Source organism: Ambystoma mexicanum, chromosome 6q, assembly GCF_040938575.1.
Source record: "Ambystoma mexicanum isolate Mex_15411 chromosome 6q, UKY_AmexF1_1, whole genome shotgun sequence".
NCBI classification, from domain to species: Eukaryota; Metazoa; Chordata; class Amphibia; order Caudata; family Ambystomatidae; genus Ambystoma; species Ambystoma mexicanum.
In genome coordinates, this window is record NC_090937.1 from 1,436,848,454 (window position 1) to 1,438,001,886 (window position 1,153,433).

General features: G+C 47.7%; 3 protein-coding genes and 1 non-coding gene across 8 annotated transcripts; 3 read left to right on the forward strand and 1 right to left on the reverse strand.

The window, feature by feature from the left end:
• Positions 1–59,106: 59,106 nt before the first annotated feature.
• On the reverse strand, positions 59,107–682,488 carry TACC3 (transforming acidic coiled-coil containing protein 3). 4 transcript variants are annotated; one of them, XM_069632144.1, is made up of 18 exons: positions 682,387–682,488; positions 629,137–629,290; positions 619,295–619,440; positions 595,457–595,536; positions 588,096–588,171; positions 552,651–554,969; positions 468,060–468,132; positions 437,929–438,055; positions 368,156–368,211; positions 341,263–341,408; positions 341,090–341,186; positions 276,747–276,902; positions 275,916–275,992; positions 235,222–235,265; positions 191,929–192,089; positions 153,167–153,273; positions 84,640–84,760; positions 59,107–59,284 (listed from the first exon to the last, which is right to left on the reverse strand). In XM_069632144.1, exons 2-18 carry the CDS (start codon positions 629,287–629,289, stop codon positions 59,219–59,221), a joined length of 4,005 nt encoding a protein of 1,334 aa, XP_069488245.1. In that variant the 5' UTR covers position 629,290; positions 682,387–682,488; the 3' UTR covers positions 59,107–59,218. The 4 variants fall into 4 exon arrangements, with proteins under 4 accessions (XP_069488245.1, XP_069488244.1, XP_069488246.1 ...); XM_069632143.1 differs by lacking the exon at positions 682,387–682,488 and adding an exon at positions 681,900–682,037; XM_069632145.1 differs by lacking the exon at positions 682,387–682,488 and adding an exon at positions 681,692–681,827.
• On the forward strand, positions 568,014–568,175 carry LOC138517236 (U1 spliceosomal RNA). The gene has a single exon (XR_011282447.1). It is a non-coding gene; the product is annotated as a U1 spliceosomal RNA (small nuclear RNA).
• A 161-nt stretch (positions 682,489–682,649) lies between the features above and the next one.
• TMEM129 (transmembrane protein 129, E3 ubiquitin ligase) lies at positions 682,650–775,950 on the forward strand. Its single transcript, XM_069632147.1, has 4 exons — positions 682,650–682,925; positions 696,399–696,873; positions 702,922–703,081; positions 773,234–775,950. The coding sequence occupies exons 1-4, from the start codon at positions 682,721–682,723 to the stop codon at positions 773,480–773,482; spliced, it is 1,089 nt and encodes a 362-aa protein (XP_069488248.1). The 5' UTR covers positions 682,650–682,720; the 3' UTR covers positions 773,483–775,950.
• A 144,695-nt stretch (positions 775,951–920,645) lies between these two features.
• SLBP (stem-loop histone mRNA binding protein) lies at positions 920,646–957,014 on the forward strand. 2 transcript variants are annotated; one of them, XM_069632148.1, is made up of 8 exons: positions 920,646–921,150; positions 924,436–924,567; positions 935,836–935,943; positions 936,670–936,729; positions 937,076–937,207; positions 937,346–937,495; positions 945,618–945,711; positions 955,739–957,014. In XM_069632148.1, the coding sequence occupies exons 1-8, from the start codon at positions 921,107–921,109 to the stop codon at positions 955,850–955,852; spliced, it is 834 nt and encodes a 277-aa protein (XP_069488249.1). In that variant the 5' UTR covers positions 920,646–921,106; the 3' UTR covers positions 955,853–957,014. The 2 variants fall into 2 exon arrangements, with proteins under 2 accessions (XP_069488249.1, XP_069488250.1); XM_069632149.1 differs by lacking the exon at positions 935,836–935,943 and having other exon boundaries at positions 920,943–921,150.
• The last annotated feature ends 196,419 nt before the right edge of the window (positions 957,015–1,153,433 follow it).

Sequence of the window (1,153,433 nt, forward strand, 5' to 3'; positions counted from 1 at the left end):
AAGGACGAACAAAGGATCCCCGACCTGGGTTAGGAGTTTAGAGAAAGACACGAGAAAGAAGTTATATTAAAGTTCCGACAAATAAAACCTACCGGAGTCAAGTTAATATTAAAATGCACCAGTGGTATGTTAGAGGCTGTCAGAAAACGTGGTAGCCTCGAACAATGGGAAAATCCCATAGGAAAATATTCGCGGTTGAATATTTATGGTAGTAACCACTGCCACCAGCCAGAAAAGTTTGAGAGAGGGACTGTACGGTAGCCTCTCGAAAATGAACATAAGGGAAAAACTATTAACCCTTTCCAGTACCTCCATAGTAAGATGGTTTGTACTGGTGTAGTTCATAAAAATTGACTAGTAAGGTCAATTGGGACTTTCATGCCCTGGGAGAGAGTCCCAGGGTATGGAGTCTATGTTTGGGGGTCGCTACGACACCCCTGTGTCACTGCACTGAGGGTGCTGTGTAACACATGTGAATAAAGATGGTTCCTATGGGGTTGAGAAAATCCCATAGACATTAAACACAAAAAATAGCCTAGAACACACATAGCAAGAATGCCTAAGAGTGGGAAAAAGAGTCTCACTCTTAGCAGGTAAAAATAAACAAACCCTTCAAATCCAGCAAAGCTGCTGGGGACTCTATAGGTAAGGGAAATTAGCCATAGTATGAGAATTCTACCTAACACACCTCTTACTTCCAGTACCTTTCAAAACTAAAGGGGCCATTAAAAAACGTACTTACTTCAGTAAGCGCTAAATAAAATAATATGAACAGAAAATACCCTCCTCTCCAACCCAACATGACTAGCAGTATAATTGAAAAGGTGCATGGTCTCTGCCTGCTCCTCCTTCAAGGTCGTCTTGAAGGTAAGGTGCTGCCACTTTACCAAATTGTGTTAATCACATCACTATCTCCAGCTTTCTCAAGTAAATTGCATTATCCTTGCAAATCGCTGTTCTCACTTAAATTGAATTATTGTTGCAAATCACAAAGCTGTAAAGTGCTTGGTAACTAGCTGAATGCAAGTGAAAATCAAGTCAGTAAAACACACACGCCATACTTCTGATTTGGATTTACTTCCGTATAGTACCCTCCAATCACAATGTCTGAAGTAATCCTACAAATGTACTTTGCTTCTTAAAAATTGTGTGATTTGGCAAGTTTGCCACCTGAGGTTAAATAATTACCAACCATCTTTCCAAATAAGAGAACCACCAAAAGGATCAAAAATGTTTAATCAGAAGAGCTGCAAAAATAGAAATGTTTATGAAACGGTCTGGGATGGTTTTAGTTAATAAAAATGGTTGAGCACATTAGCATAAGTATGTGAATGTTAGTGTGAGATTGTAGGTGCAACTGTATCCAAACATTTTGCAAAGCTGTGATTTATTAATTGGTCACTTGTTAGGCGCTTATACAATTAGCAAAACTGTTTCAAAGCGCTCACAGGGCAAACAGAAGGGGATAGGGGAAGATAAACAATGAATTACAGCAATTATGAATAATTAAATTTAAAGTAACAACAAATAATGAGAAAAGGGAAGGGGCGACAAAGGGGAGATGTACCTACTATGCCTTGTGAGTGTTCCGAACGTGCCAGTGCAGGGGGGAGGAGGATAAGTGTGTGATGCTCATGGAGAAGTGCTCAGGACGGGAGACGGAAACTTTTTCACCAGAAAAAACCTTCTTCCCCTTTACATTTAGAGGCGTGCAGGGGTGTGGCACTGGGAGCATGCGCTGCCCTGACTCCGCCCTCCAGCGCCACACCACAGTCCCCATTGACAATAGATTTAACATTGCCTAATGACACCAGTATTATTAGGAGGGAGGATGGTGGGACGTATGGCGGAAAGGGGACTCGTTAGTCACTACGGTGAGTAACTTATAAATTACTCATACGTCCCGTCCCCTTTCCTCCATACTGCATGGGCGATTACAACTGAATGTAGCCCCCGGGTGGAGAGGCGACCCTCCTTAAGCAAATAGGTTCCTGAGAACTGCCTATCCGAAAGCCGCATCAGATCTAGAGCCAGCATCCAAACAGTTATGCTTTCCGAAAGCCGAGGTGGTGGCCCAAGTGGCCACCCTGCTTATGACTTGCCAAGACATCAAGGCAGTGCAGAACTCTGTGACTCATCTTTGGGCTAAGCAAAAAAAGTGGCCAACACGATTTCTACGTTCAGATGGAATGTGGACGGCACCTTAGATAGGAATGCTGGGTGCGTCCGTAGGCCTAACTTGTCCTTGTGAAATGTAGTTTATGGCTCTGAGGCGACCAGCGCCTGGATTTCACTGATTCTACAAGGTGAGGCCGACTAGCAAGGCCGTCTTGATGGTGACCAGCCAAATGTCCGCAGATGCTATTGGCTCGAATGGTTTGTCCGCGAGGGCGCCCAAGACTATGTTAAGGTCCCACACAGGGTGCGGCCTCTTGATGGACAGGTAGAACCTTGCAAGCCCTGGCAAGTATTTCTTGACTATAGGATTGGAGGAGGATAAAAATCCCCTCCGAGTTCCTATAAGCCCTGATGGCTGCAAAGTATGTATACCAGGTGTCCACCTGCACACCAGAGTGGGCAAGGTTCGCCAAAAAGGAGAGCTCGTCGTCCAAAGTACATGCCAGGGGGTCGATTTCCTTGGAGTCTGCCCAGTGGCAGAATCTGGTTAATTTGCTTTATACTGAGGCGCTGCAGCGTTACATGCTCAGGTACCATGCTGTGAGGGCTAGCTCCTGTGATGCGGGGTGGATGACCCTGCCTCCCTGCTGCGCCAGATGATGTGCTGGGCCTGTTGAGAGGTGTATCAGAGGCATCTCCGAGAGGCTGAGCAGCTTCGAAAACGATGGCCTGGCTGGCTACCATGGAGCTATTAGAATGATGTTGAGTTGGCGAGACTCCTTGATCTTACAAATCACTCTGTGAATCAGCGGAGTGGGCGGGAAGGCATAAGCCTTCATGCCATCCCACTGAAGCTGAAATGCGTCGCCCAGGGAGCCGAGGCCCTGTCCCTGCCAGGAGGCGAACTGAGGGCACTTCTTGTTGTGCTAGGTAGGTGGCAAATAGATCTACCTGGGGATGACCCCACCTGTTGAAGATCAACTGAATAACAAGGTTGTTTAGCTGCCACTCGTTATTGTGCGCTCCCAACCTGCTGAGCCTGTCTGCCTACAGGTTGGATTCCCCTGGGAGGTATACTGCCGTGAGGTAGATGTTTTCCAGGGCCCACTCCCACATGCTGATTGCCAGTCTGCACAGAGGAGGGGGTCTGATGCCTCCCTGCCTGTTGACATAGCACATGCTGGTTGAGTTATCTTTCTGGATGAGGACAAGCTTGCCCCTGAGAAGTGGTAGGAACGCTCTGAGCACTAGCCAGATGGCGTTAAGCTCCATCCAATTGATGTGGTATTCCTGCTCCTGTCGAGTCCAGGTGCCGTGGACCGAGATCATCCAGGGTGGCTCCCCAGCCCTCTGGCGAGGAGTCTGTGGTCCAGATTAGGTCTGGGTGGAGAGATGGAGAAACATTGATACTCTTGGATTGAGAGCCCCATTCCTGGTTCCATGAGGCTGCAAAGTGCAGCTGAATCCTCCTCATCCTAAGTCTTGTGTGTGGAACGGCTAATAGGACCGCCGCCAAGAGACCCAGGAGATGCTTGTACCACCAAGCCAAGGTCACCTCTTGGCTGAGAAAGTGGGCGATGGCCTTCGTGATGGCCAAGATCTTGTCCTCTGACGGAAATACCTTCTCAGAGCATGTGTCCCAGATGAGGTCCAAGAATGTCGGTGTCTGTGTTGGCTGCAGCTTGAGATTAAGCGAGAAGCCCAGCTCGTGTAGCGTTTTCATTAGGGCATGGGAAGAGTGGTGAACGGCTACTGGAGATAAAGCCCTGAGGAACCAGTCGTCGAGGTATGGGTAGATGTGGAGGCCCTGCGCTCTGAGGAGGGCAGCCACTGTATTCATGAGCCTGGTAAATACCCTGGGGCCGAGTTGAGGCCAAAAGGAAGGACCATGTATTGAAAATGGTAGCCCATGATGCTGCAGGGGTAAGGAGAGGTTGTGGTAGGAAAGGTCCAGCACAACTCTCGGGCCCACCTGGTTCTTCTACTGAATGGCAAAAATCCTGCAGTAAAAGCCCAAGCCGCACTGGGAGGCTGGGACTTAGTCCACTGCCTGGCTCTCTACGAGCGACCGGATCTCCGCCAGAAGAGTTGCTGTCCCAACTTGAGGGAGTGGAGGGGAGGAGAGGATGGGATGAGTAGGCAGTACCCTGTGGATACTACGGAAAGGATCCAGGGGACCATGAAATTCTGGCACCATAAATGTGCATGGAGAGCAAGCCCGCACCCCCACTGGAGACATGTGGACCCAAAAGGATGTGTCCTGCCTTCTTTCTCTCTGAGGCCGTCATGGAGGAGGGGGACTGGAAAAAGCCCTTACTCCCCCTCCCCCTTTTTGTTTCTTGCGCCGGTTTCGAGACAGCGAGCGGTCAGGCTGCTTGGACCTCCATTACAGAAGCTGAAGAACCCTCCGTACGTACACCTCCTGTCGGAGTGCTGCTTTGACTGGGTGTACGGCTTGGGCGTGGTCTTTGTCAAGATGGCTAAAGACTTGGCCCTTTGAGAGTTGTTTTTCTTCTTGTCCAGATCTTCGTCCACGGAGGAGTGGAAGAGGGAACCCCCCCCTCCCCCGAACAGCAGATCTAATATGCATTCCTGGATGCCTGTGTTGAATTTTGTTTCCTGGAGCCAGGCTGTCCTCATGTCCGTGGCGATACAGATGGCACGGCCTGAGGTGTCAATATGGGCCACGGTGGATTCCATGAGGTCATACGTGACCTGCTTGGCCTCAGCCAGACCCACCTTAAACCGTGATTCCGCAGGGGGGGTATATGGGGGGGGTGGTGGGACAGGGGAGTCCACAATTTCCTGCCATAACCTTTGGTTAGCGGTAGCCAGCATGGCATCAGCGTTGGCCTGAAGATGATGCAAGGACGCGTTGGAATACAGTTTCTTCCTATACACCTTCAAGATCTTCTCCTCCTTGCCTAGCAGCGTCACCAAGGAGGAGGCAGAGGATGGGCCGATAGCAAGAGTGTATCCCCCTCCATCTGCCTGTACTTGGCGTCGAGGCGTCGATTGACCGGCTGGACAGAGTGGGGCTTGAGCCAACTCTTTTTGGCCAGGGAGACTACATTGGTCTGCAGTGGAATTCCCGTTTTGACAGAGGGGCGTTGTGTGAGGACTTCAGCCAGAACCCCCTCTGCAGCTTCTCAACCTCAGGCTGAGGTAGGTCCAGGTACTCTGCCAGCCCTGCAATACGTTCGTGGAAGGCCCTGGCTGAGGATGGCGTGTCAGGATCCTCCTCCTCATCCGTATCCTGTGTGTCAGAAGGATCCTGCGTAGATGGAGGAGTAGCGGGAGCCAGAGGCTGGGGTACAGAGACTGGAGCTGTAGGCTGAGGCTAGTGCAGAACCGCCTGAGGAATCGGCTGGAGAGCCGGAGGCAGATGCTGCGCCAGGGCCGAAGGGGCAGAAGGAGGAGCCTCTGGTGCCGGTAGCACCGTAGGGAGCACATCCCTAATGGCATCCCTGAGGATAACCTCCATCTGAGGGAACTTCATGAGCCCGAGGAAACTCGGGAAGAACCCCTCTTCACAGTCCAGAGAGGTGGTAGGGGGGTACCGACCGGGTAGCGAGGGGCTTTTGGAGCCGCTGCATACCCTGCCCGTTAAGGCACAGAGGGAACCTGCCCAGCGCAAATGAGGGATAGGCTGTTGACCATGAACCTGGTTGAGGCCAATCGCACCTTGACACTCGTTCTTCGCTTACTGGGCCCAGCCGCCTCGAAGACTCTGGAGTGTGGATCGTGAGGCCTACCCTGCTCCTCGGGCCTGGACCCGGCAGGTGTGATACCCTCGACCCGGGGGTCGGTAGAGCTGCGTTCAGGCGCTCCCTTGGACGTATTGCTGGTAGTAGGGCGTAGCCCCTCGGACATGATGCTGGTACAAGGGCTGAGCCCCTCGGATGAAAATCCGGTAAAAGAACCTTCCCGTCCCTCAACACTCACCAGGAGGATCCAAGGATCCCTCGGCCTGTAGGTCGGTAACTGAAGCAGCCTCGGTACATGTGCTGGTACAAGGACCTGAGCGGTCCCTCTCGCGTGGGGGAGTCCTTGGTAAATAGAGGCCTTGCCTTGGGCCTGGTTCGATGTTTCACAAAATTCTTCAGGTCCTCTGGAGGAGACTTCTGCAAGAGGTGCCTCCAACTGGCTAGTCTTCTTCAGCGATTTCGATGACAGCATGTCACACGCTGAACAAGATTGCCAGCCGTGGTCGGGACCAAGGCAACGTAGGCAGAGGGTATGGGGGTCTGAAGTTGGGAAGAGCCTGTTGCAGGATGGACACCTGCTAAACCCTGTGGAAGACGACATGCGCCGGGGAGGAGCGTGATGCCTGAGGACCGAGTACCTGAATGATAAGAAAGACAAGAGACAAAGAAGAAGTATCCGCGCATGGAATTACATGGACAAAGCCAAACCCAGGAGCGCTGGTGTATTTGGCCGGTGCCTGTCAATGTGGAAAAGGGGACTGAGGTGTGGCACTGGAGTCAGGGCAGCGCATGCTCCCCAGGTCGCACCCCCGCGCCTCTAAATTTAAAGCGGAAGAAGGTTTTTTCTGGTGAAAAAGGTTCCATCTACCGTCCATTGGAAGGGATGCCCATGCAGTATGGAGCAAAGGAGACGGGACACAAGAGTAGAACAAGTTACTTACCACTGGTAACGTTCTTTTGACTGGATGTTCATTCCACGTATTCCTCATCTTTTGACACGTCCAGCTTCAGGTACTTGAGAATTCTTTTTTCGGCAGAGGGCGCTGTGCAGCGATGGCATCGACTCGATGTCATTCGAAGGACTCTGATGTGGATGGCTTCAAAAGGCATATATAGTATGCGCATCACCCGTTGGACTGAGTTCCGTTTTCCCCTCTTTTACAGCAGAAATACCTGCAAAATCATGAAGGAATGGACGCTGCAATAGCATGGGGAAATTCTACTATAGGGTAGGCTGGGAGGGCGATGAGGAATATGTGGGCGGAACATCCAGTTGAAAGATCATTAGCAGGGGTAAGTAACTTGTTCTTTGAATGGATTGTGTCCTCCCATGTATTCCCCCTCTTTTGACAGACTCCCAAAGCAGTATTTTATCTGGAGGGGGAGTAGAATTTGACTTTACAAGTTTTCATGAACTGAGCGCAGGACTGCTTTACCAAAGCTGCCATCCTGACCGAAGGAAGATTCCAGGCAATAATGCTTTGTGAATGTGTGGATTGTAGACCACGTTGCCTTTTCACAAATATTTTTATTTGGTACACCCGTTTGCAGGGCAGTAGAGGAAGCCATGCCCCTCGTGGAATGGGCCATTAAACCTTCCGGAGGCTCCTATCCTGCCAACTGGTAACATTCTGAAATGGCCAGAATTATCCATCTGGATAAGGTCTGCTTAGAGACAGCCGGACCCAGTTTATGCCTATATATCCAATGAAAGGTTTGCCATCAATACGCAGTTTTGACACTCGAGATATGTAAAAGCTTATATCTCTAGGATCATGTGTTGCCTGAACTTTCTCAGCCTCCTGATTACTTGAGGAATGATAGGGACTGGAGGAAAAGCGTACAGAAGTGGAAATTCCCAGTCCACCACAAACGTATCTCCTAGAGCTCCTCTTGGTGGAAATTCCGTGGAGAAGTACAGATTGCAGTTCTGGTTGGCACCGGTCACGAACAGATGCACTTGCAGGGATCCCCATAGGGTGAATATCTCTTGAAGGATCCCACTTGTGGGAGACTACGCTGCCTGCTCAGCGCGTCCGCCGCCATGTTCTCCTCCCCGGCTAGGTGAACTGCTGATAGAGAGATTCCTTCTTGTGTCACCCAGTACCAGAGCTGCATTGCCTCTCTGGACAGTGGTAGTGATCCTACACCACCTCTCTTGTTGAGGTAGTACATGGCCACTGCGTTGTCTCTCATTATCAGGACATTCTTTTTCAATATAGAGGGCAGAAAGGATTTCAGCACTAGTGTGATTGCCCCCAGCTCCAAAAGATTGTTGTATAGTTTGGACTCACTTGGAGACCAATGACCACTGATTGTCAGCTCATTGGTGTGGGCTCCCCACCCAGTGAGTGAGGTGTCAGGTCACTACTGTTATCTCCGGAAATGGTTGCCAAAAGGCTTCTCTTCAGAATATTGTCCTCAAAGGCCCACCACAGAAGATCCTTTGTGACCCTGCTTGGAACCTTAAGTAGGTCTGAGATCTTTCCTGAGAAAGGGGACCATTGAGTTCTTAGAGCCCATTGAAGGAATCTCATTCTCAGGCAGTGTTCTGGCACCAGAAAACCGCAGGATGCCATGAAGCCGAGCAACCTAAAAAATAATTGTCGGGAGACACTGGGCATTCTGAAATTTGGTAACCATCTAAAGATTGTTTTGAGCCCTCACCTCTGGTGGCGAGCTCTTTCCAAAGGAAGTATCCAGCACAGCTCTGATGAACTGGTGTTTTTGAGAAGGTGTCATATGGGACTGCTTGTAATTGAAGGAGAAGCCCAGTCTGTGATGGGAGTGACAGGTGACATTGAGATGATCCAGAGCTTGTTGGGGAGAACGTGCCCTATTCAGCCAATCATCCAGACGGGGGTAGACATGAATCCCCCCTCTCCAGAGACTCGCTGCCACCACTGCCATGAACTTGGTGAAAACCCTTGAGGCGGAGGTCAGCCTGAATGTCAGAACTCGAAATTGATAATGAGAACCACCAACTGCGAACCTCTGGTATTTTCTGTGCTTGAGCTGTATCGGCACATGAGAATAAGCATCCTGTTATGCTCACCTCGTTTCCGCGGGGGCGCTGGTCCGTCAGCAGAGCTACTTCTGTTGAGGCGTCTGGGATTCCCTGCTACTATGGTTCCCCTAGCAGAGGAAGGGATACCTGCAATGAGAGGGTTCCTGGTAAGTTCAAGTCACTGTTGTAACCTTGGACCCGCCTCCCTTGTGCCCCCATAGGTGATTTCTGTTGCTCAGGATACTACTTACCTTCTTTATAGTATTAGCGAGCTCACCATCCTGTCTAACTCAGCAGAGACGCCGTTTGTCCAGTTATTTCACTGGATCTTCATGCGCGGTAAAGTGCCCAGACCTGCTGCGACTCCAGTCAGGTATTAGTTATTGTTCTTATAAGTCTTTCTTATATTGTCTTTCTTCCTTCCACGTGTTGTGTTTTAAGATTCTTTTCTGTGTCAGTCTTTATTTTACTAATGTCTTTCTCCTTTTCCTTTGACAGCTGTTGCTGCGGCACCAACACGTGTGAAGGATTTGATAGGATTGAGGCTTCAATATGTGGTAAGTATGGCTTTTCCTTACGAGCGTTAGCAAGTAGTTTCCATGTCCACTAACCTTGTTCTTTTGTCTTTCAGGCACCAGATGCAGAGTCACGTTCCGGATCGGGCCGCAGCTGAGTGAGGATGCGGTGCGCCTTCCCAGTGTGAACTGGCTCAGGTAAGCATGAGCAAAGATGGAGCGGCCACTGTATCGGGCATTGCTGACACAGGTAAGCTGATCCGGGTAATGAAGATGTTGCGGTCATAGCAGCGGGCGTTCCTGATCAAAGGAAGCTAGTTCAGGTAGGTGAAGAGATGGCGGTCATAGCAGCGGGCGTTGCAGGTAAGATGGTCTAGAGCGGATGGGTCTTGGATGCGAAGCGTCGGTGAGTGCGTGCTGCTGCTTGGAAGCAGAACAACGGGAAGCACGGATTGCTGGAAGGGCACGGCTTGTGTAGACATCCCCACCCAAGGATGCAGCCCCACCCTGACCACTGGACCGCACGTAGGCGTTTATTCAGCTCTCTACCAGCAATGTTGGATCACTAAGAGCGTAGTGCTGAAATACCTGAGTGTTTATGAGCCTGGCGCCAAAGGCACTAGGACTGGGTCCAGGTGGGCCCTTTCCCATTCTTGAAGGAACTTATACCCTGGCCATATTCCTCATGTCGTGTCATGACCCCATAGTGTTGTCTTGGGGCAACACTGAGTTGTGACACATCCTGAAGGTCCAATGATACCAACCAATCCTGGAGTTGGAGGGCTTGAAGGACCTGAGAAAGGGTGACCATTTTAAGCTTGTCCTTCCTGTGGGACTTGTTCAAGTATTTAAAGTCCAAGATGGGTCTCAGTCCTCTGTCCTTCTTTGGTATTAGGAAATAAGGGGAATACATTGCTTGTTCCGCTCCACTACAGGCACTGGTTCTATAGCATCTTTTTAAGCAGGGTTAAAAGTTCCAGCACAAGGAGCAGATCCGGAATCCTCAAAGAGTGGTTCCCCGGTGGATTGTTCCGAGGTCTTCCTATAAAAGGAAGGCAGTAACCGTAGGCTACGGTTTCCAGAGCCAAAGCATCCGAAGTAATGTCTCGCCACTCTTCTAGATGCTGAAACAGCCTGCCCCCCACTGTTGAACTGTGACTTAAGACCTGAGAGATTTTGAGGTGGCTGATGCAGTGGCAGATGTTAAGGCAGCCACTGCTTGAGCTGGCTTTGCACCCCTTCCTCGTCCACCACGAGGAAATATTATTTGGCCTCTTTCACTAGCTATTCCTCTCACCCTTCCAACTGAGGAGTAGTAGCAAAAGAAGCTACCCCTTCAAGGTTGTCCACTAGGTCAAAAAGGCTGAGATTGCCTAATAGCGGCGTCTAAAGATTTGGCTGCCGCCTTTGAGGTCTGCAACGTCTCAAAACTCTCGTCAGCCTTGTTGCCAAAAAGGTGAGACCCGTCAAAAAGGCATGTATAGAAGTCTGGATAGCACATCCACTGCAAACCTGACTTCCACAACCACGCAAACCTGCGCAAAACGGTGCTAGTAGCCATGACTCTGCTGATGCTATCAGCAGAATCCAAACCTAACTGAAGAGACTAGCACATGGCCTCTTTGCCATCTCCAACTATGGCTGAGAAGCCGTCTCTCATCCCCTCGGGAATGTGCTCTGCCGCCATGGAAATGCAGTCCCAAAGAGTGAACGTAATCTTTGCGAGGGCCCAAGTGGAGTTGACAGATTGAGTGCCATACTCCCTGCAGAAAATACCTTCCTAACCCATCCATCTACTCGTTTGTCAGCCCCATCAGGAGGGATGGTAGGGTACTCTGCTTGTTTAGATTTTGCAGTAGCTGCCTGCACCACCAGCATCTCCAGAGTGGGGTGTTTTGACAGGTAGTCGGGGTCACTACTGGAAGGGCGGTACTTCTTGGTCAAGTTTTTATTAACAGCCGGATTGGTCTCCAGTGTCTCCCAAATAGACGCCAACCTTTTCTGCAAAGCAATGTGGAATGGTAAAATGGGATCCGGCTGTGGACCTTCGTCTAGAATGTCAGTAAGGTCATCTTGCTTGTACAGTAATGGAGGTCAACTGCAACCCATGTAGTCCACTACCTTTGACATGAGTTGCCTGTACGATTAATCTCTATGCTTCCCAGCCCCTGGTTTCCCAAACTCCAATTCAGGTGAGGTATCCACCCCACTTGCAGTCTGCAGATTATCATAGAGGTACATCATCCTGGACTCCTCTGTAATGAAACTCTCAGGCACATTAGGTGTACCATATTGTAGGCCAAAAAGGGGCCTCTTCATCAGACTGCTCATCATCTTCATAGATGGAAGAAAGACTTAAAATAGTCTTTCCTGGGTAGTGGGAAATATGTTTTCTCAGGGAATCATGGGTTTTGACAGTAATGGCTTCAACGCTGGAGTAGTCATCAAAACTTTCTTTGTTGGTGCCATTGGTTTAACTGGGGCGCTAGGCGTCGATGGCGCAGCTGGCAATGTTGGCACAGCTGGCATCGATGCCTTCAGCGTCGATGTCAAGGGTTTGGCGGGCAAAGGCGGCGTCGACAACCTCAACTTAAGTTTGCGGCTCGACTGATCCTTCGATGTTTCATCTGATTGCGGCCTCGAGGGCTCACGATGCGGATCGGCCATTTGTCCCGGGCTCAAAGGCGCGTAGGATTTACATTGAGCCCTTTCATTCCAGGCATCATTCGAAGGTGCGGTAGGAGCATGGTTTGGAGGCTTTTGTTTTTCAAATATTTTGAGCATCTCTGTTCAGAAGGCCTCCCACACGTCCAGAGTGGACTTTTTGGTTGGAAAAGCAACTCTCTTGGGGGAAGCTACAGTGCCTCCTCTGATTTTTTCGGGGACGAAGAAGAGTGGTGAGATGCACTCCTCTATCTCGGCCGCTTGGCCTTCTTCTTCTTCCTCCGAGGAGAGTCGCCTCGTCAGTCAAAGGTTTCATGGTCCGGGTAGGAGATTTAGGCATTCGCCCTAGCTTCAACTTCCCCTTCCATTCCTTCAAGGCCTTTCCAGTTATAGACTGCCACTTGGAGCAGTCATGTGTCATAGTTCGCTCCGAGGCACCACAAACATTTGCTGGGGATCGGTCAGCACTTTTTGAAACTGGACTTCGGAATCGCAGGCATCGATGATGAAGACATCTCTATCTCGAAATGGTGAAGTCGTCACAAGAGTGAAGAAGCGCGCCGTATTTCTTCGAAGCTACCGCTGTTGCAGTAACACTGAACTGAAGCCAAAAGGCGCTGCGCATGCTATATATGCCTTTGATGACATCATCCTCAACTGAGGCATTCACGGGACATCAGGTCGATGCCATCGACGCACAGCGCCCTCGCCGAAAAATAATTCCGAAGCAGCTGGAGCTGTGTGAAAAGAGGAGGAATATGTGGGAGGGCACAATCCATTCCAAAGGTCTTGAGTCTTACGAATTTAAGGCGGTCATGCTCAAGATGCAGAGGGAGACTTCCACAGGAGGGAGCCAGCCGAGGAAGTGATTACCCACCAGCTCTGTTTAGCAAAGCGCTTAACACGCAAGGAGTTGGTGCCAGAGGAGCGGAGGAGTCTAGAAGGGGAGTATTTGGTCAGGAAGCATTGAAGGTAGAGTGGTCCCCGGTCCCAGAAAGCCTTGTGGATGATATAAGGATTTGAATTCAATCCTTGCTTAGACTAGGAGTCAGTGGAGGCCTTGTAGGGCAGGAGAGATGTGGTCCCTCGGCTTGAGGCAAAGGATAAGTCTTAAGGATTGCTGCCCTATTCCGGGTTAGCTGGAGGAGTCACAGGTTGGAGGAAGGAAGATTGAGGCTATTGCAGTAGTCTAGCCTGGTGAGAACCAGATCACTTGTAACATTGAGTCTCTGGGGGGGGGGGGTGAGGAAAGGTAGAGTCCCTTTGAGAAGGAAGAGCTGAAAGTGGGACGTTTTGACAATGTTGTGAATATGAGGGATGAAGGAAAGGGAGGAGATGAAATTATAAGTTACTCACAGTAGTGACTAACATACTCTTTCCTCCATACTGCACGGTCATCCCTTCCAAGGGGCGGTAGACAACCTTTTTCACCAGAAAAAACCTTCTTCCCCTTTAAATTTAGAGGCGCCCTTCAGTCCCCATAGATGCGACGATAGATGTGACATTGCCAAATGACACCAGCTTTATTAGGGGGGAGGTTTGTGAGACGTATGGAGGAAAGGGAAGAGTACGTTAGTCACTAAAGTGACTAACTTATAATTACTCTTTCGGGCCGTCCCCTTTCCTCCATACTGCATGGACGATTACAACTGAGTGTAGCCCCAGGGTGCCGAGGAGACCCTCCTTAAGCAAATCGGTTTCTAAGAACCGCCTGTCCGAAAGCCGCACCTACTGTAGAACTGGCATCCAAACAGCAGTGCTTGCAGAAAGCCGAAGGGGTGGCCGATGTGGCCGCCCTGCTTATGACTTGCCATGCAACATGCCGCTGGAAAGCGATGGCCGTTGCCTTGGCTCTGACCGCACGGGCGTGCATGTTGGCCGGCAGTGGCTTGTGCTGTCCCCCGTAGGCTCCTTTGATGGCCAAGACTATCCAACGGGCTATGGAGACCTTGGAGGACTGATACTCCGGTTTGATCCTCTGAAGGTGACAAAAAGAGCGTCCGACTTGCGGAAGCCCTTGGTCCTGTCCAGGTAGAATTTCAGGGCACGCCTGACATCAAGGCAGTGCAGAACTCTGTGCCTCGTCTTTGGGCTCAGCAAAAAACGTTGGCAACACGATTTCTTCATTCAGATGGAATGCGGACGGCACCTTAGATAGGAATGCTGAGTGCGTCCGTAGGACTACCTTGTCCTTGTGAAACGTAGTGTATGGCTCTAAGGCGACCAGCACCTGGATTTCACCGATTCTGCGAGCCGAGGTGAGGCCAACTAACAAGGCTGTCTTAATGATGACCAGCCTGATTTCTGCAGATGCCATAGGTTCGAATGGTTTGTGCGCTGCGGCACCCAAGACTATGTTGAGGTTCCACACGAGGTGCGGCCTCTTGATGGGCAGGTAGAGCCTGGCGAGACCCGTCAAATCTCTCTTGACAATTGGGTTGGAAGAGGAAAATCTCTCCTCCTCTGAGTTTCTGTATGCCCCAATGGTTGCGAGGTAAGTGTGGCATGTGACCACCTGCACGCCTGAGTGGGCGAGGTGTGCCAAGAAGGAGAGCATGTCATCCAGAATACATGCCAGGGGGTCGATTTCCTTGGAGGCTACCCAGTGGCAGAACCTGGTCCATTTACTCATACTGGGCCCTGGTAGCCTTGCTCCTTGCACCCTGTATCATCTCCAGATTAGCCTGGGAGAGGCTGAGGCGCCTTAATGTCAACTGCTCAGGAACCACGCTGTGAGGGTAGCATCTGTGGTGTGGGGTGAATGACCCTGCCTCGCTGCTGCGCCAGAAGATGTGCTAGGCCCATCGGGAGGTGAATCGGAGGCATCTCCGAGAGGCTGACCAGCTCCGAAAACCATGGCCTGGCTGGCCACCATGGAGCTATTAGAATGATGTTGAGCTAGCGAGACTTCTTGATCTTGCAAATCACTCTGAATCAGCGGAGTGAGCGGGAAGGCGTAAACTGTCATGCCATTCCACTGAATCCGAAATGCGTCACCCAGGGCCCTGTCCCTGCCAGGAGGTGAACTGAGGGCACTTCTTGTTGTGCCAGGTGTCCAAGAGATCCACCTGGGGACAACCCCATCAGCTGAAGATCTCCCGAGTATTGAGGTAGTTTAACTGCCACTCGTAGTTGTCCGCTCCCAACCTGCTGAGCCCGTCTGTCTACAGGTTGGATTCCCCCATAAGGTGGACTGCCGTGAGGTAGATTTCAATTTTCAAGGCCCCTCTCACATGCCGATTGCCAGTCTGCAGAGTGGAGCGGATCTGCTGCTTCCCTGTTTGTTGACATAGTACATGCTGGTCGAGTTGTCTGTCTGATGAGGACAACTTTGCCCCTGATAAGTGGGAGCAATGCTCTGAGCGCTAGCTAGATGGCACACAGCTCCAACCAATTGATGTGGTACTCCTGCACGTGTCGGATCCAGGTGCTGTGGACCGAGAGATCGTCCAGAGTGGCTCCCCATCCCTCAAGAGAGGAGTCTGGTGATGGTGACCTGCGGGGTGGGAGGCCGGAAGGGCTTGCCCATCTATAGGTTGCAGTCCCTGGTCTGCCATGTGATGTCCTGGTGGAGAGATGGAGGAACGTTGATCATCTCAGATTGAGAGCCCCGCTCCTGGTTCCATGATGCCGTAAAGTGCAGCTGTATTCTCATCCTGAGTCTTGTGTTGGGGACGGCTAATAGGACCGCTGCCAAGAGACCCAGCAGGTGCTGGTACTGCCATGCCGAGGTCACCTCTCTGCTGAGGAAGTGAGTAATGGCCCTCTTGATGGCTGTGATATAGAAATGGCAAAGTCCCAATTTTTTTGTTATCGGGGGAGTAATTCTCATATGGGACACAGTTATAGGAACAAAGGGGTGCCGTAAGGCACTGAGAATTAATTACCCCTCACTACTCTTGCTCTAGAGATGGTAGAGATTCAGGGGTTATAGTCACATACAATTTAATATAACATACAAATTGTTTTCTGAACACAGACATGGAGTTAAATTAACAGTCCGAAGTATACTCAACATCAACAGATCCTTAAAAATGTAGTTTTAATCATATAAATGTAAACAACAAGATCAATTCATACATCAGGGTATCTGAAAAATACAAAACACTAAAAGACATAAAACACACAAATCAAACAAATGAGTCATTCAATAGCCCTATTTTTAGAAGACAAATTCATATAGCTATACTGCCTATCTTTAGACATTAGCTGAGACAAAGTGTCGACATGTTTCGGCCCACAAATGAATTGGACATTTGCTCAAATGTCCATTCGGAGATAAATATGTTTATGTTATGCTTTTCTTCTGTCCAGCTCCTCGTCTGTGGTGAAGTGGAAGCGGTCTCTCCCCTCGAACGGCAAGTCTAATATGCATTCCTGGACGTCTGAGTTACATTTATTTTCACAGAGCCAGGCTGTACTTCTCATGTCCGTGCCGATTCAGATGGCCCGGCCAGAGGTGTCAATGTGGGCCATGGTGGACTCCATGATGTCCTGCGCCACCAGCTTTGCCTCAGCCAGTCCCACTATGAAACGTGATTGGCTCTGCATAGGAAGCTCTAGGAGGAAATCAGCAATTTCCCGCAACCACCTCTGGTTCGCGGCCACCAGCATGGCATCAGTGTTGGCCTGACGAAGATGCAAGGACGCGTTGGAATAGTTTTTCTTCCAGTACGGCTCCAAGATCATCTCCTTTTTGCCTAGCAGCGCCGCAGAGGAGGTGGCTGAGGACGACTGAGGCTTGGAATATGGTGATGCTGCAGCGATCACTGAGGAGTGTGGCTGAGGATGAGCCAATAGCAAGAGTGTATCCCCTCCATCTGCCTGTACTTGGCGTCCAGGCGCCAATTGACCGGCTAGTCAGAGTGGAGCTTAAGCCAACCCTTCCTGGCCAGGGCGACTACATTGGTCTGCAGTGGAATTCCCATTTTGGCAGAAGGGCGTCGTGTGAAGACTTTTGCGAGGATCCCCTCTGCTGGTTGCTTGACCTCAGGTAGAGGAAGGCCTAGGTACTCATCCAGCCCTGCAAGACGTTCATGAAAGGCCTTGGCTGAAGATGGCGTGTCGGGGTCCTTTATGAGTCAGAGGAACCTCTCAAAGAACCTGTCCTCACAGGCTGGAGGGGCCGTAGGGGATATAGACAGAGTTGCGGGCGGGAGCAGGAGCGCTGCATACCCTGCCCATATGGACGTAGCGGGAACCTGCCCTGCGCAAATGAAGGATAGTCTGTAGGCCACATACCTGATTGACACCAGTCCCCACCTTGACACTCGTTCTTTGCCGAATTCCCGTTCCGGGTGCTGATGTCTGGCACGTCAGCCATCTTGTTGAGCTGCCTTCCACATGCCTGCCTCGTTAGGAAAGATTTCCCTTTCATGTATAATTTTCCCTCTAGTTGTGTACCCCCCAACTTTTTGCTGATGTTTAACACCATAGTCTGACTTTACCAGAGGAGCCCAGCCTTCTGCTGCACTCCTCTGGGCTTTTTGCTCACGTTTTATGGGGAAACTGAGATGCCCTTAAAACAGTCAGTACTGGGAGACTGTTTCCCTTCGTCCTTTTCAATGTTGCAACATGTAACAAGTGTACAATGTACAGTGCACTTGGGTCTATTAGTCATTTCCAAAGGCCCTAGATACTCTCGAAGACTTTAGGAGATGTGCAGATGTGCCTTGGACAGGGCTGGTGGCAGCTCATCATTTCATATATTTTTAACCCTTTCCTGCCAGACAAACCGCGATTACCGCGTTTGGTACACATAGCTGGCCTGGTTCCAAAATGGCTATGCCACGAGGTTCTTTGTCCTGTCCTTTGGCCATCTTGCCCTTTCACCTTCCCCAGGTCGAGCTTTCCTGGGTCAGTCCTTATTTGGGCATGCATTTTCCCACAAAGTGCCAAGCTTTTGTGGGCTTCTTTGTGCATTGTGTGTGGAATCGACTCTGCCCTCAAGTGTAGACCCTTCTCGAATAGTGGGAACCTATTCTTCATCTCCTCAACCACTTTCCTGAGCTGCTACAGCCTCCAGGATGTGGGCTGGGATGTCTGTTCCCAATACACATCCTGGGTGCCAGAGAGTCTGGAGTGCTGTGAATGCCTGGGACCACCGTGGTCTGCGATTGGTCCACGTATGGTATGCCTGTATGTGAGCAGATATCCCATTGGGTCCTCTTCGTTTTGGCGCGAAGGAGATTCTGGATAAGAGAAGGCCCCAAACACCCATACCATGTCGATCTCTGGAGTTTTCACTGAATGAAGGATAGGATCCAAGTAACCTGAAACTAAGAAGCCGAGTCGAGGAACAGCTGGTGACCCGCTGGAAGGTTTGGCACACTGAGCCTGCTGTCATCCCGTGGGACCACTCCGCATCTGGTCACCCTAGCAGGTCTGCAAAGACGCTTCAACCCATTGGAATAGTGGGACCAACTATTCTCGGCACCTTCATCAAACCCTGCAAGTAAGCCTTCGCGGAAGTGTCCCTGGGCCAACCAGTGGGCTGACCAGCTTACGCAGACTCTTTGCCCTGATACGGCCGATGTTTCGAGGAGGCCCTCGAAACTTGGTACATCGCTAGCTCTGTGTTCACGCCACTCTCACACTGAATTTCGTACACTGGCGTTCCCAGGTCTGGAGTAAAGTGAGTGCGCTAGAACCGGAGTATACACAGTTACTGTGTCGCCCAGCCGTGGTGATGAACTTTGCAGGTGTGCTGCATTTGTGCCCCTCTTACCCCTGAAGCCTGCTGCAATGAAACTGGCCTGATCCAGCCACCAGGAGTGGAGAAATTGCTACTGTCCTGTTTGGGAATCATCGCTTTATCTTCGACGCTGAAAGCCGCAGAGCCACCAAATTGCCGCACTTGAACCTGCAACCAAAGTGGACTCGACTGCTGAAGTTTTGCAGAGTGCACTGGGGGTCGGTGAGTAATCGCAACCCTAACCGGTGGCCCCTAGCCCCTCCATCAATTTTTATGCAGAAGTGGCCCCTGGGGGCCCCTATCCTTTCCATTGCTAGTGCGGATTAGCAAACTATTCCCAACTCTTGGAATTGACTATGCCCTCAAGTGGAGACCCTCCTCGAATAGTGGGAACCTGTTCTTCATCGCCTCACCCACCTTCCTATGATGTTGGTCAGCAAATTTCTTTTGTCTGTTCTTGGCTTGGAGTAAATGTTCTGCTGCTTCTTTGAAGGTCTGGGAAATAGTCGTATGTAGGGTTTTAACCACTGGCATTTCCAAAGGGGTTGGGAGATCCAATTCCGAAGTACGTGGATGTCTATCATATATAGTGTAGAAAGGGGTTTGTCCAGTGCTGGTGTGTAATGAATAAGCATATTCAGCTATCCATAACAAGGCCTTCCAATCTCTTTCCACTTGACGTAACATGCAACGTAAGTATTGCACAAGGGTTTGGTTTGTTCTTTCTGTTGGAGGATGGTGACTTGTGGATAGTCAAATATCAATTTGGGCCATTGAACATCATTTCCTCCAGAAGTTGGATACAAACTAATTACCTCGATATGAGATCAAGACCGATGGAAAGCCATGTAGCCGTACGATTTCCTCCAGGAATACTTTTGCTAAATTGGATGCATTTGGAAGACCCTTAAAAGGAATAAAGTGTGCCATTTTAGAGAACAAGTCTACAACTACTAAAGATGGTGTTCAATCCTTGACTGGGAGGTAGATCTGCAATGAAATCAAGGGACAGTGTGTGCCATGGCGCGGGAGGAATTTCCAATGGTTAGAGAAGACCAGCTGGTTTCTGCTTTTGGGACTTGTTTTGCGCACACACACACCGCAAGATTGGATAAATTGTATGATGTCTTTACGCCATGTGGGCCACCAATAGTTTTGTTTTTACTTTAGCTAGAGTTTTGACAATTCCAGGATGACCTTCAATCAGGGAGTCGTGATAATCCGAAATAACCTGCTCTTGTAAATCTTTATTTGGCAAGTATAGACGGTTCCTAAAATATGGTAACTGGTCTTTAATGGTGTAATGTTCTCCTTGAGTACACCACTCTTGTGAGAAAGTGGGATCCATTAAGAGTTGGATCTTGTTTTGGAGTTCACCCTGTGCCAATGTTGTCGGAAGACCCAGGAGTTAGTCTTCTGGAATGATGGCTACTGGATCTGGAGTTATGTATACCTTTTCATCAACACCCATGCAGGACAAGGAGTCAGCCTTTCCGTTTCGGACTCCTGGCTGGTAGGTGATCACAGTCATATTCAGCGAAGAAAAGAGCCCACCGCATTTGATGGGATGATTGAGCCTTTGCTGTTTTTAGGTATTGCAGGTTTCGATGATCAGTTATGACCGTGACAGTATGTCTAGCACCAAGGAGATAGTGTTGCCATGCCTTGAAAGCTGATTTTATAGCCAAGAGCTCTTTGTGATAGCATAGCTGAGTTCGGGAGGTGAGAATTTTCGTGACCAGAAGGCCACAGAGTGTAACTAGCCAGTTCCTGGGTCCCTTTCTAAGTTCTTGAAAGGCCTTCTCTGGTTCTTCGGTCCAATGGAACTTTTTATTGTTTTCTCTCAATAGTGATGGAATTGGATGCACTATTTGGGAAAAATCTGGGATGAATCTGCGGTAAAAGTTTGCAAAGCCCAACATTCTCTGGATTCCTTTAAATGAAGTTGGTGACGGCCAGTTAAGAATGGCATCTACCCTGTGCCTATTCATTTTGATACCTTTTGGTGTGCGGATAAAACCGAGGAACTCCACTAAGGTGACATGAAAAGAGCATTTTTCGAGTTTAGCATACTGTTTATGTTGGTGGAGTTTAGTAAGGACGGAGCGGACATGCCTGACATGGTCTTCTTTTGTAGCAGAATCCACTAAGATGTCATCAATGTAAACCAGGGCGCAAACGTCGATTAACTCCCGCAAAACATCACTCAAAGTACTGGAATGCAGCAGGGGCGTTGCAAAGTCCAAAAGGCATTACCTGGTATTCATACAAGCCGTATTTGGTACGAAAGGCGGTTTTCCATTTGTCTCCTTTCTTCAGTCGAACAAGATGGTATGCCCCCCTAAGGTCCAGTTTGGTATAGATTTGGGCGTCTTTGACTTAATACAATAATTCGGGAATAAAGGGCAGTGGATAACATTTTTTTACTGTGATCTGGTTTAATGCGCGATAGTCGATGCAAGTCCTCAAATCTCCTTCCTTCTTTGGTACGAAGAATAAGGGAATGGCTGCCGGTGATTTAGATGGGTGGATAAATCCATTTGCCAGGTACTGATCAAGATACGATTTCAAATGGAGGTTTTCTGGTTCAGTAAGTGCATAGATTCGACCACAAAGAATTTGCGCACCAGGTATGAGGTCGATCGGACAATCATAGGGCCTGTGCGGTGGTAGAGTATTGGCTTATTATTTCTGGAACATGTCTTGAAAATCTTGGTATTCATTTGGTAGAGTACTAGTCACACATAGTACAATTGCTGCCGTACTGGGAGTAGCAGATGTACATAAGTCTGTTTTCCCCTTTTGTTGGTAATAACAGGTGCGAGCACAATCATCGGAAAAGGCCAACTTCTTGGCATGCCAATCTATTAGACGATTGTGAGCTACCAACAATGGCATCCCTAAGATTAGTCGAAACTGAGGAGCTTTGATGAGATCGAATGGAATAGATTCTCGGTGTCCATCCTGGCACAGTAGGGTTAGTGCTGCTGTACATTGGGTTACTGGTCTGGAATGCTATTTCTGTCCCTTCAACAGTAGTAACTGTCATGATGCCTACCCACAGGCATCCGGACCAAGCCCATCAGCCCCGGAAGCAGGCATCTAGACATGTAGTAAAACCTCAGCCGCCGTGGCTAGGGGCTATCTGGGTTCAGTCCTGGCACCTAAGGCGCCAGGCTCAGTTCATTACTTACCTCAGGCAGACCATGCTGCAAATGACTCCAATCCAACATGAAGCCGGAAAGGGACTATTTTTCTATAGGGACTATTTTTTACTCGGGTGTGGTTCTAGGGACTTCTTACCTGGGACTACTTTTGTGGCTATTTAAAATGCACCCGACCAGCAACACACACTTCGCGTTATTCTGCATCCAGCAGCGTAACGCTCACCATGCCTGCAGCCTGCATCCAGTCTTCTGCCACGCCCGCCTCGAATCCGGAGCTCCTAAAACAAAGAGGAAAGAAAGGGACAAGGTTAGAAAACGAACTAATTTCTATTCCACACCTGAGTCTGGATCCATCTCGTCTCCGGACCTGTAAAGAACATCATTTCTGCACGCGCCGCACCTCCAGCGCCGCGCCATACTCACCAGTCTTCACAGCATCCTTCGGGTCGGCGCTGCCTCCATCATTTCTTCGCCGAACTTCGGCACCTAGGAGACAAAAGAAAACCACAAGGTGAGCCGAGGGAACCAACAAATATAATTCTTACCACCATAGACTTACCTGATTTACCACCGGAGGTATCCTTTTGTGACTCTCCATATTTTCACGTGCCGCATCTGTAAAGAGACAAAACACCACGTTTTCCACGTGCAACATTTACCGGACAGCGCCGGGTAATACAGACTCTTACCTGAGCGCCACCAGCTGCCACAAGAGCATCTTTTCACAAGCCAGCTGCAAGACAAGAAAGGAAGGGGGGGGAACAAGAGGGAACATCGGACATATTGAACTCTATGAACTTAATACTTACTGGTCCTCACCAGGACCAGTAAGTATTGTGGGGGTGCCATCACTTGAATCACTTGAATCCACAAGTGGCTAAATCCATCTCTCCACTTGCAGGAGAATATTTCTACGGGTTAAGCAGACAAGATTAGGAGGGCAGATCCAGTCAGTCATCACTTCACTACGCATCACGTGGGTGGAGACCGCAGCTGTCCAGGTCCGACCGACGCCCCTGTGGGAGCCAGGTGAGCGTAACAGTAACTTTTTCAGTAGTCAACTTAGGGCATAAGGGAAACCCCATCTCTGCTGCCAGATCTTGGTCTACATAATTCCCAACTGCCCCGCTGTCTATGCATGCTTCGACAGCATGCATCCGAGACGGTTGTTGGTGATTGATCAAAATTACTGGTAATGCAAAGTGTGAGGTCTGTGGCTCATCCTTCTCGCTCGACAAGCGGACCTCTATGCTCGCCGGGCTGGATAGTTTTCCGACTCCTTGTTATTATCTTCCTTCTCTGTGGCTCCAACAGTTCTTCTTGGTGGTTTCCCTGGACATTCTTCGAGGAAGTAGCCTGATTTTCCGCAATATAAGCATAATTGCTGTTGCCTTCTTTTGTCTCTTTCAGTTTTAGTTAAAGGGGGCCGTACACCTCCGATTTGCATGGGTTCTACCATGTTTTCCAATGTACGTGGAACATTATCCTTTGACCGGACATACCCAGCTCGAGTGTCTAACCTTATCCGGTCTGCTTTTCGGTCTTGTAATCTGTGATCTAATTGCACCACAAGGTTGATGAATTCTCCACAGTCTTTAGGTGGGTTAAAGCAAGGACATCCTTTAGTTCCCCTCGTAGACCCCGATGAAATAGTGTGGTCCTTTTTTCCTCAGGCCACCCACCAGGCTAGTCTGTTAAATGTTGCTATATATGTAAGAAAGTCTTGACTTCCTTGACAGAGTAACAAAAGTTTGTTGTCGAATGCTTGGCCTTGGGTATGACGAGCAAAGGATTTTTCCATTTCCATCTGGAAACCCCCAAAGTCATGTAACAATGGGTTATCCTGACTTACCAATGGTACCGACCAATGCGCAGCACTGCCACTCGGATATGACAAGACAAAAGCAACCCGCGCTTGGTCGTTCGGAAAAGCCCCAGGTCTGCAAAGAAAATGAAGACGACACTGGTTCATGAACGTTGCGTACTTCTTGGGGTCCCCTGTAAATTGTTCAGGTGGAGCTAAAGGAACTGCCCCAGGAAGGGTTATTTGTACTGGATTGGTGGAAGAAGTTGGTACAGCTGCTGGCGGAATGTTACCAGGCAATGGGGTCTGTCCTGCCTGTGATTGGAGCAATTGTCTACTTATTTCGTCGGTACGATCCTTAGTAACAATCAAATCCATCCCAAGAGCGTTGGTTTCTTGCCTGGCTGAAAGTACTTCAGCGCGTAATCGTCCCAACAACTGAACTAACTGGTCAGTCTCTGAAGTCTCCATGACGCCCAGGTGGATAATATTATTGAGGCTTTACATTCTGTTACGCTCACTTGGTATCCACGGGGACGCCATCCAGCCCTGGTTGGATGATTTACACTCTCAAACCCTCTCCCGGTCCCTTGGTAAGGCCTCTGGTTAAAGATGGGTCTTATTATTGTGGAAGGTGGATTCTCCGTCCTGCTCCTCGTGGCAGGGGCGTGTAGATGTGGGGGGCGAGTAGCGACCAAGTTATTTCAATGGTGCAAGCCCCCCCTGTGGGAATCCAGGCCTGCTGCGACTCCTTAGGTTTGCTGCTTTACAGTCTTTATATGCAGTTCGTATGTTCCTCTTAGTTCGAATAATAATGTCTTGCTTCTTTCCTTTTAGGTATGGAAAGGTATTTTTGTGTTGTCATGCAGTTTAAAGATGAGCATGGGCCGGTAGGCGAAAGCGCGGTGTGAGCGATGCTGTCCGGCGAGTAATGCGCGATGCGCAGCGCTGTTTCGCCTTTTATATTGCTAACCTGTGTCTTTTCTCTCCTTGCAGGTTGCGATGTTCCTCGCCGAGTGCCATAATGTTCCAGCAAAGATACTGACCAGGAGATGACTACCCAGGTAAGAATTGAGTGGCTTTCTTCATTCGAGAGAAAACGTGAGGAAACGCTTACTAATGCGGTCTTTCTTTCTCCTCTTTCCAGGTTAAGGTATTCCAGGATGCATGCGGTGCCGTGTGATGGAGTTCAGACCTTCAGGTGAGTGAACTGAAGTCATGATACTGTTCCAGGTAAGTTTCGTAGTGTTCTTTCTCTCTCTGCAGGTCATTGGTTTCAGGTAAACTGGCATCAAAGAACTGGACACGGTGAGCGTTACGCTGCCCACAGCAGAATAACACAAAGCATGTTCTGCTGTTTGGGTGTGGTTTAAATAGTCTCAGGTAAAGTAGTCCAGGTAAAATAGTCCCAGGCCTGCGACACCCAAAGTAGTCCAGGTAAAGTAGTCCCAGGCCTGCCACACCCAAAAGACTAGACCGCGTAGGTCAGTTCCTTGTAACTGAACTATGTGTGCCTCCATGTTGGCTGAACCCCCCTCCTCCCCAAGTTAAATAGTCCCATTCTAATGTTGGACTTCATGATGGTTATGAGCCTGGCGCCAAAGGCTCCAGGACTGACTCCAAGAGAGTCTTGGATGAGGTTTTAAGGCCTTTGACCTGGCCCTAACTGGAACGCTGACTTGCCAGTGAGGGCCAGGGGCAAGGGTAATGACAAATACCGCGTGCGCCAGCATAGCAAGTACATATGAGCATTAGGCTCCACTCTTCGTAGGGATTGGACTGCCTCTCAGTTAGGGTTGTGTTGGATGCAGAAGGGACTAAAGACTATTTGCACTGCCTGTTTCCTTCCCCTTTTAGGTTGTGGACCCATTTTGTGCATTTATCCTTTAGACCCCATTGGTCTTGTATATGTGTATTTAGATAGGATTGTGTTGGCTTAATAGTATTACTGTGATTTGATTAGTGTGTTGAAACTAAAAAGGCCTTGAAATAAATGTATTTGTATTTTTTAATAGATCTACACCTGACTGGGAGTGATTTGTAAGTGTCCTTTACTCAGTGTTCTCATTGTGGTCTTTCAGTCACCCTCACCCCTCCTGAGACCCAGTCTTGAACACCGCCAAGGTACCTTGATTGGTCTGGCTTTTCCAGACATTTACCCTGTTCCAAGAAACTAGGCTGGCCTCCTGAACCTCTGCCCACCAGGTCAGAGTTCAGAAATCGATCTTAACAGTCGTGTTGCTCAGCTCGCTGGGCCCAGACTCCTCCTGGACTCTGGAGTGTGGATCATGAGGCCTACACTGCTCCTCAGGCCGAGGCCTGGTAGGCCTAACACCCTCGGCCCGGGGGCCGGTAGAGTTGCATTTAGGCACCCCTTTGGCTATATTGCCGGTACTACAGCGTGGCCCCCTCAGCCATATTGCTGGTACTAGGGTGTGGCCCCTTGGGTGAAGACCCGGTCCCTCAACACTCAATGGGAGGATCTGAAGATCCCTTGACCTGTAGACCGGTAGCCGGGGAGGCCTCGGTGCACGTGCTGTTAGTAGAACCTGGGCGGTCCCTCCCGTTACCTTGGGCCTGGAACAATGTTAGACGAAGTCCTTCAGGTCCTCTGGAGGTGATTTCTGGAAGAGCTCCCTCCACCGGGTTAGCCTGTTCTTCAGAGACCTCGATGACAGGGCGTTGCACGCAGTACAAACTTGCCAACTGTGGTCTGGGCCAAGGCAACGTAGGCAGAGGGCGTGGGGGTCTGAAGTTGGGAAGAGCCCATCGCAGGATGGACACCTGCTGAACCCTGTGGAAGTCGACATGCGTCGTGAGGGAGTCTGACACCCGAGGACCAAGTACCTGTATGATAAAGAGTTGTATGGACCTGTATGGAATTACATGGCCGAAGCCAAACTCAGGAGCGCTGGTGAATTCGGCACGTTCCTGTCGATGCAGAAACCGGGACTGGGGTGTGGCACCCGAGGGTGGAATCAGGGCAGCGCATGCACCCAGGGTCACACCCCCGCGCGCCTCTAAATTTAAAGGGGAGGAAGGTTTTTCTCGTGACATAAGAGTATGGGACAGATTCCTAGCTTCAGTGGAGGGAGGTGAGCGGGGGTCACATGGAGTTAGGTAACAGTGCAAGGAAGAAATATGGTGCAGGGGACCCAATAGGGAGAATCTCAGTTTTGCTGGCATTGAGGCAGAGGTCATTAGAAGTTCACCAGGCCTAGATGGCATGGATTCAGTCAGGAATGGAGGAGGGTATATGGGTAATGACTAACATACTCCTAGTCCTTAGTCCCCTTTCCTCCATACTGTATGGTGTGTCCCTCGCTAGGGACGGGAGACGGAACCTTTTTCACCAGGAAAAAACACCTTCCTCTTTAAATTTAGATGCGCACTGGGGCACGGCCCCGGGAGCATGCGCTCTCTTCCCCTGACTCCACTCACCAGCGCCACTTCCCAGTCCTCTTGAACGCAGCGACAATATTACCATTGCCTATTGACACCAGTTTTATTAGGGGGGCAGGGGGGAAGAGGATGGTGGGATGTATGGAGGAAAGGGGACTATGGACTAGGAGTACATTAGTCACTGCGGCGAGTACCTTATAAATACTGCTATGTCCCGTCCCCTTTCCTCCAAACTGTATGGGCGATTACAATTGAACGTAGCCCCAGGGTGGAGAGCTGGCCTACTTTAAAAAATAAAAAAAAAAGTTCCTCAGTACCACCTGACCAGATGTTGCATCTGACCTGGAGCTGGCATCCAAGCAGTAGTGCTTCCAGAAGGCTGAGGGCATAGCCCATGTAGCCACTTTGCTGATGACCTGCCATGGAACGTGCCTTAGGAAGGCAACAGCCGTGGCCTTGGCCTTGGCTCTCAAGAGGGCCTCAGATTTACAGAAGCTCTTGGTTCTGTACAGGTAGAATTTTAGAGGGTGCCCGACATCTAGACAGTGCAGTACCCTCCGAGCCTCATCTTAAGGGTCCGTGAAGAAAGTAGGTAGCACTATCTCCTCATTCAGGTGAAAAGAGGCGACCACCTTCGCTAAGAATGCAGGGTGAGTTCTAAGCACCACCTTGTCCAGTAGTATACAGCTCTGAAGCCACCAATGTCTGTATTTCACGGACCCTGCGTGCAAAAGGGAATAGTTTCTTAACTGTAACTCCATTTCTCCAGCATTGGTATCTTTCATGGATTCACATGCTTAGAATATTCCCCGTCGTCAGACTGGGACCCCTCGGTACATATATATAGCCTTTTCCTATAGGAAAACTTCTGACACTTTTGTGTCCTATCTACGTCCTTTTGGGGCCCGCCTATGCATGCTCCGTAGAACGTCGCGGTATAAGAGCCCCGCCCCCGCGGCTCCCTTCAGATTTCGGCCCCTCCAAAGTAGAAAGGGTCAAACCTATCAAGCATATACATTGCATTCCGGGGAGGCTGGCGGGCGCATGTGAATCCATGAAAGATACCAATGCTGGAGAAATGGAGTTACAGGTAAGAAACTATTCCCTTCTCCAGCATTGGTTCTTTCATGGATTCACATGCTCAGAATAGATTGTATAGCAGTAAACCTGAAGACGGCGGTGAGAATGCAATACAATCTACACTCACAACAATACACAATGCATAGGTACACAAGAAATAAGTTTACCCATATATCTGTACCTCCATAAAGCATACGGTCACCGACAGGTAGAAAAACTCTCCACAGTGTAGAGCTTACCTTATTGAAACAGATGGCGCAGGACTGCTCTTCCCATCTGCACCTCGTCCGCATGCTGCCTCGCAAGGCAGTAGTGGCGGGTAAACGTGTGGGGCACCGACCATGCTGCAGCCTGGCATATGTCCGTTAGCGGAATTTCTGCCCATAATGCTGCTGAGGAGGACGTTGATCTTGTAGAATGGGCTCTAGGATGCCCTTGCAGTGGCCTTCCGGCCTTGGAGTGCCAAAACGCAATAATCGACGAGACCCATTGTGCCAATCCTTGCTTAGAAATTGCATTTCCTCTCGTCGACGGACCATACGCGATGAACAGTTGTCGAGTAGACCTGAGTTCTTGTGTACGATGTAGGTCAAATTTTAGGGCCCTCTTAACGTCCAAGGTATGAAGAGCTTTTTCCGCTGCCGATGATGGGGTCGCGAAGAAAGTAGGGAGGACAATGGACGAGTGTTTGTGATACACTGTAGGAACTTTCGGAACGAAAGTAGGATTAGTTGCCAGAACCACCTTGTCTTTAAAGAATCTTAGGTATGGAGGGTCTACGACCAACGCTTGCAGTTCCGAGATTCTCCTAGCTGACGTGATAGCAATTAAGAATGCCAACTTCCACAATATGAATTTCATGTCCGACGTGGCCATAGGCTCAAAGGGCTCAAAGGGTGGTTTCATTAAGCCTGCCAACACTATGTTGAGACTCCATGTTGGTGGAAAACGTTTTACTGGGGGAAAACTTCGAAATAAACCCCTCATGAAGTGTTTCACTAGTCTGTCGCTGAATAGAGGAGGTGACTGTCTTTCTGGGCCTCCATGGAAAGGGTCCTGGATCGCGTCCCTCCTTGTTTTCTCAAATAAAACGTGGCCGTCGTATTGTCCATCAGCACTCGTACTCTCGAACCCTTGATGTGTGGTAGGAACGCCTTCAAGGCCCATCGTACTGCTCTGAGCTCTAACACGTTGATGTGTAGGAGTGACTCCGTTTGAGACCAACAACCTTGCGTTTAAAGAGTGCCCATGTGAGCTCCCCAGCCAGTTAGAGACGCATCCGTGACTATGGTTAGCTGGAACTCTGGTTCCTGTAGGGGTACACCGTTGTTCAGGTTGTGGAAACTCTGCCACCACTGAAGAGTCCGAAGCAGTTTGTCGTCGTCGATTATCTTGTCTGACCACGATCCTTGGGCCTGTGTCCACCGGTCCGCGAGGAACTCCTGAACTGGCCTCATGAATAGGCGACAGTTTGCCACCAGATGAATGCAGGATGCCATGGCCCCTAGGACCGAAACGTATTTTCTCACTGAGCTTGGTGTTTCGCCGTAGTCGACTCGCCAGTTGATTGAGTTTTGATATTCTGTCAAGGGAAGGCTTCACTAGCCCCGACTGGGTCTCGAACTGTGCCCCCAGGAACACCAACGTTCTCGATGGCAGCAGCAAGGATTTTTCAAAGTTTATGGCAAATCCCAGCTGTTGTAGAAGCCGCATGGTGGTTTGCAAACTTGTGTTGGTCGACGCTGGGGAGGATCCCCTTACCAGCCAGTCGTCGAGTTATGGGTATACATGGTGGCCTTGCCTCCTTAGCCAGGCCGCTACTGGGGCCAGGCATTTTGTGAACGTTCTGGGGGAGGTTTTGAGCCCAAAGGGAAGAACCGTGAACTGGTAGTGAGTCCGCCCTATCACAAACCTCAGGAACTTCCATATTCCAATGTGTCGGAAACACAGGAAGTACGCGTCCTGCAAATCCAGGGACGCCAGAAAATCCTCTTCTTGAACGGCTCGGATCACTTCCTGCAGCGTGAGCATTTTGAATTTTAGGCTCTTTAAGGACTTGTTGAGATCGCGTAAGTCTAGAATGGGACGCCATTTTCCGTTTGGCTTTTTCACGACGAAGTATCTTGAGTAAACCCCTTGACCTTTCTGTGATGCTGGAACTAATTCTATCACACCTTTTGCTAACATGAGTGTTACCTCTTGTTGCAGTACCCTCAGATGGGAATGAGCGAGGAACGCAGGTGAAATGTGCGGAGGGCTGCGCTTGAATTGTAGAGAATGCCCGTTCCTTATTGTGTCCAGCACCCATTGATCTGTCGTTATTAATTCCCATTCGTCGACATAGGCTGATACTCTTCCCCCCAGAACGGTGTGTTGCTCGTCATTGCTGATCTTTATTTTGCTGCTCTCTCGACGACGACGGATAGGATGGTCTCTTCCTGGAAGTCTGGAAGTTCCGGCGTCGGTTTGCTGTTTGGGAAGCACGCCTGTATCCCTGGGAGGGGTACGCCGACCTACCGAAGGATCTGTCTCCTGACGCAGAGAATCTGGAATTACCTGAAGCCCCTCTAAAGGGACGAAAAGACTTGTAGCTTCGGCCACTCTGGAGGGCACCCAATGAACGTGCCGTGTCCGAGTCCTCTTTCATTCCCTTTAGGGCCTCATCTACTTTCTCTCCGAATAGAAGTCTCCCTCAAAGGGCATATCTAATACTTTGTATTGTACCTCCGGCCTGAAGTAGGTACACTTAAGCCATGACTGTCGTCGTAACACGACCCCATTATTGACTTGCTTGAAGCCCGCTTCAGCGAGGTCAACCCCGATGTTTATTGCGTGATTGGAGGCTTCCTCACCCTCTCGGACAAGTAACATCGCCGCCTTCCTATGCTCTTCCAAAAGATGATCCAGCAACAGAGCCAGCCTGTGCCACATTTCTCTGTCGTATCTGGCTACAATAGCCAGAGAGTTTGCGGCCTTTACTGTAGTTGCTCCCACGGATAGCACTTTTTTGCCAAAGGCATCCTGACGTCTTGCCTCGTTTTCAGGCGGAGTCGTGCACTTGTGCTGGGCCTTCGCTTTCCTCGCCGCTGCCGCCGACACCACCGATTCAGGGGTTGGTTGGGAGGATAAGCCCTTGGGGGTAGACTCTGGAGCCTTAAATTTTTTCTCAAGGCGACCTTTTACTGCCGGTTCCAAAAAGGGGTGACGCATTGTCTGCAAACCCTCCTTCCACACGTGATCTAGTATGGGTATTGAGAACACTGACCTCCTTCTCTTACCCATGTGGTCAAACAGACAACAGTCCTTTTTCTGTTCTTCCTGGGATAAACCGAATTCCTTACACGCCTTCTCCATCATAGAATGAAATGATGCAATATCATCCGGGGGGGGACGGGTGAGCCGGGCTCCTTGGGGTTTCTAACTCCACCTCTGACTCCCAGGTTGGATCCCTGGAGGGGGATGATGAGATATCCGACATGGCTCCTCTGTCAGAATCCGAATCTGGCAGCTCACCTTCCTCTTGGGGTGCCTGTGGCGCTGAGACTGGCGTGCGTAAGTGAGTCGGTGGACGGGACGGGCCCGGCTCGTCGACGGGTGACTGGCAGGTTTACCTGAGGTAATCTCTGGTCCAACGACTGTACTAAAGACTGAAGCGTGGACAGAATCTCCAACGACAAAACAGATTGAGGATTGAGAAGAGGGGCAGACACCGGAATTCCGGATCCCCTCGTCGACGACTTGTCAACCACTCGTAGCCCGAGTTCTGCCGGGCCAGCTATTCTCCCGCTTTCGTCCTCTCCCGAGGACAGCGACACTTCCTGTTCCTGCAGTAAAGTATCCGGAGGGATCGGATCGAAAACTTCAGGCCTCCAGGCTTCCTGTAGAACCTCCGTTGACGAGGCCACCGTCGCAGTCGTTGTGACGGTAGATACCACATGCGTCAGTGGTAGGGAGGAGGCGGATGACTGGACCGCCATCGACGACGGTGGCTTAGCAGGTGGTTTAGGCTGTCCCGCCTTTTCTGCACTTGGCTGCTTTTAGTCGACTCTCGACTCGTGATCGATCTATGGTGATCGCCCGAGGATGATTTCGGCCTTTCCTTGTAATGCTTTTTTGACGAAGATGGCGATTTTTTCGACTAAGATTCTCTAGCTGAATGACTCCGAGATGACTCTTTCTCCGTCGGTTGAGATTTCTTTGCTGGTGGTTCCGACGATACAGTGCGGTGTGATGTTTTCGCCGATTGTGTGGAGCCTACCTCCGAAGGGGGGTATGCCCCCGCTCCATCATTCAACCATGCCACCAGCCGTCGATTTCTGTCTTTGAGGGTGTTTTGAGAAAACGCTTTTCATATGTCACAGTTATCAGCCGAATGATGAGGGTGGAGACAGTATATACAATCCATATGTCCATCCCCCTCGTAAACTTTTTTCAAGCCGCACGGACGGAACAGCGCCTTTCCTGACATGAAGGAAAAATTCACCTAACTCCAACTCCAAGTACACAACCTTGTACAAAATAGTAAGACGACGCGAGGAGATCCCACTACTTTGGAGACGGTTGAAATCTGAAGGGAGCCGCAGGGGCGGGGCTCTTATACCGCGACGTCCTATGGAGCATGCGTAGGCGGGCCCCAAAAGGACGTAGATAGGACACAAAAGTGTCAGAAGTTTTCCTATAGGAAAAGGCTATATATGTGTACCGAGGGGTCCCAGTCTGACGAAGGGGAATATTCTAAGCATGTGAATCCATGAAAGATCCAATGCTGGAGAAGCTAAGATCCACTAGGAGCGGTGGCTTAATGGTGACCAGCCTGATGTCCACGGACACCATTGGCTCGAATGGTTTATTCGCCCAAGACCAAGTTGAGGTCCCACACCAGGTGTGGCTTCTTGATAGGCAGGTAAAGTCTGGTCAGGCCCGCCAAGTGTCTTTTAACCACCAGATTTGAGGAAGAAAATACCTCCTCCTCCGAGTGCCGGTAGACTCCGATGGCCGCAGCATGTGTCTAACTGCACCCCTGAGTGGTCGAGGTGAGCCGAGAAGGATAGCATGTCGTCCAACGTGCAGGCCAATGGATCAACCTCCTTTGATTCCGCCCAGTGACATGACCTAGTCCACTTGCTTTTGTACTGGCTCCTGGTAGCGTCGCTCCTAGTACCTTGTATAATGTCTAGGTTAGCGCATGACAGATGCCTTAGTGTGACCTGTTCAAGAAACCCGCAGCAAGGGCGAAGTGGATGACCGTGCCTCCCTGCTGAGAGAGTACGTGAGCTGGGCTCAGCAGAAGGTGTACCAGGGACTGAAGCAACAGGCTGAGAAGTTCCAAGAACCATGGCCTTGCTGGCCACCATGGAGCTATCAGGATGATATGGAGGTGCTGGGACTCCTGAATCTTGCATACTACCCTGTGGACCAGGGGAGTGGGAGGGAAGGCATACACGTTCATGTTGTTCCACTAAATCTGCAACACGTTGTACAGTGAGCCCCAGACCTGTCCCTGCAAGGATGCAAACTGGGGGCACCACGTGTTGGACCAGGTGGCAAATAAATCCCCTCGAGGATGACCCCATCGATCGAAGATCCGTTGTAGGACCTGGTGGTCCAATGGCCATTCATAGTTGTCTGCACCCAGCCTGCTGAGCCTGTCCGACTCCAGGTTGGACTTCCCCGGGAGGTGAATTGCTGCTAAGTGCATGTTGTTTACCAGAGCACACTCCCAAATGTTCACCGCTAGAGTGCAGAGGGAAGGAGACCTGGTGCCACCCTGCTTGTTGATGTAATACATGCTGGTGGAGCTGTCCATTTGAATGAGGATCGACTTACCACTGATCATTGGGAGGAAGGCTTTGAGAGCGAGCCAGATGGCCATCAGCTCAAGCTAGTTGATGTGGGCCGCCTGCTAAAGATGGGCCCATATCCCATGGACAGTGGCTGTCAAAAGGTAGCTCCCCATCCCTCTAGGTATGCATCTGTTGTGATGGTAACCTGCAGAGCTTACTGACGAAAGGGCCTGCCTATCCGCAAGTTACTATCCGTGCTCTAGACTAGATCCTGGTGGAGATGAGGTAGGATGCTGATCAGCTCTGCCTGGGAACCCTTCTAATGACTCCAGGAGGCTATGAAGTGCAACTGCAATCGCCTCATTTTGATTGTGTGCGGCACTGCCAGGAGACATGCCGCCATGATGCCCAAGAAGTGTTGGTACCACCATGTAGAGGTCACTGCTCTGAGAAAATGCCCCGTGCCTCTCCCGATGGCTGTGACTGTGTCCTCCGAGGAGAAAATTCTCCCGCAGCTCGTATCCCAGATGAGGCCCAGAAACGTTAGACTCTGCGTGGGCTCCAGCTGCAACTACCAGAGATTGATGGAAAAACCCAACTCATGTAATGTATTCATGAGGGCGGAGTCGGTGCAGTGGACTGCCTCTGGAGACCTCGCCCTGATGCGCCAGTTGTGTAGGTATGGATAAACATGGTAACCTTGTGCCTCGAGTAGGGCTGCCACTGTGTTCAGGCATGTTAAAGGACATTTGTACCGCGCACTATCACCACCGGAGTGGTCCCCTGGCGCTCTGGCGGCTCTGAAAGAGGAGGGGAGGTTGAGTTAGTGGGAGGAAGCAGGAAAAGTGCAAGAGAGCAATGATGTGCTGTTGGCGGCCTCAGCCCGGTGGGTCTGTTGGCTGGGCCTGGGGTGTTTGCTGCCGGTAGTCGTTGTGTACTGTTGTGCATGACTATGTGTGTTTTTGTTTTGTTGTTGCAATTTAGTGAAGTTTGTGCGGTTTGTTGTGCTGTAGGTTTTGGTTGTGTTTGGTTTGGAGTTTGAGAGGTGTATGCAGAAAGGGAAATTGTTAGTAGGGTTGGTTAGTTTGCATCTCTATCCTGAATTGAGGCGCTCGGCTTGCGTAGTCTCCCCTGATGCGGCTCTGTCCTGATCTGGGTCCGACTGGCATACAGGTTCCTTACTCATCTGGCCCCCACCTCTAACATGTTCTCTTATAGCTCCCCTTATTCTCCCTTCATACTCCTGTGGCCAGTGCACCTGCCAATGTCAACCTCTCAGGTAGTGTGGTGATTGCCAATATCTCGACAATTCCACACCACTATGATACCTGGCGGTAACTAAGTGGTGTGGGAAAGTGTTGGTGGGATTGTCTGGGGTAGTTGACTCAGTCTCTGTGCATGCCGCCTGTGTTCGTCTATTCGGTGTCACCCGTCCAGGTGCCGTGGGAGTTACCCTCTCGGGTCGGCGGATGTCTGTTCTTTCCGGTTTAGTCCTCCTTTTTCTGGTTTGGTTTCCAGATTTAGTCTGTGGTGTTGAAGAGCCAGGTTTTTAGCGATTTCCTGAATTTTAGGTGATACTTCAGTGTTTATTATTTCTTTTGGGATGTTGTTCCAGGTTTTTGCGGCAAAGTGGTAGAAGGAGGTGCCTCCACGTTTTTTGTTACGGTATGGTTTGAGTTCTAGGCGGATTTCGTTGCTTGATCGGAGGGGTCTTGTTGGTTTGTAGACTGTAATTTTCTTTTGTAGGAATTGAGCCCTTGTCCGCTGATTGCCCTGTGTGTTATGCACATTGTTTTGAAGGTGATGCAATGTTTTACTGGGAGCCAGTGTAGTGTTTTTAGGGCTGGAGTGATGTGGTCTCTACTGGATAGTTTGAGGAGTAGTCTTGGTGCTGCATTTTGGATCCGTTGCAGTTTCTTCAGGAGGTATTCTGGTATTCCGAGGTAGAGGCCGTTTGCATAGTCGATTTTTGACATGATGAGAGCAACGATAGTGAGTGTTTTGTGCAAGAAGGAGGGGAAAGGTAGAATTCTTCTTGCCGTGTGGAGGAGGAAAAATCTTTTCTTCACTGTTGCATTTATTTGTGGTTCCAGGGTTAGGGAGTTGTCCATTAGGACTCCCAGATTTTATACTACCTTCGATGCCATAGGCCATGGGATGGTGGTTTCGTTCTCTTGGTCTTTGGATACGATCATGATTTGTGTCTTTCCTGGGTTGATTTTCAGGTTGTTGGCATCCATCCAGTTGAAGACTTTTTAAGACAGTCGGTTAGGGTTGAATGGTCGGCATCAGTGTCTTTGATTTTGTAGAAGATCTGAGTATCATCTGCGTAGTTGTAACATGTAATGTTGTACTTTTTGAAGATTCTGATGACCGGAGTCTGATAGATGTTGAAATATAGTGGAGTTAGTGAGGATCCTTGTGGCACTCCACAGTTGTTAACTCGTGGAATGGATTTGAAAGGTTTTATCCATACGGTTTCTGTTCTGTCTGCTAGGAATGATTTGATCCAGCGTAGTGCTGTGTCTGTTATGCCTATGTCTTCTAGTCTTTTGGTCAGGGTGTCGTGGCTAACTGTGTCAAAGACTGCGGAGAAGTCTAGCAGAATAAGGGCTGAGGTAGTGTTTGAGTCTGCGTTAGTTTTGAGGTCGCCCCAGATAATAGTAGTGCTGTTTCCGTTCCTCTCGCTGGTCTGAAACCGATTTGAGCTTGGTCCAGTAGGTGGTGTTTTTCTACGTGTTCTTGGGTTATTTTATATACGTAGGTTTCTAGAATTTTTGCTGGGTAGGGGATGTTAGAGATCGACCTGTACTTGGAAAGGTCTACGTCACCACTTGCGTTTTTCAAGAGTGGCTTGATGTATGCTGATTTGAAGATCTTCGGTATAGTCCCTGTTGATAGTGATAGATTTAGAAGGTTTCTGTAGTGTTCTGCTGGCTATCGTTGCGCGAGGATTGATTTGTAGATGTCTGGGGGACAGGGGTCCATGGGTGAACCCGCTTTCTTGCTTCGTTTTACCAGCATTGCAAATGCCTCTGCTGATATTTCAGGAAAGCATTGGAGTTTGTGCTGTGGTTCCGTGTTAGGTTCGTTGGGTTGTATGTTGTGGTTGGTCGCTTTTGTATGGTTTGTCGGATGTCATTGATTTTTTTTTTTTTTTTTTTTTAAGTGGTCTGCCAGGTCGTTGCATAGTTTTTCGGAGGGGGTTGGGGTGTTATCGCAGCCTAGTGGGTTTCTCATTTCTTCAATGATGCTAAACATTTCTTTTTGTGTTTTTGTGTGTTGGTGGCATTATTGATTCTGTCATCGTAATGTCTTCTCTTTGCCTTTTGAATTTCCTTCTTGTATGCGCGGATTTGTTTCTGGTACAGTATTTTTTTCCCTGGGTTGTATTCTTTCCTCCATTCCAATTCCATCTTTTTGTTTTCCTTTTTCATGTCGTTTAATAGTGGGGTGAACCATTTTTCCATTGTTTTTTTTTTTGATGCGGTGAACGGTTTTTCTGGGGCGATCTTGTCTATTGTATCTGCGATCCATTTGCTTGTAAAGACCCTGGGGGCCAAAATGGGGCCAAAGGGTAGAACCTTGTATTGGAAATGAAAGCCCATGATCCTGAACCTTAGAAAGGGCCAATGGGGCTGCCAGATCATAACGTGTAGGTAAGCATCCTGCCGATCTAGATAGCACATCCAGTTGCCCTTGCACAATGTCTCGGCTATAAGCGCTGAGGTAACCATTTTGAACTTTTGAACAAGAAGTGAAAGTGTCGAGGTGGAAAGTTCCAACACAACTCTTGGGCCCGCCTGGTTCTTCTTGTGTATGGCAAAAATCTGAATAGAAGCCCAGACCCCGCTGGGAGGCTGGGACTTCCTCCACTGCCTGACTCTACGAGCGAGTGAATTTCCACCAACATAATTGTCCCAATCTGTGGGAGCGGAGGGGGAGAGCGGAAAAGGAGGGATAGGTAAGCGGAAGCCACTGAACACTATGGAGAGGATCCAGGGGTCTACGAACGACACGTGCCAGCATTGTGAAGGGGGGCCAGCCTGCCCCTGCCCCCCAGACCCACCCATCGGAGAATTTTGGATCTGGATGGGCGTGTCATACCTTTTTCCCCTCTGAGGCTTGAGCTGAGAGGGGGACTGAAAAAAGCCCTTGTGCCGTTTGTACCGGTGTTTGTTCAGGGATCTGTCCGGTTGCCCGGACAATCTTTCCAGGGATCCCCGGAAACACTGAAGTACCGACCCTTGTCTTAACACTGGTGCGTTGGTCTATATGCCTTGGGAGTGGCTTTAGTGAGAATGGAAAAGGGTTTGGCCATCTGGGAACTCTTCTTATCCAGTTCCTCGTCCATAGTGGAATGGAACAGGTTCCCACCCTCAAAGGGAAGGTCCAGTATACGTTCCTGGATGTCCGGGTTGAACTTGGTTGCCCATAACCAGGCAGTTCTTCTCATGTCCGTAGCTATGCAAATGGCATGGCCTGAGGTGTTAATATGCACCACTGTGGACTACATTATGTCCTACCCTACAATCTTGGCTTCTGCCAGCCCCACCTTGAAGCTCTGTACTGGAAGGAAGCCTGCGATTTCCCGCCAGAGCCTTTGGTTGACAGCAGTGAGCATAGCATCCGCATTGGACTGACGAAGATGAAGGGAAGCGTTGGAATACATTTTCTTCCTGTATGCTTCCAGGATCTTCTCTTTACCCAGGAGGGCAGAGGCTGATGTAGCCAAAGAGGATTGTTGATGGAGTACATCAAAGCTGCAGCGATCACTGAGGAGTGTGGTTGGGGGTGTGCCAAAAGCAAGAAGGGTGGTGGGGGGGGGGGTCGCCCTCCATCTGCCTAAATTGGCGTTGAGGCACCTTTCGGTAGGCTGTACTGAATGAGGTTGAAGCCATCCTTTGTGGCAAGTGCCACCACGTCTTTTTGCATTAGGGTCCCCGTTCTAGCAGTGGGGTGTAGAGTGAGGACCTCTGCCAAGACCCCGTCTCCGGTTGTTCCACCTCAGGCTGCGGAAGCCCCAAGTATTTGGCAAGGCCCGTGAGACGTTCGTGAAAGGCATTGACCGAAGAAGGTGTCTGGGTCCTCCTCATCTTGTCCACCAATGTGTCCTGTAGGTCAGGTGCAGCTCGAGTGCAGGGATCCGGGCTGTGGCATAATGACGGGAGCCAGTGGCTGCTGCAGCGGCTGCTAAGACTACTGGAGGCTTGGGAGCCTGTGTCCTGGGAACTGGCATGGGCAGCTGGAGGTGCATCGGAGCCGGAAGCGCTGGGAGCAAGGGCGTAGTGGCCGTGGGTGCTAAAGGCAGGATCGGAGCGAGCATGTACCTGATCACATTCTTGAGGATGATGCCCATCTGTGGAGACCTCAAAATTCAGGAATGCATCAAAAAAACTTCCAGGCTGCTGGAGCGCTTGGTTGTGGGGGCATGGGTGCAGGGACCTGGGCATACTCTGCCTTACTGCCTGTGGGGTGCATCTGCCCTGCGACGCTGAAGGGTATGCCATTGGCCACGTGCCTGGCGAAGACCAGTCCCACCGGGAAACTCGTTCCCCTACCTGTTCCCCAGAGGGGGATGGTGTCTGGCTCTCTTGTTGGGATGCATGCCACGTGCCTGTCGTGGTGTTTGCCGCGCTGGGCCCAGCCTCTTCCAAGACTCTGGGTGGTGGAGGTTGAGGCCTACTCTGCACCTCAGGACAGTGCCTGGTAGGCAGATTGCCCTAGTCTGTTGCTGGTAGTTCTGCGTACAGACATCCCCTCAGACATCTGTTCAGTACTAGGGCGTAGCCCCTCAGGCAGAAACCAGTACTAGAACCTTGCGGTCCTCCAGTGTAGTCACTGGTAGAATCTCGTGACCCCTCGGCCTGGTGGCCGGTAGCTGAAGCAGGCTTGGTCCCTGCCCTGGTACTAGAACCTTCTACTCATGCACTTCCTGGGGAACGAGTCGCCTTTGCGGGGTGCATATGAAGAGTGCCCCTACCTTGGGCCTGGACTTGTGCTTGACGAATTCCTTTAAGTCCTCTGGAGGCGACATTCTGAAGAGCTCCCTCCACCGAGCTAGACTGTTCTCCCAGCCGTGGTCAGTGGCCAAGGCAGCGGAGGCAGAGTGCATGGGGATCGGACTTGGGGAAGAGTCCCTCGCAGGCTGGACACCTGCTGAAGCCCGCTGATGTCGACATACGCCAGGGAGGAGAGTGGCCCCAGAGGACAGAGGTACTCAATTAAAGAAAAGAAAAAACAAGACAAAAGTACTTTTCCATGGAAGTTTGTGTGGAATTACTAGGCCAGAGGCCTAACCAGGGAGCGCTGGTGAAAGCGGTATGTTCCTGTCGATGCGGAAGAGAGGATTGAGGAGTGGCGCCGGTGGGCAGTGTCAGAAGAGAGCATGCTCCCAGGGCCATGCCCCTGTGCGCATCTAAATATAAAGCCGCTGCTCTTGATCACCAGGATCTTCATCCGAGAAGGTAAACACCCCCTGGGATTATTGCGGGTAGACTGCCACATTGAAACAGATGATTCTCTAAAAGCATCCGCCGATGCCATAATTTCATCACAAGCCACAGCAATTCATCTGATGCACCGATGAAAGATTCAGCTTTATTTTTTGTAATTAGCTCTTGCCGAGTGGTTTTGCATCATTCAATATAGAAAGCTGCCGCCGATATTCCATGTGAATTTGCTTCCTCCCAGCAGCAAGAAGCTGCACTGATTGGCTAGCCACTTCTTGAAACTAGCCAATCCGGTAGTCGGCAGGCGAACGCCCACGCTCAAGACCCCTAGTCCCGAGCCTGTTGGGAAGCATGGAGAGGCGCCGCACCACTCGCGGTAATTGCTGTCCCTTGCACACTCCAGCAGTTTACTAATCATGCACTGCTCGCCCTAATAGCTACCACTTTGCATAACCCCTATCACACTAAGACATACCGCATGCTTCTATCGATTCACCGACTTCCTTAGGACGTAACAGACTATAACCTTGCCAACTAAACTACAAACTCTAACACCTCCCCCTGCGACCTTCCCCCTTTCAGGAAAAACAGCCGACAATACACAGACTTTCCTATACTCACGCTCGCCTGTCTACCGTGGAAGTTCAGCTCCTAACACCAGACTTGTGTTTATTGCATCCTTGTCGTAATGGCCGGGCATCATTGTAGTTAAACCTTCCCCACACTGCTGCATATTCCCAACATACATCGCCGTGTCATTAAAAAGCATTTTGTACATGTCACTAGCCGGCCATAGCGAGAAGTGCCCAACTCACACTGTATTCATTGCTGTGCATGCGTTAAATGTGCCTATGAATACTCCAGCTACTACTTTGAGAAGTGCCCGTAGGTGCATTAGCCAGTATTCTCATATGTGTCATGGTGAGCAGGATTATGAAACTCGCCACACCTTGAATGCCTGCTGTCCCCCTAAGCTAGCTGCAGTTTCCCATGTCAGTATTTGAATAAATCTACGTGTACTTGCCTCAGCCAGGTTCTCCTAAATGATTCCACCAGCTGCTCATAGGTAATGGTTCTGGACGTACACTGCCCATTACCCTAATATTTTGTAAATCTGCCTGCAGTTGCTCCCAGCCAACACCTCCAACGTACTGCCGTGAATCGATTGCACACTCCTACTTGTGACAGCTTTAACCTGCAATAGCATTGTATACCGTTACCGGCGACAGCCCCTGCCTGTTTGCACCTGCTGTGCATTTGCTCCCAATATTGATTGCTGCTCTCGGCTGCCCATTTGCACCAAATACTTATTGTTGCTACGTGCTGCCCATTTGCACAAAATATTGATTGTTGCTCCCTGCTGCTTATCTGCACCAAATATTGTTTCTCCTTGCTGCTTATCTGCACCAAATATTGATTTTAGGACCCTGCCTGATTGGTGCACCGTATCGCTTATTGCACCAATTACTGTGCCCTTGCCCGCTCTACACACAGAATTGGCCTACTTACTCACGTAGGATAGACCTTGTTGCCCCCCCTGACACCGCACATAACTATCTGTCCAGTTCAAGATGACCATAACACAGTTGAGGAGCCCTGCATACCTCTGTCAGCAAAACACTACAAATTGCCACTGTATTCCCCCAATCCACTCAATATTCCCCCTACCCAAGTCACCTCGCTTCCTCCCCTTGCACTCCATTAAAAGGTCCACATCCGAACTTCTGTATTTGTATTTATTTATATAGCGCGCCTGGCCCGGGGGCATCTGGGCGCATTTCTTAGAGGTTACAGGTTACAAGGTATGCAGATCACAAACAGTACAAATAACAGTATATTTTACAAGATATATTAATTACAAAGCAGTACATATTGCAGTGTGCTTTACATGATATTTACACATTAATTACAGAATGAAGTGTCAAGTCGGCAAAGCTGACCCGGCAGGTCAGGCAACCGGCAAGCAGTGTCGGTTATTGCAATCAATGGGCCAGAGGGGGACTTTGCGAATCCTGTGCTAAGAGCCACATTTTGGCTTTACTCTTGAATGAGTGGTAAGAAGGTTCAGATCTGAGTGGGTTAGGAAGTGAATTCCACAATTTAGAGGCAAGAACCGGGAAACTAGACCCTGCTGCTTTCTGTAGCTTGAACCTCGGCAGTGATAAGCTGTGATCTTGGGCTGATCTCAGCGGGCGGATGGAGGTGTGGGGTGTGAAACGGTTCGCCAAGTATTCAGAACCCTTGTTAGCCAGGCATTTGTGTGTGAGAGCTAGAGTTTTGAGGGAGATTATTTGGGGGACTGAGAGCCAGTGTAGACCCAGTCTAGTGTCGGAAATATGCTGGTTTCTAGGAATATTTAGTGCTGCCCTGATGGCGTTGTTCTGGGTAACCTGTAATATGTTGAGGTTCCTGTTAGGGAGAATTCTAATCTGTGGCTGATTTCTCTCACCTAGTGAGTCCTCCAGCAGCTTTGCTGGATTTCTGGAGTTTATTTTTTTCCACTTGGTAAGAGAGCTTTTCCCCACTCTTACCTGTGTTTTGCTATGTGTTTCTACCTGTTTTTGTACACTACTTCAGTAGCCCTATTTTGTGTGTCACACAGCACCTTCAGTGCTGTGGCACATGGTTGTCTTTGAGACTTCCCTCGACTCCATTTCTGAGGAGACTATCGTCCCCCAGAAAAGGGTAAAGTTACCATTAACTTTACTTATTCAATCTACCACAGATCCAGTACACCCCATCTTCCATGGCGTACTGGAAAGGGTTAATTCGTATCCCTTTTTATATGTACCTCCTAGAGCATTGTTTCGCTCTTAACATTTTGACTTGGCTGGTGGCAGTGGTATCTACCCTAACTTTTCTACCGCGATTATATTAGATAAACGTGGCACTGTTCTTGGCTATTATGTTAGCCTCGAACATAAACCCGCTTGACCAAATCGTCTTTCTTTTGGCTCCGGTTGGGTTTATTTGCCATTTCTTTTTGTTAAAGTCCTTCTTGTGTTTTACTTTGCGCGGCAAACTAGGTTCGCCTTCTTTGTTCACTGTCTTTTGGCAGGCTTCTGCTCAGAAGCCCTCCTCAAGGCGCCGGGGTGTCTAGGTGGGCTGAATGTGAGGGAGGGGTGTAGTCACCCCCTGCACAGGGTATCCTAGGAAACCCAAGTCGCACTTTGTCATGATTGGCCAGGGTAGTTGTCCGGGCTGGACAACTCCCCTGCTGGGTGATTGACAGCCAGGCTGTGTGAATGGGGTTTTTTCGCATAAAAAGGCAGATCTCTTGGGCTAGAAGTCCGAGAGTCACCACTGGAACTACAAGGAACCGAAGAGAAGCAGAGAGAACGACAGCTGCTGCAACTACCCCGTCCCGGTGAAGCCCTGCTGCAGTCCTGAGCTATCTTCCCTTCAACGACTCAGAAGATCCAGTCCGGAGTCTTCTTCCCTTGAGCTTGGTGGGGATAACCAGCTCATCTTCCACAGCCAGAGGATCCTCTTCCTTGGTCAAAATTGCTGCACGCTGCTGTAGTGGTCCGGATAGCCACCTGGAGAACCTCTACTGTTTTTAAGGAGTGCACCTTTTATTCCTTGTCGCTGCTGCCGGCTTCATCCCTGTGTGGTGCAGACCCCCTTCAGACGACGTCCTTCACAACGAAGCTCCAGGAATCGTGGGTCTGCGGGAAACCAACAGGAACAACTGCTAGGGCACCAGAGGCACCATTGGAACAAGGTACTGTGTTCTACTTGAGGAAACTGGGTGAATCCCTTTTCTTCATTTCCAAGGCTTGCCCTCGTCTTCCCTCCTCCTTATAACTTTTGCTTCGGAACATTGACAATATCGAAGTACTTTTGGCTATGTTGAATCTTGAACTGTCTGACTGTGTGATCTTCGGCAACAGGGCCCGGTGTCTTTCGACCCTGGCTCCGGCCCTTTGACTTTTGAACTCCCGTCACCGAGTGTTTCTTGATTCTGCCTGCCTAACCAAAATATTGCCTGTGATTTTTGCCTCCAACTCCCTCTGGTTATCTCAGGTGGTAAGTATGTTTTTGCCCGGTAGCATTTCATGTCACGGATACGCATTTATTTAGTAGACCGAACTGTCAAAAAGTGATCGCAATCGTATTCGCGGTAACGTGTTTTGTTCATAACACTGGTTCATTCAACACAGGGTACTTACCTTGAGACTTACTGTACAAAGTGAATTGGTTAGTTGTAGTATATTTAACGTGTGGTTTTTATTTGAGTTTAATAGAAGTGTGTTTATAACGAATGGTATATATATATATATATATATATATATATACACACACACACACACTTTTTTTAAAATTTATTTATTGGCATATCAACTTTCCAACAGTAACCATAACAATCCCAAATCCCAGCTACCCGAACCCTGCCCCCCCCACCCCACCCCAGAGTCATCACACCAAGGGCTTTATAGTCAAAAAGTTCGAAGCACCCCAGGATACGACACGAAGGATGCCCAACGTTCACAGTCCGCGGGGGGGGGGACCTTTGCACCCAATAGTCCACCCACAAATGTAAGGCCAAGTCCCATATTCCGCAGCCCACTAACATATCACATAAAACACCAACAAACCAAACCCCTACCCCCCCAGACCCCCTCTTCCCTCCCCCAACATGGTACATAACTGTACACAACATTTTAGGTTGGCGCCAAGCACCCAGGAGGTAGACCACACAATACGGCCATACCAAGCATACCTCCCACAGAGGCAGATTCTCAAACCACACATCATCCGGAGGAGATCCCAAAAAAAAGAAAGAAAAACCCCAGAGCCACTCCATTGTGATATGAGGCTCGCGGGGGCCAGACCCCTCAGTCAGACAGGGATAAGTTCGAGGACCCCTGTGACGGTGCGGCGCCCAGTTTCCCGCCACCTATTCAGAAGAAATGACGTGTACACATCCCACATTCTGGTGTCGCCTCCATCCCTCCCACATATCGCACCCCATCGCCGCTCCATATCATTGCAATACATAATGTCCCGAGACCATTGATCGATCGTCGGGACACTCTTGCCCCACCCCATAGCGACCCTATGCTTGGCAAGGATCAGGAGAAGGCTTATTAACTTTCGAACCCCTTTCGGAACCTGGGTGGTGTAACCCAACAACCCCATCATCGGATCCGGAGTGTATCGCTGACCTGCAATCTGCCCTATCACATCGAACACCCCTCCCCAGAACTGAACCAGCGATGTGCATTCCCATGCCACATGAAGAAAATGAGCAGGTTCATACCCACACCTGATACAAACCTGTGAGGAAAATATCGATACAGCTGAGCCGGAGAATAATATTGGTGCAGGAATTTAAAATGGACAAGTTTAAAATTAGAGTGAATAGCCCTTTTTCTAGTACCTTCACAGCAGAATAGCCATACATCCTCCGAGATCTCCCTACCTAGCAACTTTCCCCATTCAGCCCTCGGCGACACCATAGACTGCGACCTCCTCTCCGACACCGTCGCATAGAGTTCCAAGAGCAGCCTCCGATCCAAGTTCCCACTAAACACCCTATCTAGTAGTTCGGCCATCCGGGGCTGCTCGGGAAAGGCCGGAAAGAGCCCCTGCAGTGCCACCCGAAGCCTATAATACAGGAATACATCTAGCGCTCACACGGTCCCCCCCTACCCTTCAAGTGCTCGATAGAAATGAATCTACCATCCGGAAACAGATCTGCAAACTTAGTGAGACCCAGACGCTTCGTCATAGCAACATATCTTACTTCACTCGTCACAGGCACCCCTGGAATGAATATAACCGGAAGCTCCGGTGAGACTAGTACCCCCTCCTTCAATACATGCACCAGCCGAGACCAAGCCCTACACGTTAAATCCACCAAATTCCGGACCGCCCCAGAGCGAGCTTGGGCTGTCAGGATAACCATTCTCAACAATGCCGGGGATGCAATCGACCTCTCCACCTCAACATGCCTATGTTCAGCCGCCAGTCCATACCAATACCTTAGCTAGCTGGCCTGAGCCACATGATAATACAGTTCAAAATCAGGCAAGGCCAACCCCCCCCCCCTGTGAACAGGTGCAATGAGCTTGTCCCGCGCCCGATTCCCAGCCCAAAGAAATCGAGACACTGCCGACTTGAGATACTGGAAACATTTCTTAGGTACTCGAATAGGCACGTTAAGAAACACGTATAAAAACCGGGGCAGTATAGACATCTTAACCACCGAGACCCTACCAAACAAGTCGAGCAAGAGCGAAACCCACATGTGCATTGCTGCCTTAGCCTTCTGCAGAATCGCCCCATAATTACTAAGGTACACCTCCCCCTCTGACCTAGCCAAGGTAATCCCCAAGTACCGAGTACTGAGCATATCCCACTGAAACCCACACCCGTCCTGAAAGAGAACCAGCCCATCCGTCAATGGAAATATTACCGACTTTACCGGATTCACCCTTAACCCCGAGAGATCCCCAAATTGCTGAACATCTGACATAACCGGGTCCAAGTTAATCTCGGGATGACGCAAAAACAAGACCATGTCGTCTGCGTACAGCGAAACTACCACTTTATGGGTGTGTAGCTGAATCCCTCTATGAATATGGAACTCCCTTACTCTCTCAGCCCAAAGCTCTATAGCTAAGGCGAACAAAAAGGGGGACAAGGAGCACCCCTGGCGCCTTCCCCTTTCAAGAGGGATTGGTGTGGTGATCTGCCCATTGACCTGCACACTTGTGATCTGCTTCGCATAGAGCAGTGACACCACGGCCAGAAAAGACTCCCCCAGACCCAGCCTTCTCAGAACAGTAAATAAGAATGGCCATCCGATAGAATCAAAAGATTTAGTGGCATCTAACAAAACTGCAGCCGCCGGGACATCACGACAGTGCAGCCATCAACCCAAACATCCGCCGTAGGCCAAACGATGTCGACCGCCCAGGGATAAAACCCGCCTGATCCGCACAAAACCAGCGTGGACATCAACGGAGAGAGGCGAGACGCCAAAATTTTGGCCAAGATCTTATTATCCAAATTGATCAAAGAGATCGGGCGGTAGGAGGAACACTCCCCTTCAGGCTTTCCCGGTTTCGAGCTTCCCTGAGAGAGTCCGGTAGCCTACCCACACTCATCGCCTCCTGGTACACCCGCAGCATATAAGGCACTCATTTATCAGCAAAACACTTCTAAAACTCTGAAGTAAAGCCGTCCGGGCCTGGGGACTTCCCGTTAGGCAACGACTTTATGGCCGCCTTCACCTCAGCCAACGACACCGGTCTGTTTAGCCACTCCCTCTGCTCCTCCGAACACCAAATCAGCCCCACCTGGTCAAGGTATGCGTCAACATCCGCCTGCGAGGCAGAGCACTGGGTTGCATACAGGTGAGTACAGGTGAACTCCCGAAGTATCGCCTCATCTTCAAAATGATTCGTCCCTCCCCCATCCGTGATTACCGTCACCCTGCTTCCTGACGTATCCAAACGCATGGCCCTAGCGAGCCACCCACCCGGAGCTTGGCCTTCCCCATACTTCCGAGGAGCAGATCTATCCCACAAATACTTGACCTCCCCAGCTGGGCCAACTCCCGAAATTTCTGAAGGTGTGCCATTATCTCGCCCAGCTGAACCCTGGAAGGAACAGGAGCAGCCCTTTGCAGGGCGCAGATCTCTTCTTCCTCCTTCACCAAATCCCTCCGGATCCCCCTCAGTATACCTGCCTCCTTAGCAATACACCCCCCCCGTATCACGCACTTAAACCCTTCCCATAGAGTACCGACCGATGACACCGGTCCTTCATTCACCTAAAAATAATCATCAATAGCCTTCCCCAGCTCCTCTCTAAAAACCACATCCGTGAGCTCATCGCTTTTAAAACACCACGGTGGCCTCCCCGCAACCCGTCCCCTCAGACGAACTGCCAAAACCACCAGAGCGTGATCTGATAAGAGTGCGAGCCAAAGCCTCCACTTCTGACACCTGCCCTAAATGACCTTTCTGACACCAAGAAGTAATCCAAGCGTGCTGCTGAGTTGTGTGGGGCAGAATAATGCGTGTACTGACACCCCTCTGAGTTTTGCACCCTCCACACATCCGACAGTCGCCACACCTCCTGCATACCCCGGATCCTAACAGAGCACCTGCTGTCCAAGCGCGGGTGGCGCCCGGCCCGATCTCGAGCAGGGTCCAGCACCGCGTTAAAATCCCCGGCCCACAGTACCTCCCCCAAAGGCATGCCTGCCAAATGCCGCTCAACCCACTTCAGCGATTCAGATGTGTCCTGATTGGGGCCGTAATAAATTAACATATATAGCCTCCCCTGTATAACTCCCTGGACTATAACTACCCTACCCTCCGTATCCTTCAACACCTTAGTCAGACGGAAACCCACAGACCTGTGCACCAACACACACACCCCCGGGAAAAGGAAGAATATGAAGAAAAATATCTGTGGCATCCCCAGCATTTACCAACCTTGGCCTCGGACTCCGCCGTCAGGTGGGTCTTCTGAAGGAAGGCCACCTCCACCTGATGACGCCGCAGGTATTGGAGCCCCTACCGGCATTTCGGAGGGCTGTTAAGTCCCCGCACATTCCAAGTTAAAAACTTAAGTGTCGCCATCATTAAACCTCAGAAACCCTACTATGCATACAGCAACCGACCTACCCAAACCCCCCCCAACTTGTCAGCGTCTACCCAGCCCCCAATCCCCCCACGACCACCCCCATTTGTGCCAAACAGCCCAACCCACCAACAAGTCAACAACTCTCAACATAATATCAACCAGCTTTCGCACTGAGGGAAGCTACCAGTCCGACCCACCAGCACCCCCTTATAAATCTCCAGACTTCCGCCTCAAAAGAAAAAAACCAACTCCGAATATCGTGCCAGCATCAGTGATCCAAGACCAAACATACTTCTACCCCCTCATCAGACCCATGGAACCCTTCACTGTCCAGATTCTTCCGGCAGCACACTGCCTCCACAGGAGACTGAAAAAAGAGCGACTTTCCCTTATGCTCCACTCCGAGCCGGGCATAACACGGCATATTTCATGTTTCTGTCCCTTAACCGTTTCTTCACATCCAGAAAAGTCTTCCGGGTAGCTTGCACCTTATCCGAAAATTCAGGGAAAAACCTAATGACATCCCCCCTTGTAAGTGACGGTGCCTTTTTCCCTCACCTTCCGAAGCACAGTATCCCTGTCCCGGTAGTTCAGCAGGCGAGCTATCAGCGGCCTCGGAGGGGTTCCCGGAACCGGCCTCTTTCCACTAGGAATCCTATGAGCTCTCTCTACCACACATATTGGGGAGAACCCCTCCGGGCCCAGTACCTCCTTCAACCAAGCTCTCCATGTCCCTCTGATCCACCGACGCCGCCAGGCCCACAATCCTGACGTTATGCCGCCTCGAGCGTGATTCAAAATCCTCCTGCTTCTCCCTAAGTTCCTTCAGAGCGCTCTGCACCCCAGCCATTGCTCCAGACACCGAACTTGCAACATCCTCCACTCCGGAAATTCAGCCCTCCGCCTCATCCAACCGTTCCCCATGCTTGGAAAGACAGACTTGCATGTTGTCCACCTTGCAGGTCAATGTGTCCAGCTTTCCATCAAGAGACTGTATCCCAGACTAACTGCACAAGCATGACCTTAATATCCTGAAGCGCCGATGAGGGATCCGCCCCCAAGGTCGAGGTGCCCTGCTCCGGAAAATCCACCAGGACCCCATTGGATTTAGCTTGGGCGGGCACCTCGAAATGTAGCTTGGCTGGTTGCTTGCCCGCCTTCGACATGTGCGAGGGAAGAGGGGAAGGGGAGACAAAAGCCCATGCACCAACCAGTATTTCCAATGCAAAAGCCCCTCCCTGCGGCACCAGCCTCCCACGACACCTTTAGTGATCCACCCGGCGCACTCCACGCCCGTGCCCAAAGTCCAACAGAGCCACAAGGGTGGGGGGGGGAGAAAGGCGCAAAGCCCTCACCGCGCCACCAGCGTGGAGATTCAGTCAACAGTCAGGGGCTCCAGGTAAAGAGGTCATTTCAAGCATACAGAAGCAGCAAATCCCACATACAACCCCATTAAGCTCACCAGGACATGGAGAGCAGCCTCCGAGTCCGGCCCAAGGACTATGCCCGAGGCATCCGGAGAGTCGGCGTCAGCAGCGCGCCCACCAGCGTAGCCCCGCTCCTGTCCACCATCACCAAGGAGCTCAGGGGAGGGGGGGCCGCGGCACCCCACGCGACAGCCGACGTCGCGAGCAGGGATCCCAATGCCGCACCGCAACAGCCTCTGCGGCAAAGGCCCCCAGGGGGCAATCCCCTATAGCGGCCCGACTCCACCACACCGCCCCTGCAGCGGACAGGCTCCCCGTCACACCCGCTCTCCTTCGGGGTTCTCGCAGCTACGCGGCCGCCACCGCAAACCTCAGGCAGCCGCTGTACTCCCAGCGCTCCGGTGACTACACGGCATGGCGCTCCCAGCGCCTCAGATTCTGCGCACTCGGTGCAGCCCCTCCAGAGTCCGCACCAACAGTCCACAGAGGCCGCCTCCCCCCGGGCGGGACTGCACACAGGTCCTCCAGTCAGGCCCTCACCACAGCAGCCGCACCGGCGCACACTCGGGGCAGCCCTCCCGAAACCCGCAGCAACAGTTCACAAGCAGGGGGGCTAGTCACCGCGCCTCCTCCACATCCGAGCAGCACACAGGGCCTCGCTGCGGCGCCCCCGCACCAGGACCGCCCCTCTACTTCGCACAGGGTCAACTGGGTAGAACACAGGAGCCGCGCCGCGAAACCGTGCACCACCCGATACTCTTAAGGGGCACAGAGATGAGTAACGCTGGCACACCCCACCTGGGCGTAAAGTCAGCAACAAAGTCGGCAGGATAGCATCCGAATGTCCGAGGGTGCCGGAGAGCTTCACGGGCCTGCGGCCATCTTGGTTGAGCTCTCGAGCGCCCCCATGTACTTCTATTTCTTTACCTGAAACCTTGAGTCAGTGTTTGCTTGAGTCACAGCCATTGTGGTCCTTTTGTGTAATCTCTGCTACTGCTCATATACTCTTGAGATAAGCCTGGCTAGTCCGCCACTGTGACCACTCTAGTACAGGCTTGTACCAAATGTAAAACTTGTATTGCCACCTGTAGTCTTAATTGTGGGTAGTGGTCCCTAAGGGCACTGCACAGGATTCTGCCTAACAGTTCCTTTGACTAGTCCCAAGATGTAGGGCATTGCAAAAAAGTTTTGACATGAGGGTCCTAGCAGGATGGTGCAGTTGTAGGTGGTAAGGAATGGTTGACATGCTGCAATAAATGTGCATGTGTAGGCTGATGCTGAAGTAACAGCATTGGTTTGTCTGGTGAGAGACAGGGCAGAATCAAGATAAATGTCTAGAGTGTGTGTGTCATTCGTTACCTTGATGGTATTGACATCAATGATGAAGGATTTGAATGCTGTATCCAATATATTGAGTCTGTAATGGGAGCCTAGGATGAGTAGCTCTGTCTTCTCATCATTAAGACAGAGCCTGTGTTGTGCCATCCAAGCCTGGATGACCTGATAAGACATTGTTTAAGGCTTTGGAGTCAGAGTGGTCGCCAGTGATAGGAATGAGTATTTGGGTGTCATCTGCATAGTTAGTATAGGTGACACCCAAATAGTCAAGAATATCGCAGTGGCTTTGTACACACGTTATAGTGTCAGTGAAACACAGGAGCCCTGAGGGACCCCGCACAAGACCAGAGAAGGTTCAGTAGAGGCCGACTGGGAGAAGACTCTCATGGATCTGTTTGCCAGAAAGGATCTGATCCATATAGGGGGTTCATCAGAGAAATGGGATGCAGATTTGAGGTGATGGCAGAGAATTTGATGGTTGACTAGATCAAACACTGCTGATAAGTCAAGCAACATTAAGAGGGCCAACTTGCCATTATCTTTCAGGTCTTCAATTTGAGTTTTTAAATCGATGAGGGCAGTTTCTATTCCTTGCCTAGGTCGGAAGCCAGATTGTCTGAGGCAGAGGAGCTTATTAGCGTCTAGATATTCCTGGATTTGTATATAGGCAGCTCGATCCAGGATTTTAAGGGAACAGTGGTGATAGGCCTATAGTTGGATGGGGTTGCTTGGGTCGAAGGATGTTTTTTTAACAAGGGGGGGGATGACCCAAGCATCCTTAAGGTCATCAGGGACAATACCTGTGTTAAGAGGAGTTTGAGGGCGGTGATGAACGGAGCTAATTCATGGGTAGCCTCCTTAATGATGGAGCTGGGCAGGCGTCACCCTGGCAATTGGATGGCTTAAGTTTGCCGATGACGTTTTCTACCTTCTTAATGGAGAGAGGCGAGAAGCTAAATGGTTTAATGTTGTGTATGGGTGGGACTGTTTTGTCAGAGGGAGTGATGTACTGTGAATCAGTAAGTAGACTAACACTAAAAAATGCAGAGTGGAAATTTTGCCAAGGAGCTTTTTGTATATTGGAGCATCATGTGCTGTCCTTGCTACAGTTGTCAGGGGGTGCTACTGGTGATTCTTGTATCTTAAAGAGCTCTTTGGTATTAGATTCCGTTTGCAGAATACACTTGTACGTGTCTTTTTTGGCTTGGAATATTGCCTCTTTGTAGTTGATGGAGGCTATGATAAGGCTGTTATTGTTCGCAATTGAGGGAACACACTTCCAGCGGGACTCAGCATTTCTCTTTTCCTTTGGTAATGCTCTCAAGTGCCGTGAACCACGAATTGAGGTGTGCGTGAGGTTTGGGTTTCCGCAGTTTAATTGGGGTGATGGTATTCATGGCTTTCAATATTGTTTGGTATGGTTGTAGGTGTCGATTAGGACTGTGGGGTCTGAGCAGGACACCAAAGCGTTGTTTAGTATAGGAAGGATTAAGGGGAGCGGTTTCTCCCTTGTTATGTCCCTTTTATTTCTAGTGCTAATGGAGGGTGCAATGTTCTGTTTCGAGCATTGATTATTGGCTTTGATGTTGAAAGTTATTATATGATGATCTGACCATGCGCAAGGTGCGTTTGACACGAAGTTAATGGTACAGTACAGATCGACCAGCCAATCAAGGTTTCTTCCTTTGATGTGGGCAGGTTCCTGGATGCAGTGGAAAAATCCCAGATCCGTTAATGTGCCGGCAAGGCCCAGAGCTTTAGCGTCATTGGGGTCTTGGAAGCCGCCAAGATTGAGATACCCTAGTAAGATAATTTGAAAATTGGACATGGAATGAGATGTCATCCGCAAAGGTGGAGACAGGTCATGGAGGCGTATAGGATCTTGCACCCAACACTGGAATACCCCTAGTTTCCTATGCACCTTCCAGGAAGTCTCAAACTCACAAAGTCTTCACCTCGCATTGAAAAGACTACTTTGCATACTGCCAACCCCCTTATCCCTACCCATGCCGATTCACATGCCTCACCACCTGTATCTGCTATTAACAAGGCTACCCCTTCTCCCCTTGCTCCAGACCTCAATCTTGGCCTAAATGACCACAATGATCCCTCAGACAAATCACTAGATAAGGGCCTGGCAACACTGGAGTTCAAACAAGTCATCACCAGTCCCACCCAGACCAAAGGTTGCAACCTCAACTGGATAGCACACAATAACGGCCACCTTACCATCAACTCAAACTCCCCCCACCCCCCTTCCTTGGACAGACCACCACAACATCCTCTTTGATCTGTTCAGCACCAAGGATGCCCCCTATTCAGAGTCCCCCCTTGCCCCTGCATTCTCAAGGAGCTCCAGCATGCTTACCAAAGAAAGGCTCCTACCCCACCTATCAGTGCCTGCCCTCAAGCCCCCTTTCTCCAATGACACTGAATCTCTAGCACACAAGTTCAACGTCATTACCCAGACAGTAGATTCCATCGCCCCTCACACATCAAGGAAAGCCAAACGTACTAAGCATAGAAACGCCTGGTACACCCTCGAACTCCTGGCAATACTCGCCACGAAAAGGAAAGGTGGAAAGCCAAACCGAGCGACGCCACAAAACATGAGTTCAATAAAATTGCCAAAGAGCACAAAATGGCCATCATTAAGGTCAAAGCCACCTCCTTTAACATTAGAATAGCCAACGCCAAGTCAAACACCAAAGAGATCTTCTCCATATTCAGAGAGTTAGAATCCTCCACTACCGCCCCACAATCTTTTGCCAAAGACAAAGCCTCGTGCAACAGCATCCAATCGGCCATGCTGGGCAAACGACACTCTGCAGAACAAAATCCAAGCCCACCAACAATCTCTGAACCACCAAACCCCACAAACCTTAAAGGGAGCAAATTTCCCTTTTTCTCCTTTCAAGACGTCTCTGAAAAGGAAGCCATTCATCTTCTGAATTCCATTAAACCTTCCAACTGCAAAGGTGACATCTGCCCCACCCATCTGATCAAAAATACGCCTCTACTCTTGCCCCCTTTCTCACTGCATTCATCAACTCCTCTTTCGCTACGGCACATGTTCCAATCAGTCTTAAGGAAGTCTGGGTACCCCCACTCCTAATAAACCCCTCAGTAAACCCTACTAACCCAGGGAATTACAGACCCATCACGACAGTTCAATTTCTAAAGATCTCGTACAAAGCAGCCAAGTACAAAAATTACTAGACGCTAATAACCTTCTCATACTCCGCCAGTCGGGCTTCCGCCCACGCCATGGGACCGAAACAGCCTTGTTAGACCTCAATAATCAAATGGATGACATTAGAGATGCTGGCAAACCAGCCCTCCTCCCCTTCGACCTAGTCGACCACGACACGCTCTGCCATCACTTACCTCTGCTGCCAACTTCTCCCCGAATGCCACAGCATGGATCACCTCATTCCTCAAAGACAGAGCTATGAAGGTCTTCTCCGACCAAACCTGCGCACACCCAAATATCATCAGGTGCAGTGCCACACAGGGTTCCTGCATCTCCCCCACCCTGTACAACATTCACTAGGCCATTATTCCTCATCCTTGACGCACTAGGCATCACCTACACAAACTACGCGGATGACACGCAGATCCTCATCCCACCCTCAGGCGACTACGATTCTGACACCATAACCCTCAACTCAATCTACCCCACCATCCAAACATGGATGGCAGAAAAATGGCCGTCTAAATGGGGAAAAAACATAGCTTCTAATTGGCTCCCCTGAAACCCTAAGGAAACTCTACAACCATTACAATTCCTTCACCATCGACAATGTTCAAATCTCTTGCCTCCCAAGCCGTCAAAACGCTTAGGGTCTACGTGGACTCCAACCTATCCATGTCTAGACAGGACAACAGCATAGCATCAGCAGCGGCCTACCACTCTAAACTACTAACTGCTGCCAGACCCTTCCTCTCTGAGCAGAACTGCCTATCCATTGCCAGAGCCACAATTGGATCACGCCTTGATTATTGCAGCGCCCTCCTTGACGGCACTTCCACCAAAAACATTGAAAAACTCCAGGTTGCCCAAAACAATGTGCTCAGGGGGCCATTGGCATAACCAAAAGAAGCCACATAACTGCGAGGAAACGAGCCCACTGGCTCCCTATCAAAGAAAGGGTCATCTTTAAAACCTTCAGGCCCTCTCTGTATCTCTCTTAAAGAAACAAGACCCCACACTGCCAAACCCACACACTAACAGAATCACAGTACCAAAGATCCTGAGAACACGTGCCACAGGGTCCAGCTTCCCCTTCATTGCTGCCTCCCACTGTAACTCGCTACCAGCTCACCTCAGAGGAATAACTTCCCACCTAGCCTTCTGCAAAGTGATCAAAGCCTTGCTTTTTGTATGAACCTGTAATCACCCGCCATGACTGGATGCTCAGTGTCCTTTCTACTGTATCCACAATTAACTTATGTAACTAAAGTACTGTGCGATCTGCTCTTATCTCCTATGCCTATTGGAACCAGTAGCATTTCCTTGGATCAGCCCCTCGATGCCCCTGGGCTGCTAGTGCGTGTTATACATTTAAAAAATAAAATGGAAGATATCTGGTGAAAAAGGTTCAGTCTCCCGTCCCTAGCGAGGGAAGCCCCATACAGTATGGAGCAAAGGGGACTGGACGTAGGAGTAAACTTGTGCAATATCAGCATAGAACTGGAAGTTGGGGGAGGAGGAAAGGAGTCATGCCAGCAGGGAAAGGTATATGTTAAAGAGCCAGGGCGAAATAATGGAGGCCTAGCGGACGCCACAATTGGTGGAGGAAGATGGAGGAGAAAGGGCCCAGAATGGCTTTGGAGGAACGGTCAGTTAGGAAGGAGGTAAGTCATTCCAGTGCCCGCTCCGGGGACGCCATGGGTGTCACGGAGCCTTTTTATGAGTATGGAATGGTTCACTGTCAAATGCAGAAGAGATCAAGAAGGATGAGCTGGAGAGTTGGAAGAGATGCAAGCAGTTCTTCTCAGGTGTACAGAAGATCAGTTTCCGTGCCTCTGGATGCTCGAAATCCAGACTGGTGGGCATGTAGGCTGCCAACAAATTCGGTACGAGAGTTGCGTTAGGGGGAGAACCAGCTTCCCAAGCAGTATCCCCAGGGGTGATGGAAATGGGCAGTAGTTGGTGGGGCAGGAAAGGTCTGCAGAGGGTCTTTTAAGGATGGGGCACACAAGGCAGTGGTTTAGGGAAGATTGAAATTAACCAGTAGCAGAGGAGTGGTTGCAGAGAACAGCCAGAGCTGTGGTGAGAGGCAATGTTTTCCTTGATGGTTCTGGAGGCGCAATGGGCAACCTGTTTGGACGAGACCTTCATGGAGTTGACTTGTGACTTCTTCAGGAGAGACAGGAGTGAAGGAGGAGATTGCATGGTAGGGGGGCAGAGAGGGTAGGGTTGGGAGAGTGCATGTCAAGGTTGTTCAGTATGTCCTGGGTTTTGGAAGTGAAGTGAGAGGCGAGTGTATTGCAGAGGGCCTGGGAAGGAGTAGGGGCAGAAGATGCTGTGGATGGGTTGGCAAGTTCCCTGCAGATTCTGAAGATTTCAGCCGTGTTGTTGGACGCATTGGACACTCGTGCCTGAAAGTGGGCCTTTTTTGGCACGGATGGAGAGAGTCTAACGTTTCAGGATCAGGCGGCAGGCCAGTTTGTCAGCGGGTGAGCATGAAGTGTGTCACTTCCGTTCAGCAGCCCTGCATTTATGTTTTTGGTCTGCAAGATCAGAGTCGTACCTGGTGTTACGGTTGGAGGCAGGTTTCAGGCAGATCCTCATGACAGGGACATGGATGTCAAGGGTGTTGGACAGATAGAGGTTGCTGAGGGCAGAATCAGCAGAAAGGTCTGTTGGGTGGGCAAGGGGGAATGACGGTGGAAGAGAAGGCAGCAGTTAACACTCGTTTCATCGGACAGATTTTCGTGAACAGGGTTGGGAGCACTTTATGAGGAGTTATCACAGGGCCTTATGAACCCAAGTGGGAGGAGAGGAGGGAGTGGTCAGACCAGGAGAGAGGGGTGACCAGGAGAGTAGGGAGGGAGGTTGGAATGGATGATGGCATCTAGCGTGTGTCCAGCAGAATGGGTTGGGCCAGAGCGAAGGAAGAATGGCGAGGGACAGGGAGGAGCAGAGGTCAGTGATGAGGGTGGTTGCTGGGAATCTAGGTGGATGTTGTAGTCACCTAGTAGTAGCAGGTTAGAGGTGGTAAAGAGTAGGGAGGAACAGACGTCAGCCCACTCAAAAGGAAGAGAGAAGCCAGGGGGCTGATAGATGGTAGTAATGGTTAATGTGGAGGAAGGAGAGATTAACAATTTGCACACTAGGCTCTTAAAGGACAAGTAGTACCGAGTGGATAGGTTGGTGGAGGGAATCCATTCTGGGAAGATCAAGACAACTACCGCCAGCACAGTGGGGTCGAGGTTTAGAGGCGATCTTGAAGCAGTCAGGGAGGAGTGAGTTAAAGGAAGTAACTGAACTGGCACCTAACCAGGTTTCATTGAGTGCAAGAATGTCCAGGTCAGAGTCTTCAAGGAGAAGGCAGATGTCAGCTGAGTGTTTGATGGCTGAACGTGAGTGGGGGGTTTCCAGATGGAGACGATCGGTGCCTTTGAAGGATTTATGAGGCGGAGTGACTGGGCTATGGGCATCCAACTGGAGAGGTGGAGTGGAAGGGGTAGAAGGGAGGGGGAAGGAAGGAAAATGAGGAGAAAAAGCAGGAGCTGGTCAAATAGGAGTAGGTTGGCATGAGGGCCTTGAACCAGGACTGTGCCCATGATGTAAACATTGACAGCAGAGTTATGGCAGAATGTACTGAACCCAATGATACGTAATCGGGAAATTGAATTCTCGTTCTCAATGGGGGGTAGATCTCTCTCACTCTCTCCTCTGCCTTCCTCTGGAATGGCCTCCCTGCCTTGAGCTGGATCTCCTTAAGTTCCGGATGCTCATCAAGACCAACCTTTTCTCCTCTTCTTTCTCGCTCCCTCTCACCTGCTAACCATACCTTGCTCCTGCTCCGTCTGCTGACTGGCTGCTTGGTGTCCTCGGAGTCTTACAAGAGAGCAGGCGCCCCCCCCGCCCCAGACCAGTCCCCATGCACTTGCCGCCTGGCTAAGCTTGCACTACTGGGCTGGGATTGCCCCTGTAGTCCCAGCCTTCCTTGCACTTCACTCTGATCTGCTGCTATGGGTGCACTTCTACCTATACCACAATTTCAACGACAAGGCCTAGTAAGATCGTGGTCTTGTCATCCCTTTGTCACCCACCACCCCCTTCCTTGTTGTACCTTTAAACACTTGTGTATAGGCGCATAATACATAACAAAATCAAAGAGGCAACAGTAATCTTTATTTTCACATAGATAATTAACATATAAAACAACAGACCGGGAAGAAAGACAGACAAGAAAAAAAGCAAACATACAAAAGTGCTGTGTAATTACGCCTTCTCCATTTTCATTATCAAATCGTCACAGATCTTTGTGAGTTCATCGTTTTCTTTTGTCTAGAAAAGAAACAAATGATTAATGGTAGAACACAAGGCAAGTGATCTGAAAGTACACCTGAAGTCAAAGTTAACCCAATAGATCACACTACCAACTGAGTAAAGGCATGCGCCATTAACAGAATTGACCAAAGCTCTACACATCTCTCTACATTTTTTAAACATTCTTTACATGGTCTTCTATGTCAGTGTTAAGGTTCCTATAGTCCTCTTAAAACAGAAGTAGGATACAACCACATGCACTGGTGATCATGTTACTGAACTGTAACATTTAGTTGTACAGTATATGGGTGAGTCAAACGCTGAATATCCATTAGTTTGCCAGGAGATGCACGCCTTCATGAAATGTTGCCATTTTGTTTACGCTGTAAAAACACCGAACTTCCACATCAGAGTCATACGTTCACGTGATATCCTTTGAAGCAGGACAAGTATACAATGTCTTGGCACCCGCAAATAAGCACTAGTGGATTGTATGAGACAACATTTAAGAAGCCCAGGCAGGGGGGACAAATATATCCTTTAGACACTCCTTGCATCTGGCCCACATGTCAAATGCATTACACAATCCAGCGTGTGAGTAAGGCTTTGCCGCAGAGACAAAGCAGGACTCTAAAATCACACTACTTGCAGGCAGTAACAAATGGTTTTATGTTTATTAGTTTATGGTATCAGACATAGCACCAAGCGATTGCTGAATGGAAGTTTTGAAGTGCTGTGGTATCATCCCTGTACTTTGCTGTTGCTCCCAGGATATCCCTCTGTCGGAAGGAAGCAGAGCACAAGTCTGTCATCCCGTAATGAGGCAGCACACAACTCTAGCAATGTTACTCAACCCTGCCTATTTGATTAAATTACAGTATTTGGACCACCACTGATCCACCAATACACCTCAGTTCTGCCCTGACGCACCCGCTGCCTGACACTTCTGCGACCCCATATAATTAAATATGCGTCAGTACTAAAGTGGGCGGTGTTAGGCAGAAACCTGTGCAGTTCCCTTAGGGAGCACTACAGAAGATTTAGACTTCAGGTATATGCAATAAATCCCCTTTGGTGTCAGTCTGTACCATAAAGATTTAGTTGGTAGCTGTGGCTAAGCAGTCAGACTTATCTCAAGAGGGAGATGAGCAATATTCAGGATTTACACAATAGGACAACAATACTATGGAACAAGGAAACACTCACCAAAGCTTTGTATCAAAAATAATATATATATATTTTACACACTCTGGTGTTCTCTCACACACACACACACACACACACACACACACACACACACACACACACAACTATTCTTAAAGTAAGTTAAAACAGTCAGGAAAAGTATACACAACTCTCTATTTAAATTGTAGACATGTTTGAGCAAGAGTGAAACTGAGCAAAACGGCACAGTGATAACTAAGCAGAAATGGCACTAACAGTTTCTTCAGAGGGAGGGAAAGAACAAGTTATACAGGATTAGACTCCTAAAACACACCAGCAACACTTCCCAATTGGATTGTGAACAAGTTAAGCAAGGCAGCACTTTGGCATCAACAGTACTTTGATGAAAACCGAGCTAAATGGCAATTCAGCAATATATATAGGGGAAGGAAAGGTGGTTATAAGAGTTGTAGGTGCACCAACATATTTGTTGAAGAGAAACAATCTAGAGAAGGCAGTTGTAACAGATTTAGCCAGAGTCAAGAGGCTTGTGCCAGAATCAGTGGTACAAGGCAAAGTGCCTAGGTTCAAAATGTTTTAGTAGCTGCTGTCAAGTCTTTGTTAAACGATTGAAAAGACGGTTGCAGGACGTAGAAAGATAATGTTAGATGAAAAGGCAGCCAGCCCAGAAGGTAAGTAAAGGATTTAAAACACCTTTAGCAATACCCAGCGAAAAGTGAGGCCTGGAGGAACAATGTACCTTGAAAGTGGAAGAGGCTCCTGCAGTGGCGGTAGTTCCTGGCAGTTCCTGCAGTTCGGGAGATCCAGCAGAGGAAGAGAGGCTCTCGTTGTGGAGGAAGGTTCGAGTTACTGCACTGCTCAGGGATGAAACCAGCCGTGGTGCTGCCAAAACGGAATAAAAGGTACGCTCCTTTAAATCGCGGTCATGGTGGACGGAAGCCTGGCTATCCGGTCTCCTAGTGCTTGGCACTGGCGATTCGACCAAGGCAGGTCCTGGAAGGTGATTGGCGAACTGGTTGACCCCACCAGCTCAAGGGAAGAAGACTCTTGCAGGTGAAGATCTTCGAGTCGTTGGAGAAAAGTGGTGAGGATCTGCAGCAGGGCTTCACCGGTGGTTCCGTCGTTGCAGACGTCTTTGGCTTTTCTCCTCTTAGGCTTCTTAGTTCCAGTGGCGACGTCTTGTCCTCCAGACCTCAGGACCCTGCTTTTATGCAGCAAGACTCACATTCATACAGCCTAGCTGTCACTCACACAGTGGGGGTGGCTATCTGATGGGATAACCCCCCCCAGCCCATCAGGGCAGAGTGTGGCTTGGGTTGCCTAGGTAACCCTGTCCAGGGTGCCTATTTCCCCTCCCACACATCCTGTCTACCCCAGACTCAGTGGCACCGAAAGGAGGGCTTCTGTGCAGAAGCCCGCCAAAAGGACGACAAAGGATTCCACGACCTGGGTTAGGATTTCAGAGAAAGACACGAGAAAGAAATATTAAAGTTCTGGCAATAAAAACCTACCGGAGTAAAGTTAATATAAAAATAAACCGGCGGTATGTTAGAGGCTGTCAGTAAAAGTGGTAGCCTCGAACAAAGGGAAAATCCCATAGGGAAATATTCGGGGTCGAATATTTACGGTAGTAACCACTGCCGCCAGCCAGAAACTTTGGAGAGAGGGACTGTACGGTACCCCCTCGAACATGAACACTAGGGAAAAACTATTAACCCTTTCCAGTACTTCCATGGTAAGATGGGTTGTACTGGTTTAGTTCATAATTATTGACTAGTAAAGTCAATGGGGACTTTACATGCCCTGGGAGACAGTAGTCAGTCCCAGGGTATGGAGTCTATGTTTGGGGGTCGCTACGACACCCCTGTGGTACTGCACTGAGGGTGCTGTGTAACATGTTAAAAAGATGATTCCTATGAGGGTGAGAAAAACCCCATAGACCATAAGCACACAAGGTAGCCTAAAACACACACTAGCAATCCATCTAAGAGTGGGGAAAAAAGGGTCTCGCTCTTAGCAGGAGAAAAAAAAAAAACCTTCAAATCCAGCAAAGCTGCTGGGGGACTCTATAGGTAAGGGAAATTAGCCTTAGAAGAGAATTCTCCCCAACATGCGGCCCTATGGTAAAATTTGGAGGGAATGCAGAGTGGTACCTCTGAAAGCCTGGTGGGGTTGGGACATAATAGGTTACATGTCATGCTCTATTGCCCACTTCTTCAAATGAGCAGTTCTGCTACCTTCCTATAAATTGAAAGCTGGGACACTTACAAATACTTTGCAAAGTCAGCTACTTCTTGGGGAGAAAGATTAGGGAAAAATATATTTGAAATGGCAAAAATGAGAAAACAGCAGGTGGTGACTCAGTGTTAAGGGGACGGAGAAGGAGAATTCTTGAAAGTTACCATGAGGCATGGCGCTAAGAGGGATGCTAGGAAAGTTGAGAGGATTCAGAGTGATCGACTACAGAAAGATGAAAGAAAATAGGTGGATGGAGCCCAGAAAATAATATACTTCTGGAAACCCTGCAGGGTCTGAGAAAATAAATAAAAACCAGTGTGCGCTTTAGAGTTGTTCTGGCTTCTGAAGAAAAGCCACACAAACTCATCCAAACATTCACCACACAGCCACTCACCCTACTGCCCAAGAAAACCCAGTCTCGCACAAAAACTCACTCATTCATGCATTCAATCACCTGCTCAGTCTCTCACACTAACACAATCCGTCACTAACAAATATTTCTACGGATAGGACATCAGTTGTAGAAAACAGTTAGCCTGAGGAATTGTCAGGCCCGGAGAGGGAAAGATTGGTACACTGTACCTCCCTTCCCAATTTATTTTCATAAATAGCCCTCTTTCTAATAGTGCCTCCCCCAATTCCAGACGTTACTCAATCCTCTGCTTGTCTAACACACGCATCCCTCAGTTCCGCAAAAATGAGTGAGTGCTATTAGCCTCTGGAAAGGCTGGGTAGACAACCAGCGGACTAGATCATTTGAAGCATCCCGTGATTGGCAACCCTGGACTTGTACAGGCTTAATGTTTCAAACATTCACAAAACGACTAGTGCACCCAAATTCCTACTTTATTGACCAGCAGATTGCAAACTTAGTTCTGGCTGTCAAATCAAGTTATTGTACAAAGTTTCTGTTGGGCAGAAGATCAATCTTGTGTGTAATTCTCCCCACCTGATGAGTTTCCCCAGTACTTTTTACTGGACTACTGGATTTTTGTCCGACTAAATGAGTGGGACCCTTTTTCCTCACTCAATCTTTTTCTGTAGCTCTGGGAAACCTTTCGGATTATTCTTGATGGATTTTGCTTTCCTCCATCTTTTTGTGGCATCTGTATTTTACCACTGCAGCACATAGCACCTTCTGTGCAGTGTTGCTGTTAGCTCCTTGAGCTCTCTGCTTTTCTAATATTGTCCGGTGCTAGAATGATGTTACCAGGATAGGGGGATACTTTCTAGCCTACCTAGACTTTTGGGGACACAAAGTATCCCTTTTCTTACTTCTCCTATAACTTTCCTTTTGCTGCCCTTTCTTCCTATAGTGCTTAATTTTACTTTTCTGCTCATTCTAGCGCGCTCTCTCCGCTGCTCAGCCCCTTCCCCTGCCAGTCTTCCTCCCCTGCCGATAGCGCACCCCCCCATTGCCGCCAACCTCGCTACTGCGTGGAACATCACTGTGCTGGTTAATTTCTCTGAGATAAGCATGTGCCTGCAAAGGCACTAGAAACATTTGCCCGGTTTCCTACGGGTTAATTTGCTGCAGCGCTTTGTGTGCATTGAGATCCCCCTGCACTTTTCCTCCTCCCTCCTGCAGCCCTCCCCTAATTGGTTAATCGCTGATCTTAACACAGCCTCGCAGGACAGCCCTCTGCCTGTGCAGACCCAGCGGCTAAGGGCTGCTTCTACAGCAGCGGCTCCGGACAGTGTCTGCAGGTGTCAGCAGGGGAAGCGGCCACCCACTAACAAACCAAGCCTAAACTACCAACTCTCCCTCAACACACAGAATTCAAGAGAAAGGAACAGAAGTGCCCTCCACCCGAGCCCAAAGACACAGTCAAACTCCATCCACCCCCAACGACGAGGTGGTTTGCAAAAGCATAATCCCACCCCCAAACCAACAGTAGCAACCAATTGCAGTGCCCAGACCCGCCAAACAAGGAACAGACTGCCGATATCCAGCATCAACGGAAAAGGTAGGAACAATTTTCACTGATACTAATAACCACACAAACTTTCAACCCACCACACAGCAGCACTACCAGTAAAGAAATACACCAACCATTCACATCCATCATAATTCGTAGGAAATCCATTGCCTGCACAAAATGCTTAAAAACCCATCATATTGTGAAACCTATGCCTCTCTCCTACTTTACAGGACTCTAAAATCTAGTTGTATCTCATATCTACCTATTATACTGTGAAAACTACTGTATTGTGAAACCTAGGCCACATCTGCCGATTTTATTGTGAAACCTAGGCCCCTCTCCCACTATACAGACTCTCAAACCTAGGTGTATCCCCATATCTGCCTACTATACTGTGAAACCTACTGTATTGCGAACCCTAGGACTCTCTCCCACTGTCTAGGAGATCTAACGGCAAATGTGTTTTTTTTAACTGACATTCTATGAAACCTAGGTCTCTCCCACTCCTTAGGAATCTCATTTATTCGTACTGTTCCCACGTCAGCCACACTATGAAGCCTAGGACCTCGCCAACTGCCTAGAAAGCACACATCTAGGTAAGGCCTGCTTACTGCCTACCATCCTGTGAGGCTTCTACCTATAGACCAACCATCTGAGATCCCACAGCTCCTTAGGCATTATCCCTCTCTAAACAGCACAGTAAAACCTAGGCCTTCCTTTGAAACCTGCCCGACTGCACTGACCAAGTGCAATATACCAGTTAAGTATGCAGATCTTGCTCAGACTACCACTCCAGAGAGACCACAAATAAAGAGACCAGGCCGCCCACATCAGACAAAGGATGCAGCAACCAAACTACATTACAACATACAGTACGTATACCTTACACCACGTCTGTAGACAAAGGCCGCAGGCACAGCCAAACATCCATGCACCGTAGAATGCAGCTATGGCTATGCCGATCCAGTCTAGCAGCGCACATAACCGTCCACACTGAAGCACCAGACTGTTAGGCAAGATTGTATGCAGTACCCTTTGGGTGCACTACAATAACCTTGACCTCCTAGCAATAGGGACCCAACCTTTGGTATAAGTCTGAACTACACAGGTTGGTAGTGTTGCCGAGCGGCCAAGCTTATCTCAAGAGGGGTCAATGTGAGCAGTAATGTTGTGACACAGTTTCACCACAAAGTTATTCAAATAACCACTTATACGCAAGGTTCCTTGATAAAACAATGATTCATTAAATTTTACAGTCAGTTATATAAGCCTTCTTCAGAAAGGGAGCAACACATGTAACACTTAAATATATTTAAAAACACCCTAGTTTATCTAAACCAGATGATACCCATTGGGGATGGCACAGACACCTTCTACACCCTCAGGTGACTTAAATAGCTAGGGTACTGGGGACATTGATTTATCACTGGTACATTTAGAGCAATACTGAGTTTGGTGGAAAAGATAGAAATGGGGAATAAAACTAAGGTTAACAAATAGTTCATAAACAGGTAAGTGCTTTTTTTGACACCTTCCAATGCAGAGTAAATTAACCCTTTCCTCTGGGAAAGGCCAAAGCACAGAGTCCGAGGTAAAGAGGAGTCTCTCAGGGAGCCAGGACAGCCAATGTTAATTGCACAATGTCAAGGGAAGCTGAAGATCATCTTTGTAGTAATCTAAAAAGTCTTGCACAATGTTTTTAGAAATGTTTGTAGAGAATCAGAACACTTGAAGGGCCACAAGCTGGGAGGCTTGTGAGGGGCAAAGCTTTAGCAACTCTGCAAGGTAACCAACTGAGAGCAAGTAAGGCTACACAACAAGAGGCAAGTTCTTACTTTACAGTACCTCTGGTAAGAAGTGGTTCCAGCTGGCTTCCGTCCCTGTACAGCTCTGCAGATCCTGTTGCTGAGCCTCAGTCGTGGGGACAAGAGGGAGGACGTCTGCAGACTCCTGCTTTGCAGTGGGAAGGTCAGCGGCAGCAATGGGCAAACTTGAATTCAGCGGTTCTTCAGTGTTTCAGCTCCTCGCATCTGACAGCAAATAGCAACACTGCGGTTCTCAAATACCACTTGAGACTTTCCTTGCTTATGGGGTCCAGCACTCTGTTGAGGTGGATTAGGTTGGCCAGTCCTGCATCAGGGAAGTCCAGAGGATCCTCCTAGCGCTCGGGTCAGACTTAAAAGCAACGCACACAATCTGGTGTTCCTCTCCCTGGCTCTTCGGTTCCAGCAGCAACTGCAGTGGAAATGCAACCAGCTTTGAGAGGATGTCCAGACGGGCTTACTTTGAAGTCGAATGGTCCCACCAACTCAAAGGGAGAAGTCGTCCTTGCAGGGCATCTCTAGTCGAGATGAATTCGAAGCTTCAGCAGAGCAGCAGGGCTTCACCGGGTAAACCAATGGTCCAGGAATTGCAGCAGGCGTCTTCCAAGTTCTTCAGATTCCTTCGTCTAGTGGTCGACTCTCCCTTCCAAGCCAAAAAGCCTGGATTTTCATGCAGATTTCTCCCATTCATTCCAGCCTAGCTGCCTTGCGAACAGCTAGCCGGCCATTCACCTTTGGGTGCATTCCTGTAAAAAAGGGGATTAAGCACAGGGAGTTTCGGGCACCTCCCTCACTTCCTGCCCCTGCCAGACATATTGGAGTCAGAGGCGGGCTTCACACGTGAATCCCGCCAAAGACAAAACAAACAAAAGGGACCAAAGCTGGCTTGGCGTGCATAGTAAATCTCAAGAAGGACCTTCCCGACAAGAAATGGCAAAAAAAGAAGACCGGGGCCATTTTGACGAAATGGGCACCCATGGGTGCCTTACCGAGTCTGGGAACGCAGCCCGTGGTAAAAACACACAATGGTAGTAAAAAGTAAACCACTGCCACCAGCCATTAATTGTAAGAAGGGTAACAAAAATGTTACATGAGAAACTAGACAAAGGGGATACCAAGTAACCCCTCCAGCACCCTATGGTAAGTTAGTGTGTCCTGCTTCTAGAAAGTTACAAATTGTAAGTAATGCCAATTTCACTTCACTGCTCTTGGAAACAGTAGGTTATCCAAGAGGAGGTATCTAAACCTTTGGGAAATCTAATAGTCTTGCCTGTGCCACTGCACTGAAGGTGCTGTGTGTTCCAATGTAAAAGATGATGCATATGGAGTTCAACAGACTCCAAATAGAAAAGAAACCAGGTCAAAATCACAAAAATCCACGAGAGTGAGAAAAAGGGCTCACTCTCTCCAGGTTGGAAATTAAAAGACCGGAAGTCCAGCAAAATGAGCTGGGGTCTCTAAGGCACAATGGAATTAGCACATTTTTGAGAATTCTCCTCAACACTGACGTACCTCAACACCTCTGCCACTAGCATACAGCAACTACCAACAAAAAAATTCGGTATAACTGGGCACACATCGAAGCTCCAAAAATAGCACTTTATCCCAACCCACCACCACCACCTATACGTGCCTGACCTTCGGCTGCTTAGTGAAGCCTAGCCACCCACCCACCCACCCACCCACCCACCTAAGTCTTATGCCGGTGAAATTGCATATAAGCATCTCTTAAAACTAAACTCATAGAACCTCCACCACATCAACTGTGGTCACCGAGGGCGTTCCAGCCACAAAGCGCATTGAGGCCATACAAATGGGGAACAAGCGCTATGACATGCATTACTTACTGTAACAGCATTTCTGATTGTATCTGCTTAGATTCACATGATGTGCATATAGTCCAACATCTAGTGGTAATCTGAGTATTGCACCTTTCTTTCGATGATCGAAAAAAGGGATGTCGACATGGGCATGCATGTAACACTACCCCCAACGTGACGTGTAGTGTACCCAAAATCCCTCATGCATTGAAGTCCCTCCGATTGTGTTTTTTCTGCCCGGAGGAAGCCTTATGACATTATGAGTACAGAGAGAGGTGCAAGATGTCTATGTTCCTTCTACTCCAAGAGGAGAGGAAGAGTGAATCTAAGCTGATACAATCATCAGAAATGTTATTACGGTAAGTAATGCAGGTCTTCTGATGCTTGTGAACCTGCTTAGAATCACATGGTGTGCATAGACTCGCGAGCAGTACTCAAGAGATGGGCGTGGGATGTGTGAAGGAAAAGTAGCAAAGAGAGGTCTTGGCACCGCTTGTCCCACCTGAGAATCAGACCTAGGGCGAGTTTCCAGGCAGTAGGGTTGTGTAAAGGTGTGCACAGAACTCCAGGTTGCTGCTTTACAAAAGGACTCAAGACTAACATGTGCAATGAATGCTGTGGAAGCCCCTGCGCCCAAGTGGAGTGTTCTCTAGGCTTGAAGTGCAGTTTGCTCTTGGCAAGAGTGCAGCAATGTGTGATGCAGTTTATGATCCACCTTGCGATAGCCGATTTAGAGACAGGGTCCCCTTCTCTACCAGCTGCCACTGAAACGAAAAACTGGTTTGTTTGCCTTACTGGTTTTGTTTTTTTCCAGGTAATAGACTACTGCTCTCCTCACATCCAGTGTGTGGAGGCTTCTTTCTGCCACGTTAGTGGAGTTCTGGAAAAAGGTGGGTAGTTCTATTGACTGGTTCACATGGAACTTTGAGAAACATTTTGGCGCAAACCGTGGGAGGGTGCGCAGAACCACCTTATCTTTGTGAATCGTGATGAATGGGTCTTGAACTGAAAGAGCCTGCAGTTCACTAACTCTCCTTATTGATGGGACTGCCACCAGGAAGGCTGTCTTGTAAGCGAGTGCTTTAAGGGTAGCCTTATGCATAGGTTCAAAGGGCGGCCCCATTAGTCTGGTAAGTACAACGTTTAGGTCCCATCCGGGAGCTGGGTTGGAAATAGTGATAGTCTTTTAACCCCCTCCATAAAAGCCTTGATTACTGGAATCTTCCACCACGAAACCATCTTTTGGGAAGTGGTGGAAGATTCCAGTAAGCAGCAGTTAAGTACAGGACAATGTGTGTTGGAGCGCATTCAATAGGATTGATGCTCTTGGCATTGCACCAGATGACAAAGCGTTTCCATTTATTGGAGTAGCAATGTCTAGTGTTGGGTTTTCGTGCCTCCAAGTATGTCCATGCATCTTCGAGGGAGATGGAGCTGTCTGAATTCTATGATCTCAGGAGCGAAGCTGCTAAATTGAGAGTTTGCAGGCATGGATGAAGTGTTTCACGCCCTGTCCTGTGCTGCATGTTGTATGGGAACGGCAGCGTCCTCGCAGGGGAGACAGATTTTGCCATCAGATGAGTACCAGGGTTGGCGGGCCCACATAGGAGCCACCAAAATCATCATGACTGGTTCCTGGTGCATCTTGTGCACTATCTTATCCATAGTAGGGAAGTCGGTGGAAAAGCGTACAAAAATTTCCCCGACCATGTTATCCACAGTCCGTTCCCCTTGGAGCAGTTCTACAGGTATCTGGAGGCGTAATGGGGGCATTGTACTTTCTCCAGGGTTAGGAACAAGTCGATCTCTGGGAAGCCCCAGTCTGCGAAGACAGGGAGAAAAATGTCTCTGTGCAAATGCCACTCGTACTCTACGGGTATTGGGAAGTCTCTGCTGAGCACGTCCGCCAGAAGATTGAGCACCCCTGGAGCATGTTGAGGCAGGAGGACATCTTGTGTTTGAGAGCCCATTTTCATACGTTCTGAGACAGTTTGGCTAGCCCTGTAGAGTAAGTGCCCCCTTGTTTGTTTAAATACATGGGCGTGGTACTGTTCGTGAGGACAAGGACCGTCTTCCCCTGGAGGTGTGCTTGAAAAGCCTTCAGGGCTTTGAATACTGCTAGCAGTATGTGATTGGTAGCTACTGCTGGGGACCAAACGCTGTGCGCTGTCTGATGAAGGAAAGCTCAGCGGCAGACGACACGAAGCAACAACAGGTTCGATCCCCGGGTCCGCGCTTAGAAACCTCTGGGTGTTTAAGCGCAATATAAATACGTAACTAAGACCCAAAAAAAAAAAAAAAACACAATTACACAACTAAGAAAAACAAACAATTCCTGTAACAGCGCCTCGATGCCTGCGGGCTGTGTGAGCGCTTTTTAAATGTAAAATAAAAAATAAATAAATGAAGGAGGGTGGTACCCCTCCACCACCCCCACCCAGTCAGATGAGTGGCTTCTACTGCAGGGGTGGTGAAGGCCTTCCCTTGCAAGAGATTTTCCCTTGACCACCACTGCAGAGAGAGAACAAGCACTGCTGAGAAAACCAATATATCGTTTCACTGGCCTGACGCCACTGGCTCGAGAGCCACTCTTGCATGGGCTGCAGACGCACATGAGGGACTAGATAAATGCAGGAGTCCATCATCCCAAACAGTCGCATTGCTTTGCGTACGGTCACCTTGCGATTGGCTACATAGTGAGGGATCCGGAACAGCATGTTTTGGACCCTCTCGGAGGGAAAGACAAGCCCGTTTTTTGTTCGAATTAGAGCCCCCAGAAACTGCTCGACTTGACTGGGGTCTAGGCTGGACTTTCTCGTTGATCGAAAACCCCTGACTGAAGAGAAGGTCGACTGTCCTTTGGGTATTTGATAGGCATGTTCCGTACGAAACTCCTGTTATTAGCCAGTCATTAAGGTAAGGATAGACTGGAATGAACTGCCTGCGCAGGTGAGCAGCTACTACCGCCAGTACCTTTGTAAACACTTTTTGGGCTGAGGCAAAGAATCTTGAACTGATAGATGACAAGCACTACCATGAACCTTGGGCAATTTCGGTGCCCTGGCAACATTGAAATATGAAAGTATGCATCTTTCATATCCAATGTTGTCATGTAATCCCCCTGCGTTAACAGTGGGATTGCTTCCGACAAAGTTGTCATTTCAACTTTTGTGGCTTCACAAATTTCTTTGCTGGGCACAAGTCTAATACAGGGCGCATGGTGAGATCCTGTATGGGTACAAGGAAGTACATTAAATACCCTTCTTTACTTGATGAATGGGAACGACCTCTATGGCGCCATTTCCTGAAGGATCAGCACCTCTTCCAGCGGAATCTGCAGGTGTGCTGGCGATAGGCACCTGGTTGTTGGTGGACGGTATTGAGGTGGCTGGGAGAACTTGATACAATAACCGTGGGCAACGGTCTTGAGCACCCACTGGTCTGAGGTGACCCCCTCCCATGCATGAAGCAAGGATGTTAAACATCCCCCGACCGGGGAGGCATGGGAGGGGACCTGGACAGGCGAGTCCTTTCTGAGCGGAGGCTGGGGCGCCTCTCTAGGGGTGGAGTTTCTGCCCCTGTCTGTGCCTCTTCGCTGACCCCTCTGCTGGCATCGGCTGTTGCCCGCTACGCCTTGTCCGGAAGACCATGGTGTACCTCCTGTGCCATACTGGTTGTGTGGCGATCGGGAAAAAGACTGTCCCCGAACGGAACGGCGTGAGTTTCCTCCCCATTTTTAAGGTCTAACAGTGGTCCCATTAAGAGACTTGAGAGTCATGTGCTCTTTTTTTCGCTGTCTAAGGCATCGTCAAAATCCTTGCCAAACAAATCTGTGTCTTCCGCCCGTTTGTTTATTAAAGAGGCTTAGGTTTCTAGGTTAAATCCTGACTTTTTAAGCGAGGCATGCCTTTTGAGAAGGGTACCTTGGGCTAGAGCCCGCCCCGCTGTCTCCGCTGCATCCAACGTATTCTTTAGGATGTTGCGGGTCACCTGTTTCCCATCCAAGACTATCGCCAGTAAGCGTGATCGTACCAGTTCTGGGACGTCTTGGAGGCCTTCCTGAAGTAGAGTCCACTGCACATCACTATGGCAGGCAAGAAGGGTAGTATTATTAGCAATTCTCGTCGAATATGCTGCTGACATGGTGATGCATTTGCATAGCTCCGGCGGAGAAATGAAGGGAGATTTTGACGCACCTGCAGGCATGGTCAAGGTCTTCGGCACCGCTGAAACCTTTGTGGCTGATGCGCTCTTAAATGGCATGTCAGTGCTCTTGTGTGTTTTTTTTTTTTTTAGAGGCGGCTCCCCTATGCGTGTAATGCCCAGACGCATGATGTGACGGGGGCGGGTGGGCGGCCGTCTGAGGATCGGAAGGCTTTGTCAAAACCTTCAGTGGGTCTGTTGGCACCTGGTGCTTCCTCGTCGTATCCAACGAGGGAGCTTGTGGGGTTGTGCGTTTGTCATTATGTGGTGCAGATGTGCCCCTGTCGCAAGGGTGTGGTCGCCCCATAGCAGTACTGGTGGCCTGCCTGTCGGGGCTAGGCACCGCGGAAAGGTCTATGGCCTCCACATCAGCACCATGGCTGCTGCTCAAATCCTTGTCACTCGAGGCGCCTGCGCTGACGGGGGAACCACTCTCAGCCTGCATAGCATAGGCCGCCCACCGCTTCGTCCGCCTATCTTTTAGCATCTTCGGATGACAAAAATGAACAGGACTTGCAGGATCGCTGGTCACGATCATGAGGCAGACACTAGTTACACTTGCAATGAGTGTCCTTAATCGGGTATCTTCTGTTACAAGACGGACAAAACCTAAATGGAGTCCTCTCCATAGTAGAGGTAAAGGCGGCAACCAGACAAGAAGGGGAAAAGGGAATGCATTCTCAGAGAATCAAACCTCAGGGTCCCACTCTCCCTGCTGTATAGGCCAGGCCAGAGGGTCAAGGCCACGCGGTCGACAGCATCGACCGATGCACCAGTCACCGAAACCAGTAAACTTCTTCAGCATAGGGGTCCAGAAGTACAGAAGTAGCAGTCAAAATGAAAGTCGCAGACTAAACGACCATTGGTCGGACAAAAAAAAAAAAAAAACGAGTTTTGCAAAACATCCCTATTCTAGCTCCTCATATGGCGGTTGTTAGGGAGAATTCTCTTCTAAGGCTAATTCCCCTTACCTAGAGTCCCCCAGCAGCTTTGCTGGATGTGAAGTGTTTTCTCCTGCTAAGATTGAGACTCTTTTTCCCACTCTAAGACAGATTGCTAGTGTGTGTTTTAGGCTATCCTGTGTGCTTATGGTCTATGGGGTTTTTCTCACCTTCATAGGAATCATCTTTTTAACATGTGTGGTACACAAAACCCTCCGTGCCGTACCACAGGTGTGTCGTAGCGACCCCCAGACTCGATTCCCTGGGACGGACTGTCTCCCAAGGCATGTAAAGTCCCCATTGACTTTACTAGTCAATTATGCCCTAAACCAGTACAAACCATCTTACTATGGAAGTACTGGAAAGGGTTCATAGTTTTTCCCTAGTGTTCATTTTCAAGGGGGTACTGTACAGTCCCCTCTCAAAAGTTTCTGGCTGGTGGCAGTGGTTACTACCGTAAATATTTGACCGCAAATATTTCCCTATGGGATTTTACCATTGTTCGGGGCTACCACTTTTACTAACAGCCTCTAACATACCGCCGGTTTATTTTAATATTAACTATACTCCGGTAGGTTTTTATTGCCAGAACTTTAATAATATTTCTTTTTTGTGTCTTTCTCTATAATCCTAACCCAGGTCAGGGATCCTTTGTCCTTTTGGCGGGCTTCTGCACGGAAGCCCTCCTCTCAGTGCCATTGAGTCTGGGGTAGACAGGATGTGTGGGGGGGGAGGGGGGGGGGGGTAATAGGCACCCTGGACAGGGTTGCCTACACAACCCAAGTCGCACTCTGCCCTGATAGGCTGGGGGGTTTTCCCGCCAGGAGAGCCACCCCACTGTGTGAGTGACACCTAGTCTGTATGAATGCGGGTCTTGCTGCATAAAAGCAGGGTCCTGAAGACTGGAGGACAAGATCTGCAACGACGGTACCACCGTTGATGCCCTGCTGCAGATCCTCACCACTTTTCTCCAGCAACTTGAGAAGATCTTCCTCTGCAAGAGTCTTCTTCCCTTGAGCTGGTGGGGCCAACCAGTTCGCCAATCGCCTTCCAGGACCTGCCTTGGTCGAATCGCCAGTGCCCTGCACTCAGGAGACCAGTTAGCCAGGCACCAGTCCACCCGGACCGCGATTTAAAGGAGCGTCTTTTATTCGTTTTGGCAGCACCACGGCTGGTTTCATCCCTGAGCAGTGCAGTAACTCAAACCTTCCTCCACTACTAGTCTCTTCCTCTGCTGGATCCCCTGAACTACCGCCACCGCAGGAGCCTCTTCTACCTTAAAGGTACATTGTTCCGCCAGGCCTCCCGTTTCGTTGGGTATCGCTAAAGGTGTTTTAAATCCTTTACTTACCTACTGGGTTGGCCGCCCCATCATCAAACATTGTCTTTCACCTTCTGCAACCGCCTTTTCGAATCATTAAACAAAGACTTGACTGCAGCGACTAGATCAGTTTGATCCTGGGCACATTGCCTTGTACCATTGACACTGGCACAGGCCTATTGACTCTGGCTAAATCTGCTACAACTGCCTTCTCTAGATTGCTTCTCACCTAGAAATGTGTTGGTGCACCTAACTCTTATAACCACTTTTTTCCTTCCCCCTTTTAAACTTGTGAAGTGCCATTTTGCTTGGTTTTCACCTCAGTATTGCATATGCTAAAGTACTGCCTTGTCTAACTTGTTCACAATCTACTTGGGAAGTGTTGCTGGTGTGTTAAAGAGTAAACCTGTAGAACTTGTCCTTTCTCTCCCTTCTGAGAAATTGTTAGAGTGCCATTTCTGCTTGGTTTTCACGGTGCCGGTTTGCTCAGTTTTCACTCTTGCTCAAACTGGTCTACAATTTAATTAGGGAGTTGTGTATACTTTTCTTGACTGATTTAACTTGCTTTAATAATAGTGATTTGTGTGTCAACATCAGAGTGTATAAAATACATATTCTTTTTGATACCAAGCTTTGGTCAGTGTTTCCTTGTTCCATAGTACTGAAGCTCTAATGTGTAAACCCTCACTACTGTTCATCTCCCTCTTGAGATAAGTCTGACTGCTTAGCCACAGCTACCAAATAAATCGTTGTGGTACAGACTGACACCAAAGGGGATCTCTTGCATATACCTGTAGTCTTAATCTTCTGTAGTGCTCCCTAAGGGAATTGCACAGGATTCTGCCCAACAGCGACCAACTAGTGGCCGAAAAAAAAAAACGATCTGAGGGACCTCGACGCGTGAGGGATTTTGGGTACACTATACGTCACATTAGGGATAGTGTTACAGACACGCCCATGTCGACGTCCCTTTTCGATCCTCTAAAGAATAATGCAATGCTCCGCAATTACCACTAGATGTCGTACTATATGCACAGCATATGATTCTAAGAAGATTCACAAGCATCGGAAATAAATAATACAATATATTAATATCTGAGTGGCTGGTGGCAGTGGATGATTTTCTAGAGAATTTGTATTCACAGCTGCATTAAGGGGCACATGGCGCCACAATTTATCTAAAATGGTGTCAGTCTTATTTTTTCGTTAACTCATGAATTGTCGTTACTTGACCCTTCTTCTGCCTACCTGGGTGGGGGAGCTCCTGATCGGTCTTTTGTCTTCGCTGGGTTTCCCATGGAACGCCCGCCGATGCACCAGTGTGTCTGGGAGGACAGGAAGCTGGGAGGGCACAAACTCCTTTACCCCTCCCCCCAGTATGTCTGCTTAGAACCAGTTCTGACTGGGAGCCTAGCTGTCCACTTGGGACAGCCACCACCCCAAGTTTGAATGTAGCATGCATTCGGATTGGCTAGGTTCTTAGGCAAGGGAAGATCCACTTTAAAGGACACCTGCAGCCACCTCCAGTGACTACCAGAGCTGAGTGACCACGCAGCTCCAGCCCTCTACTATGCGACAGGGAAGATCCAGACCGGACAACTTCCTCCCTTGCACTGGTGGGCATAGTCAGTCTAGAGACCAGCTACAGCTTGAGCCATCCTACAATAAGCGCGGTTCCAGCATCTGTCTGGGCCTAGAAATTAATAGTTACTCACTGTAGTGACTAACGTCCATAGTCCCCTTTCCTCCATACTGTATGGGCGTCCCTCGCTAGGGACGGGAGACAGAACCTTTTTCACCAGAAAAAACGTTCCCCCTTAAATTTAGAGGCACGCGGGGGGTGCGGCCCTGGGTGCATGCGCTCACCTGACTCCGCCCACCGCCGCCAATCCTTAGTCCCCATTGACGCGTCGACAACCTTTAACATTGCCTAATGACTCTAGTATTATTAGGGGGGCGAATGGGGAGAGGATGGTGGTATGTATGGAGGAAAGGGGACTATGGAATAAGTGTACATTAGTCACTACGCTGAGTAACTATTAATTACTTTTACATCCTGTCCCCTTTCCTCCATACTGTATGGGCGATTACAACTGAATGTAGCCCTAGGGTGGAGAGGAGACCCTCCTTAAGAAAACAAGTTCCTTAGCACCGCCTGTCCGAAGGCCACGTCTGTCTGTGGTCTCTGCGATGAGTGCAGGTGTAAGCATCTTGAATTTTTGTAGAGGAATGGAGAGGTTGAGGGTGGAAAAGTCCAACACAACTCTCAGGCCAGCCTCGTCGTTCTTCTGTATGGCGAACATTCTGAAATAGAAGCCCAATCTTCGCTGGGAGGCTGGGACTTCGCTGAGCAAACGGATCTCCGCCAACAGAGTTGCTGTCCCAATCTGTAGGAGAGGAGGGGACAAGGGAGGAGGGGAAGGGACCGGTAGGCGGTACCCTGTGGAAACTACGGATAGGATCCAGGGGTCCGGATTTTTCTGGTGACAAAAGTGCATGTGAAAGGCAAGTCTGCTCCCCACCACAGACACGTGGACTCGAAGGGATGCGTCTTGCCTTCTTTCCCTCTGAGGCTGATGCGGAGGAGGGGGACTGGAAAAAATCCTTGCCCCCTCCCGCCCCCCTTTTGTTGCCACTGGTGCTGACTCCAAGAACGTCAGGTTGTCTGGTCCTCTATTCTTGGAAGCCCCAGAACCCACCAAATGCCTGCCCCTTGCCAGACCGTTTATGTGACCGAGTGTACGCCTTGGGCGTGGCCTTCGTAAGAATAGATAAAGACTTTGCAGTTTGCAAGCTGTTCTTTTTATCCAATTCCTCATCCGCGGTGGAGTGAAGGAGGTCACTACCCTCAAAAGGCAGGTCCAATATGCGCTCCTGGACATCGGATTACATTTAGTAGCCAGGCCATCCTTCTCATGTCCGTGGCGATGCAGATGGCTCGGCCAGAGGTATCGATGTGGGCCACGGTGGACTCCATGATGTCCTGTGCTACCAGCCTGGCTTCTTTTAGGCCCACCTTAAAGCGCGCTTGGCTCTGGGCCCGGAGGTCTGGGAGGAAGGAACAAGTTACTTACCTGTAACTATTGTTCTCCAGCATGGGTCTGGCATGGATTCACATGCTCATGAATATTCCCAGTCGTCGGGCTGGGAATCCTCGGTAAAGAAAAAAAAAAAAAATCAGTTTTGTTTCTTAACTGTCTTTCTCCTAATAACCAATCAGTGGTCTCTGGGTCATACTGCCCCCAGCCAATGACTGCCCTCTACCTAAGCCCCTCCTCTGGCAGCCATCTTCAGATTTGGTAGCATGTAAAGTGGCAGTAGGACCAAGAGAAGAGCCGCAGAGGGGTAGGAGGTAGGATTCCCATGTGAATCCATGCCAGACCCATGCTGGAGAACACCAGTTACAGGTAAGTAACTTGTTCCTTCTCCAGCATGCGGTCTGGCATGGATTCACAAGCTCATGAATACAAAAATACATAGCAGTACACACATGCACAACCACGGCAGGTGGCAAGGCTCAACATTAAGCATTTCATCAACACAACATTAAGTATCTTAACTCCTCATCAGGCCCACCTTCAGCCGAACAGGTTGCGCAGCACAGCCTGGCCGACTCTGGACTCCTCCCTGGAATCCCAGTCGATGCAGTAGAATCTCGACCTTCACGTAGCAGCCCTGCAGATGTCCAGCAGGGGCACACCAGACAGGAACGCTGTGGTAGCATCGATCGCTCTGGTGGAATGGGCTCTCTGATGGCCGGGCAAGGGTCGGTTTGCTACCGGTGACAGTGCATAATGCAGCCGGAGAGCCATCTGGAAATGGAAGCCTTCGAGAGGGCCTTCCCTTGATTCATAGGTCCAAAGTTCACAAACAGCTGTGATGTCTTCCGCAGGCTCTTTGTGCGGTCCACGTAGAACTTCAGCGCTCTAGCCACATCTAGCGAGTGCAAAGACCTCTCGGCTGGCGACGAAGGCGACGGGAAGAAAACAGGTAACACCAAGGGCTCGTTGAGATGGAAGTCCGACGGCACCTGGGGCATGAAAGGAGGGGTGCGTCCTCAGCACCACCCTAGTCTCGTGTAAATGTCAGGTATGGAGGTTTACAGGAAAGGGCCTGGATCTCTCCCACTCGTAGTGCGGAGGTGATGGCTCAAAGAAACGCTGTCTTCCATGACAGGAACTTCAACGGTGCCGAATGCAGCGGCTCGAATGGCGGCCCCATGTGCCTGGTCAGCACCACATTGAGTTCCCACGCCAGGGCTGTGGCCTTCACCGGCAGGAACGATCGGAACAGTCCTTTCATGAACTCCTTTACCAGGCGATAGGACCACAGAGATGATCGCCCCGGAGTTCTGGTGTAGCGGGAGATAGCTGCCAGATGGATCTTGATGGAGGCATGAGCCAGCCCCGCCTTGAACAGCGACAGCAAGTACGGCAGCACTTGAGGGGCCGTAATCCGCAGAGGGTTAATCTTCTGTGCACTGCACTAGACAGAGAACCTCTTCCATTTGTGTCCATAGCACTTGAGAGTCGAGGACGCTCTGTCCTTTGCAAGCACCTCCTTGCAGTCCGCCAGGATATCGTATCCTCCGAACTCTAGTGCTGCAGGAGCCAGGCCTGCATGTTCAGCGACCCCGGGTCATGGTGGAGGACGACGCCTCCTTCTCTGGCGAGAAGATCCACGTCCGTCGGCAGTTTGACTGGGGGGGAGGGACGCGGACATGTCCAGAAGGTCCGGCAACCAAATCTGCCTCGGCCACACTGGTGCGACGAGGATCATCCTGCATCGGGACCGTCTAAGTTGACTGATGACTCGCAGTAGCAACGGAGGGAATGCATACAGGAACAGGCCGTCCCAAGGGAATGAGAAGGCATCGCCCAAGCTCCACGGCTAGGGAAACCTGCTGGCAAGCCTCCGGCACTTGGCGTTGGTCACCGTCGCAAATAGGTTGATCTGGGGATTGCCCCATCATCAGAATAGAGATCTACTTGATCCTGCCGCAGCTCCCACTTGTGGCACGAGCGCCGCTCCCTGCTGAGTCGGCGGTGGTGTTCTTTATTCCTGCCAGATGGAAGAGTACCAGAAACATCCCTTGGGCAACGGCCCAGTGCCACAGATCCTGCGCTTCCTTGGATAGGGCTGGGGATCTGGTGCTCCCCTGCTTCCAGATGTAGAACATCCTGGTTGTGTTGTCAGTGAAGACCCTCACCACCTTTCTCTTGATGGACGGAAGGAACGACCCGAGGGCCCAGAACACGGTTCAGAGCTCCAGGACATTGATGTGTAGTGACCTCTCCTCCGGGAGCCAAAAGCATCTTGCGTGAAGATCTCCGGTGTGCGCTCCCCATCCCTCCAGGGAGGTGTCAGTCATCACTGTTTCCTGATGTGCTGGGGTCTCGAAGTCAATGCCCGCCGCAAGATATGCGCGGGTGCCCCACCACCAGATCGCTTGGCGGAAAGTCTCGTTGAGTGAGATCCTGTCTTCGCAACTGCTTGCCCCTTGCATCCAACGGGCATCGAATAACTGCAGTGGTCGTATCTGCAGCCTGCACAGGATCACGAGGTAGATACACAAGGACATCATGCCGAATAGGGACTTTATGGACCTCACCCTGGCCGCGTCCATGGTCAACAGCTGTTGTACCTTGCCCAGGATGGTCTTCGTCCTTTCCTCCGACGGTGAAGCCAATCGCACCACTGTGTCAAGTCTGGCTTCGCGAAGTTGATCGAGAATCCCAGATCTGTGACCAGTTGGACTGTCTTCGCTGTGTGATCGACGGCGAGTTCCCTTGACTTTGGTCGGATGAGCCAATCGTCCAGGTAGGGGTAGATGTGGATCCCCTGCAGGCACAGCCACTGGTGCCAGGCACTTGGTGAACACCCTGGGCACCGACTTCAATCTGAAGGGAAGGGCCTTGAACTGATAGTGCTGCCCCTGGACCATGAATCGTAGGAATTTGCGGTGTCCCTTTAGAAATCGCCTTCCTCCAGCTGTCCCTGCACGTGCTGGAGGGTGACCAGCCGGAATTTCTGAGACTTTATGTACTTGTTTAGAAGACGAAGGTCCAGGATGGGTCGCCAACCGCCGGTCTTCTTCCGGACGAGGAAGTACCGCGAGTACACTCGGGAGCCCCGGAGCCTTTTTGGGATGAGTTCTATGGCTCCCTTTCTTCACATCGCTCATACCTCCATAAGTAGTTGTGGGATGTGGTTTTTCTTCCTGGCCACGGGTGGTATGCGGGGGCACCTTCTCTGAAATTCCAGGGTATGCCCGCAGGCGAGCCTATCCAGCACCCAACGGTCGGTGGAGATGGACTCCCACACGCTGATGAATTTCGCCAGCCGGCCTCCCACCGGGGTGCTCGGGCGGGGGGCCCCGTCGCCACGCGGCCATCTTGCCGCGTCCTATGTAGGCTTCCTGCAACGAGGAGCAGGGCGATTGGCGGTACGAGGAACCGCCGCCAAATCCTTTGGAGGCGCCTTGCTTGCCTCCGGAGTTCCAAAAGGACGGCCGTCGTTGAACACCCAAGGCCCGAGCCGTCTCGGTGTCCGCCTTGATGGCCTGCAGTGACTCATACTGTCTTGCCAAACAGGTTGTTTCCGTCGAAGGGCATGTCCAGAACCCCGGTCTGCACATCCTGGCGGAAGCCGGTGGCCTTAAGCCAACCGCACCGGCAAAGGCAAATGCTGTTGCCCATCTGAAGAAAGCCGGCGTCAGCGATGTCCGTGGCCACCGTAATGGCGTGGTCCGAAGCTACCTCGCCTTCCTGTAAGATTTCTAGAGCCTCAGCCCTCTTGTCGTTCGGGAGGAAGTCCAGCAGGGGAGCGATCTTGAACCACAACTCCCTGTCGTAGCATGCCACGATTGCGAGGGCGTTGCCCGCTTTAATAGTCGTTGCCGCCGATGAAATGACCCATCGTCCCAAGACGTCCAGCTTCTTCCCCTCGCCGTCCGGCGGGGATGTTGAAGCTGTTGCCCCTGCCGCTTTCTTCTTGGCCGCCGCAGAGACCACTGAATCCGGGGACGGCTGTGCCCTGAGGCACATGGGCGGAGTCCGGAACCCGGTACTACTTCTCAAACCAGTCTCCTAGCAGGGGCCATGGACGGGTTCTTCAGGGGCACCAGCACCTCGTCCCAGATGTCGTCCAGTAACGGGACTGCGAGAACAGTCTTCCTCTTGGCCTCCCGCCGTTGGTAGAGGAAACCCTCCTTCAGTTCTTCGGGGCAGAGCTGGAAGAGCTCAGTTCCCTGGCGATCATGGCATGGAAGGAGCCAATTTCATGGGGGGAGGGGGTGAGGCCAGAGCGGGTGGTGATAGGAGGTCCATTCCCTCGCCACCGTCATCGTCCGTCCCCGTTCCCGTCTCATCCCTCGGTGGAGGGGAAGGAGGTGAAGGCTGGAAAGGAGGAGGGGGATGGGTTCGCCTCCGCTTGCTCGTTGGGCTTTGATGGTCCAGGGTCCGCCGGATCGTCCACTGGGGGTAAGGACAACCTTGTCCTTATCTCCATACACAAGGCCTGAATAGCCATCAAGATCGCTCCCGAGTGGTCTTGTGGCATAGGCACCGGTTGGGGAGTAGGATCCTCCGTCTCTTCCAGGGTCTGCGGCTCCTCGTCGGCACCGTCGCTTTCTTCATCCGCCTCGTCGGGATCCCTCCATTAGGACCGGACCTCCTCAAACTTCTTGTCCAGGATCTTTGCGACGCCAGCCAACTCCTCTTCAGAGGTGGTATCTGTGTCCTTAATGTCTACCGTGCCTCCCCCTCTTTCTCCGCCCGGGGGTCTTATCGATAGGCTGAAAAGAGGATTCCCTCCGTGGTGGCAGGGAAACACTAGGCCCGGAGGTCGTCTCCACTGGGATAGCCTCTGCAGGCTTCGCCAGGGCTGCCACGACTCCCTCGATCGAGGCCTTAGCCGGGTGAATCAGGGCCTTCGCGACTTTGGGCACGCCTGAGGCCTTCACCTTGGGGGAGGTTGGTGGGGGTGGGAGACGCTGCCTCACTCCCCCTCGGCTGCCGCCATCGGGATCAACCGGGACTTCTCCCGAAGCTTACCCGGGTTCTCCGACTTCCTTTTCCCCATACCAGATCAATGGCTCGTGGTTACTGGCGTCGGTGACATTGAGCCGTGCCTGGCAGCCAAAGAGCCCGACCCATCGGCGCTCCTGGTGCCCGCGGACTGGCAGTGCTTTGCCTTCTGTTGGGCCCCCGTCACCGTAGCGCCCTCAAAGGTCTTAGAAGACCGCTCGGACTTCTTACCTGCTGCTGGGCTCCTCCCCTCCAGCCAGTTGGTGAGTCGAGTACGACGATCCCTCATTGTCCGTTCGGACATATTCTTACAAAACGCACAGTCCTTTTCCACGTGCGATTTGTCGCCGTGAAGGCAGTAGAGACACCGAGAGTGCTCCTCTTCCTTCAAGACATTTTGTAATCCGCATCCAGGGCAGCTCCTGAAAAGCTTGGATCCGGGTGTCGTGTTTCCTTTGTCCTGGGCCATGTCCACGCGGGGTAGGCCTCAAAGAACTTCTGGAATCCTCCAAGAAGCGAAACTCGATGAAAACTTGCCCTTGAGGGGCATAGGAAAAGCCAAAACAGGTCCCAGTTGATCAAAAGTAGAAATGGTGGAGCTTGAGGCTCGATTGACCGAAGAAATGAGTAAACTCTGAAAAATCACAAAACGCATTAAAAGCTCGAGAGCTATAGCACGAGGACTCCCAACACCTGAACGTGCAGTAAAAATCTGACGATGGCTGCCAGAGAAAGGGCTTAGGTAGAGGGCAATCATTGGCTGGGCAGTATGACCCAGAGACCAGTGATTGGTTATTAGGAGAAAGATAGTTCAGAAACGAAACAAACTGATTTTTTCTTTACCAAGGATTCCCAGCCTGACGACGGGGAATATTCATGAGCATGTGAATCCATGCCAGACCCCATGCTGGAGAACCTCCATAACACCCCCCTTCTTCATGGGGCCTGCATCACCGAGCAAGTGGTGGTCCACGACCTACAGCATCTCAAGTTGTAGCTCGGCCAACCTTGTTAAAAGCTACCTCAAGGACAGAGCACTGCATCACATACACAAATCACCAATTAGAAAATGTCTGATGCAAAAGCAAAGCTTCTGCACAACGTGCCATTCCTGGCTACCTAGAGGAAAAGAACGACTGTGGCATGGTGGTGCTGGTGCTGGATGGTTTTGGAGCACATGCCACAGGGGATGGCTGCAGTTACAAAATACAAAAAAAAAAGCTAATGCTTGTAAGAATCATGCTCTGGGTCCAGCCCCCTTCTACTGGAAGATATCCCTCGAGTATGGAGGAAAAGAGCGACTGGACACTTGCGTATTGGCCACAAGCTTGTAAGAGTGCAGGGTAGTAGTACTCATGCAATTCCAGATCTACCCAATTGAGTGATGCTTCTGACCAGCTCCATCTTCGCATATCATAACATCACTGGAATTAATCACTACCATTGTCTTGTACATAGAGTGACTAACTTACTCTTAGTCCATAGTCCAGGGAGAGGGCGGAGTCAGCGCAGCGCATGCTCCCTGGGCCGTACCCCTGTGCGCCTCGAAATTTAAAGGGGAAGAAGATTTTTTCTGGTGAAAAAGGTTCTGTCTCCCATCCCTTGGAAGGGACGCCCATACATTATGAAGGAAAGGGGACAGGAGGAACGGGGACAGGACCTAAGAGTACATATCAGACTTTGCTACCCTCTGCTTATCAATACACCTATGTAGACCTTTAAATAACTTGCCAAATGAGGACCATAGTTCAGTTCTACAATCATTCCTTCACACACCTTTCAAGCTCCTTCGTATTATACCACGCCGTTTTGAGAACACTATGGAGGTGATTCGGCTCAGTATAAAAAGGCCAGTTATAGATGCAAAAGCATTACAATACACATTAAACTAACCTTTTGCTCGAGTGCTTGCTCCAGTGAATGAATTCGCATTTGTTCCTTTCGCATAGAAGCATGCATAGCAGCAATCTCCGACCTACTTTTACTCCGTACCTGGGCAATTTCTTCATTGGCCCTAATGGGGGGGAAAAAAAGGAAAGATTTCCTCTATTACATTCTTAATTCCATTCTGAGAACAGTAAGGTATTTACATGAGCTATCTGTGCACAGGTTACTTTCGAAAAGTGAATCCTTCATGAGGAACAGGAAATAATGGGAGTACCAGACATGACAGAGCCAAAGCTCCTTCGAGGGCAAGATAGTAAATCTATAAAAGCAGACGTCTAGTGAAGGTATGGGCAAGAAGTGGGAAGAGAGGGAGACAGCAACCCTGAGAGGTGTGCAGGATACAAAGGTCTGAGATCACCTCCCACCACAAGATTTACTAGCATTTTGGTTTCCTAGGATTAGGATTTTTTTTTTATCGTCAAAGGTTTTTCAACCCAGGTCCCACTTGCAGGTCACTTATTGTGTGCTGCCCTTACGAGGACAAAAAAACGACCAGAGAAGGAGTGCTCCTTGAACATTATTTTGTCCCACAAACAATATTGGCCAATATGTATTCAGCAGCTACAATCTTTGGCCACGGTACTGTGTAGCCTATTTTACAGTGTTGGAACTCAAATGCCCTTAGGCTGTGGACATTTGACTAACTAGGCTTTGAAATGCATCACCCCATGATATATTTGTGGTGTTTCGGTTTATGGCAAGATAGATGGCCAAAATGCCTATTCTGTTCAAGTAGGCTCAATGGCCATTCAGACAACGTAGGCTCTGCAAATGCACACATGTGTGACTGGTTTCCGGTTTAAGCAGAATCAGAATCTCCCCGAGACATCAAAACGTGTGTGGTATGCATGAATTAGTAGCTTGACTCGTATGGGGTTCTGGGAAGCCAAACTAGTTGTCCTACAAACTTTCATCACACTAGCAAGTGAGCCAACAGGCTTAATTTAATGTGGCAGAGCAGTCAAGCAGAATCTTAGGCAATGAAGCGGTTTGGTGTGAGGTACAATTCGTAAAAAGACCCACTAGTATTCGAATATCCATACAAATGTACATAGAAAATATACTATTTAATAAGCCAGGGGGAAATAATTCATGTTGCATGCTACTAGCCAGCCATTAAAAAGTCACATGCCACCTGAATTATATACAAACAGCAGCCATTTCTTACTCACCAAGAGTCAAAAGTCACTAGCCAACAGCTAGTGACGAGAGCAAATGTTGCACCCTCATTTAGCGCACACATACATAGAAGTGTAAGCACCATCAATTAACCCAACCAATGCATACAGTTTAGAAACACTAAATAAGTAACGCCACTGTAGACGGCTATAAAGCAAAACTGTCCACAAGTGGCGAAAAAATGTTAATCACAAATGATAGGCCTAAAAGGATTAGAACTCTCCAAGTTCGATATCTAAATTTAAGATGACTGAAACATTGCCTAGCAAATGGAGTCCAATCTCTCAGGAAACTAACTTTTCTTAAGATTACAGTAGGGCAGTTTGAACTACGGCTCCATTTTCTCATGCATAGTAGTCAATGGGCATGAAAAGTAAGGACTGTTTAAAAGTTATTAACCATTTGTAACATGGCCGAAGTATCATAAAATCAGTAAAAGTCTTTTTGGAAATGTAGACTAGCGGTCCTTTTGTCCTGGGTGAACTGGTAGAGGAAGCTACTTTTATTAGGGGGCCAAATGTGTAATCAATTGGGAAAGCAGTTCTTTAATAGGTTTAAGATTAATAGGTTTAAGAAATGATGCTTCCAAATTGAAGGAAGGCCACCCCTCGATGGGAAGTTGCTGGGAACAACAGGGCTCACTGTTAGTTCAGCTGCAGTGGGCTTGCTGGAGGTGCGTCAGAGTCTTGCTCAAACTGTTACGTCCGGATGCGGTAGAGACCTTTGTAGGAGGTGAAGGACATGCATTACTGATTATATCTGCTTAGATTCACAGGCTGTGCATATAGGCTGACATCTAGTGGTAACCGCAGAGCATTGCATCTTTTTTCAAAGATCAAAAAAAGGGACGTCGACATGAGCGTGACTAGCATGGAGAATCAGAATTAGAGTTTGTGTCTTGAGCAGTAGTGTAGGGTGTAGCTATGAACAGAACTCCAGGTTGTTCAATGACTAGAAGAATTCTATAGTGCCCTAGAAGCTGCTCTCCCTCAGTTCAAGGGCCGGACTATCATTGGAGGAGATTTCAATGTGGTCCCTGACCCGCTCAAGGACAAGTCGCATCCTCCACGCCTGCAAAGACTCCAGACTAGCGGCGGGCCTACTCCATCTGTTGAGATCTCTCGATGTGGTGGACACGTGGAGGGTGCTCTACCCCAATGAGCGAGACTATTCTTTCTATTCATAGGTCCACAGAACCTATTCCCGAATCAACCTTCTACTGGCCTACCCCCAAGTGTTGGCCTTCACTGACAATGTCACCATTGGTGCTAGGGTGCTCTCCGACCACGCCCAGTCGCCTTAACACTCGCCCATGACCCTGACCCACCTCCACGACGTAGATGGACCTTATACGACCTGTCCTTAGTGACATGTCGCTAAGGGATTCGATAGTGAAGACAATTAAGAATTTCTTTAAGGAAACCGGAACCAAGATGCATTCCCAGCTAATACCTGGGATGCAATGAAAGCAGTGGTGCGAGGTGCACTAATCCCCCAAGGAGCAGAATTTCACAAACGCAGGCAGCAGGCCCGCGTGGTCCTAGAAAACTAGGTCCGCGAAGTAGAAACAGTCTGCAATCCAAATATTTGACCCCGAGATACCACCTGGCCCTACAGGCTGGGCGAAAGAGGCTGGAAGCACTCTATGCCAAGGACACGGCCCAGCTACTGGATGTTAGGCAGAATCCTGTGCAGTGCCCTTAGGGACCACTACACACGATTAAGACTACAGGTGGCAATACAAGCTTTACCTTTGGTACAAGCCTGTACCGCTATGTCAGAGTGGTAGCAGTGGTGGAGCAGCCAGGCTTATCTCAAGAGTATATGAGCAGTAGCAGAGATTACACACAGGTACCACAATTACTGTGACTCAAGCAAACACTGACTCAAGGTTTCAGGTAGAAAAATATAAGTACATTTATTTTTAAACCATTCGTTATAAACACAACACTTCTATTAAACTTAAATAAAAACCACACGTTCAATACACTACAACCAATTCACTTTGTACAGTAAGTCTCAAGGTAAGTACCCTGTGTTTGAATTAACCATTGTTACGAACAAAACACGTTACCGCGAATAAGATTGCGATCACTTTTTGACAGTTCTGTCTACTAAATAAACGCGTATCCGTGACATGAAATGCTACCGGGGCAAAACACACTTAGCACCTGAGATACCCAGAGGGAGTTGGATGCAAAAATCACAAGCAATATTTCGGTTAGGCAGGCAGAATCGAGAAACACTCAGACAGGCGTTCAAAAAACAAAGGGCCGGAGCCACGGTCAAGTGGCACCGGGGGCCTGTTGCCGAAGATCACAGTGTCAACGTAGCCAAAAGTACTTCGATATTGTCAATGTTCAGAAGCAAAGGTTAAAAGAAGGAGGGAAGACAAGGGCAAGCCTTCGAAATGAAGAAAAGGGGTTCACCCAGTTTCCCCAAGTAGAACACAGTACCTTGTTCCAATGGTGCAGCTTATGCCCTGGCAGTTCTTGTTGGTTTCCCGCAGACCCACGATTCCTGGAGCTTTGTTGTGAAGGAGGACGTCTGAAGGGGGTCGGCACCACACAGGGATGAAGCCGGCAGCAGCGACGAAGAATAAAAGGTGTGCTCCTTAAAAACAGGAGAGGCTCTTCAGATGGCTATCCGGACCACTACAGCAACGTGCAGCGATTTCGAATAAGCAAGATGTTTCTCTGGCTGTAGAAGATGAGCTGGTTGTCCCCACCAAGCTCAAGGGAAGAAGACTCTGGACAGGATCTTCTCTAAGTCGTTGAAGGGAAGATAGCTCAGGACTGCAGCACGGCTTCACCGGGACGGGGTAGTTGCAGCAGCCGTCGTTCTCTCAGCTTCTCTTCGGTTCCTTGTAGTTCCAGTGGCGACTCTCCGACTTCTAACCCAAGAGACCTGCCTTTTATGCGAAAAACCCCATTCACACAGCCCTGGCTGTCAATCACCCAGCAGGGGGGTTGTCCAGCCCGGACAACTACCCTTGCCAATCATGACAAAGTGCGACTTGGATTTCCTAGGATACCCTGTGCAGGGGGCGACTACATCCCTCCCTCACATTCAGCCCACCTAGACACCCAGGCGCCTTGAGGAGGGCTTCTGAGCAGAAGCCCGCCAAAAGACAGTGAACAAAGAAGGCAAACCTAGTTTGCCGCGCAAAGTAAAACACAAGAAGGACTTTAACAAAAAGAAATAGCGAATAAACCCAACCGGAGCCAAACGAAAGACGATTTGGTCAAGCGGGTTTATGTTCGGGGCTAATATAATAGCCAAGAATAGTACCACGTTTATCCTCCTTGGAGTCCCAATTCTGAATACCTATCCGAGAACCTGCCGGAAAGCCACCCTCTGAACACAATTACTGCTTGGCCCAAAGATCATGGTGGCACGTACTTGGAAGTCCACGGTGGGGGAGGGGGGCCTGATGACCCTCTGGTGACTGAAACTTTGGGACATTTTGATAGCTGAGAAAATCACTGCGGCCAACATTGGCCTGCTCCACCACTTCTCGAACACTTGGGCGCCTGTGTTAGACTAGGACCAGAACTTCCCAGCACTAACTTATAAACCATGCCTGGTTGCAAGGGCAGTTCAATCGGACGGCAAGGACCTGGCTCTTGCCCTTGCCTCACCAGACCCCGATAATGGCTGAGGGCGCCAAGGGGGAGTGGGGGAGAGGAGGCGACTAGCTGTCTGATGTCTGTTAACTTAATTGTCATCTGTGTGCTGGTTTTAAAAAAAAAATAAAAAAAAAAAAAGATTTCTCTTGTCAAGTGTGTAACACAGTGTGATGCAATTTACAATCCATTTGGAAATAGCCGATTTCGAGACCTGCTCCTTTCTCAAACAGCTGCCACAGAGACGAAGAACTGGTTAGTCTTTCTCAGTGGTTTTGTCTTCTCCAGGTAGTATATACTGCCCTCCTGACGTCTAACGTATGCAGGCTTCTTTCTGCCACGTTAGTGGGGTTTTGAAAGAAAGTGGGAAGTTCGATTGATTCAAATGGAACTTCGAGATGAAGTTAATAGTTACTCACCGTAGTGACTAACATTCTTAGTCCATAGTCCTTTCCTCCATACTGTATAGGCGTCCCTGGCTAGGGACGTGAGACGAAACCCTTTTCACCAGAAAAAACCTTCCCTTTAATTTAGAGGGGCACGGCCCTGGGAGCATGGGCTCCCGACTCCATCCACCTGCGCCACTCCTCAGTCCTCAATGTGTCGACAAAATGTAATATTGCCTAATGACCCCAGTATTATTAGAGCGGAGGATGGTGGGACATACGTAGGAAAGGGGACTATGGAATACGAGTACGTTAATCACTACAGTGAATAACTCAATTACTCCTACGTCCCGTCCCCTTTCCTCCATACTGTATGGGCGATTACAACTGAATGTAGCCCCAGGGTGGAAAGGAGACCCTCCTTAAGCAAACAGATTCCATAGAACCACCTGTCCAAAAGCCGCGCCTAACCTAGAGGCGGAGTCCAAACCGTAGCGCTTCCAGAAAGCCAAACGGGAGGCCCAGGTGGCTGCCCTGCAGGTGACCAGCCACCGGACATGCCTCTGGAAAGAAATAGCCGTGGCCTTGGCTCCGACAGCAGGGGCGTGTATGTTAGTTGGAAGTGGCCTGTGTTGCCCCTCATAGGCCTCCTTGATGGCCGCAACCATCCACCTTACTATAGAGACCTTGGAAGCCTGATAACTGGGCCTTGAACCACCGAAGGTGACAAACTGGGCGTCTGACTTGCGGAAGTCTTTGGTCCTGTCCAGATAGAATTTCGGAGTCCGTCTGACATAGACAGTGCAAGACCCTCTGTGCCTCATCTTTAGGGTTGGCGAAAAAACGTAGGTAAGATCATCTCCTTGTTTAGATGGAAAGCGGTGGCTACCTTGGGTAGGAACGCGAGGTGCATTTTCAGGACCACCTTATCCTTGTCAAAGGTAGTATAGGGTTCTGATGGCACTAGTGCCTGGATCTCGCTGACCCTGCGAGCAGAGGTGAGGCCCACCAACAGAGCTGTCTTAATGGTGACCAGCCTGATGTCCGCGGACGCCAATGGCTCGAACGGTTTGTGCGCCAAGGCGCCCAACACAACATTGGAGTCCCACACAGGGTGTGGTTTGTTGATGGGAGGGTAGAGCCGGATGAGGCCCGCCAAATGTCCCTTGACCACCGGGTTGGAAGAGAAGACCTCTTCCTCCAAATTTCTGTAGGCCCCTATGGCTGACAACTAGGTGCGGCATGTGTCCACCTGCATGCCTGAATGAGCAAGGTGTGCCAAAAGTGAGTACAAAGTGCATGTAAGGAAGTCGATCTCTTTAGAGATCCGCCCAATGACAGAGCCTAGTCCATTTACTCTTGTACTGGGTCCTAGTAGCCTTGCTGCGGGAGCCCTGAATGATTTCTAGGTTAGCCTGAGAAAGGCTCAGGTGCTTCAGCGTGACCAGCTCAGGGACCACGCTGAGAGAGCTAATTTGTGTGGCGCAGGGTGTATGACCCTGCCCCCCTGCTTTGCCAGAAGATGAGCTGGGCCCATCGGTAGGTGAATGGGTGGCCGGTCCGATAGGCTGAGAGAACCACAGTGTCAGTGGCCACTATGGAGCCATCAGAAAGATGCCGAGTTCAGAATATTCCTTTATCTTGCAGATCACCCTGTGAACCATGCTGTTCCACTGAATCTGGAATGCGTCGCCCAGGGATCCGGGGCCCTTACCCTGCCAGGACGCGAACTGTTGGCACTTCTTGTCCCAGGAGGCAAAAAGATCCACTTGAGGATGCACCCAGTTGTTGAAGATGTAGAGAAGGAGCCAAGTACTCCCACCTCAACCGTATGTTGATGCCGGAGTGTGAAACACATGCGGTACCAGTGAAGATACAGACACCAAGGAGAATCTGGGAAGCAAGGTTCCCATTGAGGAAGCCATATTTGGACACGAGACAATCACGGTGATCTGAATGAAATCACGGAAGAAACAGGGTGTTTAATGATGAAGAAGAAGAATGGTGACGTCATCACCATCACTGTCATACAGAGGAAAGACGAGGAAATGACGCAGAGACTAGAGAATGTAGACAATTCTATAAGGCATCAAGAAAGTATCGAGATGAATGACATTTTGGGAAAACTGCAGACATAATGAAGAGATCAAGCTATTTCACACGTATACACATGCAAAGAAACCCAAGCAGATGACGTATACCTGAGGGTAGTTAAATATTTAATAGATTCCGGCAGGCGCCATATGGGCTACATTACTCGCCGTAATTGTATTTCTGATGCTTGTACCTGCTTAGATTCACAAGCTGTTCATAGGCCGTCATCTAGTGGAAGCTGCAGAGTATTAAGAGTTGTTTTTGAAACTCGAAAAGGGATGTCGACAGGGCGTGCCAGTAATACTATCCCTAGTGTGACATCCACTGTACCCATGATCCCTCACGCGGTGAGGTCCCTGAGATTGTTATTTTTCTGATATGAGGTAGCATGAGGTGTAGCGCGAGTACAGTTGTATCCAAGCAGATACTATCAGACAAGCTCGTAAGCATCCATGCGCCTTCTCTCCGAGAGGAGGAAGGGTGGGTCGCATGTGAATCTACGCAGATATACACATCAGAAATACGACTACGGTGAGTAATTATCCCTTCTGAGGCTTGTGGAATCTGCTTAGCTAGCATGCTGTGCATAGATTAGCGAGCAATGTTAGAAAGTGGTGGTGGGATGTGATAATGTTCATGGGCGAATAGATGTCTTAGAACCGCTTGTCCCATTTGTGTATCTGTCTTGGAATGAGTGTCAATGCAGTAATGCTCTAAGTGTATCAAGCTCCATGTAGCTGCTTTGCAAATGCTGTCTAAAGGGGCATTTGCAATGAAAGCCAGAGTGGCGCCTATGCTCTTTGTGGAGTGAGCTCTGGGCGTAAAAGGAAGAGTCTGTCTGATAGGGAATAGCATAATTGTAGACATCTGACCATCCACCTGGTGATGGCATTCTTTGAAATGCAGTCTCCTTCTCTGCCTGGTGCCATGAGTTTTTCTTAGCAGTCTTGTCTTCTATACATAGTAGAGGACCGCTATCCTTACATCTAGTGTGTGGAGTTTTACCTCAGCTGCTGGGATCCTGGAAGAAAGCCAGTAGCTCAATGGACTGGTTTACGTGAAATTTAGAGATTAACCTAGGGGAGACCCTAGGGTGAGTACGTAAAACCATCTCGTCTTTCTGTACAACAAAAAAAGGATCCTGCACTGACAATGCTTGTATTTCACCAACTCTTCTTATGGAAGTAATGGCCACTAACAAGGCAGTTTTATAAGTCAGGTGTTTGAGACTAGACTTGTGCATCGGCTCGAAAGAGGGTCCCATAAGCTTAGCGACTTCAACATTGAGATCCCACCCTGGCGGTGGTTTCGAATTTGGAGGGCGAGTCTCTTTACTCCCTCCATGAATGCTTCGATGACAGGTACAGGTACCTTCCACCATGAGACCTTAAAGTGGGAAGTAGTATAGGCTGACAAAGCCGCCAGGTAGACCTTTAAGGAGTGGACTACTAACCCTGCATCTAGCAAGTGGAGCATGTAGGTTAGAATGTGTGAAGGGGTACATCCTATGGGGTTAATATGCTTGGAATGGCACCAAATCACAAATCTCCACTTGTCAAAATAACAGTGCCTAGTGTTAGGCTTTCTTGATTCCTTTAAGATCTCCATAAATCTCTGGCAGATTAAGATGTCCAAACTCTGACTTCAGGAGCCATGCTGCCAAGTTTGAGTGAGGTTGAGTGTGCACTGTAAGAACCCTGTGCTGAGTGAGCAGATTGTAAGGGCACAGTAGTTTGATGGGATCGCACATCACCAGATTGCGAAGATGTGGATACCATGGTTGTCTTGCCCACATAGGAGCAACTAGGATGAGAGTCACCTGTTCCTTGTGGATCTTGTTCACCACCTTCCTCATAAGAGGTGTTGGGAGGGGGGGGGGAGAGGGGTGAGGGGGAAGCATAAGCAAATTTCCCAGACCAGTTCATCCATAGGGCGTTCCCCTTGGAGCCTGGCTGGGGAACCTGGACGCGAAGTCTGGGCATTGCTGGTTTTCGTTTGTAGCGAACCAGTCTATTGCAGGGAAACCCCATTGAGAGAAGAGGTGTTCTACGACATCTGCATGAAGTTGCCACTTGTGTTTTTCTGGTAGAGGATCTCTGCTCAACGAGTCTGCGAGAGAATGGAGTTCCCCTGGAACGTGCTGTGACAATAGGAATATTTCCCGTTTGAGTGCCCAATTCCAAAATTGTTGCGCAAGCCTGGACAGATTTGGAGAAGGCACGTGTAACGCTCACCTGATTCCCGTAGAGGCGCCGGTCTTGACTGGGCGTATACCGTATCTTCAAAGGTGATGTGTAACACACGGCTGGCTCTTTGGGCTGGACCTCTGTGCACTGTATGTCTGACTCGAAGGGTAAGATGTCTGCAGATAGAAAATATGGGATTAAGGAACTGGGTTATTGAATGTCTCTTTTCTTCCCTTTCTCTTCTCCTGTAGACCCCAAAGGTTAACGCTCTCACCTTAGGTAAGTGAACGCTGTGCTCTCCATCTGCCTCGGGGCAGGGTGCTGTAACCAGTTTCTTCACTGGATAAGGGGAGCAGGCCTCTTGACTTCAGAGGACTGCTGTCCGTCGTTTACTGCACGAACGGTAAGTTTCGAGTAATTCTAATGTCTTTAAAGTCTTTAGTAATGATGTTTCTTGTTTTGCAGGGTTCCGGCGATGGCGGATGACGGGCTGAAGTGAGTTGAAGATGGAGCCCGTGTGATGAATAGAAGCGCCTGGAAGCACATAAGTAAGCGCTTGTTGCCTGCTTCACGATGCGCTCTAACTGTCTTTTTATTTTGCAGGTACAAGTTCGGAGCGGCTGCAGGGTGCCGGAATACCCACTGGGTTAGATGTGGAAAGGAGTAATGGCACGTGAGTATTAAAGTTCCCGAATGTCTTTAAACGCACCTTGTTTTGTCTTTCAGATGCGGGATGCAGCGCCGAAGGCCTCCGGAGCGTGCGAAGAGTTGGTAAGCTTTTGTCTTTCAGATGCCGGAATGCAGTGTGAAGACCTCCGGAGCGCACGAAGAGTAGGTAAGCCTTTGGCTTTCAGATGCCGGAATGCAGCGCGAGGCGTTGGTGACAGCCGATGGACCAGGTAAGTGAAGAGCTGTCACTGAAGACCGTAATGCTAACCTGTTCTTTCTTGTCTTTATAGGTGTTGCTGAAGACTGGATTCAGGATGGTAAGCCTTTTTCCTTAGGCCCAGGATCAGATGCAGAAGACACGATGAGCGTTCTGCTGCAGAGGATGCAGAATAACGCAAAGCAAGATTCATCCATCGGGTGTGGTTTAAATAGCCTCCTGTAGTGCTTAGGTGTCTCCTTCCACAGCCACGCCTAGGTAAGAAAAGAGTTCCTGCTTTCCAGAAGAGTTCCAGTGTTCTGAATCTAGGGAGTGGCTCCTGCCCCACCCAACAGGAAAAGTAGTTCCAAACAGAAGAGGATCAGAGGCTCAACTGGCAGGCAAGTAAGCAGCATGGTCTGCTGCAGGTAAGTCCACCCAAGCATTATGAGCCCGGCGCTTCCAGCGCTGGGACTGGGCATATTTATGAGCCTGGTGCCACTGGCGCCAGGACTGGGTCCAAAAGGTCCCAATTGGGACTGGTTGGTACTCGGAACCTGGGTTATGGATCTGCTTCAAAGGGAGTTGGGAAAACCCTGACCTTTTGGAAGCAGCGATCATGACAGCACACCCCCCTATTTGTTGATGTAAAACATTGCTGTAGTGCTGTCTGTCAGGATCTGCACAGATTGGTTCGTTAGGTGAGACTCGAAAACCTGAAAGGCTTTGAATACTGCCAGAAGTCCTGGTAGATTGATGTAGTTTTGTGCTGCTAAATGAGACCACAGACCCTGAGCTGTGTGGTGAAGGTAGTGAGCCTCCCACCCAGCTAGTGAGGCATCTGTCGTGACAATCGCTTGTACTTCCGGATCGTAGAAGGGTTTCCCCTTCAACAGGTTTTCTTTTGTCCAGCAGCGCAAATTTTGTACTAGTGTTGGCGAAACGACCACTAGATCGTCCCACTGACCATTTGCCTGAGACCACTGTTGAGACAACCACTCCAGCATGGGTCGCAGGCGCGCGTGAGGTACCAGGCAAATGCAAGATGCCATCATGCCTAGCAAACGCATAGCTTTGCGCACCCTTATCTGGCAGCCGGCCCGATAATGCAGTAACATGTTTTGAACTCTTTCCTCGGACAGAAAGACCAACCCCTCTTGATTGTTTAAGACCGCTCCTAGGAACTGTTTGGTCATGCTTGGCAGTAGGCTTGATTTTTTTCTCGTTGATGGAGAAGCCCAATTGAAAGCGAAGGTTCTTCGTTCTTTGAACGTTTTTTCTGCAAATTAGGGGAGACTCCCCTGTAATCAGCCAGTCCAAGTAGGGGTACACTGGAATTGCCTCCCTGCGCAGGTGTGCTGCCACCACCGCCAGTACCTTGGTGAATACCCGTGGAGCAGATGCTATTCCAAAGGGCAGCACTTTGAATTGGTAGTGCTTGTTCGCTATCTTGAAATGCAAGAATCTTCTGTGCGCTGTGAACATTGAAATATGAAAATAGGCATCTTACATATCCAGTGTTGCCATTTAGTCCCCCTTTTTAGAAGGGGGATTACCTCTTGTAGCGAAGTCATGCAGAACGTTTGTGGCTTGACATTTGTTTGCAGGGCGCAAACCTAATACTGGGCGCATTGTTCGATGTTTCTTTGGCACAAGGAAGTAGGTTGAATAAATACCCTTGTTTACCTGGTTGGCCGGGACAACCGCGATGACCTCCTTTAGAAGAAGCGTGGTGATCTCCTCGAGGAGGATGCGCTCGTGCTCCTTGGAATGGGTCTTTTGTTGTGGTGGGTGGTTCTCGGGTTGCTCGAGGAGTTCTATGCAATATCCGCCTATTACAGTGGACAGTACCCATCTGTCTGTGTTGATTCCCTCCCATGCACGGGTGAAGCTGGATATGCTCCCTCCAACTGCAGAGGAATGGGATTCACTGAATCAGAAAGTCATTGCTTTTGAGGTGGAGTGCCACCATGGGAGGAGTTGCCTCTGCCGCGCCCACGGGCTCTGCACGCTCATCTTGGGTAATACTGGGAGGACTGACCCTGATTGTTTCCTCAGGTAGTACCTTGGCTGTAAGTGGAACCCCTTTGAGAATGTTCCCCTCTGACCAGTGGGTTTATTGATTTGGCCTAGAAACCTGAATCTTGTACTCTTCTTTGGCTGTTTTTAAGGCATCTTCAACAGCATTGCCAAAAAGCACATTGGGCTCAACGGGCATGTTGATAAGGGTAGCTTGCGTCTCTGGTTTAAAACCAGATTGGTGCAACCAACCATGACACTTGATAATAGTACCGTCCGCTATTATTCTGCCTGCGTTGTCTGCAGCGTCAAGATTGGTCTTTAATAAGCAGCTTAACACTGCTCTGCCCTCTGCGGCTACCAGGGCAAGTTGAGATTTAAGTGGTTCTGGGGCCGACGATAGTAAGGCCGATATTTCATCCCATTTGTGGCAGTTGTAACTGGCCAACAGAGTAGAATTGTTAGCAATTCTAGTCTGGAATGCCGCAGAGGTGACCTTTAGGCCCAAGGTGTAAATTCTCTTGCTTTCCTTTTCAGGCGGGGACTCGGAGGAAGCTAAGAGAGTACCAGCCCTTTTCCTTGTTGTAGTTACAACTAATGAATCAGGCTTCAGTTGCTCTCCGATATATAGTGGTCAGAAGGGGCAGGTTTACGCAGCTAATCAATGCGGGGGGTCACTGCCCGCGTAAGATTAGGGGTCTCCAGTGATGGCTGTATTTTTCGGTGAATGGATTTGAGGAGTGGGATGAACTGAGTAACAGCCTTTGTATCCCCAAGGATTTCCTCTACAAAATCCTTATCTTGTTGTACCTCTTGAGTATGTCTGGAAATGCTCTTCCACTTTGACTAGCACCTCATTTAGAAGGGGTTGGTTGTCAATTGGTGAGTCCATGACCGGCGGATTCAGCTGAACGGGTGAGCCTATGGGATACATATTAGCCTCGGGGTCAACGTCAGGGTCTTCATCCACATAATAAGGGTCTGCTGCACCATCCCCGTAATAAGGGTCTGCTGCCTCTTGAATAGAGCGGTCCACATGGTCGGAGTCTGGCTCATATAGATCAATCACTGTGCTTTGCACTGGAATCCCGGGGCGAGACCTCTTAGCAAGTTGAGCAAGTAGAACAGGGATCTGTGACCCAGAGGGTGCTGTAGTCGGGGGAGTGGACTGGAAACTTTCCAAATAGGCAGGGTCCTTTTCATAGAAGTTGGCCATAAAGGACGTTCTCCTCATTACCCTGTCTATATCCTAGGGATGACCAATGGTTGGAAAGGGAGCCCTAAATCTTCATTTGTTGGAGGAGGTAATACAGGTTCTTTAGGCCTAGAATCTTGAGATTTTTTTTGTGTGAGGGGTGGCCCTAGCCTCCTGAGATCTATCCCTATGAGGGGTCTTTGACAACTTTTTCTTGAGCTCTTTCTTCCTACTTTAGGCGTCCGACGCATGTTTAACAGATTTCTTGGGGCCTAGCACCTGACTTGACGCAGAACGTCGAATTTCAGGTACAGTCTGAACCGGAGCCTCGTCAACATATTATCGGCCCTCAGTGGGAGATTTTCGCACAACGTCTGTACTGTCCTTCGATGGTCGGGACATGTTGTACGGCGATCTCGAACGAGAGTGGACAGTTTCCACAGACCTTTTCCTAGACTTTGTGTGCTACTGTTAGCTCGACACGAGTCAAGTCTCAGCCTCGGGTTGTGTGCTTAGTGGAGAATGAAGTGTTAGCGCTTGCGCCGCCGGCTGTTGTCCCGATAACAAGGCCGCCGGCCTTTCTTTCGGGGGCCTGCACTTGGAAAGCCGAATCCACCCCATCGCCTTCACCGTCAGAAACCATGTCATTGCTGCCATCACTGAAAGCACCTTCAACTTCCATGGCCTCGAGTTGCCTGGCGTAGTGGGCCCAGCGTTTGGTAGATGGGTCCTTTAAAGTCTTGGGCTTGAAGAGCCTGCATGCTCGACAAGAACCCTTGACGTGGTCTCTCAGGAGACAGATTACAGACCAGGTCAGTAGAAGACGGACGTTCCCATTACGTACGATAGCAGTACTGAGCAAAAGAAGGAAGGCCGCATTTCCCAGTTTCCAAGTGTGGCGCAGTTACAAAACAAGTGAATTAACAAGGGTGAAAACTCAGAAAGGCGAGGTTTGATGAGCCAAGAAGCCAAGGCCATATCAGACTGGGGTGAGCCGACATTGGATACAAATCCTGTGAAAGAACGAAGCTCCTGTTCAGAAAGCATGGACACAAACAAGACGACGTCAGAGGTCTATTAAAGAACAGTGGTTTAATAGACCGAAAGCTCAATTTCGTGGTGTCACATGGGGAGAAGTTGGACGAGCATGATGGTCACACCTACGCACGAGGGCAGAGCCTACCTTCACTCGTGTGAATTCCCCAGGTCAAAGAACATGTTCAATGCCGAGTTCAAAGACCTAAATGACAGTGGACCACTGAGGTGATGGGTGGATATGCTAATTGGTGTGAAGCTATGGTTAAAACGAGCTCATCTACACCTGGACTTTCAGCCTGCGTACCGCCAACTAGGTTGGAAAGTAAGCAACAAGTTACTTACCTGTAACTGTTGTTCTCCAGCATGGGTCTGGTATGGATTCACATGCTCACGAATTTTCCCCGTCATCAGGCTGGGAATCCTCGGTAAAGAAAAATTCAGTTTCGTTTCTGAACGGTCTTTCTCCTAATAACCAATCACTGGTCTCTGGGTCATACTGTTCCCAGCCAATGACTGCCCTCTACCTATGCCCATCCTCTGGCAGCCATCCTCAGATTTGGTAGCACGTAAAGTGGCAGTAGGACTAAGTGAAGATCTGCAGAGGGGTAGGAGGGAGAGTTCGCATGTGAATCCATGCCAGACCCATGCTGGAGAACAACAGTTACAGGTAAGTACCTTGTTCCTTCTCCAGCATGGGGTCTGGCATGGATTCACATGCTCATGAATACAAGAATACATAGCAGTATACACATGCAAACACGGGAGGTGGCAAGGCTCAACATTAAGCATTTCTTACCTCCTCACCAGGCCTACCTTCAGACAAACCAGTTGCGCAGCACTGCCTGGCCGACTCTGGACTCCTCCCTGGAATCCCGGTCGACACAGTTGAATCTCGTGAAGGTGTGCGTCGACCTCCACGTAGCAGCCCTGCAGATGTCCAGCAGGGGCACACCAGATAGGAACGTCGTGGTAGCAGCGATCGCTCTGGTCGAATGGGCTCTAGGACGGCTGGGCGACGGTACGTTTGCCAACCGGTGATGATGCAGCCAGAGAGCCATCTGGAAATGGAAGCCTTCGAGAGGGCCTTCCCTTGGTTCACAGGTCCAAAGTTCACAAACAGCTGTGATGTCTTCTGTTAGGGAGAATTCTCATTCTATGGCTAAGTCCACCAGCAGCTTTGCTGGATTTCTAGTGTTTGTTTTTCCACTTAGTAAGAGTGTACCCCTTTTTTCCACTTTTGTGTTTTGCCATGTGTATTTCATCTGTTTTTGGGATTGTGGACTCTGGAGTAGACCACTTCAGTAGCCCCCTTCTTTTGTGTGTTACACAACACCTTCAGTGCAGTGACACAGGGTTGTCTTTTGGACTTCCCACCGACTATTTCTGAGGCAGACTACTGCCCCCCAGAAAAGGGTAAAGTTGCCATTAACTTTACTTAGTCATTTAACCACAGATCCAGTACACCCCATTTTACATGGAGTACTGTTAGGGGTTAATCCTTAGCCCTCTTTATCTGTTCCTCCTAGAGCATTGTTTCGCTCTTTTAACATTTAGACTTGGCTGGTGGCAGTGGTATCTACCCTAAATTTTCTACTGCGATTATTCTATATAAACGTGGTGTTGTTTTAGGCTATTATATTAGCCTCGAACGTAAAACCCGCTTGACCAAATACTTTTTCTTTTGTCTCCGGTCGGGTTTATTCGCCATTTCTTTTTGTTAAAGTCCATCTTGTGTTTTACTTTGCGCTGAAAGCCAGGTTTGCCTTCTTTGTTCACTGTCTTATGGCGGGCTTCTGCCAGGAAGCCCTCCTCTAGGCGCCTGGGTGGGCTGAATTTGAGGGAGGGTTGTAGTCACCCCCTGCACAGGGGGTCCTTGGAGAACCGAGTCGCACTTTGCCATGATTGGCTGAGGTGGTTGTCTGGGCAGGACAGCCCCCCCCCCCTGCTGCGTGCTTGACAGCCAGGCTGTGTGAATAGGGGATTTTTGCATAAAAAGCAGGTCTCTTGGGCTAGAAGTCAGAGTCGCCACTGGAACTACAAGGAACCAAAGAGAAGCGGAGAAGAAGTCGACTGCTGCAACTACCCCATCCCGGTAAAGCCCTGCTGCAGTCCTGAGCTATCTACCATTCGACGACCAGAGAAGATCCAGTCCGGAGTCTTCTTCCCTTGAGCTTGGTGGGGATAACCAGCTCATCTTCTACAGCCAGAGGATCCTCTTCGTGGTGGAACTCGCTGCACACTGCTGTAGTGTTCCGGATAGCCATCTGAAGAGCCTCTCCTGTTTTTAAGGAGCACACCTTTTATTCACCGTTGCTGCTGCCGGCTTCAGCCCTGTGTGGTGCAGACCCCTCCAGACGTCCTTCAGATCGAAGCTCCAGGAACCGTGGGTCTGCAGGAAACTACCAGGAACAACTGCTGTGGCACCAGCCTCTTCATTGAATAAGGTACTGTGTTCTGCTCAAGGAATTAGGGTGAATCCCACACAACAGGAACCCGGTTCCACTTGACACTGGCTCCGGCCTATTGACTCTAGAATTTCTGTCTAAGAGTGTCCTTTGGTTCGGTCTGCCTTGACAAAAGTATTGCCTATGATTTTTGTCCCCCAATTCTCTGGGTATCTCAGGTGCTAAGTGTGTTTTTGCCCCGGTAACATTTCTTGCCGCGGATACACGTTTCTTTAGTAAGACCGAGCTGTCATTACTGTCAAAAAGTGATTGCAAGTGTATTCCCGGTAACGTATTTTGTTTCACATCGGACCACTAAAACACAGGGTACTTACCTTGAAATTATACCGTACAAAGTGAATTGGTTAGTGGCAGTGTATTTTACGTGTGGTTTTTGAATTAATAGAAGTGTCGTGTTTATAACAAATGGTTTAAAAATAAATGTACTTATAATTTTTACCTGCAACCTTGAGTCAGTGTTTGCTTGAGTCACAGTAATTGTGGTCCCTTTGTGTAATCTCTGCTACTGCTCATACTCTTGAGATAAGCCGGGCTGCTGCGCTACTGCTACCACTTTAACATAGTAGTACAGGCTTGTACCAAAGGTAAAACTTGTATTGACACCTGTAGTTTTAATTGTATGTAGTGGTCCCTAAGGGCACTGCACAGGATTCTGCCTAACATCTTATGAAAACTCTGTGCGGTCCACGTAGAACTTCAGCACTCTAGCTACATCCAGCGAGTGCAAAGTCCTCTTGGATGGCGACGGGAAGAAAACAGGTAACACCAAGTGCTCGTTGAGATGGAAGTCCGACGGCACCTTGGGCATGAAGGGGGGGTGCGTCCTCAGCACCACCCTCATCTCGTGGAAAGTCAGGTATGGAGGCTTGCAGGAGAGGGCCTGGATCTCTACCACTCGTCGTGCGGAGGTGATGGCCACAAGAAACGCTGTTTTCCACGACAGGAACTTCAACGGCGCCGAACGCAGAGGCTCGAATGGCAGCCCCATGAGCCTGGTCAGCACCACGCGAGCTCCCACGCCGGGGCCAGAGTCTTCACCGGCGGGAACGATCGAACAGTCCCTTCATGAACTCCTTCACCAGGCGATGGGACTACAGGGATGACCGCCCTAGAGTTCTGGTATAACGGGAGATAGCCGCCAGATGGATCTTGATGGAGGCATGGGCCAGCGACAATAAGTACGGCAGCACTTGGGGCCGTAATCTGCAGAGGGTTAATCTTCTGTGCCCGGCACCAGAATGAAAACCTTCCATTTGTGTCCATAACACGAGAGTTGAGGACGCCCTGGCCTTTGCAAGCACCTCCTTGCAGTCCGCCGGGATATCGTACCCTCCAAACTCTAGTGCTGCAGGAGCCAGGCCTGCAAGTTCAGTGACCCCGGGTCGTGATGGAGTATGTCGCCTCCTTCTCTGGTGAGGACATCCGCGGCTGTCTGCAGTTTTTTTTTTTTTTAAACTTTTTATTCATTTAGCGTGGCAGCAAAGAACAGTCGAACATCGCCAGGCAGGTACAATACAAGTACATTAAATACACAGTATAGGCAAACAGGAGTTACAGCGCATATGAACACAGCCATTGGGCACTTTTATAACATGCACAAAAAGTCAGAAAGCTATGGGGAGGGCGAGAGCCCGGGTCGGTGGGGAGAGGTAGCTAGAGGAGATGTGGCCGGTGTCGTGTTCAGGCCTGACAAGATCGGAATCTGAGCCAGATATTCCTGGGCCTAGAGTGGGTAGGTTGTAGGTGAGACCAGGCTTCCTCAGAGTCCGAGGCCCACGTGACTGCTCTTAGCCATTGGGCGTGCGCGGGGGACAAGGGGCGAAGCCAGCACAGTAGGATGGATCGTGCAGCGAGAAGCATGCAGAGGCCAGCTAGTTTTTTTGGAGTTCCGGGGGAGGCCCGGGAGGTCATGGAAGAGGCATACCACCGGGGAGGGACTGATGGGATGGTCGAGCATAGCAGACACCGTTGAGCAGACTGCCTCCCAAAACTGTGAGAGGTGGGGACAGGACCAAATCATATGAATGTAATTGGCCGCATCCAGGCCGCACCTAGGGCAGCTAGAGGGGTGATCACTGGACATGCGGTGCAATCTGATCGGGGTGTAGTGGAACCTATGTAGGACTTTAAACTGTATCAGTTTGAAACGGGAGTTGAAGGACACCCGGTGTATGCGATCACACAAGTGTGCCCAACGCTCATCAGACATTTCAACACCGAGGTCCGGCTCCCACGCTCGCCTCAGTTTAGTGAATTCTGGAATGGATCTGGACTGCAGCAAAGTGTATAGTCTAGATATTTTACCTCTAGTGGGCGAGGGGGAGGCGAGTTCCTCGATGATAGGGTCGTCCAGTGGTAAGGCCGGGAACATCGGATAATTACGCTTAAGGGTCCTGCGAAGGGATGAATATTGGAGCCATACACTCTGGCCTCTCCTTAAGGGCAATGGGAGGTCAGGCCATTCAACAAATATACCCTGATCAAACACATAGCGCAGCAACTCATATCCCGCCTCGGCCCAGGGTCGGACCGTGGTCGGTGGCACCCGTGGGACCCCCGGTAGGAAGTTCCAGAGAGGGAGGTTACCATGGAAGGTGTGAGCAGTACCAGACAATTTCCATGTTTTTGCCAATGCCAGGGATGTGCAGGCAACCGGGCTCTGTGAGTCCAGCACCAGAGTGGTGGGTTGTATCACCACGGAGCGAATGTCACGGTCGCAGACCGCAAGTTTCTCAAGTCTGACATGTGGCGGGGGGTCCGTTGCGTTAAACCAGTAGGATGTATATTGGATTTGGGATACCAGCCAGTATTTAAGGAAGTCAGGGGCACCAAAGCCCCCCATAAGCCATAGGGGTAGATAGGGTATCCAATTTAAGGCGGACCGCACCCGAATGCCAAAGGAAGGAGTTGACCGTGCGGGTCAGTTCCCGGAAGAAACCCCCCCCTGGCCACAGGGGGATATTAGCGAACTTGTAGAGTAACTGGGGCAACACCACCATTTTCAGCAGGCCTATCCTGCCTGCAAGGGATATCGGGAGTTTGTCCCAGACTAGCACCTTACATGACAAATGTGTGAGATACTTTTGATAGTTTTCGTTGAAAGTCAGCGCTTGATGGCGCGTTATTTCGATCCCCAGGTAGGTGAAAGTAGATTGGGCCCATGTGAACCCCTTGGTGTCAGGTGGAGGGGGGGGGGGGGGGGGGTGGTTGGGGCGGGTGCATTCTGTAAGAGGGAAGAGTATAGATTTCGAGCAATTCACCTTAAGGCCAGAGATTCGGCCAAACTGTTTGACGTCATCCAGTATTGGGGATAAGTTGACTGAGGGAGAGCGTATAAGCAACAGAGCATCATTGGCATAGAGAGACACTATGTCCGCCTGGCCCGCCGTGCGGAGTCCACTATGTGCGTGGAATTGGCAGAGCATGTCAGCGAAGGGCTCTATTGCTATGGTGAAGATCAAGGGAGAGAAGGGGCATCCCTGTCTCGTCCCCCTGGCGATCCCAAAGAGGGGGGAGCAGCGGTCGCCGGTGCGGACCCTAGCCACGGGGTCAGAGTAGAGCAATCTGACCCAGGAGAGAAAAGAGGGACCAAATTTACAGCTCTCGAGGACCCGCCACAAATACCGGCATGAGACCGAATCAAATGCTTTTTGCATGTCGAGCGTGGCTGCTACCGCATGTGTCTCGGGGTTTATTCTGTTAATTATATTAAAGCGACGCCTAAGGTTCAGAGAGGTAGAGCGACCGGGGATGAAGCCCCCCTGATCCGGATGGATGATAGATGGTAGGAGGGGGGGCAACCGGAGTGCTAGTGCCTTAGCGTATATTTTGACATCGCAATTTATAAGTGAGAGCGGGCGGTATGAACCGCATTGTGAGGGGGATTTACCCGATTTAAGTAGTACCGTAATTGTGGCTTCACGGAGTGAAGGGGTAAATACACCGGCTTCAACCGACTCCTCCCAGAGAGCCAACAGGTGAGGGAGCAATAGTTGTTTATAGCGCTTATAAAATTCAACTGGGATACCATCCGAGCCAGGGGCCCTCCCCGAGGATAAGGAGTCCACCGCATCAGAGAGCTCCTCAAGCGTAAGTGGGGAGTCGAGGGAGCCCGCAGACTCTGAAGAGAGTCGACAAAGGAAGGGTATCGAGAACCAAGTCGATCTCCGCCGCCGGCACCTCATCAGAGTTGGAATATAGGGTTTCATAGAACGTGAAAAATACTGTATTGATGTCTTGTGAGGTGACAGCCATAGAGCCGTCCGGTCTCTCAACCCCAAGTATATGCGGGGACCCCGTCTCTTGGCGGATAAGCCTCGCCAGAAATCGGCCAGGGCACTCGCCCTCCCCGTATCTTCTCGCCATGCCAGGCTTATCCACGAATTTTTGTTCGCGCTCCGCAAGGGATCGGCACGTATCCAGCTCCGCCCCGATGTCAGCCAGGGTACCCGGAGTGGAGTGAAGTGAACACTGAGCCTCAAGGGTCGATAATTTAGATTCTCTGCCAGGCTTCTGCGGATCGATTTAAGGACCCCATTCTCCTTTGACAGCGCCATCCCTCTAATATAAACCTTGAAGGATTCCCATAGAATGGTCTGCGATGTTACCGAACCTGTGTTTGTCTCAAAGAACTCCTCGATGGATAGCTCAAGTTCAGAACAAAACTCCGGGTCCAGCAGGGAAAGAGGCTTCAGCCTCCGTCGTCGGGTACGACCGGGATCCAACCCCCAATCTATGGTAATGGTCACAGGGGAGTGGTCAGACAGGGTCCTGGGGAGAATCTGTAGCTGTATGACATTCTTAACTAGTATGTCGGAGATCACCCATCTGTCGATACGGGAATAAGAATCGTGGACTGAAGAGTAGAAGGAATAAACGCGGGAATCCGGGTAAAAGAACCTCCATGCATCAATCATGGCGAGACGGGGTAGGGCGATAGTGCAGCGTAGGCTGCTCTAGACAGTTGACGAGGTTTGGACCCAGACCTGTCGAGGGCTACATCGGAAATTGTGTTAAATCACCCCCCCCAGAGGATGGGGACATGGGGTAAGCCATTGAGGAGGGACGAGACCTGCACATAAAAATCTGGATCATCTATATTGGGATCATAAATGTTCAGCAGGACTATCTCCCTATTCTGAAGCGTAGCATGAAGCAGTACATATCTGCCCTGAGGGTCTATGTGTGAGGAGATGAGAGTGAACTTGAGACTCTTATGAATGAGGGTCATGACCCCACGGCTTTGGGAAGAGAAATCAGTGGAGAATCTGTGGGGGCCCCATGATTTGGCAAATCTCATGCACTGTTCCGTGCGGGCATGTGTCTCCTGTAAGAAAAGAAACTTGGATCCATGACGCTCAGCCTGCAGCTGTAGCTGCCTCATCTTTTTGTAGTTACCCAACCCCCGAACATTCCAGCTCATAAAAGTCAGGTCGTACCCAGACATTGATACGGGGACGAATATATCAGAGAAAATACCAATAGCCAATGGGCCAGTGTAGCAGCCCTGCAAGAACAGTCATTGAGTACCACCTCGCGGTCCGTGATTGCTGCCAACGCCAAGCTTTTTATAACATAACCCCCAACATGTCCCACCCCCACCCACATCCCTCCCCCAAACAGAGGGATGGCCGTCCCAAAACCCCTCAACAAAAACCAAATCAAAGGCATCAGCGACTGGGGGCCTGTAGGCCGGATTGGCCGTGTCTCTCCGGGCAACAGCAGGTCAAAGTGAAATGAAAGGTGCCAACAGTGAGAACTTGCACGTAACTTGGGCGGAGATATTGCACATGTTGACGTGGCACATATTCGTAACAGTGAACATTTTAAACAAGTTACTGAATACAAAAAAAGCAATGTGACTCCAGTATAGGGAGGTGGCCTGGTATGGACCCTCCTCGACTGGTCTGAAGGGTAGCAGTATGTCCTTGAGCAGAGGGGGGCGGGGGGGGGGGTTGGGGGGAAGGAGTATCAGCCTGTGAAATGTTCGTCCAGGAACTTAGAGGGCTCTTCTGGAAGAGTGAAGAAGAACACCCGGTTGGCGTGTTCTATGCGGAGTTTGGCGGGGTAGAGCATGGCGTATTTAATTGAGAGATCGCGCAGCCTGCGCTTTACAGCCAGAAAAGTCTTGCGTTCACGCTGGACGGCCATCGAGCAGTCTGGGTAAAGGTGGATCCTCGCACCGCCCAGTAAGAGCTCACCCTTGAGCCTCGCGGCCCTGAGGAGGGCATTGCGGTCACGAAAATTCAGCACACGGGCTATGATGGGCCGACGAGAAGCGCCAGGCCTGGGTTTAGCCGTTAGGGGTCGGTGTGCACGCTCTATGGAAAATTGCGGGGAAAGTTTTGGCGAATTGAGGAGCGTTAGTAATGTGTGTTCGACAAAATCTTCCATTGATTCATGAACCTCATTCTCGGGAACGCCGATAATACAAAGGTTATTGCGCCTTGATCGGGATTCCAAGTCCTCGTTCTTCTTTTCCACGTCAAGGACTCGGTTGGAAAGGGCGATGACCTCAGAGCGCAGAGCACCCAACACATCCTCAGCGGAGCCCACCCTTGTCTCGACCTCCGCCACCCGACTATCCGTCCTCTCAATATGGGCCTTGATAGAGGATATAGTGCCGTTCATGTCATCTAGTTTTGAGTGGAGTGCGGTGAAGCCCTCCCGAATAAAGTCCATCATGTTTTGAGACTCCGGAGCTATGGCGGATGATGACGCTGTGGGAGCCTGCTCGGTGGTTTCCTCTGGTGATCTCACCGGCGTCTTCGCGAACATATTGATGGAGCTCTGTTTCTTTGTGGCCCCCTTGGTCATCCTGGCGATGTTGGAGTTCCAATGGAGTAAGGGGGGGATCACAGCAGCTCAAAAGAGAGGTATGGGAGCCTCGCAGGACGTGATGTAGAGCAGGTAGTTTTCGGAGGGGGGGGGGGGGTCAGCGACTGTGGACCCGTTAATGTGAAGGCTGTGGCGGCCGTTGGGGCCCACGGAGGTGCAACCCGCCCCCGCGGGTGCGGGAGGCACAGTCCGGAGAGATCAGGTGTAGATGACAGAGGGGCTAAGAGTGGTAGTGTGCAGTGAGAGCCGTGGTATGGTCGAGGTATGGTAGTCCAAGCGAGTCTGTAGGAGGGGTAGGGAAAAGCACCAACCGGCCCCGTGTCCAACCGATGAAGTGGGCAGGCTGAGGGTCAAGAGCAGCGATGTGGGATGCACTAACCCCCGAGAATCCTCAGGTCAGGAAGCCACCCAGAGTAGGTGTAATGTGCATGGCTGGCGTGGCACAGAGCACCCCAAGTCAATTGCCGGATCACCAGCCAGTCTACGGAGCAGAGGGACACCTGGGTGATGCAGCTCCAGGGCAGAGCCAGTCGCGCTGGGTGAAAGCGCCAGTCATTCGACGTGAGCCCCAAGTTACAGAGGCGGGCATCACCAGCACTCGGGCCTCGGGGTGAGGCGGTACCCCCCCTATGCACCACGTACCTTATTGGGCCCGGGGCCCTGCGGTTGTTAGATCAGCGGGGGAGCGCGGCACCAGGCGTACAGGGGTGCGCCGCAGCTCGACCCCTTCACTGAGGTATCCTTGGGGGAGGGGGGGGCCACTGGCTGTCGGCACCCCCCGGTGAGCAGGATCGCGGTCTGGGAAGGGCCGAGCCGCGGCGGCACCGAGGACGCCCCCCGGAGGCGGCATCAGATTGCGTCGCGGCCGCAGCCGTATGTGCCACCCCTCCGTGGGTGAAAGAGGGTCCGGGCTACGGGGGAGGCCTCCTCAGTCAGCGGGCCCTGGCAGGAGTGGGTGGGGATCCTCACCGAATCGAGTGACCGCCCCGGCAGTCAAAAGGCCCGGCTCGTCCCGCAGCCGGAGAAGGACGTCAGCGCGAAGCCGCCTCGCTGGTGGGGGATGGGCAGAGAGATGTCAGGATCTCAGGGTCCCCGGCACAGTTTCGCGTCAGGGTTCGGGCCCGATGCAGCCTGGATAATCAGCAATCAAGTCGTGCCCTCTGAAGTCAGGTATGAGTGCAGGAAGGTGCCGCAGGAAGGATCCTGTGACTGCCTGCCGCGGAAAGTCACATTCAAGCGGCCATCTTGTTCGGCGCTCAACAGCGCCCCCGGCTGTCGGCAGTTTGACTGGGGGGGGGGGGACGGTGACAAATCCAGAAGGTCCAGGAACCAGATCAGTCTCGGCCACGCCGGTGCAACGAGGATCATCCTGCACCGGGACCACCTGAGTTGGTTGTTCAGTCGCAGCAGCAACGGCGGGAACGTATCCAGAAACAGGCCGTCCCAGGGGAATGAGAAGGCATCGCCCATGCTCCCCAGCTAGGGAAACCTGCTGGTGAACCTCCGGCACTTGGTATTTGTCGCCGTAGCGAATAGGTCGATCTGGGGATTGCCCCATCGCTGGAATAGCCGATCCACTTGGCATCCTCCAAGTCCAGCGACAATAGGAAGTCGCCTTCCTCCAGCTGCCCCAGCACGTGCTGGAGGGTGACCATCCGGAACTTCTGGGCCTTGATGTACTTGTTTAAACGACGCAGATCCAGGATGGGTCGCCAACCGCCGGTCTTCTTTCTTACGAGGAAATATCGTGAGTAAACTCTGGAGCCTCTTTGGGACGAGCTTGATGGCTCCTTTCTTCAGCATTGCCCCTTACTTCCAGCAGCAGTTGAGGGACGTGGTTTTCCTTCCTGGCCATAGGTGGAATGCAGGGGCACTTTTTTTAGGAACTTAAGTGTGCCCGCGGGCCAGGGCATCCAGCACCCATCGGTCGGTGGAGATTACCTCCCACTGGGGTGCTCAGGTGGGGGCCCGACACTACTGTCGGTTCAGTCCTGCTTGGCCGCGGCCTTGGCGACGACGAGATCCTCCTGACACGGCGTGTCCTCTGTAGGCTCCCTGCGACGAGGAGCAGGCCGCCTGGCAGTACGTCGAGGAGCCGCTGCCGAATCCTTTGGAGGCACCTTGCTTGCCTCTGGAGTTCCGAAAGGGTGGCCATCGTTGCTGCAACACTCCCAAGGCCCGAGCTGTCCCCGTGTCGGCCTTGATGGCCTGCATTGACTCGTCCACTGTCTTGCCAAACAGGTTGTTACCATCGAAGGGCATGTCCAAAACTCTGGTTTGCACGTCCTAGCGGAAATCTGTCGCCTAGAGCCAACCATGCCTTCGATGACAAACACTTTTGCCCAACTGGCGGAAACCGGTGTCCGCAATGTCCGTGGCCACCGTTATGGCCGGCAGGATCTCCAGGGCCTCTGCCCTCTTATCGTCAGGGAGGAAGTCCAGCAGGGGAGCGATCTTAAACCAAAGCTCCCTGTCATAGCGGGCCACAATCGATAGGGCGTTGGCCTCTTTAATTGTCGTCGCCGCCGACGAGATGACCCGTTGTGCCATGGCGTCCAGTTTCTTCCCCTCGCCATCCGGGAGGTTGAAGTTGAAGCCATAGCCCCCGCCGCCTTCTTGGCTGCCGCCAAGACGAATGAATCCGGGGTCGGCTGCGCCCTAAGGCACAAAGGGGCAGAATCCGGGAACCGGTACTTCGTCTCGTACCGGTCTCTCTTGGCAGGAGTCGTGGACGGGTTCTTCAGGAGCGACAGCCCCTCGTCCCAGATGTCGTCAAGTAACGGGACCGAGAGGACTGTCTTCCTTTTGGCCTCACGCCGTTGAAAGAGGAAGCCTTCCTTCTATTTTTCGGGGCAGAGCTCGAAGAGCTCGGATGCCCTGGCGATCATGGTGTGGAAGGAGCCAATTTCATCGGGCGGGGATGCCCGAGGAGGTGTTGATGGAAGGCCCATCCCATCGTCACCACCGTCATCCGTCCCCGTCATGGCTGTCTCTGTTCCAGTGTCACCCCTAGGATCAGAGGAAGGCGATGAAGGCTGTGAGGGCCGCGAAGGCTGGAAGGACGGGGGGGGGTGAACTCTCCTCCGCTTGCTTGGAAGGCTTCCTGACAGGCCAGGCTCCGCTGGATCGTCCGTTGGGGGTAAGGGCAACCTCGTCATCTCCGTACATAAGGCCTGGATCGCCATCAAGATGGCTCCCGAGTTGTCCTGTGGCTCGGGTACCGGATGAGACGGGCACGACGGTTGGGGAGTGGAATGCTCCGCCTCCACTGGAACCTCATCGGCACCACCGTCGCTTTCTACGTACGCCTCGTCGGGATCCCTCCCGTGAAACCGGACCGCCTCAAACATCTTGCTCAGGATCTTCACGACTGCAGCTAGCTCCTCTTCAGAGGCTGTATCCGTGTCTGTGATGGCGACCCCCCCCACCCCCCCTCTTTCCACCGGGGATCTTATCGATGGCTGAAAAGAGGATTCCCTCCGCGGTGGCAGGCAAACTCTGGGCCCCGAGGTCGTCTCCACTGGGGAAGCCTCAACAGGATCATCCATTGTGGCTCAGAGGAACCGGGCCTCAGTTGAATGACTCCTCCAAGAAAAACAAAAAATGTTTTCATTTCCACGGGAAACGCGGCTAAAACTTTACAACAATTATGAAGCATCAGCTGTCCAGAGTAAGACGCTAAAGAAAGGCTTGATACATTTATCCATGCTGCAAACCAGGGAAGGACTAGAGCGGACTAAAATGGGTATTTGCTGCAGAGGAAAACCGAATTTAAAAGAAATAAGTTAAATGTGCTTTTTCCTGAATGAAGAGCAAAATCGCCTATTTTAAAAGTATATTATTGTGGAAAGGCTTGATTATTCAAGAATGTAAAAAGGATTCACTACTGTTAGAAACAAACTATTTAATTCTATATGTTTAAAGTTAAGATTTAAAAGTATAAATCAAAGCAAAAACCCAGGCTGAATGGCAAACTATGTCAAAGAAAATACACCTGCTATCCCAGAGTGCCAGCCTTGAGAAAGGGTGACGCCTCAAACCTCTGGAGCAGGAAATGCTAATTGCGAGCATGGGGGCTTTGAATCCCAAGATTGGGGGTTTTGCCAGTGCATCAGACATTCGTCTTTGCCTATGGCTGAGACAATAGCAGGCTAAGATTCTCACCTGTCAAGTGTGAAAGGCAGGAAACTTCAGTCAAAGGAAGAGGCCCCCTCATTCTACTTCAAAGGAATAGGAATTTGACGGCTGCTGCCAGTTGAAAGAAAAAAAAACTGCTAAGGACATTGTGTTTTAATGCCTATTTGTAATTGAACATTAAAGACACTTAACCTTGCCACAAGAATGAGGAGAAATCTGAAAGTTGGTAGTTTTAACACTAATTTTATGCTCTTTCTTTGAAGACGTGATTGAACCCTGTACTGCATAAGGAACAGAAGTTGTGAAGAATAACCGTTTGTGGGGAAAAGTATGGAAATTGCGCACTTGACATTTTGTACACATCCCGGGGGTAAACGCGCATCTAAGTACAAAATTGGGAAATTTTAGGCCAAATCTTTCATGGTTAAAATTGCCAAAATGTCAGAAATCCTAAACCTGGTCCCACAGACTGGGTATTTGGATTGAAATGTGACCCACAAAATATGTAATCTGTGCATCTTATTTTCTCAGAAGTCGTCACTGTATAAATATGTATTTGTGGGAAAATTAGATTTTGGTTCTAGGAGCTGGGGGAGGTTTCCAGACATTGTAAAGATCATCTCATAAAACATGACATCGCTTTCTGTCATCCAACCAGCAAAGAGCAAGGCGGAAAATATGCTCTTGCCCAATCATAGCATCATGGGTGTGGGTTGTAAAACGGCCCCTGTCATAATTTAGTGATGTCATTTGGCATGATAAATAACGGAACCTCACAGCACACAATGATTCCTGACTTGATCCTGATTTTCTACGTGGTGCCCTGTTCCTGAATTCTCCATCCTGATTCCTGATTTCATTACAAAGCCAAGGCCTCAGCATTGCTGAACTTTTTCAGCTAGGCCTCAAAATTCTGAAACAAAACCCAAACCCCCAGGGAAGCATCTTGATCCAGTTTGGCTTGCTACTACTAAAGGCTTACCTGTAGCAAACTCGCCATTCCACTGATATCCAGTAACCAGCGCAGTCCAGGTGACCAGAACCGCCCAACTGACCCTGTTCTGCCAGATGTGCCCTGCCGTCCTTGGTTAGACTGATCTGTGTGATGACCAGAACCCTTGACGGTCCAAAATCTTAAATTAAAGTAGACCAAGTATTAATAGGAAGCCCAGCAAAATCATAGCATACTTTGCCTTGTTTTGTTCCATCCCAATCTCGAAAATATCCAATCCTTACCTTAATTACTTTTCATTGTCAGAATCCTTATTGCCATCCTGTCTTTGATCTATCTTGCTAAGCACCATTTCTTTAGTCATTTTCATCTTGTGTAAATCTTAACTCATCCATCCTACTTAGAGTGATCTGACTGGTTCCGCCAGGAGAGGACACTGGGGATTTGTTGTTGAAGTCATGAATGAACTCCAGAGCTTACTTTGTCCCCCCCTTGGTATTCTAGCCAGAATGCTCTCGTCAGAGTAACACTATAGAAAATATTTTCTTGTCCAGACTGAGTTCCTTTCTTTTTTCACTGCTCGATTTTTCTAAAAACACCTCTCATTCAACCCTGCATATCTTCCTGAGTTGAATAGCTAGAGCCTTCATTTCAACTCTGGCATACACATAAGACCTGTAGCTACATGCCAACACACAAACCGCATGCCAAAACAGTATATTTCATCAGCATTTCTGCAAAGTTTAACACGTGTGATTTTCAATTTCAATTATTTACAAACTTCGATTAAGATCCAAAATGTTTAATTTTGCTCAAATTATAGCTCATGATTGTTAGCATCGTGTCAATGTTGCTCCAATAGAAATTTATATTGAAGGATTTTTGCACACTTCATTGTTTGCTAAACCATTCTCAAATGTCATTTTAATACGTAAGATTGCAACCCGTTTTTCTCTCTAGTTTGGAAGGGAAGGTTGTATTCAAATCCTGTACACTGTTCTTTATTCCTGGACACCTGCTGCTTACTTACATCTGTTTAGAATTGCTCATTAGTGGGTTAAGGAATTTTGCAGGGGGAAATCCTGACTCGAGTGCTATCTTTTCAAACAAGCTAAAACTGTTTTCTCTGTGTTTTATATTCTGTGTTGCTAAAAGTGACTTTAACTGCCTTACATACCTTATTATCTGTTATTTTCACCACATTGGTGATTGCTTCTCCCTATTACAATGCATATGTTTGATTTGAATTTTAAATAAATAAAAATATTACATTTACCAACCAGCCTGATTCCTGGTCCATTGTGACCTGGGGGTATTTTGATAAGCGGTGTGATAGGAGTGGTATATCACCCAAATATTGAACCTATTGACATAATAAAATAAGTATTTCATTAGTGTGCTGCATACTAGGCTGAGACCAGGGTGTATCGCCTGATTGAAATCCTTAACAGAAGGAACAGTAGTGAAAAGATGTCTTAGTACTGCCTGTCTCACCTGAGAATCAGGCCTAGAATAAGTGTCTAAGCAATAGTGTTTTGTAAAGGTGTGTACTGAACTCCAGGTTGCCGCTTTGCAAATGGACTGTAGGGGAACATTTGCAATGAATGCTATGGAAGCCCCCTGTGCCTCGAGTAGAGTGTGCTCTAGGCCTGAAGGGCAGTTCTCTCTTAGCAAGAGAGAAACAGTGTGATGCATTTGACAATCCACCTAGGAATAGATTTGGAGACAGGGTCTCCTTCTCTACCTGCTGCCACTGAAACGGAAAACCGATTTGTTTTCCTTAGTGGTCGAGTTCTATCCATGTAAAACATGACTGCTCCGCGTACATCCAGTGTGTGCAGGCTTCTTTCTCCCATGCTGGAGGGGTTCTGAAAGAACGTTGGTAGTTCTATGGATTGGTTCACATGGAACTTTGAAATGAAATTAGGCGCAAACCTAGGGTGAGTGCGCAGAACCAACTTATCTCTGAACTGTAACAAAGGGGTCTAGAACTGAGAGGGGCTGTAGTTCACGACTCTCCTTATGGAAGTAATGGCTATTAAAAAGGCAGTTTTGTAGGCGAGATCTTTGAGACTTGCTTTATGCATGGGATCGAACAGAGCCCCCATAAGTCTGGTCAACACCACGTTTAGGTCCCATACGGGAGCGGGTTAGAAATGGGAGGGTGAATCCTCTTGATTCCCTGCATGAAAGCCTTAATAACTGGTATCTTCCACCACAACACCTGTTTTGATGTAGTGTAGGCTGAAAGAGCAGCTAAGTGAACTTTTAGAGAGTTAAAAAGCAGGTCTGAGTCAAGTAAATGAGTCCGGTACAAAACTATATGGGTAGGAGAGCAGTCAATGGGGTTGATGCTCTTAGATTTGCACCAGATGACAAAAAGCTTCCACTTACTGGAATAGCAATATTGTTTTATTAGGTTTCCTTGCCTCTTCGAGTATGTCCAAAGATCTTTGACGGAGTTGTAGGTGCACGAACTCTAGGACCTCAGGAGCCAGGCCGCTAAGTTAAGTGTTTGCGGGCATGGGTGAAGCGGCTCCCCTTCGTCTTACGACATGTTGTACGGGCAAGGCAGTTTCATTGGAGGAGATAGGGACAACTCCATCAGATGAGCGAACCAGGGTTGGCGGGGCACCAATATTGCGACTGGTTCCTGGTGCTTCTTGTGCAGTAGGGGAGTCGGGGGGGGGGGGGGAGATTTGAGGAGATAGGGGGTGGTAAAGCATAAACAGATTTCCCTGACCATGTGATCCAGAGTCTGTTCCACTTGGAACGGTTCTGGGGGTACCTGGAGGCGTAATCTTGATATTGAGCGCTCTCCAGAGTTGAACAGGTCGGTCTCTGGGAAGCCCCATTCTGCAAAAACGTTGGAGACAAGGTCTACGTGTAATCGCCATTTGTACTCCAAGGTTAGTGGGAAATCTCTGCCGAGTAAGTCTGCCATAAAATGGAGTTCCCCTGGAACATGCTGTGACAACAGCAACATGTGTTTGAGAGCCCACTTCAAACTGTCCCACAACATTTGGGACAGCCCTGGAGAGTGAGTGTCCCCTTGCTTGTTCAGATATTACATGGCTGTGGTGCTGTCTGAGGATAAGGACTGCCTTTCCCTGCAGTTGTGACTGAAAAGCTTTCAGTGCTTTGAATACTGCTAACAGTTCCAACAGGTTTATGTGGTTGGATGCCATATCTGACGACCAAACGCAGTGCGCTGTGTTGAAGCAGGTGAGCTCCCCACCCTGTGAGGGATGCGTCAGTAGTTAGAGTGGCCTTGACTGTGGGGGTAGTGAAGGATTTCCCCTTAAAGAGGTTCTCCCTAAACCACCACCGTAGCAAGAGGAGGAGGGCTGGCGAGACAACCACTAGACCGTCCCATTGTCCACTGTCCTGACACCACCGGCTGTTGAGCCACTTCTGCATTGGACACAATCGCGCATGAGGAGCCAAATAAATGCAGGACGCCATCATTCCTAACAGTCGCATAGCATTGCGTACCGTCACCTCTCGACTGGCTACATCTTGAGGGATCTGAAACAGCATGTTTTGGACCCTCTCGGAGGGGAGACTAGGCCGCCCTTTGTTTGAATTAGAGCCCCTAGGAACAGCTTGACTTGACTGGGGTCTAAGCTTGACTTCTTCTCGATGGAGAATCCCAGGCTGAATAAGAGGTCTATTGTCTTTTGGGTATTTGACAGGCATGTTTCATAGGAATCCCCTGTTATGAGCCAGTCGCCGAGGTAAGGATAAACCGGAATGGATAACCTGCGCAGGTGTGCTGCTGTCACTGCCAGTACCTTTGTAAATATCCTTGGTGCAGTGGCTATGCCGAAGGGTAGTACTTTTAACTGATAGTGCTCGTCTTGTATCATGAATCCGAGGTATTTTCTGTGCGTCGGCAACATTGAAATATGAAAGTATGCATCTTTCATGTCCAATGTTTCCATGTAATCCCCCTGTGTGAGCAGGGGAATTACCTCTTGCAGAGTGAGCATACAAAACTTTTTGGGCTTGACAGATTTGTTCACTGGGTGCAAATCTAGTACAAGGCGCATGGTGAGATCCTTTTTGGGTACAAGGAAGTACACTGAATAAATACCCTTGTTAACCTGTAGAAGAGGTACAACTTCTATGGCGCCCTTTTCCTGCAGAGTCTCGACTTCTTGTAGTAGGATGCACAGATGTTCTGGCGTCGGGAATCTTGATCGTGGCGGTCCCGGTAGAATTCTATACAGTACCCGTGGGAAACTGTCTCGAGTACCCACTGGTCTGTAGTTATTTCCTCCCATGCTTGAAGAAATGTTAGCCCGCCCCCGACCGGGGAGCATGGGAGGGAACCTGGATCTGCGGGTCATTTTTGGCCTGAGGCCAGGGATCCTCGAGGGGTAGAATTCAGGCCCCTTCTTTTACCACGCTGTTGCCCCCTTGTGGGATATGAGGTAGTGTAGCTGATGGTTCCTTGATGAGAGGACCATTATTTTCTGAGCCATATTGATTCTGAGGGAAATGCTGGCCACGAAAGGAACATCTATTCCCGCTCCCCCTTCTCTGAGAAGGTCTCTGGGTGATTTGATCCAGAGTCTTAAGGGTGTCATGCTCCTCCTTTGCAGTTTCGAGGGCTTACTCCACTGCCTTTCTGAATAAATTAGTGTCTTCCACTGGCTTATTTATAAGTGAAGCTTGGGTCTCTGGTTTAAAACCAGAGTTTAACCATGCGTGCGTCTTCAGGAGGGTATCCTGAGCCAAGGACCTGCCGGCTGTCTGTGCTGCATCCAAAGTATTCTTTAGTATACTCTGGTTAACTTGCCTGCCTTCTGCTACTGTAGGGAGCAGACAGGCTTGCAGCGGTTCAGGGACTTCTTGAAGGCCCTCCTGTAGCACGGCCCATTGTGCATCAGCATAGCTGGTCAACAAAGTTGTATTATTTGAGATGCAAGTGGAATAAGCCGCAGCCGCTGTGACCCTTTTCCTGTCACGCTCACCTGATTCCCACGGGGGCGCTGGCCTGGTTTCGAGTGCTGATGCCTCTTCAATGGTGAAGCGCAGGGCTCTGAAGATGGATAGGACGGGCCCCTCAACTCTGGCTAATCTGGCTCGCAGGAATATCCTCCTTAGGGTCTGAAAGGACGAGCTCTCCATCCTGCTTCTGACGCAGGTGTGCGTTGAACTCAGTTACTTCACTGGATTGAGGTTGGATGGGAGTTCAGGTAAGCTTGATTATACTGGTAAGGCGCTGTAAAAGTTCTGTTGCAAGTTCAAGCTTTAAATAATAATGTTCATTGTCTTTTTCAGGTGATGAATGAAGATTCCTTTGGAGACTTCTTGCAACAAAGCGCTAATATTGATGTCTTTTCCCCATAGGGGCCGGGGTTCGGAATGCCGGAGATGGAACAAGTTACTTACCTGTAACTGTTGTTCTCCAGCATGGGTCTGGCATGGATTCACATGCTCATGAATATTCCCAGTCGTCAGGCTGGGAATCCTCGGTAAAGAAAAAACCAGTATCAGTTTCGTTTCTGATCTGTCTTTCGTAGTAATAACCAATCACTGGTCTCTGCGTCATACTGACCACAGCCAATGACTGCCCTCAACCTAAGCACCGCCTCTGGCAGCCATCTTCAGATTTGGAAGCACGTGAAGTGGCAGTATGACCAAGTGAAGAGCCGCAGAGGGGTAGGCGGGAGGGTTCGCATGTGAATCCATGCCAGACCCATGCTGGAGAACAACAGTTACAGGTAAGTAACTTGTTCCTTCTCCAGCATGGGGTCTGGCATGGATTCACATGCTCATGAATAAAGAATACATAGCAGTACACACATGCACAACCACGGGAGGTGGCAAAGGCTCAACATTAAGCATCACATAAACTCAACATTAAGCATCTTACCTCCTCACCAGGCTCACCTCAGGCGAACAGGTTGCGCAGCACTGCTTGGCCGACCCTGGACTCCTCCATGGAATCCTGGTCGACGCAGTAGAATTTCGTGAAGGTGTGCGTCGACCTCCACGTAGCGGCCCTGCATATGTCCAGCAGGGGCACACCAGATAGGAACGCCGTGGTAGCTGCGATCGCTCTGGTGGAATGGGCTCTCGGACGGCCAGGCAGCGGTCGGTTTGCCAACCGATGACAGTACATGATACAGCCGGAGAGCCATCTGGAAATGGAAGCCTTCGAGAGAGCCTTCCCCTGATTGACAGGTCCAAAGTTCACAAAGAGTTGTGACGTCGTCCGAAAACACTTCGTGCGGTCTACGTAGAACTTCAGCGCTCTAGCCACATCCAGCGAGTGCAAAGTCCTCTCAGCCGGCGACGAAGGCGACGGGAAGAACACAGGCAACACCAAGGGTTCGTTGAGATGGAAGTCCGACGGCACCTTGGGCATGAAGGAGGGGTGCGTCCTGAGCACTACCCTCGTGTCGTGGAAAGTCAAGTACGGGGCCTTGCAGGAAAGGGCCTGGATCTCTCCCACTCGTCGTGCGGAGGTGATGGCCACAAGAAAAGCTGTTTTCCACGATAGAAACTTCAACGGGGCCGAGTGCAGAGGCTCGAACGGAGGTCCCATGAGCTTGGTCAGCACCACGTTGAGCTCCCACGCCGGGGCCGGAGCCTTCACCGGCGGGAACGATCTGAACAGTCCCTTCATGAACTCTTTCACCAGACGATGAGACCACAAGGACGTCGGCCCCGTGGTTCTGGTGTATCGGGAGATCGCAGCAAGATGAATCTTGATGGACGCGTGTGCCAGACCAGCTTTGGCCAGCGTCAGCAGGTACGGCAGTACTTGGGGAGCCGTAATCCGTAGAGGGTTAATCTTCTGTGCGTGGCACCAGACAGAGAACCTCTTCCATTTGTGTCCGTAGCATTTAAGAGTCGAGGACGCCCTGGCCTTTGCAAGAACCTCTCTGCAATCGGCCGGTATGTCGTATCCTCCAAACTCTAGCGCTGCAGGAGCCAGGCCTGCAAGTTCAGCGACTTCGGGTCGTGGTGGAGGATGGCGCCTCCTTCCCTGGAGAGTAGATCCGCGTCCGCCGGCAGCTTGATCGGCGGGGACGCTGACAAGTCCAGAAGGTCCGGGAACCATATCTGCCTCGGCCACGCAGGTGCAACGAGGATCATCCTGCACCGTGACCTCTTGAGCTGGTTGACGAGCCGGATTAGCAGAGGCAAGGGAGGGAACGCGTAGAGGAACAGGCCCTCCCAGGGGAACGAGAAAGCATCGCCCATGCTCCTCGTCTGGGGAAACCTGCTGGCGAACCTCCGGCACTTGGTGTTTGTCGCCGTCGCGAACAGGTCGATCTGGGGTGTGCCCCACCGTCGGAAGAGGCGATCCACCAGATCCTGCCGTAGTTCCCACTCGTGGCACGAGCGCAGCTCCCTGCTGAGTGAGTCGGCGATGGTGTTTTTTATCCCTGCCAGATGAAACGGCACCAGAAAAATCCCTTGGGCGACGGCCCAATGCCACAGGTCCTGCGCCTCCTTGGACAGCGCTGGGGACCTGGTTCCGCCCTGTTTCCTGATGTAAAACATGGTGGTGGTGTTGTCGGTGAAGATCCTCACCACCTTGCCCTTGAGGGACGGAAGGAAGGACCTGAGGGCCCAAAACACTGCACGGAGCTCCAGGACGTTGATATGCAGGGACTTCTCCGTCGGGAGCCAGAGTCCCCTTGCGTGCAGATTTTCGGTGTGCGCTCCCCACCCTTCCAGGGAGGCATCCGTGGTCACAGTCTCCTGGTGGGCTGGGGTCTGGAAGTCCATGCCCGCCGTCAGATGCGCGCGGGTGCCCCACCACCGTATCGCTCGTCGGAAACTCTCGTCGAGCTTGATCCTTTCCTCGAAGCTGCCCGTCGTCTGGATCCAGCGCGCATCCAGGAATTCTTGCAACGGGCGCATCCGGAGCCTGCACATGGGAATGAGGTAGATGCAGGAAGACATCATCCCGAGGAGGGACTTGATGGACCTCACCTTGGCCGCGTCGGCCACCAACATCCGTTGCACCTTGCCCAAGATGGTCCTGGTCCTCTCCTCCGACGGGGAGGCCAGAAGGGACACTGTGTCGAGCCTCGCTCCCAGAAACAGTGCGACTTGCGCGGGCACCAGGTGGGATTTGGCGTAGTTCACGGAGAATCCCAGGTCCGTGAGGAGTTGGACGGTCCTTGCCGTGTGGACCACGGCGAGCTCCCTCGTCTTGGCGCGGATGAGCCAGTCGTCCAGGTAGGGGTAGACGTGAATCCCCTCGCGGCGCAGCTGCGCCGCCACCGGTGCGAGGCACTTGGTGAATACCCTGGGTGCCGACCGTAGTCCGAAGGGAAGGGCTTTGAACTGGTAATGACGCCCTTGGACCACGAATCTGAGGAATTTTCGGTGCCCCTTTAGGATGGGAATGTGGAAGTAGGCATCCTCCAAATCCAACGACGATAGGAAGTCTCCTTCCTCCAGCTGACCCAGGACGTGCTGGAGGGTGACCATCCGGAACTTCTGCGCCTTGATGAACTTGTTCAGACGTCGCAGGTTTAGGATGGGGCGCCATCCTCCCGTCTTCTTCTTCACGAGGAAGTATCGCGAGTAGACTCCGGAGCCCCGAAGCCTCTTTGGGACGAGTTCGATGGCGCCCTTTCTGAGCATCGCCTTTACCTCCAGGAGAAGTTGAGGGACGTGAAGTTCTTTCCTGGCCACAGGGGGGACGCGCGGGCACCTTCTTTGAAACGCGAGCACGTGGCCCCGGGCCAGGGCGTCCAGCACCCAACGGTCGGTGGAGATGGACTCCCACACGCTGACGAAGCCCGCCAGCCGGCCTCCCACCGGGGTGCTTCGGTGGGGGCCCGACCCCACGGCCGGTTCAATCCTGCTTGGACGCGGCCTTGCCGCCTTGACCTCCTTGGCGACGATGGCGGGGTCCGCTAGACTTGCCTCGTCCTCTGTAGGCCTCTTGCGACGATGAGCGGGCCGCTTGACGGTAGGAAGCGAAACCGCCGCCGGAACCTTTGCAGGCGCCCTTGCCTCCGCCGCTCCGAAAGGGCGTTCGTCGTTGCTGCAGGACTCCAAGGGCCCTGGCCGTCTCAGTATCCGCCTTGATGGCCTGAAGGGAATCGTCCACTGTCTTCCCAAACAGGTTGTTCCCGTCGAAGGGCATGTCCAGGACTCTGGTCTGGACGTCCTGCCGAAAGTCTGTAGCTTTGAGCCATCCACGACGTCGAAGGCAAACGCCGTTGCCCAGCTCGGTGATGGCGTGGTCCGACGCCACCTCACCTTCCTGCAGGATCTCAAGGGCCTCCGCCCTCTTGTCGTCCGGCAGAAAATCCAGCAGGGGAGCTATCTTGTACCAGAGCTCCCTGTCGTAGCGGGCCACGATAGCCAAGGCGTTGGCCGCTTTAATCGTCGTCGCTGCCGACGAGATGACTCTACGTCCCATAGCATCCAATTTCTTTCCCTCGCCGTCCGGCGGGGAAGTTGATGTGGAGGCCGCACCCCCCCCGCTTTCTTCCTGGCTGCCGCGGAGACGACGGAATCCGGGGTAGGCTGCGCCCGGAGGCATAGGGGGGCCGTGTCCGGGACCCGGTACTTTTTCTCGTACCGGTCTCTTCTAGCTGGCGTCGTGGAAGGGTTCTTGAGGAGGGAAAGGCCCTCATCCCAAATGTCGTCCAACTGAGGCACTGCGAGGACCGTCTTCCTCTTGGCCTCGCGCCGCTGATAAAGGAAGCCTTCCTTTTTCTTCTCCTCAGGGCAGAGTTGGAAAAGCTCGGAAGCCCTGGAGATCATGGAGTGGAAAGATCCGATCTCGTCGGGCGGAGAAGCCCTGGTGGGAGGCGACGACGGAAAATCCTCGTCGTATGCCTCGTCGTCCGTACCCGTCGCTGCCGTGTCAGTCCCCGTATCATCCCCTCGGGTGGACGGGGAGGAGGGCTGGACGGGGCGCGACGGTTGAAAAGGAGGTGGTGGATGGATCCTTCTTTTCTTGGTAGGGGGAACACCAGAAGGTCCCGGTTCTGGATCCCCCGACGGGAGAGGTTCCTCCGTCGGTAACGGTAGCCTCGTCCTCATCTCGGAGCATAAGGACTGTATGGCCAACAAAATGGCCGCCGAGTTGTCTTGCGGCGCTGGCAGAGGGGAATCCGACGGGCGAGCAGGGGCCCCGTCGGTATCCTCGACGATGTCGTCGTCGTCACCTGCGTCGGGGTCCATTCCGACGGGCTGGCCTTCTTCCACGCCTAGGCCGTGGCTTAAGACCTCGATCAGCTCCTCTTCTGAGGTTGAGGCCGAATCTACGACGACGCCCTGCCCCCCCTTCTTCCCCACGGAGGGTTTCACGGGGGTCCTATCGATGGGCACAAAGGAAGACTCCCTCCGCGGAGGCAGGGAGATTCTGGGCCCTGAGGTCGCCACCACTGGTGTAGCCACCACAGGCTGAGCCAGGGCCGCCGCAACCGTTTCGATAGAGGGCTTGGTCGGATGGATCAAGGCCTTCACCACCTTAGGTGCGCTCACCGCCTTATCCTTGAGGGAGGGGGCACTGCCACGCTCCTCCTCTGCCTTAGAGCTCGACCGGGGCCTCTCCAGGAGCTTCGCCGGGTGCTCGGCCTTCCTCTTACCCGACCCAGAGCGTTGGCTCGTGGTTGATGGTGCCGGGGAGGGTGCGCCCTGCCTGGCGCCCGTAGAGCCCGACCGTTCGGCGCTCCCGGTGCCAGCGGACTCGCGGTGCTTGGCCTTATGTTGGGCCCCCGTCGCCGGGGCGCCCTCAAAGGTCTTAGAAGACCGCTCGGATTTCTTCTTCTTCTCGCCAGACGGGCTCTTACCCTCCAGCCAGTTGGCGAGACGTTGATGGCGGTCCTTCATGGTCCGTTCCGACATGTTGCTGCAAAACGCACAGTCCTTCTCCACGTGCGTCTTGTCCTCATGAAGGCAGTAAAGGCAGAAAGAGTGTTCGTCCTCCTTGAAGACGTTCTGCAGCTGGCATCCAGGGCAGACCCTGAACAGCTTTCCGGGCGTCGAGCTTCCCTTCTCCTGGGCCATCTCCGAGACCGGGCCTGAGAAGCTTCTGGAGTCCTCCGAAGCGTAGCTCGACGAAATCTTCACCCTTGAGGGGCACAGATGAATCCGACACGGGTCCCCGTTGATCGGATGTAGGATCGGTGGAGCTTGAGGCTCTTTTGACCGAAAGAATCGAAGTTTTTTTGTGAAAAAGCGCGAAAAAAAGCACTAACGCTCGAGAGCAATAGCACGAGGATCCCAACACATGAACGTGCGGTAAAAATCTGAAGATGGCTGCCAGAGGCGGTGCTTAGGTAGAGGGCAGTCATTGGCTGTGGTCAGTATGACGCAGAGACCAGTGATTGGTTATTACTACGAAAGACAGATCAGAAACGAAACTGATACTGGTTTTTTCTTTACCGAGGATTCCCAGCCTGACGACGGGGAATATTCATGAGCATGTGAATCCATGCCAGACCCCATGCTGGAGAAATGGCGCCGACCCGAAGTGAAACGTGCAGTTCCAGTAAAGATCAGGTAAGTCCTAGATGAGTGCTCAGGTAATGTTTTTGCATTCGCTCATCTAATATCTTTGTCTTTTTTCCCCATAGGGGCCGGGGTCCGGAAAATGCCTGGAAGCAGCAAGACCCGAAATTAAATGGGAATGACCCAACAGGTAAGTCTTAGAAGGAAACTGAGCTTTTCCTATTCCCTTCTTTCTCTCACCTTGTGTTCTTGTCTTTTTCTCTCTAGGCTCTGGGAAGTGGCTGCAGATCCGGATGATCGCTGCTGAACATGGTGGCACCCAAGAAAGGCGAGTGAAATGCAGCGCTGCAGCGATCAGAGCGAAATGCTTTTAAAAATGATGTCTTCCTTTTCAGGATCGTCGGTGAGATGTCTCCGTGATGCAGGTTTAGCAGGTAAGGCCTTCTTCCTCTCCAATTCTCTTCTCATCACCCTTTGCAGGTGTCCCAGGATGCTGACAGGCGTGGCTGAAGTCCAGAAGCAGGAGCAGACACGGTGAGCGTCCAGCTGCTAGGTGCAGAACAACGCGAAGCACGTGTGGCTGTTCGGGTGGGGTTTAAATAGCTTTGGAAGAAGTTCCAGGTATGTATCCTTCCCCGACCACACCCGGGTGGAAAGTAGTCCCCACAGGTAAAGTAGTCCCATTCAGGCCTCAAGAGGGCCTGGATGTAGCAGCATGGTCTGCATCAGGTAAGTGCACACTAAAACACTTGAACACATGTCCAGCTTTATGAGCCTGGCGCCTAAGGCGCCAGGCCTGGGGTCCAACATGAGCCTGGCGCCTAAGGCGCCAGGACTGCGTCCAAAGGGCCCCAGCTTGGGCCCGCTGGAACTTCCCTGGGGGGAATGATGCCTGCCTCTGGGGTTGCTGGGTCGGACCTGGCTCCTTGGAGGTAGGCATCATGACATTTCCCCCCAGGACGTCTAGTTTCTTACACTCCTTAAGAGGGGGTGCCTCCCCGGTAGATGGAGAAATCCCCTGCTCTCTTCCCGGTAGGTGCCACGACCAGTGAATCTTGAGTAGGATGACCCCTGATGTAAAGGAGAGGGGGAGGGCCGAAAACGTTTTTCTATCCTAGGATTTACTGCTCTAGTAACGGCAGGCGTCAATAAAGAAGGGGCCAACCGCTTCTTGATCGAATTAAACAGAGGAATAGCTTGGCTGGCTGGTGGTGCTTTCTCTTTCAAAATGTCCTCCACAAAATCAGCTTCTGGAACCGCCTCCTGGGTAGCAATATGGAAATGTTCCGCTGCTTTCCTCAATATGGCGTTGAACGCCATTTGGTCGTCTATCGGGGAGGCTTGCAGAGTGGGGGTGGTAGGGAGGAGTCCAAACACAAGGCATCAGGTTCCTGTGTTGGAGTAGGTGACTGCCAAGTGCGGGGATCAATGGGGTCGGGGTAGTCTCCCCAACCCTCTGTGGGGTCCACATGAACATCCTCATTGTCAGCAAAGGGATCTTCATCTTGAACAACCTCCTCAGTGAGGTCATAAATATATTCTTCGCCTTCATCTTGAGTAGGGTCAAAGACCTGCTGAAGCTTAGCCACAGGGAGAGGGGGGGGGGGGGGGATTACCCTCTCTAGGTCTCTTGGGTGTGGACTTCTCAGCGAGTTCTACAAACCTCTCTAGCCTGTCAATACATGCTTTAAATTTTTCTCTGGTCCAAACAGATGAACCAGAGTGGTCCAGAGGTGGAAAGCGCTCTTGTAATGCATCTTCTGTCGCCAAAAACGTCAAGAATTCTTCTTTAACGTCGAAGAATTCCCTCCAGTGCCTTCTGAAAAGTATTTTCTGGGGACCGACGGTTGACGTGCTCTTATCTGTGGGCCTTTCCGTGGGTTCCGACGAATCCTTCGGCCTTTCTTTGGATTTAGATGAATCCTTGGACCGTTGCTTCTGAGAATCCGCCGAAATGATCCTAGCGATGCTTTCGGTACTCACTTTAGAATCGGGCGGTTGTAAAGTTCGGGTCTGTTGCGTGGTTACTTTCGGCGGGACCGGGGCCTTCTCAGCCGTGGACGATTTCTTCCGATGAGTCTCGACGGATTCCTGAATATTGGGGGCAGTGCCCTTCGATTTAGAGGGCCCACTGGCAGGACACCTGTGGTTACGGGGAGGGCTGCTGATCCTGACGATCGGCGCACAAGGCCGAAGTTATCGGTGTGCCTGTGGCGCTATGGACAGGTTCGACTGTTTCGACGAAGACGTCCCTGGGGTTGTGTTTTTAGTGTGTGCAACATGTGCACCTGTCGCCGTTGTTTACAGTCCCCATAGCAGGACCCGAGTCTTGCCTAGTGGGTACAGACGGCGCTGAGCGAGAATGCTCCTCGAGAGGTCAATCAGCCCCTCGTCACAATTCGGCTGTTGTGGCAGCAGGAGAACTACATCGGCCTGCAACATTCCGTAGGCTGCCCACTGCTCAACACAGCGCTCCTTCAATGTTTTGGGACGCAGAAGTTTGCATGCTGCACAAACCGTCTCGTCGTGATTAAGGGGAAAACACTGGTTACACTTATGTTTATCATTCCAAGAGAATTTGGTCCTACAAGAAGGACAAAACCTAAATGGAGTCCTCTCCCTAGAAGATGAAATAAATAGCGACGAAAAGACCCAGGGAACAAAGAGGAAAGGGAAAGGCATTCTCAAAGAAAAAAAATTCTACCCCCGACCCCACTCTCCCTACTATGTAAGCTGGCCAGGAGGCCCGGCCACGTGGTCGGCAGCACTGACCGGAACACTGTCCGTCGAAGATCTGTGTCACAGTCTTCGGCAGAGACCTGGAAAGAGCCGTTGATGGAAGGGACGGTAGGGATGGATATATATATAGCCAAAGGTCGAGGATAACAATAGAAAAGTCTCTTGGACGAGCTCTGCATAAGGTGACCAGTATGCTGGGCGGAAAAAAACAATCTGAGGGACCTCGACGCTTGAGGGATTTTGGGTAAACTACACGTCTTACCTTAAGTATTGCACTTGTTTTCTATTGTGTTGATTATGCAAAATAGTACTTACCAGAATAACCTAATAAGTGTTTCTTTGGGCCTATGTATTCACCAAGATAATTATATTTTATCTACAGCTCACATGTTAATGTTAAAGGACATTTGTACCGCGCCCTATCACCACCGAAGTGGTCCCCTGGCGCCTCTGAAAGAGGAAGGGAGGGTGGGTTAGTGGGAGAAAGCAGGAAAAGTGCAAGAGAGCAATGATGTGTTGGCAGTCTCAGCCCGGTGGGTCCGTTGGCTGGGCCTAGGGTGTTTGCGGCCAGTAGTAGTCGTGTACTGTTGTGGAAGACATATGTTGTGTTGTTGCAATGTAGTGAAGTTTTTGCTGTTTGTTGTGCTGTAGGTTTGTGGTTGTGTTTGTTCGGAGTTTGAGAGGTGTGCGCAGAGGAGGGAAATTGTTAGTGGAATTGGTTAGTTCGCATCTCTATCCTGAATTGAGGCACAGGGCTTGTGTAGACTCTCCTGATGCGCCACTGATCTGATCTGGGCCCATCTTGCATTCAATGTCCCTTTCACATCCCTCCCCCACCTCAACCAGCCACCCTCACCACCCCACCTGTCCTCCCTTACTACTTCTGGGGCCAGAGAACCTGCCAATATCCACCACTCCGCTAGTGTGGCGATTGTCCGTGTCTCAACAATTCAATTGACACTTTGGTACCTGGTGGCAACTAAGGGGGGTGAGGTTGTTGGTGGGATTGTCTGGGGGTAGTTGGCTCGGTCTCCATGTGTTTCAGTCTATCTGGTGTCATCCGTCCTGGTACTGCGGGAGCTACCCTGTCGGTTCTGGGCTGTCAGTATCCTTTACAGTATAGTCATCCTTTTTCTCTGTTTCGGTTTTCAGTTTGAGTCTGTGGTCTTGAAGAGCCAGGGTTTTAGTAATTTTCTGAATTTGTGGTGGTCTTCTGTGTTTCTTATCTCTTTTGGGATGTTCCTTGTTTTTGCGGCTAAGTGGTAGAAGGAGGTGCCTCCAAGTTTTTTCTTAAGGTATGGTTTTAGTTCCAGGCGGATTTCGTTGCTGGATCGGAGGGGCCTCTTTGGTTTGTAGACTGATTTTCTTTTGAAGGAATTCTGCTCCTTGTCCTCCGATTGCCCTGTGCATTATGCACATGGTTTTGAAGGTGATGAAATCTTTTCCTGGGAGCCAGTGTAGTGTTTTAGGGCAGGAGTGATGTGGTCTCTTCTAGATAGTTTGAGGGGTAGTCTGGCTGCTGCATTTTGGATTTGTTGTAGTTTCTTCAGGAGGTATTCTGGTATTCCGAGGTAGAGGCTGTTTGCATAGTCGATACACAAGATGAGGGCAACGATAGTGAGTGTTTTGTGCGTGAAGGAGAGGAAAGGTAGGATTATTCTTGCCGTGTGGAGGAGGAAGAAACATTTCTTCACTGTTGAGTTTATTTGTGGTTCTAAGGTTAGGTTGTTGTCCATCAGGACTCCCAGATTCTTTACTACCTTAGATGGTGTTGGTGCAGTTCCCATTTCCGTTGGCCATGGAATGGCGGTTTCATTCCCTTGGCCTTTGGATATGATCATTATTTCGGGCTTTCCTGGGTTGATTTTTAGGTTGTTGGCATTCTTTCAGACAGTCAATTAGAGTTCAGTGATTCGTTTCATTGCATTTGATTTTGTAGATGATTTGGGCGTCATCGGCGTAGTTGTAGCAAGTAATGTTGTATTTTTTGAAGATTCTGATGATCGGAGTCTGGTAGATGTTGAAATATAGTGACGATAGTGAGGATCCTTGTAGTACTCCAGTCGTAAACTCGTGGAGTGGATTTGAAGGGTTTCATCCACACAGTTTGTCCTGACTGCTAGAAATGATTTAGTCCCGAGTAGTGCTGTGTCGGTTATGCCTATGTCTTCTAGTCTTTTGGTCAGGGTGTCATGGCTAACTGTGTCAAAGGCTGCGGAGAGGTCGAGTAGAATAAAGGCTTAGGTTGTGTCCGAGTCTGCGTTAGTTTTAAGGTCGTCCCAGATGGAGAGTAGTGCGGTTTCCGTTCCTCTTGCTGGTCTGAAACCTACTTGAGCTTCATCTTGTAGGTGGTGTTTTTGTATGTGCTCTTGGGTAAGTTTATATACGTAGGTTTCCAGGAGTTTTGCCGAGTAGGGAATGTTTGAGATGGCCGGTAGTTGGAGGTCTTCTACGTCGCCACTTGTGTTTTTTAGAAGTGACTTGATATAGGTTGATTTGAAGGTCCTCAGCGCAGTCCCTGTTGCTAGTGATAGATTTACAAGGTTTCTGTAGTATTCTGATGGCGTTCCTTGTGCGAGGATTGATTTGTAGATGTCCGGGGGACAGGGATCCATGGGTGTCCCAGTTTTCTTGCTGCGTTTTACCAGCAATGCAAACGCCTCTGCTGTTATTTCAGGAAAGTCTTTGAGTTGGTGCTGTGGTTCTGTGTTAGTTTCATTTGGTTGTATGTTGTGGTTGGTCTCTTTTGGATGGTTTGTCGGATGTCATTGATTTTTTTCTTGAAATGGTCTGCCCGGTCGTTGCAAACTTTCTCTGAGGGGGTTGGGGTGTTATCGCAGCCTGGTGGGTCTCATCTTTGACGATGTTAAACATTTATTTTTGTGTGTTGGTGGCATTGGTGATTCTGTCATCATAATGCCTTCTCTTCGCCTTTTGAATTTCCTTCTTGTATGCACGGATTTGTTTTTGGAACAGTGTTTTTTAGTCTGGGTTGTATTCTTTCCTCCATTCCAGTTCCATCTTTTTGTTTTCCTTTTTCATGGTGTTTAATAGTGGTGTGACTGCTATTTTTTTGATGGGGTGAATGGTTTTTCTGGGGCGATCTTATTTGTGTCTGCAATCCACTTGTGTATTATGTCCGCTTTCCCGTCTAGGTCCGCTAGCTCTTTTTCTGTAGTTGAGGGTTTCGTTAATTCCAGTTGTTCGAATAGGTTGCTTTCTTTGACGTGTTCCCAGTTTCTTTTGGTGGTGGTTGCGAGGGATGCATAGTTGGGTTGGCAAGGTGATCCTGAATGGGATGATGAGGTGGTCGCTCCACAGTATTTGTATCGGAGGTGCTGTGGTGATGAGTTTTTAATTTGCATAAATTGCGTTGAGGGTGTGTCCTGCGAGTGTGTTGCCCCTTTTACTAGTTGTCGTAGTTTCATGGTGGCGAGTTGTTCAGTGAGCGTGTTGTGGGAGTTGGCGTGACTGGTCTTCAAACCAAATGTTAAAGCCCCCAGGATGATGAGGTGTTCGTGGTTGATGGCTAAATTGGTGATGGCTTCTATGAAGTGTTGACGAAGGTTGCATCATATGTCGGTGGTCTTTACACCAAGATGAATGTGATGTTGGTTTTTGGACTCGTTAGGTGTATTACCATGGTTTCGCAGTTGAGGATGTGGAGCGGTTCGTCCGTTTTTAACTTCAGGTGTTCTTTGAATGCTATGGCGATGCCTCTTTTGTTTTTCCTGTTTATTTGAAGGCATTTGAAGTCAGTTGGAAGGCAGCTTTGGAGTGCGATTTTGTAGTTGTCGTCCAGCCATGTTTCTGTGATGAACAGGATGTCAATGCCGTTGTCATCGAGTAGGTCGAAGATCTCTGTTGAGTATTTGGACATGGATCTTGCGTTTATAAGATTGCAGTGGAGGAGGTGTTGTTTGGTTTGGACTTTCTTGTTGAGCTAGTCTTCTGATCTGTGTTAAGGTTTCCTTCTTGGTCGATCATTTGTTGGATTGAGTTTCGGGGTGTCAGCGTCTTCAAAGAGTTCCTCAAGGTTCTGTCTTGGGTTTTGGTTTTCATTGGGCTCGTCTTCTGGGAGTTGTGTTTGTCGATTTGAATTTCCTCTTGCTTTGGTGATGTAGGGTGTTATCGCATCGGTCGTGTGTTTGTTTTTTTTTTCATCCCTTTTCTGTGTGACTTGTGTTAGGTTATTTGGTGTTGTTGCTTTTAGCGTTGGGTTGGTTTGCTGTGGTGACCAGTTGTTCGCGAGGTAAGGAGTGAAGTAGAGGGATTTTTCTCTTCAGTGTTGGTTCGATTTTTGTTCCAGTCTGTGGGGGTGCGTTCTGTATTCATCTTTCTTGGTTGCGTTCTGGGGTGTTTGTTCTTTCTTCTTCTCCAGTTCTTTCCTTCGGAATGGGTCGTTTGCGCAGCATTGTAAGATTGATAGTAGTTTAGTCTGTTTGTTTGGTGATGTCCAGCTGGTTCAGCTTTGGTCAGGTTGTCTTGTGGTGTAGTAGTCGGTGTGGAGGGCTGTCTGCCACTGATTCAGGCACTATCTGTAGGTGGTATTCCGGCTGATGTTGCCGGCTCGTTCAGTTGCTGTCTTGAGAGGGATTAGGGGAGGTGGATAGGGGTATGTATTGGGTGTTATCGGGTGCTCTCTTTAGTGTCGGTTTCCCTGGACGCGGTTCACTGCGGTGAGCTAGTTATGTGGGTGTGAGAAGGGTATATCCTAGTTGAAGAGAGGCTTAGAGGGGTGCAGCTAGGATTTAAACCTTATGAGGCAGGAGCCCCTAGTTGGGGTGCCACTCCACAGTAGTTCTCTATTGGGTTCTGTCTCACTTTAGAGTGAGGTGGTCAGCAAGTTTGAGAAACCTGTGTAGTGGTGGATGCACCTATTAATGCAATCTAATATCACAGAGTGCAAATTGGAGCCAGAACCTCAACTAGATTTGAGAGATCTGTATAGTGGGAGAGAGGCCGAACAAATGCAATCTAGATTTCATACAGTGCAGTTTGGAGGACTGTCAATGCAGTCTAATATCACCCACTGCAATTGGAGACAGGACCCCTGCTAGATTTGAAAGACCTGCATAATGGGAGAGAGGCCCATCAAAGCAATCTAAATATCACAGTGCAATTGGAGACAGAACCCCAGTTAAATTTGGGAAACCTGTATAGTGGGAGAGAGGCCTATCGATGCAGTACGGATAACATATAATGCAGTTTGGAGACAGGACGAGCAGGCTGTATTAGTCCGATATTAAACAATGTTTGAGTTTTGACTAATTTGGGGGAAGAGGGTGAGAGATGCAGTGCGGAATAGTCTCCTTCCTTAATTTGGTTAGTTCAGTGGCTTGGATTCAAGTGTAGAGTGGTTGCTCTACTCCTATGCCAGGGCCACTCTTAACTTACTGGTCCTTGTAGTTGATGTTTGACGGCTGGCTACTGGCTTCCCCTGCTGACACTGCTTGGAGCCGCCTCTGTTGGAACCGCCCTTGTCCATGGGGTCCTTAGCCGACGGGGCTGCCTGCCAGAGGGCTGCCTTGGGAGGTTCAGTTAAGACCAGTGGGATCAGCCAATCACGTTGATGGAGCAGGTTGGGAGGAACAGGGAAGTAGAGGCAGGGACGGGAGTCCGGGGCAGCGAGAGGGACGCAGGGCTACGGGTGCAAGATGGAGGATGAGCTAGGCTCAGAGGGCCAGGAGGGGGTTATCTCACCTGCTCTGCACATCACCCTCCCAAGATAAGCCTGGCAGCTCTGCCAAACTACTAAAACCTTGATTACTACAGACTTCTAGAGTTGAGGCCTGTATACCAAGGGATAGTTTTATGAAGTTTTCCGTGAGGTAGACTTTAGGAAACCTCCCCTAACAATATGGCACAAAGCAGATGGAGGAACTTTACCAAGCAGATCAGGGTAGCTTGATGGTTAAAACTAAGCAGCCAGCAGAAAATGGTCCACTGAAAAGGACAATAAATGTATAGTTACTCACTGTAGTGACTAACATACTCTTAGCCCCTTTCCTCCATCCTGTGTGGGTGACCCTCGCGAGGGACGGGAGACAACCTTCTGCACCAGAAAAATCTTCCCATTTAAATTTAGAGGAGCACAGGGCACGGCCCTGGGAGCATGCACTCGCCTGCCTCTGCTGACCGGGGCCACTCCTCGGTCCCCATTGACGCGCCAACAATATTTAACATTGACCAATGACAGCAGTATTTGGGGGGGGGGGGGTGGTGGGACGTATGGAGGAAAGGGACTATGGACTAAGAGTATGTTAGCCACTATGGTGAGTAACTATTAATAACCCTTAAGTCCTGTCCCGGTTCCTCCATACTGTATGGGCGATTACAACTGAATGTAGCCCTAGGGTGGAGAGGAGACCCTCCTTAAGCAAACAGGTTTCTTAGAACCGCCTGCCCAAAAGCAGAGTCTGATCTAGAGGCAGAGTCCAGACAGTACTGCTGATGACCTGCCACGGCATATGCCGTTGAAACGTGATGGCCGTGGCTTTGGCTCTGACCGCATGGGAATACAAATTGGCCGGCACTGGCTTGTGCTGCCCCTCATAGGCCTCCTTGATGGCTGCGACCATCCACCTTGCTATGGGGGCCTTGGACCTGTTTAGACGAGACTTTCATAGATCGGACTTGTCTGGAAACCTCGTCAGCAGAGAAAAGTGGAAAGGCAGAGAAAGAGGGAGGAGGGGTGACTGCAGAAGGGCCAGAGGAAGAGCCGGGAAGGGAGGGAGGGAGGGGGGTGAAAGGAGGAGAGCGAGGACAGGATGTCCTGAGTTTTAGAGATGAAGTGAGAGGCCAGTGCAGTGCAGAGGGCCTGGGAGGGGACAGGAGAGGTAGAGACTGCAACAGGGTTGGCCAGCTCCTTGCAGATTTTAAAGAGTTCGGCGGAGTTGTTGGATGCCACAGAGATGCGGGCTTGGATAAGGGCTCTCTTCTTGGTGAGAACGGAGAGCCGGTACTGCCTTTGGAGCAGGCGGCAGGCCAGTTTGTCAGAGGATGAACATGAAGCACGCCATTTCCTCTCTGCAACCCTGCACTTGCGTTTTAGGGTGACGAGATCCGAGTCATACCAGGAGTTACATTTGGCCTTGGGCTTCAGGCGGATTCTCATGACAGGGGCAAGGATATCAAGAGTAGCAGATATAGCAGAGTGGAGCATAGAGAGGGCTGTGTCAGGGTGGGAGTCAGCCGAAGGGGCAGGGGGGGGGGGGGGGGCGAGAAGGTAGCAGTGAAAGCCTCAACTGACACACGCTTCATGGGTCGGATGACCGAGAAGGTGGGTGGCAGTGAAGAGGGTGGCTTTGCCTGTGGGGTAGGGAGGGTGAGGTGGGAGGATAGGAGAAAGTGATCACTCCAGGAGAGAGGAGTGGAGAGAGGGACAGAGAGGGGAAGGTCAGAAGAGATCAGAGCATCAAGAGTGTGCCCAGCAGAGTGAGTAGGCCCAGACGGGAGAATAGAGAGAGAGAGAGTCGCAGAGGTCACGAAAGAGACCAGTGGGGGGACTGGAGGCATCAAGGTGGATGTTGAAGTCGCCAAGAAAGAGGAGTTGAGTGGTTGAGGACAGGAGTGAGGAGGAGAGGTCAGCCCACTCAGAGAGGAAGGAGGAAAGAGGAAGGAGGAAATTTGACCAGGTGGCCGATAGGTAGTAGCCACGGTAAGGGAATGGCTAGGAGAGAGAGAGAGTCGGCAGACAAGACATTCAAAAGAGGAGTAGGTCTGCGTAGGAGTGACAGTGGCAGGAATCCACTCAGGGAAGATAAGGGCAACACCACCCCCTGCACGGTTAGGCCTGGGCATGGAGAGGATCTTGTAACCGTCAGGTAGGAGTGTGTCAAAGCTGGTGGCAGAGCTGGCTGTGAACCATGTCTCAGTGAGACAGAGGACATCGAGGTCCAGTTCCTCAAGAAGGTGACAGATATCAGAGGTACGCCCTGCGGAGGTGTTGAAGAAGGAGGTGAAGAAGGAGCACGAGAGGGGGCAGGGAGGGAGGGTAGAGGCACGGTAGCCAAGGACAGAGGAGGGGGGACAGCAGGAGAGGAAAGGAAGTTGATGAGGCGTGGGAAGCGTCTATCAAAGAGGTGAAGGTTGGCCTGAGGGCCTTGGACCAAGATGGTCCCATTAGCGTACACATTAATGATGGCCTTAGAGGAGCGGAAGGGGGCCAAGAGGACATCCCAACGGGTGCCACCATTAATGGGAGAGGAGGAGAAAGGAGAGAGCACAGAGACCATATGAAGGGTCCATAGGTCAGGCGAAGGCACGAAAAAGAGGATGTCAGTGAGAGTTTCCTTAGAGCAGGCACTAGTGTAGGTGTCAGCGATAGGGAGGCCTGGGTTGGAGACCAGGATGTCCTTTTTAAACTTTTTCCTACCAGATTTAGTGAGGAGAGCAGGATAGTCAATGGAGAAGCAGTTAGAGAAGATAGGCGAGACAGAGAGCACCATGGAGTAGGAGGGAGGGGAGGGGGGGAGACCGACGAAACGAGAACACGCAGACAGGAAGTGAGCGGCAAGCACAAGTTACCACAATTAAAGCAAACAAACAGTAAAGCGTATTAGGTACCGGGCCACCTAAGTTTGAGAATCCTGCGGGGGGAGAAAAACACCCTAGTTTACCTCAGCTGTGAATACAGTGAGGCAAGGCCCCATGCGGATGTAACCAGGAGTAGGCGGGGTGGGCCGGGGAACGGAGAACAGGTGGAACTGGCGCCTGGCGTTCCCTGCGGACACCTGCAGACACACAGGGAGCCGCACTGTAGGAGTCGCCCTTGGCCTGGGGCCCTTACCCGCGGGGGCTGCCGGGCAGAGGGCTGCCCAGGAGGGGGGAGGTTATAGGCAGAGGGAGAGGAAGGGGGGTGTGGGCGGGCAGGGAGGGAGAGGAGGACCAGGAAGTGGGAGGGGGGAGCAGGAGCAGGCCAAACACCGCGCTCAGAGCGCGAAAGCAATTATACACATTTTTTTTTTCCAAAATCACTCACAAAGGCCCAGGCAGGGCTTCCCAGGCCTGCTGTTCCCCTCGGGCCACCGGCGACCGCTCGCCACGCTCAGCTGAAGAAAGAAGCGAGCGGGGGGAACGGCCGTCGAGTAGGCAGGCACACAGCCAATCAGAGGGGGGCTGGGCGGACAGGGAGGCGGGGAGGGAGAGGAGGACCAGGAAGTGGGACGGGGGGAGCAGGAGCAGGCCAAACACTGCGCTCAGAGCGCGAAAGCAATTATACAATTTTTTTTTTTTTTCAAAATCACTCACGGAGGCCCAGGCAGGGCTTCCCAGGCCTGCTGTTCCCCTCGGGCCACCGGTGACCGCTCTCCACGCTCAGCTGAAGAAAGAAGCGAGCGGGGGGGGGGGGGGGGGGAACGGCCGTCGAGTATGCCAGAGAGGAAGCAGGCACACAGCCAATCAGAGGGGGGGTGGGCGGGCAGGGAGGCGGGGAGGGAGAGGACCAGGAAGTGGGAGGGGGGAGCAGGAGCAGGCCAAACACCGCGCTCAGAGTGCGAAAGCAATTATACAATTTTTTTTTTATGTAAAAGTATATAATTATTTAAAGACACTTGCAAATTACACTAGCACAAAGAGGTAAATAAATTCACACAGTTACTATTATATATATACAACCCTAATTACTTATTAGACAAGTCTTAATGAGAAACACCATTTATTTCAGACAGAGGTGAGCGCTTAACATAAGATTGCCCTCTAATAAGTTATTAAAAAGGGAGGGAAAAAAGCAGAGTTATGAAAGCACACAAATTTCAATACTTTTCAAAGAACCACAGGGAGGCAGGTTAGGCAAAGTCTACTGGAGAGCAAGGAAGTTCAAATGCCAGGCCCACTCTTAGAGAGAGCAATTGAAATGTGTCCAGGATCACACAGTGGGGTTATGCCCAAAGAGTCTTTGTAAATAGTTCACAAAAAGATTTAGATCAAGTCAGGAAAAGTTAGTTAACAGGTCCCAGGCTAACCCAGGTTAGAAAGTCAAGGATTGACTGTCACCCCGAATGATCTGTCGCAAGGGAAGCCAGGCGGGACACAGTAACTGAAAGTGGGAAGAACGCTCCAGCGGGGGCAGTTGTTCCTGGCAGCGGGTGCAAGTCGGTGTTTCGTCCAGAGGAAGAGGCGGTCTCGACATGGAGGAAAGCTGAAGGTTGTTGCGCTGCCAGGGAAGAAACCAGCCGCGGAGTTTCCCGGTTACAAGGTACCACCCTTTTCTTCGCGGTAGTGGTAAACCGTGGTATTCCGGTTGCTGGGGTTCTTCGCACGGGCAAGGTGGCCACGAGATGGTCCAGGAAGGCGAAAAGACGGGCAAACTGGTTATCCCCACCAGTCAAAGGAAGAAGACTCTCCGGACTGGAGATCTCCTTTGTCGTCGGGAAGTGTGGCGAGACGGTTCAGCAGGGCTCCACTGGTGGTGTCGTCGTTGCAGATCGGCTCGGCTTCTCCCTCCTCCGATTCTTTAGGTCCTGTGGCGACTTCTGAAGTTCCAGTCCCCAAAGCCCTGCTTTTATGCAGAAAACCCCCATTCATTCAGCCTAGCTGTCACTCAAACATGCTAAGTGGTGAGCCGGGCGGCTCACCACTTGGGCCAATCACAGAAGAGTGCGACTTGAGTTGCTGAGGCAACTCAGTCCAGGGTGCCTAAACCCCCTCCCACACCTCCTGTAGTACCCAGACAGAGTGGCACCACTTTCGGAGGCTTCTGTGGAGAAGCCCGCCAAAAAGTGGAACAAAGGGCTCGACTTGGGTTGGAGTCACAGAAGCGAACACAAACGCCATTTTGGAACCAAGTTAAATACCAACTGGTGAATTTATATTAATTTAATAAACCGGTGGTATGTTCCAGGCTATTTTAAAAAGTGGCAGCCTCGAACAAAGGGAAAATCCCATAGGGATATATTCGCGGTTGAATATAAAAAGTAGTATCCACTGCCACCAGCCAAAACTCGGTCGGGGGGGACTGGACAGTGCCCCCTCGAACAACAGAGCCCGGGGCAATCGAATTGCCCCGACCAGTACGTCCACAATAGAATGTCCTGTACTGGTTCTGTTCACAATTTGAGACTAGTAAAGCCAATGGTGACTTTACATGCCCTGGGAGACAGTAGTCAGTCCCAGGGTATGAAGTCTATGTTTGGGGGTCGCTACGACAGCCCTGGGTTACGGCACGGAGGGTGCTGTGTAACCCACATACCAAAAACACAAACCCTATGGGGCAAAGAACCCCATAGCCCATAAAACACATACAAAGTCAAAGGAACACCTCAAATCATGTCTAAGAGTGGGAGGAAGAGAGTCTCACTCTTAGCAAGAGAAAAAAATAAACCCCAAAAATCCAGCAAAGCTGCTGGGGGACTCACTAGGTTTGGGAAATTAGCCTTTACAGAGAATTCTCCCTAACAGCGCCATAGATTATCTCCAGGTGAGCCTGAGATGGGCTCAAGTGTTTCAGTGTGACCTGCTCAGGAACCATGCTGCGAGGGCTAGCTTGTGAGGAGCAGGGTGGAGTACCCTGATCCCCTGCTGGGTCAGGAGAGGAGCTGGACCCAGCTGTACGTGAATGGGGGGCCTGTCCGATAGCTCTGTGGTTCTCCGAGCTGCTCAGCCTATCAGAATGATGCTGAGGTGACGAGATTGCTTTATGCTGCAGATCACCCGGTGTACCAGGGGGTGTGGGAGGGAAGGTATATGCAGTCATGTAGTTCCATTGTATCTGAATGCGTCGCCCAGGGAGGCCGGGCCCTGTCCCTGCCAGGAGGCGAACTGCTGGCATTTCCTGTTGTCCTGGGAGGCAAACCGATCCACTTGGGGTTGCCCCCACCTGAGGAAGATCTCTTTCAGGACCAGGTCGTTCACTAGCCACTCGTAATTGTCCACCCCCAGTTTACTGAGCCTGTCCACCTCCATGTTGGACTCCCCCGGGAGGTGGACAGCGGTGAGGTAGATGTTCTCCAGTGCCCATTCCCACATGCTGACAGCTGGGATGCACAGCGGAGAGGATTTGGTACCCCCTGTTTGTTGACATAGTACATGCTGGTGGAGTTGTCCGTCTGGATAAGTACTGTCTTGCCCTCTATCAGAGGGAGGCAGACCTTGAGGGCCAGCCATTGTTAGGCAGAATTATATGCAGTACTCTTTGGGAACACCACACAATTAAGACTACAAATTACAGTACAAATTCACCTTTAGTACAAGCCTGTACTACACAGTTAAAGTGGTAGCGATGGCTGAGCAGCCAGACTTATCTCAAGAGTAAGTGAGCAGTATCAAATAGTTACACAAAGGACAGCAATAACTATGATTCATGCAAACACTGACTCAAGGTTTTCAAGTAAAAGAAGATGCATTTATTTCACTCTTCAGTTTTATAACATTTCACTATTCTAAGCAGTTTAAAAATCACTCTTAATACACCACCCCACTTCCCTTAAATTCCAGACAAGTTAAGCTCACAAAGTGAAGTGGGAGCAAAATGGCACTCCAGTAATTTAAAAGGGAGGGAAAGACATAAGCTAACAGAAATTGAATCACACCAACAGGTAAGTACTCAAGGCAATCTAACAAGAGAGACAACAATGATAAAATCAGATAGACAAGGCTTAGGGCCAAAGTCATGGTTCAAAAGTCTTTTGCTCAAGATAACAGTTCAGTGTAGTTTGCGGTAAAGTTTGTGGCACGGTTTCCGGACGAGGTTGGTAGAAAAGTTAGTTCAAAGAGAAGAGAAGGACAAGCCCTCGGATTGGAGAAAGATTTCAAACACTTTCACCGCGGCTGAATGCAACAACCTGATATGCACAGTACCTTAGAATGGAGAGGGAGCTGTAGCTGAGGCAAACGTTCCTGGTAGTTCCTGCAGGCTCACGGTTCCTCAGGCGACTGTCGGACTGATCAGAAGTAGGACTGGAGGGTCCTGCACTACCCAAGGAAGAAGCCAGAATCAGAGCAGAGCAACAAATAAAAGGTGCGGTCCTTAAAACCCAAGCAGGGTCTGACCTTACTGGCTATCCGGCCCACTGTAGCTCTGTACAGCAAATTCGACCAGAGGAGGGGTCCTGGCTTGCAGTTTGGGTGAACTGGTTGGTCCCACCAGCTCAAGGGACGAGATTTCCTGGCGGATCTTCTCTGTCGTCAGATTCTGAAGATTCGGACCTGCAGCAGGGCTTCACCGGGGGGGTTCAGTTGTGGTAGGGGTCCTCTTCCGCCAGTTCCTCATAGGTTCTTTCCTTCCTAGTGGCGACTCAGCTCTTCCAGTTCCAGAGACCTGCTTTTCATGCAGTTTCCCCCCCATGTATACAGCCTAGCTGTCAATCACACAGCAGGGTGTCTGTCCTGGCAAGGACAGTCACCAAGCCAGTCTAACAGGAGTGCGACTTGAGTTACCAAGGGAACCCATGGCAGGGGTCCTAAAACCCCTCGTCTAAAGGAGGGCTTCTGTGTGGAAGCCTGTGAAAAGCCGATGAACAAAGGGACCAAACCCGGTTTGGCGCGCAGGGTAAAACACGAGAAAGACATTTACAAAAAGAAATGGCGAATAAACCCAGTTGGAACCGTAATAAAATATATATCGTCAATCGGGTTTATGTTTGAGGCTAATAGCCTAAAACAATACCATGGTTATTTAAGATAACCGCGGTATAAAAAAATAGGGTAGATACCACTGCCACCAGCCAAGTCTTAGTGTAAAGGGAGCGAAACAATGCTCCAAGAGACAGACAGACAAAAAGGGATAGGTATTAACCCTTTCCAATACGCCATGGAAGATGGGGTGTACCGGGTCTGTGGAAAAAGTGACTAAATAAAGTTAATGGCAACTTTATCTTTTCTGGGGGACAGTAGTCGGCCCCAGAAAATGGAGTCGTTGGGAAGTCTAAAAGACAACCCTGTGTCACTGCACTGAAGGTGCTGTGTAACACACAGAAAGATAATGGTGCCATGGAGTAGGCGAGGCTCCAGTGCCCGAGATCACACAAAAATGTGAAATGCACATAGCAAAACACATGTAAGAGTTGAAAAAAAGGCTCACACTATTACCAGGTGAGAAAAATAAATCCTACAAATCCAGCAAAGCTGCTGAGGGACTCAGTAGGTAAGGGAAATCAACCATTTATGAGAATTCTCCCCAACAGCCATATGGCCTTCAATTCTAGCTGGTTGATGTGGGACTCTTGTTCCTACCGAGTCCAGACTCCATGGACGCTGTGACTGTCCAGCATGGCTCCCCAGCTTTCTAGGGAGGAGTCGGTAGTGACTGTAACCTGCGGGAGAGGCTGCCGGAAGGGCTTCCACTGCCACAGGTTGCAATCTGCAGACCAACACCTGAGGTCTGGGTGGAGAGATGTAGGAATGTCAACAGGCTCCGCTTGGGAGCCCCTCTTGTGACTCCATGAGGGTGCGAAGTGCAGCTGTAAGCTCCTCATCTTGAGTCTTTTGTGGGGCACGGCCAAAAGGACCAGCGCCATGATACCCAGCAGGTGTTGGTTTACCAGGCCGAGGTCACTGTCCTGGAGAGGAAGTGAGTAGTGGCTCTCTTGATAGCTGTAATCTTGTCCTCCGAGGTAAAAACTCAGAGCCGGTGTCCCTGATGAGGCCCAGGAAGGTCAGGCTCTGCGTGGGTGGCAGCAGAGACTTCTTGAGTTTGATCGTAAACCCCAGGTCGTAGAGTGTGTTCATAAGTGCAGAGGTGGTGTGGAAAACACCCTCCTGAGATGAAGCCCCGACAAGCCAGTCCAGGTATGGGTACAAGTGATGGCCCTGGGCCCTGAGGAGGGCTGCAACCACATTCATTAACCTGGTAAATACCCTGGGGGCAGAGTTGAGGGCGAAGGGTAGCACCTTGTATTGGAAATGTCAGCCCATGATCCTGGTAGAAAGGACCGATGTGGTTGCCAAATAGGGACGTGTAGAAACGCGTAGTTCTAGGTCATTTGGTCAAATCTAAATGGTCGACACCAAAAGGTCGACAGGTCAATGGTCGAATTTTGGGAGGGGGGGTCCCTCCAACCCCCTCTTTTTTTTGCTAAAACCCCCCTTCTCCCCCCTAAACGAAAATATATATATATATATATATATATATTCAACCATTTGACCTGTCGACCAAATTGTGTCGACCATTTGTCTGTCGATCAATTGACTAGACACCGAAACGCGTCCTTCAAATCCAGGGAGCACATCCAGTCTCCCCTGTTCAGTGTCGCCGCAATGAGAGCTGGCGTAACAAACAAACAATGGGGCATGTCATGCCTTCTTTCCCTCTGAGGCTGTTGAGGAGGAGAGAGGGGGGGGGGGGGCGTATTGGAAAAAGCCCTTGTCCCCCAACCCCCTTTTTTTGTTTCCTCCAGTGCTGACTGGGGGAACGGTCACATTGTCTGGAACTCCGTTATTGGAAGCCCCGGAACCCCCCCAGACGGCCGCCCCTTGTCTGAGCGTTGATGTGACGGTGTGGGCGAGGCCTTCGTAAGAACAGATAAGGAACAAGTTACTTACCTGTAACTGTTCTCCAGCATGAATTCACATGCTCATGAATATTCCCCGTCGTCAGGCTGGGAATCCTCGGTAAAGAAAAAATCAGTATCAGTTTCGTTTCTGATCTGTCTTTCTACTAATAACCAATTACTGGTCTCTGGGTCACACTGTCCCCAGCCAAATGCTGCCCTCTACCTAAGCCCCTCCTCTGGCAGCCAACTTCAGATTTGGTAGCACGTAAAGTGGCAGTAGGACCAAGATAAGAGCCGTAGAGGGGTTGGAGGGAGGGTTTGCATGTGAATCCATGCCAGACCATGCTGGAGAACAGTAGTAACTTGTTCTTTCTCCAGCATGGGGTCTGGCATGAATTCACATGCTCATGAATATTCCCCATCGTCAGGCTGGGAATCCTCGGTAAAGAAAAAATCAGTATCAGTTTCGTTTCTGATCTGTCCTTCTTAGTGGTAACCAATCACTGATCTCTGGGTCATACTGCCTCCAGCCAATGACTGCCCTCTCCCTAAGCCCCGCCCCTGGCAGCCATCCTCAGATTTAGTAGCACGCCAAGTGGCAGTATGACCAAGTGAAGAGCCGCAGAGGGGTAGGTGGGAGGGTTCGCATGTGAATCCATGCCAGACCCATGCTGGAGAACAACAGTTACAGGTAAGTAACTTGTTCCTTCTCCAGCATGGGGTCTGGCATGGATTCACATGCTCATGAATAAAAGAATACATAGCAGTATACACATGCACAACTCACCAGGCTCACCTTAAGCGAACAGGTTGCGCAGAACTGCTTGGCCGACCCTGGACTCCTCCCGGAGTCCCGATCGGCGCAGTAGAATCTTGTGAAGGTGTGCGTCGACCTCCACATAGCAGCCCTGCAGATGTCCAGCAGGGGCACACCAGACAGGAACGCCGTGCTAGCAGCGATCGCTCTGGTCGAATGGGCAGCGGTCGGTTTGCCAACCGGTGACAATGCATGATGCAGCCAGAGAGCCATCTGGAAATGGAAGTCTTCGAGAGAGCCTTCCCTTGATTCACAGACCCAAAGTTCACAAACGGTTGGGACGTCTTCCGAAAACTCTTTGTGCGGTCCACGTAGAACTTCAGCGCTCTAGCTACATCCAGCGAGTGCAAAGTCTTCTCGGCCGGCGTCGAAGGCGACGGGAAGAAAACTGGTAACACCAAGGGCTCGTTGAGGTGGAAGTCCGATGGCACCTTGGGCATGAAGGAGAGGTGCGTTCTCATCACCACCCTCGTGTCATGAAAAGGCAAGTATGGAGGCTTGCAAGATAGGACCTGAATCTCTCCCACTCGTCGTGCAGAGGTGATGGCCACAAGGAACGCTGTCTTCCATGACAGGAACTTCAAAGGCGCCGAATGCATAGGCTCGAATGGGGCTCCCATGAGCCTGGTCAGCACCACATTAAGCTCCCACGCCGGGGCAGGAGCCTTCATCGGCGGGAATGATCGGAATAGTCACTTCATAAATTCCTTCACCAGGCGATGAGACCACAAGGACGCCCGTCCCGTAGTCCTGGTATATCGGGAGATGGCAGCCAGATGTATTTTGATTGAGGCGTGAGCCAGTCCAGCCTGGGCCAGTGACAGCACGGCAGCACTTGAGGGGCCATAATCCACAGAGGGCTAATCTTCTGTGCAGGGCACCAGACAGAGAACCTCCTCCATTTATGACTAACACTTGAGAATTGAGGACGCCCTGGCCTTTCCAAGAACCTCTCTGCAATCAGCCGGAATATCGTACCCTCCAAACTCTAGTGCTGCAGGAGCCAGGCCTGCAAGTTCAGCGACTGTGGGTCGTGGTGGAGAATGGCGCCTCATTCTCTTCAGAGAAGATCCGCGTCTGCCGGCAGCCTGACTGTTGGGGACGTTGACAAGTCCAGAAGGTCCGGGAACCAGACCTGCCTCGGCCACGCCGGTGCGACGAGGATCATCCTGCACCTGGACTTCTTGAGCTGGTTGATGAGGCGGAGCAGCAATGGCAAAGGAGGGAACGCGTATAGAAACAGGCCGACCCAAGGGAACGAGAAAGCATCGCCCATGTGTCTCGGCTGTGGGAACCTGCTGGCGAACCTCTGGCACTTGGAGTTCGTCGCTGTTGCGACCAGGCCGATCTGGGGTTTTCTCCATTGTTGGAAGAGTCGATCCACTTGATCCTGGCGCAGTTCCCACTCGTGTCACGAGCGCAGCTCCCTGCTGAGTGTGTTGGCGATGGTGTTTTTTATTCCTGCCAGGTGGAAGGGAACCAGAAACATCCCCTGGGCGACGGCCCAGTGACACAGATCTTGGGCCTCCTTGGATAGGGCTGGGGATCTGGTGCCGTATATAGAACATCGTGGTGGTGGTTTTGGTGAAGATCCTCACCACTTTGTCCTTGAGGGACGGGAGGAACGACTTGAGCGCCCAGAACACTGCTCGGAGCTCCAAGATGTTTATGTGAAGAGACCTCTCCTCCGGGAGCCACATTTTGCGTGGAGATCTCCGGAGTGGGCCTTCCCAACCCTCCAGAGAGGTGTCCATAGTCACCGTCTCCTGAAACGCCGGGGTTTGAAAGTCCGTCGTGAGGTGAGCCCGGGTGCCCCACCATCGGATCGTCCGACGGAACTCCTCGTCAAGGGGGATCTGGTCCTCGAAGCAGCCCCTCCCCTGAAGCCAGCGGGCGTCGAGGAACTCCTGTAGCGGACGCATCCGAAGTCTGCAAAGGGGCACATGGTAGATGCATGAGGACATCATCCCGAGCAGGGACTTGATGGACCTCACCCTGACCACGTCCGTGGCTAATACGCGCCGCACCTTGCCCAGGATGGTCTTGGTCCTCTCCTCTGAAGGGGAGGCCAATTGCCCCACTGTATCGAGCTTCGCCCCTAAAAACAGTGCTACTTGCGATGGAACCAGGTGGGATTTGGGGTAGTTGATGGCGAACCCCAGCTCCGTGAGCAACCGGACGGTCCTCGTCGTATGATCGACAGAGTTCCCTTGACCTTGCCCGGATTAGCCAGTCATCCAGGTAGGGGTAGACGTGGATACCCTGCAGGCGCAGCAGCGCCGCCACTGGTGCCAGGCACTTGGTGAAAACCTTGGGTGCCGACTTTAATCCGAACGGTAGGGCTCTGAATTGGTAGTGGCGTCCCTGAACCACGAACCTGAGGAACTTCCTGTGCCTTTTTAAAATGGGGATGTGGAAGTAAGCATCCTCCAGGTCCAACGACGATAGGAAGTCGCCTTCCTCCAGCTGTCCCAGCACATGCTGGAGGGTGACCATCCTGAATTTCTGCGCCTTGATGCATTTGTTTAACAGACGCAGGTCCAGGATGACAAGGAAGTACCTTGAGTACACTCTGGAGCCCCGGAGCCTCCTGGGACGAGCTCGATAGCACCTTTCCTGAGCATCGCCTTTACATCCAAAAGCAGTTGAGGGACGCGATTCTCCTTCCTGGCCACGGGAGGAATGCGAGGGCACTTCTTTAGTAATTCCAGCGAGTGCCCGTTGGCCAGTGTCCAACACCCAACGATCGGTGGAGATGGACTCCCACACTGACGAACTTCGTCAGCCGGCCTCCTACCGGGGTGCTGCAGTGGGGGCCCGACAACCCGGCCGGGTCAGTCTAGCTTGGAAGCGGCCTTGCCACCTTGGCGATGACGGCGGGAATCCCCTTGCTTGCCGCGACCTCTGTAGGCCTCATGGGAAGAGGAGCGGGCCGCCTGGCGGTAAGTGGAGGAGCCCGGGCCGTCTCCGAGTCGGTCTTGATGGCCTGTAGAAACTCATCCACTGCCTTACCAAAGAGGTTATTGCAGTCGAACGGCATGTCCAACACTCTGGTCTGGACGTCCTGGCGAAAGTCTGTCGCCTTGAGCCATCCTCGTCGTCGAAGGCAAACTTTGTTGCCCAGTTGGTGAAATCCGGTATCGGCAATGTCCGTCGCCACCGTTATGGCATGATCCGACGCCACCTTGCCCTGCAGAATTTCTAGGGCCTCTGCCCTTTTATCAGGCAGGAAATCTAGCAGGGGGGAGCCATCTTGAACCAGAGCTCCCCGTCGTAGCGGGCCACGATAGCTAAGGCATTGGCCGCCTTAATTGTCGTTGTCGCCGCCGACGAGATGACTCCAACTTGTTGCCCTCGCTGCCCGGCGGGGAAGTGGAAGTTGAGGCCGCCGCGAACGCTGCCTTCTTCTTAGCCGCTGCCGAGACGACCAAGACTTTCATGACGGGATGTCCGCTGTGTCATCGCCGCCGTCATTATAGCCGGTCCCCGTCGCCGTATCCATCAAAGTATCCTCTCCCGGCGAGGGGGATGAGGGGTCCACCGGTCTCGCAGGAACGAAGGGCGGAGCGCGGTGGACTCCCTTCCGCTTGTTCGGAGGGCTTACCGACGGGCCTGGTTCTGGCTCCTCCGTCGGGGTGCGTGGCAATCTCGTCCTTATCTCGGTACATAATGATTGGATTGCCAACAAAATGGCCGCCGAGCTATCCTGGCGAGGCGGGAACGACGATCTTGTTTGGTCCGTTCCAAAAGGTTCTTGCAGAACGCACAGTCCTTCTCCACGTGCGTCTTGTCCCCACGGAGGCAGTAGAGACATCGCGAAACACGTCCTCCTGGAAAACGTTATATAATCCGCATCCAGGGCACTTCCTGAACAGCTTGGACCCGGGCGTCGAGCTCCCCTTGTCCTGGGCCATGTCTGTTGAGGTAGGCCGCAGATCTTCCGGAATCCTCCAAGAAGTGTAAACTAGACGAAAACTTCACCCTTGAGGAGCGTAGAAGAATTCCGAAACGGGTCCTCGTTATCGGAAGTAGAAACGGTGGAGCTTGAGGCTAGATTAAACCGAAAAAATGAGAAAATCTCCTGAAAAAGCGCGAAAACACAGCAAAAACTCGAGAGCTAAAGCACGAGGACTCCCAACACTTGAGCGTGCGGTAAAAATCTGAGAATGGCTGCCAGGAGCGGTGCTTAGGGAGAGGGCAGTTATTGCCTGGGGGCAGTATGACCCAGAGATCAGTGATTGGTTACTACTAAGAAAGACAGATCAGAAACGGATACTGATTTTTTCTTTGCCGAGGATTCCCAGCCTGACAGGGAATATTCATGAGCATGGGAATACATGCCAGACCCCATGCCGGAGAACATAGCAGTACACACATGCACAACCACGGGAGGTGGCAAAGCTCAACATTAAGCATTTCAACAACTCACCATTAAGCATCTCTTACCTCCTCACCTAGCTCACCTTCAAACGAACAGGTTGCGCAGCACTGCCTGGCCGACTCTGGACTCCTCCCTGGAATCCCGGTTGGCGCAGTAGAATCTCGTGAAGGTGTGTGTTGACCTCCACGTAGCAGCCCTGCAGATGTCCAGCAGGGGCACACCAGACAGAAACGCCGTAGTATTTGGGATCGCTCTGGTAGAATGGGCTCTCGGACGTCCAGGCAAAGGTCGGTTTGCCAAACCGTGACAATGCATGATGCAGCCGGAGAGCCATCTGGAAATGGAATCCTTCGAGAGGGCCATCCCTTGGTTCACAGGTCCAAAGTTCACAAACAGCTGTGATGTCTTCCGAAAACTCTTTGTGCAGTCCACATAGAACTTCAGCGCTCTAGCCACATCCAGCGAGTACAAAGTCCTCTCAGCCGGCGACGAAGGTGACGGGAAGAAAACAGGTAACACCAAGGGCTCGTTGAGATGGAAGTCCGATGCCACCTTGGGCATGAAGGAGGGGGTGCGTCCTCAGCACTACCCTTGTCTTGTGGAATGTCAGATCTGGAGGTTTACAGAAGAGGGCTTGGATCTCTCCCACTCGTCGTGCAGAGGGGATGTCCACAAGAAACGCTGTCTTCCACGGTAAGAGCTTCAACGGTGCCGAATGCAGAGGCTCGAATGGCGGGCCCATGAGCCTGGTCAGCACCACATTGAGCTCCCACGCCGGGGCCTTCACTGGCTGGAACAAGCGGAACAATCCTTTCATGAACTCCTTCACCAGGCGATGAGACCACAGAGACAACCGCCCCGGAGTTCTGGTGTAGCGGGAGATCGCCGCCAGAAAGATTATGATGGAGGCGTGCACCAGCCCCGCCTTGTGCAGCAACATCAAGTATGGCAGCATTTGAGGGGCCCATATCCGCAGAGGGTTGATCTTCTGTGCACAGCACTAGACAGACAACCTCTTCCATTTGTGTCCATAGCACTTAAGAGTTCAGCGATCCCGTGTCGTGATGTAGGATGGCACCTCCTTCCCTGGAGAGATCCACGTCCGTCGGCAGTTTGACTGGGGGGACGCTGACATGTCCAGAAGGGCGGGAACCAGATCTGCCCCAGCCACGCCGGTGTGACGAGGATCATCCTGCACCGGGACCGTCTGAGTTGATTGATGAGTCGCAGCAGCAACGGCGGGAACGCATATAGTAACAGGCCGTCGCAGGGGAATGAGAATGCGTCGCCCATGCTCCCCGGCTGGAGGTCCAAAAGGAAGGCCGTCTTATAAAGGAGAGAACCCAAGACCTTGGCCGTCTCGGTGTCCGCCTTGATGGCCTGCAGTGACTCGTCTACTGCCTTGCCGAACAGGTCGTTCCCGTCGAAGGTCATGTCCAGTACCCTGGTCTGTACGTCCTGACGGAAGTCGGTGGCCTTGAGCCAACCGCGCTGGCGAAGGCAAACGCTGTTGCCCATCTGGCGAAAGCCGAAGATGTCTGTGGCAACCGTAATGGCGTGGTCCGAAGCCACCTCACTTTCCTGTAGGATTTCAAGGGCTTCCGCCCTCTTGTCTGGTAGGAAATCCAGGAGGGGAGCAATCTTGAACCACAGCTCCATGTCATAGCGTGCCACGATCGTGAGGGCATTGGCCGCTTTGCTGGTAGTCGCCGCCGAGATGACTCATCGTCCCATGGCGTCCTTCCCCTCGCCGTCCCGTTGCGAATTGGAAGTTGATTCCGTCGCCCCTGCCGATTTCTTCTTGGCCGCTGCGGAGACGATTGAATCCGTGGGACAACTGAGCTCTGAGGCACATAGGGGCGGAGTCTGGGACCCAGTACTTCTCGTACCGGTCCCGCTTTGCAAGAACCGTGGACGGGTTCTTCAGCAGTGACAGTCCTTCATCCCAGATGTTGTCCAGTAACGGAACCGAGAGGACAGCCTTCCTCTTGGCCTCCCATCGTTGGTAGAGGAAACCCTCCTTCTGCTCTTCGGGACAAAGCTGGAAAAGCTCTGTTGCCCTGGCGATCATGCCGTGAAAGGAGCCAATTTCATCAGGGGGCTTGAGGGGGAAGGAGGCCCGGGCAGGGGGTGATAGGAGATCCATCCCGTCGGCACCACTGTCGTCCTCCGTCCCCGTCGTCGCTGTCTCCGTTCCAGTCTCATCCCTTGGTGGAGGGGATGGAGGTGAAGGAGGGGGATGATGGATTCGCCTCTGCTTGTTCGGTGGGCGCCCCAATGGTCCAGGTGCCGCTGGATCGTCCGCTGGGGGTAAGGGCAACCTTGTCCTTATTTCCGTACACAGGGTCTGGATAGCTTTCAAGATCGCTCCCGAGTTGTCCTGTGGTATAGGCATCGGTTGTGACGGGAGCGACGGCTGGGGCGCGGGAACATCCGTTTCCTCCGCGGCCTGCTGCTCCTCGTTGGCCCCACCTTTGCTCTCTTCGTCCGCCTCATCGGGATCCCTCCCGTAGGACCGGACTTCCTCTAACTTCTTGTCCAGGACGGTTTTGACGCCAGCCAGCTCATCTTCGGAGGTGCTATCTGTGTCCGTTATGGCTACTGTGCCCCCCCCCTTTCTGGTCTCAGGGTTTCACGGGGGTCTTCTCGATAGGTTGATAAGATGATTCCCTCCAGGGTGGCAGGGAAACTCTAGGCCCGGAAGTAGTCTCCACTGTGTTAGCCTCCACAGGCTTCACCAGGGTCGCCTTCAATCGAGTCCTTCGCCAGGTGAATCGGGGCCTTCACGACCTTGGGTGTTTCTGGGTCCTTCACCTTAGGGGAAGGGTCACCGCCCCCCCCCCCTGCTTTCTCCGTCGGGATCAACCAGGGCTTCTCCCGAAGCTTACCGGGTTCTCAGACTTCCTTTCCCCCCCCCCCCCGAGCCAGAGCTTTGGCTCGTGGTGGATGGCGTCGGGGACATCGCGCCCTGCCTGGCAGCCGAGGAGCCCGAACCAACGGCGCTCCCGGTGCCCGCGGTCTCCTCGATAGTATCCCGAAGGATGGCCCCCATCTGGGGGGTTCACATCAGCGCTAGAAACCTTTCGAAGAACTGGTCTTCGGAAGCTGAAGAGGTGGCAGGAGATATTGACGGAGTGGCTGCGTGCTGCTGGAACTGGGGCACACTGTCTGGGGTGCAGGGGGAACCTGCCCTGCGCTGCCGTTGGATAAACTGACACCAGTCCCACCTTGTGACTCGTTCTTCCACCTGCTCTGCTAGAGGGGGTATCGGACAAGCGACCACCTTGTCTGGCACGGCGGCCATTTTGCCGAGCTGCGTGCCAGAGTCGTGGTGCCTGGCTCATCGGGACCCAGCCCCGTCCAAGACACTTGGTGTTGGAACATAGGGCCTATCCTGTACCTCAGGCCTAGACCTCGAAGGCATATTGCCCTCGGCTGAACTGCCTGTAGTGCTGTGTGAAGGCGCCCCCTCGGCCGCAAAGCCGGTAGCAGGGTGTTTCCTCTCGGGAGTTACCCCAGTAAAAGAACCTTGCGGTCCCTCAGCACTGGCACCGGAAACGCAGAGACCCCTGGGCCGCAAAGCCGGTAGCTGGACTAGCCTCGGTACGTGTGCTGGTGCAAGAACCCGAGAGGTTCCTCCCGGCCAGGCACTTCCTTGAAAAGGAGTCGGCCTTACGGAGTGCGATGGTAAATAAAGGCATTGCCTTTGGCCTCGAGCAATGCTTGACGAAGTCCTTTAGGTCCTCTGGCGGTGACTTCTGGAAAAGCTCCCTCCACCTAGCTAACCTGTTCAGTGCACGTGGAGTCAGTGCATCGCACACGGAACAACCTTCCCAGTCGTGGTCGGGGCCAAGGCAGCGGAGGCAAAGGGCGTGGGGGTCAGATGTAGGGAAGAGCCCCTCGCAAGCTGGACACCTGCCGAAGCCCGCTGGAGTCGACATGCGCCGGGGAGCAGCGTGGCATCAGAAGACCAAGTACCTAAATGAAAAGAAAAAGATAGAATATCTGGGGAAGAGCGCATGGTATTACATGGCCGAAGCCAAACCCAGGAGCCGTGGTGAATTCAGCCCGTTCCCGTCTATGCGGAAAAGGGGACTGAAAAGTGGAGCTGGTGGGTGGAGTCAGGCGAGAGCATGCTCCCAGGGCTGCGCCCCTACATGCCTCTAAATTTAAAGGAGAAGATGATTTTTCTGGTGAGAAAGGTTCCATATCCTGCAACTCGCGAGAAACGCCAATACAGTATGGAGGAAAGTGAACGGGATGTGAGAGTATGGAGGGGCCCCTAGACTGCTATGAATAAAACTCAGTGGTATTCCACCATCTTTCTGGAACAGAGGCGGTCTACCTACATGAGAACTCGGGAAGACCGCAGAGACACATTCCAGAAACCATCCAGGGATTAGACATCCAACCCTGTCCAGTTAGCAGGACTAAGACAAAGGACAGCCCAGGAAGGACATCCAGCAGTGATTAGATGAAACCGGAGCCAAGGCACAGGACCGAGGGACCAAGCAAGTATGGCTCAACCATCCTGTAAAGACCACACATTATACCTCCACCAAATGTGAACTTGGCACTGAGAATTTCTGGTTGTCATGAAATGGAGAAAAACTATACCAGACCATAAAGGCCAATGTGTGTAATCAAAGTGCATGGTAGTTGACAGTCTGATACTCACTTATTTAATTTTTCTTCTGCGTGTGCTTTCAGTGCTTGATACCGCTGTTCCTCTTTTGAGATTCTAGCAAGATAATCTTCAACACATTTCTTTAAAGCTTCTTCATTCTAAAGGCGCACATGTTCGGAGCATAAAAGAAAAAAGAAAATGGCATGGTATGATTATATAACAGAATTGTAAAGTCCATGAACAGGCCATCTTCAAGTTAAACAATGACTGCCATTTACAGAAGATCCATGACATGCAAAGTTAATAACCTTACCCTACATCCAGAACAATTCATATTATGATCCACATTAGTAGCCAACAAAGGTACCCCTTCTTCCAAAGGCATGGCTACTTACTGTTAGGACAGTTTTTCTGAAATCCAAAGGACTTCGTAAAATCATTCAACTGAGGCAGTACAAGACTCCACTCTTAGTATAAAGCTGTACCATCATCGTAGCAAAGACAGCAGGCAGGTTTATTTTAGGAGCGAGAGATGGCTGTAGAATCAGTACGAATTAAATTGTATTACAAAGGGTCCAAAGAAACACTATGTATTGTAAACATAAATGGTTTATTTAAATACAGGTAGGCCCAGATACATTTTAGGGGAAATAAGTGTTAGGTAATAATTGATGCAGTCACACTGTGTGAGACTACACAACACTTACTTGCTTGGTATTAGGTAACCCACCTTTTGGTATAGGTCTGTACTACACAAGTTGTTAGTGTTGTGGGATGTATTAACCCACTTATGCTCCGCCCTGCGGCATCCCTGTGTGCTGATGGTGCCAGAATTATCAAAATGGCCGCAAAACCCCTATGCGCACCAAAACCCATGTAAATCACGCTTTTTAAACACAAAAAGATGGCTGCCAAATCTACCATGCATGTTGCCAGTGGTGGAACAGAGAGCGCACTCCTGAAACATGGCACTGGGCTTCACAACAAGTAAAAATGGAGCACAGATGAAAAGCAGTGCTTTACTGAAAGAAATCCAGAATCTTGTTTTCAAATCTTTTTCTTGGTTGCTGAAACGGCAGAATGCCGGTCCAAAACACCATCAAACATCCAATATTCTTGCTGGGTGTTACTAGTCACTTCTTTCAAGAAATCTTTATGAACATACAATGTCATGAAAAGCGGAATTTGTCACTAAACCATTCACAGCAAAAATGTGCCTGCCTGTGAAATCTGTCAAAATCTGGGCGCAGTACCCGTGGTACCAGCTGTCAGTGGATTGCATCATAAGGATTTAAACTTGTACAACTGAAATCTAAGGTCTGAAATTTAAGTGACCGGTCATTGAGAGTAACCTAGGTTGTCACTACTTAAATCTCATGGTTTAGAAGCTGGAATAAGTATTCTAGCTGCTTGTTGTAAAATTGCAAGTTTATTTTAAAACAAGGAAAAAATGTAACAAAATGACATTTAAATTTAAGCATGACTCTGAGCCAAACCAGTACAACAACTTCCCCCCACAAAGGCCAGGCCCTTCTCCACCAGGAACTCACACCCATGTGATGATTAAGGGGTGGTGGGAGGAGAATTTGGGCTGCTGTGGGAAGGGGACAATGGACTTCCTCCAGCTCAAGGAGATGCAAATTAGGAAGGCTCGTAAATGGCCTCTGCCAGAAGGAAATGGGATGAAATTGCTCGTGAGCTGCAAGAAGAGGAAGGAGGCGGGGACAGAACCATTTGTTGATTCACAAGGACAAAAAGCACCTTTTTAAAAAGACTGATAATTTACTGTGTAAAATTGTGAAAAATATGTAAACCCCAAACTTAGGAATCTAATTTTTGGCTGCACATTTTCAGAGGTGCCAGAACTCTGTGCTATGTTGTGGGAAGTAACAGTGGAAATTATGGTTTTAAACCAAATTTATGTCAAAAGCATAAAACTTCACACGCTTATGCCCATATACAATGCGCACATTTGTGGAAATTTGCTCTGAAATTGGACCATGTATTCTGCACAAAAAGGGCAGAATCCTGTCAAAAGCAGACCCAAGATCCTACAGCGATGGGGCTTGGAAGAGGATCTGCTCCACAAAATATTTAATTTGTATAGGTTATTGTTAGAAAGATTGCACACTTGTAAATATGTATTGTACAAAAAGTAGATTCCATGTTCAAAAGCCAATGGGAGGATTCTGACTCATAAACCCACATCATCATGGTGACACCCTGTTTTCTCCTCCAATCAAGGGAGAGAGGAGACTCTAGCCAATAGCCTGGAAAGTGGGCACCCTTAGGATAATCCAGCATACACACCCCCTTATCATATGCACAAATAGAGAAAGCTGAGGACTTAGAAGAGACACAGATTCACCCACTATCCTGATCCTGGCGAAGCACCCTGAAACAGAACCATCCATATTCCTTGCTCCAGACTCTAGAATGGGCCTTTCTGCTTGCCAAGTTTCTGTAGCTTAACCCTTCTCAGCTAGGCCTTCAAATTCCAGAAACCAGAATTCACCCCAGAAACCTAAGGGGAACTAAAGAAACAGCCAGGCGTGCTGTAACTGCTTTCCAGCTAAAATAATTATTACCAGATCAAAAGACTCAGTCCAGTTGTGCCGTGCGGTGCTGTGACCAGAGAGACCTTGCTGACGCAGCCCAGTCGTGCTGTGCCTGTGCAGACCAGAGCACCTTGCTGTCCAGTCCGGTGCCCAGCAGAATTTCTGAGCAGAATCCCAGATCTTGACGGACCAGAATTCCTGACGATTCTGTTCAAACATATATAATGAGTATACACAGATTAGGACTGCGTCACTAGCATATGTACCATCCATAGTCTATCTTTATCTAAACCCATCCTCTTGTATTCAGAACCTGCATTGTTAGAAATTTGTTTGAATGGTCTGAACTCTCTATCTTATCCCTACTATATTCCTTCTGTACTAGTATTGTTAAAAATATCTTTGCGTGGATATATTTCATCTGAAGAAGGCTTACTCCTCAGCAGGCAGTCGCCCTGATCCAGTGGCTGTGCGCTCCCGTGTGGTATTTGCTTCTTCATAGTCATCCCCTAGTGTAAAGAAATCCAATTGTCTTTTAAAAGCGTTTCCCTGTTTTCCAATTCTTGCGCCTATCTCAAAAAAACAACCTCCACTAAAAAGTCTTAACTTTTGCAGTTTTCATGCTAGAAACCTCTGCTTGTAGATCACATCCACAGCTATCCATAGGACCAAAAACCGCATCTCAAATCCATATAGTTTTCCTGCAATCGCGATTACTGCGCACTGAAAAGTTTGCCGCAAATTTTGATTTTGGAAATTTCAATCAAGTGTAAAACAGCATTTCATTGCACCCTACCTCAGTTTTAGTTTTCACATTGCTTATTAGTGTCAAATCATTGCTAGTGTTTGCCTATAACTATCTAAAGCGGCTCCCATTAGAATTTCCACAATTTAAACCATATTTAGGGTTTTACCCATTCCATTCTGAGTTAACTTTAAAACCATTTTGACAGTTTGCCAATCATTTTCTTTTGTGTTTGCTGGGGGGAAATTGGATTGACATTTTTTTTTTTAATTCTGCATTCCTGAAACCTCTTCTCTCTCCTCCTCTCTTTACATTGCCTATTGGGCGGTTGAAGGGAGTGCAGGGGGAAATAGTAACCACATTGCCATTTGATTTGAACACACACAAAAGTATTATTTCTGTGCTGAATTGTTTTGCTCACTATTACTCCTTGTGATTAAAGAGTGTTTAGTGTTACCTCATCCCATTGGTGATTATTGTATAACCATTAAACATAGTGTGATTATATTGTAAACCACAAATAAATATTTTAACTTTGCAAACCAGCCCGATTCCTGGTTTCAAGAGAGGGGCGTGATATAAGTGGTACATCGTTCAGAATAAAAACTTTTAGACACAAATAAATAAGGGTTTCAGTTGTGCATTACACGCTAGGCATTGACTTAGGTGAAGTGCTGGATTGAAATCACTTACAGTGTGTCAGAGCAGCCAGGCCTATCTCAAGAGGGGTAAATGTGAGCTGTAAATCTGTATAAATGAAATGCGTAACACTTGCACTCAAGGTTTCCATTATAGTTATATTTATCTAACATCAATTTTTAAATAAGCGCTCTTTAAAAAGGCAATTCATGTAACACTGTAAATCTACTTTAAAACAACTTTTCATAATCAGAACAGGGGACGTGAGCTTTCACTATTAATGGAGATAGTGGGATTAACCCAGTTTAATGACTTTTCTGGGTCAGATTCTTCGCTACACGGGAGTCATATATAGTGCTTTAATACGGTTGTGCTGTATATAAATCTATATAGGTTGGTGTGTATGCTAAGGATCATTGCTGAGGTGGGAATAGGGGGTCATAATGTTCTTTTATTTTAATGCTTAGTTATTTTTGTTTGATATGGAAATTTTAAGGAAGTTGAAACACGAAAATGATTACCCTTAATTGACATACTGATTGCATCATTGGGTATCCCTCACTTCCTTTTCATAAATTACCTGCATTATAATTCGCTCCACGCAAGCATTTTCAGGAAAGTTTCCAAATGCATATGTGTCTATGTGGACTTGAGGATGTGCATGCATTTCCATAATTTTTTTAAGTCATTGGCTACATACGTTTGTACTCCTTAGGTGAGGGAGTTTGGGATATGTTATTTTGTATTTTCGAGCAGTCATGAGACCGTGGTATGTTTTTTTAAATTAGAACAGCATGAGCTTTGAAACATGGCTGCGAGGTGGGCCTTTTTGGTGACTGAACCTGCATTGGGAGTATGGGAGAACAGATCTATATGGTTATTGCGATTAGGAAAATGAAGGGTGGGAATATTGTGGGTCACTGTTCTATTGGTGATTGAGTTACCCTGTTAGCAGACAGTTTGAAAAATGGGTTTGCTTGCATCTTTCCATGAAATTTGTGAAATTGCATTTAATTGGAGTTGGGATTTGGGTACTTGGCAGGGGAACGGTTAATTGTCACCGGAACATGGATAAGAGACCAAATGTGTGATTATTCTTTATACGTTATGCTGTTCAAGATGAATGGTAGTAGGTTATACTGAAAAGAGATTGTGAATGTATTTTCTAACAGTTTGTGAATTTTAGGGATGCAGTAAGAGAAGAAATAAGGATACTTTGTTAATGGACACCGTTAATCGGGAGTCTATGGTTTAGAATAAAATTTGCTTAGATGGTTTCGTCTTATTTGGACGGACATAGGTTATGTCTTATGGATTTATTTTCTTTTTGTTGTTGTAATGTACTGTCTTTATATGTTTTCTGGATTGATTGTATGTGGTATAATGGAAGCATGCATAGCAGGAAATAATACAGATCAGATGGAACTATGGACCTCACATATTGACAAGAGACCATTTCATAGATGGGATGTGTAGTCAGGATTGTTGACTTAATTTATGTTGGTTTACAAATGTTTAGGGTATGTAGGAGGTAATGGGTGATTTAAAGTTTGTGTCTTGCAACTTTAAGGGTCTAACTTGCCCCATGAAAAAGAGGAAAGTGATGGCCAGTCTGTGGAGAGCAAAGGCATGTGCAGTGTTCATACAAGAAACTCACTTGTTCAATTAATCTAGGAAATATCTGACCAATAAAAGGTATCCACGTGAACTATCAAAATTGTTAAGTCTCAAAATCAAGGGGAGTTGGTATCTTTTTTTAGAAAGGGATTCATCTTCAAGATTGAGAAAGCTATTTTTGATGAAGGTAGGATTCCGCTCGTGGACATTTTGTATGGCGGCAAGGTTATTACAGTGGGATGCGTGTATGGTCCATGTCCTCCAAATAAGTTATTTTTTGAGACCGTTACACGGTTGCTGCGTGATATACAGGGTGACAGTTATAATTGGTGGAGACTTTAATTGTGTTATTAATCATACTGTTGACCGATCAGCAGTGTGCAGATTTATAAATTATGAGACGAGTGAAGAGTTTTGTTAGTTTCTTGACCGATTTAATCTGGCGGATGCATGGAGGATTTCACATTCTTCTAGCAGAGAATACTCCCTTTTATTCGCCAGTGCACAATTCCTTTTCCCGGATTGACAATTTATTGATCTCCGAGAGATTGGTTGATACATTACTGAGTGCTAACATTAGGAAACGCGAAATCTCTGATCATGCCTTGGTGGATCTGAGGCTCACAATAGGTGAAGAACAGTCAAACCTCTTCAGACAGCGTATGAAGACAGGAATTCTGACAATGAAATAAGTCACCTCAAAGCATATATTGAGATGTTCCATAAGGAAAATATAGGTTCCGCGGATATTCAAGTAGTATGGGATAGTTTCAAAGCTGCCAAAAGGGGTGAATTAACAAGACTTCATACTCTATGAAAAAAATGGAGCTAATGAACTTACATAAGTTTAGGAGGGAGTTAGCTGTTCTTCAAAGGAAATATGCGTGAACCATATAAAGGATTGCATAATGATGACTTGCACACAGGAAGAACTAAAACACAAAACAAATTTGATGGCTGAAAAGGGTATCTTTTTTATGAGACAAAAATACTGGGAGAATGGGGATAGGGCTTGCAGTCCCTTGACCACCATTTTAGGTCAGGGTGGAGAGATGGAGGAACATTGAACATCTCGGATTGAGAGCAATTGAACATTGGATCCATGAGGCCGCAAAGTGCAGCAGAATCCTCATCCTCAGTCTCGTGTGCGGGACGGCTAATAGGACCGCTGCCAATAGGCCCAGGAGATGTTGGTACTACCATGCTGAGGTCACTTCTCTGCTGAGGAAGTGGGTGGTGGTCCTCTTGATGGCCGAGATATTGTCCTCCGACGGAAATACCTTCTTGTGCACATGTCCCAGATGAGGCCCAAGAATGTCAGTCTGCGTGGGCTGCAGCTGCGACTTCTTGAGATTGAGCGAGAAGCCGAGATCGTGGAGTGTGTTCAAAAGGACATGGAAAGAGTGGTGAACCGCTTACAGAGATGTATCCCTGACAAGCCAGTCATCGAGGTATGGGTAGATGTGGAGGCCTTGCATTCTGAGGAGGGACGCCACTGCATTAATGAGCCTGGTAAAGAGCCTGGGGGCAGAGTGGAGGCCAAAAGGAAGGACCTTTTATTGAAAATGGTAGCCCATGATCCTGAACTGTAGGAAAGAACGATGGGGCTTCCAAATTGGGAAGTGAAGGTACGCGTCGTTCAGATCCAGGGAGCACATCCAGTCTCCCTTGCACAATGTCTCAGCTATAAAAGCTGGATTAACCATTTTGAATTTTTGCAGGGGTAAGGAGAGGTTGAGGGTGGAAAGGTCCAGCACAACTCTCGGGCCGCCTGGTTCTTTTTCTGAATGGCGAAAATCCTCGAGTAAAAGCCCAAGCCTCGCTGGGAGGCTGAGACTTCCTCAACTGCCAGGCTCTCTACGAGCGACCGGATCTCTGCCAAAAGAGTTGCTGTCCCAACTGGCTTTTCAGGGATACATCTCTGGAAGCGGTTCACCACTCTTCCCATGAGTTCTGCTGGCGGCTCTAGCTTCCCGGTTATAGCTGCCCAAACATGGAATTAACTTCCTGTAGACCTTAGAACTGACCAGCCTTACTCTAGCTTTAGACGGAGAATCACCTGCCTACGAGCTAATGACATTGAAACATGACCCCCCCTTATGACCTTCACCCTTCCTATGACCCGCTCTCCCCTGCCCCCACTTTGTCAAATGACCTTCTTACTGAATCAAGTTTCTAAGTCGTCTCCTACTGCTCTGTAACCAAGTATACCATGCATACATTCTCTGTAACCTTTTTCCTAAGTATTCTTGTATTGCTTGCGCCCAGCTACCTGAGGGTTTTGGACTTGCGTCATAACAAATAAACAAACCTGTGGGAGTGGAGGAGGGAGGAGAGGCTGTGATAGGGAGGCGGTACCCCGTGGATACTACGGAGAGGATCCAGGGGTCTGAAATTCTGGCACCAGAAATGTGTGTGGAGAGCAAGCCTGCCCCCCCACCAGAGACATGTGGACCCGAAGGGGTGTGTCATGCCTGCTTTCCCTCGGAGGCTGTTGCGGAGGACTGGAAAAAGCCCTTTAACCCCTACCCCCCCCCCCCCCCCATTTGTTGCTTGCGCCGCCGGTTCTGTGACAGCGAATGATCTTGCCTGGATCTCGTTCCTGGAATCCGCGGAACCCTCCGTACCTACGACCCCTGCCGAGGATGAATAAAGACTTGGCCGTTTGTGAGCCGTTTTTCTTCTTGTCCAGCTCTTCGTCCATGGAGGAGTGGAAGAGGGTCCCACCCTCCCATGGTAGATCTAATATGCGTTCCTGGACGTCCGAGTTGAATTTTATTGCCCAGTGCACCAGGCTGTCCTCATGTCCATGGCAATGTATATGGCATGGCCAGAGGTGTTAATATGGGCCAAGGTGGATTCCATGAGTTCATGGACCACCAGCTTGGCCTCGACTAGCACAGCGTTAAAGCGTGATTGGCCAAGAGTTGGGCGTTCCGGAAGGAAGTCCACAATTTCCCACCATAATCTTTGGTTGGCGGCAGACAGCATGGCATCAGCGTTGGCCTGACGAAGATGCAAGGATGCGTTGGAATAGAGCTTGTCGTATGCCTCCAAGATCTTCTCCTCCTTGCCTAGCAGTGCCGCTGAGGAGGCTGAGGATGACAGGCTTGGAGTATAGTGATGCTGCAACGATCACCGAGGAGTGTGGCGGAGGATGGGCCGAGAGCTAGAGTGTATCCCCTCCACCTGCCTGTACTTGCCGTCCAGGCGTGGATGGACCGGCAGGTCTGATTGGGGTTTGAGCCAGCCCTTCTTGTCCAGGGAGACTATCAAAATGGGGCTTCCAATGCAAACCGATGTAGAGGGGCGTCGCGTGAGGACTTCTGCCAGATGCTTGATCTCAGGCTGGGGTAGGCCCAGATACTCCGCCAGCCCAGCAAGACGTTTGTGGAAGGCCCTGGCTGAGGATGGCATGTCCAGAGCCTTCTCATCCATATCCGGTGGATCAGGAGGATCCTGTGGAGGAGGAGTAGTAGTTGGTGCTGTTAGAGAGTATGCATAAATGGCTGATTTCCCTTACCTAATGAGTGCCTCAGCAGCTTTGCTGGATTTCTAGGGTTGATCTTTTTCACCTGGTAAGAGTGTGAGCCTTTTTCCCCACTCTTACATGTGTTTTTCTGTGTGTGTTTCTACTTTTGTGTGATCTTGGGCAATGGAGCCTCACCTACCCCATATTTTTCATGCGTGTTACACAGCACCTTCAGTGCAGTGACACAGGGTTGTCTTTGCGACTTCCCACTGACTCCATTTTCTGGGGCGGACTACTGTCCCCCAGAAAAGATAAAGTTACCATTAACTTTATTTTAGTCACTTTAAACCACAGACCTAGTACACCCTATCTTACATGGAGTATTGGAAAGGGATTCCTATCCCTTTTTGTCTGTCTCTTGGAGCATTGTTTTGCTCTCTTTACATCAAGACTTGGCTGGTGGCAGTGGTAACTACCCTATTTTATATACTGCGGTTATCTTAAATAACCATGGTATTGTTTTAGGCTATTATATTAGCCTCAAACAAACCCGCTTGACCATATATATTTTATTACGGTTCCAGCTGGGTATATTCGCCATTTCTTTTTGTAAATGTTTTTCTCGTGTTTTACTCTGCGCACCAAACCAGGTTTGGTTCCTTTGTCTGCCGTCTTTTCACAGGCTTCTGCACGGAAGCCCTCCTTAAGAGGCCTGAAGGGCTGGGTAGTCAGGATGTGAGGGAGGGGTCTTAGGACCCCTGCCATGGGTCCCCTTGGTAACCCAAGTCGCACTCCTGTTGATTGGCTGGGCGACTGTCCTTGCCAGGACAGCCACCCTGCTGTGTGAGTGACATAAAAAGCAGGTCTCTGGGACTGGAAGAGCAGAGTCGCCACTGGAACGGAAGAACCAACAAGGAGCTGACAGAAGAGACCCCTACAACGACTGAACCGCCCGGTGAAGCCTCTACTGCAGGTCCGAATCTTCAGAATCGGATGACAGAAGATCCTCCAGGAATCTTCTTCCCTTGAGCTGGTGGGACCAAACAGTTCGCCCAAACATCAAGCCAGGACCCCTCCTCTGGTCGAATTCGCTGTACAGAGCTCCAGTGGGCCGGATAGCCAGGAAGGTCGGACCCTGCTTGGGTTTTAAAGGAGCCCACCTTTTATTTGTTGCTTTGCTCTGCTGCTGGTTTCTTCCCTGGGTACTTCAGTCTTCCTACTTCTTGTCAGTCCGACAGTCGCTACAGGAACCATGAGCCGGCAGGAAATACCAGGAACGTACAGCTGCGGTGAAAAAGTGAAATCTTTCTCCAATCCGAGGACGTGTCCTTCTCTCTTCTTTGAGCTAACTTTTCTGCCGACCAACCTCATCCGGAACCCGTGGCACAAACTTTACCGCAAACTACCCTTGACCCGTGTGATCTTGAGCAAAAGAATTTTGACCTAGTGACTTTGGACCCAAGCCTTTTTTACCTGATTCTATCGTAGTTCCTCTTGCTCAATTGCCCTGAGTACTTACCTGTTGGTGTGGTTCAATTTTTATTAACTTTGTCTTTCCCTCCCTTTTAAATTGCTGGAGTGCCATTTTGCTCCCACTTCATTTTGTGAGCTTAACTTGTCTGGAACTTATTGGAAGTTGTGTGGTGTATTAAGAGTGTGATTTTTAAACTGCTAAGAATAGTGAAATGTTATACAACTGAAGAGTAAAATAAATGTATATTCTTGTACTTGGAAACCTTGAGTCAGTGTTTGTTTGAATCATAGCAACTGCTGTCCTTTGTGTAACTATTTGATACTGCTCACTTATTCTTGAGAGAAGTCTAACTGCTCAGCCACTGGTACCACTTTAACTGTGTAGTACAGGCTTGTAAAAAAGGTGAATTTGTACCGTCACTTGTAGTCTTAATTGTGTGTGGTGTTCCCAAAGGGTACAGCATATAATTCTGCCTAACAGGTGCCAGAGGCTAGGGTACAGGGATCGCGGCCGGAGGCTGAGGAGGCGGTGCTGGCTGGTACAGAGCCGCCTGAGGAGTCAGCTGGGGGAGCCGGAGGAGGCTGCTGCAACAGGGCCTGGTGCACCGGCGCTTGTGGTGCCGCTAGCATTGCAGGAAGGACTTACCTGATGGCGTCTGAGGATAACCCCCCATCCGAGGTGACTTCATGCGGCCGAGGAACCTTTTAAAGAACCCCTCTTCACTGGCCAAGAAGGTAGCAGAGGGGTGCAGACGGGGAACTGCTTGAGCCGCTGCGTACCCTGCCCGGTGCAAAAGAGGGATAGGCTGTAGGCCACGTACCTGGTTGACACTCGTTCTTTGCCGAATTCCTGGAATGGCGTCTGACGGGTACCTCTGCCTGGTGCGGCAGCCATTTTGTCGAGCTGCCACCCATGTGTTGCTCTGCCCGCTGGGCCCAGCATCATCCAAGACTCTTGCGTGTGGATCACGAGGTCTACCCTGCTCCTCGGGCCTAGGCTTGGTAGGTGTGACACCCTCGACCCGGGGGACGGTAGAGCTGCGTTTAGGCACCCCCTCTGACGTTTTGCCGGTACTAGGGCGTAGACTCTCTGCCATAGTGCCGGTAAAAGGGTAGAACCCCTCGGGTGTAGACCCGGTAAAAGAACCTTCCGGTCCCTCAACACTGCCACCGGAGGGTCCGAGGATCCCTCGGCCGGGAGGCCGATACATGCAGCAGCCACAGGGCACGTGCTGGTAGAAAGACCTGAACGGTCCATCCCGCACGGGAGAGGTCCTGGGAATAAGTCTCCTTTGCGAGGTGCGATGGAGAATATTGGCCCTACCTTGGGCTTGGTTCGATGTTTGACGAAGTTCTTGAGGACCTCTGGAGGTGACTTCTGAAAGAGCTCCCTCCACCTGGCTAGTCTGTTCTTCAGTGCTTACGTGTCAGGAAGGTGCGTAATCTCCTCTTCCTCCTGAGATGCCCCAGACTCACTTTCCTCCCCTTCCTCCTCACCTCGAAGTCTCCGGCGTTGAGTCAGCTTCGGGTTGCCCTTTGTTCGAGTCTTCGCCCCTTTTTCTTTTGAAGATAGGGACGACCAAGGTAGGACGCCACAGTGACACCCTTTGGGTGATCTGTGGCAACCCTCCTCGGTCGCTGGTCAATGGGGAAAAAGACGGGCACAAAAAACCCCGGAAGAGTAGAATCTTCAAGCGCAGTGAGGTAGCTATTAACACACTCTGGAGGCAGCAGCAGAGGGAGAGGAATTGGTGGACACAGTCCGGAAATAGAACAAGTTCCAACGAGAATCGGGTATAAAATCAGGTAAGTGGAATAGTTCCAGCGCAGATAGTCAGAAGAGGGCTAGGCGAGGCAATCCACAAGACAGGCAGCGGTCAGTACATGGAGATATCAATCAGGAAAGGAACAGAGGAGGGCTTTCAGAAGAGGACCAAGAGAGGTAAGCACAATACTAGAAGGAAGCAAGAAATCAACAGAGTAAGCAAAGAGAGAAAAACACAAGACGGGAGGAAGGATGAGAACGGGAACGGAACAGTCAAAGGAGGAGAAGCAAAGTACGCGGGGGAACCCAGGCTAGAGGTACGGTAAACAAGGGAAGGAAAAAAGGGGCGAAAAAGGAAAGAAAGGGCAACAGGCTGAAAAAGGAAAACTACACGAAAAACAGCAGCGCTGGAAAACAGGACGAAACACTGTACGTTGCAACGCACCCGACCCCGGAAGTGAAAGGAATAAATACTGGTGTCGGGAAGGTCGTCACGACAGCTAGACCTGCACAGCGCGTTTCCCAAAACGTGATGGAACCCGCAATGGCGGGCGCAGCTTCCACTTCTTCCAAAGCCGCCAGGTTCCCTGAGGCGTGTCATTACGAGGACAGCAAGCCACATGCTGTACAAGCTTGCCAACCGTGGTCTGGGGCAAGGCAACGTAGGCAGAGTGCGTGGGGGTCCGAGGTTGGGAAGAGCCCGTTGCAGGGTGGACACCTGCTGAATCCTGTGGAAGTCGACATGCTCCGGGGGACGGGGCGTGATACCTGAAGACCGAGTACCTGAATGATAAAAAGATAAAGTAGTATCTGAGTGTGAAATTACATGGCCGAAGCCAACCCAGGAGCGCTGGTGAATTCGGCCCGTTTCAGTCGACGCGGAAAAGGGGACTGAGGTGTGGCGCTAGAGGGCTGAGTCAGGGCATTGCATGCTCCCTGGGCCACATCCCTGAGCGCCTCTGAATTTAAAGGGGAAGAAGTTTTTTTTCTGGTGAAAAAGGTTCCGTCTCCCAGCCCTTGGAAGGGGCATGTCCTCAAATACCCAAAAGGAGGAGATACTGAGGAAGGCCCGGGAGATGGACCATGTCAGGATGAATGGCGTGGAAGTCCAGTTGTTCCAAGACCTGGCCCTGGTTACGCTGCAGAAAAGGGCTATGGGACCTGTGGTCAAAGCGCTAATCTCGAGGGAGATCAGATATAAATGGACTTTCCCATTTGGCCTCCTGTTCTCGTGGGAGGGGAGGCAAAGAAGAGTGACCTCCTATGAAGGTGGTCTTCAGGTGATGGGTATGCAAGAGGAAGCCCAGGACTCTGGGGACCGCCGGTCAAGGGAGGCGGTTCAAAGGAAGCCATGGGAGTGGAAAACCGTGCAGCAGAAGAGGAAACCGCCAAGCTGAGTGAAACGCTGATGGTGGGGTGACTGTCCCGGCTAAAATTGATCATTTGGACCCTGCGGGGACAGGGGGCTGGGGGAAGGAGTGCCGCTGGATGGGGGTAGAGCGGACATGTAGCAGACTCAATGGAAGGACAGCTTTGCAGCCCGGTGGGCAGGCACACCCACTGGAATAGCACACCCACAGAGGTAATGCAGGGTTTAGGACTCCCCGGGAAGTTTTACCCAAGTCAGCAGAGGGCCAGGAGCGATGGGCCGAGCGCCCTAGTATCCCTAGGTCCCTGGGCCCTCTTCAGGACTGTTATTGTTGGGGGGTGTTATTAGTTTGGGGGGTATGAGGGTTCAGCAGGAAGATCAGGAATGGCAGGCAAGGGGGACCGGGGCTGTGTTCTTTGGCTTGTTTGGTCTATGGAAAAGTTGAGAATTCTCACATTTGATGTCAGGGGGCTGAATACCCCCGTAAAAAGGAAGAAATTGGAGTACATGCTCAGAAGGGAAAGAGGGGACATTTTAATGCTTCAATAGACCCACATTAGACTCAGGGGCAAGTCAAAGCTGCGCTTTAAAAGGGTATAATCTAGTAGGGCAATCCAATGCAACTGACAAAAAGGTGGGGGTCCTGCTAACGGTCCACGAAAGCAGGAATTCGAAGATCCACAGTACCATGGTCGACAGGGCTGGCCGGTATGCATTTGCTAATACCACAATCGACGGGCTCTGTCTTACCCTGGCCACCATCTATGCACCGAACTCGGGTCATGACGGTTTTTTGAGAGAGATGTTGGTGAAGCTGGAGGAGTTTGCTAGTGGGGAGATCTGAACTTAGCCGGGCACCCAGCAACAGACAGAACCTCGGGAGGTGACCAAAAACGGGGGGGAGGCTCTTTCAAGGGCCCTCCGTCAGATGATGGCCAGCTTGGCACTTAGAGATGTATGGTGTGAGCTTAAAGATCAGCAAAGGGGATACATGCATTTCTCACGTTTATAATTCTATGTCGAGAATTGACTACTTCTGGGTTTCGGTGGGCCTGCTGGGGGAGGTACAGGGAATGGATATAGGGCCAATCTCGCTGTCAGACCATGATCCCTTATGGTTGGAGGTTAAGACGTCAAGCAGAAACAGGGGTATGTGGCAGTGGAGGCTCCCCCAGGAGGTACTTCAGGATTCCATTATGGGGGACGCTGTTGGGGAAAAGATCAAAGAATACTTTGCCATCAACGACACGGGTGAGTTAAGGCCAGGAACGGTGTGGGAGGCCTTTAAGGCGGTCATTAGAGGGCACTTTATTGCCATGAAGGCGCCGAAGGACAAGCTTAGACACCAGTGGGAAACGGAGCTGGAAAGGAAGCTTTTGGATATACAAGCAGAAATTTTAAAGAGCCCCACTCAAAGTTTGAAAAGGGCCTTAACACATGTGCAGGAGCAGTTGGATGCTCTCTGCACAAAAAAGGCGGAGACAAGTTTGCTATTCTCAGGCATCAGTATTACATAAAGGCCAATAAGGCTGACAAACTTCTAGCTGGCAACTGCGAGCCAAACGACAAGACCTCGCGTTCAGGGAAATACGGAATGCATGGGGAGAGAAGCTTACCTGCACCAGTGACATTGGGGAGGTGTTCAGAGGCTTTTATCAGGGCTTATACTCCTCAGGGAGCCCGAGTGGGACTGACCAATATTTTTATTTGGGTACTCTCCCCATACTGCAAATTTCAGAAGATAGGAGATTCTGGAAGGGGACATTAGGAAAGCGGCGGTGAGGGAAGCAAGGAACAGGTTACTTACCTGTAACTGTTGTTCTCCAGCATGGGTCTGGCATGTATTCACATGCTCATGAATATTCCCCGTCGTCAGGCTGGGAATCCTCGGTAAAGAAAAAACCAGTATCAGTTTCGTTTCTGATCTGTCTTTCGTAGTAATAACCAATCACTGGTCTCTGCGTCATACTGACCACAGCCAATGACTGCCCTCTACCTAAGCACCGCCTCTGGCAGCCATCTTCAGATTTGGAAGCACGTGAAGTGGCAGTATGACCAAGTGAAGAGCCGCAGAGGGGTAGGCGGGAGGGTTCGCATGTGAATCCATGCCAGACCCATGCTGGAGAACAACAGTTACAGGTAAGTAACTTGTTCCTTCTCCAGCATGGGGTCTGGCATGGATTCACATGCTCATGAATAAAAGAATACATAGCAGTATACACATGCACAACCACGGGAGGTGGCAAAGGCTCAACATTAAGCATCGCATCAAACTCAACATTAAGCATCTTACCTCCTCACCGGGCTCACCTCAGGCGAACAGGTTGCGCAGCACTGCTTGGCCGACCCTGGACTCCTCCCTGGAATCCCGATCGACGCAGTAGAACTTCGTGAAGGTGTGCGTCGACCTCCACGTAGCAGCCCTGCATATGTCCAGCAGGGGCACACCAGAAAGGAACGCTGTGGTAGCTGCGATCGCTCTGGTGGAATGGGCTCTCGGACGGCCGGGCAGCGGTCGGTTTGCCAACCGATGACAGTACATGATACAGCCGGAGAGCCATCTGGAAATGGAAGCCTTCGAGAGAGCCTTCCCCTGATTGACAGGTCCAAAGTTCACAAAGAGTTGTGACGTCTTCCGAAAACACTTTGTGCGGTCCACGTAGAACTTCAGCGCTCTAGCCACATCCAGCGAGTGCAAAGTCCTCTCAGCCGGCGACGAAGGCGACGGGAAGAATACAGGCAACACCAAGGGTTCGTTGAGATGGAAGTCCGACGGTACCTTGGGCATGAAGGAGGGGTGCGTCCTGAGCACTACCCTCGTGTCGTGAAAAGTCAAGTACGGGGCCTTGCAGGAAAGGGCCTGGATCTCTCCCACCCGTCGTGCGGAGGTGATGGCCACAAGAAACGCTGTTTTCCACGACAGAAACTTCAACGGGGCCGAGTGCAGAGGCTCGAACGGAGGTCCCATGAGCTTGGTCAGCACCACGTTGAGCTCCCACGCCGGGGCCGGAGCCTTCACCGGCGGGAACGATCTGAACAGTCCCTTCATGAACTCTTTCACCAGACGATGAGACCACAAGGACGTCCGTCCCGTGGTTCTGGTGTATCGGGAGATCGCAGCAAGATGAATCTTGATGGACGCGTGTGCCAGTCCAGCTTTGGCCAGCGTCAGCAGGTACGGCAGAACTTGGGGAGCCGTAATCCGTAGAGGGTTAATCTTCTGTGCGTGGCACCAGACAGAGAACCTCTTCCATTTGTGTCCGTAGCATTTTAGTCGAGGACGCCCTGGCCTTTGCAAGAACCTCTCTGCAGTCGGCCGGTATGTCGTATCCTCCAAACTCTAGCGCTGCAGGAGCCAGGCCTGCAAGTTCAGCGATTTCGGGTCGTGGTGGAGGATGGCACCTCCTTCCCTGGAGAGCAGATCCACGTCCACCGGCAGCTTGATTGGCGGGGACGCTGACAAGTCCAGAAGGTCCGGGAACCATATCTGCCTCGGCCACGCAGGTGCGACGAGGATCATCCTGCACCGTGACCTCTTGAGCTGGTTGACGAGCCGGATTAGCAGTGGCAAAGGAGGGAACGCGTAGAGGAACAGGCCCTCCCAGGGGAACGAGAAAGCATCGCCCATGCTCCTCGCCTGGGGAAACCTGCTGGCGAACCTCCGGCACTTGGAGTTCGTCGCCGTCGCGAACAGGTCGATCTGGGGTGTGCCCCACCGTCGGAAGAGGCGATCCACTAGATCCTGCCGTAGTTCCCACTCGTGGCACGAGCGCAGCTCCCTGCTGAGTGAGTCGGCGATGGTGTTTTTTATCCCTGCCAGATGAAACGGCACCAGAAACATCCCTTGGGCGACTGCCCAATGCCACAGGTCCTGCGCCTCCTTGGACAGTGCTGGGGACCTGGTTCCGCCCTGTTTTCTGATGTAAAACATGGTGGTGGTGTTGTCGGTGAAGATCCTCACCACCTTGCCCTTGAGGGACGGAAGGAAGGACCTGAGGGCCCAAAACACTGCACGGAGCTCCAGGACGTTGATATGTAAGGATTTCTCCGTCGGGAGCCAAAGGCCCCTTGCGTGCAGATTTTCGGTGTGCGCTCCCCACCCTTCCAGGGAGGCATCCGTGGTCAATGTCTCCTGGTGGGCTGGGGTCTGGAAGTCCATGCCCGCCGTCAGATGCGCGCGGGTGCCACACCACCGGATCGCTCGTCGGAAACTCTCGTCGTGTGATCCTTTCCTCGAAGCTGCCCGTCGTTTGGATCCAGCGCGCGTCCAGGAACTCCTGCAACGGGTGCATCCGGAGCCTGCACATGGGAATGAGGTAGATGCAGGAAGACATCATTCCGAGGAGGGACTTGATGGACCTCACCTTGGCCGCGTCGGCCACCAACATCCGCTACACCTTGCCCAGGATGGTCCTGGTCCTCTCCTCCGACGGGGAGGCCAGAAGGGACACTGTGTTGAGCCTCGCTCCCAGAAACAGAGTGTCTTGCGCGGGTACCAGGTGGGATTTGGCGTAGTTCACGGAGAATCCCAGGTCCGTGAGAAGTTGGACGGTCCTTGCCGTGTGAACCACGGCAAGCTCCCTTGTCTTGGCTCGGATGAGCCAGTCGTCCAGGTAGGGGTAGACGTGGATCCCTTCGCGGCGCAGCTGAGCCGCCACCGGTGCGAGGCACTTGGTGAACACCCTGGGTGCCGACCGTAGACCGAAGGGGAGGGCTTTGAACTGGTAATTCCGCCCTTGGACCACAAACCTGAGGAATTTTCGGTGCCCCTTCAAGATGGGTATATGGAAGTAGGCATCCACCAAATCCAACGACGACAGGAAGTCTCCTTCCTCCAGCTGACCCAGGACGTGCTGGAGGGTGACCATCCGGAACTTTTGCGCCTTGATGAACTTGTGCAGACGTCGCAGGTCCAGGATGGGGCGCCATCCCCCCGTCTTCTTCTTCACGAGGAAGTATCTCGAGTAGACTCCGGAGCCCCGAAGCCTCTTTGGGACGAGTTCGATGGCGCCCTTCTTGAGCATTGCCTTCACCTCCAGGAGAAGTTGAGGGACGTGAAGTTCTTTCCTGGCCACGGGGGGGACGCGCGGACACTTTCTTTGAAACTCGAGCGCGTGGCCCCGGGCCAAGGCGTCCAGCACCCAACGGTCGGTGGAGATGGACTCCCACACGCTGACGAAGCTCGCCAGCCGGCCTCCCACCAGGGTGCTTCGGTGGGGTCCGCCAGGCTTGCCTCGTCCTCTGTAGGCCTCCTGAGATGACGAGCGGCCCGCTTGACGGTAGGAGGAGAAACCGCCGCCGGAACCTTTGGAGGCGCCCTTGCCTCCGCTGCTCCGAAAGGGCGTCCGTCGCTGTTGCAGAACTCCAAGGGCCCGGGCCGTCTCGGTGTCCGCTTTAATGGCCTGAAGGGAATCGTCCACCGTCTTCCCAAACAGGTTGTACCCATCGAAGGGCATGTCCAGGACTCTGGTCTGAACGTCTTGACGGAAGTCCGTAGCCTTGAGCCATCCACGCCGCCTAAGGCAAACGCCGTTGCCCAACTGGCGGAACCCAGTGTCGTCGATGTCCGTCGCAACGGTAATGGCGTGGTCCGAAGCCACCTCACCTTCCTGCAGGATCTCCAGGGCCTCTGCCCTCTTGTCGTCCGGCAAGAAGTCCAGCAGGGGAGCCAGTTTGTACCAGAGCTCCCTGTCGTATCGGGCCACGATAGCCAAGGCGTTTGCAGCTTTAATCGTCGTCGCTGCAGACGAGATGACTCTGCGTCCCATAGCGTCCAATTTCTTTCCCTCGCCGTCCGGTGGGGAAGTCGATGTGGAGGCCGCACCCCCCCCCCGCTTTTTTCCTGGCCGCCGCGGAGACAACGGAGTCCGGAGTAGGCTGCGCCCGGAGGCACAGGGGGGCCGTGTCCGGGACCCGGTACTTTTTCTCGTACCGGTCTCTTCTAGCTGGCGTCGTGGACGGGTTCTTGAGGAGGGGGAGGCCCTCATCCCAAATGTCGTCCAATAGAGGCACCGCGAGGACCGTCTTCCTCTTGGCCTCGCGCCGCTGATAAAGGAAACCTTCCTTCTTCTCCTCAGGGCAGAGTTGGAAAAGCTCGGATGCCCTGGCGATCATTGAGTGGAACGATCCAATCTCGTCGGGCGGAGAAGCCCTGGTGGGAGGCGACGACGGTACATCCACGTCGTATACCTCGTCGTCCGTACCCGTCGCTGCCGTGTCAGTCCCCGTATCATCCCCTCGGGTGGACGGGGAGGAGGGCTGGAAGGGGCGCGACGGCTGAAAAGGAGGTGGAGGGTGGATCCTTCTTTTCTTGGTAGGGGGAACACCAGAAGGTCCCGGTTCTGGGTCCCCCGACGGGAGAGGTTCCGTCGGCAACGGTAGTCTCGTCCTTATCTCAGAGCATAAGGACTGTATAGCCAACAAAATGGCCGCCGAGTTGTCTCGCAGCGCTGGCAGAGGGGAATCCGACGGGCGATCAGGGGCCCCGTCGGTACCCTCGACGATGTCGTCGTCACCTGCGTCGGGATCCATCCCGACGGGCCGGTCTTCTTCCACGCCGAGGCCGTGGCTTAAGACCTCGACCAGCTCCTCCTCCCAGGTTGAGGCCGAATCTACGACGACGCCCTGCCCCCCCCTTTTTCTTCCCCACAGGGGATTTCACGGGGGTCCTATCGATGGGCACAAAAGAGGACTCCCTCCGAGGTGGCAGGGAGACTCTGAGCCCCGAGGTCGCCACCACTGGTGTAGCCTCCACAGGCTGAGCCAGGGCCGCCGCGACAGTTTCGATAGAGGGCTTGGCCGGATGGATTAAGGCCTTCACCACCTTAGGTGCGCTCACCGCCTTATCCTTGAGGGGGGGGGGACACTGCCTCGCTCCCCCTCCGCCTTCGAGCTCGACCGGGGCCTCTCCAGGAGCTTCGCCGGGTGCTCGGCCTTCCTCTTACCCGACCCAGAGCGTTGGCTCGTGGTTGATGGTGCCGGGGAGGGTGCGCCCTGCCTGGCGCCCGTAGAGCCCGACCGTTCGGCGCTCCCGGTGCCAGCGGACTCGCAGTGCTTGGCCTTATGTTGGACCCCCGTCGCCGGGGCGTCCTCAAAGGTCTTAGAAGACCGCTCGGATTTCTTCCTCTTCTTCTCGCCGGACGGGCTCTTCCCTTCTAGCCAGTTGGCGAGACGTTGATGGCGGTCCTTCATGGTCCGCTCCGACATGTTGCCGCAAAACGCACAGTTCTTCTCCACGTGCGTCTTGTCCTCATGTAGGCAGTAAAGACAAAAAGAGTGTTCGTCCTCCGTGAAGACGTTCTGCAGCTGGCATCCAGGGCAGACCCTGAACAGCTTTCCGGGCGTCTAGCTTCCCTTCTCCTGGGCCATGGCCGGGCCTGAGAAACTTCTGGAGTCCTCCAAAAGCGTAGCTCGACGAAATCTTCACCCTTGAGGGGCGCAGACGAATCCGAAACGGGTCCCCGTTGATCGGATGGAGAGTCGGTGGAGCTTGAGGCTCTTTTGACCGAAAAAACGACGTTTTTGAGAAAAAACGTGAAAAAATAGCACTAACGCTCGAGAGCAATAGCACGAGGATCCCAACACATGAACGTGCGGTAAAAATCTGAAGATGGCTGCCAGAGGCGGTGCTTAGGTAGAGGGCAGTCATTGGCTGTGGTCAGTATGATGCAGAGACCAGTGATTGGTTATTACTACGAAAGACAGATCAGAAACGAAACTGATACTGTTTTTTTCTTTACCGAGGATTCCCAGCCTGACGACGGGGAATATTCATGAGCATGTGAATCCATGCCAGACCCCATGCTGGAGAATTGCAGGGCCCCAGATGAACAAGGCGCCGGGACCGGATGGGTTCAGTGCCTCATTTTATAATAAGGCTCCGACCCAGTTTCTGGCAAGGTTGTTCAATTCTTTCTGTGAAGAGGGGAATGTGACCCAGACTATGAATGAGGCTAATGTTCTTGTGTTCCATAAGGCTGGGAAGGACCCGTCCCTCCCTGGGTTTTATCTCCCAATAGCCCCGATTAATATAGACTCAAAAATATACTCCAATTCTCGCCGCAAGGCTGTCCCCACTTCTCCAAGCTGATAAATGAAGACCAGTCAGGGTTTATTCCAGGCAGGCACACTCATGACAATCTGAAGTGCATAATTCACCTGGTGGAGAAAGTTTGAGTCAATCAAACCCCAGCAATCCTTCTCGCACTTAATGCTGAAAAGGCATTTGACTGGGTGGAATGGTCTTTCCTGTTTCATACTCTTTCTCGCATGGGGTTTGGGGACAACTTCCTGCGTATGATTACGGCCAATTATAACTCTCCCTCCACTAGAGTCGCCATAAATGGGAAGGTCTCGGGCACAGTGGTTCTGACAAGGGGCACAAAACAAGGGTGCTCGCTGTCTCCTACTGTACACGATTTTCCTCGAGCCTTTGCTCACCAGGATCAGGGAATCGGCGGATATTGAGGGGATTGAAATGGCTGGCAGGCAGCACAGGTTGGTTTCGTACGCGGACGACATGATGGTTGCCATCACCGACCCAGAACACAATCTCCCGGTGGTAATTCAAGAATTGGAGACATTTGGGGCAATAACCGGTCTGGAGATCAACAGGAATAAAACAGAAATCCTACCCCTTGCAGGGGATAGAAGAGTGATTGAAAGGGTGGCAGCCTCCTTGGGCTTAAAGATCATAGATCCTTCACATTCCTCTTGCCAGACTCCAGATCCCGCTGCAAGCCAAAGCATAGCTGATCCTATCCCACCAAGGCCAAAGCATTGCTGACCATCCCAGCAAGGCCTCAATCCTGAAACCCCACAAAAATCCCAATACCCAGAAGGGAGAAGCTGTGGTCTTCTTCTGGGAAGTATCCTGAAACCAGCCTGGCTTTTTGCCCACTATTTGCATGCCTGCTGCAACCCTGCCATCCAGCTTTCCACTATCCGGTGACCAGACCTTTGCCCAGCTGTCTGGCCAGGAGAGCCTGCTATCCAGTGACCAGAATCTTTTGTGACCGGAACCAGTTGACTGTCCAAAATCCCAGATTCAAAAGTGGACTGAGTATCCCACATCCCTTGACACAGTCTACCCCATCTTGACTTTTGTCTTTGTTCACTCTAGGCAACCCTATCCATACTCTGATAACTTGTATAGACTGTTCTAATTCTCTGTGCACCCCATTCATGCTTTCTAGTGTTAGCGCAAACCTTTCATTCATTTTCTCGAGTAACTCCTTAGTCATATTTTGAGTAATCAAACTAATTTCCATATAAAGTTGTACGCTGGGGTGACAAGGTTGACGTTGTGAATCAACCTTGGATCTTACTGTGTCCCTCTAACAATAGTCTAAATAATTTAATTCAAGTAAAATTTGCCTTTCTTTCAAAACAGATTCTCATTTGTAACCGCTTTATTTTCCTAAAAACAAACTTCATTCTACCTTCCAAATCATTCTCAATTCACCAGCTATACCCCTCCTTTCAACTCTACATTATCACTGATATACATCAATCCCCCAGCCCAAGAACCGCATTTGAATTCAGTGTTTACATTTAAAACTGTTTGTGTAAAAATGCAACTTTCAACATGTGATTTGGCTGCACTGGGTTTTCAATTTCATTCCATTTTGTGAACTGTATGCTTTTGTGATACCTTATCTTATAGTTGATAGTGATATAACATCCCTAATACTGTGATGAAACATATGTATATCATTATTTAAACACATAATTATCAAAATCTAGTGTCATTTTGGGTTTTTATTTTGTGAGGGAAGGTCGGATTTTGATCGTTTGCGGCCCCTTATCCCAGACTACCTGCTGCTTCTTTCTATCCACTCAGAATTCGGTTATTTGTGGGTTGAGGGCACATTGCAGGGGGAAACCTTAACTTGGTTGCTATCTATCTGAATTAAAAAGAAATGCTCCTATTCATTGGTGCTTTGGATATGTTCTACTAGAAGGTTAACCAAGTGCATTGCTTTCGTTTCCACTGTCATCACCCCATTGGTGAATGCTGCCCAATATTAAAATGTGTGATTTTTGTGAATTTTAAAAATAAAATATTGTATTTTCACCAACTGGCCTGGTTCGGGGTCCATTGTCGCCCAGGGTATTTGTAAAAAAAGGGGGGTGTGAGAAGGGTCGGGTACTAGCTCAATTTGAATTTGTTTAAATTAAAGAAAACGCATTCCTATTGAGCACCACATTCCAGGCTAAGACCAAGTGTCCTGGTCTAGAGCGTGACGCCAGATTGGAATCATTAACAGGTCCTATGATAATAGGCGTCCCAGAGGGCGTGAGTGAGATTAGCAGTAGTGAAGAAAACCCTAACAGGGCGGCAGGCGACACTTGTGTCAATGAGAGGAAGACCCCTCCAAGTTGTAGAGCTGCAGCTGCAGGATAAGGGGCCTTGGGCTAGGAGTGGATGACCTGCTGGGTTCCAAGGCAAAACTGGGAACATAGACTAATGCACTGAAGATATTGCGGATGAAGCTCGTCAGCACACAGGAGGGTTCGGGGACACTTCCTAATCTCATAATCCAAAGGCTTCTGAGGTCAGGATCCTCGTTCAGGGCTCTGGATAGGTTGGTCCACCAGCAAAGATCAAAGTACAGATGAGGGTGTTGGGCATATTAATACATCCATAGCTTTTGCCCCTCCCCCAGCCCAATACCGCACAGGTAAGAAACGTTACTCACCAAGACAACCGTACTGCCCTTATCCCAGGTAGGTACAGTAGGAAATGGTCTGAGATGAAGATGACACGAGTAACCAAATTAACATTTTGACAATCATGTGCATCCATTCGTCATGAAGCAAATGTGCACTCTCCATGAACGCAGACACTGGTAACATGCACTAATGCATGAAGGACATTAACATAGCAGCCTTAAGACATGAAGAATACTAACAAGCAATGGATAAGCCGAATGCAACATGGGCAAGCAAATACAGAAACATCACTAACATAGAAACACTACAGCAATGGGCAGCCATCTTTTCTAAAATGGAAGCCACAACATAATTATAATTGAACGAAAGCCCTCGAAGCTTCACGAGAATTCAAAATGCTGAAATCATAAAAATACAGATTGCTGCACAGATCAGGAAGGAGCTGGCAACCACAGCCAAGGTTACCACCTATTAAGGGAGGGTCAAAATATTGCAGTGAAAGCACAAGATGGCAATTCCCAGCACGCAGGAAGGATTATTGCAGATTAAAATTTAAGAGAGCACAACCAGTCTTTATAAGCCAGGTGTGGGACAACTATAAGCCAAAAGACTGCATGAAGAACTCAAGAGTGTCCCCAGTGGCAAAAGAAAATCTAATATTTGCATCAATATTAGCTAAAATGCCAATAAATGAAGGGTGAAATAATTCCAACCACGGTCCCATCACACGTGACCCATAATTGAAGAACACAGTCTATTAATTAGCAATGAGCACAGATGGGACACCTGCCTTACGCCCTACATGTTTCCCCAGACACAAGATGCCACTCAAGGTCAAATACAAAGATCAGCCTGGCTCGTGGCCTAGAAATGAGGGATGTTATCTTTAATTGAAAGGAAATCAGTTCATGGACCTCTTGTTAGGCAGAATTTTCATTTCTGTGCTAATTTCCTCCCACCTTCGATACCCCAGCTATTTTGCTGGATTTAAGATTTTTTCATTTTAACCGTAGAGTGAGTGGGACCTTTTACTCACTTGTGTGTTATTCCCTGACTAGGATTTTATGTTTTCACTTTTTTTGGGAGTCTGACAAACTCCGTAGGAACCTGCTTTTTGTATAGTGCTCAAAGGCACCAGCAGTGCAGTGTCACTGAGAAGTCCTTTGGATTTCTCGTAATGTTGAAATACCTTTTCTTGGGTGAACAACTGTTCCCAAAAAGAGTAAGGTGAAATTGATCTAACCCTTTTATTTTGTAGGTCCAGCACACACCATCTTATGTGGAATGCTGGGGGGTTAGCTAGAAGCCCCTTAGCCTACTTTCTAATGTAAAATATTTTGTTACTCATTACTTTAAATGGCTGGTGGCAATGGTTTAATTTTTACTAACTGTTTTTTTTTTACCGCAGGCTGAACCCTCAGCTGCAGTAACAGCACCCATGGGTATTTTGACAAAATGGCCCCTATTCTTCACCATTTTCTGTTTGTGAGGCCTTTCGTGGTTTTTACTCTGTGCATTGACAGATTTGAGCCCTTTGTTTTGCTTTGGGTAGGCTTCAGTGTGTCTGGAAGGGCAGGAACAGAGGTTCCCAAAACTCCCCTGTCCTTTGTCTCTAGGAGTGCCTGAACGAAACCAGTCCCGATTGGCCGGCTGGCTGTCCTCAAAAGACAGCCACACCGTGCTGTGTGATTGACAGCCTAGGCTGTGAATGAATGGGAAACTTGCTTAAAAGGCGAGAGTTTTGGGACTAGAGGCAGAGTCGCCCACTAGAATAAACATCCTTAGAAGAAATCGTGACGAGAAGCCTGTTGCAACCTCCTAGACCTAGAATTGCCTGGTGAACGCCTGCGGCTGTGCAGACCTCATTTTTCACCTCGACATAGAAGCTCCGGACGGAAAGACTTCTCCCCTTGGGCTGGTGGAACCAACTATCCCTTGACAGACTCCACTTTGGTGCAATCCACAACTTGCTGTGCCTCTCCAGTCCTGCAGAAGCCCAATGCCGGGGGTAGAGTTTCCATAACTGAGTGCAACGTCATCCACATAACGAATCCAGCCAAAAGCTAGGAGGAGCAACCCAAGGACACCCCAGAAGGAAATACCAATCCAGAGCCCCTTGCCAGAGCCCAGGACCGAGGGAGCAAGGAAAGTCCAACTGAGATATTGGTTTTGCATCAGTGCCGTTTGTGAAGTGCTGAAACACTGAAGAACCGCTGAATCGAAGGAAACCCATTTTTCCTTAACCCTTTCTTTCTGAAACTCAGTGTCTAAAGAGTATATTGGCGTTATATATAAATGCAACACTATCCTTGTTATTGAAGTCACTTGAGGGTGTAGGAGCAATGTATTAACATATCCAAAGAGTATTCACACACTTCATTGACTGTTCAAAAGTTATTGCAAAGTTTGCTTGACTGTTACAAACAATGGCCTTTTTAAAGAATGCGTAATGTGTAAATAAATACATACGTATAACAAACCTTGAGTGCAAGTGTTACTTGTATTGACCGATTTCATCAGCACAGCTCTACAGCTCACATTCACCCCTCTTGAAATAGGCCTGGCTGCTCAGTCACACTACCAACTTGTGTACTACAGACCTATACCAAAAGGTGGGTTACCTAATACCAAGCAGATAAGTCTTGTGTAGTCTGACACTGTCTGCACCAATTCTTACCCAACACCTCTCTCCCCCTACTCCTGTCTGGCTCATGTCTCGACGACCTGCCAGTTGTCCAAGGTTGGTTGGTAATAAGCCAACCAGTGAAAATCTCCAATGTTAAGTGACCTATGATGGAAGGTGTTAGTCAATTACATATTGCAGAGATGTCTTTTTACTGTCATCAATTTAGAGGTGGTCTCAGGAAGTGCAAACCAATTAGAGATGTAACCCGTATAGAATGTATATGTAATCACCACTAATAGCCAATCCCGTAGGGTTTGGTAACTAGGATTACAGTATGATGTCAGTTTTGACAAATGTTGAATGTATAAACCATTTTTTTTATGCAATCAGAGAGAGCACCAAGAACGCAATGCTTGTATGCTGTCCCTTCTTCATTTTGACGATAATAAAGCTGGGGTTTTGCCTTGCTTATTTCTGTTATTGAGTCCAGTCTGAAGTGGCTCTAGAACCTTGATGCAATTTGGGACTGCAGGCTCTCTTAAAAAGGGTGTTCATTAGATTGATGCAGAGACTGACCAGTCCGATGACTTGGCTGGAGGGAAAGTAGGATGTCTCCAACAGTAGTTCGAGTCTTTAGCAGATTGCAGCTCTTTGTTTTGGTCTTGGGGACTCAAACGACTATCTCAGGAACAGCAAAAAGAATAATTGTATCCAGAATTTAAGCTGCGGTCAACCTAAGTCCAACAAGGGTAAGGATCTGCACCATTTAAACTGGCAAGGCCTGTCAATCATGTAAAGCAGCCTTGCCCCACATCTTCCCAGCAACAGACAACCCACTGGCTGGATTGTGGATCGGGACTAGACAATCCCAGCATGTACACCAAGCCATTTGCCAGGGAATGGGCTTAACATATTGCATTTCCTGACGTGAGAAGGCAGGAAGAAGGCAAACAGACAAGCTGGCCAAAGGAGAGAGTCTAGAATGCATGACATAACCATTTAGCGTATGCAAGAGTGCACACAGTGAATTTAAAAAAAAAAAAAAAAAAAAAAAAAACTGTAGAAAATTATCTGAACACACCAGCTAGTCATTGGACCTAAAAGTAAACATTTTGGGCTTTTGTGTAGGCATGGGAAAGGCACTTGCCAGGCTCTGTCGTAGTGGTATTAACTAGGCATTGATGGTAGCAGGTGCAAAATGGTGCAGGGACAAGTTTTGTTTCATTTGCTATAGCTCGTACTCCCAAGCGCTGTACAATAATGAATAATAAGAATGAGTTGAGTTGTTACAATATAAGAAATGGTGAATTGGCAACAGAAGCGAGGACAGAAAAAGGCCAGAGAAAGAAAATTGCAATTAGTGCTCGGGAGGATAGCTCAGGAGAAACGTGCTCGCCTTGGAAGCAAGACGACACTGAGCAAAACAGGTTTGATCACTGGATCCGCGCTTAGAACCCTCTGGGTATTAAGCGCGTCATAAATAACCTATCAAATCAATTGTACTAGATTGGCAGAAAAATGAAGGTCGAGAAAACCTGCGCTTTGCGGGACAATTTAAAGCCATCTCAATCCCAAACTTCAAAAACATGGTAGAGAGCCAAAGTCTAGTCTATAAATGCATCCAGAAATGCAGAAGGCAAAGTAAAGAGCAGGTCACACAAAACGTCCCACTTAGATACACAAGTGTTAGGATCGTTTTTCTAAAGTCCTACCAAGACTTTATAAAAACCATATCTGAAGGAGTTTATAAGCTCCACTCTTAGTAGAAGGATGTACCACCTGAGAATGTAGGTAGCATGGACAGAGCAGCCAGTCATTTTGTGAGGGAGAGACGGCAGTAGCTTGGTACAAAGAAATGATAGCATACATGTGGTCCAAGGAAACACAATGAATTGTAAAAAATTTAAGTTACCCACTATAGTGACTAAAGTACTCAGTCCTTAGTCCTCTTCCCTCCATCCTTGTGGCCAGCCCCGAACATGGGGACAACTTCCGGAACCTTTGGCAGTACAAATCTTTGCCTCCCCTTTAAATTTAGTATAGCAGGCAGAGGCCCCACTGGAGGCATGTCCCTCCAGTGCCTCACCTCAGTTCGCTTAGAGCACACCGGACACTTCATACCTGGCTACGCCTATTACATATTAGTCATTGGCATACTAGCGGGGAGGAGTTAGGGGAGTTTCACTGAAGTCCTACTTGATAAGACTTTAGTAAGCTAGCCCAGTGGTTTGCAGATTGCCCCAACCCTTCGTATCAGTTTGTACTAACTCAGGGTCTTGCTAGAGTGGCAGAGCAGTCAGGCTTACCTTAAGAGGAAGATGTGATCTGTAGCAAAGTACACTGAACCCAGCTAGTAAACTACATCAAAAACACTTAAAATGTATATTCAAATATATTTATTTTATTTACACCACAGTCACTGTTAAATACTTAGCACAATAAACCATCACACTTCGATATACTTTGCAATACTTTCAAATAGCCACTGCTTAGTTAGTAGTTGCTTAAACACATACAATTGTTCTAGAAGTTTGACAATTTTAATCGATAATAGCGCGCACCCACAAAATATTACAGTAATTGTAGTCTGCATACACATAAGATAGTTATTTTTGGGAAGGAAAACAGTTGGTTAGTGTTATCCCAGAAGAGCTTCGGGTTCTAGAGGCAGTTTCGCATCACAGCAAATACTTTTAAGTGAAAAACGCAACCCTAGCTAAAAAGGCAGTTTGTATAGGGTCAAAGCCGTGCAAAGCAGGACAAATCAAAAATTCCTTTGGATACTTTCTAGTCTCTAGCAAAGAAGCTGCAAGAAGGCGTAACTAATGTCGGAGATCCTGAGAAAGGATTTAAAAAAGGGACGCAAGCAGCGGCTTGAATCGACAGACACAGAGGGGCCCCCATATAGCCTACTGGTGGGTTAAGATCTGGGAGCTACTTGGTATGGAGAAGTTAACGGCCACAATAGAAGGCAAGACATCCAGGTTCTCTAGAATCTGGGGACCATTCCTGGAACACATAGCTGAAACGGAGCTCATGTTTTTTCAACCAAAACTGCTTAAATACCTTCTGAAACCATGACAAACTTCAGGCATGGACACATTGAACAACGTACAGGCGGAAGCCTGATCTAATGTGGTGTTTCTAGAGGTTAAAACTGTTGATTGCACTTATGGGTACTGTGGACTTTTTTTTATTGTTTTTCTTCTCTTCTTCCCTCCCTCCTGATAGTTCTCAAGTCATGTTCAGTTAAACCCTTCCCTTATGAGCGTATTAATGATGACGTTATATAGAATGGATGAATTAGAACAATGGAAATGAAATGTCGAAGCGTTGATTTGTTATGGCTACTATCGTACTTCTATGATAGCTTACTTGATGAATATTTCAATAAAAATATCTTGACAAAAAAAAAAAAGAAACTCAAAGGAGGACCCCAAGGGTCCCACGCAACACTGCCCATAAGGAGCTGTGGTGTTAAATCAAGAAGGATTTAAAGAAAAAGGTTAAGAAGTCCAGAAAAAGTGCTGGGGTCTCACTAGGATAGCGGATGAAGCATAACAATTACAAATCTCCCCAAAGGAAGGTGGGTGGGACGTGTGGAGGAAAGGGGACTAAGCATACTCCAGTCACTATAGTGAGTAACTAATTAATTACTCTTACGTTCCGTCCCCTTTCCTCCTTCCCTGTGGGCGATTCCACTGAACAAGAACCTAGGGTGGAGCTGTGATAACCTGCCTCATATCTAGGATGAAGCAAAAAGGTTCCTCCTCAGAACCGCCTAACCAAACCCGGCATCGCGCCTGGCGCTGGTGTCCAGCGAGTAGTGCTTACAGAAGGCCAACGCAGTAGCCGCCTTGCTGATGACATTCCAAGAAGCAGGTCTAGGAAACGCGAAGGCCGTGGCTCTGACCGCATGAGCATGAATCCCATCTGGAACAGGTCTGCCCATGGCCGTGTACGCCTCCAAAATGGTCTGGATCATCCAACGGGATATGGAAGCCTGACAGCCAGGTGAAGAGCCCCCAAAAGTCAAACAATGCCACAGACTTCTTGGAGGATTTCGTCCTAGAGAAATACAATTTGAGGACCATCTTGAGGTACAAGGAATGTAGGGCCCTCACTGCCTCTGACGCAGCTTCAGGAAGAACACGAAGGCAGATCTCCCGATTCAAATGAAATGAAGAGGCCGCCTTGGGCAAGAAGTTTGGGTGAATGTGCGCAAGGCGACCTTGTTATGATATGATAGGTTAATTATAACGCGCTTAATACCCATAGGTTTCTAAGCGCGGACCCAGAGATCGAACCTGTGTTGCTACGTGTCGTCTTGTTTCCAAGTCGAACACGCTGCTGCTGAGCTATCCTCCTGGGACCTTTGTGAAATGTGGTCATGGGCTTGTATGAGGACAACACCTGCAGGTCACCAACCCTGCGCGCAGATTAAAACCCTCTTTAGTGTCACCAAGTGGATGTCCACAGAGGCCATCGGTTCGAAAAGCTTGCGCTACAAAGCTGCCAGAACCACATTGAGGTCCCAGAACAGGTGCGGCCTATACACAGACAGAAAAAGCCCAGACCACCACTTAAGGTCAGCCTTAACCAGTGGGTTGGCTGCAGAAACATGCTCAGTGGTTTTCTTGTAAGCCCCAATGGCCGCCAAATAAGTCCAGCAATTATCCACCTGAACTCCAGAATGAGCCAAGTGTGCTGAAAAAGCCAGTACATCATCCAGAGGATGAGTGACAGGGTCCAGACCCTTGCCACAAGCCCAATGGCAGAACCTAGTCCATTTACTCTTACACTGGGACCAAGTCGAGGGCCTCCTGAACTGCTAAATGATGTCCCAGTTGTCATCTGAAAATTGAGCATGTTGAAGCCTCGGCTGGTTAGAAACCAGGCCACCAGAGCCAGCTTGGCCATGTCCGGATGCTCCACCGCCCCCACCCTGCTCCACCGCTCCCACCCTGCTGCGTCAGGAATCTCCTGCAGGAGATCAGTAAGTGGACAGGAACCCGGGAGCACATCTGCAGCAGATCTGAAAACCAGGGTCTCATAGGCCAGTGGGGGGCAATCAGGAGGAGACTGCAACCCACAAAAGCCCAGCACTTGCAAAGGGTTTGTTGGAGCAGAGGGGTGGGAACACAACACCTTCAGACATGCCAACAGATCTGAAAGTCGTCTCCCATAGACCCTGACCCAGTCCTGCCCATGAAGCAAACGGGGGGCACTTGAAATTCAGAGATGCAAAGAAATCCAGGTCTGCAACCCCCCTCCCCCCTAACCTGGAACAGGGGCAACAAGGAGTCGGTGTGCAACTCCCATTCAAGTGTTAAACCCAAAGCGGCTCACCTAGTCCACGTCTGCATTGCTGATCCGCGGGAGGTGACTGCTGAAACCCAATTCCCCTCCATCAGGGCTCATTTCCAGATTGCTACCGCCTTCATCTAGAGGAGGGGGAGGGAGGGTCACCTGCTTGTTCAGTTAAAAATTATAAGTTACTCACCGTAGTGACTAACTTAGTCCCGTTTCCTCCATACTGCATGGGCGTTCCTTCCAAGGGACGGGAGACGGAACCTTTTCCACCAGAAAAAAATGTCTTCCCTTTACATTTAGAGAAGCGCTGGGGTGCAGCCCAGGGAGCATGCGCTTCCCCGACTGCGCTCTCCGGCGCCACACCTCAGTCCCCATTGATGTGTCGCCAATAGATTTAACATTGCCTAATGACAACAGTATTATTAGGGGGGAGGTTGGTGGGACATAAGGAGGAAAGGGGACTAGGAGTAACATAATTACTCTTCCCGTCCCGTCCCCCTTTCCTCCATACTGCATGGGCGATTAAAACTGAATTTAGCCCCAGGGTGGAGAGGAGCCCCTCCTTAAGCAAATAGGTTCCTGAGAACCGCCTGGCCGAACACCGCACCAGATCTAGAGCCGGCATCCAAACAGTAATGCTTGCAGAAAGCCGAGGCACCAGCCCAAGTGGCCGCCCTGCTTATGACTTGCCAAGGGACATGGCATTGGAATGTGATGGACGTTGCCTTGGCCCGGACTGTGTGGGCATGCATGTTGGCCGGGAGCGGCTTGTGCTGGTCCTCGTACGCTTCTTTGATGGCCGAGACCATCCAGTGGGATATGGAGGCGTTGGAGGCCCGATACCATGGTCTTGAGCCTAGGGCTTCCGATCCTGTTCAAGTAAAAATTCAGGGCACACCCGACATCCTGGCAGTGTAGTACCCTCTGTGCTTCATCCTTGGGATCGGGAAAGAACATAGGGAAAGAACGTTGGAAGGACCATTTCCTCGTTCAAGTGGAAAGCAGACGGCACCTTGGGCAGAAATGCAGTGTGTCCCCGCAGGACCACTTTGTCCCTGTGAAATGTGGTATATGGCTCCAAGGCGACCAACACCTGTATTTCGCTAACTCTACGAGCCGACGTGAGGCCAACTAGCAGGGCCGTCACGATCGTGACCAGCCGGATGTCCGCGGACGCCATCGACTCAAACGGTTTGTGCGCCAGAGCACCCAAGACTATGCTGAGGTCCCGCACAGGGTGTGGCCTCTTGACGGGCGGATAGAGTCTTGCGAGTCCCGTCAGATATTTGACAATAGGATTGGAGGAGGAGGAGAAGAAGAAGAAGAAGAAGAAGATTCCCTCCTCCGAGTTCCTGTAAGCCCCAATGGCTGCGAGGTATGTACGGCAGTTGTCCACCTGCACCCCAGAGTGGACGAGGTGCGCCGAGAAGGAGACATGTCGTCCAAAGAACATGCGAGGAGGTCGATTTCCTTGGAGTCTGCCCAGTGGCAGAATCTGGTCCATTTACCCTTAAACTGGGTCCTGGTAGCCTTGCTCCTTGCGCCCTGTATGATTTCCAGATTAGCCTGCGAGAGGCTGAGGAGCCGCAGCTTTACCTGCTCGGGTACCACGCTGTGAGGGCTAGTTTCTGTGGGGAGAGGTGGATGACCCTGCCCCCCTGTTGAGCCAGATGATGTGCAGGGCCCTTCGGGAGATGAATTGGAGGCACCTCTGAGAGGCTGAGCATCTCCGAAAATGATGGTCTGGATGGCCCCCATGGCGCTATTAGAATGATGAGTTGGCGAGACTCCTTGATCTTGCAAATTACCCTGTGGATCAGGGGAGTGGGTGGAAAGGCATAGGCCTTCATGCCGGTCCACTGGAGGTGAATGCGTCGCCCAGAGAGCCGGGGCCCTGACCCTGCTAGGATGCGAACTGTGCCAGGAGGCAAAGAGATCTACTTGGGGGTGACCCCACCTGTTGAAGATCTCCTGAATATCGAGGTTGTTTAGCTGCCACTCGTAATCGTCTGTTCTAAGCCTGCTGAGCCTGTCCGCCTCCAGGTTGGATTCCCCCGGACGGTGGACTGCCGAGAGGTAAATGTTGTTTTCCAGGACCCATTCCCACATGCTGATCGCCAGTCTGCACAGAGGAGGGGATCTGGTGCCTCCCTGCTTGTTGACGTAGTACATGCTGGTCGAGTTGTCTGTCTGGATGAGGACAACCTTGCCCCTGAGAAGTAGTAGGAATGCTCCAAGCGCTAGCCAGATGGGGTTCAGCTACAACCAATTCATGTATTCCTGCTCCTGTCGAGTCCAGGTGCCGTGGACCGAGAGATCGTCCAGGGTGGCTCCCCAGACCTCGAGAGAGGAGTCTGTGGTGATGGTGGCCTGCGGAGATGGCGGCCGAAAGGTTATGTCCGTCCGTAAGTTGCAGTCCATGGACCACCAAGTTAGGTCTGGGTGGACAGATGGAGGAACGTTGATTATCTTGGATTGCGAGGCCCGCTCCCGATTCCATGAGGCCGCAAAGTGCAGCTGAATCCTTCTCATCCTTAGTCTTGAGTGCGGCACTGCTAACAGGACCGCCGCCAGTAAACTCAGATGTTGGTACCACCATGCCGAGGTCACCTCTCTGATGAGTAAGTGGGTGGTGGCTCTTTTGATGGCCGAGATTGTGGTCCGATGGGAAAACCCTCAGAGCACGTGTCCCAAATGAGTCCCAGGAATGTCAGAGTCTGCGCAGTCTGCAGCTTTGACTTCTTGAGGTTGAGCGAGAAGCCCAGATTGTGCATTGTGTTCATAAGGGCATGAGAAGAGTGGCAAACCGCTTCCAGAGATGTAGCCCTGACGAGCCAGTCATCGAGGTATGGGTAGATGGAGTCCCTGCGCTCTGAGGAGGGCTGCCACAGCGTTCATGAGTCTGGTAAAGACCCTGCGGGCCGAGTTGAGGGTTATGTTGCCAGCCCGGCAGAAGCTGCGGAGCTTGAGGAGGCAGCGAATTAGGAACAAAGCTGCAGCGGTACAGTAGTTGGAAATTTGTTAACTAGGGGTGCGCAGGGTTCACATGCGGCACGGCCATAGGACGGATGTTCTACCTGGTCTTTCTTCAAAGGGTCCGAGTTTGTGGATGCGGAGTGCGGTGCTGCGGCGTCAGGATCAAGATCACTGGATGTCAGATGAGTCTGCAGATGAAGCAATGAAGGACCGGTTTCCTGGAGGCGAGTATGCAGGAGAACGCCTGGTTTCAACGGTAAGTAAACTGTGCCAAGCGGCAATGAGCGTCACGTTGCACGCGAGTGCACAGTAAAGCGAAGCATCGGCCTTAAGGATGGAGCAGCTTATATAGCGGAGCTTCTGAAGCCATGCCCCCCAGGTTCAGCCTGCCTGCCACACCCGATGAGTCAGCACAGGAGGATGTTCTCTGGAACAAAGGCATTCAGCTCCTGGAAAGTTCTTGTAAAATAAAATCATTCCTGCACTGAAAAAGTAAAAGCACTCCTGCACTGAAATAAAGTGTTCCTGCTCACATCTCTATGAGCCTGGCGCCAAAGGCTGAGTCCAGCCAGGGCCCCTGTGTTTATGGGTCCCAAAGGGACATAAGTGAGTCAAGTGACCCATTGGCCCCATCACTAGATGGTGTAGTTTTTGTGTTCTGGGGCCTGTGGCCATGACAGTGGGAGGGTGCGAATGCCGATGGGCTAGGATAGGCCTCCGTGATGGGAGGATACAGCTTGGGTGTTGCACCCAAAGCAGAGGCGTTGACCTCTGAGATCCCTCTGATAAGCACTGAGCCCTCCACCGGTAGTCTGAACGCCTCAGAAGACTGTCTTGGAGCGAACTACTGTAGGCTGCAACACTAGCCGTGCTGGATCTAGACTAGGAACGCCTCTTTGACCCCTTAGTCCGCCGCTCCCTCCTGGGCTAGAAGCTGGTGACCCGATTGTCGTCTCCCCCCTCAAGCCCCCCCCCACCCAAGGACAGCCTGGTAGGGTCCCTGGGCCCCTCAGTTTGGTACATGGTAGCCTGGAAGTCCTCTGCCCCTTGGCTTGGGTGCTGGCAGCCTTGGCGGCCTTAGGCCTGCCAGAACCTGCATGAGAGGAACCTTGATCCAGGGAAATTCCTGGGAAGGAGTCTCCATGTTGTGGGGCTGTGCTGAACAGAGATCCTACCTTGTCTTGACGAGAGGTCCCGGAGACCAAGTCCTAAAGGTGTGTAGGAGAAATGTGGAAGAGATCCCTCCACCTACATGTTATTTGGCATTTATATGGCGCTCTATAGATCATTGGTATGACCTCAAAGCGCTGGTAGGTTGAACGCCCTCAGGGACCGTAGTCCAGGTCAGTTGAGCGAATAGGGTGTCTTAGAGTGCACCAGTTATGTGTGCAGCTGGTGTAATTGACTGATGGTAGCCGCATCCTAGCATTTAGGTGTGGTGTTATTGATATCAGTTGAATGTGTGCAGTCTGGCAGGTGGACACCAAGAGTGGGTTTTGAATGCGTTAGGCCTGTAGGACATGTGTGCAGCTATGCCGGTTTGACATGGGATATAGCTGCGTTTTATTAGGATCATGAGGTGTTTATGGGGTAATGTTCGTATGTGAACAGCTAGGCCGAATTTGATTGGGGGTATAGCTGTACACTAAATGAGTGAGTGTAGAGTAGAGAGTAAGCATAGTGATATGGGGGTGAGAGTTTGGGTTGAGTTATGATCTAAGACCTAGGTAAGTAACATTTACAATTCTATCCAAGTGTGGCACATGCTGACATTCACAATTCCATGCAAGTGCGGTACTTGCCAACACTCGTAATCCTATCTAGATGCGACTCAGTTCACGATTCCATCTAAGTGTGGGACATGCTATTATTCACACTTCCATCTAAGTGTGGTACCTGCTATCATTTACAATTCTATATACCTTGTAGCATTTGCTAACATTCATAATACTATCTAGATGTGTCTCAGTCTAATGTTCACGATTCCATCAAAGTGAGGCACATGTTGACAATGACAGTTCTATCTAGGTGTGGCAGAAGCAATCATTCACAATTTCCTCCACGTGCAGCGCTTGCTAGCATTCACATTTCTATTCAGATACTTGCCCTCAAATTCTATGCAAGTGTGGAACTTGCTGACATGCACAAATAAGTCTAGATGCGACGCAAGGCATACATTACAATTCTGTCTTGTCTAGACGTAGGCTGATGTTTTTACTCCCCAACCATGCCACACTTACTTTTTTAGTTTCCGTCAGTTGACGGCTGGCTTCACTGGCTTCCCCTGCTGACACCTGCAGACACACCTTGGCGCCGCCTCTGTAGGAGTCACCCTTTGCCTTGGGCCCTTCGCCGCAGGGACTGCCGGGCAGAGTGCTTCCCTGGCAAGGTGTGTTGAAAGCGCCAAAGCAACCAATCATGGACGGTGGGAGGGCAGGGGAGGCGGGACAGACGAAACAGGGAAGTTGGAGCGGGAAGGGGGAGGGAGTGGGAAGGGCACACAGCAGGGTTGGGGAAGGCCAATTTTTAAACGATGCAACAGGGAAATGGGCCAGGAGGATCAAAAATGATTCTTCATTGCTCTGTGACCTAGAGCGCTGCAGGCCGCACACAAATCCCAGTGTGTGGTCGGGCCTCAAACACTCAAGGCAGAGTGCCTGGTGCTCCGAAGCCGGGAACGAACAGTCGCAAGAGACATCAAGTAAATCTTCCTGCAGCCGACATGTGCTGGGGAGGTGAGGCACCGAAGGGAAATGGAAAAATAATTGAAAAATAGGAGGGGAGCAAGCGGAAAGATTAAACAAAAAAGTCTGTGCTGGCTGCCAGGCTTGACAACGTCTGTGCTGAAAATGGATCTCAGGTGAGGTGTCGGAGGGAGAGTCTTGTTCGGGGCGTTCCCACGCCTGAGGCCACGCCCTGTGCTCTATACTAAACTTAAAGGGGAAGCTCAATTTTTTACTATCAAAGGTTCCGGTACCGTCCCCATGTTGGGGGACACCCACAAGGAGGGAGGAAAGGTGACGTACGAATATAAACGATACAGCAATAGTCTCAATAAGCAGCACTACATAAACAAGGAACATAGTAAAGGGGCACAGCTGGCTCCATGTTAATGTTTTTGTGAAATCCTCAGTTGACGGATTGAAAACCACTGACCCTAGTGCGGGGCTAACACTCCTAACGGAAAAGGGAAGCCAAAGCTCTAAAAACGAATGACTAGCCTTAATTCTCAGGAAGGAGAAGTAGGCTGACGCACAGGTACAATTTAGTCACCACACTTCGATCTACAAAATACACTATAGCAATAATGAAAAAATACATGTCAAAATTCTAGATGTTTACTTAGCACATAACAGTATTAAAAATGTACATTAGTAATTGCCTTAACAGACTCCAATGTCTAGGTGGACCCACTATCTCAGATACCAGTCAGACTGCTATGCTAGCGCATGCTGGCATATTGAATGTAAATGTAATCCTGGTTAAAAGAGATGTACCATGAAAATACATCAGATACCAGGATGCCCATCTCAACCTCGTCCAAACATTCAGCAAGTCAATCAGGACAGCCGCAAAAAACACTTACCTTGCGATAACCTTCAATGACATCCTTCTGTTTTTCAAATCGCTTGAAAAGGTCAGAAAATGATTTCTCTGTAGAATGTAAATCCATCTGTACTTGTTGCTTCTCCAGCATTATTTTATGCACTTCCTGTTTTGCATCTTCTTTTTGTTTTTGTGTATCATCTAACAATAAAATTGCAGTGTTCTAGTCATGAGGCTACACCATCAAAGTTAATCATACTTGTGAATATAGCAACATATCAGAATTTGACATGAAAGTGTTCAACTCTTGAATTTGGGAAATTGGAAGAACAAGTTACTTACCAACTACTAACGTCCTTTCGATTGGATGTTCCTCCAACGTATTCCACATCTTTGACATGTAATGTCCACAGCTGTGTACTTCGGAAACTTTCGGCAGATGGCGTTCTGCGTCGATGGTGTCGGGTCGATGTCCCTCGAAGGCCTCAGTCGAGGGCGACGTTACCGGATGTTATGAATAGGAGGCATGGCGCCCGTAGCCTCAGCTTATGTTTTTCCCTCCATAAAGTATGACATGCACATATCCAATGCCTGCTTGACTGCACATAGCCTTGCAGAAACAGAAGCCGAGAGGGGCAGGCTGGGAGGGCGATGTGGAATAAGTTGGAGGAACATCCAATTGAAAGAACGTTACCAGTTGGTAAGTAACTTTTTCTTTGAATGATTGTCTCCAACGTATTCCACATCCCAAAGCAGTACCAGAAAATGGAGGGAAAAGAATTTAGAGTACCCAATCAGATGGCAGAGTAAAGAACCGCCTTACCAAAGGCCATATCTTGACCATGGATTGTATCCAGGGAGTAATGTTTAACAAAGGTGTGGATAGAAGCCCATGTGGCTGCATCACATATATTCCTAATGGGAACATCACGCTGCAGGGCAGTGGAAGTAGCCAGGCCCCTTAGTGGAATGACATTGCAACCCTTCAGGATAGTCCTTGCCCGCCAAACTGTAACCTTCAGTAATGGTGAGGATAATCCAACTGGACAAGGTCTGTTTTGAAACAGCCTAGCCCAATCGGTGACCAGTATGCCCCACAAAGAGTTGATACTCCACTCCGACCCTTGACATCCTAGAATTATAAAAGCTCAGAGCTCTCCTAGGGTCCAACCTATGGAGTCGCTCCTCTTACTTGGATGAAAAAGATAGAAAGAAGGGAGAACCACTTTCTGGCTCAAATGAAATTTAGGCACAACCTTAGTTAGAAAGGAAGGACGTACCCTCAGTATAACCCTAGCCTTGTGGAACACACAGTAAAGGGCGGCTTAGATGAAAGTGCCTGCAATTCACACACTCTGCAAGCAAAAGTAATCGCAACTAAGAACACTGTCTTGAAAGACAATCTCAAAGGACAAGAGTGCAAAGGTTCAAACGGAGCACCCATGAGGAATTGCAAAATCAAATTCAGATCCCAAACCGGCACCTGAAAAGGGGACGGTGGGAACACAGTGAGTCCTTTAAGAAATTGGGAAATCAAAGGAATCTTAAAGTAAGAACATTCTTCAGACGAGCGTTTGAAGATACAGCGCCGCCAGGTAACCCTTAATGGTACACACTTAAAGGCTCCTGTGGGCCAAAGAAAGCAAGAAAGACCACACCACAGGAATGGAACACTGAAAAGGATCAGCACTAGTCGCAAAATGTATGCCAACGGCACAGGGATTTTGTTGCTGTCCGAAAGCAACACCTCCATCACGTCGTCCGCGAGGTCCCAATCCTTATACCTCAACCTTTCAGATACCAAGTGTGAAGATTCAGATTCCTGACCTCTGGATGGAGAACCTGACTCCCTCCCATCGCAGGAGAGCTGAGCCTCTCGGTAGGGAAGACTGCGTGGAGGGCAGATGGACATTTCTAGAAGGTCCAGGTATCACACTCCCCTGGCCCAATCCAGAGCAAAGAGGATCATGTGGGATCCGAACCTCCTCAACCTCTTTAACACTTGAGGAATGACGGGGACTGGAGGAAGCGCGTGCAGCAGTGGGAATGACCAATCCACTACGAATGCGTCTCCTAAGGCTCCTCTCGGAGGAAATTCCCTTGAGCAGAATCTCTCGCACTTCCGGTTGGCACTGGTGGCAAAGAGATCCACTTGTGGGGATCCCCAAAGGGCGCAGATCTCCAGAAGGACTTCCTGAGCCAACTTCCACTCGTGAGAGATCGGTCTCTGCCTGCTCAGAGCGTCCGCTAACGCATTGTCCTCTCCGGGCAGATGAACTGCCGAGAGTGAAATTCCTTGCTGGATTGCTCAGAACCAGAGCTGCATTGTCTCTCAACACAACGGGGGTGACCCTATCTCTCCTCTTCCCCCCCCACACCCACCTCTTTTGCTGAGGTAATGCATGGCCACTGTATTCCCTGTCAGGATCAGGACACACTTAAAGGCCGCTGGCGGTCAAGTCGTCAGTATGAACTCCCCATCCTGTGAGGGAAGCATCCATCACTACAGTCACCTCCGGCCATGGTTGCCAAAACGGCTCTCCCTTCATCAGATTCACTTCGCTGGCCCACAACAGAAGATCCTGTGAGACCATGAGCAGAATCTGCAGAAGATCCGACATCTTGCCTGAGAATTGGGACCACTGCGTCCTGAGAGCCAATTGGAGAGATCTCATCCGCAGTCTGGCTTCTGGCACCAGAAAAAAGCAGGATGCCATGAGGCCGAGCAACCTTAAGAATTCGAAAGCCGGGACACTCTGGGCATGTTGAAACATGTCAAACATCTGGACAATGTGATGAGCCCTCACCTTTGGTGGCGAGCACTTCCCCAAGGATGTGTCCAACACAGCCCCAATGTTCTTGGGCTGTTGGGAAGGTGTCATATGGGACTTCTTGAAATTGAGGGAGAAGCCCAGCTTGTGAAGAGAGTGGCAGGTGAGGCTGAGATGATCCAAGGCCTGTTCGGGAGAACACGCTCGGATAAGCCAGTCGGCCAGGTAGATGAAGACGTGAAAACCCCCTCTCCCCCTCCTGAGATATGCTGCCGCCACCAACATGAGCTTGGTGAAGACTCTCGGGGCGGAGGTCAACCCGAATGGCAGGACCCGAAAATGAAAGTGCGAGCTGCCAACGGCGAACCTCTGGTATTTTCGGTGCTTTGGATGCATCGGCACATGAAAACAAGCTTCCTGTAGGTCCAATGACACCAACCAATCCTGAAGTCGAAGGGCCTGAAGGACCTGAAAAAGAGTGCCCATCTTGAACTTGTCCTTCCTGAGGAACTTGTTCAAGGGACGCAAGCCCAAGTTGGGTCTCAGTCCTCCATCTTTCTAGGGAATAAAAAAATATGGGTAATACCAGCCCTTGTTCCTCTCACCACAGGCACTAGTTCTATAGCGCCTTTCTCTGGCAGGGTTAATATTTCCTGCACAAGGAGCGGATCCAGAACCTTCAAAGAGTTTCCCGCTGGATTGTCGTGAGCCCGATTTAGGAAGAGTAGGCAGTAGCCATGGGCTATTGTTTCCAGAACACACGCATCTGAAGTAATGGCTCGCCACTTTGAGATGCTGAGACAGTCTGTCCCCAAACGGCGAACAACGAGACCTGGCCTCTCAGCTGTTTTGGAGCGCCTGCAGCAGCGCCTGAAGGCAAAGAGGCAGCTACTTGAGCGGCTTTGGCACCTCGTCCTCGTCCACCGCGAGGACCATTACCGGTGGCCCCTTTGACTGATTGCTCCTCTCGCTCTACCAAAGAGTAGTAACAAAAGGAGCCCCTCCACTGCGGACCTCTAGGACGAAAAGGCGAAGGTTGAAGCACAGCTACGCCCAAAGATTTAGCAGCTGCTTTGGAGGTCTGCAACCTCTCAAGGCTTGCGTCAGCCTGGCTGCCAAACAAATGAGGGCCGTCAAAGGGCATTTTGAGAATACTGGCCTGCACATCCGGTGCAAATCCATACTTTGGCAACCACGCAAACCTGCGCATCATGGTGCTCGCAGCCATGGACCGGTTGACACGGTCTGCCGTGTCCAACCCAGACTGAAGGGATTCACACATGTGCAATAGCAATGAACCCATCCCTTTCTTCCCCTTCGGGAATATGCTCAGCCGACAGAGAATTCCACAGAGTGCGAAAATTTGGCCAAGGCACACGTGGAGTTGGTCGACTTAAGGGCCAAACTCCTAGCCGAAAATACCTTGCGTGCCCATCCATTCAAAGCACTTGTCGTCCCTATCTGGAGGGATGATACGGTACGCCACCTGCCTCGGGGTGGCCGTGGCCGCCTGAAACACCAAAAACTCAGGAGTGGGGTGAGTGGATAGGTAGCTGGGGTCGACTGGCGGTATTTCTTAGTCAACAACTTGATGACTTTTTTGTAATGCCATGTGAAAAGGCAACACCGGGTCAGTGGACGGACCCGGATCTAAAAGGTCAGTCAGGTCATCCTGATTGAATTCAACTGTAGGGCCGGACCATCTCAGGTACTCTGTAACCCTCGACATCAACCTATAGGAAAATTCAGCATGAGCGCCAGGCTCTGGCCTGTCAAACGCCATCTCAGGAGATGTATCTAGGCCACTGGCATCATGTCAAGATTGACACACATCCTCCACCTGACTGTTATCAGAACAAAACCATGTCAGGAGCTTCAGAAGCATCAAAAGGTTCCAACTCCATATCCGCCCTCTCCTCATCCACATAGATATTCTGTAGAGAATGTAAGAACTCCCTCCTAGGTACAGGAGTCGACCTGGAGTCAGAGGGGGTCTCCCAGACTTAGAGCCTTTCTCGGAGGATCCACAGCTCTAGGGGCCTCCACCTACAAAATGAGACCGGTAGGCCACGATGGCATCTAGGGCGCCGACCGCTTCAGCATCAAGGGCCCCGAGGGTAAGGACCCAACCGCTGCACTCAATGGGCACAGCACCAAAAGGTGTCGACACCTTCCCAGACTTCTACGGTCTCGTCGTGGACGAGGACAGCGACCTGGATATGGCACGTCTCTGGCGATCTACCGGAGCCTTGTCCGAATGGGACCTCAACGGTTCCCGATGCTTATCGCATTGAAGCCCCCCCCCACCCCTCTCGCCCTCCCGGGCCAAAAGGCACGCCAAGCATCGGACCGAGACAGTTTCCCGCCAGCTTCGACTGAAGGCCCAGACGAGACAGTGCCCTCGGATTGAAAAATCTCCAGCATTTTCTCCCTGAATGCCTCCCACTCCTCTGGAGTAGAGGTTTTAGTGGGGCAAGCCACTTTCCTAGCGGAGCCATCATCAGACGAGGAAAGCGACCGGTGACAGCGCTTCCAGGAGTGCTTCGACGAGGATGAGCGGTGAAAACCAGTCCGGGACCGAGATCCCCTGGATTCCCTCTGACGGGGAGAGTCACCCCTCGAGTTGTCAGAGGAAAGACCAGTAGTTTGGGATTTACAGGGCTTGGGCACCCGACGTACCTGCAACTTCCCCTTACGCTCCCGCAAGGCCTTGGCAGCAAACGCACAAGCAAATACGGTACGGGTCCGTGATTGACATCTTGGACTTACAGTCCCTGCACTTTTTAAAGCCCAACCGCAGGATCGGTGGGGTAGAAGACATTATCGAAGTAGATAACACGAGGCGTGCCGAGATCTCGAAGCAAATACATATGCGGAACCAATACAGAATTGAGGCTACGGGAGGTGTGCGTCCTACTTATAACATCTAATGACATTGCCCTCGATGGAGGCCTTCGAGGGACACCGACCCGACGCAGGGCACCCTCTGCCGCAAAATTTCCGAAGCAGCACAGCTGTGGCCATTACATGTCAAAGATGTGGAATACGTTGGAGGAAACAATCCATTCGAAAGGGGTAAATTCACAGATATCAAATTAGGCAGTTCTTCATACTCAATCCCTAACTTATGTAGTCTAGCCCTACAAAGTGAGGAGCCTAGCGCTCAAAGTACTGTAGTGCGTTAACGCATGGTAGTACGTAAAACAAAGCAGGTTCTCTTCAGGGGGCTGTAGCTGCTCAGGAAGGGGCTTAAGGCAATGAAGAATAAGGAACAAATTACTTACCTGCAACTGTTTCTCCACCATGGGTCTGGCACGGATTCACATGCTCATGAATATTCCCCGTCAGGCTGGGCATCCTCGGTAAAGAAAAAATCAGTATCAGTTTTGTTTCTGATCTGACTTTCTTAGTAACCAATCACTGATCTCTGGGTCATACTGCCCCCAGCCAATGACTGCACTTTCCCTAAGCTCCTCCCCTGGCAGCCATACTCAGATTTGGTAGCACGTAAAGTGGCAGTATGACCAAGTGAAGAGCCGCAGAGGGGAAGGAGGGAGGGTTCGCATGTGAATCTATGCCAGACCCATGCTGGAGAACAACAGTTACAGGTAAGTAACTTGTTCCTTCTCCAACACGGGGTCTGCCATGGATTCAGATGCTCATGAATAAAAGAATACATAGCAGTATACACATGCACAACCACGGGAGGTGGCAAAAGGCTCAACATTAAGCAATACAACAACTCAACATTAAGCATCTCTTACCTCCTCACCAGGCTCACCTTAAGCGAACAGGTTGCGCAGAACTGCTTGGCCGACCCTGGACTCCTCCCGGAGTCCCGATCGGCGCAGTAGAATCTTGTGAAGGTGTGCGTCGACCTCCACATAGCAGCCCTGCAGATGTCCAGCAGGGGCACACCAGGCAGGAACGCCGTGCTAGCAGCGATCGCTCTGGTCGAATGGGCAGCGGTCGGTTTGCCAACCGGTGACAATGCATGATGCAGCCAGAGAGCCATCTGGAAATGGAAGGTGGCAAAGGCTCAACATTAAGCATTACATCAACAACTCAACATTAAGCAATTCTTACCTCCTCACCAGGCTCACCTTAGGCGAACAGGTTGCGCAGCACTGCTTGGCCGACCCTGGACGCCTCCCGGTCGACGCAGTAGAATCTTGTGAAGGTGTGCGTCGACCTCCACGTAGCAGCCCTGCAGATGTCCAGCAGGGGCAAACCAGACAAGAATGCAGTGGTAGCAGCGATAGCTCTGGTCGAATGGGCTCTCGGACAGCCAGGCAACGGCCGGCTTGCCAACCGATGACAGTGCATGATGCAGCCGGAGAGCTATCTGGAAATGGAAGCCTTCGAGAGAGCCTTCCCTTGGTTCACAGGTCCAAAGTTCACAAATCGCTGTGATGTCTTCCGAAAACTCTTTGTGCAGTCCATGTAGAACTTCAGCGCTCTAGCCACATCCAGCGAGTGCAAAGTCCTCTCGGCCGGCGACAAAGGCGACGGGAAGAAAACAGGCAACACCAAGGGCTCGTTGAGGTGGAAGTCCGACGGCACCTTGGGCATAAAGGAGGGGTGCGTCCTCAGCACCACGCTCATCTCGTGAAAAGTCAAGTATGGAGGCTTTTAGGATAGGGCCTGGATCTCTCCCACTCGTCGTGCGAAGGTGATGGCCACAAGAAACGCAGCCTTCCACGACAGGAACTTCAGCGGTGCCGAATGCAGGGGCTCGAATGGCGCCCCCATGAGCCTGGTCAGCACCACGTTGAGCTCCCACGCCGGGGCAGGGGCCTTCACCGGCAGGAACGATCGGAACAGTCCCTTCATAAATTCCTTCACCAGGCGATGGGACCAAAAGGACGCACATCCTGTGGTTCTGGTGTATCGGGAGATCGCAGCCAGATGTATCTTGATGGAGGCATGAGCCAGTCCAGCCTTGGCCAGCGACAGTAGGTACGGCAACACTTGAGGGGCTGTAATCCGTAGAGGGTTAATCTTCTGTGACACTTATGTCCGTAGCACGAGAGTTGAGGACGCCCTGGCCTTTGCAAGAACCTCTCTGCAGTCAGCCGGGATATCGTACCCTCCAAACTCTAGTGCTGCAGGAGCCAGGCCTGCAAGCTCAGCGACTCCGGGTCGTGATAAAGTATAGCGCCTCCTTCTCTGGAGAGAAGATCCGCGTCCCTTGGCAGCTTGAATGGTGGGGACGCTGATAAATCCAGAATGTCCGGGAACCAGATCTGCCTCGGCCATGCCGGTGCGACAAGGATCATCCTGTACCGTGACCTCTTGAACTGGTTGACGAGTCGGGGCAGCAATGGCAACGGAGGGACTGCATATTGGACAGGCCGTCCCAGGGGAACGAGAAAGCATCGCCCATGCTCCTCGGCTGGGGAAACCTGGTGGCGAACCTCTGGCACTTGGAGTTCGTCGCCATCGCAAACGGGTCGATCTGCGGATTTCCCCCCCCCATCATCGTTGGAAGAGTCGATCCACTTGATCCGGACGTAGTTCCCACTCGTGGCACGAGCGCAGCTCCCTGCTGAGTGAATCGGCGATGGTGTTCTTTATCCCTGCCAGATGAAAGGGCACCAGAAACATCCCTTGGGCGACGGCCCAATGCCACAGACCCTGGGCTTCCTTGGAGAGGGCTGGAGATCTTGCTCCTCCCTGCTTCCGGATGTAGAACATCGTGGTGGTGTTGTCGGTGAAGATTCTCACCACCTTGCCCTTGAGGGACGGGAGAAAGGACCTGAGGGCCCAGAACACTGCACGGAGCTCCAGGATGTTGATGTGCAGCGGCTTCTCCTCCGGGAGCCAAAGGCCTCTAGCGTGAAGTCCTCTGGTGTGCACTCCCCACCCTTCCAGGGAGGCATCTGTCGTCACCTTTATCTGGTGAGATGGAGTCTGAAAGTCTGTGCCCGCCGTCAGATGAGCGCGGGTGCCCCACCACCGGTTCGCTCTTCGGAAGGTCTCGTTGAGCGGGATCCTGTCCTCGAAGCTGCCCGTCGCTTGGATCCAGCGGGCGTCGAGGAACTCTTGCAGAGGGCGCATCCGAAGCCTGCACAGGCGCATGAGACCTATGCAGGAGGACATCATCCCCATGAGGGACTTGATGGACCTCACCCTGGCCACGTCTGTGGCCAGCAGACGCTACACCTTGCCCAGGACGGCCTTCATCCTTTCCTCCGACGGCGAGGCCAGGCGCGCCACTGTGTCGAGCTTGGCTCCCAGAAACAGTGCGACGGGACCAGGTGGGATTTGGGAAAGTTGGAGAATACCAGGTCCACGAGCAGCTGGACTGTCTTCGCTGTGTGATCTCCGGCAAGCTCCCTTGTCCTTGCTCGGATGAGCCAGTCGTCCAGTTAGGGGTAGACGTGGAACCCCTAAAGAGGGATCGACGTCTACCCCTACCTGGACGCCACCGGTGCGAGGCACTTGGTGAACACCCTGGGTGCCGACTTCAATCCGAACGGGAGGACCTTGAACTGGTAGTGCCGTCCTTGGACAACGAACCTGAGGAACTTTCGGTGTCCTTTTAGAATGGGGATGTGGAAGTACCCATCCTCCAAATCCAACGACAACAGGAAATTGCCCTTCTCCAGCTGTCCCAGCACGTGCTGGAGGGTGACCATCCTGAACTTCTGTGCCTTGATGTACTTGTTCAGTCGTCACAGGTGCAGAATGGGGTGCCATCCTCCTGTCTTCATTTTCACGAGGAAGTACCTTGAGTATATTCCGGAGCCCCGGAGCCTCTTCGGGACGAGCTCGATGGCACCTTTTTTGAGCATCGCCCTTACCTGCAATAGCAGTTGAGAGACGTGATTTTCCTTCCTGGCCACGAAGGAATGCGGGGGCACTTTTTTTTTAGAAATTCGAGGGGCGGCCCCCTGGGCCAGGGCGTCCAGCACCCAACGGTCGGTGGAGATGGACTCCCACACGCTGAAGAACTTCCCCAGCCTGCCTCCCACCGGGGTGCTCCGGTGGGGGCCCGACACCGCCGTCGGTTCAATCCTGCTTGGAGGACGCCTTGCCGCCTTGGCCTCCCTGGCAACGACGGCGGGGTCCACCCGACTTGCCTCGTCCTCTATAGGCATCCTGCAACGAGGAGCGGGCCGCTTGCCGGTACGTAGAGAAGCCACCGCCGAATCCCTTGGAGGCACCCTGCTGGTCTCCGGTGCTCCGAAAGGACGGCCTTCGTTGCCGGAGAACACTTAGGGCCTTAGCTGTCTCCGTGTCCGCCTTGATGGCTTGGAGGGACTCATCCACTGTTTTCCCAAACAGATTGTTCCTGTCGAACAGCATGTCCAAAACCTTGGCCTGTAACGTCCTGGCGGAAATCCGTCGCCTTGAGCCACCCTCGTCTAAGGGAAACGCCGTTGTCTAGCTGGCGGAAACTGGTGTCGGCAATGTTCGTTGCCACCGTTATGGCGTGGTCCGACGCCACTTTGCCTTCTTGCAAGATCTCCAGGGCCTCGGCCCTCTTGTTGTCCAGTAGGAAGTCCAACAGGGGGCAATCTTTTACCATAACTCCCTGTCGTAGCGGGCCACGATCGCGAGGGCGTTGGCCACCTTAATCGTCGTTGCCGCCGACGAGATAACTCGTCATCCCATTGCGTCCAGCTACTTTCCTTCGCCGGCACAAAGGGGCCGCATCTGGGACCCGGTACTTCTCGTACCGATCCCTCTTGGCAGGCGTCGTAGACGGGTTCTTGAGAAGGGTGAGACCCTCGTCCCAGATGTCATCCAGCAGAGGCACGGCGAGGACCGTTTTCCTCTTAGCCTCGCGCCGTTGGTAAAGGAAACCTTCCTTCTATTCGGGGCAGAGCTGAAAAAGCTCGGATGCCCTGGCAAACATTGCATGGAAAGATCCGATCTCGTCGGGCGGGGAGGCCCGGGCTGGGGGCAATGGGCGCTCCGTCCCATCGTCACCGGCATCGTCGGTACCCGACGTGGCCGTGTCCGTTCCCGTGTCATCCCCAGGGACAGGGACATGGGCAAAGGTTGAGTAGGCCGCGAGGGCTGAAAAGGTGGGGCTGGATGGATCCGTCTTCTCTTGTTCGGGGGGCTTCCCCGCCGGGCCTGGCTCTGGCTCTTCCGTCGAGCCAGGTTCCGGATCCTCCGTCGGTGGCAAGGGCAATCTCGTCCTTCTCTCCGAACATAAGGATTGTATCGCCAACAAAATGGCCACCGAGTTATTCTGCGGCTCCGGAATTGACAGGTGACTTGGACCCTCGCCTGTGCCGCCGTCGCTCTCGTCACCTTCGTCGGGATCCCTCCCGTGGGGACGGGCCTCGTCGAGGCCCTCCAAGACTTCTACCAGCTCCTCCTCAGATGCTGTGTCTGTGTCCACAAGGGCCACCGCCCCCCCCCCCTCTTTTTCCGCTGGGGTCTTCACGGGGGTCTTCGATGGGTCTAAAAGAGGCTTCCCTCCGCGGAGGCAGGGAGACTCTGGGCCCCGAGGTCACCCCCACAGGCTGCGCCAGGGCCGCCGCGACTTCTTCGATAGAGGCCTTGGCCGGGTGAATCAAGGCCTTTACCACCTTGTGTGGGCCTGCGGCCTTCACCTTCGGGGGAGGGTCACCACCTCGCTTCCCCTCAGCCGGATCCTTCGAGCTCGACCGGGGCCTCTCCAGAAGCTTCGCTGGGTTCTCGGCCTTCCTCTTCCCTGAGCCAGAGCGTTGGCTCATGGTTGATGGCACTGGAGAGGGTGCGCCCAGCCTGGCAGCCGAGGAGCCCGACCGTTCGGCACTCCCGGTGCCCGCGTACTCGCGGTGTTTTGCCTTCTGTTGGGCCCTTGTCGCCGGGGCGCCCTCACAGGACTTAGAAGACCGCTGGGACTACTTCTCCTCACCCGACGGGCTCTTTCCTTCCAGCCAGTTGGAGAGACGAAGGTGTCGGTCCCTGATGGTCTGTTCCGACATGTTCCTGCAAAACGCACAGTCCTTCTCCACGTGCGCTTTGTCCTCATGAAGGCAGTAGAGACATTTCGAGTGTTCGTCCTCCTTGAACACATTCTGCAGCTGGCATCCAGGGCAAACCTGAACAGCTTTCCGGGCGTCGAGCTTCCTTTCTCCTGGGCCATGTTCGAGGTAGGCTGCAGAAACCTCTGGACTCCTCCAAGTAGCGTAACTCGACGAAATCTTCACCCTTGAGGGGCGTAGAAAAATCCAACACGGATCCCTGTTACTCGGATGTAGAGACGGTGGAGCTGGAAGCTCTATTCGACTGAAAAATGAGAAATTCTCCTTGAAAAAACGTGAAAATGCAACAAAAGCTTGAGAGCTAAACACAAGGCTCCCAACACTTGAGCGTGCGGTAAAAATCTGAGGAGGGCTGCCAGAGGCGGGGCTTAGGGAGAGGGCAGCCATTGCCTGGGGGCAGTATGACCCAGAGACCAGTGATTGGTTACTACTGTGAAAGACAGATCACAAACGAAACCGATAGTGATTTTTTCTTTACAGAGGATTCCCGGCCTGACGACGAGGAATATTCATGAGCATGTGAATCCATGCCAGACCCCATGCTGGAGAATGTATGCCCGATCTTTGAACGATCAAATGGCCTGGGTAGGGCTTTTCCAGTGAAAGCAGCCCAAAAATGGAATAGCCTACCAATTGAACTAAGGCTCGAAAGGAACCACAACATTTTTAGAAAAGCACTGAAAACGCCCCTTTTCAAGTGAGAATCAATGATCCAATCAACTCACCCGTTTAGCTAGGTTGATCACTTGTCCTGTCTTGGCTGCATGTCTTAGTCTTTGTGGTGAGCCCAAATGCCCGTGGGCTTCAGCGCAACATAAATTCATGAATACATAAAATAGCAGTACAGCATTAAATATGTAAATATGTAAGTGCAACCGAACTGTCTCTATGTACAGCACTAAATATGTAAGCAATTTATTAACCACCGGTATATATGCACATTCCACGCAATGTAATGCTATGCCTCTCTTTCATGTGTGCCTTATCCTGCAACTAAGTTTTTATGTAATCCTACCTTCCTGCTCTCTGTTGCGCCCTGTTACCTCTGGGTTTTGCGTGCCATACTAAATAAACAAACAATACAAATGCAACCATGGAGGGTGGCAGGGCTCAACAGAAGCAATTACCCTTACCTCTGGACGAGGCCGACCTTCAAGCGAACAGGTTGCGTAGCACTGCTTGGGACCCTGGACTCCTCTCTGAAATCTATGTCGACGCAGTAGAATCTTGCAATGGTGTGCATAGACCTCCACGTAGCAGCCCTGCAGATGTCCATTAGGGGCACACCAGACAGGAACGCCGTCATCGCATCGATCGCTCTGGTGTAATGGACTCTCGGATGGCCGGGGAGCGGTCGGTTTGCCAATCGTGACATTGAGTGATACAGCCGGAGAGCCACCTGGAAATGGAAGCCATGGACAAAGCTTTCCCATGGTCAACAGGACCATAGTTCACAAAAAGTTGAGACGTCTTCCTGAAACTCTTCGTGCGTGCCACATAGAACTTCAGAGGATGTGCCACATTCAGCGAGTACAATGAAAAAAACTCAGGCAACACCAAAGGTTTGTTGAGATAAAATTCTGACGGGACCTTTGGCATGAAGGAGGGGAGCGTCCGCAGCACCACCCTTGTCTCGTGGAAAGTCAGATCAAGCTCTGTCCTGCAAGCAGCCTTGATCTTGCCTATCCTCCTAGCAGAAGCGATGGCCACGAGAAAAGCGGTCTTCCACAAAAGGAACTTGGAGAGGAGCTTGATGCATAGGCGCGAAAGCCCCCCTCAGACCCCTATGAGCCTTGCCAGCAGCACGTTGAGCTCCCACGCCAGAGAAGGCGCCTTCACCAGCAGGAACGATTGAAACAGTTTTGGACCAAAATAACAGAGCGTGCTGCGATGGAACCAAGCAGAACTTCAGATAATTCACAGAGAATTCCAGATCTGTCAGCATAGACAGTCCTGTCCATGTGGTAGACATCTATTTCCCTTGACCTGGCCCGGATGAGCCAGTCGTCTAGGTACGGGTACACATGTATCCCTTGCAGGCGTAGATGGGCCGCCACTGGTGCCAGGAACATTGTAAACACCCTGATGACTTTAGTCTGAAGGGAAGGGCATTGAATTGGTAGTACATTCCCTGTACGACGAAGCGTAGGAAACGCAATGCTTCTCGTGAATGGGGACGTTGAAGTAAAGAGGCAAGCCGTGTAAAATAAGTACTTTATTTGAGGTATCCGGGGGGTTCAACAGCTAAAAGCAAACTGCAAGACAGCACTCGGAAAACGAACACAGCGTCATGAGCATTCTGAGAAGTCTCGTGAACGCATTACATATAAAATCTCCCTTCCATGAGGCAGGAAAGGGAGGGAGGGAGAGAGAGGAGGAGGAGGAAGGAGGGGTGGGGAGAACAAGGAAGCAGAACAGGACAAAACTAAGGCATGCTAAAGGAATAACTAGTAAACAGGGGTGAGTTAATATTAAACATAGTCGTTGTTGACGTTTTGGATGGTTTTGCGGTTTCTTTTGGTCATTCATCCAGCAGGGGCTCCTTCGTGGATGGGATGGAGTCTATCATTGTCCACATGTTCACAGAAGGATTTTCCTAAGGAATGAGAAAAGTGTTCTGATGATCTATCAAGTCTTTTGTTCTTAGATGTGCTGGGTTTGTAGATGTCTTATTACTTTTACAAGGTCATCTCCAGACCATCTTTTCCCATCATCCAGGATGACAGACTTTCCATGGCAACTCAACTCTGTGGAGGTCTAAAGATGGATTCGCTCTAGAGGGTTTTCTTCGGTTCCTTGACACAAACCCAGTCTCCTTCTCGAATCACCATCTCTTTTACTCCATGTCTGGAGTCATTGTGTTTTGTATTTTGCTAGTTTTTCTCACTGTCTTCTGAAGTAGGTCCATGTTCACTCTTGCTTCTCCCGTGTTCAAGAGCATCCACACCGGCCTAAATCGGCTAGTTGCAACCCTACCACGCATAAGGGTGAAGGGCTCTATGTTTGTGGTGGTATGTGGGGTTGTTCTATATGCATACAAGGCCTCTTTGAGGGTTTCTCTGCACAGGAAGTTGTTGGCAGTGGCTAGTTGAACCACGCTCTTCACAAGCCTATTCATGTTCTCCACAAGTCCGTTAGAAATGGGGTGGTACAAGGATGTTATGTGGTGATGGACCTGTTCTTGAAGAAATCACTAAAGTCCATAGACATAAATTGAGACCTGTTTGAGACAAATTCTTTGGGGTCTCTCCCCCTGTTGAAGATCTCTGTCAGGAAGTCTGCAACTTTCTTTGAGGTTACATTGTCCTCAGCTATTCCCCATTCCGTCCATTTTGAGGTGTAATCGACGCGCACTATGATATATGTTCTGACTGTTTCGAGGTTCTGGAATGGACCCATGATGTCTATTGCCAGTTTTGACCACACATGTCTGGGAGGTTCTATAGGCTGTAGAGGGGTCTTCCTTAAGATCTTGGACTTGTCAATCATGGCACATGTGGAGCCATTTTTGACGAGTTATTCTGCTTCTTTCCACATTTTTTGCCACCAATAGTTGTTCCTTAACTTGTTCTTCATCAAACTCCTTCCTAGGTGACCTTCATGTGCCAGATGGATTAGTCTTTACCTGAGTTGAATGGGTGGGATCACTCGGTCGCCTCTAAAAATAATTATCCATGGATATTTCTTCCTTGAAAGAATGAAACTTGCTAAAACCTCTCCAGATTCCTCCCAGTCACTGGCTATTGCCTTCCTGATTTCTCGCTGTTCTGCATCCGTACTGGCACTAATTTTCCATTCATCTCTCGTGATGGCAGGGTTTATGACGGCTATGATGTCCCCATCTAAAGATGCAATCTCAGCGTCATGGTTGGTCGATCGTCTGGAAAGGCAATCAGCTACTTGGTTTTGTGGACCAGGAGTATAGCATAGCTGGAGGTTGTACTGCATGATGTCGAGGAACCAACGTCCGATTCTCGGTGAGATAAGGTGAGGGGTTTTAGACTGAAGTAGATTTACTAGAGGTTTATGATCTGTTTTCAGTAGAATGGGTAGACCCCAAATTAGGTTCCTGAAGTGTTGGAGAATCCACCTTACACCCAGAGCCTCTCTGTCGATGGTGGAATAGTTTAGTGCTGCTCCCCTCAGCACTCTCGATGCAAAGGCGATTGTCACAGTGTTCCCATTTTGTTGCTATTCCAGGACACCACCAAGCCCGGTTTTACTTGAGTCTACAGATATGATCGTTTTGGCCTTACAGTCGAACATTCCCAAAGCTGGGGCTTGGTTAATGTGGGATTTGACTTCTTCAAATTAGTTTCTGCACTCAGCGGACCACACAAATCTGGCTGCCTTCTTCAAGAGGTTCCTCATGCTTTTGGTCTTATCAGCATAGTTGCTTATAAACTTGGAGTAGTATTCTGTCATCCCGAGGAAACTCCTTAGTTGATCTTTGTTCTCAGGCTCTGCAATGTTCAATATGGTGTCCATGAGTTTCCTTTCGGGGCTGATGCCGCTGGCGTCGATGGAATCACCCAGGTATGAAACTCGGTCGCATTTTATGCTGCACTTCTCCAATTTAAGTGTGAGACCACTTTTTTGTATCACCTGCAAGACACCCATAAGTTTTGCGTTGTGCTCTTTTTCCGTGCTGGTCGAGATGAGAATATCGCCCTGAAAACAGTGTATGCCGTCAAGCCCTCCAAATAGGTGTGACATTAGCCTCTGAAATACTGCTGCGGCTGAAGCGAGTCCGAAAGACATTCTGTTGAACATAAATGCCCCCAGAGGTGTGAGAAAAGATGTTAAGTTCCTTGAGCTCTCCCCCAAAGCAATTTGGTGATAGGCTGAGGAGAGGTCCAGAGTTGTGAAGTACTTTGCAGGCTTCATGGTAGATAGGAGTTTAGATATGTTGGGAAGGGGGTGTCTGTCAACCCATATAATTTTGTTCAGGTCTCAGGTTGACGCACATTCTTATGGAATTGTTTTTTTTTTTACTAAGACAATTGGGGCAAGCCACTCTGAACTCTTGATGGGTTGTATGATATTCTCATCGCAGAGGCGCGTAAGTTCTTTCTTCAGCGCTCCCTTTGTTCCAAAGGGAATTCCGTGGACTCGATGGGCTATGGGGACGGCGCCCCTCTTGGGGACGATCCTGTGTTGGAAACCTTCAAGGAGCCCGATCTTGTCGCAGAACAGCTTGGGAAATTGTTTTGCTAGAATAGACTTGATATCAGCATCGGTCTTAAGCACACTCAGCACAGGGATTTCTTCCCCAGGGTGTATCCTCATCTGAAGGATGGCTTGTTCTTCCCATCCTACAACAGAGGAACCATCCTTGGCTACAAAGAGTTTGCAATATGATTCTGTGTCATGGAACTAGAGGTTCACCCACACATATCCCATTATGTCAATAGGGGTCTTTCCATAACCGGTAGCTCTCACATAAGTGGTCCACAGGTCGTGAATTTTGCCAGAAAGTACACTCAAGAAGGTCTTACGATCCACCATGGTAGACTGGGAGCCGGTGTCCACCATTACAGGTAATGATATGCCATTGATTTGCATGTTGAACCAGGGACCTTTGCTCTGTTGCAGGGATGTGACGGTGAGTATTTGCACTGGTGGTCGTGTTTGATTGATGGATAGCATGTCATCATGCCCTTGGTCACTTTCGATAACTCTCACAGAGGCTGATCTGATGAAAGGTCGCCTGGTGAAATTGCCATATCTGGTTTACCTTCCCCGTGAGTTCCTGCAGACTTTGGCAAAATGCCAAAGCTGCCCGCACTTATAACACTCAACAGCTATTGCGGGGCATTCTTTGTCAGGATTGCCATGCTTGTACCATCCGCACCTCTGGCAGCGCGTTGGGTTCTGGGAGCTGTATGGCTTCCCCCTGTTTGAGCTGAATCTCGAACCTCGTGGTGGCGGAGCCTTTCTCACTGCTGCTACTAAAGGCTTGTTAGGCTCGAACTCAGGACTGAGACTATCTCTACAATGGTCGCGTGGTCAAGTCTTTCCTTCATACACCGGTCCCCAAATTCCATGCTCCTCGCTATCTCAGTGGCTTGGTCCAGGGTGGGATTTTTGGTTTGCCACAGTTTCTGCTGAATACGTGGATCAGCCACATTCAGCACTAGTTGGTCTCTCAAATATTCAGCGCTGACGCCTGTGAAGCTGCAGGTTGACATAAGTGCCCTAAGAGACGCTATGAACCAATTGACTCGGCTTGGAGTTGTTTTCTGGAAAATAACCTGTATTTTTCCAGGATTACGTGAGTCTTGTTGCCAAAATGACAGGTGAGTTTGGCCAATGCAACGCCAAACTTGCGGTTGCCATCTCGCACATCGCCAGGTTCAGGAAGTGTTCTGAACAATCTCAGGGCTTCTGCCCCTATGCAGTTCAAGAGGGTCGCCTCCTTAAGATAATCGTTGAACTTGCTGCCTCCAATGGCCCTGAAGTAAACATGGAAGCCATCGATCCATTGCTCCCATGGACACGTTGGGCTACCAGGGCATGGGAGAAACTTGCTGGGAGGCGGAACGCCTTGCATGATGGGCGCGGTTAATGGGTACGCCTAGTTCTTCAGGGCTCAGGGCGCCACCCACAGAACATCAAAGGCGTTGATAGTATAGTAAGTGTTGAAAGATATGAGTATCTGTGAGAATGTGGCCCAATGATTGCTTAGGATAGAGTTTATTTTGACACAGTTCGGATGTGCAGAGGGCACACAGAGGCGGTAAGTCGTCGTTGGATAGTGCAAGAAGACTGCTAAAGGCGTGACATGTGGCAACTGTTCACAGAACCAAAAAGAATTGGTAGTTGTTGTAACCGTGATGCATGGCAGCAGTTCAGAGAGCAAAATGAATTTGGCAGTTATTTCTGTGGTGATTGACCAAAGTAAACAGGATTGGCAGTTGCTCAGAAAGTAACAGAATTGCAGTTATCGTTGGTAGCTGATCACACCAAGTATGCAAGGAGTGTTTCGATCGAGGCAGGGGAAGGAATTTGCAGCATTCAGCGTGAACTCAGGCCGTGGAGAAGCCGCGTAGCATGGTTGTCATGGCAACGTATACTTTGCCAGGGAGTGTATGCAGACACTGAAAATGTCCGCACGCAGGCCCACGCACTCTTTTCTAATAATCGTTGATGGGCGATTCATAAGACGCACTTGGTGGCCTCCTCAATCATGCGACCAGGCAAACTCGGGAAACCATGCCTTAACCCCGATTCTGCTCACCATTGGCTGTGCGTCTCTACGGGGGGGGGGGGGGGTTCACTGCCGCCGCCTCTAAAGTTGGGCGGTCGCTGGATGGGGGGCCGCTGCGGGCCCTAGCGGTAGGGGTACATGGCAGCGAGAGGAGAGCGCTGCGCTCGCTAGTCAGGTGGCGATATGTGCTCCCGGAGGCCTCGGTGGTACGGCGCCTCGTCGCCAAACGAAGTAAAGAGGCAAGCCTTGTAAAATAAGTACTTTATTTGAGGCCCCCGGAGGGTTCAACAGCTAAAAGCAAACTGCAAGAGAGCACTCGGAAAATGAACACAGCGTCATGAGCATTCTGAGAAGTCTCGTGAACGTATTACATATAACAGACGTGGAAATAAGCGTCCTCTAGATCCAGCGACGTCAGGAAGTACCCTTCCTCCAGTTGGCAGAGCATGTGTTGCAATGTGACCATCCTGACTTTTTCGGATGTTAGGCAGAATCCCGTGCAGTGCCCTTGGTGACCAATACACACAATTAAGACTACAGGTGGCAATACAAGTTTTACCTTTGGTACAAGCCTGTACTACTATGTTAAAGTGGTAGCAGTAGGGGAGCAGCCAGGCTTATCTCAAGAGTATATGAGCAGTAGCAGAGATTACACAAAGGGACAACAATTACTGTGACTCAAGCGAACACTGACTCAAGGTTTCTAGTAAAAAAAATAGAAGTACATTTATTTTTAAACCGTTTGTTATAAACACGACGCTCCTATTAATTCAAAATCACGTGTAAAATGCACTACAACCAACCAATTCACTTTGCACAGTATAGCTCAAGTAAGTACCCTGTGTTTTAACGGACCAGTGTTGTGAAACAAAAGACGTTACCGGGAATACACTTGCAATCACTTTTTGACAGTAATGACAGTTCGGTCGTACTAAATGAACGCGTATCCGCGGCAAGAAACGTTACCGGGGTAAAACACTTAGCACCTGAGATACCTAGAGAGAGTTGGGGGCAAAAATCATAGGCAATACTTTTTGTGAAGGCAGACAGAATCAGAGAACACTCATGGACAGCAATTCAAGAGTCAATAGGCCGGAGCTAGTGTCAAGTGGAACCGGGTTCCTGTTGACGATCACACAGTCGGACAGTTCATGATTCAACGTAGCCCTGAGTACTTCGATATTGTCAATAGAGGAAGCAAATGTTATAAGGAGGGAAGACAAGGGCAAGCCTTGGAGATGAAGAAAGGGGTTCACCCTAATTCCTCAAGCAGAACACAGTACCTTATTCAATTAAGAGACTGGTTCCACGGCAGTTGTTCCAGGTAGTTTCCCGCAGACCCTCGGTTCCTGGAGCTTCGGGGCGAAGGAGGACGTCTGGAGGGGTCTGCACCACACAGGGATGAAGCCAGCAGCAGCGACGGTGATTAAAAGGTGCGCTCCTTAAAAACAGGAGAGGCTCTTCAGACGGCTATCCGGACCAATACAGCCATGTGCAGCGATTTCGACCAAGAAGAGGATCCTCTGGCTGTAGAAGGTGAGCTGGTTATCCCCACCAGGATCAAGAGAAGACTACTCCGGACTGGATCTTCTCTGGTCGTCGAAGGGTAGATAGCTCAGGACTGCAGCAGGGCTTCACCGAGACGGGGTAGTTGAAGCAGCCGTCTTCTTCTCCGCTTCTCTTCGGATCCTTGTAGTTCCAGTGGTGACTGACTTCTAGCCCAAGAGACCTGCCTTTCATGCGAAAATCCCCCATTCACACAGCCTGGCTGTCAATCAGGCAGAAGAACAAGTTACTTTCTTACCTGGTAACGTTCTTTCATGAACATGCGTGAAACATAAAAGCTTAAAGCTCTCCTAGGATCAAGCCTATGGAGCCTCTCCTCTTCCTTACCAAGATGCGGAGGAGGATAGAATGCCGGAAGAACAACCTTCTGGGCCAAATGAAATTCCGTCACTACCTTCGGAAGAAAAGAAGGACGAACTCCAAGGACAACCCTGTCCTTGTGAAATACAGTGAAGGGCGGCTTAACTGAAAGTACCTGTAACTCACTCACTCTGCGAGCGGAAGTAACCGCAACTAAAACACAGTTTTCAGAGTTAACAGCCTCAAAGGGCAAGAATGTAAAGGCTCAAACGGAGCACCCATAAGAAACTTAAAAACAAGGTTTAAATCCCAACCGGGCACCAGGGAAGGTTACGGAGGGAACACATTAGTGAGCCCTTTCAGAAACTGAAATTAAAGGGATTTTCAAGTAAGAACACTCTTCAGACGAGCGCTTAAAGATGGACAGCACCGCCAGGTAACCTTTAATGGTACCCACTTGCAAGCCCCTGTGGGCAAAAGAAAGTAAAAAGGACAGAACCATGGGGATGTCACATGCAAAAGGATCCACATTCTGAACTCTGCACCAGTCGCAGAACTTACGCCAACGGTACAGAGACTTTGTTGCTGGCCTTCGGGCCGAAAGCAACACCTCCATCACGTCTTCAGGGAGGTCCCAATCCCTATACCTCAACCTTTCAGAAGCCAAGCGTGAAGGTTGAGGGATCTGACCTCTGGATGGAGAACCTGACCCCCCCTCCCGTGAGAGCAGATCGTCTCGGTAGGGAAGACGACGCGGAAGGCAGATGGACAAGTCGAGAAGGTCCGGGTACCACGTCCTCCGAGCCCACGCCGGAGCAATGAGGATCATCCGGGAACCGAACTTCCATAACCTCCGCAGCACTTGCGGGATGACGGGGACTGGAGAAAACGCGTACAGCAGCGGGAATGACCACTCCACCACGAACGCGTCTCCTAAGGCTCCTTTTGGAGGAAATTCCTGCAAGCAAAACCTTTCGCACTTCCGGTTGACACTGGAGGCGAAGAGAACCACTTCAGGGGTCCCCCAAAGGGCGAAGATCTCCAGGAGAATCTCCTGAGCCAACTACCACTCGTGAGAGATCGTGCTCTGCCTGCTCAGAGCGTCCGCCGTCACGTTTTCGTCTCCGGCCAGATGAACTGCCGAGATCGAAACTTCCTGCTGGATGGCCCAGAACTCGAGCTGCATCGCCTCCCTGCATAGAGGAAGTGACCCTGCCCCCCCCTTTTTGTTGAGGTAGTGCATGGCCACTGTGTTGTCCGTCAGGATCAGGACACTCTTTCCTCGCACAGTCGGCAGAAAATCCTTCAGGGCTAGCCTGACGGCCCTCAGCTCCAACAGATTGATATGGAGTCTGGACTCTGACGGAGACCACAGACCGCTGGCATGAGCTCCCCAACCCGTGAGGGATGCATCCGCCACGATCGTCACCTCCGACCAGGGAAGCCAAAATGGAGCCCCCTTCATCAAGTTGCCTTCGACTGCCCACCACAGAAGGTCCCGGGCGACCGAGGGCGGCACCTGAACCGGGTCCGACATCCTGCCGGAGGACTGTGACCATTGCGTCTTGAGCGCCCACTGCAAAGATCTCATCCGCAGGCGAGCCTGTGGCACCAGAAGAATGCAGGATGCCATGAGGCCGAGCAACCTCAAGAACTCGAACGCTGGGAGCGTCTGGGCATGCTGAAACTTGTGCACCATCTGCTGAATGTGAAGAGCCCTCACCTGGGGAGGAAAACACTGCCCCAGGGAAGTGTCGAGCACTGCTCCGATGTACTGGAGCCGCTGTGTTGGCGTCAAATGGGACTTCTTTAAATTGAGGGAGGCGGACAGATGATCCAGGACTTGCTCGGGAGAGCTTCCCGTGATCAACCAATCGTCCAGGTAGGGGTAGACGTGAATCCCCCTTGCCTGAGATGCGCTGCCACCACCACCATGAGCTTGGTGAAAACCCTCGGGGCGGAGGTCAATCCGAACGGCAGGACCCGAAACTGAAAGTGCGAGTCACCAACCGCGACCTCAGGTACTTCTTGTACTTGGGATGGATCGGCACATGGAAGTAAGCATCCTTGAGGTCGAGTGACACCAACCAGTCCTGAAGCTGAAGTGCCTGGAGGACGAGAGAGAGAGTAACCATCTTGAACTTGTTCTTCCTGAGGAGTTTGTTCAAACCGCGCAAGTCCATGATGGGTCTCAATCCCCCGTCTTTCTTCGAATATCAAAAAATAAGGGGAATACCATCCCTTGTTCCTCTCCGCTACAGGCACTAGTTCTATGGCGCCTTTCTCCAGCAGGGCTTGAATTTCCTGCGCAAGGAGCGGATCCGGACTCTGCAAAGAGGTTCCCCGGTGGATTGTCACGAGGCCTGTGCCGAAAGGGAAGACAGTAGCCGTGGGTTATGATCTCCAGAACCCACACATCTGAAGTAATGGCTTGTCACTCTACAAGATGCTGCGCCAGCCTTCCCCCAACCGGCGAACCATGGGACATGGCCTCATGACTGAATGGGAGCGGCTGCGGCGTTACCTGAGGGCAAAGAGGCAACTGCCCGAGTGGCCTTGGCACCACGGGTACCCTGTCGTCCACCTCTGGTACCCCTGCGTTGGCCTCTTTGACTGCCAGCTCCTCTCGCTTTACTGAAGGAGTAATAGAGAAAGGAACCACCCCTCCACTGCTGTCCCCTAGGACGAAAAGGCGGAGGTTGGCGAACTGCAGCGCCCAACGACTTCGCTGCAGCTTTTGAGGTCTGCAACCTCTCAAGGCTCTAGTCAGCCTTGCTGCCAAAAATGTGTTCACCGTCAAAGGGCACGTTGAGGAGCCGGGACTGCACATCGGGAGCAAACCCCGACTTCCACAACCAGGCAAACCTGCGTATTACGGTGCTCGCCGCCATGGACCTACTGACGCATTCAGCTAAGTCCAAACCCGACTGAACGGACTTCACATGGCATCCTTACCATCCTGGACCATAGCAAGGAAACCATCCCGTTCGTCCCCTTCGGGAATATGTTCAGCCGCTAATGCAACACAGTTCCACAGAGTGTGTGTGAAACGAGACAAGGCACAAATGGAGTTGGCCGCCTGAAGCGCCATACCACCAGAAGAAAACACTTTCTTCGCCCAGCCATCAAATAGTTTGTCGACCCTATCAGGAGGGATGGTAGGGTGCGACGCCTGCTTTGCCGGGGCCGTGGCTGCCTGCACCACCAAACTCTCCGGAGTGGGGTGCCTGGTCAAGTAGCAGGGGTCGCTACTGGCTGGACGGTATTTTCGCGACAAGGATCTGCCCACCGCCGGGAGACTCTCCGGAGCAGTCCAAGCCGCCGCCACCCTTCTCTGTAAAGCCATATGGAACGGCAGTACTGGATCAGTTGGGGGACCAACATCAAGGATGTCCGTCAGATCATCCTGCACAAACTCCCCTGGGGGAGCAGACCATCCCAAGTACTCAGAAACCCTAGCCATAAGGCGCCGGTACGAGGAATCGGCATGAGAGCCAGGCTCAGGCCTACAAAACACCACCTCCGGAGAGGTGTCCAGTCCACTGGCATCATGCAGTGACTGTCTCAAATTGTCAAACTGACTATGGCCCGAAACAATTTCATCTGGAACCTGACTAGGAACCAGGCCATCAGAATCCTCATCCGCCTCTGAAATATAGTCCAGGTGGCGAAAAGAAGGCACCCGAGAGTGCTTGCTCTTAACCAGAGCCTTCCTAGGGGGTTCTCCCGTGCCACGAGGTACCTCCGACACGAAAGGCGTCGAGCGAATCGGCGCCGAGAGAACCGCCATCGGCGCCTAGAGGATCGGCGTCGACGTCAGATGCAGCGCCTCCAGCATCGGCGGCGTCGACACAGCCCTCGAAGCCGGAGCCCCGAGCGTGTCCCTCGACGAGCTGAGCGTCGACGGCTTCGACTTCCTCGGAGCCTCGAGAAAGCCTGTCCACGCCCTCGACACCTCAGACGTCGATGTCTTCCTCGAAGACCTCACGGGTGCATGCGGTCTCGAACCAGTCGAGGACCGGGACCTGGAACGGGTACATCGAGAACGAGTCTACCTGTCCGACGGGACCTCTCCCGTGACTCGTGCCGACCACTCTTGCGAGCGGTGTCTCTCGACCTCTCACGACCGACCCCACTCGGGGGCGCGGATGGCTTAGTACCCTGCGACTCAAGAATCGCCAGCATTTTCTTACCGAAGGAAGCCCATTCCTCCGGCGTCGCACGGCTGGTGGGGTAAGCGACGTGCCGGGCAGAGTCCTCCGAAGAGGACCTGGAAGACGACCGGTGTCGGCGCTTCCGAGAATGCCTCGAAGAGGCGGAGGAGTGGCGAGACCGACTCCTAGAAGGAGACCCACGAGACTTCCGACGATGACGCGGAGAGTCACCCCTCGAATCATCCGTCAAAAGCCCCGCAGACTTCGACTTCCTGGGCTTGGACACCCGACCTACCGACAACTTCTTCTTACGTTCGCGTAAGGCTTTGGACGTGAGCGAATGGAAGTCGATAGTCATCCGTGCCGTGGGCCCCCCCGAGGCACCAGAGGCAGGCGTCGTGCGAGTCCGTCACCGACATCTTGGACCCACACTCCCCGCACTTCTTGAAACCCGGACGCGGGGGTCGAAGACGAAGTGGAAGACATCTTCACACGAAGGATTTTCACAAAACAAACAGGTTCGAAGAACCGAGAAGAACAGAACTCCAAAGAGTCAAGGCGTTAACCGAGATTCACGAAGCAACACGTTCGCGGAAAAAAAGGAACTGAGGCTACGGGCGTCGTGCGTCCTACTTATCACATCGGATAACGTCGGAGGAGGCCCTCAACGACGGAGCATCGACGTCATCGACGCAGGACGCAAACGCCGAAAAAAAGTTTCCGAAGCAGCACAGCTGTGGTGATTACATGTCATAGATATGGAATACGTCGGAGGACCCAATCCCCTCGAAGGGGGGGTTGTCCAGCCCGGACAACCACCTCAGTCAAGCATGGCAAAGTGCGACTTGGGTGTCCTAGGATACCCTGTGCAGGGGGTGACTACACCCCTCCCTCACATTCAGCCCACCAGGGCTTCTTGGCAGAAGCCGGCCAAGACAGACAAACCTGGTTTGCCGCGCAAAGTAAAACACAAGAAGGACTTTAACAAAAGTAAATGGCGAATAAACCCGACCGGAGCCAAAAGAAAAAGTATTTGGTCAAGCGGGATTTAAGTTTGAGGCTAATATAATAGCCTAAAACAATACCACGTTTATAGAGTATAATCGCGGTAGAAAAGTTAGGGTAGATCCCACTGCCACGAGCCAAGTCTAAATGTTAAAAGAGCAAAACAATGCTCTAGGAGGTACAGATAAAAAGGGCTAAGGATTAACCCTTTCCAGTACTCCATGTAAAATGGGTGTACTGGATTGGTCGTTAAATGACTATGTAAACTTAATGGCAAATTTACCCTTTTCTGGGGGACAGTAGTCAGCCCCAGAAATGGAGTTGGTGGGAAGCCTAAAAGACAACCCTGTGTCACTGCACTGAAGGTGCTTTGTAACACAAAAGAAGGGGGCTGTCCTGGGTGAGGCATGCCCCTGGTTGCCTCGGAGTCCTTCTCAGTCATGGTCCACTATGCGGTGTAGGCACGATGGCCGTCAGGAATCTTTGATGAAAACTCGATGATTCTTGCCCTTGAGGGGCGATGAAAGATGCCGACAAACCGATCCCTGCTTGCTGGTCAAAGACACCAGGCTCTATTAGACAAAAAAATGAAAAATCATAGATAAGCACTGGCCCCAAGGGAACATGCACTCATGGGTGGCAAAATGCAGGCTTCGCTTCTCTGGCTTCCTGAAGGTACGCCTCCCTCGTCACGCTGCAGCCCTTAATCCACACGGTGCCAGCATCTCCGCACACCATCCTCCAACCTGCAGCTCCAACTTCTGGGCTCCTCTGGTCCAGACTGCATCCCCAGTCAGGTGTGAGTAGTCACTATTGAATGTCTGGCCCTGCTCGACTATTAGTGGGACAACCCGAGTTCTTTCTAGGGTCGGTTTCCACCCCCCCCCCATGTCATTCATAACAGCGATGAAGTCCTGCGACGAAAAATCCTGCGGCAAAATAACGTAGAACCGTACAGGGTTCCAACTCTTAGTATAGGCCTAAAGTACCCAAAAGGTTTGGTAGCTATGACTGAGCAGACAGGAGATGGGATCTAGTACAGTACAAAGCTCTTTGAGCACACAGTCAAGAAGACACTTATACACTTGCAGTTGTATATAAGGAACAAGTTACTTACCTGTAACTGTTGTTCTCCAGCATGGATCTGGCATGGATTCACATGCTCATGAATATTCCCCGTCAGGCTGGGAATCCTCGGTAAAGAAGAAAATCAGTATCAGTTTCGTTTCTGATCTGTCTTTCGTAGTAGTAACCAATCACTGATCTCTGCGTCATACTGACCACAGCCAATGACTGCCCTCTACCTAAGCCCCGCCTCTGGCAGCCATCTTCAGATTTGGTAGCACTTGAAGTGGCAGTATGACCAAGTGAAGAGCCGCAGAGGGGTAGGCGGGAGGGTTCGCATGTGAATCCATGCCAGACCCATGCTGGAGAACAACAGTTACAGGTAAGTAACTTGTTCCTTCTCCAGCATGGGGTCTGGCATGGATTCACATGCTCATGAATAAAGAATACATAGCAGTACACACATGCACAACCACGGGAGGTGGCAAAGGCTCAACATTAAGCATTACATCAAACTCAACATTAAGCAATTCTTACCTCCTCACCAGGCTCACCTTAGGCGAACAGATTGCGCAGCACTGCTTGGCCGACCCTGGACTCCTCCCTGGAATCCCGATCGACGCAGTAGAATTTCGTGAAGGTGTGCATCGACCTCCACGGAGCAGCCATGCAGATGTCCAGCAAGGGCACACCAGATAGAAACGCTGTGGTAGCTGCGATCGCTCTGGTGGAATGGGCTCTCGGACGGCCAGGCAGCGGTCGGTTTGCCAACCGATGACAGTACATGATACAGCCAGAGAGCCATCTGGAAATGGAGGCCTTTGAGATAGCCTTCCCCTGATTGACAGGTCCTAAGTTCACAAAAAGTTGTGACGTCTTCCGAAAACACTTTGTGCGGTCCACGTAAAACTTCGGCGCTCTAGCCACATCCAGCGAGTGCAAAGTCCTTTCGGCCGGCGACGAAGGCGACGGGAAGAAAACAGGCAACACCAAGGGTTCGTTGAGGTGGAAGTCCGACGGTACCTTGGGCATGAAGGAGGGGTGCGTCCTGAGCACTACCCTTGTGTCGTGAAAAGTCAAGTACGGGGGCTTGCAGGAAAGGGCCTGGATCTCTCCCACTCTTTGTGCGGAGGTGATGGCCACAAGAAACGCTGTTTTCCACGACAAGAACTTCAACAGAGCCGAGTGCAGAGGCTCGAACTGAGGTCCCATGAGCTTGGTCAGCACCACGTTGAGCTCCCACGCCGGGGCCGGAGCCTTCACCGGTGGGAACGATCTGAACAGTCCCTTCATGAATTCTTTCGCCAGACGAGACCACAAAGACGTCCGCCCCGTGGTTCTGGTGTATCGGGAGATCGCAGCAAGATGAATCTTGATGGACGCGTGCGCCAGTCCAGCCTTGGCCAGCGTCAGAAGGTACGGCAGTACCTGGGGAGCCGTAATCCGTAGAGGGTTAATCTTCTGTGCGTGGCACCAGACAGAGCACCTCTTCCATTTGTGTCCATAGCATTTAAGAGTTGAGGACGCCCTGGCCTTTGCAAGAATCTCTCTGCAGTCGGCCGGTATGTTGTATCCTCCAAACTCTAACGCTGCAGGAGCCAGGCCTGCAAGTTCAGCGACTTCGGGTCGTGATGGAGGATGGCGCCTCCTTCCCTGGAGAGAAGATCCGCGTCCACTGGCAGCTTGATTGACGGGGACGTTGACAAGTCCAGAAGGTCCGGGAACCATATCTGCCTCGGCCATGCAGGTGCGACGAGGATCATCCTGCACCGTGACCTCTTGAGCTGGTTGATGAGCCGGATCAGCAATGGCAATGGAGGGAACGCGTACAGAAACAGGCCCTCCCAGGGGAACGAAAAAGCATCGCCCATGCTCCTCGGCTGGGGAAACCTGCTGGCGAACCTCTGGCACTTGGATTTCGTCGCCGTCGCGAACAGATCGATCTGGGGTGTGCCCCACCGTAGAAGAGGCGGTCCACTAGATCCTGTCGTAGTTCCCACTCGTGGCATGAGCGCAGCTCTATGCTGAGCGAGTCGGCGATGGTGTTTTTATTCCTGCCAGATGGAACGGCACCAGAAACATCCCTTGGGCGACGGCCCAATGCCACAGATCCTGCGCCTCCTTGGACAGGGCTGGGGCCCTGGTTCCGCCCTGTTTCCTGATGTAGAACATGGTGGTGGTGTTGTCGGTGAAGATCCTCACCACCTTGCCCTTGAGGGACGGAAGAACGGACCTGAGGGCCCAAAACACTGCACGGAGCTCCAGGACGTTGATATGGCGGGACTTCTCCGTCGGACGCCAAAGGCCTCTCGCGTGCAGATTTTCGGTGTGCTCCCCACCCTTCCAGGGAGGCATCCGTGGTCACTGTCTCCTGGTGGCCGGGGGGTCTGGAAGTCCATGCCCGCCGTCAGATGCGCGCGGGTGCCCCACCACCGGATCACTCGTCGGAAACTCTCGTCGAGTGTGATCCTCTCCTCGAAGCTGCCCGTCTGGATCCAGCGCGCGTCCAGGAACTCCTGCAACGGGCGCCTCCAGAGACTGCACAGGCGGATGAGATTAATGCAAGAAGACATCATTCCGAGGAGGGACTTGATGGATCTCACCTTGGCCGCATCTGCAACCAGCATCCGCTGCACCTTGCCCAAGATGGCCCTCGTCCTTTCCTTCTACAGAGAGGCCAGAAGCGACACCGTGTCGAGCTTCGCTCCCAGAAACAGTGCGTCTTGCGCGGGCAACAGGTGGGACTTGGCGTAGTTTATGGAGAATCCCAGGTCCGTGAGTAGTTGGACGGTCCTTGCCGGGTGCTCCACGGCGAGCTCCTTTGTCTTTGCTCGGATGAGCCAGTCGTCCAGGTAGGGGTAGACGTGGATCCCCTCTCGGCGCAGCTGCGCCACCACCGTTGCAAGGCACTTGGTGAACACCCTGGGTGCCAACCTCAATCCGAAGGGAAGGGCTCTGAACTGGTAGTGGCGCCCTTGGACCACGAACCTGAGAAACTTTCGGTGTCCCTTTAGGATGGGAATATGGAAGTAGGCATCCTCCAAATCCAACGACGACAGGAAATCGCCCTCCTCCAGTTGACCCAGGACGTGTTGGAGGGTGACCATCCGGAACTTCTGTGCCTTGATGAATTTGTTCAGTCGTCGTAGGTCCAGGATGGGGCGCCATCCTCCCGTCTTCTTCTTCACGAGGAAGTATCTTGAGTAAACTCCGGAGCCCCGAAGCCTCTTTGGGACGAGCTCGATGGCGCCCTTCTTGAGCATCGCCTTTACCTCCAAGAGAAGTTGAGGGACGTGATGTTCTTTCCTGGCCACAGGGGGGACGCGTGGGCACCTCTTTAGAAACTAGAGCGCGTGACCCTGAGCTAGGGCGTCCAGCACCCAACGGTCGGTGGAGATGGACTCCCACACAATGACGAAGCTCGCCAGCCGGCCTCCCACCGGGGTGCTTCGGTGGGGGCCCGACCCCACGGCCGGTTCAGTCCTGCTTCGACGAGGCTTTGCCACCTTGTCCTTGGCGACAACGGCGGGGTCCGCCTGACTTGCCTCGTCCCCTGTAAGCTTCCTGTGACGACGAACGGGCCGCTTCACGGTAGGTGGAAAATCCACCGCTGGAACCTTTGGAGGCACCCAGTTTGCCTCTGCCGCTCCGAAAGGGCGGCCGCCATTGCTGTAGAACCCCAAGAGCCCGGGCCGTCTCAGTGTCCGCCTTGATGGCTTAAAGGGAATCGTCCACTGTTTTCCCGAACAGGTTGTTTCCGTTGAACGGCATGTCCAAGACTCTGGTCTGCACGTCCTGACGGAAGTCAGTAGCCTTGAGCCATCCACGCCACCTAAGGCACACGCCGTTGCCCAACTGGCGAAATCCAGTGTCAGCGATGTCCGTCGCAATCGTAATGGCGTGGTCCGACGCCACCTCTCCTTCCTGCAAGATCTCTAGGGCTTCCGCCCTCTTGTCGTCCGGTAGGAAGTCCAGCAGGGGGGCCAGTTTGTACCACAACTCCCTGTCGTAGCGGGCTACGATAGCCAAGGCGTTGGCCGCCTTAATCGTCGTCGCTGCCCCCGCTTTCTTCCTGGCCGCCGCGGAGACGACCGAGTCCGGGGTCGGCTGTGCCCGAAGGCACAAGGGGGCCGCGTCCGGGACCCGGTACTTCTCGTACCGATCCCTTCTAGCCAGCGTCGTTGATGGGTTCTTGAGGAGGGCGAGGCCCTCATCCCAAATATCGTCCAGTAGAGGTACAGCGAGGACCGTCTTCCTCTTGGCCTCGCGCCGTTGATGAAGGAAACCTTCCTTCTCTTCCGGGCAGAGCTGGAAAAGCTTGGATGCCCTGGCGATCATGGAGTGAAACGATCCAATCTCGTCGGGCGGGGAAGCCCGGGTGGGAGGTGACGACGGGAGATACTCATCGTAAACCTCGTCGTCTGTACCCGTCGCGGCCGTGTCAGTCCCCGTATCATCCCCACGTGTCGTGGACGGGGAGGAGGGCTGAACAGGGCGCGATGGCTGAAAAGAAGGTGGAGGATGAATCCTTCTCTTAGGGGGAGGGCTCCCAGAAGGGCCTGGCTCCGGGTCCCCCGTCGGGAGCGGTTCATCCGTTGGTGGTAACGGCAGTCTCGTCCTTATCTCCGAGCATAAGGACTGTATAGCCAACAAAATGGCCGCCGAATTGTCTTGCGGCACTGGTTGAGGGGAGTCCGACGGGCAGTCAGGAGCCCCGTCGGCACCCTTGACGTTCTCATCGTCTTCTACGTCGGGGTCCCTCCCGACGGGCTGGTCTTCTTCCATGCCAACGCTGTGGCTTAAGACTTCGATCAGCTCTTCCTCAGAGGTTGAGGCCGAATCCACGACGACCTCCTGCCCCCCCTTTTTCTTCTCCGTCGGAGGTTTCACGGGGGTCCTGTCGATGTGCATGAAAGAGTACTCCCTCCGCGGTGGCAGGGAGACTCTGGGCCCCGAGGTCGCCACCACTGGTGTAGCCTCCACAGGCTGAGCCAGGGCCGCCACGACTGTCTCGATGGAGACCTTGGCCGGATGGATTAAGGCTTTCACCACCTTAGGTGCACTCACCGCCTTCTCCTTGGGGGGAGGGTCACCGCCTCGTTCCCCCTCCGATGGGGCCTTCGAGCTCAACCGGGGTCTCTCCAGGAGCTTCGCCGGGTGCTCGGCCTTCCTCTTACCCGAGCCAGAGCGTTGGCTCATGGTTGATGGCGCCAGGGAGGATGCGCCCTGCCTGGCCCCCGTAGAGCCCGACCGTTCGGCGCTCCCGGTGCCAGCGTACTCGCGGTGCTTGGCCTTCTGTTGGACCCCCGTTGCCGGGGCGCCCCCAAAGGTCTTAGAAGACCGCTCGGACTTCTTCTCGCCTGACGGGCTCTTTCCTTCCAGCCAGTTGGCGAGACGTTGATGGCGGTCATTCATGGTCCGCTCCGACATATTGCCGCAAAACGCACAGTCCTTCTCCACGTGCGTCTTGTCCTCATGTAGGCAGTAAAGACAAAGGGAGTGTTCGTCCTCCTTAAAGACATTCTGAAGCTGGCATCCAGGGCAGACCCTGAACAGCTTTCCGGGCGTCGGGCTTCCCTTCTCCTGGGCCATGTCCGAGATGGGCCTGAGAAACTTCTGGAGTCCTCCAAAAGCGTGGCTCGTCGAAATCTTCATCCTTGAGGGGCGTAGACTAATCCGACACGGGTCCCCGTTGATCGGATGAAGAAACGGAGGAGTTTGAGGCTCTTTTGACCGAAAAAGAGAAATTTTTTGAGACAAAACATGAAAAAAATAGCACTAACACTCGAGAGCAATAGCACGAGGATCCCAACACTTGAACGTGCGGTAAAAATCTGAAGATGGCTGCCAGAGGCGGGGCTTAGGTAGAGGGCAGTAATTGTCTGTGGTCAGTATGACGCAGAGATCAGTGATTGGTTACTACTACGAATGACAGATCAGAAACGAAACTGATACTGATTTTTTTCTTTACCGAGGATTCCCAGCCTGACGACGGGGAATATTCACAAGCATGTGAATCCATGCCAGACCCCATGCTGGAGAAACATATTTCTTTATTACACATACTAGGCAATGTTTAGGAACATGTTACTTCCCTGTAACTGTTCTCCAGCATGGGTCTGGCATGGATTCACATGCTCATGAATATTCCCCGTCATCAGGCTGGGAATCCTCGGTACAGAAAAAAATCAGTATCAGTTTCGTTTCTGATCTGTCATTCGTAGTAGTAACCAATCACTGATCTCTGCGTCATACTGCCCACAGCCAATGACTGCCCTCTCCCTAAGCCCCGCCTCCGGCAGCTATCCTCAGATTTGGCTGCGTGTAAAGTGGCAGTATGACCAAGTGAAGAGACGCAGAGGGGTAGGCGGGAGGGTTCGCATGTGAATCCATGCCAGACCCATGCTGGAGAACAACAGTTACAGGTAAGGAACTTGTTCCTTCTCCAGCATGGGATCTGGCATGGATTCACATGCTCATGAATATAAGAATACATAGCAGTACACACATGCACAACCACGGGAGGTGGCAAAAGACTCAACATTAAGCAACTCTTACCTCCTCACCAGGCCCTTCAGGTGAACAGGTTGCGCAGCACTGCTTGGCCGACCCTGGACTCCACCCTGGAATCCCGATCGACGCAGTAGAATTTCGTGAAGGTGTGCGTCGACCTCCACGTAGCAGCCCTGCAGATGTCCAGCAGGGGCACACCAGACAAAAACGCCGTGGTAGCAGCGATCGCTCTGGTCGAATGGGCTCTCGGACGGACAGGCAGCGGTCGGTTTGCCAACCGGTGACCGTGCATGATACAGCCGGAGAGTCATCTGGAAATGGAAGCCTTCCCTTGATTCACAGGTCCAAAGTTCACAAAAAGCTGTGATGTCTTCCGAAAACTCATTGTGCGGTCCACGTAGAACTTCAGCGCTCTAGCTATATCCAGCGAGTGCAAAGTCCTCTCGGCCCGCGACGGGAAGAAAACGGGCAACACCAAGGGCTCGTTGAGGTGGAAGTCCGACGGCACCTTGGGCATGAAGGAGGGATGCGTCCTGAGCACCACCCTTGTGTCGTGAAAAGTCAAGTATGGAGGCTTGCAAGATAGGGCCTGAATCTCTCCCACGCGAGGTGCAGAGGTGATGGCCACAAGAAAAGCAATTTTCCACGATAGGAACTTCAACTGTGCCGTATGCATAGGCTCGAAAGGGGTCCCCATGAGCCTAGTCAGCACCACGTTGAGCTCCCACGCCAGGGATGGGGCCTTCATCCGTTCGTTCCCGCCGAATAGTCCCTTCATAAATTCCTTCATCAGGCGATGAGACCACAAGGACACCCGCCCTGTTGTCCTGGAGTATATGGAGATGGCAGCCAGATGTATCTTGGAGGCGTGAGCTAGTCCAGCCTTGGCCAACGACAGTAGGTACGGCAGCACTTGAGGGGCTGTAATCCATAGAGGGTTAATCTTCTGTGCCCGGCACCAGACAGAGAACCTCTTCCATTTGTGTCCGTAACACGAGAGTTGAGGACTCCCTGGCCTTTGCAAGAACCTCTCTGCAGTCGGCCGGTATATTGTAACCGCCAAACTCTAGTGCTGCAGTTCAGCGACTTCGGGTCGTGATGAAGAATGGCGCCTCCTTCTCTGGAGAGAAGATTCGCGTACACGGGAGGTTTGACTGGTGGGGACGCCGAGAAGTCCAGAAAGTCCGGGAACCAGATCTGTCTTGGCCACGCCGGAGCGACGAGAATCATCCTGCACCGGGACCTCTTGAGCTGGTTGACGAGCTGGAGTAGCAGTGGCAATGGCGGGAAAGCATAGAGGAACAGGTTGTCCCAGGGGAACGAGAAAGCATCACCCATGCTCCTCGGTTGGGGGAACCTGCTGGCGAACCTCTGGCACTTGGAGTTCGTTGCCGTCGCGAAGAGATCAACCTGGGGTCTGCCCCACAGCCTGAAGAGTCGATCCACTTTATCCTGGCGTAGTTCCCACTCGTGGCACAAGCGCAACTCCCTGCTGAGTGAGTCGGTGATGGTGTTCTTTAACCCTGCCAGATGAAAAGGTACCAGAAACATCCCCTGGTCGACGGCCCAGTGCCACAGATCCTGGGATTCCTTGGACAGGGCTGGGGATCTGGTTCCACCCTGCTTCCTGATATGTAGAACATTGTGGTGGTGTTGTCGGTGAAGATCCTCACCACCTTGCCCTTGAAGGACGGAAGAAAGGACCCGAGGGCCCAAAACACTGCGCAGAGCTCCAGAATGTTAATATGAAGCGGTTTTCCTCCGGGAGCCAAAGGCCTCTCGTGTGGAGATTTCCGGTATATGTACCCCACCCTTCCAGGGAGGCATCCGTCGTCACCGTTACCTGGTGAGCTGGGGTCTGAAAGTCTGCGCCTGCCGTCAGATGAGTGCGGGTGCCCCACCACCGGATCGCTCGTCGGAAGGTCTCGTTGAGCGGTATCCTGTCCTCGAAGCTGCCCGTTGCCTGGATCTAGCGTGCGTCGAAGAATTCTTGCAGTGTACGCATTCGAAGTCTGCACAGGCGTACCAGATAGATGCAGGAGGACATCATCCCGAGAAGGGATTTGATGGATCTTACCCTGGCTACGTCCGTGGCTAGCAGGCGTTGCACCTTACCCAGGATGGCTTTTGTCCTTTCGTCGGACGGCGAGGCCAGCCGTGCCACTGCGTCAAGCTTGGCTCCCAGAAACAGGGCGACCTGCAAAGGGAGCAGGTGGGATTTGGAGAAGTAGGAGAAACCCAGGTCCGCGAGTAGCTGGACGGTCTTCGCTGTGTGTTCTACAGCGAGCCCTCTTGTCCTTGCTCGGATGAGCCAGTCGTCCAGGTAGGGATAGACATGGATCCCTTGCTGCGTAGCCCCGCCGCCACCGGTGCTAGGCACTTGGTGAATACCCTGGGTGCCGACTTTAATCCAAACGGGAGGGCCTTGAACTGGTAGTGCCGTCCTTGGACCACGAACCTGAGGAACTTCCGGTGTCCTTTTAGAATGGGGATGTGGAAGTAGGCATCCTCCAAGTCCAACGACGACAGGAAATCGTCGTCCTCCAGCTGTCCCAGCACGTGCTGGAGGGTGACCATCCAGAACTTCTGAGCCTCGATGTACTTGTTCAGTCGCCGCAGGTCCAGGATGGGACGCCAACCTCCAGTCTATCTTGAGTAGACCCCGGGACGAGCTCGATGGCACCTTTCTTGAGCATCGCCCTTACCTCCAGCAGCAGCTGGGGTCGTGGTTTTCCTTCCTGGCCACGGGTGGCATGCGAGGGCACTTCTTTAGAAAGTCGAGGGCGTGCCCCTGGGCCAGGGTATCCAGCACCCAACAGTCGGTAGAGATGGACTCCCACACGCTGACTAACTTCGCCAGCCGGCCTCCCACCGGGAGGCTTCGGTGGGGGCCCGACGCCACGGTCGGTTCAGTCCTGTTTCGAGGCCGCCTTGACCACCCTGGCGATGACGGTGGGGGGGACCTCCAGACTTGCCCCGTCCTCTATAGGCGACATGGAACAGGCCGCTTGACGGTAGGTAGAGGAGCTGCTGCCAGAACTTTTGGAGGTCCCTTGCTAGCCTCCGGTGTTCCAAAAGGACGGCAGTCGTTGCTGGAGAACTCCCAGGTCCCGGGCTGTCTCCGTGTCCGTTTTGATGGCTTGCATCGACTGTCTTCCCAAACAGGTTGTTCCCGTCGAAGTGTCCAACACTTTCCTGGCGGAAATCCGTTGCCTTAAGCCATCCGCGCCGTCTGAGGCAAACACCGTTGCCCAACTGGCAGAAACCGGTGTCATCGATGTCCGTCGCCACAGTTATGGCGTGGTCCAACGCCACCTCGCCTTCTTGCAGGATTTCCAGGGCTTCTGACCTCTTGCCATCCGGCAGGAAGTCCAACAAGGGAGCGATTTTATACCAAAGTTCCCTGTTGTAACGGGCAACGATAGCCAGGGCGTTGGCCGCCTTAATCGTCGTCGCCGCCGACGTGATGACTCGTCCCATCGCGTCGAGCTTCTTTCCCTCGCCGGCGGCGAAGTCTATGTCGATGCCAATTCCCCCCTGCCTTTTTCCTGGCTTGCGCCGAGATGACTGAATCCGGGATTGGCTGTGCTCTAAGGCAACGAGGTGCCGCGTCTGGGACCCGGTACTTTTCGTATCGGTCCCTTTTTGCCAGCGTCATATACGGGTTCTTGAGGAGGGAGAGTCCGTCGTCCCAGATGTCATCCAATAGAGGTACCGCGAGGACTGTCTTCCTCTTGGTCTCTCGACGTTGATGGAGAAACCCCTCCTTTTCTTCGGGGCAGAGCTGGAAAAGCTCGGATGCCCTGGAGATCATCGCATGGAAGGATCCAATCTCATCGGGCAGGGAAGCCCAGGGGAAAGGGGGCGACGGGAGATCCACCTCGCCGTCGCCGCCCTCGTCGTCCGTGCCCGTCGTGGCCGTGCCATTCCCGCGGACGGGGAGGAGGGTTGAGCAGGCATCGAAGGGTGCAGGAGGATGTGTTCTTCTCCTTTTGGGTGGTGGACTTCCCGACGGCCCTGCCCCTGGCTCCCCCGTCGGGGGAAAAGGCAATCTAGTCCTTATTTCAGAGCATAAGGATTGAATTGCTATCAAATGGCCGCCGAGTTGTCCTGCGGTACTGGCTGCGACGGGCTGTACGACACGGTCATGGAGGAGGACCAGCCTCGTCGGGATGCCTCTTGACGGGCTGGTCCTCCTCCATGCCCGCGTCGTGGCCCTCAGGGGCTTTGACAAGTTCCTCCTGGGAGGTTGTGTCTGAATCCACGACAGCCACTGGCACCCCCCCCTCTTTCTCCGCCGGGGGCTTCGTGGGGGTTCTTTCGATGAGCTTGAAAGATGCCTCACTCCGAGGTGCCAGGGAGACTCTGGGCCTCGAGGCCGCTACCACACGTGTAACCTCCGCAGGCTGCGCCAGGGTTGCTGCGACATCCTCGATAGAGGCCTTGGCTGGGTGAATCAAGGCCTTAGTCACCGACTGTGCTTGTGGCCTTCACCTTGGGGGAGGGCTCCCCGCCTCGCTCCCCATCAGCCGAAATCTTCGAGATCGACTGGGGCCTCTCCAGAAGCTTGGCCGGGTTCTCAGATTTCCTCTTACCCGAGCCAGAGCGTTGGCTCGTGGTCGATGGCGCTGGGGAGGATGCGCCCTGCCTGGCAGCCGACGACCGTTCGGCGCTCCCGGACTCCGAAACGGGTCCCTGTTTATCGGATGTAAAGACGGTGGGGCCGGAGGCTCAATTTAACCAAAAAATGAGAAATTCTCCTTGAAAAAGCACGAAAATGCAGCAAAGCTCGAGAGCTATAGCACGAGGACTCCCCAACACTTGAACGTGCGGTAAAAATCTGAGGATGGCTGCCGGAGGCGTGGTTTAGGGAGAGGGCAGTCATTGGCTGTGGGCAGTATGATCCAGAGATCAGTGATTGGTTACTACTAGGAAAGAGATCAGAAAGGAAACTGATACTGATTTTTTTTCTGTACCGAGGATTCCCAGCCTGACGACGGGGGAATATTCATGAGCATGTGAATCCATGCCAGACCCCATGCTGGCAAGTTCACTTTTCAGTTCAAATAAAGAGAAACTTTATACATATACACAGTAGGATGTTTGCAATTGTAACTCAGTTCAATCGTAAACTAAGTTGAAATTCAGGTACGGAAAAGAGTATCTTCGGGTTATCAAAAGTACTCATCAACTATTAATCACAAAATGATAACACTTGTAAGATCCGTTTGTAAACACTAGTAAAATAGTTGGGAGCCATTCAAGGTAAGTAAAAGCACTTGTCATATCAATATTAAAAATTAACTTTCAGAAAATTAAACAAAACCAACACAGAGCAAGTAAGAGCATTTCAGATTCCTTAGGCTTTAGTAGTCCACCCCCATCTAGTTACAAGTGTCTCAGTGTCAGATTGTGGGGCAAAACAAAGGCGCAGGCTGTAGAAAGTCAAGAGTTCCAGAAGACGACGTGTAGCAAGTAAGTACAGTTCTTTTTTGGGGAAAACCGCTCCAGGCGTGTGAGCTGGGCAAACATGTATGGGCAAACTTGCAAACACGAATCAATACTCCAGCAACACAGGAGCACCAAAGCAACTACAGCTAAGATCCAAGAGTCTCACAGTACCTTCAACGCGAATAAGACGCAGCAGGATTCCCCAACGATGACGCAGCAGGAGACCTGGTCACCGGATTCTTGGTCAGGCAGACTGAAGTGATACTAGAATGGATTTCTCAGCAGCAATCGAGAGGAAACGCTCCCAGCAAAGGATTCTTCGGTGCTTCTCGCAGCTGTGGGTTTGGCACCGTTTTTAAAAAAGGTACTACATGAACGATCGTCTGATCAATTCACCTCGCTATCTCGGTCCAGCACGCTGGTGAGGGGACTTCAAGGAGTGGAATCTTGCTTCTGGAGGTTCAGCAAGAGTCAAACGTTTCCGCGAGATTCGTTCACGGAAAGACTATGACCAGCACTCGGCTTAGAGGTTGCCGGGTATTTTAGCGGTTTGTAGCCAAAAAAAGAGCACACCTCGACGTGGGCTGGCACGAAATGCAGGTCTTAGGACCGATTGGACCCACCAGTTCAAGCGTCAGAGTCTTCTTCGAGACTCCGCTGTCGCATCGAATAAGAGGTCAGCACTGGCAGCAGTTACACAGCAGACATCGGATTCAGCTCCAGTGGTCGACTTGTCGTCACCTTCCAGGTTATTTATCTAGGAACCCAGTCAATCAGCACACATTCTACATTCAAACTTTGGGGGGTTGGAGGGGGGAGCGATTGTCCTTTTGGCCACTGTCCTTTCAGGACAGCCAGCTTCCCAATTAGGACTGGCCCCAAGCAGGCATGACAGGAGACAAAGGACTAAAGTTTCGGACCCCACCTATATTTCCTGTCCTCCAGGCTTCACAAAGTATTCCCGCAAAAGACAAAAATCAAATCAGGACTTCTCCCTGTTAGGGAGAATTTTCATTTTTGTGCTAAAATCCTCCCAGCTTAGATACCGCCAGTTCTTTTGCTGGACTTGTACCTTTTTAATTTTAACTCCTGAGAGGGAACTTTTTCTCCCTCTATGTATTTTTACTTGATTTGGATATTGTGTTTTCACTGTTTTTTGGAGTCTGACAAACTCCATAGGCATCCGACTTTAAATCCTTTGGATTTCTCGTAAGGTTTAAATACCTTTCCTTGTGTCAACTACAGTTCACAAGAAGAGCAAAGTAAAATTGACTTTACTTACCTTTTCTCTCTGTAGGTCCTGCAAACACCATTTTATGTGCAGTGCTGGGGGGTTACTTAGTAGCTTATCCTACTATTCTCACGTAACATTTTCATGTTACCCTCACTACTAAAAGGCTGGTGGCAGTGGTTTACTTTTTCCTACCATTGTGGTTTTCTACCGCAGGCTGTACCATCAGCTGCAGTACAGCATCGATGGGTGACCATTTTGTCAAAACAACCCACCCCACCCCCCCAGTCTTCTTTTTTCGCCATTTTCTGTTTGTTGGGTCTTTTCTGGCTTTTACTCTGTGCGTTGAGACAGGTTTGAGCCCTTTGTTTAGCCCTGAAGCCTGACCCGGACACTGGCTCCAGTGTGTCGAAGGGAGGGAGGTTCCCGAAACTTCCCTGTCCTTTGTCTCTAGGAGTGCCTGAACAAAACCAGTCCCGATTGGCCTAGGCTGTGCATGAATGGGAAAACCTGCTTAAAAAGGTGAGGGTTTTGGGACTACAGGCAGAGTCAACCTCTGGAAGAAACATCTAAAGCAGGAATCGCAGAGAGAAGCCCACTGCAACCTCGTGGACCTCGAATTACCGGTGAAGCCATGCCGCTGTGCAGACTTCCTTTTTCAAAATCGATAGACGCCCCGGAGGGGACAACAACTTCCCTTGGGTTTGTCGGACCAACTAACCCCCGGGATTAACTCCACTTTGGCGCAATCCCCCACTTGCTGTGCCTCTCCGTTGCTGCAGAAGCCCAATGCCAGGGGTTGAGTGTCCATAAACTAGTGCAATGCCTGCCACAGAACAAGTCCGGCCAGGAGCCTCATAAGGACACTCCAGAAGCAGGAATTTGCGATCTAAAGTCCCCTCACAAGAGTCCAGGACCGAGGGAGCAAGGAAAGTCCAACCAGAGATTTGTTATGCATCAGTGCTGTTTGCGAAGCGCTGAAACCGGGAAGAGCCGCTGAATTGAAAAGAGCCCGTAGATGCAGACGACCTTCCAGAGTACCGCCGCAGGAGCCCTCCAGACGTCCTTCCTCTTGTCCCCAGGACTGAGGCTCAGGAAGCAGGGTCTGCATAGCTGTAGCAAGAAGGAATCCAGCTGGACCACTTCTTCTAACCAGAGGTACTGTTTGGGATTGGGGGTACTTACCTTAAGTCATGCTGTCTCACTTGAGATTTGCACCAGCTTAACTTTGAGTTGATTTCAACTCAACTTTGCACAGGCCTAACAGCTTGTGTGCCTTCAGTGATTTCCCTTTGAACAATCCGACTGTGAAAGACTTCGATCCAAGAAATGCATCAGAACTATTGACTTTGTCCAAATAACTTTGGCTATCCGGGCTCCCTGAAGGCACTCCTCTAAATCCACTGACTTTAGCCTGTTGAATACTGTTACTGCTGGGAAAGGCTAACCTAGACTTCATTGGAGGATTCAGTTGTCCTCACCTTTTTAAGAATCGGTTCTTACCTTTTTATTTTCCCTAACCCTCCCTTTCTGCAACCAAAAGTTTACAAAGTACATTGGTGTGATATATAAAAGCAAATACTATCCTTGTAATTGAAGTCACTTTAGGGTGTAGAAGTGTATTGTGCAGATCTATAGAATATTCACCAGCTTGATTAATTCTGTAAAGTATTTCCAAAGGCTTACTTGAATTGTTACAAAGAATTGCCCTTTTAAAGTAAGCTCACTGAAAACTGATGTTAAATAATTATTAATAACTGAAACCTTGAGTAGAAGTGTTACTTGGCTACTTGACCAAATTCATATTGACGGATTTCATTGCTACAGCTCACATTTACCCATCTTGAGCTAGGCCTGGCTGCTCAGTTACACTACCAGCTTGTGTAGTACAGACCTATACCAAAAGGCGGGTTACCCAATACCAAGCAGATAAGTCTTGTGTAGTCTCACACAGTGTGTATGCATCAATTCTTACCCAACAACTACCCTAACCCAGTTTCTCCCTCTTACCAGCGGTGAATTCACTTAGCAGGAATATGGTGCCCTAGATTCTAAGAGTGGTTTAGGGTCAAGGATGTCAAAGGGGAACAGGTCTTCAGTTCTTTCCTCAAGGGCCAGTTGTAAGATTGTTCAAGGAACCTCTGCATTTTCCCCAAGTAGCTGCACCCTTTTTCCATTTGGCCTGGCCAGCAGTGGCTGCAACTACTGTATTCATGTCTCCTCCATTAGCCTTGCATCTCACCATTTTATGGCCTCTAAGTTAGGAACTCTTGTTCACGGCAGGCTCTCCATCTCCTTCAATCTCTTTCCTCTGCGAGATCAGCCTTCCCTTTAGAGGCCCCACCTCTTCTCCCTTGCACCAATTTAGATTTGTTCCCATACCATTTCTGTAAGGGGCCTGTGGACTGGCCTTGTGCACTGCTTTGTGTAGGTCCACCAAGTTAATAAAATGGTCTGGGGCCATTTGTGTTCAGGTGGAAACGCGGCTTCCAATATTGCTCTGTGCTGGTTCACTTTCCACCTGGGTACTGCTCTCCATCACTGCTCATTCCTGCCTCCTAATGTCATAAGAGGTTTATTGGTTCTGATTTATGTTCAAAAGACATTCTGTACCTGCGCTTCCTTTCAAAGTTTGCTCAGTCTACATAGCAATCTTCTGCTAAAGTACAGATTTGGGCTTTAGGCTTCGCTCCATTTGCATAGAGGTTGCCACACAGCATCCGGTCGAAAAAGGGTTACAGGCTTCTTGGGGGATAGACCCAACAATGTTTGGGTCAGAGAAAAGCAAGTCTCTAATTGAAAAGGGCTTGAGGGGCTCTGTAGCATCCCCAATATACCACCTACATTAGGTCTGTGCCTCTGCCATTGAAACTTTGGTAGGTTCCCCATCTCACAAAAGGTGCTATCTAGGGAAAAGAAACATACAAATCCTCTTTACCTACAGTGGCTGCATCACTAATCGACAATAGGGTCCCATCAAGTCCCTTTGAATTACATGTCTGGTTACTCATTCCAACCTCACTCCAATACCACCCACCCCCAATATGACTACCTAATCATTGCAACACAAAACTTACCTATCAGTTGAGTAATTGTCCCTTCGAATTCAGACAAAATTTGCCTAAAAAAAAAAAAAAAAAAAAAATGCAAATTAAAATAATTAAACCGTTTGGCCAATATGCAACCCCCCCCCAAAAAAGTTCTAAATTACAGTCCTTTTTCAAGACAATACTATATACCTGCTGGGAATATATGTCTATATGGTTTAGAATAATTGAAATTGCCCCCATTTGACATCACACACATGACAATAGGTATAATAGGAAAGGAGGAACTTTTCATTTAACAAACCCATTAGAGGAGCGCTGATATATATATATATATATATATATATATATAGCAAAGATGCTGTAAGCTTGTGCATTCAAATCTCAGTATAATGATTTAACAGACTAAATTACCAGCAATATATCAACAGTTGATGAAAGCCATCATTCCAATGAACAATTGGCTATATGTAGGAGTTACACTCTAAATAGAAGGACAAAAGGTTTGCCAGAATTTCCTAGACTGCTTGCTGAAGCTTTTGAATAGGCCATGCTGCCAAAAACTGGTGGGATGAGCAATACTATGTTAATGTTAAAGGATACATGTACCGCACACTATCACCACCAGAGTTTTCCCCTGGCGCTCTGAAAAAAAGGGAAGGGCGAGTTAGCGGGAATAAGCTGGAAAAGTGCAAGAAAGCAGTGATGTGCTGTTGGCGGCCTCAGCCTGGTGGGTCCGTTGGCTGGGCTTGGGGTGCTTTCCGTTCGGTAGCCGTTGTGTACTGTTGTGCGGGTCTATGTGTTTTGTTTTTGCAGTGAAGTTTGTGCTGTTTGTTGTGCTATAGAGTTGTGTTTGTTTAGAGTTTGAAGGTGTATGCAGAAGGGTGAGATTGTTAGTCAGTTGGTTATTGAGTCATGATTGTACGCTTGGTCCGGGCTCAGTGAATCGCATGACAATCATTGACTCGCATTCCTATCTAGATGTTGTGAAGATTAAACTTAAGGATTCCATCTGAGTGTGGCATATGCTAACAATCATATTTCTCTTTATATGTGGCGCAGGCTTGGTTGAGGAATCCGTCCAAGTGTGGCACATGCTACCAATCACAGTTCTATCTCGATGTGTCGCAGGCCAAACCCAAGAATTCCATCCAAGTGTGGCACATGCTAACAATCACATTTTTTCTAGATGCGAAGCAGGCTCATTTTAAGAATTCCATCTAGGTGTGGCACATGCCAATAATCACATTTCTATCTAGATGCAACACCGGTTAGGTTGAGAATTCCGACTAAGTGTGGCACAAGCTAACTTAGCTGAAAAATAAACCTAAATGAACAAAAATCTGATATTTTGCACACAAGCATTTTGAGGAGGGGCGGCATGGAGGTGTGAAAAATAAGCACAACTCTTTAGGCACTTCATAGGAGGCATACCAGCCTCGACACAGGGGGACCATCTTTATATTTTCTAGCAAGCTACCATGCCTTCCAATTTCAAGGAGGAGATGGTATCAATTTACGATGTTATACTTCTGACGTTAACTCCCTTACATTTGAAACAAGTATTGTGAAATAGGGATGCGACTTAAGGTTTCATTTGTAGTGTGAAATACTCTAGGTTCATGAATATTGAATTTTTTTTGTGTTTGTAGTAACACTAAAGTTGATATTTCCAACGTCAGTAGACTTTATAGTAATGCTCACTTTAACAGATTTTTTAAAACACCTATTCTTTTTTGGGAGAGAGTGTAGTTGTATACTTGTGGCTGAGGGCATTACGTGGTACTTGGACTGTGGCGATTCAGGCAAAAAGGTATTTGTTCCAAAAAGTTACATCATGGCAACTGTCCTGCTCTCAAGTACCCTTCCCTCTATACTGTTGGCATGCCCCACAGAACAGGGATATCAGAGCCTGTGTCAAAGAAACCTATTTTACGTTTTTCTGAGAAGTACATGCACAGGCACCAGACAGCACCAAGTTGCCGCTCTCGTATACACCCTGCTTGTCAGTACCTTTTCACCTCCTGTACCTGCTAACTTATAAGCAGTCAGTGCTTGGCAGAAAAGTGACTTCTGACTAGGAGTACCGGTTGTCATTACAGTGAATAAACATTTTGTACTTTTCGGGCCTGTCCACTTTCCGACATACTACCGGGAGAATGAAAGGACAGTTGGCATTTTCTTCTGTTCTCATTTCTCCCTTTTTTAACATGCCAAACAGCATCGATAGTATTGCCTGCCCAAACATGCATCATTTGAGAAATTGGAGTCCAAACAGGAGTGGTTGCAAAACAAATGGGGGTTCTGAGGTGGTGGCCCTACAAATCCATTAATGGAACATGCCTCTGGAAGGCAATCGATGCCGATTTTCCTATAATATGGGAATTGAGCCACCTCCCCATGGGCTCTTCATGTTGATTTTGTAGGCCCTCCACAATCGTAGCAATCAACCACCTTGCGATGCTGCGATGCTGCCAAACCTGCATTGTTCCACCAAAGGTCACAAAAAGTATTTTACCTCCTATTTTACCTCCTTGACCGCTTTTGGCATTTTCAAATGGTACTCCAGGGACATAGCCACAGCCAAGGAGGGAAAAAAAGCTGTACGATATAATTGTTTAAGATTTTCATAGCAATGATAAATCTTCCTGACCCTCCATAAGCAAACAGGTTCCTCAGAACCGCCTGTCCGAAAGCCGCATCAGATCTAGAGCCGGCATCTAAACGGTAATGCTTGCAGAAAGCCGAGGGAGAGGCCCAAGTGGCCGCACTGCTTATGACTTGCCAAGGGACATGGCGCTGGAATGCGATGGCCATTGCCTTGGCGCGGCCTGCGTGGGCATGCATGGTGGCCGGGAGCTGCTTGTGCTGGCCCTCGTACGCTTCCTTGATGGCTGAGACCATCCAGCGGGATATGGAAGCCTTATAGGCCTGATAGCCTGGCCTCGAGGTGCCGAAAGTGACAAACAGCGCGTCTGACTTGCGGAAGCCCTTGGTCCTGTCCAAATAGATTCCTAGGGCAGTGCAGCACTCTGTGCTTCACCCTTGGGATCGGGAAAGAACGTCAGAAGGACTATTTCCTCGTTCAAGTGAAATGCAGATGGAACCTTGGGCAGAAATGCCGGGTGCGTCCACATGACTACCTTATCCTTGTGAAAGGTGGTATACGGTTCAGAAGCGAGCAGCGCCTGAATCTCACTGACTCTGCAAGCCGAGGTAAGACAGACTTGTAAGGCCGTCTTGATGGTGACAATGGGCTCGAATGGTTTGTGCGCCAGGGCGCCCAAGACTATGCTAAGGTCCCACACGGGGTGCGGTCTCTTGACGGACGGGTAAGCCTAGCGAGACCAGTCAGATGTTTGACAATAGGGTTGGAGGAGGAGAAAGAGCCCTCCACCGAGTTCCTGTAAGCCCCAATGGCTGCAAGGTATGTACGGCAGGTGTCCACCTGATATTATATATGATATGGCATTTATAACGTGCCTATACACAAGTGTTTAAAGGCGTGACGAGGCAAGGGAGGGGGAACAGAGGGAAGACAGAACAAACAATCCTACTAGGCCAAGTGTCATTCAGATCGCGCCAGTGCAAGGGGAGGGGGAAAGGGAAAAGTGCGAGGGGAAGGGACAGGGGAAAGTGCAGTACATGGGAGTAGTAGAATAAACAGCCACTGGTGGCAAGTGCAAGGTAAGTGCAGATATAAGTGCTGGTAGGGGGACTGTAGGGATACAGAAAACAGTCCCCAGGTGCAGGGGTTGCCAGGGAGGCAGTGCGGGGGGCGGCGGCAACTGGCGGGGCCTGGGCCCCGAGAATCAGAAAGGGTGGCCAGGTAACCAGTGCCGTTTCTGCCAGGAATTTAGCAGGGGAGAGTGATAGAGAAAGCAGAGGCAGAGAAAGGTTTTGAGGTGCTTCCGGAACCGGAGATGGTTCTCCTCAAGTTTCAGGGAGGCAGGAAGGCTGTTACAGAGGGAGGCCCCTGCCGAAGAGTGAGATCTACCACCAACTCGTGGCTTGGAGACACGACTGACCCTGAGGGAGCTGGATGCAGATGAGCGAAGAGCTCGAGAAGAAAGATATTTAGCAAGAGAGTTGAAGACATTGCGGCCCCAGGCCCCAGAAGGCCTTGTGGACAATGCAGAAGGTTTTGAACTTAATCCTCGCAGCCACTGGGAGCCAGTGAAGATATTTCAGTCCTGGAGAGATACGGTCCCTGTACGCCCAAATGAGCGAGGTGCGCCAAGAAGGAGAGCACGTCGTCCAAATTGCAGGCCAAGGGGTCAATTCCCTTGGAGTCTGTCCAGTGGCAGAACCTGGTCCATTTGCTCTTGTACTGGGCCCTGGTGGCTTTGCTCCCGACACCCTGTATGATCTCCAGATTGGCCTAGGAGAGGCTAAGGTGCCGAAGCATTACCTGTTCAAGTACCACGCTGTGAGGGCTAGTTTACCTGGCGCGGGGTGGATGATTGATTATGCCCCCTGCTGTGCCAGAAGACGTGCTGGGCCCGTCGGGAGGTGTATAGGGGCACCTCCGATAGGGTGAGAAGCTCCGAAAACCATAGTCTGGCCGGCCACCATGGAGCAATCAGAATGAGGAGGCGGCGCGACTCCTTGATTTTGCAAATTACGCTGCGGATCAGGGGGGTGGGCGGAAAGGCGTAGTCCTTCATGCCGGTCCACTGGAGGTGAAATGCGTCGCCCAGACAGCCGGGGCCCTGACCCTGCCAGGATGCAAACTGTGGGCACTTCTTGTTGTGCCAGGTGGCAAAGAGATCTACTTGGTGGTGACCCCACCTGTTGAAGATCTCCTGAATAACGAGGTTGTTTAGCTGCCACTCGTAGTTGTCCGCTCCCAGCCTGCTGAGCCTGTCCACCTCCAGGTTGGATTCCCCCGGGAGGTGGACTGCTGAGAGAAAAGTTTTGTTTTCCAAGGCCTATTCCCACATGCTGATCGCCAGTCTGCACAGAGGAGGGGACCTGGTTCCTCCCTGCTTGTTGATGTAGTACATGCTGGTCGAGTAGTCTGTCTGGATGAGGACAACCTTGCCCTTGAGAAGTGGTAGGAATGCTTTGAGCGCTAGCCAGATGGCATTCAGCTCCAACCAATTGATGTCGTATTCCTGCTCCTGTCAAGTCCAGGTGCCGTGGACCAAGAGATCGTCCAGGGTGGCTCCCCAGCCCTCGAGCGAGGAGTCTGTGGTGATGGTGGCCTGCGGAGAGGGTGGCCGAAAGGGCTTGCCAATCCGTAGGTTGCCGTCCTTGGACCACCAAGTTAGGTCCGGGAGGAGAGATGGAGGAACGTTGATCATCTCGGAATGCGAGCCCCGCTCCCAATTCCATGAGGCCACAAAGTTCAGCTGAATCCTTATCATTAGTCTTGTATGCTGCACTGCTAACAGAACCCAGGAGATGTTGGTACCACCATGGCAAAGTCACCTCTCTGCTGAGGAAGTGGGCGGTGGCCCTCTCGATGGCTGAGATCTTATCCTCCGACGGGAAGACCCTCTCGGAGCACGTGTCTCAAATGAATCGAGGAATGTCAGTCTGCGTTGGGAGCAGCTGTCACTTCTTGAGGCTATTTTATTTATTTATTCGAATTTATTTAAAGGGCTCGTCAGCCCGGGGGCATCGTGGCGCTGTGACATGAAGACATAGTCTGGTTACAATGGAAGGAAGATGTTTACAAAGCAATTTTCATTACAGGACATATTTCGCAGCAGACGTATGAGAGAAAGTGTAGGTGAAGGAGGGAAGATTTTAGTTGAATAGTGTAGTTCTGAGGGATTTGCGAAAGGAGTACAGCGATGGTTCTGCTCCAAGTGAGTTGGGGAGGGCATTCCAGAGCTTAGGTGCTATGTGTGGGAAGCCAATGCCGCCGGCTTTGGCTCTTCTTACAGTTGGTACTCTGAGTTGGTTGGCGTGATGGCTTCTTCTAGGACGGATGGAGTTCTTTGTTATAGTTTCAGATAAGTATGAGGGTGCTGTGCGATTGATGCACTTGTGTGAGAGTGAGAATTTTAAAGTTGACTCTTTCCGTGACTGGGAGCCAATGGATGCGTCTTCTGGCCTGTGAAATATGGTCAGTTTTGGGGATGTGTAGTGCAGCGCGGAGGGCATTATTTTGCACTATTTGGAGCTTGCTTAGGTTTTCAGTCGATGTGCCTGCCAGGAGGGCGTTGCAGTAGTCCAATCTGGCTCCTATAGTTGCTCTGGCTATGGAGAGGCAGTTGGGCGTGGTAAGGAAGGGTTTTATGGCATAAATTAGTTTGGTGGTTAGAGCAGGTGCTGAGGCGATGGTTTGACTGGTCATGGAGAGTGTGGCCTCTAAGTAGACTCCTAAGGTCTTGACGATAGATGAGACAGGTATGCTAATACCGTCAATCATGAGATTATTCAGGGCTGAGTTTATTGTTTCGTTGGGGGCGAGGATGATTTCGGTTTTGTCTCCGTTTAAGCAGAGACCATCGATAGCCATCCAGGTTTGGATAGTGGAGTAGATTTTGAGGAGGGCTTCTGAGTCTTGGTCGTAGTCTCCGGAAAGGGGGAGGAAAACTTGCGTGTCATCAGCGTAGTTTGTGTAGGCTATGTTGAGAAAGACTAGTAAGTCAAAGAGGGGTTTGGTGAATAGGTTGTAAAGGGTCGGTGCAGTGCAAGACCCTTGTGGGACCCCACAACTTATAGTGGTGGAGGGGGGTTGCTGGCCTTGTCCGAGTACACTTTCATGGCCCTACCCTCAAGGAAGGATGTGATCTAAGTGGTTGCCTTGTGAGAGAAGTGTGCAGCATTGAAGAGGTGAGATGTGAGAATGCTGTGATCGAGCAGGTCAAATGCTGCAGAGATGTCGAGCAATAGGAGGTGAGCAGTATTGCCTGTGTCCATTATCTTGGAAATTTGATTCTTTAGATCTAGAAGGGCAGTTTCAGTCCCGTGGCCTTTGCGGAAACCTGATTGTCTTTTGCCTAGGATGGTGTTGGTTTCCAGATAGTGTTGGATTTGGTTGTGTGCAGCTTTGGCTAGGATTTTGAGGAGGAAGGGGACGGTTGTGATGGGGCGATAGTTATTAGGGAAGGAAGGATCGAGAGGGTTTTTTCAGGAGCGGGCGAACCAAAGCTTCTTTTAGGCATTGTGGTACGGTTCCAGATGCGAATGAGGCATTTATGAAAGCCGTGATGATGGGGTGAAGGGTTCTGAGCACTCTTTGATTAAGGAGGATGGGCAGATATTCCCTTTGCAGGTGGAAAGTTTGATTTTTTTGAGGAGGTCCTTGACTTCAGTCTGAGACTTCTCTGAAAGCGAAAATGGGTATTTTTGAGAGAGAGTTGTTAGTGGGAGGTGTGGGCGAGCAGGTGGGGGTGTTGAGAGCTTTGCGTTGGGGGGCTATTTTGTTTTGGAGTGTGTTGACTTTATTCAGGAGGGCAAGACTGAATGCCTGAGCACCATGCTTCATCCTTGATGATTTCGTCTGGGCTGGGGGCAGGTGTGTTGAGTTCTTAGAATATTGAGAATATTTCTCTTGATTTGGAGCTGGCATTAGTAATTCTCTGGTTATAGGATGTAGATTTAGCATGGAATATAGCTTTTTTTGTAGGTCAACGAGATCTGTTTGAAATCGTTAAGAGAAGATTGGTTAGGTGTTGATTGTCATCTGGATAGAGGTTTGCGCTTCTTGGTACGAAGTTCAGATAGTTCTTCAGTGAACCAAGAGTTGTAGTGCATTGATTTTTTCTCTTTTTTATCTTCTAGAGGGACAATGAGTTTGATGGCTTGGGTGAGTACACTGGAGTAGATGTTGGCGAGAGAGGTAGGGTTCATGGGTAAATGGAGGCTTGAGTTCAGGGATATCGAGGAGAGGAACGAGGTTGGAAGCAGTGAGTTTTTTTTAGCTTCTTTTGCGGGGAGGGACATGAGTTAAGGTTTTATGGGTGGGCGTGGTAGGAATGGAGAATTGAATGAGGTAATAGTCCGTCCATGGGAGGGCCGAGATGGAGGTGATAGCAGATGAGCAGTTGTGATCAGCTAGCCAGTCAATGGATCTGACTTTGTTATGAGTGGGTGCAGTAATTCTGTGTTCGAACCCCATGTGTGAGTTCTTTGGCTAAATTTGCGGCTGCTTTGTCCTTCGGGTCATATAAACCAGGGTTAATATCCCCTAGAAGGATGCTTTTGAGGTTGTTGCCTATGTTTTGGAGAAGTTGCTTTTTGTAGTCAGGGGGTGATCCTGGTGGTCTGTAGGTGATAAAGTTTATGGTGCAGTTAGGGGAGAGGGCTAGTTTAGCAGTGAGGAGATCGGCATTGTTGATTACACATTCTCATGGCGAGGGCGTCTTTAAAGATGAGGGCGACGCCGCCACCACCTTTAGAGTTCTTATGGTCCTGTCTGAGGATGGTATAGTTTTGTGGGAGGGCGAGGTGGATGGATGGACTGGAAGCTTCATGGAGCCAGGTTTCGGATATGGCAAGTAGGTCAAGATTGTGGGTGGTGATAAGGTCGTTGATTTCGATGGCATGAGGATGGACAGAGCGCGCATTGATGAGTACACATCTCGTGTGTGGGGGGGTGTTGGGGGGGGTGTGTGTGTGTGTGTGTGTGTGTGTTGCTGGAGGTGGAAGGTGCGTGTTTCGGTGTGGGAGGATGGGCGAGAAGCTCAGGTTGTGCAGTGTGTTCATAAGGGCCTGGGAAAAGTGGAGAACCGCTTCCGCAGATGTAGCGGTGACAAGCCAGTCGTTGAGGTATTGGTAGATGTGGAGGCCCTGCTCCCGAAGGAGGGCCGCTACAGCGTTCATGAGTTGGGTAAAGACCCTGGGGGCCAAATTGAGGCCAAACAGAAGGACTTTGTATTGGAAATGGTAGCCCATGATCCTGAACCGTAGGAAAGAACGATGAGGCTGCCAAATCAGGACGCGTAGGTACACGTCCTTCAGGTCCAGGGAGCACATCCAGTCTCCGTTGTCCAATGTCTCTGCTATAAAAGCTGGTGTAACCACCTTGAATATTTGCATGGGTAAGGAGAGGTTGAGGGTTTAAAGGTCCAGCACAACTCTCGGGCCCGTCTGGTTCTTCTGAATGGCGAAAATCGTGGAATAAAAGCCAAAGCCTCGCTGGGAGGCTGGAACTTCCTCCACTGCCTGGCTCTCTATGAGTGACCGGATCTCCGCCAAAAGAGTTGCTGTCCCAACTTTTGGGAGTGGAGGGGAGGAGGGAGGAGAGGAAGGCAGTACCCCGTGGATACTACAGAGAGGATCCAGGGGTCCGTGACATTCTGGCGCCAGACTTGTGCATGGAGAGCAAGTCTGCCCCCCACTGGAGACACAAGGACCCAAAGGGGAGCGTCATGCCTTCTTTCCTTTGGAAGCTGAGGAGGGGGACAGGAAAAATCCCTTATCCCACCCCTCTCCCCTCCTGTTTGCGCTGTTTCTGAGACAGCGAGCAGTCCGGCTGCCTGGATCTGCGTTCCTGGAAGACGTGGAACCCTCCATAGGTACGACCCTTCTCCGAGCGCTGCTGAGATTGGGTGTACGATTTGGGCGTGGTCTTAGTAAGAATGGAAAAAGACTGCCGTTTGTGAGCTGTTCTTTTTGTCCAGCTCCTTGTCTGTAGAGGAGTGGAAGAGGTTACCCCTCCCCACCCCCCTCGAACGGAAGATCTAGAATGCGCTCCTGGACATCCGGGTTGAACTTCGCTGCCCGGAGCCAGGCTGTCATCCTCATGTCTGTGGCAATGCAAATGGCACGGCGTGGGGTATCGATATGAGCCACTGTGGATTCCATGAGGTCATGCGCCACAAGCTTGGCTTTCGCTAGCCCCGCCTTAAAGTGTGATTGGCATTGGGTGGGGAGTTCCGGGAGGAAGTCCGCAATTTCCCGCCATAACCGTTGGTTGGTGGCAGTCAGCATGACATCTGCGTTGGCCTGACGCAGGTGCAAGGAGGCGTTGGAGTAGATCTTCTTGCCGTACGCCTCCAAGATCTCCTCCTTGCATAGCAGAGCCGCAGGAGGCGGCTGAGGATGACTGAGGCTTCAGTATAGTGATGCTGTAGCAATCACTGAGGAGTGCGGCCGAGTATGGGTCGAGAGCAAGGGTATCCCCCTCCAGCTGCCTGTACTTGGCGTCCAGGTGTCGGTTGACCGGCTGGACCGAGTGGAGCTTCAGCCGAACCCTTCTTGGCCAGGGAGACTACATCGGTTTGCAGTGGAATCCCTTTTTTGGCAGTGGGGCTTCTAGTGAGGACTTCAGCCAGAACCCCCTCTGCCGGCTGCTCGGCCTCTGGTTGGCCCAGGTACTCCGCCAGGCCAGCAAAACGTTAATGGAAGGCCCTGGATGAGGATAGCGTGCCCGGATCCTCCTCGTCTGCATACTGCAGATCTGGAGGATCATGTGGAGGAGGGGTAGATGGTGCCGGAGGCTGGGGTATAGGGACCGCAGCCAGAGGCTGAAGAGGCGGAGGAGGTTGCAGAGTTGGCTGTTGAGCCCGGAGGAGGCGGCTGCACCGGGGCCCGATGAAGTAGTCTGTGGTGCCTCTAGCATGGTGGGAAGGACTGCCCTGACTGCGTCTTTGATGATAACCCCCCATCTGAGGAGACTGCATGAGGCCGCGAAACTTCTCGAAGAGCACCTCCTCACTGGCCAGAGGTGGTAGGGGGTACCGATAGTGTAGCAGGGGGCTGCTGGAGCCGCTGTGTACCCTGTCCATATGGACGCAAAGGAAAGCTGCCCTGTGCAAATGAAGGGTAGACTGTAAGCCACGTACCTGGTTGAGGCCAGTTCCACCTCGACGCTCGTTCTTCCCGAATTCTTGGAATGGCGTCAGACAGGTGCCCCTTTCTGGTGCGGCGGCCATTTTGTCGAGCTGCCTGCCACGTGCCTGCAAAGTGTTGCTGGGCCCGGCTTCGTCCAAGCCTCTTGCGTGTGGATCCCGAGGCCTGCCCTGCTCCTCAAGCCTAGTCCCGGTAGGTGTGCCACCCTCGGATGTACTGCCGGTAACCGGGCGTAGCCCCTCGGGTATAGACCCGGTACAAGAACCTTCCGGTCCCTCGACCAGAAGGCTGGTAGCTGTAGCAGTCTCAGGGCACGTGCCGGTAGAAGGACCTTGCCGGTCCCTACCGTGCGGGGGAGTCCCTGGGAGAAATCTCCATTGCAGGGTGCGCAATAAAATATTGGCCCTATCTTGGGCCTGGTTTGATGCTTCACGAAGTTCTTAAGATCCTTTGGAGGAGACTTTTGGAAGAGCTCCCTCCACCTGGATAGTCTGTTCTTCAGCGCCTTCGAGGACAGCGAGTCACATGCCGAACATGATTGCCAACCGTGGTGTGAGCCAAGGCAACGTAGGCAGAGGGCATGGGGATCTGAAGTTGGGAAGAGCCTGTTGCAGAATGGACACCTGCTGAACCCTGTAGAAGTCGACATGCGCCGGGGCGGAGCGTGACGCCTGAGGACTGTGTACCTGAATGATAGATAAGACAAAAAAAGACAGGAAGTATTTGTGCGTGGAATTACATGGCCGAAGCCAAACCCAGGAGCGCTGGTGAATTTGGCCCATTCCAGTCGATGCAGAAAAGGGGACTGAGGTGTGGCGCCGGAGGGCAGAGTCAGGGCAGTGCATGCTCCCTGTGCCACGCCCCTCTATATTTAAAGGGGAAGAAGGTTTTTTCTGGTGAAAAAGGTTCGGTCTACCGTCCTTTGGAAGGGACGCCCATACAGTATGGGGGAAAGGGGATGGGACGTAAGAGTATAAGTAAATACTAAGATTGGACCTTTTGCCTTGAAACGAGAATAAACGTGTAAAGGTTACTAGCTCAGAGTGAACAGTTACAAAAGTTATTACTTCCCTTAGAAATGTTCTGCCGTTCTGAAAAGTATATGTAAGGGTGTCCCAAACTATGTCTTGCTTCCCCTGACTTGCTGTTAGCCTGTCCAGAATAAGTCTGCATTAGGTTGTACCGACCCAGAACAACCTGGAGTTATTCATAAAGTGTAACACTGGATTTTGCTTTCCCTAATCTGTTTTGAACAAATACAAAAACAGTCGCTGGTGGTAGCTCCTATAAAAAGTGTATAGGTTTTATTTACCTCGAGTAGAACTGTTAACCTAAAATAGGGTTGAGCTATTGCTTCCCTTAGTCAATGAACTAAAAAGCAACTGTAATTGAAGATTACACCCCTCTCTAGAATAACTTACCATGAATCAAAGTTCTAGGTTTAAACTGGTCCTAGAATCTGTTTCACTAGATCAAAAAAGTATATTGTCCAGTTGATATTACTAAGCGATGTATTGCTGAGCATCATGGTACAACTGCTAGGGTCTACTACCCTTATATTACTGAAAGTAATCTAAAAAGTAACTATTGGTTTGACTTCCCTAGAACTCCTGTTAGGTGTTCCAAATTAGGTTATATGCTTTGGTCTGGAACTTCAAGCATAGTTTTGTGTTTTTCTATAATGCGTTTATATGATCTGAGAGAGTCCTCATTTCCCCCCCTAGATTTACCTGGGCCTACTTGTATTCAAAGAAACCATTTTTTTTTTTTTTTTTTACACAATTTATAGTGTTTGTGTTTCTTTGGACCATTTGAACATTTGAATTACAATTTTATTTGTACTGATTCTACAGCCCTCTCTCCCTCCTAAGATAAGCCTGGCTGCTCTGTCTACGCTACCCTGAACTCAGGTGGTACAGACTTATACTAAGAGTGGAGTCTTGTACTGCCTCAGTTCAATGGTTTTACTTGGCCCTTAGTTGGACTTCAGAAAAACTGCCCTAACATATACTAATGTGGTTTTACGACATGAATAGAATTCTGCCATTCTAAATGTGGATCACTAGGTTTTACTCACCTTGAACTGCATACTGCAATTTCTAAATAAGGTTTATACTTTGGTTTGCATACCATAAGCATTGTGTTGGTTTTTATAATTGAGTTTATGAATGATAATAGTACTTCTCTTTCTAATTCCCTTTGACTGTGTATATATAAAATTAACCATTATTTGTATCAATACATCAGGGTTTCTGTGTTTCTTTGGGCCATATGTATGCAACAATTTCGTTGTACCCATCTACAGCCCTCTCTCCCTCATATGAGGAGCCTGGCTGCACTGCCATTGCTACCATTATCTCGGGTAGTACAGGTCTATACCAAGTTTGTTTCTGGAGTGTGCAAGATATAGTTTTATAAAGAACACAGGTGGACATTAGAACAACTGTCCCCAAAGCAGCGACTATGTGGGTCAGCGGAAGCAAAACTCCCTTGACAACCCATACAAAGCTGGAACCCTTTGGGCATGCAAATAAATGCAAGTGCAATTTAGCGCAAGTGCAATTTAGCGCAGCTGTAATATTTGGCTCCATCCGCGCTCACAGTAGATCATGCGACAGATTTTCGTATTTGCACTTTTGCATTTTACCACATCATGAACCATGAGAACCATAAACTCAAAATAGCTCTGCCACACATTTTTACTGTCTCTTTTGGCCATCTTGCACTTTAGCCTTTACTCACTTAGCTGTGGACTATGGAAGGGCTAGATATTACGGTCAACAGGGACGACACCAACGTCTAGTCAAACCCAATAAAGGTAGGTAGTAGAGGGGCTAGGTTTGGGAAGGCTGTGAGTGGTCGAAAGCTACAATGAGTCCACACAGAACACCACCAATAATTCGAGTCAGGAAGGAAAGGACTAATAAAATACAATAATTTATAAGGCCTTTAAAAGACACTATAAAACGGATATAAACATACAACCTTAGAAGAAAATCAGAATGAGTCAATAAAAAGTGTACAAAAGGTAAGTAGTCGGATGTAAAACATTAAAAACACTTTAGAGTAACCACACAAGCAGTTCACAAAGTCCAGTCCTAAGATGGTTTGCGGCCTTGTGCCCAAATGTCATTAATTCCAAAGTTAAATCCCATACAGTAGGATCGACCTAGGAAGGTAACCTTGAACAGGCTTCCACTGACCAAACTCGAGTGATTTAGAGGCAGGACTTTTCACTGATGCAACCCTGTGGAGAGCAACGGCAAGCTGAACACGGACCAATGGCAACCACCAGTCTCAATCCGTGCCTTCCGAAGAGTCCCTGGACCACCGGGTGAACTGACCGGTCTATCCTCAGCCACCCCACTCCAGCCATCGTTCTGAGTACAGACTTGGAACTTTGCAGGTCTCATGCTTGTACCACAAGTGACCGGTCTCATTTCAAGCTCTGACTCACTCCAAGGGATTCTGCGCTGGTATGGCTTCCGTGTCCACCACTGTACGATCACCGGATGCCGACTGACCGCGGGGACCTTCGTTGGAGCACGCTGAATCATGCGAGGTGTTCAGAAGGGGTCATTTTAGGTCTTCTGATGGAAGCTAGGAACCATTTGCTGCGCAACATGAACAACTCCCGACATGGAAAGTGACCTCCCTCTGCACCGGCGACCCCTGGACCCTCCTCGTCCAAATCACGTGCAGAAGATTGTGTTGGCAACAGTTTCAGGAACACTTGCAAGGGTAGCTGGACGGATCAGGGCCAGGGGTGAGCGCGCTAAATTAGCATACCTGTTTCTGTCCCCCGTCCTCCCTCCATGGGCATAAAGTATTTAACCCAACTCCCCTCTGTACTAGCCTCTAGTCGTCGAACATGGGTTAAGGAGTGTTAGGGAGAATTTTCGGTTCTTGTGCCAATTCCACTCAACCTGAGAGACTCCCAGCACTTTGGCTGGATTGCTGGGATTTTTATTAAAATGTAGTCCCGCGAGTGGGCCTTTTTACCACTCACTCATTCTTTTTGCTCTGAGTTGGGAACCCTGTTTTACTTCTACTGTAGTTCTTTTTTACTTTGATGGAGTCATGCTTTCCTCCATATATCTCACTACAGGCATCTATAATGGATTGTTGCGGCACAGCACCCAATGTGCAGTGTTGCTGGGGAGTCCCTTGGGCATCCCTTTTATTTTGTAATACTTTTCATGGAGAACTACTGTTCAAGGCTAGTAGGATACTTTTATCTTACTTGCCTTTCTTTTGTGGAATCAGCATACACCACCTTCCGTGGAGTGCTGAGGCGCTACACTAACTGTTCCTGTAAAATTTATAGTTACAGTAACAGACGAACCTAAATGGTTAGTGGCAGTGGATACATTTTTCTACCATTTGTGTGTAAGCTACTGGAAGGCTGTTTTCACAGGTGCAGCACAGCACCCTTGGGTGACCATTTCCCCAAAATACCCTCAGTTTTATTGTGTGTGTGTGTGTGTGTGTGTGTGTGTGTGTGTTTCTTGGCCCTCCTGCAAATACAGGTGGGTCCTCTGAGTTTGCCTTTGGCAGGATCCCTTTGTGAAGCAGCCAAGGCTCCAGAGTGTCTGCTGAGGCAGGAAGCAAGGGAGGAGCATCCACATTCTCTGGCCTTTGATTTGTCTGGCTGGAACCAGTTTAAACTGAGCGGCTGGGTGTTCTGCAAGGACAGTCACCCCCAGGTTATAACAGATCCATAGGACTGAATTAATGGGTTCCTGCATAAAAAGGTGAGGCTTTTGGGACATAAGACCAAATCAACCACTGAACTGAAGATCAGAAGACGAGCAGACACACCGTGAGCATCTCCAGTAACCGCAGAAGTACTGCTGCTATCCTGACCCAGTTTTTAAATCAACAAGGATGCTCCGTCAAGGACTGCCTCCTTTGGGCTGGTGGGCATAACCAGCCTCTATACACTTCAATTTGAGTCGTCCTGTGACCTTCCAGGGCTGAAGAATCCCAATACCGGGGTACCTCGACCACCTTGAAGTCCATTGCCTTGCCATTAACAAATCTTGGTGGAATCAGTGTGGACCTCCAGAAGCATGAATCCTCGCCTCAGAATCCCCCCTCACCAGAGTGCAGTACCGGAAAAAGAAGAAGATTCCAACCAGCGGTGATCTGACCTCCTGGTGCTGAAAAGGCGGCGCCAAAACCATGAAACAACGCAGGCGTAAGAATAATTATTTGCTCGCGAGTCCCTCTCTCAACTATTGCTGCAAGAGCCCATCCAGTGGCCACATCTTTTGTCACCACAAGCAAGGACTCTGAGCAAGGACTCAGAGACCGGGTTTACAGCCGTGCATCCAGAAGGCATCCCAGCTGCATCAGCTTCTTCACTCTCAAGGTACTGTGGGACTCAGGGTAAACTTACCTTGAGACATTTGTATCACTCCTTTGCTTTTGGAATACTATTTTTGCTGCTTGGGCATTCACCCACTTCAGTCGGCCGGGTCTTACAGCTTGTTCCATTGCAGGAAGGCTTCACCAAAGCACCTGTAACTTTTGGAACAACAACTAACTTGCTACATAGCTGTATTACGATTTGCAACAGAACTGTTGAATTCCTATGGTCTTGGGTATTGCTGGTTTCCCTCCAAAATCTCAATTGAAGAACGCCTTTCTAGTTAGAGAAGAACTGCCTCAACGTTACAAAGAATAGCCACAGTGTTGCTTACCTGTTATTGTTGCTTCTTTACATTCTTAAAGTTGCTTATAACACAATAATTCAGAGTTCATACAAATAAGTGCTTTTACTGACCTGCCTGAAGTCAACTCGTGTGTGGATAGAAAAGTAAATAATTTACCCACCTGCTTTATTTTCTTCTCATTACCCCAAATGGGCATTTGCTGTTATTAGTTGACAGTATTTCTTTGGTTACTTGTCTTGAGTATATACAAAATAAATATATAGTTTCGATAGAACTGTGTGCGCGCGTGTCTTTGGATGTGTACATGTTCTGATTTTTGTGTACCTATTTACAGCTTACATTGTTCCTCCCAAGAGGAGCCTGGCTGCTCTGCCACTCTACCAAACATGGGTAGTAAAGGCCGAGATTAGAAGCTGGGGCTCCTAAACCAAGGGATAAATCTTAAAAAGTCCAATCCAAATTGGACTATAGAAAATAAGGATCCCTTCCTAGGTCTTGTGAAAAGGAGAAAGGAGACTAGTGGGGTACTTATCCTTAATTTCGATAAATACTTGTACTGTAGCCAAACCAGTTCGGGAAGCAGTGACAAGCGGTCTAGGCTAAGTTCTTCAGAGGCGGTGAACTTGTAAAGGGTCCACAATGAGGTCACACGATGGCAATCACAAATTACAAAGACAGGATGTATAAAAATACAGTTATTTATTAGCCAAAACACTACAGAAAAAGGACTACTAGCAAGTAGTTATCACACAACACTGAAAAATAGATATATACATTCACTTATTATAGGGCAGAATACAGATCACAAACTCCTGCAAAGGAAATGTAAGATTAGTATTATGCACTCAAGGTTTACAGAGAATGATCCCCAACTTAATTTGTCCAGCCCTAAGTTTCTGGGACCTTTTGCCCAATAGTTCAGGTTAAAGTTCCACAGACTCTTTGAGGCAGGAACAAAATGCAGGTACGGTCTCTGGGGTCCAGTGAAGGGTTCTTATGGTTAGCGTACAAGTTAAACTAGCTTTAGAAGCCCCAACTTTCAGACCTTTTGCACAAGCAAGCAATGGCAAAGCCAAAAGTGCTAGAATAAAGGTTTATTATAAGCCAATGGACTTCTAATGGGAGTATAGGGGTAGGTAAGAAGCTCTGTAACTTAACCCTCGTCCTCCGATTCCGCCCCAGACTTGGCAGGACAAAGGAAGAGGGTCTGAGGTTTTTTCACCTCGAAGGTCGCAGTCCTTGATTTGCAGGGGTTGCAGGTTCTAGCTGTTCTCTGGATGGCGTCTTTCAGTGTTGCAAGGACTCTCGATTGAAGAATGCAGCAAAACACTATGCAGGAACCCACTCAGGAGTGGACTCCGGTCAGGTAAGAGATTTCGGACGGCGGCCACCGCAGGACGGCGACGCAAAAGGAGTCAACTGCTGCGGTCAGACTTCCGTTCATATCTCAGACTTTCCCTCCTTTCTCGGATCCCCTTGATGCTAGAACGCTGAAGTTCCGCAGAGGTTCGTCTTAAAGGGCCAGCTGAGGATCCACCAAGTTCCAGGTCGAAAATCGAAACTGACCCTGGCAGCACTGTAGACCAAATTTGGAGCAGATCAACCACAGGACGGTCTTGGGAAACTTCCAAAGGCTCTTCGTTGCAGGGTACCGAGCAGACTTCAGGACTGGATGTTCTCTCCACTCCAAGGGTCACAGCTCCTTTGCAGGACTGCTAAAGAACTTCAGCAAGACAGGGCTCCTCCAGGATAGCAGCAGATGTTGGTAGCCAGCCCTCCTTCCTACGGGTCACCGGATTCTTCGCAGGTCTCACCGCTGGATAGGATTCTTGGCTCCTTCAGGTTTCTCCAGGATCTCTGAGGAATGGGTGCAGGTCTCCTCTTATCCTAAAAGCCAGGTAAGAGCTGCTCCCCTCACTAGCCAATGACATGACTAGCGCCTCCCCTCCCCCCCAGCAGTGATCCAATCAGGACCACTGGCAGGAACGTTCATGCATACCACTCAGACACATTGAAACCAGACAGTCCCAGCCCACATCCTGCCAGCAAAAAAACACAGCCTTCCAGTAGCTCCCCAAAAGCTTCTGCTTTCCCAGGCGCTGAAGTCCTTATAAGGACATCCCTGGCCTCTCAGGCCAGGAAGAAGGCTAAAGAACAAGATGGCAAAAGAACAAACGAAAAGTCTCATGGCACGTACACGTTTGACCAGTAGCCAGTTAGTAGCCAAACACAGTAAACGCAGTATGGCTAAAACTAAAAGTCCCCAAAAGTAGGGGTGGGGGAGTTGGAGGAGGGCGGGGGGTTTGGGGTGTTAACTGCTGGTGTTCCAGCATATCCTTTTAGCACACCTAGAGTAACCAAAAAGCCTCAAGTGTTAGTCTAGGGCAAAATAAAAACGTAACCCATTGTACAGTACAGTGATGTTACCACAAGTGATACAAAGTAACCAACAGTGGTACCATAGTAACACGACTAAGGGAAAGAAGGTTTCCCAGGATTGACAGCCTGAAGTACATGCCAGTTTCCCCATAACTGTTCTTCTCATTTCTGTGTTAATTCCCTTCTACCTTAGAGACCCCTAGCTCTTTTGCTGACTTCAGGACTTAAATTTTATCCTGGAGAGAGCAAGGCCATTTTCCCCACTCTCTCATCTATTTTTCTTTGATTTGAACACAGTTTTTTGGTTTTGGAGTCTGACAAACTCCATAGGTATCTTTTTGTATTGTGACACACAGCCCCCTCAGTGCAGCGTCATAGAGATGTCCTTTGGATTTCTCCAAGGTTTAGATACCTTCTCTTGGATAAACTACTGTTTCCAAGAGTAGTTCACTTACCTTTTTCTCTTTGTAGACCCAGCACACCCCATCGTATGTGGAGTGCTGGGGGGATACTTAGTAACCCCTTGTGTCTACTTTCTCATCTAGCATTTTTATGTTCCCCTCAATACAATGAATAACTGGTAGCAGTGGCTTATTTTTCCTACCATTGTGCCTTTTTACTGCAGGCTGAATCCACAGCTGAAGTTTTGCACCCATGGGTGCCCATTTGGTCAAAATGGCCCTGGTCGTCTTTTTGTCGTCAGTTCTTGCTTGGGAGGTCCACCTTGAGATTTACTCTGCACGCCTAAGCAGGGTTGGTCCCTTTGTTTGTTTTGTCTTTGGCAAGATTCACTAGTGAAGACCGCCTCTGGCTCCAGCGTGTGTTGCAGAGCTGGAAACAAGTGAGGTTCCCAAAATTCCCTGTGCTTAGTCTCCTAGGTTACAGGAATGCACCCAAAGGTGGCTGGCTGTCCTTGGAGGACAGCTACCCTACTGTGTGTGGGAGACAGCTAGGCTGCGATTGAATGGGAGAAACTTGCATAAAAAGGTGATTTTGTTTGCAAGGAAGGCAGAGTTGGCCACTGGACGAAGGAACCAAAGAAGAAACTGGAAGAGAAGCTTGCAGCACCCTCCTGGACAGTTGGTTTGTCCAGTGAAGCCCTGCTGCAGCTAGGGGTGTCACGGTATTAGTTTTATGATGGTACAATAACCTTATTGCCAAATGACGGTATATCATGGTTATCGCGGTATAGCAGGTGGAGTGAACTAATCTTAACAAATATTTTCTAAAAGGTCATAAATTGTCAGATTTATCATCACAAACAAAACCAGGCACCCAGGGTCAGAATTGGGCTTTTCAACATACTTTCCAATGTAATGCCACCCCGTGCTTCCACCAAGCACAAACACACATGTGGAGAGGAGGAGGGGGCGGGGGGGGCAGCCCTGCTGCGACTGGCAAAGCAAACTGAATAGCTTTTCTTAAGTGGTCCTTTAGGCTTTTAGCTCCCCCACTGGCTACTGGTGAAGATGAACATGTTGCCATCTTGATAACCTGCATGCCACAGATCATTGGAGCCTGATGGTAGTATACGCTTGTGCGCATACACATCACTCTCTGTTTACGGTACTGCCTTTAGTTTACTTGCGGGCCAAAAGGTGTTCAGTAATCACGGACATGTTACCCTTTGGTATGGCAGCAGGGAATACCCTCAGAGATGAGTACATTTTTCAGTGTGACTTCTTATCTGTAAATTCAATGATAGAATCAGGGAAATCCCCCATTGTCATATGTTTAGAAAACATTATCCATTATAAATATATAAACCCCAAAGCCGCCAACCCAAAGTAAACCCTTTTCCTTCTTGGCACTGTATTTATTCTTCCTATTGCTAACATATTGATTGTGTCAGGCACGTGTGGTTTATGGAATGGCATTAAAAACCGCTCCAACTGAAACTACTTGGCAGACGGCACATCCAACGGTGCAAGACCAAGACTGCGCAGCACTTGCTTACTGCAGCCTTTCCAAATCAGATTGAAAAGCACACTTAACGGTATACCGGTATAAACAATGTGACGGTTATTATTGTTCAATTAAGTGGTTCACGGTATCTTTAACGGTATACCGTAATACCGTTACATCCCTAGCTGCAGCTACAATTTCGAATAGACTAGAGAAGCCCAAAAAGGACGGCTTCTTCCCTTAGGTTGGTGGGACCAACTGACCCCAAGGTGAACTTGACTGGAACCCCTCTCCCTGCTGGCTGTACTTCTTTGCTGCTACTGGAACGAAGTGCCAGGGGACAGGAACACCAGAATCGAGTGCATTGTTTTTAAGCCGGACCCAAGCTCCAGGAAGATCGTAGGGACTCTCTCGAAGCAGGACTACCCAAGCCTGAGCCATCTCAGAGTGCTAGACCCCAGAAGCAAGAGGAGCCCACAAGGTGTCCAAGAACCGCAGATGTGCTATTGACCGGTAGCTGAAACTGCAAAGTGCAGCTGATCTGGAGTTAGTCTATTTTTGCCGCCGACCTTCAAACCGTAGTGCAGGAGTCCCCAGACATCCTCCCTCTTGTTCCCATGACTGAGGCGCAGGAACAACGGGATCTGCAGGACTACAACAGTAACAGAAGCGAGCTGGACCCTTTTCTTCAGACGCAAGGTGCTGTGTAACTAGGGGTACTGGTTGTGTGCAGCTTACTTTCTCTCACTGGAGACTTGCTTTTGTTGCCCTTTGCAGAGTTGCTTGCATCTTTGCTTTTCACAAGCCTCCCAGCTTGTGACCCAACAGTGATTCTTTTATTACAAAAACTCACATTGTGCAAGACTTGTGTTGCATCTTCAAGCAGTGCCTCAGCTCCCGTAGACTTTGCTCAATTGACATTGGCTGTCCTGGCTCCCTGCAGACTCTTCTTACCTCTGACTTTATCTGTCCCTCAAAAATGTATACCTAAGTTGCTTGTACAGCTGGGAAAGGGTTAACCTATATTTCATTGGGGGGCTGTAAAGTACATACTTGTTTGGAGAAATTTGTTAACCATTGTTTTCTTCCCTAACCTTTTACTTTTTCCATAACTCCAGTATTGCATTTGAGTGTTAAAGCGATACATCAATGTCCAGTGTCTTAGCAATTGAAGTCACCTCAGGGTGTAGGAAGTGTGTGACACATCCCAAAGGTTATCTACTTAACTGAAGGAGTCTATTTGTGAAGTTCATTTTATTGTTGCATATTACCATTTCTAAAGAAGGCTTATTTTAAAACACTTAAATTAATAATTATTTTAAATCAAGAAACCTTGAGTATAAGTTATGTGAATACGTGTCACTGTGGAACTCTGTTACAGCTCACATTGACCCGCTCTTGAAATGACCCTGGCTGCTCAGTCACTCTACCAACTTGTGTAGTACAGGCTGTTAAGCAAAGTTTGTATGCAGTACCCTCTGGGAACACAACTGACTACAGGTATAGGAAACCCAACCTTTGGTATAAGCTTATTCTACACAGTTTTTGTAGTATGTTGAGCAGCCAGGCTTATCTCAAGAGGGGTCAACGTGAGCTGTAGGGGAGTTCCAGAGATTCACAGTGACAAGTATTCAAATAAACACTTATACACAAGGTTTCTTGAATAAACAATTATTAGTCACTTAGAATAATCCTTCTTCGGAAGGGAGAAATATAGAAGTAATGTTCAAATACACCTCAAAACTGTACACTCTAAATCAGTAAAGACCTTTTTGGGATGGCCCACAGACAACCTACAACAGACACAACCTACACCCGCAGGTGACTTCAGTAGCCAGGGTGATGGGGACTTAATATCTTACTGTTTGAATTTAGAATACTGTTAAAACCTGGTCAAAGAAAAAGGTTATTAGAACAAACAAGACCACAAATATTCGTAAGCAGGCAGAAACGTTTGGATCCCAGCAGAGTCATTCAGTATAACAGGCTAAGCCAAAGCCAATGGGCTAAAGTCTTATATGGGATGAAGCACTTCTGGTAGTTAAGTAGAACATTCTTTGCAAAATGTTTTAGAAGTCTTTGAAGAAAAAGAATAAAAGTAGGGCCACAAGCTGTTAGACTTGTGAATAGTAGAAAATGCAAGCAACTCTACAGTAAGAGGTAAGTACTCTCAGGCTTTACAGTACCTTTGTATTGAAGACAAATGTGCAGCAGATTACTTCTGTTCCTGTTCAGCTCTGCAGATCTCACTGTTCCTGGGCCTCAGTCGTGGGGACAAGAGGGAGGACTTCTGGAGACTGCTGCACTGCAATGGGATAGTTACCGCAGGCAACCGGCAATCTTTCCAACAAGTGGCACTTTGTTTCAGCTCCTCACGACATTCACAAATAGCAACACCACAGTTTCTGGCTCTTGAGATGGGCTTTCCTTGCTTTCGTTTCCTTGCTTCTGGGGTCCACCACTGTTGAGGGGGCTCAGGCTCAGTCAGTCCTGCTTCCCGGAGGATCTTCCTGGAGCTCTTGGCCAACTTAAAAGTAACGCACACAAGCTGGTGTTCCCCTCCCTGGCGTTTCGGTTTCCAGCAGCGACTCTGGAAATTCAACCAGCTCCGAGAAGAACAAGTTACTTCTTACCTTGTAACGGTCTTTCGACGGGATGTTCCTCCGACGTATTCCTCATCTTAGATATATATCCTTCCAGCTCTGCTGGCCTCGGAAAATTTTCTCTCTAGAGGGCGCTGTGCGTCGACGTCCCTCGAGTCGATGTCCATCGACAGCCGCCGCATCGACGCTCGACGTCATCCTGCCTATAAAGGCCGCGCGCAGCGTCCGTTGCTCAGTTCCGTTTTGTAGCCCACAGTATTACTGTCTGGACTAGACTAATCACCTTGAAGGAGCGTAAGCTGCAACAACAAGGGAAGTAGAACTGCAGGGATGGATGGGAGGGTCGATGAGGAATACGTCGGAGGAACATCCCGTCGAAAGAACGTTACAAGGTAAGAAGTAACTTGTTCTTCGAAGGGATTGTGTCCTCCGACGTATTCCTCATCTTAGATAGGCTCCCATAGCAGTATTCTATATTCGGAGATGGGAGTACTGACTTCACGCTGTCTTCTATTGATGAATAGAATGCAGTACAGCCCTTCCAAACCTAGTCTCTTGACTAGAAGAGGAATCCAGATTGTAAAAACGTGTAAAGGTATGGACAGACGACCATGTAGCGGCCGCACATATGTCTTTAACCGGCACGCCTCTTTTGAGGGCCGATGAAGCTGCAATACCTCTGGTCGAATGAGCCCTAAGGTTTTGAGGGGGCTCTTTCCCTGCCAGTTTATAACATTCCAGAATGGCTAGAATGATCCATCTGGAAATGGTCTGGTTAGTTATTGGTAACCCTAGCTTGTGACCTGCGTAACCTACAAACAGCTGGTCTGCCTGTCTTATCCTGGCTAGTCTACTAATGTAAAAACTTAAACCCCTCCTAGGGTCTAGTCTGTGTAACCTCTCTTCCTCTTTCCCCGGGTGAGGAGGAGGATAGAAAGATGGTAGGGTAATCTTCTGAGAGATATGGAATTCAGAAACCACCTTTGGGAGGAAATTAGGCTTCACTTGCAGGACAACTTTGTCTTTGTGAAAGATTGTATGAGGGGGTTTACAAGAAAGAGCTTGTAATTCGCTCACCCTTCTAGCAGATGTAAGTGCTATTATTAAAACAGTTTTAAGGGTAAGGAATCTTAACGAACAAGAATGGAGAGGTTCGAAAGGTGTACCCATCAGGAAAGTTAGTACTAAGTTTAAATCCCATAGGGGAACTTGGAATGGTCTTGGGGGATAAACATTGGTTAACCCCTTTAGAAACTGTATTACCAAGGGTAATTTGAAATAGGATGGTTCTTCCGCAGTACGCTTAAAGATAGCTAGCGCTGCGAGATAGCCCTTAATGGTGCCAACTTGAAGGCCTGAATTTGCCAAATATAGTAGGAAGGACAAAACCATTGGTGTACCACATGAAAATGGGTCGATATTCTGTTCTCTACACCAGCTGCAAAATCTGTTCCAACGGCAGCGGTATAAAGACTTTGTTGCTGGCCTCCTTGCCGAAAGCAACACCTCCATAACATCATCAGGGAGGTCCCAATCCTTGTACCTCAGCCGTTCAGAAGCCAAGCGTGAAGGTTGAGGGTTTTGATGTCTGGATGGAGAACCTGACCTCCCTTCTGTGAGAGTAGGTTCTCTCTGAGAGGAAGTCGAATTGGAGGGCAGATGGACAAGTCTAGAAGGTCCGGGTACCACGTTCTCCTGGCCCAATCCGGGGCAATTCGGATCATGGTTCGCCGGAATCTTCTCAACCTCCTGATCATTTGAGGAATGACAGGGACCGGTGGGAACGCGTACAGAAGCGGAAACTCCCAGTCCACTATGAACGCGTCTCCCAGATCTCCTCTCGGAGGAAATTCCCTTGAGCAGAACAGGTCGCATTTCCTGTTTAGGCTGGTGGCGAACAGATCTACCTGAGGGGTTCCCCAAAGGGCGAAGATCTCTTGAAGGACTTCCTGAGCTAGCTCCCACTCGTGGGAGACTGTTCTGCCTGCTCAGAGCGTCCGCTGTCAAGTTCTTCTCTCCGGCTAGGTGAACTGCCGATAGAGAGATTCCTTCTTGGATTGCCCAAAACCAGAGCTGCATCGCCTCTCTGCACAGGGGTAGTGATCCTACGCCTCCTTTTTTGTTGAGGTAATGCATGGCCACCGTGTTGTCCGTCATTATCAGGACGTTCTTCCCTTGTACAGCTGGCAGGAAAGCCTTCAACGCAAGTCTGATGGCTCTCAGCTCTAACAGGTTGATGTGTAGTCTGGACTCCGATGGAGACCAACGACCGCTGATGGTCAAGTCGTTGGCGTGGGCTCCCCAGCCCGTGAGTGAGGCATCCGTGACTACTGTTATCTCCGGCCAGGGTTGCCAAAACTGTTCTCCTTTCAGAATGTTCTCCTGACAGGCCCACCACTGAAGGTCTCGAGCCACCCTGCCGGGAACCTGAAGAAGATCTGTCATTCTCCCTGAGTATTGTGACCACTGAGTCCTCAGTGCCCACTGGAGGGATCTCATTCTCAGGCAAGCCTCTGGCACAAGGAAAATGCAGGATGCCATGAGGCCTAGCAACCTCTAAAAGTCGAAGGCTGGGAGACGTTGGGCATGCTGGAACTTGGTAACCATCTGTAGAATATCTTGAGCCCTCACCTCTGGTGGAGAGGCTTTTCCCAGGGAAGTATCCAGGATCGCTCCTATGAACTGGAGTCTCTGCGATGGTATCATTTGAGACTTCTTTAAATTGAGGGAGAAGCCCAGTTTGTGAAGGAAATGGCACACGTGATTTAGCTGGATTTGAGCTTGCTCTGGAGAAACAGCCCTGATCAGCCAATCGTCCAGGTAGGGGTAGACGTGAATCCCTTCCCTCCTTAGACTTGCAGCCACTACCGACATTAACTTGAAGACCCTCGGGGCGGAGGTCAGCCCAAATGGCAGTACTCGAAATTGATAGTGAGAGTTGCCAATTGCGAACCTCAGGTATTTCCTGTGTTTGAGATGGATAGGCACATGGAAATAAGCGTCCTGAAGGTCCAGAGATACCAACCAGTCCTGAAACTGAAGGGCCTGGAGGATCTGAGAAAGAGTGACCATCTTGAATTTGTCTTTTCTGAGGAATTTGTTCAATTCTCGCAAGTCTAAGATGGGTCTCAGTCCTCCGTCTTTCTTCGGAATGAGAAAGTAAGGGGAGTACCAGCCCTTGTCCCTCTCCGCTTCAGGTACCGGTTCTATGGCACCTTTCTCTAGCAGGTCCAAAATTTCCTGCAAGAGGAGCGGATCTGGAGCTTTCTGAGAGCTGATCCCAGGTGGATGACTCTGAGGTATACGTAGGAAAGGCAGGCAGTAACCTTGGGCGACTGTTTCCAATGCCCAAGCATCTGACATGATAGCCTGCCATACCGTCAGATGTTGAGTCAACCTGCCTCCTACAGGTGTCCTGTGAGGCGAGTCCTCAGAGTGGTTTTGGGGCGGCTGATGTAGATGCCGATGGTAAAGAGGCACCTGCTGTTGCTGCGGCTTTAGAATATCTACCCCGTCCACCTCGGGTAGTTCTTCTTTGACCCCTTTGAGCCGGTCGTCCTCTACCTCTTCCGAATGCGGAGTAGAAGCGAAAGGACTTGCCCCTCGCAGAGGTTCCTGTGGAACGAAAAGGAGTCTGACGGATTGCAGCTCCTAGGGATTTTGCTGCAGCTTTTGAAGTTTGCAGTTTCTCTAAACTGTCATCCGCCTTTTTCCCGAACAAAGAGCCATCGAATGGCATGTTCAAGAGCCTGGCTTGCACATCTGGGGCAAAACCCGACTTTCTCAACCAAGCAAATCTCCTGGTTGATGTACTTGCCGCCATTGCTCTGCTGATACTGTCAGCCGAATCAATGCCCGTCTGGAGGGATTCGCACATAGCGTCTTTACCGTCCTGTATAATATTCAGGAACGCATCCCTTTCTTCTCCCTCCGGGATGCAGTCAGCCGCTGTAGAAGCACACTCCCAAAGTGTATGGCTGAACCTAGCAAGGGTGCAAGTAGCATTAACAGACTAACGCCATGCTACATGCTGAAAAGACTTTCTTTGCCATAGCATCATATTTTTTATCGTCCCTGTCCTGTGGGACTGTAGGATAAGCCGTCTTGACATCGGTAGAGGATGCTGCTTGTACCACCAGACTTTCTGGGGATGGATGTTTAGACAAAAACTCTGGGTCTGTGGAAGATACCCTGTACTTTGCAGACAGTTTATTTACTGCTGGTATTACATCTGGGGTTTCTCAGTTTGTCATGATCTTTCTCTGAAGAGCTTTATGAAAGGGCACCACTGGATCCTCTTGTGGGCCTTTGTCAAGAATATCCGTGAGGTCATCTTGCTGGAAAGATTGTGAAGGTGCAGACCACCCCATAAACTCTGTAATCCTGGCCATTAAGGCTCTGTAGGGGGTTTCAGCATGCTCCCCCGGGTCTGGCTTAGCAAAATCCACCTCAGGGGAAGTGTCTAACCCACTTGCCTCATGTAAAGAATCATGAAGATCCTTTAATCTGCGCTCTTCAGAGGAAAATTCCTCTCTAACTGGGGTTGCAGGTCCCTGTAACTCAAATGTGTCTTGTTCAGACAAATCACCCTCTTCTAAAATTGAGGATATAGTTCTCAATTGTTCTGAACTCAAAGGGAGTAAATCCCATTTCCAAGGCAGAGGGTGCCGAACTTGTCATTATTGGCATCGAAAACGTCGATGCCGTCGACGCCGATGTCGAAGGCTTCGAGCGTGGCGTCGAAAACAGAGGTGGAGGCCTCGAGGACCTCGACAGAATTGGAATTCTACTCGACAATATCGACGCCATCGACGTCGAGGGCCTGGGGATAGTCACTGGATGTGTGGTCACCGTGACTTTTCTTGGCGTAGACGCCGGTGTCGAGTCGACAGACCCGTGTGTCGAAGGTCCCTTCGACAACGGCGTCGAAGACATCGACCTAGACGTCATCGACGGAATCTTCGTCGACGGAACCTTCGAGGAAGGTTTGGAGGTCATAGTCCTGCTCGAGGCTTCGAGACGCGCTCGAGAGGTTTCTTTCGCTGGGTACTGCGACTCGCGGCGTTTTTGACCTTCGGGTCTTTCGACCAGAGCATCGCTCTCGGCAGTCTTCGAGGGGGTCGAGGCCGCTTTCTCGAAGACGCTCATCATATATATTTTTTCGGAATTCCTCCCATTTAGCCCGGGAACTTCCGTGGGGCAAGGGATTCTTTTTGGCGAAACAGAGGAAGACGGAGAAGGGGATCTTCGACGTCTCCTCGAGTGCTTCGATCTCGAAGAGTGATGAGACCCACTCCGAGACCTGGAGCGCGAATGGTGACGAGGAGACGAATGTCTCGACTTCGTCGACGAAGAAGAAGCTTTAAAAGTCTTACCTTTCTCCAGCTTCCCCCTACGCTCCTTCAGGGCCTTAGCTGTCATAGACATACAGTCCTCGCATTCCGAACAATGGTGTTCAGCTCCCAAGCACCACAGGCAATTTCTGTGAGGATCGGTCAACGACATCTTTTTCCCACAATCTCGACATTTTTTGAAGCCGGATCGAGAAGTTGTCGGTTCCGACGAGGAAGCCATCGAGTACGGATCGAATAACTCGAGGTAAATAGGATTAATCTGACTAAGAAATGAGCAACGGTATTCCGAGATACCGAGTAAGCGCGGAAAAACGGAACTGAGCAACGGACGCTGCGCGCGGCCTTTATAGGCAGGATGACGTCGAGCGTCGATACGGCGGCTGTCGATGGACATAGACTCGAGGGACGTCGACGCGCAGCGCCCTCTAGAGAAAAAGTTTTCCGAGGCCAGCAGAGCTGGAAGGATATATATCTAAGATGAGGAATACGTCGGCGGACACAATCCCTTCGAAAGATGGCTTACTTTGGAGTTGAATGGTCCCACCAACTCAAGGTGAGAAGTCGTTCTTGCAGGGGCTTCACTGTCGATACAAATTTGGAGTTTCAGCACAGCAGCAGGGCTTCACGGTCAAACCAATGGTCCAGGAGTTGCAGCAGATGCCGTCTTCAAGTTCTTCGGTTCCTTCGTCCAGTGGTCGACTCTGTCTTCCAAGCCAAAAGCCTCACCTTTTACTCCGTTCTCTCCCATTCATTCCAGCCTAGCTGTTAGTCACCCAGCAGGGTGAATGTCCTTGCTGGACAATCAGCCGGCCAATCATCACAGAGTGCATTCGGGTCTCGTAGGAGACTAAGTACAGGGAGTTTCGGGCACCTCACTCACTTCCTGCCTACTCCAGACACCATGGATCCAGAGGCAGGCTTCACTCGTGAATCCCGCCAAAGGCAAAGCGAACAATGGGACCAAACATGGTTTGGCGCGCAGAGTAAACCTCAAGAAGGACCTTTCCACAAAGAAGAACAGGGTCATTTTGACAAAAATGGCACCCTTGGGTGCTTTACTGCAGCTGCGAACGCAGCCTGCGGTAAATGCACACTACGGTAGTTAAAATGAAACCACTGCCACCAGCCATTCAGTGAGGAAAGGGCAACATAAAAAAGTTGCATGAAAATCTAGACAAAGGGGATACGAGGTAACCCCTCCAGCACCCTATTGTAAGATGGTTTGTGCTGGGTCTAGAAAGTTACAAATTTAAGTAAAGTCAGTTGCACTTTACTGCTCTGGGAAACAGTAGTTTATCCCAGAGAAGTTATTTAAACCTTTGGGAAATCTGAAAGACTTCCCTGGCCACTGCACTGAAGGTGCTGTGTGACACAATGTAAAAGATGATGCCTATGGAGTTTGTCAGACTCCACAACCAAAAGAAACAGAGTTCAAAATAAGATTAAAATACGAGAGTGAGAAAAAGGGTCTCGCTCTCTCCAGGTTAAAAAAAATCAAGTCCTCAAAATCCAGCAAAGTTACCGGGGGTCTCTAAGGTGGAGGGAATTAGCACATTTCTAAGAATTCTCCCTAACACTCTATAATTGGTTGGCACCCTCGTACCCCTCTGCAATATTCCACCTACGCCAGCAGCATGCAGGCTGGCACCCAGGTGCTGGTGGGCTGGTCAAAACCATAGCTTCCCACCTCATTAGCGTCCCATCTATCATCACTCTTGCCGTCTGCCAGTAAATTAGCCTTTTGAAGATTGGCCTTGTAAATGTTCTCTGAGCCTGAGAAGACAAGGGAGTATAGGCATATTATGTCCTCTGGTTTCGATGTAGCTCATCCCAGTGTCTATTTCCATCATGCCACGTGGCTGGAGAAAAGGTTTTAGAGCATTTTGCGGTATTAAACGCTACTAAATTAAGAACCTCTGACATCTCCAATGTTCTTGCATCTCACCTCAATCAGGAGTTCGCTCCCTTCACACGGTTGTAGCTTCTGTAAGAGCATCCAGTCTCGGGGTGGCCTGGAGTTTCTGGTGCTGGGCCAACCAAGCCCTTCTTCGATTCACCTTCATTATTAGATTATTTTCATAACTGTACCACACTGAAAACGCCCTTCTGTTCTTCTGGGCCCAACTCTGCTAAAAGTGCTTCGTGGAATATCTGTAGTCCATACATTCCTATGCACATACTTTGGCGCATCGCCGCAATTTAATACACTATGTAACCAACCTCAAGAATACTTTGTCTGCTTGAGGTACTGCAACTGTACACTTGTAAAATGACTTCATATCTTCTTCTTTATCTATGTAGCATGAGCATATTCATCTCGGGCCCAAAATGTTGCTCATCTTTAACACCTCCTCCTTTGATTCTATAGAATGCTCATACTCTTCAATCTTTGTACGGGTGCGTCAGCTTTGCGTCCATATGACGTCACCAGTCTGCTCCCTCGCTTGTTTTTCCCCACTTCCTTTGGGATTTCAATCAAATGGCCATCATATATTCGAGAGTGCATGTATGGCATCCTTAATGGCAACCTTACTTCCATGATCTTTTGCGGTATAGGTAGTTTCACTGGTACTGCACATGTTTCACACTCCGAACTCCCAACACAAGGCAACATGGGGAGGAGCTTTGGGTGGGGTTACTTGGCTCCACCTCTACAAAAGAAACTGCCTCTATAACCTTACGCTTAGAAGAAACTGTGGGGAATAACAGTTTGGCAAGCGCTAGTCTCCTGCAATCCAGTGTGGTCACGTGTAGCAATCTCAACATATAAAGGCCCCCCTGAGCCTCCCAAAATCAGCAAAGAGAAAAAAAGTATGTTGGTGCACGTAATGACCCGAATTAGATTCTTAAGCTCAAAATTTCCCTTGGCACCTGTTCTCCCTACCTACAACATGGTATGTAATCATTAATTATTTATTTTTCAATATTATTTGCGTAAAATGACGACTTGATGTCATGGGCATGCACAAATCCATGTTCTTATTTGTTCATTTTGATAACAGCCTTGAGGATCACCCATTGGTCCAAACGCGTGTCGGCTGTTGGTTTGTTGGCTCACACCAATAAATCAAGACTTCACATTGGACATGATGAGGCTTGATCCTCTATTAGAGAAATTTTCAACTTTAGAGATTGAATTTAAGAATCTAATTAGGGTCATTACGCGCATCATACTTTTTTTCTCTCTATGACCTTACGCCCGCTACTGTTACACAAACCAATTGTTTTCCTCCCAATTTGTGAAGGCTCTGGGCCTCCGCAAATTGGAACATCTCAACAAATCGACAAGACCATTGGCTACCAATAAAAGCACAGATTGACTTCAAAACCTTGAGTATAGCGCACTGTTGCATCTACCATGGAGCCCCTATATGCTTGAACTATTGCATCACAAAGAAACGGAATTCAGTAATAAAACTGTGGCAAAAATATCGCCTTTACAAAAAATAAAAGTCGTGGGGACAAGAGGGAGGACTTCTGGAGACTCCTGCACTGCAATGGGATAGTTACCTCAGGCAACCGGCAATCTTTCCAACAAGTGGCACTTTGTTTCAGCTCCTCACGACATTCACAAATGTCGTCACTCCAACTAAGCATGGAAAAAATGCTGTGGTTTGACCCGGTTAAGGTGTACCCCATTATACCATTTAAGGGGAGCGCGGGTGTCCCCTGCATCCCTTACATGGATTGCGGCGGCAAAACCACAGCCTTTTTGTCGTTATGTTTTGTGTAAACGGCCATTTTTGCTGCGATTTTAACACATGGAACCAAAGAAACAGCACTGTCGCTCATTCCGCTCCTCTGACCAGCTTACCCTAGCTGTTGCACACTTGAAACTAGCCAGAGCAGGAGGGGTTAGTATCAGTACCACAGCCCCCACCCGTTGGAACTGCTTACCTCCACACTTAAACATGACTAACACTAAGCATGAACTGGCTCTTAGTTTGCTTGTACTACTTTTTATTAACTTAATGATCTGTACAGTTTTTTTTTTTTTACTCTGTTACTAACCTGTACACATGACCTGATACCTGTGGGTCTGGGTGTTGCACAAATGTTAAAAAGTGTGGTTTTGCTAACTAAATACAATTACTGTATTACAGTGTGTGCGCACGAGTGCGTTTTATTACCAATAATACGGTAGAACTGTCAGTGTCAAATGCTGCAACAATAGTAACCGCAAGCACTACAAACCAAATGACCTTTGAAAAGTATTCTAAAGTGTTTCGGTTTAATGTGCTATGCATTTAAAAGTGATCCATGTGTGCATATATTAACTCTGGTCCATCCTGCGGCTACACAAGTTTTCCCATGCAGGTGCTCCTAATGGAGACCTTTGCATATCATGTAGCATTTCATTGTTAAATCACAGATTGGGACATCCATAGTTGACATCAGATCATACAGAAAATGAAAACGTTGGATAGACCAAGAAAATATTCCATGCCATGCCACAAACACTGTTTTCCATTACGGCTTCTCATTTTATTTAGCATCAAATTGGAAAGGGAACTTCATTAATTCTGTTGCAACACAAGGGGGCGTCCACTGTGACTCTTCCACTGTTGCCATGACGATAACTGAATAAAGTAATGCCTATTAAGAAGTTGCGGATAGCAATGATGAAAGGCACTTAGCACTTAGTTAAAATAATTGCTGCTGCACACTAAACATTCTATGCTGGTATGGTATATTTATAGCACATAATGAATGATGCTCAACTGTGAAAATATTTTATGTTTAGCAATGACCAAATGCACATAGCACTTTATAATTATCATTGTGTGCCATGACAGCATATGGTGCATAATATATAACAGACGACAATGCAAGAAGCACTATGATCAGAATTGGTTGCACAGCATACAACACTTTAAAAAAGGTCTTCGCTTTGGGAATTGATGCAATTTTTGTATTTGACAAACCTTTTTTAATAATCAGAATGCTGTTGCATACGAACATTCGGCCTGCAACAGTTAACTGATTGAGGCACAAACGTGACCTCAGGTGTGTCGACACAACCTGGTTGACAGTTTTTCTTTGCAGCACTAGTCTACTTTTAGTGTTGTTAAGTGACTTCAATTCAGCACTCCAACTAAGTCAATGCCTAGTCCGGGATGCCCAAGGGAAGCCCTTATTTATATCTTTTTATGACAAGTTCATAGATCTGGATGATAAACCCTTGTACAACGCCCCTCTCTTTGAATCCCCCTGACCTCACTGAGCCAAGAAATAGATTTGTTCTGCAAATTAAAAGGTTTATTGGAAAAATTAAACAAGATATATATCACACTTTTATAAATAAATTAATATTTGATAGCACATTTATGAATAAGAGTGATCAACAATGGATAATATTACACTAGCACACTTTTTAAATTACTTAGGAGTTGGTATAGAGAGGATAAGATAGCCGAGAATGCTTTTATGGTTTCAAGGAAATGCAATGATGGAAAAGAATGCAGCACAGAAATAACTAAGATGGTTTCCACAAGAGATAATATGATCACTTTTTCTTTTGACAATTCACGCCCCCCCCCACCCTATGCAATATAATGAGATGGAAGGGGAGCACACAGTTTTCAGGAATACAATCAAATGCAATACAAATTCCAGTTCCCCCCGAGCAAGCTTAGAGCAACCGCTATGCTTTAAAACAGGCAGAAATACTTTTAAATGTGATTTGCAATGAAGTGCAAAATATGCTAAAAATGATTTTAATTCCCTATAGGAGATTCAGGGTAGGTGACAGCTTCTTAAGATTGGTTCAGGTCAACACTATCAGTGATTCATGAACCATTTTCAGGTTGAAAACAAGAGTTCTGCAGTTGCAAGCAAAAGACAGCGATTTTTGACAGGTGGAAAACCAAATTGCAATTCACGGCACTTTTTCCGAGTGCGTCGATCGCGATTACGGAAAAAACTTTAAGGAGTTGGGATGTCGTTCTGGGTTTGTTGGAAAGACTAGGATCTTAGCTTTAAAATGAAAGTTAAATCTCGTTCCTAGGATGGTTCAAAAGATAGGGCCGATTTAGTGGAGGTAGATTCTCAGAAATAAAGTAAAGCTCAGAATGACAAATTACACTTTCACAGCTTTGAAATCACAGAATGAACACACAATTTCTATGCAGTTCTAAATAGGTGGAAATGGTTTGAATTAGATTATTTTAAACTAAGATTGGTTTTGCACAGCTCTGGCTGGATACTCACTCCTAATTTTGGAAGGAATGGGCCTCGTCACAGATCTGGTCAACCGGTTTAGCTGCGGTTCTCTCTGCTCTGCTGGTCTGGATCTCTGGTTCTGGCAAAAGTTCTTGGCACTGCACAGCAGTCTGGTCTGCGGTTCTGGCTACAGTACTGCTCTCTGGGTCTGGTTCTGGCAAAAGTTCTTGGCTAGAATCAAACCGCACAGCCCAGCTGTTTTATTCTGATGTGCCCCTTGGAAGTCTGGGGTAAATCAGTTTGCAAAATTGTAAGGCCAGCTGAGAATACTTTTAGCTTGTAGTAGGCCTTCTGCTTCAAAGTTGTGGAATCTATCTGGAGTCTAAGTTCTGGATATAGTCCTTTTGGATATTGTCTGGTCCGGCAAAGTGCTTCGCAAGAAAGTGGAAAGAGCAGTCCCTATCTGGCTTTCAGTGGTTCTTTTTATGTCTTTTGAAAGTGGGTGGGAAGGCTGACTTTCTATGCCCAACCTTCTGAGGATCCTGATAGGTTAAAGGATTTTCTGTGCTCTCACTGGAGAACAGAGTTGTGAGTCAGAGTGTTGCTACATTTTACAATCTATTGAAGAAACACCCCTTTGCTTTTACTTGGAACCCAATTTTTCATAATCAAACATGTTTTCAACGTACACAAGTTGTTAAGAATACATGTACACATCCCAGATCAATTTAATAGAGTTCTCTGTTCAAGCCCCATGTTCCTGCGAGCTTGGGTTCAGAAACAACAACATTTCGTGCTTTTTAGTGGGTTTCGCCATATTGGTTTGGCATCAAATCTTCCACGGAGGTACACTCCCCCCCTAAGCATATTACTATAAGTTATCATGATTCTAGCATAAACACTGCACCCACAATATTCATAAATTCCGGGGTTCGGTCTCAGAACATCGTATGGAATTGAGTATAGTTTCAAATTGTAAGTACATTTATCATATTAAGAATCTCCAAATTGTACATTTATGTATAGGAGATACAATATTTTATAAGCAATTTAATAAAACATATTTGCCGCTCCTTCAGTACACCCATTTGCTTGTCCCCGCCCCCGGGAACTTGGCTTGACTCGGATCAAATGTCTTTCCTTCCCCCAGAGCAACTGTTGACAATTACACCTCAAATCAACATATCCTATTCAGTTGAAAGAAGCTATTGCCTCTTTCCTCCCGGCTGCAGGGAAATTCTCCTCCCCTCCTAATTTACATGTCAAGGCGATATCCTGTGCTGTTGGTGGTGAGAGCAGGTAGGAATGCTTCCCATGGACAGAGGCCTCTTGAACTTTTAATTAAACAAACTGCCTTCTTGTGAGGAGTTCTGAGGTGTGAAGGCTTCCCATTGACCAGCAAGGCTTTGAAGTTTCCAGCTAACTCGGGTTCCTTTTCAGCTCCCGAAATACTGGTCTCATGTCAGAGTTTATATCGCTAGCGCCGGTTAGTGTTAAGCGCCGGTACTGCACCCATTTTTGGGAGCTGTCTTGAATTAATACATTTCAAAAAGGGGATTTTACTTGATAGCATGTGATCCTTGCTAACATTGTATTAATGTGGATTCTGCAGTAGAGTAATGTAGAACACCGAACCAGAAGTGTAACGCTCACCTGGCTCCCACGGAGGCGCTGGTCTGGTCTGGGTTGCTGTGGCCTCTTCAAGCGTGATGCGCAGAATTCGGACCACCGATTGAACTGGACCCCCAAATCTTGCTCGTCTGGCCCGTAGGAATATCCTTCTGCAGATGAGAAAGGGGATTAACTGTCTGCTGAATAATGTGCTTGCTCCCCCCACCCCCTTCTTTCTCCTCTGACTCCCTCTAAAACCCCCGGTTTAAGCTCACCTTATGGTTTGGAAGGATGAACTCTCCATCCTGCTTCTGGTGCAGGGGCGCGCGTTCGTCCAGTTACTTCACTGGTTTTAGAATGGCGTTGGTAAATCCACTTGACTTTACTGAGCGATACGCCGTAAGTATGAAGATGCAAAAGTTCAAGTGTGAGCCTCCTTTTATGTTGTCTTTTTCTGTCCTTTATTCCAGGTGCAGAACAAAGGCGATGCGTTGAAGGGTTAAATTGCCGGGGTAAATTAGGTGAGTCAGTGATGAGGGCGACCCCTCTAAATGTCTTTATAATTCCCCAGTAATGTCTTTTGTCCTTTCTTGGAAGTCTTCCTTCAGGAATGCTGGCGTGAAGATTCCGGATGCAGGTAAGAAGTTTGAATAAGTTCTTGGTTTTCACCTTTCCCTTCTCTTTTTTCCTTACAGGTGTTCCAGGTCCGAGGCGGGCGTGGCTGGAGTCCAGGTGCAGGAGCAGACACGGTGAGCGTTCAGCTGCTGGGATGCAGAACAACGCGAAGCACGTGTGGCTGTTCGGGCGTGGCTTAAATAGCCTTGGAAGAAGTCCTAGGTAAGTATTCTTCCACAGCCCCACCCAAGTAACAAAACAGTCCCTTCAGTAAAATAGTCCCTCCCTAGCCTCATTTGGCTTGGGTCTTCATGCAGCATGGTCTGCATCAGGTGAGTATGCAGCATGGTCTGCATCAGGTAAGTGCACCAAACACTTTCCTTTATGAGCCTGGCCCCTATGGCGCCAGGACTGATGTCCAACATGAGCCTGGCGCCAAAGGCGCCAGTACAGAGTCCAAAGAGCCCCTATAAGGGGCCGCTGGGCTTTTACCTGGGGGCATGATGCCTGCTCCCCGGGGTGCTGGGCCTGGCCTGGAGCTCCGGGGGTAGGCATCATGACAGAAGTTGGATTTTTGTTTGGTGGTTTCGTGCCCATGATTTTAGCAAATTTTGACGTTAATTAAAACAGATCTTGAACAGCACCATATTCCTTTGCACTGATTTCGCTCATGGCGCTTCTGGCCCATCACGCTCGCACTGGTGGGTAGCAGGTCAGGCGACCATTTTGACGTGCGCAAAAACTGCACGGTTTTCCTGGATTCAGGTGCAAATGTGGGCTTTTCAGCCATCTTGGATTTTCTAAGCCCACAGCACCAAATGTTGCAGCATAATAATTTGAACGTGGGTCGATACACCCGACAGAGTTTACTGGTTGATCTGATATTTTAAAAAGGAGCACACCTGATTGGGTCAATAGATGTGATCAAGCGACGTGGCAGTCGCGAAACGCGTTATGCTGCTGAACTTTCTGGACACATTTTGTGGGAACGTCATATGCTGATGGCTTTTTTAAAAATGTTGAGATACTACATTAAAAGGAAGTTCTTCTATTCACTGGACTGACCATCTTTGCAAAACCCTTCAAAGAGTGACTCAACATCTGATTGGGATATCAGAAGCTTTAGGGTCAGTATACTTCAGGGCTGCCAAAAAGATTCTCCCTTGAGAATGTTGTCCTTGCAAGCCCACCACAGAAGGTCCTGAGAGAGACTGCTCAGAATTTTCAAGTGGTCTGACATTCCACCCGAAAACTGGGATCATTGAATCCTGAGAACCCATTGAAAGGACCTCATTCTCAGGCGAGCCTCTGGCACCAGGATAATGCAGGATGCCATGGGACCGAGCAACCTCAAAACAATCAAAGGCCGGAAGATGTTGGGCACTCGGGAATTTGGTGACCATCTGCAGAATGTGTTGAGCTCTCACCTTGGGAGAGCTTTCCCAGAGGCAGCATCCAGGATTGGTCCACTAAATTGGAGTCTTCAAGATGGTATCATGTGGGACTTCTTTTAATTGAGGGAGAAGCCCAGTCTGTGGAGAGAGTGGCAGGCTATGCTGAATGTTCCCAGGCTTGTTCGGCTGAACAAGCCCCGATTAGCCAATCATCTAGGTAGGGGTAGATGTGAATTCCCCCCTTCTACTGAGATTCGCTGTCACTACCGCCATAACCTTGGTGAAAATCCTCTGGTGGATATCAGCCTGAATGGCAGAACTCGAAAAGGATGAGAACCGCCAACCGCAAACCTCTGGTACTTTGTTCTTGAGATGGATAGGCACGTGAAGTAAGCATCCTGTAGGTCCAATGATACTATCCAGTCTGAGTTGGATAGCCTGAAGGATTTGGGAAAGGGTAACCCTCTTTAACTTGTCCTTCCTGAGAAACTTGTTCAAGTTTCTTAGATCCAAGATGGTCCTCAATCCTGTCCTTTTTGGGAATCAAAGTATGGGGAATACCAACCGTTGTTCCTTTCTGCTACAGGTACATGTTCTATTGCACCTTTCTCTAGCAGGGTCAAAATTGCCTGCACAAGGAGTGGATCTGGAATTTTGAAATAGTTGTTCCCGGGCCAAACAGCCTCAAGTTGTCAAAGGTCATGTATAGTCTAGCTTGCACATCTGGTGCAAGCCCGGACTTCCTCAACCATGCAAACCTGAATAACACTGCCAGTTGCCATGGATCTGCTGTGTGCAGTATCCAGACCCGGCTGGAGACATTCACCCATTGCCTCCTTATCTGTGATGACTGCCAGGAAGCTGCCTCTTTACTCTCCTTCTGGGATGTTGGCAGCCGCAATAGCTACGCAGTCCCACAAGGTAAACCTAAAACTTGACAAGGTACAAGTTACATTAGTTGACTTTAATGCCATACTGCCAGCAGTAAATACCTAACAGGGACATGGGCTTTCTGCTTGTCCTTCAAGGGGTGGGAGGAGGCAACCTCCCCTCTGCCAATTTACCTTTACCGTCCCTTAGAGCCTTTTCGGTCATCCCTTGGGGTCATCGAGGGACTGTGACCGGTACCAAGACACCACAGACGTCGGTGGGGGTCTGTGATCGACATCTTCGATCCACAGTCTTGGCACTTCTTGAAGCCCGTCTTGGGCGTTGGAGCCGACAGAGAAGACTTTTCAAAACGAAAATAACTATCGAAGTTCACAGAAGACCTGAAGCGCGTCGTAATTCTTCGAAGAGTTAGCTCGGGAAAACGGAACTGAAGCCAAACAGGCGCTGCATGCGCAACTTGGACTGATGATGTCGACAGTCGAACAGAGGCCCTCGAGGGGCATCGACACGACAGCACAGCGCCCCGTGTCTAATTCTTTTTTTTCCGAAGCCGCTAAAGCTGCATAGAGAATTATAAGATGAGGAATACATGGCAGGAAACAATCCATTCAAAAGGGTTTACACTGTAACCGCTCAGCACTCCACATAAGGTGGGGTGTTCTGCTCTCACAATATTAAAATGTAGAAAGGATAAGTATCCCAAATACAGTTGGGAACATTAATTCCTCCACAGAAAATAAAAAGCTACAAAGGGAAGCCCAACAGGCTCCCAGCAGCACTGCACCAAAGGTGCTATGTGCTACAAAAGTAAATTACAGATGACTTCTAAAATCTGAAGGAAAACATGACTCCATAAAATAAAGTACAAAAAGTAACGAGCAAGGGATCCCCATAGACAAAGTAAAAGATGAGTGAAAAGAAAAAAAAAAAAAGAAACAAAAAAAAAAAGACTCCCACTAATTCTGGAAACAGACAAACAAATCCATGAGTCCAGCAAAAAGTGCTGGGGTTCTCACAGGTGAAGGAGATTTGGCATAGAAATAAATCTACCCAACAGGTTGCACATCCACTTTCTCCGATATATACTGCGATAGCAAAAATAGCACATTTTACAGTAGTTTTAAGCCTATGCTATAAGTGGGATTTTAAAACGGCTATGTCTTATGCCTCATTGTCAACTGTACCGAGTCCTGTATTTTAGCCAAATTCTTTGTTAGTGTAAAAAGCAGTAAAGCCCAAATAAAGTGCTTTGACAGAGTGATTTCTAATTCATAGAAATATTTGGAATATATACACATTTGACTATCATAAGCACAATTTGCATCTCATTTAGAAAAACAAATATCTGATAATTATGGACATTATTGCAAAAATACTTACTCCATTTCCATATATTTCATAGACAGTTTCTCGTGTTTCTTTTTACAATCGAGAACTTCCAATTCTTTTTCCCTGACCTGTCAATGGGGGTGACAAATCTATGTTTAACACAAATAAAATGAGAAACATATGGTTCATTGCATATTTAGAGTTGAGGTACCAGAGTGGGATCAAATGTCTCAGTATTAAGACCCGATTTGCAACCATGCATTCAGTTCACACGTTCACACCTCAGTGAATGAGCCAAGCAGACTAAGCAATGTGAAACCCAATAGGTCTGCTCTGAAGAGGGTCCATAATTTGAAAAGCATCAGGCCAGCAAATACATAAAGGTGATCGAAGCAGGGCATTTTTGGACATTGGTAAATTGCTCAGTTGCTCCTGCCTGGGTCGGTCCCTTAAGCACAGCAGTAATAACAGACGTATAGTGCGAGTGATTAACAAGTTTTTATCTTAGCATACTGAAGGATACTTCGCCTTATGAATCAAAAGTTGTAAACACAATTAATCATCATGGGCATGTTCGTTACATTTATCAACACTGCCATCTCCAATGTGTGACTTGTACACATCTCACTCAATTGCTTTTAGAAATACAAAGCTAATAGCGTAAGGAATTGAACATCACTCTGAGGTGGAGTATTTATATATGGTCAATGTCTTTACAACAATGGCAGCACATGTCAGTCAGTACATCCTATGGGGGAATTAGAGCAGACAACACAATGGGTCAAACAGGACAAAAACATTTAAGCATGTTTCAAATGAATTTCTATTTCAATTAACCAGAAATGTTTTAAAAAATAAAGCACTTGCAAAAGCAAATCTTACCTCTTGTCTTATCTTCTCGATGGCCGCATCCATATCTTTCTGACTGTACTTAAGCATTTCAACAATAGGACCAACAGTAGTGTTTGTAGCTAACGGAAATTGATTAACTGAATCAAAGGCATTAGTGGAGGCATTTTTGATGAACGGACTTGGATCCTAAAGAAAAGAAAACCGTATTTCAAATGAGATGTTGTAAACAGATATACAACAGGCCACTCAGTTACAAAACTTTACACAAACTATCCTAAAGCTGAAAATTAAAGGATGCATGTGTATTAGTCAGAAACATTAACTAGTACCAAGCTACCAAAGAGAAACATTTCAGAATATAGCAGAATGAGGCAAACAAAATGCACTGCAACAGAGAACTATATATTTACATGAACATTACTTCAATGTGCTAACTGGGAGTTAAGTTGATTTTTCAGAAAGCACTATTGAGGGGTGTGAGACCAGATTATCTTAATAGCACATGGTTCCAACCACAAGACAGACCAGAACATTGGGTAGCAATGGCAGAGCTGTGAGGCTTCACTCAAAAGGCAGCGAGAATGACAGGACATTACAGATCTACTAAAAAATATAAACTCTATTACAGGGTTACCACACAAGTTGGTAGCAATGGCTGCGCAGGCGGGCTTATCTTAGGAGGGAGAACACGGTTGTAGGTGATACGAAGAACTTTCAGTATACACTTAGGCCCAAAGAAACAATGGCACACTAAAGTTATATAAACATAATGACCACACACACAAAGTAACATTAAAAGCTAATTACTATAAACACAATAAGTAACTTTAGAAAAAACAATGTAGTATTCACAGTAAGTAAACCACTTTGTAATACTTTTAGAATGGCAGTATGCAATACAAAGTTAAGTAAAACGTTTGTAATAACTTTCTGAATATCTGTTTCAGGTAGAAATGGATGAAGCAAAACCAACACAAGGTAAATTAATACTTTACAATAATTTCACAGAGGCCTAATGGTAGGACAGTTTTTCTAAAGTCCACCCCAAGGGACTTAATGAAACTATACCTTGGGCAATACAGAAACTACAACTCTTCGTACAAGGCTGTACCACCTGATATTTTGGTAGCAATGACAGAGCAGCCAGGATTATCTTAGAGGATAGAGAGGGTTGCAGAGCACTACAAAGACACTGAAGCATAGATGTGGTCCAAAGAAACACAAACTTTTGTATTGTAAAAATAATGATTTGTGTGAATATGACATGCATTACTCACCGTAATAGCATTTCTGACGATTGTATCTGCTTAGATTCCCATGCATTGCATATGGTCCGATATCCAGTGGTAACCGCAGAGTATTGCATCTTGTCTTTCGGAGACTGAAAGGGGACGTCGGCATAGGCATGTCTGTAACACTATCCCCATCGTGACGTGTAGTGTACCCAAAATCCCTCACGCGCGAGGTCCCTCAGATTGCATTTTTCCTGCCACGAGGCTATTGTGAGTGAGTACATTAAGAGAGAAAGTAGTAAGACGTCCAAGTTCCTTCCACCCCGAGCGGGGGGACAGGGAGGGCGCATGTGAATCTAAGCAGATTCAATCATCAGAAATGCTATTACGGTCAGTAATGCAGGTCTTCTGATGCTTGTTAATCTGCTTTGAATTACATGCTGTGCATAGACTAGCGAGCAGTACACGGAGTTGGGGGTGGGTTGTGAGAAGGAACAGTAGAGAAAATATGTCTTAATACTGCTTGTCCCACTTGAGAATCAGACCTAGAATGAGTGTCTAGGCAATAGTGTTTTGTAAAGGTGTGTACAGAACTCCAGGTTGCCACTTTGCAAATGGACTCTAGGGGAACATTTGCAATGAATGCTATGGAAGCCCCAGTGCCCCGAGTAGAGTGTGCTCTAGGCTTGAAGGGCAGTTCTCTCTTAGCAAGAGCTTAACAGTGATGCATTTGACAATCCACCTTAAGATAGATTTAGAGACAGGATCCCCTTCTCTACCAGCTGCCACTGAAACGAAAAATTGGTTTGTTTTCCTCAGTGGTTTCGTTCTTTCCAGGTAAACATCATGACTGCCCTGCGCACATCTAATGTGTGTAGGCTTCTTTCGGCCATGCTAGTGGGATTCTGGAAAAAGGTAGATAGTTCGATCGATTCACATGGTACTTTGAGATGAATTTAGGTGCAAATATGGAAGTGCGCAGAACTACCTTATCCCTGTGGACTGTAAGAAAAGGGTCTAGAACAGAAAGGGCCTGTAGTTCACTAACCTTTCTAATAGAAGTGATAGCCACTAGGAAGGCCGTCTTGTAAGTAAGGTCTTTTAGACTTGCATTATGCATTGGCTCAAAGGGAGATCCCATGAGTCTGGTTAAAAAAATATTTAGATCCCATCCAGGAGCTGGGTGAGAAATGGGGGGGAGGGGGGTAATGAATCCTCTTAACCCCTTCCATAAAAGCTTTAATCACCGTTATTTCCCCACCACGACACCTTCTGTTGCGACGCGGTGTAGGCTGAGAGAGCAGCAAGATGAACTTTTATGGCATTGAAGACCAACCCTGTGTCTAACAAATGGGTTGGGTACAGCACAATGTGTGTGGGTGAGCAATCGATGGGACTGACGCCCTTGGCATTACACCAGATGAGAAACCGTTTCCATTTGCTGGAATAGCAATAGCGGGTGTTAGGTTTCCTAGTTTCCCTGAGAATGTCCATGCATCTCAGAGGGCGCTGAAGGTGTTTAAACTATGACATCAGGAGCCAGGCTGCTAAGTTCAGAGTTTGTGGGCATGGGTGTAGTGTATCCCCCCTGTCCTGAGACATGGTGTATGGGCAGGGTAGTTTTACTGGTGGGGAGAGGGACATTTCCATTAGATGAGCGAACCAGGGTTGGCGGGCCCACATGGGGGCTACCAATATGGTGACTGATTCCTGGTGCATCTTGTGCACTATCTTGTTGAGTACGGGAGTCAGGGGTTGGGGGGGGATGGGGGGGTGAGGTGGAGGGGAAACAAATTTCCCTGACCAGGTTATCCAGAGACCGTTCCCCTTGGAGGAGTTCTGGGGGTACCTGGAGGCGTAGTCTTGGCATTGGGCGTTCTGAGTTGCGAACAGGTCGATCTCTCGGATGACCCATTCTGCAAAGACGTTGGACGCAATTTCTTCGTGCAGACGCCATTCGTATTCTATGGGCAGTGAGAAATCTCTGCTGAGCATGTATGCCAGAAGACTGAATTCCCCTGGAACGTGTTGGGACAACAGAAACATCTGGTGTTTGAGAGCCCACATCCAAATGTTTTGGGACAGCTTGGATATCCCTGGAGAGTGTGTGTGCCCCCGTGTTTGTTTAGGTAATACATGGCTGTGGTGCTGTCTGTCAGAACCAGCACTGTCTTCCCTTGCAGTTGCGTTTGGAACAAGTTACTTACCTGTAACTGTTGTTCTCCAGAATGGGTCTGGCATGGATTCACATGCTCATAAATATTCCCCGTCGTCAGGCTGGGAATCCTCGGTAAAGAAAAAATCAGTATCAGTTTCGTTTCGTTTCTGATCTGTCTTTCGTAGTAGTAACTGATCACTGATCTCTGCGTCATACTGACCACAGCCAATGACTGCCCTCTATCTAAACCCCGCCTCTGGCAGCCATCTTCAGATTTGCTAGCACGTGAAGTGGCAGTATGACCAAGTGAAGAGCCGCAGAGGGGTAGGCGGGAGGGTTCGCATGTGAATCCATGCCAGACCCATGCTGGAGAACAGTTACAGGTAAGTAACTTGTTCCTTCTCCAGCATGGGGTCTGGCATGGATTCACATGCTCATGAATACAAGAATACATAGCAGTACACATGCACAACCACGGGGGGTGGCAAAAGGCTCAACATTAAGCAATACAAAAAACTCAACATTAAGCATCTCTTACCTCCTCACCAGGCTCACCTTAAGCGAACAGGTTGCGCAGCACTGCTTGGCCGACCCTGGACTCCTCCCTGGAGTCCCGATCGACGCAGTAGAATCTCGTGAAGGTGTGCGTCGACCTCCACGTAGCAGCCCTGCAGATGTCCAGCAGGGGCACACCAGATAGGAACGTCGTAGTAGCAGCGATCACTCTGGTCGAATGGGCTCTCGGAACGGCCAGGCAGCGGTTGGTTAGCCAACCGGTGGCAGTGCATGATGCAGCCGGAGAGCCATCTGGAAATAGAAGACGTCGAGAGAGCCTTCCCTTGATTCACAGGTCCAAAGTTCACAAACAGCTGTGATGTCCTCCGGAAACTCTTCGTGCGGTCCACGTAGAACTTCAGCGCTCTCGCCACATCCAGCGAGTGCAAAGTCCTCTCGGCCGGCGACGAAGGAGAAGGGAAGAAAACAGCTAACACCAAGGGCTCGTTAAGATGGAAGTCCGAAGGCACCTTGGGCATAAAGGAGGGGTGCGTCCTAAGCACCACCCTCGAGGCATGGAAAGTCAAGTACGGTGCTTTGCAGGATAGGGCCTGGATCTCTCCCACTCGTCGTGCGGAGGTAATGGCCACCAGGATGCAGTCTTCCACGACACAAACTTCATCGGTGCAGAGTGCATCGGCTCGAATGGGGGCTCCATGAGCCTGGTCAGCACCACGTTAAGTTCCCACGGCGGGGCCGGGGCCTTCACCGGCGGGAACGACCGGAACAGTCCCTTCATAAACTCTTTTACCAGTCGATGGGACCACAGGGACGTCCGTCCTGTGGTTCTGATATATCTGGAGATCGCTGCCAGATGAATCTTAATGGAGGCATGGGCTAGCCCAGACTTTGCCAGCGATAGCAGGTACGGCAGCACTTGAGGGGCCGTAATCCATAGGGGGTTGATCTTCTGTGCTCGGCATGAGAGAGAACCTCTTCCACTTATGACCGTAGCATTTGAGAGTCGAGGCCGCCCTGGCCTTTGCAAGAACCTCTCTGCAATCGGCCGGTATATCGTAGCCTCCAAACTCTAGCGCTGCAAGAGCCAAGCCTGCAGGTTCAGCAACGACGGGTCATGGTGGAAGATGGCACCTCCTTCTCTGGAGAGAAGGTCCGCGTCTGCCGACAGCTTGATGGGAGGGGACGTTGACAAGTCCAGAAGGTCCGGGAACCAGATCTGCCTTGGCCACGCCAGTGCGACGAGGATCATCCTGCACCGGGACCTCTTGAGCTGGCTGATGAGTCGAAGCAGCAACGGCAACGGAGGTAACGCATACAGGTATAGGCCGTCCCAGGGGAACGAGAACGCATCGCCCATGCTTCTCGGCTGGGGAAACCTGCTGGCGAACCTCTTGCACTTCGAGTTCGTCACTGTTGCGAACAGGTCGATTTGGGGTTTGCCCCATCGTCGGAAGAGTTGATCCACCTGATCCTGGCGCAGTTCCCACTCGTGACACGCACGCAGCTCCCTGCTGAGCGAGTCGGCGATGGTGTTGCTTTCTCCTGCCAGGTGGAAGGGAACCAGGAACATCCCCTGGGCGACAGCCCAGTGCCACAGATCCTGTGCCTCCTTCGATAGGGCTGGGGATCTGGTGCCTCCCTGCTTCCGTATGTAAAACATTGTCGTGGTGTTGTCCGTGAAGATCCGCACCACCTTGCCCTTGAGCGACGGAACGATCTGAGAGCCCAGAACACAGCTCGGAGTTCCAGGACGTTGATGTGCAGGAGCCTCTCCTCCGGGAGCCAGAGGCCTCTTGCGTGGAGATCTCTGGTGTGGGCGCCCCAGCCTTCCAGGGAGGCGTCCGTCGTCACCGTCTCCTGGTACGCCGGTGTCTGAAAGTCCTTGCCCGCCGTGAGGTGCGCTCGAACGCCCCACCACTGAATCGCCTGCCGGAACACCTCGTTGAGGGGGACCCGGTCTTCGAAGGTGCCCGTTGCCTGCATCCAACAGGCGTCGAGAAATTCTTGAAGAGGGCGCATCCGTAGTCTGCAGAGGCGCACCAGGTAGATGCAAGAGGACATCATCCCAAGGAGGGACTTGATGGACCTCACCCTGGCCACGTCCGTGGCTAGCAGGTGCTGCACTTTGCCTAGAATGGTCTTCGTCCGTTCTTCCGACGGGGCCGCCAGGCGCCTCACTGTATCGAGCTTCGCTCCCAGAAACAGGGCCACCTGCGACGGCACCAGGTGGGACTTTGGGTAGTTTATGGCGAATCCCAGGTCTGTGAGTAGCTGGACGGTCCTCGCAGTGTGTTCGACGGCGAGTTCCCTCGCCCTTGAGCGGATGAGCCAGTCATCCAGGTAGGGGTAGACGTGAATCCCCTGCAGGCACAGTCGCGCCGCCACTGGTGCTAGGCACTTGGTAGAGACCCTGGGGGCCGACTTCAATCCGAACGGCAGTGCTCTGAATTGGTAGTGGCGTCCCTGGACGACGAACCTGAGGAACTATCGGTGACTTTTGAGGATGGGAACGTGGAAGTATGCATCCTCCAGGTCCAACGACCATAGAAAGTCGCCTTCCTCCAGCTGTCCCAGTACGTGCTGGAGGGTGACCATCCTGAACTTTTGTGATCTGATGTATTTGTTCAAACGACGAAGGTCCAGGATGGGGCGCTGTTAGGGAGAATTCTCTGGTTAGGCTGAATTTCCCTACCTAGTGAGTCCCCCAGCAGCTTTGCTGGATTTCTGGGGTTTAATTTTTTTCTCCTGCCAAGAGTGAGACTCTTTTACCCTCACTCTTGGACATGTTGAAGTGTGTTTTCTTGGATAAACCTTGTGTTGAATGGGCTATGGGGTCTTTTACTCCATAGGGCCTCATGTATTTTTGTGATGTGGGTCACACAGCACCCTCTGTGCCGTGACCCAGGGGTGTCCTAGGGACTCCCCAACATAGACTCCATACCCTGGGACTGACTACTGTCTCCCAGGGCATGTAAAGTCACCAAAGACTTTGCTAGTCTTGAATCCTGAACAGAACCAGTACAAACCATCATATTGTGGACGTACTGGCTGGGGCAATTCGATTGCCCCAGGGTCTGTTAGTCGAGGGGGCACGTCTCCGTCCCCCCTGATCGAGTTTTGGCTGGTGGCAGTGGAAACTACTTTTTATATTCGACCGCGAATATTTCCCTATGGGATTTCCCATTGTTTTAGGCTAACACATTTAATTATTTATTTACGGTAGCCTTAAACATACCGCCGGTTTATATATTTATTTTTATAACTCCGGTTGGGACTTTTTGCCAAAACTTGATTCTAAAATGGCGTTGGTGTTCGCCTCTGTAACTCTGACCCAAAGTGGAGCCCTTTGTTCCACTTTTGGCGGGCTTCTCCACAGAAGCCCTCCAAAGTGGTGCCACTCTGTCTGGGGTACTTAGGAGGGGTGGAGGGGGATTTAGGCACCCTGGACTGAGTTACCTTGGTAACTCAAGTCGCACTCCGTCCTGATTGGCCCAAGTGGTGAGCCGCCCGGCTCACCACTTAGCATGTTTGAGTGACAGCTAGGCTGGGTGAATGGGGGTTTGCTGCATAAAAGCAGGGCTTTGGGGACTGGGACTTCAGAAGTCGCCACAGGACCAAGAATCCGACGAGGGAAGAGCTGAGCCGACCTGCTTCGACGACACCACCCGGTGGAGCCCTGCTGAACCGTCTCACCACTTTTTCCCGACGACCGAGGAGAACTCTTAACGGAGTGGCTCCTTCCCTTGACTGGTGGGGACAACCAGTTTTCGCCTTCTTTCCGTCCTTTTGAGGTATCTCGTGGCCGCCTTGCCTGTGCCAAGCACCCCGGCATCCGGAATACCACACTTTACCCCCATACCGCGAAAGTCGGTACCAACCCTTTAACCGGAGGACTCCGCGGCTGGTTTCTTCCCGGGCAGTGCTACGACCTTTCTCTTCTGCTCTTCAGCGAGATATTCTTCTCCCCTGACCGACGTCGAGCCTTGCTGTCACTGCCTGGAACAACTGCCCCCGCTGGAGGATCCTTTCCGCTTAAGGTACTGTGTTCCGCCTGGCTTCCCTTGCTACCGACTGTACGGGGTAGATTTAGTCCCCGGCTTTCGAACCTGGGAGTGCCTGGGACACTTTGGCTAAACTTTCTGAGCCACTCTAAACTCTTTTTGACTCTTTGCAAGACTTTGAATCTCTAACTAACAGTGTGATCTTGGGCACATTTTCGCTCCGGCTACTCTAAGAGTGGGCCCTGCCTAGTGACTTTTGCTCACCTGTGACTTTATTCTTCTTTAAGCCTATTGCAAGTGTTCTGGACCTTAGAGTGGTGTGTCTAACCTATTTCTGCTTTTTCTCTCCCTTTCTTGGAAACTACTAGAGTGTCATCTAACGTTAAGCACTCACCTCTGTTTTAATTAAGTGGTGTTAACCTAGAGTTGTCTAGATAGGAGAAAGGATTGAATTTACTTTCATTATAACTGTGTTGAAGTGTTTTTACCATATTCGTTGCTAGAGTGTTTTTACTTATGTGTGTTTTTAAATAAATAACTATATTCTTTTGAAACCAAGCTCTGGTCAGTGTTTGCTTGTGCTATTGTGTTTTGGTACATATTGTGTATACTTTGCATACTGCCTAACTCTTCTTGAGAGAAGTCTGACTGCTCAGCCACAGCTACCAGGTAAATCTGGGTGGTACAGACTGCTACCAAAGGGGTTTACTGCTCTACCTGTAGTCTTAAATCTTTTGCAGTGTTCCCCAAGGGAACTGCACAGGTTTCTGCCTAACACTGGTGTACAGCGGTGGGATTTGTATTGAGTATACATTTTATTGTGCTTTAGATACCTTAGTGCAACTAACCACAAAGCTTAGCACTGAAAAAGTAAAACCTCTAACATGTCAGTTATAGAAAGCTATAGTCAAGAGTCCCTTGCAGCCAAAACTGCTGATTGTTTAAGAGTGCTCTGTAAACATAAGGATCTCCTGACTAAGGGCAAGAAAATGGAGCTGATTGAAAGATTGTTAGCTAACCAAAGTCTGGGTGATGGTTCAGAGGAGCCTACCACTCCAGCAACTGTAGATGACAGTATTGAAGTTAACATGGAGCAAAATGTTGATGTTTCTGAGGAAGAGTCAGAAGAGGAGGGTGAGGCTGTTGTAACTGTCCCCCCTAGGCCTCTGCCTGCTCTACCTGCTGTGCCTACTGGACCTTTACCAGGTCCCACATTTAGTCCTCAGTACTTTGAACTGGAGAAAATGAAGCTAGAATTGGAGTATAAGAAACTTAATGCTCAAACTGACAAAGAACTAAGGCTAAGGGAAATGGAGCTCAAGTATGACTTAGAAATGAAGAAATTATCTGTTGAGAATGTTTCTCTCTCTGGCTCCTCTAGAAGTTCCAGTCCTAAAAGACCCCGGATGCCTAAAGAATTGGTTGGTATGTATGAGCCTAAGTTGGATGTGTTGGATTGGTTGTCTCTGTTTGAATATAATCATGGGCTCCAGAACATCACAGGAAATGACTTACTCACCTGGTTGTTCTCTAGGCTTCCCCCTGTTGCAACTGATGTGGTAATGGAGATGGGGGAGGAGGATAGGAAGGACTATGAATGTGTGAAACTAGCTTTGATAGCTAGGTTTGGGAAGACCCCTTCCCAGTATCTTAAGAGGTTTAGGAGCCTCAAAAAGCATGATGGTACCCCTTGGGCTACCTGGGTGAGTGAATGTTTGAAAAACTTAGAGGGATGGATTAAGGGTTACAAGGTGAACACTTATGAGGGGATGAGAAATCTCTTTATGTTGGAGTCAATTTATGATGCCTGCTCTCCTGAGCTCAGACAGCACTTGGCTGATTCACAGGAATTGGATCCTAGGAAGCTAGCTAAGGCTGCTGACTTGTGGGTTGCCAACAGGGCCACTCACAAGGATTCTGGGGTAACTCAGAAGAAGGATGGGGAGAAACAGCCTAAAAAGGACCCCAAAGAGAATTCTAATACCTCCCATACCCAAGAGGGCCACAAACAACCAAATAACCAGGGTAAGCCCCAGGGTAAACCGAATCAGGCTAGTGTACCTTCTGGCCACAAGCCAGAAGGAGGTCAGAACAAGCCACCCTTCCAGAGAGCATTTGGACAATGCTATGTCTGTCAGGGTACTGACCATATCAAAGGAGATCCCAAGTGCAAGGGTAAACCTGCAGGGATCAGCACAGTCTCCTTAGCCTTCACTCCTGAGGATGAAGTACAGATGGCTAGTGCCCACTTTGAACTCTTTGCTGAAGAACCCTTGGGTCTTCAAGCAACTGTAAACTTAGAGCCTATGGGTCTGGTTAGTCCCCAGAATAGGGTTGTGTATAACTCCCTACCTGTTAACTCTAAGGTGTATTATGTGGACAGTGTTCTTGTCAATGGCCAGGATACTCCTGCCAGGAGAGACACTGGGGCCAGCAGAACAGTAGTGGATGAAAGCTTCTTTCAACCTGAGGATGTGGCCAAAGCACCCAAAGGTCCCACTAAGATGTCTGGAGGCCCTGTCCAAATGGTTCCTATTCTACCAGCCCTCATTCAGTGTAACAACATGACAGTGAGGATCCCTGTCAGTGTTCAGACTGAGGTACCTGGGAAGGTCCTGTTAGGGAATGACCTAAGAACTCTAGGAGTAGTGTCACATACCCCCAGGCCTCCCAGTATGGAGAAGCAGAACTTAACCAAATTGGCTAGAAAGGCTACCTTGAAGGACCCTTCCAAGCCTGTGGGACCCTCTACTGAGAACCCCACTACAAGCCCTGGTGTTAGTAAGTTGACCTCTAACCCAGGCACATTTCAGGATAGTATGCTAGGAACATGGGAGCCCCAACCAAGCTCCACCCTTGTTCCCCTAGTTTCCGAGTCTCTGACCCCCCCTGCTTCTGAGGAAGAGGTGGATAGACCAACTAGGCCCCTATCTGGACCTGAGAGAACTGGTAATTCTCAGTGCTGGTGGAAAACCAGAAAAGAAAAGTCTAAGGCCAAAAACCTTCAGACTGTTGGACCTTCTACTGAAGACCCCAACTCAAATCCTAATGTTAGGGGGGAAACTCCTAAAATAGGTAAGGGTAGATCTAAGAGGAAGGGGAAGCAGGTGCAGTGCCTAACCCCAACCCCTCCAACCAAGAGGCCTAAGACCCAACCTGCTCCCACAAGAGAGGTGGTGAGGAACCTTGGAGGCCCCTCTAGATCTAAGGGAATCCTTTATAAGGACCCCTTCAAAAAGCCTAACATAGGTTCAGAAGTTGTACCAACTTCTGAGGGACTGGTCAACCAGATCCCCTATAACAAAAAGACTGATGTTCCTCAAAGGGTTTGTAGGTCCTTTAGCTTGCAAAAGAAAACCTTTGAGTCCTCCCTTAAGCATAGGTCAAGGTGTCACCCTCAAAATGCTGATGGACTCTCTAGGATGTATATCATCGACTAGAGGTATGAGGTTCATCCAGGAGTGGATTAAATCCTCCTGTCCCTTAGTCTGGGGGGGGCGAGTGTTAGGGAGAATTCTCTGGTTAGGCTGAATTTCCCTACCTAGTGAGTCCCCCAGCAGCTTTGCTGGATTTCTGGGGTTTAATTTTTTTCTCCTGCCAAGAGTGAGACTCTTTTACCCTCACTCTTGGACATGTTGAAGTGTGTTTTCTTGGATAAACCTTGTGTTGAATGGGCTATGGGGTCTTTTACTCCATAGGGCCTCATGTATTTTTGTGATGTGGGTCACACAGCACCCTCTGTGCCGTGACCCAGGGGTGTCCTAGGGACTCCCCAACATAGACTCCATACCCTGGGACTGACTACTGTCTCCCAGGGCATGTAAAGTCACCAAAGACTTTGCTAGTCTTGAATCCTGAACAGAACCAGTACAAACCATCATATTGTGGACGTACTGGCTGGGGCAATTCGATTGCCCCAGGGTCTGTTAGTCGAGGGGGCACGTCTCCGTCCCCCCTGATCGAGTTTTGGCTGGTGGCAGTGGAAACTACTTTTTATATTCGACCGCGAATATTTCCCTATGGGATTTCCCATTGTTTTAGGCTAACACATTTAATTATTTATTTACGGTAGCCTTAAACATACCGCCGGTTTATATATTTATTTTTATAACTCCGGTTGGGACTTTTTGCCAAAACTTGATTCTAAAATGGCGTTGGTGTTCGCCTCTGTAACTCTGACCCAAAGTGGAGCCCTTTGTTCCACTTTTGGCGGGCTTCTCCACAGAAGCCCTCCAAAGTGGTGCCACTCTGTCTGGGGTACTTAGGAGGGGTGGAGGGGGATTTAGGCACCCTGGACTGAGTTACCTTGGTAACTCAAGTCGCACTCCGTCCTGATTGGCCCAAGTGGTGAGCCGCCCGGCTCACCACTTAGCATGTTTGAGTGACAGCTAGGCTGGGTGAATGGGGGTTTGCTGCATAAAAGCAGGGCTTTGGGGACTGGGACTTCAGAAGTCGCCACAGGACCAAGAATCCGACGAGGGAAGAGCTGAGCCGACCTGCTTCGACGACACCACCCGGTGGAGCCCTGCTGAACCGTCTCACCACTTTTTCCCGACGACCGAGGAGAACTCTTAACGGAGTGGCTCCTTCCCTTGACTGGTGGGGACAACCAGTTTTCGCCTTCTTTCCGTCCTTTTGAGGTATCTCGTGGCCGCCTTGCCTGTGCCAAGCACCCCGGCATCCGGAATACCACACTTTACCCCCATACCGCGAAAGTCGGTACCAACCCTTTAACCGGAGGACTCCGCGGCTGGTTTCTTCCCGGGCAGTGCTACGACCTTTCTCTTCTGCTCTTCAGCGAGATATTCTTCTCCCCTGACCGACGTCGAGCCTTGCTGTCACTGCCTGGAACAACTGCCCCCGCTGGAGGATCCTTTCCGCTTAAGGTACTGTGTTCCGCCTGGCTTCCCTTGCTACCGACTGTACGGGGTAGATTTAGTCCCCGGCTTTCGAACCTGGGAGTGCCTGGGACACTTTGGCTAAACTTTCTGAGCCACTCTAAACTCTTTTTGACTCTTTGCAAGACTTTGAATCTCTAACTAACAGTGTGATCTTGGGCACATTTTCGCTCCGGCTACTCTAAGAGTGGGCCCTGCCTAGTGACTTTTGCTCACCTGTGACTTTATTCTTCTTTAAGCCTATTGCAAGTGTTCTGGACCTTAGAGTGGTGTGTCTAACCTATTTCTGCTTTTTCTCTCCCTTTCTTGGAAACTACTAGAGTGTCATCTAACGTTAAGCACTCACCTCTGTTTTAATTAAGTGGTGTTAACCTAGAGTTGTCTAGATAGGAGAAAGGATTGAATTTACTTTCATTATAACTGTGTTGAAGTGTTTTTACCATATTCGTTGCTAGAGTGTTTTTACTTATGTGTGTTTTTAAATAAATAACTATATTCTTTTGAAACCAAGCTCTGGTCAGTGTTTGCTTGTGCTATTGTGTTTTGGTACATATTGTGTATACTTTGCATACTGCCTAACTCTTCTTGAGAGAAGTCTGACTGCTCAGCCACAGCTACCAGGTAAATCTGGGTGGTACAGACTGCTACCAAAGGGGTTTACTGCTCTACCTGTAGTCTTAAATCTTTTGCAGTGTTCCCCAAGGGAACTGCACAGGTTTCTGCCTAACAGGCGCCAGTCGCCCGTCTTCTTCCTGACGAGGAAGAACCTTGAGTACACCCCAGAGCCCCGGAGCCTCTTCGGGACAAGCTCGATGGCGCCTTTCCTGAGCATCGCCCGTACTTCCAACAGCAGTTGCGGGACGCGATTTTCCTTCCTGGACACAGGTGGAACGTGAGGGCACTTCTTCAGGGATTCGATAAGAGTGTCCTCTTGCCAGGGTATCCAGCACCCAACGGTCGGTGGAGATGGACTTCCACACGCCGACGAAATTAGTCAGCCGGCCTCCCACCAGGGTGCTTCGGTGGGGGCCCGAGACCACGGCCGGTTGAGTCCTGCTTGGAGGTGGTGGCCTTGCCGCCCTGGCCACCTTGCCGACGGCGGCAAGGCGCTCCCTGCTTACCGTGACCCCTGTAGGCTTCCTGAGACGAGGAGCGTGCCGCCTGGCGGTAGGACGACGAGCCACCGCTGGATCCCTTGGAAGCACCCTGTCTGCCTCCGGAGCTCCGAAAGGGCCGTCGTTGCTGAAGGGCTCCTAGGGCGCGGGCCGTCTCCGTGTCTGTTTTTATGGCTTGGAGGGATTCGTCCACTGCCTTCCCGAACAAATTGCTGCCGAACGGCATGTCTAACACTCTGGTCTGGACGTCCTGACGGAAGTCGGTCGCCCGGAGCCAACCCCGTCGTCGTAAGCAAACACTGTTGCCCAGCTGGCGGAACCCGGTATCGGCAATATCGGTTGCCACCGTTATGGCGTGGTCCGACGCCACCTCGCCCTCTTGCAGTATTTCCAGGGCCTCGGAGCTCTTGTCGTCCGGCAGGAAGTCCAATATGGGGGCCAGCTTAAACCAGAGCTCCCTGTCGTAACGGGCCACGATCGCCAGGGCGTTGGCCGCGTTGATTGTTGTCGCCGACGACGAAATGACCCGCCGCCCTATGGTGTCCAACTTCTTTCCCTCGCCGTCCGGCAGGGAATTCGACGTCGAGGCTCCTGACCCCGCCGCTTTCTTCTTCGCCGCCGCCGAGACGACAGTCTGGCATTGGCTAGGCCCTGAGGCACAGGGGAGCAGTTTCAGGGACCCGGTACCTTTTCTCGTATCGGTCCCGTTTGGCTGGTGCCGTCGAGGGGTTTTTGAGAACCGACCGGCCCTCCTCCCAGATGTCATCGATTAGAGGCACCGCGATGACAGTCTTCCTCTTGGCCTCCCGGCGCTGATAGAGGAAACCTTCCTTTTTCTGCTCCTCCGGGCAGAGCTGGAACAATTCGGACGCCCTGGCGATCATGGCGTGGAATGAGCCAATCTCGTCGGGCCGCGAGGCCCGTGCGACGGGAGACCCGTTGCGTCGTCGTCGCCCTCAGAACCCGTCGTCGAGCCCAACGCACCGTCATCTCCCGACTCGTGGGAGGATGAGGAGGGAACTGTAGGCCTCACGGGGGCGAGCGGAGGAGAGGGTTGGGTCCTCCGTCGTTTGTTCTGAGGACTTCCCGACGGGCCAGGTTGCGGGCCCTCTGGCCTGGGCCGTGGGAATCACGTCCTCATCTCAGAGCATAAGGACTGGATGGCAGACAAAATGGCTGCTGAGCCATCCTGAGGCCTAGGATCCGGCCGCGCCGGAAGGGAAGGCCGCTCTTCCTCACCATCGTCGTCTTCCTCGGTTATCTCCCGAGGATCTTCCTGAGGGGATCGAACCTTCTCGAATTGGACTTCGAGGTTCCTCACGGCCTCGGTCAGTTCCTCCTCCGAGGCGGACTCCGAGCTCGAGGAGGGCACCGTGCCCCCCTTTGCTTCTTCCATCATGGCGGCCACGACCATGGGCTGAAAAGAGGATTCCCTCCTTGGCGGCGGGGAAACTAGTCCCAGAGGCAGTCTCCGCTGGCGGTGTCTCTGCCGGCTTGGCCAGAGTCGAGGCGACAGCCTCGATAGAGGCCTTCGCCTGCTGGATAGGGGCCGTCACCACCTTAGGTGCGTCCCGGGCCTTCTCCTTCGGGGTAGGGGCGACGCCTCGCTCCCCCTCTTCCGAGATCGGACGGGGCTTCTCCCAAAGCTTACCCGGGGTCTCGGACTTTCTCTTCCCCGAACCGTAGCGTTGGCTCGTGGTTGACGGTGCCGGGGAAGGTGCGCCCTGCCTGGCGACCGAAGAGCCCGACCTTTCAGCGCTCCCGGAGCCAGCGGACTCGCGGCACTTGGCCTGGTGTTGGGCTCCCGTCGCCGGGGCGCCCGCACAGGACTTAGAAGCCCGCTCGGACCCTTTCTTCTTCTTCTCACCCGTCGAGCCCTTCTCCAACCAGCTTGCGAGACGGGATCGACGGTCCCTCATGGTCCGCTCCGACAAGTTCCTTCAGAACTGGCAGTCCTTCTCTACATGAGTCTTGTCCCCATGAAGACAGTAGAGGCATTGCAAATGTTCGTCTTCCTTAAACACATTCTGCAGCCCGCATCCAAGGCAGCTGCGAAACAGCTTGGGTCCGGTCGACAAACTTGCATCCTGGGCCATCTCGAAGTAGGCCGCGAATCTTCTGGAATCCTCCAAGAAGTTGATTCGACGAAATCTTAACCCTTGAGGGGCGTAGGAAAATCCTGCAACGGGTAGCCGTTAACGGGAGTAGAAACGGTGGAGCTTGAGGCTCGATTAACCGAAAAAATGTGAAAATACACCTGAAAAAGCGCGAAACACGCAGTAAAAGCTCGAGAGCTAAGCACGAGGACTCCCAACACTTGAACGTGCGGTAAAAATCTGAAGATGGCTGCCAGAGGCAGGGCTTAGGTAGAGGGCAGTCATTGGCTGTGGTCAGTATGACGCAGAGATCAGTGATTGGTTACTACTACGAAAGACAGATCAGAAACGAAACTGATACTGATTTTTTCTTTACCGAGGATTCCCAGCCTGACGACGGGAAATATTCATGAGCATGTGAATCCATGCCAGACCCCATGCTGGAGAAGAAAGGCTTTTAATCCCTTGAACACCGCTAACAGCTCCAGTAGATTTAAATGGTTCGATGCTACTTGTGGGGACCACACTCCATGACCTGTCTGCTGAAGCAGGTGAGAACCGCCCCCCCGGGAGAGATGCGTCTGTCGTGAGAGTGGCTTCCACTGCAAGGGTGGTGAAGGTTTTCCCCTTCAAGAGGTTTTCCCTCAACCACCACTGCAGAGAGAGAGCGAGGGCTGGCAAGACAACTACCAGATCTTCCCATTGTCGACTGGCCTGACACCACTGGCTGTTGAGCCGCTCTTGCCTGGGACCCATGCGTAGTCGCGCGTGGGGAACCAAGTATATGCACAACGCCATCATACCTAGCAAGCTTTGCGTACCGCCACCTCCCGACTGGATACATATTGAGGGATCTGAAAAAGTATGTTCTGAACCCTCTCTTTGGAGGGGAAGATGAGGCCGTCCTTCGTCCGGATTAGAGCTCCCAGAAATTGTTTTACTTGACTGGGGACTAGACTGGATTTCTTCTCATTGATAGAGAATCCCAGATTGAACAGAAGGTCTACGGTCTTCCGGGTGTTCAAAAAACATGCGTCGTAAGAGTCCCCTGTTATGAGCCAGTAATCGAGGTAAGGGTAAACCGGGACGGACAGTTTGTGCAGGTGTGCTGCCGCTACTGCCAGGACCTTTGTAAACACCCTTGATGCCGAAGGGGAGCACTTTGAATTGGTAATGCCTGTCCTCTACCATAAACCTTAGATATTTCCTGTGCGCTGGCAACATTGAAATATGAAAGAATGCATCTTTAATGTCCAATGTTGCCATGTGGTCCCCCTGTTTCAACAGTGGGATCACCTCCTGTAGCATTACCATATGAAACATGTAAGGTTTTATAAATTTGTTTGCTGGGTGCAGGTCTAGAACAGGGCGCATGGTGAGGTCCTTTTTGGGTACAAGGAAGTACAGTGAATACATACCCTCATTTACCTGAAGAATAGGGACAGCTTCTATGGCGTCCTTTCCCAGCAGCGCTTCCACCTCTTGATTCTGGATCTGCAGATTGTACGGTGAGAGGCGCCGCAAGCGTGGCGGTCTGACTTGTTGTGGTAGTGAGAATTCCACACAGTACCCATGGGCGACCGTCTTTATAACCCACCGGTCTGAAGTTATCCCCTCCCATGCCATGAGGAAAGATGTTAAACTCCCCGCGACCGGGGTGACATGGGAGGGGACCTGGATCTGTTGGTCATTTCTGACCAGTGGCTGCGGCTCCTCTGGGCTTCGGGTCTCTACCTCTGCCACGTCGCTGACCCCGAGGTGGGTAGTAAGCGGGGCTTCCTGATGATTGTCCAGAGTTATAGTTTCCAGTGCTGTAGTTCTGACTTGCACGGGACTGCCCTCGAAAGGACTGACGAGAACCACATCCCCTTTGGGGGGAAGGTTTCTGAGTCATCATGCTCTTTCTTGGCCTTCTCCAGGCCATTGTCAACCACTTTCACGAAGAAATTGGTCTCTATAGGTTTGAGGATAAGAGCGGCCTGTGTTTCAGGCTTGAAACCTGAGTTGCGAAGCCAAGCGTGCCGCTTGAGGAGTGCGCCCTGGGCCAGAGACCTGCCTGCTGTCTCAGCAGTGTCCAAAGTGTTCCTGATTATATTCCGATTTACCTGCCTGCCCTAGGCCACGATGAGAAGCCTGGACCTACCGGGTTCAGGAACCTCTTGTAGACCTTCTTGTACAAGGTTCCATTGTGCGTCTACATAACCGGTCAGCAGTGTTGTGTTATTTTGCTGTGTGTGTGGTGTATGCAGCTGCCGAGGTAACATGCTTACCTAAAGCGTTCAACCTCTTATTCCTTATCCAGAGGTGCCTCCCCTGTAGCAAGGGGTACTCCTGCCCGTTTCCAGGTGGTAGTAACTACCAAGGAGTCAGAGGTGGCGTGGCCTTCAACATACTGAGGGTCCGAAGGAGCAGGCCGAAATAGTTTCCACTCTTGGGTTCACTGCCCGGGTCTGAGCTGGAGTCAGGAGGGAGGGGGCCAATCTTCTTTTAACTGAATTTAGGAGGGGAATGGAAAGTGATCTGCTGCCTTCTTTAAGGCGGCATTGAAGGCCATTCGGTCATCTACAGGCGAAGCCTGGCGAGCCAGGGTGGATGGAGGAGAATCCAGGCATAGAAGAGTGTCCTGATCTTGCATGGGGAGCGTCAATGGCTCCGTTTTCACTTGCTGGGTTTCCTGTCAGTTGTCCATGGCATCCGCCTGGTCTTCAGTGTAGTCCTGCAGGAAGGAAGGGTCTTCACTGTAGATGTCCTGGTAAGTGCCCATCTGGACCACATCTTCATGGTGGACAGGAACAGAGGGCTGAGAGTCAAGATTCTCTTGGAAACGTGAAGCTGATGTTAAAAGAGGGTTCTCACGAGATCTCTTAGGGGAAGGATGCTCAGAAAACGAGAATCCTTTCAAGACTATCCATGCACCCTTCAAATTTCTCCCTTGTCCACCCTAAAGGTGGAAAAAAGTTGTTTTCCGCCCTTTAGCATTGAAATTTGTCTCCAAGGGTGTTGGACAGAGGCTCTTCACTGTCCTCGTAGGTTTCGCGAGTATCGGGGCACCATGGCATGTCTTTAGACTTGTCCGCGGCCTGCCCCATTCGTTTCGATGGTGTAGGTACCAGCCAAACTGCCTACGATACTGTCTTCAATCTCCACCGAATTGGCACGAGTTAACGGGGTTCGAAGGCCTATCGGTAGATTTACTGCCTACCGCAGCGTTAGAGAGCCTAGCGGTAGGTTTTTCGCCTGGAGGCCTAGCAGTAGGTTTTGGGCCTACCGGGCTTTTAGGGACCGGAGCGTCAAATGCCCGCGCTTTGACATGTAAACCCCATTTAGGGGTAGCACCCTTGTTTTTGGAGTGCCCAGTCGCAAGATGCTGCTGTGGATGGGGGAAGGCTGCTGATCTACCCGATGAGGAATTCGCTGAAATTTGACAGCCCTGTTGGCGCTTTCACCGCTTGACGGAATTGTCGAATTCAGTGGTGGGTTTGTGTGCTTAGTTTGCTGTGGTTTTTGTATGCCCCTGTCGCACAGTGTTTTCCTTGAAGCAAGACTTGCGTCAGGCCTTGAGGGGTCGGGAACGGCCGTGGCAGACCTAGAAGTGTCCGCCTCAAGGTCTATAACATCTGATACAGATGTTTGGTCATCGGAGGTACCCCGTCATTTTCAGCATTTGTGGCGATGGGTGGGGGGGCAGGTGGGGGGGTGAGGGGGCTCAGGCCGGTTTGGGGGAACTCAGTTAAGCCTGCGACATATTGTACGCGCCCCACCGCTTTACAAGGCGCTCCTTAAGGGTCTTAGGCTGAAGGAGCTTACACGCCACACACTGCTTCTCATTGTGATCTAAGGGGAGACGAGAATTACACGTTCTGTGCTAGTCTTTCCACGGTTATCTGACCCTACACTTAGGGCAGAACCTAAATGGAGTCCTTTCCATAGCGAAAGGTACAAACAAAGATGACCAGGCAAAGAGGAAAGACATAGCGAAGAATATGGCCACCCAAACCCCACTCTCCCTACTGCGTAGGCCGGCCAGAGGGGCCGGCCACGTGGATGCCTCAGCTGCTGGATCTTAGGCGCCGAAATCTACCGCCGTAAAAACTTCCCGCAGTCTTAAAGTGACATAAAAAGGGAATAACCGACAAAGTTTGTATAAAGATAAACAATGTCTTATGTAAGAGCTCTGCTATAGGGCGACCAGTTATCTCGGTGGAAAAAAAAAAAAAACTATCTGAGCGAAACTCTGCATGTGAGGGATTTTGGGTACACTACACGTCACAATAGGGATAATGTTACAGACACGCCTATGCCGACGTCCCCTTTCGGTCCCCGAAAGACAAGATGCAATACTCCGCTGTTATCACTGGATGTCGGACCACAAGCACAGCATTTGATTCTAAGCAGATTAACAAGCATCAGAAATCCATATACATACAAAAAGGTCATTGAGTCCCCCTACCGAGCAAGAACACTGTCAAATAACCTGTTCTATGGGAAGGTGCCCACTCAGGAGGGTCTACAACCACGGTTTAGCTTACTGTACCTTCACAGAAGGGGAAAAATCATTTGCATATTAGTCTTTGTTCCACATCTTTGTTCCACCCACAAGGGCAGTTCAGTAACTAAATGCTAGGCAATTTTCCTCTGAACAAGAGTACCAACAGCAACCCCAGACACCGCCCTGTAGGATTTCCAGATTATCCAGGGAGAGGCTGAGGTGCTGCAGCGTTCGCTGCTCAGGCACCACGCTGTGAGGGTAGATTGAGGCGCGGGGTGGATGACCCTGCCCCCCTGCTGCACAAGAAGATGTGCTGGGCCTGTCGGGAGGTGAATCAGAGGCATCTCAGAGAGGCTGAGCAGCTCCGAAAACCATTGCCTGGCCAGCCACCATGGAGCTATTAGAATGAGGTTGAGTTGCCGAGACTACTTGATCTTGCAAATTACTCTGCGAATTAGCGGAGTGGGCGGGAAGGTGTAAGCCGTCATGTTGTTCCACTGAAGCCAAAATGCGTCGCCCAGGGAGCCTGTCCCTGCCAGGAGGCAAACTGAGGGCACTTAGTTGTACCAGGTGGAAAAGATCCACCAGGGAATGACCCCCACCTGTTGATCTCCTGAATAAAGGGGTTATTTAGCTGCCACTTGTAATTGTCCGCTCCCAACCTGCTGAGCCTGTCCGCCTCCAGTTTAGATTCCCCCTGGGAGGTGGACTGCTGTGAGGTAGATGTCGTTTACCATGGCCCATTCCCACATGCTGATTGCCAGTCTGCACAGAGGAGGGGATCTGGTGCCTCCCTGCTGGTTGACATGCTGGTTGAGTTGTCTGTCTGGATGAGGACAACCTTGCCCCTGAGAAGTGGTAGGAATGCTCTGAGAGCTAGCCAGATGGCTTTCAGCTCTAACCAATTGATGTGGTATTCTTGCTCCCGTCGGGTCCAGTTGCCGTGGACAGATTTAGTCCAGGGTGGCTCCCCAGTACTCGAGCGAGGAGTCTGTGGTGATGGTGGCCTATGGGGTGGGCGGCCGAAAGAACTTGCCCGTCCGCAGGTTGCAGTCCTTTGACCACCATGCGAGGTCCGGAGGAGAGCTGGAGCAACGTTGATCATCTCGGATTGGGAGCCCTGCTCCTGGTTCCATGAGGCCACAAAGTGCACCCGCAAACCCGGCACCGACTTGGCTATCCAGCCCCTCTGGCGCCCGTACCTGGGAGGACCAGATTACAGCTCACCTGAGCCCACCCTGAAATTCAATTGGCCTTGAAAAATACTTAGGTTGAAACGTGCGTCGGCTGTTTGCACTTAACCATGTTGAATATTTGGCAACCATTGCCACAATGATGTTCTCTTTGGTGCTGATCAACCAAAAAATAAAAAAACATATGCACCAATTCTTCCTTGATTCAACTATGAATAAAACCCATATGCACCAATAATTCCTTGATTCGACCATGAATAAAAATCACTAGTACAACTGTGACCACATGGACTAATATATCCAACCAGCGCCCACACCGATACACCGATTTGTCATCCCTACAAAACATATCCCAGATGAGGCCCAAGAATGTCAGTCTGCGTGGGCTGCAGCTGCGACTTCTAGAGATTGAGCCAGAAGCCCAGATCGTGCAGTGTGTTCAGAAGGGCATGGAAAGAGTGGTGATCCGCTTCCGGAGACGTAGCCCTGACGAGCCAGTCGTCGAGGTATGGGTAGATGTGGAGGACCTGCGCTCTGAGGCAGGCAGCAACCGTATTCATGAGCCTGGTAAGCCGAATTGAGGCCAACAGGAAGGACCTTGAAAACTAGCTGTCCCCTAACACGCGTTGCTGTGGCTCAGTCTGGTTAAATGGAAAAGAAAGAAAGCGCACGTTTCTAATATGTTTAATTTCACAATGTTTGTGGTTAGTTGCAATGCTGGAAATGCATCGGAGGGACAGGGCCTCCATATCCTTGTCCGTTACTGCTTTTTATCGTGTGTTCTGTCGGGTTTTCCACGCAGGAGTTTGTGTGAGACTCCTGGCGGTGCAGCTCTCTTTTGGTTTGGTGAAAAGACCTGTGGGATACCCGTATGGCACCCATGGAAAGAGGTGTAACCCTGTGCCCCTAGTGTATGTTTTTGGGCACCTGTGTGTGACCCACAGAGCAGGATACGGGCTGGTGGCAGCTCCGTGCTGAAATTACTGGTGCCCTGAGTGTCCTCCATTTTGGGATGCCCAGGTCCCGTCATTGGAATCAGTAGATTCCTGATGGAGACAAAATGGCCCCCATGGCCTCTTGCCTTCCATCACCTGTTACCTTGATATTCCCGAAGTCCCGGGAAACCCTGCCTCTGACCCTTTCCCCTGACTGGCTGTTGGGTGGAAGTTCCATATATGGTAGTGTGGGGAAGTGCCGACCAGACTGGCTGGAGCCTTCTCAACGACCGTATGTTGTGGGTACGCCTGTGGGTGGGACCTGGGTGAATGGAGTGTGTGACTAATACGCATTCTATGTTATGGGTTTCTAGTATCTGGTGTTTGACACAATGACTGAGACAGCACTGCTCGAAACCAGTATGAATGCAGTGGAGTGGTGAATGGCTGGGTACTTGTCCCAATACACAACTTGTTGTGAGTGTCTGGAGAGAAGTGAATGGCCTGAATGCAGTGTGTGTCTGATTGGCTGCCTGCCTGCATGAATGCCCTTAGTCGTGATTGGATGCTTGAGTGTGACGCACGGAATGAATAGGAGAACAGTATATCTGGGGACCTCTCACTGCTAGGAATCGTGTTCAGAAGGTGAAGTCCACTACGGCGAGTAACTGGAGTAACTGAAGCTTGACCTTGAAGCCCTGCTGGACGAGAAGAATTGCTGTTGCTCTCCTTCACAATCTGAAAACTGTTGTGCCTACAAGAACTGACCAAGTGAGGACCTGGTAAGACGCCCTCTTCCCGAGCTACGAGGGACCATTGTGCACCAGCTGATCTTTGCCAAAGCTCCTGGTAGACAGACCTTCGACAGGCCGCCGACCGAGACGGGGACAGCTGCGAAACTCCAAGGAGAAGCGCCCAGACTATGGTCTGCCACTGTCGACGACCGCCGTCGCCGACCAGAGCTGCCATGCTCCCGTTTTGCCTAAGAACTTTCGAATCCAAGGACGCTCTCATCCGCATCGTCGCAGCTGTAACCTGCAGGAGAAGGCCTGACCGGCGACGCGCCGAGGAGCATTTGCCGGCGGGTTTCCCGTCACCCAAAGACCACAGAGACGTCGACAACTCGACGCCATTGCTGGGCCACAGTTCTTCAAACTCTTTGCCGTCCAGAACTATCGACACCGAGGTGCCCCGCACGTCTCTTCCTTGCAGGATGTTTACACTTCCCCTACAACGAGCACTGCTAGGAACAAAGCTGCCACGTCACTGTCGTAGCTCGACCTGTTCTCCGACGACCTGTGACTCCTGCCTTAAAGGGAGGGCACTCAAGAAGGGCCGCCGATTCCCAGACGGGAAAGCTACAACGCCAAGTACTTTGGGGTTACAGAACTATTGGGAAGGCTGTTGTGAACAATATAAGGACTGGGCTGGTATCTTTCTTCTACAGGTTGCCCAGGTGTGGGGGGTGGGGGGAGAGGAACTCAACGCAGAGCGGTGTTTAACGGTAGTGACCAGTATTCTGCCAATTGTTCAACCATCCTGCTTTCCTTCCTCTCTCTACTGTTGGTTTCCTCTTTATTTGATCTGTGCGTCATTCTAACCGTATGCACTTTAATGTGATCTGATAATATTTGTGGTACCACTTTAGAACTGTATATTTACCATTGTTGATTTCGGAGCAAAGTGAGTTATTGTGATAGTGTACATGACCTTGAATATTAATTATATAAAGACTGTTTTAACCAATACAGTGTGCAGACATTCCTTTGTGGGTGTTTGGGGACTACACTGTACTTAAGAACCAGCCTGCATCACCTCCTGAGAAGCTAGGCCTCGATGGCACAACACATTCCTTTCGTTTCTCCATTAAATTTCAGAGCCTTGCAATAAGGACACACTTCAGTCATGGTGCCGATGAGACCATGCTGGCTCAAACTAGAATTATCAGCTGGGTTGGACCGGAATGCAAGGCGATTGTAATCGCGTGATTGCTGAGCAAGTCGTCGTGTTTGACGCTGATCTGCTGTTTCTCGTTGATGTCTTTCAGCCACTCAGTTTGTCGCGTTCGAAGCAGATTTGAAGCTGCAGAAAGCGATCGCCGTTCTTGCAACCGTGCTTTCTAAATTCTGGCATCACGTCGCTCTGCTGCTTCCTCGGCATGTATTTGAGCCAGCGTGTGTTGCTTTTACGTCCAACAGATAGCACTGTTTTTCAGAAAAAAAGCGCGGAGTGAGTGATTGCAGACCATGGCGTGATCGTGGTCGTAGCCAACCCGGACCTCACCGTCTGCTTTCCTCTGCAGCTTTGCTGTCTGCAACGCTGAGATTGACTCCTCACCGATAAAAGTGGCAACAAGGAACAAGCTGCAGCCATCCCCGCCATCGAGCAGCCCTGGAGCCGGTACAGGTATGGCGTCCCTCCCCTCCTCCCTTTTGGTTGTTGCGGATGCTTAAATTCACTCCTTACCCCACCCGCTTCCTCCCCCTCCTCACCCCAGCCCTCCCTGTCTTTGTCCCACTCTACCCTTCCGTCCCTTCCCTCCGCCATACCTGACCGCCTGTATGCTCCGAGGCGGAATTCACCCGCTAGGCCCTCTGGCCGTTGAAGGAAGCTCAAACGGGAAAATCCAATACTCAGAGGCGGGGCAAAAAGTCTTCAGTGCCTAAGCAGGTTCCAAAACGGACCATTTCCTCGTTTTCGCCCAAACGCTCTTCGGATTTTCCAGCAAAAAATGCAAGGCTGTCGACAAATCTGCCGAGCCGTGACGAGCCCCTCTCTGGCGTTGTCCCAGCCTCTGACTCTGGAACACCGTCGGGGACTCAGTGAGAGCGGCCTCAATCTGAGACTCTGCTGGCGGCACTGCCCGCGGTGGTTGGTCAGAACTCTCAGTCTGCGTTTACGCCTCTCCTGGAGGAGGGGCCTCAGACTTCACTCAAACTGATCAGCTCCGAGAGCGCAGCTTCGCACGCTGTGCTCAGTTCTGAGAAGCAGACTAAATTCAACCTACCAGACAAAATTCTTACTGTTTCGAGCTCCCTGATGATCATTAACACTCAAGGCGCAACGCACCAAATCACAAACACAAACTCTGATGATAACGCTCAAAACCAAAGGACCCTTTTCAACGCAGGGCTTAATGGTAACTTCATGCGCTGCTCAAGTGCACAGCAGACCAACGCTGGAAGACTTGGTGAGCCCTACAGAGGCTGGTTTTCAAAATCCTCACATCTCTAATGGAAATACTAGAGATCTACCGAAATTGAAAAATATCAACCTTTGCCCAACTGCACACGACTGTTTCTTGTAAACACAAAGATGGAATTGAGCCACAGAACCAGGTACCTCGAATATGGGTTTAGGAAAGCCCGAATCCGTCAGGCCCCAAATGGTAGTTTTACTAAAAAAAAAGTAAAATTAAAAAAAGGAAAAACTATGACCAAGATAAATCACTAGCAGTGACGCCCATAAAAACTCACCGACATAACCATAACAAGACAAGAAGACGACTAAGGTCCCCCCAAATAAGAAAATGCGCCCGAAGAATGGACCGACTAAGCCCCTCACAGTGGCAGCTTTGAACGACTTCTTCCGGAAAAAAATGGAGACACAATTAAATCCACAGCAGGAGCTATCGGATAGTGACATCTTAGCGAGTCTCTTCCATACAGAGATAGATGTAAGATCTCCGAGAGACTCTACAGAGGAACCCATCACAGTCCCAGGGCATTTGGAGACTACCATACCCAAGACCCCGGAAGACGCCTCGCCGCCACTTAGATGGCATTATTCCAACAAACCTACAACAGTCGGAAATGGTGATCAGATCGGGACCGGGAGGATGTGCGATCTAGCGAAATCTCTCGCAAAATCGGGAGCAAAAAATGCAAATGCAGAAGCAAGGTGGTCGAACCAACATCAAAGCCACAGTTTGACCGGGAATTTACCTAAGCAACGCTGCCCTGCTTCGGAGCTACGAACCGAAAGAACGAACAGTCCAGAGGGACCTGGGCTGCAGGAGGTCTTGACCGGACCACCAACGATAAAAAACCCTTTAATGTTAAACGAGCCTGACCAAAAAAGCCTTCAGAAGAGTAATGACAAAGAATTGACAAAAACACCTGCGCTGACCTATACTCCAATACCCATGCGCAGACTAAGTGAAACTCAACACCTCTCATCGCAACACTCTTCCCAGCAGAAAGTGGACTTAACGACCATCATGTCCACAGTAACGATAGCACTGGCACCCTTTAGCAAGTTGTACGAGAGCATTAATGATAACTCTACGCGACCAGGTGTCCATGCTGACCTTGATGCATTCAAAATTGAACTACTGGAAGGCTACATTACTGGGTACCATGGAACAGAGGCAGACAGGAGAGTTTGTTGGACAAGGCCGGCTGAGCCCGGACCCCTACAACATTTCTCCGAATCACATGCACTTGACGAAGATATCAACCGACGGAAGCAACATACTAAAGTACCATTGGTAGTTCTACCTGCTACCCCACATGAGGCAGGTAGTACGACACTTCAACAAGACAGACCGTGGTGCTTCAACATGCGAGCAAGTGGATGAGCCTTTAGATGCCATAATTGCTATAATAGAGGAAAAAGAGCCTGCTGTGTCCGACAGCCTTAGTGTGGTCATAGAAGATGTTGGAAAACAAGTATCCATTCTCTTTTCTTATCCAAAGACTGTAGAAGGTATGAAGAGGTCAAACAAAGGCCATGACACAAATTCCAAGGTCTTCAGATATGGCATATTTACTCAGCAAAAGTCGATTGTTCATCGAAATCCCAAGAAGGATCATAATACACCAGAAGTGATAGCTGGCTCACAAGTTCAGAAGAGACAGACCAAGGCTGTGGCTAGGAGGGAAGGTCCCCCACCCAAATTTAAGGAGGCGCCTAGCACGCACCAGAATGTGCCATTGAAAAACAAAACAATCGTGTGAAGGAAACAAATCCAGTCCTCGTCGTAGAGGAGCAGTCGGACTGGAGCATTCTTACAATCGACGAGATTGGGTTTGAAAATAACTCAAGGAAAACATCGAAGAGAACAGCGAAGGAAGTGACCACAGGAACCCCTAATAGTGAACCACCAAATAAAGTGCAAATCTATGATTTTTCTGCCTCACCGTCAAAGACCCCAGAGAAAACCAAAACATTTCAAAAAGTAGAGTTTGCTGACATACCAAAATCAAGGTCGAATGCTCCTGACAAAAACACCTGATCCGGTGCGTAGAGCAAGCATAAACATCTGGACCAGACACAGATCCTCACCTGTGTCCGCCCACTCCCAGAAACAGGGGGATAAAACCGACCTAAAAAATTCAAAGCCAATCAAGGAAACATGCCAAAAGAACAGACTCACATCTTCAACAGATCTCTTCAGAGAAGAAGAATAGCAAAACTGATAGAAGATCGATTTGCAAATAAGACTGGAAAACGGAACCGAAGCAAATTGAGAGCGACTGTATTTTAAGGCTGAAAAACATCAATTCAAAGCGGGGTGACCTGACCATGAACAGAACAAACATCAGAATTCTAACTCAAATACCAAGCTTAAAACATATTCAAAATAAGGATCTTTGGATGGTGGAACCGAGTATGTCAGGAAGAACCGACTACTCCTACATACGTCTTAATTCCAAAGTCATCGAACTACATTTACTGAAGGAATCCGAAAGTTTGCTGGGACTGGGATTCGAACTATTGGAAATCAAGCGCTCAAATAAACAAGAGGATTCATTGAACAGAGCAGACAGAGAAATAAGTAACTCAAAGGACTCATTACCAACGATTAGGGGTCCTCGTACCCACTATATTAGTAGGATGACCCACGCCCGCCCGTTTTATGATGCCCAATTAACGGACAAATCAAGATCCTACAGCTTTAACCAGGTGGAAAGAGGAACATCCGGAAAAAATCTCCACAAAGAAAGTAACCCAGAACAGAAATCAGATCACAGCAAAAGGTTACAACACACCTCACGAAGCGCCCAAGCACCAAGTAACTACGGAGCACCAGGGGCAAACCAAACTGAGCTTTGGTCTTGGCCTAAATCTGACAATTCTCGTTGAAAACGCTAGCAACGATTACCGGAAGAGAAGAGCCAGGATCCGTCAAACTGGAAAAAGGTTGACAAAAAAACACCCCCATTGAAGCTACTAAAACTAGGATGCTGGAACACGTGGGGTTTTGTGCATCTCACCAAAGGAACAGATGTCAGCTTGGGCAACTTCGATATTCTCTGCCTACAGGAGACTTGGCTGACCACCAAACCCAATTAGATGGATTTGAAGTAATCTTTATGAGTGCTAAGAAAGGAGCAGCAGGTCGTCCCTCAGCCGGACTCATAACTGCGATCAGAGCCAGATCAGGCATCGACGTCTCTGAAATCTTGCCGTCGCCGCACTGGAGCCAGACATCAACACTCACAAGGAAGCCCTTGCCTAGTGAAATGAAAGAGTACAATCCTCTTAATAAATGTCTATTGGAATCCCGAAATGACAACGAATGAGGATTTCATCAACGAACTCCAAAACCTCCTAGACGGAGCACAGGAAAAAATCTCGGGGTATACTATAATCAAACGGCGATTTCAACTCTACATGTGAAGGGATCGGTAATTGTTTGAAGTTGCCGAACCAAAAGTCCCGAGCGAGGGAAAGAGGGGAACTCCTCGACAAGCTAATGACTGACAGGGACATGCATAATCTCCATTGGCACTGTTCTAAAACAAATTTCCTGATTCCGACATGGCAAAGAGGTGATCAACAAGGGACGATTGAACATATATTCGTCTCAAGAGACATCCTGTTGAGATTCACTCCAAGATCTTGCCCACAGCCTTCAGTGACCATAACCTCCTCATCATAGAAGGCTTGGCGTCTAGGATACAAACACCCACGTGCTCTTTGCCACTTGAGACATCGGAGAAAGGCAAATGAGTTAAGATGTCCAAAAAAGGACTGCTTGAAATTGACGCACAATATACTAGTTCTCGAAATAAGATCAAGATAAACGCAAAAAGGAACGGGATCGACTTGGACTATACCCCCTTATTAACCAGATTCTTGATGTCTACAGCAAAAACAACTAAACCGCAGAAAGGGCATCTACATTCATACAACAAAGATCTGGTAGAGAAAAGACAGGAGCACAGAAGGCTCATGAAATTGCATCAAAAGTCACCTTCCTCTGAAAATTTGGCAAATTGGTCAGAGGGGGTCAGAAACTACAAAAGCTGGCTTTTGCATTACCGTCACAAATTATACCAGAATGACTCCGAACAAATGCTGTAAGCCATTTGTGGAAATAAGCCAAAGGAATTCTGAAACCTGATTAAGGGGACACTAACCAATACCAACGGTAACATCCAGAACAACGTGGGGGAGGGCCGTTGGATTGACCACTTCTCTGAAGTATTTGCACCAATTACAGCTGTGAACACCACCAAACCGCTTGTCAGAGTAAGGCATAAAAGCGTTATTCCGTGGAACATCCCTGATGACAGAGTCAATCCTTAAACTCAAGAAATTGACTAATTCAAGGGCTCCCGGGCCTGATGGCATCAGCAACCTGGAACTTAATAAAACATCTGGAGCTGTGGGCCAGCATCATGAGCAAGCTTTTTTCAAACTGCAATCTTACAAAGGAAATTCCATCACCTGGAAAAAAGCAACTATCGTCCCAATATTCAAGAGAGGTGCAGCTGACTATCCTAACCAGTACAGGCCGATTGCCTGCTTAGACGTGATGGGGGAAAGTATTTGCGTCCCTTGTACTGGACGCTTTTCAAAATTGGACTCGTTCTACTCATCTTGCGGACCCCTTCCAGAATGGTTTCATCAGAAACGACCACCAACATCTTGCTCATGAGTTCCCCTGAAGGCTAAAGTCTTACAAGGAGGCCTTCCCATCTACGTGGCCTTCATTGACCTGGTCCAAGCTTTGACCAGGTAAATACACATCGCCTCTGGGCGAAACTGGAAGTAAAAGGCTGTCCGGATTCAATCTTAGAACCCATAAAGGCTTTACATCAAGGGACCTCCATACGAGTACGCATCAGTGCGGACGGGCGTTTGTCTGAGGAAATCGAGACATCACGAGGAGTAAAGCAGGGTTGCCCCTTGGCTCCCTCCTTATATAACTCTTACATTGCAGACTACGGGGAGTCAAGTAAAACGATCAGGCATTTTCCATCATCATTGTGAGGAGAGAAGATTGAGCATCTATTGTATGCCGACATCATTATGATGGATCCGATGCCCATTGGCCTTCAGCGCCAATTGGACAATTTGGTATCATACATGTCAGATAATAACTTACGGTTAAATAATGATAAAACCAAAGTGCTCATCCTGGGCCGGCCTGTAAAGAGGAAACAAAAACCTTCCTGGTACTGCGACGGCAAGAAATTGGAAACAGTCCAAGCTTTCAAATATCTCGGAATCACGATCAGTAATAAGGACGAAAAGACCATGCAAGAATCACTTTGGTCGAAACTGAAGAACCTTACAGCGGAAGCAAAGGCTGTGGATAGGAAGCATGGTCGCTTCTCGACCACCCCCATCCTAAGATTCTTCAAGGCAAAGGTGGTCTCTGCCTTGATATATGTGATGGACGCAATGCCTCTGGCTCCTAATTCCATATGGGCGAAATACAGTTACTTCTGGCGAACTGTCCTAGGCCTGGCGACATCTACTTCAATAGCATTAATAAGAAGATAACTTTGTCTATCATCTCTCCTAGCAACAAAAATGAGAGCCTCTCTCATGCTATACCATAAAGTTATGAACAGGCCAGAAGCGAGAGTTCTGGATCTCATCCGAAAGGAAATCACAGATGGTGACAATTGGATGCTTTAAAATGGGAACAAGCCAATCTATCGATCTTGAAAGAATCGGACCTGTCTGTGGAAACACTGATCCAAAATCCTAACAGAGTATCGAAGAAACTGGTTGAAGCAGACTGGATCCACACGCAAGAAGTGGCTAACATCTATTCTTTGACAGCTAGTTTGCCAAGTGCTCTGATGAAGCTCAACGTGTTGCGAGGATACCTCCATAAATTCCCAGACAAGGGGCTCAGTCGAATGTTCCTACGGTTTGAAATAAGCCAATTGAAAACCAATGAAATTCTGGCAATCCGTAATCAAGTCCAACTGAACATACGTCGCTTCTATAAATTACAGAACATAGAAACTACAAAACACTTGAATGTCCCGGGCTCGTGACGGAAAGACATTGCTTTCTTATGGACCCGTTGAAGAACTATTCCACTCTAGATTTGGATAATCTTTGGATACTGTTGACCAACGGGAATAACAAGCGATGTGTGATAGGAGTGACTTTGTTTCCCAAATCGCTGAACTTATAACAGAAGTATCCAGCTTTGGGGTGACCCGTCACCAAAAGCCTTCCACTGTGAACCTGTGAACCTCCTTTCCTTTTTTCTAGCTGGGACTCAGGACTAAAGATAAAGACAAAGCAAGGAACTGTTTCATACAAGGTTGTAAACAGGAGTTTACAATCGTCTTTTTTTTGTAAAAATTGTTATACAATTAAATTTAAAAAAAAACATGTTTGTACCTGTCAAAGGTGTGACATGTATAGTAGGTATACAGAAACACACGCCTATCCGAATGCAACGTTATTCGGATAGGCATGTCAAAATTTCAAAGCGGAGACTTAAGATTTCGAACAAACATTTACATTTTTTTCTATAGATGGTAGCCCATGATCCTGAATTGTTGGAAAAAACGATGAGGCTGCCAAATCGGACGTGTAGGTACCCGTCCTTCAAATCCAGGGAGCACATCCAGCCTCCCATGCACAATGTATCCGCTATAAAAGCTGACGTAACCATCTTGAATTTTTGCAGGGGTAAAGAGAGGTTGAGGGTGGAAAAGCCCAGTACAACTCTCAGTCCCACCTGGTTCTTCTGAATGGTGAAAATCCTGGAGTAAAAGCCCAAGCCTCACTGGGAGGGTGGGACTTCCTCCACTGCCTAGCTCACTACAAGCAACCTGATCTCCGCCAGAGGAGTTGCTGTCCCAACCTGGAGGGACTGGAGGGGAGGAGAGGCTGGGATAGGAAGGCGGTACCCCGTGGATACTGCAGAGAGGATCCAGGGGTCAGCGAAATTCTGGCGCCAGAAATGTGCAGTGAGAGCAAGCCTGCCCCTCACTGGAGACACGTGGACCCGAAGGGGCGTTCCATGCCTTCTTTCCCTCGGAGTCTGTCGCGGAGGAGGGGGACTGGAAAAAGCCCTTACCCCACCCCCACCCCCACCCCCTTTAACTCCCCTTTTGTTGCTTGCACTGGTTCTGAGACGGTGAGCAGTCCGGCTGCCTGGATCCCCATTTCTGGAAGCCGCGGAACCCTACATTACTTGCGCCCCCTATCAGAGCGTTGCTGTGACTGGGTGTACGACTTGGGTATGGTCTTTGTCAAGATGGGTGAAGACTTGGCCATTTGTGAGCTGTTTTTCTTCTAGTCCAGCTCTTCGTCCATGGTGGAGTGGACGAGGTCCCTCCCCCTCGAACGGTAGATCTAATATGCGTTCCTGGACGTCCAAGTTTATTTTCGTCCTCATGTCTGTGGCGATACAGATGGCACGGCCTGTCAATATGGGCCACAGTGGATTCCATGAGGTCCTGCTCCACCAGCTCTGGCCTCTGCCAGCCGCTCCTTAAAACGTGAATGGCTCTGCGTAGGGAGTTCCGGGAAGAAGTCAGCAATTTCCCGCCATAACCTTTGGTTAACGGCAGCCAGCATGGCATCGGCATTGGCCCGACGAAGATGCAGGGATGCGTTGGAATAGAGTTTCTTGCCGCACGCCTCCAAGATCTTCTCCTTGCCTAGTAGAGCCGCAGAGTAGGTGGCCGAGGACGACTGAGGCTTGGAGTATAGTGATGCTGAGGATGGGCCAAGAGCAAGAGTATCCCCATGCATCTGCCTGCACTTTGCTTCCAGGCATCGTTTGACCGGCTGGGCCGATTGGGGCTTAAGCCAACCCTTCTTGGCCAGGGAGACTACATCACTCTACAGAGGAATCCCCATTTTGGCATAGGGACATCGTGTGAGGCCTTCAGCCAGAACCCCTCTGCCAGCTGCTCAACCTCGGGCTGGGGTAGACCCAGGTATTCCGCCAGCCCGGCAAGACGTTCATGGATGGCCCTGGCTGAGGATGACGTGTATGGATCCTCCTCCTCATCATCATCATCATCCGTGTCCTGCGGATCAGGAGGATCCTGCGGAAGTGGAGGAGTAGCTGGAGCCACAGGCTGGGGCCTGAGGAGTCGGCTGGGTAGGTGGGGGCAGCGGCTGCACCGGAACCGGGGGGCGCCGGCACTTGTGGTGCCGCTAGCATATTCGGGAGGACTTCCCTGATTGCGTCCTTGAGGATAACCCCCATCCAAGGGGACTTCTTAAGCCAGAGGAACCTGTTGAAGAACCCCCCCTTCACTGGCCTGAGGGGTTTCCAGGGGCTGCTGGAGCCACTGCATACCCTTCCCGTATGGACACAGTGGGAGGCTGCTCTGCGCATAAGGATAGGCTGTAGGCCACGTACCTTGTTGAGGCCAGTCCCACCTTGACAATCGTTCTTTGCCGAACTCCTGGAATGGCGGACGGGTGCCTCTGTCTGGCGCGGTGGCCATCTTGTCCCGCTGCCTGCAACGTGTTTCTCGCCTCGCTGGGCCCAGCCTCCTCCAGGACTCTTGTATGTGGATCACAAAGCCTACCATGCTCCTCAGGCCTAGTCCCGGTAGGTGAGACACCCTCGACCCGGGGGTCGATAGAGCTGTGTTTAGGCACCCCCTCCGACGTATTGCCGGTAGTAGGGCGTAGCCTCTCTGCCATATTGCCGGTACAAGGGTGGAGTCCCTCGGATGACTATCCGATACAAGAACCTTCCGGTCCCTCAACAATGCCACCAGGAGGATCCCTCGGCCCCAAAGCCGGTAGCTGCAGCAGCCTCCGTGCACGTGCTGGTACAAGGACCTGAACGGTCCATCCCGCGCGGGAGAGTCCTCGGACAGGCGTCTCCTTTGCGGGGTGCGATGGTGTCCTGCCTGCGCCATGGTCGCATACACCGGCGATCATTATGGACTAATTGTTATTCATTTATCTACAGAAAACTCCTGGAACAATCCCTATTCACTTTTTGGAACTTATTTCCCATTTGCGAGACTTTGGTGCTTTTTTATTTTATCCAACATACTACACTTACCACAATGCACATGGCTATAACTATCTATTCCTGGCTATTCCTATTTTTCTTCATCAGAACTACAATCCCCAGAAGCCCTAGGGATTTGCTCTGCTTCCACCAGCTCAGGAACAGAGAGGGAGGTGGCCGATTGTCTGCAGGTGTGCTGAGCCAGGTGCAACCAATTAGCCTGCCTCTGTGCTGGGCGGTTTAAAAGCTGCTGCCTGCAGGAGCTCAGTCTCTTGCATTAAGAGTCCTTCCAGCACCTTTTTGCTTCAAGCTTCATATTGTTGTATGCTGTTCCTGCTTACTCCTGTCTTTGATCCAGTGCCCTGACGGGCTTTCTGCATTGCAGCCGATCACGCTCTGCTGCCTTCTACCTTCCGCCCTGGCCCTTCCGGGCTCCAGCCGTGCAGCCGATCACGCTCTGCTGCCTTCTACCTTCCGCCCTGGCCCTTTTGGGCTCCCTGCCTCAGCCCTGGTCCACTGGGCGTCCTGACTTGCAGCCTGCTACACCCTGCTGCCTACAGCCCTAGCCATTTGGGCTCCCTGCCTTAGCCCTGCTCCTCTGGGCGCCCTTCCTTGCAGCCTGCTACACCCTGTTGCCTACAGCCCTAGCCTTTTTTGGCTCCCTGTCTCACAGCCCTACTCCTCTGGGCATCCTGCCTTGCAGCCTGCTACACCCTGATGCCTACAGCCCTAGTCTTTTGGGCTCCCTGCCTTGCAGTCTGCATCTCTCCGCTGATTAAAGCCCTTGTCCTCTCAAACCCTTGTCTTGCAGCTAGCTACACCCCTCTGCCTTCAGCCCTCGTCTTTTGGGCTCCTTGCCTTGCAGCCTGCTTCACTCCGCTGCCTACAGCCCTTTTCCTCTGGGCTCCCTTTCTTACAACCCTGCTCCTTGCTGTCCTGCTCCTCTGAGCTCTCTACCTTGCACACTACAGTCCTCTGCAATCCACAACAGTTTACCTGCATTTATTACTTTGTTATGGCAGCCCCCTGTTTCCAGACTGCTGCTTCTTTGCCTTCTTCCTCGTTTTCAACCCTCAGTTCTTTATCCCTATCGAATTCAGTTATACTACTTTCCTTTCATTTCCTTCTGTTAGTTTGCTCATCGACTTCCCTTTTCCTGGGTTTGTCTGTTATAGTCTTCTCTTGTATCATTTGTAGACCCCTTTGTACAGGGCTTGTCTGTTGGTTTCCGGCAGGCAACCTCTGCCCCTTCCCTTGTCTAATTTCTGTGTTACAGACACCCACAGCTGTTGTTCCCAGCCATGAGCAAACAGCGTGGGCCTCTGTTATAGCAAACTGTGCAGAAGGCTAGAGTTTTTTTCCTAAGGTCCGTGGAACACTCTTCCCCATATCTGCATACACCCCAAGAGGGAATCCATTCTGTTGTACCTTATTTCCTTGCTACACTTGACTACTCTTTGTTCTCTTTTACTTTCAGCTGTGTATGTACTTATCTGTCCACCTTACTTCGGCACAACCACCCAAACCCTACCTGGATGCCCTGTGCCACTCTTAACAGAGTGCCATCCTTGACAGATGGAAACTAGCAGCCCTTCCTTGGGCCAGGCTCAGTGTTTCACGAAGTTCTTGAGGTCCTCGGGAGGCGACTTCTGGTAAAGCGCCCTCCACCTGGCTAGTCTGTTCTTCAGCGATTTTGATGACAACGAGTTACACGATGTACAAGCTTGCCAACTGTGGGCTGGGCCAAGGCAACGTAGGCAGAGGGCGTGGGGGTCTGAAGTTGGGAAGAGCCAGTTGCAGGATGGACACCTGCTGAAACCTGTGGAAGTCGACATGCGCCGGGGAGGAGCGTGGTGCTTGAGGACCGAGTACCTGAATGATAAAAGACAAAAAACCTGTAACTTTTGTTCTCCAGCATGGGTCTGGCATGGATTCACATGCTCATGAATATTCCCCGTCAGGCCGGGAATCCTCGGTAAAGAAAAAATCAGTATCAGTTTAGTTTCTGATCTGTCTTTCGTAATAGTAACCAATCACTGATCTCTGCGTCATACTGACCACAGCCAATGACTGCCCTCTACATAAGCCCCGCCTCTGGCAGCCATCTTCAGATTTGGTAGCACGTGAAGTGGCAGTATGACCAAGTGAAGAGCCGCAGAGGGGTAGGCGGGAGGGTTTGCATGTGAATCCATGCCAGACTCATGCTGGAGAACAGTTACAGGCAAGTAAGGAACAAGTTACTTACCTGTAACTGTTGTTCTCCAGCATGGGTCTGGCATGGATTCACATGCTCATGAATATTCCCCGTCGTCAGGCTGGGAATCCTCGGTAAAGAAAAAACCAGTATCAGTTTCGTTTCTGATCTGTCTTTCGTAGTAATAACCAATCACTGGTCTCTGCGTCATACTGACCACAGCCAATGACTGCCCTCTACCTAAGCACCGCCTCTGGCAGCCATCTTCAGATTTGGAAGCACGTGAAGTGGCAGTATGGCCAAGTGAAGAGCCGCAGAGGGGTAGGCGGGAGGGTTCGCATGTGAATCCATGCCAGACCCATGCTGGAGAACAACAGTTACAGGTAAGTAACTTGTTCCTTCTCCAGCATGGGGTCTGGCATGGATTCACATGCTCATGAATAAAGAATACATAGCAGTACACACATGCACAACCACGGGAGGTGGCAAAGGCTCAACATTAAGCATCACATCAACTCAACATTAAGCATCTTACCTCCTCACCAGGCTCACCTCAGGCGAACAGGTTGCGCAGCACTGCTTGGCCGACCCTGGACTCCTCCCTGGAATCCCGGTCGACGCAGTAGAATTTCGTGAAGGTGTGCGTCGACCTCCACGTAGCAGCCCTGCATATGTCCAGCAGGGGCACACCAGATAGGAACGCCGTGGTAGCTGCGATCGCTCTGGTGGAATGGGCTCTCAGACGGCCAGGCAGCGGTCGGTTTGCCAACCGGTGACAGCACATGATACAGCCGGAGAGCCATCTGGAGATGGAAGCCTTCGAGAGAGCCTTCCCCTGATTGACAGGTCCAAAGTTCACAAAGAGTTGTGACGTCTTCCGAAAACCCTTTGTGCGGTCCACGTAGAACTTCAGCGCTCTAGCTACATCCAGCGAGTGCAAAGTCCTCTCAGATGGCGACGAAGGCGACGGGAAGAACACAGGTAACACCAAGGGTTCGTTGAGATGGAAGTCCGACGGTACCTTGGGCATGAAGGAGGGGTGCGTCCTGAGCACTACCCTCGTGTCGTGGAAAATCAAGTACGGGGCCTTGCAGGAAAGGGCCTGGATCTCTCCCACTCGTGCGGAGGTGATGGCCACAAGAAAAGCTGTTTTCCACGATAGAAACTTCAACGGGGCCGAGTGCAGAGGCTCGAACGGAGGTCCCATGAGCTTGGTCAGCACCACGTTGAGCTCCCACGCCGGGGCCGGAGCCTTCACCGGCGGGAACGATCTGAACAGTCCCTTCATGAACTCTTTCACCAGACGATGAGACCACAAGGACGCCCGCCCCGTGGTTCTGGTGTATCGGGAGATCGCAGCAAGATGAATCTTGGACGCGTGTGCCAGACCAGCTTTGGCCAGCGTCAGCAGGTACGGCAGTACTTGGGGAGCCGTAATCCGTAGAGGGTTAATCTGTGCGTGGCACCAGACAGAGAACCTCTTCCATTTGTGTCCGTAGCATTTAAGAGTCGAGGACGCCCTGGCCTTTGCAAGAACCTCTCTGCAATCGGCCGGTATGTCGTATCCTCCAAACTCTAGCGCTGCAGGAGCCAGGCCTGCAAGTTCAGCGACTTCGGGTCGTGGTGGAGGATGGCGCCTCCTTCCCTGGAGAGTAGATCCGCGTCCGCCGGCAGCTTGATCGGCGGGGACGCTGACAAGTCCAGAAGGTCCGGGAACCATATCTGCCTCGGCCACGCAGGTGCGACGAGGATCATCCTGCACCGTGACCTCTTGAGCTGGTTGACGAGCCGGATTAGCAGAGGCAAGGGAGGGAACGCGTAGAGGAACAGGCCCTCCCAGGGGAACGAGAAAGCATCGCCCATGCTCCTCGTCTGGGGAAACCTGCTGGCGAACCTCCGGCACTTGGTGTTCGTCGCTGTCGCGAACAGGTCGATCTGGGGTGTGCCCCACCGTCGGAAGAGGCGATCCACCAGATCCTGCCGTAGTTCCCACTCGTGGCACGAGCGCAGCTCCCTGCTGAGTGAGTCGGCGATGGTGTTTTTTGTCCCTGCCAGATGAAACGGCACCAGAAAAATCCCTTGGGCGACGGCCCAATGCCACAGGTCCTGCGCCTCCTTGGACAGCGCTGGGGACCTGGTTCCGCCCTGTTTCCTGATGTAAAACATGGTGGTGGTGTTGTCGGTGAAGATCCTCACCACCTTGCCCTTGAGGGACGGAAGGAAGGACCTGAGGGCCCAAAACACTGCACGGAGCTCCAGGACGTTGATATGCAGGGACTTCTCCGTCGGGAGCCAGAGTCCCCTTGCGTGCAGATTTTCGGTGTGCGCTCCCCACCCTTCCAGGGAGGCATCCGTGGTCACAGTCTCCTGGTGGGCTGGGGTCTGGAAGTCCATGCCCGCCGTCAGATGCGCGCGGGTGCCCCACCACCGTATCGCTCGTCGGAAACTCTCGTCGAGCTTGATCCTTTCCTCGAAGCTGCCCGTCGTCTGGATCCAGCGCGCATCCAGGAATTCTTGCAACGGGCGCATCCGGAGCCTGCACATGGGAATGAGGTAGATGCAGGAAGACATCATCCCGAGGAGGGACTTGATGGACCTCACTTTGGCCGCGTCGGCCACCAACATCCGTTGCACCTTGCCCAAGATGGTCCTGGTCCTCTCCTCCGACGGGGAGGCCAGAAGGGACACTGTGTCGAGCCTCGCTCCCAGAAACAGTGCGACTTGCGCGGGCACCAGGTGGGATTTGGCGTAGTTCACGGAGAATCCCAGGTCCGTGAGGAGTTGGACGGTCCTTGCCGTGTGGACCACGGCGAGCTCCCTCGTCTTGGCGCGGATGAGCCAGTCGTCCAGGTAAGGGTAGACGTGAATCCCCTCGCGGCGCAGCTGCGCCGCCACCGGTGCGAGGCACTTGGTGAATACCCTGGGTGCCGACCGTAGTCCGAAGGGAAGGGCTTTGAACTGGTAATGACGCCCTTGGACCACGAATCTGAGGAATTTTCGGTGCCCCTTTAGGATGGGAATGTGGAAGTAGGCATCCTCCAAATCCAGCGACGATAGGAAGTCTCCTTCCTCCAGCTGACCCAGGACGTGCTGGAGGGTGACCATCCGGAACTTCTGCGCCTTGATGAACTTGTTCAGACGTCGCAGGTCTAGGATGGGGCGCCATCCTCCCGTCTTCTTCTTCACGAGGAAGTATCTCGAGTAGACTCCGGAGCCCCGAAGCCTCTTTGGGACGAGTTCGATGGCGCCCTTTCTGAGCATCGCCTTTACCTCCAGGAGAAGTTGAGGGACGTGAAGTTCTTTCCTGGCCACGGGGGGGACGCGCGGGCACCTTCTTTGAAACTCGAGCGCGTGGCCCCGGGCCAGGGCGTCCAGCACCCAACGGTCGGTGGAGATGGACTCCCACACGCTTTCGAAGCCCGCCAGCCGGCCTCCCACCGGGGTGCTTCGGTGGGGGCCCGACCCCACGGCCGGTTCAATCCTGCTTGGACGCGGCCTTGCCGCCTTGACCTCCTTGGCGACGATGGCGGGGTCCGCTAGACTTGCCTCGTCCTCTGTAGGCCTCTTGCGACGACGAGCGGGCCGCTTGACGGTAGGAAGCGAAACCGCCGCCGGAACCTTTGGCGGCGCCCTTGCCTCCGCCGCTCCCAAAGGGCGTCCGCCGTTGCTGCAGGACTCCAAGGGCCCGGGCCGTCTCAGTATCCGCCTTGATGGCCTGAAGGGAGTCGTCCACTGTCTTCCCAAACAGGTTGTTCCCGTCGAAGGGCATGTCCAGGACTCTGGTCTGGACGTCCTGCCGGAAGTCCGTAGCTTTGAGCCATCCACGACGTCGAAGGCAAACGCCGTTGCCCAGCTGGCGGAACCCAGTGTCGGCGATGTCCGTCGCCACGGTGATGGCGTGGTCCGAGGCCACCTCACCTTCCTGCAGGATCTCCAGGGCCTCCGCCCTCTTGTCGTCCGGCAGAAAATCCAGCAGGGGAGCTATCTTGTACCAGAGCTCCCTGTCGTAGCGGGCCACGATAGCCAAGGCGTTGGCCGCTTTAATCGTCGTCGCTGCCGACGAGATGACTCTACGTCCCATAGCATCCAATTTCTTTCCCTCGCCGTCCGGCGGGGAAGTCGATGTGGAGGCCGCACCCCCCCCGCTTTCTTCCTGGCTGCCGCGGAGACGACGGAATCCGGGGTAGGCTGCGCCCGGAGGCACAGGGGGGCCGTGTCCGGGACCCGGTACTTTTTCTCGTACCGGTCTCTTCTAGCTGGCGTCGTGGAAGGGTTCTTGAGGAGGGAAAGGCCCTCATCCCAAATGTCGTCCAACAGAGGCACTGCGAGGACCGTCTTCCTCTTGGCCTCGCGCTGCTGATAAAGGAAGCCTTCCTTTTTCTTCTCCTCAGGGCAGAGTTGGAAAAGCTCGGAAGCCCTGGAGATCATGGAGTGGAAAGATCCGATCTCGTCGGGCGGAGAAGCCCTGGTGGGAGGCGACGACGGAAAATCCTCGTCGTATGCCTCGTCGTCCGTACCCGTCGCTGCCGTGTCAGTCCCCGTATCATCCCCTCGGGTGGACGGGGAGGAGGGCTGGACGGGGCGCGACGGTTGAAAAGGAGGTGGTGGATGGATCCTTCTTTTCTTGGTAGGGGAACACCAGAAGGTCCCGGTTCTGGATCCCCCGACGGGAGAGGTTCCTCCGTCGGTAACGGTAGCCTAGTCCTTATCTCGGAGCATAAGGACTGTATGGCCAACAAAATGGCCGCCGAGTTGTCTTGCGGCGCTGGCAGAGGGGAATCCGACGGGCGAGCAGGGGCCCCGTCGGTATCCTCGACGATGTCGTCGTCGTCACCTGCGTTGGGGTCCATTTCGACGGGCTGGCCTTCTTCCACGCCTAGGCCGTGGCTTAAGACCTCGATCAGCTCCTCTTCTGAGGTTGAGGCCGAATCTACGACGACGCCCTGCCCCCCCTTCTTCCCCACGGAGGGTTTCACGGGGGTCCTATCGATGGGCACAAAAGAAGACTCCCTCCGAGGAGGCAGGGAGATTCTGGGCCCCGAGGTCGCCACCACTGGTGCAGCCACCACAGGCTGAGCCAGGGCCGCCGCGACCGTTTCGATAGAGGGCTTGGTCGGATGGATCAAGGCCTTCACCACCTTAGGTGCGCTCACCGCCTTATCCTTGAGGGAGGGGGCACTGCCACGCTCCTCCTCTGCCTTAGAGCTCGACCGGGGCCTCTCCAGGTGCTCGGCCTTAATCTTACCCGACACAGAGCGTTGGCTCGTGGTTGATGGTGCCGGGGAGGGTGCGCCCTGCCTGGCGCCCGTAGAGCCCGACCGTTCGGCGCTCCCGGTGCCAGCGGACTTGCGGTGCTTGGCCTTATGTTGGGCCCCCGTCGCCGGGGCGCCCTCAAAGGTCTTAGAAGACCGCTCGGATTTCTTCTTCTTCTCGCCAGACGGGCTCTTACCCTCCAGCCAGTTGGCGAGACGTTGATGGCGGTCCTTCATGGTCCGTTCCGACATGTTGCCGCAAAACGCACAGTCCTTCTCCACGTGCGTCTTGTCCTCATGAAGGCAGTAAAGGCAGAAAGAGTGTTCGTCCTCCTTAAAGACGTTCTGCAGCTGGCATCCAGGGCAGACCCTGAACAGCTTTCCGGGCGTCGAGCTTCCCTTCTCCTGGGCCATCTCCGAGACCGGGCCTGAGAAGCTTCTGGAGTCCTCCGAAGTGTAGCTCGATGAAATCTTCACCCTTGAGGGGCACAGATGAATCCGACACGGGTCCCCGTTGATCGGATGTAGGATCGGTGGAGCTTGAGGCTCTTTTGACCGAAAGAATCAAAGTTTTTTGTGAAAAAAAAGCGCGAAAAATAGCACTAACGCTCGAGAGCAATAGCATGAGGATCCCAACACATGAACGTGCGGTAAAAATCTGAAGATGGCTACCAGAGGCGGTGCTTAGGTAGAGGGCAGTCATTGGCTGTGGTCAGTATGACGCAGAGACCAGTGATTGGTTATTACTACGAAAGACAGATCAGAAACGAAACTGATACTGGTTTTTTCTTTACCGAGGATTCCCAGCCTGACGACGGGGAATATTCATGAGCATGTGAATCCATGCCAGACCCCATGCTGGAGAACTTGTTCCTTCTCCAGCATGGGGTCTGGCATGGATTTACATGCTCATGAATAAAAGAATACATAGCAGTACACACATGCACAACCACGGGAGGTGGCAAAGGCTCAACATAAAGCATTACATCCAAAACTCAACATTAAGCAATTCTTACCTCCTCACCAGGCTCACCTTAGGCGAACAGGTTGCGCAGCACTGCTTGGCCGGCTCTGAACTCCTCCCTGGAATCCCGATCGACAGTAGAATTTCGTGAAGGTGTGCGTCGACCTCCACGTAGCAGCCCTGCAGATGTCCAGCAAGGGCACACCAGATAGGAACGCCGTGGTAGCTGCGATCGCTCTGGTGGAATGGGCTCTCAGACGGCCAGGCAGCGGTCGGTTTGCCAACCGATGACAGCACATGATACAGCCAGAGAGCCATCTGGAAATGGAAGCCTTCGAGAGAGCCTTCCCCTGATTGACAGGTCCAAAGTTCACAAAAAGTTGTGATGTCCTCCGGAAACCCTTCGTGCGGTCCATGTAGAACTTCAGCGCTCTAGCCACATCCAGCGAGTGCAAAGTCCTTTCAGCCGGCAAGAAAACAGGTAACACCAAGGGCTCGTTAAGATGGAAGTCCGACGGCACCTTGGGCATAAAAGGAGGGGTGTGTCCTAAGCACCACCCTCGAGGCATGGAAAGTCAAGTACGGTGCTTTGCAGGATAGGGCCTGGATCTCTCCCACTCGTCGTGCGGAGGTAATGGCCACCAGGAATGCAGTCTTCCATGACACAAACTTCATCGGTGCGGAGTGCATCGGCTCGAATGGGGGCCCCCATGAGCCTGGTCAGCACCACGTTAAGTTCCCACGCCGGGGCCTTCACCGGCGGGAACGACCGGAACAGTCCTTTCATAAACTCTTTTACCCGTCGATGGGACCACAGGGACGTCCGTCCCGTGGTTCTGGTATATCTGGAGATCGCCGCCAGATGAAACTTAATGGAGGCATGGGCTAGCCCAGCCTTTGCCAGTGAGAGCAGGTACGGCAGCACTTGAGGGGCCGTAATCCGAAGGGGGTTGGATCTTCTGTGCTCGGCACCAGATAGAGAACCTCTTCCACTTATGACCGTAGCATTTGAGAGTCGAGGACGCCCTGGCCTTTGCAAGAACCTCTCTGCATTCGGCCGGTATATCGTAGCCTCCAAACTCTAGTGCTGCAGGAGCCAAGCCTGCAGGTTCAGCGACGCCGGGTCGGGGTGGAAGAGGGCGCCTCCTTCTCTGAGAGAAGGTCCGCGTCCGCCGACAGCTTGATGGGGGAGGGGACGTTGACAAGTCCAGAAGGTCCGGGAACCAGATCTGCCTCGGCCACGCCAGTGCGACGAGGATCATCCTGCACCGGGACCTCTCGACAGCCCTGCTCCTTTGGGCTTGCTCCTTGCGGGACCTCTTGAGCTGGCTGATGAATCGAAGCAGCAATGGCAACGGAGGGAACGCATACAGGTATAGGCCGTCCCAGGGGAAAGAGAACGCATCGCCCATGCTTCTCGGCTGGGGAAACCTGCTGGCAAACCTCTTGCACTTCGAGTTCGTCGCTGTTGACAGGTCGATTTGGGGTTTGCCCCATCGTCGGAAGAGTTGATCCACCTGATCCTGGCGCAGTTCCCACTCGTGACACGTGCGCAGCTCCCTGCTGAGCGAGTCGGCGATGGTGTGGCTTTCTCCTGCCAGGTGGAAGGGAACTAGGAACATCCCCTGGGCGACCGCCCAGTGCCACAGATCCTGTGCCTCCTTCGATAGGGCTGGGGATCTGGTGCCTCCCTGCTTCCGTATGTAAAACATGGTCGTGGTGTTGTCCGTGAAGATCCACACCACCTTGCCCTTGAGCGACGGGAGGAACGATTTGAGAGCCCAGAACACGGCTCGGAGTTCCAGGACGTTGATGCGCAGGAGCCTCTCCTCCGGGAGCGGGAGGCCTCTTGCGTGGAGATCTCCGGTGTGGGTGCCCCAACCTTCCAGGGAGGCGTCCGTCGTCACCGTCTCCTGGTACGCCGGCGTCTGAAGGTCCTTGCCCGCCGTGAGGTGCGCCCGAACGCTCCACCACTGAATCGCCCGCCGGAACACCTCGTTGAGGGAGACCCTGTCTTCGAAGGTGCCCGTCGCCTGCATCCAACGGGCGTCGAGAAATTCTTGAAGAGGGCGCATCCGTAGTCTGCAGAGGCGCACCAGGTAGATGCAAGAGGACATCATCCCCAGGAGGGACTTGATGGACCTCACCCTGGCCACGTCCGTGGCTAGCAGGCGCTGCACTTTGCCTAGAATGGTCTTCGTCCGTTCTTTCGACGGGGCCGCCAGGCGCCTCACTGTATCGCGCTTCGCTCCCAGAAACAGGGCCACCTGTGACGGCACCAGGTGGGACTTTGGGTAGTTTATGGCGAATCCCAGGTCTGTGAGTAGCTGGACGGTCCTCAGTGTGTTCAACGTCCTTGAGCAGATGAGCCAGTCGTCCAGGTAGGGGTAGACGTGAATCCCCTGCAGGCGCAGCCGTGCCGCCACTGGTGCTAGGCACTTGGTAAAGACCCTGGGGGCCGACTTCAATCCGAACGGCAGTGCTCTGAATTGGTAGTGGCGTCCCTGGACGACGAACCTGAGGAACTTTCGGTGACTTTTGAGGATATGAACGTGGAAGTATGCATCCTCCAGGTCCAACGAACATAGAAAGTCGCCTTCCTCCAGCTGTCCCAGTACGTGCTGGAGGGTGACCATCCTGAACTTTTGTGATCTGATGTATTTGTTCAAACGACGAAGGTCCAGGATGGGGCGCCAGCCACCAGTCTTCTTCCTGACGAGGAAGTACCTTGAGTACACCCCAGAGCCCCGGAGCCTCTTCGGGACAAGCTTGATGGCGCCTTTCCGGAGCATCGCCCGTACTTCCAACAGCAGTTGCGGGACCTGATTTTCCTTCCTGGCCACAGGTGGAACGTGAGGGCACTTCTTCAGGAATTCGATAGTGTCCTCTTGCCAGGGTATCCAGCACCCAACGGTCGGTGGAGACTGACTTCCACACGCTGACGAAATTCGCCAGCCGGCCTCCCACCGGGGTGCTTCGGTGGGGGCCCGAGGCAGCGGCCGGTTCAGTCCTGCTTGCCGGTGGTGGCCTTGCCGCCCTGGCCACCTTGCCGACGGCTGCGAGGTGCTCCCTGCTTGCCGCGACCCCTGTAGGCCTCCTGAGACGAGGAGCGTGCCGCCTGGCGGTAGGACGACGAGCCACCGCTGGATCCCTTGGAGTCACCCTGTCTGCCTCCGGAGCTCCTAAAAGGGCTGTCGTTGCTGAAGGGTTTCTAGGGCGCGGGCCGTCTCCGTGTCTGTTTTTATGGCTTGGAGGGATTCGTCCACCGCCTTCCCGAACAAGTTGCTGCCGTAGAACGGCATTTCCAACACCCTGGTCTGGACGTCCTGACGGAAGTCGGTCGCCCGAAGCCAACCCCGTCGTCGCAGGCAAACACCATTGCCCAGCTGGCGGAACCCGGTATCGGCAATATCGGTTGCCACCTATATGGCATGGTCCGACGCCACCTCGCCCTTTGCAGTATTTCCAGAGCCTCGGACCTCTTGTCGTCCGGCAGGAAGTCCAATATGGGGGCCAGCTTAAACCAGAGCTCCCTGTCGTAATGGGCCACGATCGCCAGGGCGTTGGCCGCTTTGATCGTCGTCGCCACCGACGAAATGACCCGCCGCCCCATGGCGTCCAACTTCTTTCCCTCGCCGTCCGGCGGGGAATTCGACGTCGAGGCTCCTGACCCTGCCGCTTTCTTCTTAGCCGCTGCCGAGACGACCGAGTCTGGCGTTGGCTGGGCCCTGAGGCACAGGGGAGCGGTTTCCGGGACCCGGTACTACTTCTCGTACCGGTCCCGTTTGGCTGGTGCCGTGGAGGGGTTTTTGAGAACCGACAGGCCCTCCTCCCAGATGTCATCGATTAGGGGCACCGCGATGACCGTCTTCCTCTTGGCCTCCCGGCGCTGATAGAGGAAACCTTACTTTTTCTGCTCCTCCGGGCAGAGCTGGAACAATTCAGACGCCCTGGCGATCATGGCGTGGAATGAGCCAATCTCGTCGGGCGGCGAGGCCCGTGCGACGGGAGACCCGTTCCGTCATCGTCGCCCTCAGAACCCGTCGTCGAGCCCAACGCACCGTCATCTCCCGACTCGTGGGAGGATGAGGAGGGAACTGTAGGCCTCACGGGGGCGAGCGGAGGAGAGGGTTGGGTCTTCCGTCGTTTGTTCTGAGGACTTCCCGACGGGCCAGGTTGCGGGTCCTCCGGCCTGGGCCGTGGGAATCTCGTCCTTATCTCAGAGCATAAGGACTGGATGGCAGACAAAATGGCCGCCGAGCCATCCTGAGGCCTAGGATCCGGCCACGCCGGAAGGCAAGGCCGCTCTTCCTCACCATCGTCGTCTTCCTCGGTTATCTCCCGAGGATCTTCCTGACGGGATGGAACCTTCTCGAATTGGACTTCGAGGTTCCTCACGGCCTCGATCAGTTCCTCCTCCGAGGCTGACTCCGAGCTCGAGGAGGGCACCGTGCCCCCCCTCGCTTCTTCCATCATGGCGGCCACGACAATGGGCTGAAAAGAGGATTCCCTCCTTGGCGGCAGGGAAACTCTAGTCCCAGAGGCAGCCTCCGCTGGCGGTGTCTCTGCCGGCTTGGCCAGAGTCGCCGCGATAGCCTCGATAGAGGCCTTCGCCTGCTGGGTAGGGGCCTTCACCACCTTAGGTGCGTCCCGGCCTCCTCCGCCAGGAGCGCTGGTGAATTCGGCCTCTTCCCGTCGGCACGGAAAAGGGGACTGAGGTGTGGCACCGGAGGGTGGAGTAAGGGCCGTGCATGCTCTCTGGGACGCACCCCTGCGCGCCTCTAAATTTAAAGGGAAAGGTTTTTTTTGGGTGAAAATGTTCTGTCTCCCGTCCCTTGGAAGGGACTCCGATCCAGTATGGAGGAAAGGGGATGGGACGCAAGAGTGTGACAGTGAAACAGTTTTCTTTTACTGAGGATTGCCAGCCTGACGGGTGTTGGGGGGAATTCTCAGAAATGTGCTAATTCCCTTCTTCCTCTTTTTGCTGGACTTTATGACTTTTAAATTTCTAACCTGGAGAGAGTGAGACCTTTTTCCCCACTCACTCAATTTTCTGTGATGTGAACTCTTGGTTTTGGAATCTGACGAACTCCAAAGGCATCATCTTTTTACATTGTGTCACACAGCACCGTCAGTGCAGTGGCACAGGGAAGTCTTTCAGACTTCCAAGGTTTCAATACCTTCTCTTGGTGAAACTACTGTTTCCAAGAGCAGTGAAGTGAAATTGACTTAACTTTTTGTAAGGGGGGCATGGCTTGGAGGCCATGGAGTAGGATGTGGCTCCTCCATAGCTCCTGCCGATCTGAAATGATTCTGGTAAATGCAGAGGACATATCGTTCATCAGAGCTCACAGACAAGAGAAACTGTTCATGAATGTGCCGGGCGCATGGGAGAGCAGATTGGAGTCGAGACGTATAGAACTCCGTCATAACGAGCTTCTGGCAAGTTTGTATCCAGCATGTTGAAGAGCAACAAAATGACCGGCGCAACAAAGGTAGCAGCTACAATCGAAAAGTGAAGAGTAGGCTGCGTGGATACACTACGGGCTGCTGGTTCCAAGTAGCACTTGGAAGGAGATCTGCAGCCAGATGTGATCCGAAGCGGAACCTCTCACTGTGGATACATAGCGGCTCAATATCTCGAGACGAGAGGTGCAGAGCGGCCAACATGGGAAAATGGAAGCCGGTGCCATTTATGAAGTGGAGGTCGAAGACATACATGAACTGTGCAGAGATACCACACCACGAATACGGGACTGCAGCGGCGAGGGGCAGTGGTTGTAAGCTAGGTGTGCACGACAAGGATTAGATCAGCAGGAAGAATCATTGCTACAACGTCCCAGTAGGCACATGTAGCTCTGGAACTCCGGTCACAATGGTCAGAGGAGGAGCCATAACGCTGAGACGAGATTATACTGATTAGGGGATACGCAGACCCCCGAACGGATGACAGCCAACGAAGTGGTTTCGGGGTACATTGGCAGCCGAGAGACCACGGCGGGTACAGACATAGAGATGAAAGCCTAAGGCCTGGGCGCCTCAGCAGTGAAACTGGGACCGCGAGCGGCCGGCCGCAAGTTGAGAAGCATTGAGGGCTAGTCTGAAAAAGCCCAACACCACAGCGCTGCCACCGAAACAGTTACTTATATACACCATAACGCACTGATTGATGAGGCCTGAGAAACTAAAGGCTTAAAGTACACAGACCAAAGCATCTAACTTAATTTGGAACACCTAACAGGAGTTCTAGGGAAGTCAAACCAAAAGTTACTTTTTAAATGACTTTCAGTAATATAAGGGTATTAGACCCTAGCAGTTGCACTGTAACACTCCGCAATCAATCGCTTAGTAATATCAACTGAACAATATACTTTCCTGATCTTGTGAAACACAGATTCTAGGAACAGTATAAACCTATAACTCTGATTCCGGATAAGTTATTCTAGGGATGTTGGACCTTGTGGTGTAATATTCAATTACAGTTGCTTTTCAGTTCAGATTAAGGAAAGCAATAAGTCGAGCTTATTTTAGGATAAGTTATACTCAAGATAAGTAAAAGTTATACTCAAGATAAGTAAAAGCTATACTCTTTAACGGCATACTCTTTACAAGAGCCATCAGCAACTTAAAGGCATGTGTAAACCTATGACTCTGTCGGTCTAAAACAGACCAGGGAAAGCAAAATCCAATGTTACTCTTTATGAATGACAAGGTTATTCTAGGTAGGTAAAACCTAAAACAGACTTATTCTAGACAGGCTAACTAGAACAACAAGCAAGACCCAGCTGGAGAAGGAACAAGTTACTTACCTGTAACTGTTGTTCTCCAGCATGGGTCTGGCATGGATTCACATGCTCATGAATATTCCCCGTCGTCAGGCTGGGAATCCTCGGTTAAGAAAAAAAACCAGTATCAGTTTCGTTTCTGATCTGTCTTTCGTAGTAATAACCAATCACTGGTCTCTGCGTCATACTGACCACAGCCAATGACTGCCCTCTACCTAAGCACCGCCTCTGGCAGCCATCTTCAGATTTGGAAGCACGTGAAGTGGCAGTATGACCAAGTGAAGAGCCGCAGAGGGGTAGGCGGGAGGGTTCGCATGTGAATCCATGCCAGAACCATGCTGGAGAACAACAGTTACAGGTAAGTAACTTGTTCCTTCTCCAGCATGGGGTCTGGCATGGATTCACATGCTCATGAATAAAGAATACATAGCAGTACACACATGCACAACCACGGGAGGTGGAAAAGGCTCATCATTAAGCATTACATCAAACCCAACATTAAGCATCTTACCTCCTCACCAGGCTCACCTCAGGCTCACCTCAGGCGAACAGGTTGCGCAGCACTGCTTGGCCGACCCTGGACTCCACCCTGGAATCCCAATCGACGCAGTAGAATTTCGTAAAGGTGTGCGTCGACCTCCACGTAGCAGCCCTGCATATGTCCAGCAGGGGCACACCAGAAAGGAACGCCGTGGTGGCTGCGATCGCTCTGGTGGAATGGGCTCTCGGACGGCCAGGCAGCGGTCGGTTTCCAAACCGATGACAGTACATGATACAGCCAGAGAGCCATCTGGAAATGGAAGCCTTCGAGAGAGCCTTCCCCTGATTGACAGGTCCAAAATTCACAAAGAGTTGTGACGTCTTCCGAAAACACTTCGTGCGGTCCACGTAGAACTTCAGCGCTCTAGCCACATCCAGCGAGTGCAAAGTCCTTTCAGCCGGCGACGAACATCAAGGGTTCGTTGAGGTGGAAGTCCGACGGCACCTTGGGCATGAAGGAGGGGTGCGTCTTGAGCAGTACCCTCGTGTCGTGAAAAGTCAAGTACGGGGCCTTGCAGGAAAGGGCCTGGATCTCTCCCACCCGTCGTGCGGAGGTGATTGTTAGGGAGAATTCTCTATTCAGGCTGAATTTCCTAACCTAGTGAGTCCCCCAGCAGCTTTGCTGGATTTTTGGGGTTTATTTTTTCTCCTGCCAGGAGTGAGACTCTTTTACCCTCACTCCTGGACATGATTTGAGAGTGTTTTCTGTGACTTATGTGCTTATGGGCTAGGGGGTAATTTTCCCCATAGGCCATCATTGGTTTTTGGAATGTGTGTTACACAGCACCCTCAGTGCAGTAACACAGGGGTGTCATAGAGACCCCCAAACATAGACTCCACACCCTGTGACTACTGTCTCCCTGGGTCAGTAAAGTTACCATTAACTTTACTAGTCTAAACTTAGGAACTTAACCAGTACAAACCATCTTACTGTGGAAGTACTGGTAGGGGCAATTAGATTGCCCCTGGGTCTGTTGTCGAGGGGGTACTGTCCCGTCCCCCCTCGCCGAGTTCTGGCTGGTGGCAGTGGATACCACGGAAATATTCCACCGGAATATTTCCTAATGGGATTTCCCATTGTTTTTAATGCACCACTTTTTGGTGCAATGTTAAAGATACCGCCGGGTTATTTAATTAAAATAAATTCACCGGTTGGGATTTTTCGCCAGAACTAGCCACCAAAATGGCGTCTAGGTTCACTTCAGTAACCCTGAACCCGAGTCGAGCCTTTGTTCCACTTTTGGCGGGCTTCTGCACAGAAGCCCTCCAAAGTGGTGCCATTCTGTCTGGGTACCACAGGGGGTGAGGGAGGGGGTTTAGGCACCCTGGACTGAGTTGCCTTGCCAACTCAAGTCGCACTCTAGTGTGATTGGCCCAAGTGGTGAGCCACCCCGCTCACCACTTAGCATGTTTGAGTGACAGCTAGGCTGCATGAATGGGGGTTTGCTGCATAAAAGCAGGGTTTTTGGGACTGGTTCTTCAGAGGTCGCCACAGGACCTAAGAAGCCGAAGAGGGAGAAGCTGAGCCGACCTGCCAAGACGACACCACCGGTGGAGCCCTGCGGAACCGTCTCACCACTTTACCAGACGACAGAGGAGATCTCCCGCCGGAGAGTCTTCTTCCCTTAACTGGTGGGGACAACCAGTTGTCTTCTTTTCGCCGTCCCGAAGCATCTCGTGGCCGCCTGGCCTGTGCCAAGCACTCCGGCAATCGGGATACCACTTTTTACCTCAACCGCGGAAGAGGGGTAAAATCCTTTGTGTGCGGAAAACTCCACGGCTGGCCTCATCCCTGGTAGTGCAACGACCTTCAGCTTTCCTCCACGTCGAGATCACCTCTTCCTCTGGACGACCCCACGACTTGCACCCACTACCAGGAACGACTACCACCGCTGGAGGATCCTTTCCACTTGTAAAGGTACTGTGTTCCGCCTGGCCTTCCTTTTGTACGGGGTAGATTTAGTCCTCGGCTCTCGACCCTGGGTAGGCCTGGGACACCCTAACTAAACTTTTCGGAAACGTAGTAAAACCTTTTCTACTCACCTGTAAAGACTTGAGACAGTGTGTGATCTTGGGCATATTTTCGCCTGGCTCCCTCTAAAGAGGCCCGAACTAAATTTCCTTGTTCCACCATTGTCTGCCTTTGCTAACCTTATGTGAAAAGTGTTTTATCTTACTGCTCTCTTTATTTCTGCCTTTTCCCTCCCTTTTTTAATAACTTGTTGGAGTACCATCTAACGTTAAGCGCTCACCTCTGGTTGGAAATAAGTGGTGTTAACTTAGAACTGTCCAACAAATGATTAGGGATGTACATATGAGTAATAGTAACTGTTTTGACCTTCTTACCTTTTCTCTGTGCTAGTGTAATTTATGAGTGTGTCTTTAATAAATAAGTTTATACTTTTACACCTAGCTCTGGTCAGTGTTTGTTTGTACTACTGTGCCTCTGTACCTATTGCGTATCCTCTGTATACTGCCTAACTCTTCTTGAGGGAAGTCTGACTGCTCAGCCACAGCTACCACAGTGAATCTGTGTGGTGCGGACTGCTACCAAGTGGGTTTACTGCCAACACCTGTAGTCTTAAATCTTTTGCAGTGGTCCCAGAGGGAACTGCACAGGTTTCTGCCTAACAGTGATGGCCACAAGAAACGCTGTTTTCCACGACAGAAACTTCAACGGGGCCGAGTGCAGAGGCTCGAACGGAGGTCCCATGACCTTGGTCAGCACCAAGTTGAGCTCCCACGCCGGGAACGATCTGAACAGTCCCTTCATGAACTCTTTCACCAGACGATGAGACCACAAGGACGTTCGGCCCGTGGTCTTGGTGTATCGGGAGATCGCAGCAAGATGAATCTTGATGGACGCGTATGCCAGTCCAGCTTTGGCCAGCATCAGCAGGTACGGCAGCACCTGGGGAGCCGTAATCCGTAGAGGGTTGATCTTCTGTGCGTGGCACCAGACAGAGAACCTCTTCCATTTGTGTCCGTAGCATTTAAGAGTCGAGGACGCCCTGGCCTTTGCAAGAACCTCTCTGCAGTCGGCCGGTATGTCGTATCCTCCAAACTCTAGCGCTGCAGGAGCCAGGCCTGCAAGTTCAGCGATTTCGGATCGTGGTGGAGGATGGCGCCTCCTTCCCTGGATAGTAGATCCGCGTCCACCGGCAGCCTGATTGGCGGGGACGCTGATAAGTCCAGAAGGTCCGGGAACCATATCTGCCACGGCCACGCAGGTGCGACGAGGATCATCCTGCACCGTGACCTCTTGAGCTGGTTGACGAGCCGGATTAGCAGTGGCAAAGGAGGGAACGCGTAGAGGAACAGGCCCTCCCAGGGGAACGAGAAAGCATCGCCCATGCTCCTCGCCTGGGGAAACCTGCTGGCGAACCTCCGGCACTTGGAGTTCGTCGCCGTCGCGAACAGGTCTATCTGGGGTGTGCCCCACCGTCGGAAGAGGCGATCCACTAGATCCTGCCGTAGTTCCCACTCGTGGCACGAGCGCAGCTCCCTGCTGAGTGAGTCGGCGATGGTGTTTTTTATCCCTGCCAGATGAAACGGCACCAGAAACATCCTTTGGGCGACGGCCCAATTACACAAGTCCTGCGCCTCCTTGGACAGTGCTGTGGACCTGGTTCCGCCCTGTTTCCTGATGTAAAACATGGTGGTGGTGTTGTCGGTGAAGATCCTCACCACCTTGCCCTTGAGGGACGGAAGGAAAGACCTGAGGGCCCGGAACACTGCACGGAGCTCCAGGACGTTGATATGGAGGGACTTCTCCGTCGGGAGCCAGAGGCCTCTCGCGTGCAGATTTTCGGTGTGCGCTCCCCACCCTTCCAGGGACGCATCCGTGGTCACTGTCTCCTGGTGGTCTGGGGTCTGGAAGTCCATGCCCGCCGTCAGATGCGCGCGGGTGCCCCACCACCGGACCCCTCAGCGGAAACTCTCGTCGAGTGTGATCCTCTCCTCGAAGCCGCCCGTCGTTTGGATCCAGCGCGCGTCCAGGAACTCCTGCAACGGGCGCATCCGGAGCCTGCACATGGGAATGAGGTAGATGCAAGACGACATCATTCCGAGGAGGGACTTGATGGACCTCACCTTGGCCGCGTCGGAAACCAACATCCGCTGTACCTTGCCCAGGATGGACCTGTCTTTTCCTCCGACGGGGAGGCCAGAAGGGACACTGTCGAGCTTCGCTCCCAGAAACAGTGCGTTTTGCGCGGGTACCAGGTGGGACTTGGCGTAGTTCACGGAGAATCCCAGGTCCGTGAGAAGTTGGACGGTCCTTGCCGTGTGCTCCACGGCGAGCTCCCTCGTCTTGGCTCGGATGAGCCAGTCGTCCAGGTAGGGGTAGACGTGGATCCCCTCGCGGCGCAGCTGTGCCGCCACCGGTGCAAGGCACTTGGTAAATACCCTGGGTGCCGACCATAGTCCGAAGGGGAGGTCTTTGAACTGGTAGTGACGCCCTTGGACCACAAACCTGAGGAATTTTCGGTGCCCCTTTAGGATGGGAATATGGAAGTAGGCATCCTCCAAATCCAACGACGACAGGAAGTCTCCTTCCTCCAGCTGACCCAGGATGTTCTGGAGGGTGACCATCCGGAACTTCTGCGCCTTGATGAACTTGTTCAGACGTCGCAGGTCTAGGATGGGGCGCCATCCTCCCGTCTTCTTCTTCACGAGGAAGTATCTCGAGTAAACTCCGGAGCCCCGAAGCCTCTTTGGGACGAGTTCGATGGCGCCCTTCCTGAGCAACGCCTTTACCTCCAGGAGAAGCTGAGGGACGTGAAGCTCTCTCCTGGCCACGGGGGGGACACGCGGGCACCTTCTTTGAAACTTGAGCGCGTGGCCCCGGGCTAAGGCGTCCAGCACCCAACGGTCGGTGGAGATGGACTCCCACACGCCCACGAAGCTCGCCAGCCGGCCTCCCACCAGGGTGCTTCGGTGGGGGCCCGACCCGACGGCCGGTTCAATCCTGTTTCGACGAGGCTTTGCCGCCTTGACCACCTTGGCGACGACGGGGTCCTCCAGACTTGCCTCGTCCTCTGTAGGCCTCTTGAGACGACGAGCGGGCCGCTTGACGGTAGGTAGAGAAACCGCCGCCGGAACCTTTGGAGGCGCCCTTGCCTCCGCTGCTCCGAAAGGGCGTCCGTCGTTGCTGTAGAACTCCAAGGGCCCGGGCCGTCTCAGTGTCCGCTTTAATGGCCTGAAGGGAATCGTCCACTGTTTTCCCAAACAGGTTGTTCCCATCGAACGGCATGTCCAGGACTCTGGTCTGTACGTCTTGACGGAAGTCCGTAGCCTTGAGCCATCCACGCCGCCTAAGGCACACGCCGTTGCCCAACTGGCGAAACCCAGTGTCGGCGATGTCCGACGCAATAGTGATGGCGTGGTCCGACGCCACCTCACCTTCCTGTAGGATCTCCAGGGCATCCCCCCTCTTGTCGTCCGGTAGGAAGTCCAGCAGGGGAGCCAGTTTGTACCATAGCTCCCTGTCGTAGCGGGCCACGATAGCCAAGGCGTTGGCCGCTTTAATCGTCGTCGCTGCAGACGAGATGACCCTGCGTCCCATAGCGTCCAATTTCTTTCCCTCGCCGTCCGGTGGGGAAGTCGATGTGGAGGCCGCACCCCCCCCCCCGCTTTCTTCCTGGCCGCCGCGGAGACGACGGAGTCCGGGGTAGGCTGCGTACCGGTCTCTTCTAGCTGGCGTCGTGGAAGGGTTCTTGAGGAGGGCGAGGCCCTCATCCCAAATGTCATCCAGTAGAGGGCACCGCGAGGACCGTCTTCCTCTTGGCTTCGCGCCGTTGATAAAGGAATCCTTCCTTTTTCTTCTCATCAGGGCAGAGTTGGAAAAGCTCGGATGCCCTGGCGATCATGGAGTGGAACGATCCAATCTCGTCGGGCGGAGAGGCCCTGGTGGGAGGTGACGACGGGAGATCCTCGTCGTATACCTCGTCGTCCGTACCCGTCGCTGCCGTGTCAGTCCCCGTATCATCCCCTCGGGTGGAAGGGGAGGAGGGCTGGACGGGTCGCGACGGCTGAAAAGGAGGTGGAGGGTGAATCCTTCTTTTCTTGTGAGGGGGAACACCAGAAGGTCCCGGTTCAGGATCCCCCGACGGGAGAGGTTCCTCCGTCGGCAACGGTAGTCTCGTCCTTATCTCTGAGCATAAGGACTGTATAGCCAACAAAATGGCCGCCGAGTTGTCTTGCGGCGCTGGCAGAGGGGAATCCGATGGGCGATCAGGGGCCCCGTCGGCACCCTCGATGTCGTCGTCACCTGCGTCGGGATCCATCCCGACGGGCCGGTCTTCATCCACGCCAAGGCCGTTGCTTAAGACCTCGATCAGCTCTTCCTCTGAAGCCGAATCTACGACGACGCCCTGCCCCCCTTTTTTCTTCTCCGCCGGGGATTTCACGGGGGTCCTATCGATGGGCACAAAAGAGGACTCCCTCCGAGGTGGCAGGGAGACTCTGAGCCCCGAGGTCGCCACCACTGGTGTAGCCTCCACAGGCTGAGCCAGGGCCGCCGCGACAGTATCGATGGAGGGCTTGGCCGGATGGATTAAGGCCTTCACCACCTTAGGTGCGCTCACCGCCTTATCCTTGAGGGGGGGGGGGGACACTGCCTCGCTCCCCCTCCGATGGGGCCTTCAAGCTCGACCGGGGCCTCTCCAGGAGCTTCGCCGGGTACTCGCCCTTCCTCTTACCCGACCCAGAGCGTTGGCTCGTGGCTGAAGGTGCCGGGGAGGGTGCGCCCTGCCTGGCGCCCGTAGAGCCCGACCGTTCGGCGCTCCCGGTGCCAGCGGACTCGCGGTGCTTGGCCTTATGTTGGACCCCCGTCGCCGGGGCGTCCTCAAAGGTCTTAGAAGACCGCTCGGATTTCTTCCTCTTCTTCTCGCCTTACGGGCTCTTCCCTTCCAGCCAGTTGGCGAGGCGTTCTTTGGTGGCGGTCCTTCATGGTCCGCTCCGACATATTGCCGCAAAACGCACAGTCCTTCTCCACGTGCGCCTTGTCCTCATGTAAGCAGTAGAGACAAAAGGAGTGTTCGTCCTCCTTAAAGACGTTCTGCAGCTGGCATCCAGGGCAGACCCTTAACAGCTTTCCGGGCGTCGAGCTTCCCTTCTCCTGGGCCATGTCCGGGCCTGAGAAGCTTCTGGAGTCCTCCAAAACGTAGCTCGACGAAATCCTCACCCTTGAGGGGCGCAGACGAATCCGACACGGGTCCCCGTTGATCGGATGGAGTCGGTGGAGCTTGAGGCTCTTTTGACCGGAAAAAACGAAGTTTTGAGAAAAAAACGTGAAAAAATAGCACTAACGCTCGAGAGCAATAGCACGAGGATCCCAACACATGAACGTGCGGTAAAAATCTGAAGATGGCTGCCAGAGGCGGTGCTTAGGTAGAGGGCAGTCATTGGCTGTGGTCAGTATGACGCAGAGACCAGTGATTGGTTATTACTACGAAAGACAGATCAGAAACGAAACTGATACTGTTTTTTTTTCTTTACCGAGGATTCCCAGCCTGACGACGGGGAATATTCATGAGCATGTGAATCCATGCCAGACCCCATGCTGGAGAAGGAGCATTTATTTTGGACTGATCTCAGGAAAGCAAGGAACTGACCAGCCTATGAACTGCAAACTGTTACATCCATAACAGAGAAATCCAAGCAAGGTGTAGAAGAGATACCAGTGTCATATCCTGTTATGGTAGCAATTCAATAAAAGTTACTGTTTGAATCTCTGTGAGTGTTGGCTTATTGCCACCACGAAATTGTGACAGGCCCCTAGACAATAAGAATATTTTCAAGGACCAAAATGCCACATATAATTCAGTACCAGGACTCCTAATGCACCATAGAGAGTTAAAAGGTAATACACCTAATTATCTACACAAAGAATAGCTGTAAGACTCCTTTGTGGGAGGAGACCAGTGAACACAATGAATAAAAAAGACAGGACTGCAGCCAACGGATATACTTTACACTCAAACTACCCAGGCCCAGGGGAGCGCACAATACTTCAATTAAGGAAACATAAGTAGCAAGTAAGGACACATGGTAAATCCAGATGCAGGCAGGTTTTTGGGGAATTACCCCCGATTTTGTAGACACTTAATTTTTTACCATTGGTGGAGAATTTTGCAGACCCTAGAGCGAGCCCAGAACAATTTAAGTGATCAGGCAAACAACACAGAATTACATTTAAAGTTTTTTAGGTTTTATAAAGTTTCCTATGTGAAAAATGACAATGTCTGTAGGCAGAAAGAAAGACGTTATTCACAGTAGTGACGCCAACCCGATGGCAATCAGTGAGTAACTGTTTGTTACTCCTATGCCCCATCCCCTAATCTCTATACAGAATGGAGTTTTCACAATAAAAGAACCTCTGGGGAGGGGTCACGCACTATCGGCTAGCCAATAGGTTGTGCACAACAGCCTGCTCTAACCTGGTATTAGCCCTAGAACTAGTGTCAAGGCAGTAATGCTTGCAGAATGCTAATGGTGAAGACTATGTGGCAGCCCTGATAGCATCCCAAGGGACGTTGCGCTGGAAAGCCACAGCCGTGGACCTGATGGTGTGAGAAAGTACGCATTTAGGAGTCTCACACTTTTGAATGGTGTACAAGTGATTGAGGCCCAAAACCAGCCACATTGTGATAGGGGCCTTTGAGGTGTTAGTGCCAGGAGACTGGCCACCCTATGTAAAAAAAAAAAAGGGCATTTGATCTACAGCACTGCTTAGATCAAGGTAGATGAAACTTAAGCGCCATGCTGACATCGAAAGAAGAGCTACGCCTGACAAAGGATTCCAAAATAAAGTGGACAAGACAACCACCTCATTGATATGAAATTAGGAAACCGCCTTAGGAAAATAAGTAGAGTGTCCATAAGACCACTGCATTTGTGGAAAATAGTAAAAGGCTCAGAAGACGAAAGGTTGACAACTGCAGGTGCCAGAAATTGCCTCTACCAGTCAACAGGTAAACCGACTTGATGTGGGTTTGACTCTAAGAGCACTTACTTCTGGTAACTTGCACAAAAAGGTCTGTGAGCCCCTCTGCTGAGAACTGGTAACTTGTTTACGGCACATTTGCAATAATGATTACTCCACTTGGACAAAATCTCACTTTGCACCGGTCAGTACGGGAACAGTGACCAGACGTGCTTATATACACCAGTAAAGTTACTAAATAGGACATTGATTTGACCAATGGAAGCGCCGGCAAGACCACTGAGCCCGCTTAAACTGGTTCACTGCATTTGCTTTGCTTTACATAGGCCCATCACATGTGCCAAGACCATATTTAGAAGTGTCAGCACTGGCACAAACACCAGCGTACTTGTGTTAATTGAACCAACCAGAACAATGCACTTTTTCTGTTGAGCCAGTGCCAAGACAAGTGCATATCTTGTTCTGCCTGTGCTAAAAAAGGAACAAGTTACTTACCTGTTACTGTTGTTCTCCAGCATGGGTCTGGCATGGATTCACATGCTCATGAATATTCCCCGTCAGGCCGGGAATCCTCAGTAAATAAAAAATCAGTTTCATTTCTGATCTGTCTTTCTCAGTAGTAACCAATCACTGGTCTCTGGGTCATAATGCCCCCAGCCAATGACTGCCCTCGCCCTAAGCCCCGCCTCTGGCAGCCATCCTCAGATTTGGTAGCACGTAAAGTGGCAGTATGACCAAGTGAAGAGCCGCAGAGGAATAGGAGGGAGGGTTCGCATGTGAATCCATGCCAGACCCATGCTGGAGAACAACAGTTACAGTTAAGTAACTTGTTCCTTCTCCAGCATGGGGTCTGGCATGGATTCACATGCTCATGAATAAAAGAATACATAGCAGTATACACATGCACAACCAACGGGAGGTGGAAAAAAAGGGCTCAACATTAAGCATTACATCAAAACTCAACATTAAGCATTTCTTACCTCCTCACCAGGCTCACCTTAGGCGAACAGGTTGCGCAGCACTGCTTGATCGACCCTTGACTCCACCCTGGAATCCCGGTCGACGCAGTAGAATCTCGTGAAGGTGTGCGTCAACCTCCACGTAGCAGCCCTGCAGATGTCCAGCAGGGGCACAACAGACAAAGCCGTGGTAGCAGCGATAGCTCTGGTCGAATGGGCTCTCGGACAGCCGGGCAACGGTCGGTTTGCCAACCGATGACAGTGCATGATGCAGCCGGAGATCCATCTGGAAATGGAAGCCTTTGAGAGAGCCTTCCCTTGGTTCACAGGTCCAAACTTCACAAGCAGCTGTGATGTCCTCCGAAAACTCTTTGTGCGGTCCACGTACAACTTCAGCGCTCTAGCTACATCCAGCGAGTGCAAAGTCCTCTCGGCCGGTAACGAAGGCGACAGGAAAAAGACTGGTAACACCAAGGGCGAGACATGCAGGATAGCGCCTGGATCTCTCCCATGCATCGTGCGGAGGTGATGGCCACCAGGAACGCTGTTTTCCACGACAGAAACTTCAACGGGGCCGAATGCAACGGCTCGAATGTCGGGACCATGAGCCTGGTCAGCACCACGTTGAGCTCCCACGCTGGGAATGGTGCCTTCACCGGCGGGAATGATCGAAACAGTCCTTTAATAAATTCCTTAACCAGGCGATGAGACCACAGGGATGACCGCCCTGTAGTCCTGGTGTATCGGGAAATCGCTGCCAGGTGTATCTTGATTGAAGCGTGAGATAGTCCAGCTTTGGCTAGCGACAGTAGGTACGGCAATACTTGAAGGGCCGTAATCTGCAAAGGGTTAATCTTCTGTGCCCGGAACCAGATAGAGAACCTCTTCCACTTATGTCTGTAACACTTGAGAGTTGAGGACGCCCTGGCCTTTGCAAGAACCTCTCTGCAGTCGGCCGGGATATCGTACCCTCCGAACTCTAGTGCTGCAGGAGCCAGGCCTGCAAGTTCAGCGACTCTGGATCATGAAGAAGAATGGCACCTCCTTCTCTGGAGAGAAGATCTGCGTCCGTCGACAGCTTGACTGGTGGGGATGCTGACAAGTCCAAAAGGTCCGGGAACCAGATCTGTCTCGGCCACGCCGGTGCAACGAGGATCATCCTGCACCAGGACTTCTTGAGCTGGTTGATGAGTCGGAACGGCAACGGAGCAGAATGCATATAGGAACAGGCTGTCCCAGGGGAAAGAAAGCATCGCCCATGCTCCTCAGTTGTGGATACCTGCTGGCGAACCTCTGGCACTTGGGAGTTCAACAGGTCGATCTGGGGTTTGCTCCATCGCTGAAAGAGTCGGTCCACTTGGTCCTGGCGTAGTTCCCACTCGTGGCACGAGCGCAGCTCTCTGCTGAGTGAGTCGGCGATTGTGTTTTTTATCCCTGCCAGATGAAACGGCACCAGAAACATCCCTTGAGCAACGGCCCAATGCCACAGATCCTGGTCTTCCTTGGACAGGGCTGGGGACCTGGTTCCACCCTGCCTCCGAATGTAAAACATTGTGGTGGTGTTGTCGGTGAAGATCCTCACTAACTTGCCCTTGAGGGACGGGAGAAATGACCTGAGGGCCCAGAACACTGCCCGGAGCTCCAGGATGTTGATGTGGAGCGGCTGGAAGTCCAACAGGGGGGGGCGATCTTGTAACATAACTCCGTCGTAGCAGGGCACGATCGCGAGGGCGTTGGCCGCCTTAATCTTTGTTGCCGCCAACGAGATAACTCGTCGCATGGCGTCCAGCTTCTTTCCTTCGACGTCCGGCGGGGAAGTAGACGTTGAGGCCGATGCGCCCCCCCACTTTCGTCTTGGCCGCCGCTTAGACGACCGAGTCAGGGGTCAGTTGTGGCCTAAGGCACAAAGGGGCCGCGTCAGGGACCCAGTACTACTTCTCGTACCGATCCCTCCCAGCAGGCGTCGTAGACGGGTTCTTGAGAAGGGCGAGACCCTCGTCCCAGATGTCATCCAGCAGAGGCACGGCGAGGACTATTTTCCTCTTGGCCTCGCGCCGTTAGTAAAGGAAACCTTCCTTCTCTTCAGGGCAGAGCTGAAAAAGCTTGGATGCCCTGGCGATCATTCCATGGAAAGATCCGATCTCGTCTGGCGGGGAGGCCCGGGCTGGGGGCGATGGGAGCTGCGTCCCGTCGTCGGTACCAGTCGTGGCCGTGTCCGTTCCCGTGTCATCCCCAGAGACGGGGGACGTGGGCAAAGGTGGAGTAGGCCGCGGGGGCTAAAAAGGTGGGGTTGGATGGATCCGTCTATTGTTTGGGGGGCTTCCCGCCGGGCCTGGCTCTGGCTCTTCCGTCGAACCTGGTTCCGGTTCCTCTGTCGGTGGTAAGGGCAATCTCATCCTTATCTCTGAACATAAGGATTGCATTGCCAACAAAATGGCCGCCAAGTTGTCCTGCCGCTCCGGAAGCGACTGGTGACTAGGACCCTCGCTGGTGCCGCTGTCGCTCTAGTCGCCACCTTCGTCGGGATCCCTCCCGTGGGAACGGGCCTCTTCAACGCCATCGTCAAGGCCCTCTAAGACTTCTACCAGCTCCTCCTCGGATGCGGTGTCCGTGTCCACAATGGCCACCGGCACCCCCTCTTTTTCCGCTGGGGTCTTCATGAGGGTCTTTTCGATGGGTCTGAAAGAGGCTTCCCTCCGCGGAGGCAGGGAGACTCTGGGCTCCGAGGTCGCCTCCACTGGTGTAGCATCAACAGGCTGCGCCAGGTCCGCCACGACTTCTTCGATAGAGGCCTTGGCCGGGTGAATCAAGGCCTTTACCACCTTATGTGGGCCTGTGGCCTTCACCTTCGGGGGAGGGTCACCGCCTTGCTCCCCCTCGGCCGGATCTTTCGGGCTCCACCAGGGCCTCTCCAGAAGCTTTGCCGGGTTCTCGGCCTTCCTCTTCCCTGAGCCAGAGCGTTGGCTCGTGGTTGATGGCGCTGGAGAGGATGTGCCCTGCCTGGCAGCCGAGGAGCCCGACTGTTCGGCGCTCCCGGTGCCCGCGGAGCTTTGCCTTCTGTTGGCCCCCGTCGCCGGGGCGCTCTCACAGGTCTTAGAAGACCGCTCGGACTTCTCACCTGAGGGGCTCTTTCCTTCCAGCAAGTTGGAGAGACGAAGGTGTCGGTCCTTGATGGTCCGTTCCGACATGTTCCTGCAAAACGCAGTCCTTCTCCACGTGCGTTTTGTCCTCATGAAGGCAGTAGAGACATTTCAAGTGCTCGTCCTCCTTGAACACATTCTGCAGCTGGCATCCAGGGCAAACCCTGAACAGCTTTCCGGGCGTCGAACTTCCTTTCTCCTGGGCCATGTTCAGGTAGGCCGCAGAAACTCCTGGACTCTTCCAAGAATCAGAACTCGGCGAAATCTTCACCCTTGAGGGGCGTAGAAAAATCTGACACGGATCCCTGTTAATCGGATGTAGAGACGGTGGAGCTTGAGGCTCTATTTGACTGTACCTATTCAGGCTTTCTCATTTTTCTATCTCAAAGTGGCAACAGATTTGCTTTTGGGGGACTACAAATAAAACAGTTTCAAGATCCCACCCCCAACAAAAATGGAGAATATTATAAGATCAAAATCCCCTTTTTACAAAAGGGTGCAGGTAAACCAGGAGTCACCAGGTCAGGTAATGAACCCTAACCACCTCCAGTGGCACTAGAAAAATGGACTAACCAAGCCAACAGAAAAATAGGTTAGTTGGTGCAGCATTTATATAAGGTCGGCAATGAGGATTGTGACAGATCATAGGATAGCAAAGAGGCAGTATAGTACAAGATACATATGGTAAAACAAATCAGAATAACTCCTACAAAGACAAGTAGTAAGCAATATTCGCTCGTGAAACTTAACAGTAGCATTTACTCACAGAAGTATTGTACGTCCCTAAAAGATCCAGTCCCTTCGGTTTCTCTTCAATGTTAGCTGGCAAAGGAGTTGCAGTAGCAAGGCTTATTAGATGTGAACTGAGGAAAAATAATAATTTTAAAATTGGGGACTTTGGCAATGTACAATGAAAATTATTAACTTGACGATACATACCAACTTTGAAAGGAATTTATATGTTTGCTTGCATCATTCCACTTGCTTGCATCATTCGATCCAACAACTTTCTTTTTCGGACTCTCCCTCAACAAAGGATCAAACTTAAGGTAGAGGGATTGTTTTCTTAAAGCAGATTCCTTGAACTGAAACAAAATATTGCATGCTTGAGTGACAGACATTAAATCAAGCTCCATAAATAAGACTATCCGTTATCCACCATTGAACCTAGTAAATTAGGAAATTCATAAATTATGGCCATTTTAAAAATCACATTCGTTAAATGTACTGTTAATCTACGCTACCTCCAATATACTTTGCGGGGGCTTTGAAGCTATAATTCATCCACAGCCTTTTCTACGCCCATTTTTTATTTGTACACATACAGAGCGAAATAAAACAACCTGAAAAGTGCGCTGTAAAATAGCATGAAACAATTAAACCATCTGGACATTAAAATATAAAACTATTTAACAGTCTTAAAAACATGCAAAAGCACAGAAATACTAAGGATGACTTTAAAAGAGCCTGTAAAGCTTTTCTAAAGGCAAAGTAGCAAGGTGAAAAATTAAAAATGGATAATTTCAAGCTTGTGCAGCAAACTGGCAGGGTTGCCAAATTGCTTCGTTACTGAGACTTTGTATGGGTGCAACTATACATTTTGGCTGCAGAAAGGCAGGGCTGCCTAAAAGCATCACTCCAAGGGGAATATGCACATGCTGAGATGTAACCCGTTGGTGAATGATCATACTTTAATATCCTAGTAATTTGCGAGGTGGCAGAGTACAACGCCTATGTGAATGCAAAGGAGGAGTGTTGAAGGCATCTGAAGGTAACATGGCTTCAATCCAGTCTACAAAAAATACCTGTAATAACTAAACAAAAGGAAAAGGCAGAAGAAACTGATGCAATCTGAGCATAGTACATTTTTCTCATAGGAATGAATTGGGGTTCCAATTATTTTAGGCGGGGGAACGTGAAAAATAGCAACATTTTTCACTGAAAAATCGGGAGTCTCCCGCCTAAATCGGGAGTGTTGGCATGTATGGTTAGGGGTTATCAAAAGTTCAGAAATCTAGTCACCAACAGAAACGATAAAACAAAATGTAACCATTTATTGGGCACATTTTATTTATTAAATGAACACATTTTGTTTTGGCCACTAATAGAAACGATAATAAACTCAGTGTTTAGTAAACCTCTCTAGTAAAAGATATCCTTTAATCCATGCCATGGACAGTATTCCTTTGGTCACAATGTATATATGTTTCCAAACCCCATGGCAAGCTTCTTCATCCCAAAATGGCAGTTGTCTTATGCTTAGATGTAGGTCAACATTGAAACGAATCTTTTTTTTTTACAATTATGTCACATTCAAGACATTGTTATGAAGAGATTTGCCAAGAAAAAAAAGGAATATCGCAATGCAACAAAAAATGCAATCATTTACTGTCGTCTGATCAACAAGTAAATATGCTTACAATAATTGTATTACACAAAATTGCAAGAATGTGTATATTCTCCTAATGCACATATGGTACAAGTCACATTTTCCTTTCCTTAGTACTCAAATGTGACACCTACCTGAAAATTCTATTTCATGAATAGATTTCAGGTAATCAACATATTAAATTTGTATTCTAGATTTTTCAAAATATTTTACATACAGGTTAAGCGTAAATGATACTCAATTCAAAATTCCTATTCAGACCAAGTCCTTTCTTCAGTTATGTTCATATTAATCATTGCTTTCAATTTTTGAAACCCAATTTAATACCATTATAGATTCTTCCTAGAACATTAATTCACATGATTGAAGTAATTAATATATGCATCAGAGTTTCGTCCTTTAGGATCTTACAGTAAGTAAATGTTTGGATACTAAGTGTCCAGCAGCATAACCATGTGCAAGCAAGCTTTCTAGTTTATGGCAAGCGTTATGTTATGCTCATCAGGCCTTGCACATTCTTAAAAATTCAACTAGCGCTGCAGGGTGAGTTCCTTGGTTTACATACTCTACTCAAGAGAAACACACTCAACCTGGTTGACTGCTGACAGAATATTTCCCAGTGCCTTCTGTAAAATGGTGCATGTCACCATAAAAACACTTCATATTTGGTGCAAACGACCCAAAGGCTTGCCATGCACAGTGAACGTCAAATAGAAGTTTGAATATCCCCGTATTTGTTAGCAAGGTCAAGTACTATGTAAATAATCACCCTTCCTAAAATCTCCTCACATATGCGTTTGGGCTAGTAGATATTGCAAGCTCTGCTTATATATGGATTGTCTTTAGCTACGAGGACCAATATATGCCCTTTAGAGTGAGCTGTACGGCAGACATCTTTTAATGTTTCTAATAAGGAGGATCCTGCGGAGGTGGAGGAGTAGCCAGAGGCTGAGGTACAGTGACCGCAGCTGGAGGCGGCAGAGGTTGGCACAGAACTGCCTGAGGAATCGGCTTGGGGGCCAGAGGCAGCGGCACTTGTGGTGCCGCTAGAATCATAGGGAGGACTTCTCTGATGGCGTCCTGGAGGATAACCCCCATCCGAGGTGACATCATGAGCCCAAGGAACCTCTGGAAGAACCCCTCTTCACTGGCTGGAGAGGTGGTAGGGGGTACTGTCGGATTAGCCGGGAGCTGCTGGAGCCGCTGCATACCCTGCCCGTATGGACGCAGGACGCGTTGAGGCCAGTCCCACCCGGACACTTGTTCTTGGCTGAATACCTGGAATGGTGTCGGATGGGTGCCTCTGTATGGTGCGGCGGCCATCTTGTCGAGCTGCCTGCCATGTGCCTGCGACATGTTGCTCGGCTCGCTGGGCCCAGCCTCCTCCAAGACTCTTGCGTGTGGATCACAAGGCCTACCCTGCTCCTCAGGCCTAGGCCCCTTAGGTGCGATAGCCTCGACCAGGGGGTCGGTAGAGCTGCGTTTAGGAGCCCCCCCCCGGACGTATTGCCGGTACAAGGGCAGAGCCCCTCGGATGACAATCCGATACAAGAACCTTCCAGTCCCTAAACACTACCAGGAGGATCCCTCAGCACCAAAGCCGGTAGCTGCAGCAGCCTCGTTGCACATGCTGTTACAAGGACCTGAACGGTTCCCCACGCGCGGGATAGTCCTTGGCCAGGCGTCTCCTTTGCGTGGTGCAATTGAGCATAGTGGCCCGTTCCTTGGGACTGGCTCAGTGTTTCACGAAGTTTTTGAGGTCCTCGGGAGGAGACTTCTGGTAGACCTCCCTCCACCTGGCTAGTCTGTTCTTCAGCGATTTCGATGACAGCGAGCTACACGCTGTACAAGCTTGCCAACTGTGGTCTCGGCCAAGGCAACATAGGCAGATGGCGTGGGGGTCTGAAGTTGGGAAGAGCCTGGTGCAGGATGGACACTTGCTGAACCCTGTGGAAGTCGGCATGCGCCGGGGAGGAGCGTGGCGCATGAGGACCGATTACCTGAATGATAAGACAAAAAACCAAAGACAAAGAAGAAGTCACCACGTGTGAAATTATATGGCCGAAGCCAAACCCAGGAGCGCTGGTGAATTCCGCCCGTTCCCGTCAGCGTGGAAAAGGGGACCGAGGTGTGGTGCCAGAGGGCAGAGGTGGTCATCTTTTTTCGCCGTTTCCTTGTGGAAAGGTCCTTATGGTGTTTAACTCTGCATGCCAAACCAGGTTTGGTCCCTTTGTTCGTGAGCCTTTGGCGGGCATCAGGACTGAAGTCCGCCCCTGGCGTCTGGAGTGGGCAGGAAGTGAGGGAGGTGCCCGAAACTCCCTGTGCTTAGTCTCCTTGGAGACCCAAATGCACTCTGATGTGATTGGCTGGCTGATTGTCCGGCAAGGACAGCGACCCTGCTGGGTGAGTGACAGCTAGACTGGAATGAAAGAAAGGGAGAAAACGGTTTAAAAGGCTAGTCTCCAGGACTGGAAGGCAGAATCGACCACTAATGAAAGAACCGAAGACGAGCTGGAAGAAGACGGCTGCTCAACTACTGGACCGTTGGTTTGCTTGGTGAAGTCCTGCTGCAGATCCAAATTGCCAGATCTCCATTCGACAGAGAAGCTCCTGGGACCAATCAACTCGTAAAGACACCTGGATAGCATTCTCAATGCTGGTTAAGGTTTAACAAGGGAGAGGGAAACCAGTTTGTGTCTTGAAGCAACGGCTACTCGAACCAAAGTGACTCCCTTTGGTTTGCTCCGAGGACGATCCCGTGCAGTGCAGGAGTCCCCCGACGCTCTCCCTCTTGTCCCCCGAGTGAGGCTCAGGAACAGCGAGATCTGCAGGAACTGCCAGGAACCAACGTCTTCAGCTGCATCTTCTTGCTACGCATTAAGGTACTGTGCCATCCGGCCGATTGAGCGATCCTAATTCTTGCAGTCAAAGTTCGTGAAACTTTAACAACTTGCAGGCCTAATCAGCTTGTGACCCAACATATCATTCTTTTTTGCCTAAACTACTTCTGAGAACTTTTACAAGGACTTCTCCATTTGTTACCAGAACTGATCTGTCCTATCCAAGAACACTAGACTATTGACTTTGGCCTGGCCTATTGAATTGAACTGACCCTCCTGGTACACTGAACCTTTGCATGGCCTAACAGAAGTGTTTTCTAATCCATTGTACAAACCTATGTCTTTTTATTCCCATTGAAATGCCATTTGGCTCCTTTTTCAGGGGAGCTCAAACTGTCTCTAGAACTTAGTTTGTCACTGGAGTGTATTTGTGTTTAATATTAAGTTGATGGAGGAAAGGGGACTATGGACGAATAGTACGTTAGTCACTCCGGTGAGTAACTTATAATTACCATTAAGTCCCGTCCCCTTTCCTCCATAATGCATGGGCAATTACAACTGAATGTAGACCCAAGGTGGAGAGGAGACCCTCCTTAAGCAAACAGGTTCCCGAGAACCGCCAGTGCAAAAGCCGCATCAGACCTAGAAGCGGCATCCAAACAGTAATGCTTGCAGAAAGCCGAGGGAGTGGTCCAAGTGGCCACCCTGCTTATGACGTGACAAGGGACATGGCGCTAGAATGCGATGGCCGTTGCCTTGGCCCTCACTGCGTGGGCATGCATGTTGGCCGGAAGCGGATTGTGCTGGCCCTAGTATGCTTCTTTGATGGCCAAGACCATCCAGCGGGATATTGAAGCCTTGGAGGCGTGGTCTTGAGCCTCCGAAAGTGACGAACATGGTGTCGGATTTGCGGAAGCCCTTGGTCCTGTCGAAGTAAAATTTCAGGGCACGCCTGAAATCCAGGCAGTGCAGCACACTCTGCACGTCGTCCTTGGGATCGCCAAAAAACGTAGGCAGGACCATTTCCTCATTCAAGTGGAAAGCAGACGGCACCTTGGGCAGAAATGCTGGGTGTCCCCGCAAGACTAGGTTGTCCTTGTGAAAGGTAGCATATGGTTCCTAGGTGACCAGCGCCTGCATTTCGCAGACTCTACGAGCCGAGGCTGACTCATAAGGCTGTCTTGATGGTGATCAGCCTGATGTCCGCAGATGCCATTGTCTCGAATGGTTTGTGTGCCAGGGCAGCCAAGACTATGTTGAGGTCCCACACAGGGTGCAGCCTCTTGACGGATGGGGCGAACCTTGCAAGCCCGGTCAGATGTTTGACGATCGATTGGAGAAGATACCTTCCTCTAAATTCCCGTAAGCTCCGATGGCTGCTAGGTATGTACGGCTTGTGTCAACCTGCACGCCAGAGTGGGCGAGGTGTGCCGAGAAGGAGAGCATGTCGTCCAAAGTGCATGCCAGGGGAATCGATTTCTTTGGAGTCTGCCCAGTGTCAGAATCTGGTCTATTTGCTTTTGTACTGGGTCCTGGTAGCCTTGCTCCTTGCGCCCTGTATGATTTCCAGATAAGCCTGTGAGAGACTGAGGTGCAGCAGCGATACCTGCTCAGGTACCACGCTGTGAGGGCTAGTTTCTGTGGTGCGGTGTGGATGACTCTGCCACCCTGCAGTGCCAGAAGGTGTGCTGGGCCCGTCGGGAGGTAGACCGGGGCCATCTCCGAGAGGCTGAGCAGCTCCGAAAACCATGGCCTGGCCGGCCACCATGGAGCTATCAGAATGATGTTGAGTTGGCGAGACTCCTTTATTTCGCAAATTACTCTGAATCAGCGGCATGGGCGGAAAGGCGTAGGCCTTCATGCCATTCCATTGAAGACTAAATGCGTCTCCCAAGGAGGCGGGACCCTGTCCCTGGCAGCAGGCGAACTGCCACCTGGCACAACAAGAAGTGCGCTCAAAGAGATCCACCTAGGGATGACTCCAACTGTGGAAGATCTGAATAACAAGGTTGTTTAGCTGCCACTCGAAATCGCCCGCTCCCAGCCTGCTGAGCCTGTCCGCCTCCAGGTTGGATTTCCCCTGGAAGGGTGAATTGCCGTGAGGTAGATGTTTCCCAGGGCCCACTCCCACATGCAGATTGCCAGACTGCACAGAGGAGGGGATCTGGTGCCTCCCTGCTGGTTGACACAGTACATGCTGGTTGGGTTGTCTGTCTGGATGAGGACAACCTTGCCCCTGAGAAGTGGTAGGAATACTCTGAGTGCTAGCCAGATGGTGTTGCGCTCTAGCCAATTGATGTGGTATTTCTGCTCCTGTCAAGTACATGTGTCGTGGACCAAGAGAACATCCAGCTGGCTCCACAGCCCCTGAGCGAGGAATCCGTGGTGACGGTGGCCTGCGGAGTGGGTGGCCGGAAGGGCTTGCCCGTCTGTAGGTTGCAGTCCCTGGACCACCAGGTTAGGTCCGGGTGGAGAGCTGGAGGAACGTTGATAATCTCGGATTGAGAGCCCCGCTCTTGGTTCCATGAGGCCGCAAAGTGAAGCTGAATCCTCCTCATCCTCAGTCTCGTGTGCGGGACGGCTAATAGGACCGCTGTGTGAGAGACGGGCCTCAACGACCGGTGGGGGGTGTCTGTACTTCCGCTCCCTATATGGTGGAGGAGAGGCACAGGAGACCCCAGCCAAGATTCTCTATTCGGTAGCAATGGTCGAGCAATCAAGGCCTAGCTTCTCAGGAGGGGATGCAGGCTGGTTCTTAAGTACAGTGTATCCCCAAGCCCCCACAAAGGAATATCCACACTCTGTATTGGTTAGAACACAATCTTTATACAATCAATAGTTAAGGTTATGTACATTTATCATAATAACTCACTTGGTACTCCGGCAAAATCTACAATGACAAATATTTACAATCCTAAAGTGGTACCACCCTAGATCTCATTAAAGTGCATGAACAATACTGTACAATGTCACACAGACCAATAGAGTGAAACCAGCAATAGAGAGAGGAGAGAAAATAAGGTGGTTGAGCAATAGGCAGAATACTGGCCCCTACCACTGGGCACAGTTCTGTGTGGAGATCCCCCCCACCTGGGCAACCTGTAAATAAAGATATAGCACACGCCCAGTCCATATACTGCTCTGCAAGTCTTATTCTCTCCTAAAATGTTTTTAACCCCCCAATGTACCTGGTGGAGTCGAGCTCCTTGAAGAGACGTCGACAAACGTCGAGGAACTCGCAGTTCGGCGACAGGGAATAGACGGCCCTTCTTGAATGCCTTCCCTTTCAAGCGGGAGGCACGGGGCGTCGAACGTCCGTCGACAAACGAGGTAGAACGATGTCGATGAGGCGGCAGCTTCGTCCGAGCGGTGCTCGTCGGCGTCGGAACGTCGGCGTCCTGCAAGGCGGAGGTGTGCGGGGCAACTCGATGACAATAGTTCTGGACCGCAAAGATCGTAGAGACGGAGGCCCAGCAAGGGCGTCGAGTCGTCTGAGTCTTTGAGGTCGTCGGGTGGCGGGAAACCCACCGGCAGGTTTCTCCTCGGTGCGTTGGTCGTCCTCGACTTTCTCCAGCAGGATAAGCGGTCGACGATGCGGTCGAGAGAGTCCTTCGATTGAATGTTCTTAGGCAAAGGAGCAGACGGCTCCAGTCGTCGGCGGCACGGCGTCAAGTGGTTACCACGGCTGGGCAGCACAACTTCGACGGGCCTCCAGCGGTTACACAAACCTGCAAACCCTGGTCGACGACAATGGACTTCGACGGCGTCAATGTCCGGGTGCTTCACTTCGATCTCCTCAGCGGTCCCGTCTCGGGTCGACAGCCTTTCGAGGGTCTGTCTTCCAGGGCGCTTCGGCGAAGATGGAGCGGTGCTCGATGGTCCCTCGGAGCACGGGAAGAGGGCGCCTTACCAGGTCCTCTCTCGGGTCAGCCCTTGACAATCTCGTCAGCCTTCAGATCGGTCGAAGCAAATGTGGATTGGGACAAGTACCCAGCCATTCAACACTACACACTGCATTCAGGCCAGTTTCGGGCAGGGCTGTCTCAGTCTTTGTCTCTCATGCCAGAAACCAGACAACCACAACAAGGAGTGTATATTGGTCACACACTCCATTCACCCAGGTCCCACCCACAGGAGGTACCCACAACATACAGTCACTGAGAAGGCTCCAGACAGTCTAGCTGGGCCTTCACAACAATACCATACATGGCACTTCCACCCAACAGCCAGTCAGGGGGAAGGGACAGAGACAGGGCTTCCCAGGACTTTGGGAAAACAAGATAACAGGCCATAGAAAGCAAGAGGCCACAGGGGCCATCTTGTTTCCTATCAGGAATCAACAGATCCCAATGGCAGGGCCGGGGTATCCCAAAATGGAGGACACCCGGAGCACCTGTCAAATTCAGCACGGAGCTGCCACCAGCCTATACCCTGCTCTGGGGCCACCCACAGGTGCCCAAAAACATACACTAGGGGCACAGGGTTGTACCCCTACCCATGGGTGCCATAAGGGTATCCCATGGGTCTGTTCACCAAACCAAAAGAGAGAGCTGCACTGCCAGGAGTCCCACATGGACTCCGGGGCAGAAAACATAACAGAACACACGGTAAAAACAGAAAAAGGACAAGGATTCAGAGGCCCTGTCCCTCAGATGCATTTCCAGCATCACACGCTGCCAATCGACCTAGGAGATGTTGGTACCACCATGCAGAAGTCAGTTCTCTGCTGAGGAAATGGGTGGTGGCTCTCTCGATGACCGAGATATTGTCCTCCAATGGAAACATCTACTCGGGGCACGTGTCCCAGATGACGCCCAAGATAGTCAGTCTGCGTGGGCTGCAGCTGTGATTTCTTGCGATTGAGCGAGAATCCCAGATTGTGCAGTGTGTTCATAAGGGCATGGGAAGAGTGGTGGACTGCTTCTGGAGCTGTAGCCCTGTTGAGCCAGTCATCGAGGTATGGGTAGATGTGGAGGCCCTGCGCTCTGAGGGGGGCCGCCACTGCATTCATGAGCCTGGTAAAGACCCTGGGGGCCGAGTTGAAGCCAAAAGGAAGGACCTTGTATTGAAAATGGTAGCCCCTGATCCTGAACCATAGGAAAGAACCTAATTGGGACCTGTGGAAGTGGAGGGGAGGAGAAGCTGGGATAGGGAGGTGGTACCCCATTGGATAATGGGCATGAAGAGCAAGCCTGCCCCCCAATGGAGAAACTTGGACCTGAAGGGGCGTGTCATGCCCTCTTTCCCTCAGAGGCTGTTGGAGGATGGGACTGTAAAATGCCTGTACTTTACTCCTCCCTCGCACCGGTGTTGCTTGCGCCGGTTCCGAGACGGCGAACGGTCCGGCTGCTTGGGTCTCCTTTCATGGAAGCTGCGGAACCCTCCGTACGTACGACCTCTGTCAGAGCGCTGCTGAGATTGGGTGTACGATTTGGGCGTGGTCTTTGTCAGGATGGATAAAAACTTGGCCATTTGTGAGCAGTTTTTCTCCTTGTCCAGCTCTTCGTCTGTGGAAGAGGTCCCCGCCCTCACCCTCGAACAGTAGATCTAATATGCGTTCCTGCACGACCGGGTAGAATTCTTTTTTTGCCCAGAGACAGGCTGTCCTTCTCATGGCGTGGCAATCCAGATGGCACGGCCAGAGGTGTCAATATGGGCCACGGTGGATTCCATTAAGTCATACACCACCAGCTTGGCCTCGGCTAGCCCCACCTTAAAGCGTGATTGGCTCTGAGTGGGGAGTTCCAGGAGGAAGTCCGCAATTTCCCGCCATAATCTTTGGTTGGCGGCAGCCAGCATGGCATCGCCGTTGGCCTGACGAAGATGCAAGGACGCATTGGAATAGAGCTTCTTCCCGTACGCCTCCAAGACATTCTCCTTGCCTAGCAGCGCCGCAGAGGAGAAGGCTGAGGATGAATGAGGCTTGGAGTATAGGGATGCCGCAGTGATCACTGAGGAGTGTGGCTTAGGATGGGCCAAGAGCAAGAGTGTGTATCCCCCTCCATCTACCTGTACTTGGTGTCCAGGCGTCGATTGACCGGCTGGGCCGAGTGGGGTTTGAGTCGGCCCTTCTTGGCCAGGGAGACTACATCTGTTTGCTGTGGAATCCCCATATCCCCATTAAGGCAGAGCGGTGTCGCGTGAGGACTTCCGCCAGAACCCCCTCTGCCGGCTGCTCGACCTCAGGTTGGGGTAGGCCCAGATATTCGCCAGCCCAGCAAGACGTTCAAGGAAGGCCCTGGCTGAGGAGGGCGTGTCCGGATCCTCCTCCTCATCCGTATCCAGTGGATCAAGAGGAGGCGAAGTTGGCGCCAGAGGCTGGGTTAAAGGGTCCGCGACCGGAGGCAGCGGGGGCTTGTACAGAGCCGCGTGAGGAGTCTGTTGGGGAGGCGGCTGCACCAGGGCCTGGGGCGCCAGCACTTGTGGTGCCGCTAGCATTGCTGGAAGGACTCCCCAGATGGCGTCTTTGAGGATATCCCCCATCCAAAGTGAATTCATGAGGCCGGGGAACCTCTAGAAGAACCCCTCTTCACTGGCTGAGGAGGTGCTGACAGGGTAGCTGGGAGCTGCTGCAGCCGCTGCATACCCTGTCCGTATGGACGCAGTGGGAAGCTGCCCTGCGCATAAGGAGGATAGGCTGTAGGCCACGTACCTGGTTGAGGCAAGTCCACATTGACACTCGTTCTTTGCCGAATTCCTGGAATGGCATCGGACGGGTGCCTCTGTCTGGCGTGGCAGCCATCTTATCGAGGTGCCTGCAATGTGTCGCTGAGCGTGCCTCCTCCAAGACAAGTAAGCCCGGTAGGTGGGACACCCTCAACCCGGGGGTCGGTAGAGCTGCGTTTACGCACCCACTCGGACATATTGCCAGTACTAGGGCGTAGCCCCTCGCCCATAGTGCCGGTACAAGGGCAGAGCCCCTCGGGTGAAGACCCAGTAAAATAACCTTCCAGTCCCTCAACACTGTCACCAGGAGGATCCATCGGCCCGGAGGCCGGTAGCTGCAGCAGTCTTGGTGCACGTGCTGGTAGAAGGATCTGACTGGTCACTCCCGCGCGGGAGAGTCCCTGGGAAGGAGTCTCCTTTGCGGGGTGTGATGGAGAATATCAGCCCTACCTTCGTTCGATGTTTCACAAGTTCTTGAGATCTTCCGAAGGAGACTTCTGGAAGAGCTCCCTCCACTTGGCTAGTCTGTTCTTCAGCGCTTTCGAGGACAGCGAGCCACACACTGTACAAGCTTGCCAACCGTGGTCTGCACCAAGGCAACGTGGATAATGCTCTCAGAGCGGCATTAGGCATCTCCAGAAGAGAGCACATCTCTGCCAGTAGCCGTCAGAATAACTGGCTCCCAATAAACGACAACATTCTCTTAAAAACATTGTCACTCACAAAGCTCTTAACAATGCTGCGCCCATCTACCTGGTCGACAGATTCCATAGACAGACCTCCCCGAGACCTTCAAGAACAGCCTACAACGATTGCCTCCCTATTCCTAACTGTAATCGCTCTACCATAGGTGGCAACAGCTTCCCGGTGAAAGCAGCCAAACTATGGAACTCCCTACCTCCCACTCTGAGAACGGACCTTCCCTACCAAAACTTCCGGACTAACACTATCCTTTGGTTGAAAGCAAATGATCATTAAATGTAACAAGTAGCTAGGTTTTACGGTGAGGAGCACCGACCCTCTTCCCTATTGTTTATTTGTACATATCCACCTTATTTCACCTACACTTGTATATACTACCAATGCCAGTAAGATGTTTGCATCACTACACTCTTGCGCCTGTACTATCTGTTCGTAATAGGTTTTATCTTTTATATATCGTGTACTTATATTTGTATGTATATAATTACACTGTTGTAACAAAGCTTTGCAAGTACATGTAACTGCTGCGCCCTGTTACCCGAGGGTATGTGTGCGCATTATAAATAAAACAAACAACGTAGGCAGAGGGCGTGGGGGTCTGAGGTTGGGAAGAGCTTGTTGCAGGATGGACACCTGCTGAACCCTGTAAGTCGACATGCGTCGGGGAGGGGCGTGACACCTGAGGACAGAGTACCTGAATGATAAAAAGACAAAAATATCTGCGCATGGAATTACATGGTCGAAGCCAAACCCAGGAGCGAGGGTGAATTCGGCCCATTCCCATAGACGCGGAAAAGGGGGCTGGGGTGGGGCAACGGATGGCGGAGTTGGGGCAGCGCATGCTCCCTGGGCGAACCCCTGCGCCCTCTAAATTTAAAGGGGAAGAAGGTTTTTTTCTGGTGAAAAAGGTACCGCCATTCCCTTGGAAGGGACGCCCTTGCAGTATGGAGGGAAGGGGTCAGAACGAAAGAGTATGACCCAGAGACCAGTGATTGGTTGCTAGGAGAAAGACAGTTCATGAAACAAACTGATTTTTTCTTTACGAAGGATTCACAGCCTGATGACGGGGAATGTTCATGAGCATGTGAATCCGTGCCAGGACCCATGCTGGACAAAGACCAGTTCCCACTTCACTAGTGCCTTTACAGACTCGCCATTGCCTCCATAAAAGTGACACAAGCCAAAGAGGAAGTTGCCAAATTACCTACCTCTCAGAAATTATGATCTCCAAACAGTGTGCAGATATGAAAGACGTGCCATCAAAGTAGACGGGACATCTGCAAAAAAATATTTAAGCCAGTAAAAATTCAAGGCGACTACCAGAATCAAAGGAGAGCCAAAAATGGCCTTTCTGATCGAACAACATGGATGTAAAGTCGGAGGGTTGACTGCCGATCATACATCAACCTTTTTAAAACTAAAAATACAGGAAAATGAACTTGTGATTTCGATAACTGTTCATGGTCAACTTTGCTGGACTGAAATGTTCTAGGAGGTTTGCTGTGTTTTTCACCTGTCCCTCCAACAGACTAGATTTCAAAGTATTCAGAGAGGTGGGTGGACTGCTTTCAAAGCTTCTTATGTTTGTGCATAGGACCTTACATCCCAGCAAGGGGGATGAATACCACTCGACATGCAAGTCATTACCATTCTTCCTGTGCTCTTTTTCCACCTCCACAGTAGGACTGGAGGATAGTAGGGCTTTAAAGGTGACCCTGCATTGCAAACATTTTTGTCATGGGAGAGGAATTAGTCATGTATGAAGTCGAGCAAAGAGTCCATTGATGGCTCATAGCGATGTCTAAAACCAGCTCGGGAGGCATTCGGATTCAGCTGCAAGAAAGCTCTAGTGGGGCCGGGAGGATAGACATTTGGAATTTCATTGTACTCCCCCCCCCCTCCCCCCCTCCAAGAAAAGCAGCAATACTGGATTATCTAGAAGGAAAGGTGACCAGTTTATTAGTGGACCTGGGGTAAAGTTGTGGTTACGGAGAATTTTCAGAAATGTGCCAATTCCCTCCACCTTATAGACCCCCAGCAACTTTGCTGTATTTTGAGGAATATTTTTTTTTTAACCTGGAGAGTGCGAGACCCCTTTTCCCACTCTCTCATGTATTTTAATGTGATTTTGTACACAGTTTCTTTTGGTTTTTGAGTCCGACAAACTCCATAGGCATCATCTTTTACATTGTGTCACACAGCACCTTCAGTGCAGTGGCACAGGGAAGTCTTTCAGATTTCCCAAATGTTTAAATACCTTCTCTGGGATAAACGACTGTTTCCCAGAGCAGTAAAGTGAAATAGAGTTTACTTACCCTTGTAACTTTATAGACCCAGCACACACCATCTTACAATAGGGTGCTGGAGGGTTTACCTAGTATCCCCTTTGTCTAGCTTCTCCTGTAACATTTTTATGTTACCATTTTTTCACTGAATGGCTGGTTGCAGTGGTTTGTTTTAACTACCATGGTGTGCATTTACTGCGGGCTGCGTTTGCAGTTGCAGTAAAGCAACTAAGGGTGCCATTTTTGTCAAAATAGCTATGGTCTTTTTTCGCCATTTCTTTGTGGAAAGGTCCTTCGAGGTTTAATCTGTGTGCCAAACCAGGTTTGGTCCCATTGTAAGCTTTGCCATTGGCGGGATTCAAGAGTGAAGCCCGCCTCTGGCTCCAGGGTGTATGGGGTAGGCAGGAAGTGAGGGAGGTGCCCGAAACTCCTTGTGCTTAGTATCCTAGGAGACCCAAATGCACTCTGTGGTGATTGGTCGGCTGACTGTCCGGCAAGGACACCCAACCTGCTGGGTGACGGACAGCTAGGCTGGAATGCATAGGAGAGAACTGAATAAAAGGTGGGGCTTTTGGCTTGGAAGACAGTCGACTACTGGACGAAGGAACTGAAGAACTTGAAGAGGACTTCTGCTGCAACTCCTGGACCGTTCTTTTGCCCGGTGAAGCACTGCTGCTGTGCTGAAACACCAAATTCATATCGACAGAGAAGCCCCTGCAAGAACGACTTCTCCCTTTGAGTTGGTGGGACCAATCTACTCCAAAGTAAGCCACCTAGACATCCTCCTTCGAGCTGGGTGAATTTCCACAGAGTTGTTGCTGGAAACCGAATAGCCAGGGAGAGGAACACCAGATTGTATTTGCTGCTTAAGTTGGCCAAGAGCTCCAGGAAGATCCCCCAAACTCCCAGGAAGCAGGACTGACCGAGCCTGAGCCCCTCAACAGAGTGCGGGACCCCAGAAGCAAGGAAAGTTCAGCTCGACAGCCAGGAACTGCTGTGTTGCTATTTGCGATAGACGTGAGAAGCTGAAACAATGAACAGTCACTGATTTGAAGATTGCCGGTTGCGAGCGGTGTCCGTCCCATTGCAGTGCAGAAGTCTCCAGAAGTCCTCCAATCTTGTTCCCACGACTGAGGCCCAGGAACAGTGAGATCTGCAGAGCTGCACAGGAACAGAAGACATCTGCAGCACTTTTCTTCATTCTAAAAGGTACTGTAAAGTCTGAGAGAACATACCTCTTACTGCATAGTTGCTTGCATCTTTTACTACTCACAAGTCTAATCAGCTTGTGGCTCTACATTTGATACTTATTTTCGTCAAAGACTCCTAAAACACTGTGCAAAGACTTTCTACTTACCTACAAAGAAGTGTTTCAGCTCATATAGACTTTTGCTTAACCTCTTGACTGAATAGAACAAGTTACTCTCTTACCTGGTAACGTTCTTTCGATGGGATGGTCCGACGACGTATTCCATATCAGTGACAGGTAATCACCACAGCTGTTCTGCTTTGGAAATTTTTTGGCGTCTGCGTCGATGGCCTCCGTCGAGCTGACGTCACCGGATGTTATGAGTAGGACGCACAACGCCCGTAGCCTCAGTTGTAGTTTATTCCCAGAACGTGTGGCACCAATCTTCTGCCAGTATAACCACAGAAAGCCTTGCGGAAACGTAAGCTGCAATCGCATAAGAAATACTGTAGCGGGGCTGGTAGGGAGGGAGCGATATGGAATACGTCGTCGGACCATCCCATCGAAAAAACGCTACCAGGTAACAGTACTTGCTCTTCGAGGGGATTGGGTCCTCCGACGTATTCCATATCTATGACAGACTCCCAAAGCAGCACCAACATATGGAGGAGTGAAAATATTTTTCTGGCTTAAATGAAATTCCGAAACAACTTTTGGAAGAAACGAAGGACGGACTCTAAGGACAACCCTGTCCTTATGAAACACTAGGAAGGGTGGCTTAACAGAAAGTGCCTGCAACTCACTCACTCTGCGAGCGGAAGTAACCGCAACTAAAAATACAGTTTTAAGGGTTAACAGTCTCAAAGGACAAGAATGTAAAGGCTCAAATGGAGCACACATTAGGAATTTTAGAACCAGGTCTAATCCCAACCTGGCACCTGGAAAGGTGACGGTGGGAACACATTAGTGAGCCCTTTCAGAAACTGAGAAATTCAAGGAATTTTGAAATAAGAACACTCTTCAGACGAGCGCTTAAATATGGACAGCGCCACCAGGTAACCTTTAATGGTACCCGCTTGAAGGCCCTTGTGGGCTAAAGAAAGCAAAAGAGAGAACCACAGGAATGTCACAGGAAAAAGGATCCACATTCTTAACCTTGCACCAGTCGCAGAACTTTCTCCAACGGCAAAGGGACTTTGCTGCAGGCCGTCTGGCCGAAAGCAACCCCTCCATCACGCCTTCAGGGAGGTCCCAATCCATATACCACAACCTTTCAGAAGCTAAGCATGAAGGTTGAGGGATCTGACCTCTGGATGGAGAACCTGACCCCCCCCCCTCCCGTGAGAGCAGATCATCTCGGTAGGGAAGACGACATGGAGGGCAGATGGACAAGTCGAGAAGGTCCGGGTACCACATTCCCCGGGACCATGCCGGAGCAATGAGGATCATCCGGGAACCGAACCCCCGTAACCTTCGCAGCACTTGCGGGATGACGGGGACTGGAGGAAATGCAAACAGCAGTGGGAAGGACCACTACCACAAACGCGTCCCCTAAGGCTCCTCTTGGAGGAAATTCCCACAAGCAGAACCTTTTGCACTTCCGGTTGACACTGGAGGCGAAGAGATCCACTTGTGGGGTCCCCCAAAGGGCAAAGATCTCCAGGAGAATCTCCTGAGCCAGCTCCTACTCGTAAGAGATCGTGATCTGCCTGCTCAGAGCGTCCGCCGTCTTGTTTTCATCTCCGGCCAGATGAACTGCCGAGATCGAAATTTCCTGCTGGATGGCCCAGAACCAGAGCTGCATCGCCTCCCTGCACAGAGGAAGTGACCCTGCCCGCCCCTTTTTGTTGAGGTAGTGCATGGCCACTGTGTTGTCCGTCAGAATCAGAACATTCTTCCCTCGCACAGTCGGCAGAAAAGCCTTCAGAGCAAGCCCGACGGCCCTCAGCTCTAACAGATTGATATGGAGTCTGGACTCAGACGGAGACCAACGACCGCTGACTCAACACGTTGGCATGAGCTCCCCATCCCGTGAGGGATTCGTCCGTCACGATCGTCACCTCTGGCCAGCGTAGCCAAAATGGAGCCCCCCCCTCATCAGATTGCCTTAGACGGCCCACCACAGAAGGTCCTGGGAGACCGAGGGCGGCACCTGAACGGGGTCCGACATCCTGCCCGAGTACTGTGACCACTGCATCTTGAGAGCCCATTGCAGAAATCTCATCCGCAACCTGGCCTCTGGTACCAGAAGAATGCAGTGTGCCATGAGGCCGAGCAACCTCAAGAACCCGAATGCTGGGAGACTCTGGGCATGTTGAAACTTGTGCACCATCTGCTGGATGTGATGAGTCCTCACCTGGGGAGGGAAACACTGCCCCAGGGATGTGTCGAGCACTGCTCCGATGTACTGGAGCCGCTGTGTTGGCATCAAAAGTTGAGGGAGAAGCCCAGCTTGTGAAGGGAGTGGCAGGTGAGTGACAGATGATCCAGGACTTGCTCGGGAGAGCGTGCCCTAATAAACCAATCGTCCAGGTAGGGGTAGACGTGAATCCCCCCTTTCCTGAGATACGCTATCACCACCATGAGCTTGGTGAAAACCCTCGGGGCAGAGGTCAATCCCAACGGCAGGACCCGAAACTGAAAGTGCGAGTCACCAACCACGAACCTCAGGTACTTCTTGTGCTTGGGATGGATCGGCACATGACAGTAAGCGTCCTTGAGGTCGAGAGACACCAACCAGTCCTGAAGTTGAAGGGCCTGGAGGACGAGAGAGAGTAACCATCTAGAACTTGTCCTTCCTGAAGAGCTTGTTCAAAGCGCCCAAGTCCATGATAGGTCTCAATCCTCCGTCCGTCTTTCTTCGAAATCAAAAAATAAGGAGAATACCATCCCTTGTTCCTCTCTGCTGTAGGCACCAGTTCTATGGCGCCTTTCTCCAGCAGGGCTTGTATTTCCTGTGCAATGAGCGGATCCGGACTCTTCAAAGAGAGATTCCCTGGTGAATTGTCGTGAGGTCTCCGCCCAAAAGGAAGACAGTAGCTATGGGTTATGATCTCCAGAACCCACACATCTGAAGTAGTGGCACGTCATTCTACAAGATGCTGCGCCAGCCTTCCCCCAACAGGCGAACCATGGGACATGGCCTCATTACTGAACAGAAGCTGCTGTGGCATTGCCTGAGGGTAAAGAGGCAAATGCCCGAGCGGCCTTGGCACCTCGAGTACCTTGCTTTCCACCTCTGGTACTCCTATACGGTGGCCCCTTTGACTCTCAGCTTCTCTCGATCTAATGCATGAGTAATATCGAAAGGAACCTCCCCTCCATTGCTGTCCCCTAGGACGAAAAGGCAGAGGTTGGCGAACTGCAGAGCTCAGCTACTCCGCTGCAGCTTTGAAGGTCTGCAAACTCTCAAGGCTCTCGTCAGCCTTGCTGCCAAAAAGATGTTCACCATCAAAGGACATGTTGAGAAGCCGGCTTTGCACATCAGGAGCAAACCCTGACTTCCGCAACCACGCAAATCTGCATATTACGGTGCTCGCCGCCATGGACCGGCTGACACAATCTGCCATGTCCAGACCCGACCGAATGGATTCACACATGGCATCCTTGCCATCTTGAGAAAGAGCAAGAAAGCCATCCCGTTCCTCCCCTTCGGGAATACGTTCAGCTGCCAAAGACAATTCTAAGGCACATACGGAGTTGGCTTCCTGTAAAGCCATACCCCCTGAAGGAACAAGTTACTTACCTGTAACTGTTGCTCTCCAGCATGGATTCACATGCTCATGAATATTCCCCGTCGGGCTGGGAATCCTCGGTACAGAAAAAAAATCAGTATCAGTTTTGTTTCTGATCCGTCTTTCCTAGTAGTAACCAATCACTGATCTCTGGTCATACTGCCCACAGCCAATGACTGCCCTCTCCCTAAGCCCCACCTCCAGCAGCCATCCTCAGATTTGGTAGCACGTAAAGTGGCAGTATGACCAAGTGAATAGCCGCAAAGGGGTAGGCGGGAGGGTTCGCATGTGAATCCATGCCAGACCCATGCTGGAGAACAACAGTTACAGGTAAGTAACTTGTTCCTTCTCCAGCATGGGGTCTGGCATGGATTCACATGCTCATGAATATAAGATTACATAGCAGTACACACATGCACAACCACGGGAGGTGGCAAAAGGCTCAACATTAAGCACCTCTTACCTCCTCACCACGCCCTTCAGGCGAACAGGTTGCGCAGCACTGTTTGGCCGACCCCGGACTCCTCCCTGGAATCCCGGTCGACGCAGTAGAATCTTGTGAAGGTGTGCGTCGACCTCCACGTAGCAGCCCTGCAGATGTCCAGCAGGGGCACACCAGACAAGAACGCTGTGGTAGCAGCAATCGCTCTGTCGAATGGGCTCTCGGACGGCCGGGCAGCGGTCAGTTTGCCAACCGGTGACAGTGCATGATACAGCCGGAGAGCCATCTGGAAATGGAAGCCTCCGAGAGAGCCATCCCTTGATTCACAGGTCCAAAGTTCATAAAAAGCTGTGACGTCTTCCGAAAACTTTGTGCGGTCCACGTAGAACTTCAGCGCTCTATCTACATCCAGCGAGTGCAAAGTCCTCTCGGCCGGCGACGAAGGTGACGGGAAGAAAACTGGTAACACCAAGGGCTCGTTGAGGTGGAAGTCCGACGGCACCTTGGGCATGAAGGAGGGGTGCGTCCTGAGCACCACCCTCGTGTCGTGAAAAGTCAAGTATGGAGGCTTGCAAGATAGGGCTAGAATCTCTCGCACGCGCCGTGCGGAGGTGATGGGAACAAAAGCTTTTTTCCACGAAAGGAACTTCAACGGTGCCGTATGTATAGGCTCGAACTGTAGAGGGTTAATCTTCTGTGCCCGCCACCAGACAGAGAACCTCTTCCATTTGTGTCCATAACACTTGAGAGTTGAGGACGCCCTGGCCTTTGCAAGAACCTCTCTGCAGTCAGCCGGTATATCGTATTACCCAAACTCTATTGCTGCAGGAGCCAGGCCTGCAAGTTCAGCGACTTCGGGTCGTGATGAAGAATGCCACCTCCTTCTCTGGAGAGAAGATCCGTGTCCACGGGTAGTTTGACTGGTGGGGACGCTGATAAGTCCAGAAGGTCCGGGAACCAGATCTGTCTCGGCCACGGTGGTGCGACGAGGATCATCCTGCACCGGGACCTCTTGAGCTGATTGACGAGCCGGAGTAGCAGTGGCAACGGCAGGAAAGCATAGAGGAACAGGTTGTCATAGGGGAACGAGAAAGCATCGCCCATGCTCCTCGGTTCGGGGAACCTCTGGCACTTGGAGTTCGCCGCTGTCGCGAAGAGTTCGACCTGGGGTCTGCCCCACAGCCTGAAGAGTCGATCTACTTGATCCTGGCGTAGCTCCCACTCGTGGCTCGAGCGCAGCTCCCGGATGAGTGAGTCGGCGATGGTGTTCTTTATCCCCGCCAGATGAAAAGGTACCAGAAACATCCCCTAGTCGAAGGCCCAGTGCCACAAATCCTGCGATTCCTTGGACAGGGCTGGGGATCTGGTTCCACCTTGCTTCATGATGTAGAACATCACGGTGGTGTTGTCGGTTAAGATCCTCGCCACCTTGCCCTTGAGGGATGTAAGAAAGGACCTGAGGGCCTAAAACACTGCGCGGAGCTCCAGAACGTTGATATGAAGCTGTTTTTCCTCCGGGAGCCAAAGGCCTCTCGTATGGAGATTTCCGGTATATGTTCCCCACCCTTCCAGGGAGGCATCCGTCGTCACCGTTACCTGGGGAGCTGGGGTCTGAGAGTCTGCGCCCGCCGTCTGATGAGTGCGGGTGCCCCACCACCGGATCGCTCGTCGGAAGGTCTCGTTGAGCGGTATCCTGTCCTCGAAGCTGCCCGTCGCCTGGATCCAGCGTGCTTCGAGGAACACTTGCAGTGGACGCATTCGAAGTCTGCACAGGCGTACCAGATAGATGCAGGACGACATCATGCCGAGAAGGGATTTGATGGATCTTACCCTGGCTACGTCCGTGGGTAAGGATGGCTTTCGTCGGACGGCAAGGCCAGCCGTGCCACTGTGTCGAGCTTGGCTCCCAGAAACAGGGCGACCACCGAAGGGACCAGGTGGGATTCGGGGAAGTTGATGGAGCACCCCAGATCCGTGAGTAGCTGGACGGTCTTTGCTGTGTGCTCTACGGCGAGCTCCCTTGCCCTTGCTCGGATGAGCCAGTCGTCCAGGTAGGGATAGACGTGGATCCCTTGCAGGCGTAGCCACGCCGCCACCGGTGCTAGGCACTTGGTGAATACCCTGGGTGGTGACTAATCCGAACGAGAGGGCCATGAACTGAGAGTGCCGTCCTTGGACCACGAACCTGAGGAAATTCCGGTGCCCTTTTAGAATGGGGATGTGGAAGTAGGCATCCTCCAAGTCCAACGACAACAGGAAATCGTCCTCCTCCAGCTGTCCCAGCACGTGCTGGAGGGTGACCATCCGAAACTTCTGAACCTTGATGTACTTGTTCAGTCGCCGCAGGTCCAGGATGCGACGCCAACCTCCCGTCTTCTTTACGATAAAGTATCTTGAGTAGACACCGGAGCCCTGAAGTCTCTTTGGAACAAGCTCGATGGCACCTTTCTTGAGGATCGCCCTTACCTCCAACAGCAGCTGGGGTACATGGCTTTCCTTCTTGGCCACAGGTGGCACGCGAGGTCACTTCTTTAGAAACTCGAGGGCATGCCCCTGGGCCAGGGTATCCAGCACCCAATGGTCTGTGGAGATGGACTCCCACACGCTGACGAACTTCGCCAGCCGGCCTCCCACCGGGTGCTTCGGTGGGGGCCCGACGCCACTGTCGGTTCAGTCCCGTTTCGAGGCCTAATTGACCTCCCTGGCGACGACGGCGGGAACCTCCAGACTTGCCCCGTCCTCTATAGGCCTCCAGCAACGAGGAACGGGCCGCTTGACGGTAGGTAGAGGAGCCGCTGCCGGAACCTTTGGAGGCCCCTTGATTGCCTCTGGTGTTCCGAAAGGACGGCCGTCGACTGTCTTCCCAAACAGGTTGTTCCCGTCGAAGGGCATGTCCAACTCTTTGGCTTGTATGTCCTGGCGGAAATCCGTCGCCTTCAGCCATCCGCGCCGTCTGAGGCAAACACAGTTGCCCAAATAGCGGAAACCGGTGTCAGTGATGTCCATCGCCACCGTTATGGCGTGGTCCAACGCCAACTCGCCTTCTTGCAGGATTTCCAGGGCTTCTACCCTCTTGTCGTCCGGCAGGAAGTCCAATAAGGGAGCGATTTTATACCAAAAGTTCCCTGTCGTAACGGGCAACGATAGCCAGGGCGTTGGCCGCCTCAAACGTCGTCGCCACCGATGTGATGACTCGTCGTCCCATCGCGTCGAGCTTCTTTCCCTTGCCGTCTGGCGGTGAAGTCGATGTCGATGCCCCCCGCCTTCTCCCTGGCCGCCGCCGAGACGACTGAATCAGGGGTCGGCTGTGCTCTAAGGCATAGAGGGGCCTCGTCGGGGACCCGGTACTTCTTTTCATACAGGTCACTTTTTGCCGGCGTCGTGGATGATGAGGGAGAGCCCCTCGTCCCATATGTCATCCCGTAGAGGTACCGCGAGGACCGTCTTCCTCTTGGTCTCTCCACGTTGATAGAGAAACCCCTCCTTTTCTTCGGGGTAGAGCTGGAAAAGCTTGGATGCCCTGGAGATCATCGCATGGAAGGATCCAATCTCACCGGGCGGGAAAGCCCGGGGAGGAGGGGACGACGGGAGGTCTACCCCGCCGCCGCCGCCCTAGTCGTCCGTGACCGTCGTGGCAGTGTCATCCCTGCGGACCGTGGACGGGGAGGAGGGTAGAGCAGGCCTTGAGGGCTGGAAGGGTGCAGGAGGATGTGTTCTTCTCTTGGGTGGTGGACTTCCCGACGGCCCTGCCCCTGGCTCCTCCGTCGGGCCTGGTTCCGGCTCCCCCGTCAGGGGTAAAGCAATCTAGTCTTTATTTCAGAGCATAAGGATTGAATTGCCATCAAAATGGCCGCCGAGTTGTCCTGCGGCACTGGCTGCGACGGGCGCGACTGTTGGTCTGGGGTCCCGTTGGCGCCGTTGTTGCTTCCATCGTCCTCCTCGTCGGGATGCCTTTCGACGGGCTGGTCCTCCTCCATGCCCGCTTCGTGGCTCGCAGGGGCTTCAACAAGTTCCTCCTCGGAGGTTGTGTCTTAATACACGACGGCCACTGGCCCCCCCTCTTTCTCTGCCGGGGTTTTCGTGGGGCGATGGGCTTGAAAGATGCCTCCCTCCGAGGTGGCAGGGAGACTCTGGGCCCTGAGGCCGCTACCACAGGTGTAACCTCCGCAGGCTGCGCCAGGGTTGCCGCAACCTCCTTGATAGAGGCCTTGGCTGGGTGAATCAAGGCCTTAGTCACCGACTGCTTGCTTGTGGCCTTCACCTTGGGGGAGGGCTCCCCGCCTCGCTCCCACTCAGCCGAAATCTTCAAGATCGACCGGGGCCTTTCCAGAAGCTTGGCCGGGTTCTCGGATTTCCTCTTACCCGAGCCAGAGAGTTGGCTCGTGGTCGATGGCGCCGGGGAGGGTGCGCCCTGCCTGGCAGCTGAGGAGCCCGACCGTTCGGCGGTCCCGGTGCCCGTGGTTCTTAGCCTTCTGTTGGGCCCCCGTCGCTGGGGCACCCTCACAGGACTTAGAAGACCGCTCGGAATTCTTCTTTTTCTTCTCACCTGACGGGCTCTTTCCCTCCAGCCAGTTGGCGAGACGAAGATAGCGGTCCCTCATGGTCCGCTCCGACCTGTTCCCACAAAACGCACAGTCCTCCTCCACGCGCGTTTTGTCCTCGTGAAGACAGAGGCATAAGGAATGCTCATCTTCCTTGAACACGTTCTGCAGCTGGCATCCACGGCAGGCCCTGAACAGCTTCCCGGGTGTCGGGCTCCCTTTCTCCTGGGCCATGTCCGGGGTAGGCCTCAGAAACTTCTGGAATCCTCCAAAAACGTCGTTTGACGAAATCTTTACCCTTGAGGGGCATAAAAAACTTCCGAACGGGTCCCCGAAGATCGGATGTAAAGACGGTGAAGCTTGAGGCTCAATTTAACCGAAAAATGAGAAATTCTCTTTGAAAAAGCGTGAAAATGCAGCAAAAGCTTGAGAGCTAAGCACGAGGACTCCCAACACTTGAACGTGCGGTAAAAATCTGAGGATGGCTGCTGGAGGCGGGGCTTAGGGAGAGGGCAGTCATTGGCTGTGGGCAGTATGACCCAGAGATCAGTGATTGGTTACTACTAGGAAAGACAGATCAGAAACGAGGATTCACAGCCTGACGGGGAATATTCATGAGCATGTGAATCTATGCCAGCACCCATGCTGGAGAAGAAAACACTTTATTCGCTCAGCCATCAAAACGCTTGTCGTCCCTATCAGGAGGGATGGTGGGGTACAATGCCTGTTTTGCCGGGGCCGTAGCCGCCTGCACCACCAAACTCTCCAGAGTGGGGTGCGTAGCCAAGTAGCTGGGGTCGCTATTGGCTGGACGATATTTCTTCAGCAAAGACTTGCAGTCCAAGCCGCTGCCACCCCTCTCTGCAAGGCCATATGGAATGGCAGTACCGGGTCAGTTGGTGGACCTTGGTCAAGGATATCCATCAGGTCATCCTGCAGAAAATTCACAGGTGGCGCAGACAACCCCAAGTATTCCGTCACCCTCAACATAAGGCGCCGGTACGAGGACTCGGCCTGGGTGCCAGGCTCAGGCCTACCGAACTCCACCTCCAGAGAGGTGCCCAGACCACTGGCGTCGTGCAACGACTGACGCAGGTCTTCAATCTGGCTATGAACAGACAAAATCTCGTCAGGTACCTCATCAGGAACCAAACCTCCCTTCCTCAGACCCTTCTTCCACCTCAGAAATATAATCCATAGGCTGGAATGGGGGCATAAAAAAAGGGACAAAGACATTTTTATACTTGGCCAGAGCCTTTCTAGAGGGTTCCACTGTGCCACGGGGTACCTCTGTCAAAGCAGCTTCGAAAGGCGTCGATGGAATCGGCGTCAGCTGCTTCGACACAGTCCTTGAGGGCGGAGCCCCAAACGTGTCCTTCGACAGCCTGGGCGCTGATGGCGTCGACGGCTACCTCAGAGGTGGAGCCTCGAGAGAGTCCCTCGACGACCTCGGCGCCTTCTTCGTAGACCTCACAGGCTCCGACGGTCTCGAGGATCGGGACCTGGAGCGCGCATGTCTACAGCGATTCACCTTGTCTAATCGAGCCCTCGAAGGTGCTCGTTGATCGCACCGACCACCCGAGCCCAAAGGCGTGCGAGTGGTGGCTCTAGCACGGTCACCGCCAGCACTTTCGACAGCGCGGACGGAATGGAGCCTGCGACTGAAAAATCCCCATAATCTCCTGACGAAATGAATCCCATTCCGCAGGAGTGGAATGCTTGTTGGGACAAGCAACCCGCCGACGGGCGGAGTCCTCGGACGGGGAAGGAGACCGGTGACGGCGCTTCCGTGAGTGCCTCGAAGAGGCAAAGGAATGGCGGGAGCCACTCCGGGACCGAGACCCCCCCCAGACTTATGCCGATGATGCGGTGAGCCGCCCCGCGAATAGTCAGTCGAAAGCCCAGTGGCTTTCGACTTCCGGGGGCTTGGTCACCTTACTGACAGAAAGCTTCTTCTTACGCTCCCGCAAGGGCTTCGACGTAAGCGACTGGCAGTCTACACAGTCATCCGTGTTGTGGTCCTCACCGAGGCACCAGAGGCAGGCGTTGTGCGAGTCAGTCAACAACATCTTGGAACCGCAGTCCCGACACTTCTTAAAACTGGGACGCGGGGTGTAGATGACAAAGACATCATGGAAATCTTCACAAACGAACAGGTTCGAAGAACCGAAAGAATAGAACTCGGAAGAGCCGAGGCGCGCCAAGATCTCCGAAGCGAACACGTTCACGGAAAAAACGGAACCGAGGCTACAGGCGGTGTACGTCCTACTTATAACATCCGGTGACGTCGGCTCGACGGAGGCCCTCGAGGACAGCGTATCGATGTAGAATATTTTCCGAAGCAGCACAGCTGTGGTGATTACCTGCATACAAACTTTGCCTAACAAGTCTACTCCAACTATTTCCTTTTTGCAAAAAACATTTTGATGGAAAGAGGGCCTAAAGTACTGAAGACATCCACATAGCGCTGATGCCTTTCCTTGAAAGCACAAACTGAAAGGAAGTTGCCCACAAACAGTTACAAAAACAAAAATATAAACCTTCAAGGAAGTGCACTTTTGGAGGCCAGTGGCAGTACTGTAGGGAGCTCCTGTGTGCCCAAGTACCCAACCCATAATCTTTTTCTATGCATTTCATAAGATTATACCGTTCTAGGTACAGATGTGTAACCAGTCTGGAGGAAGGGCAGACAGGATTTACCAGCACAAACGTTACTTCCAGTAAGGTCCACACATTGGGGAAATTGCATTAATGGTGCCCGTCCTTTTAAATGTTTATTAAAGGAATAGATTCTCACAGATTTACAAAATAATTCTATTAGTACCCATGTCCTTCACTAAAGCACATACAAAGCATAGTTCCACTTTAAGGTGCTTGCTCACTCTGCCAAGCGGAAGCCAGTCAACTGGCATGTTACTGAAGACTCAATAGAGTAAAAACATAACTCACAGCAACGTTTAGACAATTTGTAGATTGCTGGGCTTAGGACGCTTTGGATTTCCCTAAAGACACAATTTTGTTTGTAAAGGTAAAAATCTACTTACAGAAGCGGCACCAAATTGTTCCAAGTAATCCATTTCTACAGACTGCTCAAATCCAACTAAAAAATAAATAAAGTGTTTTAGGAAAATTATACAAGCATTTATTTTCAAACTTCCATTGCAAACCCTAAAATGATTACATTTTGTAAAACATGGTAAAACGTGGTCAGCAAAACGCATAGTAACAGTTAGTGAAAGTGGCCTCAAAATCCCCAAGTCTAATTTAAACAAGCATTGGCAATTGTTAGGAAAGTTTTTCTGAAGTCCAACTAAGGGCCTGGTAAAACCATTCAACTGAGGCAGTACAAGACTGCACCCTTAAGACGGGCTGTACCACCCGAGTTCAGGGTACCGTAGACAGAGCAGCCAGGCTTATTTTAGGAGGGACAGAGAGCTGTAGAATAAGTACAAATGAAATTGTAATACAAATGGTCCAAAGAAACACTGAAACACCGTTTGACATGCATTACTTACCGTAAAAGCATTTGAAGGAAGGAAGGATGGGCACATGTTACTCTAGGCAGATACAATCATCAGAAATGCTTTTACGGTAAGTAATGCATGTCTTCTGATGCTAGTTAACCTGCTTAGAATCACCTGCTGTGCATAGACTAGCGAGCAGTACCCGGAGTTAGAGGTGGGTTGTGAGAAGGAACAGTAGTGAAGAGGTCTTAGTACTGCTTGTCCCACCTGAGAATCAGACCTAGAATGAGTGTCTAGGCAACCGTGTTTTGTAAAGGTTTGTACAGAACTCCAGGTTGCCGCTTTGCAAATGGACTGTAGGGGAACATTTGCAATGAATGCTATGGAAGCCCCAGTGCCCAGAGTAGTGTGCGCTCTAGGCTTAAAGGGCAGCTCTCGCTTAGCAAGAGAGCAACAGTGTGATGCATTCGACAATCCACCTTGAGATTGCTGATTTAGAGACAGGATTCCCTTCTCTACCAGCTGCCACTGAAACGAAAAATTGGTTTGTCTTTTTCAGTGATTTAGTTCTGTCAAGGTAAAACATGACTGCCCTGCGCACATTTAATGTGTGTAGGCTTCTCTCAGCCACGTTAGTGTTCTGGAAGAAAGTAGGCAGTTCTATTGATTGGTTCACATGGAACTAGGGAGATGAATGTAGGCGCAAAACGTGGGCGAGTGTGCAGAACCACTTTATCTCTGTAATGTAACGTGTGTCTAGAACTGAAAGGGCCTGTAGTTCACTAATCCTTCTTATAGAAGCAATAGCCACTAGGAAGGCTGTTTTATAGTAAGACCTTGAAGACTTGCCTTATGCATAGGCTCAAATGGAAACCTCATAGGTCTGGTTAATAACACAGTCAGGTCCAATTCGGCAGCTGGATTTGAAATGGGGAGTGAATCCTCTCGACCCCTTCCATGAAAGCCTCAATAACGGTTATCTTCCACTATGACGCTTTTTGTTGTGACGTAGTGTAGGCTGAAAGAGCAGCGAAGTGAACCTTAAGGGAATTAAAAACCAGGCCCGAGTCAAGCAAGTGAGTCAGGCACAATACAATGTGAGTAGGATAGCAGTCAATGGGATTGATGCCCTTGGTATTGCACCAGATAAAGCGTTTCTATTTACTGGAATAGCAAGATCAGGTGTTAGGTTTTCTCGCTTCCTTAAGTATGTTCATGCATCTCTGAGGGAGTTGTAGATGTCCAAACTCTATGACCGCAGGAGCCAGGCCGCTAAGTTCAATGTTTGCGGGCATGGGTGAAGTGTATTCCCCTTTGTCCTGAGACAACATGTTGTATGGGCAAGGTAGTTTCACTGGGGGAGATGGAGACAGCTCCATCAGCTGAGCAAACCAGGGTTGGCGGGCTCACATGGGGGCCACCAATATAATGGTGACTGGTACCTGGTGCATCTTGTGCACTATCTTGTTGATTAGGGGAGTCGGGGGAGGGGGATAGGGGAGGACTGAGTGTGTAAACAAATTTCCCTGACCATGTGATCCAGAGTTGCAAACAAGTCGATCTCTGGAAAGCCCCATTCTGCAAAAACATTGGAGACCATGTCTTCGTGTAATCGCTATTCATACTCCAAGGGTAGTGGGAAATCTCTGCCAGAAGATAGAGTTCCCCTGGAACATGTCGAGATACCAGGAACATGTGTTCTGGTCTGGGACAGTTTGAACAGCCCTGGAGAGTGAGTGCCCCCCTGTTTGTTCAGCTAGTACATGGCCGTGGTTCTGTCTGAGGATCAGGACCGGCTTCCCCTGCAGTTGTGTTTCAAAAGCCTTCAGTGCTTTGAAGACTGCTAACAGTTCCAACAGGTTTATGTGGTTGGATGCTAAGTCTGACGACCAAAGTCTGTGGGCTGTCTGTTGAAGCAGGTGAGATCCCCACCCTGAGAGAGATAGGTCTGTAGTGAGTGGCCTCCAATGCGGGGGTGATTAAGGATTTCCCATTCAAGAGGTTCTGCCTGACCACCACCGCAGAGAGTGAACGAGGGCTAGCGAGACACCCACTAGATCGTCCCATTGTTCGCTGGCCTGACACCACTGCCTGTTGAGCCACTCCTGCATTGGACGCGAGCGCGAGGAACCAAATAAATGGATGACACCATCATTCCTAACAGTCTCATAGCCTTGCGTACTGTCACCTCTCGACTGGCTACATATTGAGGGATCTGAAACCGCAAGTTTTGGACCCTCTCGTTGGACGGGAAGATGAGGCCATCCTTTGTTCGAATTGGAGCCCCTTGGAACTGCTCGACTTGACTGAGGTCCAAGCTGGACTTCTCGTTGATGGAGAATCCCAGGCTGAATAAGAGGTCTATCGTCTTTTGGGTATTTGACAGGCATGTTTCGTAAGAATCCCCTGTTATGAGCCAGTTGTCGAGGTAATGATAAACGGGATGGATAACCTGCGCTGGTGTGCTGCTGCCACTACCTTTGTAAACACCCTTGGTGCTGAGGCTATGCCGAAGGGTAGTTCCGTGAGCTGATAGTGCTTGTCCTGTATTATGAATCTGAGGTATTTTCTGTGAGCCAGCAACATTGAAATATGAAAGTATGCATCTTTCATGTCCGATGTTGCCATGTAATCCCCTGTGTGAGCAGGGGAATTACTTCCTGCAGAGTGACCATGCAAAACTTTTGGGGCTGGCCAAATTTATTCGCTGGGACGCAAATCTAGTACAGGGCGCATGGTGAGATCCGTTTTGGGTACAAGGAAGTACACTGAATAAATAACCTGGTTTACCTGTAGAATAGGCAAGACTTCTATGGCGTCCTTTTCCTGCAGGGTCTCAAACTTCTTGTAGCATGATGCGCGGATGTTCTGGCATCAGGCGTCTTGCTCGTGGCAGTCTGAATTGGGGGCACTGGCCGAATTCTATACAGTACACGTGGGCAACGGTCTCGAGTACCCACTGGTCTGTGGTAATCCCCTCCCATACTCGAAGAAATGTTAGCCGGCCCCCGACTGGGGAGGCATGGGAGGGGACCTAGATCTGCCAGTCATTTTTGGCCTGAGGCCGGGGAGCCTCGAGGGCTACAATTTCGACCCCTTCCTTTACCACATCGTTGGCCTCTTGGGAGATACAGGGTGGTGTAGGTTTTGGCTTCTTGGGTAGAGGCCCAATTATCTCCCGAGCAATATTGGTTCTGAGGGAAACGTTGACCACGAAAGGAACGTTTAGATCCGCTCCCCCTCCTTGCAAAGGGCCTCTGGGTGATCTGATCCAGGGTCTTGAGGGGGTCATGCTCTTTCTTGGCAGTTTCGAACGCTCAGTCAACCGCCAGAGTTGCGTAACCATGCAGGAGGGTACCTTGCGCCAAGGATCTGCCAGGTGTCTCTGCCGCATCCAAAGTATTTTTAAGGATACTCTGATTGACCTGCCTACCTTCTGCCACCATGGAGAGCAGGCGAGCTCGCAGCGGTTCAGAGACTTCAACGCCTTCCTGCAGTAAGGCCCATTGTGCATCGGCATAGCTGGCCAACAAGGTTTTATTTGCGATGAGTGGAAAAGGCTGCAGCCGCTGTGACCATTTTTCCTAGAGCATATAGCCTTTTACACTTATCATGTGGTGCCTCTTCAGTTGATAGGGGAACCACTGCTCTCTTCCTGATTGTTACAACCAGTGAATCTGGAATAGCATGAACCCTGATGTAAAGGGGCTAAGAGGGGGAAGGTCGAAACAATTTTTCTACCCTCAGATTTACTGCTATAGTTAGGGCAGGCGTCAATAAAGAAGAGGCCAACCGCTTTTTGATCGAATTTAACAGGAACATTTTGGCTAGCCGGTGGTTTTTCTTCTAGTATGTCCTCAACAAATATCTGCTTATGGAACAGCTTCCTGGGTAGCAATATGGAAATGTTCTGCTGCTTTCCTTAATATGGCATTGAATGCCATTTGGTCGTCGCCCGGGGAGGCTGGTCGACTGGGTGTGGTTGGAGGGTAATCCAGTACAAGGCATCAGGTTCCGGGGTTGGAATAGGCGACTGCCAAGGCTGAGGATCAACCGGGTCGGGGTTGTCCCCCCAAACCATCTCTGGAGCCCATATGAACATCCTCAGTGTCAGCAAAGGGATATTCATCCCGATTGTCTAGGTCCACAGGAACCTCATCCTCAGTGAGGTCATCAATATATTCTTCTTCCTCCTCTTGAGAAGGGTCAAAGACTCTTTGAAGCTTAGCCACAGGGAGAGGATGGTTATCCTCTCTAGGCCTTTTGAGCGTGGATTTCTCAGTTCTATTAATCTCTCTAGCCTCTCCACACATCCTTCAAATTTCTCGCTGTTCCAAATACATGAACTAGAGGGGCCCAGGGGTGGAGAGGGTTCCTGTAATGGATCTTCTGTCACCAAACGTCGACATTTCTCCTTTAACGTCGAAGAAATCCCTCCAGTGCCTTCCGAAATGTCATTTCGGGGGACCGACGGTTGACGCGTGTCCTTCCGTTTGTCCTTAGGCCTCTCCGTGGGTTCCGATGAATCCTTCTGCCTATCCCTGGATTTCAACGAATCCTTGGGTTTGTCCTTGGGTCTTGATGAATCCTTGGACCGTTGCTTCTGACCATCCGCCGAAATATTCCTAGCGATGCTTTCGGTAATCACTTCAGTCGGGAAGTTGTGAAGTTCGGGCCTGTGGATGCGCTGTTACTTTCGGTGGAACCGGGGCCTTCTCGACCGTGGACGCTTTCTTCAGATGCGTCTCGACGGACTCCTGAAAATTGAGGGCAGCGCCCTTCAATTTAGAGGGCCCAGTCGTAAGGCACACCTGTAGTTGCGGGGAGGTCTGCCGATCCTGATGATCAACTGGCATGGCCGGAATTACTGGTGTGCCTGTTGGCACTATGGACCGCTTCGACAGTTTAGTTGAAAACGTCCCTGGGATTGCGTTCTTAGTGTGTGAAGCGTGTGCGTCTTGGTCGCCGGGGTGTGCATTACCCAAGCAGGACCCGAGTCTTGCCTAGCAGGGCCGGGGACAGACGACACAAGGCGAGAATGCTCCGCCGAGAGGTCAATCGCCTCAGAATTGGAGGCCTGTCCATCTCTCAGCCCCTCGTCACAATCGGCGGTTGTGGCAGCAGGAGAACTAGACTCGGCCTGCGACATTCCGTAGGCCGCCCACCGCTTAACACAGCGCTCCTTCAGTGTCTTCGGAAGCAGGAGCTTGCAAGCCACACAAACCGTCTTGTGATCAAGGGACAAACACTGATTACACTTATGGTGTCTATTCTTCCAGGGAAAATTGGCCTTACAAGAAGGACACAACCTAAACGAGTCCTCACCATAGCTGAGGGAATATACAGTGACGAAATGACCCAGGGAACAAAGAGAAAAGGGAAAGGCATTCTTAAAAAAGGAAATGTCCACCCAGACCCCACTCTACCTACTGTGTAGGCCATACAGAAGGCCTGGCCACGTGGTCGGCAGCGCCGATCGGAACACTGTCGGTCGAAGATCTGTAGAACCGGCTTCGGCGGAGATCTGGAAACAGCCGTCGACGGTAGGATAATATTCAATAACTGATATTATACGACCAAAGGTCGAACAATAGCAATGTCTCTGGACGAGCTCCGCATAAGGCGACCATTAAGCTGGGCAGAATAAAACAATCTGAGGACCTAGACGCGTGAGGAATTTTGGGTACACCACACGTCACGTAGGGATAGTGTTACAGGCACACCCATGTCAACGTCCCCTTTCGATTCTCTAAAGACAAGCTGCAATACTCTGCGGTTACCAATGGATGTTGGACTATAAGCACAGCATGTGATTCCAAGCAGATTAACAAGCATCAGAAGTAAAAATACCTATTCTTGGGGAGTAAAAACCAATGGTCACTTTCACAATTACATTCAGTAATGCAAGGGCAGGAGACCCTTTCAGCTGTACAGTGACAGTACAAATCACACATGTCAACTGGACAATATACATTTTTTGAATAGTAGAACACTTTTTCCAGGTACAGTAAAAATCTATAACTACTTTTGTGATAACACAGTTATACTAGGCAAGTAAAACCCAAGGATGAAATATTCAATTACAAGTGCTTTTGAGATCAGTGAAACAGAGATAAGCAGTAACTCTTGTAATTTATTTTTGGATGGCACACAGCTAACTCAAAGCAAGTAAAACGCATATACTTTTATAATCTCACAATGAGGTGCAGGTTAGATCTTTCCCAGCTATACAAGAAACGTATGTATGACTTAGAAGGGACAGTTCTAACTCAAAGACTTATGTCAGTCTAAACAGCACAGGGAAAGCGATCCCAAATGTTTCACTTTACTGAGGGAATCAGTTATTCTAGGTAGGCAACACGCTAATACAGACTTATTCTGGACAGGCTAGCAGCAAGTCAGGAGAAGCAAGACCCAGTTGAGGAACACTCATACAATTATCCTAACAAGACTAATGTGGTGATACCTACAGTTGGAGGACACTTGTACAATTAAAAACCTGGTTAGTGGATTCCTTGTGACTGAAAACAGGACCTTGGAAGGGACATGGCAGCAGGGATCAATGTAGAAGTCTCTAGGCAAGGTTTCCTCGCTGCGGAATGCGATTCTGTGGATTTGGCGCCTTTTCAAGGAGCACAGAAGTAGACAGAAACGCGGCTGAATTCTCGTCGTTACAAAGGTCCAGCACTCTGTTGAGGGGACTTTTCAGACTATGTGCGTCTCTGGAGAGTCACCAGGACGCCCACGAGTTTCAGCGAGATTCGGAAGACCGTGCACCGCACAGTGCCTCAAGGTCCCAGGGTATTAGGGTATTGCAGCAACGCAAGATTGCAGCAACGCGTGGGATGGCTCCAAATGCAGGTCTTCGAGGCTAGTGGGTTGCTCCAGGCTCTGGGTCAGTATCGTCGTTTTTGGAGTCCCCAGGTTGATTGGAAGGAAGGGCTACATGAGGCTTCGGTTACACAGCAGGCTCTCTGGTCGCTGGAAATCGTTTTAGCCGCTTTTCCTTCATCATCCTCTTCGGTTTTGATTCCATTCGACTTGTCTTCAGCTTCCAGGTTTGCAGTATTTAACAAACTACAGCACAACCTCTGCATTCTCTCCCTGCATTTTACAAGGGGCGTTATGGTTGTCCAATCAGGACAGCCAGCGGATTTGTCCTCATTCAGGCAAGACAAAGGGCTGTGGAGCTTTGGACTCCTCCCCTGCTTTCTGCCCTCACAGACAGACTGGAGCCTGGCCCGAAGCTAAAAAAAAAAAAAAAAAAAAAAAAAAAAAATCACACAAAGAAATTTCCCACCTTGGATGTCAGGGGAAGGAATAAGAGAGCAAGAAACACCAAATGGTAAAAAAAGAAGACTGGGGCCATTTTGGTGCCTTTACTGCAGCTGTGAACACAGCCCGCAGTAAAGGTGCACCACATTAATACAAGGTATCACTGCCACCAGCCATTGAAGGCAAGCTGGTCCCTGTAACAGAATTGTTACAGTTTTAGTGTGAAAGGGGATACATTGTATCCCCCAGCACTCCACATAAGGTGTGGTGTGCTGGTTTCACCTAACAAAATGTAAAAGGGATCCAAAGATCCTTTCTACCCTTGGGAACTGTAGTTCTCTCAGGTTTAGCAAAAGAAAGTTGAAAGGGGAGCCCCTAGGGCAACCCAGCAACAACAGGCACTTATTGCCAATAAGTTGTTAAAGAGGATAACTTTACAAAGACACCACGGAGAGTAAAAAGAAAATGACACCAATAAAAAGTTAAAGATTCTGTGAGTGTGGAAAAAGGTTCCCGCTCACTGAGGTGTTAAGGAAAGATATCCCACTAGTAAAGCAAAATGTTCTGGGGTTGACCGAGGTCAGGAAGTTTTACCAGTTCTGTGAAAATCTTACTTAACAGCAATGCCGATAGTTTTGGTATTTACTGATGTCCATTACATGTTGCATTTATAGGCACCTGGGTGCAAGGAGGAGAGTGCAGTTTTAAAGGAGGACGTGATAAGGGGTGTAGAATGAGAAGGGGAATAGAGGGTGCCATTGAAGATCAAGAGGAAATATGAGCGAGAATGGGTAATGCTAACAAGGGTTCTTAAGGAGGTTCTAAACTAATAGAAGCTTTCAGGCACTGCAGTATGGGTGCCCTTTTAAGTAGTATAGGTACAGTTATGTTATGTGTAGTTCTAAAGCCCCGTTTTCCTATTGCTAGTCTCATAGCACTGTAGGATCAGAGATTGCCGTTTGGCTTTCAGGTCCGATATATCTGGGTAAAGCTGAAGGAGTGAGGTGTGATCTAGGTCACAGGCAGTGCTGGAAATGACAGAATGTACTATAGGTAACCCGCTTCCTGTGGGGCAGGAAGGCAAGTCGATGGAGTCATGGAATGCAAGCAAAAGGCTTACAAAACAAAAAGCAAAAACACCAGGGCATACATCACAAAAAAACGAGTCTACAAAACCATTATGGTGACATTTTGAGAAAAAATATTGAGTTTGCTTTCCCACCCTGAATGGAAGCATACAGTTCCTAGTAATTGCATCGAATGCCACAGCAGAGGGGGAAAAAAAGCATTAAAAAAGCATGGACTGCATTTTTTTCCTTTTTTTAAAATGGGGGTCCCCTCCCAACCCCTTAACGTTTAAAACCCATTTTTATTACACTAAACCATTTAAGTTTTTAAAAAAAATGCATTAGATGCAATGACCAGATACCGAAGCATACAATTACCAGAATACAAATTCTAACAAGCCCAAAATGTGCCTCTTGGCTTTACAGCTGTTCTATGGAGATAAAGTCTAGTCAAACAGTGGTAAAACACTTGGTCGCCTGCTTCTTGTAGTTATTCACACCACATGCGGCTTCAGGCATTCCCCCGAGAGGTTGAGAGTGAAAGGGTAAGAACTAATACAAGTGTATGAAAGAAGGATGAGAGGTGGTAGAGAGTGGGGTGGTTGAGTGGGTTGTAGAGAGTGGGGGTAGCGTGGATGTTTGGGGAGAGAGTGGGGTATGGCGGGTGGAGGTACAGAGAGTGGAGCTAGGGTGTGGTAGAGTGGGTGGAAGTAGAGAGAGTGGAGGTACGGTGGGTGAGCGTGGTTAGAGAATGTTGGTAGGGTACACACACTGAAACTGTTGGGTTTGCTAATGCTTGTTTTTGATGGGATTTCCATAAAGGACACATATTGTTTTTAAATTGAGTGGCTGACTGCAGACCTCGTTAAGACACTTATTACACCAACATCGAGTTTAGAGCTCCAGTTAAGTCATTAACTCTCAGAAGACCGCTTTGAAACAACACTGGCAGGCTCTTAAGAGCACACATTCCTGTTCACAAATGTCACTGGAGTAAACTCACACAGTATATTCAAAAGTGAACAGCAAACCAAAGGGGTTGCTATTTTTGGGTACAAACCGGCCACTGTAAAAGTAGTGAGCATCAGATGGGCTTCTCTAGACTGGGAACAAAGCGACCCGCGGCCTCTTACCCCCACTCCTCCTATATCCAGACACTATATCCCTACGCGCGATCACTCAGCGGCAGGCATTAAACATAGTCCGGCCGAAAGTTTAAGTGACAAAAAGCATTGCTGCATACAAATGAAAATAATAATGGGGATATAGTTAAGTGCAGTCATTTTGCTGCTACTTCGGAGCATGCACAGCTCCCCAGGAACAGCAGCAGTCTGGAAGACATGAGCGAGAAGGTCAAGGCCCAGATGGCGCTTTAGCCATTCCATCGACATGCACTGCAAGTTGCAATAACGCCATACACTGCTCCCAAACTCTTTTTACATTACCAATGTTTTAGCGATTAAGAGCCAAAACCAAAGGTTACTTGCCAGTGAATAGCTTTGCAGTGAAGATCTGCTATACTTGCACAATTTGCATAAAACTGCCCTGCCATCTGGTGATTTGATATGGACATAGTTCTAAAAAAAAACCAACCTTGAAGTAATGCATCTGTAACATTAGGTTTGTAAGCCCACAACATGTGTTTTACTTTGCATCCTCAACACTCGGCCAGTATTAAATCAACAGGAACATGTCAAATATCGAAAGAAGAAATAAATAGTGAAAGCAGACCATGTTTTCAGGAACAGTTCTGGGGGATTTGCGGTAATAAAAGGTTATGGCCTACACCCCGAAAAAATCCAAAGAGTGGGTGCATAGGATCAATTACTTGCTGGTAATGTCCTTTATATGGATTCTTATGCTGCAGATTCATCATCAGATATCCTTCCAGATAGACGCATAATATTTTCTTTTTTAAGAACAGTCACCTTACTGAGAGCAACAGGCTGACCGTACTCAAACAATGAGGCACCCAACCGTACCCAACACCTAATCGTCACAACTTCAAGTTTGCATGCCGTTAGCAGAGAACTAGAAAACAGCTACAGACCACTTCGAATAATGGAATGACACTAGGGTTATGATGAATCTGCAGGACAAGACTCCATAGAGAGAACATTACCGGTAAATAATTTCTCCCTTTAGCAGATTGCATTCTCCCTCAGATTCCAGACTCCCAAAGCAGTATAGAGGCATGATGAAAGCCCTCAGACAACGATGCTCTGCAATACTGCTCTGCCGAATCGCACGTCAGAGCCACAAGCAATAATGCTTAGTGAACGTGTGTAGCGATGACATCTTTCACTGGCAAACCCCTTTGCAATGCAGATGATGCTGCAACGCCCATGGTGAAATTTGCCCAGATAGCAGATCTTTTCCTGCTCTCTGGTATGAGACTGCAATGCAGAGAATCATCCAGCAAGAAATCTTCTGCTTGGACACAGCCAGACCCTTCCTGGATAGGGAAAGACACAGAATTGGCCATAACCCCTACATTCTGCGGTCCAAGCCAAGTAGAAGCTGAACACCTTCTACGGGTTCATCATGTACAACCTTTTCTCATCCTTCGAGGTATATGGAGGAGAACAGAACACTGGCAAGTTAATGCTCTTGGACACATGGAAATCTGAAAGCACCATTGTCAGAAATACAGGTCGTACCCTAAGAGAAACCTTCTCCTTGAAAAACCAAATGGCCTGCAAGATGGAGCCTGAAACCCACTGGTATGCTTTGCTGAAGTGATCACCACCAGGAAAGTTCTTCTTTTAGGGTAAGTAACCGGACATAGGACAAGCGCATGGGAATCGAACAGAGGCGCAATCAAAAAGCTGAACACCAACTTGAGGTCCCAGTCTGGAACCAGAAATGGAGTAGGCGGGAAACCATTTACAAGGCCTTTCAGAAATTGAGTCATTATTGGAACTGTAAAAATTAAAAAAGCAAAAGTCATTGATCCAGAGATCTCTTAAACACAGACGAAGCCCCCTTGACTGTTGAGCTGAATTTCTGATGAGGCTAGTGATAGAAGGAACTCCATCACTGCGGTGGTGGGGCAGGAGATCGGAGCTATCCTGCGCTTCTTACACCAAGCCTCAAACCTCATCTGCCTGCATGTGTACAAGCTCGTAGAAGGTCTGCGTGCATCCAGTAACACCTCGAGTACCTCTTTTGAGAAGTCTCAGTCATCATACCTCATCCTCAAGAGCCACGCATCTGGGTTTAAATGGAGCACAACCTTTGAACTGGGATAGGAGGTCCGGCTGCCAAAGCAGGCAGATGGTGTTACTCAGAAATGTGCCAATTCCTTCCACCTTAGAGACGCCCAGCAACTTTGCTGGAATTTGAGGTCTACCCAGGAGAGAGAGACCTCTTTTCCCCACTCTCTTATGTATCTTAATGTGATTTTGAACACTTTCTTTTGGTTGTAGAGTCCGACAAACTCCATAGGCATCATCTTTTACATTGTGTCACACAGCACCTTCAGTGCAGTGGCACAGGGAAGTCTTTCAGATTTCCCAAAGGTTTAAATACCTTCTCTGGGATCAACTACTGTTTCCAAGAGCAGTAAAGTGAAATTGACTACTTACATTTGTAACTTTCTAGACCCAGTACACACTATCTTACAACAGGGTGCTCTCTAGTATCCCCTTTGTTCAGATTCTCATGTAAAATGTTTTATGTTACCCTTTTTAACTGAATGGCTGGTAGCAGTAGTTTCATTTTAACTACCGTGGTGTGCATTTACCGCGGGATGCGTTCGCAGCTGCAGTAAGTAAAGCACCCAAAGATGCAATTTCTGTCAAATTGGCCGGGTCTTCTTTTTCCGCCATTTCTTTGTGGAAAGGTCCTTCTTGAGATTTACTCTGCGCGCCAAACCAGGTTTGGTCCCATTGTTCGCTTTGCCTTTAGCGGGATTCACAAGTGTCTGGGGTAGGCAAGAAGTGAGGGAGGTGCCCGAAACTCCCTATGCTTAGTCTCCTAGGAGACACAAATGCACTCTGTAGTGATTGGCCTGCTGACTGTCAGGCAAAGACAGCCACCCTGCTGAGTGACTGACAGCTAGGCTGGAATTAATGGGAGAGAACTCAATAAAAGGCGAGGCTTTTGGCTTGGAAGGCAGTCGACCACTGGACGAAGGAACTGAAGAAGAACTTGAAGAGGACGCCTGCTGCAACTCCTGGACCGTTGGTTTGCCCGGTGAAGCCCTGCAGCTGTGCTGAAACTCCAAATTCGTAACAGAGAAGCCCCTGCAAGGACGACTTCTCCCCTCGAGTTAGTGGGACCAATCAACTCTGAAATAAGCCACCTAGACATCCTTCTCGGAGCTGGCTGAATTTTCACAGAGTTGCTGCTGGAAACCATATAGCCAGGGAGAGGAACACCAGATTGTGTGCGTTGCTTTTAAGTTGTCCAAGAGCTCCAAGAAGATCCTCTTGACTCCCAGCAAGCAGGACTGACCATGCCTGAGCCCCTAAACCGAGTGTGGGACCCCAGAAGTGAGGTAAGTCCAGCTCTTAAGCCAGAAACCGCAGTGTTGCTATTTGCGGTAGTCCCGAGTAGCTGAAACACCAAAGTGCTACTTGTTGTATAGACTGCCCGTTCCAAGCGGTGACTGTCCCATTGCAGAGCAGGAGTCCTCAGAAGCCCTCCCTCTTGTCCCCACGACTGAGGCCCAGGAACAGTGAGATCTGCAGAGCTGCACAGGAACAAAATCATCTGCTGCACTTTTTCTTCAATACAAAGATACTGTAAAGTCAGAGAACTTACCTCATTGTACAGTTGCTTGCATCTTCTACTGCTCACAAGTCTAATCAGCTTGTGGCCCTACATTTGATTCTTCTTTTCTTCAAAGACTTCTACAACATTGTGCAAAGGCTTTTCTACTTACCTACCAGAAGTGCTACATCCTATATAAGACTTTTGCCCATTGACTTTGGCTTAGCCTGTTGTACTGAATAACGCGCCTTAGGGGATCCAAAAGGATTTGGCTGCTTAAGAATATTTGTGTTCTCTTGTTGTTCCAATAACCTTTACCTTTTACCAACTTCTAAGAGTATTCTAAATACCCACAGTAAGATATTAATGTCCCCAGCACACTAGCTATTGAAGTCACCTGAGGGTGTAGGTTGTGTCTGTGGGCCATTCCAAAAGGGTCTTTACTGATTTAAAAACTAATAGTGTACAGTATTTAAGTGTATGTGTATGTTACTTTTATATTGCACATGCTTGCTGAGGTAGTGCATGACCACTGTTATCAGGATGAGGACATGCCTCCCCCTGAGGGGCGACAAAGGCAATTAAGGCCAACCAGTTTGCTTGCAACGCCAGTCTGTTTATGTGCCACTGCATTCACAGGGGACCAAAAGGCCACTCCCCTGCAGATCCCTGTAGTGAGCGCCCTAACCCTTCAGGGACGCATCCATGATCACTCTGGCTTGGGGCAATGGTGGCCAAAAGGGTTCTCCCGCCATCACGCTCTCTTCTGGCCCACCACAAATGGTTGTCGTCCACTGACCTAGTCACCCTGAGAATGCCCTTTATGGTGAAGTACTGGGACCACTGATCGGTCAACAGCCACTGCAGAGATGGCATCTGCAATCTGGCATCTGGCACAAGAAAAATGCAGGAAGCCAAGAGGCAGAGGAAGGAAGCCGCTGGTAGACTGTCATAGTTCTGGAAAAGCTTGTCCGTTTGCCAGACACTGGTGTTTGGTGAAAACCTTGGGTGCGGATATAATGCCAAAAGATGAGCACCTTCAACTGATAAGTATCCCCCCATGATGAATCTCCGGAACTGCCTGCGATTCCGATAAATGGGTGTATGGAAGTAAGCATCATGAAGATCCAGCAAAGCAACCAATCTCAGGAGGATAGCTCATGGGCAATGTGCTCACATTGGAAGCAGGACGATACGGAGCAATACAGGTTCAATCCCCGGGTCTGCGCTTAGAAACCTCTGGGTATTTAGCGTGTTATAAATAACCTATCATATCAATCCTGGAACTCTAGTGCCTGGAGAATTTCTTTCAACGTCACCCTCTGGGAGTTGTCTTTCCTCAGGAACTTGTTCAAAGCCCTGAAGTCCACCATGGGACGGAGCCCATTTACTTTCTTGGCTACCAGAAAAATAAAAATTATTATTTTCTTTTTTTTTTTTAAAGTACCTCTTGATCCCCTCTGCTCGGGTGGCACTGCTTCCATGGCAACCTTAAACAACAAGGTCCTCAAATCCTCCTGGAGCTCATGCTCCTGTTGATGGTGGTTCGTGGTGGTCTGTCTGGTGATCTTTTCAGAAATGATACAGCATCCCGAACTGACAAGCTGCAAGGCCCAGGCATCCGAGGTCATCTCCTTCCAACTGTCCCAGTTCACTGATCCTCACTTCAGCCGGTGAAACATGTGGGGAGATCTTAAAGCATCTTTGCATGCGCTGGCACCCCAGCAGCTGAAGCTGTAGTCTGCTGGCACTTCGAGGCACATCTTCCCCATCCGGGATGCAAGAAGCTTAACTGCCCTTGCCTGGCTTAGTCCCAGCGACTTAGCAGCCATCTTCAAGTCTTTACATTTTTCCAAAGATTCTAGGCCCGAATATGTGCTCACCATCAAATGTCCTGCCCAGAAGCTTGCCCTGGATGTTAGGTGACAACACCAATTTGTGGATGTCTCGGGAGGATAGCTTAGGGGCAACATGCTCGCCTTGGAAGCAAGACACAGAGCAACACAGGTTCGATCCCCAAGTCCATGCTTAGAAACCTCTAGGTATTAAGCACGTTATAAATAACCCATCATATCACGTAAGCTGAACTCCGCAGCACTGTGAATGGCCCCATGCCATGCCCAACAGAATTTGCGGTGTCTAGGTCCGCCTGCAGCGCTTGACCACCTATTTGCACAGATAATCAAGTCCAGAACACCATCCCTCACCTCTCCAGCCGGGAGGCGATCCGCCGCTTCTGCTATAATACTCATCAGCCCATGGGAGTCTTTAGTGACAGCTTTAATTGCCTTCAGGGCTGTGCTCACTGATGCTAAGTTTTTCTTGGCCAGGGCATCCGTCTTCTTGATCTGCCCGTCTGTGGGAAGGTTATGGGGTGGATGTGGTAGATATAGAGCTCACACTGGTGGCTTGAGCCATCAACCCTCTGGCGTAGGGTGAAACAGTAAGTTGGGGTCAGATATGGGTTAATGCCCTCTCAATTTGCAGGCGTTTGACCAAAATGTCCATAAGGTCATATTCAAACTAAGGGGCTAGGCTCGTGCGCCCAAGGCCAGGATCACTTTCTCCACTGTGCTCCTGTGCTCAGTGTCTAAAAAAATTGTGATTGTGACTCTGGGACAACTGAAGGTTTGACCACTGGTAGGATTGTTCCCACAAAGCCACTCTGTGCTGATACCTTGAGGGCCACCGTCTTCTATTTCGACTTTACGGACATCAAGGTTGAGCTTGTGGTGGTAGGACTTGACACTGTCGCCGTGGCGCTGCAGCCATCATACGCAATAGGTGCCTTGCCTGCACCATCATGACCAGAGTTGTACCCGCTGTGGCCTTTTGGAAAATCTACGAATCAGAGTCGTGCCTGCACCAATGGGTCTTCTTTTTATGGGAGGATGAGGAGAAATGGCACAACACGCCTCTGCAGCTCGAGTGCTTCTTCCCCCTTTTTGCGCTACCCATCCTTCTCAGTCGTGGAGCCTTCTGTGTCATAACCAGACAGTCGAAGGAGCCAGGGACTAAGGCCGCCCGAGCTCCAACTTCACCCATCGCTGTCTAATAGACTTCAGGCTCATAGGCTGACAGGAACCGCACTTCAGTCATAATGTTCCTTCCCGAGACACCACACACAGATACCATGCAGGTCTGTGATGGACATCTTCGAGCCACAGAAGTTTAAGGGCCAAGCATCTCGAAGATAGAACAAACATTGCTCACTGAAGGAACAGTTGCAAAAAACAGCATGCAGATAATAGGAAATGAGGTACTGGGGCACAGTGATGCAACATATATACGCCCAAGGTCACGTCCAGAGTCATGGAGTGTCATGGTAGAGTCAATAGGAGTCCATGTCAAGTCGTACTGTGCCCCCTGTTGAAAACATTTCCACACAGCTGACGCAGGAAGGATTTCTATCAGATGAGGAATCTGATAGCGCATGCAATCCATTGAAAGGGGTGTATTCCAATTGGAGATTTCCAAGTGCTGCCCTAGATAATGAGCGGGGTACCTCTATGTTAGTGTGGACTGAGCAAGCCATATTGCAGGAGCTATGTGGGTGGTGTACTAGTAGTTAGTACTCCGAGAACCCTCAAGTAACTAGCAACTCAGGAATAGAAGAACAAATTACTTAATAATAATCTAATAATTTAGCAAGTATATAGCACTACAAACCCACGGGTATCTGAGCGCTGCTTATTATTACCCACGGTATGTGGTGTGAAAAGCTGAGTTTGGGCCTGCCGGGATTCGGACCTGCGTCAGCAGGCTCTGCACAGATGTCAAAGCGAGTGCTCTACTCGCTGTGCTATTGGACCACCTACTTACCAACTGTAACGTTCTTTTGACTGGATGTTCCTCCCACAAATTCCTCATTTTATGATATTCATATCCTGCCAGCTTCACTGCTTCGGAAAATGTTCTCTGCAGAGGGCACTGTGTACGATGTCATGGCATCGATGTCCCACAACGGGCTCTGTACCATGTCGACGTCACCATCAGTATAAGTAGCTTGTGCCGCACCCGTTGGCTTCAGTTTGTTTTTTTTGAGGAAATATTCAAGGAACACCCAGGCGTGGCCCATGACTGATAGATCCTTCATGGGAGGAGTGTGTAATTTACGTAAACTGTACTGCGGGGTAGGATGGGAGGGGCGATGAGGAATACATGGGAGGAACAGTCGAAAGCACGTTACAGTTGTCAAGTAACTTGTTCTTCGAATGGATCGTGTCCTCCCACGTATTCCTCATTTTATGATAGTACTTCCACCTCCATAATTGCCACTGCTATGGAGTCTAAGTATTTTTCTCATGGACGGAATGAAGTACCGCCTTGGCAAATAAACCTTCATTGGAAGAACAGGCATTTAAGCAATAATGCTTGATGAAGATATGCATTGATGCCCATGTTGCAGCTGAACAAATATCTGCTGCAGGGACTCCCCTCTTCAGAGCCGCAGAAATAGCCATCCCCCTAGTGGAATGGGTTCGAAGCCCATCCGGTGGGTCCTTTCCCGCCAATCTGTAGCACTAATAGCCAGAATGATCCAGCTTGATAGTCTGTTTTGTCACCGCTAATACCAATTCATGGCCTGTATAACCTACAAAAAGTATGTCATCTTGATGCAATTTTGACATTCTTGAAATGTAAAAACTGAGAGCCCTTTTTGGGTCCAGTCTATGCAGTCTCTCCTATTCTTTGCCCAAATGAGGAGGAGGAGGGTAGAATGTTGGTAATATGATTTTTTGTGACAAGTGGAAGTCAGAAACTACTTTTGGTAAGAAAGAGGGTTTAACCTGAAGAACCACTTTTTCCTTGTAAAAAGTAGTATATGGAGGTTTACATGAGAGCGCCTGTAGTTCACTAATTCTGCGGGCTGATGTTAAGGCCACACGGAGGACAGTTTATAATGTTAGACGCCTCAAGGGACAGGAGTGCAGAGGCTCAAAAGGTATACAAGTTAGAAACTTAAATACCAGATTTAAAACCCAAATTGGGACATGAAAGGGGACTGGAAGGTACACATTAGTAAGCCCCTTCAGGAATTTAATTATTAATGGAATTTTGAAGTAGGAAACCTCTTCCAAGGAGTGCTTCAAAATGGATAGCGCAGCAAGACAACCTTTAATTGTCCCAATCTGGAGCCCCAGATTGGCTAGATGCAATAGGAAAGACAGCACCATTCAGGTGCCACATTGAAAAGGGTCCACATCCTTATCTTTGCACCAGTTTCTGAACTTGTTCCAAAGACACCGGTACAAAGATTTTATTGCTGGCCTTCTGGCCGAAAGCAACATCCCCATTACGTCATCTGGAAGATCCCAATCCTTGTATCTCAACCCTTCAGAAACCATGCGTGAAGGGTGAAGCTTTTGACCTCTGGATGGAGACCCCCGACCTTACTCTTGCGAGAGAAGATCCTCTTTTCGGAAGACGTATTGGAGGGCAGATTGACATGCCAAGAAGGTCCGGGTAATACGTCCACCTGGCCCAGTCCGGGCCAATTAGGATCATGGTTTTCCTGAAATTTTTCAACCTCCCGATTACTTGAGGAATCACAGGGACTGGAAGAAACGTGTACAGAAGTGGGACCTTCCAGTCCACCAGAAACACGTCTCCTAGAACTCCTCTTGGGGTAAATTCCCTTGAACAGAACTGTTCGCACTTCCAGTTGACCGTGGTCGCGAACAGATCCACTATAGGGGTTCCCCAAAGGGCGAAGATCTCCAGAAGGACTTCCTGAGCTAACTCCCCCTCGTGGGAGACTGCTCTGCCTACTCAGAGCGTCTGCCACCGTGTTCTGCTCTCCGGCTAGGTGAACTGCTGATAGAGAGATTCCCTCTCGTATTGCCTAGAACCAGCGCTGCATTGCCTCTCTGCACAGTGGTAGTGATCCTACGCCTCCTTTCTTGTTGAGGTAGTACATGGCCACTCTGTTGTCCTTCATTATCAAGACATTATTTCCCTGTATAGAGGGCAGGAAGGCCCTCAGCGCTAGTCTGATTGCCCTCATCTCCAACAGGTTGATGTGTAGTTTGGACTCCGAGGGAGACAAACGACCGCCGATTGTCAGATCGTTGGTATGGGCTCCCCAACCCGTGAGTGAGGCATCCGTCACTACTGTTATCTCCGGCCATGGTTGCCAAAAAGATTCTCCCTTGAGGATATTGTCGTTGCAAGCCCACCATAGTAGATCCTGAGCAACTGATCGGGACTTGCAGAAGATCCGATATACTCCCCGAGAACTGGGACCACTGAGTTCTGAGGGCCCAATGAAGAGTTCTCATCCTCAGTCGAGCCTATGGCACCAGAAAAATGCAGGATGCCATGAGGCCGAGCAACCTCAGAAAATCAAAGGCCGGTAGATGTTGGGCATTCTGGAACTTTGTTACCATCTGCAGTATGTGGAGAGCTCTCGCCTCGGGAGGCGAGGCTTTGCCCGAGGAAGTATCCAAGGATGCTCCGATAAACTGGAGCTCTTCGGATGGTATCATGTGAGACTTCTTGAGAACGTGCTCTGATCAACCAATCGTTAAGGTAGGGGTAGTCGTGAATCCCCCCCACCCCCCTTCTCCTGAGACTTGCTGCTACAACCGCCATCAGTTTGGTGAAAACCCTCGGGCGGAGGTTAGCCCGAATGGCAGGACTCGAAACTGATAGTGAGAACCGCAAATAGCGAACCTCAGGTACTTTCTGTGCTTGAGATGTATTGGCACATGAAAGTAAGCATCCTGAAGGTCCAATGATACCAACCAGTCTTGGAGTTGGAGAGCCTGAAGGATCTGAGAAAGGGTTACCATCTTGAACCTGTCCTTCCTGAGGAACTTGTTTAAGTCCAAGATGAGTCTCAATGACCAGTAAGGGGAGTACCAAACCTTGTTCCTCTCCGCTAGAGGTACATATTCTATTGCACCTTTCTCTAGCAGGGTTAAAACTTCCTGGAACAGGAGCAGATCTGGAATTTTGACAGAGTTGGCTCCCGGTGGATGGTCCCGAGGCCTTTTTAGGAAGGGAAGGCAGTAACCTTGAGCTACCGTCTCCAGTGCCCAGGCATCAGAAGTAATGCCCCGCGATTCTTTCAGATTCTGAGAGATTCTGCCTCCCACCAGGGTTTTGTGTGATAAGGCCTGAGTGATTTGGAGGTGGCTGCAAGAGCGGCTGAGGGCAAAGATGCCATTTCTGAGGCCGGTTTTGCACTTTTTCCTCATCCACCACGAGCGACATTTCTCTTGCCTCTTTGAACGGCCTGTCCTCATCCTCTATAAAAAGAGGAGTAGTACCGAAAAGAATGATCTCTCTAGGAAGATGAGCCCGAATAAGGTTTGAGGCTGTTGCATGGAGGCGCTAAGAGAGTTAGCCGCTGCTTTTGTGGTCTGTAGTTTTTCTAAGCTTTCATCAGCTTTGCTACCAAACAGCCTCAAGCCATCAAAAGGCATGTTGAGTAGCCTGGCCTGCACGTCCGACTTGCTCAACCAAATAAATCTGCGCAACACTGTGGTTGCAGCCATGATCTGCTGATACTATCAGCAGTATCCAGTCCAGACTGGAGACATTCCCCCATTGCCTCCTTTCTGTCTTTGACAATATTCAGTAAGCCTAGCCTTGCCTTCTGGAATATGTTCAGCCGCTGCCTAAATGCAGTCCCCACAGGGTATGGGTGAACCTGGCCAAGGTACAGGTTACATTAGTAGACTTGAGAGCCATGCTACCCGAGGTAAAGACCTTACGGGCCCAAGCATCCACCTTTTTATCCTCTCTATCTGGGAGGATAGATGGAGAGGCTGTTTGTCTTGATGAAGTTGCAGCCTGCATAACCAGACTTGGAGTGGGATGCCTACTTAAATAATCAGGGTCAGAACTAGAAGTTCTATACTTCTTTGGAAAATTACTGTTGACTGCAGCAATTGTATCAGGAACGTCCCAGTTTTTTTCTACCGTTCTCTGAAGTGCCCTATGGAAGGGGAGAACTGGGTCCTTCTGGGGGCCCTGGTCAAGTATATCAGTCAAATCATCCTGATCAAATGTGGGTGATCTCTACCCCAGACCATGTATTCAACAACCCTATTCATTAGACTCCTGTAACCTGAATCTGCATGTTCTGCAGGGTCAGGTTTTGTAAACTCTAGCTCAGGTGATGTATCAATGCCACTAGCAGAGTGAAGAGTGTCACACAGGTCTCTCATTTTCGATTCTGGATCGATTAATTCTTCTGGGACCTGTCTGGTACCATATTGTAATCCAAAAGGAGAAACAACTCCTTCAGAGACACCTTCTTCAAATATAGAAGACATAGGGGGGTCATTACAAGTTAGGCGGTAGCCATGCAGCTATTAGTGGCATGGCTACCCCCCCCCTTACCGGGTACTGGGTCCGGGTTCCTCGAATGAGGAATTACTGGGCCATTCTGACCTTGGAGGGCCAGCCAATTGCTCATTCGAGGAACCATTCCCCAATTCCCATTTGAGCCCCCATAGGGCTCAATGGGAATGGGGAGGGCGTCCTTAGCGGGTTCCCGCGAGCAGACTCGTAATGAGGCGGTAAGGGGTTGACGGCTCTGGCACCTTCACTGGCACCATTAACCCCTTACTGCCTCACTTGTAATGACTCCCATAGACTTAAAGAAGTCTGATTTAGGTAAAGGAGTATATCTCCTCTCCTGTACTTGAGTTTGGGTCAAAGGAATCGAAGGAATCTTCAATGGTATCGAAGGAGTCTTCGAAGACACTGATGACGTCTTTGACAAAGGTGTGGAAAACGCCTTTGGCTTAGATGTCGAAGCCGATGGCGTCGACGAGGGCTTCTACGACTTATGTTTTTTAGTCAGTGTCAGGGATACACTAGATTCTCGATGAATCTTCGACGATTTGACGTCGACTCGAGACTTGAGGTTCGCCTTTACTACTGGATTTTTCCACAGTAGTTCCTGACTTCCCTGTGTCGTCCAACGGAACGACCGGGGTCTGGCTCTTTTGAGGCTTCTTTGAGGGGGTCGAGGACACATTCTCAGACCTTCATCATCTTGCTTCTTAATTAATCCTATTTTCTTGGGGAATCCGACTTAGTCGGGCATCGTACCAATTCGGTAGGCGTATCAGAAGAAGGAGGGCGATCTATGTCTCCTCTTAACCTTCTTTGAAGAGGACAATGAAGAGCGCCTCGATCTTCTGCGTGATCTAGACCTCTTGGAATGTTTACGGCAATCCGATTCTTTCGACTCGCTCGATTTCCTGTGTTATTTTGAAGAGGCCTTGGATGCTTCCGGCCCCACCGCCAGTTTACCTTGCCTCTCACGAAGGGGCCTTCTCAGTCATCGACTGACAGGATCCACAGTCACCGGTTCGATGGTCTGAACCTAGGCACCAAAGAAACGCAGTGAGGGTCTGTAATCGACATCTTCGACCCGCAGTGAATACATTTTTGAACCCCGTCTTGGGAGTAGAAGGGGTGGAAGAAGACATTTTCATACGAAAATTTCGAAGCACGCCGTTCGAGAGCGAAGCAATCAGAAAAACGGACCTGAAGCCAACGGGCGCGGCACAAACTACTTACACTGATGGTGACGTCGACATGGTACGGAGCCTGTCGAGGGACATAGACGTCACAACCTCGTGCACAGCACCCTATGCCGAGAAAAACAAATTCCGAAGCAGCAAAGCTGGCAGTATACGAATATCATAAAATGAGGAATATGCGGGAGGACACAATCCATTCGAAACATATTTTATAGACCTTTTAATCATTAAGTAGGTAAAGTAAAAGGGGTCTGCTCCTAAATTATAAACCCATACACATCTGGTGATCTCAAAGTGACATCACTTTACACTTACAACCACAGCAATAGTTCAAGGCAGGAAAGTAAGAAAAACCGTTAAATGTAATAAGGAACAAGTTACTTACCTGTAACTCTTGTTCTCCAAAATGGGTCTTGCATGGATTCACATGCTATTACTATTCCCTATCAGGCTGAAAATCCTAAGTAAAATAAAGCAGTTTAGCTTTAAGCTCAAAACTGCATAGTTGCGTGTATAGCCTTTGCTGTCACGTTGGGTAATACTACCCCAACCAACAACACTCATCTTCTTTAGCTCCCCCCCCCTAGAAGCCATCTTCAGATTTGGTGAGCATTTTAAGTGGCAGTAGGACCCAAGAAGAGCCATAGAGGGGAAGGAGGGAGGGTTTGCAAGTTAATCTATGTAAGACTCATGCTGGAGAACAAGAGTTACTGGGGAGTAACTTGTTTCTTCTCCAGCATGGGGTCTAACATGAATTCACATGCTATGGATACGATTACAGACCAGTACATAAACACAACAACGGGAGGAGACAAGGTGTTAGGCAAAGTTTGTATGCAGTACCCTTTGGGTGCACTACAACTACAGGTATAGGAAACCAAACCTTTGGTATACGTTTGTACCACACAGTTTTGGAAGCGTGGTGAGCAGCCAGGCTTATCTCAAGAGGGGTCAATGTGAGCTGTAGGGGAGTTACATAGAGATTCACAGTGACAATTATTCAAATAAACTCTTATACACAGGGTTTCTTGTATACACAATTATTAATTTATGGTCAGTTAGAATAAGGCTTCTTCAGAAGGGAGCAATATAAAAGTAACACATACACTTCAATACTGTACACTTAGTTTCCAAATCAGTAAAGACCCTTTTGGGATGGCCCACAGACAACCTACACCCCAAGGTGGCTTCAATAGCTAGGGTGCTGTGGCCATTAATATCTTACTGTTGGCATTTAGAATACTCTTAGAAGTTGGTTAAAGGAAAAGGTAATTAGGGCAACAAGAGACCACAAATATTCTGAAGCAGGCAAATACTTTTGGATCGCCTAAGGAGAGTCATTCAGTATAACAAGCCAAAGTCAATGGGCAAATGTCATGTAGGATGAAGCACTTCTGGTAGGTAAGTAAAGTCTTTGCACAGTGTTTTAGAAGTCTTTGAAAAAAAAGAAGAATAAAATGTAGGGCCACAAGCTGATTAGACTTGTGAGCAGTAGAAGATGCAAGCAACTATACAAGGAGAGGTAAGTTCTCTCAGACTTTACAGTACCTTTGTATTGAAGATAAAGTGCAGTAGAGGACTTCTGTTCCTGTGCAGCTCTGCAGATCTCACTGTTCCTGGGCCTGAATCGGGACAACAGGGGGGGGGGGGACTTCTGGGGACTCCTGCATTGCAATGGGACGGTCACCGCTCACAACCGGCAATCTTTGGCACTTCGGTATTTCAGTTACTCGGGACTACCGCAAATAGCGACACCACGCTTGCTGGCTGTCGAGATGGACTTTCCTTGCTTCTGGGGTCCCATACTCTATTGAGGGGCTCAGGCGCGGTCAGTCCTGCTTCATGGGAGTCCGGAGGATCTTCCTGGAGCTCTTGGCCAACTTAAAAGCAACGCATACAATCTGGTGTTCCTCTCCCTGGCTATACGGTTTCCAGCAGCAACTCTGTGGAAATTCACCTAGCTCGAAGGAGGATGTCTAGGTGGCTTACTTTGGAGTCGATTGGTCCCACCAACTCAAGGATAGAAGTCGTCCTTGCATAGCAGCAGGGCTTCACTGGGCAAACCAACGGTCCAGGAGTTGCAGCAGGCGTCCTCTTCAAGTTCTTCTTCGGTTCCTTCGTCCAGTTGTTGACTATGCCTTCCAAGCCAAAATCCCCTGCCTTTTATTCAGTTCTCTCCCATTCGTTCCAGCCTAGCTGTCCGTCACCCAGCAGATTGGGTGTCCTTGCCGGACAGTCGGCCAGCCAATCACCACAGAGTGCATTTGGGTCTCCTAGGAGACTAAGCACATGGCGTTTCGGGCACCTCCCTCACTTCCTGCTTACCCCACTTCCTACCTACCCCAGATACCCTGGAGCCAGAGGCGGGCTTTACTCATGAATCCCACAAAAGGCAAAGCGAACAATGGGACCAAACCTGCTTTGGTGCGCAGAGTAAATCTCAAGAAGGACCTTTCCACAAGGAAATCGCAAAAAAAGACGACCAGGGCCATTTTGACGAAAATGGCACCCTTGGGTGCTTTACTGCAGTTGCGAACGCAACGTGCGGTAAATGCACACCGCAGTAGTTTAGTATTTGTTTATTATTTATATCGAGCAGCGAACTCTGAGATAACTGGGCGCTAATACGAAACCACTGTCAGCCATTCAGTGAGGAAAGGGTAACAAAAAATGTACTTGAGAAGCTAGACAAAGTCAATTTCACTTTACTGCACTTGGAAACAGTTTATCCAAGAGAAGGTATTTAAACCTTTGGGAAATCTGAAAGACTTCCCTGTGCCACTGCACTGAAGGTGCAGTGTGACACTATGTAAAATATGATGCCTGTGAGTTTGTCAGACTCCACAACCAAAAGAAACAGTTCAAAATCACATTAAAATACATGAGTGAGAAAAAAAGTGTCTCACTCTCTCCAGGTTAAAAAAAAAAAAGATTGTCAAAATCCAGTAAAGTTGCTCGGGGTCTACAAGGTGGAGGGAATTAGCACATTTCTGAGAATTCCCTCTAACACAAGGCTCAACAAAAGCAATAAGAATTAGCTCTGGAACACACTCCTCAAAACAGATTGCAAAGAACCGCTTGTCCGATATGAAACTCCTCCCTGAAATTTGCGTTAACATAGCGTAATCTTGTGTGCGGGTAGACCTCCATGTAGCAGCCCTGCAGACGTCCAGCAGGGGAACGCCAGAGAGGAATGCAATAGTCTAAGCGATGGCTCTGGTGGAATGAACTCTCGCACAACATGGCAATGATTTGCTGGCAAATTGATGGCAATGCATGATACAGCCCAAGAGCCACCAGGAGATGAAAGCCTTCAAATAGGGTATTTCCACCCCACAGTTCCAAAGTCGACGAAACGCGGATAAGTCTTTCAGAAATCTTTAGTGCATGCCAAATATAATTTTAAGACACACGACACGTCCAGTGAATGCAAGGAACTTTCAGTAGGTGTTAACAGGTTGGCAAAAAAGAAAAACTGGTGCGACCAAAGGTTTGTTTAAATGAGTCCGACAGGACCCTTGGCATAAAGGACGGATGAGTTTGTAGAACCACCTTGGATTGTTGGAAAGGCAAATATGGCGGTTTACAGGTTAAAGCCTGGATTTCTTAGACACACATGGCTTAGGCGATCGCAACTACAAAGGAGTCTTCAACGAGAGGAACTTCAAAGAGGTCTGATGTATAGCCTCAAATGGAGCATCCATCAGTTTGGACAGGACCACATTCAACTCCCGCACCGGGGCAGGAGCCTACAGTGGAGGGTATGTTCTGAAGATGCCCTTGAGTAACTCCTTCACAAAGCCGTGAGGCCACAGGGAGAGTTTGCCAGGACCCGGGTATACCGAATCACATGGCCAATTGCTCTTTGTTGGATGCATGGGCAAGGCCTGCCTTCAGCAAGAGCAGGTAAGGCAGAAGTTGTAGCGCTGTGGAGGGATCTTCTGTGTTCTGTGTTCCTGGCACCATGCTGTAGAGCGCTTTCACTTGTGTTTGTCGCATGTGTAGACCGAGTCCTGGCCATGGCTAGAATATTTCTGCATTCCAATGACAGCGAGAATTGCACAAATTGTAAGGCAGCAGGAGCCAGGCTGACAGGTTCAGGGACACTGGGTCATGGTGCAGGTTTGCCCCTCCTCCTCTGGATAGCAGGTCCAGATTAGGAGGCAGCTTGATGGCCAGAATAACTGACGGGTGAAAAAGGTCTGGGTGCCAGATCTCTCTGGGCCATGCTGTTGCAATGAGGATCATCTTGCAGCAGGATACTTTGAGTGGACCAGCAGCATTGGTGGGAATGAGTAAAGGAATAGGTCTTCCCAAGGGAACAACAAGGCGTCCCCCAGACTCCTTGCCTGAAGATAACTGCTGGCAAACCACTTACTTGGTATTGGCTGCTGTCACAAACCGGTTGATCTGAGGCTGGCAGGACTAGCTGAAGAGCTTGCTGGAGCTCCCACTTGTGCAGGACCACAGCTCCCTAGCCGAGTCTGCAATGTTGTTTTGAACAGTTAAAACAGGACAAGAAACATCCAGTGAGCAATGGCCCAGCGCCACAGGTTCCAGGTCTCCAGAGAGGACCGGAGAACTCGTCCCACCCCGATTCTTAATGTAATACATGGTAGTCATGTTGTCCTCGAAGACCGGGACCACCTTTCCCAAGAACAGATGCTTGAAAGACTTGGGAGACCCAAAAACTGCTTTTAGTCCCAGGACACTTGTTGTCCCAGGACGCAATGCCTTCTCCTCCGGGAGACCTAGACCTCTGTCATAGTTGGCCAGTGTGGGCGCCCCAAACTTCCAAAGAAGAGTAGTTTGTGACCATCTCCTGATGCGCAGGGGGGCTGAAGGGAACTCCCTCCGAGATGTGAGAGTGAATGGACCACCAGTTCAGGGCTTAGCGGAAAACTTGATTGAGGGCTATTCCATCGTGCCATGAGCAGGAGATCTGGTTCCACCCGGCATCTAGGAGCTGCTGAAGGTCTCATTTGCAGTCTGCAAGGAGGGACCAGAGGGATGCACAAGGACATCATCCCAAACAGTGATTTGATGGACCAGACAGTCACCACTCTGACAGACTATCCTGTGTACCTTTCCTAGGATGGGAAGTATCATTTCCTCCGATGGGGCCGCCACGCTTCTTTGGACGGCACCATGCAGGTTCTGGGTTAGTTTATGGCGAATCCCAGAGAGGTTGGAGTATGGACAGTCTGTGGTGAGTTGCACCGCCTGGGTGTGGAGAACAGGACCGGACCAGACAATCATCCAGGTAGGGGTAGACTTCCACTCCCTTCCACCGAAGGAACGCCACCACAGGGGCTAGGCATTTGGGGAACACGCTTGGGGCAGATGTGGCCTAAGTAACGCCTTGAATTGGTAATATCTTCCTTGGACAATGGACCTTGGGAACCTCTGATGTTTTAGGTGGATGTGGAAATATGCATCCTTCAGATCCAGCGCCGCCAGCACCATCCTGAACTTCTGGGACTTTAGGAATTTGGTGAGGCAGACAACTCAAGTCCAGGATGGACCTCCATCCGCCTGACTTCTTGCGAATTAGAAAGTATCTTCAGTATAATCCAGAGCCCTGGAGGTACAGAAGCACTGGTTCTATTGCCCCTTTGAGCACCTTTGGACTGAACATCCTTGATGAGTTGGGCTCTTCTTGGCACATCACAGGAGGAATGAGGGGGCACTTGTCTTGGAACTCCAGTGAGTGCCCCAGCTTGATGTCAAGGACCCATTTGTCTGGAGCTGTTACACCACATGTCGACAAACTGAGATAGCCAGCCTTCCACTGGGGTGTTGAAGTGGGAGTTTGGGGGCTGGGCTGATCAGGCCTCCTTCCGCATCTGCGTCCTAACGGCTTGTGGACGATGAAGCTGGGTACCTCGCCTATAGGCCTGGTAACGGCCTGTATATTCCTGGGACGTTTGGGAAACCCTTCCCTTCTGGGAGCAAAATGTCTGCCTGTTTTGCTGCAGAGTGCCCATAGAGCGTGCTGTCTGTTTTGCAGGTGAGAAGGGACACGACCACTGCCATGTCGTCCACCTAAGCTTGGAAGTCCGGTCGGACGTTTTAGTCCACCCTAACGGTGTAGGGCGACCCCGATGCTCATCTGCCGGAAAACAGAGTCGGTAATGTCAAGTGAGACCGATTGCATGTCAAATGCCACTTCACCTTCCTAAAAGACGGCCATGGCCTCCGATTCGGTCTAGCAGGAAATAGAGGATGGGTCCCAAATTGTACCAGAGTTCCCAGTCTTAGCGTGCAAGTACGGTTAAGGTATTGGTGGCCTTCACCGTACCTGCGCTTTCCAGCCACATCAAGCGCCCTTCCTTCCAGGTCTGGAGGAACTGAGCAAGAGGATGATGGATTAGACCACCTCTTCCTAGCAGCAGCCAAGACTAATAAGCCCAGCATCGGATGGCCTCAGAGGAATTTAGAATCTGTATCCTGGACCCTACATTTCTTCTACAAGCCTCTCAGTTTTAGTAGGCAGGGGAAATGATTTCTGCTTCACTACGAGTCAGTCCTCCCAGACGGCATCCAGAAGCGGAACCAAGACTAGTCTTTCTGGAGAAAGACCAGCGCTGGAAAGGGACTGCCCCTTTTCCCCCCAGAACCAGGTTGAAAACCTTGGCCGCCTGGGAGATCGTTGCTTGGAAAGATCCTACATCATCCGGTCGAAGCGTCCCTCGATGGTAAATCTACATCTGGTGGCACTCTGTCTGCAGGGACAGAGTCTTCAAACTCATCCATACCTGGGGTACTATCTGTATCTGGGTTGGTGTCCGTATTACGGTCAGGGTCAACTGCTCTACAAAAGAGCTTTAGAACAGGAGGTGGCCGCGGGAATCGCAGGCGGCCCCAAACGGGCCGAAAATGCATTGGTGGACTGGCAACAGGCGCTGGGCCTGAGCCATAGGAGGACCAAAAGCCACATGCAGCAGCCGCTGTTGAATCTCAGATGAGAGCGTGGAGAGTTGACATTTCCAAAGAAACATCTCTTGGCAATGGATCTCTCCAAGCTTGAGGCAACAGGATTGGTGCATGAGGCCAGGGGCTCTAACGCCAAACAAGCTGAAGCGGTTGCGCAGGCCGAGGAGCCAGGTGTGGAAGCAGGCCAACATCACCCTCCATAAAGTGTGGGCTGACTTCTTCAAGGACTTCCTACTCTTCCACCTCTGACAAGATGCAAGGAGCAGAGACAGGGACTGGAGACACGACCGTGGAATGGGGAAGGCAGCAGAGGGGCCCTTGTGGGCTTTGGCAGAAAAGAGATCTAGTTGTGCCTCTCTCTGGTGGAGATTGTCGGGAAGGTGCCCAGCACAGGGACACCTGGAGAAGGCAGTGCAGTCAACACCGACCGAGCTGGAACCTTGGAAGCAATGCTACCCTTAAAATAGCCATTGCAACAGCAGAGCCAGTGCCTGCAGTGGTCGATGAGCCTGTAGACATGACAAAAACAAGTAAGGTTGGCCTGGCGGAAATTGTCAACGGTTGAGTCTTCGTTGACAATGCTTTAGACAGTCTTGGGGTCATCAGCGATGACACTGCAGACGGCGAAAGCTGCTTTTTCAATGGTGTTGATAATGACGGAGTGGACAATCTCTGGCCTTCCGAAGACAGGGTTCCCTTCGTACCAGTCGTCGAACCAAACGACTGAAGCACTGCGGTGCTCATCAAAGAGGAAGTCAAGAGTGTCCAATGACTTCACCTTGGAGGACGGTATCTAAAATGGATCTCAATCTCTTGCTAGAGGGAGTACGCTCTTTGGGCCTACTAGCCCTGGCAGAGCCATGACTGCACATAGGTCGAGTCAGAGGCCTCACCTTCCCTCCAGCCTTACACCAGCTTCCGATGACAATCCTTCCTAGTCTTAGTGGAGAATGACAGGCAGATGGGCATCCCTCCACATGGTGGTCCGGGTGCATGTAGAACACACTTTTGGCGGCGCTCCTCAAAGACATTTTTGTGACCGCACCTGGAGCAGGCCTTGAAGAGGCTCTTCTCGACCCAAACATGCCACATGTACTAGGCCCAAAACTCGGTACACGGCCTGAAACGACATAGCGATCAGATGGAAGGTGAGATTGAGACAGCAATGGATCCCCACGCCCGTCACAATGCTGATGGATTTGAAGGGAAAAAAATTATAATCGAAGAAAAACTTGTCAAAAATAGGCAAAATACGAAAACAGACCACCGTGAAGGTCCTCGGAATTGGTCTAGTTACAGCGAACCAGGGGCCACGGGTGCATTGGCCGCTTTGGAATTGGGTCTGGCTAAACAGCAATTCTCTGTTGCAGGTGTCCTCATGCAGGACAACACACAACTCAGGACATCAACCACAGCATGTCCCACAATGGCACAATAACCACAAGCCTCTAGGTCACAGACCACCAACAGCGAAGATCTCCATGAACAGTGGCCAGAAGGTGACAATCATGGTGCCAGGAAGGTCCCTCTTTACAGGAGAGAAGCAGGAGAAACTGTCTTAGGCCAAAGGTCAACAGCCTGCAAAGTCCCAAGCTGCAACGTGGGATGAAAACCAATGCACAGGAGATACCATGGATGAAGCCGATCAACCCGCAGGATAGTTCTGGGACACTTGCAAAGGCTTCTAGTGGCAGACTTCTCCTGCAGGTGTTCCGACTGTTTGGTCCCACTAGCCAACCGGTTGATGCATGGACTAGGACATTCTGTGGATCCTTGCAGTGATTCACCAGGACTTGGCTGGAGGAAATGCTGGTCCCCTTGAGCAGCATTCTTTGGGATTTCCGTACGTTGAACCGTCTCTTCAGGGTTGTTCCTCTAGACAACCATTTGTGGAACAGCTGCAGGAGTCTTATAGCCCAGGGGCCCACAACCTTTGGATCTTTAGATGTGTTGGACCACACATTAGTCCTAGCCAGCATAGTCAATGGTCAAGCATCATGGGGATTTGAGTCAAGTTGCAGACCCCTGTTTTAGCCCAGATTCTGTATCAAGGCTGTCCAAGCCCACCATTAGAAAGGATCAGCACCACTCAAACTGGAAAGAGCTATGCAACATTTTGCCCCACATCTGCCCAGCAACAAGACATTCCCTGGCTGGAATGTGGTTTAGGACAGAACGGGCTCAAGTCCCACATCCAGCCAGAACGCACACAACCACTGTGCCTGGGAGGTCCAAGATGGACCCTAGAAAAGGGCGTACTACATATGGCATTCCCGGACACAAGATGGCAGGAAGATGGCCAAAGGGCAAGATGGCCAAAAGCACAAAACAGCTAGTTTGAGTATATGGTACTCAAAAGGAATTATGCAGTAAAACAATTGCGTCAAAGCAACAAAAACAGGAAAGGGGATGGGGCGAAAATAACAAAAAGATCTGCTGCTACCACCAATCAAAGGCGGAGGCATTGTCGTAAAGAGTAGGCAACAATACACAGGGATGGTGCATGCTCTAGAGAATGCAGATCATTACCAAAAGATTAAAGTCGATCCTACAGACTGCATTATGGGGAGGCTCCAGGAAGTCTGTACTCAGGCCATTGAGACTGGTTTCCTGAGTAATAATGAGGCGATGTTCCCGACACCCAGGGACTGTAGGGTACCACTCATCTATCTATGCCCTTCCAAAGGTAAATAAGGACTGAGAATATACCAGGCCGTCCCATTGTATCATTATGCAGCGCTTGCCTTGAACCTATGGCCAGTACATTATTGCTATTGGTTGTAAAAAAAGGGTTAGTCACAAGATCATATATAAAAGACAGCACACAGCAGTCAAACATGGTTGAAGGGTTGCCCTTCAATTCCGAAACCAACCTTTTGGAAACCCTGGATATCACCTCCTTACACACCAACATTCTGCAAAGGGAGGCAATGGGGTTGTTGGGGAGAATTCTCAGACGTGCTAATTCCTTTCTACCTTAGAGACCCCCAGCAACTTTGCTAGATTTTGAGGACTTGAATATTTTACCCTGGAGAGAGTGAGACCCTTTTTTCCCCCACTCTCTCCTGTATTTTAATGTGATTTTGAACACTTTCTTTTGGTTGTGGAGTCAGACAAACTCCATAGGCATCATCTTTTACATGGTGTCACACAGCACCTTCAGTGCAGTGGCACAGGGAAGTCTTTCAGATTTCCCCAATGATTGGATAAACTACTGTTTCCAGAGCAGTAAAGTGAAATTGACTACTTACATTTGTAACTTTAGAGACCCAGCACACACTGGATGGGTTACTTAGTATCCCATTTGTCTAGCTTCTCATGTCACATTTTTAGGTTACCCTTTCCTCGATGAATGGCTGGTGGCAGTGGTTTACTTTTTACTACCGTTGTGCGTTTTTACTGCGGGTTGCGTTCGCAGCCATGGTAAAGCACCCATGGGTGTCCTTTTTGTCAAAATGGCCACCGTCTTCATTTTTCGCGTATCTTTTTGTGGAAAGGTCCTTCTTGAGATTTACTCTACGCGCCAAACCAGGTTTGGTCCCTTTGTTCGTTTGTTCATTTTGTCTTTGGCGGTATTCACAAGTGAAGCCCGCCTCTGGCTCCAGGGAGTCTGGCAGGGCAGGAATCGAGGGAGGTGCCCGGAACTCTCTGTGCTTAGTCTCCTAGGAGACAGGAATGCACTCTTATGTGATTGGCCGGCAGGCTGTCCGGCAAGGACAGACACCCTGTGGGGTGACTTACAGCTAGGCTGGAATGATGGGAGAAAACTGCATTAAAAGGCAAGGCTTTTTGGCTTGGAAGGCAGAGTCGACCACTGAATGAAGGAATATGAAGAAGAACTTGGAAGAGACGCCTGCTGCAACTCCTGGAACGTTGGTTTGCCCGGTAAAGCCCTGCTGCTGTGCTGGAGCTCCAAATTCTTATTGACAGAGAAGACCCTGCAAGGACTTTGAGTTGGTGGGACGAATCAACTCAAAAGTAACCACCTGGATATCCTCTCGGAGCTGGTTGAATTTCCACTGCAGTCGCTGCTGGAACCGAATAGCCAGGGAGAGGTCCACCAGATCGTGTGCGTTGCTTTTAAGCTGGCCAAGAGCTCCAGGAATATCCTCCGGACCCCCAAAAAGCAGGACTGACCGAGCTTGCGCCCCATCAACAGAGTGCGGGACCCCAGATGCAAGAAAAGCCGATCTCGACATCCAGGAACCGCGGTGTTGCCATTTGATGTAGACGCGAGGAGCTGAAACACTGAAGTGCCACTTGTTTGAAGATTGCGGCCAGTGACGCTCCTATTGCAGTGCATTAGTCCCCAGACGTCCTACCTCTTGTCATTACGACTGAGGCCCAGGTACAACAGGATCTGCAGAGCTGCCCAAGAACAGAAGTTATCAGCTGCACTTTTCTTCGACCTAAAGGTACTGTAAAGTCTGAGAGAACTTACCTCTTGTTGTGCCACCTTGCTTGATCTCAGTGGAGACTTGTCTCTGTTGCTCTTTTGGAGTTGTTTGCCGCTTCCTTACCTCACAAGCCTAATCAGCTTGCGGTCCTACCTTGATTTCTTCTATCCTACAAAGACTTTGTAAACATTGCGAAATACTTATTACTTACCTGCAAGCAGTGCTTCAGCTCACCTTTGTCTTTTGTGACTTACCATTGGCTGGGCTGGCTCCCCAAATGTCTCTTCTCTCTTCTGCTTATGTGCTTTACCTTCCTTCTAGGTAAGGGTTAACTGACTTTGCATGGGGCAGGGGGGTCTTTTGAAAGTACTTACCTGCTTAAGAATAATTGTGTGAATACTTTTTTTATTCTGAACTCTCTTCTCTTTAACACTCCTCTCAAGCATATACTAAATTCAACAGTGATACATGTCAACAGCACCCTAAGTCACCTGAGGGTGTAGGAAGTTCCTGGGTGCCATCCCAAAGGGGTATTTACTGATTTAGAAAACTACGTTTGTGTTTTTAAAGGTATGGTTGTGTTGCTGTATATTGCCCCCTTCTGAAGAAGGTTTAACTCTGACTGATAAATTAATAATTGTTTAATAAAGAACACTTGTGTGCAAGCGTTTATTTGAATACTTGTCACTGAATCTCTGTGGAACTCCTACAGCTCACATTGAGCCCTCTTGAGATGAGCCTGGCTACTCGACCACACTACCAACCTGTGCAGTACAGACTTATACCAAAGGTTGGGTTCCTATTGCCAGGAGGTCAGGGTTGGTGTAGTGCACCCAAAGGGTACTGCATTCAATCTTGCCTAACATTGGTTGATCAAGTTAAGCGCCCTGACCAATACAGTTTGCCCACCCAGTAAATCCTGGACCTCTTAGAAGAACAAGGTACTTACCCCTGGAAACGTTCTTTCGATTGGACGTTCCTCCCACGTATTCCACATCTTATGATAGACTCCCAAAGCAGTAATTTTTATTCTAATCATGTACTGAATGAAGGACCGCTTTTGCAAATTGTCCTCACTGACTAGAAGATGAATCCAGATAGTAATGTCTCACAAAAGTGTGGACAGACAAAGTGGCTGCTGAACAAATGTCTTTAATTTGAAGAGCAGCAGAGGTTGCCATGCCCCGTGTGGAATGTGCTCTTAAACCCCCCGCCGGGTCCTTGCCTGATAATCTGTAGCATTCACCAAAAGCCAGGATGATCCATCTGGATATGGTTTGATTAGTAACCGCTAGACCCAATTTGGGGCCAGCATAGACCATGAATAATTGGTCATTTTGGCGATATTTAGCCATTCTGGATATGTAAAAACAAAGCCCCTTTTGGGTCCAGTCTATGTAATCTTGCTTCCTCCTTTCCTGGATGGGTAGGTGGATAAAAGTTGGTAAACTAACCTCCTGATCATGTGAGGAATAACTGGAACTGGAAGAAACACGGGAGTGGAAATTCCCAGTCCACCACCAACGGGTCTCCCAGAGGTACTCTTGCAAGAAATTCCCTGTAGCAAAACAGTTTGCCTTTCCGATTGGCACTGGTCGCAAACAGATCCAGTTGAGGGGTTCCCAAAAAAGGTGAAAATCTCGAAAGACTTCCTGAGCTTGTTCCCACTCGTGGGAGACTGTTCAGCCTGCACAGAACGTCCGCCGCTGTGTTCTCATCTCGAGCTAGGTGAACTGCTGATAGGAAAATTCCTTCTTGAATTGCCCAGAACCACAGCAGCATTGCTTCTCTGCACAGTGGTAGTGATCCTACACCACCTCTCATTGAGGTAGCACATGGCTACTGTGTTGTCCGTCATCATCGGAACATTCTTTCCCCATACAGAGGCCAGTAAGGCCATCGGCGCTAGTCTGATTGCCCTCAGCTCCAGATGCTTGATGTATAGTTTGAACTCCGATGGAGACCAACGATCGCGGATGGTCAGCTTTTTGGTGTGGGCTCCCCATGAGTGAGGCAACCGTCACTACCGTCATCTCTAGCCATGGCTGCCAAAAGGATTCTCCCTTGATAATGTTGCCCTTGCAAGCCCACTACAGAAGGTCCTGAGAAACTCTGCTCAGACCCTTCAGGAGGTCTGACATTTTGCCTGAAAACTGGGACCATTGAATCCCGAGAGCCCATTGAAGTGATCTCATTCTCAGGGGAGCCTCTGACACCAGGAAAATGCAGGATGCCAGGAGACCGAGAAACCTCAAAATCGAAGCCAGAAGATGCTGGGCACTCAGGAATTTGGAAACCGTCTGCAGAATGTATTGAAGTCTAACCTCTGTGTCATGATCTCTGCTTCCAAAAGATCAGGACTTGCCCGACTCCCTTGGAAGCAGACCCACAACCCCGGTTCCGAGTGCCAGCCAGTCCCAATTGGGACCTTTTGGACCATGTCCTGGCACCAGGCTCATAAAGATGCCCAGTCCCAGCGCTGGAAGCGACGGGCTCATAATGCTTGGGTGGACTAACCTGCAGCAGACCATGCTGCTTACTTACCTGCCAGTTGAACCCCTGATCCTCTTCTGTTTGGGACTACTTTTCCTGTTGGGTGGGGCAGGAGCCACTCCCTAGGTTCAGAACACTGGAACTCTTCTGGAAAGCAGGAACTCTTTTCGTACCTAGGCGTGGCTGTGGAAGGAGACAGCTAAGCACTACAGGAGGCAATTTAAACCACACCCGATGGATGAATCTTGCTTTGCGTTATTCTGCATTCTCTGCAGCAGAACGCTCATCGTGTCTTCTGCTTCTGATCCTGGGCCTAAGGGCTGGAATCCAGTCTTCAGCAGCACCTGTAAAGACAAAGAAAGAACAGGTTAGCACTACGGTCTTCAGTGGCAGCGCATCTCTTACCTGGTCCATCGGCTGTCACCAATGCCTCGCGCTGCATTCCGGCATCTGAAAGACAAAGGCTTACCTACTCTTCGCATGCTCCGGAGGTCTTCGCACTGCATTCTGGCATCTGAAAGACAAAAGCTTACCAGCTCTTCGCACGCTCCGGAGGCCTTCGGCGCTGCATCTCGCATCTGAAAGACAAAAGAAGGTACGTTTAAAGACATTGGGCAACTTTATTACTCACGTGCCATTACTTCTTCCCACGCCGAATCCAGTAGGTATTCCAGCACCCTTCAGCTTCTCTAAGGCTCCGGACTTGTACCTGCAAGATAAAAGGGACAGTTAGTGCGCATCGTGAAGCAGGCTACAAGCGCTTACCTACGTGCTTCCAGGCGCTTCTATTCCTCACGCGGGTTCGATCCTCAACTCTCATCAGCCCGCCATCGCCGGAACCCTGCAAAACAAGAGATATCATTACAAAAGACTTTTAAGACATTTGAAGTGCCCAGAACTTACAGTTCGTGCAGTTAACGGACAGCAGTCCTCTGAGGTCAAGAGGCCTGCACCCTTATCCAGTGAAGAAACTGGTTACTGCACCCTGCCCCGAGGCAGATGGAGAGCTCGGCGTTCACTTACCTAAGGTGAGGGCGTTAACCTTTGGGGTTCTACAGGAGAAGAGAAAGGGAAGAGGAGAGAGGCACCCAATAACCCCAGTTCATTAATCCCATATTTTCTATCTGCAGACATCTTACTCTTCGAGTCAGACATACAGTGCACAGAGGTCCAGCCCAAAGAGCCAACCGTGTGTTACACATCACCTTTGAAGATACGGCATTCACCCAGTCAAGACCGGCGCCTCTGCGGGAATCAGGTGAGCGTTACAGAACGCGAAACCTACCGCAAAACTCCCACCTAGGCGCTATGGAAACCTCGGATACCGACCAGCTAGCCCAGTTACTTGGGGAACTAAGAGCAGAAGTGCATGCAGCCCGTCAGGAAACGAATGCTCTAAGAAGGGAACTGATTATTTCCAAGGAGCGAACAGACGATCTCGCTAGACAATTGCTACAGTCACAAGCCGGACAAACTCCATTACCCGCATCAGGGGCAAATCTTCCTTCAACATCCTCTACGAACCCAGTGCAGATCAACCTACCTGGGAATGTACCTCTGGCTCCGCCCGAACGATTTTCTGGTGACCCAAAGAGGTTTGCAGTATTTATTAATCAGTGCCGGTTGCACTTCTTATGCCGTCCAGCAGCCTTTCCAACTGATCAAGCTAAGGTAGCTTTCGTGCTTTCGTACCTTAGTGGCAATGCGGCAGACTGGTCGATCCCTCTAGTTAATCAAGATGATCCGGTTCTCCATGATTTTCAAGCTTTTCAGCTCAGTATGGAAAAACTGTTTGCAAGGCATTCACAGGGGCAGGCCTTGGACAATGAGCTCCTTTCATTGCGACAGGGTAATCAAGACCTTTTGGCTTATATTGAGTCTTTCAACAGACTGATAGTGGAAACTCGATGGCCTGAGGACAAAAGGATTACGCTGTTTTATAGAGGTCTACGTGGAGAGCTCAAAGATGTGTTAGCCCAAGTAGTGAATCCCCCGCAAGACTGTTCGGACTATATTGACTTAGTCGTTCAAATTGACCACAGACTGCAGAACAGGAAGGCCGATCGTTCCAAGTTTGATGCTCGAGTATTTTCCAAACCACCAACTCCTACCAAAGGAGTAGACTCCGGGGAACCCATGCAAATAGGGGGCCTGAAAGGACCACTAACACAAAAGGAGCGGGAAAGGAGAAAACAGCTGCAATTATGCCTCTATTGCGGAAACTCGGGGCACTTTCTTCGAGACTGTCCGGTGAAACCAGCCAAGAAGGCAGTAGGAGCTGCAGTTACCAGGGTCACAAACTCTGAGCAGGGAAACGACCTCGCCCGACAAGAATAGAGGTCCTCTTGCCGAGCGTTAAAACCAGTTCCGTGACCTCGCATTTCGTGATACCTATGGTCCTCATTAGCCCTGAACATCCGGATCGATTACATGCGATTGAAGCTTACGTCGACAGCGGTGCCATCGGCAATTATGTGGATCATGAAATGGTTTTGAGGATGAATCTGACTCTTTGTCCAAAGGCTGTAAAGGACGTCATTACTACGGTGGATGGTACGGAGATAGCCTCCGGACCAGTAACGCATACCACCCAAGAAGTGACGCTAGTAAGTCAAGATGGACACCATGAGAAGATCGTGTTCGATGTGATCAAGGCCCCTCAGTTCCAGATTATTCTAGGAATTCCTTGGCTAGAGAAGCACAAACCTCAGATCGATTGGCGAGCAAGAACGGTTCAGTTTCCAGAATGTGTCTCTACTTGTCACCCTCGACCTGGTGTTGCACTGGCAGCAATTTCCTCGGAGGCTCCCCAGTTACCTCCTGAATACCTAGAATTCCAAGATGTTTTCCGGAAGGATCAGGCTAACTCTCTACCTCCTCATAGGTCTTATGACTGCCAGATAGACCTGATACCTGGATCTACTCCTCCTTGTAGTAGAATTTATGCCCTCACCGAGCCTGAGAATCTTCACCTCCGACAATACCTGGATCCATACCTAGCGAATGGGTTTATTCGTCCTTCCAAGTCCCCTGCTTCCTCAGCTTTGTTCTTCGTTCCAAAAAAAGAAGGGGACCTTAGAACTTGTATAGATTATCGCGCCCTGAACCAGATCACCGTTAAGAATAGATATCCGTTACCTTTGATCCCTGAACTCCTGGACCAAGTCAGAAAAGCATGCATATATACAAAGCTGGATCTTACAGGAGCCTACCACTTGGTACGAGTAAAAGAGGGCGATGAATGGAAGACGGCCTTCCGCACCAAGTATGGGCTATTTGAATATCAGGTCATGCCCTTCGGACTTTGCAATGCCCCGGCCGCCTTTCAATATTTTATGAACGATGTCCTCAGAGAGCTCATAGATGTGTGTGTTGTTGTTTACATTGACGACATCCTAGTTTATTCTTCATCGGAAACTGAACATCAGAAACACGTGAAAATGGTCCTCGAGAGATTGCGTCAACACAAACTTTTCGCTAAGTTGGAAAAATGTGTTTTCAACGTGACTGAAGTTGAATTCTTGGGATTCATATTATCACCTAGCGGAGTGCGTATGGATTCAAAGAAGGTCGATGCAATTCTCAAATGGCCATCGCCATCCCCCGTAAAAGGTGTTCAAAGCATGTTAGGCTTCGCTAACTTTTACCGCAGGTTTATCCCCGAATTCTCTCGAATAGTCCAGCCCATCACCGCCTTGTTAAAGAAAAACAAACGTTTTGAATGGTCTACCGAGGCGGAACAAGCTTTCCAGAATTTGAAGACTAGATTTATCTCTGCACCGATCTTAAAAACATCCTCGCCCAGAACTCCCCTACATCGTTGAAACTGATGCTTCGAGCCTTGCCATGGGGGCAGTTCTATCACAAAAGGACCCAGTAACCAATCAGTTGCATCCCGTGGCATTTTGGTCCCGCAAATTCTCGCCTCCTGAAATCAATTACACTATTACTGATAAGGAACTTCTAGCTATCAAGTCCGCCTTTAAGGCTTGGCGGCATTATCTTCTGGGGGCCTGTCACACCGTTACTGTGATTACAGATCACCGAAACCTGCAATATTTGAAAACCGCAAAAGCTCAATCCTCTAGGCAACTCCGTTGGGCACTATTCGTTGCCGAGTTTGACTTCAAAATTACCTATCGACCTGGTACAAAAAACGGTAAAGCTGATGCCCTTTCTCGGATGGGAGTGTAAGAACATTTGATCAATCCTAAACCTTTACCTATCATTCCCGAACAAAGAATTCTAGGTCTAATCGCCACACAATCCATAGAGGAAGTTAAGGATAAAGCCAGGCTACTGGTAACTCCAGCAGACATACAGAATTGGCATCTGCAGGGAAAGGACTTTACGGTGAAGGACAACCTATTATATTTCCAAGAACGGTTATACCTGCCCAGCACAGATTTACAGAAGAAGGTAATCTCTTGTTATCACGATTCTTTAATGGAAGGACATCCCGGTATGACCAAGACCTCGGAAAAGATCAAGCGCTACTTCTGGTGGCCGTCTTGGAAAAAAGATATCAGAGACTTTATAATGTCCTGTGGAGTATGCGCCCAAAACAAGAGTCAAAAGGAAAAACCAGCCGGCCTCTTACGCCCTATTGACATCCCGCCTCGCCCTTGGCATACGCTTTCTATGGACTTCATCACCGATCTACCTCCATGCTCCAGATACAATACGATCCTAGTAACCGTGGACCTATTCTCCAAGATGGCGCATTTCATTCCACTCAAAGGCTTACCAACAGCAGCAACTCTGGCCCGAGAATTTCTCGAAAACATCGTCCGACTGCACGGTTTTCCTTCAGTTCTAATTTCGGATCGAGGTAGTCAATTTATTTCTCATTTTTGGCGAAGTTGCTGTCGGTCGGATCAAATTGATGTGAGACTTTCGACCAGCCACCACCCTCAAACCGACGGACAAACCGAGAGGACCAATCAAACTCTGGAACAGTATTTGCGCTGCATGCTACAACAAACTGAAAAAACTTGGAAAGATATCCTTTGGATAGCCGAATATGCCTACAATAACTCTGTCCACTCGGGAACTGGGAAGACCCCGTTTTTTCTTTTATACGGTAGTCACCCTCGAACCTCGGAGTTGGATCCACTCCAAGATCTTGGAACACCAGCAGTAGACCACCTGCATTCTACAATCACCCAAGCCTTTAAGGAAGCCGTTTCTCACCTTCAAAGGGCTAAAGAACAATACAAGAAAGGAGCAGACCAACATCGGAAGGAAGCCCCCCAATATCAAGTAGGAGATCAAGTCTGGTTATCCACCAAATATCTACCTCTAAAAGGACCACGCACATTCAACCCAAGATACCTTGGTCCCTATTCCATCACTACCATAGTAAATCCAGTAGCGGTCAAGTTGGACTTGCCCCCTCACATGAAGATACATCCAGTCTTCCACGTCTCTCTATTAAAACCCGTGCAACCTCAAACCCGACTAACTACATCTCCAAAACCTATTCTAGTTGATGGAGAACTCGAGTTTGAAGTCAAAAGCATCCTGGATTCCAAGATCTCCAAATCTAAACTATTTTACCTGATTGACTGGAAAGGCTACGGTCCCCAAGAAAGATCCTGGGAACCTGCAGAATATGTCCACGCGCCTCGTCTAATCAAAAGATTTCATCAACATTTCCTAACAAGCCCAAACCCCCGGAGAAGCCCGGTTTGGGAGGGGCCTTGAGGGGGGGGGGGGGGGGGGTGCTGTCATGATCTCTGCTTCCAAAAGATCAGGACTTGCCCGAGTCCCTTGGAAGCAGACCCATAACTCCCGGTTCCGAGTGCCAGCCAGTCCCAATTGGGACCTTTTGGACCCTGTCCTGGCGCCAGTGGTACCAGGCTCATAAAGATGCCCAGTCCCAGCGCTGGAAGCGCCGGGCTCATAATGCTTGGGTGGACCTACCTGCAGCAGACCATGCTGCTTACTTACCTGCCAGTTGAAACCCTGATCCTCTTCTGTTTGGGACTACTTTTCCTGTTGGGTGGGGCAGGAGCCACTCCCTAGGTTCAGAACACGAACTCTTCTGGAAAGCAGGAACTCTTTTCTTACCTAGGCGTGGCTGTGGAAGGAGACCCCTAAGCACTACAGGAGGCTATTTAAACCACACCCGATGGATGAATCTTGCTTTGCGTTATTCTGCGTTCTCTGCAGCAGAACGCTCATCGTGTCTTCTGCTTCTGATCCTGGGCCTAAGGGAACAAAGGCTTACCATCCTGGAATCCAGTCTTCAGCAGCACCTGTAAAGACAAAGAAAGAACAGGTTAGCACTACGGTCTTCAGTGGCAGCGCATCTCTTACCTGGTCCATCGGCTGTCACCAACGCCTCGTGCTGCATTCCAGCATCTGAAAGACAAAGGCTTACCTACTCTTCGCATGCTCCGGAGGTCTTCGCACTGCATTCCGGCATCTGAAAGACAAAAGCTTACCAGCTCTTCGCACGCTCCGGGGGCCTTCGGCGCTGCATCCCGCATCTGAAAGACAAAAGGTGCGTTTAAAGACATTGGGCAACTTTATTACTCACGTGCCATTACTCCTTCCCACGCCGAATCCAGTGGGTATTCCAGCACCCTTCAGCTTCTCTAAAGCTCCGGACTTGTACCTGCAAGATAAAAGGGACAGTTAGTGTGCATCGTGAAGCAGGCTACAAGCGCTTACTTACGTGCTTCCAGGCGCTTCTATTCCTCACGCGGGTTCGATCCTCAACTCTCATCAGCCCGCCATCCGCCATCGCCGGAACCCTGCAAAACAAGAGATATCATTACAAAAGACTTTTAAGACATTTGAAGTGCCCAGAACTTACCGTTCGTGCAGTTAACGACGGACAGCAGTCCTCTGAGGTCAAGAGGCCTGCACCCTTATCCAGTGAAGAAACTGGTTACGGCACCCTGCCCCGAGGCAGATGGAGAGCTCGGCGTTCACTTACCTAAGGTGAGGGCGTTAACCTTTGGGGTTCTACAGGAGAAGAGAAAGGGAAGAGGAGAGAGGCACCCAATAACCCCAGTTCATTAATCCCATATTTTCTATCTGCAGACATCTTACTCTTCGAGTCAGACATAGTGCACAGAGGTCCAGCCCAAAGAGCCAACCGTGTGTTACACATCACCTTTGAAGATACGGCATTCACCCAGTCAAGACCGGCGCCTCTGCGGGAATCAGGTGAGCGTTACACTCTGGTGGTGAGGATTTCCCAGAGGAAGCATCTAGGACTGCTTCAATAAATTGAGTCTGAGCTGGTATCATGTGCGACTTGTAATTGAGGGAGAAGATCAGTCTGTGGAGCAATTGGCTGTTACACGGAGATGTTTCAGGGCTTGTTCAAGTGAACAAGCCCTGGTCAGCCAATCGTCTAGGTAGGGGTAGACTTGAATCCCACCCACTTCTCCTGAGACTCTCTGCCACCACTGCCATCAACCTGGTGAAAACCCTTGGGCGGAGGTCAGCCCAAATGGCAGAACTCGAAACTGATGAGAACCGCCAACTGTGAACCTCCGGTACCTTCTGTGCTTCGGATGGATAGGCACATGAAATTAAGTATCCTGAGGTCCATTGATGCCATCAAGTCTTGCAATAGAAGACCCTGAAGCATTTTGCAAAGAGTAACCATCTTGAACTGGTCCTTCCTGAAGAACTTGTTCATGTTTATGTCCAAGATGGGTCTCAATCCTCCGTCCTTTTTGGGAATCAAAGTATGGGGAATACCAACCCATGTTCCTTTTCCGATACAGGTACATGTTCTATTGCACCATTCTCTAGCAGGGTCAAAATTTCCTGCACAAGGAGCGGATACAGAATTTTGAAAGAGTTGTTCCCTGGTGGATGATTCCGAGGCCTCTTTTGGAAAGGAAGATAGTAACCTTGGGTTACAATTCCCAGTGCCGAAGCATCTGAAGCAATGACTCGCCCATTCGTTCAGATGCTGTGTAATTCTGCCTCCCACCGGGGTCGCGACTGTCACGGGCGAGGGGTTTTGAGGCGGCTGAAGCAGCAGATGGGAAAACTACTGTAGCTTGGGTTGGCTTAGCATCTCTCCCTTGACCGATTTGACCTCTGCCAAATGAGGAGTAGAATCGAAAGGACTTACCCCTCCAGGAAGATGAGCAGGAATAGGGGTATTGAGGCTGTCTAATAGTGGAGTTAAGGGATTTAGCTGCCGCCTTTGCTGTCTGCAGCTTTTCCAAACTCTCATGCGCCTTGCTGCCAAACAACCTCGAGCCATCAAATGCATGTTGAGTAGCCTAGCTTGCACATCTGGTGCAAACCAGAACTTCCTCAACCACGCAAGTCTGCCTAACACTGTTCTAGCCACCATGGATCTGCTGATGCTGTCCGCATGATCCAGACCTGACTGGAGACCCATTGCCTCCTTACCATCCTTGATTGCCAGGAAGCAGTCTCTTTCCTCTCCTTCTAGGATTTATTTGCATTTGATTTATTTGTATAGCGCACTAGGCCCGAGGGCAACCAGGCGCATATCTTAAGGCACATGTTCCGCCAGCTACGCAGTCCCACAAGGTAAACAAACCGTGACAGGGCTTAAGTCAAATTAGTTTAATGCCATACTGCCAGCAGTAAAAACCTCTCGCCTAAGCATCCACTTTCTTATCATCCCCATCAGGAGGGATGGATGGCTATGCCAAATGTTTGGTAGATGTAGCAGCATGAACCAAACGTTCTGGTGTCGAATGTTTAGTGACATACTCTGGGTCGATGCTAGATGGTCTGGTTTTTTTTGCAACATTTTTATTTCGCTGCATTTTCTGGTGTCTCCCAGTTTGCGGGGCCCCTTTTTTGTAATGTAGTGTGAAATGGCAAAATTGGATCTTTCTGGGGACCCTGGTCCAAGATGTAGGTTATGTCATCTTGTTCAAAAGTAAGAGTAGGCTTGCTCCAGCCTAAACATTCGATAACCTTACTCAGTTTTCTATATGAGGAGTCAGCATGTTAAGTTGGATCTAGTTTGTCTAATTCGGGAGAGGTATCAAACCCACAGGCTGAAGGTTGTCATACAAGTCCTTTAATCTGGACTCCGGGATTAATTCTTCTGGCACATTAGGGGGTGCCGAATTGTTACCCAAATGGTCTAGTGCCATCACCAGAAGATTGTTCTTCATAAGATGGCGGATAAAGGCTTTTAGGCAAAGGTCTAAAAACCTTTTCTTGGACTACCACTGGCTTCGACAATGTCAAGATAATTGTTTGCAATGGCTTTGAAGTCAGGATCGCCTTAGTCAGAGTCTACTTCAATATTGGTGTTGACAGCTCAGACATTGCAGACTTATATTTCTTCGACGGAACCCTTGATGGGTTGGGTTCCTTACTTGCAGCCCTCAATGATTTCTCGTCAGAGATCTTTCTCGAAATAGAACCAGCTTAAGGCTCGGATTCGAAGATTGTCATCGACTTCCCTTCTTTTTGCAGATCGACAGGGGCATGGGCTTGCCTGCCCTTTCGAGGGGGTCAGGGGTGGTGACGGTGGGGGAGTTAAGGCCGCATTCACGAAGATCTTGAGCATCTCATTACACACCACTTTGCTGGGGAGTTGGATCTAGTTGGACACTCGATTACCTCAGCCGAGGAATCACTGGAGGTCGAAGGTTGCCTATAATGCCATTCCTTGGGCTTCGAGGAAGACAAATCGAGACAGTTTATTTTTTTTACGTCGAGAAGATTCCCACGACTCAGTCTTTCGCTTTGAACTCTTCAAAGGAGACTTCAAAGGCAACCTCTCCACTGCCAATTTACATTTACTCTCCCAGAGAGACTTTTCAGTCATCGCCTGACAGGAGCCACAGTCGGAGGTAAAGTGACCGGTACATACATAGCAGTGGGGGGTCATTGATCAACATCTTCAATCCACAGTCTTGGCACTTCTTGAAGCCAGTCTTAGGTGTCGATGGAGCCGAAGAAGATATTGTCAGACGAAAATACTGTTGAATTCACAGAAGAACCGAAGTGTGCCGTAATTCTCTCGAAGCGCTAGCTTGGAAAAACGGAACTGAAGACAACCAGTGCTGTGTGCACTACTTATACTGATGTAGACGTCGACAGTCGGACGGAGGACCTCGAGGGACATCGACTCAATCAGACGGCACATAGCGCCCCGTGTCAAAAAATTATTCTGAAGCAGCTGAAGTTGGAGCTATATTATCAGAAGATGAGGAATATGTGGGACAACAATTAATTCAAAATGACCTTTTGCAACAACCTCTCATTCCAGAGTTATTTATTCTTGCAGACCAAAGGGACAGCGATGAGGGTGCAATTTGCCCCTAGTTTGGCGAATATCTATATGGCCAATTTCAAGGATGACAAAATCTATTGTTACAGCCTCATAGCACAAGGATAAATAACTGGGTGAGGTATATAGATATGTTCTTCATCTGGACTGGGTCACAAGCTGAATTCAAACATTTCTTCAACTGGTAACTTACCTTCACAGCCCATGTGGATTCACAATCTATTGCACTGCGACTGTGTATGCGATTGTCCAAACATGTATAGGAAAGACAGAACATCAGAACGTAACGCCTTCTGCTGTACTTCAGCCAGCACCCTAAGTCACTTAGGGATAATCTCCCACATGGGCAATTTCTTCGCCAATGAAGAAATTACTCTCATCTGGAAGACTGAAAATCAGGGATGCATTTTGGGGGATAGAATAAGGGGCTATCCTTGGAAAAATGAAACGTGACCAAGCACTCCAGAAACACCAGCAGAGAGGCACTCCTGGCCCAAAGGGGTGGGTGGGAAGAGGGCGGTCGAGCACCGACCGGATGATCGGTGTCACAACGTATGCCAGGCACACTAGCCAAACTAAAAAAATATATTGTTAAGAATTATTGTGACTAGTGACAGCCACTCCACTGAACCACTCCTTTTCACCCTGAGAAAAGGGGAAAAATATAACATTTCAGACTTAAGCCAGCTATAACCCTAGTACAGAACCCCCTTTCCGGCAGCATGGCAGGCAGAAAGAGACCCGGTTCGGGGCCATTAGCCATGTGGCAATTGCAACGTCTGCCATCTGACAAGCACGATTAGAGAATTTTGCAATCAATATTTCCGGTGGGAGAATCGAAATTTGGCATTCCACCTATACAATCTATGCTATATAATGCAAATGTGGACTCCTTTCTGGTGGTCATGCCAAAATACAGGTCTCCATGAGAATGAATGAACACCATAGCAGGATTAGGAATGGTACCAAAGTGCAGATTAATTTAGCTGGGTAATTTTAGATTTAATAAAACCCAACCGGTTGAACTTTACCAGTGTCGCACGTCTGTACGAAATTGTTTGATCTTCAGGTTAAGGACACATGAGCGTGGTCTTAATGAAGACCTTCACTGGGCAACACTGATGGACTGACAGAACTGACTTTTCTCTACATGTACCCAGCCTAGCCACAGAGCATCCTCAAGTCCAGGTGACCCCAGCCTAGTCTCAGCTCCTCAATTTTCAATTTCCTTCCTAAGAAATCCACGTTTGAGCACTCGCAGCAACCAAATGGTGATACTAAGCACTCCTTCTCCCCAGTTCCGAAAGGGCAAGTACAGCGATAAGGGCACCCCCTCCACCCCTTTTTTTTCTAAGAAGCATTACCAAAATGGGAGACATGCATGGATGGGCAGTAGAATAGGATATCTGGCTGTATGGACACATGGGCTGGCAGAGAACTGTTTTTGGTGATGAGTGAGCCCGTCTGAAAGGCTGCACTCACCCTCCAGTTTATTCAGTTGTTTCCACTTATTTATTTTTGCTTTACTCCTTATTGTACATTGAGGGGCTCTTGAGCCAATAAGGAAGTTGCTGCGATTATATCAGGGTATGGTCACTGGAGCACACCGCAGCAATCGTATCCTCACACTCGCATGAGCCTGTACTTGCGTGTTCCATTCCAACATGGTGGTCCTATGCCTTGCAGCAACCCCTTGCACCCATTATCATTTGACGCGATTGGTGGGCCGTAAGCCTTAGTCGATAAGCAACCATTTAGGGTTTAAGCCTGGCACCCGGCTCCTGCAAGCATCAACTGTGGCCCTACAAAGGACTCCGGAAGGCGAGATTATCTGTGCAGGTAAGCACTTGCTGAATAGGATTCCAGTGCTCTTGATACAATGATACAAGTTAAGACATGCTTTAGAAAGTTCATGCAGAGCCCCTGGGCTGCATGATTCATATTGCGCCAGATTGTTGCCCTGCATATACTGGCAGCAGCAGGATTTTTACCATACTTTCCGCCCCTGTCCCTATACAGACCTCAGTACCCAATCTATTGATGTATCATCTATATCAGCGGAGATGGACAGCATTTGCAACCATACTTTTCTATTTTTTATCTAGGCAATCAATAGATCTCTTGGCACTTTTGAGCAAGTTTGACACTACACGCAAAACTTGCTGAGGATTGAAATTGTCCATGCCCACCTAAACGCAAGATTGGGGTAAGCACTTACGGTAGAATCCCTCAGGTACCAAACAGTTGAATATTTTGACATAGCCTGAACTCTTCCAAAGGAAACTTGACTGGCGTCCTTTTTGCTCTTTTGACTTTGTCCTAACTGCCATCTTGAATTTGACTTTGACGTTGCTCCTTTGCATTTCAGTCTTTGTGCACGGGCCACAAAGACATTCTATAGTAGTGTGTAACAAGGGATAGAGAAGAAATTGATCACCTGATCCAGTCTGCAGGCCCTAAATAGAACAGAGTATAGAATTTGGCTCCACAGCATACTATAGTACCCCTTGCAATTTCAAAAGGCAAGTGTGCGATGCTTGTATTATAGAGTTAAGATGACTGAGCTTCTCGGTGTTCTGTAGCATTACCTCCATCAGCTGCACCAAAGTGATATGAAGAACCTTTCCATCTAAACATTGAGGTTTCACCGTTGGGCAGAATAACCAGCTGGAGGACGCGCACACATGCCCACTGAAATAAAGGCGAGTAGGCTCTGCACTTTTCCAACATATCTGACCTAGCGGTGGAGGACATAAAGCGGGACAGCTATTCCTGTCCCATGCCCTGCCCTTCGAGTGCACATTGAATGAACATTGTGTTCACACGCACATAGTATAATTGATCTTCTATACCTGCAGGGTTCTTCCTTCGCCGGCCCCCCACCCCATGTTGGTCAAAGGCTTAGCCAAGTCAACTTGAGGCCTCTTCCGTGGATGTGACCACGCTTGGAGCTTCTCCAGGTATTCATTTCTATCAGTAACCACTTAACGCTAGCCCAGGAATGCAAGCAGATTCTGACATCAGCCTTTTTTCTATTTTTTCGATTTAGGCAGAGTTAATCACCTCTACTCTAAACAGACTTTCTGCCCTGAAAAAGGCTGGGCTCGTTGAATAAGACAGCCATTTCAGCCGAAACTAGGCCAATCCTTAATTGGAATCGAACACGAGAAAGATCCACTACTTGTTTCCAGGCAGAATGACTGCTTCAATCTGCAAATTAGGCTTTTGCATCTTTTGCACTATGAGTGATTCAATTGCTGCCAACAAATTGCAGCAATTTACAACCATTCTTGCACTTTGTGTTTGTATTCATTTTGCCTGTATTGCCTCTTCCTTGTATTGATGTATTTAGCCATGTAAACATAACCTCTGGCATTACGGTTTCTTGCATATAGGTGATGTTTGATTGACCGAGTTTGAGAGAGTATGTATTTGTGCATTTTTGAATGATACACTAAGCAATATGAACCAATATATGGCAGTCACATTTGATATTCTGTAATATTTGTCCTTTTTATTAACGAATCATGAAAAACATTTTTAAAATGCAATTAGAAAATGGTCCTTATTGATACTGTATCAAATTTAATTTCGGTTTGTTTTTTAGCACCAATCATGGACACATAAAACTAAATGTAACCCAAGAAAGGCAAAAATGATACAGTACCCATGCACTGGAAGGATATCAGTACTGCTGTTAAACAACGTAGCAATCTCGCAAAGGGGACAGAGTCCCCCTAACACTGGGATCCATAAAGGCTGACCAGTGATCACAAAAGAGTATAGCAAGAAATGTGAATCAAAGACTTTACTTGCATCCAAAAATGAGGACAGAGTTAAAGCCATTGCAAAACATGGGGTTTCCATTAAAATGAATGGAATGAAAGCAAGAATATAAAACTCAAAAAAGGCTCCCAATAGTGAAAAATGCTATAAATCTCACCACCCAATCGCCAAGTGCTAGACTGTCCAGATTCATGTATCAAAAAAAGGGGAGCGTTTACTTAACATCTGAAAACAATATACATAATTCATACTACAAACACAGCCACAATCAAAACTGTAAGGGAGTCCACCAAACGTAGGACTTCAGAAGACACGTGTGAGACAAGGTTGCAACTCTTAATATAGGCCTGAACCACACAGGTTGGTTGTTAGCAATGGCTGAGCAGCCAGGCTTATCCTACGAGGAAGGTACAAAGATACACATAGGCTCAAAGAAACAAAAACTAAATGTTATATTACAATATTGGTTTATTTTATATACAAACTAAGACAAAGAGCATTCTTCAATAAGGCGAGTACTCAAAAGGCACAATTCTTGATCAGGCAGACGAAAGGGACATTGGAATGGATCACACAGCAGCAGTGAAGTGAAGCAGCTCCTGGCAAAGGATTTTTCGTGTTCCTGTGATTTTGGCACAGTTTTCAAAGCACCAGTGAAGACCGGTTAATGTCTGGTCGATTCATCTCGCTCTCGCTATCCAGCACTCTGGTGAGGTGACTTCAAGGAGTGGAATCTCCAGAAGGAGTCCACTAACGTTTCGGGAGGCGATGCACTACACAGTGACCACAGGGTATTTGGCGGTTTGCAGCCAGTGAAGGTCACAGCTCATTGTGGGATGGCACAAAATGCAGGTCGTCTTGAGACCGATTGGTCAAACCAGGCTAAGTCTTCCTAATCAGAGTTCTGACACTTGAAAGGAGGGGGTCAGACAGCAGCGATTTCTCAGAAGATATGTCCACCCATCTGAAAGTGGCTTCAGGTGTCCCTCTTCGTCGATTCTTCAGTTCCAGTGGGTCGCTTGCCTTCAGCCCCAGGATCCATGCCTCTTATGCACCATTCAAAATGTGTGTAGTGGCTGCCCTTTCAGGACAGTCAGCCTCAGTTGAAACTGGTTAAAAGCAGGCAGAGCAGAAGACAAAGAATAGCAGAGTTTGAGCTGTCTCCTGTCCTCACAGACACTGTTGCCTTGGCAGGCTTCACAAAGGGATCCCATTGAAGACAAAAGTCAAACTAGGACCTTCCCCACCATTCACGGCAAAAGGACCAAGAAAGGGTAAGCCACGACAAATGAACAGGCGACCAGGTCTGCAGCTGCTGCATCATTAAGGCCCCCGGCTTCATCATCTTCATCGCTCCTCAAGTAATATAGGACTTGTGTTGTCGTTATATTGCTCCTATGTTGCTGGAGTGCCGATTCGGGTGGTCTGGTGTTAGCCCATACACCTCCGCCAGGCCCAAGGCTTGTGTGTATTCAGAGAGCCTTCACTGAAAGCTTGTTACTGGAACTAACAAATTCTCTAGAATTTTGCCTTTTCTACAGCTGTGCCTTACCCGCATTACCCTCCAATCTGACTGTGAAGAACTAGATAAGGATAGACTGCTAAAGCCTTAAGGCCTCTGAAAAGCATTACAATTCTTAAAAAGTGCTTAGCTGCTATTGTTGGTGTTGTCCGTCCATTGTTTTCCTACAAAAGAACATTCTGAATTACTAGAACACTGGTTTTACTTAACTTTGAATTGCATTCATCAACCTTATATGTTTTTACACTGTAATTTACTCGCCTAAATTATTGCATTGTTTACTAGCTTACCTGCTGTGTTTACTAGCTTTGAAATAGTAGGAACAAGTTACTTACCTGTAACTGTTCTCCAACATGGGTCTGGCATGGATTCACATGTTCATGAATATTCCCCGTCGTCAGGCTGGGAATCCCCGGTAAAGAAAAAATCAGTATCAGTCTCGTTTCTGACCTGTCTTTCTTAGTAGTAACCAATCGCTGATCTCTGGGTCATACTGCCCCCAGCCAATGACTGCCCTCTCCCTAAGCCCCGCCTCTGGCAGCCATCCTCAGATTTGGTAGCACGCCAAGAGGCAGTATGACCAAGTGAAGAGCCGCAGAGGGGTAGGAGGGAGGGTTCGCATGTGAATCCATGCCAGACCCATGCTGGAGAACAACAGTTACAGGTAAGTAACTTGTTCCTTCTCCAGCATGGGGTCTGGCAAGGATTCACATGCTCATGAATAAAAGAATACATAGCAGTATACACATGCACAACCACGGGAGGTGGCAACAGGCTCAACATTAAGCAATAAAACAAACATTAAGCATCTCTTACCTCCTCACAAGGCTCACCTTAAGCGAACAGGTTGTGCAGCACTGCTTGGCTGACCCTGGACTCCTCCCTGGAGTCCCGATCGACGCAGTAGAATCTTGTGAAGGTGTGCGTCGACCTCCACGTAGCAACCCTGCAGATGTCCAGCAGGGGCATACCAGACAGGAACGCCGTGGTAGCAGCGATCGCTCTGGTCGAATGGGCTCTCGGATGGCGGGGCAGCGGTCGGTTTGCCAACCGGTGACAATGCATGATGCAGCCGGATAGCCATCTGGAAATGGAAGTCTTCGAGAGAGCCTTCCCTTGATTCACAGACCCAAAGGTCACGAATAGCTGCGACGTCTTCCAAAAACTCTTTGTGCGGTCCACGTAGAACTTCAGCGCTCTAGCTACATCCAGCTAGTGCAAAGTCCTCTCGGCCGGCGTCGAAGGCGACGGGAAGAAAACTGGTAGCACCAAGGGCTCATTAAGGTGGAAGTCCGACGTCACCTTGGGCATGAAGGAGGGGTGCGTCCTAAGCACTACCCTTGTGTCATGAAAAGTCAAGTATGGAGGCTTGCAAGATGGGGCCTGAATCTCTCCCACTCGTCGTGCAGAGCGGATGGCCACGAGGAACGCTGTCTTCCATGACAGGAACTTCAAAGGCGCCGAATGCATCTACTCGAATGGGGCTCCCATGAGCCTGGTCAGCACCACATTAAGTTCCCACGCAGGGGCCTTCACCGGCGGGAATGATCGGAATAGTCCCATCATAAATTCCTTTACCAGGCGATGAGACCACAAGGACGCCTGTCCCGTAGTCCTGGTATATCGGGAGATGGCAGCCCGATGTATTTTTATGGAGGCGAGAGCCAGTCCAGCTTTGGCCAGCGACAGTAAGTGCGGCAGCACTTGAGGGGCCGTAATCCGCAGAGGGTTAATCTTCTGTGCAGGGCACCAGACAGAGAACCTCTTCCATTTATGACCGTAACACTTGAGAGTTGAGGACGCCCTGGCTTTTGCAAGAACCTCTCTGCAATCAGCCGGGATATCGTACCCTCCAAACTCTAGTGCTGCAGGAGCCAGGCCTGCAAGTTCAGGTACAAGGTAGATGCACGAGGACATCATCCCGAGAAGGGCCATGATGGACCTCACCCTGGCCACGTCCGTGGCTAACAGTCGCCGTACCTTGCCCAGGATGGTTTTGGTCCTCTCCTCTGAAGGGGAGGCCAATTGCTCCACTGTATCGAGCTTCGCCACCAAAAACAGTGCTACTTGCGACGGAATCAGGTGGGATTTGGGGTAGTTGATGGAGAACCCCAGCTCCGTGAGCAACCGGACGGTCCTCGCCGTATGATCGACGGCGAGTTCGTTTGACCTTGCCCGGATTAGCCAGTCGTCCATGTAGGGGTAGACGTGGATCCCCTGCAGACGCAGCCGCGCCGCCACTGGTGCCAGGCACTTGGTGAAAACCCTGAGTGCCGACTTTAATCCAAAAGGTAGGGCTCTGGATTGGTAGTGGCGTCCTTGAACCACAAACCTGAGGAACTTCCTGTGCCTTTTTAGAATGGGGATGTGGAAGTAAGCATCCTCCAGGTCCAGCGACGATAGGAAGTCGCCTTCCTCCAGCTGTCCCAGTACGTGCTGAGGGCGACCATCCTGAATTTCTGCGCCTTGATGTATTTGTTTAACCGACGCAGGTCTAGGATGGGGCGCCAACCGCCCGTCTTCTTTCTGACGAGGAAGTACCTTGAGTATACTCAGGAGCCCCGGAGCCTCCTGGGGACGAGCTCGATGGCACCTTTCTTGAGCATCACCTTTACCTCCAACAGCAGTTGAGGGACGAGATTCTCCTTCCTTGCCACAGGAGGAATGCGAGGGCATTTCTTTAGGAATTCCAGCGAGTGCCCGTTGGCCAGGGTGTCGAACACCCAACGATCGGTGAGATGGACTCCCACACCCTGACGAACTTCGTCAGTCGGCCTCCCACTGGGGTGCTTCGGTGGGGGCCACGAACACCCGGCCATGTCAATCTTGCTTGGAAGAGGCCTTGGCCTCATTGGCAACGACGGCGGGAACCCCCTTGCTTGCCGCTACCTCTGTAGGCCTCCTGGGGAGGAGCGGGCCGCCTGGCGGTAGGTGGAAGAGCCACCGCTGGATCCTTTGGAGGCACCCTGTCTGCCTCTAGAGCTCCGAAAGGGGCGTCGCTGCTGAAGCACCTCAAGGGCCCGGGCCGTCTCTGAGTCGGTCTTGATGGCCTGTAGAGAGTCATCCACCGCCTTACCAAAGAGGTTGTTGCCGTCGAACGGCATGTCCAACACTCTGGTCTGGAAGTCCTGGCAAAAGTCTGTCTCCTTGAGCCATCCTCGTCGTCAGAGGCAAACTCCTGTGCCCAGTTGGCGAAATCCGGTATCGGTAATGTCAGTTGCCACCGTAATGGCATGATACGACGCCACCTCGCCCTCCTGCAGAATTTCTAGGGCCCCCCGCCCTTTTGTCATCGGGCAGGAAATCTAGCAGGGGAGCTATCTTGAACCAGAGCCCCTTGTCGTAGCGGGCCACGATCCCCAAGGCATTGGCCACCCTTGCCGTCGACAAGATGACTCGTCGTCCCATAGAGTCCAACTTCTTACCCTCGCTGTTCGGCGTGGAAGTTGAGGCCGCCGCGCCCGCTGCCTTCTTAGCCGCTGCCGAGATGACCGAGTCCGGCGTGGGCTGGGCCCTGAGGCACAAGGGGGCGGCATCAGGGACACGGTACTTCTTCTCGTACCTGTCCCTCTTGGCGGGTGTCGCGGCAGGGTTCTTGAGGACAGCAAGCCCCTCGTCCCAGATGTCGAGTAAAGGCACCGCGAGGACCTTCTTCCTCTTAGCCTCTCGTCGTTGGTACAGAAACCCCTCCTTTTTCTGTTCTTCAGGGCAGAGCTGGAAGAGCTCGGATTCCCTGGTTATCATGGCGTGGAAAGAGCCAACGTCGTCGGCTGGGGACGCCCATGGGGGCGGGGGGCTAGGAGTGGGGCGGGGGGTGTCGACGACTGGATGTCTACTGTGTCATCGCCGCCGTCATCGTCCGTCCCCATATCCGTATCCTCTCCCGGTGAGGGGTCCACCGGTCTCGCAGGCACAAAGGGCGGAGCGGGGTGGACTCTCCTCCGCTTGTTCGGAAGGCTTCCGACGGGCCTGGTTCTGGCTCCTCCATCGGGGTGCGTGGTAATCCTAGTCCATCTCAATACATAAGGACTGGATTGCCAACAAAATGGCCGCCGAGCTATCCTGGGGCTCGGGCAATGGCTGCGACGGACAGGATGGCCGCTCCAGTGGGCCCTGTTCGTCGTCCTCGTCGCTATCCTCGATCACATCAGCAGTGAACCGTCCCCTGGGATCGAACCTTCTCGAACCTCTCGTTGAGGCACCTCTCGGTCTCCACCAGTTCCTCCTCAGAGGCTTATTCCGAGTCTGTAACGGCCACCGCCCCCCCCCCCTCTTTTTCAGACGGGGGCTTCACGGGGGTCTTAGCGATGGGTTTGGAAAGAGGATTCGCTCCGCGGCGGCAGGGATACTCGGGCCCAGAGGCCGTTTCAATTGGGACAGAAATGAAAATTCTCTCTAACAGTTGGTACCTAACAGAGTGAGCAGTTATAGAAGTGCTTACCTAACCCTGAATGTGTGTTGTGCCATTCTGAAAAGTATATGTAAGGTTATTTTACTCATCTGTGAATGGGTTGTGCCGCGTCCCAAAAGTAATGTGGTTGGCTTCACCTAACTATTTCTTCCAGAATACTATTGTATAGGAAGCAAGACGCAGTTGGTGTAAGTTCACCAACTGGGTCTTGCTTCCCCATACCTGCTGTATAGCCTGCCTAAGCCAAGTCTGGCTTGGGGTTTACTTCCCTGCAATAACAACAAGTCATTCTTAAAGTGTAACACCAAAAGGTCTTACTCACCCAGTATAACTTATCCAGAATGTGGTTATAGGTTTCTACTGTTCCTTGCAGATGTGTTCACTTTTCAGAAAAGTACTTGTGCAGGTTGCTTTACTAAGTCATTACTTAACTGAGTGTTGCTGTACAACTGCTAGGCTCTACTATCCTTGTATTACTGAAGGTAATCAGAAAGTAATTTAGATTTACCCCCCCCCCCCCACTGCCAGAATAGGTGTGTCCTATAATAAATGTGTTTGATAATGTCTGACTTGCCTAGAAATAGTTTTTATGCAAAATGAATAGTTACTCGCTGTACTGACTAACGTATTATTAATCCATAGTCCCCTTTCCTCCATACTGCATGGGCGTCCCTCGCAAGGGACGGGAGATGGTAGCTTTTTCACCAGAAACAAAAAAAAAACCTGTCTTCCCCTTGAATTTAGAGGCGCGTGGCCCTTGGAGCATGCCTCCCCTGACTCCATCCACCGGCGCCACTCAGTCCCCGTTGACGCGTCGACAATATTTAACATTGTCTAATGACATGGAGGATGGTGGGACGTATGAAGGAAAGGGGACTATGGACCAAGTACATTAGTCACTACAGTGGGTAATTTATAATTACCATTACGTCCGGTCCCCTTTCCTCCATACTGTATAGGCGATTACAACTGAATGTAGCCCAAGGGTGGAAAGGAGACCCCTCCTTAAGAAAACAGATTACTTCGAACCGCACATCCTAAAGCCACGTCCAATTTAGAGCCGGCGTCTAAACTGTAGGGCTTACAGTAAGCCGAAGGGGTGGCCCAGGTGGCCACCCTGCTGATGACTTGTCAAGGGTCATGCCGTTTGAAGGCCGTGGCTCTGACCGCGTGGGCGTGCACGTTATCTGGAAGTAGCTTGTGCTGCTCCTCATAGGCTTACTTGATGGCCGAAACCATCAATCTTGCTATAGAGGCCTTGGAAGCCCGATAACCGGACCTTGACCTCCCCCCCCAAACCTCAAAAGGTGACAAACGGGGCGTCCAACTTGCTGACGTCCTTGGTCCTGTGCAGACAATTTTAGAGTGCGTCTGACATCCAGCCTGTGTAAGACCTTCTGAGCCTTGTGTTAGGGAGAATTCTCATAAATGTGCTCCACCTTAGAGACCCCCAGAAACTTTTCTGGATTTTGAGGACTTTATTTTTTTTTTAACCTGGAGAGAGTGTGAGCCTTTTTTTTCCCCACTCATGTATTTTGATGTGCGTTTTACTCTTGTGTTCTTTGATTATGGAGTTTTAAGATAACACCATAGGCATCTTTGCATGTGCGTTACACAGCACCCTCAGTGCAGTGACACAAGGACGTCTTTTTAGACTTCCAAAAGGTTTAAATACATTCTCTGGGTTAGACTACTGTTTCCCAGAGAAAGTAAGGTTAAATTGACTTTAATAGTCTTTTTAAATTCCTACACCCAGCACACACTATTTTCCTATAGAGTGCTGGAGGGGTTACCTAGTATCCCTGTGTCTAGAATCTCATGTAGCAGTCAAATGCTACCCGTTCCTATCGAAGTGGCTAGGGGCAGTGGTTTTACAATGAACTACCATGATTTTTCCCGACCGCGAACACCAGTAGCTAAAAATCGCAAGAGCCATGTTTTTCAAGATGGCGCCTAAAGCCCCTTTGTTTAAATGGGTACCAGTCTTCTTTTTGCCATTTCTTTTTGGAAAGGTCCTTCTAATGTTTCTCTCTGCGTGCCAAACCAGGTTTGGTCCCTTTGTTCGTATGCCTTTGGTGGGCTTCAGGACTCAAGACCACCTCTGGCGTCTGTGTCTGGGGTGGGCAGGAAGTGAGGGAAGTGCCCGAAACTCCCTGTGCTTAGTCTCCTAGGAGACCCAAATGCACTCTGACGTGATTGGCTGGCTGACTGTCCGGCAAGGACAGCCACCCTGCTGGGTGAGTGGCAGCGAGGGTGGAATGTAAGTGAGTAAACTGTTTGAAAGGCTAGTCTCCAGGACTGGAAGGCAGTGTCGACCACTGGAATGAAAGAACCGAAGATGAGCTGGAAGAGGACGGCTGCTGCAACCACTGATCCGTTGGTTTGCCCCGTGAAGCCCTGCTGCAGGTCCGAATTGCCAAGTTCATTTCGACAGAAGCCCCTTCGAGGACTACTTCTTCCTTTGAGTTGGCGGGACCAATCAACTCGTAAGCCACCTGGCTATCATTCGCAAGGCTGGTTAGGATTAACCAGGGAGAAGGACACCAGCATGTGTGCTTGATGAACAGCTACCCAAACTGAAGTGACTCCATTTTGTCAGCATTTTCCGACGATCCCGTGCAGTGTAGGAGTCCCCCGACGATCTCCCGCTTTGTCCTCATGACAGGCTCAGTGAGATCTGAAGGAACCAACGTCTTCAGCTGCATCTCTTGCTTCATACGAAGGTACTGTGCCAACCTGATTGAGAGCACGCCACTCTCGCGGTGAAAGTTCACTGAACATTCCCAACTTACAGGCCTAATCAGCTTGTGATCCAACATATGATTCTTTTTTTCATACAAACTACTTCTGAGAATTTTGGCAAAGACTTTACCGTTTACTACAAGACCTGCCCTTTCCTAACCAAGACACTAGCCCATTGACTTTGGCCTATGCCTATTGAACTGAATAGAGTCCTCTAGTGAACAAACTATTTGCACTGCCTAAGAAATAATTGTGATCTATTCTATTAACTTGTACCTTTGCCTTCCCATTCAAAGTGACGAATGCCCTTTGGCTCCTATTTCAGGGGAGCTTAAATTGTTCAGAAACCTATTGGTTTTGTGTTGAAGTATATCTGTGTATAATATTAAGTTGCCTCCTTCTAGTGAATGGTTTCTAAATGATTGTGTAATAAATGTATAAGGGTTTTACCATGAAACCTTGAGTGCAAGTGTCTTCTTGAACCACGGTGATTGGAAGACCTCCAACTTCTTTTACTGATCACATTCCCTCTTGAGATAAGCCTGGCTGCTCAGCTCGCTACCACAAACTGTAGTACAGACTTCTACCAAAGGTTGGTTTTTGCTTACACCTGTAATCCTAATTGTATGTGGTGCTCTCAGAGGGTACTGCATGCAATTCAGCCTAACACCTCGTCCTTCTGTACGGCGAATAATCTGAGGCAAGACTAGCTCCTCGTTTAGGTGGAAAGCAGTGGCTACCTTGGGTAGGAACACTGGGTGTGTTCTCAGGACCACCTTATCCTTGTGAAAGGCAGTATAGGATTCTGATGCCACCAGTGCCTGGATCTCGCTGACTCTACAAGTCGGTGAGGCCCACCAACAGAGCGGTCTTAATGGAGACGCCAATGGTTCGAATGGTTTGTGCACCAAGCGCCCAACACTACATTGAGGTCCCACACAGGGTGTGTTTTTTTTGACGGGCGGGTAAAGCCTGATGAGGCCAGGAAAATGTTGCTTGACCACCAGGTTGCAAGAGAAGACTACCTCTTCTGAATTTCTGTAGGCCCCTATGGCTGCCAAACAGGTGCGGCATGTGTCCACCTGCATGCCTGAGCGAGCAAGGTGTGCAGAGAAGGAGAGCACATCATCCAAAGTGCACGTAAGGGAGTCGACGTCTTTAGAGTCCGCCCAATGACAGAACCTAGTCCATTTATTCTTGTACTGGCTCCTAGTAGCCTTGCTCTTAGCGCCCAAAATGATTTCTGTGTTAGCCGGTGAGAGGCTCAGGTGTTTGAGCATGACCTGCTCAGGAACCAGGCTGCAAGGGCTAATGTGTGGAACGGGGTGGATGACACTGCCCCTCTGCTGGGCCAAAAGAGGAGATGGGCCCATCGGCAGGTGAATGGGTGGCCTGTCCGATAGGCTGAGAAGCTCGGATAACCACTGTCTCGCCGGCCAATGGAGCTATCAGTATGATGCTGATGTGACAAGATTTTTTTATCTTGCACATCACCCTGTGGACCAGGGGTGTGGGAGGGAAGGCATACAGTGGAACGGCATGACATCTGTTGTGTGTCGATCAGGGAGCCGGGGCCCTGGCAAGAGGCAAAAGGCTGGCACTTCTTGTTGTCCCAGGAGGCCAAGATATCTACTTGAGGATGCCCCCACCTGCTGAAGATCTCCCGCAGAACCAGATTGTTCAATTGCTACTCGTAATTGTCCGCTCCCAGTCTGCTGAGCCTGTCCACCTCCAGGTTGGACCCCCTCCCCTCCCCCCGGAAGGTGGACAGCCCTGAGGTAGCTGTTCGCCAGGGCCCATTCCCACATGCTGATAGCTAGGCTGCATAGTGGAGGGGACCTGGTACCCCCCCCTGCTTCTTGACCTAGTACATGCTGGTGGAATTGTCGGTCTGGATGATTATGACCTTGCCACTAATAAGCGTAAGGAAAGCTTTGAGACCTAGCCAGATGGCTTTCAGCTCCAGCCAGTTGATAGGAGACTCCTGCTCCTGCCGGGTCCAGACTCCAGGGACACTGATGTTGTCCATAGTGGGCCCCCCAGCCTTCCAGGGAGGAATCCGTGGTGATGGTGACCTGCCGGGGTCGGCTGGCGGAAGGGCATGCCCGACCGCAGGTTACAGTCTCTGGACCACCATGTGAGGTCCGAGTGGAGAGAAGGAGGAATGCTGACCAGCTCCGCTTGGGAGCCCCTCTCCTGATTGCATGAGGCTGCAATCTCCTCATCTTGAGCCTCGTGTGGAATACAGCCAGTAGGACCGCTGCCACGATACCTAATAAGCTTTGGTACCACCAGCCCGAGGTCCCTCTTGGGGAGAATTCTCATTCAATGGCTAATTTCCCTTACCTACTGAGTCCCTCGGCAGCTTTGCTGGATTTCTGGAGTTATTTTTTTCCACTTGGTAAGAGTGTGAGCTTTTCCCCCACTCTTACCCAGGTTTTGCCATGTGTATTTCATCTGTTTTTGTGATTGTGGGCTCTGGAGTACACCACTTCAGTAGCCCCCTTCTTTTGTGTGTTACACAGCACCTTCAGAGCAGTGACACAGGGTTGTCTTTTAGACTTCTCACCGGCTCCATTTCTGGGGCTGACTACTGTGCCCCAGAAAAGGGTAAAGTTGCCATTAACTTTACATAGTCATTTAACCACAGATCCAGTACACCCCATCTTACATGGAGTACTGGAAAGGGTTAATCCGTAGCCCTTTTTATCTGTACCTCCTAGAGCATTGTTTCGCTCTTTTAACATTTAGACTTAGCTGGTGGCAGTGGTATCTACCCTAACTTTTCTACTGCGATTATACTATATAAACGTGGTATTGTTTTAGGCTATTATATTAGCCTCAAACTTAAACTCGCTTGACCAAATACTTTTTCTTTTTGCTCCGGTCGGGTTTGCCATTTCTTTTTGTTAAAGTCCTTCTTGTGTTTTAGTTCGGGCGTCCAATCAGGTTTGCCTTCTTTGTTCACGGCCTTTTGACAGGCTTCTGCCAAGAAGCCCTCCTCTAGGCGCCTGGGTGTCTAGGTGGGCTGAATGTGAGGGAGGTGTGTAGTCACCCCCTGCACAGGGTCTCCTAGGAAACCCAAGTCGCACTTTGCCATGATTGGCTGAGGTGGTTGTCCGGGCTGGACAACCCCCCTGCTGCGTGATTGACAGCCAGGCTGTGTGAATGGGGGATTTTCGCATAAAAGTCAGGACTCTTGGGCCCGAAGTCAGAGTCGCCACTGGAACTACAAGGAACCGAAGAGAAGCAGAGAAGCAGAAAAGAAGTCGGCTGCTGCAACTATCCAGTCCTGGTGAAGCCCCGCTGCAGTCCTGAGCTATCTACCTTTCAACGACCAGAGAAGATCCAGTCCGGAGTCTTCTTCCCTTGAGCCTGGTGGGGATAACCAGCTCATCTTCTACAGCCAGAGGATCCTCTTTGTGGTCGAAATCGCTGCACACTGCTGTAGTGGTCCGGATAGCCACCTGAAGAGCCTCTCCTGTTTTTAAGGAGCGCACCTTTTATTCACCGTCGCTGCTGCCGGCCTCAGCCATGTGTGGTGCAGATCCCTCCAGACGTCGTCCTTGCCGAAGCTCCAGGAACAGTGGGTCTGCAGGAAACTACCAGGAACAACTGCTGTGGCACCAGCTTCTTCATTGAATAAGGTACTGTGTTCTGCTTGAGGAAATCGGGTGAATCCATTTTTCTCCTCCTACAAGGCTTGTCCTCATCTTCACTCCTTATAACTTTTGCTTCCTACATTGCTACGTTGAATCGTGAACTGTCCGACTGTGTGATCCTCGACAACAGGAACCTGGTTCCACTTGACACTGGCTCCGGCCTATTGACTCTTGAATTTCTGTCCACGAGTGTTCTCTGATTCGGTCTGTCTTGACAAAAGTATTGCCTATGATTTTTGCCCCCAACTCTCTCTGGGTAACTCAGGTGCTAAGTGTGTTTTTGCCCCGGTAACATTTCTTGCCACGGATATGCGTTTCTTTAGTAAGACCGAACTGTCATTACTGTCAAAAAGTGAATGCATATGTATTCCTGGTAACGTCTTTTGTTTCACAACACTGGTCCTTTAAAACACAGGCTACTTACCTTGAAGTAATACCGTGCAAAGTGAATTGGTTGGTTGTAGTAGATCTTACGTATGGTTTTGAATTCCTAGAAGTGTTGTTTATAACAAACCGTTTAAAAATAAATGTACTTATATTTTTTACCTGAAACCTTGAGTCAGTGTTTGCTTGAGTCACAGTAATTGGGGTCCCTTTGTGTAATCTCTGCTACTGCTCATATACCCTTGAGATAAGTCTGGCTGCTCCGCTACTGCTACCAATTTACATAGTACAGGCTTGTTCCAAAGGTAAAACTTGTATTACCACTTGTAGTCTTAATTGTGTGTAGTGGTCCCTAAGGGCCCTGCACAGGATTCTGCCTAACAGTCCCTGCTTGGGTAAAGTGAGTAGTGGCCCTCTTGATGGCCTGTCCTCAGAGGGGAAAACTCTCTCGGAGCTCTTGTCCCAGATGATGCCCAGGAAGGTCAGGCTCTGCGTAGGCTGCAGCAGAGACTTCTTGAGGTTGATTGAAAAACCCAGCTTGCGGAGTGTGATCATAAGTGCGGAGGAAATGGGGTGAACAGCCTCCGGAGAGCCCGCCCTGACAAGACGGCCGTCCAGGTATGGGTAGACGTGGTGGCCCGGAGGAGGACTGCCACTGCATTCATGAGCCTGGTAAATACCCTGGGAGCCGAGTTGAGGCCGAAGAGTAGCACCTTGTATTGGAAATGGCAGGCCATGATATTGAATTGCAGAAAGAGCGATACGGCTGCTAAACCGGGACGTGTAGATAAGCGTCCTTCAGATCCAGGGAGCACATCCAGCCTCCCCTGCACAGTGTCTCCGCTAGGAGTGCTGACGTAACCATCTTGAATTTGAGAAGCGGGAGGGCGAGGTTGAGGGTGGAGAGGTCCAACACAACTCTCAGGCCAGCCTGGTTCTTTTGTATGGCAAAAATCCTGTAGTAGAAGCCCAATCCTCGCTGGGAGGCTGGGACTTCCTCCACTGCCTGACTCAACGAGCGACTGAATTTCTACCAGCAGAGTCGATGTCCCAATCTGTGGGAGTGGAGGGGAAGAGAGGAAGTGATCAGTACCCCGTGGATACAACAGAAGATCCAGGGGTCGTGAACTTCTGACGCCAAAACTGTAGGTGAAAGGCAAGCCAGCCCCCCACCAGAGACACGTGGACTCAAAGGGATGAGTCATGCCTTCTTTCCCTCTGAGGCTTTTGCGGAGGAGGGGTCTGAAAAAAGCCCTTGTACCCCTGCTCCCCCCTTTGTTGTTTGCGCTGGTGCTGACTGAGAACGGTTAGGCTGCCTGGACCTCAGTTCTTGGAAGCCGCATAACCCTCCAAATGCCCGTCCCCATGTCGGAGCGTTGATGTGACTGGGTGTACGCCTTGGGCGAGGCCTCCATAAGGATAAAGATTTTGCCGTTTGCAAAATGTTTTTCTTTTTATCTAGTTCCTCATCTGTGGTTGAGTGAAAGAGGTCGCCACCCTCTAATGAAAGGTCCAATATGTGTTCCTGGAGGTCTGGGTTAAATTTAGTAGCTCGAAGCCAGGGAGTCATCCTCATGTCTGTGGCGATGCATATGGCCTGGCCAGAGGTGTCAATGTGGGCCATGGTGTACTCCATGATGTCTTGTGCACCATTTTAGCCTCTGCCAGTCCCGCCTTAAAACGGGACTGGCTTTGCACCGGAAGGAAGTGGGCCATTTCCCGCCAAAGCCTCTGATTAACGGCTGCCAGCATGGCATCCGTGTTGGATTGACGAAGATGCAGCGAAGCGTTGGAATAAAGCTTCTTCCCGTACACCTCCAAGATCTTCTACTCCTTGCCTAGCAGCGCTGATGACGACTGATGCTTTGAGTATAGTGATGCTGCAGCAATCCCCGAAGCGTGCGGTTGAGGGTGGGCCGACCGCAAGATTGGATCCCCATCCATTTGCCTATACTTGGCGTCCAGGTGCCGATTGACAGGCTAGGCTGTGTGGGGCTTGAGCTACCCCTTTTTGGCCAAGGTGACAATGTCCTTCTGCATCGGGATCCCCGTTCTAGCCACGGGGCTTAGAGTGAGGATCTTGGCAAGGACCCCTGCTTCTGGTTGCTCAACCTCGGGTTGAGGAAGGCCCAGGTACTCTGTTAGCCCTGCAAGCCATTCATGGAAGACCTTGGCTGACGGCGAGTCAGGGTCTTCTTCCTCATCCGTGTCCATCTGGGCGCCCGGCAGGTCCGGTGCAGGGGTAGTGCTGGGCGCCAAGGGTTGCAGTGTGGAGACCGGTGCCGGAGGCTGTTGTGGAACCGCCCGCACTGTGGGAGGCAGAGGAGTCAGAATCGAAGGAGCCGGCAGGGGCAGCAGCAGCTGCACCGGGGCCTGAGGCGCTGGAGCCACAGGAGGAGTGACTATGGGTGCCGGCAGAAACATGTCCCTGAGACCATCCCGAAGGATAGTCCCCATCTGAGGAGTTCTCATCCGTGTTAAGAACCTGCGGAAGAACCTATCCTCGGGGAGCGGTGGTGTGGCAGGTGATATTGACGGAGTGGCGGGCTGCTACTGAGGCCGGTACGTACTCTGTCTAGATGGTTGCAGGGGAAGGCGGGCCAGCATCAGCCAAGCGGCCATCTTGTCGAGCTGCGTGGCTCACTGGGTCCGGCCTCCTCCAAGACTTTCGGCTATGGTGCATGAGACCTACCCTGCACCTCAGGCTGGGGCTTGGTAGGTGTGCTGCCATCGGCCGTATCGCCGGTAGTGCTGCGTGCAGGCACCCCCCCCTCAGACATCAGGCCGGTACTGCCAGACATTGCCCCTCGGGTATGCACCCCGTAAAAGAACCTTGCAGTCCCTCAGCACCGTCACCGGAAGGATCTAATGAACCCTCGGCCTTAAGGCCAGTAGTTGGACTAGCCTCGGTATGTGTGCTGGTGCGAGAGCCAGCAATGCTCCTCCCGCTCGGGCGTTTCCTTGGGAAGGAGTCGCCCTTACGCGGTGTGATGGAAACAGCGGCCCACCCTTGGGCCTCATCTGACAAAGTCCTTCAAGTCCTCCAGAGGTGACCTTACGAAGAGCTCCGTTCACCGAGCCAGCCTGTGCTTCAGAGCACGCGGTACAACCTTCCCAGCCGTGATCGGGGCCAAGGCATCGGAGGCAAAGAGCATAGGGATCTGACGTAGGGAAGAGCCCCTCGCTGGCTGGACACCTACTGAAGCCCGCTGCAGTCAACATGTGCCGGAGGACCAAGTACCCGATTGACAAAAAGAAAATAACAAATTTTTAAAAAAGTATCCGGAGAAGAGCGAGCGGAATTACATGGCTGAAGCCAAACCCAGTAGCGCTGGTGAAATCATCCCATTCATGTCGACGCAGAAAAGGGTACTGAGGAGTGGCGCCAGTGGGCGGACTCAGAGCAAGCACATGTTCCAGGGGAAGGTGTTTTTTTCTGGTGAAAAGGTTTGTCTCCCGTCCCCAACGAAGGACTCCCATACAGTATGGAGGAAAGGGGACGGGACATAAGAGTACAATGTGTTGTGCGTTTGTAGTTCCATGACCAAGTACTCACTTGGCCTGACTTATATTTATAATAAATCTTTATTTTTTATAATACTTCTGGTTGTCAGTGTCTGTTGAACCCTTGGTATACCACAAGTTTTGTACCTTCCTACAGTCCTCTCCCAGCTAAGATGAGCCTGGCTGCTCTTTCTACGCTACCATATACTCAGGTGGTACAGACTAATACTAAGATTGGAGTCTTGTACTGCCTCAGGTGAATGGTTTTACTAAGCCCTTAGTTGGACTTCAGAAAAACTGTCCAAACATTAAGGATACATTACAGTCAGTTGCCCTTGAAATACATTTCAGGGAAAAATATTTAGTCACCGAAACCTGCTACAATGTTACAATGCACTCAATGCAAGAAATGTAGACAACTATCAAATAAATATCTGGGGTAAATCCTAAAAATACAGTTCTTGGTCTAGAGCTCACTGAATCCCTGCGGTTACAGGGATGAGACCGATAGAACATTCCATACTAAGCAATGGAATACAAGTTAATGGGCCAAGTGCTTTAATGGTACCTGCTCCAGGCCCACATGTGCAGATTTTACAATCACATGAAGGAGCAGACAAGGCCACTCTGAATAGATCCAAAGGACGGAGGATGTATAAGACCCCCCCCCCCTCGTCCCCACCCAGAGAAAAATGCAGTAGAACAGGAGTACCCACAATGTAGGTCTACAGGAAATGCGGTCGAGACACGATCAGGAATCTTGACTTCTTAACAGGGTTACCTCAGACAGCGGAAATCTTTAATAATCCCCTTCCCCATAATCGAGTAAGTACTTTGTCTCGGCAGAATCTACTCCAGCATGGTGGAAAGACCCAGTACAGGACCTCAGTTAGAGGTATGGTTTACATGTTCAGGTGCACAGGGGCTTGCACCCAGAGTCTGCCACACAACCCAAAAGACATTTCCACAACATTGAGATTCAAACCTGAAGTGAAGAACATGGTGAGGAAGACCCAGGGAACGGTGGTGAACACATGAAGGCGGCTTCGGGTGGCTCGGGGGACAGAAAGCAGCAAGCGTTCTAGCAGGATACTACTGAAGGATGAGGCTAACCGAGGAAACAGCTGGAGGCATCTTTGGGCATCACAAGCAGCACATAAGGCACTAACTGATGTTTCAAGCGGCTTCTAGGTGATTCCTGCAGCTCACAGCCATGCAGAAGATCCTGGCAGTAAACTGCACATAACATTCCAGAATGGAAAGATCAACCCAGCAGATGAGGAGCGGTAGCAGGAGAATTCAGGAGGCCAGGATTGTACCTCCAAAGGAAAATAATCCAAACAGGAATTAAAGCTACTGTAACAGGAGGAAGGGCCAGAACTGGGTGAAATAGGGCTGGAATCGGCACTAAAAACTCCTGCAGCAGGCAAGCAGACCTGCTTCTTCCATGTAGAAGAACAAAGCAGCGTGAGAGCAGCATAGACCAAAATGGGCTGTTCAAAGACCAGCCAATCACTCGAGGGGGCCTGAGGAAAAGGGCCAGATGACCCACCAACCACTCCACACCCCACACAGGAAGTGAGAAACACCATCATGGCTGGTGTAAAGCAGTGTAACCCATTACGGCGGATGTGGGTTGACAGTGCCCACATGGTCAGAATCGCCATTTTAAGGACAACTCGTGGTTGCCCTTAACAAAAAACGGCAAGAGCAAGATTTACAAAACATGCTTTGGGTACGCGAATGTCTATCAAAAAGACACATGGGCTAACGCCATAAAATGGCTTGCAACCCTGGTAAAGCAAAATATACAGTACAGCTACCACTAACCTACTCTCTAAAATCATTGTTGGGTAATTTAATAACACCAGGGCAAAAGAATAGAAGGCGGGTGCCGCAATATCACATACCTTAGGTTAAAAAGGTTGCAAAGCCAGGGGAAATTCTTCTGAAATCTCATTGGCCACTAAAAATAAATCAGTTATCCAAAAAAACTAAAGGGGGGAAAAAGACAAAAAGTTGAGGAACCTTAGAATGCCCAAAAATAGGGATTCTAAAACAGGAGGAAAAAGATGTTCGGCTACATACCTTATATAACTGTAAGTAGACACCAACACTCAAAACTAACCTTCACAAATTCAAACCTAAGCCAACAATGTTCGCCAAGTCTACCATTGAGATGTCACCAGGCAAAGAAAACCATGACGTTGCAAAACAAAACGTGCTTATTCTGCACCAGAAAGTGGGCTTTTGGTTGTAAAGAGCCACAGGGAGAGGGCAAGATTTAAATAAGACAGGACAGCAGCTTAGCCACAACAAGTTCAAAATGTAAGAACTTACTGAAAAGAGCCAAGCTATGCATTGCATACCACACCGACGAACATCTAAGCACAGACACATTTTATGAGCAGGCAATTTCAGTCTCCGCTACAAGGTAGATGTAATCACAAACAATTGACCCATTTAAGGAACGAAATGAGCGTTAATGAAGTGAAGCCATTACATTTCCCGTAAAGCTTTCTAAATCTTGTGCCACTGTGAAAGGCAGTGCTATGAAACACTACAGCAACCATTAAGAATAAACAACAGTTAAATAATTGCTTCCCTTAATGCCAGGGAACCACTGTTACTTCGAACAATCAAAAAGTCTCTCTAAATCTTCCCACACTCAAACAGAAAATGTAGTCTTACATTCCGCAGCAGGTTTGAAGTCCACATCAAGCAGGTCAGGGTCTTCTGGAGGGGTTAATAGTATACCACGTTTGCTCACAAATTCATTCTTTTCATTTGATGGAATTTTTGAAGGCATGACTTCCTCCTGAAAAACATTTACTTTGTTATTGAGTGACAACCGTATCTCACAAGTTCAAGCATTATTTTGTTTTCATCAAGTTGGAAAAACATTGTCAAAGCAAAAATGTTGGCAGACAAGTGAACGTGGGATATCTAGATCAACAGAAATCTTGACAAAAATAACAGGCATGTAGAGTACTAAGACAATGTACCTGGACAACTGGTGAATTTTAGAAGAAACAGCCAGAATCAACATGCAACAATGAAATAGTGAACGAATTGTGTGAAAGCAATTAATGTTAAGAGGAATTTGAAATTAAACAAATAACAAGAAGTTAGGATGGATATTAAGGCAGAATTTAATTTCAGGGGTTTTGCCTCACAATTGGAATCTAAAACGTACAGCCCCCGAGGAATGTCCAGAATTTAATAAACCACTAAGACAAACATGTGGATGTAGGGCATGGAAGAAGTGTACAGAGCCAATGATGAGTAGGGTCAACTAACATTTTTATTGTCATGTAATTTGAATAAGAATATTGTTTCTTATCTCTGTAAATTGGGTTGATGAGTTTATTTCATTTTAAGATTTTTTATGATGAAATTGACATTGATATTTTTTAAATATATATGGACCATGGGTTAGGTCCATTCTTTCAGGACTATCTAACCGTATTTGTGTGTTTTTCCTGGCAAATAATTACTTAAGACTAACGTTCCTTAATGATAATCATGCTTTTTAACTACCCCATTATGGTCTCATGAACATTCTAACACTGTGAAAGTACACTCTAGGGCTTAGATGGCTGTTACTGAGGTAGTAATCCATTGTTAAGCCCTGCTTACTAGATATCCTTTAGAACTGCTGAAGTGGACAACCAGAGAGTGGTCACAATGGATACAAACCGGTCCCGTCACTGCGCCCTACTGCTCTTCCTCTGGTGGTGGAATCCCATCCTGAGCTATTACTTAACCTCCTCCTGAAGGTAAGACTCTACAAAACTATCACTTGGTATACAGGTCCCCCAACTCATAGTATACGACTGTACTACCCAAACTATTGGTACAATGGAAGCGCAGCCAAGCTCTTTTTAGGAGGAGGATGTCAGCTGTAGGTAAGAACAATGTTCCCAGTCAATACATTAGCCCAAAGAAACTGTTACACAATGGAAGTTCTCATAAAATATACATGTATTTTATATACGCAAGGTAGGTGAATACTAAGAGTACCCAATAGACATAGGGAATATCAAAAATGCTTTCATCAGTGACTGTGCCCGCAATTGTTCTAGAAAATTACAGCTGTTATGCCTGGCCAAGAGTTATGGTTGGAAACCCAACACATGTTATCACAGTCCAGTCACACTGGAGCGACTATTCGGCTTGCGTTAAGTTCTACCTTGAGCCCCACCATACCTTAGGGTGGTTGCAGAAAATTCAGCAGCGACGGACCCAGTCTCCCAATTCCTCGGTCTGGTGATGAAAGGCTTTTGCGCATTTCTATCAGGTCCAACAGTGAACGGTTACCACCCGGTGGATATTTCTAGATTCTGCAGTCCTGCACTCTGGTAAGGGGAACTGGATGAGTGGGCTTGTGCTTCTAGAGGTCCAACAGGAGCTCACCAAAGTCTTGGAAGGATTTGTTCACGCAAAGACGTTGCACTGCAAATAGGTCGGAGTTCCGCTGGTATTGGCGGTTTGCAGCCCCGAGAGGTCACAGCATGTCGATTTGCAGTTGATCTTAAGACTGGTTGGTCCCACCAAGCAAAGGGAAGGAGGAGTCTTCTTCGGAGCGCTCGGTCGATTGGAAAACGTGGTCAGGACAGCAGTGGTCACCTCAGTCACTGGAAAGCTCTGCCGGCATCTCTGGCAGTAACTTTGCATCTTCTCTTCCGGTAGTCAACTTTCCTTCTGCTTCAAAAAACACACTTTATACGGATTTCTTTAGGACTGCTCGTGATACCCGGCAACACTGAGATCTTGCGATATTTGCGAGCAAGAGGCGCGGAACGCTGCAGTGAGCTGCATCCGCATTGAAGGAGCTTGAGAGCCAATGAGCAGCAGCAGCTCTTCGCATACTTGCATGGTGAGTGAGAAACCCATTACAGCCCAAAAGACAAGGAAAAGCCCAGAGACTTGGACACTACTTACAGAGCATGTAGCTATACTGCCCTACTATCTTTGTTACAAAAATACAAAAGAGGAATATGCATAAACTTTCAGTGGAATGGACATGGCTATGCCTTTTGCTCACACTTTGTTGAGGGATTGTTGCCTCACCTAAAGAATGATATACAAACCTACGAGTCTACATGGCCAACGCAAATTACTGCCCAGATTTAGCCTATGGCAATGGGTATTATGCAAAACGACACACTGAGGATAAAGAGGAAAAGAAAATGAAGGAATTAAAAACAAGGGCACTAATGCAACAGGCTTTTCCATAAAGAGGCAGACGTAATATGCGTATACGAAAGGGAAGAGTAATGTATAGAATGGGAAGAGGTGTTAGTGCCCCACCAGGTATGATAAACACAGGATGTCATTTTTGCAAAGCAGATGACCCATGGATATGGGAGTGTCCGCTGCGCTGGAGATGGAGTGGATACTCTTAGGGGTGAGGAATGACAAAAGTAACTTTATAAGGACCATGCCAGGAACAGTATAATAGCAAATACTGGGACACTAATTATTTTTACCCTAGGCAAGGTCAGGAGTATTCAGCTAGGGATTATTAGGAGGATGATGATTACAGTACAATGAACTACATAGCATAGACCTGCCCTGGAGAAGGAAAAGGGCGCATAAGTATTGCTGTAGATTCAAAGGGGCCATTTGTGAAAGTAATAGTACAAGGCAAACTAGCGCCAATCCTCCTTGATAGGGGTACATCCGATACATCAATTTCCCACAAATTAGTGCCCCATATTCCCCTCTCCGGGAAAGTAAACTCTTCAGTGGTATTCTCTAATAATCCGGTCCAAAGACCAATATGTGACCCTGTACAGTTCAGTATAGGTCATATCTTGCATGGCTCAGCTCGTCACCGATAAATGTGCTTTAAATCTGTTGGGAATGGATTTGCTGAAACAGTTGTATGCAAGCACGTATTGTTCACCTGACTAAATCCTTTTTAAAATATTTTGTCGCTACTACTAAAGAATTTCCACCTGAACTTCAGGGAATTGGCACTATGATATAGGCTACGGGATCTAATGATGTAGGATGTTTGGTAGTTGACCCAGCAAAAAGTAATGTTAAGCCCAGTGTGGTATTATTGTGAATTCTAGGTCAAGACTGGAGGCTCACATTATGCTTCTCTTTATTTTATTCATTTAAAATAGAAAAGCTCACTAGCAAGTATATTTATGCATTTCAGTGAAAACATAGCATAACCATTATCCAGAATGCGTAAAAATATCCAATAAACATTAAGAAATAAACTTCCAGTCCATAAGGCAGTCATTTGAAGCAAAAAAACTCAATTTCCCAGGAGGCTTTGGTTCAAATCCACAAGTCACAAACACGTGACCACTGTCCTCCAATAGGTGTCCAAAAGTTCCTCTAAATAGGAACCAACTGAATGTAACCTCTTTCTTTGCTGCTCTCAGCAAGAGATAAGTTCATTGTATTCCTTTATTCACCTTTATGGGGCTTGTCAGCTCATTTTAAATGCTGTTATTTTGATTATTAACATGGTCAGCCCCAATGTTACATTATGCTCTGTTAATTGTATCATTTTTGTATACATTTGCCCAAGGACAGCGTGATCTGCATCCTCTTTGTCTTTTGTCTGCCTGTCTCCGACGCCACCTGTTTTGCTGGCATCGGAGAGTAGCCTTGCACGCAGCGAAAAGCTCTTTCGTTATTTTTTCCTCAAATCCAAATTTGGACAAAAGCGCCACTTAGCAAGGCAGCACGACGTTCCAGCAACAGCAAACAGTACTTGTCCGGTACTTGGCGCGAACATTCGCGCACGCGTCCCCGACTCACATTAGGCCACGTGAAGTTCGGGGGAGGCCAGTCAGTTCCTTTTTAACCGTGGTAATTCCTGTGGCCGCAAGGGGGAGCCCCCTTACCCCTGGTCCTTTTCTTTACTGCGTGACACATTTCTGTTTCTCGATTGGATTTTACGAGCGCCAGCATTCATTTCAAGATCAAGTTGCCCTTTTCTCTTGTTTTGAAGCAAAAATAAATAAATAAAGGACACAGATCCTTTACAGACGCTGCAGTGGGTTAGAGAGAAGGCAAGTCTGATTGCCCACTGGATATAAAAAATAAAGGGGGGAAAGATAAGAGAAAAAAGGTGTGACAAAGAATAACAGTTGATTATGAAAGTTCCCCCCCCCCCCCCCAGGCTTACCAAGATTGGTCAGAGGAAGAGGAGGGAGATTACCAGATCGATGAAGTGGCTATGGCAGACAGTCTAAAAAAAGGTACTGGGATCATCTGTGGAAACCAGCATCAAAAAGGTTGTTTCCGAAATGCTCTTGCCCATCCAAAAGCGTTTGGATAGTATGGAAGAGCAATTGCAGAAGACACCCCCCCCCCACCCCCACTGGGGAGAAAAAAAAAAGAAAAAAGAATGCACCTTTTGATGTACTCCGGCTCGAAAGAGTAAGAACTCATTGACCCCTCTACCCCACCCCCCCTCCCGACCAGAGCAAGCCACTGGTCCAAAGTTCACAAACAGCTGTGATGTCTTCCGAAAAACTTTGTGCGATCCACGTAGAACTTTAGCGCTCTAGCTACATCCAGCGAGTACAAAGTCCTCTCGGCCGGAGACAAAGGCGATGGGAAGAAAACAGATAACACCAAGGGCTCGTTGAGATGGAAGTCAAACGGCACCTTGGGCATGAAGGAGGGGTGCTCCTCAGCACCACCCTCGTCTCGTGGAAAGTCAGGTATGGAGGCTTGCAGGAGAGGGCCTGGATCTCTCCAACTCGTCATGCGGAGGTGATGGCCACAAGAAACACTGTTTTCCACGACAGGAACTTCAACTGCGCTGAATGGCGGCCCCATGAGCCTGGTCAGCACCACGTTGAGCTCCCACGCCGGGGCCAGAGTCTTCACTGGCGGGAACGATTGGAACAGTCCCTTCATGAACTCCTTCTCCAGGAGATGGGACCTACAGGGAGGAGCGCCCCAGAGTTCTGGTATAGCGGGAGATAGCCGCCAGATGGCTCTTGATGGAGGCATGGGCCTGCCCCGCCTTGGCCAGCAACAATAAGTACGGCAGCACTTGAGGGGCCAAAATCCGCAGAGGGTTAATGTTCAGTGTCCGGCACCAGACAGAAAACCTCTTCCATTTGTGTCCATAGCACAGTTTGACTGCGGGGTGGGGGGGGGGGGGACATTGGCGCTGACATGTCCAGAAGGTCGGGGAACCAGATCTGTCTCGGCCACGCCGGTGAGACGAGGATCATCCTGCACCAGGACCACTTGTGTTGGTTGATGAGTGGCAGCAGCAACGGCGGGAACGCATACAGGAACATTCCGTCCCAGGGGAATGAGGAGGCATCGCCCATGCTCCCCGGCTGGGGAAAGCTGCTGGCGAACCTCCGGCACTTGGTGTTCGTCGCAAATAGGTCGATCTGGGGATTGCCCCATCATTGGAATAGCCGATCCACTTGATCCTGCCGCAGTTCCCACTCGTGGCACGAGCGCAGCTTCCTGCTGAGTGAGTCAGCGATGGCGTTCTTTATTTCTGCAAGGTGCAAGGGCACCAGAAACATCCCCTGGGCGAAGGCCCAGTGCCACAGATCCTGCGCCTCCTTGGATAGGGCTGGGGATCTGGTGCCTCCCTGCTTCTGGATGTAGAACATTGTGGTGGTGTTGTCGGTGAAGATATGGCCCTTGAGATATGGAAGGAACGACCCGAGGGCCTAGAACACGGCTCAGAGCTCCAGGACGTTGATGTGTAGTGACCTCTCCTCCGGGAGCCAAAGGCCTCTTGCGTGGAGATCTCCGGTGTGCGCTCCCCATCCCTCCAGGGAGGCATCAGTCGTCACCGTCTCCTGATGTGCCTGGGTCTGGAAGTCAGTACCCACCGCCAGATGCGCGCGGGTGCCCCACCACCAGATCGCTTGGCGGAAGGTCTCTTTGAGCGAGATCCAGTCTTCGAAGCTGCCCGCCGATTGCATCCAACGGGCGTCGAGGAACTCTTGCAGTGGACGCATCCGCAGCCTGCACAGGCGCACTAGGTAGATGCATGAGGACATCATGCCGAGAAGGGACTTTATGGACCTCACCCTGGCCAACAGCCGCTGCACCTTGCCCAGGATGGCCTTCGTCCTTTGCCCCGACGGAGAGGCCAATGGCGCTACTATGTCGAGCTTGGCTCACAGAAACAGTGCGACCTGCGACGGAACCAGGTGGGATTTCCATAAGCTGATGGAAAATCCCAGATCAGTGAGCAGTTGGACGGTCTTCGCTGTGTGCCCGACGGCGAGTTCTCTCGTCTTTGCTTGGATGAGCCAATCGTCCAGGCAGGGGTAGACGTGGATCCCCTGCAAGCGCAGCCGCGCTGCCACTGGTGCTAGGCACTTGGTGAATACCCTGGGCGCCGACCTCAATCTGAAGGGAAGGGCCTTGAACTGGTTGTGCCGCCCTTGGACTACGAATCTGAGAAACTTTCGATGTCCTTTTAGAATGGGGATGTGAAAGTAGGCATCCTCCAAGTCCATCGACCATAGGAAGTCGCCTTCCTCCAGCTGCCCCGGAACCTCTGGGCTTTGATGTACTTGTTTAAATGACGCAGGTCCAGGATGGGTCGCTAACCGCAGGTCTTCTTTCTTACGAGGAAGTATCGCGAGTACACTCTGGAGCCCCAGAGCCTCTTTGGGACGAGCTTGATGGCTCCTTTCTTCAGCATCGCCCTTACTTCCACGTCCCTCAACTGCTGCTGCTTTTCCTTCCTGGCCACGGGTGGAATGCAGGGGGACTTTTGTTTTTTTTTGGAACTCGAGAGTGTGTCCGCGGGCCAGGGCATCCAGCACCCATCAGTCGGAGGTGGACTCCCACACGCTGATGAACTTCACCAGCTGGCCTCCCACCAGGTTGCTCAGGTGGGGCCCCGACACTACGGCCGGTTCAGTCCTGCTTGGCAGTGGCCTTGCCGCCGAGATCCTCCCGACTTGCCGCGTCCTCTGTAGGCCTCCTTGGATGAGGAGCGGACCGCCTGGCGGTACGTCGAGGAGCCGCCGCCGAATCCTTTGGAGGCAACTTGCTTGCCTCTGGAATTCCGAAAGGGCGACCGTCATCGCTGCAAAACTCCAAAGCCTGAGCCGTCTCGGCCTTGATGACCTGCAGTGACTCGTCCACTGTCTTGCCAAACAGGTTGTTCCCATCGAAGGGCATGTCCAAAACTCCGGTTTGCACGTCCTGGTGGAAATCTGTCGCCTTGAGCCAACCACGCCGTCTAAGACAAACACCGTGCCCAACTGGCAGAAACCGGTGTCAGCAATGTCCGTGGCCACCGTTCTGGCGTGGTCTGACGCCACCTCGCCTTCCTGCAGGATCCCCAGGTCGTCCACCCTCTTGTCGTCCGGGAGGAAGTCCAGCAGAGGAGCGATCTTAAACCAAAGCTCTCTGTCGTAGCGGGCCACAATAGCTATGGCGTTGGCCGCTTTAATCGTCGTCGCCGCCGCCATGACCCGTCATCCCATGGAGTCCAGTTTCTTCCCCTTGCCGGCCGGCGGGGAGGTTGAAGTTGAAGCCGTAGATCTGTCGCTTTCTTTTTGGCCGCCGCTGAGACGACCGAATCTCAGGGTCGGCATGCGCCGTAAGGCACAAAGGGGCGGAATCCGGGACCCAGTACTACTCGGTCTCTCTTGGCAGGAGTCGTGTACGGGTTCTTCAGGAGCGACATCCCCTCGTTCCAGATGTCAAGTAACAGGATGGAGAGGACCATCTTCCTCTTGGCCTTAACACCGTTGAGAGGAAGCCTTCCTTCTGTCCTTTGGGGCAGAGCTGGAAGAGTTTGGATGACCTGGCGAATATGGCATGGAAGGTGCCCATTTCGTCGGGTGGGGAGGCCAGGAGGAGGTGGTGATGGAAGGCCCATCCAGTCGTCATCACTGTCGTCATCCATCTGTTCCCGTGTCACCCCTAGGATCAGGGGAAGGAGATTAAGGCTGTGAGGGCCGCGAAGGCTGTAAGGGTGGGGGGGGGGTTGTGAGGGGTATGAACTCTCCTCCGCCTGCTTGAAGGAGCTTCCCGACAGGCCAGGCTCCGCTGGATTGTCTGTTGGGGGTAAGGGCAACCTCGTCCTTATCTCCGTACATAAGGCCTGGATCGCCATCAAGATCGCTCCCGAGTTGTCCTGTGGCCCAGGTACCGGCTGCGACGGGCGCGACGGTTGCGGAGTAGAATTCTACGCCTCCACGGGAACCTCGTCGGCACCACCGTCGCTCTCTTCATCCGCCTCGTTGGGATCCCTCCCGTGGGACCGGACCTTCCCGAACTTCTTGTTCAGGATCTTCACGACTCCAGCCAGCTCCTCTTCAGAGGCTGTTTCCGTGTCTGTGATGGCCACCGCCCCGCCCCTCCCCCCTCTTTTTCCACTGAGCTTATCAAGGGGGTCTTATCGATGGGCTGAAAAGAGGATTCCATCCGTGGTGGCAGGGAAACTCTGGGTCCCGAGGTCGCCTCCACTGGGGTAGCCTCCACAGGCTTCACCAGGGCCACCACTCGATAGAGGCCTTCGCCGGGTGAATCAAGGCCTTCACGACTTTAGGCGCGCTGGAGGCCTTCACCTTGGGGGTCAGGGGGTGGGAGAGTCACCGCCTCGCTCCCCCACGGCTGTCTCAGTCGGGATTGACCAGGACCTCTCCAGAAGCTTACCCGGGTTCTCCGATTTCCTCTTCCACGAGCCAGAGCGTTGGCTCGTGGTTGATGGCGTCGGTGAAAGTGCGCCCTGCCTGACAGCCAAAGAGCCCAACCGTTCGGCGCGCCTGGTGCCCGCGGACTTGCAGTGATTTGCCTTTTGTTGGGCCTCTGTCGCCAAAGCGCCCTCAAAGGACTTAGAAGACCGCTCGGACCTCTTCTCACCTACTGCTGGGCTATTCCCTTCCAGCCAGTTGGTGAGGCGGATACGCCGATCCCTCATGGTCCGCTCCGACATGTTCTTGCAAAACGCACAGTCCTTCTCCACGTCCGTTTTGTCTTCGTGAAGGCAGTAGAGGCATCTAGAATGCTCGTCCTCCTTGAAGACATCTGCAATCCGCATCCAGGGCAGTTCCTGAACAGCTCGGATCCGGGCGTCGTGCTTCCTTTGTCCTGGGCCATGTCCACGGGGTTAGGCCTCAAGATCTTCTGGAATCCTCCAAGAAGTGGAACTCCATGAAAACTTCAACCTTGAGGGGCGTAGAAAATTCTTAAACGGGTCACAGTTGATCGGAAGTAAAAACGGTGAAGCTTGAGGCTCGACTGACCAAAAAAAATAAATAAATAAATAAAAAAAATAAAAAAAAAAAAAAAAAAAAAAAAAAAATCGCAAAACGCAGTAAAAGCTTCACAAATGAAACAAACCGATTTTTTCTTTACCGAGGATGACCAGCCTGACAGGGAATATTAATGAGCATCTGAATCCATGCCAGACCCCATGCTGGAGAACATAGTGGCAGACTTGTACTCCCATCATTCCACCGACTACAGCGACTGGAGGCTTCACAGAGACCTCTTCCTTTGCCTCCAGCAGACATGGGGCCCCATGTCCACGGGCCTGTTTGCCTCCTGTCTCAACACTCAGCTTCCGGAGTTTTACAGCTGGAGGCCAGATCCAGCTGCTGCCGCAACAGATGCATTTCTGCAGCATTGGACGGAATCCATTATGCCATTCCCCCCCTTCACCATGATTGCGAAGACCCTGGCGTAGGCCAGTCAGGAACAAACAGAGTTGGTCCTCATAGGCCCGGTCTGGACATCTCAGACCTGGTATCCAGTTATTCTGGAACCTTCCTCGGATTCTCCAATCCTGCTACCTCGATTTCCGATCTTCTAATGGGTCTAACAGGTCAACAGCGGGTTGCTGACTAGCAGCCTGGAGGATTTCAGGGCAAGATGGAGTCCCAGGGGTCTCGCATAAGGCCATCAGTCTCGTCAAGGAGAGCTGGGCCCCCGCCACCTTCAAGAGGTACTCCAACTCTTGGAACGCCTGGACACGTTGGTGTTGAGACCGAGGGCTCCATCCAGTTTCGGCACCTTTAGAGGAAATTCTCAATTTCCTAGCATCCTTGGCAGAGCGAGGCCTCACCTACAGGACGGTCAATGCTTACTGCTTTGCGATTTCAGCTGGCCACGACCTCATGCAAGGGGTCCCAGCAGGAGAGTATCACCTAGTTTGCAGATTACTCAAGGGCATCCGTTTTACAGTACCGCTTCCGTCCCGATACAATAGACTATGGGACTTCAATAAGGTGATCAACTTTTTTCTCTCTTGGCCTCATAACAAGGACTTATCCCGCACTGCTCTTTCCGGCAAGTTTACCGCGCTACTCTGCTTGGTCTCCTGCAGAAGGGTCTCCGATGTGAGAGCTCTCGACCTTGCAGGCAGGACCTTTCCTCCCGATGGCATAGTTTTCCACCTATCCAGAAGGACTACATGCAACTCTAGAGTAATCTCATATCCAGCCTTTAGCAAACAGCCAAAGCTTTGTCTGGTCAAGTGCTTAAAGGTCTATGAAGCAGTGACTGCGCCCCTTAGGGTCTCTCCCAACAGATAGCTGTTGATAGCACAGCGCAAACCCCACAAGGCAGTTTCTGCCCCGACATTGGCACGCTGGACTCTCACAAGCAGGTATAGATACTACTCAGTTTGGCGCTCACTCTGTGAGAAGCGCAATGGCTTCCAAAGCTTTTCAGGTTGGAGTTTGTTTAGAAAACATCATGAGGATGGCCGATTGGGCAGGTGAATCCATCTTCAAGCAATTCTACCTGAAACCGGTAGAACAACCTGCATCTATAGTGGTGAGTCAGCTTTAAACAAGCATAATGTGAGCCTCCGGTCTGGACTTAGAATTAAGACTTTCTTAGATGTTATTCTGGAAAATCTTTATTCCTCTGCATAAAATGCCAAAGGAAGGTTTAGAAGCAAATAAGACCACAATACAGGATTTTTTGGTTGAAGAGATTCTAAAAGAAATTGTGGGGAGTCCCTGCCACAGACCAATTCTTCCTGTATAAAAAAAAAAATTGAAGGGAAGCCTTGTATTTCAGCACAATGGAGACAGATTATTGAACTTCAAGAAATAAAATTAGACCATAGTACCCGGTGGTGCCAGGCCGGACTTCACTCTACACCATGATACCACCTTCAGACCAAGAGTCAGTTATGGACCTCAAAAATGATCCCATTAGCATTCAGATTCATAAGGACTGTCATTATCCATTTACCTTTAATGTCCTACACCATCTGTAGGATGGGGCCATTTTGGTTAAATGGGCAACCATGGGTGTCTTTACCGAAGCTGTGAAAACAGCCCATGGTAATGGTGCACCGAATTTGTAAAAAGATACACTGTCACCAGCCATTAAAGGTAAGCTTGTCCCTGTAACAAAATTGTTACAGTGCTAGTGAGATGAACAAATTACTAACTAACGTTCTTTCGACTGGATATTCCTCCCACGTATTTATTATCTTTGATAAATCCACTTCCAGCTTGCTGGCCTCGGAAAATAAATTGACAGGAGAGAGCGCTGCGTGTCGACGTCCCTCAAGTCGGTGTGCCTTCAAGGCCTGTGTACCGGTGCCGACGTCACCACAGGTATAAATAGTCTCACGCAGAGTCCGTTGCTCAGTTCCGTTTTGAGGTGCTGTTTTTGCCTTGTATGAGATGGTTAATACCCTTGAAGGAGTGTAGGCTGCAACTACAAGGGAAGTTTTACTGCGGGGAAGGATGGGCGGGGCGATAAGGAATACGTGGGAGGAACATCCAGTCAAAAGAGCTGGACAGTTGGTAAGTAACTTATTCTTCGAATGGATTGTGTCCTCCCATGTATTCCTTATCTTTGAAAGACTCCCAAAGAAGGCGGGAGTACAATTTTGTGACTAAGAATGCACAGAGTTCAACACAGCTTTTCCAAATTTAATCTCCTGGCTAGTGGAGGAATCTAGACTGTAGAATTTGGTCAACATATGTGCAGACGACCATGTGGCAGCTGCACATAGGTCTTTAATTGCAACTCCTCTTTGGAGAGCTGAAGAGGCTGCGATACCCCTGGTTGAATGAGCCCTGAGGTGTTGGAGGCTCCTTCCCTGCCAATTTATAGCACTCTATAATAGTTAGTACAATCCATCTTGAGATGGTCTTTTTCGTAATAGGTAAACCTAACTTATGCCCTGCATACCGCACAAACAATTGGTCTGCTTGACTAATTTTCGCAGGTCTGCTAATGTAAAAACTCAAGGCACGCCTTGGATCCAGCCTGTGCAATCTCTTCCTCTTCCCCTGGATGGGGAGGGATGAGGGTAAAATGAAGGGAAGGTTTTCTTGTGTGATGTGGAATTTTGAGACCACCTTTGGGAGAAAATTCGGCTTCACTTGAAGAACTACCCGATCTTTCTGAAAGATTGTATGAGGAGGTTTGCAAGATAAAGCTTGTAATTCGCTCACTCTCTGGCAGAAGTTAAAGCCAATAGGAAGACTGTTTTAAGAGTGAGAAACGTTAACGGACAGGAATGAAGGTGTTCGAATGGAGTACCCATTAGAAATCTTAAGACTAGGTTTAGGGCCCACAGTGGAACTTGAAAAGGAGTTGGGGGAAAGACATTACTTAACCCTTTCAGAAACTGAATGACTATGGGCAATTTGAAATCTGAAGGCTCCTCAACCGTCCGCTTAAAGATTAACAGCGCGGCCAGGTAACCCTTGATTGTGCCGACTTGAAGGCCTGAATTTGCCAAGTGTAGTAAGAAAGAACAGTACTACATGAAAAACAATAGAGTCTCATCTCTACACCAGCTGCAGAATTTATTGTAACGGCAGCGGTATAAAGATTTTGTTGCTGGCCTGCTGGCTGAAAGCAACACCTCCATTACGTCATCCGGAAGGTCCCAACCAAGCGTGAAGGTTGAGGGTCCTGATATCCTGATGGAGAACCCAACCTCCCTCCTGCGGGAGAAGATACTCTCTTTGCGGTAGACGAATCGGAGGACAGATTGACATGTCTAGAAGATCCGGGTACCACGTTCTCCTGGCCAAATCCAGGGCAATTAGGATCACGGGTTTCCAGAATCTCCTCAACCTCCTGATCATTTGAGGAATGACGGGGACTGGAGGAAACTTCAACAGAAGTCGAAACTCCCAGTCCACCACAAATGTGTCCCATAGAGCTCCTCTCAGGGGAAATTCCCTTGAACAATACTGATCGCGCTTCCGGTTGATACTGGTGGCAAACAGATCCACTTGAGGGGTTCCCCAAAGGGTGAAGATCTCTAAAAGGACTTCCTGAGCTAGTTCCCATTCATGGGAGACTGATCTGCCTGCTCAGAGCATCCTCGTTAAATTCTTCTCTCCTGCTAGGTGAACTGCCGATAGATCGATTCCTTCTTGAATTGCCCAAGACCTGAGCTGCATTGCCTCTCTGCACAGTGGCAGTGACCCTACGCCGCCTCTTTTGTTGAGGTAGTGCATGGCCACTGTGTTGTCCGTCATTATCAGGACATTCTTTCCCTGTACTGATGGCAGGAAAGCCTTCAGCGCTAGTCTGATCGCTCTCAGCTCTAATAGGTTGATGTGCAGTCTAGACTCCGATTGAGACTAACTACCGCTGATGATCAAGTCATTGGCATGGGCTCCCCACCCCGTGATTGAAGCGTCCGTGACTACCGTTATCTCTGGCCATGGTAGCCAAAACTGTTCTCCTTTCAAGAGGTTCTCCAGACAGGCCCACCACTGACGGTCTCAAGTCACTCTGTCCAGGATTAGTAGGAGATCCGACATCTTTCCTGAGAATTGTGACCACTGGATCCTTAGCGCCCACTGGAGAGCTCTCATTCTCAGGCGAGCCTCTGGCACTAGAATAATGCAGGATGCCATGAGGCCGAGCCACCTCAAAAAAGACGAAAGGCTGGTAGACGCTAGGCATTTGGAACCCTGGTGACCATTGGAGAATATCTCGAGCCCTCACTTATGCTGGCAAGGCTTTTACCCAGGGATGTGTCACAGACTGCTCCAATTAACTGGAGTCTCTGTGATGGTATCATCTGGGACTTCTTGAAGTTGAGGGAGAAGCCCAGCTTGTGGAGGAAGTGGCAAACAATCTAGATGGATCTGAGCCTGTTCCGGGGACGCTGCTCTGATCAACCAGTCGTCCAGGTAGGGGTAGACTTGAATCAATTCCCTCCTTGAACTTGCAGCCACAACCGCCATTAGGTTGGTGAAAACCCTTGGAGCGGAGGTCAGCCCAAATGGCAGAACTCGAAATTGATAAAGATAGTTGCCAATGGCGAACCTCAGGTAGTTCCTGTGCTTTTGATGGAAGTAAGCATCCTGAAGGTCTAGAGATACCAACCAGTCCTGGAGCTGGAGGGCCTGAAGGATCCGAGAAAGGGTTACCATCTTGAACTCGTCTTTCCTGAGGAATTGGTTTAATTCTCGCAAGTCCAAGATGTGTCTCAATCCCCCATCGGTATTAGAAAATAGGGAGAATACCAACCCTTTCCTCTCTGCTACAGGTACCGGTTCTATGGCACCTTTCTCTAGCAGGTCTGAAATCTCCTGCATAAGGAGCTGGTCTGGTGGATGACTGAGGGGTGTGTAGGAAAGGCAGGCGGTAACCTTGGGCAACTGTCTCCAATGCCCAAGCATCTGACATAATAGCCCGCCATCCTACAGGTGTTGTGTGGGGAGACCTCAAAAAGGTTTTAGAAGCGGCTGATGCAGATGCTGAGGGCAAAGCAGCACGTGTTTATACAGGCTTGGTACCTTTGGCCCGTCCACCACGGGTGAATCGTTTCTGCTGCCCTCTTTTCTGAATGCATAATAAAAAACAAAAGGGCATCCCCTTCCAGGACGTACTCGAAGGACGATTTGGTGTTTGACGGATTGCAGCCCCCAGTGATTTTGCTGCCGACTTTGAAGTTTGCAATTTCTCCAGGCGGCCATCAGCTTTTTTGCCAAATAGAGAGGTGCCGTCAAAGGGCATATTCAAATGTCTGGCTTGTACATCAGGAGCAAAACTAGACTTCCGCAACCACGCAAATCTGCCGATTGTGGTACTCGCCGCCATAGCTCTGCTGATGCTGTCAGCGGAGTCGAGACTTGTTTGGAGGGATTCACACATTGCATCCTTCATGATGTTCAAGAATGCGTCTAGTTCCTAAACCTGTGGGAGACAGTCAGCCGCAGATGAAGCGCACTCCCAAATGGGGTGGCTGAATCTCGCTGGCGTGCAAGTGGCGTTAATAGACTTAAATGCCATACTGCATGCTGAAAAGATCTTTTTAGACATGGCAAATCTTTTGTCGTCTCCGTCTTGTGGTATAGTGGGGTATGCAGACTTACAACTATGTTGACGATGTTGCGGCCTGCACTATTAAACACTCTGGAGTTGGTGCTTAAAGCCATTTTTTTCTGCGATGCAGCATGAAAAGGGACTATAGGGTCTTCTTGAGGCCCTTTATCTAAGATGTTCGTACGATCATCTTGCGGTTAAGAGGGTGCAGGTGTTGTCCACCCCATAAATTGCATAATTCTTGCCATAAGGGCTCTATAAATGCATTTCTAGACCAGGTTCTGGTCTGGCAAAATCTGCCTCTGGAGCGATATCTCTGCCACTGGCATCTTGTAAAGATTCTTGTATATCTCTCAATCTATTCTCCTCAGAAATTAGCTCCTCTGGAATGGACACTGTTTGTAACCCAAAAGGTCACATTGTCAGAGTCCTCCCATTCCTCATATATAGAGGATAAAGCTCTGAAATAGTCAGATCTTGGAGAAGGGTTAAAACCCATTTCCAGAGAAGGAGCCAAAATGGTGGACACTGCTTGGGAAAAAGTTGTGGTCGTCAATGCAGACGTTATAGGTCTCAACAAACCGCAAATTGTGTCAAAATTGTGTCAAAAAACTGAAAAAGGCCCCGATGTCTTCGAGAGAACCGGAATCCTACCTCTGGTGCCGATGGCACAGTTGAGGTTTGACCTTCGGGGTCGACGACAATGACAGACTTGTGCATCGAAGATGTCGTTTTATTCAATGATTTTTTTTTTTTTTGCTTGAGGGTTCGTGACGCTTGCGAGGGTTTTTGTTTGCCGGGTTAGACTACTCTCAGCATTTGTTTTTCGGGTCTTTCACCCAGGGTATCACCTCTAAGTATCTCCGAGGGGGTCAAGGCTGCGTTCTCGAAGACCCTAAGCATTTTCTTGCGAAATTCCTCCCACGTAGCTGGAGAGCTGTGTTTGGTGGGGCAGGTGACCTTTTCTGGGGAATTTGAAGATGACGAGGGAGATCTAGGACGCCTCTCAGAGTGTCTCAATCTTGAAGAGTGGTGGGAACCGCTTCGAGATCTCGATCGGGAAGGTTTCTTCCGATTGTGAAGAGACGAATGTCTCGACTCAGCCGACGACAATTTTGAAGGGGTAGAAGATTGAACTGTCTAAACTCTTTCTAGCTTCCCTCTACGCTCCAAGGTTTTCGCCATCATGGACATGCAGTCCTCACATCCCGAACACTGGTGCTCTGATCCCAGGCACCACAAACAGATCCTGTGAGGATCCGTTAATGACATCTTTTTACCACAATCTCGATATTTTTTTAAGCCGGATCATGGTGTCGATGTTTCAGACGAAGATGCCATCGTAGGATATTGAGATTTTTCAAAGAATTTCGATTAATAGAAGAACCGAGCATTGCGTCTCTGAGGCTTATGAAGTGCAGAAAAACAGAACTGAGCAACAGACGCTGCGCGAAACTATTTATACCTATGGTGACGTTGGCGCCGATACGGAGGCCTTCAAGGACATCGACTTGAGGGACGTCCACGCGCAGCGCCCTCTACTGTGAAAAATATTTGAGGACAGAAAGCTGGAAGTGGATTTATCAAAGTTAAGGAATACGTGGGAGGAAACAATCCATTCAAAAGGGGATACATTGCATCTCCCAGCACTCCACATAGGTTTGGATGTGCTGGGTTTCACCTAACAAAAAGTAGAAGGGATATAAATGACTTTTCTACCCTTAGGAACTGCAGTTCAAGTTTAGCAAGAGAAAGTAAAAGTAGGGCCCAAAGGGTAAACCTGTACAATAAAAATGTATATACCAAAAGTTGTCCAAGAGAATAAAATGGAGTCTTACAATGACACCAATAAAAAGCGTAAAGGGATCTGAGAGTGTGGAAAAAGGTCCCAGGAAAAGAAAATCCTGAAGTCCAGAAAAATGTCCTGGGGAGACGCATGGTGGAGATTCTGCATAATAATGAAAATCTACCCTTAATAAATCCCAAAAGACCCCTACTGATGCACTTCTGTATTGAGGCTGCTTCAAGCACAAGCCACCCAGATGCCTGCAAGCATTGTGCCCTGCCCCCTAGCCAATCAGGGACCTGTCCCACCCTCCTGAGGCCCACTACAGCCAAATGTCCTCTATTTCAATGGAGAATGTCCAGGCAATCCTGTCCAGGCTGCCTGCCACAAGTAAGGACCCCAAATGAAGCATGTGTTCATAAAGAGCACAGTTTATACATAGGCTTATATTTTTGCAGTGGCATAAATAAGGGTTGTATTTGTAATGATATTTTCTGTTTTATGCATTTGTGTGCATTGCCCACTTATTTTTTGAGAAGCCAACAAAAAGCTTGTAATGCTTTGGGTTAGGCAAGATTGTATGCAGTACCCTTTGGGTGCACTACAACAACCTTGACCTCTAGGCAATAGGAACCCAACCTTTGATATACATCTGAACTTTGTAATACTGCAAATGTACTACACAGGTTGAGCCAGGCTCATCTCAAGAGGGATCAATGTGAGCTGTAGGGGAGTTGCACAGAGATTCACAGTGACAAGTATTCAAATAAACTTATACACAAGGTTTCTTGATTAAACAATTATTAATGCCGTGTACCACGGTAAGTAGCCGCGAGTATGGTTGGCTGCTAAGCGGGTCATTCTGCATCCCTCCTGAACCAACAGCTGATCCTGAACCGTCACGAATCAACTGAACCACCCTTATTGGGTACGGAACTCTGGACTTTCTCTTGGACACGAGTATTCTAATTCACTCAAACAACGTTTATAACGTTTATTCTGTGTTTATAGAACGCGAATTACCTTATTTTTTGTATTTTTCCCTTTAGCCACGCCCCTTTATGAGGTGCCTTCATAACCGCGTCCTCGCACACACCACGGCAAGTACCCGCAAGTACTGTCGGCTGTCTGCTGTGTAACTGTGTGGCTCGGTTACTCTGTTGTGTGCTGAGATCATCAGCTTCTCTATCAGCTGAGTATCGATCAATCTCTTTTGCCGCCTTTCCTTTTTTTCTTACAGAAGCAGCGTTTTGCCTGCCGCGACTCAGATTAGATTCAGTCTCTCTCAGTCAGGCTTATCTTTTGATACCCCTGTGTTGTTTTTAAACTAATCCGGACTGCCTGGAATCGAAAAGGCTGCCTCAAGTCTTCATTTGCAGAGGCATCTCCGAAGCATCACGAGCGCAGTCCCTCAGAAGCGGCTGCTCTCCCTCACCAGTTCTGTGTTGTCCCTTTTCCTGACTGTTGAAGCTTACCTCTGAGGTGTTATAACTGCGCTAATCTCCTTGCTCTTTTTGACCTTCTGGTTTTTCGTGTGACACACTAATTGTTGTGATCTGATCCCACCTACCTACTTTCCTTCCCTCTACTTTTCCCCTTCTCTGTGTACTTTCGCTTTTATTTTCTCTTCCTTTTTCTACGGCACTTTAATATCTTCTTCTATCTTTCCTTGACACCACTTCTAATAACTTATTTAAAAAAAAACCAAAAAAAACAAATGTTTAGACTAACCACAGGAATGCCACCCCCTCCTTGTTATGCACCCCTGTACATATTCAACCTGGTTTTCATATCTCAGCAATTGCTGATAGTGCAGCTGGCCCAGGCCAACTATCCACCCTTCACTCTGCTTCATCTCCAAGGTGCCCTCTCTTCTAATCTGCAGACAACCTTAGACCCAAAAAATCTTATGAATAAAAATCAGAAGCAAACCCCACTGGTCTGTCTGTCCGACAAAACCATGCAGGACTGCTATGAAAACCATCCTTCCGCTCTTGAAGGAGCATTTTCCACCCCTTGCTTCATTCCTGAGAGTCGCTCCAGTTTTCCTTATGAGCAAACCGCCTCATTACAAACATCCTTGTACTCTGAAGTGCTTAACGGAATCAAAAAAGGGTCTTTAAACAATGCATTCCACTTTGTGGAAGCGGTGGGGGAAAAACATGGTCTAAGCGAAAATACTATCCCTCGCCACCCTTCTCCACTTGCTAAATCAACCCAGAATCCTGCAAAAGTGGCCTGTATGCCTTTATCTGAAACACCCAAAAAGGTTACAATTAATGATTTGGCTGAATCCAGACTTTCAAACTCCCCGGAACTATATCTTACTGACTCTCCCAATGATATTTCCTCCCCAGACTCCGTTATCTCAGACAATTCTGAAATCCCTTCCTTCACCAAATCCACCACCCGTCCCCCTTTTAGCTTTCCTTCGCTACCTAACTCTACCTTGGAACCAGCACTCACTGCCATAAACACCTCGATTTTCACAATGATCAAGCTCTTTGAATTATTGGATTCACGTGTTTGCTCTCAAGCCGTAACCCTAATGAATACCATCAACAAAATTGATTGGCTTGCATTAAATCTGTTTCCATCTCTGAAACCCGACGGGAATGTAAATGTTCTCTGTACTCCTGTAATGAGTGACGTCATACCGGATGGCCCTGACCCTGAAAATGAGAACCAGTCTCTGGCCAAATCGGTCCAAATGTCTCCTCTTGATCCACCTGTACTCTGTGCCCGAGAATGTTATTCCTCCTGAATCAGATCCAAACCTCGGAACGGAGGATCCAATTTGTGCTGAACCTGAGCCAAACTCCACACCTCCGACTGAAAAAAGCCCTGTTTGAGATTTTCAATCGACCTTCTCAGAACAAAAGACGAAAATGAAATAGAAATAAGACTAACACTTCTCAAACCTCTAATAATGCAGCTGAACTTTCGCCTGAAAACCTCAAAGCAAAAAAAAGAATCAAAAAATCAAAACCTAACCAAAAAAAAAAAAAAAAAAATTAGCTCCATCTAAAACTAAAATGTTTGTAGCAAATATAACCTTGCCACCTCAACAAGATCCACCATCAGCTGTCCCCCATGCGGTCGATGCCGAAAACGTTATTCCGGAAATTCCCATCCCGGGTCCGGGCTTTCCCTCGTCTGATGTGCCGCCACTCAAAGGTAAGGTTGGTGTTCCTTCAATACCATGTACAAAGCCTGTATCATAAATAAGTGCAGCTGATGCTCCTCATATTGATTTGTCTAATGAAGATCTCATGAATTTATCAGTTTATTCGAACAATGACATCTCCATTGTAGAATCTGTACATCAAAGCCTGCACCAAAACCAAACCCGATCACCATCACGGAAGGCAACCTTTTGTGTCGTCCTACCTTGGAGCAAAAGAGAATAAATATGGTGAAAAGAGCCCGCTTCTCTAAAGACTCTCCTCAAAGATCTGCTGGTCAAATTGAAACGGCCAAATCTAGCCATGTAATACCACCTGAGAATTTAAATCCTGAACTGCCCCTTTTTTACCAGTTGATTAAGAGTCAACCCCTACTATCTCTAATGACGAAGAAATCAACCCTGAGGAAGTGTGGTTACCAAGAGCACTTTCAAATGAAACCTTGAGTCTCACCATGATTGACAGATTATATTCTGACCCTTTCCCAAGCAGGGTAACTTTATTAACAATCTTTCACTCAATTATGCAACTGAAACACATCAAATCATCAGACATCCTAGGTGTCTCTTACCCCATTCCAGCCCATCAGGACATTGTAGAAATCCAAATACCTTGGCTAATTGTGAAAAACTACGTATGGGACCAAAAAATTACTTTTGAAAAAGGTCTCTTGCTTGAACCCATGCCTGCTCCGATAACCAACTCGAACGGATATCAAATGCCTGAATCTAAAGAACAATCCCAAGCTCAGTCTGCCTCAAAACCCCTGTGCAGCAACTGTAATACAAACTCAAAAAACCCACCTCCACCACAACAATCAAAATGGACATGGCTTTCTGAAGCCAGATCCCTTGAAAACGAGAAATGCTAGCCACGCATGGTTCCACAACATCAATGCACTATGATTTCCTGGAACACCGGTGGCTTCTCACATTTACTTAACTCCAAATCACAGACATTAAATAAATATGATCTAGTCTTACTACAAGAGACGTGGATGACACTTGATACCCGTCTGGACTGACGATGAACTATTATCAATTACTGCATCTAAACCAGCTAAGGGCAGACCAGCCGCAGGACTTCTTTTAGCAGTAAGATTAGACTCCCAGTTATTGATCAACCCATGGAAGAGTCCAGATTCTGGATTACAGCCAGTTCTAATTACAACATTTAAGAAAGATCACCCATTCTTTCCTAAAATAGTAATTATGTTTACTGGAATACAGCCTCTATAATCTCAGACAAATTTGTTGTCAACATTGAGACAACACTCGATCAGACCCTTTTGGAGCCAGACATAGTCAACATAATTGCTGGTGATTTCAACATGAAGCTGCTAAATTCTACTGCCCATCAATCTAATTCGAGATCATTAGCCTGGTTAACATTAATGAAAGCTAGAAATTTCTCAATGATAAATGGCACCTTTCCTAAGGACGTACCTCCCAGACCAACTTGGACTAGAGGAAATTTCCAGTCAACTCTAAATTTTTTTTATTTCTAGTGGCTCAACTAAATCAATATCAAACTTCCAAATTATCCCAACCACAGCTAGTGATCATCTAGTAGAACTATCATGGAGACCCCACAGCAAACAAAACTTAGAGTACTATAAAGGCTTAGTCCAAACAAACAACGCAAACACACGCATTAGGTGGACCTCTTTTCGCATCAACTATTTGCAACAGCTGTTACACCAAAATCAGGACGCTGTTGACGAATTCTACTACAATGACTCAATTAAAATTATTATTCAATCAACAACACAGAGGAATTCAAGTTTTGTACATAAACACAAATGGAATCCGGACATAGCCGATCTCAAAAGAAAATTACGGCGCGATATAAGACTGCTACCTCTACTTAATAACCAAAACCTGATACAAAAGTTACAAAATAAATACAAGAACCAAATTAGGCAAATAAGAGCATTAATAAAACAGAATAATGCTGAAATAATGCTAAAGGCCCTGCTATCTAAGAAGTCGGGAAAAATATGGAAATTAATAAATAGAACAGAACCATCATCTCAGAAATCTATGATCTTAAATAGCATCGATCAATTGACATGGACTAAACACTACTAAAAACTTTTGATCAAACCAGACAATGACTCTGCTCCTATGAAATGCGCTAGCTTGGATGCCGAAGGTCTGGATTTCGACACGCTAGATATAATTATAATAATTAAGAAACTAAGTAACTCTCTAGCTCAAGGTCCTGATATGATAACTAATACAATCCTAAAGGAAAACCCGGAAGCCTGGGCAGAGGTCTTATACTTTATCTTTAAAAACATTCTAAAAGAAAATACATTTCCCCCATCATGGCAGGAAGCAATTATAATCCCAATCTTCAAATCAGGCGACAGATCAGACCCAATGAACTATCGGCCAATTGCCCTATTAGATGTACCAGGAAAAATCTTAGCAAGACTTGTGGTTAGAGTTTACAAAATGGCTCTATAAGCGGGATCTAATCTGGTTTTGTTCCAGGTATCGGCACTTCCTTAAATCTACTTATTATCTCTGCATTTAAAACAGAAGCAGTTCAAAAGAAACAGTAGACTTCAAACAAGCATTTGACTATCTCTCGGCCGTTATGGAAAAAACTTTTAGATGCTAAATGCCCTCCGTACATTTTAAATCTGATTTTACTTTTTTACTCTAACACGAGCATAAAAGTCAAACTTACAACAGATGGTCTTATGTCAAATCCAATAAGAACGCACGCTGGGGTGAAACAGGGCTGTCCATTCGCCTCAATCCTTTAAAATTTCTATATAAAACTAACCGAAGTGAAGTCATTCTCCCCCCGCATAGGATCATTGTCTATTCCTTATCTTCTTTATGCAGATGACATGGTTCTGTTTGATAAAACACCAATAGGCCTTCAGAGGAAACCAACTACCCTTTCTAATTATGCTGAAGCAAATAAACTTATCAACACCAAAAACCAACATTTTAGTTTTCCACTCAGCAAATACAACAAAAAGGAAAAAAAGATTTTGCGACTATATTTGGTCCATTATGAAATATCCTCTTGAGAAAATAAAATGATACAAATATCTAGGAGTTAATATCAACTCAGATGCAGCTGACAAACCGTACAAAGAAGAACTCTAACAAAATGAAAGTATTGGCAATTCAAGCAAAAGCCCTTCAAAGGAAGTTCGGTCATTTTTCTTTGATCCCAGCTCGTATGTTTTACCTCCAAAAAGCTGTTCCTACAGTTACCTATGGGAGTCAGACCAAAACCATGACCAAACAAGTAAATTGGGACCTCCTGGAAGGTATATTTTGGAAGGCAATTTTGCCGGTTCCCATTAGTTCTCCTATAGCCATCACTCGCTATGAACTAGGGGTGTCCTTTGTCCATGACTGTCTCGTGGTTAATGATATCACTATACCGAAAGGCGCTTCTCGCCAATGACTTGTCCAAAAATGCATTTCCAGCTGTTAAAGAAATGATTGAATCTGTAAATAATAATTCTCTAACATGGTCACAAACTCCTCTCTGATGCAGATATTTCCCTTAATGATCTTCTTGAATTCCTAGCCAAAGCTAAACTCAAACTGTTTAGATATGATTGGATTAACACAAGTGAAAAGTGTCAAGGTTATTCAGCTTTTAAAGCAGGACCGTTCATGGTCAAAGCACTGAATGACATTCCGAAATATAGATGCACATTTCCTGATAGATCTTATGCTGACTCCTTTCGACGCTTTAGACTTAATCTACTTTTAACAAGATTCAAACTTGCACAATACTCAAAAGAAATAATAACCTCTATCTGTAGATTTTGCAATATACCTAAATTTAACAAATCTTTATTTAATTTCGAAATGTCCTTCACTAATTGACCTAAGAATAAAACATTTTTAAAACATTTTTTAAGAACAGAGCATTGCTGACTAGAGATCAGCTATGGAATGAGGTATTTAACACAAAGGTCTCATTAATTATAGCCACTGTATACTTTCTTAATGAATTGAATCTTGAGAAAATTAGGTAATTACTCACATAAATGCAATCCATCTTGTGACCATAGCTAGATTGTCTCTATTCATGAAACTTAACGGTGGTTTTAAGACTGCTCTTATTCTTAATGACCTTGTTTTTAATGATGTTTTACTCTGTCGTTTTATTGTTCCAACTATTAGATTTACATAAATTGAATGCATGTTACAGATATGCGATATTGAAAAAGTTGACCTTTCAACTAAAACAATTTCAGTAAAAAATAAAAAAATAAATATTAAATTAACAGTCAGTTAGAGTAAGCCTTCTTCAGAAGGGGCAATATAATAGTAACACTCAAATACACTCCAAAATACACCCTCTTAATATTTCTAAATCAGTAAGTACCCTTTTGGGATGGCACACAGACAGTTCCTACATCCTCAGGTGACTTTAGTAACTAGGACACAGACATTAATATACCACGGTTTGCATTTAGAATCAGACTTAAGAGTAGTCAAAGAAAAAGATCATCAGAACAAGAGATCACACAAATATTCTGAAGCTGGCAAGTACTTTTGGTAACCCCCAATGCAAAGTTAATTAACCCCTTCTTGGAAGGAAAACCAAACACAATGTCAGAGGGAAGAAGAGCCATTCAGGGAGCCAGGCTAGGCCAAAGTCAATTGGGCAAAAGTCTAGGTGAGCTGAAGCACTTCTTGCAAGTAAAAGTCTTGCACGATGAAGTGGATGAAGTGGATGGAACGGATGGAGTGCCCGATCTCAAGCGCATTACTGATAACCGCCATATCACACTACCAACACGCTTACTCTCCCCTATACACCACCACTCACCACTCCACTAGAATACAGCAATATTATGTCACATTCGATATAGCTGTTCTCATACTAACACCAGCCACACACTCATCATCCTGATTAACCACAGGTAGCTAACCAAACACTGATAGCTTAAGCGTTCTCCTCAGGCCTAACACAGCCAGAAATCAGTCTGGATGTCAACCCTCCAGAATGAAAACATATACCGAACCCTCCAACCACCACACCTACCGCTAAGAATGCAGCTACCACGTAACTGCCACACCGGCTGCACACATCTGGTGCACCCACGCACCTTATGGCCCTCTTCTCCCTCAACTGACCTGAACTACGATTCCAGAGGGCGTTCAACCTACCAGCACTTTGAGATCATACCAATGATACATAAGGTGCTATATAAATGCAAAATACCATAACATAACAATGTTTTAGAAGTCTTTGTAGAAAAGAAGAAATCTAAGCAGGGCCAGAAGCTGGTTAGGCTTGTGAAGTAAAGAAGCTGTGAGCAACTCTACAGAGCAACAAAGACAAGGCTCATGCAGAGGACAAGTAAGGTTACAACAAAAACTGTACAGTACCTTTAGGTTGAAGAAAAGTGCAGCAGATGACTTCTGTTCCTGTGCAGCTCTGCAGATCCCGCTGTTCCTGGGCCTCAGTCGTGGGGACAAGAGGGAGGACTTCTGGGGACTCCTGCACTGCAATGAGACTGTCACCAACCACAACTGGCAATCTTGAAATGAGGGGCAATTCGGTGTTTCAGCTCCTCGTGTCTACCGCAAATAGCAACACTGCAGTTCACGGATGTCCTGATAGGCTTTCCTTGCATCTGGGGTCCAGCATTCTTGATGTGGCTCAGGCTCGGCGTGTCCTGCTTCCTGGGAGTCTGGAGGATCTTTCTGGAGCTCTTGGCCAGCTTAAAAACAAACAAATACAATCTGGTGTTCCTCTCCCTGGCTATTCGGTTCCAACGCAACTGCAGTGGAATTTCAACCAGCTCCGAGAGGATGTCCAGGTAGCTTACTTTGGAGTTGATTGGTCCCACTTACTCAAAGAGAAGTCATCTTTGCAGGGGCTTCTCTTTCAATGCAGCACAGCAGCAGGGCTTCACTGGGCAAACCATGGGTCCAGGAGTTGCAGCAGGGGCCCTCTTCACGATCTTCTGATTCCTTTGTCCAATGGTCGACTCTGCCTTCCAAGCCAAAAAGCCTCGCCTTTTATGCAGTTTTCTCCCATTCATTCCAGACTAGTTGTCAGTCACCTAGCAGGGTGGCTGTCCTTTGATGTTGATTGACATCAATGAGATTTGTGATGGCATCTTTGATGTCATGGGCGTTAGTCCTTACAGTGCACACTTGTGGCATGAGTTATGGTTGCTTAGCTTACCATAACTGGCACATTTCTGGGGTTTTTCGGTTTTACCTGTAACCATAACATCCCTGTAACAACATTTTTCCATAGAATTTCAAAAGTTTTTGCTAGTGCAACTTAACCATAACGTCCCTTTAACAATGTTTGTTAGTGAATATATACACACACATATATATACACATACATATATATTGCATTTTGCACTAGCACTTTATGATTACCAAACTTGTCTGTCTATCTAATGCTGCTAGAGTCATAAGTTTATAATCTAATGCACTTGCACTTTACATTGCAGCCTGCAACATGTCTTTATCTTAAAGGTCGCACATATTGACTGTCCTCAAACTGTCAGAGTGTTCATATTAGACAGCATTATCTTGTCCCAGCTGTGTTCTCCATTTATTATAATCGTATTGCCTTGGTGAGCTAGACATGCACTCGCAATATATATATATATATAGCTGCATATTTTTTCATAAACTTACATCGGAACGCATTTGCACTCTGTCACAGCTGTGGACTTAATTTTTTCTAATCTGTGCTAATTTTTGCTTTGAGTGAAATTTGTTGACATCTATCTCACTGCATGTCCTTTTATTATATTTCTTCATGTTTGGTGCTGAATTTTAATGTGCTACTGATTTTACTGCTATTTTTAACCTGTTCTTTTTATGGTTAATGCAGTCTTCTGCTACACTCTAAAATGGCCGCCATGTTATTGCGCCAAACTGTTAGCTTGTGCTGGTAGGCAACATGGAAGAAGGACCCATTGTTATTATCTACTCTCATTGTTTTCATGTCTCCCTAACGTGATCAAGCGCTCGGAGAAGCGTGTCGTTAAGGACACTGCCCTGGCGTTGCGTTCTGTTTGCTGTGTGTTCTTTGCCTACTATTTTTAACCATCTATTAAACTCGTTTTTCTGTTACTTGGATTCGAGTTTGCTACTTTGTTTACTGGGACCTGCAGACCTCATGCTTAGAGTGTTTTTTTTCCTTCCTCCATGTGTATATATATATATATATATATATATACATACACACACACATACACACATACATACATATACACATACACACACCCCTAAAATGCAGCAACTACCAACATTAAATTAGAAATTAAATCAAATTATAGAAGGAACAATAATGAAGGCAAGTAATTTTTTATTGTGTTACATATCCAGCACAGAGAGTGAGGTCAGTTAAGGTCAGTAAAAGCGCTGTTTACCCAACTAAAAGAGTTTCATAATTAAAAGGTTGAACCAGCATTGCCAAAGCCAGTAGGATCAAGAAGATGGGCCTTTGGGAAACCAGCAAAACCAGTGTGAAATCGCCAGCACCAGTCCTTATGAAAATCTTCAGAGAAAAGTTAAATAACCAGTCAGTTCTTGTAGAAAATACCAGAGCATTCCGGAGAGCACAGGCTGTAAGGCCGCAACAGCGGAGTTGAGGTCAACTGCCAATTGAGGAAAACCACTCTCCCAAAGCAAAGGAACAGTAAAAATGGCCTACGGCAAGTACAATCCAAGCCCCACAGTAACTTAAGAGTGAAGATGAAAATGTAGCTAGTCGCCTTCTAGATGCAACGCCTCCATCCCCAGATTCCTGCTCCTTGGCCTTAGTGACAGGAAGACTTGCGACAGACTTCTGCAACAGCACTCGGGTGAAGGGGTCAGCAGCAAATGACCCCACTCACTCCAGCAGCTCTTTGTGGTTTTGGTGCCTTTGTCTTAGCGCCAAGAAGGAACAAATATCGCTGGTTGGAGTGTCTTTGAATACTCGGTCTTGCACTCTTGTGAGTGGACTTTTGGCAAAGAATTCCTACCTCTGGAGGTCCACATGGATGCCTGCAAAGTTGCAGCCGGATTCGATCTTCGCAAGACTATGCACTCACAAATGGTCCAGGTACTCCGGGTATTGGTGTTCTGCAGCCCAGGAAAGTCGGAGGATGGCGCAAAAGGTAACAGGTATTGCAGCTAGTTGATCCCACCAGCCTAAGGGAAGAAGTCATCCTTGGCGGAGATTCCCTGTCGAGATGAAAACTGGGTCAGCACAGCTGCATGTCTTCACCAGTGATTCCGCAGCCATTGAAGGTGCTGCTGACGTCCCTCAGTCTTCTGCTTCATATTCCTTTTTCCAGTGGTCGAGTCTGCCTGTAATCCAAAAATCCTCACCTTATATGGTGGAATCCATTCATACACACTCCCATGGAGCTGTCAATCACATGGGGATTGGCTGTCCTGCAGAACAGCCAGCCACCCAATTAGAACTAGTTTCAGCCAAGCACACCTACAGGCAAAGGTCAGTGAAGTTTCGGGACCCTCCTTCACTTCCTGCATTCCCAAACACACTGGAGCCTGGGCGGGCTTAAGCCTGCCAAATACAAAACTCGCAAAGGACCAAAATCTACACGAATCAATAGAAATAGAGCCCAGAAGGAACTGAAACTAAAAATGCAGAAAAAAAGAAGACTGGGTACATTTGAGAAAATGGTCACCTACATGTGCTGCACTGCAGCTGAGAAATCGGCCTGCTAGTAACCTGCGCAAAAAAGTTGGTAGTAAAAATTGATCACTGCCACCAGCCATTTAAGTTTAGTCAGTAACAAAAAGTTACATGAGTAGACGGAGCAGGCATTACAATGCAGCACCCGACATAAGGTGGTGTGTGCTGGACTCTCAAAATTTAAGATAAAGGTTATTGTACTATTCTTGGGAACTGTAGTTCTCACAAAAGATTGTATTAAAACATAAAGCGATGTCCAACCGACTCCTCAGTGACACTGCACAGTGGGTGCTGGGTGACAAAGCAAAAAGCAGATGCCTGTATTAAACATATGGAGTTTCAGACTCCATAAAACAGTAAAAATGATATTCCCAGTCAGAGGAAAAAAATGAGTGAGTGGTAAAAGGTTACACTCACTCAGGAGATTAAAATAAAAATAAGTCTAGAGTCCAACAAAAGTGCTGGGGGTTGCTCAGGTTAAAGGGAATTAGCACAGAAAACTGAAAATTAGCCCCAACAAGGATACGAAAGTCAAAAGATGCCAATGTAAACAAAAAATGTTCAAAAACAATGCACCCATCTGGACCTTTTATAAGACTAAGTTGCTACTCTAGCGTACCATTTATCAAATATGGGGAGGAGGGCATTAAAGATACAAAATGTGCAGTATGCAGAACTCGAAGTCTCATTTTTCAAATACCTTATTGCTGAATAACAAACTAATGCAAGTTTGAGCTAACTCCCAAGTTCTCGGAATTGTTGCGACTAAAAAAGTTTTAAATCAAAACGAATACACAATGAAGGCCAACGCAAAAGATGGGATTAATAGGATGCAGCAAGTAGGATTAACATAATTAGTATTACAGTTTGTTGGTCCTGTTCTCCTTTCTAACATGAAAATTAAACAAGTAAAGAATACAAGAGATTACCTTAGGCTGGCCCTCAGCTTCCGCATGCATTACCACTTTTTGGAGGGATTCAGCAACCTTTTGATTACTTTTTCTAAAAAATAAATGAGTTAAAATATTAATTAATTTGTGTAGAACAAATAACCCTACAGAAATGTAAAACCGTATTAACAATTTGGGTATTCAAAAAGTTGATGAAAGGTCAACAGTTCATGTAGAAGAACATGTTCCAAGGCAGTTGCAAAACCAATAACTAGATAAAATAAAGAAGGGGGTCCCTGGCAGATGTGAAAAGGATATAATAAATGGAACTAAAACGGAAATCTAGTTCTTACCCAGTACATAACACAGAAAGACTAAAGTAATCCTTATAGTAGCCTACTGATTTCTAGTCCCTTCTATTTTCCATTTACTTATGGGTTACAGCCAAGTGGTGGGAAGAGTGAAAACGATTCTCATAGCAGTTAATTTTGTGCACACAGCTTTATCTGCGTAGATGCACAACCTGGAAAGTTCCCTCCATCCCCTTCCCTCCAACCAAAGAATAACAGGCGAGATTGTATGTCTGGGACACTGTAGCGGTTTGCAGAAGGGGGTTGGGAGTAGGAAACAGTCAATAATAGGAGTTGGTTAATAAAGATAATTTCATCCTACACCTAGATCAAAGTGTGATTAAACTGCCAAATATGAAAAAAGTAAGAAAATGTAAAAGGTTAGACATTGACTGGAAATATTGTTGCTCTAGGAAGCTTTGCCTAATGTAGACTTACTCCTGGAAAGGAGCAGGCAGAGTAAAGTTTGCAGGAGATCTGCATGCGTTCCAAGCTACAGATTAGGCGTGATCCCTGTAATGTTTTATTTGGATCTATGTGATCACTGTGACGGCCGAAAATGCTGACTTTTCTTTTTAACCCTTTACACCACATATGCGGGGGAGACCCCCACAGCCCCCTATATTAATATTATACTGTAAACCCCCCCATATATATACAGTGTAATGGAGGGGTTAAAAAGAAAAAAAAAGTCAGCATTTTCAGCCGTCGCAGTTCCCAGGTCGACATTTTTGTACGATTTAGTTTTATTTTTAGCCCTGCTGTTTAAAGATTTTTGGAAGATGTTCACCAAATGATATGAAGTCCATTTGAGTCAGGGTATAATGATAATCATTCATGCATGCATGCCACAGCGTAAAATCCTCCCAAAGGCGGTATAAATGCCCATCTGTGGTTGTGGCAGAGAACGGTTCTGTACAAAAGGCTCTGGCGAGTGTTAAATCTCTTCACTTTGCACAACCACTACCCAATAGTGTCATGGATCTACGAGCCAATATTTATTACCTTTGTGTGTATGATAACAAAAGTTGTCACCATCTTCCCTATACAGTTATATTACTAAACCAACAAACATTAACACTTGCAAAAACGGCCAATTTTTCAAAATTGTTTGACTAATATCCAATATTTAGGCCCATGGATATTTCAAAGCCTTAGGATGCAAGCATTTGAAAGCACACTACTCCTTACCAAGCAGTCCACCTATTTATTTTGCTTAAAAAAGACAGCATTAAACACAAAAAGAATTTCCTGAAGTGGCAATTTAAGGCGGCAAGAACTATAGTTCTGACCCATGAGAGGCTTGATTTCTCTTGCAAATCCCGTCATGTCTTGTGACATCATTTGAGACCACCAGACTGTGCTCCCCATCAGGCTTTTTCCAGTGACCAGGATCTCTGGCAGTTTCTGGAATCTGTGTGCCCAATCTGTTCAGGACAGTTGGTTATAATTATGACAGTTGGTTATAAAGGCATAAACCATCTCCATTCACACTCATCGGAAAAACACTGGTTTCTTTCCCAACCAATCCAGGCTAGTGGGCATTCCTATTTTACCTGTGTCAGCCTATATTGGCCTGTAGGTGTGGTTGTTCAAATCGCCAGTTTTTATCAGCTTATTAGTTTTGCAGAAGGTTTAAATTTCAAACTGTTCCCCATCATGGAAAGCCTTCCCAAAACCGAGCAGTCACTGTTAGGCAGCATCCTGTGCAGTGCCCTTAGGGACCACTACACACAATTAGACTACAAGTGGCAATACAAGTTCACCTTTGGTACAAGCCTGTACTACACTGTTAAAGTGGTAGCAGTAGCGGAGCAGCCAGACTTATCTTAAGAGCAAATGACCAGTAGTAGAGATTACACAAAGGACATACAGTGACTCAAGCAAACACTGACTCAAGGTTTTTGGTTTAAAAAGTAAAAGTACATTTATTTCTAGACCATCTGTTCGCAAAACACTTCACTTCTATTACTTTAAAATCACACGTAAAATACACTACACACAACCAATTCACTTTGTGCAGCACAATTAAAGGTAAGTACCTTTGGATTTGACAGACCGGTGTTGGGAAAGAGACATTACCGGGGGAACAGATGTGAACACTGACAGTAATGACAGTTCGGTCTTACTAAAAATATGCGTACCAGTGGGAAGAAATGTTACTGGAGTTAAACCACACTTAACACATGAATCAACACAAGAGAGTTGGGATAAAAATCATAGGTAATACTTTCGTCAAGGCAGCCAAGTCTAAATGTTAAAAGAGCGAAACAAAGCTCCGAGAGGCACAGACAAAAAGGGATAGGAGTTAACCCTTTCCAGTACTCCATGTAAGATGGGGTGTACTGGTCTGTAGTTTTAAAACGACTACGTAAAGGAAATGGCAACTTTACCTGTTTTCTGTATGTATGTATTTTGGTTTTGTATAGCGCCGGTAGCACGCGGGCATCAGGGCGCTTTGAGACAAAAACACAATGAAACAACACAAACGCAGCCTAGCCTATCCCATGTGTAACATGCGCCCTTAGCATCCTTACACGCTGTAAGAGAGGAAGTCCGGGAATTCCTACTGGAAGATAAGTGTCTTAAGACGTTTCCTAAAAGCCAAGTGATTTTCCTCCATTCTCAAGGTCTCAGGAAGTCTGTTCCACATTTGAGGAGCCAGAACCACAAAGGCTCTGCCCAGCCCTGATTTTCGTCTGTGTTTGGGAATGACCAGCAGTCCTGTACCCATTGATCTCAAACTTCTTTGTGGCGCGTATGGAACTATACAGTTCTTTAGATAACCTGGGGCCTTACCGTATATGCACTTATGAACGAGCATAAGAGATTTAAAGCTTGTCCTCTCGTCCATTTTTAGCCAATGCAGTGACCTTCTCTGGTCTGTAACATGGTCCCTTCTTTTCAAATTTTTGATCAGTCTGACCGCCTCATTCTGAATCTCTTGGCATCTCGCCAGATCTTTTGCGGTAGCACCAATCATCAGAGCATTCCCGTAGTCCAGCCTGGACAGAATGATGGCTCTGGTGGCCAGGTTTGTTTCATTCAGGAATGGTTAAACTGCTCTTATTAACTTGAGGTAGTAGGCTGAGTTTAAGAGGTAATTGGTCTGTGCTTCAGAATTAACCTCTGCATTGACCATCATTCCCAAAGTTTTGACCTGTGCCGAAACTTTTATAATGGCGTCCATTATCTTAAAAAACGTATATTCGCCTCCTAGATTGGATAGCTGGCGATTTGAGCCGAAAGTCATCAATTCAATTTTTGCGTTATTCAGGCACATCCAATTGGATTGCATTCATTCATCAATCATGCCATATATTTTCCCTATTGATGCACTATCTTCCTCATGGTTTCCACTCAACTCAACAATGAGCTGTGTATTCGTCTGCGTAGTTTGTAAAAAAACACCCCGGCCTTGACCAGGATGCTACACAGAGCCCGCATGTATATATTGAAGAGCATGGGGGACAAGCTTGCCCCCTGTGGAGCCCCGAAGAGTATGGGGCAGGAGTCTGAGAACGTATTACACCAGTGAATCCGCACCTGGCAGTCAGAGAAAAGAAATCAGTAGTTCTGCCCCAGAAAAATGGAGTCAGTGGGAAGTCCCGAAGACAACCCTGTGTCACTGCACTAGTGTAACACATAAAAGTGGGGTTCATGGAGTGGTGTACTCCAGAGCCCACGATCACACAAACAGTAGACATGCAAATAGCAAAACACATGCAAGAGAAAAAGGCTCACACTCTTACCAAGTGTATAAAGTAAACTCCAGAAATCCAGCAAAGCTGCTGGGGGACTCACTAGGTGAGGGAAATTAGCCATAGAATGAGAATTCTCCCTAATTGTCAGTGCAGTCCTTGATCAGTGGAAAAAGAGCGTGAGGTCCAACATTGAAATTGCTAAATATTTACTTAAGAACTTTCAGATTAGAATGTCACCATCGGATTCATAGGACGGACACTCCTGAATAAGCATTTCTTCAAGATAGTGAATTTTCCAGATACACGATTCACGATTTAGGGAAATTCACAGCTTCAGTCAAACAAATAAATTCCCGGACCTCAAGACCAACCATTTGACAGATTCTTCACAAGCAAAAATTGAGACTGTTGCTTTTTTTTTTTTAATTTTTTTTTTTTTACTCCAACCCAGTGCAGCAGAAGCTGCAAGGTGATTTTAATAAACCTCAAAACCCAGATCTGTGCAATACCTCAGAAACCAGACTATGCCCAGACAATACCATCAATGTTATTAGCACAGCCCATGACCTACCACTGAATTACTAGCATGCATCCCTGGGTGGCCATGTATTACAGTTCATCAGTGGGACCCCATTGCCACCAGGCTACTGTTAGTTAAGATGGTTTATTTTTTTTTTAAAACTCTTTATTGAAATCTGCAACATAACAATCAAAGAGTAAGAGAACATGCCCTCCACCCCCCCCTCCCTCGCCCCTCCGCAACTAGCTTAACCATCTTAGTTCACCCTCCACTCGGGCTGCAACTCAATGTTCATTGTAAATCCAACAGTTTCAAACGTTGCGGGCACCACATCACCCTAAAATCGTCCTTAAGCACATTCAGAACATCACCCCAGTCCACCGCAAAGGACTGAACCTTGTCATTCATGGCATAGGATGCCCACTCCAGGGCTATGATTTCCCAAATCTTCCGGAGCCAGTCTTGGCATCTAGGGACCTCCGGGCCTTTCCATCTTTGCGCAATAAACATCGCTTCCAAGGTCAAGATTGCTTTTGCCTTCTCCCTCCCTCTGGTTTCCCCTGCCCCCGTGGCGCTCCGTATGCCCAAGAGGATCTGGACTGGAGTTCCCACCTCCTCCCGACCAAAGGCTTGTCCCTGTGCCTCCCGTATTTCTTCCCAAAAAACATGAATCTTCGGGCACTTCCACCAAATATGCTCCGTCTTGCCTGCCATCCTGCATCCCCTCCAGCACACACCCGATACCGTGGAGTATATCCTATGTAGCCAGTCAGGGGTGTAATGCCACCCAAATAAAAACTTGTACCATGCCTCTTGTAAGTGGGAAGCTTTGGCCAATTTGGGTATTCTCCACAATCCTTCGCATTCCACCCTACCTATTTCTCATCCGAGGACACGTTCCCATTCCCGCATATAAGCCCAAAGAGTTCCAGCATTTGCTGCATGCAATATTTTGTAAATGTTGGAGATAAGCCCTTTCGTGCCATCATTAGTGAGGAGGAGTTTCTCAAATTGAGTTGGATCTCGAGACGCCGCTAATCTGACCTCTGCGTGTAATATCCAGTGACGTATCTGCGCATATCGGAACCTGTCGCCCTCTTGTATAGCAAATTCCCTCTTACAATCGTTAAAGGATAACACTTCCCCACCCCGGAACATGTCACAATTTCCTACAGCCTCCTTCCCACCATTTTGCAAATACCCCTCTCTCAAAACCCGGGCTGAAATCCCCATTTCCAAAAATGGGGGTGAAAGGGGTTGGGAAAGTAGTGATTCCCCTAGGACCGGACAGCCTGTCCCATGTATCAGCCATCAGTTTAGTAATAGTACTCTGGTAGAGATGCCTGGGTCTATGCGCCTTAGGGAGCCACAATACTTCAGCTAGGTTCCGGTGCACCACAGCCCTGCCCATCCTCACCCATAATTTATATTGCGTTCCTTCATCCCCTTTCAGCCACTCCCTTATGATGCGCAATTGCGCTGCTTCATAATATTGCTGAAAATCCAGCAATGCCAGGCCCCCCTCACCCTTAGATGCCATCAGAAGTCTAGCCCCCAGCCTGGCTCTTTTCCCCTCCCAAATGAAATCTCTCGTCAGCTTTCCGAATTCCTTGAAAAAACTAGCCGGGACCGGTTGAGGGATCGCCTGAAATAGATACAATAAGCGTGGGAGCATGGCCATCTTAACCGCAGATATCCGCCCCATCCATGACACACTAAGATTCCTCCATCGCAGAAAGTCCCTCTTAATTGCCTTAAGGAGCGGAGGGAAGTTCGCTGCGGTACCACCCCCCCTAAAGTCGCAGTGATTTTCACCCACAGATATCGAATCCCTCCCGGGCTCCACTGAAAGGAAGCATTCTCTCCTAGGCTCACTCGATCAGCTGCCCTTACCGTTAAGTTCAGAATTTCTGACTTATTAGTATTAATTTTTAATCCCGAGGCTTCCCTAAAGGTTTCCAGAAAAGTCACGCTCGCCAGAAGTGAATCCCTTGGTGCCGACAGCATAAGCAGCATGTCATCTGCAAAAGCCGCAACTTTCTGTTGCTCCTCCCCACAAAGAATGCCCCGGATCTCCGAGGAGTCCCTGATTGCTTGCAATAAATGCTCTAGATAGATCGCATAAAGTATTGGGGAGAGCGGGTATCCCTGTTTTGTTCCCCGCTGAAAATGGATTAACCTAGAGGCTGCCCCGTTCACCATCACTCTGATCGTAGGGGCTTGATAATTGGCCATAACCATTGTCAAACTCCCCACCAAATCCCATTTTTTCCATTACCCGAAACAGAAATGTCCACTCAACATGGTCAAAAGCCTTCTCCGCGTCCAAAGCCACTAAAACCGCGGGAGCGTTTGTTTTCTGGACTTTTTCAATTATATGGGCAACTCGCTTGATGTTTTCACCAGTTTGCCTACCCTAATGAACCCGTCCTGATCGGGGTGTATTAGGCATGGGAGAATGGAATCAAGCCTATTCGCCAGAATCTTAGTGTAAACCTTAGCATCGATGTTAATCAAGGCAATGTGTCGGTAAGACGTTCTCTCCTCAGCGTTTTTGTTTAGTAGGAGGATGAGGGTGACCTTAGCCTCTTCCATGGACCGGGCAACCCTGCCAAATCGGCAGGATGAGTTGTATAAAGAAGCCAATTGCGACGCCAGCTGTGAAATGAATAGCTTGTAAAAGACCGCACGATAGCCGTCCGGACCAGGGGCTTTATGTGCTGGAAGGCCTCTTATTACCCTCTCCCCCCCCTTACCACCTCCTCCGAAATTTCCCGATTCAGGGCATCCCTCGTTTCTGATTTCCCCCAAATGCACCCTTCGCAAAAACTGCTCTTGCAGGTCATTATCAGGGTGCTGCAAAGCGTACACGGATCCAAAGTACTCCACTAAAGTCTCCTGTAAGTCCTCCTGCCTTGTGACCCTGGGCCCCTGAGCTTGTCTTCAATTCTATAATCTCATTTCTCGCCTTTTTGCCCCGTAGAAGATGCGCCAAGAGAGCGTCAGCTTTATTGGCCTTAACATAGTACCTTTGACTAACGGCTAATAGGGCTCCCTCTGCCTTTTTTGTACACAGGCGATACAGCTGCCCCAGTGCCTTCCGGTACTCTCGCATTGCTTTTCGAGAGGGGGTGTCACCCGCCGCCTGTCTAGCCGCCTCTACCTCCGCTTCCAACTGGGCTTCCAAAGCCTGTACCTGCTTCACCCGGTGGGCTGATAAGGCAATAAGTTCCCCCCTGAGAGTGGCCTTGAACGTATCCCACCTTATACCCTCGTCAGTGTCCTCTTTTCTGTTACTCTCGAAAAACACCTTGATTTTCTCTTCGACCCTCTCCCGCACTTCAGGGTCTCTCTCAATATGGCTTCTGGTAATTTCCAGCCTCATAAACCTTTTACCCTCCGACCCAGCCCCATCACCATGGAGACCGTTTTATGATCCGCTATCCCAATCGGCCCGGTGAAGACCTCCCGGATACTCCCCAACAAGCTTACCGACACCCATACGTAATCAATCCTGGAATGTGACCCGTGAACACCAGACAGGAAAGTGTGACCCTCCTCCTCCCTTTTCAATTCCCTCCAAACATCTCGTAACCCCATCCTGCCAATCCTTTCCTTCAGCTCTGCTGACATTACTGCCCCTCCCCCTCCTCCTTGCCTCCCAGTTCTATCCCTCTCCCCGTCCCAAGAGATGTTAAGGTCCCCCATTAAAACTATCTGACCCCAACTTTTCTCCTCCAACACTTTTAGGAATCGTTGTAGAAATAGCTCTTGACCGGAGTTGGGAGCGTACACTACGGCCAAAGTATATGGGGCCTCCTGGAATTTCCCCCTGACCACTAAATATCTCCCTTCCTTATCTCCAATCACATCACAGACCCTGAAATCCACCGTGTTTCTGATAGCTAAAGCCACCCCCTTCGTTTTATTTTGACCGGAGGCATGGAGAATCTGATCGAAGCCGTGCAATTTTAATCTATCTTGGTCTATACGCTTCAGGTGCGTCTCCTGGATCCCCATAAAGTCCAGCTTTTCCTGCCGTGTAAAATGCTCTAACTTTTTCCTTTTAAAGGGGGTGCTCAACCCCCTCATGTGTTAACCACTTGAAAGTTACCCATCCGAGGCAGTTACCGCTACCTGGGGGTGCATCCCTGCCCGTCGCTCCATCCGACTGCTAGTTACCAACCCCCAACTTCTCCCCCTTCCTCTCTCCCTCCCCCACCCCCCCCCGAAGGATAACACATTCCCGCTCTCTCCCCATTCCCAATATGGGCATCAACGCCCTTTCAGCTTCCAACATGTTTGCTCCCCCAGTAACCCGCCAGCTTACATCCTCCTTTTTGAGGCCCACCACCTCTGACATTCCCAGTACAAATTAGGGCTTTGACTTATTCTCGCAGATCGTTGGGCCCGGCTTCCCGTTGTTCTGCGGTTCACCATGTCTTGATCCTCTTCGCCGTTTATCGCCAACTGTTGTCCATTCCCATGGTCGGGGCCTAGGGCGGCCATGCCCACTTTTCTGGCTTGTGGTAGCAGGGGCTTCCTCTATGTCTAAACCCAAGAGCTCTGCCCCCTCCTGCAGGGAGGTAACCCGCCGCTGGGCTCCCTCCCTCCCATTCGGAAGTCAAGCCAAACGGAAATCGAATTGCCTTTTCATTGCGGACCTTCAGCAGTGGGCCCATATGCTTCCGTTTCACGAGTGTAATGCTCGGCAAATCCTGGAAAAGAGCAATCTGTTGGCCCTCATACATTATGGGTTCTTTTGGTCTTGCTGCCCTAAGAACCGCCTCCTTCTGGGCGTATCTGGCAAACGCTGCCAACACATCTCTCGGCCTCGCTGACTGGCCCTTGATCAATCGCCCGGTTCTATGCACACGATCTAGCTCCACTGCCTCCGGGTTATCCTCCCCCAGAATATCAGCGAAGATGCCCTGAAGCACCGCCTTCAAAGTCTTGGCTGGTACTGATTCCGGCAGCGATTTCACTCTTAATATTGATCCTGCGGGACATATTCTCCAAGTCCTCCATCTGAATCTCAAGATTTCTTGTGGCTACATCCAGCCTTTCTATAGCCTCACTGTTAGCTGAAGTATCGTTGCCCACCTCCTGCAGGCCTTCCTCCAACACATCCGTCCTCTCCCCCAGCTGACGCAACTCTTGCTTCTTCTCCCTAATGGCTTAATTCAGGTCGTTGCGCATCAGCTGTAATTGTTCCTGAAAGGTCTTCGCCAGATCCGCCTGTAGGGTATGCAGCTCCCCCAAGAGTTCCTGTCTGGGCAAGGGTGCCAGATTCTCCACTTCCCCTTGAATGGTGTCCTCTCCTGTCTTCCCTCGGACGGCCCCGGAGCCCTCCCTCAGAGCCTGAGCCGGCCGAAGAATGGGGATCCCTCCCCCCTCTTCCCTTAAGTTTCGTGGACATACTGCTTACTTCTCCTCTGCGGGAAGGCTCCCAGTCCGCTCGCCTTGCCCCAGCTCTCCTCTGCACCCGGCGAGAACAGGCAAGATGCAGGCGTTATTCACTTTTGAGGGTCTGGGGTGTGCCTCCCCCTGGCAAATCCCGCAGTCACTCCGACTGAGCCCCTGTATGCTACTTCTCCAAAGACTCACTGTGCGGAGTCAGTACGGCTCCTGCCAGCACCTGGGGGGGAGAGCCCCCACAATGGTCAGGGGTGCCCGTGTGGCTTCGCTGAACCCGCGGGCCGGCCCGCTCCACTTTCCTCCTTGAGCCCCTCCGCTCCAGAAGGGCCTCCAGCAGCTTAAACTGTAGCCACCAGCTTCACGAACAAGGTCTTGGGACCCTCTGGTGCAGGGGAGTGTGTGCGAGACAGTCCCGTAGCTGAAAAGTACCACTGGGTGTACCACGCTGCGCTCAGGGGACACCCACCTTCTCCCCTGCCCGCGTACCTTCACACACGGCAGGCAGGGTGTCGCTCGATGCAGCATGCAGACAAGAGCCTGCCGGGACCAGCTTCTCTCCTCAGCTCATCCGACAGTTCGGGCCCTGTTACAGCCCCAGCGCCCCCCAAACACTGCTAGGTCTTCAACCCCACCCGGGGGGCCAGCCGCCACTGTGCTCCTTGGCGCACGGGAGGGGGGCACCAGCGGTGCACGGCGCAATCAAATCTGAGTCCGCCGATGCCTCTGCCAGCCCCGCCGATCACCCGTTGGCTCAGCGCTGAGCCGGCCCCGGAGCCTCGCTCATCAGGGCTCCCCGCAGGTAGCCGGCCCACCAATCACCGCTGCACCAATGGCCCCCCTTCCGCGGGGAGCCTCAGCGGCCGGCAGATACTTCCTTGGGGAGATTGCAGTGCCAGAGCTCGCTGTCATTTTCGGGCGCGCAACCCCCTCCTCCACTCGCTCCGGGAACGATGGCCGCCGTCGCACCACAGAGGCCCCTCAGACCCAGGGCGCTTCCGACGACGTATGCCCCAGAATGGTTTTCAACACTGGCCGGGATATTTTTTCGCTCAAATCCTCCTCCAGTATCCCTGCGGGGGAACACGCAGTGCTCACAGCGGGTCCGCAACTGGGGTGGTGGGCACCTTTCGTCAGCCAGGTCCGGAGAGCGCCGTCGGCATGTCTACACTGTGCTGGCGGCCATCTCGGAATTGTTAAGATTTTAATATGCGTGATAAATCTTCCTGATGTGTCAACCCTCAAACCTTTTGCTTGGAGTTGGGGATGTTCTCTAGGTGAGTGAATCTTTTTACCCTCTCACCTAGTATTTTAGTTTAGTTTAGTTTAGTTTATTATTTATAATGCGCCGAAAAGCCCAAGGGTAACAAGGCGCAGCAGATACAAGAATTTGCAAGACTTAGTTACAGACAGTAATATATGTACAGGTATGAATACAGTAATAATATCAATCAGCGGTAAATATAACATATGTACAGTTAGCAGTTGTGTATCCAGGATGTGGGCCAGGAGGTTCTAGATGATGGCTGTCTTCAGCCAGGATTTGAACTTTGAGCGAAAGTTTTGGTAGGGTAGGTCCATTCTAAGAGTGGGTGGTAGGGAGTTCCAAAGCTTGGCTGCTTTCACTGGGAAGCTATTCCCACCTATAGTTGCACGTTTGTAAGAAGGGACGGATAGGCAGTCTCTTTAAGCTAACCTCGTCGGTCTTATGGATGTTAGTCTGTGAAATCTGTTAATCAGATAGGTAGGGGCTGCATTATTAATGGACTTATGGGTGAGTGAGGCAGTTTTCAAGGAGATTTTATCTATAATGGGGGTCCAGTTTTGTTGTTTGCTATATGTAGTGATGTGGTCTCTTCTTGAGATGCCCAGGGCCGCTCTAAGTGCGTTATTCTGGAGAGTTTGTAATTTGCCAGTGACGGCTTTGGATGACCCAAGGTAGAGGGCGTTGCAATAGTCCAAGCGGGAGAGTATAAGGGCTCTGGCCAGGGTCAGACAACTGGCCTCGGATAAAAAAGGTTTAGCTGTCCGGATCAATTTACAAGTATAGGACGTGGAGGAGGCTAGTGAGTTCACTTGTCTGTTAAAATTGAAGTTAGAGTCCAAGTAAAAGCCCAGTGTTTTGACTTCATGTCCAACCCTGATAGTATTACCATCAATTATAAATGATGAGTATGCCGGGCTCAGGTTCTTTAGGCTAGTTTTAGTACCCAGTGTGATGAGTTCCGTTTTATCATCATTCAGGCATAGACCGCGAGTGGCCATCCATGCCTGGATGATGATGTAGACCCTATTCACCAAGGCCAAATCCTTTGCATAATCTCCAGAAAGCGGAAGGAGGATCTGGGTATCATCTGCATAGTTAGTGTAGGTGATACCGAGATGATCCAGATCATCGAAAAGGGGCTTGGTAAATATGTTGTACAGTGTCGGGGAGACACAGGAACCCTGAGGCACACCGCAGGTGATGGGTATAGGGTCTGCCGCGTCTGTCGGCGAGAAGACCCTCATAGTTCTGCCATCAAGGAAGGATCTGATCCAAGTAATAGCCTCTGGGGAAAAATGGGCAGCCGAGTGGAGATGGGAACAGAGGACAGCGTGGTCGACCAGGTCGAATGCTGCGGAAAGGTCAAGGAGGAGGAGTAAAGCTGCTTGACCATTGTCTTTGAGCAGATCAATCTGTGTTTTAAGGTCGATGAGAGCTGTTTCGGTCCCATGTTGGGGTCGGAAGCCCGATTGTCTGGCTCCTAGCAAGTGGTGATCCTCCAGGTGCTTCTGTATTTGTACATAGGCGACCTTATCCAGAATTTTCAGAAGGAATGGTACTGTTGTTATAGGCCTATAGTTAGTTGGTATTGCTGGGTCGAGGGTGTTTTTTTTTAGTAGGGGCAGTACCCAGGATTGTTTTAGATTAGTTGGGATGGAACCGGTGGAGAAGGAAGCATTGATTAATTTAGTGATAAAAGGGGAAAGGTCACGGGCAGCGTCTTTTATGAGCTGTGCTGGGCATAAGTCTCCTTGGCAGTTAGATGGCTTTAATGACATGATGATTTTTTCCACTTCAAGTATGGTCACTTTAGTGAAGTTAAATCGTAAATGTTCAGTTGTGGACCGTTTCTCAGGTTTAGGCAGGGCAAGATTGTTCAAGGAGGCTTTTTTACAAGATATTTTCTTTTGTAGCGTGGCGATTTTGTTAGCTAGGGCAAGTTGGATGTTGGTACACCAGTTCTTGTCTTTTATACAGGTGTCTATGGGTGCTATGGGGGTTTCTACTTCTTTTAGAATTGAGAATAGTTCCTTTGTATTTGAACTGGCTTGGGAGATGCGAGAGTCAAAGGAGGTACGTTTAGCAAGGAAGATTTCTTTTTTGTACAGGGCCGCTAATTTGGTAAATTTAAGTTTGTTGGCTGCTGATGGGTCTTTTTTCCAGATAGATTCGCAGTGTCTTTTTTGTTGTCTTAAGTTTTTGAGGAGAGGTGTGTACCAGTTGTTAAGGTGGGTTTTGGACTTGCTTGGCCTGAGTTTGAGAGGGGCAATTAAGTCCAGGGAGGAAGACATGATTTTGTTGTATTCCTCAACCAAGGTTTCAGGATCCAAGTTGTCATGCAGTGAGTTCAGTGTAGGAAGTAGGTTGGGGATAAGTCTCTCCACTGTGATACTCTTTTTGTTTCTGGTAAGAGTAGGGGGTGCCCTACACGGTAATATGAGTGGAGGTCTAGTAGTGGACAATACAAATGATACCAGGTGGTGGTCAGTCCAGGCTAAGGGTGAGATGTCAGTAACGCTGGCTAGGCAATTATAGTCAGCTATCCAGTCTAGTATTCTGCCTTTGTCATGGGTTGGTTTTAGGCTTCTTTGAGTAAATCCTAGTTCGGTGAGGGTGTTCAATGTGGTGATGGCGGCTTGGTCTTCAGGGTCATTAAAGCCCATATTGAAGTCACTGAGGGTGAGCATTTGAGTGGCGTTTTTTAAGTTGGTGGATAGGATGGTGTTAAGATCCTCATCGAAGGTGCCTAGAGGACCTGGGGGGCGATAGATCAAATGGACATTGAGGGTTTGAGTATTTGTGATGGGGATTTTAGCTGAGAGTAGTTCGCAAGATGGGGCATTAGTGGGGGTAGCTAATCTTATTGGAAGGCTACATTTGTGAATGATGGCGACACCGCCTCCTCTGGAATTGGGTCGGTCTTGTCTCAAGATGGTGTAATTTTCTGGGATAGCTAGCATCAACATAGGTCCTGCTGCCGGGTGGAGCCAGGTCTCTGTGATGGCGAGGAGATCCAGATCTTCATTGATCAGTAGGTCTGCGATTTCAGTTGCGTGGGCTACTAGTGATCTGGCGTTAATTAGAGCTCCCTTAATTTGGGGGCTTACTATAGGTGCAGTAGGGGCTGACAGTTTGAGGGGGTTTAGTGTTTTTCTGGATGATGGGCGAGTTAAGGTCTTTAGTGGGATGGCTCAGATATTTTGGGTCTGTAGTTGTCAAGGCTAGTGAGGGTGGATTTAGATCTTTTATTAGTAGGCATGGAGCGGGCAAGAGGCTCGTGAATTTTGGCGAGTCTAGCTCTGAGTTTTATGTTCCTGACTACAGTGGGGCACGGGAGACTGAACATAGATACTGGAGGAGCCTCAGTTGTTGTGGGCATTAACTTGCTTGAAGTCGTGTACATGGTGGTGGGGGGTTGGGGTGGCATGTTGGATAGAGTAAAGGTAATTAAGAGGAATATGGGGCTGGCAAGGTAGTTGCTAGGCAGGGGAGGCATACTGGTTAGTAGCAGGAGTGCGTGAGGGGGACCTTAGGCACAACACAGTATTGAATGTCTGAGAGCGACCTTAGGCACAATACAGTTTAAATGGTCTGAAAGCGACCTTAAATGCTCAACATGATTCACATGGTCTGAAGGGGACCTTAAGGCACAACACAATTTAAATGGTCAGAAAGCGTCCTTAATGCACAACGTGATTCAAATGGTCTGAAAGCGACCTTAAAAGCACAACACGGTTTTAAAATGGTCTGAAAGCGATTTTAAGGTACAACACACTATTGAATGTTTGACAGTGATCTTAAGGCGCAGCATGGTTCTGGAATGGTCAGAGAGCGACCCTACGGGCACGACATGCTGGTAAACACAAGGCTGTATCTAGGATTGGCCAGCCAGGCAGGCTGTAGAGTGATGATGAGTTAGTGCAGGGGACGTCACAGTAGCTTGCTAGTGCAGTAAACTGTATTACAGAGTTACCTTGGTGGTCAGGTGTGGGAGAGGCAGGGGTTCTGGCAGACGGCAGAGTAGGCAGGTAACAGGCATGGAAGAGGGAGATGGCCTAGGTAGCTATGGGCCTAGGGTGAAGTGGGCCAGCTTATAGGGCACAATACAATTCTAGACTGGTCTGTGGGCGACCATGGAACACAGTATATTTGTGGTTTACCGTGAGGTACAGCACCAGGCATAGCATGGATCATAACAATGAAAAAGTACAACATAGGACAATGGGTGTCTAAGCCAGGGCAAGGGGCATAGCACGTGACAGGGAGCACTACTGTAGCTAGTTATAGCATAGCAGTTTGACAATAACAGTACTCACGTGGAGTAAGGTCCAGTATATGATCACTCATCCGTGTTCAGTGTCTTAAAAGGTTTTTACCTTAATGCAGAGTTTGCGTGGGGAATCAGGGGTCCATCAGTAGCGGTAGCTCCCCGGAGCGAACAGGGGCAAACAGGGCAGACGGCCTTATGTTGGCCTTGGGTGGCCGCCGGCTTCCGCCTGCCGGCGGATGTGTGGCCTTAAAGGCAGCCTACACACCGTTGCTAGGCAGCGTGTGATGCCAAGCGTCGCTTTCGGGCCGCATCGCGCCCGACATTTTGTTTTTCTTTTTTTCTTTTTTTTTAAAAAGTAATGTCGGCGCGGTTTCTCGGGGGTGCAGGAGGCAGTAGGGGCTTCTGTGCTGGGGTGCCCAGTGGGAGCAGATAGCCAAAAGCAGGGGGGGTGCCTCTGCGGATCCTGTGATCCGGGTTTAATGGGTTCTTAGGCCAGATTGTATGCAGTACCCTTTGGGTGTCCTACAACAACCCTGACCTCCTGGCAATAGGATCCCAAACTTTGGTATAAGTCTGTACTACACAAGATGGTAGCGTGTTGAGAAGCCAGGCTCATCTCAAGAGGGATCAATGTGAGCAGTAGGAGAGTTACACAGAGATTCACAGTGACAAGTATTCAAATAAACTCTTACGCACAGTTTCATGATTAAAAAATTGTTAATTAAACAGTCAGTTTGAGTAAGCCTTCTTCAGAAGGGGCAATATAATAATAACACAAATACACTCCAAAATACACTTAGTTTCTCTAAATCAGCAAGTACCCATTTGGGATGGCACACAGACACTTCCTACACCCTCAGGTGACTTAAATAGCTAGGCAACTGTGGACATTAATATATCACTGTTGCATTTAGAGCAATACTTAGGAGTATATCAAAGAAAAAGATTATTAGAACAAAACAAGAGATCTCACAAATATTCTGAAGCAGGTAAGTACTTTTGGTAACCACCAATGCCAGGTAAGTTAACCCCTGGAAGGAATGCAAAAACACTGTCAGATGGAAGAACAGTAATTCAGGGAGCCATGCCAATGGCAATTGGGCAAAAGTCTAGGTGGGCTGAAACAACAGGTAGGTAAAAGTCTTACACAATGTTTTAGAAGTCCTTGTAGAAAAGAAGAAATAAACGCAGGGCCACAAGCCGATTAGGCTTGTGAGGTAAAGAAGCTTTAAGCAACTCTACAGAAGCAACCAAGACACGTCTTTACTGAGTGAGGTTAAACAAGTAGTAAGTTCTTAGAATTTACAGTACCTTTGGTTAGAAGAAAAACATTTCCAGCTGGCTTCTGTTCCTGTGCAGCTCCTGTGTTCCTGGGCCTCAGTAGTGGGGACAAGATGGAGGACGTATGGAGGTCTCCTGCACTGGAAAGGGATGGTCAGCGACCGAAAAGGACCAACTTCTATTCAGTGGCACTTCCTGGTTTCAACTCATCACGTCTCAGCAAAAAGCACCACAGTGGACTCTAGGCTGTTGCTTTCCTTGCATCTGGGGTCCAGCACTCTGTTAAAGTGGCTCAGCCTCGGTCAGTGCTCCTTCCTGGGAATCCGGACGATCTTCCTAGAGCTCTTGGCCAACTTAAAAGCAACGCACAATCTGGTGTTCCTCTCCCTGGCTCTTCGGTACCAGCAGAAACTGCAGTGGAATTTCAACCAGCTTCGAGAGGATGTCTAGGTGGCTTACTTTGGAGTCGATTGGTCCCACCAACTCAAAAGGGAGAAGTTGTCCTTGCAGGGGCTTCTGTCGATACGAATTTGGAGTTAGAGCACAGCAGCAAGGCTTCACCGGGCAAACCAACGGTCCAGGAGTTTCAGCAGGCTTCTCTGCCAAGTACTTCTTCGAATTCCTTCGTCCAGTGGTCGACTGCCTTAGAAGCCAAAAAGCCTCGCCTTTTATGCAAGTTTCTCCCATTCATTCCAGCCTAGCTGTCAGTCACCCAGCAGGGTGGCCGTCTTTGCCGGACAGCCAGCCGGCCCATCACCTAAGAGGGCATTCCTGTCTCCTAGGAGACTAAGCACAGAGTTTTGGGCACCTCCCTCGCTTTCTGCCCCTGCCCGACACCCTGGACCCAGAGGCAGGCTACACTCATGAATCCCGCCAAAGGCAAAATGAACAAAGTAACCAAACCTGGTTAGTCGCGCAGAGTAAATATCAAGAAGGACCTTCCCACAAAGAAATGGCGAAAAAAGAAGACGAGAGCCATTTTGACAAAAATTGCACCCTTGGGTGCTTTAAAGCAGCTGCAAAGGCAGCCCTCGGTAAAAGCACACCACGGTAGTTAAAAGTAAACCACTGCCACCAGCCATTCGAGGCAAGGGTAATAAAAATGTTACATGAGAAACTAGACAAAGGGGAATACTAAGTAACCCCTCCAGCACCCTATCGTAAGATAAAATGTAAGTAACGTCAATTTCACTTTACTTCTCCTGGAAACAGTAGTTTATCCTAGAGAAGGCATTTAAACCTTTGGGAAATCTGGAAGACTTTCTTGTGCTACTGCACTGAAGGTGCTGTGTGACACCATGTAAAAGATGATGCCTATGGCATTTGTCAGACTCCACAACCAAAATAAACACAGATCAAGTCATAACAAAAAGAGTGGGAAAAAGGGTCTCACTCTCTCCAGGTTAAAACTTCAAGTCCTCTGAAACGCACAGGTACCCGGGACCTTACCCATTCGAGAAATACTTGGACAGTAACGCGGGGGGAGAGGAGGCTGATGGCTAACATTTATAAACTAATTAAAGAGTGGGAACACCCACTGAACAGATTATACATGTGGAAATGGGAAGAGGATGCAGAGGCGGCAATAGATCCAGCCAAATGGACAAAACTATGGGGGCAGATACCAAAACTGACGAGATCGATACAAATTAGAGAGATCTGGATGAAGCTGATGGTGCAGTGGCACCCAACACCGGTCAGGCTCTACAGGATGTACCCGAAGGTGTTGCAACTGTGTTGGAGGGAGTGCAGGCGGATAGGCACTTGGAACCACATATGGTGGAACTGCCCAAAACTAGTCCACTACTAGCAAACCATCCACACAGCAATCAAACAGGTGGTGGGAGTGAAATGTGAAGCAAACTATGGCTTGGCCACTATAGGGCCAAGCAGGGCATTGGGGGAAATCTGGGCAAAAGCAGACCGGAAACTAAATAGTTATGATTATTGCGGCAGAGCTGGTACTGGCTCCCAAGTGAAAATCCACCCAACCCCCCCCATGGACCATGAATGTATCGCAAAAATGTGGTCGCTGCTCGCAATGGAATGGTTAACATATCCGCTACAAGGTGACCACGCCAAGTTCAACTCAGAACGGTCAACACTGCTGAGATATCGCAAGGAAGGTGCACACCAAGCATGGTGTCCCAGAGCCATGTCCCACCTGGGAATAATCGCTAAACCTGAGGACGAAGACTTGTAAAAAGGAGCAGTAACAAGGCTCCCACCAAACAAAGGGGCGGAAACATATGTCGACGTAGTAGCCCCAGACGACACCAAATCTTCCAGGAACTGTTCCGGGACAGGGAGGGATACGGGCAGGGTAGGGGGGAAAATGTTTGCGGATAATGCTGTCAATTTTGAAAATGCTTAATAAAAATATACTGTTAAAAAAAAAATCAAGTCCACAAAATCCAGCAGTTGCTGGGGTCTCCAAGGTACAGAGGAATTAACACATTTCTGAGAATTCTCTCTAACAGAAACCTACCCTGACCTGCCTTGCCTACAGCTGGTTCCTAGACCACTAAGGCCCCTCTTCTGCCTGAGAAAACTCAAAGTCCAACCCTAGTCTATAGAATAAGAATAGGATTCTGTTTTTGAAAGTCTAACAAGTTTAAAAGTACTTACTTACTAGAGAAGTTAATGTGGTAACTGAATCGAAGTGAATGAAGTTACAAAGTGTCATTAATTTTATGCTTACCTTTTAGTCACATTCTGCCCCTCAAAAGAGTATAAATTGCTACTTTGAATGGTGCCCCCTCACTCCCTTCTAAAAGGTAATGTGGTGGTACTGTTTTATCATAGTTTAACCGAATTAGTTTACCAATAGGGTTTAGGTGCCTTGAAGAACATTGTTATTCTTAAAGTGGCCCCTCAGGTTTTGCTTTGTCTGGTCTGCTTTATTCAGATCTAAAAACAGTCTGAAAGAGAATACTCATTTTTGAGCTGCTTGTAGCCACTCTTGGTTCCTTACTTGCCGCGAGTAGCTGCTGCTCTTCTCAACATTTAACACTGGGTTGCGATTTCCCTGAAACTGCTTAAAGTAGTTCTAAAATAGTATTAGGTTCAATTACAGAAAATACATTGTGTCTTAAAGCATAATTGGGTTTTGCTTTCCTTGAATTGCTTAGTGCATTGTAAAATAGTTGAATGTTCATACTTATCATTTAGTAGCTTAAGGGACCTCCAGAATATACGAGTTACTTTACTAGCTCTGAACTGTGTTCTTAAAAGTAATACTGGTGGTGTAATGGAATACATTCAGAAATGAAGAAACTCAGTTGATTTAAGGGATTTCTGTAACCGAGTGTCATTGCATGACTGACGGGGTCTATTACCCTTGAAATGCTGATTGTATTCTAAAAAGGTAGATCTAACCTGGTCTTATTCCCCAAGAATAGTATATTACGATCCTGAATATATAGCCTTCGGTTTGACTCACCTGGACTTGCTCCTCTAAATAAGAGGATACTTTGGGTTGTATCCCATAAGTATTGCGTTGGTTTTTATAAAATGTGTTGATAGTACTTATTTCTCCAAGATGTATCTGGGCAAACCTGAATTTAAATAACCTTTATTTTTTTACAATACATAGTGTTTCAATGTTTCTTTGGACTGTGTGTACCAAGCTACAGCCCGCTCTCCCCACCCAAGTCTAGCTGCTCCATGCTACCAAAACATTCTCAGGTGTTACAGTCTTATACTAAGAGTGGAGCTTATGTACTTCCTCAGATGTGGATTTTATGAAGTCTTAGTAGGACTTTAGAAAAACTGTTCTAGCACTCTTGCACCATGGGTTATTTCTAGGTTTCGATAGAATGGCCAAGGAATGCTTCGGGAGATTAATGCTGCCGATAGAAGGGACTACTGCTTGGTCAAGCGGCTCTCATTGCTAGATATGATACAATCCCTTCCCAATATCTAAAAATGTTTAGGACCCATAAAAGGAAACATGGTGTCTTATGGACATTCTGGGTGGGTGAGTCTATAAAGAACGTATGGGTGAATGAAGGCTATAAAGGGAGAACTTTTGATTGAATAAGTAGTGTCTTTAGGCTAGAAAGTATTGTTGATGTCTGTTCCTCAAAACAGAGACAGAAAGAGTTGGACCCCAGAAAGTTAGCAGTTGCCGACATGTGGGTAGCCAACAGGGCCACTCACTGATTGTGTGGCTACACGCAAGGGGGAGAGAGAAGCATAAGCAGGAAGGGAAAGATTTCCACAAATCTCCCATTCACACAGGGCCATAAAAGACAGGCACACGAAACCCCATAAATTCAATAGGGCTAGTGACTCTTCAGGAGGGAAACCAGAAGGTGGTACCAGAAACCCCCATTCCAGAAAACATTTGGTAAATGTGTATGTGGGTCTGGTGACCATGTGAAAGGTGATCCCAGATGAAAGAGTAACCCCCTTAGACATCCCATCTGTCTCCTTAGCCTCACTGAAGAGTAAGAAGATCCTATGACAAGTGCCAACTTTCACTCTCTAGCTTAACAACCCACTTGAGTTCAGGCTAGAGTTACTTTAGTATCTCTTGGGTCGTGGGGACCACAGAACTAGGCCATCTACAATTCTTGGTCAGGAGACGCCCGCCATTAGACGCCCTAGGGCCAGCATCACAGTGGTAGATGAAATTGTTCGACCAAGAAGATCTCGGAGGCACACCAAGCTGGCAGGAGGCACTGCCCAAATGCTATTTATAATAACGGTCACTATAAAGTGCAATGATAGGCTGGTCAGATACCAGTCAGTGTCCAGTCAAACGTGCATGGCACTGTGCTATTGGGCAATAACCGAAAGGACTTGGGTGTTTCTAGTACATCAGAGACCCTTAGTAAAAAAAGAGGGCGCAGACAAGGAAGACCACTTTAAACTACCTCACCACTGAAAACAAGGAGAAATCCAGTGTCTCCAAAGTGAAAAAGGCCCCAAGCCCTAACCTTACAACCTTACAAAAGGAAAAGAGCTGTGTCAGACCCCCGATCCCCCCCCCCCACCTCCAGCTCAGCCTGATGCAATCCCCAGAAGACCCACCTACTAGCGACACAGGTGGAGGAGATTCTCCCTGTTTTAAGACCTGGATCATGAGACTATCCCGATCTGCAGACTTTACTTTCACAAGATACACTCCAGGACAGGCTTTAGTTTGGGGAGTGGGGGGGTGGGTGGTTCTCCTCTGTTGAGATTTTGCGCAGCAGCTGTGCAACGTAAAGAGCAAGATCCTGGGAGGCACAGGCTCTATTGGGAGGATGGCCTCCTATATAGTGTACTTGCGGAGTCAACCCCAGGGGGCCAAAGACGATGGTGGTACACCCCCGAAAAGTTAGACCATTGCTTTTGGCAAATCGTACATGAGGTCCCTTGTAGCGGGACAAAGTACTAAGACCACCAAAGAGAGAATACTGTACTTCTACTGGATCCAGATGGGTGGTGAAGTAGACAAGTATTGCAAAAGGTGGCAAACTTGTCACATTTCTGGTAAAAGTGGAACCAAGAATGTGGGACCCCTGACGCCTCTCCCAGTTGTGAGAGTCTCCTTTTGTCGGAATGGACATTGCTGGCCCCACGCCAACCTCATCAAGCAACAGGTTTATACTTTTTGTTGTAGTGGGCCATGTCACTAGGTACCCTGAAGCCATCCGAATGAGAATGGTCACTGCCCAAGCAGTTGCTAAGGCCCTACTTGGTATTTTTACTGGAGTAGGTTTTCTAAGGAAGTAGTATGACAGGGTCAATTTGATGGCCCACTGCATGCGGGGCATGTGGAAAACCTGTGGAGTCTTACAAGTTCCTACCACTCAGACAAATGGGTTGATCGAATGGTTTAACTGTACACTGAAGAGCATGATGGGAGTGTAAGAGGAACCACATCACAGGAAGCATATAAAGAAGTAACTCAAGCTGGAATGGGCTTTGGCCCTTTTGAGCTTCTCTATGGTCATCAAGCCAGAGGCCCCCTGGTACTAATTAAAGTCCTGAAGGCGGCTCCACCTACTAAGCCAGTGACCATCACGACTATGTGCTAGGCCGTAGAAAAAGGATTGAACGGATGACAGAAGCCAATGAACATTTGAAGGCTGGCCGAGCCCCGGCCAAGCATTGGTATTACCAGAAAGTCAACATGGTGGAGTTTACTCCAGAGGAGCAAGTTCTTGTGAGGATACCAGTAAAGCCCAAAGATATACAAAATAAGTGAACATAACCCTTCAAACACGTAAGAAAATTTGGAGAGGTCAATTAATTGGTGGACGTTGGCAACCCCAAAGAGGCCCCTAGTGTCGTTCACATTAACGTCTGAAGGCCTATGTTCTTAAAGCAGAAACTGGAGCTTTGCTATTAGCTTCTGATCAAGAAGAGGATAGTGAACCTCTTGCCCGATCATCTTAGGGTACACCCTCCAGATGGGTCAGTAGAAGGACTCCAGTATTTTCTAATTTGGCTCTGGACCAGCAGAGTGCAAAGCTCAGTGAAAACAGATCTAACAAACAGGCCCAATTCCCTGGGGAAAGCACGACTGCTACTGTTGATAGATTCCCTGGGAAGAGCAGGGGGTACAAAATGTCAGATGTGTTAAATCAAAAAGACAGAGGACAAATTAATATTTGACCTTGGAGTAAATGAACAGTCTAGCAGTCCATGGCCTAGTCCAGTTGCAGTAGTGCGATAGGCAGGATCTAAAGACCTTCGATTTTGTGTGGACTGCAGGGCCTTGAATGCAGTCACCAAGCCCGATGACCATCCTTTCCCAATGTCCGATGGCCTGGTGGGCAGACATGGTTCAGTCATGTTCCTCAGTACACGTGACTGGACGTCAGGCTATTGGCAAACAGCTCGGACAGAACATGCCAAAGAGAAAATAGCTTTTTCTACCCCAGAAGGCCTCTACCAGTTTATGGCAATGCCATTTGGACTGAACTACAACTGCCACCTTTGCAAAATTGGTGAACTATGTTCTGAGCGAGAGAGAGACCTTCTAAATGGCATAGGCGGATGACACTTCAGTGTTCAGCCCCACTTGGGCGGCACACCTTTCCCCATCTTGCTCAGGTATTGCAGGCCCTACAACAGGCCAATGTGACCATCAAAGCACGTAAATACCAAGTTGGTCAGAGCAAAGTGGTCTACCTGGGACACAAGGTAGGAGGGGGTAAAATAAAGCCCTTACCAAGCAAAGTACAAGCTGTACAGAATTTGGAGAGCCTCCCTACTCAAACACAAGTGAAAACTTTCTTGGGCCTCACAGGATGTTAGGTTAGATTTTTATTTCTATGCCATATCTTTCTCACCTGTGAGATTGGGAGGAATTCTACCATTCGCACAGTGGGTTGTGCGCTCATTTGGGCTTTTTGGAAATTTTAAATTAAATTGAAAAATTTTCCTATGCTCACTGCACGACATACACAGAGTGGTGTACTCTGGATGGACACAGCCTACAGGTGCCGTCCCCCTGTCCTATTTAGTTGGGATATGAGAGCCTAGAGGGCAGCATGTCCTCTCAGAAAGGGGAGGGTGAAACCTTCCCCTGTCAGAGCCAGCACAATTAACTATCCAAGTCTCCATGGATCCGCCCTGTCCTTTGTGGAGCACTGCAGAATGGTGACAGCAATTAACTTAATAGAGTATACTTAAACAGGCCCCCATGGGGCCTAGCTGCAGAGGTGAAAAAAGGAGACAGAAAACCCAGCAACCTTTGATATGCAACAGTGTCAACCTGAAGCCAGCTCCCGCCTCTTAGTATCAATGGCAGTGAACGGTCATGTCTGGGACAGCAGTTTACAATAGTCATCTCCAGAGGGGGAGAGGAGGAGGGGGGTGGCCCATTCAGAAGGTACGAGAATATGATGAAAGTCTAGTCCCGCTGCAGCTTCACGGAAGACCTGCCACTTTAATCAGGATCCACAGAGTAGCTCCATTAACTAGACATCAGTTGATCTACAACAGACAGGAAGATGGGTGGGACCGCGTATTGCAAGGAACTCATGGTGGCAACAGTAAAGACAGACCAGTGATCACAGTTAAACTGTATATGTGGGTTGGAAAAACGCCTAATCTAAATCTAAGACGGGAGCAAACTAGAACCATCAAAATAATAAGGCAGTCCTAGTGGCGTCCGGTCAAACAAAAGGGCCTATACTAATAAAAACCTTTTGCCAATATTTACGCTTTGGGATAGCGTGTGGGATAGGATTCACAGGAAAGAAAGAAGTGTTCACAAATATAAGTTAGGATGCGTTAGTCGGTCTCCCATTCCCACGTTTTGAGCAAGGGACAGAGCACAGCACAGGCTTCAGCTTTCCCAACACTAGACCACAGTTCCACTCTCAGGTTTCAGGCCCTTTGGTGTTTACCTCTCTTTTCTATAAAAGGTCTCTTGCCTCCGAGGACCTGATGTGTTCCAAATAATAAACAAAGGTTCCTTTATGCTTGCACGTTGGGTGATGCCTTTTCACCCCTGATCTCCCTCTTCTGGGTTCAGACCCTTCTCGAATGTTAGCCTCCCTCCGCCAGGTTCACCGCAGCTTTCAACACTCTCCTCTGTGGCATTCACGAATCTTAATGTCTTTTTAAACAGTTCAAGGTGGACAACCCTCTGTTGGGTTCACTATTGTCAACACCATTGATCGGGAATTTTGGCTTTGCCCCATCTGTATCAGCATCCCTCCATCGGGTTCACTCTTGCCAATGTTGTCAATCACTCAATTTCTTGCACAGTTCTTATGATGCTGGATTCACTTCCCTTAGCTTCACAATCATCTGCTGGCCAATGAATCGACTGACAGAGGATTTTACTAGACCCATGTAGTTTACATTAAACTGCTGGCTCACTTGAGACCTTTCATCTCTAAGCAGAACGCTGAGTCAATAGCACGAGCCATCATAGGCGCTAAATTAGATTACTGTTGCAGTTTTTTGGCAGGATCTAGCAAACCCACCATTAGCAGACTTCAGGTAGTCCAGAACGGAGCAGTAAGAGTTGCAGCTAGTCTCTCATATCGGTCCCATGTGAACGAAGCATGACGAGCATTGCATTGGCTTCCTGTAGAGGCTTGTATCTCCTTCAGACTCCTGGTCATCACCTTTAAATGCTGTATGGGCACTATGCCCCCTTATTTACAAAGGTATATTGCGGTAAAACCCTGCCATAGAAGCTTGCACTCTAATAACCAAAATCTCCTCTTCCAGCCCAGATCCAAAACTAAGAAAGCGCAATCGGGTGCCTTTTTTCTTGCGGCCCCTAGGCTCTGGAATAATCGTCCAACCCATCTGAGATGCTCATCGTACCCGAGCACTTTTAAGAAGGGACTCAAAACCTTCCTTTTTAATTGGTATTTTCTTTCTTCTTCTCCTCTCTGTCTTCCTGGCTCTCAAACAGCTTGTGACTGTTCTATGTTTTGTTAGTTCTCGTCCGCGCCATCACAGCCATGGGTCTATGGCTGCGTAGTACAGTACAAATGTAATAAAGTAAAGTATGACCACTTTGACCCTCTTCTCGCCTTTCTCAAGGCCTTCTGGTAACAATAGTTTCAATAGGATAATCTCCTAGAGTTTCCGGAGTGAGCACCCACGTGGTGCCTGCTCCTCTGTAGCTGGTTTTCCCCTTTCACATTAACAGTTCTTTGTACTTTCTCCAATCAGCTGTTTGCGACTTTCATTCAACATAGTTGGGTTTTTTTAAATCGGCGATCCCCTCGAATCACCGGCCGCGATGAACAGCTTGGCTTTTCTGGTCTCTGGAGTCCAGACCTATACTACGGTGGGAAGCATCCCTCCATGGCTTAGTTGTCAGCAGAGTAGGGCCCCGTGTACAGCTGACATCTGCTGCAACACACGCTGGCTATTGTTCGTAGTCTTACGATTTCTTCCGTGGATTTTTCACAGGCCTTGGTCGGAAAGGGCAATTTTACTTCTCTCCTGGTAATCTTCTCAGTTTGCGCCGTCTTTCTCCTCCTCCGTGATGAGTAAGCTTGCTCGCCGTGCAGTCTGCCTTGCTCGTCTTGTGCTCTCGTGCTCCACCTTGTATCCATGTGGGGAAGGGCCGTCGGGTGTGTGATTCTGGTCAATTGCCTGACATGTCCCAACACAAGGGTCAAGCAAACGGCTCTGGTGTTTGTCCATTGTCATTCGTGGTGTGCGAGAGTGTTCGTGTCAGAAAAAGGCAGGCGGGAGTAGAGGGAGTATCCTACAGGGCTGGAGAAAAGATAAGAAGGGGGCTACCGCATCTCACCCTTCGGTGTCCGAGTTCCACTCCTCGTGGAATCCCCATCCAGGTGATCCTCCCTCACTGGTCCACCCCCAGAACTGGATCCAATAGTGATGGCTGTGTCCTGGCCACCTGGAGGACAGATCCCCGGGAACTAGTCAGGGGGACACCTTCAGGTTTCTCACAATGTTTTTATCCCTTTACCTTTTTTTGTTGCAAAGTAGTCTGGTTATGATCTCACACCTACAGGAGATTGTTATGGAGAACCAGGATTGGTTCATTAAGGTAAGCTTAGCCTACACCAAGCATTGTGGCCCATTTGGCTTTAAATGTGGGCCGAGCCCCTGTTTTGGACAGATCTGAAGGCTTCACCAGAAGCAGGAAAGAAGAACTCTGTATTGAACCCTCGCTGAATGCCCTCGATCTCCTGCCAATGAAGGAAGGCCAGGACATCTAAGAGGGAAGCAAGATCCTTCCCCTAAACATAACCCAGGGAACAGAGGGAGATACTGAATCCAGAAGACCCTACAACAGCTCCAGAACCGGTAACCAGACAGCACACAGCGTGGCCAGTTAGGGTCTGCTGCAAGCTTCCTAGGTGGGAAGTGCCAGAAAAGTCTTTGATCCAAACTAAAGACAAAGCAGTAGCCTGCAACACTTCTCAACTTTGGGCCGTTCGACAAAAGCCCAGAGAAGAAGCTAAGAGTGCATCAACAAGCATCTACCAGCGCCTGCCTTAAAGGACATTTTCAAGTCAGTCCAGCCCCTCGAGCTGCAACCAACTGCAATGCTGACTGTCACGAACACCGTCCAAGACGCTTGACCAGTGCTTCAGACCTGCCAACCAGCACAGAGATGAGTCCTGAGCCGCCATGTAGGCCAGACTCGCTCGCCGAACTGCCTACCTCCTGATACCCGCAGCCGTCACTGTCTTGAACTCTGTCGCATCAAAGCGCCCTGAAACAGACTCTCTAGACTGGTCGAGTACCAAGTAGATTGTGTTTTTTTTTCGCCTGGTCCTTCCTCGAAGGCCCCTATTGACATTTTATGACCCATTACTCCCTTTGTGCTGAAACCAAGTATCCTTGTACTATTGCGATTAATTACTTTACCGACTGCCCTCCTGTCAGTATCCAGAGTGCATCCCTTTACAGAGTGGGTTGTATTTTGTAGTGTGCTAGAACGGTCTGTTGTGTGAATAAATCCTTGACTGGACAGTCCCTTTATCATTGGTTAATTTTATTTTCACGGTGTTGCAACTAACCAACGACCTTGTAGAGATGAGCCTGCCATTCGTCAACGTTGCCAAAATTGCCAAGGTTTATAATTTGCTTGTGTTTCGAATATGTTCAGTTCCCTTCTGGTGTATTAGGTGTGGGGATGATTGATGGTTTAGAAACAGATATTCATCCCTGGACCACTGGTGCCGCGGAAGTTGATTCGTCACAGAGATCCCCAGAACATTTTTTTGGATTTATGGATTATTTTCCATGTTACTAAGTGAGCGGGAACCTTTTTCCCCACTCGCCCTTTCTTTTACTCTTTTTATGGGTGTAATTTTGCAGAGTATCCATAGTGTATTTTTGGACATATCCTTTCCTATGGCTTTTTGGGCATCTAAATGTCTTCATTGCAGCATACAGCACTCTACATGCAGTGTTACTGGGTTGCTCTAGGGATCCCATTTTATTTTCTCTCGATTTACCTTGCTTGAACTACTGTTCAAGGGTAGAGCAGGATTTCCACCCAGTTTCCATTTCATATAGTGAGACCAGCACACGTCACCTTATGTGGAGTGCTGGGGATATACATAGGATTGCCTTTCTCTCTACTCCAGTAACATTCCTATTACTGTGACAAGCCAATTCTTATGGCTGGTTGCAGTGGACATACTTTACCAAGCCAGCCGTGGCAATGCACAGAAGGGTCACCATTCTCCAAGAATGGTGGCTACTTTCTTTTTTTGCCATTTGTGGTGCACTTGTCTTTCTTAGGCCTCCTGTGGTCCTGGGTGGGGGAGGTCCTGGTTGAAGTTTGGACTTTGGTGTAGACATCCAAGGCTCCAGGTGTCCACGGAGGAAGTGAGGGAGTAGTCTGAAACTGCTCAGGCACCACAGGAGACAAAGGGCTGCAAAGGGGCTGGAGGGTGGCCTTCCCAATTGGACAGCCACCCGCACCCTTCTGTAAACTGCAGGGAGCGTTTGCAGAAGTTGTGTGTGTTCCTGGCCGATTCTAGACGCTGAAGATAAGTCAACCACTGGAGCTTAATCTGAAGAGGAATATGAAGAGAAGACTGCTGTAGCTGATCCCATCGACCGGAGATGCCTGCTGGGTAACCAGCCCCTGTTCTGACCCCTTCTTCTATGCAACCTAGGAGACCCGAAGACAGGACAAACACAGACTTTTGGGACCCTTCAGTTTTGAGACGACCTGCAAAACGAGCCATCCCACAACAGGCTGAGACCTTCCTGGATTGCAAACCACCAGTACTTTGCTGGGCAACTTACTCCGAAGTCCGATTCTCTGAAACTTCGGTGGACCCCTGCTGGACCACGATTTGAATCCTTTATGTCCCCTCACTGGAGTGCAGGACCAGAATACAGAGGAGAATTCGACCAGTGACAACTGTCCATCTGGTACCTGTAAAAGGGCACCAAATCCACAGAGCAGCGAGAAGCACAGAATAATACTTTGTCGGTAGCCTTTTCTGACGATGGCTGCCTCAAGTTCCCATCCGGTGTCCATTCCTTCATCATCACGACCAACAATCCAGAGACCGGGTCGTGTGCTGCTGCATCGTGGAGGAGTCCTTCTGCAAGCAGTCCCTGAAACCTTGCGACTAAGTCTGTATGTACTTTTTCTACGAAAAATCCTCTGAACTCTGACTTTCCTGCATCTGAACCCTATCCTGCTCTGCCTACTGTTGGCTCCTAGACCACTAGGATTCCCACTTCTGCCTCCAAGATCACTCATGCCTTAGAAAACGTAGGATTTATGGACTCAGACTCGAAAATATAACAAGTATTGCAAAGTACTTGCTTGTAAATGGATTGGTGTGTAACTTATTCTTTGAGGAATCAAAGTGTCACTAAGTTCTTAATTACCTTTGAGTTGCTTGTTCCTCACTGAAAAATACAAGTTATTTTTACCTTTGAATTATGTTCCACTCTTCTAGAAATTAATTGATTTCATTATTCCAGAAACTGAATACGTGTAAATATCTAACGATGGGTTTTATTCACCTTGAATAGCTTGGTTCCATTCTAAATGTGAATCCCGAGTTCTTACGTATCCATGAATAGCCGACTGCGCCTCTGAAAAGTATCCATTCACAGATGCACACCGCTCAGCACGGACTGAATGCTAATCTCGCAAATCGGATCACATCTACTTTTAGGGAGAATCCTCATTTATGGCTAATTTCCCCTCACCTAGCGAGTCCCCCAGCAGCTTTGCTGAACTTCTGGAGTTTATTTTTTTCCACTTGGTAAGAGTGTGAGCTTTTCCCCCCACTCTTACTTGCGCTTTGCCATGTGTATTTCTCTGTTTTTGTGATTGTGGACTCTGAAGTACACCACTTCAGTAGCCCCCTTCTTTTGTGAGTCACACAGCACCTTCAGTGCCGTGGCACAGGGTTGTCTTTGAGAGCTCCCCCCCACCCACCCCTGACTGCATTTCTGAGGCTGACTACAGTCCCACAGAAAAGGGTAAAGTTGCAATTAACTTTAGTCAATTTACCACAGATCCAGTACACCCCCATCTTCCATGGAGTACTGAAAAGGGTTAATTTGTATCCCTTTTTATCTGTACCTCCTAGAGCATTATTTCGCTCTTAACATTTAGACTTGGCTGGTGGCAGTGGTATCTACTATAACTTTTCTACCGCGATTATATTAGATAAACGTGGTATTGTTCTTGGCTATATTAGCCTCGAACATAAACCCGCATGACCAAATTCTCTTGCTTTTGGCTCCGGTTGGGTTTATTCGCCACTTCTTTTTGTTAAAGTCCTTCTTGTGTTTGACTTTGCACGGCAAACTAGGTTCGCCTTCTTTGTTCACTGTCTTTTGGCAGGCTTCTGCTCAGAAGCCCTCCTCAAGGCGCCTGGGTGTCTAGGTGGGCTGAATGTGAGGGAGGGGTGTTGTCACCCCCTGCACAGGGTATCCTAGGAAACCCAAGTCGCACTTTGCCACGATTGGCTGAGGTGGTTGTCCAGGCTGGACAACCCCCCTGCTCGGTGACTGACAGCCAGGATGTGTGAATGGGGGTTTTGCGATAAAAGGCAGGTCTCTTGGGCTAGAAGTCAGAGTCGCCACTGGAACTACAAGGAACCAAAGAGAAGCTGAGAGAACGACTGCTGCAACTACCCTGTCCCGGTGAAGCCCTGCTGTAGTCCTGAGCTATCTACCCTTCAACGACTAAGGAGATCCAGTCCGGAGTTTTCTTCCCTTGAGCCTGGTGGGGAAATCGCTGCACACTGCTGTAGTGGCCCGGATAGCCATTTGAAGAGCCTCTCCGTTTTTAAAGAGCGCACATTTTATTTATTGTTGCTGTTGCCGGCTTCATCCCTATGTGGTGCAGACCCCATTCAGACGTCGGCCTTCACAACAAAGCTCCAGTAATCGTGGGTCTGCGGGAAACCAACAGGAACAACTGCCAGGGCATCAGCTGCACCATTGGAATAAGGTACTGTGTTCTGCTTGAGGAAACTAGGTGAACCCCTTTTCTTCATCTCCAAGGCGTGCCCTTGTCTTCCCTCCTTATAACTTTTGCTTCCGAACATTGACAATATCGAAGTACTCTTGGCTACATTGAATCGTGAACTATCTGACTGTGATCTTCGGCAACAGGCCCCCAGTGTCACTTGACCCTGGCTCCGGCACTTTGACTCTTGAACTCCTGTCTCTGAGTGTTTCTCGATTCTGTCTGCCTAACCAAAATATTGCCTGTGATTTTTGCCTCCAACTCCCTCTGGGTATCTCAGGTGCCAAGTGTGTTTTTGCCCCGGTAGCATTTCATGTCACGGATACGCGTTTAATTAGTAGACCGAAATGTCAAAAAGTGATCGCAATCGTATTCGCGGTAACGTGTTTTGTTCGTAACACTGGTTCATCCAAACACAGGGTACTTACCTTGAGATATACTGTACAATGCGAATTGGTTAGTTGTAGTATATTTGACATGTGGTTTGTGTTTAAGTTTAATAGAAGTGTTGTGTTTATAACAAATGGTTTAAAAATAAATGTACATATATTTTTCTACCTGAAACCTTGAGTCAGTGTTTGCTTGAGTCACAGTAATTGTGGTCCCTTTGTGTAATCTCTGCTACTGCTTATATACTCTTGAGAGAAGCCTGGCTGCTCCGCCACTGCTACCACTCTGACATAGTAGTACAGGCTTGTACCAAAGGTAAAACTTGTATTGCCACCTGTAGTCTTAATTGTGTGTAGTGGTCCCTAAGGGCACTGCACAGGATTCTGCCTAACGTCTACCCATTCAGGGACCTACCATACTACCAAGTACTCCCCTGCCAGCCGCACATACAAGCCTCCCCGCGTACACCGCACCAAACACCAGACTACCCAACCAGAGACCGATCAATCCGAGTACTCATTATTCAGCTGTTCCAAAAAAAAAAGAAGTTACCAGTAACTATTTTCTCCAGCATGGGTCTGGCATGTATTCACATGCACAGGAACATTCCCCCGTCATCAGGCCAGGAATCCTCAGTAAAAGAAAAACCAGTTTCACTTTCACCTACAAACTGTATTTCTCCTCTAAACCAATCACTGCACTCTGGGACATACTGCCTCTAGCCAATGACTGCCCTCTCCCCAAGCCCCTGCTCTGGCAGCCATCTTCCGATTTGGTAAGCACGTACAGTGGCAGAATGACCAGAAGAGATGCAGAGGAGTAGGAGGGAGGGGTCACATGCGAAACCATGCCAGACCAATGCTGGAGAACAATAGTAACAGGTAAGTAACTTGTGCCTTCTCCAGCATGGGGTCTGGCATGGATTCACATGCTCATGAGTAATGACTACATAGCAGTACCACATTCCACAACCACAGGAGGTGGCAAGGCTCAACAGAAGCAATCAACTGTTACCTCTGGAACAGAATCACCAGAAAGCGACAGGTTGCGTAGCACTGCATGGCGGACGCTGGACTCCTCTCTGAATTTCCGCTGACGTAGTAGAACCTCATGAAGATGTGTGCATAGACCTCCACGTAGCAGCCCTGCAGATGTCTAGCAGAGGCACAGACAGGAACGCCGTCGCAGTGATCGCTCTGGTGGAATGGGCTCCAACGGCCGGACACCAGTCGGTTGGCCAACCATGACTGATACAGCCGAAGAACCACCTGGAGATGGAAGCCTTGGACAAGGCCTTCCCACGGTTCAGAGAACCAAAGTTCACAAACTGTTGAGACGTCTCCTGAAAATACTTTGTGCATGCCACGTAGACCTTCAGGGCACGAACAACGTCCAGCAAGAGCAAGGCCAATTCAGCTCCCCACTCGTGGCAGGAGCGCAACTCCCAGCTAGAACATCGTGGTGGTGGTGTCCGTGAAGCTCCTCACCACCTTGGCCTTCAGGGACGGACAGACTCGAGGGCACAGAACACTGCTGCAGCTCTAGGGTATTGATATGAAGGAGGTCATTCTCCGGCGGCGTCTGGTGTGGGGCCCCCAGGCCCTCCAGCGAAGTGTACGTTTTGACCGTCTCCTGGTATGGAGCATTTTGAAACAATGTGGCCCTGGCGATGTTTGAGTGTATGGTCCCACCATATCACCGCCAGATGGAACTAGAGCAGGATCTTGTCTGCGAAGCTTCGGAACACCTGCATCCACAACCTGCATAGCCGTATAAGGTTTATGCACAATGACGACATGCCGAGCAACGACTTGATGGCGCGCACTGTGGAGGCATTCAGTAACGGCCGTTGTACCTTCCCCAGCACGGCCGCTATCATCTCCGAGAGCTACGCTAGGCAGGAGACCATGTTGAGCATGGCTCCTAGGGACAGTGTGTTCTACGATGGTGTCAAGCAGGACTTCAGATAATTGATGGAGAACCCCAGATCCCTAAGCAGCCAGACAGTCATCTCCCTGTGTCTGACAGCTACCTTGCTTAACTGGCCCAGATGAGCCAGTCGTTGAGGTATGGGTACACGTACATCCCACGTAGAAGTAGATGGGCCGATAATGGTGCCAGGCACTTTGTAAACACCCTGGGAGCTGCCTTTAGGCCCAAAGGGAGGGCCTTGAACTGGTAGTGGAGTCCCTGCATCACGAAGCATAGAAACTTCCATGTCCCCATTCACAGGAACCATCGGAAGTAGGTTTCCTCCAGATCCAGTGACGTCAAGAAGTCTCCCTCCTCCAGTTGACCGAGCACATGCTGCAACGTGACCATCCTGATTTTCTGGGACTCTAGGTACTTGAGACGCTGCAGGTCTAGAATGGGCCTCCATCCCCTGGTCTTTTTGACCAAGTCATATCTGGAGTAGAATACAGAGCTCCGGAGTCTTCTTGGAACTAGCTCCATCGCCCCTCTTGTTACCAGGGCCGTATCTCTTGCAGGAGCTTCGGGATGTGTTGCTCCTGCCGGGTCACCGTACGGAACCGCAAACACTTGAAACTCTAGGGTATGTTCATGGGCGACAGCCTCCAGCACCCATCTGTCGGTGGAGATCTTCTCCCACTCGCTGACTAATCCTGCAAGCAGTTATCCCACTGGGGTGCATGGGTGGGAGCCCGACGTCCTGGCCGGTACAGTCCTTCAGTGCCTGCATTCTGCCTAGGGGGCGACAACCACCTCCAACGAAAGCCTTGGAACAGCCTCCTGGGTCGTGGACCGGGAGAGCTGATGCTACGACGAAGAGCCTCCACCAGAACCTTTTGTCGATCTGCCACACTTTTCTACGGAGGCACAAAAGGAAGAGCAGTGCTGTTGAAGATTACCCAGCGCACGAGCAGCCTCCGTATCAGTCTTGATGGCCTGCAAGGATTCATTGACAGCCTTCCCGAAGATGTTATCCCCGAATGACATGTCCAGTATTCTCGTCTGGACCTGCTGATGGAAATTGCTGGCCTTCAGCCAGCCACGACAAAAGCAGATAACGTTCCCCCTCTCTCTGAAACCTGTGCCGGCGAATGGCAATGGCCACCGTGATGGCATGGTCCAAAGTCACTATCCCACCTCTCCTTTCTAGAGGAGTGCCATTGCCTCCATCAGTTTGTCTGGCAGGAACTCCTGAATTGTGGCCAGTTTGTACCACAGTTCCCCCGTCTTACCTGGCCAGGATCGCCAGCACGTTAGACGCCTTGACGGTCAACCCCGGAGTAGATGACTTTTCTCCCCATGGCGTCCAACTTCTTCTCCTCACTGTCCGGAGGGACGGAGGATGAAGACTAGGGGTTAGGCCATCTCTTCCTTGCAGCCGCCGATACCACAGAGTCCCGCAACGGTTGTGACTGTAGGCACCTAGGAGCAGACTCCGGCACCTTTTTCGGCACTTTTTCTCTAGCCTATCCTGCTTAGCCAGGCCGTGGCTGGATTCTTCAACAGGGCTCAGCCTTCCTAAAACACATCATCCAGTAGGGTCACTGCCTTCCTCTTTGGCTTGCGCCTCTGGTAGAGGAATCCTTCCTTTTTGGTCTCCTCGGGTGTCAGCTGGGAGAGCTCTGAAGCTCTGGCGACCATGCCATGAAACGATTGCACCTCATCCGGTGGGGATGCCCTCTGCTCCAGCAATCCGCCCATCCGCCGTTACAATGTCGTCGTAGATGTCAGTCATCACCGTGGGAGGCTCCCTCGGGGGAGGGCACCTGGCGCGGGTTAGATGGCGCTTCCCATTTTTCACAGGAGGCCGATCCCGGGCCAGGGCCTGCAGCATCCTTTTCTGGAATTCTGACACCAACGTGTATAGGGATGAAAGGATGTCCAGAGATGCGTCTCTCAGCAGAGTCGGCAGTAGGCCTACTAGGCACAACGTCGTTGTCGCTTCGGCGTCTCTGCAGTAGTTATCCTCCACGTCCTTGTGAATCATGGGTACGGACTCCTTGTATTCCTCGTCTGAAGAAGAAACATCCATGTCTTGGGGTACAGCCTGCGGCTGGCCTGGGGCCTAACACCCCCTTCTCCACCCTTTTTGCACCTTGCGGGGTCTCGGCGACGGCATATTCTGTTCCGGTGTCTTAGTCACCGCCCTGGCGGAGGCCTCACAGGTGCAGTCGGGGCTCCCTTCACAGGGTCACCATCTCATTCGACGATTTTTCATACGCCGCCTGAGCCTTCTTGGGTAGGTCGGCCACCTTTTCTTCCATTCTAGGCTTCTCTGGCATCTCCCGCAGCTTAGCCGGGTTGGTAGATTACCTTTTTGAGGAGGGGCTTGATTGATGGCTGCAGATGGTGGGGGTTGATCACTGACTGTCCATCGCAGGACCCGCTTGCACAGCGACCCCGACAAAAACGGACTTATGGTGCTTGGCCTGGTCTTGGACCACCACAGATGGAGCACCAGCTCAAAGGACTTAGAAGCCCGCTCCTCGAACCGGCCGGTCCTGGGTGAGGCATGACCCTGCTTCAGGCACAGGGCAGAGGCCTTGGCGCTTAGCCACGCTGCCAGTCTACTGTGACCATCCTTCATCGTTCTCTTGGAGAACCCGAGGCAGTTCTTGCAATCCTCTACTTTGTGGTCTGGGTGAAGGCTGAAGAGGCATTGAAGGTGTTTGTACTCCACAAACACGTTCCGCAGTTGCATCAGAGCTTGAAGAGGGAACTTCCGTCCATGATCAAGGAGAAGGAGGGAGGAGCAGTGTAGATCCAATGGCCTTCTGTAAACTTCAATGAAAACTCGACGATCCTTGCCCTTAAGGGGCGCTGAAGAGAACACTCTAAATAGGACTTTCTCAATAAAAAGCACAAAACCGTAGAATATCTCACGGAACAAAACTTGAGGACTCCCAACACTTGAATGTGCAGTAAAAAAAATCTGAAGATGGCAGCCAGAGGAGGTGCTTTAGGAGATGGAAGTCATTGGCTGGGGGCAGTATGACCCAGAGTGCAGAGATTGGTTTAGAGGAGAAATAGTTTGTAAGTTAAAGTGAAACCGTTTTGTTTCGTTTACTGAGGATTCCCGGCCTGACAGGGAATATTCTTGAGCATGTGAATCCACGCCAGAGCCCATGCTGAAGAAAGTATTATGCACAGTGGCCTAAACTGTGCCACGCCCTTCAACCACCATCGTTACCCATCAAGGACTTCAAGCAACCCCTTGCCAACTTTACACCGGTGGCTCAATCAAAATATCCTCTTCCTTTAGGTCTACTAGTGCCAATGACCGAGTCACCTAAGCGCATCTTTCCCCTCTCTACCACCTACCCGCTCCATACCCTCTGCCAGCAACCACCTTGGCTACCTCCCTGATCAGATCATATAGCCTTTAATATACCAACGGCATCAAACCCAGGCCTTGCCAAAGACACCTGCCACCCTAAACATCACACCCAAGACTCTTCTAAAGACGCATCCAAGATGGTAGACTCCTACAGTCTGCCTTTACTGCACGCCATAGACACACTGGGTCTACTGGGGAAACGTAAAGCCAAACCTATCATTCACCTTAACACATGGTTTATCCCAGACCTTAAAGTAATCCGCATGAACAAACGGGCAGCTGAAATTGCCTGGAGAAATGCCCCACCCCACCCCCCCCCCCCGTCTTATATAAATTTCACTTCTCTACCCCCTCTTACAAGCAAGCCATACTCTTAGCAAAGGATGACATACCACTACCGAATCAACATAGCAAACCAGCACCCGTGAGCCCTTTGCCCTACTCCGAGAACTAGATTGGCCAGTGTTAGGGAGAATTCTCCGTTTAGGCTGAATTTCCTAACCTAGTGAGTCCCCCAGCAGCTTTGCTGGATTTCTGGAGTTTGTTTTTTCCTCCTGCCAAGAGTGAGTCTCTTTTCCTCACACTCTTGGACATGATTTGAGGGGTTCATTTGACTGTTCATGTGTTTTATGGGCTATGGGGTCTTTTTACTCCATAGGGTCTCATGTGTTTTTACTATGTGTGTTACACAGCACCCTCAGTGCAGCGACACAGGGGTGTCATAGTGACACCCCACCATAGACTCCATACCCTGGGACTGACTACTGTCTCCCAGGGCATGTAAAGTCACCATTGGCTTTACTAGTCCCAAATTATGAACAGAAACCTGTACAAACCATCATATTGTGGACGTACTGGTCGGCCCAATTAAATTGCTCCGGGGTCTGTTAGTCGAGGGGGCACGTCTCCGTCCCCCCTGATCGAGTTTTGGCTGGTGGCAGTGGATACTAATTTTTACATTCGACCGCAAATATATCTCTATGGGATTTTCCCATTGTTCGAGGCTACCAACTTTACTTACTTAATTCTTATAGCCTCGAACATACCGCTGGTTTATTTATTTAATATTAATTTGCTGGTTGGTATTTTTTGCCAGAACTCTATTCTAAAATAGCATTTGTGTTCTCTTCTGTGACTCCAACCCAAGTCGAGCCCTTTGTTCCACTTTTTGGCGGGCTTCTCCACAGAAGCCTCCAAAAGTGGTGCCACTCTGTCTGGGTACTACAGGGGGGTGTGGGAGGGGGTTTAGGCACCCTGGACTGAGTTACCACGCTCTGGTGTGATTGGCCCAAGTGGTGAGCCGGCCGGCTCACCACTTAGCATGTTTGATTGACAGCTAGGCTGAGTGAATGGGGGTGTGCTGCATAAAAGCAGGGCTTTGGGGACTGGAACTTCAGAAGTCCCTACAGGACCTGAAAATCCGACAAAGGAGAAGCTGAGCCGACCTGCTACGACGACACCGGTGGAGCCCTGCGGAACCAACTCACCACTTCCCAAGGACAGAGAAGATCTCCCGGCTGGAGAGTCTTCTTCCCCTGACTGGTGGGCACAACCAGTTTACCTTCTTTTTCTCGCATCCCAGGACGTCTTGTGGTCGAATTGCCCGTGCCAAGCACCCCGGCAACCAGATAGCCACTTACCACTGGACCGCGAACAAAAGGACCGCTCCTTTTAACAGAGAACTCCGCGGCTGGTTTCTTCCCTGGCAGTGCAACGGATTCCTGCTTTTCTCCCCGACGAGATCCTCTCTTCCTCCGGACGAAGCACCGACTTGCACCCGTTGCCAGGAACAACTGCCCCCGCTGGAGTATTCTCACCTCTTTAAGGTACCATGTCCGCCAGGCCTCCCTTTCTAAAGATTGCTACAAGGTAATAATAATCCCTTAACCTTCTGGGCTGGCCGCCTTGACCATCTAACTGGTCCCTTTCTTTTGGTCCAACTTCTTTCTGAACCTTCGAGACTTTTGTGCACTTTTCAACCCGTGTGACCTTGGACACATTTCGTTCTGATCCTCTTGAAGTGGATCCGGCTTTCTGAACTCTTAACTTCACAGATTCCTCTCTTGCTGTGTTCTTTTGAAAGTGTTGGGATCTGTTTCAATTTATGTTCTGCCTTTCTCTCCCTTTTAAACCGAATTATTAGAGTGCCATCTGCGTTAAGCGCTCACCGCGGTCTGAAAATAAGTGGGGCTTTACTTAAGACTTGTCTAATATTCTTTTAAGGGAGTGTATAGCTTTTAGTGACCGTGTTTTTGAACTGCTTAATATTAGTGCCAGTGTGTTTTATTAGATGTGGTTTTAAATAAATAATTACACCAAGCTCTGGTCAGTGTTTGCTTGTTCTACTGTGTTCTTTTGACCTATTGTGAATACTCTGTATACTGCCTAACTCTTCTTGAGGGAAGTCTGACTGCTCAGCCACAGCTACCAAGTGAATCTGTGTGGTACAGACTGCTACCAAGTGGGTTTACTGCCAAACACCTGTAGTCTTAAATTTTTTGCAGTGGTCCCAGAGGGAACTGCACAGGTTTCTGTCGAACAACCAGTACCCCACAATATTCACTGCCATAAAGACTATCTGGTGCACCAACATACAAAAGAGGTTACTTGACAAAATAACCTACCTCCAAAAGTAGATCTTACTAAAAACAGTCAGCTCCTCTTGCCACACCCCACACAAAACATTGTAGAAACGGTCTAGATGCCAAGGTGACATTTGCCCTGCCACAGTAAACAATGACTGTGCCAAATCACTGGCACCTCTCACAGCATCACTCATGAACTCCTCTTTTGCCTTCAGTTCAGTACCAACTAACTTAAATGCGTGGGTCCTACCTCTACTAAAAATACACAACTACCCTAGACCCAAACATCCTTACTAATTACCATCCGATCACCACAGTACCGTTCCTCCTCAAAATATTGGAGAGGCATGCCTTCAAATTCAGCACCAGCTGTAACTTAATAACCTTTTAGGCCTTCGGCAATCCGGGTTTTGGCCTGGCTATGGCACTTAAACCGCACTCCTTGACAAAGAACGAAAAATTATAAGTTACTCACCGTAGTGACTAAGGTACTTTGCTTTCCACCATACTGCATTGGCATCCCTCGCAAGGGACGGGTGACAAACTTTTCACCATAAAAACCTTGCCCTTTAAATTTAGATGCGCTCCACTGACTCAGCCCACAGGCGCCACACTTCAGTACGCATCAAAAAAATTAACATTGCCTGACACTATTTTTATTACGTCTGATGATGGTGGTATGTATGGAGGAAAGGGGACTATGGATTAAGACTGTTAATCACTACGGTGAATAATTATTAATTACTCTTGCGTCCCCCGTCCCCTTTCCTACATACTGCATGGGCGATAACAACTGAGTGTAGCCTCAGGGTGGAGAGGTAACCCTCTTTCAGAAAACAATTTCCCTAGAACCGCCTGTACGAAAGCTGCGTCTGACTTAGAGCCGGCATACAAGCAGTATTACTTACAGAAGGCCGAAGGAGTGGCCCAGGTGGCCGCCCTGCTGATGACCTACCACGGTCCTAGTCTCTGGAATGTGACCACTGTGGCCTAGGCTCCGACAACTTGGGCATGCATGTTCGCTGACAGTGGTTTGTGCTGCCCCTCATAAGCCTCCTTGATGGCAGAAACCATCCACTTTGCGACAGAGGCCTTGGATGCCAGATAACCAGGCCTTGAACCACTGAATGTGACAAACTGAGCATCGGACTTGGTCCTGTCCATATATAATTTCAGAGCACGTCTGACATCCAGACAGAGCAAGACCCTTTGAGCATCGTCCTTTGGATCAGCAAAGAAGGTAGGTAACGCTATCTCCTCATTTAGATGAGCAGAAGAGGCTACTTTAGGTAGAAACGCAGGGTGCGTTCTCAGGACCGCCTTATCCCTGTGGAGCGTGGTGTCGGGTTCTGAAGCCACCAAAGCCTGGATCTCGCTGTCCCTATGCGCCAATTAACAGCTGTTTTAATGGCGTCTAGTCTGATGTCCGCGGACGCCATTAGTTTAAAAGGTGTATGCGACACGGTGCGTAACACCACATTGAGGTCCAACACAGATGACGTTTAACCACTGGGTTGGAGGAGGAGAAGAGCTCCACCTTCTAGTTCTTGAAGGCACTTACAGCTGCTAGGTAGCTGCGGCACGTGTCTATTTTCACCCCTGAGTGTGCAAAGTGTGCCGAGAAGGAAAGCACATCATCTAAAGTGCAAGAGAGGGGGTTGATCTCAGAGTCGGCCCAATGAGAGAACCTAGTCCATTTACTCTTGTATTGGCTCCTAGGAGCCTTGCACCTTATTTCTAGGTTAGCCTGAGACAGGCTCAGATGCTCGAGTGACCTGCTCAGGAACCACGCTGCTAGGGCTAATTTCTGCAGAGCCGGGTGGATGACCCTGCCCCGCTGCTGCGAGAGAAGGTGAGCTGGGCCCAGCAGCAGGTGAATGGGTGGCCTGTCCGAGAGGTTGATGAGCTCGGAGAACCAAGGTGTCGCCAGCCACCATGGAGCGATCAGAATGATGCGGAGGGGACGTGATGCTCTTATCTTGCAGATCACCATGTGGACCAGGGGAGTAGGAGGGAAGGTATATGCGATCAGGCCGTTCCACTGTATTTGGAAGGAGTCGCAAAGACAGCCCTACCAGGACGCGGACACTTCCTGTTGACGCTTGTGGCAAAGAGGTCCACCTGAGGATGCCCCCAGCTGGAGAAGATCTCCAACAGGGCCTGATCGCTCAATTGCCATTCATAATGGTCTTCTCCCAATCTACTGAGCCTGTCCGCTTCCAGATTGGACTCACCCGGGAGGTGGATAGCAGTCGGCTAGACGAGGTTCTCCAGGGCCCATTCACAAATGTTGACCACTACGGTGCGTTAGGAAAGATTTCTAAATTGTAGGTAATTTTCCTTCCATGTGGCAACCCCTAAACTTTTTGCTGTTGTTTTACACCCTGATCTAGACTTTGCCAGGGAAGCGCCGCCTTCTGCCGCACTCCTCTGGACTTACGCTCCATTCTTACGGTGAAACTGACATGTCCTTAAGACAGTCAGTACCGAAAACGTTTTCCATAGTTCTTTTCTCATGTTGCAGCTTTCGCGCAACATGACACAAGAGGGCACTGTAAGCCAAGTTACTGCTCTCTTGGGTCTCTAGTCACTCTACATGCCCTAGACACTCTCTTTGGATTGTTAATGAACGGTGCAAGTGAATCACGTACGGGACGGTGCCAGCAATCGTTTCTTTGCGTTTTGAGCTCCTTTTGGCTGTTTAAGTGCATTTCGCTCGCTTAGCCCAAAATGGTGGCCTGGCTCCCAAAATGGCCAGACCATGAGGCTCTTTGTCCTGCCCGCTGACCATCTTGCCCCCTTCACATTCCCCAGGTCGAGCCGACCCGGGGCCTTCCTTGTCTGGGCATGTACCTTCCCGCAAAACACAGATGCTTTTGCAGGCTTCTGCATGCCTTGTGTGTGCCTCCAGGATGTGGGCTGGGATGTGTGGTTCCAATACACATCCTGGGTGCCACAGAGTCTAGTGTGTCTTGAATGCCTGGGACCACCGTGGTCCGTGATAGGTCCACGTATGGTATGAGTGTTTTGTGAGCAGATCTCCCATTGGGTCCCCTCAGTTTTTGCGCGAAGGGAACTCTGGATAAGAGGCGGCTGGAAACACCACTACCATGTCGATCTCCTGAGTTCTCATGAACGACGGATACAGGAGCCAAGTTTCCTGCAACTAAGAGGCTGAACCGAGGCTGGTGACCCGCTGAAGGCCTGTACTGGTACTTCGACCCTTTGGAATAGTGGGAACTATTCTTGGCATCTTCATCATCTCCTGCACGTAAGCCTTTGGAAGCGTCCCTGGGCCATCCAGTGGCCTGACCAGCCTACACAGGAGTCTTGCTCTGTTAACGCTGTCAGGTTGTGTTGTATTCCGAGTCCTTAGCACTCTCACATGAATCGTACACTTGGCGTTCCCAGGTCTGAAGTGAGAAGTGTGTATTGGGCTGAAATACACACGGCCGCTGCGTTGCCCTGCTGTGGTAACAATCTGTGCGGGTTCACTGCGTTTGGGACATCCTCAACTCTAACTTCTGCTGCCGCAGAATCTACACGATGCAGAGACGTCCCCTGCTCGTATCTGAACCTGCCAGCACTGAAACTGACGCGGAGAAGCCTGGGTCTGCCTGCATCGGGGACCGGTGAGTAGCAACGCTAGGAACCAGTCGCCCTCCTGCAGTAGCCTGTAGCTTTTCCTCGCTGTGTTAAACAGCATGCCTTTTTCGCACTCACGCTCTGCTTCTGCCCGCAAATGGAGGCTGCGCTGGAGTAGCGGAGATCTGTTCGTCCTCCTTTGTTCACCGCTCTGAACTGCCCGATTCCCTTGAAGAGACTCCCCTTGGCACCAGCGTGTGCAGGTACTTTTGAGCACGAGGCTCCACTCTTCGTAGGGCTCGGACTTCCTTCTAGTTGGATGGCCTCTGAAGGCGAACTGGGTCTAACGATTACTTGCACTGCCCTTTTTCCTCCCCAGCTTGATGGTCTGCGTATTTCGTGCTTCTTACTCTTTAGACCCTTCGAAAATTGTATATATATTGTATTTGATTGTGATGTGTTGGTTTACTTGAGTTTTACCGTGATTCTTTACTATGGTCAATGTTACAGAGGCCTTGTAATAAATGTGTATATTTTTAATATAACACCGGCTTGGAGTGATTTGCAAGTGTCCTTGCTTTGAGTGCTCATTGCGGGCTTTCAGTCACCCTCACCCCTCTTGAGACCTAGTCTTGACCGCCGCCATCGCTACCCTGATTGGTCTGGCTTGTCCAGAGGTTACCCTGTTTGGGAGGTGTGCGGGGGGGTTGGGGAGGGGGGGTGAAGGGGCACAACCCTGTCCCCAAGGAGCGAAAAGGAAGCTTTGAGGGCTAGCTAGATCCAGCCAGTTGATGTGGGACTCATGCACGGTCCTATCTCCATGGACAGACTGTCCAGCGTGCCCACCCCCCCACCCAGCCCTCCAGGGAGGAATCAGTGAGGATGGTGACTTGAGGGTGTGCCTGCCGGGAGGGCCTGCTATTCCGCAGGTTACAATGCCTGGACCACCATGTGAGGTCCAAGTGGAGAGAGGGAGGAATACTGACAAGCTCCGCTTGGGAACCCTGCTCCCGATTCCATGAGGCTGCCAAGTGCAACTGCAATCTACGCATCCAGAGTTGTGTGGGTAACAGCAAGTAGGACCACCGCCAGGATCCCCAGTAAATGCTTGTACCACAAGGCTGCGTTGAGCTCTCGGAGGAACTGACCAACGGCCCTCTTGATGGCTGTGATCTCGTCTTCGATGGGAAAACCCTCTTGGAGCTCGTGTCCCAGATGAGGCCCAGAAAGGTTAGGCTCTGCGTAGCCTGCAGCTGAGACTTCTTGAGGATGAAAGAAAATCCCAGCTCGTGGAGCGTGGTCATTAAAGTGGAAGAGGTGTGATGCACCGCCTCCGCGGAACTCGCCCTGTCGAGCCAGTCCAGGTATGGATAGACGTGGTGGCCCTGAGCCCAGAGGGGGGATGCCACTGGATTCATCAATCTGGTAAACACCCTAGGGGCTGGGTTGAGGCCGAAAGGTGGCACCTTCCATTGGAAATGGCAGCCCATGATCCTGAACCGCCGAAAGAATTGAAGAGGCTGCCAAATCGCGACGTGCGTGGCTACGCGTCCTTCAGATCCAGGGAGCACATCCAGTCTCCCCTGCACAGTGTCGCCACTATGAGTTCTGGCGTAACCATCTTGAATTTTTCAAGAGGGAGGGGGAGGTTAAGGGTGGAGAGGTCCAGGTCAGCCTGGTTCTTTTGTATGGCGGAAATCCTGGAATAGAAGCCCAAGCCTCGCTGGGAGGGTGGGACTTCCTCCACTGCCTGGCTCACGACAAGCGACCGAATTTCCGCCAACAGAGTTGCTGTCCCAAACTGTGGGAGTGGAGGACTCTGTAGGTGGTACCCCGTGGATACTACACAGAGGATCCAGGGGTCTCTGAATTTCTGACGCCAGAACTGTGCGTTAAGGGAAAGCCTCCCCACTCCTCCCCCCAACTGAGACACGTGGACCTGAAGGGGGCGCGTCCTGCCTTCTTTCCCTCTAAGGCTGTTGCAGAGGAGGGATCTGAAAGAAGCCCTTGCTCGTCCCCTTTTGTTGTTTGCGCCTGTGTTGACCTGGAGAACAGTCAGGCTGTCTAGACCTCGTTCTTGAAAGCAGCGGAACCCGCTCCTTATCAGAGCGTTGATGCGACTGGGTGCACGCTTTGGGCGTGGCCTTCGCTAGGATAAAGACTTTGCCGTTTGGGAACTCTTTATTTAGCTCATCAGTGGTGCAGTGGAAGAGGTCACTAACCTCAAATGTAAAGTCCAATGAGTTCCGGGACATCCGAGTTGAACTTAGTAGCCCAAAGCCAGGCAGTCCTTATGTCCGTGGCGATGCATATGGCACAGCCAGAGGTATCAATGTGGGCCATGGTGGACTCCAGGAAGTCCTGAGCCACCAGTTTGGCCTCTGCCAGCACAGCCTTGAAGCGTGCCTGGCTCTGCACCAGAAGTACTGGAAGGAATTCGGCCATTTCCCGCCAACGACTCTGGTTAACAGCTGCCGGCATGGCATCTGCTTTGGATTGACTGAGGTGCAGCGACGTGTTGGAATAGCTTCCAAGATCTCCTCCTCCTCCTCGCCTAGCAGCGCCAAGGACAAGGAGGCAGAGGACGATTGAGGCTTTGAGGAGTGACGCTGAAGCGATCACCGAAGAGTGCGGTTCAGGGCGTGCCGATAGCAAGGGTGGATTCCCCTGCATCTGCCTATACTTGGCGTTGAGGCGCCGATTGACAGGCTGGGCCGAGTGTGGCTTGAGCCACCCCTTTTTGGCCAAGGCGACAACGTCCTTCTGCATCGGGATCCCCGTTTTAGCCGGGGGTGGGGGGCATAGAGTGAGGACTTCGGCCAGGACCCCCTGCTCCGGATGTTCGACCTCAGGTTGAGGGAGCCCCAAATACTCTGCCAAACCTGCAAGCCATTCATGGAAAGCCTTTGCCGACGGTGGCGTGACAGGATCCTCCTTTGCGTGTGTCCACCAGTATGTCCGGCTGGGTCTGGAGCGGGAGAAGTGCTGGGCGCCGAGGGCTGCGGTGTAGGAATCGGAGCCGGTGGCTGCTGCGGAGGCTGGTGTGGAACTGCGTGGACTGTGTGAGGCCGGGGAGCCGAATCAAAGGGCCTGCAGTGCCGGAGCCATTGTAGGAGGACCAGAGGAGGGGCAGGAGGGAGCATGTCCCTGATCCCATCCCGAAGGATGGCCCCCAAGTGAGGAACCTTTCAAAGAACCTGTCCTCACAGGCCGGTGGCCCCCAAGTGAGGGACCTTTCAAAGAACCTGTCCTCACAGGCCGGTGGTGTGGTAGGGGATATTGGCGAGGTAGCGGATGCTGCTGGGGCCGGTGCGTACCCCGTCTAGTCGATTGCATGGTAAACCTGCCCTGCACAGCCGATGGATAAACTGTAGGCCACATACCTGGGTGACACTAGTGCCTCCTTGTAACTCGTTCTCCCACCTGCTCCACTCCAGACAGCGGTATCGGACGAGAATCCATTTTGTCTGGCGTGGCAGCCATCTTGTTGCGCTGCATTCCACGTGCCGAAGTCGTGGAGCTTGGCTCACTGGCCCCGGCCTCCTCCGAGACTCTCGGCAGTGGAGTAGGATTCCTACGCTGCACCTCAGGATGGAGTCTGGTAGGAGTTTTGCCCTCCGCATGATCGCCAGTAGTGCTGTGTGGAAGCACCTCCTGGCCGGTACTAGGGTGTAGCCCCTCGGATGTACACCCATAATAGGGCCATGCGGTCCCTGAGCACCGTCTCCGGAAAGATCAAATGACCCCTCAGCCTGGAGGCCGGTAGCTTCAGTAGCCTTGGTACCTGTAGCCTTGGTACCTGTGCTGGTCTGAGAACCTGAAAGGTTCCTCCCGCTCGGTCATTTCCTTGGAAAGGATTCACCCTTGCGGGGTGCGATGGAAAAAAGAGGCCCTACCAGGTGACTTAACTTATGTCTGAAGCCTTATGTCTGATGAATTCCTTCAAGTCCTCTGGAGGAGACTTCTCGAAGAGCTCCCTCCATCGAGTTAGCCTGTTTTTCAGAGCATGCAGTGTAAGCGTGTCACACGCAGTACAACCATCCCAGCCGTGTTCAGGGCTTAGGCACCGGAGGCAAAGAGCATGGTGATTGGACGTAGGGAAGAGCCCTTCGCAGGATGGAAACCTGCTAAAGCCTGCTGAAGTCGACATGCCCGGGGGAGGAGCATGGCACCGGAGGACCAAGTACCTGATTGACAAAATGAAGATGGAAACACGAAAGTATCCAGGGAAGAGCGCATGGTATTACATGGCTGAAACCAAACCCAGGAGCGCTGGTGAAATCAGCCTGTTCCGGTCGACATGGAAAAGGGGACTGAGGTGTGGCGCCCCCATGTGCCTCTACATTTAAAGGGGAAGAAGGTTTTTCTGGTGAAAAAGGTTTCGTCTCACGTCCTTAGCGAGGGTCGCTCATGCAGTATGGGGGAAGGGGGCAGGACGTAAGAGTATGGATGAATTCAAAGATGCCGGCAAGCTTGCTCTCCTCCTACTGGACCACCAAAAACTTTGCCAACACCAAACTTCAGCAGCCCATTTCTCTGACAAAGCCACCGCCTAGATCTCCACTTTCCTCTCCAACAGGTCTATGAGAGTGTTTGCCGCCCCCAAGCCTTGGCCACTCCATCTGCAGTCACTTGTGGTGTTCCACAAGACTCCTGTGTCTCACCATTTAACAACATTTTAATTAAGGCCCTCTTCGACCTCCTTGACACCCACCAACTATGTGGATGATACCCTGATCCTTTCTTCCTATTTCAGGAGACTATCTCACTGACACCAATTCACTGGGAGCAATCTACCATACCATACAGGCCTGGATGGCCCATCACTCGCTTTGTAATGACAGGACCGGACCGAGCTGCTCCTGGTCGGGTCACAATCCCAGCTCAACACAGCCTACAGATTACCATTCACAGCATTTCCATACTAGTCTCAGGAATTCAAAACTGGGTCCATCTGGATTCCAATAGGTCTCTAACGAGGCAAGTTAATGCAATTGCCTTTTCGGCAGACTACACCACAAAACGTATTAATGCCTGCAGGCCCTTCCTATCTATGGACCGTTGCACCTCCATCGCCAAAGCGCTTATAGGCTCTAGGCTGGACTATTGCAACTAACTATTTTCTGGCACTAGCACACGGAACATCAAACTACAGATCATTCCTACGAGCCGCCCGGGTAGCCCAAAGAAAGAGGACATCACTATTGCGAGAAAGAAAAGCGCATTGGCTGCCTATTCATGAGCACATTATGTTCAAGACACTTGCCATCACACGCAAATGTCTCTTGAACACTGCCCCTAGATACATCTCACAAAATTAATAAAGCGCAAGACCTACCCGTCCCACATATGTACTGCCTTATCATTCCTAGATTTAAATTGCAACCATGTGGAGGTCTCAGTTTCCCAGTCATTGCTTCTCAGAACTGGAATGCCTTCCCACCAGTATTGAGAGTGGAAACGTATTGGGCTTTCTGCAAGCAACTAAAAACATGGCTCTTCGATCATGACCTGAAGTAGCTTTTTCTGTCAACTGTCCAAGCAAACCCATTCGTTTGTTCAGCCCATCTACAAGTAGGTTTCCTCCCTTGTAACGTAATGCAATCCAACTCTATATTAGGCAAGCCTGCCAGCTTTACTGTCTAAAGCGTCAAGGTTTTAAATTCCGATTCCCCGTCTTGTTTTCATCACCTATTACTGTAACCAGTGCCTTGAAGCCCACGGGCTTAGTATGCTTTATAAGTGCCAAAATAAATATATATAAGTTATTTACTTCTCTTTCAACTGTGTTCTGAAATGGAATCGGGGTGCAACTTAGCATAAAACAAAATTATAATAGCAGTATGGCGTTCAAGTGGAGTAAACTCTAGTGTTACATATATTCAATGACAGTCTGCTAATCAAGGCGAGTAAAACTACATTAGCAGACTTCGAATGAGAGTATGCGAGGGCTAAGAAGGCGGGGCTGGGTGGATCTGTCATCTCTTGTTTGGGGGCTCCCGCCGGGACCGGCTCTGGTTCCTCCGTCGGGCCTGGTCCGTTTCCTCCGTCGGTGGTAAGGGCAATCTCGTCCTTATCTCCGAACATAAGGATTGTATTGCCAACAAACTGGCCGCCGAGTTATCCTGCGGCTCCAGAAGCGACTGGCGACTAGGACCCTCGCTGGTGCCATCACTCTCGTCGTCACCCTCGTCGGGATCCCTCCCGTGGGGACGGGCCTTTTCGACGCCCTCGTCGAGGCCCTCTACGACTTCTGCCAGCTCCTCCTCGGATGTTATGTTCTCGCTTCACGAGGGTCTTTTCGATGGGTCTGAAAGAGGCTTCCCTCCGCGGAGGCCGGGAGGCTCTGGGCTCCGAGGTCGCCTCCACTGGTGTAGCATCGACAGGCTGCACCAGGTCCGCCACGACTTCGATAGAGGCCTTGGCTGGGTGAATCAAGGCCTTTACCACCTTATGTGGGCCTGTGGCCTTCACCTTCGGGGGAGGGTCACCGCCTCGCTCCCCCACGGCCGAATCCTTCGAGATCGACCAGGGCCTCTCCAGAGGCTTACCCGGGTTCTCGGATTTCCTCTTTCCCGAACCAGAGGGTTGGCTCGTGGTTGATGGTGCCGGGGAAGGCGCGCCCTGCCTGGCAGCCGAAGAGCCTGACCGTTTGGCGCTCCTGGTGCCCGTGGACTTGCGGTGCTTTGCCTTCTGTTGGGCCCCGTCGCCGGGCCGCCCTCACAGGACTTAGAAGACCGCTCGGACTACTACTTCTTCTCACCTGACGGACTCCTCCCTTCCAGCCAGTTGGAGAGACGAAGGTGTCGGTCCCTGATGGTCCGTTACATGTTCCTGTAAAACGCAGTGTCCTTCTCCATGTGCGTTTTGTCCTCATGAAGGCAGTAGAGACATTTCGAATGCTCGTCCTCCTTGAACACATTCTGTAGCTGGCATCCAGGGCAAACCCTGAACAGCTTTCCGGCGTCGAGCTTCCTTTCTCCTGGGCCATGTCCGGGTAGGCCGCATGAAACTTCTGGAATCCCCCCAAAAAGCGTAACTCGACGAAATCTTCACCCTTGAGGGGCGTAGAAAAAAAATCAGACACGGCTACCTGTTAATTCGATGTACAGACGGTGGAGCTTGAGGCTCTATTTCACCGAAAAATGAGAAATTCTCTTTGAAAGCGCGAAAATGCAGCAAAAGCTCGAGAGCTAACACGAGGACTCCCAACACTTGAGCGTGCGGTAAAAATATGAAGATGGCTGCCAGAGGCGGGGCTTAGGGAGAGGGCAGTCATTGGCTGGGGCAGTATGACCCAGAGACCAGTGATTGGTTACTACTGAGAAAGACAGATCAGAAACGAAACTGATACTGATGCTGATTTTTTCTTTACCGAGGATTCCCAGCCTGACGACGGGGAATATTCAGGAGCATGTGAATCCATGCCAGACCCCATGCTGGAGAACTGGACTAGCCCATGGACTGGTAGATGGCTCAATAACCACAAGGTCAAGCATCTTCTTGACCACTTCCTTTATATGAGATCTGACATGATCTGGCATTCTGAAGCCCCTGCTTGTGACAGGGAGACGGTCACCAGTGAGAATACCATGCTCAACCCAAGGGGTCAAGCTGTTGTGAGAGGAAACTGAGGCAAACTGTTCAAAAGAGCCTTGCACACCTCCTGTTGATGCAGAGTAAAATCTGAATAGAATTTCACTCTGTCAATTGTCTCATCTGAGGGTTGTGCCCTGAGGAAATCATGGAGAGGCTCACTCTCCTCCTCCTCCTCCTCCTCTTGATCAGAGGCCAAGAGCAACGTTCCTAGGTCTGGTCTGGAAACATAAGCATTCGGACGGTTAGTGAGATAGACCATAGGGGCCTCAATAGGGTTCCCCAAGTCCACTAAATAATTTACCTCTCCAAGCTTGCCTACAACCTTGAAGGGTCTAATACATTAGCCCTGTAAGGCCCTCTACCTTGTAGGCACCATAACTAATACTAACTGGTCCGCAGTGAACTCCACCATGTTGGCCTTCTGCTCGTGCCAATGCTTGACCAGAGCCTGACCAGCTTGCAGAAGCTAGTCATCCGTGCCGTCCTCTTCCTGAGGCCTAATACATAGTCAGTGACTCACTGGCTGTAGGGAAGGAGCACTTTCCAACCCTTCCTTGATCAGGGCCAAAGGGCCTCTTGACTGGACGATCACAAAGAAGTTCAAAGGGGCTAAAACCCACCCATGATTGATCAATTTCTCTATAAGCAAAGAGAAGGCATGGCACTAGAAGATCCCACTTTCTTCTAAGGGGTTCCTCTAAAACACTGATCATGCTCTTCATGGTACGGTTAAACCCCTCCACCAACCCATTGGTTTGGGGATGGTCTGCATGTAGTGGGACATCCCAGTCAGAGATGACTCGCTTAAGAAACCCTACCGTGGTAAAAAAAAATACCAAGGAGGGCCTTAATCACTGCCTGAGCAGTAACAGTTCATAGGTATTGCCTCAGGATACCAGGTAGCATGGTCTACCATAACCAATATGAAATCGGTTGACTGAGGAAGTTGGGTCTATGGGACCAATAATGTCAATCCCCCACCCTCTCAAAAGGGACTCCCACCACAGGGAGGGGCACTGAAGGTTCCACATTCTTGGGTCCACTCGTTCCAGAAAAGTGACAAGTGTGGCAGTTCCTACAGAACATACATCTGCACCCATCATGGGCCAGTAGAATTACAGAGAGCCTCTCATTGGTCCTCTTGAAACTCAAGTGACCAGCCAGAGGAATCTCACGTGCCAAATGTAGGAACTTTTGGCTCACCTCCTGGGGCACTACCAGTCTCCTGTAGTCACCTGGGTTTGATTCAGTAGGTTCACTCTAGAGGAGGCCACCGTCCCAGTAGAGCCTATGCTTCCCTGGCTCTTGCCCTTCCAGCTGGGAAGCGGTCTGCTGACCCAGACCTTCTAGAGAGGGACTCTGTCCACTGCTGAAGTCTGCCCTAGAGTGTCCACCTTCAGCAAATAAAGTCTGAAGCTCAGGATGGTCTCTAGGATACAAATGTCCAATGCGGGGAAGGTTTTCTTCCAGCTCTGCTTCACCAGTAGCTGCTTCCATAGAATTGGGTTGGTCTTCCCACTCAGCATCAGCTGGGGAAGGGGTCACTGGGGTGACCTGCGACAGTCCTCTCAGTGAGGTCCTTGTTTTGTGAACAGATTTTGGATTCAGACCTTTCTTCTTACTAGAGACCCTGGATTTCTCCTAAGTTTCCTTTCTCTTACTTGAAGCTGAAGGGTGGCCTTCCTGTTGATTGGAGGTATTGGATGTCTCCTTAACCTTAAACTGAGAGTCTCTTAAGGTTGCCTCTCACGGCCATTCTGGTTTGCTCCTGCTTCTTTTTGCTGGGAGCCTGGGGTACTAGACACTACTCCAAGAGCCTTCTTGGAGTAGTGTCTAGTACCCCAGAATCAAGTGATTCCCCCATCAGGATTCTCCCTGGCACTTAATTCTGTACACTAAAAGGGATAATAAAAGTCATGTTATTGCACTGGATGACAGCAGGCTGAATAAGAACCATTTGGATAGGGCATCCTGCAGGTTTAGTGGGACCCTTGGATACCTTAGCTACATCCTCAGGTTTGAAAAATAACAACCACCACTGTTATGCTTGCCCCAGTGTCTCTTATGGCAGGTGTCTACTGACCATCTACAAGAACACTGTCCTATTATTCTTTGGTGTTAATCTAGAATGGTGTTATAAACATCCACATTCTGTTCCCACAGACTCAGGGACATTAAGGATACACTGGCTTGAATTCCAATGGGGTCAAGTGTGCACTTGCCATTTGTGCTTCTCCCTCAGGGATGAAGGCCAAGGAGGCAGTGTGGACCCCCGAAGGTTTACCCTTAGATCTGTTATACCCTTTCACATGAGCTACAGACTCGCATACAAAATATTTACCAAATGTTCTCTGGAATGGGGGTTTGTTGACCTCCCTCTGGTTTGGCACCAGAGGGTTCACTAGACCTACCAGTTTTCCCCGTGGGATCTACCCTTATGTTTTGGATCCTCTTTTGGATGGTTGGAATTAAAATTCTATTTACCCTCTTTCTTGTGCTACTTCCTTTCCTCCTTGCGAGTAGCCCCAGCATCCTTATGGGTGGCCGTGTTGGCTACCCATAAGTCAGCTTCTGCTAGCTTTTTGGGATCAGTTTCCTTAGAGTCAGCCAAGTGCTGTCTCAGCTCAGTAGAGCAGGCACCAGAAATAGATCAACGCAAAAAAAGATTTAATTCCTACACAGGAGTTTACTCTGTACCCCTTAAACAACCATCTAAGTTCTTCCAAACATTCACATACCCAGGTAGCCCAAGGGGTAACATCAGTCTTTTTGAGGGTTGTGGACCTCTTAAGGTACTCGGAAGGGTTTTCCCAAATCTGGCTATTAATGCCAGTTTAACTGACTCGGTCCTTTCCGTCACTGGCACCCAACTCCATAACAGCATCACAACCATTCTGGGGGAGCATAGACACGAGCCATAGAACTAAATCATTCCCACCTATTCCTTGCAGACTATAGATGCATTCAAAACGTACTCGGCCAATCCAACATATCAGGTTTAGGCTCATACATACGCACTGCTTATTTAGGCAGGCGAGGCATCTTGGGACTAGTAGACCTACAAGACCCTAAAAGGGAAGCAGAATCAAGGGACATCTTTTTCATTTGCATTTCATGCTGCATTTCTCTTTCTCAGAGTCTCGCCTCCAGATGTTTGTTTTCAGATTGTACATCCAGTTTTTTTAATTTCAATTCTAATCTTAGTCTTTCAAGGGCAAGATATTCTGGGCTTATTTTTGGACCATGTGGAGTCACGATAGGATGCGACTGAGATAAAAGGGCAGGCTCTGGAAGAGGGTGGCTCCCTTCTGGAGACTGTCCTCCGACTCTTCTTGCTGATTGGAATTGACCTACAAATTAGCATCATCATCATACACATCATTTTGGTTAGTAGGTGTTACAGGGCTCATACCCATGCTTTGGTGATTTAACAACCTTGCAATGAATACACATTTCCTTCCTTTCAGAAGCTCACATTTACCCCTATTGAGATAGGCCTGGCTGCTCAATCACACTACCAACTTGTATAGTGCAGACCTATACCAAATGATGGGTTACCTAATACCAAGAAGTGTTGTATAGTCTCAGTATGACTGCATCAATTCTTACCCAACACACCTGGGCCCCCTTCCCATAATCGAGTGCAACATCTGCCGCGGAACGAATCTGGATAACCACGAAGTGACGCTAAACAAAGCCCGTAGCTGCCGATGACCTTCCCAGAATACTGTTGCAGGAGCCCTCCAGACGTCCTCCCTATTGTCCCCACGACTGAGGCCCAGGAACCAGGGTCTGCTTGGCTGTACGAAGACGGAATCCAGCTGGACCACCTTTCTTCTAACCAGAGGTACTGTTTGGGTGTGGGGGGTACTTGCCTTGAGTCGTGCCGTCTCACTTGAGACATGCACTTACTTAATTGTTGATTTTAACTCCCATTTCACAGGCTTAACAGCTTGTGACCCTACAAGGGATTTTTCTGAAATCTCTAACTTTGTGCAAGACTTACCCAAGAAGTGCATCAGATCCATAGACTGTGTCCAAATGACTGACTGTCCTAGCTCCCTAAAGGCGCACTTCTTAATCCATTGACTTTGATATTTCTTCCCCCGCCCCCATAGGTTGTGGCTTGTTAAACACGGTTACAGCTAGGAAAGGCTCAACTAGATGTCTTTTGAGGATTCAGTTGCCCTCGCATATTTTGAGAATCTGTTCTAACCTTTTTGCGTCCCTTAACCTTTCTACACCTCTGAATCTGCAATGTATGCTAGTGTAATATATACATGCAGTTGTGATTGAAGTCACCTCCGGGTGTAGGATAAGTGCATGAAGCATATCCAAAGATTATTCACTGGCTTGTTTGATTCAGAAAAGCAATTTCAAAGTTTATTCGTATTGTTACAATCTTTTACCTTTTTAAAGTATGCTTATTAAAAACAGACTTTATAAATAACTATTTTTAACTGAAAACTTGATTGCAAGTGTTACTTGACTACTTGTATTTACAGATTTCAAATTGTACAGCTCACATTCATCTCTCACGAGAAAGGCCTGGCTGCTCAGTCACAATACCAACTTGTGTAGTACAGACCTATACCAAAAGGTGGGTTACCTAATACCAAGCAGATAAGTCTTGTGTAGTCTCACAGAGTGTGCCTGCACCAATTCTTACCAACAAAAAAATGTCCACCCATAGCGAAGTTTGGCACTCTTCATTTTGTATTGAATGCAGACAGAGCATTCACCACGCTTTTCTTGGCTTGTCGAAGCAGTGAAGAGAATCATCCTTTAGCCAGGGAAAGACTATTGTAATCGAGAATATTTACTAGTAATGTAGAGTAAGGACAGTAATGTTTTAGTGGAAAGCATTGTGCTACTATGCTCGAGTGAAAGATCTAGAGATATTGGCCGGCGGGTGTTTTTTGGATAAAGATGCTGTCTTTTGTGTAAGAGTGAGAAGTGTAACTAAAGTGAATATCTAAGCCAGGTGATGTGGGTGATAACAAGCAAGGTGACAGATTGTGGTGGAATACTAAATCAGGGGAAAAGGAAAAAAGGGGGTTCCTTGGGTTGAACTTGTGTCGCGGGTTCGGCTTCAGAAGTAATTTGAAAGTGAAATTGTTTCTGTTAGATTGGGTTGGAGTATGGAGACTCCGCTGAATCTTGTGTCGGATACTTCCTGGCTAGAAGGTAAAGGTTTTAAAGTACCATCAGGAATGGCTGTGGGAACCCAAGAGTAAAATGCTAAATTCTTGGCCTACTGAGGGGACCTATGATGAGGGGATATTGGAATACTTGGATACTTTTTTAGTTGCAAGGCACAAGGGTTTTAAATTAGAGAAGTAGTTAAACCTCTTAGAGCTATGGAGGATCTGAGAATTTGGATGATTGGGCCGTTGCTGAAGCAAGCATGGTAGGCCTGTTAAATCCTTCGGCGGTCCTATCAACCACAAAGATTGACTGAGTTTCTGAGATCGACCTGGAGGGACATGGCCACAAACCTAGATATGGTACCGGGCCTAATGAGTTCTTCCTCAATCTGGTACATCACACTCTCCAGTGTCCTGGACGCGTCCAATCATAAGAACCTAGACTCGAACAAGTTAGTCGACCTGTACAATGTTACACTTGAATCAGCCTTAAACATCTCTGCACCTCTCAAAAAAAAGCCAAACCTATCGCCCACGTTAACAAGTGGTTCACGCCGGAGCTAAAAATCATAAGGAATACCAAAAGGTTGGCGGAAACCTCATGGCGAAAATCACCTACCAGTCATAACAAAACCATGTTCATTACAGCTGCTGCATCCTACAAAGCTGCTATCTTATCCACAAAGAAAGAAGCCTACAACACTAGGATCCATAACGCCAAATCAAGCACCAAGGAGCTCTTTAGCATCTTAAAGGAACTAGAATCACCAGCACCCCCTACTGAGGATTGCATTAAGGATGTGGCCTGGTGCACGAAAACCAAACAAGCCTTAGCTGACAAAATAACATTACTACAAAATAAGAAATAAACTAAAAAGAGTAGCCTTTCAAGTAGCCATCCATTGGATAGCAATCACGCTAAACTAGCGTTTGAGCAAAGGCTCCCTTAATGCCTACCTTTTGCATTCTCTCAAGTGACACCCAAAGAAGTGGAAGACTATCAAAAATCTCAAACCCTCACACTGTCAAGGAGACATTTGCCCAGCTCCCATCATTAAGGAAGGAGCTAAAGATCTGTCCCCTTTCATTGCCACACTGATCTAGCCCAGTACCTAACAATCTTAAGGAGGCCTGGGTCATGCCTCTCCTTAAAAAAACAAAAATAATTACATAAAAAAAATACCTAAACCCCAACATCCAAACAAACTATAGGCCTATTACTACCACCCCCTTCCGCTTAAAAATCCTGGATAGAGTTGCATATCTGCAAATTCAGAAGCATTTAGAGGAAATAGTAGGCCCTGGACAATCCGGCTTTAGGCCGATACATGAAACGGAGATAGCTCTCCTGGATTTGAAAATCCAGATGGACGAGGCAAAGGACAAAGGCAAGCTGGCAATCCTTCTGCTGTTAGACTTGTCTGCGGCTTTTGACTTAGTTGACCACCAAATCCTAACTGGACATCTGACCATAGCAGCAGGCTTCTCCACCAACGGCTCTAATTGGATCAAATCCTTTTTATCCAATCGAACCACCAGAGATTTTCACCATCAGCATCTGCAGACCTGAGCCCTATACACTGGAGTCTCTCAATGCTCTTGCGTGTCACCAACGCTATATAATATATTCACAAACGTCCTCTTCGATCGCTTGGACAACTTAGGTGTCATCTACACCAATTAGGCAGATGACACCCAGGTCCTCATCCTGCTCACTGGCCGCTTCGATGAGAACTCCAAGCGAATTAACAAAATCTACCTAGAAATCCAGGCCTGGGTGGCCACCAACAGTCTGTTCCTTAATGACGATAAGATCGAGCTCCTGATTGTCGGCACTCAGGCATGCTTGAATAAACTAGACCAGAGGTACACATCCTTCAATATTCATGGAAACATGATCAAAGTAGCCAAGGAAATAAAAACGTTGGGGGGTCTACCTCAATTCATCATTGTCCCTATAAAAACAAGTCAGCTCCGTAGCATCCTCCACATTTTAGACCAACAAGCTAATCTACAGTGTAAATCCTTTCCGTCTACTAGCAGTTGCTTAACGCTTGTCAGAGCCTTAGCGCTGTCAAAGATTGATTACTGCAGAACGCTTTTCCTAGGATCCTCTGAACTGAATCTAAATAGGCTACAGGTCCTACAAAATAACTCCGAGCACTACTTAACCTTCCTAGATCCAGCCACACTTCAACTATCAGACGGGATGCCAAATGGTTGTCAGTTTGCGATAGAATTACTCTTCGCACCTTAGCAATCACACACAAATGCCTCTCAAACACAGCTCCCAAATATTTGTCAGATAAATTCCGCAAGCACCAACCATCTCGCCCCACCAGATCTGGATTCAATCATTTTGTATACGGATAGGCTGCCTTTCCCATTGCCTCACAGTACCCATGTTCAACCTAAAAATCGCAGGAGAAGCCAGCTTGCCAGTCCAAGCAGCCAAGCGCTCGAACTCCATACCTCTCCTACAGACTAGAACCATCCTTCCAGACCTTCAAATCTGGAATAAAAAAAACTCGCTTAGCAACCAGCCTATCCGATGAGGGTTTTGCATTCTGTTCTATGCCGCTGCCACCCATCAGACTTCCATCCTATGTTTGCCTAGCTCGCCTGTGCTTATTTGTAAATGTTTGTCATCAGACCCAACTGTAACCATTGGTCCGTCTTTTTTTTCTATGCATGTAACACCTAGGTTTTCCAGCGCCCAGTTACCTCAGGGTTCGGAGCGCCATACAAATAATAAATACAAAATGGTTGAATCCTGCAGTCAGAAGTGAGAATAACATTTTTATGGTCAGATTGGCTTCTGGCAGGGGCAAGGAAGATTGATGACCTATTCGAAGGAGGAAAATGGCTATCTTTTCGAGATCAGAGCAAAACCTGGTCTAGATGCATGCACATATGGGGAATATCAGAAGCGAAGAGGTGCAGTGATTTTGTCAGCACTCTACTCGTAAAATGGAATGCTTATTTTTAAGAACATAGAAGGCCAGGACCATATGGCATCAAAGATGTATAATCTGAGTAGAAAATCAGGAGGGAATGATCAGATCTTTACTTCCTGGTCGCATTGCCTACAAACGGAATGACAGCAGTGTTGGGAGCCACTGTGTAAAAATATTCCTAGAATGTCCTTGAACACTGGTGAAAGTGCGATAAGTGAAATTACTGAACTGAGTATTTTGGACACCGGAGCATATGCAAAAGCAAGGTTTGAGTTCAACAGATGCGTGCTGGGGATGTGGTCTTTGGACTGCTACAGAGAGCTTTTTGGAAAGGAATTACGGATGTGATGAATAAAGTTTTAAGTGAAGAGAGGGAGTTCAACTTTAATTCTGGGTGAAGATGCTGATCTGGAGGACCTACTGTATCAACAAGTAATATGGATTTTAAAGGGTTTTTTGGCTGCGAAAAAGATACCCCTACGTAATTGGAAATCGGCTGTATTCCCCACAACAGAATCATGGATGGAGGAAATGTATTCGCTATGTAATATTGAAAGAGTTGTAATGTTCCTACAGAAGATTTGATAAAGTATGGGGTGGATTTCTGAGTTTGGAAATTGATTAAACTGGTAAAGATGAAGATTTGATGAAATCAGAATGTTAAAATAACTATTTTTAATAATTTCATGAACTTGCGCTAATGCGCAGACTGAAATTTGTATTTACAAATTGACAGTATATGCACATTGATATTCTCTTTTTGGTGTGGGCTTATGCTTTTTATCTGTTCTTTTCTTTCCATCCTCTTGTTCTCACTGCTTCAACCAACCTTCTCTGTTTCAGATCACATAAAGGGGGGCAGGGGTGAATTAATGTATAGTATTTGTTAAAGATGAGATGTACTAACTGAAATGTATTCTGATATCCATTTGTATTGTAGTACATTGAATAAACTAGTTTAAAAAAAAAAGGCAGGAAGGCCCACAGTGTTAAAATGTCAGAGAAAGGGCCGAAAAAGGAGGGTGCAGGAATTTCTTTTCGCCCCGCCCCCACATGGGTACCATCCTTTATCGCCCACAGAGCGGTAAACGGGCCCGGAGTTCGAACCTCCATTTTCTCCAGTGGTTGCGAGACGAACACCGACAACACCGCCATCAGCTACAATTCCTAACAGTTGGGAAATTGAAGAAAGTGGAAGGATAACTCCTTCAATGGTTAGAGCTGCAGAAAGGATGAGAACAAAGTGGAAGGGGAATAACGCCCGATTAGTGCAGAGAGAGGCAGAGAAGAAAAAAAAAAAAGAATTGCTGTAAAAAACCCTGCAAAGACGTACCGAAAGAAGAGAGGCTATGAATGCCAGAGACACAGGAGCAGAAAAGATTGGAAGAAGCACCAAGGCTAGCAGAAGGAGATGTAGTGCAGTTATGATAGCAGAGAATTGAAGAGTGGAAAGAAGTGAATAGACAAAGGACACAGAGGAAGGAAGGTAGATACATGTACAAGCTCCTGTTAGGCTGGACAAGTCAGTTTTCAAGGTGGTCAACGTAGACGGAAGAATTGCTAAGGGTACAGGATTTGAGTAGGGAGAACGGGAGTATGCTACTATGCCTATAACAGTATCAGAGGCGGTGATAATGGAGTAGGAGATGAAGGTGAATGGGAGTCCGATGTTGAGCGGGGGGAGCAGGGTGTAGCAGCTCCACCAAACCGTTCCAATAGCAGCAACAGAGGTCTTAGATGTGCTGTGGTACTAGCATGGCTGTATTGAGTAGTAGGAGAGAGATGGGGAAACTCCAGCAAAAGCGGGTGTAACCCAATTTCCATTGCTCGAGAAGGACCTAATATTTTGACGATTCCTTCACTTAATGCAGGGGCAGGAAAGTGGATTTATGTATTAGAGAAGAACAAGTTACTTACCAACTGGTAACATTCTTTCCACTAGATGTTCCTCCAACGTATTCCACATTACATGTCAAAGATGTGGACTACGTTGGAGGACACAATCCATTCGAAACATACTGCCAGTGTCATGTTGGCCAAAAGGGACACGAAAAGCGTATTCACGGCTCTAATGGGTGAATGGTCCGATGAGCTGTGGAGAAGAGCGGGATCAGTTGGATACAAACACTCACGATGCAGCAGCAATTATTATAGGGCACAGGTATAGGGTGGCCCTGCGGCTTATGTATCCTGATACGCCCAATATAGATTCTATCTTGGCCAAATACATCAAGTTAAACAAGCCTGCAGCACACATCTAGTTAATTCAGGAGACGTGGAGGGCAGAGATGGGAGAAACTTGGGATAAGAATGTGGCAATTTTTACCAGATGCAATTCCAGCACGATCTAGACAAAAGTAGCAGAGATGGAAGCCAAAAGGTGGCCGGAAATTCAGGCACATACTGTGCATTTCTATGAAAGTAGGCAAGAGAAGGCAAGGGAGTGTATAGAGCAGGCACAAAAGGTAGAGGCCAAGCTTGTTCAGAAGAAGCAAGGGAAAATCTGTTTGGAAGGACCAGTGATTACCAGCTCCATGGAGGGACAGCAGGGATTTACCAGGTTACTCACCGCAGTGACCACCTTACTCCTAAGTCCATAGTCCCCTTTCCTCCATACTTATGGACATCTCTCCGTCCTGTGGGACGGGACCGGAGCACTTTAAAAACCATCCAAATTTTTTCCAAAAATGTGTCCCTCCTCCCTTTCCTGTGCGGGGCCTGGCACGCAGCCGTAATCCTGTCCACCTTGGCTCCGCCCCGCGCTTCGCCCATCAGTCCTTTTCTATCGCAGTGTCCAAGACCCATTAGAAATAACAGATGAACCTTATTAGGGGGGACGGCGGGCGGGCGTATGGGGGAAAGGGGACTATGGACTAGGAGTAAGGTGGTCACTATGGTGAGTAACCTGGTAATACTCCTACGTCCCGTCCCGTCCCCTTTCCTCCATACTTATGGGAGATTCCCAAGCACTCCTTACAGGAACTATGGGTGGTTGGAAATACCCCTTACTGAAACAGGTTCTTCAGCACAGCCTGGCCGAACTGAGCATTAGCCCTAGAGCTCATATCGAGGCAGTAATGCTTACAGAAAGCAGATGGGGAGGCCCAAGTAGCCGCTCTAGCGATGGACTCCCAGGGAACATACTTCTGAAAAGCAACCGCAGCTGCATTGCCTCGCACCCTATGTGCATGGATACCCTTAGGAGGTTTCAGCTTTTGGACGGTGAAAGATTCCGTGATACAGGCAGCAATCCATCTGGAAATGGATGCCTTAGACGCCGGCCTGCCCTGGGGTTTACCGAAGGTCACAAACAGTTGGGAAGAGCTCCGAAGCTCGGCAGTCCTGTCCAGGTAGAGCTTAAGAGCTCTACGGACATCCAGGCAGTGTAGAAACCTTTCCGCCTCCGAGGCAGGGTTCAGAAAAAAGACCGGAAGGGGAATCGACTGATTCAGATGGAATTCGGTCACTACCTTTGGTAGGAAAGCTGGATTCGTCCGAAGGACTACCTTGTCCTTGTGAAAGACCAAGAAAGGATGCTCCACTGACAATGCCTGGAGCTCACTCTCCTCGCTGACGTAATGGCGACCAGAAGGAAAAAGTTACTTACCTGTAACTGTTCTCCAGCATGGGTCTGGCATGGATTCACATGCTCATGAATATTCCCCGTCGTCAGACTGGGAATCCTCGGTAAAGAAAAATCAGTATCAGTTTCGTTTCTGATCTGTCTTTCGTAGTAGTCACCAATCACTGATCTCTGCGTCATACTGACCACAGCCAATGACTGCCATCTCCCTAAGCCCCGCCTCTGGCAGCCATCTTCAGATTTTTACCGCACGTTCAAGTGTTGGGAGTCCTCGTGCTTAGCTCTCGAGCTTTTGCTGCGTTTTCACGCTTATTCAGGTGAATTTTCACATTTTTTCGGTTAATCGAGCCTCAAGCTCCACCATTTCTACTCCCGTTAACGGGTACCCGTTGCAGGATTTTCCTACGCCCCTCAAGGGTGAAGATTTCGTCGAATCAACCTTTTGGAGGATTCCAGAAGATTTGCGGCCTACTTCAAGATGGCCCAGGACGCGAGTTCGTCACCCGGACCCAAGCTGTTTCACAGGCTGCAGAATGTGTTTAAAGAGGACGAACATTTGCGATGCCTCTACTGTCTTCATGGGGACAAGACTCATGTAGAGAAGGACTGCCAGTTCTGCAAGAACTTGTCGGAGCGGACCATGAGGGACCGTCGATCCCGTCTCGCCAGCTTGTTGGAGAAGGGCTCAACGGGTGAGAAGAAGAAAGGGTCCGAGCGGGCTTCTAAGTCCTGTGCGGGCGCCCCGGCGATGGGGACCCAACACCAGGCCAAGCGCCGCAAGTCTGCTGGCTCCGGGAGCGCCGAAAGGTCGGGCTCTTCGGTCGCCAGGCCGGTAGGTGGAAATCGCCGAGAGATAAGTCCTGCCGGACAAGACATGAACCCCTGACTCTGCTAGGGAGGAGACAAAGGACAGCACCGTGTCAATCGTCGCCATCCTCGGGTCCAATTCTTTCTCCAAACACCAATGACAGAACCTGAGCCATTTACTCTTGTATTGGGATCTGGTGAAGGGTTTCCTGGCTGTCTGGATAATGCGCATGTTATCCGCAGACAAACCCAAAAGCTCTAGAGCGGTGAACTCAGGCACCATGCCGCCAAGTTGAGCGATTGTGGGGAGGGGTGCCACATCTGCTGTTCCCCTTGGTGAAGAAGATCGGGAGTTACTGGCAACATGATCGGCGGACACACCGACAGGTGTTGAAGTTCTGAGAACCAAAACCTGGCTGGCCACCACAGAGCTATCAGTAGAAGAGAACAGTTGACAGAACTCTTGAACTTCCAAATTGCTCGATGAACCAGAGGAAGAGGCGGGAAGGCGCAAGCTCTCATGTTGTGCCATGGGATCTCGACCCAGAGAGGAGGCTCCCAGCACCCCTCTGGAGGCGTACTGAGGAAGCTTCTTGCTTACCGCCGTGGCGAAGAGGTCCACCTCCGGTGTGCCCCAACGCGAGAAAATCCACGAGAGGATCTCCGCCTTCAACTCCCACTCGTAGCTGACCACTGTCCTCCGGGATGAGCACTGCAAGCAGCCAGACCCCATGAAGCATGGCTCACTCCCAAATCTGGATGGACAGATCCACGAGAGGGGGAGACTTCGTTCCCCCTTGCTTGTTTATGTATTACATTGACACTGCATTGTCCGTTCTTATGCGGACCAACTTGTTGAAAAGGAGAGGTCTGAATGCCTTGAGCACCAGAAAACTCACCAGAAGCTCCAATTGATTTATGTGCAGGAGCTTGTCCTGAGGTGACTAGAGGTCCGAGACCTGAAGAAGATCTAACGTCGCACCCCACCGAAAAGGGAGGAGTCTGTCGTGATCGTCATCATGGGGGCTGGGTCCTGGAACCCCACGCCCATTGACAGGTTGTTGAGAGAAGACCACCAGTCCAGGTCCACTCATGGAATCCGGAATCATTATCCGTTTGGAATCCGGCTCCACAGCCTGACGCCAGGAACTCCGAAGAGCCATCTGGGTCAGTCTCATTTTGAGACAAGCAAGAGGAAGAGCCAGTGCACACGAGGCCATGTGGCAAAGAAGCCTCTGGAACCACCAGGCCGACATGCTCTCCGACTGCGTAAACATCTGACACGTGGCCAACAGATCCGCCATTGTGTCCCCGGTCAGATACACTCGGCAGTCTATCGTGTTCCAACAAAAACCCAGGAAAGTCCGGTCCTGTGAGACAGTCATGGAGGATTTCCGCCAGTTCACCGACAGCCCAAGATGGAACAGAAGCTGAAGGAGAGTCGTCCAAATAGGGATACACCTGGATATCCTGGAGATGAAGATGGGCTTCAATCACCGACATCTTCGTGAAGACACGCGGCGCCGAACTGAGGCCAAAAGGAAGCACCCGAAACTGGAAGTGCTCCTCTCTCAAAGAGAAACGGATGCATCTCCTGTGTGGGTTTCAAATCAGGATATGCATGTACGCATCCTGAAGATTCACCACGCTGAGCCAATCGCCCGCCTGTAACGAGGAGCGAATCTGGCTGGGCGTGATCATCTTGAATTTCTCTTGGGGTAGGGAAAGATTGAACTGGGAAAGGTCTAGGATGTGTGCAGGCCAGCCTGGTTGGGTTTGGGCACCGTAAACAGCCGGGAGTAGAAGCCCTCCCCTCGCTCCCCAAGGGGAACAGGTTCCACAGCTCTGAGGAGAAGAAATTTCTGAACCTCGGCCTTGAGGGAGGGTGAGCCCGACAGCTGAAAAGGAGGGTTGAGTGGTCGGGTAGGGGGTAAAGGTAAGCGGAAGCCCGCACGAGCGACTATCAAGACCCATCTGTCTTCTGTGATGGTCTGCCACAACTCCCAGTTAGACGCAACGCGTCCTCCCACCGGGGTCTCGTGCGAGCGTGGAAAACCCTCATTTGGCAGGTTTATCGGTGGCGGTGCCACCTGAACCTGATGAGGAGGCTGAGGAGCAGTAGAAATACTGCGTACGCTGTCTACGGCAGTTATTCCCCGCAGGAGTATCCACTCTTCGATTTTTGCGGTCCAGGAAGCCCCTAAAACCAGAGGAAGGTCAAGAAGGTCAACCTTGCGACAACGGCCTTTGAGCCTTGAAGGGAGCTTTAACCAGAACAGACAGTGATTTGGCCGTCTGAGTGCTGTCTTTGGTTTTGGTGAGCTCTACATCAGTAGAAGAGTGAAAAAGCTCCTTACCATCAAATGGAAGGTCCAGAACCTTGTCTTGCACCTCCTTCAAGAACTCAGTGGCATGTAGCCATGCTTGCCACGAGGTATCAACCCCTACCATCAGACCCCGAGCCGAGGTCTCTACGTGATGAGCCGCAGCCTCCAGGAGATCCCAGGCCAAGAACCTGGCATCGGAAAGGCCTCCTCTGAAATCCTCCAGCTTCTCGACCGAAATGTGCTCCTCAAACTCCGACAGACTTCTCCACATCCATATGTTAGCTCCGGCCAAAATCAATTCTGCATTGGCCTGCCTGAGCTGCAAGGCCGAATTGGCAAAGATTTTCCTCCCTAGGGAGTCCAGGAGCTTGTCCTCCTTTCCCAAGACCTGAGTAGCCGTCACGGTCGAGGATGCTGCAGGTCTGGATTGCAACGTGGCCGCAGCCACCACAGTGGAGGAAGGAGGCGGACAAGACGACAAGGCCACTTCTTCCGAGGAATGTAGCCTGTACCTCGCGTCAATCTTTTTATTGACAAAAAGTCCAGAGTGTGGCTTTTCCCAAACTCTTCGGACCTCAGCCAGAACGTCCTTCTGCAAGAACAGGCCGGTACGCTCCAAAGGAGACAAGGTGAACGTCCCAGAAAGCACGCCCTCCTGCGGAACAGGTGCCTCGGGTACCGGAACATCTAAGAAGCTCATCATGTCCAGTACCCAGTCATGGAAAGCTTTGGTAGAGCGGGGCAGGTCCTCTTTGTCCTGATCGCCTTGAGGGTCATCTGACAGGTCCAGATCCTGCTGAGCTGTGTCAGGCACTGCCTTGTCCACTGGGGACAATGGTGGCACAGGCGGAAGCGCAGGGGGAGGCACCATGGGAAAGGGAGGCGCCGGCGGAACCGTCGAAACGGGTGGAGCCAGAGGCGCAGATGTGCATATCTCCTTGAAAAGCCCATTGAAATATTCCCTCATGGGGTCGGTGCGCATAAGCGCTTGAAATTTACCGAAAAAAGCGTCCTCAGGAGATTGTTTCAGAACCTGAGGAGGCCTCTCATGAGGTGGACAAATCCAGGGACATAACGGGGAAGGGTGCCACACAGGCCCCTCCACCGACGTATCCACATTAATCAAGTGAGCCGCCCTTGAGGGCAACGAAACATTGTGCGGAAGAGGCATCCGGGCGTTCCAACCATAAACCGGCAAGGATGCGCACAAGGGACCTTAGGTTCACCCGAAGGACCGAACCCTACACCAGGGGCCGATGGCATAGTTGTAGGGGGTAGTAGTACCTAAAATGGCTGCTGTGGTCGTGGCGGGAACGGCCGCCATTTTGTCCTCATCTGAGGGGAACTGCAGCAAGTGAGGCAGGGGTCCCAGTCGATGGATCAGGGGTCTTAATTTTAGCCTTAATGTAAGGAACCTCGGCCGAGCCGGTACTATGAGGCCTGGAATGTTTCTGCGACATTCCAACCGCCAACTGAGCCTTCGAAGGAAGAGCCTCGGCATTGCCGGTAAAAGAAGAAACTTTCTTCTTTGCCCCCTCAACAGATCTGGTATCACAACAAGAGCGGGAACGGTGCGCCGTCACCGACAGGGTCTTGCACGGCCCCTCAGAACGGTTGGTATCCTTAGCCTCTGTACGAGGGACCTCAGACCTAGGCCCGGTAGAAGTCTTATCGGCACGGGCCTCGAACATCCGTTCAGGAACCTCAAGCCCAGCCAAGACCTCGGGGCGTACCCCGGTTTTGTTTTTGAGGGAAGCCGAAAGAGCAGCCTCAGAGCAAGCTCTGGTACCCCCACGACTCAGTAGAACTGGGTCTACACACAGCCCCCACAGGAGGGGCCTCGGAGTGTACTCCGGTGATCACAGGCCCCTTACGGAGACCCTCGGAGAAAACTCCGGTAGAATTATTAGGCCCGTCAGGCACCTCTGTAACAGAGCGATAAACGCCCCTCCCGGCTCGAGAAGAACCCGGGAAGGTATCCCCCGGCCCGGGTTCTCTGAAAATTAAAAAAAAAAAAAAAAAAAAAAACTTACCGGGCGTTTTTTTCTTCTTGTCGATGAACGCCTGAAAATGAGAAGGAGGAGTCCGTCCGAACACCTCCTCCCACCGCTCCAACCGACGTTGAAGTGCCCGGACCGAAAGGGAGTGACAGTAAAAACAGGAGTCCCAACGGTGTTCCGGACCCAAATACTCTAACCAAAGAGGATGGGGATCCGCCCTCGAGAAGCGACGGTGACATGATGAACAGTCTGGAAAATCTAGTTTAAAAGACAGACAGACTAGTAAACGAACGCTAGCGAGAGCCAGAGAGGGAAAAAAAGGGAAGAAAATCTTCCGAGGATGCAAGTGCATCCGGCCCCGATCGTGCGGAGAAAAGGACTGATGGGTGATGCGCGGGGCGGAGCCAAGGTGGGCGGGGTTACGGCTGCGTGCCGGGCCCCGCGCAGGAAAGAGAAGGGACACATTTTTTGAAAAAAATGTGAATGCTTTTTACAAAAGTGCTCCAGTCCCGTCCCACAGGACGGAGAGATGTCCATAAGTATAGAGGAAAGGGGACGGGACGTAGGAGTAATAGTGAATCTGGCATGACACAGATGGATGACTGGTATGCTCCCGGTCCAAGGCAAACGAGAGGGTTTCCCAGGGGTGAAGGAGGATTTTCACTGGGAAATTGTAATTTGGCGGGTTCAGAGGAATGGCGTCCCAGTTTAATGGGCCAAGGGGAAATTACCATGGAGCGAGGTATGGGCATCAATGTTGGTCATGCAAAGGATGGGACATGTGGCATGAGATTGCCAGAGCAGGCAATGGTATTTTAACATAGCTCAGCAAATGTAATCTGCCCATGCCATATGCCTCAGGCTCTGTGCAATTGCAGTAGGCAAACATTGAACAGAACCCAGCAACTGTGGCTACACAGACCGGTGTGATTCAACAGACCATGCCAAGACAGGAACTGGTACAGACATGGGAGAAAAATCATTTACACCAAGGAATGGTCACTTGCTACTCTGGAATGTCGGGGTTCCTCATCATTCACCGATAAGACAGAGTTAGCCTGACAGGCTATCTAAGGCAGGGGCTGGAAAGCAAGGGTTGCGTTATTTATTAAGCCTGTGGATAGCATGGTGGTGTATTTTTGAGTAGACTGTATTTTTCCCTTAACTCTATTTGCAGGAAACTAGTGTTTATCCCAAGGCAAGATGGAGACCCCGATAAGCAGCACCGATTGGCCTGGAGTTAATGTGAGGTAGTTTGGAATCTTCTGTAAGATTCTAAACTGCCTTTCATTCAACTGAATCCCAGAATAGTTCACAGCAGTTTGAACTCAAGGAACATTTAACACAGAAGCAGCACAAAGAACCTTCGTGCCATTTCCACTCTGCACACTATCTTCAGTAGTTTACCAGAGGAAGTTAGAATTTTCTCACAAGCTCTCTGAAGCACAAACTCATTCATGAGAAGTTTCAGTGGCAAGTCAATCAGAAGGAGAAAGTCAAACCAGCTGCAGCCACAGCCAAGTGAATTTATTCCTGAGAAGGAGATTTGAAAATGAGAAACTGAAGTTCTTTTAAAAACAATTTTGTTTGAAGTTAGCAACCAACCCAATTCCCAAAAGTGTAGGAGCACTCATTTTTATATTCACTACTTCACAATTGAAGATAGGTAACGGGGTGCAAGGGAGAAAATCCAACCCTGACACCAGGTGGTACCAACAATGACAAACAGCAGATGTCCACACCTTTGTGGAACTCTCCTGTCCCTCGCACACCCAATCAATATTGCAAAGCAACCAAACATTCAATGTTTCCTTTATCTCTTTGTAATAATGTCACTGTAACTGTTATGATAAAAAGTAATTACTATTAATGTGTATTAGTTTCTTATACGTGCAATATTGGATCATATTGCACACAATTCATTTGTGTATACAAAACACATTAAAAAATTAAATTTAAATTACAGAAATAAAGATAAATGAGTTAGATAGGAATACAGTTGAGGTGACGCTGTGGAGCAGCCCAAGATGGATGCCTAGCTTTTCAGCTCTGTGCGGCCCAGACATCGATCTGGCTATATGTAAGTCTCCTTCACAATCAAACATCGCTGCTTGGCTGTGCTGCTGCCTACACTGCGGGGCGTGTGTTGTGCAAGTGTAGGCCCGATACGACCTTCAAGGGCCTAGATGTGACATCCTTGGTGACTGCTGACCGTGTGCGTGCCAGGGCCTGGCGCTCGCCTGACTTCTGGCTCCCCTCGCCTGGCTCCCTCCCCAGAGGCCGACACCGTAACAACTGCAGAGCAGGCCCCCGGGCCCCCTCCCTCAGTAACATCGGCGAGGGTGCTGCAGAGACCCGACATCGTCTATTGCTGGGGCCCGCGAGCGGCGGCGCGGCTGGGCCGCAACCGGGGCCGGCACTGGAGCGACGCCCGCCTCCCTCTGTACTCCGAGGCTGTGCCTTTTGCTGCGACCGACACCATACCAGCGGCTACGGACTGGCTGCCACCCAGTTGGGAGGACTCTGGGGCTCGCACCGTCCGTGCTGCAGTTCAGGAGAGGAGAGGCGCACAGTGTTTCCCTCGTTAGGGCCCGACATGGCGGACCAGACGCAAGAAATATAAGCACGCGATGTGACAACGTGCCATAGCCATCACTGCCCTGTCGCTTAGCGGTATTCCTCAATCCACACCCACTACCTCATACTGCAGCCTCACCGCAACATACTGCCTCCGCCACGGGCTGCGCACCCTGCTGACGCGGAGACACTGGCAGGAGACCTCCGGCCCCGCTGCCGCTAATACCCTCCACATCACCATCCTCCCCGCCGGTGAGCCCACACCATACCTTCTTTCTGCTGCAATGCCGAGTAGATCCAAGAGTGCTGCCCAAGGAGGTACCATGGACAAGTTTACTAAATCGGTTCTACGGGCAGAGCTGGGCCACACGTCCGCTTCACAGGAAGAATCCAACCCGGACCCTCATCATGGGGTTGTAGCGCCAGATCTCACCACGCTGATGGAATCTATTGCCAAAAATTCCACCTCCTTTCATGAAAAACTTGATGACATTAAAGCAAATGTTGCCTCACTAAAAACCCAGGTGGACCAGGCGAGTTCTAGGATCACCAAGGCCGAAAATAGAATCTCCGTCAATGAGGACGAAATACACACGCTCCAAGACACTGTGGCCTCCCTGTCACGTGACGTGAAGAGTGTTAAGGCGAAATGCGTCTCGCTCCCGCAGAAACAACCTGCGCATTATCGGAGTTCCTGAGAATGCCCTCAAAGGGCGGATGGAAGATGCAGTGGAAAAACTACTCAAAGACCTGCTGGATAATCCGGACCTCTCACCATATTTTACGGTGGAGCAAGCTCACCGGGCCTTATCACCACGCCCTAGGCTGATCGACAGCCCCAGGCCCATCATCGCTAAGATACTCAATTACCGCGACAGAGACCTCATTCTTCGGTTGTCGTGCGAGAAGGGAGACCTACAATTTGAGGCCCACACTATTAGAATCTTCTCGGTGGCGGTACAGCAGGAGAGGTGTCAATTCCTCTGCGTTAAGAAACTGCTCAGGGAGATCAACATCCCTTATGCCATCCTGTTCCCGGCGCGACTCAAAATCACCCACAATGGTAAACTGTATTTCTTCACAGTCCCAGACGAAGCGGGGAATTTTATCAAGTTGCAAATACCGCTACACGGCCCAAGAGACGACCGAGCAAACGACAGCTAATCAGGAACAGCGTGGCTCATGGAGACTTATACCCACTGATCCTTGTTTTATGATGTGTCGATGGCAACTTGACTTTATCTACTCAGCAAACATGGCTCCCTATCACATGCATTTGGGTCGCAGGCTGGCTCCTGGATGTTATACACTGGCCATTCTCCCCCCCTTGATGCCAGGAGCTAGCCATGTGTCCTACCCTCTCCTGCGGATTTGCCCAGATCTAGAGTGCTCTCTAGTTCTGGGGGCCGATTGCAAAATCTGTCTACCGCAGTAACATGTCCGGGACAGCACTGCTGCCCTACATCATGCTTAAAATGGCGGCCGCACAGCATCACCGCTCCCCGCTGCAGTTGCCATGTTTAATTTAATTTGGTTGTTGCTAATGTTTGGCCCCTGTTGGGCTGGGATGAGGGCATATCCACGTTGGATCCATCCCTCCGACCTCCGCCTCCTGGTGGGAGTTGGTTCAATTGTTGGCACCTTTGTTGGGGGGTGAGGGGGTTGCACTGCATATCGGGGTTGGGCAGTGAGGGTGGGGGGTGGCACTGTTGGGGTTGGATTAAAGGAAAATGGCATGGCAGGAAGGTACATGACTGCAGTGCAGTGCACCTGTACAGCAGGTATACGCAAGTTATGGAATGGTAATGAATACTACTGCAGGGATGTCCCATAATACGACACTATGTCACTTAATTTCATGACATGGAATATTTGTGGACTGAGTAACTTCACAAAGCCCGCAGGATAACTGCCTATGCCCAGAGGCATGGAAGATACTCTTCCTCCAAGAAACTCATGCCCTGGGGCGCCTAGCGACATACCTCGCCCCAACCTGGGACAACAAAAGATACTGTACGACATATTCGACCCAGTCCAGGGGGGTACTCACCCTAATACACAAATCAGTCCAATTCTCATTACGCACAAATCACAGACCCCAAGGGCAGATTTTTAATCCTTCACTGCTCACTCGCCAATATGGAATGCCTCCTGGTGAACACTTATGCCTCCAATTTTGACGCTCCGGATTTCTTTGACGCAATCACCACCATACTCTTGAAGTATATTGGTGTTCCCATCATATTGGGGGGGGGGGGGGAACAAACTTAATTCTGGACAATGAGCTGGATATATCCGGGACTGCCCGCAGAGCCACATCACGTGCGGCCCATAGATTACATGCACACATGGTCACACTTGGCCTTAAAGACGTGTGGAGAGTTCTCAACCAGCAGGCGCGAGATTATACCTTTTACTCATCGGTACATGAGAGCCTATCCAGGATAGATCTGTTTCTCATAAGGCGGCATAGTGGGCAAGGCCACAGAGACTCAGATATTACCGCGCACACTTTCGGATCACTCACCAGTAACAATGCACCTTACCCTAGAACAGGACCAGCCCCCCCGCTCCTCCGCGAGATTCAAATCAGAAGCCCTCCAAGATATAGTTTTCAAAGCTGATATTTTGGCTGACAACACCTTCTTTGACTGCGACAGACAAGATACATCTAATGGGGTCCGCTGGGAGGCAGTCAAGGTCTACATCAGGGGGATGTGAGTCTCTAGAGAAGACGGGGTCCTCAAAGTCATTAAAAATAGCTTGCAGAGATCTGAAGCGAAGCTAAAAGAACGAGAGGGAATACACCTCTGCCCCTTCCCCGACCACGCTGGCACAGATTAGAGCGGAATTGGAAACATTTGAGACCCATGCCCGGAGGGAGATACAATACCACGCCTGTCCCATAGCAGCCAGGAAATACGGAGAGGGGGACAGACCGGGGAGGACACTATCCAGACTAGTCCGTGCAGAGGATGGCAGGACCCGCATTGACTGCGTCAATGACGCAGGGGGCACCCTGTGCTGGTTCGACCAAGGCATCCTTGAGAAATTCACCGCGTTCTACACAACTCTATATGGCCCACAGAAAGAACACAGCCCACAAGACACAGACGTTCTCCTAGACCAAATCCCCATGACCCTCCTCTCCCGTGCAAACCAACGACCAGCTTGATGTTCCATTCACCCTCGATGAGATAACCAAAGCCACCTCGAACTGTCCGAAGGGCAAGGCACCAGGCCCAGACGGTCTTACTTCGGAGTTTTATCTGGAGCATGTAGCCGTTCTGGCACCCAGACTCCTAGAGGTGTGGAACAAATCACTTATGGTGAACAACCTACCCCCAAACCATGCGTGAGGCGCTTATAACTGTGCTTCCCAAGCCGGGCAAACCGCTGGACGAATGCGGCTCCTACAGACCCCTGTCTCTAACACTGACATGAAAATATTTGCTAAGATTATTGCGACTAGAATCCTCCCCATTATGACCCACTTATTTCACCCTGACCAGAGCGGCTTCGTACCCAGCAGATCCACAGCCCTCACTATCCGCAGGTTATTTAATGTCATGTCCAGAATTGACCCCAACGCAAGCGCCGTAGCGGTCACCCTCGATGCCCAGAAGGCATTTGACATGGTGTCTTGGCAATATATGTGGGCTGTACTGCACAAAATGGAAATCGGCCCACGCATGATATCCTATATCAAACGGCTCTACACAAACCCCATGGCCAGAGTTCCTTGTCAATGCCAGGGTCTCCGCCCCCTTCCGCCCTCCATAGGGGTACCTGCCAAGGCTGCCCGTTCTCCCTGATACTTTTCGCACTTGCTATTGAACCCATGGCAGTCAATGTCAGAGACAAAAACATACGTAAAGGCATACGTCTGCGTGACACCCCGGAGATCATCTCACTGTACGCAGATGTACTCCTCAGAGACCCGGCTGTCCACTTGGACCCGATTATACGGGACATAACAAAAATCGGCACATTTTCGGGCTTCACCATAAACTATACCAAATCTGAAATCTTCCCACTCAAACCGACCACTTCTCAACCAGCATGCGAATTCCCCCTCCGCTGGTCACCTAAGGGCATCAGATATCTCAGGTGCCGGGTATCCCTCACTAAATCTTCACTATTGGCCGACAATTACGTGGCTACGGCACAGCTTGCAGAGGCCCAAATGTCGAAATGGCGCAACCTCCCGCTCCCATTATCCGGCAGAATGTCCCTAATAAAAATGATAATTGTCCCTAGGTGCTCTACGTTTTCGTTAATGTGCCGGTCTGGCCTGGGAAACGATACTTCAAGGACCTACCACACTGCATGCGCCCAATTTTTGTGGCACTCTGGCGCGGTTCGTAAGAAGTTGCAACATAGGACTCTTCCATACCAGAAGGGGGGCTTCACTGCCCCCGACTTCGCTAAATACTGGACCGCTGTGCAAGCCCAACACGCTACAAACTGGTACACATTCACCGATCCTCCCCCACAGGGGGGTGAGGGGGAGGGGGGGGGGACTAGCAAGTGAGGGGATTAACACCCTCTCTCTCGTACTCCATCATACATTTCATTCCGACGTCCCAGCTGACCCCGTAGCGGCAAAAACCATGGCTTGGAAACGAATACTACACACAACCTGGCCACCACCCGTACTACAAATGGCTGCCCATTTGGCAGTTCTCAGGCCTCAGCCCCACACACGACAAACTCCTAATGAAACCCTGGTATGACTTGGGATACCGAGCCCTGACTGACTTATACCCTGAAGGGAAGTTTATCACCCCACAGACATGGCCGCCCGGTCACTCTGGCTCTGTGCTGGAACTCTTACAATACTTCAGATTGAGAGCAGTGGTCCGTGCCTGGTGGCCCTCATACCCCGAGGAACCCCCAGATTCGCCTGAGATCCACTATATAACCAACTCATCCGGGGCCAGACTGATAATATCCTTGCTCTACAAAATGCTGATGGCCAACCCTAAGGATGTGCCAAAGACGGCACGCGACGTGTGGAGCGGTGATCTAGGCCTGCCCATCACTGATGTAATGTGGAGGAAAATGTGCATACACACCCGCACCACTTCCTTAAACGCCAGATATAGATGTATACAATACAAGCTCCTGAACCGATTATATTACACACCGCACAGACTGGATAGATTCACAAACAGCCAGGCTCACACTTGTCCCAGATGCAAATCTACAGAGGCGGATCACATACATATGTTTTAGACTTGCGGCACACTAGGCCCGTACTGAAAAGCCATAACAGATGCTCTCTGAAATAACAGCGTCCCATATCCCCCCCGAGCCATTAGCTGTACTGTTCGGGCTGTGGGACAAGCCTGAATTGAGGAAAGTGTCCAGGTTTTTGAATGTGGCAACCATGGTGGCCAAAAAATGCATATTACAATGTTGGAAGCGCCGCTCCCCCCCCCCACCTCTTTTGAGATGTGGCTGAGGGCCCTCACCCGACTCAAACGTGTGAGGATTACATCAATACCCTCCCGCTGCCCTCTCGCCCCAAGAATGTATGGACTGAATTTTGTAGCTATCTGAACAGCAAGGAGGACCTAGACCTACTGTCATCCCCCCCTCCTGAGGAGGAAAGCTAGACCATTACTGTGACTCCCTGAACTGTAAAAACTGAGTCTACCTACATTTGTATTCCCCATATACCATATAAACATTCATGTAACTGCATCTGTGTATATCTCGTCCACTGTGTTGAAAAGTAAATTAGTCCAATGATTTCGAACCAAATCATCCACAATTTAACACATTGATGGATTTTTGAAAAAAATAGTATGCTAATACTTTGAATATCTGCTCTACGCGTTTTTGGGAAACCATTCCCTTCATCAGGAGCCGTTAATTCAATGCGCTGCTATTCCTTTTTTCTATAAACAATAATAGATATCATTTTGTTATCAATAATTTGAATTGTCATGTATCCTAATTGCAATAATCGCATGGATGATACTGCGTTTATAAGGAAATTTGTTGACTTCCTTCTATTAGGATTTCCTTGATAGATCTTGCTGCCTCCTGTGAATAAGAAAGGTATCAGATGAGGAAGCTATATTTTACTGAATAAAAATCTTGGCACCAAAAAAAATAAAAATAATACATTTTAGTAACTAGTCTAACGCAGAATACCTGTGTGCCTTGTGATGGAGTCCACCATTTCAAGTTGGTGAAAGGCGTCCAGTCCATCGTTGGGTGATTCACTTCACACATTATTTATCCTCAATCTCCTGCTGTAAAACGGTTATGTTGTCAATATCTCAGAAATATGATTCTAAGTGGTTCAAAAATACCGTGCCTAGTGGTATGTCATAGGGTCTTACCCATGGAGAGCATGTTCTTCAAAGGATCTTCCTGGGTCTCTAGTTTGTTTGTGAACTTGGTGGTCAACTCTGTGCCCTGTTAATATAGATTAGGAACGTAGAGTATGAGAGCCCTGCTCTATGCACACATCATTTATATGTTCAAACTCCAAACGACCATATATTGCCATTGTCATTCTCCACTTACCCTGTGGCGTCCTGTGCAAGGAGTCTGTACTACGAGAAGGAACCATGAGGAGCTCGCGTTACCAAAATGGCTGCTATATTTTTGTAAACGTCATCACGCCGTAAGGTGATGACGTCACGGTTTTACTTACATTTCTCCCGATGTACTTACAACTTTGTGGTAGCGGCAGCGCTGACAAATAAGCCACCATGGGCTCGATTCTGCAGTATAGCTGTGATGATGCCGTCAGACTTACTGATTGTGTGTTCAAAATTCATGGTCCCTCTTGAAATTACAATAATTTGCGAAATGTGTGCTATTCCATCAGTAATCGTCTCTGATCTTCTAGAGAGAACACTATAGATTATTATAAATTATGATGGGATGTCTAGATTTATACATTCGTATGTTACAAGTATTTTATACTGGGACTGAACCCGGTGTCCACAGAAACTTGTGCCCCTATACCCCTCCCTCATATGATTACTATGTCAATAGATATCTTGCATCATACCCATTCATACTGATTTCCACAGTATAGGGAGGTTGTAAAATTAATATAGTAGTCGATGTTGAAGACTATGCAAGTGCCATTGACCTTAAGTGACAAAGGTTGGAAATCTAAGTGACCAGGAGTTTTAAAAGCTAATCAGACCTGTTCATGCTGATGTAAAGGTGGTAAGCAAACAATTGCCATAAGTGTTGTTTGCCTTTAGTTCTGTGAAGTTACAGAAAGGATACTGTGAACTTGACGTTGCGACAATGGCTGCAAGTAATTGTTGCCTTTAGTCCCTAATGGGTTTATCTATTTAGCAGAATATCATCCATATGTTTATTCGCAGGAATATGCTCACAATTTTGTTCAACACCTATTGCACTGTGTACCTCATTTATGCAAGCTAATTATACATTGCAAAGGTTACCATTTGATCAATCAGACCCAAACTCAATCTCCCAATTGTTTACATGTATATCTTGCATCTTCTCAAATTCACCATTTCACAGATAGGATTCCTAACTAAACTCATTCATTCCATCTTGATGGAAACTGTTTAAGGTTTCTATCCAGAAAAGTTTGCGTTGGTCCATGCATCTAGCAGGATTCCCTCCTCTGTGCGCTTTCTTTACTATTTCCAAAATAATCACTAAGCTGTGCAACTGTGTATCTCATCTCATTGAAGAGGCGAGCAACTGGGGACCTAATATTCTTCGCTCTTATATTACTTTTATGCTCGTTCCACCTTTCCTTTGCTTTTCTCGTGGTTTGGCCTAAATTCCACATGGACAACTTAGACCATATATAATTGACTTGTTATCACAGGTTGCAAAGTCTTTCAATTTGATTGTATTGCCCTTTATAGGATGTCAGACGTAACTTTCAAGTTCTATCAAGGAAATCCTAATAGAAGGACGAGTCAACAAATTTGCTAATAAACACAGTAACATCCAGGTGATTATTGCAATTGGGATACAAGACAGATCAAATTATTGATATCAAAATGATAAGTTGAAATCTAATATATTATATCATTGTTTATAGAAAAGGAATAGCAACACATTGAATTATCAGCTCCTGATGAAGGTAATGGTTTCCCAAAACGCATAGAGCAGATATTCAAAGTATTAGGATACTACAATTTTTTCAACAATCCATCAATGTGTGGATGATTCGATTCGAAATCATTGGACTAATAATTGTGTCATTTTCTGGAGAATAACAGAAGTAACTGTATTCCTATCTAACTCTGTTTTGTATACACAAATGAATTGTTATATGTACAATATGATCTAATATTGCTCGTATAAGCAACTAATATACATTAATTGAAAAAAAATGTTAGTGACATTTTTACAAAGAGATAAAAGGAAACATTGAATGTTTGGTTGCTTTGCAAAGTATATTGGGTGTGCGAGGGACCCGACAATGCCACAAAGGTGTGGACATCTGCTGTTTGTCATTGAAGTTAGCAACCAGAAAAGGCAGTGGAAATATAAATCAGTCTTCCATAATTCCCCCATGTGTACAGCCTTTGAACAATTGAGTGTAAGTTGAATTTGTCAAGAAAGTACGCATTTTTTCGATCGTGGGTGTTTAACAGCACTAAACGAGGCATGCGGGCAAATGCTCGGCACTAATATGTGAGCACTTGCAGCTCAGCAGCAACACTAACCTACGTTCGTGAAAGACTGGCAATGCATTAAGGGGCCTGTGCGAGGAAGGTTTTCGTTTGTCGTATGCAGCTTAAAGAAAAGGACCCCATTAGATGTGTGTGCAATGCACGTAATCACCCAAAGTCTTTTTCTGAGAGAAAAAGAAGTTGGGTATCAGCACGAGTGGCGGGCAAGGCAACAAACCTCAAGGACTTTAGACCGCGCATGAGGAACTCTGTCAACGTGGTAACCAGGGAAGTTATTCCCCAAAAGTGCAGCTTGAGTTCACGCTGATAGAAAGTAAAGGATTTAACATTGAACGTGTTTCGTGAACTGTGAAGGACATCTGAGCCAAGGACATTTGTAAAAGACCTAACAGCTCACATCAGAGGTGTAAATAGTTCCCTATAAAAGAGTCAAGAGTACACAGTAGGGATCTGAAAGTAATCCTCAGGAGGATGCGTATTGTGTGCAGTAAGATAAGTAAAATGTTATTTTGAAAAAGGACGTAGTTCCCTTTTAAATCTGACACAGCAACGTAATGTCTTCAAAAGCCCATCAGCAATAAGGCATAGGCAACAGGTACTGGGGAAGTTTCCAGGGAAATTCATTCTGTAGATTGCTAGGGCAGAGGTGAGAAAGGCGTTAATGGATCTCTGTTCATTTTTAGATTATCTGAAGATTAGCCCATATCGGAAGGTTCCAGGAGGAGAGGGTGATTGCAGTGACCGGTGCCATTTTATCCACTTCCCCTTTTTATCCACTTCCCCTCGAGTTTGCCTGCCTAGCAATTATTTGAAAAGTTTTTTGGCAAGCAAGCTTGGGGGCTCTTGTGGGCAATCTGCACTCCAAGAGGAATGAAGAGCTGGGACCCGACATGGAGCAAGTGTTTGGAGGGAATCCTTTCTCGCTCCCTGGTGCAAATATATACTAGGATTAAGATATCCAGCAGGGATCTCTGATGTGTCCAGTCCTGTCGGTTACCACAGATCTGGAAGAGGAAGACTGGATAGGTGTGCAGGTAGGCAACCAAACGTTTCCATTCGTGGTCAATAGAGGGGTTACGAAATCTTGCAATAATGAAGGAGAGGTCTCCTTGTTAGGCAAACAATAGACACACAGGAATTCTCTGGGATTATCCAATTGGTCCTTATACTGAAGATCTACGTATTAAGGTAGGTACACAAAAGGCATCTGCTCCTTTGTTGTACTGCAGAGATACCCCAGCAAATCTCTTGGGCAAGAATCTCCTCAGTCGACACCACATGTCAATCGCTTTCACAGAGGAAGGTATAGTATGTTCGACTCGAGGTTTGAATACAGTAAGAGAAGCGGCATGTTTGCATGCATTCTGTAGTGATAGTGCGATAAGGGGTGGTGGGGGGGCCGGACGGTCTACTTGTACATTCAACTGTTTCCTTATAGGGTAATGGTTTTGTTGAGTTGGGTCCCGGGAATAAGATCAGACATAGCAGGTACAAATAGAATTTCCTTTTGGCCTGCTGTACAGCAGGAGATAGCCCCAGGCACCATGGTTACGGTTATCGAGAAGCAGTAGTCAAGAAGAACAGGGTGCAGGAACGTGACAGACATAGAATACTTCTGAGGTTACTGACTCACAGACTAAGTAGGTTACAGTCTCCATTGTTAAAGAGGCCTAGGCTGTATTTTTAATATTCCTCCACGTATGGTTTCTACTTTTCTAAAACGGATGCCCATGGCTCCGGCATATGTTGAGCGTTGGGAAAAATTGCACTGTGAAACGTTGCGCTGTGAATGGGAGACATAATCGCGGAATGAGATTGTCTGAGCATTGTGAGTTTGTATTGCAGAATGAGATTGTCTGAGCATTGTGAGTTTGTATTGCAGAATGAGATTGTCTGAGCATTGTGAGTTTGTATTGAAGGCTAGGTACAGCTCAAAGTTGGATTTGAACTTTAGGTTAATTCATCAGAAAATAGTGAGACAATTATATTGGACACCAGTATGTATGCATACATTGGGGCTGATGAACGATAATTTGCGTTGAAGTTGTGGTCCAGAGGTGGGAAGCTTGCTGCATATGTTGTGGGAATGTGTACAGGTACGCAATTACTGCAAGGATGTTTTAGATAAACTTGATTTGATTATGAGAATATCATTTCCTTGTTTACCACGATCAACGGAATTGCTGTCGAAAAACTGGCAGGTGTATTACATCTCGGATGAATAGTGACTGAATTGATAAGTCATTGGTGGTGACAACTAAGCAAATCATGAGAGTCCGGAAGACGCAGAAAAAGATGCAGGTAGAAGATTGGATTTACGAGCTGCAAATATCGGGCTATGAGAAGGCATTTATTAGGCTGTATAGGACGGAGAAATATCTTGAACTGCGGGCTTCATTTAATGAGTTAAACGGATATGCAAGAGTTTAAATATGTTTGCAAGTGTCTTTTGCAAGATGTAGATTGTCGGGTGGACTGTAGTGTATGTTTTGTGTTAGTCTTTTGGAGGGACCTCCAATATGCTTATAGTTTGTTCATATATAGGATTATCTTGAAATATGGTTACATGTTCTTTTATTGTTCATATATGCATGTTCTACATTCTTGAGAATTATTTGATGCATTTGTGAAAAATGAAAGCACTGATGAGGAAGGCGGAGTGTGGCGCACAGTTCTGCGCATCAATCTGACCTTATCGTTAAGGGACGTGTCCGATGAGCAGCTTTTCAAAGCCACCGAAGATTGGGGTGCCTTGCCAGATGGCGATAGAGCAAAGGGAAGGATCACAGACCATGTTCATCGTAAGAAATACATCGCCATATTGGAAGGAGGATTTGGAGAAAGTGACGGCCCATTTATGGGTCAGCAATAGTCATAATGTGAGTCTGTCAGAGTGCTGGGGTGGTACTGATAAAAGATGTGGGGTGTAACGCAAAGTCCCAAACCACCCATCATTACCAAAGCAAAAGCAGCATTTTGATTCACAAAGTCAGAAGAAAGTCGATGGTCCATTTAACATGAAAAACAGGATTTTTAAACACGGACACCAAAACGGCTTTGCATGTGTGTTTGCAAATTAAACCAAGACATGAGGAAAATGTGCCCCTGCCAACATACAGAGGTCAGGGAAAAGATATGGTGTGTATGCTGACAAAAAGTAATGTATATTATGCGTCGCACGCGAAATACCATAAAACATTTGAAAAGAAAAGCCCATTATGTTGCCATGAAATGTTCCTGTAGGCCAGTGACAGACTTTTTGTGGGCGTCTTTCTGCAATTGAAATCCAGAGAAAGCTAAAACAAAAATGTAATCAAGTGCAGATTGGAAAAGCACCTCACATTACTTGCTGAAAAATAAATGTAGCATTTTCACTGAAACTGCCACCCATCAAAAGTTGGTGCACTGACAAAGGAGACTCACTTTTCAGCAGAAAAACGAACAGCAGATAATTATAAGTATTTCATTAATGACTGAAATAAACAGCCCTGTACTTTCAACACAAAATCAAAGTGGAGCCTGAAAACACACCTGTATGTCAAGGAATCAAGGCTGTTAGAAAATGCAATATTTTGGTTCCTTTCAACCAAGGACTAATGGTGGGCCTCTGCAAAGGTCTAGGTAGCTTTGCTGTTCTTCAGAGTTCCGACACGCTTCCCTCCAAGATCGACTGGCAATACGTCTAACGCACCTCCTCCCCATTTCTCAGGAAGCCTTTATCATACCTGTGGGACATTATAGTGCTACGAGTTCTCCAACCCGAGGGATGGGACTATTCATTTAAAGAAGCAAATTTACAACTGGCCAATCCCCAGAAACCATTAAAACTTAGGGTTTCATAAGCAGGGTTGAGGAAATGCAAATCATCCTTTTAGTAATGTAATATGGCATTTGTATAGCACCTTTTCGCATTGGTATGGCCTCAAAGCACTGCAGGTGAACACCCTTAGAGGACCGAAGTCTGAGGTATGAAAGATTGGTCAGAGGATTTTAGAATGCGTTCGCATTGTAGCCAGTACAAAAAGGTAGGTAAGGGAGGCTACGTCCCTGCTAGCTCCCCATGTAGAGCTGGCTTGGGGAGGGGTGCAGTGAAGGCTGTCAGGAGAGCATGCGAGTCAAGGAGACCGATTAAGTCTACAGCTAGACCTAATTTTTCCCATGGGAATTACCTGCAATCTCATGAAAGAGGTGTTGTGCAATGTGTCTTCAAGTATCGGATGATACAAATGGGTGCGGCCGTCCATTCGAAGGGATACAGCCATCATCCATCAAGATGTGGGACATGTACCCATGAGTCCTGGCCGATTCCTTGTTTTGTTGATGAAGTTAGTGGTAAACGAATGGATTTATTCGGCAGAACCAGAAAGAGTTGACTCATTGAAATAGCCCTTATCTGGTATAGGGCAGTGAGTAGACAGGGGACAGTAACTTCCAATGGAGTCAAAACTCGTTTGCCCCAACTTCCACTGGTTGAGTGCACCTTTACACCTTGAAATCTAAAATGAATGTAACCAATCTTTAGGCGAGCAGGCCTACTTTTCTTTAAACCAAACTCCAGGGAGCTCAGACCCTAAATATGCACTTACCAGTGCAACCAATGGTTACCCTTGTAAGGAACTGCACAATAATCCTAGGAGGGTGCTGCCCAGATCATCACTTAAATACTGTGTGAGGTGGAGGAACAGAGTGTCTGTCGCTTTAAATCTGCTTTGGAGGATTGGGATCCTGAAGACCCTACAAGCCATTGGTGAGTGATAAATCAATAGGAAATGGTGTGCTGTGTGCATATGGAGAGCCAATGGCAAAGTGACAATGCCTAGCTAGTAGCGCGCTATGAAATTATTGTCCCTGCATCAAGAAACAGTCTAAACATGACATGCATTTGCACCAAGAGGAGTACAAGGTACTTCAGCGCACGATAAACAAATACCAAATGGAAACAGAGGTAAAAGGAAGCTGCGCAAGAGGCAGTGCAAACTGTGCAGCGACATCTATTCCGTTAAGATGGGAGTAACAAAAATTACTGCTTCCAGTTGTTGACGGTGTAACGTATTGGAAGACTATTCTGCCCCAACTTAAATAAATCAGTGAAATCTGTGCTGCGCAACGGTGCTTGATGTTCTAATACTGGAAGCAAAAGCCTATAAGTAAGAAAGGATGCAGGAGTACTTGAAAATATAGCAAGTAAGGACAGTGCCTTTTGTCTGGTCAGTTCTCAGTGAGGATACTTCCTGCAAAAGAATTACTGCATTCCACTTTGATATGTGCATTTTTCTCAAGTGCACATCTGAATTATACACAGTAGAAATGGCAGAACAATGGTGGATGAAATCCAGAAAGAAAACATAAGAAAATGAAATTAACACTGCACACATTTTTGCATTACTTACTGATTGATATGCTCAGCAGACACTGGATTTGCTGGTTCATGGCTCAGTTCCTGATTAGATGTAGCAGATTCTACTCCTGACAAGGAAGACTCTTTAATATATTCAACATTAGTTTTCGACTGTTCAGGGGAACTAGACATTTTGGAGCCTCCACAGCCAAAAGGATTAAAATTTGGATCATCAAATTTATTCCAGTCAAATGCATAGGCCGCCTTTGGGGTCAAGGGTTGTTCTTCTGGTGCTGCTACACACTTCTCGTCAGGCTTTACAATTTCTTTCTTTTGGGGGACAGGTAGTTTTTTAGGTGGCACTTTTGTACCAAGCCTTTTTCCAAGTTTTTTTGGCAGAGATTTTTTAGTAGTTGTGTCAGAAAATTCAAAGTCCAACTTTACAGGTTCAGGTTTTGAAACTTCAGTGGATTCCAAAGATTCAGGAATGGGCATTTCAGCGGATGCCACCAATTCAGATTTTGAAACATAGGTTTGCTTTGATTCACCAATGGGGGAATTCTGCAGCTTTGAACCACCAGTTTTGAAAGGATCGATTGTATCAATTTTCTCAGGGTCAAACTTATACAATTCTGTTTCAGTAGATGGGAGCATGCTCAAATCTATGGCAGCCCCATGTGTGCCATCAGCAGTGATTTTTGGAGTGTTCGGCAGCTTTATAACCCCAGTTTTTAAAGAATCCATTGAGTCAAGATGCTCAGAGTCCGCTATAATGCCTGGTTTTAAGCACACAACCGGAGACATCTGCAGCTTTGAACCGTCCTCTGTGAACGGATCCACTGTGTCAAGAAGTCCTGAATTAAGCTTGATAGGTTGGACATATTTTACTGAATCAGTGTTCTTTGAAATCCCGGTAGGAGAATTCTGTATCTTTGAACCCCCCATTTTAAAAGGATCCATCATCTCTAGCTGCTCCAAGTCGAACCTGTCAAGAACACTTGCAATATCTTTCGACTGAATCACTGGGGAATTTTGCAGTTTTGATCCGCTTGAATGGAAAGGGTCCACCAACTCTGGCTGTTTTGGATCAAGCTCTCTTGCAGTTGATGAACAGGACACATTTTCAGAACCGGTATCTATTTGGAGACCAGCAAAAGATTCTATAGGCTTTGTACTAACCAATGGTGAGTTCTGCAGTTTTGATCCCCCAGTTTTAAAAGGATCAATTGTGTTGAGCAGCTCTGGGTCAAAAGCATATGAATCAATGTGTGCAGCTCTATGTATTGGTTCACCCCGATCATGCTCAACATTGCCGACTTCGTTGGATATTGGCCCACCCAATGGCGAACTCTGCAACTTTGACCCCTCACACTGGTGTAGGTCAATATTATCCATCTGGTTTGGAATAGAAGGGCATTTTAGATTTCTTGAATCTGTAGAGAGTTTTGCAGTACTAACGCTGGACGATTTTGAAACTTCCAACAAAGTTTCACTTTCGCTGGCTAAGTTCTTACCACCAACAACTTCCACCTCTGCAGTAATTCCTGTAGCCAAACCATTTGCCTCACCTGCATCCAGGTTTAGATTTTTCTCAGCAACACATTTGCTGGAGCTTACCGGAACACATTCCAGTGAATCCAGAGCCTGAACGGTATCCACGGCATCTATGTGACCAGTGCCCCCTTTTTGTAACCGGCAATCAATTTTCTTTAAGGGATTCTGAACTTCAGACACCATGAACTTATCCATGCCAGAAGCAAGCTCTTCAGAGTTACAAAGCAATTTTTCAGATGCCTTCTGGTCCTGGAGAAGCTTTTGGATGGAATTTAACATTGGTTTTACATCATTTTCAGAACTAGAAGGTACTTGACTTTGTACATTCAGAACTTCATCAGTTATGGTATTAACACACTCCAATTTGGAGTGCAGATTGGAGGTCGAATTTTCGAGATGAGCAGAGAAGCATTTGAAATCTGGATTGTCAAGTATGTCACTTTGAGAGTTGCTCTGCATCTCTGCAGAGAAACTGTGGCCTGATGGAGTGTTCTCAGAAGCCGCTTCATCATTGATTTTAAGTGCTTCACTGTTAGAGGGTAGATCCACCAGTGTATCTGGGATGAGGGCTGCAATCTTTATTGCGCCAGAGTCACCAGGCAATGAGGATTTATCACCACATAAAGATTTGCAAGGTGAATTTTTAATCTGAACAGAACTTGCAAACGGATTTAGAAAGTCCAGGTTGTCAAAGTCAATACTGTAGGCACCCTTGCTCTTCACGGGCATTTCATCGTCCGGATAAGCGGCAGGGTTTGAAATGGCACAATGAGAATCCATTATCGCTGAAGTGCTGTTTTCTCCCAAATGTGTAGATCTGTTGTAGAAGAAAATGCAAAATTGAGGGTTTTTTTGCGAAACCAAAAATATCTGGCACGGAGGCATAATTTAGATGTGACAAACAAAACCATGAACGTCAAAATGCAACAACAAAATCGCTAAAAGTCATTGTCCATTTTAGATGTGTGACCAGATCAAATAAAAACATTTCAGTCGTAACATAAATTCCATTGGATGCAAGTTAGAATAATTTCCACCATTACATTTGGGGAAGTGAGGAAAGGCCATCTAGTCAAACAAAATTGCAGGGTTCTGTACCTACACCTTAACATCCATCAACAGAAAGAAATGTTGAATGTCCATCTGGCGATTGTTGGCAGATTATAGAATCCTTTCAGAAAGCCAAACTGGCACTTCAGAGTAATAGCCTACAATTCTAACTGTTACAATGTTGTAGGAATGATTTAGTTAAGCAGAGGAGTCCTTAACGAGCAATCATGGACAGTGGCAGATTTCACATTAACCCCACTATAAAACATCTGGAGAGGCCACACCTGTACTAAAAACCTACACATACATTTTCTAAAGAGTCAACAAGGCAAAACCCTAGCAAAGTGAGGCATACTACAAACAGCAGCAGCACCATTACCAGCTACGGCCACCATCTGCATCCGTATTGCCATTAGCAACCTTGCAAAACGCCTAGGGTGCGAATGGCTATTCTTCTGGTAAAGAGGTTTTCACATGGCGCCACTTTCTATTTTCGCTGTCTTTACATCCAGGCACGTGTCAGGGGAAGAAATGCAGAAACAGGGAAAGAACAAGCAGGTTAAAAAGTAGAACTTCACACAGAAAATTAGTGCATAGGGATTAGAGGGGCTGGCTCATCCCTCAGCAGGAGCTAGTCAGCTGCAAAAAGAAAAATTGCCCCTTTCAAAATGTTAGAAGTTATCCCCCCCAATCCCTCTTCCTTTCTGCACTGGCACATTCTGTATACTCACAAGGCAAAAAGGTTTGTCACCTGCCCGGCCACTCTGCTCTTAAATATTGTGTTGTAATGTATTTCTCACTCCCCCTCCATCTCTGCCCTGTGGGTGCTTTGAAACAGTATATTCGTATTGTATAAGCGCCTAACAAGCAAAAGAGTTGCATGGGACTAGCTTTTCAGATGCCATCATTTCTTATTAAACTTTTATTTTTGCTGGCAGTGGTAGATGACATACACACACATTAGGCCGATTATGAGATAACAGTGCAAGACAAATTTAATACATGGGGATGTACATAGGCAGCGAGGGATGACCCCCAAGATGAGGAAAGCAAAACAGTGTTGCAGAGAATTCAGTACATAACAGTGGAGACCTAGGGAGAACCGCCACCGGAGGAGGGGACATCAAGACCGTTAAGATAACTGTTGAAGGCAGTCCAAATGTTTTTTGGCCGGGAACGGAATGGGAGAGTAGTAATATAATCTTCCTCACAGTTTCGGGACCAGGTCAGTAGATTCAGCCATTTCTGAAAGGTGGGAGGAGCAGCACATTTCCAATTTTGAAGGATACATTTTTTGGCTATTATACAACATATATTCAAGAGTTTGGCCTCCCCTCTGACCCCTTCTTCACCCCACACTCCGAACACCACCCCCATCGGGTCAGGCTCAATCGTCACATCGCAAATTTCGGACAGTGTTTTAAAGATCTCATCCCAGAATGGGGCAAGTTGGGGGCAGTCCCAAAACATGTGGAGATGGCCAGCGTCTTCCGCTCCGCAGCGGGGGCAGAGCCGCATCTCGGAGCGGGCAAACTTGGAGAGTCTACGCGGGGTATAGTATAGCCTATTCAGCAACTTGTATTGTATTGTGCGGTATCGGAAATTCAGGGATACCTTGCCGGTATGGGAACACAATTTACCCCACAGATGGTCCGTAATGTCAACCCCCAGTTCAGAGGCCCAGTCGTCCCGAGCCCGTAAGGGCGGTGGTATGGCAGCTGTGAGCTGGAGTTTATATAGCGATGAAACTACCCCTCGGGCCCCACCGGAGTTGGCGATATAGGCAACAGCGGGATGGTCAGGGGGTTCGTTAGGGAACACAGGCCTAGCGGTCCGGAACGCTGCTCGGAGTCTGTAGTATTGCAGTAGTTCCAGCGGTGTACCAGAGTGGGATGGCTTCCAAGTCTGTGGTGTTATAAACACCCCATCCGGATAGAAGTCAGTTAGGGCCAGGTATCCTAGGGACCGCCAGTGACTCGCCAGGGCTATGTCATTCGTGGGTTCCAACCCGGGGAGCTGCCAGGCGGGGAGCCACTTATAGTATGGGTGTTCCGCGGAGCCTGCAGCAAACAACCGCCCCCAGGCTGATAGTGTGGTCTGGACTGGATCTATAGGTGAGTCAGGTACATACCGACGATGTAAAATTAGAGTCATGATATTTGCGCCGGAGGCAGCAAGGTTTTCAAGCTTGACGTGCGGGCGAGGGGAGGGTCCGGGGTACCAGTAAGTGGCAAATTGTGCCTGCGCTGCTATCCAGTATCGCATCAGGTCAGGGGCCGTGAACCCGCCTCTGTCGTAGGGCAGAGTCATATCCCCCCACTTTTTCCGCACAGCACCGGAGTGCCACAGGAACTGCGCACACAGCCTGTGCAGATCAGTGAAGTATTTCCTGCCAGGCCATATGGGAACATTTGTGAATGTGTACAATAATTTGGGAAGCAGTATCATCTTAACCAGTGATAACCGCCCAGCAAGTGACAACGGGAGAGGGCGCCAGCGTGCAATCTTGGTTTCGGCTAATTCTGCCACTGCTAGGTAATTGCTAGTCAAGAGAGTCTCCTTGGTCAAAGACACCTGAACTCCCAGATATTTAATCCCGTTGGGGGACCAGCGGAGTGGATATTCAGTGGCCGGCTGGAGCGTGGAGTGTGTGAGGGGGAAAATTTCGGATTTGGTGTAATTGATAGTAAAGCCTGAGTATGTTCCGATACGAGTGATGTCCCGAAGGAGAGGGTCAAGGTGGAGATCTGGGCTCCTGACGAACAGCAGGATGTCGTCAGCGTAGAGTGAGATAATTTCGGGTGTACCTTGGAGGCGTATCCCTTTGCATGAGTGACGCTCCCTGACATAGTCCGCCATGGGCTCGATGGCAAGGGCAAACAGGATCGGGGAAAACGGGCAGCCCTGTCGGGTGCCACGAGAGAGAGGAAACAAGGCAGATGTTTGGGAGTTGACGCGGACCCTGGCGACTGGGGATGTGTATAATAGTTTGATGTATGCGATCATCCCGGGTCCGACGCCCATGTTTTCCAGGACCAACCACATGTACTTCCAGGACACCATGTCGAAGGCCTTCTGGGCGTCCAAGGTGACCGCCACCGCACCCACGTTTTGATTGATACGAGCCATGACGTTAATGAGCCGTCTAATATTGTGCGATGTGGATCTACCAGGGACAAAGCCGGATTGGTCCTCATGTACCATGTATGACATAATAGGAATGAAACGATTGGCGAGCACCTTGGCGAAGATTTTCGTATCCAAGTTCATGAGTGAAAGGGGCCGATACGAACCACAGTCATCGGCTGGTTTGCCAGGCTTGAGGAGGACCGTAATAACGGCTTCACGTAGAGACGAGGGAAGGCATCCCAGCCGGAGGGCCTCATTCCATACCTCAAGCAATTCGGGTCCCAAAATGGCCACATGCTCCTGAAAGAATTCAGCCGTAAGCCCGTCGGGGCCCGGCGCTTTCCCCTTCGGGAGACTAGATATGGCTTCCACCATCTCATCTAGTGTAATGGGGGAATCTAACTGTTCTCTCGTTGCCGGGGAGATGATAGTGGTGGGTATCTGGTCTAAAAGCTCGCGCATATGGGATTCGCTATGTTCAGGGGGTTGAGAGTACAGTTTGGAATAGAAGCTTGTGAAGACCTCCAGTATGTCCTGGTCGGACCACTGAGTCGTTCCATGATTATCCTTAACACTGGTAATGTGGGCTTGGCCCCATTCCCCCCTGGCCAGGGCAGCGAGTGTCTTGCCGGGTCTATCTCCCTCACCGTATTTCCGTGCAGCCTGTGGACGACTGAAGTACTGCACTTCCCTGATTGCCTGTTCATTGAAGATCTTGAGTTCTTCACTGATCTGGGAGAGTATACCAGGGTCAACGGAGGCCGGGTGGGCCCGTTCCAGGTCTCGTAGCTTAGTTTCAGTGCGTGATAGGGTGGTTCTTATGGATTTGAGTACCCCCGACTCCCTAGAGATAGACGCCCCCCTAATGAAGACTTTGAAGGCGTCCCAGCGGATCCCCCGGGTGGTGTCCTGTGGTGAGTTGTTGTCAAAGTAGGACTGGATATCTGCAAGTATGTCTGCTCTAAAAACTATGTCCTGTAGGGCAGCAGATTTAAAGCGCCATGTGTTAATAGTGGGGGCTGGCATGCCCATGTCAACAGACAACAGGATCGGTGAGTGATCAGATAGTGTGCGAGCGAGTATACATGTCTTGGAAACCCTGCCTAGCATAGGACCAGATAGTAGGAATAGATCGATCCTGGACGAACTGTCGTGGACCGATGAGTAGAAGGTGTATTCCCGTGTTAACGGATGTAGAGCTCTCCATGCGTCATGAATGTCAAGTGTCTTGCAGTGAGATAGGAGTCTGCGCGCTGCGCCCGACGGGGGCCTGGGCGCTATGCCAGTCCTGTCTAGGGAGGTGTCCAGAATAAAGTTCATATACCCACCCCAGATTTGCACATCCGTGTATCCTAGCAGTATGGAGACCACCTGGTCAATGAATTCGGGGGAGTCGACGTTGGGGCCATAAGTATTTACAAGTAGGTAATCTCTATTGGCAATGGCGCAGTACAGCACAGTGTATCTTCCACAAGGATCTATATAGCTCCTATGGAGGACAAATTTAAGAGACTTGTGGATCAATGTTAGGACTCCTCTGGCGCGTGTGGAATAAGAAGTAAAATATCTGTGGGGTCCCCAGGTAGGCGCAATGCTTCTGGCCAGTGGACCAGTGGAGTGTGTCTCTTGCAGGAGCAGTACCTTGCAACCGTGTCTATTGGCATAAGCCATGATCCTGCGGCCCTTGGTGTAATTACTTAGGCCTCGGACATTCCATGACATTATCGTCACTGACATCTTAGCGCATCAGACAAGAATATCGCTAAACACAATACCCATGGAGGACAATCTCCCACTAGGTGACACTCGCGCCAGTGTCCCCCTCCGTGTGCCGCAAACTCTGTCTCCAGAACCCCCGATCCCAGGGTGATTGAGACGATTGCATGCATCTCTACGGTTTTAATGTACATCCCACGAAATTTGTTGAATTTCAAATAAAAGAGTGAGCATGCACAAATATAGGTGAGCCGGTGTGTAGCGCCCTGCCATTCCGCCACTGCCTTTTTCTAAAACATTTCCCGGGTAACAACCCATACCTCCCCCCACCCTCACTGCCCACCCCCAACTTGCAGTGTAAATCCCTTGCCCCCCAAAAAATGTGTCACCAACAGGTCCGAATCTCCCCGAGGGGTGGAGTTCAGAGGGCGAAATCCAACAGGGATAAGGCCCATTCTGTGCCCAACAGGGGCACCGAAGCAGTGACAACCAATAAACCAAAACCGTTGCCATTGCAGCGAGGTGTGCTGTAGCCGTGTGGGCGGTTCTTAGACAAAGATGTAGGACAGCCTAGGCTGTCGTGAGTAGGTTCTGCGATGAGCGGATCTAAGACAGGAGCCCATGTCCAGCAGAGCTTTGCGGGAGAGACCAGAATGAAGGAAGTTCTAGGGTTCGTAGACAACACGATGCTCCGAACCGCAGGGGGAGCATTGTCCGCCGTGGTTGGGTCTAGTCTCAGCCCGGTCAGGCGCTGGGGGAGCCTGATGCGATGGATCTGTAGTGTGTTGTTTCCATATGCACGTTCAAGGTGACGGATGTTCCGGATGGAGAAATAGTGTCCGGCCTGTGTTACCACTCCTCACCCCTCATCAGCCGGGGCCCCCGTTGGGTTGGGGAGCGGTAGGTGCGTCTCAATGAATTTCACAGCCTCCTCTGGAACAGTGAAGGAATAAAGTTTCCCCATCATGTGTGATTTTGAGGCGAGCCGGGAACAGGATGGCATACGGAACGTTACGTTCTCTGAGCAGCTTTTTAACTCCGATGAACTGACGCCTCTCCTGCTGGACCGCTATTGAGAAGTCCGGGAAGATCCTTATAGTATGAGATTCGAGGCGCAGGTCCCCTTTCTCTCGTGACAGCCGGAGGATGAGGTCTCTGTCCCGATAGTTGAGGATCCTGGCTATAATGGGTCTTGGGATGTCGCCCGGTTTGGGCCTCGGTGACAGAGCCCGATGAGCACGCTCAACGGTAAAGTATGGGGACAGGACTGGGTTGCCCAGGAGGTCTTTTAGCAGGGATTCCACGGCGTCTTCCATGCGTCCCTTGAGGGCACTCTCAGGGACACCGAGGATCCGCAGATTATTTCTGCGAGAGCGCGATTCAAGGTCGTCGCACTTCGCTTTCACACTGCGCATGTCGCGTGATAGGGACGCCACTGTGTCCTGTAGTGCATGTATTTCGTCCTCATTGGTGGATATACGATTTTCAGCGTCGCTGATTCTGGACCCCGCCTGATCCATCCGCGTTTTTAGGGAGGCAACATTGGCATTGATGTCGTCTAATTTCTCGTGAAAAGACGCAAAGTTTTTGGCCATCGATTCCATGAGCGTAGTCAGGTCTGGGGGTGCGGGAGTGGGGTGATGGTCAACTTCCAGATCATCCTGAATGGGCGAGTCCTGTTCCGCCTCTCCCCTCGGGACAGCTTTAGCGAATCTGTCCATGGCACCCCCCTTATGGTTCCCCTTGGCCTTGCCAGGCATTGTTGTTATAGGACCACGGAAAATGCAGACAGAGGGCCCGGCCACAGGGGGGAAGAGTGTGGTCCCAGGTCAGGGGTGCAGACTGTAGATGTTGGGATTACCCCAGCCGAGATGGGAGCAGGGCCCAGGAGGGGCACGGGTAGGCAGAGATCAACTGGTACGGTGGCGTAAGGTGGTTCCAGGGACTGTCAATGAGAAGGTGCTAAGACCACAGGGTCAGCCGCCTCAGTAGAAGGATCCGGGGGGTGGCGTCGCGGCACAGATGAGGGAGCGGGGTATGGCTTAGTAGTTGTTATCCCGCCTGCCACCCCGCTGAGACACCAGAGTCACACAGGGGTTGGAGCCAGTGTCTACCAGGCTGCAGGGGCAAGAGGTGCGCGCCCCGGGCAGAACCCGCGTCGAGGGGTCCCTGTACCGCCCCCAGCAGGACGTGAGCAGGTGGCCGTTCCACGCCACCGGGGAGCGGAGCCAGTCGGGAGATGTTGGGCGACGGGGGGCGCTCAGCGATGGCTCCGGCAGCAACCCGCAAATGCGGCAGCTCGCCTGGACGAGGCCGCCGCAACGCGCCACACAATGCAGGGTCAGGTCGGGCCGCAGTCCGCCCGCCCCCCCAGGAAGGATGGACAGAGGAGTAGCGGGGGGAGGAAGGGGGGCAAACCGATCACCCCCTGGAGGGGACCAAGTTGGTATGGGCAGCCACTCCTCACCTCGGGGGGAGCCGCTCCGCGCTCCCCAGGGGCCGCGACACCCTGCGGGGGACGGCGACGAAGGTCCACAGCCGGATGGGCAGGCGAAGCCGGGGCGCGCTCCCGCGACGGCCCCAGCCGCAGACCACCGGTTCGCCGCGGAGCCTCAAGGATCGCGATCGGGCCGCAGTCCGCCCAACAGAGCGCCAGGAGGGCCGAGAGGCGGGGGCGGGATCCGGGTCAGCGCCGCGGCTTCCGTGATGTAGAGGGCCGCTCCGGCAGAAGGCCCAGTCCGGGGCTCCCAGGGACGAAGAATAGCCGGAGTTCCCCTGGCGGCAGCACAGTGATGTAGGGTAGCGGCACTGCAAAAACAGGAACGAAACGCACGTTGTGGCCGCAGATGTAAGCAGATTTTCACCGATCCCACACGGAGCTCAATGGCTAGGCAGCCATCTTGGGCTGCTCCACAGCGCCACCCCCAGATGCCATCATTTCTAACAATCTTTGCATGAGAACTGACAGTGTTTCGTTTAACAGTGGTTCAGAACGGTGTGTTTATTTACTGCTTGGCTGGAGTTTAGTCGCAGTATGTAACAAATTATAGGCGCTGAAGTCCCTTGCCAATGGTTTGGTGCTGCAACCTTTGCCTACTTGAAGCTTTTTTCCAGTACATAAAACATGTGCGAGTACATGCGTGTGTTTACATACACCTTGCATGGTTCGCAGCCACTGTTGCATTGCTTTGAGCGGTCTGCTGCCCACCATTTGCAGAGTGAGGTTTGTTACCTTGCATCTGCATTACACACTACTAATCTGTTCTGTCTCACACTATAAACAGGCGTTTCCCTGCTCCTCTAGAACCATTAAGGACAACATTGCCTCTCTAGCTCCCTCCTTGGCAGAGTTCTGTAACCACTCTTGCCACTGGCTCCTTCCCATCACCCCTGACGTACTCCATTGTTCACCCCCTTCTAAAAGCCATTTGCAGACCCTTTCTGCCCGGCTAACTACCACCCTATCTCCACTACCCCCTTCTTTGGTAAACTCTTGGAGAAGTTGGTCATTTTAGGTAGGATTTTCATATTAAATAAGAAATCTATGTGAACTGCGTCAACCCCAGAACTTCTTGCTTTGAATGGGCAACTATTATATCTTTTCCCCTCCCCTCTTCTAGTATTTGTACTCTTGAGTCTCTTCATAGTGTATGGTTGAAGTTAGCTTCCTACAACTTTGGGCTTAGGCCGAGTTGCCCCCTTCAGGCTCCTATGTTAATTTCTCTTTGATGTACTTGGATGAACTAGAGTTTACAATTTATATAGCGACCCAGCATCCCCCCCCCCTTCTTATATCAAGTGCTGGGGGTGGGTGGGTACTTACCTGGTAACACTGTTACAATTGAGAGTTTTACATGAATGCTGGCGTCAGTGGTTTTACCTTTATGACTTTTAGTCTTTATTACTCGAAGACTGTTAATTCAGCCGCAGTAATGCACAGAAGGGCCACCATTTAGCTAAAACAGTGGGCTCCTTTCTTGTGTGCTTGTTATTTTGGAGGTCTTCCCCAGACATTCTAGGCGTGAACGAACTCAGGAATCCTGTGGATTCCCTGCCCAGGCTTCAGAGTGTGGGGAAAGACGGGAAGTGAGGGACGAGTCCAAAACTCTGCAGCCCCTTGTCTTCCAACTTGCCTGAAAGGGAACAATTCACAGTAGGGTGCTGACTGTCCTGATTGGACGGCAAGACTACCCCTTGCTGTAAAATGCAGGGAGAGGATGCAGAAATTTTGCTGTAGTTCCCGATAAATAATCCGAACCAGGAAGCTGCTGTCAGGTCGACCACTGGAACCAAACCCAAAGATGAAAATGAAGAAAACATGGCACAGACGATTTCCAGTGACCGGAGAGCCTGCTGTGTAAACCAGAGCCTGTGGTTACCCTTCCTTCCAAACGACATGGGGAATCTGAAAAAGACAACCCCCGACCCAAAACCTGGCGAGATCCACTAGACCAAGAAAACCTGCATATGGAGCCATGCCACACCGTGCTGCGACCTTACAGGGCTGCAATAGCCTGGGAGCTCGAGCCACTGTGCACGGTCCTCCAAATCGAGCTGAAACTCTGGTGTTATACTGCTGGAACTCCACAGACACTATTGAGTCCAGAAAGTCCCCACACCAAGTTACAAGAATCCGACCAGCGATATTCAGTCCTCTTCTGGCTCCTGAAAAAGGGCGCCAAAACCAAAGAGCCACATCCAGCCATGACGAAATGCCTACCGGCAACCTTCTCAGTTAATCCTGGCTTCAAAATCCCTTCGAGTCCTGTCTTCTGTCTTCATGGCAAAGGAAGACATCGACTGGGTTTTTGGCTGCAGATCCTGAAGTTTTCCTGCTGCAACTCTTCTATGCGCAGGTACTGTGTTGGCTGGGGTATTTAATTAGCATAAGCCTGTGTGATTTCTGCAAAGCTTTTGGGGTGTTTTCTGTGATTGGGAGATCTCTCATCCAGTTCACCCAGGCCCACTGATGGAATCCTCCTAGGGTGTTCCCAGAGGTCCCTGGATCCCCAACTAACTTTAACTGAACTACTTACCTGTATGAGCTCCGACTTCTGCACTAGTGCAATAGAATAGGGAAGGGCTGGCTATGAAAAGATTTCAGAAAAGGTAGCAGGCGCTCCTCTTTTTTTTCCCAGAAAGAACATGGCATGATAACCTGTTCTGAGATGAGAGTTTGCAGCACATGCTTTTTGCTCACTGTACCTTTCACAGATGGGAAATATCTGGATATGAAAAGGATTCAGTCTTAAAAAGTAAAACAAGTTGTTATGGAGAATTCAGAAATGTGCTAATTTCCGTTCTCCTTTAGAGACCCCCAGCACTTTTTGCTGGACATTAGGACTTTTAATTTCTAACCCGGAGAGCGCGAGACCTTTTTCTCCACTCTTTCATGTATTTCTCTGTGATTTGAACTTGGTTTCTTTTGGTTGTGGAGTCTGACAAACTCCACAAGCATAATTTTACCTTGTGGCACATCACCTTCAGTGCAGTGACACAGGGAAGTATATTAGATTTCCCAAAGGTTTATCTTTTCTATGATAACTACTGTTTCCAAGAGCAGTGAAGTGAAATTGACTTTACTTACATTTCTAACTTTCTAGACGCAGCACAGTATCTTACAACAGGGTGCTAGAGGGGTTACTTAGTATCCCATTTGTCTAGTTTCTCATGTAACATTTGTATATGTTACCCTTTCAACAATTAATGGCTGGTGGCAGTGGTTTACTTTTTCCTACCATTGTGTTTACCACGGGCTGCGTTCGTAGCTGCAGTAAGGTACCCATGGGTGCTCATTTTGGCAAAATGGCCCCGGTCTTTTTTCGCCAATTCTTGTTGGAAAGGTCCTTCTTGAGATTTACTCTGTGCGCCAAACTAGGTCTGGTCCCTTTGTTCGTTTTGTCTTAGGCGGGATTCACTGGTGAAGCCCGCCTCTGGCTCCAGCATGTCTAGTAGGGGCAGGAAGCGAGGGAGGTGCCCGAAGCTCCCGGTGCTTAATCGGCTGGCTGTCCTTGTTGGACATCCACCCTGCTGTGTGATTGACAGCTAGGCTGGAATGAATGGGAGAAACCTGCATAAAAAGGCAAGGTCTTTTGCTTGGAAGGCAGTCGACCACTGGATGAAGGAATCCGAAGAAGAACTTTGAAGAGACGCCTGCTGCAATTCCTGGACCATTGGTTTGCCCGGTGAAGCCCTGCTGCAGTGCTGAAGCTCCAAATTCGCCTAGACTAGAGAAGCCCTGCAAAGAATGACTTCTCCACTTCGGTTGGTGGGACCAATAGAGCCCAAGACGAGCTCATCTGGAAATCCTCTCGGAGCTGGCTGTGATTCCATTGCTGCTGCAGGAACCGATTGCCAGGGAGAGGAACACCAGACTAGAGAGAGAGTCTAAGCCGGACCCGAGCTACAGGAAAGCTCCTCCTGCTCCTATGAAGCAGGACTGACCAAGCCTGTGCCACCTCAACAGAGTGCTGGACTCCAGATGCAAGGAAAGTCCAATAAGATATCTGAGAAACACGGTGGTGCTATTTGCGAGAAGCTGAAACCGCGAAGTGTCACTGATCTGAGGTTTGCCCATTGCTGACGCCGACCTTCCACTCGTAGTGCAGGAGTCCACAGATGTCCTCCCTCTTGTCCCCATGATTGAGGCCCAGGAACACCAGGATCTGCAAACCTACGCAGGAACAGAAGCCAGCTGAAACTAATGTCTTCAAACCAAAAGGTACTGTAAAGCTAAGGGGACTTAGCTCTTGTTGTGTAGCCTTGCTAACTCTCAGTTGAGACTAGTCTTGGTTGCTTATGCAGAGTTGCTTGCAGCGTTGCCCCTCACGAGTCTCCCAGCTTGTGGCCCTACAGATCTTTCCCAGCTACAAGGGATAACCGAATTATGACTTTTAGAACCACAGACTCTAGGTTTAGATAGCACAGGGAAAATAAAATCCAATGTTACACTTTACTGAATGACTCAGTTATTCTAGGTAGGCAAGAACCTAATGGAGACTTATTCTGGACAGGCTAGCAGCACGTCAGGGGAAGCAAGACCCAGGTTTGGGGGGACACTCATACAATTACCCTGCAGGAATAATCTGGTGAAACCAACACTTTACTTTTGGGAAGAGGCACAACCTAATCACAAGAGAGTAATATACCTCACATCTACTTTCTATTAGAATGGCAAAACAGTTTGTAAGGAAGGAAAGATGTTAGCCATACTTTTAAAAATAGTGCATCACACATCCAAAGTAAATAAGAACTTTTGTAGCTGTTCACAAATAAGTTACAGTTACCAACCAACTCGTTACAAGTAACTAACTTGAGGACTTCAGGGTCTGCAGCCAAATAGCCGGTCAGTGGATTCCTTGTCATGATGACTGAAAACAAGACCTTTGCAGCAGGGATCGAAGAAGGCTCTAGGCAAGGTTTCCCTCGCGGCTGAATGTGGTTCTGTGCCTTTTTAAAGAGCACAGAAGACAGAAAATTGCGGTTGAATTCTCGTCGTAACAAAGGTCCAGCACTCTGTTGAGGGGAGTTTTCGGACTCTATTCGTGTCTCTGGAGAGCCACAAACTTTCAGAGAGATTTGGCAGACCGTGCGCCGCACGATGGCTCGAGGTCCCAGTGTATTGGGGTATTGCAGCAACGCAAAACATGAGACTCTCCTTGAGTCTAGTGCACGGTTGTCCAACATACGGCCCGCGGGCCACAATGCAGCTCTCCAAGCCATCGAGGCTCAGGAGCACAGACAAAGGATTAGGGTTATATTTGTTGAACGGCTGAAATGGAAAAAAAGTGGACCCGGGAAAATGTATTTATACAATGTTTGTCAGGTGCAGGTATCCGACAAACATTGCATAAATAAATTAACCAGGTCGTGGCTTCTGGGAGGGCTGGGTCAGTGCCTGCCTTCTCACCCTCGCTTAGCGGGGCTTCCAGAACGGACCAAACCCCTGCCCTCTTGCTTGCAACTCCTACTTACCTGGCAGGGGAGAATCTGATCAGAAAGGCAGATCTACCAGGGTGAGGCTTATCCATTGCACATCGGATTTGCTGACCACTGCGATGTTCCCAAATGTGGGATACTCAACTGCATTATTTCTGGTAGTGGGGAACTGAGTTTGCGCTTTCCCCCGATTCATTGGTGAAAGAAAGTTACGCACACAGAGCCCGTGGCTCCTGCCACACCTGTTGGCCTCTGGATTTGAAAATTCTGGATCTGCCCTCTTTCCATCCCTCTCGCCAATCTAGTTTCGTTATGCTCTCCATCCCTAGTGTGCTACAGATTTCTCAATTCATTTATATCTTTACCCCAACTTCCTAGGGTCAGGTTGGACATGCCCCTGCTAGTCCTCTCCCTGGCCGGACCTCCATTAAGGTGAGAGTTGCTTGCTGAGGTGCCAACCTCCATCATGGCTCTTGCCACATCTAGCCCTCCCCCTGCATCCTTGGTGCTGCTCTCAATTCTCATGTGACTTTTGTGGTCCTCATGTTCCACTGCTACTGGGCCTCCTCATCCTGGGTGTCTGGGGTGAGGTCGATACCCTAAGAACCTTTGTCACCATTTGCTTTTGTTCACACCAGTGTGCACCCACTTTAATGAATCTTCCCTACATATTTCATATCTTCCCTGCTCTGTGATATAAGGCTTGCCCTTGGCATGGAAGTCCTTGCTGCTTCTCCACCACTTATTTATTTACATTTTTAAAGCGCTCACACAGCCCACAGGCATCGAGGCGCTGTTACAGGAATTGTTTGTTTTTTGGATGAGTAATTGTTTCTTTTCCTTTGCCTTAGTTGAGTATTTATAACGCGCTTAAAACACCCAGAGGTTTCTAAGCGCGGACCCGGAGATCGAACCTGTGTTGCTACGTGTCGTCTTCCTTCCAAGGCGCGCACGTTGCCGCTGAGCTATCCTACCGTGACTTACTATCCATCTATCAGCCTCCCTTCTTGTTATCACCATGACCTTTCCTGTTCCAGTGCATTTCTCTTCTAGACCATACCCATATTCCACATCCCGCTCTTGCAACTCCTCCAACTTGATCTACCCCTCACCCTTCTCTGTTGGTCTCTGGAAGGTTCGTTGTCTGCAACAAATCATTCCAACCTTGATCTTTGACTTACAATTTCTCTGCCTTACTGAAAACTAAATTACTCCCAATTCTAAAACTACAGCCTCTCTCTGCTCTTCGCCCACCAACTGTGCCCATTCCCACAGTTGGTGGAAAAGGTGGGGTGCAGGTAGGTATTCTAGTACATTCTTCCTTTACTCCCGCTCCCTCTCCTGCCAGTCTTCTCTATCAAACATCAATGCTCTACTCTTTTTTCCTTATATAGATGTCCTTGCCTCTACCATCTTAGATTATCTAGCCCCAACCACCCCCTCCTTTTACTAATTCTCTCTTTTCCTTCTTGGCGATTTTCAAGCTTTATCTTGCTTCTGCTCATTCTTTTGTTCTTCGATCTCTTCTGGTTTTCTTTCACTTAAACAACTTCACGGCCTTCGCTGGCATGTCTGACCCCTCTGTCATTTTATCATTCTTCCCCTACCGATACGGTTCTAGTCCACCACATCTACTCATCTTCTTTCCTTCTGTCCCACCTTCCGTTCCATCCCCAATTCTTCTCCCACTACTGCATCATTACTCCAACTTAACCTATGTATTTAACCCTTTATATTTTACCTCTTCCCAATCTTCTTCCTGTATCATGACCTGCTAATCTTTCCCCCTATCTTGCTGCAGCACCTCTCCACTTCTCCATCTACTCTTGATTTACACTCTGGAGTCCTTCACCCCCTCCACACACACCCCACATCTCCCTGGCTAACTTCCACCCTCCTCAAATTCCTGTTCATTCACTTGCAAGGCTGAATGATAATGGGGTAGCGGAGGTGTGGGGCTCAATGTCTCGCCGATCCCAACCCCTTCTACCCTTCCAAGGACTCCCTCCTTTTTAAACTAGAAAACGCTATTTCTGAGCACTCACAGTATGTCCCTCTCACAACATCCCTTTAATTACTTCAACAGCATTCTCTCACCTAGACATTCAAACCTTTAACCAATCACTAAGAAAGTCTTTTATGCGCTCAGCATTCCCGTCCCACCTAACGTCTACTTCCCATGCCCCTATGCTTTCCCAAATGCATCCTTCCTCTGCTTTCCTTTCTCTCCCCAGCCCCTAAATTCCAACACTGCCTACTTTCTCATGCTCAGCCTCCTGTCTCTTCTCCCTTGGTTTCTCTGGTTTTATTGCCTTTTACTCATTTGTTAGGGGGAACGGGACTAGTCCTTCAGACTGTTAGTACTAACCGTTTCCCTTTTGAATTCATGTATTTTACATTGCACACAGCATCTTACAATGCAGTGATGATGCTTTTGTATCACCTTATATTTTTACACTTGGGATTTTGTTACATTTATTTGTTCCTAAAGTCAAGCTAGTGGCAGCAGTTACATTTTACAATTTTTGCATTTATTTTTAGTGCGCACTATGGCTACTTAATGTGGCCTAAAATGCTTGTGCCACAAATGTATGCGTGTTCTTTGGCCAATTTGTAGCTTGGACTTCTTCCTGCCATCCCAGGTCAGGAAATCCCTCATTGCGTCATGAACTTGCCCGGGAAAGCTGCTGTTTTTACTGGCTAGGGAGCCTTTCTGCGTGGCTGCGGAAGGGGGCTAATGCTGTCTAGTCCTAGCCCACATCACTGGTGCAGGTAATCTGCTACTGGCGTGCGCATGTGAAACCAGTAGTTGTCAGCGAAGTGACAGCTACTGGCTCTGGTGCAAATCCTCATTGATGAGCTTGGACTTGCTTCAAACTCAGATTTTGGATAAGAGGACAACTACTGCAGCCATTCCTCAGATCTACACTGCATCCAAGAAACCTTTGAAGAGCAGTCCGTTGACCCCTGCTCATCTGCCTGATCTCCAAAGACTCTCTGGTGTTTCATCCCTTCGACTAGTCTTGATGTTTTCTCGCAGATCCAGACACCATTTTTGGAATGTGCCTAGACGGACCAGCTCTCTCGTGGCTTGTTAGGGAGTTTTCCAAAAGTCCACCTTAGGTATGACTTTAGAAGACTCACTTGGGGCACAGAGCTCCAACTCCTAGCATAGGCCTGAACCACACAAGTATGTTGGTATCAATGACTGAGCTGCCAAGGGAGAACGAGGCTGTAGGTGGTACGAACATAGAGCTATACAAAAATAATGGTTTTTATATATACACCACAGTAAAGTTAAAAGGTAAGTTCTTTAACACAATAAGTAACTTTAGGAAAACCAATGAATTATACACAGTAAGTAAACCACTTGGTAATACTTTTTAAAATGTCAGTATTCAAATTGTACGTTAAGTAAAATAATTTTTTAATAAGAGTTTCCGGTAAGATAAATGTACCAAAACAAACGCAAGGTAAGTAAATAGTTGGAAATAATTTCACAGAGGCCTAACACTTTACAAGTCCATCCCTAACTAGTTATGAGTGTCTGAGTTATTTCGGAAAACCGGTAAGACGCACAGTTGTATAAAAGTTCAAACGTTCCCGAAGAAGTCTTCTTTAGCAAGTAAGTACAATCCCCCCATGAAGCAGCAGCATGGTCATTTCATTCTTGGTCAGGCAGACGAAGAAGGGACACTGGAGTGGATCTCGCAGCAGCAGTCGAGTGAAGAGGCTTCCAGCAAAAGTTTCTGCTCTGTTCTATGATTATGGCACTTTTTTGAAAGCACAATTTACGAACGATTACAGCCGGTCGATTCACCTTGCTTTCTTGGTCCAGCACTCTGGTGAGGGGACTTCAAGGAGTGGAATCTTGCCTCTGGAGGTCTGGAAGAGTCCAAAGTTTTGTGAGGATTTGGTCTTTGGAAGACGATGCACTGCAGTGGCCACAGACAGGTCCCAGTGTATTGGTGGTAAGCAGGCTGTGTAGGTCACAGCTGGTCAGGGGATGGCTCAAAATACAGATCGTCAAGACGAATTGGTCCCACAAGTCTAAAAAGGGAGAGTCACCCTCTTATATAAAACAAGTCTAACATAGCTTTGGTATTTCACAAACTACTCCCGATATGGAAAAGGGATTCCATGGATATCAGAATATCTTGTTTTCCCCATACAAAAACATGATTGCGAGTCTCAACAATGCAAGATTACCATACTTGGAAAAGATAAATTGTGGGTCACACCACCACTTGCACAGAGAAATAACTGCATCGGATGGAGCAGTACCAACACCCCCACACTGAATAGATAAATGAAGGGCCTCACCACATCAGTGCAAGCTACACTCACTTATCGTAACATCAAGAGGCTCAGCAGTCCAGACTGTCACAAAGAACATGCCTAGCATGTGCCTTAGGATACAGCAGTGGAAGAACCCCTCACACAGAACAGGAGCAGTTAATTGCTTCAGCAGTGCAAGATGCTCAAAGATAGAACTAATATAACATTGATAGAGACTAGTCAAAACACAGACCCCAATCGGAAAAGCTTTGCATAGTAGGAATTCAGTATACCATAAATGGAAGGAATTCAGCCTCAGAAAACTAAATAATTTTAATACCAATTCACAGACACACTACGGTTGGTTCACTTCCTAAAACGTGTTACAGAAGGGAATGTTCAAATAATACAGAGCAATAAGTCCCTCAATAAGTCTCATAATTTTGCTGCGGTCTGGCCATTTGATCTCTTATGTATATATTTTATTTTTAAGACACAAAAACATAGCCAATTACACAGTAAAGCAAATATGAACTGTATTGTGTTTTGAAGTTCGAAAGCAGATATGTCTGAAGTTTAATTAAAGTCCTAATTTCTTGAAACTACTACTGCCCAACGGTTTGCCAAAGTTATGATACAGTGTACAGAGGTAAGGACTCAATGCCAAATTCTATACCTAATCTCATGGTGAGATTTTGGCTGGACAGAGTTAATGACTTGTTACATTTTGTTATTTACATAGCGTTTTGGCAAAATGCTGGTAATAGAACATTTACAAACAATTATCAACTAGCCGAGTTGGTACTCCATCCATTTCAGAAGGATGAAAGACTAAATTGGCAATGCCAGGATTCAAACCGCAGATCACAGCAGCATGCCATCAACCAGCGGAGGTATTTTAACGGCTGACATCCTACAGGAGATTGGTAAACCGACTATCTACTGAGGTATTGTTAGGCAAAGTTTGAATGCAGTACACTCTGGGAACACTACAAACAACTGACTACAGGTATAGGCAACCCAACCTTTGGTATAAGCTTGTACTACACAGTTTTGGTAGCGTGTTGAGCAGCCAGGCTCATCTCAAGAGGGGAAATGTGAGCTGTAGTGGAGTTACAAAGATTCACAGTTACAGGTATTCAAATAAACTTTTACACTTCAGGTTTCTTGCACAAACAATGTATATCAGTCAGTTTTAAAGCCTTCTTCAGAAGGGAGCAATAGGATAGTAACACACAAATATACTTCAATACTGTACACTCTTGAGTTTCTATATCAGACAAGGCCCTTTTGGGATGGCCCACAGACAACCTACAGCCACAGGGGACTTCAGTAACAAGGGTGCTGGGGACATTAATACCTTACTGTTGACATTCAGAATACTCTTTAAAAAAGTATAAAAGGCAAAGGTTATTAGAACACAAGAAATTACAAATAGCCATAAGCAGGGCAAATACTTTCAGATAGCACACAGAAATAGGCTAAGCCAATGTCAATAGGCCAAAGTCTTTGCATAGGATGCAGCACTTCAGGCAAGTAAATGGAAAAATGTTTGCACAAGAGTTTTTGACAAAAAGAAGAACCAAATGTAGGGCCACAAGCTGATTAGACTTGTGAATTGCAGAAGTTACAAGCACTTCCACAGTAAGAGGCAAGTTTTCTTTGGCTAGTTTTACACTAACTTAGTAGAGAAGAAAAAGATGCAGCTGAAGACTTCTGTTCCTGTACGGCTCTGCAGATCTCCCTGTTCTTCGGCCTCAGTCATGGGGACAAGAGGGAGGATGTTGGGGGACTCCTGCACTGTACTGGCACCGTCAAAGCTGGCAACCAGCAAACTTTACTTTCAGTGGCTGTTTCGCGTTTCAGCTCCTTGTGGTACAGCAGATAGCAATAAGTGCGGTTCCTGGCTGTCAAGGTGGACTTTCCTCACATCCGAGGTCCTGCACTCAACTGAGTGGGGAGGGAGGTCAGGCTTGTTCAGTCCTGCTTCCTGGGAGTCTGGAGGATCTTCCAAAAGCTTTAGGCCATCTTACAAGCAACGCACATAATCTGGTGTCCCTCTCCCTGGCTCTACGGTTTCCTGCAGCAACTCTGAGAAAATTCAACCAGCTCCGAGATTGGTGTCTAGGTGGTTTACTTGGGAGTCGATTGGTCCCACCAACTCAAAAAGGGAGAAGTCGTCCTTGCAAGGCTTCTGTCGATGCAAACTTGGGGATTCGGACCTGCAGCAGGGCTTCACCGGGCAAACCAATATTCCAGGAGTTGCAGCAGCCGTCCTCTTCAAGCTCATCTTCAGTTCCTTCATCCAGTGGTCGACTGCCTTCCAAGCCAAGATACTCGCCTTTTTTATTCAGTTCCCTCCCATTCATTCCAGCCTAGTTGCCACTCACAGCAGGGAAGCTGTCCTTGCCGGACAGTCAGCGAGCCAATCGTCAGATGAGTGCATTTGGGTCTACTAGGAGATTAAGCACAGGGAGTTTCGGGCACCTCCCTCACTTCCTGCCTACCCCAGACACTCTGGAGCCAGAGGCGGTCTTCACTCCTGTAGCCCGCCTAAGGCGAATGAACAAAGAGACCAAACCTGGTTTGGCACACAGAGAAAAACTCCAGAAGGACCTTTCCACAAAGACCTGGCGACAAAAGAAGACCGGGCACCATTATAACAAGGATGGCTGGATGCCATTTTGAAAAAGATGGCTCTCGCGGTTAAAGTTACCGGGTCCGCGAACGGTCGCAGTAATGGCAAACCTTGGTAGTTCAAAACAAAACCACTGCCACCAGCCAGTCAATTGAGGAAAGGGTAACATTTAGACACAGGGTACATCAAGTAACACCTCCTGCACTCTATTGTAAGATAGGGTGTGCTGGGTCTAGCAAGTACAATGCTAAGTAGAGTCAAATTCACTCTACTGCTCTGGGAAACAGTAGTTTAATCGCAGAGAAGGGATTTAAACCTTGGGAAATCTAAAAGACTTCCCTGTACCACTGCACTGAGGGTGCTGTGTGACAATTGTAAAATATGCCCCCTATGGAGTTTGTTAGACTCCATAACCAAAAAGAAACAGAGGTCAAATTCACACAAAAATACGAGAGTGGGAAAAAGGCTCACACTCCAGGTTAAAAAATCAAGTCCTCAAAATCCAGCAAAGTTGCTGGGGGACTCTAAGGTACAGGGGAAAAGCAAATATTTTTTGAAATTTCGCCAACACTTGTGTCCCCCAGACTAAGGGACAGGAGGATTTAATCCACCCCTGGATGAAATCTCTACTCCAGTCGGTCATACTTCCCGGAGAGACCATCAGCATTTTGGTGATTACACACTGACCTGTGTTCAATGGTAAAATCAAACCCCTGTAGGCTGTTTGACCATCCTAACAATTTAGGATTTTCCCCCTTCATCTGCATTAACCATCTCAAAGGTTGGTGGTGTCTGTTCGAATCACAAAAGTAGATCCATACAAGTATGGTGTAAACCTCTTTAAAGACCACACAATGGCAAACATTCTCTGTCTATGGTTGCCCACCTTGTCTCAGGTATCTTCACATTTCTGCTAATTAAGCAAATTGGGTGTTACCTGCCTTTCTCATCCAGCTGACTCAGAAATGCACCTATACCTGTATTGGAGGCATCCGTCTGTACAAGGATTGGCTGTTGTCAGGAGCTCTTAAGACTGGAGCTTGACAAAGGGCTTTAAGTCAAATGCCTTGGTGCACTCCTCATTCCACCTGACCTTCTTGGGGAATTTGGGTGAGGAGATCATGTTTAAGGGAGAAGCTATGGTCCCATAGTTGTCTATGAAGTTTCTATAGTACACTGTGAGACCTAGAAAGGCTCTCCCTTGGGTTTGAGTAGTAGGGGTGGCCCAGTCTTGTACAGCTTGCACCTTGCTAGGCAATGGCCTTATTTCACCTCCTACCTCATGTCCAAGGTAGGCCACTTTACTCTGATCAATTTGACATTTACTTGTCTTTATGGTCGGACTGACCTGCTGAAGAGTCTGCAATACATATCCTAAGTGGTCAATATGCTCTTTCCAAGAAGGGCTGAACACTGCAATGTCATCCAAGTATGCCATGCAGAAGTCCTCCATCCCATTCAGAACATGATTCACCATCCTTTGGAATGTAGCAGGTGCATTTTTTAATCCAAAAAAGCATAACCTTAAACTGGTAGAGGCATGCTGGGGTTGAAAATGCAGTTCTCCTCGGCATGGTCCGTCAGAGCTATTTGCCAATAGCCCGATCGGTCAAATGTACTGAGGTACTTGGCTGAAACAAGCTTGTCCACCAGGTCATCTGTCCTAGGTAAAGGATGGGCTTCAGTCTTGGTGACTGCATTAAGGGCTCTACAGTCCACACAGAATCTCAACTGCTTGAATCCTGCCTTTGATACTAACACAACTGGACTAGACCAAGGACTTGTAGATGACAGATCAAGCATCTTGTTGACCTCTTCCTTTATGTGGGTCCTTACATGGTCTGACATTCTGTAACCTCTGCTTTTAACAGGTAAACAGTCACTTGTGAGAATCTCATGCTGGCCCCAAGGAGTCAAGCCTGGTGACAGTGAAAACAGAGGGGCAATCTGATTTAACAGAGATTTGCACCCCTCCTGTTCCAGTTTCAGATCAGACGAGAGATTAAACCCTTCTATCTTTCCATCTAAAGGTTGTCCCAAAAGGAGGTCAGGTAGAGGCACACTTTCCTCCTCCTGATCAGATGCTAGAAGCAAAGCTCCCAGGTCTGGTCTAGAGACATAGGCCTTTAGTCGGTTGGTGTGAAAGACCCTGGGGTCCTCCTTAGGATTTCCTAAACCCACCAAATAATTGACCTCTCCAAGTTTTCCCACAACCTTGATGGGTCCAATCCATTTGTCCTGCAAGGCCCTCTGACTTGTAGGCACCATAACAAGAACTTGCTGGTCTCGAGTAAACTCAACCATGTTGGTCTTCTGGTCATGCCAATGCTTCACCAGAGCCTGAACTGCTTTCAAGTTTTCTGAAGCTTCTGTCATCATGTGTGTCAGTCTCCTTCGGAGAGCAACACATAGTCAGTGAGTCTCAATGGCTTGTAGGAAGGAGCACTCTCCAATCCCTCTTTGATTAGGGCCAATGGACCTCTAACTGGATGACCATAGAGAAGCCCAAAGGGACTGAATCCAACCCCTTCTTGAGGGGAATTAGAAGGTCCCACTTTCTTCTAAAGCACCTATCATGCTCTTCATAGTTCTATTAAACCTCTTCCAACCCATTCTGGCTTGGCGCGCAGATTAAAACTCTAGAAGGACCTTTCCACAAAGACCAGGCGAAAAAAGCAGACCGGGCACCATTTTAACAAGGATGGCTGGACGCCATTGCTGGAATGGTCGTATACGGAATGCCCTGTCCCAGGAAACTAACCGGCTTTCGCAAGATATGGGGTGGTCTGTGGGTGGATGGATGGATGGATGGATGTGGGGGTTATGTAGATTTTCAATTTTTATGCCAAATCTACTTCACCTGTGAGACCCCCCCCAGCACTTTTTGCAGGACTTGTGGATTTTGTTTTCCATGTGGGCGAGTGGGAACCTTTTTCCCCCCACTCACCCCTTCTTTTAATCAATATGGAGCTTTCCTCCAACTTCATAGGAATTTGTAATTGACTTTGCAAGAACACAGCACTTTCGGCGCAGTGTTGCTGGGAAGCCCATTGGGCTAAAATTCTTATTTTCCTTGGGGAAACACATGTTCCCAAGGGTATGGGATACTTTTTATCCTTTCTACATGTTATATTGTAAGGTCAGCACACACCACCTTATGTGGAGTGATGAGGGGTTACACTATATCCTGTAACATTTACGTTAGTGACAAGCATACCTGAATCGTTGGTGGCAGTGGACAGGTCCTACCAACTTGTAGAATGTTTACTCGCAGGCTGTGCTCACAGCCACGGTAACACACAGAAGGGTGACTATTGACCCAAAATGGTGACTGTTTTCTCATCTGTTTGCTTCTCCCTTCTTGGTCCTTCTGCCTTGCAGTGTGTGGAAGTCCATCTCGTATTTGTGTCTTCGGTGGGAAGCCCACCAAGGTTACAGTGTGTCCAAGGACAGGAAGCAGGGGAGGTTCTCGAAACTCTGCTGGTCTTGTCTACAGGCATGTCTGCCTGGAACCAGTTCCAACTGCAAGACCCCACAAACTTTGAATGTGGCATGAATACTGATTGGCTGGGTTCCTGTATAACAGGCTGGATTCAAGGTGTACAGGGAGAGTCGACTAATCTGAAGAGGAAGTAGGCGGAGACATCTGCAGCTACTCCCAGTAACCGGAGAAGCCTGCTCAGTAACTGCTGCCGTGCTGACCCTTTCTTCAATGCGACAGCAAGATCCCTTCCTTCGAGACAGCCTGCCTTTTAAGCCATCCCACAACAAGCTGCAAACTTCCTGTGCTACAAACCGCCAATACTCTGGGACCCCACAACCATCATGCAGTGCATGGTATTGAGAAGATCGAATCCTCCCGAAAATTCAGGACTCCTTCTGGACCCCCAGAGGCAAGATTACGCTCACTGAAGACCCCTCCTCAAAGTGCTGGACCAAGAGAGCATCCTGAAGCAACTGGGTGATAGCTTAAATCTGGTATCCTGAAAAGGGCACCAAAATCACAGTACCACAAGAAGCTATAAAGAAGCCTTTGCAGGTAGCCTTCCACTCGACTGCTGCAACAATCTGTTCTAGTGTCACTTGTCAGGCGACAAAGAATTCAGGGACCATGTCCTGAGGCTGATGTATCTTAAACGTCCTCATGCCTCATCTTCACCACCGAGGACCTGTGGGAGTCAAGGTAACACTTACCAAACGTCTTTCTGCAGCTCCATTGTTACTGGGGTGGCAATTTGCATGTTGGACCCATACAGGTTCACCCTAGGCCTAATGCTTGTGCGCATGCAGGGAGAGCCTGCCAACTACCCTGAACCCAATTTCCTGACAATAGCGTAAGCACTTGTAACGGAAGAAATCCTTTGGAACCGACTTCCAAAGGAAAGGTGTGTGCCTTATCTTGTTCTGCCTACAGCTGGCCACTGGACACCAGTGTCCCTTTCTGACTCTGAATACTCATACCTACATAGGGAAGGGCTGATAAAGCAAAGACCTAAGAAAAGTTTTATAATGTTGAAATGTGCTTGCCTGCTTATGTTGTAACTGCATTTATTTGTGAAATATTCTACAAAATGGTTTTTACTTACCTTGAATTTCATACTGTCATTCTATGTGTTTTTGCACTGTGATTTACTTAGCAGTATTGCGTAGGTTTACTATTGTGTTTGCTAATCATGATAGTACTTACTATTCTGAAGAATTATCTTTGCCTGTTTGTGTGTATAAAATAAACCAGTGTTACACAACTCAGAGAGTGCATAAGTGTTTCTTTGGACCATATGTATGGTTCCTTTTAACTTCCTACAGCTCTCTCCCTCCCAAGATAGGACTCTTAAGATAAGGCTGGTGGCTCAGTCACCGCCTGATCATGGGTACTTCCGCTGCAATCATTCACTTCTTAGTGGTGCACTGAAGATCCCCTGCTCTGCAGAAGTCTTCATCTAATCCCTCGTCTGGGCATTCAGCTGGAAGGTACATTAATGCGGATCCAAGCACAACGACTGACCAAAACTAAAGCCTACACCCGAAAGTTACAGCCGAACCCTGGGCATACAGTGACCAGACCAAGAACAGACTAGGTGGAAAACGACCCCTCAGCAGTGGTCTCTGGAGAGAACCAGTTGAGAAAGTTAAAATACCAGTTTCTTTTCATCCCTGTCCTTCAAAAGGTTACACAGGCATAAATCCCTGACCTATTGGTGGAAAACTGGTTGAGTAACCCTTCTTAGGCCTATCCTAATGTATGGAATTGAGTGCATGCTTACCTGGCCTTTACTTACCTTTTTGAACTATGAATCATAACCACTGGCAGTCACATAGTAAACCTACCTGACAAGTCTAACATTTCACTGGTGACATTAGGACATAAAGGCACCCAATAATCTTTGGGAGGAACTTACTAATTTCTAGGGAATTGTTCTGTGCTTTCTAATTAACTTTACGCATCTGAATGGTAACTGTTTCACAAGTTTTTGAATCAATTGCTTTCTTTCTTCTCCTAATGGTGACAGTATATATTGGGTTTATAGTTAAGTGTTTGACAAATCCAAGGCGTTTGCCACACTCCCATCCTCTTTGGGACTAGAGAGGTGAACCCCGTAAACCCAATAGGGGACAGAGCATATTGCCTCCAACGGGGTGGGGCAGGGGTGTGGGGGGGATGGGGACCTCCTCCTTAGGGGACAGGAAACCCCAAGAAAGGGATGCAAGTTATTCTCCCCAATACCTTTCTTGACTATGTGGGAGCTGAAACCTGTAATTATCTAAAGCTTGCCACTCTAATGGCTGGTTTGGTTTCTGACCCCCAGGTATCCACAATCTTTCCCTGAAAGAGCAGTGGATTGCCCAGCCTACTGGAGATGCGCCAGATAAAAGCCAATGCGAAGCAGCAAGAGGGGGAAGACTGCTGTGGAGACTGAGAGCCAGAATCCTTATGCAAGGTGTAGCAACACAGGTGTGGGGTTTACACTGGCGTGTCAGCAGTGCAGAGTGGTTGAGGCGCCCACTGGAGAAGCCAGAAGAGCCTGGAGCAGAGGAACGGAGGAGAGTGAGAGATCAGGCAGGGGAGCCGCCACCAGAGTCCCACTGGAAGCAAGAGCAAGCGGTGTCTGACGCAGAACCCAGTGGTCAAACTGTATGCAGCTCTGCGTCAGACACTCACATGTAGAGAGGCAGATTAAGTCATTCATCGCGTCTGCCCCATACCCGCCTCCACACCATAGAAACAGGAGTACGCCATTCATGGCATCAGCACCCTCCCCACATACAAATATTGCAAATATGAGGGATGATGCTCACTAAGACAACCCTATCGACCTTATCCAGGAGCCATCGAGGAAGAGGCGAATTTGCAGGACAAAAGCAAGTACCTTATTGCTAGGCTAACGCAATTAGACTCATGAGACAAAGCAAAAATGCACTCACCAAGAAGATACAGACATTAGGTCAAACTCACATTTGGACACGAAGAAGGTTACCTGCATTCAATAGAAACATAATTAATGTATACGCTGAAATGCAAGACACATACGAATACACATAAAAGCTTGCTTAACGCAGACGTGCAGCAGGAAAGGGCGGCGCTGCTACGCTAGAGTGAATGGAGAATCCAAGGACGCTTCAAAGCTGCAAAGAAATTCAGGTTGTTGAATTAGCTGAAACAGACCTGCACCGGCCAGACAAGGGCTTACAAGGCCCCCTTCCAAGTCTAGCAGAAAAGGGGAGGGCGGGACAGCCATAAAGTAGAACAGAAGATAAGTCCTGGGCACAAGATATGTATCTCAGATTAAGTTTTTTAAAAAAAGAAACTTCCAATGCCAGGTGTCGACTAATTCAAAGCTTGAAATTGCATGAAGAGTAGCGTGACCACATCTCTAGAGGCTGAGGAGGGTAATAGCACCCATATTAATAAAAGCTAAATTCAAGGTAAAAGCTGAGCACAATAATTCAAAACGTGTACACCTCACACGTGACGATTAGAAAACAGGGCCCATTCATTAGCACCAGACAAATATGCACCTGCCCAAATCCCCTAAAATGTCTCCTAACAGAAATGCCCGACAAGGCAAAGTTCAAAGTTAGAAGCCCTGGTTTGTGGCCTAGGAAATGAGGGATGGCTCCTCAATTGGAAGAAGCGGCCGCCCCAGTGTCTCCCCCTACATCACTATATTTTGCTCGTGTGCTTTTAACCTGCCAAATATCCAAGGTTGGTGAAGCCAGTACTAATCAACCACGGCTCTCAGATAATGCTGTATTGCAATTTTTGTAGGAGCCAATTAATATATCAATGATGAATTTCTCATCCACGTTAAGGGTTGGAACATGGTGGGGACACCAAAGTTCTATATGTAATGAAAACACGAACCAGTGGACATTCCGTGTGTAGGTAACTCTTTAACCAATCCCAACTTCTCGTATGTTTTTGTAAATGCAACGTCAATGACAAAATTCTTTCAGAGGGACCAGGATACATGGGAAACTCCATCTACACTGGTATTACACACCTATTAGCACCATAGACAAATGTCTTCAGATTGTCAGCCATTTCTCAAGATAAAAAAAAAAATCAAAACTCTAATTGGAAATGGCAAAAGGAGCCACTTAGCATTATTGCTGTTTCCATGGGTGGTCCATCAGTGGAGTGGCAAGTAGAAAGGCGATTAAGGCAGGCCATTGTGGTGATGCCAAGTATGGGCAAGGAATGGGCATCTGTGGGGGCCACCCTAGGCCGTGAAGAAGGGTGGGTGAGGCTAGCATGCTAATCCATGCTAATCCAAGTGCTTGAAATGAACGCCATTCAGTGGGTAATGCCAGCCCCTCAAGCTGTGACTGGCTGTGTGCAGCAACTGGGTGCTAATGAATGTAAATACAATCGCCTTTAAAAAAATTTAAAAAAAATGTTAAACTTTAAATTCCGGCTCTTATTTATACCACTTACTACATGTTTGTGTGGTGTGGTTAGGGATGATTTTGGGGAAGAGGCCGGGCGGGAGGCCAGACAAGGTAAGTGGTGTGGCAGGAAGAGAGAGGGGGCAGGGCCGCAGGGTATATGCGTGGGGCCCACTCAATATGGACAGGCACACGGAGGCATTCGCAGACGCAACATCACTCGTTTCAGAGGTTCCGCCCCCGAAACAGATGATTTTGCAATTCCTCTCTGGTGGCAGCAAAGAAAGATCCAAGAGGGTTTAACTCAGTACTTGCTAAACGATGCAATCTTATTTCTGCAGATTTCTAAAATCAAATTGCCTTTTATTTCCCACCGGGCACGTTTACCATTCGAGGTAGTTGCCAAGCATTCAAAATGTGTCATTCCATCTTTCAAATGTTAAGTACTGCAGCAACTGTCCCAGTGAATAGCTCATGGGTAAAGCGCTGGTCTCGAATTTGGGGAAAACCTACACTTAGCCAGCTTGAGTTCTGGCAGGGGAAACAGTCATCCTTTTGTGATGGGTTACCACTAAATTATGTAATGACAGCCATTATTACCACACTTAGAAACAAGATGAATCCAGCATAAAGCATTATATATAGGAACCGATTTAGGAAGTGTGAGTTGGAGGTGGGAGGGTTAAGCAGAGGTGTGTAGGGTGTGGCAAGACCAAGTCTGCATCTCAAAGCCAGGAAGTACAACAACTGCATTTACAGCAATGGGACCTGTATTCGCACAATGACTCAGACGACTGCACTAAATGGTCAATTGGGGAATATGCAGCCTATTACCGCACAGCTGGAAGTGCTGACAACACTGCCACCAGGCTATCATTGAACTCCAAATACCTCAGCAGAAAAGGTCTCGGCCGATACAGGCTCTTCCTGTGATGGAGGGGTGATGAATGATGATGACTTTTGTACAGACCGACCCGACGGCAGAGAACACTTCCCTGAAGAGAGCCCCAAGCCTCTCTGCAATGGCTGTTAACGGACCAAAGTTTCTGGAACAGATCAACAGGCGACAGTGCAGACACAATTTAGGAGCTTGACACTACTAAATATAGTAACTTGTCTTTTACCAACTTCTCCCATCAAACGCTCGGGTACATTGTAAGCATGTTACAGATTTTCTCTCCTCACATTTTAGGATTTTGCTTGAGAGCCAACAGGCCTCTTTGCACAATGTGCATCCTGATCAAGAGAGTGAAGGTAATTAACCCATGAAGCTAATCCAAAAATAATGTTTCTTACAGCAGGCCTCATGAGCATTATTTGATCGTCCAAACAAAGCCTAGTGGAGAATCCGCAAAGCTTGTACAGAAGCAGAACCATTGCAAATATCAGGAAAAAATAAATCGAAATAACTATTGGTTATATCAGATAAACAGTTGAATATTGGAGAATGGCAACCTGGGGGTTCTACAAGCAGTTTTGGTCCATTGGCCAACTATTCAGAAAGTGATCCCCGGGCTCCCATGGATCTCCAAGTGAGATTCACAGTTCCACTTGTACCCGCAGATTCTTCTTCCAGCTGGGATCTCCTTTACTTTTATGGGACGATTGGGCAGTTTCTTAAAGGGGAGGGAGGTGCAACTAAATGACTTCAAGGTCTTAAGGAAGGGAAAGAAAGTTTAGGGAGGGGGGGGCATATGGTGCGACTGGGTGACTGAGTAAACAAGAGGAAATTCAGCCCGGAACATCTGAATGTATAAAACAAACTTTGCTGAACGTTCTCAGTATATGCATTCATCTACACAAAGTTCTGTGGATCCCAGGTTTGAATCTGAATAACTCAGCCTTTCATCCTTCTGAAGTTGAAGAAGTGTGGAATTGTAATATTGCAAGTCAGACATGCCTGGGTCTTTTCATTATTCTGGAGGTTGACACGCAGTATTAAAGTTTATAATATTAAAATATAGACATGGGTAAAAATATCACCCAGCCATAAAAATTTTTTTAAAAAGTCACTTGCAACCTCTATTGCAAATTTGGAGCCCGGATATGGGCATCTAAAAAGCATATATGGGCGGCGAGGGGAAGAGTCAGCTATGCAATAGGGGTGCATGATACTGCAGTTTGCTTCTGTGAGGACTAATGAGGTGCATAGACCAGATGGGCTGCAGCAGAGTCAGTCACACATCAAGCACTCATGGCGTAGATTTGGACATTCCTTAAAAGAAACAGCATTTAGTCAGATAGGGGTTGCTGTATGTACGAGCTCTACACCCGTGAAAAACAATATCTACAGTAAGAGGCCTAGTCTCAAAAGTGATGGCTCAAGTGAAGTAATGCACTATTGTATCATCACTTGCACCCAAAAAACGGTGTGCCCTATTCACCAAGTTCCTTTGAATGCGTGTATCATAGATGTGCACATTCATACCTCATCACATTTGCATATTCCCAGGTGCCTTTTTAGAACCGACGCCCATTAAGACCAATGCATGCCAGGGTCATTTCAGAAAAGCGGCAACATGCTCCTCGCACTGTATTATCGGCCCTCAAAGAAGAATAGATTTTTTGTAAACTTACATTTCACAGAGACAGCAGGCCCAGTAATGCAGCAATGCACTCCCAGCATTCATGTTATTGTCGCCAGGGCCATAAATGCGGCAGACGCTCAAGTACTCAAGTGGGCTGGCACGCACATAATTTGTGTTGCAGTACAGCCCCCCGGGGAATTTGCAGGCCAACTTTGTGCACAAGGTTGTGAGCTGCAAAATATATATTTGCGGCAGGGGCAACGGCTTGGTCCCGAAAGCGTGCTTTTGTAAATTTGGTGACCTTCCGTGCAGTACTTTTCTTTGAAATTATCAAAAAGTAGGTCTGAAAATAAATTAGTGATATCTATGTCTGCTTCGCAGTCACACTTTCCTGTTCTGTCCACGGACAAGATACCGATTGGCTAATGGGCTGGTGTCATGACAGCGGACACGCAACGTCTCTGCGCATTGGCTGCTGCAAGACGTGTTCTGCGTCAGACTGTTTGGATGCACCCGACATCTTGGATCCGCCGAAAGCGGAGCAACAACCAGCGTACACATGCTCTATTTATAAAACTTTTGCTGTGTCACAGAGCGTTGGGAAAGGTTCAGACAGTAAGACATGGGTGATCAATGCATTTGTTCTGGGAGGGGGGGGCTCGTTCTTCATGATGTACTTTCTATGGACACCTTGTACGCACAGAAAATGTGGGGTGTAATAACGATAGCACTTCAGTCCATGCAGTGGACAGGAAACTTCTAACTGTTGAACACATGCGTAGTGGTAGCCAACATTGAAATTGACAACATGCCGTGACTGCATTACTTTTTCCGATGTCTATTATTATATTCATTAGTACGCCGTCATGGGCGTCACATGCTACAGTGGTTGTGGCCAGGGCCTAGAGTCTTGAAGTATGGCCCTTCGGCCGAAGGCCTTCCTTCCAAGACTGTAGGCCCTGGCCACAACCACTGCAGCATGTCACACCAATGGATACACACGTAGTATTGCGTTTCGATTGCAAATTGTGGAGAGTGCGTACAGTCTTGGGTGCATGGCCAAAGGCCATGCACCCAAGACCAAAGTTATAAGTACTAGACGTGGAAGCCACTGCACACCCACCCCATGTAAGATCTATGGACATACAGCTAGGCGTGAAGCCTCTGGCCAGAAGCACTGAAGGATACCACACCGATAGAAAAAACCCCACTACCACACATCACTGAGGTGGTTGTGGAGAGACTCTGCACTCTTGGGTGCATGGCCAAAGGCCATGCACCCAACAACACAGTTATAATCTCTTGATGTATTTCCTATGGCCACCTTGTAAGCACAGAAAATGAGGGGTCCAATAAGGGCACTATTTCAGTCCGTCCAGTGCACAGGGAACTTTTAACTGTTGTAAGGACCCGAGTAGTGGCAGCAAAAATTAAAATTGACAACATGCCGTGACTGCATTACTTTTTCCTACGGCTATTATATTCTTTAGTACGCCGCCATGGGTGTCACATGCTACGGTGGTTGTGGCCAGGGCCGAGAGCCTTGGATGCATGGCCGTCGGCCGAAAGCCTTACGTCCAAAACTCTAGGCCCTGGCCAGGGCCACAAATACTTCAGCATGTCACACCCATGGATACCCTCTTACTAATGCGCATCGATTGCCTGGTTGTGGGGAGTGTGTGCACTCTTGGGTGCAAGCTGAAGGCCATGCCCCCAACAACAAAGCTATAACCTTTCCACTTACAAGCCCAAATGGGTTTCATGTAGTGCGGTGGTTGTGGACAAGATGTGTACTTTTGAGTGCATGGTTGCAGGCTGTATGCCATACACCCAAGCATGTACCCATCAGGAAACTGGTAAGCACTGGAGTTATAAGCCACTTCACAACCATATATTGAAATGTACGGCAATACACCTAAAATGTTAGGCCCTGCCCACTAACAGTGCAGCATTTCAGATCTACAGAGACACCCCTAGTATTGAACATCATTCAGGTGGCTTTGGGGAGGGGCTGCAATCATGGGTGCATGGCCGAAGGCCATGCCCCCAAAAGTACATTTGTTCGTAGTGTAGTTATATGCCACAATGAATGTCCTATGGTGTGGTAGTAGTGGCAAGGATGCAGAGTACTTGAGCTAAGTAATAAGCACTGCGGTTGTAATTAACTATGCATTTGAAATACTGTATACCCATACATTCATAATGCTATGGCCTCAAACTCACCTCTGTAGCCAGTAGCTACAAACTACTGCACCATATCAGAGCTATTGGTACACTTGTACTATGCAACATCATTAAGATGGTTGTGGGGAGGGTGTAGCGTTTTGGCCATGCTCCCAAAACCAAGTGTCTACATAGTAAAATGACAAGGCACCATGGTTCCTATATGCTGTGGTGTTTCTGGCCAGGACCCAGACTCTTCACTGCATGCCCAAAGGCCATGCACCCAAGACTGAAGTCATAAGCAGTGGAGTTACAAGTCAATATGGGTGTGGTGTAATGCGCTAGTTGCGTTGACGCCCTAGTGTCTTAGCTTCATGGCTGCAGACGATGGTCCGAAAAGTAAATTTATAAGTAGCTAATTTAAAAGGACCATAGTTTTGATATGCCGCGATGGTTGTGGATAGGAACTATACCCCTTGTACCTTGGTCATAAGGCGTAGGTGGTACATTACTCACCAAAGATGCAAGGTCCAGTCTACAGGCACTGCAGCATATTAGTACCATAGATTAGGCGTGTAGATTCCCATGTGTAGAAAATGACTGTCAATATACTTACTCCGTACTTCGTTCAGAATCCACATACAATTTTAAAGCTGCTATCGTACTTGGCAGAAGTATCCCTTTTTCCATTTCTGTGATAAAAGAAAAAGGTGCGTCAGTGTTTGCATTTTATGAAAATTTACTACATTGCATAATAGGCAGTATACCTTTTTTTTACCCTCATATTTAGTTTACAAACCAGAGCACTGTGCATTGCGCTCAGTTTCTGTGTTTGCTTTTCTAATCCTTGAGTGTGGGAAAATAAATCCTTGTCGGATAAAAAAAAAAAAAAAAAAACTTTTACTATGGTACTTCCTAGTTTCATTAGCGGGTTTCCTTCATCTTTCTGATCAATGTTATGTTTGTTGCCTCCTGCCGATTTTTAACAGTTAGATACCTGTAGGCGTATACCAACTGTGCATTTGTTCCTACAGATTTGTGATAATCACTTATTTGTGTCATTCTTCCATCCTCTTGGGTAGTTATATACTTGTGGGCGTATTCTGTTTGTGGTCTTTCACATAATTTGTTGACAATCTTGAAGTACACATTATTTCGTAAATTTTGTCTTTAAGAACATTAAATACGCATGTTAGATTACCTGGCAATCTCTGCTTTAGAGTAATGGTGCTATCATTACATTCGAACCATCTACAATGCTTTTTAATGTATGCAGTGTAGTGACCTGCACTGGTTGTAGCTCCTGCATGGTAGATTATACGTACTGTTGTAAAGGTTTTCTTTCCAAGCGACACTTGACCGTGTGTGAATCCAGTCAGTTTGCAGTTGTTTTTGGTGCCATCTGCATGATAACGTAGAAGCATAAGTATTATGTAGGCACTATGTGATTGTATCAGTAAGGTGGAGCGATAGTCTGAATTGCAAATAGTACATGATCTGCCATGGTTTGCAATTTGGACAAATTGCTGAAATGCTCTCACAATTTGGTATGGAAACATCCACAAATCGCTCATTTGGGATTTCTTCCTGTATCACTTTGCTACACAGAGTGCATGTATGTTTGAAATTTGGAAGATTTCATTTGCAGGTATGCTTTTGTTTTCCAATACTAATAGTATGTACATTAGAAATTCTTGTGGATCTTCTTGCGAGTTCATAGTGAATCTCACCATTCCAGCACAGTCGTCCAATTGTTGCCTTAGTGCATGAACACTGTATGTGTTGTCAGGATTGCTTGTTGCATGTCTATGCAGCACTAACATTTGCAAACACAATTGGTCTGTACTGTGCAGGTAAATATTATTAACAACTGGTGGCAATTGAAATAGAATATTCATTGCTACATTTGCATAGAAACTTCTCCCACTTTCATTTACAAATTTGAATGGCCCAGCAAGTTCTGTATCTGAGTGCATTTTTCGGTTTTTATGTTGCTTCTTTGTCGACGTCCCTGGTTTACATTCCCTAATAGGTTGTTCTATGTTTGCGGTAATTGATGAAACTTTAGCTTCTTTTCTTCTCTTTGCAGAATTTGCTGTTGAAATCTGTTGCATTTCCGTTTCTTTACTTTTACCACGTTTTACTTTATCTGGAACAGGGTATTGTTTCAGATGAGTGGTGTACAGTGAACGCAATCTATTGTATTCTAGAATGCAAGGAATATCAGCTTTGACTTTATTTGAATCAAAGTTTATTGGCAATAGACCGTTAAGTGTACGTAAGCGTGATAATGCTACGTAGCTCATGCCTTCCTTAAACACTGCGTTTTCCTAGATCCATCAATGCTTTGTTTAAGGTAAGACCTTGGGATTTATGAATGGTAACTGCCTATGCAAGAGTTAGAGAAAATTGCTTTCTACATACATACATGTCTTTGAAGAGAAGGGATCGAGCAATTGAGCGCCCTATCCTTTTCACTTCTAAAACTTTATCAAAGCGAATATTTACAAAGTGAATGATGCTATCAAGTGGGTATGACTGAAAGCCAACAACTGTGCCCAGTGCTCCATTAACTAGCCCTTGCTCTACGTCAAGGTTACGTTTAAGCATTACAATTTAAGGGTAATTTCAATATTTTTTCCAACCCAGCAGTGTTGGAGATAGAATTTTCTAAACTATTTAGTCTTGTTGTGGCTTGCTAACACATGGGTACTTTCATACCATGTACATCTAGTTTGTGGCTCTAATTTCTATTATTGGTTGCATTTCTTTCTTTTAACATTGTTTCATTGAATTTGAAACAGCTTGCAAGAGTTGGCATTAAGGCCATACAATTGACATTTGTGTGCACTATTTGTTCCATAACATCAATTGCACATGCATTATCGCCATAAAGTGCATGTATATGCTGGTTTTTCAATACAACTTGTGCTTCTTGTGATAATACACCAACTCTAATACTTTTTAAGATGTTGGCATAAGTGAGATCTGCAGATTGCTGCATGTTCTCAGTTAACTCTCTGTATTGGATATGTTGCCAGAGGTTAACATTACCTATGCTACCAACAGTTTTCCGGCCTGTGGCCTAAGTTTTTAAAAAGCGGTTCACCTTTCACTGGTGTCAATTGTAGAAGATCTCCGAAAACGATAATGTGTTTCCCTGCAGTTCTTAGTTATTACTTTTAAGTACTTCTTGCAATCTGAGATGAATCAAAGCCAACATTAGGTTGGAGACCATGCTCACTTCCTCTATTAGTAGTATTTTCATTTGTTTCAATACTCTGCGTAATTCCATTGCAGCTTCTGCAGAAAGTTTGTAGTAGCCTTATTTATTTTAATGCTCTACTGGAAGAAGTAGTAATCGGTGTAAAGGGACACCACCTACGTTGTAGGCAGCTAAACCTGTGGGGGCCGTTACAACAGCTGACAGTTTGTTGTTTGTCAATTGTAGAAGGAACTTGCTGATGATTTTGATTAAGAATATTTTCCCTGATCCAGCTTCACCACTGATGTACAGCAGTATAGGTTTGTAATTTTGGCAAGTACATTCTTCATTATTGTGTTGTACACCATGTACAATGTGTTTTGTTATGTCTTCAGAAATGGTGCACTGATCGTTATTAAGTTTTGCTTGTTGTACAGTTCGTCTTCTGTATCTTCTTGATACATGGTGTTTTCTACTTCTGCCATAGCTACTTCAGCCTCATTTGCTATTAGTGGTTGTCCTAGTGGTTCTTGACTTCCTGTTACAGAAGGTTAACTACTGTGGGAAGAGTCCTTATCTAGTTGGGCCTGAAGTAGTTCTTCCTGTTGCTGCTCATTGTGTGACATTGTTTTGTACTGCGTAAAGTTCACATCGGTAATAGTGCTTTCATAGGCTTTGAAAGCATCTTTATAGCAGTCAGGTATCTAGTATGTCTTCCTCTTTTCTCCATGGTTTGAAAAGATGTAACAGACATATAGTTCTTTTTGTTGAGGAGTTTTTAATGACAATTTTACATGATTAATTAAGCTTAGTTTGGTAAGTTTCACTAAGCTCCCTTCACAATCGGTCACTCTATATCTACATTTGCTTTCATCGGGTTTTACATTATTTTTGTATGCAAAGTTTTGAGCTATGTGGTATAGACACATGCTTTACAGAGTGCTACTCCTGTTCGGATAGTATGTGTCCAGTAAATTGTTGTTTAGAATGTCTTGGCTGTTGGGATCATTTCTGTCAATTGTTTTTATGTCCTCATATGATTTTAGCACTCTTTCTAGATTTTGCAGGACTAAGACTGAGCCATACTATGTTGCCTGATTTTTCATACAAAGTAGTGCCTGTTAAACGATCTGCTGCTTCATAGGCCCCACATTCTCTACAAGAGCTTTTTTATGCCTAGGCTGTACAATTTCTGTGATAATGTTTTGTTTGATGCTAGGTCATCCCAGAGGTCTTGAAGCTCCGTTTTTTCTGCTTTTGCTAAGTATGCTGTAACATATTGTGCAACAGCAGTTGAATTATCTGCAATGTACTGCACATCTATGTTTGCATTCCATAAGAGGGCAATGATTGCATTGTAATCATTGATATATTTTGATTCTTCCCTTCTTTTTATGTAATACGTGTTCTTAGGTGATTTACCACTATGTCGAACTGAAGACAAAGTTGTTTACTTCACCCGTTTCTGTAACTGGTCTAGGGAAACCAAAGCGGCATTTGGTGTAGTATTTACCTTTCTTTTTGTATTTATGGCGATAATATTTGCCACATTTGTGTCTTTGAAATTGTAAAATCTGTCCATGCAGGTCACTATGCGTCTGTTGTGAAGGGATTTCACATGTGACATATTTTTGGATAAACTGCAAAACAGTGCTATCACTGTCGTGCCCAAATTTCGATGCACCTTTGATCCATAACAGCATGTGAATATGTGGTGCTCCTCTCGCTTGATATTCTTTTCTCCAATAGAAGTGCTGCACTTCTCCAAAGGGAGGGACAGTTTTATTGCAAATAAAGTGTAGCATGGCAATGAAACGATGATGGAAAGATCTTGAGACATTAACTGGCTCTAGAGAGCAAAGTTACACTGTTAATATATCTATGTTGTTTTTGTTGCTGTTGGCTATGCATAGGAACTCATGTAAATCTTACCATGCATATTCTGCACAAATTAGCATAACAAACCAAGTCGGTGGTCCAAGGTTTCTGATCATGCAATGCACATCTCCGTGCCGTCTGAACCAGTATTCCTTTGTACCACGCATGTTTACAAACAAATTTGTTATACTTGATTGTAAAACCTCATATTTTTCCTGTACTTTTTGTATTAACTGCGTAGCTGACATATTCTGAAAGTGGGTTCCAGATTTAAGAATGTGTGCAAGTCCATAACAGTGTTGCTAATTCACTTTCATAGAGTAGGTGGAATATGTATTCCACATTGTCTAAATCTGGGATCTTGCGAATACATTTGTAATGAGCGGTGTTCTGATGCCCCAATCTGAGTGAGTCTATCATCGTATCTTCCACCTTTGCCAGTAGGAAATAGCAGTGGAAAAGCACGCGCTTCTATACTTTTTTTCCCAATACTCATTGGTGACCCTTTGGTTTGTCGCATTTGGTAAGTTTCTAGTGCATCATCTATGATTTCATTGGAATGCAATGGATGAATTGTGTAATGGTCCAAAAGAGTGGATACTGTAGCTGGATCGAGAAGTTAGAGTTGTCCAGTTTCGGATGGCTCTTGAATTATTTCAGTTGTTTCCCTTAAGCTTTCATCAATATTTATTTCCTTGTAGTACTGATTGTTTTGTAGATATTGCAATGCTTGTCTAACTTTGTGTAAGTCCACTAATTGTTGCCAAATTAGTTTGTCCTTTGTTGGTACTCCATTTATCAAGACTATTAAAGAATGCTCTATTGAACATTCCACTCCTAGAGTGTGTACATTTTCCGTTCGATCTAATGGCAAATAAACTACTTTGCCACAAATGCCTTCCACCAATTCAGAGGAAGGTAATTTTGCTGTCTTTGGACAAAGGCATATAATTCATTGAAATGGGTGAACTGTTTGAATTATTATGCTCCCATACAAATTGAGCTGTTGCAGGATTGTTGGTAATGGAAACAATTCCAAATTATTTGTAATAGCATGTGAAGGAGTGAGTGTGGTTGTTGTCCAATTTTGTAGTAAAGTAACTGCAACGTATTAGGCGTTCAGTTACTTCATATTTGTTTTCAGCTAAAAGGTACAGAGCCAATTCAAACCATTTAGAGTCTTCATTGACTTCTATTTTGTATGCTATGTCCACATTTTTTGTGTTCCTTTTGTAAAATGTTCTGCGGCAACACACACACACACGATTTGGTACTTCAGCCGATGACCTTTTAAATTTTACTATTTCTTTTCTGTATGTGTGTAATCGAAGGTTGCTATGTGCAGAATTGTTGCTACTGTGTTCTAAAACTGTTGCATTTTGTAAGTGGCTTTCACTTCCAAAATACTTTTTCTGAATATGGTCAATTTCTTCTTGTAAGTACTTGGGTGTACCATGCAGAAGAGTGGTATTTAAAATTGCCTAATTCTGAAGCTGGACTTCTTGCATAGTATATTTTATACACAATATTTTACATTGGAATGATGTATAGATATTCTTTTGATATCATGCAAGGTACTTTTGCAAATAGGCCCAGAAATGCAGGCTAATGAATGTCCTTTTAGTCCTGTGTATTTCCGCACTGGACAAATACCCATATTGTGCAGCGCTTTAATTTTACTTTTGTCTCTACCTTTTACATATTGATTGAGAAACTGACGTAAAGACTTGAAAGCTTTGTTTGGAATGGCACACATTGATGTGCACGGCCATTTGTATACTGGACGGTGTGGTTCTGCTGAATCGAGAAGTAATTCTGAGTTTTCAGAGGATAGTTCAGTAAGCAGTGCTTCTTGTTCCATGATGGTAGTATTGATTTTCTCATACCCTCGTCCACTGCTATGGATGGCAATTGTGTTGGTTTGATTTTGTTTGTATGCTTCATTAAAATATGGTTCTGTGGTTGTTGTGTGACTACATTCACCACCACAAACATGTAAGAAATTATTTTTGTTCACATTCCGTTTATTGCCAAGTTTCTTTTGTAGTTTGGTACTTAGTTTTGTTAGTGCTTTCATCCTTTTAACACTACTATAAACAACTTCCTTTTGAGAAGGATTGTACTGTCCGAGAGCTTGTAGGATTAACTTTCTACGGTAGGTTTTAAGGGGCGAGGATGATTTCGGTCCTCTTCTTAGAAGATTCTGAAGGACTCTGACGAAACATTTTTGATAAAATACTTTTACTATGGGTTCTTGTTACACCATCAGGATTATTAGGAGCATTGTTAGCTGTACTGGTAGCCATTTTTCTGCCAACATTTTTGTGTTTTGTGACACCTGTCTATAACAGGGATTCTTACATTGGGCACTTATTGTTATTTGCTCTACTTCTGCGTTCCTTTCTACAGAGTTGCTTTTTGGTAGGCATTCTTTGGTGTCTGTTGAAAAAAAAAGTATACTTTGGTCTGTTGTCCAATGTATGTGTGCATGAGTCTGATGGGGAAGGTCTTTGTCATGGTGTGTCATTGTGCATTGAACTCTTGCAATGATTTGGTAAGGCTACTTTACTGTTTGTATACTACTACAATGTGCTTCAGATGAGAGTACAAAGTGGGCTACCTGTGACAAGAACCATTATTAATAAACAAAATACCATAAACTTGCAACAGCAACTTCTTTTCTAAATCTAACCTTCTAAGGATTACGTATGTTATTTGAGTTCCAAACACAGGGATTTGTCAGCCATTCTGCACGTTATTCTTTGTTCAATAAATGGATATTTGTAGGTAGAATGGTTTGGAAATCAACGTTTGCTTTGGTGCCCAAAATAACCAAATAACCCACGCAGCCTCTTTGAGGAGTAGTTAAAATATAAAGATAGTGCTGTGCTTACTTATTTTTGCAAGATGACCACGTTTCTTCGGATATGTCTTCTGCAGGGTAGATGCTGTTGATTCTCTGGAGTAGTCTTCACTGCGAATGAAAAAAAACAAAATCAATTACTTTGTGTTTACAGCAGTGACGATACTGCACACATTAATTGTGCTTCTTTCGTCAGAGCATTTTACTTTCATATTTCAACCCAGTGCAGTGTTTGCATGGTATTTGCAATATGGTACTTGGCTGTTTTTTTTTTTTTTTTAAACAAGGTGCACTATGCATAGGAGAGAGGTTTGTAAGCGATAGGGCACAGTAGTAGATGGGGAAAAATGTTCTACTTGAAAACTAAAAATCACAATGCCGACACATCGGGAGACCCTCAGAGGAAGAGGTCACCACAGCAATCGGGAGCGCTTACTTTTCTCATACGATTACATTGCAAGTAGCATTACTGTAGTCAGTACACAACTCCGACATTTCCACATACACAATTGAGTTACACCATAAATAGGTGTACTTGCAATGTACAGGTTATGCGGAAGACAGTAAGTAGTCGTGCGGGTTTGTCAATGATAAATAGGACATCCTGCACAAAACGCATTATTTTGTCTAAATTAAATCATAAGGGTTGCACACGTTCTCCGATTAAAATATACATACCTGTACTCTATACTCATGCATGGAGCTGTGCGTAGAAATTCGCAGTACTTGCACAGTAGCTTGTGAAGTAGGTGCTTTGCAATGATATGCGACTTCCATTCAGAATCATTGACAGTAATAAGTGCACAATGTTGATGGAGTTAGAATTTGCGATGTTTAATGTGATTGGTGGATGGTTGTGCAACTGCTTAGTTGTGTCCAATGAGAGACTCTGTTACCGCTGTGGAAAGGGTGGAAGGACTAGGTAAGAGTTACATGCCGCACGTAGGCAACTCTTGTCCGCAGATAGGGCGTGTCACATACAGCTTTCTACAGCTAATCCTGCATGGAAAGGGGACTGTAGGCATCAGCCAATCAGATGTTCACATTACTCTAGTGTCGAAAGACGGTGCGCACACTGAAGACGGCAGAGGTGGAGAGGGTCAGGGTTTTGGTGCTTGGAGACATTTTTGTGCATGGCTTACAACAGTATGCCGAGAGTAGGCATGTGGCACACCATTTCGATGTTAGAGGAGTGGAGGTCGTGTGGAGCTCAGACACTGATGCCAATGCTGCGGCAATTCTGCAAGTTTACAGAAACATGCGTACAATGACCACTCATGTGGTAATTTTGCACTACGGTGCTTGCCATTTGGGATACGTGCGTTCATGTACTTTGTTGGCAGTTTCGGCACAGTTGGTTGAAGCACTCATGACCATCTTCCCAACAACGAAAATATTTTTTCTGCTTTACTCCCTAGAGTAAAATGGGACAACAATTCTGTATTCTGTCCGGAGCAAAGCATTGGGAGGTGTATCATCAATCGCAGCATGCGTGCATTCATGCTACGATCTGGTAGGTTTTTCTGCAGCCACAATAACATTGCTACAAGCAATGCAGATTATTTTGAAGCAGATGATGTTGCGCTATCTTCTTTGGGAAATGCGATGTTCTTTTGGAACGTAAGGCTTGCTTTAGAGAAGGTTCTGTAATGGTTGTAGGAGCAAAGCAAGGACAAAAAATACAAAAAAATAAATAAAATAACAGATGTCTGTACAGTATCTGGTCAAAATTTAAAAAAAAAAACTTTCAGAGCCCACCTTAAAGGGGGAATATTACTTTAGTGTACCGTTGTCACGCTCTGATCCTATACATGTCCGCGAACATGGCGGTAGTTTGCAGCCAGCGCATATCACCAACGGGGATTCAGGGGTGGAGACGCATGCAAATGAGAATGAGCACAGCTAGGGATTGGTCCATAAAGTTCAGTAGGTGTGTTCTGACCGCCACACTTTAGTAAGACTGTCTTCTCCCTGACAGAAGACCACACAGCCATGGCTTTCCATGCTCGAAAACATATGGATTTTGGGAGACTCATGGATACATTGCTTGAAGGTGCATGCAGAAAGCTGCCGTTTATCTGCAGATCTCGGATTTCCTCATGTGGAAGTGCACTGGCATGGCGTGCGTGGCATCAGGTGGCTGGACTTGGAACCTCTGTGTTACTTTACTGACAGCATCCTCCAGATATATTGATCATTCATTGCGGAGTAAACAGTTTAGGCCATGTCTCTGGAATTTCTTTGCAATTTGCAATGAAGAAAGGACTTGCGAACCTCATGGAAATGTTTCCCAATTCTCAAATACTGTTTTCCCGTATTGCGCAAATACAAATATGGCTGCATTCTTCTGCTTTTGGTCCACAAATGGAGAAAGCAAGACACAATGTGAAAAAGACTGTCTTTAAGAGATGTTGGCATGTCCTCTTTCCACAATGAAAACATTTTGTTTCGCAGCTCTTTCATTTTCCGCAGAGATGGCGTCCACCTCACATATGCTGGCAATCAGATTTTTCTTCGCAATGTACAAAATGCATTGCAACCTCTTTTGAAATCACACCAACCTATCTGACAATCCGTTTTCTCCAATCCACAGTTTTTGACCCACACAACACACCACGAAAGGCTCTTTTCAGAACCATCACTTACTCCCAAGCGTACACTTCATTTTGTTTGCTCCACTTGCACCCTCCTTTTCTTCCCCTACGACTGTCCACAAACTTTTCCACAACTCTGCGGGGGTCTACGACCGTCACTTCATAGTTCTATTGTTAAACTGAGGAAGGCGGCTCTAAAAAGAGCCTTTTCTGTAATTTGTTTTCATGTTTATTGCTTCACAGCACACGACATACTAGGAGAAGAGGCCAAAGGAGGGTAAGAAAGGGACACCAGCCACGGGGAAAAGCAAGGGCAAGTGAACAGAGAAAGATTTAGGGTGAGCTTCATTTAGGTAAGGAGCAGATTGTCATGAGCTTGGGTCATGCCCCTAGATTAGTCTCTAAGAATTCGTGGACCATGGCTTATCATGCTTGGTCCGTAACACGGAAAGAACCATGTTTAGGCTATGGGGGGAAAGACACTTCCTCATCACCTAAGATGGCGGCTTAGGGTTTCTATGAAAAGTAACCGTCATGGTCTAGTGCTTCACACTCACAGCATATATAAGCCCCTCCTCTCACCTGCTCCGCGCTTCGCGTCGTCTGCTTTGCAGTGTACGCTTACCGCGGCTCCAGTTCCTGTCACAGTTGTCCTCAGCCCACTCTTATGACCTTCTGCCGTGGTTCCATAGTTTTCCCTCTGTAGGAAGTGTACATTTCCCGTTACTTCCACAGTATTTCCCTGGTTTCTGATTTTAGGCATTCTCGCAAGTTGCTTCACGGTTACCTCAGTACAATTGCCGCGCTCATTCCTGTCAGCGGAAAATTTGCAAATCTCCCTCAGCAGTTTTGAAGCCTGTTGTTTCGTCAAGCAGCTGTTACCGCAAGTATTGGCTGTTTATGTTGTTGCGCCCTTGTTTTTTTAGCGTGCCTTTTCAGTCAGCAGAGTTTCATGGTATTTGTAACAGTAATAAATTGTTCCCCTGTCAGTCAGCCTTTCCACACATGCTAGGTAGTATTCCAATTCGGTGACAAGGTTTTCAGTCGTCAATTCTGGGGAATGTCAGAGTTGCTTCCAGTCAGTAAAACTACTTGAGTCATGTTGTTAGTTGTGGAAAGTCTTCTTCACGAGTTAGCATACACCACACGTTTAATGTGAAAAATAATTATACTTTATCTCTGCAGTAACCGTTTTCTGGCCATTTGTTGACACGCATATTGAGTTGCTCCTCATAGTTGGGTTGGATGTGACTAGGTGTTCATGCACGTCAATATAATGGAACAGCTTATCATAGCTATTCTTGCCGGGAATAGTATCTAACTCCTTATCTATTCCTATCACCCCATTCTTTGCATGTCACGCACACCTGCTATCCTTCCTTCCCTCAGAAAATCGCATTTCATTTCCCTTCTTCAGAACAAGCGCCCCTGCGTAGAAGCAGGATGGAGAGCTCCCAAAAAACAAACTACAGGTAACGCCTCCCGAAGTGTATGAGAGATAATTCCTGAACGGGTGCATTAGACTAGTATACTAAGGATTACTGAATGTTTCTTGTAAATTACCAGACTGCATAGATTAACTACGCACACTGAGAATAGCACCAAACAGATTTCCAGAGAAGTGCTCCCGCAGAGTTTCTGAGGTAAGAATTACACAGATCTTCTGGTGCTCTGTGACTGCAGCCTCAAAAGCACTTCAAAAACTCTCCCCCCTGCAGAGTACTGCATCACAATATGTACACACTACTGTCAACTTTGAAAGGTAATGGTCAATAGCATTGTGAATGGCTTGTGAGGCAGCTGGAGGGAGGCTCTCCCCCACAGGAGTGTCTCTTGTGGTGGGAGGATTGGACACGGAGGATGCTGTGGAGGAACTCTATCGACTACGCTCTTCGGACGGCACCACCTTGCGAATGTCCGCAGTGTGGAACGAAGTGAGGTGTCGCTTCATGGTTGCCGTACCAAAGTTGCACGCACCAAGTCTCCAGCGACTCAGCCCCACCTCGCACTGGTTACACTTCACCAGGTTCGCACAGGCTTTTGGTACAGTCCCATAAATGGAAAACAACTGCCACACCCACGACTCCCGGCGAGTGCTCCTAGTGCGGAGTTCCTCCACTTCATTCTCTTCCTCCTCTTCTTCTTCCTCGCTCTCTACATCCTCACCCGTATCTCTCTGCAGGAGGCGGGGGTGGTGCAGAGGCTAATGACCCAACAGCAGCCATGGAAGCCATACCGATTAGTTTCCTTTTGGTCACTACTGCAGTAAAGGCAGTAAACCTCAATCTGCTATAGCTAGAAGGACAATGAAGATGCGCTCGGGGGTGTGGCCATTTGTAGGGGTGAAGGGGTGTGCCTCGTGACCGTATTCTGGCCTGCAAAGTGGTAAAAAGTTTTTACACACCTAGTCCTCAGGTCAGCTACTGTCTGGGATATGTGAAATTACATCTTTACACTCTACAATACTTTGCCTTGTGTCTACAAGTTCTTTTGTACTGCTGCGGAAGCACACAAACTGTGCAAATTAGTCCACACGCTCAGCGTGGGTGCGATCACATGATGACGTCCTCAACATACCCGCACCAGAAATGGGACTCCGCTGAACAGCAAATGCAGATTACTCAACGTGCGTATGCGCGCAAGTGTCCTACGGACAGTGTTCGGGTTCTCCAACTAATTCAAAGTGCGACACACGTGAGACGGACAGTTAGGGACAGGCACGATGTTCGGTATACTTACGGTTGTACTGCGCATGTGCACACATGATATGTTCACTGTACGGACAGTTCCAGTGTCCTTAGGACAACTCCATTTAGTTTGCCTACGAACTTGCCGGCCACCGCCCCTGTTCTACGCACCATTTTGGCTGCGCCCGATACAGACAGGTATACTGTCCTTCACACACTCCCATTTTGCTCATTTACACCCATTGCGGACATCTGATGGGTTCTACAAACATGTTTCATCTTGTTTGCAAGCGGTACAGCAAGGTATAATGTCCTTAGGACACCCCTTTCTGTTTATGTACGCACACCTTCTACAGATGGTGCAGTCAACCATCAAATCCATCTTCCTTGACATTAGTAAGAGTAGGTGTAGCCTTCATAGCACCCACATTCCATTCCTTGTGGATAGGTCCAACAGGCGCACTGTTAGAACATTTTACGTCTTTTGAAAAAATATTTTGTTTACTCAAACTCTTTCACTACAACTACTGTACAAAAACATTCTAAACACACACTTCAGTCCATCTGTGTGTGGCCCACGGATCAGGGTATGGGCTGGTGGCAGCTCCATGCAGAATTTGACAGGTGCTCCTAGTATCCTCTATTTTGGGATACACAGGCCCTGCCATAGGAATTACGGGATTCCTGATGAGGACAAGATGGCCCCTGTGGCCTCTTGGTTTCCATCACCCGTTACCTTGTTTTCCCGTAGTCCCGGGAAGCCCCGACTGTCCCTTCCCCTTACTGGCTGTTGGGTGGAAGTTCCATATATGGTATTGTGGGGAAGTCCAGGCCAGACTGGCTGGAGCCTCCCCAATGACTATGTTGTGGGTACACCCGTGGGGTGGGCATGGGTGAATGGAGTTTCATGTTATGGGTGTCTTTTATCTGGTGTGGGACACAAGGACACAGCCCTGCCCGAAAAGGGCAGGAGTGCAGTGTGGATTGCTGAATGGATGGGTGCTTGTCCGAATCCACATTCGGTGTGGAGTGTCTCGATGGAGACGAATGGCCTGAATGCACTGTGAGCCTGATTGGCCGACTGCCTGCCTAAATGCCATTCTGAATGATTGGTTGCCCGTGTGTGACCCAGCAGAGTGAATGAGAGAACAGTATATCTGGGGACCTTGTAAGGAAGGCAAGTCGATGGCACATACAGAGGTGGGGCTATTGCAAGACACATTTGGATTCCATTTTGTGTACCCCAGACTCCATCTTTGGACTAGACCGCATTCTGGTACCTGTAAAGCCTCCTCTCCCTCAGCAGCACCGCAAGCACCGACAGTCCTCCCACGCCTCTGCCTCCCAAGTCCATTTCTCACGGATGCTCTGGGGCAAATTGTTGCAAGCAAACAGTATTCTTTTCATCCTTCTTCTGAGATCTCTGCCATGTGTGTGACCGGGCCAGATCATGACTTGCGGCCCATCTATCTCCACAAACCTGCTCCTGCACCTCTAACCCCCACTGTTGGACAATGACTGCTTGTTCAACCGTGTCCCCCCTTTTCTTTTGTTAGCAGAAGTGTGACCCTTCCTTGCTGACCACCCTAGAGTGCCCCCAATAAAAAAAAAATAACTCCCGTCATATATTCAGTCCTAAACTAACATGTGGCACTCCATGCCCTCCCGCTCTGATGTGCCAGACCAGACGGCTATTAATCTCACCACCCCCCAACATGTCACCTGTAGGGCAAGACCCCCACACCCTTCATCTCGCCAATGATCTGAAGCGAGATAATGTAAATGCATGTGTACAATTTATAGGCCTCTTCTTGTAAAACCAAAGGTGTAGTAGTGGTTAATTACTGTATGTCTTGTGATAAGTGTGTAGAAAAGTTAGCCAGTACCAGCCGCCTCTCCCGGACCCGACCAGACTTTCACCTCGCATGGTCTAGCCCAGCTGAACCACATGATTCCAGACATTCCGCCCAAGTCACCAGCCAATCTCGTGGAGCCGGCCCCTAAAGCACCATACTCAAACTCATTCCCTCACCAATCCAACTGTAACTCGTAAACTGTATAGAAAAACGTCACTGATGACACTGTAACCCTTCATAATGTATTGCATCTGTATTGTTTGCCAGAGCGCTCTAAAGGCAGCAGAGTTCTCAGAGTGCTGACTTTGTTGCCTCTCACAACCAATCTATTGGTCTCATTCCCTAATGGGGTATGTGCATTATTCTGAGTCCTATTGGTGATGTGGGGAGTGAGCACCTTCAGCTTCTGAATGATTTCCATCAGTGAGAGGTTGAAGTCGAAACTGAGGCTTAACTTTGAGGCCCGCTGGAAGAAGAATTGCTGCTGCTGTCCTTCGCTAATCTGAAAGCTGTGTGACCGTCTAAGAACTGATCCAAGAGAGGACCTGGCTAGGAGACCTCTTACTGAGCTACGAGGGACCATCATGCACCAGCTAATCTTCACCAAGTCTACCTGGAAGTCAGACCCTCGAAAGGCTGCCGACCGGAGAAGGGGACCACAGCAGAATCCGAAGTGAAGCACCCGGACATCCAAGTCCATCATCGTCCACCAGGGTTCGCAGGTATGCTATGACCGCCGGAAGCCTGTCAAGTCATGTTGCCCAGAAGCGCAGACAGCTTGATGGCATGCAACTCAACGACTGAAGCTGCAACACTCCATTGCCCAAGACATTTGATTCAAGGACTCCCTTGCTCATCATCGTCGACTGCTTTTGTCCGGCTGGAGAAAGTCAAGGATGCCGACGACCAAGGAGAATCCACTGGTGGGTTTCCTGCCGCCCGAAGACCTCAAAAACGCCAACGAAGATCCTGAAGCCAAACGTGGTTGAGTCCAGATTGCCAACGCCAGACGGTGACGACCCGACGCCTTTGCTGGGCCAAAGTTCTAAATTGACTCTTTGCAGCAACGAGCTACCGTCATCGAGATGCACCAGGACGCTTTCAACCAATTGTAAACGAGCATAGCAAGGAGTGAAGCTGCTGCCTCAATGACAGTGTTCACCTTTTCTTCACAGAATCTCGACGACCCGTGGCTCCTGCCTTAAAGGGAGTTCACTCAAGAAGGGCTCATCGAAGAACTCTACAAAACCGGGTACACTGGGATCGTAGAACCTTTAGAAGGAAACAAGACTATGTTAAGCATATCTGGACTGGGCTTGTCAATACGCTTTTACAGGTTTGCCCGGGTGTGGGGTGTGGGTCCTCACACAGAACGGTCTCATGGTAGTGGGATAGACTGTTCTGCCATTGCTTGATTTAACTTGTTTTCTTTCTGTGTCGATCACGAGTCATCTCATAATCTAATTCGTATGCCATTTGAACTGTTAGCAGTTGATGCATTTCAAGGGAATCGATAGTTAGAAATGGTACCCCGTAGACCTGTACATATTTGCCATTATAGTATTGCCTGAGCACAAAGTGTGTTATTGCAAATGTGTATATAACGTTCAACCTTATTTATATAAAAAGCTGTGTTATCACTAACTGTGTGGACATTCCTTTGTGGGTGCTCGAGGACTACACTGTACTTAAGAACCAGGCCACATCACCTCCTCAGAGCTTAAGCCTTGATTGCTCGTCCACGTTTTAACAAATAGAGAATCTTGGCTGGGGTCCTCTCTGTGCTTCTACTCTGCCATATAGAGGGCAGTAGTACAGAAACCCCCCTCCAGTCTTTACATGCCTGAGCGCAGTTGCCGGGTTGGAAAGTACTGCCGGATCTTCTTAGATAAATATAAAGGAGCCATGCCATTAACACATTTAATCATCACACTTCTATCCAGTCCTTCACCGTGAGCCAATACAGGGAACGACTGAACTCCGAGATTGGGGAGGACTTTGTTACTTTAAAGAAAATCATCCAACAGTGGCATTTTGTTTTTTTTTTTGCCTACGATTAATTTGGGGAAGATGTATGCCTGCTAGTAATCAGTTACAGTAGTCTAGGCGGGAGTTCACCATAAATCCCACCACCATAGGGTTGTCCTGCACCGGAATATACGGGAGGTCGCGTTGTAAAGGGCTCAGAGTTAAAAAATAAAAAAAGATTAGATCTACGCACTCAACTGGGCTGTGCATCCTAGAACTTCTTGCTATATACAGCCAATATTGCCCAAACAGCTCTAATATTTGCATTTCATGCTCACTTTGTATTATAATACGTTTATGATATAGTTCATAATTAGACCTTTACACAAGCTTAGATATATATATATATACACACATATATACATATATATATATATATATACACACACACACACACACACACACGAGAATTAATGATGATAATGATTAGGTAAACAGAAAAGTAAATAAGTAATAAAACAAATAAAATCATAAGATCATAAAATGCGCATCATAAAAGTAAATTTCAACTAATTTCTGCAATTGATCAGAGTTACAGCCTAATCAGGAAGCAAGGTTTTCACGTGTTGCCACACCCTGAATAAGGCAAGTTGCATAGCGAGTGTGTCCGAGTTCAAGCAATAGGCCCAAAATGAGTCTGTAGTAATTTCCTCGTAGTTGTGGACAAGACTGCCCGGCATGCACATATATAGGGGCCCCAAGTTAGCACATTGTGTAACTACGTGTCTACCCGACTCCAGTTTTCCTACAATGCCACAGATACGACAGTGCTTATCTTCAGGAGTCACCTTTAGGCGGGGGCCCAAGACACCCATTACAGGGAGTCTCCGTAGGAACTGTCTTACCTCTGGTGCAGGACACAAAAGTAGGTAAGGCTGAGGTTTCCTGTATCGATGTATTAACTGCGACACTGCCTCATACCCCCATAGCCCTTGCAGCCAGCCACTTGCCCTCAGCCCACCCATATGAGAAACCTATTAGGAGTGCGCTCCTCCTCCATTACAGCCGCCACCAAACCAAAGCACGATACTCATCAGCAGCCCCCCAACCCCCAAACAAAAGCTCGCTGCTCTACAGAGGTCCAACAAGATTACCAGGATTCTACTACCTACCAAAAACAGGAACACAGCTCCCTCCCGCTCCCATTCTACTCCAATGTGCCCTTATTAATGCCCGATCTCTACCATTGCATGCCACGGAGATCCAGGACCTTCTTACTAATTTGGATTTAGACCTACGGAGCATGAAGCTTCAGGACCAGCCATCTGTCTAGCCTTACCACCAGGTTGCACCATACTACATGAGGACAGAACTTCTACCAAATGAGGGAGTGTGGCCCTCATAGCTAAGGAATCACTTGCTATCGGACAAATCAACTCACCCTCTCACCTAATAACACCATCACTCTACATATCATCTATCGACCCCTATCCCCCCCACTTTACTTTCAAGGAAATCTCCACTTGCTAGGAGACTACTTCAAAAACACCTCTAAAGCCATCCTCTTAGGGGACCGCAACCTCAGTTTCAAAGAACCAAAAAAAAAAAAAAAAACAAGGCAAGTCCCTAGCCAAAGCCCTCCAGGACATGGGTTTCCTACAAAATGTTACTTACCCTACACATACGAAAGGACGCATTTTAGATTGGATAGCTAACCACAACTGTGCCACAGATATCGGCTCTAACACTACCCTCCCCTTGGACCAACCATCACCTCATACACTTCCACATCCCAACCACCATCATCATCAAACTGGACACATCTGCCCCTTCAGCACTAGCAAGATCCTCACGGCTCCTAACCAAAGACAGAATCCAACCTTTCCTTAAGGTCTCAGCCCTGAATCCCCTGTTCTCCAATGACTCGTCTGCACTGGTAGAACCCTACAACAATACTATCAAAGCAGCAGTAGAAGCCACTGCACCCCTACAGAGAAGAAAAGCGAAAGTAAAAAAACATGCAAATACGTGGTTCACGCAAGCACTATGCTCTCAGAAGCGCTCTGTGCTTACCAAATGGCAAGCCTTCCCGCACAACTCCACCTTAGAGGCCTACAAAGCAATGGCCACACAATACAAGCCATCACACTAACAAAATAGTCAAGAGAGTGATTCGCAATATTCAAGGAATTGGCCGCACCACCCTCCAACAGTCAAACTGTGAATGATGAAGCCTGGTGCACCAATATCCAAACTGCCATGCTGGATAAAATAAACCTCCAGGATAAAACCAACTCCCACTACAATGTCCTATCCAAAGCCAGCCTGCTCACCGCCCCAATCTCAAATCCAAATAGCAAAGACAAAATGAAACCATCTCTCTGCAAAAGGGGACAGCTGCCCAGCTAACCTTAAAGATGAGTGTGGAGGCACTCCAGCCCCTTTTCTTACATCTTTTATTAATGCCTCGTTCACCTCGGGCATGGTCGCCTCCACCCCCATCCCTGAAAGAATCGTGGGTTTTCCCTCTAAAGAAACCTCTTGATCCTGACTCACCAAAGAAATACTTGACAAAGCTGCCCACCTACAAATCCAACATTTTCTGTAAATCAACATCCTGGGTAAGAGACAATCAGACTTCCGTCCACGTCACGGAACAGAGTCGGCCCTATTCTACCTCAAGACCAACTAGGGGAAATTATGCACAAATGTAAGCCGGTGCTGCTGTTGCTCCTTGATTTGTCTGCAGCTTTTGATCTTGTAGATCATACGATCCTCTATAGACATCAAGGATGCTGCCCAATTCTACCACAAAGCCACATCCTGGATCTCCTTCCTGGTAGGCAGACCCATGAGAGTTTTCCCTGACCAGGCTTGTTCTGCTGCCACCACCATCCATTGTGGAGTCCTACAAGTATCCTATACCTCACTGACTGTGCAACATTTTTACCCTGCCTCATTTTAATGACCTGGACAATGAAGATTGCCAAAAGTTTTGATTCTATTAAAGACACGGAGGCGAGCATTATGCTTCGTCTTCTTTATTACTGGCAAACACAGCAATTCAAATAACCATTTTTTTTTCAATAAACTTCTCATCATTGCTTCTTTTTTTTTTATAAAAAAAGACTTTAGAAAAGATCGGAGTGTAAACAGTCCTCTTCTTGAGTCCTACTACAAATCCCATGAGGCTCTCTGCTACCAGTAGTACCTGCCTCAGACTCGCCCTCCAATTAGAGCCCTCCTGCTGGTATAAGAGACTCTTGCCTACAGGTGCCTTCCTCTTCTTTTTGATGCTCAACTTTCATATAACTTGATGTAGAACCTAGGCCGCTGCTGAAAATCTTGCTGCCTGCCTTTTCCTCCTCTTGCTCTCCAGCTCGGTCTTGCCTTCCTGATAAGGGGAAGAGCAGAAAAACTCGAGTTTTTCTGCTCTTCCCCTTAAGTAAAAGAGATAACACATTAGGGAGGGGAATTCGCTGAACTCGTCCTCTGTGTCTGAAAGCAAAAGGTCAGATTTACACATCTTACATTAATCCGTTAGCGGAATTCCCTCAGGGAGGGATGATGCTCGTCTCCGGGTCTTTAATAGAATCAAGGCTTACTGCGCTAATCGCTTTGGCAATCTTCATTCTATGACCAAGACTGGAGGCAAGCATTATACTTGTTCAAAGCTCTGAACCACTGCCATAGCAATGTTTTCTACGGGCTTGAAATAGAACGTTCTGAAAACTGAGTCACTAGACCAATCTGCTGCCCTCAGAATCTCCAGCAGCGGAACTCCGGCTGCAAAAGCTCCCAAAGCCATAGATTCTCTTGCCGAGTGTGCTCCGAAGACAGAAATGTCTATGCCCGCTTGTTCCATAACCTCTTTCACTCATCTAGCTATAGTAGCTGATGCTACAGCTTTAAAAGGCTTTCTATGCGCTATTAACAATTGTGTTACGCCATGTGGTCTGAACGCTGCAATCTCTGCCTCGTAACATTTGATGCATTTGGCAACACAAAGCTTACTATTAATAGGAAAATAAGGATAAGACATAACTAACATTGCGCAGTGAACTAAGACTAATTCTAAAGGCTATCCCCTCAGGGTAAAAAATCTTTCTATCCGTCTCTAGAGCCTTCATGTCGGATACTCTTCTACAAGAAGCCAGAGAGTAGAGTAGCTAGCTTTGTGGATAGCTGCCTTCCTGACAGCATATCGTTTCTCGCCTACTGCTCAAATAGATGCAATACTTTGTTGACATCACACAATACTGAGTACCCTGGCCACAGGGGCTTTGTCATCTTGACACCCTTTATCAGCCGAACTACAGCTGGGTGTTCCCCTACTGGTTGTTCATCTACAGACTTGTGTCCTGCTGATATGGCTGATCTATATACCCCACTGTCCTGAAAGCTTTCCTGGTAGTCGAAAGGGATGCTAGGAAATTCAATATGTACTCTATAGGGGCTGAAAAGAGAGAAACACTCCTCCCCCTGCACCACAACTGCCAGGCTTGCCACGCGGAACTATAGCTCCGGATTGTAGACGGTGCCAACGATACTTTGATAAGCTCTGAAGCTTCGTCTGAAAGGCCTGATAGGAACCATCTACGCCTGAAACTCTGCACGCTATCAAGTTGAGGCTGTTTAGGATCAGGGGATGAGACATGCCTTTCGGATTCACTAGGAGATCGGGTTCTGTGGGCTATCTTCTGCGGGAAATCTGTAGAAAGTTCAATCAGAACTGGAAACCAGGCTTGCGACCTCCATTGTGGCGTCACTAAGACTAGCTCCCCTTTGTCTCTGTGGACCTTTGCTAGTACCCTCGCCAGCATCACAAAGGGGATAAAAGCATAATGGATGTGACCCTTCCAGCAGTGAAGGAAAGCATCCCTCCCGGATCTAACCTCCAGCTGAAATACTTGGGGAGTTGCGAGTTTAGCCTCGATGCAAACATATCCGAGTCGAACAGACCCCATTTCAGATATAGCTTCTCGAAGACCTATTTGTGCAACATCCAGTCGCTCGAATCAGTCAGGTACCGGGAGTTCGTCTGCTACTTCGTTCCTCGTCCCCAGAAGATACTCTGCTGACTTCTATCTCCCTCTCTAGGCAAAAGTGCCAGAAGTCCTTTGCTAGTTCTGCCAGCATCTTGGACTTTGTCCCTCCTAGTTTGTGGATCTATCGAACTGCTGATATACTGTCCATTCTGAGGAGGATCAAACATTTGGCTCTTCCTCTGGAGAAAGCCTGAATCGCGAAGGAACCTGCTAGCAGTTCCAGGCAATTGATATGTAAATCTAGCTCTTCTTGCAACCATTTTCCCCCGTCTCCACTAGGCCACATCTTGCTCCCCAGCCTGATCTGCTGGCGTCTGACTCTATAATAATCTCCAGTATCTCTCCGAAAATGGAACGTACGTTCCAGGCTTCCATGTTGCCGAGCCACCATTGGATCTCTGCTCTGCTTTCCTGGTCTAGCGTGACTAACTGGTGATATCTCCACCCTTTGCATAAGTATCTTATCTTGAGGCTCTGAAGAGCTCTGTAATGACGAGGCCTTGAGGGGTTGGGGGGCAAATAAAAAATAAAATCGCCTGGATCGATGCTGCTAGTAAGCCAACCATCCTGGCTAGATTCCAAAGCGATATAATCGTCTTCAGCGTCAATCTCAAATCTCTTTTTATAGATCTGATCTTTGTCATAGGTAGCTCTAACGTGGCCTTTCGTGGCCTTTCCCATCATAAAGCCCAGGAATTCTATTCTTTGGCAGGGAGACAAAGCCGACTTTGTGATTTATCAGGAATCCTAAGTCTGATATCAGCGTCATGGCCCATCAGACCTGCTGAAGCAGTCTCTGTCCTCGGCCATGAACAGATTATCGTCCAGATATATGATAATTCGCAGCCCTTCGTCCCTCAACGCCGCCGCGAGGGGTCTTAGTTTGGTGAAGACCCACGGGCGGAGGCAAGGCCAAATGCAAGTGTCTTGAACTGCCACGTCTGCTCCCTCCAAGTGAATTGTGGGAAGTGCCGATACTGTGGTGCTATGTGGTGACTGTCAGATACGCATCCTTCAGATCTAATCGCACTAGCCAATCTTCCTTTCTGAGTAGGTCGGCCAGAAGATGGATTTCCCTTCATCTTGAAGTGTTTTTAAACTAGCCAGCTGTTCAATTCTTTCAAATTGATTACAGGACGCACCTTCCCCTTCCTGTGCACTAAAAACATGTTGCTTAAGAAACCTTGTGAATGGTGTTGCGCCCTTTCTATAGCTTGCTTCTCCGCTAGCGCCTGAATCTCACAGCTTCCTCTCCTCCTCCGAGCAGATAATTCCTGGCGGAGGCCTTTCCTGCATGGGCAAGCTCATGAAATCTAGATGAATCCCCTGTGCTGCCTGAAGGACCCAAGCATCTGACGAAAGCTCTTGCCAATTGTGCATAAATAGTCCTGTCCTCCCTCCTACCAGTGGGTAATTCGCACTGCGCTTTCTCACCTGAGGTGGTGTTTTGATGTCTGAAGTAGCCTCTGCCTCCTCTTCCTCTGAAGCTTCTACCTCTGTTCGGAAAGAAGGCGTTCTGTTGACGCGTCTCCCCGTATTGGGATCTTGGTGCTTGGGGTCTTCTGTTAGAGTTGAACCGGCCGAACAGCCTCTGAATCGACAGACCCTGGCAAAAACTCGCCCGGGGAATACTTTTTTTAATTGAAGCACGAGCCTTCTCTAAGGTTGCGTAGGTCCCTACCAACCTACTCATCTCCTTTACGAAGGTGTCCCTAAAGAGGAGACCCTGCGCGCCTTCTCCTGCCTCGTACGAGGCTAGATCGCCTAGTTTGGCGTCAATCTTCATCAACATGGACTTCCTTCTGTCTGCCGATAAAGCAGAGTTAGCATTCCCGAGCAGGCAAACAGTGCGCTGTGCCGAGCCTGCGAGAATGTTGGGGTCTACCGGCTCTCCTGTATCCTTGGATCTTTCGGCCAAGTCCATAATTTTGGCTACGGGGCCAGTCAAATCAAGCACTTTGTCATGGCAAGACCCCCAAGCGCGGCCCATACCTTTCCTGAGGTCTTTGCTTGCCTTGGAAACGAAAGCGAACATTTTGGGGTTTAGCTCGGGTGTCTCTGAAACTTTACCGTTGACCTCTGGCCTGGGGCACTCAGCTCTAAGTCGAAACCTTGTTTCCTTCTCTAGTGGCATCCTTATTTTCTGAGCCATGTGTATAGCCGTGTAGACAGCCACTCTAGGTGACGGGGTCCATTCAGTGGACCTCGGATGGCAGATAGTGTCTGGTTTGAACATATCCGAAGTATCGTCCTCTGGGGTACACTCCACTGTGCTCGCTTGAAGAGTAAGCAAATTCAGTTGAGGAACCTTTTCCCAATGGACACTTATCAGGGTAGACCGCAGTGCCCTTCTGTTTGTTGAAAAGCTAATGTTTGTCGCATGAATTGCCTAACAACGGAGAAAACGTGGTTCCTCCACTCTGTTTTGTAAACTAAAAGTATAGTTGCACCTTTTCATTCATGCGCCAAATAAAGAAAAGATCCACTCAGTAGGAATATAGTTATTGAGACTGTATTAGTATGAGCGGGTGCCCTTTGACAGGTGTTTCAACGGACTTCGCCGTCTTTCTCAAATCAGGGCTAATTTGTAATACAAATTGAAGTAAACAAATAGGCAGTGCCATTCATTAATTGTTGTACAGTCAATGCAAAGAAAAAGGTATCACATGTAACACAGACATCAAGGAAGGGGGAATGGGGAGGATTGATTCGGATAGACAGTGAGCCATCAATCATTAAAACAAATAGGAAAAAAGTTAAGCATCAACGTAAAATGAAAACAGACAAATGAGAAAAAAGGGGAAAAAATACAAAGAAAATTTCCATGAGTTCATTTGTCTCTTGCGTATTAGTTTGCAAACTTGAAAAAAAAACAGTGAGTAATCTCAAACATTGAACAAAAGAGGATTTTCTCTTACCTAATGGTATTGATTTCTAATTCGGAACGTGGCTTTTCAGTATAGCAAAAAAATCATGGGCTCAATCCCAACCTGCCAAATAAATTGGGGGTAATTTGTTCTATATTAATACAACTGATTTTTCATAAGTATGTGGGTTGAAATAATAACACTTTGAGTAACGTTTAAATGTGCCCATATGGTAAAATAGAAGACGGTTTAGTGCATCTTGTGTTTGTTCATGTGAAGATAGGTCATTCTATGTTAATGCAACTGGTTTTTCATAAGTCAGTGGGTTAGAGTAATAATGCTTTCTTGATTAGTTTAAACGTGCCCATATGATGAAAAAGAGGAAGGAAGGTTTAAACCATCTTGTGTTTGTACATGTGCCATTCAGTTGGTCAAAGAGCTGCGCGAAGAGTGTTTTTTTTAACCTCTAAAGTGAACTTATTATCTCCTTGTATTCATGAGTAGTGAGTAATTCGCAAGTACAGTTTAATTGCTCTGCATGCCGTGCGGGCTGCGGGTGCAGACATCCTAATGCTCGTGTCTTACCTCTGCAATTCAATAAAGAGCTCCGTGCAAATCTGTCCGCGCTTGTATGAGAAACAAAAATGGTTGCTTTAATATTTGTTACTGTGGTCTCCACGGCGACCGTAATGGTCCTTTTTCCATTACTATTCTGGGCGCCATCTTTTGGGCTCGGAAAGCAAGAAGAGAACTAATCTCGACTATGTGAGCCCATACATTGAAATGGATGCAAAACGTATGTGGTTTGTGCTATATGACGTGATGCTTGAGTAGGAAAGTTAAATTATAAGCCTTTTACAAAATCCAATGTGGGTTAATTACATGAACATAATATTAAAGGGGATGTACAAAGGCATGTGCCAATTTCTTAATAGTACCGTAGGCTGTTGCCATGACAACCCATAGAAGTGATTGTTCAATTATAGATCGCTAATTACTGCACGGTAATGAACAGAACGCCAATTGAATATTTAAGCGCTGTGCGCGTTGTTTGTCGAATTACAATATGTATCGATTTCACAATGGAAAATTAAATAAAATAAAGGAATGCAAAGTGATGTGTCTCCTCCCTAATATACACGTGGACTGAGGCCATAATAGCCAATGGGATTAATTATTCTGAAAAGGGTGTCTAGTCAAAACAAAGAGCTAGCTAGAATATTTGTTATCTAATTAAAACATTTTTTATTTTACTCTAATGACAAACTAAGAATCATGTACTAGGATTGAATTCTTGGCACTTGGAACCGTTGGGTGAACTGAGAGGTAAATAAACTATATACTGAACTTATAGTTGGTAAGTGACATGTAGTTCATAACCCTTCCAGAATTTATTGTTTCATAGAAAGGAGGACATCTCATTGTCCGAGTTCAAGCCTCTTTCTACTGTCCGAAAGCGACATATTAGTTTCGCCTCCTCTTGTCTTAATTTCTTCTCTTGATCTCCTCCTCTGGGTCCAAGGGTTACTTTTTTAAAACCCAAATATTTGATGTCTTTTTTACTGCTTAGTTGATGTTTTCTTTGCCAGTGTGCTGCCAGTGGTAAACTGACGTTCTGACTTCCAATGCTGGACCTATGTTCCCGAATTCTTATTCTCATTTCTCTAATAGTGCTTCCAATATACATTCGTTTACATTGACAGATTATTGCGTAAACTACACATTTTGTTTTGCAGTTTATAAAGTCAGTAATTTTGTACTTGGCTTGAAGAGTAATTGTCGCTTTGGTACTTTATCAATGCTTTGAGTGTCCTCATCCTCCTCTTGATTGAATTCTTTGGATGAGGACGCAGCATCCCCTATATTTTCTTTCCCTGGGGTAGGGGGGTGGGGGAGGCTGGGCAAAGCTGATCTGGCCAGGAAGGCATCTTTTAACCTGAGAAATGCATCAGCTGCCTCCAGGGGCTTCTCTCTTGACCCCTTACTTGAGCCCGGGGAGGGAGGGGGGGTAGAATAGTGCTTCCTCTTCCGGGCCACCTTACGCCCCCTATTCGTGTCTTCCAGAGGCTTAGTGGAGGTCCCCTCTTCCGAATCTCTTGGAAGCCAGCATTACTGCCCAATATATTCTCCAGAGCCAACAATCTCTCCTGAATGGGTTGTACTCCCTGAGCAACAGTTCTGGCAAGGGAGTCCCCAAGTACTTTTTTAAAGCTGAGAGATAAATCTGTCTTCTTCCTGCAGCACTTCCTCCTGGTCCTCATATTCCTCCCAATATTCGTGGCTCCTGTCAGATGCCATACTGACAACTTGAATGTGAGACTGTATCCCACAAAGAGCTGAGAGGAGAACTTTTCCTGGTGTCTCTGCAGTACAAGCGGCTTGAGAGGCTTTGAAAGCGGCACTTCAGATTGCCCGTTAGCAACTTTCTCTATTTTATTTTTTATAAATGCCTCTGGAATAGGAGCGCAAGCGTTCCGAGGAGAAAATGCCAGACGTTCGAGAGCTGCGCAACCTTTACGAGCCTCTTTAGCGATAGAAATGGGCTCCGTTTGTACTACTGCGCATGCGCAGGACCCGCTTTCATGCGGCGCCACAGCCGTCTTCAGCGATCGGCTTCTGTCTGACCGGCCGTGTAATACAAAAAACTGGAGGGGAAACAGACCCAAATGCTAGCGATAACGAAAAGGAATACTGCTGATATTCTACGCTCGTACGAAGGTGGAGCTAATTAAAATTGATACTCTACGCGCTCCTCGCCACAAAAAAAAAAGGCTGCGCTTCGCTGTAAACAATGTCTGGAAGACACTTGGTAATATCAGATAACCTACGCTCTGACTGAATATCATAAAACAAAGCCACTTAACTGTCCGGCAGCAAAAAAGAAGAGGAAGGCTCCTGTAGGCAAGAGGGTCTTATACCAGCAGGATGGCTTTCATTGGAGGGCGAGACTAAGGCAGGGACTACTGGTAGCAGAGAGCCTTATGGGATTTGTAGTAGGACTCCAGAGGAGGACTGTTTACGCTCAGATGTTTTCTGAATTTTTTTTTTTTTTTTTATAAAACAAGTTCTATGTGAATTGCTGTGTTTGGCAGTAATAAAGATTCGCCTCTGGTCTTGTCATAGAATCGTGACATAGCATATACCAACGATAAAGTCCTCCACCCCCTTTCTGGTTTCTACAAACTGGACTCAACTACAATCAGCAAAACATGCCCTCATCCAGGTCTAGATGGCAGCCAATGGATTGTGCCTCAACGGGGGAAAAAAAAGAAATCCTCCTGGTTGGCCCAAAGGAAATTCTCAATAAACTTGACAGCCACTACAAGTACTTCACTATTGAAAATATGATATCACTGCTGCCGTAGCAGTCAAAACATTGGGAGTTTTTCTCCATACTCTCAAGGACACGCCAAGTCAGTGCCATCTCTTCGTCAGCTGCACTTAACACCAAAATCATAAATGCGGTCAAACCTTACCTCTCCTCCAAAAAACCGCCACACTATAGCTAGAGGCACCATCGGCTAAGCTACACTACTGTAATGTCTTGTTTCTAGGCACTTCAGCAAACAACCTCAACAAACTACAAATCACCCACAATAATGCTCTTAGAGCGGCGCCAAGCATTCCCAAAAGGGAGCAGATCTCCAAGGCCAAACGTGAGGCCTACTGGATCCCAGTCAAAGAGCGTATTCTCTTTAAAACCCTCTCCATCACACACAGGTGCCTCTTCCGCACAGCTCCCCCTTACTTATATGAAAAAATCCAACTTGCCACCTCTAACAGACCCAGACGGGCCCAGCACTCCTATCAGCTTTGCATCCCTACCGTTAAAAGAGCCAAGGCGCCAGCTTTCCCTTCCTAGCTCCTAAAAGTTACAAATTGGAACGCATTGCCCACCTTCCATAGGAATGAGACTTCCCTCACAGCTGTCCGCAGAGGGCTCCAAGCCAAGCTCTTCAATTAGACCTGCCCTGCAAAATATAAAACTTTGCAATTCATTGTAAATATGACACCTTGTAAATTGTATTATAACTGTTCTCTGCATCCTTTAACTGTTAGTAATGTATCCAATGTATAACATGCCTGATCACTGTAACCAAGTAAGCTCTACTGTTTACAGCGCCGTGATGCCCCAGGGCGACAGCGCACTTTACAAATTCAAATAAATACCCCTTTAACTTTGAAAGACCAGTATAGTTCACGCACCAGTCCCATTTGTCAATTTTGTGCTCAAAAGATTTGTTCAAGTGCACTTACGCCCAAATTAGCAATGGATCTTAAGGCCAGTCAATTTCCAAGAAAAACATTTCATTCAGAGACTTAAAATTAAGGCCTAGCAAGACCCTCAGAGTCATGGTTTTGCCAGCTACTGCAAGTAGCTCACAGACTGGGTCAGCACACGATTTTAAGTAAAGGCATCCCCTGGCCCGCAGAGCCATGCCCCGCAGGGATGTTAATCCCAATTAATTCAAGACAAAGGTATTCCATTGGGTCCCGGTCCCAGGCCCAATACTGAGCACCAATAATGGCCTTTAAGTCTGTTCAGCCAAGTTAGATCTTGGATGGCTAGGGCATTGAGGCCATAAAGGACTGCAGGGACAAAGCATTGCTGGTAAAGCTTAATAATGCCTGCCATACTATAACCCGCGTGTCCTCTTACAAACTTGCATGCTTGGAGGGTAAGAAGCTTGGCTCGCCTCTTTATAGGCAATTATCTGCTCGTAATCTGCCCGAGCGTCAAACACCAAGCCTAAGTAGGAATAGGATAAAGAGTAGTCTACAGTTAAGACATCTATCCTAGTTCTACTTACCTTGTTTCCGGCAATCAAAATGATGCTGGTTTTTCCAAATTAATGGTCAGCACCAGCTGGGAAACATAGGTAGCCAGCTCATTGAGCTTGCCCTTTATACCAGAGACGGTCTGATCTAATAGAACCAGATCGGCATAAAGCATGCCGACCATGGGTGTATCACCCATCTTAGGACAATTCGATTTTAAAAGCATGCAGGCTAAAAGATCTGCAATATATAAATTGTATAGCATGGGGGCATCTATGCACCCTTGCTTGACACCCAGATTTATGTGGATGGGCTCTGAAACATCCCCGCACTATTCAATTGTACGCTAGCTAGGTTGTTACTGTGTAGAAGATACAAAATGTGTAATGCCCAAGCTGGGCAGTTTAATAATAATAAAAATAATACTGCAAGTCTCGAAGCTTTGGCCAAAAGGTTTCTCGAATGACCTGGTCAAAAGCACTTCTAAAATCAAACGCAATGTAAAGGGTGGCATCCTTTCTACTGTGCATGGTGTGAATCAGTTGATCTAGCACTCTGATGTTAGGACTGGTGCTAGAGCCGGGACGGAAGCCTTTCTGAGCAAAATTAAGGATCTTGTTAGAGGAAGCCCAGGATTCAAGTTCCCTTAACACTAGAATTGTGAAGATTATACCTGTGACGTCTAACATGGAGATAAGTCGATAATTGGCAATGTTTGTCTTACTTTGCAAATGGCATTAGGAAAGCAACCGAAACAGGAGCAAAATTCCCTAATAGCTCCAATTGTTTGGCGCATCTTACTTTTTTTGTCATGTATATTAATGTCAAAACATTTGCTTCCCCCCCGATTTCCAAGTTATGCTAGGTATAGTCTTGATCTTAGATGAGCAGGTAAACTGTTGGATCCAAGCTTCAATTTCCTCAGGATTCTTACCCCGTAGAGTAATACTCACCAAGGATCCTGAGGGGAAAGTGAAGGTACTCATCTTTTCAATGTTTATCCGTGTCCATTTAATTCTATTCCTTGCATGGTTGGGCATCATCTCTCTACAGAACCTCTTCCCCCTCATACATCTCATTCGGATCGATTAACAGTAACAGATTAGCATGGTAGCCATACTCATTAAGAGAGACTTTAAGATGGGACACTAGCTCCAGAAAGCACTCGTTCACAGCCATGTAATATATTGTTGCCCCTTTTTTACCCAACAACCAGAACAAATTACACGGTTGATCCCCAGTAGGGCGCCCATTTAGTACAGTACAATTCCATTCTTTTAATTAGTCCAACTACAGTCTTCCTTTCTCATTAGAACCACCCATTGTCATTGCATAACGATCATGAACATTTCTGTATGACCCACCCTCAACCTTGTCTGCACATTTGGTGTTCCAATCGCCACAGAGGATCACTGGATTGCCATCAGCATTTTCAAGCCATAATAAAAGAATGGAGTCCAGATCATCAAATATGGACTCTGTGAAACAAGTACCAGGGGGGTCATAAATGTTGACTATTATTTTCTTGAAAGCCCCCCCAGCCCTCTGGGGGAAATTTCAATAGCCAGAATGTTGAATGATTGGCCTTTGTGAATAATTCTAGAGTCAACATTTTTTTAACACCAATCAGTAAACCACCCCGAAGGTAGACCACGATTTCCCCTTAATGGCCTGGGGCTGATGAATAGTATATCTATCAAACTCAACTCAAAAGTAGCCCAAGTCCCTTGAAGAATGAACATTTCACAAGACGTGAATCGCGAGACCCACCACGATGAAGCCAGGGCTGAACCCCCTAGTGTTCCAGCTTAATATAGAGTTATTTCACTTAGATTACCTTTTTGGGGGACGGGGTGAAATCCTTCTCATCCTTGATCATGCTCACTTTGCTGCATATCATTTTTCCATGCTTTTATATTTATGTGCCGTTTGCATGCAAACAATCAGTGCTATATCATTTTAGAAGACAGCAAAGGCAAAGAGCAGGGATGGGCGCAGCCCTATGGTGGTGTAACTAATGGCGGTGCACAGCAATAAACCATTTGTTAACCAGATGTTTACCACACTTACACCACAATGCTGGCTGCAGTCAATTGGAGTTCATCTAGACCTGGAGTGCAGTTCTCATGCAACAACGTGCCATCTTCCTTATTGGACATCGCAGGGGTCATAATCTTCTGTGTTAGGGGATCTCGCACAGGCGTTTGAAACGTGACCTATGAATATTGTTAAGAAACAATTAACAATTGCAGCAGTGCAACAAGTAGGGTCAAGTAAAACTAAGATTGAACTTCCATGTAATGAACTGAAATAGAAAACATAGGTATTAGAGGTATTTTGCATTGTTAAGATGGTCAACGTTTCATAATCTAATGGACACAACCTGAATACATTGAAACCACAATCTCTGGCATTTTAATGATTGCAAAGACTAATAAGCCATTCCTGTGAAGGGGTATCATGTCCAACTCTAGCTAGGATAGGACTTAACTCAGTATGAGGGCGAGGTGGCACAATCACAAGATCCCGGTACCTCATCTCCCGCTTGCCATACAGGGTGCGTCATCCTTCTCTGCACCCTAGTAACAGGCTGCACATGCGCTGGGCAGAAAACATGCCAGCAGGTCCACACGGTTTTTGCAGTTATATTAGCACCTTTTCCAGCACTGTAGCCTAGAAGAGCAGGTGTTAAAAGGGTAATTAGTAGCCAGTTGCCAATATCTAAGGAGAGGCTGGCCTGGTGATTAAGGTGACCAATACTGAAGGCTGGCAAGACCTTCGATTCAGCTGACAGAGTGGGCGTTTGCAGGATGCACCGCTTTGGCAGAGGGCTTTTTGAAATGGCCGTGATCTAATGACTCGACCATGAAACTGGGCGGTTTATCCCAGGCCTGGGAAATCAAGACGGCAGGGTACATGGCAGTCCACTTTTGCCCGTGCTATTTGTACTAGACATAGAACCACTGGCAGCATACTTTCGAGCTGAATTTTTACCTTGATGCATAACTTTCCATGCACAAGCATGTTGCCTCATCTGCAGCATACTCCAACTTACGCCATACACTTCTCACATCAGACAACTGCCTCACCCATGCCAGGGCAATCATTGGTAGCAAACTAGACTACTGTAACGTTCTTTCTGGAACCTCCCCAAAAACCTTAACAAATTACAACTGATCCCAGATAATGCCTTGCCTGGGATATGAAACACACCAACCACATCTCACAAGACAGCCGTAACTCCCAATGGCTACCAGTCAAAGCTTCGCTTGAATTTAAGATCCTATCACACCGCTGTATCCATAACAGTGCACCCCCTTTTCTCATCCAGCGCCTCTCAAAAAGTATTCCTCACTGTCTGCACGCCTCATACGCCATTGCCTCATCTACTCCTACATACAAAGTAATAAGAAGGGGGGAAGCGAGCTTCCCGGGTATTGCCCCACATTGAGGAACTCCCTCCCGCCTATCATCCAATTCAAACCTTCAGTTACTCTCTTCAGGCAACATCTGAAAACCTGGATGTTTGATAAATATGACTAAAACTACTACCAGTCCACATGCTACCCACAGTATTTACTATGTTTTCCAGGTTACCTATCATGTACTAGCACTGCGATACCTACGGGTCGGGGTGCTGCAAACAAATGAAACATACATTTGTGGAAGCATCAGTTTTAATTGGTGGTGCGCGCCATTTATTATTAATGTACATGGTTGCTATGCTCCTATATTTTAATAATCCCAAAGTCAATTTACTGTATATTCCAACGGTGGTGGAAAACTTTGGAAAATGATCAGGCATAACAATTATGGGAGAAGTGTACATTTCCCTTAGTGGCTCCGAGACATAAAATGACAATGCATGAAGTGGACTTGCCGTTGACATAGCCAAAGGACTTCAAGTATTTAGGAATATACACAATATCTGAGACACGTACCTCTTTAATGTAGATAAGGCACTCACTGGGATGACCCCAACGATTATCCTATGAAAAAAGCTACTGGTCAAGGGCCGGATAGCACTGGTAAAAATGGTCCCATTACCTCAGTTATGCATAGGTCTCCTTTGGGATGGGCCGGAAACATAACAGTCAGATTAAGGACCTCCTGTGGGCCGGGGCAAGAAAGAATAGTCCTGAAGAAACTCACAGGCCGTATGAGCATGGGGACGGGGGGCTTCCATCACCCCAACTTTTAATTCTAATATCTGGAAAAGCAACTGCAATTTGTGATGCTCTGGCTTGCAGATGAGGCAAAAACTGAGACCAGACTACAGTCAACTCTAATCCCACAATACAGGAAGCACTCTTGGTGAAGCCCACTAGACGGACAGATGCCCCAGAAATGCGAACACTTGGTAGGAGATTGTGGAGCCAAACCTTGAAGAGCCTGCATCAGGAAACCCCATATTCACCAGACAGTGGGGCCGCATCTCAGGATATGGCGGGAGAAGTGGGTGGCGGTCTGGTGTTCAATAGCAGCAGCCTACTCGCATTCGCAGAAATGAGGGACAGGTATGATCTACCGCGAGGACAGCGACATACGCTGTGGTGAGGAAGAGCTGGCCGGCTCTCGCAGTGGAACTGGTGCCAGAGGCATTACAGACAAATTGTATGAAGCGTCAGACGACCTCAGCATAGTCTCACAATTGTAGAAGTCCTTATATGCTTTTGACAGCGCAGGAGAACTTTGCATGAAATTTGCTTGGAGCAGGACTCCTACAGGATTTTGGATGAAGAGTCGTGGTCAAAGATACTTGTATACCTTTACAGGGCATCGTAAAACACCAGAATCAAGCTAATGCAGTGTAGCTTGTTGCACAGGGTTTACCGGACCGCAGCGCGAATGGCCAGGTTATTTCAGAATCACGTAAGATTGCTACAGATCTAGGAAGACAGACGCAGGGTTATCACATGTATTCTGGGGTTGTGCAGTAATACAATGATACTGGGCAGAGATCTACGGCAAGATGGGAGACCTGCGCGCGACAGGCTACTCGTACACCACCGGAGGCGTCTCTGCTGGGCATGTACCCCAGGGGAGGGCTTAGGACGACAAAACCTGCGTTAAGGTTTGTCGGCCTGACATTTGTGCTGGTAAAGCACAAGATAGCAATAGCAGACACCGACAGTCAGGGCCCCCACCCCCAAAAGTAATACAAGGAGCTGGAATATCTTGGACGTCATGTGTTTATGCCCTGATGAATTTGCTGTTTTACCCATCTGACAAGCAACCCTGAGCATGGCCCATCGGCACACAAGCAGTTGGGTAGTATGGAGGAATAAAATTGCAGGTGAAAGGGCAGGCAAGCGGCTGTGGGTTTTATTTTAGGAACTGAAACACGAAGACAACCAGCTCTGAAGACTTCAAATTAGCGACCAATGCAATCCTTTTTGGATTTGTGGGCTGGAGGGAGCGGGGGGGGGGGGGGGGGGTGTTGGTAGGTGGACGGACATACTGATTTGTATAGCGCATATACACAATGTGTTTCAATGCGATTCAAGGCAAGGGAAAATAGTGACATTCCTACAAGGCCTCGAGACATTAAGACTGTGAAATTACTATCGTACTAGGCTTGGCGACATTTCAGATAGTTCAAGAGCTATGACAAAGATAATGAGGAGAGGGGTGGGGCGGGGGCGAGACAGACCAGCAACTACTGCACTAGGCCTGACAACATTTCTGGTAGATCCGGGGAGTTGGCATGAGGTGCAGGGATTGGGGGAGGGGGGGGCTTTAGAGGAGAGGAACAAAACAAGTGGCTATCGTACTAGGTCAGATGACATTTTGGATAGAATAAGTGCAAAGAGTATAGAAAGGGGAGAGGGGAAATGACAGGGAGAGGAAGAGAAAACTGAAACGGTGAGTGTGGTGAAGGAGAAGAAGCAGTGTAGGGGGAGGGCAGGTAAACAGACATCACAACCATAAAGCAGGGAGGGGGCAAAACAAAGCCAACATTTGAACTAAGCTAAATGCATGACAATACAGCCAAATTTGAATGACAACCAGATTCCAAAGCTAGCAGTGGGTGCAAGAAGTACAAACATGAGGGACAAGCAGAGAAGGAGGGTAAGCGGGTCCAGATAAGGGATTTAACCCAAAGTTATGGAGATATGTTATGGAAGTCCAGATTACTTAGTGAAGTGAGGTGGCAGCATCATGGGAGTTCAAGTGCCGAGGTGACAAGAAATACCTCGGGAAGCTTTCTGGTAGCGGACAGGGAGCATACAGGGGCCTTGTTGTTGGCCTTCGGTGTAATGGCCGGCTCCCGCCTCCCGGTTGCTACGATTGGCTTAAAAACCAAGTGCAACCACTGGGAGGGGAGAGCAGGGCCAGGCCAGGCAAAAAAGACCAGTGGAGAAAAATGCAGCCATATTGGAAGGCCGGAAAACAGTGAGGCAAGATTGCAAGGTGCACGGGATGGAGGCACAAAGGTGGTGTAAAGAGCAGCAAAAACACTTACTGCTCTATCCTTGGATTTCACCCAACCTCCTGGCAAAGGCGACGGCCATGAGGCATGAACCTAGTCTGCATGCAGAGTTCCCACGCTGGGGCCTTTACCGGCAGTAAAGGTCGAAACAGTCCTTTGAGGAAATCCTTGACGAGACGGTGTGACCAAATAGAAGAGCGTCCCAGAATCCTGGTGTAGCAGGATAGCCACCAGATGCACCTTAATAGAGGCGTGCACCAGCCCCACGTTGGCAAAAGACAACAAGTATGGAAGCATCTGCAGGGCCGTGACCCTCAGAGGGTCGATCATCTGCGACCAGTACCACATAGCGAACCGCTTCCACTTGTCTGTAACACTAAAGAGCCAACAACACTCTGGCCTTGGCAAGGACCTCCCTGCTGTCCCCCGGCAACTCGTATCCTCCGAACTCTAGATCTGCAGGAGCCAAGCCATCCGGTTCAGCGACCCTGGGTAGTGACACAGGATTGCGCATCCTTTGGTGAGTAGATCCGCAACCACTGGCAGCAACATTGACAGGCTCAGAACTTCGGGTAATAAAAATGCCTCGGCCATGCCAGGGCGATGAAGATCATCCTGCATCAGCACTGTTTGAGTCGATTGATAACTCGCAGCAGGAGAGGCAACGCGTATAGGAATGACAAAGTTACTCACCGTAGTGACTACCTTACTCCTAGTCCATAGTCCCCTTTCCTCCATACTAGTGGGACATTACGTCCTTTGGGACAGGACCGGAACACTTCTAAAAAATTACAAAATAATAATTAAAAAAAAAATGTGTCCTTTTATTTTTACGCGGGGTCACCACATGCGACTGCAGCCCCGCCTTTCACATTGCCCTTCAGTCCTTCTCTATCGCCAGTTGAGGACCATTTAGCAACAGTAGAGGATCATTATTAGAGGGGACGGCGGGCGTATGGAGGAAAGGGGGCTATGGACTAGGAGTAAGGTAGTCAATATGGCGAGTAACTTTGTAATACTCCTACGTCCTGTCCCCTTACCTCCATACTTGTGGGAGATTCCCCAAGAACGGACCATAGGAACTACGGTTGGATGGAAAATCCCTTATTGGAACACATTTTTAAGAACTGACTGGCTGAATTGGGCATCAGCCAGGGAGCTCAGGTCAAGACAGCAATGTCTGCAAAAAGCCAATGGTGAGGCCCACTTAGCTGCCTTGGCTATGTACTCCCAAGGGACGAATATTTGGAAGGCAACTGCAGCTGCTTTGCCACGAACCAGATGTGCATGAATGGCCTTTGGGTGCAGAAGGCACTGAATTTTGTAGGACTCAAATACATGAAGCTATCAACCAAGAGATTTATGCTTTCGAGGCCGCTTTCCCCTTCGGGTCACCAAACGTAACAAGGTTCTGTTGAGGTAGATCTTCACAGCACGTCTGACGTCAAGATTGTGTAAAACCCTCTTGGCATCAGAGCCTGGATTTGGGAAGAAGACATGGACTGGTTTAAATGGAATTCAGAGACCACTTTGGAAAAGGGCGAGTGCCAAGCACAACCGTATCCTTGTGGAAAGTTAGGAACGGATGTTCCAGAGAGCTTGAAGGTCGCTTATTCGTTATGCAGAAGTCACTGCAATCAAAAAGACATCCTTCCAAGAAGGTACTTCGGTAGTGGCCATGGATTCAAAAGGCTAATGACAAAACAGTGCAGAACACGTTCAGATCCCATTTGGGATGGGGGGGCAGGGGGGAGCCCTACCGTTGGGAAAAGATGAAGACCTGCAAAATGTCTCTGGATGACTGGGTTAACCAGTGAAAAATAGCAACTGTCTGGACAAATAAGCTGCAATGGCAGATAAATCATGGATGCCAGAGGCTGCAAGGTCATATACAAACGACAGGACAGTCACTAGAAGTCTGTCTGGGATCAAGGTCTTTGGCTAGACACCAAATGACAAAAACAGAGTCACCAGCTCCTGCATTGGGCTCTCGTGGAGAGCTTTCGTGCCGCATGAATTATACGCATGTGGTCCTTGGAGGAGTTGAACTATGCTAATGACCGGAACTCAGGCACCAGGCCGTCAAGCTGAACGATTGTGGGGAGGAGTGCCACAAATGGTGACTGATCTGGTGAAGGTCAGGAATCTGCGGCAACCTGATCGGGGGGGGTGACGGAGGGGGGGAGAAGGACACTGACAGGAGAGGCAGTTCCGAAAACCAGAACCTGGCTGGCCACAAAGGCGCAATGAAGAGGGTTTGCAGTTCGGTGCACTCCTGAGTTTCCAGAGTGACCGATGAATCAGTGGCAAAGGAAGGAACTAGTACGCTTTCATGTACTCCCATGGGAACTCCAGGGTGTGCCCCCCCCGGCACCCCTCTGAAACCCGCCCCTGCCCCCTCACACTACCCAGATGAGGCTAAATATGTCCTCTCACCGAAGTCTCGTGCGACCAGTGGAAACCATTTGCTGTTTATGGCGAGGGCCACCAGCTGGAGCATCTGTGCGGCACGCACGGTGGTCCTGAAAGCCTCAAACCAGAGAAGGACCTCATTTGAGACCCCATCCTCTGAGTATAAGGTGCTTTTGCTGGGGTTTTCACAAGGATCGACAATGACTTGGCAGTTTGAGTGCTTGCCTTGGTCTTTGCGAATTCCTCATCCGTGGAGGAGTTGGACAGTTCTTTACCCTCAAAGGGGAGTTCAAGCACCTTGTCCTGAATTTCCTTCAAAAACTTTGTAGCATGCAGCCACGCTTGGCGGGAGACTTCTACTCCAACCATAAGGCCTCGAGCGGAAGTGTCTACATGATGGGCCGCAGCCTCAAGATACTGCCCCAGAACTCTGCCGTCGGATAAGCTGCCCTTAAAGTCTTAGCCTATTAGGAGGAATAGATTCCTGAAACTCGACAAGCTCCTTCTACAATTTGACATTAGCAGCCGCCAGGATAAGGTCAACATTACCCTGACGCAGCTGAAGAGCCAAATAGGAAATAACGTTCCCAATGGTGTCAAGAAGCTTGTCCTCTTTGGAAAGGATCTGAAATGCTGCAGTGGAGGATGTAGAGGTTGCCGCCACCACTGATGAGGGGAGTGGCCATTCAGACATGGGTATGTCTTCAGAGACATGTAGCGAGGGTCAATTTTCTTGTTTAGGTGTTGCTAGGAATTATGTTTTTTCCAGACCCTGCAGCCTTTGGCCAAGACATCCTCTTGAAGGAACACGCCAGTGCACTCATGTCGACAGCATAAAGGCTCCACAAAGTATTACTTGTGGAGCCACAGGTTCAGGTTTTGGGATATCTAGCAACGCCATCATATCCACAACCTGGTCGAGAAAAGCTTTAATAGAGCGGGACAGGCTGTCCGAGTCCGTTTGATCCTCATCCAGTGAGGTGAGAGCAGAAACCTGATCCGTTGTATGTGGCACCTCAGGACCCAAGGGCAGAGTTGACTGAGTCTTATCCATGGGAAAGTGGGGATAGAGGAGGCCCCATAGGAAGTGGTGGAGGAGGTGGCACTAACAGGTTCTGCAGAGGGAGTGCCGGAGCAGGGCCAGTTCAGGCGGCTTAGGATAGATTTCCTTAAATAAATCTATAAAGTACGCCTTCATGGGATCAGAATGCAGCAGAGTCTGAAACTTGCCAAAAACACACCCTCAGAAGAAGGTCTATGGACTGGAGTGGACAGGCGCTGCTCGGAAGGGGCATACCCACAGGATCACAAAGAGGATGGTTTCCAAGATGGGCCTCCACCAACTGGATCTACGTAAACCAATGAAGCAGACGTAGGAGGGAGCGAGACTGTGCGGCAGCGGAGTCCGAGCATGACAATCCATTGGAGGGCGAAACGGGTTCTTGTTATCCACAAAATGTGGAAAAGGCTGCGCAGCCCCAAAAACGGGCCCCTCAGTAACAGCCGTGGTGAACGTTGGTGTAAGAGAGGTAGTCAAAATGGCCGCCGTGAACCGCATGCATTAGACCGCCATGTTGTTAACGCCTGAGGCGAACTGCGTCACAGGTCGAGGCAAGACTCAGTACACTTAGTTCCAGATGTGGAAACCTCTGGGCTGACCCCGGTGACAACAGCCCCAGAAGTACTGGGCCCGGCTTTAACCCCCCCCCAAATGGGGAACTTCAGATAAAGATCTGGTTTTGGCAGCCCCTTTGCAGAGGTCCTCAGGGTAAATTCTGGAGCGCCGGTTAGATCCCTAGTAATAGAGCTGCTTGAGACCCTCCCGGACCAAGACGACCCCAGGAAGGAGCCCCCTGGTCGAGGTTCCCTAAAAAGGAACAAACTTACCGGCTGTTTTTTTTCTTCTTCAATGAACTGCTGTAAATGTGATGGAGGAATGCGCTGAAACACCTCCACCCACGTGGCAAGCCGATGCTGGAGTAACCGGACAGAGGGAGTTGCAGTAGAAGCACGAGTCCCAACGGTGTTCCGGGCCCAAGCACTCCAGACAAAGAGTGGGGATCCGCCCTCACGAAACGACATTCGCACGATGAACAGGACACGAAGTCCAGACGCTCCAGCATAGACAGAAGAAAGATTACCATGGAACCAGAGCAGGAATGAAGGACAAGGGAACAAAAGGAAAACTATTCCCTGCGATGCAAGTGCATCCAACCCCGCGGAGAAAAGGACTCAAGGGCGATGCGGAGCTCAGAAAGCATTGTTGGCGGGTGCGCCCAGTTCTATACTGTCAAGATGTTTTGAACATACATGATGCTTTGCATCATTAACAGACGAAATAGCAAAACCATTATTTAAAGACTAGAAGTTAACTGTATAGTGTGCAACGGGTGAATAGCCTAATTTGAGACACTAGAGACGTTTTAAAACGGTCACATTCCTGGACTGGTAAGCCAGTCTTGCTGTACACACTTACATATACACGGGCAATCACAGTGTGGTGGGAGGGGGGGGGCATTCTGGAAGCATTTCTAAAGTTGAGATTGGCAGGAGGGTAGAGTATATTAAACATTAAATTACTGCGCAGACTGGCGCCTGGACATAGAGGGGTATATTGCCTACAGTATTTGAGTGCAGGCAAGAAGGTAGATTGAACAGAGGAATGTGCTTTGGGTGGGGGGGGGGGGGGGGTTAGGAGGTGAGGGAGAACGAAATGAGGCACAAGGGCATCAGTTACCACTACACGCATTATGTTCTTTGAGAGACTGTAGAAAGCAGGCTTGTTCATGAAGAACCCAGGTCAGGCGGTGCTCGACCAAGAGAAACGGCGCATAGAAGTTAAACTTGAGATTCAACGGAAAAACGTGCAAATAATTATTCAGTACATTTGTTTCAGACGTCACTATGAACACAGACACGCTGAGTTAAAAGGAGATAATACACCCAGCCGCCTTCCATTTTCGGTGGACAACTCCACGTGGCAAAGCATACTTTAGAAACCATTCCACTCAACACGCGTTCCTCAAATTAAATGCATCAAGTAGGAGGAAAGTTATTCGCGTTTTACCTTCATTGGCTTCACTTCTGACTTGGGAAGATTTTGTTTTTGGGAAGGACGAAGAATAGAAGGTCTTCCCGTCTGTTGAGGGGAGGCGAACAAAAAGTCGCAGACTTCGGAGGCTACATGGATTCCACTGTTCTCGTCGTTTATCAGACTCATTCTGAAAAGAAAATGCACTTGTAAGTCTAGCCAGAAAAGGTGGAGTCACTCAAGCAGCTGCAATGAGAGATAAGGCAAACAACCTAGAAAGTTGCACGTATCGCTTGAGGGGCACCCATTCGCCATATGTTTTGTTACAAACATCTTGGTATTGCACTACAAGCACTTGGCATTGCACAGGGTCTGGGCAGATCAGACACAAGCACGAGAAAGTACACCCATGAAGGAAGATTCAGGAACCATAAAGGCTTCATTGCCCAAATGAGTAGACCTAGATGGTACAGTAAGCCTGAAAACCTACACCTAGATCAACATGACCCCACGCTCCAACAGAACAACAATTACTTTACGGAACATCCTCATTAACAATTGCAATGTTTTGGTTATCCTAATTAGCAGAACACATGTCTATTTGACATAACAGTCAAACGAGGAGCCGGGTCTCATCATCGAGTGCTGACCAAAACACACAACTTAAATGTACCAGCAGTCCCAAAAACGGGCAATGTCACTTTTTCCAGCACTACCCTTTACGTGGGCTTCCAGCACTACCCTTTACGTGGGCACAGAAGGGGGAACAGTGTTTCCCCTCTTCTACAACGTAGCTTGCAACCCCTAAGGTGACAAGAAGTTCCAGGGCGATTGAAAGTCGTCGCAGATTAAGGAGAAAAACGGTAATCTTGAGATTAAGAGCGGCTATAAAAGCACCACAGGACGACAGACACGAAGTCAGGGCCTCAGTGGAAACATTGCGACACAAGAACCAAAGTGACAGCAGTGAACTCTGATCTTACGTAGACAAGGTGCAAAGGTCCTCCAAATCATACACCAGGCTCCAAACTCATGCACCAGAAAATATACTGGGGCTGGGGGGGGGGGGGGGGAGGGAGTAGGGGGTGGGGGCTTTTTTTGCAAGCTTCTGGACACAAAAAAATAAAATCAAAAATCACTGGCACCCAACAGCCATGCCATTTCAATAAACACAGCACACAATGTCCAAGTCGCCGAAAGTAGTGCAAGTAAACAGGTTGGTTTGCATTAGCTCGCAACAGATGGAGAAAATACCAACTCGAAGGCTGGCACAATATTGCCCACCATCTCCCCTCCTGCAGAAATCTTTTGTAAATAAATGGTGTCGTTTACCATCTTCAAACAGGGAGGCTTCCTGCACTGCAAACACATGAGTGCAGTGTAAATTCACAGTGGGGTGCACGAGTGGTTGCAAATGGACACTAAGTTGCAGGAGGTGTTAAGCATGCAGGCTGTGAATGATAAGGAAAGCTTTTTATCCAACTTTCCTCCGCTGACTTGACGTGAATGGAGTCTCCAGCATACCTGCGTTTTGTATGCATAATTACTGATTAACAGAAAGTCGTGTTTTGCCAATCACCTGCTTCTCTCATTTTGTTTGGGGTGCACTGGACAGTCCCTATGCCTGCCAATGAAGGTAATGAGACTCCATTGGGTTTCCACCTTTATTTTCAGAGTAAAAAAAGCCAACTTATGTGTTCATTATTTTATTTTCGTGTGCTTATCCTGCTGCGGGTAGTTAATTTCTCTCCCGAACCCCATATTGCACCACGATATTGCCCTTTCTGATTACATCTACTTAAAACGGTTGTTCCTTATGGTAAAAGCCCCCCTCAGCCATTTGTGTTGGTACTCTTTTACCCTCAGATGGAAATTGCCATACGAGGACCTACACTGACAGAATCTAGGCCTGGCCTGTCCATAAAAGACAGGGAGCAAAGCTTTTCTCCAAGAGAACAGGCGAAAGTCAGGGCTTTTTGACAGATGGTTCCAACAGAAACTAGCTTGGAAAAGTGCCAGAGAATGATGGAGACCTTGTGCTGTCCAGTTTAAAAATCCATACAAAGAAAATATTACTCCCAAAATACTAAATGAATCACCATTGATAAAACCTTGATTAAAGCACAATAGCATGCAAATTATCCATCCTTCAAAATATTTTGGCTACGCAATAGTAAATTATAATGCACACTAAGAATTAGAAGAAATGGAGCATTCATAAAATCTTCCAATTCAGAGCCTAGTGGCCCTTCAAACGTATTTTTTAGATTTGTGTGTTAGTTCTAAACGTTACACAAAACAATTACAAAATATATATTCCAATTCATTACATGGCCATAAAACAATTTCCATAAAAACATTACAAAATTGTTAATCAAAATCATACACTCAGTTTCAACAGTATTTCAGTAAACTAACGAATCACAATATTGCACAATCATAATCAGCACCTCAATCCTTTATAAAGAGAGCCCTATTAAAATGGTTGCTAGCCATAAGGCATTAGCTACAGAAAGGTTTACTTTTAATGTCATCCAAATCAGTAACAAAAGCCCCCAGGCAAAATATGTACAGATATCCCAGGGTGAGACAACTAGTTAATACATGTGGAGAAGTCCAACTGATATGGCATTTGCACTCCAACCCCTTCGCTCCGACTCTTCCCAACTCAAGGTGGGTAGCTGATTAAAACAGAGGAGCATCACAAAACCTCTTAATGCCGGGGCAGGATCTCTCCTCAAATATGCTTGGGGCCTGACATCAGTAATCTGACATTCAGCCTAGTCCCTGTAGGAACCCAAGTCCTGCAAGATGCCTATGGTTCCGGCCCCAATCCCAGACCTTACGTTTATCCGAGAACTGTACTCATCCTTCTCCCACACTGGCTTCCATTCTACACATTGAAAAAGCTTCAAGCAGGAGTCTTATATTTCCCCCACATCAACGACCCTTGCTTAGACCATAGAGTTCCCTAAAATAGACAAAAAGTGGGCACTTTGGTCCCTTAACATCCTTTATACATACCTGGCGTTGCCCAGGATTCCGTTTCCTCATAGGTACCATTAGTTTGATTTTATATTTTAAAAAGGTTTTCTTATAAAGACTACATTATTTGGTCTTCTTAAAAACGTATAACTATGTGAGAACATGGAGGTTCCGGAGCAGCATAGTGAGCGACATGCTGACCGTGCAACCAGCTAAAGACAAAGGATTCTAACCGGGCGTGTCACATTGGATCCGGACTCTTGCCCTTAGCCTAGGATGTAGCGCTCAATTGGAATACTTTCTTTATTTTCAACTAATTCAAGTTGAGCCGATACACGACCCGTCTCACACCCTCTTTTACAAATACCCCGGTTCCCAATGGACCATGAACCAGGCCGTTGGTGGAAATACAATATTTATTTTAATCTCAAAGGAAATCACACAATCTTTATATGGAGCAGCAATCACCAATGGGGTGATAATTACAATTAAAACCACAGAAATACACTTGGGTATCCTAGAAGATATCCAAAGCACAAATAAATAAGAGCACTTTTTGAATTAGGATAGATAGCACCCAAGTTAAGGTTTCCCAATACTCTAATTCTGAGTGGATAGAAAGAAGCAGCAGGCAGTCAGGGATATGAGGCAGCAAACAGAATCAAAATCTGACCTTCCCTCACAACAAGAGGCAAACACGGATTTTAAACCCTTTGCAATGGCCTAAAATGACACTCGGATTTCAACAAATAATTATATATGTGTGGTTAAATGATGACGTACATACGTCTCATCACAGTATCAGGGATGTTATATCACTAGCAACTATAAGGGAAGGTATCACAAAAGGCATACAGTCACAAAGCAGGTAGAAATGGAAAACACAGTGCAGTCAAATCCACACAAGGAAAAGTTGCATTTTTCTTTTTTTCAGCTTTAAATGGCAAAAACGTTTATTTAAAAAAAATTTAAAAAACTGAAAAAAACTGGTGAAATACACTAAAATCGGAATGCGGTTTTTAGGCTGGGTGATAAATGCACATCACAGGGACTATATAGAAGTGAAAGGGTGACTATAGCTTAAGAATTGGATGAGATTTTCAAGGTGAAAGGAGGTTCAATTTTAGGAAAATAACGCAGTGAAAAAGCGAAAATCGGATTTGAAAGAAAAAGGACAAGTTTTACCTACACAAGATTTAATGGCTATAAAAGAGGAACGCCACCTGTGAATATAAAAGTTACGCTGCAGTTGTAACCATTCACGCAGTGTACCCCTTTTCTTAGAGAAAATTAATTTATTTAATCAAAATATTGCTAAGGACTTACGATCTATGCAAGACAGGAATGAAGAGAAAAGTGGTGCTAACGCTTGGAGGTCAAGGACAGGGTGCACAGAGAATTCTAACAGTCTTCAACAAGTTACCCAGGCAAGGATAGGATTTCTTAGAGAGTAGAACAAAGACAAGTATCAAGATGGGATAGACTGTGTGGCTATAGGATGGGGAAATACTCACAATCCACACTGGAGTTTGGATTTAGACAGTCAACCGGATTCTGGTCAAAGGAAGGCAGCTCAGAATCTGGAAATTCAGGAGAGTGTCCTGTCCCTGTGAGCTCCCACCTTTATATAAAAGCGGGTGACATCACCGGTTTATTGTTGGGCAGAACTGAGCTAGACGTACCCCCAAGAACCAGATAGGTCAGCTAATGTTGGTTGCCTCCTCTAGGAGGGGAGGCAGTTTATGGGGTGTGTTTTTATGAGGTGCTAAGCCTTCCCACCGTCCTTTTTGCCAAACATCATTCTCAACATAAATTACACATTTGTACAGTTGTGGTAGTTTAACAAATTACATAAGCAGATTATATATTTTATGCAGAGCATGGTGTTCCCACAGCTCCGAATGCCATTGTTTCGCCCTTCTAATAGTTTTTCGCAATTTAAGAAGCGCTTCACCCAAAATCCCTCAATTTTAGGTGAGTGTGCATATTATCATAAGGCATATTTCTAGAAATTTTTAACATTCCACCATATGTACTCGCCCACCCCCCTCCCCCAATTTCCATTCTCCTGGCGTTTGTGTCCCATACATGCTATGGACGGCCGCAATATCTTGTTTAGAACCCATGAAAATCACATTTAAACTGTACAACTTTTACTTTTTTGTGCTGTCTGGTTACACAATTAACAGTCTTAAAAGTTTATTCCTCAAATAGTATTTTGAGACAGATGGTCAGCCTTTGTCCTTCAACTGGGACAATTTTTTTCTTCAGCTACTGACAGTAACTGTCAGTTTCAGCCCAGGGTGGCCATGGGGTTTTCCCGGTTTGAATGTTTATGGTCACTTCCCCACTCCACACCTAGGTGGCCCAGATTTATTGTCTCAAGCTGAAGCCCAGATAAAGGTCTGACGAGCACGTGATACGTCTTTGTGTTGGTCCATTCAAAGTTTTCAAAGGTAGCAATTAACATGCATATGTCCCAGACGTTTTATGGTAGCGCCTTCTAGGGTGGGTGGGGGGACTCAAGTTTAGCCAGCAGAAATCCTGTTCTGGAGCTTCCTCAGTCAAACCAATGCATTTAATTCTTTATTTTGTTCTTAATCAGAAGCAAGCCTATTGAAATAAAACATCCCATATGTTTCCAGGCAAAAACCCCATTGACATTGCTAGGTCAGGACAGGGCCTTATCCAACATACACTTTTAAAACAGGTATTTTTCTTAATTTGCAAAAGCACATTTAAACATGCGGTGAAGTCTGCTGGTATGTCCCTTTCAAAAGGTTTCTGAATTTCCCACATAGTTTAGCAGCCCTAGTCAGTTTCTCTCATACAGCGATCTGTTTAAGACACAGGTCCACTGAAATTGACATATGCCCTTAGAGCTAGGGTTTCTTTTGAAGCAGTGTGAGATTTTGCAGCCCAAAAGTCAAGCGTTTTTCCATGTAGATGAAAGTAAAGCTTCTGTTGATTTCCCAGACTTGGTCTGACACAGCCTGCCATTCAGAAATAATGCTCTTTTCTGCTGGAGCACAATCTGAATATGATTTGGCATGGCAGGGCCTCACGCATAAAAGAAGAGCAGTGTAGGACAGGTAAAGAGCATCAGAGCGGCATCATGTATTTCCATGGGAAGCTTTGGGCTAGCAGCAAAGCAGTGCAGATTTTCACTTTGCTTCTTTAATACACACAAGAACACACCATGGCAGCCTTTCTCAGGGTGTTCCTGTTCCAACTTGCCAAATGGTGCTTGGCAAATCAGTGCAGCCATACTTTTGTAGCTGCAAAATACAGTTTTAAAGCAAGGCCTTGGTGCTTATAGGAGCCAGAGCAGCCATTTTGCTGGTTCTGCTGAAGTGCAGCTTGGTGATGTGGAGGGGGGGGGGGGGGCGAGAGAAATACTGCTGAGTGGGTAAATATATCCCACAAAGGCTATAAAGAAAATGTTTTGTTTTGCCAGTTGGAGCAGATATACAACAGATTTGGGGAAACTCTAGACACGCAATATAACTTCCCGTGGGAGAAACATGGAGATTTACCAGTGCACTTGATAGACTGGCCCTGTGCCTTGTTGATCGTGATACCGAATGCCAGCCAGACCAGGAACTGTAGGCGCTTGAAACTGAATGGCGGGTCTGGTGGAATGTGAGGGATTAATACATCTCTTTTTCCCTTCCTGGTCAACAGACGCTTCTATCACGTTGGGCAGCAATTCGTTGACGCAATCTTGTGCCATTACACAGCCTAGGTGGGTCGAGGTTGCGAAGCAGCATGATGGGAGACCAGACTCTCAGTCAAAGATGTGGTGGCATTCCAGGGAGATGGGCGGTTTGAAACAATTTACTTGATGTACAAGCGCCTTACAAATGCACAATAAATAAATGGGACTCAGTTCAGCGAGTTGAGTAATTCTGTTGGATAGTTTACGACTGCATCGATTCTCCGTAACTGTGCCCGGATGCATAGCCTGAGTCCGATTATTAATTTCATTGACAGAATAATTTTAGCAGCAAGGATGGCTCGTTCACACAGCCCCTGGTTGGCACTATTCGTAAGTGTAACAGAAATGCCTGTCGCTCGCACGTCTTTATATAACAAGTTGAACCTGATGGAATACTACCTGCCTTCACCTTTGCCTCGAAGGTCCATACGCGTTCGCCAAGCCACAAACAATTTGACTTTTATATATAGATAAGCCACGCTTCAGGTAAGCCAGGCCCAGGATCCAAGTTAATCCCAACTCCACGCATATTGACTGGATAGGGATAACAGTGGGCCAATCCCAAAATACGCATTCCATATTTTTCCCTCCGTTAGGCAAGATTGTGTGCAGTACCCTTTGGGAGAAAACAGCAACCTTGACATCCTGGCACTAGGAACCCAACCTTTGGTCCAAGTCTGTACTACACAGGTTAGTAGTGTGGCTGACCAGCTGATCCCAAGAGGGGTCAATATGAGCAGTAGGGTTTTTACACAGATTCACAGTGACAAATATTCAAATAAACTTACACTCAAGGTTTCTTGATTAAACAATTATTAATTTAACAGGCCGTTTATCAGCCTCAGAAGGGAACAAAAAATATATCTCAAATCAAACTCGGTTTCTCTAAATCAGATGATACCCATTGGGGATGGCACACAGACACTCGGGTGACTTAAATAGCTAGGACAATGTGGACATCGATTTATCACTGGTACATTTAGAGCAATAAGTTTGGTGCAAAGGTTAGATAGGGTAATAAAACAAAAAGGGAATTAATTCATAAACTGGTTAGTACTTTTTGAACCCTTTAATGCAAAATAAATAACCCATTCCTGCGGGAAAGGTAAAAGCACAAAGTCAGAGGTAAAAGATTCTCTCAGGGAGCCAGGACAGCCAATGTTAGTTGAGCATAGTCTAGGGGAGCTGAGGATCTTCTTTGCAGGTAAGTAAAAGCCTTGCACAATGTTTTTAGAAAAGGTTGTAGAAATAAAATCACTTGAAGGGCCACACGCTGGGAGGCTTGTGAGGGGCAAAGCTGCAAGCAACTCTGCAACCAAGACAAGTCTCAACTGAGAACAAGTAAGGCTACACAACAAGAGCTAAGTCCCAATAGTTTAACAGTACCTTTGGTTAGAAGAAATGGATCCAGCTGGCTTCTGTTCCTGTACAGCTTTGCAGATACAGTCGTTCCTGGGCCTCAGACTTGGGGACAACAGGCAGGACGTCTGGGGACTCCTGCACTGCAATGGGAAGATCGGCAGCAGCAATGGGCAAACTTCAATTCAGCAGCACTACGCGGTTTCAGCTTAATGTGTCTGCAGTAAATAGCAACACTGCTGTTCTCGGATCCCACTTCAGACTTTTACTCGCATCTGGGGTCCAGCACTCCATTAAGGTGGCTCAGGCTTTGTCAGCCCTACTTCAAAGAGTCCGAAGGAGCTTCCTGAGGCTCAGGTCCGAACTTAAAGACGCTCACTCGATTCTGGCGTTCCTCTCCCTGGGACTTCGTCTCCTGCAGCAGCAATGGAAGTAGAGCCAACCCTGAGAGGATGTCCAGATGAGCTCATCTTGGGGTCGATTGATCCCACCAACACAAGGGGAGAAGTCGTTCTTTGCAGGGCTTCTCTAGTCGAGGCGAATTCGGAGCTTCAGTGCAGCAGCAGAGCTTCACCAGGCAAACCAACGGTCCAGGAGTTCCAGCAGGCGTCTTTCTTCAGATTCCTTCATCCAGTGGTCGACTGCCGTCCAAGGCAAAAAGCCTTGCCTTTTATGTAGGTTTATCCCATTCATTCCAGCCTAGCTGTCAATCATTCAGCAGGGTGGCTGTCCTGCTGGCCAATCACCTTAGGGTACATTCCTGTAACCAATGGAAGCACAGGGAGTTTCGGGCTTCCTGCCCCTGCCAGACATGCTGGAGCCAGAGGCGGGCTTCACCAATGAATCCTGCCAAAGACAAAAAGAAGAAAAGGAACCTAACCTGGTTTGGCACGCAGAGTAAATCACAAGAAGGACCTTTCCAACAAGAATGGGGCCATTTTGACAAAATGGGCACCCATGGATGCCTTACTGTAGCTGCAATTGCAGCCCGCGGTAAACACATACAATGGTAGTAAAAAGTAAACCACCGTCACCTGCCATTAATTGTAGAAAGGGTAACAGAAATGGTACATGAGAAACTAGACAAAGGGGATACTAAGTAACCCCTCCAGCACCCTATGGTAAGATCGATCGGAACTGGACGACTGCGGTCTCCACCAAAGTGACGCGTAGGGCCGAGATGACGGACTGGAATTGCCCACCTAGCTTTGTTTGCTTGGCCGTAGGAATATTCTTCTGCAAATGGAGAAAGGGAATTAACCACCCGTGAAGTTGAGCGTAAATCCCCCCCCACTCCCGCTGTTCTCCCCACAGATCGCCTTTGATGTCCCCTCTTATAGTCTCACCTGATGGTTTGAAAAGATGAGCTCTCCATCCTGCATGGAGCGCAGGGGCGCGTTAATAACCAGTTGCTTCACTGGCTCGAAGGAATTGGTGAGTTCCAGAAATATATTGACTCCGAGATTCCCGGCAAGACGCCGTAAGTATTAAGTTCGTAAGAGTTTAAATGCCCGACTTTCACTCTTGCCCAATTCCTTGCAGGTTGCAGCTTGACCCTAATGAAGAGTTCATTGTGGCAACCGGTGGTATTCTGGTAAGGATTTGTATTTTCCAACACAGTTCGATAAAATAAAGTCAATATGTAACCTGTTGCTTTCCCCCTTATTCAGACGCTGAGAGAAAGTATGAAGTCTTGGGGAATAATACCTCCGGCGGTAAAATCAGGTAAGTCTATTGTGGTGAGGAGGGTTTCCCTTGTTAGTCCCTTTGTTTCGCCTTGCTGTCCTTTTGTTTCCCCTTAGGGGCCGGGGTTCGGCGAAGATGCAGTGGAAGCTGTGCCGACCCGTGAAGAGGAATAGTACCCCCGGTGGTAAAATCAGGTAAGTCTATGGGGGGGAGGTAACTAATATTCCTCTGTGTATTCCCTTAGCTCACCTTGCTGTTCTTGTCTTCTCCAGGTGCCAGAGTGCCATGACGTACATAATACATACCACCCAATTTCCAGCGATCTTCGGAGATAAATGTACCGCAGTCAAAGGAGTCAGGCGATCCGGCATGTAAAACTTAAACAGCATGGGCACCAGCACGCAGCCTTGCTTTAGGCCTTTAGTGATGTTAATCTCTCCAGTGTAGGCACCCATGTGGTCCAATCTCACCTGTACTAGAGCACCAATATGGAAATATTGTAACGCAGCAGATCTTCAGAAATCACTGCCCACAGGTTTCTTCCACAGTATTGCAACTCATTAAAAGCCAACTTATCAATAAACATTAAATGCAAATTTGCCAGTCGCTAAAAACGTTTAGTCGACTACCTGATCAGAACCTAACTGAGCTTTTGAATATAAAGATGGGTGGAGTAGACTTAGTTTATCGTGCCCCCAAATATGATCCATCCTTCTGTGAAAACTCGCCATTTCTCATGGTACCTTGAATGAAGCTCCCCTCTCCACTTATTGTTCTTGGGGATTTGAACCAAAATTTCAACGACGCTGAAAACTCAGCCCCACCCCTTAAGCAAAGCCTTTGTGACCTGGACTTTGCCAGTTTGGAAGTGGCTCAAACACAAAGAGACAGACACTCTGGATTGTGTTTTCAGACATAACATTGCATTTACGTAAGGCTCCTGGGTGGATTGGACAGATTACGTAGAATTGTATTTTCAATTTAATTTTGCATGCACATTTTGTTCCATCTAACATACCGATGATATGCAAAAGTTGGCAGTTTTACATCTCAATCCTATGTTTAGCTCCATGGTGTAACAATGATTCTGTAATAGCTATGGAAAATACCATTTTCTATTTCACTACCCATTGAAAAAAATAGCTCCCAAAAAAACTAATATGATCATATAACAGGGCAGATCTGGAAGCTAAACATCAATTCTTAGCTTAAATCTTTGAGAAAGTGTTTCATATTTATTGTTTTTTTTATAACACTTAATACCAGAGTTCTGTTTCGAAGCGCAGATCTTGGATTCAAACCTCTGTTGCTCTGCGTGGTCTTGCTTCCAAGACCAGTACGTTACCCCTGTGCTATCCACCGTTCACAATTTAACACAAGTTTAATTCCGCTAAAATACTGGAGGAGCATAGACTTACGTTCAAATGGTGTAATTGCCAAACTTTTTTGTGCAAACAATACAAGATAATTTAGTTATTCTGTTGCAATACATTAAAAAAAAAACACAGATGCTTTTATTATTTTTAAAATAGAATATGTAGTTTACACCCAACTAACTGCCCTGGCAATCTTCGACAGTCTAGAATTGTCAAAGATTGTGCAGAATCTCCAACTACGATAAACGTTTGTATTATAAAATTACTTTTTTTTTTAAAGAATCTCATCCCTAATTACACCCCTATTGAAGCCGGCTTTGGATCAAATAAATCGGAGAAATTATAGATTCATTTCTAATGTCCCTTTTCTCTTACAAATCCTGGACAGGGCAGCTAAAATGCAATTAGAGTCCACCAAATAGTGGGAAATAGACAGTCAAGTTAAGCCCCAAAATGCTTAAACGTTAAAGATCCAACTTCAAAATAGAACAGTTGTAACATATGTTAATGCTGCTTGATTTGCACAGCATTCTACAGCTTGGATCACACGGTTTTATTAAAACGTCTGAAATGGATTTGCACCCTTCCAGACAAACAGCACTTCAAGCAGCTTTGCTCCAAATGTGAGAATATCTTGTGTGCCTCGGGGCTCCTCCTGCATGTCTCCTTATTTAATGTCGAACACATGCATAATATACTAGTGGATCTGAATGTAGTTTTCCAAAACTATGCACATGACACACAGATAGTCTTGTAATTGAAATGAGACTTAAAAAACAAAGGACTCTTTTCAAAAGGTTAAAGTACTCGATCTGCATTTTCGAAAACTGCATGCTGGATGTCATTCAATTGGCTTAGACTTGATTCTGATTCTGCCAGGCTCCACAAGATTTAGAGAAATGGCACTAAGGAAGTTTCATTTCCAAACAGTCTTATACACAAATTAAGGTGAAAAACCTAGGCATGATTTTGTGATCTGGTTTACAAATTAAACCTTTCACATTTTAAAACAGTTTAATTGCGCTCATAGAGTGCATTCACATCAATAAAAACAAACTTTCTGCATTAAAAGCTAAACATATCATGGACTCCTGTCAAACTGTTTGCGGTAATTCTCAGTACAATTCATAGGGAGACAAGTAAAGTGCCAAAACATAGTGTGTACATACAATATATCAGTGCTAAAGTAGTTCCAGACATAAGGCTACATTAATACTGTAAAACAGCTGTTGCATACAGAAAGTGATTAGTGTTTTTTATACTAAAGAGAAAAAACCTTCACAAAGATACAGTAAACAGCATAAAGATCACATTTATACGAAACCAAGTACAAAATTAATCATTACATATCAAAACATTATAAAATAAATTGACAACAAAACGTGTCAGTGCTAAACAGCATTGCTTAATATTTTGATCAATTTGGCAGTGGCCAGAGTCAATGATGCACGATTCCATAAGGACATTCTAAACCAAAACCAGTCAGTCATTATGGAGTCCAAGGAAATGACTAAGCAGCGTTGTATTGTGCCAAAGCATTCACTCAGTAAATGTCTCCATGCTTCGGGCTGTTCCCGTTTTTTGCAAAATTTAATTGATTCATTTTTTTAAGACACATGTCAGCTCAAATATTCATTATTTCACTACACAATAAAATATTCAATCGAACATTAGAAGAATAAAACGTGGACATTAATGTATGCACATTGGTGACCCTCCAGAGCCTACCTTGGTAGTGCCCCGTGCAGATTTTATGCCACCAATCCATAAATGGAGAGGGCCAGCAGAGACTAGAGGATAGAAACCAAAGATATCAAGGAGGAAATATAGGTCGACAGAATCCACCCAGAGCTTAGAGGCTATTCCGCCCCATTTAAAATTCACCAAAGCATCTGTGTTTTTCACCTCTCACTTCCTGGGGTGCAAACAGCAGCTAACGCAAAATGGATTCAAATCGCGCATTACGACCTGCTTCAATTGGCTAATGCAACCCAAAAAGGATTTAATGCAGTGCGAGAATAGCTCTGAGCATTGCGTGTGTTGGCCCTCCAAAACCGCTACATATTGGAATTTATGGCTGCTATGGAAGGCGGCGTGTGCCACAATATCAGAAGCACGTGTTGCACCGCCACACTGCAAACTATGGTGCTAATGGAACACTTACAGAGGCTGTCGAAGAGATCCAGAAAATACACGAACAGATGATGAGACGACATTACGTCAAACACCTGGCTGGATGGACCATTTGACTGTGACACGTACTGGCTGGCAACAATACTAAAATGTTGCTTGTCGTGATGCTCGTTAAGATGGATTCCTGAACTCTGACCTGGTGGGCAGAGGTTCAGGAGGCCAGCCTAGTTTCTCGGAACAGGGTAACCTTCTGGACAAGCCAGACCAATCAATGTAGCTTGGCGGCGGTCAAAACTAGATCTCAGGAGGGGTGAAGGTGACTGAAAGACCTCAATGAGCACACAGAGTAAAGGACACTTACAAATCAATCCCAGTCAGGTGTAGATATATTAAAAATACATTCATTTCAAGGGCTTTGAATTTCAAACACACAAATCAGATCACAGTAATACTTATTAGACCAACACAATCCTATCTAAATACATATATACAAGACCAATGGGGTCTAAAGGGTTAATGCACGTAATGGGTCCACAACCTAAAGGGGAAGGAAAACGGCAGTGCAAATAGTCTTTAGTCCCTTCTGCATCCAACACACTCCTAACTTAGAGGCAGTCCAATCCCCAGGAAGAGGGGAGCCTAATGCTCAAATGTACATGCAATGCAAGTGCACGCGGTAAATCAAATGGGCAAAACTGGGTCTCTTCAAGGGTCTGTAGCAGCTCAGGAAGGTGGGTGAGGCGTTGAAGAATAGATTCTCACTATTCGAGAAGGGTCTCCACTTGGGGGACAGAGTTGATTCCAAGAGTTGGGAATAGTTCGCACTAGCAGTGGAAAGAACAGGGCCCACTCATGTGTAAAAATGGATGGAGGCGCTACGGGCCACCGGCTAGGGTTGCGATTACTCACTGACCCCCGGCGCACTCCGGACCAAACTTCGGCATTCGAGTCCACTCCGGTTGCAGGTTCATGTGCGGCAATTTGGCGGCTCTGCAGCTTTCAGCGACAAAGATACAGCGATGATTCCCAAACGGGACAGTGACGATTTCTCTGCTCCTGGTGGATGGATCAGGCCAGTTTCACTGCAGCAGGCTTCAAGGGCAAGAGGGGCACAAATGCAGCGCACTTGCAAAGGTCGTCACCACGGCTGGGCGACACGGTAACAGTGTATGCTCGGTTCCGGCGCACTCGTCTTACTTCAGACCTGGGAAGCTAGCAGATAGCCTCCTCGAAACAGTGGCAGAGACAAAGCAAAAAGGTCCTGCGCAAGCTGGGCAGTCCACTGGATGGCCTGAATCCATGTGTTAATATCCCTGCAAACATATCGCCATATTTTTGCTGCAATATTAAGGCATGGAACCTGTGGGGGGACACCCCTGCATCCCCCATATTATTTTAAAATGAGCGGGGGCACCCCGGAAACCCCCGCTCCCAAAAACCTTAATATTATCCCCACTAAAAATATCACCTATGGCCGTTCCCGACGACCATATGTACAGTGATATTTTTGGTGGGGATAATATTACCAGATACCGATGGCCCGGGGACACTTCTGAGAAACTTACTCGCAGGAAGTGCATTAAAACTTTGAGAAATGCTGAACCTGAGTGTTCATCAATCGGGTGAAGTTGAGCTGAATCATTGTATGCGTCCGATTTGTTCAGTGCCAAAAATCTGATTGTTTACGAGACAGTATTAGGCACTACTTGGCACGCTCCATTTAGCATTGTAGCATGGTGTCTCAGCCAATTTTCATACTGTTGGCTGAAAGCCCTAGGTCTCTGAAGTAAATATATGGTCAGGGAGATTGGCACGTTTGTCAGGCGATGCATGCGATATTGTGACAGAAGTCCAATTAGATCTACAATTGGAATATCAGAACAGTGAATATACTTACTTTTGTTCAGAGGTAGCCCTTCCAAGCAGAAACAGGTTTTACCTCACTTCTGAATCTGTGGAAGATCGTAGGATTGAAAAACCAGCACCACCCACGGTCTTCATACATATTAATGTAATTCAGAATGGTCGAGTTGAAGAGCATTGTTTGTATTCCATTTGATTCTGTTTCACAGAAACAGAAAAAAAAAGACCAGTTATCAATGTAGCAGCTGGCAATCGAAGACTAATCACCAAGATTGCCTGGAGTGGATGATCAAAGCGGTTGGATTAACAAAAGTGTTTACACTGTGCACATAGCCAGCTAGACACCCATATATAGATCAATGTAGGATGACCTTGCCCTGTTGTACCAAGTCGATGATCTCTCAAATCAGTAGCATAATCAGTTCTATGAATTTTCATTTAATGAATTTTCATTTAATGATCCTTAAACAATCAACATCCTTGTTGTCAGAAAAACCTTGTGCCACTCTGGCTAGGGACAACATGGGGTCAAAGATGTACTACAGTAATAGTTTGTACTCCTGTCTAGTCAGGTTATTCATAGTCTTGAAAAAGCATCAAAGCTCTGCAGTGGGAATAGTCACTTAAACCCTAAATCGGACCATATTATATAGTATTGAAGCAACTATGTTGTCTTCCAATTTGTGCAAGTATAAATGCAAACTTCTCAAAACTTATTTATGGGCTTGCCCCTTCACATCTCAGAGCGTTTCAGGCTGATCTACACAGCTGATGCTTTTTATTCAAAGATCTCAAAAGAATACATTGTTTGGAAGGTCAGGTACAGTTTTGAGATCTATAGTTTGTAATAAACTCCCCCAGAATATTAGCAAAATCCATACGCCTCCTCTCACCCCCAGCCTTTTCAGAAGGCAAACCATGTTTAATACAACATTTTAAATGGGTTCTTTTCTTTCGACATGGATCCTTGTAGCCAACTTTGTGTACATAACTTTTTCCATTTAGCAATATTTGAAGGTGCTAAGACTTTTCTACTAGCCAGGCATGAAAAGCCACTGAGCCCCACTATTCCCCAAATACACAATTTTAGTTGCCCAGAATCATTATCACTCGTCAATGGCTCGTGGAGTGTGCAGATGTATGGCCAGGCAGTACAACACATCAGTACCCGGCGAGGGGCAATGAGAGATTGTTACATGCAACTGAACTGAGTGAGCTAGTGACCTCATGCCTATCTAATACCTTGCAACTTGAAATTTGGACCTTTGTATATACCGTGTAAAAGCAGCCACCTCCCTCACACAACAAGGCCGGGCAATGAAGTGCTCTGTAAAACAAGAGCATAATGTAACCTTTTTCAAGAACTTAGTGTTTTATTTCTATCAATGAACAGGACCTTTGTACAATACAAATATACATGTATATAATTTTCATACATATCAGCTGGACATACAAAAAAATAAGTACATTCATTTCTATTTCAACCAAAAATAATTGCATCATACAAAGATCATTAAATTCGTTTCCATTTAATTCTACATCCTAGTAGCCATTTCCACTATGACAAACCACAATTTGATCATGGCTATTGTGGGGTTGTCCCCCTTCATTAGTGTGTTGGAAACTCTTTTGTATTCATATATTCCTTTTTGCCCATGTAACAACTCCTCAAATGCTCTAATCCTTCACAGTATATCAGGTGCTTTATAGTTTACAGTTTTATTTTGCATATCATGCATATGCGACCCTTAAGGAAGCTTTATCAGAGCACCCTTCACTTCCATGGTGGAAAGTGCATTGAATATCCATAATTCATCAGATAAACGGGCTTGGAAACTCAGTGGTATATCAGCAAATGAGGGTATATGCCTTCTATAATTGCCTTGGGATGTAACGCTTAAAATCTGCTATGTTTTGTTCATAGTCCAATTGACCTAATTTTTCTCTCAGTATAATTTCAGTCCTTAGTGGGCTTTATTTTACGTTTAACTGAACGGTTAAGTAATCTTCTGTTGATACTACAATACCTTCCGTCAGTGCTGGGTAGCTTATTTTGATGCACGTGCACAAATACATTATTATTTTTACTCCGATTATTTCTTTAGGCGCCAGGTTGCATTTTATGTATGTCATTTGTCACTCTTGGCTTAAAATGGATCTCTGTCACAATTCTGCTCATAGTCTAGCGACAGATGTAGGCATGTCAAGAGGTTTCTTTAAACATGGTCGCTCAATGATCTTGAAGTCATCCCAGCATTTGAGAGACCATGCTTCACAGACATAAAATATAAATAACAGATCCTCTTGTTTTTTTCAGGACATTAGTTACATTTGCATCTTAGCATATTTATACAAGGATTCCAGGTGGAGCTCAGTTAATATCACGCATGCAAATAATTTCACTGGGGCATCAACCATTGCCAGTAATCATATTTTTTTGGGGGGTAAGGGGGTCATCTTATGCCTCCACCTTCCCAACCCCCTTTTGTACACAGGGACCAATTCCCTCTGTGTCCAAGACTTGAGTCCCGGTTTAACTTATTTAATGAAACAAAAAAAAAAAAGAAAGTATTTTTGCCCAGAACCAAGCGGCCAATTTAATACTTCATGGCACACAAGGAGAACATTCAAACAAGTACCCAAATAAATATTCAGGGTAAATCGTTATATGAACACAGGACGTTCCAAGATACATTATGAAGTTTTTAAGCATAAAGGAACAGCAACAACGGATAATCAAATTACCTACAAACAATCCGAATAGCTCCAATTCATCAAATGGCTGCACTCCAAACATTCGAGGAAACCCAACATGCAAGAGATTGATCATGGCCAAGGATCAAACCTAGCGTTCCTTAGAATAGGGTACAGGACATTTAAATTAAAATTATATATATATATATCTTTTTTTAAAAGCTAAATGGTAATGACCCTATTACCCCGCCTTCTCTACGTATTTCAGGCGCTCCCAATCTATATCCCAGAGAGAGACCTACAAGACCTTCAGAAAGCTATATGCCAATTTATCTGGCAGGGTAAAACACCTAGAATCCAGCACAAGATCCTCATCAGAAGTAGACAGCTTGGCGGACTAGGGCTCCCATCTACGGTAAGATACTATCGTGCATCTCAGATAGCCCCTATCCTGGTATGAGCGCTCCAAGAGGACCCCCCCTAAATGGCGAGATATAGAACAGACATTCACTGCGACCCCCCTAGCTCATCTCCCTTTCCTGCCGTGGGAAGCACGAGCTTCACAATTTCCACTCCTCCCAAACACGTGCGCCTCACTCAGATGCTGGGACAGACAGCTCACCCTAAGAGGACTGACCCCGGGTCTGGGCCCTATGACTCCGATCACACAGAACCCCATCTTTACCCCGGGGCTTCAACCTAGATCCTATCATAAATGGTCGGGAAATAAAATCTTGAGGCTGCATGAGACATACGCGGACGGTGTCCCCTTAACATTTATTCAATGCAAGGAGAAATTTAACCTCCCAGAATCGGAAAGGTTTAAATACATTCAGCTTAGACACTGGATCACCAACCCTCTAGTTAGGAAAGCCGCCAGCAGACCCCCCCATAGGCCTTGAACTAACTGCGATAGAAGGTCAACGTGCCCATAATTTAGCTACATGCGATCGTCTTACAGAAATAGCCCCAGAGGAAGAGGAACTGCCGTACATGGTATCATGGGGGAAAGAGCTGGGGAAAGAGATTTCTCCTGAGTCGTGGCAGAGAATCTGGACCAGAGCACACAAGTCCTCCAGATGCACGACAGTGAGGGAATGCGCACTCAAAATATGCTACAGATGGTATTTCACTCCACAGAGACTGCATACTATGAATGTTGAATACCCTAAGACTTGTTGGCACGGGTGCGGGGCAAAAGGGGACCTGGGTCACATGTGGTGGCACTGCCCGACCATTCAATCTTTCTGGCTGGAGATGCACTCCAAAATTAAAGACATCTGCAGATCCCTTCTCCCTTTGGACCCAATGGTGATGGTCTTGGGAGATTCCCCTGAGGACGGGTCATACCCACAATCCGGCCCTAGAGCGCAGCTCATTACTCAACTACTGATGGCAGCCCGCCTTACGCGCGCACGCTTTTGGAAAGAGCCGGATGGCCCCTGTATTGCACAATGGTGGGTCAAGGTCTGGGAAATCTTGGGAATGGAGAATCTAACAGCCACATTACTGAATCGAACGGACAAATTCCAACAAATCTGGGGCCCATTTCTAGACCATGTGGAAGATAAGGAACATATGTTTTTCCAACCAAGACTGATCAAATGCCTCCTCCAGCCCTGAGAATACCACTACAAACAAGGGACATAGCTGATCTAGCACCAGAACATGAGAATATCGGGCACTAAGAACAACACCTGGACCACGGTGGGAGCAGGTGGAAAAGAATTTTTTTGTATTTTTTTTTTGTAACTATTCCCTCTCTCCCCTTCCCTTCTTTTCTTCTTCTACATACAATTGCAGCAATACATCCGAGAGTAACAATGATGTCACAAATGAATTATAATGATCAAAATGAAAGGTCAACCCACTGTTAAATTAATTGGTCTCAGCGCTATTCGTTGAGTTCTAGGCAGGAGAATAATGATGTAATGTGGAACTGCATTCAAATATCCTTGCCACCGTTTATACTGTTAAAGATTACAAGGTGAACCGATGTTTCAATAAAAAAAGATTGACCAAAAAGAAAAAAAAAAAAAAAAAAAAAGCTAAATGGTGGGATAGAGGGAGCCAGCTAGAAAAGTCATGTTATCTACTTTTCAGTGAAACCAATAATTCCCAGAATAAATGGTCCCAGAAAAATACAATCATTGCAGTCGGCATAGAAAAGGGAGAACATAGACATGTACCATAAAAGATTACTTTTGGATTGTCACACTACACACTCTCCACCCCTCTCTCCCCAAATCACTCATCAGAACACCAGCTTTGCAACTAATAGCTTTATGCTACAAATATCACTTACATTTGTATAAAACTTACTCTAACCCACCCGGGTTAGCCTTCGCCATCTTGTGGAAACAAAGTCCGACACTGCATTTAGTTTGAATGCTCTGGCAGCACAAACCAGAGCCAATGCCTGCAGCTGGTTACGCCTGCTGACACTGAGCAAAACATAGTTGCAATGCATTTATGCAGTCGTGTGCGGTCATGCAAAAGCAGGAGACACTTTTTTGCAATACATAAAGAGAGTCTCTCAGTTTTTTGCTTATTATCCATGTGCGTCTCGTGTGTTCATGACTTTAAACTCATTTATTTTAGCTTTACCAAATCACTTTCTAAATCTTGGCGAAACTGCAACATACTACATCCACCACAGTGGATAACTGTTAGCTTTGCAGCAGTATCAACAGATACCGGTTTTGTTCCAGTGTGGATGCATTTACCTAAAGATCACTATAATCTGTATTGTTTATATCTTGGAACGAATGAGGTTTACGTTTGGCAGCGTGACAACGGGTTACGAATTTAATTTTCTTCACATATCCCTCTCGAATCAAAGGGTTTGTTGAACTAACATCTCACAGGTTTCGCAAATACGGGTTTTTGACCAAACATGTTTGACCTATACTTTTTAAATCTGGTATTTTATGTCAACGGTTATTTTATGTCAACGGTCCGCACTATTGCACGTTTCATTCGGGGTGCAACATTTGCACGCTCCACTAGCCGCTGACTAATGATAATGGACTCTTGGCGAGTAAGAAATGGTGTGTGCATGTATAAAATTGAGGCGGCAAGTGGCTTTTAATGGCTGGCTAGCAGATTGCAACTTGAAAATATTCCCCTGGCATGTTATTTTTTTTTGCAACGCCCATTTTAAACGTACAATGGCCTGCTTTCGTGCATTCATGTACGAACCAGAGTACACAGATTAAGTGGAAGCAAGACAGTCCAAAACATACAGAGCAAGGCAGTCAAAACAAGTTGCCTGATCCGGAAACCCAGTCAAATAGAAGATGTCCACTTGTCTGTGCCATCATTGGTAATCGATGCCCACATTAGCAGAACATGCCAGTTGTCTGGAGAACTCAACGTGTAGGGCCCATCTATAAAAAGAAGATCCACCCCAACAGTGCATTACACAGTAAAGGGAATTACATGCTACATAGGTTCTTCGAATGTGGATTGCGTTGATCCATGACCCAACTAATGAGTATAGCATTACAAATCCCGGCAACCATTACAGTACTACACCAGCACTAAGGTGCTTTAACTCTACAAAGAGGAAAAGAAAAAAAGTACAAATGTTACTCGTCAAAATGTCGGTTACAAATAATGAAAGTCCACTGTCAAGCATCCTATACTATCCAGGTTCCGTCTCTACCACTTAGAAAAAAAATACAATTGACTTAGACCACAAGTAAAACAACTGGTTTGCATCCGCCAGTGTTGTAGGTCTTGTCCAATAAAGACTCCTCGCCTTTGTGCAAAGGCTGAGCCAGCAGTTTGAAACGGCTCTTCCTCCTGGTTCCTCCCCCACTCCCCCCCCAAGCCAAGATCCCCCGCCCCCCCCCCAAAAAAAAAAAAAAAAAAATCTTGCTGTCCTGTGCCTGGTTTCTTTCACCCCACCTTTGGGTCCTCCAGTCTCTCACCCCGTTTTGAGGTTTTGTTTTTTACCCCACCCTGCAGTCACCCGTTTCTCACCAGGACTTTGTGTTGAGTTTCTTCTATCCCTGCCTTGGAGTGTCTGGTTTCTTCTTTCGGCGTGTCCTGGGCCTGGTATCCCTCAGCCCACCCTGGGCTCTCTGGTTTCTCACTCCCCGTTGGGGGTTGCGTTCCTTCTATCGTACCCTGGGGGATCATTGAGCAAGTCCTCTCCCGATGCCTTCGAGTCACATCTCTATTGCCGTCTCAGTACTCGCCAGGAGACAGAGTCCTGGTGCTGCAGTATGGCCTCATCTGCCTCCTGCAGGTGCTGCGTACCAGGCAGGGATTGCCCTCTTCTCAGTCGGTCCTCCAGCAGGGACTGGGGTATGGCATTTCTCCAGGCTTGGTCTCCGCTTTTCCAGCGGATGCCGTTTCACATCACTCCATCAGGTCGTTCCTGTCTGAGGCAGCAGGTTTCCCTGTGTTCCACGGGCTTGACCGCAGCTTTCCTCACCAAGTCAAGCATACGCTCCAGTCATCATGCCAGACCTCCTAAGGAGAGGATCTGATGGTCTTAGATCTCTCTGTACTGACTGCATCTTTATATTTCCCTCTACAAGGGGGTGGGGAACGAGGGTCGGAAACCACAAGAGTCAGTCAAAGAGGAACGTTCAAATCCTTACAAAGTTCTAACCTATGTAGCCAAGAAAAGCACTGTCACTTTGAGAAGACGGAGAATCAGTGCTATCCTTATGGGGAATCTCCAATCCCCGGAAAGGGGTGGGATTCCCCCCCAGCGGTATACCACTTGCTCTGCCCCCTAGGGGTTGTTAAACTTAGCAGGCTCAAATCCTTAGTCCCCAAGTGGATGTCTCCCTCTTGGTGAGAGGGGAGGTCTACCATGGATTCATCACAGTGCTCAGCAGGTCTATTTTAAGTTTCTTTTTTACTGTGTGGACGGCTTACACTGCATTAATGAAACGTGCACACTCATCAATTAGTGTTGGGAGCCTTCCCAATGTGAAATAGCTACTGTTTGAAAAATGCAAAATGTGGATTTGTTGGGTAAAAATTCTCATCTAATTTGGCAAAATTAAAACGGTGCCATTTGATAAAGGGGGAAAAAAAGAAAGAAAAGCTACAATGTTGGCTCTACACTTTCATGGTCATTATGTCCTCAATGCATAGCCTGCTGCCGCCATGTGGTTTGCATTAAGGCTATATGAGATGTGGGCTGAAGTTGGGAAGGTATGCCTGCTAAGGATAATAAAAAAAAAAGTCCCTTACTTTTTTGTATGAGCTTCAGGCATCCTACAATGTACTCCATCAATACAATGCATTGCATTTTCTTATCAGATGGTATCAGCTTGTGGCATCCGAAGCGAGTCGAGATATCCCTGTGTGCGTTGAGGTCACATATACACAAAGAATTCGCCGGTTCTACAGGCCAATGTTGCATTTCACAGCATAAAAACATTCAACTATTTGGAATACATACATTTTATTCAGGGTGCAAAATGTGCACTCGCCATTGGGTAGTGACGATTACTCTTGGCGAGTAAGAAAAGTAATTTATGGCTGGCATGCAACTTTAAAATTGTACATGTGTATACATTTAGATAAAAAACTGAACACAACTGCAAATGTTCAAGTATCATCGCTGGGCACATTTCTATAACATTTAATTTTATTCCTGTATATCTTGTTATTCCTCAACTCATCCTTGCGCTTATAAAAACCAAGATATAAGCTTTGTAAATAAACAGTTTCAAATGAAATAGCTACTCTAGTGGCATATGTGCGGGCTTCATGTGCCAAGAGTGAGGTTCTAACATTTGACACTAATAGCTAGACTTTACTCAAAACAAAACAAACGGACCAAATATCGCCAAAAAACGGTCGCACTAGCAATATATGCCACCACATATTACTGTTCTGCTGGCACAAAAATCATTTAAACACATTATGCATGTGATGTTTTGATTACAAATAACACACTCAGCCTTTCATTCACTGATCAACAGTTTATATTTTCTATTTGTAGTTTGGATACGTATTTTGCCCTTCAAATACAAAGCACCAGTCAGGTTGTCCACAAGGTAGTATGCCAACACCAAAGATGCCCTTGAACGTCCAATTTATCATCTTGAGAGACCTAAGAAAATGACAGAATGAAAACTCTGTCCGAGACTGAGGCATGTATACCTCGCACCACGTTTGTGGACACATGCCGCAGGCACGGCTCCCCATCCATGCACTCTAGAATGCAGCTATGGCTAGGCAAACCCGGTCTGTCCACACGGACCTCAATGCCCACCATTAGTATAGAGTGATAACCTACAAAATATAAATTTGGTCTCGCTGGCCACACACTAGGACTCCTACCTAATCCACCAATAGCACCCAAAGTGCCTGACCTCGGGGCTGCTTGCTGGGGCCCAGCCAACCCTCCAAGTCCTAACCTGGCAGAATGCACATGCACATCTTAAACTTAGAATCCCCAACACATGGACTTCTGTCACCAAGGCCGTTCAAACCACAAAACGCATTGAGGCCATACAAATGGTGAAAGGGTGCTATATAAATGACGATTACAATTACAATACCTTCGGGGAGGGCAACATAGGAAAAGCTATCTGGGCGCAGATTCTACAAATGACTCCAGGTGAAAGACTCACTGCAAAAAAAGAGAAATGTTTTTAATTGTTATGAAGGATATTGATGTGGAGGGTCCAGCGGAAGCAGGTTCCACAACTTCGGCCCTACGTCTGCAAATCGTCTACCACCACGAGAGCAGAATCTAGAACGAGGCATCAAAAGTTTCTTGTCCTCTGATCGAAGCGAACAGGTTGGACAGTATAAGACATTTTTCATACAAGGATAAGGAAGAGCCAGACCATGCACGCACTTAAACATAAGGCAGTGCAATTGCTGGATATATAGCCAGTGTATCGGTCTGCGGTAAGAGGAAACCTTGTTAAATTTGGGACGTTTAAACGCAGAGACGCTTTTTGGACAGATTGAATCTTGTCCAACATGTTCATAGCGATAACCTGTTTGGATGGTCAAGATGGGGGTTTATAAGTGCCCCTGCCACTTGGGCATGTAACACTGCAGAACAAACTGGTGAGTCTTTCTTACTAGCCCAATCTTTAAAAAAATTTAAAAAAAAAAAAAAAAAAAACGCTCCAACAGCTTCATTGATCTGCACTGCGAGGGATAGATCAGCGTCCCACAGGCCCCGAAATAAAGTGAAAAGCGGAATGCTCTCACAATGAGTTTTGCATCATCTGCAGATGAATGAAATTCCATTTTAAATTAACATAGGGTGGCCATCAAAGGCAGTACATGAACATTAAATAGCAAGGGGTGCTCGAGAGCTCACAACCAAAATGACCACTTCTCCGAGCTCTGTAGGACATCTTGAGGAGGAGGCCGCCAGCTGTATATGCAGTGCAAACGACTGATAGCTTAAGTGGTTTTGATAGCAGGCAACCCGGAGTGCCACAGGGCAGTGTTTCAGGCCACCCAGTGACCTGTGAGAGCTGGAAGTGCCCCGGAAGCCAGAGAACCGCCGTGGCATGGCTTAGTGCCATGGGGAAGACCAGGGACTGAGGACCCCCGTAGCACGCCTCGCTGGGGGGCAGTGATGGGACAAGCAGTGAGCTACTGACGTGCCCCTGTGGCACCCGTCCATGGCACTTGTGTTGGGATACAGCGCGGGCAGTCCGCCCTAGCCGCTGCTGTGCTGGATGAGCTGGCTCAGGAACCGCCAAGGTCGGTGGGTGAGATCGGCTAATGGAGGAAGCTGCTGCTGGGTCTGCAGAGCGGTCCTGCTTGGAGTGGGGCAGCGCCAGTGAGGGCCAGCTGAATGGTGGAGCTGCGGGCCTCGGCTGGCTGCACTGTTAGTGCAAACTGCATATGGCTGGAGCTGTACTGACTGAACGGGGCTAGGGCAGCGCAGTCTTAGCTGTGCTGCGAGAGTGCCCTGCAAGTTGTGGCTGGCGAGGTTCCAGCGGCCTGCATACAATATGTATACAATGGAGGAGCTGGACTGTCAGTCTGACTGGGAGTTGAGGTTGTGCTGGGCCCATTTGATAAAAACAGAGTAAGGGGTGACTCCCGACAGGAATATTTGAATGATTGCTCCTACTTCTGGTGGGCCCTGTGGACTGCTCAACAGGAGGTGGGGGCTATATACATGGCCAAAGGCAATAATAAGCAGGGCTGCTTGCTGTTTGGACCCAAGGAGGGCCTGCATTTCAGCACAGGCAAGATGTCGGCCGCTGGGGAAAGTGCAGACATGGAGACAGTGGCGAGTGCTGCTGCCCTAGGCCCTAGTAATGGTGGGGGCGGCCTCACCCCAGCATTAGATATTGTGCCCACTGAGATGAAGAGAAGGTACGCGGCTATCAATACCAATCTGAATGGCATAGCCTACAAGGTAGATAGTATGCAGGAATAAGGAGAGTGGGAGCATTACTGAGGCGGAACACAGGGTAGGATCACTCAAGCATGGAAATGCGGCTGGCGTTATGCACACTACAGAGGGAGGTAAAAGATATTAAGACAAGAACGAGGATCTAGAGGCGAGATCCGGACGGAATAATATTCAAGTGGTTGGGATCCAGAGTGTGCCGCAGCAGAATATGGAAACGTTCTTGGAGGAGGTCATCAGAAGTCCTGGGGGAGCCACTGCTGTCACAGTTCCTGGTGGAGCAGGCTCACCGAGTGTCGCCGCAGGTACCAAGACCAAGCCAGAGTCCGCGCCCGGTTATTGTGCACCTGCTTAGCTACAGAGATCGGATGTAGGTGCTGCACAAGGCCCGGGTGCTCTGCGATCTCCAGTAGAGAGAAGCTAAGGCATCCTTTTATCCGGATTTCACTTCTGTGCAGCGGGCCAGTCTTTCATTCTTAGGGAGCGAGGTTTACAATATTCTATTCTAGATCCTACAAAACAGTGATCCATGACAAGACCCACTTCTTCACTGACCCAGCGATGGTGCAAAGTTTCTTAGAGGCGTTGCCTATGGGCTTATGTACCATGGGCCGATGTACCGGGGCTGGGGTGCAATCAGTTTACCTCATGGTCTTGAGGTGGGAGAGCTTAATGGCCCTGGTGCAAAACATTGTGTGTTTTCTCCCAATGTGCTCTTTGCCAAGAATACTTTTTCAAGTGTTTTCTTATATGTTGCTGGGAGGGGTCGCGCTCTTGGTCTACTTACATGTGCGCCACGCGATTGTCTAACATGGTCAATGTAATGATGCAGTTATCCGGCTGCGATCCTAGAAGTGGTTGGCCTCCTTTTGAGGGAATATCTGCAGGAGGGCCTGTTGAGTTAAACATCCTCAATGTTTGGCCCACTTGAAGTGAAGGGAATTTGGGGGGAGGGGTGGAGTTTTTTTTTTCACTGAAAGTTGTGTGGGCACTGTGGAAGGGGGCACAATGGGGAGGGGAGCAACTTTGAAAATGGTTCACATGTGGCCCCAGGTCAATGAAGGTTGTAAGCGAGTACAGCTTGAGTCTAGGGATGCGGATCAGACTGGATTTAATGGCACTGTGCACCATTGTTAGTTGGAATGTTAGCGGGCTTAAGCCAAGCAAGGTAGCAAGTTATTGTGAACTTCATGAGGCCAAAATGATCCTGTTACAAGAACCTCATCTGGTGGGGGTAGCAAATGAGAGCGTGGCAAGGTCCTGGAATAGTGGCAGTTTACACATTTTTACATATTCTAGAGGGGTCATGACATTCACAAGTCGTTCCGCTTCCGGCACTTTGAGCACGAGGCTGACCCAGAGGGAATGTCTGCATTTGCGCCAGGGATTCTGGCACATACTCCTATTACCATAGTCAATGTGTATAGCTCAAATGCCGACGACCCTACTTTACGCTTCCGACTAAAATAAGAATATGGATACTAATTATTTGGGTGGCAGACTTTAATACAATTCTGGATGTGGTCATGGATAGATCGGTGGGTGGCCCCGGCCCCTCTCTCAGGCGGCCCGTAAAATATTGGGTTGTATTAAAGTTATGAAGTTAGTAGATGCGTTGAGGGTTCTTCACCCAGAGGCCATGGAATACTCTTACTAGTCTGTTCATGATAGGACATCCCGGATTCGACTATGCCGTGGCCGCCCATCTCTGGTGCGTAGGACTACTGGGTGTCAACTTCTCAAAAGTTATCTGATTATTCCCCGATTCGGTGGTCGATCAACTTGTGCAGGGAATGGGTGGCCAGATGCTTCTGAGAGTTAAAGGCTCTGGCAAATGTGGTTTTTCAAAGTGAGGTACTAGAGATTGTAGGGTCGCACTTTGCGCTCAATCTGGGGACAGCATATGCCACTGGAATTTGGGGTACTGAGGACCATAAGCAGGCATCTGGGCTCTAATGAGATGGCATTGAAAGATCTGGAGGCTACGCTGAGCAATGGAAATAATATCAGTAAGCTGGCCCTCATTAAGGAAGCAGACAGAGGTTACATTTCTGGCCCTCACAGTGATGGCTCGTACATATGGAGCTACATATGGAGAGCTACATATGGAGAGCAAAGGAGGCCAGGTCGCCATCTACTGAAAATGATTAGGTGTTTGTGCTGCCAATACATATTCTTGGTTACCATCTGACTGGGCAGGGCGAAGCCATATGGGTTTGTGCTGCCTGCTATCACAGTAAAAGATGACCATTGGTCTTCTCTCTCATGACAAAAGTGTTATGCAATACAGGACGATACTGCACCTCAGGTAATGAAATACTCAAAGCGATCATTCCCTGGAATGGCCCTTCTGTTAATTCCAGAGATCTACGCAGATTGTCACGGCTGCTGGAAGCCACTATAAGTGAAAAATCAGATGCCCTTGCTAATATCACTATGAATTTGAAAGCTGTGCGCCTTGCAGCAATGCTGAACTGAGTAGTACTCAATATGATTTTGGCAGAGAAAGGATGGGTTTGCCAGATCAGGAAAAAATGATGTTCGTTCATACCGACTCCTCCCCCTCAGTGTGGCATGCCATTAATCTCCAGAGTATTGCAGACCAAGCATACTTCCCTACGGATACATTAGATATTGTTGGATCTTTGTTGTCTTCAATGACAACATTTGGGTGGAAACTATTCTCGGTTATTTTAGTTTTGTTGGTAATTTTCCTTTTCACATGTCTTTGTATTAATTGTGTGCCTGCCTTGTGCTAGACATTAGCTTCATGCAGGGGGCAACTTCAGTATCCACCACAAATGCTTTTATTATGCAAGAGAATGTTATTAGAGATATGCTGGCCATAGATATAACAGATGGACTTACTTACATTGTGATACTAGAACTATGTTCAAAGGACAGATTGTGGAAAATTATGAATACAGAATTGTAGCACTTTGTAAAAAGAGTGAACATTAGTTCTCTAATCAGTTGGTCTATGTACACGTGCACTTGCCTTGCAGCAAAACCATTTTTGGTTTAAATATCGCATTTATTCTAGGAGCAGGCTCCAGGAGTAAAAATAGCTTAGCTGCAGCATTAGAAGCAAGCCGAGACCCGGACAGGGCGATCGCATTTAGCCAGGTGATTTAATGCGTCATGAAGCAATGTAGCACCAAATGTAGAAAGGTGGTTTGTTTTCGTAACTTCAGAGACAAGGACAAAGCTTTTGCTTGTAGTTCTAGATCCGCTTAAGCATGTTTTGAATAAACTATGGCTGTGAAGCCTTTAAATTCTTCTGTGCTGGTGTTTCATTCTGCTGGTTATGGACACAGGCGGGTATTATGAAAAGTACTACCCACAGTATGGTGCTAATGTTGAGGGACATATGTTGTCCATGTGGCAGGAGGCGCTTTGCGTGGGTTCGCCCCTTCTGCTCTTCCTGAGACAGCAATTACTTCTCTCTTGAAGCCAAGAAAAGACTCCCAGCATTGCACGCCGTACAGGCCTATTTTGCTACACAACTGGAAGCTTTACAAAAATCCTGACTGACAAGCTACTCCTTTATATGACGTCTATTATTCATTATGATCAGTCAGGCTTTATCCATGGGCACTCCACTGAGCTGATCCTGTGGCGGCTATTCGCTATCCTCTCAAAGATTGATCCGCACGTGCAGGCACTGGATGCTTTTTTTAAGATGCCGCGACGGCTTTTGACTGGGGGGTGGGAGTACTTATTTTCAGTCCTGCAAGCAATCTGTTCACCAGAGTATTTGCGCCAGGTGAAACTCCTCCATGAGGGGCCAAATGCCCGCACAGGTCTCTTTGGCAAACTGTCGGCAGCTTTTTCTTTTTATGGTGTGCCTGCTTTCAGCTTTACTTTTTCCAATTGCAGTTGAGCCGTTGGCCGCACGTCTTTGGTAGTACCACCTTGAGTGAGGGCACGCAATGGGATGTTGGCACGTTCTAGTGTCCCTATATGACGATAATCTTACAAATCCAGCAACTAACCTGGCCCCGCTCACTGAGAAGGTGAAAACCTTTGGGGAATAGTCTGGCGCTCCACATAAATTGGTCAAAGTCGGTCTTGTACCCATTAAATGAGAATACAAGAGAACCACAGAAAGTGTGATCCTATAGGTGGGAACAGAGGTCAGTTCACTAACGGGGGATACAAGTTAGCAGGGCGCGGGATACACTACTTGGTAAGAATCACCTAGTTTACTTACATGAACTACGTCGGAAGGTCGATAGATGTCTGCGTGTGCCATGCTGGGCCGTATTGTGATAGCCAAGATGGTGGTGGTGCCCAAATGATTATACATTTTACAAAACATACCTTTGTGGCCATGAATGGTGTTCTTTTCAGAACTACAGGGATTCAACTGACCTGGCAGCCTAAGCACACTCGAATTAAATGGGAGATGTTGGTCAGGCTGTATGATGATAGGTTAATTATAACGCACTTAATACCCAGAGGTTTCCAAGCACGGACCCCGGGATCAAACCCGTGTTGCCCCATGTCTTGCTTCCAAGGCGAGCGCGTTGCCGCTGAGCTATCCTCCCGAGATGTAGATGAGGGTCTGGGCACTCTCTATATGGAGCTGTATTTCCTTGCGGCTCAACTCCACTTTAAGTACTGAATGTTGGGAGCTGGGATGCATCCGCATGTGCAGATAGAGCAAAACTTGGTTCGTCCCTAGGCACTAAAAAGTGAACTAGTGTCTTTGAGGGCACAAGTTAGCTGCAAATTTGATCCGGTAGCCTGTACGATAAATGCTTGGAGGAGGGTTTTGGCAGGACCTAAAGTGCAGTTTCCTTATGCCCGATGCTCAAGATATGGAATATTGAGACCCTAAAACTGACCTGCACTGAGGCCCTAGCTAATGAATGGGAAGACTAGGGGATTAGGGGATACGGTATATGTCGGATGTGTTTCTATAGAGGGTTTTTCTTAGTTGTGAACAATTCGAGGCAAAGGTAGAGCATGACTTCTGGCATGGATTTCAATATCGCATGAGTCCTTCCCGCGGGAACCAGTAGCAGTACCATTGTTTCAGTATCTCGTTAGTTCAATAAATGTGAAGAACGCCGTTTTGTTTATCTACGGAACGATAGTGCAAGGTACCCCTAAAGTGCCTCTTGAATTGTAGGGCAAAATGGGAGGCAAATGAATTTTCAGATAACCAGTTGCCTAGCATGTGTGAATGTACGCAGACGGGTGTCGCCAATGCTAGGCTTACATTGATACATTTCAAGACATTGCATAGGGCATTTGTGACTCTGGCACACCTTGGGCGGTTTGCTTTTACTTATGACGACAGGTGTCCTAGGTGCCGGGAGGAGTTTGCAGATCTGCTTCACATGTTGTGGGCATGCCCTCACATTCATGAACACTGGAGGGGGGAGTGACGACTATGTTTACGTGGATGTTGGGGCATGTGATCCCATGTAATTTACTTTGCTGCAAGCCCGGCCTGCAAAAGGACCATCAACTGCTGACATGATACAAGCGATGCGTTGTCTATTGTTGCAGTGGACCAACCCTATCCCATGAACCATGAATCTAGTGCACTGGCAGCAGTGGTGAATGGACCAAGGGATCTGGGCGCTCTTCCCGATGTTTAAGAATGCTCAGCAGGAGTTTACTTTTCTTTAATAACTTACTTAATAATGGAGTAGATCCAAGATTCAAACCTCTGCTGCTCTGCATGGTCTTGCTTCCAAAACCAGCACGTTGTACCTGTGATATCCTCATTAGCTCCTTCAAAGGGAGGCAAGAATGCTGGGAATTCGCCAAGAGATTGGGGGGTGGAGGGGCTGTGGGGGTCACTGGCCTGTGCGACTAAACACTGGAGCGGGTAAATGTCTGTCCATGGCTTGGAGTCTTGCTGAAGCAAAAAAAACAAAACAAAAAAATAAAAACAGAACAAAAAAAAAAAGAGGTGATGGCTGTAAGGTTTAAAATGAATCTTAACCTCTGGCATTGCTCTGCGCAAACCTGACCATCGTTCTTCACCTGCCAAGCCATTACAGAAAGGGAAAGACCATATGCAAATCAGCAAATCAGGCTTGGCCGCACCCCAAAAGGGGCAGTCCAGCCCAATCTGCAAGGTCACATCCCTTCTGCACAAGACCACAAGCATCCCCAGACATGTTTCAGCCTTGTTGCGCCTCAGTGAGAAGTAGCTTGGGTCTCTAGGCCCAACAGGCACGGGAACCACGTCTGGGCATACCCGTCCCATGCAGCGATCGATCATAAAACAATTTCCTATGCATCTTACCTGATTTTTCCTCACTTTTACACATGCGAAAACAAAGTGTTGGGCGCAGTCATCTTGTGCTAAATCTTATCCGTGGATTGATCGGCCTAAGTTCTAATGGGCTTGCGGCAATAAATTAAAACACCCGCCCCTGAAGCCGACATCACTAGACGTGTTCGGCCCTTTCCACAACGCCAATGCACGTCTCGTTTCAAGGTTCTCTGTCCGCAAGTTATTGACGTCATCTACGTGGAAATGGCAGGTTTCGGATCAGACAACACTCTAGTTTGTTAGTCAACAGTTTCACTGTATTTAGTTTAGATCTCACTGTCTCGTTTCTGCTCGGTTGTGCCGTTTTACTAGAACGAAGCCCCTGCAAACCTTTACTTAGAGTAGCAGAAGCGCCTTCACTCGTTACTTGCGCCCTACCAGTACAAGCCCGCGTATTCAGAGGAGGAACTGATGGAAAGAGAAGGCTGCCGAAACGACGGGGAAATGAGCCGCAGCCCGGCGCATGGAAGACATTTCAACGTGGTGTACCTGCAATCGTTGCGAGGTCATGCCAATCAAGGTGGAGAACTGCTGCTGCCGACAAAACTCTGGATGCGCGGCCTACATAGCTGAAGAAGACACACCACTGCTTTGCTTTACTGAGCTGCATGACTTCAGGGCAGCCTCCCTCACAAGGTCCTGGTTGAGGATTATGATGGTGCTTATGCACGAACTTCACAAAACAGTTGGCCGCACAATCCAAGTAATGAGTAAGTATACTCTAGATGTCATGTCATTTTACTACCGAGACCATTTGAATATTATGTTTTTCTCCTACATTCTCCGAATTGTCATCCATCTCTCTATAGAAATTCAGCTCTACCTACCCCAGTGCCTCGCACAACAAGCCCAAATAAACACCCCCCACCCCCATCACCCACCCCCCGTCAGCACCGCGCGAGCACTGTTTTTACGAAAGTCCTGCCATGCTGTTACAATTCTGTAGTATCATTACCAAAAGAACGTGCTCTGCAGAGAGCGCGAGACTGACAAGCCATATCCCAAGTGTACATTCATCTCGACTAAACTGCCAGTGCACTCTCGACCCCAACCCTTCCAGTCCAGGGTCCCACCAGCCCCAACCCGCCAGTTGCTTTTATGCCGATACTCATCTGACCCCCTTCCACTGACCATTCCAGAACACCACCAAAGCACCAATGCAGTGCATCAGTATATTCTCCCAAAAGCAACACACGTCCACCTATATCAATAGGATCCAAGCAAGGCAGATGGTAGATCAAACCTCAGCAGTGCGTTATTAGGATTTCCTGTTTTAGGGGTTTATTATTTTTTTACTTCCGGGGGAGATTTTCAGAGTTTCCCCAAAAGTGTCAGAATCTGTGTTTCAGTGTTTTCCCCATTTGCCCACTTCCAAAAAATCATGAAGATTTTTTTTTCCCAGTGTAAACACACACATTCTTTTATGGTTTCATTACGTGCATAAGTATGGTAATGTTCCTTAGAGCAAGATGTTATGAACACTTTCTGCAGAATAAAAATTAATGTGTTAATCCAGTAATATCTAATATTTCTACAAGTCAAAATTATTGTAGAAAATGATGTACTACTTTTTCCAGGTGCTCTTTGACCATCCTTGCCCTTTTCTTTCTTCCGATGAAGACTTTGATTTGTGAAAACGGCCTTTTCACATTGTACAGACTTCTAATTTTAGCAAATAAGGCATAGCATGATACAAGGATTTGCCGGTGAGCACTCACTTTGGCGGAGATCAGGATTATATTAGACTGTAAAAATAAACTCCAAGCAGATAATAACTGTTTATCATGTGCTGCTCACTACAAAATGAGAAGGGAGTCTCATTAATGTATCCCCTGAGGCTTGATTGGAAGGGGGTAAGCAGGCCAAAACCGTTTGCCGGGTGTGGGAATATCAGGGGATCCTATAGCAGAATTGTGCGAAGGCAACTCAGCAGGTTAGGTGATTATGTTCATACCTTCCTGTAAGTCATATGGCTTTTTTCCTATTCCATATGTTTTTACTGGGGATGAGCACGGCTCTCTCGCTTCACTGTGTGGGTACTTTTGTCCTCATAGCGAAAATCAAAAGCTGGCACCCATGAATATACGCACAGTAAGTGAACATATCTTAAAGTGAAATATACAAATGTAGTTCAATTGACCTTCCAAAGTGTGCAAGACAAGAGAGCATTGGACTTTTAAAAAAAAGTAATGAATACCAGAAGAATAACTTGAGAGGAAATGTTCCAATAAATATGCTGCCAGTGTATAAAAGGTGCACACCTTTAAAGCCCAGCAATCTGTAGTGAAATATTCCCTGGAAAACAAAATCCCAATACAAGAAAAGTGTGTGTTTTCTTGTGGGTAAGCGTCTGCACTGGGAACATAACCTAGGTAAAATCCTGGTAGCCAAATACTTGAGCAAGCTTGCCAACCTCAAAAACAAAACCAAGGGGTTAGGTCTACCCTCAAGTTACGCTGTCCACCCACATGAATCCCTTAAATGAGCCATAATTTACTCTCCTTGAAGATGAAAGTGCTAAGCAGCAATTAATGGGCCTGCAGATTCTGATGGGCTGGTGGGTGCAGGTGCTCTAGAGAGCCACATGAGGTTGGGAGGTGACCGGGACACCGTGACCTCATGCAAACCTCGTACATGGAAGCCTCACATAGCTTTCTAGACAGCAGACACTTTCACTTTTCAGCTCTCCTCCAGACATACACTTACACAAAGTGTCTCTGACCAAAAACAGACACTGACAAATCCATGTTAAACAATTTGTTGTAAATAAATATTTGTCAGTGGTCAATGGCTATATGCAGGAATTTTATCCAATTTTAAGACTTGAATCAGCAACCATAAAAATGGCTCAAATTTGTATACAATGCCTCAAAATAGCTCTGACTACATCCAATTTGTTTTTGTTTTTTATTACAAACAAAACGGTGTAACATTGAATGTGCAGTGTTTTTGAATAAGGTCAGGGGACAGGAGGGAAAGCAAACAAGCATACATGGGGGAGTAGGGCCCTTTACCCATTGTCTGGCAAGCCCCGTCTCCAGTCAACCCTTCAACTCCAAACTTCCTCCCATCCCTGCTCATACTAAGGCACCACTGGGGAAGGGGAAACAGTGTTTCAGTATAAACCTAGGAGGCACTTTTTGGGGTGTTTTTCCGGCGTTTATCGCCTTCATTTTTCGAACGGAAACTATGCCTTTGAGTTTTCGGATGCACTTTTTGAAGTTGGCTAATGCACACGATTCAAACCTGTATGTTTCTCTTTCTGAGGTGGACAGGCTGGTGGCTTATCGTTCGTTTACATGGTGGCTTTATGGGAGGCTTGAATACCGCAATCGATGAGTAATACCCGCCTGTGTCGTTCAAGCCATTCACCACAAATTCCCCAGTGACGGCAGACAGTACAGGGGATTTTCTCATACTGTACTTCAAACTCAATCATACAATTTATAGTTTGTTGGTGCCATCAACATCCCCAATTAAATAAAATACAACTGAGTAAATAAAGATGAGTTTTTCAGTGAGTCAAGAACACGCGCAATCGTCTAGGAGTGTCACGCTAGAATGGTTGTTGCCGGGTGGACTGAACGAATGGAGGCACTGGAAATAATTTGCAAAGTGGTCCCATATTACGTATTTTGATCTAGCACCACCCTTTTCCTATGATATAATGTGAAAATAAAATACAAAATAGGCACAGAGTGCAGAGGCACACCGGGAAATCTCCACAGTACCCAGTAGCACAGTCCAGCCCGGGTTGATGCACTTTGCGCTCACCTTGTCCCCATCCATCCGCCTTCCAGTATCAATGGCATTTCAAACACATGACTGTGCGCTCCCAAGGTGGCTTGGTGGGTGTGGCCGCTCGTTGTCAAACACCATGTACACTCCAAAGGGATCTTCCACAGTGACCATTGTCCACATGGCCTCCCCAGACCCTGTGTCTCCAGACTGCCCTCTTCAAAGCCCAGGCCAATCAACAAACGTTTTCTGGCCTTGTCGCGCTCGCCTCATGCTCATCCACCCACCCTTCCAGTATCAATGGCATTTCAGACCTAGGACTTGTAGGCCTATGCCTGTGCACTGGAAAGGCGGCAGGGTGGGTTCATATGGCAGATCGGAACCATTGGGATGGAGGCAGAGTGGGTGACTATGAACACGTCATCCATTCGCATACACACCTACTTGCGCAAGCCTTTATAAAGACCTTGAGAACCTCTGGGAGATCTACTAGGTTTATCGTCATCAAGCTACCTGTTCACCGGACACTTGTTCCTCTGCTTGCTGCATCTGTTCGCCAAAGTAAGGCTAAGTCAACTAAATGTCTTCCCCATGTTCATTGAAGGTTACTATGAACGTTTATGTCGATTTCAACCAAACGTACCCAAGATTTTAATGTTCATGTAGCTTAGAGACTTATGCATTAGCGATTAGTTTGGATATTTTCTTCTCGATAACTACCACAATGTATCTCTGTGCATTGTAGCACAATATACAGTATAACAATTGTATAATAAAGTTGTCGCAGAGTTGACTGGGCTAGGTCACACAGCTTTTCTGTCTTTATTCTAATTAAACTGTAAAGACAAATCTCTGGTGCAAATTGCTTCATTCACATTCATCCTGTGTTATTTGTGCTAATAGTTCATATTTCTTTATACAGATCGCACGCACTTTAAGAATGCCATTATGTGTGGTTCTCGGTTGCACTTCTGCAAGCCACGCCATAGATCGGGGTACTATCCTGCATGTATTTCCAAAGGATACGGATTTCATAAAATGGCTTAGAAATGGTGGTTGTAAAGTGGAGATTGAAATTAGGGCCCACGAAATCTTGGCCGATGACAGGGCCAATCGATTCCACACCTGCAGCTTGCACTTCACCCAGGATATGTAGGACCAGTCAAGATACACAAAAAAAAACATTGAGAGAGTTCTTCGTAAATTGCTTCCAAATGCCATCCCAACTCAATTTCCGCACGCTGCTGGCGAGGTGAGTAGTGAACAGCGAGTTTGTTGGTATGTAGGACGATGGTCTGCATTAATAAGTATTATCTTCCATCTGTTTATCTACATCACTGCTCTATTACTCATTTTCTACAGTCACCTGATTCAACACAAGTGTCAAATATTTTATCTTGGAATACTTAATCCTTACCCGCTTTGTGGAGCCTCTAACCAATAAATGCGATCCTGGATGAAAGCTTCCACAGTGCCCCTTAGAAATTATGTTTGGGAAATGCGTTGGTTGACATATCCTTCTTCACTTAGAATACATTGATGGAAGAGCAGACCCTCACGAGCGACGAAACCACCAACATGCCTTCTTTCCCAATGGTCAGCCCTTCCAAGCTGCACAAAGTTACATTTTTTCTCGTTGCACAAATCCACAAGTACTCATTTTCATTTTCCATTGTACTATTTTCAGACATTGGGCTGAAAATGAAGGAGCAAGATTCTGCATCAATTTCTTTTCCAGAATCAACATCAACCTCATACCCATACCAAGTAATGATATGACACTACTCTTTGTATGCGATTGAAAGTAGTTCAATGTAAACATATCAAAATGTATTATGTGCAGTACTGGCTATTTGTAAAAGTGGCAGGTATGGGTGTGTGTACTTGTGTACCATTGTCTGCAATTCAGTTCAGTATGTAGCTTCTTCTGCATTGCATTTCCCCCCTTTCATTTCGCTTTTTAATCTGTATTAAAACAAGTGCTGTATTATAGAAGGATGGTGGAACTTCCATCTGGTCCTCATTTGGAACAGGTCCGCAGCTTGAGGCATTTCCATTCACATTTCACTTTCAAGAATCACAGTACATCCGACATGGGATATACTTTGAGACATAAATGTATGTAACCGTGCAGGGTTTAAAACATTTCTGATTTTGGTAGTAACGTTTGCAGAACAGTTACCAAGGACACATTACAAAGCAAAATACTGCAGGGCAACCTTGTGATCACTATGTTTTACAGGGTGACCTCAAATCAAGTCCATGTTTGAACTCCGATGTATCACGTGAAATATTAACTGAATGTTATGATCAAGTCACGCACACTAGTTGCCAGGTTTTATCCATACTAATGTTCAATTTGTGTTGTGACAGCAACCCAAACGGTATATGGTTCAAAGTCTACTTAAAATACTTAGCTTGGAGGTGCTCTATCGAATGCAAACTTTTATTGTGCGTATTGGCTGACGTATTCTTTTGCATATTACTCTATTCAAGGAAAGTGCTCCAGATGTGCACTTAGAAGAGGAGCATGGAACTGAGGCATACATATATGAAGTAAAATTGGGCATCACATTGCATTATGAATACATTTTAATTACGTGGTAATCTTTTGCAGTCTGTCTAGTCAATTTCAATTTGTAGATATGTACTTAGGTTTGTTCACTTTGAAATTAAATTTGCTATATTAAAACAAGCTTTTTTTTGCAGCTTGATGTCACCGTCCGCAAAGCAAAGGTCGCTGCTTCGAAGCAAATCAAAGAACGTACCAGTTTGTTTTTCACAAGCTTTTGAGCAGATCTTTTAGTCTTTCTAGGTTTTTAGTTGCAACATCGTGTGTTATGTATGTGTGCAATACATTCAGCATCTTCTTCCATTTATTCTTTTAGAAGCCCAGAAGTAAGAGGAGTATAAAGTCACAGCTTGAAACCATGCCGCTTGCCAAAATGATTTCACACTGGAGCAACTAATATCTCAGGCACAGTCAACAAGCAGACTAGTGATGCATTTGTCCAGTGGCCGGAAAACGAATGGGATGTCACATGCAACCCTTACAAAGTCAGCCTGGACCATTGCTACTTTATGCCAGGTCAAACACATAAAATGAAGAAAGTGATTATGCACTGCAACTGCTTTCCGACCCCTTCACACAATCTACACCAGCTAAAACAATTTTTTTTAAAAAAGTTAGCCTTTTCTCCAATTCATGTTGAATTATCACATCGTGAACTAACAGAGGTTGAAGCTTCAACGAAATTGACCCATGATCTTGCACACAATCGCGACTTCAGTTTGCAAAGTCTGGAGGATTTGTCCACAACCGTTGACTCACAAAAATCAGTAGTGCTGGACTATTGGCTACTAAAGGAGCAAAAGTACATTGTGTGCGACAGTTGCACGACCGATATTGTACTCCTGCGCAAATGTGAACATACAATTGGTGCCAAGCTATATGGGGAGCCATTGGTAAATGGGCCTCGTGTATTACAAGGCACCAACCTGAAACTCCAAGCAACCCGGTGTCCACCTCCATACTACATTTACATGGTCTGCTCAATCGATGCTCGGCAAAGTGCCAGCTGGGAATCCATTTTGTTCAGCAGCTTTACTGTTCAGCAAATCGACTTTCAGCTAGATTTACAGTTTGTGGGTCGAGTTCCTTGCCAAAACTCAATATTACAAATGCGAAAGGGAATTCCGATTCCCTGCTATTAGTCATGCTTGGAATGTTGAACAGATGTCAATGCACAGTACATTCTCTGGCAAAGGTTTCTGGCTAGCTGGCGACGGTCAGTGTGACATTCCAGGATGTTACGCAAAGTACTGCACTTACCAGTTTCAAGACATGGAAGGTAAAATAAAAAGAATTGCGAGTTCTGTCGTGGTGCATGTGTCTGAATGTTCATAGTCTGTTGCCATGGAGAAACATGGCTTCATCAAATCCATTCAACTTCTGCAATCCAGGGGAAAGGAAATAAACGTGATAGCCACCAACAGGCATGTTTCGATAGTGGCCATGCGAGAGCAGTTGCCACACATTTGATGTATGGCACGTTGCTAAAATCAATCAATAAAAGATTTACAGCTGCTGGGGAAAAAGAAGGGTTCGCAGAACCTTATAAAATGGTGTCAGTCCATCAGCAACCAACTTTGGTAGAGCTCCAAAACTTGTGATGGATCAGTGGAAATTCTACTTGAGAAACGGCGTTCATTGATGCACCATTGTACCAACGTACACGCATGGACAGAAAACCAACATTACCACGAATATGCACATGGACCGTTGTCGAGGGAGGAGGAACGGAAGAAGTGGTTGGTGCCATTTTCACCGCCACACAAAGATTGTGTACAATAAAACGCTTGCGGAAGACCTGAAGGGACTCACCGATTTCTGTAATACTGGAGATTTGGAGGTGTTCAATATGTGCCTAAAGTACAGGCCTAAAAGGTTGCACTTCGGCATAGACAGTATGGAGGTGAGAACGAGATTAGCCGTACTTGCCCATAACAATAACGTAGGTAGGGATCAAGCGAGTACTTCAGGAAAATTGGGGGTGCCACGTTACTACAAACGCTAATACAAGGCCTTTACAAAACGAAGCAAACAATGGGTGGCCAAGCCAATATACAAGGAAATGGATTTTAAATTTGTTAAAGATCTGACATTGAATGTTGGCCATGCATACACATGGACTGCAAGTGGATTTTCTTTTCAGGACCCATACAATGCCACAAAACATTGCAAACAAGCCTTGTCCTCCAAAATCTGAACTTGTCGTAAAGCGTACTTCTAGATTCAAATAATTTGTAACTCTCTTGTAAAATGCGTTCACATTCACATCTGGAGGTGTTATCAATGCCAAATCATAAATGCCAAAAAATAAAATTTGAATACAAGAGAAACTGTAATTGAATATTACACCCCTTGGTCAAAATCCTCTATATTAAATGTGACATCCTGCGTCTGAGTTATTGGTTTATACAGTGCCCCGTATCAGAGTTTTACTAGATCAAACAAATATATTATCCAGTTAATTCTAGTGTGTGATTTCTTACAGAAAGAAAGAAAAAAAGAAATCACAAAAGTTCCCTCAGTACAGAGCAAATGAAGGTGCCTTTGGAAAGGCCTAGACAGAACCAGTGCCCTCGACACAGTCGGCATCTGGATGAAGGTGAGATCATTGGAGGAACACCGCTCCGGGATAGCAGACAGACAAAGACATTCGATGTTGGCTTTGTCATCCTGTGCCACCAAGCAGAGATGTTTTTATGGGAGGGCAAAAGGGTCACTTACCCAGAGTCTCCACCTTGGAGGGGGGCCCCACAGGGCAGCCTGATCTAAAGTAGTAAGACTCCTTTTTCGCCAGACTTAAATAGCACACATCAGGATATTTTATGGCACGATTCTGAGGCTCTAAACCTATTGCCTGTCTGTTTTGGCAAGTAAATTCTGCCGCAATCAGTTCATCATGTAATTCTTTCTGTGTTCACTGTGGTGTATTGGCAATTATGTTGATACTGTGCAATAGACAATTTTGAAACGCATATCTGTAAATTGGGTGCTACAATGGTTCAGAAGTTAGCTCAGTGTTAAGCACTCATTGCAGAGATGTGTGTTCCTATGCAACATTAGAATAACACATTTCTGCAAGGATGGCTGAGCCTTTCCTATGTCTGAAGTTTATAAACCTGCCTGCATATGTACTTGGTCTTCCAGCACAACATGTGCCATTATCAGCAATGTATCTGCATCAGATAGGGGTTGCTATAAAAACAAACATATCATTATGGTGAAGGTCTAGAAATTGGTTTGTTCAGATGGGGTGTTGTAAAACTTAGGTAATCACCTCCAACGATAAGTATAAACTGTTAGTCCAAGAGATGAATAAGTATCCAAATTTGGAACCAAAGCATTCATGCTTGTATCAGCATACAGAGTGATCCTGGTCAAATCATCCAATATCTCGTACATTACTGTACAGTCTTCTGTGAGGTTTGCCTACTCTTATGCTGGTGGCATCCTTTAGCCCATTACTTATTCCTTCTTCTTCTTATGTAGGCCATTTGAGTGGAAGGGGTGGTAGACAGCAGGGAGTGGACCAGATGGTGCAGGACTCGGGCAAACATTTTAAAGGCTGCTCCTTTGACACACAAAAAATGCTTTGCATTTTAATTTTTTAAGTCAAAAGGTTTTTCTGCACATTTATAAATGACAATTTTACAAGCCAGTGTTTTGGAAGTATGTAAAGCTTTAAAATACAAAAGACCAACCGAGAGTAAAATCTGTTAAATCACACCGATTGGTATGCTGGTACTTATTGATGGAGAGAATGAAGCTAGAATCATTCTGTGTTAAACCAGTCTATAATATTTTGTTTTTAAAAATTGACATGTTTGGTGATATGATTGGTGTACTTTCCAAATCAGCTGTATAAAATTAAATTATTGTAGTTCATGGTAAAAACTGGTACTGAAAGTTTTCAAATGCAGCAGAGTTGGCACCAGTCCCAGATTCACCCCTTAACCAGTGTCTAATGCTGGGCATCTCATTTAATCTTGTATTGCCTAGCCTCCCGAAATTGCCAGTCCCTAAATCTTTCAAAATTGTCAGCCCTTCAGAGAGATTTCCTTCTCAGGGTATGATCGTGTGTAAGCTAGGATCATCACTCCATGTAGCTAATGCTATGGTCTAACTCACACAAGTTACATTGTGAAAGACACAATAATATGCTCGAGCCAGCTACTCCAACAGGTAATCAGCTTGGTTAAATGAAACAGTTCTGGGGGAGGTTAGCTTTATTTGGAATTTCATTTGAGGGCTGATAAACACGTGCGTTGCATCAACACACAATTCGTGAATGTAGACACGTTAACTTGGCGTAACATATTTAGATGGATGTTTCAAGCTGTCCTTTTTCTGAAACATTGTCACGCCTCAATGCCTTTTTCTGCATTCTTTGCCGAAATCAAAAGCTAAACGTCTATGCCTTTGAATAGGACAAGTGCCTTTTGTAATTTGGCCTTTGGTGCTAGGCAGCAATTGCTCAAAGGACATACATTGTGGGGAATAGAAAAAAAAAAAAGATATTGGGAGCGGACATGTACTGCCAAGTTAGTGTGAAAGTGTGTGATACATCGTACAGAGCAGTTGCTCGTGGACTAACCATGGAATTTCCAGAAATTATGCAACTTCAAGTTTACAAAACTTTTTTATTGGCATTGAAAACGAGTAGGGTGCGGTGCTGTATGCATAATAATTGACGGTGAGTAAACGTTGCCCGTGTGCATGGTTATCGCTTTTTTGAAGAGTAATCTTGCAAGCTCCGTTACAATTACATCCGTCCGGGGTTCAAGCTGAATGGTTGTTGTTAGTTTCCCCCATTGGGAGCTATGCCTACTTTACAGCGCTCAAATTGTATGCAACTCGTGTTCTCAAGGAGCACACCTGGTTTTCATTTATGCGTGGAATATTGGTTGTGTTGTGCTTAGGATTAGGTTTCAAACAGTAATGAGTTGTACGCTAACGTGTACTATTAAAATAAAGAATGGTTACTGAAATGTATTTTTATTGTGTTTTGTCCGCAGATACTGTGTACCGTACTGCGCGTGCCATAGCTTCCAGATGCCAGCAGATGGGTTCTGGAATCAATAATGGAGGTTTACCATAAGCAGTGTTTTTTCGATCAGCGTTATGTGAGACAATCAATATGGCCCTATATGTCCATTTGAGTTTCCGGCAATAAGGAGAAACATGTCAGCATTCATGATTTAAGGGCATAGAGAAGAACATTGGGCTTTGGAACTGCAAAAAAAGACATGTTTTCTCCCACACGGAGCACCAAAGGAGGTCATTGAATTGTTTTGCTGACGTGCCATATGGCAAGACAAGGACACAAAAGAACATTGAGCGTTCATCGTTATCTGCGTAGCTCGAGAGTCATGAAAACGTCCTCAGCTCTAACTTACCCGCAAAATTAAAAAATAGTTTGTTTCATGGAGTTTATAAATTCTTGTGAAAATTCTTTGAAAAATAAAAACACTTGCAACATTGCAGACTATTATGGATGTATTATTTAAATAATTCTATATGCAAATGCTATTTTGAGCAAGACAGAGAAGGTACGCTATGTGTGAGCATGTCTGTTCATCTTCCTGTTTCTGCAGGCGTGGGTGATGACATGGCACGCTGGGCTACGTTGGCCACAAACAATGAAAAAATAGGTGGAGCAGATTGTTGGTACAAGTGATGTCAGCTTCGGGGGCGGGTGTTATGATATATTGCTGCAAGCGCACTTGAAGATCGATCCACGGATAAGATTAGCACAAGATGGCCATGCCCAACACGTTTTCGCATGTGTAAAAAAAAAAAAAAAACTAGATGCTTAGGAAAAATGTTTACAATCGATCACAGCATGCTTATAACGACTTGCCCGAATAATCTCGCCCAACATTTTTGAGCGCACTATTCCTAAATGTTGTTGGGAGGGACCCGTTTGCGACCTGGCGGGGTGTACTTGAAATTTACTTGGCTTAACTAAGTGTTGCAATGGGAGACTGTACCTGTGTGAGCTGTGAACCATAATAACTTTTGTTTTTTAAACATTAAATAGCAAAAGGCAAGAGGACAGACCCATGGTACTCCGCAGTTAGTAAATAGAGGTACATAATGCTGGCTCAAGCGTTTAAACCATGCTACAGTGAAACCTTTCATTCCAGTAAGGGCTTTCAGCAGAGATACCAGAATAGCATGATCCACAGTTTCAAATGCTGCAGACAGATGAAGCCATACCAACAGGGTAAATTGACCAGCAAGAGCCATGTGCAGAATGCAAGGCATAAAATAAACAGTGTCGCAGAGCAATTTGCTATCCAATTCTGTAGGTTTGCTAATTAATTTGGCACTTGTGTACAACTATCTGCTGGTGGCATTAAAAACTAGTACAAAATTGCAAATCAAATGGGGTTGTTTGCTAATCAAGAAAAAATGTGTAAGCAAACTCTGCTAATCAATTTTTGAAAACTATTTAATGCCTTAGGTTGCTGTGATTGGAAACCCGACTGAAGGACATCCAAAGTTTGAGGATACCATTAAGCTCAATCAAGCCTTGGTAGGTCAAGAGTACCAAATAAATAATTGGCACCAACACATTGGCCTACAACCTTTTGAACGCACCCAGTCCTTCTAGTGGCTTTGTCTAAACTTTGAGAGTGCTCTCAGATCATGCCTAAACAGCAGCATGTGCTATTAGTACTTTAAACCAACAAGAGTTCAAACACTGAAAGACTGCTTTGGATGGGTCTGTAGAAAATTGGTTCAGAAAGTGTAGCTATCCCCACACCTCACCACCAAAAGGTGGGACATTTAATGTCCAGTGTGTGTAGTGACTGCACGAGGAAGTATGTAGATGCAAAAAAAAAATCACTACCTTTAATAGAAATGTGTACTCCGTAACTGGAATTTCTGTTGTGTGTGTTGGAAGTGAAAACTATTAAAAGGGCACCATTGTTTAAAATTACGCAGAAATGTAATGGTAAGCAATGAACGTAAATGAGCATGGTTTGGAGGCTTCACATCATGGAGTGCATGTGTCTTGTCGCAAATTCTCATTACCATTCATTACCTCCGATCATCGAAACATTTTGCATCCAATGACCCAACCAAAAAATTGTCATTTTAAAATATTTAGGTGCATTGTACTCTTGATTCCATTTGCTTTCAAAGTTAGTCTTCGGCTTGGGTCCACATTCTACCTCTCCCCCCCACATCACAGCACGGCAAGCTGTCAAAAAGATGGTCAAAATACACAAACAAAATGAAAGGACCATCCAGCCCCCACCTACAGGTTTCATAGCTACATCGAGACCACGACATAATAACACTTGCTAATGCACGTCTTCTAAGAGCACAACAGCCCTCTTCGCTGTAAAATGTACAATAACAAAAAGATACAATGGCATGTCACCATCTGCCTGCACGCATTTCAAGGCGTATTTACACAAGTTGCGTCTTGCTGGTCAAAAACAAACGGGCAAAATACTAAAATGTAAGCAAAAAGGGCATGCTTCTCTACCAAATGTTTACCTTTCTACATCAACGATGACGGTAAACAACCCTTACGGACTCGATTCTGTGAGATATCCCAACATGGTGTGCGGCAACCGGGGTGTGGTACTAGACTTTGAAGTGGGCATATCGTCCCTTTGGTTACCATGTACACTTGATCATATCATGTAAAGAAAACATAGTTCCTAAAGTTGTATTAGCTTTAAAGACATGCCACAATCCACCCAGCTCACAGCCGGCGTTCTCTTAACCGATTGTGTGTCTGGCAGGTCAAATGCACCAGCTAAATAAAAAACAAAAACAAAAAGGACTTAACCAGTGTTGACCCACATTTGCCATATTAACAGCACAGGATCTGAAAATGTTAAAATTCCTTCATTACAGAACACTCTTTTGTGCACTCACAGCAAGCCATGCCAGCATTTTCCCACAGCGCCAAGCACCAAAGGCAATATGGTATGTTTTAAAGAGGATTCTATGGACTAAGAGTTCATTCTTAAGTAAATAGTAAACAAAATTACTTTCATGTGTTTTAACATGGATTTACAATTTTTGAAATTACCCACTTGATATTCGCGATGATGTTTTGATACTTGTACAAAAGAAAATCTCCAGAAAAGTGGTCCATCTACATTGTGTATTCTAAACGCGACACTTTACTCATTCCAGAACTTGCTCTAGTTATTAAAATGTTATCTTGCATAGTCTTCTGATGTCCCAACACTACACATACCAAAAAGAATCGAGTACTACACCTTTCCCCAAAAGATACTCTCCTGGTCTGACAATGGCTGTTCAACTGTGGCATTCAACCAAACGACATTGATAGACAAACCAATTATGCCTGGGGAGATGGAGGAAACAGATTCTGCGTCTCACAGACCATTTACAATTATTAAAATACACCACTTTCAAATAGGGGCCTAGGAAAAGGGACAGGAAAACGCAGACCACATCACAAAAAAGGGGCACAGGCTGTCAAAACAGTAATTTAGACCAATTGATGTTAAAGCAATTCAAACCATCATACAATGCACCCAAGGGATGCTGATGTGCAGTCGACTGAATTAGAGCTAAATACTAGTGCAGGGCCACAGAAGGCGATTAAATACCACTGCAACCTCTCAACGTATCCTCCTAGGCTGCCGGTATCAGGCGAAGTAACCAAATTCAGAGCTGACAAATCATTCACAATCTACAACTTCCAAGGCAGAATTGCATGTGCCCTTTCTCCCCTGCACTCCAATTGCAGGAGCTGAGAGCTACTTTAGACTCGGGCGCAAGTGGTCCCATACAAACCTAGCTATGTGATAAACCAAATCACTTGGTCACTTCATAATAGCATTAATAAATGGTTAAAATAAAACTAATCTCCAAAGGTAAAGGATTCAGAGAAAAGCTAAGGTAGGTTCAAAACACAGGAAGCAGGAATAAAGTAATCAAGATAACATTAGTAATAATTGTAATAATTGTAATCCTGGCCCCTCAGGATTGGAAACAGGCCTGGTGCCATTGGACAAACCGGGAAGGGGGATAGGCCAGTCCAAAGCCGCCCGCCCCCCACCCCCTACAATTAAGGCCTTTTCAGTGGTGTTAACACAACATGGACCAGGGATTTCTTTCCTGCATGCCGGGCTGCTTCACAGGAGGTCCACCAGGGTGTGTATGCTTCCGCTGGGCAGTGTTTAATGTCCTACAATCACGATAACAAAAATGACCTTGGAGATGAAGGGTCATGTATACTCTAAGCAAGGTTGCACACGGTTGCGCAAGCAGGCTACTTACAAATAAATATCTTGCAAGATCCTGTGTTGCTACTTAAAAAAAATAAAAAAACACTGTTCATCCCATTTACTTTTCAACCACTAAATTACACAGTAAAGCTGTTTTCTCAAACCTAAAATCACGAGTGGATTCCTATAATGTAATGTCTAATAATTTGTTGTGGGCAGTTATTCACATCATGCTTAATAAAATGGTTAACTGTGTCCAACAATAAAATGACAGAAAGTGATGTTAATACTGACCCAGGAAAGAGATTAAACACATCGAATTGGCCCATCCCAATGACCCAGCCAGTCCTGGCTTTTAGGCTATTACTATTCCTGCATTATTGAGAGGAAAAACTGCAAATACTGTACAAAAATGCAACCTGGTGTGAGCTAATACAAACTGTTGGCAAAACATCCAAGTCCTTACCCATGACAACTTGAGAGCCGGGTAGCTACGTGTAGTCAAAACCTTAGTGTAACTAAGGATCACTTTCAGTAAATCAGTCCTTCATTTCAAACCCAACGGATTTTTTTGAGTGGTGGGAAGGCAGGATACAGAACCATAGAACATATTTTAAAGAGTAATTTGCAATCCAGGCACACATCATATCTGCCCCTTTTCCACCTTCCCTTACCCGTTTATGACCAGACCAACCTTTGTTGTGGTGTTACTTGCAGCTCAGTCGAAGGCTGTGCTTTAGGACTGTGCCCCCCCCCCCCCCACAGAAAATCTACACATTTGGCTCCCATGCATGGAGTACTAATATAACGCTTACTAGACTTATGCAAATATTGCATGTCTGTGCAAAAATAAAGATCCACTAGGAAAATGTGTAATCTGAAAACTACAGTCTCAAACTCTGGAATCAGAAAGCCAGAGCTTGCAGCTAGAACTTGACCAGTCTGATCTTGGGCAGCTCACTCTACCAGACACGCTTTTATTTTCTTTGGCTACAGACATTGGGATCACCAAGAAATTATTGTGCTAGGGTGCACTGCACAGCACACCTTTCTCATACAGGACTTAAAGGCATCCCGTCGTGTTGCTGACAGCCATTCCTTCACAGTAAGTTACTTCAAAGGAATTATGCCAAAAAAACATTTATATAGGGAGGATGGGGTAAGAGGTTAAAAGGGGTTGCGAGGGACTTGTGGTAGGGAGACTAGTATAGGGAAGGGGCGTGGCTCGGAGGGGAACCCTCCAACCCCATCCCCTTTAAAAAAAATGATTAAAATGTGATGCCGAAAAAAAAAAAAAAAAAAAAAAAAAAAATCACTCCAACATAGAATCTGATTTATTACACTACAGAGTGGGTTCCATATCCAACCATTATGGTATTATTCCCAATAGAACAAATTGCCCCTTAGCTTTGTCATGGTTCTCTCCTAACAGGAGTGAAATAAAGTGTTAGATGGCTTCACACAGCATGTTGCTGCCATGTTCATGGCACAATGAAAGTTGAAAAAAGTGGGGCTGGGTTCGATTAGTAGGGATAGCTTCACTGTTGCGTTGGGTTGGTACGAGCCGGTCAAAAGTACCCGGATTTTGTGTGGAATTCTGCTTCTAGGAGGTTTGTGTCAAAAGCATTTGAGATATCTGTATGCAAAGAGGAACCTTGTGTTCCTACAGTGTGAGGGTATGTTTGTTCAAGTGTGAGAGGTGTAGTCAGCCCTGCAGGTAAGTGTTATATCTGCCACTTTTACTCCCTAAAAATAGGCAAATTCTCCCTAAAAATTTAAATAGAGAGTTAAATTACTCCTAACAAAATAGGAAACAGACACCTACAAGAGTGTGCTCCTGCAGCTCCATGGATATATTTGGACCAGTAGTGCACAAAGTAGCACAGTTAAAAAAAAAAAAATAATAAATAAATAAATAAAGTCTATTACTGCACGATCGGAAGAAGTCAACCTGTATCTTTTAATGTTTATGAATAACTAGGTGCAAGGGAATAATTACAAAAACATTTCCGTTTCCCAGTTACATTTTTACTTGCCCATTCTAAAAATGTGAAATAGTCCCACTTCAAAATTTTATCTGGAGCACTGAGTATAGTGCTGGCGTTTTTTGTGTGGTGTTGGAAGCAAGTTTAATTGCTGTGTGAGTGCTTGTCAGTTTGCATATTACGAGGCAGATGGTACAATGCAAGCGTGTTATTTAACGGAGAAGGCAATGGGGCCCCAATGGGTATTTGAAGCAGCTTATTTGGTGTAACCCAGCAGGGGTAGGATACCTCAGAGAAGAGAAATTGTGGGGCGAGCCAAGAGCCCCCTGCAGTGTGCACACTGCAGGTAGCACCCAAGTTAAAATTCAAAGAAAAGCTATTGCATTAAAATTCTGGGAACACACACTGTGGACCTTCAAGAGCAAATAACAGTGGAGCGAAATAGCAGTAGGGATCTAAACTACGAACTAAAACGTTTCTTAGGTGAGGGGCTTGCCTTGGGCAAAAAGCAATCATTACATAGGCATCCAAAACATTTGCGCTAGCATGAAAATAATGCTGTTGTAAATGCTTGTGTACGACAAAGCCCAAGTGGAAAAATAATGTCATTCCCTGCCCGTTCTCCATACAAATGAATGAAAATATAGTGCAATACATCCAACGTGTGCATTTTATGCTACTCCAAACGCTTTTTTGCATGTTAAGAGTGCATCATGGAAACACACTAATATTTAAAAGGGGCTTTATTTTACAATTGTATTGAAGCAGACACTGTTTTGCTAGTTGTGCACAGGGGGGCGGGGGGAGTCTTTCAGTTGTAAATCCCCTGTTACAGTGCCAATTGCCCCAAGAGTCAATCACACCTAAGAAATGCATACCAGATAAAAAGGAATGCAATTGCTTTCCTATTGCAGTGGAAAGGAAGACCACCTGCTCTTGATGGCCTCTTCTTCTTGCAGATCCATCAGCAGTAATTATTGGATATTGAGGCTTGAGCCTCATTACTCCATCTTCTTGGGTTGATTATATAGTCGTGAGTTTGTATTCTTCTTGGTCTGTGTGGTCTTGTCATCACAGTAGGGCTGGTTTCACAGGGTCTTCGCAGTGATGGGACACGGGTAGTGGTTGAAGGGGTTTTCAGTGGTGGCAGTGAGTCTTCTGATCAGAGTGTTCGGGTTCTGATCCAGTCCTTGTCAGAAGTTCTTACTCTGCTTCGCTAGTTGTTCGTCCAACATCTCGATGTCCAGGTTTCTGTGAAAGTCTGCTATCCTTGTGAAGATTGGAGCTCCAGACAATATCTGCAGGGCCTTGCTCTGGACTATCTGAAGACTCTTGCGGTGTCGCTCGTGGCAGGTCATCCATGCTGGGGAGGTATACGTCAGGGTTGGTTTGATGATCGCCTTGTAGACGTTGATCTTTGTCCGGAGGGTCATGGACTTGCTCTTCAGGAGTGGGTGCAGTGCTGCCATCTTTCCTGTTGCCTTTTGCTGAGTATTCTCGATGTGGCTTTCCCAGTTGAGTTTGCTGTCCAGGATCACACTGAGGTAGCGGCTGCTGCTCTCCCACTTGATGGTCTCACCGTTTAGGCTGATGTGTGGGTGCTCCTTGATCTTCCTTCTGGTGAACATCATTTCAGTTGTCTTGCTGGTGTTGAATTCTATCCGCCAGTCACTGTACCACGTCGCGATGGTCTCCAATGAAGCTTGCAGGTTCTTTGCCACTTCTTTTCCGCTAAATGACTGGGAGATGACTGCAACATCGTCTGCATACAGCGCCAGGTCGGTCTTGTGGAGATCTGTAGGGATGCTGTTGGTGAAGAGGTTGAACAGGAAAGATCAAAGGTTAGATCCCTGTGGCACGCCTGCTCGGATAGGATGTGATGAGGAAACTCTCAATCAGGCCCAGCTGCAGGAATTATCTGGGTAGGCCAGGTCTCAAATCAGGGGGCCCACTTTCCACTGGCTGTGCGTATAGGATATGGGCGCCACACCACGCCCCATCCCCCTTACATTCTGGGTCCTTCCTGATTGGAAATCATTGGCTCCTGCCTTTAGGAGCCACATGAATAAGAACAATGTACACTGTGTGCCCTTTGACTGCTGCCAATCACAGCAAAGACCCTGTGAAACAAGCCCTACTGTGAAGTCCACACAAATCATGAAAAATCCTAACCCACGATTACATTCTCAACTCGAGAAGATGAGTAATGAGGCTCAAGCCTCGGTATCCAAAAATCACTGCTGATGCGATACAAATCTATCAGTAAGAAGAAGAAGAAGCTCCTAATTGAGAGTTCATTTACGACAAACTCTTACAGGTGGTAGTAGTTTGGACCAACATACAACTCGAAACTCGTTAGCACGTTTCAAAGCTGTAATGGACATTTAAACGCTGGTGAAATCACCATCGAAAGGGATTGAGTATTGTTTAGGATCACAGCGGGAACATGGTATTATTTAAACGAATGGCATGATGAACGGCCCACCAGATGAATCCCTTGCAGGGCGCTTGGCTTCTTGCACAAAGGCTCAAACCGAGAGGCGGCAGTTACACACGAGAAGACAAAGATCAGGGAGAGGGCGGCGATGATACCGTTATTCCATGGGGGTTCCGAACGAGGCGAGGCCGGATTCCTGCAAGCGGTCCATGCAGATGCATAGACCTGCCAAGAGCAGCGATGGAACCGGAGGGGATTCGCTAAACCAGCGCGCATGGACGTATCATTTCTGCAGCTGGCGTTAGAAAGGGGCTCAGCCTCACCCCGTCCCCTAAGCTCCTCACACTTCCCTCCAGCTCTTACCTAACTCCGAGGGAGGATTTAAAGGTGAGCGGAATCAGGTGGTTTATGCTCTCTGTCTCCAGATATCACTGAGCCGCAACTCTTCCCTCTAGATCCCAGCTCAAAAGTTTCAAATTTTCGACGTTCGGCGAAGCTCGCCCAATCAGAATCTCGTAACGCGCGCGAGTTCAGGGGTCAGGGTACGAACGGACCAATAGGAGATGCAAGGTTTGGTGAACATGCAAATTGTATGAGAAGCGTGGGAGGGGATCCTCGCCGCGGCGAGCTTGCCGTCAAACTCTGAGCTACGTCTGTTGATCGCCGGGAAATGTAGTTCTGAGGAGAAGGTATTGGAAGTTGCTCGTGACATACATCCACAGAGTTCTACTATAGAGCTGTAGTAGAACTCTGTGTGTAAATCCCTATCTAGGTGGCACCGGGACAGCTGGCAACTCTCGCTCATCTGACCGGGCGTCGACAGAGATGCAGCATTAACAGCTATCCTTACCAAAGACGGCTGTCTATGTACGTGCGAGGTGCCGTTGCCTTCGCTGTGTTGGTCGACTTTGAGGGTATTTGATAGGAAGTCTTGAAACACATAGTGTATTGGAGCATTATAAATATCCACTCAATCAAAGTCTACCTGTTCCAACATGGTCACCACGTCTCACGCTCTTTGGGTGGTGACGTTACATTTAACAGTTCATCGTTGCCATGGTGAGACGTTACAGCTTGCCTCTAAATGCCAGAGGTAGCATCGTATAGCAAGAAGAAACTACGTTTCCCAGCAGGCAGCCAACCTATTAGCCGGAAGCGCAGTTGCTGCCAGTGCGGCTGCAACAATGGAGAGTCCTGAAGTTACCTTCACTTTGGCTTACGTGGTATTCAGCGTCTGCTTCGTCTTCACCCCCAACGAGTTTCACGCCGCTGGCATCAACGTGCAAAGTATACTGTCACCTTGGTTGGGGTCTGAAGACCTGGCGTTCGTGCAATACCACATTCGGCGTACGACGGCCACTCGCTTGCTCCACTCCCTCCTACCGCTGGGTGAGCCCGCCAAAGTGCTATGGGGGGTCCTCCTGACCTAACATCGATATACTGTTCCAACTTGATCTTTCCGTTCAAGTGCTGTAACTAAATGTGTGGGAACGTGCGTTTCATTTATTTTTTTAACAGTAGGGCAAACTAAAGGGTGAACCGTATTTTGCTAAACCGATCATTAGCCAGATGGAGAGCCCATACCAGACCCCCCCCCCCTAGTATCCTCAAATGCTTCACTCCCACATCGATTGTGGGGAGGTTCCATCTGCTATTTGGGTCCCCCCCACCCCTCTTCCGCTGATTAAGACACCCCTACACACGCAGTTGGACATCCTTCATCCTGTGGGGAGCCCCATGTAATACCACTGATCAAGAGCCTTGTCCCAATAACGTACGTTGCCTTTCACATACAGCTGATCAAGCACCTCCTCCCTTAGCATTGAGGCCCCCAAAGGGCGTGCACTATGCCACTTGTGGAAAACCTCCCCTAAATATCAAAGATTGATAACCTCTAGTATACAGCTGATCGAGGACTCCATCGTAGTGCAACCTATCAACATCCCTACCCCAATAACTCCTCAATATACTGTTAATTGAGAGGCTCTCCTAAATTCTCCTTAGCCACTGGTTTCAATGAACAGTAAGTATCTTTGTGTGTGTTTCTGGCTCTTTCTTTTTACTTTCAGGGCTGTAGTCTGGCCTTTATCAGGCTAATCTCTTAATCTTTCCTGTGGTATGGTGACAACACGCCCTGTGGTCAGTTTCGTTGGTCAAAAGCGATGTCTGCTGCAGGGGCGCAACGAAACCTACATTTTTGGGGGGCTAAGTGGTAATGGGAGAGGCCACTTCAGAAAATAGGCGAGGCAAACTTGGAGGCTTCCCCCTACCATGGTCTGGTGTGGGGACCAACTATCAAATAATATATTTTAAAGCACACTATGCAGAGAGGCAATAGAAGTCTTTCTTGAAAGTAGCAGCTTTAAAGTTTTACAGCATTTGTTCAAGTACATTTTTCTGAAAAACATAGTAAAACTTTAACACCACCATTTTTGGGGAAAGGCTTCCCTCACCTCTCTGCCTAACAAAATGCAAGTGTGCACATCCAGGGGTGCACCCAGGCGGGGGCAAACCCTTCAAATGTTGGGAGAGGGGCTAACTTCAGAACCGGTGGAGGAGTGGCCCCCTTACTTGAGTAGGGGTATCTAACTTCATTGCTCATTGTAATTGGACTATTCTAGTGCCGCTTCAATGTTAAAATCAGTTAACTCTCTCCTCTAAGTCTGAAAACGCCCACTTCTTGCAGATCCTGAAGGTTCTAGAAAGTTTGAAAATGGCAGAGGGTGTGCAATTAAAGACTTCATATTATGGCAGAACAGGATATAGCAAAGTGTGGGGCTGACTCTGGACTGACCAAGCAACTTCAGTGGCTGGGAGCAACATGGGAGAAAATGTAATGTTGGTTCTACCACAGGTAGTCCGCTATACTAGAATCTCTGGTGCACTGACTGGCTGGTGAGACTATGTCTACCTGTCAAATTGAGTGATACAAGACTGTGGAAGGGCCAGTGCAGCAATAATGCAGTTCTATGTGACAGTATTGGGGCTACTAGCAGAGGAGCACCAGGGTACACCAATTTGTCCCTACACTTATTAAAATGGTCCTATTGTAAGTGTGTAAACCTAATCACCTTATAAGCACTCCAATTTTTGCATTTGAAGTCAGGGTGAGATTACGTTATTTGCCTAGGATCACACTCTTATGCTAAACAACGAAGCAGGGATTTTAACCCGATCTGCAATTTGGGCATGGCCAACTTCTTCCACGCTTTACTTGGAACAAATATTAGTTTTGGGTGTCAAGAACTACAATAATACTGTCCTATAGAGTTTACTTGCTTATGACAACATGTACATTTGTATAGCAGCACGTTGGGCCAAAATAATATCGGTGTACCTTTGTTGTGTCATAAGCTCACTTAGTTTTGGAGATTCGTCACAAACCTCCAGCTTGTTTATGGTTTTAAGAACATTCAACTAAGGACATCAACTCAAACTTTACTTTTTAGCTTATCAAGCTATTAGACGTTTTGGTTCTGAACACATTTTCAAAGGGTACTTTATTGTGTTGCTTGCTTTAACTGTCACAGATTTCTAAGGTGACTGCTGGTCTTTCAGTTGGAAATTCACCATCCTGCATAAGAAAGGTTATGCTGCTGATGACAAAAGTAACGTGTTGTCGAGTTCTTTACGGCACTAGCTGCAGAGCCTGGGGCGCAGCCTGTGTGTCTCAGGAGAGCTGTGACTCTGGGAAATGGGTAGTGCTTCTTCAGCCGAGCAGATGATGGATTTGCCTCGGAAGAAACAAAATGCGCCCAGAAGCATGTTCCTGATCCTTTGAATTGTTAAAAGGCACAGAAGCCCCGCCCCTCAGCTAAATTTTTAGTGGGGGGCTTCAGCCCAGTCCGCTCAATGACGTTGCGCCTGGTCTGCTGTCTGTACACAGTGGGTTGCAGATCTGTACCCTGTGACATCAGGTGATCTGTGAAGGTGTAGACTTACTGTAAGATAAAGTGACCTATTGCAGTATATCATCTTTAACAGAATTCTTTTCTGAGGAGAAGAGAGAACAATGAGAGGAAGGTGTTCTTCGCAACGGCTACTACATCAATGTCCCTGGATTAGGAGTTTTTATTTCTAAATTCCAGGGGCACCTGTTGGGAAAGATTTAATTTATGTGTGAATTTTCCCAAGGAAAATAGTGAGCCAATTAAGAGTAGTGTCCTTTTTTTTGTTTTTGTTTTTTTTTTTTGTTTTTTTGATGTAGGGGTTCGTGAGGAGAGGACTGAGTCACAATAGAAAAAGAAAGGGACCTCACAAGCTACCTAACAAAGTGGGCACTGGTGGCTTTTGGAGCTCGTTCAAGCAACCAAGTCAAAAGTGAACGTATATCTTTTTTAGCAAATATAAAGATGACGGGGCCAGATCAGCAAAAATGATGTATTAATTTATATTTAGCATATCATAAAATAAGTTAAGTTGACCCAATGGTCATACTGCAACATAAATGTTAAACACAATTCTTATAAGAGAAACAACAAAAAGCTGATTGTTTGACAATAGTTGCCCTAAAATTTTAACAGTGTAGCTAAAAGTGGTGTTAGCAGCTAATAGGTGACTTCAATTGTTTTAATTAATAACACAAGTAAAAAAAGTCCCCGTATTTGTTGTGTGGACAGTGGTAAGTCTGTTTCCAGCCTTATAGTTGACTCCATACATTGGTCAAATTTTCAATGATGTATGATATTTATCGTTCAAAAAGGCTTTCTTCAGGACACATTAGGCAACGATTATTCGGGTCTGTAATATCGTGTTAGCAAACACTATTGTATTCAAATCACAGCATATCTGTAATAAAACCATACATTTTAGCCGACCAATTATTCAAATTCATACTTGTTATTTACATTTTGACACTTTGCTGCCTGCCTCAGACAACTTTCAGTACACACCCTAGTTACATATTTAATTTGCATTACCCATGCAAAAGCACATTTATTTCTTTTACCTGCAACTAATTGCAATCTTTAATTACAAAGTTGAAATTCTGCTAAGTTATAGTTCACATGCTATAAAGAATCTAACTTAGTTTTTCCGTTAAGCATATTGTGGTTCTAAACAGAACAGAGAATACTGCATAATTTTTGTATTTTACAACCCACATTTCTGTTGCACAATGTAGACCGTAGGTGCATGCCTTTCTGTTTTCAATACAGAGCCAAAAGCGTATCTGTTGTATCTGGCAAGCATACAAGATCTTATTATATCAGCTATTCATGAAGCTGTAATTGAAATGAAACCTCGTGTCACATATATTATTTTATTGTACACGCCTGATGGTACTAGTTAAAAACAATTCAACACTCCACGGGAGCCTACCTCATAATATAGTGGGCGACATGCAATAGAAATGTTTCTTTGTTTTTCGCTGTACGCGATTGCTCAAAATACTGGACTATTCTGTGAATCATATATTTTAGCTCTAAGTAACGTCCTTGCGTGCTTGTTTTTTTGTATTCCACCAGTCGTATGTAGTTCGACCAAGTAATTCAGCACATCGAATTTGAGCAATCGCCTACAGTGAAATAAAGAAACATTTCTATTGCATGTCGCCCACCTAAATTGCGAGGTAGGCTCCCGCGGAGTGTTGAATTGTCTTTAACTAGTATCGTCAGGCGTGTACAATAAAATAATAAATGTAACACGAGATTTCATTTCAATTACAGCTTCATGAATAGCTGATATAATAAGATCTTGTATGCTTGCCAGATACAACAGATACGCTTTTGGCTCTGTATTGAAAACAGAAAGGTATGAACCTAGGGTCTACTTTGTGTAACAGAAATCTGGGTTGTAAAATACAAAAATGATGCAGTATTCTCTGTTCTGTTTAGAACCACAATATGTTTAAAGGAAAAACTAAGTTGGATTCTGTATAGCATGTGAACTATAACTTAGCAGAATTTCAACTTTGTAATTAAAGATTGCAATTAGTTGCAGGTAAAAGAAATAAATGTGCTTTTGCATGGGTAATGCAAATTAATTATATAACTAGGGTGTGTACTGAAAGTTGTCTGAGGCAGGTGGCACGTTCTGCCCCAAGTGTCAAAATGTAAATAAGTATGAATTTGAATAATTGGTCGGCTAACATGTATGGTTTTATTACAGATATGCTGTGATTTGAATACAATAGTGTTTGCTAACACGATATTACAGACCCGAAAAAATCTTTGCCTAATGTGTCCTGAAGAAAGCCTTTTTGAACGATAAATATCGTACATCATTGAAAACTTGACCAATGTATGGAGTCAACTATAAGGCTGGAAATAGACTTACCACTCTCGACACAACAAATGCGGGGACTTTTTTGACTTGTGTTATTAATTACAACAATTGAAGTTGCCTATTAGCTGCTAACACCACTTTAGCTACACTGTTAACATTTTAGGGCAACTAATCGGCTTTTTGTTTTTCTTATAAGAATTGTGTTTAACATTTATGTTGCAGTATGACCATTGGGTCAACTTTTATTTTATGATATGCTAAAAATAAATTGTAATACATTTTTTCTAATCTGACCCTGTCATCTTTTTATATTTGTTAAAAGAGATGTACGTTCACTTTTGACTTGGTTGGTTGAACGAGCTCCAAAAGCCTCCAGTGCCCACTTTGTGGAAATTTTGTTGTTGTTTTTTTTTTTAATTTTTTTTTTTATTTCCCTCCATTTGTGGACCCCCCAAACATTTTGCTTTTGTTTGGCTATCCTATCCTGACTTTTTACCAGTGGAGCCCAGCCTTCTTCGGGGAAACTGACACGTCTTTCAGACTGTCAGTACTGGGAAACAATTTTTCCCTTAGTCTTTGACTATGTTGCCATTTCTTGATAACTTGTTAACAGTGCACAATGTACCTTTTCAGTTCCATGTGCTGGGGTCCTTTTGGTTTTATGGCCCTATACACCCTAGAAAGATTTCTTTTGGTGATTGTATGAGTGTGCCTGGGATGTACTAGTGGCAGCAGTTACTTCTTTTTACTGACACACTGTGTTTACTGCGTTTGTTTCAAGACTGTGACTAGGTCCGAAAATGGCCAAGCCACAAAGTCTTTTGTTCTGTCCCATGGCCATTTTGTTCCTTGCCTTCACCCATGTCGAGTAACCCAGGTTTTCCTTATTTGGGCATGCAGGCTCCCGCGAAAACCGATCTTTCACAGGCTTCTTTCTGCCTGTCATGTGTGTGCCCAGGATGTGGTTGGGACTGTCTGGTCCCAATCCACACTACTGGTGCCAGTATGTCTGGAGTACCTGAATGACTGGGACCACCATGGGCCGTGATTGGTCCACGCCTGGGATGTCTGCATGAGAGCAGATCTTCGGTTGGAAGTCCTCGATTTTGGCGCAAATCTAATCTTGGATAAGAGAAGGGGCTCTGCATCCATTCCAGGTCGATCACCTGAGTTATCTCCGAACTACAGAAGGAGCCAAGTATCCTGCACCGAAGAAACGGGCTTGCAGAACCGCCGGAGACACTTTGGAAGGTTTGACACCTTTCACCCTCTGCTGTCCCGTCAGACCGCTGTTCATCGATGAGGAAGACCTGCCAAGGTGCTTCGCCCCTTTGGAGTATTGGAAACAACTACTCTTGGCGCCCCCTGCTTTCCTGCCGAACGAGCCCCTCCGGAAGTGGTATGGGACATCCAGGAAACTGTCCAGCTCTACCCCAGGGTATACCGCAGAACTGCAGCCGCCTTGAGTTGAAACACGAGACTTGGGATATCGCTTGCTTGTGGTCCCGTGCCCTCTCCTGCCATATTTCATAGGCCTAGCTCCTCTGGGTCCCGAATCGGGACAGTGCATAATGCTGCACTCATCTGTGATTCCTGCGTCACTACCGGTGATGGTCGCTGTAGGTGTCTTGCTGACGTGCTCTCCTGCGCCCTGAAGCCTGCTGCACCAGAATTTTCTCTGTATCTCCTTGAGAAGCTGAGAAAAGGCAACTGTCCCATCAGACGATCGTTCTATCCCGCAGCTGCTGAGAGCCGCAGTGCCACAAAAACTGCAGGACTCGAACCTACTGGTGACCTCGACTAAACTGGTAGTTTGGCCCGGACTGTGTCGAGGGTCAGTGAGTACTTGTATCACTTACCGGTGGCCCCCTGGCACAACCGATCTTTTACGCACAGATATCCCTTAAACGGTATCTTCTTTTTGGCTGGGTTGGCCTGCGTCCCTAGCTATTCTCACCTTTTGAAAACTGCTCTGCTGCCAAGGGCAGATCCTACTCTTATAGTGGGAACCAATTCTTCATCGCTTTAAGCCCCTTCCTGACTTGCTATTGCTCTCCAAGAAGACCCGCTTTTTGTTCTGACCGCGCGATAATGCATTTTTACACTCAATTGTACTATTGAGCACAAGGCTCCCCACTTCTTAGGGCTGGACCCGAAAGTTGGGGAACAACTCGAATGAATTGTCTAATGCTCCTAGTGCGTTAACCCACCCTTCTCCTTACAGGTTGTGGCTGTGTTTTACTCATTTGTGGCACTAGAAAACGTATTGTATACATGTTGTAGAGTAGTTTGTGTGGTAACTTTTTATATAACTGAAGTTTACTTGTGTCTATTCGTCTGGCCGACAATAAATGTATAGATATTTAGCATATACACTTGTCTAAGAGTAACTTGTGGTTTGTTGCTGTGTGGGCTCATTGTGGGCTTCTGATCACTCTCACCTCGCCTGGGACTTAGTCTTCACCGTCTGCCAAGCTACCTAGATTGGTTTGGCTTGTCCATAAGGTTCCCCTGCTTCATTAAACCGAGGGTGGCCTCCTAAACTTCTGCCCACCAGGTCAGAGTTTAGAAATCTATCTTAACAGCACCCCTCTATTTAGCCTGGGAGCCCCAAAATATACATCTGTTGGGGGTTCTACATTACATTTGTATGGCTCAATGGTCTGTGCTGACCCTTCAGATGATTTTTACTGGATAAAGCAGAGGAACAAGCTTTTGGTACTGGTGATCAGGGAGTGTGACTAGCTCACAGTGACTGCGTATCAATTTATTATTTTGTGTTGCCTATTAGGTGACACCTATACGCTGAAACTATTGCATCAGAAGGCAATGGAATGTGACGAGTGACGCACAGTTTATGGAACTGAAATTGACTAAGAATAGAATCGGAAAACAATCCACAGAAAAAACTCATCAAAGAGATATAAAAAAAACCTTCTTCCTCCAGGAATTCCATCGCCCTGTCACAAGCCCTTTGTGACATCACCATCCACCTAAGAGCAAAAATGGACACAATCCAGGAGACCATCAACCTAGCCTGGGCAAATATAACGACCACTACTGCACCACAGACACTGGGTGAAACATAAATTGCAGCATAACTCGTCTGCCTAGAACCAATCCAAGAATAAACCTTTGCCACACTGATCAAGGACACCAACCTTGCAGGATCCCGAGAGACCCCTGACCCGCGGACATCTTTATAATTCTGAACTACAGAACCCCTGCGACGCACTTCCGGGACCTAATGAATCTATCACTAAAAAGAGGAATAGTAGCGTCCTTCATATCAGTATACATCAAACTGCTGATGAAGGAATCTGCACAGAAAACCTGAGCAATTACAGACTAATTTCCAACCTGCCCTTCCCAGCAAAGATCCTGGAGAACCACGTGTACAAAATCCTTCTTAAACATGTCGAAACAAATGGCATACTAGACCAGTCACGAGTATGCTTAAGAACAATGAGCGGTACAGAATCGCACTTCTTTCGATATGGGATGACCTGAAAATACACACAGATGAGGCCCAATCGACCCTCATACCATTGAAGATATCAACGGCTATTGACACAAGCAGTCATGAAACACAAATAAAAAGTTTGATGGAATGTGGCATACAGGAACCCGCGTCAAGTGGCTTAACCTCATTCCTAACAAACTGAACCGATGGAACCTACCTACCACCGTTCACCTCAAACAACAAAAATATATCCTGCAGAGTCTCTCAGGGATCTGCCCCCCTCCCCTCACACCCGCTGTTCAACATATACTTGTGCCCACTGATGAAAATCATTCGAACCCACGGACTGCCTACAACTACGCAGACGACGCACAACTGATTGTGAAAACAAGGAACACAACAGCCTCAACAATTGCCTCACAGATATCTACAACTGGATGACAATGAACAACCTCAAACTGTACCTGACAAAAATGAAATAATGATCTCGCCCACAGGATTCAATGGAGGGAACCCACAACTGGACTGGCCGATTGGCATGGGAACGCGACCAGACTACAAATGTAGTGAATAATCCAGGAATACTTGTGGAAAGTCCAACACAATCGGCAGAAAATGCTTCTTCCTCTTACGACTGCTCGGAGGATTATTCCCCTACCTCTCCTTCCCCCCACGGAACCGACACAATCATATCTCTGGAACTCACGAGAATTGACTACGCAAACAGCCTCTACCTAGGAATGCTGGAAAGACTTACCAAGAAACTCCAAAGGGTGCAAAGAACAGCAGCCAGGATCCTATTAAGACTAAACAGAAGAGACCACATCACTCCATTGCTGAAAAGCTTACACTGGTTACCAGTATAAAAGCACATAAATTCAAAGCACCCTGCATCGCTCAAAAGCCTTGGACAGACAAGGAGCAGACTTCATCCAAGACAAGATTAGCCGGTATTGCCCAGGAAGGGAACTAAGATCAAGCTACGACCTACAAATAGAGGCAAAGCACTATGAAAAAAGGAAATACGGCCGAACAGTGGTCTCACGTCTAATAGCTAACATCTGGAACAACACGCCCAAAGAAGACTACATCACCTTCAGGAAACTGCTCAAAACCTGGCTATTCAGCAGCCAATGACAACCTCAAAGGGACACCGGCAACAAAAACACCAGACAAACAATTAGAGAGGGGACTGGATGGGCCAAAACAACCACAAACAAGATCCTGGCTAGATACCGTCAAGCGTCATCCAAAGGTCTGCGCTAGAGGCTAAAAACAGACCGGTTTTACTAGGCCACTTTCCCTTCCTGATTCTCTTACATAAATGACTCCACTACACCAGACCAGGACTAGCCACACTCCACATAAACGGAGAACCATTACTATGTCCACACCTAGAGTAAACCCACATATCACTTCTCTCCTTCCCTCTTCCCCACACTTGCATGATCTGAATGACACAAGGCCTAGTAAGATTGTTATTTTGTCCTCCCTTTGTTTCCGCCTCTGTCTTGTCAAGCCTAGAAACACTTGTGTACAGGTGTTTATAAATGCCACATCATATCGTATAACCAAAAAACCCATCAACAATGCAACTATACACCAAGATGCCAGATTATTTTACAGCTATGAACACCTGTGACTCTGGATCCCTTATTGACACTATCTAACCAGTGCACACGACTATCCCTTCATAACCCACACAACACACTAACCCCAACACCAAACACTACCACACACCCGAGGCACCGAATCTTACCCATATGCTTACAATGCATAAGGCTTCTCACAATAAAAAAAAACAACGCATAAAAAATGCAGCAGCCAGACTCCTCCTCAAGCTACCCAGAAGAGAACACCTCACACCTGTGCTAAAAATACTACACTGGCTACCACTGAAACAACGAATAAAGTTCAAGGCCATGTGCATCACACACAGAGCAATACACAAACAAGGCGCAGAATTCCTAAGCGACAAACTACGCCTACACCAACCGACAAGAACACTAAGATCAAGCACCGACATCCGCCTGGAACCAAAACCCTACAACAGAAAAAAAAACTCGGATCTTCCTTCTCTCACCAGGCACCCAAAACCTGGAATGGCCTACCTAAAGCATTCAGGAAACTCCTCAAATGATGGCTCTTCAAAGCATAACCACAGTGGAGACACACCAGAATGCCCAGACATTAAAACAATGACGAAAATAACTCCAACCTCGACCACTCTCAAATTGGCAAACACTCAAACCAAATAACCAACCACTCGACAGAGCATAAGACATCATGGAAAATAGCCACAAAGGAAGGCAGCAGAGAATGACCACATACCTAGACCCAGACGAAATCCCCAAGTAACTCTCCCACTCGTACGTACCAGACAAACATCCAGACCGGCAGACACATCTGGATAGACATTGGCCTGCATCACATCTGGATAGGATCGATTGAAGGACAACATGCCCACGCCCAGAAAATGTGAATGCTAACGTGCCACACCTAGAATTGTGTACACCGGCCTGCGTGGCGCTCAGATGGAGTTGTGAATGTTAGCATGCCCACACCTGGACGGGTCTCTAGACACTAGCCTGCTCCGCATCTGGATGGGGGTGTGAGGGTTGGCATGACCACACCTGGATGGAGTCCTAATCATTGGCCGGCGCCGCGTCTAGATGGGAATATGAAGGGCCAACAGGCGTCACACTCAGAGGTACGAATGTTAGCATGGTAAAGGTCAGGTAACCCACTAACCAATATAAGCTCAAACTCTGCATACTTATCTAACTCAAAAACTCACACAACCATCTCTCGCACAACAAGCCGCACGCACTTCACTGCAACAACACATAAGCCGGAACAACAGCACACGCGGACTGACTCCGATCCGATTCCCGCACCAAAGCTCAGCACCCGGTGTATACTGAGTTGAAGCTGCCAACAGAACACCACTCCTCTCACTATCCTACTCCCTTCTTCACCTTACTAACCCATCCCACCTTTATCGTTTACAGATCTGCCTGAGCGCCTGGGGAAACATTCCGTTGGTGACGGTGCGCGGTACAAATATCTTAACATTTAACAATACTACCACATGCAAATCACTCAGCTGTTCCTCCTGGTTCTGAATCTATCCTCTCACCCTATCCCCACTAAACACCTTTTCTTTCAGACACGCAAGCGCCTTGAGACTGCCCTCGGGTGGTAGCGGTGCACAGTACACATCAACATAACATACTCATGTACATGTCGGTCCCAATAGACATTCCGAACCACTACCTACCTCTCCCTGCACCAAACACAACCTCACAGGATCTTTGAGCTAGCATTATCAAGCAGTAACACCAAACTTTGTAGTTTGTGTCTGTTATTTCAAAGCAGTCTTCTGAGAGTTGATGGCCTAATATCAGGTATACATGGGCTACTGGTGTAATACAAATGACTTGAGCAAGTCTGCCTTCAGCCACTTGATTTATGAGCAGTATATGTGTCTGCAAGGAAGTCCTGTTTAAAACTAGTATTTATGCTTGTGTTAAGTATTGGACAGGCATTTGCCACACACTGCTATCGTATGCTCAGGAACTTGCACCATTTTGCCATTGTTCGCATTTTATGGAACGGTAGTACCATTATGTCATTGCCTGGCAAATACACAAATGCCAAAACGATTGACTTTGCCAATGTCTGTTTTTCTGTAGCAGGCTGCGAGGATAAGTAGAAATGTTAAAAGCAAATGATGACGGAAGGTTCTAACAAACTCATACCCATCATATGAAGTGTTTTACTTTGCGTATTGGGTGTCTAGCGAGTTCCCTAGGCAAACTCTCTCTCAGTAGATGGCAGATTAAGCAGATGCCATACTAAGTGTTTGTATAGTGACGGAGGATCATATGTTGGTTGCTTTTTGGCTGTTTCTGCCCATAGAATGCCTCTTAAGTACTAGTTGAAGAATGGGGTAGTGCCTCTCGCACATCTATCTAACTAAGGATCCTGATCGACAGCCACATCAGGGCTCTATGGCACATTTTACAGACCTGGTCAAGTCCGCATTATGAACATTAGTGCTGAATGCAAGCTGGGAGCCTCAGTCAGAGGTCAGCGAACTTAACGTATGTTCTACTTTATTCATCAGTGGTGCTGCGTGCAGTTGACCATCACCCTGATAAACCGATCATATTGTACCCAACTCCCCTAGTGAGAAGGATTGTGGCGATATTAGTTAACATTGTATTAAATCTATGATGGTGTTGAAAGAATTCATGTATGTATTGTTTCTCTGGCATATTCCTAAAGCGCAGGCGGGTTGAGGCATACTCATGTATACAATACATTCCCTTGAAAGATTTTCGGTCCCTAGTAAATGCTCAAAGTTTAAAGAGCTCAAGAGCCATGGCTGCCAATCTCCTATTTTAGCAGGCTTGTTCCATGTATGCCATCCTAGCTCGATGGTGCTTAAAATCTTTGTGTACCTGAATTGTAAAACAGACGGGGTTGGCCCTCTGCCTAATATTTCTGATCAAAAGCTTTGCCTTAATACAGCTTATGAAGAAGCCTCCCCAATGAGAGCCTGTCTGCAAAGCGCCATCCAAAAAAAGACATGCATTACGTTGGACTTAACATGCGACATGCCACATTCTCTATGTTCATGTGCATAATAACATTTTGAACGATGTAGCTGCATAATAAAATGCTAAAAAAAAGTTGATTTGTGAAAATCTGCCTTTTGCTTTGTCTAATTCTTGATTTCCTCACCATCGCTCCCGTATCACGGGTAACAAATGCTAAGAAGTAGGTTTATTGAGTGAGAAGTGCGAGGTCATTGAAGGCTGGCTGGAAAGCACACACTAATTGATGCATGAAACCTTTTGTACACTGACCAGAGAAGCACAGGGGCAACTTAGTCCTGTTAAAATGTGTGACTATGTCTGGGACAGTGAAAAAAAGTATGTACAGTAAATAGCCAGGCTAGATGGCCTAGCATCAGATTTCAAAACGGATCTCCCTGTGTCTCAATACCAACATAGATTATGTTCCCATTTAGTCGGAAGGCTTTCTGTACACTACCTTCGAACATGATCATTGGAAGGTCTATGCCTCCGTTTCACTGTTGTATGCTTTTAGGAAATGGTGGTTGTAATTGTTTCTTCTTTTCTCATGAAAACCTATTTTTCTTGCAGGATACTTTGTCGGGATGTGCTTTGCTGCATCGGAGAGACAATTTTATAATATTTATAATGCTTCAGAATTCTGGAAAATATTTTTTCTTCTTGCTGTTCTCCTACCACTAGTCACCAGCATGATTGCGTTATACTGGTCACGAAACCAGTGGGGTAACCATCCTCTGGCCCGAACACTTGCCCATCATCCTGTTCCTCGTTCTGAATGGCAGACTGTGGCCTCTTCGGTCAATACAGAATTCCGGAGGATCGATAAGTTTGCAACTGGTTCTCCCAGCTCGAGAGTCATTGTCACTGATACCTGGGTGATGAAGGTAACCACCTATAGTGTCTTCATTGCACAACAGCAGGACATTCACCTGACCGTCACCAATTCCCGGCACCATGAAATCTCAGCGGAACCCGGCACACCTGTGCAACTCCTCACTATTCGGGTTGCCAGCATCAATCCCAGCGTGAAACCTTTTGATATCAGGTAAATCTTACCTATATTACATGTTATTGCGTTGGGATGATAGAGGTAAAGGTCCAAAGGGGAGGAGGTTAGATGGCTCAGCATGTTAAGTACTTGCCATTGACACCTCTTGTTAAATTTGCAGTCGCATGTTTGAATCCTGGTAGAGCCATCCTGCCGAGATTTATACATGGACTATAGTGAATAGGGTTACGCTATTCTCAAGTGGCAAGAGTTTGTTCAGTCTGTAATTGGGGCTACACAAATGCACTCTTGCTTGTGTTTAAACCTATGATCTGCAGGCTACGCCCATATATCTGCTGCAGGTGTATGTGACCATTAGACATTTATTGCAATTGAAATCTGGGGTTATTTATGCATGGGTAGAGGTTACAAGCATCTATTGGATGGTTAGTGGGGATTCATACCAATGCCACTGGCTGCCCCTCTGCAAATCCCCCCCCCCTCTACATCCATACAAAAGAAAACAGTATTGACTTTATTGGTAATAGGCAACATGTCACATTATCTCTATTCAGATAAAGAGAGGTGATTGGCCTTATATACATACATATGTCTCTGCAGTTGGTACTTTATCCATATCTACAGTTAAAAGTTTGTGAACCCCTTAAAATTTCACATACTGTAAATATAATGTTATTCAGTAAAATAACCTCTTAACCAGACTGCATTATTAACCTGGACCTTCAATTTCTGGTAACTATCTTTCCAGTTAAGAAAATTCTGAATAATTTAGCTAGAGAGATTTAGGGTGAAGGTGTCCGTAAAGTGAATAAAAGGCCAGGAGGCTTTGATGTGTTATCCCACAGTTTTGCTGTGCTTCCTCTGCTGGCTCTCTGCCGTGGTTACGTAGATCTGCCTGTGGGCGACGTAAATTTGGTTGGAACCTTTTGTTTGTGCCGCCCAGAAATGTATGTGTATGCTTGGGTTAAGCTGTCTTTAGAGGTAGAAGGGGAGGGAGTTCATGAGGGCAGGCGGGTGGAGGGGTTAAGGAGGAGATCACACAAAAAGTGGGGACCAAATTTACATCGACCAAACAAAGGTTGATGTAACCCTATAGAATCATCTGGCACTATCAATTATGGATGAGCTACTGTATTTCAATACTAGTCTTTATACAAGAAAATAACCCACTATAAATGAAGCATCAACTTGTGTTTATCCACAAACTATTAAATATTATGTAAGTTTGAACTTTTATATTCAGTACCTGGTGGCACCACTAGAGTTGCAAAGACTTCCACTTGATTCCTGTACAGCTGGTCGGCTTCTTGGGTTGATTCTTATCTATTGCGGCCCCTCCCTCTTTACAGAAGTGCTTCAAATCCATGATGTTTGAGGTCCTTCTTGCATTGAATGCTCACTTAATATCTTCTCACAATGTTCCAATAGAGCTTCCGTCCAGACTTTAGGTAGGCCATTCTAAAATGTGCAATTCCTTTTTCTGCAGTTTGATTCTCCTCCATTGCCGTCTTTTATTGTTTTTTTTTTATTATTTTTTATAGCCCCTTCTGCCCTGGAGAACAGAGGTATGTTTTAAGGAAAGTACTTTAAAATTTACAAAAGAAATGCATAATTCCAAAACATATATGAAAAACATTATACATTTAAATGAAACAGGATAACATCCAATAAGTTGATTTAAATAGAACAGAATCACAAAGTGAAATAATCCAAACATCCCCATTAAAATGTAATAATCACATTTTGAAATGACACAAAGTCGAAATTTATCATATATACAAAACACAATACCACACAAAAAAAGACAAACATAAAAACATCTAATCAAAATAAGCACTCTAAAATTGATTGTAAAACAAACCAGAACCTGTTAACACTCATCTCAAGCATAGAGTTCATTTAAAAGCATTCCATTGCTCCTTATAAAATTATTCTCTACTTAAAGCACAATATTTAGTCTTTTTTTTTTCAAACCGCGAGAACAACTGCACCTGTAATAACCATTCATCAATGCATGGCTTTTTACTCATCTTCCAGAGGTGCAAAATTTGCTGTGTCGCCACCAGGAATATTCAAATGACGCGTACCAATTGGTGATTTCAAAAGTACCGATAACTGTGTCCTAGGAAAAGATATGTTCCAAACCAAGTCAACTCTATCTAAAATACCATTCCAAAAATCCCTAACCCTTAAACAATCCCATAACATGTGGAGCATAGTGCCTTCCTCCTTAGAACAACTCCAGCATTTATTATCCTCTCTTAAACCAAATCTACGCATTCTAATTGGGGTCCAAAAAAGACATCGCAAAATCCCCTGCTGAATATACCGTAAATTCAGATCAATCTTCATCCTAACTGGGACTTTCCATAAACCTTCCCAATCCTTCATCGAAATTTCCCCACCGAATTCATCACACCACGCAAGGCGCAAAGCATTCCATGAAAATCTGTTCTTTTCTTCTTCCGGAAATAGCTTAAATAACTAGACATTTCACGAGCGAGAAGCAACTACAATAAAACTACACCTTTCCGGTCTTAGTAACAAAGGATCGTGAAGCATCAATCTCTCATATATCAAACCTTTCAACAAGTTATATCTCCTCAGTTCCCTATTATGGAATGCAAACTTCACCTTCAGAGACTCAAATGAAAACCTACCCTCCTCACCCCTGACATCTCTTATAAGCAATATACCTTTATTCATCCAATTCTCCAACATAACCTCTTATTGTCAATCTGCAACCCCGGATTCTGCCAAGTGGAGGCCTCCTCATATAAATAAAGCCCCTGTCCCCCCACCTACTATCATTGATGTGACTGCATCTTTGGTAGCAAGCACAGTCTGTAAATTACTGACCGATTTAGGCAATTTACCAAGAGAGTACAAAGATTCAATTCGGAAGGGTCTCATTTGAAATTCTTCTATCCGAGCCCATATTGGAACCCCTGACTCATTCATCGAGAAATAGGAGATTGACTTTTTAATCAAAAATCTTTTGTAGTAATTTTCAATGACGGGGTAACCAAAACCCCCATCATTTACACTTCTAATCATCAAATATTGGGGTATCCTAGGTTTCTTCCCAACACCCCATAAGAACTCCTGAAAAACACGATCCACACCTGTTTTTGTGAATCTTCAAGGTAGAGACTGAACAATATGTAGAACTTTAGGTGAGAGCACCATTTTGATAGCATTAATCTTAGCCCAAATGGATAACGGGAGCCTACTCCAATTATGGACAATATTCCTAATGTTTTGCAAAACCTTATCAATATTGAAACAGCCGTTCCTTTCATCCCTGGACAAAAATACCCCTAAATATTTCACCTGATAATTTTCCCATTTACAATTCTAATCCAATAACTGTCTACGAACCGGAGTATCCCGAGCTGGGAATATAGCAGTTTTCTCCCAATTAATTTTGTAACCCGAGAGTCTACCAAACCCGATAACCAAATTCCTCAAAATGCCACCCCCTAATACAGGATTATAAAGAACAATTACTACATCATCTGCATACGCCAGAATCTTAACTTCAATCTCTCCAATTTTAAAGCCTGTTTGACAGTACGATTGTCGAATATATATATATTAAAAATGGTTCAAGAGCCAAATTAAACAGGGCGATAAGGGACATCCCTGATGTGTACCTTTTTAAATAATAGTTGAAAGATCCCAATTCACCCAGACCCTGGCACTAATACCCGACTGTAAGGCCCCCAACAGTATTTATGAATAAGGGTCCAAAACCCATTTTTATACCACAGCAAAATTTTAAAAAGCCCAAGTCACACTATCAAATGCCTTCTCAGCGTCTAAAAATATAAAAAGTAAATCGTCTGATCCCGTAGATGACACATTTTAAATATCCAAGAGGGTCCTGATATTATATCCATGACGTTGCTTCATAAAACCCACCTGAGTCTCATCAATTAAAGCACATATATGCTTATCCAGTCTAGATGGTAACATTTTCGTAAATCCCTTCGCATCCCCATTCAGAAGCGATATGGGGCAATAATTAAAGTATTTCGATGCATCTCTCCCATCCTTGGATCACCGAAATCACAGTTTTCCTTATAGAGGGACATAAAGTACCCTTCATAAGAAACCAATTGTAGAGTTCACATAACTCCGGTGCCAACTGTTCAGTAAAAGTTTGATAAAACTCAGTCGGTAATCCATCCGGGCCAGGCGACTTTCCAGATTTCAATTTTTTAATAGCCTCTGTCATCTCCTCTACTAATATAGGAGCATCTAGAAATTCTCTGGCTTCACCAGACAGACAAGGAACCTCAATCTTGTCAAAGAACTCTACCTGGTCACTTTCCAACATAACATGTTCTTCAGTATATAAAGATTCATAATAAGTACGAAAACACTCACTAATTTCTTTTCTTTTTACAATAATACTACCAGACTCACTTTTTATATTTTGAACAAAGGACCTCTCACACAAACCCTTCAAGCAATTTACCCCCTCAATCCCCTTTCTCCCAAAACCGTTGCTTAGAATAAAATGTTCCACGGTCCGCTTGAATCTCGGATTCTAGACGCAACTGCTCTATTAATTTTCAAACGATCTTTCACAGATCCAGTATGTGCATAAACTGATTGTGATTTCCCCAAAAGGGGAAACCGATATGATTGTGCAGGAGAACATGGAGCTTGAACGCGCACTGATTTCAACTACACACGTTCGAACCCAGTGTTCCCACTGGACTAAACGTACATTGCCACCACTATATGTGACCTTGCTTTACTAATTGCATGGGGGGGCTGTCAAGATTTACTTTGTTTTAGAACATTCAATTAACTGCCAGTGGCACTTTGGGGAAAAACGGACCTGTAAACAAATGTTTAAAAGCCTTTAAAAATGAGCCCTCCAGCTGACTCGTTTGGGGACTGGGGAAGGAAGCTAGCTGTCTTTTCCACTGTCTCGATAATGCCAGGTCTCCTGTTAAAACGCACTGCCACGGCATGGAACTCACTATAAGGAGGCAAAGGATATTAATGCAATGTATCATTATATTGAATGTACTTGTTGAAAGTGCAATGCTAGAAATGACCGGATTTTGTTTTGATCAAATTTGTTTTTTAATAATGCAGGGGTGAGACAACTGCAGCCCTCCGCCCCCACACTACCCCTACCTTAACCTATCCCCTTACCCCACATCCCTATATTCTTACTAAAAATGAACAAAAACCCCTAAGGAATTTGACCCAAACAAATCGGTAATTTCTCATTGGGTATTTCTGTATTCGATTTATTTCTGCAGATACCCAATGCTACAATACTGAAATTCACGAATTCAAGAATAATAAATGTATAATACTTGTTTGCTATGATATTTTGACCGTCTTGCACACTTTTGCCTTCTATCCTTCCGTTCCATTATTTGTACTTTTGTAACATGCATTCTATTCTCATGTATCTTTCTTTGCTTTTTTCTTTCCCACTGATTACATCATTCATTTGCCATTTTTCTTGTTTCCATTCTTCATTTCTTCCCTTCACTCCATCTATTTCCTTCCATTTTTCTTTCCTTTGTTAGTTCTTTCTATCTGAACAGATTCCCTTAGTTCTTTCATTCCTTACATCTGTTTCTTCAAAGCTTTACTTTTTCCTCCATCCCATCTTGCTTTGTTTCTCTTTAATTCTTTATTCTCTTTCCATCTTTCTTTAGTCTTTTTATACGTTTTCTCAAAATTTGGGCACCACCCACAACAGTATATTTGTGTCTTGTTGTTGCTAGATGCCGCTAACATCCTGACCGGTGAAAATTCTATGCCCTCTCGCTATGTTAAAGATTTTAGTAGTCATCTGGCCCCCTAATCTCCCCCTTTGTAGGTCTAATACTTGCCTTCGTAGGACACCTCGTTAAGCATGGACTTCAACAACACATTGAATCAAGTGTTCCATTGGCCTGTTTAGCAAGAAATGCTTCTTTTTCAGAATCTAGAGCAATCTGTGGGAAGTGGGCATGACCTACCAGCATGGGAATAATCACTTGACGTTTCCAGAAGCAAATCACCTTCTTGCTTTTTCTATTTGATCTGCACATTTCTTTTACGCAGGTTGAATTCCACAGAATATGGTGAGTTGCGGGAGAAACTACATGCTCCGATCCGCAATGCTGCTAACATTGTGATTCACCAAACACTCAGCGATATGTTTTTGGAAACATTTCGATCACTGGTGGAAGAAAATGAGCGCTACCATTTACCCACCAATCAGGTATGGATTACTAGTCTGTAATTTGACACTATGGCATCTGTGGAGTACATTATGCTGGTGCAACATATGTTACATGAGTGGAGAAAGTGTGATTTACAGCCGTGTTAAGTGAGTTTCACAAACCTTAAACTATAAATGTTCTTCCTGAACACTTCTGCAGTTTCTCTACCTATGAGTTTTGATGCACATTGTACCTGGCAACTCCATGCATTTATTTGTACAAAGCAGATGTCCTGAGTAATCGGAGTATGCTTGCTTTTGATTGTACAGCTTAATCCTTTTTGTAATACCCGATCAACATGCCGTTCAACGTTCCTCGATTACTTCTCAACACAAATCGGCTAATGTATTCCATGTAAACCTTAACTAATTCTACCATAACCATACTTGTCATGTGTGGTGTTCTGGTTTTCAACTATCCTGTGACTTAGTGTGAACACGTGTGTCGTTTTCATCAGGAAAAGCCTGGTAACGAAGAGTCCTATGACATGATAATTCTGTGTTTTATAGTGTACCCCACCCAGTGAAGAGTATCTAGACATCGAAATCTTTTCAGATCCACTCGAGGTATAAAATGTCACACTTGTATGATAAATCAGAGCAGTGCCAATTTAAATGAGGAAACGTCCTCTGTAAGAGTGTTTCAATTTGGAGAACGTTGCAGGGACGTGCCCAATAGAACTCTGTACATTTAATCCCACCTATCCCTATTTTTGTTTATGCATACATTTAGCAAAACTTACAGATTTCTACCACCACACTTTTCTTGTGAGAAATGTTTTAAATCGGTGCCTCTGTATCCTTGGTGGGAAGGGGGTGACTGATTAGGTTGGGATTAGTAAAATGATGGTGTCAAAAGTCTAATTAGTAGTATAGCCGTTGGTATTCAAGGGGTAGTTCTTGTAACACTATACTTCGGGGCCCGGGTAGCAATAGGTCTACAATGTTGGAAGATACCACAAACGAATTTTTAAGAGGCCTAAGAACCTATGTGTTAGTGGTATTATCTATTTATGACTGTCTTGTGAAAGATCTGATGGGGAAACCCAATGTATGCAAAAAGGCTGTTTGAAAAAATCAAACTGGGTTCAAACAATAGCAGAAACGCGGAGCACTAAGCTCCACCAGTCACTATCACCTTTCGATAAATCAATAGGCTTCCGGGCAAGATAAGTAAAACGTTTCCCTAATCTTAGATCTAGATCAGACTTTCTTAGAGTCCGCTTGAATCTATAGTCGACAAGGGAGATCCTTTTAATCAGATATAAGGAACAATATGATGACAATCTGTGTCCGCTGTGTGGTAAAACCAACCCGCAAACCCTGAGACACATAATGGTGGTTTGTGACTGCACAAGAGAAATGAGAACAAAGGCGTTTGCAAGATTTGTAGACAATGAAGGATGGATAGATACGCCATCATTTTGGGACAGTCTAGGTTCGGGTCACGGACCGCAGTTGACATGGGAGGGTCATAAAGTTACTGCGATCAGTGAATGTGCTGGTAACTGACTGGAAGGTCACAATTCGTGAGTGCTCTTGTCTTGTGTTCACCACAAAGAGTCTTTTGTCCCCTGTCTATATGTCCTTTTACATAATGTGTTACAGAAATGTAATTTTTTTTGTTTAATTCTTGTTGAAAAAAAAATCTTTTGAGACTATTTGTTTGATTTTGTACTTTCGGCTTGTTCTTGTTTAGCAAAGATTTGTTATGAACCGTATACTAATAATTCTAAAAATAGGTCTATAGCACTCTGGTCCTACCCCGGTAGTAGTGGATTTGATTAATTGTTCAACAACTTTAGTATTTAACGTGCATGGCACTAAAAGAGGGAATTAAAGATGTTGGTGCTTACTTACTTGAATATTTCTGCTTGTGTTTCATATGTACTCTCAAGAGACTGGGCCCTCCCTTCTACTTTTTTATTTTTTTTTATTTTTTCTTCAGAGAAAATGAAAAATGTTGTCAAATACATGAAATGCACCAGTCAGTAAATATTTAATAATTTGGTTCCAGAGTGACAGTTTGGTCAAGGGTGGACATCTTGGGGGTCGCCATCTAAATTCGAAGTCACTACACAGGACTGACTGAATGTTTCCAATTTCAAACTAGTAGCTATGCACAAAAGGTCGCTTACCCCATCTGTTTGCCACATGCACACAGAATACCATTTCCTTCTCGCCAAGAGTCCATTACCATCCTTCAATGGCTGGTGATTGCAATGTTAAGCCTGTCTTCAGTAGGTTTCTTCACGTTGGATACATTTCTAGTTTTAAAAGACGGATGAGATTAGGTTGTTGAATGGCGTGTGACTTTGCCACCGGATTTAACTGACTTTTGGGACATCTTGTGTAATTGCTTTATACACAACTGTTATGCACACGTTTTAGGTAGTAGGTGTGACCTACTTACCCATCACACGTTGCGTCCCCCACTTGCTGCTACCAAAACTAATGCCAGGAACATTTTCTGACACTCCGCTGTAGCTCTGATACAATTCCCAACCTAACACACCAACATCCCAAGATAGTGGCACAAAAGTCAGACTCTATCTTCATTACCCCTTTTCGGTCTTCTAAAACTACTCCTCAGAATCCTTTATTGCACCATTCCCAAATTGTATTATACAAGTATAAACCCATGTACTTCTCGTGCAACCTAGTGCCTCTCATTGACCCACACCAGGCTGTAAATCTATGCAATCTTTTCAAGTGCTCTAAGTCGATCCTGCCATCTATCCACAACCTATATGTGACTTATCCCGAGCCTCTGTCTGCTTCTTCACATAGCCCTGAAATTATGGATTTCGACCCTTTACATCCTGAAAACAATCACTGTACTGGGGTCATGTAGATCCAGTTTATAACCTATTGTCACAGAGTGTGTCCTTTTTATCATGCATGCATAGGTCATCAAGTCTGGTATTGTAGTTCATTCAAGCACAAACAATGTACATGAGAGCCGCCTATGTCGGCTACAAAGCCTCCACGACCAAAGCAACAATACCAGACTGAAATAAACTGCAAGAGGGGGGGGGGGACAAGATGGGAAACGGGTCTTTTCGTCCTTTGTATCCTGTAGCTGGAACAAGTTACCCTCACAGAGAACACTGCCCCCCCCTTCATCACACACTCGAGTGAGAGTAGTGAAAACCTCCTACTTGGCCCCCACACTACAACTAAACTAACAGTGATACCAATCATAAAGGTGAAACGAAGCACGTCCCCCCCCCACCCCCAAGTATACCTCCTTCGTCTCTTTAAGGTCGCATCAGCTTGCTCGGGAAGGCTATGCTTATCAGACGGGACGTGAGGTAGCACAGAAGGGAAACAAACAAGTAGTACAGTGGTCCCAAGATAAAAATGTGCAACCAAGGTTCTACAAAAATAGGATACTTTAATAAACTAACAATACAAACGCACTAATAAAAAAATTAAAAAAAAACCTCTATAAACCATCCTTGTAAAGGAAAACGCAGAGAATGCAAACTTTAAAATAAAGGTGCACTCTTGGTTGGAAGACCGGAGTCGCCAGGTCTGCATCAGTGTTCCAGTTCAATGGATTGGCTTCAAAAGGTAAGAAGTGGGGTCTTAAGTGTCACTAGGGCCCTTTCAAGCTGATTAGGCGGTTGGAAGCCAATAGCGGAAAAAATGTTTTTTGCTTTTTGGCATTGAACTAGGAGTCTGGGCTCTTTCCGTGTTGCGTTGGGAAGCTGCTTCGCCAGGACTCAATGACTCGGTGTGATTCGGCATTAGCTTGTGGGTCTAAGACACTGGGGAACAGCAGGCAATGTTGGGCCAGTGGCGATATAAAACTCGGCGTACTTGGATGCAGCAAACTGAAGACTTGCTTATGGCAGCGAGCTGGCTGAACACAACATCGTGGTACTGCAGTGGTGTATCCTAGCGGCACGAAGAAGGTTGTAATCGGGTTAGCTGTGCCGAGTTGCAGATGCTGTAAAGAGAAGGAGCTTGGTGTCGAGTGAAACGCGGATAGGCTTGAGACAGACGAGCATCGTTTGAAAAGGACTCTGGCAGTTCATTTGCAGCAGCTTGTATGGCGTCCAAGTAACCATCATCAAAGTGGTTCCGAGATGCAGCAAAAGCATGAATCGCACCTTGGTCATTTGGTTGCTGTGGGAACTTGTCCATGGTCTCCAGGAGCAAGGCAAGTCCTTTATTGTGCACGTCCTATCCAGGAAGGTTTTGGAGAGCAGTTGCAGGAGCTGTACCCTCCAAGGGAGCAGGTTCTTGGGTACTAGTGGTCCCAGCTGACGTAAGCCTTGTCCAGCCAGCAAATCGCCACACATTTCCCCCAGGGAAGGTTAAAGGAAGGGGCTTTCTCCCTTTTACAAGCATTTATCTTTGCTGCTATGGCAGGGGGCTTTAGAGCCCATTGTCCTACGAGTAAAGATCAGATGTATTTCTTCTTCAGATATCCAAAGAAGTTTCAATACGGGAGTAGGTCTCGCCCCTTTAAAAAGCAATCTTGTACATCAGATTGGTTCCCTTATAACATTCTGTAAAGGGTCCAATCCTTGGTTGTTTCAGAATCTTTGCCTCTTGTCCGGTGATGTTGTACTAAGAGTGCAGTAGCCAGTGATATTGTCGCAGTGCAAATGGCCACCAGGTGGGGACATTTCCTTAAAAACACATCCTCCAAACAATCAAACACTTCCCAAAATATTCTAGAATTGGAGGTAATCATATATAATTATACCCCTCCTAGAATATCTGGGGAAAGAATGTTATGGCTCAGGAAAAAAAGGTCACCTACCTGGTGACTTTTTCAAGGCAACGTTATCACATGGAACCAAGAGTGCATTGTCAGCATGAAGTGGAAATTGGGCACATGAAGTTAGGAATACCTGGGAGAATCCAAGGTGGTGGAACCCTTGTGTGGACTGAGCCTGCTTTTCTGTCTACTCTAACTCCACCCCTTTTTCCTTTCTGCCTACACCAGCGTCTCTGTTAATAAACAGCATGGTGTCATTTCCTTTGTCCTGGCAGAGCATGCCCCTGAAGCACTGGACCTCTCCATGCCCCCTCCCCACCCAGGCCAGTTACTGTTTTCCTGGAATCTGACTTTTACCAGGGAAACCAAGGCCTTTGCTGGGCAGCTCCTAAATAGTCTTGTTTTGGGTGAAAATCAGTGTTGGTGAATACACAAAGAGCACATGACGGGAATGTCCGTATAAACCACGCTGACAATAAAATGCCACCAAATGGTTTTAAGCAGTATGGTCGTGTATTCCCAGAGACCAACATGCCATAACCAGACATGGTTTGTTTTTAGATTTGTCATCTGCCGCAAAGTTCCCTATATATCTAATTTGGGATCAGGCCTGCCCACGTTTTAAGGCACATTCTGGCCATTTGAGCTTTTTGCTCTTATCAGTCTGTTGGCAGGACTGCACTTGTCACTTTGTACTGCCATTTTTGTCAAATTACAAGGTAGCTGCAGAAAAGTATCAGATGGGCCAGGCAGAGTTACATGCTTATAGTATGCTTCTCAGCATTGAGCGTTATGAAAGGAAGGGTTGGGGCAATAAGCATTCCACCCTTTCAGAGGCCAATCTACTTGCATCATTTTATTACTAACGATCAAAAAACCCAGGCTATTTCACCCACCTAGATGCCATTTTACAGGTCTACATTTAGGATAACAAGACCCCGAGTTTAATCTGGAAAGCAAACCTACAAGTCCTAGAATTCAAACAATAAAACCAAGACTGGTTGACAGTCATGCATGAGATGGGGCAACATTGTCCACCCAGAATTCACTCTCACTGACCCCCAAGTTCAAGTGCTAATTTGCCCTTAATTTAAACACGTTCTACATAAAGGCATCAAGCACGTGTCTCATTTTGGGGTATTTCAATGTCCTCTGTCGGCAATTGAAATAGGACATGAAAACCTCGAAATATTTTTATTTCCACATGCCTACAAATCTCTCAAATTCAAGATCTCTTTATCCTATACCCTATTAGCAAGATCATTCAAATAGTCTCTGGAAAACAACGTCTTTCCCTTTGTGACTATCCCCCATAATCATTTAGCCTGTCGTGTTTATCTTTCAGCACGGAAGCATGATCAACAGTCCCCTACTTTAGTGTTGGCCACTTGACCAAAATTAAAGGGAAACATTAATGTTAAGTGGCAACATTTTTGCTGCATTTTGAATCCAAACAAATTAATACAAGTCTGGGGTTTAAAGCTACTGCTTGCACTATGGTTTTTAACTTGACCATAGTCACTTAGCCACTAGATTGATGACCACAAGAAGACTATGTCGAGAATTTAGCACGTACTGTTAGCATTATTTTTCATTGTTGGTCTCAATTTGTAGTGCTTGTGGGTTTGGCAACTGAATCTACATTTATTTGATCATAATCTGAAAGCAAACCTGCATGATTGTTTTCAGACGTTCTGACTGCAGTTGATAGAGGACAAAAGCAATTAATTTAAAAACAAACTCGGCAAAGCCACTAGGTATGACTTATTATATAATGAAAGATTTTGCCAGCTGTGATTTTTGTACAAAAGGCTGTGTGGAACGGGTGGTGTTACAAGGCTTACATACGACACCAAAACACCACATTCTAGGTCTCGGAGCACTTCACGTTTCTGGAGTTCGCAGTATTGGAACACGGCCTGGGGTATACAGACCTTGGTCTGCTGAGGAAAAGTAGAAGGCAAGAGACTAGGAGGATGGTAAATTGAGTGACCTGCCACAGATACGAATGTTCTATCATACTCCTCCTTTGCTTCTCCAACAGGCGAAAGTGCTTTGATGACTTCAACTATGGCAGTAGACGTGCATAAATGCAAGATCACATAATGTATCACCCATAACGGGGTGATTTGTAGAATGGGAAAAGGAATGTTTTGTGATTTTGTTTTTTTTTTTCTTTCTGTGTGGGTGTATCCATTAATGTGGAAACTAAGATCGGTTATAAACGTGGTTGGTATCAAAAGGATTCTCTGTCTAGTAGGTTAGAGGGGCAATATGTGGTTATTAACACACAGTAATCGAGACCAAATCATCACCACACAAAGATACTGTGTGTAAATCAGGAAACAGACAACTCATTGTGGTGTGCAGTAAAATCTTTATTTTAGTGTAAAATCCTGTTCTAACCCTATCGTTCTAGTCCGTGTACTAAAAGAAAGAAAATGATCTAAAAAGGGTGCAGGTCAGGGTGTCCTAGAACAGGTAAATCTGTCCTCTGCCAGGAAATCTATCTAATCTGATTCTAATCCTATTACTACAAAGTAATACAACTATAAATAATAAAAGGGTTAAGGGCTTCGTGCCCAGTTGGCTGGCTTCTGAACCACACGGGGCCAGTATTTCTGAAGCATAATGTGGCATGCTTCACGGGAATTGTGGATTGGTGGCCTGCTTCATCCTCCACCAATGTGAGCAGCTTAGAGTATTTGGTCAATTCTTTGAGACATCCATCATTTGTATTCTTTACTACGTCTACTGATAGGACTTGTGCTTTACACCCCATCATCCCTTCAACCCATCTGGCAGAAGTATACAACAGATTTTTCATAATTTAACTGTCATGCAGCTGGTACATTATTTGAATAAAGGGTGTGGTTCTTCGGAAAAAGTGAAACATTTTGTTTGATTTGAAAATAGCTGAAAAGGTTTGTAAAATGCTGCAACTATTTACTTTTGTTTTGCAAAATAGTACACTGCCAGCAGAGGTAGGATTTTGGTTCTGCAATGCAGGTGGCCCATTGCGCAGCATGATCACATCCGGGGAAGATTTGGGACATAACAAAAGGGTCCCAGACTATAGCCTTCCCTCATGGTCAGTTCCCATTAAATGCTTACTGTTGGGCAGCGCTTGAGGACTACAGAAAAAAAAAAGTAATGACAGCCCCACAAGTGAGCCATACATCAGATCACACATACACCAACAGAGTTCCTCCCCTGTCTCTGGATGATAACTCGGGGAGCAATGTGCTCACAATGGAAGCAAGACAACATGGAGCAACACAGATTCGATCCCTGTGTCCGGGCTTGGATACCTCCTGGGCATTAAGTGCGTTATAAATAACCTGTCATATCATATGATAAGTAATTTATAATAAGCCTGTACACAAGTGTTTCTTGGCGTGACAAGGCAAAGGAGGAAAGACAAAGTGAGGACAAAACAATCTTACTAGGCGTTGTCATTCAGATCGTACGAGTGCTGTAACGCAGAGTGCAGGGAAGAGGGGAAGTGCAATCAATACAGCATTGCTCTGAGTAAGTGCAGCCAGGACAGCGTGGCTCTGGATAAGTGCAAGGAGGCGGGGGACTGTTGGGTTACAGTTACAGTCTCTAAGCGCTCGGTAGGCCCGGAGGCAGTGCAAGGGTGACTGGTCGTGGAGGGGTCTGGAACACAATGAGACTCTGAGGGTAGCCAGTCTACCAGTCAGCGCAGCAGACAGGTAGGTCAGCAGTGGAGAAGAGAGAGCGAGAGAAAGCAGAGGCGAAAAGGACGGCCTTCTGCTGCTTCCGGAACTTCGGGTGATATGGCTCAAGTTTGAGAGGGGCAGGGAGGCCATTCCTGCGGAAGAGAGACCTATCCCCACTCTGACTGGAAAAGCGTCTGGCCCTCAGAGTTGGAGGTGGCTGAGCAAAGGGCTCGAGAAGGAAGGTGTTTAGGAAGAGAGAGTTGGATGAAGTGCAGCCACAGAAGGCCTTGTGAATGAAGTAGAGGGTCTTGAACCTGATCCTTGCAGCTACGGAGAGCCAGTGGAAACATTACAGGGCTGGAGAGATACGATCCCTGGGCTTGAGGCCAAGGACAAGTCTTGCAGTCCTATTCTGGATTAGTTGCAGAGGGCGGAGAGTAGAAGAAGGCAGATTGAGAAAGAGGCTGTTGCAGTAGTCTTGCTTGGAGACAGTGAGCTTCTGGGAGAAAGTGAGAAAAGGAAGAATACCTCTCAGGAGGTCCAGCTGGAAATGGGACTTCTTGGCAAGGTCTGTGATGTGCGGACAGAAGGAGAGAGTGGAGTCGAAAATGACACCAAGGTTTGTTGCCTCACAGGAACGCGAAGTAAGAGGGCCCAAAGAGGACGTCCAGAGTTAGGGAGGGAACACTGGAGCAGAAGTCCCAATGAGAAGGATCTCCGTCTTACTGGCATTAAGGCAGAGATCAGTCGAGGCGCTTCAATCCTGTATCGCGGATAGACAGTCAGGAATGAGTGAGAGGAGAGGAGGCTGAAGGGAGCTTGAAAAAGAGCCGAGTGTCATCCACATAACTCTGAAAGTTAGAGGAGAAAGTAGAGATCAGGTGGGCCAAAGGGGCCAAGTATTTTATTTTGATATGTTTGTAATGCGTCGAAAGCCCGCAGGCATCGGGGCGCAGAGAGACAGTCATGTTAAGCTGTAATTCACAGAACAGAAGATAGTAGGGAGCATTATTTAAAGAGATGGGTCTTAAGGTTTTTTCTGAAAGTGAGCAAATTTGGCTACACTCTCAGCAAGACTGGGAGGTTGTTCCACTGCTGAGCAGCACAAATCGGAAAGTATTTCCCAGCACCAGTCGTTCGGAATTACTGGGGTATCTGTAAATTGCCTTGTGTTTGGGATCTTAGAGCCCTGTTAGGGGTGTATCGAGTAAATTTGGCTCTAAGATAGGATGGAGCCACTCCATATAAACACCTGTGAACCAGGGTCATATATTTAAAAAGGATTCTATCCTCTACTCTGAGCCAATGGATGGATCTTCTAGCCTCTGTCACATGGCTTCTTCTATTGAGCTTTTTTATGATCCGGACTGCGTTATTCTCCATTATCTGGCATTTGTTTATGCACTTCTTGGATGCTCCCAGGAGCAATGAGTTGCCGTAGTCAAGACAAGCCAGTATAATGGCCCTAGCAATTGTGGCCAAAAGTAGACATTGAAAAGCCAGGGTGAAAGATTAGAGCCCTGGAGAACACCACATTTGGAAAGAGGTGGTGGAGAGAATGTAACCAAGTTGGACCTGGGAGGGTCGGCCTAGGAGGATGGAGGACAACCACTTCAGGGCCTGATCAGTGATGCCCAGGTTCTCACAGAGTCGATTGATCAGGGTGGTGTGATTGGGTATTGTACAAAAAGACTGTATCTAAACGGTCGCATGAACAAAAAGTTTTAATAAATTCTACCCCCTAAGGTTCGTGTGGTATGTTGAGCGGGGTGTTGCGGTGGACACCCCTGCAGCACACCCGTGGAAAAAAAAAGAAAAACGGGGGCTGCAGGGTTTTCCCCCACAACCCCCGCTCTCTATACTGTAAAGTATAGTGAGCGGGGTGTTGTGGGGGGAAACCCCCGCAGCCCCCGCTTTAAAATAAAAAAAGAAAAAATGGCCCTGTGGTGCCAGTTCCCGATCACGGAAGTGAAAGGGCACTGGCGCCGCAGGGTCTCAGGGGGAAGAAAAAGGTAAGTGGGGTTTGTTTATGATGGGGGGTGTGGGTATGTACATGTGTTCGCATGAGAAAGGCGTACACTTTTGGTGGTTCGCAACTTTCTCATGCAAACTTTCTGGCCGAGGCAAAATCAGCCGCGGTCGGATGACGTAGATCCGTGTGATTGGCCGTGTCAAAAGCGGAGGAAAGGTCAAGGAGGATGACGACAGAGGTAAGGCTAGAATCGTGATTAGCGAGCAGATTTAAACAGGTGTTCGTGAGAGCAGTTTCTGTGCCTCTAGCTGCTCTGAAGCCAGTCTGATGGTCATCCAGACAACCAGCATATTAAGTGTGGAGAATAAGCCGGGAGATGGCCAGCTTTTCCAGGTGTTTGCCCAGGAAAGGCGTGACGGAGATCGGGCTATAGTTTGCCAGACGGGTAGGATCGGTAGAAGGCTTTTTAAGGAGGGGGGGGGCACAAGTGAGTGCTTGAGGAGAGAGGGGAAAGATCCAGTGGTGAAAGGGTAATTGCAGAAATCGGCCAAGGATGGAATGTGTGTTCGTCAATGTGGTCCTTGATGGTTCTGAAGGAGCAGGGGAGCACCTGTTTGGACAACACTTCATCAGGTGTTGTCAGAGAGAAAGTGGAGAATGGCAGAAGCAAGGAAGGGGTGGCCAAAGTGGGACAGAAAGAGGTAGAGGGGAGGATGACTTGAGTTTTAGTGGTGAATTGAGAAGCCAGAGCCATACAGGGGGCCTGGGAGGGAACAGGAGAGGTGGAGACTGCAGAAGGATTGGCCAGCTTCTTGCAGATTTTAAAGAGTTCAGCCGTGTTGTTAAAGGCCGCAGAGACGCAGGCTTGGATGTGGACTCTCTTCTTGGGCAGGATAGAGAGTCTGTATTGCCTTTGGAGCAGAAGGCAGGCCAGTTTGTCAGAGGATGCTCTTGCAACCTTCCACTTTCTCTCAGCCTCCCTGCACTTGCGTTTCAGGGCGGCGACGTCCGAATCGAACCAAGGCTGATAGATTCTCATGACTGAGGCAAGAACATCCAGGCTGTTGGAGATAGAAAGATGCAGGTTGGAGAGAGCTGTGTCAGAGTTTGAGTCAGGCAGAGGCGTAGGAGGATCAGAGAAAGTAGCAGCAAAAGCCTCCACTGACACATGCTTCATGGGCCGAATGACAGAGAAGGTAGGTGGCAATGCAGGGGTAGGCTTAGCCTGAGTGACTGACCGTATCAGGTGAGATGAGAGCAGAAGGTGGTCAGTCCAAGAGAGGGGAGTAGTGAGAGGGATAGAGGGGGGAGGGATGTCTGAGGAGAGGAGAACATCCAAGGTATGTCTGTCAGAGTGTCTTGGGACAGAGGGGAGAATGTAAAGAGGGCATGTGGCAGAGGATGTGGAAGAGCCCACAGGAGGGATTGGAAGCATAGGTGGATGTTGAAGTCTCGGAGGAGGAGCAGTTGAGAGGTATAGGCATGGAGAGGGGAGCAGAGGTCAGCACACTCTGAGGGGAGGAGGGCATCCTGGCCAGGTGGCCTGTAGAGGGTGGCCACAGTCGGAGAGGCCAGGCGAGATAGAGAGCCTGCAGACCAGGCTTTCAAAGGAGGAGTAGGCTTGCGGAGGAATGACAAAACCATGGACCCACTCTGGAAAGATGAGGGCTACTCCACCTCTGGGTTGGTTTGTTCTCGGAACGGAGAGGGTCTTGTAGCCATCAGGGAGGAGAGTGTTGAAACTCGGGACAGTGCTGGCCGTGAACCATGTCTCTGTGGGAGCGAGGACCTCCAGCCGAAGTTCTTCGAGGAGGTGGCAGATGTCTGAGGAGTGTTTGACAGCAGAGCGCGTTGAGAATAGCAACGTGGAGCAGGATGCCATATTTGAAAGACTTCCGTGGTGGGGTACAGGCTTGAGGTTCACCCAGCAGAAGAGGTAGAGCGGTGCGAGAGTGGGAGGTGGCATAGTAGCCAGAGAGGAGGAGGAAGGTGCCAGAGGTGGCGGAAGGAGGAGGTGGTGGAGGAGCACGAGGTGCTAGGAGTAGCAGGAGAATGAATGAAGGAAGGAAGTAAGTTAATAAGATCTGGGAGACGCCTATCAAAAAGGAGGAGGTTGGGCTGTTGGCCCTGGACCAAGACAGTGCCATTTAGATGGACATTAATGATGGTCTTGGAGGACAGGAAGCCAGCCAAGAGGGCCTCTCATCAAGTGCTACCATTAATGGGAGAGCAAGAGATGGGAGAGGGCGCCGAGACCTTGTGAGGGGTCCATAGGTCGGGTGAGGGAACGACAAAGAGGATGTCAGTGAGTCTGTCTGGAGGAAGCGCCGATGTAGGTATCAGCGATGGGGAGGCCTGGGTTGGAGACCAGTGCGATGCTGGAAATGCATTGAAGGGACAGGGCCTCCCTGTTCTTTTCCTGTAGTCAATTTTCATTTGTATTCTGTATTATTTTCTGCCCAGGAGTCCATGTGGGAATCCTGGCAGTGCAGCTCTTCCTGTTTTAGGTTTGGTGTACAGACCCATGGGATAACCTTATGGCACCTATGGGTGGGGGTGCAACCCTGTGCCCCTAGTGTATGTTTTTGATCACCTGTGTGTGGGTATGGGCTGGTGGCAGCTCCATGCTGAATTTGACAGGTGCTCTGAGTATCCTCTGTTTTGGGATACCCGGGCCCTGCCATTGGAATCAGTTGATTCCTGATGGGGAAACAAGACGGCCCCTGTGGCCTCTTGCTTTCTATTGCCTGTTACCTTGTTTGTCCAAAGTTCTGGGAAGCCCTGACTCTGTCCCTTCCCCCTGACTGGCTGTTGGGTGGAAGTTCCTTATATGGTGTTATTTTGAAGCCAGGCAAGACTGGCTGGAGTCTTCCAAGTGACTGTATGTTGTGAGTACACCCTGTGGGTGGGACCTGGGTGAATGGAGTGTGTGACCAACATGCACTTCTTGTTGTGGCTGTCTGGTTTCTGGTGTTTGACACAATGACTGAGACAGCCCTGCCCAAAACTGGTATGAATGCAATGTGTAGTGTTGAATGGCTGGGTACTTGTCCCAATACACATTCCTTGTTGTGAGTGTCTGAGAGGGAGGAGTATGGCCTGAATGCACTGTATGCCTGATAGGCTGACTGACTGCATGAATGCCCTTCTGTATGATTGGCTGCTGAGTGTTACCCGGCAGTGTGGATGAGAGACATAATAGTATATCTGGGGACCTCTCACCACTGGAAATTGTTCAGAAGCTGAAGTGGAAACTGATGCTTACACTCGAAGCCGAGCCTGAAGAAGAAGGTTGAGACTGATCCAAGAGGTGACCTGGTTAGGCGCCCTCTTCCCGTGCTCCGAGGGACCATCGAGCACCGCTAACCTTCGCCGAAGCACCCTGGAAGTCAGACCCTCGAAAGGCTGCCGGCCGCAGACGAGAACGATGAACGGCCCTGGACATTCCGTCCACCACTGTCGACCAGGGTTCGTAAGTTTGCTGTAACCGATGGAGGCAGGTCGAAGCTGTGTTGCCCAGAACTGGGGACCGCTTGACGCCGTGCCGCCGACGACCGGAGCAGCCCGCTCCTTTGCCTAAGACTGTTGAATCGAAGGACTCCCTTGTCCAAACCGCTGACCGCTTTATCCCGCCGGAGGGTTTCACGCCGCCCAAAGACCACAAAGACTTCGACTCGACACCCTTTTCGTGCCGCAGTTCTTCAGCAACTCTTTGCGGCCCTGAACTATCAATCGCAGAGGTGCCCCGCACACCCCATCCTCGCAGGATGTCGCTGACGAGCACCGCCAGGATCAACGCCCTGGTCTCAGCACCCTCAAACTTTTCATCGATGCCAAGTTCACCTTCTTCGACACCTCTCGGCTATCCGTGGCTCCTGCTTTAAAGGGAGTCACTCAAGAAGGATCCTTTGACGCCTCTTCAAAGAACTCTGCTCCACCAGGTACATTGGGGGGGGGGTAGAAACATTATAGAAGAAAATAACTTGTAGAACAATATATGGACTGGGCTTGTGTTATATCTTTATTTTACAGGTTGCCCGGGAGGGTGGGGAGATCTCCACAAAACTGTGTTTAACGGTAGAGGCCATTATTCTGCCAATTGTTCTAACTAACTGCTTTCCTCCTATATCTATTGTTGGTTGCCTTTTATTAAGTGATCTGTGTGACATTTGACCAGAGTATAGTTGATGCACTTTAATGAGATCTGATAATTGTGGTACCCCTTTTAGAACAGTATATATTTACCATGGTTGATTTTGCTGAGCACAACGTGAGTTTTTGTGCTAGTGTACATAACCTTGAATATTATATAAAGACTGTGTTTTAACTAATAGTGTGTGGACATTCCTTTGTGGGGGCTTGGGGACTACACTGTACTTAAGAACCAGCCTGCATCACCTCCTGAGAAGCTAGGCCTTGATTGCTCGACCAGCGCTACCTATAGAGAATCTTGTCTGGGGTCCTCTGTGCCTCTCCTCTGCCATATAGAGAGCAGAAGTACAGACCCCCCCCTCCAGCTGTGGGATGTTTTTACCCATACATCCGAGCCCTACCTCAAAAACTGTGCAGTACTGACATGGAAGAAAACATGATGGCCAGAGCTTCCCAGAAAATGCACAGGGAAATGCATGAAGAATAGGCTGCCACTCATTTTTGCCGATGTTATGGGCACAGAAGGGCACTGCCTAAAACCACCATTGGACTACCCACACAGTAGTCTGAAACCATTGGGAATGGCAATGCTGATTGCCAAAAGCAACCTAGAATTGTGGGGAATTCATTTTCTTAAATCCCAAAAATGGGTGCATTACCAGTACTCACCACTATCAGAAAGCCGGCGTTTTAAAACAACACCAGACTTTTTTCTTTTTTGTGTAAAACTGAATAAATGAACCCAAAGCAGGCCAAAGAAAGACTTACTGAGAGGTGGATACAATGTAAAGTTATATTCTGAAGTGACTTGAAGGTTTAAAACAAGACTGGCTGAGCTGTGGATTTCAGCAGTTTAAGTAAATTTGGACTGAAAGACACTAAAAATCTAAATGTTTAAAAGAAATGAGTGACCTACTTTTGAGTGTCGCATAGGTTGCAATTGTTTAAATGTCATAGTTTTAAACTTAGAATCAGCATTCTAGCTGCATATGTAAAATGGTTAGTTTTATTTGAATGCAGAAAACTGGGTAACTAAAAGTGACATTAGCTGGGGGCTGGCTTAAGGAACTGAATTCTGCCCACCAGCTACCCCCGACAGGAGTTGAGACTTGCACAACAGCTGTGTTCCCAGGCCGACCTGCCTTTTGTTGCTCCCACCAAAAGGGATATGACACTTCTCTGATTGGATTACCAAGGGACTGCTAGAGATTAAACATAGGACCCAGGCAGAGGGTTTATTGAAGTGGCCATAAATGGCTTCCTCTTGAACAATGGGCCTTCCAGGGCCCAGGCAGATGGTTTATTGCAGGGGTAATAAAAATGGCTTCCTCTTGGCAGAAACTGGGAGGGGGAGAAACTGGAGACAGAGGCTGAGCTTGAAGAAAGTGGAAAGACTGGTTTCTGTACCATGTGACCTGAAAAGACACACCCCTGTAGCCAGAATATGGTTTTAGAAAACTGAATAACTCATAGTACGGACTTGTCATAATTATTTAAATGATACCATAATTCTTGTGATTTTTCTGCCCACATTTTAAGAGGTTTTTAGAACCGGTGGCATGATCTGGTGGCAAACTAGCAGTTCAGAGGGTATTACTTAAAATGTATGCATGTGAAAAGTCTGATACTTCATCAATTAATGCCTGCATGCCTTGCACACATTTGGGTAAATTTGAGTAAGAATCTGATATTGGTAACTTGATGTCTTTTGGGTCAAAATATAGATTGTGTGTAATTTGACAGGGGTGGGTTCTCTGTATCATAAACAGACCTCATCATGATGACACTTCATTTCATTCTCCCAATCAAGGGGAAGAGGAGGAAGTGGCCAATGACAAGTGGAGAGGGGTAGGGCGGTTTATAGTCAAAAAGTCGAAAACATAATGTCGAATAGCAAAAATGTCGGAAAAAAAGTCGAAAAACATACATATAATAGGAAAAGTCATAATTTCGAAATAAAAATGTCGGAAAAAAAATCGAAAACCCAAAACACTTTTTTTTTTTTTGTTTTTTTTTTTTTTTTACCCAGATAGTAACATTTATTATGGGGGGGGGTCCCCACCCCATCCCAAACCCCTACCCACCCCCCATAGATATACCTTTAATTATTTTAAAAAAATCTTTAATATAATATTAATTATTTAAAAAACCATCCCAAACCCCTATCCCCAACCCCCCCCATCCTCCCCATCACCCCCACCCCCCATGGAAATACCTTTAATTATTTTTTAAAAAAAAGTTTAATAAAATATTTATTATTAACACATAAAATCGAAAAAAAGTCGACATTTTTGTTTTTCGACATTTTTGTTTTTCGACTAAATATTTTCGACATTTTTACTTTCGAATATATTGTATTCGAAATTATGACTGGATACCGGGTAGGGCCTAGGAAGCTAGCCTCTCCACCCATTTTCAAAACACATAAAAGCAGACAGTCAGGACAGATGGGGACATTCAATTCCATTTGCTGCGGAGCATGCTGCCGGACCATACAACATCCAGAGATCCAGACTTCAAATCCATCAATCTCCAGAATCTAGAGAGGCTAGACCAGCAGAGCAGAGCTGACCCAGACCACTGTTAGCAGAACCAGAGAGCTGACCCAGATCACTGTGAAGTGCCGAGACCAGAGTCCAGTCCAAAACCTGACCAGATCCGCGGCGAGGCCTAATTCAAAAATATATTGTGAGTACCTAGCAGAACTGTGCAGAACCAATCTCTTAAAATAATATAATTCAATCTATTTTAATCTAAGTAGAACTGCCTAAAAGCTGTCACCTGTCATTTTCTAGCTGCTAGCTGTCACTTGTCACTTTGAACTTTTAAAATTTCAAATCTGAAAAACGACCTTTACCATATCGCTCATATCTCTGTGACCGTTTGTCTTAGAGACTTGCAGTAACTTTCCTCTGAAAGCTGGGAATCTTGGCTTTTCAAGGAACCTAGAACCGCATTCCTATTCCATACACGTTTGCCTCTTAAGAACCATCCCTGGATCATTGCTAGAGTGAGCCTGGACTAATATTAACTAGATACCACTCACCCTGAACCTCTAGAGGGAATTAAAAGCATTTTAGCACATTTTCCAATATAGTGCTATCACATATAAAAGCATTTTGGGCCTGTGTTTCAAACTTCTGTAGTCTAAGCTTGCTGGGGTGAACTGAATTACATTTCTGAGAACTGTGTGCTTTCCTTCCATTTCCTTGCATTACATAAAGGGGGGGGAGTGGATTGCCAGAGAAAAGTGATTACATTGTCTTTTGCTGAAATCCTATCAAGTTAATTTCTGTACTGCATTTCATTCCACATTGCATCCATTTGAAACCATAAAAGTATTGTTGCTATCGTATCCATCCTATAACCACTCATCATTGATTATAAAGAAGTGTGCTAGTGCCGGACTATCCATTGTTGATTACTGCTCAGATTAAGTGTGATATTCAATTATTAATTTATTATAAAGTGTGATATATATATATATCTATTGTTTAAATTATCAAATAAACCTTTAAACTTGCAAAACAGAACTACTTCTTGGCTCAGTGGGGTCAGGGGGATTCCAAGAGAGGGGTGTTATATAGGGGTAGTCATCCAGAATGCATGAACTGGACATAAAGATATATTAATAAGTGTTTCCATTCAGTATCCCAGACTAGGCATTGACTTAGCTGTAGTGTTGAATTGAATCCTCTTACACAGCCTTTACAACTAGGATTTCCCTCTTGAACCTCTTCCTTCCAGACTTGGCGAGAGGGATATGATAGAAGATAGAGTAGCAGGTAGACAAGATGGGAGAAATGGAGAGCACCATAGGGGGTTCGAAGAGAAAAGTAGGAGGAGGAGGAGGGCGCAAGAGGGAGAAAGAGATGCACAGCCCAGCGCCAACAATGCAGGATGCGCGGGGTCATCACAATCTGGAGCAAACAAGTGACACAAACAGTACACTGGATCCCAGTGGGGTGGGGACCTAGGGAAGTGGGAGAACACCTAATAGGAGTTCACAGTACACAATACCACAGTTGCGGGGGACCTAGATCGTGGGGGAGAGCCTAATGGGAGTTCACAGCACACAGGGCAGAAAGTGGGGGAGAGCCTGATGGGACACAGTTCACAGTTCAAAGTAACAGATGAAGGGGACCTGGGGGAGGGACACAAAACAAGAATGGCCACACGCTAGAGGGGAGCTTAGGGTTGCACAGAGAGAGAGTACACTAGGTAGAACCGTTAGGTGGAAGTAGACACAAATTCTGGGAAGTTTAATAGAGAGCAGTAGTGGCTGCTCCCCCGACCCCCCCACCCCCTCCCGAACCAGTCTGTTTTTTGATGACTGCGCGGCATACTCGCCCTCTGCGCTGCACCCCTTTGTCGCCAAACTACGTCACGCAACACTGCACCCGTAGCCAACACAGGCTTTGCCAGAGAGGGTCCGGTCCTTGCTTCTTAAACTGCCATATGCTAGTAACTGGCGTTTCTCCAAGCATCCTGGCAGTCCCCCCTATTTCCTTTCCTACAACATGTGGACATTGCAATAACTTTTGATTTACTGTTGCAGAGTATCCTTTATTTGGGCCGTCAAACCTATTGTATCATCTTATTTTTCATCTTCGGGCTATCCATCATAGCCTTTGTTTTTTATATCACTATCCTCGTAGGGGAATGTGTCTTTCGAAATCCATCGTAAAGGGGCCCATCTTCCCTCAAATTGTCCCCTAGTCATGCAGAGTGCTAAATGTGTTAGGCAGTGTGCATCTTGTGCAGGTACTTCTGTGGCCGCAAGTGTCCTCAAGCGCTTGAGGCGTAGGGAATGAGACAACACACATAGCAGCTCTCATCATATATCTCTCTCTCCCCGCCCGGGTCATGTGCTGATACCACATATTATTGGTCCCTTGGGCAGGGTCCGCCATGTAGATATTTGTGTTGTAAATTACCGTCAGCATTTCTTCTTTTCATCTTCCTAGTAGCAATCGAGACATCTAGCATGGGAATGGCAGTCACATTGGTATACACTGGCTTGAGTAGATTATAGAGGATCAATTCTCGTAATGCCAAAATAATAAAGAAGTACACAGCAGAAGGTGAAAAATGCAGCTGCAAGCATTACACCGTATGTGTCCACGCGTTGTAAGGGGGCATGGGCATTAAGCGGTCTGCGTGCCAAAAGCTTTCATTTAACAACATTAAAAAGATCATTTTTCTTGCTTTTCACTTGATATTTTCACGTTGATTTCAAAACTGCACAATTATAGCTTCAAGAATTCGTCAAAAAATTTACTTTGTTTAGGGGTCTATCAAAAGGGCAACAAGCGGTACTTTACTTGTTTTGAAAGCACGGTAGCTATCCTGTAAGAGAGAATTGCAAACACTTTTCCTCTTAAAGGCAACATCCAGCGCTCGTATCTTTCTCCTCTCAAAAGTATGTATCCCTTTGTTTTCATTTATTTTTTCATTGTGCAGGTATAAGTCCTTGGGGTTGAAAGTTCACTCTTATCTATTTTTATTTCTTTTTATTGATGCAAGAAATGGCCGTTTATTAGTTTTCTCTGTCGTCTGGGTACTCTCTGCTCCTTGTGGATGATCATGTCTGCCTCCGCATCACCTCTTCTTTGTCTTCAGCTTCAGGGGTTTGATGTCACCCAGATGAAGCCAGGCACGCCTGCCTTGCACTCTGAAAGCAGTGGGGATGGGCGTTATCTCCTCAACGGTATAAGGGCCCTCCAATCTGTGTTTGTGCCAGTTCCTGCTAAACATTTTCATAAAACCTTCATCACTAAGATATAGGATGGTGGAGTGTTAGGCAGAAACCTGTGCAGTTCCCTCTGGGACCACTGCAAAAGATTTAAGACTACAGGTGTTTGGCAGTAAACCCACTTGGTAGCAGTCTGTACCACACAGATTCACTTGGGAGCTGTGGCTCAGCAGTCAGACCTCCCTCAAGAAGAGTTAGGCAGTATACAGAGTATTCACAATAGGTCAAGAGAACACAGTAGAACAAGTAAACACTGACCAGGGCTTGGTGTAAAAGAGATAATTATTTATTTAAAACCACATCTAGAAAAACATACAGGCACTAATAGTAAGCAATTCAAAAACATGGTCACTAAAAGATACACTCCCTTAGAAGAATATTAGACAAGTCTTAAGTAAAGCCCCACTTATTTTCAGACAGCGGTGCTTAACGCAGATGGCACTCTAATTCGTTTTTTAAAGGGAGAGAAAAGCAGAGAATAAATTGAAACAGATCCCAACACTTTTTCAAGAGCACCACAAGAGAGGGAGGCAAAGTAAAACCGTGAAGTTAGAGTTCAATAGGCCGGATCCACTTTAAGAGGATCAAACGAAATGTGTCCAAGGTCACACGGTTGCAGTGCACAAGAGTCTTGCAAAGGTTAAGAGTTGCAACAAAAGAAAGGGACCAGTGGGAAGGTCAAGGCGGCCAGGCCAGTCCAGAAGGTTAAGGGGTTATTATTACCTTGTAGCAATCTTTAGAAAGGGAGGCCTGGCGGATACGGTACCTTTAAAGTGGTGAGAATACTCCAGCGGGGGCAGTTGTTCCTGGCAGCGGATGGCAGAGGATCTCGTCGGGGAGGAAGACAGGAGTCTGTTGCACTGCCAGGAAAGAAACCAGCCGCAGAGTTCTCAGGTAAAACGAGCGGTCCTTTAGTTCGCGGTCCAGTGGTAAGTGGCTATCCGGTTGCCGGGGTGCTGGGCACGGGCAGTTCGACCACAAACCGGTCTGGGGTGCGAAAAAGAAGGTAAACTGGTTGTGCCCACCAGTCAGGAGAAGAAGCCTCTCCAGTCGGGAGATCTTCTCTGTCGTCGGGAAGTGGTGAGTCTGTTCCGCAGGGCTCCACCGGTGGTGTTGTCGTGGTAGGTCGGCTCAGCTTCTCCCTCGTCGGATTCTCCGGTCCTGTGGCGACTTCTGAAGTTCCAGTCCCCAAAGCCCTGCTTTTATGCAGCACACCCCCATTCACTCAGCCTAGCTGTCAATCAAACATGCTAAGTGGTGAGCCGGCCGGCTCACCACTTGGGCCAATCACACCAGAGCGTGGTAACTCAGTCCAGGGTGCCTAAACCCCCTCCCACACCTCCCCTGTAGTACCCAGACAGAGTGGCACCACTTTTGGAGGCTTCTGTGGAGAAGCCCGCCAAAAAGTGGAACAAAGGGCTCAACTTGGGTTGGAGTCACAGAAGAGAACACAAACGCCATTTTAGAATCGAGTCCTGGCAAAAAATACCAACCGGAGAATTAATATTAATTAAATAAACCGGCGTTATGTTCAAGGCTATGAGAATTAAATATTTAAAGTTGGTAGCCTCGAACAATGGGAAAATCCCATATGGATATATTTGCGGTCGAATATAAAAAGTAGTATCCACTGCCACCAGCCAAAACTCGATCAGGGGGGGCGGAGATGTGCCCCCTCGACTAACAGATCCCGGGGCAATCGAATTGCCCTGACCAGTACGTCCACAATATGATGGTTTGTACTGGTTTCTGTTAATAATTTGGGACTAGTAAAGCCAATGGTGTCTTTACATGCCCTGGGAGACAGTAGTCAGTCCCAGGGTATGGAGTCTATGGTGGGGTGTCACTATGACACCCCTGTGTTACTGCACGGAGGGTGCTGTGTAACACACATAGTAAAAACACATGAGACCCTATGGAGTAAAGGACCCCATAGTCCATAAAACACATGAACAGTCAAAGGAACACCATAAATCATGTCCAAGAGTGGGAGAAAGAGTCTCACTCTTGGCAGGAGAAAAAAACAAACTCCAGAAATCCAGCAAAGCTGCTGGGAGACTCACTAGGTTAGGAAAGAGAGAATTCTCCCTAACAGGGAGTGCTAATGAGCAGCCGGCCCATGCGAATGTGAGCCTTTACTGCTCTGTCGGTCCGCTGAGATCCTACAGTTTAAATCCTAATTGCAGTTTTGATTCTGATGTAATTCTATGACCCTGAGTTTGCGGAACGTTTTGCCGTAATCTCCAGCAACGCCACAGAAAATTGGTGCAGGAGGTCCCTGTTTCGGCAGACCCCGAGAAGTGCGCCAAGACCGCCCACCATCTTGATGCTGCGGCTGGGAAAGATCTTGGACTGCGTGATGGGACAGGATTTTGTCTCCGGCATCAACCCGTAGCGTTTTAAGTAGCAGGATCGATAGAGCAGAGGAGCCAGAGAGCAGGCGGACGGGCCGCCTACTATTCGCGGACCAAATTGCTGCTGGTGTCCGTGCATCAAGGGCAGGACCAAGCTCCCGGCGGCTCCTGAATCTGTGGGGGTGAGTGCAGCTGTGCGGCCTGCGCATGCCATGTGCCCTGTCGGAAGATGCAGTGGAACCGAAGGTGAGTTGAGGACCGCGCCGCAGGTGGTGAAAAATGAATGAGCATGGCTACCTCACTATAGAACGGAAGAGCCAGAATAACTATTGTTGGGCATCTCCCGCAGTGGAAGTGCGCCCACGCTGGGGAGGCCTGGCAGTTATCTGATCTGCGGCTGCTGCTGCCGGTACCTGGAGACCGTGGCATGGTGTTGGGACACCGCATTGAGAGCACTGGGGGGGGGGTGCCATCAAAGGAGGAGAGCTCCACTCCCTCCTCCTCCTCCCTCCCTCCCTACCTGCACTGGCGGACATCAGGGACAGCTCTTGCTGTGGGGGCGAGCCCGCCATGCCTCGCTGGTTGAAATATTGAGTGACCTACTGATGTGGTCGAGGCCCGGCCAGGTGGCAGTTGAAGGGCTGGGCAGGCTGAAGAAACAGTGAGAGGGGTAATGTAGAAGGTTAAAGGCCCTGGGGGACAGAGGGGAATCAACACACAGCAATAGAGCCTTAACTGTGGTGGCTGCTGGGGGTTCAACATGGACCAGTAACCGCACTGAGCATCAGCGCTTACAAGGACTCCTTCTACAGGTGTTCTGTGACACAGTCGCCCTCAGCCATCCTGATTACCCTATCTACGGAATATATTTGCTGCTCACACCTTGTGTATGCTTTTAGACACAGCAGCCGGAGAGGCATTTTGACCTTTAATTGTCGCAACGTTAGTGGCTTGTACCACTTTCTCCAAACGACCCATCCTGCATACTTTGCCCTTTGTTACAGGCATAGTGCATGCAGGCTGGGCCGACCAGGCCGGGCCTCGATTTGTGGAGGAAACATACTAGAAGCGTATAAATACCGTAATCCCTGAGGGGCCCAAAATCCGGCAGACCATAGTGAGCGCAGTGGAACCTGGTTGGTATAGGGGCACTTGAAAGTGGGGTGGGGTGTGGTTTGAATTGCTCTGGGACCCTCCTGATGGGGCGATAGCTGGCATAGACTGCAATATCTCATAAGGAGAATCCAGAGAACCAGAAAGGGCACCAGCCAAGTACTAAGTTGCAGTCTGGGATGGCAAAGGACAAGCCCCGGAAGGGGACTGGTAAACGGTGAGCACCTCATCACAGAGACAGCGGTTGCCTGTGCGGGGACCACCGAGGAAGAGCAGAGAATATCTCTCAAGGACATTATGAGCGCCATAGGAGACTCAAGGTCATCGGTCGAGGCAAATATTGATGGGTTGGCCTCGGAAGTGCCCTTTCTCCTGCAGGACCTTCGCAAATTGTCCTCACGGGTGGGCGAAGCAGAGCAACATATATCAGACATTGAAAATGCGCTCAAGAAGATGCAAAGGCAGCTGGCCGCAGGTATCCAGTGATTGTGAAAACAATTACAGAGAATACAATAACAGCGAATAGAAAACGACAAACATTTTTTTTAAAAATAGATAGGGGGAGGGGTAAAGGGTTAAATGCATAAGGAATCGGAGGGCTTGGAGGGGACAAATAGAAAAAATAAATAAAAAATTAAATATCTCTTGGTGTTTTCTTTTCACTGTTTTGTCATTCACGCTTTTCTATTAGGTGAAATCACATAGATCCCTGGCCGCATTGTCCCAGAAACGCACCATCCTATAAAACTGCGCTGAGGGCAGATCCCGTCATCCTAATTTGCGTGCACTTGGTCTCCTAGAAGGAAGAAGGAACCTGTATGGAACCATTTCTGGAACGTTGGCTGTCAGACCTCATGGCACCCAAAACACTCTAGTTTCTTTTCAATTGAACAGGCACATCAACTCCCAGCAGGGGGACAGGTACCTGGAGCTCCACTGCGCACTGTGATTGCTAGTCTGTTAAATTACAGAGATCGAGACACTCTCCTACGTATGGCGAGGGCACAATGGGAATCGGATCACCTTCTTTCCAGATTATACGATGGAGGTACAGTGGGCTAGACGGTCCTTTTTGACTCTGTTAAAAGGAAGTTGATGTTGCTCGGCATTAAATATGCACTTTACTTCCCGGCTCTGCTCACTGTCTACCTTAAGGGCACGTTACGTTTGTTTCATAACCCTAAGGAAGCCTGGGACTGGTTAGAGATGCCTATCCTGCCTGACCCACGCACTGGATGACAGAGACCGGCTTAACCAGGGATGCGATAGACCCCGGCCTTGTTTGATACACAGGAATCTGTCTCGACCGAGTTGGCCAGAGGCGGTATGGGGCGTGAAGAAGTTGGCTGACTAAGGGGGCGGGGGATTGAGCATCTGGACGCTTTGTAGTAGAGTGAGGAAAGGCATTCAACAGTCCATATGTGGTTCACTTCTGCATGCCGGGATCCAATAGATGGCAGGGGAGGGCTTGGCTGGTTCTCGTAGGGGACCTCTGAATATGTTTTCAAGGGCTGTTCTATGTTCAGGTTCTTATGGGATTGGGCAACAGGTGCTTCTGGTAGAGGGTGGCTTGGGGGAGTTTGATGATTGGAGCACTAGGTGAAATTGGAAGCCGGAAGGTTTGTTCGCTGTTTGCCTACTTCAGGGTGAGGGATGGGACACCTCAGCTTGAATACTCCGTAGCGCTCACATATATGGCAGGGTAGGATAGACCTAAAACAATTTTCTTCTTAACATGGAATGTGAACGTGCTAGGGTCCAGTATTAAGACAACTTGTCAATCGACTCTTGCCAGATGTTGTCGTCCACATTTAACTCATTTGGCTGGATTGGAAGGTTGCTTCTTCAAGCGCACAAACTACTGCACGGCGATGCATGATGGCTTCTCTAGGGTGGGTGTGGGGTGCCCTCATACTATTACATAGACTGGATCCCTTTTGGCTCCTGGAGGTGAAGCAAGACCTGAGTGGGTGATATGTCCTGGTGCCTGCAGAACTCTGGGGAGAGGTTTGGGGAGTAGTGTGCGTGTATGCCCCTCCACCTCTGGCATTGTACCTACTGAACGAAATTCAAGCAGACCTATGCGACAGCCAGGTGGACAGATGGATTCTGGGGGTGATATTAATGATGTCTTGGATCCTGCACTGGATCGTATGCATGCAAGTGGTAAACTGGTTTTGCACTCCCACAAAGTTGAATACATTTGCCACTGCGATGGCCTTGGTAGATGCCTGGAGAGCGGTGTACCCATTGTATAGTGATTTCCCCTTCTTGTTGGGAGTGCATGGCTCCCTGTCCAGGTTGGATTATCTTTTAATTCAGATGAGACATGCATAAGCTCAGGCTGGCTACTTCCTGGCTAGGGGCATCTCTGAACATTCCTCTTTGGTTGTGGAGCTTAATGCGGGTAGGAAAAAGGAAAGGTTTCCATGGTGTTTGAACAGCTATAATTTGGGGTTTCCTGGAAGGGGTGGCCTCTAAAACAAATTAATATTTTGACATTAATACAGGTACAGTACATAGTCCGGCGGTGTTATGGGAAGGCTACAAGGCGGCCCTTCGGGAGAGATGATTTCCCTAGTTGTAGCTCATAGAACTCTCCATAGACAAGCGGTGAGGAAGGCGGAGGAGCAGGAGAGGGTGGCAGTGGAGGCATACTTGTAACAGGTGTTGGAAATGCGGAAGGAGCTTCGCAGAGCACAGTAGGTACTCCGGAACACTGCAGTAGATACTGCTAAGCAAACACATTGGTTAAAAAAAAATAAGCCATATGCTAATGAGGGAGGAGGGCTACGTTTCCCTGTTGACACCCAGTTGCAGGCAAAAGGACATCTGGAAGCCATTCCGGGAATACCTACAGAAGCTGAGATCAAACCTGTAATGGCTCCATGACGGGAAACATGATCTATTCCAGGCCGGCTTTACATTGCTTGTTTATATGTCTATTATTATGCTCAAGTTTGATGGTACTATACTGTAATACATGTGTTTCTGAGGATGTATGTCTTTTACTGCACTAAATAAAGTTTAAAAAAAAGAAAAGAAGCCAGATTTATGAGTCGGGATTGTGCCGGCAAAATGCTGGCCTGGTTGGGAAAAAAGGGAGCGTTCCAATTGGGTTGTGGGAATAAGGACAACTCTTGTGACTTTGTTCTTAAAGACTGTTTTCATTTTTCATTACAACTCAACCTCAACTTCAGCCCTTTGGGCTGAATGTGAAATGCCTCAAGTCTTTCACCACCCCTCCACACCCCCCTTCCCGGCCCCCTGTCTTGATATTAGATAGGCGGACGTCTCTACTGCACCCTTGTTGGTCCCTGTTCTCCTCTTTCCAACAGCATAAGAACCAAAAGGTGCCATACTGCCCCAAATAGGGTAAAAATGTGAGAAGAGGCAGGCTGTTTTCTAACAGTGTCCTTCCCTTTGGTCAGCCTTCTTCTGAATGCTGTTTTTATTTCCCACTCCCTGCGCCATTGGTGGTGGACATGCTGTGCCACGTAGGCTAGCAGCATAGTTGTGGGGCAGGGTGAAGAACAAGAATAGGGCAACAGAACCCCAACGGCACCTCTTCAACACTTTTGCTGGAGTCCTGCTTGGACTCGCTCCTCCCTCAGCTCTCAAGCTGATAATATGAAAAAGGACCAGCCTCTCCTGTCAGTGCCTCAGCCCTGACGCGGGCTGCTTCAGATTAACTGGTCAAGTGAAAACAAACTCCTCCGGCGGCCCACAGTAAACTCCTTTGAGTTCCGGCTGCCTTCGAAACTTTATTCTGTAGACTTCCTTGTCATGTCCTAGTCTTTCAAGGGCAACCCTTTTCATATCCACATACGTCGTGTCTCCTGTCGGATTTGCCGCCTGGTAGGCACTCTGCATTTCCCCAGTCATCAACGGTGCAATATAGTTGCACCTTCTGTCTGGCGGCCATTTTGCATTGCTCGCCGGCATTTCAAAGTTCACAAAGAAGTGAACTGGGTCTTCTCCAGGGGTGTACTTCTGCAGGGCCACAGCTGGTACCTGCGTGTGTCTCCTTACTTTTGTTCCGTCTATCATTTGTGCCTGCTGCACCTAAATCGCCAGCTGAAATGCCTGTTGGTCAGCCTGTGCCTATTGACTCTGTTATTGCAGCACCTGTTACAGTTGGTGTTGTCCCTCACTCAGGGCCTTGATTAGCGCTTCCATGGTCGTCTTCCTTATCCCACCACTTGCCACCACTTGTCAAAAGTAGGTTGTGGGAATAAGGACAACTCTTGTGACTTTCTTCTTAAAGACTTTTTTTCATTTTTGATAACAACACAACCTCACCTCCAGTCCTTTGGGTTGTATGTGAAGTGCCTCAAGTCTCTCACCCCCCCCCACTCCCAGTCTTGATGTTCGTTCAGCGGACATCTCTGCTGCACCCTTGTGGGTCCCTGTTATCCTCTTTCCAACATGAGAACCAAACGGGTCCTTGTTGCCCCACGTAGGGTAAAAGTGTGAGAAGAGGGCTGTTTTCTTGTAGTGTCCTTCCCTGTGGGCAGCCTGCTTCTGAATGCTGTTTTTTTCACACTCACTGTGCTGTTTGTGGTGGACATGCCGCGTAGTCTAGCAGCAAAAGTGGTAGGGGCAGGGTGATGAACAAGAATGGAGCAAAGGAACCTCCCTGGTACTTCAGCACTCGTGCTGGAGTCCTGCTTGGACTCGCTCCTCCCTCAGCTCTCGAGCTGATATGAAAATTAACCAGCACCTCCAATCCGTGACTCAGCCCCGAACGCGGGCTGCTTCAGATTAACTGTTGAAGTGAAAACAAACTCCTCCTGATGGCCCACCGTGAACTCCAGAGTTCCCTATGCCTTCAGCCCAACATGGCTCAACTACTTAACGGCTCTTCATCCTTCACAAACTCTGTCTCTCAGTATGCCCGTACGAAACCTCCCTCCTCCTCAGCTCGCCCTTTCGGGAGAAAAATACAGAAAAGCACTGTCAGTCCCCCAGTCACTCCCCTTTGTCGTCCCTCCTCCAGTCAGCTTCATACCCTTTCCTTGCCGTGGTGCTCTGTGTTGCCTTTCCCCCTGCTACATTCTCTTTTACTGCGTCACAGGGAGGAAGGGCATAGATATGAGGGAGGTGACTAGTCCGGGAGGGATTCGGGTCGTGGAGGACGCAGGGATAGCAGAATTGTTTGCTACATATTATGAGGAGCTTTACAGCCGGCGACAGACTGGGGATCAGATGGGGGGATTTCCCCTTTTTGGCCAGATGTCCGGCCAAGGCTGACCCTTTCGAGGGAAGCCAATATCACGAGGGAGGAGGTGGAAACTGCTTTAACTCATCTTGGATCTTGGATATCTCCCTCCTTAATGGAGAGGTTAAGATCTTGGCGATTGTATTAACAGAGTGCCTCACTAGGGTCCTTGCTTCCTTGGCAAACCTGATCAATGCAGTTTTATGCCTGATAAGTCCACCTGGATGAATATCCGTAGGTTGTTATGGCTATATCCCAAGCGCACACACTTGAAGAGCTTCTGGCGCTTCTCTCGGTGGACCTGGAAATAGCCTTGGTCTCAGTGGAGTGGAGGTTCCTATGGCAATTGCTAGTTCGCATGGGGTGGTGGAAAGTTTCCTGGGGTGGCTGCGTTTGTTATATTCATCTCCAACTGCAGAGGTCTGGCTTAATCGGGTGACCTCTCTGGCTTTTCCCCTTCAACAGGGGATGAGGCAAGGGTGACCTCTTTCCCCTCCCCCAACCCCCCACCCCCCTTTGTTCACACGAGCTATTAAGTCGCTTAAGAACGTTAGGGGGTGGGTTCTGAGTGGTTCGACCTGACCGACTGTGCGGTATAATTTGCACCCCATCACAGATCCGTTCTTGCAGGATGTTACTCACTGGAGATCCCTCCCGTTGACACTACTTGGAAAAGCGGCCCTATTCAAGATGCTAACCCTCCCCAGGTACATGTATGTCCTTCAGAATGCCCCGTTGCAGATTCCTAAGGTTGAATTTGACAGAGCGGATGCTGCTCTCAAGACCCATCTTTGGGGAGGTTGGGAGGGGCAAACCTGTGTTGCTCTAGCCACACCACAGTGCTCAGCGTGGGAGGGAGGCATTGGGCTCCCTAACTTGCAGTGATATTACTCGGCTGGTCAGCTGGAAGTTGTAAATGACTGGCTGCACACGATTTCGTCACTGCCTCACGTTAAAGCTAAAAGGAGTTGGATGGCTGATTCACCTCCTGCCTTCTTTAAAGCTGTCAAGAGACGGCTGCTCCCGGCCATGATGCAGCACATTGGCAGATATGGAGAGTTTCCCATTGACATGTGGGTTAGGGGGGGTCTGGCTAACCTTGTTCAACCACTTTGGAACAACACCTTAGTCCCGGAAGTGGGGAAGATTGGTAGACTTGGGATGTGGGAGAGATGGAAGATGTGGTGTCTAGGTGAAGTACTGAGTAAAGGGGCCATGATCCCTTTCCCAGCGCTGTGTGACAAATTCAGTTTGCTGGAGACCGAGAAATATCTCTATCTACAGGTGTCACATGCTCTTATCGGCCCAGTTCCAGTCATTATGGGATGATCATGCAACTGGACTACTTGGTGCTGTTCTGGACATTCCATTCTTTCTTCTCCTGGCACATGATCTGCTCGGACCTGGTGGTGTTGTCCAATCGTTTTTGTGTCATGTTTGTTTTTTACGTTGCACTGTTTATTTTGTATGCAAAATAATAATAAGTATTACAAAAAAACACATCTAGGGCAGAGGGCTTGAGCAGAGTTTGGACATCGAACTGTTGGCCGTCTTCCTCATTCTTCTTTGATCCCTCTTGCTGATCTCAAAGCTGTTGAGACATAAAAGCGATGCTCACCGCCATAGCAGCCAGATATTCATGCATTTCAGAACCAAGAACATCAGCAGCATTATGGGATTCAGTTTGTGGTAAGTGGTATATGCATATGGCGTCCTGTCCCCACCTCGTGAGGAGTCAGGTGATGGTCTGAGCCGGGCTCATTGCATAATGCAAATGGGGCTAAGGGCAGGCAAAGCCATCCTTTCTTCGGTGTCATTTTTAATTTGGCTTCTCTCTCTTTGTTGAGGTGCTCAGAAATCCAGTTTGCCTACGGGCGATAAGCAGAGGAAAATATATGCTTAATATCCAGTAGGATTGTGATGTGCTCAGATAATTAATTTAAAAAATGCGGTCCATTGTCGGACTGGAGGACTTTGCACACTTCCCATCTCGGGAATACCTTGCGTACGTGGAATTGTGCAGCACATGTGGCATCAGGATGTGTGCATGGACCTGCTTCGATCCATTAGGAGAAAGGACATACAACTACTAGCATATATATGTAGCCATTACAACTATGGAGCATACCTACATAATCGATAAGGTCCAGTAGGTGAGGTGTTGCTCCTCTCACTGTTTGCAGCATGTGTCCTGCCATGAACTTCTTGCAAATTATGCAATTTACGATGATGCAGCAACATGTTCAGTGAGGTTGGGTACAAAACAAACTTCTGATCTAAGATCTGCAAGAGACTCTCGTATTGTGTGTTCTGTATAGCATAGTTGGTCTAATGCTACTTTAAGTTTTCTGGTGCTGTCCTCTCGCCACATTGCATTGGTGAGGGGACACTGAGCACCCCCTACGTTTCCACAAATCCTGCTTTTCTAGTGGCGCACATTCCCGAAATTTAGTTGTTTGTGCTATGTGCAAGGCATTAAAGCATTCTTTCATTAGCATGCTCTGCGCTTGCGTGTGCTTATTAGGTAGATTGTCAAATTCACAGGAGATGTGAATTTGACAATCACCATTGTCAATGGCTACGCACTTCACCATGATGCTGGCCGATGGGAGCTGTAGTGCGTCTATGAGCCTGTCCAATAACGGCGCATGCTGCTCTGGTGTGCCGTCTGCGTGTATGAAGCTAATGTGACAGTTCTGTGTGTACTGTTGACGTCACATAGGAAGAGTCCGAATACACTGTTATTTCCTCATCCTCCTGCGTTTCAAGGGCTACAATAAGTGCTACTAATTCTGCTGCTTGTACTGAAAAATGTAAGGGCAATTTTGCACTCCCCACTACTTCAGAGTTGCCATTCTGTTTTAATTTTACCACTGCCGTGTCTGTGTGTTTTCTCCTCTGAATTCTGGTCAATTAATGAGAAACAGTCAATAAAGAGGACTCCTATCTCCCTCCTCTGGGGGCATTTTCTCTAACATGGGGATGTATCGTCATAATATTCAGTGTACTTGGTGCAGTCATGCATGCAATCTCGTTCCTCCACTGGCTCTGCTATGAACATTACTTGCATTACTGGATTCAGTACTCTACATCTGACAATTTGATGGGTACGTTTGAGATAATCGCTTTGTACCGAGATGCTCTCTGTTTGGTCAATGTACTTTTGGGCTTCTCAAGAATGACCAACAGGGCCTGCTCCACATATAACGTTACTACACAGCCCATTGTCGTACTGGCTGATTTCTCAATCGTAAAGGCTGCTGCAGCTAATGATTGTTCCCAAAGGTAATGGCCCATCATCATTGGATCTAGGATCCCACTGTATTATGCTACTGGTTTGTGTCCGAGGGTAGTCTTCTGTGCGAGCACTGCAGTCATTACTATTCCATTTGAATGAGAGAATAGGTCAAATTCTGCATTGTAATCGGGTATCCCTAGAACAGGTGCTGTGCATATTGCCTCTTTTAACTAATTGAATGCTTCTGTCATTTCGCCTGTCCAGGCTGTGTGACTGTTATCTTTCTGGGCTTCCTTGAGTCTTTTAAAAAAGGGGTCTTAGGTCTGTACTGTAGTCAAAGACCCACGCCCTGCAGTAATTACAACAGCCCAGAAATGGTTTCATTTCCCTCACTGTCTTCGGCTGAGGTGTTTTAATGATTGCTTCTGCTCTTTCAGGGGCCTCCTTTCTGCCCTCTTGATCATTCAGCTGTCCAATGTACAGGGTCCGCCTCCTGAATTTCCTTGTCTACTTTGTACACCTCGCCTGACAAAACTGTCATCAACTGTATCAAGTCTTTTCTGCACTACTCTTCTATTTCGCTAGACACCAGAATGTCCTCTACATTCTGTGAAGGTGTTTGTTTCCCAGGTCCATCTGGAGGACCATGTTGAATATTGATGGGGACTCACAGTACAGTGAGACAGGCATGGTGACAAGAGAGACAGACTCAGAAAGTAAGATTTCAATAACCTTCATTTAAAGTTTCAGGGTTGGTGTAATACCTAACTAGTCCTAACTCTAAAGGGATGTTTCCCTGAAATTATGCTTCTGAGGGCCGTCAATGTCTGAACGTCCAAATAAAAAGTCTGTGTCTAAACCTATGCTTGTCCCCACTCTATACAAAAAATGTGTTAAGTGGTCTTTTGTCAAAAATGAAAAGTAGTGTTTCAACAGAAAAATAGGAAAACCAGGGTTGGTTTCAGGAGGCTTTCTTGCCAGGCGTGGTTTTAAGCTTATCAAAATGATTTCAATCAAACGGCTGCATGCAAGACCTTCGCCACAGGGTCCCTGCAGTGAATCCCAATACTGTGTGTCTTTGAGTTCTTTGGGGTTACCTTCCCCAAGCTACAACTCATTCAAGTTTCAAACACCACAAAAGAAATGTTCATAGTCACTTTTTAAGCTTCTCGGGGTTCCCTTCCCCACGCTCCAGTCCTTTCAGCCCTATCAAGCAAACCAATAAATCTGCAACTTGGGCGTGCCTCTTGGCGTTCGCTTCCCCATGCTCAGGATGTACTTTGATTTCTAAAGTAGGCCTATTGGGGTTCCCTTCCCCAAGCACTTGCCTCTTCCAATTTCCAACACAAAATATATCAGTTATTTTTAGGTTCTGCAGGGTGCCCTTCGCCCAGCTTAGGCCCCTTGAGTTCCAAATACAAATTCGGATGGTCAGGATATTTCTTTTCCCTATTTACAGCTTTTCTTACATACAATCTTCTCATGGGGTAGACTCGGAGGCTTCCGAAAACCCCAGACTCTCTGCTTTTCCTCACTGCGACAACTCTGATTCTTTGCCCCTCTCTATTTCACACTAGCACATTCCTTGGTCCCTTTTATCTTCAGGTGTTTATTGTGCACACCTGCATTGTCTTTTCCACTCTATACTTCTTGTGTGCCTCTTGCACCTTCCTGCTTCATTGTGCTTCTTGTACACTTTTGTTTCACTGACTACTGTCTTTGGTCGTGCACACACATTTCTTTTCCTTTGCTGTGCATCCTTGCACCTTTTAAACTGTCACTTTCCTCCTCTGTGCCTACGTGCACCTTTTCCTTATTTTCCTTCAGGGGCGCTTGCCCTCTCTTGACTTTTATCGTGCGCCATCGCACTTTCCTCTTGCTTTGCTTCTGTCTGCTTTAACTTATCATTCGAGCCACTTGCCCTTTCTTTTAAATCTATTTGCTTTCCGTCTATTATTTGTGCCGCTCGCATGCACCATTACTCTTAGATTCAATTGCTTTCTCTCTTTTGCACTTTCTGCTTCTTAAAACTGTCCTTGCTTTCTGCACTGTTTCCGCTCCAGCCACCTGCACGCTCCTGAGTTTCTCTGTCACACGAAACCCACTGGGTAGCGTAGCGCCGCAAACGGTCTCTCAGGGACACTTTGGGTCGAGGTTAGGGTCTTAACATCTGCCCTTTAGATACCATTGGACCCAGCACATGGCCCAAGAGAATAAGCGATTGCACAGACTCTGCCAGCAGGGTCTCATCTGCCTCTCTCTGGTTCACAGGCGACACAGCTCCTCAGCCATGCTGCAGCCATCCTCACACACCGTGCCAGCGTTGTAGCACGACGCTCTCCTTCGGATCCTCCTTTCTACAGCTCCAAGCTTTGTGGCTTTTCTGGTCAAAAATGCCTCTGCAGCTCGCTCATCCTTCTGTGTAAAGCCACACCTTTTTGTGAAAAAAAAACAGTCGAGTGGAGTTTGGTGTAAATGGTCACTATTCAATGCCTGACCCTGCCTGACACTATTATTGTGACAGCTCGAATTCCTTCTAGAGTAGGTTGCCCTTACTTTCCCCATGTTATTCCTATGGGTAATCTTTACTGATATTAGTTGCCTCTTCCTCGTCTCAGCATTTGTTGGAAATGGGAGGGGGAGATATGGTGAGATTGGAGATATCCCATTAAGGCGGAGGGAGAGAAGGTTGGAGTATTTTCGGGACTGGTGGTGTAGCATGCCTCGCCCTTGGGTATTCTCCTCCCAAACCTTTGTAGCCCTCCACTCAGGTGATCATCCCTCACTTGTCCACCCCCAGGGTCAGGATCCAAAGGTGATGGCCCTTCTCTGGCCACCTGAATGTAAGAGCCAGAGGGAGTGGGTGGGAGAATGTCTGGTTTCTCACAGTATCCTTGGAGCTGTGTTTCCACTTTTTATTTCTATATGAGAACGAAGGGCCCTGTGACTTCATGGAGGAGGATTGAAAAGAATGCATTCTTTAAATTGATTACTGTAAAATAGTTGGCTCTATTTTATTTATTTTAACATTTGTGTAATGCCCAGACCCACAGGTATCGCAACGTTTGTACCGGGTAAATTTGGAGTGAGCACCAGGCAGCGGGTGTCTTGTGAGGTGTGGGTACACTGCCAATGTACTACCACGGAACAATTACAGAAAACGGAGGGTACACAGACACACTGCACCAAGAAAGTGCAAGCATTAACTGCGGTCTGGTATTTATTCAAAAAAGGTCGGGACAGCCTGACAAGTGTTTCGAGATAAAACATAGCTCTTCATCCGAGGCTGATAAGTTACATACATATATCCAACACAATATTTCAATAATACATGATCCAAGTATAGACGGGAGTAACATTAGATCCAAACAGCACACCCAATTAGGTGGCAGTAAGAGGCAACAGGTTGAGTGAAATAAAAACGAATATAAAGGAAAGAATATGCATTCCGCACATAACGTATAAAGATTAGATATTCATTCAACATGGTAATTCAATTGGCAAATTAAAACAACATTGGATTGGTGGAGAAGGAGATGGTGAGAGAGAAAATAGAAAATAGACAAAACAAATGGAAAAAAACAACCATTAGTCATGAGGATTGATGTAGCAGCGAGGTCCGAGACCATTCTTGTCCAATAACAAAAAGGTGAAAAGGTACCTTGTGGTTGAATTGGGTAAATTCAGAGCCGTTTACGGCATAAATTGCCTGAATTGGTGACAACTAACGTGAGGAATTAAATTAAAGAGCCAATGAGTAGAGAATCCAAGAAAAGAAAGTCCACTGGTGCAAAATTTAGAGCGAAAGTAGAATTTACCTCGGATGCTTTGCGGATGCAGGATTTGTCTAAATGTAGAGAGTTGCACATTAGGAGAAATTAGCACTTGATAAAACTGACCTATTAAGTTCCCCAAGAGGGCGATAGAGAGCCGACCAAGATGGCCGCAACTCTGTGAGCTCAAGCGCTGCCCTGAATGAATCCTGTAAAATCCTTCTGATTCCGTGGGACTGCTGCATCCACCCATCCTATGGTATTTCACACATTAAAGGTGAAAGACTAGCAAGGGCGAAGAAAAAACAGGCTGAGAAGGCCCGGGCACCGAAAACTACCTCCACAGTGAACAAGGTCCAGTCATCCGACGAAACACCCGGCAGCCCCTTCGCGGCCTGGCATGGCCCACCCCCCCGGGGCACGCACGAGACTGAACACGCCTGTGCTGCGGGGAGATAGACGCCGCAATCGAACAAGGGCACCTTACACAGGGCAGGGTTCGTGGACCCCGCTGTCGGGCCGGATCTGAACTGGTGCCTCCGGAGGCCGCTGCCCCTGGCGGCAGGAGAGATGAGGCGGAGACACGGCCGGGCTGCCACCGCTCCCCCCCCCCCAGCCCCCAGAGCTGCAGTTGAAGTCCCGGCATACCAAGAACGCTCTCTGGGCGCCGGTGAGGAAGGCCCGGTGGGTGGAATAAGGCAGGAGCTCCTTCCACCGCGAAGCGGTTCCCGGAGCCCAGGTACAGCGCATGCAAACCAGCAAGACAATAAACCAGACAAGCGCGTAATATCCTACCTTCGCAGAGTCTCTCGCTCACACGCGCCCACCCAGCGAGCATTAAAGCATCACCTCCCTGGCCGGCATCACCGACCCCCGGAACTCTCCAAGAGGCGCTGAATAGGCCCCCTTTTCAACCCTCAACACCACATTCACCAAGAGCCTCCGACCGTAAAAGTATTTCCCTGAGAGCGATACAGGAAACAAGTGCAGAAAAGCCTCCAATTCACTGGCACAAAACACACTGCAAGACTGCTGACGCTTTTAGTCACCACGCCAAACAAAACGACACGAAACAAGGGATGATTAGCAATCGACAAACCCAACAGAATTTATCAGGATAGCTACACATACTCAAAAGCTTGGCGACGGGCACGAGGTCAAGCACTACTTCGAGAATAAATACCAACCCTCACCTAAAGTACTAGCTAGCTCACGGGGCCAGCCACTTCCGTAAACAGAAAATGGGCAAAACTGATCAATATCAAAGGAAACTGAACTTGGAGCCCCTAAAACACCCAGATTGATCAGCGAACAAGACCCCTCGACAAGTGACATAAACCAAGAAGAAGACAGCTCCCAATCCACAGACATTAGAGAGCTCCTTCTCGACCTAAAAACCGGAATAGGGAACCTCAACAACAAAATGGAGGGCCTCTCCTCTAAAGTCGACCAGCTCCAGCACAGGCTGGATAACCATACCGAGCGCCTCCAAGAGGTAGAACAACGCGTATCTGGCTTAGATGATGGCGCAGCGAGCATGATGGCCAGAGTGGCATCGCTGGAGGCACAAATGAAATTGGCTAATTCCCGGAATGAGGATTTGGTGGGTCGATCAAGGAGAAACAATATTAGGATCGTTGGAGTGGGAGAACACCAACCGCAGGTGAAAATGGAAGAGTACGTAGAAGAACTGTGCATCAAACTCTTCGGATCCGAAGCCTTCTCACGCATGTTTGTAATAGAAAGAGCTCATAGGATTCCAACAACAAAACCCATTCCCAGAGCCCCGGCTCGCCCAATCATTGCAAAGCTGCTCAACTACTGGGATCGCGACACGATACTTCGCCTTGCTAGAGAAAAGGGGAACCTGCAGCTCGATGGGGATCAGATTCACTTCTACCCAGACCTCTCGCCCTTAGTACAAGCTCAAAGAAGATCCTTTACAAGTATTAAGCAAAGGCTCAGACAACCAAATAATATATTCGATGCTCTTCCCGGCACAACTAAGGATACAGCACAATGGGAGACTCCAATTCTTCCAAACAGCGGAAGAAGCCAATTCATACCTCGACCAAGCTGGATGCAGCGCATCAGCTAACCAACCACGCCCCCAGAGAGACAGATCCCAAAGAAATCCACCATAGATAACCAACGGAAAATGTAAAACCTCAAGCATCCACACAAACTGAATTTAAGGCCGCAGGGCTGCGCACCCTGGGTGGCTCCCAGGGCCCCTTGCACAGCAAAAGTTAACACTCACCAGTTAAGGTTAATGGGAGGGACCCATAAATGAAGGACAGTTTATTTTTCAGCGTTTTACCTTTTGTCTGTCCTTCATTTATCGGTCCTCTCAGTCCACCAACTACTTGGCTACATTCAGCTAGGGCTTGAGGCTTCCACAAGTGTGGTTGTTGCAATATGTGCAAACATGCATTCGAAATACAAGTTGTCACCTGCGGAGCCCTTGGCAACCATAATGTGGATTCTTTCATAAACTGTAATACCAAATTTGTGGTATACTGCATTATCTGTACCTGCAGACTAAAATACATTGGTAGCACGATCAGACCCCTCAAAATTTGTATTCGGGAACACCTGGCGACTATAGGTAGCCAGGAAGCCAACTATCCATTGGCATTATATTGGCAAGTGCAGCACCAACTCGATAGCAAGGACCTTATCAGATTTGTGGGGCTGGCAAAAGTGTCTTTACTCCTCAGAGGAGGTAATCTACTACGTAAGCTTTGCCAGTTTGAGGCATGGCTTATTTCATAGTGGCCTTAATTCACACCAAGAATTTGCAGTGTTTTTATAAATTACAATCATCGGTAAATCTGTTCACAATGTCTTGGTCCAGTTGCAAATCAGTTGTCTTTGTTTCCTCACTACCACCTGGTACTCCATTGCGCTTATAATAGGGCATTTGAATATGAGCTTCAATTGCAAAACTCTCCTTTCTGGCAGTGAGCTCTCTGTACATTTTTTGTGACATACATGTATTTTATTCCATCTTCTGATCCATTTTTAGGCTTAGTCTTTCCTTTTCCCTGATCGAGAAATGCCGGCTTACAAGATTGCAATTGCATCGTGGAAATGCATTAGCTCTGGTTTATACTAGTTCTGTTACTAGCGCTCCTTAATTATTTTTTATTTTTTCACCCAAGTGATGGCGCCACCCTTCTTATACAAAATATATATAATACGTTCTAAATAATATTTTCAGAATTTTCATTCAATGGTCCTTTAATCGTCTTCCCTTCTGACCCTTTTCGGGTTTTTTTAAATTAACTTCCTTGGTCCAATTTTACCATTCGTTAATTATCTTTTCCATCTAAGGATAGGGTCTCCTTTGCGTGCCTTTTTCATTTGACTAAAAATCCCCTCACCCGAGATGGTGCCCGCGACTTTAGTCCTTCCTGTAGGACTTTAGTCTGTTGTCTTGCTCGATTGCAGACAAGGAAGGCTGTTTATAAATGTCTCCCTTAACACGCGGCCTTGAGTCGTTCAGATCAGTACTCACTTCTTTTCTCCTGGTAAAACCCTTTTTACATGATCCCAGGCACCCGCTCGAATTTGTAGTTGTCAGTGGACTTAATTAATCCGATATAGCCGTAATTGGCACCGTGGACCTTTAGGCTCACATGCAGGATGTCAATTATGTAAACTCGAGTACTCTCTTTTTGTGTAATATCAGGATTCTTACGGTTAGGTGACCTCGCTTGCCATTAGGTATGCAATTACAATTTAACAAGTCAGCTCTATCAAGTCCTGTACATACAGATAATTTTGGGAACTTCTTAATAAGTCAGTTTTATCAAGTGCTAATTTCTCCTAGTGTGTAATTCTCTACATCTAGACAAATACCGCATCCGCGAAGCACCAGAGGTAAAATCTACTTTCGCTCTAAATTTTGCACCAGTGGACTTTCTTTTCTTGGGTTCTCTACTCATTGGCTCTTTAATTTATTTCCTCACGTTAGTTGTCACCATTTCAGGCAATTTATGCCGTGCTCCATCCTCAGAGCTGAGAGACCTAATGGCAAGGGAGGAGGCGTAGCGATCATCTCTAAATCACTACTAGGCTGTAGACTAGTCTACACCCTATCATTTAAATCCTGTGAGCTACTCAGTCAAGTTACAAACCTCTCCCTCAAGCACGATCACTCTTCACCGAGTCTTCGAAGAAGACATCACTGCACTCATCACTGAAAATTCCAAGCCACTAGCACAAACTATTATCCTCAGAGACTTCAAACATGGTTACAACGACCCCAATGACGCCCCAGCCACATCCTTAGCAAACGCCCTAACTGAGCATGGATTCACTCAACTCGGTACTTCACCGACTCACCAGAAAGGTAGAATTATCGACTGGGTAGCAACTCTTAACTGCAACACCACTTGTAAGAACCACCAACCTCTCACATGGACGGATCATTACCTTATCCCTCTCGAAATTCACATCAACCATGCAGTTCCTAAAAAAATGCCCCATGGCACCAGCTTGCCCAACCAGAAACAAGCGCAACATCTCCGCCGAAGCCCTATTACTCTTGGTCCTACCCACCCTTAACGCTCTACCGGACAATGCTGATCTAAACCTACTTGTTGACACCTTCAACAACTCCATGGCCATTGCCATTGATACCATTACCCCTCTGAAACTACGTAAAAGCAAGCCAATAAGCCACTTGAATTCGTGGTACACCCCCGAACTTAAACTACTTAGGAAAAAGAAGGCCAAATCAGAACTCCTATGGAAAACTAACCCATCATCTGAAAACAAATCATCTCTGCGCTATACAAAAGTGAGATACTTTGCACTAAAAAGATGCCTATAACATTAGGATAGATCAGGCAGGCTCCTCCACCAAAGAACTATTTAAAATACTAAAGGAGCTAGAAAACCCCAATCCACCGCCAGACACCTGCTCAAAAGATAAACCTTGGTGCACCAGCATCCAGAACACCCTCAACAACAAAATCACAGGACTCCAAACCAAAATTGAGGACAAACGACAACAACAACTCTTCAGCAAGAAGACCAGTAACCCAATCCTAAACTAACCAACACCTATCAAAGATAATATAGGCTTCACCTTTAAGAAAGTAACTATCTTATAAGTCCAAAAAAATCATCACCTCCTTAAAACCATCTAACTGCAAAGGGGACAGCTGTCCTGCCCAGATAATAAAAGACGCAGGCAGAGACCTCTCCCCTTTTATCACAAAGCTAATTAACCTTTCATTTACTAACATCTCTGTCCCCAGCAACCTAAAACAATCCTGGGATCCTGGGTTCTCCCTCTCTTAAAAAAACAATCACTAGACCCAGCCATACCAACCAATTATAGACCCATCACCACTGTCCCTTTCCTGTTGGACAGAGTTGCCTACATCCAGATTCAGAAGTACCTAGAATCTAACCAATAGCTAGGTATATGTCAATCTGGCTTCAGACCTCAACACGGAACAGAAACCGCTGTGGTTGACATCAAAAGCCAGATTGATGAAATCAAAGACAAAGGCAATGCCGCAATCCTACTTCTCTTGGACCTCTCAGCGGCTTTCGATTTAGTCGATCACGAAATCCTCTGCAGCCACCTATCTATCACAGCCCACTTCTCCTCCTCATGGATTCAATCCTTCTTGGCGAATAGAACCATGCGAGTTTTCTCCACAACAGCAGCAGCGGACCCTATCCCCATCACATGCGGAGTCCCACAAGGCTCCTGTGTCTCCCCCACTTTGTATAATATATTTACAAAACCGCTATTTGACAAACTGGACCGTCTGGGTGTCACCTACACTAACTATGCAGATGACACCCAGATCCTCCTCCTCATCTTGGGCAACTACAATGCGGACGTCACCCGGATTAATGAAATCTTCTCCATCATTCAGGCATGGATGGCCACCCACGGCCTATCCCTGAATGATGAGAAGACGGAGCTTCTTCTGGCCGGCTCTCCCAATAACCTGTCACAACTCGGTCCTTGCTACAATAACATTATCATAGATGATAATACCATCCCCATTGTTAAGTGTGAAAACCCTAGGCTTCCACCTTGAGGCCAAGACCAACCTCTCCAAACAAATCAACACGACCGCCTCAGCCACTGCCTATACAGGTAAGCTAATTAGGGCTAGCAGACCCTTCCTATCCTCCAACAGCTGCCTCACTCTCGCCAGAGCCCTCATTCAGTCCAAACTGGACTACTGCAATAGCCTGTACCTAGGAGCCAACCAATCCACAATCAACAAACTCCAGGTTCTCCAAACGCGCATCACTCAACATCCCAAGGCGAGAGCACATTTCCACAACCAGGAAAGCGTGTAAATGGCTTTCCATACAGCAAATAATTGACCTCAAAACCATTTGCCTCGCTTACAAGTCCTTAAACCACCTAGCCCCACTGTATCTCACTAACAAATTTACTTTAAAATTCCGCCACCAGATCATCCAACTCCTTATGCCTGTCGGTGCCTAGATTTGCCCTAAAAAGAGCAGGAGTTGCTAGTTTCACAGTGCTTGCATCCCAACTTTGGAACACCCTACCACTCAACATTAAAACTATTGAGTCCTTTCCGATCTTTAGGAAACATGTTATTGGCTGGTTACTGAACAAAGAATAGCATTTGCCTTCACTTTCTAATATCTTTAACTCCCGAAGGCTGCAACCATGCCTATATTATATGTAAATTGTTGTATCATGTAATTTTATGTAAATGTATATCTTATGCCTGTAACCGCTTCCTTAAGCGCCCTTCTACCTACGGGTCTGGAGTGCTATACAAATAAATAAAACAAAGAAATGAACAAAGGGCTCTGAATTTACCCAATTCCCAATTCAACCACAAGGTACCTTTTCACCTTTTTGTTTACCAGAATTGTCTCTGACCTCGCTGCTACATCAATCCTCATGACTAATGGTTTATTTGTTATGTCTATTTTCTCTCTCACTATCACATTCTCCACCAATCCAATGTTGTTTTAATTTGCCAATTGAATTACCATGTTGAAGGAATATCTAATCTTTATAAGTTATGTGCGCAATGCATATTCTTTCCTTTATATTCGTTTCTATTTCACTCAACCTGTTGCCTCTTACTGCCACCTAATTGGATGTGCTGTTTGGATCTAATGTTATATCCTGTATATACTTGGATCATGCATGATTGAAATATTGTGTTGGATATATGTATGAAACAGATCGGCCTCGGATGAAGCGCTATGTTTTAGCTCTAAACATATGTCAGGTTGTCCCGACCTTTTTGAATAAATACCAGACCGCAGTTAATGCTTGCACTTTCTTGGCGCAGTGTGTCTGTGAACCCTCTGTTTTCGTTAGTAGTATGGGCAAAGCAGGAGGTCATGCTTAGTGTTAGTCAAACATATTGAACAGCCATGTTCCAACAGTCGCTTGAATGTTGGCTAGGAGGGCTCATTTCTTAAGTGTGGAGGTAAGGCGTTCCACAGGGTGGGGGCTGTCGTGGTGCAACTAACCCCACCTGCTCTGGCTAGTTTAGGGTGAGCTTGTCAGAGGAGCGGAGTGAGCGACAGTGCTGTTTCTTAGTGATGCAATGGTTCAAGTACATGGGGGGGGGGGGGGGGCTTCATTGTAGGGCTAAGGTTTTGAAGTTTTTTGGTAGCCAATGAACTTCTCGTTCAGTTGGAGAAATGTGGTCAGATTTACGGAGGCTCAGAGCTGCCCGGAGGGCTTTGTTTTGAATCGGCTGTAGTTTAGCCAGATTGGACACGGATGTGCCCTTGAATTAGGGCATTACAATAGGGTAGTTTGCTCAGGATAATGGCTCTAGAGAGGGTGAGGCAGAAGTTGCAGCTCAGGAATTGTCTGCTTAATGAGAAGTTTGGCAGTGGGGGAGGTCGAGGATGCCAGAGCATTGACATGCCTCGTCATGATTAATTCTGCATCAAGATAAACCCCCAGGATTTTGCCATGTTGGAGGACCGGGATGGTAGAGCCGTCAATGGTGTAGGAGGTACTGTCTGGCCCAGGGAGGTTTTTTATAGTAGGGGGGGGGTGATCCAGGCTGCTTTGACAGTAGTGGGTGTTTTGCATAAATTGAATGAGTTAAAAAATTCTGTAATGATGGGATTAAGGCTGGGGAGCAGAGCTTTATGATGTTGGCGGGGAAGGTATCTCCATTGCAATTGGAGGGATTGGGTGGTATGCAGAACAGCTACTTGGGATACATGTTGAAAGAAAAAGCTAGGGACAGGCTTTTGAGGGGAGGTGGGGGGGCTAGGCTTGGGCGGTATTATGATGGACCGGAGCGTAGGTTTGGCAGTGAGAAGGGCTTTCTTAGTGTTTATTTTGTTAGAGCGAATTTGATTTTGGTAGTTGGAGCAATTTTTAATAGTGGTGAACCATGCTTTGTTAGACTGAACTAAGGAGGTTTGTGCACAAGGGTTTTGTAATTCGCGCCAGATTGAGAAATGGTCCTTGGTGTTGGAGCTTGCAGTGCTAATTCTGTTGTCACAGGAGGCAGCTTTAGTTGCAAAAATAGTGGCCTTGTAGGTCTTGAAAGTGGTGGCAAGTAGGGAGGCATTCTCGGGGTTGGGGTGTTTATGTAGATGCTCAATGGCTCTTTTCTGTCTGTGGAGCAGAACTAGTTCATCTGTGGCCCAGATGTTAGTAGGTTTGAAAGGTTTCAGAGACTTGTTTTTGAAGGAAGCATGTTGATCTAGCATGACTAGGAGGCTGTCATGGTAGTGGTTGGCGAGAGCCATGGGGCTCTTGCAGTTGGGAGGCGGTGTTTCAATGAGAGTAACCTAGGTGGGTTTGAGAGTTTCATGAGTGAGCTTCTGAGTACTTCTCACTAGGATTTCGATGGGTGGTGGTCGGGTGTTGTTCAGGGGTTACAGTGATGTTGTTTAAATTCAATCAGATGGTAATCAGACCATGGGACTGGGCCAATGAGATGTCGCTGGTTGAATTAGTTGTAGGTATCCAGTCAAGGGTGCGTCCTTTCATTTGGGTAGGGACAGAGACAAGTTGTGAGAAGTTCATTTTGTGGAGGGCTTGGACCACAGTGGTAGCTTTATGATCAATGGGATCATAGAAACCTAGATTGAAGTCACCTAAAATTATGCATTTGGTGGCTGATTTGATGAAGGGTGGTATGAGGAGGGGGATTTCGGAGTCACGTGAGCTGGAGGCATTGGGTTGCTGGTAGAGCAGGAGAATGGGGAAAGAAGTCTGGGGATTAGTATTAATTTAAAGTAATAGCATTTCATATCCCTCAGTAGGGACACAGGAATGGAGCAGATCTGGAGGTCGAATTTGTAGTTGACAGTGACTCTGTCACCAATGGCATTAGCACGCTCTGTTCTGTGGTCACCAATGGCATTAGCACGCTCTGTTCTGTGGATCGAGTAGTTTTGCGGCGGGGGAGGGTCGGCGGGTGGAATAGTAATGGTGAGCATAGGGCCAGAGGCACATGTAGCCAAGATTCTGTGATGGCTAATGGGTCAATTTGGTTGTCGATGATGAGGTCATGAGCTTCTATAGCGTGTGCGCCCAGGGATCTGATGTTAATAAATAAAGGCACAATTAAGTGGTTTGTTCTGGAAACTAGGAGGTGATTGGTTGGCATACAGATTCATGGTTGTGGGATGGTGTTTGGGTGGTGGAGGTTGCGAGGTCCGGCTGGATAGCCTAAGCTGTCTGAGGTTGGTTGTGATAGGGTAGGAGAGGTGTTGGAGATCAACGGGGTGCTGGGAAGTTCTTGAGCATAGGTTTTTATAATCGTAGGGTTTCTGAGGGGTCGGGGGGAGAAGTAGTCTTGGGTTTAGGTCTGGGGGTTCAAGTCGTTCGAGGGACCGAGCAGGTGGCAGGGCACTCATGGGCTTTGGGTAGCACAGGTGGCAGGGCACTTATGGGTTTAGGGCAGGTAGTCTGCATATGGGGTTGTCTCTTGCAAACTATGCGTTCGTCCTTTTGGCCATTTGGGGTGAAGCAATTTCAGTCTTTTCCCCCTTCTAGTTCTTTCAAATCTGACAACTCTTATCTCTTTCCCTGGGCTCATGCCCGTGGAAGGGCCTTGCGTGGCTCCCTCCTATTCCTCATTTTCACTTTCATTTGTCTCATCTGAAAGCATCGTTCCCACAACTTCCATCACTTTCCTTGTCTTCTCTGTCCACAATTGTTTTATAGGGCTTGTTCCGTACAATCCCTTCAGTGCTTTTTCCTATAAGCTCTCCTCTTTTGGGTGACCCTACTACACTACTTTTTACTTTATTGATGACACCACTGTCCCTCATGCTTCTGTGTAGGTTACTGATCTTTTCTCGTATTGCTGCTCCCCCATCTTCGTCTCGGAGAGTATGATTTTTCGTTATCTCCTCCCTCTAAATCATTTTGCCAAGCTCCTTTCTCATGCTCGCTCCTGTCCGTCACTTTTTTCCCTTCCTCAAAGTATGTGTTCCTTCAAAATCTTTTGAACTTCTTTTCGCCACCTCTCGTTCTGCTTCCATTTCCATCGCTCTCTTCTCAGTTTCCCTTTGCCTTTCTTCCTTTTTTTCTCACTCTTCCCTTTCTTGTCTCTCAACCCTTTCTCTTTCCTTGTCTTTCACGTCTTCCATTACTCCCATTCTTGCTTCCTTCTCTGTTGTGCATCGTCTTCCTCTTTTTCCTGTCTCTTTAACGTTCCCTTCTCTGGCTTTATTATTTCTCATGTTACTTCTGTCTAATTTAAGCAGTATTTATCCTCCCACTCCTCATTGGAGGTGGTCAGCATCTATTCCTTATCACTCAGTTTTTCTGTCTTTGCATCTCTTCTTCAATCTGTTAGCTTTGCCTGTAGTTTGCAGCGCTAGTTATACTCTTGGCACATAGACACTAACTATTGATTATTTAGCTTGGCTCCATTTATAGCATCTTCACTACTGTAAGCGGGGTGAGTATATTCAGGGTTAGGATACGCTACCTTCAATTCTTTCAGTGGGTAAAGACCCTGTCGTTAGTCCGGTGGATCGATGCTCTTGAGAGGATGAGGAGCTGAGGGTGCTGTACCCTCTCCTTTATGCTGATTAAGCATCCACTCTCTCTTGGTGGTTTATCCTCCACCTCATCCCCAAAACATCTTACATATTTCTAAAATGGTTAATCTCTTTTGAAGCTTCTTTCCCTTATATGCAGTGTGTAAAAATGTCATGTGTTGCAGCACCGATTTCAAAAAGTGTCCTCCTGGGGCTGGGCCATTTTGCTCACTGTGCCCCACACCCACTCTGCATTATACTTGCATATTTTACTTTTTTATATCTGGGGAGAGATTTGCATAAATGCATAAGGGGAGTGTCTCCCATGATGGCATGTCACACTCTTGACTGCTGACACTTACCAGACCTCAATAACCCTTTGAACCCGTTATCTTTTCACTCCTCCTTCACAATCTCCTATCAACCGTGCCTTCCTCTTACTGTCTATGCCTCTTGCCCAGCCTCTGGGCTACAACAAAAACTGTTTGAGCGAGCACCACAAACGTCGGCCACGCTCAGGACTTCGCCCTTTGAGCCCAAACCAAAGCATCATGTGTTCTACAATGTAAACCAATATCCACAAAGCCTCGTTTTTACAACTTCATCCACTTCTCACCCTCCTGCTGGCGTCAGCAATCTCTACACATATAATAAATAATAATAATAATAATATGGGTGCACTTTCAATATAATGCAACAAGACAAAACCCCAAACCTACGGTCGTCTTCCTGCTCTTTCTGACAAGGTATCCTCTATCAATGTTAACCCCCGAAAAGGGCGTGGTACACTCCTCCTTGTAGCAGGAGATCTTTTACTCTTCAATATCTTGACTCAGTACAGCATCACAAGGTTTAATGGACCATCTTCAATAATCCTGGTTACAGGTATCCTCTCATACATACATCATTTATCTCTCTTCCCCAATGTCATACAAACTATTCCCTCCCACCTTTGTTTGCCAATTCAATGCTCCATGCTTACATCCGTGGATTGGATGAGGCCTTTTGCATGGATCCTCCCTCAATCAGCCACTCTGCTCTTGCCTAGCAGGGATCAGCCAGGAATTTCTCCAAGGGAGCTATTGACGTCCATCTCAGTTCTCACATGGTTTTCTGGTCTCCATGGGTCAGTCCTCTGGCTCGCAGCAGGAAGACTCGACAATCCGAGGGCACTGGCCAACCATTCAAGCCGCTACCATATGTAATGGACGACTGGAAAACTCCAAGTCCTGAGCAGAACAGATAGGCCAGGAAATCCCTCACCCAATAACGGAAGAGTCAAGGTAATGGACAACGGCCTGTTCTATTAACAATCCAGAAAAACTGGGGCAGCTGTAAACGCAAAACGTTGCTGTGCTCTCGTCCTTCTCGAGCTTCACAACAGTTTAAGAATAAAAAATGCATTACAAATGACTTCTCATTACAACTTGATTACAAAAACCTACGGGAAGATGGGATTGGTTAGGGGAATCGTCTATGTATACAATGTATAGGTGTTAGTTATAGTTGGACTCAACCTATCTACCTGCCACACCTTGGACCACCTCTAAATAGTTACAGGTAAAAATACATTCTCACAACAACAAACTATTGGCTACTGCAACAGTTACAAGAGGGCATCATTTGAGAAAGGGAATTGGATGGCATTGGCTTTACCAACCATGACTTCTTGGCGGGTCATCAGCACATGAACAAAAATTGTGGCAGGGGGAGTGGTATGACGGTGCTGCTTCTCCGAGTTAATAAGACACCATCTCTGATTTCCTAGGCATGAAGCAGGACTTAAGCTTTGAACTTGGTTTTGTCTGGCATCTTTGTTCTGAGAACTTGAGGGGAGTGACTGAAGCTAATGAATAGCCACTGTTCTCCAACTATGTCACTTTTGAGGAGACTACGTTTTGAATTATTCTGCTTAACTTTTACTTGGATTTTATCCCTTATTAATACGGTCATCCTTACCAATGCTGGCCACTGGAGACTTTGTCAAGCTACTTTTTATTCCAATATAAAGCCTTAACTAATAAGCACCTGGCTTTCAAGGGCTTTTTTTTCTTTACTTAATCTAAGAGAAATGTGTCTTACGCTTAGTAATTAGTGTCTTCTGTTCTTCTCTGTGCTAGTGCAAACCTCCCTTTTCCACAGTAACCTTGGCAGGGGTAGTGCAGCTATTGTCTGGTTTGTTCGGGTCTGTATTTTCAGCTAATTTATCTTCCTATATCTTTGAGGTTTGTTCAATGCTTTCCATTCACTGCAACATGGCTGTGCTGGCCATTTTATCCAAAATGGCCACTCGTTACCGTTGCATTTCTACATTAAGCAAGCTTTGCATGTAACTCATTTGCCTTGCGTTTCAACGTATACATTGGTTCTGATGTTTTCTAGTGTCTATTGGTTGCAGGTAACATTCTTCATGTCGAAATGCAAGTTTGATGTAGTGTCCGTGTATCTTCGTAGTGAGTGCATATCTGCTTCGTATCTAGTGCGTCCACGTGTGTCCGTTTTGGCAGTGATGTCTCTTGCTTTTGTCATCTTTGATTACATGTTCATTTCTTCTTGAGCTTGGCAATCCATCACTTCTTCGATTGATCCAGGATAAGGTTGCTAGGGTTGCCTTTGTGAATAGCGTCACTTGTATGGGTGGTATGATGGTAGAGCAGGGACAGACGCCATAAATGATGCTCCTTTTTTTCCTACGATATAGAGGCAGGGGAGGGGCGATGCTATGAATGACGCATTCATCTGCCTCTATACACTGTTTTTTAAAGAAATGCATTTGTGTTTTATGTGTTAGTGATCTTGTGTTGAAATCGAGTTTTTGAATAAAACTGTAACTAAGGTTAATGTAAACCAAATGATGAGAATATCGGGAGAATGTCTTAATGTATAGATGTCGCCTTGTGCACCCTGTGATGTTAATTACCTTGATGATTGTCAAATAGGTTCTTGTTTAGGTAGAGCTTCTGTAAGGTAACTTTATTATAATTGAGCATCTAGAAATGGAAACCTTTTTAAACATGTTGCCTATTGGTGTGACGTTCCACCTGGGGTCTGGCATGGATACCTTGCCGCATGAGTTATCCCTCCTTGCTCCCTCTGCAATATTGCCTCATTTGCCCCTACATTTATCCATAAAGAAACACGTAATTGACATACAATAATATAAAACATTCCTCCAGTGTATGAACGATGGCCCTAGGTGTGGTGGGTCTCTTCTTTCTTCCAAGTCTTTCCTTGACATCTATCAAACGTTGGCTTGCATGCATTGTCTGAGGATATCTAGGCTGCAAAGTTGTTTGTGCGCATGCTGTGATGCCTTTTTATGTTCATGCTGAGGTTGTCTGCTGTTCTTTCATCTGAGTTTTTATTGCTGTGTTTACTATATATTATGCTGGGCGCTAGCGCTTTCAGCTCTTCATTCCTCTCATGTACAGATTTGGTTTGAGGTGAATTGACCCAGCTTTTTTGCATCCAACTCTGGTATGTACACTTGATAGGCTGATGGAGACTGACTAATTGGATTCTTCTCTGCATGAGTACAAGGATGAGTCCGGGTTAAATGGCCCACTCAGCCCTCACACTCTATAAACCAAAACCCAATGCAATCATAAAGGTAAAACAGAGACAGTTAAGAGATATACCTCCTTTTCCTTTTGTGGTAATGTGGGCCCAGCTCTTAAGAGGGGTGTGAATGTTGAAATCGTGTTTTATGTATATGTAAACCAAATGATGAGAATAAAGGGTTGTGGAAAGGCTATGCTCTTAAGACTGGTGCGAATGCGATCCAGTAGTGACCCAAACAATACAGTAACGCAATGTCCAATCAATGTTCTATAAAAATATATGTACTTTAATTAAATACACCATCTACAATAGAACCAATTAGAAAATGCTGTACAAAAACCCACCCCAGGAGGCAGACTGAGAGAAGCAACAGACAGAATAAAGTAGCACGCTTAGCGTGAGTACAGTGTGATGGGTAAATACCAACCACAAAAAGATATGTCTTGGGTAAAAGAAGATGCTGAGGTGACCTAACCAGTCTCTATCGTCCCAGTGGCCCGAAGGGGCGGTTTGCGGTCAAAAGTACCTAGCTTTAGTTCTTGGTGGGTTGACAGATGTTGAAACCTGGTGTCGAACATTGATGCGAGTGGATCAAGCTCAGTTTGGGCACATTGGATTGTGTGGGCCCGCCCAAACAGGAAGCCGGCATAGAGTAGGGCCAAATGTGGTTGCTCTGTACGGTTGAAGGGAGGCTCCCAGTGATGCAGGTCAGGGCAGTCCCAGGATCTCTTCGCACTTTGGGCAGGCAGAGTTGGGCTTCGAGTGGCTTGGGGGAGGGGGGGAGGGTGATGTGTGACGCTCCACTGGTTTGAGTCAGTGCAGACGGTCGTCAAAATGATTATCTTGGGTGCATCAATGGGCTAGTTGGGCCGAGCCGTAATTGTAACCCCACACCAGAGTCCGCATGTGACTCCATCCGGTTTGGGTTGCTTCGTTGAGAAGTGGTTTTGGGCCAAGCAAGTGACAGGCGCCGCTAGGTCTCGATGCTGCGTCAAGCTGGTTGAAGTGCATGCAATAGCTTGGATTGGTGGAGGAGCACAAAAACAAGCGCTGGTGTGGAAATCTACATTAAATGAACACCAGTTCTCTTTTCTTTGTCAAATTGTCACGTCACACGACCGTCCATTGAAATCCCAAACAACTTCTGTGTTAAATTGCAGACAGTGCCCTCAGGCTGGCAGTTAGGAAAATAACTTGCAGTCAAAATAGCACGCCCAAATACCAGCTGTTGGTGACCCTCCCCTGTGAATTCAGGCTAAGGATAGAAAGGAACACATGTTGAGTCCCCTCTGCATGTCTGTTCTTCACAAAGATTACTCACCGAGCTTTCTGTTCACCATGCCGGTGATTTATCTGCTAAGGACCCTGTGTTATTTACGTTTCATGCTAATGCAGCTGAATAAAATAGTATTTAAGGAGCAAAAGATTGTAAGTAAGGCAGAAAGCACTAGTGAAACCTATGTTGCCGCCTCTGTCAGCTCAAGTGCTTTGTTGATGCTAAAAAGATGTATGCATCTTATTCTGTGAAGGTGTCTCATTCTTGGTTTATATTCCAGGCCGGGGAACCTTTAGGAGGGGCTCACAGCTTTACTCCAATGTGCACCTTTTAGCACTGGTCTCTTCCCTCTAGTTCAAGGCGCAGTGAACATGGAGTGACCGGTTAGGTGTGACAGAATTGGGATTTTCAGCTGGTCTGGTACTCCGGCTGCTGTGAGGCACACACGGAGGGACTCGACGGCTGGATGGCTTTAGTTCTGGGTCTGCTCTCGAAGCTTTAAGATTCTGGTGCATTGAGATTTCTTTTTTTTAAAAAAAAAATGTTTAGGGGGTCTTCCCCCGATTGTCCTCTTCCCCATTGCCCCTACTCTAAACCCCTCCCCATCCCCTCTTTAGCCCTTACCCCACAATTCCATAATATTTTCGATGAAAATTCTAAGTAATTACTTTGTGGTAAATTATTATGAAGTAATTACTGTCAGTGGAGTAACGGGATACCAAACTCAGGCATAACATTATATTAAAGATTACTTAACCACCATAATGGGTTACTTCTGATAATCATAGTTTTGGTATGGGGTATATCTTAAATGCAGCCCGGCAGGGTCCTGCTGCTGCTGCTGCGTCTGTCGAGTGGGCATCTTGTGACCTTTGAACGTGCTCTATGCCACGGGTAGAGCAGGCATCATGGATCAGGCTACTGATGCAGAAGGTTACAAGTACACAATGCTTTTGGCATGGAGTAGACCGAAAAGGAGAATCTGGTTAGCAGATTACCCTTTTGGAGATGAAATTACCCTAGTTTTGTATTTTTTGTTTTTTAAACTGGTCTTTGCACCCTTGTCAGATGGCAATCCCTCAGTGACCATGTAACCACCACTGTGTAGGGTGAAAAATAAACAAAGTGGATGTATTTACAGTTAATTATCCACTCATTCCACCCCTCCACCTTCTTGTATCTTACAATCTGTTGTATACCTTTCTTATGCATTTTCCCTTTGTGACACCATATATTAGACTAACTTATTAACGGTGTGTTGCAGTTCCAATATATATATTTGTCAGTTAAGATTGCCAATCTTTGCCTGTTTACTGAGCCAGGCATCTTTCAGTCAGACTGAGCAATGAGTGTATTTACTTTGTTGCAAAGTGTTTCTGTCAATGTAGCTGCTGTAAAGCTAGTGGTAGGTTGATTGTATGCATTTATTTTACATGTATAGCCGCACCTAAAACGCTGAGGCATCTAACAATGGATGTGGTGTTAAAATATGTTATCTGGTGTAAACGGGCAAATCTATCTGCAGCACAAAACTGAAGTCTTAGTCAAGTAGGTTACTGGCAGGTTAGAAGTGCAGCACGAGACTCCCCACTGACGCTCTAGGCTGTAGTTTCATGACGGCATTGTTTCTTTCAGCTTGTAGTTTAGTCACTCTACATGAAAATGCTAAAAGCCTAACGCCACTCACTTGCTTGGTGACCTGTCCAGTTAAGTGTGGGCCATGGTCAGCCTTTATTACTTTGGAAATGATCAACCTTGCAGAGAATTCCTTTCATCAACATTTAACAGGTTGTTGGTAGCAAGTAACGCATATAGATTCTGAGGTAGTGGGACTATGTCATTCCGTTAATTTGGTGCTATGGTCCCTGGGGGTGAGAAGGGGGGCAGCCTATAGCACTTGCCTTCTGGTAATCCTTAATTCTTTGTCATGTCACGCGCAGGTTAATCACGTAGATGTTTATAATATCGCCGCAGTCGTAGCCATAAAAGTGACAGCTGTGCAAGCCTGCTCTGTGGATATGTCAATTGCTTGTGTGCCCATTGCATTATTTTTAACTTTAAGTGTGTTGGTGCAACCATGTGGCGTCTGGCATTCGCTCAAGATCTTCCTGTGATGTAAATGTGTCTTGTTTTTGGGGTGAATGTTAGTTGTGCCAAATCACACCTCCCGCCTTAAAACAATTCTCAAAGAGAATAGGCCATAACTTCAGTAGTCCCTTTGGTGAAAGTTTCATCAGTTGGAAGGTCACAATAACGTTGCCAAACTAAATATGCCAGTTATTTGGCTCCTGTATAAGCATGGTTAGTGTCATTGCCATATGTGATGTGTTGCTGATTGAGCCTGCTCATCTGCATTGTGGAAAACTCCCCGCTGCCGCACTAATCCTATTTGATATGGCTCTGGTTGGTACATGGGGTGCCAGTCGGCAACTTGTCCAATGGGCAGCCTGTCCAAAGGAAGCTTCCTGAGAACCTTGTATGAAATCTTTTGCTTCACTTTGTGTGGTTTTCCAGTGTCTTTTATGCCCTGCTCCACTGAATCCTCAGCAGTATTTTACTCCCACTCGAAGTCGATGTCACTGAAAGAAACAACATATTTAGCAGGCCTTTGCCTATGGTTCGTTTTTGAATTACATGTATTGGATCACTGTAATATGCTCCTAATATACATGTACTGGCATACTGTGTCCAGGTGTGATGACATTGTGTCTCTACGTTTCTAGGAGTGTAATGAGATCACATACGTCTGGCAATGTTAGTCTAACTGGATTGTGCTTGTGTCTAGGGATCCTGGCTTAGCACCAAATGCAGGTTGCAAATGTGGCTATAGGAATGAAAAGGGTCTGCTTCAGGCCTTTACTGTTTTTAATGCATGTACTAGGTTCGTCTATTGCAATTTAAATGAGCTTTGTGTTTTTATGTGTAACCAAAAATATGAAGTATATATTTTTCAATGTGTCAGTGTAGCATTTTCTCTTACGGTGTCTATTTGGGGCTAACTGTATCTGTCCACCAGCCTTTACTTCCTTGAGTGAAGCTTGACGGCTCTGCCATAGAATAAAATCTTCATTTGTAATTATCTTTTGGTTGGTACTCAGGATACATGGTTTCACACCGTTCACCAAAATGCTTGGAAAATCTTCCTTAAACCTATCATTGACTCTCTTCTCTCCACAATGATACTCGTTTAACCATCACCCACTCCAACCTCACCTACCTGAAGCAGCAGCCACTCTTTCCTCCCAACTAACCTCACACAATACAAAACCTCATTTCTTGCTCGACACCACTTCTTAAGGTGATCACTGTCCTGTTAAACGTAGCTTCCATCTCCTCCCTGCGTCCTTTGATTCCCCTCCCTGCATCCTTTGATTCCCCTCCCTGCGTCCTCTGATTCCCCTCCTTGCTTCCTTCCCCAACCCCACACACCCCTGCATCCTTATTCCCCCCCAGACCCTTGCACCCCACACCCGCTGCATCCTTGCTCCCCTGGTCCCCAATCCTTTCGAGGGGATTGGGTCCTCCAACGTATTCCAGATCTATGACAGTAATCACCACTGCTGTGCTGCTTCGGAAAACTTGTCTGCGTCCTGCATCGATGACGTCGATGCGCTGTCCTCAAGGGCCTCCGTCGAGCCGACATCACCGGTTGTTATAAGTAGGACGTATGACACCCGTAGCCTCAGTTCCGTTTTTTTCCGCGAATGTGTTCGCTTCGGAGATCTCGGCGCGCCTTGGTTCTACTGAGTTCTGTTCTTTTGGTTCTTCGAACCTGTTAGTTGTGAAGTCTATGATGTCTTCGGCTTCTTCCACACTGCGGCCGGGTTTTAAGAAGTGTCGGGTCTGCGTGTCCAAGATGTTGTTGACGGACACGCACAACGCTTGCCTCTGGTGCCTCAGGGAGGACCACGACACGGATGACTGTGTCGACTGCCAGTCGCTTACATCGAAGGACTTGCGGGAGCGTAAGAAGAAGCTTTCTGTAGGTAAGGTGGCCAAGCCCCTGAAGTCGCGATCCACTGGGCTTTCGACGGCCGATTCGAGGGGCAACTCTCCGCATTGTTGGCGTAAGTCTGATGGGTCTCGGTCCAGGAGTAGGTCCTGCCATTCCTCTGCCTCTTCGAGGCACTCGCGGAAGCTCTGTCACCGGTCGCCTTCCTCGTCCGAGGACTCCGCCCGTCGGCGGGTTGCTTGTCCCAACAAGCATTCCACTCAGGAGATGGCGATTTTTCAGTCGCAGGGCTCCGTTTCGATGGCGCGGACGGAGGACGCCGGCTGTGAACGTGCTAGAGACGCCACTCGTCTGCCTTCGGGCTCGAGCGGTCGTCGCTACCACCGGGCGCCTTCGAGGTCCCGGTCGGACAAGGATGGACGCTCTAGACATGCCCGTTCCAGGTCCCGGTCCTCGACGCCCTAGAGACCGTCGGAGGTCGTCGAGGGACTCTCTTGAGGCTCCACCACCGAGGAAGCCGTCAACGCCTTTGGCGCCCAGGCTCTCGAAGGACACGCTCGGGGCTCTGCCCTCGAGGACAGTGTCGACACCGTGGAAGCTGTCGGTGCCACGCTAGACGCCGATTCCGTCGACACCCTCAACGCCTTTCGAGGCTGCTTTGTCGGAGGTACCCCATGGCACGGTGGATCCCCCCAGAAAGGCTCTGGCCAAAGCTAAAAATGTCTTTGTCCCTTTTTTTTTTTTTGTGCCCAAATTCCAACCTCTGGATTATATTTCTGAGGTGGATGAGGGGTCTGAGGAAGTTATGGTGCCTGTGGAGGTGCCTGATGAGATTTTGTCTGGTCATAGCCAGATTGAAGACCTGCGTCAGTCGCTGCATGACGCCAGTGGTCTGGGCACCTCTCCGGAGGTGGAGTTCTGTAGGCCTGAGCCTGACACCCATGCCGAGTCCTCATACCGGTGCCTTATGTTGAGGGTCACGGAATACTTGGGGTGGTCTGCGCCACCAGTGGATTTTCTGCAGGATGACCTGACTGATATCCTTGACCAAGGTCCACCAACTGACCCGGTACTGCCATTCCATATGGCCTTGCAAAGAAGGGTGGCAGTGGCTTGGACTGCTCCGGAGAGTCTCCCGGCAGTGAGCAAGTATTTGCCTCGAAAATACCACCCATCCAGTAGCGACACCTGCTACTTGACCATGCACCCCACTCCGGAGAGTTTGGTGGGGAAGGTGGCTATGGCCCCAGCAAAGCAGGCGTCGTGCCCTACTATCCCTCCTGATGGGGACGACACGCGTTTTGATGGCTGGGCGAAGAAAGTGTTTTCTTCAGGGGGTATGGCTTTACAGGCAGCCAACTCCGTATGTGCCTTGTCACGTTTCACGCACACTCTGTGGAACTGTAGTTCGTTAGCGGCTGAACATATTCCCAAAGGAAAGGAACAGGATGGTTTTCTTGCTATTGTGCAGGATGGCAAGGATGCCATGTGCGAGTCCGTTCAGTCGGGTCTGGACATGGCAGATTGTGCCAGCCGGTCCATTGCGGCGAGCACCGTAATACGCAGGTTTGCGTGGTTGCGGAAGTCGGGGTTTGCTCCTGATGTGCAAGCCCGGTTCCTCAACATGCCCTTTGATGGTGAATATCTTTTTGGCTTCAAGGCTTACGAAATCCTTGAGAGGTTGCAGTTCGCCAACCTCTGCCTTTTCGTCCTAGGGGACAGCAATGGAGGGGAGGTTCCTTTCGATATTACTCATCCTTTAGTAAATTGAGAGGAGCTGCAAGTCAAAGGGGCCGCCGTAGGAATGCCAGAGGTGGAAAACCGGGTACTCGAGGTGCCAAGGCCGCTCGGGCAGTTGTCTCTTTGCCCTCAGGCACTGCCGCAGTCGCTTCAGCCTAGTCATGAGGCCATGTCCCATGGTTTGCCGGTTGGGGAAGGCTGGCGCAGCATCTTGTAGAGTGGTGTGCCATTACTTCAGATGTGTGGGTTTTGGAAATCATAGTCCACGGCTACTGTCTTCCTTTCCGGCAGAGGCCTCATGACAATCCACCAGGGAATCTCTCTTTGAAGAGTCTGGATCTGCTCCTTGCGCAGGAAATTTAGTCCCTGCTGGAGAAAGGTGCCATAGAATTGGTGCCTGTAGCAGAGAGGAATAAGGGATGATATAACCCTTATTTTTTGATTTCGAAGAAAGACTGGGGATTGAGACCCATCATGGACTTGAGCGGTTTGAACAAGCTCCTCAGGAAGGACAAGTTCAAGATGGTTACTCTCTCAAGTCCTCCAGGCCCTTCAACTTCAGGACTGGTTGGTGTCTCTCGACCTCAAGTATCCTTACTTTCATGTTCCGATCCATCCCAAGCACAAGAAGTACCTGAAGTTCGCGGTTGGCGACTCGCACTTAGTTTCGGGTCCTGCCGTTCGGATTGACCTCCGCCCCGAGGGTCTTCACCAAGCTCATGGTGGTGGTGGCAGCGTATCTCAGGAAAGGGGGGATTCACGTCTACCCCTACCTGGACGATTGGTTGATCAGGGCGCGCTCTCCCGAGCAAGTCCTGGATCATCTGTCCATCACCTGCCACTCCCTTCACAAGCTGGGCTTCTCCTCCACTTAAAGAAGTCCCATTTGATGCCAACCCAGCGGCTCCAGTACATCGGAGCAGTGCTTGACACATCCCTGGGGCAGCGTTTTCCTCCCCAGGTGAGGGCTCATCACATTCACCAGATGGTGCACAAGTTTCAACATGCCCAGAGTCTCCCGGCGTTCCAGTTCTTGAGGTTACCCGGCCTCGTGGCATACTGCATTCTTCTGGTGCCAGAGGCCAGGTTGCGGATGAGATCTCTGCAATGGGCTCTCAAGCTCCAGTGGTCTCAGTCCGCCGGCCGGATGTCGGGCTCCGTTCAGGTGCCACCCTCGGTCGCCCAGGACCTTCTGTGGTGGGCCGTCGAAGGCAATCTGATGAGAGGGGGCTCCATTTTGGCTGCCCTGACCGGAGGTGATGATTATGATGGACGCATCCCTCACGGGATGGGGAGCTCATGCCAACGAGTTGACAGTCAGCGGTCGTTGGTCTCCGTCAGAGTCAGACTCCATATCAATCTGTTGGAGCTGAGGGCGGTCAGGCTTGCCCTGAAGGCTTTTCTGCCGACTGTGCGAGGGAAGCATGTCCTGATTCTGACGGACAACACAGTGGCCTTATACTACCTCAATAAAAAGGGGGGGGGGGGCAGGGTCACTTCCTCTGTGCAGGGAGGCGATGCAGCTCTGGTTCTGGGCCATCCAGTTTCAATCTCGGCAGTTCATCTGGCCGGAGATGCAAACGAGACGGTGGACGCTCTGAGCAGGCAGAGCGCGATCTCTCACGAGTGAGAGCTGGCTCAGGAGATTCTCCTGGAGATCTTCGCCCTTTGGGGGACCCCTCAAGTGGATCTCTTCGCCTCCAGTGTCAACCAGAAGTGCGAACGGTCCTGCTCGCTGGAATTTCCTCCAAAAGGAGCCTTGGGAGACGCGTTCGTGGTGGAGTGGTCCTTCCCACTGCTGTACGTGTTTTCTCCAGTCCCCGTCATCCCGCAGGTGCTACAGAGGTTTGGTTCCTGGATGATCCTCATTGCTCCGGCTTGGGCCCAGAGGACGTGGTACCCGGACCTTCTTGACTTGTCCATCTGCCCTCCACATCGTCTTCCCTACTGAGATGATCTGCTCTCACGGGCGAGGGGGGGGGATCAGATTCTCCGTCCAGAGGTCAGATCCCTCAACCTTCACGCTTGGCTTCTCAAAGGTTGAGGTATAGGGATTGGGACCTTCCTGAAGACGTGATGGAGGTGTTGCTTTCGGCCAGACGGCCGGCAACAAAGTCCCTGTACCGTTGCCGTTGGAGAAAGTTCTGCGACTGGCGCAGGGTTAAGAATGTGGATCCTTTTTCATGTGACATTCCTGTGGTTCTGACTTTTTTGCTTTTGTTAGCCGACATGGGGCCTGCAAGTGGGTACCGTTAAAGGTTACCTGGTGGCGCTGTCCATATTTAAGTGCTCGTCTGAGGAGTGTTCTTATTTTAAAATTCCTTTAATTTCTCAGTTTCTCAAAGGGCTCACTAATGTGTTACCGCCAGCACCTTTCCAGTTGCTTGGTTGGGATTTGAATCTTGTTCTTAAATTCTTAATGGGTGCTCCGTTTGAGCCTTTACATTCTTGTCCTTTGAGACCGTTAACCCTTAAAACTGTATTTTTAGTTGCGGTCACTTCCACTCGCAGAGTGAGTGAGTTGCAGGCACTTTCAGTTAAGCCACCCTTCACTGTGTTTCATAAGGACAGGGTTGTCCTTAGAGTTCGTCCTTCCTTCCTTTGTTCCGAAGGTGGTGTCGGAATTTTATTTAAGCCAGAAGGTTATTCTTCCGGCATTTTATCCTCCTCCACATCCTGGTAAGGAAGAAGAGAGGCTCCATAGGTTGGATCCTAGGAGAGCTTTAAGTTTCTACATTTCACGCATGTCCCGGGTCAGAGTGGACGATCAGCTCTTTACTGGTTACACTGGAAGGTGTTTGGGACGAGCTGTTACTAAGCAGACTTTGTCTAGATGGATTATCGTGGCAATTTCTGAATGTTACCGCTTGGTGGGTAAGGACCCTCCCGTAGGCTTACGGGCCCATTCTACTAGGGGTATGGCTGCTTCTACTGCCCTGCAGAGGGGTGTTCCTATTGGTAACATCTGTGAAGCAGCCACATGGGCTTCGGTCCATACTTTTGTACGACACTACTCCCTAGATTCTATCCATGGGCAGGATCTGGCCTTTGGCAAGGCGGTCCTTTACTCTGCAATTTAATTGGGCATTCTAAATTTCTATATTCTAAATTCTTTTTCCCTCCTCCATACGTTGGTACGGCTTTGGGAGTCTGTCATAGATATGGAATACGTCGGAGGACCCAATCCCCTTGAAGAACAAGTTACTTTCTTACCTGGTAACGTTCTTTCATTGGGATGGTCCGACGACGTATTCCATATCGCTCCCTCCCTACCTGCCCAGCTACAGAATTTCTTATGCGATTGCAGCTTATGTTTCCGCAAGGCTTTCTGTATTCATACTGGCAGTAGTTTGGTGCCACACGTTCTGGGGAAAAAACTACAACTGAGGCTACGGGCGTCGTGCGTCCTACTTATAACATCCGGTGACGTCAGCTTGACGGAGGCCCTTGAGGACAGCATATAAACGTCATCGACGCAGGACGCAGATGCTGAAAACTTTCCAAAGCAGCACAGCTGTGCTGATTACTGTCATAGATATGGAATACGTCGTCGGACCATCCCATCAAAAGAACATTACCAGATAAGAAAGTAACTTGTTCTTCTTTAGCCTCTCCAGCTCTGCCCCCGGGTACCTGCATGTTTCTCTACCGCCTCTCCCCCGCCCCCATCCTTTCACCCCTGGTCCCTGCATGCTTTCTCCCCCAACACTCGGTCCCTGCATTCTTGCCCTCTATAGCCCCCCCAAACCTCCCGCCCCAGCAGCAGCCCACATAAATCCCTCCCGGTCCGTCCATCTTTTACCCATCATCGCCCGGTCGCTGCATCCTTGGCCCTCCCACTGCCCCCCTTTTCCCTGCAGCCTTTCTTCACCTTCTCTCTCAGTAAATTCATCTACTACTTAGCCTTCTGTCATCTGTTCCGATGATGAGCAAATCCTCATGCGTCCCTCCTTCACCCATGAATTGTTCTCATGCATCACAAACTCCATCATTAGACGAGCCATGCATTGCCTGATGTGTAACTCCTGTGGGGTGATCTTCTCCTGCCCGCCAGTGCTATTCACTTCATCATGCTTTGTGTTTTTTTTTGTTGCAAAGTTTCCATTTATTTTTGACGGTGCTTTAAGTTTCGTGGCATTCGTGATGCCTCTGGTGTAATGAGAGGCTTGTTCCTATCGCCCAGCATTGACTGTGCTCCTCGTGGACTCCCTACAACAGGGCTGCCCCTGTATAGGGCACTGGAGTCCTCCTTTGTTGGCAGCCTGGCTGCACGCAATTGGCTGGATCACTCGTCTTCACCCAATCAGGACCACAGGGATGCGGGAGCCGGCCCATTCACTGAAGGCCCTTCTCTAAGGCCCTGTCTGTGCCCACTCTTTGTTATGGCAGGCAATGATCTGGACTATGCTGTGCACTGCACGCAAGCGCCCCTAGACTTTGACATCCCTCATGCCATCATGTGAGTACTGACTATTGCACAATGGCCTGCCTCATCTCTCCTTGACTTTTGCCCTCTGCCTGCAAGGCATTTCTCATTGCCCTTTCTCTGACTTATGTTCCCTTTATGCATGATCTACCCCTGAAATTGATTCCTCCCTTTCCCGGAGCTCCCAACACACTTCCCACACTTCTGCACTGCTGTGCTGTAATACCTGTGCACAAACATCGATGTTAGGTGTGCTTTGCACTTGTATTGATTGTGCTCACATCCTGCATTTGCTTGTTCTGTTAGTTAAAATTCCTACTTACTTCCTTGCTCTTTGTTTTGTTTTTGTCCCTTGCTCCCTTGTACCCCCTCACCTTTAGCTCCCACTGTTTCTTCCCATTCCGATTGCGTTTCCTTGTGCCCTCCTGTAAACTCCCTCCTGTGTGCCTCAGCTGCTCCTCCTGGTTAAGTGTAGCACACTCCGTGCCCCCTCATGGCTCTCTCTATCTCTTCCAACTGTTTTTCTATCTTCCACCCTTCACCCCCTCATCAAGTCTGGCAGGAAGAAACTTAAAAAGGACACCCTTGGCTCCAGCCCATGCCTTCCTATCGCTGACACCTACGTCAGTGCTTCCTCCAGAGAGAGACTCGCGGACATCCCCTTCGTTGTGCCTTCCCCCGATCTATGGACTCTTCATATGGTTGCTCTGCTCTCTCCCTATGCTTCCTCACACATCAATGGTGGCACCCACTGAGAGGTCCTTCTTGCCTTCTCCTCAACCTCCAGGGGTCATCATTGATGTCTATCAAAAATGGTACCGTCTTGTCTAAACCCAATCTCCTTCTTATTGATAGGCTCCTCCCTTGCCTTATAAACTTTCCACCTTTCTCACCACTGGCTTCCTTGCCAACTACTCCTACTGCCACCCTGGCTCTCTTGCTTGCTAGACTCAACTTGGCTTCCTTGCCTCCACCTGGCCACACTGCCTGTCTCACTATGGCTCCTTTGACGTCTTCTACTACCCTGGCTCCCTTGCCCACACACTCATCCCTAACCTCCTTGTCGGCCTCTCCCACGCTGGTGTGCTTGCCCCCCACTGCTGACGCATCTGGGGCTCCCTTGCCTTCTGTGGCCCCTCCTTCACTGGCTCCCTTGCCATCTACTACTTTCCAGCCTCCCTTGCCTGCACTTCCATTCGGCCCCTCTGCCTTATCTTGCCCCTATCACTTTGGCACACTCGCCGCTTACTGTTGGGACCTCCTATCCTGTAAATCCTTCAAAAATGGTAATCTTCTCCACGTTGCCACACTTGACTCTCCATTCAGGCCTACTCATCTTTTGAATGCCTGGTCTGCAGTCTCTTTCGCTCTACCCTGTCTCCTCTCTTACTTTGGTCACCTATCAGCCGCCGGGCCAGTCCACCCTCTTCCTTTTGGAATGGGCTGACCTGGCATATTCTCTCCTTTCCTCCACCTCCCAACTCCTCCTGCTGGGGGATCTTAACATCCATCTTGACTCTTCATGTGACTCACTCTCTCTCCATTCTACCCTCCGGTATGACACACACTGCTGGCTACATCTTGGATGCTCTAATCTCCAGACATCCCTCTCTACCCCTTTCACTAATACACTCTCATGGACTGACCACTCTCCTCTCTCCTTTCACTTGAAACTCTGTTCTCCTTTAGCACTGACACACCGGGCACCGCCTCCCACCTACAAGGTCTTCCGACCCATAAAAAACGTGTCAGTGGCTGCATTTTCCTCCGCCTTCTCCCCTCCTTCCACTCTTGCAGTTGACTCCCACACTGACACCGCCCTCTCTAACTTACATTTTCCATCTCAAATACTCTCGACATCCTTGCCCTTGTCATGAGGGTCTGACTGAAGCCTCCCAAAAAATGCAACTCTTGGTACGATTCTGATCTGACTGACCTTAAACAAAAGTGCAGGGCAGCGGAACGGAAATGGTGATCTTCAGGTGCACCCTCTGACAAGCTGGCCTGCCGCCTTCTGCAAAGGCAATATAGACTCAGCATCCGGGTCAAGAAAGAGTCCATATTCAAGCCTGCATCACCGCGGCTTCCAACAACATGGCCAAACTCAGTCTGTAAGGAATTGGCCAACCCTACTGCAACCACATCCTCTGCAGGGCCCTGGCTGCACACTTCACAGCCAAAACACAGGACATCCTTTCCTCTCTCCTCCGCACCCACTCATGCCCCATCATCTACTGGGCACCCCTCGGCCGCCCCGCCCTCCTCTCTCCTCCCTCTCCCTGTCACACCTAAGGAGGTTTCTAGACATGTCAGGTCTATGAAAGCCTCTTCCAAACAGGTAGACCCTTGCCCCTACCAAACCATCAAGAACAACATTGACCCACTAGCTCCAGCCTTGGCAGACCTCTGCAACCCCACCTTCGCCACTGGAGGTTTCCCCACTTCCCTCAAGCATTCTCTTGTGCACCCTCTGCTAAAATAAAAAAAAACTCTGCTGACCCTTCTTTTCCAGCTAACTCTCGCCCGATCTCAATCAATCCTTTCCTGGGAAAACTCCTGGAGAATTTGGCTATCTCTCAGTTTACCCTCCACACTGAATCTGTTGGTTGTCTCCATGACCATCAGTTTGCCTTTAGAGCATCCAAAGGCATGGAAACTGCTCTTCTGAACACCGTGAAGACCTGCTCTCAAACCTTGACTCTAACTCTCCCTCTGTCTTCATTCACCTTGACCTCTCCTCTGCTTTTGATACAGTAAACCACAACATCCTGATCACCCATCTCTGTGATACCCATGGCATCACAAATCAGGCCCTGGCGTGGCTTGCGTCCTTTCTCTCTGACCGTCATTCCCAGGTGGAATGTGGGTCCCTTCTCGCCGCTATCACTCTCTATACTTGTGGTGTCCCCCAGGGATCTAATCTAGCCCCCCTGATGTTTTCAATATCTACATGGTCCCTTTGGCCCACATGATCTCTGCCTTGACCTCCAACTTTGTTTTATGTGGATGACACACTGTTAGGGAGAATTCTCTGTTAAGGCTAATCTCCCAAACCTAGTGAGTCCCCCAGCAGCTTTGCTGGATTTTTGGGGTTTATTTTTTTCTCCTGCTAAGAGTGAGACTCTCTTTCTCCCACTCTTAGACATGATTTGAGATATCCTTTGACTTTGTAATGTGTTTAATGGGCTATGGGGTCTTTTACTCCATAGGGTTTCATGTGGTTTTTGGTAAGTGTGTTACACAGCACCCTCAGTGCAGTAACACAGGGGTGTCATAGTGACACCCCACCATAGACTCCACACCCTGGGACTGACCACTGTCTCCCAGGGCATGTAAAGTCACCATTGAGTTTACTAGTCTTAAATTGTGAACAGAACCAGTACAAACCATCATATTGTGGAAGTACTGGTAGGGGCAATTAGATTGCCCCTGGGTCTGTTTTTCGAGGGGGCACTGTGCAGTCCCCCCTCGTCGAGTTTCTGGCTGGTGGCGGTGGTTACCACGCAAAATATTCCAACTGAATATTTCTTATGGGATTTTCCCATTCATTTTAAACGCACCACTTTTTGGTGCAATGTTAAAGATACTGCTGGGTTATTTATTTAATATTTATTCCCCGGTTGGGTCTTTTTTGCAAGGACTCAGTTTTAAAATAGCGTTTGTGTTCGCCTCTGTAACTCCAACCCAAGTCGAGCCCTTTGTTCCACTTTTTGGCGGGCTTCTCCACAGAATCCTCCAAGTGGTGCCACTCTGTCTGGTTCTACAGGATGTGTGGGGGCGGGGGGTTTAGGCACCCTGGCCTGAGTTGCCTCGGCAACTCAAGTCGCACTCTTGTGTGATTGGCCCAGTGGTGAGCCGCCCGGCTCACCACTTAGCATGTTTGAGTGACAGCTGGACTGATGAATGGGGGTTTTCTGCATAAAAGCAGGGCTTTGGGGACTGGAATTTCAGAAGTCGCTACAGGACCAAAGAATCCAAAGAGGGAGAAGCTGAGCCGACCTGCAACAACGACACCACCGGTGGAGCCCTGCTGAACCGTCTCACCACTTCCCAACGACAGAGAAGATCTTCATCCCGGAGAGTCTTCTTCCTCTGAACTGGTGGGGATAACCAGTTCGCCCTCTTTTTCGCCTTCCTGGATCATCCCATGCTCGAATCGCCCGTGCCAAGCACCCCGGCGTCTGGATAGCCACGCTTCACCACTACCGCGAATAAAAGGGTAGTACCCTTTAACAGGGAAACTCCGCGGCTGGTTTCTTCCCTGGCAGTGCAACGACCTCCAGCTTTCCTCCACGTCGAGATCTTCTCTTCCCCTGGACGAAGCACCGACGTGCACCCGCTGCCAGGAACAACTGCCCCCGCTGGAGCTTTCTCACCATTTCAGGTACTGTGTCCCGCCTGGGCTCCCTTGCAACAGACTGTTCAAGGTATCCCGTAAATCCTTGACTTTCTATCCTGGGGTGACTTGGGACCTGCTAACTAACTTTTCCTGACTTGATCCAACCCTTTTTGAATTATTTGCAAAGACTCTTTAAAAGTACAATTCAACTGTGTGATCTTGGACACATTCCGCCTTGCTCTCTCCAAGAGTGGGCCTGGCCTATTACTTTCTTGCTCCTCAGTAGACTCTGCCTTTTCTGACTTGCTCTGGTTCGCTTAAAGTGTTGGTATTGTGAATGTTCCTAAACTCTGCCCGTTTCCCTCCCTTTTTAATTAACTTATTGGAGTGCCATCTTAGGTTAAGCGCTCACCTCTGTCGGAAAATAAGTGGTGTTTTAACTAAGACATGTTCAATAAATAATCAGGGATGTATATATATTAATAGTGACTGTGTTTGAACTTGCTTGCCGTGTTAGTGTATATTATAAAGTGTGTTTTTAAATAAATAATGATATACTTCTATACCCAAGCTCTGGTCAGTGTTTGCTTGTGCTACTGTATTTTGGTACCTATCTTGTATGCTCTATATACTGTCTAACTCTTCTTGAGAGATGTCTGGCTGCTCAGCCACAGCTACCGGGTAAATCTGGGTGGTACAGACTGCTACCAATTGGATTTACTGCCAACACCTGTAGTCTTAAGCCTTTTGCAGTGGTCCCTAAGAGAACTGCACAGGTTTCTGCTTCACACATGGCTATCTTTCAGGCTACTCTTGGCCTCTTCTCCTCCTCGCTCTTTTCTGACTCTGTCTGCAATTCAGTCCTGGTGTGATGCTAACGATCTCTGCCTTAATGCCAGCAAGACAGAGATCGTCCTTATTGGGATCCTGCCTCCCACTTTCCCCACTCTCTCGCTGGCTGGACTCCCTTTGTCCTGCGTCCCCACACCCCAGTGAGGCAGAGATCTGGGGGTCATCTTCGACTCTACTCTCTCCTTCTCTTCTCACATCTCAGACATGTCTGAAAAGTCTCACTACTAGTTACATCTCCTCAGAGGTTTCTCACCTTCCCCCAGAGGCTCACTGTCTCCAGATCCCTGGCGCTCTCCATACTGGACTACTGCAACAGTCTTTCTCAATCTTCCTACTTCTACTCTCCGACCTCTGCAATTTATCCAGCACAGAACCTTGAGACTTGTCCTTGGCCTCAAGCACAGGGACCACTCTCTCACTCCACTTGCTCCCGTTGCTGCAAGGATCAAGTTCAAGTTCTCTGCATAGTCCACAAGGCTTTCTGGGGCCGGGGTCCTTACCATCTACAACGCTCTCTTCCCAAATACTCTCTGTCTAGAGCCCTCTGCTCAGTCTCCTCCAACTCTGTGCGGGTGAGCCGATTCTCCAGAGATTTATCCTCTGCAGGTGCCTCCCTATGGAACAGGCTACCTACCTCTCTCCGTCTTGAGCCGGTCCTCCTTAAGTTCTGCAAACTCTCCTTTCTCTTCGCTTCTTTCCCTCCATTCCCCCAACCTGCTCAGTTAGCTGACTGGTTGCCTGGTACACCTCCAGAGCCTCACAAGTCCAAGGCTCCCCTGCCAGTCCTGCACTTGCCTCCGGGCCTCTGCACTTTGCCTGGCCTTACTGCAGTATGCTCCATGGAAGGGGCAGCCACTCTGCACTTAACCCAGGCCCATGCTGGACTGGGCGCACTTGTCCCCTTCCCGCTCCCTAGCACTTCCTGTTATGCGCACTTGCACGACCTTGATCTTGAATGTTCTACGCCTTGCAAGTCTGTCTGTCCTGCACTTGCCTGTCTTCCCTCCCTAGCTTGGTTGTGCTTGAAATACTCATGCATAGGTACACTAGATGACCAACGAACAACCTGAAATGAAATGTCGCCTGGCCTGTATGCTCCTCTCGCTCCCCCCACACCCCTTCTTATCCCCTCACTCTTTGTCAAGTACTTCACTAGTATATATGCCTCTGGCCTAGTATATTAGCTATTGTTAGATCATTCTTCAAGGCCTAAGATTGACGACTGTATTCCCTTGTTCCCTTCCCGCCTCCAAGTGCTTTGAAGCACTTTGATTGTGTATAAGCGCTTTACAAATAAACAATTACAATCCCTTCTCCTGTAGCCTTTCCACCTGACCTCCTTACCACATCCCTACACGCACAGCTCCTTCACTCCCCAAGGCTCAGTCTAGAGCTTCCCTAAGAGAGGAACCTGAAACTGCGGGCATTTGATCTACTATCACTGCCATACCTAACCTTCTGAACATCCATAAAGTGTGTCCCATCTCTCCTTTCATTCTACCAAAACGCTAATTTAACTACCCTCATCCACAGCAGACTGGATTACTCCTCCAGCCTAATCATTGGTCTTTTCTCTGCTTCTTTGCTCCTTTCAACTAGGGGTTTCATGCAGGGTTATTTTTCCATAAAAAATCGCTATTTGTTCAAATTAATTATTCCTGTGTGTAAATCCATCCATGAACTAGCCACAACCCTTTTCTAGTGCAACTTTGCCCTGTTGTAAAAATTCATTGAAAGTGCGTGTTTGTTTTCACTAGGGCCGTTTCTGCCGTACTGTTTATACCGTACTGTGGCACTTTACACAGTGCAAATGTTTTTGAATATGGTCCAAGGTTTTTTTTCTTTTTTTATAACTAAGGAAAACATTGCCCTAGTGCCGATACGGTTCACCTTTGCACTTGCACCGGTGCACATTTTCTGTAATCTGGCCCCTGGTGAACTGATTTACCAGCTACAAGTAAAATTAAACATCTAACTTCTTTCGCACATAGATTAAAACACTTTTGTTCAAACCAAGGTGTCTTCTCCTTTTTGCCCCCACTGGGTAGTGCTTTGTTGCCTGGTGGGTTGTTAGCTTTTTATATAAAGGACGTTGGATTTGTGAAACACCCAGCAGTGAGTCTGTTCCAGCCATCAATATATTCCCTTCCTGTGTTACTTCTTGGTGAGGGCCTTTACATTTTTAATCCATAAATAGAAATCCATTTCCATACTGCCATGACCGAAGCATAACCATATGCCCCTTCAAACATTTGAGGTGTACATGGCTTTTGCTGCTCGGGAGCAGTGGCATTCCACCTTGAATTCCTCTGTCGGTTTTTTAAGGGCGGAACCTCTGCGCTGAGATATTTACCCCAATACACATTGCCATGTTGTGGGACCTTAATTTTACCAATTCCATGTGATATGAATTCCATCTTATGACAATACTCCATTGTACTCAAGTCCTGACCTATTATCAGAGAGCAGGTGGGGCATGCCCCAGTGGTTCCCTAATCCTGGGCACTCCCCTAAAATGTGGCTGAAAACGGCTTGACATTTGCCACCCATATTATAGTTGTAAATATTTTGGTGTTCATGTAAGCCCTGTGTTGGCATCTATACTAGAGATGTTGCACAACTCTGTAATAAGCTATTTATGAATGTAACGCGTTTTGATTCATGACCACTTTCTTCAGCCACTCCAACCCCTCGCCCTCCCCACCCCACCACCCCAAGAAGCGCCTCTGGCTGGAGATTGTATTCTCCAATGACCTGAATGCATTGAGAACTGCTTGATCACAGATAATGTGGTGAATTTTCAGAGCATCTTGTAAATCTTGCTTAGTGAGTTTCCTTCGAGACTGCAGTGAAGAAGGTGGCATTTGATTTGTGGAACCTTTTAACCTCCTGCATTGCCGATGGTTTTTTCAGCTTTCCGACAGAAAGGTGTTTGAGTATTTTGTGCAGCAGCAGACAAATGTTCAGTTTCTAATCCGGATATCCTTTTCTTTTCTGATTTTAAAGGAGCTGGAGCCATGCATAGGATGCATGCAGATAAATGCCAACATCAAGCTGGTGAAGCTGTGCCGGGAGCCCAATGAAGGCGAATGTCAGCAATGCTACTGCCGTCCTATGTGGTGCCTAACGTGCATGGGCAAGTGGTTTGCTAGCAGACAGGACCAGCAGCATCGTGAAACCTGGCTCGCCAGTCATGTACCCTGCCCTACATGCAGGGCCAACTTCTGCATTTTAGACGTCTGTCTTGTGCGCTAAAAAAACTTTCGATACAATCTAGGTTGGATTGTTTTATTCCTCTTGGAGTTTGGCTTTTATTTCTTTTTTAATTCTACTGGTTTTGGCTGTGCTTGGCAAAGAAATGCAATGGAATTGGATTTTGCACTCCAAGGTTGTCTGCTGAGGAACAATATATTCTTTTAGCAAGAAGTTGTGTTGTTTTGGAGCTGTGGACAGATGCGTTTTTCAATGGAGTTGAGGACACTCGCCTCTCTGGACAGCGGGGGCCTTATTCCCTCATAGTTGCTCAGGTCTTTAGGTAGAATTATAATGGGAACAGTGCCTTGCATAACTCCAATAGCTGGCCGATGATGGTCTTTGTCCATTGTGTATCTAAGTCAATTCATCGATTTGGAGTCCTGTTAAGGATTTGGCTCTTTTGAAACAGCCCAGTTACACACCTCCGGCTTATTCTGTGGTATTATTGCTTCTTTGCTTTAAGGATGTGGGTCTCTCAGTGATCGCCTTTCATCTCTTTGACTTTGGTTAGATGCTCAGAACAGTTAGTTCTGTTTACATGGCCAGGTTTATGTGAGTCTGCAAATGTGCCAACGTTTCTCTTGTTTTGTATCGAACGTGGAAAGAACTGGGACGGGTGTGAACATGTGGCCTTCAGTACCTGGTTCAATTGAGGGCTTGCATTGTACAGATTCAAGTTGGTAGAGTTTAGCTAAACATTTGTTTGCTTAATGCTACCATAGAAATAATCCACCCCCAACCCTTACCGCAATGTAATTTAGTTGGTTGGGACTGTAGAGCAGTCTACTCCTCCAAAAGAGTAGACCGTTCATTGGACATCTCAATCATGGGTTGGCAACCATTGGATCCCCGTTGTTTTGGATTAGAACTCCCCTCGGCCCTAGCCCGCATAGACAGTGGTGTCTGGAGTGGATGATGGGAGTCGACTCAAAACATTGTAAAGCAGTAGGGGTCCTGATTTAGACTTTAAAGAGAATTGGGTGAGGGGAAGGTCTTGGGAAGATCTTGCTCACATTTCATTTTCTTGACATAATCATCATGAACCATCACTCGTATTCCAGACGCCATAGAAATCGCCCTGCCAAGTAAGCGCTTCCTTTACCAACATGCATATTTAAGTGTGCAAATGTGATGTTTTACAGTCTACGAATCATATGCAGTAACTGGCCAACCAGCAGCAACATGGGGATCATCCACTAGGGGGAAAAAAGTCATCACTTCTTTGCTCTCATTCCGAACCAATTTGCCTGCAGTGGGATAATTACTCTGTCTAAAATGGACTGCGTTTTAATATCCCTAGACGTAGGCGGGGAGGAGTGCCGGAACGCTGTTGAGTGGTATTTAATTTGATGAAAAATTAACTGCTTGACATGCGCTTCTGCAGACCGGCAATCTGTGGTGCTGCTGGTGGAGTATTTGATGCTTTAATGCAATTTCCAGAAATGGCTCGAGTTACAAATCTCCACATTTTATTTGAGAATGCAAATGATTGTGCAAGTATTTTTCTTAGTATATTTCTGTCTTGCAAAATCATCACTGTACTCATTACATTGTTCAATCCATGACCGGTGAACTTTCATGTAGGAATCACTGACCAAATTCTTACTAATGTGTTCAATTATTAGCCTGAAAGTCATGGCTGCTGAAATATTGCAGCCAGCACTCTAATCTGGATGCTTCTGTCCTGTCTTCTCCCGTCATTGAAATGGCAAGCAAAACCCTTCCCATTTACTCCAATATAGATTGCATTCTCCTTGCCATCAATGGCATACTGGCAATGGGGCAAATGCAGTCCTGAGAGACCCAGGAACCAGGTGATGCCTCCTTTCAGAGATGTTGCCTACACTGTGCTCTGCTTTTTGTGCACCCTAGTGCGAGCAACTTTTTTTGTTCGTTATATCAAGTCTTTGCATGAAGACTTTGCGCTCCAGCCTCCAGAGAATATTCTGGTGGTATGTATATGGAATAAGGGCAAATGAAACATATTAAATATGTATATATTGTCCAAAGTGCATTCTAGGGATTAAAACTCCCAGCCTTTCCGAATCTATGAATTTTTAGGCAGTTTCTGCTGATTTTACTTTAAATGTTCCCCTCCTGTTTAATAAGTCTTTCTCAGTCTTGTGTGCAACCAAAGTTTGACCCATGTTTGTTTTCTTTTCCTTCGTGGCTGTGTATTATGAATTGCAGCATCACTGTTCAATCATTTCTTTTTATTTAAAAAGTGGTATTCTCTAAATCACTGTACATTAGAAAATCTCTGTTCACTTGTTGACTGTTCATATTTTGCTGTGTATAATTTTAGACAGGAAATTAGAACAGTGCATGTCCCTATGCACTGAGGAAAAAGAACATATTTTATAAGGAGATGAGTATATTTGTGGCCTAATTCAGTATTGTTCTTGCTCTACACACTGCATCTGGAATTATAATTCAAAACCAGAAATATTTTCAAGTATTTTCGGAAATCTGTGTATGTCAAGTTTGTATGCCTTCCCGGTCAAATGTTCCTTGCTGGTGCCGGCAGATGTACGAGACGCCCAGATGCTGCATGTGGAACACGTTTTATAGATGGGGTTACAAGCCATCAAGCCTAAGTTTGTTGCTTGTTGTCCCTATTGCTTTTAATGCTAAAACCATGGAAGTGTCCATCAGGAACTTGGGCTTCATGCTAAGGATGGCCCTGTGTATGTGACTGAGATTTAAACTGAACTCTAACCCCAGCAACCTCCTGTCTCCTGGAGTAGGGAACACCATGTGCCATCTCCATTGGGGGTAGCCTTCAGCTTTTTGGCAAGGTCTGTAAAGAAATAGTAGGAGACAGCTGGGGCTTGGCCATTTTCTTTCTCCAGTGGATATTCCATCAACTTCGGTTAATTTCCTCTGAATCTGGTCTAGCTATCACTTCCTGGACCAAGAATCCCCAGAACAGGATGCCTCTCAAGGAGGGAACTGTGGATCTTTTCCATAACGAAGCAATCTGCCCAGTACCCAGACCAAAAATGGCAATAGGGCATGAACTCCATCTTCCATATAGCAAAGCCTCTGGTGGAGTGACGGGATCAGTTTATTCAACAAGGAGCTCCCCATCAAACCCCACGATGGAGAATTTGCAGGGGGTCAACCCCCATGATTTCCAATGGGGCTATCCTAACATCCATCAACCTCCTGGATGCCTACTGTCAATGCCATATCATCTTGGGGTCACAGACGTGTTCTAAGGTTTGTAGCAAGGACATACAATTATCAGTTCTACATGCTGCCCTTTGTTCTGTAATCGTCTCCCTGGATATAAAGGCGTGTTTACAGCATTTCTGACATTTATAGTAGCACTCTTTTATATTACACAGAACATCACTGTACATCCATCCATAGCTGGACAACTGGCTCATCGGTGCTTCTCCTTTACAATGGGAATGGCTGGACATGACTATTATGTGCTGCCTCCTGGAGAGGATTGTCTGGCTACTGAATATGACGAAATCCCTGCTGATTCCCACACAGGAGATGACATTCTTTAGCGATCCTTTCAACAGCAGGGAGAGTGAGTCTCACCTAAGCTGCAGACAAGATGTATGGCCCTTCCGAATGAGGACTGGGCCACAGCTCACCAGTGGTTGACAGGCCAGGAGGATATGGCAGCATATGGTTTGTTATTCTATGGGACAGGCACCACCCGCAGTCACTACTAAATCCATTTGCTGACTCACTGGGACTCTGCCTCAATGGGTTACTCCATAATGATTAGAGTGGCATTCCCACATCAGAGAGAACGTGGCTTGGTGGCTCAACGAGGATCACCTTCTCCAGGGCTTTCCTATAGATCCTTTGCATGCCCGCCCTGAGTCTCGTGATGGGCTGGGGTGCAGTGCTGCCATCTTCGCCATCAATAAGAAGTGGACCATGGAATCTGGAAGCTATTGTTAAATTGGTGAGCCCTTTCGGCTACCCTAAATGCTAGTCTGGAGTTAGCTTGGGGGTCCGGCTTACTTCACATAGAGCGTATTGTGGCGTAGTCTTACATCAACCTGCAGGTGGGCACTAGGTCTGACTTCCTGTGTCTATTGGCCCACAATATCAGGTACTGGGCAGAGTCCATCCCCTTTTCTATCCAGGCCTCTTACATCGCTGGGGTGTAACATCCCTCGACGTGGTTCTCTACTAGCATTCGTAAATCTGTAAGAGTCAGCATTTGGCCTCCTAATGGAAGAAAACTGAAATAAATCCAACCACAGAAAAGCTGGAGGAAAGGTACATAGGATTACTCTGGGTATAATCAAGCTTTGAGCAACTTCTCAAACTTGGATCTATTAAAGCCCTCCTAGCATAACAGATGTATTTATAGAGCACATGTTTACCCCTGTGGGGCATCATGGCACCGATACCGGTTTTTTGGTCTTCCTGAACAAGGGAAAGGGCTTCCACAATCTGGAGCTTTCAGAAGTGTTGCTTGTTGTCCTGATTTCTTTTAATGATAAACCATGGAAGTGTGTCGATCAGGAACCTGGGCTTCATAGCCCTGTGTATGAGATATGAGACAGAGATTTAAACTGAACTCTGGTCTTCACTGGCAGCAAACACAGCTAGGGAAAGCTTGAGAATTGTAATAAGACATATTGCATAGGAGGTGAGCAGATGAATTCTGTACTGTCTGGATGTATAGAAAGCATGTTCAGGAAGATCCATTAATCATTATAATTTTGGCGCCAACGTTAAGAACATGTGGACCCTGCAAAGCAACCTTGGCTGAAAAAGGGACCCGTGTGCAACTGCGGCAATCTGAGCTGATGAGGATAATGTAGAATCGATTTTTAGTTAAGATTTGTCACTGTAGCTCGAGGTAGGAGCCCAGAGAAGATGGCTGATAATCCTTATACACCTACAGTGTGAGCGTTTATGAAATTGATTTTTGGTTTTGCACCATTCAATATAAGCTTGTTGAAGCGCATTCACTGGCCAACGGTCTTCATTTCACCTTACACGCTGTTCCAAACACACCATGATATGAGCGTCATCGTTCTGGGTAAAAAATATTAATCCAAATGAATGGACCAACTGTTCTAATGGGTTCACATATGGGTTGAATAGCTGCAGCAATAATGCTGTTCTTTCTGAAGTTGGACACCTTGATGGAATACCCAGAGGAGGAGATTTCCAAGATGGACCTGTTCACTTCCTGGCAGGTCTCCCTCCTACTGTGGTAAATGTTGCGGTATCATGCTCCATGAGCTCTCTTTCAGAGAGTTCTGATCTGAGTAATGAGGGTGAGGGCACAAGCCCTTCTTGTATCCCCTCATTGGTTAAGGAAACAAGTTTCTTTTTCTTGCACAGCTAGCAGAATACACCCTCTCCTTTCCTCTAGGGCCCAACCTTCTGTGATACCTTATCATGACGTCATCCTGAGGCATCTCTGGTTGATGGCCTAGTCCCTGAGAGGTTAGGGCTAAGAAGAAAGAGTATTTCACCAGATCTGGCACTAACAGGGGTTTAAACGGCCATCTGCCCCCAAGACTTATGCCAGACACTGGTGTTCCTTTTCTTCTTACTGCACAAGGGCCAAACTTGATTCCCTAAATGCAACTTGTTTAAGGTTTTGGAGTTCATGCAGGAGAGGTCCTGTTTTGTGGCTGCTGTCCGCCACTCAGAAAGAGAGCACCACCGCTAACCGTGAAGGTGCTCGTGCGTTTCTGGATTCTCATCCCCCAGACCTAGCTTACTTGCCCCTTCAAGGGAATAGAAATTGGTCACCAAGGATAAGGTTGTCCTTTCCCACTTGGAACCTGGTTCTTAAGGCACTGTCTACCCCCACCTTTCGACCCCTTTTAAAGAATATATGAACAATGGTTTTCTTTCCTTTAGCAGCAGGTGCCCTCTCCTTTCCTCTTGGAAACTACTTTCCTGTAAGTCTTTTTCTATTGACCATGGCCTCTATCCATATAGACGTCGGGGCCCTAATTTATTTGCAGAGAGTCTTTTCTTGCGGGCTTCCCCTCTCTTTAAAATCAAGGACCAGGTAATCCCAGCCTTCCATTTTCATGATCTGATTCTTCCCACCCTCCGTGAGTCCATTGAAGTTTCTGGCTCCTCTGTCCTACACCCCCTGAACATAGAGAGGGGTGTGAAAATGTAGCTGGAAGAACACGCTGCAAGCATTAGGCAGTGTGAAGAACTGTTTACTTTCTTCCCAATGGGCTACTGCTGGAAACCAACCACTGTAACTTTCAGCAGGTTGAATAGAACGATGATTGACATGGCTTAAGTAGTACCTGGTCCGCTTGCTCTGGTAAAGTACAAGGTACCTTAACTAGAGCTACGTCAGCTTTTTTTGGGCCACAATCGGTGGTGTTCCTGTGGGTGGGCGACATTTGCCCTGCCACCCCTCTGGTGACTTCCAAGTCTTGACAACCATTACTAGCTGTATATTTGGCTATTGGTGCAGTCCTTTGGCTCAGCAGCGCTGTAATGCGGAATGGACTGACAAATTAAAAGGGCTTGTTGGTTGCACTGCATTTGATTGTCTAGACTGTTCCACCTTATACTGCTTTTTACATTTCTCATAAAAAGTCCTTCCCTTCCTTGTCTTAGTTCTAGGTTCCTCTCCCTGTGCCTACAAGCCTGTGGGGAATATTGGAGAGGAGTTTACTGCTAAGGTATGTATAGGTGGAACACTTGGTAAATTTGATAAGGCATTAATACTGCGCCCTCACCACTGTAGTGGTCTTACAGTGCCTAAACCATTTCCGGAAATGAAGTGTATTGTGACTGTGCACAACTGTTGACATTATTCAATGTCCTCCTGAAGGAACAAAAATAATGGTTTCCCTTTTATTTTTTTAATTTTATTTAAAATAAATTATTTAGAGCAAGGGGTTGCCTGTCTCGACAGGCAGATGCATCATACGTTAATAACTGGGGGGAGGAAGGGAGGTGCTCAGAGTAATGGGATCACTCGCTGTTATCAGTTGCAAATGCAAAGATTGGTCGTGCCATCACAGCAAGCCTATGCTCCGTTTAAACGTCTGTTATTTCGGAGCATAGAGTTGTTCTATAAAATCTGGTACCTTTTTTGAGTCCTTATGAAATTTGAAATGTTCACAGCATTTATGCTTGTTAGATTTCGAACTTGATATGGCACCCGAGCCCTGGAACAGTTCCGTCCATCCGAGGTAATTATCTGCCAAAGCCCAAAGGGAAAGAGGTAATTAACCTGATCATGTCCTGCTACTTAGTTCATTTGATAATGATTTACTACAATGTGCGTACCTACTCTCGAAAATGTCAAAATAATTAAGCGTTTACAGAATCTTCTTAGAGATGACCTCTCGCTAACGGACCGTATTGACTCTAATAGTTCTCAGGCTGACAGAAGTGGGAGTATTTGGGTCGGGGATGTTTTCCTTCACAATACATGATGTTTACGCCGCTATTTCCTCTCGCTACAGTTTGTCAGCAGTATGGAAGTATTATCTTTATGAAGCGTTTCCTACAATGGTTGCATTCATTAGTGTTGTTTTTTGTTTCATGCAATGTAAAGCAATGCTCTGGGACAGGAATGAGATTCTCTTGTGCCTGCATCTATGCACACGCATAGCTCTATTTGGGAACCATACTTGGAAAGTAAATTGTGCTTTATTATTGAGAAGCTTCTGTGTTCCAGGACTATGGTTCAGTATGTCTTTGTTTGACAATCCCCTCCCCCGCCCGTCGCTACACTCCCCACCCCCGTCGCCCAGGCACTCGGTGCGTTCTCTACTTCTTTTGCTCCACATTGCAAAATGGTGGGGCATTCCGTAGGTCCCCGGCTACTGCAAAGTGGTGGTAATTGTTGCACGATGGGGGTGGGCAGGGGAGGAAAGGGTGTGGCGGGGTGTAACCAGTAACATTCCGTTTTTGTTTTCGCTGATGTAGCATTTGACAATGTAATATGCCCGAATGTGGACCGCCTCACGCTCTGCTGTCGGATTCAACTCTCTACACCCTGAAAGAGGACCGACACAGAGCTGGGGTGCAACACATCTTTATTCTTTCACAGCAAGGCTCTAACTGCCTATCGGGCGGTAACCCCGCCCCTGAACATGCGCGGGTCGCAGCCCGCGAAATAACCATGAACACAAACAGAGGACTTCTGTCCTCAGGAGAAAACGAATGAGGACATCACACCCTCCCGTCACTAAACATTAAGTCCGGCTCAGTTCATTTTCTCAATGAGGCGATGGGGTTTCTTTCTCGTTCTCGTTGGTCGACTCTCGATTCGGGCCGGCTGGTTTGTCTAGTCCTCAGGAACTACTTCTCCTTCCGAGTCTTCTCGGTCTCCTTCATATGGAGCGTCCCATGTAGTGAGTTCATCACTCGGATGTGCGTCCTCGAGCATTGGGGCCCTCGACACCCGCCTGAAGTGAGAGGAGTTTCTCGTTATGGACTTGCGGTCTCCTTCTGCAGTGATGAGTGACCCTTTCTTGTGGACGATGAGGAGAGGGTTCTCGTTGAATGGTGCTATGTTCTTCCGGTGTTGGGGCTGGCGGACTACCACCATGTCTCCTGGCGCTAGATCATTTGTCTTGGCTCGTCGCGTGGTATCCGCAGCTCTTTTCATGTTCTCCTTCATGCACTTGTCCTTTTCCCTCATTTCTGCGTCTCCTTCATATTGATCTTCCTCAACGGCCACATGGGGTAGGCATGTTCTTATCGTTCGCCCGAACATCACCTCGGAGGGTGTTTTCCCGGTGGTGCTGTGTGGCGTATTTCTGTAGTCTCGCATGAGTTGGTATAGTAGCTTCTCAACAGGTTCTCCCATAATGCAAGCAATTTGGGTGGTTCGTTTGATGTTGCTCATGAAACGCTCGACTGTTCCATTGTCACCTTCCTATGCCTGAAACCCATGTATTCGGCGAATCTTTGGAAGTCCTGTCCGGTGAAGGGGGGGTCCTTTGTCGGAATTCACTACCTTGGGTACTCCGTAGATTGCAAACATTCGATCCAGGGCTGGTATGGTGTGATGGGCTGATGTCGACGGCACTATTTATAGATCAGGATATCTTGAATATTCATCGACGGCCACCAGAATGTATTCTCCTCCCTCCATGGGCCCGAAATGATCCACTGCTATCTCTTCCCATGTCCCCTCGGGTAGTGTAGTCATGTTTAGGGGTTCTGGGAAGTTGTGTGGCTTTACGAGTGCACAGGTGGGGCAGTCTCGTAGTAGTTCCTCTACTGCAGTGTCTAGTTGAGGGAACCATAGCTTCTGCCTCAGCATCCTTTTGGTGGATACGATCCCTCGGTGGCCTTCATGGGCGAGTTCTAGTACCTTCTGGCGCAGGCTGCGTGGTATCACAAGCTTTGTTCCTTTGAGCAGCATACCTTCATCTGATTTTGCAAGTTCTTCCTTCACGGCTAAGAAACAGGTGATGTCCTGCTTGATGTCTTCGTTCATGGTCTCTCGAATTTGTTTTGCATGCTTCCATCGCCCCGTTTCTAAGCATCGGAGGATGGTTTGTATCCCTTGGTCCGTGTTTGACTCACGGGTTATGGGATCCATGTCTAGTCCTTGTGGCGTGTTTCTGTGGATGACATAACGTATGTACTGGTCAGCTATGGATGGTTCTGGCCCACACTCGTCTTTCGGATGTCTCGAGAGGAAGTCGGCGGGGTTCTGCTCCTTTCCAGGTCTGTGGGTGATGGAGAACTGATAGTCTTGTAGTCGGAGAGCCCATCGAGCTATTCGTGGCGGCATTTTTGCCTGAGGGTTGCCAAAGATGAAGACTAGGGCTTGATGGTCCGTTACAACTACAAAAGGTTTCCCATATAGGAACAAATGAAAATGTTCGCAGGCCCAAACTACGGCCAGACCCTCCTTCTCAGCCTGGGAGTAGGCTTGTTCGGTTTTGGAGAGGCTTCGACTGGCATAGGACACTATGTTTGGTTTGATTTTATTTATAAAGTGCAAAAAACCAGGCCCAGGGGCAAACGGGCGCATACTCTTAAACATGTTACAAAAAGCAGTAGTTACAGAAGTTACAAAAATATACAGCATATATACATGTACATACTCTTAAACATGTTACAAAAAGCAGTAGTTACAGTGAATTTCAAAAATATACAGCATATATACATGTACCGAAGGGTACCATTAACAGTGTATAATACAGGGACAGAGCAGAGAGAAAATGTATATTCAGTTCTGTACCCCACATGCAGTCTGGACTGTGTCAAGGTCTCATGAGACTTGGGAGAGCAACCATGTTTTAGCATTGTTCTTGAAGGAGTGGAATGATGGTTCAATTCTGATAGGTGTGGGCAAGGTGTTCCAGAGTTTGGAGGCCAGGACGGGGAAGCTCACCCCACCAGCTTTTTGGAGTTTGCATCTAGGTATGATGAGGCTGTGAGTTTGGGCTGCTCTGGTAGGTTGAGTGGAGGTGTGGCGTGAGAAGCGAGTGGACAGGTCTGGTGGGGCGTTGTTGTTCAGACATTTGTGAGTCAAAGCTAGGGTTTTCAGGGCAATTCTCTGTTTTACCGGGAGCCAGCGTAAGTCCAATCTGACGGAGGAGATATGAGAGCGTCTCGGGATGTTTAAGGCTGCCCTTAAGGCATTATTTTGTACAATTTGCAATTTATTAAGGTTAGACTGACTGGTCCCTAGGTAGAGAGCACTACAGTAGTCGATTTTGGCCATAACAAGAGTTCTGGCGAGTGTGATACAGTTGGTGGAGTTTAGGAAGGGTCTACAGGCAGTGATAAGTTTGCAGGTATAGGCCGAAGCTGACCGAACTGCATTTATTTGTCTGTTCAGAGAAAGCGAGGAGTCAAGATAGACCCCTAGCGGCTTAGTATCTTTGGAGACTTTAATGTCATTGCCGTCAATAATGAAGGACTTGTAGGTTTGGTCTAGTTTGTTGAGCCGATGATTTGATCCTAAAAGTAAGAGCTCAGTCTTATCATCGTTAAGGCAGAGTTCGTGCTGTGCCATCCAGGCCTGGATGACCGAGTAAACATCGTTAAGGGCTTTGGTGTCAGCTGTGTAGTCTCCTGTGATAGGGATGAGTACCTGGGTGTCGTCCGCGTAGTTAGTGTAGGAGACACCTAGATAGTCAAGCACATCGAAGAGGGGCTTGGTGAATACGTTATACAACGTAGGGGATACACACGAGCCTTGAGGAACGCCACAGTGAATGGGGGAGGGATCCGCTGATGCCAGCGGTGAGAAGACCCTCCTGGATCTATTGCTCAGGAATGAGTGGATCCAGGCATTGGCAGAGTCGGAGAAGTGGGCTGCAGATTTGAGATGCTGGCAGAGTATTTGGTGGTTAACCAGATCAAAAGCCGCAGAGAGATCGAGGAGAAGGAGAAGAGCTAGCTTCCCATTGTCCTTCAGTGATTCCATCTGAGTTTTCAAGTCGATCAGAGCTGACTCCGTGCCATGTTTAGGGCGGAACCCTGATTGTCTTAAGCCCAGGAGATTGTTTAGTTCGAGGTAATCCTGAATCTGCAGGTAGGCTGCGCGGTCCAGGATCTTGAGCAGGAATGGGACCGTAGTGATAGGTCTGAAGTTAGTTGGGATATTAGGGTCAAGGGAGGGTTTTTTGAGGAGTGGGATAACCCATGCATCCTTTAGGTTGTCGGGGACAATACCCGTCTTGAAAGAGGCATTTATGAATGGCGTAATGAACGGGGCTAGCTCATGAGATGCTTCTTTGATAATAGGTACTGGGCAGGGGTCGCCTTGGCAATTGGAAGGTTTTAAATTGTTTATGATGTTTTCTACTTCGAGAGTAGTGAGTGGGGAGAAGGAGAAAGGTTTATGCGGATAGGTTAAATGTGTATTAAGTGTAGGTGTGGTCGGTGGTTGGTCAAGCTGTAGGGATTTCTGTTTGTCCCTGACTTTAGATTGGAGGGTAGCAATTTTACCCAGGAGTGCTGACTGAATATTGGTGCACCAAGTGTTGTCTTTGGAGCAAGAGTCGGGGGGGGGGGGGGGCTGCAGGTGTCTCGAGTTCCTTAAGGATATTAAAGAGTTCCTTAGTATTGGACTGGGCTGACATAATGCGATTATTATAAGAATCTTTTTTTGCCTGGAGTACAGCTTCTTTATAGTTAAGGGTGGCTATCGGAAGACTGTCCTTGTGGGCGTCGGAGTGGTGACTTCTCCAGCGTGACTCTGCTGAGCGTTTCTCTTTGCGTAACACTCTAAGCTGGGGAGTAAACCATGAGTTAAGGTGTGCTCGTTGTTTGGGTTTCCTCAGTTTGAGCGGGGGCGATAGAGTTGATGGCTGCAAGCAGTGACTGGTTATACATGTCGGCTAGGTTGGTGGGGTCTGAGCAAGTGTCAGGAGCGTTATTTAGTGTGGGAAGGATAAGGGGGAGTATTTTTTCTGTCGTAATGTTCTTTTTATTTCTAGTGAGGGTGGCTGGGGCGACCAAAGGCCTGGGTGGTGGGGCTGCTTCAATGCTGAAAGTGATGACATGGTGGTCAGACCACAAGCAAGGGGCGTTGGAGATTACGCTAATATTGCAATTGGTGTCACTAAGCCAGTCAAGGGATCGCCCTTTAATGTGGGTGGGTTCCTGTATGTGGTGAGTGAAACCTAAATCTGTTAAGGTATTAGCTAGGTCGAGGGCCGCAGGATCATTAGGGTCTTTGTGTTCTAGATTGAGGTCGCCAAGAATGATGGTTTGGGAGTTGGATTTAGCATTGTTGAGTACTAACGTAGAGATATCATCCACAAAGGATGTGGGTGGACCAGGGGGTCTGTATATTAGGTGGATGGTAGCCGTTTGGTTAGCTGAGAGTCCAAACTTGACAGAGAGTAATTCTGCAGTTTCCACCTTAGTGCTTGGGATGGTTCTAAGTCCTAATGAGTTTCTAGCGATGAAAGCAATTCCTCCACCTCTCGAGGTGCAATCACATCTGATGATGGAGTAATCAGTGGGGATGGCCAATGAGAGTGCCGGGCCGGAAGCCGCGTGCAGCCAGGTCTTGGTGATGGCGATGAAGTCGAGTTCCTGAGTTTTGATAAGATCAGCAATGTCCAGAGCGTGCGCAGCTAGGGATCTTGCGTTAATCAGGGCAGCTTTAATTAAACCAACGTTGCTTGATGAAGCTGTGATGGTTTGAGTGTGATGGGGCGTGGGTGAGGTGGCCGTTTGTGGAAGTGGGCTGTGCGTATGAGTTTTGAGGTATGAACTCAGGTACATGGGGTGTCCCTTCTTACCCATAAGTCTAGATCCTAATCTTAGGTTTCTAAGAGTGATAGGACATGGTTGGTTAGGTGAGGGTTTTTTGGTGAAATGGTCGAGCCATAGGGCCGGATCATTGAGGTAGATGTTGTGGTATTGAGGTGCAGTACTTTGGTAGGTATCAGGAGATCTGTGAGAGGTGGCCATGGATGAGGTGTGCAAGGAGCTAGGTGCAGCTAAATCGGGAGGTGGTAGGTGTGATGACCTGGTAATTGACCACACTGAGAGTAGTACTTGTAATGAGGAGAGCAGTGACCTTCGGGAGGACCAGCGTGGTAGCATGTTACCGAGGTTAGAGAGGAAGGGCTGCTGGGTCTGTGAGGCAGTTATAGGTAAGCGTTACAGGCACTATTTGGCTAGGCAGTGCGTGCTCTGTACGAGCAATGCAGGCTAATGAGTTTAAGACAGGTTAAGTCTACTTATTCAGAGTCAAACAATGGGGGTGCATCAGATCAGGGTACACAGGCAAAGCAAATACCAAAGCTTGCATATACATTAGCATGTTAGGCGGGGAACAATGCAGAATGCAAGAGGCGTGATCTAATTGTAACGGTGCAACAATTCAGGCAGAGAAGACATTCTAGTGTTGGCAGCAAGTATTGGCAGATCAGGTAAATGTCAAGTTGAAAGGCACGGCAGAGTAAGGCAGGTACCCTGGAATTAGCTTAGATCATGTGGACATGTCTTACGCGGAGCGGTGCAACATATGCAGGCATAGATCAAAGTGTGACGCAGCAAAATTGGGAATACACAATGAGCGTATCAGGCAGGCAGAGTAGCATATATCATGGAGCTAACAAGTGGGTCCAAGTTGCGGTTCTGAGCAAGAGCTCAATTATTTCAAAAGCGAGCATGGGGTTGACAGCATAGTAGTTTCAAGGCAAGCACAGGCGAACAGAGCCGCAAATGAAAGCGGTGCCGTGGTCATGCAATGCGAAGGTATGGGCTGGGCGGCAATGAGAACAGACATAGGCAATGCAAGCAAATAAGGCGCTGAAATGGTGCGATCACTTGGTGGTAAGCAACCGCGAATAGGTAGCGACTAGGGCTCAAATATGTAGTCGGCTCAGTTGATTAAAGTCAGGACGCTCGTAATAGATGTGCAGACTTAGTACAGAGGTGTGCATGGAGCAGGTTACTACAGCTTGTCAAGTGGCGTTTGTGATTATATTAGCATAGTAAAGGCATTACCAACATCAGGATAGATAGTATGTCAGCAAGTTCAACAGGCAAGATAAATGCTTGTAGGGCAGTAGGCACAGAGTGGACAGCTTACATAGCCACACTAGGTATCAAGCTTGTGGGAATGAGCATAGCATTTGGAAGCGCTGGAATAGTTGATAACGTTACCAGTCTTACTTTCAGGATGAGGAGAGCGCTAGTCCATAGGTTCACGAGGAGGAGAGTTAGCTGTGTAACCACAGGCAGGGATTAGTGCGAGGTGAAAAAGGGCATAGTGTCCAGGCGAGTAAGGCTGGGACAGGAGTCAGCCTTGTTTCACTGGGCCTTGGTGAGAGTGGGCCGGTTTCGCCTGCCGGCTCCCGATAGGTAGCTGAAGAAGGGTCACCAGCCAATCGGGACTCAGCAGCGTCTGCTGGGTGGATTAGGCAGTGGATGCCTCAAATGGGTGGCGGGCGGCCATCTTTGAGTGTGCTGGGCTCCACATGGTGAGCAATGGTGGAAGCATGCACACGGTCACAATTTCGGCCGGAAACAGAGCGCCAAAGCAGATTTCAGTTGCAGGGACAGCAAGGGCATCTGGGCATCGTAGCTGGGGATATTGTGATGCGGAGAATCCGTTTTGTACAATTTGGAGGTGCGCTTACCGGAAAAGGTTGTAAAATTCGGGGTGCTTCCTGCTTTCTTCTCGATCATCCAGTTGTGTCAGGATGGCGCCTAGACCGACTTGACTGGCGTTGACGATGAGTTCTGTTGTTCTTTTGGGGTCGAAATAGGCCATGTTCCGGGCGTCGGAGATGCGGTCTTTGATTGCTTGAAACACTTCTTGGCACTGTGGTGTCCATGTGAAGTCGGTGTTGAGCTTGGTGAGCGCTCGGAGGGGTTCGCTGATGGAGGTGAAGTCCTTTATGTATCTGGTGCAATAACTTGCAAGACCCAAGAATGACCTGAGGTCTGTTGTGGTGGCAGGCGGCTTGGTTTCTCGGAGTGGGCTGACCTTCTCCGGGTCGGGTGTCATTCCCTTCTCAGAGAATATGTGACCGAAGAAGCGGAGTGTTTTCTTGCGAAATTCGCACTTGTCTTTGTTTAGTGTGAGTCGTGCCTCTTCCAAAGCCATGCACACTCTCATTAGCGTGTCATCATGTTGCTCTTAGCTTTGCCCGAAAACCAGGATGTCGTCGCTGTAGTTCAAGCAGTTGGGCACATGCTTGATGATGATATGAATTTCAGACTGAAAGATTTCGGCCGTGGATGACACACCAAAACCTAACCGCTTGTAGCGGAAGAGTCCTAGATGGGTGGAGAAGGTGGTTATATATCGGGAGCTTTTGCAGAGTTCCAACTGGTGATACCCTTTGTTGAGGTCCAGCTTTGAGAACACGGTTGCCCCATTCAACAGGTGTACCATGTCGGTTATTCTAGGGGCTTGGTGGCGTTCCCTTAGTATGGCCTCATTTGGCCTTTTCATGTCCACACTTATTCGGATGTCTTGGGAGTCCTTTTTGGGCACGGGTGCAATTGGAGAGACCCATGGGGTGGGCCCTTCCGCCGGCTCAATGATGTCTGCCTCCAGCAGCTTAGTCAGTTCATTTTCCACTTGTTTTTGAATATTGATGGGTATTCCTCGGTAGTGTTGGGCTATGGGTGGGACATTGGTGTTGATGTGGAGTTCTATCTGCCTGTTCTTTAATTTTCCGAGGCCTTTGAACAGTGATGGGAAAACTTGGTCTATGCTTGCCGTGGGGTCTAGATATTTTGTACCATGAGGCGGTACAGTATGTGGATTAGTCCCATTTCTATTGCTGCTTGGTAACTCAGTATGCATCCGCTCTCAGTGGCTGCCTCCAGAACGTGCATGGGGATCTTCTTTTCGTGTTCCTTGTATCGACACGACGCCATGAAGAACCCTTTGCATGCCAGCAGGGTTTTTGATCCATATGGAAAGATGAGTGTTCGAGCTGGTTGCATTTGGTATATTTTCATAGACCTCTTCACTGATCACATTTACGGTTGCCCCTGTGTCAATTAGAAATTCTGCTCCTGTCTGATTTACTTGTATTCGGAGTGTTGGGCTATGTTCCTTTGCTGTGCTGTTTCCTAGGGCGTATAGGTATCCCTTCTTTCTTGGCGTTTCCTGTTGTCTTTCTAGTTGGTGTGCCTTTTCGTCGGATGATGCACTTGACAGGCTGTCAGACTGTGACTTTTCGATGAGGCACCTTATGTACCTTCGTGGTCTTCTTCTTGCCTTGGGAAGTGTGGTCTTGTTCTCCCTCCATTCTCTCCTGTCGTGCCTTCTTTCTGTTGGATCATCGTGTGGTTTGTGGCGCCCTGGTTCATGGGGCTGGCGTGCTCCTCGATGATGGTGGGGTGTTGCTTGACTTTGTTCCGGTTCCGGCATGGACTTGTAGTTTCTTCCTGCTCCTCTCATTTTGCTGCGGAAGATCAGGCACACGGCTTTGTAATGGTTTTCTCCCCCACACGCGGAGCAGTTCTGGCCCATTGCGGGGCATGTTCCTTCGTGGGGGTACTCGTGTCCGCATCGGTAGCAGAAAGGATCACTGTCTCTTGTGGTCCCCTCCAGTTTGTTGAGGCTCTTGTGTTTTCCATGGGTGATTTTTATGTCATCCAGGCCTTCAACTTGTGCGGCGAGGGCCGCGTCGGATCGCGCCAGTCGTAGGATTTCGTCTAGGTTGCGCGGCTGCTGCAGCAGTCGTTTGCGGAAGTCGGCGCTTTCACACCCCACTATGATTTGCGACCTGAGGGCCTCCTCATTGGAGTAATTGTTGAAATCACAGTGTTTCATCTTCGCTCTTAGTCTCATGACAAATGCGTCTAGGGTTTCACCTTTGTGCTGTTTGGTGGTGTGGAACACGTGCCGTTCATAGTCTACGTTTGTGTGCGGTGTGAAATATTCGGTGAGCGTTGTTTTTAACTTGACGTACGTGTCTATGTTGCTCTCAGGTATTTCTTCAAGAATGTCTCGCACATTTGACCCTACGGCGTGATTTAGAAGGTTGAAGTCCCTCAGCCACCTCTTCCACCTTGAGCCAAGGGTGCCTGTGTCAGTGAGGTCGAAATTGGCTGGCAGCTGGGTTAAAAGGCTGTCCGTCATTCTCCTGTGGCCTGTGCTGACTGGCGTCACTGGAATGGTAAGTGAGTCTTCTTCTGAATTGCTCATGCGAAGCAGTTCACACGTTTTGTTTTAGCTGACCTGAATGGTTGTTCCCTTTGCCTGGCGCGGTGGGGCCTTGGTGCCAGCAGGGGGGGGGGCGCTGCAAATGGATTGCAAGTCTTTGGCGTGCTTGTTCAAACTTGTGGTGGAGAGGAGAGGGGCTATGTTCTTACCCCTTTGACGTGTTTTGATGGAGCGGGAGGTTCGCACCTCCACTGCTCGTCTGCACGTGTTGCCGTTGGCGGGAGGTCAGTGCTCCTCTCCCGCCCGGGAAATGCAAAACGGGGAGTCTCCGCTCCACCCGCTGGTGTCTGGAGCGTGTGTGGACTGGGCCTCCCAGACGTTGTCATGGGCGATTTCTGGAAGACACGCTCTTGCGGCGCTCGTGCCGGAGGGCGGATGATGGGGAGCTTTTGCACTCCACCCACTTTGGCAGGCCTCCAGGCACCCGAAACTCCGGGGCTCCCAGTGGTGTCAGGTGGCACACCACGAGCGGCGGATCGGAGAGCGCAGGCACGGCGGGATTTCTCGTCCGCCTCGTCGCCAGTGTAATATGCCCAAATGTGGACCGCCTCACGCTCTGCTGTCGGATTCAACTCTCTACACCCTGAAAGAGGACAGACACAGAGCTGGGGTGCAACACATCTTTATTCTTTCACAGCAAGGCTCTAACTGCCTTTCGTGCGGTAACCCCGCCCCTGAACATGCCCGTGTCGCAGCCCGCGAAATAACCGTGAACACAAACAGAGGACTTCTGTCCTCAGGAGAAAACGAATGAGGACATCACAGACAAGACATTAATTCCTGGACTAGGCCGTAGGAGTGTGGGCTTCTGAGGGGTGTGTTTGTTTCTTTGGTTCAGTCCTTTGCCCCACCACCCACGTGCAGCAATGGAATTACGTGACCGATTTTGGAAGGCCTGCCTTTGCATTGACGTTTGCTAGCTTGATCACCCCTCATTCCCTCTGCCTGCCCGTTGGCGTTGCGTGCCTTTTTGAATGATTGCGATTTCCCTCTTATCACCCTATGAAAGAATGTCCGAAACACATGCACGGCCACAGCATTAAGACTGACGTAATTTTGCAGCAGTTTCATTCAGATATTGGAGAAGGCGTGACTAATTTTTTCCAGAATAAATAGCTTTGTCCTGCTTCGCTGAACTTAAGATTTTGATTGTTTTGTGTAGCATTTGTGCGGGGACAGTGAATTATTTTGTATTGTATACCTCGAACGTCCACCCTTCCTCAACCCAGTACTATAGATTGAGGTGCCACTCCCACAAGGAACCATCTTCTATTTTTACTTTCCCTTAGCTGCGCCACCTCCTGCGCCAGCCTCTGGGCATAATAGCATGCCTCCCCCGAGCTACAACAGTTCTTTTTGTTCCTGCCTCGGGCAGGGACTCCTGTTCTTCTTTGTGCCCCTCCATGGCATAGGCTGGGCAGGACTCTTCCTGGTTCCAGTGATGTAGACCGGCCCCTGCTGGGCAGAGGGCCTTCCTGCCACGGCTGTGTTTATTCCAGGGTGGTCCCTGCTAGACAGGGATCCTCTGAGGCTCGAGCAGGGTCCCCGACCCTCCCATCTTCGCCAGCATAGCCAGTCTGGGCGGTCACAGCTGTTTCCAGACTGCAGAGCGGATCGGGTTTAGGGAGCTCCTGGCCTGGGGTGATCGCACCCCGGTCAGAGCTAAGCAGGGGCGGCAGTATTGCATGGTGCCTCCATTATGGCAGCCCATTTTCCTACTGCATGTTAGAGATTGGTCCCAGGGTATCACATTTGTGTCCCTTTTTTCCACCGGTTGATGGTGACGTGTGGAGCTGTTGTTGTTGGGCAATGCTGGTTCCCGCATTCATTGTGTTCTGGCGCCATATTTAACTTAGCCAGGAGTAAATCTGTCTGCTGCTTCAGTGTTGTTCTTATCATGGGGAAATTGACGGCCAAGATGAGGCATGTGGCGCCTCGCTCTTCTTCTCCATCCTCTTCCTCTCCCTCTCCCAAGAGAAGGCGAGAGAGCAGAGTGCCAGAGGATAAGCTCCTGTAGATTTTCAGCAAGGTCCTGCAGGAGGAAGGTATCCAGGGTTACCGCAATAGGTGGGTGTGCCCTTCTTCCTCTTGCGACGCTTCATCCCCCAGTTTGGGCGACCCTCTCATGTCAGTGGAGTTTAAGGGCAAGTACCCCGTCCACCCCAGTTCAAGCTTGTGCTCAAGAGAGGCCTACCCCTCCTGGCTGAGATGAAGGTTTAAGTCCTGCGGGAATGGACTGGACCAGACAAGACTGCGTCCCTGATTTTTGGCAAAGTCATATCCCTTCCAGGGGGAAGAGGCAGCTATTCCACAGGTCGTCCAGGTTGATATCATACCTAGCCTGGCAAGGAGGTCTTCTGTGTCTGCCGAGGACGACATCAAGGACCCAACTCTGATAGGAAGGTGTTGGGTCCTTGTTGGGACTCTGCCTTGAAGGCTCATGGGGGTGCCCATCTGACCTTGCGTTCTACCACATACTCCTCCTACACGGCCAAAGCTGTATTCAGGGGCTTGAAATCCGCCATCAAGGCAGTGGAGGATGGTTCTGACTTGACTCTGATTCTACAGGCAATCAAGGCTCGTGTGGAGTTTTTGTCTGACCTAGCATATGATGGTGTGAAGGCTGCTGCCATACCCATGGGTTTCATCATCACGGGTTGCAGGCACCTTCGCACCAGGGATTGGAGGACGGACTCTAGGCAGAAATCTAAACCAATGAAGATTACCTTTGAAGGCAGCATGTTGTTCGGGGATAACTTTGAGGACAAGGTGCACAAGATTTTTAAGGCTGACGTCCATGCGGCAGTTAAAGAGGAAGTTGGTCCCTACTAGGCAGTCCAAGCATTCTAGGGCTCGCCCTAGTGTACAGGGTCATCCTGTGACTAGAAGAAAATGGTGCTCCAGTTGGGTCACTTCGCCACAGCAGCAGAAGTCCTGTCGCCAGGCCAGGTGGGGTTTGACTGAAGTACTTCTGGACCCTATGGACCCGTCTTTCTGCTGGTGCACTGGGGGTACAAGCTGGAATTTGTGTGCCCCCGCCCCCCTGTTCCATTTGGCACAATTCGGTCATCACTCCCCAGGTGCTTAAGAGGTCAGCCATGCATCGGACCATATGAGAACTGCTTTCCAAGAGGGTCATTCGGCAGGTTCCACAGAGCGAGCAAGGTCTGGGAGTCTACTCCATTGTGTTTCTATTGCTGACACCTTCAGGGTCATACCATCTTATCATAGACCTGAAGACCATGAACCTTCACATTCAGGCTCAACATTTCAAAACGGAATGTCTTCAACGTGTTATTCCACTAGTGAGAGACATGGAGTTCCTGGCATCTTTGGAGCTGCAAGATGCTTACTTTCACATTCCCATCGTGTCCTCCCATCAGAGGTTTCTCCGGTTTGCTGTAGGCAGGGATCACTTCCAGTTCCGGCCCTTGCAATTTTGGTCTCAAATCTGCACCGTGCGTCTTCACCACCATTCTGAGACCGGTCATAGCAACTCTGCACCTCTGGGGTATTAAAGTCTTTCCACATCTCGATGACTGGCTCCTGAAAGCCCGATCATTGGGCCTCCTGCTGGTGGATCTTCTTTCTCGGGAGGTGGCTCTGGCCCGGGACTTCCTTCAAGCACATGTATTCATGGCACCCTGTGTGTTCCTCGTCCCTAGGACCAAACCTCATCTTCGTCCACTGCTGCTCCAAATCCACAGGTTCTGGAAGGAAGCCTCTCTGGACTTTGATGCCCCGATTACGCTGGTGTCCTCCCTCTGGGACCAGCTCTAGTGGTGGCTCCATCTGCCCAATCTGTTAATGGAGTTTCCTCTGCCCTCTCTGGTAATCCTTACCACCAATGCCAACCTGTTGGACTAGGGGGCAGTTTCTTTGGGCCAGATACACCAGGAACTGTGGTCCAACAGAGAGGTGTCCAGGTCTTCTAACTGGAGAGAGCTAGCAGTGGCTTTCAGGGCTCCAAGGGCATTGGCCCCCGTGTTGCAGGGGAAGGCAGTCCTCTTAAAATCGGACAATACTGCCACAGTAGCCTGTGTCAACCGTTGGGGGAGCTCCCACTCAATGTTTTTGGGGACTCTGGCTCCGTCCGTGCAGCTGGGTGATATCTCACCTTCTGTCTTTGTCGGCAAGTCCTATCAGGGGTCGGGACAATGCAGTGGCAGACAGCCTCAGCAGGGTATTTCTTTCAGAGGATTGTGCAGGATGGGGGCCTTTTGAGGGGTGTGCAGGGTGCGGAGGTCTCCGATTTTAGATCTATTTGCCCCTGACTGCCAAGGTTCCTCGTTTCTTTTCCAGATTTCCTTCCCTGGGATTATGCAGAGTGGATGCCCTGTACTCCCCATGGCCATCAGAGCTTCTGTATGAGCCCCCTTCCATTCCCCCTCATCCAGAAGGTACTGCTCCGGATTCGCAATCTGAGGTCATCTTGGTTGCGCCTGTTTGGCCCCCGGAAGTGTTGGTTCCCCCCCTCCTTCTGGACCGAGTGGTTTTCCCCCATGCTTCCTCTCGGGGTGCTCGGGCGACTTGATCCGGTGCTCTGCCTGATGGGGCCAAAGAGCCTGGTCTGGGGGGCATGGAAATTGAGAGGGCTCGCCTAGTGCCTGTGGGCCTCTCTGAGGAGGTGGTATCCTCCATTCAATAGGATTGGCGGCCTTCTCCCTTGAAAGCCTACGAGCGTCACTGGGGGCACTTCATGTCCTCGTGCCTGGCTCAGGGCTGTTCCTCTACCTTGAGTTCTGGATGTCCTTTTCTGCAGTTTCTCCAGGAGGGTTTCAACATGGGTCAGGCGGTCTCCACCCTGCATGCTCAGGGGGCTGCCATCTGCTCTTTTGGGGGTCCTGATGTGGGTGGTCACTACTTGGTGGGGAGGCTTCTCAAGAGTTTCCTGTTTGCCAAGCCTATCTCTGCTTCTGGGTTGCCCCCCTGGGATCTCCCCTTGGGTCTGCAGGCCCTACACTACTCTCCTTGAGACATTGGAGGAGGTCCATCTTAAGAATCCGATTCCTAAGGCTGTCGTCTTGGTGGTTATCACTTCGGCGTGTAGGCTGAGTGAGATTGGTGCCCTCTCCTGCGAGGCGCCTTAAATGATGGCCTCCCCTGATGCCTTGTTCTTCAAGTGTCACCCCGCCTTTCTTCCTAAGGTGTCTTCCATGTTTGACGTCTCACAGGAGATTGGCATTCCTTCCTTTTTTTTCCCCCTCTCCATCCTCCCAGAAGGAGGTCCGCTGGTCTACCCTGGATGTCAGGAGGGCTGTCCTGGTTTATTTGGGACGCAGTAAGGTCTTTCGTGCTTCGGGCAGCCTGTTTGTCACCTTTACTGGCGCTGCCCCTGGGAGGAACGCATCTGTATGCACAATCAGTCGATGGCTGTGGGATGCCATCTCCTTGGCTTATTCTTTTCTGGTTTCTCCCCTCCAGTCTCGGGTGCACGCTAAGTCCACACAGGGGATGGGTTCCTTTTGGGCAGAGGCACATGGAGTTTATATCCAGGACATTTATCACGCCACCATGTGGTCTGTCCCCAACACGTTTATTCATCCCTACCATTTAAACAAGTGAATACCCCAGACTGTGCTTGTGACTACTTTGGGGATTCTATGAGCTGGAGGGAAGGGGGAGCCAGAGGGATTGAGGGGATGCCAGAGGGGGGGGGAGGAGGGAAGGGTGATACAGACAGGGGGAGGGGGTTAAAGGTGATACATGGTTGTATGCTTTGTTTCAAACTGAATTTAATAAATACATTTTTTTTTAAAAAAACAAAGTGAATGCCCCACCTAACGTGAAAAGGGAAACAGTCTGAGACGCACCGTCCACCCAAAGATCAGTCGCCAGCATACATAGCAAAATCTCCAGCACTAACACACCTTCAATGCTCCCAGGAAAATTGACAATAACTCCACTAGAAACATGCTGGCAGATGAAATGGGTGGTATAGCCCTGGAGCCGACCTCGTTGAAGGGTCTTCTTTGGTTTCTCTGGTTCTGTTCTTTCCTGGTTTAAATCTATCACAACAGACCTTCTCTGTCTCTTGGGGTGGAACAACTTCTGATTCCTATTCGCTTGCTCGCGGTGTTCCACAAGGAGCGGTCTTGGGGCTTTTAATTTTTTCTCATTACACTTCTCCTCTTGCTATAGTCCTTTCTTCTTTTGGTCTATCTCACCATTTGTATGCTGACGACACCCAGCTATTTCTGTCTTTCTCTTTTTCCTCGGATATGCACACTCGGCTTTCTTCATGTGTAACGGCCATTAAATCATCGATGTCCGCCCATTACCTTGGACTTAATAATACAAAAACTGAATTACTCTTTATTTTTTATTTTTTCCTCAACTACTAGCCCCTCTCCTACTCCTCCTCCCTTTGTTTCATTCCATCTTTATAAACTCTTCTTTGTACCTACTGCCTGCAATCTGGGACTCTATTTTGACTCTGCTGTATCATTTAAACATCATATCTCCATTTCCTTTTGAACCTGCCACTATCATCTATTTAATATTAAACACGTTTGGTTCTTTCTGACTTTTGATGCAACAAAATTACTCTCATCTTCCCTAATCTTTTCACACCTTTTTTACTACTCTACTGCACTCTTTGGTCTCCCTTCATCTCGACTTGTTCCTCTAAAATCTGTCTTCAATGCTGCTATTCGGGTACTCTTTCGTCTGACTTCACGTGAATCAATTTCATCTGCTCTCCATACCCTAGGCTGGCTTCCTTTTCACGCACAGTTCAAATTTAATTTTCTTTGTTTGATATTCAAATCTCACTATCGTTCTTACTCCTGATTATCTTTCTTCACTGGTCTCATTCTATACTACTTCTCGCTCTCTTCGTTCTAATACTCAGTTTAGACTGACAGTTCCAGCTCCCCCCTGTGCACATTCACATTTTGTACACGTGCGCACCTTGCTCCATTGAACTGGAATCTTCTTCCTCTTTCTATACGTTCTATCACCTCTTCATTCCGCAATGCATTGAAATTACATCTGACCGCTCAAGGCTGATTCTGTGCATCTATTGTCAATTTCATTTGCTTCATTTTGTACTGTTTTTATACATTTGCTATGTAAAGCGCCTTGGATTAGGCGCTATATAAATAACAAATACATACTCGCATTAAAAATAGCTTTGCTTAACACCTGTTCTCTGGGGGAATCTGCCAATAATATTCACGACTTCATACTTGAAGATGTTGGCATTATGGCCATTACAGAAACGTAGCTCAAATACTCAAGTGGACCTGTTATTAACTTAGCCACTCTGAAAGGCTTTAAATGTATTGGACAGAATAGAGACATCGGCAATGGTGGGGGAGTGGTATTCATAGTCAGAGAAGAACTGTCTCTTTTCAGATCTTCTGCCACTTGTGAAGATTGCGAGATACTATATCTAAAAATCACCTCCTTCCCAGTTCATTGTACCAATATTATTTGGGTATATCGGCCACCTAATTTTAACGAAGAACCTTTGGGCATTTTAGCAGGCTAAATAAACCTAATTCGTCCACCCTCCTGATGGGGAATATTAACACGTGGACAGGAAATGAGGCCAATAAAGAAGCGCTTCTACTTAAACATTACAAAATATTGAGATTATTATTCACAACAGTGAACCTACACACATTAAAAACGTCATAGACTGGGTTGCTTCCAGAAATCTGCAAATTAGTTCTGTTATCACCGAACCATGTGTCTGTTCTGATCATTCTTTTATCAATTTTCAGATCGTTTTGGCAGAAAAGCAGGCTTTGCTATGTAAACCACTTAAGTATCACTGTAGAAACTTAAAGGTTGAACTGGAAGATCTGGCCAAATGTTTGCAAAGTATTATGGCAAACACCTCTGACTTTGATACCCCACATACCTTGGCAAAAATATATGATAACTTGGAAGGAATGTTAAACAGAATTACACCGATGTGGACAAAGATGGTCAGGGATCAGCTGAACCATCATAACTGGTTTCCTCAGAGCTAATTAAGCTCAAACGGGCGAAGAGGAATGCAGAACGTTGCTGGAGTAAAAACAAAACTGAGGAAAACGAAACCATTTGGAAAGATATTGAGAAACAATACAAAAAAGGTATATATGTGGCAAAGAGAGACTATTTCAATGGTGAAATTGAAAACTCTTGTAATGATACAAAAAACGTTTCGAGATCTTGAGAAGCCTGGAAATGACACATCTAAAATCTAACACCCCTCCTCCTATGACAGAGAACTGCATAAATATACAGCACCCTTTTGCTGGCAAAATTACTAAGGTACTTGCTAAGATTGCCATAGAACCGGCTCCAAATGTGTTACCGGAGAAGGATTGAAAAACCTTAGTAAACAGCAATTTACCTTTTAGCTTTTCACCTATTTTGGTCTCTGACATGTAAAAAACATTAAAGATGATGCACTCTACATCATGACCGGGTGATACTATTGCTTCTAAATTTGTTTCAAACAATGTTTGCATTTTTGAACCCTTTTTTAACACATTTTTATTAATGTTACCTTCTTACATAAAACAATTCCCAGATAGTATCAAGAAAGTAGGACATACCCTAAAGACATCATCAATTTCAGTTGCCCATTACGAACCTCCCTTAAAGCTACAAGATTTTTTGGGATCCAGCTGATAGCCGGACCTTCAGACACAGATGCCGGATATCGTTGATAAAGAGAAAATTATTATTTTGATGCTGCTGGATCTTTCTGCAGCTTTTGACCTGCTTGATCACAAAAAGCTTCTGGCTAAATGGTCTACAGTAGGGCAGTGCTCAACTGCACCGCTAGGTGGAATGAGGCATTCCTCTCCAATAGGATGTCCAGGGTATGCTGGGGACAGGCTTCCTCCACCTACAAAACATCCACCTGGGGAGTCCCTCGGGGTGCATGCCTGTTCCCAGCGCTTTTCAATGTTTACATACACCCTTTATGTAACATTCTGGACAAAGTGAGGTAAAGATTCACAAATTATGCCGACGAGAGACAGCGTTTGATTTGGACAAGATGCGATTATGCTAAATATTCCAGGAAAATTCAAGATCCCTACAGGCTTTTAAAAGATTGGATGACAGCCAATTGCCTTTGTCAGAATAGCGCTAAGACCGATATGTTGATATCTGGGTCTCATCTAGAAAAAATGAAACGGGACTCATTTATTTCAAGTATCCTAATTGATGGCCATACGATAAAGTAAAAAACCTGATTGTGTGGTACTGACCTGTTTGCTTGGGGCTGATGCTCAGGTGGATAGTGGAGATAAAAAGTTCCAGTATCACCTCAGACTATTGAGGTTTGTGAAACCATACCTCGCAAGCAAAAATTGTGAAATTCTAGTGTGGCCATTATAAGGCCGGGCTAGATTATTGCAATGCGCTCCTGAGTGGAGCAAACAAGAACAGCATCAATAAACTGTAAATGCTCCAAAATTACGCTGTGCAAATTACTAAGAATATCCATCCGAGAAAGCATATTACTCCTGCCAGGAGTGATCTCCACTGGCAGCCAGTCGTATCACAGATCCTCTTCAAGATTATTAAATTGACACACAAATGTTTACATGGATCCGCTCCTGTATATCTCGAGGAAAGCCTCATCCTACAACATCAGGGACAAATAACTAGATCCACAACACCTTTTGTGTTACATGCCCAAAGGTTAATAGAACAAGAGGGAAACGACGATCCTTCCCAGTCCAGGCTACTCATACCTGGAATGAGCTGCCGGTCGACGTAGAGCGAAATGTCTCCTCACCTTTCGTCAGCGACTTAAAACTATCCTACTTAACTAACATAGCTGTCTTCCAGTGATGTAGCATTAGCTGAACTGTCTGTCTTGTTCTCTTGTATGTGTGCCCTGTTGCCGCCGGGCGGTGGCGCATGACCGATAGATAAATAATAAAATGCCACTGCCAGCAAGCTGGAACTTTCGAGACTGTTGTCTTGAGAGTGGCACTTCTGTGACTTGTTTTTTTGTTGCTACTGTCTTAGACGGTGTGCTTCAATAAATTGGTGTTGGTCGGGTTGCATGTCCAGGTCTGGTTTGTGGTGTTCTTGCTTTCACCCCATTCTCTCTAGAGTTGGCATACGTCATGCTTTAGTACTGGGACGGGGAAGAGTGGAGGCAATGCCTGGATTACTTAACAATAATCTTCATTACTGCTAGTGCTACTCTTCCTCGTCTCAGTATGAGTTTCCCACCTCACCCTCCCCCATTGTCGATTGGGCCTTTCGCGCAGTGCTATTTACTATTGTGGCTCAGGCGAGGCGGGCTATTATGTCTGGAGGTTGAAGGAGGAGGGGGCGTGGCTAAGGAAAAGTACCTCATGCTTTAGTGCTGGGACGAGGAAGAGGAGGACCAGGGTAATGAAGATTACTGTTAAGTAATCTGAGCAATACAAAGCACAAACTCATATTTTCTCAGCTGTATTTGAGGGTCGAGCACAGATCGGGATTAAAGACTGTGGCCTACTCTGCACCTTTTACTCCTCTGGGGACGTGGGATGGAAAGTTTCATTATTGGAAAAATTAAAATGTGCTCAAATTAACTGCTTTCTGTTGTGTTAAGTGGGATGTAGTTGTGAAGTAATTACTGGACGTTTTCATGTGGAAGGTCGTTTTTAAGAGAGGGATTTTTGGCTTTAAGTTTTATAACCAGTCAGTTTGCGTTTTGAGTATTTTTACCCATTCTCCTCATCTCACTAATCGCGGTTGCTGTAAAAGAAATAAATGTACTTGCATAAAGTGTCGCACCAAGCAGCACTATTGAACTGTGACAATTGGGATATTTATTGAGCACATCTTCAATGGTTAGTGCAGTTTAAAGCTGATTAAATGCAGTGTAGCCATTTTCAATACCGGTGTATTTAAAAAATGTATTTTTGTATTGAAAATAAAGGCGTACAAAGAACTGTTCATTCTCTTAAAGTCACAATTAACTATCCCTTGTTTGTAATTGTTGAAAGAAACTGTTAATGGTCAAATTTACAAGCAGGCTGGTTTTTGGTAAGATGTATCTCAGATGCTGAAGAAATTAAATGTCTTTAGAATAACATCTGCTGCAGAAGCTGCCTCGACTTGATGCGCAGTTCCGGTTTAAGTAATGGAGCCAAGTTTTCGGCGCACACCACAGAAATTAACTGGACAGGACGGGAAAATGGTTGTACTATAGTAAAACTAATACAAATTTGAATATAAAAAAGATACGGACGGAGCCCGACTACCAGCTCTAACGCAAAGTACTCAAATGGATTCTCTACATTTGTACAAGATTGCGCAACACAAGATCATGCCAGTAGTTTAATAAGACAAGATGGCAAATAAATTAAAAATCCAGTTCCCCCCTCCTACATTTGGGCTTTCACCTAGTGCCAATATGTGGGATCAATGTCATTAAGTGACGGGGACTAGAAAACCGCGTTTGAACCCAGGCTATGTGTAGCCTGCAAGTGGGCATATATTTCCCACTTTACTTTGCTTTATCATCAATCATGGTCTTCAATGTTCCCGATACTGTGGAGTACTTCTGTGTAGTTCTTCTGTTTGGCACCACCCAGTGAGACAAAAATGTGGTTATAGTGAAGCAGGGCAAAAAAAGGTGGCGTTTTGTTTTTTTTACATGCATTTGTTCAGGTTGACATGTCTCAAACAGATACACTTAACGTATCAAGCGCACCTTCAGGCAGGTGCCTTACAAAATTATTTTCAAGCATTGGATATTTGGCATATGATCTTGTGGAGATGGGGGTTGGCGCAGCACATATACCAGTGACAAATATGGAGGGCAGCTCCTTCTATGTGGATGGAAGGATACTGATGATGCGTAGGAGTTGTCATGCCAGAGCGTAGTTGTGCTGTGGTATAGCTTAATTTATTTAGGCTGCTTAGTTTTGGCTAATAGATGGTGCTTTAGCACTAACCTATGTGCCTACACAGATGTATCTCACAAATGGCACTTTTACATTTTAGCACTGGTTTTGGTCCATATGTGGCGCTTTTGCACAACCTAGTGTGGTTCCAAAGTTTTGGCTCATAGATAGCGCTTTAGCGCTGCCTAGTGCGGGTATGTATTTCGAATGGATTGTGACTTCACTCATCTTAGATTTACTGATATCTTGCATGTAGTCTCGAATCTTTCAAAAGCAGAGGGCGCTGTGTGGCAACAAGTTGATGTCTCTCGACAAACATTCCTGTGTCGTCAATGACAGTATAAATAGCATGCACTGTGTCTGTTGCATCAATTCCGTTTTTCTTCATGCACTGCATGCTCTCTAAATGGTGCGCCTCGGCGAATCTCTTGACTAACGTCTTTACCCTTTTTGGAGTAAAATCTTGGAGCCTTTTTCCACTCATTCATTCTTATGGGCTCTGTCTGTTGGATCTCTATTCTTTGTATTCTACCTGTACTATGGCGTCTGTCTGCTCCATAGCTCTTAAAGGCATCTGTATTTTTACAACTGCAGCACACAGCTCCATATGAGCAGTGTTGCTGTGGACCCCCTTAAAGGTTCTTAGTCTATACAGTTCTTAAGGATAGATAGATACTTAGTATCTCTCCCAAAAACTCTATAGTCTGAGAGATTGGCACACACCACCTTCAGTGGAGTGCCAAAGGAATACCTAGTAACCCCCTTCTCTCTGCTCCTGTGACATTTTAGTCCCATAGACAATCACCTAGTTATAGCTGGTGGCAGTGGACATGTTCTACCAACTGTTGTGTATTTTCTGTACCGCAGGCTATGGCCATAGCCTCGGTAGTGCACAATAGGGGCACCCAAGTACCAACTCGGGCCTCCCTTCTTTTTCTGCCATTACTAGCATGGTTGGTCTTCGTTAGCCCCTCATCTATCATTCGGGGGGGGTGTGTGTGTGTGTGTGTGTGTGTGTGTCTCTGTCTGTCTTTTGCGGGAACCCTTGGGTATCCCTGCCTAGGCTCCAGAGTGCCTGAATAGGTCCGGCTCCCACAGGGGGTCTGGCTGTCCTGATTGGACAGTCAAACGCTACTTTCTGTAAAATGCTGAGGGAGATTGCAAAGGAGTGTGTGCTGGAACTGTATGAAAGGTGAGGCTTCTGGAGTGAAAAGCAAGTCAATCACTGGAAGCTGAAGTAACCGAAGAAGAAGATAACCAAAGACGCCTGCAGACCTTTTGCAACACCGTGAAGCAGCCACTGTTGATCCTGTTTTTTGTGTGACCGAGGAGCTCCGAAGAGGACAACTCATTCCCTTTCAGTTGTGGGAACAACCAGTCCCAAGACGAACTTTAAAACGAGCCAATTCCCGAGGTCCTAGGAGTTTCCAGAGCTGCAGAACCCCAATATCAGGAGACTTTCTGCCCATTTTGAGTGCATCGTTGTGGAAAGGCTGAATCCGCCCAAATATTTGCTAAGCCCGTAAGGACACTCCAGAGATCCGATCCAACTCACCCAGACACCCCTCAAGAGAATGTGGCGCTGCAAGAAGCATAGAAAATTGACCAGGCGATCTGTGTCTTCCTTTGGTGTTGCAGAAAAGGCACCAAAACCGCAGAGTGAACCAAGAAGTTGCTGAAAGTTGTGCCACCGGTCCTCCCTCTAGACTGCTGCTGAAAGATCCCGTCCAGTCTCCTGCCTTCAGTCACCAGACCAAGGAATCCGGTGGTTGGGTCCAGAGCTGCAACATCGCTGAGCATCCACCATGAACATTTTCTTCTAACCTAAGGTATTGTGGGGAAAAAGGTATATTTACCTCCAGAGTGTTGGAGAGAACATAGGGGTGTCCAAGGGCAATCCCCTCTTACCTCTGACACAGGCTGCTGGTTGTGTCTCCTTTTTGCTTCCGTTATAAGGTCTCCTTAGTTGGTTGATAACTTGCTGCTTCAATGACTCTAGACACTGGAAGAAATCCACAGGAACTCTTTGTAATCTGCTGGTTGTCAAGATTTCAAGCCCTCGCTGAACTGCCTTTAGCTACGATTGCTTTTTTGAACTTAAAAGACTTGCTAGGCAAAGAAAAGTCTCTAAAACCTTGAAATAGGCTCATGCTACACTAACAATTGTCTTCCCTTTAAGTGACTTTACTATATGTGTTTGCAGAGTAAATGTACTACCGTATAAACCATTGAAAACCGGATGAGTGTGCGATAACCAATAATATGATAACATTGTCTTTTCCCTTTCTAATGTTGCTACAAATATAACCACGAACAAACACATAAGTGAAAGTGCCCTTTGAACTGTATTATAAAGTATACCTAAGTATTCTAAAGTAAACGTCTGAAGTATAGTGATTCTGGTATAAATATATACTTTTTATATAAATATATGTATAAGTGCTTCTTTGTTGTGCCTGTCTAGCTAAGATTCAGTGTACTTACCTACAGCTCACATCTTTCTCTTAAAATAGGCCTGACTGCTATGCCACTGTACCAGGTTCCTGAGCTAGTACAGACTGATGCTAACAGTTGGGGACCTACAAACCACTGGGATAGCTTACTAAAGTCTTACTGCCAGTAAGACTTTAGGTAAACTCCCCCAACAATGACCAGCAAGGCTTTGATTGAGAGAAGATCGAAGGTCACCCTAGGTCGGTCAGTTCCCAAGTCTCCGTCTTCCACACCTTCAGAGAGAAAATCTTCTGAAGGCAGAAGTTCCACCAGAGATAAATCTCTAGAAAGGCCCACGAAAAGATCTCAACATTCTAAACTGTCAAGGAGCGATTCCCACCATTGTTCCCCTTCGTCGTCCTGTAATAAGTTGAAGAAACAACACCAATGTTCCTTGTCCGACAAGCTTTAGGTACGTTTTCTCGATAACACCCCTTTTGCGGCCGAATGGGAAAAGTTCAGAGAAAAGATGGAGATCTTTCGAAGGCGGCCCCCTCGAAAGAGCTGAAAAAGGCTGTTGAACCCACTCTACCCACTGCATCTTCTAGGACCAGCAGTTAATCTAGCAAGGCTTCGACCCGTGCGCCATAAGCCTGAGTCTGAAGATTTCAGGGATGTCGTGTCGCCTAATGTTGACAGCATTCACCACAGAGACTTAATCGGAGGAAAAAGCTTCTATGATTTTTTCATCGAAAAAGTTTCAGGGCCTTTCGACTTTGGAGACGAGTTTTAAACCCAAATTTAAGAACAATTCTTTCAGTTCATCTTTGAGTAAATCCCAATATTCCAGTTAAGTCAGTCTCTGATCAGTTCCGGCTTGAAAACCTAGCCACTTGTCTGAAAGAAGCTAGTGGTCTGGATTTCTCTCCTGAAGTGGAATTTGACACTCAAAACATAATGCAGTCTATAGAACGGTCATGAATAGGGTGGTTGTGTATATCGGTTTGGGGTGTCCTGCTAAGGACATTACTCCGGATGACCTCACAGACATGTTGGGTACAGGCCCTCCTAAGGAGCCTGTGTTGCCTTACATATGGCACTAAAAAAACTTCAGGAAGCAGACTCCACTCCTGGTGTAAAGAAGGAGTTGGTGAAGCAGTACAACCTTCTGTTGGCCATGACTTACTCTCGAGGCACCCTTCACCAGAGTTTGGTGGTGCAAGCTGCAACATATCGAACTATCCCACCGGATAGGGATGATGAGACATATGAGATACTGGCTAAGAGGGTATTCTCTGCTGGGAGCATGGCACTAAAAGGCATCCATGCATCTTGTGCTCTGGCAAAATACACTTGTACATTATGGAATGTTATTTCACAGGTGTTACGCTACGGCAGCAACAAAGGACATTACCGAAAAGATCGTTCCCACGGAGTATCTCGCAATCAGGGAATTCGCTCTGGCAGCGTTACAAGTTTCCTTGGAAACTGTTTGGGTCACGTAGATCTCCTAGTCAGCTGATCAGACGTGCCTCGCTTTCATGGAAGCCACGCCTCCTTTATCCTTAAAAGCGGTCAGCCGCGGGAGCTTCGTTGCTGCTAATTGATCGTTATGGCGTTCCTTTTCGTTCCTACGGCTTGTTCTATTCGGATCACCCTCCGAGTATCCTGCTTTGTATTTGATCTACCGTTACCAGACCTTGGCTTCTGTCTCCTGTTTTGCTTCCTGGATTTGTCCTTCGGTATCTATCGCCTTTGTTTTGAATCCGCTCGCAGTCTCCTTACACTGCCGAGCTCCTGTTGGGCTCCCCGCTCAGCCTGTTCTTCTGCTAGGTTTTCAGCACATCATTCCCCGCTGAGAACGGATTTCCAGTCTTCAGTTTTCATTTTACAGCAAGAGCCTTGCTTCCAGCGGAATTCAGTCTTCTATCAGTTTAGTCCTATTTCCAGCCCTGCCTACTAAATTAAGGATTTACTTCTACCTCACCTACTTATTTGACTGTGTTACATCCTGTGAAGATGATGTGTATTTTCCACTAAAGTGCAGTACGAACGCTTTCCAGTTTTGCACCAACCCGGTCCTAGTGCGTCCCTCGTGCCGTTCGGGTTATCCTACCTATACTAACCATCCCATTTGTTATTTTATCCTTTCGTTGTCATCCCTCATTTGGAACTCTGAATATTCTTCTGAACTGATACGAGACTTCCTCTCAAGGCCTTCATTTCCACTTCCTCAGGTACCAGTGATTCTATTGTGTTCAATAATTGTATACCCTTCAAACCAGGTTGGCGTTATACTCAAAACAGTTTTTGTATTTTTTTGCAGCATTGCTTGGTGGTGGGCTCAATTCCGCTCTTTTCCATTATAGACTACTCTGTCTTGTTTTACATAATAGCAGAGTGGTACGTCGTGAAAAAGAGCCCCTCTCTAAAAGAAGGCCTGATTCTTTTGAAATCAGGGGACCTGGGTTTTCTCAAGACCACCTCGGCTCGCCTCACATCTCGATCCAGGTTGGAATCAAGTACTCCTTCCGGTTCGGTGAGTAACAGGTGGCCAAAAACCTTCCCGAAGGGAAGATAAGAGATTGTTTCAACAACCTGATGAAGGATGGTAAGGAAACCTGCTTGCCAGTCCCTTCAGTCTGGCCTTGATGTGCCAGACTGCGCTGGCCGGTGTATAGGCTTGAGTGCTGTGATTAGGAGATTTGTATGGTTATGCAAGTCTTGGCTGTCCACCGCCTCTCATTGTCCAAACAAGGCTCCCGGAAATGCCCTTCGTTGTGTCCAAACCTTTTGGACCAAATATTGATGACAGCCTAGAAAAGCTACGAGCTTCTAAGGCAGCAACAAAATCCTTGGGTGGCCATTCATCAGCCACAACAACATCTGCCTATGCAGGCTTGGAGAGGGCGTTCTTTTTGCTACCACTCCTCTTTTAGCCACACTGGAACTGGTCAGTCTACCCAGAGAGGACTAAGGAGGTTCTTGTGTGCCGTGGAGGACAAACCTCTCAGGCAGCCTCCTCAGTGCACTCTTTAACAGCCCCAAAACCTCTCTGAGCACTTTGTTCACTGGACTCAGGTGGGAGGCAGGTTGACGCAGCATCTGCAAGAATGGCAACTCATTACTTCTGATGCATGGTGTGGCGAATCGAGGGAATTCCCCCCCACACCCCTATGAAGCCAGGGAGATGAGCCTGCTCTGCAATACCCTCCCTAGATGAGCCCTCTCCGCAATACCCTCCTCCCTAGGGGTAGAGGCAAGTGGGACCTCACTGGGAGGGACTGCCTTTGGGGACATGTACTCCTGTTCCGACGAGGAACTCCCTAAAGAACACAAAAACACATCTGTAAAGGTGTATGATAAAGAGACTGGTGAAGAAAGCATCAACATGTGCTATTGCCAACTGGAAACTATAACTATTCATTTAAATGAGGAATTATGAGTGACTTTGTCGAAGAAGAGGGCGTCTGGAGGCAAAAAGGAGCAATACAAGAAAGAGAAGATGGACTATGACTAGCCACACAGTGTATGAAAGGAGTGGAGGCAGGAAGAGAAACCTGCAAGTTTCAAAAGTGCTAGAACGACAGTAGGGACAAATAGCTGGCCGCTTGGTGTCCTGAGTGAAAGAGCAAACTAGAACCAACTCGAGGCGTGCAGTGTCTTGCACCGACGCTAGAAGAAGAGTCGCAAGTGGACACACAGCATCTCAGAAGAGAGAACGAATGAGGAGAATGGTGGCACATCTTATTTGTGGTGGATTGGCGAACCATGGATCTATCCTGTGGGATATATTGACCCACTAAACGGCATTGCCATACATCACTGAGCTGCCTGTGCGCAAGAAACAGTAACCTGGCTGTGCTGGCTCCTGTGCGCAACAGGACCTCAAAACTCCTTTTGCCAGCAACAACAGAAAAATGGCTGCACCATTTTGCCTGACACACTTCAGGCAAAATGGAACAAGGGGACACACTGAAAAATATGCCAGTGTGTTCTGAAACATCTATGGAATCAAGTGAAAAGGAAAGCCTGCCATTGCTGCAAAAGCCAAAATCCCCTTCAACATGAAACCGTTTTCACCCTTTCAAAATGCTGCTTTGATGCCAATTTCATCTGTCATTCTGAAACCACTGTGAGTAAAAAGGCCCAGTTAAACCAACTCTCAGAGAAATCAAAAGCAACATTATTTTCACTCCCATGGAAAACGCGTGTTTATTTCTTGACAAAATGTATCCAGGCGGCAGTTCAAAGGGACTTTTTACTATCTGAGCCAGGTCAAAGAGAATTTTATCTATACTTTAGATAAGAGTCCTGCTGCAAGGAAAATGACTACAGCTGCCAAGACAGTGGCAATCTGAGGAGCTGCAAACCGAATTAAAGAAAGAAATGATAGCAGTTTTTGACACATGTGGAAAAACGCGCTGTGCTGACTGAAGAGAAAAAAATTACCTGTTTAAAACTCAATTGTTAATGAAAGCCTGCTTACTTGGCAATGTAAAGGAGTTCTGTTAGTAGTGACAATACACACATAGGGTATCTTCTATCATAGGTTGGTTTAATTCAAGACAAAGTAAGAAATTAAACAGTTTAAAACACAGGCTGGAGTTGCAAGCTCTCAGAAACCTGTAATTCCAGTTGCCAGCTATGAAACTCCTCCTAGGAAGGGAGATGCAACCTAAATCCAGGACACTTTGTGCGAAGTGCCAGCTTGTAAAACTTTGAATGGGTTAGGACAATGCGAGTTCACGTGCTCATCAGACATTCGTCTGTGCTCCAGGCTGGGACATAGCTGTCCTGGGACACTCGCATGCCAAGTGTGAAAGGGCAATACACCCTTCAATTAAGACTGGAAACCCCTTGCCTGGAAGGAATTGACAGCTGTTTGTAGTTGAAGGAAGGAACAAAAACAGGATCAAGTAACAAAGGGACTGCCTTTTGGTGCCAGAGACTATGTTACAAAGAAACTTTAAAGACTTATTTCTGTAACAAGAATTAGCAGAAAGTTTAAAGTTGGCCGTTTTAAATCTAATTTTGGGGGCCATCTTTTAAAACTCATTGCCGCAAGGGGAACAGAAGTTACGAAATATGACCAATTCCAAGGAAAGTATTAATGTGGCAAATATAAGAGTTTGTAGAACAAACATCGGGTGTTACCAACCGATAGCCCTGTGCTGCACTCCTTATTGGATAGACTCCCCAATGTGTTTTTTCATAGCCAGTTGTGAAATGGGATCTCCAAGCAAGGGGAAGACAACTTTCACAATGGTATATGTTAGACTCTTTGAGAGAAAGGGTAATCTATTACTCGTATGTGTTCATAATATATATTAGCTGTGTTTTCAAATGAAGGGATGTGCACCTGATACAGTGTAGTCCAGAGCAATCAAGAACATTCCCAGTACAGGTGCACAATATATATATTTTATATGACAAAAGGTATTCAAACACAATACAAAAAATTATACTGAATGGTAAGTCAATTCAAATCCAAGTCTCATAAATAGTTGGATAAGGTGTCAGACTCAAAATTATCAGATCACATCAAAAAACAATGTAATAATTACTTGAAATCATATGTGAGCAAAACTCTTTGTTTGATGCAAGTGTACAAAACATGCAATAGTTCAGATTCAGAGTTAACAAACAATGTGTATGTGCTCCAGCAGTATGGGTAGTCAGATCCCTACTGCTCTGTCTTTTATCCTAAACACTCCTAAATGTAATATAGTGCCAACGCGTTTCGGATTCCGATGAATCCATCTTCAGGGCAGGATATGTGAAGTTCCTTAGAGCAATTGTGGGTTTTCCAAGAGAAATGTAAGTAGACTAATTAGCTCTTGGAGCTCATCTACATATTGAATCAAATCTATAACATAAGCATTTCAATTGCGCACTACATACTGGGCCGAGGCTAATGTGTGCGTCGCCTGATTGAAATCCTTAACAATGCCTATACCGTAAAGGTGGAGTAAAGCAGAGTCCAGAGAAGCCACAAGTCGGGAGACATCATCTGAGAGACGTGAAAGAAATCCCTGAAGCTAACCGGACAAAGCAAGGAGAAATCTGGAAGAGAACGAGAACCCCAGTGATGATTTCCCTATTGGTCGCAGGTAACTGGGAGACTCGGGAGGGGAATAGCGAAGTCACATGAGAACGCTCATACTCTTGCGAAAGAAAAAGGAACTTTTGATATTTAAAACCAGTGATTTAAAGAAGAAGCCTTATCAGAATGAGAAACATTATTATAGTTTTCATACTACATACCTCTAATCACAACTTGGTTGCTTCCCTCTCCAAACCCGTACCAATCACTGTTGATCCAGGCACACCCTTGTCGCATCATGGCCAACATCACACCCCCTTCAGCACTCTTCCCTCTGACCCCATTCCTCCCATCCTTCTTCACCAAGCCCAACCCACAGGTGAACCAGGTGAAACCTAACCTTACCTACACAACACGCCCGAGAAACACCAGCTCCAGAAACCAAACACTAGGTCTCCGCTCCAGACACCCACCTAAAACCCCACCTGCCAACCTTGGCAACCACCCGGCCACAGACCTCCCTAAAAATGACACCAACCCCAACATACATAGTATGCATAAGCTGTCATGACCCCTGCCCCTGGCCCTCACTGGCAAGTCAGCCTTCCAGTTAGGGCCAGGTCAAAGGTCTTAAAACCTCATCCAAGACACTCTTGGAGTCAGTCCTGGCGTCAGGCTCATAACCATCATGAAGACCAACATTAGAATGGGACTATTTACTTGGGACTATTTGACTTGGGGGGGGGGGGGGTTCAGCCAACATGGAGGCACACACATAGCTCAGTTCCTTGTAACTGAGCTATGCGGTCTAGTCTTTTGGGTGTGGCAGGCCTGGGCCTATTTTACCTGGACTACTTTACCTGAGACTATTTAAACCAAACTCAAACAGCAGAGCATGCTTTGCGTTATTCTGCTGTGGGCAGTGTAACGCTCACTGTGTCCAGTTCTTTGATGCCAGCTTACCTGAAACCAAGGACCTGCAGATAGAGAAAGAACACTACGAATCTTGCCTGGAACAGTATCCTGTCTTCAATCCATCGCTGACTTTAGTTCCACTGACCTGAAGGTATGAACTCCATCATCCGGCACAGTATGCATCCTGGAATACCATAACCTTGAAAGAGGAGAAAGAAAGACCGCATTATTAAGCGTTTACTCCCGTTTCCTCCCGAATGAAGAAAGCCACACAATTCTTACCTGGGTAGTCCTCTCCTGGTCAGTATCATTGCTGGAACATTACGGCGCTCGGCGACGAACATCGCAACCTGCAAGGAGAGAAAAGACACAGGTTAGCAATACAAAAGGCGAAACGGCGCCGCACATCGTGCATTACTCACCGGACAGCATCGCGCTTTCGCCTACCGGCCCATGCTCATCTTCAAACTGCATGACAACACCAAAATACCTTTCCATACTTTAAAGGAAAGAAGCAAGACAATATTATTCCAACTAAGAGGAACATAAGAACTGCATATAAAGACTATAAAGCAGCAAACCTACGGAGTCGCAGCAGGCCTGGATTCCCACAGGGGGGGCTTGCACCAGTGAAGTAACTTAGTCGCTGCTTGCCCCCCACATCTACGCGCCCCTGCCACGAGGAGCAGGACGGAGAATCCACCTCTTACAATATTAAAGTGAGGAGAAGGCCCAAGGGGAGGAAGGAGTTGAGGCCAAGGGAGGTGGGAAAACATAAAGACAATCTGGTATTGAATCCAGCTCTCCTATATTGCAGACCCATCCTTAACCAGAGTCCTTACCAAGGGACCGGGAGAGGGTTCAAGAGTGCAAATCATCCAAACAGGGCTGGATGGCGTCCCCGTGGATACCAGGTGAGCGTAACACAAGCGGCCACCCCCAGCTATGACTACGGAGACCTCCACAAGCAAAAATGGAAAGTCAACCGCCATGACACCCTCCAACTTGCAATGTGCTCTGATCAATGCCTGCTTCCGTCCCGCCCACGCCACAGAAGTCCATGACCTTCTAACCAACTTCGACATCTTAGCCATCACGGAAACCTGGCTCCACAGTGCTGCTGGCCCTGCCCTCTCATTAGCTATCCCACCAGGATACACCATCCTCAGACAGTACAGACCGTTAACCATAGGCGGGGGAGTAGTGCTCATAGTCAAAGAACACTTAGAAATAAGACAATCCTCATCGGAACCCGGAGACAATATTGACTCCCTCACCGCTAAGATCTCACTATCAGCGAACTCCACCATTACCATCAACCTAGTATACTGCCCTCCAGGCCCCATATCTGACTTCCATGAAAACCTTACCCACCTCCTAGCTGATAACCTAAAAACAACCACCAAAACTATCCTCCTAGGTGATCTCAACCTGGGATTCAATGACAAGAAGGACAGACCGTCCACAGCCCTAGCTCTAGCATTACAACAACTAGGTGTAACTCACCGATAGCTGAACAGGCCGGGGCGTTGCTCAACCTCAATGCACAGATGAGAGGGAGCTGCTCCGGATAATAGTTCAGCGCAAGCTGTGGTGTTTTTCCCGAAAGGGAATGCACCCAGAACCAGGCCACCTCAACTTGAGGAACTCTTTTTAGCAATATACCCTTCTGCTGTGTAGGGTGACAGACAGAATGGTGGTTTACTCAAAAGAGCGTAGATACCCACACCGCTACGCCAAGACTGTAAGGAAAAAACAACAGGTTAGTCAGATGAAAAGGGACTACCTTCAGAACAATTGGGGGTAATAAGTTAATCTACCTGTATTCCCCTAGACAGAAATTGGGCTTTAATAGGAATGGATCTCTACCAAATAGCCAACAACTGGAACAAAAGGAGATAAAACAAAAAGGAACCAGTTACCCCTTAGGTGATAGGATAATACCTATATAAGTACCCTATTAAGTTCTTACCCTTGGTGAGGCAGGAAGGGCCAAGAGGTTGCGAAACAACGACAGGAGAAAATAACAAATAGGAAGGTTAGTAGCAGGAAGTGCCCCGGACGACAAGCAGAACGCAAACTAGAGCCGGGATGGTGCACTAACAACAGGATAGCGTCCACAGTGCACAAGGGTTCCAAGGCGTACAGTTCCACACAGAAAGAGTCACTATTACGCGATGAGATCAAAAAGGTCCACTTGGAAACAGGCGGGTTGATTTCCAGAAGAGTGTCAAGAACTAAGGGCAACCCACCCTTAGGTTAGCTAAGTGGTAGTATGAATGTATTGCAGGGGTAATACAGCGCTGACAAAAACAGGATTGGGATCTCACCTTGAGGCTGACAGGGCTGTGTCAATAATTCCAGGAGAGAAGTATTGGAGGTGATGTTAGGTTGCCTGTTGCCACTGGAGGAGAGAATGAATGAAGCTCCGAATGGAATATTAACAGCGGAAAAGGCAGCAAGCAAAAAAGGAAAGTTCAGAACGCTGCAGAAGGCAGGGAAGACTTTAAGGAGGAATGACCTCCAAAAGACCAGTACGGAAACCGGAACCAGTTCGACAAATCCAAGGGAGTAGACAAGCAGCAAGGTCGGGTCGAGGTCCGAAGTCTGGTAACAAGAATCAAGTTTTGTATTTAGAAAAAGTGAGGAACGCTAATTAGAAGCAGCGTTCTGATGCGCGGTTGGCGTTTATGAATGCCTTGCTGAGGGGGCGCGGCCTCGGTGTGTCACCGTCAGCTGACTTCCACATGACTCGGAGCCGAGGTGAGAGAGGCGAGCCCGTGTCTCCATGGCAACCTCCAACGTTGGAGGAATGGAGACGCAAACCGTCTGAATGTATTTAAACGGGCCATGCGCCTACAGTGCGGGGCCTGAAATATTACACTAGGCTTCAAACAATAAATCCTCTCTCCTACGCACTGCAAAGGACGCACATTGGATTGGTTAGCGGACCACAACTGTAGCATCAATATCGGCCATCACACCTACCCCCTGGTCTGACCATTCGCTTATTCACTTGTTGATCCCCACCCTCGCAAGCACAGAGAAATAAAATCAGCCTCGCACCACCAGCCTTGGCAAGAAGCGCCAGGAAGCTGACTAAAGAAAGGATCCTACCATACCTAGACACTCTTACTAACAACCTCTCAGCCACCCTAGACCCTGCAGTACTGGCAGACATCTACAAATCCACTATCAGTACAGCTATAGACCTCATCGCCCCTCTCCACAAGACAAAATCCAAAAACATCAAACACTCCAACACATGGTTCTCATCAGAACTAAAACAACTACACACCAAGAAAACGCAAAGCAATGAAGTTTTGGCAAAGCTCTCCTTGCGCCTCCTCGTTATCCTCTTACAAATCCTTGGCCACCCAATACAAAAAACCCATTATTACAGCAAAGTCCACTTCCTATAACGACGACAGAATCTCCAATGCCAGTTCAGAAATTAAAGAACTCTTCGCTATATTCAAGGAACTATCCACACCTGCCACCAAGTCTCAAAAAATCGTTAAAGACCAAGCCTGGTGCAACAACATACAGTCCGCCCTCCCTAACAAAATCGAGCTCCTCAAGAATAAAATTCTAGTCCACCACAAAAACCTCACTCAGCACTTACTATCTACTGCACACGCGGAAACTGTATCTGAGGTCAAAGAAAGAAAAAAAAAACCATCACGCCATTCAAATTTAGAGTCTCCGAACTAGAGATAATATAAATTGTGAACAAAATCAAGCCGTCTAACTGCAAAGGCGATCCCTGCCCCGCCAAACTAGTCAAAGACTGCATAGAAACACTGGCACCATTTCTTAGATCATTCATCAAGGCCTCCTTCAATGCGAACTCAGTTCCGGACAGCCTAAACGAAGCTTGGGTGCACCCACTTCTCAAAAAACCCACCCGAGATCCCGAAAATGCTAATGACTACAGACCCATCACCACCGTCCCCTTCTTGCTCAAGATCTTGGACAAAGTGGCTTAGACGCAAATCCAACAATACCTGGAAGAAAACCAAATCCTAGGGAAAAGACAATCGGGCTTCTGCCCAGGACACGGGGCCGAGTCAGCCCTTCTCGATCTAAAAATTCAACTCAATGACATCATGGACAAAGGTAAACCAGCATTCCTGCTCCTGCTGGACCTGTCTGCTGCCTTTGACCTGGTCAACCATGACATCTTATGCACGCAACTCAAAAACGAAGCCTACTTCTCTCTGCAAGCCATCTCATGGGTCACTTCCTCCATCGAAGGACGACTCATAAAAGTCTTCTCAGGCTCCGCCTGCGCCGCCCCTATCCTCTGTGGTGTCTCACAAGGCTCACGCACTGCCCCCACACTCTACAATATCTTCACCCTCCCATTCCTCATTGATTTAGATCGTCGAGACATAGCCTACACCAACTATGCTGACGATACTCAAGTTCTACTCCCCTTTACAGGCATCTATGAACAAGACGCCACAGCACTAACCAAAATCTATACTGCCATCCAAACCTGGATGGCAGCTAATGGCCTATGCCTTAACAGAGACAAAACGGAGATTCTCATAGTTGGCACCAAAGAAACCTTAAACTCCCACCACAATACAAAACCTTCAAAATCGATAACTCCTCAGTCTCATCTGCAATAAAAACCTTAGGAGTTTACCTTGACTCAACACTAGCCATGTGTCTTGATATTGGGCAAAATCTTCCTCGGGGCCAGCCCTTTGAGAGCAAAAATACCCAATTCAGCCCAAAATACAGGTTCTATTGTGCTGAGCAGTGATCTCATGCTAGTGACAAATGACACCCTCAAAGTGTTAGCATATTTATTCTAAGCAGTGAATTTCATATACATTTGGGATTCAAGTTAGAGAATATTACAAAGCATAAAACAAAGAGCAATGCAAAATATAGTGAAACATGGAACTTAGATAAACATAGAGAAACATAGAGAAATATAGAGAAACATAGAGAAACACAGTCTTACGTCCCTTAATCAGCCCTGGGAGACCGGGGTTTCTCATAAGCTAGCTGTAAAACAAGCCCCGCTCATAGAAAAACAAGGCTGGAGGACACCGTGAGAGCCAATTCCGGGCACCTGACTGTACACGAATCAAGTCCACAGGCGATCTCCCCCTGATCCATGTGTGCATGGATATTTTATAACCTCTTGCTGTCAGTCACCATGACGCACAGTTCCAGAACTTTCCCTGTGCAACTGGCTCATGGAAAAAACCCAGCTCTCTCTGAGATGCTCCCTGCTCGCTCCTACCCCCTCCCTTGTTCCCATCTGCGCTGGCTGAGGAATGTCTTATCAGTACCTTCCCAGAGAAAAGGAAGATTAGCTTGGAGCCAGGGCTAACGTTAGTGAGGCTGAATATTCTAAGGGAAGCAGGGATGTATTAACCCCATCTGCAAGCTCTAAAAGGCATGCACTCATAGCTTAGTGTTTATAGCGCTTAAGACTGGCTATCTAAGCGCTATATAGGTGCCATGATGTTCCAAACACTCCAAAAACCTATTAGCTACATAGCTGGGGGGCCTCCCTGCCTGTCTATCAACAATGCTTAATTTGACCTATTTCATACTAGGCCTGCATATTCCTTGTAGCTCACTACTGCATAATGGAAGTGCTACAACAGACTACTGTCAGCATTTTTAGCACATACTTTGAATACACTATTGGCTTTCAGCGGCTAATGCTGTCATCTAAAGCCCTGATTGGCAAGGTTGCAATTTCGTGTATCACTACATTCCACCCCTATTCAACGTTTGTGCGACAAAATGCTGACTAATACCTATCAATATAGTATTTAGTGCAGTGATAAAGACCTTGGGGCTTTGCAAGAGGTTTAAGCAAACTATCTACTAGCGGTTAGTTAGCGTGGCATGCAAGGTAAAACACTACCTAAACAAAAATGTACACAAAGTGAACAGTGACATATACCCTTGCCAAAACCTGGCCTACACAAAAATACCTACGCCAAGTGAACATGGACATTTACTCTAGCCAAAACATGGCCTACACAAAAATACCTAAATCAATTTTGTATAACTGATTGTCAGTTAAAAAGCAGCATGCAGTTAAAATGTCAAGGCAATCCAGTGTAGTCTAATCTATAATGCACTATTGCATTTATGTATGGTTACCAATTCTAAAACCTGGCAGCCTTTCACCCTAAGGGCCTACCCTCCCCCTGATCCCAGGGCATTCAAGCGTGACTGTGGGCTGTGTGACTAGACACTTCCCCCAGGTAGGTGGAACCCAACCAGAAACCATCTAATTTCGTGAACAAGGTGAACCCATGGGCACCAGGTTGTCTAAATAAAAACAATTCTACTAATTTACATCAAAGCATGGCATGTGTTATTCATGCAATCAAAAGCAAGCAATTCAATCCATATGTATGCTGGTAACTGTAGCTCTGCGTGCCAGTGTGTGGAGGATGGTTGCCCCCACCCAGTAAAAAGCCAACACCTGCTGATTTAACAATGTTTGCCATACAATGCATTGTGTGTATTTAGCAGTCTTGTTGACCTGCCCTATGGCAGACAAAAATGTCTACATGTCTAAAATTCTGTCATCTTCAATTGGCTGTCAATACTTGTAGCAGTGCTGGGCATATCAATGGGCCCCACTAGGCCAGAAGTTCTATAGTAGAGCTGGCATCAGAACCCATATTGGCTAGCTTATTGTGCACAGTTTCTATGTCACAAGCATATAAAGCTCCTGCAATTAATGAATCTAGCTCCCTAGCTACGCGCACTCTAGTGATGGGCCATAGAAATGGACTCCATTTGTAGCAGCTTGGTAGTACTAAGGAAACATTGCCTCATGATAAATCTATGTCTAAGTGTAGCACTGTAATAATGAAGGTGTGCATTACCAGTCTACAATTTACATGTTGTCTTACTACTGGAAAATCTAACAGGTTCACAGTGTCTACCTTCTGTGACTTGGAGAATACCCTTCTTCAAGTGGGATATCTACCATATACAATATTAACTTTAGCCACAAACACCATACTACTATCCGGCAGTGGCTGTTTCATCACACCATGGAAAAAATTCATTTAGTCAAGTTATAGTTCATAAGATCTTGGCGAGAACACTCGCTGCAGTTCTTGGTCAGAAAAACATCACATTAGACAAATTAAACAAATGGTATCCATTCAGTGACAAAAGATGCCTGACAATGTGCCAGGCCAGTACACTAGCAATTCCATGTGGATACTCATTTGTAGCGCTTTTCCAAAGAATTATTCCAAATGTTTACAATCAAAAGGTGACTCTTTGCATTAGGGTGCTGGAGACAGCTGTCCCCACAAAAACATGAAACTGGTTGGTTTAACAAAAAACCGTGTCACACTCTGTGTCATAAAATCAAACATCAAGTCAGTCATGGTTTCATTTACCTGCCTTAAGCTGGCTGTAAAAGTATCCAGTGTTTCAAAGATTACCATTTCAAATTATAGCTCATACACTTGGCAGCATTACTTCAATTAAGAATCTTAACCTACGCACAGGTGACTTTGATGTGCGCACTCATCTCATCTCAAAATTAATTACACTCCTGCTTGCATAATTCTGCTGCCCCAACAGTTCATAAATCATTCTCCTGCCTACGTGCAATGTAGAATATTTTTTTTTTTCAAAAACAAAACATCTCTGGTTAAAGCCATTCAGTTGGAAGAGTAAAACCATTTGGTTTTTTCAGATTCATCTCAACAGTGCATTTAAAAACCATTTTTCAATGTGTTAGCATTCAATTGCTGTGTCACACAGCTGTATGTGGTGCCTGATGTTACAGTCCACAATTCATTGTCCATAGTCCTTTAAACAAGAAAGGGCAAAACATGTCATTTAAATGTGTAGCATCAAATACTTGATAATTAGCCAAGTCTGCATCGTGCCAGTTCAGCAAAAGTTATTACTCTGTTGGACACTATTCGCAGGTTACAGCATTGAGTGCGGTGCAGGGCACGTTAAAGTTGAAATAGCATGTCGCAGTGGCTCGCTTTCTCTGAGAATGCGTCTGACCCTTCTTTGATCAGTGTCACCCACAAACTGCATATTAATTTCTGATATTATGAAATGTCTTGTCGTGCTTTGCCTAGGCAAAATACAAACAGAAATGTTAGGATTTCATCAAAACTTCAATATCAGCGTTATCCACCCCTTCCCATAATACCACCCCCATCTTCAAAAAGTCTCATCAGGTAACTACACACTTTGTCATTGCTACTGCAATTATTTATCACCTTTCTGCATGTTTCTGGGGGCTTATTTACACTCAACCATACGGGGTGTAACTGCCTAATCACAAACTCATTTGTGCAATGCAATCATAGCTGGTCAATGGTACCTCAGACTGATCTGTGCTTTTACAAAGCCATATAGTAAGTACCCAGGTCGCACAATGCTTTTCTTTTTCACCAAAGCGATCACCAATGCCAGGCGCCAACTTGCTTCCAGTGTCCCATGATCTTGGTTTAGGTTGCCCTGCTGGCATCACTCCATTTTTCAAAGGTAAAGTCTTTCAGTCCAATACCGCTTGCAGTTGTACGAGCAGCTTTGTTTATTTATCTTTCTTTTCTTAGCAGTGTCTTTTCAAGCCTCTGGTTTTTTCACTTGTCATTTTTTCAAAGGGCGTTTGCTGTTTTTGAACCACCCCTTTGAGTGCGATAGTCTAAGCCAGTTTCTTTTGTTGCTTCAACAAATCATTCATTCTTGCACTAAGCCGTGTGGCTTCTGGATCATGGCTAATGTGCAGTGTTCATGTTGTACTTCAAAGCCCCGCTCTGCATGTTGTCTCTTGCAAAACGGCTAAGCACTTTTTGTCAGTTTTGCTTCCATCTGGAATGCCATAATGTCTTTGTCAGTTACTCCATCCCCTGGCAATGTAGCTTGCAGTTTGCCAGATGTGTATTTTCTCTTCTCAAAGCGCCTAGAGGTTTCTTCTCCAGTGCACAGCGCTTTACTTCAGTTCACATCACATGGAGCATTGGAATGCAGCTTGCACAGCAATAGCGCTTTACTTCACTTCACATCACATCACATGGGAATGCGGTTTGCACAGTAATGTCTGTTGGAATGGGCAGCTGTCTTTTCTTGGCCCATTCACAGATGCATAGGTAAATGTTCAGATGTGATGTGCCCGTCTGCCATCCTGCATGAAGCCTTTGCTCCGTACCACAGTTTACTGGGCAAATTCTTTACTTTTTGAACAGCTCTCTGTTTTTGCTCCCCCTTCCTCAGGAATGCAGGCATGTTTATCTTTCGTGTGCACCTGGCAGCGCCATTAGCACGCAGCTTATCTCTTTTGCCTATAACTCTTATACTGTGGCGGCTTCACTCGTTTCAGACAGTTCATCCAAATTAACTCTTTCTTGTACTGTTTCTGCTTTTGTTTGCCTTCACGCACCTCGCCCAAGACAGCTTCAAGGCACAAGCTCTGCACACACAGCAAGACTCTTGTTTTTCAAAAGCGGCACTTTTCTTGTCATTTTTCTACTCCATGTAATTTTGCAAAATGTCAAAGCGTCTTTTTTTTCTTGTAATGTGCGATCTTTCAAGAGAACTCACAACCCATTAAATCTTTGTGCTATCTTATCACACACAGATGTCAATTCTGTTGTACCATTGCCAAACTATAACCACTCATTTCAGTGCATTTAAAAATAAAAATGCCATATTTAGTGCAGCTCCCTGCACGTTTTTTTTTCTGCAAGAACAACCCACACTCTATTGCTTGTGGGCTGTTTAATGTGTCAACAACATTTTTCCCCATGTATCACAGTCAACAGGACACTATTTCCAAATCATACATCACTTATAAGGCAACAGCACAAATCCATGGCATAGCATGGGGACAGTCAAAAATACTCCAGGGGCAATTTAGAAAAATATAAATTGTTTTTCCCCCCAACCATTGCAAACTGATTCTGCAATTTCAAATCAGTACACAAAAATCGAAAATCCAAATAACATTCACTCACTTTCCTTTTAAGTGAGTCTCTCACCCAATATAAGCATGGCACAGCCTAAAATGCAATATAACCATTTTAGTGTGTTTCCTTTAAACAGAATTTGCCACCATTAGCACATGGAATTTTACAGTTGCCAAAAGAAAGAAAAAACTCTTTAGGCTCTCAGCACAGATGTTACTCATTCTCCTAAGCATGGCTCATTCCCCTTCCTCATTATTCAGGAATGCCAACCCTTCAAAAGCATATATCAAAAAAGCGAACCTTCGCCTCCGAACATTACAGCCCCCACTCGCTAGCACACTGGGGCTGAGTCAATGGTTAAATCACTATTCACAATTTGCATGTCAAATTCTTGCAATTATTTTTCCTGCCCTCATGACAGAATAGAGATGAGAACTCCGTCTCATTATGCATTCCAAATTACAACTTTAAACTGGGAAACCACATGATAAAATTCTTTTTCTAATTGAGCATACATCTTTCTTAACCATTCATCGGAGTGCTTTAAACAAAGCCATTTCCCGCTCGTTTATTGCCTTGTACTCCCTGGCACCAATCCCATGCAATAAGTCAGTCACGACTGATTTACTGAAGGGAGTCTTAACCACACAAGCTATCGGCCACGGCAAGCCGACACAACATTGCTGCCTTTTGAAGTCTCAGAGCTGCAGTGAGACCATCAAGGAAATGCGACAGCCTGCTCCCCACTCTACACTGTGTTCTCTCACACCATTTGTCATGTCAGCATGGCACTGCTCTTCACAATCCCACAAAGCTGCCACCAAATGTCTTGATATTGGGCAAAATCTTCCTCGGGGCCAGCCCTTTGAGAGCAAAAATACCCAATTCAGCCCAAAATACAGGTTCTATTGTGCTGAGCAGTGATCTCATGCTAGTGACAAATGACACCCTCAAAGTGTTAGCATATTTATTCTAAGCAGTGAATTTCATATACATTTGGGATTCAAGTTAGAGAATATTACAAAGCATAAAACAAAGAGCAATGCAAAATATAGTGAAACATGGAACTTAGATAAACATAGAGAAACATAGAGAAATATAGAGAAACATAGAGAAACACAGTCTTACGTCCCTTAATCAGCCCTGGGAGACCTGGGTTTCTCATAAGCTAGCTGTAAAACAAGCCCCGCTCATAGAAAAACAAGGCTGGAGGACACCGTGAGAGCCAATTCCGGGCACCTGACTGTACACGAATCAAGTCCACAGGCGATCTCCCCCTGATCCATGTGTGCATGGATATTTTATAACCTCTTGCTGTCAGTCACCATGACGCACAGTTCCAGAACTTTCCCTGTGCAACTGGCTCATGGAAAAAACCCAGCTCTCTCTGAGATGCTCCCTGCTCGCTCCTACCCCCTCCCTTGTTCCCATCTGCGCTGGCTGAGGAATGTCTTATCAGTACCTTCCCAGAGAAAAGGAAGATTAGCTTGGAGCCAGGGCTAACGTTAGTGAGGCTGAATATTCTAAGGGAAGCAGGGATGTATTAACCCCATCTGCAAGCTCTAAAAGGCATGCACTCATAGCTTAGTGTTTATAGCGCTTAAGACTGGCTATCTAAGCGCTATATAGGTGCCATGATGTTCCAAACACTCCAAAAACCTATTAGCTACATAGCTGGGGGGCCTCCCTGCCTGTCTATCAACAATGCTTAATTTGACCTATTTCATACTAGGCCTGCATATTCCTTGTAGCTCACTACTGCATAATGGAAGTGCTACAACAGACTACTGTCAGCATTTTTAGCACATACTTTGAATACACTATTGGCTTTCAGCGGCTAATGCTGTCATCTAAAGCCCTGATTGGCAAGGTTGCAATTTCGTGTATCACTACACCATGTCACGGCAGGTAAACGCCATAGCGTCCTCTGCTGCTCTTACCACCAACGTAATTAATACGGTGAAACCTTTCCTCTAAACAAAAAACTGCCTGTCTACAGCTAGAGCCACAGTAGGCACTAAGTTGGACTATTGAAATGCCCACTTCCTGGGCACCTCGACAAAAATAATTTAAAAAATGCAAGTCACTCAGAACAACGCCTTAAGAGCAGCCCTGAGTATTCCGAAAAGGGAACACATCTCCCGTGCTAGAAAAGAGGCCGATTGGTTACCTATAAAAGAGCGTATCCTTTTCAAATCTATGGCCATTACTCACAGATGCCTCTCCCCTGAAGCCCCACCTTCTCTATCAGAATGGATCACCCACATCGAGTCCTCCGACCCACCAGATCACACTTGTCTAACCAGACCTATGTACCCACTTACATAAGAAGTAAAGCTGGGGGCTCCAGCTTCCAGCACCTAGCTCCTAAAAACTGGAATGCCCTCCCTACGGCACTCGGGAACAAAAACTCATGCCAAGCCTTCCGCAAACTATTAAAAACCACCCTCTTTAACTAACTTTCTCTCCATAATGATTGTATGTAACATCTGTTTATAACAACGTGCATACTGGTTTTTTGTAACAGTAAGTATCAATTACACTTGTAACTATAGTATGTAACCTGTTCAAAACACCTACCTGTTGTAAATTACGCATCTTGAAATGACATGTACTAAGTGAGACTACTTGACCAGCGCCATAATGCCCCTGGGCAGGTGTGTGCTATACAAATCCAAATAAATAAAAAAAATGTAAAAAACTAATCGTCCCAGTAAAGATAAGGAGTATAGGAAATATTGATATTTGGAAGAGAGAATGAGAATCATTATGTTAAAACTCATACTTGTCCAAGTGAGAGAAGACAGAGTATTGTACCAATACCCAAAAGAGGGAAAATGGATATTCTGCTTAATAAAAAGAGAATAATGATGGAAGAGAAATTAGAACCCAGAGAAAGCCTAACCAAGGAGAGTCGTGAATCCATAATAATCCCATCGGGGGAAATCAAATAAATCGCCACTACTGATAAAGGAACCTATAAAACAAGTAAACAAGAAGTTGATAACTATAAGAGAAGAGTACTAAAAGAAAAGCCTGTTAATGTCCTGAACGATCTATATGAACTGATAAAATTAGTCACCAGACACTATTGGAGAAAATCGAGCTGAATTGAGGTTTACAAGAAGTGACCTACCAGGAGAAGGGTGTCATTCTCCTGTCTTTAGTTATTAGGTTAGTGATCGGGTCCGGAGAGTATAGTTTGGAAAGTGGATTGGACCTTTCACTGGTGACTGATGAGCACCTTTGTTGTGTGAAGTAGGGGTGCCTTGTAGCATAGGGTAAGGTAGACCTTATTCATAAATAAAATGTCTTCTTAGGGCCTGTCACAATGGGCACTACAGACAGCCCAAGGGTACTTTCTCCAAGTTCTACAAAGACCCCCAGATTGTTCCCAGAGTGAGCCATCACTTGGTGAACCAGATCTGCTCTTTGTACAGGAGATTCTTTCCCTGTGGGAGAAAAGTGCTGTGGAGAAGGTGCCTTTAAGCGGAACAATACCAGGGTTGGTACTGCACCTTTTTCTGGTTCTTAAGAAAGATGGAGGACTGCAACCCATCTTGGATCTGAGATACTTGAACAAGTTTCCCAGGAAGGACAGATTCAAGATGGTTACTCTTTTGCAGATTCTCCAGGCCCTTCAGCGCCAGGATTGGATTGTGCCAATCAATCTTCAGGATGTTTATTTTCATGTGCCTATACATATGAAAGCACAGAAAATATTGGCAGTTCCGAGTACTGACTTTCGGGCTCACTTCTGCCACAAGGGTTTACACTGAGTTGATGGCAATGAATCTCAGGAGGAGAGGGATTCACATCTTCCCCTACCTAGACAGTTGGCTGATCAGAGCTTGTTCTCCCAGACAGGCTCTGGAACATCTCAACAGAACCTGCCCCTCTCTCGACAAACTGTGCTTTTCTCTCCATTTCAAGAAGTCCCAGGTGAAACCTTCTCAAAAGCTTTGCCCCCCAAGTTGAGGGCTCAACATATCTTGCAGATAGTAACGAGATGTCAGAATGCCCAATATATGCCAGCATTCAACTTTCTGAGGTGGCTGGCCCACATGGCATCCTGCATTTGCTGGTGCTGGAAGCCTGCCCAACAATGAGGTTCCTCCAGTGGGCCCTTGTATCCCAATGGTCACAATTCTCAGGCAGCATGACGGATCTTCTTCAGGTCCAGAGGAAGGTCGCACATGATCTCCTGTGGTGGGCCTGCGAGGGGAATGTGATGATAGGGGTACCTTTTTGGCAACCCTGGCCGGAGATAACTGTAGTCACAGATACTTCTTTCATGGGATGGGTAGCGACATGAACGATGCCTGATCAGATCTCCAACCTAATTAATCCTCAGATGTTGTCACTTCACCCCCTGGTGGATCCCCTCCCCATGATACTATGGAGGTGCAGCCACTGTCAAGGAATTCCCCCCTTCTCACCTGGGTCCGTTCTTTGCTGAAGTCCTTGGTCGCTGCCTTCTTGCGGATGGACCTGGTTTTGAACAAGGCTGCTCGAGTCTCTTCCGACTCCAGAGTGCGTTCAGTTTCCGGGACGCGGATCCAAGAATCTGGGGAACTAGAAAAGGTGCAACTAGCACACGTGTCCAGGAAATAGGAGGAAAGGAAGGGGCAAGGAACGGGTAGATAGACAGGTACAAGGAAACAATACCGCAAGCTACGGGACACATGTTGGATCGCTACTTTGCAATAGCATTGAGTTGCGCGGAGCCGCGGAAGGCGTGGTCTATTAATAGAATATGTTACGTCCAACATGTGGAGTGAGAAAGGGGTTTCACGCTGGACGACCATGGTGGGAGCATTATGGAGTAAACGCCCGGTTGTGACCAGGAAGTCCAAAAGTGACGTGTTCTGTATTTCATGACAGCCACTACCCAATAGTCCCCCTAGGGGTTGTTTCGTGAGCAAGGACCTCATGTTGGAGAGCTCCCCACTTGGGGACAAGGACGACTACCTGGGGTGTACACCACACAACCCATTACATCTCCACAGTCTCTATCCCATTCTTTCCCCTCTCACCTCTATGTATTATTGCCAAGTAGAAGGTATTTGAAAGAGGAAAAACAGCTGGAATGCTAACCACTGTAGTATTGGGACAAGTTGGGCCCCCGTAGCCCTGGAGGAAGACATAGGAAACAAAGGACTTGCATAGCCAGATCAGACGCAGCTGGCAACAATGTATATAAACTACAATGGACTACCAACAAGAGAACAGGCAGCCACAAGTGACTGCGGGTGCGTGGTGCACCAAATGCGGTAGTTTCAAACCTGTGTTCATGATCAGAAGGAAAGGAGTTCAGAGGACGCTGGCAGTCGAGCATGCGTCAGTATATGAGGGTTCACAGGAGTGAACCATTACAGAGGGCCGGCGTGGAGGTTTGCAAACGCAAGCTACAGCAAGGGACACTGTCCTGCCGGCTTAGCAGAAACCAGACGCTGGTAAGCCCAGCTGATTGCCTGCTGTCTCTTGATGCCCTGGGGATGTGTTGAAACACCGGACAAGGTAAGGAGTGGCATGGGACATTCGTAGGGGAAGCAGAAGGGCCCCCTTGAACCAGCGCAAGTAGCTGTCCATAGAACCCTACGTAGTCTAGTCACTAGTGTCCCCCCCAGGGCAGCCTATAATCCTCCTCCTCCTCACATGGCCAGGCCTAACCCACTGACCACCAGGGAAGGGTTGAAGACCCTAACCACCAAGCTGTAATCCTGAGAGGGAGAGTGCCTCATTATTACAGTAGCACGGATAAGCCCACTGACAGTCCTTGGCAGGATCGTGAACCAAGTGGACCACAATCGTGAAGCCTGCACCAAGGATCATATCAGTGTATGAAATGTATTGCTGATAAGTCTCAAAGTAAAATAGAGGTCAGGGGAAGGGAGTCATTCCCCCTAGTGTTGTTCAGCTATGCAACCAAGTGGAAATAGACCAGTGGTAGGGGGTTTTTCTACCTGGTTTTATTGAACTCTGAAGCCAAGATGCCAGGCTAAGGTAATCATTCTCCTGATAACCAAGGTCAGGGGAAGGGAGTCAAAACTTTTAAATAACAATACTAGATGAAGGGAGTCCTTTTCCTGGTAACCAAAGTTATACAGACTTTCTGCTACAGTGTTAAGAGATGAGAAGTGTGTCTGCCAAGGAGAATTGTCTAAACTTTGCCTTTGGGGTAGGAGAACAGTTTTAACCCGGGGAAGGGAGCCATTCCCCCAAGACGAAACCAAAACCTGGAACTGAACTTTTATCCCAAGTCCACAAGAAGGGAGTCATTCTCCTGGACTAAGAAGGTCTACTTTAGTTCTAGTTTAGTTTTAAGTGCAAGTGTCACAATCCCATTGCGGGCCCGGAGGTGGCAGGTCCGGAGGAGGGGAGGCCCCTCTTCTAGTAAGGTAGGAGGACTGTGGACAGGTATGATGGCTGGCTAGAACGAGCGTGTAGGGGGGTGCGACACCGCTGCAGCCTGTAAGGAAGGGCCTACCACAGAGGAGGCAACACCCGGCACAAGTCAAGGAGCTTTGAGCTAGTGCGAGCCCGGCACGTGCAACGAAACACCTAGCACGTGCGAGAAACTAATGCCCTTGCACATCTAGCCCTGACAGGGTGTGGCTCAGGGCAATAAAACTGCACCCCAGACCGCACTCTGTGCTTGCGTTTCGTCTGCTCCTAGCAAGAGTAGTGTTCCGCTCACCGCTCCTGTTGTCAGTATCCTTCAGCATCTCTACGCTTACCGCTTTGGCCTGCAGCATCCTTTAGTATCCCTTCGGTTGCCGTTCTGGTCTTCAGTGCTCTTCCGCAGCCTTCAGCATCCCGATTACAGCGGTTCATCTGGGGAATTTTGGTTCTTCGTCGCATCTCTGCTTTGGACATTGGTTCTTCCTCTCGCCTTCGAAGCCTGCCTCGCCTGCAGTGCCCGAGAACCTGGAAAAGTAAGCAACTGGGTGAGACTCTGCATCCTGCTCCTACCCGCCTCCTCGAGAACTCAACTGTGCCTTGAAACAAGTTCTCCTTCTCCGGCTCTCCACTTCGGCTCTGACGTTAGCTGCTCTGCTCCTGGTTGGGGCAAAGGACAAAAGACAGTTAAAGGCAAGCCAACAATCGTGGGAAAACAAACTCCTGTTCCAGCTAATCGTGTTACAAATAGACTTACCTGTTCGCACCGTATACTGTGCGCTGCAGTTGTCTGACTATGCGTCTTCAGTGAAGTAACTGAAGATCGATACACCCCAGACGCCTGGAACCATCATCGCTACAAATAAGGCGAGCCACGCCCACGCGCTCCAGTCAGCCACGTCCTAGGGAGGGGAGCGAAGGGGGGGAGATACCGCTAATATACAGGAGACTTCCCCTGTGTTCATCACCAGGTTCATCTAATACTCCCAGAACACCACAACCCAGTCCCGAAAACACCCAGGCCCCTCCCAACCTCACGGTCCCTTGGAGGTTAATCCCCAGTCGGTCGGTGTGGCTGGGATAAACGTCTGGGTGACGGTCACCAGTATGGGGGCTACTCTGCATTACAGATCGGACCAGACACTCCTGCAGGGCACCAGAGGTAAGCGTGACAGTAAGGGACAGAGGTAGGGTTTTTTGAGACAGGGTGGTGGACTATTGATTTACACAGACATTCTGACAGAACCCATAATGTTTTATTTGAGGCAGGGAAACCCCTCGTGGAGTTAGGGAAAGTTAGGTTTTCTCTTTATTGCTTTGACTAATAGTCTATAGCAATCATCATGCCACCTGTGTGTCAGTCTCTGTGTTCCAGTCTGTACTCTTACAGTAGACATAACCTTTTAGAGCTGAGGGCAATCAGACTGGCGCTGATGGCCTTTTTGCCATCAATAAAGAGGAAGAATGTCCTGATAATGACGGACAACACAGTGGCCATGCATTACCTCAACAAAAGAGGAGGTGTGGGGTCCCTACCACTGTGCACGGCGTTGGCTCAGGAAGCCCTTCTAGTGGTCTTTGTATTTTTGGGGAAACCCTCAAATAGATCTATTCATTTCCAGTGTCAACAGGAAGTGTGTCCTATTCTGCTCCAGGGCATTTCCTCTGAGAAGAGCGCTGGGTGATGTGTTCAGAGTAGACTGGGGCTTTCCACTCCTGTGCACTTTGCCACCAGTCCCTGTCATTCCTCATGTCATCAGGAGGTTGAGTAAGTTCGGGAAATCCATGATCCTGATTGCTGGGGTTTTAGCCAGGAGAACATGGTACCTGGATCTTCTAGATATGACCATCGGCCCTCCATTCTGCCTTCCCCAGAGAGTGGACCTGCTCTAAAGAGAGGAAAGCTGTCGTCTTCACCCAGGAATCAGAACTCTGAACCTTCACACCTGGTTTCTGAGAGGGTAACATGTAAAGATTAGGACCTCCTGGAAGACGTGATTGAGGTGTTGCTTTCGGCCAGAAGACCAGTAACAAAAGCATTATATACCGCTGCCGTTGGAACATGTTTTGCAGCCGATGCTAAAGATAGAGATCCTTTCAATGGAACTACATCTGCAGTGCTTTCTTTTCTACTGCACCTAGCCCCTCGAGCTGCAGGTGGCTACTGTCAAGGGATACCTGGCAGAATTTTTCGTTTTTAAACGCATGCCAGAACAAGTATCTTACTTAAAGATGCTGATTGTCATACAATTCCTGAAAGGTCTGACAAATACTTTCCCAATGGTTCCTTTTCTGGTTCTGTCCTGGGATTTGAATTTGATATTCATTTTTTTAATGGGAGTTCTATTTGAACCTCTCCATTCGTGTCCACTCAGGTTATTAACCTTGAAAATATGTTTGAGGTAATGAGCGAGCTACAAGCCTTGTCATGTAAATCATCATTTACTATATTCTCTAAGGAGAAGGTAGTTTTGGGGGGTTCTCCCTCGTTTATTCCCAAGGTAGTGTCTGAATTCCATCTGACACACAAAATAACTCTACCAGCTTTTTATCCACCGCCTCACCCTTCTAAGGATGAAGAGAGGTTGCACAGGCGTGACCAAAAACAGCTCTTTGTTTCTATGATGGCCAATATCAGGCAAAATGACTAACTTTTTATTGGTAAAACTGGCTACAGGCTAGGCTAAACCGTGAACAAACCAACTTTATCACGTTGGATCATCCTATTCATTTTGAAGTGCTACTCTATTGCGGGAAAAGATGTCCAAGAAAACCTACAAGCCCATTCAACCAGAGGAGTAGCAACTACTTTGGCTCTCCAAAGAGGTATTCCAGTGCAGGACTTTTGCAATGCCGCAACTTGGTCCTCACTCCACACTTTCTCAAAGCATTACTGCTTGGACACTCGTCGGGCCAGAAAAGTATACAAAATCCACGCTTCCCATCTACAAAACTGCTATTTGAGTCGAAGATGAGGAATCCATGGAAGGACACTTCATTAGAAGAACACATTACTTACCCTTGGTAATGTTCTTTCTACTGGATGTTCCTCCCATGGATTCCTCCTCACCATCCCAGCATTCCCCTCAGAGTGTGGGTGTTTTTAATATGCTTGTCTCTTCCAATGCCATACAGGTTATTTAATCTTAAAGTCGGCTATGAAGAAAGAGGGAACAACTAGTAACTGAGCTAACAGGTGCAGTGCATGCTATTTTTACTGTCTTCGACATCCGTTCCGACCACAGGAATGGTAACTCTCTTGAACTGAATAACCTCAGTCCTTTATAAGATGAGTAGCAATTACCCTGGAGGTGGATGGGGATACAGATTTTATTCATACATCAATAATCGAAATGACTCAGGTAGTTGGCAAAAAGGATGACTGTTTTATTATCAATTATCTAAAACAGGGAGTACAACGAACATCAACGAATTTGCTCGATCCTCTTACTCAACGAGTTTCATAAAAAACTGAGCTTATACATCAAAAACTTGTCATCATTGACATTGACCTACGTTACTACCAGCGTCATCCTACGTGGCAAACTACAAAAACCTACGCGTAACTGTGATAGGCTCTTAGTGAACATCTAAGTATACGATCCATAATAACCTAAAAAGGATGAATATGTGATTGGTTACTTATCAGGTGAGGCAACTAAGCCCTCCCTCTAAAATGACAACTTATGAACGTCACTAATTACACCACGTCCCATTGGCTACACAAACTATAGAACCCTTAATTATGCGGTCCCCTACGATTGGTTGGCACTCCAACCTTCGTCAGTACTTTTCCACCTACGACTAGCAGCACAGAGGCTGGCCTTCCAGGTGCTGGTGAGCTCGCCTTAACCATAGCTTCCCACCAATGAGCATATCAATCCTTTATCACCTCAGTGGTCTGCTTAGTCAATTAGGTTTCGAAGCTCTGCCTTGAGTTTGTTCTGTACTGTGGAGAATTCAGGGGAGTGAAGGCACACTCTGTCCTCATGCGTAGGTGTGAGCATCTTGCTCGTCCAACTTCATCCTTCCACGTGACTGGAAGACCATGGAATTGAACTTTCACTGTCTTTAAAAGACTATTTTTTAATAGACCTCTGACGTCTTCCTTGTTTTGTTCATGTCTCCTGAACAGGAGCTGTTCTTTCATACAATTTTGTATCCAATGTCCGTTCTATCCAGCCTGATAAGACCTTGCTTTCTTGGCTTGGCTTCATGGCTCCCCCAGCCTCGCGATACACTTGGTAATTAATTTGTTTTCTTACAGCGACACACTGAAAATCCAGCTCTGCTATAACATGTAGTGGAAACATCCATCCTTTACTCTTCATGCATGCATGTATGTATATATATTGGCGCATGACGCGATCTATTCACTATAAAGCTAGTCTCAGGATTACTTTGTCTGCTTGCGTTTCTTTTGCATCTGTACACGTGCAAAATGACTTGATGTCTCTATCAGTTCTGTAGCATAAGTTTCTCCACCTTGATTCCAAGATGTCACTTATCTTTGATACTTTCTTGATGCCTTATAGAATATCTGCATTCTCAAATTTCTGCATCTTTTCTAGGCAGCTCTGTGTGACGTCACCATTCATCTTTGCCATTCATTTGCTCTGTTTCTTCCAGGATTTCATTCAAATGGCCATTATATTTTCTTGTATGCAGGTACGGTTTTCTCAGTTGGAACCTTGCCTCCAGGATTCTCCTAGCTATCGGTATACCCTCTGGTATTGCACGGTCTTCTCATTCGGCCTCCCAACATATAGGCAATATGGGTGAGGTGGTTGAGGTGGGGGTACTTGGCTCCTCTGCTACACTCTGCTGTTGAAACATTTCGGAGACTGCAAACTGGATATCGGTATATGAAGATGAGTAATGGGAAGAACATCCAGTAGAAAGAATATTACCAGGGGTAAGTGGTTTGTTCTAATGGTTCTTAGGTGTGAGGGTCCAGCATCACCCTGGTAGACTACATAGTTTTGGCTCAAAGTGGGTGCTTTTGTGCCATCTTTACTTTACATTCTAGTGTTTTTGGCAGCAGTGAGCGCCATAGATATTTCGGATGTGGCATGCAACAAACGGTGACATTGAAATGCACTGCACCGGTGAGCTGGATGAAGGCTAAATAGTGCAGGAATCTCACTCTCCTCTTATGGCAGTGCTCCAACCAGGCACCCAAGAGGAGGCTTGCACCACCAAAGGAGTTTCCTTTTGTGGAGCCAAAGCTGTTGACTTTGTTAGATATTCTTTTTCTCTGCTTCATTTATTTTCTGCTCCGACAGCCTATGCCATTTGTTCCTGCAATGCATATTGTTCCACGAGTTTCTTGCAGCACTTGACTCTCTTTGTTACTTATTCACCTGTCTGCGGATCAACCATACAGTGTGTGTTTACACTCTTTTTAAAACAATCACATGCAGGTCACTCAAGCAATCCAGAGATGCTACCATTCCTCAGTTGACAAAGCCAGGACATAATTATTTGACTGAGAGAGCCAGGTGCAGATCTAAGTACTCTGACAAACACGTGGCACTCCGCCTTCACCCCTTAGCTTGAAGTGCTCCCCACTTGTTTCAGCACTGAAGTCACCAATTCAGATACTGTGCTAATGATGGAATGTAGGTCAGTGCACTGTGAAAGTACGAGGTTTCATGACCACCATTCCCCTGGAGATAGAGTACCTCTTTGGCTGGACCTAGTATGGTCAGTTAAGGGAAGGGATGTACTCTACCCAAAATACTAAGGTCCATGGGAAGAAAACCTCTCTTTCTCTGACTGTGTGCAATGCCTCTTCCACAGGATTGCACCGTGCAGGGCAAGCTTGTCTCTCCTTTTGGGTGTTTGTCACAAGGGAAATCTTTTCCTAGCTCAGGTGTTATTGTGGACCTTAACCTCTGAAACCCCACCAGAGTAATCACAACTCATGAGATTGTCTCCTAGTTAGCCATGTCATTCATTGAGGTTGCAGTGAGTTGAAGGAGCTCTAGCTATAGGCTCATACACACCCTGTGACGTTAATTGTTGTAACCTCCTTTGCCAATTACAAAAAGAGAACTAACTAATGCTCCTTCACAGTAGTGCCTGCAGTGATTCAGGTCCAAGGATCAGAAATGGCTGCCAGCCTTCAATCCCAGACTTTTTCAGTAGTTATTGGCCAGGTGGACTGCTTAACAGCTGAGGAATATCTCTGCTCCTGAAATCTTAGAGCACACATCTTGGAGCACACTTGTAGTCGCATCAGTTTGTTTTCATTAGCTGCCCTCTTTACAGCAATTGCCTTTGCCATGATTCAGTTCTGTGATGGTCTGCATCACAAAGACCCAACAGGTCTATATTTGTTTTACCTCACCTGATCTGGGCCTCATACTTCCCATGAAGCAAAAACATGTTGATCATGACCAAAACCTGGGGTAGACGAAGATGTAGAATTTCCGATGCTCACCCCACCAAAATGTGGTGTTCACTTATGGCAAAAACAATCCACGCCATTGTGAGAAATTGCTATCTGGCAAGGGTGTAGAAGCCCTGGCTTTTAAAAAATGTGTATTACTTTATTAAACAGTGAGGGTCATTTACTCTCTTTTTTTTTTATTGGTCATTTGTATGGCGCCTAACAAATGTTTCCAGGCGCCACAAGTGCCAGGGTAAAAGGTCGAAGTGGAGGATGAGTATGGTGGACAGACAGGGAGGACCAAGTTGGGCTAGTCCAGGAAAGGGACCCCGAGAGCAAGTGTTGGCGAAAGGGACCCCGAGAGCAAGTGCTGGCAAAAGGATGCTGGGGGGCTTGTGGGGGGGGCTGGTAAGGGTGGTCTGGCCCCGTATTACTCTGAAGGGACCAGGCCCCAGTCGCAGGGGGAGAGTTAGCACAGGGGTGGGAGAGGGAAGTCTTGAGAAGTTTCCGGAACTTAAGAAGATTTGGCTCAAGTCTGAGGGAGGTTGTTCCAGAGGGAGGAGCCAGATGAGGAAAGGAATCTACCTCCCACTCTCACCTTGGAGAAGCGTTTGACTTGCAGAGAGTTGGAGAAAAACAAGCGTTATAGAGATGCACACTGGGAGTTTCTGTCAATCAAGTTCAAAACAATTTCAAAAGGATGTGTTGGTGACAGTCTTTCCAGATCATTACATTAAAATGTAGGTGCTCCTGTGTGTGTCTTGGCTACGAGACAAGGAATAAGATAGGAGATAGAAGGTCCACTGAATGAATGGGGGACAACCGGGCACACTGTAGTCTGATAAAAATCAGAAAACGTATTCAATGAGCAATAATGCAGTGCTGAATGCAAAATTAAAACAAAATTTAATCAAAGAATTAAATCAAATAATTCATAATTTAACACAATTGTCAATTGGAGATGCATTGGTCCTAAATATCAGACAAATTCATCAGGTTTCAACACAGAAGTATAAACAATCATGAATGAGTGATTTGTATTTTTACAATTGGCAGCAGAGTCAGACATCTCTCCTCCCCCTTTCTCTTCCTTTCCTCTGTTCTCCCCTTATGAGATTTCCTGACATGTCCGATCTATGAAAGTCTCATCAAAACAGGTTATTCCCTGTTCATCCCAAACCATCAAGGTCCATATTGGCACCCTCACTCCTGCCCTGTCCGACTTCTGCAACCACTCCTTTGCCTCTGGATCCTTCCCCTCCCCTCTGAAGCACTCTCTTGTGCACCCTCCTCTCACGAAACCTACAGCCGACCCCTCCTGCCTGGCTAACTATCGCCTAATATCTATCACTCATTTCCTGGAAAAGCTGGCCATCTCCCAGCTTAATCTTCACACTCATTCTGTTGGTTGTCTCCATGACCATCAGTCTGGCTTCAGAGCAGCCAGAAGTACGGAAACTGCTCCTGAACATTCGTGAAGACCTGCTCTCCAGCCTTGATTCTAATCTCCCATCTTTCCTCCTACTCGATCCCTCTTCTGCCTTTGACACGGTCAACAGTGCCATCCTGCTCAACCTCCTCCGTGATAACCTGGGTATCACTGACCAGTCCCTGGCCTGTCTGACCTCCTTCCTCTCCAGCTGACCCTCTCAGGTCCAACTTGGATCTTTCCTTTCCTCTATCTTAACCTCTACTTGTGGTGTTCCCCTGAGGTCTAACCTCTCTCCTTGGCTTTTCAACCAATACCTGGAACCCCTTGCCTACTGCATTGCTGCACTCTGATCCAATTTTCAGAGCTATTGCGGATGGCACTCACCTCGTTTTCAGGCTCCCCTGTGCCACCTCTTCTCCCTCTCTCATCCCAGACTGTCTGTCTGCAATCCAGGATTGGTGTGCCGCCAACAACCTCTGCCTTATTGCCAATAAGACAGAGATCCTCCTCGTTGGCACACCTGCACCTTCCTTTTCCATCACTCTATGGCCGGCCTCCCTTGGCCCTCTCCCTGCTCCCACCTGTGAGGCTAAGAACCTTGGGGGTCATCTTCGACTCCACGCTTTCCTTTTCTCCACACATCCCTGACGTCTCTTAGAGGTCAAACTACCAAATGCACCTCCTCTGAGGTATTCTTCCTTTCTTCTCCTTCCCCCAGAAGCTCACTGTCTCTAGAGCTCTGGTTCTCTCTAGGTTGGACTACTGGACTACTGCAACAGCCTCTTTCTAAATCTGCTTCCAACTACTCTCTGCCCTCTGCATCGCATCCAAAACAGAACTGCTAGACTTGTCCTTGGCCTCAAGCCCAGGGATCACATCTCTCCATCCCTGAAGAACTCTCTTCATTGGCTCCCAGTGGCTGCAAGGATTAAGTTCAAGACCCTTTGCATTGTCCACAAGGCCTGGGTCCACAATACCTTCAACTCTCCCTTCGGAAATACTTAAGATCTTCGCTCCTCCAACTCCCTCAGGGTCAGTCGCTTCTCCAAGCAACGGGTTGGGGGTAGATCTCTTTATTCAGCTGGGGTCTCCCTCTGGAACAGCCTTCCTGAAACTTGAGAAGAACCATGTTCGGTTCCGGAAGCACCTCATGACCTTCCTCTTTGCTTCTGCCTTCGCGCTTCCTCTCCCCTGCTGATCTTGGTCTGCTTTGGCACTGGGCATCTGGCTACCCTCTGATTTCGGGCCCAGATCCCTGCCCACCCAGCCGCATACCTGCAATGCCTCCTGGCAACCCTTGCACTTGGGTCTGTAGTTGCAACCCTACTGTCCTTCCTGCACTTATTAGATACCCGTTGTCTGCGCCTTATTCTTGCACTTGCGGCCTGCAGGCCGCACTATCTGTTGTTGTTTTGATCACGTGTTCGGCACTTTCCACTCTTCTCCTGCCCCTTCCCTCTCCCCTGCACTTGCACATTCTCAATGGCACTGGGCCTAGTAAGATCTTTGTTTTGTCTTTCCTTCCTCCCGTGCCTCGTCGTGTCCTGAAACACTTGTGTATGGGCACGATAGAAGTAAAATATCATATCCTACCAAACGTCTAGTCACGCATGACGTTGTCCACCATGTTGGATGGGGTGAAACTGTCTCCAGCATTGCCAGATGGACCATGACAGAGCCGACCGTGTAAGCCGGTGAGTCATGACACACTACAACTACTGCTTGGAGATACCATATATGTCTGTAATCTCATCAGAAGATGGGATTCAGTCGCTTTTTAATGGCCCCCTATAGTGTGGTCTATGCTACACCGTTCGTAGTAAAGGTCAAGCAGCTGTGGTATTGGGTGCACCTCTCTGATGTCCGAAGGGCCCCCAATAAATAAAGCTCCCCTTTTGCCAAATTCTCACTGTCCATCTGAATAAAGTGATTACCTCTTGCTATTTCAAATACAGTTACTACATCTTTCCATTACAACCGCTTTCTGTTTTGTGTAAGTAAAAAAGCTGGCAAATGTTTCCCTTTTAGGACCACAATCGTCCAATGTACAAAGCGATCGTTCAAACATTGTGTAACATAAGTTATATGAATATTGCATGGTTATCTCATTCTTCTCGCCCCCTGCAGGTGTCTTATCACCAGCATCACATAATTCTCTCTATATTGTACACAAGTATAGGATTTGTTTCAGGGCTGTGTATATACTCGCTCAGGCAGTTTATATGGTTGGGAATTTTAAACAGTATGTGTGGTATAGGGTGTATAAAACATGAAGAATTTGAGTATGCTCCGCAATGTAGGTCTCCAGAATGACTAAATGGATATTGGGTATGTTTATTGAATTCATATAGCGCTTTAAGCCAAAGTTTCTAGTTGATACAGTCACGTGGCAATAGAAGCATCAGGTCAAAAGAGGGGTTGAAGAAGAAAAGGAGTATGACCAACATGAAGTGGTTGTATTTGACACAATGACTGATGTGCACCATCCAGAATTCAGTAACTTGTGGTACAGTCACATGCGCTCAATAGGGAAGCAGAGGTAAAATGGGAGCTGTTATGTTTGCTCTCTCATCCCGCATGCGTCGGGGGAAACCAAAATGTTAGTACCCCAAGAGATGCCACCTCTAGAAACCCGGTGTTAGGTTCACTTGGCACTGTGTTGGGTTCGAAGCATATTACAAGGGCACAGAGTGCAAGTTATGTTGATTGACAAATATGAAGAAAAATGTGCAAAGGATGGAGAAAAAAACCTTGAGCAATGCACTCCTATTGCTCAAGATGGATAGAGTGTTGTTCATATCTGGCAGATGGGAGAAGGCAGTAGTAAGCTGCGTAGCAGGGGCATTGGCAGGATTCGATCAAGAGATCATACGGAACGTGAACAAGAACTGTCTTACAATATGGGTTACATATGTGTCGAAATTAACATAGGTTACAGCAAAAAAAACTCCAGTGAAGGTGCAAGTAGAAGATGAATGAGTCCAGTTTTTGAGTCCATATAACTGTCTCGTGGGAACTAACAGCAGCTGCAAAGAAACAGTCATCCCTGAACTCCGCAAAGGCCTAGCAGCCCTCATGGATGTCTTCTGGGTGTGTGACCAGCGAGCATACATGCATCTCCCACTATCATGGAGAAGGACATGCTTTTTAGTAACCTTGCACTCAGCAATCTTAGTCGTCCCTGGTATCCAGCTGGAACTAGAGCACACACCCATTACAGAGCAGCCAGAGCCACCCCAATCCCCCACAAGCAAAGAGAAAGAAGAGATTCTTAATGTGTTTGTGTGCTCCATTAATTACCTCCCTGGACTCTGACGCCTGTACACCTGCTGCCTGCACAGTCTCGGCATCTCAGAGCATGGACCACTGGATGTCAACAGAGGAGTTCACATCATCCAGTCTGTGCTGCCACGGCCTTAACGCCAGTTAGCACGGCAACCTCCAGTCGTGCTTGACCTCACTCCACCTGGCCACGAGCATGAAAGGATATGCTGATGATCCATCCGTGTGTTTGAACGTTCTCCAATAGCCTTGTGTTTCTGGATTCCCCTGCCTGTCGTGGGTGTTTGCCTTTTCCCGGTCAGCCATGTCTGCTGTCAATCCTTTCCTTATTACACTTGGCCTCCTATGTCCCTTGCCTCTTGCCTTCAAGGGGCACCTGTTCCTCTGCCAGTTCTCCTTTTGTGTTTTGTACCTCCTTGCTTTCCTGGCCTTGTTGCTTCTCTCTGGGTTCGGTCTGACTCGGGAGGATAGCTCTGGGGCTACGTGCTCCGCTTGGAAGCAAGACGACACGGAGCAACACAGGTTCGATCCCCGGGTCCGCGCTTAGAAACCTCTGGGTATTAAGCGCGTTATAGATAACCTATCGTATCATAACAATGGATGTGGGCAAGGCCGGTGGAAAATATCTGCAAGAGAGCCAAACACAGTCTGATATATTAATGGATCGTTATGCACAGTTATATCATGGTGCGGTATGCACTGGCAGAGGAAGTTATGGTCATCGTCAATTGCTGATAAGGCTGGTGACTCACAAGAGAGGACTTTGCCCAGTGAATGGGACCCGCGTAGTGTAATGTTTATTGGTGGTTGTTAAATCGCATTGAGTCACGGGCAGGACAGCATTCGAAGAATGAGCGAGACTGGTTGCAGGTCAAGCGGTTGTCAAGGCAACTGCGATGCCAGCGAGCCCCTTATTTAAGGTCTCACAACAGAAGGGATTACCAGAGCCCCATTTTGGAATGGCTGGTGCCGTTATGGGCTGATATTCTCTCGGAAGGATAGCTCAGGGGTAACATGCTCACCTTGGAAGCAAGACGACACGGAGCAACACAGGTTCGATCCCCGGGTCCGCGCTTAGAAACTTCTGGGTATTAGGCTTAAAATAACATCATATTCAGCATGATGAACCTCATGTTAAGGCATTATAAATGGCAAACAAAAATAAATGTTAGAGATGAATGTAAATGAAAATGAAACGGTCTGGCATGAAGTGTAGATGGGAGAGGCAATTCAAAAAAGATTGTTGTGGAGAAAATGTACTGTGGAGGGGCTAGTCGATTGTAGGGATGTTCGACTAAATAGAGAGAGGGATGGGGCAGGGGGGAAGAGGAATATGTCCTGTGGGGCTTTAGAAGGGAAAAGGAACGGGCATCCACAGGAGGGTAGCGAAAGGCCCCAGCTGAGAGCCAATGGTTTCAGGGTGGTCTGACTTTAAATTATAGATGGCAACACATGTCCCAGTCAGCATTCATCCCTCTCAATGACATTGAATCTAATTGATCAATCCAGAATAGTTGTCGTTGAAGAAATAGCTTGGTGAGATTACCTCCTCTTCTTGGTAGGAGTACATGTTCCAGTATGATGAATTTGACTTGTGCAATTGAGTGTGACTCCTTAACGAAGTGTTGGGCCACTGGGGATCTTGCTGCCTTAAGTCGGATGCTTGATTTATGTTCTGACCACCTGGTCTTGGCTTTTCTTGTGGTCATCCCGACTTAAAAGAGTCCACAGGGGCATTTGATCCCATAGATTGTTTTTCGTGTCGCAAGTGGATGTGTGACATAGCTTGATTTTATAACCCATTTGTGGATAGGTAATGTAATTGCCCTTCATAAGGTTACTGCAGTTGTTACAGGGAAGAGTCCCTTTGTGGTTCTGGTTTTTAGTCCGTTTTGCTGCAAAGTCTGCTCTAATCAAGTTATCCCTGATAGATCTGCTTTTGCTGTACGCAAACAGTGGTGGAGTTGAAAAAGGTTCAGCTAATGTGGGGTCAAGTGACGGGATGTTCCAATGCTTTTTCACGATTTTCTTGATCCTGGTACTTTAGTGAGAATAAGTGGTGACATACACCAGATTTTCTACCTGCTTCCTTTCTTTAGGTGTCAGTGTGTCTAGTCTCTGCACATTGGTTGCTTTTGAAGCACATTGTTTTACAGAGTGTGAATCATATCCCATCTGAAGGAATTTGTCTGTGAGAGATTGGACTTGGTTGATGTAATCAGAGTCATCTGAGATAATTCGCCTATATCTCAGAAAGTGACTGAGCGGGATGCACGAGAAGGTCTTCTTGGGATTGGAAACTTCCGGCTTGCAATAGACTGTTCCTGTCAGTGCTTTTGGTATAGACGGTGGTTTGTAACTTCCCTGATTTCAAATAGATTTTTACGTCTAAGAATTAAATCGAGGACCGACTTACTTTGGAGTTACATTTTATTCTGGGGGCCATTGTGTCCATGAATTTAAAGAATTAATCTAAGTCATCAGGGGAACCGTCCCAAATTCCAAAGAGATCATCTATATACCTCACCAGGAATGTTAGATGTTTCTTCAATTTTGTTTTGTGGAGCATGTTTTGTTCTTCTAAGTATGCCATATACGTATTGGCATAACTGGGCGGCATGGCGGCCTCCATGGTTGTGCCAGAAATTTTGACAAAATGTCTATTTTCGAAAATAAAAAAGTTACTGTTCAATACAATATTAAGGAGTTTGATAATAAACAGCTGGTCAGCTTTACAGGTCTCTTCCGTGTTCAATAACAGCCATTCCATGGCCTCAAGGCCACAATGGTGTGTGATGGTGGTATAAAGGCTGGCCACATCCATGGTAAAAAGGTAGTTGGTATTTTCATCAAATTGGATGTCCCGCAGTTTCAAGCAAGAAATCATTGGTGTCCTTAATGTAAGTTTTAAATCTCCTTGTCAAGGGTTGGATTGCGCTATCGATATATTGTGCTAGAGGTTCCAGAAGACTGATGTTGGTAGCTATGATCGGACTACCAGGGGGGATTCTCAAGATTCTTGTGAACTTTGGGGTGTAAATCACCAGCATTGAGGAATGCGAATTTGTGAGGAATTGTTTAGTCTGATGAGTAATGAGCTCTTCTGTCACTGCTTTGTCTAAGACAAATGAAATGATGTTACGAACTGAGTCCGTGGGATCATTGAAGACCTCGATGTACGTGCCTTGATCAGCTAGTAGTTGTTCGATTTCAGTTTTATGCTTCATGGTGTCCATCAGGACCAAAGCACCACCTTTGTCGGCAGGTTTTATGGTCAGTTCAGGATCCTTCCAGAGACAATCGAGTACTTGTTCCCTATGACTGAAATTAGATCGATGTCACAAACTGAATTTAAGGGAGGAGGATTTCAATCCCCTCTCCCGAACCACAGAAGCCGAATGGATCGACCCCTCCCACCGTGGTTGGCACGGGCGCCTGGATGTTCGAATTACAGGTAGCCACGTGGCAGCCAATGGGGGGGAAGAAGGAGTTAGGGAAAGGGGATGGACAAATAAAGGGAAGGAAGGGAAGACAACAAGACATAAAACGACAAAAAAACTCCTACAATTCCTGACTAGATAGCTTAATACTCCTGCAACCTGACCTGACTCTATCTTCAGTAATTAGTTAACACATAACACGCCACCCTACACAACTCGTGAGCAAACATGGATTAGCACAACATAATGCCCATAGAAAGACGCTTTTCTCCATGTGGAAAAGCGAATAACTGGTAATAACTTAATACACTGATAATGAACAGAGAACATTGAGACGTTCATATGCCTCACAAAACATGGATTAACATAATACACTGCACATAGGAAAAACGTAATAACTGGAAATGCGGATTAGAAGAGTTGAGTTTTCCCTTGTGCTTAGACACCTATGTGCCTGCTACCAGACTGGCGTTTATCTTGCCCAAAACCAAGGATTTATGTGCATTCACTTAACTTTTGGTCTGGACGTTTTCCTCAGACGTCCGGACATAAATACTTGAAGCTTCTGATTTACTCCATGTTAACGCCGTAAACCGGCCAAGCAAACAAACATAGAAACACTTAACTGATGGTCCGGGAGCCTACTGCGGCTGACCCGGACCTGTTGCGTTGGAGCAGATTAAGGAGCGTGTGCCGCTGCACCCCGGGATATAAAGATGCCTTGCGACATAACCGGCGTGACTCCTGCACGCCACTCGCTTACACCTTCAGCGTTCCTGCTTCGCTCCTGCCGCCACCGCTGCCGCCGCCCATGCTCTCCAACATTAATCAACAGCACATGAGCATGGGCAGGCGGCCGTTAAGAGCCCAATCCCTAATTGCAAAGTGCCGGCAGCTGAGTACCGACAGGCCCAAGGAACTACACATTTCCCCATGCCTGCTGGGAATTGTAGATTTTAGATATGCCGTACCTGCTTCCTCCTGCACCACAGGCCCTTATTCCTGACAATCGAGATCTTTTTCGAAAGTTAATTTTTTGGAAATCATTCAGAACTTGTTTTTGAAAGGAGTCTAAGATGGTGTTCTAGATTGGTGGAATAAAAGTACTTTTAGGTCTGATTTCAAGATATTCTGATTCAGCTCTATGGGGATCAGACCAGTTGTCTGAATCAAAGAACAGTTTCAGTTAAATTTTTTGGGTTAGTTTGAAAAAACTGATCTTTTCTTTGAGGAGAGAGCTGCTGTAATGTGGTACAAATGTAATACCCTTCTGGAGGGTAGCTCTTTCAAATTTAGTGAGGGAACGACTTGATATATTAATGGCCCAATACTTTGTTAAGGAGTCACACTTGATTGCACAAGTCAAAGTCATCATACTGGAACACGTGCTCCTACCAAGAAGAGGAGGTAATGTCACCAAGCTATTGCTCCAATGCGAAATATTCAGGATTGATCGATTAGATTCAATGTCACCTAGAGGGATGAATGTTGACTGGGACATGAGTTGCCATCTGTAATTTAAAGTCAGACCACCATGAAAGCATGGCTCTCAGCTGGGGCCTTTCTCTACCCCCCTATGGATGGCCGTTCCTTTCCCTTGAAAAGCCCCACAAGACATATTCCTCTGCCCCCCCTCCTCCCTCTTGATTTAGTCGTACACCCCTACAATTGACTATCCCCTCCACAATACATTTTCTCCACAACAATCTTTTTTGAATTGCCTCTCCCATCTACACTGCATGCCAGACCGTTTTATTTGCATTCATTTTTACCATTTATTTTTGTTTGCTATTTATAATGCCTTAACTTGAGGTACATCATGTTTAATATCAGCCCATAACAGCACTAGCCATTCCAAAATGGTGCTCCGGTAATCCCTTCTGTTGTGAGAGCTTAAATAAGGCCCTCGCTGGCGTCGCGGTTGCCTTGACTACCGCTTGAGCTGCAACCAGCCTTGCACATTCTTCAAACGCTGTCCTGCCCGCGGCCCGCAGGTAAGCAGCCTTGCTGCACCCCGCAATATACAATTTCCCCAATCACATGATTCCGTGTTAATGATATTGACTCTCCGAACCCCCAGGTTCCACGGACTCAAGGCGATCTAACAACAGTCAATTAACATTACACTACCCGGGTCCCGTTCACTGGGCGAAGTCCTCCCTCGTGAGTCACCAGCCTTATCAGCAATTGACGTGAGCATACCTTCCTCTGCCAGTGCTTACCGCACCATGACATAACTGTGCATAACAATCCATTAATATATCGGACTGTGTTCGGCTCTCTTACAGACATTTCCCACCTGCCTTGCCCGCCTCCATTGTTATGCCAGACAGGTTGCCACTTTAAGAATCTCCAGTACAAATGACCTTCAGGGCTGACTCACTAGTGTCGGTGAGTACATTAACTATACTATCAACAAATTACATGACTGTGATGTGGGACCCAGTGCTTTTTATAGAGTAACTTGTCCCACACGCAGTCATATACACCCTGGTTATACACTATCTCTTATATTTATTTTTAGAATCTCTGCAGAGTTTTGTTCTCTGCTCCTCTATGTTTGGCTTAGATCCAACAGAACATTTAACTTGACTATTGGGCCATTTTCTGGAACACAGGTCAGTTATTTAACTATTTACTCATAAAACAGAGCATCACAAGTACTCCCCATTGGGAACAACAACCTAAAGTATACAATACTTACTTATGTATTTCAGACGTTCTACTATGTCCTGTACCTGATGAAGGGCTATGCCCGAAATGCGTTGTACGCACAAAAGTCAACACTGCGCCCCACAGTTTCTCTGCAGTGTTGAAGCTCTTGACATGAGACCACATATACCTTTATGTTAATATTGTTTATTATTGTATTTACTTCTGACTCTGCTGCCAATTGTAAAAATACAAATCACTCATTCATCATTGTTTATACTTCTGTGTTGAAACTTGATGAATTTGTGTGATATTTATGACCAATGCACCTCTCATTGACAATTGCGTTAAATTATGAATTCTCTGATGTAATTCTTTGATTAAGTTATCTGTTTTGATTGTGCGTTCAACACTGCATTATTGCTCATTGAATACGTTTTCTGATTTGTATCAGACTACAGTGTGCCCTGTTGTCCCCCATTCATTTGGTGGACCTTCTACTCCTATCTGCAGAGAGTTGGAACCAGAGGACCGAAGGACTCTGGCCTGGAGGTATTTAGGGAGGGAAAACTGGCTATAAAGAGGTACCAGGCCCCAGACAGCCTTGTGGATGATGCAAAGGGTCTTGAATTTGATGCTTGCGGTCATCGCAAGCAAGTGGAGAGATTTTAGGGCAGGAGATATGTGGTCCCTGGGCTTGAGGCCAAGGATAAGTCTCGCAGTCCTATTCTGGATTAGCTGAAGGGAGGAAAGAGGCAGACTGAGGAAGAGGCTGTTGCAGTAGTCAAGCCTAGAGAGAACCAGGGCTCTGGAGACGTTCAGCTTCTGGGGGAAGGTGAGGAAAGGTAGCATGCCCCTGAGAAGGTGGAGCTGAAAGTGGACTTCTTGGCAAGGTTTGTGATATGTGTAGAGCAAGGGAGAGAGGCGTCAAAGATGTCTCACAGGTGGGCGTTGGGAGGGGACCCAAGGAGTTTGGCCAGGGAGTGAAGGGGAAACGAGGAGCAGGCGTCCCAATGAGAACTATCTCTCTCTTACTGGCATTAAGACAGAGATCTTTGGTAGAGCACCATGCTTGAATAACAGTCAGGCATTAGGGAGGAGGTGGAGGATGGCAGCTTGAAAGAGACACAGCTTGCTGTGTTGTCTGGATAATACTGGAAATTAGGGTGGAGATCAGGTAGGACAGAGGGGCCCGGTAGATGTTGAAGAGCCATGGCGATGGGATAGAACCCTGAGGGATACCACAGGTAGAGATTTTGGTGGAGCAGAGAAAAGGACCCATTTGTACTTGGGAAGTTCGGTTTGAAAGGAAGGAGGTAAGCCACACCAGTGCTCTGTCCTTGATGCCTAGGGTATCATGGAGATGGTTTATGAGGATGGAGTGGTTGACCGTGCCAAAGTCAGAGGAATGATGAAGGAGTATCAGAACAGAGGGAGTGTTTGTGTCCTAGTTAGAGAGTAGGTCTTCACCGATGTTCAGGAGAGCAGTTTCCGTGCCTTTGGCTGCCCTGAAACCAGACTGGTGGTCTTGGAGGCAGTCAGCCAGCCAATTCGTTGTGAAGGGTCAGTTGGGGGGATGACCAGCTTTTCCATGAGTTTGCCCAAAAAAGGGGCGATAGAGATAGGACGATAGTTAGCCGGGCAAGAAGGGTCAGCAGACAGCTTTTTTAAGAGAGGGTGCACAAGAGAGTGCTTATGGGGTTGAGGGAAGGAGCCAGTGGCCAATGAGTGGTTGCAGAGGTCAGCCAATGCAGGGCATGAAGAGGTAATGTGTCCTTGATGGTTCTGAAGGAGCAGAGGAGCACCTGTTTAGAGGAGACAACTCTGAAGATCTCATCTGGTGCAATGGGAGGGAAAGCGGAGAGTGGGGGGGTTTAGGGTGGCCAAGGAAGGCGAGAGAAGGGTTGGGGGGAAAGCAGATAGCAGCGAGGACAGACTGTCTCGAGCTTTGGAGGAAAAGTGGGCAGCCAGTAGAGAGCAGAGGGCCTGGGAAGGAAGAGGAAAAGAGGTGACTATGGTATGATTGGCAAGTTCCTTGCAGATTTTGGTTTTCAGCCATGTTATTGGTGGCTCCAGAGATACAGGCTTGGACATGAGCCCTCTTGTTGGAGCATATGGAGAGACGATATTGCCTTTGGAGCAGGCAGTAGCCCAGTTTGTCAGAGGATGAGCTAGATGCCTGCCACTTCCGCTCTGCAGATTTGCACTTGTGTTTAAAAGCGGGCAAGTCTGAGTCGTACCAAGAGTTGCATTTGGAGGCAGGCTTCATGCATGACGGGGGCAAGGATGTCCACGGTGTTAGTGATAGAAAGGAGGAGGGTAGCTAGAACAGAGTCAGAAGGGTAGTCAAAGGAAGGGGCCGGCAGGGCCCTTTTAACAGTTTTGGGGTGCAGGGGCACAGACAACCTTGGCCCCTCTCCCCTGAAACCCATATCACCCCCCAAAACCCATGTCGCCCCCCCGAAACACATGTCCTACTCCCACCCCACTCCAAACCCATGTCGCCCCGCGACATGACACCCATGCCCTCTCCCAATGTAAAAAATGAAGGGATTACATATCTCAAGTCCAATTCAACATTACTCCTCTAAGCTTTAAATTGATTATCTAGTTAATAAAATATGGCCATCAGCCATTGGCAGGCAATGATTGGGCAAATAACCAAACAACTCCTACAGAGACTGTGTCCCTCCACATATGTCATTCCACCCTGTCTGTACACCAATGCAATACTTCTGGATTATAGGTGTCGCAAGAGACACATAATAGTCCAAAATAAAAAGGGCAGCGTTGGAGCATCACAGAGCCATCTTTGTTTAAAGAGTGGACATGTGTCTGCAGCTTTGCCACCCAAGCTGTATACTAGGAACCATATATGACATGTTTAATGAACAACTGAAGCATAATATTAAGTGGGTTGTTAGTACAGTCGGGCTGCAACCTAAATACGGACTGCTGTTATTATAACTCATGTGTTGTACCAGACCAATTGACCGCAAAAGGATTAAGGCTGATGCCCTTTTTATTTTGGACTATTAGGTGTATCTTGCGACACCTATTATCCAGAAGTATTGCATTGGTGTACAGACAGGGTGGAATGACATATGAGGAGGGACACAGTCGCTGTAGGTGGTGTTTGGTTATTTGCCCACTCATTGCCTGACCATGGCTGATGGCCATGATAATTGTCAAACCCACCCATTCCTGCCTCTGCCAGCCCAAAACACTGTTAATTTACCATCAGGCTTTGCATTCAAAGTTCCTGCCAGGGTTTGTTCAAATCACTCTTCTCGAGAGTTATCTTAACTGGAGTACACAAACACACACACTGAATGGGGTGGAAAACACTGAAGGAAGCACAATGGCAAAAGGGACTAACACTGCAAGATATGCAGCCGGCAGTGTACTGTGTATGTGCAGGGCAGGAATAAGGAGCAAATCATTGCAGAAAATGCAAGATTTAAGTGTAATTGACTGAGCTCAGTTGGTTATAGTGGCGCATGTTTGAGGGGCTCAGAACTACAGGGCCCAATGTGGCGGAAGGATAGCTTAGGGGCAACATGCTCACCTTGGAAGAAAGACGAGTCGGAGCAACACAAGTTTGATCCCTGGGTCCGTACTTAGAAACCAGCGCCATGGCCGATGATGATTCTGCCTCCTGCAGCGCCTCAAACTTTGGCGGGCTGAACTGGGAGGCATACCAGGGTAGTTGCCAGAGCCAGTCTTACCCCTGAGGTGGAAGGTGGTGGACTAGGGACCCCATTCCTGTTCCCTCTTGTGCCCAGTTGTTAATGCCCCTTGGACCTTTTTAGAGGCTAGTACCAGGCCTCTGGACTGCTTTACTTGTAATGTCACTTTCGCTACCCCTGGCATTTTGGTGAAATGACGTCCCTGCGTTTAGCTAGTTTAGGTGGATTAAGAATATCTAAAGCAGTAGAAATCTAAGAGTTAAAGGTGCTCGGTCTGACTCCAGACTCACATTTGTTCCCGACGGATATATCACATGAAGCTATATGGAATGGAAACTCCAATGGTCAGTGCACACCAGGGTCAAAGGGGGAGCCAAGCATGTAATGCATGGGATGCATGTACAATATATATATATACAGCTACATATACTAATAGAAATGTACAAAAGTAATGTACGAACAGATGCCTAATGTACACATACACATGAATACCAAACACACACACCTAAAAATCCTCAACAAACGAATGAGTACGCAACAAATGTACCCTTGCACAACCTCCCGCCCCTTCCTAACAAAACACCCAAGGAATTGAATACCCATACAAGGATTACCTACATACAAGTACATAATCCTAAAAGAATACGGGTCATTGGCATATTTAACTGTCAGGACATCGCTCTGTACAAAAGGGCTATAATGCCAGGGGTGCACTGGATCACCAAATGGTTTTGGGCACCAATGAAAAAGTGCGCCACCATTGAAATTTTCATTTCATTCCATTTGAGACGGACTGAATAATACCCAGCGGGAGTTTTTCCATTAAGTGTGCTGCAAATTGTGCAATTTAAAGAACATTTATTCAGGAACAATGGCCAAAACTACTAGCCGCTGGTGAAGTAACTTATCATACTGGCCAACAAAAAAAAAGAGTCCCACTTTGACCCAAAAACTGTCCCACGCTGTATTTTGCATGTTTGTGTCGGGCTGCGGGCATTGCCCTGTAGGCCTGTACGACCGAACCTCCTGGGCTATGCGGTTGGTCGGAGCAATGCATAATGCATTCGTCCGTGGGCTCTTTACTTTCTACTTTTGGAAGCCCCTGTGAGAACACAATAACACAGGGTCAACTGCTTACTGGGATTATTTCCATCTCATGTTTTGCTAGCCCGGGAAGGTCACACACAAGCTATTCTGAATCAGGGACCCTAACTTAGGGCGGCTACAGGCTACGACGTGCATTTAAAGCAGCAGGGACGGGTAAGGACACTGAGGTCATGGGGACACGGTGTGAACTATACATGGACACCGACGTTACGTCTGGCATTGAGGCAACCCAACGCCTTTGTTGCACAGTCCCCAGTCCTAAGGAAATGTTTTCCGTGATCCAGCTGAGGCTACAAGAACACATCGCACATATCTGTGGAAGGACACTATCCATTAGAAACATATATATCATTTTCAAAAATGATTTTGGCATTCAATAAACCAATACTTTTGTTAACAAGTTCTTTTTGATGCAGTCTCTCTTGCGCAGATGTTATCACCGGCACAAATGACAAGAGGACCATTTAAAACTGTTTTACAGAAATCACAAAAGTATTATCAGAGCACGTATTCTGCATTCTAGTTTGTTGAATGCCCCGACAACTATGGGTGTGGTGCTAAAAACATGGGGGGCGGTAAGGCATGACTGTGTGATACATTGTGTACTAAACCAAAGGGGATTTAGCAACAACAAATATCTGAAGTCAGAGAGATGTAATGTTGGAGCCCTGAAGTAAACTAGCAGGCAGCTTTCAGCCGTGATTGCACTTGGTGTCGGCACTCTCTCAGCGCCACATCCATATATCATGCCTTGTTCACTCAGCAAGTTAACAGGCTTTGGGCACGGTGTGAGACATTATCTCAATTCCAACTTTCTCAAAACACAGCTTCAGAAACAAACATTCTGAAGGCAGAAGTCGAGCTGCACTGACAACCCGCCCTTGAGGGCAGCGCACACACAGACGCGAGCGAGCTGCAGCCGCACATAGACAGACAAGTCGAATGCAATTGTTTTCACCAAGTACAGTTCAGTGAGTAACCTGAATAACGAGGGAGCAGAACAACAGCGGGGTGTATACTGCTATTAGTTCATCTCATCAAACGTTATATATCAGAACTAATTAGCTATTTGCATGCACATATGTCCGGACTCCGTGGACATACATTATATACACCACACAGTTTTACAAAATGTCAGTTTGAGAAGATTTGTTGATAATGGCTATGCAACAACTCTGGCAAAACTGGTGTAACCAGCCATGGCAAAAGGAAATTTCAAACGTGAATGGATAATGCTTGACTACGCTGTTACAACGTAGACACAACTCCAATGCCCCAGATAACACGGTGACATCTTTCCAAGCCACCTAGTTTGTCGATTTATTTTATTCTACTGTCCTACAATTCGAACACCTATGTAGACACCACATAGTGGATGAACTGTCCCTCTCAAGTTCAAACACCTTCCCAATTGTTTAGATCTACTATAGCGCAGAGGTTAGCGGAAGAGTAGGCAAGTAGAACGAATGTTGGGGCGCAAGTGGCAACACCCTAAGTACTTCAACTATTCATCAAAATTAGAGCCTCGTACATTTTACAAAAGCCCTGCAGCGGCAAATAACATAGGAAAGTGCACTTTGGTGGCATTTCTTGACCTGCACGACTGCGGTTCTAAAAGGAATGATGTAACCTCAAGTTCTTTTAGAAATCAATACGAAGGGATTGGTTTCAAAAAGAGTGATAAATACTGCCCTGGCTCCAGTCTGAACCAAACTAACAGATGATCACCATTAGTGCTCAATCAAGGCTCTGTGCACAGAGGCGGTAGTGCTGGTCAACAGGCGCCCTTCTTGGAATACCGGTGCGGCATGTTATGTTACATTAAACTACTACCTTACATCACATAACAATGATAACATGCAAGAACTATAACAGTAAACATGCTGTTGCTGCCACTTCGTCTCTTCCAAAATATCTGTGCAAATAAAAAAAATGGCGGCGACATGCCTAAAATGCTGGACACAGTCTGAGATGCCGCCCCTTCGTCTCATTTGACGACCTGCATTCATCTCCGTCGCACTTCGCCCCCCCCCTCCCTGATGAAGTGCCGCTGGGGCCGCATTTATTTTATTCCCCGGTCGATATCTGTTGATTTTCACCCGCGCGTGAATCGCTTTCTCAGGCCCAGCACGTGGCCTCAGATGCTAGAGCGGCTGCAAGTGTGGCAATGTTATTAAGGAGCGGGGAACGAATCTTTCAATTTTCACATCCACTCTCTGGCAGCTCATCTGGTGTCTGGGCCGAGGCTTGGATTGAGACGTGCACATGGCGAAGGAGAGCCCCTCCCCTGGTTTTCTGAGGGTCCACAGGCAGTGCAGACAGTGGTGTAACAGAGCACAGGGAGGGAGCCCTGCCTCTGTGCACTGCTAGGGGATCAAAGGTGTGAGGGCAGAACCTGCAGACATGTTATCAAAGCAGGAAAGCAGGTACCAGCCCTGTCCATTGGCTGATGTGCAGCCAATGTGTATGGGGTATAGCCAAGGCCGGATGGCCTGGACAGCCACCCAAGTACATGCAAAGATGTCCTAGTATTACAGTCGGTATGTATGTTTGCCAACACTGGCACTTACCTGATTTCGTCGGAGTCGGACTGGCACTCAGCTCGGCTGCCGGGGACTGTTTCCTGTCGGCGCCTCTCGAGTCGTGGGTGGCCGGTGCACAGTGTACACTGCACTGGCTGGCACTACTGACACTGTGGCAGTGGCAACTGGCAGACAGTCACTGCTGGGCCTAATTAGGCCGCACGCGAGCGACAGCAGCACATCAGGCAGGCTCCCTGTGTGAAGACGAACCGACGCCCCGCCTAGACATCTTCAACTCGTGAAATGAAGGTGGCGCTGTGCTGCCTCCTCCGGCAACAACAACACGTCACCATGTAATTTCACTGCAGCCAATGAAAACTGCACATTCTGTGTTACTGCATAGTAACAACAGAATAGTAGTTTTCATTGGCTGTTGTTGCATTGCTATATTGCTGTTCCCTCCCAGGCCCAGCCATGGATGGCCTGCAACAATGATATATGATGATCATACAGGCAGCAAACTCAAGTTGTTGTTGTCAACTACTCGAAATTAGAAAGCCGGCCCGGTGCGGATGGGGGCACAGAGAGGAGACTAGAGAACTATGTCGCTTAGTTAGATCTTTGAGTTACTACTTAGGAAGGAAGGATTGACCTTTAAATTAAAGTCAAGGTCGGGGATGGGAGCCCGCCGTGCGCAGTGCACCCGTGCCTCACACAAGTGTCACAACACTCTCCAGGATCATTCTGGGGGGCCCCTGCCCTGTTTGCCCCCCCATAGAGAGATCCCTGGCTCCAGGGTGATTTGCGAGTTCAACCCTCTCACGCCAGCGCCCAACCCTGGCGGAACCAGTCCGATCACTCGAAATAGGATTAATGGCTTATGATTTACACAAGACAAAATTACTAAAGAGATAACGCTAGCACTATAAATCAAGAGCAGGGTTGCAATAATGATTCTGACAGTTTTAACAAGTTATAAGGATAGGGTGACTTAGAGAGCGGGATAAGGACAAAGACAAGATAGGCTATGGGTTTATATGGGGTGGCAATTGATACTCGCAGTCCACTTTTTAGTTTTTGGATTTTTGACAGTCAACGGTTCTGGTCACTACACGGAAGGGCGTCTGGCAAACAGCTGAGCAGTTCTGGTCGCCGGATGGCACTGGGCTGGAAGGGCAATTCTGGTTACTGGATACTAAAGATCAGCTGGATGGCAGGTTTGCAGGAGGCATGCAGTTAGTGGTATCAGGATGCTTCCCAAAAACACCACAGCTTTCCCCTTTGGTTATTTGGGAAGTTTAGTGGGTTTTCAAATTTGAGGCCTTGCTGAAGCAGGATCAGCAATGCTTGTGTTTTGCAGTGGGCTCTGGAGTAGAGTCAGCAATGCTTTGGCCTTGTAGTTGGGATCTGGAGTTTGGATGGATGAAACAAGAACGCAGCTCAGGACCGTCAGGAAGAGTGTGTGTCTAGAGTCTTGTCAGGGACTCTTATTTATAATGCATAGTGACATCATCAAAGTATATGACTGGGGCAGGCTTAACTAAACATGCCTCTAATAATGGGATTGGACAAGGGTGATAGTCTCTGCCTCGCTCTCAGCTGGTTGGATTCCAGGAAAATTATGTCAGATTTATGAGGTGAGTTTTAGAATGTCCAAAAACCTCCTACATTTACTTTAACTAAAATCCAATTTTGCCAGAAACATACATTTCTACAATTGCAATCTCTTAGCAAATTATATACACATGTTACATATTTTGTGCAGCACATTGCAGTCCAATCCTCCAATCCGTGAGACCTTGTTTTGGCCTTCTACCAGTTGTTCGCGCTTTTCAATGGTATTTATATTACTCAATGTTCTATAACTTTATGGGTGTGGATTATCATCAGGGATGTATGTACCAACATTTCCATTTGCAACATGGATGCTGTTCTTGTAATCCACCATACATCGCCATTTCTGTCCCCAAGGTGTCAATGAATTCTACCAACTCTTAAAATAAAGTCCAAAAATTCACTTTTACACTGCGAAAATTCTACAGTTTTACAAAGTTTTGCTGCAGAGATAAAAGTATTTAAAGTTTCTTTGTGAAATAGTCTTTGGAAACAAATGGCAGTCATTTGTCACTGGATCATTTTTTTTCTTTAACTGTAACCAACTGTCATTTCCTTCAAAGTAAGGTGGGGGTTTCTCAGCCTGATTGAAGGTTTTATTGCCCCTTCACACTTCAAACTTCCTTGCCCTGGGAGTCCCAATGACAGTGGGTTCGCCTACACCATATTCTTTCCAACCCCGTAATTCTCATTCACGGAGTGAAAATCTGCTGAGAGTTTATGGTGTGGCTCGCTTCCTTAGGGGGATGTTTCAGGCCCTGTTATCTGAAATAACTGGTTTTTGGGAGCTTGCAAATTCAGCCATTGTGTTTAAAATCTTTATTTACTTATTTTGGGTCCTGAATTAAACATGTGGAATAAAATAGCCCATGCGTGTGTTATCACCAACAACAAACCCCTTTACATTGCTAAATAAGGCAAGCTTTCATTCAACAATTTCCCTTTTAAACAGGCCCTTTTTTTCCTTCAGTTTGCAAAGGCCCATTTTTACATGTGTGGTGAAAAGTTAGCACTTCTTTCTTTTTTCGGTTTGGCAGCTCCATCAGATTCCCACACTGTCTTTGCAGCCAAAGTCATTTTCTTGAAAGCAGGAGTTTTGTCTGAAGCACAGATATATTGAATCTGACCTGACTCAAAGAGTTAGGCTCTCTTTGAACGGCTGAGCTTTGGATACTTTTGGAAATAAATAAATGCGTGTTCCCGTGCAAGTGAAAAGTGAAGATCCTTGTTGATTTCTCTCAGAGTTGGTTTGACAGGGCCTGTCATTCAGGAATTATGCCTGCTTTTGCTGAAGTACAATGAAATATCCTGGGCATGGCAGGGCCTTTTTTATCACAGTAGTTTCAGAATGAACAGATGGAATTAGCATCAACGCTGCATTTTTAAGGGTGAAAAGGTTTCATTTTGAAGGGGAATTTGGGGTTTTTAGCAACGCAGTGCTTCCTTTTTTACTTTATTCCATCTATATGTTTCAGAACACACTGGTACGCTCCATCAGTGTGTCGGCTTGTTCCATCCTGCCTGAAGTGTGCTTGGCAGGACAGTGCAGCCATCTTTTTGTCGCTGCAAAAACGCAGTTTTGAGTTCCTGGTGCGCACAGGAGCCAGCGCAGCCATTTGCTGTTTCTTGTGCAAATGAAGCTTGGTGATGTGGTGAAATACTGTTGAGTGGGTCAGTATATCCCACACCTCAATGAGGTGTCCGGAGAAGGTAGCTTTGGGTACAGGAAGAAAATCAGGTTGATGTCGGAGGCTCGTCCTTATTCAGATTGAATTAATGTGCTTCAAGCATTTTCCGGAACTCCGGAGCTGAATAGAAATATAGATATATACTGTGGACACCCCATTTACCTTTTTGGCAACAGTAAACCCCTCTCCCACCCCCCACTGATCCTGAACAGACACAAATGTGGTGGTCCAGCATAATTGGGATAATAATAGAGCGTAGTGTAGTATGTATATATTGTAAAGAAACATGTTTGGGTATGCAATGGAGGGACATGGCGGTGTGAGTTTGGAGTAATGTGGTTGGTACTCCGGAGTTCTGCGGGGCTATCCAGATCTCTACTCGAGAAGCTGCCATGGTCCAGTAGGTAGATCAATGGGAAACTAGCACATAGAGTGAGTTGGGTCAAAATGTTATGTTACGGGTAACGATGACACCAGAGCAATTTTATCGACGAAGAGAAGATGAGGTTAGGCATATGCTGTCAAAGTCAATAAAACAGAGTTATGCTGCACTATCATTACCTCTCCAGTTAATAGAAGTATTTATACACACACACAATTTGAAGGGTTTAGGACAACAGGGTCTATATAGGGCTACTTGTCAGTGTACATGGATTGGATGATTTGTTACATGAATATCCGATGAGGAGGGTATCTATTACAAAGAAGCCAACATTAATTAAACTTGAGAACCTGAGAGAGGGAACAGAAACAATTAAAAGTGACAGTAGATGGAGATAAGATATTAATTATCAATTGCTGAAGGAATTATTTGAATAAACTGTGAAGTTCCACAGTTAGATGTAGTGACTACAAGGAGACTTTTGAAGTAATGGTGTATATATGTGTAATTAAGTTGCTGCGGCATATATGTTTCGGGGTATGGATTTTAAGAAGATTAGGTATTCAAGACATTCTACTGAAATGTGCACTATAACTATTTACGGGGAGAGGGTGGGACAGATATCTTTCTGTAAGGAGTACGGAAGGGAGCAGCTGGTGGATGTGTACCGACAAGACCAACCGTTTGCATGATCTGTTATTGTGTTTGTTTGTCTCTTTGTTTGTGTGTCTCTGTGTTTCTCCACAGTGTGGGTACCGATCTGTTCTAATATGGCACAACCTAACAAAAAAGGCTTGAAAATAGTCTCTTGGAATGTAAATGGTGTAAACTTGGCAAACAAAAGGAAAACAGGCTAAATGACCTGGGGGCATACATAGCCCTGTTACAAGAAACACCTACTAGAAACAGAGGCTGAAAAAGTGAAACGTGGGTCAGTGGGGAGGATTTTTTGCTCTTCATTTACCTCTAGCTCCAGAGGAGTTTGCACACTGATAAAGAAAAACCTACCAATATCTGAAATAATTTGCAATAAGGGCACTGAAGGGAGAATAGTATGTGTTGCTTTGAAAGTGGAAAACGTTTCTTATTGTATTTGCAATGTTTATGCACCGAATGAAGGGGATGGCAAGTTGTATGTGTCTCTCAAACAGTTTATACAGAGTATAAATCAACCAAACCTAGTTGTGGCAGGGGATTTCAATATTGCACTGGATCCCCTGATAGATACAGGTGTAAGCACTGTGTAGTAATGAAAGCAAAATGAAGCGAAAAGCCATGATAGATTTTATGGGAGAATGTGGTCTACAAGATATGTGGAGAATTCAACACCCGTTGGACAGATGATACACATTCCATTCGGGGCATCATCAAACGTTCTCACGTATAGAAATACTCCTAACCTCTGGTGTATCCACACAAAATGGTGAACAAAGTGATATTAAAACTATCCAGATCTCAGACATGCACCAGTTTCAATAGATATGTCTTTAATGCCTAAGAGAAGTTTTTGGAAAATGAACGTTAGAAAATGCACAATGATAAATTATAGTGCAGAATCTTGCTCAGCACTAGCCCTAGTGCCAAAGGCCTACTCCCTCCAACCACTTAACACGTCACCATCTCATTATTTCTAAAACAAGGAAAACGGTCAGAGAATCTGAGCAGCTACATGCCAATAAGTCTAATCAACACAGATAATCAAATCCTTGCTAAGGCCATAGCAACAAGAGTTAAAGGGTGACATGCTTCTGAAGACATGTGCAGACTGATATTAACTCTATATGAAAGCAGGCAGTTACCAGCAGAGGTTGCGGTACCATCACTAGACTCTGAAAAAGCATTTGATCTCATTGAATGGGAAAATCTAATGGCCACTTTAGAAGGCTCCAGATTGGGAGAAAACATACTGGGATGGATTAAACTGCTATACTCAAAACTAACAGCAAGTATAAATACTAATGGATTTTCCTCAGAAAGTTTTGAATTGGGCAGAGGAACAGGACAAGGGTGCCCACTTTCACTGATGCACTTTGCATTTGCTGTGGAACCATTGGCAGCAAAAATCAGAGGGGATCAGATGATTCAAGGGGTCCAATTCGGAGAAGCCTCACAAAAACTATGGCTGTATGCGGACGATATGTTGCTGGTGTTACAAGTAATAGACTCATCGGTCCAAGCAACAATGGATCAAATCAACATCTTTTGCGAGTACTCTGGATATAAGATAAACTGGTCTAAATCTGAAGCGATACCGGCATCAAAGGCTTTTACTAATCAACGGCTAAAAGAGTATGGCAACAGTTGGTGTCCAGAGAAAATGCGGTACCTGGGCATTTGGTTGACTAAGGATGTGGATCATATGATGTATGTTAACTTGCATCACGCTATTGAAAATCTGAAAAATGACCTACACCGATGGAATGAACTGAGGCTGAGTCTATGGGGAGAGTGAACACAATCAAGAAGACTTTGGCTCCTCGTATTAACTATATGCTCAGTATGATCACAATGGTAGCAAAAAAGAAGTTAATGAGGAAGATGGAGAGCTAGAATCATCCTTGTGAGAGGGGAAACCACCTCGGCTGAAGCTGGGGAAATTACAAATATCATCGGAAAATGGTGGTTTGGCAGTCCCGGATTCAGAAAAAATTACCATCTGGCCCTGGATCCAGACATTTACTACCTTTCATTGAGAATTCAACGTATGTTTGGACTCCGGCTGAAAAGGGAGTGCTGGAAAGGGCTTATGAAGCATAGTAATAAAGAAGTCTCCTTCTCTAGTAACTCCTCTCTATGGCTAAACCCAGAAGTTAAGCTGGAGGGGAAAATACTGTTTTGGCCTAATTGGTATTTGAACGGTGTCCAATGGCTGGGTGATCTTTTCAAAGGAGGAAAATGGATCACCTTTAAAAGATTGAAAATGGAAAAGAAGCTAGAGAATGGCACAGGTGGGGAATATAGAAGACTAAAAAAAAGCTTTGTGGGACAAAATTCCCAAAGAATGCAAGGACTGGATGGATTGGTTGCGAGATTTCAAGTTGGATGGACACATCGCCTTCAAGGTGTATAAACACCTAGCACAATATAAGGTAGGCAATGAGAAACTGTTGGACAAATGGTCAGAGGTGATAGACTCGGAAATGAGTGTGAGCAGATGGAACAATTTATGCTTGAATGTGACACTGACCTCGTTGAATCTAGGGGAAAGAGCAAGACAGATTAAGATCCTGAATAGGGTGTACTGGATGCCTCAGAAATTATATGAAAGGGGCATGTTAGAGTCAGAGGCTTGTTGGAAATGCAATCACAGAGTTGGATCCTTTGAACATATGATGTGGGAATGTGGAAGTGTGAGAGAATTCTGGAAATAAATGACCCTGACTGTGAATAAAGTTATGATGAATGATGTGGAGTATGATTTTACAAGTATAATTCTAGGGAGGAGGATTTGATAGCAGATCTGACATTTCCGCAGAGAAATGTTGGTTGGTTCTTTAGTGCTCCGCTTTCAGCAAAGAAAATTATTTTGAGAAACAGAAAAGTGAGCAAACACCCTCTGTTTCAGAATGGACGACAGATTTGTTGTAGATGTCAAAAATAGAGAGGGTGATCCTGTTTAGGAATAAGAAAAGTGACCTATATGATGGATTCTTGGACTTGTAATATATGCGTCAGTGTCTATATTCTTTATTGAAAGATGCAATTTGCCTTTGTGCCGATGTTTATTCTACTACTGTGAAGTCGATGTATATTTGTATTTGTAAAATGATGTAATACAGATTGTCATTTTTCAAATGATAGTAAAAATGTGAATACAAAAAAAAAGAATTACACAAGTTCTTTCTCTTCTGTTCAAAATGTTGCTACTTGCAACCTTGGATCAACACAGTTCAGTCTTATCAGCTTCCTCCGACTCGCCGCCTGTGATGGACCCGTTGGCTTCTTTGTTCTCTGGAGTCAAGGATAGTACCACGGTAGCCAGCTTGCCTCTCCGCCTGCGTTATCAATGCCGGAGTTCTCCGTGTACCATTGTCTGCTGCTTCACACGCCAGCTGCAACTACCGGTCTTATGTGTTCCTTTTCGGAGGCTTTGCGGGTTTGAGTTGAAAAGGGCAAGGGCAACTCCCCCTTCGTCATCCTTCCAGGTCTCACCGACTTTCCTCTCCATTTGAAATCTAGTAATCCTAATGAAAGGAAGGTGCATTGGGAAAATGTTTGGTGTTATGAGAAAATACAAGGGACTAACACATTTTTGAGAGTTTTCAGGTTTAGAGCTGCGCTCAACTATGGACATTTAGATTGAGAACTTCATTGCCAGTAAACGATGAAGCACTATTCTGTAAAAGGGTAGAAAGTTAAGAGTATGGGTCTAGCTGTCTCCTTGTGGGTTCTGCCTTGCTCATAGTGTCCTTTTGTGCTCCACCTTTTATCCCTGTGTGGAAGGGAAGGGGCTGTTAGGTGTGTGTGGTTATTTTCAATTGCCTGACTCTGCCTGACCCTTGTGTCGGTCTGCTGTCTGTCACAGTGTGAGAAAGTGTTTGTATTAAAAGAAGGGGTTGGTAGACCATCCAGATATTCTACGGGGTAGGGTTTGTGGAACAAGCGTGATTGACCGAGATTATTATCTTGAAATGAACAAGGGGGTTTGTGGAAACGGTAATGTTTGGTTAAAGCAGACTTGGAGTTCAGGAAATAATAATCTGAAGGACGGTGAGGAGAATGACTGGGAGGGCTTGAGTAGACAACAGGATGACAGGGATTGTGGGAGATGTAGCTTCCCTCACAGGGTGTGGATACCTAATAGGTTTACCAGATGTGGAGGGGTTGTTGGATACAGGGAAAGGAGATTCATTGGGTGGAAGATAGGTCTAACCTCAGACTTGATCCACCTCGTCTTTTTCCCCTACGTCATACCACGTCTCACCTGGGGTGTTTTCCCGAGCACAACCCTGGGTGTCACGATACCCAGGTCCAAGGCGCAGGAGCGACGTTGTACCAACCACCCCCATTGTGGTCGTGGAGCCCGCAAGTCAGAGCTTACACAGGTTTCCTTGACCAGAGCAGGGAAGGGGGTTAGGGTCTCGATGATTGGATAGGTAGGGGGATGTTAGGTAAACCGGGTTGAGGGTAAGGTAGAGGTTATGGACAGGACTGGGGGAATATAGGGTGAGATTGATTGCTGCACACTTTTGTTCTGTGTCCTCAGCCCTTATAACTATTCTTTACATGAGCACCAATTTGCACATAAGCTCACCCTTACACTACCTAACCCTATGTCAACAGACCAGTACACTGTTCCAACAATAGAATTAGCATGCAGACTTGGCTCTGGTCTTCAGAGTCCTGTCCTTGAAGGGCGGTCGAGTCTTGAGCACGTCTGAGAAGTGTTGTCTTCAATGGTCCAAGCTAAAAGAAATGACAAGCATTACAATGTGCCCTTTGAGTTTGCCAGCATTCAAACCATGCGACTTACACACACACACAAGTTATGCCTCCTGGGCCCGGGTTGTGCAAAATAATGCACCAAAAACAAGTTATATGCAGCTGAGCCCAGGACTAGTAGCAAGCGGTCTTCCTGCAGACCCCTGCGAACGTGATCAAAGTTGTCACCGGATTGCACGAGCCGGCTTCCTGCAGACCCTCGTGAACGTTGGTGCGACCAACTTAGCAAGATGTCTCCGGTGTTTTCGCCTCGCGGGCCTTCGTGGTCTCCAGGAGGCGGAAACATCCCAACAACAATGCGAACCGACGGGGTTCCCTCCGTTAGACCAGTTTTTTGTTTGGGAAGTTTATTGGGGGGGAGGGAATTGCGGAGGAGTTGCACCCACGTTGGGACTTTGAAAGGGAAACGCCGAGACCCCAGGACATCCTTATCACAGATACATTGCCAACTAAACCCCCCGCCCGAGACAGTGGGGGAACATTGGACCCAACCATGCTCATGGCCGGAACGATTAAAATAATGACGTGGAACGTCAGAGGCATGAACAGTTACGTGAAACAACGCAGAATACACACATACTTAAGGCGCTGTAAAGTCAGGATTGCCATGATCCAGGAAACACATTTAACAGAGGAGAAACTAAAAGCCCTGGCCAAGACATGGCGAGGGACCCTGATTGGATCCTCCTACTCTTCATACGCAAGGGGGGTTTTGATATGGATAGACCCGACCGTCCCCTTCAGGATAACGGACACCAAGACGGATGATGAAGGTAGGATGGCCCTGGTGCGGGGTACGGTGGAGGGGAGGGAGCTGTGCCTGGTTAGCACCTATGCCCCAAACCATGATGCCACCCCCTTCTTCCACTCCCTATACACCAGACTAGGCCCTCATGCAAACTCCACGGTGATCTGGGGTGGGGACCACAACTGCACCCTCGACCCGCTCAGGGACAGATCTGATGCCAAACACTCCCGCCCGTCCCCCCCAGCCAAAGTGTTGCTTAAGCTAATGACTCAACTCTCGCTCTGCGACCTGTGGAGGGAGCTGGGCCCGGAGAAGCGTGAGTACTCTTTCTACTCCCCACCACACAAAGTCTACACTAGGCTGGACTACATGATGGTAAGTTGCGAGTGGCAGGCCACTTTCAGCGATGCACAGTACCTGCCTAGGGTCCTGTCGGACCACTCCCCCTTAATGGTCACATGGGAGATGCACCCGCCTAGACCCCCGGTTCCCACGTGGAGACTACGAGCTGAGGCCCTGCTAGATGTAGCCTTCCGGGACCATATACAGAACAGCACAGATGAATACTGGCGGGTTAACCTGGGTAGCGTAGACAGCATTGGTACCGCGTGGGAGGCATATAAGGTGGTCATGAGAGGGGACATGCTGATGGCAGTGGGGGGAGCCCAGAGAACTGTCGCGAACTCCCTGGCGGAGGCAGAGGGGAAACTGGGCGAGCTAGAAAGCAAAGCGGACGTAACCCCCGAGAGCCTGCGAGAAATGATTCAACTGCGACAGGCCTGTCTGACCCACTGGGAGACACTCGGGAAACTGAGCTACACTAAGCACGTTGAAAGGTCACACGCCCTAGGAGACAAACCTGGCAAACTCCTTGCCTGGCTATATAAAAGAGAGACCCCCAGCGCCCCTATCTGTCACGTGCGGAAACCTGATGGCGGCACTGCGCACACACAGGTAGAGATCAATGAGGTTTTCTCCGAGTTTTATCGTGACCTCTACTCCCAGACCCCCCTTTCGTCGGCCACCGGAATCGAAGACGCCCTAGACTGCATACAATTGCCCAGATTAGATCCACAGATGACGGAAGCCCTAGACGACCCCATTACACCTGACGAGGTGAAGACTATAATCAGAACACTACCCTCGGGTAAAACGCCGGGTATGGACGGCCTTCCCGGGGAATTTTATAAGACATACGAGGAGACCATCGCCCCCTTGCTCGCACAGGTATACAACGAGGCCTTTGAGCGGGGCTCCCTCCCGGATTCTATGAGCGAGGCAATAATAATTCCTATACTAAAGCCTGGCAAAGATGGGACGGAGTGTGGAGCGTATAGACCGCTCTCTATGCTAAATGTCGATAGCAAAATACTCGCGGCACTATTAGCAAGCAGATTGCGCAGAGCACTCCCCCTCCTGATCCACCAGGACCAGACGGGATACGTGCCAGGACGCTCCATCACCGAAAATTTACGTAGATTGCACCACATCATACATGGCACCGAAGGGAAGCCCCAGAAGTACGCTGTGGCATCACTCGACGCCACTAAGGCCTTTGATTCGATCAGATGGGATTGGTTGTACGCCACCATGGTCAAGATGGGGGTTGGACCTGCCTTCCTTAAATGGACCCAATTGCTCTACACTCGCCCCACTGCCAGGGTCCGTACTAACAGGACCTACTCCGGTAAATGGCCCCTTCACAGAGGTACACGGCAAGGATGCCCCCTGTCCCCCATGCTCTACATCATAGCCGCAGAACCGGTGGCCGCGTACCTCCGCCAGGAGTACGGGGACGGAGGCATCAAGCTAGATGGGGTATCACACCTTATTTCTATGTACGCAGATGATATGCTGCTCTACCTGCATGATCCCGAGCTCCGCCTGCCCTACATCCTAGAGACACTAGACTGCTTCCACACACTTACGGGCATACAGATAAATAAAGACAAGTCCTGTCTCTACCCCCTAGCTGCTCTCCACAGTGAGGGGTACGGCTCCCTGCCTCCGCTAGCCCTCCAATGGCAAGCCACGTCCTTTAGATACCTGGGGATCACCATCCATCGCCACCCAAACACTGAACACATTCTTAATACGGTTAGGGCAAAGGACGCGCTAGAGAAATCCATGGGGTTCTGGGGGAAGCTCCCACTTTCAATGGCCGGGCGAGCGGGCCTCCTCAAGATGGTGGCGCTCCCACGCCTACTGCACTGCTTTACCAATGTACCCTTTAACATCCCCTCTACCTTCTTTAGAGATCTGTCCAAGCTCTGCAGGGGATTTCTGTGGCAGGGCGGCAGGCACAGGGTGGCACTAGACATTCTCCAGAGGCCTTACGAGAAGGGGGGACTAAAAATCCCCAACTTTGAGCTGTACTTCCTGGCTAGCCAACTAAGGCACGTAATGCACTGGATGGCAGATGAGACCACTGCTGACACTAGACTCCTCCAGCCAGCCCTGCCGAGACTGCTACTCAGGGACCTACTCTGGGTTAGATGGGGAAACACGCAACGCCTCCCTTACCTGATCAAACTTGGGACTCAGCTTTGGAGAAGGGCCTGCAAGGCAATAGGGGCAGCGGACCCGTATTCCCCACAGATCCCCATCGCAGCTGTCATGGCGAAATCCTCATGGGGTCACGTGGACACACGCACGCTGTGGGAACCATATGGTGTAGCAGTGCTTGGGGACCTCATCCAAGAGCAAGAATTTGTGGCTTTCGGCGACCTCTGCGAATCCACTGGCCTGCCACCGGGCCAGTTCCTGCTATATGGAGCAGTAATGACAGCCCTGAAGGAAAGATGGCCGGAGGCCGCCAATCGGTTTCAGGAAAACGAGGCTATCGAACTGTTGCTAAACGCTGCTGAAGGAGGCCATGAAACCTCCAGAATATACGAAACTCTCCTGCAGAGCACGACAAATGACGTATTGAAAAGCAAGAGTAGATGGGAGAGCGAATTGGGGATCGAATTTGAGGACAAATCATGGGGGAAAATAACACACTACCACAAGGCAATCTCTAGGAATGCCCGCCTCCAACTCATACAACTATATGTCACCAACAGAGCCTACCTCACGCCCGAAGTTATATCGAACTTCAAGGGAGCCACAATTCAAACATGCCCCAAATGCCATGAGCCTAGGGCGGGAATGACCCACATGTTCTGGAGCTGCCCGATAGTTCAGCAGTTCTGGAGCGGCGTAAGGGAAAAAATGGGGACCGCTGAGATCGAGCTGGTGACCGATGAGCCGGCAGCCTGCATATTGGGAAGCTACCGACGGACCAGCAAGAACAAGCCCCTAAATAAACTCAAGGACTTGGCATATATAACAGCGAAAAGACGTATCGCCATGAGCTGGAAGAGTGCAAGGGGACCGAACAGGGCCCTCTGGTGGAATGACCTCAAAAAATGGATAGCTGCTGAGACGGCGGCTTGGGAAACGGCAATCCAAACACAGAGACTGGACTCTAGCGCAGATTTGAACCGATGGGTGGCTTTAACGATGCCATTACTCCACCCAGTGTCACTGGATAGCACCCCGAACAGTCCAAGTGGCCCTGACGAGATATGAGCCTGAGACGCTTTCCTCTTGAGAGTTCCAATGGGGTCTCGGTGGGGGGGGGGAGGGACGGGATAGTTGGGATAGTTAAGACCTGCTGTTCAGGCCTACGAATATTGCACTGATTAATGATTGATTGTTCTGATGTTGTAAAACCAATAAAGAAATTTAAAAAAAAAAAAAAAAAAAAAAACAATGCGAACCCCAGCACGGGTTAATTCTTCCCAAAATATGCCGCCCGTGCCTACAGCGCCAAAGTTATGCCCACTTAGCTTTTCGTAATGGTGCAGGGGCTCTGGATGGGCAAACGATGGCCCCCTGCCCTTGAGGCTTAAGCATGAAGAGGTACTTATCTCGTGAAGGCGAGGGGCCGGGCTGCTGCTTGGGTGGGGATGTGTCCCTCAAGTGTGATTTTTCTGGAGCTCCGGTCCACACGTCCTCTCGTCGTGGAGTCTCAAGCGCAAGCCCCGTGCTTGGGGCTCTGCGCATTGGGGCTGTCGCGCCCTTCCAGGTCCCTGATTGGCCCGAATTGGCCCAAAACATGCTGGGTATTGTAGTCTTTTGGCGCCGGCTGCTGGGCAATACAGTTTTTAGTGCCTTTTTCCTGCACATAGGGCATAGCAGCCTTTTATATGATTGCAACTTTCCATGTGAAGCCTGTTCTACCACAATAGTGCCCATAACTCCCCTGTGCATAGCCTGTTCATGTCTCTGTCTGCCTGTATCCCTGACACTGGCTTCCATTACCCAAGTGATTCTCCCCCACTGGTCCACTCCCAGGAACTGGATCCAACAGCGATGGCCATGTCCTGGCCACCTGGATTAGGGATTCCTGGGTCCTACTTAGGAGAACACCCTTAGGTTTCTCACATTAGCCATTTCTCACATCTTGGTGAACTCTGTGGATTAGACTACTCTGACGTCTAGGCACATTTTATTGCTTAGCCATTTCTCACATCTAGGTGAATTGTGTTGCGTAGCCATTTCTCACACCTAGGTCAACTGTGTTGCTCAGCCATTTCAGACATCTAGGCAAATTGTATTGCTTAGCTATTTCTCACATCTAGGCGAATTGTGTTGCATAGCCATTTCTCACCCCTAGGTGAACTGTAGTGCTTAGTCGCTTCTCACATCTCGGCACATTGTATTGCTTAGTGTGGAAAACTCAAGGGTATTCCACTACCTAGACCCCAGGGATCCTCCATTCAGGTGGCCAGGAGAGGGCCATCGCTTGTGGATCCCAACCCTGGGGGTGTACAAGTGAGGGTGGATCACCTGGGTAGGGGACCCTTGGTGACTGGGAACAGGATGTAAGCTGAAAGCATTGCTAATCTTTCTCAAGGAGGATTTGGCTAAGGTACCCAGCATTTTATGGACCACTAGTCCCTATGATGTGGGGCTTCTGAATGGGGGGGGAGCAGTGAAGATGAAGCTTAAGCTAGCAGCAATTTTACCATGAGTAAAACAGTACCCACTCTCAAGGGAGGCAGACGAAAGTATCTATGAAACCAGTGCAGCACTAGTTAAGCAAGGCATCCTAGTGCCATCAGAGTCACCATGCAACACGGCTGTGTACCCAGTCAAAAGTACTTTGCCCTCTTAATCATATTGTAGAAGCAGAGTATCCCTTAGTTCCGAATCCAGCAACAGTTTTGTGCAGAATTCCCACGGAAGCTGCCTGCTTCATGGTCATAGATTTGAAGAATGCTTTCTGCCACTACACCCAGACTCACAAGACCTGACTTTATTTATATATAGAAATAAGAAGTAGAAACATAGAAGACTTCCTCAACGGTACTGTGAATCACCTTCCATATTCAATAGGGTACATCAGATGGACCTAAGCAACGTACAGATGGAGAGCATGGTCATACAGTACGTAAACTAAACTAGATGACATTGATCTGTAGCAAGACAGAAGAACAGAGCAGAAATGACTCAGTACACAGGCTGACAGCATTAGCAGACAAGGGATACAAGGTGGACAAGGCCAAAATGCAATATTGCCAAACAGAAGTATTGTACATTGGACAGAAGACCTCCCAAAATGGCCGATGGGTGACGCCAGAGAGGGCGAAGACAATACGTAAGATAGCAAAACCCACAACAGTCAGAGAGATGCAGTAGTTCTTGGGACTATGCAATTATTGCAGGGCATGGGTATTTGACTACAGCACATACACCAGACCCTTGTTAAGTGCACTAAAGTAAGCACAGAAAGGGGAGAAAATAATCTGATGGACAACAGAGATGACTAAAGCATTTAACGAGCTGAAAGAGGCAATATGTACAGCTCTAGTGTTAGGCATCCCAGACTATCACAAGCAATTCTTTCTGTTCAAGCTCTGATGGAGTGGTAATGACAGCAGTATCGATGCAGAAGACTGTCCTGGGGCACAAGCCACTAGCATATTACAGCGGGAAGCTAGTCCCAGTAATGAGAGGGCACTATCCATGCTAACAAGCATTTGCTGCAGCCGCACTCGTTGTGAACAAATCACCAAGTATTCCCATGGGATGCAGCACCAGTCTTTACGTGAAGATGTTCTCTTTGCAATACAGGAAAGGCCAAAGAGCATACTGACAACACAGAGAGTCTCGGGGTATGAGGTGATACTATCCAACCCAGCTCTCAAGGTAGTGAGATGCAGACTTGTTAACCCAGCGACATTTATCGCCAAAGTTCTAGAAGAGGTGAATACGCACATGACTGCACAGCAAACCTAGAAGAATTCAGTGACACGCGTAAGGAACAGGAGGATGCACTTGAAGGGGGAGACGTGCTTTACATTGACGGGCCATCCACAATTGACCAGACCGATGGGGAGAGATATACTAGGTCAGCAATAGTGAGACAGAGGAGACGGGACTAGTGAGGTAGCGACAAGCGCAAGACTGTCATCACATTACTCAGCACAAGCAGCAGAACTAGTGGCCTTAATATTGGCGTTGGAGTGCAGCAGGGGAAAGGAAGTGATGATTTATTCAGATTCAGCCTATGTGACATCCACAGTGCATTCTGGGCTGCCACAGTGGATGAGGAGGGGCTTCAGGCGTGCTGATGAATCACTGGTGCAGCACACACTCCTATTGGGCAGATTGGGAGACGTCATACATCTCCCAGAGCTACTAGCAATAGTGAAGTGCAAAGCACACACGAAAGGGGAAGACCCAATCTACTGGGGAAACAAGGCAGCAGACGTGGAAGCAAAATGTGTCGCATATTTTGGAGACCTTCTAGAAATGGAGGCTTCGTCACAGGCATGTGTTTATGCCAGAACAATGAGACTGAAAGAGGGGTACAATGTATTACCAGCAAAACAAATTATGAAGCTGCAGGGAGCTGCACCCAGGGAGGAGAAGGACCTGTGGCTTAGGAGAGGATGTACAGTATCTCCGACCGATGCCCTATGGCGGAAAAATAACACAGGGCAAGTGGTTATGCCACTCACTTTATTGCACCCAGCACTGACACAACTTCATTATCCACCACATACAAGGAAGGAGGTGCTTGCCGCCTATATTGGAGAAACATGGTTCTGTCCTAACTTGGCAGAACACGTGGTCCGGTTCATAAGTAATTGTTTGACTTGTAAGCAGTTTACTGCAGGGCATACATTGAGAGTTGTGAGAGGAGCCATACCTCACCCAGTTGGTTCATTCCAACACCTCGAACTTAATTCAAGTCTGGCAAGGGTACAGCTACACGTGGTTGCATCTCCCGTTGTATCGAGGATGGTCCATCATCCGGACGCCCTTAGAGCGGCGAAATACCTGGTTTGAGAAGTATTCCCACAAAGGGGCGTAAGTGAGGTCCTGCGGTCTGACAATTGCCCTCACTTCGCCAATGAGATGTTCCAGCATATTACAAGGTTGCTGGGCATCCAGCACAAATTCTTATGTGCTTATCACCCACAAGCGAATGGAAAGTGTGAACGCCTCAATGGCCTGCTTACGGAAGCCACAGCCAAAACCAAAAAGAGCCTCAATAAGAATTGGTTACACTGCTTGCCTCTAACCCTGTTCGCATTGCACAACAAGCCGGGTCGGACCACCATCTAACCCCACATGAGGTAGTAACAAAATGGTGCATGCAACTTCCCTTGACTCCTCCCACTAGGGCCGTGAGACATGCACAGAATGCTGCAAATGTATTGGGTTAGGAAATGTATGCTTATGTGACTTACTTGATTGCTAGTGACTTATCTCTTGCTAGATACGACAATAGGAGTGGCCTGAAGTCGGCGGGGAAAGCAACAACATCACCAGCCCAGAGGACTTACTTAAGCAGCCACCTGTATACCCAGGAGACCAGGTTCTAATGAGGAACTTTAGCTGACTTTGGGATGCACCCAGGTTCATGCTGTTGAGAAAGTGATTGAGCGAGCTATAAAGGTGGTAGGGAAAACAGTCTGGAATCATATCATTGACATCAAACCCTACAAAGCTGTGGTCTCACCTGGCAACGAGATAGACAGGACCAATGATCCTCAACAAGAAGAGCAAAGAGACAATTTGGAATCAGCACTGCCGAGCAGAGGACACCCAATGGTTGCTCGCTCACGGGCAGCAAAGTTAGGGCAAGGACTTCCTACACATCCAGAGTGAGGGAACATGGTTTGTTATTTTTCTCCCTGCACACATTCTTCATACAGGTGCAACTGTTTTATTCCATATTTTTCCATGCTGCCCACTGATTCGCATCCTGATACCTCCCAAAGCCAATGTGTCCACTTTATTAGAAGGTCCACAGAGACGTCTTTATGGGAGGTCAAAAAGGACACTTGCCCCGGGCCCCCACCTTGGAAGGGGGCCCCAGAAATCTGCTGTATCTAAAGAAGTAACTGTGACAAAAAAACAATTTCACAAGAACAGCTACCCTTCCTCACATGCTCAGGCGTAGACTATCCCCTACTTCTAGAGTTTACAAGTTGCCATATTTAAATTAGATAGAGGTACATGAGCTTAAAAATAATACACATATTTTAATCTTTACATACAGAAATTCATAACCATACTAAAACACAATAAAAACATGAAAAAAATCAGTCTTGTTACACAAAAACCATTCCTGCCTCGATGGATCAAATTGATTTCTCAGGATAGGAGTGAGGTTAGTAATACAGAAGTGAGAGATGTTATTGAAGGTATAAATTGTCTCTCTTAGTTATTGTTGAAACAAATGTGTCTAAAGAAGTAATTTACATTTTTCACCAGAGTTAAAAGGCTACTTTTATGGCATGCTGCTGAGACTCTAAGCTTATTTTGTATTTGTTGCGTACTGGCACATTCTGCTCTGCTTTCTGTGTACACTGTGACAATCATAGTTTGTGCAGGACAACTCCTGTAGCATTCCTCCCATAGTGGAAGGGGTTCCAGAGAGAAGACCAGACATTGCAGGCCTCTGGCAAGCATATTTTTCTTATTTGACACAAAAAACAGGTTGTCCTTTTGTACAATTCAAATGTTTTTCTGCACGTCTATAAATAACAGTTGCACAAGCCTGTGTTTCTGGTGTATTTAAAGCCTTTTAAATGCAAAATAGTAACCCGGATAAAATCTATTAGATCCCATCAATTAAAATAAATAAAGATAGAATAATTCTCATTTTGCATAGTATGCTTCCATAACTTTTGGTTTTTATAAATTGTCATGTTAGAGTATGTGAATTGTGTATTTTTGCAGGTCAGTTCTATCAAATGGGATTATTTTAGTTCATGGTAAGAACTGGAAAAGAAAATGTTAAGGTGCAGACATTGCAGAGTGGGGGGAAATCTCAATGTCACCTCTTAACCAATGTGTGATCCTGGTCATCTCATTTAATCTCGTATTGCTTAACCTGTCAAAATGACTTGTCCCTAAAACTTTGGCAATTGTGTCCCTTCAGAGGGATTTTGTTCTCAGCGGGTCATCTTCAAAAAAGCCTCACTCATGGTTTCACTGGCTCTAGTCTTGCTTCCGCTATAATATTAGTGATCTTTGATATATTGCACACCAGAGCTACTTTGCTCTCTAATGGCAACATTTATTGATATCAATGTCCCTCTTCTAATCTCAGCATGCCTGAATATAAACTTTTTCCTTTTATCTTCTAATCTGCATCCACTAGCTATGCTATGGTATCTGTATCTTTCTCCTTGCTTTCAATTGGTTTCCTGTATGCATGCGCAAGCATTTTTGCAATCTTTTAGGCACCTAATTGGAGCCATCTGTCTATTGTGATTATGTGCACCTTTTTCATACGATCTGTGTTCTGCATTTAGGCTATGGCCGCTCTACCTTCCTCGTGCCTGTTATTGATGAAAAGTGTGCTCTACCTATGCTAGAACACAAGTACCCTTGTCGTTGACTTCTAATGTTGGCCTTGAAATGCTACTTGTTTTCCATTCAGATTACAGCAATAATTAACAGGGTAGTGGGACAGAAAGGGAGTACCCATGATTACTTTGATCGCTGCAAAGCAGAACATCATGCTATGGATTGTGAGTACGATGGAGGGTGGGGCACGACCAGATATTTTGGATTTTTAATTCCTTGGGTTCAGTGGAGGGGGGCCCCAAAGGTGTCCGTGCCCCGGGCCCCAAAAGTATTTAAGATGGCCCTGAAGGTCCAACTGTTTCTGAGCATGTCCTCCTAGTGTGCATTGCCACGTTTTCATAACATATTTGGCCAAAGCTTACCCACAACTCGAACAAGGAAATCCATCTGTCCTTGCAGTGCTCACAGACCCTAGAATTAGAACTGTGTGGGGGCGGCCATTCATCTTTGCCGTGACAGATTATATGATCCACAGGATTGTACTAATACAACACTAATCCAATAACGCATAGTATTTGCCCATTTCAGGCAGGAAACTGATATCTTCAAGCTGCACGAGGTTTCAAGCAGCACAGGTAAATGGAAGGGGTTATTAAAAACATGCTCATCTTGTCTTGTCTCGTATTTCCAAGTGGGGTTTTTGCATTTGGCTTTTGCCGAATATCGCTTGTATCTAGTGAAACTGTTGTATCCTCTACAAACGTTAACCCAACTCCAGTAGGTGGAACAACCATGCCAGGTGGACAGGGGAGCACTGTAAGCATGGTCAGGAGAGGTAAGTGCAGTGCTGACACAGACATGGGAGGGGTGGACCTATATCTCATGAACCCTGCTTGAATATCTTACAACATGTGGTACAAGCACATAACCAAAGTAGGTAAAGAAACCACTGGGTAGAGCTGATATGTCTGCTCACTAATCCCCTGTGCCATGAGTGCCTCCAGAACGTTTATAGCAACAGAAATACCAGCAGCAAGAGCACAATGTTTCATGTACCTATATACAGTAACAACCCGAGGGAGATTCCAAGGGAAAACAGCAACATTGAGATGGATGTCCCTGTTACGCTCACCTGATATCCCCGGGGCCGTCTGGAAGGCTCTGAGATCTGGAACCCTGGACGCGTAGTTGCCCTGTGCTGAATAATGAATCTGCAATTACAGAAGGGGGGATTTGTGATAACTGTCTCTAATGGGTGAATCTCCCACCTCCCTCTGACCGATTCCCTTCCCACTGGGTTCTTTTCTCACCTGAGTTATTTGTAGGGTGAGCTATCCGTCCTGCGTTTCTTGTGCAGGGGCGCTTGACGTTTGTTGGCGAGCTGCCCGATTTGCTTCACTGGTGCAGTACGCCTTCCTTGGGCCCAGACCTGCTGTGACCCCGAATCTGCTGGTAGGCAGGTAGGTTTGTTAATTGTAAGTCTTTGTTCTGTTTATGGCGGGAATTCGTTAATGTCTTTATCTCCTTCTTTTCGGGTGCAAAGGTCTTGATGCTGGCGTGCCGGATGTAGAGGCATGTTTCTAGATAAGAGAAAGCGCGAAAAACGCATCGCTTTTTTGTCTTTTGAAGCTAACCTGTGTTTTCTTCTTCTCCTCCTCACAGGCCGCTGTGGTGCTGTGAGCGTGATAAAAAAACAGGCCCCCGGAATCCGTTAAGGTAGTACAGCGCTGTGCGGTTGTTTAATATTGAAAGTGAACCTGAATATGTCCCTTTTCCTTTGCAGATGTTGCTGTGGTGCTCCGGATGGAAGCGTGGCATAGTGTGATGGAATTTGATGGTTTGGAAGCACGCGTTCTAATATTGCTTTTCACTTTCTCGTTATTGCAGGTCGCAATGTTCGAACAGCAGCTGTGGTAGCAGTTCGCCAGAGGTCCTTAAACTAGTACTCACTGGTGAGTGATGTTTCTTCTTCTCTCGGTTTCCACAGATTGCAGCCCAGTTGAGATTCTGAGTGCTGGGTGGTGTTTCCTCAGGTAAAGCAGAATAATCTTGTTCTTGCAGGATTACAGGAAGATGCTGAAGGCCAGGAGTTGGACACGGTGAGCGTCACGCTGCTGGTTGCAGAATAACACGAAGCATGTTCTGCAGTCAGGGTGTGGTTTATATAGCCCAGGTAAAGTAGTACCAGGGAAAGTAGTTCCAGGCCTGCCACACCCAAAACACTAGACCGCATGGCTTGGTTCTTAGAACTAGACTGTGTGGGTGCTACCATGGTGGATTTAAAGGCCCATGTACATAAATGGGACCTAGTTTGAACAGCCCTTCCTTCCTACATATGAGCCTGGTGCCAAAGGCACCAGGACTGGCTCCAGGAGCCCTTTTGCAGTGGTTTTAAGGCCCTCAGGGTTCTGGTGGCAGCCTGCTTGTGGCACAACTTGTGCCCCCTCACAGTGGTCATGACAGCACTCCCTCCCAAGGCCCCTCTCATGGTATCCTTCCTGTCCGGTCTGGGTTTGGTGGGATTATCCAGGTGAAACCTCTTAATCAGACGTGGTGCGTGAATATGTTCACTTGGTTCCCAAGTTCTGTCTTGAGGCCTGTACCCTTTCCAGTCCACTAAATAGTATAGCTTAGATCTGGTACGTTTCGAATCCAGGAAGTTTTTAACTTCAAATTCAAGCTCTCCATCAACTAGCACAGGTTTTGGTGGTGTTAAGACTCGGGTTCCTGGTTGTACAGGTTTCACAAGTGACACATGGAACACTGGATGAATTTGCATGCTTGGTGGTAAGGCTAACTTGACGGCCACTGGATTTATCACCGATTCGATGGTATAGGGTCCTAGATATCTTGGACGAAAGGTCCGGGTACCTTTTATGGGCACATGTTTTGATGCCAACCAGACTTTGTTTCCAACTTGGTGATCGGGAGCATTCTTTCGATGCTGATTCGAGAATTGTTTTTGTCTGTCTTTGGCTTGCAGTAAATGTTCATTTGCCCTTTTGAAGGCTTGGGTTATGCTTATGTGTAGAGTCTTTACCGCTGGCATTTCCAAGGTCGTGGGGGAGTCTAGTTCAGAGGTACGTGGATGTCTTCTGTATATTGTGTAGAACAGCCTTTGTCCCGTGCTGGTGTGTATGGAGTTATTCTATGTGTATTCTGCTATCCATAACAAGTCTTTCCAATTCTCTTCTACTTGATGCAGCATGCAACGTAGATACTGTTCTAATGTCTGGTTTGTTCTTTCTGTTCGTCCATCCATTTGGGGGTGAGGTGATGGCTAGTGGATAATCGAACATCTATTTGTGCCATGGTACAACATTTCCTCCAGAAGTTGGATACAAATTGGCTTCCACAATCTGAGATTAGGACTGAGGGTAAACCATGCAGTTTTATAATCTGTTCAAGAAATGCTTTTGCCAGACCGGTAGCGTTAGGAAGTACTTTGAATGGAATGAAATGTGCCATTTTAGAGAACAGATCTACAACCACCAGAATGGTATTAAAACCTTGACAGGGAGGTAAGTCCGTAATAAAATCAAGAGAAAGAGTATGCCAGGGAGCCGGTGGAATATCCAGTGGTTATAGGAGGCCAGCTGGTTTCTGATTTTGTGATTTATTCTGTGTACATATCCCACAGGATAGAACGAATCGAGCAATGTCCTTACGCCATATTGGCCACCAATAATTCTGTTTAACCTTGGCTAGAGTCTTAGCAATTCCGGGATGGCCTTCAATTAGGGAATCGTGATAACCAGACATGACCATTTCTTGCAGATCTTTACTTGGTAGATATAGTCGTTCCCTGTAGTAGGGTAATCCATCCAGAACCGCGTGATGTTAATTTTGGGAATTCCATTTCTTCAAGATCTCGGGGTTCATTAAGGGTCGAATCTTATCTTGAAGTTCACTCAGAGTCAATGTGTTGGTGAGTCCCAGTAGTTTATCACTTGGGATGATGGCAACAGGGTCCAGGGTACTGCTCGTTTTCTCTTCAATACCCATACGAGACAAGGCATCGGCCTTCCCATTCCGAACTTCTGGTCGGTATGTTATTACGTAATCGTATTCTGCGAAGAATAGAGCACACCGCAACTCTCGTGACGATTAGTCTTTGGCTGACTTTAGGTATTGAAGGTTTCAGTGATCTGTGATTACTGTGATGGTATGTCTGGCACCTAATAGATACTGCCGCCAGGCTTTGAAGGCTGATTTTATTGCCAACAATTCTTTGTCTGTAATTGCATAGTTACATTCTGGTGGTGAGAATTTACGTGACCAAAAGGCCACGGGGTGTAATTGGCCTGTCTCTGGATCTCTTTGAGAGAGAACTGCTCCCATAGCTACGCTGGAAGCATCCGTTTCCACTAAATAGGGGAGAGCAGGGCGAGGATGTCGTAAAATTGGCGCAGAGGTGAATCTTTTCTTGAGTTCTTGAAAAGCCTGTTCCGCCTCTTCAGTCCATTGGAATTTTTTGTTGTTTTTTCTCAGTAACGATGTGATTGGGTGGACTATCCGTGAGAAATCTGGAATAAATCGGCAATAAAAATGATCAAAGCCGAGCATGCTTTGGGTTCCTTTAAGTGAAGAAGGTGACGGCCAATTAAGGATGGCATCGACTTTATTTAAATCCATCTTGACTCCCTTTGGTGAGAGAACAAAACCGAGGAACTCAACTTCGGTGACATGGAAGGAGCATTTCTCGAGTTTAGCGTACATTTTGTGCTGGCAAAGTTTTGCAAGGACTGAGCGAACATGTTCCTCATGCTCTCTTTCAGATGGGTAATACTCCAGGATGTCGTCAATATAGACCAGGGCACAGACATCGATTAATTCCCGTAATACATCATTCATGAAGTATTGGAATGCTGCGGGAGCATTGCACAGCCCGAAAGGCATTACCTGATATTCGTACAGGCCATACTTGGTGTGAAACGCGGTTTTGCATTCATCCCCTTTCTTAACACGTACAAGGTGATATGCTCCTCTGAGGTCTAGTTTGGTGGAGATTAGGGCATCCTTGACTTGGTCCAACAGTTCCGGGATAAGGGGCAAAGGGTAGCGTTTTTTTACTGTGATTTGATTAAGTGCGCAGTAATCGATGCAAGTCCTCAAATCTCCTTCCTTCTTGGGTACGAAGAATAAGGGAGAGGCTGCCGGTGACTTTGACGGGCGGAAAAACCCATTAGCCAGGTATTGATCCAGATAGGACTTCAAGTGGAGATTCTTGGTTTCCGTAAGTGCATAAATGCGACCCCAAGGAACCTGTGCGCCAGGTATCAGGTCGATCTGACAGTTATAGGGACTATGTGGCGGTAATGTGTTAGCCTGTTCCTTCTGAAAAACATCTTGATAATCCTGATATTCTTTTGGTAAGGTGTCCATTGGTTCCGCGATCCCAGATGCTATTCCTTGAACAGATTTCAGTTTTGGCTGTAGTATAGATTTCGGGTAGCAAGCGTGGGCGCATTCGTCGGAAAAGGTCAGTCTCTTTGCACGCCAGTCTATGTGGGGATTGTGAGCTGCTAACCATAGCATCCCTAAGATCAACCGGAACTGAGGAGCTTTGATGAGGTCAAACGTGATTGCTTCTTGATGTCCATCCTGACACAGAAGGGTTAATTCTGTTGTGCATTGGGTTACTGGTCCCGAAGCAATTTCCGTACCGTCAACAGTTACCTTTTCAGTTGTTGGTTTTGTGCATAAGGGAAGTCCCATTACTGTTGCCAGATCTCGATCTATGTAATTACCAACTGCTCTGCTGTCTATATATGCCTGTATGGCATGCATCCGTGACGGTCGTTGGTGATTGATCAAGGTTACTGGTAAGGCGAAATGTGAGGTATGTGACTCATCCTTCTCGCTCGACAAGCGGACCTCTACGCTTGACAGGCCTGGCAGTTTTCCAATTCCTTTCCATCATCTTCTTTCTCTGTAGCGCCTACCACCTTCCTTGGAGGTTTCACTGGGCATTTTTTGAGCTAGTGACCCGATTTACAGCAATATAGGCATAACTGTAGCTGTCTCCTCTTGTCTCTTTCAACCTTGGTTAAAGGGGGTCATACTCCTCCAATCTGCATGGGTTCTGTGGTATTTTCTGATGGACGTTGAACATTATCTTTTCAATGTGCGTACATGGCAGGATTTTCAAGTCTACTTCGGTCTGTTCTTTGATCCTGTAATCTGTGGTCCAACTGAACTACCAGGTTGATAAACTCTGCACAGTCTTTAGATGGGTCTACCACTTGAGCAAGGACATCCTTCAGGTCTCCTCGTAGGCACTGATGAAATAACGTGGTTCTTTTATATTCTGGCCACCCCGCTTCTACAACCAGTCTATTAAAGTTGGCAATATAAGTCAGTAAATCTTGATTCCCTTGGCGGAGGGACAGGAGTTTGTTATCAAGAGCTTGTCCATGCAAGTGTCGAGCAAATAACTTTTCCATCTCCTGTTGAAAACCCCTGAAGTTCTGCAGTAAAGGGTCATCCCGGCTCACTAAAGGTACCGACCAGTCTGCGGCACTTCCACTCAAATATGATAACACGAAGGCCACCCTCGCCAGAAAAAAAATGAAGGCGGCACTGGTTCATGAATGTTGCGTACCTTCTGGGGTCTCCATTAAACCGTTCTGGTGGTGCCAGGGGTACTGCTCCCAGCAACGTTATCTGTACTGGATTGACTGATGATGGTGTAGCGACGGATGGGGTGAATCCGGGCAATGGAACCTGCCCCGCCTGTGATTCTAGTAGCTGTTTACTTAGTTCATCAGTACGCTCTTTTGTGACTATTAATTCTCGTCTTAAGGCATTGGTTTCCTGCCGGGCTGCATGTACCTCGGCGCGTAATTGTCCCAAAAGCTGGGCTAACTGATCAGTTTCAGATGTCTCCATGACGCCCAGGTGGATAAGGTTTAAAGGCTTTGTGTTCTGTTACGCTCACCTGATATCCCCGGGGGCGTCTGGAAGGCTCTGAGACCTGGAACCCTGGATGCGTAGTTGCCCTGTGCTGAATAATGAATCTGCAATTACAGAAGGGAGGATTTGTGATAACTGTCTCTAATGGGTGAATCTCCCACCTCCCTCTGACTGATTCCCTTCCCACTGGGTTCTTTTCTCACCTTAGTTATTTGTAGGGTGAGCTATCCGTCCTGCGTTTCTAGTGCAGGGGCGCTTGATGTTTGTTGGCGAGCTGCCCGAGTTGCTTCAAGGAAGTTGGCCAAGGAAGGCGTACTGGTGCAGTACGCCTTCCTTGGGCCCAGGCCTGCTGTGACCCCGAATCTGCTGGTAGGCAGGTAGGTTTGTTAATTGTAAGGGCCTCATTACAACCCAGGCGTTAAGGGTTTAACAGCGCCGTCGGCGCTATTAACCCTTAACGCCTGATTACCATGTTAACGCCTGCTTTTAGCAGGCGTTAAAATGCAAGGCGCTAACCCGCCTTGGTGCTAATTACGGCACCGTAATTTACGGTTCCGTAATTAGCGCCTTCCCCACTCCCATTATGCCCTATGGGGCAAAAATGGGAATGGGGAAGGGTAAATGGGGAATGGGGATTTACCGCCCCACTCACCTTGGAATGGGGCAGTAAATCCGCCATCCACCATGGTGTAAACAGAGTTTACACCATGGTGGTAAAGTAGGGAACTTACCGCCTGGGTTGTAATGAGGCCCTAAGTCTTTGTTCTGTGAGGGGACACAAGTTGTGCCACAAGCAGGCTCCCACCAGAACCCTAAGGGCCTTAAAACCACTGCAAAAGGGCTCCTGGAGCCAGTCCTGGTGCCTTTGGCACCAGGCTCATATGTAAGAAGGAAGGGCTGTTCAAACTACGTCCCATTTGACGTTGTTGACTGTCCTGTATGATCCCTGTTGGTTTTTGTAATAAACGACAGTTCTAATTGTCCTTGGCTACGTCCTCAGTTTATTGTGGTGAAAGGGTTTTTGGACCCTTGAGAGCTGGACGGGTAAGCACTTTTCATAGAAGCAGTCACAAATATTGCCATACAGCATGAGCATCTGATCGTTCTCGGAGACTTCAACATATGGTTCGAGGATGAAAACCCCAACTCGCAGAAAACGGTAATCAAGCAATTTGAAACTATGAACCTCTGATAGATGGTGAAAAGAGAATTATTCAACATCATAAATTAGATGAGAAACCCACCGGGATGCAACATGAGCTGATCTCGTGAACCATTTCCAAAATCACCATCATACAGCAAGTCGTACAAAACAGACCAATCCACCAGACAATCCACCAGATACCACTAACAAAACGCACTGCTTCAAACAGATGTCGAGAGAAAAACTACGTTTGGTAAGTAAGAGCAACAAAGCAGGTTCTCTGATGGACCCCGGCCCTCCAGACGGGTTTGCATCCAAATGTCCTACTCATCTAGAGGTTCGAAAATAGGTACCACCAAATGTTCTACCCACCGACTTTTGGTAAGTAGAACATAAAAAGGGCTGCAGGGGTGTCCCCCGCAACCGGCGCTCAATATACTGTGAGCGGGGGTATCCCTTGCAGCTGTCCCGTAGTCACAGAAAAAAAAATATCAATAAAAGACTGCGTGGGTGTCCCCCGCTCATTATAGTATACTGTAGAGTGAGCAGGGTTTGCGGGGGACAAGCCTGCAGCTGTCTGTCATGCCTGCGCCATGGGCGCATACATTGGCGATCAATATGGACAAATTGTTATTCATTTATCTACAGAAAACTCTTGGATCAACCGCTATTCACTTTTTGGACCTTATTTCCCATTTGCGAGACTTTGGTGCTTTTTTATTTTTCCCAAAAAACTACACTTACCACAATGCACTTGGCTATAACCATCTATTCCTGGCTATTCCTATTTTTCTTCATCAGAACTACAATCCCCAGAAGCCCTAGGGATTTGCTCTGCTTCCACCAGCTCAGGAACAGAGAGGGAGGTGGCCGATTGTCTGCAGGTGTGCTGAGCCAGGTGCAACCAATTAGCCTGCCTCTGTGCTGGGCTGGGCGGTATAAAAGCTGCTGCCTGCAGGAGCTCAGTCTCTTGCATTGAGAGTCCTTCCAGCTCCTTTTTGCTTCGAGCCACAAACTTTGTATGCTGTTTCCTGCTTACACCTGCTTTTGTTCCAGTGCCCTGGCGGGCTCCAGCCTTGCAGCCGATCACGCTCTGCTGCCTTCTACCTTCCACCCTGGGCCTTCTGGGCTCCCCGCCTCAGCCCTGCTCCTCTGGGCGTCCTGCCTTGCAGTCTGCTACACCCTGCTGCCTGCAGCCCTAGCCTTTTGGGCTCCCTGCCTCAGCCCTGCTCCTCTGGGCGTCCTGCCTTGCAGCCTGCTACACCCTGCTGCCTACAGCCCTAGCCTTTTGGGCTCCCTGCCTCAGCCCTGCTCCTCTGGGCATCCTGCCTTGCAGCCTGCTACACCCTGCTGCCTACAGCCCTAGCCTTTTGGGCTCCCTGCCTTACAGTCTGCATCTCTCCGCTGCTTACAGCCCTTGTCCTCTGGTACCCCTGTCTTGCAGATTGCTACACCCCTCTGTCTTCAGCCCTTGTCCTTTGGGCTCCTTGCCTTGCAGCCTGTTTTCACTCCGCTGCCTACAGCCCTTTTCCTTTGGGCTCCCTTCCTTACAGCCCTGCTCCTCTGGGCCTGCTCCTTGCTGTCCTGCTCCTCTGAGCTCTCTACCTTGTACCCTACAGCCCTCAGCAATCCACAACAGTTTACCTGCATTCAGTTATTGCAGCCCCCCTGTTTCCTGACTGCTGCTCCCTTGCTTTCCTTCTCATTTTCAACCCTAAGTTCTTTATCCCTGTCCAATTCAGTTATACTGCTTTCCTTTCATTTCCTTCTGCTAGTTTGCTTATCGACTTCCCTATTTCCCTGGATTTATCTGTCAGTGTCTTCTCTTGTACTGTTTGTAGAGCCTTGTACAGAGCTTGTCCGTTGGTTTCCGTCAGGCAACCTCTGCCCCTTCCCTTGTCTCGTTTCTGCGTTACAGACACCCTTAGCTGTTATTCCAAGCTATAAGCAAACAGCGAGGGCCTCTGTTATAACAAACTGTGCAGAAGGCTAGAGTTTTCCTAAGGTTCGTGGAATACTCTTTTCCTATATCTACATACACCCCAAGAGGGAATTCATTCTGTACCTTTTTCCTTGCTACTCTTGCCTACTCTTCATTCTCTTTCCTTTCATCTGTGTGTGTACTTATCTGTCCACTTTACTTTGGCACAACCACCCAAACCTTTCCTGGGTGTCCTGTGCCACTCTTAATAGAGTGCCATCCTTGACAGAATGCAAGAGCCAAAAATGTCTTGTTCCATAGGCAGGAAAGGCACACACAGACCAAGGATGCTTTCCTTTCGGGTTAAGAAACCTTTGCAAAAATCTATACTTTCCCTAAAGACAGCAAACAAGAACCTTAGTCTAAAGAACAGTCTCGCCTTAGTAAACAAAGATTTACAAGCACGGTACTACACTCACTGGCTTGCTGACCCTTCTTCCATGTATAACTATTATGACATTTGCGACTATGATCCGCAGTCCTTATCGGTTGAAGAGCTACAGCGAGATAATGAATTCTTACAGATCTTGTTAGCCCAAACAGTGAAAGACACTCCTGCGTCTGATAATTGTTCTAACACTGTTACAGCCAAGGATATTGCACTAATTGTGGGGGTCTCTAAACCAGAGTACGCTGTTGCTAGAGTGATATGTTCAAGATCTGCTTGGCAAGCTCCCCAGTCTATTGGAAACCCTCATTTGACAGGACACAGCATTATGTATCCTGAGGTTAGTTCACCTAGTCCTGGGTACAAAAGACCAATACTGACCATCGGTGGTCTTAATACTTCCCCAGTATCTACCATCCACAATAACCTTAAGGTCAGTCTTCCCATTGCTACAACCGAATTTTCTGCCACACCAGATTCTGAAGCTTTAGATCAGGCTAATGATACATACCTGCTACAAGAACAACTCCTACGCCTTAAAAGAAAGACCGAAGATCTTTATGATGACTTTGTTTATTTTCATAGTAAAAATTCTATGAAGGGACACAATATTCCAGACCTTTTGACACAATGTCCTACACCCGACATACTGTCTTTAGAGATCGACATGGTAAGGCCTGGAATTGCCACGCAGAAAAGGATACAGATTTATACCAAGCAGATGGAAGACCTAAATTTAGCATATGCATCCCTTCTAAAATCTGACACAGCTCTTTCACTTCCCAACCACAGTAACTCAGGTTCTGGTACTCTAGACCATGATTCCAATCCTGAACAATACCCGGTACCTGCCTGGAATCCAGCCTTTCCATCAGTCAATACCCCAGACCCACCAAGCAATCTGAACACACCAGACTTTGAAGATCAGCCTTCAGAACGCCTACCCAATCATGACCCCACATCTGTCTTACTGCCTGTTACTGTATCTGCTAGCCCAATCTCTGCTGTTCCTCCTGCTAATACTTTGAAATCTGCTACTGTTGCAGCATCTCACATCACTCTTTTCGCAGCAGAAGCACCCCCTTCCTCTCTGCCTGCAAGGACAGAACCTGTTGCTAAATCGGATAACAACTTTTCTTTTGGGACTATAGCTCCGGTTGTTCTTGCTGGTGCCTCTGCAGCACTAAAACTACCAGACTCTACTCTATCAGTCTCAGGTGCGTCATTGCCCGCTGGTTCTTCTATGGCACCCACTCTCCCAGTTGCTACAGCATCGGAACTATCCACAGCCATTCATGATCTTTCTGCTGCGGTGGCTTCTGAAATTCCTACAAATCATGGAGAACCCGCCACTGTGACACCTGACGTTTCTGCGGCTAATCTTGACTCTGCCATTGCTGCGTCTGATGCCTTGGAAAACCTTCCTAAAGCAACCAACTCTGCTGTACCTCTACCACCTTTCACCACCTTACTGTTGCCTTTCAAAGCAAGCTTTGCCATGGAACCTGCAACAGACATTCACAGTTCCTCTATTCATGAACACTCTGTTGGGTTTTGTGCTCCAAAGACTTTGTCTTTTCTGATTTCTACCGCAAAGGTTCAGCACATTGATACCGTCTCCACCTTTCAAGACTCCCACCTTACAACCTTAAACAGTTTTTGGTGCTTCATGATGTGCCTTTTTGGAATAAGACTCTTTCACGGTGTGACAGACCTTCTTCTTGTTGGTCAGTCTTCAGGGAGCCTGGAGAGGGGCATACTGTCATGCCTGCGCCATGGGCGCATACATTGGCGATCAATATGGTCAAATAGTTATTCATTTATCTACAGAAAACTCTTGGATCAACCGCTATTCACTTTTTGGACCTTATTTCCCATTTGCGAGACTTTGGTGCTGTTTTATTTTTCCCAAAAAACTACACTTACCACAATGCACTTGGCTATAACCATCTATTCCTGGCTATTCCTATTTTTCTTCATCAGAACTACAATCCCCAGAAGCCCTAGGGATTTGCTCTGCTTCCACCAGCTCAGGAACAGAGAGGGAGGTGGCCGATTGTCTGCAGGTGTGCTGAGCCAGGTGCAACCAATTAGCCTGCTCTGTGCTGGGCTGGGCGGTATAAAAGCTGCTGCCTGCAGGAGCTCAGTCTCTTGCATTGAGAGTCCTTCCAGCTCCTTTTTGCATCGAGCCACAAACTTTGTATGCTGTTTCCTGCTTACACCTGCTTTTGTTCCAGTGCCCTGGCGGGCTCTTGCCTTGCAGCCGATCACGCTCTGCTGCCTTCTACCTTCCACCCTGGGCCTTTTGGGCTCCCCGCCTCAGCCCTGCTCCTCTGGGCGTCCTGCCTTGCAGCCTGCTACACCCTGCTGCCTACAGCCCTAGCCTTTTGGGCTCCCTGCCTCAGCCCTGCTCCTCTGGGTGTCCTGCCTTGCAGCCTGCTACACCCTGCTGCCTACAGCCCTAGCCTTTTGGGCTCCCTGCCTCAGCCCTGCTCCTCTGGGCGTCCTGCCTTGCAGCCTGCTACACCCTGCTGCCTACAGCCCTAGCCTTTTGGGCTCCCTGCCTTACAGTCTGCATCTCTCCGCTGCTTACAGCCCTTGTCCTCTGGTACCCCTGTCTTGCAGATTGCTACACCCCTCTGCCTTCAGCCCTTGTCCTTTGGGCTCCTTGCCTTGCAGCCTGTTTTCACTCCGCTGCCTACAGCCCTTTTCCTTTGGGCTCCCTTCCTTACAGCCCTGCTCCTCTGGGCCTGCTCCTTGCTGTCCTGCTCCTCTGAGCTCTCTACCATGTGCCCTACAGCCCTCAGCAATCCACAACAGTTTATCTGCATTCGGTTACTGCAGCCCCCCTGTTTCCTGACTGCTGCTCCCTTGCTTTCTTTCTCATTTTCAACCCTCAGTTCTTTATCCCTGCCCAATTCAGTTATACTGCTTTCCTTTCATTTCCTTCTGCTAGTTTGCTTATCGACTTCCCTATTTCCCTGGATTTATCTGTCAGTGTTTTCTCTTGTACTGTTTGTAGACCCCTTGTACAGAGCTTGTCCGTTGGTTTCCGTCGGGCAACCTCTGCCCCTTCCCTTGTCTCGTTTCTGCGTTACAGACACCCTTAGCTGTTATTCCAAGCTATGAGCAAACAGCGAGGGCCTCTGTTATAGCAAACTGTGCAGAAGGCTAGAGTTTTCCTAAGGTTCGTGGAATACTCTTTTCCTATATCTGCATACACCCCAAGAGGGAATTCATTCTGTACCTTTTTCCTTGCTACTCTTGCCTACTCTTCGTTCTCTTTCCTTTCAGCTGTGTCTGTACTTATCTGTCCACTTTACTGTGGCACAACCACCCAAACCTTTCCTGGGTGTCCTGTGCCACTCTTAATAGAGTGCCATCCTTGACACTGTCCCACAGAAACAATTGAAAAGGGCTGTGGGTGCTGCGGGGGTGCCCCCGGCAACGCCTGCTCACTATACTGTGAGCAGGTGTGTCCCCTGCAGTTGTCCTGCAGTCACAGAAAACAAATATTTAAAAAAGGAAAGTACCCTGCGGCGCCCGTTCCCAATCATGAAAGTGAACGGCAACAGGTGTTGAAGGGACACAGCGCGTCGGAATTAAAGGTAAGTAGGGGGGTGGGAGTGTGTTGGGGTGTGGGCGGTAGTTTGGCCAAGTGTGAAATGTTCAGGCGAGAAAAGACCGAAGGTTATTTTGAACAAATAACTGTCATGATCTCTGCTTCCAAAAGGTCAGGGTTTTCCCAACTCCCTTGGAAGCAGATCCATAACCCAGGTTCCGAGGGCCAACCAGTCCCAATTGGGACCTTTTGGACCCAGTCCTGGCACCAGTGGCACCAGGCTCATAAATGTGCCCAGTCCCAGCGCTGGAAGCGCCGGGCTCATGATGCTTGGGTGGACTTACCTGCAGCAGACCATGCTGCTTACTTGCCTGCCAGCTGAGCCTCTGATCCTCTTCTGTTTGGAACTACTTTTCCTGTTGGGTGGGGCAGGAGCCACTCCCTAGATTCAGAACACTGGAACTCTTCTGGAAAGCAGGAACTCTTTTCTTACCTAGGCGTGGCTGTGGAAGGAGACACCTAAGCACTACAGGAGGCTATTTAAACCACACCCGGTGGATGAATCTTGCTTTGCGTTATTCTGCATCCTCTGCAGCAGAACGCTCATCGTGTCTTCTGCATCGGATCCTGGGCCTAAGGAAAAAGGCTTACCATCCTGAATCCAGTCTTCAGCAACACCTATAAAGACAAGAAAGAACAGGTTAGCATTCCGGCATCTGAAAGACAAAGGCTTACCTACTCTTTGTGCGCTCCGGAGGTCTTCACACTGCATTCCGGCATCTGAAAGACAAAAGCTTACCGACTCTTCGCACGCTCCGGAGGCCTTCGGCGCTGCATCCTGCATCTGAAAGACAAAACAAGGTGCGTTTAAAGAATTGGGGAACTTTGATACTCACGTGCCATTACTCCTTTCCACATCAACCCCAGTGGGTATTCCGGCACCCTGCAGCCGCTCCGAACTCGTACCTGCAAAATAAAAGACAGTTAGAGCGCATCGTGAAGCAGGCAACAAACGCTTACTTACGTGCTTCCAAGCGCTTCTATTCATCATACGGACTCCATCTTCAACTCACTTCAGCCCGTCATCCGCCATCGCCGGAACCTGCAAAACAAGAGACATCATTGCTAAAGACTTTAAAGACAATAGAATTACTCGAAACTTACCGTTCGTGCAGTAAACGACGGACAGCAGTCCTCTGAAGTCAAGAGGCCTGCGCTACCGATCCAGTGAAGAAACTGGTTACAGCACCCTGCCCCGAGGCAGATGGAGAGCTCGGCATTCACTTACCTAAGGTGAGAGCGTTAACCTTTGGGGGTCTACAGGAGAGCAAAAAAGGGAAGAGATAGGGACACCCCAATAACCCCAGTTCATTAATCCCATATTTTCTGTCTGCAGACATCTTACTCTTGAAGTCAGGCATACAGTGCACAGAGGTCCAGCCCAAAGAGCCAACCGGGTGCTACACATCACCTTTGAAGATACGGTAGTCGCCCAGTCAAGACCGGCGCCTCTGCGAGAATCAGGTGAGCGTTACAGAACGCAAAGCCTACCGCAAAACTCTCGCCCAGGCGCTATGGAAACCTCGGATACTGACCATCTAGCCCAGTTACTTGGGGAACTAAGGGCAGAAGTGCATGCAGCTCGTCAGGAAACGAATGCTCTAAGAAGGGAAATAATTATTTCCAAGGAGAGAACAGACGGTCTTGCTAGACAATTGCTACAGTCACAAGCCGGACAAACCCCGTTACCCGCATCAGGGGCAAATCTTCCTTCAACATCCTCTATGAATCCAGTGCAGATCAACCTACCTGGGAATGTACCTCTGGTTCCGCCCGAACGATTTTCTGGTGACCCAAAGAGGTTTGCAGTATTTATCAATCAGTGCCGGTTGCACTTCTTATGCCGGCCAGCAGCCTTTCCAACTGATCAAGCTAAAGTAGCTTTTGTACTTTCGTACCTTAGTGGCAATGCGGCAGACTGGTCGATCCCTCTAGTTAATCAAGATGATCCGGTTCTCCATGATTTTCAAGCCTTTCAGCTTAGTATGGAAAAACTGTTCGCAAGACATTCACAGGGGCAGGCCTTGGACAATGAGCTTCTTTCGTTGCGACAGGGTAATCAAGACCTTTTGGCTTATATTGCATCTTTCAATAGACTAATAGTGGAAACTCAATGGCCTGAGGACAAAAGGATTACGCTGTTTTACAGAGGTCTACGTGGAGAGCTCAAAGACGTTTTAGCCCAAGTAGTGAATCCCCCACAAGACTGTTCGGATTATATAGACTTGGTCGTTCAAATAGATCATAGACTGCAGAACAGGAAGGCCGACCGTTCCAAGTTTGATGCTCGAGTATTTTCCAAACCGCCAACTCCTTCCAAAGGAGTAGACTCTGGGGAACCCATGCAAATCGGGGGTCTGAAAGGTCCTCTAACACAAAAGGAGCGGGAAAGGAGAAAACAGTTGCAATTATGCCTATACTGCGGAAACTCAGGGCACTTTCTTCGAGACTGTCCGGTGAAACCTGCCAAGAAGGCAGTAGGAGCTGCAGTTACCAAAGTTACAAACTCTGAGCAGGGAAACGACCTCGCCCGACAAGAATAGAGGTCCTCTTGCCGAGCGTGAAAACCAGTTCCGTGACCTCGCATTTCGTGATACCTATGGTCCTCATTAGCCCTGATAATCCGGATCGATTACATGCAATTGAAGCTTACGTCGACAGCGGTGCCATCGGCAATTATGTGGATCATGAAATGGTTTTGAGGATGAATCTAACTCTTTGTCCCAAGGCTGTAAAGGACGTCATTACTACAGTGGATGGTACGGAGATAGCCTCCGGGCCAGTAACGCATACCACTCAAGAGGTGACGCTAGTAAGTCAAGATGGACACCATGAGAAGATCGTGTTCGATGTGATCAAGGCCCCTCAGTTTCAGATTATTGTAGGAATACCTTGGTTAGAGAAACACAATCCTCTGATCGATTGGCGAGCAAGAACGGTCCAGTTTCCAGAATGTGTCTCTACTTGTCACCCTCCACCTGGTGTTGCACTGGCAGCAATTTCTTCAGAGACTCCCCAGTTATCTCCCGAATACCTTGAATACCAAGATGTTTTCCGGAAGGATCAGGCTAACACTCTACCTCCTCATAGGTCTTATGACTGCCAGATAGACCTGATACCTGGATCTACTCCTCCTTGTAGTAGAATTTATGCCCTCACCGAGCCTGAGAACCTTCACCTTCGACAATACCTGGATCAATACCTGGCGAATGGGTTTATTCGTCCTTCCAAGTCCCCTGCTTCTTCAGCTTTGTTCTTCGTTCCAAAAAAGGAAGGAGACCTTAGAACTTGTATCGATTATCGCTCCCTGAACCAGATCACCGTTAAGAATAGATATCCGTTACCTTTGATCCCTGAACTCCTGGACCAAGTCAGAAAAGCATGCATATATACAAAGCTGGATCTTAGAGGAGCTTACCACTTGGTACGAGTAAAAGAGGGCGATGAATGGAAGACGGCCTTCCGCACCAAGTATGGGCTATTTGAATATCAGGTCATGCCCTTCGGACTTTGCAATGCCCCGGCCGCCTTTCAATATTTTATGAACGATGTCCTCAGAGAGCTCATAGATGTGTGTGTTGTTGTTTACATTGACGACATCCTCGTTTATTCTTCATCGGAATCTGAACATCGGAAACACGTGAAAATGGTCCTCGAAAGATTGCGTCAACACAAACTTTTCGCTAAGTTGGAAAAATGTGTTTTCAACGTGACTGAAGTTGAATTCTTGGGATTCATATTATCACCTGGCGGACTACGTATGGATTCAAAGAAGGTCGATGCAGTTCTCAAATGGCCATCACCATCCTCCGTAAAAGGTGTGCAAAGCATGTTAGGCTTCGCTAACTTTTACCGCAGGTTTATCCCCGAATTCTCTCGAATAGTCCAGCCCATCACTGCCTTGTTAAAGAAAAACAAACGTTTTGAATGGTCTACCGAGGCGGAACAAGCTTTCCAGGATTTGAAGACTAAATTTATCTCTGCACCAATCTTAAAACACCCTCGCCCCGAACTCCCCTACATCGTGGAAACTGATGCTTCAAGCCTTGCCATGGGGGCAGTTCTATCACAAAAGGACCCGGTAACCAATCAGTTGCATCCCGTGGCATTTTGGTCCCGCAAATTCTCGCCTCCTGAAATCAATTACACGATTACTGACAAGGAACTTCTGGCTATCAAGTCTGCCTTTAAGGCTTGGCGGCATTATCTGCTGGGGGCCCGACACACCGTTACTGTGATTACGGATCACCGAAACCTGCAATATTTGAAAACCGCAAAAGCCCAATCCTCTAGACAACTCCGTTGGGCATTATTCTTTGCCGAGTTTGACTTCATTATTACCTATCGACCTGGTACAAAGAGCGGTAAAGCTGATGCCCTTTCTCGGATGGGAGTGGAAGAACACTTGATCAACCCTAAACCTGTACCAATCATTCCCGAACAAAGAATTCTGGGTGTAATCGCCACAGAATCCATAGAGGAAGTTAAGGATAAAGCCAGGCAACTTGTAACTCCAGCAGACATACAAAATTGGCATCTGCAGGGAAAGGACTTTGCAGTAAAGGACAACTTATTGTATTTCCAAGAACGATTATACCTACCCAGCACAGATTTACAGAAAAAAGTAATCTCCTGTTATCACGATTCTTTAATGGAAGGTCATCCCGGTATGGCCAAGACCTCAGAAAAGATCAAGCGCTACTTCTGGTGGCCGTCTTGGAAAAAAGATATTAGAGACTTTATAATGTCTTGTGGAGTATGCGCCCAAAACAAGAGTCAAAAGGAAAGACCAGCAGGCCTCTTACGCCCTATTGACATCCCACCTCGCCCTTGGCATACGCTTTCTATGGACTTCATCACCGATCTACCTCCATGCTCCGGATACAATACGATTCTAGTAATCGTGGACTTATTCTCCAAGATGGCGCATTTCATTCCGCTCAAAGGCTTGCCAACAGCAGCAACTCTGGCCCGAGAATTTCTCGAAAACATCGTCCGACTACACGGTTTTCCTTCGGTTCTAATTTCGGATCGAGGTAGTAAATTTATTTCTCATTTTTGGCGAAGTTGCTGTCGGTCGGCTCAAATTGATGTGAGACTATCGACCAGTCACCACCCTCAGACCGACGGACAAACCGAGAGGACCAATCAAACTCTGGAACAGTATTTACGCTGCATGCTGCAACAAACTGAAAAAACTTGGAAAGACATCCTTTGGATAGCCGAATATGCCTACAATAACTCTGTCCATTCGGGAACTGGGAAAACACTGTTTTTTCTTTTGTACGGCAGTCACCCTCGAACCTCGGAGTTGGATCCCCTCCAAGATCTTGAAACACCAGCAGTAGACTACCTGCATTCTACAATCACCCAAGCCTTTAAGGAAGCTGTTTCTCACCTTCAAAGGGCTAAAGAACAATACAAGAAAGGAGCAGATCAACATCGGAAGGAAGCCCCTCAATATCAAGTAGGGGACCAAGTCTGGTTATCCACCAAATATCTACCTCTAAAAGGGCCACGCACATTCAACCCAAGATACCTTGGTCCCTATTCCATCACTACCATAATAAACCCAGTAGCGGTCAAGTTGGACTTGCCCCCTCACATGAAGATACATCCGGTCTTCCACGTCTCTCTATTAAAACCCGTGCAACCTCAAACCCGACTAACTAAATCTCCAAAACCCATCCTAGTTGATGGAGAACTCGAGTTTGAAGTCAAAAGCATTCTGGACTCCAAGATCTCCAAATCTAAACTATTTTACCTAATTGACTGGAAAGGCTACGGCCCCCAAGAGAGATCCTGGGAACCTGCTGAATATGTCCACGCTCCTCGCCTAATCAAAAGATTTCACCGAACATTTCCTGACAAGCCAAAACCCCCGGAGAAGCCCGGTTTGGGAGGGGCCTTGAGGGGAGGTACTGTCATGATCTCTGCTTCCAAAAGGTCAGGGTTTTCCCAACTCCCTTGGAAGCAGATCCATAACCCAGGTTCCGAGGGCCAACCAGTCCCAATTGGGACCTTTTGGACCCAGTCCTGGCACCAGTGGCACCAGGCTCATAAATGTGCCCAGTCCCAGCGCTGGAAGCGCCGGGCTCATGATGCTTGGGTGGACTTACCTGCAGCAGACCATGCTGCTTACTTGCCTGCCAGCTGAGCCTCTGATCCTCTTCTGTTTGGAACTACTTTTCCTGTTGGGTGGGGCAGGAGCCACTCCCTAGATTCAGAACACTGGAACTCTTCTGGAAAGCAGGAACTCTTTTCTTACCTAGGCGTGGCTGTGGAAGGAGACACCTAAGCACTACAGGAGGCTATTTAAACCACACCCGGTGGATGAATCTTGCTTTGCGTTATTCTGCATCCTCTGCAGCAGAACGCTCATCGTGTCTTCTGCATCGGATCCTGGGCCTAAGGAAAAAGGCTTACCATCCTGAATCCAGTCTTCAGCAACACCTATAAAGACAAGAAAGAACAGGTTAGCATTCCGGCATCTGAAAGACAAAGGCTTACCTACTCTTCGTGCGCTCCGGAGGTCTTCACACTGCATTCCGGCATCTGAAAGACAAAAGCTTACCGACTCTTCGCACGCTCCGGAGGCCTTCGGCGCTGCATCCTGCATCTGAAAGACAAAACAAGGTGCGTTTAAAGACATTGGGGAACTTTGATACTCACGTGCCATTACTCCTTTCCACATCAACCCCAGTGGGTATTCCGGCACCCTGCAGCCGCTCCGAACTCGTACCTGCAAAATAAAAGACAGTTTGAGCGCATCGTGAAGCAGGCAACAAGCGCTTACTTACGTGCTTCCAAGCGCTTCTATTCATCATACGGACTCCATCTTCAACTCACTTCAGCCCGTCATCCGCCATCGCCGGAACCTGCAAAACAAGAGACATCATTGCTAAAGACTTTAAAGACAATAGAATTACTCGAAACTTACCGTTCGTGCAGTAAACGACGGACAGCAGTCCTCTGAAGTCAAGAGGCCTGCGCTACCGATCCAGTGAAGAAACTGGTTACAGCACCCTGCCCCGAGGCAGATGGAGAGCTCGGCATTCACTTACCTAAGGTGAGAGCGTTAACCTTTGGGGGTCTACAGGAGAGCAAAAAAGGGAAGAGATAGGGACACCCCAATAACCCCAGTTCATTAATCCCATATTTTCTGTCTGCAGACATCTTACTCTTGAAGTCAGGCATACAGTGCACAGAGGTCCAGCCCAAAGAGCCAACCGGGTGCTACACATCACCTTTGAAGATACGGTAGTCGCCCAGTCAAGACCGGCGCCTCTGCGAGAATCAGGTGAGCGTTACAATAACCTTCGGTCATTTCTCCCTAAAACATTTTGACCTCGGTCATTCAACCCCAAATCCTCCAGACATCTACAAATCTATCCTTGCACAGGACACACTGTCAGAATCCTGCCTAAACCTCTTCAATAAATCCTTTTCTACAGTGAAAGTACCAAGAGCTTTCAAAACAGCCTTCATCAAGCCTCTACTCAAGGATACAATGTGGCGATGTGAAAGACCTCTCAAACCAATCTCTAACATCCCTTACCCGGCTTAAATACTAGAAACCTATGTCTACGAACAACTACTGGAGCACTTTGAAAATAAACAACTAATGGAACAGGCACAAGTAGGATTCAGACCCTTGAGAGGAACTGAAACAGTACTAATCTCAATATGGGATGATTTAAAGATGAATACCAAATCAGCACTAATATTACCCGATCTCTCAGCTGCCTTTGGTACAGTCAACGACAACATCCTAATGATATTGGAAGAAATACGGCTCACTGACACAGCACTGCTCTAGATCAAATCCCTCCTCGCGGAGGACAGAAACTATATAGTTAAAACCTTTCAAATCCACACCATTTGACTCCTCCTGTGGAGTACTACAAGGCTCCTCACTATCCTTGCTTTTCTTCAACATCTACATGACACCGCTAATCAACCTAAAAAAAAGTCAAGGACTAAAATGCTACAACTATGCAGATGATACACAAATCTTCACATTCAGCAACATACAAGAAGAAAATGCACCCTTAGGAGCGTGCCTCAAGGAGCTCTACCAATGGATGTACATCAACAAACTCAAAATCAATCCAGACAAAACTGAAATCATGATTGCACCAGAAGACAGAGAAAACAACCAGCACATCCCATGGCCGATAGAACTGGGAAACCAACCAACACCATCCAAAACTGTAGAAAAACCTTGGAATCCTCATGGAGAACGAGTTAACGCATGAACTTCAAGTCAATGCAATAATCTGGAAATGCTTCTTCCTACTACAAACGCTAAAAAATATCTGACTATTTCTCTCCTTCACACACAAAACACTGACCATCATATCCCTCATTATGTCCAGGGTGTATTATGCTAACAGCATATACCTCGGAATGCCACAATACCTAACGAGAAAACTACAACAAATAAAAAACGCTGCAGCCAGTCCTCCTCAAACTCAGCAGAAGAGATCACATCACTCCAGCCCTCAGGATACTTCATTGGCTCACGGTCAAAAAAGGAATCTTTCAAAACTATGTGCATAATGCACAGAGCAATTCACGGCTCGGGAGCAGACTTTATCCAAAAGTAATTCTCCATCTACAAACAAGCCAAAACCCTGAGATCCTACAACGACATCTGTCTTGAACCCAAACGCTACCGGAAGAAAAAACGGGATGGTTCAGCATTCTCCTGCTTAGCTGCGAATCTATTAAACTCCCTTCCCAAGGAAATATGAAAGGTGGAAGACCACACAAAATTCAGGAAATTGATGAAAATCTGGCTCTTCTACTCCAAACACAATGAAGCTGACTGAATGAGGTCCACACACCAGGAAGCAACCAAGCACGGGAAAAACTAAAAGTAACCAGGTAAAACAAGAATGAGGAATAGACCAGAAAGAGAGCCACAGCACGCCCCTCGCAGCCACCTCGGCCCAATGTAGAGCACCCGGAAAAGAAAGGGTGATCATCTAGAAATACTAGGGCTAGGAAAGAAGATTTAGGGAGACAGAGGAAGGAAATGGGAAAGGGAGGCTCACCCCCAGGCATGCCACGAGTAAGGGCAAACGAGAGGGCACTTGACTAAGCAACAACTAAGCCCCACTAGAAAATGAACCTCCCGAAGGGAACCCAATTAAAGAGCCTGCTGCCCCCACTGATCAACATCTGGGCTAGGAACAGGCACCTAGTCAGAAATAGGGCCTGGCCTCAGAGTTCAGGCAACGGACTGAGTAGCAGTGTAGCGCAGGAACCCATCACCACAGAGGCAACCTAACTGATACAACTAGAAAGGGCATACAGAAGAAGAGATGGCATAACTAATCAACCGGAAAGGTTAAGGAGATCAGCTACGGCCACAAACAACCCAAAATAATACTTAAAGTCAACCCTCCGCATACACCTCTCACATACTGCTCTAAAAACAACCAGAACTCATCAGCACAGCAAACCACACATACATCACAACACTGTAACAAGACATGGCACACACAACCTTGCACAACACCACATGATGTCTGCCTCCCGAATCTTGCACCCAAACCCAGTGAACGGTGCATCCGAACTGAAGCTGCCAACAGCACATCACAGCTCCTTTGCACTTTCTCCCACTCCTCCCACTAACCTTACCCAGCCCCTCTTATTTTCACAGAATCGCCAGAGTGTCGAGAGACGACGCAAGTGGCACCTGTGCGCGGTATAAATTAACATTAACATCAATGGTAAAATTAAAAGGAAGGTGTTTTATTTTCAAAGACACAAGCAGTTCAGTCATTCAATGCATTTCGGTCTTCAGACCATCTTCAGGGACCCAATTCTAAAAAGTGAACAAGAGTAGGGCCATCAAGAGATTACAGTGTGTCGGAAGCGGCCTCTATCACGTGTGAGCTGCAGTGGCATGTTGAGAGGTGCGGCTTGACATGCATTCTCACATTTGTGGGTCCATTCCTCAGATCCTCCGTCTTGGAATTGTTGGCGCAGAGAGGACCTGTAGGAAAGAGCTGCGTTTGAGACGCACAGGGGAGGAGAGTTGTGCGGAGCCATGGCACACGTCTCTTGCTGACCCAATGGAGGGCCGGGTCCCGAGGCGATGTACTGCCAGATGACCCGTCTGGAGTACACACAAGAAGCTCTGGCTATCAGCATCTGCGGAGCCGTTTGGGGTGAGCTTGGTGAAAGCTGTCTTCTTACAGCTGCCCTTTGACCGTGGTATGGTGCAGGGGGCTGCGCCCGAACACGGTCTGGGTCTGGACTTGCATGCAAGTGTTGTACGTGCGGGCTGAGGGGCGTCTCTTTTCTTTTTTTTCTCCTTTTCTCTTGATTGGTGGTAAAAGATGGGGCTGGGACAGCAAGTGATTCACTCTTGACAGCTCTTTTCCCACCACTACGTACCTTTGGAACCCCCCCTCCAATTTCCAGTTTCTGTTCCTAATCTGCTGCCCTTCAAACCCATAGGAATCACTTGCTGACAAACAAACAGCGAGTGAAAGGTTGGAATATCAAAAAACATCACTAACGCTCACGTTAACCACAAATAAGGAATTCGAAGGAGACTACAGGACTAGTCCCTTTGATCCTTCAAATTCGTTTCAACAATGATACAAGGGAGAACAAAAAAATATGCGCTCCAGAGTGCGGACTCACATTCGAGGGGGCGACTCCAAACTCAGCACTGAGATTAACCAGACTGAATCTCACGTTACCAAGAAGCATGGAAAGATTTCAGCATTCTTTGCGCTCATGTCGTCTAAACTGTTCAGTCAAGTAATAAAGGAGGGGGGTGCTGCCCCGAATAACACAGCAATAGTTATAAATGAAACACAAACAACTGATTCATACACGGCAAACACAGAAACCGAAATCAATATTTTAACTGAAATTGAACATCATGCAAACGCCACAATCTTCAATTCCTGTGTCAGCCTGGAGAACGAGATACAGGCAATTGAGGACCTGCGAGACAGACTGAGTATGTCACCAAAGCTTTTTAGAACCCAGGATACCCCTATCTGCGGCACTAGAGGTATCACTTCAACCTGAGATCCCAGGAATAGACGACCCTACAATTTCACAAGACCATTCCTCACTACCTTTTCACGGAAACAACTAAATGAACAATGATTCACTAGAAAGCGGAACCTCTTCTTTAGCTGCCCTTAATATCGTTCTGCAGTCTTTCATCCGCCTTTACGATACAGTGGTATATGAAGTACGGCTTAATACCCAATCTTTGAAGGAAATAAAATCACTACTGACCCAAGAGCCAGTTCTATACAAATCACAAATAAGTGAGAAAACTGTTAATTCCCATGTAAGCATTTCACAGCCAAAATTTCAGGAGCCAACAGATCAACAAGAAAACAAGAGTGATCAGAGAGCATCATCAGATGTTAACCTGAACGCCTCTGTGTTAATAGAACCCTCAACCAATCAGGAAAGAGTTGAAAGTTGAGAGAAAGGATATCAACAAGAAGCTGCCACAAAAAAAATAAAAGGAATAAGAAAAGAGAGGTGACCACAAAACCTCTAATAGGGGGGTCTTGCAAGTTCCTACATAACATGCTGCATACAGAAAAGCAAACCATCCAACATAAAAGAGGTGCGAATAACTCAGTGATATCATCAGTGTTACCGATGAGGGTCAGTCTGCACTAATCACAAGGGATTAAATCATCATTAAAAACATTTTTTTTTAAAATAAACAGGACCTATAGCTTTCCGGAAAAATACTGCCTCCACAAAGTCTGCACAGGATGAAACTGAAACCATTTTGAAGAATCGAAGAATCAAAGGGGCAAATCACCCAAACGAGTAAGGATACCAAATGCTGCGACTCCTTGGAGCCGGGAATCCAGGAAAAAATCATGGCAACAGGATCAAATACGACAGCAGACTCAACCTATCTAAGACGTTAGACCCCACTAATCGATCTTACCAAAAAAAAATATTTATCAACCAACAATCGAAAGCCTCAGAATCATTGGCCTAAAGAGAATGCTGAACCAGCACAAGTGGTGGGTCCCTCCAAAAACAAGTCACAATATGAGGAAAAGCTAGAGAGTGTTTTTTTGAAAAGGAAAGGAATACCTTCTAATTTTCGAAGCCATATGTGAGTGCGATGATAACATCCCACTCAATAGAAGACTTATCACTGTTGTGGTCTATCCAGCAACTTAATACAATGTCATCAGTAGATATTAAGTTTGTTCATTTGTTTGACCCTAACCATCTGGGAAAATGCGCTGTACACTTCCATTCTAAAATGATAGAAAATGTATTATCGAGCAACAGGAAGCAATCTTACTAGAAGGGTACAAATGTTATTATGCATGCAAAGTAGAAGGTCATAATACATTTTCTGCCAAACCAATGATTACAGTTACACGTCATTTTGATTTGGATAATAAGTATAATAATCTTTCCATCTATCAAGATCGAAACTGGGGATGGCTCCCCTCAGCTTTACCTACCCAAGGGCAATGCGGACCTGGCTTTGCCTAAAATATGTAATATCTTCTGTTGGAACTCAAGGGGTCACAACTCCTTTTTGAACAGGGAAACAAACGTTGTATGGAATTATTTCAATGTGATCCTTCTTCAGGAAACATGGCTAACGTCTAGACCTGTATGTAATGGCTTTACTGTTGTATCAAAGTTAGCAAATAAGGGTATCAAAGGAAGGCTGAAAGGAGGACTTATCACTGCAGTAAAAGTATCAAGTGGAATAGGTGTGGTTGAATTGATCACATACAATAATTCTATTTTAATGGACAGAAGGAAGCATTCACCTGCTCCTCTAATGCTGGTGATCAATGTGTATTTCAACCCACTAAATGTTACTCTTAAGGCTACTCTGAATGAGATTGAGGATATTGTGGTTGATTGGTCAACAGCAAATCCAATAGCAGGTGTGGTAGTTGCAGGCGATTTCAACTGTCAGTGTTTGGTTGGAGAATTTGAGTGGGAGGATTTGGAGGTTGAAAGGAAAGTTCTTTCTATTTTGTGTAAGGTAGAAACACCAAATAATGGTAGGGTATGGTCACATTTTCTCTCACAGTGGGATTTCATACAAACCAACTTTTAAAGGCTGGGTCTCTCAAAAATACACCCACTTGGCACAGCTCTTTCGGATCATCATCCATTGATTACATCTTTGTTAGAAACTTTGATTTGCACCATATAAGTCCCCTTTAAATTATCAAAACAAAAACCAGTGATCATTCAATTCTCTGGAAAGCATTGATGTTGATGGTTTTACCAATGCATATAAAAAGGGGGGTCCTGGGAGACTCTCTGCCAGACATGATTCCTGGTTACAAGAGCCTTACTCAGAGTCTTTAGCTCACTATCTTTCACAGAGAATAACTATCCCAAACATATCAGTCTTTGTCCTGCCCTAGGGGAGTCCAGCACCGAAATGATAGGCAATTCTCCTCTGGGCAAGAGTACCAACAGCAACCCAAAGACACGTGTTTCGGTCTGGTTGAACCTCATCAGTAGGGTGTAGCTGTGCCTCTCTAAGAATAGTGAGAAAGGGGTCCACGTCTGGATTCCCCTAGTAACTTAGGATGAGACCCATAGTTACTTGAAATATGCAAATAACAGGGGGGTCTTGGGAGACTCTCTGCCAGACATGAGTCCTGGTTATAAGAGCCTTACCCAGAGTCTTTAGCTCACTATTTTTCACAGAGAAGAATATCCCAAACATATCAGTCTTTGTCCTGCCCTGGGGCAGTCCAGCACTGAAATGATAGGCAATTTTCCTTTGAACAAGAGTACCAACAGCAACCCCAGACACGTGTTTCAGTCTGGTTGAACCTCATCAGTAGGGTGTAGCTGTGCCTCTCTAAGAATAGTGAGCAAGGGCTCCACGTCTGGATTCCCCTAGTAACTTAGGATGAGACCCAAAGTTACTTGAAATATGCAAATAACAAGAGGGGTCCTGAGAGACTCTCTGCCAGACATGAGTCTTAGTTACAAGAGCCTTACCCAGAATCTTTAGCTCACTATCTTTCACAGAGAAGAAATATCCCAAACATATCAGTCTTTGTCCTGCCCTGGGGCAGTGCAGCACCAAAATGATAGGTAATTCTCCTCTGAACAAGAGTACCAACAGCAACCCCAGACACGTGTTTCAGTCTGGTTGAACCTCATCAGTAGGGTGTAGCTGTGCCTCTCTAAGAATAGTGAGCAAGGGGTCCACGTCTGGATTCCCCTAGTAACTTAGGATGAGACCCAAAGTTACTTGAAATATGCAAAACCCTCCTTGTTTTTTAAGGTTTTACCAATACCAGAGTGTTAAAGTATAAAGAAACGGTTGTGATATTCAACTCTGGTAACAGGGTGCACCAATATCTCCAAAAACCAGGAGATGCTAACCAACATTTTTTGGAGTGATGGAACACCCTGAGTGAGAGTCTGGAATGCGAACAAACTTCTCCGGGTAAGTTTTCCTAAATATTGGAAAGATTAAAAAAAAACAAAGAGAAGGATGACAGAAAAACAAATACAAACCAATTTTTTTCAAAAATTACAGAATTATGATAGCACCATACAAATTTGCAAATGCTCTCAGAAAAATAACTAAGTACCCTAATTTGAAGAAAGATTGAAAAGAAAACCAAAACAAATCTTAATTCGATGTCATCAGCGTTGGTGTAAATGGCACAGAATACGCAAATACATAATACCAAATCAAGTTCTGCTGAATAAAATAGTTATGAAGGACACTAGAGACATTTGGTGGGAACTGAATAACAGAAACCACCAACAGGCAGTTGTCCAATCAAGTGGAGTAAGTGAGGGTGATTGGGTGGACTACTTCTCGAGTAAATACAATGCGGTTTTATCTGCAGCGGTGGGTGCCTTGGATCTTAGCTGCAAAACACTACTTCTTAACTTTGTTCACTTAGATACTGAAATGATGATTAGTAAGCTAAAAAACACCCGAGCAAGTGGCCCGGATGGAATAACTAAGGGCATATTTAAGGACAATCCTGTATTCTGGGCAAATATTCTATTCTATCTATTCCAACACATAACATCTGACAACAAGTGTCCAGAGTCTTAGACAGAATTAATACTGGTCCCAATTTTTAAAAAGGGAAATTGTACGGAACCACCCTGTTACCGTCAGATTTCCCTCCTCGACAACTCATCAAACATTTTCTCCAACTTAGCATTGAGAGATTGAAGGGCATGAGATAAAAGAATAAACCTATTAAGTCTGCTGCATACTGGGTACAGAAAGGGCGTAGGTAAAATGATCAGTGGGATAACATTGAAAGAATGTTTGTCAGATGTGTGATCCGACTCAGGCCGCTCCTTGTATGTGGCAACCATGGACTTAACGTCTGCGTTTGATAATGTGGACATCTCCAAGTTGTGGTCTAAAGGGACAAAATGGGACATGGATCCTTCCCTGTTGGCATTGACTCAACTTTTGTATTAAAACAACTCTACAAGGGTCAGATTTAATAGTGCAAGAGAATTATCCAGAGCAATTATATTGAATAAAGGCATACAGCAAGGCTGTGTGCTAGCACCTACTCTTTTAATTTCTATTTGGCTGACCTGTGGGAGGCCAGCAATGAGTGGGGAGGATAAATAGCCATTTGGGCACTTCTGAAACTGGGGGGCATCACTTTTGCCGATGGCATCATCCTCCAGCGCCAATGGAATGGGCTTAACAAATATTTGAAAAAGAATTAATTACAAATAAACACCACAAAATCCTATGTAATATTCAGTTCGACCAAAAAGAAATGCCGGAAATATACGTGGGAACTGAACAATTCTATAATTAAGTAAGTCGATTCAATTGGGTATCTTGGATATGACATAGCAGTAAAAGAACAGAGTACTGACAGAGCTCGAATTGATAACAAGATGACCTCTTGTTTGTCTAAAAAGTAAACTATGTGCGATACTTTTAATAGAGTTTTATAACGCGAAACGTTGCCCATTGTGCTGTATGGGTGCGAGTTTATTAATATCTCAAATAGAAAGTCTTTGACACACTAGAAGGAAAGATCCTAAAACAAGTACTCAGACTCCCAGTCTCTGGTCCTTTAAGTGCAAAAAGACTGGAACTGGGTCCAACATCCTGGTGGGCCAGTAAATCACTAGAAGTCTGTCTGTGCTTCACTGCCTAGAAAAGTCAGACCAGAAGTCGTTGGTGTTTTATCTAAATATCATAATAAATCAGAACACCAATCCATACTTAAGGAAATTGAAAACAAGATGTGATAACTTTGACTTTGATTTGGATATTTCTGAGTCAGAAATAGCCTTTAAAAATAAAATAAACTGTGGGATAAGTTGATGGATCTGTTCGACCTTAGCCACCTCAAACTTGATAAGGGTATAAACTTTACTTAAGACTTTTTGTAGCCAAATTCCCCAGTTCCCACTATCGTAAATGGTATTTGATATTCAGGTTAAACTTCTTACCAACACTAGAGGTGGTGGGCCCCAAGTTGGGAGCAACTCGGGAGTTGCAAAAGTGTAGAATGTGCGACTCTGACGGACATGATTGAGCCATTATTCCATTTGGTAATGGTGTGCCCAACGTTCTTGAATCATAGGATACGCCATCTGGAACGGTTTATTCACTCACCAGCCACAGTGTTGACAACCGATTTATGGTCCTGATTAAAGACACTGCCCTAATCAAGATGCTATTTGAAATATTTGCAGCCATAGATAAAGTCACAGAGCAATGTATCTTGGACTTGGCAATGGTAACTTAACTGGTCAGTAGTGACTTAATAGATCAAAACGAATGTATATATACTATTTTGAGTTTTTTTATTTTTAGTAATTTTAGGCTGTTTATATGTGCAAGTCCTCTTTGCGAAGTATCATAATTGAGAATATCTTTAAGAGAATGTAAAAAGTCGTTTTGTGTAAATGTACAATTTGTATTAAAAAAAACAATGCAAAAATAAAAAAGTGAACAGTTTCTGTAACTAATCTAATCTAATCTGTACACACTTATTATTGGTGAAAAATATTTAAGAAACATTTATTTTTACCTGTGTGCTGCGTCATGTTTAAATTTAAAGTAATGTCACCATGGACTCTAAGTAAGCTTCTCGCTTACTTGGTGAGGATCTAGAATCAAATCATAAAAATATAAAAGTTTCTGTCTCAGTTACATTGCTCACAACGCTTGTTGAGTATTGCTAGTGGATAACTTCATCTTCCAAACAAAAAATCCTACCTGCTCTCTTTGTATCTTAAGTATCCTCATGGTAATATTCTTAATATCTGCAATAATGGTAATCATTTGTTAAGAGCTAATTTACTCACTTTACATAATACAGATTTTCAACACATTTGTTACAGAAAGTCTTGATTCTATTAAAGACTCAGAGGCGAAAGATTATGCTCTGATCTTCTCTTTACTTCTCGAGCAGCAAAGTATAAACAAACAATTATGAAAAACAATAACCCATAAAAAAACTACAATTCCCAAGAACCGCGGCAAAGTTGTAGTTCGTTTTTCATAAGTCCATAAAACCATGAGATCTTCTTAGTCTAATCACATTACACTTCTCCTTATAAACACTGAACCACCCCAATCCTCTTCCTCTTTCTGCTGCTGATCGAACATCGAATAACTTGCGCCCCAACCGGTAGACGACTTCCTTTCTTCTTTACTTTAAACCCTCTTCACAACACTGTTGTCTTATTCTCTGACCCTGTCAAAAAATATAAACTGCATGAGATATCTCTTCCGGAACGGGTGGGCAATCGCATAATAACAACAGTACAATAACATTTCCAATTATAACACTCTGTACAATATATCCTGATATCATTCATACATTACAGCGATTGAATTGGGTGGATTCATCTTTTTCCTCTGAGTCTTTAATAGAAACATGACTTTCTGTAACAAATGTGTTGAAAATCTGTATTCTATGTTAAGACTGGGAGGCTCTGATTATGCTTGTTTAAAGCTTACTTACTACCAACAACGCTATCTGTTCTACTGGTCTAAAATAAACATTCTTAAAGGTTGTTTCATCAGACCAGTCTGCCAACCTTCAAAATATCTTTTAGGCGAGCCCCTAATATAAAGGCTGATGATGCCATAGCACCTATAGTAGAATGTGCTGTAAATTGTCCTATGTCAATGCCTGCTTCTGCCATGCACCATCTCACCCATCTGGCTAAAGTGGCTGTAGCTACTGCTTTGAAAGGCCTTCTGATCGCTATCAATCGTTGAGATTCCCCTGTAGGTCTCACCCTATCTGCCCTGGCCTCATAAGCTTTCAGACACCTAACTGGACATAATCTGGGCTTTTCAAGGAATGCCATGTATTCAACAGTCTTAATTCCTGTCTTTGTCCTCTTTTCAATGTAAAATATAACATCTATAGCTGAAAACGACTTCCTGTTTGTCTCTAACGCTTTGACCTCTGACACTCTTTTGCAAGAAATTAAGCATAACAAAGTAGATAACTGTGCCAAAAGAGCTTTCCTAGAAAGATTGTCGTTGTCCGCCCAGGACTCAAACATCCTCAAGACCACACTCACGTCCCAAAGCCGTGAATACCTAGGCGCCTGGGGTCTCATGCACCTAACACCTTTTAATAATCTGCATATCAATGGGTGCTCACCTACTGGCTTTCCTTCTATGTACTCGTGTCCTGCAGATATTGCAGATCTGTACGTATTAATTGTCCTGTATGCCTTAGCCTGTGCTGCCTGGCCTGCTAAGAAATTCACTACATGAATTACATCCGTTCGTACGGGATCAACTTCCCTCTCCATACACCAATTATTCCATTTTCGCCATGCCACTCTGTAAGCCTTCCCGGTCCCGGGGGCCCAGGATTCTGTGATAAATTCCCAAGCTGTCCCCGAAAGATCTGGCTTGGCCCTGGCTTTCCTGAAATCGCCCATGCCATCAGGTTCAAGTTCCCTGCCTGTACCAGCGGATGAATCTCTCTCGTTGGACTCAAGACTATGTCCTGTCTGTGTGGCAATAGAATTGAAAAATCATATGACATCCCCAATAGGTCTGGGAACCATGCTTGCCCCTTCCAATCGGGTGTCACTAAAATCACTGTTGCTTCCTGTCTCCTGACCTGTGTCACAGTACGTGCTATCATGGCGAAAGGTGGGAAAGCGTATTTCTTAGCTGGTCCCCATACCTGGAGAAATGCATCCGTTGCCGTCGCTTTTAGGTCTGGTCTCCAGCTGAAAAATCTGGAGATCTTCTTGTTCAACCTCGAAGCGAACAGATCCGTCTGACACGGACCTCTCTGAGGCATGATCTCCTGGAACACTGAATCCTCCAGCTGCCAATCACTGGAGTCCCTCGGGTGACCCGAATTCCAGTCCGCCACCTGCTTGTGTTCCCCCGGCAGATTTTCTGCCTTCAGACTGACTCCTCTCTGGAGACATAAGTGCCAAAACTCCTTGGCTATCTCTGCCAGCATCTTGGATCTCGTCCCACCCAGCCGGTTTATGTAACTGACTGCCGAAAAGTTGTTCATCTTGAGTAACATGGCACATCTCACTCCTTCTTGTGTCCAACAACGGACTGCGAAGGATCCTGCTAGGAGTTCGAGGCAATTGATATGTAAACACAATTCCTCGCTTGACCAATGTCGTGATAAGCTTCTAGGCGCTTGCAGTAATCTGCACTTCCACTAACCTACTGAGCTATCTTGTGTATATTCGAGCTTATTCGAAGTGTGGAGGAAAATGCTGAAATCAGCCAGGCCTCTCGAACTGGGTGAGCCCACATGCTTGCAAGGGGTTAACTGCGAAGGCCCTTCATGAAGACATAAACATCTTGCCTTTGCAAGAGGCTCTACGCAGCTCTTGGGAGCCAGGCACAGCTTTGCACAGCTCTACTCGTCTTCTCTCTGTGAGTCAGGTGCACTGATAACACAAGAATGCCAGGCCTTCCCCAAAACAACGTGCAGGAAGCCTGGGAGCCGAGACTGACTGTTTCCAGTCTTGTAACTTTCCAGGCGAAAACATGTTTACTGCCCAGAAGGATGAGCCCAGAAGCTTCTCGAAGAGCTGGTACGTCATAGTGATTGACGTGCAGCCCCTAATAAGAGAACTACACCTGGGCCAGTGAGGGAGGGACTCATCCTGGGCTGTTGGTGAGACGCATGGACGAAGAGGAACAGTGCCTGGACGACCAGCTGTGCACTAGCTGGGCCAAGACTCCTAGCATCACATCCCCGCTCTGGTGTAGGACTGTGGGGGGCTTGGCCAGTCCTCCCCTCCTCTCTCGAGGAGTGCCGGGCACCTGTAGCGGCGAGGGTCCCAGGGTGTGATCTGATCGTACGGTCATCTACATTTTATAGGAGCGTGAGATAATAATTGCATATTCATCTATGACTGACAATTGATATTATCCAGCTTGCACTTTTATTCCCGTATTACTGTAAATTGCTGCTTAGTTTTCATTAGACACTATAGAAATAAATACAAGCATCATGTATTCTGTGTGATTGACTTTCTTCCAGACAGAGTTCCTCTTGCTTCGTATAACCTTACTTTTGTTTGGAAGGTGATTAGGAGTGATTTATTTGCACTAAGGGCCGGTCCCAGGGGGGTGCGGGTTCTCCTTTTTCACTACAACCATCTCCCTCGGGTTGACTGGTCACCGCACCTGGCTCCCCAGCCCCATCGGCTGGCATCCGACTCTATTACCAGGTCCGGGGAAGAGCCAAATATTGCCTTGCCATTCCATCCCTCCATGTGGTAATACCACCATTCTAGTTCTGTTCTCGCTTCCTGAGAAATAGGCCTTTCCTGATATGTTATATCTTCAACCTCTGCAATGCTCTGTAATGCAGAGGTCCTCTAAAAATTGCTTGTATCGATGATGACAGACAGCCTACCAACCTCGATATCTCCCTCAGAGAAATCACCTATCTTGTCATCAAGCTCTTTATTTCTTTCTTGATGGAGTTCACCTTCTCCAATGGTAGTCTGAGTATACCCTGAACTGTCTCTAAGGATGAACCCCAGAAATTCCATCGACTGTGCTGGTTCCAGTTCTGACTTTTCCCAGTTTATTAGGAATCCTAAGTGTTGTATTAAATCTGTTGTTATCCGAATCTGTTGCACTAGAATCTCTCTGTCCTGGCACATCAGACAGATGTCGTCCAGGTATATAATCAATCTGATTCCCTGTTCTCTGAGGTGACCTACCACTGGTATCAACAATTTGGTGAAGCACCAGGGAAACGATGCTAGACTGAACGGTAGGCACGTGAATTCCCATTTCTCTCCTTTCCAGAGAAACTGTAGTAATCTCCTCTGGTTCTGCTGAATCGGAATTGTTAGGTAGGCGTCTCTAAGGTCTATTCTCGCTAACCAATCCCCTCTCTGTAGGATGTCCCTTAACAAGTGAATCCCTTCCATGTTGAAGTGTCTATATATGAGAAAATAATTTTAGACACTTGAGGTTTATCACCGGTTTTACCTTGTGCTTGACTTTTACTAAAAACAGGCTGCTTATAAAACCTTTCTGTCCTTCTTTGGCTGGACTGATTGCCTTTTTTATTTTCAGTAATTCTATCTCTTTGTCAGGCAGACCCTTGTCTTGTTTGCTGAACCTTATCTGTTTGGATATGGCCTCTTGTAACGGTTCTTGCCAGAAATCTAACTGAAACCCTCGAACCGTCTGCATTACCACACATCTGAGGATATCTCCCCCCATTTTTCTATGTGCAGTCTCACTCTCCCTCTTACTGGAGGTATGTGTGTTTGCATCACTTTCGCCAGTGCGTTTACTTTTCTCACCTGTGGCATTCTGGTGGTGTTGTCTGCTGCTGCCTTTCCAGCCTTCCTCTGGAAGGGAAAAAGGGTTTGCTCTTCAGTCCTCCTGTTCCTTCTAGTGATATCTGTCACTGTAGGACCTGTTATATTGATATCAGCTGGACGAGCAGCCATTTCCTCTTCCAGCCTTGCCAAAAACCATTCTTCCAAAGATCTTTTTGAGCGATTCCTGAGCCTTATCCATGGATGCATAAGTATTGGTGAATTTCGGCATGTCTTTTATGAACAAATCGCCAAATAATTTCCCTTTCGCTGCCGCCGCTTGTTCCGATAAGACCAATTCTCCTAGTCTGGAGTCCATTTTCATCAGGATGGATCTCCTTCTCTCCGTCGCTAATGCTGTGTTAGTATTCCCCATCAAGCATAGAGTCCTCTGTGCCCATCCAGCAATGATCTCTGGATCGATTGCCTCTTTTTTCAGCTTGGCCTCCTCTGCAAGTTGCCATATCTTAGAGATAGGGCCCAGCATGTCTAATAGTTTGTCTTGGCATGACCTCCAAGATCTGTCTATGCCTTTCTTCACATATCTACCGTACCTCCACAGGAACGCTAGCATTCTTTCATCGATCTCTGGCGTGTCTGCTACCCCGTCTGGTACTCTGGGCCTGAGGCATTCAGCCCTCAGTTTATTTCTGGCTTGTTTGCTCAGGGGTATCCTGAGCCTTTTCCTTATGTATTCCGTTATGTTCTCTGGGGGCTCCCATTGGTTCGACCTCGGGTGCACCAGCTCATCCGGGTCGAATTTGTCTCTTTGAGACTCTTCATCCTCCCTCCTGCCTCTTTTGTCTCTGCGCTCCCGCCCTTTGCTTTCTGAGGAGGTTTGATCTCCTGACGCACTTTGATTGTCAGAATTGCTGCTGCTCCTGCAGTATTCATCAGATGACTCATCTGAACTGATATCCATCAAGAGACCTCGCCTTCCTCTTGTCAGATTTGAACCTGTGTGGAGGGGGGGTATGGGTGCTACGTGCCCTGCGGGTCCTTCTCTTTCTTCCCTCGCTGTCCCTGTGCTCAGGTCTGTGATGCTCCGAGACAAAGCAGCCAGGTCTTGTTTTATGCTCCTTTCTTCTCTATGGGGTCTGCCGGCACTGTCCATTCTCTGCACTCCTTGACTCATGCATAAACCACTAACGTGTGGTCCCTCTGAATCTTCAGAGTATCCACTCATTTATGCCGCAGTGCCTTATAATTATTTAGTGCTTTTCTTTGTAGCTTGGCGGGTCTCTTTGTCTCTTATCAGTTTTGCTTGGGACTGAGCCAGTTTTATGAGATTAATAAAGTGTTTATTAAAATATTTATACGCCCCCTACTGGGCTACACCTCCTGATTCTGGCAGATATGAGAGGTCTCAAACAGTTTCACTAGGGACTGTGCCCGTCAACTTACTGTTTTACAGCTGTGGCTTATTGAGCCTGCGGTGCTGCTTCTTGGCCACAAGATTGCGTCTATTATCTTCTCTCAGCTCCACCTGCCGGCTGATCTCACCACAGCAACGTGCTTCGTGGATCTGATAATTATCTAAGTTTTGTCCTTAAAACAATATAGTCAGGGCTGTGCTCGTACCAAAAACACTCCCATTCTCTCTCTCACAGAAGTTCGCACTGGCGCCGGAACCCCAGACGTCCCGCCGCGAACTTCCGTGAAAGAGTGCCTCCTAATGAGGAATATGACTGCTGGAGCTCAAAAGCTCCGTTGCGCTCCTGTCACTAGTGCGGCTATGCTCTGCCGAGTCTACCTTGACGTTCTAAACGTTTGTAGAACAATAATCTTTACACGCGCGAGCTCTTAACATCAATAACATTCACACACTAAACATTTTTTATTTTTTTATTTTTTATTAGGTTATATAACAATACAACAATTATTATCGTTACTGCGCCAATTAAGAAATCTCGGATGACCCCCCCTCCCTCCCAACTCCCCCAAGACTACTCTTCTCTGTATTCAGTTCAGCCTTCGCCGGATGGTCGCCATGGGCTGCCTGTGTCGCCGTTAGAGGAAGCTTCCTCTCTTGGGTGGAATATTGATACTGTGAGCGCCACCCATTGTTGTAGGTCTTCGCTTGTGCCCAGTTTCTGTTTGCGTTGCGCTTCTCCCACGTCCCTGTTTCTGCAGCCGACCATTTTCGGAGATCCTCCGACCACAATGTTACGCTGGGGATTTTGGGGCTTTTCCACCCCATAGCAATGCGTCTTTTCGCTAAAATGTACATCAAGTCCTTAAGCTTATTCAGAGGTTTGTTCTTCTTGTTTTTTTTATATCTGCCCAGGATGCACGCCTTTGGTGACTGTACGTCCAAGGTGATGTCTGCCCCGGCCACCTTTGTACCGATTTGTGTCCAGAAAGATTATACCGGCTGGCATTCCCAAAACATGTGGGACATCCCCGCGCTGGGTTCGTTGCATTTTGGGCATTCTGTGATTCTTGCCCCCTTAAATTTAGAGATGACTTCGGGTGTGAGGTATGCTTTGTTAATGATATCAAACTGTATAAACTGCAGTCGGGCATTTCTGGATACTTTTTTATGATAGTGCGCTATGGATTCCCATTCTTTGTCCTCGAATTGCAGGCCTAGCTCCTGTTCCCATTTCTCTTTACACTTGAGTGTCTTGCTTTGTTGTGCTGTCTAACAATGTCTCATAAAGCCTCGAGGTTTCGTGTCCTCCCTCAGCGGCATTCAGCATGTTTTCTATGGCTTCATGCCCAGTTTCAAGGTTCTCTGCCCCTGGCCATCGGTTTGTGAGCTTTCTTACTACGGCACTGTGAAGTAGGAACTGCCCTGTTGGTAGCCCCGAGGTCTCATGCAACTCAGCGAACGTTAAGATGCCCTGGTGATCTGCCAGGTCACCCAGGGTGGCAATGCCGCAGGGCTCCCATATGTTCCTTATCTCTTTCAGGCCCCCTGGTCTGGTTGTCATGATAGCTGCTATCGGGATCTGAGGGGAATATGGGTCATTTGTTTTTGTGGTTTTGAAAGCTCGTTTCCAGATCTGGGTCCCTAGATTAATTAAGTATGGCTTGTGTTGCTTTGCATTTGGTGAGGTCTAGAATAAGTCTCTGAGAAGCATGTGGGGGATGGCCAGCTGTAGGAGTCGGGTGTCTGTTGTAGTCTCGTCTGCCATCCATTGAATTACGTGTTTCAGTTGGCTAATGCTGCTAGCTTTTGTGTGTCCAGGTGAGTCTCCTGCAGGAGGGCGATTCCGACCTTGCTACGTTTCATGAATGTGTGGATTCGGCGTTGCTTGACGTAGCTATTCATTCCTCTGACATTCCATGTCATGATCCGGATTTTGTCAGCCATGAGTTTTGTGTGCTCGAATGTTCAAGGGTGGTGTTTGCGGCGTGTCCTCTTTCAGTTCCGGTGGCTTTCGGTGCTCTGGGTGGTCTTGCTTTTTCTGTATATGATTCCCCAACTGAGATCCCAACTTCCGGGTTCCCTTTCCCAAAAACTTTAAACTCCCCTGTAACAAAACAAGTCTAGCGAGGGTCCCCCCGTTCTGACTATCCCGTTTCCGCTCCATTTGACCTTTAGGTCTCTTGGTGTCCTACGGGCGGATTAAATATACCCAAACTACTTCAGAAGAAGTCTGCTTTGGCTGCTGTCGCGTTAAGAGCAGTCCGTCTCCAGTGTGGCTCCTGTGAGGATCAGTCTTGCTGCATCAGGATGTAGTTCAATTTTCTGTGTGTGCCTTGCCCAGTTGCTGGGCAACGATGGCCGCTTAGGTTGCAGATTGCCGTGGTTTGCGCTCTTTCACTTCAAGGTCAGGGAACTGCTCTCTGTCCATCCACTCTCTGGCTTCCGCCAGCGTGTCAAACAGGTGCGCTTTGTTGTTAGGCAACACTTTCAGTCTTGCTGGATAAAGAAGCATATAGCGCAGGCCTGCGTTTTTCAATCTTGCTTTGGTGTAAATGAATTGGGCTCTCCTCATCTGGACTTGGAAAGTATAATCTGGATATATGGCTATCTTCGCTGAGTCTCTTTGAATGCGGCCGCCTGATCTCGAGAAGGCTAGGATCGTCTCCCTGTCTCTGTAGTTGAGCACTTTAGCTATTATTGGCCTGGGTGGGGTCCGTAGAGGCGCCCGTTTGGTGAGGGATCGATGGGCTCGCTCGATGGGGAAGCCTTGTGTTAGTTTCCCAGCCCCAATTTCTTGCAGTATGAGATCTTCAATATAGTTTGTGGGGTCGTTTCCTTCAATGCCCTCTGGCAGGCCTAGAATTCTAATGTTATTTCGGCGTGCCCGCCCTTTGGCCTCATCGGCTCTATCTTCCAGGTTTTTTAACTTCTGCGCCAGTCCATCGACGTCCTTAAGGAGCTGAGTTTTGGCCTCAGTGTACTCACGAACCTGGGTTTCAAGTGCTTCGGTTCTGCTCGCTATGGAGCGAACATCTTGTCGTAGTAAGTTTAGATCAATTGCCACTGCGTCTATTTTGCTTTTCATTGTTCTCTGGAGCATTTTGATGGCCTCCAGGAGCTGCGAGTTCGCTGGTTCTAGGGGCTCGGTCCGCGTCGTCTCGGTGCCAGTGGTGCTGGTGTCTGGTCTGGCTGAACCACCTGCTGTATAGAAAAAAGGGTAGCAGGCGCCCCTCTCTCGAAAGAACAAGGCATGATAACCTGTTCAGTGGTTATTAACCACATTGAGAGTTCGCAGCCATTGCTTTTTGCTCACTGTACCTTCACAGATGGGAAATATCCATGTGCATATCAGTCTTTGTCCCGCCCACAAGGGCAGTCCAGCACCGAAATGCTATGGCAATTCCTCTCTGAACAAGAGTACCATCAGCAACCCCATACACGTGTTTCAGCCTTGTTGGGCATCATCAGTGAGGTGAAGCTGAGCCTCTCTAAGCACAGTGAGCAGGGAGTCCACGTCTGGTTGCCCCCAGGTAACCTAGGGTGACCAACCCCAAGTTCCTTTCATAAATACAAAAAAGGTAGCAGGCGCCCCTCTCTCGAAAGAACAAGGCATGATAACCTGTTCAGTGGTTATTAACCACATTGAGAGTTCGCAGCCATTGCTTTTTGCTCACTGTACCTTCACAGATGGGAAATATCAATTTGCATATCAGTCTTTGTCCCGCCCACAAGGGCAGTCCAGCACCGAAATGCTATGGCAATTCCTCTCTGAACAAGAGTACCATCAGCAACCCCATACACGTGTTTCAGCCTTGTTGGGCATCATCAGTGAGGTGAAGCTGAGCCTCTCTAAGCACAGTGAGCAGGGAGTCCACGTCTGGTTGCCCCCAGGTAACCTAGGGTGACCAACCCCAAGTTCCTTTCATAAATACAAAAAAGGTAGCAGGCGCCCCTCTCTCGAAAGAACAAGGCATGATAACCTGTTCAGTGGTTATTAACCACATTGAGAGTTCGCAGCCATTGCTTTTTGCTCACTGTACCTTCACAGATGGGAAATATCCATTTGCATATCAGTCTTTGTCCCGCCCACAAGGGCAGTCCAGCACCGAAATGCTATGGCAATTCCTCTCTGAACAAGAGTACCATCAGCAACCCCATACACGTGTTTCAGCCTTGTTGGGCATCATCAGTGAGGTGAAGCTGAGCCTCTCTAAGCACAGTGAGCAGGGAGTCCACGTCTGGTTGCCCCCAGGTAACCTAGGGTGACCAACCCCAAGTTCCTTTCATAAATACAAAAAAGGTAGCAGGCGCCCCTCTCTCGAAAGAACAAGGCATGATAACCTGTTCAGTGGTTATTAACCACATTGAGAGTTCGCAGCCATTGCTTTTTGCTCACTGTACCTTCACAGATGGGAAATATCCATTTGCATATCAGTCTTTGTCCCGCCCACAAGGGCAGTCCAGCACCGAAATGCTATGGCAATTCCTCTCTGAACAAGAGTACCATCAGCAACCCCATACACGTGTTTCAGCCTTGTTGGGCATCATCAGTGAGGTGAAGCTGAGCCTCTCTAAGCACAGTGAGCAGGGAGTCCACGTCTGGTTGCCCCCAGGTAACCTAGGGTGACCAACCCCAAGTTCCTTTCATAAATACAAAAAAGGTAGCAGGCGCCCCTCTCTCGAAAGAACAAGGCATGATAACCTGTTCAGTGGTTATTAACCACATTGAGAGTTCGCAGCCATTGCTTTTTGCTCACTGTACCTTCACAGATGGGAAATATCCATTTGCATATCAGTCTTTGTCCCGCCCACAAGGGCAGTCCAGCACCGAAATGCTATGGCAATTCCTCTCTGAACAAGAGTACCATCAGCAACCCCATACACGTGTTTCAGCCTTGTTGGGCATCATCAGTGAGGTGAAGCTGAGCCTCTCTAAGCACAGTGAGCAGGGAGTCCACGTCTGGTTGCCCCCAGGTAACCTAGGGTGACCAACCCCAAGTTCCTTTCATAAATACAAAAAAGGTAGCAGGCGCCCCTCTCTCGAAAGAACAAGGCATGATAACCTGTTCAGTGGTTATTAACCACATTGAGAGTTCGCAGCCATTGCTTTTTGCTCACTGTACCTTCACAGATGGGAAATATCCATTTGCATATCAGTCTTTGTCCCGCCCACAAGGGCAGTCCAGCACCGAAATGCTATGGCAATTCCTCTCTGAACAAGAGTACCATCAGCAACCCCATACACGTGTTTCAGCCTTGTTGGGCATCATCAGTGAGGTGAAGCTGAGCCTCTCTAAGCACAGTGAGCAGGGAGTCCACGTCTGGTTGCCCCCAGGTAACCTAGGGTGACCAACCCCAAGTTCCTTTCATAAATACAAAAAAGGTAGCAGGCGCCCCTCTCTCGAAAGAACAAGGCATGATAACCTGTTCAGTGGTTATTAACCACATTGAGAGTTCGCAGCCATTGCTTTTTGCTCACTGTACCTTCACAGATGGGAAATATCCATTTGCATATCAGTCTTTGTCCCGCCCACAAGGGCAGTCCAGCACCGAAATGCTATGGCAATTCCTCTCTGAACAAGAGTACCATCAGCAACCCCATACACGTGTTTCAGCCTTGTTGGGCATCATCAGTGAGGTGAAGCTGAGCCTCTCTAAGCACAGTGAGCAGGGAGTCCAGGTCTGGTTGCCCCCAGGTAACCTAGGGTGACCAACCCCAAGTTCCTTTCATAAATACAAAAAAGGTAGCAGGCGCCCCTCTCTCGAAAGAACAAGGCATGATAACCTGTTCAGTGGTTATTAACCACATTGAGAGTTCGCAGCCATTGCTTTTTGCTCACTGTACCTTCACAGATGGGAAATATCCATTTGCATATCAGTCTTTGTCCCGCCCACAAGGGCAGTCCAGCACCGAAATGCTATGGCAATTCCTTTCTGAACAAGAGTACCATCAGCAACCCCATACACGTGTTTCAGCCTTGTTGGGCATCATCAGTGAGGTGAAGCTGAGCCTCTCTAAGCACAGTGAGCAGGGAGTCCACGTCTGGTTGCCCCCAGGTAACCTAGGGTGACCAACCCCAAGTTCCTTTCATAAATACAAAAAAGGTAGCAGGCGCCCCTCTCTCGAAAGAACAAGGCATGATAACCTGTTCAGTGGTTATTAACCACATTGAGAGTTCGCAGCCATTGCTTTTTGCTCACTGTACCTTCACAGATGGGAAATATCCATTTGCATATCAGTCTTTGTCCCGCCCACAAGGGCAGTCCAGCACCGAAATGCTATGGCAATTCCTCTCTGAACAAGAGTACCATCAGCAACCCCATACACGTGTTTCAGCCTTGTTGGGCATCATCAGTGAGGTGAAGCTGAGCCTCTCTAAGCACAGTGAGCAGGGAGTCCACGTCTGGTTGCCCCCAGGTAACCTAGGGTGACCAACCCCAAGTTCCTTTCATAAATACAAAAAAGGTAGCAGGCGCCCCTCTCTCGAAAGAACAAGGCATGATAACCTGTTCAGTGGTTATTAACCACATTGAGAGTTCGCAGCCATTGCTTTTTGCTCACTGTACCTTCACAGATGGGAAATATCCATTTGCATATCAGTCTTTGTCCCGCCCACAAGGGCAGTCCAGCACCGAAATGCTATGGCAATTCCTCTCTGAACAAGAGTACCATCAGCAACCCCATACACGTGTTTCAGCCTTGTTGGGCATCATCAGTGAGGTGAAGCTGAGCCTCTCTAAGCACAGTGAGCAGGGAGTCCACGTCTGGTTGCCCCCAGGTAACCTAGGGTGACCAACCCCAAGTTCCTTTCATAAATACAAAAAAGGTAGCAGGCGCCCCTCTCTCGAAAGAACAAGGCATGATAACCTGTTCAGTGGTTATTAACCACATTGAGGGTTCGCAGCCATTGCTTTTTGCTCACTGTACCTTCACAGATGGGAAATATCCATTTGCATATCAGTCTTTGTCCCGCCCACAAGGGCAGTCCAGCACCGAAATGCTATGGCAATTCCTCTCTGAACAAGAGTAAGGGGCGCCCGCTACCTTTGTAAAACTATTTGTTAAGGAACCTGGGATTGGTAACCCTGGGTCTCCTGGGGGCAACCAGACGTGGTCTCCCTCTCACTGTGCTTAGAGAGGCATCAGCTTCACCTCACTGATGATCCCCAACAAGGGTGAAACACGTGTATGGGGTTGCTGGTGGTACTCTCGTTCAGATTGGAATTGCCATTGTATTTCGGTGCTGGACTGCCCCTGGGCAGGACAAAGACTGATATGCAAATGGATATTTCCCATCTGTGAAAGGCACAGTGAGTAAAAGCAGTGGCTGCGAACTCTCAAGTGGTTAATAACCACTGAACAGGTTATCATGTCTGTTCTTGCGAGAGAGGGGCGCCCGCTACCTTTGTAAAACTATTTGTTAAGGAACCTGGGATTGGTAACCCTGGGTCTCCTGGGGGCAACCAGACGTGGTCTCCCTCTCACTGTGCTTAGAGAGGCATCAGCTTCACCTCACTGATGATCCCCAACAAGGGTGAAACACGTGTATGGGGTTGCTGGTGGTACTCTCGTTCAGATTGGAATTGCCATTGTATTTCGGTGCTGGACTGCCCCTGGGCAGGACAAAGACTGATATGCAAATGGATATTTCCCATCTGTGAAAGGCACAGTGAGTAAAAGCAGTGGCTGCGAACTCTCAAGTGGTTAATAACCACTGAACAGGTTATCATGTCTGTTCTTGCGAGAGAGGGGCGCCCGCTACCTTTGTAAAACTATTTGTTAAGGAACCTGGGATTGGTAACCCTGGGTCTCCTGGGGGCAACCAGACGTGGTCTCCCTCTCACTGTGCTTAGAGAGGCATCAGCTTCACCTCACTGATGATCCCCAACAAGGGTGAAACACGTGTATGGGGTTGCTGGTGGTACTCTCGTTCAGATTGGAATTGCCATTGTATTTCGGTGCTGGACTGCCCCTGGGCAGGACAAAGACTGATATGCAAATGGATATTTCCCATCTGTGAAAGGCACAGTGAGTAAAAGCAGTGGCTGCGAACTCTCAACTGGTTAATAACCACTGAACAGGTTATCATGTCTGTTCTTGCGAGAGAGGGGCGCCCGCTACCTTTGTAAAACCACCTGCTGTATAGGTCTCCATGGTGATCTGTTTCTGTTTGTCTCTCGCCCTTTTTGTGGTCATTACACTGTGGGCAGGCGGCCTGCCGTTTCCCTAAGCTAGCTGCACTGTTGTTGGCTGTGGTGTACTGCCTAGGGGTGGCACAGCTGTTGTGCACTCTTAGTGGCTTCTGGGAGCTGTGTGGGTCACACGCGTTCACTTAGATGTAAATTGTGTGGGTTTCCGGGCTTACTGTGATGTTGCCGGTCCCGTGTGCTTCTTTGCTCGGTGTGCGGGGGGACACCTCTGGCCGCGTCCGGCAGACTTTTTTTGGTAGGTATTGCTTATATGGAGCACCAGGGAGTCTTTGCTGCTGTGAAGTGCTGCCCGGCCCCAAACACATCTAGTGGGGCTGCAAGTTATTGTAAATGTTCCAATATATATTGTTGTTTACGGGGCCACCCGCCTGTGCTTGCGGCGATAGTGCACTGTGTGCAGTACACGCTTATTATGCGCCGTTCCGGGCCATGCACGGCCTTTGGCCGCAGCCTCTGTGTTTCTGATGTGAGCTGGGGCCCAAGGGGGGAGAAGGGGGCTGCCCGCTTCTCAGATGTTATGGACGCGGCTATCTCGACTGGGCCCCCCATCCCACTGGCTCCTTACCTTGTGCCCTGGGTTTGTGCTGCTGGGCTCTCTCGTGCGCCGGCTTCTGACTCCTGCAGTGGCACGCCTCACTGGTCCCACTCTGCCCGGGCCCTTGGCGTTTGATCCTAGTGCTCCTTCTGCTCTCGCTGGAGGCAGTCGTGCTCGGGCTGCTTACTTGCTCCCCCTCCGGGGACCCACGCATTGCCACTGGTGGTGCGGGCCAGGTCCCGAATGCAGGGCTCCAGCCGCCCACCGGGCCGCACGAGGCTAGTCCTCGTGCGGGGCTCGGGGGGGCCAGTTCTCGGGTACTTCCGATGTTTCCAGGCGCAAACCTCTCCAGCGCACGGTCCGAGGTGAGGGCTCTTCGTCAAGCTCTCGGGTCACCCTCAGGGTCTCTCTAGTGCTCTCTGGTCCTTCAGGGTTCTCACAGTCTCAACCCGAGGGGTCAGGGCCCAGTGCAATACGCTGTTCATTCGGCGGGTGCCATTTTCTCAAGCACCGCCGTCTCTCCGCAACTCGGCGCTCCGTGGAGGAGGAGGGTCGCAGCTGCTTCAAACTCTGGGTGAGGGTGCACACGGTGTGCTTGGCAGCGATTGTGGCGGCTCTCCGTTGTTTGTGCGTCGCGGAACCGTGATTTTTCAGCAGTATTGTGGGCACATCAAGCAGAACCCTCTGGAAAGCGTCCTTCTTACATGGCGGTTAGACACACCCCCCCATTCACACACTAAACATATTGATGATATGTAAATAAAAGGTACTTAGCTCAGCTGCTCGAGAAGACGTTTGGGGTGGTTCAGTGTTTATAAGGAGAAGTGTAATGTGATTGGACTGGGAAGGTCACATGGTTTTATGGACTTAAGAAAAACGAACTCCAACTGCTGCGGTTCTTAGGAATTGTAGTTTTTTATGGGTTATTGTTTTTCATAATTGTTTGTTTATACTTTGCTGCTCGAGAATTAAAGAGAAGATCAGAGCCTCCGAGTCTTGACTAGAATCAATTTGCAAGCAGCAATGACAGCCATTGGGTTAATGTGCCAACTGCAGCGAATCTATATGTAAACTGCTGGCTACAGGTTCCAAATTCCAATCCCCTCAAGTTTCATCCTTCCAGGGCAGGTTGGAGTGATCATGTCCATTCCTGTGATGTCATATGCAATTAATGTGCCGCACTTGGCCCCATAACTCCTAGGGCAGGCCTTGCCCCCAATACACGTCAGTGGGCCACCAAAAACAACATCGGGATCTGTACCCCTGCAGTGGCAACACAAAGGTTCGAGTACTATGCTTGCTTTGAACGTACCATATATATCTACCAAAGCTCTTAACATGTTGCGTCGCCAAGGCGCGTGAAAAAAAAACCCGATTTTGTTTTGGGCGGGTGAGAGCCCATTGAAGTAAATGGGCGTGCAGGAGGCTGCAGGTGACAACCGCTCAAAGCGCGTGAGTTGGGAGCTATGCTTAAAATTTTTTTTAAAAAAAAAGCTCATATCGTTTCACGAGTTCGGAATAAGGTGACAGGACAGCCACAACATTTATTATTGCTTGGTGTTGCGATACACCTCAGATGGTACAGACTTCCTGCTGTTTGTTGAACGCACCATGATCGAACTCTCTTGGCGGGAACTGACAAGTCCTTCTTCCATTGCCTTGCACAGTTGCAGGAAGCACTTTCGATTTCGGCGGCGTGGTGACGTTTCTAGGCACAGCTGCTGTCTCTCGTGACAGCGCGCGCGTCTCCCGCAAATCTGCCCTTTGTCCCAGCTTCCCCGGGAAGTAGTCCTCTCTCTAATCCCACCAATCACAAATCAACAAACATAGGAAGTCATTAGCGCATTCCACTTAGTGACTTTGATGCAGGGAGACATCGATATACTTACATACCACGCTTTCTGAGTATAGAATCATTTTCACGTGAAGTTTAATTCCACGTTTTAAACAAAGAATATAAACAGATATCGCGACTGTATTAACATCGTTGGAACATGTGCAGTTAAAAGGATTGAGTGCAGATATATGCCTCCCCCCTACTCATTGGAATGGTCTGTTCTAAACAGAGCGCGTAGAATTAATGTTTGAGTTTTTGTGGCGGGGACGGCCAGTGGAGTTGAGGCGGGCACAGAACAGCAGCAGTACAACAACAGTGTTCGTTGCTGACCACACCGGGGATAAACATCGCTTCAGCGAGGCCGTGTGCACTCCACCATGGCCTTCCAGCAACGTTTAGGCATCCGCGACAACGAGAGCAGGTACTGGTGTGCGGGACGGGCTTTTGACGACCGTGTATCCGGCCGATAGCAATGTTATTTTTTTAGGGGTTCAGTGCTGAACATTTTTGTAAGTAGCAGTTGCATAGTGTTTTGCACATGGTTTAGGGTGCCCGAAAATGCCGACAAACTGTGTCTATAACCCACGGATCCCACGGAAGGTGCTCTTAGGCCTTTAGGATAGTTTCTTTGCTGGCCTCGAAGGAGACACACTTAAGCGTACCTAAGGGCAGGGGCGTCGAGTACACGGGTTCTCTGGGGAACAGGTCTCTGTGCTTAAAGTCCCTATACCTTACAAGTCCCTATACCTTAAATAGCATATCCTGGCTTGCAAAGGTGCACGCTCCTATGATCGTTTCAAAGGTTCCTTAAGCCCTGCCATGGACTCTTAAATGTATGCTTCTCGGTATATCGGGAGATCCGGGTTCTGAGTTGTAGTCTGAAAAGAGAACCGACCGAGCACAGCTGTTGTGCACAAGTTACGGAATGAACACCCGCAGGTCACCTATTGCATTGCACGCTCAAGCGTGGGAGGCTAGAGCCCGCGCACTCCTTTGTTGTAAGGCGTTCGCACTAAACCCATACCTCTCTCAACTCGCCCGCTACTTGGGCAGTTCTCACCCAGCAAGCTCCCGAACACGCCCATGGCAATCAATGGGTTTTCTCCCGCCAAATACAAAGTCGGGTGGTTTACCCGCCAAGGGGCCATGAAAGATTTAGCTTTGCTGGAAGTTTAATTCGAGTGACCCGCTCCAGCGAGGCAGTCAATTTGAAAAAGAAAAAATAAGCAAATGCTTTAAAAAAAAAAAAAAAGACCGTACCTCTCGCTGCGTATCTTCGCACAGACTACTGCCGCCCTTTTTTAACTCTGTTTTGGGTTGGGTGGATTCCCCCCAACCCCCACTTCCCCTGCCGTCCGCGCCCTTTTCACGTTTTGTTGTTTTCAGCCGAGGAGCTCGCATGTCTCGTACCGAAACCCACCGTATTGTGTCTCTTGATTCGCTTTCAGTTGCAAGTTGGTTAGTATTAAAAGGAGCACGTTTGGTCCTGGCTAGCTCGGTACCAACCATTTCCTGGAGCCGTTTTTGTCATTGAAAGCCGACTGGTTGGCTCACACATGTCGTTTATATCAGAGGAATGAATTGCTCCACACTTGTTGGTTGATCTCTTTTATACTGGATTATACAGAAAATGCAGTGTCAAGCTGGCACTCGTTTTCAAAAAAGGTAGCAGGCGCTTGTCTCCAGAAAGAATATGGCATGATAACCTGTTCTGAGATGAGTTTGCTGCCATCGCTTCAATCTGGCACTCGACGCACATTTTAAAAATGTGTTCTAATGAATCAATATCAAGGTGATTGGGTAGGGCCCAAAAACATTATGCCAATTAACCAAACCAGTTTTAGTAAGGGATTCATGGACCAATGGACTGGCCCTGATTACTACTTGTCAGCGGTCCTGGATGCTTTGTGACATCCCTGTGTACGCAGTCTTTATTGACTTAAGTGCAGCTTTCGACAGTCGATGGGGTCGAGGAAGCTGCACAGTTGGAATATACCTCTAGGCACGTCAAATCTTTTTGCACGATCCCACTAGGGTCCACGTATGCCTAGAACAGCAAGGTGCACTGACTAGTTGAATACCCACCTCGGAAGGGCCTAATCAATGTTAATTCTCTCAAAGTGAACATAACTAAAATTATGATCATGAGTCCCATGCATAGGAAGACGAAAAGGTTGACTTGGCATATGGCTGGGCGGGCAAACAAGGTTTTCAGCCTATAAATATTTGGTATTTACCGTGGATTGTAAACTGCCAAGAGCCTCCCTCTTGAAACAAGTCAACATCAAGACCTCCCAGATAGTTGGTGCTATTGGTTCTTTTGTTAACAGGGGTGGCGGGGTTACTCGCTTGGTGTTTTATACCATTACTTATCCTTTTTGTATGGGGCTTAGGTTTGGGCTTTTGGGAACTTGGCGGGGTTGATATTGAAACTGCAATTGTGATGAGACTGCTTTTTTACACATCAATGGAAACTATATGCATTTCAATATTTTTATGGCAAATTTCACCTGTGCTGTCTACAGTTGTACTGGAAGCTCATGACCCAGAAATTTTTTTGAGCAAATATATTCTTGGGGTTTAAAGTCCAGAGCAAGCCTGATGTCAGTTTTATTGTCTATTGTTTAAAACAAGTAAATGCAGGCTCTCGTGTTCCAGCAGACGGAGGAGCAATTTATCATCAACTTTGCAATGAGATCCAATTCTACAGTATTTGGTGATTATATCCAGGATCAGAAAGTTTTCCCCAAGTAATAGGGTAATTCTTTGGTTTGGGATTACATTAGGCTGAAATTTAATTAGTTGGTTATGTTTGTCCATCATTAAGGTTGTTTAGGCTCAAGGCCCTTGGAGCAGCCGGTCTGGAGGAGAACTTGCCTGCTGATGTAGTTTGGTACTCTTTTTAATGAACATCAGTCATGAAGCTTATATCATTCAGTTTGCCATCCCATGGAAAAGAATTGTAATTATCGTTGATATTTGTTTTGATGAGATGGTTGTCAGATGTTGACCATTCGTTTTGGAGAAGTGAACTATTCGTTTTAACGTCTTTTGTAACTGTAGAATACTCAAAATAAAATTACCCAATAAGAAAGTTCTCTCAAAAGGCCAATTTGGGTTCGGATATGTCTGCCAAATCTTGAGCTGCCTAACATGCAACTGGATCACAAGGCAGTCAACTTGTAGGGGAGTCTTCTGATTTTCAAACGCCACCTAATTTCATCAACCAGCCATAGCTCTGGGCCCCATACAGAGTACTTGCCTGCTTCTCCATAATCACTCTGACTGGACCACATGGGTTCTAGTGATTTCCCAACATGAAGTTCTTCGGAAGCCACGGAGTCCAACTTGTCTCCATTTACACTGCATTTGAACAAACCATATTCACTTCCTCATCATGCCTCTCCATTACAAAAATATGCCCTTGGTTTTATCAGGAATGCTGTCGGACAATATTTACTTCCATTCCCTTTTGCAATCTGCACTCCACATTTGCCTCGGTTAGGTTGCTTTAAAATCACACCACCAGCAGGAGCTGACTAGTAAAAAATGTTTCGACGGATCAGTGTTTGTTTTGCAATCCGAATTAGACTGAACATTTACTCGCCTAATTATAATTCCCATGTTTTACCACAAGGAAGCCATTTGTTCGTACCGACTTACTTGGGTACCTGTCTTAACATGGGTGCATTTTTCTTTCTTGTAGGGCTTGCCCGCCATCACGTTGGTCTCAAGGCAGAAAACGCTGCTCTGATGGCAAACGTAGAAGAGACAATGATTCGGATACAACAGTTTTTGAAGATGAAGAAAAGGCAAAGGATGTTAAGAGACCTGACAGGTACAGTTTAAAAAAAAATGGTATTGCTACTGCTAAGACTCAACACAGTTGCATCCGGTTTACTGATGTTCCTTTTCAACGTTGCCCAATTAAGATTAAATGGGTACAGCACAGAGTGGAGGGTAGCATGCTAATTTATAAGTTATTTATAACGGGTATGTACACAAGTGTTTCTAGGCGTGACGAGGGGTGTGGGAAGACTGAGGGAGGACGACAAAACAAACTACCTTACTAGGCCTTGTCCTTCTAATCGTGCAAGGGGGGGGAAGTGCAGGGCGGCATTGTTCAGTAAGTGCAGCCAGGGCAGTGTGGCTCAGGGTAAGTGCAAGGAGGCAGTGCGTTTATGTGGGACTGTAGGGTTAAAGTTACAGCTCCTAAGTGCACAGGTGGCCCGTAAGCAGTACAGGGGCAACTGGTCATGGAGCAGCAGACTGGTAGGTCAGCAGGGGGGAGAGAAAGCAGAGGTGAACTGGAATTTCCTGAGCTGCTTCTGCAACTTCAGGTGGTCCGGATCAAGTTTGAGATGCGCAGGTAGGCCATTCCAGAGGTAGTCGCCTGCAGGCGACTATCTATCCCCCCCCCCCCCCACACTCTCCTTGGAGAAGCTTCTGGCCCTCAGGTGGCTGGGCGAAGGGCTCAAAGCAAGTTGTTTTGGATGAGTTGGCTGTTGTGCAGGCCCTGGCCACAGATGGCCTTGTGGATGATGCAGCAGAGGGTCTTTTATCATTGCAGCCACTGCAGAGATTGAGGCTGAAGAGTCCCTGGGCTTGAGGCAAAGGACAACTCTCGCATTCCTCTCCTGTTTTAGTTGCAGAGGGCGGAGAGTATAGGACGGCAGATTGAGAGAGGCTGCTACAGCAGTCCAGCCTAGTGAGAACCAGGGCTCTGGGAACAGTGAGCTTCGGAGGTGCAGTTGGCATTCTTGGCAATTTCCATGATATGTGGAGAATGGAGTCTAAGATGACACCAACGTTTTCTGACTCAAAGGAAAGTGAAGGAAGAGGCCAATGGTGGGCAGCCAGAGTGAGGGGGGGGTGGGGAGCCGCAGCAGGTGTCTCAGTGTGGATCTGTCTCTGTAAGGCAGAGATTGGTCCATGCGCATCAATCTTGAATTGCAGATAGACAGTCAGGAATTGGTGAGAGAGAAGGCCTAGGGGAGCCTGAACGCAAGCATCCGCATAACACTGACAATTGGAGGAGGTAGAAACGAGGCAGGCCAAGTAGACATTGAAGAGCCAAGGTGAGAGGTTAGAGCCCTGGGGGACACCATGCATGGAGAGGGAGGTGGTGAGGAGAAAGGACCAAAGTTGGACCTGGGAGGGGTCAGTCCAGGTGAAAGGAGGGCAACCAATCCAGGGCCTGGTCCGTGATGCTCAAGTCGATTGATCAGGATGATGTGATTGACTGTATCAAAAGCAGAGGAACAGTCGATGAGGACAAAAGGAAGGTTAGAATCGAGATTAGTGAGCAGATCTTCACTGGTGTTCAGGAGAGCAGTTTCTGTGCCTCAGATGGGTCATGGAGACAACCAACAGATTCAGTGTGGATACTAAGCTGTGAGATGGCCAGCTTTTCTAGGAGTTTGCCTAGGAAAGGAGTGGTGGAGATAGGGCGTTAGTTTGCCAGACGGGTTGGATCGGCAGAAGGCTTTTAAAGGAGGGGGTGCACAATGGAATGCTGGAGGGGGGTGGAGGAGTGTCAGTGGCAAGAGTGATTGCAGAAATCAGCCAAGGCTGGAGCGAGCGTGTCAATTTGGTCCTTGATGGTTCTGGGGAGCACCTCTTTGGACAACACTTTCATAGTACCACCTTGTCGAGGGCAAGTCTGAGAGGCGGCAAGAAGGGAGGGGCGAGGGAGGTAGAGGAAAAAGAGGACTGGATGCCTTGAGGTTTAGTGGTGAAGTTAGAAGCCAGAGCCATGCAGAGGACTTGGGAGGGAACAGGAGAGGTCTACAGAAGGATTGGCAAGCTCCTTGGAGTGGACTCTATTGCCTTTGGAGCAGGCTACTTTGTAAGAGGATGTGCCCGATGCGCACGGTTTTCTCTCAGCCACCTTTTACTTGTGTTTCTGGATGGCGAGGTCGAAGTCATACCACGAGTTGCACTCGGAGGTAGTTTTCAGACAGATTTTCATGACGCGCTTCATGGGCCAATTGACCGAGAAGGTGTGTGGCAGTGCTTGGGTAGGCCTAGCCTCGGGGACAGCATCAGAGAGCAGATAGTAGTCAGTCCAAGAGAGGAGTGGTGAGAGGAGGATGTCTGATGACATGAGAACATCCAAGGTATGCCCGTACTACTTGGGCAAATATTGCCAGCTTTTTGGTGGGGTGTGGTTTGGGTGAGGCGCTTCTACACCATTTCAGCATACCTTGCAACAGTCGTCAAGCTTTTCTCGGCGCTGTGCAGTGTGGTTCTGGATGGCATTGTGAGCAAGTGACCCACATCTGGCAATTTCCTCTGTTAGCGAGAGAATACCAACAAATGACCGGTGTCTTTGAATTAATAACGGTATTTTATTTTTTACATTTATATAGCGCACAGACAGCCCAGGGGCATTGTGGCGCTGTTACTTGCAGCATGTTTAGTTACATTATGCATAAGTTACAAACATTGGAGCGCAGAGATGTAATGCATGTTGTGCATAAAACTTACATAGTTCAAATAGCCATATAGGGGATGGACGTCATGACAGGGGTATGGTGATCAGGCGAATAAGGTTTGTTTTATTCGTATTTATATAGCGCACAACAGCCCAAGGACATGGTGGCATTTGTTACAGTACAAAGCTTCGTTACTTAGTTACATGATCATTAGCATTAAATATACAGGTTGCAATATAGTTACATAGTCATTAGCAGTGTATATATACATGTTACAATATAGTTGTATTACATTTGTGTTAATTACAATATACATGGCAGAAGTGGAGGAGGCAGTCCTCCACTTGTTGAGGAGAGTGGGCTTGAGGTTGTTGCAGAAGACAGAGATCGAAGTTTCAGCTCTAAGTGTGGCAGGTAGTGAGTTCCAGAGTTTTCAGTGCAATATAGGAGAAGCCTAGACTTCCCGCTGTGGCTCTCTTTATGCGTGTTATGTGTAGCTGGTTGGTGTACTGAGCTCTGGTTGGGCGAGTGGATGTGGTCCTTGATATTGCTTCAGGTAGGTATGCTTGAGCAGTTTTGTTGATGCACTTGTGAGTGATGGTGAGGATTTTCAGAGTAATGCGGTCTTTGGCCTGGAGCCACCGGGCTTCACGTCTGGCGTGGGATATATGGTCTCTTCTAGGGATGCTCATGGCGGCTCTGAGGGCGTTGTTTTGTGTGGTTTGCAGTCTGTAAATGTTTTTGGCGGAGGTGCCAGCTAGAAGGGCGTTGCAATAATCGAGTTTGGCTCCTATAGTTGCTCTAGCTATGGCCAAGCGGTTGGAGGTGGATAAGTAGGGTTTAATGGCATTGATGAGTTTGGTGCTGATGCAGAGGCTATGGCGCTGACTTGTTTGTTCATCGATAGATTTGCATCAATGTGAACACCTAGAGTCTTGACAGAGGATGATACGGAGATGGTTGAGTTGTCTATGTTGAAGTTGTTGTATTGGGGGCTTAGTTTGGATGTTTGTCTGGCCCAGGATGAGAATTTCTGTCTTCTCCCCGTTAAGACAGATGCCATTAATTGCTATCCAAGCTTGGATAGTGGCATAGATGTTGTGAAGGGCCGTGGCGTCTTGGTGATAAGAGTCCAGATAGGGGGTAAAATTACTTGAGTGTCTGCATAGTTTGTATATGCAACACCCATGAAAAGTAGGTCGAAGAGGAGTTTTGTGGGAGCTGTACAAGATCCTTGGGGGACACCGCAGTTTATAGTGGTAGGATCTGTGTTAGCTGTGGAGTAGACCTTCATGGCTCTTCCTTCAAGGAAGGAAGTGATCCAGGATGCTGCTTGATTAGAGAAATGGGCTGCATGGGTGAGGTGGGTGGCGAGTGTTTGGTGATCTACCAGGTCAAAAGCAGCTGATAGATCATGGAGGAGGAGCAAGGCAGGTTTGCCTTTGTCTATGATCTGTGAGATTTGATTTTTTTTTGTTTTTTTTTAGTTCTAATGAGCATAGATTCTGTTCTATGCCCGACACGGAAGCCAGATTGTCTTTTGCCTAGTATGGAATTAACTTCTATGTATGATTGGATCTGGATGTGAGCTGCTTTGTCCAGGATTTTTTAGGAGGAACTGGACTGTCGTTAACGGTCTGTAGTTGTTGGGTTGCACTGGGTCAAGTGTGGCCTCTTTTAGAAGTGGCCGCACTCGGGCTTCCTTGAGATTGTTTGGGACAGTTCTTGTTTGGAAAGATGTGTTGATGAATGCAGTAATCGGGGGTGCTAGGTCATTGGTGCATTCCTTGATGATTTTTGGGAGGGCAAATCTCTGCTTTGCAGAGGGATGGTTTGAGGTTTTCGAGGTCCTTAATCTCAGGTTCAGTGACGTTTCTGAAGGAGAATTGAGCGTGATTGAGATTACTACGCTTGTCTTGTGTACGGTGGTTTTTTTGGTTTGGGAGGGCTTTGCAGTGGTTTTGGATTTTGTTCTGGGGGAGTTTTATTTTGAGCATGGCGGACTGAATGCTGGCACACCAGGCTTTGTCTTTAGTTATCATTGAAAGAGTTGGATTTTGCTGCTAAAATGGCTTTTTTATATTGGAGGGCTATTTGTTTTAAGAGGGTTTTATTTAGATCAATCGGATCAGTTTGCCAGTTTTTAAGCGACTGGCGCTTTTGAGCTCGCAGGGTTTGGAGTTCTTCCGAGAACCAAGAGTTGCAGTGAAATTATTTTTTTTTCCTTCTTGCTTTCAAGTGGGGCGATTAGAGTTTATGGCATTGGTGAAAGTATCATTGAAGATAGCTGATAGTATATTTGGGCCCTGAGAGAAAGGTGGTGCTAGGCAGGGACTTTTAAGGTGGGGATGCAAGTTGTCTGCGTGAGTTTTTTTTTTCGAACTTCTTATTGTGGTGCGTGGGTGAGTCTTAGGTTTAGGGTTGGTGGGGATGAGGAATTCGATGCATGTGTGGTCCGTCCAAGGAAGGACGGTGTTTGAGGTAATGTTGGATGCACAGTTGTGATCCATGACCCAGTTAAGGGTGCAGCCTTTGGAGTGAGTAGAGGTGAGGACTCTTTGGGAGAAACCTAAGTCTGCACGTTCTTTAGCTAGGGTTGCAGCAGATTTATCCTTCGTATCATTGTATCCTAAATTTAAGTCTCCTAATAGGATTTTGGGGGACTCTTTAATGTTGTTGCTGAGTCGCTGGGAGAGGTGCTCTTGGAAGTCAGCTGGGAGTCCGGGAGGTCTGTATAGGATGTGGATGTCAATTAGATTATTGGGGTAGAGCATAAGCTTGGATATCAGCATTACCACCCCATGTACTATGGTCTGCTAATAGGATGAATAGTGAGTCTTTGTGGATAAGGGCGGCGACTCCTCCAATCTTATCACATCTATCTTGCCTAAGGATGGTGTAGCCTGTGGGTAGGGCTAGTGCGATGGTAAAGTAAGTCCAGATTAAGTGTGGATAGTAGATCATTTATCTCCAGGGCATGTGCAGGTAGGGAGCATATGTTCAGTAGTGCACATTTAAGAGGTGGGTGCTGTGTGCATTTGATGTTTTTGTTTGTACTAGTTTGGGGTGAAGTGTGCTTGTTGTGGTGTGTGGTAGTAAGGGGCTTAGTGCGAAGTAGTGTAGAGGCATGTTGGGGTGGTGGGGGAGAGGGGGCAGTGACTATGCTATTCTTGGGCATCATGATCGTGGAGAGTGGCTGTGTGTGTGTAGTTGGTGTGTGCTGCTGGTATGTGACAGAAATGACAGGGGGATTGTGCGACTAGGGCATAATAGGTAGCAGTTCATCCAGATACAATGCCTAAATTCGATTTTCTAAGTGGGGCAGGCAGAGGCTAAATGGTGGCAGGGCATAATAGGTAGCAGTTGGCTGCACAAGAGGATACAGTACAAGCGGATAAGCAATACTGGTAAATGCGCTAAATAGTATAGTGAGATATATAATATCAACAATAGACCAGGTGATGGCAAGCAATTGTCCAAAGTCAGTGAAAAGCGCAGGCACCCATGAGGTGTACTGCATGAAGGGATTAGGTGGAAAGGTTAGGTTCTGGGGAGGTGTGGGCAAGCTGCAGGGTCAGGGCAGGCTTACCAGAAAATGGCCAGTGTCCTTGGCCCAGGCGCCTACGTACAGGCTCCAGACAGGAAAAGTTCCTTGTGATGAGGATCCTTTGTATGAGGGGGCCGGTGTTTGTCTGCCGGCACCTGATTGGCCTTCTGTGGTTGCAGTTGGCCAATGGGGGCTCTCCTGGATGTCATGTGGTCACCTTGGCAAGGAGGTCGGCGGCCATGTTGAAGCAGGAACACCGTGTTCCAATGGAGGCACAGAAAAAAATGCTCCATGCACTTTTTAGGTCGTTTTTTCAATAAAAATATAATTTACACTGCTCATGTGTAGTTATGGGGCTAGGAGGAGCATTTTCATGGTTTTACGTAAGGTGATGAGTGAAGGTTCAGCTCGCAGGGCAGTAGGGAGGGCATTCCAGTGCAGGGCAGCTAGGTAGGGGAAGCTGGCACCACTTGCTCTTTTTACCATGGGTATGGTGAGTAGGTTGGCATAGGGGGGTCCTAGTTGGTCTTGAGGATGAGGCAGGGTGGATCCTTTGATAGGTATGCTGGTGCAGCGAGGTGAATGCATTTGTGGGTGAGGGTCAGGGCTTTAAAGATGATCCTCTCTTTTATGGGGAGCCAGTGGGAGGCTCTTCTGGCAGTAGAGATGTGATCCTTTGGCGACGCCTTGTGCTGCAGTTTCTCAAGGTGTTTTGTGGAATTCCCTAGGAAGAGAACGTTGCAGTAGTCCAGCTGTGATCCAGTGATGGCCCTTGCTATTTTTGTGCAGGTGTCGTTGGAGAGGTAGGGTCTGCCTGCGTTGAGGAGTTTGGCATGGTAGGCAGCCGAGGAGGCAATGGCATTCACTTGTCTGGTCATGGGCAGACTTGAGTCCAGGTAGACGGCTAAGGTTTTTACTGACTCGGATACTGGAATTTTGATGGAGTCGATGGTGAAGTGGCTAAACTGGTCGTCAAGTTGTCGGGGGGAGCCTACATTCCATTGTTCTCTCGCCATACTGCTTTTGGTGGGCGGATGGGGTGCAAGCAGTTCCATACCACGATTTGCGAACAGGGGGTGCTGAGGGGGTGTAATCAAATCCATCTTGGTTCTACTCCAAAAGAGTCACTCTGACCCAAATAGCAAGTTTTAATTCTTTGTTGTTTAGCCATATTAAAAAGCACATTTAACCATTATATTACATATATTAATGGGGCAAAGAAGGTATTTGCTGGAAAATGGGCTGCTGTGCCTTAAACAAAAGGTGACAGAAGGAAATGAATAAAAGCTACTTTAGTCATGTAACCACCAAATGATCTCTGCACGCTGTTTATCTTGGAAAAAACAAATCCTGCTTGTCACGTGTGTATAGAAGTTTATCTGTGGGGGCTATAATTCAATGGGGTATCTCAATCTGGCAAGAAAGTGAAAGCCTTGGGTTTTTATAAACCAGATGATGCAGGTAATTCCATCTGTAAGGCAAGACCTCCTGACAATAATCCTCAGGGGAAAAAAGCCCTGTGCACCTCCTTTTAAGGAAAACAAGATTTTTGTATACAAAAGATGATGGAAGGTTCCGACTGACACAGAGCTCTGTTAGCTCAAAGCAAGTATGAGGGTTTAAAGGAAGAATCACTAATGACGTGAACAATATTGTTAATCCCCACCCTCATTGGCTTCCACCATACTACCAGTCCCCTATAGTCCCTTGATTGGCCACATTTTAATCTACCCCTGTCGCCTTGGTTCCGGCTACTGGATTGGTGAGTTACCCGGAATGTTAATTGTTATGTACCTGGTCATTAGCATGATCTCCGTGGACAATGCAGTTTTGCTCTATGCTCCCCCATCCCCCTCCCGCTCTTAATGGCTCTTCGAAGACCACCTTAATTGGCCTCCAGTGGACTGGCAGTGTAAATGAGACGGCGGCTGTTCCGGGGGTGAAGTTGGGGGGGCTCTAGGCAAATTAGCCTAACTCTTCATCATGCCGTGCTGCTACACCTCCACCGAGAATCCCAAATGCCAGGCCTCACTTCCAATATGGCAATGCTTCAGTATTTCCTGCACCCAGGTCCCATCTATATCATGGTCCTACCTACACTTTGACTACTATAAAACAAATGCATTGTTCCTGTTGTGCTCTTTAGCACCCCCCTTCCTCCGCCTCCCTTGGCTGCCACGCACCTTCACTTTCTCATGCGCCAAAATATTCTTCTGAGCCTGAATCGCTTGGACAGGCAGGCATGGGAGCTGTTTGTGGATCCCAACAATTCACCTACCTTTAGTTAATCCTCCATTAGTTAACCCAGCAGCTTCCCTTTTGTAAAAAAAGATTTTTTCAAAACAAACATTTTTATTCCCACCCCCTCTCAACGCGGACAGAGGTGCTTTGACTTTTTCACTTATACATTTGCTACCACTTATTACATTGTATTCAAGATTCTCAAATTGTGTGCTGTACAAAGACCCCATTGAGGTAGTCCAAGACATTTGCCAGAATGTTTCTTGTCCCCCCCCCCCCCCCCTTTGACGGCTATACTAGCCATAAACCCCCACAATTTAACCAACCATTCCCCCCCCCCTTGTATCATATTGCCCATCTTTGTATATCCCACACTTGCTTTAACGATCCCCTCACCGCCCCAGGGTAAAATTGTGGTTTCTCAAACAGTGGAGTAAATGGTGACAGAGTTGTAGAAAGAACACCTTTATCTATTAAGCGTTTGTATTCCCATACATTCAAGACCACTGAGTAACTGGCTAGCCTGGGTGTTTGAAGGTCTATCCTGTCTGTTATGCCACAATATTGCTTCCAGCGTGCACCCAGCTACTGCCCGATCCATTTCGACCCATAATTTCTTAGTATCCCCCCTCCAAAACATTCTCAGAGTACCTGTAACTGAACGGCTTCATTTTCAAAATGCGTCAATCCCACTCCCCATTTTCTCGCCCTCAATATATGAAATGCCTTGAAGTGGAAAACCCAGGAACCTTCACAGGAAGGGCTTAAAGTGTATCATCTTGGAAGAGTCACCAGTAGTGACTATCTTTCCCTGCCATGATATTTGCAATGGATTCCATTTCCCAAATCTTTTTTCACCTGCTGCCCAACTTCTAGGTAGTTGCTCTCAAACCGTTTTTGTTGGATTAACCCCCAAGCACCTAATGTAACTGCCAAGTGCGAATAGGAAGGGAACGCCTCCCTTTGGTTCGGAGATAAACCTAGTTCCAAAAAACAGACTACCACGTGTTGACATTAAGCCCTGCTACCCGTTCAACTTCAACCAATTCTTCCAAATGTTGAGGTTCCTGCAGCATCAATGAAATGTCATCTGAGAAACCTAAAGTTTCATCATACCCTCCTCCAAGTGGGGGCTGCTCATCACTGCTCCGTCTGCATTCCTTGTGGCACAATTACTAGCACTCCATAATCACCTTTGCTAGCTGCTTCAGTACTAGTTTTGTTTCCTCTTTCTGATAATCTCTCCCGTTTCCTTTGCCTTCTCTCATCCTTTTACAAAGGTATACCATTATTGACTATCTGTTTTTGTCATTTTGCTTCAATGCCTTTTTGCTACCACCTTATCTAGCGTCTTCGTTTCCTGGGGGGGGGGGGTGGGCTTTCTTTACGGTGTAATGGGAAAACACTATGCACCTGTCCCATGGTTCCCTGTTTCTACCATCCATCTCCTGTGTTTGTAATATACGGTACAGTATTTGCAATTGCGATTCAATGCGCAGGAGCTAAAACCAGCACTTGGGTGTAGGTTGTCACCCTGTAGGTAGGAGCTACTCCGGGGGAACTAGGCGTTATCCAAGAATAACATTTTGTCAATTTTCTTGTGAACCATTGTGTTCTAATGCTAATTTGTTAACATTCTCAAAAACTCGGTTAATGTCACATTTACATGTTTGGATGGCACCAGTTCGCACTAAGAGCCAAAAGTAGCTGTTGGTTTCAAGCTAACCAGGCTCTACTATGGTAGAAGCCAGAGCTAAATAGCTCCCAGATCCCCCTCAATTTTGAACCCTGCTGTGCTGGGTCTGCATCCACTTAGTTTATACCACTATTGACTGGAGATCTGGTGTGGCGGGGTGGGGGGGGGGAGGGTGGGTGGTGTATGTGCATTGCCCACACTCTGGCCCTACAGTTATTAAAATACGCCGTTGTACCCGGGGATACCCTGCCTTAATCCTAATCTGCCTGGTTTTCTAGTACTGCGGTGATCAAGCTCTACATGTCGCCTACAGCTAGGGTAATACCACTAGTCTGTTCGGCATATATCAATTTGCCTGCGCCCATGGTAAGAGGCTGTAACACCTTGATTAAATTCTTGTCCTTGTGTGGCCTGGGTACATATTGAGCTCTCCCTGGGCATTTGCGGGAACTGTGCCCCTACCGGCCATGCTGCTTTCCAATTCCCCCTTCAGCAACTGCAGCAATATCTGCATCGAACTGATCCATAAACTCCCTGCCCGTGGCCTGCCTCTATACTGCCTGTCGGAATCGTGTCCTTTACCTTTGGTTTCCACATACACTTCCATATTTGCCCTAGTATCAATTTAAACCGGATGCCTGCTGCTCACCACTCACACGTTCTCTGGCCCACTGGCCCACTTCAACCTGGCTAACTCTTCTGCCTTCCTGAAACCATCTGGTCTCAGCTCTGCTTCCCTACGCACATGAGCAACTGCAGATGCTAGTGAGGTTGGGATATTCTCATACTGTGCCGGTGCTGAAGGAGGAGGGGGCAGTAGTCCTACTGGGTGAGGCTGTTCTGTTAGGCAGGATGGGGTACCATGAAGGAACCGTATTCTTATACCTGTCTGCAGCGCAGTCCAAACGTGCACTAAAACAAGGGAGATGTTTTTATTTGATGGACTCTTGTGGCTGGCTGGGTTACTCCAGCGCTTCCCACCTCCCATACCCCACTCCCTTTTTCTAAAAATGCTTTCACCACACTGGGTGATTGCTTGGTGGGGGTGGAGGGTCTTGTCAATCCTTTGTTGCTGGCAGAAGTTGGTAATTCAGATGGCTTTATTGGTCGCCCTCCGACACCATTGTTTGCTTGTGCATTGCCATTGTGAGCCAAGTAACCTCAGCAGCAATATTTTACCAACAGTTTTACCACACCTGAAGCATTAAGACCACTGTCACGATGTGCAGATTGGGGAACTGCTGTGGAGCAAGAAGAGCACATGCGAGCAACTGTAAATGGGGAAATGGCCAGGTCAGTGCTCTTGTGCATGAAATCGGAATGTCTAATTCTCTTGAAGGGCTTCTCAGATAATTATCAGGAAATTTCACATTTGCTGCTGTTAGCATGGAGCAGTGGCATTAAGTGGGAAGTCTATATATTGAATACCTACTATGTTTTTAGTGTGTGTGAAATTTGTAGGCATTATGATTCTTGGGAAGGTTACCTGTGGTTGGCTCTACCTCAAGCACATGCCCCTTAGTATAGTAGTTCTAATTTTTGTATGCTTTGTTCAGTGAACCTGTGTTTCGGCAGTTAGTAATGACTGTAAACCACTGTTCTCCACTTGCATATGATCTTCAGCTTGTAAAAGTTGCAGGAAGAATACAGTGGCTTAGATTGCCTGGGGAGGGGGGGTGGCACTTGCTCAACATATGGAAGTACTTGCAACATTCTGTCTTTTATTGTGATAGAAGTTGTCCCATACCCTAAATAAGGGGTGGGGGGGGGGGGGAGTGGTACTGCAGCCTGGGCTCCCCAGCTGATACGCATTTCACCCCTGTGTCATGCTTTGGCAGTAGAATTGTTAAATGCACACTTAATTTAAGATGGAAATATAATAACGAGAGTCATTTCAATTGTTTAGAAGGCACCCATTTGTGAACATGACCATCTGTTTACTGCCTCTGCTTTGACGTTATTGCGCTGCAATCTTGTTTACTAAGCCCATGAGCCATTTTTTTTTTTTTCCTGTTTCAGATACAAAAGGAAACTCCTGATCAATGACTTTGCAAGGGAGAGAACAAATTCATCTGGCAGGTGAGTGACATATGGTCTACTCTTACTACATAAACTAACTTGTATTGGCAGTAAACTTTCTAGTTTCTTGTATTGAGCATACATTTTTTTTCCAGTTCTTAATTTTCAACTTTTGTTTCCTTTATCACACCTGCAAGACCTACTTTCCTCTTTAGCCTCTTTATAACCATGGTGGAATGCCAGTTGGAGGTGGGCACACTGCATGCTGTTCATGTCCACTAGTGTCTCGCTGGCAACTTTGTGGACTGTTAAACAATAAATGTTATATGTATCGTCCTAAGTAAGCAATCTGTAGCAAAACTGTTAAATGCTACATACCTAATTAAAACTTTATTTTTTTTTTTAGTTCGGATTCTAAAGAGTCTTCGTCTACAATGGAGCTTGAAACAGATGAAAATGTTCTGATGCGAAGAGAAAAGCAAATCCGTTATGGGAAAAACACCATTGCCTATGATCGATATAGCAAAGAAGTTCCTAGGTAATTTTGCAGGACATGCCCATTAATCACATAATGTAAGGTTTTGCTAGGTCTATTACCTCGGCTCTTACTCTCAATACTATCACCGCCATATTCGTGACTGATATTGGTACTGCTAATACGCTTTCTGTTTTAAAGGAATCTTCGAAAGCCAGATGTACACCCTAAAACACCTAACAAATTTAAGAAGTACAGCCGCAGATCATGGGATCAACAGATAAAGCTTTGGAAGATTGCTTTGCATGCATGGGATCCGCCAGCTGAAGAAGGAAGTGACTTGCAAGAAATGTATGTATTTATGCATTCCTACTTTAATGTAGCCACTTGCATATCAAGATTTAGATGTGCATTACAAGCCTAGGAGGTTGGTGTGCTACAGTGGTGACTTGGTGCTTTCAATCATGTTTAATACTGTGCTGTTGACACTGCCTTGCATTGAAATGTTTCACAATTGTTTTGATGCTCTGCATGATATGGCATTTGTAACGCGCCTATACACAAGTGTTTCAAGGCGCGACGAGGCGGGGAAAACCAGGGGAGACAGCCAACGATCCTACTAGGCCAGGTGTCATTCAGATCGTGCAAGGGTATAGGGGACTGGGAAAAGTGCAAGGGGAAGGGGAGAGGGGAAAGTGCAGTACATGGTTAGTAGAATACAAGATAAATAATAGGACCAGCTGGTGGCAAGTGCAAGGTAAGTGCCGGGAGAAGGGGCTGTAGGATACAGAGACAGTCCCGTAGTGTAGGTAGGCAGTGCAGGGAAGAGTAGCTGGGCCAAGGACCAAGATCGGTGAGTGGCCCAGTTGCAGATTCAGTGGTTTTAGCAGGGGAGAGAAAGCGGAGGCAAAGATGAAGGTTTTGAGGTGCTTCCGGAACCGGAGATGGTTCTCCAAGTTGCAGGAAGGCTGTTCCAGAGGGAGGCCCCTGCTGCGGAGAGAGATCTACCCCCAGCTCGTTGCTTGGAGAAGCGGCTGAACCTGAGGTAGTTGGAGGCAGATGAGCAAAGAGCTCGAGAAGGAAGATATTTAGGAAGAGGGAGTTGAAGGTATTTTGGATTCTGGACAATGCAGAGGGGTGCACGTGTTTGTGGCCTCAATTCTTGTGTGAACTGTGAAGAGTATTTTCTTCTTTGCAATTTGCTTCCATTGGGTTTGTTAGTTTGGAATCCACGAGACTTATCCACTAGACTTATCACTTGGTTTTAGAGCCAAACTTCTAATGTAGGCTCCTACTAACCAAGGTTGGTAGACTGGCAGAGCAGCCAGGCTTATCTAGGATGAAGAGGAATGCGAGCTGTAAATGAGTACAAAGACAATGGAATATTAGGGCCACAGGCTGGTCAGGCTTGTGAGGTAAGGAAGCTGTCAGCAACTCTACAGAGCAACCGCAAGTCTTGCCAACCGAGAACAAGTGCAGTTACATGACATGAGGTAAGTTCTCTTAGACTTTGCAGTACCTTATGTTGAAGTGCAGCAGATGACTTCTGTTCCTGTACAGCTCTGCCGATCCTGGTGTTCCTGGGCCTCAGTCGCGGGGACTTTGTGGGACTCCTGAACTGCAATGGGACGGTTACCGACTGCAACTGGCAATCTTCAAACAAGTGACACTTTGGTGTTTCAGCTCCTCGCGTCTACTGAAAATAGCAACACTGCGGTTTCTGGCTGAGATGGACTTTCCTTGAATCTGGGGTCCAGCACTCTGAGGTGGCTCAGTCCTGCTTCCTGGGAGTCCGGACGAGCTTCCTGGAGCTCTTGGCCAGCTTAAAAGCAACGCACACAATCTGGTGTCCCTCTCCAATGTGTTTCGGTTTCCAGCAGCAACTCTGTGGAAAGTCAGCCAGCTCTGCAGATGTCCGTGGCTTACTTTGGAGTTGATTGGTCCCGCCAACTCAAGGGGAGTAGTTGTCCTTGCAGGGGCTTCTCTGTCGATAAGAATTTGGAGTTTCAGCACAGCAGCAGGGCTTCACCGGGCAAACCAACGGTCCAGAAGTTGCAGCAGCTGTCCTCATTTCCTTTGTCTAGTGGTCGGCTCTGCCTTCCAAGCCAAAAAAGCCTCTCCTTTTTATGCAAGTTTCTTCATTCCAGCCTAGCTGTCGGTCACCCAGCAGGGTGGCTGTCCTTGCCGCAGTCAGCTGGACTATCACCGGAGTGCATTTGGGTCTCCTAGAAGACTAAGCACACAGTTTCGTGCACCTCCCTCACTTCCTGCCCCCACCAGACCCCCTGGAGCCAGAGGCGGGCTTCACTCGTGAATCGCGGCAAAGGGACCAAACCTGGATTGGCACTCAGAAAATAATCTTTCCACAAAGATAGCGAAAAAAGACTGGCCATTTTGACAATGGCACCCTTGGGTGCTTTACAGCAGCTGCAAACGCAGCCCGCAGTAAATGCACATCACGGTAGTTAAAAGTAAACCACTGCCACAAGCCATTCAGTGAGGAAAGGGTAACATAAAATTGTTACATGAGAAGCTAGACAAAGGGGATAGATGCTAAGTAACCCCTCTAGCACCCTATTATAAGAGTGCTGGGTCTACAAAGTTACAATTGTAAGCAAAGTAAATTTCACTTTACTGCTCTTGGAAACAGTTTATCCAAGAGAAGGTATTTAAACCTTTGGGAAATCTGAAAGACTTCCCTGTGTCACTGCACTGAAGGTGCTGTGACGCAAGATGATGCCTATGGAGTTGTCAGACTCCAACTAATAGAAACGGAGTTCAGAAATCGCATTAAAATGAGTGGGGAGTAAAGAGTGTCTCTCAAGGAAAAAATCCAGCAAGTTGCTAGGGGTCTCCAAGGTAGAGAGGAATTGGCACATTTCTGAGAATTCTCCCTAACCGGGATGGCAGAAGCAAAGCTGGTAGCCCAAGACGCCATGGGAGTCAAGTGGCGCATATTGACCTTGGACCGAGCCATCTGCATCACCACTGACCTGGGACTGCCTGGCTCCAGGCTACTTGGTTCAGCCCGGACATCAGGAGTGCATATTGGACCTTCCATTCGAGGGTAGCAACCTCTTTCATTCCCCCACGGATGAGGAACTTGATAAGAACAGTTCTGAGACTGTGAAATCCTTATCCATCCTCAGGAAATCCAAGACCTACAGCGCACCAGCGTTCTGACTAGTGGTGGGCCTTCGGCAGGTTCCGGGGGTTCCGAGAACTACGATCCGGGCAGCCTGGCCGTTCGCCAAGTCAACACCGCCGCCAGCAGCACAAAGCAGGGAACAATGGCGGCTTTCAGTCCCCCCCAGCCTCCATGGGAAAGAAGGCTTGATGCTCCCCTCCGGGTCCACGTGTCTCCAGTGGGGGGGCATGCTTGCCCTTCACGCACTACATTGGCGCGTAGGTTTGCAGACCTCCTGGATCCTATCGGTAGCGTGCTCCAGTGAAAGGTCCCAGCGGGGCATGGGCTTCTACTTCAGAATTTTTGCCATACCAAATAAGAACCAGGTTGGCCTGAGGGTTGTATTGCACCTTTCCACCCTGAACCTTTCCCTTCTGCTCCAAAAGTTCAAAATGGTTACCCCAGCGCTTATTGTTGTGCTCCCTGGATCTGAAGGACACATACCTGTACATCCCTATCTGGCAGCCCCGTCAAACATTCCTGAGGTTCAGGATCATGGGCTTTCGTTTCCAATACCAGGTTCTACCCTTTTGGCCTCAATTCATCCCCTGGGGTCTTTACCAGGCTTATGAATGCAGTGGCAGCCCTTCTTGGGGCCCAGGGGCACCATGTATAATCCATAACTAGACGACTGGCTCATCAGGGCGAGATCTCAGGACGCTGTCCAGCACACTCCTGCGGACCATTTGCAACACCGGGAAGCGACCACTACCCAGTTTTCTATGTGACGGAGGAGGAAGAGGACTCCTGTTGGCTGGTGGGAACAACCGGTCCCAAGACTGACTTTGAATTGAGCCATCTCCTGAGGTCTAGGAGTTTGCAGAGCTGCAGAAACCCCAATACCAGTAGACCTGCCCAATTTGAGTGCAGTGTCGTGCAAAGGCAGAATCCTCCAATCTTAACCCGCAAGTCGTCTGTATACCCCACCCACCCCCAACCCACCCGCCCTGAAGTTGCTGAAGTCGTGCTACAGGTCCTCCTTCGAGACTGCTGCTGAGATCCTGTCCATTGTCCTGTCGTCACTTGTCCAGGCTTTGAACCCTCTCTGAACTGCCTTTAGCTAGGGTTGCATTTTTTGGACTTAAGACTAGCTTTGCGAAGAAACCCACCGGGCGAATGTTCTAACCATTTTCCTCCCTTCAAGTGACTTTACTATTTGTTTGCAGAGTAAATGTACTACTGTATGTACTGTTAGCAACTGCAGGTGCGCATAATAACTGATAATGAGCACACTGTCTTTTCTCTTTCTAACCGCGAACAAACGGAAAAGTGGAAGTGTCCCTTGTGTATTGAAGTGTTATAATATATAAATGTCTAAAGTGATTCTGGTGTGTGTGTATATAAAGTATAAGTGAAAAGTTTATTTGGTGTGCATGTTTAAGGTTTTGTGTACTTGGCTACAGCTCACATCTTCCTCTTAAGATGAGCCTTACGGCTCTGCCACTCAAGGTCGTGTTACTACAGACTGAGTGGGAGATCTACAAACCACTGGGATAGTTTACAGAATTCTTAACAGTCGACATTAGGAAAACTCCCCTAACGCAGCCCACTCTGCCTCCTTTGAGTTAAGCCAAGTCTGCTTGGCCATGGCTGCAACTTAGAGAGCCTAGTGAGCTTTAGCGAATCCCTAGTTGTACCTTAGGAAGAGCTATCGGAGGATCCTGACCACACAGCCTTAAGGAGAACCTCCCTCACAGGGTTCTCCTTCGGATAAAAGCTGGTATGCCTCCTAATCCCACCATTGAACATCCTAAATTCCCAAGTAGACTCTTCCCATGTTACTTCACTTTCATCGTAACTGCTTCTGGTGCATCTAATTCTCCATTAATATGGGCCAGTTTTATTGGCAATAAGAGTCTGGTACTGTAAACAGTTTGGGGCTCATAAGGAACTACCACTAGACAGGCCCTAATAAATGACTGCTGATCATGCTGCTTTCACTAAACTACATAAGTAGACCTAGCTTGAGTCTAGCATGGCAAGTAACAATTCTACAACCCCTGGTGCTTTTTCTATGATGCATGTTGCTGGTAGTGTAATCAAAAATGAATACACAAGGCATAAATTGAGCAGATTTGCTGTGCAATTCTGTAGTTTTGCTAATAAAATCAACACTTGTGTAGCAAAGTTAGTTAAGTTGCCCTCTTCAATGAAAGCACAGCTCGCCCTGCATTCTTCTTTCATTAGGTGCTCTCTTCACCCTTCTTTTCTCCATTCACTTCAAGTGTTAACGGAGGGAAAGTACAGTACTAATCTTATCCTCCATCCACTCTAGAGTGCCAAATGCATGTCTAGGAGTGCAAGATTTTTTTTTTTTTTTTTAAATTATTGCAAACCAGAAGTAATTGGGATGAGGCTTTTTATATCCTTTCTAGCAAAGACAAGTATGCACCAACGTTATATTTTTTGAATTCATGCAATTCCATTCTTAAATTGTAAGTTGTTAACTAATACAATACATCACAGTATTGAGGCTGTAAAACCTTTTTGCAACGATCCATGCTTTACAGTAAAGTGTAGGTTAGTCTATCTGAATTTCATAGTGTCAACTATATTTCATTCTGTTGGGGAAGATGCATCTGGCTGACTAGTGAACGTTTCAAAATGTACACCATCAAATGCTTTTGATGGTAAACCTAGTTCTGTAACCTGCAGGTTGCATACATTTTGCAACTGGTGCTCAACCCATGATCGAACCCATACTTGTTAACATTCTAGATTATCACCCTGCTGCTTTAACTCTGGGACCCTGAAATGCGATAACCGACTACGCAATCCACTCTACGTAGTCTTTATTTCCTCTTACATAATGCACAAAGCGAACTAAATGCTTGCGCAAAGTAGTAATCAATAGATCATCCAATCTTTAATAGATCCATCCAAACTGTAGATCTACAGATCTACTGCAATACCAAACACTGTAGTTGGCCTCTAAAGCTCGCTTCGATTGTTATATTGCCACCTGCAGGAGACAACTGGGCAAACTGTTTTCAAAGCCTTTTATCAAATCTATTTTGTGTCCATTTCATGCAGCTAACCTTTTACATTTTACAGACTCCTCCATGGCTAGCAAAGTAGTTTCACCCACTCAGTGGAAGATTTTACAAAGGGCGAGTAGCATTTACATGAGATGTTTGAAACTTGTATTTAACATCTACTTTGTTTGCAGTAAATGTCAAATAAGTTTCACTGTGCATGGCTGGACTCTGGGTGGCAGCATTGTGACAAACATAGTGGGTTTGTAGTGACCAGCACCATTTTGCAGAAATCTCATTCTACATTTGTCCTCTGTTGCTATGGGTCGACTCCTTGCAGCTGTAAGGAAAACTGCTCTAGTGTTGCTCATTTCTTGTCTTGGGTACAAAACATCCAGTGACATTAACAATATTAGTACAAAATTGCTAATCAAATGGGTGTTTGCGAATCAAAAATTTTAATTGGCAAACTCTGCTAATCAATTTTTGAAAACTAATTTATACCTTGATACAAAGTCAAAGCTAACAGTGAGTTCAATGGCAGGTGCACCATCAGTTATACAGCATTTTGTTTTCTAATGTAACTTCAATCATACTTTTTAGAGCAGTCCTTCACGTTCATAAGTACCTTTCGTGCTGAAGTTTAACCTTGTGCAATGTAGCGGGTTTTTTCTGTCAACTGAGACATACATTGCAAGGCATAAAATAAGCGGTATCGCTATTTGCGATATAATTAAGCCGGTTTGATTATTTTCATGATCATGTCGCAGTTACTGCAATATGATTGTACAACAAAAGGTTCCTTTTTTAATGCCTGCCTCTGTGCACAGTGTGCACTGCAGGTGAGGTGGGCAGAAGCACCAGGGCTGGGCTCAAAACATTGTATCAATGTGAGCCCAGGCCGGGTTCAGCGTCACGTAAGAGGATTTCCAGACCCCTCTCACACTCTACTCCGGCTTCAACTTGAAGAGGTACCGTAACAACGCAGCCTGCTGCTCTTAAAAGGCTTCTTCTACTAGCATTAGGCAGCGTTATTACGGCGGGTGCTGGGTGTTAGAGAGCAGCCGCTCTCTAACACTGTTCAATTTGAAACATGCATATTTCATTACATTGCCTTTTCACAACCACCCAAATTGCATAGGACAAAAGGCATTCTCCTTCCATAAAATGTGCACATGTAAACTCCAAGAACCAATACAAAGGTTTTCCCTGAAATTTGCTGTACCGAACATGGACATTTCACCTTAGCTGTTTCATCAGGTTATGTAGTGCAGTGGTGAGTTGTCGAGCCTGCAAACTGGTTATGGTTCAATGGGGCTGAGTCCACCCTAACCTGGGCAAAAAAGAACAAAAGCAAAAGAAACGCACGTTAGCATTGAAAGTCGGCAAAAAAGAATGAAAGGTGAAGCAAAATAAACGTGCGTTATTTTGCTTTACCTGCTTTCTTTTTGCCAATGTGCTGGAAGCATTACAGTAATTGCTGCAGAGATAAAGCCACACTTTGGGGCAGGGAGACCACGGCAGCGTAGTCCTGCAAGCATAACAAAGCAATCAGTGAAAGCTTTCCCCATCAAAATTCTGAGATTCCAGGGCCTTAACTCCCTCCCTTACAGTCTCCCTGCAAACTCCCCCAGACCCCTGTTCTTTTTTTTTTGTCTCCCCTTTCCCCAAATGGCATGCGCACACTAACTCCCACACATGCCCTCTCTGGCCTCCCACCCTTGCGCCGGTAACTCATGCAGGCACCCATCTTTCACATCTTTTCTCCTGCCTTGCACATTTCGTATCTTTAACGGACCCTTATTTTCAACATTTCACCTTCCCTGGGCTCATTTTCACTCTCCCAGCACTCAACATAAGGGCACCCTAGTTACAACACATGTACTCCGTCTCTACCAGCTTCCCACACACCCCTTCTATTGCACCCTGGCTCTCAACACCATCTCACTCTTTAACCCTGGCTCTTTTGAAGACTTGCCCAAACTCGTGTCTCGCACCATAGTTCTTGACTCTTGCACCAAAGCTCTCATTCTCACACCATAGGTCTCACTCTTGCATCCTAGCTTTCACACTTAGCCCTCTCTACATGCACACTCACTACTCTCACACTTATACTTCAGAGGTATCATTTCTGCATTCTTGCTAATTCTACTTGGGATAATTCTGGTGACATCCAATATTAGTACAAAATTGCTAATCAAATTAGTTGATTTGCTAATTTAATCAGCAAAATCAGCTAATCAGTTTAAAAAAATTGATGCCTTGCATTGTGAAGGAAAATTTAACGCCGTGTCATTTTGTCTTTTTGTAGCAAAATTGCCCTTGATGAGGTGGAGACTAATTCATTAACTAGTGAATCGGCGGAAGCATTAATGTGCAGCCAGGAGGACGACGATGACAATGATGTAAGTACTCTTCATGGCTGTCCTATTCATCTTTGCCGTACACATTCTTCAGAACAATTGTGCTTTTCATAGTTTGATATGTGAAGAACATGCATCCTTGAAGTTTCCTTTCTCATGATGGCAGCAGTCGGGTTTGAGCCACAGCGCTTGGGCTCATGACGCTGAAACTACTGGAAAAACAGACCGGCCTAGTGCAAGCAAGTGCAGTCTCAACTCCCATCCCTCCTTGATATGGATGCTAGTTTGTGTTGCAATTATGAAAGTACAGTGAAGCAAATTCCTGCCTCATTGGCAAGCGGCTACTACGTTTGTTAATTTCTGTTGCAAGTATGTTGAGATTCAGTGTTTAACTAATGAAGGTCTGGGGAAATGCCACGAGGCATTGTTGCATTTTATACCTCTGGAGGAGGGAAAGCATTTTACAAAATAGAACACCCTAGTGGTGTTTCTGGGAAGCTGATTGGTCAATCTGCCGGCTATACGCACGGATATAGCCCGCAGATTGATTACAGGCCGCAAATCTGGTGTTTGCAAATCAAACAGCTTCTGTGTTGTATTCTGCAACGTTGAAGCTGCTTCCTTTGGTGTATATGAAGGTGTTCATATGCACCCCTCTTCTCAGCAGCATTTTTGTAAAATAGTTATTTTACAAAACTGCTGCTGTGATTTCAGGATTGCACCCGTTATGACAAACGGGCGCAATCCTGAAGGTGCACTATGAGCATGCCCAGGCCCACTTGAAAATACTGGTGAAGCCTGGGTGTACTGATTTGGCGCAGTGAATCTTGCTTTTTAGCACATTCACAATGCCAAGTTCAGATTCAGGCCCTGAGGGTGTTCTAATAGCTTTATAGACCTGCAGGGAGGGCCGTACCGTACGCTATGGTCCCTTATACCTCGTTAAAGGCCCTCTCTTCGCTCATGCCATTAACTCAGTCTTCAGGGCCCATAACGCCCGGTACGGCCCTCCCTGCGGGTCTATAAAGATAATAAAATATCCCCTCACTTCACTGGAGGAGGTTGCTGTGTGCCCCTATGAGGCCTGTTCCCTTAACTTCCGTGATTGCAATGGCACTTCAGGGTTTTATTTAGTGGCAACTTTATTTTTTGACAAGTGGTGGGCAACCCCTCAAGCTATTACAGTGAACAAGGGTGCAGGGGACACCTACAAACCCCCGCTCCCCTTGTTTACTCTAATGGCACTGAATGATAGTACTTTTGAAAATTTCGATCTGATCTTTCGGTTGTATAAATTCAATAAATTATACGGATTCCTGTGTCCTTGTGGGAATTGCTGGCTCACCATGCCCTGGTGGGACTGTTTGTGAATGTGGAACACTTCCCAAGAGGTCAAGCAGTCGCTGGATGTAAGCTTTCTCTTAAACCACTTTTGTTTCACGCATCTCTCCCCACCCATTCTAATTCCACATAAAAGTATTTCAGACGCAGACGATCAGAGGCTAGTGATTCAGTCTAAATGATTTACTCCCCTGAAAGCTGATATTCAATGGAGCGCAGTAGGTTACATTTTGAGCTTTCTGAAATATTTGCGAGTGGAGTGCCATATAAATCTGTAATTGAAAACCTCCTATAGTTCTTTGGGCTTTTATAATTTGCAAGAGTAATACGTTTATTACATTGAAGTAGCAGACATTCATCCTCATTTCTATGCAGTCAGATAATCTAAATTAATCTTTTTTACTATATAGTAGCAAACACTCATTGAACAAGATGCCTCCTAGAACAGTGGTTGTAGATTTGTATTTGCGCGATTGTTTTATTTTAACCCCATATGTAGCTGACATTTGCAGCGCTGTTAGCAATTCAGAATCTTTTACAAGTTCAGTTTCTGCCATATTCGGGTTTGTCTATCTGATTAAAGTTACCCCACATAGTGTTGTGCTACTAATGCCATGCCAATCCTACTTTTACTTTATCTCTACTTTCTGATCTGTCAGAGGGGCTCATTTAAAAAGGTTTCAGAATAATTGTTGGCTTCCAATGCCTAGCTATATTCAAGATTGCTGCAGTCCATGAGCAAAACCATGCCAAATATAAAGATCGATAATTTGTGGGGTCAGGACCGAGCTCTAGATGTTCCCTTCCCAAGGAACCAATTTTAGCTCATTGCTGCTATACTTCAGCATTATCTCACTCAGTGGCCCGATGAGGTTCACCTAGGCACACAACCATGGCTGCATCTCCTGCACCACGTCTTGGGCTCACAGAAGTCATGAATTATACTTGGTAGCCTGAAACCTTTCTGAACCATCTTGATTAACATCTTAACCCGAAAAGCAAGTACAATATTGCACCCTACTACAGGACTAGGAAGCAATTTCCCTTTGTCATGGTGGTTTTTGGGGGAAAGGGTGTGATTGCACACAATGGGGCTGGCTCTACACTCTTGCTTCCTGACGAAGGGCGGCGGTTCTGATGGAAATGTCACCCAGTGCATAGGTAGGGTATTCACCCCCTCCGGGCTGTTTTCTTGAGCTGTGACCTCCACACTGAATTTAGTGGTCTGATTCCTACATATCCTACAGACTTGTTAATAACTTTTCTCCAGCATGGGGTCTGGCATGGATTCACATGCTCATGAATATTCCCCGTCAGGCTGGGAATCCTCGGTAAAGAAAAAATCAGTATCCGTTTCGTTTCTGATCTGTCTTTCGTAGTAGTAACCAATCACTGATCTCTGCGTCATACTGACCACAGCCAAAGACTGCCCTCTACCTAAGCCCCGCCTCTGGCAGCCATCTTCAGATTTTTACTGCACATTCAAGTGTTGGGATCCTCGTGCTATTGCTCTCGAGCGTTAGTGCTTTTTTCACGTTTTTTTCAGAAAAATGTCTTTTTTCGGTCAAAAGAGCCTCAAGTTCCACCGTTTCTTCATCCGATTAACGGGGACCCGTGTCGGATTCGTCTACGCCCCTCAAGGGTGAAGATTTCGTCGAGCCACGCTTTTGGAGGACTCCAGAAGTTTCTCAGGCCCATCTCGGCCATGGCCCAGGAGAAGGGAAGCTCGACGCCCGGAAAGCTGTTCAGGGTCTGCCCTGGATGCCAGCTTCAGAATGTCTTTAAGGAGGACAAACACTCCCTGTGCCTTTACTGCCTACATGAGGACAAGACGCACGTGGAGAAGGACTGTTCGTTTTGCGGCAATATGTCGGAGCGGACCATGAAGGACCGCCATCAACGTCTCGCCAACTGGCTGGAAGGAAAGAGCCCGTCAGGCGAGAAGAAGTCCGAGCGGTTTTCTAAGACCTTTGAGGGCGCCCCGGCGACGGGGGTCCAACAGAAGGCCAAGCACCGCGAGTCCGCTGGCACCGGGAGTGCCGAACGGTCGGGCTCTACGGGCGCCAGGCAGGGCGCATCCTCCCTGGCGCCATCAACCACGAGCCAACCCTCTGGCTCGGGTAAGAGGAAGGCCGAGCACCCGGCGAAGCTCCTGGAGAGACCTCGGTCGAGCTCGAAGGCCCCATCGGAGGGGGAGCGAGGCGGTGACCCTTCCCCTCCCCCCCCAAGGAGAAGGCGGTGAAAGCCTTAATCCACCCGGCCAAGGCCTCTATCCAGTTGCAGCGGCCCTGGCTCAGCCTGTGGAGGCTACACCAGTGGTGGCGACCTCGGGGCCCAGTCTCCCTGCCACCGCAGAGGGAGTCCTCTTTCATGCCCATCGACAGGACCCCCGTGAAACCTCCGACGGAGAAGAAAAAGGGGGGCAGGAGGTCGTTGTGGATTCGGCCTCAACCTCTGAGGAGGAGCTGATCGAAGTCTTAAGCCACGGTGTTGGCTTGGAAGACCAGCCTGTCGGGAGGGACCCCGACGTAGGAGACGACGAGAACGTCGAGGGTGCCGACAGGGCTCCTGACCGCCCGTCGGACTCCCCTCAACCAGTGCCGCAAGACAACTCGGCGGCCATTTTGTTGGCTATACAGTCCTTATGCTCGGAGATAAGGACGAGACTGCCGTTATCACCAACAAAGGAACCGCTCCCGACGGGGGACCCGGAGCCAGGCCCTTCTGGGAGCCCTCCCCCTAAGAGAAGGATTCATCCTCCACCTCCTTTCAGCCATCGGGCCCTGTTCAGCCCTCCTCCCCGTCCACGACACGTGGGGATGATACGGGGACTGACACGGCCGCGACGGGTACAGACGACTAGGATCTCCCGTCGTCACCTCCCACCCGGGCTTCCCCACCCGACGAGATTGGATTGTTTCACTCCATGATCGCCAGGGCATCCGAGCTTTTCCAGCTCTGCCCGGAAGAGAAGGAAGGTTTCCTTTATCAACGGCGCAAGGCCAAGAGGAAGACTGTCCTCGCTGTACCTCTACTAGACGATATTTGGGATGAGGGACTCGCCCTCCTCAAGAACCCATCCACGACGCCAGCTAGAAGGGATCGGTACGAGAAGAAGTACCGGGTCCCGGACGCGGCCCCGGACTCAGTCGTCTCCGCGGCGGCCATGAAGAAAGCTGAGGGGGGGGGCGCGGCCTCTACGTCGACCTCCCCACCGGACGGCGAGGGAAAGAAATTGGACACGATGGGACGCAGAGTCATCTCGTCGGCAGTGACGACGATTAAGGCGGCCAACGCCTTGGCTATCGTAGCCCGCTACGACAGGGAGTTGTGGTACAAACTGGCCCCCCCTGTTGGACTTCCTACCAGACAAGAGGGCGGAAGCCCTAGAGATCTTGCAGGAAGGAGAGGTGACGTCGGACCACGCCATTGCGACGGACGTCGCTGACACTGGATTTTGCCAGTTGGGCAACGGTGTGTGCCTTAGGTGGCGTGGATGGCTCAAGGCTACTGACTTCCGTCAGGCCGTGCAGACCAGAGTCTTGGACATGCCGTTCGACGGAAACATGTTTGAGAAAACAGTGGACGATTCCCTGCAAGCCATCAAGGCGGACACGGCCCGGGCTCTTGGGGTTCTCCAGCAACGGCGCCCGCCCTTTCGGAGCGGCGGAGGCACAAAGGTTCCAGTGGCGGATTTTCCACCTACCGTCAAGCGGCCCGTTCAGTCAGGCGGACCCCGCCGTCGTCGCCAAGGAGGACAAGGCGGCAAAGCCTCGTCGAAGCAGGACTGAACCGGCCGTGGGGTCGGGCCCCCACCGAAGCACCCCGGTGGGAGGCCGGCTGGCTAGCTTCGTCAGCGTGTGGGAGTCAATCTCCACCGACCGTTGGGTGCTGGACGCCCTAGCTCGGGGTCACGCGCTCGAGTTTCTAAAGAGGTGCCCGCGCGTCCCCCCCCTGTGGCCAGGAAAGAACAGCACGTCCCTCAACTTCTCTTGGAGGTAAAGGCGATGCTCAAGAAGGGCGCCATCGAGCTCGTCCCAAAGAGGCTTCGGGGCTCCGGAGTTTACTCAAGATACTTCCTCGTGAAGAAGACGGGAGGTTGGCGTCCCATCCTGGACCTACGACGACTGAACAAATTCATCAAGGCACAGAAGTTCCGGATGGTCACCCTCCAACACGTCCTGGGTCAACTGGAGGAGGGCGATTTCCTGTCGTCGTTGGATTTGGAGGATGCCTACTTCCATAGTCCATCCTAAAGGGACACCGAAAGTTTCTCAGGTTCGTGGTCCAAGGGCGTCACTACCAGTTCAAAGCCCTTCCCTTCGGATTGAGGTCGGCACCCAGGGTGTTCACCAAGTGCCTCGCACCGGTGGCGGCGCAGCTGTGCCGAGAGGGGATCCACGTCTACCCCTACCTGGACGACTGGCTCATCCGAGCAAAGACGAAGGAGCTCGCCGTGGAGCACACGGCAAGGACCGTCCAACTACTCACGGACCTGGGATTCTCCATAAACTACGCCAAGTCCCACCTGGTGCCCACGCAAGACACACTGTTTCTGGGAGCGAAGCTCGACAGTGTGTCTTCTGGCCTCTCCGTCGGAGGAAAGGACGAGGGCCATCTTGGGCAAGGTGCAGCGGATGCTGGCTGCGGACGCGGCCAGGGTGAGGTCCATCAAGTCCCTCCTCGGAATGATGTCTTCTTGCATTTATCTCATCCGCCTGTGCAGGCTCCGGATGCGCCCGTTGCTGGAGTTCCTGGACGCGCGTTGGATCCAGACGACGGGCAGCTTCGAGGAGAGGATCACACTCGACGAGAGTTTCCTACGAGTGATCCGGTGGTGGGGCATCGTGCAACTGACGGCGGGCATGGACTTCCAGACCCCCGGCCACCAGGAGACAGTGACCACGGATGCCTCCCTGGAAGGGTGGGGAGCGCACACTGAAAATCTGCACGCAAGAGGCCTTTGGCTTCCGACGGAGAAGTCCCTCCATATCGACGTCCTGGAGCTCTGTGCAGTGTTTTGGGCCCTCGGGTCCTTTCTTCCGTCCCTCAAGGGCAAGGTGGTGAGGATCTTCACCGACAACACCACCACCATGGTCTACATCAGGAAGCAGGGCGGTACCAGATCCCCAGCCCTGTCCAAAGAGGCGCAGGATCTGTGGCATTGGGCCGTCGCCCAAGGGATGTTTCTGGTGCCGTTTCATCTGGCAGGGATAAAAAACCATTGCCGACTCGCTCAGCAGAGAGCTGCGCTCGTGCCACGAGTGGGAACTACGACAGGATCTAGTGGACCGCCTCTTCCGACGGTGGGGCACACCCCAGATCGATCTGTTCGCGACGGCAACGAACTCTAAGTGCTGGAGGTTCGCCAGCAGGTTTCCCCAGCCGAGGAGCATGGGCGATGCTTTCTCGTTCCCCTGGGAGGGCCTGTTTCTATACGCGTTCACTCCATTGCCTATGCTGATCCGGCTCATCAACCAGCTGAAGAGGTCACAGTGCAGGATGATACTCGTCGCACCTGCGTGGCCGAGGCAGATATGGTTCCTGGACTTGTCAGTGTCCCCGTCAATCAAGCTGCCAGTGGACGCGGGTCTTCTCTCCAGGGAAGGAGGCGCCATCCTCTATCAAGACCCGAAGTCGCTGAACTTGCAGGCCTGGCTCCTGCAGCGTTAGAGTTTGGAGGATACGACATACCGGCCGACTGCAGAGAGGTTCTTGCAAAGGCCAGGGCGTCCTCGACTCTTAAATGCTACGGACACAAATGGAAGAGGTTCTCTGTCTGGTGCCACGCACAGAAGATTAACCCTCTACGGATTACGGCTCCCCAGGTACTGCCGTACCTTCTGACGCTGGCCAAGGCTGGACTGGCACACGCGTCCATCAAGATTCATCTTGCTGCGATCTCCCGATACACCAGAACCACGGGGCGGACGTCTTTGTGGTCTCATCGTCTGGTGAAAGAATTCATGAAGGGACTGTTCAGATCGTTCCCGCCGGTGAAGGCTCCGGCGTGGGAGCTGAACGTGGTGCTGACCAAGCTCATGGGGCCTCCGTTCGAGCCTCTGCACTCGGCTCTGTTGAAGTTCTTGTCGTGGAAAACAGCGTTTCTTGTGGCCATCACCTCCGCATGAAGAGTGGGAGAGATCCAGGCCCTTTCCTGCAAGCCCCCGTACTTGACTTTTCACGACACGAGGGTAGTGCTCAGGACGCACCCCTCCTTCATGCCCAAGGTGCCGTCGGACTTCCACCTCAACGAACCCTTGGTCTTGCCTGTTTTCTTCCCGTCGCCGGCCGAAAGGACTTTGCACTTGCTGGATGTGGCTAGAGCGCTGAAGTTTTACGTGGACTGCACGAAGTGTTTTCGGAAGACGTCACAACTTTTTGTGAACTTTGGACCTGTCAATCAGGGGAAGGCACTCTCAAAGGCCTCCATTTCCAGATGGCTCTCCGGCTGTATCATGTACTGTCATCGGTTGGCAAACCGACCGCTGCCTGGCCGTCCGAGAGCCCATTCCACCAGAGCGATCGCAGCTACCACGGCGTTCCTATCTGGTGTGCCCTTGCTGGACATCTGCAGGGCTGCTATGTGGAGGTCGACGCACACCTTCACGAAATTCTACTGCACCGATGGAGATTCCAGGGAGGAGTCCAGGGTCGGCCAAGCAGTGCTGCGCAACCTGTTCGCCTAAGGTGAGCCTGGTGAGGAGGTAAGAATTGCTTAATGTTGAGCCTTTGCCACCTCCCGTGGTTGTGCATGTGTGTACTGCTATGTATTCTTTATTCATGAGCATGTGAATCCATGCCAGACCCCATGCTGGAGAAGGAACAAGTTACTTACCTGTAACTGTTGTTCTCCAGCATGGGTATGGCATGGATTCACATGCGAACCCTCCCGCCTACCCCTCTGCGGCTCTTCACTTGGTCATACTGCCACTTCATGTGCTACCAAATCTGAAGATGGCTGCCAGAGGCGGGGCTTAGGTAGAGGGCAGTCATTGGCTGTGGTCAGTATGACGCAGAGATCAGTTACTACTACGAAAGACAGATCAGAAACGAAACTGATACTGATTTTTTTTTTTTCTTTACCGAGGATTCCCAGCCTGACGACGGGTAATATTCATGAGCATGTGAATCCATGCCAGACCCATGCTGGAGAACCAGTTACAGGTAAGTAACTTGTTCCTTCACTGAAATACCCTATTCCCACATTAAGAAATTGTATATCTGGAGAATAAAGTAGCGTAGCCTTGCTCCCGAGGGAGGAGGAACACATCTGACAATGAAAAAAGTGAAGGGCTGCCATCAGGAAAACTCAGCAACCTAACCAGCCAAATATTAAAAGCGGAGCTTCATTGTCCAGTGGTCCCCTCGCCGCAGCAGAAATAACTATCAATCTGCTGCATGATTTGATGCTGCGCTTAAAATAAAAAAGGGAAGGCATGCCATCATGTTAAACATGGAACCACTCAATTTAAGAGAAGTGGCTTCAAATTGGCATTGATTTGCTGTTTGAGCGGAAGGACGAAAAAGGCTGACTGTTTAATCAGATGATGGAGATATTCATAAGCACTGAATATTTTGAAGCTTCAATGTTTATTGCAAGTGAGCTCATTGGTCACTGGCTTACGTTACTGCACATTCGGTGTTTCAGCACCCTCCCACTATGCAGCAGGATCGATTTCTTCATAAGAACCGATATATGTCCAGTTTATGGGCTGGATTCGAACTGTCCTTAGTTTCTTCGTGTTTGGGGAAATTGTCCCAGGGCTGGTCCAGTGAGGCCAGAGACCGTCAACCTGGCTTCTGATCCAGTGTCCCTACGCTAACATGCGGCTCACAATTCCCCACAAGATGTTAATTGCTGGCATCGCCTGTCCCAGGCGTGCTAGTTTGATTTGCCATGTTCACACCTTTGCCCCAATGATTTCCTCTTGAAAGCTATAAGGTGCCATGCAGGAACCGGTCTGTTTTTATCTGGTCTCAGCTGAGTCCGCTGCCCTTGAGCATTGGCAAGGAGGAACATGAGCTTAATTGATCTTAATCAGTCCTATTGTATCCGGCTGAAGTCATGTATTCTTTCCAAGAAGCTTGACCAGATACTAGGTGTGGTAGCTTGGGGGGGTGGGAGGGGTGAGGGGTGAGGGGAGATGGGGGACTGTGTTCGCTCTGGAATGGTCTTTCATAACGTTTAGTAAATGAGCTGTGCAGCACTGTTCTAGGGTGTATCGGCTCATGCAGCAAGTGGCTGCACATTTCGGCCTTGAGGTGGTAGTAGTATAATGTGCTCTCCTATGGCAGTAATTCAATCCTGCATATGGTGGTATTATCGAGTGTGTGTATAGGTGCATGCTTTTGAATGGATGCATAAGTAAATCACCGAACTCGTCCCTTCATACGGCAGTCTAGTGCTCCGCAGTAGTTACTGGTTCTCTCTAATGGTCACTACAACTTGGCAACTGTTGGGTATGATTTCTAAATCTGGTTTAATTTAGAGGGACATACATTTGTGGACCGTGGTTAAAGCCTGGGTTTGTGATCAATGTAATGTTCTCTAAATAGCTTAGCAGCACACACACTTCACAAGTTATTGGTATTGCTTTCAGTGTTGGCCACCTTGTTACACCGCTTGATAAAGAATATGCCTTATTTTGGGATATTGTTTGCATGTGCTGTTGCAACGTTGAGTAGTGATTCATCCTTTTCTCTCTTTTTGACTTTTTTTTTTAAGGATATTTATTCTGGCACGCCCACAAAGGTTCGACGCGTTGAGCGCCATGAAGCTGAATTTGATCTTGACAAGTGTTTGAAGGAGACTGCTGAAAGTGACAAGTGGCTGAGCTAATAATTACAATTTGCAGCAAGATGAGGACTTGCACTTTTAAAAACTGATGCGTTAACACTTAAACCCAGTTTGATCAGTCTGGTAAAGAACATTTTGCCTCAAACAGTGGACGGTATTTGTTTTAATGGTTTTATAGGCTTCAAATTGATGGCTGGTATCCTGCAACGTGCAATGCTTGGGACATGCACGCCTTGTGTTTTACAACAAGCACATGCCATGTACATTTATTTGCAACCATGTCTGCTTGCTATGGCTGTTCAATAATGTGTGCCTGTATCAACATCTTGTGGAGTTTAATTGCTGCTTCCGTGGCAACTTCCATCAATGTGCTTGTAGTACTTTTTGCTAGTTGCGTTTGCTCCTTGACCAGTGGACATTGAAGACGGTAGCCTACAACTTAATTTTAAAACCATGAACAAAGGATGGCATGAATGGAATTTTTCAAGTTGTGGACTTACCCCCGCCTTCAAGTCAAGATGCCTTGCTTGGACATTGTGCTGAATGCTTTACTGGGGGCTTACTTAAAATTTATTTTTTTAAATTTCAAAATCGGCAACTGCTATTCATGTTTTATACAGCGAGTAGAAACATTTTTACTTTGCTTTAATATACACCCCTTTCCTTTGTAGTCCCTTGATGTAAGCTTATTTCTGCAGCACTATATTTCCTGAATGAAATTGGTATTCACACTTGAATTTGCCAACACTTGGTTAAACAAGTGTTTTTGGATCTGAAGACTAAAGAAGCATTTTCAAACCAGTTGTGGTTTATCAAGCTTCTACACTTTGGTTTGGTTGTAATCCAGTTTGATTTTCAATAATCTGTCAACCTTGAAGTTGCAGGTAAAGGGGTGCACTGGCATTTCCCACACATTCAGTAAAATGGTCTACCCAGACAAGATGGCAAGTTCTAGTTTCATGAATCTGTGGTCACCCTTGTGTCTGGCAACGTGTGAATACAACCCGTTGTAACCTAATTGAAAGCAAGCTCAAGTGATCATTAACATCTTTGCTTGAAGAGACTGCATTTTTACATTTTTAACCATACAGATGCTCTTAATAAGATTGTAAATGTAGCATTGTACAGATTTTGAGATGCAAATTGTAAAATGGATGTATTTTCCTATTCATGTGTTCTTCGCCAAATAAAGAATTATTTACAATGGTGGTCTGATTTGATGGGTGTGAAGGGGAAGTCATTGGGTTTTTGCATGGTAGGATAAAGGGCTGTACGTGCTGCAGTGAGCATATGTACTTAATTGTACATTAACTGTGCTTTCTCTGCAGTCAGGTATTACATTAGTCCGTCTGCCAGGTGATGGTGTAAGAGCTACAACTCTTGATTTACAAAGCACAACATGCTGACCGTATTTTTTAAACCTGGTTCTCCAGCATTGGATCTTTCATGGATTCACATGCTTAGAATATTCCCCGTCGTCAGACTGGGACCCCTCGGTACACATATATAGCCTTTTCCAATAGGAAAACTTCCAACACTTTTGTGTCCTATCTACATCCTTTTAGGACCCGCCTACGCATGCTCCGTAGGCTGTCCCCGTATAAGAGGCCTGCCCCTGCGGTTCCCCTTCAGATTTCAACCGTCTCCTAGTGGGGTCTCCTCGCGTTGTCTTACTATTTTGTACAAGGTTGCATTACTGGATTTTGAGTACAGAATGTCCTCAGTGTCAGGAAAAGCGCTGTTCCGCCCATGCGCGACGTGCGGCTTGAAAAAAGTTTACGAGGGGGACGGACATATGGATTGTATATATTGCCTCCACCCTCATCATTCGGCGGATAACTGCAACATATGCAAAGGGTTTTCTCAAAAAACCCTCAAAGACCGCAGTCGACGACTGGTTACATGGCTGAATGATGGAGCGGGGGCATACCCCCCTTCGGAGGTAGGCTCCACACAATCGGCGAAAACATCACACCGCGCTACCTCGTCGGAACCACCAGCGAAGAAATCTCGACCGACGGAAAGAGTAGTCTAGAAGAGACTCCTCGTCAAAGAAATCATCTTCAAAAAAGCATGAAAAGGAAATCCTCCTCGGGCGATCATCATAGATCGACCACGAGTCGAGTAAAAGCAAGCCAGGTGTGGAAAAGGCGGGACCGCCAAAACCACCGGCGGCCCAGTCATCGGCCTCCACCCTGCCACTTACGCAGGTGGCATCCACCGTCCCGCCGACGATGGCCTCGTTGATGGGGGTTCTACAGGAGGCCTGTAGGCCTGAAGTTTTTGATCCGACCCCCCCCGGCTACTTTACTACAAGAACAGGCTGCGTTGCTGTCCTCGGAAGACGAGAATGAAAGAATAGCTGGCCCAGCAGACCTAGGGCTGCGAGTGGCTTGCAAGTCGTCGACGAGGGGATCTGTTATACAGGTATCTGCCCCTCTTCTCAATCCTCAATCTGTTTTGTCGTTGGAAATTCTGTCCACGCTTCAGTCGTTAGTCGTTGGACCAGAGACTACCTCAGGCAAACCTGCCACAGTCACCCGTCGACGAGCCGGGCCCGTTCCGTCAACCTACGCACGCCTATCTCAGCACTGGCACAAGAGGAAGGTGAGCTGCCAGATTCGGAGTCTGGGGAGCCATGTCGGATATCTCATCATCCCCCTCCAGGGATCCAACCTGGGAGTCAGAGGTGGAGTTGGAAACCCCTAGAAGCCCAGCTCACCCGTCCCCTCCGGACAACATTGCGTCATTCCATTCTATGATGGAGAAGGCATGCAAAGAATTTGGTTTGTCCCAGGAAGAACAGAAAAAGGACTTTTTTTTTGTTCGACCACATGGGTAAGAGAAGGAGGTCTGTTCTCGATACCAATACTAGACCATGTATGGAAGGAGGGGTTGCAGACAATGCGTCACCCGTTTTGAAAGCCGGCAGTGAAAGGACGCCTGGAAAAAAGTTTAAGGCTCCAGAGTCTACCCCCAAGTGTTTATCCTCCCAACCAACGCCAGACTCGGCGGCGGCGAGGAAGGCGAAGGCCCAGCACAAGTGCACGACTCCTCCTGAGAACGAAGCGAGACGACAAGATGCCTTTGGCAAAAAGTGGGTGCGACCACAGTAAAGGCCGCAAACTCTCTGGCAATTGTTGCCAGATACGATAGGGAGATGTGGCACAGGCTAGCTCCGTTGCTTGATCATCTTCCGGAAGAGCATAGGAAGGCAGCGATGCTACTCGTCCGAGAAGGTGGTGAAGCCTCAAATCACGCAATAAACATTGCGGTGGACCTCGCTGAGTCAGGCTTCAAGCAAGTCAATAATGGGGTCGTATTACGTCGACAGTCATGGCTTAAGTGTACCTACTTCAGGCCAGAAGTACAATACAAAGTTTTAGATATGCCCTTTGAGGGAGACCTTCTTTTTGGTGAGCAGGTGGACGAAGCCCTAAAGGGAATGAAAGAGGACTCGGACACGGCACGTTCATTGGGTGCCCTCCAGAGTGGCAGAAACTACAAGTCTTTTCGTCCCTTTAGAGGGGCTTCAGGTAATTCCAGATTCTCTGCATCTGGAGACAGATCCTTTGGCAGATCAGCTTACCCCTCCCAGGGATACAGACGTGCCTCCCAAACGGCAAACCGTCGACGGGACTTCCAGGAAAAGACTATCATATCTGTCGTCGAGAGACAAGCAGAATAAAGATCAGCAGTGACATACAACACACCGTTCTGGGGGGAACAGTTTCAGCATATGTCGACGAATGGGAACGAATAACGACGGATCAATGGGTGCTGGATACTATAAGAAACGGACACTCTACAATTCAAACACAGCCCTCCGCAAATTCCACCTGCGTTCACCGCTCATTCCCATCTGAAGATACTGCAACAAGAGGTAACACATGTTAGCAAAGGGCGTGATGGAATTAGTTCCAACATCACAGAGGTCAAGGAGTCTACTCAAGATATTTCGTCGTAAAAAAGCCGAACGGCAAATGGCGTCCCATTTTAGACTTACGCGATCTCAACAAGTCTTTAAAGAGCCTAAAATTCAAGATGCTCACGCTGCAGGAAGTGATCCGCGCCGTTCAAGAAGGGGATTTTCTAGCGTCCCTGGATTTACAGGACGCGTATTTCCATATTCCAATGTGTCGGAAACACAGGAAATTCCTAAGATTTGTAATACGGTGGACTCACTACCAATTCACGGTTCTTCCTTTTGGGCGCAAGACCTCCCCCAGAACGTTCACGAAATGCCTGGCTCCAGTTGCGGCCTGGCTAAGGAAGCAAGGCCACCATGTATACCCATACCTCGACGACTGGCTGGTAAGGGGATCCGCCCCAGCGTCGACCAACACAAGTTTACAAGCCACCATGCAGCTTCTACAACAGCCGGGATTCGCCATAAACTTCGAAAAATCCTCTCTGTAGCCATCGAGATCGCTGGTATTCCTGGGGGCACAGTTCGAGACCCAGTTAGGGCTAGTGAAACCTTCTCTTGGCAGAACCTCAAGACTCAATCAACAAGCATGCCGACTACGGTGAAAAACCAAGATCTCTGAGAAAATACGTTTCGGTCCTAGGGGCCATGGCATCCTGCATCCATCTGGTGGAAAACTGTTGCCTATTCATGAGGCCAGTTCAGGAATTCTTCGCGGACCGATGGACGCATGCTCAAGGATCGTGGTCGGACAAGATAACCATCGACGACAAGCTGCTTCGGACCCTTCAGTGGTGGCAGAGTTGCCACAATCTGAACAACGGCGTAACCCTACAGGAGCCGGAGTTTCAGCGAACCATAGTCACGGATGCGTCCCTAACCGGATGGGGAGCTCACATGGGTGCTCTCCAAACGCAAGGTCGCTGGTCTCCAACGGAGTCACTAACACATAAACGTGTTAGAGCTCAGAGCAGTACGATGGGCCTTGAAGGCATTCCTACCACACATCAAGGGCTCGCGAGTACGAATACTGACCGACAATACAACGGCCATGTTTTATCTGAGGAAACGAGGAGGTACGCGATCAAGAACTCTTTCCATAGAAGCCCAGAAAACCTGGCATTGGGCATTAAAGCATGAAATTTCCATCGTGGCTCATCACCTTCCAGGAGTGAGGAACTCCCAAGCAGACGCCCTCAGCAGAAGCATGGCCCAGATACACGAGTGGGAAATGGACACAGTTCACCTGATGAAAGTGTTCGAGAAATGGGGTCACCCCCCCTCTGGATGCCTTCGCGACCAAAGACAACAAGAAATGCGAGCAATTCACAAGCAGATGGCCTCAAGAGGGCTTCAGGGGGGAGGCATGCTCCTTCCCATGGAGGGACATGTTCCTCTATGCCTTTCCCCCGTTCCCCCTCATACGGAGGACAATACAGTGGATACGCAGATACAATTGCCGGATAATTCTAGTGACACCATACTGGCCAAGGCAACCGCGGTTCTCCGACCTGCTTCACCTGTTGCTGGAACATCCCATAGGATTTCCGAAAGTCCCGAACCTACTATCCCGGGACAAAGGCACGGTGTGGCATCACGACCCGGACAGTCTCAACCTTACAGCCTGGCTCCTGACTTCTCGGAGTTCGGTGCTTTAGACGTTTCGGAGGATTGTCAAAAAATTCTGCAGGCGGCTAGAGCCCCTTCTACAAACAAATCCTACTCCTATAAGTGGCGGAGGTTCTGTGAATGGTGTAGGGGACAACAGGGCCTACAACCGTTGTCGGTGACGCCGGAACAAGTTCTACCTTACCTGCTCCTCTTGGCGGAGAGGGGATTATCCATCACATCGATAAAGGTGCACCTGGCGGCCATCTCGAGGTTCACAAGGAAAAGGCAGTCTCCTCTATTTAGCGACAGACTTGTAAAACACTTCATGAGGGGTTTATTTCGAGCTTTTCCCCCGGAAAAAACGTTTCCCCCCCGACTTGGAGTCTCAACACAGTGTTGGCAGGCTTAATGAAACCGCCTTTTGAGCCTATGGCCACGTCCGACATAAAATTCATTTCGTGGAAGTTGGCATTCCTGATTGCTATCACATCAGCTAGAAGAATCTCGGAACTGCAAGCGCTGGTCGTAGACCCGCCATACCTAAGATTATTTAAGGACAAAGTTGTCCTGGCAACTAATCCTATGTTCGTCCCGACAGTGTATCACAACCACTCGTCCATTGTTCTCCCTACTTTCTTCGCCACACCATCATCGGCAGAAGAAAAAGCTCTTCATACCCTGGACGTTAAGAGGGCTCTGAAATTTTACCTACATCGTACACAGGAATTCAGGTCTACTAGACAACTGTTCGTCGCATATGGTCCGTCGACGAGAGGAAAAGCAATCTCTAAACAAGGATTGGCTCGATGGGTCTCATCGCCGATTGCGTTTTGTGACTCTAAGGCCGGAAGGCCTCTGCAAGGACATCCTAGAGCCCATTCGACAAGATCGATGTCCTCCTCAACAGCTTTATGGGCAGGAATTCCGTTGACGGACATATGCCAAGCTGCGGCATGGTCAGTGCCCACACGTTTACCCGCCCCTACTGCCTTGCCAGGCAGCATGCGGACGAGGTGCAGATGGGAAGAGCTGTCCTGCGCCATCTGTTTCAGTAAGGTAAGCTCCACGCTGTGGAGAATCTGTGGTCTACCTTTTTTAATGACAGTTTATTTTATGTGGGTAAGGTTATGAGGTAACTTATTCCTACTGTACATATGCATTGTGTAGTATGTTGCGGGTATATTACATTACATTCTCACCGCCGTCTCAAGTGTTACTGCTATACAATCTATTCTAAGCATGTGAATCCATGAAAGATCCAATGCTGGAGAAGGGAATAGTTTCTTACCTGTAACTCCATTTCTCCAGCATTGGTATCTTTCATGGATTCACATATGCGCCCGCCAACCTCCCTGTAATGTATTTGATAAATTTAACCCTTCCTACTTTGGAGGGGCCGAAATCTGAGGGGGAACTGCAGGGGCGGGCCTCTTATACGGGGACGGCCTACGGAGCATGCGTAGGCGGGTCCTAAAAGGACGTAGATAGAACACAAAAGTGTCGGAAGTTTTCCTATTGGAAAAGGCTATATATGTGTACCGAGGGGTCCCAGTCTGACGACGGGGAATATTCTAAGTATGTGAATCCATGAAAGATACCAATGCTGGAGAAATGGAGTTACAGGTAAGAAACTATTCCCTTATGCTACTTTAGGTGTGTAATTGCTGGGTAATTTAGATGTCAGTGCATCATGCAAGTTTTAAACCCCACGCAATCGTAACTAAATGATCTACTAACCTAGTGCTTGGCATACAGTGAGTGCTTCTAGAAATGTAGATTTGTTTGTTGTGGTACTGGTGACTATTATTGGCTAGCTATGAATCTGAGGCATAGTAGTAGTGGTTTTGAAACCATGAGGCAATACAGAAACTCCACTCTTAATGCTGTAACACCTGAGAATGTGGGTTGCATGGGCAGAGCAGGCAGGCTTATCTAGTACTATCGCATCCTATAAACACAATTCTAAAACCAACTTGGTACACATGATATGGCATTTATAGCACGCCTGTAAACAAGTGTTTCTAGGTGTCAAAAGACCCAGGGAGGACAAAACATATGGTCCTCTTAGGCCTCATCATTTGGATCATCCAGTGCGACGAGAAGTACAAGCGAAAGGAGAGGTGGGGGGGGTGGAGGGGAGTGCAATGTGGCTCTAGTTAAGTGCAGGGGGGCTGTAGAGGTCACAAACCTTGGTGCACGTTAGGCTAGGAGGCAATGCAAGGAAGAGGTTGTGGAGAAATGTAGTACCTGGTGAGACTGAGGGAACAAAGGAACCAGTCGGCGCAGCTGACTGGTAAGTTAATGGAGCACGAGAGAAGGCAGGGGGAGAAAAGGAGGGTGTTTGGCTGCTTCCAGAACTTCAGGTGGTCTGGCTCATGTCTGAGTGTAGAAAAAGCAATTGGAGCTATGGAGTTTTTTTTTTTGGGGGGTGGGGGGGGCGGAGGACTAGGTGTAAACATGTGTATAAAGAAATGCCACTGAACAGCTACCCGCCTACACACGTCCTGGGTGTGTCTAGTCGTAACAAGTGCTATCAATCATGTAAGTCAAAACATGAAAAATGGAGAGGAACATTTTTTAATTCAGAAGTATAAAAAACATTCAAAATATTTTATAAAAAAGACAAATGCATTTTGTTTACACGCAACATCACATTAAAAAGTACACAATTTATGAAAGTTGATATTTTCTAACAAACCAACCCCAACAAGATTATTAAATTGAAACAATATTGTGGGGTTAGTAAGGATGTAAGGTAGACATGTTACTATTACATATATTCTCAATTAATCATTCATTTGTCCTTGACTGTCGACACCAAAATGTGTTTCTGGGTTCTAGCAGCAATTTTGGACAACTCTATAGCTGGCTTGGACTGCTATGGGATGTGTGCTGGACCCGTCTTCAGGACGTTAAGTAATGTCATCAAGCTTTAGATGACAGAATAAAATTCATTGGTTGGCCTTTCACAGCGTTGCAATCTAAAAACCAAACAAAAGTATTTGGTGACATGGTTAAAATCTAAATGGAAGTGTCATATCTCTATCGGTGTGCACATGCAACTATTAACACTAACCTTTTGATTGCTTCTTTGGCGTGTATGGCATCGAATTAGGTCGGCATCTAAACTGAATTCAATTGTGGAAACTGGGATCTCAGTTGTTTGAACTGAAAGGAAAATATGAGGCAGATCTTAGCTACTCATATTTAAAAAACCTTGTTTTTTTAATATGCACCAATATTTGATACCTGCACCAATTTTTATCTTTGGTGCAGTTATCAGGGGCTAGTATAGGGGTTTCAACTTCTTTAAGTATGAAGAGTTCTTTCATGTTAGATTTAGCTAGGCATATGCGAGAGTCAAAGGAGATTCGTTTGGCCATAAAGTGCGGCTATTTTGGATAGTTTGAGTTTGTTTGCAGCAGAAGGGGATTTTTTCCAGGTAGCCTCGCAGTTTCTCTTTTGTTGCCTTAAGTTTTTGAGGAATGGTGTGTTTTCGGTTTACTCGGTCTGAGTTTAAGTGGGGCGATGAGGTCCAGTGATGTAGCCATGGCCTTGTTGTAATCTTCAACTAGGATCTCTGGATCCAAGTTGTCAGGGAGGGTGTTAAGTTTGCAGAGTAAATTCGGGATGAGGCTTTCTGGTGTAATGTTCTTGTTTCTGGTGAGAGTAGGAGGGCCGTTGTGATAGGCGGAGGTAGGGGTCTGTCGGTGGATAACAAGAACGATACCAAGTGGTGGTCAGTCCAGATTAGTGGTGAGATATTGGTGATGTTCGCTAGGCAATTGTGGTCGGCCACCCAATCAAGTATTCTCCCTTTTGAGTGGGTGGGTAACATGCTTCTTTGCGCACAGCCTAGGTCTTCAAGAGAGGTGGCTATAGTGCTGGCTGTTCGGTCTGCTGGGTCATTATATCCCAAGTTAGTCTCCCAAGGTGAGAACTTGGGACAAACTTTTGAGATTGCTAGATAGAATGGCATTAAGGTCTTCATCAAAGGTGCCGATGGGACCTGGTGGCTGGTAGATCAAATGGATATTGAGGGTTTGGGTGTTAGTGAGTGGGACTTTGATAAGGTTTCACAGGATCAGACATTGGTGGGAGTAACTAGTCTCATGGATAGACTACATTTGTGTATAATGGCGACACCCTCTCCTCTGGAGTTGGGGCGATCTTGCCTCAGGATGGAGTAATTATCTGGGACTGCTAGCATGAGCATGGGGCTTGCTGCAGGGTGTAACCAAGCCTTGGTAATAGCGAGGAAATCCAGATAATCTTTAAGGATAAAATCTGCAATTTCTATGGCATGTGCTACTAATGATCTGGCATTGATCAGGGCTCCCTTGATTTTAGGGCTAGCTGTGTTTTTGGTGGTAGTTCTGTTATTAGTAGTAGTTACATGATGTTTGTCTTGTGTTAATGCAAGAGTGCCCTGACTGGGGAGGTTGTGCTTCGATCTAGCGGTGAAGTTGTGGGGTAGAATAGAAGTTTTAGTGTGGGAACTAAATTGAGGCAGCTGCACTGTGGACTTCTCTGGGGTGGGCAGTAAACTGGCGAGAGGCTCGTAGATTTTAGCTGGCTAGTCTAGCTCCAAGTCCTAGGTTCCTATCTGTGGTAGTAACTGAAGGTGGATTGTGTCTGCGTAGGGTGGTGCCTGGTCGATTAGCATAGTAGGAGGCGTGTTGGGTGAATGTGGTGCCATCTTAAGCTGAATTGCAATGTTCAGGAGGATGAGGACAAAGGCAAGTAAACTAGTAGTAGATGGACACATTCTAAGTAGTGGTGAGAGTATAGGTGGGTTTAAGGCTCAGCTAAGTTGGCGCCAGTTGGACCAATGTAAACTTATAGTATGGACCTGGGAAGGAAGTTCCAGTGTGGATAAATGCACTAGGGTTGCTATCAAGATTTAAACATGGCAAGAGAGGCTAAATGCATCTAAATTTGAAACGTCGCAAGAAAGACTAAATGCATCTAAATTTGGAACATAGCAAGAACCCAGAAACACATTTTTGTGTCGACAGTCAAGGACAAATGAATGATTAATTGAGGATCTATGTAATAGTAACATGTCTACCTCACATCCTTACTAACCCCACAATATTGTTTCAAGTTAATAATCTTGTTACGATATGTGTTAGAAAATATTGACTTTCATAAATTGTGTACTTTTTATGTGATTTGTGTAAACAAAATGCATTTTTGTCTTTATAAAATATTTTGAGTTTTTTATACTTATAAATTAAAATATGTTCATCTCTATTTTTCATGTTTTGACCGATTGACAACACGATAACACTTGTTACAACTAGACACCCAGGATGTGTGTAGCTGTTCTTAGTGGCATTTCTTTATACTCGTGTCTAAGTGTGGCAGGGAGGCTCCTGCAGAGGGATCTTTCACCTGCTTCTCTGCCTGGAGAAGCGTCTGATCCTCTGAGTTGGTGGTAGCAGAGCCGAAGGGCTCTAGAAGCAAGGTATTTCAGAAAAGTTGATGATGTGTGGGCCCCGGCCCCAGAAATACTTGTGGATGATGCAGATGGTCTTGAACTTGATCCTTGCAGCCACCAGGAGCCAGTGGAGAGATTTCAGGGCTGGAATTGGTCCCAGAGCTTGAGTCAAGGGTAAGTCTTGCAGTCCTGTTCTGGATTAGTTGCAGGGGGGCGAAGAGCAGAGGTAGGCAGATTAAGAGAGGCTGTTGCAGTAGTCCAGCCTGGAGAGAACGAGGGCTCTGGAATCGGTGAGCTTCTGGGGGAAAGTGAGGAAAGGTAGAATAACTCTGGTGCAGCTGGAAGTGGGCCTTATGTCTGATATGAGGAGAGGGTGGAGTCTAATGTCTGAGATGCAGGGTTGGGGGGGGGGGGGTGTCGGGTCTGCATGAATGTTAGTGTGAGTGGTGTATGTTGAGTTGCGGGGGTGGGGGGGTTGTCTGGTCTCCTTGAATGTTAGTAAGTGTGGTGTATGTTTAGATGTGGGGGCTTTGGGTGGGCATGGGTGCATGCTTGAGAGTTTGTGTATGGGATTGTAGTGTTTGGTTGGGGGTGAGGGGGCCATGGGGCATAGTGTTTGGAGGTGAGGGACATAGGGCATAGTGTTGGGGTGGGGGATATGGCAGCATAGTGTTTGGTTGAGGGGTGGGGGCCATGGGACATTTTGTTTGGTTGGGGGTGAGGGACATGGGGCATAGTGTTTGGTTGGGGGTTGGAGCCATGGGTCATAGTGTAGGGTTGGGGGCCATAGGGCATAGTGTTTGGTTGCGGGTTGGAGCCATGGGGCATAGTGTTGCACTTCAAGAGTGAACCCAATAATAAAGCTAAAACGGGCACAGTTAGATGTACATCCTTTGCTTTTTGAGGAAACCTGACTACTCAAACAAGGCCATACTCCTCTTGGGCAACCCAAACAGTGAAGTATAGCAGTCCAAAATAACGGAATGTCAATCAAGGGTCAATAAAATATATATAATTTAAACAGACAATATACAATAACTAAATATAAATAAATTATAACGATGGAAAATGTGTGGTACAAAATTTTGGTTTGAAATACAAAAAAAATTGGTTACACCTCAAAAACATTCTTTTTCCATGTGTTTAATACAAATTGGGGATTGAAAAAGCCTCCTGCCCCTCCCACATTTACTTTTCAGCCCACTATAGCCATCATGTAATGTACTTTCGGCCTTCTGTCAAAATCAGTTGTGCACCCCTGCCCTAGACATGGCGATCTCTTCAGGGGACGAAGAAAGCATGATATTCCTGACACTGGATGCAGAAAAGGTATTCGACACAGTGGAATGGCAGTTTCTGTTTAACGGGCTTCAAGCAGAGATGGAGGCTCTGTACTGAAGACCATTGGCAGTGGTGTCAGTGAATGGAGATGTTTTATTTGAAAAGGGGGGCGGGACAAGATTGGGATGCCCACTCTCTACGTTATTTGCCTTGTCAATAGAACCATTGGACATCGAATGGTTTGCTGTTGGAGTGAAGATGTATAAGCTAATTTATTTGATAAAACCGGAAGAATTGTTACCAAGGCTGATCGGGGGTTTTAAAATGTACACATCGGTGGCCCTTTTCCTGAGGTAGTTTTCAGTGCTGGTCCTAAACACAATCTAGTCTGCAGATACACACCGGTAACAAGAGCATTTGTTATTTGTGGGTTAACATCACAAAGAATTTGAATGATTTGTAAGAGGCTAATTGCCCAACCCTGTGGACCCAAATCCCGGAGCGCCTTTTGGGTTTGGGAGGTAGGGAGCATTGGAGAAGGCTGTTGGAAAGCTAACCCTATCCTGGGATGGATGGCTGACTAATTCAAGACTCTCGAGGGCGCTGCCAAGGTTTTTGTGGCGGGGAAGGGGAGTGTGGTCCATGAAAACCTGACTTGCAAGGAGGAGGGTGGAGTGGTCCTTCTGCACCTGGAAAATTGTCCCCCATACAACTCATATTGATTGGCCACCTTAGGAATAACACTGATAAGCAGTGGGAAGGATCTGTAATCGTCCTGTACTAAAAGTGCTCTGGGCAATATGGAAAGAGCAAGGAGATATGAGCAACGTCCTAGCTGTTGCCCCGTAGTTATATCTGAGTGCCTCCAATGCGGGATCTGATTCATGACCCACATTGTTTTCAACTATGGTACAAATGGGAAATGCTTAGGGCAGGCAAACTGGAAAGGGGAGAAGTTCTTAGCAATGCCTCAACTCCAGATAGTGTTGGGCGTGAACCCTCCAGGTATATGGAGCTGAAGGGGGTTATGACTGATCCCAGTTGACAGAGAAACTTCGGCTGTTAACTAGCTTTGAGCAGCTGTTGGCCAAACTGGTCTTGATGTCCAATATGTGTAAGGCACTGTTTGGTGCGGGAGACAAATAGAGGGATTCTCCGAAAAAAGCAATGGGAGAAGGACATGGATAGGGAAATTGCGAACGAGAATGGGGACAGATATGTCGAGGGGCATGGATGGCCTCGCTATGCATGCAGTCCAAAATGAACTACAGATCACTAAATAGGTGGCAATATTACCCCCCTGTCACGATGCCCGCTCCCGGGGAGCCGGCTCAGGCCCTGCGTCCCCGAAAGCGGACATCAAGTCCCCAGGGAAGGTCCCAGCAACCCCTTATAGGGGCCCTTTGGACAGCGTCCTGGCGCCTATGGCGCCAGTCTCATAGAAAACGTCAGTCCTGGCGCCATAGGCGCCAGGCTCATTATGAAAGTGTTCGGCTGCACTTACCTGATGCAGACCATGCTGCAGAACCCCGGCCTCCTTGAGGCCTGAAAGGAACTACTTTACCTGTGGGACTCATTTACCACCCGGGCGTGGTCGGGGAAGGATACATACCTGATTGGAGGAAGGACACATTCTAGGAACTTCTTCCAAGGCTATTTAAACCACACCTGAGCAGCCACACGTGCTTCGCGTTGTTCTGCATCTAGCAGCTGGACGCTCACCGTGTCTGCTCCTGCATCTTGACTTCTGCCACACCTGCCAGCATCCTGAATCACCTGCAAAGGAAGGGAACAAGAGAACAGAAGAAGGAAAAGGCCTCACCTGCTAAATCTGCATCCCAGAGACATTTTGCCGACAATCCTGAAAAGGAAGACATTTATTTTTAAAAGCACAGCACATCGCATCGATCGCTGCAGCGCTGCATTCTACTCACCTTTACAGGGCGCCTCCATGTTCAGCAGCGACCATCCGGATTCGCAGTCGCGCCCCTGCGCCTCCGCGCCTAGGGAGAAAAAGACAAGAACAAAGGTGAGAGAAAGAAGGGAAAAGGGAAGCTAAAACTCCATGTGAAGACTTACCTGTTGGGTCATTCCCTTTTTATTTCGGGTCTGTGCCGCATCCAGGCATTTTCGGACCCCGGCCCCTAAGGGGAAAAAGACATCAGCGTTAATGAGTGAATGAAAAGACATTACCAAAACACTCATTAAAGACTTACCTGATTTCACCGCTCACCTCGGGTCGGTGCCTGTTCCCCGGCATTCCGTACCCCGGCCCCTATGGGGAAAAAGACACTAGCATTAGAAAATTAATGCATGGACACAAGGGGAACCACTTATAGAAAAACCTACCTGGAAGCCAAGCAAGTTTGGTTCTCACCCATCCGAAAATCCAGTGACGTAACTGGATACCAACGCGCCCCTGCATCAGAAGCAGGATGGAGAGCTTGTCCTTTCAGACCCTAAGGTGAGACGCTACGGGGAAGCACAGAAGGGTTTTGAGGAGGGTGAGAGGGGTAAGTGGGAGGCCGATTGCATTACCCCGCAGACAGTTAACCCCCTATTCTCACCTACAGAAGGATACTTCTGCGAGTCAGACAAGCCAGATCTGGGGCCCAGTCCGTCTTCCGAACCCTGCGCATCACCTTAGACGAGGTCACAGCAGCGCGAACCAGGCCAGCGCCCCCGTGGGAGTCAGGTAAGCGTTACAGAACGCGAAGCCTTCCTACAAATTCCCACCCAGGCGCTATGGAAACTTCTGAGACTGATCAGTTGGCCCAATTACTGGGGGAATTATGGGCCGAAGTACATGCCGCTCGTCAAGAGACTAATGACCTCAAGAGGGAATTAATAATATCAAAGGAAAGAACTGATGACCTGGCCAGACAGCTTTTGCAAGGTCAAGCTGGACAAACTCCTCTACCCTGTTCCGGAGGGAACCCCGCTCCTGTGGTTCCCAGTAACCCTGTGCAGATTAATCTACCTGGAAACATGCCGCTGGCCCCACCTGAACGCTTTGCTGGGGACACCAAACGATTCGCCGTATTCATGAATCAGTGTCGTTTGCACTTCCTATGCAGACCTGGGGCCTTCCCTAATGATCAGACCAAAGTAGCCTTTGTATTGTCATATCTCAGCGGCTGCGCTGCCGATTGGTCAGTTCCACTGGTTACTCAAGATGACCCGATTCTCCGTGATTTTCAAGGATTTCAAGCAAGCATGGAAAGGTTATTTGCTCGACACTCTCAGGGGCAGGCTCTGGATGACGAACTTCTATCCCTGCGACAGGGCAATTAGGACCTCCTATCCTATATTGCAACCTTTAATAGACTAATTGTGGAAACGGGATGGCCAGAGGATAAAAGTCACGTTATTTTATCGAGGTCTACGCGGAGATCTTAAAGATGTCTTGGCCCAAGTTGTAAATCCGCCCCAAGAATGCACAGAATATATAGACTTAGTGGTCCAATTGGATCACAGACTTCAAAACAGAAAAACAGATCGGTCCAGGTTTGAGACCCGGGTGTTGGTCAAGACCCACGCTAACCCCAAGGGAGTTGATGTCTCTGAGCCTATGCAAATTGGAGGGGTTAAAGAACCCTTAACTCAAAAGGAACGTGAAAGGAGGCGGCAGTTGAAATTATGTCTTTATTGTGGGAACTCTGGACACTTTCTACGAGATTGCCCGGCAAAACCGCCCTGAAACGCGGTAGGAGCCGCTGATAAAAACCATGAAGGCTCTGTTTCGGGAAACGACTCAGCCCGACAAGCGTAGGGGTCCGCTTGCCGAGCTTGAAAACTAACTCTCAGACCTCGCATTTCATTGTGCCAATGGTTCTCGTAGATCCAGAAAAGCCTAAGCGGTTGCATGCAATAAAGGCATACATCGATAGTGGGGCTATTGGAAACTATGTGGATCGTGAATTGGTCTCTAGGATTAACCTCCCTCTCCATCCTAAAACCAGCAAAGATGTCATCACCACAGTCGATGGAACTGAAATTGCCTCTGGACCAGTAACACATTCCACTACTGAGGTGACTCTTCTTGGTCTTGACGGCCATCGGGAGGCAGTTGTGTTTGATGTAATCAAGGCTCCACAGTTTCAGGTTATTCTTGGAATTCCTTGGTTAGAGACACATAATCCTCGAATTGATTGGCGAGCTAAGAGAATAACCTTCCCGGATTGTGCACAAACCTGCTACCCAGAAAACCTGAAGATTAATCTAGCATCTGTAACCTCTGCCTCCATGCAATTACCTCCGGAATACCAGGACTTTCAGGACGTCTTCCAAAAGGAACAGGCTAACACGTTACCTCCTCACCGATCGTACGATTGCCAAATCGATCTGGTGCCCGGTGCACAACCCCCTTGTAGCAGGATTTATGCCCTTACCGAACCTGAGAACCTGCATTTGAGACAATATTTGGATCAATACCTCGCCAATGGTTTTATTCGCCCGTCAAAGTCCCCGGCATCCTCGGCTTTGTTCTTCGTGCCTAAAAAAGAAGGCGACCTTAGAACTTGTATCGATTACCGCGCATTGAACCAGATAACGGTTAAAAACCGCTATCCTCTGCCTCTGATTCCTGAACTCCTTGAGCAGGTGAAGGACGCTTGCATATACACCAAGTTAGATCTCCGGGGGGCATATCATCTGGTGCGAGTAAAAGAAGGCGACAAATGGAAAACAGCCTTCCGTACAAAATATGGATTATTCGAATACCAGGTAATGCCTTTCGGGTTGTGTAATGCGCCTGCTGCCTTCCAATTCTTCATGAATGATGTCCTTCGGGAACTCATCGGTGTTTGTGTTGTTGTCTATATCGATGACATTCTAGTGTACTCCTCTTCGGAATCTGATCACAGAAAACACGTTAGGGCAGTTCTGGAAAAACTGCGCCAACACAAACTATTTGCTAAACTGGAGAAATGTGTTTTCCATACCACAGAAGTTGAGTTTCTCGGTTTCATCCTGACACCCAAAGGAGTCCGAATGGACTCAAGAAAAGTGGATGCCATCCTCAAATGGCCATCACCTAGCTCTGTAAAAGGGGTTCAAAGCATGCTCGGCTTTGCCAATTTCTATCGCAGGTTTATCCCGGAATTTTCACGCATAGTACAACCTATTACTGCACTCTTGAGGAAAAATAAACGTTTTGAATATTCTGAAGAAGCCGAGCAGGCCTTCCAGGATTTAAAAGCTAAGTTTACCTCCGCACCTATATTGAAACACCCACATCCAGATCTCCCGTATGTCGTCGAAACAGACGCATCCAGCCTAGCCATGGGAGCAGTTCTGTCTCAAAGAGATCCTGAAACCAACCAACTGCATCCCGTAGCATTTTGGTCCAGAATATTCTCGGCACCAGAGATTAATTACGCAATCACTGACAAAGAACTGTTGGCCATAAAGTCCGCTTTTAAAGCCTGGCGGCATTACCTGCTTGGCGCTCGACATACCATCACGGTGATCACTGATCACCGGAATTTACAGTATTTGAAAACCGCCAAGGCTCAGTCATCACGGCAGCTCCGATGGGCTTTGTTTTTCGCTGAATTTGATTTCGTGATTACCTATCGACCTGGCTGCAAGAACGGCAAAGCAGACGCCTTATCCCGAATTGGAATGGGAGAATCTGATACAAACTCAGAACCAGTACCAATAATTCCCGAACAGAGAATTCTAGGCATGACTTTGTTACAGACGCTTGAAGACATTCAAGTCCGAGTGAAACAACTCCTGGACCCTACAGTCCTACAGGATTGGATACAAAAGGGATCAGACTTTACCATAGATAATGGTTTACCTTATTACCAAGGACGCTTATTCCTGCCGCACAAGGATTTACACGAACTAGTTATTTCAGGTTATCATGATACATTAATAGAGGGACACCCCGGTATTGCCAAGACAATGGAAAAGGTGAAACGACAATTCTGGTGGCCCTCTTGGCGAAAAGATGTTAAATCTTTTGTGATGTCCTGTGGAGTTTGCGCCCAAAATAAAGGTCAAAAGAAAAGACCAGCCGGTCTCCTTCAACCTCTAGACATACCGCCAGCACCCTGGCACACCCTATCAATGGATTTTATTACGGACTTGCCTCCTTGTTCGGGATACAATACCATTCTGGTAATTGTGGATTTGTTTTCCAAAATGGCCCACTTCATTCCTTTGAAAGGTTTACCTTCAGCTTCTGTCCTAGCCAAATAATTCCTCAAATATTGTTCGGCTACATGGATTCCCATCTATACTAATCTCTGACCGGGGAAGCCAATTCATTTCCCACTTCTGGCGCAAATTTTGTCAAATGGCACAAATCGACGTAAGATTATCGACCAGTCACCACCCTCAGACCGATGGTCAGACCGAGAGGACAAATCAGACCCTTGAGCAGTACTTACGGTGTATGTTACAGCAATCTGAAAGCAACTGGAAAGACATTCTTTGGATAGCCGAATACGCATATAATAATTCGGTACACTCTGGAACTGGCCATAGTCCTTTTTATACCTTGTTTGGACATCACCCTCGAACCTCAAACCTCGACTCACCTCAGAACCTCGGAGTGCCCGCAGTAGAACATCTGCATTCTACCATTACCCGAGCCTTCAAAGAGGCAACCACGCATTTACAACAAGCCAAGAGAAAATACGAGGAGAATGCTGACCTACATCGGAGTGAAGCACCTCCGTATCAGATTGGGGATCAAGTGTGGTTAGCTACCAGACATTTACCGCTCAAAGGGCCTCGAACTTTTAACCCAAAATATCTGGGACCTTATTCTATTACGGCAATAATTAACCCAGTAGCGGTTAAACTTGATTTACCAGCTAATATGCGAATTCACCCTGTTTTTCATGTGTCAATTCTGAAACCAGTGGTACCCGGAAGCCGACTACTCAAACCTCCAGAACCTATTCAAATAGATGGGGAACCCGAATTCGAAGTGAAGAACATTTTAGATTCAAAAATGTTTAGGTCAAAGCTTTTCTACCTAATTGGAAGGGGTACGGACGTCAGGAGAGGTCGTGGGAACCCAGTGACCATGTGCATGCACCTCGATTAGTCAGGAAATTCCACCGACTCTTCCCAAACAAACCAAAACCCCTGGAGGGAACAACCTTGGGAGGGGCCTTGGGGGGGAGTGCTGTCACGATGCCCGCTCCCGGGGAGCCGGCTCAGGCCCTGCATCCCCGAAAGCGGACATCAAGTCCCCAGGGAAGGTCCCAGCAACCCCTTATAGGGGCCCTTTGGACAGCGTCCTGGCGCCTATGGTGCCAGGCTCATAGAAAACGTCAGTCCTGGCGCCATAGGCGCCAGGCTCATTATGAAAGTGTTTGGGTGCACTTACCTGATGCAGACCATGCTGCAGAACCCCGGCCTCCTTGAGGCCTGAAAGGAACTACTTTACCTGTGGGACTCATTTACCACCCGGGCGTGGTCGGGGAAGGATACCTACCTGATTGGAGGAAGGACACATTCTAGGAACTTCTTCCAAGGCTATTTAAACCACACCCGATCAGCCACACGTGCTTCGCGTTGTTCTGCATCTAGCAGCTGGACGCTCACCATGTCTGCTCCTGCATCTTGACTTCTGCCACACCTGCCAGCATCCTGAATCACCTGCAAAGGAAGGGAACAAGAGAGGCAGAAGAAGGAAAAGGCCTCACCTGCTAAATCTGCATCCCAGAGACATTTCGCCGACAATCCTGAAAAGGAAGACATTTATTTTTAAAAGCACATCGCATCGATTGCTGCAGCGCCACATTCTACTCACCTTTACAGGGCGCCTCCATGTTCAACAGCGAACATCCGGATTCGCAGTCGCGCCCCCGCGCCTAGGGAGAAAAAGACAAGAACAAAGGTGAGAGAAAGAAGGGAAAAGGGAAGCTAAAACTCCATGTCAAGACTTACCTGTTGGGTCATTCCCTTTTCATTTCGGGTCCGTGCCGCATCCAGGCATTTTCGGACCCCGGCCCCTAAGGGGAAAAAGACATCAGCGTTAATGAGTGAATGAAAAGACATTACCAAAACACTCATTAAAGACTTACCTGATTTCCACAAGGATTTCACCGCTCACCTCGGGTCGGTCCCTGTTCCCCGGCATTCCGTACCCCGGCCCCTATGGGGAAAAAGACACTAGCATTAGAACATTAATGCATGGACACAAGGGGAACCACTTATAGAAAAACTTACCTGGAAGCCAAGCAAGTTTGGTTCTCACCCATCCGAAAACCCAGTGACGTAACTGGATACCAACGCGCCCCTGCATCAGAAGCAGGATGGAGAGCTCGTCCTTCCAGACCCTAAGGTGAGACGCTACGGGGAAGCACAGAAGGGTTTTGAGGAGGGTGAGAGGGGTAAGTGGAAGGCCGATTGCATTACCCCGCAGACAGTTAACCCCCTATTCTCACCTACAGAAGGATACTTCTGCGAGTCAGACAAGCCAGATCTGGGGCCCGGTCCAGTCCGTCTTCCGCACCCTGCGCATCACCTTAGACGAGGTCACAGCAGCGCGAACCAGGCCAGCGCCCCCGTGGGAGTCAGGTGAGCGTTACACCCCCTTACTCCCCAGGTCAGCCACAACATGCCTGAGCCCAGGTTGGAGGGGCTGTGGAGAGAAGGGATCCTATCAGATGGGGATCATTTAAAGGGATAGTTTGCTCAAATTGTATTGGCCCAATTGAACAAGCATCTATCTAAAAAAAAAAAGTAAAGATTCTAATGAATCTTACCTTCGTTTTTCACACTTTTACACGTGAAAACGACGGGTTGGGTACTTCCATCTTTTGCTAATCTTATGTTGATCCATCGCCCTAAGTTCAAGTGCCCTTGCAGCAGTTATTCAGATCACCCACCCCTAAAGCTGACATCACAAGACGCTCACGCCTCTTTTCACAGCGCCAATGCACGTCTCATGTCAACGTCCTCTGTGCGCAATCCATTGACTTGTCTCCATGGAAATGCCAAGACGCCTCTTTCCTCGCAGACTAAACCCCTTTCTGATCACACAATGTTGGAGTTTTTTTCTTCGTGCCAGTGTATTTCATTTCGAGCCTCCCTGACTTGTGTTCAACTATCTGCCAAGTACGACACACTGAGAACCGGTACTTATACAGCCTAAAATACATTTTCTCAGTAGTGGCTTTTTATTTAATCATTTCGTATGTTCTGTAAAAATGTCCTTACTAAACCATATTTAAGTTCTACTTTAAGATGGTATGTTCTTTACATGTGTCCTTGAGAGTTTGAGCCTATTAATCTTATCTTTGCACTCTGGGTTTTTGTAACATGGCTGTTTCTTCCCTTGTCTTTCTTTAACATGGAATTTTTATGTGAAACCTCATTTCATTACTGTATACATACAAACATTTGTATTTTTCTCACTGTTGATTCTGTACTTCAATGGCAACAGGTCAGCCCTACCTGTACAAGCTCGAATATTTAGAAGTGGAAATCCTTGAAAGAGAAATGTTGAGTCGATGGGGAGTCGGAGGAAAGTTGTGACGATCAATCACTAGAGCCTGAAGATGTTTCCACCTGTTGTACCTGGCATCATTGTGAGGTTATGCCAACTGTGTTGGAGAACTGCTGTTGCAGATGAAAACTCTGGCTACTTGGCCTATGTTGCCGAAGAAGATACCTTCGCTATGTGTTACCGAACTGCATGTCTTCAGGGCAGCCTGCCTTACAAGATCCATGTAGCGAATGATGATGGTCGTTATGCGCAAACTTCGAGATACAATTCGCCCCCTCATAATCCAAGTAACTAGTACGTTTTACTCTTTATATGTTGTGTGTGACAACCGAGATGGCTAACATTGCATGTTGTTCCCCTACATCATAACTTCGATGGATCACTGATGAATTTATCTATACATTGAATACATTTCTCTTTCTAATCTCAAACCAAAGTTGTCCATGAGTGCCCAGAAAAGGGGCATTGTAGTGATCCAGTATTTGCCTACTGTAGTTTTGGCAAGGAATGAACAATTCCTAGTAGAAAGGAAAGGTTTGAATGCATGGAAAACCCTTTATTTATTTGAATTTATAGAGCACACAGAAGTCCTTAGGTATTGTGGTGCTGTTACAAAGAAAAGGCTTGCAGATTACAAGGAAAATGGCATACATAAGTGGTTGCATGCCACAGCTTCACCTGTAGTTATAGGACAAACAAATACATTCTGTAGTTACAATGGATGAGTTGCATGTTTAGCTTACATTGGATATAGTAGAAATTGAGTAAACACATGGCATGGAGGTTAATTAAGCAGCAGGGGGAATACGTATAGACACTGCTGGGGGAACTAATAGGGGTAGTTAAACAGGGTAGTTTTGAGGGTTTTGTCGAAATAATTAGGAAGGATGGTTCTGCTCTAAGTTCGCTAGGGAAAGCCTCCCATGATTTGGGAACATTGTGGGGGGAGGCCTAGACCTCCGGCATTAGCTCTTTTGATTAGTGAAACTTGCAGTTCCGTGTCATGGTGACTTCCTTTTGGGTCAGGTTGAACTGACACTATTAACAGCATCAGTTAGATATACTGGTGCTGTGAGACATACATTTATGCGTGATGGTTAGGATCTTGAAATTAACTGTTCCTTCATGGGTAGCCAGTGAGCAGCTCGTCTGGCGTGAGTAATGTAAATCCTTTTGAGAATACTAAGAGTTGCACACAGCATCACACTGCACTTTTTAGAGCCTGTGAAGATTTTTTGCTAGGACGCCTGCAAGGATGGCAGTGTAGTAGTCCAATTTAACTCTGGCAATGACACGGGAAATGAATAAACAGTTTTGTGGGGAAAGGAAAGGGCTGATGGCATTAGTGAATGTGGTAGTGAAGCGGAAGCAATGGCACTCAAATGATAGGTGCAACAGAACAGATTGTAGCATGTAACCTGGCATGACATGGACAAGGGTGAGTGGAGGAACACTCCTAAGGGGGGTTTTACAGCTGCATAAATAGTGTTGGGATTGAAGGAGGTATTGGTGAATGTCATGAGATGCGGAGCAAGTGATTTTACATAGGTTTTTTTAACTAACGTGCGGGCAGGGGCAGGCATCGCCTTTGCAGCTGAATGGTCTAATGTGATTGATGTTCTCTATTATTTTGTTTTACTTGGAAAGCCTTCTGAAGTTGAAGGGGGTTATTGGGTCCTCTGTGACCTGTTTTGGGGGAGTTTTGAGGATAGCATAATGTACTGAATGGGGGTTTTAGGGGTGCTCCTAAAATTCCTTTATGAGGGGCTCCACCTTGTGTGATGGGACAGCCTGAATGGTGTTATACCAGGGATAGTAGTTTACAATTTTTGAGGCCTTGGCGGCTGAAAACGTTTTGATTCAGGACTAACAGTTGAGAGTCTAGTGTTATAGGATTTAGATGGTTGAAGAAAGTATTTAATGACAAAGCATGATGATGGTGTTAAGGTTACCAAGGAAAGCATTTTTGTGTATTTGGGACATGCACCATTTAGACACAAGCATAATTTTGAGGGCATGAAAAAGACAGAAGGCTAATGAGATTGTTTGGGTGAAAACTAAAGGATTTTATTATTGTATCAGCATGGTAATAAAGCAAGCTGTGTGACCTGGTGAAGAAATTATGGGCAGCCATAACGCATGGAAACACGGAAATTGATTAAGAAGCAAACAGAATGAAATAAGAATCATGAAGGACAGTAATGGTTCAGATAAAAGATTTAGGTTAAACAACGTCATAGATGACAATACAGCCATAAAGGGCTTAATGGAGTATGAAATGGTACTTTCCTTACAGCATCACGCAGAAAAAGAAAGGAAGTGTGTTTTAGTATACATGGAGAAAAAAAAGAATGAAATAAATGCTCAACATAAATAAGAGATGATTAGAATAAAGGATTAAAAACGTTAAGGAGACTTTGGGCATCTGTTACACAGGATCAGAAAAAATAAATTGGGAAAAGATGAAAATGATTTATCTTAAATAAAAAATTAAAAGAAGAATTGAGGAAGGGAACAATTGGGCAAATGAATAAAAGGATAGGCAATAAACTCAAAAGCATAAAGCGGACAAAAAATTGGAAAACAAATAGCACTTATGAGGTTTCCTGGCCACAGTAAGAATGGAGCGTAGGGCAATAAAAAGCATCAGTGACTATGAAGACCGAGAAAAGGAGTATGGCTGACAAAAAATTGGGTCAACCAAACAAGGGAAATTACACACAAGCCATTTTTTTAAAAATGTGTTTATTTATAACACAGCACAAAGGAAACAAGACATTAACGGTAATTGAGTTTTACAGGTAAATCAAGCAAAATAGACTCAAGTCCCCCCACCCCAAGTTCCTGTGTCAGCGGCAGGGGATGTCTCATTCGGCCTGAGCAGGCGGGGAGCCCCCTTCCATCGGGCAGAGGGCCCGGGCGATCAAGCGTGGTTTGGAAGTCAGGGCCGGGTAATTCCGGTCGTAGTCCAAAACTGGGGCCCAAGTGTCAGTGAATCGGTGGAGCAGTCCCGCTTTGGCTGCCGTGACCTTTTCGGCTATTAGAATATCCCATAATTTAAGCCACCAGAGGGTTATCAGGGGGCCCTCCGCGGACTTCCAGGTGCGAGCCACTGTGATTTTGGCAGCCAGTAAGAGTTGGGAGATCAGCGCCACTCTTCTCCCTGTTCTCGGATAAGAGTCCGGAAGTGGGATCCCCAAGAGAACATGCTCAGGCGTTAGGGGGATTTCAACTTGGGTGATCTCTCGAATGATGGCCAGGCATTGGGTCCAGAATTCCTTCACTCTGGGGCAAGTCCACCACATTTGGAAGTAGGAACCTGGAGAGCCACATTGGCGCCAGCAGTGGGGGTCCAGGGCCCGCTGGAAATGATGGAGGCGTAGGGGAGGGTAGTACCAACGCAACAAGAGCTTATGGGCGCATTCCCGATTGGTAATGCACCGAGACGCCGTACGCGTTCTCATCCAAATGTCTATTCGCGCGTGGTCTTCGATCGCTCGACCCATGTCCGATTCCCATTGGGTCATATAGGAGGGCCTTAAGAGGAGGGGATCATCCTGCAAAAGTTTGTATAGGGCTGAGATCTTACCCCAGGCCGGTAGGTCCTTAATCATGAGCTCTAGGGGGGCCAGGGGTCTCGTTGCGGCAGCTCGAGTTTGGGGGTGAGTGCACCAGTGCCTCAGTTGGGCATAGGAGAATCTATCTGTCTCTGTAAGCTGGAAAGGCGTTTTGCATCGTTCGAAAGTGAGAGGGGCTTCCTTCTCAAAAAGCTGTCCCAAAGTTTCGAGGCCTCCCGCCACCCAGTTTCTGAAGTTTTATGGGCGGGCTCCCGGGGTGAAAGCGGGGTTAAGAAAAATTGGGGAGGCTCCGCGAAGGGTTCCAGGGATGCCTCCACGTCTGCGGGCCCACTCCCATGCTTTCAACGTCTGCCTGGTGGCAGTCAGTACCCCCCGGCCAGTTGCGTCGAAGTGTGGTGGGAGGAAGCGGAGGGGGAGAGGAAGGCGAGATTGTTCGATTTCCACCCATTTCGGGCGATTGGAGACAAGATCCCAAGCTTGAAATTGGGCCAACTGTGCTGCAATGTGGTATTTCTGGAGGTCCGGGACCCCCAACCCTCCCAGTTTCGTGCTGGACATCATTGTTCTCCGAGGGATCTGGGCTTTCTTGCCTTTCTAAATAAAGCCAACGATTTTCCTCTGGAGCCGTTGCAGAGGGGGATTGTGGTTGGGAGGGCAGCACATAAGTAGAGGAAGCGGGGGAGGAAGTTCATTTTGCTTGCCGTAATGCGCCCCAGAAGCGAGATTTCCTGTGTCTGCCAACGGGCCAAGTCCTTTTTCAGTTCCGCAAAGAGTGGGAGGAAGTTGGCCTGGTAGATCTTTGCAGGGTCAGCGGGGATCTGGACTCACAGATATGGGATCGCCTGGGTGTTCCATTGGAGTGGGCTAAGGTTCTGCAGGGCTTCTCTTTCGCCTGGGGACAGGCCCACGCCGAGGGCAACTGACTAGTGAAAGTTGATAGCGAAACCCGAGACCCTCCCACAAGTCTGGATCTCCGCTAGGGCCGCCTTCATAGAGTCTTTGATATTCGTGACGGTCAGCAGCACATCGTCCGCGTAGAGGGCAATCTTATGTTGGGTGGCGCTGATCCTCTGGCCAGAGATGAGGGGGTTCTGGTGAATTCGCTGGGCCAACGGTTCCATGGCCAGCGCAAAGAGCAAGGGGGGGATAGCGGACATCCCTGTCGCGTGCCGCATGTGAGAGGGATCGGATCCGATAGGCGGCCATTGACTCTCAGCCGGGTCCTCGGGGCCTGGTAATTCGCCAGGGTAATCCGCATGAACGTTGGTCCAAAGCCAAAGGCCGTTAAGGCGAGGGAGAGATATGGCCAGTCTATTTTATCGAAGGCTTTAGTTGCGTCTAGGGCGATCAGGGCTAATTGCTGGGAGCTCTGAGCAGCGACCTCTATTAGGTCTAGAGCCCTGCGGATGTTGTCCTTCGTTGATCTGTGGAGGATGAACCCCGTCTGGTCCGGATCTATAATGCTTGGAAGGACTGGGGCGAGGCAGTTGGCCAGGACTTTGGAGTAGATGTTGGCGTCCAAGTTCAACAAGGAGATCGGTCTATATGAGCTATTTTCCAGGGGGTCTTTTCCAGGCTTGAGAATTAAAACAGTGATGGATTCCTGCATCGATGGGGTGACGGTACCAGAGGTTGCAAATGAGTTGAAGAGGCGGGTCATGGGGGCTACCAGTTGAGGGCGGAAGAGTGTATAGAAGCGTGTGGAGAACCCGTCAGGCCCAGGAGCCCTCTGCTTTAGGCTTTTGATGGCTTCCTCCACTTCCTCGGTAGTAATCGGGGACTCCAGTCCCTCTCTCGCCTCTGGTTTGAGAGGCGGAAGCGAGGCCTCCTGAATGTAGGCACGCTGTTCATCTGGGTCCCGCCGGATTGCAGTCGTCATCTCCAACTGGTGGGCAGTCGCCAACCGTAGTTTCTCGTCTTCCGAGGGAAGGTCCTCCCTTGTGCGTCACGTAGGCCCTGGATGAAATTCCTGCTCTTCTCCGTAGCCAGTTTACTGACCAGTAGTTTGTTAGCTTTGTTGTTGTGGACGTAGTACCACTGCTTGGTGTTCTGGTCAACAGATTCGCTGTAGCGTCAGCAAAGTGCGCCTCGAGCTTCTTCCGTGCCATTTGTAGGACCCTGTAGGATTTCGGGGACCAGCCTTTGCGTTTATGAGTGGCCTCTGCCTCGCGAACCTCAGTTTCCAGGATAGCTTGTGCCGCCTTCTTTTGTTTGTGGTACGTGGCGCTTTGGGCGATCAACTCCCCTCTAAGTACTGCCTTCATGGCGTCCCAGGTATTGGCCGCGGAGGTGTCCTTGTTGGGGTTTTCAGCAAAAATGTTTTGAATCATTTTAGCAATCGTGTCCCTTATAGCCATAGATGGGGTCATACAGGCTCCACTGGTGGCGGGGAGGGAGATCCGGGTCGTGAGCCCGCAAGGCGAGCGAGACCGGGGCGTGGTCTGAGAGGATCCGGGAGCCAATCGTAACATTGTTTGTGAAGGACAGAATCTGGGGGGAAACCAGCAGCAAATCGATTCTGGAGAAGGTACAGTGAACATATGAATAGAAGGTAAAGTCTTTCTCTTCTGGAGATAGCACTCTCCAGGAGTCAACAACGTTCAGTGCATGGAATAAGTGAAGCAGAGCTGTGGCCAACTTCAGGTCTCTGGCTGGTGAGAGGGGTGAGACCTATCCCTGAGGGGGTCTGGGACCCCATTGAAGTCGCCACCGATGACTACCTGCCCTTCAATGAATGGAATGAGGGAGTCCTCTAGGTCCTGTTAGAACCCATCTTGGTGCTCTTTTGGGGCGTAAGCTGAGACGAGGGTGTAAAGTTGACCAAGGGCAGTGCATTTGATCGCCACAAAACGGCCTTTGGGGCAACTCAGCGAGTCCAGGATCTGGGGTTTTAGGGTCTTAGCAAATAATATTGCAGTGCCTCCTTTCTTGGTTCCTCCGGAGGCCAGAAATTGAAGGGGGTAGAGTCTGCTTCGTAAGCGAGAAAAGTCAGTTGGGAGTAGGTGCGTTTCTTGTAGGAACGCGAAAGAGGTTCCCTCATTATGCAATCTGTGTAGGATGGATTTCCTCTTCGGGGGGGGGGGGAGTTCAAGCCTCTGACGTTTAGGGTGGTAAGCTTCAAGGTTAGGTGCGGGGGTTGGAGCCCCAGGTCCATTTGTTGCGGGGTGAGGGGGGATGGGGTGCGAGTCGATTCAGCCATAGCCGTGAGGGATTTGCAGCATTAAGGTTTCCTGTGGCTGAAAGTTTTTAAAGAAGGTCTCCAGCGGGAGACATAAACTACCAACAGTGGCCTCCAAAGGGAGTCCGCAGCAGGCTTGAGAATATGTCAGTGGTTCCAAGATCTACGTGTGCCTCAAACATATCGGCTCCCGTTATCTGGGTCTGCGCCTTCTCCGCACCCTAGACCATGGGGCCCGCTTCGGCCCGGGAGATGCGGCGTCCCGCATCAGGTTCGTCTGGCTAGGAGAGTGCAGTTCCGTGTCTCCGGGGGAGTCCGAATGGAGAATCGATGCAACATCCTCGAGGTGGCTGATGGTGCGGAGGGAGCCATTGTACGAGAATTGTAGCACCATGGGGAAGAGCCAGCGGTAGCGGATCTGTTGGTCTCGCAGGAAAAGTGAAAGTGGGCGTAGCGCCCTGCGTTTCTGGAGGGTAAGAGGGGAGAGGTCCTGGAAGATCTGCAGGGGGGAGCCCTGAAAAGAGAGTTCATCTTTGGAGCGGCCTATTGCCGCAATGGCTTCCTTGGTGGTGTAGAAGTGAACTCTTGTGATCACGTCAGGCGTGGTGTAAGTATCGAATCCCCGGCGAGGGCGCAACCGATGAGTACGGTCAAGACGGAGTTGCGTCTCTTCTAGATCTGGTAGCAAGGATCGGAAAAAGAGGCTTATGTATTCAGGGAGCTCCTTATCGGAGATTGCGGAGGGCACCCCACGGATCCGGAGGTTGTTGCGCCGGGAGCGGTTTTCTAAATCCTCCTATTTGTATTTGAGGATCTCGGTTCTGTCCATTAGTGCCTGAATGGCGCGTTGGACCTCCGTTAGGGAGTTAGAGTGGTCCGTAGTTAATTCTTCGGTCTCCCCCAACCTGCGTTCAACATTGTTGACCCACTGTTCCATTTGCTCCAATTTGGACGTGAGTTCCGTCATACAGGACCTGAATTCTGCTTTAATATCAGTCATGAAGACCTGGAGGTCCTCTTTAGTTGTAAGAGATTCCCTATCTTCGGTGGGATTCTGGGGGGTGATTTTGGGGGGGGTCCGCTTTTTCCCCCCGATCCGGAGCCAGCAACATGGTAGAAATATCACCAGATTTGACGGATTTTGAATCTTTGGACATGACTTCCAGTTGAAGGGCTGCTTCGGGGGATCCGGACTGGCGACTGCGCATGAAGATTGTGGGCCCAACACCTCCGGTACCAGGGGTGAAGGGGGTCAGGGAAGCAGTGTGGGCTGGGGTACTTCAGGGGGCTGCGTGGGCGGCAAGCGCTTTACTCCCCTCAATGGCAAAAGGTACCTCAGTGGCGCAGGACTGCTCAGCGGAGTAGGTTGCAGGTCCACAGGACGCCTTCCAAGTTCAAAGCAGGGTGCAGGAACCGTGGGCAGGCACCCTCTGAGTAAAGAGGAGGTGGGAATGGGCAGGGGCGCCCCAGGAAGTCATCAGCATGGGTCCGCCAGCGGGGATGCTTGTAGATGGGCAATCCGGGAAGTTACCAGGGACCAGACTTGAGGCCCCCTGCAAACGGGTGGTTAGTGCAGGGGGATTGCCCAGCAGGAGCCCAGCAGAGGTGAGGTCCGGTTCCGCCTGGTGGGCGCAGGTGTGGGCTTCAAATAGGGGCACAAAGATAGTTCAGGCTCGTTAGGGCGAGGAATCATGCTGCAGGGGCTGCCGTCTCCCCGCGATTCGCCCCGAAAGGGCGACAGGGCTCCGCGGGGCCCGCTCCCACGGGCGAGAGGCTGAAGCCATGGCGGGTGAGCCCGCGGCAAGTAGGCGGAGGAGGAGGGGATTTGGGGCTCCGCGCCGGAGGGCGAAAGCGCTGTCAGCGCACCCCGAGTCCACGATCGCAAGCCCAGAGGGAGTGGATGCTCCGGCGGGAGCCACAGGCCATTTGGGCGGGCAGCCGCCTAGCGTCGATGCGGGGAGGCCCCCCCAGGGAGCGCAGATCACAGTGGCCAGATACGGCCTGACTTCCAAACAGCTCGAGCAGTGCACCGCCCGAGGAGTTAGGGGTGCTGGTCTTTGTGGTCGGACCCCGCAGGGAGCCCGGCTGCAGGAGTAGCTTCGGGGATGAAAGGCGCCGAGGGGAGGCTGCAGGGCCGGGGGAAAGGCGGCGCACCCACCATTTTGGAGTCAGGCGGGCCGCGGCTCCTTCTGCTGCGTTTCGGTGGAAGGCGGCCGCGTTAGGGATTCAAATCACTGCCACAAGTGCCCCCGGGCTCCGCACCCCAGGCTGGTCGTTCAGGAGTTTTGGGCATCGCGGGAACCAAAAGGAATTAAGTTGCGCTGCGGTCCCATGTGGAGGCCATTACAGGAGCTGCCACATCGCAGGCACTCCAGGCCACGCCCACACACAAGCCATTTTAAGAAAATATAGTGAGGTAAGTAAAAAACAATTTTTTGAGTGGCTGTAATGATTTTGATTTATTTTACAGATAAAAGTTATGGACCTTTGCGTGGAAGCACGAGAAATGTCTGCATTGCCTTAATTAGGGAGAAAAAGGTAAGTACTAGTTCACGCTAAAAGGGTGTAGACGCACAATTGATCAGCATCAAAAGTAGGAAGATCCAGGTGAGTAACAGGAAAAGAGGTAGTAAGAGACAAAATGTCTTCAAGTGTTCAGCTGTTTTTCCCAAGATAGGTACAATCAGGTGTGGAAAGAGTAGAAAATAGATGACAACATGGCCATTTCAGACAACCACAACAAAACAGAAGTTAAATAGAAGGTGAGTAATTATTTTTGTGTTCATAATGCCAAAAAAGGTTGAATTGATAGGGGTATGTAATTATTAGAAGAGGCAAACATTGTAATGTACAATAAAAAATGGAGGCACATAGTAAGAATTGGTGCCATAGTCTCGAAAAACAGGGGTAGACTAGATTAAGTTAGGCAGGGGCGGGGTGCAGCGAAACGCCTCTGTTTTGTCTTCATAGGATGAAAGCAAAGCACAAGCAAAGGCCATGGTCCAACCAAGACAAGAAGAAAAAAAAAAGAAGAATGGCTGCTACGGAGCAAGTATTTACTGCTGAGCTGAGGAAGCACTTGCAGCTAACCAAGAAGCACTTGCAGCTAACCAGGAAGCACGTGCTGCTAAGCTGAGCAAGGAACCAAGCCTAAACTAAGTATCCTGCAGGGTGGTTGGAAAATAGTTGTTTATGTGTACCAACGAGTAGGGGAGAATGATACATAAAGTATTTTTTGATAGCAGAAAAGGAGGAAAGGGTTGAAGTTGGAAAAGGAAAAAAAAACCTGACCCCTTACCAGTGCCAGAATGACTTTTGTTCCTATTTTGACTTTCTACAGACAACGGGGAATACCCAAGTACGTTTCTATCATCTACTACAGATGTGCCTAGAAGACCAGAAAAGAAGAAAACGTCTTTCTTTAATTGTTATTTTTGTTTCCTTAGGGTTACATGTGTCACCCTCAAGCGAAATAATGTGTCCCATGAAGGACATGTTATTTAAAACAAACTCAGGTTCTAGCCGGCTGACATAAAGCGAAAGATGGGGGGTGGAATTTGTTTAGGAAGCAGGAATGATCCATAAAAAGAAATGTTTAAATAGAAATGTCTTGTAGGTTTTCTAGGAGGCAGGGGTGTTCAATAAGAGGGAATGTCTTGCAGGTTTTCTAGGAGGTAGGGTATGAGAGCTGGAATGTGAATCAAAGGGGTTTTTAAGGAAATGGTTTGATAGGGAATGTGGTAAATAAAAGAGACATGTTTATTTTACAAAAGAAACTCATTCAGTTTTATATTACAGGTATACGTCGAGGGACCTGTATGCCTCAGGAAATTAACGTTGTACCGTGTGAGGAAAGAGGGAGGTCGTAGAAAGCCCAGCCAATGTTGTTTGTCTGAATTGTGTCTGCAAGAGACTCCCCCAAACCTTATGTCCCCATGCTGAAACGTCCCCTCCTTTGGACTCATTTGAACAATGTATTTATTGAAAGAGAGACACTCTGGAAAATTTGAACTCTTTGTGAAAAAGGAAAAAAAGATCATGGGGGTCATTACGACCCCGGCGTTAAGTGGTTATCGGCGCCGTAAAAGGTGTCGGCGCCGTTAAACCCTTAACGCCTGACTACGAGGTCCCTTTGCGGGACCCGACCTTAACGGCTGGTCTAGACCAGCCGTCAAAGTAGGGGCCCGCAAAGGGACTCTCCAGGTAAGTACGGTACCGCAATTTGCGGTACCGTACTTACCGCCTTCCCCATTCCCATTATGCCCTATGGGGCAAGAATGGGAATGGGGAAGGGCCATGGTGGCATGGGGAATTATCGCCCGCCAACCTTGGAATGGGGTGGTAATTCCCCATTCCGCCATGGCGGACTCCGGCATCGACCATGGTGCTAATAGCACCATGGTTTTCCGCCGGAGACCTAATGAGGGCCCATGGACTTCCGGTCTAAGCATCAAAAGAACCTGGGAGACTGACTATGAAAACAGTTCAAAAGAAAGGACAAAGATGGAGGACATAGACGGTCCGCCGATGCCAAACTAAGATGAGTGTAGTGGAAGATACGGAAGAAGAAAATGTGTGGAACAAGAGGGAAAGATACAGTTAGAAAACATTGTATACACGTGCATGGGCAGAAGAAGATGATTAAGGAGAGATTGTATTTCGTTAGAGTGGGAGTAGCAGACAAGATATGACATATGAAGAGACAATGGGCTAATGGGTTATCTCAAAGCTTGACCAACCTCTCGAGTCTCACAATGGCTGTGAAATTATCTAAGGCATACAGTTAGTTTAAAGTAAATTGAGAAAGGTAGGTGGGGCATAGATGAAAGAAGATAAAAGAAGTTTAGACACACGCATGTTTTGTTTTAAGGAAAATAATATGTTCGTATTTGACAAATTGTAGAATTATGATAGAATATTTTTTAGATGAGTATCAAGGAGGATGGACATGGATATGATTGAAAGTAATTGGTTTAGCAACCAAGAACTTTCAACACGGGGAAGTGTAACGGAGGTGCCAAATGAAGACTAGGTACCAGCAACTGAATGCAGTAGGGGGCAGCCCTCCACCCCCACTTAAAGCCAGGCTGAGAAAGTCATATGGAGTGATTTTGTATTGTTAATGTGTGAAAATAGAACTCATAGGGTTAAAAGACATTAGTACTTTAAATGGTGTTATGCTTATAAAGTCGAAAATGCTTTTTATCAGGGTTTAGTAAGTAGGCAAGGTACAGAATGCATATTATAAAAATTGAGTAGGAAAATGATTACGTTTTTTACTATGCCCAGACAGAAAAGAACTCTACCATTGTGTAACTGACAATGCCTTTAACTGACAATGCCTTTAACTGACAATGCTTTTACTGACAATGCCTTTATATGAGTAAAAAGAATGTATTAAATGAAGCGACTCTCTGCAGACAGTGGCAGCATAAGTTAGCCCAGAGTTGAACAATTCAAGGCCACAGTGCCCTGCAGAAACCAGACAGTTAATGAGGCTATGTCTGAATTATTAGCCTAGGAACGCAGCTGTGTCACCATATTTGGGAAATGTGGCCAGGAAAATCGAAGGATGGGTGCCAGAATGTATTTCAAATTTGAAGGTTTAAACAGATAAGAAATAATTGCCAGATGCACGAGTATAGTCAGCGGAGAGCTTTGCCTGGACATGTTTAGAAAAGGGAGGGGGGTCGACTCTTTTGCTTTGAAAAGTATAAAAGGAAGCTCCGTTTAAAGAAGGGGGCAGGTGTTCGTGTACTTGACAACAATGCTGTTTGTGTCAGTCTGGAGTGAAATAAAACCTGATGAACCCGACACTGCCTGCCTGCTGTCTGAATGTCTTTGCAGAAATAATGATCTTGGAAAAGAAGTCCAGAGGATACAATTTAAAGACAAAGTATGAAAGGATTTTATTAAACCTGATACATTATTTTAATATACGAGTTGAATCATGATTTAATTGGCACTAAAGGTAAAATTTACATAGCAGGAAAAATTAAGAGCACACAAATTTAAATAAAATTCATACCATTGAATCATTTATTCATTCGTCAACATGCGCCCATCATGCATCCATACACTCATACCAAACAACAATGTGTATAAGATAAAACCTATAAAAAAGTCATAACATACAATTCATCAATTTAGCTGTTATAGAAGAGAGATGTACATTCAATATACATTGCCACAATAAGTTATACAAGTGGTCAAAGGTTGGGATGGGTCACAAAACTGTCCAAGGGCGACCTCATCTACAATTTCTCAACCGGTTTCGACGTGTATACATTATTTAAGTAACGTCTTCATCAGGAGAGAAAAATGTGCACTCTGAAAAGGAAGGGAAACATAAACTCATGAGACCCCAATTCCCGAGTGGTAACATAAGGGAGAACCCCCAATTGACAATGAATACACCATTTAAAAACAATTATAAACATAAACAGCAACCTGCTCCTACCCCGAGTACATATCTCTAAGGTGGACCATGGGTGTCAGACAGAAAGTGCTACCATCACAAATTGGTGCCCTGGGGTGCAGTGGGTACAAGTCAGGGTCAACCAGGATATCAGTATTTTAAAGTGCAAGTGCATTACAAGCCATAACTGACCCCCAAAGTATACCAGTATTTTAAAGTGCAAGTGCATTACAAGCCTGAGGCCATAGCTGACACCCAAGGGATCAGTGAGGCCCAATCATATCAGATCTTTGTGGCTTACTAAAGTGGTACCATAGTCCCAAAAAGTATGATGTTTAAGGATCTAACCTTAACACAAAAGAAGGAAGGCTACCCAAAGCTCCTATTATGAATAGCAGGAACAGCTGCCACTCAGATTAACAGCGTCCTGGTGTGTTTAACTGCACAGATGGTCGCTAAACTAACATGGGAGTCCAATCTGTAATGTATTCGCAAAGAATTATGAAGTCATGCCTTTGCGGAAATGCCAGAGAGTCCCGGAGATGCTCAGAGAGCTCCAGAGAGAGCCCAGAATGTCCAGGAGAGTCTTTAAGAGCGGAAGAGGTGCAGAAAAGCACGATTGGGGTTTTAGCCCCTCGAGAACATGATTATGTTATACATAAAGAACCATTTACATTGAATGTAAGCCAGGGCGGGAGCTGTCTACTCTGGACGAGGTGTGAACACTGACATCTCCTGCTCTTCTGACTGACTGCAGTGCGACTGGGAGGGTCTGCTGCTCCTAGCGTGAGTGGTCTCAGTCAATAAGGGTCGCGACAGACCAGAAGGAACATCAAGAAATCCCGGGGCCCAATAGGAGCAACATGAAAATGGAGGGCAAAAGGTTATGTCATAACAAGGCTGCCATAGTGGTACAGTATCCAACTGGCCCCCATCATTCAGCATCCTTTCACAAGCAAACTTTGCACACATAGCCAGGCTTTGGTAAAAGAGACATGATATTACAGGGCCTGCGGTAGTTATGGTTAAGTTGCTCAACTCATAGTAAGAGCACTTTTTGGGCTGCGGCTGTCCGTGGACAACGCAGTGGGGAACAGGGCTGGGAAACACATTTTGGGGCATTTGGTGTTTGGAAGAGGGGCTGGGAGGGGTGGGGGAGTGAAATAAAGATGATATGGGGTATTTGTTAAGGTGGCAAAAAAGCGTGCAGGGCACGGCAGTCCGCGCACAGGGTCTTAGGCGGGCAGCTTATTTGATGACTGCAGGCAGGCTTTATTAGGGTAGGGGAGTGAAATCTAGGTAATATGAGGATGTTTGTATAGGTTGAAAATAGGCCATGCACCCGAGAATCTAGGCACTGGAAAACTATCACAGTAAAATACGGCCATGCAACCAAGAAATTGGCCACAACGATTCTAGTAGTCAGTGTTTGGTGGGTAGTTGGAGAAACACGTTTGGTGTTATTTGGTGACTACAAGAGGGCTTGTTAGAGTAGGGGAGTGGAATCTAGATGATATGGCAATATTGTCTTTGGTGAAAAATAGGGTTGGTGGTCTATTTTGATGTCTGCAGATGGTGTTTGAATTGGGAAGTTAAGGGCAAGTTGTGGTGTGTTGGTTGTGGCCAGTGGCCAGGTTCCTGGGTGCATGGCCGTATTATGCTGTGGTGGTTGTGGGCAGTGCCTAGATTCTTGGATGCCTGGCCGTAGGCAAGAATGTAGGCACTGGCCATAACCACCACAGCATAATACTGCAATGCACCCAAGAATCTGGCCACTGGCTACAAGTATTGTAATAAGACATTTACAGAAATGGAATTCGGCCACTGGAAAGAACCATTACAATAATACGTGTATAGCCATTATACAAACTGTGTAGGCAGTGTATCATTTTTGCAACATAGTGACACAATACCATTGAGGTGGAAATGGTCCTTTTCATTGATGTAACATTGGGGGTGCAGGTTGACCTTGTTGTACATGGTAATGCAGGAGAAATCTTTGCTTCTTTCTCTGTGAAAAAAACAGCATAATATGTTAGGTAAGGTACTTCACAATGTCTCATTGCACACATTCTCACATATTCATGTGCTTTTTAAACCCTCAGATTTAGTACATTCCAAGCACTATGCTTCAAACAACATTACTGTGTGTTTTGCAAGTTGCTGTGTTTGGTTGCATAATCATTGGCTTTGTAGGAATATAAATCCATGTAGAATAAAAAAAAAAACCCTAGTATATTTATTTGACTTTACGTGTCACACTATGTTTGTTTGAAGTGTGCAGTATTTAAATGAATGTTTAAGGTGAACAAATACGTGTATTTTCTTTTTTAACTCTGTTTATTAGTTGTGGTTCACGACATTACAGCAACACATGAAAGCAAACAATACAGTTAATCAGAGATGGATATCATAGTCGAATCTTATATCACCCATTTAACACAGATAGACAGATGTCAGGGCCTCTATGGGCTTTCATCATTGGACAGCATCTCACACAGATATATCCTAAACGGAGACCATATATCTTTGGGTCTATTAGACCTAGGCAATGTCATCGCATATTGTTCCTCACACTCGTTTACATACGTGAGTTCTTTAAGTAAGTTGTCCTTGCGTGGCGCGTGTGGGCTTTTCCAGCTTTGAAGTATACACTTTTTGGCCACTGCACAGGTTACAATAAACAATCTTCTGGTCACTTCCGCTGTCTTTTCTATGTGCCCGAACAGATATTTCTGGAGCGTGAGGTCTGCTGATATCTGCCTTATCACTTCTAATAACTCGTCTACCTCCCTCCAAAATCTAAGGATGAGCGAACAGCATATGGAACGAGTCTGCAGATGTATTCCCACATTCTTGGCAGCCCCCGGTACAGTTTTCCGTAAAATTGGCCATTTTGGCTGGTGTATAGTGTAATCTATTCAGTATTTTAAACTGGATTAGCCGGAGTCCGGCATTGAGTGATATTGTCTTGGATAACGCACAATATCTTAACCATTTCTTATCTTCGATTGTAGTCTCCAGGTCTGCTTCCCATAGCTCCTTGACCGTGTTTGTCGTAGGTGTGTATGTTTGTATAATCTTATATAGTTTGGAAACACTGGTTCCGGAGCTTGAGGATAGTGATAGAAGGCATTCATGCGAGAGTGGTTCGTCTGGGAATAGAAGCCATCTACTTTTAAATGCTGCCTTCATACAGTGGTATTGCAGTAATCTGAGCTGTCCTCCCCCCACCGTGGCCACCAAGTCTTCCTGCGTAACAAATTTCCTGTTGGGGAACATGTACCGCATTTTGATTTCTCTATCGGGGTCCCACAACCTTTGTATGTCTGCATCGTATGATGGTGAGATGCCGGGAAAGTTCCAAAGAGGTGTCTCTCGAGTTTTAATCTATTATAAATCTTGGACCAGGTGAGGACTGTTGCACTGACTGGGTCATATTCGCATTCGTCCTTATGTTGTGTTTTAAATAAAATGGAACATAGCTCTGTTGGAGATGCGGCATGTCGCTTTATAGGAAGGTGTGGTGCAGTGTCTAGTGGGTCGTACCAGTGTTTAGCATATTGGGCTTGCGTGACCAAGTAGTATAATTCAAAATCTGGCACCGCTATGCCTCCTGTGTTGTACGGTTCAACCAGTTTCTCCCATTTCATTCTGGCTGAATCCCCATACCAGATGAATTCTACCGCCATGGATCGTAAGCTATCAAAAAACTGTCTGTCCGGCCAGATTGGGACATTACTGAATATGTACAGTAATTTTGGCAAGACCACCATCTTTCAAATAGCTATGCGGCCTGAAAATGTTGTAGGGGGTCTGGCCCACAGCGGGAGTTTGACTGTAATAGATTGTAAGATCTGTTTGTAACTATCTGAGTACAGAGAGGTTCTCTCCTTGGATACGAGAATTCCCAGGTATCAAATTTTAATGGGTGACCATTTTAGCCCATGTGTGTTGGTTGGGCATACAGTTGCTGGAGTCAGGGGGAAAATTTCGGACTTGGATTTATTAATTTTATAACCCGAGTACTTTGTGAACTCGTATTGTATCCATAGCGGGTCCCAGATTAGACTTGGGTTCTGGGGTATATAATAGGGTGTCGTCCGCATATAGCGATATCCACTGAGTCGATCCCGCCATTTTGATCCCTCTCTGTCGTTGGATTTGTCTGACAGCAGCAGCCACTGGTTCTATTGTAAGAACGAACAGTATGGGGGAGAACGGGCCCCCTGGTTCCCCTGCCTAGTTTAAAGAAATGTGAAATGGTACGATTAGTCAACAACTTGGCACTAGGCCCAGAGTATAACAGCTTAACACATTTAAGGAAATAGGGGCTTAATCCAAATTTTTCCAGTACAGAGAACAAGTAGACCCACGACACCGAAACAAACGCCTTTTCGGCATCTAAGGAGACCACCGCCGCTTGAGCTTCGGGTTTAATTTGAGCCATGACCCCAAATAATCTGCATAAATTTAATGCTGTAGACCTTTTTGGGATGAAGCCACATTGATCCGGCTGGATCAATTGGGGCATGTAAGGTAGTAGCTGCATGGCCAGGGTTTTTGCAAAGATTTTAGCATCACAATAAATTCATGAGAGAGGTCTATAAGAAGACTTGTCGTGGGGTGGGCGTCTTGGTTTTAACAGTACCATTATGATTGCTTCCCTCATTGTGTCTGGTAGGGTCCCCTGCTACATCGCCTCCTCCCATACCAATAGCAATATGGGAGCCAGTTCGGCAATTAACTCTTTGTAGAGCTGTGCGCCCAGGCCATCAGATCCGGGTGCTTTCCTGGAGGACAAGGATTTAATTGCGTCTGAAATTTCTTCCAGTTTTATCAGATTTTCAAGGGCCAACCTGTCCTCCAATCGCAACGTAGGGAGTGTTATTGTACTCAGATATTTCTCGATTTCCTGTATAGACTTCATCATGGTTGGAGTATAACTCTGTGTAAAATTCAGTGAATTCATTATTAATTCCCTCCTCACTAGTTATCACAGAGCTGTCTTTCGCAAATATGCTGGAAATGGGTGCATGCCACCGTTCAGTTTTCAGCAGGTTTGCGAGAGCACGACCTGCGTTATTCCCTTCACCATATCGCTGCACCTTAAGGCGAGCAGCCATGTATAGTGGTACTCTAGTCGCCAGTTTGTTGAAGTCTTGTAGAAGGCTATTCATTTCCGCTATGGTCTTCTTTTCATGGGTGTCGCTATATTGTACTTCCAGCACCCCCAGTTGTTTCTCCACTTCTGCTAACTCTGCCCTGGCTGTTTTCAGTAATCCTGTGGATTTGGAAATTAGGATTCCCCTTACCCAAACCTTGAAGGTTTCCCATAGGGTCACACTCTTTTTCTACAGAACCCTTATTGACCTCAAAGAACATCTCAATTTCAGCATGAAGGGTTTCTGTGACACTCAGGTCCTTTAGAACATCGGGTGGCATCCTCCACCTTCTTGCTGGGGACTTGACATTTTCTAACGAAATTTCTAGGGTTATTGAAGAGTGGTCAGATAATGTACGTAGGTGAATCTCACATTTGTCAACCATGTTAGAGAGGTGAGTGGACACGAGCCAGTAATCTATGCATGATTCACTATCGTGGACTGAGGAGTAAAATGAGTATTGTTTAGTCAACGGATGCAACGTTCTCCAGGTGTCCATAAGTGACAGCTGCGTCATAATCTGAAGTATTGTAGATGCTGTTCTGTTGGGTGCTCTGTGTTTGCTAGATGAATGGTCAAGATTTGTGTTCAGAATAGTATTAAAGTCGCCCCCTCACCATACACATTCCCCGTTTAGTGGGCCCATCTCTTTGTGTAGAAGTCGGGGTCATCAATATTCGGGCCATATGTGTTTACAAGTACGATTCCTCTACCAGCAATGTTGTCCCATGCAATCACGTATCTTCCCTGTGGGTCAATTTTACTCTTAATGAACTGAAAACACAGAGAGGGGTGAACTAATGTGAGAACTCCCTTCGCCTGTGTTGAGTATTCGGTATAGTACCTCTGTCATCCCCAATCGCGAAGAATGTCCCTGTTTGCCTTCTGGAGTGTGTGTGTTTCCTGTAACATGACAATATGGGGGCGATGTCTGGCGACATATGCACCAACCTTCCTCAGTTTGGCCGGGTTATTAAGCCCTCGGACATTCCATGTAAGGAGATAAACTTTAGGCCCCTTAGGTACAGTAGTACTGTGTGCCATGTATGTGTCCTAACGATATTCTTTATCATCTTGATTTTAGCCAAACCGGTGTTGCATGCAATTGCGCGACCACCATTTTTCCCCAAGTGAGCCATTCCAACTGAGGCTCCACACCTCAACTTCCCCCCCTACACCCTGACACATAAGAATGAAACAACATTCCTCTCCCCCATCCCACCCTCCCGCACCGTCAACCCCAACTAGACGATGCTGCACCTTTGGTTCCAAATATTTCCCAAAGGGCATCCCCTTCAACTTGTGGGCTTCTCCTGAGGGTCACCTGTTGCAGTCAAATCGCTGCCTTCGATCGAGGCTCACGGTCCCGACCAAACAACTATGTTATCACAGCCACCCATCTGTGTCGACGGTCTTAGCCAGTGCAAAGGATATAGCCCTGAAGTATCTTTCAGTCAGCCGGATCTTGTCTCTGTTCATCTGTTCATGGTCGCATATTTTGATCCATCTCCCTGTCTCTGGGAGGAAGCGGAATGGAAGCCTCCACATATGCCATGGCTTCGGTTGGGTTTTCAAAGAAATGAGCCCTTCCTCTATGTTGAATTCTCATCTTCGCCGGGAAGTTTGAAATAGAATCAACCGCCAATGACTTCCTGGCATATTCCAACCCTGCTCTTGCTGAAACCGCAGGGTCTGCCGAACTCGATGAAAAATCTAACCTTAGTGCTGATTGTGACTTGCATGCGTTACTAACTCAGGTAGCTTCGACAAAAGGTATTCCATGGCTGGAACCAATGATTACTGCTATTTTAGGGTCCAAAATCTCGCCCTCTACCTCATAGCAGCCTGAATGTACCTTCTTAAAAGTCCTTTCATGGAATTCATTGGGTTATGTCAATCTCATGGGTTGGTTTTCATCTATTTTGCGTGAGGATCAACTGACGATCTTAATACTACAGGAAACCATGAAAATGAGCTCTTTTACTATAGCAGGGTTTACTACGTATTGTATGTCTGCAAGGAAGCCTCTCCAAGGACGACCGAGCGGGGGCCTTGCAATAGCAGTCAACAATTCGGTCGATGTACACTCAAAGTGGATATGGGAATCAGTGAGCTTATTGGGTGTATTAGTAGAGACTTTCTCGACTAAACACCCGCCAATTCTAATAATATTATACTGGAATCCCGCCAGTGTCACGATTGATGCTATGTTGGATGAAATTGATGATTGTCTGGAAAATATATCCAGCAAACATCAATCCCTAGAAATTATCATTGGGGGAGATTTTAATTGTGATTGTACAGATCCGACTGTATTTGGAGCATCCAAATCCTCCCAAATAACATGTGGAAGGGGTGCGAAATTTAGAGATTTACTTTATGATTGGGACATGGATATGATTGTACGTGACGATATGAAGTCACACACTACATGGTCACGGGGTTCTAAAGTATAGACGATTGATTTCATATACGCCACTGGAATCCTTGCTTCTCTTTCGTCACCCTTACAGACCAGTTGCATACTAGTGAGTGATCACGCACAGATTTCTTGTACGCTGAAAGTGCAATGTAAATGTTTGACCCCTGAGCCAGCTTTGGCTTTAGTAGAGATTGATCGCCCCCAAGTTTCCATTAGATGGAGTCAAGGCCTGTCATCAATTTGTTAAACATGTTTCGTATAAAATACGTCTACTGTGTCAGTCAAATATCAAAATTGAAACACCTTCGATAAATTTTTACTCTGAATTGATCAATAATGCACTTGCTCTCTTTAGTAAAAAGTATATTAAGGAAAACCATCCCCATCCCTTTGATTTTACCTGCAAACTTTTAAAAAGAGAGAAAAACAAGGCATTAAGACAACTTAAAATAACTGACCAGGGAGTATTGAATTGTAAGAACATGCGGATACAAATTTTAAAGGCATACAAACGGAATCTCAGACATGCTCGTATTCTAAAATATAATAGGGAGAACTGTGACCTGATAAGAGAAATATCATCATATGACACTCGCACAATTTGACGCACAATTAAAAGCAGCGATAAAAGCGCTGCATTGGCCACATCTTACTGCATATCAGATCAAAAATGGCATGAATATATAACAGCAAAATATCATATTCCAAAATAATTCTTGTCTGTCCCAGGTGTACAGTTGTGTTATAGTAGGATCGCTCGTTTGGAATAGTCACTGGAAGATCTTAAATGGGCCATTTCAAGATTATCCTATTCTAAATCGGCTGGCCCTGATAGGCTTCCGCCTTGCCTTTTCAAAGCGGATCCTGAGTTTTGGGCGGGAATTTTGAAAACCAAATTTGATGCTATTATTAACACCGGCTCTATCCCCCCATCTTGGACCACTGCGAATATTGTTCCAATATTCAAAAAAGGCGACCCTGCCCTACCACAGAATTACAGGCCAATCTCTCTGATTGATACCGATGCAAAATTGTCCTCTTATACGACCTGGAAAAATTCATCGAGGCAAATAACCTCTATTCAAAATACCAAACAGGCTTTAGGAAGGGCATGAGTACTGCTTTGAATGCTGCTATCATGGCTCATATGATAGAGGGTACAAGAGGAAAGAATTCTTACTCTGTTTACGTGGCCATGATCGATATGTCATCGGCATTCAACAATGTGGTACAAAACCTGCTGTGGAATAAAATGAGGGCCATGGGAATACCTACAGTGTTACTATATTGGTTCATTAAATTCCACACTAATACCTCGTACAAAATGAAAATCTCACTTGATGGCAGAACTACAGAGCCAATTAGAACATCCATTGGGCTTAAGCAAGGCTGTAACCTTGCAGCGACATTCTTTAATTTATATCTTACAGATCTTGACAAAGAATGGGATCATAGTAATCTGTTTTCTGTTCAAATTGGTTCCCTGCGTATGAAATGGATTGCATTCGCAGATGATATCATTGTTTTTGACCCCACTCCGGCTGGGTTGCAAAAAAAGCTCCAACATTTTGAGAACTTTGCAGTCGCACACAATTTGACACCAAATCCCACAAAAACGGCTATTATGAAATTTGGCACTAAACAAAATAGCAAGGGATATCGATGGGAGATTATGAGAACTCAAATTCCAATTGTTTCAAGAGCGAGTTATTTGGGATATAATCTCACTACTCAAAATTCAATCAAAGCATGGACGGACTTTATTAGAAATAAGACACGTCCTTTATTGTCCCAGCTAAAAAGGATTTACACAAAATACTGTAAATTCTCATTGACACCGATGATTGACTTCCTGACGTTAAAAATTTAAAGCGTCATTTTATATTCCCTCGATATGTGCCTATGCAACTTGAGTGCAACCGTAGATTCTATACAGGGGTCATTGATTAAATCTGCCATGCATTTATCAATGTCTGTACCAAATGCAGTGATTCGCCATGTGTTTGGGCTTGTGGCATTATCTGGACGCTGGAAATGGCGGCAATTATGCAGTTATGTAAAAATTCACTATCCTCCTAAAAATTAAATTCATTATATGAAGACTTGAAAGGTATGTTAGATTCCTCTAATTCGGCTTCCTTCAATCAATTCCACCATAAAATGCAACAATTACTGAAGTCTCTATGAATTACTATTGAAGATGTCCATCAGCGTCCAGGTTATTCTAAAAAGAAGCTATTTGAACAGGATTGGCGGCTAACAATAGAAAGAATATCTTCCTACAAACTGTATAAAGAATATAGCATGTTTGTTAAACAATGTTTGACCATGTTCTGTTGTTTCCATGTAACCATACTAGAAAAGCGTACATATGGTACAGAATGAACCTATATCATACCAGGGAAAGAAGAGCCAATTGGGGTACCAAAGACGAAAATAATCAAATCAAATGTTGTTTCCTCTCTTTCAATGAACCCATTGAAACTATGAAACATCTTATTTTGGAATGTCCACACTTCAATTCAATGCGAAGCAACCGATTGATGAAATTTGTAAACATTGATTTTGAGGACTGTTTGCAATCGTTATGGGTGCGAATGATGCAAGGTACGCATAAGCCCCTGGTTTTTGAATTGGTCAGTCTGTGCAAGTACATAGAAAAAGAGCTTTTCAATTTTAAAAAGCTAGAGGATACCAATCATTAGATGTGATATCCTGTTTTTTTTAAGCTGTGCTATAAAAGTATTATGTTTCTGTAAATTAATGTAAATGTAAATATTTTATTTTTCTAAATGAATTTTGTAAAGGTTCTACATTTTGTACTTGAACCATGAACAAATAATAATAAAAAAAGAAAATTGGCTTCTGCACCTTTCTTTTCCTGGCGGCTCATATGATGCAGCGTCCACTGACGAGTGGACTGTGTTCTCCCACGTGCCCGTCACATTCCAGGACTACCTGGCCTTGGCGTAGGTTCTGATAGGATTAGTATTGCCAATTCAGGCGGCCACTTCAGGTAACCAGCCCCAGCTTCGAGTCCCTCTGTTCGGGTCTATCCCGGCTACTCACAGGGGCGTCACTGCAGTTACGGACCCATTGGGTCATTGTAGGAGTGATCCGCTCCGTTCACCGGCATTAATGACTGCCAGGCCACCTAATGTTGTTTCCAGAGTCTGCTTTTTTGCTTTTTGCTGACCACAGCCTGTTTTGTCGCTTCACGTATTGCTCATGGGTCTTTGATTGTAGGAGGTCTCCGCCTCTGTGTGGCAATGCTGAGGCGGTTGTTGTTGTGGACTACGGCTCAGTATTTACCACACCTAGGATGCGTAAGGGTATAGCCTTGATTCAGTGCACCTTGTAAGCTAGTTAGCCTGGTGATGCAGCGTCCTCCTATTTATCCAGTACTATTGTGCCTTCATTTGACTGACAAATGCACTTTATGATGGTGCCACGCTACTCCTCTTTGTTATACAAAGTTGCACCTTTGTGGTGTCTGGTTAGGCATGGTATGTTTGCACTGTTCATTCATGTACAATCCAGTGAGAACCTTGAGCCTCTTCGACGGGTGGGTGTGAGATCCCAGCTGTATGGCTGATCCCACAGTCCTCAAGTATTATCAGGGCTGTCTGTTCCCCTGCTATATTGCAACCATACTCAGGGTATTTTTAAGGCTCACAGTGACGTTGCCGCTGTCCAACCATGGATCATAAAATGTTCACAGTACTTATACTTAGTTCCTCCCCTGCAGCGTGCGCCATGCTCCTCACTAAACATGGTAGGGCCTTTCGTTTCTCCACCCAGGCAACTATTGTGCGCGGCTGTGCGACTCACCCGGTATCCTCTCGGGTCTGTTCGGTCTCAGGGGTCGCTGTCTCAAAGCCTGTGGTTTGGGCGGCCCCTCTCCTTATGTGGTCCAGCTTGCGCCACCTCTTCCTCCGCCTGCCTGTGCTGCCCAGCTCCTGCTGGTGGAGGTCTGAGCATGCACCTCCCAGCATTGTTCGGGCCTTCAGTGTGGTGTAAACCGCGGGCATCCGGATCTCACCCGCGGACCCCAGTACCCTTCCGAGGCCCCCTGCTGGAGCGCCAGTGTTCGTTCAGGCTTCACAACGTTTCCCTATTTTATTTTTTCTTCCCAGAGGTTCACCTCACTATCAGCAGACGGTTCTGGTACTTCTACTCATCTGGGCCGTTTATGGATCGGATATCTGCAAACTTGTCATCAGTGAGGCGCTACGCCTGGCACAGCCTCTGTCACAATGTATTGGATGCCTCAGTATCGTGGCATCACTTCTCGGCCCTTCCCCCACTTTGCCTTCCGCGAGAGCTCCGCCTTCAGTACATTGTGGCTTACCAGTGGAGCTCTCCCGCGGCTTCTCCTCCGCTTACTCCTCACCGAAGATTCCGGGCTGAACATCTTCTGAAATACAGGGCGGTTTTTTGCCACAATTTCATGAATCAGCACTGCAGCCCGTCCTCTGTAACCTGCATGGTGTTTCTAATAGTGGGGTGGCTCCTGTAAGGATTTATTTTATATTAGGATGTTGTACGGGCCAGAGCTCTCCTCTCAGGCAGTCATTTGCTTTGTGCGCAACAGCGTCCCCTCAAATACGTGTATTTGTTGTTACAAGCAGTGTTGCAGTAGGAAGAATTGTAATGGTGTACGTGTTTGGCTTTTTGAAAGTGCTGGTTGTATGGCAGCAGTTAGATACCAGTTGGCGTATTCTAACTGTTTATAGTTTTGCAGTTTTGAGGGGTATGTTTTGAAGCACTTTCATTCCTGTTGGTGGATTGTAACTCGTTCACTTTTGGAAAGTCATATTGCAGTATTATGGGTGCAGTTAGATACCAATTGGCGTATTCTAACCGTTGATAGTTTTACAGTTTTGCGGGGTATGTTCTGAAGCACTTTCATTCCTGTTGGTGGATTTTAACTCTTTCACTATTGGAAAGTCATATTGCAGTATTATGGGTGCAGTTAGATACCAGTTGGGGTATTCTAACTGTTTATAGTTTTATAGTTTTGAAGGGTATGTTTTGAAGCACTTTGATTCCTGTTGGTGGATTTCCATTCTTTCACTATTGGAAACTAATATTGCAGTATTATGGGTGCTGTTAGATACCAGTTGGCGTATTCTAACTGTTGATAGTTTTATACTTTTGAAGGGTATGTTTTGAAGCACTTTCATTCTTGATTGTGGATTCTAACTATTTAACTATTGTAAAGTAACATTGCAGTATTATGGTTGCAGTTAGATAGCAGTTGGCATATATATATATTTTTTTAGATCCCTTTATTAGATTTTCAGCAAATCATAACATCTTTACATAGAATCAACAAAATATTACAATACACATTCAATACCCAAAATTCCCGAACATCTCTCCTTGAATGCATCATTAAAACAACCATCCTATGTGAAATATAAAATAGTAAAACATTACCAAAGGTATTCACTAACACACACAAAACATCACAAAAGACAACATGAACGGTAAAGAGGATGGAAGAAAAAAAACAAAAAGAGGGTGGAGTAAATTTATCTTCTCTCGCTTCCCACCTTACTCGCCTCTCACTGTCTCTCTACTATATCAATCATAAAGGGCATCAAACGATCCCCATAACATCAAGTGATCTTCTTCTTTACCTTTATTCTTCAATGAGACCTTATCATACTTTGATAGAACCTGTAATTCCACCAACCAATCTTCAACATTAGGTTTCTTCCTCGTCTTCCAAATGCTAAGGATCAGCTTAATCGCTACCATCACAGTCCTGTCAATCCAGAAATTGTGTTTCCTAGTGCTTGCCTTTCCTTATGCAACAGCAAGATTATATTCGCCAGAGATCTTTGCATACCTATTGCAAAAATCAAATCAATTCTATCAACTACATCCTTCCAAAAAACCTGTACTTTTGGGCAGTCCCATAGTAGATGTAAAAGAGTATCTCTATCAGTCCCACAACTCCAGCACAGCTCATCCGATCTCAACTTCAAATTGAAAATCCAAACTGGTGTCCAGTATACTCTACCAATAATGTTCTGTCTAATGAGATGCAAATTCATATCTTTCCCCAAATTCATGCTCACCCTAAGTACATCTCTCCAATCATTTTTGGAAATGATCATATTGACATCATTCGACCAGGCCTACTTTAACTCATTCCAAGCTATAAGATGTCCTATTTCCATGGGCATGAAACGCATGTAAGTCCGTACACTGTACTCTTGTCCAACCAATAATTTACTAATCTCTGGTTTCACTCCAAGTGAGCCACCTGCCGTATTCTTTCTTTGATTGATTAGGGAAACCAAATCCAAATATGTACTCGTCTCTCTTTGTCCCAGATCATATTTACTTTGTAACTCCTCAAAGCGCAGCAACCTGTTCCCCCCCAGTATATCACTTATCTTCAGAATTCCAATTTTAATCCAGCTCTTCCAGCTCAGACATCTATTATTAAGTTTTAATGTCTCATTTTGCCAAATAGATGAATCAAGGCTGAAACCATAACTCTGTCCATTTTCCCTAAACCATGACCCCAAGGCCTGTCTGGTTGCCACTATTGATTGTAACTTTAGCCTTTTATTGGACAACTTTCCCATACTGTAGAGATTTTCTAAATTATACAGTGCACAAATCTCTCTATCCATACGGAGCCAAATCGGCTGATTAGTGCTCTCTTCCTTAAAATAATACAAACTCTTTTTAAGCAAAAAGACTTTGTAATATTTCACTAGAACCGGATACCCAAATCCACCCTCTTCAATTTTTGCATCAATATATACTTTGGAACACAAGGTTTTTTGCCAATTCCCCACAAAAAGGATTGGAAGAGCTTATCAATCTTCAGCAATTGCTTTTTATAAATCAGTAGTGGGACTGATTGAATAATATACAACAACTTAGGCAACAGAACAATTTTCATCGTGTTAATTTTTGCCCATAGGTTCAGATTCAATCTATCCCACCTTTTAATTATAAATGATATTTTGGCTATTACCTGATCTAGATTGCACTGAATGATTTTATTTAAATCTCCATTGATATGTATACCTAAATAGGTAACATCACCGGGCGACCATCTACAATTCCAAGATTCCAAAATTCTATTATCACATGTATTAGACAGGGGAAAAATCTCAGTTTTGTCCCAATTTACTTTGTGTCCTGATAGTTTGCCCACTTTCTCAAACATTTCTTTTAATATAGGTCCACAACCCACGTGTTTGACAGTAAAAGCAGCATATCATCCGCATAAGACAAAACTTTGACCTCAGTATTCCCAACACTAATTCCTTTGGCGTACGGTTGATAGTTTTACAGGTTAGCAACAAAAGATTACAGACCCTCATAATCAATACATTTTAAGTACTATGGGTGAAACAACATTAGTGTGTGTTTTGCACAGTTGTTGTTTCTTGTTTGCATAATCATTGCATCATTGGGGAAAAAATCTGTTTAGCATTATCGAAAATGTACGACATGTAGATCTGTTGGCATATTGAAACTGTTTTCCATTTCACAAACAGCATTGTAGCACTATGAATTTAGTAATATACCAGCTGGTGTATTCTAATTGTGTATAGTTTTAGTGTTCAGAAGGTTATTTTATGAAGCACTTAGAGACCCGTTGGTGTCTATCGGCACTAACTTATGATAGTTGTAGTGACTACATTTAGGTTTAAGGAATATTAAGTAGGCATTTGTTAGATTTGCTGGTAATCTATGTTTTAGAGTAATGGAAGTGTCATTGCATTCAAACCAACCACATGTTTTTTAATGTATGCAGTTTAGCGACCTGCAGTGGTTGTGGCACCAGTGTGGTACATTATGCCTACTGTTGTGAAGGTTTTCTTGCCAAGTGATACTTGACTGTGTGAGAAGCTAGTAAGCTTGCAGTTGTTTTAGGAACCATCTACGTTGTACCTTAAAAGCATTACTATTACATATTGGCTATGTGAGTTTGTGTAATGTTGAACGATTGTCTGAATTGCAAACACTGCATAACATGCCATGATTTGCATTTCGCACCAGCTGATGAACTAGATTCACAATTTGGTATAGATACATACACAAATCGTTCAGTAGGGACCTGCTCCTGTGCAACATGGTTACAGAGACTGCATGTATGCGTCCACGTGTATGAAATCTGGAAGATTTCATTTATAGGTATATTTTAGCTTTCTAGGACTTGCAGTAAGTACATTAGACATTCTTTTTGTTATAAAACATATTTATTTAAAGCAAGGCAGGACAGGTTACAAATATCATTGCATGGCAACATTGCATATCAATAATAGTTTCGGCAGGTCTGTATTCCCTCCCCTCCTTTTTTCGGTTTCCCGGCCTCGGAGCGCCAATCCTCCCCTTCGGCTTTCCCGGGCCATAGCTTCAGCCCACCGCCCCCGCCTGGTGTGTGTCCTTCTGGTCTCTCAGAGCCCATCGAGTGTTGATCAGTTTGAATGTCAGTGCGGGTAATCGCTGGTCATAGTCCAATACTGGGGCCCAAATATTCTGGAAGCGGTGCAGGACCCCCGCTCTCGCCGTGGTGACCTTCTCAGCGATCAGGATGTCCCAGAGTTTTCCCCACCAGTGGGCCATGCAGGGATCGTCCGGGGACTTCCAGAATCGGACCAGTACAGTCTTGCCTGCTAGGAGGCATTGCGTTAGTAGCTTTGCCCTGTTTCCAGAACGGGGGTAGATCCCGGGGGCCGGGACCCCCAGCAGGACGGTTTCAGGGTCCAGTGGGAGGGCAGTCCCGGTGATCTGTTCGATAGTCGAGAGACACCTAGTCCAAAATTGCTGAATCCTGGGGCAGGCCCACCACATGTGAAAGAAGGAGCCAGGCTGAGCACAGCCCCTTCAGCAGGAGGGATCCACTTGTGGGTTCATGTGGTGAAGTCTGAGTGGGGGGTAGTACCATCGCAGGGTGAGCTTGTAGGCATATTCCTTGTTGGTGACGCAGAAGGAAGAGGAGTGGGTGCGAGTCCAGATGTCTACCCACGTTTGATCGTCAATCGGATGACCCAGGTCTGCCTCCCACTGGGCCATATATCGAGTTTTTGTCACCAGGAAATCCCCTAGGAAGCATCTGTATAAGGTTGAGGTCCTGCTTCTAGCTGTCAAGTCTCTGGGAGTTAACTCAAGGGGCGTCTGGGGGCGGGTGGCCGCCTTGAGGGTCTGGGGGTGGGAACACAAATGGCGGAGCTGACAGTACATAAATCTGTCTCCCTACTGGAGTCGAAAGATTTCTTTGCATTGTTCGAAAGTGCGGGGTGTATTCCCAAAATATAGCTGTTCCAGGGTTTCGAGGCCCCCATCTATCCAATTTTGGAAGTTACAGGGATGAGCCCCCGGAGAGAAGTTTGGATTATGAAAGATCGGTGAGAGAGGGCTTTGGCCTCTCGGGATTCCCTTCCATTTCAAGGACCAGTCCTAGGAGCTTAGGGTATGTTTCGTTGTCCGCAGGATGTTCTTCCAGCGTTCGCTAAGGGGGGATGGATGTGTGGGAGGAACCGGAGGGGGAGCGGGAGTTGAGCTTGCTCTAATTCCACCCACCTGGGGCGGGCTGTGCTTGTTTGCCAGGCGTTGATGTGTGCCAACTGCGCCGCTGCCCTATAAGCCTAGAGATCGGGGACCCCCAGGCCTCCAAGCCTGGCGTTACCGATCAGGGTCTTGTGGGGGATCCTGGCCTTCTTGCCTTTCTAAATAAACTTTAACATTTTCCTCTAAGTCTCGAAGGGCCGGAGTCGGTACGGGTATGGAGAGGGAGGAGCAGGCGTAAAGGAATCTTGGAAGCAAGTTCATTTTGGTGACTGTGATCCGGCCCATTAATGAGATTTCTTGCATGGTCCAGCGCTTCAGGTCTCCCTCTAGTTCCCAAAACAGTCTGGGGAAGTTTGCCTGATAGGTGTCCTTCGGGTTTGCTCAAATGTGAACTCCTAGATAAGAGATGGACTGATCCCACCACTTAATTGGGCACAATCTAGTTAGAGCCTCCTGTTCCTCTGGTCGGAGGCCGACTCCCAGGGCCACTGATTTGGCAAAGTTGACAGTGAAGCCGGTGACCTCCCCAAAGTTCTTTATTTCGGTCAGGGCATGCTTCGCTGAGGTGCTAGCTTCTGAGAGCATCAACAGTACATCGTCCGCGTACAGGGCAATTTTATGTTGAGATGTGCCTACCTGCGGGTCCTTGATAAGTTCATTCTGCCTGATCCTCTGGGTGAAGGGTTCCATTGTGAGGGCGAAGAGAAGGGGAGATAGCGGACAGCCCTGTCTTGTCCCGCAGGACATGGGGATCGGAGCTGAGAGGACGCCATTAATCCTCAGGATAGTTTTAGGGGCCTTGTAGTTGGCTAGAACCATGGACCGGAACGTTGGGCGAAAACCAAAAGCTTCCAGGGTCCATTCCATGAATGACCAGTCCACTCTGTCGAAAGCTTTGGTTGCATCTAGGGCCATTAGGGCGAGACCCTGGGAGTTTTGGTGGGAAATGTCTATCAAGTTCAGGGTTCGCCGGATATTGTCTCCCGCAGATCGGTGGAGGATGAAGCCCGTTTGGTCAGAGTGGATAATGTCTGGAAGTATGAGAGATAGCCGGTTAGCCAGGATCTTAGAGTATAGGTTGGCATCTATATTCAGTAGGACGATGGGTCTGTATGAGGCTGGGTCTCTCGGGTCCTTTCCTGGCTTAGGAAGGAGGACAGTCATAGAATCTTGCATTGAGGGGGTCACAGAGCCTGACCCCTTGAATGAATTGAAAAGAGATACCATGTGGGGGGATCAGCTGGGGTTTGAATATTTTATAAAACCTAGAAGAGAACCCATCTGGGCCCGGGGCCCGCGATTTGAGGGCCTTGATAGCTTCGTTGACCTCATCAGTTATTGGAGCCTCCAACTGCTCTCTCGTGGAATCGGTGAGGCGTGGTAGCGCGGCCTTTCGCAGGTATGCTTTTTGTTTGGATCGATCACGTGGAGGTGCCATCATAACCTGGGTTAGGTGGTCCGTAGCCAATTGTCGTTTCATTGACTCAGAGTAATGAATCACCCCCTGTGGTTCTCGGAGCCCTGCGATGGTGTTGGTGCATCTTGTTTTGGCCAGCTTGGCAACCAGAAGCTTGTAAGCCTTATTGTTTTTGGTGTAATAGAATTGTCTGGTCTTAGTCAGTAGCTGCGCAGTATGCTCAGCGTAGTGGGCCTCCAGTTTCTTTCTGGCTGATCGGAGGGCTCGTTGAGATCTGGGGGACCAACTGTTTTTCTTTTGGGCTTCCTCCACTGACAGCAATTCTTCCTCCAAGGCTTGCCGGATGCGTCTCCGGTCCCGGTGGAATGCTACCCCTTGTGCTATCAGGGCTCCCCTAACCACAGCTTTCATCGCATCCCAGTTGTTAGCGGGGGAGGTATCTGAGACCGGGTTCTTCTCAAAGAAATTCCTGATGGTGGTAGCAATTATGTCCCTGATGGACATGTCATTGAGGATCGGGTCGCACAGTGCCCATCTGCGTGGGGCGTTAGTGTTGGGGTTCTGGATGCGAAGTTCCATTACTATCGGAGCATGGTCTGATAAGATCCGTGGGCCAATGGACACCTTGTTGGTGAAAGCGAGGGTTTGGCGCGAGGATAGGAGGAGGTCAATTCTAGAGAATGTCCGATGAACATAGGAGAAGAAGGAGTAGTCTTTCTCGGTGGGGTGGGGCACCCGCCACGTGTCCACCACCTCCAGGGCTCTGAAGAGGCGCAAGAGGCTGAGAGCCTGTGTGAAATCGCCAGGGGTGGGGTGGTGGTATTTGTCTCTGGTGGGGTCTGGAACTCCATTGAAGTCTCCACCTATTATTGTTTGGCCTTCTACAAAGAGGGAGGAGCCCAATGAGTCATAAAAGGTTGCCTGCCCCGAGTTGGGTGCATATATTGATACTAAGGTGTAGAGGACTCCTAGCAGGAGGCATTTGACGGCCACGAAGCGGCCCTCTGGACACGTTATGGAGTCCACAATCTAGGGATGTAGGTCTTTCCGGAACAGGATCGCCGTGCCCCCCTTCTTGGCGTCTCCTGAGGCAAAAAACTGGCGTGGATAGGCACTGGATCGAAGACGACCAAAGTCAGCCGGGAAGAGGTGAGTTTCTTGGAGTAACGCCACCCCGGCCTCCTCATCTTGTAATTTCTGTAGGATTGATTTGCGCTTGGGGGGGAGTTAAGCCTGTTAACGTTCCATGAAAGGCATCTCAGCGTCTGATGCTCCAGGGTCGGGGGTCCGGATACTCCCTGCTCAGGGGGGGTGAGGTGGAAGTTGACAGGCTGTCCATTAGTTGCCATCATAAGGGTGATTTGGGGGCGACCTGTGCTGCACTTGCGGTTTTAGAAAAGGCCCCCAACGGGAGGCCAACTTTTTAACTGGTCGGGGTGGGTCACTCTGTGGGTGTAGCCCAACCCCTGGCCAACAGGGCCAGTTGAGACTGTAGGAATGACATCTGTATCCAAGGACTTTAAGATGGAACAAACTTTGGAACAGGCATAATCCGTGGACGAAGACCGCCGCAATGGGGGATCGTAAATGTGTGCAGGGCCAAAGCTGATGCTTTTAAATTAGCCAAGAGGGAGATGGGCGCCCGGGCAGATAAAACGGTAACGGATTTTTAATGTATCTCAGGGTCTGATTACCTCTTCCTGTTGTTTTGGGAGGCCCTTGACCATGAAGACTGCCTGGGTTGCAGGGGAGGTGCTGACTTAAGGCTCCCCGATACCTCCTGGTTCGGCGAGGTGGCTCCCTCGGGGGAGGCCGGACGCATGATCTTAGCGGCATCTTCCAAGTGTCAAATTCTCCGGAGAGAGCCATTGATTGAGAATTGCAGTGCCGTGGGGAAGAGCCATCTGTACCTGATCTGTCGCTCCTGGAGGAAGAGGGCCAGGGGCCAGAGGGCCCTCCTTCTTTGTTGAGTTAGAAGGGAGAGATCCTGGTATATCTGAATAGGGAGGCCTTGGAAGGAGAGCTCATCACGAGAGCGACTGATGGCGGAGATGGCTTCTTTCGTGGAGAAGTAGTGGACTCTCGTGATGACATCCGGAGGAAGGTCCAAGTCCACTCCTCGGCGTGGGCTCAGTCTGTGGGTCCGATCCAGCAGTAGCTGGGATTTGTCTAGTTACGGGAGGAGGGCCTGGAAGAAGTCTCCTATGTAATCTGGCAGATTTTTTTCAAGAACTGAGGATGGAACTCCCCAGATCCGAAGATTGTTGCGGCGGGCTCTATTTTCCAAGTCCTCTTGTTTGAATTCGAGGATTTCACACTTGTCTTGAAGAGCTCTTACTGCCTGCTGGATGTCTCCCAATGCGGTTGCCTGGTTTTGGGAGCGGTCCTCGACCTCACCCAGCTTCTGCTCCACCTCAGCCACCCTGTGGTCAGTTTGCTCCAATTTGGTGGTGAGCTCTGACATACAGGACCGGAACTCGGCCTTAATGTCTGCCATGAAAGCCAATAGGTCGCCCCTGGTGGCTGTGGTATCTCCCCCCTCTTGGGAAGTCAGTAAGTTGGGCTTGACAAGTTCTGGTGTCTTCCCCCTGTCTGGCGCGGTAAGCATGGTGGCAATGTCTGCGTTTTTGTTTGTTTTCGTCTGCTTGGACATGGTGGCGGACCGTGGGGTGGAGGAGGAGCTGAAGAGGCCGACCAAGCGTCCAGCCACCAAGGCACTGGGTTATAAGTTGAGGGTGCTGGTCCTGGGATCGGGCGATGCAGGGCAGCTTAATGTGGAGCAACAAGTTTGCTAGTTTTGAAGGACAAGTCCCCTCTGTCCGGTGGAGGGTGGAGGCAAGGTGCTCAGGTCTAGGGAGGAGAACTGATTGCCTGGCACCCACTCGGATCTGGCCGGGAGAAGAAGCGTGAACAGAGCAGTGGGCCGGAGCACCCCAGGAAGTGAGTAGCTAGAGTGCTCCACCTCTGGAGATGTTCTGGAGTTGGGGGGATTCCCTATCCGGGGACGGGGGAGGCCGAGGCAGGGCACCCCAGCATGGGGATTAGCTCAGCTGTGCCCGGAGCCGTAGGTGGAAGCCTCGGGCCGGGGAACCAGGTGGGTGGCGTTGTTGCTTGGTAGGTCCACCTACCCCCAGGAAGAGGCAAAAGAGGCTGAGGGCCCAAGATAGCGGGTTGATTAGACTGTGAAGCCAGAGAGAGGGGTGTGCGGGCGCCCCACGATGGCCAGGTGGGGACCGCTATGTGTATGGGAGCCCAGCCTCAATCCCACAGCCGGTGAATATAGTGAAAAGGGCCCTCCTGGTCCCAGGCCAGGGAGGAGGCACCAAGTGAGGGCATGGGCCGGGGCGCCCCAGGAATCCATCACGTGGGGTCCAGGACAGCTAGGAAGACACCCTCCGGCGTTGATTAGAATGCGAGGAGCGGAGGCTGAAGCATGTTCTGGGGGCCGCCGGGGGGGAGGGGGCAGCCTCTCCATTAAGAAGCGGAGTGTGCCTGGCGGGCTCTTTTGGGGAAGCCCATGAAGGACGTGAGGCTGGCCCCCGACCCTCACCCCTCAGCAGCCCCTACCTGGAAGGCACTGTCCGTGCCGTTGTCCGCTCTGGCTCTGGTGCCGAAGTGACACCGCCGTGTGCCCTGCTGTGAAGTGCCTGCTTCGGGGAGGCTGTGGGAGGGAGAGCCAGGGGCCACTTGCTCGGCACCCCCACACCGGATCCGGGAGCCCCGTGGGCTGAGCCTCTGCTGGAGGTGGCTTCAGGCGCCCTCAACCACACCTCCGGGGCTGAGGGATAGGCACGGCCGTCATCTTGGGTGTTCCGGCGCTGGAGTCGGCCCGGAGGACTGGGGAGGATAACTTCGTTGCAGGAGAGCGTTACGCTCCCTATTTCGGCCCATGGATGCCCTAGGCATTCCGACACCCTGAGGATTAATTTGGCTCCTGCAAAAGTGTGTGAGACCGCATTAATGTCCGAATTGCGGTGGGCTTCGCACGGCTGGCCTCAAGGGAGCAGCCACATCTATGGCGCTCCAAGCCACGCCCCCCATTAGACATTCTTGTGGTTCTTCCTGTGTTTATGGTGAATCTTACTATTACTGCACAGTAGTCCAATTCTTGCTTTATTCCTGAGACACTGTAAGTGTTGTCACGATTATGTGTTGCATTTCTATGAAGGACGAGCATTTGCAAACACAAACGGTCTGAGCAGTTCAAGTTCAATGGGTGGTAATTGGAACAGAAGATTGATTGCTACATTTGCATAGCAATTAACACCAGTTGTGTTGGAAAATTTAAATGGACTGGTGAGTTCTGTCTGTGTCATTTGCTGGACTTCCACTATATTTCTCTGTGCTGTTGGATGTGCACTTGCATTTGCACTAGATCGTTTTGTGTTTGTGCTACTTGATGGAGTAGCAGTTGTTTTTAGTTTCTTTGGTTGTACTGTTGAGATATCTCTTATAAGTTCTGTTTGCATTGCTTTTCTTTTAACAAGTTTACATTTTTGATGAACAGGGTACATATCGAGATGGGGTGTGTAGAGTGCACGTAGTCTGTTGTACACCACGATGCAAGGAATGTCAGCCTTGACTTTGTTTGCATCAAAGTTGACTAGAAATAGTCCTTCGAGTCTACGTCGACGTGACAGTGCTACATAAATCATACCATCTTTAAAGACTGTGCTGCCAATGTCTATCAATGCCTGATCTAGGGTTAGACCTTGCGATTTGTGAATAGTGACTGCATATGCAAGAGACTGAGAGAATTGTTCTCTGTGTACATACATGTCTTTGAAAAGAAGGAATTGTGCTGCCATGCGTCCTATCCTTTTAACTTCATAAAGTTTGTCAAAGTGGATCTTGGCAAACTGAAAGTTGTTGTCATGCGGATATGTCTGGAAGCCGACAACTGTACAAGCTGCCCCATTAACTAAACCTTGCTCCACGTCAAGGTTACGTTTCAGAATTACTCTGCAGTGTAAACACAACTTTAATATTTTCTCCAAAGCAGCTGTGTTGGAGATACATTTTTCTAAGCTATTCTGTCGTGCTGTTGCTTGTTGACACATAGGGAGTTTGTCTGTGGAGTTAATAGGCACTATTGGTTGTATTTCTTTTCTTAACATTGTCTCATTGAATTCCATACAGCTTGCTAGGGTTGGCATTAAGGACATACATTTTACATTTTTGTGTGCTAATTGTCCCATGACATCAGGAGCAGATGTGTCATGCTCATAGATGAGTCTACTATTTAAGATAGATTGTGCATCTTTAGAAAGTAGACTAGTACTAATGCTTTTTAAAATGTTAGCATAGGTGAGGTCTGCAGACTGACACATATTTTGAGTTAGTTCTCTGTATTGGAAATGTTGCCAGAGATTTACATTTCCTATACTGCCAAGTGTGTTGAGGCATTGTTTGTGTCCTAAGGTTTTAAAAATAGGTTCACATTTCACTGCTGTTAATTGTAGGAGATCTCCTAAAACGATAATCTGTTTTCCTCCAAAGAGTTCTTCGTAGTCCATTTTAAGTACTTCTTGTAATCTGAAGTGAATTAAAACCAACATTAGGTTGGAGAACATGCTCACCTCATCTATTAGGAGCATTTGATATGATATGGCATTTATTACGTGCCTATACACAAGTGTGTCAAGACGCAACGAGGCAAGGGAGGGGGAACAGGTGGGAGACAGACAACGATCCTACTAGGCCAGGTGTCATTCAGATTGCGCTAGTTCCATTTGTTTCAGAATTCTGCGTAGTTCAGTAGCAGCTTCTGTTGATAGTTCTTTAATTTGTTTTGGTGTAAAGCAAGACTTCCTATGTTTTAGGCAGCTAAACCAGTGGGGGCTGTTACAACAGATGAAAGCTTGTTTGTTAACATTTGGAGGATTTTGCTGATGATTTTTATTAAGAACGTTTTGCCTGAACCAGCTTCACCACTTACATAGAGGAGTACAGGGTTGCAATTTTGACAGCTACAAGTTTTACTTTCATGCTGCAAACCATGTTTTAGTCACTTCTAGCAAAATGTTAAGTTGCTCATCATTGAGTTGTGAGTTGAGCAGTGCCAAGTTTTCCTCTGATTGCTCATATTGATACATGGTGTTTTCTACTTCAGTCATGGCTGATTCTGCTTCATTTACTATGAGTGTCTCTCCAAGTGGTTCTTGGTTTCCTGTAACAGAAGGTTGACTGCCCTCAGGAGTGTCTTCATTTAGTTGTGTTGGCGTTTATTGTCCAACATGTTTTTGTACTGCTTGAAATTGACATTTGTTATACTGCTTTCATTTGCATTGAAAGCAGCTTCAAATGAGTCATGGGTGCCCAACAAATCCTCTTCTTTTCTCCATGGTTTAAAAAGTTAGAGTACGGACATGTAGTAAAGTTCTCTATGTTGAGGAGTTTTAAATGATAACTTTATATGATTCATTGGGCTGGGTTTGCTAAGTTTAATGAGGCTGCCTTTGCAAGTTTTGACTATGTATTTTCCTTTTTTTTCATCTGGTTTAATATTATTCTTGTAGGAGAAATTTCGCCCATGTGGAAGCAGTACTTCTGTTTGGGCAGTATGTGTCTAATATATTGTTTTTCAAAATGTCCTGGCTGTTGGGATCATTTTCGGCTATTGTTTCTATGTCTTGATACGATTTCAGCACTCATTTTCTGGATGTAGCAGGACCAAGGCTTAGCCAGGCTATGTGCTCAGATTTGCCATATCGGGCTGTGCCTGTTAAATGGTCTGAAGCTTCGTAGCATCCACATTCTCTATGGGAGAGCATTTTTATGGCAAAGCTGTACAATTTTTGTGACAGTATTTTGTCAGATGATATGTCATACCAGAGGTCTTTTAACTCTATTTTTGCAGCTTTGGTTAGGTAGGCTGTGACATATCTTGCAACAGCAGTGGAATTGTCTGCAATGTATTGCATATCTATGTTTGTATTCCACAAGAGGGCAATGATTGCATTGTAATCATTGATGTACTTTGAAGCTTCGTTTCTTTTAACGCAGTATGTGTTTTTAGGCAAATTGCCTTTCACACTGAGTCTAACAGAAGACATGAAGCTGTTTACTTGTCCTTTTGCTGAAACTGGTCTAGGGAAACCAAAGCGGCATTTGGTATAGTATTTGCCTTTGTTTTTATTTCTGTGCCTGCAATGTTTGCCACATTTCTGTTTTTCTCTAAGCGTAAAATGTGTGTGTAGCTCACTATGTGTGCTTTTTGAAGGGATGTTGCAGGTTACATATTTGTGAATAAACTGAAAAATAGTGGCATCACTGTCATGGGCAAATTTAGGATCATCTTTTATCCACAAAAGCATCAGGATGTGTGGTGCTCCTCTGGATTGATATTCTTTTCTCCAAAAGAAGTATTCCACTTCTCCAAGGGGAGGTATTGTTTTATTACAAATGAAGTGCAGCATGCCACTAAAGCGGTGGTGAAAGTATCTTCATACATTTACAGGGTCAAGAGAACAGGGGTTGAGCCGTGCAAGTCCTCCCTTGCATATTCTGCACAACTCAAAGTGAGAAATCATGTGGGTGGGCCAAGGTTCTGTAGCATACACTGTACATCAGCGTGGTGTCGGAACCAGTATTCTTTTGTATCACACATGTTTGCCACGTGAATTGTGATGCTTGACTGCAAAACTTCATCTTTGTCTTTTATCCTTTGAAGTAGTTGGGAAGCAGACATGTTTAAAAAATTGGAACCAGTTTTCAATGTGTGTGCAACTCTGTAACATAGAGTTGCTAGCTCACTTTCAAACAGGAGGTGGAATATGTATTCAATGTTTTGTCTGAATCTGGGGTAGCGAGCGGTACTCTGATGCTGTTATTTGTGTGCATCTTTCATCATATCTTCCCCATTTTTCCTGTAGGAAAGAGGTGAGGGGGGAAGGCTTTTGCTTCTTCACTTTTTTCCCATATGCTGATTGGAGATCCGTTGGCTTGATGCATTTGATATGTTTCTAGTGCATTGTCTTTGGAGAGTAATGTGTGAATTGTATACTCTGATAAAATATTTGATGCCGTGATAGGATCTACAAGTTCAAATTGGCCAGTTGGTGAGGAATCCTGAATTATTTCTGTGGTTTCCCTTAGGTTTTGTTCAATGTTTATTTCTTTGTAGTACTCATAGTTCTCTTTAAGATATTGTAGGGATTTTCTAACTTTGTTTAAGTCTACTAGTTGTTGCCAAATATGTTTGTCTTTCGTTGGTACACCATTCACTAGGATAATCAAAGATTGATATATTGGCTGTTGCACTCCTAGAGTGTCTACATTTTCTTTAAGATCTAATGGCAAATAAACAACTTTGCTACAAATGCCTTTTAGTAATTCAGAAGGAGGCAATTTGGCTGTTTTAGGTTGAAGGTGTAGTATAGCTTGAAATGGGTGTACTGTTTGGATTATAATGCTCTCATACAAATTAAGCTCTTGGAGAGGGTTTGGAAGTGGGACTATTTCCAAGTTATTAGTGATAGCCCGTGAAGGCACTTGGTTTGTATTGCAGTATGTGCAAAGTATTGAGGGGTTAGTCATTTTGTATTTGTTTTCTGCTATAAGATTGAGAGCTAATTGGAACCATTGGGATTCCTCATTGTCTTCTATTTTGTACGTTAGATGTACAGTTTTGGTGCTCTTTTTATAAACAGTTCTGCAACAACACGCACATACTTGGTTTGTTACTTTAGCAGATGTGCTTTTAAACTTTGCTATGTCTTTTTTGTACGTGTTTCTTAGAAGATTGGGATTTGTAAGGTTTTCGCTACTCTTCTCTAAAGTTACTGGATTTTCAAAGTGATCTTCCCTTCCAAAATATTTACTTTGGATGTGGTATTTTTGTTCAGGTTCTTTGGCTGTGCCATGTAGGAGAATGTTATTAAAATGTTGCAGTTCTAATGTAGGACTTTTTGCATAGTACAGTCTCTGGACAAGGTTCTGTATAGTCGAATGGTGTGTTGCTAAGATTTTGATGTTGTGGAAGGTGCTTCTGTAAGCAGGTCCTGAAATGCAAGCTAATGAATGTTCTTGCAGTCCAGTGTAATTGTGCACTGGACAGTCCATGGTTTGCAAAATTGTGTTCTAATTTTCTCTTTTACTTTCACATAGTGATTGAAGAATTGGCGTAAAGATTTGAAGGATTGTTTCTGTATGTTACACATTGAGGTGCAGGGTGGTTTGTAGATTGGACGGATTGGTACGGTGGAATGAAGAATTGATTGTAAGTTTATTGGGGACATTTTTTCAATGAGGGTTTCTTGTGCCATAATGGCATTGTCCACCACTTCATACCCTCAGCCACTGCTATGTATTGCAATTGGGGTTTTCTGCTCTTGTTTATATGTCTCTTCATTGAAATATGGTTCTGTGCTCCTTATGTGAATCCAGTCACCTGCACAGAAGTTTGCAAAGGAATCTATAATGACATTGCGCATGTTTAGAAGTACTTTTTGTAGTTTACTGATTAATTTTGTTAGTGGTTTCATTCTATTTAAAATGAATATAAACAATTTTCTTTTGAGGAGCATTGTGCTGACAATGAGAGCTTCCAGGTTTAGTCTTCTGTGGTAATTTTTAAGGGTTGAGCATGATTTTTCTGCTGTTTTTATAAGATTGTGAAGTACTCTACGGTGGAACTTTTATTTTAAAAGAATTTTTTTGGACTGCTTAACTGTGGTACCGCTATTTGTAGTGCTATTCTTCTTAATACATTTCTTTTTATTTTTACTTTTTGGAAGAGGTGGCATCATTTTTTTAATGCTACCTGGTTCAGCTTTGTTGACTGACTGTATTGGCTGTTTTGTTTGAACATTTGCTTTAAATACTGCTAGTGGTCGATGAGTATTTTGAATGCTTTTATTTTTGTCTGCTCTATTTGTTCGTCATTTTCTACAGAGTGGCTTTTTAGTTAGCATTCTGTTCTGTCTGTTGGATAAAATATGAAAGTTGTTGGTTTTAAAGTTGTGCAGTGTATTTCGTGCATTGTGAATGAGGGTGTGAATATCAGGGCAGCCATAAATAGAGCGCTGTGTTATTGTGCAATGGGCTGGTAGTTCTGGTTGGGAAGGTTATAAGAGTAGCTGTGTTTGTGGATGTGTGAAGGGCTTGGTTCAGTGGGTAAGATAGTGTACTGTGCATGAACAGGTACGGACATTTCGATGTTTTCACAATACTAGTCGGTGTTACGATACTGTTGTTCAGATGAGAATACAAAAAGTGTACCTGCTGAGGTGCAATGACTAAAAGTGAAGTAAATGCTGTTGGTTTGGAAAGAATTTTGTAGGCTACTATATGGCTACAATTCCCTGTATGAGTAACAGAAAGAATACTACTACACTAGTGCACTTACTTTGTAGTATCTGAAGAGTCATTTTCTTCTGGTTTTTATCTTCTAGGAGAGATGTTGCTGCCTTTCAAGAGGTTGTTCTTCACTACAATTGGGAAAGAAGAAAATGAGTGGGTATGCATGGTAATGGCAAAGTAATTGTAGCACAAGAAGACATTATTGTACACTGTAGGAGTAGTTGTTGGGAAGAAGAGTCAGTAATATTGCATGTGATTACGATAATGGTTGTAACACTGCTGTTGCTGCAGATGGGTTGCCACCAGATTCCTAATAATTGTTTGGCAGCTAGGTTCCCAGTGTCACTAGGACATTACAGGTCATGTTGGCCTGGAAGATCAGGTGGTGGAAAATGTTAGTCTGTATTTGTGTTTAGTTGCATAGCACTATATGCGACTGGGGACATGGGAGTACCGACAGCATTGGTAATGGGGCTGGTGGTGCTGTGATATGTATGCCCTACGGGGCAGGGGTTTTGAAGGTGTGAGAGTTGTTGTTGCACTATTTGTATTACAAATGGAGCACTGCAAGTCCTAGTATGCAGAGAGAAATGGAGAAGCCAAGAAGCATGTACAGATTAGAAAGGTGAATGTTAGTGTGTGCAAATTCATTCACTTTTCCACACATGCATGCTTGGTACGTGAGTGTTGTTGCAATATGTTGGAGAAATCGTTTCCATTTTGTTTCACTTATTTATTAAAAATTACACACAGCACTGCTGTAAATGTACACATGCAGTTATTTGGTTTCCTTCAAATGGTGCTGAAATGAATAGTTTTAAACACATTGGATTTTGGCATTTTTCAATGTGTGCACATGCCATGCTTTAGTAACATACATCCACTTTTCGTTCTGAGTCTGCATTGTGGGAGTTTCAGTGCAGCTTTGTTAATGGGAGAAGTGGTTTTAAAAGTGACAGAATTAAAGAACAAAATAACAGTTTGCACATTAGAATGGGTGATATGGGCAAGCATGCATGTCTTGGTAATATATTGAAATTTCACACAGGATGTGGCACTTAAACATGCTGTGGAAATGTTTCAAAGGCGTTTTTCTTAGGTCATACAAAAAAATCACAGAGTGCTGCTGAAATAGCAAATATGTGTTTTGAAACTGAAGAAAATGCTCATTAAAAGTAAACCTTCTAAGCACACAGCATTGTAAGTAACTGCCACTTGATGTCAGGAGATGGGACAAACAAGAGTATGATTATTGAGTAGGTGATGCAAAGTAAGTGGCAGGAACCCTGTTTATATGCATTTGTAAAAGAGTTGGAAGTTTACTTTACAAAATATTTGCATACCTGTACTTTGTGTTGATGGATGCAGATGTGGTTGAATCTGCAAATAGAATTCGTGCACATTTTTACAGTAGTTTCTGATGCAGGTGCTTTGGAATAACAGGAGACCTGTACTCTGAGTATTGAACAGTACAACTGAAGTGTTGAACTGAGATGACAGAGTTAGATGCAGAGTTCTTGGATGTGATTGGTGGATGGGTGTGTGTGACTGCTTAACATTAGCCAATGAGGAAGTGGGGTAAAGAGTGAAGTGGAAAGGGAAGAAGGGCTGCCCTGTGTTGCCTGGGGGGTCTGCAGACACCGCGTTCATCTGCAGACAGGGTGTGCCACATCCGGGTCTTCTCAGGAGGCCTGGCATGGAAATGGGACTGTGGGGATTAGCAAATCAGGTGTTCAGGTTGTGGTTTATAGGAAGAGAGGGTAATACTTTTTTTTATTGCTTTGTGTCGTGAAGATGGCTGTGGTTGCAGAGATCGAGAGAGTCAGTGTGTGGATGGTGGGGGATTGCTTTGTGAGTGATATGCAAACATAAGTGGCATTTCTGCCAACCTTGGATTTGAGGGAATAGAGGCTTTGTGGTGTGCCTGGCCGGAATTTGAAAGGTGGGCTTGCACTTTGTCGCGATATGGCCACTTCTAATACTCCAGATGTTCTTGCATTTGGGGTACATTAGTGCAGTAACTTTGCAGAGTGTACTGAAGGACTTGCTAAAGGCACTAATGCTGCTTTTTCCATGTGCAAAGGTGCTATTTTCTCCAATACCACCAAGAGCACTATGGAACTGCCCCAATGTCCTCTGTCCTCAGCAAGATGCAGGAAGGTGTCTTTTGAACAGAGGCATATCTTCCTTTTTGTGTAGCGTTGTGATGTACTCTTTTGAGAATGAGAACATTAATTCTCAGAGTGTGAATTTATTTATTTGTCAAATATTGGAAATGCCATTTTCCTTCATAATGTAAGGAATGCTTTGAAGAGGTTCATGTAAGCCTGTAAGGAAAAAAAACAAGAGAAAAGCCAAACAAATGATTAAAAAGGTGTTCCTTCTTAAAAAAGGCTCTTTTCAGAGCCCCCACTAAAGAGAAAATACCCTTCCTTGGGTTTAATTTCTTTCCCCACCCCCTTGAATTGGACGATCTGTCGACAAACACCATGTTAGTCCTCGGACAGCACATGCCACATCCGGGGCTTTTGAGGATTTCAGACATGGAAATGGGACTTTGGAGCCCAGGGGATTGGCCAATAAGGTTTCCTGAGTGTGGTATGCAAGGGAGAGAGTGTGGCAGAAGGTTGTGTGCAGAGAAGAGTGCATATGGCTATGGCAATGGCTATGGCTATGGCAATGACTATGGCTGTGTCTTTCAGGAGGCAGAGTGTGTGGATTTTGGGGGACTCGTGGATCCATTGGTTGCAGGTCTATGCAGAGCAGTGTGGAGTGGCTGAACATCTTGGATTTCATCATGTTGATGTGAAGTGGTATTGAGTGCGTGGCATGAAGTGGGTGGACTTGCTCACATTTTGTGTCAATTTGGTCATGCTCCAACATCCGGACATTATCATTGTTCATTGTGGAGGGAACAGTTCAGGCCATGTAACTGGAATTTCACTGCAGTTTACAACGAAGGAGACATTTGGGAAAATGATGGACATGTTCCCAAACTCCTGACTAATTCTTTCTCGAATTGACCAGAGACAGATGTGGTTGTGCTCCACTCCATTTGGTCCACAAAATGGAGAAAGCGAGGCGCAATGTCAACAAGGCTGTTTGTGCATTTTTGAGAGATGTTAGCATGACGTCTTTCGATAATGAAAATATTAAATTTCATAACACCAATATTTTTTGCAGAGCTGGAGTACATCTTACTGATGCTGGTAAGCAGCTTTGTTTTGCAAAATATCCTGAATGCTTTGCAGCCCGTTGTGCAAATATAGCAAGCATTTTGCAATAGGTGTTGCCTACTTTACTTTAAAACTTGACACTTTTAAAAACAAAAAAGACAAAAAAAGGCTCTTTTCAGAGCCACCACTTTTTCACGCAAAAGAGTGCAATGGTTTAGATGCTGCCACCACCCACATTTTTTAGATGTCCGCGGACTACCGTGCTGTCTGCGGACTTTGCAGGCTGCGTAGGGGCCTGCCCCTTTTTTTGGTACTTTTGTTTTTGAACTTTGAAAGGTGGCTCTGAAAAGAACCATTTTTTTTATGTTTTGTGTTTTCTGATTTTTGGGGCTTTTATTACACAGGGGAGGGAAGAGAGGGTAGGGCCACAGAGTAGGGAAGGGGCACCAACCACAAGGATGAAGGGGCAGGTGGAGGGAGGAAGATGTTGGGTGGGCCTTACTTAGGTAGTGGGCACTGTTTCTCATGCCTCCCGACCGCAGCCTCGAAAGCACTTTGAAACTGCTTTCCCTACAATGTGGTGTATCACAGTGCATACAGAGCACAGTCACCCTCAAAAGGTAAGGGTCGACTGCTTCAAATATAGCCTGTGAGGCATCCACAGGGTTCCTCTTGTGGCAGGAGCGAATGATGAGGATGTGACAGTGGATGTCTACCTGCTCACCCCTTCCAAAGGTACGACCCTCCAAACTGCTGCTTTGTGGTTCGACCGTAGGTGTATCCACATGGAGTTGGTCCTGTAGCTCTACAGCCCAGGCTTTCTGCGACTGAGTACAACATTGCACTCAGTGCATCAAACTTTGGCCACACATGCCTTGGTTACTCCCCCAACGGTGGTAAAAAGCCTCCACAACCAAGACTCATGCTGGCAGCTGGTGACAGGGATTTCCACTACCTCATCCTCTTTGTCGTCTTGATCCCCCTCTGCATCACCACACCTGTTTACGACACCAGGCCCTCCAGATGGTGATGGTGGTGGTGATGAGGTAGATGCAGCAACCATGGATTTCATTCTGTACCAACAGAACAAACCAGAAACAGCTATATGCAGCAGGTGCTCAGTCCCGGACAGCCAGAAACACAATGAGGAGCAGCAGTGTGGGGTGTGGCCTTTTAGAGGGATGCTCTCCGCGGACACTTCGAGCCTGTCCACGGACACTTCGAGCCTCAGGTGGGGCACAAAAACTCACAAAAAATCGCTAGATCGACCAGGACGTGGTCTAGGACCTCTGCGAGTGTGACATTTCAGCTTACAACACATTGGATTTGCCAGAAATGCACTGTCCAACTATCCTGGGGAAAGGACAGTGCCCGCAGAAATTTCCGCTGCTCAGCATGGGTGAGGTCACATGGTGCCGTCCCCGGACGTCCGCAGATAGGATGGCTGTCCACAGGAGACCTGGTGTGTGGAAGTGTCCACAGGACACCTATTGTGCAGGATGCGGTGTGCCCAGGATGCGGTGTGCCCAGGTGTCCGCAGGACAGAGGTGGGTCCCCCGAACTAATTAAAAGTGTGACACATGCAGCGGACAGCTACGGACAGGTGCAGTGTTTGGAGGGCACAGGGCATCAGATGCGCATGTGCCCAGGTATCCGCAGTACAGGGGTGGGACCCTCGAACTAATGAAAAGTGCATCACAACTTCACGGACATCTCCGGACAGACACTGTGCTCGAAGGGTACAGGAGATCAGATGCGCATGCGTCCAGGTGTCCGCAGGACAGGGGTGGGACTCCCAAACCATATAAAGGTGCATCATGACTTTGCAGACATGTCTGGACATGCACGCTGGTCGGGGGCACCTTCAGTTTGGTTGCGGACAGCTTGTACAGTTGTGCTGTTGGGAGGGAACCCCCTTTTTGGTTGCGGACAGCCTGGGCAGTCGCGCTGTCCGCGGACTCCAAATGGGGCTTTAAAAATACACTCAATTAGGAAAGGGAAGGAGTAGCCCAATGGGAAACATGTATGGGGGAATTGGGGTTTTCTACAGATTGTTCATGAGGGGAGAAAGGGATTGAGGTTTCATCGTAGTGTCGTTGATTGCAGGAATTTGGTGGGGATGATTGGCTAGGACGGGGAAAGGGCACAGGTACAAGTGGCGCATTGGTATCTAATATTGTCTGTAATGTGACTTTTGACAAATGTCATTAACTGTTCAACTTAGTGTTCAGTTCATCCATTTTTGCTGAGAGACGTAATAGACGTCATTTGCAGCAGTTTGAGTTTGGGGCTGGTTGAGGCCATCTTCTTCCTCATTTAGTGGTAATTCAGGGCCACTTTCTTCATTTGCACTATGTACTGTTAAACAGAAATCCATGTTTAAGTACTAGTGAAACATTGTACATTAATCCTTCAAGTTATAAAATTGTATTCTGTACCATTAGAGTTATTTCCTTCACTCATTTCATCATGGGGAACATTTTCTTCTAACCACTCCAGGGTGCTTTCCACTTCTGTATAAAGAAAACAATACTAATATGTATTACAAGTCATGTAGATATAGCTAACATTTATGTTACAGGAAGAAAGATAGTGTACTTACTACTTTTTGTATGAGTTTCTTCTGAGTAGGTTGGACTTGCTTCTGAGAGCTGAAAATTAAGGGTATCCGGGTAAAATCCCATGAAATTCTGTGAAAAACCTTTGTCAAAGGGAATTTATGGTTACATTTTACTAATAAAAACCTATCAAATTCAGTGAAATAACTTTGTTAAAGGAATATTATGTTTACAAGTAAAACCGAACCCCCCAGAAATTTGCCTGTTATGGTAAGCTAAGCAACCATAACTCACGCCACCACCGTACACTGCCAAGTCTAACACCCAGAACATCAAAGCTGACATCACAAATGTCATTGATGACATCACATATCTGGGCCACTTGGTTTTGTTCACTGACATATCTAGGCCAGGTGGTTTTGTTCACTGACAGTCAGAATATTAAAATTCAAAAGGTGCTATATATGTAGACGTTAACCATGTCATATGTTCTTAAAGTACTTTCCTTAGGGTTTGGTCTCAGCTCATGGTGCATATGCATGTGGCAATAAGCAGGCCTCAAACACACACATCATTTGTATTCATGAAGATAAACTTGTATGTTATTAACAGTTTCTGATGCTGCTGTTTCTTTCTTGCTTACTTTAGTTTCCTGTATATGCCTCTGATTTGTATGCATTGTGATCTTCATATGTATTGTTTGTAGAAGCACAAGTGTGTAGTAAGTCTTGAATTCCTATCTAGTTATTACATGTTTAACATTACTCAAAGCTCTGATAAGGTAGCATTCATTATTTTACTATCAACATTACAAGATTATAAATATTGCACTTCTATGGTACATACTGCAGCCATTGCCTATGTTTATGTATGATTAGGTTCCTTTATTTAGAACAACAGAACAACACTCCAATAGATTGTTGTTTAGATCAGTACATTCTTTAATAGATTAAGTAGTTCATGATAGGTCTCCTCATCACCCCTGACATCTTCTTCCCAACATTATAAACACAACCCCTTGTAGGGACTTTTCATCAAAATGAATTTCACATGTGATGTCATCAGTGATGTCATCAATGACATTTGTGATGCCATCTTTGATGTCCTGGGTGTTAGACTTGGCAGTGCACGGTGGTGGCGTGAGTAATGGTTGCTTAGCTTACCATAACTGACAAATTTCTGGGGGTTTTTGGTTTTACTTGTAACCATAATATTCCTTTAACAAAGCTTTTCCACTGATTTGGATAGGTTTGTATTAGTACAACGTAACCATAACTTCCCTTTAGCAACGTTTTTTCACTGATATATATATATATATATATATATATATATATATATATATATACACACAAAGATATAGCAAGGTCTATAAAAGCATAGAGGTTGATGGAAGATGTACATCCTGGGAGCCGAGAAGGTGTGCTGGCACAGCGTGATGGTGCAATAAAAGAGCCAACAAACATCCTGTTTACAAAATACATAGTCTGGTCTGATTGAGGTGCTACCCAGTGGTGGAAATGGAACACATTTAAAGGGGAATTCACACAAGTGCCGGGGTGGGGGTGGAGTTTGGAGGCGGCAGAGCTGGTATTGGCAGTTGGACTCTGCTCCAAACAAATGTTCTGCCCCTGTAGCGAAAATCGGAAGTTGGCACCCATAAACCCACAGTTTAATTTCCTAATAACTGCTGAAAGCACAAATGCAACATTTGTGATTAACCAGTCTGACAAGCATTATATAACATCTTTATTAATATAATCTGTGATCAAACAGAATCTTGCATTAGTCGAACTGTGTTGGGGTTAGCTATCGAGCAACCGTATCATAGTTGCGAATTTACCACCGGGTCCAACGGATAAAATAAAATTGCTATAACGGATTTTGTGGTATGGGGAGAGGTAGTGTAGCTCTGAAAACTGTTTCCATCTAGAAACGGCACTGCCACATAACGTGCTTGCCGGGTAATAGAGGGTGGCTATGGTTGTAGAGAGCCCTGTAAAATCCTGCAGGCCTCTTGCAGACTTCTGAAAGGATAGCGGGGAGAGAAGGCATGCTTTCAAGTATGGGAATGGAGTTTGGTACCAACGGCTGAAGCAAATTCGGGAAAAGAAATATGTTAAAATGCACCAGCCAATTTACATCACAGCTTCACATGCGTCTAATGGCGTTAAGGGAAGCAGTTGGGAAGTTCAGAGAAGAACAGAGGTTGTGGGAAGCCAGGTTGAGTGAACAGTGGTTAATGAGCCGTTACACGAAGTAGGCCAGGTGTATCTAGTCTATATTGGACGATGGTTCGTGCTATGAGTCGAAAACTCGAGGCCCCATGATGTTTAAGCATGCTTATTCACCGACCCTTGGCATTCGTGGCCCTTTATAGAAGGCTGCTATGGACTGTTGTGCTGCCTCTATCAAAATGCCATGCGTTATATTTAAAAACAGCAGAGTGCCCCAATATGTCACATTCTCGCTTGACTCATGTCACATCACTGGTTGATACTGCCCTTTGCTTTTGATTCAGCCGAGCTCCGGGTATTGCTTATTGAAAACCTTTGAACGGACATTATCGGGAGGTATGCACTGAGCTGTGCCTACGGACGGAGCCAATTCAAAGTTACCATTTTCTACAGTGAGACATCTGCCTGTCTTCCCTAGAACTAAACTCCCCCACCAAACAAAGTGTCCACCTTGTACAAGCACACCTTCCATACACCTGCCTAGATCCGCAGAACCGGTGAAACAGTCGCCATCACACCATTCACTCACCCCACGCTCCCCCCCCTTACCAGACTAGGAAGCCCCACAACCCAGGTCCCTCTTCGCCACCAAAGAGCAACCAAACTGACCCCACATTAGAGACTTGGCCCTTGCACATCCTGTGTTAAACCCAATGCACCCCACTCTCGTCAAAAGGTGCAACTCTGCCCAGTTGGGTAACTTCCACTCCCATAGACTTTATAAATGGATCACACCCTGCCCAAACCAAGATTCCAGCTCCCCTCTCCTTCAAACCGCATAGCACACACCTAAACAACAGACCCCCACCACGCTACAACCCCAAAAGACAACACAGCCCCCAGCCACCACGACTCTTTCCTCACGTTTAGGTAGTACAGTCCCATCTTACACAGGATAACCCCCCAAATAGGTAACTTATCTCGCTAGACACACTTGGTAACTCCGATTACCACACCATCAAGAAAAGCTAGGTAGCCCACTCCCATTAACCACGTGAATAGAAACTACATACACAAGGACTCCTAGCTCAATATGACGTGTATTGCATGCACCTGCCAGCGTTTGTATCATATGAGTTATGTGACCAGGCAAATGTTCCCTTTACTTCATTATGTGTATTGAGTGTGTTCTCTAGTGCCACGTCTGCAGCTTGTGGAGAGCTTTGGTACATGGGTCTGTTTTTATTTTATTTTATTGTTTAAGGAGCATACCTAGCTCAAGAGCAGCAGAGAGCTGCACAGAATGTTGGGGAACCCACACTACCATAACTTTATAAATGCATCACACCAAGCCCAAACCGAGAATCCAGGTCACCTCCCCTTCAAACAGCATAGCACACACCTAAGCAACCGACCCCCACCACGCTATAGCCCAAAAGACAACCCAGCCCACAGCCACCACGACTCTTTCCTCACGTTTAGGTAGGACAGTCTCATCCTAGACAGGAGAACCCCCCAAATAGGTAATGTATCTCGCCACACATGCTTGGTAACTCTGATTACCACACCAAGCAACCACATCATCAAGAAAAGCTAGGTAGCCCACCACATTAACCGCGCAAATACAAACTACACCCACAAGACATGGCAGCTCCCTGCCATCATTTACTGCATCTTCAAATCCCTGCATTTCCCTGTCCCTAAACTCACCCCCATTACCGCAGCTACCCTCACTCTGCCGACTGCTGTGTTCTGAGGACGACCACCACAGTAGCCCCCTCTTGCTTACACTGCTGTAGCCCCCTTCTCCCAGAACAGCATCTTACTTGGTCTTCATTAACTCATTATAGGGCCCAGGACATGAGCAAAACAAACAAAGGCCCAAAGACTGACAAATGCACATCACAGCAAGGTCCTGGAGACGTGTTGCAGCTGCGCAGCAGTGGCGACCGAAGGATCCAGGAGAGGGCAGGCACCAAGACTTACTTGTGCCAGAGTAGCGGGACGGGACTAGAAGGCACCAACTGTGGCAGGGCAGGGACGGTCATGGACGAACTACGATCCTTGAGATTTTGGAGGGAGTGAGTTTCACTTAAGTAACTTTTTATGTCGAGCAAAATCTTGTGGGCTCACCTCGGCTCCTCCTCATCACTGATGTTACGCCACGTGTGTGTTGACGAGGTTGGTTATGGTTGGTCCATCTGGAGGACTTGTTCCGTGTAAGGCCCCCCCACCCCCCACTACCTTCCCCTCTCTTGCCATGTGTGGTTTGCAATAGTTACGGACTCGACTCTGAGTACTCTGACTGGGGTCGGGCTGGCAGGCAGCAAGGCAGCACGCACCTGACCCTGGCTGCGCCTGACGTGACACATAATGTCAGACTATTCATAGGGCCTTGGACATAAGCATACCAATCAAAGACTCATCACAAAAAAAGAGGTTGCTAACACAACAGAAAAAAGTGGCTAGATGTGTTGCTGGTCGCTTTTTTGCTATTAGTTGTTTGAGGGCCCCGAATAATTGCTAAATATAGCGATAAAGTCACTAAGTTAGATTCAGTGCCTGTGGCCACATGCTAGCAAAGGGTCTCAGAGGATGGAAAGGTTCAAGGTTCCGAATACCATGTACTCCTCAAAGGGTTCTTTGACACAGGGGCCATAGGCTGCATGGCCAACCCAGACCAGGTGTCTCCAGATGCCCCTTTCAAGACCCCGCCCCTGCAATCTACATAACTCTTTGTCTTTTGACTATATTCCAGGCCTATTGCACTCGCCTCATTCACATCCATCTTCCCCTCCGATATCAATGGCAGTTCGCACCTGTGGCAGTGCGCTCGCAAGGGGGCTACACTGGTGGGATTGAGGAGGTAAAAGATTGTCATTGAGGCCGGGTGGGTATGCACAAACACGTCAGACATTCCCATACACACCTACGTCTGTAAGCCTTTATAATAAACACTGTGGAAGTTACCAAGAAAACATCTCTGAAATTGACAACGGATATCTCCATCTATTCACTTTTTACCTTGCTTGCTGAATCCGCTCATCTGTTCTTCTATGCAACGGTCAGTTAACTATTGGTTTGTGTAGTGTTAACGTTCTTTGCTCAGCCACTTTCTGTTGTGTTATACTCAGTGTACACCCTATTCTCATTTTAATGTATTCAAAAAGTCTACCCCATATCAATCCTCCAATGTATTTTTATCTCTGTAATTAGCACAACATTACATAGTATTGTTTCCAAATGTAATCTTTCATAGTGCATGTTTTCAATGCAGGTTTGCTTTAGGTGGCTTTTTTTTAATAATGTAATGTCTTTTATTATGAAAGCAAACTGAAGGTGGGTAGCGAAGATACATACTTAGCATACTTACATACCCCACAGTGACATTATTTAAACAATGGACAGAATTGCTCAAGTCGTTGTTTTGGGGCCAATTTGCAAAAGCTTGTTTTCCTGATGTGAATATGAATTCTGTTTATTGTGTGAAAAAAGTGGCCCACTTTGACCCAAAAACCACCCCATGCTATAATTTTGCCTTTTTTCCCCCTGGCCTTTGCCGTATAGGGCAATTTGAGCCGGTCTGCACCTCGCCTAGGCGCATCTGTGAAAGAATCTGTAAATGTTGTGAGATCAGGCGCCTTGTTACCGCTAAAATGGAAGTAAATATTTAGCTATGTAGCCATACCATAAATAAGTAGTCCTTGAGGTGGTATATTTCCCTGCGATTCTCTGTATAAGAATGTACACCCTATTTTAGGGATAGTAGACAAATTGTATACAGTTTGTAAAATAGGCCAAATGGTTATGATTGTGTTGTCATCATTGATAAAATTTGTAATGTCACATCTGTTCACAAAACGTTTTTTTAAACATAGGTCTACTACAGGCCCTTATCAAGGTAGGGGCTGCTTATTTTTCAAAGACTCTACTCTACCTGACTCCCAATAAGAACTCTGTCACTAAGTACATCGATGTCCAAGGCCATGAGACTTCATTTGAGGCCTTTTATACCCTTCAGGGCTTTCCTTCAAGGCTTTCACTCCGTAGCCTTTATCTTTGTTCATCTTTCGCCTCTTTTAAGAAACTCAATAGTTTATGCTCAAGAATAATTAACATTTCCACGTCATCCGCTTAGGCCAAGATCACGTTCTAGGTAATACTTACCACTAGTCGCCAAGCGAACCAAGACCTGTATCAGACTCTCTGCAGATATGTCAACTAGACTTTCAGCAGATATTTACACATCCCTTTTGGATCTGACGTCACCCACGCATGCGTGGGTGACTTCACTTAAACACACCATCAGATCTGTCCATGCATTTGTTCACTTATACTGTTACATACACCACGAATGCATATCTCAAGTAAGCTTGTAACATTACGCAGTGTCTTGCATGGTGGACGTCATCCGCATTAGCGCGGATGACGCTACCTCGACAAGACGCATTAGAAACGAGTGACGTCATCCGCGCATCCAACATTTAAAAACAGCTTCGAGCTGCACAATGGCAGACACGGCTCCTGCATCACAGTCTCCCTGACGTCCGGACCAGCTCCCCCAGTGGACCTAGAAGAAAAAAACAAACACAAGTAAGTCAATCCAGGTAGTTAGTTTGCAGCTCCTAGACCATTGGACAGCTATTAGAGACTCACCTTATCCATTTCACTTTTAACAGGTCACACTTCCCAATGGCCGAGCCTCCCAGAACCAGGATTAGACTAAGACAGAACTGGAGTTCCTTGAGTTTGATAGCACCATTGAGATAGAGGACCTTTTGTATAAATGTAAATGTATCACTACAATACTATGGATTAAAATCCACTCTAAAGGCTACTATGAACAGAAAATAGATATTCTCTAAATCTCTGTTGCAGCCTTCTGCGCTGGAGTTGGCAGTAGGATAGAAATACATCGGGCATAGACAAACAACCACAGTATTTAAGCAGGAGCTGCACCCCAGCCTTACACCTTGGTGAACCAGAAAGCTGAAATTCACCATCTTACTTAAAGAGAGGGTAAGAATACACCAACTTTAGTCTCTTGTTTACAATAATGGTATTCCTAATAGTTGACAAATATCCTATTATACTCTACAGTTCGTATGAACACCTCCATTTATGTTTTTGGAGAACTAGACCCCTCCACATTCCAGCCTAAACTCCCATGAGAAGAAACAGTAGCCCCCCTTTCTTTTCATTCTTGATAAACATCTATCTTTGGATTTTACTTTCATTCTTTACTAAACCATTGTGAGACTTATGTGCCTGTTCTGGCCACCATACGAAAGATCTTTCTTCTCCCTTCTGAGAGACCCTTTTTTATAATTTTATAATTTTTTCCATTATCTCCAACATAAAACACCCTTACCTAAGACGATTTGGGGTATGGTCAAATGTAACATATGTCTTTGAATCAACGATTGTATGTATAAAAATGGCGTAATCACAACACTGTAAGTTGATTATTTGTTGATATTGAAAATTATTGAAAATCACTAAAATATGGAAATATTCTTTTTTCTCATAGAACTGTATATGAAAATGAATATATGGCCCTGATGAAGAGTGATAGAAACTCAAAACGCGTTTGGCCTTCCTACAAATAAAAATTGTGTATTTGAAATCTATCCAGAAATTGTCAATCATAATTAATGGCCTTTCTAGCCATATATTTAATACAATAGAAATGTCTAAAGCATATCATGTTTAATAGTCAGTAAATAGAAGGTAGTACTATTTGGTGGCTCCACCAGTGGGGACCCCGAACAGTTACCAATCCTTCAAACACTCAAATTATACTTAGGCCTAGGCCTCATCGACAGTGTGCAGGGGACGCAGGTTTCCTACTCAGGGAATAATTTCTTTTAGTCCTATTTTCCAGCCTCGATACCAAGGCTGAGCACTTCTCCCCCACACCTTGAAAAAAAATACCCGTTGACTTAAACATCATACTTATTCCAAAACCAAACTAAAAACATAACTTAAAAAGGTGTGCTAGGTACATTATTTACTTATTCTCGCGTTATACTCGGTGTACACCCTATTCTCATTTTAATGTATTCAAAAAGTCTACACCATATCAACCCTCCTACGTATAGGGCAATTTGAGCCGGTCTGCACCTCGCATAGGCGCATCTGTGAATGAATCTGTAAATGTTGTGGGATCAGGCACCTTCATACCGCTAAAATGGAAGTAAATATTTTGCTATGTGGAATACTTGAAAAAATTTCATTGTGTTTCACTGGACAGCTTGCCATTAATATTGTTCATTTTTGTAGCAATATTTCCCTAAAGCCACACTCGCTATCAGCACTGGATAAAGGGTCTCATTGTTATTTGTCCTTGAATCCACCATACTAACAATTTGCAGGACACAATATGTCGAATAACCACAAAGAATTGTTAAGATTCACTATATTGAAAGCGTACATAGGAAAGTTACGTTTCTATTACTGAGATCTGTCTTTCGAATCGGTTGGTCATCCATCCCGTAGAGAGAATGGAATCTCAAGACCTAATGTAAGCAAAGTTTTAAATAATATTTAGGGAAGTGAGGATGGGAAGTGTTTTGTATGCTACATGATTAATGATGTGATGGATGAATGTTCAATTTGACGCAAAGAATAGACATTGTACATGTTAATTATAACTTAAATCGATCAGATGTGTATGTACTGTGTATATTCTATTATAAAGTGGGTACTAAAATAGTTTTTTGCATTCTCGATTTTACATGGTTATATTCTACAGATGTGCGCCTGTCATGGGTTCAATCTTCCAGTTGATGGCTTCTTCACCCGTAATTAGACGATAATCATCAACAATGCATCTGTAACCCTTATCTGGGACGATCGCCAGACTCCAATCTGTCCATTTGCAGTAATAAGGAGCGACATGGCAGCCTACATGTTCTGAAAATGTGTGAATGTGAAAGTGTTGCATTTGAAAGTTAAACTACCCCATTCTTCTCACTAACAGTACACCATATGTGTTAATCCAGAATTGTTGATGGAACATGAGAACTTTTGTTAATCTCTTGAACGGAATTGGCATTATAAGATCATTGTTCAGTTATACAAAAAATATGAACCATGTGATGTTCGCTAGCTATAGCCTCTATTGGATAAAGGTATCCATGTTTCGTGGACATAATCTCCTCTTTTCATCGTTATGTTCTGCCTTAGATAATGTTATGACGTGGGTGATAACAGGGTACGTTTGGCTACGCTTCCCCCTAATGTCATTAAAATAGGTAGAGCATATCGTTTTGACTAGTGATGACAGATTTAGGGGCAGGAGATCTGTATTACTGCTGTGTGGGCACTTGAATTTAGGGCGATGGATCAAGGGATAAGATAAGCACAAGATGCCGGCACCCGACCCGTCATTTTCGCATTTGTTTAAGTGAGAAAAACGAAGATAAGATATTGGAATTTTTTTAAAACTTTTTTCAGATTGATCGCTGTATACTCAAAAATACATGCTCGATCGATTGGGCCAATAACATTTCTGAGCAAACTACCCCTTTAAATGGGATATCGCATGCCTCTGAATCTCTTGCACGCAGCAATAGCGTGGCTGACCATACACTGGAAAAGGCCCTGGCTGCCCATGCACAAGGTATGGGTGGGAAAAGCAAAGGAGATTTACGGGATGGAAAATCTCACTGCTGTGGTACAGGAACGCTCGAAGGCATTGCTGTCTGACTGGCTGACATTTCTGGAAAAGCACCTGGGAGTGGGAGAAGAGAGGAGAGCGGCTGGTGAGTAGGAGCTGTTGAATATATCTTAGAGATTAATGTAGTTAACTAGGTTAATTGTTTCTTTTGTGGTTAATAGGGGGATGGTCGGTGCCCCATTGGGAACTGAAGAGTTAATGTTGATTACCAGAAGTGGGGGAAGTATCACTGGGAGTTGAAACTGAGGCGTTATAACGCTAAGATCTTGTCTGGCTTGAATTGAAATGTTACTGAAGGAGACTTTGTTATAATGGAAATAATGACTATGAAATCTTAGTAAAAAGATGTTTCACAAAAGAAGGCACAGCACATCCATTGTGATGACTCTTGGGGTAGCATGAACACATTCCAAGCCCTTCATACATCCAGACATTACATATATTTACAATGCAGCAATATCCACCTATCATCTGCTTACACTACGTCTTATACTCCGCGCAAGATCTTCCTTCGGCGCATCTTATTCTCACCATAGTCTGGTTAAGATTCTCCTGCTGCCCCAACCTAGGTGGGACTTGATGCACCTTAGCTTAGGCAAGGTTCAGTGGATTTTAACACTACTACGGCGGTGAGCTGGCGCAACCAAAATAAAACCTAATAATGAGTAGACTACCTCTAAGTCATTAAATGAATAGTAGATCTGGAGAAGGCGAAAACACAAACTCAAAACTCGCTTTATAGATGCTCTTGAAAAGGTGCGCTCCTTTACCAGCATCTGTTAAGATGTGCGAAGGCCAGTCTTATGGGGGTGTGCAACAGCAGCAGAAGTACACCAATGACTTGCAGTACTAGTACCAGTAGTTACCCAGCCGTTCACATTGGGAGTCTGTTCTCTTCATCCTAGATAACATGCAATTACTACAAACGCCCTTTGCAGATTTTAATTTAAAGAATAGATTAGTCTGTCAAACACAATCTGCTTTGCAAACAATAGCCCAGAATTCCCTGACCATCCCTCGGAGCGGACTGGCGAATCTGTCTTGCACGTGATTATAACATTCATTAACTGTTGAATATTGCGTCCTCTTGCTTACCAATCTACCCAAATTGTACTTCATGAAAACGTGTTAATGTATAATTTAACAACGTGTAAAACTTTTTTAGAACTGTAATTGACTATCTGGTTTTGTAACTTTTACAATGAAAAATACCTGCATTTAAAGTGCTTTTTTCATTAAGCGAGATACTGTTGCCATGGGAAAAGTGCATGAAAGCCGATAGGCAGCAGTGCTATGGTGACATTTGCAGCTGTCCCTTTAAGGCTGCCTGGCTTTGGCGCGCCACGTGTCAGCGTGGGCCATTTTGCTGCGCCAACAGCAAACTCGGTGCTGCTCATGTGGCGTAAGGACAAGTTTGGCGCAGCAGCCAAATGCTGACATTCGCAGATGCTCCCAAATGTCTCTCCGACCAAATGAGTCCCGGTTTTGAATCGTAAGTGTGCCTCGGCCGGGATGAGAGCCAACGTCACAAGCCTTCGAGGCTAAGCCCTTAACCACAATGAAACTACATACATGTTTATATAATTCTGAAACATATTCTTACTTATTTATGTCGTTTACTTTTTAATCTGTTGGTCCACTAGATGGCAATGTTGGACCATTTGAGAACTTCTCTGTAAGTATGGCTTAAACCGTGGCAGTTTCTAGCCAACTTGGTGCCCATGACCAAACACTAGAATGCGCTCCCCCACTGACTGGCACATGTCACTGCCAAACTACACCTCTGTGTCATGCAACAAAACCCTCCTCAATATAAATAAATCGTTGCTAAACAAATGAAGCTGCTTTTATTGCATTGTAATTAAAGTACTTTACAGAAGAAATCGAATGTGAAAACACAGCTGTTGCTGTCCAAGTAGATGGGTCTTCCTCTCCTGCGCTTATCAAAGGCCTTGTCTGAATGCAGTTTCAAACGGCCTGTACTGGCACACTGTGGTGTGACCAGACTGCTGTGGTCTGCAAATTAGGCGGGACCCACACATCTTTTTCTGCCCAGGGCACCGCAAATCCTAAGGCCGGGTTCACAAAATAAAAGATATTAATTTCCTCTCATTTTGAACCCTTTAACATCTGGCATTTCTTAAACTGTGTCTCTACTTTTTTAGGGAGGGTTTTGGAAAAATCCAGTCAGGCGAGTCTCTGTTGAAATATTGTTGAGCCGTCACCTTGATGGGGAGAGACTCTACAGCAGGGCTCAAGTCGAGGGTGCACTTGTTTTTGTGAGGGTGGACTCAGTCCCCAACAGCTAAAATGAAAAACATTGAATTTCCTCTTTGAATTTATGAATGAAAGCAGTCACCAGGTTTGCATGCCAGACACTTAACCACTGCACTATGTAACCTGATAACAATGAACAAAACAACTAAAGGTTGCAGGTTTCAGGGAAAACATTTGTATTGGTTCTTGGAGTTTAAAAAACATGCACACCTTTTTAACTTTTTCAAAAACACTATTAAAAGAAAATATCCTCTCAGCAGAATTATCAGAATAAACTCTCCCCCTTGATGGGGAGTTCTGTATCAGACTAAACTCTCCCCCTTAACGGGGAGATTCTGTAGCAGAATAAACTCTCCCCCTTGAAGGGGGAGACTCTGTACCAGAATACTCTGTATCAGAATAAACTCTCCCCCTTGACGGGGGAAATTCTGTAGCAGAATAAACACTCCATAATGAAGGGGGAGACTGTAGCAGAATCAACTCTCCCCCTTGAAAAAGGAGACTGTATCAGAATAAACTCCCCCCTCGATGGGGAAGATTCTGTAGCAGAATAAACTCTGCCCCTTGAAGGGGAGACGATGTGTCAGAATAAACTCTCCCCATTGATGGAGGAGACTCTGTAGCAGAACAACCCCCCTCCCCCCTTGAAAAAGGAGATTTTGTATCAGAATAAACTCTCCCCCTTGATGGGGGAGATTCTGTAGCAGAATAAACTCCCCCCCTTGATGGGGGAGACTCTGTAGCTGAATAAACTCTCCCCATTGAATGGGGAGAATCTGTATCAGAATTAATGCTATCCCTTGAATGGGAGACTCTGTTGCAGAGTAAGCTCTCCCCCTTGATGGGGGAGGCTCTATATAAGAATAATCTGTCACCTTTAAAGGGTAGACATTGTAGCAGAATAAACTCCCCCCTTGTTGGGGATACTCTGTAGCAGAATAAACTCTCCCCCTTGAATGGGATGCTCTGTAGCAGAATAAACTCTCCCCCTTGATGGGGGAGACTCTCTAGCAGAACACATTCTCTCCCTTGTAGGGGAGTCTCTATAGCTGAATAAACTCTCCCCCATCAAGGGGAGACTCTGTATCAGTATGTTCTCACCCCTTTAAGGAAGGCATGGTATCGAAGCAAGACAGACACAAGTGACCACAGTTCAAAGGTGTTTATTGAACTTTTGATAAATGCCCATCTAAACCTAAATCTAAGATGGGAGCAAGCTACAACCATCAAATAATAACAGCACAGTCCTAGTCGAGTCTCGTCAACATAAAAAAGGCCTATACTAAAAAAAAAACTATTGCCTATCCTTTCCGCTAATTTACAAATACTGTGGGATAATGTTCATGAAAAATAGTGTTCACAAAGAATATGTCAGGATGTTCAGGCTGTGGGCCTCCCTTCCCTACGTTTTCTGCACGACACAAGGCAGTCCACTCGAGCATAGCACACACTTTGACTTCTTTGGCACAAGGATACAGTTCCAGTTCCAGTACCAGCATCAGGGCCTTCTGTGCTTCTTGATTCAGAGGGCCTGATGTATCAGAACAAAACACAAAGTTTGTTTCCTCTCACAAGTATTCAATTTGGATGATTCACCTCTTCACCCTGGATCCCCCTCTTCTGGCCTCAGATCACCCTTTTTACATGTAGCTCTCGGGTGACTCACGGTTCACCCCAGATCCCCTTCTGTCGGGCTCAGATTCATTTGAACCCATAGACCTAGGGCCCTTTAAGACGAGTAGCAATGCTTAGAGGTGGATGGGGATTCAGAAGTTACTCAAACATCCATAATCAAAATGACTCAGGAAGTTGGCAAAACTTTGTTCTGTTTTAATATCATTTGTATAAAACAGGGAGTACAATGGACATCATCCGACACGCACAGCACGATCTCAACACATTTAATAAAAAACATAACTTTTATAGTCAAAATTCGTCATCACTGACGTCACACTATGTGGCAAACAACAAAAACCGACAGGGAATGATGGTTGGTTTACAAGAAACATCTAGGGATACGTTCCATACTGACGGGGGTTGTGATTGGGTCTCTAAACCAGGTGGGCACCTAAACCCATCCCAAGTGACAAGTCATCTTCATCCTCACAAAATACAAGACAATTGATTGGTTACACAAACTATAGGGCTCTCTCATACGTGGCGCTCTACAATTGGTTGGCATGCTTGTACCCTTCTGGAATATTCCACATGTTGGCAGCAAACAGGCTAGCATCCCAGGTGCATGGATGGTTGGCGTGGTCTTGCCTCTCCACCCAATTAGCCCCACATCTATCATCACTCCTTCAGTCTGCCAGTCAATTAAAGCTTTGAACTTTGCCTTGCATAAGCTTTCTGTGCCTGAGAATTAAAGGGAATGTAGCATCGCCTTGTCTTCTGGTTTCGGTGTAGCTTGACCCAAAGATATTTTGATCTCGACCATGTGACTGGAGACCACTCTTTCGAGCCTTTTGGTGCATATAATACTATTAAATGAGAAACTTTTGACGCCTTCAGTGTTTTTTCAACAAACAGACGTTTGTTTCTTTCTTACATTCATTGTAGCCTTTTGACAGGCATCCAGACTCACTGTGGCCTTGACTCTTGGTGCTTGACCAGCCAAGCCTTTCTCGAATTTCTCCTTTGCCATCAGCTTATTTCTAACTGCACTACACTGAAATCCTTTCCAATCGAGGGGTTTCAAGCCTTGCTAGAGTGCATCACAGAATATCCAAGTTTGATACATTCATATATGTATACATTGGCGCATCGCCGCAATCTATTCACTACATAGCCAGCCTTAGGAATACTTCATCTGCTTGTGTTACTGCATCTGTACAAGTGTAAAATGACTTTGAATTTTCTTCAGGGCTTCTTTGCAAGAGCATCTTCATTTCGATCCCGAAATGTTGCTTAACTCGAATACTTCATCTTCAGTTTCTATAGAATGATTATATCTTCTTGTCTTGCATGTCTTTTTCAGGGTGCGTCAGTTCTTTTCGTCATGCCATCACCAGACTTCTTTCTTCTTCATATGCACACTTCTTCCGGAACCCTATCCAGAATATCGCTGTTTCTTTTTGCATGCATGTAGGGTTTCCTCAATGGGTACATTGTCTCACTGGAACTGCACGTGTCGCCACTGCCGTTTCCCAACATATAGGAAACATGGGGGCAGAACTTTTGGTGGGGGTACTTGACTCCTCTTCTACACCTTTTTACAATTTTTTCTCAGGTGACTCACGGTTCACCCCGGATCCCCCTCTGTCGGGCTCTGATCCCTTTTTACAATTAGGTCTCGGGTGACTCACAGTTCACACTTACGCCTTATGCTTTGTCCCTTGCAGCTTAGCTTTCTTCATACAGCATTGTCACTTGCGACCTTTGGTCTAACACAGACCGGTCTGCTATCAGTCTCCCTGACTCACCGGCTGTGCTGACTTTACTGGAGCGGCTTTGTTGCAGGAGCCAAGGACAGTACCATGGCGGTAATTCGCTCCTCCCTTCCTTCGACACACAATGCACCTTTATTCAGCGTTAGTTTGTGGTCTTATGTTTCTTATCCTTGAGGGCTCTTGAAAGTAATGGTTTCCTTTTGTTGAAAAGGCCAAGGGGAATTCCCTCCTTGCAACCCTTTCTTATCTCACCGTCTTTCTCCTTGTGTTAAACCGCCATCTCAGAACTGCTGCTTCCTCTGGTGTTTTGCCTCGCTCAGAGTGTGCTTCCGTGCTCCGCATTTTATCCGTGTGGGGAAGTGTGAACTAACAGCGCTGCAATGCCACTGGGCTGTATGTGTGCTAATAAAATGCAAAAACTAAATAAATAAAATAAATGTGATAGAAGTCAGGTGTGTGTAATTATCATTAATTGCCTGACTTTGCCTGACCCTTGTGTTAGGACATGTCAGGTATACGACTCAGGAGTTAGTCCATTTTCTTTCATGTTGGACTGTCCGTGAAAAAGTGTGTCAGGAAAGGGTGGGGGGCAGAGCCACATTGAGTTTCTTGGTATCCTATTTGGAAGGACGGGGAAAATGTGTTATTAGGAAGGGGCTGCTGCGTCTCAACCTTCGGTGTCCCACTTTCACTCTCCGAGGAACCCTCATCCAGGTGATCCTCCCACACTGCTCCATCCCAGGAACTTGATCCAAAAGCGATGGCCATGTCCTGGCCACCTTGATGACAGATCCCCGGGGACTAGCGGCTGAGGCACCTTCAGGTTTCTCACATACCCTTCCACTATGCAAGGTGGATATGCCTGTTTTTTGTCCCTGGAATAGAACAGGGATGTGATTTGTCCAGGAACTCTCACATATTCCATTGATTTTCTTTCGCCGATGTAGGTAGAGGTGGGGTTGCTTTATTGCTCTCTCTAAAGTAACCTATGAACTGGTCTCTAAGGGTTGACTCGGGTTTCGTAAGTTCTTTATATCTTGAAGGGTTTTCGTGGGGGTCTGATTTTTCCCAGTCCCATATTGGAGAGGTTTATTCTGGGGTAATAATTCTCCAAAGGGAGGTGGGGTTTCCTGGAAGAGAGTAGAAAAGGTAGGGAAATCCCGAATAACTTCCTCAGGGTGTTCCGGAATGATAGGTTCCTCCCTTAAATTCTTCGGGCAGTGTCTAGCTTAATGCCCCATTTCTCTATAGGAAAAGCAGATAAGAGGGGGTGATATGCTTCCTGTAGTTTCCTCCCTTCTGCTTTCGTCTTTGGGTCTGATCTCTTGATTTCTTTTGGTATCCCTTCCTTGATTCTATACGAACCTCCTTGGTTGTCCACTCCCTGAGGTTGAGGTCAGTGAATGGGTTTGTAATTGTTGCGTTCCTACCCTCGGTGTGCCGAGTGGAAGTGTTTAGCTGCATCTGAGTGGTTTTGTGCAGTTTCAATGGCCATGGCTATGGTAGGTCGACTTAACTGTAAAACAGCTTTTTGCAAAAAAGGGGGCAATTATTTGGTGAACTGTTCTAGGGTGATCACCTCTTTTAACTGTTCTAGGGATTTGTTATTGAACCAAAGACCTATGGTGTTTTTGAAACATTCACCCATTTCTAGGGGGGTTTCTCCTGGGTTTAATCGAATGGCCCTCAATTTCTGCCAATAAAAATTGCACGTTTGCCCCACTCTTTTCTACAATCCTTCTTTGATGGATACAAAGGTGGCTCCCTGGGCAAGATTAATTAGTTGATAGGCAGTGTGTAGTTCACCTTTCAAGAGAAGAGCCAAATAGCACCTTTTAAGGTTCTCTTCCCATCCTAGCTGTTCGGCTAGGTGTTTGAAATTCAAGACAGAATTCCGTAGATCTTCGCATTCTAGGTATGGTTGAAGTAGCCCCTGTGGTAGTAGGGGTCTAGTTTGCAACTCAACCAATTTTGTTAGACTTTCCTGGATTCTAGATTCAGCATGTATTTGATGGGCTGCCAACTGGGCTATGACATGAGCCAGGTCAGCCATTTCTTCCGGTGGGGTAAGGGTACCTTTTGTGTTTTTTCTGAATCAAAAAATAAAACAGGTCACGACTCCCTTGGATAAAGTTTTGAAGATGCCTGATTCTTCTGAATCTGATTCTGCCGAAGGGATTCACCTCAGTAGTCTGGTCTCTAACCCTGATGGTTCCGTAACGGATGGCAATTGGGTATCAAAAGAAAAGGTTCAGGAGCGGAGGGGTTTTAAGACACTAGGTCTAATAAAGGTAAAGGCTAGTCGAACTTTCAGTATTATTCGATCCTACTCTTGTATATTATAGTGGAAGAGAGGAAGGGCGTCTAATGATACTTGATTTTTAAAGAACAGATCTTGTTGACCAGTCGGGATACATAGTTGAGAGAGCAAAACCTCTTTTACTGTGGATACACGGGCATAGTCGAGGAGTTCATTGATTATATTTTCTCCTTGTGGTGGTACGATAATTATCAGCATGGATTTCAATTTTTATCAGTTGAATCACATCCCACTGCTGGCACCATGTGTAAGGAAGACATGGTATCGAAGCAAGACAGACACAAGTGTCACAGGAGGAACCCTTTGCAGAGGGAAATTCTGTAATGCAGACCAGCCAGAGCTCCAGAATGGTCGGGGGTGATGTTTCTGGCCTTGGCCAGCTGTCCCTCTTGTGGGTTGACCACCCACAAGCCCAGCAGCGGTTCCAGGGAGCCTCGGCAGGTTCAACAGCCTTTCCCAGAGGGGGAAGCTGTAACGCAACCCAACCAGAGCTCCAGGGTGGTGGGGGAGTCATGTCCCTGGCCTTGGGCGGCTGTCTCCCATGTGGGTTAAACATCCCCAAGCCCAGCGGTGGTTCCAGGGAGGCCCAGCAGGGTCCTCATCCCTTCCTGGAGGTACATTATGTATCCCAGCCCAGCCAGAGCTCCAGGATGGTCTGGGATGATGTCCTGGCCTTGAGCACCTGTTTCCCATGTGGGTCAACCATACCCAAGCACAGCAGCAGTCCCAGGGAGCCCTGGCAGGGACCCCATCCATTCCTGGAGAGGAATTCTGTAACGCAGCCCAGCCAGAGCTCCAGGATGGTCGGGGATGATGTCCCATGCCTTGGGCACCCATCTCCGATGTGGGTCGACCATCCCCATACCCAGCCTGGAGCTCTGGCTGGGTTGTACTGCAGCTTTTCCCTCCAGGAAGGGACAGGGACCCTTCGGGGCTCCCCGGGACTGCTGTTGAGCTTGGGTGTTGTCCACCCAAATAGGAGACAGGCACCCAAGGCCAGTGACATCACCCCTAACCATTCTGGAGCTCTGGCTGAACTGCGTTACAGAATTTCCTTACGGGAAGGAATGGGGCGCCTGCAGGGGCTTCATGGGAATGACACTGCACTTGTGGATGGTCAACCCACATGGGAGACAGCTGCCCAAGGCCCGGGAAATCACCCCTGATCATCCTGGAACTCTGGCTGGGCTGCATTACAGAATTTTCCTCTGGGAAGGGATGGGGACACTGCCGGGGCTCCCTGGAACCGGCGCTGGACTTGGGGATGATCAATCCACATGGGAGACAGGTGGCCATGGCTGTGACATCACCTCTGACTGTTGTGGAGCTCTAGCTGTGTTGCGTTAGAGCTTTTCACTCTGGGTAGGGATGGGGACCCTGCCGGTGCTCCCTGGGACTGCAGCTGGACTTGTGGACGGTCAACACTTTTTCTTTTCTGCCCAGGCAGGCGCACCCACGCATGTGAGGTACCGTTTTCGTCGGGACACCTGGAGGAATGTGGGAAGGTAGGACATGTGTGGTTTGCCGCATGTTTCGGTGGTTTCCCGGTGGCAAATGTCTGAAAATTGAGTTTTTTCCCTACATTTTTGACTTTACCAGGCCTTCTGGGTAATAAATTCTAGGGCAATTCGTGCAAGTCAGACCTCGTAGGATTCCCACAGGTGTCTTCTTTTCAGAAATGCATGGGGTTTCCTGTTTTCCTTGGTGGCTGCAACATCCCAAGCCCAAATCTGTGGGTTGTCCACAGAGCCAAATCCAGTCTTCCCCATGGCATTTGATGTGGCAGTGGTTTTTCCTTTTGCGCCCAGGTAGGTGCACCCACACATGTGAGGTACCATTTTCGTTGGTGTGTTCTTATAATCCACTATCCACTATCCACTAGGCTAGTTACTTGGGTATTTCCTCAGTAGTGAAAATGTATCTTTCTGTTCATCGAATAGAAAAAAGACCGATTTAGAAAGAGCGCTCATAGAGTGGTCTTTCTAAATCAAACTGTCATGCCCGTGCCACACACGAGTGCGTGCAGGTGCTGACAGGCACTTCAGGACCAGGAAGAGCTTCCGCAGGAGTACAGGTTAGTGTTTGTTAGTATGTGTGTGTGTTTATGGGGTAGGGGTATGCTTGGGTGGGGAGGAAGGTGGCGGCGGCTGTTAAGGTGATTGGGGGGGGTGAAACCCACCGACTTCACAGACATCCCACCGGTGGGGGTGGGGGGGGCAAAGGAATGTGCTATTTTCACTTTTAGCGGGCCAGCGGAAATCGGGCAAAACAAAATCTGTCTTTTTGGCAGGCGTTCTACAAAAAGCAGAAATATCACATAGAAACATATTTTTAATTAATTTCTACCATTCAAATACTTTTATTTAAAAAAGAAACAGTTCCAGAATGGTTTTGTTTTAAAATAAGAGTGTAGGAAGAAGTTGAAACTTGCACTTCAGTGCACTTCCCTTAAACATCTGTTGTTCACCTTATTGGGCATTCGAACCTGGAACTTGCTAGATCAGCTCAACCTCACATCATGGTGAGCTATTGTAGAAATGCTGGGTAGTTGTTATTTTTTCACTGGCCTTCTTGAAACCAAGCCCCATCATAGCTCTTCTCCGGCAATAATCAGAATTTTTATTTTGCTTTTAATTAACTTGACGTGAAATTACTGCAGGCACAGCAGCACGTGCAGTTAGTGGGTAGGCAGGAGGGGTGGCTTTAATCTTTAACATGGCCCTTAAGAGGTGCGAATTGTGTGTGATTAGAAAGGGGAGAGTGCATACATCTGCATGCTGTGGGGTCAAATAATAAAGGTAATGGGGTTGTTTAAAATGCATTTTGCTGTTTCTTTCAGTCTTTACACAGGGGCGGGGGTCGAATGAAGGAAAGGCGGGACCAAGGTATGGGGAGTGTATTGTGTTTGGAAGGGAGCACGGCGATGGGGCTTGTAGAGAGTGGGGGCGGGCCACCAGGGAACATAGGTCTACTACTTCTTTTCGTGCACTTCGACCACTGGTTTTGTGTCAACAAAGCATCACACTAAGAGACATTAGAGGCAATGGTCAAGACAATGGGGTACCTGGGGAAGGACTATTGTCCCTTTAGAGATGCGAATTGTGGGTGAGAATAAATGGGGTGGGAGCATATCTACCACTGCATGCTGTGCGAAATAATTACCTTATACTGCGTTGCATTTTTTCACACTGTGCCTTATTTGTCAAAATTAGGAGTCCCTAGAAGGTATTTAGTTTGCAGCTTAAGCTATTACAAATATTCTGTGTCAGGGTTTACTATAGTATAGAGTTATTTAAATAATAGTCACCAACACCACAGTTATTAATATTCTGTCTCAAGGTTAACTATATTATAGAGTTGTTTAATATAAATATTAGTGACCAATAATATATTGCACACCACATTTATTTGTCCCTTAGCTTACATATGGAAGAGGCTTTGAACATCACTATCAATAATGCCCTCGAGTACCAAAGACTGATGACACCTCTTGTAATGATATTTTCTGGGATTTCACTTCTGATGGTGTCAGAACATATGCACACTATGGAGTCTGCATGACTTTTGCTGCACAGGGCCTTGGAAATTCCAGTACAGATTGTTGCGGTGCGTGCCAGCGCCTCCCTCTCGATCTGCGAGTACCAGCGTGAGTAAGGGTGAGTGCTTCGTTTTCAATAAAAGGGGAGATATTCCTGCCAGTCAGGCAGACACTCCCACAAAGATGGCTGGTGTTTTTATTTCACGGCCCGGGTGCCCCTGCCCCGTCCATATAGCAACTGGCGACGAGGTGGCTGATTCGTCCCAGCGTGCCATGCCAAGCTGTAGATCCGGTCATGCCTGATCATCTCGGCACATCGCTGATAGGTTTTCCCCACCAGCTGTTGAGCCCGCTGTGGAAATCCTTGCAGCTCGAGCGCCGACACAGGGGTGTGTCTCGCGCTCAGCCAGGCGGCCCGTGCTTCATCTCCGGCGAGTTCTGGGAAGCTCTGTTGCGTGATGAATTCCATTTTTCGAAAGAAAAAAAAACACAGTGATATTACAGTGTTTAAACCGTGGGAGGTACTCCCCATTCGTGTTTCCAAAAAAAAAAGTGCTCCATGGGCTGGCCTCCGGTGAACTCGAGGCAGTGGGAAGTGACAGGAGAAGGGCCTGCAACCCTCTCCATGCCCATCGGCACTACAGAGGGCATGGCCACAGCCTGCGCAAAACCGACTTGAATGCTCCTATCCTGGCGAGAAGGCCAGGCCCCACTGGTGGCAAGGGAAGTGATAACCCCGCAAGCAGCCCAATCGCATGAGTGCTTGTGCTGCCGGTGGAGGATTCTGTGGCCCTGGGGACACTGTCTGAAATGGTCTGGCCCGTCAACTTGGTTAGCGACCCTTGGTGGCAACACAGGGGTGCGCAAGCGCAGGGAGAAGCTACGAGGGACTGACACAACTGCGATTGCAGAGTGGGGCCGCCCAGGAAATTGTGCAGAAGAGGGTAAAACCAGCCATCATAGGTGACGTAGATCAGGAGGATGAGGTAGGAATACCCTCCATGTCCAGGATCTTGCTGTCGGCATTAAGGAGCGATGGGCGCAGAAGCAGCATCACACCACTTGAGGCCCACAAGAGCTTTACTGGCTGTCCAATACTGAAATTTGACATCACTGGAGCACCCGCTACTCTTGGCCCACGGTGGGACAATGCACTTTTCCACCACCAAGGAGGCCGACGACAAAGCTATGAGGGCAATGCTATTGTTGTATGCGGGCAGTGAGGTACATCACATTTTCAAGATTCTGCGACACCCCAGAACGATTGTACGATGCTGCCAAAGAAACACTATAGGAATATTTCTGCCCACTAGTTAACAGAGATTACGAAAGATTTCACCTGCGGCAGGCCCACCAAGAACCAGCGAAATCTCTGGATGCGTATCACGCACGACTACGCCAGTTAGCCATGACATGCCGGTTAGCTGACGAAACAGATGAAATAAGAGCACAGATCATTCAACATTGCTCGTCAGTTGTGCTGTGCTGCCAAATAATGAAGGAACCTGACATAGCATTGCACAGGATACTTGAGCTGGGAAGGACTCAGGAACTGGCTGCGTCCAGGGCAGTGCAAATGGAGGAGGCATCAAAAGGCAGAAGACCAGAAATGGTGCAAGCAGTTTCGTCAAGGGGGTCGCTGAGATTCCGTGGAAGGTACGGAAGCAGAACAGGCAGATTAATCTGAAGCTCCCGGAGGAGCGGCAGAAGCTATGTGATGCCTTCAGAGGACCGGTAAATCATGATTAAACCTGCCCGGAAGGAGAAGCCTCGTGCGTGCGATGCAGTAAGGTTAACCACTACGCCCAGATGTGTAGGGCCCTCTGGCAGTCTGCATAGATGTCCCGACCACACCCAACGCTGATGAGACCCCAGTACTGGCAAGTGGCCGCTGTGGACGATGACTCGTGGCTGGGTGCCCCCACCCTATCGAGAATGGAAGGGACAGGTGACATTGAGGAGGCATTTTTCATCTGAGCTATTTGTTAGACTCTAGACGACCATGCAGAAAACCTTGCTTTTCGATCATCCTACATGCGAAAATGTCAATGCTGGTGGACACTGGGGTTTCTGTCAATGTGATGCCTACAGCAGAGTTTATAAAGCTCAGCCCTACGCCGACACTGCAGAGTCCCAAAGTACGCATCTTCACATACGGCGGGGCATCGCCTCTGTCACTGGATGTGTCTTTTATGGGTGCGTAATGCCACAAAGATGTCCGGATCGATGCCACGTTCTGTGTAATGCCAGTAGCCAAGGAAACTATACTCAGCTGTGCTACTGCAGAAGACCTGGAGCTGGTACATTTTGCCTTCAAAATCTACCACCAGGACATTGGATGTCTGCTGGAACAGTTTCCCGGCCTGTTCGAAGGTGTAGGTTGCCTAAAGGGACATGCAGTCCGGCTACAAGTCGACCCCACCATTCAGCTGGTCGTGCTACGTCACAGGCACATACCACTTCATCTGCAACAAAGGGTGGAGGAGGAGATCCTCAAGCTAGAAGGCGCAGGTATAATTGAAAAGGTTGAGGGGCCCACGCCCTGATGTCGCTGATCATTGTGGCGGCCAAGCCAAAATACCCAGAGGAGGTGCGCGTCTGCATCGATATGAAGTTGCCCAATCACACAATCAGGTGAGAAAGACATCCTATGCCCACATTGGACGATATCTTGGCCGACCTACGAGGAGTCCATCTGTTTTCAACACTGGACCTCAAAGCTGGCTATCACCAGATTCCCCTGCACGTGGGCTCCACGGCCATCACTACATTCTCGTCCCACACTGGCTTGTTCAGGTACAGGCCACTGAGCTGCGTGGTGTCGGCGACGGCTGAGGTATTTTAGCACACCATCAGGGGTGTGCTGGCAGGACTCCCAGGTGTCCTCAGCGTGAGCGATGATGGGCTTGTTTATTTGAGATCTCTGAAGCAGCACATGGCCAGATTAATGGCGGTGTTGGAAAGGCTATCCCAACAAGGGCTAACCCTGAACCAGAGAAAGTGTAAATTCTTGGAATCAAGGGGGGACTTCTTTGGGTTCATCTTCTATGATGGGGGACTGTTGCCTGACCCCAAGAAGGTGGAGAACTTTAAAGCAGGCCCATCTCCAATATCGCCTTCGGATGTCCGCAGTACATTTTTGCAGGAGGTTTATCCTGAACCTGGCCACCCTCACAGAGCCCTTACACATCCTAACGAAAAAAGACCAGGACCAGGACTGGCATTAGGCCAAGGTTGAGCAGGAGGCATTTGAGGCCTTGAAACATTTGTGTATAAGCGCGTTAGAAATGCCATATCATGTCATATCATATCACCAAAGAGGCTCTCACGGCCGACACCACAATAGACGCACTTTGACCCAGGCAAAGAATCAGAGGTGATGGTCAATGCAATCCCAGTGGGGCTGGGAGCAGTGCTACTGGAGGTGCCCGAGTCTGGCAAAAGGAAGCCGGTTGCCTTTTCAAGCAAGGCACTCACCCTTACTCAACGCTGGTACTCGCAGATCGAGAGGGAGGCGCTGGCGGTTCTGTGGGGGGGTGCAAGCATTTATGGGCACCCCATCACGGTGGTCACTGATCATAAACCCCCCACCCCCTCCCGGGAAGTTTCGGCACCCAGACCGCGATCCGACTCGACTGCTGGCTCCTGAAGTTACAGGAGTATGATGTAACTTTGATTTTCAGAGCGGGGAAGACAATCCCGAGGATGCCAGCCCTCAAGATCGGGGTGGCCGTGGATGACACAGAGGTCCGCATAGCAATGGTGACGGAAGCAGCAGTCCCGAGATCTATGTCGGTCGCAGACATTGCGGAAGCAACCCGCTAAGATTCGGGCATTCAGGAAATGACGGAGCAGCTGAGGTCGGGGCAGTGGAAAGGATTCCTGAGAATTGCGCAGAATGGCACACATTTCTCTGCGGTCTGTGGAAAGTGAGGAGCAAGCTCATGCTAGGTCCTGAATATGTTCTGCTACGGGGAACGCAGCTGGTGATACCCACATCACTCCAGAGGGCTGCGATAAAACTGGCACATGCTGGCCACCAAGGGGTGACTAAGACAGTTTCATGCCTACGCGAAAAGGTATGGTTCCAGGGATTGGAGAGGAAGGTGGAGGACATCATTGTCACATGTACATGGTGCCAAGCAGCGAGACCACTGGCCATGGGCCCACCCGTAGCGTCTCCTACGCAAGCTGATACCCCGTAGAGAGCCCTACACATTAATTTTGGTACCATCCTCAATTCACAGCACTTCCTGGTCGAGCTTTCACGATTTCCTGTGGTCCAATTCGTTAACTCCACTGCTGCAAGAACCATTATCCCAGTGCTGAAAGACATTTTCACAACTTTCGGATTCCCAGACTCTCTGAGGTCAGACAACGGGTATCCCTTCCAAAGTGAAGAGCTGGCCAGATTCCTTACATCTCATGGGGTTGATCACTGAAGGATCACCCTGTGCTGGCCCCGTGCCAATGGGAATGTTGAGAGATTTATGCGGATCCTCAACCCGACTTCCGCATCGTCCAGCAAAGGGGACAAGCGCTGGAGCCTGCTCTCACAGAATTTCTGCTGGACTACTGCACCACGCCGCACTTCACCACAGGAGTATACACGGGCGGAAGCGCTCTTCGGACGAAAGGTCAAGTCGACCATCCCAGAGCACAAGTTCCGATAGCCAAAAGTGGTAGAGTCAGCCGCAGTACGGGGCCAGCATGAGCAGTCAAATGCCAGGGAGTTGATACGCTGTGGGTTGGTGGAACAACCCCTGGCAGTTGGAGATCAGGTACTGGCCAGGGCGAAGAACCCTACACACAAGTTGTGTTTACCCCACGATCCAGTTCCATGGAGGGTCACAGCACGACAAGGGACCATGATTACCACGACTCAAGGAGGCGTGTCACTCACCCACAATTGCAGCTGGTTCCACTGCATCAGGGATACACCGAGGAAGGAGGGGCCTGCAGATGCCGGCAGCGATCGACCCCAAGATGACGACGAGGAAGGAGCTCGTAGCGACAATGGCTGAGAAACAGAGGACATCAGAACTCCCGAGCCTAGTCCAGCGAGATACCCCCAGCATTCATGCCGCCGACCCCCAGAGAGACTCAGAGACTGTGCTGGAGTGAACGCAGGGGATCCGCAAGTATATAGAAGGATGTTATTCTGTAACGTTTACTATTATGAATGTTCATGTTATGAGGGAGGTTGAAGGGGATGTTACAGTGCGTGCTGGCACTGTGTCAGGTGACGGCCGTGTCACGTTTTCAATAAAAGGGGAGGTCTTCCCACCAGTCGGGCAGACACTCCCGCAAACCACAAAGACGGCTGTCTTCTTTATTTCACGGCCCGGCTGCCCCTGCCTGTGTGTCCATATAACACACACTCTGAACAGAAATTTAGGAGGCCTGTTCCCTGAGTGCATATGAGTCCGACAGTGTTATTATTTATTGCTCAGTGTATGTGTTAAAATGCCTTTGGCACTAGTGCTACCATAAAAGTGGATGGGGACAGAGCGCCATATGGAACCACACGTGCCACACACTTGTTGTTGTGCGTGTCTTAAGTGTCCTGCAAAACAAATTTGCAAAGATGGCTACCCTAGACCAAATACATTTGCTGCTTGTATAATAGAGAGTCAGTGGAACACATCCAAAGACTGCAGCCATGGAGCCATGGCTTTGCCCATTGTGCAGTTAGTTTCGAGGTAAAAACGGCGCTTGTTCCAAGCATAGCCCACAGTCCAGATCATATTATGTGAATATGTGAAATGTTTCACCAGGGCAAAACGGTAAACACATGAAAAATGCAAATTTGAAGTTAGTTCTTATTTCTCAAACCATGCTCCTTTGTCTGCTCTTGCCACGTGCACCTCACTCTTATGTTGCAGTGTGCACTTGCCACAGCTCATAGCAACAGCAGAGGGCAGTAAAGTCACAGAACAACCAGGCACGAGGAAGGCTTGCCGTAGTACTATCAAGTTACCGGGCAAAGCTGTAAAAATAACCCCTGCTCAAACAAAACTCTTCCACTTTGCACTGTTGTATTTCCTGTTTATTTTGACACGTTATGTTTCGAACAACATGAGACGCACCGATCAAAGATACCACGCTTTCGCTGGACATCAGTCTTTCACGACGGTTGTGTCCTTCCAATGCCATTTCTACTGCCCTTGCTTTCACTTCAGTGTGTTGCCTCGAGTCACGGCCCTATTGCCTGCCTTATATGGCATGCGTGCTTGCTAAACATCCAGGGAATGAGAAAACGGGGATTTCATATACAGACGTTTATCGGCGGTGGGGGTGGGGCACTTTATCGAGGCCCTTTCTAAACAGAGGTCAGGATATGCAGAAAACGAAGACCCTGAGACAGACTGCATGTTAGCGCGCAGGGCAAGCACTGCCAGAATAATTGATTTTAGAGAACGCGTGCCATCTGGAATATATTACTTGTTCACCAACCCCCAAAAAAACACGTTTGTGGCAGGTCGAAACAAAATAAAATTTGCCTTTTCTTTGGTCTTAAACGGACAGTGCACACATTGGTATCCCAAGAGGAAAGTCCACTCAAAAATCATACACGTGTTCAAGTCGATCCAGTAATAGCATACGGATTTTCTTTTATGTCAACATTATACATTCCATTCAGGAGATATTGTCCTGTCCTGGTTTTACCTTTGCATTCTGGGACTTCTAGTCCCGAATTCACAATAAGGTAATCTGGGACTACAACTCCCAGAATTCAAAGTTAAACCCCAGGCTGGACCAGTAAGTATATCGCGAATGTAGTGGCTAATGTATCTAATATATCAGAAGCAGAAAACATACAAGGGTAATTCTACAGGTTACATAATACAACAAATTCAAAGCAAAAGACACTACTAGGCACTGTTGGACACTAACACCTACTTCCAAGAAGCAACTGGAATGAACTAGAATTTTTGCCTTAGCACTTCAATAGATATCCAAAAATCATATGCCAGCAACTTCATCGTAGTAGTCAAATGACTCGGGTATAAACAGGTTTCCTGGATTTCTGCAATGTTTACATTGGCCAAGCTTCAGTCGCTAATGAACATGCACACACATGCATGCACAAACCCACAAACCCACATACCCATTTATAATTTTTTGTCAGGCGTGGTTGCTTCCTTTTAGCTGTTAAGCACATATTCTGAGATCCTGAGGAGGCTCCCGGGAAGACTCTACGGGGAGACTGTCCTAAACTGTAGCGTAAATTTGAACCCAAGGAGAGGTGCTGCACCCATCATGGACTAAATCATCAACATAGAGGAATGACTTACACTCTATGGGCCTCATTACACGGAAGGCGGTGAGCCATGGCGCTATTAGCGCCATGGCTCATGCCGGTAAAATAGGGCATGCCTATATCATGCCTTGGCGGAAAGGGGATTTACCGCCCATTCCAAGGTTGGTGGGGCGGTAAATCCCCCTTCCGCCATTGCCCTTCCCCATTCCCATTTCTGCCCCATAGGGCTCTATGGGAATGGGGAAGGCGCTAATTACGGCACCGCAATTTTGCGGTGCTGTAATTATCTCCGAGGTCCCTTAGCGGGTTGGTTTTTAACGCCTGCAAAAAGCAGGCGTTAAAGCACCAACCCGCTAAGGGACCTCGTAGTAAGGCGGTAATGGTTAACGGTCACCATTACCATTAACGGTGGCCGTTAACCATTACCGCCTTCCGTGTAATGAGGCCCTATGTCAGCAGTGGCCATCTTGGAGTAGAGTGGGATGTCACTTGGAGCAGAGAGAGTGGTAAGTGTATGTGATTCTACGTTGGAATTAATACATGTTTAGGAAACCTCTCCTGCTAGCACCTTGATGGAGATCCAGACCTATTGTACTGGCATGCCTGTCAGTGCTCCCTGTAATACAAACTTATCCAGCTACAAGCTGTGCCCTACTTCCAATGTGTAGAAAAACATAAAAACCTGAACCTATCTGTCATGGCATTTGGGTATAGGCTTGCTGGGTGAGAGGCTGTGCCAGCTGTGGCTCCTGGCTTCCTTACAGCACATCTCACCTTAACATTTACATAAAGGGGCAATCTTTATTCGTTAATTACAGATATAGGTATAGTACAGGCCCAGCAGATTAGTAGCATTACAGAAAAGTAAGGGACATGCACCAGCACACCCTCTCACTCAGCCAGGCAAAACATAGTCATAAATTACGCAATACATAGAGTAAAAACCTGTGTGGCTGATTGAACGGCCCTTATACAGGTACTGCCTTTATCCATATGGAATGGCAGTTTATTGGTCCCAGCCCCGTCCAGCCGTCTTCCATCACGTGGGTGTTGCGGGGCTCATCTTCTTCTCAAGTTGAAGGACAGACAACAAATTAATTTTACTCCTACTATACAGCTTATTTTATCAATATTACTGGGCACTTGGCAGGTCTCAAGACGGACACAAAGGAACGCTCTAAACTTCACACACACACGTCACTCTCTCCCTCCGCGCCATCTGGCTCCAAGGTCTCCACCCTCATTTTGAACTGTAATGTATCCCTCCCAGCACCTCGCAATACAAATCACACGACTGTCACTTGAACGATATACCCTGTCACTTCTCATTGAACAATTCATGACTTCTTACTTTGGGGTTGGTGGTCAAAGGGCAAGTGGTGTCATGGAATTCAGGGATTTTAGGGTTTATTCAGTTATATGGGCTATAACTCGTGGTCAACCAGAAATGGGCCGTGTTATGCTTTGGCCAGTGTGAGACAACATTCACACCTGGCACCAGTCTTTGATTTGGTCTTGTATGGCACGTTCCTCTTGGGTGAAAAACACGTATTTGCAGCACTTTCAGGAGTAATGAATAGATGGTGTGGTGGGTGGGGGGTCCGAACTATCCTCATGGGGGCTCGGGCATGACTGGAGATTTCTGTGGCCTCGTGGATTTGGGCCTAGCACATGTAATGCCGCATTTACATCGCAAGCCTTTCCTTCTACCTAGGATTACTAATATCTACGCAAAATGGCGAGTACATGCCTTGAGCCACACCATGTAGTTTAAACTATAAGTGGTTACATTACACATGGGGTCCTGCTGGACACAAAGGCTTCCGTCTCCCTGTCCCCCATACCCACTGGCTCATCACAGTGCCTCAAATGTACCTCGCCTTACTTTATAGCGCCCAGGGGGGGCGGGGCTGCCCCCTTCCCAACATTCCCCCCTTTCATTACTTCTACAGTAACGAATTCTGGAATAGCTCTGTGCCCTCAATCCCCAATTTCTACATCCACATATGGCTTATTCCTCTTTACTGGCAACCACGCCCTGCACACTGATCCCAAACTCTCCCCCCTACGCGCGTATTCTTCAGGTGACCAAGTCATGTAAATGTATCCACCCTCCCCCGCCAGGTCCACCCACACCTCTGTGTAATTTTCAGGATCACGGGGTGAGGACATGATATTGTGGTATAGAGGATCAACTTCATCTCTATACGGGATGGGGAACATTTCATAATTTGGGCCACCCTGTGGGACATCCGTTTGTACTTTAATGTTTTTGGATTCGCAAGTTGAAAAATGATTCTGCTGAACTAAAAAATCTGTATTCTTCTGGTATTCCAGCAAGCAATGTGGAAGAGTCTTTAGAAATGTAATACAATCTTTTCATCCTCTGCGGTTGCTGCAACAGTCCTTTCCCAAGCCGGGTGTGGGGCCCTTGTGTGGGCACCAAACTCTTATTTTCATTTTACACTGTGGGGAAACTTGTTGGCCCCTCTGCAGGCAGCACTCCCCCTTCTGGTGTTCTTCTGGGATTACTAATAGCAATGAATGCAATGTGCCCAGCAAACAAGAGCCCCTCTGTGATGCTGGGAGGTGCAAGTAGGCTTGTGGGCCACAGATCCAGTAGTAATCTATCAGCACCACCATTACTTTCTTCATGTCTGCGATCAAGAGAGTTTTATTGCAATGTTCATTTGGGCCGACAAAAAACGGTACCTTTGCTGCGGAAACAGAGTCTATATTCTTCTTCCTTGTGCACTTGAACCAGCTTTTCCATCGTTGCAATCCACGTCAGCTTTGTGATATGCTCTATCCCGATTTGCGCACAGAAGTTGACCACTCGTGTTATCTTTTCCTTGCTATTTGTTACCAGTCCTTCTGCCAAGCAAGGTAGGGTGCTGCCCTGCCAGTTATAATTGACATATTCCACCCCTTCATCATCAGATAGGGTAACTCCACACACTTGATGTTTCTCGGGTTTTCGGTGCATTTTACAAAATCTGGGCCCACCATTTGCAGTTGCACACTGCTTGCTTGGAACGTTCCTTTTATTCTGCACAGCACAAGATAAATCAGGCATTGTGCCTCTATAATTGGGACTGCTTATGGCACTAACACCATGGGAGCCCCTGACATGTGCGGAATGAGTGAACACACATACCAACTCCCATTCACAGCGTTTCTCCCCACACCACTCATATCAGAGTACCATGAATTAATGAACTCGGGGAGATGAATATCCTTGATCACATCAAAACCCAAACCTTGATATGTGTCATACTTTCATTCTTCTATACACATTCTCAAGGATGGTCGATTTAGTAGTACTGTCAGACACAACATTATACCTTTCCATAGTGGCAGACAATCCTCTACTTATTGTAAACAACCTGTTCTCTGCTTCCTTCACAGGCATAACCTGCAAATTGGAGACATTAAATCCATTTCCATTATTATTATTAGTGTTCAGATTAGTACTGATATATGTAAATCCACTTGTGTCACCAACATTTATATGTATCGTTCCATTTGGATAATATACTCTTCTATTTCCCCCATTGCCCCCTTTATAGGACCTCCCCTAATAATACCCTCCCCAATACACTCCCAGCAGTAATAGCAATATCACACACAATCCTCCAGCAATATGCGGGAGAGAAAGATATATATATATATATATATATATATATATCTGTCAACGTAGTCTGTGCAGCATCGGGTGTCTCCGTCATCATAATCCTGGGAGGTGTGACCTGTTGGGAGACACATTTAATGGCCCAAGTTAGTGTCGTCAAATATCCTTTGAATTCCTCTCCTAACACTGCTGCAGCCCTGTATGCTTCATATGCTCCTCTTACAGGGGATATGGGGGTATGCATACGCCAGCCAGTGACCACGTCATGAGGTGACAGATGATGTCCTTACTTGACTGCGTGCATATACTGAAGAGGGCCAAGGGCAAATAGTGCACCCAGTTTTTCGTCAATGTGGTACACAATTTGGATAACTTGCTCTTAAGGAGGCTATTTATTCTCTCCTCAACGCCATTGGCCTATGGGTGATAAATCAAACACATCCGATGCTAGATGCCAAGTAGTGCTGTAATGTTTTGGAATAAACGTGTGCCATTATCTGACCTCCAGCGCGTTAAATCTTCCTGCATTAGAAACCTTGCAGCACACTTGACATCCGGGTGCGCACGTGGCAGTGCGTCCACCCACCTTAAGAAAGGACAGAGCACCACAATGAGGTACCTGGATCCATTGCAACGCTCACCCATATTGGCATAGTCTGTGTGTAATTCACGGAATGGCCCAGTAGGGTGGGGGTAAGGTGCCCGTAACGTCTGTAGTGTCATCCCTGTACTAAAACGTTGACATGTGGTGCAATGTATGACCATTTCTGTAATGTTTTTCTGGATGTTTGGGGTGAACCAGTCCTCCTACATGTCAGCTGCTATGTGTTGCTTCGAACTGTGGGACAGGTAGTGTAATTGTTCAAATGCTACTGCTAGCAGCTCCCGGGGAATTTCTGTCTTCCCAGAGCTCTCCTGCCTCCATAACAGATCTGTCGGAGATTGCTTACACCCTCTCCGTAACCACAACTCCTTCTCCCTCTCAGGTGCCCTTGCTTGTAGTTTGATAATCTGGGAGATGGGCAATGCTGTGTAAGGCACTGGACACTCGCTCACGGTTGGGGCAGTCACATCATACTCAGTGGGCATTTCATCTGGCAGATACACTGCCATTTTGGCCACCACGTCGGCGGCTGTGTTCACCCTCGATATTTTGTCTGACCCGTGAGTATGGGCGGCGCACTTGACGACTGCCACAACAGATCGCTGCGATAACGCTCCTATCAAGATGACTAGCAGGACTGCATGCTGCACTGAGGATCCTTCCACCCTTCCAAACCCCTTCCTCTTCCAGCGGGAGAGACCGGCATGTACCGTTGTTGTAACGTATGCTGAGTCAGACTATATCGTGACATGGCACCCTTGTGATGCTCTCAGTTCTTTGATGAGTGCCACAAGTTCTGCTGCTTGTGCAGAATAGTACGTAGGCAACCTTTTCATGACCACAGTCTTGTACTCCTCTCCCTCAAGTCGTACCACTGCTGACCTTGTCCGGCTCTGTCCATCCTCCTGATCAATTGTGGACGACCCATCAATGAAAAGTATCTCACCCTCGGTCAATGCACAATCCCTTGCTTTGGGTGTATCATCTTCTTCCCCCTCATATGTGGCACGATTGTGCGCTGTCAGGTCCTCTGTAGGAGGCATGTCTGTTAAAAAGGTGGCAAGATTCACTGTCTTACACCTAACCCTATGAATATGGGGTTTAGAGATGATGATCTCATATCCGACGACCTTTGCATAGTTAGGGTAGATTATGATCTTTCTAGAATAGCAAACAAAGAATGTTCCACATACAACTTTACTGAACACCCCATTACGATTGCAGAACATTTCTCTATAGCAAAGGTAGCAGCTGCCAATGCTTGTTCGCACAGGAACTGCCCTTGCATCACTACATCCAAAGGGTCTACTATAATAGATCAATGGCTTGTGGCCCAGAGTGCTTTTTTGCATCAGCACTGCTGTCATAAACTGTGCATCAGAATGTGAAAACAAATGGAATTCCTGCCTATAATTTGGGGTGGCCAGTACAGGTGCCGAACTAATCACCTCCTTTAAGTCATCAAACTGTCTGATAATTTCAGCCGTCCAATGTAATTTCTGGTCCTATGTCTTTTGCGCTTCCCTAAGGGCTTGTAGGAGTGCTCTCATGTATGCTGCATAGTCTAGAATCCAGGCCCTACAGTAGTTACACAGGCCCAGAAACTTCTCTCTTTAACTGAGTGGTGGTGCATACTGACGCTGCCCTGTCGGGTAGTATCCTTTTCCCATTCACCGATATGAACTGCCCCAAATAGATTACTTCCTGCTGGCAATATTGTAATTTAGCCTTGTCAACCTTGTACCCCTTACAGGCCAGCAATTGTAGGAGTGCAATGGAATCCCTTTGGCAATGCTGTTCACTATCACTGCACACTAGCAGATCATCCACGTACTGGATACTCGTTCTAGGCACCTGAATATTCCCAAGATCTGCAGGCAGTATTCCGTTAAATATGCTAGGGCTCTCACAGTACCCCTGAGGTAATCTAGTATGTTTGCGCCGCATCTGGTCCTGCCTAAATGCTGTGAGGTACCTCAACTCCGGATGGAGTGGAATTGAGAAGAATGCATTTTTCAAATACACCACAGTAAACTATGTGGCTTCGTTGGGGATGTTACATAAAATTATCGCAGGATTCGGGACTACTGGAAACTCTTTCTGCACCACATCATTTAGAAGGCGCAAGTCCTGGATCATTCTCCAAAGGGACATAGATGGCATGATAATCCCCTGGTCCAGTAGGACCTGTATTGTTTTTCTACTGCCCTCCTCTGCCTCTCTTGACAGTGGATATTGTCTTACCCTGAGAAGCACCTCATCTGGCTTCAGGGTTATACGCAAAGGTGTTACATCTTTTAATAACCCTACATGATGTGGATTCGTAGTCCACAACTTTGAAGGCACATGCTGTAAATCTTCATTGAAAAATGGGGATTCATTTACTGTTGCCATTAAAGGACACTGCACTCTTTGATACTGTATCATTATGTCACATGGAATGCAGATCTCCAGTATTATTTCCCCCTCTTTGCCATTCCTATCGAACAGTCATCCATCTCCTCATTTAGCTGCACTGTTGGGTCTACACAGAGCACTGTGCGCCACTCACACCTGTCCCTATCCATTCCCAATAGGACAATCCTTCTGTCTGAAACCAACAACCCCTGCAGGTCCAGCAACAATATTGTTCCTGCCACCACATCGGACGACACAGCTGGGTGAAAAATAAAATCAGTGGAGACTCTCCAGCACTGTTTGGCAATCTGGGGCACTGCCTTCACAAGCACCGTAATACCATATATAAACATGTCCGGGGCTGCAGGAATCCAGCGCACTACCACCTCCCTTGTCATTGCGTGTATTATCAACATCGCCCTTACAGCACAAATCCCAGGCGTGCAACATACTACTCGATGTCCTGTGAAGGATATAGGCCCTCATTAAGACCCTGGCGGAAATCGAAAAATGATGGCGGAAATGCAATACCGCCATCGAATAGCGCTCGGTGCGATTATGACCTGTCACCGTAAAGTACGATGCCATTAGCGACACCGTAGTGAACGCCAACGCTAACTGCACCAAGTACGCGCACGCGCGCCATGCGAAACCGTAATTACCACCATGGCGCAACGGTACGCGAATTCTGACCCTAGCGGACATTTACCTAACGCCATCAAGCATGGCGGAAAGTACCATTCCGCCATGGTGAGAAGTACGGCATCGCGAACCAACCGTAAAAGGCCCTACTGAGTGCCTGTACACCACTCCCTGGCCACATTGCACAACTCCTCGTAGGTGCAATGAAGTCACACAATGCAACCAGTGAAATGTACAAGTCACCCATGCATGCCAACGAACAAATGAATGTAGGGGCTCCAATTGCCTTGTGAGTGGCCATCCATATTTGCCATGGCACCATTGCCGTACTGATGCAGCACAGGCATGTGAAGGTTCAAGTCCAGCAACATGAACTGAAATATGAGACAAACAAAAACAGGCCCCCCATCGCTTGACACCAGTGTAAGGCAACATTCAAAGCAGTATCCTGAGTGAGACTGCACCAGCCCTGTACTCCTGCCAGTAAACAAACCAACCATCAGCATAAGCATGTACCACATAAGTTGGCAGAGTGACTGAGCAGCCAGGCTCATCTCAAGAGGGGCCAATGGGAGCTGCAGGGCACAGATGGCACGAATACAGAAGCTATTCCAATGGACATGACCTCAGTCCCCCTCCAAGAAACGCACGCAAACACAGGCACCTGTGACCAGCCATATTCTGATAATCACATCATTCCACCAATCCACCTGGCTGACCGGCATCTGTCACACAAAAGCTAATCCCCCGCCCCTGAGCATGACATCATTAAAACAGTCATAATGGCAGCCCCTATCCCTGACCTCACTGGGCTTCGTAGGCAAACGCGCCCAGTACAGTACCACGCAACTATACTCAGAAGCCGGAACCCAATGCAGATCTCCTCACAATACATCGCTCCACAAATAGGAACATGCTACATTACTTGCAAAGAATAACGCTACACGGTCAATATCATAATCAAAATTTAATGCACAACAAAATCACCAAGCCCATACAGCTATTAGGTCATGAACTCCAAAATATATTTCATTATTGTGGGCTGCATCCGCAATAAATGACCAGCTTCTTCTTGTGTGACGCCCTGTTCCTTCATGGTACACAGGGGCTACATTCACGTTCAAAAAGGCAACATGGAAGCGCCTAGAACCGCAGGGCCGTCCCATTAGGTAGGCACTAGTCCAGCTGAAAGGTCGATATGTTGCTCCTAGCCACTAGTACTGCGTAAGGGCATGTGGCCCATTGGCGATCGTCCCATAAGATCGTAATGGTGCTCCACTGATTAACACGAAGCAGCAGGTGTCGGGAGTAAAACCCATCTGCAGGAGTGGCATACAGATGGCAGCGGCAAAAGGGGAGGAGATACCTATCACCCAAATGAAATGAAAAACAATAGTATGGGCATCAGAACTTCATTTGAATTACTCACTTCAATGATCACACTAAATCCACAGCCATATGCATGCTAGCCCACTCAAAAGGATTATTCCCACCCAAAAATCACTTGCGAATCATAACTATATAAATCGAGGTGAAGACACTATTACAAACGAGTGTTTGTGTGCATGCGTCTGTTAAAACAGAATCCATTAGATGGGATTAGTAACGTGCATAGACACAAGTGTATGAAGGCGCGTCGAGACAGGGAGGGTTCAACAAGGGCAGATAGACGATGGTCCCACTATGGCAGCCCTGCATCACATAGCGCAGGGGAAGGGGATAGATTCCAAAAAGCCCTGTACATGGCAAACTCTCTAATAAATCATCTGTCCATGCATCCATACATCATTCCCTCATCCCGGTATAAAAACGCATGATCATTTACTCACATTACATTTGAAATCTCCATTGAGTCTGTGCGTAATGCAGCCTGCAAAATCCACTGTGCTCCAGGCCGGAATAATAGTGTTGTGAAGTAACATGTATTTGGGAACGTCCTGCCTAATCGTCCACTACGCTATTGCGCATCCCATACTATTCATATCAATCATTGCCTTCTCGCCATGGCCCCTGTCCGAAGGACATTAAACAATAGAACTTCATATCTGCAGTCAGACCTGTGGGCGTCTCCTCGCCGCTAGCTGAAAACCGAAAGCGCTGTCCTTCGAATTCCTCATTTGCAACATCACGTCGAAAAGGCATCTGTGACCGCTTGAAATCACAAATCCATCCATGTAGTGCGGCAGTGTGTGAAAATGGCAACTGGCTTCACTCACAAATGGGACGCCCCGCCCGTCGGTGAACCTCGGTACAGTGCTCGCCCAAAGGGGATTGCAGCTGGCACAGGTGGAATGAATCACCACAGGTGGAGGCTATACAGCCTGAAAACACATAAATTGCACACCCAACCCTCTCCCACAACCACACCCACTCCAAAATGCTACCGGCAGGACTAGCGATGTTGGCCTTGGGGGACCTGATAGCACTGAAAGTACTCCAACTTCAAGAAGAAGACGAACACCAACTACTACAACAACCGGCCGCACAGAGGAGACGCAGGAGGAGGAGGAGGGCAAGGCAGGGCCAGCAAGGCCCACCAGCACAGCCACTACCACCACGCAGGCAGCCCGCAATCCCACGCCTCCGAGCACATCCGTTCAACCTCACTGATGAGCAGATCCACACCCTCTACCGTTTGGACCGGGACACCATAATCGCCATTGTGGACATGACACACGCTGACCTTGTCAGCATGATAGATAGCCCAACCGCCATCCCACCCCTACTGAAGGTGGTGTCTGTACTTCACTTCCTGGCCACAGGCACCTACCAGCACACAGTCGGACAGTTGCATGGCATTTCACAGCCACTGTTGTCACGGACACTATTGCAAGTGCTCGATGCCCTCCTGAAGCACGCAGACGACTACATCTCTCTACCACGCTCGGAGCAGGAGATTACGAACACAAAAGTGGGATTCCATGCACTTGCCGGCATACCGGGTTGCATTGGTGCCATCGACTGCACCCATGTGGAATCGGTCGTCCCACATGCCATGGAGGCCCAGTACCGCAACCGAAAACAATATCATTCTCTTAATGTACAAATGGTGTGTGACTCCAACAGGATCATTACACATTGTTGTGCCCGATTTCCTGGATCAACCCATGATTCTATGGTCTTGAGGAACTCCACAATACCACGCTACATGGAGCGACACGCAGGGAACAGATCCTGGCTACTCGGTGAGTCTCATTTCATGCATGATAATGTGGGGTATGTGATGCGGCAATGACCTGGCAGGAAGGGGGGGGGATGCGTACGTAGCTATGTCATTCCACAAACATCCTTTATTGTCCACATACAGGTGATGCCGGGTATCCACTCAAGAGATGGCTCCTTACACCACTCCGGAACCCACAGAACCAGCATGAGGAGGACTACAACCATGCCCACTCACGTACCCGTGTAGTCATAGAACAGGCATTCGGCCTACTGAAGACTCGTTTCCGCTGCCTCAGCAGGTCTGGCGGGGCACTCCTGTACCGCCATGAGAAGGTTGCAAAGATGGTCATGGCATGTGTCATGCTACACAACATGTGCGTACGTAGAAATGTGCCCATGCCCCCTGACACAGAACTGCAAGCACCTGAAGATGGTCATGATGAGGGTGGGGATGTGGCAGCACCTCAGGGAGTCCGCGAGGCACAGGAGGCCCGTGAAATTCATCAGATTCTCATAGATTCATGCTTCTAGCACTCACGCCTGGTGGCTGATACATGGACACGGGACTTGTGGCACTGTGTGTGTCTGGAACATGCACAATATGGACTGTACGCCTATAAAGGCCTCGTACACAAAGATCAATGTCCACACATCTCATTGGATGATTGTACAATATTTATAGCATATGTGAAATTATGTTACACACCCCATCGACCCGCCACCCAAGTAAGCCCAACACATCCCCTCCACCCTCCTACCTCCCCCCCGAACACCAGTGTCCAAAGATGCTCATTGTCAGTGGGCAGACGCTATTGCAAGCCCCCTCTCCGGGTATCAGGGGCACCCCTGCCTGTGGAGCGCAGGTTCCTCCCAGATCTACGTTGGGGGCTGCCCTGGACGGAACTTGCAACGGATGATGTCTCTGCCTGCTCACGTCCATGCATGTCCCTAAGGGTTTGTGAGAGCTCAGTGAGCACACGGTGCACAGCGGCAAGTTCAGCACATACGTCTTTGGACGTCGCATGCAGTTCCCCCCTCAGGCTCTCGGTGCTTCTCTCCATTTGTACTCTCAGGCTCTCGGTGCTTCTCTCCATTTGTACCCTCAGGCTCTCGGTGCTTCTCTCCATTTGTGCCCTAAGTGTCTCAGTAGATGTTTCTATGGCTGCCTTAGTACCCCCACATTCATCAGCATGGTCCTTGAGGAGCGTGGCCAGTTGCTGCTGTTGCACGATCACCTGGTCGAGGGACTGTTGCCTCTGCTGTGCCATGGCCATTTGCGGTGGTGTCACAGAGGGGCTGATCACCTCATGTTGCCTTGCCACAGGGCTTGTGGGGGATGGCCAGTCGTCGTCTTGTGGGTGCCCCTGCGTGGTATCCTCATGGTGTACGGGATGAAACAAACAGGGGGATTGAGACAGGTCATGGATGGATCCTACATCGACATCACCGTTTTCTGTGTCGGAGCATGCTGCCATTAATGCAGTGTCACCTATGGTGCTGCTGCCACCAGAAGCAGTGCCTTCTGTGGCATCCATTGGGGGGACCTGTGGTGGTGCTGTTGTGGGCATGCTGGCTGCTGGGGTGCCTGTTGGAGTCCCCTCCTGTGTGCTGCCACTTGATTTGTGCTGCTGCCGTGTCTTGATCCGTGCAGCTGAGGTGGAGGGTCTTTGGCCGTTGGTCTTGGCCCTCTTTGCAGGTGTGCTGGTAGGGGTGTCCTGGAGCTTGTCGTTTGAATCGGACCCTGTGGTGGAGTAAAGGAGGGCGAGCGTTATTAATGGGTCTGTGGAAATTGGAATGGCAATGTATCACATGCATTGGGGTGGTACCTGAGGGTGATTTGGGTCACCTGGCCATGTGTTCTCCTGGCCATGTGTTTCTGTTGCACTATGTGGACACATGGTACTTCACATGATTGGACATTGTGGATTTAGCATTGTTTTATTTGGGCCACCTACCTGATTCTTCGGATGTCTGCACTCCTTTCTCCATCCCTCCGACTCCCTCTATACTCTCCATTCCAATGGTGGAGGCACAGATTACTTCCCAGGGGGTCAACTTGATGGGTGATTCTGATCCTCCCCCGGTAGCTGTGGCAATGTTACGGTTGGCGGATAGTATGCTCCGTACGCGTATCCGCAAGTCGTCCCATCGCTTTCTGCATCGCTGTGGGTTGCGGGTGCGGTCCCCACCGCACTTACCCGCTGTGCCACCAGGGCCCATATGGCCTTCTTGTTCGCAAGTGCCGTCCTGGTCATTTGCGTCGAGAAGACGACGCCAGCATTCTCCTGGAGGGTCTCTGTGAGCACGGTGAGTTCCTCACGGGAGAAGTGGACCTGCCGCTTGCGGTCGCACGCTTTTTTCGCTACTTTTGCCATTTTTATTGTTTTCACTAGGGTGGATGACGGGTTGGGATGTGTCTCAGGGTAGTATTTTTAATGGTTGTGTGGGAATTCTGATTATAGGTGTACGGCGTGCTGTTTCCCGTTCCGGGACCATGTTTTTACTTCCGTTTCCGTATATTTACGGTCACCGTATTTTCCGATTGCCGCTCATTACGGTGACCGCTATGATGGGTGGCGGAATTGCACCTAGGGCACCGTACGACGGCGGTGAGGGGCGTTTTGGGGATATTTCCGCCATCGCGGACATTGCACTTCCGCCATGGCGTAGTGCTCGTGCCCGATGGGTCGGAATTAGCCGCACTTTACTCCGTCGTGCGATGGCGGAAACGCTATTTACGCTATGGCGGTCAGGTCAGTTACTTTCCGCCAGGGTCGTAATGAGGGCCATAGTCATGTTTAACTTACTGAGCAGGTCCCTACCCAGTAAATTGAAAGGAGAGCTCTCGTAATATAGTAAGGGCGCCCGTACTACCTTCCCTCCCACCTTTACATCCAACTCATCAGTGTATGGAACCTTGGAAATAGCCCCAGAGAATCCCTGTCCATCAAGATATTTTCCAGATAGTGCAAAGTTTCCTTCCATGAGACATGATTTTGTTGCACCAGAGTCCACCATAAATATGAATTGCTTATTTCCTCTCGCCGCCCCCACCAATGGTTTCTCTTCAGGGTGGATAGTTGTTGACAAGACTGGACATGCGAGTGCTCTCTGTGGGCTGTCCTGATTGGGATACGTGTTTGTTCCGGTAAACGAGAAGGGGCTATCCCCTACTACTGCTGCTCCCCCAAAGGGAGCAGCAGCCCCACCTGGCACCCTAGTTACCAGGGAAGCACCGCCCTGCTGTTGCTGTGGTGGGTGCCGCGTTTGTGTATCCGGTGCTTGGGGCTGCTGCTTATAAGTTTGGTATTGTCCTGAGGATACTCCTGATTCTGGTACCCTAGAGCCTGTTGCTGGTACCCTAGTACTTGAGGTACCTCGGATCCTTGGCCCTGTTGCTCTGGCCCATAATTATACCCCACTGCCGACCTGCTACTGCATTTGCTTATGAAATGACCCCACCTTAAACAATTCCAACATTGAGATTGTTCGAACTCACCTCCTCTTGCTCCTGGAATTCCCCCTCTTCCTTGCTGCAGCCCCCCTTTGTTGCAACTGTGGGCCGGGGTACTGTTGCTCCCCACCCCACGGTCATTGTCCTCATTCAGCCCAGAGTACCGCAATAGTGGCACTCACAACTTGCTGGATGCTCTCTAGCCCAACTACCTGTACTTGCATCAGGACAGACACCTGAAATGCTGCTTTTGTCAATTTTTTCTCCACCAATTTCACTTTGCACCCCTGATGCCTTTGCGCTGGTTTCCTCTCTGCTCGTTTATCCTTTTACAATGGTACACTATTATACTCTGTATTTCCAGCCATCCCTTTGCCTCAATACCCACAATCTTATTCAGGGCCTTCTGCACTTCCTTTGGCAAACCCCTCTTTATGATAAAATAGAAGAATGGTATTGATTGATCCCACAACCCTCCTGTCTCGGCTCTCCATTTCTATTGCACCTTAAGAATAAATCTAGCTAGGTTCTCATCATCCTCATGGTATACTGCATTAAAGACTGCAAATCGGGAGTATCCAGGAAGGCCCTCCGTAGGGCGTCCTATACCATTGCCCTAACTCCATTAAATGATGCTCCATCATGTACGTCATCCCCCAGGATTACGCCTGGGTATCCAGCCTTAACCCACACATCTGCAGCCTGATCCCCAATTATGAAAACCAACAGGCCCTTAAGATCCCCTATTGCAAGGGGCACCCCTGCCGTTTGTTTTTCAAATTCATATATCCACTTGCTCGCTCCTGCTGTGAGCTGCAGCAGTGCCTTAATTAAATTATTCTTATCCATTTGGGGCCAGGGCACATACTGTGTCCTACCTTCCCCCTTATGTATGAGAGGCATCTGCATTTTTGCTCAACTCCATACACTTCTTCACAACTCCTCCTCTCTTAACTAATGCCACCTGGCCAACCCTGTTCCTCAGCATGCCCCCTAGCCATAGACCTTCAACTTGGGGGGGCGGGTATTTTCAGCCGCCTCTTCACTCCTCTCTTCTCCTTTGCTCAGATCCTCAGTAAACGAATCAGCATCCACATTCTCTCCCAACATCGTATACTCCTTTCCCAGGATAATCCACCCACCCGGACTCCTTTTCTTCTCAACACCTAAGCATCTTATACCATCAGTATCCATCTTAAGCATCACTTCCCCTCACTTCCACTCTCCCGACCCTTCTCTCAATGAACTTATATCCCTCACTGTTCCTGGGGATGTCTGTTTCCTTTTCAGTTATGTTATTAATCCCGTCAACCTATCCTTGAACTCCCTAGACCTGTATCCCGCTGATGCTGGTACATCAGGCGGGTGGGCATACAGTGGTGGGGGAGCGGTAGTCTGTGGTGTTACTGACATGGCAGGGGACCCTACCGCAACAGAAGGGGTCCCTATCACAGCGGGTATATAGCTTGGATTGGTGTACCCTTCTGTGGGACATGTTGTCAAGGGATATCATTCCCTACTCCCCACTGGTGCCTTGCCTTCTCCTTCTCGCTTTCTGCACTTCCCATCTCCCTGTCTCTGCCCCTCTACTCCATTCCCTTGATCCTCTGCATCTTCGAACATTCGCCAAAGATCGAGGATCTTTTTTCTCTTCTGTAGCGGCTTCCCCTTATATTTTGCTACTAGAAATGTGGACATGTGTTCCCAAATACGTTTATTGTGTGAGTCCTGCCCTGGCTATGGGCAGGGCATCCCCTCTCCTCCCATCTCCGCAATCCACTGCTTATGATATTTCTCCACTCTATCACGATAGAGTGGCAGGGCCTTGTACGTGTGCTCTAGAAGTGCTCCTCCCCCCATGCTAGTGATATCTATCTCTTACTGGCCCCGCAAAAATCCTTCTAACGTGCACGCTGCTGCTTGCCTGTAACACCAAAAACAAGAGAATCAACCCTCACCCTTCTCTCTCACCCTTTCATACACACCCGCCACTCCGGGAAATCGTACAGCACCACATCACACCGAGATGCACACAATTAGCACCTCTTATAGAGCCTGCTTTTCACCCAAGAAACACAACCACCATAAATTAAACCAACACGCTAAACTTGCAACCACTATTTGTTCCAGGCCTATTGCTTCTAGGAGACCACTACTTTTTTATTTCCATATACCTCCTTTAAATATTATTCTGCCTTGTGGTACCACATTCCCTTCCAAGAAAAGGGGATCCCTGCCTTACCTTTGCCTTACCTTATAATGCCTTACCTTATAATACTTTACCGAACCACTCAGTCAATAATAAAAATGTACCAACAAATAACCCTCACCACATCTCATCAGTGACCTCGCTCTCCACGTACTCACACCTTTCACAATCCTCCATGTATCTGTCCCCTATTTGTTATCTCTTAAAAGAATCTACTCACATGTGCATGCTCACCTGAACTCCTCCATCACAGGGTGCCAACGGTGGCCTGCACTCTCCTATGAGCCGCGGCCCGCTTCAAAGAACAGAGAGGACTTATCTTAAAATGTCTCCTCCAAAACTACTCGAAACACATGTTTTTTTGGGACCGGTCACAGTAGGTGGGCGCGTCTCCTTCTGAAGAAGCGGCCTGGAAGCCTCTGTAGGTACTGGGGGTGCTGGGATCACGGCGGGGTCACCAATTGAAGGCACGCCCCTGAACGCCCACACCAGAGAGAATACAACCTGCTAGGGAAGAAAGGCCCAAGTCGATCTTGTAAGGATAACAAGTTTAATCTCACACACAGATGAGAGCAACAGCAAAGAACTCTGTTGCTAAGAACGTTCTGCCGAAAAGTAGTACAAGCAGAATCTTATAAGGCAAAACATTGTCATAAATGACGCAATACATACAGTAAAAACCCACGCGGCTGATTGGATGGACCCTATGCAGGTACTGACTTTATCCATGTGGGATGGCAGTTAATTGGTCCCAGCGCAGTCTGTCCGTCTTCCATCACGTATGTGCTGCGAGGCTCATCTTCTTCTCGCGTTGAAGGTCAGAAAATAAATTAATTGTACTCCTACTATACAGCTTATTTTATCACTCATACCGTGCACTTGGCAGGTCTGAAGATGGACACACAAGAGGTTCTGGGGCACTCTAATTTTCACATACACATTTCACTCACTCCCTCCAAGGTCTCCAGCCTAATTTTGAACTATAATGTTTCCCTCCCAGTACCTTGCAATACAAATCACACAACTGTCGCTTCAACAACAGTTGAAGGTAAGAAAGCAAATTCAACAATATACCCTGTCCATTCTCTTGGAACATTTCAGGACTTCCATCTTCGTTGTTGGCGGTCAACGGGCACCTGGTGTCATGGAATTCGGAGATCTAAGGGTTTAGTCAGTTATATGGGCTATACCTCGTGGTCACCCGGGAATGAGTCGTGTCATGCTTTGACCAGTGTGAGATAACATGCACACCAGGGGCCGGACTCTGATCGTGCTCTTGTAGGGCACATTCCTCTTGGGTGAAAAACACGTCTTTGCAACACCTTCAGGAACAATGAATAGACAGCGTGGTGGGTGCTAGTGCGAACTGTCCTCATGAGGGCTCGGGTATGTCTGGAGATTTCTGTGGCCTCGTGGATTTGGGCCTAGCGCATATAATGCTGCATTAACCACGCAAGACTTCCCTTCTACCTAGGATTACTAATATCTACGCAAAATGGGGATGCCACCCGCGTCTTGGGGCACACCATGTTGTTTAAACTATAAGTGGTTACATTAACATGGGGTCGTGCTGGACGGAAAGGCATCCCTCTCACTGCACCCCGTCCCCGTTGCTCATCACAGTGCCCTGAATGTATCTCACCTTACTTTAAAACGCCTAGGGTGGCGTTGGCTGCCCCATTCCGAACACTGTCATACATAGCACACTCAGCATGTCACTCACATAGCATTCCACATTAAGAACAATAATAACACTGTAGTAGATATCAACACATCTTCCCTTTTGTGGAAAATCAGACAAGGAAGCAGACTGAAAAGGTAGAACAGTGTAGTGAAGCAGAACCCAAACCAGCAACCAAAACTAACCAGCCTAGATGAAATCAAAGGGTCCCTCTTCACCTTACCATCACAAGTGGACAGCACAACCCAATGCTGTGACTCACTACATGCAGCATGGTATACCTACAAAATATCCCCATCAAAAATATCGCCGTACATATGGCTGTTTCTCTTGCCATAGGCGATATTTTTGGGGGGGATAATTTGTGGTAGCGGGGGTTGCAGGAATGTCCCCTGCACATATTTAAATAATGCGGTGGTTGCTGGGGTGTCTCCCGCAGGGTCCATGGGTCAATATCGCCGCAAAAATATGGTGATATTTTTGCAGGGATATTAACACATGGAACCTGCAGCACGTATTGATCCCTGCTGCACAGATTGATTTTGGGGGGCAACTTCTCGGACTACCGTTCCATACAGTCCTTAGGGGCAGCGTTAATCCGTACGATGGCTGCACTGCACAGGATTGCTTGGGGCTACTCTGCATACTCAGTCCCTATTTACCTTGGAAGTTTTATCGGATCTGGGCTCCTAATTTTTGATACATTGGGGCTCATTACAAGTTTGCCGGTATTGTGAAAACATAAAAATTGATATGAGGCTGGGAAGCCCAAAGGAAACACACCAACACAGGTTACAAAGGTCATACAAGTGCTTTATTTAAAAGTCACAACAGTTACCAAAGTCAATTGACAAACGGATAGCTATTCGGCTCTCAGAGTAACGTAACAAACTTCAACGAAGGTTTGATGCATTAGTAGAGAGACCGTACATTGGAATATTTGGGTCTTTTATATGGTTTGTCCAGCCCTTGGCCAACCCTCTCGCGGGTTAACCATTCTTGGGATCAGGCCTAGGGTTCCTTGCCAGGTCAATCCTATAATGTATGCATTTTGATCAGTTTTGCTGATATAGTTGTTCATTTACACATAGGTCAGTAATAGGACAAGGTCTTAGTTCGCGACCCCGACAAGTGGCCTGCAGGCATATTAATTATTCGTGTGTGCGGAGGTCACAACGGCCAGAATCTCACTCAGAATGTCATTCAGCCTCCATTTTGATGTTCAGGGTGACTTCCACATTTACAAGAGGACCTAAAATGGCGGCTAAATCCAAGATGGCGACTTACATTACTTTTCGTTAAGGTCAAGACCTTGCTGCGGAGTCTATTTACATGATATTTTAGACAACTTGGCATAGGCCAATACACATTCAATTACTGCAACAGGAGGCATAATATTATTTCAATTCCAACAGTATCCAACCAGTAATTCTGTCGGAGTATCGGCAAACTGCCCCCACCATTTCCGACACCTGATTTCCCAGATTTACTGGGATATTGCAAGCAGCAGAAAGAGTGCTAAATCCCCATTCCATGGAGTCCCATAGAACTCCATGGAGGGGATTGTCGGAATTTCCTATTCCGACATTTATTTGCCGGTGGGGAGCTGATTTACCTGCCGGTTAGGCCTGATGGTAAGTCAGAGCCCGTGTTTCCCCCCCACCTCCTGGCCATTTTTACCTTGATGTTAATGTTAATGCTATGAATTATAATTATAACGTACTTAATACCAACAAATGGTTTCTAAGCGCTGGATTGGGATTCAAACCTGTGTTGCGCAGCGTCTTGCTTCCATGACAAACGTGTTGCCCCTGAGCTATCCTTCCTCCCCAGAGGGATGAAACATGCCATGTTGTCTCCAAATGGATGTAGCACCCTTTATAACATTTTCCTTCCCCTCCGTGTTGCTGAGAGAGCTTATGAATTTTATGTTAAGTCATGGCATAGCACAACCTGCACAGTCCCCTCTCAATTATAGGACTTCTAATTTGAGAACAAGGTTCTGTATTTTTTTTAATTAGTCTAGAGAAGGCGATACACATGTGTACAGAATTGAGACAGGAATGGTCCGAGAAACATTGAATACTGGGTACTTTTATCCAAGTTCCTAGACCGAATTGAGAAAGAGAAAGTCCAGAGAAACATTTCATTCTTGAAATTGAAATCCAGACATTAGTGCTCCTTACCCCTATGGAATTAGCCTGCTTTTTACACCAGCAAAAAGAAGGCGGATTGCACAGGAATCCACTGTAAATTCTGTGTGTCATGCACATAAATGGTGGACAGCGTTTACTCAATTTGCACTGCGGAATGCAAAAGGGTGACGTAAGGGTGATGTGTTTTTGCCACCACTTTACACTTCCCTTTTGCACTCCCGACATGCAAATTATGAAAATGAAGTGGTGGCGGGTACGGGACTTGTGTGCACCTAAGTGCAAACGTAATAGGTCCCTTTTGCGTAACTTACCGGAACTCGAAAAAGAGGCCCCTTGAATGCCAGTACCGCGGTTCGAGTGATCGGACAGAATTGTTAAAGAGATGGTTCCAAGAGAATCTTTGCATGGTGGGCATTCAAATATTGATTTGTAGATTCACCCGATAATGAAATGAGGAAGAAAAAAACGGTGGTTAATAAATTGGTGAAGTTTAGTGTTCCTGATCACATAACAGACATCTTTTCTAAACATTTTGAATTCTATGTTATGGTCTAAAGTTTCAATTTGAATCCATTTTCCCCAATGTATTCTTTGATATGTTTAATCAAAAATGAAATTAAAAAAATAATCTCAGTTTTCTTTGTAACTAAATAGATTATTTGTATTAAAACACTGTAATTTGCCAGCACAGCTTTTACCTACATTCAGTATTTTTGGGAATTAGTATTGACAATGGTAGAAAAAACGATTTGATTCAAAGTTTATATGTTTATATGCTTCATCGGATTAAAAGCGGTTACAGTACTTGTGTTTGTGAAAAAGATAATATTAACAATGTTCCTTTCTCTTTTGATTATTGTCTGTATTGTTTTATGGCGAATAAAGTTGTGAACCTTTATTTTTGTTGATTAAAAATGTCCTCTTAACTCCTTCTTGAGGTTACTCAAATTGTCTTCCTAATTTTTGATGTATAGAGGCTTTAAGGCTGGTTAAAGGACACTGCCCTCAAAGGGCAGGGTGAAAAGAGCTACACAGTATCCTCGCTGCACAGGTTTAGTTAACAAATTACATTATTGCCCAGTCTTGATTTACTAATTTTGTAAATTTTTGAAAATACATGCTCAATCCTTCTTCAAAACTGCAGCTGGTGTGTTGTATAGTATAGTGAAATAAAAAAAAAAGCCAATCATATTTTTTCTAATTGAAAGAAAATATTCAGACACACTGTCCAAAAAACTGTTTTCATAAACTATAGACTACAGAAATACACACTAGCAGAATTACAGTATGCCCTTGCACAATTCGAGTATATCCTCACTTTGAACTTTCTCAGTATGTGCTTTTCTATACAATCCTAGTGTATTTCCAGGCTAACAATGTAAGAAAGCGGCCACTTTGGAAGTTCCAGTTTGCCAAATCTCATATTTCGAATTTGAACGGCCATACTAACATAGTCGGTATTTTAAATGTTAATCTATTTACCGTTTGACCACCCAAGACTGATCCCACTTAGCACATTACCAGCTTCTGCACAGTTTGGACATTCCCAGCAAACATCCAGATAGACCAAATATAGTTAATGCTGAGTGTGCATTATGCCAGTATAGTCCTAGTTTTACATTCCGATTATACCGCCAGTTTTCAAAATAGCAGTATGCCTCCAGATTGACAGTCATCCTGTTTGCAAGAGTGAGAAAACCAACCATGTTCAATCAATTTACTACCTCTTTTACCAGTGGAAATCTGATCACTTCTTCTGCACCAACAAAAATTGGGTAATTGCCCTGTGCACAGTAAACATATAGTGATCGGGTGGCAAAAAGAAGTTCCCAGAGGGAAATCCTTTCAGTGGCCCCTGCCAGACCTTCCTGGCTAGTAGGCTGGCCACAAAGAGCTTTAGGGGTCATGCCATCTTCAGTTATCCAGAAAGCCAACAGTATAGACACTGCTTTTGGGGGAAGAGTCTTTAATTAGTTGTCCACTGCGGGCTATAACCTTTGCAGCCCTTGCAGGCTCCAAATCTTTTGGATTATATCAGCGCTGCCCAGCATAGTCACCGGTGAGATATCAAGGAAGTCCTAGTACAAAACATCCGGCCGGCTATTGACCCCTAACAAAGACCATCAGTGCAGTATAATGTTCCTTTAATTCTGGCATTGTCTCTAGAAGATGAAACATGGTAGGAGGGGGGAGTCAGGGTTTATTAGCGCTGATGCCCATTGACATGCCTGGAGTGGTTCAGTCTTCCTTATTGGAGAGTCTATAGACTGTTGTGGTGGTGTGCTCCATCCTCCCACTCTGTCTGCGGCAGTTGGAGTTCCCTAGGGGCCTCATTACATGGGCGGCTGTGGACCAAGGTGCTATTAGCACCTTGGTCCATGCTGGTAAAATACCGACACCGCCTTGGAGGAAAGGGGAATTACCGCCCTATTCCAAGGTTGGTGGGGTGGTAATTCCCCCTTCCCCCATTGCCCTTCCCCATTCCCATTTTTGCCCCATAGGGCATAATGGGAAAGGGGAAGGTGCTAATTACGGCACCGCAAATTGCGGTACCGTAATTAGCTCCCTGGTCCCTTTGCGGGTTGGTTTTTAACGCATGCAAAAAGCAGGCGTTAAAGTCTACAACCCGCAAAGGGACCTCATAGTAAGGCGGTAAGGGTTAACGGTCACCGGTACCATTAACGGTGACCGTTAACCCTTACCGCCGTCCGTGTAATGAGGCCCTAGGTGTCTTTATACCCCCATCTTAATATTACACGTTTGCAGTGCACTCCCATTCTGCAAAATCCCACTAAATGCACAATCTGGACTGGCCCAGCATACAGCTAGCATGTGATTGTAAACATACAGTTTAAAAAAAGTCCAGTACGCTGAACCATTACGCAATTCAAGTATATTCAAGAATAGTCCGAACTTGGAAAGTGCCAGTATATTTTCAACCTGCACGATTCAAGTGCACTCCCAGTCTGACCCCACCAGTACACTTTTCTGAAAAGTTCTAAATCTGCCGCAAGTATCATGGACAGCAAGCTGCCACTGGAAAAACCCTGCACGTGCAGCTCAAACGGAAAAAAAATAACACTAGGTAACATAGAACATAAGGTTACATGTGATTTTACCGAATTGAAAAATAACGAAAAAAGTACCAAATTCTTCTTTTTTTAATTTAGGGGGTGTCCCCCATAAACCCACTGTCTCCCTTCGTTTTTAATTCCACCCCAAGCCCCTCCCAAGCCGTTTTAACCCCTTATCCCACCCGCCATATATATATTTTAATAAAATTAGGTATTTGTTTCGTAAAAAATATTTAGGTAAAGATGCTATTTTCTATTCGGTAAAATCATTGCATACCAGAACAATGAGATATGCCTTACCGCTGACACAGGAAAAGAAGAGTGGCTGTGACAACATAAGTTAACAACAACAACACTACTAACATATCAGCAAAATTAAGCGCTTCATCCTTTTGACAAGTTTCATAACAGTCGCTCAACAACTGGTCAGTGCCTGACTCAAAGGAGTTGCGGATGCCACCATGGCACTTTTGAAACTTGTCCAGCATGCTCCAGCCTCACAGGACAAATTATTCAACCACTTCACTCCCATCCTTAAGGAGCTTCACTGACAGCTACTTCAAGCATGTGTCATGTTCAAGTCAGCCTCACAGCAGTCACAACCAAAACACCGCTCTGCCTGGCTGAGAATCTCACCACCTCTGGCGGCTAACAGACTACCGGAATCCACCACATTGCAAGACAGGGAAAAAAGAACTACTCACTCTGTCTCTGGAACAAATTCCCAAAGCAGAACAGACAGGCACCCCCTTTATCCTATACGCGTTTAACATTCTGGCAAAAGGAGATCTAATATAGGTGAACAGATGCCAGAATACTTGCAATAGATCAATACAACATTTTACTATTTCCTTCAGGCAGTTATGTGCTTCACCCTAGTATTCCTACCTCGGTTCAACAGGTAGGTAAGTACGATGTAGACAGGATATAATATAAGTATCTGTATTTAAAAAAAAACAACTGCCTGGTTAATCGTATTCATAGAAATACTCATCACACCTGTATATCTCATACATACAGCATACATCCATTCAAAAAGATCTGTTTGAAAATTGAACATAAAAAATATATTTCATCAATTTCATTATTTATCAGAGGTTAACATCAATGAATAACGTGCAGGAAAGTTGTCACTTTCGTTAAAATGTTTTACAAAATCATTTTTAGGAGTATTAACTGTATGGTCTTGTGCATGTTTCATAATATTTGCACATTTTGCACCATTCTTCATCAGGATCTTGCAATGGTCATCCTTTGGGGGTGGTTTACTCAAGTAACGAAGTATGTTCATGACAAGTCAAATAATATGCCCACTTTTTTACTAAGTTGGATGCTCATATTTTCAAAAGCAAACATGTTGGAAGCTTAAAAAAGTTGAATATTGGACATTACCATGTTCACTGTCCCAATGTATATGTGTTTTGGAAGAAAAGGAGCAATGATTGATGATGGCTGGAACGGTGGCTAACATGGTATTCTGTATAGGTTAGAGAAGTAGGTGTCAGGCAACCATAAGATGTTCAGTTGGAGCTGTCCTAACTAGATGACGAGGCAGTGCCATCATAGTCAAATTATATATTATGATGAATCCTGTAGAGACATCACTGATCCCCAGCTTCAAGTCTCCTCCCATGTGGCCAGGGTAAGGCAGTCGCTACCTGATCCTGACCCTGGGGGTGGTATTCTGAGGGTGGATCACATGGGAGGAAATAGCTGTTATGGGAGAGTGGTGACTCCACAGGGAAAGAAGCATTATAATTCTCTTTGTTGTGGCGGAAATATCTTATTTGTAGAGTTCTTGATGGCACAAAACCACCTGATTGTAAAATTCTGAAAACTGCTTTTAAACAGTACCCTATTCAATCTCCATATGTGCATATTCAACATAGAGCATATAAAACATCTGATAATTTAGATGATTGTATTTTTAAAACAACTGTACAACAATATGATCCAAAATCATTTGAAACGTATTAGAACTCCAAGTCCCAAAAATGTCCAAGTACTGTGACGACGAGGAGGAGGCAGAAGGAGTTCATGTGGAGGAAATGTGACTTTGAAAACAACATGCAGTCTAGTTGTTGTCAGCCCTGTCAATTACACCTAACATTAAAATCCCCCGATCAGCCAAATTAAGTCAACAAACTAAACAAAATAGGATAGATTGCCTGCGAGATAAATCAGGCAAATGCACTCACTCTGAGGAGGGCAAATGTCACATTATAGAGGAATTCTTTAGGGAACATACGAGTTCATACAAGGGAGACTCGCGATCCATCAAAGAATTAACATCCAAGGCAGATCTTCCAAAGCTGCCACAAGCCTCATTAGAAGCCTTAGAGGCCCCAATATTGGCGGAAGAAGTTGAATTCGCCATTAAAACCCTCCCTATTGGCAAATCCCAGACGGATTCACAAACCAATTTTGCAAAACATTCACAAAATAACTAACTCCGCACCTCACAAAATTGTTCAACATTATATGGGAAACTGGAGCGGTCACCCAATCCATGGCTGAATCACACACAACTCTACTCTTGAAACCTGGAAAAGGTCCGTCAGATTGTGCTTCCTACCGGCCTATAGCTTTGCTCAATACTGACACCAAACTGTTTAGCAAAATCATAACCATAATAGATAGGGACCAAACGGGATTTATTCAGGGACGATCAGCCCATGACAATATCCGGAGAGCAATAGATATAATAGCCCTAGCTCCCTCGATACCAGGCCCTCTTTGTCTACTCTCTTTAGACGCTCACCGAGCCTTCGACAGCATGTCATGGGACTACTTGCGCCGGGTTCTGAAGGGTTTTGGCTTTAGCCCACACTTCTCCAAATTGGTCTTGGCCAATTTTCAGTTCCCCTGTACCCAAATACGAGTAAATGCCCACTGGACGTCTCAGATACGGCTTGGAAAGGGAACCAGGCAGGGATGTCCCTTATCGCCTCTGGTTCTCGCTTTAGCTATGGAACCATTAGCTCAACACATCTGCCTTCACTCTGAAATCCAAGGGTTTGATGTAGGAGATCAAAGCCACAAAGTAGCATTATATGCAGGCGATGTGCTTTGCTTTTTGAGAGATGCTCAGACCTCTGTCCCCCCGCTCATGAGACTGCTGGGAAGGTTCGAGCAGATAGCGGGTTTCAAAATAAATATGGCCAAGTCAAAAGGCCTGAACCTCTCTGAAACACCAGAGGCGCTATTTCCTACAAAACACCTTCTCTCTTGGTTGGGTAAACACCAGAATAACATACCTAGGGGTGCACTTAACCCCAACATATGCTGGGTTAGCGAGAGCCAATGTCCCTCCCCTGTTAAAAGACGCGAAGGACTCGCTGCTAAAATGGGCCTCTCATGAGATATCTTGGCTGGGGCGGGTAACAGCCATCAAAATGACGTTACTACCCCGACTGCTTTATAATTTTCAGGCGCTCCCAGTTCACATCCCGGAACGAGACCTACACAAGTTGCAGAAAGATATAGGCAGATTTATCTGGCAGCGTAAAACTCCCAGATTGCAACGCAGGATTCTCGCTAGAAGCAAGCCACTGGGAGTATTGGGGCTTCCCTCGATTTTAAGATATTATCGAGCAACGCAAATTGCTCCCATTCTGAATTGGGCAACTCAAGATGATCCCCCTAAATGGAGAGACATTGAACAGGTGTTTGCCCGGGCTCCTCGCTCACCTCCCCTTTCTACCACAGGAAGCGCGGGGTTCCCGGAAGCCCCTTCTCCTAACCATGGGCCTCATTACGACCCAGGTGGTAAGTTACGGCCTGGGTCGTACCTTTACCACCATGGAGTAAACTACGTTTACGCCATGGTGGTTGGCGGACTTACCGCCCCATTCCGAGGTTGGCGGGGCGGTAAGTCCCCAATCCCCATTTACCCTTCCCCATTCCCATTTTTGCCCCATAGGGCATAATGGGAGTGGGGAAGGCGTTAATTACGCCACCGTAAATTACGGTGGCGTAATTAACAACAAGGTCCCTTAGCGCCATGGATTTTAACACCTGCTAAAAGCAGGTGTTAAATCCTCCATGGCGCTAAGGGACCTCGGAATCAGGCGGTAAGGGTCGGCGCTGTTTACGCTGCCGTAAACCCCTTACCGCCTGGGTCGTAATGAGGCGCCATGAGCGTCATGCTCCGATGCTGGGACAGGCAGACAATCTTAAGAGGACTCACCCCGGGATTAGGCCCACTAACCCTGATTACGCAGAACCCACTATTCACCCCCAGGGCTCCAACCTAGAGCATACCTCAAATGGTCCGGAGCGGAGACCCTGAGATTACAGGAGTTATATGCTGATAATGATCCATTAACTTTCATACAGTGCAAAGAAAAATTCAACCTCTCGGAAACTGAGAGATTCAGATACATTCAACTCAGACACTGGGTCACTAATCATCGGTGAAAAAGGCAGACACCAGACATCCCACGGGCCTGGAACTAATTGTCGCGGAGGGACAACACTTACATAAAGTGGCAATTAGCTACCGCTTGATAGAAAATGCCCCGGGGGAGGAAAAATTGTCATACATGTCAGCATGGGAGAGGGAATTAGGGAGGGAGGTAGCCCCGGAATCATGGCGGAGAATTTGGGACAGAGCCCACAGGTCCTCTAGATGCACAACTATCAGGGAGTGCGCACTTAAAATATGTTATTGATGGTACTTCACACCGCAGAGGCTCCATGCGATGAACGCAGACTACTCGGATGAGTGCTGACATGAATGTGGGGCTAAGGGGGACCTGGGGCACATGTGGTGGCATTGTCCGATCATTCAATCCTTCTGGCTAGAGATCAGATCTAAAATTAAGGACATATGTGGTGCTCTCCTCCCCTTGGACCCACTCATAATGGTGTTGGGTGACACCCCGGACGATGGATCCTACCCACAATCTGGTCCCAGAGCACAGCTAATCACACAAATATTAATGGCGGCCCGTTTTATGCGCGTTCACTTCTGGAAAGAGCGGGAGGGTCCTCGCATTGCACACTGGTGGGTCAAAGTCTGGGAAATTCTAGGAATCGAGAAACTAACGGCTGCCTTAGAAAACCGAACAGACAAGTTCCGGAACATTTGGGGTCCATTTCTAGACCATGTGGAGGAAAAGGAGCACATGTTCTTCCAACCCAGACTGATTAAATTCCTTCTTCAACCCTGAACTTCTTGAGAATAAGGAGAGGGTATACTGATTGAAGGCAAATAAGGGGATTCCGAAAGAGACTGAGGACAACACTTGGAATTAATGATGAAACTGATGAAAAGTGTGATTTCAATTGAATCTAACCGCACTGAACAATGACTCTGGTGAAGATGGTAACTTAAATGTATTTAAAAAAAAAAAATGTCTTCTCCTCCTCTCTTCCCTTTCTCCCCTCTCCTTCCTCTTCCGCTCTTCCGCTCTTTCCTCCAACTAAGCACGCTATGGATCACAAAACTGTAACATTGTATCCCAAGGGTACCTATGAAACACAGTTATTAACGAGAACTATAAAGTTGATAAAATGGAACGTTAATACATTGTCATGGTTTAAGCGAAATTGAATTAACAGTGACAAATGTTGATCCTTATGAATACTATGAATTGCAATAAGGGATTCGATGGACAGACGCCAGCCGGCGACCGGCCGAGGCCTTGCTTTAATTGACCAACATTGTTATTGTCTCGTTTTACTAATGAATTCAGTGTTTTTGACGTACCAATAAAAAAGATCCCCCAATCAGCTGTGCAAATGGAGACGACCAGGAATATGTCAAGACCGGAGAGAGAGAAGGAAGGCTGCAGAGTGCGCAGAGGAGGAAGAGCGACCTATGGTGAAGCGTGGGGAGAGATGCCTGACAGAAGCAGTTTGGTGTCGCTCAGGACCAGAGGAGAACATCGTAAGAGAGAGAGAGAGCAGGTGACGTGCAGCAGGATCGTAAGAGACGCGGTCCTGCGAGGCTTTGTGGGTCTTGGCAGCAGAAGCCAGGGGAGCCGACGCAGAGACCCAGAGAGACTCTGACCACACGGGGAAGCTGGCCCCTTGTGAGAACATCTCAGTCACTGCATGGTGAACCAGTGAATCAGCCTGGTGGTGAAGGGGGCCCGGGACGTGCGCACATGCTAAGAAGCATTGTGAAAGTACTTTTGAAATCAGACCAAAATGTAATTGAACGAAAAAGGCAAAAAAGGTGCAATTCTCCTGTCATGAGATATTAGTTGGGCAAACCTGTGACCAGCATTATCTAAGCTAAACGACATTGCTTAGAGAACAAGGGAAAATATGGTGTAATTCTCCTGACATAAGAGGTCAGTTGTGTCAAAACCCATAAAAGGGCAGGGTATCAACACCCCCTCGCGAACCACAAAAGCCGAAATGTATGGTTGCTACAGGTTCCAGGTAACATGTAACCACAAGGGAGCCAGTGGGGAGAAGAGGAATTAGGGAGAGGTTGTGGATGGGTAAGGGGAGCGTAGGGAATCCAGAAAGAAGGTTATCCAGTTGGATAGAGCGAGGGAATTAGGGAAAGAATATTTTAGACAGTCATCTTGTTTGTGACTCTGTAACAACCTGCACATGCCCTTATCTCATGTACCTTGACCACCTGACATCTCTTCACAGACTTGACTTCAATTATGAACTCTCCTGTCCCATCCAGGCGGTATTGTTCTCTTACCTCACTCAAACAACATGAAATATAACAGTAGCATGGACAATGGAATGACATTATGAATTGGTGAAATGATAGCATGTACAACATATAATGAATGTCTTGAATAGCATTTGGCACATCGCTCAGTACACCTTGTTTCCTTCCCCGCCATGTGTTATCTTCACACAAGGTAAGATATTAGGCAGCCATACCTTCCCTGCACTGGAGCCTGTGTAAGTTACCCCACTCGCAAATGCATTTACAAACATGTCCCACACTTGTGCGCTCCACATCAACTTCCTGTCCTTAACACAGTCACTTATTTTCTAACATTACCCCATGATGAGTGAATGCCCAGTGTATTCTGAGAATATGCTTAGCATTCAACAAGGCCCCTTATCTGAGGCTCAGGAGCCTCGTGAGGACTCCCGAGCAAACAATGACAAGCCGTATCCAACTCTGACTCTGCCGGCACCACACCAGTTCACAGCAACTCTCCCGTCTCACTGCTGCAGCCAGGGAAGCATCACCGCCGCAGCCTGGGGTAACATTGTTCAGAAGGCTTGCTGCGTTCTCCATGGCTGAAGGAAACAAAAATGCTCCACACTTCTCTAGGAGCTGCAGCAATGCTCTCTGCCCGTGCCTCCAACCGCCAATCACTAGCACCTGGGCCGGGCGGAGACACACCTTATCAAGCCAGACCTGCAATCCTGTACGCTCCTAGCAATGCCACCCAGGTGTCTGGGTATTGTAGTCCAGGCCCTAAAGTACGGGAGCGCCAGGGCTTATTAGCTTTCTCTTGGTGGCTACGGCCACAATAACAGTAGCATGCCCCCTCACTCCCAGCAAGTTGGGAGAAACCTGCAACCAACATTGCCAAGAGCCAAAAGAGAATCTAAGAGAAATAAAGAGGCAAAATGTGCACAATTCTCTTGGAATGGGATGTCAGTTGGGGGAAACTGGGACAAGCATTGCAAAAGCATGAACAAACCCTCCAATAAGGGATACCAGTGTAAGGGAGATTGATACAAGTACTACCTGAAGTCAAAGACAGTTGTGCCACTGGAGAGGTACACCTGCACGAATGTTTAAGAGGAGAGTGAACATTGCAGAGAAACCTGATAAGGATATCAGGTAGTGAAACCTTTTTGGAAGGAGATACCTGGCAGGAGAGTAAACCAGGGTGTCTAAGTGACACAAAAGGGGGACATTCCTGGCATGAGAATAAACCAGGATATCAGGAGTTTCTTGTAGTTGAAGCTGTGAAGTTTCCTGTTAGGAGAGTGTACCGGGTAACTTATTTTGAGTTGGTGTTTTAAAAAGAGACTTGGGGCATGATTTACAGAATATTCTGTGTGCTGAAAAGTGACTTTGCGCACTAATCAGCACGCAGAACTCCTTCAGTCGATTCATGGAATGGACTTTGCGTGCATTTCCAGGAGCTTGTGGGGACTATGCACAGGTCCGTCACCTCTTTGCGTGCAGTCGGGTGCCCTGCGCGAGACTCCACACATAGTGTGCAACGGTCCTACGCAGAGAAATAAATAGGGGGCGGGACATGCATATTCCCAATTTTTTCGCCAAAATGAGGAAGACGTCGGCATGTTGAGGGATGGGCCATACAGTGTAATTGCACGCCAGTCCAAGTGCAAAGCAAACCGAATTTATGGAACCCAACCCACAACCCCACATTGGGAAAAGCTACACGCAAACCTCGCGGACTTAATGCCACATGATAGGAGGGACAGAGCACTGTGCGCACAGGATCCAACATGCAGAGGTATGGTTCACCTAACAATTTAAGGGTGATAGCAAGTAGTTGAGGTGCCGGTTTAAGTTAATCTGTGCTAATGCAGATTAGGGGGAGTGCATACGCAGATTCACTGAGGGCCAACTTGAGTTATTGTTGAGTATTGATCTTTTGATCTATTTCAGGTACTCTGGTAGCTGTTCACCTATATTAGATCTCCTTTCGCCCGTTGAGTTGTGTGACATTTAACACTTTTTTCAGGGGTGCTGTTAAGAGTTACGGGTGTCCGTATGCAGTGTTATCAGGGTGCTGCCTTGATTGCGTGTGGATGGCCTGCAGTATTGACGTGGTACATGATGGGGGGTGCAGACTGTGCAAAGGTTGCTATATGTGGCTGGATCTGCTTTGTGTGGGCGCATGCAATGGGCGTTCCAGCCGCTACCTGCGCCGAAGTTTATTTTGTAGTTGGAATTCCATGAATATGCGGATCGTTCATAACATACTTTTGCGTGCAGGTACGCGCAAAGTAGTGTTACGCGCAAAGTACTTTGCAGGGTCTATATGCATCTTCTATGAATTGCGCCCTTGTTCATATTAAGTTCTTGTTTCAATTGAACATTTTATTATCCAGAATCTTTGAAAAGACATGCCTTTTACCGTACTTGAATCTCTATTCTGAGAAAGACTTTTGCTTTGCCATTCTGAAAAGTAGTAAAGACTTTCCCTTGCTTTATCTGAACCAGCGTTTTGAAAAGAACATTTGTTTTGTCATCCTAAGGAAAGTATTAGTTGAAAGAGACATTTGTAATGCCTTTAAGAGTCTGGTCTTGATTCAATAACATTGCAAATAACTTACCTTAAGTAATCCAGTGGAGGGGAGTTAACCCTGGATACAAGCAGTTTTTTTGTTGGATTTTAAATTGTTGCACTTTTCCATTAAATTGAACATTTACCTTGCATTGTTTGCTTGCATATGTTAGTTTGGCTGTCAGATTGTGTTTGGACACAAGGTCCTCCTGCTTTAGTTTTAATTTCATTGGAAAAGTCATTTACGTTAGCATAGGGAAAGTGAGGCCTTCATTCTTACCCCTTTTTTCAGTTAATAAAATAACTGATTTTGAGAAAAGTATCTCTTTGTGTCCACCTCTCATTGCTGACCCCTCACAGTACCCAATAACTTTTGTGTAGAATAGTCTATGCACAGATGGATGGAAATAGTGTCAGCAATTAGGTATATAGTAGTACAGGCCCTGTGCTTATAAGACAAAAGAATTGGGGGTACAGGCTAGTAGCGCTAATGGGTAAGATGCCAAGTTGCGATGAATAGGTGTGCTTGGAAGAAACATGAAGACAATTAAACTACATCACCCTCAAGGATCTGCATTGACCACCACTTCAAACATTGATCATCTTCAAGGCACCTACAGTCACAACCAAAACTCCACTGTACCTCGCTGGGAAGCTTACCATGTCCAGCGGCCAATGGACTACAACATTCTATGACATAACCAGACTCAAAATAAAGAACTACAAGAGAGAAACAACTTGGAAACAGGCTAATTCCTGCTGTGCTCACTGTCTTTGGACCAATACAGATCAGACTTCACTTCGGAAGGACCCATAGATGAAAAATGCAAATAAATGTCTTTTAGAATTTAAATGGGAAAAAGAAATGAAAGTCTGCATAATACAATTATGGAATGTGTGCTCACTTGAAAAACTAGGCATTGACTCACCCGAGAACTATAAGCCATTGTGGATAACGTGTGTCAAGTTGAACTGAAAAGAAAAGCTTGTTAAGTAATGATGCTTTTACTCATGTTTTTGAAACATGAGGAAGGCTTTTACCTCACAAATTAAAATTAAATACAGGCCCTCATTACGATACCGGCGCTAAACCATGGCGCTATTAGCACCATGGTTGGTGCCGGTATTGTAACGTGTCCGCCATGGTGAAATGGGGAAATACCGCCCCATTCCAAGGTTGGCGGGGCGGTATTTCCCCTTTTCCCCATGGCCCTTCCCCATTCTCATTTTTGCCCCATAGGGCATAATGGGAATGGCGAAAGCGTTAAGTACGGTACCGCAAATTGCGGTAACATACTTACCGCGAAGGTCCCTTTGCGGGTCTCTACTTTAACGGCTGGTCTAGACCAGCCGTTAACGTCGGGTCCCGAATAGGGACCTCGTAATTAGGCGCTAATGGGTTATTGGCGCTGCAACGTTTTACGGCGCCGTTAACCCATTAGCGCCAGGGTCGTAATGAGGCCCACTGATAGAAGTTGCTTCCATGCTAATATGGGTAAGAAAATGTCAATATTCAATTGTGCCTGTTGTTTGTAGCTGCACATTCATCTCACCTAGACTTAGCTTTTGAAATTGCGTGTTGGGTATGTCCTGGCTTCAGAGTAAGGTATTGTGCAAATTGAAGAAGACCAGCTCTGCCAGATAATCTAATGGTAATATTCCACTTGTTGCATTCATGTAGCGAATACGGTATGAAGAGGAGTAATTTTTGGTGGGCCTCGGGAATCACGGATTGGATGCATACAGGGATGTACATGGCTATGTGTTCTTCTTGTTTGTGTTTTCAAGCAGTGCTGCTATTAAAGATTTGACAAACTAACCTGGACTGAAGTTGAGTTCAGTGATTGATTTACGCTACAGATCTGAAGACCATTACTCTTCAAAGAACAACACATCAATCAGTGATAGATCCACTTACCCCTACTTCTCCCGATTGAGCTCCTTTTGCTTAAGGATACTCACAGCACAAATAAAACACTATTTGGACATAAAAAAGGATTATCTCTTGTGCAAACCTCTATAAATTGGCTAATGTTGATGCCATGCGACACGTGTGCTCAGATGCACAAATGTACAGTTGCAGATAAGATTCCAGACAATCAAACTGGGTGCAACGTGAGAGAACCAGTGGCGGTTCCTCTGAAATGGTGGCACAACGTCAGAGAGACCAAAGAGCAGAGTAGGCTGTTCAGCTTCACAGCTGTTAAATGTATCTTCTGTCAAGTTGTACCCCTTGTCTAGAAGGGCCTGGGGCTGGCATAGGAAAACAATCTAGCCCTGCTAGCAGAGCAACGTGCATATCCATTTTCCCATGGGTGGCGATGTGCAAAGCTCACCCAGTCATGCATGGGCACTTGCAGTAGCTATCCTTGTAGACTAGGAGGCGTTGGGTTGCTGGAGCTTCACAGCCCCAGTCATGCAAAGAACAGCACAATCCTGTGGCTCTGAGCCAGCCCCCTTAGGAGTCTTATGGCACATGGAGAATTGGCAAATTGGAGGAACTATTACAGGAGAAAGTACATTTTTGTTCATAGCATTATTTTAATTGTTGTCTTGACCAAGATTTTATTTCATCAGCTTGCACGCAATCCACACCTGTCGGGCACTTTCTCAAGGCTGCATTTGTCTATGTGTGTTCCTTTTTGTACTCAAATTAGTATGAAAGCAAGATATCTGATATGATGAAGGCTGACCTTGTGAATGCATTCAGTCCTATCATCAACAGATGACGGTAAGTGTTACAGCACCAAATGTCTTTCTTTCAAATCTCCCACTTGTGAGGACATGTTATGCTACCCATCCTCTCCACACCACCATTCTTTCTGGTAAATGATTTCTGAGGCTACATGTTGATTCATGTGGTAAGTCAGAAGGATGAGAAAGACGATCATGTGCCATGTTCAACTTGCTTTTTTTTAAATAATAAAGAAAATGCCTCACTAACCCTGGTCTATGGGATGCCCTACCTAACAAAACTAAACTAGGGTGCTCGTCATCAGACGTGAAGTCAGAACTTAATAGCCTGCCCTATGCTAAGCTGAGCCTACCACTATTAATACATAACAAAAGACACTCATAGGAGCATGTATCATGTGTTCCTAAGTAATTTGTATACTTTTGCCAATCACTGGGATGAGGATTCATGGTCCTCAAGTGATCTTAACTCTTTATTACTCGCTCCCTGGGCCTCCCGCTCTCCCCTGTGCTTGTATTAAAGGGGTTCTGCATCACTGGGTCTGGGTTTTCTTTCCTCCTTGGTCAGTCAGGAAGATTCTCTGGTTTCTCCCATGTCTATCTTCCAACAGGCTTTGCTCTCCTTTGGTGGGTTCAGCAATTAAAAGGTTTTTCCTTCGGTTACGTCCCACACCACCACCTTCCTCCTTTGGTCTGTTGGTCAGGTTCTCCTCCCATGAACAGACCTCCTCGGGCTTGGTATTGGCTTATCACCTACCCAGCACGCCAACAATAGGGCTCTTCACTGGCCCTTCTCGAGGGTCCCGCCAGGGACAATTATGGATTTCTTCCACTTTGCGGGTTGAACAGCGTGCTGCTGTCCCTTCTTCTCCATAGCTGCTTTTTGACAGGCAAGGCAGCATTTGCTCTGGTATCCCATTCGCCTCAAATCGGCCAGTTTGAAACTCCCCGGTCTCACTCACTTGTTCTCTTGACCCTCTTCTTTTTATGAGACACTGCTGGGGCTTTCCCGGCTTCCAAAGAAAGTGCTTCCTTTCTTTTCGGGCCATATTCACTATGCCTCCTGTTGTCTTCTTCGTGTCAGTACTTGACAGATAAACAATCCTCATTACTCTCATGTTCATACTCTTCACAGTACCATGTTGATATTGTTCTTCAGGTATTACAATAACACATGTAAGAGAAATTTAGTTGTCTGTCATTTAATAAGGTTGTACTGTTTTTTTGGGGGATAGTAAGAAGGGAGTTCTTTATGGTAAAGGGAGTCCTTACTCCCAAGAACGGAGTATCTCCCTGTGTGGTCCCACTTACTGCCACCTCAAGGGGGAATGTTGCATAGCGGGCTTACGTCCCTAGCCTCACAGGAAGTGGCTCTCCCCATGGGGGAAGTGATAGGATACATTGATTTGTCACACTCACTAATGTGTTTCTTTGGTAGTGACAGGTTTTGGGTAACACAGTCTCTTAGAAGAGACCACAGAAGTACAACCGTTTCACTGTCAGCAGAATCATCACGATTCTCTGATTTGCAGGGGTCTGCCAGAGGTGTCCCTTGTTCTACTGGTGGTGAATTAATGGGTTGGGGATTTACAGCTTAAAGTACCGCACACTGAGGAGAAGGTGCAGATGTGGGCAGTAGATGTGCAAAGCCTTTCTCCACATGTTTCTCCCACATCAGCCAACACCAGAATGAGGGTATATGTCAAGAGAATGATTCCTTTCCTGATTTTTCATTTTAACAGTGCACGGTTTTTGATCATAACCTTATCAAATGGACAATTGTGATGTCTTTGTGTCAAGAGTGCATATATCTCCTGCAGCTGTGGGCGCTGGCTTTTTATGCTATTTGGGCTGCTTGAGCAGTGCACAACTAGCAACATTCCTTTTCTAGAGGGCAGAACATGTGGACTCTCTACATCAAACTATATGGTTGGTTGTTTGCATTTCAAGTTTTATCAATGGTCCTGTAATAAGTCCCGGAATAGTTTCAGCTTTAAAGTAAGTTTATTTATGCTGTTTGGTAAATTAGTGACACACCGAACTGCATTTACAGAGAGCCTAGGCAAGCTGTGACTTGTGTGAATATGATCAACTTAATATCATCTTGGTAAACCACACCGTTAACCTTGTGTGTGTACCATGCCTTTAATTTGAGGACTAAGGAGATCAGGTCTGAGCTGTCTGTCCCGAACACTTGCAAGCCGGAATTCCGGCAGACTGTCAATTAATTCGAAGGGGGTGTCTTCTAATCTGACAATATGTCCTATCTTGATTGAGAATAATAACTTTGACCCAGTTTCATGGCCGTCTGCTATGTCTTCTGATTGTGTCAGCCAACCCTGTGTTAAAGCTTAGTTGTTCCAATAGCCTCAACAAATCCCTCTTGTACTCCGCCCTTGGTTACAACTCAAAGTAAGATTGCTTATTTTTTCCAATCTGTGGATGTGATTAGTACTGCTGATTGTGGAGGCACAGTTTATCCTTGGGGAAGGCTTAATCCCTTGTCCCCCCAACTTTTCATGGTGGACCCTGTCCAGTTGAGAAGAAGTTTGCCTCAATCTGACTCAAAAAGCTTTATTGACAGCCCCTACAGTGTAATTGAGTTGAGTTAATTAATTGAAAATATTCGGGATATGCAAAATCAGTTATCGTTTTATATTCCTATTGTGCAGAAAAATAATCTTGACAACCTCCCTGCAGCTAAAAGGAGACCTCGGCAGTGGGATCTTTATTACTTCTACTGGCCAGGCTGCCAATGTAGGCTGAGATTCTATGTTGAATACATCAGACCATGATACTCTGTTTGATATGAATACAAGTCTGGTGTTGGTCTGTGGTGTCCATTCCCACTCTTCACAGGAGAGTGTGAATGGCCTTTCTGATGATTTAGCCTCTACACTATGTGATGAATCTAGTGAAATTATCACTGAGACCCCGGTATGGGACTCCCCTCATGTGGCCAGGGGAAGGCAGCCGTTACCTGATCTTAGGGACAGTATTATGAGAGAGGATCACATGGGAGGATACTTATATCAAGGGGAATTGGCGACCTCTTTAACTCATGATTCTCCTATTCTCCCTGGAGCATTGATGGCCAACCAATGTAACTGATATGCACTTAAACTCAGATAACATCCAGTTCAACAATCAAATACAAATGAAAAGATATAAAACACTGAAACCCATTATGGACTTCAAGATCCATAATGCCTGTGTTACTGGGATGAGGAAGCAGGACCAAGAATCAATAAGGATCACATATGCCATTGAAGGGAATATGTGGCCCAGTTGTTTGAAGGTAAGGCACCTGGGCGGGACCTTTAAACTTCAAAAGGAACCATAGCTGAGTGAAAGAGGCAGGAAAGGAGCAGCAGTGGCAGAAGCCATCAGGAGCAATGCTGAAGTGGTTGGAGCTACAGCAGGAGTGTTAACGCCGGCATAAGCAGGTGCGGGAAGAGAAGGGGTGCAGTTTTACAGAGTATGCACAGCAGGAATCAGAGTCGAGGTTAGCAGCAGGGAGAGAAACCCAGCTGTATGGGAGATGTGCCCCGACCCAATACAAGTTGCGGATGCGGAGAACCAGCGGGCCTGCAGGGACCAGGAGAGAGGCTGTGTAAGTGGTGCCAGGATTGGACGAACTGTCAAATGAATTAACAATCAGTCGAGGGTCCGCCTGAACAGCAGGGAGCAACACGGAGATGCCAAAAAGAGCTGGTGATTTGGCCTGCAATAGAAGGTAACCCGGGGCGCTCTGAATGGAGTGTTTACACAATTCAGACTATTTTGAATACCAAGTAAGTAGAATAAGAAGGCAAAAGGGGTACAATTCTCCATTTATGAAATGTCAACTTGGGGACATCTGTAACCCATATTGCCAACAGCCAAGAGACTATCCAGAAGAAGCAAGAGGGCAAAAAGGGTGCAATTCTCCATTTATGAAATGTCAACTTGGGGAAACCTGTAACCCACATTGCCAACAGCCAAGAGGCTATCCAGAAGAAGTAAGAGTGTAGAAAGGACACAATTCTCCATTTTGAACCTCAACTTGGAGAAACCTGTGCCCCACATTGCCACCAGCGCAGAGACCTTAACAAAGAGTTAAAAAGGCAACAAGGGCACAATTTTCCTTTCCTGAGACACCAGTTTGGGGAAATCTGTAACCCATATTGCCACTAACAGAAGAGACCAACTATAGTAGTAGGAGGTTTCTTCCTGGCCGGAGAGTGAACAAGGAAAAGGGACCACTAGTAGTTATTCCTGGAAGGTGATCAGGCCAGGAAAGAAGCAGTTGCTTTGAAGAGATGTGGTTGTGGTACAAAGGTTTTGTGGAAAGACATTGGTAACTTTATCAGTTTTGATAAACTGTTGCATCATCAAAGCAAGTTGCTGTGCTATCCCGACAAAAGTATTTAATTGGAAGAATAAACGTGATATACTGCTATTTGCTTTGCATCTTGAGAAAGACATTGTGTGGAGGAAAACAATTGCTTTGGGTTTTGGAACAAGTGTCTGTGAAAGGGACATTTACTTTACCAAGTGGAAGGACGCAGTGGATGAAAAAGACATTTTGTGGTCAACTGAACAGAAGTTTCTTGAATCAAAATTTTTCCAAGGGTATTTCTGAATTGATCCAGGGAAGGGAGCCCAACCCTGGTCACAAGGAGCACTTTTGTTGTACTGAAGACAGCCAAATATTCCTTGTACACTTTTGTTGTATGTGTTAGTGTGGGGGTCAGAGACATTTTGGACACTGGGTCATCTTTCTTTAGTTTTAGTTTACTAGGTAGGGATATTCTCGTTAGGATAGGTAAAGATAGGAATTTACCTTACCCCTTTTTATTTTAATGTATGGCAAACATTGAGAAACCTATACATTTCTGACCCCTCACAACTAGCACTGTCATCCTTTAAAGCTCTGCATTTAGTCCTTAAAGGCCTAGTGAAATTGTAATATAAGATAGAGTCAGAGGTTATTTAACAAGCGGGAGTGCAGCAAGGAGTGCAGCCAAGCAGCACAGATCAAGGTGACTGGATTTGTTGTTTCCCTTTGAGCTCGTTTCAAACTGCACATACTGTCACAAAATCTGATCCTAGTGCAGCGCGGGAGGTAGGCGGGAGGGAGGCGGTGAGTGCAGTCAATCACGGATCGAGATGACTGGATTTGCTGTTTCTGTGGGAGCTCCTTTTAAAACTGCACACACTGTCATCAATTCTGCTCCCAGTGGGGAGCATCGCACGGGAGTGCGGAGGTGGGTGCAGTCAAGCTGCAGTCAATGGTAGACATCACAAGTGAAATACGTCTAGTCTACTGATACCAAATGCATGAACTTTACAGTATACCATTTCTAGGCCCTGTCTTCATTGATTTGTGGAGGGGGAGTAATCACTTTGACTGTACATCTATTTGCGTTTTTTATTAATGTAACACTGTACGCATTAAGAAGAAAAGCTGGTTCCAAATCTGTAAGTAAATGAAGAGGCGAGTGATGCCTTGAATTGACGAATATGTCTAATTGCAAAACTACCGATAAGGGAAAAAACACTGCCTTCATCCTAAAACAGCAATTCATTCCTGACTCAGATACGTATAATGAACTAAGAGGCATTTAAAAAATGTAACAACATTCCCAGACACTCAAGACATTAAATCATGCTTAATGATGAAGTCCTTGACGAGAATATATTCCAACCAACTCCAGCCTCTCCTTAAGGCCATTTGTTTAATGAGCCTAAACTTTACTTTTCTGACACTAATGATTCACCTTTAACGAGCCCATCAGCACAATTAACTCACACGGCACCATCATCAGACTTTATGGCTTTTTCCTACCAGCCGACGCCCATCCCAAACCAATGGCCACATAATCTGGATTATACTCATTAACTGTGTGGATTGGCCCACGCTTCCCTCCTTGCTTTAAACTTTGTTTTAAACTCTTTGTGGAAATCGTATGAAAACGCCAGCTCTGATTTGAAAGAGCACACATCTATAATTAATGCAATCAACTCCAAAGAATGTTTCGTAGAAGGTTTCTTAACAGCAAAGGCAACCAAAAGCTATGATATATCACCAGTAAGGATCACTCATAATGAAGCAAATATCGGAATTCAACAAGATGTAATAATAGAAGGTTCTCCAAAAACACTTTGAACCACCATGGTTGTCGCTATTCCCAAATCTACAGACCAGCTAATGACTGTTGATATCCTAACAGCTGTGATTGTACCTGTGTGTGAGAAATCTAAAGGGAACCTGTATCACAATAACAAGAAGAAAATAAAGAATTAAAAAACTATTCCAAGTCAAGCACTCTGGATTAAAAAAATGTTAAGGAATCTACGCAACAGAGCATTGGAGCCAGACGATGATCCCTCTAAGGAATTGATTGTCACAGGTTTCCCCCCTTCTCACCTGTCTGTGTTGTTTGTTTGAGATCTTCGAAGAAGTCTTCTTTCACACAGTTCGGGTTTTGTATAACCCTGTGCGTGGGTCCTCGGGTTCCAGCATGCGGTTCGTGACCCGTCTCCAGGGAGCGTTCAGATGTCTGGGAAAAAGTCCAGGAAATGGCGAGGAGCGCACTCGGAAAGACGAGTGCGAAGGAAATCCAGGAATGCAAGGTGAGGGCAAAAAGGGGAGGATGAAGGAGGAGGAAATTTAGGGGACCGGGAACCAGGAATCAGTGGAAATCGCTGTATGAACTACGGTAGCACACGTCTGACTACTGCAAGCAGTAGCGTTGAGACATGCAGGGCCGCGGGGGCGTGTCTGCTTTGTAAAACGCAGAGCGTACAACGCAGAGACTGGCAAACAGCGTTTCGTGTTCAGCGGCCATGTTGGGAGTACTGCTGAGTTCAGTCCCCTATGGGTCAGGGACCACGAAGTCCAGAAGGGACGCGCCCGGTTGGTTCATTACATTGATAGCTAGTACAGAAGCGATTTGCACTAAATCTCAAGCCTCAAAATGAATGAACAAAAAAAAAATGGATCTTCTGAGGCAATGAAAAAAGCTTTGCAGTTACAAGCAACCAAGGCCAATGGACCTATGATTACATTCCTAAAACCCATATCTGAACATAATGAGAGTCTTGAAGAGGTCATCGAATCATCAAACAATTCGATCTCTCAACCAAATTCTAATATCGAAAAACACATACAACAAAAATGGCGATACCCCTTTTTTACCATGAAACAAAAGAGCTTGCATATGGCAACTAAGAGTAAACAAATTAAGGCCAGAAAGAAAACCCCTGAAGCAAATAATTCCTCTCGTCTAATCGACATCACCGAAGAGTACGTGTTGGCTACGGACCTATTTGATAATAAAGCGGAGGCAGGTAATGTGCCTCATGTGCTAATGAAGGCAGATTGGGGTAATAAATCTGAGGTCACCCATGGCTGTATGAAAGGTATCAAATCCAAACATTTTTGATTCAAACATTGTCCTCTTGTGACATGTTGAGGAAATCTACGTCCTCTATTAAGAGTCTACGTTTGGAGTTTTAATTGGGACAACCAGATATACTGATTATTTTGAATTGTACAAATGTGTTGGGTTTGTTTCATAACATCCCTTGTTTTCACACAATTGACACACAAGATGTTGATTTAGTAGAGTATGTTGACAATAGTAGAGCGGATCTTGTAATATTACATATTCACTTTTCTATAGTTCATGATCTATTATTGACAAAGATAGAAAGATTTCTCTCTTTGGGCTATGAATTATCTTCTGTTACATCTCGCAGTGCACCTCATCCCAGAAGACGGGTTTGTACATCAAAGGGCAAGCGCACTCTTGTATCCCTTCCTTGTGGTGTGCGGCGCTTCACTCCCCCGTTCCTTTCACAATGGAGATTACGGCAGGGAATCTAACAAACTACGATTCCCATGCCGCTCTGCTGCTCTGTCAGGTGCCCGGTTCCTCCAATCAACATGCTCTGACGTCTTGCTTTCGGTTTGTCAAAAGGAGCGTTTTCATTCAGCTCGCCGCTTCTGATTGAAGTTGAATTCCCTTTGAAGTTACGTCTTCAGCACAATCTTGATCTCTCTGTTTACCTGACCTTTGCCTGCCCAACGGACTGCCTTGTTTACTGCTTTTGTCGTCTTTGTCAGGTTAGTGACCAGGACTCGTATCTGCCTTCACGGACTGCCTTGCTTAAACAATTTTGTACTCCTGCCGCTCGTCTGTTAACAGGACCTTTTTTCCTTCCTCCATTGATTGCTTTGCCTAACGTTTTGTTCCAGTTATTTCCAGCCTGTAAAAGAAAAAACTGCCTGTTTATTTTTTGGGTTGCTTTCTTCTTTGCACATTTGTCTCAGATACTGTTCAATTGCTTTCAGACATCACAGTTTATACCCAGCATTTTTGTAATCTGCACTGACTCTTGCCGCCTAGCCCCAGACACCAAATCCAACAGCCATCTGGGGTCCACTGATATTGCTATCTTCTGAACTACAAGATATTGGGACATCTTTTATCTCTCTCCAAACAAGTGCACAAGTGGACGCTGCGCAGGGTGTGCACCAACCCGGACCTAGTGCGCTCCTCGTGCCGTTCAGGTTAGAACCCTCACTAACCTCCCTGTTTATTAATTTATACTTCCCTTTTGTTCACCTTTGGATTATTCCCAATACTACTAGTGGTAAGGAGTGTTTAATTACTGTCTCAATTCATCTTAGAGTGCCCCGAACAGTCCTGATATTGTTATTTGTTTTCTAGGTAGGAATCTGTGCCCCGATAACAAGATAAAACACCGGGTATAACACATAGCAGTTTTGACTGTTTATATCTGAGAATTTGTCACATAAAACTCATCCCTTCTTTATTTTGCAGCTGGTATATCGTGGCGGTGTGTTCTCCCTGCTCTTTTGAATGATCAGGCTCTTTGTACTGTCCACTCAGTAGAGGGTCATATCATTTTAAAGATCTTTACCCTCACAGAGAGGAGGCTCGGTTGGAGGCCCCATCCGAGCTCTTCAATCAAAACTGTGAATACCAGACTGGCCTGAAGAAAAACCCGGCTGCATACCTAGCCTCATCCTAGTCGGTGAGTGACATCTTCATTTGTGGTGCCCCATCACTAATGTCCCTCTCTTATTAAATATTTTGGATAAGGCAGTCACTCTACAACTTCACAGCTTCACAGAGGACTCTCATGTCCTGGGAGAGAGCGCCACTCAGGCTTTTTCTCAGTAATATGCAGTTAACTTGCCTTAAATGATATTAAAGATGCCTTATCCCGAATTAATAATTGAGGAGACACTGGCCTCCTCATGCTCTTGGATCTATTGTCTGCATTCGAAACCTTAGACCATGCCGTCCTGGTAAACAATTCCAAGACGCTGCAGGCGTATCATATAATGCAGCTTTGTGGATTACAATGTTTCTCTCTTAGAACGTTCAGGTTTAATCTAAATGACTTTACATGTCAACCTGAATTTTTCCGGTCTGCGATGAGCATCAAGGCACTTGTATTGCACCTTTGCTGTTTAATATCTATGTAACACCCCCCATGACATACTGATGGATATAGGAGCGGTAACTCAGAACCATGGTGATGATACGAAGGTCTCATATAGGGTGAGGATGGATCATCAGTCTAACATACCTCAAAGGCAACTCATTTTGAGACAAGTGCAAACATGTATGGCAGATACCTGGATTGGGTTACACCTCGACAAGACTGAGCTTCTTCTTGTCTCCACTATGCAATATTTGTAATATGCTCTTAGCAGCTACCAAGACATACCTCTCTCCAGATTTATGATTAGCATTCAACACAAGGTAAAAACCCAGGAGCCACATTTGACTACATTCTTTCTATGCAACTGTAGAATAATTCCCTTCTCAGTTCCACTAATTGCCACCTCATGTTTGAGACCGATTCGCCCTTTGCTCTCAGAAACCCATTTGCCTCAATGGCAAAAGCCATCATCTCTTCTAAGATCGCTTACTGCAATGGCCTTTATGCTGGTACTCCTGACTGTGCAGTCAGACATCTCCAATATTTGCAAAATACCTCAAAATACCTCAGAATGCGTAGTCAGCAACACCCAGAGACACAAGCACATATCTCCAATCCTAAGGAAATCACACTGGCCTGTGGTCAAATCCAGGATTATTGGTGAATTTCTCAAAGTCACCTATAAAGCACTCTGTGGAAATATCCCTTTTTTACAGCGCACCTCACTAGGCACACCTCCCACTATCTCCTTAGATCCAATCTGCGATATACCATATGGATTTCCCTATTTAAACGCACTCGCAGTTTTGGCCGTGCCTGCATGGTCAAAGCCCCCACAAATTGGAACGCCCTATGAGAAGGTGTACATTGCATAAAAGATATTCCTGTTTAAAAAAAAAAAAAAATCAAAGCCCTTCTATTATTCTTTGCATCCATTGATTGACAAGCTCCTGCTTGTCCCCTCTTAACTGTGCAGGGAGATTAGCTCAGCGGCTAAGACAACACCGAGCAACACAGATTCGAATCCGGTCCGTGCTCAGAGATTGATCTCCTGTTAAGTGAGTAATAACAGTTTCATTAGTTAATCAACTAATTTAACTTGCCACAGGACAAGATACACCTAACAAAACAAATTGCGGATGCCACACATATTCTACCTATTTAATCAAACTGTGAAAAAGGCCACTCGCTATGAACTAAGAGTACCTGCAACTGAATTGGCGAGGACCTTCAGACACACCCATTTGCTTGTGCAAAATAGTTGCTCTGAAGGAGTTGCTGTGTAAATGAGGCTATGTAAAGGAGTCGCTATGAAAATGAGTAACAACTTTGTAGTCATCTCTACTGTTCCAAACTAACAGGGGAAAAAAAAATCTTTATGTTTTGCAATATTTTCTCTGAAAAGTGAAAATGGTTCCCTGGTGCCACCACTTTCAATTAGACATGTTACATTTCCCATTTTGTTAAATTTTTCATATGTTTTTCAGTTCCCTGCACATTTTTTCAAAATATGAAGCAGGTTCATTTGCGGGTGAAAAGTGTGCAAGGTCTGGTGCGTGTGAATTGCTTACACACCGTGTGGGATTCTTTGAGTATCACCATGCAAGTTATTTTTTGGTGCTGCCATTTTCTCTCACAAGTGTCAGATGTCCAAGCCAGAAATGTGTGCTAAATAGAAGAAATTGAGACTGCCTCAATAACAGCAATATTGAAATCATTCCAATAAATGCACAGGGCTAACCTATATTAAACAAAACTACATAAAACTTTACAGCTATATTTTGATCCACGGGTTGACTGGGAACCATAATTGACCAGAGAAAGGTTTTTCAAACTAGCCTCATATTACACCATGTGTGCAAGCCAAACCCATCCAAGTAGGGTTGGGGGGGTGGGGGTTCCCATAAGACAATTTGGAAAAATGGGTCCAAATTGTGAATTTTAAAGCACATTAGCCCTTATTTTGGAATTACAAAATAGTTCAATATGGGAAAAACTGATATAGAACATTTATTATGAGAATAAACTGGAAGCCTGATACATTCTTTACTTCAAATGGGTCTGGGGGTGGAGGAGGGATGGAAGGAAGGGCATGGTGTGCATGGGAGAGGGGTAAGAGGCGCAGTAAACCATAGTATATGTAGAAAAGAGGCCCATGGTGCAGAGGCCCACCAGGGACATCTCTGGATGTCTCTTTAGTAGGCCAGCCCAGCACTGTTTTGATAGTACATTACATTTCAGAGGATGCTTGGTGGCTACAATCGGGCAGTCTGTGTGATGATGACATTTAGGGCCTGATTCACAGAAGTGTTTTATAATGGCACAATCCCATAGGAAAATGCTCTGTAAATCAGGCCTTTATTGTTTATCCTTGCTCGATTTCCATTTTGTCCCGTGCCAGGAGTCAAAAGATGCTTCCAACGTGCACTCTTTTTTAAATGTGATTAGACTTCGGATGCCCTGACAAAGGCCTTGGCCTACATCTACCAAGAGGAGCAGCAGTGGGCACATTAATTCGCACTGGATGGTGGCTTGAGCTCAATGCCATACCACAATGATTCAGTGAATGTAATAAGGAGTTCTTGAAACAGAAGATATATAACTCAAACAATTGTTATTAGGGTATTTATTGAGCATAGATCTAGCTTCGGGAAGCAACAGAGCACTTTGCAAGTTGTAGGGGAGTGGGTACAGTGAGGGAAGCCCATGCACAAGGGAGTGGGAAGGGAGTGGGAACGGAGTGGGAAGCTAACAAGTTGGAGGGGTGCGGCGGCCAGTTTAGCAACACGGAATCTACAAGCAACCAGGGAGGGAAACAAAGAGGAGCAGATCACCCAGTCTCAGGTTAGAAAGGGATGGAAATAATTTAAGATCCTACACCGTACAGTGATTCTATTTGGTCAACGTTTTTTCATATGACAGGTATGGTCTCATTCACACTGTTGATCTGTCTGCGTGGTACGGGTCAGGATGCGTGTTGGTGCATGAACATCAGACAATAAACTCTTTTGTCTTGTGACATATGATCTGTGAGTGACCACACAAGAGTTATGCTTCTACCTCCAGATGTGCTGCTTTGATATTGTGTGTTAAGACTAGATCCACTGTGAAGGCAAATGTGGACATGGATCCTTTCTCTGACAAACGTTTATTGACTTCAATGTTCTCTTGTAGATCTGTCACACCTTTGTCCTCATGGGATCCTAACTATATGCTACCATATCACAATAGTATGATTGTAATGGGAAGGGTTTGCAGGTTTGATAATAGATCCTGGATATTGGCCCTCATCATGAGTTTGGCAGTAATTCAGCAGTAAATCTGCCAAATTACCTCCAAACTCTATTACTGTTACTTCCTCTTGGTCCCATGGAGTTACCATAGTATTACAAGTGGTGGTCCATGCGACTCCATGGGGATTTCGTTGTAGGTAATTCTGCCGGTGGTAATTGCTCCAGGTGAATATGCCAATTTTCCTAAAGAAATCAGATTTGCCACGCTGTTTCTGCCGGCAGAAAATCAGCCATATCCTATAATATAGTAGTGCAGGCAAAACAGCAGTAATTCTGTTACCACCAAAAAACAAGGCGGTATCAGATTTACCGCCATGTTTTTCCTGCACCGCCAAACCTGTAACTAGGCTCGTTGTCTTTTACTGATAGTGTATTATTGTATCGAAACAAATTGAAAACTTTTCTTACTGATTCCTCTTGCAAGCCCTGAAGCTGTTAACTGGGTTGAGCACTGTGAAACCTTTTGGTAGAAGTGCATCTTGCAGCATGAAATAAAAATTGAAATTGACCAAAGCTATATCTCAGAAAGCAATAGACCACAGTTTGAGCATATCTTGAACTGGGGTTTCACACACTCAGTGAGCTGTATGTTGTTATGTGGATATCTCTGAACTTCAGCTCTTTGTCATCATACATTACAGCCCATCCTATTTTCCTGCATGTCCTTCCTTTGGGGAAGTTTTTGTATCCAGTGTAGTAACTCATGCCCGCTGGTAATCACATTTTCCACTTAAATGTTTTTCTTTAGGCCACAGACATTTCCAGAAATGAGATCCTTGCTGAGCCGATTGGGTACTGATAATCCCCTAGTTGGCTGGGTGCCATTAAGAGTACAGTGGCACACATTATCATCCACGAGGTACATGTTGGATTTTCTTCTGCTTCCATGTCGGTCCCATGGTTGCTTTTGTGTGGGTGTTTGGCACTTCGGAGTCACTTTGGTTCGAGTGGGGCTGGGTTGGAGGGGTTTGGCTCTCATAGTTTGTGTGGTATCTCACTGTCTTTATGTCATCCTGATGGATACCAGGACTAGAAATTGGTAAATGGCTTTAGACAGAGTATAAGCTCCCTGTGTAGTGTTGGATTTCGGGTTGTCTGTCTACTCAAGGCAGATGTTATATTGTCCTGAGGTGCTGTAGAGTGGGTGGAGGATGCTATGGCTGGAGGCCATGGCAAAGAATCAAGCATGTTTGTATAACTAGTGATTCCCCATTTGAATATTAGTGGTTGATCTAATGGATTGGATGGAAAAGGGCTTCCCACTGATGTACAGCTATGTCCTCAGCCAGAGCCAATCATTTTGGGTGCTTTGGGCCTTACTGGATTGGTGTTGGCTATTTGCAGATGCAGTGGAGTGTTGGCTTCTAGCGTGTCCACCTTTGTAGTCATTCTTCCATTATGTTATTAGGGATCCCTCAAACATGGCTCATAATTTGTCTCTATTTTGCAATATCAGGGGACGTGGGGTCTTAGTTTGCGGGCCAGTAGTACATTTTATGTTGAGTGCATTGTTGGCTAAGCTTGTTATTTAATCATTCCGTAATGTCTCCTCTTGTTAGCAATAATTATTGCTTCTTTGTATTGTTTTATAATAAACTTTCATTGGGAAACAACACAAAGAAGCAATAATTACTGCTAAAAAGACACATCTTACCAATTGAACTAGCCGAACGGTGTCTAGACAAATCTTTTCTATCAGAAAACAAGACAAAAAAGTACCCCTTCGAAGCTAGTCACATCAACATTGCCTTTATCCCATACAAGTAACTTTCCAATCCAAAACAGCTCACATCAAAAGTTTGTACCATACAGAGCACACAATCTGCAGGGCCTTTGATCAGATTCATAGCTGTTAATCCAGATGCTGACAGCTTCAACTTCAATGAAAGCTCCCATGAGGAAACGTTAAGATAGATTTCTAAACTCTGACCTGGTGGGCAGAAGTTTGGGAGGCCACCCTTGTTTAGTGAAACAGGGGAACCTTCTGGACAAGCTAGAACAATCTAGGTGGCCTGGCAGGCAGTCATGGCTAAGTCTCAGGAGGGGTGAGAGTGATCGGAAGCCCACAACGAGCACATACAGCAACAAACCACAAATTAATCTTAGACAAGTGTATCTTAAACATATCTATACATTTATTGTCAGCCAGACCAATAGAGCCAAGTAACTTTAGTTATACGAAAAACAGTTATCACACAAAATCCTTATATAAGCTAACATATATACATTACGTTTCCTAATGCGGCACAGCAGTAAAACATATCCACAACCTTTGTAGAGAGAGGTGAGTTAACACAGTAGGAGCATTAGACAATTTTTCGGAGACGCTCCCTAACTTTTTTGAGTCCTGCCCCAGTCCAGCCCCAAGAAGAGGGGGAGCCTTGCGCTCAACAGTACAGCAGTGCGTAAAAACGCACGATCGCGCAGACAAAGCAAAAAGCGAGTCTTCTTGGAAGGGCTGTAGCAATTCAGGAAGGGGCCTGAGGCGATGAAGAATTGGTTACCACTATTTGAGTAGGATCGGCCCTTGGCAGAAGAGCAATTTTCAAAAGTTGAGAATAGCTAGGGAGCGCTGGCAAGATCGAATACCTTTTAAGGGATATTTGTGCTTAAAAGTGATTGGTTGTGCCAGGGGCAGGGCCGTCACGGGGGGAGTGCAGGGGGGGCAAACTGCCCCGGGCCTCGCACCTGCCGGGGGCCTCGCGGCCCCCTCTCCTAAGTGGAAGGCAGCAGTCTCCTGTGTCCTTTATTCACACGGGGCACTGTGCTGCCCCTGCAATGATTTTGCTGTTTGTTGCAAAGCCGTTTGGCTCCGCAACAAACAGCAAATTAATGGGAGACAGCAGGGCTCAGAAGTGGGCTCTGCTGCCTCATGTCATTCAGCTGACAACGTGGACATGCTGAATGACAAGAGAGGACTCCTCTTTGTCAGTCAGTGTGTTCATGTTGTCAGCGTGACCACTCTGACTGATGGGAGAGGAGTTCTCTCTTGTCAGTCTGTGTGTTCATGTTGTCAGTGTGCTCACACTGACTGATTGGAGAGGAGTTCTCTCTTGTCAGTCAGTGTGTTCACGTTGCTCAGTGTCACCACGCTGACTGATGGGAGAGGAGTTCTCTCTTGTCAGTCAGTGTGTTCACGTTGCTCAGTGTCACCACGCTGACTGATGGGAGAGGAGTTCTCTCTTGTCAGTCAGTGTGTTCACGTTGCTCAGCGTGACCACGCTGACTGATGGGAGAGGAGCTCTCTCTTGTCAGTGTGTTCATGTTGTCAGCGTGATCATGCTGACTGATGGGGGAGGACTCCTCTCCTGTCAGTCAGTGTGTTCACGTTGCTCACCATGACCACGCTGACTGATGGGAGAGGATTTCCCTCTTGTCAGTGTGTTCATGTTGCTCAGTGTGACCACACTGACTGATGGGAGAGGATTTCTCTCTTGTCAGTGTGTTCACGTTGCTCAGCATGACCACGCTGACTGACAGGAGAGGGATCCTCTCATGTCAGTCAGTGTGTTCATGTTGTCAGCGTGATCACGCTGATTGATGCGAGAGGAGTTCTCTCTTGTCAGTCAGTGTGTTCACGTTGCTCAGCGTAACTATGCTGACTGACAGGAGAGGAGTTCTCTCTTGTCAGGCAGCACGTCTACGTGTCGGCTGCGTGGATGCTTTTTAAGGGTGCATGGAGGTAAGTTAAGTGTTTTTTATTTTAAATTTAAAGTGTATATGTGTATTTAAATTAAATTAGTATGTATATGTGTATGTATGAGTGCATGTTGGTGTTTGTGTCAATGCTGTGTTTGGTTTTATGTATGCATGCATGCATGCATGGAGTTGTGTAACTGGTGGATGAATGCATGGGTGAATGTGTTTTTTTGCGAGTGTGTGTTCAACACCACCCCTAAATGTAGCCGCCGGTTTATAGTCATAATTTAGAAAACAATAATGTCGAAAGTCATTTTTTAGAAAAAAAAATGTCGAAAAAAAATGTCGAATTTATTTTTTAATACGTTTTTTTTTAAATGGGGGGATTCCCCCCACCCCCTTTTTTATTTATTTTTTAATTTTACCCATTTTTTATACTTACCAAAGCCAAAAAATACATATAAATAAAAAAAATCCTACATTCGACATTTTCTTTTCGACATTATTTTTTTGACATTTTTGTCATTCGACATTATTTTTTCTAAATTATGACTGACCACCGTAGTCGCCGTGGGTACCACTTCATTAAGGGGTGGGTTCATGGCATCAGAGGTGCACCTAGGCTAAAATGTCAGGGGTGAAAGGGGACTAACACTTCAAATGTTGGGAGAGGCACTAACGTCAGAGGCTGTGAGGAAGGGGCAAACTTCCTTGTGTGGGGGCACCCAACATCTTTCCACATTTCGAATAAGACTATTCTGGTGAAGCTTCAATGTTACAAGCAGCTACCTCTTGCCTTCATTTCTGAAGTGTCACACTTAAGGACTTCTGTGAGAATGAGATGTCTCATGTCACCATTTGCCTTCTAATCACTCCCCTAGCATGCAAGTGCTAACCCCACATCACGATTTCAATTACCTAAAAATGTATGGATATGAATGCAGGTGCTAACAGTGAAATGACTTCTCATGGCCATGCTAATCCCTACGGCAATTCTCACCCAGTTCCCGCCCTCCCCACCCAAAACACCTCCTCACTGGAACTCTTTGAGCTAGCTTTAAACATGCCTTGCCATCAAATGTTGCCCTCAATGGGCCTGCAAGTGTTTTCTCAAAGGAGTCTTCTGAGAGTTCATGACTTCATTGGAGTTTTAAACACGTAACTGGTGTAATAAAATTGTCTTAATCAGGTATGCCTTTGGCCTCTCAATTTAAAAACACCCTGCATGTCTTTCGCTGAAGTTCTTTTAAAAATGAGCATTGGCAAAGCCAACAGTTTTGGCTTGTGTATAAGTATTAGGCATTTACCTGGCACTGCTATTAGCTGTTCAGATACTCAAACCATTTTGCACTGGCACTATCAATTGCCAGCTAATACCAACAGAAGTGACTTTCCCATGCCTACACAAATGCCCAAACTGTTAGCATTGCCAGTGCTCTTTTTGCTTTACCCTTGATTCACAGGACTATGCATCAAGGTTAAAGCAAACATACTACTTGGCTAAATTGGCCCACATTAAATGTAGGCCAATCTAGCCAGTAATAACACTTATGGTACACAGTCAGCCTGGATATACTTTCTGTGGCATGGCATTTTTACTGGCTGGGAGTCCGTACATGGTAATAATGGCATATATTGATGCAGCCTGCATTGACATAATTAGAACAACCAGCATGAATATATTTTTATACTAGCATATCTCGCGTGGAAAGGAGGCATGAAATGTATTGGAAAATGTTCCTATGCACAATTTGTGATTTGCAACTATTGGGAATTTCCATGTGCTTCCATACAAAACCAATTGCAAACTGTATGGATTTCTACCCAATTTTGCAAAGAAAGTGCTGGTAAATGCATACTTTTAACCCAATGTTTCAAACATTTTCTTGGGAGTGAGAACCCCCCTCAAGCAACCCTTGTTTGGTTTGGGCTCCCTCACCGTGCTCTGTTGATCCTGCCTAATTGGCACAAACATTTAAGCCTCTTAAGTTCAGAAATGTACCAGCCTCCACTGTACATCATTTGTCACTGTGTATGATGTGTGTTTAATGCGCACATAGGGGTAGGGTGCTCCTTAATGATATGATATGGCATTTATAAAATGCCTGTACACAAGTGTTTCTAGGCGCGACAAGGCAAGGAGGGAGAAATAAAAAAGAGTAGGACAAAACACAGCTCTTCCTAGGCCTTGTGTCATTCAGATCGTGCAAGAGCAGGGAAGGGGGGAGGGGAGTAGGGGTGGACTGGGAACTAAAAGGAGGCCCTGGAAATAATTACTGGGGACCAAAAGAGGCCCTGGAAATAAAGTTCAAAGTGGCCCCATATGACACATTTTCAGCAAGCCCAACCCTTTTCCTATGAGAAAGTTTGGAAATACCACACAAAAGAGGCCCAGGGTGCAGAGGCCCACCGGGAAATCTCCAGAGTTCCCTATAGGCCAGACCACCCCTGGAGGGGAGAAGTGCTGAGGGTGGGGTAGGATGCAGAAGTGCAGGAACAAAGGAGAAACAAGAGTGCAGCCAACGGGTGGAGAATAAGAGCAAGAGCGGGGACTGTAGGGTTACAGATACAGACCACAAGTGCAGAGGAGCCAAGAGCCAGTGCGGGATTGCAATAGGACAGGCAGGGACCTGGGCCCGAATTCAGAGCTTGACCAGGTGACCAGTGCATGGATCAGGCAGATGATCAGCCGGGGAGAGGAAGAGGGAAGGCAGAAGCAAAGAGACAGGTCTTGAGGTTCTTCTGGAACCGGAAATGGTTCTCCTCAAGTTTCAGCGAGGCAGGGAGGCTGTTTCCAGAGGGAGGCCCCAGCCGAAGAAAGAGATCTGCCCTCAACTCTTTGCTTGGAAAAGTGACTGACCCTCAGAGAATTTGGCGTGGCGCAGTGGAGAGCTCATGCCATCTTATATATATGTATTCATATGATAAAAAAGTTAGTCTGGCATGAACCTTTCTTCAGTAGAGAAATCTAACTTTGCTGTAGTTGATTTGGAGTTGTAGTAATAAACCATATTTGGGATCCTGCACACAAACTCAAGGGTAGATTTCTTGAGTCTCCTGTTTGCGGATGTGCCGCCGCTGGCCGAGTGCAAAAAATTGGAAGGGGGCCTCACCAAAAGTTTTGCCCCAGGCCTCATCACATCTTCTGACAGCCCTGGCCAGGGGGCAACCAGTAAGTGATACAAGTACTCACCGAACCTCAGCACAGTCTGGACCAAACTTTGCCAGTTTAGTCGAGTTTGCTAGTGGGTTCGAGTCCTGCAGGTTAGCGGTGCTCCGGCTCTCAGCAGCTGCGCGATAGGACTATCGCCCGTGATGGGACAGTTGCCTTTTCTCAGCTCCCGAAGGAGGTATGAAGAAAGTTCTGTTGCAGCAGGCTTCAGGGCACAGGAGAGCAGAGCAGCAAGGCACCTACAGCGACTGTCACCAATAGGTAGTGATGCAGGAATCACATATGCAGGCAGCGTTACACGTTCTCCTAATTCGGGACACAGAGGAGCTAGGCCTGCATAATATAGTGAGAGAGGGCACGGGACCACAAGCAAGCAATGTCCCAGGTCTCAGGCTTCCACTTCAGATGGTGGCGGTTCTGTGGGATACCCTTAGGTAGAGCTGGACAATTCACTGGATGGCCCAGAAACACTTCAGGAGGGGCTCGCTCAATGGGAAAGCAGTGGGCATGGAGAGTAATTGTTCCTACTACTCCAAAGGAGCAAAGCACCTTGGCAGGCCTACTTGATCGATGAAGAAAACAGGGGTCCAACGGGACAACAAAGGGAAAAGGATGCCAAAACATTGCAAAGCATCTCCAGTGGTTTCACAAGTCTGTTTCTACATGCAGAAAGCTTGGCTCCTTCTGTAGTTCAGAGAGAACTCAGGTGATCGACCTGGAATGGATGCAGAGCCCCTTCTCTTAGTTTAGCTTTGTGCCAAATCGAGGACTTCCAATCGAAGATCTGCTTTCATGCAGTCATCCCAGTCATGGACCAATCACGGTCCACGGTAGTCAAAGTCATTCAGGCACTCCAGACATCCTGGCACCAGTAATGTGGATTGGCACCAGACAGTCCCAACGCGCTTCCTTGGCACACACACGTGACAGGCAGAAGCCCCCGAAAGAGATTGTTTTTCTTGGGAGGCTGCATGACCAAATAAGGAAAACCCGGGTTACTTGGTGAAGGCAAGGGACAAGATGGCCATGGGACTTAACAAAAGACTTTGTGGCTCAGCCATTTTCGGACTTCGCCACAGTCTTGAACCAAATGCGGTAAACGTGATGTGATTCAGTAAAAATAAGTAACACACTATAAAAAGTAACTTCTGCCACAAGTTCATCCCAGGCACACTGGTACAATCACCAAAAAATCCTTCGAGGGTCTCTAGGGCCATAAAACAAAAAGGACCCCAGCACCCAGTACTGGAAGGTACATTATGTACTGTTAAAAAGTTACCAAGAAATGCCAACATAGTGAAAGACTAAGGGAAACATAGTTTCCCAGTACTGACAGTCTGAAGGGCGTGTCAGTTTCCCCATAACAAGTGAGCAAAAGACCAGGGGAGTTCAGCTGAAGACTGGGCTCCACTGGAAAAAGTCAGATAGGAAAGTCAAACAAAAGCAACAAGTTGGGCGTGGGGGCTCCACAAGCAGAGGGAAATTTGCACCTAAATGAAATCTTTCCTAACAGGAACTGGGCCTATTGATTGGAAAAAAAGCACTTTACCGGTTGCCAGCAATCCGTGCCCTACCAAGACTTTGAAGGAAACTTTGGATGAATGCTACCTTTTCGTACACAACTGATAAATAAATCCTCTTCAGAAGGTACTATTTCAGACCAATTAAATGTACCGACAAACTACTGTCTACTAGCCAATGCTCTGTTCATGAGCAAGATTCCGGAATTAATTTCCACTCTTCAGTTACTAAAGAATGTTGAGTTTCATGACTGACTGGGAGACAGGCAATACGGTTTTTACCCACATCACGCAACTGAATTGGCTTTGTGGGATGTTAGAGATAATCTTCTGTGGCTGATGGACAATCACCAAGACACGATGCTGGCAGTGCCTGATTTGTTAGCTGACTTCGACACCCTGGACCACCAGATCATTGTGGATTGACTTGGTTCAGTGGGTAGGCTACTGAATAAAGCACCTGAATGCTTAAAATACTTTTTCACAAACTTTTACTCGTTAGCAGTTTTGTTACAAAGAATACTCCAATGGTATGTGGAGTCTCCCAAGGCGCAGACCTTCCTCCGTTACTACTATCCTCCTCTTTCAACTTAAGTTATCTCTGCTGCACATATGATACCATACTCTGTTTGAAACCTAACAATAATTAACCCCAGAAAAGTAACAAATTAACAATTGATTTAACGCATATAAATAAAACAGATGTTTGGATGGGTTTTAATAGCAACAAAATGGATCTGACCATATTGTCCACTCCAGAAATTGCTTGGTAAAGAGAGTCACCCGTCCCATTTTCCAGTTAATTACATGATACCAATCCTGAGCAAGGTAAAAACACTACTCTACTTTGACTTACATCTTAATATGGCTCTCTGCGTTAACTACATTATAAGTTCTACTGAATATTATATTAGATTTTGGAACATACAAGGCCTCCAGCATCTGACCCATGTAGCCATAGCCATCACAGGCTCAAAGACTGTTTACTCTAATTCTTCACATATGGGCTGCACAATACAAGTAACATGGGGGGCGATTCATGGAACAAACGTGCACCGAAAATCTTGGCGCAAGCATGAAAAAACAGGCGCACGCGTGCGATTCATGGAAGTCCCTGCAAGTGTTTTCCATGGGATGTGCGCCAAACCCGGGCGTGGCGCACACGGGTGCACACGTCATTGCAACAGCTCAAACGCTGTGCGTGACGCGCACAGGGAAAGCGCACAACGTCCGCGCACACACCAAAAGGGGGGCGGGACATGGGGCGTAACACGCGGAATGGGGAACAATGTGTGAAAAAGAAGGCGTAACTGGGGAAGTACTGCTGGGAAGTACACGGAACGCCCACACGCACGCGAACCACACGTATTCATGGAATCAAATAGGGCAAACCCACGCACGGGCAAAGACACGCACAGGCCTAAACATGTCCGCCACACGAAGGCAGGCGGTAGCATCCCTGCGCATTACAAAAGTGTGCGCACACAAAAAGCACGTATATACAGCTATGATGAATGTCCCATACTGTGGCCCCCTAGGATAAATGACGTGCACGCAACACACAGGCACCCCATAAAAAGAAGAAAAAGAGACAAGCGCCCCCCAGTAGCCCACGTGCGTGCAAAAATGACACGTAGTATGGCGTGGCAGCCAGGAGCCAAAAAAACGTACACGATCAACACGCAGGCCGGTATGGCCGTAAAAAAAAGGGGTATGCGACAAACACGGACACCCGCTGTGTGAAAAATAGCGTGTGTGTGTATTTCGGGGGTGCACAGGAAGTTTTACACGTGAAAGGGCCCTGTGCGAGTGTGGTACGTGTATTACTGGGGTTCGCGGGAAGTTTTACACGCGAAGGGCCCTGTGCGAGTGGGGTATGTGTATTACTGGGGTTCGTGGGAAGTTTTACACGTGATTAGCCCTGTGCAAGTGGGGTACGTGTATTACTGGGGTTCGCGGGAAGTGTTACACGCGATCGGCCCTGGGCGAGCGGGATACCACTCACCGTCTGCCTTGTGTGTAGAAGAACGCGTAGCCAACACCCACCCGTTGTGAAGTAATAGCGTGTGAACCCCAACGGCAGGAAAACACACGCACCGCACCCCACGAAAAGCACGTACAGAGCAATGGAAAGACACGTGGGATCTTCAACCCGTGCCAGGGCAACGCCCGTGTGCGATACATCACAGACGCGCTTACGCGCTAAGGGCCTTTTGTCCAATGAAATCGCGTACGTGTGCTGACGCGCTTATGCGCTAAGGGCCTTTCCTCCAATTACACGCTGACGTGCAATTCTTTCACGTGCCAAATCACTCCGTATCAAGCTGGCCACGCGAAAACACATGGAAGACCACGCTCCTGCCCAGAAGGCCGAATTACTCCCCCCAGAGCCCCGAGCACACTCCCACCTGCAATCTGCTGCTGCCTGACTGCCTGCTGCCCATGTGCCCTGCTATTTGGTGCCTGCACGTCAGCCAGGGTTCCAGTTGCTGTGTCCACCCCTGCTGGAACAGAAGACTCCCAACTGGGATACCATCGCTCCACAGCCCAGCCCCAGGACCCAGTTGCCCACCCACGCCTGCCTCGGGGGTCGCCATGTCGGGGCAAACACCATCTGAGACCACTGGCGACCCCTAGCCAGAGAGGCAGAGGGCCACCAGCTTCAGTGTGAAGGAAGTTGGTGTCCTGGTGGAGCATGTCCTGGGGCATTATGATGCCCTCTTCGGAACATCACGCGCCAACAAGGAAGGACGGGAGAGGATCTGGGATGACGTAGTGGTTGCCATCAATGCGGAGGGGGTGGAAACCCGCAACATCAAGCACGTCAAGAAGCGCTGGGAGGACTTCAGGTCCAGGACCCTCCACAAGGCCCGGCGCCTCGCGGAGGGGGGCCGAGTCCGCATGAGTTACATACAGATGAGGGTCCTGGAACACGTATGCCCAGCGCTCCACACCCAGATCCTTCGGAGGAAGACCCATCTGGAGTTGAGCGGTAAGTGGCCAAGCATTGGTGTGCGAGACAGGGCATGTTGCAGTGTGCTGGTAGTCTGATGCCTGTATGTGTGACATGGGCCATGTATGGATGTGTGTTTGCAGGGACATCATGGTCATGCATGTGAGACCAGTAATGTGCGAACCACATGGTTGGTGCATGAGTTCCAATGCTACATGGGGAGCTGTATGGCAAATGCACACATGAAAGCATGCCAGTGTCTGTTCTTGCAGTGTGTCTGTGACTTCGATACGCCATGGATTATAGACACATGTCCGTGATAATGTGTAGATTCACTCATGTAGTGCGGTCACCGTTGTATGCACTGTGTCTATCCACTGTGTCTGTGGTGTACAAGGCATGATGCATGACCCTCCGGTGATGTGTGTGCATGGGATCAGTGTGAGCCAGGATGCATGCGAGTTTGAAGGCAACATTTTGATTAATAGAGGCCCTTGTACATGGATGCTGATGTTGATTGCAGGCACCATGCCTGTTTATGCATGTGTGTTGCGTGCATTCACCCATGTGGTGTGGAGGGACAGGATGGAAGTGACGTTAGACACTGCCACTCATGTGTTATTGCTTCCTGTCTAGGGGAATATTGTACTGTACCTTGATGCTTGTGTTCTATGTCTCCCTCTATGCAGCGTCAAGTGAAGAAGAGGGTGGAGACGGCGCTGTGGAGCCAAGTGGCGGGGATGCCTCCACTGGGCGGCGACGCAAGGCCCAGCCACCCTCCCAGGACTTGCCATGATCCGGGAGCGAGGAGGCTGGTGCCGCGTCTGCCACTACGGCTGTGGCAGAAGGGCCGGGTGAGCCCCCACAGGGGCTTGCAATGGCGGAAGACGGTACGGAGACATCCAGGTTGGTGGTCTCCACAGAGGAGGAGGAGCCCGCTACTGAGCCGCACATGGGGCCTGGTGGGGGTAGTACCACTGGTGCAAGTGGTGCAGTCCAGGGTCAGGAGGCAGCACAGGTCACCGCGGAGGTGCCTGTGCATGTCCCTGTCCTTGACCCTGTGACTGCACCACCATGCACCAGCAGGGATGCCCCGTCCCAGGCCAGTCCGCAGGTAGGGGAGAGTGCCATGTCATCTGCCTCTTCCTGGGCAGAGAACGCATGCCATCACGAAGAGCAGCGTCGCGACGTGGCACTGTTGGGAGAGGCCCTGGTTGGTGGGTTCCTACATGTGACGCGCACTCTGGCGGACCTCTCCTCCTCTGTGGAGACTACGCGCCAGTCGTTCTCCCTGCCGTCTTCCGGCCCAGATTCCACCAGGGCCCCCTGTGGACCTGGCCTGACCAACACAGCCAGCTTGGTGGAGATCCCATCCCTGCCACAGTCGGGAGTCAGCGGTCCAGCAGGGGTGGACACCACAACTGGAGACCAGCTGATGGAGGATGTGCAGGCATCATCGGACAGGGCACATGGACAGCAGCAGCAGCAGGAGCAGGCTCTAGGTGGGAGCAATGATGGCTCGGGGCCATCAACATCAGGGGGGCAGGCATCGACCAGAGGGCAGGAGGACCCTGGAATGGATGTGTCTTCCGTGTGGCTGCGGTTGGGCCAGCGTATAGGTGCGGAGCGGCGGCGGGAGGAAGAGGCGCGGCTCACCATGGTCAGGGCGGAGTTCTCTATGGGTCGGGCGTTGAGGCGGGCAGAGTGCCTCGAGGCGACTCGCAGGGAGTTGGAATAGGCCAGGAGTGCCTCCCTGCGAGACCTCAGGGCCAGGACAGAGGCCCGCCTCCAGCAAATATACATGGAGTTCGATGATGCCCTGGCCGAAAACATCAATGTGTGAGCCGCAGGACTTGCCCGTTGCCATTGTAAATAGTTTATAGTGTTAGGTTTCCTTTTATCTTTTTTATTTTGGGGCTTTTGGACTATGCCCCACACTTTTGTAAACAGTTTTTTTGTTAGGTAGGTTATTAGATAGGTTTCATTTTTTTCGTTGGGCTCATGGACCCTTGAAAATTGTATTGTACATAGTTGGACGTTGAATTTATTTGGACATTTTAATTTCATTTTACCATGGATCAATGGATTGACCTTTTTGCGTTTCATTTGGATTTGGTTTGGTGGACAGAGAGGTTTGGCCATTTTTCTTTTGGACTTGGATTTTTTTTGAGGATTTTTATTTTTTTTATTTAGACATGCATTTCATTTCATGTTTGCCATTATTTTATGCTTTAAGTACTTTCAATTGTTTTTTTTTCATGTTAATACATTTTGATCTTTTATTCAATGTGTGGGATTCACTCATTGGGTTCATGCATGTTGACATGTGGGTTTACTCAATAAATGGCAACCTGTGTGTGTGTGTGTGTGTATGTGTGTGACGGACATGTGTTGATATACATAGTTGACTTTTGGTTTGTGTCATGAGATGGGCATGTCACTGCTGGGTGGGTGAGTGGGTGGGGGGACATGAGTGGGACATGAGTGGGGGCCTGCTGGCAGGTGCCCCTCACTGCTGGGGGGTGGGGGTGCTGGGGGACATGAGTGGGACATGAGTGGGGGCCTGCTGGCAGGTGCCCCTCACTGCTGGGGGGTGGGGGTGCTGGGGGACATGAGTGGGACATGAGTGGGGGCCTGCAGGCAGGTGCCCCTCACTGATGGGGGGTGGGGGCGCTGGGGGACATGAGTGAGACATGAGTGGGGGCCTGCTGGCAGGTGCCCCTGACTGATGGGGGTGGGGGTGCTGGGGGACATGAGTTGGTGATCACTAGTGGAAGGTGACATGTGTGCTGACTGGGGGGCATGGCCAGGGGTGCAGGGTAGTCCCCTGTGTTGTGGGTTGCCTGCAGGGGCCGTGGATGGGGTGGAGGGCACACCTGGGAGGACCCACACTGCCAATTCATGTGTGGGACTCCCCGTGCACCCCACTAGATACACATACCCGCTCTGACAGCAGAATCGCATGTAAAACTTCCCGTGAACCCCAGTAATACACGTACCCCACTCGCACAGGGCCCTTTCGCGTGTGAAAATTCCAGCGAACCCCAGTAATACACGTACCCCACTCGCATAGGGCCAATCTCGTGTAAAACCTCCCGCGAACCCCAGTAATACACGTACCCCACTCGCAAAGGGCCCTTCACGTGTGAAACTTCCCGCGAACCCCAGTAATACACGTACCCCACTCACACAGGGCCCTTCGCGTGTGAAAATTCCTGCGAACCCCAGTAATACACGTACCCCACTCGCACAGGGCCAATCGCGTGTGAAACTTCCCGCGAACCCCAGTAATACACGTACCCCACTCGCACAGGGCCAATCACGTGTAAAACTTCCCACGAACCCCAGTAATAAACGTACCCCACTCGCACAGGGCCCTTTCACGTGTAAAACTTCCTGCAAACCCCAGTAATACACGTACCCCACTCGCACAGGGCCCTTTGCGTGTGAAAATTCCCATGAACCCCAGTAATACACGTACCCCACTTGCACAGGGCCAATCACGTGTGAAACTTCACGTGAACCCCAGTAATACACGTACCCCACTCGCACAGGGCCCTTTGCGTGTGAAAATTCCCGCGAACCCCAGTAATACATGTACCCCACTCGCAGAGGGCCAGTCTCGTGTAAAACTTCCCGCAAACCCTAGTAATACACGTACCCCACTCGCACAGGGCCCTTTCGCGTGTAAAACTTCCCACGAAGCCCAGTAATTGTCGTACCCCACTCTCACAGGGCCAATCACATGTGACACTTCCCGCGAACCCCAGTAATACACATACCCCACTCGCACAGGGCCCTTCGCGTGTGAAAATTCCCACAAACCACAGTAATACACGTACCCCACTCGCACAGGGCCAATCGCGTGTAAAACTTCCTGCGAACCCCAGTAATACACGTACCCCACTCGCACAGGGCTCTTTCGTGTGTAAAACTTCCCACGAACCCCAGTAATACACGTACCCCACTCGCACAGGGTCAATCGCATGTGAAACTTCACGCGCACCCCAGTAATACGCATTCCACGCTTGCCGTGTGCTGTGTGGCGGCCATGTATACTGGTACAGTCTTAGCGCAGCCCTTTGCGCTGGATTGGGGATTTTGATGGCTTTTCCCTGCGCTAGGGGCATTCTTGGGGGCGTAACTGGCGCTGCTGCAGGGTCGCTGCGCCACTGTGCGCCACGGCTGGTTTTGGTAGCTAAAATCCATGAATACGCTGTGCGCGGAAATGGATTTTAGCACACGCGGCTGGCACAGACAATAGCACGCGCTCACTGTGCGCCAGCCGCGTGCGCCACTTGTGCACTAAATTCTATGAATTACCCCCTTAATCTTTGCAGATCCTCAAAAATAACATTGACCAAACAGTATTTAGTGCTCCCCTTTACACATGCAACCACACTACTTTGGAAGTTACACTGGCTACCAGTTCAAGCGTGTGTAGTTTTTAAAGTTGGTATCTTAACCCAGAAAACACTCTACCTGCTTGAAGGGGTTTTGAGCACTATTGTAATATTGTAATATTTTTTCCATAAGAAGCTTTTGTAGCCCAAAAATGAACTCCATTAAAGCATTAATGATATGTAACCCATAATTATGTGCTTTCCTAATGTTACAAGTTTGTGCTCTAGCACCTTGAAGCATCTCATGTGCTAGATGGAATTACCAATAATTATCTTAGATTCAAAGAACCGGACAGACTCAAAGAATATGGCAAAGTACTACTTTATTATCAGCACAAAATAAAGTAGGGTGAACAACAACCAGTCATTCACAAACTCACACATAAGTTTGATTACACAAGCCCTTTATACCTCGATATGCATCATCTATGACATCATCCTGCGTGGCGAACAGTGCAACCTATTGAAGGGAGGTGTTGGTTAAGGGAGCATAGATACATATATATCATGTAAGTATTAGTAATACTACTGGATGCCCCTTATCAGGTGGAACGCATTGAACCACCTCTAAATGCGTATAATACAGATTAGAACCCTCTACTGGTGTTTCCAGAAACCTGATTGGTCAATCTGCAGGCTATACAAACTGGTATAGTCCGCAGATTGAATATAGCTCGGAAAACAATTGAAGCCACATACCTCTGCTGCCGCTGTCATCCATTACAGCCCGGAAAACACACTTGTCGCCTGTAAGTAAACTAAAGCGTTCTTCCTCCTCCCCACACATCACATTTCAGAACTTCAACAGTTAAAGTTCTGCGTTTCCGTGCAAGCATGTCTGACGTGGTCCCACCCCATCATGGAAATTATGTCACAGCCACCAAACGATGTGCTAAAGCGGCGCACCGAGCAATCTTCTTCCAACTACTTCATATTTCCTGCTGTGTTCATGCTCGGTACCCTTGCAGGAAGCTGCATCAGGATGGCCGCATTGTGAAAAAGGCACATTTTGCTAGCATATCGACTGTATTTTCAATTGTATATATGCTGCATTGCTGTGCTTTGCTAAGCATGCGTAATGTGTCCTCGCCCCTACGTGCAGCTTTCATATTTCGCACTAGTCCCACTCCGGCAACTGTTTATATGCCACATTCCTGTGCAACCATGCATAACATGGCCCCCGCCCCCTCAGGAAGCAAACTAAATGGTGTCTGTCAGGCTACATAATATGGAAAACACTACAAAGAAACACCTACAAAAGTAAGTAAATATCACACGGTGTTGATTCCTCCCAATACACACCTGCTAACTGTTATTAAACACTAGTATTTATGGTTTATGTAAATAAATAATATATTTAATTTTGTAACTATTTTGGTGCTAGATTTGAATTTGTCTTTTTTTCACTTTAATTAAACGCTGGTGGTGTTCTAATAGGTTCGTTCGGGCCATTAAGTCTTCAGGGCCCATAATGCCCGTTATGTCCCTTGCAGCAGCTCTATGAAGCTATATTATAGCAGAATACTAACAGCAGGTTGGCCTGTGCAACATTGTATAGCATGTTACTACATAGACCTTCTGATTGGTTGGCAGACTTTCAAAACCTTAAATTGTTTGCTCGTTAGCAGCACGTAAGCAAAATGGAACCCAGGTGCTGCCAGTAACGCCGTACTACTCCCCACTTTCCCATTAATCCATCATCTCTTATCGGTCCAATCCTAAGTCAAGACTTCGCCTTTGTAGTTGACCTTGCAGCCTGCTCTCTATTCTGAGACTTTTAAGGGAGTGTAGGAACATCATTATCTTTGTCTAGAGCTTAATCATTAACCCTTGTTTTCAACTTCTGAATCACGTGTGAGGAGACCACGAATTTGTCAATTTCAACCTTCTATTTACTGCTATTTGATTCAATTATGATGGGTGTCATTACTCCCCATGGCCTCTAGAGACTTGCTTACTTCATAGGCTTTTCACATCTATGGTTAATCTAAGAGCAATATGTCTTACATACATGGCTTACCCTTTTGACTCTCCTTGTGCCTTGCAATTATTCTTGATGTGGCACCCTTTATCCCAGGCCAATAGACTCCTCTTATTTCCTCACACAAAGCTGTTTCTCCAGCGTCTCCTGACTGCAGCCCTGGTCTGTCTCTGAGGTAGCTTGATGGATTTCAACACGAGTCTGATGTCCATTCTTTCCATCATGGCTGCCCTAGCCACGGTATGCTTTCTTCTGCAGCAAGCCTCTATGTCTTGCGTTTCTGTCTATATACCCTTACTAGTCAGCAGCTTACTTTACTCTTCTTTGCATATACGATTTCTTTATATTAGATTACATGTTCCTCTTGTTACTTCAGTTACATCTTTATTCTTTAGTTTTTGTATATCATTTCACTGTGTCTTTGTATCTCCTCTCCATGACGCCACTCTGCTGTTGTCCACCTTCACTTATAGCTCTATTTTGTCCAACGGTGTGTGCAGACATTCTTCCACTCTTTCAGTGCCAGTGTACATTCGATATGGTTGTCTAAGTGCATATCGTCTCTCATACACTCGATGCAGCATTGGGATGACACCTAGTGTCCCGCATATGGCTCTTCTCCTGATGTTCCAGTATGATGGAGGTGATGGGGGCACGGGAGATAGGGATGACGTCTCCACCTGCTCCTCTACATTTCCCCCTCTGGTCGAGTCTTCAAGTACCTTCTCATCTTCAAGCTTCTTTTCATACTATGGTTTCTTTGGAATCCATATTTTTGTCACCACCCTCAAGTGACCTCATTCTTTATTTGTTCATCCACACTCCAGGTCATATGGCAGCAATCCCGAGATGGTGGACAGAATATCCAAAGTCCTACATATTTCTTGTGATCCTTAGGAAAATAGTACTTTGTTTGTAGAAGTGCCAAGGGACTTTGTTTTATGTTCTCATGAGTGCTTTTCTCATTTTGCATTTGTTCACCAGTTTCAACATCTACGTCGATCATTATCTTCATCCCAATAGCTTTCTTGGCTGTCTTCTGGCATGGTCCCAAAATGATCCTTATAAGACAGAATCCAAGCAATACCAACACTAGTATTTCTCCAAGTAGCTTTAAGGCATTTGCCAACCAAAATCCCCGAAAACAGAGACGAAAGTCAGTCATCTCATGCTATCTCATCAACTTCATCCTCCATATTCGTGTGCCGGGTTGGCAGCATAGTTATTGCTTCTGTTAGGGTTCCATTCTCTCCATCATGGGAAGTTATGAAGGTACAGCAAGAATGCCCGACCTTGGCGCATACGCCTCATTCCATTGCTGTAATTAAATCGAGGACATACCTGTTCTGGAGGGTCATCCACCTGATGGCCCTCAGTTATTCTTTAATTGTGTTAACTCCTTTTATTGTCGCGTTAATTGTTTGCAGCAGCTCCCACCTGGTGATCTGTAACCATTTGGCCTTCAAAACCATATAGAGTCCTGGAATAAATATAGATGCCATTATCATTGCTGTCTTGTTTAATCATGTATGCTCCTCTGGAATATCATTATAGGATTGAATTGACTTTGATGAGAAATAGTTATCCTTCTTCAACCGATCCTTTGATGTTCGTCTATTTTTGGGAATTCATCAATATGGGGGTAACTTTGGGGAATCACTATTGCAGGAACATGTACGATCACAATAGAACATATTCTCACACAATTCTCAGGCAGCTGCACATAAGCTCTGGATCCGCAGGCTCAATATCGATCCATCAACACAGTAGTTCCTCCATGCATTCCTGGTACCCCGATTATCTCTGGACATCCTTTATTTTCTCCCAACCAGAACCAGGCCTTTATTTCTGAAGCATGTATTTAGTAATACTATGGACATGAGTCCTGCTTCATTGTGAACCCATGTCAGTAGTTTAGAATACTTTAGGCATATATCATTTAGTAATTGCACTATGCTCACTGATTCATTCAACAGGTGTGCAGTGCAGTGCAAGATAACATTCCTTCTTCCCATCCCTTACCAGTGGCAACTCGTCCATACACCAACAGCTGAGGTCTCTCCCAACATCCTGGCACCTCTGCTCTTTCCACTATGTCCAAACATTCCATCCATTTAATGTTGACAATCTTTACTTTTTATCCAGAATGGGATGAATACACAAACATCTTGGTAGTCCCACCTATTCCTGTTTCCATCTTTTGAGTTTTCACATAAGCAGCTTGATATGGGAATGTTCTCCTTGATCGACATCATAGAATTGGCCACCTTCTTTCGAATTGTACTCTGGTTGTGCATGCTGCTAGATGGCTGAGGCACTTCGCATCCTGTACTGGCATTTCTCTTTCAATGATTGTCCTGGCTGCGTTCATAACATAGGGGGTGAGAGAACATACATAGAAGATTTCATCTGACATTCTCTATCCCTCCTCCTTCATGTGCTGATGCCACATGCTATTCTGTAAATGGGCCGAATTATCAAGATATGTTATTTATATTTTCATTATCTTCACTAGCATCTCTTCTAAGTCGAACAATTTGTTTAGTCAAATCAGGAAAGTAAAATCAGGAAAAATGCTGTTCGTGATTTTGTTAGGGATCAGAAATGTTTCATTGTCACCCACTATATCTGCATTTTTAATCATCATGTGTTTAAATACCATAATAAGAAAGAACAGACAGATCATAATGCAGAATTAAATTACAATTGCTATTCCAGAAAAGCTTATCGATTTTCTTGATGGCATTGAGTCGCTTACATGCTGGAATCTTCTCATTTTGTTTTTAATTCAATATGTAATTTCGTTATTCCTTTTTTTGTAAATCACACCTTTATATAAAAAACTGCAAAATGAGGGCCACAATAATTCTGAAAATAATATGGTTATTTTTAGGGTTATCAAGAAATATCACAATGTTCACATGTTGTATTATCAGATCTGGGTAAGACTGTAATATGTAGGTGAAAAGAGCATGCAAGAGTGTGTGTAATGCTAGTTCAATTGGCAGCATAGAAGATGTAGTGTTGCTCCTTGTCTTTCATTCTGGTGCGTTAATACATTGTTCCTTGTACCTGTCTAAAAAAGTTCCAGAATAACTGCAAGTCTATTAATTCCTTATTAGATTTATGAGGTGTCAAGTATTAATACAAAAGTGTCTTGTTATTCCATGGACCATTTTCCTTTGCTCCTGGTTGCTGACCTTGTCTGCATGCACCAAGCTTCTTCTCTTGCTTTACTGTCAGTAGATGCAGGAGGGGTCGACATTTCTCCTTTGTATGGCTTGATGTCGTGCAGGTGCAGCCATGCTCTTGTTCCTTGTAGTTTAAAAGCTATGGGGTAACTTCTTCCACCTCGTAGGCTTCTTCAAAGCAGGGTTTATTCCAAGTGCGGACACATTTGCGTTCCAGCACCTGGTCCCCTTGATATAAGATGGGTGGCTTCGATAAGCTTTCTGGATCATTTGGCTGGCTGTCTTCTTCAGTTTTCTTTGCCCTCTCTCTCCGGTTCTTAATCTGTTGAGAAATAAAAGAAACAATAGTGCTCATTGTTGCTAGATAATCATACATCTCATCACCTAATGTCTTCGCCACACTGTCGGCACCAGTTTCTACCATAGTCGGAGGGGCAAGAGGTGTTCTCATTCAGCGTCTAGTCACCAACTCAAGAGGCGTTCAGTGGTGATCTGCACCAGGCTGATTTTGCAGCGCATACAGCGCAAGGGCTAGGCAATGTAACCACCCCTTCTTTAAAGTGATTTTAATCTTAGCTAGCCTCTCTTTAAGTAATCTGTGTAAATGTTCACAAATCCCATTCACCTGTGGGTGATAGGCAGAAGAGAACTTCTGCTTTATCCCTAATAAAAGAATGACCTGCTCGAATATTTCATTTACAAAATGAGGTCCATTGTCAGACTTCAGAACCTTGCACACACCCCATCTGGGAAATATCTGATGCACAAGGAACTTGGAAGTGCATGTGGCATTGGGGTACATACATGGCCCTGCCTGGATCCATCTAGAGAAATAACACAACACGACCAGCATATATCTGTAGCAGTTGCATGTCTGTAGCATAACATTGCCCTAATCCATCTGGAGGACCTTGTTAAAGATTGAGGGGACTCACAGTACCCTTCAGGCAAACAGGTATGTTTCAGGTGGATATTTCTATATGAAAATGAGGTCAAATCTTGTGAGCCCTCATGGAGGGGAATAGAGAAAAACGTGTTTTTTTATATCTATAAAACTGTCAAGTATTTGGCCTTATATGGGATATTACATAATATTGTAGCAGGATTTGGAACTAAAGGGAACTTTGCTTCAACAATATTGTTTAGAGGATCCTGAATGAATCCCCACAACCCCCAGTTGATCACTTCACTTGGTACACAGCTGTGTTACATGGGGACTCAGATGACACCAATATTCCTTGCATCATTAAAGTGGAAATGGTCTCAAATATACCCTCATCCACTTCTCTGGACATGGGATATTGTTTTGTTTGTGGTAAAATTGCTCCTCATTTAAGCTTGATTTGACTGCTCCTACTCCTTACAATAGACCCACATGTATGGACTGGAAGTCAATAAAATATTTGGCACTTGCTCCAAATCTTCCTGGAAAAATGACAGTTTATTTTTCTACCACATCCATTCTCTGTGGTCGTTCCCTATTCTCCATTTTAATCCAATAATACTAATTCATCATCTGAATAATCATCCATAAAAAGGCTCTTCATCTGTCAACATATATCCTTCACTGAGGGCTATCACTGCTCTCCATCCTCTCCCCTTGTCATCTGTTCCATGGACAACCACCCTTTCCTCTCTGACCACTGCTGCTTCTAACGCTAAAGGAATAGCCTGCCCTACTTCATTGTCCTTAGGTATTTCTGATCTAAACCTCTGCAGGGATCCTGAATATTATACCTACCAACTTGGGTAACCATGATAATAAAATAGTCCCTCCATACAAAAATACTTCTGGATGTAAAGGAACACGCTGCAATGCTTTTTGACCTGTAAAAGCTAATACAAATTCTTTCACACTCATATAGTGTATCCCTAGAGTGAAGCACACTATTCCTTCGTCATTAAAAGATATTGGGCCTCATTACAAGTACTCCAGTCCGGAATTAACACTGCCGGTAAAACCATACCGGCACCGTTTCCATGTCCGCCCAATCATGACCCGCGGCCCTGGTAATAGCACCACCCTCAACCGCCACCGCGGAAATAGGGGTCCCGTTAAGTCCGTCTGCACGGAAACCCCTCCGTTACCGTCAACACGAAACACTGTGAGCATCACAACTAGCGCGGACACGGAAATACCGGCAAAAAAAGGGCGTAAATACTGTGATCACGGTGGCGAAACCGCCGCCACCGCAAACATGGCGTTATACACTGCCTGCTGAACTGATTCAGGGCACAGGTGCACCAAATCAGCCCAGCTGGAGCTAGCAGGCCACTGGGAGCCCACAAAAGGGCCACACCCAGCCCAACACAACACAGAACCATGCAGGCAGCAGGTCTAGTAGCACTGGGACTGGGCCTACTCAACCAACAGGCAGCACTGCACATGGTGGCAGTAATGGCGCAGAGGAGGAGGCGTATGCGGAGGAGGCGCAGGCGGCAACCAGCCAACCCTGCAGCTATGGCAAACCCCATTGCCCAGCCAGCCCGACCCCGCCGCCAGCCAGCAATATCAGGCATCAGGGCCTCACCCTGGAACCTCACCCCAGGACAGATCCACACACTATACCGGCTGGACCGTGCAACAATCCTGCACATCACCGCCATGATTGAGGACAACATCAGCAGCCTAAATGACACCCCCACCGCTATCCCCCCCCTCTTGAAGGTTGTCTCAGTACTGCATTTCCTTGGCACTGGCACCTATCAACACACGGTTGGTGAGCTGCACGGCATATCACAACCCTGTTTCTCCAAAATCCTGGTACAGGTACTGGATGCCCTGTTGCGTCATGTGTCGGAACACATAGCCCCACCCCGCACCCTCCCCGAGGTCATTGCCACCAAGTTGGCCTTCCATGCCATAGCAGGCATGCCAAATTGCATAGGCGCAGTTGACTGCACCCACGTTGAGCTGACAGTACCACGTGCAATTGAGGCGGTGTTCCGCAATAGGAAACAGTATCATTCTTTGAATGTCCAGATGGTTTGTGATGCCATGCAACTGATTACACACTGCTGCGCACGTTTCCCAGGCTCATCACATGACTAATGGTACTGCGGAATTCCACGTTGCCACGGTACATGGAACGCTATGCCGGACAAAGCACATGGCTATTGGGTGAGTACAGCTGACAATGCTACAACCCTGTCGAAGTGGTATGTGTGTGTCCAGGCCAATGAGCATTGTGAGTGTGCCGCTGTGACCGCACATGCATCGCCCCCCTTCCATCTACCAAATACACAGCGGATGCCAAACATCATGAAGGAAGACATGACAGGGCACCACAATGTGCCCGAGCACACGCTGGCACAGCCAATCCCGTCACTGTCCCATGAACCTTGTGCCGCTGCAGACACCCACCCTCAATTGAAACACTGCCTCAAAAGGCACGAGAGGCGTGTAAATGAGACGACGTGTATTTACTACTTCCGTACAGTGGAGTCACTCTGCCATGTGTGGACAGCACTGAACCAGTACATGCACACAATCAAATGTCACCCGCAGGGCACAGTAAACATGCAAGTTAATGTGTAGGCCCATATCCAGTTAGCGACATACATCGTGATGACCAAAACATACCTCCATACACTGCATGGAACATATGCATGAATGAATGATGATACAAGAATGCACAGCAGCAGATGAGGACATGATGCCACAAACACTGACATGTTCCCCCATCTACATCCCATGTAGGTGATGCGGGATATGCACTCACGCCATGGATGATGACACCTGTACGGAGACCAAGGAACAGGCATGAAGAGGCATATAATAGGGCACATATCCGCACACGTGGAATGATTGAGAGGACATTTGGACTGCTGAAGGCCTGTTTCCGCTGTCTGAGCAGATCTGGCGGATCACTGCTGTACAGCCCAGTGAAGACGGGTAAAATCATGCTCGTATGTGCCATGCTGCACAATATATGCCTGCGCAGGAACATCCCAATGCCACCAGACGCAGATGAGGAAGATGGGGATGGGGATGGAGATGGGGATGGGGATGGAGATGGGGATGGGATGGCCCCGCCTCCCCCTGGGGGTCCACATGATGGCCAGAGAGCATGGGATGCCCTGATTCACATTTACTTTTGAGTCACAGCACATTCACAGAAATGCACGAACATGGTGACGACAATGAATTAATAGTTGCACTGCAAAATAAATGATCAATGTCCACACATGTATGTCTTGATTTGAAATGGTGATGTATTGATGTAATAACAACAGGGAAGGAGGTGCATTGGTTAGGGAAGCTGTGCACCCGGGGCCACCCACCACCCAAACGTGCCCACCCCCACCCAGACCCCATTGTCCAAACCCCCAAAACTACCTACCCCACCACCCAAACGTGCCCACCCCTCTCACACCCTTGTAGTCCACATGTGTCCTGCACTGCCCCACACACATGCCATCACTTCCGTATGCGCTTCTGTGCCTGTGCAACCTTGCCCGAGGGACCCGTTAGCCTACTCGAGCGCCTCCTTGGACTGGCAGTAGTGGAGCTGGATGGGGTGGTTGTGTTTGATTGCGCAGAATCTGGGATTGAGGGCATCTGTGCCAGATTTGCCTGTTGGCCAACCAACATGGCCTCTACAAGCCTGGTGGTGTGGTCGTTGCCCTCCCGCATGTGGGCATCTCCCCCTGTGGCCCTGTTTCCGAGTGCTCTTGCGGGGCACTGTTATCACTGCAGGCCGCCCCCTCTGCAGTGCTGCTGCCTTCGGTGTTGTGTTGGGTGGCCATGATAGGTTCCCGTGACACCTGTCTAGACTCAGGCAGTGTGGAGACGGTGGGGATGTCGGTGGTGGTGGTGGGCGGCACATCTGTAGTGGCTGGTAATGTGGCCAGAGGTGCAGAACTGCCGGCAGCATCCTCCTGTGTGGTAGCCGTGGCTTGTGTACTTGCCGGTGCAGATTGGCTGGCCTGTTGTGCAGTATCACTGTCACTTGAAACGGCTATAGGGACACCAAGGGCATGCAATTAGTGTTGTTATGGTGGCAGATGGGTGCATCACATGCGTCATTGAGATTGTACATTGAATAGTGTTAGTCACATGCATCTGATTGCTGGTGTATGCATTCTGTGATATTGGTTGCCATACGGATCATGATGGGTCCTTTGGCCCACACATACACTGCCTGGGGGGGGCGTTGTTAATGGGTCCTTTGGCCCACACATGCACTGCCTGGGGGGGGTTGTTAATGGGTCCTTTGGCCCACACATGCACTGCCTGGGGGGGGGGTTGTTAATGGGTCCTTTGGCCCACACATGCACTGCCTGGGGGGGGTTGTTAATGGGTCCTTTGGCCCAGTACTCACAACTACATATTTACATGTGGAATTCAAGTTTGGGCACTTACCGGCATCTGCAGGTGGGCTCACTCCTGCCTCAGCCTCCCCGATCCCATGAATTCCCTCTAGGTGGAGGACGCTGCTGCAACGTTCCTCCCATGCTTGCAGCCTCAGTGGGGAAGGGGGTCCTCCGCCTGTCCCACTGCTGCATTGGTGGTGCGTGGAAATGAGGTTGCGTACCCTCAGCCTCAGGTCGTCCCACCGCTTGTGGCAGTCCTTCACGCTCCTCACTGTCATGCCCACAGCGGTGCACTTGCGTGCAGCTTCGGCCCACACCTCCTTCCTCCGCTACTGTGTGGCACGCCGTTGGTCGGCGCTGAACAGCATCTCCGCATTGTCCACAATGTGCTCCACCAAGACGGTTAGCTCCGCCTCGCTGAAGCGCTCTTTGCACTGCCTCTGAGCATGAATCCTGGCAGACATGCTGGTGGTCCCTTTTGGCTTCTCAGAGTTAGGATTGTGCTTGTGCTGGCTCTGGATGGCAATGGATTGTGCTTTTATATGATGGCCGCCTCTCTGTTTCCTGTTTTGGCGATCATGGTATTTCCGGTTCCGTGTCCGTGGCAGCGGAGGCGGACACGGGTTTTGCACCACTTGTGGCTGCATTATTTCCATTTCTGTGGGGTTTTCCGTGACGGCGGTAACAACGTTTCCGAGTCCGTGTGGTGCACGCGACCGACAGCCTGTAATCGGATGTTTTTTCTGCAACCTTGCGGACACGGAAACGTTTTTACCGCCGTCACAGATTTTGCACAGTCCCGGACTGGCAGGTTATAATGAGGCCCATTGTCATATTACGTTTTGTCACCAAGCCACATCCTAATATGTTAACTGGTGTCTGCCGAGAATAAATTAATGGCATATTCATGTCGTGTTCTCCTACAGAGATTGGTCATTCGTCTGTGATAGGAACTAAACTCATCACCTCAGAGAATCCCTAAAAATTCATGGCAATTTTTCCCTCACGGAGACAGGAAAGAGTTACTTGCGTGTCTACAAGAAAAGAAAATGTCTTGCCTCCTTTCATCACCTTGCCCTTGGTTCTTCTTGGGGGTCCAGTGTTACTGATAGTATTGAACACATCAGGTCGCTCAATGGGCTGTCCTATTGTGCATGCAAATTCATCCCTGTACCTGTGAAAGGATTTCTTCCTACCACGGTCACACTCCCTAGTCTAGGTGCAGGTGCTTGTGTTACTCCTGCATTCGCATTCCATTGTGGTACCATGGCCTGGCGATTGCTGGTTTGTATCTCTTCTCTTTGCATAGGAATTTGCTGTGGTTGCCCTTGTGGCGATTGCATTTGTAATGGAGCTTGTTGTGTGTGCTTTGGTTGCGGTACATGTGCCTGATTCTGTGTGTGATCTTGGGTATAATACTCCTGTAGTTCTGCATTGTATTGTGGAACATAGCCCATCTCCACCTCTTGGAGCATGCCAATTTTGCTGCATACCCCCTGTGCTTCTACATGCTCTGGCTACGTGTCCTATCCTTCCACAATTCCAACATTGTTGTGCCTGTTTGCCATTAAATCTGCCTCCTCCGTGAGGGTTCTGAAATCCACCTTGTCCTCCTCTAGGTCAATTCCCTCTTCCTCTTGGCCAAAAATGGTACCCACTCTGATCCATAGAGTATACTACATTGCCTTGCTGCGCTGGTCGTATCTCTTGTGTCGTCACACTTTTACCACTCATCAATACTGCTCCCTCTATGGCCAATTATTTCTGAACTAACTTTGCTTCCTCCTGCTTTCTACTCTCCGTTCTTTTCTTATTCTTCTCCTGTAACAATCGCTAATGGTGCACGATGGTCAATTGTATTTCTGGCCATGGCTTTGCTTCCATTCCTACCTGTTTATTCATCTGCCTCTGCACTTGCTCAGGCAGTTCATGACATAAAATTTGGTAAAGTAATGCCACTGTTTTGTCCCAAGGCTCTTTCATCTCAAGACTCCATCGCTCTTGAATATCTTGAATAAAGGCAACAGGGTCTTCATCCAACCCCATTTTCCTAGTCATAATTTTACCCATATATGATGTATCAGGATATTGTACTCTGAGTGCCTGCCATACATCCAGTCTGCAATTATTAAATAATAATTCATAGTAAGCCTTATACTGTTAATATGCATTTGTATGTTGTAACGACTTCCGTATTGCTAAGTAACAGTGCCAGATACCTTTGGGTTCTGTGTGCTATATAAGCAAATAAACTGAACTAAACTATACCAAATGTCGCTTCATCGTGTGTCGTGTTTTGTACAGTCACAATTGCATACCCATCTCACTTCCAAATGTCGCCGGCCCTATCTCCAAGAATGGCTGCTAGCAAGCCTTTTACATCACCTTAGCTAAGTCATTCCTAATGTCATTCTCTCTAACTCATAAATCCATTTTCCTGCACCTGAAGTTAAACTAGGTAATTTACATTTCAAATTATCCTTATCCATTTGTGGCCATGGAATATATTATGGTCGTCCTACCCCATACTCTAATAATGGGAATTGTGAAAACCCTGATCCATAATCATACCCACCTACACTTCTTGTTTTCCAGGTGGGGCTAGGCTCGCCCGTTTGTCACCATCCTGGTAATCACCTCAATCTGCTTACATAAGGCAGGGATACTTCCCCCGCGCTGTGTGACCGTGCTTGTGGTCGCTCAGTATATGGTGTTGGTTCTGTTGTTTTTTTCTTTAGGGTCCTCTAGTTCTGACCATTTTACCACTTTTTCTTCCCTTGATTCTTTTGAAAGAGCACCTGCGCACTCTCTTCACGCTCTCTCGTTTTCTTCCCTTTCTTCATCTGATATCATTATACCCCAGCTTGTATGGCTTTCATCCCTTTCCACATCATCAAGATCTAGTCTACTTAGCGACAGCGTTCTGTGCTCATTTGTTATGACGTCATCTATCCTATCCTGTTTCCCCAATAGAGATCCTTCAACATTCTCTATGTTCTTACACCCATCCTTATCCCTTATTCGCCTACATAAATCCCCAATCCTTTTCCCTATGTTTTCTGCATCATGCTCATCAGCACATGTTTGTTTTCTTGGTATACCTTATAGCTCCCGGTGGGGCTGTTTTACCCTCTCTGGAATGGTAGTCTCCAGGTGACGTTCCGGATGGTGAATTCAGTTGAAAGCACTTGGCAATATGGCTTCAGGCAGGTTTGAAGAAAGAGGCTGGACTGGATACTTCAGAACACACAGGGCAGCTTAAAGAATGGACAGTAGGGGAACTCAGGAAACAAAAGCAGCAGTGAGAAGCCAACTGTACAAGTAATGTCCGGGAGAACACAGAAGGCAAAGCAGCAATCGAGAAGCCAATATGGACCATGAGGCACGAAAGAACACAGAAGGCAAAAACAACAGGATTTAGCCAAAGTGGGAAGACAGAGGGAGCGAGGAAAGAACAGGAGGGCAAAGAAGGAGTGAACCAAAAGAAAGGCAACAAGCATCTTACCCAACACAGTGAAAACAAGATGGTTACAGCGCAGAGAGCGTTTGGCTCTGCCGGCTTAAGAACGACTGCTGCGATCTTGTATGTCAACTAGACCACTGAAACAGCTAGTCAGGCATGATGGAACACTTGTAGTTCCGGTGTGCAACACAGTGCAATGGAGCATCCGACTCCCCTTACGGCAGGGATGTCGCAGTGATCAACGGGTCACTGTGACATCAATGCCTTTATCGTCTAGCTTCAGTAATATCTGTCCTCCCTTTTATTCATTCTGTACTATTGTTACTGCCTTAGCCTTGTCTTTCACTTCCCTTGTCTCCTTGCTTCTTCCTCTGGTCGGTCTATCCCGCCTGTCTTTTCTCTCCTGCCTGTCCTTTCTCTCATCTCACTATTTACTATTTACTTTCATCGCGTGTTGACATATAGTTGTATTCTCTGCTTTTGCTCTCTTCCGCATTGTCCTCACTGTTGCAAGCAGGGTGCTTGTATGTCGGGTTAACATCCCCCGTCGCCGCATTTAAAGGATAAAATTCTTGCTCCTCAGTATCTTTGCTCTTGTTTTTTCAGAAGGGGAAAGAGGAGCTGAAGGCGTTGCATTCTCCTCTTTATCCTGATTAAGCATCCACTGCTTCTTAGGTGGACCCTCTTCCTCACTCATTTTCCACAACTCTTAAACAGCCAACCTTTTCTGTAACTTCTTTAACTTGTATGTAGCATGCAAATATATTGTCATATGTTGCAATACTGTTTTTTAACAACAAACCCTTTTGAGGCCATGGCATAAGTGTTTTATTAGTCGTGCCTCTGACCCACACTCTTCGTGATACTGCCTTATCTTGAGTGTATATCTCGGCAGTGTCTTTCATAGGTGTCAAAGAGGAGTGTCCTTCATGATGACAAGTTGATTTCGACTGTCAATATTTACCCGATCTTTTAATCTTGTATTTATTTTATGAAGTATACTACACTGATTAATTTGAGCGGGCACTATCAATCAGCGCTTATTACCAAGTTTATTAACTAATTTAAAAAATCTATGCAACACTGTTCTTTTTTCTCCATCGTTTACACTTTCTTTTATTGATGTTTTAAGGATCTCTTCTTTATTTATTCATTATCCTCCTTTAATGTTTATCCTTCTGATTGACGTCAATCTCTTGATTTGAAAATCTGATATTCACCTTAATTATTTACTATCATTTTTTATCTCCTTGTTTAAACACAATAAAAGCTGTATACTTATATCCCCATGCACATGTGCACTATTCAGTTTTCTGTGTATGCCTTCCTTTACTATCTCTTAGTAAATGTATCTCATCTCACTTTTTACCCCATCTTGGACTTTGATACACACTCTTCTTTTTGGCCTTGCCACAGGAATCCTTACCTCTTGGAACCAGGAAACAAGGTATCTATTTCTCTTCTTTCTAATCCCCCAAAATCCCACTACTTATATGCATATATTTACAATACGGTCCCTCCCCCTTTTTTTGCCCCCTTCGATGCTCTACTTACATCCGTGCCTCAGCTCGAGCACCTCGGCATCGCCGCTCCCCAATCGACTAGTTTTCCTTCAGTCCGCCAGGCACCTGTGGGGACCGGACAGAAATTTCTTCAAAAGGGAACCTGCCGACCAATTCTTTTCACACATGTGTTTTCCGCGCCGCTCTCTGCAGGAAGTTGCACGATCTACTGGCTAATGGTGAGAGCAATCAAGAATGCGAGAGTCTAGGTCTGGGCCTAGGTCGATTAGGCCAGAGCCAACCGCACCACTACCAAAATGTGTTCTATCACTTTGAAGCATCTTGCGTTGTAGATGGAGTTACAAATAATAATCTCAGACCCAAATAACCGGACAGACTCAAAGAATATGGCAAAATACTACTTTATTATCAGTACAAAATAATAAAGTAGGGCAATCTTAGCGAATAACACACAGTTATTCATGCACTCACACATAAGTTTGATCACACAAAGGCTTTTACCTCGATATGCGTCATCTACGACGTCATCCTACATGGCAAATAAACCTATTGAAGGCAGGGATTGGTTAAGGGAGCAAATATACTTATATATTATGTAAGTATTAGTAATACTACTGGATGCCATTTATCTGGTGGGCACGCCTTGAACGACCTCTAAATATGTATAATACCGATTATAGCAGAATACTAATAGCGGGTTGGCCTATGCAACATTGTATAGCATGTTGCTGCATAGACCTTTTGATTGGTTGGCAGACTCTCCTGACTTTTGTATCGTTAGCAGCACGTAAGCAAAATGGAACACAGGTGCCGCAAGTAACGTCAGACTACTCCCCACTTTCCCAATTAGTCCAACATCTCTCATCATTCCAACGTTAAGCCAAGGTTTCTCCTTTGAAGTTGGCCTTGCAGCCTGTGCTCTGTTCTGGGACTTTTAAGGGAGTGTAGGTACACCATTATCTTCATCTAGAGCTTAATGAATAGCCCTTGTTTTTTACTTCTGAATCACATGTGAGAAGACCACAAATCTGTCAATTTTAACCTTCTATTTACTGCTATTTAATTCAATTATGCTGGGTGTCATCACTCCTCTTGGTCTCCAGAGACTTGCTCACTCCACCTTTCAGAGGCTTTTCACATTGTTGATTGTCCAACAATTGGCTCTTAAAGCTGTTTTCTTCTTTGCTTAATCTAAGAGAAATATGTCTTACATACATGGCTTTTCCTTTTGACTCCCCCTGTGCCTTGCAATTATTCTTGATGGGGCATCCTTGATCCCAGGCCAATAGACTCCTCTTATTTCCTCACACAAAGCTGTTTCTCCCACGTCTCCTACAGCCCTGGTCTCTTATCTTGATTGATTTCAACACGAGTCTGACGTCCATCTTTCTATTATGGCTGCCCAAGCCATGTAATGTTTTCTTCTGCAGCAAGCCTCTATATGTCTTGTCTACCTTGCATTTCTCTGTATATAAACTTATTAGTCAGCAGCTTACTTTATTCTTATTTGCATATACGATTTCTTTATATTTGATTACATGTTTCTATTGTTACTTCAGTAACATCTTTATTCTTAAGTTTTTGCATATCACTTCAGTGCATCGTTTTATCTCCTCTTCATGACACCACTCTGCTCTTGTCTGATTTCACGTATCGCTCTATGATGTCCAATGGTGTGTGCAGGCATCCTTCCACTTTTTCAGTGCAAGGGTACATTCAATTCAGTTGTCTGGTGTCCTGCATAAGGCACTTCTCCTGCTATTCAAGTATGGCAGAGGTGAGGGGGTGGGAGCTAGGAGCTAGGGATAACTTGCCCACCTGTTCCTCTACAATTTACTGCTTTTACGTGCCTACAAGATAAAAATGAAAACATCACTGCATTGTCAAAAAGAGTGCTTGAATAAATGATACTGTAAATCATTCCTGGTTATTAGGACTGTTTTACATATAGAGAGAACCAGGACAATAGTTTCTGACTACTGATTAGAAAAGGGTCCATAATTGATGACAAGGTCCCTTCTGGGTCACAGAATGTGAAGGCATAAAGAGAGCACCTTGTATTTTGAACACGTGTTGGTACTTGAGCATTGAACTTGGAGATGAGGATTCTTCTTAGCGCTTCCAGATGCTCCTGTTATGGAAGCATATTTTGAGGCAAGCAAGCTGCCAAAAGACCCGCTGGATGTTTACCATTCATTGGCTGCACGATTCGCCTATCCTTCCCACTGTAATGTTCTTTTCTTCCAGTCTGCCTTCATGTGGCTGCTTTGTCAGATCTCCAGACCATGTACTGAGCCCAAACAAAGCTCATTCATGATACTGATTCCATCCCCTGCATTCCTGCACCTAACTAGCCCCAGACAAACAAAAAGTCTCTGCCCCACCAAGACAGTGTTGAAAGAGACCAATCTTCTATAGGTTTCCTTACCATAAGATATGCTCTGAAATAAGATCTAAAGCTTGCCTCAGTGTTTTATCAAAATATATAAAGATATTTTACCTTATCATTGTGCGATACCATTTTGAGACGTACATATTAGGACATCATCTATGCACGCAGAGAGTCTCAGATTGATTAATTAAACAATACTGACATCTAATCCATGCCATCTCAGGGCTCTATTTAAGAAGGGCCATTCGCTTGCTCGAAACGCGTTTTTCGATGTTGGGTGCCAGAGCCATTAATACCTCCTCTAAAAACTCAGCCATGGATAGTACTGAGCAAAACAACCTAGTGTTAGATCCTGCCCTCTGACCCTTTCTACAGCCTACTTGGTCAGGGTGGACAAGTAGAGGAATACATTGCTCCAATCTAGATACCAAGAACTTTGTAAGAATCTATCAGTTATTGTTAATGAGTGAGACGGGGCAATAGTTAATGGGTTAGGTATAATTTGGCCTCATTACGAGTCCAGCGGTAACCGAGCCGGAAAAACCGGCAGGTTACCGCCGGACTCGTATTACCATTCCGCCTCCGTGATTCCCGGAATTACCGGGGCATTACAATCCCGGTGACCTGGGAATTCCGGAGGCCGAATAGTGTAAGTCCCCATTCCAATGGAGTCCCATGGAGTCCGATAGGACTCCATGGGGATGGGGACAATGGAAACACCGGTTCCATCTATGACGGAGCCAGTGTTTCTATTTCCGCCTGCAGGCGGGTGGTTTTAAACCCGGCAGGTCAGACCTGGCGGCAGTGACACCTGCCGCCCGCAGGACTCTTAATCAGCCGGTACGGAAAGAACGGTGGTGGCGATTTTACCACCACTTTTCTTTCCGGACTGGTAGGGTTGTAATGAGGCCCATTGTCTTCAAGCCTGTATTTTTAAATGAACCAGCATCCTCCAAGTTTTGGAATGGTGCTAGTTACTTCTGGCCATTCAGATCACAGAAGTATTACATAAAGTCCTTATCTTATAGATGTCTGGCCTCCCCCTTTTTAGATTACTGATAGCTGGTACTATTGTTTCCAGATTGAGGTCATTTTTGTAATGATGATGAACCAAGCAGATTCTCCCTAGAATTGAGCAGGCCCCCAAAGTAGTTATCCAACCGATCTTCGGATGGAGCAACCTCTGAGAACTACAATTGTTTGTTCAGTACAGAAAATACCTCAGCACTGTCATGATTTGTGCTCACAACCTGGCCCAATTTATTTTTTAATACCTAAAAGCCTATACCTTTCCTGTCTTTATTTCCAGATATGATGGCAATAGCTTTTTCCGCTTGGTTAGTGCCCAGGGCTATTTAGCCCTGAATGACATGAACATATGATTTATTAGAATCGACATTATTATAGAACGGATAAGTCAAAGTACTACTAGACAGTTTATTGACAGTCTGAAAGATGATTTCAGATCTATCCTCAATTACAGGACTGGGGGCTTTGATATAACCTCATGTACATGATCAATGAAAACAAGAATATTGGTGGGAGAGTTGATACACTGGTAAGAATAATTACCACAATAGAGATGCAAATCCCACTAAATGACAATGGGTTAAGATCCCTCAAATCAGTAAATAAGCAGCTGCAACTGAAGTGAAAAGACTTGGTGAACAGATCAAGGAGACTGAAAACATAAGAAACCAATACCTGAAAGAGGGAACAGAGGGTGAGGCCATGAGCATCAAAGACCTGGTCACGTTGAGCTTGAAGGAGTCGCAATGATTCCTCTTTATCCATCAACAAGTTGTAGTGAGTTGGCACAGCTTAATAGGTTTCACAACCAAGGCACCAAGAGACACAGGCCCTCATTACGACCCTGGCGGAGATCCATGGTGCAATTTGCACCATGGTCCATGGCGCTAAGCTGCCAACTCCGCCATGGTGGTTGGCGGACTTACCACCCCATTCCGACCTTGGCGGGGCGGTAAGTCCCCAATCCCCATTTACCCTTCCCCATTCCCATTTTTGCCCCATAGGGTATAATGGGAGTGGGGAAGGCGTTAATTATGCCACCGTAAATTACGGTGGCGTAATTAACAACAAGTCCCGTAGCGCCATGGATTTTTCCGCCTGCAAAAAGCAGGCGTAAAAATCACCATGGCGCTACGGGAACTCGTAGTCAGGCGGAAAGGTACGCCATGCATTACGCCGGCGTAAACCCCTTTCCGCCAGGGTCGTAATGAGGGCCACAGTGTTGAAACTTTACGATTTCTGCACCAAAGAACACATTTTGATGGCCTCCCAGACAATGAAACAAGTAATCTTGGCCTTTTTTGGGTTACATTGGATAGAAAGATAATGGAATCCTATTTTGGATTACTTCAGTGAACACCAAGTGCTTTACACATGGACATACCCCTTTGGTCTCCGGTTCTAGATGCATGACACTGTCATCATCACCAATACCTCTTAGAAGAGGGGGCCAAGAGTCCCGGCATAGAACTGGAAATAATTGATTAAAATGTCAGAGGAAGTTAAAGAACAGGAAATTATAATTCGAGTCACTCTTGGCAAGTTCACAGACCAGAAGGCATCATGGTGAAACAAGAGAAGAAACTAGTGGCACAGCAGATGGAATTGAACCTAGGCGAACAGAGAATTGAATGTGATCAGGCCTCTGAGAGTTGCATTCAGCTGACTCAATTTTGCTCTCTCTTAACAACACCAACAGAGGCTATGTGATCTTGAATAAAGATTATTAGTTCCGGCATTTCTTGTTTCTTTGAGGCATCTCAGGGACTGAAGCTTTCCATGGAATTTAACAATCAATACAGAAGGGGTGGGGAAGAGAGCCACTGCTCAGGTAATCTTAGGGCTTTCACTGGGCAGCCCAGTGGAATATTGCATAATGCAATTATGAGAAGTTGTTTTTATAAACTTGATATGTTTGTATTACTATACATTCATTAGTTGTATTCTCAAAACAAATACCAAGTTAAAAACAAAAGACCATATTTTGAGGACAGAAAATTAAATGCAAGATGTACCCCTTTTTGTAAGTGGGTAGGCCAAACTGTTGAGCAATCTGTGCATCAAGGAAGTTATTAAGCCCCAATGTTGATCAACTCTATGGGCTGCTATTTTACAGAGACATTTATACCACTTTAATAGTCCCTGTACCCATGGGAGCAGAGTTGGTGAGTAGAGTTAGTCTGCAGGAGTCGCAGTCTTTCTCCCCTGTCTACTACCAGTGTGTGGGAGGACTCAAAAACCTCCCCCCCAGAGCGGAGTTGGTGAGGAGAGTTGAGTCTGCAGGAGTCACAGTCTTTCTCCCCTGTCTACTACCAGTGTGTGGGTGGACTCAAAAACCTCCCCCCCAGAGCGGAGCGGTGAGCGGAGTTGGTAAGGAGAGTTGTGTCTGCAGGAGTCGCAGTCTTTCTCCCCTGTCTACTACCAGTGTGTGGGAGGACTCAGAAACCTCCCCCCCAGAGCGGAGCGGTGAGCGGAGTTGGTGAGGAGAGTTGAGTCTGCAGGAGTCCGTGGGAGCCGTGGTGGGCGAGGAAGTTATGGACCCTAACGTGAAATCTTCACGGCTCCTTACCCTCCCAGAGTGGAAATGCGCTAGAAAGGAGCGGTCCGAAGATTCAGTTATTGAAACAGACGCGGACCAGAGCCGCCGCCGTCTGAGAAGCGCCAAAATACCATCAAAGATGCCTGGTACAAAGGACACCCACAGTGACGACATGAACCAGGCAAGCTGTGTCGAGACTCAAGGCCTCATGCCACACGGACCTCAGGACACGGAGGAAGCTCGAGAACCACAATCACAATTACACAGAGCACAAGCACACAAAGCACAAGACGAACACAGCTGGGAGAAGAGCCACTCACCCAACCGCAATGCTTCAGCGCCCCGCTAACCGCCGGCATGGTCAGCGGGTCTCTGGCGGGGGCAGCCGAGGGCAGCCTCTGACAGACCCTCAGCGGGAGCGCCGCAATGAAGATGAAGCTGAAATCGAAAGCAGGGGTGCCAGAGAGTCGGCAACCGTGCCCCCCGGACTTCCTGTACTCGTGCAGGATCTGAGGAGTAAGCCGCTGAGGGGGGAGGAGCCTGTTCCCGATGAAAGCCGGAGTACGCCGAGGAGTTCCGAACTATCGAGCAAAGCAGCTAACGCTGCCAATGCTGCCGAAATGTTGGAACTAGGACCGCAAATTGAAGAAGTGGTCAGTGTTAAATCAACCCAAGGAAACGGCATGCCGTAATCTCATTCCAGATGACCAATTGAACAAAAAGATAAGGTGCATCACGGCAATAGTACACACGGAGCCCAGACCTTCACATAACCCAGCTCCCTGTACAAAAGAAAGAACCGTACAGGAGGCAAAAAACTCCAAAAGAAGCAATCAAGACTATACCATAGACAGCACTGTCACCATTCAAGACAGTGAGGAGAGTGAGAACGAAGAAGGAATCAAGGAGGGAGAAAACTTAAAGTCAGACTCAGACCCTGAGATGAGTGAGTCCTTTGCTAAAATGAAAAAAGAAAGAATGAAAATAAACCCATGAATCAAAGAAAAAACCAACAGAACATCATTAATTCGAAAATGAATAAGAAAAAACAAGAAAACGGCAACACAAAACTGTTAAAAGGTAAAGAAAAAACCAACAGAACATCATTAATTCGAAAATGAATAAGAAAAAACAAGAAAACGGCAACACAAAACTGTTAAAAGGTAAAGCAGCAGCAGCAAATAGGGACCAGAAACCACATCAAAGAAGCGCTGCACAGCCGAAATGGCTGCCAACCCCCCTGATGTCAGGCAACCTAAAAGCATTCTTCATTAACCACCAAAAACGAAAACTAGACTCAGATAACGAACTTTCTGATGCATACATTTTAGAAGCAGTCCAGGAAAGTACCCCAGTGAACAAACATCGGAAAACCGATCTGGAACGGGACCAAGATAGAAACCATCGCCCAGAAGAAGTCCGACCTCCCCAGATTTCATCGGCAAAAACAAAAGTAATTCAAGCGCAAAGAGAGAATAACCTGCTGTGCACTTCTATGAGGAATCAATGAGACACGGCCAAACAAGGGCCAGGGAGCATATCCCCGAACGAAGACATTCAACGAATAGACGGGCAGGAGCAGGAAGAGGGACTCCCAAAGCTGCAGGACGAGGTAATAAATCCGCAAGATCAGATATTAAAAGACGGAATTGCACAACTCAAACAGGTGGTCCGAGCAAATGATTCACAAGTAAGTGATCCTCGCCTCGACTGGACAAAAATTCACCTCAGCATGGGACACAAACCATGTACCCCAGCAAAAATGAGAGATCAGCACTCTACGAAGCAACACGCTGAAGCCACCAAAGTCAATCTACACTGATCACGACAGAGTTTGAACATGGAATCTGGCCTAGCGATAACTCGATCATCGAAGCAACACGTACGCTGGGGAGATCAGGGATCACGATACAATCACCCAAGAACAGATGGTTAAGCAAAATATCCACAACAACTCAAAAAGACTCACCAAATAAATAACCTCATATGTTAACTGTCATCTCAGCCATTACGATCGCTTTAGCCCCATTCTGCAAACTCTATGAGGCTATAAAAGACGGAGTTCAAGATAACACTTCGATTCTGGCAACCTGGAATCCAAAAATTACCTATATAGAAGGCTATATCACCGCATAAGAGGAAAGAAACAGCCACCAGCAAAAAGGCTGGGGAAAAAAAGTAGAATGCCTGAAAAAGCTGGTAGAGTCTCTACAAGCAGAGAAGGGAAAACAAACGTCAACAGCTAAACTTAATCAGGTCCGGAGTCAGGACAGCGAAATGGGGGAAGAATCAGATGTACCGCGAGAGATAAAAGAAAAGATTGGCAAATCATCCAGATGGAATCCCCTGCACTCAGTTAAATCGGGACTGTCAAATCAACCATCCGTAAGAACCCCAGTGTTATTAAAATTAACAAACAAGGATCCGGTGCCCACAGCGACGCGAGGTGATAATGGAAGTCACCATGACCCAAACAGGACAAATTTTAAAAAATCACACCAAGACAATGCACTTCAAGGAACCATGACGCGAAGAAAAAATGTGGAGGACACGAGTAGCTTACCAAGATCCGTAGAAGACTTTATGAAAGACACAGACTTGATGAATCTCTCGCAACATTGGGAACCCATCCCCAATAACCTAGATCAAGAGTTGTTTATCACGTAAACAGAAAAAAAACGAACTAATCCACAAGACTTGGGAACTAGCAGTAAAGATATTGACAAAGCCCAAGGAATAATGTAACAACCGGCAGTAACGGAGATCCAAGAGACAACCTCGCCCATCCAACAAAAAAAGAAACGACAGATGAGCGAGTTAGATACCAAAGAAGACAAGCACAGATCAAGTACTCGTGCAACGCCACAGCGGAAATGCGACCCAAAAAGAGCACACGGACAACAACGCATAAACACAAAATCAGAAAAGGAGGAACGCATATTCAAAGTTGAACAAATGAAAAACATATCAGGCTATATGATTCTGAATAGGAAAACAATCCTAAAAATAACGAGTAAAACGAACCCATTGAAAAGTATCAAAACAGGAGACATCAAGTTAGTCGAACCATATCATAGAGGAAATACTGCAAAAGCATGCCTGCATGTCAAGGCCGTCGGAATTCAGCAAATAAACGCAAACACAGTTAGAGAAATGGAGCAACTTGGCTTCTTGCTGACAGAAATAAAATCTGAAATTTCAAGGGAGGGCAACGCGCGCTACTGAGAAAGGCACGGAAGTACGTAATTACCGCTATACATCTAGAACGGAAGAGTGCTACCGAGCCAACCGGATAGGTAAAGTGCAGGGGGAAAAGAAACATGCCCCCGTGAATTTGCACGCCCGTCGAGACTATCAAAATCTCTGTTATCGACGGTCAAGCTATGAGAATAAAAGGAACAAGTCACAGGCAAGGTTCGAAAGACAGGAGAAGGTACAGCGCAAACACATTTCGCGGTCGAGTCCAGAAGATCCCCATAGGCATCTCCTACACATTCCCAAGGTAACCACACGCAGACAGCCAACTGATAAGAGTTGTAATGGAAACCCTGCGAAAACAAAAGTCGTGACATCAGTTCAAGGTCCATGGGCATGGCTTAAATCAACCCTGAACCCAAAAGCAGAGAAATAGCAACCAAAACTGACCCCAGAAACCATGTGCAAAGGACCTACCAACTTCCTGGCTGATGCAAGCACTAAAAGATACACCTTGGGATCGTGGAACACGAGGGGTCATGTACACCTGACTATTTTGGGAGATGTCGATCTAGGCCTATTCGACATCATATGTCTCCAAGAGACATGGCTGCAAGATAAACCGACCTTAGACGGGTTCGCAGTAGAAATATCTCCGGCATGTAAGGGCTTCTTGGGGCATCCATCTTCTGGACTCTTGACAGAAATAAAAATGGGCTCAAGCCTGACAGCACCAACAAAGTTAAAGGAATCGTACGAGATGCTGGTCATTTTGACATCATGGACCCATCAAACTGCAGCGCCGAAGATGGAACACACCAACCAACTTGTAATAATAAACACATATTGGATCCCCCAACATACGACAACAAAAGCCTACTGTACAAAAATGGGGGAAACAATAGACTGGATTTATGTGGAGCACGACGATTGATATCATCGTGTGTGGAGACCTGAACGCTAACTGCAACAAACCGTATGAGGACAAAAAGGATTGTGCGTCACAAGGAGCCACAGCCAAACGAGGTAAGGCCTGGAAGTCGGTCGCTAAACCAAGGAATCTGCACAACATCGCAGCATTGTTCCCTAAACAAATTAACATTCCGACATGGGACCACTTGAATTCTAAAGCCACCTTGGACTACATCTACGCGACTCGCGGCCTTCTGCCTAAGATTCTAGAGTACAAAGTCCAAAGAACTATGCACAGTGACCACAACCTTCTGACCTGCGCATGGCAAGGTAAACAGCCACTTAAACAGTCCTACAAGTTCAGCATCGAGCTAAACAACCAGCAATCAAGGTTACGCCTCTCAGAAGCCGACATCCTAAAGCTAACTGCAAAATACGAGCTTCCTGGTGTTACTCATACACAAGAACTCGTGGTGGAGCGACCAAATTATCTTCCTATCCTAATTCCATACAGAAGACCTGATTCAGGTCAGACTAACAAGGCGGCGCGACCTAAACATGTCTACGACAAATTGGTGGTCGGAAAAAGGAAAGTAGTCCAGAAATGGAGGAGAACAGCAAACAAAACGAATATCCAAGAAGCCTGTGAAAAATGGCAAACTGAAGCTAAGGCGTATAACCAATAGTTAAAACATCATAGACTGCTCCTTTACCAACAAGACGCTGAAAAGATGTCGAGAAGTCTAAGAACAAAAAAGATTGAGCGACTTCTGGGCACTAATTAAAACAGCGAATTCGCCCCTATACACAGAAATCTCAAACGCTGTTTAAGAGGAAAAATGGGAAACATACTTAGTGGCCCAATTCGACCTTCCAAAGTCAAGACCGTCTGAAGAAGAAATAGATACTATCGCACCATGGGTTGGCGTATCAAATGCAGATGACATTAAAATCGCAATCAACAAACTTAAAACATCGAGAGCCCACGGCTCGGATGGCCTGACCAACTTGGATTTGAAACAGTCACCGAAAGCATGGGCGGGGGTAATCAGTAAAATCTTCACCCACTGTAGACAAACAAAAATGGTTCCTGAAACCTGGCTGAACGCCATAATTGTTCCAGTATATAGAAAAGGCGGAAGAGAAGACCCGGAAAGCTATAGGCCCATAGCGCTACTGGACATTGTGGGAAAAATCTTCACAACTCAGCTATTGGACCATTTCAGAACTTGGGCAAAAAATGCACCCTGCTCAGACACCTTCCAAACAGGTTTCCAGAAAAACAGAAGCACTGCCATAAACATCTTTCTGATAAACATTTTGAAGGCCAAATTCAGAGAAGGAGCACTAAGAGTGTATTTGGCATTTGTAGACTTATCAAAAGCTTTTGATATAATAGACCGGGCGACACTGAGGTCCAAATTAAACAACTGGAAATGTCCAACGTTGATTTTGGTCCCAATAAAAGCTCTTCACGCCACACTAAGATCCGGGTGAAACTAAGCAAACATGGAGTGCTGTCTGAGGAGATTCCAGTCAAGCGAGGCGTCAAACAAGGGTGCCCTTTAGCTCCAGCTCTTTTCATCGCCTTCCTCTGCGACTACCAAAATGACGAGGAAAAAATAAGGGCATTTCCACCAAAAATTGGGAAGGCGATCATTTCGGGACATTATCATTGACCAAACACAAATTGGTCTACAACGGAAACTAACAAATTTGCCAAGATGTACAAAAGAAAATAATTTGGAAATGAACATATCAAAAATGAAAGTACTGGTCCTAGATAAAACAACGAAGAAGTCACCAAGGCCTCCCAAATGGTTTCTCGAGGAAACCAAACTTGAAGTCGTCTATCAGTTCAAATACCTAGGTGTGACCATCGACGGGCCGGCCACAGACAGAGCGATGCAAGCACAGCTATGGGACAAGGTGAAACGCTTAACAGCCCAAACTAGATCGGTAGACAAAAAATTCGGGAAATTTTCACTCCTGCCGTCGATCAACTTTTATAAAGCAAAGGTTGTACCGTCTATCATCTATGGCATGGAAGCTTCACTGAACATGCGAAGTGCGATATGGCAGAAGCTGGAAGGCCATGTATGGAAATCGGTTCTGGGCCTACCGAAGTTGACATCCATGCCTGCGATCAGACGTGAATTGGGCCTGGTATCCTTGGCATCTTCGGTAGAGCAAAGTAAGATGAGACTATACAGAAAATCCTGATGGCGGATTCCCTGCCAATTTACACCATCATTGCGGAAGAGCTTGAGTGCGGTACGTGCAAGGCAGTCAACAATTAGGCGTTAAGACAGCAAGAAACCCTCAGAGAAATATCATGATCGGAAGAAGATCTGAAAACCAACCCAGATCGAGTAAAACGAAAAATGGAACCTATGGATTGGATCACGACGATTGACACAGCTAGCGCAAACAAACTACTGACTCATCTTCCACCGACTTTCAATAAAGTCGAAACGCCCCTGAACTACTGCATGAAACTTCCAAACAAAAACATGCGAGGAACGTTTCTGAAAGCTAGACTAAATTTGTTGACGGCGCACGAAATCCTGGCAATTGGCGCCCCGACGATGGACAACAGTTGCCGCCTATGTAAAGACAAAGAGCAAGTGGAAACACTGAAACATCTAGTGTTGAGATGTCCAAAGACACATCAAAACAGAGATAAATATCTTCAATCCTGTTTGCAAGGGGCGGTAACGCTAGATGAAGAGGCGGTGTGGAACAGGCCAATTTCGGGAGATCCTGGCAATTGGCGCCCCGACGATGGACAACAGTTGCCGCCTATGTAAAGACAAAGAGCAAGTGGAAACACTGAAACATCTAGTGTTGAGATGTCCAAAGACACATCAAAACAGAGATAAATATCTTCAATCCTGTTTGCAAGGGGCGGTAATGCTAGATGAAGAGGCGGTGTGGAACAGACAATTTCGGGAGAGACAACGAGATGGACACTGACAACGGTGAAGTTAATAGAATCAGCCTTTAAAATGATTATCCACTTAACGACAGAGGTGAAGGGATTACCAAGTACCCCAGAGGGGGGAGACTCCCACATTTAAAGGTAGATCCTAGGTCGGACTAAACTCTGACAACTAAATGCCAGTAGAAGAGCGAGCCAGAGAACAAAAAAAAGTAAAAATATATATATCCTGATGAAGAAAAGACTAGACAAAATAATAACATTAAGTCACACTGTGATGAACTGATCCTCAAAGTAGAAGACCCTTTAAAACTCAAGTAAAAAAAAAATAGTCCAACTTGTGGGGTTGCATGGTTTGCCACATATGTGCTTAGAGGATCTATACTTGAATGAAAACAGCATATATATGTGATGTATATGAAACATTATTTCTGTTTCTGATGTATCATACACAGTTCTAGTGTTCTCTCTCTCACTCTTTCTGTTTCTCTATCTCTATCTCTATTTCACTCCCTCCGACCCAATGTCTTGCTCTATGTCTATGTCTGTTTCGCTCTCTGCGCCTAAGACACCCCAGTCTTTGCAGACAATAGTTCGACAAGAGAAAAACTGAAATGTCTTCAAGATCGGACCGTCTTTTGTTTTAGTGTTTAAGAAGGTGGCAGGTACCACGTAAATAGAAGCTCGCTGATGATACATTCACATATATCACATTTATAAAACCAAACATCGGTCTGTAGAAATCTCAGAACTTTAATTGTGTTAAGAGACATGACCCAGGATACCAGAAATAAACATATCAGTATGGTGCACCAACTAGGTATAAATGATCCCATTTACAGAGCCAAACTTTGCCCCATCATTCTTTAGTATTGGGACGTGTCATTCATATATAAAAAGGATGAGGGTAACCAAACCCACCCAGCTATTCACCCTGATTTGGCTGAAGGGTCACAAAGGGAAACTTCTCATACAGTGACGTCAATATGGAGATGCGGGGGTGTGGACTGCACCGGGTGACGCCCCTCACAAGGGGTGACACCAGGGGCACCGAGTACACCTCCCCAACCCCTAAGTGGAGCCACTGTATAGGCTGCACCTTTCAGCAATACAAACGCAATTGCTCAAAAGGTCAAGTATATTATCGATTCTAAAAGAGCTGCCGTCGCCTCTGCGGTGCTGGCCGACCCCTGCTGCTAAGTTTCATTAGCAGGTGTCCCAGGTCTGGGCAGGTGTCACTGTCAGGCCTGCACTGCTGAGTGAAGTAAACATCCCCACTCGGCCTGTTAGGCAGAAGGTGACACCATGAGTTACCGCACACTGGGTATCACCAGCCCTAGTGACACCAATGTTCTCATAGTGGAGAACCTAAAGCCTCTTGATCGGATTTTGTTAGCATGGAAATCATTAATAAATTGGGGTTCCCCTGTTTTATGCTGTTCTTCCTACAACTCCCTGTACCCATGGGACCCAGTAATCTTCCTGATGTAAGCCAGACAAAGGCTATCTGAAAGCACTCCCTTGTCCTGAATGATCACCACACATAGTGCCTTTAATGAATGAAACCACTACCATTTGTCCCGCAGCATTGTATATAGAAGTCGGTGTGAGAGGCACTGTGAGGTAAACTAAGCCAACACAACACCCACCAGACCATCATAACACTCACATCCATAATCAGGCCCAGCACAGATTATGACACACTGCCAGCATCGGCTGATTGTTGAGTCACCCTTGCTGGTAGGCTGTAGCCTAACCACGAACACCGCTGAGTCATTCATACCTGTCAAAACCAACACCATGCAGTCAGTCAGTCACCAAGCACCTGTCTGGCACTGTCTTATGGTTCTCTGTGGCTCTCGTTGTGAGAGACACTTTACCCCATTTTGGGCACTGCTGGTGTACATGCATAAAGGACAGGAACCAAAGACAACAAATACAGCGCCTGGTCTGGCGCTCACAGAGTTCATACAAAAACACCAGTGTCTATATTGGCACGCAGTGTTCTGTCGTAAAGCACACTGGAGTTCGGTATTCATGTAGCCCTTCCTATCAAACAAAGGAAATCATGGCACTCACTGACCATCAGATTTTAAAGTTCTACTGGAGTGATGCTCAGTCCCGAACTTGGCCATCCCATCGCCGTAATGAACTTTGCAGATGGGGTGACTGAAATGTCAATACTCTTATCCCCACTGCTGGAGGAACAAAGCAAACTGTGTGAAATTCCATGCAAAACATCAAACAGAAAGTTTATTCTAGTTCTTATTGTGATCTGGTGAGTCACAAAGTCACAGACAGTGGCACACTACAAAATGGTGTGGGCCTGTGAAAAATTGGTGAGAGTCTCCCGAGATAGCCAACAACTTAGGCTTGAGCAGGGAACCATGCACTGTCGAAAGCGGCACATTGGTCATTAAACTGACCGGGCTAACACCCGATTAACCATCAGCATGAAGGATTCTGAGGCTGGTCCTCTGTTGATTTAGGTATTGATAATGATATTGATATTTTATTTCTATCGCGCTCATACACAAGTGTTTCAGAGCACGGCAAGGCAAGGGAAGGGGAGCAGGGGAGAACAAAAACAACGATCTTACTAGGCCCAGTGAAATTGAGAACGCGCAAGTGCATGGGAGAGGGGGAGGGGAAAAGTGCAAGGAAGGGGGAGAAAAGGAGAGTGCGGAGCAAGGAGAAAAACAGAATAAATAATAATAAATGTATAAATAAAGAGGCAACAAACAGTGGTAGTGCAGCCAGCAAGTGCTGGGTTTAAGGCAGCAGGTGGGTAGGTCTGATCAGTGCAGGAAGAAAATGGGGGGCTGTATGGGTAAAGATACAGACCCCAGTGCAATGGGTGGCCCAGAGGCAGTGCGTGAAGGTGGCAGGGTGAGCAGGTACCTGTGCCCGGAGTACAGAGGTTGGCCAGGTGTACTCTGCCGAGGGAACAGAATCAACAGAGGAGAGGGGGGAAGAGGTCTGCCTCATCACATGTGTCCACTGTTCTCCCTTCTTCCCCTTCAAGCCAAGGCAAAGCAGCAAACTCCTGCGTTATTGTCATATCTAAAGTACCTGAGACACTTTCAGAAGCACCTCCTTCGCACAGACATCATTATAAACAGAGGTTCTGGTAACTAGTCATCCATATCTACCCTGCTCATATTCACTTGCAGGACAGATTGCTCACTGGGTTAGGTGCTTGAGGTTGAGAAATGTTTTCACACTGCAGGTCACATGTTCAAGTCATAGGCCCTTATTATAGGTTTGCTGGTAGACTGCCGGCAAGTCCTGCGGGATACCGGCAAACCTGCCTTACCGTTTCTTCCACCCAATATCCTGGTTTTACCAGGATATTACGGGTAGCAGAGTGCCGGTAAGTTCCCATTTCCGCTATGACTCAATGGTATGGGATTTCTGAATCACTGGCACCGTTAGTAATGGTGCCGGTGATTCAGGCATTTATTTGCTTGTAGGGGCCTGAACTCTCTGCAGGTCAGGCCTGCCAGGAGATCCGTGGCCCCCACTGGCACACTGTAAAAAATGACAGACTTTTTTTCCGGCATTCTTTCCAGACGGGCACACTTATAAATAGTCTAATTTTCTCTTCCTTCTGGAGTTGACACATTGTGTACCCTAAATAGGTAATATTAATATATTAATCCAGGTTCTGTGAAACAGAGTAGCAAACACTATGGCCTGTGTAATTCTCTGATTAAAAACAAAGTGTTTGAGAGAGAGCATTAACCCATTACCTGGTGACCTAGCCATTTTAGAAATGGCTATAGAAGTCTTCTTTTCCAGTGGCAATGTTTCTCAGTTTGCAGTGGCTTGCATGTGGCGGGAAATATTACAGTTTCACAAGTGGGGTGCAGTCTAATGCTGCACAGGTTGCTTGTGCCATCCCGGTTCCCTCCATGACTAGTTTAGTTTATTTATTTATAAAGCGCACCGGGCCCTTAGGCAACTGGGAGCTTAACTGACATGTTGCGATATACAGACAATTATAATGATACACAATATACAAAAAAAATACAATATAACATGTACAGATAACGGTCAATGAAAGCAGCCCATTAAAATATAAGATAAGTTCAAGAAATTGGTAGTCTATCTTGCTCATGGAACCAGGCTTTGGTCTTATTCCTAAATACTGTGGTAAGACTGTTCTTCCTTTATGGAGAGGGGAAGGTCATTACATTTTCTGGCTGCTAGGACAGGGAAGCTGGCTCCTTCTGCACATTGTTGCCTGAATCGAGGTATATTGGACACAGTGCCTCATGGTAGATCTAATAGGTCGTGAAGATGTGTGGCGAGAGATAGTATTAGCCAAGTATGTGGATGCTTGGTTAGACAGGCACTTGTGAGTGAGAGACAGGGTTTTGCAAGCTATTCTTTGGTTGATGTGCCATTTTCGCAAGAGTCTAGTTTCAGGGATATAGTGATTCTTAGGAATATTTAGGGCTGCTCGAATGGCATTATTTTGCAGGACCTGCATTTTGTTAGGGTTTTGTTGAGATGTGCTGAGGTAAAGTGCATTGCAATAATCTAGCTTGGAAAGGACTAAGGCTCTAGATAGTGTGATGCAATTGGCTGGAGAGAGGTACAGTCGGCAAGCTGTAATAAGCTTGCAGGTGTAGGCAGATGAGGAAGCTAAGGCATTGGTTTGTCTAGTTAATGTTAATGCTGAGTCTATATAAATCCCTAGGGCCTCATTCCGAGATTAAAGGTAGCCATGGTGCTATTTGCGCCATGGCTGCCTCCAATACTGGGTCCTGCACCTGTCTTGTTCAATGGGGACTTACCGGTGCATTCCGACCCTGGAGGTCCCGGTAAGTCCCCATTGAACAAACCATTCCCCTTTCCCATTTGAGCCCCCATAAGGCTCAATGGGAATGGGGAAGTAGCTAATAACGGTACCGCAATATTCGGTACCGTTATTAGCGCCCTGGTCCCTTAGCGGGACCTGTAAAGGACGTGTGGTCAGACCACACATTCTTTGAGGCTCCCGCTAAGGGACCTCGGAATTGGGCGGTAAGGGATTACCGGCACCGGTCTCCTTACAGGTGCCCGGTATCCCTTACCGCCCAACTTGTAATGAGCCCCCTAGTGTTTTCACCACCATGGCGACTTTAATTAAGTTGCTATCAATGTTAAAGGAAGAGAATGATGCGCTCAGGTTATTCAGGTTGGCCGGCGAGCCCAAGAGCAACAACTCTGCGTTGTCATCATTAAGACAGAGTCCATGCTTCGCCATCCAGGCTTGTATGATGGTGTAAATGTTGTTGAGTGTCTCACTGTCCACAGTGTAGTAGCCACTAATGGGGATGAGTATCTGAGTGTCATCCACGTAATTAGTGTAGATGACACCCAGATCCTTGGTGAAAACATTGTAAAGAGTGAGGGCCACACAACAACCTTGGGGTACCCCACAAGTGACGGGGGTTGGTGAGGCAGAAGCAGATGGTGCAAAGACCCTCATGGATCTGTTGTTAAGGAACAATAATGACTGTACGGGTGGCAGAGGTGTACCTTATTTACCTGCACCCAGGGATAATTTCTTGGCATTTTGCACTTGTGTGTGTGTCTTCCTCAGGCTGCTCTGAGGCCAGATTACAGAAACATTGCACTGGTGCAAAAATCCATAGAAAGTGTATGTTTTTAATTTTTTTCCCTAGTGCTGATACAATACAACTTTGCACTTGCACCGGTGCACAGTTTCTGTAATCAGGTCCCAGCTCTACACATTTGTTTACCACTCTCGCGCCCCCTCAGTCTTGCTTTAACTCAAGCTATCTTCTGCTGAATGTACAACTGCGCTTTCGCTTGTCGCAAACAGGGTTCACAGTGAGACAATAAAGCAGGGAGGATTTTGAAACTATTTCAGGGACAATGATGAACCTGAAATGTATCAGAAATGCAGTCATAATCTCAATCAATATATATATATGTATATATATATATATATATATATATATATGTGTTTATATCAATGCACGTTGAACGTGAGAGCTGCACAAGTACACATTGGTGCCTGATGCAAAGATTACTGCCACACCAGGCAAAGTGCCATTTGGGCCTCCTTCCTCACAGTGGGGCCTGTTTGATGTTTCTATGGTAAGATTTTACCCACCTGGGGCCACAGTAGCTAACATGTACACTGAACCTGTGTTGCTCCGTGTCGTCTTGCTTCCAAGGCGAGCATGTTGCCCCTGAGCTATCCTCCCGAGACCGGTAAGATTTTACCCACCTGGGGCCACAGTAGCTAACATGTACACTGAACCTGTGTGGCTCTGTGTCGTCTTGCTTCCAAGGCGAGCACGTTGCCCCTGAGCTATCGACCTGAGACCAGTAAGATTTTACCCACCTGGGGTCACAATAGCTAAGATGTACACTATTGCTAAACATAGGTCATAAAGACTGGAGCAGGCAGGTTTTGTCACAATCTGTATTCTCTAAAAACGTTTGCAAAACAAACTGTGTTTGCTGTAGACTATGAAACGAAATGTGTTTACAAAATGTCTTTACATTTTATCCAACAAACATAGTAAATAAAACAGTCTGATTAATGTTTGGCCTGAACGGTTTGCCCAATTCCCTATTATCTGTACAGTAGAATTGGTGCTAAAATAATTTACAGATTCTCCCTTGTTTTTTTGCATAAGTCCAAAGTTGTCATCATCCAGCCCATGATGCCCTTCTACCAGTGGCTTACCGAGCAGAGGGTCGGGGGTTAGGGGGGCACCTCAGAGCCAGACCGGGACATTGGCAGGTCAATGCGGGTGCCGAGCAGGAGTTTCTGCTCAGCACCTTCATTGTCCTGGCAACAGGACACCTCCTGTTCGGCACCCTCGTTGTTCGAGCTCTGTGCAGCAGAGCAGCTCTCCCAGGGGCCTGACACTTTTCTCTGTGTCAACAGAGCATTACATTGAGAGCCATTAGGCACTGATGGGAGGAGGGGATACTATTAGCCAGACCATGTGTCCCTTAAGAAGTGTGAGACGATCAGAAGTGAGAAGGGTGCATAATGCTGCATGCTTTATGAAATAATTACTATTGTCTTAAAACCCAAGGGGGGTTTGTTAGGCTCACATTAATCTACACGATCGTACTGTAATTTTTCATGCACGAAGGGAAAAAGAAAGCGAACGTCATACTCTTAGTGCTTAACATGTTCCTATGATGGTGTATATAGTGACAAGTTAGATTATTATGAAACGCTAGTTTATTATGTAATGTGGCTTGCTTCCAAGATATTGCTATAAAGTATTATTTAAGCACATGAAATGCAAAGCAAAACTTTAATAATATCCATATTAACTAGACCTGGGAAGAAGTCTTCAGTTGCTTAAATTGCCCACATCCCAGTTTGACCATTTGACCAAAGTGTGTGATCCTGGGCAAATTATTTAATCACACTGAGTCTTATCTGCAGCTCTGTAGTGATTCACTTCATAGCTTATGTTAATATATCATGCTATTATAAGAAAAGCCTAATGACTATAGAGTTGCTCCAAATATAATAAGTGCAATGTTGGTATTTTGCACCACAACGTTATTTGCCACTTGGCTTATTTATAGCAACGTATTCTAAAGTCACGTCCAAAGTACTTTTCTGTCAAGTCACTTCTGTTGGTGC

Bases quoted from the DNA above. Each gene is read 5' to 3' on its own strand.
- SLBP (XM_069632148.1), top strand. From the start codon at position 921,107: ATGGCCTTCCAGCAACGTTTAGGCATCCGCGACAACGAGAGCAG. The intron at 924,568-935,835 runs GTACAGTTTAAA...TTTTACCAACAG, and splicing joins GATGTTAAGAGACCTGACAG to TTTTACCACACCTGAAGCAT. The intron at 937,496-945,617 runs GTATGTATTTAT...GTCTTTTTGTAG, and splicing joins GGAAGTGACTTGCAAGAAAT to CAAAATTGCCCTTGATGAGG.
- TACC3 (XM_069632144.1), bottom strand. From the start codon at position 629,289: ATGAGTCTGATAAACGACGAGAACAGTGGAATCCATGTAGCCTCCGAA. The intron at 276,903-341,089 runs GTGAGTAAATGC...TCTTTTCTTTAG, and splicing joins TAGGGACGTACAATACTTCT to GATCCAAGTCCGTTCATCAA. The intron at 59,285-84,639 runs GTTAGTTTAATG...TTTCTTTTCTAG, and splicing joins AGCAAGCACTCGAGCAAAAG to ACAAAAGAAAACGATGAACT.
- TMEM129 (XM_069632147.1), top strand. From the start codon at position 682,721: ATGGAGAGTCCTGAAGTTACCTTCACTTTGGCTTACGTGGTATTCAGC. The intron at 682,926-696,398 runs GTGAGCCCGCCA...TTTTTCTTGCAG, and splicing joins CCACTCCCTCCTACCGCTGG to GATACTTTGTCGGGATGTGC. The intron at 696,874-702,921 runs GTAAATCTTACC...TCTTTTACGCAG, and splicing joins GTGAAACCTTTTGATATCAG to GTTGAATTCCACAGAATATG.